At 37.0% G+C, this 1,136,907-nt stretch overlaps 29 protein-coding genes, 8 long non-coding RNA genes and 2 other non-coding genes across 49 annotated transcripts; 17 read left to right on the top strand and 22 right to left on the bottom strand.

The window, feature by feature from the left end:
• Positions 1-8,641: 8,641 nt before the first annotated feature.
• On the bottom strand, positions 8,642-9,493 carry LOC133525865 (uncharacterized). Its single transcript, XM_061862270.1, has one exon. It carries the CDS (start codon positions 9,491-9,493, stop codon positions 8,642-8,644), a length of 852 nt encoding a protein of 283 aa, XP_061718254.1.
• Positions 9,494-77,158: 67,665 nt separating this feature from the next.
• Positions 77,159-78,178, bottom strand: LOC133525972 (uncharacterized). The gene is made up of 2 exons (XR_009800653.1): positions 77,902-78,178; positions 77,159-77,352 (listed from the first exon to the last, which is right to left on the bottom strand). It is a non-coding gene; the product is annotated as an uncharacterized LOC133525972 (long non-coding RNA).
• Positions 78,179-171,903: 93,725 nt separating this feature from the next.
• LOC133525731 (uncharacterized) lies at positions 171,904-174,817 on the bottom strand. The gene is made up of 2 exons (XM_061862093.1): positions 172,856-174,817; positions 171,904-172,226 (listed from the first exon to the last, which is right to left on the bottom strand). Exons 1-2 carry the CDS (start codon positions 173,829-173,831, stop codon positions 172,207-172,209), a joined length of 996 nt encoding a protein of 331 aa, XP_061718077.1. The 5' UTR covers positions 173,832-174,817; the 3' UTR covers positions 171,904-172,206.
• A 26,831-nt stretch (positions 174,818-201,648) lies between these two features.
• Positions 201,649-205,530, top strand: LOC133525733 (uncharacterized). Its single transcript, XM_061862095.1, has 3 exons — positions 201,649-202,479; positions 204,057-204,249; positions 204,892-205,530. Exons 1-3 carry the CDS (start codon positions 202,222-202,224, stop codon positions 205,203-205,205), a joined length of 765 nt encoding a protein of 254 aa, XP_061718079.1. The 5' UTR covers positions 201,649-202,221; the 3' UTR covers positions 205,206-205,530.
• A 1,497-nt stretch (positions 205,531-207,027) lies between these two features.
• LOC133525732 (uncharacterized) lies at positions 207,028-208,725 on the top strand. The gene is made up of 3 exons (XM_061862094.1): positions 207,028-207,451; positions 207,776-207,968; positions 208,237-208,725. Exons 1-3 carry the CDS (start codon positions 207,194-207,196, stop codon positions 208,548-208,550), a joined length of 765 nt encoding a protein of 254 aa, XP_061718078.1. The 5' UTR covers positions 207,028-207,193; the 3' UTR covers positions 208,551-208,725.
• A 3,083-nt stretch (positions 208,726-211,808) lies between these two features.
• LOC133525864 (uncharacterized) lies at positions 211,809-214,617 on the top strand. The gene is made up of 3 exons (XM_061862268.1): positions 211,809-212,869; positions 213,394-213,598; positions 214,301-214,617. The coding sequence occupies exons 1-3, from the start codon at positions 212,621-212,623 to the stop codon at positions 214,615-214,617; spliced, it is 771 nt and encodes a 256-aa protein (XP_061718252.1). The 5' UTR covers positions 211,809-212,620.
• Positions 214,618-222,998: 8,381 nt separating this feature from the next.
• LOC133525862 (uncharacterized) lies at positions 222,999-230,236 on the bottom strand. Its single transcript, XM_061862267.1, has 4 exons — positions 228,923-230,236; positions 227,758-227,947; positions 223,889-224,034; positions 222,999-223,004 (listed from the first exon to the last, which is right to left on the bottom strand). Exons 1-4 carry the CDS (start codon positions 229,226-229,228, stop codon positions 222,999-223,001), a joined length of 648 nt encoding a protein of 215 aa, XP_061718251.1. The 5' UTR covers positions 229,229-230,236.
• A 54,085-nt stretch (positions 230,237-284,321) lies between these two features.
• LOC133525729 (uncharacterized) lies at positions 284,322-290,767 on the top strand. The gene is made up of 2 exons (XR_009800618.1): positions 284,322-285,323; positions 288,372-290,767. It is a non-coding gene; the product is annotated as an uncharacterized LOC133525729 (long non-coding RNA).
• Positions 290,768-306,619: 15,852 nt separating this feature from the next.
• On the top strand, positions 306,620-315,504 carry LOC133525727 (uncharacterized). Its single transcript, XR_009800617.1, has 2 exons — positions 306,620-309,359; positions 315,356-315,504. It is a non-coding gene; the product is annotated as an uncharacterized LOC133525727 (long non-coding RNA).
• Positions 315,452-318,278, bottom strand: LOC133525725 (nucleic acid dioxygenase ALKBH1). Its single transcript, XM_061862091.1, has 4 exons — positions 318,067-318,278; positions 317,656-317,985; positions 316,603-316,796; positions 315,452-315,852 (listed from the first exon to the last, which is right to left on the bottom strand). The coding sequence occupies exons 1-4, from the start codon at positions 318,169-318,171 to the stop codon at positions 315,471-315,473; spliced, it is 1,011 nt and encodes a 336-aa protein (XP_061718075.1). The 5' UTR covers positions 318,172-318,278; the 3' UTR covers positions 315,452-315,470.
• A 369-nt stretch (positions 318,279-318,647) lies between these two features.
• On the top strand, positions 318,648-320,308 carry LOC133525726 (N-alpha-acetyltransferase 38, NatC auxiliary subunit). Its single transcript, XM_061862092.1, has 3 exons — positions 318,648-318,836; positions 319,209-319,338; positions 320,082-320,308. Exons 1-3 carry the CDS (start codon positions 318,792-318,794, stop codon positions 320,243-320,245), a joined length of 339 nt encoding a protein of 112 aa, XP_061718076.1. The 5' UTR covers positions 318,648-318,791; the 3' UTR covers positions 320,246-320,308.
• Positions 320,290-328,081, bottom strand: LOC133525724 (cytochrome c oxidase assembly factor 6 homolog). 3 transcript variants are annotated; one of them, XM_061862088.1, is made up of 7 exons: positions 327,658-328,081; positions 326,962-327,047; positions 323,683-325,868; positions 323,340-323,478; positions 322,439-322,629; positions 322,102-322,343; positions 320,290-321,839 (listed from the first exon to the last, which is right to left on the bottom strand). In XM_061862088.1, the coding sequence occupies exons 2-7, from the start codon at positions 327,023-327,025 to the stop codon at positions 320,333-320,335; spliced, it is 4,329 nt and encodes a 1,442-aa protein (XP_061718072.1). In that variant the 5' UTR covers positions 327,026-327,047; positions 327,658-328,081; the 3' UTR covers positions 320,290-320,332. The 3 variants fall into 3 exon arrangements, with proteins under 3 accessions (XP_061718072.1, XP_061718073.1, XP_061718074.1); XM_061862089.1 differs by lacking the exons at positions 326,962-327,047; positions 327,658-328,081 and having other exon boundaries at positions 323,683-325,308; positions 325,398-325,486; XM_061862090.1 differs by lacking the exons at positions 320,290-321,839; positions 322,102-322,343; positions 322,439-322,629; ... (1 more) ...; positions 323,683-325,868; positions 326,962-327,047 and adding an exon at positions 327,203-327,539 and having other exon boundaries at positions 327,658-327,817.
• A 12,513-nt stretch (positions 328,082-340,594) lies between these two features.
• On the bottom strand, positions 340,595-342,463 carry LOC133525723 (methylenetetrahydrofolate reductase (NADPH)). Its single transcript, XM_061862087.1, has 2 exons — positions 341,534-342,463; positions 340,595-341,247 (listed from the first exon to the last, which is right to left on the bottom strand). The coding sequence occupies exons 1-2, from the start codon at positions 341,853-341,855 to the stop codon at positions 340,751-340,753; spliced, it is 819 nt and encodes a 272-aa protein (XP_061718071.1). The 5' UTR covers positions 341,856-342,463; the 3' UTR covers positions 340,595-340,750.
• Positions 342,464-348,825: 6,362 nt separating this feature from the next.
• On the bottom strand, positions 348,826-415,914 carry LOC133525710 (serine/threonine-protein kinase SIK2). 2 transcript variants are annotated; one of them, XM_061862071.1, is made up of 10 exons: positions 415,280-415,914; positions 392,725-392,841; positions 378,960-379,023; positions 374,743-374,858; positions 373,603-373,773; positions 372,290-372,413; positions 361,440-361,660; positions 359,789-359,973; positions 352,004-354,458; positions 348,826-349,065 (listed from the first exon to the last, which is right to left on the bottom strand). In XM_061862071.1, the coding sequence occupies exons 1-10, from the start codon at positions 415,403-415,405 to the stop codon at positions 348,967-348,969; spliced, it is 3,678 nt and encodes a 1,225-aa protein (XP_061718055.1). In that variant the 5' UTR covers positions 415,406-415,914; the 3' UTR covers positions 348,826-348,966. The 2 variants fall into 2 exon arrangements, with proteins under 2 accessions (XP_061718055.1, XP_061718056.1); XM_061862072.1 differs by lacking the exon at positions 348,826-349,065 and having other exon boundaries at positions 351,200-354,458.
• On the top strand, positions 403,885-726,663 carry LOC133525722 (uncharacterized). Its single transcript, XR_009800616.1, has 2 exons — positions 403,885-406,316; positions 725,578-726,663. It is a non-coding gene; the product is annotated as an uncharacterized LOC133525722 (long non-coding RNA).
• Positions 419,415-421,568, top strand: LOC133525718 (N-alpha-acetyltransferase 30). The gene is made up of 2 exons (XM_061862083.1): positions 419,415-420,481; positions 421,084-421,568. The coding sequence occupies exons 1-2, from the start codon at positions 419,774-419,776 to the stop codon at positions 421,246-421,248; spliced, it is 873 nt and encodes a 290-aa protein (XP_061718067.1). The 5' UTR covers positions 419,415-419,773; the 3' UTR covers positions 421,249-421,568.
• LOC133525712 (NEDD8-activating enzyme E1 regulatory subunit) lies at positions 421,686-423,444 on the bottom strand. The gene has a single exon (XM_061862075.1). The coding sequence runs from the start codon at positions 423,324-423,326 to the stop codon at positions 421,716-421,718; it is 1,611 nt and encodes a 536-aa protein (XP_061718059.1). The 5' UTR covers positions 423,327-423,444; the 3' UTR covers positions 421,686-421,715.
• LOC133525715 (transmembrane protein 185B) lies at positions 425,150-431,049 on the top strand. 2 transcript variants are annotated; one of them, XM_061862080.1, is made up of 7 exons: positions 425,150-425,391; positions 425,463-425,639; positions 425,806-426,013; positions 426,638-426,773; positions 427,625-427,755; positions 427,936-428,059; positions 428,454-431,049. In XM_061862080.1, the coding sequence occupies exons 1-7, from the start codon at positions 425,342-425,344 to the stop codon at positions 428,711-428,713; spliced, it is 1,086 nt and encodes a 361-aa protein (XP_061718064.1). In that variant the 5' UTR covers positions 425,150-425,341; the 3' UTR covers positions 428,714-431,049. The 2 variants fall into 2 exon arrangements, with proteins under 2 accessions (XP_061718064.1, XP_061718065.1); XM_061862081.1 differs by having other exon boundaries at positions 425,151-425,391; positions 426,638-426,767.
• LOC133525721 (uncharacterized) lies at positions 434,477-435,389 on the bottom strand. The gene is made up of 2 exons (XR_009800615.1): positions 434,944-435,389; positions 434,477-434,655 (listed from the first exon to the last, which is right to left on the bottom strand). It is a non-coding gene; the product is annotated as an uncharacterized LOC133525721 (long non-coding RNA).
• Positions 436,519-448,132, top strand: LOC133525711 (uncharacterized). The gene is made up of 17 exons (XM_061862073.1): positions 436,519-437,861; positions 438,397-438,529; positions 438,844-438,974; positions 439,883-440,130; positions 440,642-440,758; positions 441,589-441,718; positions 442,639-442,697; positions 443,136-443,226; positions 443,300-443,372; positions 443,631-443,778; positions 444,374-444,541; positions 445,180-445,265; positions 445,435-445,588; positions 446,065-446,182; positions 446,373-446,489; positions 447,762-447,859; positions 447,988-448,132. Exons 1-17 carry the CDS (start codon positions 437,695-437,697, stop codon positions 448,107-448,109), a joined length of 2,160 nt encoding a protein of 719 aa, XP_061718057.1. The 5' UTR covers positions 436,519-437,694; the 3' UTR covers positions 448,110-448,132.
• LOC133525709 (ribonuclease 3) lies at positions 450,605-470,405 on the bottom strand. Its single transcript, XM_061862070.1, has 19 exons — positions 468,975-470,405; positions 468,536-468,614; positions 467,666-467,867; positions 466,614-466,755; positions 465,722-465,877; positions 465,088-465,308; positions 464,249-464,376; positions 463,238-463,367; positions 462,162-462,327; positions 460,472-460,679; positions 459,127-459,367; positions 457,769-457,989; positions 457,187-457,318; positions 456,580-456,751; positions 455,378-455,559; positions 454,987-455,151; positions 453,992-454,152; positions 452,652-452,797; positions 450,605-451,495 (listed from the first exon to the last, which is right to left on the bottom strand). The coding sequence occupies exons 1-19, from the start codon at positions 470,207-470,209 to the stop codon at positions 451,095-451,097; spliced, it is 4,488 nt and encodes a 1,495-aa protein (XP_061718054.1). The 5' UTR covers positions 470,210-470,405; the 3' UTR covers positions 450,605-451,094.
• Positions 471,168-473,462, bottom strand: LOC133525705 (mitochondrial tRNA-specific 2-thiouridylase 1). Its single transcript, XM_061862062.1, has 5 exons — positions 473,146-473,462; positions 472,698-473,048; positions 472,352-472,578; positions 471,627-471,794; positions 471,168-471,503 (listed from the first exon to the last, which is right to left on the bottom strand). Exons 1-5 carry the CDS (start codon positions 473,219-473,221, stop codon positions 471,204-471,206), a joined length of 1,122 nt encoding a protein of 373 aa, XP_061718046.1. The 5' UTR covers positions 473,222-473,462; the 3' UTR covers positions 471,168-471,203.
• Positions 473,547-474,943, top strand: LOC133525706 (proteasome subunit beta type-2). Its single transcript, XM_061862063.1, has 4 exons — positions 473,547-473,741; positions 473,825-474,018; positions 474,274-474,436; positions 474,754-474,943. The coding sequence occupies exons 1-4, from the start codon at positions 473,636-473,638 to the stop codon at positions 474,906-474,908; spliced, it is 618 nt and encodes a 205-aa protein (XP_061718047.1). The 5' UTR covers positions 473,547-473,635; the 3' UTR covers positions 474,909-474,943.
• Positions 476,213-480,026, bottom strand: LOC133525719 (transcription initiation factor TFIID subunit 8). The gene is made up of 6 exons (XM_061862084.1): positions 479,710-480,026; positions 479,514-479,612; positions 479,208-479,395; positions 478,408-478,558; positions 476,670-476,804; positions 476,213-476,387 (listed from the first exon to the last, which is right to left on the bottom strand). Exons 1-6 carry the CDS (start codon positions 479,855-479,857, stop codon positions 476,281-476,283), a joined length of 828 nt encoding a protein of 275 aa, XP_061718068.1. The 5' UTR covers positions 479,858-480,026; the 3' UTR covers positions 476,213-476,280.
• On the top strand, positions 480,201-483,054 carry LOC133525720 (synaptobrevin homolog YKT6). Its single transcript, XM_061862085.1, has 2 exons — positions 480,201-480,343; positions 480,461-483,054. The coding sequence occupies exon 2, from the start codon at positions 480,518-480,520 to the stop codon at positions 481,112-481,114; it is 597 nt and encodes a 198-aa protein (XP_061718069.1). The 5' UTR covers positions 480,201-480,343; positions 480,461-480,517; the 3' UTR covers positions 481,115-483,054.
• Positions 488,548-840,549, bottom strand: LOC133525708 (uncharacterized). Of its 3 annotated transcripts, none has more exons than XM_061862067.1 (14): positions 840,232-840,549; positions 747,590-750,334; positions 745,892-745,991; positions 733,668-733,751; positions 555,374-555,427; positions 503,184-503,290; positions 498,186-498,290; positions 497,199-497,292; positions 496,062-496,255; positions 494,453-495,967; positions 493,682-493,963; positions 492,988-493,150; positions 492,532-492,700; positions 488,548-491,801 (listed from the first exon to the last, which is right to left on the bottom strand). In XM_061862067.1, the coding sequence occupies exons 2-14, from the start codon at positions 750,272-750,274 to the stop codon at positions 491,603-491,605; spliced, it is 5,751 nt and encodes a 1,916-aa protein (XP_061718051.1). In that variant the 5' UTR covers positions 750,275-750,334; positions 840,232-840,549; the 3' UTR covers positions 488,548-491,602. The 3 variants fall into 3 exon arrangements, with proteins under 3 accessions (XP_061718051.1, XP_061718052.1, XP_061718053.1); XM_061862068.1 differs by lacking the exon at positions 840,232-840,549 and adding an exon at positions 839,068-839,883; XM_061862069.1 differs by lacking the exon at positions 555,374-555,427 and having other exon boundaries at positions 840,232-840,548.
• Positions 509,495-511,852, top strand: LOC133525704 (uncharacterized). The gene has a single exon (XM_061862061.1). The coding sequence runs from the start codon at positions 509,773-509,775 to the stop codon at positions 510,916-510,918; it is 1,146 nt and encodes a 381-aa protein (XP_061718045.1). The 5' UTR covers positions 509,495-509,772; the 3' UTR covers positions 510,919-511,852.
• Positions 674,263-677,834, bottom strand: LOC133525703 (uncharacterized). The gene has a single exon (XM_061862060.1). The coding sequence runs from the start codon at positions 675,413-675,415 to the stop codon at positions 674,435-674,437; it is 981 nt and encodes a 326-aa protein (XP_061718044.1). The 5' UTR covers positions 675,416-677,834; the 3' UTR covers positions 674,263-674,434.
• LOC133525702 (uncharacterized) lies at positions 797,742-800,493 on the bottom strand. The gene is made up of 2 exons (XR_009800614.1): positions 798,645-800,493; positions 797,742-798,015 (listed from the first exon to the last, which is right to left on the bottom strand). It is a non-coding gene; the product is annotated as an uncharacterized LOC133525702 (long non-coding RNA).
• Positions 840,550-876,978: 36,429 nt separating the features above from the next.
• Positions 876,979-950,373, top strand: LOC133525716 (uncharacterized). Its single transcript, XM_061862082.1, has 6 exons — positions 876,979-877,219; positions 941,221-941,418; positions 944,983-945,208; positions 947,395-947,568; positions 948,284-948,503; positions 948,892-950,373. Exons 2-6 carry the CDS (start codon positions 941,248-941,250, stop codon positions 949,112-949,114), a joined length of 1,014 nt encoding a protein of 337 aa, XP_061718066.1. The 5' UTR covers positions 876,979-877,219; positions 941,221-941,247; the 3' UTR covers positions 949,115-950,373.
• Trnag-ccc (transfer RNA glycine (anticodon CCC)) lies at positions 946,659-946,729 on the bottom strand. The gene has a single exon. It is a non-coding gene; the product is annotated as a tRNA-Gly (tRNA).
• On the bottom strand, positions 950,360-956,498 carry LOC133525714 (deoxyribonuclease-2-alpha-like). 2 transcript variants are annotated; one of them, XM_061862077.1, is made up of 5 exons: positions 956,085-956,498; positions 955,519-955,672; positions 952,146-952,299; positions 951,196-951,649; positions 950,360-950,900 (listed from the first exon to the last, which is right to left on the bottom strand). In XM_061862077.1, exons 1-5 carry the CDS (start codon positions 956,198-956,200, stop codon positions 950,615-950,617), a joined length of 1,164 nt encoding a protein of 387 aa, XP_061718061.1. In that variant the 5' UTR covers positions 956,201-956,498; the 3' UTR covers positions 950,360-950,614. The 2 variants fall into 2 exon arrangements, with proteins under 2 accessions (XP_061718061.1, XP_061718063.1); XM_061862079.1 differs by having other exon boundaries at positions 952,146-952,296.
• Positions 956,499-957,841: 1,343 nt separating this feature from the next.
• Positions 957,842-966,278, bottom strand: LOC133525713 (deoxyribonuclease-2-alpha). The gene is made up of 8 exons (XM_061862076.1): positions 965,938-966,278; positions 965,044-965,218; positions 964,436-964,538; positions 964,082-964,303; positions 963,119-963,344; positions 961,140-961,322; positions 960,436-960,598; positions 957,842-959,070 (listed from the first exon to the last, which is right to left on the bottom strand). Exons 1-8 carry the CDS (start codon positions 966,033-966,035, stop codon positions 958,972-958,974), a joined length of 1,269 nt encoding a protein of 422 aa, XP_061718060.1. The 5' UTR covers positions 966,036-966,278; the 3' UTR covers positions 957,842-958,971.
• Positions 966,279-980,810: 14,532 nt separating this feature from the next.
• LOC133525707 (probable methylmalonate-semialdehyde/malonate-semialdehyde dehydrogenase [acylating], mitochondrial) lies at positions 980,811-994,435 on the bottom strand. Of its 2 annotated transcripts, none has more exons than XM_061862066.1 (10): positions 994,373-994,435; positions 990,693-990,829; positions 989,588-989,698; positions 987,857-987,963; positions 987,126-987,239; positions 985,711-985,877; positions 984,724-984,844; positions 984,183-984,332; positions 982,132-982,272; positions 980,811-981,681 (listed from the first exon to the last, which is right to left on the bottom strand). In XM_061862066.1, the coding sequence occupies exons 3-10, from the start codon at positions 989,611-989,613 to the stop codon at positions 981,197-981,199; spliced, it is 1,311 nt and encodes a 436-aa protein (XP_061718050.1). In that variant the 5' UTR covers positions 989,614-989,698; positions 990,693-990,829; positions 994,373-994,435; the 3' UTR covers positions 980,811-981,196. The 2 variants fall into 2 exon arrangements, with proteins under 2 accessions (XP_061718050.1, XP_061718048.1); XM_061862064.1 differs by lacking the exon at positions 994,373-994,435 and adding an exon at positions 994,231-994,372.
• Positions 994,436-998,183: 3,748 nt separating this feature from the next.
• Positions 998,184-999,200, top strand: LOC133525859 (uncharacterized). Its single transcript, XM_061862265.1, has one exon. It carries the CDS (start codon positions 998,184-998,186, stop codon positions 999,198-999,200), a length of 1,017 nt encoding a protein of 338 aa, XP_061718249.1.
• A 282-nt stretch (positions 999,201-999,482) lies between these two features.
• Positions 999,483-1,002,915, bottom strand: LOC133525701 (uncharacterized). Its single transcript, XR_009800613.1, has 2 exons — positions 1,002,352-1,002,915; positions 999,483-1,002,227 (listed from the first exon to the last, which is right to left on the bottom strand). It is a non-coding gene; the product is annotated as an uncharacterized LOC133525701 (long non-coding RNA).
• A 48,871-nt stretch (positions 1,002,916-1,051,786) lies between these two features.
• Positions 1,051,787-1,100,240, bottom strand: LOC133525698 (protein TIS11). Of its 3 annotated transcripts, XM_061862055.1 has the most exons (4): positions 1,099,623-1,100,240; positions 1,079,564-1,079,599; positions 1,065,747-1,065,791; positions 1,051,787-1,054,022 (listed from the first exon to the last, which is right to left on the bottom strand). In XM_061862055.1, exons 1-4 carry the CDS (start codon positions 1,099,680-1,099,682, stop codon positions 1,053,327-1,053,329), a joined length of 837 nt encoding a protein of 278 aa, XP_061718039.1. In that variant the 5' UTR covers positions 1,099,683-1,100,240; the 3' UTR covers positions 1,051,787-1,053,326. The 3 variants fall into 3 exon arrangements, with proteins under 3 accessions (XP_061718039.1, XP_061718040.1, XP_061718041.1); XM_061862056.1 differs by lacking the exon at positions 1,079,564-1,079,599; XM_061862057.1 differs by lacking the exons at positions 1,065,747-1,065,791; positions 1,079,564-1,079,599 and having other exon boundaries at positions 1,099,623-1,100,237.
• Positions 1,100,241-1,128,934: 28,694 nt separating this feature from the next.
• On the top strand, positions 1,128,935-1,130,183 carry LOC133525921 (uncharacterized). Its single transcript, XR_009800650.1, has 2 exons — positions 1,128,935-1,129,538; positions 1,129,616-1,130,183. It is a non-coding gene; the product is annotated as an uncharacterized LOC133525921 (long non-coding RNA).
• Positions 1,130,184-1,134,077: 3,894 nt separating this feature from the next.
• Positions 1,134,078-1,134,196, top strand: LOC133526036 (5S ribosomal RNA). The gene has a single exon (XR_009800669.1). It is a non-coding gene; the product is annotated as a 5S ribosomal RNA (ribosomal RNA).
• Positions 1,134,197-1,136,907: the final 2,711 nt, after the last annotated feature.

The following is a 1,136,907-nucleotide window of genomic DNA, read 5'->3' as shown; positions in this document are numbered from 1 at the left end:
GAACGATATCATGAATCAACGGATAAAGATTAAGTCTGTGTCTAGAAGTCTTGTGCGGTCTAACTGGCAAGTAAAAGTAATAAAAGTTTTCTCACGAAGTACGTGACGACGATGCTGAGACGATACGTGTGACGAATGGACAACAACGTAATAGCGTATACGGCGAACGTAAGTGGGCTTTAGGAAATTATAATATCACTCAGGAAATTATAATAAATATCATTCAGGAAATACTGAGTAGGTATTCAGATGTAAAGTTTTATGACTACAAAATCAAGCAATTATAAAATAATGTCAAATTCATATCCGCAACGCAGGCTTCGTCAGGAGGTTACAGTACAACCATAAATCAGCAACAGGCTTCGTCATTGCACACAAACAATAAAGCTATCCGCTACAGGCTTCGTCGTTTACATAGTCATTTTATTTAAAAAGGACCACCCCGAATCGCATCCGATCCAAAAGTTGCTAGCAGCGTTTCGACGTTGTATAGCCAATGAAATCCCCTGCACCAGATACGACCCGGAGCGTAGATCACAGCCAGTGGCGGGGCAAGACCAAAATTTTATGTGGGCAAGGTACTTTTAGCGAGGCCCTCTGGTGCCGCAAGAAATAACGAACATTTTTACGGTGTATTCGAGATGTAGGTACTCATTTGAGGCGCGAGGCCCCTGGCCGCGAGGCCGTAGGCGGTGGCCCACGCCGCCCACGCCTAACGCCGCCTGTGATCACAGCCCCTATCCTTAAGTCGGTGACCAAGTTCTTTTACAAAAGTCTTAGCCTCTGTTCCCCAGGCTCCCGCAGTCTCTACTGCAATTTAATAACTAAGTAATAATTTGACTTGTAATTTTAAAGGACTTATCATATTAAATATACTCTGTTTCAATTAAATTAAAGTCAATTTTCAGATGTAAAAAAGATTATAGTAAAATAAGCATAGGCTAATATTTTTATGGATAATTGATGACCAGGCTTCGGAGCATTTTTAGCATAGTAAGACTAAAGTGAGCTATGGAGTCGTTGTTAACTTTAAAATTAAAGTCATACTCATACTCCTTCTCATTAATTTAATTCATAAAATAAATAATGACTATAAAAAATACACCACCATCTTCATTGACGAATAACAAAGAGAATATGCAGGTACTACAATAAATCCATAGAACAAACAATATCCATAAAACACGTAGCTATAGGAATGATTTTGAGTGACTATGCATAGTTCTCTATCGCAACAATATAGTATGTGCTCTAGGTACTCAAGTAAAATATTGGAGCGATGAGACTGCAATATTGGTAATATTGATTATATTTTTATAATGTAAAATTTAATTACATATGTATATGTAAACAGTATTATATATAAGTAGTCACAATATTTTAAATCGATCCGGACGAAATTAATCAATGAGGATGAGTATGAGTGTGACTTTCATTTTAATGTTAACAACGACTCCAGTTCACTTTAGTCTTACCATGCTAAAAGTACTCCGAGGCCTGTTGATGACCCTTTAATGAAAGTATTGCATTCCGCAAAACCATTACTAATCGCATGAAATACCTGACAGAAATATTTTCACGCACAGAAACATTTTTAGGTTCGTGTGTAAGTAAATTATACTCATGTCAACCTTGTCATGTTAAGATATCACCGGTTTCGCTATACGGACCGCCATCATTAATCATAAGCGGTAATATATTTCGACCTTGTATGACATGTCGGCCTAATTGTTAATGATGCTAGTTCAAGTTAATAGTGGTAGAAATAATTTCGCAATTCCATTTTAGCTAATTAATTAATTGAGTTGCTATTTTATGATGTGATAGATTATCGTTATGGATTTTTGTTGAATGCGATTGCGTTTTGTCAAATGATAACATTTACGATATTATTTGTATGGAACACTTTTGTTTGATATACCATTTTGTTGGTTATTATACTTTTTGTTTGTATTTTAAAGCTTAATTGTTGATATTATCTGTATGGAACACTTTTATCTGATATACCATTTTGTTGGTTATTATACTTTTTGTTTGTATTTTAAAGCTTAATTGTTGATATTATCTGTATGGAACACTTTTGTTTGATATACCATTTTGTTGGTTATTATACTTTTTGTTTGTATTTTAAAGCTTAATTGTTGATATTATCTGTATGGAACACTTTTGTCTGATATACCATTTTGTTGGTTATTATACTTTTTGTTTGTATTTTAAAGCTTAATTGTTGAAATTACTTTTTTTATAATTTTCTAGTGTCAAGCCTACAAACGGCTAAAGTCATAAGAGATGATAAAATGTTTAAATAAAGCTGTTAAAAAAAAGAAATATATTTTTACTGTAGTTATAGTAATATGCTTTAGTGAAAATTAAAGATTTGTATCTTATCCGATTGTAATATATATTTACTATATCATACGTATCCAAATACGTAAGTAAGTAGATATCCTACACTGCATAATTAATTATGCAAAAATCCTAGTTTCAACGAGATTGTTCAGTGTCAAACGAAAAAGATTTTGATATTAATTAATGTGTTCTCTCCAAGAGTCCCAGGACAGTAAAAGGTTAATCAGTTCTTAGGGTTCCGTAGCCAAATGGCAAAAAACGGAACCCTTATAGATTCGTCATGTCCGTCTGTCTGTCCGATTATTTAATCTCTAGGTTCGTATATCATATACCATACATAATAAATATTTAGATTTGCTTGTTTCGCAATGCCTAATAAAACCGGCCATCACCATTGGAGCTCACATCTATTTCAGTTCCTGATAAATAAATTATAATAATAATGCTATGTTAATCTACGTATATAGGCTAGGATATAGGATAGGCCCTAAAACTCAACTCATCTTTATTACAATCGTCAATATTTGGTTATTCATTAAATATTTTAACAAAGATGCAAATATCAATACTAAACGTTATAAATACCCAAAAAAATCATTTAATAAGTTTTTCATTCAGCATTTCATAGCTACAAAGATTTTCTCAGATTACAAACTGGAAAACACCCGCTACGCGCTACGGCGTAGCGATAGAAAAGAGTAGCGCGATGAAACAGCTGTTGGGTAGTGATATTGAATACAGCGAGTTTTGTGTCCACGCATTTACGTCAGCCACCGCTGAGTAACGCCGTTGTTACTAGAATTGTTAATTAAACCACAGCAAAACGCCAAACACAATATATGGCGGTATAATTACAGACCCAATTTCCGATAGAAAATAGATGGTTTCCATTTTCACTAGTGGCGTTAGGTAGACGGGTTTAGCAATAATTCAATTAGGCTTTGAACAGGTTTGTCTGGCAGCTGCATTTTCGCACTGTTCCAAATTTTGGTCAACAGCACAAGAAAAGTAAATTGCGAAAAACAGTAAATGAAGTTAATTCGTACCAACCAGTAAATACTAAAGATCGGTAAAGAGTACCATTTCGTACCCTTTGGCGTTGGAACTCTAGATCCCTGGGGTCCCAGCGCGCAAAAGTACATATTTTGCAGAAATCGCGTAGCGTCTGGTTGGCGTAACTGCCGACATCTCCTATCGCTAAGACAATGAAGTCTCTCTGTTACTCTTCCATATTAGTGCGACAGTGACAGTTGCGTTTGGATCGCTACGGAACGTACACGATTTGCATGTTGGCTACGCGGCTTGGTGACCGAAGAGCTGGCGGCTTCCTCGCACAACGTATCTGTATTGCGATACAACGAAGAAATGCCGCCAGCATCCTTTGTACAATGCCTCGAGGGCCTATTTTAGATTTAAGCTAGTTATAGTTATCCTCTGTATATATCCAATATCCATTATGTGTATTGTTATTGTAAATACAATGTTTAATTCCTAATATGAGTTGGGATGAAATGATTTTACGCTACTGTGAGATATAATTCAGATTTATATACCCTGAAGTTCTGATACAGAACTTCAAACTTGGTTTACTTTATTACTACAACTTCATAATATGCGTAACGTGCTGTAATGTGCCACATATCACTTGAATCCTATCCAAATAGCCCGAGGCCTATTAAAACCAATTCGAAACAGTAACTGACATTTCTCACAGCTTTATCTTATCGTAGGCACGTTATAGACCGTAATATTTTGAGATCCCATGAATGAGTTTAGTTTGAAAGCGAGCCGATGGCTGGCTATTAGGAGTGCCGATAACCCTTATGGCCCAAGTTTGCTCTAGTTTAAAATGTATGCATGCTCGTGGATATTGGCGTGATTATTGGAAAATACTGCGCTTTTAGGTCCGTTGACGCAAGATTTACAAAATGATAAAACAGATTAGAGACAAGTGCAGTGCTGTACTTGTGGACGGTTTTACCTGTGGACACTGCCGGTATTAAAAGAACTAAAGATAAACTACCATCGCGAACTTAATAAAATGCATATTACTAACAATAGTTATTCACAATATTTATAAATGTACGAATATATTTTTGTCTGCTCTAAAAACAAACTATGCCAAACCACCAGTAACCAAGAAGTACATTTGTATCCTCATAATATATTTTTTTGTAAATTCGGTAAATAATGAGGGCATAAAAATTGTGACATTGTCAGTAGTTTATGATTTATAAACAAGATAAGGCCAAAATCTGAAAAATATCCACAGGTAGAGCACTAACCTCATTTAGGAATCGATTGCATGTGATTTTAGTTACATTGAGGACTCAATAGGCGGAGTTCGTGCGCCGTCAAAATGAGCCCTTAGGCTAGATTCGTGTGACTTAACGTTTTTTGTCAGCATAATGATAGTGGTAAATGGCTTTCCCTGGTGCGCAGAGTACGGGCCAGCTCCAACAGCATCCTGACCATGCTTGCGGACAGGGTTGATGGCCTATATTTAAATAACTGCTGCATGTCTCATGTGCGCAGGAATAAGTGAGTATCTAGGCGGATTTTCTTGAATCCGCTTATTTATTTATTTATAAGAAACTCAAATATAGTATATAGTTTGCTATAATTAAATACATATTTATATATTTGTGGTGAACTAGCCTAATGAGAGAAGTAAAACCAGCTAGTTTCCACACTAATTATATATATTGTCAATAACGGCACACAAGAGTCACAAGCACAAAGAAAAGAAATAAGAGTACAAAGCACAGCACAGTATAGTTGAAGAGAAACTTAAAGTAAGCACAGGAGATAGAAAAAGCACATAAGGATAGCGTACATAAAAAGAACTAAATTTATAAGCGCTATTCGGCGCGCAGCGCAAACCGAATATAATCCAAATGTAAGCGAGTCGGTGCGTAAGCATTAACCGTTACTCGGGCGGCGCGAGCGCATGCGTCCAGCCTCGAGAGTGGATATCTGCCGACTAACTAGTATTTCCGAGCGCGCACGAATGCACGCTCGGGTCACCGATCTACGGCGAAGCGAACCGAGCGATAAGGCAAGTTCTTGTTCACCGCGCTCGCGTCGCGCGGAACCGTAATGGCGTTTGAATATAATAACATTAATATTATTTATTAATATATTAACAATTAAAAATATCTGTCGCCACATCAGCCCCCCCGAGACCTTTACGGTCGATAATAATCGGGGAAACGTATATGGCGACCAGAACGAGACACTTTAGGTTCAGAAGGAACGGCAACTGAGCTAGGCAAGACGGTCGATGACGTTTTGGTAGGGCCAGACGTTTCGGTCAAAATGTAGGCAGGTTTTAACCTATCAATAGAAATAGAAACCTCATTACCGGCGATGTCAACCCTATAATACTTATCCGACCTATCGATTACTCTGTAGGGGCCAGCATACGGTGGCTGTAGCGACCTACGAACAAAATCTTGTCTCACAAAAACGTGAGTTGCAGTTGCCAAGTCCTTATAAATAAAAATTTTGGCAGAGCCATGACGTGTAACCGTTGTCGGTTGCAACTTTTTCATATGCTGACGCAAACGTGACAAGAAATCGGTATAGTCCGTCAGTTGGTCAGGTGTCGGTTGCAATAAGTCGCTGGGAAGTCTTAACGGCTCGCCGTAAACTAACTCGGCGGTCGAAGCAGACAGATCTTCCTTCCATGCACTACGTATACCTAAAAGTACTAGTGGAAGGGTTTCAGTCCAACATTCATCTGCGTGGCACATAATGGCAGCCTTGAGCTGGCGATGGAACCTCTCCACGATTCCATTCGCGGCCGGATGATACGCAGTAGTTTGCAAGTGACGAGACCCAGTCATTGTTGCTATCTGCCGGAATAAATTGGAGTCGAATTGCCTGCCTCGGTCAGTAGTAACATTCTGAGGACAGCCAAAACGTGCCACCCACGTCGAAATGAAAGCTTTGGCAACACTTTCCGCCGTGATATCGTACAACGGTACTGCCTCAGGCCAACGCGTAAACCTATCTACAGCCGTGAGACAGTATTTAAAACCGTTCGACACAGGCATAGGGCCAATTAGATCAACGTGAACGTGTGAGAACCTACCAGTAGGTGGCTTGAAATCATGAACCGGGGCATGCACGTGGCGTGAAACTTTAGAGCGCTGGCACGGAATACACGCTCGCGCCCATATCCTACAATCCTTCTTAATCCCTGGCCACACGTAACGCTCAGTCACCAACCTGATAGTGTTTCTAGCGCTAGGGTGACTGAGTCCATGGAGGGAATCAAAAACTTGCTTCCGGAACTCTGATGTAATGAAGGGACGCGGGGCTGGCCGGGATACATCACAAAATAACTTGACTGATCCAAATGATTTTTTTTCTAAATTCAGAGATGAACCGCCATTGATTAAGTCCCGAAGCTCTGTATCCGTAGCCTGTGACAAAGCTAAAATCTGTAAGTCAAGTCCGTCCGTGATGGCCTCAATCCTCGATAGCGAGTCCGCGACGACATTCTCTTCACCTGATATATACCGGATATCCGACGTAAACTGAGAAATAAAATCTAAATATCGGAATTGCCGCGGAGAACACGAATCGAGGGATTTTTTAAGAGCGGAGACTATAGGTTTATGGTCAGTGAGTATAAAAAACGGTTTCAACTCGATCATGTATCTAAAGTACTTCACTGACTCATAAATGGCTAAAAGTTCGCGATCGTAGGTGCTATACCTCGTCTGAGCGGGTGTCAACTTGCGAGAGAAAAATCCCAATGGTTGCCAATGTCCCTCGACCTGTTGTTGGATGACAGAACCAATGGCGAAATCTGAAGCATCTGTAACCACCGCTAGGGGAGCGGAAGGGTCTGGATGCGCCAAAAGAGCGGCATTTGCAATACTTGACTTGCAAGCATTAAAAGCCTCCTCTGACTCTGGAGTCCAGACAACCGGGCTGTTGCTCTTCACCCCTGGACCACTTAGTAGTGCATGGAGAGGAGCTTGTAATTTAGCAGCACCGGTAATAAACCGCCTGTAAAAATTTAGTGCCCCTAGGAAACGCCTCAGGTCCTTAATCATCTTAGGCTTAGGAAAATCTTGAATAGCCTTCACCCTAGCTCCTATAGGCTTAGTACCCTCCGACGAGACCAGGTAACCTAAAAACTCTACTTCCGGTACCGCAAATACACATTTATTAGCATTAAGCAATATACCATGGTCATTGAAACGCTCGAAAACCGCTCGTAAATGGGCTTCATGTTCTGAGTCATTGGCAGAGGCTACTAAAACGTCATCGATAAACGGAAAACAGAAATCAAGACCCCTAAGGACTTCGTCCATAAACCGTTGGAATGTTTGCGCCGCATTGCGCAAACCAAAACTCATAAATGGGAATTCGAAAAGTCCAAAAGGTGTCGTGATTGCCGTTTTCGGAACATCCTCGGGCGCGACGGGAATTTGATTATATGCGCGCACTAAATCCAACTTGCTAAATACCTTGCATTTAAAAAGGTTATGCGAGAAATCAGCGATGTGCCGCACTGGGTACCTATCAGGGACAGTCCGTGCGTTAAGAGCGCGATAATCGCCACAAGGACGCCAGCCATTGTCCTTTTTAGGTACTAAGTGCAGCGGAGACGACCAAGGACTCTCCGATCGTCGCGCAATCCCCGAGTGCACCATATCCTCAAATTCCCGCTTCGCAATTTTGAGGCGATCCGGTGCTAAACGCCGTGGCCTTGAAAATACAGGCGCACCTGGCGTAGTCTTAATAAAGTGCTGCGTCTGGTGTTTACACTTACGCTGCTGAGGATTACCGGCAGGCTTAATAATGTCCGGGTATTCCTCAAGTAAGGTGTGAAACGGCATATTACCAGAAATTACTTTAATTTTGGGGTAAGGACAAGCTGAAGCATCTACAGCGGCTGATGAGAGCAAAGTTATTCCATCGACTAAACGAGCATAACGAACATCGACAAGTAAATGATAAAATGAGAGAAAATCCACTCCGATAATAGGTTTGTTCACATCAGCGATTACAAAGCGCCAACAAAACATACGGCGTAAATTAAAATCAAGCGACAAGGTAAGCCAGCCATAAGTACTAATGGTAGTATTATTTGCGGCGTAAAGTTCATAATCAGTCTTAATATGACGTCGTTGCGCACGCAAAAAGCTAACCGGATAAACACATAGATCGGACCCGGTGTCCACCAAAAACTGAACTTTTGTTTTAGCGTCAGTAACAAATAAACGCTTTGACACTGGAACACTTTCACTGGCCGCTACGAGCGACCGATCTACTAGTTTTTTGAATACGCACAAGGGGGAATGCACTTATCTGCCTTTTCCGCATACTTGTAGTGGTACCAGCACAGGCGCTGGCCGTCGCCGCTGGGCTTGCCAGCTCGCGGCCGGTTCCTGGAACGATTACGTGGCTTGCCGCGGGACCTCGACCGGAGCTGACCCTGACGGCCCCGGGAGGTGGACATCGCGTCAAGCCTTGACGCTAATGCGTCAATTTTCTGGTGCAACTGGTCTATCATGGAACCAGGAACGCTTGATGACGACGCCGCAGCCACCTGATAACCAGGTCCGGGCGGGGTAACTTCATGCACCTTGTCCGCCATCTGCGCCACGGTGTCCAAGGGCAAATTATCCTGGTAAGCGACTATGCTTTGCAACACTGTAGGTAATCGACTCATCCACAAATGGCGAATAAAATCATCCGGATAATCTGCACCCGCTAAACTCCGAATATGCCGCAAAAACTGGCTCGGCTTCCTGTCACCGAGCTCCTCTTTCGACATCAACTGCTTTAAACGCTCCTGCTTAGAACTTGACAAACGAGCTATGAGTTCCCTCTTGAGGGTGCCATATTTATCACTCGCCGGCGGGTTGGTTATAATATCCTCAACTTCAACCGCGTATTTATACTCCAAAACGGATATGGCATGATAAAACTTGGTAGTGTCACTCGTAATCTTTGTCAACGTAAACTGGCCATCTAGCTGAGCGAACCACATAGTCGGCTTATCCGGATAAAAGGGCGGTGGCTTAACACTTATGTGGCTAACGGATGACTCACTCGAACTGGCCCCCGGTCCAGGGACCTGCACAGTCACCTCAGGTGCGCCCTGATTACCATTAGGCATTTTGAACTTAAAATTCAAAAGGTCTATTTTAAACTTGAAACTGTACTCAAAATCTTGAAAGTGTAATGCTTGTTTAAATATAAAACTCAATAAAGTATGTAAAAGTTTTAAATACAAACGTTTGTTATAAATTAAAATTCAAAAATGGCCGTCACACCGGTTACACGGTAATATCTAAAAATGTCCGTTACACAACTGTCCGTATCACGTCGGGGTCACCAATTTATGTGGTGAACTAGCCTAATGAGAGAAGTAAAACCAGCTAGTTTCCACACTAATTATATATATTGTCAATAACGGCACACAAGAGTCACAAGCACAAAGAAAAGAAATAAGAGTACAAAGCACAGCACAGTATAGTTGAAGAGAAACTTAAAGTAAGCACAGGAGATAGAAAAAGCACATAAGGATAGCGTACATAAAAAGAACTAAATTTATAAGCGCTATTCGGCGCGCAGCGCAAACCGAATATAATCCAAATGTAAGCGAGTCGGTGCGTAAGCATTAACCGTTACTCGGGCGGCGCGAGCGCATGCGTCCAGCCTCGAGAGTGGATATCTGCCGACTAACTAGTATTTCCGAGCGCGCACGAATGCACGCTCGGGTCACCGATCTACGGCGAAGCGAACCGAGCGATAAGGCAAGTTCTTGTTCACCGCGCTCGCGTCGCGCGGAACCGTAATGGCGTTTGAATATAATAACATTAATATTATTTATTAATATATTAACAATTAAAAATATCTGTCGCCACATATTAACATTAGCATTAAGATAAAAATTGTCACTAACACATAATGATCCAAGTTGGTCGTGAATAAATAATTTATTATTATTTATTATTATTTATTTATACAATATAGGTAATGACAGGTTACAGGGTTACAGCCACAGGCCATAATTAAAACTAGACCGCTAGGACTCAAACCGAACATGACATCAAATTACGTCATCAGGTATCGTATAGATATCGTATTTTAATGTCAGAATAATTTACAGTTCAATTCATTAAAGTATTAAAATTAAGATGAACACCGCTTAACCGTAACTCTTCAAAAGTGTCACCTACATTAAATGGACACAAAGCTTTTTATTATTTATGAAAACACAGTTACATCGGATCGTGAACCAGCGAGGCTGCATTACGTAGTTACTCCCCTGCGTTCTAATCCGGAGATCTTATTTAAAATTTATTGAAGGTAGGTTTGATACAGAAAAAGGCGAAAAGAAAAGTGGAATTTCAGATTCAGAAATGAAATGAATACGAGGCTTGAGGCGTTTCGTCGCCAATGAATAATTTATATTAGAACCGGGTTTCACAAAATTACTTGCCATCTCATTTTGAAAGAGTCTTTCGCCTGCTGAATCGACTGCTAATGCGATGTGATTATATAAATACTGATAATATATTTTAATCTACTTGCAGACAGGAGTTTAAATCGGTTTCGTTTTCATATTTTCGACGACCAAATAAGTCAACCACTTCAGATATAAATTGTAATCACAAATAATGATACAAGAATGTATGTTTTAATGTCATATAATCTTAGCGATAAGACCGCCTGTTGCTACCTTTCTTTACATTGTAAATCTGTTTTTTTTTTTAATTTGTCTTCTTTGTGGTGCAATAAAGAATATTTACTTACTTACTTACTTATAATCTGTAGTGGTAACGGTGTAACCTTATATTAAGTATTCATTGGGTTAACGAAACTACATCAGTCAAAATATTTTTAAGCCCCTACTAGATTTGTGAAGTTATCTATAGGTACCTCACCACTTGGGGCGATTTTTAAGGTATTTGATCGCCATTATATTGATAGCTGAATATTTAACCCTCAAATATAGGAAACATGAAAATGAACTTTAATATACCAATTTTATTACGTATTTTTTTTTGTTCTATTTTTTACTTTATTTTATTATGTATGGTGAGTAAAGTTTATCAAGAAATAAATATGATAGGTTAATATTGAATAGGTAAATACTTGGAATTAAGTGTTTGCAACTAAAATAATGGGCTGTTGAAAGTTGTCTTGATTCATACAATATTTTTAAACAGAAAACGAAAAAAAAAAACACCTCGTATGTTTATTAGGAAACTTACCGAAGAAACTTTATTTAGGAAATTTTCAAGACGCACGCTCACGTTTTTCATATCTAAAAGAACAGCGGTTACAGCGTCATCACAGACGGAACAACGAACGTGATTGCCACCCCTGCGTTAACTTCGTTAACACGAAATGAGCCTTCAATAGCCAAAGTTAAATTAGGTTAAAGCCAAAGAGGGGGTAACAAAATAGCTGTTTATATTCTTCTCCACTTCGCTCTTTTACAAACCCAGTTAACATAATAGGTTGTTCGCAAATATAAGAAAATACCTTTACCGAAAATGAAAATTGAATGTTAATATTACCGTATCGAAATAGAGAGTTAACTTGGATATTGAGTCATAGCTCTTTGATTAGCTAAAGATGATCCTATATTTAGAGGAATTGTTTAGTTGAGTTCTTAGGCATCATACTGATACATAGAAGAAGAAGAAAATACATTTATATATGAGAAAACAGACACGGATGACAAAAACATGTCGACAATACAATGAATTAACATTTAGCGCTAAATGCCATAAAAGGGTCACAACTCAGCATGTAGCTGGCAAAGCCAGCGCTGTTCTTCCGTTGTGACCCAGGAGTACGCCGTTCTACGACGACGAGGCGGTTATGCTTTAATTAACTAAACTATTTATACACTGCAACATTGCGGCAATTGCCGTATCTAAAACAGCCCTAACATCATAATAAACGGATAAACTAGTAGGTCTCCAATTTCAAGTATACCTAGGCACTGCAGCCACCAACTCACCAGTACGCCTGGACTAGAATGGCAGCATACAATGTCCATTTGGACATAGGTACCTCAACTTTGGCTGTTATAGGTATGTACATCTACATGTAGGTACGAGTATAATACGATTAATATGATGAATGGTACAGTGACACGAATAACACGAATAGTGACCACTACGCATACAGACAAGATCGATGAGAGCTCAGCGACAGCTTTTTACCACTTGTTTACTTACTGTTTTATCTCCCCATTTTGTGTTCGTTGATCGTCACAATTCACTTTTTAATACCGTGTGTGCTAAGTGCTAACAACGATCAATCATAGTATTACGAGCACGCGTCTTGCTGACATGGATGAAGTCTCAATCTATTTTGATCTGTATTTCAATAGCAATAGAGTTTCCTTGGGTATAGACCTCGTCGCGTGTAGTCCATGCGTGACCCGCTCTTGAATAGCGACATCCTTTTGCGATTGTTAAACCAATATGTGCCCGTACAGTTGGCAAGATAAATACCTTAGAGTAACTTAATGTCAATAATGTCGGTGTTAACTTAACGTATTGGTTATTGGATCGTGGAAACCAGAATAGAGAATTTGTAGTGGTAGGGCAGTAAAGTTCATAAAGAAAAAAACCAGGACAGAAATTGACTGACTGTTAACAGACTTCAATTATTAGTTTTATTCCCGTGATTTAAAAAGGGTCTCATATATTATCTGACTTTCTTCTTCTTCCGCGCGATGTCCCGGCTTTTTGCCACGACTCCTGGGAGCCTGGGGTCCGCTTGGCAAGTCATCCCGAGACTTGGCGATGGCAATAGTTTTTACGAAAGCGACTGCCATCTGACCTTTCAACCCAGAGCGTAAACTAGGCCTTATTTGGATTAGTCATACATATATTTTATTTTATTTATTTATTTAAACTTTCTTGCACAATACATGAACAGTACAAATGGCGGACTTAATGCCAGAAGGCATTCTCTGCCAGTCAACCATGAGCCAAACCGAAATATCAAAGTATATTATCAGACTTTAATAGATATGTATTATAATTATAATAAATATTTCCGGAAATTCATTTCGTGGTTTATTCTGAAGTCGCGCTAGTAGAAATTGTTTCCGCAACGCAATAAAAAACCACGTTGTGAGGTATTTAATTGTTACCAACCTTAGAAAACATAAGGAACGTGCAATGGCTTCATTATGGTACCACTACAAAGTAAACTCATTATGAAGTCAGTCAAAGTTGCTGACTGTACTGTATGAACTTAATACCTGGTGTCAATCATTGTAGCATGCCGCGCTCGTGTTCACGCAACTAGATTACGAATTTCAAAATGTTTCCGTTTTTACTATTTTCAGGGGAATGACGTAACACTCCTATTACTGCTCTAAACCAACAATATTTCATTAAATCGTGTTACAAATTAGTTGCAAATTAATTCCATTTACTTTGATTTACCTTGACATAACAAACAACTTTGCAAACTAGCTAGTTGCAAGCACTAAAGTAGTCACCATTGACAACTAAATATGTGCCTGTATAAAAATAAATCTAATATTATGACTGTTCAAATTACAATTTTTATATTAAATTACACTTTAATATAACATTTAACGTTTGCGATTTTTTCCGTCTCAAGCAATTTTGCGTAGCGGTAAACGCAATTAATTCGTTACATCGGAAATAATAAGCTAATATTTATATCTAGAGAAGCTTAATACGATATTAAGCTTTCGAGATGTATAATTATTAACGGCACCAGGCTGGGACACCAGACATGCCAGGCCCGCCGCAAAACTGATGGTGCGATGATTACGATCCAATTGCGTTGTGGGCAACCCATTGCGGGAGACACAATCTACGAACTGTATACACTCTCCAGAGTTTGACATAATTAGGGCATCAGTATAAATTCACATAGATAGAAACTAAGAGTAGGCCAGGGACAATACGGATCGCAAGCCAAAAACATTTTCACCTCAGCAGATCGAACAACGGTGCTTTGATGCTTAAAAACAGTGAGCAGAATTAGTTTTTACTTAAAATTTGCAATAGGGGAAAAAACAGATTTTGCTGTTTCTTGTATAAATTACTATAAAACAAACATACTCGTGTGGCTTCACGTAATTATATTTACCTAGTTGACTGCAATATTACAAGAAACATGATTGTGTTGAAAATACTTGTTTCTAATAGGTAGGTATTTATACCTTGCCAGCTTGAAGGGTTTAGCCGTAACAATTTGCATTTGCACAGCATTATATCTCTTGATTTTTAAGATACGTCAAACATTTGCTTAAGATACGATATGTATTAGACATGCCAGAGTCAAAAGTGACGTTTCTTCAAACAAAAACGTCACTTTCGACACTGACATACTCAATCCATATCGTATCTTTAGGAAATTTTGACGTACCTATCTTAAAGTTCGGATCGGGCCGTTAGTCTTATAAATTGAAGGAGTGAAATAGGGACTTTATTTCTAATAATTCTACCTAGGTCACGCGGTAAAACACGCCAAAACAACCTGATCCTGGGTGGGTAGACAAGTTGCCAATCGTTTTCGATCCGTAGCGTAGCGTAGTTATTACTCTTTTATATCAGCGCGAGAGACAGACAGTTGCATTTCGTTCGCTACGGAGCGTTAACGATTAGTATCTTCTACGATACCGATTAGTTTCTACGCACTCTGTTGCTTTTACTATAACCTTTCAAATTTAACTTCTACAATAGGAGGTATGCAGAATTTGGTGGTTTTCCAGGGCCCTTTCAATGAAGACGTTTATTGAAAATTGTAGAAAATTCGTTTAACACGAAAATTGGCTTTATATAAGCTTAAAATTAAATGCAACGAGTAAGGTGTTTACCGTGTTGTATATAGAGTTGAATGAGACGGAATAAGATGAATGCGGAGAGGGGCGGTATAGGAGTTGTCGCCGCGGTGCCGCTGATGTCGCTAGTAGATGCGCGAACAGTAGAAATCCATTTTTATACTAGTAATAAATCTAAATTTTACTGTTAGACAATTACACTGTAGGTACTGCATAATTACAATCAGCGTAATAGGGAAATAGCTTAAATGGAGAATGTTAAAGTTTGTAGCCAAATACATGTTCAGAAACTAAGATTACACTTGGACTTGGCAATTATGAGCAGTAAAAATTTTTAAGGGAAGTCTGCGGCTGGCTTTACAATTATTGAGGCACTGTAGTCATTGAATTTACAACATAACGAGGTCATTGCAGAATTTCATATTAGATGGGCATAAGATTAAGAGAATTTGAAACCAATGACTAACTACAGTTACGTGCAAAAAAACTTAAAAACAAAGTAGTCTTTCGACTGCGGAAAATTACAGTAACATGCAATTGGTTCAATCACAAACGCCAGCCAATTAGGTATTATTTATTATACCCAATGAAGGTGAATTTCATGGTATTCAATTAATCTAGCAGCTTAACAGGCACACATCCCGAACAGCATCATTAATAATCTTTTGACTTACCAAAAACATATATGTATAGAAATATAGACTGGTCATCAATGCGTCTCTGTAACGGAGAGTATAAATCATATTATTAAAAAAACAATACGCAATCGATTTTACTTATAAACTAGTTTCAAATGGTCCCCGAACGAAGGTAGCTTAAAATGTACGTTCATTTGTCTTCACACTTACAGATTAATTAATGGCAACACTTCAACATCAATCGATAAGGCTTAACCGCACTATCCCCACATAAAGAAGTCGAGTCACGAGTCTCGAGTGTGTACGATTTGGGTTCCCACTTGTTTGAGAAAACCGGAAATAAATATTCTCCAGGACGACTAATTGGTTCCCGTTGGATTCGACAGGCGTCCTCTCGCCCGGCGCTGCGGTCCGCCGCATAATTTATTAAGTCGACTGTTACGACTGCTAGCTTTATATTTACGTGCCGACGTTGCAAATCGGTTCTTAGATTGCAATAGTTGAATTATACCTCTGATGGTTCAAGATAAACAGTTTTTCTGTACCTACAAGTCAGATTATTAATAATATTGTCCAGAAAAAATGAATAAATAAATAAAATAATATAAAATATAAAAAATAGTTATAAAATATAGTTGTTTCTGTGTCACGCTACTGATATAATGAACTAAGTAAATCTCTCTTCAGAACTGTACAGACTTTATTTGCTGCTCGGCTACATTTACATGAATGTTCGAGGCAAACACAATTTCCACGGCGCGCCGACTCTCAATTCTTAAATAAGCCCGCAACAAGAAGCTCACTCGTAAAACATTAAATTGATCTTGAATAATTCCGGCCGCGGAAAATTGTGGATCCGTTTTTCACATCTTTAGCTCAACGTTTTTGCCCATTTGGATTCCGGACCGTACCCAACTGAGCCTGTTATCCTCTAACTTTGCCTTCTCGTGGAAAAACTCGTGCTATTACCGTAAATATCAATTTGTATGAAACTAGAGGGAGGAGTCGAGCCGGGAACTTTCTGCTACAGTCAGTTACAAATTGAAGCTCCTTGGTAGGATTTGAAATTTTGTAATTCTGTCTCTGATAAATTATGGAAAGATGACCTCTAACGCTGACGAACTTTTCACTTTAATCTCCTTTCCGCTTCGTTACTGGGCCTTGACGCAATATATCTCGGCATGATGTATCCTTTCTCGTAAAAGAGATACATTTTAACGACAGCTGACTCAGAACTTCGACTGTAATAATGTTATACTTTAGGCTTACAGTTAATTTTCCAACATATTTTAGAGACTTCTAAGATAAAAGATAAATAATAATTCAGTATTACATCTAAAATTTAGATGTAATACTGAATTATTATTTATCTTTCATAATCTATTAAGCGAGTAAACACGTAAGATTCATTATAAGTAGTAATATACAGAATAAACTGGAAGTACTATTCCATCAACAAAAAGTCTAATTCAGTTCTAAATTAAAGTTAATGTGACCAGGGGGTTGCTGCCAAGCATTGTCCTGCAAAGGTGGACGTAGACACTCCCTCAGGGCAGGGGAGTGTCGTTGTCGCAATAAATTGTTTACCGAAGTCGATCCCTGCAAGAACAACGCAAGAGTAGTATTATAGACGACACGAATTTGACCATTTATGAACCGTGTTGCCACGGAATAAAGCTTACTATTGGTTAATGAAGTGTGTTGAAGTTTATAAAAGAACAAAAGGTATAAACATGTGCGTTTAAGTGCAAATATCAAGTTTTCATATGAATATACATCCGTGCCAATTTTGACACATCTCTGTGTTTACCTACTTTGTATTATATTACAATGGCATTGCAAAAATTGTGGTCTTGATTTGAGTTAAACGTGTGAGTGGAATATCTGTATATTGAGCAATAGCGATTGGTTTAAATAAACAGATGGAATTTGTCACTAGGTACTTAATACAAAAAACTGGCTGGTTAACCTTAAGATGGAACATTTTATGAAGTTTTGTTTTGTTTTCAAAGTTGATTGTCAATTCCGTTTTGAAATACGTTAATAAAGTTCACATGAATGTCACCCCAGAGTGTAGGTATATCTGTAGATTATAAAACACTCCGTTTCAATGCATCTAACTAGAGATTTCAGTAATGGCTGTACTAGATGCTAAAAGATGAAGTTTGCCAGTCGACACGTCCCGGGGGACACGTTTCAACAAAGCGCAGTTAAACTCCCGATTCTAGGGCTAATGCATATTTAATACCTAGCTGACTAAAGTTTCCAGTTAAGGTGCTCATAAAGCGCTTGGCGTGACCTCTGCAACCCTTGTCAGCATAGTTTGACATATTAAGCAACTATCACAGTGCACACTCCTAATATGACCTACTTCCTAGCACCAATTAGTGAACGGGTTAAATCGCCTGTGGCAGATACGTGCATGTGTTATAATATAACGGAAAATTATAATGATGGAAATTATTTATTAAACTTAATTTACAGCAGTCACTGACAGTTTTTGATATTTTTATAATAAGTATAGGTAATTAAAAACTGTAGGCCGTGTGTATTTACGCTATTTCAATCACATGTTAGGTAAACGATAAAAAGGGCGTTCAATACTTATTATCAGATTACTCAGATTAGGTAGGTATTTTTATCTCGTCTTAATCTCGAAGTAAAAAGTATATTTAGTTAGACGACATTTTTATCAACTGCAGACTATGTGGATATCTTGTTATATAAACGATATAAAGTATCAATTTAGCAACTCTCGTGTAAGCCTGATAACTGTTGTTTTTACAAAGCTTTCATAGCTTATCAGCTAAAAATCAATGTACGAGTATCTGCCTGTTTTACTTATGCTGAATAAGCTATATTTTACTCCTACAAACGCTGGCCAAGAGGTGGGACTCCAAGATACCGCGGCGATGGATTCAGCTATACCACAGCGGTGAAATAAATTTTAAATTTTGAATGAATTTAATTTATCAAGTTGTTTCCTGTGTGCTAACATAGTTTCTTAACATAATTGTTACTAACATACATTTTATTTTTATTGGAGTGTTATTTCGTCACACGTTTTGTTCTTATACCAACCCAAAATAAAAGTTACTCTTATCCAGGCTCGCAACGTTAAAATCTGCCTACTATTTCTGTCGCATTCAATGAAAAAGGGCCACCGAAATTATATTTTAAGTGCTCCCTTAGGCCGATGAGGTGATCTTGGTCGGTCAACTTTTCCACTTCATTTAACTTCCTTACTTATATTGTACATAATGGCAGAAAGTCGGGACTTCAAAAAGATTTAACAATGCCTATTTTGAGGGGTCTTTTCCTGCCTATTCCTGCATTTATCTCTAACAAGGCTTTGTGATATCGCGGCGGCACTAAGTAACTAGAACAGATTGTTACAAAATGTTAAATTACAGAAATCTGTACCCCTAGTGTAAATAAATTCCATTTTGAAACGTGACGTACGCGTTTGCGTTTAGTCTCATTTTGTATTGGATTTAGAAAGAGCGCGCCAAGCGGGACGTTTTGGAAACTCAAAATCCTATACAAAAAGAGACTTAACGCAAACGCGTTCGTCACGTTATGATGTCGATAAAATTTACACTAGGGGTACCGATTTATTTTATTTCACGCTGTGGAGTTTGAATTTAAAACTGGAAAAATATATACGTAGGCCTTGTCTTGATCTTTGCTTAATCCAGTACGATGCATTCAGCTTCTTATTTTACATTTTAGGAAGACAACAACTATATATGTGGCTACGGTGTCAACTGGGGACCAAGAATTTGTTATTCTTGGACGGGAAAGTGGCCATGGTTTAAAGGATATGGCAATATCAGCACACTTTATGTTTAATTTTATCACAAAATAACTAAATAGCTACATTATTTAGATATAGTTTTTAATTACTCTTATAGTAGTAGTAGTAGTAGGTATAGGTTAACTGGAAGAGATCCCTCTTAGGGATAAGTTCGCCTTTGTACTTTGTACTACCAAATTATTTGCCATCTGATGTAATCAATAGTTATTTTCCTCGTACAATAAAGTGTTTACTTACTTACTTATTTTACATGGCCAGTTTTTTTCGGCAAATACGCAGAATGTTTCACGCATCTACGCTATTTTATACAAAAAAATAATGGCTTTCGAACCAGTTTTAGAATCAAAATTTCACACTTAAATACAATAACAAGCAAAATCCTGAACTAATTTTAACACTTCAAAGCGATTTCAAACTCAAAAGCGCCGTAACGAAATCAAATTAAAGATATTCCTTAAAAGTAACTATACAGATATACACGAATGAACGTATTCTCTATAGAGGAATAAAGCTCGAGAAGATTCCCAAGTTTAATTATGAAGTTAATTAGATCGGTTTGATGAAAAATTCAAATCCTTACTCAAGTTAATTTCCTCAGAATCTGTGGGGGCGTTTTCTTATTCACATTCTAACAGATGAATTTAATCCAGATGAAGGGAGGTTCTTATAAATCATTATTAACTGACTAATAATTGCTCTACATTATGTTTGTCGTTTATTAGAATCTACCTACCAAATGTTCTTTAGTAATAATAAATACTACTGGAGTATAATTAAAACCATATTTCTGCTTGTACCTAAATAAAATATTACGTATTATTAAATAACAAAAATTTGCTCATCTCCGTTATATTTAAATTTATTTTTTATGTCATTAAAAACGTTAGAATCTTTCCATAATGCGATTTCTAAGTCATAAATACATACATTACGCGCCTGCATATTTTTTATGGGTTTTCGTTTCGGGATGAAACTACCTACCTCGACAAATTAGGTACAGAAGATAATAATATCATATGCAAACTGACACTATTTAATGTTTTTAATAATCATGAGTATCAAAGATACAATCATTACTTAGAAATTAATTCAAAGCATAACATTAACTCAATCTAATGACATATTTATGAGCTGTGACATAAAGTAGGACGTGTATGCGAATAATAAATCTGTCGTGAAAGTTAACGCCCGGTCACAAATTGTAATTTACCGTCATGTGTGCCGAATGAATAGTTAAACTTCGCCATTGATACACACCGTCATATCGTGTTAATATTAGAATTATTATAAACAACTTTTAGTTCTTGTACTAAACTAGGCTTTTACAGCGAGGTGCAAAAGTGCATACCAACTTAATGAATGAATTCCAGTCATAAAGTGGGTATTCACTTTTGCAACTAGACAGTAGTAACTAGACTGGACAGTAAACTGCAAAATTGCATGGACATATTATGATGTAAATACATTCATTAAGATGCAGTAGGTTCAGCCAACAGAGTTTTTGAAAAATTGTAGTTTTAAGACCACAATAAGGTTGCCAAAATTTTAATTAGCAATGAGGTCTTTCTCTACTTTCAATAATAACTTCGTTGATTCGAAACCCGACTTGTTAACTTCCCCCATAAACAAAAATCATAAACATAGGGTCTAAAACGGATCTTTAATTTTTTTAAATAATTTTGCGCAAAAGTTAAAAGTGCTTCTAAAAATGTGCAATTTTATTTTTGATCAAACTCATCGACTACTTTTTTTGTTAAAATTTACAAGAAATTATAATTCAAAAACATTATAATTGCTATCGCGGCCATGCACAGCCTTCTTGTTGACGCTTACGCCCAGTAAGAGTGAGAGAAAAACCTGAACCATTAAGGGAGAAACAAATGGCTTCACTTTGAAAATAATAAATATACAAGAATGTAGATATATGGCTGTGCGTTTGCAGCCAGCAACCAAGTAACAAGACTGTTTTAGCATATGCCTATAAAACAAACATTAAGTTTTAGTAGTACATTAAATTTAATAACATCAAACAATCGAATGTACAATTGTCTTTAAATTAGTGCAAAATAGTAAATATTAGTGCAAATAAATATTAATAATTTCAGTTTCTGTATTACAGTTTAAAGCATTTATGCACAAATTGTGTAGTCACAAAATGGAACGTATTTATTTTCTAGTTATCTGCGTTGAAAACAGAGATTTCATTCATTAATTTGTAATATCAATCCAATACAGTTCGAAATAGACAATAGGTTAACGTTAAATGTAATTAGTGAAATTTCAACAATTTCAAATCTACTTTGAAGTACCGGAAGTGAATGAGTCGGGGAACTATAAAGTCAATTGGCCTTACGGGGATTCGAACACAGGACCATCGGCTGCATAGGCAGAGTCACTACCCACTAGGCCAGACCTGTCGTCAAATATACATAAAACAAGTTTCTAGGGAAACGATCGTAAAGCTTAGGAAACTTTGTTTACTTGGTGTATGATATATTTGAATTAAAACTAACTAAAAAAGCTTCTGAAGTATTTAATAGTAAAAGTAAACTGATGAATTTTAAATATTTGGGCACACCAAATCAGGACTACCGATTTCACATTAATTTAATTATGGCTATAAATCGAAGAATTGCAGCGTGCATGTGCTCGTTAGCAAATAAATTTAAATACACTGTCTTTTACGCAAGTTGTATATTGCTCTTTATAGTTCGTGTCATCCACGATGACGCACAGATTCGTCGAATCTGACCTTTAATGCCTTGAAAATACGAGTCAAGGTATGCGTTTTCGTGAATGACACGATCTATTCTTAGCTTCAGCATAAATCTTGAAACTAAACAAGAACAATGCCAATTACTTGCTTCATTTATGTGACTTATTAAAACTTTTAACTTTTGAGGCAAACCAGTCAAATTAGATCCAACGCCCAACAGACTGGCTTTGCTTGTTGTTTGTCAACTCCAATATTTAACTTGTTCCCTGCAGTTTCGAAGTTTCTTCTATCAAGAGCACAATGGCTTAGAAAATAGACGACATTCCCGTGTTTAGTTTGAAGTTGCTATATGGTTCGTGTTCGGGCGGAGTAGTGATAAATTACACTGAAGCGCTCGGTGCGTGCAAAATTGAATTTGTGGAGAAAAATTTTCAATCGAAAACTTTAGAGGTGGAATTCGTAACGATAGGTTTTACATTTTCATGCAATTCACAGGAACCAGAATTATAACAAAAATACTCTTTATTTACCTAAAACATTGGAAATATTAGTTAAAAGTAAAAAATAGTTAGAAATTAAAATTAGGTAGAATTTGATAATCAGTGCCGCTCGAACATATTTATAAAGAAAAGGTTCAATTTTAATAAAACCACAGTACCTATTCCTCTCGCGTCGAAAGGTGGTCCTTATGACAGTTCCTTCAAGTCTCTTTTGGTTGGGCTAATTTAAAAAATAATAGAAGAAATATGTTTCTACCGTATGTTTATTATTTTAATGTGCTAAAAATGTCCACGATCGTTTTACGTGAAAGCTGCTTCATAAACAAAATAACTGTGACAGGGACCATAATTTAATCTTTTTTATCATACTTTCTCGAAAAAGATCTTATTTCATGCAGGTATACTGAAGGACAAAGGCTTGTATAGTTCCCTCGGGTGTTATAGCTTAACAAAAAAATCGTGTCACTAATTGATACGAACCAAGTAGGTATGAATGAGTTTTATTTTTGAAATACTTACGTATATAATTTATTTTTACTCTTTATGTTAAAAAATATTTTATTTGATTAATTTAAGATATTTAGCCGTTTAAAATATTTTAACAGAAATATCAATCGTGGCTGAATGCCTAATAGGTCTGTGCCTTCGATGCCTGCCTGTCAAAGAATGAAAATATGGCAGACGAATGTTTTTAATAGAAGAATCATTTAGCTTAAAATTTATTATTTTCTTCGCAAATGTGACGTAAAACATTATGTGTAACTCCGGGGGTAAGAATATTGCAAACTTGAGTCTTTAATGCACTCCAGCCTGCAGCGGTCATACATCTAAGGACCTCGTTTGCAAACTTTCACTTACCCCCCTCGTTGCACAATGTACTTATATCCTTATCTTTTTATATAAATATAAAGTAATTAAACCACAAAATAGTTTTTCTCCAAAGATATCCAACACCTAAAATAAGGATCATTTATATTCAACTCGTTAGATTAACAGGCTGTGACGTGGCAACAATTATATCAGGTGTATAGGTAAAATGGGGATTTAATTTACACCAATGTGATCGTTTCATTCACGACGACGCATGCCTTGACTCCTATTGTCATGTTATTTAAGGTTAAATTTGACAAATCTGCGCGTCATCGTGAATGACACGAACTACACCGGATTTATGTCCTCATTTAATAAGAAAGGGATGTTTTACAACAAACATGTGTGCTAGGAAGAAGAGAAGATGTGTAGCTAAAATACTTGCAGAACTTCCACAAATCTTAATATCAGAAATATAATATTAGTTTAAAATTTAATTTTGTCCTACTGTTAATAAAATTAGTACGTGAGACGTGCTGTGGTGATCATAAAAAAATACAGTTGAAAATAGATCGGTTATAAACCCCTGTATTAAGTCCTTACACAAAATATTCTGATGTTTAGCCGAACCGCCCACAATCTACCTACCAAGATCGGTAATATTCTTCATACATGCGTAAATCTAACTTTAATATTACCGAAGCAACTCGTTCGTCGGTGAAGGTAGCGAGTAGCTCGAAGCCCACTAAAATGCGGAACTAAGCCCTAACTGAGACTAGTTAGGCGAACTTTTCCCGCAGCTTTCATTAAGTCCCGATGAGTTTGTGCGTTTCCGCGGGAGATGAGTGGGAAATCATTTTATAGATTGTTCGAGGTAGTGGCTATGAAAATGGGATACATTTTCCTACTAACCAAGGGCCAACAATTTTATGTGAAACACTAGACCCCTTAGTTGATTTTTTGACAAATAAACGGACTTAAATATTCACGTTTACCTACCTAAATGTCTATTTATTTAGGTTTATCTAAATATTAATAATAAAACGTAATATAACAATATTAAAAGTCAGGGTCATTGCCTTCGTGAGATGAAGTAGGTACAAATACTAGCTGTACAGTACCTAAAAACTAATCTTATTAAACTATAGGTACTTGCAAACAAGTTTAGATTAAACTAAATATATATTTTTACAAGTAGGTATAACACAACACACAACGCTTCATAAGTATCTACCATTCTGTAACAGCTTAACAAAGAGTGGTGATTCTATATGTAGAACAATTTAGACTATAAAAGATACTTTAGGACGTGGATTTTAGGGATTTTCCTACATTTAGAAAATTTATGCGGAATTCCTGCTGACTGTACATATAATAATTTGAGAGAGCACTATTCGCTAATGAAGTAAGTACACTGCGGCGGTACGGGGTCAATTCTATCAAGGTGTCGCAAAAAGAGGAATATCTTACTTTCTTGGCAAAAGTCATTGTCGATTTAACAAATTTTCAAAAAACCAAACACACGTGTTTGTAATTTCTTATGTTTGTAGAATCTCGAATAAACAAAACACTACCAGAAGCGGCCCATCTTCCCGGTCTATCCATTCTTTATCTTTAACTACCCAATTCCGTCAGCATAAAAAGCGCTTTCTTGCCATTTAGCGCTGTTTTCGTCCTTTTTACCTCAAAACCGAGGCCATAACACCTCTCCGGGGTGCGGTAATATTTGCATTTAGAGCGAACGACTGATATTCTGACCTTATCGGGGGAAGATTGTGTTTGGGCTCGAATTCTGATGACACGGCGGGATGATACAAAAGTATGACTGTAAAGGAGGCTCAAATATCTAAATACTTACGACTTATTTCACTAAAGTAGAAACCAAACTTTTCAAGCGAGTCAATTTTCCAAACAAACTATATGAAATGAAATGAATGAAATGAAAATATTTAATTCAGACACCAAGTATCCATATTTTTGTCTACAAGACTGTGTTAGTAAAATAACAAGAAAAGTAAATAAACAAAAGACTATTTTATTTTTTATTAGACCTGCAACTGTAATCATTCCTATTATACAATTTTTCTAATAATCTTTTGTTTTCGATAATCAATATCGTGAATTAACAATAGAAATAAAATGAGATTTAAAATTGTGTATATATCCGATTTTATTTTGGGAAGTTGGTTAAATTTAATATTATTCCTCCTACAAATCCTGCTTATTCTCACCTGATTTACTGAAAAATCTACCCTCCATAATAAGGTTACAAACGAGGTGAAATTAAAATCATGATTAACCCAAAATGATATGAAAGCGGCAGTCAGGTCAAATTGCACAGGGTTGGCAACAAGTACGAAGAACCCTCTGAAATATGATTATAATATCCAGCCCCGTGTTTCCCTCACCTGTCCGTGATGCTTTTGTTTTTGTTTCCTTACCTAACGAGCATCCGTTTTGCGGTTAATTTGAATGCGTGTTTTTGTTACCTACTAGAATTTGTGATTCTTATTTCCTCCTTTTGGTGAGGGTTTTTTATCTTTTTATATGTTTGTGAAATTTATGGGTTGTGCGCCAATAATATTTTGTTTGGTATTACAGTATATAGTATATATGCGTGAACTAACTTTTTCCTGTCACTAGTTGCCATGGCTACGGTCGCCTGGGTCACTTTTAAAACATTGTTTTATGGTATTTAAAATAACCGAGTTCTTTCCATATAAATCGTGTTATTCACAAAGACGCGTGCCTTGAGTTGTATTATCATGACATTAAAGGTTAGATTTAACAAATCTGCGCGTCATCATGCATGACACGAATTGTAATGCTATTATTGTCATGCACTTAGCTGATGGGATAGAATAACAAAAAAAAAACTAGAAGTTCCAATGTTTGACTAAAGGTCACAAATTGTATGATAATAAAGCTGTACTCGTAAGTCGTTACTTTAAGACGGCAACCTTACTGACACTTTGCGTTTTATATTAATGAGTAAGCTTCCAAGACTGGCTAATCTCATCATACCTTTAATATCGCTTGCATAACTTACCCAACTCACCACCTCAGCATATTCTGACCTAAATCCAGTTTTTTATATTAATTGTTTCGTTCTCTTTCTCGCAAGGCCGCGCGGAGATTAATAGCGACATTTATCAGACTTTCGTTTGTTTTGAGTGTCGCTGTACCCGGTATTAGGTTGTTCACGAAATGTGCTGCTAAGTCTCATAATCCAATTTAAAATATTACTTCCTTTACTTAAATTGGGCATGTAAATAAAGTCAGCTCGTCGCCGTTGCTATCCTCTTAAACTGATTAAGTTGTCTGTAATTCTAATTGTTCTCAGTTTTATGTTCTTCTTTATAAGTATTCTGCGTCGTTTCCTTAAGAGAAGTTTTTACCTGTGGTTCTATTCGTATAGAATTTGTATACTTTAGCGCTTCACTGTAACGGAATGCACTTTCTGAATAATATGTACGTAGGTAGCTTAATTATTTCTAAATAATGTAGGTACTATGTTCCTACTATAATAGGTAATTGTCACTTAATAGGTACTCGTTAATATAAAATGTTATATAAATATGGAAACTTGACATAGAATCTGAAGAAAAACTGTTTTTTTTAACCATAATTAATTTATGAGAAAAGCAACTTACGTCGTTTAAATTGTAAGTATTTTAACATATCCAATTTCTTTTTTTTAATCATTAGTTACATACCATCAGGTTCAATGTAGCATGGACAATTTATTTCATTCATAACTTGTCCATGCACTTTTGAACACTACTGTACATTTATACAGTTAGCAACAAATATAATAAATTAAAAAACTGTAAACGCATGAATGTTGCCGTCTGTACAAGAAACTCATGGATTCAAATAAAATATCAATATTCCATAAAAAAGCCAGTAATATATATTATTAAATGCTACATTTAACATTATACATGGATGTAAACATCAGAACCTTACATGGCATAGTTACTTACAGAAAAATAAATTCAGGGACCGTAATTTCATATCCGCAACGCAGCCTTCGTTAGATAAAAAAAATTGTATGTATAAACCACTCAATAATACATATCACGCTAAAGTATAATAACAACAGATAAAGCCCCTATTAATAAAATAGAAACGTTTTTAACACGCTATTGGTCTTTTTGCTGACGCTTAATTTGATTGCTGTCGGGCGGCCCACGCAAATAATCTGCATACATTTGCAATCGGGATCCCGTCTAAATTAAAATAAAATTGACATCGGCACGATAGCAACTGGTACAGGGCGTAATGCGCTTTAAGCAGAAAATATACTAGCACAGAAGTTTGCATTCTAAAACAATACGTAAAAACTTAACCTATGTCATTTGTTTCGTAGTAGGTACCAATTTTTTTTCCAAGTCTGTTAAATATTGTAGTCTATGTTATATATTGTAAACCTGAACTAAGAATGTTAAGAAAGATACACCAGCGACAAAAAGTTGATGACGCATTTTTATTTAACGCCTTGGTTTTAGCATAGGATATCGTCAAACTAAAAGCTCTCTTATATTAAATGTTAAAAGGCATCGTTTCCCTTAAAACTGAGAATATAAGCATGCCTATTTTAATCTTAGGCATAATTCAGCGAAACTTTACGAGGGACGATCATAAAAAAATATTACCATAGAAAGGGGAAGTCGTAACATTATAAGACTAAAACATTACCTTAGCCTCCGTATTGTATTTACATTTTTAATGTCAATTTTCTGTGCGGAGCATGCTGAGTACTCTACGCACGAATGCGTGGGTTTTAGCCCTTGTAAAATTACGCAGTTAACCTGCAGTAAATATTACTGCGGTCTAAGCGAGAGCTAAATGTATGTAGCCTCGTGGTAACATCGGCCGTACCCACATGAAACATAATTTTAATGAAAGACGTATTTTGCATATATTGTAGGCTAAATACCAGAAAATTGGCAAAAATTTGCTATTGAGTCGATGCTGTTTCATAACCGTTCAATCATAATCTTATTTACCCACTACAATTTTTTTTTTTCAAGGGAAAACTTAAGTGGTAGGGGTATACATATTTTATCGCCAAACTGAGGACAGTTTGTTGGCGAATAGTGCGCTCCAAAATAAAGCTAACAATGTTGTGTCATACCTACTCATGCATTATACAAACTTATCTCAATCCTGTTCCCTCTCGGGGTTGGAAGGTCAGATGGCAGTCGCGTAGTACTGATGCCAATTTTGGAATTAGGGTTCCGAAAACCGCATCCTAGGTTGAATATGATTAGCTTTCCGAATATAATCGTCACCTCTGTTCATGTCAGAAGCCCCGTCTCGGAGTACGCTAAAGTCATTATGCAATGAATATGCAGCTGGAATTGATAGGAATGGATGGATTCGCACCTACATAATTATAGCGTAGTAGGTACTGTAGAAATCGCTATTTAGCGATAAGACCGCCTGTTGTTTAGCTGTACTTCTGTTGCTGTTTTCTTTCTATATTGTTTCTTATTGAGGTGTGCAATAAAAAGTATTTGTATAGTATTGTAGTGTATTGTATTATAATGCATACAAAAGAAGACTACCTCAAACATTTCCACAAGCATTTGTGTTGTGCTGTCCACATCCAACATTTCTTGCGACCTTCTCTTAATCTTGTTAAGGGATTTTCCATGCTATGTATACATTGCCTATTGTTACCAGAAATGAGACAGCCTGCTGAGAAATGAAGTTCATAAATCTCATAAAAGGTACCCAAATCAGAACCAACGAAAAGCGCCTCGAAACTATGTCGGTCTAACTAAATGCCTGGAGACATGCCAAAGTAAACTCGGCCCAACTCTAATATAATTTTGTTCCAGTTTGGAAACAAATCTCATATTCCGCTGCAAGATTGCGTCCATATGAAGTCTGTTATCTATTCAATATTGTCAAAGAATCTATGCTGAAAGTTTAACAAGGTTTGCAATTTTTCAAACCTTATGACAAGTAGCTAAAATTAACATCTAAAAGTTATTAGTTAATGATTTCTATTTTAATTTAATTGTTACTAGTTTTTGTATTTGACCCTGTAACGTAATATGTTTATGTATCAAGGAAGTCAACATAGCTTCCACTGAGCTATTTACTGAGAATAATACAGCGGATATTCAACTAAAATATTAGTATTTTATCTATTTGTTTGAATAACTATATGACAATAAAAATAAAAAAAATAGAAGGTACATATTATTTCTAAGTATATAAACGATTTTTGTTAAACAAACTTAAGTTCTTAATTGTAACCTAAAATAACAGAAGTAATTCACTTACAGTGATGATTTTTTGAAATAATTCTGAGTTGTGTAATATAAATAGAAATAAAATGAGAAATAGTCTGGAGTTTGTGAATAAAAATATCAAAAATCAACTCTACTTCATATTTAGAGTTCTGTGTCAACGGGGAAACTTTTGTTTCCCCATGTTAGTTCATCCGTCCATCTGTCCATGGCTTTACTCATAGATAGTTACCTAGTACTTAAAGTTGGAATGTGGTCAAATAAAATATACACGTATATTTATTCGGGGCGACATTCGTCAGTGAATTCATAAAAAAAACTTTATCACCTTAAAAAATCAAAAATGTTATCTTTAGCTTCCAACTATAGTTAGGTAATATATTTTTTTTTATATATTTTTGAAGTTCCATTTATAGCAGATGCGCAACACTAAAATAACCAAAAAAGGTACATGGTCCTGACGAGATTTTTTATTTTCAAACTTAAGTTCCATAATTTACGTTCGCTAAGATCTCATAACATCCAACATTGATAAATTGATATGTCTATCTAATATGTAAAATCATACAAAAATATTCTGAAGTAAACAATCCTACAATCCTTTGAATCGCATTAACAATATGTAGGTATAAACAATTCATTTTATTTGGAGAACTGCTTAATGTGCTCGGCAAAAGCGCTCGCTATGGACAAATACATTTTCGTCAAAAAAGGCTCCTGAAAACCTTACAAAAATACGTCGTATTGTGTGATAAAAAATCTCATATGTTCCTTTATGACAGGTGGAATGAAGAGAGGGCTAGAAAATACAACACATTGTACATAACGAAAGCACCTCCAGGAAACATATTATTATGACAAAAATATTTTATAAGGAGAGATACGAACGAGTGAGCTCATACAATTTACATTTTGATCACAACTGCCAGACTCGCTTCTACTTTCGCAAATAAAATGGAATGCTGTTATTACCGAGACCACTCGGGAGTATCATTAAATAAGTGAGGATCTATCTAGTTAAATAGTGAGTGAGTAGCTTAAAAACTCATCTAAAATTTCGTTATAAAATAAATCATTAATGTCATTATAAGTTTGCTCTATTTCTAACATGCCTACATTTTCGTATCTTTCGTAGTCTGGTAGTGGTTCAAAGACTGAGCTCACTACTTAATATATATATGTAGCCACTACGTGTTATATTTCCGACAACCTAGATATACCTACCTAATGAGTATTTCTTATGCTGCAACAACAACCACTAATAATGATAAAATTCAGGGATCAGATGCAGAAGACGGTAATTTTGGACATGGCGCGTAGTACGTCAGTAGTTCCTCACTCTGAGGCCCTGCCCCGCTGCTGGCGGCTTTATGTAATGAGCTTATATGTATTTTCTATTGTTTTGTATGTTTTTTTTTTATATTTTAATTGTATATCCATATTGTAAAAAAATCTTACCTGAGACGAATGATAAAAAAAGGAATAAAATTGATGATCCCCAATGTCTCCAGACAAAAAGGTATTTACGTTTTATTTACATTTCTTATGTCGGAATTAAGGAAGACATTAAAGTATATTTTTTAAATTGGGTGGACCATTCGAATTCAATCAATTATTACATTTTAACCAAGATGCAAATACATTATTTATTATAGCTTATAGTTTCATATCACATTTTACATAAATCATCTTATTCGTTGTTCCACCTAAGTTGTTTTATACATAGTTAGTTCACTTGCTTGTAGTAACTTTTGTAACTACAAACAATTAATTTTTACAAGACTGGAATTTCTGAAATAAAGTAAATGCCTTTTCAAGTATTTTAATTTCGACGAACGATGTTTTCAACGATAAAACAGAAAAGAACTATAAGGTCTTGCTGTCAAACTCTGATATGAAACTTTAGTGCCCATTCCTCTCGAGTGCTATAAATGCTACTGCTTTTATTTTCTAGTAGTAAAATTTATTGTGATGCCTATTTGTACCTCGCTACTTTAAGATTTGATTTGTAATTTTAATAACGTTATAAAAGGCATTTAACGATATTTAATCAACGACATACATAATTTTACTGTAATTCTTGGTATAAGGGGGATAGGATGTATTAATACTTCATCCAATATAATAAATAAATAAATAAATATTATAAAGACATTACACAAATTAACTAAGTCCCATTTTAAGCTCAATCAAGGCTTGTGTTGTAGGTATTTATACTATGACATATATAATATATAAATATTTCAATACATAGGAAACATCCATTACTCAAATACAAATATCCGTGCTAATACGCACACAAATAAATACCCTTACCAGGATTTGAACCCGGGACCATCGGCTTCATAGGCAGGGTCACTACCCACTAGGCCAGACAGATTGGCAAAATAATATAACACAAAGCCATTTTGCAATGTCTTTATACTAGTTTAAAATGTTTACAAAATAGGCATTATATCAATTACGGTTTAGAAAAAATCATAATATAACAAAATCAACGTACAGTAATAATTACATTGTAACAAGTAATAAAATATGAAATGGCGTTATGGCAAGTGTCTGATAGTTTTTTTTATAATTATATTAAACATCACACACCCCCACTTAAGCTATTACTGAGTTGTTAACTCTGCAGCTTATAAACCGGAGCCTGAATAGTATTTTTCCTATTATTATAAATATTTAAGTTTTATCATAAATCAGATATTACAGTGTAAGAACAAACTTTTTAAATAATAAGCCTTCACGCAGGAATAAATTAAAAATTCAAATTTTTCCATTGCTGTTACCTCTATCCATCTCTATTGATTTGTTTTCATACAAGTATTGTAAACTATGTGAGGTGTGCAATAAAGCTGGTTCTTTGATAATTAGATTATCCAGAAAATTAGGCATAAAGGTGAAATAATTAATGGCCCACGATTTATTGGTAAAGAGTACATTACTGCAGCCATATTTAAATCACATTAATTCATACCACATAATTAAGTGCTTTAAATTCAAATAGCGAGTGTCCTATTTTAAACCTCTCTCTATTTCTCTTTTTCGTTAAATTACTGAATTGCTAATTGGGATCTTAAGATTTAAAGCTACTAGCTGTGTCAGGGTACAGGGAATATATTGTGTAACGTACGAGGTGCGAGGAACAACTAACTCAGTAAGTTTTCGTGAAGTCTAATAGTCTAAACTATAATGGAGGTCCTATTATAGTTTAAACTAATAGACTTCAGGATTTATACAAATATCCGATCCAATTTTAGTCAGCATCGAATAGCTTAATGGCCAAAATGCACATGTGAAGGGGCCAAATACTTCAGATGTCATTATCTGTATGATACTGACTGGATTAAAAATAAGAAGAATTAAAGAAGTTTTCCTCTGTAACTCTTACGTCAGTATTGTCAACGACAAAGTACTCAAAATAAATTAAGTAATTGAATTTGTCGTAGTACTACAATAAGGGTTTCAAAAGGTTAATTAAGTGATTGTGGATATAATATTAAATTATAAATGCTGTAAGCTACCACGCGTAAGTAAAGTAAAACAGGCGAACGTATTATTATAATCATGCCTATCAGTATGAGCATAACATAGTATAGGTAACTAAGTACAAGTTTCGACAATTGCTATATTAAATAGATCAAAGAGTAAACATGTCTATAAAGGTGTTATAAGTCAGAGCGTTTCTTTTTTTCAAACAAATATGTTTTCGGCTCTATAGGGCAGGGCTGAGGTTTGAACCAAGATTATTGACCACCAAACACGTATGAAACACAAACACATATGAAAGGTTGATCGAAGATTAATAAAAACGAGAGCCTCTTCCAGCACATTTCCTAATCCTGGCACCCCATCACGATCGCTCGTGACGGTCGCTTGTCTCAATTCAATAAGGCTCGCATGCAAATTTGTGTTGATTGTCCCCTGTATCGGCAAATAATCGATCCCACTGTCTGACCAGCCCTGTGTCGGTGCGAATACTTGGTTTGCAAATACGCTTTCAGCGGGCCTTTGTTGAAGGTTTCGTATGTAAAGTGGGATCTCGGTTTTGATATGATGGAACTGGTACTTTATGTCTTAAAACTCTCGTAATCGTTCTTTTGATCGCATTTATAGGCCCTAAATATAATATAAATATGCCGCTCATTTGAGTAAAAGCGACAGTGGAAACCCATATGAAATACGTAGACAGAAATTACTTTATATTAGAGAATTACAAATAATTTTCTAAATGACTGTTCACGCTAAAGCCTTTTAACCGTACCTAAAGGAAAAAAACCGGCCAAGAGCATGTCGGGCCACGCTCAGTGTAGGGTTCCGTAGTTACTCTTCCGTCACAATAAGCTAACCTGGAGCTTAAAGTATAGTAAATTGTTAACCAAGGGATGAAACGGTACCTTTCACGCGAGTTAAACAAATAGGCAAATTTGCATAATCAGTACCTAATTAAAGTAAGTCTTTTTACTATGAAGGGGAAACTTTTTGCAATAACTCAAAAACAGCTAAACTGATCATGTCCGCTATAGTTTTCATTTAATGTCTTTCTTAAGCTCTACTTCCACGATTTTTTTCATATTTTTTGGACCTATGGTTCGATTATCTCCGAATATATTCACTTTATCAAAAAATGTTCGTTGAAGACCCCTATTAGTTTTGAAAGACTTTTCCAACGATACCCCACACTGTAGGGTTGAAGCAAAAAAAAAATCTCCCCCACTTTACGTGTAGGGGAGGTACCCTCAAAAATTAAATATTTAGATTTTATTGTACGACTTTGTCGGCTTTATTGATTTATATATCCATGCCGAATTTCAGCTTTCTAGCACTAACGACCACGGAGCAAAGCCTCGGACAGACAGACAGACAGACAGACAGATGGACGTGGCGAAACTATAAGGGTTCCTAGTTGACTACGGAACCCTAAAAAGGAACCCTAATAGGATTACTTTGTTGTCCGTCCGTCCATCCGTCTGTCTGTCTGTCAAGACTCTTTATCTTGGGAACTCGTGGAGGCGTCGAGATTAAATTTTAACCATACACTCAGGTCTACAGTCACTTTAAGCTTTGAAAAAATCAAACTTCTAAGTTAACTTAAAATAAAACCGGCCAAGAGCATGTCGGACCACGCTCAGTGTAGGGTTCCGTAGTTACTCTTCCGTCACAATAAGCTAAACTGGAGCTTAAAGTATAGTAATTTTTTAACCAAGGGATGAAACGGTACCTTTCACCCGAGTTAAACAAATAGGCAAATTTGCATAACCAGTACCTAATTAAAGTAAATCTTTTTACTATGAAGGGAAAACTTTTTTGCGATAACTCAAAAACAGCTAAACTGATCATGTCCGCTATAGTTTTCATTTAATGTCTTTCTTAAGCTCTACTTCCACGATTTTTTTCATATTTTTTGGACCTATGGTTCAAAAGTTAGAGGGGGGGGAGGACACATTTTTTTCTTTCGGAGCGATTATCTCCGAATATATTCACTTTATCAAAAAATGTTTCTTGAAAACCCCTATTAGTTTTGAAAGACCTTTCCAACGATACCCCACACTCTAGGGTTGAAGCGAAAAAAAAATTTCACCCCCACTTTACGTGTAGGAGAGATACCCTAAAAAAATTAAATTTTCAGATTTTATTGTACGACTTTGTCGGCTTTATTTATTTATACATCTATGCCAAATTTCAGCTTTCTAGCACTAACGACCACGGAGCAAAGCCTCGGACACACAGACAGACAGACAGACAGACAGACAGACAGACAGACAGACAGACAGACAGACAGACAGACAGACAGACAGACAGACAGACAGACAGACAGACAGACAGACAGACAGACAGACAGACAGACAGACAGACAGACAGACGGACATGGTGAAACTATAAGGGTTCCTAGTTGACTACGGAATCCTAAAAAGATACGGCCGTTTATATCGCAAAAAACGCATATTTCAACACTCAAGGGAACTTCCTAAAGGATACTTCCCGTTGACTTAAAACTATGAAATTTGGCAAGTAATATCGTCTTACACTACAAGTACAGGGAAAAATCTTATACTATAAATTTGTTAAAAAAATTAAATAAAAATAATTTAAATTTGTACGGAAACCTCGATGAGCGAGTCAGACTCACACTTCTCCGATGTTTTTAATATTACGTTCACTCAAAATGTGTGTTAAATCTCAGTATATCATTAGCATTAGTAGTTTAATACTCGTATCTTCTAATAATAACAACCGCATGTTATCCAAAAGGAACTTGTCAACGCGAGCATAACAAGCGCTTAGAAATGTCTAAATAATACAGCATTGTTATAGTCTCATACTAATAACCCTTCTAATCAAAACCGAGTACATCAGCCATGTACTCGGTTCTAACTAAGCCTCAACACGTGCGGAAGACGTATATGCACGCGTGTAATATACAAAACATACGAAACATATTTGCGGCGCGGCGCTTGATGGTACTTCGAATGTTAACTAGAAAGCTAGTTAAATTCACTTTAAATTCAGTAGCATTTTTAATTAAATACCTATACTACAGCTATTACGGTTATGTTACCTACATGTAAAGACCTAAATAACCCTAGCGTTCCCGGAGAGGAGAGTGGCTGTCCCGCTTACATGGTCTACAGCTGCCGGATTTACTTTAAAGGACTCAAGCTGCACGCTATGGTACAACTGGTTCAAGTAGCCTTAGCAAACCTTAAACTGTTGTAAACATCCCTATGATGGACGTGGCACCAGTAATGAGATGTACTCGTAGTTATACCACAAATCTTGTAAATCTTGTGTTAATCATCGTTTTTAAACACTGGCAACATTTTATTATAAACAAGAGTCAACAGAGCTGTTTCAAGTTTGACGTTTAATTTTTTTTTTATAAATGGAGACATACTATTATAACTAATTATTGTATGAAGAAATTAATGTTACACAAATTATTACCTGGGATTTTTTAAAGATGTCAATTATGTTTTCGTCAAACGTATTGATTGGCATACCTTGACTTAGCAACATATTGAATGGCATTATGAAATCTAAGCTAGTTTGTTAGAATGCAAGGTTCAAATTGCAGTATGATTTTATTGCATTAAGCGGGTAGGGTGATGCACCATTCAACTAAATTAAGAGGGTACTTTTGTTTACATACTTTGTGGCTCAAAATAGCATTTCATTCTTGAGTTATCTACAGGTAAGAATCTCCTTTTAATTTTTATTAATGTATCCAATAAAACGTGCCAAAATAAGCATGCTCCGTCCGTTTTTAGGGTCATAAAAAATAACCCTAACCTACCTATATCTGGGAGCAGTTTCGTTTTTAGGGTCATAAAAAAAACCCTAATCTACCTATAATAATGTTATTTGCCTTAGCAAATCATTTGCTACACAATTATTGACCACATAAAATTTGACGTAATAAAATTTTGCAATATAAAAATGTAGCGAAATAAAAAAACTACGAAGTAAAATTATGCCAAGGATTGGTTTGCGAAATTAAACTTCGGCGAAAAGTTGGTTGCTAAATGAAATTCGACGAAACATAATTCGGCAAAAAGGCAGTACACCGATCTAGGGCCTTAGACAGTGAGGTATCAGAATGTATTTTATATTTTTTTTATTAGAATTATACTTAGTAATATATTTACATTGTGCAATGAAAGAAAAGAAAAGTGCGTTTATACACATAATTTCTGAATCAAACACGCTTGTCTGAGGTCTGTGCTGGGTTATAGTAGATTATTAACCAAGGGATAAAAGACAACCGTTTCTGTCGAGGTAGTGAAATAAAACTGAAATAGTGCCTTTCAACCGAGTTAAACATTCTTTCATTTCAAATATGAGGAAAGTAAAATACATGGGCATTTAAAAAAATACGGCTAATTAACTGGAGATGGAGAGTTCATTATCAGAATGGAAATTGTACAAAAAATCCATTTAATACCAAAATTTTAATTGCTTATCGTAAAAAAACGTAGTTTGAAACTACTGTGCTCTAGAGCAGAAACGTATTATTTTCTGTACACATTTTAGGACAACAACGACCCGCTTTCGGAGCCTGCGAAATGAAAAATCGTATACCCTCAGGCGACATGTTCAATGAATGGTCGTTTAGGACACTCAAGGCATGATCGTGATTTTAATTTTTAGTTAGCTCATGCAATTGTCAGATAGCAGCGCCACAACACCCCGTGTGTTCTGTCTTTAAGCGCAACTTTATAATGTGACGGATAAAGCACTGATAATGTTAGATACACGGTAAACATGTGCTATTTATTCTCTTAGATACGTTGTCAAGCGCAAAGTTTGTGATGTCATAACAATTTTCCAAACTTTGCAGGAGATATTGCACTTCTATGAACTAGCGCTTTAGTTTGCAGGGTATATTAACGTTCTTCTTAAAGATAGATACTTCAATGACATGTTATACCTAATTAAAATGTACCTCTTTTTAATTATCCTCTATTTTCAAGTTCATTCCTCATGTTTTTTACAAGGCAAACTGTTCTAAACTCGCCAACTATAAAAAAATTTAGAGATGTAAACGTCTTAGATAAATGATGGTTCCACAGAAATTTGAAAATGTTACGTCGGACATTGGAAGTTTTTTTAAATCCCTCTAAATTTGCAATGTCTGACGTATCCCGAAAACTAATCACCACTTCTGGAAATCTACGAGCAGAATCATTTCGTCACGAATTTCTCCAGCATCGAATTTAATTGATGGTTTTTAGTGCATGCAGAGTAGTTCATAATTGGACCTCTGTAAGTACGCTAACGAGAGCCGCGCACATGCCAAAACACGCGTTGGATTTCCAGGAGGCTTGGCAGAGATTTTACAGACTGCCAAATTCAGGTTACTCGCTTTGTCCTTTTCACTACCTAGTTACCAAATATTTGAAAGACTGCGACGGCATGATTCGGGTTTTCTAACTCTAGTTATTACATGCTTTTATAGTTCGTGTTTGTATTGTCTGTTGTTATTAGCTAGTTGATTTGGAGAATTTGCGTCAAATGTTTTGAATGCAATGACATAGTTTCGGACTGAAATTGGATGGATTTACCAACACAACGTACCTTCGCAATTATAAGTTACACGACTGCATATGATTAATAAAATAAACATTTTTATAGCAATAAAATACGAGTAGGCCAAACTGTAGTAAGTTAAATTAAATTAAATGTGTAGTTGCCAAACATTCAAATTAGAATTTTATTTAATTTTACCTACGGTTGCAAAGTTTACAACTTTTTTTAAGTATTTCTAGAACATTAAAAACGTTATTTAACTATCTGATTATTTATCTTTCAGTTTATTAAGTCTTATTTGTATTTAATTTCTGAGTATAAAGAATAAGCTGGATAAAAAAGAAAGAAAACGGCAACGGCGATGTTAAAAAATTTCCTTTCACGGCTGAGTCTGACTAACAGCCAGGTTTAAGTATTCCAGGGCACGTTGAGATCAACCGGGATCAACTTTTACTATTTATTTCTATCCTCTTCACTTAGTTTTTTAAAGCCTGAGCTAAGACTTTTAACACCTTTGTAGACGAGATATACTGACTATAAGAAAAATACAAATTAAAAATATTGAATTCGCTATTATGACACTATATAAAGCATAGTTCATATAGAATCGGCACATAATTAGCAATGTATAAAAAAATAATAATTCCATGGCGGGAAAAAATTTATAATTACAGTTCAATCACCAACCATCAAAGTATTAATGGTGAAAATATTATTTTCCTAGCTTTATGCATTTTAAAGTTTTCGACCATGAAAATTGAGAACAGGAGATTGATCGTGCATAAATACTTCGAAAATTCTTATCGATCCCGAAAAAAGGCAGCTAAGTCGCTTAAGATGTTAAAAGCTAGTATTTGTAGGGCCATAAAACGTTACAAGGAGACTCTATCAGCCGACAGGAAAACACAAACTAATCGGAGGTCTGGGACAAATAACAAGATTTTGGGAAAAGTTCACTCAAACAAAATTCAGGAAGGTCCAAATACGATTTATCCCAAAAATTCAAAGAAACTTCTAGAAAGATAAAGATGATTCACCTCAGAGGTGGCTATAAGAGCTATCGAGCAATAAAACAGCCAAATCGGAATGTTAACAGATCCGCCAAGCTAAAACACTAGCTCGACTATTGTACGACCCAGTATTGACAAAATTCGAAGGTTGCTTGTTGTTGGACGACAAGACGTAACTACTCGGTTCGAAGTTTTATATGGCCAATAATAGAGGTAATTTACCCGAAAAATATAAGTTCGTGAAACTTGACAAGTTCGCAAAAAAACATATGATATGGCAAGGAATTTACAATTGCAGCTGTAAGACGAAAAGTTTTATGACATAGTCAACAATGAAGTCGGACCTTTATATTAAAGAGTGCTTAGAGAAATGAGTATTGGCATTTATTAGAACCCATAACGGTCCTGTGAAATGTTGGCCAGATTTAGCCAGCTGCCACTACTCAAAAAAAGTTTTGGCATGGTATGCTAATAATCAGACCAATTACATACCCCGCGAGATGAATCCTTCGAATTGTCCCCAATTTCAATCTATCAAAAACTACTGGGCAATCATGAAAAAAAATTAAATAAGAATAGTCAAATTGTCTAGGATATCAATTCATTGCGATCTACAAGAAATCAACATGCCAAAAATGTCGACAAAAGTGTTGTGCAGAAAATGACGGGGGTCCATTATGACAACAATCCGTAATTATTTACATAACAGAGATTTTTTTTTAATTTATACATATTTGAAAGCTAAATACATTACTATTAAAAATTCATCATTCATAACTTTTTTATTTTATTACTTTTATATTATTTAATTTGATAATTATGACATGTCAGAATACTATAATAATAATTTAATTAAATTTATTGGATATTTGAATTGTTTTGATTATTTTTATACTGTTTTATTTTACTGTAATTGAATTTGATTATTATTATTTATTATCTTAATTGTACTTAAATTGACATTGACATAATTATATATTGTATTACCTTTTGACATGTAAAATTTGTAATTTTATCAATAAAGGAATATGAATATGAATATAAATATTACCTTAAAAAAATAACAATCTTCCAGTGCGTACTATTTCTATATGAACTATGCTTTATAAATAAGAGTATAGTAGTATTAGTAGTCGTAAAACACTTTATTGTACAAAAATGAAAACAAATCAGGAAAAAATACTCGTCATTAGTACAAAGGCTTTAAGGGATCTCTTCCAGTTAACCTTGGAGCAATTGAGGGAGGATTGGAGACGGTAGACCGTACTGTACAAAGGGTGCGCAAAATAAATAAATAGAAAAGGTATTTAGTTTATAGTCATGATGATTGTAATGTTACGAAGAATATTAGTTGTGATTAAAATTATGAAATGTCTCAATATAGTTTGCAGACGTTGGAGATAATAGTAAGTGAAGGACAAATGAAAAAGAGCAATACAAAAAATATGTGGAAAAAAGAGATGATACAAATTGCAATAATAAAAGGTATGTCATTTTATGTACCTAGGTACTCCTAGCTATTCCTATTTCACTAATTAAGTAATATAAAGTATTATGACTACATTTATTTTTATTACTGAATGTTTTTTACTACAATTATTCGACTGTGGGCTTCTCTTTGTCATGAAACAGTTAAGTGTTCCATAAGGCAGAGACAATTTGTGATCCAATAATTATTTTATTTGAAGTGAAAAGGTGAAGTTTTGATAAGTTAGTTTTCATTAAGACCTTAAGCGAAGTTGAAACTTAGGACAGGAAATTGAGCAATTTTGGCATTACGTCGCGTGCAATACGAGTTTAACTTAGAGATTAAATAAAGGTATAAATTTGCAACTTGTATTTGAATAAGATAATTGCTTAAATTCGAAATGAATTTGACACAATTATGGAACTTGTATTTTGTAATTTTAATATTTAACTTAAACGCCATTGAAATCAAAAATATGGAAGGTAATAATGAATTTGTAATAAGTTGATAAAGTATGTATTTAACATATGTATATACGAGCTACACCACATTATACAGAGTGAGTTTGTTATTTTTGACCGCACTTTGAGAGGTGAATATGTAGGTTTTACTGAAGATGTTTTACTATGGGGCCAACCCCGAAAACGTAAAAAAAAAATCTGCTATGTCATACATTTCGGCGGCGAATCAAATGTCAGTGTTTTCTATGGAACAGCAGTTTTTTACGCGATTTTGGGGTTGGCTCCATAGCAAAACTTGCTTAGTAAAACATATTCACCCCTCAAAGTATGGTCACACACAACAAAATCATCCTGTTTACTTTAAAAGCCTACCTATACCAGAAGATTCCAAATCAACAGGCAAATGAATTGGAAACATATTTATTCGAAGCAATTATTAACTTGGGTCTTGAAATTAGTAAACAAATTTTCTGTAACAATAATTGCTTTCCATTAGATACCAAGCCTGCTTAATGTATTTTAACTACCCAATTATTCCTGTGTAATGATTATTTTAGCAACATTAATTAACAATCAAGTAGCACTGTCTACAATGCCTAATAAATTCTCTTTGTGGACAAGCAAATAGGTCGGAATGAATTATTTACACAATGAAACAATGAATAAGGTTCGTCAGAAATTAAAAGCACTTGAGATCATTGGAACCGACCCTTGTCAGTGGAACTTTCAGCAATGCGGCTACCCGGCTCACAACGTTTTTGTTGAGCCCCTAAAACGATACGCCAAGTGTAAATTAACATAGTCAACAGCATTGTCCAATATTGAAGTTCTCTTCGGTTTGATTAAATTTGATAAGAGATACCGTAGTGAACCGAAGTTCTATGAACGAGACCTAATAATTTGTGAACATCTGCGTTAAAGATGGAACCGATCTGTTGCCAAAGTAAAGTTTTCAGATCAATGATTTTGTAGACAACGAGGAAAACTACTGAAGTATGTATGAGGCGAGGTATGTATATAAAACCGGCCAAGTGCGAGTCGGACTCGCACAGGAAGGGTTCCGTAGCATTATCTATAAAAACGGTCACCCATCCAAGTACTGACCCCGCCCGACGTTGCTTAACTTCGGTGATTGGATGAGAACCTCGAGATTGGAAAGAAATATTTATTTTATTCTGTTTTTAGTATTTGTTGTTATAGCGGCAACAGAAATACATAATCTGTAGAAGTTTCAACTGGCTAACTATCACGGTTCATGAGATACAGCCTGGTGACAGACGGACTGACGGACGGACGGACGGACAGACAGCTGAGTCTCAGTAATAGGGTCCCGTTTGACCTATTGGGTACGAAACCCTAAAAACAATAAAATAGATAAGGTCACTGAGAGTTTATTGTCAATTTGACTCAAATAACTAATAGATATTTTTATTAAGGGCTTCATTCAGGTTATGACTGAGTCGTATCAAGTTTGGTTCATGAAATACTAGGGTGTTTGAAACATGGAACACTATTTTAACACTTGTATATGTGTATGTATTTACCACTGTTGTGAGTAAAATATTGTCATTAATCATTATACATTAATATAAAGGTTTAATATCGGAGGAAAATTGGTACTCTTCCGCAGACACATTATGAGACCAACATTATTATGTTCCATAAAAGAAGAGCACCTAGGTTTATGACGAGTTTTCTGATATAAGAGAACGTAGAATTTATACGATTATACTTTAATATTAAATCTATAAAATAATCTTATCGTCCTCAGCTCCCGAAGATACATTGTGTTGACGGCGAAGGATCTTCATGAGGTAAGTACTAAGTTATCAATGCAACATGATCTTCGTTAGTCGTTCGTTTTAAAGAACAAATACGTATTTTATCTACTGAGAGTGATATTATTTGGCACAACCTTCACCTTAGCTTAGCATTAAACTTGCCAATGGTGCCGCTGCAGACATGCCACAAATTAAGCCGAAGGAAATTGCTACCATCCCCAAATGGCTTAAGTGTTGCTTCCGCGCATTACGAAATAAAGGATAAAAGGCACAAAAACATCTAATTAGAGAATCTTCATTGTAAGATAAATAATGGGACAGATAGCAGAGCAGTGGCGTTGAACAAAATTTCAATTATATCAGTGGAGGAATACAAACGGGCCGCGTTTCCTCCGTTCTCGCCTTTGGCCTAGAGTTTCTGTTTACATTTTGTTAACGGAATGAGAATTTAAAGCGAAATATCTTACGTACAAATGTGCGTTAAAAGCCAGTGTGCGAGAGAAATTAGTTGTAGCGTGAAATCGTCGACTCCATTTTGGACGTTTTCTTAGAACTTGAGAGCGACTTGTGTCAGGCTTACAGACGTGTACCTATTATGAAAGGAACCAGCTTCGTGAAACTTATGTACCTACGTATAAAGTACGTAGAACTTGACGCATACAAAGTGGATCGGATTATGTTTGTTAGCGAGGATATCTACGTTAATATGTGCACACATGCATATAAAATGACGAACAAATGTGACCCACGGCGAGTTCATTTTAATTAAGTTTACTTTTTCTTCTATCTCACTAGTAAAACAGCTCTAAATCGGTTTTAAAGATAACCTTTTTTCTTTTTTTGTGAGTGAATTTATTAATTTAATAAATACGTGTTTGAGGTCAATCTTAGACATACCAACCTACTCGTATTCCCGAACTAAGCTAAGCTTGTATTCTATATTCATACTTATGTAGATATTTAATTATTTACTTAGATACATTGAAGACGTTCATAACTCAGAATAAACACACAAACAAATACCCTTACTGAAATTCGAATCTGGAACCTCCGTGTTCGCAGGCAGGGTATCCACAGGCCGTTGGATTTAAAACGTAAAACGGTGTATCTCATGCGCAAAATACCGTCTTGGCGCACTGGTGATAAGGTTACGTAATAAATCAGGTGAATAAATAGATCATCGTCTCCTAGCCGTTTTCGGCCACAGCAACTGCTTTCTACCGCTAAGAGTGTCGCTGGTGCGCTCTCAGGTGACTGACGTAGCCAATCTAAGCAGCGAAATATAACTGTTAATCCAGAAAGAGTAATGTAGTTAGGAAATAAACCTTGAATCTATATACCTACTGGTATTTGTAGAACACAAAAAATCAAATTCAGCTCTAACTCTAGGAGCATTGCACTGAAAAGGGATTTACGGCAATAATTATACAGGGTGATTTCGGGGTCGTGGAGCAAGAGAACTATACATCGTACAGAATTCAAAGATGAGCCTAATGATGTTGCTAATTATTTATTATCATCAATAATGATGATTATTCTTCAGATGACCAGTAGAAAAAAAACATTTTTGCAGACAATTTGGTCACCCTACTCAATGTGACGTCTGGTCGCTTTCCATACAGCGTATGTCAAAAGTCATAGGGTGACCATGATTACTTAGTATAAGATTAATTTTACTTAAAAATAAGAAAAAAATCACTCATTATATTTTAATCAAATACTACCATATGATAATGTGGATCATTTACAGAGTCAGAAAAAATGGTTCTGGGTCACGACCCAGAAATCACCCTGTATAATAGCGACCTAGATATTGGATATTCCAGAAGGCAACATGATTTCGGAGCGTCCGATATCGATAGTCGCTGTAGATATAAAATATTAATCTGTTCAGCGTTAGTATATTTGCTTGTTGCTTCACTAAGCTTGATATATAACATCAACAACAATAAAAATGGACAGTATTGTATACTCGTTGGTATACTAGTGGTTCTGTAAGCTGTAGATCTCGCGTTAAGCATAGAAAAATTAAAAGTGAAAAATACTTAGTTCGTTGAGTCGTTATCACATTGAAGTCACAATGGTCTTAAGCGCCATAGACAATGTTGGCGCTTAAGTACTTTATGTCAAATTTCACTTTATTAAAAATTTCCAAAAACTGGTTCGACAAAAAAAAATTACAAATTTTCCCAATAATTGGTTAAGAAGCGACCTATAGAGGAGAACATCCGGACATACGAAAAAGGCCCGAGTTAAAACGGAGACCAACACTAACAATTTCGAATAATGAACCCTACCTAGGTTTCATCTAACCAACAACCAAATGAGACCAAATCCAAATCTTCATATTCATGAGTCGTAGTGCAGTATTGTAGGCACTTATGAAACCCTCAAATCTCCTCAAACAGCGTCAAAACTGAATCTGCCGCTTCGTGTTTCGGGCTGGTAGAACCGTCGTTAAAAGTTTTCGGACAGATAACACGATTACACTTTTTCGTTTCAGAACTTTGTAGAAGTCACGTCTGCTGTGCGGTCGTTACGTAGACGGTTCTCCTTAGCCGCGTTCTAATGCAGTTTTTTGTTAGTTGTCTATTTAATTTATTTAAATAAATTGCATCAAATACATAATACTCGTAAATTTGTAAAAAGACAAGTTCCAAACTGTAAGGTCGTGTACAATCAGCAATAAAAATAGCGGATCAAACTACGCGTCAAATGTATCTACCATTCTCTAATAGCTTAAGAGGCAACAGGAGTGGTCATTTCTCCATACAAACGTACTCGACTGTTTCCTCCGTTGTTTATGAAACTAGAGCAATGATTTCCTCAACACAGATTACTATTATTAATATTTGTGTCGGGCTGTTTTACTTTTTTTTTGTTTCTTTAGGAACTAGAGCACTTGAAATATTCGCAATAACAGCCTAAATTACTAGGCCCCAAAGAGAAGCTTGGTATTCAAAACTCACGGGTTATTCGCGGATGGTCTAAAACGCAAAATGACTAGTGTAATATTTTGCCTATATCACTTTTAATCTACATCGTGAACGGTCTAGAACGCAAAATGCCTACATCATTTTCGACGTTTTATCTTTACGTTAGCGATGTCGATGGAGCCCCGCTACCGCGGGGCTCCTATTCTGGGCGGTTTGGCCTTCGGCCATTTGAAGATAATTAACAAACCTAACCTATCTAATGAAATAAAAAAGTGGTTATTTTGCGTTCTAGACCGTTCGCGATACATCGCGAACAAACTAAAACACAGACTAAAAGCGATACAGGCAAAATATTACACTAGTCATTTTGCGCTTTAGACCATCCGCGAATAACCGCGCTGTCCTTATCGCACTAGTTTTAGGATCCGCTTCCGTTGGCGAGACGGATAAATTCACCTAAAATATTTAAATCTCAGCTCCCGTATCTCTTAACAAAAAGATACAGGACAGACAAGCAACAGACAATTTTGAAGGCGAGTGTAGAGATATACCTTTATTTGGAAAAGTATTCCAGGGTGGCAGATTATTTTGGGGCGTTATTTCATCGGCTAATAACGATGTTGACCTTACATTTTTAAAAAAATCCACATTAAAACCTAAATTTTTCATTAATATTTCGTCTAATTACGAGTAGGATAAAGTTATGAAATTCGTCATTTATCATGAATACTCCCAATCCAAAACGATTTATTTATAAAATATAGACATGCAACACTTCTATAATATAGGCAATTATTGCCAAAATAAAAGACAATAATTGAGTCAAATATAAAAAGTCACCGAAAAGTGTATTAACGAGCCTAAAGTAAAGGCACGTTAATACACTTTTTTCTTTATATCAAAATTTACCAACAACTTGATGCAAAAGCTCCATAATATTTTAGAGTACCTTCACTGAAAACATTACATTTCATAATTCATTCTGTGCACTAACTAAAAGGATTTATTTACCGGAGGAAAAATAACGGCGGGCAATACTTACAATTACTTAAACTAATTAATCGGTTGTTTTCCTGAATCGTAACATCAGCATACTTTTTGCTTAATGAAGCGAGTAATAAAGTACGATCTCTGATTTGCCAGGGTTGGCCCTGTTATTTAATTAACCAGTAAGGAAACTGGAGGCGAATTGGGATTTGACCCGCGATATGGCTCTCATAATGTTTGCCACTTTTATGTTGATCGTGGAGTGGGAAAACAACGAGGAATCATTTTATTTTGTAAACCTCAATGCTACAGATTATACTAGTAGTATCCAATGCTAAACAAGAGAATGTTCCTTTCGTCAGTGGTGATACCTAAATGATGATTAAATGCCCTGTCATTCAAGGTCAATATTTAAATAGCAAATTTTTTACAAGCCACAGAGAATAGGACGCTTAATGTCAGCAAGCGCTGTATAGCCGCATCGCGTTCGTTTGAGATAATAAGCAATTAATTTCTAAGTTTTGGTTTGAGTCAACAATTGGTGAGAAGTCGCACAGTGACGGGCCGCGTAGCCAACGTGCAAATCGCTTACGCTCCGAAGCGATCGAAACGCAACTGTCACTCTCGCACTAACATGGAAGCGTGATAGAGAGACACAAAGCGTTTCGTTGTCGAAGCGATAGCGATTGTCACCTTGGCTAGGCCGGCAGGACCGAGAAAAATGGCGCTGTCTTGTGTCGGAGGCCAAGTCTCATTTTGGGTCGGTAGTAAGTGAATGGTTGCTTATCCATTAAAAACGTGTATTGAATATAAGAACTTGCTGATTTTTCTGTTCCTTCTTACAGTGAGGTACCAGTCAATATCTGAATGAGAGAGTCACAATAATTTTGAAAATCCATAAACACTAATTTTAAAACACATTGCTTGGTAAGTTTCTTGTATGTATGTATACAAAAATTTACTTATAAAATGTACGCGTGTTCCCTTTAACCATATGGATATCGCCAACCCTAGCTTAAAGGGAGAATTGCAATCTTCTAATGGGTCGGTCTCAAGTGTACGCCTAAATTATTGTTAGTCTCCGCACTGTTTTCCGCCACTTGAACGGAAAAATCCACACAATTTGCCCAATTTGCCAATAGCTGTGCTCGTACAAAATTAGCTTCCGACGCTTGCCAATTTGCTTTGAATTTTTAAATGCTGAGGGATGCTTCACTTTATCTTTTTTGTTGTTGACTTGTTTCAGATTTTTTTCTGTAAAGGAGTATTTTTCCATGAGCCGAAAAGGATAGGTATTTTTTTTTGGATAGACTATACTTATATGCACACGTGTGCTTCGTTGCCTATTCTAGGGTTTTGATTATATTTATACATGTGCTCAGGAAAAATCATATATTACTTACTATAAAGATGTTAGATATCATAATCTGATACGAGTATATAGAACCTCTTAAAATAATAAAATAATAATTAAATAGGGTGGTTCCTTTATAAAAATGTTACTGATGAACCGAATTATTGCTAAATATTCGGCTCGGTAAGATTTGAACTGTACATTCGGCTAAATATTCGTATTTGGCAAAGCTCATATTCGGCCATTAATATAATTATCAGTAAGTAAACATAGTTTTAAATGTTTAGTTGCAAACTGAGCAAAGATTTAATAGAAAACCGTTAATTAATGCCCGTTTAATTTTCACTGAAGCACTAAATTGGTTTGCAAATGACTCGTTGAATTTCAACTAACTATAATTTCAAAGACAAGAAACATTAAATATACCAAACCTATGCAAATATTTAGTAAGTATCTATCAACGTAATTAATTCATTTCATTAAGAGCTGTCCTTTTACCACCTGCTCTAACCGTTAAAGCAATTATGTACTTTAAACTAACACGTAACTGGCCAGAGACATATTCAGTTCTAAATATCCAGCCACCTTTTGCGCTACGAAGCGGTAAATATATTTGTAACAGGGTCTCGCCCAAGGACAAATGCAAACCGCCATGAAATTAACAAAGCTACGGGCTCGTTTTTCGTCGTCGGGCAGCGTTTAACGGTTGATGACAGCCCGCGGGCGATGCTTCCAAACAAAGGACTACTGTAAACTGGACCGCAAGGGCGAGGACGTGTGGTGCAATTTACAAGTTTAAGCTTTATGTATTAGTCACCTCCCTCCCTTACGAGAATAGTTCGGATTCTGATACTAAAGCAGTAAATTTTAACGTAACGTTTAATAACGTAAATTGTAACGTCTTTCGAGTACTAAAACATGAAGAGCTGGCTTTAAGAAGACAATTGGGACGTTAACAGTTTTGAATGATTCACGGTTAGTTTAACTAGACTTAAATACTGTGAAAAACGTCGAAATATCGGGAGCTCGAACACAATACAAAAGGTAATCACGGTCTGTATGCCGTCCGTTTTAAGTCTAATTGGAACATTTCCAAAGAACCAGCACTAATAACCAAGAAGCCCTATTTAAAACAACCAAAAGTCCGCCTCTAACTTATGTTATTAAAGCGGTTACAGTGACGCGCATACATGTTCACTTTGACACTCATACATATATAATATGAGAGAGACACTCACATATATGTAGCTATATAATTTACCAAAACTCAAACGTGATAACGAAACGTCCAATATGTGATCACTTGATTTATGCTACACATGCTCATCGAACGTACATATCTCTACTTATACATTATGAGGACAATAGCATTATCTAGATTCGTATTCAGAAACATGATATACAATTACCTATTTTATCGAAGGCCCGATACAGATAAACTGCAACCCATCTGAAATGTCGGCGTGCAGTTCCTATACAAGTTGCAGTCGGGTTGCAGTCCGGCTGTACCGGTTATAAATATGTATGTGCGTTGCGCTTGAAATGTAACGTGGTGTATATGTGATTTAAGATAGGTAGTTATTTACTTATGTTCAAAATAATGAGTAAATGATTCACTCTTAACCCTGACCATAAAACTACAGTAGTTTCCTTTGACTCGGGCCCATGTCTGAGACCGCAACAGCGACGTGGCCGCTACACCTGGTTGAATTTTGCAGCGGTCATGCCGAACTTTTAAGGGTAAACGGTATACTTGTTAAGGGAATTATTGCTTTACACCGAATGTCGGCTGAAACGTGTGAACAAATTTACTCATGTTTTATTTGAATATTAGTTTTCATACATGTTTATTGTAAAATTTTATTATACCTCTAAGTTAAATTAGTCATCAGTACCCCTAGTGTAAATAAATTCGATTTTGAAACGTGACGTACGTGTTTGCGTTTAGTCTCATTTTATATTGGATTTAGAAAGAGCGCGCCAAGCGGGACGTTTTGGAAACTCAAAATCCTATACAAAATGAGACTTAACGCAAACGCGTTCGTCACGTTATGATGTCGATAAAATTTACACTAGGGATACAGGTCTGTTTATATCATTCAGATAGCCTTTTTAGGTTTCCGTAGCCAAAATCGCAAAAACGGAACCCTTATAATTTCGTCATGTCCGTCTGTCCGTATATCTCATCCATTTTTCTCGGAAAATATAAAACATATTTTAATATAATTTAGAACGTAGGTGCTACTTCAATGTCTGAAATCTACCTACATATAAAAAAAAACTCGGTATGACTTATTTTCTTGTCTCTGAAGCTATCTTCTTGAAGAAATAAATTTCCAGATATTTAGTAGGTAAAGTTGGAGAAGTATCAAAACAACACTGTGAAGGTAACATTTTAATTTAGACTATAGCTGCATTACTGCGGCAGTATCTCGCTATAGCGGCGCTATGACCTCGAATTCGCAAAATGCGGGATCTTTTTCTTTTACTCTTACTAAGATTGATCTGATTTCATATATATATGTATGTATATGTAAGTAAATGTATTTGTAACAATATTATTTATATACATGTATGTTTATGTTTGTGTATTATGAATTATGATTGTATTGTGTTCGTACATGTACCATAGTTTAACCATAGAGACTATACATCTCTATTGTATTGTAGTAATTATTTATTTTAAGATTATTATAATGTAATGTTTACCCAGGTATTGGCTGTTGTATTTATAAATGTTGTTATGTAGTTTTTCATGTCACTATATGATGTTACTATAAATGTTGTATTGACTTGTAAAAGAGCCCTTGAGGCCTACTTGCAGAATATTTTTTTTTTTAATTTTGAATTACCTAATTGTATCATCTATACCTACCTCATATTTTTGCACCACCTACAACTTATCTGCTTTGCCTAAAGGTTGACTGGTAGAGAATGCCTTACGGTAAGTTCGCCTATTGTACAGTGTGTTTTCTTATGTGCAAGAATATAGGCATACCACAGGTAATGCTGAATGCCAGTAATGCTGCGCTCGATTAAAAAAAGAATGAATAGGTAATTAAAACCGCGGATATTTAAAACACGGCTTTTATTGCTATTAAAAAGTCAAAGACTAACGCAATTATAATTTAATTTAATAAAATAAGATGCAGACTGTAAAATGCTTCATAAAATGTAAATTACAGAACAATAAAAGTATATAAATTGCGATTGTAATTTTCTGAATAGTAGGTAATATAACTTTTTATTTGATTATATAAAGACTACAAAAGTTATATAGTTTCACTTTTACAACAGAGCAAAAAACGATAAAGGCTAAAAAGTGTGGTTACAAAAAAAAATTGGTTTCTGACGGGGTACTTTTGTTACACTTATTATGCTGATAAAATACACCAAGTTTTCTAACTTTATCTCAACAACAAAGGGGTGCTCATGTGCTCAATTACTTTATTTTTTAGGTAGTTAATATAACAGTGTAGAGACAGTCAAATTGATGCATACATTTTATTTATACAGCTCATTCAGTAGTTGTTAATTTTTGCGGGTGTTATTTTGATTGCGTTTTTGATCATTTAAGTTTTGTGGTTAAGACAAACGTCACGTTATGACAATCAGTAGCCTTATCACAAGCTTGTCACTGACATGAGACTGACATATTCGCTAGCGTGTGCGTAACTTACTTTCTATTCCTGTGTATGTCGCTCGTACTTGGATATTAGACTGAATTGAATTACATAGAATGTACGATACGCAGACGTTAGCGAATATGTCAGTGTGAGGTCAGTGACAAGCTCGTGGTAGCCGTACAATGTCTAATGACCTAAAACAACATTAAAAAGATAAAAGTTCTAATAAGAATATTTGAGATTTGAGAAGAATGTTCTATAAATGACTAGACTGTATTATGTATATAAACTTATGCCATAAGATGGATAATATTCGTACCTACATATATTTGTTCAATTCTTCGTACATGTGAGTATATTAATTATATTTCTTACGTGTATTAATGAGACTACTTAATATACTTACTTACTTATTCACTAACCCCCTTATTCATAAAACTTTACGAACCTAATTTAGTTAAATTATGTTTATCCCTTTCTTACAAATCAGTAAGTCAAAATGACAGATAAAGACAAACGATTCATAGCTAATTCAGGCCAGTAACGCGTTTATGAATAACGCCATAAATATATAAATATTATCTGTATTTCAGCATCTATGATTCTTAGCCAAACGTTTGACGAGTAGAGAATGCCTTAAATTTGTACATTCTTGCATTCTGCGGCAACATAAACAAGGATATAAATATTGATACTATGTATACCCAAATGAGCAACAATGTCTGAAATACCCACGAAATATAAAAGCTAACGGTTTAACATCATGATTCGCTTATCTAAAATCGGGTATCATAAAATATTTACGGTAAATCGATGACGAATTTCCTTTGAAGTGAACTTCTCTCTTAAGGGGCTTAACGCCAATGGTTTATAAGTGGTACTTCAAGAAATTATAGGCCCGTCGTTGTTTTTTTTTTATGAATAAAAAACCATAAATCACATTTCTTAAAAATATTTTTAATTAGAGAGGAAAAAATATGAACATAAACAAATTCTGCAAAACGTAATTCCAATTACTTTAGAATGTGGGATAATTCTGAAAAAGACCCATAATTCGACCAACATAATTTGAATCCTCTTTCGGAATTACCCGACTTCACCTTACTTAAACATATTATTTATCTTTAAATGTATGCACAACATACCTATTACACATAATTGTATTTTTTTCATCATGCCACGGTTAATAAAAAAATATCATGGCCAACTATGGTTGAAGGGTACCAGATATAAAACCAGTGTACTAATGGGGTATCGTAGAAAATTAATATTTTTTGTAGGTACACATATACCTATAGGTAGGTACGTTGCAATAAAAATCTACAGACGTGTATAGGGTCCCTACATCCTTGCGTAAAGTTTGAAAGTCTAAAATTTCCATTATTAAAATTTGATTATTTCATAAGTTTTTTATTAAAGACGATTTCTCGACGAGGCGCTGGGAAATCTATTTCAAAAAGTTATTTACCTCAGGTGACCAGAGGGCTGGCAGCTACTTCAGCCAGAAAATAAGCCTGGCCGTCCAAAGAGGTAACGCTGCCAGTCTTCTGGTGCCCATTACGCATGCGGCTTTGGGAGCATTTTTTATTTATAAGTGTATTTATGTATACAATGTTAAAGTTTACTTTAACTTTTATAATAGATTTGTTTTTATTAACAGGTAGTTTATTGTAGACATACTCAATATTTATTGCATATTTATTGTTATTTTATGTACCATTAAAATATTGAATAACAAAATATTTAATAAACAAACTAAACAAAAAAATGTACAAAGAAATTTGCAGTTTTTGTGTATTTTTTTAATTAGCAACAGAATACTATTAGGACCTAACAGAGTACCTGCCTAAGCAAAGAAAGCTATTTCCAAAATAGTTTATCTTGCAACAAAGTAAGAAGCAACAAGGAGAACTCGCACCACTACGATTTCCAGATATTCACACTACATTCGGACCAGTCGGCAGCCAAAGCTACATTATTAGGTTAAGATAAGCAGCGGCAATAAATTCGACACTTCGCGCCGTCACCTCGTATAAAACGCACTGCGATTACCTGTAATGGCACAATGGGGTTATTGAATATCCCACCTGCCATTGACAATACTCTCTTAAATATAAAGCGTCGCACGCGCACTAAGTGCGTGTGCGCTTTATGCGAATAGCTTGGAAAATATATGTTTCAGTGGTTTTGACGTTTTATGTGTAATAGAATTGAGGTTTTCGGATGTTATGAGATTTAAATAGGTAGCCGAAGAACGAAAAAAAGATTTTTTTTTATACAAAGTGACCCTTTTAGCTATTCGGTGTACTTTTTTGCTCCAACGCTGAGCGTTAAAAAAAAAATAGTAGAACTTGAAACTAAAAATACTGTTGCATAAACATTGTACAAATCCAACAGTTTACTACTAGCAAATAAAAATTCGAAGGCTTGTATGACAGATTTTATACCACTTTCTTCGCAAGGGCCCCGTAGCCAAATAACAGCTTCGATAGCCTAAAATAATGTGTCTGCCCCATCTTTTGAACAGGGCGAAAAAAAAAATGAATACATATATATTTATATATTTAAATAGTGACCTTGAAAAATGTAAGCTTACAATTGCGCAATGCCAGATGCCCGATTTGGGTCTCGCCACAGACGAAAGGTTAATAAATAAGTAGTTTTTCATGAAATATATGATCAGTTGAGCCATGAAGAGATTTTTCTCAAAAAACTTCAACTCTTATTAAAGAGATGTAAGTGCTGCGAAGAGACGCCCTTTTGCTTGTACCTACCTAGTGAGAAGGTACGGAACCCTCCATTATGCGTGGTCAAGGGAAAGATTACAAATTTCAGATCTCCATTTGCTTAAAGATAGGAATCAATTAATTGTTAGTGAAAATTGTATTGAGCTAATTCACAAAAATAATAAAACAACAGCAATAATCCAACTCGACCATAACCGCAATTTACTGCTGGATCGAATTTAGAGTGCATCCAAATTTACCTCTTTTATTTTACACGGCCATTGCTCCTAATAATAACGTTGTATATTCTTATGCAGAAGAAGTAATACGTTAGTATGCGAGTGCAGAAAACGTATTTACTTTCTAGAATTCTCATTTTCTTGCGTCGATTTGAATTTGAATTTAGCTGAGCAGACTTTAAGGTTCATTTCGCATAGTCACAATTTCGTCAGATACGTTTTTGAGAATTGTAGTAGTGGAATGTTTTCTTTGCAGCCACTAAGTTTCGCTTGGAGTCAGTACTTGTATTTTAGCGGCGACTTTAATCTTCGGAATTTAAAGTTGGTGGTTTGAAAGTTTGTTCATTAAATTACTGCTTAAAGTCAACGGGATAGAAGAGAAATATTATAAGTACTGTTCGCAAAAGCTTATTTTATTTTAATTGAAAATTTCAAAGCAGCACTGTGGGTACAGGTGATATTCGAATGATGACAGCAACAGCATTACTGCTGTGGGATGCCACTTGTGTATGTACTTTTGCTCCCACTTATGTCAGCCACACAAGTAAGAAGGCAGGTGCAGCGGCTGAGGCTACTGCTAAGTTTAAACACGGCAAATACGCCAACCTTGGACCAGTGTATGATTTTATTCCAGTCACTGTCAAAACAGCTGGGCCATGGTGCGCCCAGACCAACAAGCTGGTTAAGGAGATTGGACCTCTGGGCTGATTCTTATCTGGTCCAACAAATACCCTTAGCCATTCAGCGTGGTAACGCAGCCGGCATATTTGGAACGTTTCGGCCAGGTAGGGAACATTTCGGGGCTTAAAAATTATTTTTTGACGGGGCTAATAGTTTGGGGGTATTTTTATTTTATTTCTCTATTCATATATAATAATCTACAATTATAATTGTAGTATTACCATTTTTGTTTTTAGGCAGCTTTATTTTAATCTCCTGTTTCTGTACAATATTATATTTTTTTAAATATTTTTTTGTCCATTCATTGTTACATATATGTTACATAGTTACTGTTGCGGTATCTTGACGCGTAAGATGCCACTGTCTTTTGAGTGGCGGATTAAACGTTCTAATCCCAACAATAATGCGACAGCGATATCAAGGCAATAGGGTTGTTTCCATCTACAAATCTTAGGGCAGAATTGTATCCCAATAAATTCTTTTGGATTATAGGAACATGTTAAACTACTTTTAGGGGACCTGTAATGACCATATGTTTGTAAATATTGAATTTAAAATATCTTTTGGCACACGTACCGTGATTAAACTCGAAACATCATTGAAGATTCTGATGACGTCACAACTCTCGGATTGAAACAGTTAGGCGATAAACAACAAATGACAAATGTCAGATGACAGTTCGTATCTTCTACGTATGTATGTAGTTATGTGTCAAACCGTAAACTGTGACGTCACACAATTTTCAAAGAGCGTTTTGGGCGCGAAAGCATCTGTCAAAATATATTTTGTTAATTTAACATATTTAAAGCCGTTTTTAGTATAATAGTTGAATTTTAGGGCAACTTTTAGTTAATGTAGAACGTAATACAAGCGTTTCAAAAAATTGGAAACAACCCTATTACAAATGCAATTGGTCCTGATATCTCTCACGTCAATGCCGCGTGAGTAACGTTTTAATGGTAATACTACTGCATCATCGTCATCCGAATGTCACCTTAAAAGCAAATAATACCTTTATAATTTATATAAGAAAGATGTTTATCTACACACATATCATAAACTCTCTATGATGCCTTCAAAATCCGTAAATAAGGGCCCACATTACGATAAATTGTTTTGTTTCAACAAATTTCTTATCTGTGATGATGTTGTAATTGCTTCATAACTACATCAAAATCGATTTGGAACAAAATCATTCAAATTTGGAACATTTCTGAATAAAATAACAATTCGATTTGCCCTCTATTCTAATATCAATAGAGATGCCTTTTTGTTCGAAATGAAATGTCAATTGCATACAATTTTGACATATCTCGCACGTTAGTTTGTATCGAATGATATGAAAATAGGCCCCCGATTCTAGTTTGTCTCCGAATTAAAAAAACTTCGAATGCGTGACATGCGTGAAAAAAGTTTTAATTTACCGCCATTTGACGTACAGTTTATCTTTTAATTAGCAAAGAGCATATAATCACTACGTTTTAAGAGACGGGACTTCCATACTAGCGAGTGGAATGCCTTTGTTTCGCAAATCATTACCAAAATGTACGACAAAGAACTGTCAAAGAACCATAGTACCAACATAAGCAATTTAAATAGTGTAGTACGCTACACGCTTGCGTTTCTTATCGATATCGATAAAATGGGGAGGGTTGAAATATAGACTCTTGTCTACAAATTTTGTACTCGAAATCAAGTTGGGATCGAGTCCACATTTAAGTTGTATTTTATATAGTGGATAGTTCTATGAGTGGACTAATACGTGGTCGAGCTGAATGTTGACTCGATTTTTTTTTAGAACACCTTGTTTTTCTTCACCACTAGGAAGGATCAAAGTAGCACTTTTTTTCCCTACTAGGAGGATCACTTTTTTTCCTCTTTTTGCATAGGGTAAAGGCGGCAACAGTGGCTCAGCTCGAACAGTGGCTCAGTCGCCCAAAGATCGCCTCTCTCGTGTTGAAATTAGGTTGAGTGAGCCACTGTATCCAGCTTTTTTCTACCGAGCCACTGTTCCCTCCTTGACTCTACTTCTTAGGTTAAATTATTTAATTTAATTTCCATTAATTAAATTATTTTTTTATTTGTACCAAAAATATTTCCACCTTAGGGTGGTATTCCACCTATCCAATTTCTTGGTCCAATGTTATTGCGTCTCACTCTGTCATTAATCAAAATGTGAGACGCAATACACATTGGACAAAGAAATTGCATAGGTGGAATACCACCCATAGGCGTTAACACTTGAATCCCTCACTACGCTAGGATTCTACTTAAGAATACCTTGTTACACTCAGAATGTAATTATAAAATCCTTCACTATTTTTTTTCTTTATTTTTTTTATTAAAAGCACTATTTTCAAAATGATCTGCAGATACATGTTTCAATAAATGTGATTTTTCTATGGGAAGATGTATCAGGTCTTCATTCCCAACAAATTTAACCCACTGCCTGCATCTGAAAACATATTGGTTATGTACAGTTTATATTCCAAGTGTTTGCTAATGAGATGATCAACTGATTATTTAGCGCTAATATGCATCTATAAATCATGTTTTTTTGGCATCCAATTATCAACAACCCTTTATCAATGCTCTAACTTTTTATGTATTTATATGTCTGTTAATCATGAGAACCGGTCTGGCCTACTGGGCAGTAACCCTGCCTATGAAGCCGATGGTCCCAGGTTCAAATCCTGGCTCGGCCTTTAAGTCATTTGGGCCCGCAGAAAACTGTAATCATATTCGTAGCCTGCATCCTCGCTTAGACATGATTAGTGCTTTATGTTCTGCCCTTCTGCAATTCGGCCTTCAGCCTCACAGGGCATCACATCGCAGTCGGACGGTCCGGGCCTCCGACCTTATGCAGAGCTCGCCCGTCGACCTCGGTCACAAAATCGGCTACAAGTTCGATTCCAAGCTCTGCAGAATGGCACTGAGAAAAAATTATGCATTTGTGTTTAATGGGGCGGCAGAGACCCACTGGCCCGGGGCGCCAAATATTGAAATACGCCTCTGTTTTTAGGTACTTACTTTGAGCCCACCTACGAGCTCGTACCTTAGTCAAGTCTCTTGTGTCGCTCTTTACCATTGTTTAACGTGTTATCAGCATTTTTCCGGTTTTGCCGGTTTCGGTCACATACTTATACAGTAGAATATGTTATCAGCCTATTAGTAGAATGTGTTATAATTACAACAGTTTTTATACGGGCATTTATTTATTTATGTGTGTTTTCTATGTATTTATATGTATATATCGTTGTCTAAGTACCCACAACACATGTATTATTGAGCTTCCTATGGGATTAAGTCAATTTGTGTAATAATGTCGTATAATATTTTTTATTGATCACAAAAAGAGAGATTAATTTACTTACATTTCAGATTAATATATTAAATAATTACTAGATTAAAAAAAATATGTTAAATAATGACTATTAATGCATAGATGATAGATAATTTTCCACTGAAAATCTTCGACGAATTAATTTTGTGTCATATTGCATGCAAGTTCTCAGGAAATTTCACATATTTTATTTAATTACTTACACTGATATACAAATAAACATACAATTATCGATAGTTTTAGTACATCCCTAGTTCACAACTAAAAATAATATAAAATATCAAATATTCGATGTGATTAAAGCCTGCTGCACCAAAATAAGGACAAAAGTATCTAAAGCAATACGTACCGGTCTTTATCCAAGGGAAATTTCGCCATAAAATCCCTTTTTTCATGATTTTCTCGAGTGGCTCGCTTGCCACATATTTCACACTTAGTAAACCGTTTTCTCGGTGGCATTGTAACAAACTCGTTCTTTACTCTGATCACGGTTCACTATTTTCGATATTTTTACTAAATAATAAAGAAATTGCACGTAATACCCGAACAAAACATTGAAGCCTTCATAACAAACAAAACAATTAGGCTGACAGTTGACTTGATGTTAACTTGACAGAATAAATAGCACTGTTTTATTTTTCTTCGTTGGCAAAGATTTGCGAAACAAGTTCCATACAAAACTTATTTTGTTCCTAGTTGCGTCAGCCTGTTAATTAGTTTTAAGCATAAAATGAATGTGTTTCGTGGTTTTTAAAGTAACTATTAAAGTAAAAAGTTAGTAAAGTAAAATTAGCGATAAAAATATTTCGGTGACGCCACCACATATCCGCGAGGTCCGCCAAGAAAGCAACGGTGCTCCGACGTTGATTGTAATTTGGGTTAGTGAATATATCTTTTAAAGTTTATAATATGTGTGTAGATAAAATAGTGTATGTAACTGTACATAATTAGGCATTAAAACACTCGTGTGATCCTATTAAAAACTCACTTCGTTCGTTTCTTAAACCCACGCTCGTGTATTTTAATGCCTTTTATTATGTAGCGGTCACATAAACTACTATTACTTGTATTTCGCTCTAAAAATCTAAATAATTGCAGCCATTTCAAGCCGAAAGTATACTAATGCTTATTTAACTTATTAAGCGGTGTATGTATCTGTGACTTACCACAGGAACATCCTGATGTAAATTTGTTTAGCTTCAAAACGAGTTTCGTTGAAAATAATATTGATACCGCCTTTGTACGTTTTTTATTGTATGTGTTGTCCGCTATGTTTGTAGTACTTATATATTCCTTTTTTATTTTTTATTTACCACATGTTGGCACTCACATGATTATGTTTTAATTTGCTCCACCGATAAATATAGTTTAATCAAGATCAATTATCAACCCCCCACCACCAGAGTGTTTACAGCTGCAACATCAGATAGCCTTATTAAAACCGATTGATACCCTATCATCGTTCATACCTAGAATAAACCAATCGTTATTCGTAGCATAATCTTTAAATTAATAAAGTAAATCGATCCGACTCCCGTTCGACTGGTTTCTGTTTGTTAAGGCATGTCAAAACGTAATCTAGCCGTGGACACTTGCAAATGAACGTGCATCACTCCTTTACAATACAAATTTTAAATATACACTTAAAAGAACGCTGCTCAAAGGAAATTGAAGCTTTATTTCCCAGAATAAGTTCCAATTCCCCTGACATTTGTGTTTAACAACTGCAAATAAAGCGATGTAGTGTTTATTATAAAGCTGAGTGCATACGTGCGTTTCAAGCATGCATGCTACGAATGAAGTATAGCTTCGTACGAGGGCAAGTGTTATGTCAAGGCGAATGCAGGTAATTAATGCAAAGTGTAGCTAAGGACTAATTATGTAGACAGGTTAGGGGAGCCTAGCGCATGTATATGAGACCTGTTAGGCATATCGCACGAATGCTGGCATGTTAATTGCTTTGTGTGATTTAAATTAATGGATAACGGTAGTTTTACCAGGGCTTTAACCGGCTTCAGCAAAATTAATATAACCTTAAGGTGCTAAAATTCATACGAGTATAACCTACTTTAGCAATCCCACAATTATTGATAGTGTTTCAATGTGTTTTTTTCGTGGTAGAATATATATTTTTATAATTTTATGTTCCGCGTGACTCGGGTTTCGGCTGTAGGTATATATAAATAAAAATGACGACTTCGCTCATCAATATATTTAGCTGGTGCCAAAAGCGCTCCCATATAGGAGCAACAAATCATGATTTTTTGTATTAAAATATTTTGGTTTTAGTCTATTTTGATTCCATTTCAATCATTAGCCACTAGAAGCAACTCATGAATATAGACGTTTTACCAACGCCAACGCCCGTGTGACCCGACGCAACTCCATCTGATATTTATAACATTAATCTAGAGTCAGACCAGGACAAGTCTGCAACGGTTTTGATAGCACAAGCAGTACAATACACGCAGTAGAAGTGTTATTTAAAACGCTAAACTTCTATGAAATTATGACGTATAAATAACACTTGCACTGCGTGTGCTATCAAAATAGTTGCAGTCTTGTCTTGGTCTGACTCTAATAAACAATCCGTGTGCGCCCAGCTTAACAAAACTCGTTTTGCAGCTAAGAGAAGTAGAGACAGTATAAAAGGATGTTAATTGGTGTTCCTTACTTTCTGAAGATAATTGAGTCGTAACTAGGATGCTAGACAATGCGAATACCTGGCAACACTGTCGCACGTCGCGCACCTTGTATTTGCATACAGAGGCCTTTAACTTGCGTACGGAGGGATTCCTCGGTAATTACTTGTACGATACGTTAACAGAGCCTTAACATGTGTTTTGGTGCTCAATTATTGCTGGACAAGTTCGTATCTTGATATTTAAATTATAACTAAGTACAATTATTACAGCTAAATGCGTGTTCTAAAGGGCAGACCGATATCGTATCTCCCTTGCATGTCTCTTATCACTTGAGTATTGCAATGTTAAAATGTTTATTTTTGTTGATGTTTTATTTTTAAAGTAGTATTTATCTTTACCTAGTAATAATACGGTTAAAAGGTAAATTCAGCTTTGTAAATGATCGTTTCAAAAGTAGGTAGGTTTGTATAAAAATGTTGAGTTAATTAAGATATGCTTAAATGTCGCCGATTTAACACACGATATTCAATTCTGAAAATACGATAAAACTATATACTTGACTTTAAATAGTTATAAAATACAACTAACAAAAGAAAAAATGTCATGAAAAAACAGTACACAAATAAACTACAATACACAGAATACGTACATAATATTAGTACTTAACGAAGAATTATATACCTATTTCACTCGGTTGAGAGCTCTATGTATAAAATAACTTAGATTAAGATTTATCACTTGATTCCACTATTAAAATAAAACTAATCATGATAATATGATCATTTTCGGTAGCTCTATAATAAAAGAACACATTTCGAAGAAACCGGACTAAAGCCAACAAAGCCTGATATCTCTAGAAGAATCGAAGATAGGAAGGTAAGGTTAATGTGCCAGATACGAGTATTGTGCTTGCCGAGTGGACCTTGGACTCCTTTAGAATGTAATTCATATAGCAAATTACTTAAGCAAGTATATTATTATTTATTCGCCATATCGGACTTAAGATAGTGGTGAACCAGACACCCTTGTTGTAAGAATGAAATTAAATATGTACATTTTTATGAGATGATTTTGAAGTAAGTGAGTAAGATTTTAATGTTACTTATTGTGATTTTAATGAAAATAATTGATATGAAAATTGGAATGGAATTATTTATTTTTATAAAATTATTGTAACCTGAAATTTTTTCGTAAAATGAATATTGAATACTTTGCCATTACTTTCATTTTCTGGTTTGTGATGGAGAAAGAGGCTTAATTAGGCTAGCTTTATTCACTAAATAACTACTGTCATTTTCCTAATCACAGTAACTCAGTTGTCCTTGATTGTCTCCCGGTTATGAAGGTATAAAAACAGTCATTTACCACTGCGTTACCATCTTTTTACATTAATCAATATTAATATTTTGGTCAACAAATTCCTACGATTTGGTTAAAGTACAATTTGTGATTAATTTTTTTCTATATTAATCTCATATCGATTTTACATTTTCTCGCAATAAATGGTCATGAAAAAAGTTGAATGATCACCTAAGAGTTAAACAAAAAAGAATGATAATGTCATTATTCCGGAGAAAATCTTGTCTGCATCAAAATTGAAACTAAATACACTTAGCTGTCTGATTTTTTACAATTTATGAAATAAAAATGACTTCTCATGTTCTGAAAATGGGTCTTTGTTCTAAAGTGTGCAGAAAATGATACGTTGCTGCTCTAGGGTACGATACTTCTAAGTGCGTTTTTTTTTTCTTTTTTTACGATAATCAATTAAAATTTTGATTTAAAAAATAGTTTTGTTGTAGGTACTATTTCCATTTTGATAATTAACTCCCCATTCCATTAATAACGATATTTTTATCTAAATTGTTAATTGAAAGTACCCTCAAGAAATACTACTGCAATTTATATTTAGCCGTGTTTTTTTTCATGCACGTGTATTTTACTTTCCTCGTAGTCGAAATAAAAAGTAGTGTTGAACTCGGGTGAAAGGCACCATTTCATCCCTTGGTTAACAATCTACTATTTATTATCATACTAGCATGTTATTTTAAAATATATTTATATTCTTGTTGTCCGCTTAACTGGAAACAACAAAGTTTTCGGAGTTCACCATGCAAAAGGACGAAAGTAAAAATATGAACCACAAAGCGTTCTTGTGGTGGCTTTGTATCGTTTTCAATCTACGTTATGAAAGGATGCTGTAAGCCACACAAAGCAATATGGCTGAAAGCTTAATAAGTATTAACTGCCCACTCGGGTAAGTTTGACCGAATAACTCTAGTGTTACATTTGCTTAAAATTATTTGTATACCGATATAAACTTCGATATCGTCTACTTAACGTTAGTTATGAACATCGTTTCACTGCAAATCGGCTTAGCTTCTATTATAAAAAAAAAACTTGATCATTTATTGACCGAGAAATAGTAATAGCCGTTTACTAATTTAATAAAACTGTAATATTTAATTAACTTAAACTTGAATGTAAGCAGATTTTATATTAGTATTAAGTTATTTTTATAACAATTGCTGTGCCAAACAGGTTTCCTTATGTATTCATAATTTGTATTTTATATTTAATAAATACATCATGGAAGAAAGCAATATACAATAAATATTTATTTGACGTTTTAGATACAATCTTATACAAATCGGTCTAAATAGTCCCACAATATGCTCAATAAAGCTTTTGTGTTATTATATCTTGGAAAATATTTAAAAACAGTATCTTCCTATTCATACTTGCAAACAGAAGATTTCCATAAGTTCCATTATTCAGATATGTTCATATTCCCGCTTAATTCGAAACCAAAACTGCCAAATTCGTTGGTAAGGTCACTATAGAACTGATAGTGCATGTGGGGTAGATCCACAGTAAGTAGCCCTAGGGCCGATTTTTCAATCCCCAGTTAAACAGTCAGATAGGTTTTATTCTATAGATAGCGGCAACTTCAGTTTTTCAACAGTCAGATAGCAGCTAACTGAGGAATAAATCCGTTAACGGAGGAATAAAGTTATCTGTCCGTTCAAGAGCCAGTTAGTACCTATCGCTCTGTTAAGTTGGACGTTTTTAGGTTATGTTACAACTTTGAACTGGCTACTAGAATAAAAATTAGAATGTTAATAGAAAAATATTAACAACAATAATAGTACTAATGTGTTAAAAAGTAAATATCTAAAGAAAACTATATTCTTGGTCTGCTTTTATTAATATATGTAGCATAAAAATATATAAAAAATTATTTAATATATATATCTATAAATAATAAATAAATAAATAAATATTATAGGACATTATTACACAAATTGACTAAGTCCCACAGTAAGCTCAATAAGGCTTGTGTTGAGGGTACTTAGACAACGATATATATAATATATAAATATTTATAAATACTTAAATACATAGAAAACACCCATGACTCAGGAACAAATATCCATGCTCATCACACGAATAAATGCCCTTACCAGGATTTGAACCCGGGACCATCAGCTTCGTAGGCAGGGTCACTAGTAGTGGGTAGTGACTCACTACCCACTAGGCCAACCGGTCGTCAAAATATCTATTTATTTATTATTAAAAATTCGGTAAGTAAATGCACTTCCGATTTCTCAAAGTTCACGTTTTTTCATATCTCTCATTTTTCAATGAAATGATCACAAAACAACTCGGATTTAAATAATAAGTACCTGGGCGACCGAGCTTTGCTCGGTTATAACTATTTATTGTAATATGGTGGTGTATAGGTGATAATCTTAACTACATTTTTTTACTAAATTAAACTTGTCTAAAACAATAAAAATTAAAAAATTATATATAAACTTGAACATATAAAAAAAAACAAAAGTGAACCAGACGGACAGTGGCTGGCATCTCGAAATTAGCGACCATATTCTGCGTCGAAAGAAAAACGCATGAAAACTCGAAACCAGCGTTTTCCCAAACATAAGACTAATCTAGATCGATTGTATACCCCCTAAAACCCCCATATACCAAATTTCAGCGAAATCGTTAGAGCCGTTTCCGAGATCACGGAAATATATATATATACAAGAATTGCTCGTTAAGGTATAAGATTAAATAACACGATACTGTTGTACGTATATTACGCGGGTAATAATAGTAATGTAATGTAATAGGTTGTTTTGTTTGGCAACAAACATCACATGTCAACTAAGCGTTGTGTTTCTGTTTCACTCTAACATGTTGAATTCTGTATCTTTGCATCCTGCTCACACTTGTTTACAACGAAGTTAGCTGGTTAAAACCACAGATAACTATTCTCTGGATAAAAAAGGAATGAAAAATTGAAAATCTTTAACCAACAAATAAACAGTCAGTTATTTTTATCGGTGGGATAACTATTCGGCGATTTATCTGGGAATTGAAAAATCGGCCCCTAAAGTAGTAGTAGTAGTAGTGTGTGGTCCATGTTACCCCGCATGCATACACTAAAATGGTAGTGAAGGCGGTTGAACAATTTGACCCTGCGTTAAATATTAGTATTGCAAATTCTGAGGCGAAAAGCAATTAAGAGGAAAAGAATAAGGTTACATTTTAGTCTTCGGCAAGTAACATGTCAGTTATCAAAGGGATACCATCAAACGTTCGCTTCGCGAGCATCGTTAAAAAACTTTCTTGCTTTAAATTCCTTTTCAACAGTTTACAACAGACAAAAAACTCAGGGTGTTCTATTTAAACCGTCAAGAAAGTTACGTTCGAGAAAACACCGAAAACAATTTCTAACGAAAGCAAAATGAATTATAGAAAATTGTTTGAAACGTTTAATAATATTTTACCTCGCATTGGGTTTAAACTTTTAAGACGTGTTTTCTCGTTACGAGTTAGCGAGGGGAGGGGCAAGGGGGGCGACATCAAAGTGAATTAGCGAATGTTATCTAGGGGCGTCCGCTTGTAAGCCGCTTTGAAGTTAGACTACCTGCAGAGAACTCCACTGAAATGTGCTAAAGCGTAAGGCGTTTTATTTTGATACCACTCTGGGTGAGGGCTTGAAAACGCGATACTTTCATTAGAAAAAATGTACACCACATTTTGCTTCAAAGATTTTCCGTTTCAAGTTGTAATATTCACGTAGAAAAAATGCTCCTATTTCCTAGCTAACGTCGTCATTTTAACAAAGGAGGGTGAATAGATCTCTCTTATAATAGAGCTTCTGAAGGGGTTGGTGCCGAAAATGTTCATGGATTTTTGCGGACCTTTTTGTGGCGCAGCGAGCTCGAGATAACGTCGCACTCGGTCTAAATGCAAAACTACCCGCAACTAATTTCACATTACAACGGGCGACATGAGCTCCGAAGCGATGGATAGACGTAATATAGCTGTCCTTAAGTTTACTATGCGGCGAAACAAGGAACTTACATAAACTAGATATATGTAGGTAGGTACTTACTTTTTACGTTGTTATACTTTTGCCTCAGGCTGATAACATCATGAGTGAATTTGAAGAAGGATTCATACCATCGTATTTCCACTATGTGTGACTCTCGTTATAGAATAATGTCACTTTTCATTTCATTATTTTTAAACGTAGACAATATTGTTCCAAATTGTATCGTTGCATTACAATAAAGCTACTCAGACCAGATCAAAGGTAGTTAAGTGGGTACGGTGCCAAATGGTGTTGGGAGAAGCTTTGCTTTGAAGCTTTGTTGGCGCTTGGCTCATATTCGGTAAACAGATTTTAAGTTTACAGTGAAACTGGAACGCTGGAACCACAATGCTGCAAAAGAGAAACGCTATTCTGTTTTTACGTCTCGTGGGTTCGTGCGAATATTTAACGAACAAATGTGAACTGCGGCGTTTCATATTTAAATCCGAAAAAGGAATGTAGGTGAGTTGAGTACTTTATGTATGTGCTTTTCTACCGACATACATTACTCTACTCTATTGTATAAAACCGGCCAATGTGGCCTTCATGTTATATTTAAACCATTTAAGAATACTTTTTTTTTTAATATACTTACTAATATAGTCAGTAATCAGTGTGTTTATTGTTTTCATAAGTTATACAAGATGATATATAACCTATGAAAGGGAGGCTGGAGACCGCGACCCTGAGAGACCCTGGGAGATGGAGTAGTTGCACAGGATGATAGGCGAGTACTGACGAGACACCGCACGCTGATTTCCCACCTTCGTCACCGGGCATGACATTCACCTGCCCGCTATGCGGTCGCGGCTGCCGCTTTCGAATTGGACTTACTAGTCATTTATGTAACTGCCGCAATGTTATGGACGCTGGTTGGTCTTGTCTAACTCTATCGGCCCGATTCGAAGAATGAGATACGATAACGATAAGTTTAAATGTCGTATAATTGACAGAAGCAGCTCGATTCGGGTAACCAATGTCACTTAGACGTTAGAAATATCGTAGATAGATCTTAATGGGATCACAGCGGAATTGAAATAAACGTCAATTTTTGACATGTCGTTTAGTTATCGATCTTTTAAAGATATTTCCAAGATCTTAAACGTATCTTAATCATTCTTCGAATCGCGCCGTATAAATCTTTTAAATGGTAACAAATATTTTTTAACTTGCAATATCACAACTACTGTATTAAATACTACCCATACATCAACTATTTAGAACTCTTGCAGTGAGTAAAAACAGTTCTCTAATAAATGTCCTAGTAAGTAATTTTTCTATTAAGTAGAGTATTTGTTTCTTCATGTTTTATATTCTTGGGGATTTTATTATAGACTTTTATACACATTACGTGTGGACTAGAGGCATGCGTAAATTAATGTTTGTAGAGTTTTTTACTGCTGGGAAAAACTGGTTATACTTTCTTAAAAAAAACATAGAATATGTACAAAGATGTCAGGATTATAATGTTGAACTTAGGAAAATGTGGTCTGCAACTATATGTTCTCTGATGAACAATGTCAAACTTCTTTAAGCTAGTATTTTGTATGTATGTAGGTATTATGTGCATTGATAACTGTATAACTTTTCACTTAAAATAATATTAGTTAAATCTATCATGATTTTCATTCGATACTGAAGGTGCTGTTAAAAATAACGGCCGATTTAGTAGAAAAAAACGTTATCGCTTTGCTATAGAACCGTGAAATTGAACAGATTTTAAACAAAATACAGATTTATTTTTTCCCTTTATATTTTTTTAGCTTGATACGTGAAACAACCATAGTCCATATTCAGATAGTGTCCGCAGGGAAAACTTCCCCAGGACAGCGCTCCGCGGCTCGTTCGGAATGCAAATTTGAAAATAAAGATGGAAGGGAAAAGCGGCAGACTTATCTTGAAGGTTCCGGAAAAATATGAGAAAATAGTTAAAGAAGGAAAACATTGTTTTATACGATATTGTAAATCGATGGAGTATAAAGTAGACAATACTGATTCCTAAAACGAAAAAAAATATATTTGTAATTCTTTATTTTGCATGTTCGCCGAGGCCCATAAAGATGATTTTCACGCGGTTATGCGAAAAAGAATCGTCTCGATGATGGTCAGGCTTAGGGGCAATACCAACAGCATTCTGGAGGTAATTGCAAAGAGGCTTGAGAATCCTATACTGGCACATTGGATTCGCCAAGTTATAGGATTTCTGAAATTTAGAAAATAGGTTAGGTATATAGTTATAATATTATAATAAGTACAGGATTGACATTGGTTCCTAAGTTATATTAACAAATATGGATGATTGTAAATCTGAAATAAATAGTTTCAATTTCAATATGTCCATGGCAAACATGCGTACAGAACGCCTAATGAATAGTAGTTGTTGTTTATTTTTTTCATATTAAATACGAAGATTTACCACAAAAAATTAACAAGTGCGAGCAACCTTGTTAAAAAATCCGATTAAAAGATTTTCTATTAAGCATATCATCAAAAATTTAGAGAGACTAAGTTTAGTGTACTAAAAAAAAAAATGTGAATGAAAAAATACAGTAGAATGAGAAAAAGTTGCAAATAAAAACTATTTATTTAAAGAAAGTAATATTGTACTACTTTTCTCAACTAAATAGGAGGTTATGTTCTGCTTACGGCACCGTGAGTTCAGGTTGCAGCTCGTTAAGCACTGAGCAGACAGCCGTGCGTGCCCAGCGGATATCATTGTTATTCAATTGTTATTGTTTAGTAATTTTTAACAAATAAAGTAATCGATGAGTACGATCAAAAATAAAATTGCGCATTTTAGTAGCACTTTCCTAATTTTTAAGCTTCTGTGCAAAAATTGTTACAAATGTAAATGGTGCGTTTTAGACATACTAGGTTCGTGAGTTTTTTCTATCGAGCTAACGTTTATAATCAGGTTACTGTTATGAACTGCTGGTTAAACCCACGCCCACGGCACCTTAGCTGTCTAACTTGAAAGACTAAGTTAGTAATCGCTTGTCGTTTAAACCAAATCATTTTTCTACCCGGCATCATAGCCTTGAGCCGCAGCCTCAATTTTTTGTTCTTTACAATAACATCGTCTGCGGTATAAACTCGTATTACAATAAAACCTCCCAACATATATAGTAGGTACAACAAAGCAGAAAATACCGCAACATTTATTCCAAGCTAAGGACAAAAGATGGACCACAATGTATGTTTTCGGAGACCTTTTCTTTCGTTTTATTCCAGTTGTATCTTACTTACTTACTTACTTACTCCGTTGGCTCAGCGACCCAAAATGAGACTTGGCCTCCGACACAAGACAGCGCCACTTTTCTCGGTCCTGTGCGACCTCTCGCCAATTGTCGACTCGAAGCTCGCGCAGATCCGCCTCCACCATGTCGCTCCAGCGATACCTAGGGCGTCCGATAGGACGTCTTCCTGCTAGGCGACCCAGGTACGCTCTTTTCACGTTCCGATCTTCGTCCATTCTCTCAAGGTGGCCTAACCAACGGAGTCTGTGGGCCAGTTGTATCTTACTATTCTTAAATATGTTCCGATTTTACAACACAATTTCCTAATATATATTTTAGAATAGAAATAATCATAAAACAAATTAAACAAGGACAAAGATTTTGTTTATAAATAACTCCGAGAGAATACATTGTAAAATATTTGCGTTTGTCGCAGAAATCAACTTTCTTTAAATTGTTGAAACAACAAGTTATTTCTTTGTCATTTTTACAATGAAAACCTGGAAAAAATACGAAAACAGTTCAGTTTCAAGTTATTTTTCTCGTTTAGAATTATTATTTGGCAAAGAAGTGCTTTATCCCTCTTTATGCTTAATCTCTATTAATGAAACAAATAGGCATTCAAAATTTCAGTGTCCAGTAAAGATATCGACTAAGTACCATAACAATTCAGTTCAGTAATACGATCTAAATAACTATTAACTACCGTTATCGAAACTATTATTTCATGCAATTACTAAACAATTTATGACCTAATAATTACAGCTAAACAAGCAATCTACGTCACCGCTGTCTATTATAAAGTCTACAGCTACCTCTGGCTATTAAGGGTTGTAAATATAAATTGATGGAGTACTAAAACTTAATTTTAATCAATTCTAGATATGTAGGATAAATGTTTCCGTGTAATTACATGAAAGTAGTAACTTACAGTTAGACTACCTCTAATTTACTCTCTTCATGTATTTGTTTCGCTTGAATTCCAATACATCGATAAAAATATCCAGAAATATGTCTCTATCAATATTTACCTCCTCAATTAACTGAAGCAACTCACTTGCATCATTGTAATTGAAGATCACTTTAGGTAATAAGTAATAGTAAATTCTGCTTTGAACCTATTTATTCGTAAATATTTTCAAATTTTGACGTATACTTTAAGTGATTGTTGGTTTAGCTAATATATTCGTCAACTGTAGCTTACACTTGTATATCAGAAACTGTCATTAATTTTATAAAAAAACAGAACTATATAAGGTGCTATCAAATTACCTACCGATGTTTTAAGACTTATTATTGTACTTTACATTAAAACAATTAACTAAATACTTAAAAATGAAAATTAGAATAAACTTTTCATTCATATCAGTTTATTGTTTTCGTTTATCGAACACAAAAATAAACTATAATTCTATCTAAAAATAATCATCATGTTTCTGTCATATCAATGTTAGCAGTTTGTCTTAAATGTCATTATCATTCATCATCAAATCATTATCAGTGTCATTGGATTTATCAACGTGAAGTGGCCAGCTAAGTGTTAAGTAAAAGAGGTTCTAGAATTTATCTTATTATTATTTGTATCTCCTTGGATTTCACGGGCCTATAAATGCCGGTCTTTTGATAGGCGTGCGTGGGGATATAGATCCAACACGTAGAGGCCCCTTGGAGAGATTTAATGTCATGTAGAACGCCTGCTGGAACCCGTACACAGGTGCAACAATAGATACCCATGAACCGGTCGCAGCAGGCATTGGGACTATTGTAGAAAAAGTGAACAGTAAAACGGTCTATGGATTGAAATTTGGGTGGACAATGAGTCTGGGTTATTGTAAAGACGTCCGGACACCTGCCATAACAATGTTTTCACTAGTTATCGAGGCAGGCGGTGACTTGCCGCCCACTAGATGGGCCCCTGAAACTGCCGTCGTGAAGACGACCAGGAGCAACACCGGTGTGAGCGGCTCAGGGGTGTCGAGAGGTGTACGCCGCTTTCTGCCCAGTGGCTGATAACAGCCACTGTGCCAACTCGCGTCTTATACAAATTTTCACTTCCACCCCTGGAGCATTTAGCTCTAACGACTCCTCTCTGGACGGCCAATGAAGGCAAGCCAGAGCTGAGAGTCCTGCGGGTCCCTTTGGGGTCCACTCTGACCGACGAAGACACGCCGTAGGCGGAGACCCTGACCGACTCTCGGGAGTACTCGGGTCCATGGGGTCGTTACTCCTGAGCAGCTCGCCTCAAGCTGCCCTGCGGACTTATTATTATTATCTTATTTAATTATCTCATTAACATGGTGTTTTTACGTAGCAAATATTTTTTCATTATTTTTTCAAAAAACATCTTAATACCTATAATGTTTCACTATAGGTCTACTTTAATATACTCCAGGAACCGAATACTATCAGCTGTAAAAATATTGGAAGCTAGAACTTACATGAGGAAATAAGAATGTTACGTGCCGCCGCCGCTCCCCCGTAATATCTGGATTTTTCACTTGTCTCTGTGTACTTAAGAGGTATCGATATAATTTATAATCATTTGTTAACAACTAAATCCGTCTTAGTTTGATGAAATTGAAAAAAAAGACTACATATAATAAAAAAATAAACAATTCTAAAATTAATATCTATGCGTAGCGCTTGCAAAACACACATTGAAGATTTGAAGACTCCCTGCCTCGCACAGCTAAACTGTGGAATAAACTGTCGCCCGCGATCATTCCAGACCGATACGACATAAATAGTTAAGATGAACGTTAAAGAAGCCAACTCACACTGCCAATTTGTATTTGATGTAGTTTTGAAATATGAAGTTCACATTTGAGAATAAAGCTTCAGTTTAATGGTGAAATTTTGATTAGTATCAGTATTGATGTTATGGGACATTATTGCAGTAGAGTCGTGCATTGCGCATCTATGTAGATATCACGAGCCGATATCACAAGTTATTGTGTAGGAAAGTTTGTTCGATAACGAGCTTTCTACGGGAGACGAAGTGGCCGCTTGTTACACTGTTACAGCTCTTTTTGACTCCATTAGTCAAGCTCTTTTCAGTAAAGTTTAACGACAATATTATTAGCTTATCTCTAATTCACGATCTTAGGTGGAGACGGTGGGATGACCTGGATGTACGTCTCAAGAACTGATAGCGAGAGATTGTCCAAAACTAACGTGGATGGAGATCGTGGGGGAAGGCCTTTGCCCAGCAGTAAGACACTACATATAATACGTAGGTAAGCTTTTAATGAATTATTTAGTTATATCGCAAGTGCAGTATTTTAGCAACTCTACCTACTGATTTAAAAAGAATGCAGTTATACTGGACTATAATAAAGCATAATTAAAACAATCCATATTCTGCTGTGAATAATGATATTAATGATTATAAATAAGTCTATATTATGACCTAGCATTCGATATGTTACTCAGAAGCAGACTATTTGATCCAGTTCCATTGTCATTTCAAGCTATTACAATAAGATATAGGTACATGTCATGTAATTCACGAAAGAAATATTATTGAGCATCTTCCCATACAATTTATACAGCAGACGGCGTAGTATAGAATAGAATAGAATAGTTTATTGCATATCACATTACAAGCATAGATGGAATGGAACATATAGGTATACATGTGCATCCTGTAAGGGCACAGCAATATAAGAGGGCTACAAGTAGGTGATTAAATTACAATTATTTCGCACATTTCATTAAATTAATATTACACATACATTCACGCATGATCACTGATTGTACTTAACAAAGCACGGTAATATTTTCATTTACTGACTGTATCAAAATGTTCGTTAAGTTTATAAAAACATCCATTAATTAAAAACAACTTCAGGTGTTTTTTAAATTGACCTACATTGTCTAGATCTTTGATAGAGTTTGGGAGGTGGTTATAGATTTTCATAGTCATATAATGTGGGCTACTTGTGACAAGTTTTAATTTCGAGAAAGGCACTTTTTATTTGATTTAGGTTACGATTATTTCTTTTGATTTGAGTTGTATCTTTGAATGAATATAAGTTCAGATGTTTCCTAACGAATTTACATGATTCGAATATGTACATAGACGCAACGGTCAGTATTTCATGTTTAATAAAATAAGGTTTACACGACTTTTGATCAATGTTTCGACGACAACAACGTATAGGATTCTAATTGAGAAATGACAACTTTACAGGAGAGCAAAACAGAAGTAGAATCCTTATACTTTTTTTCGTTTTATAGATAATAACCTGAAATTTGGCACACTTGATTATTATTTAATTTTATTGCTTATTTTATTTTCATATAACTCAATTTAATTGTAGTTTTTGAGAAAATGCAGATAGTCCACTGGATTAAGTTATAACTATTTGCTCACCGTTGTGTATACTGTTCTATTTACCACTTAGAATATTATACTTGGTTACAATTTTCTTAAAAAACTACGTAAGCAGGTCTATCTGGTACTTAGAACATTATACTTGGTTACAATTTTCTATAAAATCTACGTATGTAGGTCTATCTGGGACTTAGAATATTATACTTCGTAAAGAAAGTGTCCGACTCACTATAAAAGGTTCTATGTGTGAATTAGGTTATCAAATTTAAGTCATTTATTCTGATTATTTTTCTAAATTATATAACATAGTTTTGACGCGCCGTTTTTTATTTAATTTTTGGTTACATAATTATTGTTTATAAATCTGCATAATTATAATTTTGACACATTTTGCAGATAGAATCATATTCGACATTAGTTTTATAGCTTAATAATTATGAAGAAAGTACTAAATGAAAGTAAAAGTATATTGGATGTGTTATTTATTCAATAAAATGTAATAAAAAAGTAAACTTGTTACTAAGATCTTTCATATCAGTCTTAATCACGGAATTAGTCAGGAAAAAAGGAGCACCTTTTAACATTGTTCATACTTATTTACCTTAATTTTTACTATCACATTGATCAATCTTCTTTTACATCACATAAGTTATCAGTCTTTCTGACAAAATTACGTATTCAAACAAGTCTTTTCGCATGCATAACATAAAAATAAACAATGTCTCACAATATAAAAAAAAAAAACAAAGATAATATTCTTCACCTTGGAAAATAAGTGAAATAATAAGAGACATGTTCTCAGCATAAATATAATTATTTTATTTTTTATAAAAACACAAATAATAGAAATAACAATCTAATAGTCAAAAGTTAACCAAAGCTCTGACTTAGGAACTTCAATAATTAATATTTGTACTATCACATCCTAAAGGATAAATACTAGAATTGAATTGTAAGTCTTTCTGAAAATATTATAATATATGTACTCATACAAATCTTTTTCAAAACATAAAAAATGCCTCACAGCTGAAAAAAAACAAAAATATGAATTTGCTAATCCGCAGAAAGATAACGTGTGCTATTCAATCAGTGCTAACCCGTTATACTTACTTGCGTATTATCCCCGACAACTGAATAGGGGTTCAGTTGTCGGGCGTCAGCATCTCTCATCTCCAGCATCTCCTGAGGAAGCCTCGTAGAGAGGCGAAACACTTTTAGTGGTGCGTTGTTATATTTATTTGCGTATTTATTTTTGCAGTGGGAGGGTGTAAACATTAATTGCATCTAAAAATACGCAAGTTATACTAACGAGTTAGAACTGACACTAGCACGTTATCTTTTTGCGGATTAACAAAGTAATATTTTTTATTTTAATTAGTATGGATTTCCGCAAAGTAACACCTGATTCTATTAATTATTTAAAAACCTAAAAAACAAAATGTGTATAATTTTACAAAACAAAAAAACATAATATTCTTCTTAGAAAAAAATGTTAACATCTTATATTTCGAACGTTGTCTATCCAACTATTTCCATTTTTGCTTCTTTTTTCCAGGGTTAGGATTACTTTAACACCCTTGTGTGACCTTTTTTTGTGCACTTGGGTTGATTCATCACTCGACTCAATCTCATTTAAAGAATCCATAGATGATGAATCCAAACGGAGTCGCTTGGGTTTGCGATGGCCTAACGTTTTTGTCTTTTCTTTTAATTATTTTTTTTTGTTTAATATTTGCTTTCTAATATAATAATTTTCAGTGTCACTTGAGTCGGAAATTATTGGCGTCTTATTAAAATTAACACAACTTTCGGGCATGCTCATAGGTTTTATAATTATAGAATTCATAAGACTGTTAAGATCAGAAAAATTATGGGGCAACGGACTGTTACTATATGTTAGTGCATTCGTTGACTGGGGCGAGTATGTGATTTCACCGAATAAAACGGATGATGATGGTGCTAATACAGCATTCGATATGTTCTCTGCTCTCCAACTCGTTAATACTTTTAAACATACTTTCACCTGCACTATAATCAGAGTCATTAACAAAACATGGTATGGAGATTTGATTCTCAAATTGACTTGATATGCTTGTATTAGTGGAATGCGTATCTTTTGGCTCCTCAAACGCAGTTGGCAGTGCTCTTTATAATTCCTCGCATGATGCTTCGTCCATCCTTAGTGGTGACACTGAAAGTCAAATACCATGCATATTAAAAGCAACATAAGCTTTAACATTATGTGCATATATTTATACGTAAAGCTCTATTCGTGGTGCAAAGTAAATAGTGATCAAAATAAGGATTAGCTATACAACAAAACTGCCCGTATAAAACCTTAATCTGCGATAGTTATTATATTACACATAGCATAGCATTATAACATAATATTACGCTTACGCTTTTTTATGTTTCAATTAGAACTTGCAATGACAGATATAAATAGCAATAGTCATACTATTATGAGTGTGTACAAAAATGAATTCTAAAAGGTAAATAGTTCTAAGTGACTGATTAAATGGCGTAAACAATTCTAAGTCGCACATAGATTTACGTGCTTTGTTAACTACAGCTATTATAGTAACGTATATAGTTCTCAGTGGCAGATATTCCTGTGTACGTAGTCCTCTTAAATAATACTTTACACGTATGTAGGTATATGTGTCACATAGAACACTTTATACATTTTTAGGCATATAAACGCAAAAATATAAAAAAAACCTAAATAAATATTACATACCTCCATTTATTGTGGTCGATTTATTTAGTTCTGTTTTGATGCAATCCGTACCCGATCTTTTTGCTGCTGATTTTAATGATTCCAACCGTCTCGCATGTTTCTCCTTCATGATTAACAAACTTATATTTGTAGTTAATTGATCGATCGAATGAATTCATCAAAATTCTTAACAGAAACTCAAAATTAAGAAAAAAGTAACGTAATAACATGTTAATATTCTCTAAAAAACGATCAAATCTTTCACAACCCATGACTAGCCGGTCGGCCGCGAACTGAGTGCGATGTGGTAAATAGCGCTCCGTGCGCGCGAGTGACTAAGATGGCATTCATCGTGTACGATTCGATGTGGCACTTGGAATGGTGTTCGTGTTAGTATACAAATTTTTGACTCAGATGGCACTGTATGCGTCATTTAAAAATCTATACTAAGTGACATTTTAAGAATTTTTTTATACCAGGCGATAGGTTTCGGCTTCTAGATTATTATGCTGCAGCTTACGTAGTTCGAACCTTTTAGCACTTTGCACCTTGTACGTTGTTGTCGTCGGTTTACTAGAATACTGATGCACTTTTTTGCAGAATAAATATTTTTTCAATATCGCAGCTATTTCCCCAAAGGACCAGGCCATATGATATTCGCGAATACCCATATGTGTAATATGCCGCAAGGGATATCTGTAGGTCTGTAACTCGCTTTAGATGCAATAGGCCTGTTACCCACTTTGTTAGAATAGCAATTGTTAAACACGTTTAATATCGGTACGAATCGTTCTAAACGTCGGATCTCCGGCAACAGATTGACGTCAAGTCAGATCTATTAAAAGTTTCCGAGTCGATGACGCGATCGATTTCGAATCGCCCCTTGGCGCAAATAAAATACATTTTCAAATAAAACTTGTATTATTAGAAAAGGTTTCAGTTTTGATTTGGTATATTTACATAAATATATTTTCAGCGCCTAAATTGCAATCTCCTCGTATAGTTATCTTAGTATTTAAGAGTTTCTCTAGAAATGTTGCTTTCTAGGTTAATTTTGTGTACCTAATTACATTTATTTAGGCACGAAAAAAACTCACATTTTCTAGTTTTTCTTAAGATATATTTTTTAAAGATATAATATTTTTACTTTTACACCTTTTTTGTAGCTGTACGTCGAGGTATCTCCGTTCGGGACGAATTTCTAGTAACAAAACAACATTTTGAAATTTATATTATTTTATGTGAAATTCCCACTTTTACAAATACTCGAAATACTTATTTTGTTCTTTATAACAAACATTAATTACCTTTGAATTGTTACACTCATAATTTTCCAATTTCTGCAACCTATAAATCATACTTGAAACTTTATTGCAATTCAGGTATTTAGTGCCAACGTTTTCCGCTCCACGTAAAAAGTAGGCCACAGCAGTTTAAACCAGATTCTAACCGAATAAAACCAAAAACTTTAGCGGCTGTGAGTTGCTTAATTTTGTTAGCAGTGTTTGATTGCTTTAAAATCGACGTAAGTAATCGTCCCGTTGGACGTAATTAGTTCAATTAATTACTGCCATTACACCGGGTGGACCGTCAGTAAACATAGATTTCGCGGCCGGAAACCGATATTTGCTTAACTTAAGGGCCAATCGACATTTGTACAATTGAAAGCGTTTAATGAACCATCCATCCACACTGAATATACGGGAGTGTCTCATGCGTTGCCTTTTTTCACCGAGTATTTGTTAGATGAAGGCTGTGTAAACGTCTTATAAACGCCGATGAGTAGTCCAAAAAAAATCGATGCATATTTACCATAGCCCCTGAAGCACATGTCTACATAAGGACTTCATGGACCAACATTCTAACAATGCTTTTTTGTTTCCAAAAGACCTAACACAACAGTTGCCGTAACCAGTCACTACCAATCAAAGCGAAATGTATCCCATCTTTTTAATACAATTAATAAAGTGTACAAAGTGTAAAATAGTAATACAATTATTTAAAAAGTGTGTATAAAGTGTAAAATAGTAATACATTTAATAAAGTAATGAAATTATATGTAGCTACCTACTAAAATGAAAAACCTTTATCTGATTACGTATTCGCTATAAAATCCTCTATAGCATAGAGAATAGTTATTTGTACAACAAGAGAGCAAAGTTTGATATTTCTTCGAGTGCTTGTTTTGAGTCCCGTGCAAGCGAAAGATTCTATAATTTAGAATCTTGAGCGTAGTAAGGGACTCAAAAGCGCACGAGATGTAAATAACTTTGATCTCGTGTAGTACACAACATTTTTCACGTCAGTCAGCCATCAAAAAATACAACCTTGAAAAATGTAATCCAGACGGACGGATCACTAGGTATTTCACTCATGTTTTCTGAAGGTATTCTAACAATTATCTTTAATTACCGCAATAAAACAAAACGAAAGAAATTTCAATAAAATAATATGAAAATAATGAATTAACGAACATCAATTGATAGTTCAATCGACAACTTTTTTTTTGTAAAAAAAAAAACTTAGTAAGATCCGGTCTGAATTGCGGATACTACTATGTATTTGTCAACTATATTAGAGATCGTTAAAAGTACCTAGTTAAGTAGAATTATTTACTGCGTAATAATTGCGTAAATATGTATAAGTTCATTGTTTTGATTGTATAATAAAATATGTAAAATATGGTGTTTTTATTCAATTTTAAACTTTTATTTCATTAATTAATTAATACGAATGAAGACTCGTAGGGTGTTTTGGAACGATGCGGTTTGACTTATTTCGGGGGTCTATTATAAACCGTCAATATACCGTTGAATTACGTATGCACTTTTTTTGTCTCTTTCTTTTTGCTAATGACGTGAAAGGGATAAAGACAATAGAATCCAAATATTTCGAACTTGTATTAGGCCCCGCACGTTGAAATGACATTCGAATCTAAAGGTCACTTGAATGTTATTTTGTCTCACTCGGTGAGCAAAATGCGATTATGCTCACTGTTTTTAAGCAGCAAATTACCCTTGTTCGAGCTGCTGACGTGAAAAAACATAATCATGTTAATCTGAAAACTTTTACATATAGGCTTTAAAGTCACGTGGAGCCTTAACGAGCGTTGCAGCGAACATAAATAAAGCAACAAATTGAAAGAGAGTTTTATTGAAGAGTCCGATAATTGCGCATGAATGTTTAAATTAATGAATTTTGCGGATTCGACAAGACTCCTATTCAGAAATAAAAGTTATAATCTTGATACAAATATGCGTATGGCACTATCAATAAAGGGGTCTACAAACCAATTTCGCATGCGATTTTTAATACAATTGTGATCAATTGCTTGAATTCGTACATCAGTATTCGGTGATGTACCCAAAATCGCATGCAATTATCGGTGACCTTTGTAGAGCTTATTAGAGTTTTTTTTTTTAAACTGATCGGCGATTGGCTCAAGTCACACCTGATGGGAAGTGAAGACAGGGCCTAAGATGGAACTCACCGGTTCAGTAGTAGCCTATTCACTACATTATTGTGTAATAATGTCCTATAATATTTATTTATTTAAAGATACCGAGGTCATATTTATCAGGGAATACAGATGGCGGGAGCGCATTCCATGCTTTAGCCGTCCGTACCAAAAAAGAGGAGGCTAACCGTTTCGTGCGCACAAATGGAATGTTTACTACGAACGGGTGCATCGGACTTTAAAAAAGCATTGCTTAAGATATTGTGCAATCACCCTGGAGCGTTCCAAGCATGCAAACAAAGTATGTCTTTTAAATAATAATAAATAAATAAATATTATAGGACATTATTACACAAATTGACTAAGTCCCGCAGTAAGCTCAATAAGGCTTATGTTGAGGGTACTTAAACAACGATATATATAATATATAAATATTTATAAATACTTAAATACATAGAAAACACCCATGACTCAGGAACAAATATCCATGCTCATCACACAAATAAATGCCCTTACTAGGATTTGAGCCCGGGACCATCAGCTTCGTAGGCAGGGTCACTACCCACTAGGCCAAACCGGTCGTCAAATGTGTTACACTCACTACACCTTGCTCTTCCCATCATTTTATTAAGAAACTATAAACCGGTTTGTGAAACTGTTTTGAGAATGAAATGTTTTACACTTTGGCTCGCCCTAGAAAGCATGCGATCAATAAATTTTCAATGTAATTTCGGCAGTTCAAATACAAACCAGAATTACGTCCACGCGATCGACAGAATCACCCAACGTTCTTAATTAATGTGAACAAGAACAAACGTTTTGCTACCCATTCCCTATAGGGAATATACGACTTAGCCGTTTTTACTGCTTCAATTTACTTTAATTGCTATTTTAAGTGATTAAGTACTTCATTAAGCGAGAACGTTTGATTTAAATTAAAAGTTGTAAATTGTTTGATGTGGTAATAAAACAGTAGACGGGTTGGTTTAATGTTATGATATTAATAATTTATGGTTAACAAAAAATAATTATTACCACAGATTTTTTTTAGAAAATTCTAAACAGATTCATTATTCGATACTTTCATTTTATAATTTTTAAACTACGTTATTTTACCTACATATTATGCGGAAAATAAAATATATAATTGTATATATACAATATTTCTTCCAAAACATTACGATAAAAATGTTCGGCACCAAAGCTTATGATGTAAATAGCTCTAGGGGCTTCAAATAGCCCCACGAAGGTATATAAATTGCGAAAAATGAATGGAAAACAATTTCCAAAATAAACAGCGCTCACAATCTCGCACTAACAAAACTTTAGCCAGAGCGCAGCATGTGCCAACCAAAATATCCCTAAAAATTAAAAATGATAGCGTTAAAAATATTTAGTAAAGCGTATGAAAATCAGGTTGGGTGTGGTAAAAGAAAAACCAATCAACAAAGTCGTCGTACCTAGCAATATTTTTATTAACAAAGTTTCAATAATAAGGAAAAATTAGCATATAGTTACAGTAATTAGTATTTCACTCCGTTGTTTGGCATGTCTAATCATAAAAATAAGGAAGACCATTGAAGGACTTTTTAAATAATTGAGTACATGTATCTATTACCATGTCTCCAACTTCCAATCAGTAATGCAACTCCAAAAGCTACATATTGACTGCGTTCCAGTTGCAACTCATATGATGGCAACTCTACAGTTAGCGTACATTTTTCACGTAAGTTGCAGCTGGGATACCGGCAGTCCATCTTAGCCCTTAAGTACGCTTACCATAAATGTTTTGTGATCAATAATACCTATAGCTATCCATGTTTCATGTCAGTACATGAAAAAGTCCTCACTGACTTGAGTATAGTCTGTCGGACTTGGATCGCGTCAGCTGGACGACATTAGTCAGACGATGCGAGCGAATTTAATAAAAGCCTTATCGCCCGCCCGTCGGACCATTGCTATCTCGTTTTTGTAACGCTCTAGATAACATTTCAAATGTGAATTTGGCGCCTTTTATTATATTCGTAAGAGCATTTATTTTGTAAGAGACCATGAAGAAGGATTTATTTTATGTCAGGCCAGACTATAATATTAAACTCGCACAATACGGATACCATATTTTTATAGTACATAAACGAGGAGATCTAAATGCTGTAAAAACCTACATACAGGCCTGCAACTATATATTCTGATTAGTACTTAGTTACATGACGGTAATCAATCAAAGTGGTCTTTCAGGAGAAAGAAGAGATAAGTAAGGTAATTCATTGACATTTTGAAACTATATCTGAAAAAGTCCAAATAACTTGAATGCAGTCTCCGAAATCAACCTCAAGTTTTCTAAGATTTCTTATAACAAGATGTCTTATAGTTTCTGATATATTTACTGCACCAGAATTTGATTTAGGCCTGTGTAGTCTTCACAATCATTAGCACCAATTAGATCGTTTGTAAAATATTTATGCCATCGGTCTAGTTTTCTACAATGTATTTGTACACGCAGAATTAATAAGCACCAAAAAGCTCCCCGATAGGCTCCTGGCTTATTTATTTAAAGGACCTTAAGACCATAATTGGCAGTAATTACTGTATATTCTATAATATTATTCTATAGTACCCGCGTTGTCGCGTTGGCGTCATTAGTATTCAAAATGTAAATTGCTGGCTCTTAGGGCAATGCACCCGTCTCAGATCTTGCTTTCCCAGAAATAATTTCATTAACATCTGCATACCCGCGTGTACCAAGTTAAATTCCTTCCGAGGTGCCAAGAAACTTGAAAAATATGTACATTGCGTACAAAGGAAACCATCTTAGTGTCACATGCAGTTTTTTTTTAGCATAACGTATGTACTTCTTTTTTTTAGTATTAGAAAGAACTTCGCAGAAGTAAGCTTGCGTTTCGAAATCGGGCACTTTTTGCGGTAATTTTTTAAAGTAAATTATATGTATTGACCATGCTACATTAGATAATTCCATAATTATTAATAATTAAAGAGTCTAATAAAAACTGCACGTTTACTTCTGTGGAGTGTCTTCTCTTATAACACAAAACTAAACAACCATCAGTATTGTTCAGTATAGGTACTAATATAAGCTTTTTGATTAAAATATATCTAGAAATAAGCTAAGTTATATCTTCTGTCCAAGAATTATCGCTAGGATTTATCATATTGTCGTAACAGTGGTCACTGCTAACAGATAAAGCCATATATCAAATGACAAATAAAAATCCTTTTATATTCGGCCCCTTCAATATTTTGAGTATGTAAATATTTTAACTCATAACCGATCTCAGACCTGTAGTGATGAGTTTGATTAACACTACTTAAATTGCCCTTTAATGTACAAGTTAAAAAAAACCCTTCTGATCAGGCGATTTGTTTGCTCGTTTGCCTCCTATATCATAAAAAAAATATCCGTTTTAATAAAATCTATTAGTTTTGAATAAATGGGACCTTAATTTAGCGGTTTTTTAACATAATGTTACTTGCAATTCCTCTTAATTGCGCTAATTTAAGAAAGAAATTCGTTGCCCTCAAACAACGGTTTCCCGCGTCTGGGGCCTTCCCACGCTGCGTCTTCCGGTACAGGACAGCGAATAACCGTTCGTTGTGGAGACCCTTTGTCCAACAGTGGACGTCTTTCGGCTGAGATGAGGATGTAGTAGATGAAAAAAATTATAAACCATCCAATGTACACTGGGCCGTGAGCCATTAGGGGTAGGTATTTTCACATTTTGCTCTTGTACACTCTTTACCACTAATTTACTTGAATATGTCGTCTACCAAACAAATACAACAATGCAGCACCATTTTCATACAGAAACGTTTGCTTGTCTGTCACCATCTACATTAAAAATATACTAAGGTCGGTAGGTCGGACGCTAATTATATTTTTGCCCAAACAGCAATAAACTAAAGTGTCCATTAATCTGAATTTCGCTATAATTATATTTATTCAGTAACACATGTTTTAAAAGTAATAATTATATGAGCCATGTATTTATTAGGATTTTGAGCATATCCAATAGCTTATTTGATATTTTATTTCGTCAAAAATCGAAATAAGGAGCCCAGGCTCCATATTTAGACGTAAGACTGAATCGGGCTCTTTAATCTGGAACGCCCATTAAAAATCCTACACCTTGCTTTTAGAAAGAGGAGAGTCTGACTATCCTTTTTGTTCCCGACAGCTACTTACGTGGTCGTAGCCATCGACTCCTGGCGAATGGAACCTTTCCCACGTTAGCACACAGTACCCTCTAATCGTCCGCTCCCGGACACTCCTCAACATTTTATTTAATTTTTTACACCTGACTGCGACTTGTTTGCTGACAAATATCATAAACTCTTTAAAGATTATTTGTGAATCAAAATATGTAGCTTATTAATTATTCACATATTTATCGTATAACTTTATTACAGCGCCCCTTTTAATACTTATAATAATGTATCATTTCTTTCAGGCAAAGCCCATAAAAGTGTTAGTAGGAAAAAGCATAACTTACAAGACTATTGTATAAAAAGCTCACCTTACCTTAGCTGTAATGCTGTAAAATTGTATCTCAGTTAATATTAATATCAGTATCTATCAATATTTCAAATTCATTAAAAATCTCATTAGGTATCTATTTCATAGTAGATAACTCAAAACATAACAGTTCTCGACGGGCGGTGGCAAACGTACTCGTCAAAAAGGATGAAAATACTCTGGACACCATTTTGTGCTAAGTATCCCAAGCATAGCAATTTAGCCGTCATAAATTCAGAGCACCCCGTATCTTTTAGTTTAGCAGTTAAACAATTCAAGTACATAAATATCGGTTAAAATTCTCTTGCAAGTAATTTCATATTAAAATTATTATAACCAAAAGAGATGTTTCCCGTATAGTGAAAAACGGTTATTTTATAATGAATTACTGAGGCCTTTGGTTGATTGCAATTAACTTGCTGCCTGTGATGTTTTATTAATATCAATCTTCGTACACAAAGAGCTTACATGCGACACGCGACCTAATTACGAATCACGGGAGGAATTTATTGATATTGCAAATGTATGTTATACAATACACTGTGTGGATATACAGTTAATGTTTAAATGTGCCGTTTTAAGGAAATGGTACGGTCAATAAAATTATCAATAAAGATGATTGTATGTATGCATATACTTTATTGTACATAGAAATAAAAACACGAAAAACAAAGGCGAACTTATCCCTGTATGGGATCTCTTCCAGTTAACCTAATTCAATTATCAATAGTCCTTATCAACGACTGTCAATTTCCTACTTGTTACCAATAGCAGTTTTTTTTTCCAGCCATTTAATTTCACCACCCATCAGTATTGTATGTTAGCAGACCAGAAGGTACCTAGGTGTTGACATATTGCCCTCTTTCATGAAAATTTTTACATTTTCCAAAAAAATATAGGTACGATGTACGATAAACTAGTTGGCATTGATAATTATTTGTGCTTACGACAACTATATAAATAAATAAATATTATGGTGTCCCATAATCTTAACCTAGCCACAGTAAGCTCATACTACTCACTTACTTACTTACTCCGTTGGCTCAGCGACCCAAAATGAGACTTAGCCTCCGACACAAGACAGCGCCACTTTTCTCGGTCCTGTGCGACCTCTCGCCAATTGTCGACTCGAAGCTCGCGCAGATCCGCCTCCACCATGTCGCTCCAGCGATACCTAGGGCGTCCGATAGGATTATTGTGGGTACGAGTATTAGACAACGATTTATATAATAATACTTAAATACATAGAAAACATCCATAACTCAGGCACACACACACAAATAAATGCCCTTACCAGGATTTGAACTCGTAACTTCAGCTTCGTAGGATGGATCTCTCACTACCGACTACCCTAGGAGGCCATTATAACAGTTAAAATATATGTAACTATTATAAATATAAATAAATATTATAGGGACATTCTTACACAAATTAACTAAGTCCCACGGTAAGCTAAAACGGCTTGTGTTGTGGGTACTCAGACAACGATATATATAATATACAAATACATAAATATATAACATATACTTAAATATGGATATAGAAAACATCCATGGCTCAGGGACAATCTGTGCTCATCACACAAAGAAATGCCCTTACCGGGATTCGAACCCAGGACCATCGGCTTCATAGGCAGGGTCACTACCCACTAGGCCAGACCGGTCGTCAAGCTGACAAGATTAATAAATGCTCTAAATAATGAATATGCAAACTATACGCATTACTAAATACGAATTTGAAACAGGGCATATTTTATCCTAACATTTCACTACTACATATAAGTGAAGCTTTACTTAAGAGGGAAGCTTTACTTAAGGGAATATACGTAAATTTTTGAGAGAGAGAGAGATTCCATTTCGGGAGAAAGCGGTTTCCACTAACTAAATCACTTTGATTTTGATATCGATCGCTTCAGCATAATATATTCTAGTTGCTATTGCTAGGTTTCGCCTTAAAATATACATAGTTTTTATAAGATAAACGGCTTAATTCAACCAAGTTTTAATCACATTTTATACGTTTGTTGTACAAAAAAACTATGTTATTTTTTAAAGCAAAACCTATACATCTATAATATATTATGCTGAAACGATCGACATCAAAATCAAAGTGTCAATCAAAAAAATGTACGTACCTTCGGTTAAAATCGCAAAGCTATTATGCCCTCTTAAGTATTTTATACACAGTTCAATGTGGGAAAAAATCAACTTATCAGAGTAAGCGCTTGGATATATGGCATTTTCGGTCAAAAGCTCTTCAGGGGAACCTCTTAATGCGAAACTTTGAACAATCTGAAACCCACTCCTTTCACGACCTTGAACTTGAACCAATCTCGATGCTATACGATAAACAGTGTTTTCTACTATAGAATTTGTTTAGCTTGCTATACATATGTAACAAAATTAAAAGAAGTAAATAAATAATAATAAATAAATATTATAGGACATTATTACACAAATTGACTAAGTCCCACAGTAAGCTCAATAAGGCTTGTGTTGAGGGTACGTAGACAACGATATATATAATATTTAAATATTTATAAATACTTAAATACATAGAAAACACCCATGACTGAGGAACAAATATCCATGCTCATCACATGAATAAATGCCCTTACCAGGGTTGAATCCGGGACCATCAGCTTCGTAGGCAGGGTCACTGCCCACTAGGCCAAACCGGTCGTCCAGTAAACAATTTGGTCAACGGCAAACTATTTGACCGTCCATCTGACTAAACGGTTGCTATTACCATATGACTCCTCCAAGGAAGGGTGCCACATACATATAAGTAATATATCTGTCGTTTCATATTACATAATGTTGTCATTGTTACTTTCTCATCACTTTAGATTATCGGTGTAGTTTTTTTTTACCTTTTGAGAGAGGAACATAATTAAGTACCTATATGTTGGTTACCGCTAGATTTAGTTCCCTCATTCACCAAGATTAAGAGTGAAGTATACGAGTACGTACTTGTCCATACAAAAGATAAACTGTTTTTTCACTTCTAAATAGTGTCCATTCTCCTTATAGGAACTCCTTTTTTTAACTGGAAAAACAAAAAAAAAAAACAAACCTATAAATCTAGAATGTATAATACATGCTGAAGCGATCGACATCAAAATCAAAGTGATTTGTTAAGATTTAGTTAGTAGAAACCTTTTTCTCTCGAAATGGAATTTCATAGAAAAAGTTTCGTTATTTCGTTAGGTTAGGATCGCAAAGCTTTTCTTCCCTCTTAAGATAAGGAAACCTTTTTACAATGTAGGAGCAGCCAGGTAACTATGTCCACACTAGACACTGCAAGTGCCTCACCTACCCTGATTGAATTAACCTAAGTGCATTAGCACTCTATTTTAACGATATCGAGCGTTACTCGTAGACTCTCGCTTAGAAATTACATTAAATACAAATATGATACCTACACACGTACACGCGAGATTGTTCAAGTACATTAAGAACAACCTCGTACGCTTGACTTTTGGGATGCTCAAGGTAACCCAGCGGTTGCCATCAGCGAATGGCTTTTCTCATTTTTGCCTGCGGCGGTGGAGTACAATACAATACAATAGGTACTTTTTATTGCACACCTCACACAGTTTAGTTAATGTACAGAAAGAAAAACAACGAAAATCTATGTGCTCGAGCTATGCGTAGGTATGACTTGAAAATTTAAAACATATTTAGGTATATAAGTAAATTCATTAACAAGTGAATTACTCGGTAAAACTGCAAAATTAAAAAAAAAAACATTTACCAAACCTTAAATCAGAGTTACATGTGTTAATAATGAGTATACATGTATTTATAAATAAGTTCAATAACTATACTAAGTAAAGGTACTGCACAAAGTTAAACGCAATAACACTATTTTTCGACCGACAATATATTGCGAAATTTATCATCACTTACGACAGTTGTAACGCCTCGTGAGTAAGTGTAACGTTTTGAGTAATAAGTTATTATTAATAACTATTAAATTAATATTTAAAAATCCAACCTACGCTACATATATGCTAAAAAATCCATTTTATGCCAAAAATGCCTTACATCATTTTGGAAAAGAGCTGATCCTGCTGGATCGATTTCTATCAAACATAGCTAAGAACCACTGCAAGGAAAAGTCACCCCGACGTAAAAAAAACTGCATCGAAATCGATCCATCCGTTGGAGATAAATAGACAGACCTACATTGGCGTCAAACACAAAACACCCCTCTTTTTGCGTCGGGTAAAAACAAAGTTGTGATACCCGTACATTACGTGCTGAATTATTATATAAGTAAGAGAAAATAAAGGCCAAAGGGCAAAAAAAATAAAACATAACTCATTAAGACCTATATATTTAGCCTACCCGTTGAATATGTGATCGTATCTCAACGCTGTATAAGAACGCCGTCACCTATTTGATCATTCACTGAGAAAATAATCAACAAAAAAATATAGTGGCAGTCGCCTCCAATAAATTATTGTCACCATTTTCATACCTACATATATTCTTGTAATTTCCTAATTACATTTTCTGGGCTGGTATTGTAACCGAGTCGAACGAACCACAAAAGAAAACACAGTTAATCATAGCTCCTCGTGTCACAATAATGTTGTTACAGGAAATTAGTACGCCGACCTATTCTGTACCCGAACGATATCAAGAATTGTGGAGATAAGCTGAAAAACTTCAAAAGGGCTCCGGGTATATGTGGGTTTATAATAATAATAAAATCATTTATTGCAGACAACATTGATCCATTATATACATATAACATTTATAATGATTAAGAGCAATTCCTAGCTGAGCAACTTTTCAAATCTCGAATTTTTGAAGCTATGTTTCTGTCGCGCTGCGGTGGGCGGGAGCCGGAGCTATCTAAGTGTGAGTGCGCGCACACAGACGCGAGACTCGTGCGCTCGCTCATTGCGCGCCGTTCCGTCGACATCGCCCGCGAGCCAGACGGAATTTATTCTGCGCTGCCCGACGCAAGTTGTTTTTGTTGTTACCACGTAATATTGTTTTTCATTTTTATATTATACTGTATCTATTACACCCTAATACCAAACACCTGTACTAAATGTATTTTACACCTATGATGACGAAATAATAAATGATTGATTAATTGATTGATATTAATTACCATATAGGTAAAAACTGCAAAAAAGAATGATGTCTCAGCTTCGGTTGTCGTCGTACAGTCAAGTGCAAAAATATGTATCAAAAGAATCGTCTCATAAATATGGTACTACGCTCTTATTACACTGGAATAAGATGCTATGGGACATATTTTTGAGTAAGATGTGTACACCCATATTTTTACACTTGACTGTACCTATCCTATTGTAGTACGATGGGGCTAAACTTGGGCCGCCTTATTGAAGAACGTATCGCAATGACAATCTGGGTAAAGTATGTTGGGGTAATGCCGGACAATTTTGGGACCAATTGAGAGAACTCGTGAAAAAATGTTTTTTCGAGATCTCAACACGTGACAGATTCTTGAAGTACGTAGCGAATCGTTAAATAATAACCGTAGATTCGGCCTGAATTTTGGTAATCTTCAATATAGAACGGTTTTAGTTTTGTACCTGTGTAAAGATGAGACATACTTTTTTTAGCGTAACGAGTGTTTTGCCATCAAGGGAGAACATTGGATGGTGAAAAAAAGTTGCTTCTAATGGAAAGAGAATAAGGTATCACAAAGAAATAGGTCCGGTGTCTACCCTTTTGTATCCGATCTTAACCCTGATACAAAAATTGGTAAAATTGTGGCTCTCAAACTTTGATACCTATGTCATAAGGCAATTTGATAAGTAAACAATGTGCTAAGAAACCTCTTATTGTAAGGTTTACCCGACGTAATAAAAAAAACCACTAAAATAATAGATACGTTGCGAAGTTTTGACAGTTTAAGATTTCGTGAACTGTACAGGTTTAGGGAAAGTGTAAATGTATTGTTTATTGAATGGAATGTACTGGAAGATATTAAGTACATAAGTAGGAGGGACAAAAATCAAAATAAAAAATAATCGTGCCCAGTCATTTTTAATGAAGGTCGCCAAAAAAATAAGAATCAAACTACTAATCTAACTACTTAGTCTTTTTGATTTCTATCAAAAAGACTAAGTAGTTCTTTAAAAAAGTCAAGGTCACTGAGAGCCCATCTTGAAGTATGGAAAATAATTAAAATTGCGATTTTGTTGGTTTAATGTTGTAATTATGTATATATATCTGTGGCCCTAGTGAAAAAGGGTACAAGTCTCTGGCAGTTTAGGTGTATAAGGGCATAAGTGTTACGTGGAACTTACACCCCTTTACACCTGCGCTGCCAGAGACTTGTACCCTTTTTCACTAGGGCCACAGATATATATATATATATATTTGATATACAATTTTTTTTTATAAAATGTAAGGATCATATGTAAAGAGTAAAGTAAATATATAAGAACAGAGAGCCCTCTTGAAGCATTTTAAGGAAACTAATTTCGAAGCCCTATCTCTATTTTGTATCCGAAACTAGCAATGTATGTATGCGTGCACATCTACATATGCATCCGTATGTGTAGGTGCTTTATTGCGAAAAATTGCTCATTTGCTATCTATCAGGGATCGGAAACCGGTATTTTTTGTATGGGAACGAAAACGGTATTTTTTCGTTCTTTGTTAATTACTTCATTTCTAATTAGGCAATCTAATAATACGAACTCGTTATCTGAAAACACAACTGAGTCCTACATTTAGAGTATAAAATAAACCGAAATATATGGTTATTTCGATGTTTTTGCAAAAAACCGGTTCCGATCCCTGCTATCTATTTTACTCGATTTTGTTATAAATTTCAACATCCCTATACAATATAAATACTCTTTATTGCACACCTCAATAAAAGAAAACAATACAAAAGAAAACATACACATAAGCACAGGTAAACCACATGCGGTCTTATCGCTAAAAGGCAACCTTTGGGTTGCGGAAATTAAAAAAATTACATTGTCAGTAACCGTCGCGCTGGTAGTGGTACTGGATAAAAATAATGGTACGAAAGTGTGATCAAGAAAACAATAAATGTGATAATTAAGGTCAGTAGGTAAATTGAAGAAAATTTAAAGTGTGATAATCACTGCTGTTTTTTAAATAGGTAAAGATCGGATTGTTTCTGGTCTCTCGGTCTACAGCAGTGCTAGGTCTGTTAACACAATTACAAAAACAAACACAGTTTCATCACAATAAGCAAAATAAATTACAGAGCGAAGATCGGATAGAAGGAAGAATTCGCGAAATTTACCTTGCTCTCTGTGATTGCACATAGCACAAGCCCGACTCCCTGAGCGACGCGGGGACACTAACAGTCGAGACGCAATGAAATGGCGTCTTACACAATGTTGGCAACATTAAAAAATAAAGCCAAATTAGGGGGAAATGAAGGTGCTACGTTCTTCACCCGCATCCGGTATTTACCCAACATACCTTAATCGTTGAACCGCCGCATTTCAAAATGGCCCTTATTTTGATATCGGCTAGCCGTAATGTAATACGGCGGATTATACAATACGACTGCGATACTTATATATAAATCCCCTCGTCAATGTAATTTCATTAAATTTGCTATCTAGTAGCAAACATCAAAGTAGTTATCTTTTACTTGTGACGCACAAGTGTGAGCAATGTAAAATACTATATTTCTAAAAAAAATTGCCTACTACGTAATAAAAGAAAATGTGTTTATTAAATTATAATACGAAAGGTGGTCAAATCGCAAAATGCTGTCGTTTTATTTAAAATAATGAAATAATTAGACCAGTTCCGAAAGTACCGGGAAATCCCGGTTCTTTAAAACAGTACCGGTTCTGCAATCCCTAATAAGGATGTAATGCCCATCACTATTCCTTCTGTGTACGTATATTTAGAAACTGTCTCCGCCTCCAATTCGTGCGATAAGGACAACTGCAGCTCGGACCGAAATTCACTCGCAAAAAACTCAAAAATCGAGGTTTCGCTCTCGACTGTTTCCTCCTCCAAAACGCAACTAATCATTATGAAATTTTGGAAATTGCAAGAGGAAGAAATAATCTATGCCGCTATGTTTTGATTTTTTGGATATTTTTTGTCATATTTGTATACTGTGCCTTTTTTTACAGCCAATTCCATTTAGCCGTTTTTGCGATTTTCGAGGCGCTGTATCTTTCTTCAAAAGAAAATAATCCAAAAAAGCAAAACATAGCGGCACAGATATTGATGATATTGATCTTATTTGAAAAAATCACTGCTCTAGGTTGAAAATCCAGGGAGGAATCAGTCGAGAGCGTTTGTATGGAAAAATCGCAACTAGGAATTCCTCTTAAGCATTTCATTGATTAAATTAAAATTATAAACTCTAAAATTAAAATTAAAAATTGATAGAAAAACAAAATATATATAAGGTTTAAAAAGGTAAATATATGTAAGGTTCAAGGTTTAAGTTTAGAAAAAACACATTTTAGAAAAAGGTCTCTCGTGTAGACAATACAGTGAATGACTCTGGTACATATATTATCCAGTTTTTCTTATTCGAGCCTCAAGTACTTACTAAAAAAGTGTTCTGCCTGTCCTTACAGGTGCACTGTAAAAATTTGCTTTAGATTCCCTTAACTTTGCGATGCCTACAGGAAAGACGCGAATGAGTTAAAAATATTATAAAATGTGTATAACCCAGGTAGCATAATAATAATAAAATTCTTTATTGCATACTACATTAAAAAAATACTGAAATTGAGAAAATATATAAATTGGTAGGTAACAACAGGCGGACTTATCCCTAAACAGCGATCTCTTCCAGACAACCTTCAGATAGTGAGATGGCGAACAAAGCGAAGTAAACGTGTGGTGCAAAACAAAGAAAAAAAGTAGATAATACAATATATCTAATACATATACTACACATATATAGTTAAGATAGGCTACATTTATTTAGCATATATTTTATTATTATATCTACCTATATATATATATATTTTTTTTTTTTTATGATATGACCAGAGGCGTTGTAATTGCGTTGCCGGCCTTTAAGATGGGAGTACGCTCTTTTCTTGAATGTTTGAAGGTCATATCGGTCCGGAAATACCGCAGGCGACAGTTCATTCCACAGTTTAGCTGTGTGAAACATATTTTAAATGTTAACTTAAACGTCATATTAGTTTTGCCTGTAACACAATACTGATATACAGGTGGTAACAAACGGTGAGGATCCGTTTAAGGGCATATTTGGTCCGGATCTGATTACGAAAAAATTGAAGAAAAAAAAATGTACGCGAAAAAAATATATTTTCAGTGGACTTGGTCGTCCAAGTCAGCCAACCCTCCATAAAAAGCCAAATATATTTCGAGTCAATAAAATTCTTCTTTTAGTTTTTCCTACTTTTAACACGCTAGAAACTCCTTTAAAACAATAGCTTCTCTATCAATAAAGATTTTTTTTTGCGTAATAAACACAATACTTATCAAAAAACGTTAGATAAAAACGAAAAATCACCATAGATTATTTCCTTAACATATTGAGTACCGGGAACCCGCTCTGCGGGTTCTCTGTTCGTGGTTGCTTTCCTCTACAAAGCGGGAAAACGCTGGGTTCGGCTACGAGCGTAGCGCTACGAAAACGTTGGTAGCGAATGTGTTAAAAGTTTTCATAAATTAATTTTTTTTTTGTCTCGCATGGCACCTGTTCTCTAGTATTGCCTTTTCTCTTTCTACACAACATGATACATTGCAGCATTTTTAGAGACAGGCAACCCTTAAGGTGCCGTAGGTACAACGAGCGGAGTTTTTGAAAAATCGTACTTGTTTATTAGATTACAATACGGTTGCCAAAATTTTAATTAGACGGTTTACCCTAGCAATCTTGAGGATTTTTTCTAGTGACTTCATCGATTCAAACAATCCAGATTTTTTGACTTTCACTCGATAGAAAACAATCACGAACTTAGGTCTAAAACGCACTTTAAATACGTGTAACAGTTTATGCAAAAAGACTCATCACTTCTAAATTAATTTTCGAGGGTACTCATCGATTACTTTTTATTTTGTTACAGCTTACAACAAAGTAAAATTCAAAAACATGATATCCCCGGTCTCGAGCACGCACGTCCATCTCACTCACGATTACGCTCCGTGAGAGTGAGAGAAGAACATATCCTACCGCGAAAACCGAAATTCGCAAATTGCTGGGATCTTTCTCTTTTACTCTCACTAAGACGTAATTAGAGTTACACACACACACATTGACACATTGACTGGTTATGTGACCGCCTGGCATCTGCCTGCTTCGCGCTAAGTAGACTGCGACCTAGTTTGGACCCGGCCAATGTCAGGAAAGCCTACTTTGGCTACGTTCATTCTCTACTTTCATATGGTGTTGACCTGTGGGGGGATGCCGCTGACCGAATGAGACCATTCCTTATGCAAAAACGTGCGATCCGTTGCATATCAGGGGTCCCATGGGACCATCCAGCTCAAGAGCTATTTAAAACCGCTAAAATACTCACCTTACCGTGTGTATACATTCTCGAAGTAGCAAAGTACGTGCGACGTAATCTATTGCACTTTCCTACCAGGGGTGACGCACGAGGGGCGAATAGCAGGAGGTGCGACGAGCTGCGACCTCCTCGAACACGGCTTGCCAAATCGAAAAAGTGTCTACACACGATGGGACCCAAGATATACAACGCATTGCCACACGAAATAAGATATGCCACTAGCTACTGCTCGTTTAAAAATAAACTTAAAAATAAACTAGTAGCTGAGGCCTACTACTCGTTGGATGCCTATTTTCGAGTGCCAAACTAAGCAGCTTAGAATAAATAGTAACTGGTTAGTTAAGCCACATAACGAATGATGTAATAATAGATTAAGTACCTAGTATTAAGACATGACATGTAAAATATATTTTATCAATAAATTATCGTATCGTATCGTATCGTAGAGTGACAGAGAAAAATGTCCGCAATTGACGAACTTCGATTTTCGCGGTTATAGCCCAGGAACCTACGGAGCCTTAAGCTCCAGTTATTTTTCCAACACGGTGCTATACCCCAGTATCTAGACCACGTCCTTGGCAGACATGCGAACCTCTAATCGGTGATCTTCGGAGATCTAACGATATCGGAGTTCTCTTATTACATGTCGTGCACAAACGCGTTTTAAAATCGACGGTTCATTCCAGTTGGTTTTATTTGACCTACTTACAAGAATGCATCCATGTATACGAATATCAACATCAGTTTGTTCTATAGAACCAGAGACAGGTAAAAATAGACTGTTAATTATCTTAGAAATTTGCATCTCTCGTTTCAGAACGTAGGTACTACTTATAGTGCCACTTATAGAGGTGTCAAAGATAAAAATAAATAATGAGGTACCTATTTGAATTATTTGGTTATTTTTCATTTGTCATGCTCTGAAAGTAGGTTGTTATTGTTCTAAAAAGTGTGCAGAAATTATGTTTTTAAGTAAGTTTTTTTTTTCATTTTGGGTACGATAAACAACTAAAATATTGATTTGCAATGGATTTGTTGTACAGTTCCGATTCCGATAATTAACTCCCCATTCCATAAATAACGATATTTTTACCTAAATTGTTAATTGAAAGTGCCCTCAAGAGATGCTACTGAAGTTTGTACTTAGCCGTTTTTTTAAAATGCATATGTATGTTAGTAATCCTTTAATATAATAACCTAAATATAATAGCAGGACACATTGCTAGAGCAAACACATTGCTAGAACGTTGGAGCGAACGCATCATACAATGGTATCCAAGAGACGCCAGAAAGAAAAGCACAAGAAGCAGTGGCCAGCAGAAGACGCGCTGGAAAGACGACATAATAAAACTGGCAGGCAAAACATGGCAAAGAACAGCTAGAAACCGACACAAATGGCGTGATATGGAGGAGGCCTTTGCCCAAAACTGGGCGTCCAAACGAACATAGCATGGATTAACGAAACAAATACCTATTAAAAATGTCTATAGATAGTATAAATTAATGAAGGTAGAAACTGTAAAACGTTTGGAATAAAGAGCTTAATAATAATAATAATAAAAAAAATGACGCAGTCAACGTCAGACGTGTTTTTACACATTTTTCCTGTTATTTTTGATAAAATATGTAATTTATTGGCTTTTTACACCTACTTTGTACAAATTTTGTGGGAAAACTTACCCTCACTTTAATGCGCCACCGTGCAAAGGGATAGTGACCGCAATACGCATTAATGCAAAGAATTTGCCAACATACACGACAATGACAGGGAAGATGAAAAGATGCTAACAAGAAGTAAAGCGCGTCAAAAAGCGTCTACAAGTACACTCAACGCACGCCCACCACCTTCGCCCGCCTCGTCCGTCTCCTCGCAATCGTCGTCGGGCGATGAATTTGCCACCGCGCCTGACACCAGCGAGTCGAGCGACGAGTGCGGGCCGCCGCCGCCGCCGCCACGACCACCTGCGCGACGAGGGCGGCCACCGCTGCCGGCACGCTTGGGGCCTGCGGGACATCCTGCCCCGCCCACGGCTCCCGCTGCCGGTGGTGTAGTGCGTCGCATGCGATGGTCTCAATCCATGAATGAGAACGTCATGCGCGCCTACTATGGGGCTACAGAGGGGGGAACACAGCTATCCGCGTATCGCTCAAGAATACTTCCTCTGTTTCAGGCTCTTGAACCTACCATCATCGTATCGGAACAACGATTATCGGATCAGGTGCGCGTCATTCAGCGGCTAAAGCGGTTGGATGACGCGACACTTGATCGGCTTCACCAGGAGGCTCTCTCTGCTCGCGCGGACTCCTCCTCGGTGCGAGATCTGCCCGCCACGTCGCCGGATCCGATGCCCGCACCCGACCTGGCATCGGGGGCGCCGCGGGTTGATTTCAGTACCGATGAGGGGGACTTTGCGAGTCAGAGCGTGAGTACATCTGCCAATGAGCAACTGAGGAGGACTCTGGAAGAGGTGATTACGCAGTATCGGTCCACACCCAACACTAGGCCACGATTACCACGTTTGCCTATGAATAAACGCAATCTAGCGCTAATGGGAGCCCTAAACGCTTTACTAGAGCCATATCTGCGGACTAGTAAAGATTTAGATGATACGCACGCGATCATGTATTGCGGAGCCATCGCGGCGTGCCGTGTTGCACGAGTCAAGTTTCCGGACGCTGAACGTGCACCTAGGACCGCCGGAGGTGCCCCCGCATGGCAAATACGGATCGAGCGACGTATCAACTCGTTTAGGACTCTCATTGCAAAGCTGATTTGCTTCAGGGGGGGCAACCACCGCCCCCGAGTAATGCGCTTTGTGAATCAGGCGTTCGCGGGGACGGGTATTGAGCCCCGCGACTATATTGCCAATCTCACGGAGCGCATCGACTTTCTTAAGCAGAAAGTGTATGCATGGGCAAACCGTATTCGCCGCTACAGAAAGCGTGTGGATCGATTCCAGCAGAATCGTCTTTTTCAGAGTGATCAAAGGAAGGTATACCGAAAGTGGGAGGAAACCAACCTTCGTGCGTCCGACACGCGGTTGCCGGATGCTACTGCCATGACTGATTTCTGGCGTAGCATCTGGTCAGTGCCTGTCGAACACACCGAGGGGGATTGGATGAGTGTTGTCGAGCGTGAGTGCGAGTTTATTGAACCAATGGGGGCAATTACCATCAGCCCCGATGACGTAAGTTGTGCCATCCGCACGGCCCAGAACTGGAAAAGCCCTGGGCCGGATGGATTGCACAACTTCTGGCTAAAATGGTTCCGATGCTCGCACTCACGCTTGGCAGCACAATTTCAACAAGCCCTCGAGCTTGGTTCTCTCCCACCTTCCTTAACAACTGGTGTCACCTTCCTGCTCTATAAGTCCGGTAGTACCACGGAAGCAAAGAACTACAGACCCATCACGTGCTTGCCTACACTCTACAAGCTCCTTACATCCATTTTGAGATCAAAAATAAACGCGCACATTGTCGCAAACAACATTTTGGCCTCCGCTCAAAATGGATGTAGGGTTGGGTCCCGTGGTACTAAAGAGCTCCTCCTCATAGACATGACCATTTGCCAACAAATCCGGCGGAATAAGGGGGCCCTCTCTGCCGCTTGGATTGACTACAAGAAGGCCTATGATTCGGTGCCTCACTCATGGCTGGGGAGGGTCTTAGAGCTGTATAAAGTTGATACAGCTTTAAGAGCCTTCCTAAGCGCGTGTATGAGGCAGTGGACCACAGTCCTTCGTCAACCAGGAGGTGGGGATGACCACCCTGGCCCGCAGGATTTTATAAGGATTGAGCGAGGAATATTCCAGGGTGATAGTCTGAGTCCCCTGTGGTTCTGCCTAGCTCTGAATCCCCTCAGCACCCTGCTGAAGGATTCGGGACTAGGTTGCCGGCTTCGGAGAGAGGGTGAAGTCATTTCTCACCTTCTGTACATGGATGACCTCAAATTATTTGCACCAAATAGCCAAGACTTGTTGGAGCTACTGAAAACCACCGAAGTTTTCAGTAGTGCCATCAACATGGAGTTTGGTGTCGATAAATGTGCGGTTATGCATGTACAGCGGGGGAAGGTTGTAAATTCAACAAATTTACAACTATCTGAGGCAATGTCTTTCAGATCTATCTCTGAATCAGAAACCTACAAATACCTTGGTATGTCACAGTCGTTGGGTATTGAGGACGAGGGTATTAGACAGTCGGTGAAGGAGCGCTTTTTTAGTCGGCTCACAAAAGTCCTTAACAGTCTTTTGTCAGGAGGCAACAAAGTGCGCTCCTTCAACGCCTGGGTAATGCCCTTACTCACATACTCCTTTGGCATACTAAGGTGGACTCAGACCGAACTGGACGCCCTGGACCGGAGGGTCCGACTACTGCTCACCACACACCGTATGCTGCACCCACGCTCGTCAATTATGAGATTGTACATCCCACGGAAGTGTGGAGGTCGAGGCTTCCTAAAAGCCAAAGATCTCCACAACCGCGAGGTGTGCAATCTCAGGAATTATTTCCTTAACAACGAGTGTGGGATGCATCGTGATGTGGTGGCAGTAGACAGGAACCTCACGCCGCTCTCCTTGGCAAACGAGAACTGGCGCAAACCTGTGGTACTAAGTACTGCGGATCGCAGGGCGGCATGGGAGAGTAAGGTGCTACACGGGCGGTTCTACAAGGCCCTAACGGGATCCGACGTAGACCTGCTCGCGTCGGTAAACTGGTTACGATTCGGGGACCTCTTCGGAGAAACCGAGGGTTTTGCCTGTGCAATTGCGGACGAAGTTATGATGACGAACAACTATCGGAAATATATCCTGAAGGACGGTACGGTCGACATTTGTCGGGCATGCCGCCGTCCCGGTGAGTCACTCAGGCATATCATTTCCGGTTGTTCTCATCTTGCTAACGGCGAGTACTTGCACAGACATAATCTCGTAGCCAGGATTATTCACCAGCAACTTGCTCTTCTATACGGCCTTGTGGACCGCGAAGTACCGTACTACAAGTACTCACCTGCGCCAGTTCTCGAAAATGGTCGTGCCACGCTCTATTGGGATCGATCTATTATCACTGACAGGACTATTGTAGCCAATAAGCCTGACATCGTGATAATAGATCGATCGCAACGCCGGGCCGTGCTCGTCGACATCACCATCCCCCATGACGAGAATCTCGTGAAAGCCGAGAAGGACAAATCCAGTAAGTACCTAGACTTGGCTCACGAGATAACCGCCATGTGGGATGTTGATTCGACGATCATTGTCCCGATAGTCGTTTCAGCGAACGGTCTCATAGCGAAGAGTCTCGAACAACACCTTGAGAGACTCTCGCTAGGTGGTTGGATCAAGGGTCAGATGCAGAAGGCGGTGATCTTGAGCACGGCGCGGATAGTGCGGCGGTTCCTCTCTCTGCGGCCCTGACCACCGGCAGCTTGGGCCTTGCCCCGCTGCTGGCGGCACCCTAGGTTAGGTTTTTTTATAATGTGTTTATATTTTTTGTATTGTTTTGTAAGTGTTTTTATATTTTACTTTTATATCCATATTATAAAAAATCCTAATCTAAGACATTAAATGAATAAAGAGAATAATAATAATGTTAGTAATCCTCGTATTCGAAATGAAAAGTAAACTGTTTAACTCGGGTAAAAGGCACCATTTTAGTCTCGGTCTACCTTCACAGGAATGGGTACCTTTCATCCCTTGGTTAACAATCGAATATAGCATGACTAAATTCGTTAGGTAATACATACAACTTAGGACGAAATAAATATATTTTATTATTACTGCGACTACAGAAGACTCTGATTCGTTACATATATGGACACTGAAGGCCTAGTTCACTCTTCTTTCGTATGTGACTTCTACTTTATTTTATAGGGACGGTCACGTTTGTAAATATTTATACGGACGAAGTGGCAATAAATATGTATACGCTACCCTAATATGTGGGCCATAAAGTCGTGTATACATATATTTGGCACTTTGATCGTGTCGATGTTTTCAGACGTGACTGTACAATACGCTTAACTTGTATAGATCGTGTCATTCACGAGGACGCATGCCTTGGTGCGTATTGTTATACTATTAAAGATTAGATTTGTCAAATTCGCGCGTCATCGTGAATGACACGATCTTTATGTATACCTAAGTGAAACTTGAGCATATTCCACATTATACAGTTAAACTCAATGACTTACATTACAAGATAATAATATTCCCAACGTTGCCGTAAACGTAACGTTTAGCAAGGAATATTTATTATTCTCATGAGCTCCTCATAATTTTAAACTTATGAAGGGTTTGTTCCTAACTACCTACCTAAATGTTAATAGCCAATTTCGCTCTGAGTTCTACCTCCAAATTAAGAAGTTATTTAGAGCGAATTTTTTTAACAAGTTAATTATGTTTTTACGTAACAGATTTGTAGAAAAGGAGTAAAAACTTATGGGGATCCGTTTAAGTATAAATGGAAGAGATTTTTTATCGCGAAAACAAATCAGACAACCCATACAAAGGCCAAAAATTTTTCGCGGAAAAAATGGTTCTTCTAAGGCACCAAGGTACTTTTTCCTAATCAGAACTCGATACCGAAGGATCCCCACAATTTTTGTTACATATGTTTTCTGTACTGAGACTGTACGATTGGCTCGTATTCCTATGCATGACACCGCTGTAATGGCCCCATTCTTATTGCCCGTAAGGCCCGTCAATGAGTGACAGTTATCCATTGAATTGCATTATGTAACAATTAAAAATAACCAAAAATTTAAAAACAACGAGAATAAGCAATACTACACACAAATGCTCGAAACCTTAAAAGTACATACCGGTCGTAAAATATGTACTTAATTAATCTCGTTTAATGTACTTTTGGTACAAGACCATAAGATGTAAAAAATCTAAGATAGATTAAACACGAAGAGCGCGTATCGAAGGTAATCGGTCCCATACATACGAAGATTAGTAATAAAATCATTCCATTAAATGGGACGATTGGAGGGATTTGTAGGTACCCGTTATCCTACGGGACTCAAAAGGAAAAAAGGTCGAGTAATTTGTCTTTACTTGGAGGATTTATGTCGGGATCTCTAGCACCGAGTAGGCAGAGACACTGCTGGCATTGTCGATTACGTGGCATGTGAGACTAAATACATTATGTGACTAGCCGATTTGTAACATTAAGTGTGACCGTCTCAAGGGATTAAGTGTGAGAGAATTGCGAAAATATTACTGATGTGCAACTCAATAGTACCGATAATAGACTACGACGGAGATATGTGAATATAGGTGTGTCTGATCTGATACCTATATAATAAAACCACAGAAGGTAAGAGTAAGATAATACGGCTTGTTGTACAGTCATTTAAGTAGCTTAAGTTAAATATCATGAGAGATACATTTTGATTACTACTACTACATTACTCAAAATTATTTCATTGCTATAACGCGTATGTCCTCTATAAATATCCCCATGCTTACTTCTGTGGGGTTTCAATGTTTAATACATATTAATAGCCATCATAACCACCTTGGCAAACAAAAAAAGTCGCGTCGGCGTTTAATTTTGTTGTAACACTTACTATTCGTATTTTTCATCTTAGTTTGCCTCACGTAACACGTGAAACACCAGTTATTAACCGTATAAACAAAAGAAACCCAATAATCTAATCCCAACTGCGATTCAAGTGTATCACGCAGCGATGTTCGCGCCTTGAAAATAAAACTGTGAAGCTTATATTGTGTCGTCTTTATCAAACTATCCTACTCGATCTGAAGAGTAATAAGAACAGAACACATGCGATTATAAAGTGTGTGGATCAGTGTGTATCTCAGTGCGGCAATGGCGCGTCATTACGTCGCGCAGCAGATTAACGTGGCCGCGGCACGCGAGCGTCTCGAATTAGATCCCTATATCGCATTATAGTAACGGTTATTACCGTTGAGTAATGTGGATGGAATAAAGAAAGGTTTAGGATCCCTGAACCTTTCGTAAGTCAAAGTAATATCTCGATATTTTTTGGGAAACGGTTATTTTGTACCCCACTGATGAAGGGAGAAAAAGTTTCATGTAGATATACAAACACGAAGACAGGTACAATTTTAAAGTCGAAGCCCGATCAACTTTTTTTTCACTTTAATTTTCGTATATTGTTTTAACGCACTGCTCCGATGAGACAACGAGGTTTCGGAGTAAACGAAAATATCATCGATGAATAGAATTTTTAGATTATTGTTGATTTTTCATAAAACGCTCTACCGATTCTAGTTCAACGAGGGTGCGGCGTGTTAGGGTCGACAACGCGCATGTAACACCTCTGGAGTTGCAGGCGTCCATAGGCTACGAAGACTGCTTACCATCAGGCGGGCCGTATGCATGTTGTAGTATAAAAAATAGATTCCGACGAATTGAGAACCTCCTCCTTTTTTAAAGTCGGTTAAAAATAAAATTACAATTACCTAAACATGTGCCGGTAAGTCCTTACTTTTAGGTTATATTTGGAGGGTCTTTAATCAAAGAGGGTTTTTATGACGTATTTCAATACTTACTTATCTCATAAGAAATTAACTCCAAAAAATCCTTTATAGGTTACATGTATAGGTATAATTAATTTTACATGAAACTTAGGCTTCATGTTTTGATTAAATTTGGGATGAACGGTAAATTTACTATCAGCTTTGGAAGCATATTAAATTTATTATTCCTGAGGGAGACGCCAGCCGTGTTTTATGGGTAGGTACTAGTTCACATCAGAATAATATTACCAGAACCAGAATTAAAAAGATAAGAATAATGGTATTATAATAGGTAGGTATACAATTACGTCATTAACATTGTAGAGTGTTGGTATTTACGTAGGTAAAAATATGGGTTCACGCAATTTACTCAAAAATATGTCCCATAGCTCTTAATTCGCCGACATAAGAGTTATGGGACATATTTTTGAACTACTTGTGTGCACCCATATTTTTACACTTGTACATACTTACCAATGCATACCAACAGCATATTGTAAAACTTAGCTTAGTTTGCTTGACTATAGTCACTAGTGCCATCTAGTCCGAAATTAATAGAGCATCACTATTCGGAATGTTTCGTTCTTAAAAACACCCCAATTTCTAGTGCCATATGGCGTAACGACATTTGTAATGGGGTGCTAACACTATCTCATATATTGCTGTGACCAACCCAATAACATTTACACTGACCAAAGTGACCAAACAAAACACAAAACATCGATCGGAGCGTGATCATGCTGTCGCTTCATTACAGCCTGGCCTCTTTTAAAAAGTCGTATATGCGTAAGTGCTCCCAGAAACTTTTGTCGTTTCGATATTTGATGGTAGTATAACGCGATGCAAATTTACTACAACGCCGCACGCGCACATTTAGTCGGTGGACGATTTGTTGCTGATGATATACTAGCCCTAGGAGTTCAGTGCGATAAGGCGGCGGCAGTTATTAGTTACTCGTACTACACTACCTTAAATACATAGCACACAAGCTGCGTCTGCGTGGATGCGCTCGTGCGCGTGCCCGTGCGCTGAAAGGTTGGAGCCAAGCAAGCACACGTCACCCAAGCGGTGTACCGTCTATCGGCCCAATACGAAGAATGATAAGACACGTTTAAGATCTTGGAAAGATCTTTAAAAGATCGATAGCTAAACGACATGTCAAAATTGACGTTTATTTCGATTCCGCTGTGATTCCAATAAGATCTATCTACGATATTTCTAACGTCAAAGTGACATTGATTGCCCGAATCGTGCTGCTTCTGTCAATTATATGACGTACAAACGATATCTAAATGAGAACTTATCTAAACTGGAACTTATCGTTATCGTATCTCATTCTTCGTATCGGGCCGTATCATAAGGAACTGCACATTACAACGCGCATATGCACGTCTACGCACACGCATCCGGCGTGCACAGGCCGTGCCGTATGAGCGTACGACGCGTAAGCGTAACAAACTGAAATTATTGATTCGTAGCCAGAGTTCAGTTTATTGGAATTAAAGGTCAACATTAAGAAGGAATATATATTACGATATTATTTGAAATTGAATATTAATATGAATCCAAAAAAATGTTTACATCCATTATCAGATAGAATTTCGATTTGATTCTCGTAGGAGTAAGAGATAAGCGGTAGCACATTAGGCACAATCACTTAAAGCGAAACGCTTACATTTGTTTACGCGGCTCCGAGGGAGGGCTCGCTCAATCTCGTTCTTAGGACTAATGAAAATAAACAGTATTCAACACGATAGACAACGTGTTGTACAAAATACAACTCTATACCACCAATTTGTAAATGAATAGTGTTAATCGATTAATTTTTTAGTAATCAGAAAACGTTATTTACGTTACGTAGATACAGTATGGTTTAGAACACCACCAGAAACGTCAGAAGGGTCATTCTACTTTTTAATGCAGGTTTTTATTGTCCTCAGATGAAAGTATTTTATTTTTTTATTTTTGTAAATGGTTTATTTTTATTGCATATAAATATAAAGCACATTTTAAAGCCGCACTAACGATACCTTGTAATCAAAGTAAAAAATATGTTACCCATTTTGTTTTTTTTATCAGCAACAAAGTTGTCATTATGAGTAAAGGAACGTTAACATAGTCGCATATTTGCATAATCCTATAAATTTAAAAATAAAAAAGCCAAGTGTAAAATATTCTGTGCTTATCATTTTTAAGTACCTAGTTAGTGTAAGTTAAAACGTATTACGAATATTAAAAAAAATCAAGTTTTTTGAAATCGTAAAAACCTGCAGTAAAAAGTAGAATGACCCAGAAATGGAAGTCCAAATCAAACTAAGCGCTCCGATTTACTTACCTATGCAAATGTTGAACTGTGAAGCTGATGACTAATGAGATGACCAGTAATGTCATAAAATCCAAAAGAACTTTGAACTTTTATGACATAAAATTTAAGAATCAGCTACCGAAATGACATAAATAAATATTGTTTTTGTACCTTACCTACTCGTAGAAACCTTTTCAGAAGGGTTTCAAGAGCGCACGACAAAATATGTTGATTCCACTCAAGTGAATCTCATAACAAATAATAATTATGAATGGAATGGAACATGCGCGACTACTTACTCAAAATAAATAAAAGGAAACTTGTCTCTCAGATACTGTTTATTTGAGCAACACTTATTTTCAATCCCTTACGTGAGTAAGAAATTATAAATATGTAAATTACAATGTATATTCCCAAATGGTATTATACTACAAATAACCAAATATATGTTTCTCCGCCGCAAAGCAATTTTGGCTTTATATCTATGTTTATTTGCCAATAAATCGATATAATTTTATTGAATTTGCTTTTGCCATATATTTGAATGGATCTGGAACCTTTTAATTGAGACTTATTGATATTAGAACTTTGCTAATTGACTTCTAATTACCAAATTGGCACCCATGTAAATGTTTACACCAACACCGTCACTGCTGTAGATTTTGAATAACCCGTTTTTTTGTAAAAAAAAGTTTTTATTTTCATTTCGCGACACACGGAGTGTGTACGGCGGGCGGTGTTATGGTTAGTGTGACTATGCATGTCGTACATAATTTAAAACTATTGTATTTGACACTAAAAAAAACACATGAACATTAAGATCATTAACACTGGTAGAATAGAGAATAGAATAGAGAATAGAGAGCATTTATTCGTGGCAAAATAAAAAAGAAAACAACAAGTAACATAACATAACATATAAGCCACGAAATGGTCCTGACTCTACATGGTGCTAGCCTGGCTGGGCTAGCGCTGGTCTTCCGTCGGGGCCATGACCGTGTACAGCACGAAGCGCAACACAATATTTAAAAAAAAATACACATCATAGACACATCACATACAAATAGAAAAGTAAATAAGTAACTAGGTAGGGAACAGTAGCTGGTCATTAACTATATGCGTATGGGTTAATCCTATCGTGAACGGCATTAAAGTGATACACTTCATTTGGTTCTTGCCTGTTTGTCTGATTTAATTTCTTGTCTTTTAATTAGAAGCATTCAAGCATTGGAGACCCTCTTACATCTCTAAAGAATTTGAATACTGGTTGTTTGTATTTTTATATTTTTTTTTTTTGTATAATTCGACATGTAGAGACTCTATACATCTCTAATAAAGTATCTAATATTTCATTGATTCAAATATGTTGTAATTGTATTTTGTAATCTTTGGTTATTTTTATTGCTTGTATAAATTTGACTTATAAAAGTGCCCCTGTGGCCTATTTGCTTAATAAATGTTTGATATGTGATCACCATGTATAATTACAATTTCAATAGACGTTACTATTTTGTGATAAATCATACCCAAATACGCAGAAAACTCTTAGTCTCTGTAAAATATGATCATTAATTTAGTATAGTAGTAGCAGTTAGTAGTATTCCTTGCAGCTTACGAGCATTAACGATTAGCTAAACGCAAGTAAACCGTTAATGTCCCTTGCTTTACAAGCACACATCGCAAAAGCAACAAAATTGCTCAGCGAACCATGAACGCGCACGCAGCCAATAAGATCCGAAGTTAAACTATCCCATTTTGGTAGTGCAGTAAGCGCATAAATTACAATGGGAATAAATACACATATAAATGTCGTCGCCGGTACTATTTTAGCAGTTTTGCAGGGCGATACGATCATGCGATTTATGAATCCATTGTCTGGGCGCGGAGCAACTATTCTCATTAGTGTCCGGCAGCCGCGCGTTATGGTGGTGCTTCGTATGAACGATTTTTAAGGTTCCGCTTTTGTACGGTGTGTTGACCAACAAGGGTCTACTCTTCACGGAGTAAACCCTGTGGTAATAATGCAGATTCGTAGGTACAGAGCACATGATATAGTTACCAGTGTTGCCCGAACGTTAGTTAGAATTGACCATTAACCATTACAACATTTACAACCTAACCTAATTCAACGAAGTTCCCTTTATTATCATGCCACGTTTTCTGGTTCTGCACATTTCCCAGCTGTTTGCGAAATATTAACTTCATACTTCAACTTGTTTAGGAAATATTAACATTAGTCACTCGCGCGACATGTTAAAACATGTCAGTTAAACTGTAAAATTAGTAGGTATGTCTCACGACAGTTTCAGTTTGATTGTTTGCGAACTGTTATTTGACAATGACAAGCGAATCGGTTTTTTTAAAGATTTTTCCTGGCAAATAAAAATAAGTAAATATAATATGTCACTCAGTGAAACATGTAGGCAAGTAAGTAAACTGTTTATAATTGTATATCTGCAGCTACGGAATCTTTCTCCAAATATGGCTATCACACTTTATGAGTTGAACACAAATTGCAATAAGCGCATACTTTTTATGCTTCGGCAACTATATCCTTCACTTCAGTTTGTTGTTTTTTACTGCTTAACTTAATTACTTATTGTCTCGGCGATACATTTTTCTTGACGCCTCATTTATAGTTAAACAAATATAGTGACTCGACCCTAATTATGCCTTCTAGGGATCCTGGAACTCGCTAATTACGTATTGAAATTGTATGGGAAACGTATCCATCCGAACGCAATGATAAGTTTATTAAAATATAATTGGAATTCAATTCAACCCGCATTTTTTGTCACTGAATGCTTCTGCATTGCCCACTTATAGGCATATTGTGTTTAAGAGTCCGCAGCAAGCTCAGCGATATTTCACCTTCCTATACAAACGGAGTTTCGTTCTTATTTTAAAACAACGTGTTGAATTGTACGAGTAATGAAACTTTGCACATACTATGAGTGTAATTAGTTTATATACCTCCAGCTGTGTTGCAAACAAGTGTTGTATGAAAAACTTACATTCGCTGTTTTTTAACTATGGTATCTGAAGCTAGGTAGTTACATAAACTAATTACAGGCATAGATATACCTTATCCTATTGTAAGTACAAAGTATCAGAGCAATCTAGCTAGTCGTTTTAAAATGAGAGCGTAACGACATTTGTATGGAGAATCGAGCTTGCTGCGGACTCTTAAGAGGAAAGTGGATGGCCGTTTCTCCATACAAACGTACTCCCCTTTTTCCTCTCTGGTTATTGACATTATTGAAAATATTTCTACATAATCTGATATATACCAACCATAGCTTAGATTTCATACAAATTTTTAAATGCTCCTTAGTCTTATAATAATTAAAAATTCGAAAAAAATCAAACGTACGGGCATATGTATGGTTAATATACAGCAAATTGTGTCAAAACAATTTCAATAATGTTAATATCCAAAGAGGAAAATGAGGACTACGTTTGTATGAAAATGTGATTTCGCGCGGGTCCTCCTCTTTCGTCTTAAATAAATACTTAAAATGCATGTCTGTTTGTCATTCTAAATGACGTATCACACGATGCCTCGACAACGTGACGAAACAACTCACGAGCATACATTTTAAATAATTTGCATGAACTTAATCCTACAAGTCCTGCAGCAGAAATTCTACACATTACGCTTCGGTAAACAGAAACTTGCATAATTAACACTCGCGTAAACTGCATTAGCAAAAATGCACCAGACTCCCAAATCCCAATCCGCACATTTGGGCCACGTGAACCATTCATCGCCTTAATAGCGACAGGCGGAAGGTAGCGGAGAATTATGACGTCACATAACGTGCTAATGACGTCATAACTGCATTGCCCCGAGCGCCGTTGACTTGCCTGCAATGGATGCGATGCAATTTGCTAAGCAGATCCCGTTCGCGACTCATTTTAACTGGTTTTACACTCTACGTGAGGGGACTATTAACTTCTAGTTGTGTTTACAAGATTGCTTTGCATCCTGGCGTGGGTTTGCAATGGTCTAGCTTTGAAGTTCCTGATGGGTGTGTATAGGTAACTCAACTCAAAATATGTTTTATCTCTCTTTATCATAACTGATAATTAGGTGTGATATTGACAGCAGTTAAAACATTAGCATAGCGCCCTAGTAAGTATATATGTACAAAAGACAAAACAATGGCACCGGTACCTATACATTTGTTTACGAAAAAGTAAAGAAAAGGAACTTTAGAATTGATTTTAATCAACTTTCCCTGTTTAATATCTTTCTAAATATTGATTCTTTCAAAAAGTGCACTGCATAGTTTTTATATAACATTTTATGTAGATTATTTACGTTTAATAACGTTGTCGCGAATAGGTATAAGGAATGTAAAAACTAAACGTGTAAATAGATAGCTGTAATTTCTGTAAATATTTTGCTGTGTGATTTTGTAGGTATATATCGTGTTCTATTTTTTATCTCATTTGTCTTTACGTGTAATTTACCTAGGTACTGTGTTAGATATATAAGCTTTACAAATACCTAAATATGTAATAACGTAAACTGATTGGCTAATAAATGAATAGTACACTCTGCATCTAACACCCACGTGACAAATGGGCGTGGCCCGCCTATAAATAAACGCCAGGTCGGGCCAAATTCATTCATTCCGCCCGTGACCACCGCGTCGAGCGCACGCGCTGTGCGCTCCGCGAAATATGTTCGCTAACCCATAGTGACCGGCCTTGTTTCGGATAGTGTTATTGCCGCGTTGTAGCCCCGCTCCGCGTGCTTATCGCAGGATTGCAGTGATTCACCTTAAATTGAGACAGTGACTCTAAACCTGTGCCGTCTTACCGTGTACTAGTGTGTATACCAGAGATAGTGACTCTTTAACACCATTGATACTTTAGTGTGTACCCCATCCCCCCCCCCCCCCCCCAATCCCCCCGGTACGGCGTACTGGGGGAGAGCGACCCACTACAATGGCAAACCGTACGGAAGTCATGGACGGATTCGTGGACTCGTATTGTCCCCACCTTCACAAGCAATGGCTTGAATACAAAGCTAAAATCGCGGTAGCGACCCCTGTCACTGAAGTAGATGGCGCCTCCACCTCAGCACCATCTCGGCCCCCAGCGGCACCGCAGGAGCGGCATCCTCAGCAGCCATTCGGTAAAAACTTCAACTCGGACACGTCATCAAATAAAGGTAGGGTTACACCCACTCTAAGCACCAATTCCCTAAAAATCACCGACACTTTCACTGACCCAAAAAACAGTTCCTCCACCAATTCAGAAAACAGACGCCGTGACATAGAGGCGCGCTCCCGCGGCGACCAGCGCGCTCGTTCGCATTCTCTCACACCACGCCGCGGAAGCGAGGCCTCCCGCCCCCACCCCTATAGTAGAGTGACCTCCCCCCACAATGAAGGACAGACCCCCAGGTCCAGATCGCGTTCCCCTAGAACGGAAGAAATATATAATATTATAACCGGCGTTGCGTATTCCTCAAATTCATCTTACGACAAAAATGCCAAAGACCAGCTATCAAATACAGACAGCTGTACTGACATAGAATACACTTCCCTCAAATCAGACGACGACTTCGAGCAGGTCAAGCCAAAGAAAAATAGGAGAAAAAAGAGGACATCAGGTTCATCAGGATCCCCCCCTCCATCCCAACATCAACCCACTACCATACCTCTGTCACAAAATAGATATAGTCATCTCCCGCAGGATAAACTGCCTCTCTCACAACCAACCCGCTCCCTTGATGCGACCCAAATACATCACCAACCACTAGCCCGAAATTCACCCCAACCCCCAAATACCCAGGAAATGGAGCTAGTATATGATGATGAGGACTGTGACTCACTTGACGAAGTCAATGATGACTTCGATGATTATTCAGACGAAGACGCCGAAGAAGACAATGAAGGCCAACCCAAACGCAAGCCCAGACTCCCCCCCTCATTAGTAGTATATGACCCCAACAGGTGGGCCACCCTATCAAAAAAGGCCAATAACAAAAAACTCGGCTTTCTGCGCTCACACGTAGGAATAAACAAATATACCAAGGAAGCCATCCTTTTCATAGACACACAGACCCCCGACCAGTACAGAGGCTGGCGCAAACTCTTAAAGGGAGGCTTTCACTCCCGCCCCACTGGTAGGCAGAGGAAACTGAGGGTGGTAATCCTCGGACTCCCTGTAAGCATTGACCTCGCCGACATCAAACATGACCTAATTAGCCAAGACCTACCCGTCATAGAAGTTACAAGGATGCTAAAAGGTCCAAAGGACAAGCGCGAACCTTTTAATGCAGTAAAGGTAGTCCTAGAGCTCACTAACAAAGGGAAAAAAATCTTCGACATTCAGCACGTATGTGGCCTGAGCGGCCTCAAGATAGAACCCCCACATAAAAGCAGAAGAGTGGCCCAATGCCAGAGATGCCAGAGGTACGGCCACACGGCCAATTATTGTCAAATGCCACCCAGATGTGTAAAATGCCCTGGGGGTCACCTCACATCCAACTGTGACAGGAAACCTGACCCTGCCACCGGTAAATTTATAACCACATGCGTTCTGTGTGGTGGTACCCATTCGGCGAACGCTTCAATCTGCCCGGCAGCCCCACCCCTTAAAAATATTAACCCTCGCCGCAGAAGGAGCAATACTCGTAATAATAACCCCAAAAAACCCCGACCAAACCAAATCTCACCTGCGAATCAGCCTTCCTTCGATCTCTCGCAGCCTGAGGTAGAGGGAACCAAGGTGAATTTTCCGGTTCTACCAAAACACCGTCAGCCAACCCCCATCCAATCACAGCCTAAGCCCCTATCACAGCGCCAAAACTCCACAGCAGGGCACATTCCAAACAATATCCCCTGGGGAAAAACCCGGCCCACCTACCAACACCAAAACCAACACATACAAAACAATCTGTCCTCACCCAATCACCAGACCAGCAACCCATCCCCACAGCATCAAACTCCTCCCCAGCATAAAACCTCTTCATTACCACTCTCATCATCACACCACAATGTGTCTCACCTGCATCACAGCAATCCACGGAATCGACCAGCCTATCCACCCCCATTACCGCCACATTTCTCCCACATCCCTGTCCCAAGTGGTGACCCCGAGGCGGACCTTCAGCTAGTGATGGACATCGCCAATGCCCTGGACATTGGCGAGGTCTGTCTGCTGGCGTCGAAGATCCGCAACGCGAGCTCCACAGCTCAACAGTTATTAGCTATGGCTCAACATGCCAATCTTCTTTCAAACATAAAAAACTTGTGCCAAAACCAAAATGGATTGTACGCCCACTAGCAGACGTAAACCCAAATCACTTAACATAGGTTTTTATAACATAAATGGTATACGTGGGAAAAAAGAGGAGCTCTCCGGGGCCATGAAAGCACTTCAATTAGATGTTCTCCTGGTGCAGGAGACCTTCCTCAAACCATCCCACAGAAACCCCAGCATAGCCAACTACAAAATTGTCAGAAATGATAGAATAGGTAACCTGAAGGGGGGTACTCTAATCTATTACAAAAAAGAACTACACTGCTCCTCTATTCCTTCTCCAAACCTAACTAACCTAGAAGTCTCCGCGTGCAAAATAGCATTTACAGGACATGTTCCAATTACTATCGTTTTGGCCTATCAGCCTGCCACCAAAAATCTCATCCTGCAGGACCTGGAGGCCGTGTTTGGTATGGGCGAGTCGGTCATAGTGGCCGGCGATCTCAATGCCAAGCACGTCCAATGGAATTGCAGGCTGAATAATGGTAATGGCAGGCAGTTATACCAATTCCTACAGAACTCTGACCCACCAATCGACATAATATCACCCCTAGAACCCACCCACTATCCCGTACAAGACGATTTCCTCCCCGACATCCTGGATGTGGCACTCCTAAGGGGCGTTTCCCTCAGGATGCGCTCTGTGGAAGTGGCACATATTCTAGATTCCGATCACAGGCCAGTGATCCTCAGGCTGGGCCCTCCCCCGACGGATCCAGAAGCCACCATAAAGGTGGTGAACTGGGCAAACGTGGGGGTGGAACTGGCTAGGGATGACTGTCCTCTCCTTAACATAATCAACTCTCCCCTATCCACTAAAAACGAGATAGAGGAAACAATTTCCAATATAACACAGGGTTTTCAAACCGTCATAAAAAACTGCTCTAGGGAAGTTCCAGCGAATGACGACAGACGCTGGCAACTCCCCCTGGAGATAACTAACCTAATAAAAGACAAAAATATTGCCCTAAAGGAATACGATCGCTTTCCCTCTCGAGAGAACAAGAATATAGTAAACAGATTGCAAAGACACATTAAGGAACAACTAAAGGTGTTCAGGGAGGACAGGTGGAATAACTTGCTTGGGGAGATCAGGCCAGGACACCAAGCTTATTGGCAACTGGCCAGATCTCTCAAAGCAGACACTATAGCGTCAATGCCTCCACTTGTCAACCCTGACTCCCATCTACCAGCTTTTACGGACACCGAGAAAGCGGAGTGCCTGGCTGTAAGTTTAGAAGAACAGTGTTCTCCCGGGAGGGAACCAAATGACCCAGACCACATCCCCCTCGTTGAAGAAGAAGTGGAGGAGATTTTAACCGAGGCATCCCCCTCTCAGGCCGATATCTTTCATGGAACTAAAAACATTAATCAAAAAGTTAAAACCCAAGAATGCTCCAGGTCTTGACGGCATACCTAACAGACTTTATAAACTTCTTCCGGACCCTCTAATACACATGTTACTAAAAATATATAATGCGGCTCTTGGCGGCTGCCACTTTCCGGCTGCGTGGAAAGTGGCAGCCGTTATTGGCATCCCCAAGCCAGGGAAACCCAGCAACATTCCCTCCAGCTATAGGCCAATCAGCCTACTTAACATCATGGGCAAATTATACGAGCGCTGTGTCCTCAGCAGAATGTTAGAGTACTTAAATACACACGACATCCTGCAGCGTGAGCAGTTTGGGTTCAGGGCCGGCCACTCCTGCATTCATCAAGTCCATAGAATAACAGAACACATTCTTCGCGGGTTGACGGAGCGGAAGAGACCCACCCCCACAGGAGCAGTCTTCCTGGACGTGGCCAAGGCTTTCGATAAAGTCTGGCACACCGGCTTGCTATGCAAGTTAAACAGACTTGGTGTGCCAAATCGTCTCTTGCACATCATCAGAGACTTTTTGACTGGTCGAAGCTTTGGCTATAGAGTGGAGGGGTCTCTCTCGCCCTTTCATCCCGTGAAGGCGGGCGTGCCACAGGGGTCGGTACTTTCCCCCACGCTGTTCTCCCTGTATGTGAACGACATGCCAAAAGTCCAAGGTGTCCATTATGCATTGTTTGCGGACGACACGGTGTTCTACACATCAACTAGATCCCCAACCATGCTCACCTCACTCCTCCAGCGAGCGGCGGACTCCCTTGGGGACTGGTTTGACCGATGGAGGATTGAGGTGAATCCAGGGACCGGAAAACCCGTTCATTTGCCTTACCCGTTCGGAATGGGTAACCCCTTCATACGATAAGCTAATCGTTTGGGTAACCCGTTCAACCGGTTACCCAAAAATAATGATAACCCGTATTATTCAGATTAACCTAATCGTAACAAGTGGTTACCGCTTACAGGAGCTGATTCGGTTTGTGTTTTGCGTGTACTAACCGGTAACCTTTCGGTTTAGGGTAAGCCTTACCCCTCTCCCGCGCCTTTCCCCCGCCGCTGCGGCACCGCGGGAGAGATGGGCATTACGTAATTGATTCGATAGGTATATTGTAACTACCGACGTAAAAGTACTTTTCGTTAATGTTGACTTACTATATAGATGCTTATTTGTATCCGGTTTATAACAGGTTTTAGTAAGATGGCGGCCACACACTTTGTCATAAAAATCATCATTTTTAGGTTTTAGGGAGTTCCGATTTCGAAAATGATGACGATTTTGGAATTCAAGATGGCGGCCATGCAGTAAGTCATAAAAGTCGCCATGTAAATCGGTTTTTAGGTTTATGGGAGTGCAGATTTAGAAAAAGATGACCATGTTGGAGTCCAAGATGGTGACCATGTACTATGTCATAAAAATCGTCATGGATGTCGTTATATAGGTTTTAGGGAGTGCAGATTTCGAAAATCATGACTATTCATGACTATTTTGGAATCCAAGATGGCGGCCATGCAATTTTGCAATTTGTCATAAAAGTCGTAATGGATGGAGTCCAAGATGGTGACCATGCCATAAAAATCGTCATGGATGTCGTTTTATAGGTTTTAAGGAGTGCGAATTTCTAAAATCATGACTATTTTGGAATCCAAGATGGCGGCCATGCAATTTTTCATAAAAGTCGTCATGGATGTCGTTTTATACGTTTTAGGGAGTGCGGATTTCGAAAATGATGATCATTTTGGAGTCCAAGATGGCGGCCATGCAATTTGTCATAAAAGTCTTCATGGATGTCGTTTTATAGGTTTTAGGGAGTGCGGATTTCGAAAATGATGACCATTTTGGAGTCCAAGATGGCGGCCATGCAATTTGTCATAAAAGTCTTCATGGATGTCGTTTTATAGGTTTTAGGGAGTGCGGATTTCGAAAATCATGACTATTTTGGAATCCAAGATGGCGCCCATGCAATTTGTCATAAAAGTCGTCATGGATGTCGTTTTATACGTTTTAGGGAGTGCAGATTTCGAAAATGATGACTATTTTGGAATCCAAGATGGCGGCCATGCAATTTGTCATAGAAGTCTTCATGGATGTCGTTTTATGGGTTTTAGGGAGTGCGGATTTCGAAAGTCATGACTATTTTGGAATCCAAGATGGCGGCCATGCGATTTGTCATAAAAGTCGTCATGGATGTCGTTTTATTCGTTTTAGGGAGTGCAGATTTCGAAAAAGATGACCATTTTGGAGTCCAAGATGGTGACCATGTACAATGTCATAAAAATCGTCATGGATGTCGTTATATAGGTTTTAGGGAGTGCAGATTTCGAAAAAGATGACCATTTTGGAGTCCAAGATGGTGACCATGTACAATGTCATAAAAATCGTCATGGATGTCGTTATATAGGTTTTAGGGAGTGCAGATTTCGAAAATCATGACTATTTTGGAATCCAAGATGGCGGCCATGCTTTTTGTCATAAAAGTCGTCATGGATGGAGTCCAAGATGGTGACCATGTACTATGTCATAAAAATCGTCATGGATGTCGTTTTATAGGTTTTAGGGAGTGCGGATTTCGAAAATGATGACCATTTTGAAATCAAAGATGGCGGCCACACATATTGTCATAAAAGTCATCTTGGTAGTCGTTTTTTAGGTTTTAGGGAGTGCGGATTTCGAAAATCATGACTATTTTGGAATCCAAGATGGCGGCCATGCTTTTTGTCATAAAAGTCGTCATGGATATCGTTTTATAGGTTTTAGGGAGTGCGGATTTGGAAAATGATGACTATTTTGGAATCCAAGATGACGGCCACGTACTATTTAATAAAAGTCATCATGGATGTCGTTTTATAGGTTTTAGGGAGTGCGGATTTCGAAAAAGATGATCATTTTGGATTTCATGATGCCGACCATGAAATATGTCAGAAAATTAGTCATGGATGTCGTTGTATAGGTTTTACGGAGTGCGGATTTCGAAAATCATGACTATTTTGGAATCCAAGATGGCGACCATGCAATTTGTCATAAAAGTCGTCATGGATGTCGTTTTGTAGGTTTTAGGGAGTGCGGATTTCGAAAGTCATGACTATTTTGGAATCCAAGATGGCGGCCATGCAACTTGTCATAAAAGTTGTCATGGATGTCGTTTTAAAGGTTTTAGGAAATGTGGTTTTCAAAAATGATGAACCTCAACCATGTGTATCGTAAAGAACTCGTCAAGACATTTAAAATGAGCCTAAACTCGATAGCATTATGGGAAGTCATCGATGAGTTCCGCTGACACCTTCCGATTCCACCATCAGACCTTCGTCACCATGTGTATCGTAAAGAACTCTTCAAGACATTTAAAATGAGCCCTAACTCGATAACATTACTAGTAGTTATCGATGAGTTCCATCAACACCTTCGGATTCCACCATCAGACCCTCGCCAACATGTGTATCGTAAAAAACTCGTGAAGACCTTTAAAATGACCCCAAACTTGATAGCATTACTAGTAGTTATCGATGAGTTCCATCAACACCTTCTGATTCCACCATCAGACCCTCGCCACCATGTCTATCGTAAAGAACTCGTCAAGACATTTAAAATGAGCCCAAATTCGATAGCATTACTAGTAGGTATCGATGATTTCCATCGATACCTTCCCATACCACCATCAGACCCTCGCCACCATGTGTATCGTAAAGAACTCGTCAAGACCTTTAAAATGAGCCCAAACTCGATAGCATTACTAGTAGTTATCGATGAGTTGCACTGACACCTTCCGATTCCACCATCAGACCCTTGCCACCATGTGTATCGTAAAGAACTCGTCAAGACCTTTAAAATGAGCCCAAACTCGATAGCATTACTAGTAGTTATCGATGAGTTCCACTGACACCTTCCGATTCCACCATCAGACCCTCGCCACCATGTGTATCGTAAAGAACTCGTCAACATATTTAAAATGAGCCCAAACTCGATAGCATTACTAGTAGTTATCGATGAGTTCCATCGATACCTTCCCATTCCACCATCAGACCCTCTCCCCCATGTGTATCGTAAAGAACTCGTCAAGACCTTTAAAATGAGCCCTAACTCGATAGCATTACTAGTAGTTATCGATGAGTTCCATCGACACCTTCCGATTCCACCATCAGACACTCTCCACCATGTGTATCGTAAAGAACTCGTCAAGACCTTTAAAATGAGCCCTAACTCGATAAAATTATTAGAAGCCATTGATGAGTTCCACTGACACAGGAGATGTGCACAGACAGCTAACGATAAAGAAAGTGACAATAATAGGAGTAATAGGTACTAAACAAAAATATACCAAAATCAATGCAACGCCTTACCATATTAGGTAATTTGCCTTAAACCTTAGCATGTGTTTTGAAATCTACGTTGTGCGCTACTTGACTTAACGTACACTTTTGTTTGAATTAGCAATATTAGGTCGGCAAATTACAAAGCCTTTGACAAATACCGACTGCCGCCGCGCCGCGCCGCGCACTCGCACGTGCACGTAGGGAATGGAACCGCCGTGTTTCGCGTCGGGCGCTACGTTAATAGACCATATGCAGTTTACGTAAAAGCTAAAACAGCTTGTTCGTATTTAATCAGCGCTTGAAGCGATAACCCTTTCCCGGGTTTTTAATATCGGTAAGCGCTAACCTGAATTAATTCAAATAAAAGGATTAGCTTCTTAACCGGTAAGCCAATCAAAAGCTTACCGAAATGAAGCGGTTTTTGGAACACAGCTTTACAATAACCCGGGTTTTTGAACGGGTTAGGGTAAGCGGGTCCGGTCCCTGGGTGAATCCAGAAAAAAGTGTCGCGGTCCTCTTTTCTAGAAAGGGGGGCCGCGGCCTTCAGAACACCCAAAACACTTATAAAAACATAAAATTGTTCAACAAACCAATCCAGTGGAACGAGAGTGCGAAGTATCTGGGGGTCACCCTGGATGCTCGCCTCAACTTCCACAAGCACATTAAAACAGTAAGAGACAGAGCAGCATTCATAATGGGTCGCCTACACCCGCTCTTAAACCATAAGAGTAACATGAGTATTAGAGGGAAAATAACATTATATAAAACTTGCGTACGCCCGGTTTTCTCGTACGCCTGTGTAGTATTTGCCCACGCATCTAAGCCAAAGCTCAAAACACTCCAGACATTACAAAATCGTTTCCTGAGAAGGGCGGTTGACGCACAATGGTTCATGAGGAATGACGATCTGCACCACGATTTAAACCTACAATCTGTTCAAAGTTTCTTTCAACTAGCCTCAAGGAGATATTTTGACCGAGCTCCCCACCACTCCAACCCCCTAATCACAGAAACAGTTGACTACATACCCAGACAAGACCCCAAAAGAGGCAGACGCAGACCAAAACACGTACTGACGGACCCAGACGACGACATTACGACAAGACTAAAGGACGACCCACCCCGCAAAGAAACTTTCCCACCCGACTGCCTCATAAAAATAGACCTGACTAACATGACGGACGTAGACGCAATGGCAGCCATACTACACATCAAAAATATAGAAAAATCATTTAAAAATAATTCCAGAGTGGGTGCACCCCTAATATTTGATTTGCAGGCCAACACATCGCAAGGAATGGCTGCAGGGGCGGTCGCTCTAGCTAATACTTAGCACCGTCCATGCTTCAGGTTCTAACGTGCCCTACTCTCGCTCTCCCTCCACAACAGACAGACAAACAGACAACTAACATAGTTTAATCACCATGACTTACAGACTACAAACTAACACCCTCTACAGAGGCTAAAGACCTGTGTCCCTTCAGGATACAGGCAACCCTTTCTTTCCCCCGGGATGTCCCTCCGGGACATCCCGGCGTCATCCTTAGGATATGGTAGAGGAAAACCTCTAAATTCCTATAATAATCCCCAAAAAAAAAAAAAAAAAAACCAAATTCATTCCATCACATTCCATCACTAGACATCACATTAAGAGGTGCTACCTCAACACTACCCAGTGTTCTTTTTACAATCAAAGTATGTGTTTTTAATCTCCCAAAACACTACCCGGTAATGGTACTTGGCGGTATGCGGTAAAGGTTTCCAGTCTTCAGCCAGCGCGTTCCAGCTTCGAGTCTTCGAGCGTCCCGTGTGCTATCGGCGGGCTTCTTTCTTCAGTAACCCTACTAGTCTACGCTCCACAAACGTTTTTTTGCTATTGGCCACCGTTTACGAGTTATTTACGAAAATATAGAAAAATGTACCATAAAATTTATTTTAATTAACTTTCTCGCTTTAATATCTTTTTGGATGTCGATCCTAGCGCAAAAGTGTACGTAGTCTTTCTTATAGGCAAATTTATATAGATTATTTGCGTCGCAGAACATTTCTTGCTATGGGCCACCGTGTAGATGACAGAATCTGAAAAAGAAACTTAAAACTAATACTTACCTATACTTATATCTATATATACCTTTTTTACTTACCTATTTTGTATGATGATGTACTTCTTATATAAATAAATCTATACTTACGCATTGAATAGTGAGCACGAGCGACATGCAACGTTATATATACATACATAGATGCATACGTACCTGTATCGAAACCAAATCAGTTGCTAACTGACCACTGTCACACACAGACGCTGTCCCTCGCGGCCGCTATAGCTATTTCATTTTCGTATACCTACTTGTTTTTCTCCTGCTACTCTTCTTCCCTGCACCCTTTTCACCATCTATAGTCAACAAAGTGGTCTTCGAACCGGATCTGGAAATTTTATGACCGCCGCGCAAGATGGTGAACACCCGCAGAAACGTTAAAAAAGAACGTGAAAAGCAGGAACGCGATATGAAACAGGCGGACAAGGAGGAAAGTGATGTGAAGCAACTCACTAAGGAGTCTACCGATGAAAACTCGAAGAAAAACGTTAAGGAATTCGACAAGACTTACGTAGCACCCGAGCCAGGAGAGGGTACTTCAACAATGTTTTTGAGCCCGGCTGATAAAGAGCCCCAACACCCATCCGGTTCACGCTGTAGCAATCGCTCGAAGTCGAAGAAATCTCCGTCGTTTAAGAGTTTATTATTAGATGAACGCAAAAATTTAAAAATAAAAGCTTTTGAACAGTTAGCTCGCATACAGTCGGAATTAGTTCAAAAGAAATTAGCGGCAGATCTAGCAGCCTTGGAAGAAAAATACAGTCACATGTCGTCGAAGTCAAGTGAAAAGAAGGATAATGGAAGTGGAATTGAGAAGTGGATCGACCAAGGTCAACAAGTGCTTCAACAGGCTCGCGAGGAGGGTGACGTCACTGGCCGCCCGCCGGCGCTTGCCGCCAACGATTCAGAAGCCACCGTGTCTATGCTGGCGCAGGCCCTCAAGGATCTCACAGCTTCCACCTGCAAACAAAATAATAATTTAATTAGTCGTTTGAGTACACCGCGAGAACTACCTACCTTCTCTGGTGATGCTATGGAGTGGCTAAACTTCAAACAATCCTTTGATGAATCTACAGAACTCTGTAATTACAGTGCTAAAGAAAATATGTGGCGTTTGAGGAAGTGCCTCGTCGGCGCGGCACGAGAAGCAGTAGCGGCATTACTTACCAGCGGTTCGTCGCCCGACACCATCATGGCAACCCTCCAACTGCAATTTGGAAACCCAGAATTAATCATAAATAAAATCATGAATGATATCAAGAAGTTACCTGCTTTGCCTCAAGATTATATTGGAGACATTGTGAAATTTTCAATAAAAATTAAAAACTTCATGGCAGCAGTAAAAACGCTCAACCGAGATGAGTACTTAAAAGGCGTCAGTATTTGTACAATCGTCTTATCAAAGTTACCGACGGCCTTACTCACTAAGTGGTCGGATTATTATTATAAACAAAAAGAAATAAAAATCGACATCAAGCTAACCAAGTTGGAATTATTATCACAGTTCCTCTCAGAAGAAGCTACAAAAATTACTGAATCTGGTATCTGTTTACTAAACATGAAGCAAATAAATTACAGTATTGATAAAAGTGGATTTAAACAACATGCAGTTTGTACGACAAGTCAACAAACAGAAAAATGCAAGTTTTGCAAGTTATCCTTTCACAGCCTAATTAATTGCAGGCTATTTAAAAAATCATTACGCAAAGAGCGATGGAACTTTGTGAGAAATAATGGGATTTGTTTTAAATGCTTATCAGCTGATCATGATAAGGAAACCTGCCGAGCGCCGATGTGCGACAAGGACGGTTGCGCACAGCCACACCATGCACTACTTCATTACCCTATCAACAAACAAACCCCGAAGCAAGTTCATGCCGTTGATGTTATCGCTGAAGACAAGGATTTGGACCAGGTGGAGCCTGAAGACGATTCCCAATCCTCACAGCCCGAAAGTGAGCCCGCGTCTGAGAATAGTATTGTGGCGAACGTTAGTGATAATAACAACAAAGTACTTTTAAAAGTTGTTCGTGTCAATGTTCACGGTCCTAAGGGTGTGATCACAACGCACGCCTTTTTAGACGACGGTGCGGCAATTTCATTGATTTCGGAAAACGTGGTAAATCGAGTGGGGTTGACTGGAAAAACTCAAAATTTGCGGTTACGTGGTGCTTGGAACTCTGGAGAAATCTTGTGCAAATCGGAACTAGTGGACTTAAAAATATCAAACGTGGACAATGAATGTTTTAAATTACGTGCTCGAAAAATGTCGGAGCTGAATATACCAGTGCAAAAATTATCTAAAATAAACATTAAAAACTACGAACACTTAAGTGAATTAAATAACTACTATTATCAAAATACGGATGTGAAACCGGAACTATTGATTGGACAAGATTATTATCACCTAATTATGCCTCTAAAAATAATTTCGCGTAAATGGAACGAACCTTGTGCTACGTTAACTGTCTTAGGATGGTGTGTGCACGGCCCTATAAATCAAGACTCGTCAAAGAAGCGCACTGCAAGCGACATCCTATTCGTGTCTCACTCTCCCTCGCGTGCGCATCATTATCGCTCGCTCCCTCTTGGCAAGTCAGGCGCATCACCTATTGTTGATGAAGCTGGCCGCCTTACCTACGATAACCGCGGCCTGCCCGGCGCGCGCGCCGCCCCTGCAAGTACATGTGCGTCAGCCGTGTTGTCGCCGGCCGAGCAAACCTGTTGTGATGAATCGTCAGTTTTATTTATTGATGCGAGCGAGCCCGCTGATAATTACAACGCAGATGTGTTATTGCACGAAACAGTGAGAAATTATTTTAACTTAGAAAGTGTCGGCGTAACTTCAAAAAAGAGGGAAAATAAAGAAGAACAACAGGCAATTTCTGTTTTAAATGACACGGCAAAGTTAAAAAATGGCAGATGGGAAGTGGAATCTTACTCAACTGCGGAAAGAAGGTTAAAATCCGTGGAGAAGCGATTACGAAGCAACGCAGAATACGCTTCGAGATATCGCGAGCGAATAAGACACTTATTTGAAAATGATTACGCAAGAGAATTAAAACCGGAAGAAAGTGGGAATAGAATTTGGGTAATTCCCCACTTCGGAGTGGATAATCCCAGGAAGAAGAAATTGAGACTAGTCTTTGACTGTGCTAGTATTTCTCATGGAAAATGCCTAAATGATTATTTGCTTCAAGGCCCTGATTTATTGAACTCACTTTATGGGATTATGTTACGATTCAGAGAAAACCCCATTGGAGTAACGGGTGACATTCGCGACATGTTTCTGAGAATCAAAATAAGAGAAGAAGATCAACACGCCTTAAGATTTTTATGGCGCGACAGTCAAGATCAACCAATAAAACAATATATTATGACGTCACTTTTATTTGGAGGAAATTGCAGCCCATTTATTGCACAATTTATAAGAGATAAGAATGCTCAACAATTCTCCGAAACAAAGCCTAATGCCGTCCGAGCTATTATGCATAGTCATTACGTAGACGATTTCATAGACTCGCTGCCCACAGAAAGCGAAGCGATAAATATTATTGACGATGTTTCTACGGTGCATAAATTCGAAGGATTTGAGATACGTGGCTGGACAAGTAACGACAAAAATGTTTTGTCACACTTACCTAAAGATCAATTAAGTACTAACGGAGAAAGTTTGTTGGTGGATGGCGAAAATAAAACTCAGCGAACCTTGGGATTATTATGGGATCCAGCGCATGATACTTTGGCAGTCGATGTGTCTTTTAAAAATATACCCGAAGACATCCTGAAATTCAAGAAAACGTCGACTAAGCGAGAAATTTTACGCAACGCCATGTCAATTAATAATATATTTCGTATATTGGCACCTGTAACAATAAAAGGAAAAATATTACTAAAGTCTATCTGGAAGACCGCCCTATCGTGGGACGATAAAATATCTGAGGAACTATTTATTGAATGTAAACACTGGCTCACCGACCTAAAGGGTGTTGTGCACTTCAACATACCAAGATGGTATTTTACTACGTTTGCAAATTTTATAACGGGTGCGAAAGAGACAACTAGCCTTCTAGTCTTTCATTTGTTTCGTGATGCAGCGCCGACCGCCTTCGTAGCTATTGCATACTGGAGGCTTGTACATGCTAACGGTGATGTGTGCGTGTCCCTTATCGCATGCAGAAATAAAATTTCATTGATAGCGGCGCGCTTAGCTACAACTAATATAAAGGACGGACGACTGGCAAGTGAAGACAGTCCATGTAAAAACAAAATCCCGAGTGTTAGTGAGACCAGCAGCTCGCATTGTACTCCTACCAGTGTGAGTACTGCCGAAGCAGTACTGGGCGGGAGATTGTAGATGACAGAATCTGAAAAAGAAACTTAAAACTAATACTTACCTATACTTATATCTATATATACCTTTTTTACTTACCTATTTTGTATGATGATGTACTTCTTATATAAATAAATCTATACTTACGCATTGAATAGTGAGCACGAGCGACATGCAACGTTATATATACATACATAGATGCATACGTACCTGTATCGAAACCAAATCAGTTGCTAACTGACCACTGTCACACACAGACGCTGTCCCTCGCGGCCGCTATAGCTATTTCATTTTCGTATACCTACTTGTTTTTCTCCTGCTACTCTTCTTCCCTGCACCCTTTTCACCATCTATAGTCAACACACCGTTTACGAGTTATTTAAGAAAAACTAAAAAAGGGAACTTTAAACCCCCCCTACCCGTTAGCGCCACCCCTATCCATCAGTACTTTCAGTATGCTGTGTAAGGCGCCTTCACCTACAACTATACCAAAATTCGCTTATACACGAATTATTTCCGCCAACGGGCTGTTTTTGGTCCACGTTTGGTGAGCTATACAGCTCGCCCCAAGCTGCCCTGCGGGCTTATTTGTTTGGTATTATTAGTCTGTAGTTATGTTATGTCCGTCCGTCCGTCTGTCCATATGTCACAGTCATTTCTATTGGAGCATTTTACATCCATAAAGAAATTCAAAAGTATATGTGAAGTTCCCAACCCACTTTGGGCCAACGACGTGGGGACTATAGCATAATCCCTCTAGTGCATGACAGGAGGTATGTTCCCAGCAGTTAGGCTAAATTATTATATTACTAGCTTCTGCCCGCGATTTCGTCTGCGTGAGATGATGGTGATGGATAAAAACTATCCTATGTCCTTCCTCGGACCTCAAACTATCTATATACACAAATTTTATCTGAATCGATACAGTGGTTTAGGTTTAGGTAACAGACAGACACGCTTTCACATTTATAATATTAGTATGTATTACGAGTATTTCCTTTTTACGAATGGCTCTGTTTACTACAATCGTATCTTAATCAAACGCAAGCGCTAGATATAAACTAATAGGCATAATTCGATCTGTATAAAGTATTGTTATGGCTAATGTCCAACGATACTAACTAACAAGATTACTTTACTGTAGGCTAAGCATAATCATTGTGTTGGCAGCAATATCATTGTTTCGAAAACTAAGAGTTAGAATAGTGATAAAAACACTTGCTTTTGTAAAATAAGTTTGTACTTAGTTTTCCAGCTGCTAGTCATTTATTCGTACATATAAATAGGTATATTCAATACCCTAAAATTTTACCCAAAGCCATGGACGGACAGACAGACGGACATGGCGAAACTTTAAGGGTTCCTAGTTAACTACGGAAACCCAAAAAAAGCACTTCGTCAAAAGTACTATCAGCCAACCTTTTCATTCACCCACTACTCCAAAGCAAAATATGGCACAACAAATCCTACATTTTGTCATCAGCATTAAACATGTAGATATTGCAAATGAGCTACAATTACCTGCACGTAATGCAGGACAATGGTCGCAAACATGTGTTTACTGCGGTTGTAAAACTACGGGTTACAAGAACTTACGATGGTTGAGGGAATAAATATTGAATAAAAAATTTCCAGCTATCGAGTTCTTATAAAATCAGAGAAACCCAATAATAGTAGATAAAACATGTTTTTGAATTATTTGTATTTGTATTTGTATTTATTTATTGTATACATGTACAGTAATGCATCAGGATACGTGGTGTTAAATATAATTTCTTAGGAATAGTACATGCCACCCTGTGAGGGCATTACAATGTCTTACTTCTATACTTATACCTATGTTATGTTCTGTCCATCTTATGTTAATAATACTAATATTTAATGATATAACTTATACAATTTAATTACATACATTTAAATTTATTCTCATTTAGCACATCTAAAAGTATTTATCACATTTAATTGAATATATCTAGTTACTTTAAATCTTTATCATTAAGAAATTCGTCTATACTATAGTAACATTTTTTAATTAGTAGGTTTACAAGTTTTGCCTGGAATATGCCGTCTTTAATCTCATTTGATATACTGTGGGGTAATTTGTTATATAATTGTATAGATCTTACGTGGGGGCTGTTTTTATACATTACCAATTTGCACGTTGGGATGGCTAATACATTTTTACATCTCGTATTGCCAGCTACTAGATCTTTGCGCATTTCATATAGGTGTAAGTGTTTTCTTACAAACATGGTTGTTTCCAGGATGTATATAGATGGTAAGGTAAGTAATTTGAATTTCAAAAAGAATGGACGGCAGCTTTCTGGTACGCGTATGTTGGCAAGGATGCGAATACACTTTTTTTGCATTTTGAAGAGGTCGTCGACATCTACACTGGCTCCCCATAGTGGGACACCGTATCTTAGCCACGAGTAAGCGTATGCATAGTAAACAGAAAGGGCGCAGTTAAAGTCCGTAGTTCGTTTTATTTCACACAATGCATAAGTAAATTTTGAAAGTTTGGTTTTAACGTTGCTGATGTGGTCTTTCCAGTTGATATGCGTATCTATTGTTAAACCGAGAAGGGTAAAATCGTTGACTATATCAATAGGGCTTTTTAACTTGTGGATAAAAGATGTAAGTACGTAAATAATGGTTAGTTATTCCGTCTCATAAAAATACCAAATCTTCTAGCTAAAAACGTTATGTCATTTTCCTGTGACATGAGAAACTATCGCAAATTTATTTTTGCGAGCGATCAAAGTACTATGTAAAAGTAAGATCATATAACAATAAGCTATTTCAGTCCTAGTAGCACCTGTTTAGGCGAATTTGTAAGTTTGTTTACGTTTATCGGGACTTGCCGCAATAAACGTCGCACGTGAAAGGTGTGCAATAAATCAGCTTCAGGCGTGTCATTACAATCGCTTACCGAATACTAGTGCAACCACTGAGGTGTCTACTTGTCCAGTAGATTAAAAACCCGCTCCCTTCACTAACTCAGTTGTTACGGACCTTGAGATCGAGTAGCACTGGATAAATGGAGAAAATGGCTGCGGTCGCACAACGTATGAAATTCAAGACTTGGAGTATTTCGTGAATTACTCGTGGGACCCTGAATGCAACGAAACTCGCATCTAGAGACGTTTGACGTGAAAGCTTGGTAAAATGAATCGGGTATTATGGTTACACTGGTTACACACGATACGTATAGTGGCACAGAGTTAGTGTTTTGATAGGTTTATAACGATGTAATATAAATATATGTAAAAAAAATGAAAGTGCGTAGTGGAGTGAGCTACGAAATTGCATGGAGAAATTATGAAAAAAGTCATAGATAAAGTCGCTATGCACTTGTAAGGATGGTACACTAATATCACGGTTATGTCGAGTAGTTCAGTAGATATTACTATACCGTAAAATATTATTTTAAGCACTAAGTACAGTCAGCTGCAATAGACGTTTAATTTTATTAAATAATTGTTTTATGTGGCAAGTAATTTGGCAAGTTGTTTTTCTGTTGTAGCTGACTAATAGCTAACCTGTTTTTGTCAAGTAGCAAGTAAAATTGAACCCATATGTTTACAGGTAAGAAACTAATAATATTAGTCCTCAAATTGTCAAATGATTTTGTTTTTATGAAAATATATATAATCGTGAATAAATAATGTCTGCCTAAATTTAAAAGAATATTGCCCTTGTAAAGAATATTGAAGACCCACAGTCTTCACAGAATATATAAGAAGTATTCCCGACACGCCAACACAATTTCAGTCATAGAGAAATCTGCGTAATGACATTAATTTTCAATTTCTAAACCTACTTAGGGAAACAGGAAAAAAACGACATTATTTGGAAGAGGATTTTATTAAGTGTTTGATTTAAATCTTAGCAGCTTAATTACGCCCCTTGTACCACTCAAGTAAGTAGGATACCAAAGGGAATTATGGAATTATTTTTTGTTTATAATTATTAATCAGCGAGGATAAGTAAATTAGATTCAATATTAAGTTTGTATTTAAGTATACTTCGTTTATTACTAGATTATCCCGAATACGAAACATGTACTCGAGGATGATTGATTTTTATCATCATGATGTGTTCTTTTTATTTTCTATGTAACGCTCATGTGCGTTATATATAAAGTGACACCGCGATCGGGAGAAAAAAACTTGCGCAGACAAAATTTTCATTTTATTTCATATTCGCAAAATTATCTAATAACTGAAATAGCTCATTGCCGGCGAACAGCGTCACTGTCATTCACAAAGTATACAAACAAAATATAAAATAATACAAACTGAGTAAATTATTTTATTTAAGTAGGTGCGTCGAATAATTTCCATTCCAAATAGAGGATTAGCAAAGGACACTTTTCGGACGAACTTTAATGCGCAGAATTCCTGATATTTTGATAATAGTGTAACAAATACGCGCTGCACCTCGAAATCCGAGTGCATAATGACTCGGTGTTTGCCATGTTTTATGCTAAATGCGAGGATGAAAAGAGCCTGCAAATGTATGCAGATCGCGGCGTGGGAAGGCAACAAGTGGCCGAGGAGTTTCCGAAAGACAAACAAAATCCTGGAGATCTTTTCGGACAGTTAAATTAACCACGGCTTAATTAAAATGTTAAACGGAGCTGGAATTTACGAATGTATGCACGTAATTGCGGGTGTGATTTCGTTGCGTTCACGCATGGGATACGCGGCCAGTTTAGGCAAATATCGGAGGTATTTCAATTTGGCGTGGCAGCTAGCAGTTTCGCGAAATACACATCACAAACAAAAGCTTTCAAACATGACCTTGACCAACATGATGTAAACGTCCAAAACTTATCGCATGACAACTGTTGAATTTTGTCACATAATTGAGCAATATACGCAGCAGCACGCATAGTTGACTACCCTTCAAAACATAGTAAGGCACCCATAATACATAGTAAGGCGGTGCGTTTCCCGTGGCGTCACGTTTATAGGATCTTTGTATTTTGTGGTGTGTATTAAAGAGTTATTGTATGTAGGTAGGTACCTCTGCTTGTATTGTGTTGTAACCTAAGGCTCTAAGCTAAATACTACTCTTGGTGGATGTAAGACCACGCTATCTATTTGTAGGTATGAAAATGTTGTTGATTAAATGTTACTGAACAGATAATTGTAGGTATACTATGAGGTATAAAGATAGGTAATATATTTTATGAAAATAATTATAAACTGTTTAGTTATTCTTCTGACGGTAAACACACACAAGTAAATAAGTTTAGAAAAAAAATCGTCAGATGAAAATGAAGCAAACGAAACATCAGTGAAACTAAATTTCAAAACATTGACAGAATGCGGTTAACACAATCCAACATTTTTTACTTAGAAAAGGATTAGGGCACAAAATCCTTGGATTTCGAGGGTACATCCAAGGAAGATATCATCAAAGAGAACGAGAGTTGCTGACGGTCATCGCCCTTTGATCTCGCAATTAACGTGCCAAATATTTAATACCCTTTGTTCATAATCCGTCCTAAGGGATGGACAGGGATTACCGGAATGCTTCTCCCTAACTCAGATTATTATCTAACACTAAGTAATATATTAATAATGTATATTATATTACTAATTGATAATTATGTAGTCTGTGTGTTAGTAATCAGATTGCAATTACGAGTAACGGTTGATTACCTGTGGTATTACCTATATCTACACGAAAACAAATAACATATTTGCTTGTTTCTTGACAAGTACAAATATTGAAGCGGCTAAACAGAAAAGTCATTAATTGGGTGAATCAACTTTTTCTTGTCTTTTGCAAGAATTTCCCCTAATCATAATAGTTCAACTTTTGTAAGTTTTAACATGGTCAAAATGAAACAAGACCCTTAATATATATATGCCAGTTACGGCAGAAATAAAAATACGTCAAAGTTTTATTTGAAAAATTGGGTAACCCAGTGGACGAACCCTTATTTTCATACAAATGTGTCAGGACAGCTTTGTCCCCTGGGTCACTGGTCACTACTGCTCTTAAACAAGTCATAAAATATCAAATCATGATACAAAATATTTCATTACGTAGCTTGTTTATCTGTTTTTTTTATATAATAAGAAAAAAATAATTACATAAAATCCGAATATTTTTTATCACTTTTAGCCAAATTTTGCTGACAAATAAAATTGATTCAACCATTTGATTCATGACCAGGGAGCTTAGACAATATACCATAGCTTACGCTCCATAGCGAGCGAAATTCAATTGTCAATGTCGCACCAATATGGAAGAGTGATAGAGAGATATAAAGCGTTTCGTTGTCGTAGACCCAAAGCGATGGTCACCTTGGCTAGGCACCGTAATACGGTACGGGATCGTCCTAATACAACGCGACTACGCGATTATAGCAAGTTCACGCGAATTTTATCCGTGCAAACGCGCCATCAAACATAGGTATTGAACTCGTTCGAACCAACGTGCGAACTTCGTGAGAACTTGCGATAATCCCAACATCATTCTGAAGATGATAGCCGAGAGGGTGGATTGTGTATATTTATCACACTGTGGAAGATTACACTCTCCCACTAGTACTGTCGAATGGTGAAGCCCGTTTAATAAATTAAGATTTTTAGTTAGTTTTAGTTAGTTGTAAGAAGATATGTGTCTCTTGTTACACGAAATAAAAGATTTTTATTTTTTTATTTTTTATAATCGCATAGTCGTATTTTATTTACGAGTAGAACCCATAAAAAAAGTTTTCTATTTTGACAGCAATATTCAGATCTAAATAATTGTTTATATGCCAATATTTCCCTAATACCCGAGGGCCGTGGTTCAATTTAGGGATCCCTCGCTTACTCAGTTCTCAATATAAGCACAAAAAGTTTGCTCTCTTGCATATGAAATAAGTACAATGTTCACCTTGGCACAGCATCGAATGCCAACGCCATAGTGATAAACACAGGCTAAAAGCAAAGCAATCCATCGAACGCAATTAAAAGCGTTCATATATAGGCTGTAGAAATTTGCGCTGGAAAAAAGATTACGAGCTGCCGGCATTCGGGATACGTGCTATTAACATACACCCGGCGACGATCTGATAACGCGCGTTTGTGAAAATTTAGTGGATGGGGTGTAATTACAGAGCCCGATAACATCGCGACGACACGCCTCCCGCCGCGCTAATGTATCGGTTTCCAATGCCGATAGTTTTTAAAGTCACCGATCAAAAGTGCGTTTTATTTAGGTATCCATTGGTTTAACTATTTTGTTTCCTAACGTAAAAAAGTAGACGTCAATGCTCGTCACTGCTCCAGCACCAACATGTCATTTTTAATTAAAGAAACTGCCATTGTCAATCGAGTTGGCAGCAGGGTATTGGGCACTCGCATGTCGAACATTAGACTAGTCTAATTTGGTAAAATCTTTAGTAGATGTTTCCATCTATTTTTTGAAAGTTTTCGTGTTTAATTAAATGACATAACATATTTTGAAAGTTCGGTTCTGTCGATTTGAATTTATTTTCCCACTTAACCCACCTATCTACATATATACCTACAAAGTACAAATATTTGACACGATCTTAATTTGTCTATTGGTAGCTCAATAAGAGCGTACTTTTACGGCCTTCGAGAGGCCCCACTCTAGCGTCTCCCAAGCGTCGGCGTCTTGTCAACCCTTGGCTGCTGCTCGACGCAACGTTGACGCAACTGCGCAGCGACGCCACTTTCCATAGCGTTGACGCTAATGCACAGCGACGTCATTTTCCATAGCGCTGACTAGTCGCCGGCGCTCAAAAGACGCTAGTGTGGGTGGCCCTACGTTGTAGGTGACATTACTCAGCACAAATACACTTTATTATTTTTTAAGTACACCAAAAGAGAAAAATGAATGTAAAAATGTGTGTAAATGTTGATTAACCTTGATATCGCTGGCGCTGCCAGAGTAGGTAAATAACTTAATAAAATGTCGTTTGAGTTTCAGTCACTTTACGAGTTGGAGCGCAGATATAAGATACGAAAATTACAGCTTGTGTGATATTTGTATTTGCTGGGAGTATACATCGAGTAAATGATTTTCGCTTTTCTGGGAATGAAATGAATCACAACACAAATACGTTAATCTGTTTTTAATTTACCTTCATATTCAGTAAAAAGTGAAATAACTTATTTGTGTGCAATTTTTAATGATTGTACAGTATTTTTTTACAGTTGACTATAGCGTATCGATATGAATCTTATACTTGAGTGGGAGCCCATACATGGCCCATACAAAAGTACGCAATTATAGTTTGGTATACAAATTCTTGATTCAACCATTACATTCGACGATTAGAAAAACACTATTATTTGAATTTGTAGTATGCCGTCATAATATATCTCGTGATTAGGTACTAATGATTCCATTAATGCTTTTAGGACTAAGTAAGTAAGGTTGCTTAAAACGTAGCTTTTACCCAATCTAATTTAACATTCATAAGTAGCTTTATTTGCCATTCATAAACGCATTGTAATAATAAACTATCTTTATCTGTAATTTTAAATTATATTCCACATACTTCATAACTATTATTGTTTTTGTCGATTCAATTTATCACACTCTTGTGGGACCAAGTGTATGTATACCTATACATAATCTAATACTAAGTCAGGTAACCAACTTAAAAATCGAAGGTGACTCATCAATTTAACACTTAATGATTTGGATGTTTTTTTTTAAATTAGGATTGATAGTTAGGTACGTGCGCGCGAAGACTGCTAGATTAAGTTCTAGTAAACATTTGTTTTTGCCACTGTATATGTACTTGATCACATATGTATATTTTATTTCAACTTCTAGCCGCCCACAAATAGACGTGCGCGCCGCGCCGGCGCCGCCGCGCCGCGCCGACTTCGGAACGCGCCGCCGCCGCCGAGACATTCTCTCGGCGCGCCGAAGATGGCCGAAGCGCGATAAATTAATCGAATTCAGCCGAGCTGGACCGAGCGTTCACGAACGTGTGGCTGGCGGGGAAGAGCGGGGCGCGGGGAGGGTAAAGACGCGAGCTTTTTTCTCACCGTGTTGTCATCAGCGTTGCCAGATCGTCCTAAAAGGGACGGTTTTCCGTCCTTTTTAATGCCACACCGTCCCTTTCCCGCCCCTTCCAAGCTACCGTCCCTTTTGGGAATCAAGTGCCTAAAATAATTAATTTCAAAGTGACGAACGACAATTTACTTTGCTACATGGTCAATAAATATCTTCCATCCACGGCGAATATCGAATGTGTAGCATTGGCTTATATATAGTTTTATAAAGCTTCATTTCTCACTTTGTAGTAGCCTATAGTGTTTGACAGGTGTACCAACATCAGAAATTATTTTTATTCATAATAATTACGAGTCATGTAAAGAACACACACAGTAGTTAGTAAGTGCCTAATAAAAGTTTTCATTCGGTCATACGCAATTATTTTTCTTTAATTTAGTACCTACTGCTGGATAGCTGCTAGATTTTTTTTATTAAAAAAAAATACCCACGCCGGCGCGGCGCCACCACGCCGACCCCGACAGGTCGGCGCGCCGCCGCTGGGTAACAGTAGCGCGGCGCGCACGTCTACCCACAAATCAAAACTTAGTTAAACAAATTCAATGGAACAAAGTATTTTTATAGGCTTCTGGGTTTAATTAAATCTTAAGAATCCTTTTAAACCAGGCTAGCATCGTAATTACATTAATCAAATCAGTTCAATATCCTCCAGGTAATGCGCAATACGATGTGTTAATAGTTCCATTAGACAGCCTAGGCATCAAGGTGTTATGGCCACCATTTAAGCCTCAAATTACCTGAAAGGACAACAACTATCCTTATCTTACATACTGTAGCTGCAAGATGAGTAAGTAAGACAAACCAAGTCGAAATTAGTTTAAAGTAATCGAAACATCAGAAGCAAATGCAGTATCCCTTTCCAGCCTGCCTTAAATTCAGACTGTGGGAGTAGGAGGAAAGATACTTTAACCCCTATTAACTCACATTGCAATCTGAAAGCCATCTGGGAAATTATCTTAAAGCTATTTCAATGGATTAAGCATTAATAGCCGTGCATAAACCGATGAGTAAATAGTTCCTGGCCGACGATAATCGATTAAACGCAAATAATTATCGAGATAATTGTCCGGGCAAATTAATGGAAACTGCAAATATTGCATTACGTTCTCGGTAAAATGCAAGTAGTTATCGTTGACTTTATCACTTTCGCGAGCCAAACAAATGTAACTTTTATTTAGTTGGTATAAGGTTGCTGCTTTCAATGATTTTGTATTGTATGTAAGGCAACTTCGCTAATTAACAGTTAAGGGACCATTTGCATATATATTTAAGTTGATCTGAATAAACTTGCTGTACATACGCCATTCAAAATTGTATATTGTTACTAATATTACAAAATTGCGAAAGTATATCCACCTCAATGTATATCCACCTCAATTGTTGTTTACTCTGAGAGTACGTCTGAATGTCTGTCAAGATAGAAGTGTATCTGTCTGTCTATCTTTTACCTCTTCACGCTTAAACGGCTGAACCGATTTAGATAAAATTTGTAATGGAGATAGTTTAAACCTCGAGGAAGGACATAGTCAGGCCAAGCTAATTTGGCAGCGATTTTGATAGCCCAGCCGGTGCAATGGTAAGTAAACGTCATAATTTCATATATAGAAGAATAACGTTTAAAATAACGCTTGCACAGACTGTGATATCAAAACCACTGCCAACTTAGCTTGGTCTGACTATAGGATTGTTTTCTTCATCATCATCATCATTCCACGTTGGCGAAGTCGCGGGTAGAAGTTAGTTTGTACATAAAACAAAGATTAACTTCCACTTGAGACAATTTTGGTCGGCATTGTTGCGATCGTTGTTCATGTATCGCCATTGCCAGGTGGCGACATTTCGAAACTTTTAAATGGAAGCCTCCGTAATTAATTCTTGTTTTTAATTTGAGTACTTGATTTATATTCACTACAAAAATCACCCGTATTCGTATTGTTATAAAATGTATATTGCTATCAAACGAAGCCGTCCCGTCCTAGTCCCGTGGTAACTCATTAAAAATGTATACCAAAGAACCCTAGTATTTGGTGAATGTAATTATAAATTCTGCTGAAATGTTGGAGCCGTGATTTCACTTCCGCGGTACTGTTTAACGTAACTCGTGAAATATGAAAAAGGTTATGATATAAATAGCTGCATAAACATTGTACCAGGAGTTTGTTCGAAATTTAATACAAAGTAAAATCAAGGGTCATACATAGGTCAGAGCAGAGTAAATATATATATTTTTATTCGACTAACAAGTAAAATAAATGTTTTCGGAGGATAACCTTTTGATCGACGACAACTGATTGATGTACTCTCAGGTCTATCCGTTCCTTCTGTTGTCCAACGTACAGCTGTAAAAAAGGGTATACTAATGTATTGCAGAAAGTTTTTTAACATATCTTTTATAGGCGGCAAAAGTAATATTCTGCTGAATAATATGCTGCAAAATGTATTTTAAGCGTAGTAATGCCAAGTCATAGTTATACAAAATTATAATTCTACTAAAAGTGTTTCTGCGATACATGTTATGCGAAGCGTATTTCTGACAAACAAAATTAAGTAGGTATGCCAGATGAGGGTAACCAAAACTTCAGTAAAAGGACGTGTATTACTTATAACAGAGAGAATCATTTGTTGTGGGAACAAAGAAAATCGACTAAAAATAAAGTTGGAGGAGGCTAGCCCAGCGATGAGTTAGATATATTAATGTCGATAATTTAAAAAATATGGGGTCATACGCACACAAAATAAAAAATCTGTAGGTATAATTTGTTCCCAAAAGTTAGAAAGACATAGAGGAGACCTCTGTAAAGTAACCTTTTGTCCTTGAGAAAATATAAGACAAATTAAAACGCAATGGAAAATGTTGCCACGCAAACATACTCACTGCAGTATTGTAAATATAAGACTAGATAAAGAAATCAACCCTTTTCAAGCAGACCTTATCGAGGTCCACGCTCGCATCCACTCGCAAACAAATTGCATTGAGATTGGCTTCCAGAGTGCGCTTCCACTGAGAACCTAGCGAATGTGCTGAGTAGGTACAGTCGACTTGAATAATACTTTTTTATTTGCCTAATTTAGTGCCCACTACTCCCACTGTTCGGCAAAGGCCTCCTCTCGTTTCCTACACTTGACATTGAATAAAACTAAAAAGGTAAAGCATAATATTACACAAAGAAAATCTAAAACGTGAAAAGTAGTTCAATACACTTTTGTAGCAGCTAATTTGACAGCTAAAGTAGATAATTTTTCATCACTTACTACATAACATAATACGCGCAAATAGCATATTTCAGCTGTTGGGGCGGCAATATTTTGCTCAACTTTACGCTCTCTTAGTATTCCATTGTCAAATGTCTATGATATAATTTAAATAAAAGAAAATGTAAAAGCTGTTCCCATTCAGAAATACATATAGGTATAATGTATATTAGGTACTTAGTATTAATCCTAAACACTGGTTTAGCAGAAATAGTTAGGTGTGGAATAGAAACGTAACACACATTTCGACAATAAAACATTGTTACAAATTTTGCCTATTATTATATATTTTCAAAACACGATCCCCCTTCTTCAGCACTTGAAAAGAAAAAGCTCCAAATAACTTTTGTGTGATCTTAAACTCAAGCGCGAAATGAAGTAGGTTTTTAATTTCATAATCTTGAAAGTTTTTAGGATTATTGTTTTAAGAATCTCTTTGGGGCTAATTTGTCTTTATACATTTAAAACCTAAAAAAATACTTTTAACATTAAGTACAAACATTTTTTCAATTCTAATGCTCTGAAAAAGGGTCGTTGTTGTTCTAAAAAGTGTGCAGAAAATGATACGTTTCTGCTCTAGAGCACTGTACTTTCTAAGTACGTTTTTTTCTCTTTTTTACGATAAGCAATTAATATTTTGGTATTTATTAAATGGATTTGTTGTACAATTTATATTGTGATAATCAACTCCCCGTTACATAAATAACGATATTTTTTTACCTTAATTGTTAATTGTAAGTACCCTCTAGTAATACTACAAAAGTTTATACTTATCCGTGTTTTTTGATCTTTCCTCGTATTCGGAAAGAGAAATAGAGCGTTTAACTCGGGTGAAAGGCACCATTTCAGTCTCGGACTATTGGCGCTCTCACTGCGATCAAGCACCAAGCTACCACGACAGAAATAGATGTCTTTCATACCTTGGTTAACAATCTACTGTTTATTGATAACATTGTCGTCTGTATCCGTACTCAACTGTACTTGCCCTACATCCAAGCCCAAGTAATAAGTATGTTGCCATTGACATCAAGAAGTACCCTGCCATTCGAAAATCATTACGGTTCTTATCCTGAGGGATCCTCGGGGAGCTTGGAACAAGTCACGGCAACTGACATTACCAGTATGTGGAATTGCGTAGTTGTAACAATGTAAAGAGTGTACCAATTGATATTTTGCATTTTAAGCTTAAAATTAAAAGTGCCACGAGTTCTGGAGGCTGTGTAACGATGAAGATAGTTTATTTTTCAAGTAGGCATATTACAATGCGCTTATGAACGTCAAATAAAGCTACGCCGCCTCTAACCCTACACCTCTGACCCGAGAAGATAAATCCGTCCTAAATAAAATTGTAAGAGGGTATCCTAATATGGGAACGACAAGAAACTCGGCGGGACACATCTTTTCAAAGCATTGCAATTACATCTCATAACTAACATGCGTTAAATATAAAAATATAATTTAAATTTACATGGTATTAAAAAAATACATAAAATAACATACAGCAAGTGCTTTCTTACAGAAATTGCAAATTCAAAATACAAATACGTTTATTATATCACTTTTTACAGCAGTTCATATGTACAAATATGAATTAGGTAGGTAAGCAGTCCATCTTCGGTGCAAGATGTAGATAATTTGATGCACTAGATCGCTAATGCAGGGCATTATCATTGCCAAACATCCCATCCCAGTAGAAAAAACAAACATGTTCTTAATGTTCCAATGTGGATATAAAACACAAGTCATTAATTATTACTACCATACCATAAGTATCTACCAATTTTTTAACAGCTTAACAAAAAGTGATGTCTTTAATATAGAACAACAAAGACTGTAAAATATATACTTTTGAGCGCGAATTTTAGAAATTTATATATATTTGGAAAAGTTATCCGGAATATCAGATACTTCTGGCGCGTTGTTTCATCCGCTACTTTTGATGCTGACTGTACCTCCATACTTTATAATTTTAAAGTCTATGCAGAGTCTAAGACGTATTTTAATTTACTTAAATGTTTCGAGGACGGTCTCGAAGAAAGACTATCGACTTGACCCTTTTTGGTTCTAGATGTTTCGTTTTTCAAATGGCGATATTCTGACTAATGACTGGATAAAATCCTTAAACCAACGACCACAATAAACGAAATGAAACGTCGCATGTAATTTAAAAACTTGCGCGACTCCTATTTAATAGGTAATGTACAAAATTTGTTAAGCTTCAAATCGGTATTTGAGACATACTTTATAGAATTATTAGGACTTAAAGCCTGTGATTCCTGCAGTAGGTCCATTCTAAGTAGGTCCAGCTTTCCGAATAACCCCTCGTTTTTTGTTTGCGAATTAGTAGTGCATAATTTGCATACGCAGACATAGTTTATTGGAATAAGTAAAACAACAATTGGTCCCGCGGGTCGACAATCATACAAGTGGTACTGACACGCGCGCCCGCAGGTCACACAGAACTTTTACGTGCAGAAAGAGAACTGTGGGCACAGACTATACAGACACCGCATTATGTGATGTGTGCTTTCCATCAAGTGAGATTGTGGTCAAATGCTTACCTTTTCGTAATAAAAAAAAAAAGTAATGTTTACAAAGAGGCCACATAGGTGCATTTTTACTTATGTTGATGGATTCGAGCAGCACAACTGGCTTGTATTCTACAGAATTTTAAAACGGTCTAGGTACAGCCTTAGTATAAACTTTTATATGTTAATATTATTAATTTAGGTACATTTGAGTATTGGTCGTAATTGTGGGCATAACTGAAATAAGCGATGCGACCAAAAACCACCAGAGTTGAGAATAAGGTCATTAGATAGGTATCTCTATGTACTTCATTTCGTTCTATGGTGCCCAAGCGGAATTCCATTACAGAACTGAGATATTTGTATTTAAGTCAAAATATCATCACCCTTATTACCTCGGAAATAGAGTGCACCGCTGGGTAAGCGCAGCAAATGGTTTAGTAATGGTTCGCAGCAGTTCGCGAACATCTACCCTGCAGAAATAAATTTACTTACTTGGACTCTATTGCCTAGGTAATAAGGGTAATTTGACTAAAATCTCAGTACGGCAATTGAACTCCGCTAGGGACTTAGAAATACCTATTAAATGACCTAACTCTCATTTCTGTTAGTTTTTGGACCAGGCTCCATACAAAGATGCCCATGGTCTTTTGTACGGGACTGCTTAAAATCGGTGGTAATCTCGATTTTTTATGTGCTCCGTCTAGTACTTGAGGTAGTCTGTGACTGTGGATCACAATGTGGATGTGGATAATTGCGTGCGATTTACATAGCCGGAAATTATCTAAAATCCTAAAAGATTTAGATAATTTAGAGGCTTTAATAACATCGTATGAATCACGATGCTACTATTGCACCGTTACTGCTACAGCGTTGACGCTACACTAAATTTTCTTGATGAAATTAGTGACGAATTAGATTATATTATAGCAGTGTTTCTACTTGAAATAAAAGGCAAATTAAAATATTTTTATAAAAATATATCTACTTTGTTTCCTAATAGAATTGTTGGAACTGTCGAAAAACAGAAATACCTACTAGTAATAGTTCCAGGTTCCATTATGCACACTTTGTATTGTAAGATATTACTTACTACACGTGATTACCTATAACTAATACCAGGTATGTTAACAATTACTCAAAGCTATTATCTAACAATTTAAACGTAAACCGTAGCGCAATTCTCCACAGACTCACAATCGACAATTGCCACACTCCAGCGTCTTTGTGTCGTTTTAAACAGCTTCGTAAGAACTCGAGCATCCAAAACGAACTCGCTGGAGAACTATTCTATGGCAGGGTGCGGTAATAACAGCGATTACCGAGGCCACCCACTGTTGAGACCGACTGCTCTGTTAGTACGTCTGTGGTCAAAAGGACGGAGCTTAGTACAAAAGCACCCGACGTAGGCCCTTCTATACGATGATGGCTAAGTAAAGGACTCTTATAACTCGCCAAATTACTCCATTTTCAATTTATGGAGATTGAGTACTTAGTATTTTACCTGTAGGTATTTATTCGATTTCTACTTTACATATTACTATCGGACTTTTTTGTGAATACCGGTTATGAAATATCAAAATTATTAATTTAATATATTTATTTTTTGTTACAAAAAAAGTTACCTATGTAGAATTTAGATTTTTTAGTTTGTATATTAATCAAGATGTGACAATTGTTTGTAGAGAACGAAACGAAACGCTGAGATAAACGTAAATAATGTATGGAAATGATAGTGTTTGATTTCGTTTTCTGCAAACGATTGTCATCTTGGCTAGGCCCCCAGTATTCAACATTTCTATCTACCTGGTAATAACAAAATCAATCAAGCCAGCCAAATTGATATGATCCTCAGGGCCTATCAAGGACTAAATAAACACACTAACATTTATCTCTAAAAACATTACCATCAATTTTTTGGTCGGGTAAAAATCGCAAACCACGTAAGAATCCGCGGGGCCATGCGGGCGGCGGTTAGACCACCCGACCGTGGGAGCGAAAAACCGTAATTTTCAATCTATATGACCTCCTCAGTCTGCTTTGCAATATTTGTACATTTATATTTCTCGATTTTTTTCCAAGTTGCTATTTTCCACAACTTTGCGGGAATATAATTTTAACATTTTCTTTGCTGTTCCACTCGTTGAATAAACTGAACGAAAAAGTTACTTGTATTGTAGCAATTTCAAACTGGAAACAGAAGTTATTATTTTCATTTCTTATTAGGTTAATTTATAGATATATTTATTTTAGTGCGATTGAGACATTTCACAATGTATTGAATGCCTGACTTAAATACATTCTTAACTGTGAGTTTACTTACTGACTGAGGGCATTGTATGTGATTGATTTCGGTCAAAAACCGTAATGCAAATAATCCGACGGCGCATTGCAATTTGGCTGTTAATACTATAATTAAAATACCGAATACATAATATTTTTTTCCGACCTGTAAACTTGTAAATACAAGATGTCGTCAGTTAAGAGTGTAAACCTGCCACATCCATTTTTGATAACAGAGAAATTGGTACCTATTGTTATAGACATTAAAGTTAAAAATTAATACATTTCAAAAATGGATTTAGCAGGTTTACACTCTTAACCGACGAGTGTATTTTGCACAGCCCCTAAAATATGTTAAAAACCTGTTAAAGAAAGATCAAACAAAATTAATGTCACACATATAAAATTGCGTATATTTTTAAAACATTTCTGTTATATACGTGCGGTTGTAAAGTTGGCATGTCCCGGAGGATCTTGTTATGATATGTACAGTGTTTGCTCGGGACCAATTTAAATGTTTGCTAATCCCTTTACAACGCCCTGCAGGGTACTTGTTTGTGTCTTTAGGTTTGAATGTGACGCGCAGGACAATGCTCAAAACGTTCAAAATATTTACAGAGCACTCGAATATGTGCAAATGAGATATTTCTACAGGTTAACAATTTTATGCTAAGGACATCTTTTGCTGTTTCGCAATGTAAAGTCAGGCCAGCGATTAATGAGTTTTTTTTTTGTTATAGGTGTTTAATAATGTTCTAAACTAAGAGTAGGCTAACCTTCCGGTTCTTCCCACTTGGGAATGTGGCGTATTCTGCTCCGCATTACAAAAAGGTTTTATTTATGATTTAGTTGTCTAACATTATTTTGTATTTAGTTTTAGCACCATGTCAAATTAAATAGAATAATTTGAAATGTATGAGGTTACCATAGCAGTCTGATAAACATCTTCGTAACACCATCATGACCTGCAAATTGTGATTCTTTTAAATATATTTTATGTGCTTCGTTTACCAACTGTTTCAATAAATATCGCGAGTTCAAGCACCGACATTATGAGGGACCATTTTTTTCTAATTCTTAATTATTTGCACATTGTAGGTAATTTTGACAGAAGTAAATATATTTTTCCTCAGTCACCGATTGATCACAAACGCTGTAAAGATTTCGAAACGTTGGGATGTATTATAAATTTACTAGCGTCAGACCACGATAAGTTGGCAGCGATTTTGATAGCCTAGGCCCTAGGGAGTGCAAGTGTTATTTTAAAGGTCCAACTTCTATGAAATTATGACGTTTACTTAACATTTGCACAGGCTGGGCTATCAAAATCGCTGCTAACTTAGCTTGGTCTGACTTTATAAGCGATATAGTCCGTCTGAATAGTTTTATTACATCTATTATTATCGCAGTAATCGTAGACTTCCAAAGAAACCTGTTGCAACCAAACCGATTTTTTTGAAAGCAACCGATTGAGAACTTACAAATAGGTATCGTTAAGAATCGAGAGCAGGAGGCGAATTCGAACTTACACTTGATAATAAAACAATATCTAAATATGATGTCAGTTACGCCATTTTTTGTTTGAAGAAACGTCACTTTTGACACTGACATATCTAATCCATATCATATCTTTAGCAAATGTTTGATATATCTTAAAGTTCGAATAGGGCCGTTAGTTATAGTTCGCTCGTACTTGTCCGTACATGTATTAGCGCGAGCGAGACGCATAGGCGAATGATAACTAACTGACATCATTCCGATCTCGTTTTGAGGCGTCTATGTAGCTACAGCCGACATGGTTTGATATTTTAAAAGGATATCTTAAATCGAATTTCATGTTTATATGTAATACTCGTAGATTATTAGATGTTCTCAGATTACAATCTTACTAAGTTTTTAGCTTAAAATGTTTGGACCGTAGGCCTGTATAACTCTCAGAAACCCTTCTTAACATCCTTGAATATTTTACGACGGCCGTCTTTATTACGCTCTACTCGGGTTTTGAACAGTGAGATTTTTACAAACAACTTGTCTTCCAACATAGAAGGCCTATGTCCAGTGTCGTCCAGTAGTGAAAGTCTTTCGGCTAATATGATGTCTTCCAACCAGAGTCAAAATCTTTGTGATTTAGTCATCCGTGATTAAATTGAAATTAAATTCAAGCAACTAATTTCTTAAAGAATAAATCTTTATCGACTTGTACTGAATGAAACTAAAAAATCGCCAATCGACTAAATCCAATCATAATTATTTGATTTGATTGAAAAATCTCTATCAAATAAGTGTTATTACAAGGTGTATATTATTAATTATTGAAAATGCTTAGAAACTACATCAATTTGTCAAAATTGTATGCAACCCGACAACTATAAATGCACAAATAAAGGTATTGATTAATTTATTTATTGACATAGTATGTAAACAAATGTCACTCTAAAATAAGTAGCTACGGAAAAACAAATGCTATTCTAAATAGGTATGTAATCAATTAATATTTTAATCACTTTTCAAGATCATGTCTGAGAATAAAAATCATTTTAAGATTTTTTCATATCAAAATTAATTTGATTGATAAGTTCATGGTTGGATTCGTTACCCATTATCAATCTTAGTTTCAATCAAAAATCAATAGAATATTTGGGTCGATGTTAGATGCTCTATAGAGCACACTTTAAGAAGAAAAAATAGGAAAGAAACTACATTTATATGTAGTCCAAAATGAAGACAAAAATACATACATAACCATTTAGCATTAGACATATTTTGCCTTGAAATAAATTCTTACGAAGATTTATGGCAAGTTAACATATAACATCAGACTTGAAACAAGTTAAAAGAAATTCGGCTCTTTGAAAATTTTGCGCGGAACCGCACACTACAATTATTTCTTTGTCGCGTTTGCCCTCCACTCATTCGATAATAATAGTCACCTATAAGTAAGTCCCATGAATAACACTATGAGATGTGTGAATAACCTATGCCTATGCCTCTTCAATCACACGCACCCACAACATATTTCACAGCATTTACTACTCTTAACAACTAGACACTCATTAAGGTGCCGGCGTCTTTATCATGCGACAATTAGTCTATCATCAATCTTTGGCATACAATGATCCCCTAACTAAGCGTTGACGACACAGAGTGAGTCCGTGGATGGTCTATCTCCGGTCAGGGGTCGACGACATTCTCTCTAGGTGACTCGTGTCCTTTACTACCAAAAAATATTAAACTCGTGTAGAATAAACTGGAAGAAGTGCTCTCGTTCATGGTTTGCCAGCTTGTGTGCCTACAGATATAACCGACGGAGGGCATTTGCGCTACATATCTATTCTCTCACCGAGAATATTTCAAATCAAAATCGAAAGAACATGCATTTTTTACCTAAGTCCAAAACTAATGATTATTTATCATTAGTATCACCCTTTTTTAGTTCAAATAATTTTGAATTGATAGATGACAGCAAATATCACAAGTATAATATAGGTAAAACGCCTTTTAAATTTAATATGTTGTACTAAAGAACTGAACAATTTAAGACTTATTTCAACACTACAGCTTTTAATCTTTTAACGGTCAATGTTAAAGGTTTCTGTTTAAAAAAAACGGGATTCCGGTAACATATTTAAGCTATATTTTGCGTAGAAAATTGTAAATGCCACACAGAAAACAGAATGATCACAAATACGACAAACACTTGATTTATAACATTCGAATGTTAACTGAACAAACTAACAAACAACATCACTCGTTATGGCTGCCGTATTCCCAAGTGGTATTTTATCTCCTCTAGAAAGATCAATCTGGCCAATCTAGGCTAGGGCACTGCGTCTAGATTTAGCGGATAGTTGCCTGACTGATGTGCCCTTTTACGAACTGCCAACCTTTATCCGGCAAAATTAATTTACTTCGTTCGAACATTCTGTCTATAGGTACAATAATGTACTTGTGCGCCATTTGTGATTTATTACTTTAACGTGCTTTAACGTTCCGCCTTTTTCCAAGAGTCGGAGTTAATATCACTTGTTTATTTTATCGGAATAATTCTTTCATTTTGCGTTACCTCGGAAACCTAGCATAATTTAATAATGTATTCAAATTAGTATTGAACAAAGGCTAAAAATACTGAAAATAACTTTTAAATGTTACCTTTGTGGCCATTAAAGATTCATGTTATACTGTAGTACTATTAAAAATTATTATTTCTAGTAAAGTTCTTTCTCAGAAAGTTCACGATAATATCAGTCTTACGTACGTGTCAATCAAAATAATCAAATCAAACATCGTATGTCGGTCACATTAGTTAGAGACATCGGGAACAAAATTCTAACCTTAATTTCATCAACAACTATAACTTGTTGATGTAGATATAAACCGTGTTCCGTGGATCGAGTGACGGTTATTCAAGATAAAAATTGTAACACACTTGTATACTTATTATTGGCGACAAATAACCATAATCCATAAAATTGGTAGATAATATCGTGCTACAAATTGCTTACGATAAACCATTGTACTGAACACAAAAAAAGAACAGATTAATTACAAGCAAGATGCGCAAAAATCCCGATCGCGCCATAGACGGTGGCATCGATAAAATATCGATTGAGTGCGTAATCGCCGCATGAATATTTATTGTTAATTTGTAAGCTCGCCCGATAGTCCCAAGGCGTACAGAAAGCGATATTTTATAATTTCGACGGTATTGTATCAATGTAAATGGTCCCCCTGTTAGCCATTCGACTTGTACGAGTCTCGATTATGGCATTAATGGTCACGATTCGTGAACTTTATCGATGTGATAATGTATTGAGTTGTGCTCGAAGGATGCGAAATAAAAATTACTGAGTTTATTTTGGTCATGAATTTTTTTATATGTCAACAACATTTCATATTTAAACATTCTGTAGGCTTTAAACAAATTTGTTACCAGTTACCAATCACTTTTCCGAAACCGACCGAAACTGAAGTAATCCGCCTAGTTACCCTATAGCTTAGTCAATCAGTAATGGCTTGCGACAGATGGAAGTCCTTTTCGTAAAAATAATAAGACGTTTGCCATAGTACAGTCAGCATCAAAAGTAGCGGATCAAATAACGCTTCATAAGTATCTTTAACAAAAAGTGATGTCTTTAATATATGTAGAACAACAAAGACTGTAAAGGATATAATTTGGAACGCGAATTCGTAATGGCCTCCTGAAGCACTGGTCCGCCATAAACGTTAGCCTCAATAATTAATTTAATTTAATATATTGAATTAAACATGATCTATTTATTAATTTCAAAATCGATTGAAATTTTATTTATTTATTTTAAATATTGTAATTTTAATTAAAAGTTTTTATAATTTACTGTTGATATGGTTCACATGATTGAATTTTAATGTTGATGTAATTTAGTTACAAGTCGTATACATTATATGGATTCCGTATTAACCGCGATATATGAATTTTATTTCATTTTTAGGGTTCCGTAGCCAAATGGCATAAAACGGAACCCTTATAGATTCGTCATGTCCGTCTGTCTGTCCGTTTATGTCACAGCCACTTTTTTCCGAAACTGTAAGAACTATACTGTTCAAACTTGGTAAGTAGATATGTATTCTATGAACCGCATTAAGATTGTCACACAAAAATAGAAAAAAAAAACAATAAATTTTGGGGGTTCCCCATTCTTAGAACTAAAACTTAAAAAATTTTTTTTCATCAAACCCATACATACATACATGTGAGGTATACGTCTTCGAAAATTATATTGAGGTTTCTAATATCATTTTTTTCTAAACTGAATAGTTTGCGCGAGAGACACTTCCAAAGTGGTAAAATGTGCCTGAAGTAAACACAAAGACAGCTGGATATAGACTGATTTATTATTTTTAAAAACCTACCCACACCAATACATATTTATGAATATACTACATCTCCCTCTTAATGAATTGTTGAAGTAATCCAATTATTACAAGTTTTAACCGATTTGGATTACAGTAATTATGCTAAGTCCTTACAGTATATAATTATAGCTAGTACATTTCATGAAGAGCCTTGATTTTCACTTTTATTATTATGTTATCAAAGTCTAATTTCGCTAGACAGCTTACCTTCGTGAGATGCAGTATCTATAATCTTAATCTTACATATTGGCCGTACAGTTATGAACATAACATACTAATTTATAATGTTTATCCTTCCTATCCTTATGAATTATTGTTTTGATCATACGTATGCCTAAACTTAATTGCAAACTTGTGTTAAAATAACAAAGCACGGAATAAATGAAATGAAATTAAACAGATATTTTTAAATTTGCTTGTATCAGGTCCAACTTAACATTAAGATTATTTGTTTAGGTACATAGTTTAACTATTACATGCAATAATCGTTCATATATAAAAGTTCTCATATACATAAGGTTTATTTTTGCTAACACGAGGAACTGCAATTACGATATACATGATTGACATAGGTAAATATGTAATATACCTATTTTATATATATTTACAATGGGTTATTATTGCTTTAACTTTTTTCTGGCCTCTATAGCAGCAGCCCTCGGCAAGCGTTGATAGCTATTTTCATTACGCCCTGAGACAACAGGCTGACCGGTCTGAGAACGCGTATCCTGAACCGCGGTGTCGGGGGCCGTATCGAGTGACTCTCCTACGTCATCGTAAACCCTGTCATCGCTTGAACACCCTGCATCTTCACCGTCCAATATCTCGTGATGAGATGATGCGTGAGATGCAATCTCGGGTTCCAGCTTAATCAGATGCCGCCTATTTCTTCGGTAACGCTTGCCTGAGGCATCCGTTACGAAGTACGATCGCGGCTGTGACGCCCGGCCCGTGACCCGCGCCGCGCGCCTCCGGCCGCCACTGCCGTCTAGTGCGATGACGTCATCACCCGGCTGTAGCTCCGGCAGCGCTCGCGCCCGCTCGTCGTGCCATTGTTTACTCCGCGCCTGATTACGCACTATGTTATCATAATCGACCGTGTTGTCCCTATCCGGTACTAATTTATCCTCATGAATTGGTAATCGCGTATTTAATCTCCTGCCCATTAGCAGTTGTGCAGGACTAGCGATTCCATCCCGCGGCGTGGCTCTAAAATTCAATAAACCTAAATAAAAGTCTGAACCCGTGTCCAATGATTTTTTTAAGATCATTTTCATTGTCCTTACCGCTCGTTCGCTGCGACCGTTTGATTGAGCGTAGTTGGGAGATGACGTGGAGTGCCTAAAGTCCCAGACTTCTGCAAATTTCTTGAATTCCCTCGACGCATAGGCTGGGCCGTTATCTGAAATGAGCTCCACTGGAATTCCGTGTCGGGCAAATTGATCCTTTAGTGCTAGCACTACAGCGGCTGAATTTATAGATCTTAAGGGACATACCTCGACAAAGTTTGAAAAGTAGTCGACTAAGAGCAAGTAGTTTTTACTCTTGTACTCAAAAATATCCGAACCAACTTTGGCCCATGGTATGCCCGGTATGAGGTGCGGCACCATCGGCTCCCGCTGTGGCGCGGGCGCGTGCTGCGCGCAGGTGCGGCAGCGGCGCACGGCGCGCTCGACGTCACGCGACATGCCCGGCCACCACATTACCTCCCTGGCGCGCCGCTTGCACCGGTCTATGCCGAGGTGGCCTTCGTGCACCCGCGATACCATCTCTGTTCGGAGTCCGGTCGGAATATACACCAGATTATTCTTGAATAAGACGCCGTCTGTGTATTCAAAGCATTCCCTGCCGTCCCATAGTGCTCGCACACATTCATCAGACTCGTGTTTTGAGGTTGGCCACCCGTTTTTGATGTAATTTATTAAAACTTGACATACCTTGTCCTTGCAAGTGACTTGTCTTATTGTATCCATCTTGTTATCACTTATGCGCACCGACCGCAACAGGAAACAGGTTTGATCGTCAACTTCCTGTGAGATCTTATCGGTCATTAAGTCTGGAAGGGCCGCACGTGACAAAGTATCCGCGATGAACATGTACTTTCCGGGTTTGTATACAACAGAAAAATCATACCTCTGAACACGCAACATCATACGCTGCAACCGAGCCGGTACAGCGTCCAGGGATTTCTTAAACAGCGCTTCCAAGGGTTTGTGGTCCGTTTCAACTACCACGTCTGATTTCCCGTATACATACTGATGGAACCTCTCGAGAGCAAAAACAATCGCCAACATCTCCTTCTCGATCTGCGCGTAGCGTTGCTGCGTGTCGGTGAGCGTGGCAGAAGCAAACTCTACCGGACGCTCCTGTTGCAGGACAACAGCTCCTAGGGCCTGGCTACTCGCATCTACGGAAAGCACGCAGGGACGATCCGGCGCGAACAGCGCCAGCACCGGCGCTTCACACAGCGCCTGCTTCAACGCGCGCACCACGTGCTCCTCGCACTCGCCCCAGCACCACTCACTGTCTTTTTTAAGGAGGTTTCTAAGTGGAGCTACTTGTTCCGAATAACATGGAATGAACTTGGCAACATAATTGATCATACCTAGAAACCTTTCTAGAGAGTGCCTGTCACTAGGGCTCGGCATTTCTTTAATAGCCTTTAATTTTTTGTCATCGATTTTAACCCCTTCCGAATTAAAAGTATGACCTAAATATGTTACCTCACTCACACAAAATTCACACTTTTCCTTATTAAATTTTATACCTACTTGTCTCGCTCTTTCAAGCAAACTTCGTAACCGACTGTCATGCTCTTCCTCCGTGGCTCCCCAGACGATAACGTCATCGACGAACGAATCGACACCTTCGAGGTCTTCCAGCAGCTGTCTTATTTTACTATGAAACACCTCAGAAGCCGAATTAATTCCATATGGTAAACGTAAAAATTGATACCTACCATATGGCGTGCCAAATGTGCACAGATCGGCACTGTCATCGTCTAACTGGATCATCCAGAACCCGGACCTGGCATCTAACTTACTGAAGTAACGCGCTCCCTTTAACTTTGTCGCTATCTCTGTTACGGTAGGCAACGGGTAGTGCTGACGACGTATAACGCGGTTCAATGGTCGTGGATCGAGGCACACTTGAAAACTCCCATCTTTTTTAGCAACCATAACTATAGCATTTACCCACGAGGTGGGGTGCGTAACCTTACGTATGACACCTAAACTCTCCATGCGAGTCAACTCGGTCAACAGCTGATCCCTGACACCTAACGGTATTTTGCGTACAGGACAAATGCATGGACACGCGTCGCTTTCAATAGGTATCTTATACTGACCTGGAAGTTTACCTAGGCCACTGAACAAATCAGTAAAGTCGTCAACGTTTAGCGAATAGACACGTTTTACTAGGCCTAATTCTCTCAGAGCGTATTTTCCAAGAATACTTTGATATTCCCCCTCCGCTATAATAAATTTCAACATAAATTCCTGTTGTTTGTATATGCATTTAATAATACACGAGCCTATAAAGGGAATATAATTGCGACAATATGATTGTGCTTTTATATTGTCGGCGCTTATATCCGAGAGACTAAAGCCTAATTTCACAAAATTAGATTTAGATATTACATTGAGATCTGCACCAGTGTCCAGTTTAAATTTATGTCTTAGTAATCTATCTGAACAAAGTAACGGTAATGATTCATACCACTCAGAGTCCTCAATGTGATCGACGTTTTTGATAGTGTCCAAATAATACAGGTCGTCGCTATCCTCCTGTAGTTGATACACTTTGTTCGATTTACGCGCTGGACACACTTTTTTAAAATGACCTCTGTTTCCGCACAAAAAACACTTAACACTTTTAGCCGCGCAACGAGCCCCGCCGTCACAATAGCTTTCAGCACACGATGCACATAATCGCTCCCGAGCGCTCCCGGCCGCTCCCGCGCCGCCGGCTGCCGCGCCAGCGCCGCCGACGCCGCCGCCGGACGCGCGCGCGCCGCCCCCGCGGACTCCGCGCCAGCCACGACGCACCGACCCACGCCCACAGCCCGAGCGATTCCTCAACGCATCTACCGACATACTCACTGACTTCTTCTTCACGCCTTCGATCTCCCGGTTCTCTTTACTCGTTATTTCACCAGACTGACATATTCGTATAGCTTTTTCTAATGTCAACCCGTCTGTGCGCAAGAGTCTATCCCGTACTACGCTATCCTTAATCCCGCACACGATGCGATCGCGTAGCAAGCCATCTTCGAGTTTATCAAACTCGCACTGTTGACTAATGATTCTCAAAGCGGTTACATATTCATCGATGCCTTCACCCGGCTCTTGACTGCGTGTGAAAAACTTAAATCGCAGCATAATAACATTTGTTTTTGTGCCAAAATGCTGATCAAACTTTTCAATCAACTTATCAATGTCGTCGCGATCCTCCTCTTTATCAAACTTGAACGTTGTGTACACGTCGTATCCCTCGGACCCGATAAGATTTATTAATAAACTCGCTTGTACATCCGAAGTTTCCTTGTATACACCAGATGCCTTTAAAAACACTTTAAACTGCTTTAACCATTTGCGCCATGAATCAGCACGATTCGCCGGGCCGCCTTCTAAAGCTAATTCCGTAGGAGGACGCGCGTGCTCCATTGTTAAAAACACGTATTTACTAACAGTGCACTTGTATTAATGTTAAAAGTTCACCGCACGACACTTAATAATGTAATTTATTCGATATTTCCGAGCACCGCTGCCACCATGAAGTAAACACAAAGACAGCTGGATATAGACTGATTTATTATTTTTAAAAACCTACCCACACCAATACATATTTATGAATATACTACAGTGCCCTCCCCCTGTCACTTCTAAAATAACAGAATAATAAAACTAAAAAAAAATTATGATATACATTACCATGCAAACTTCCACCGAAAATTGGTTTGAACGAGATCTAGTGAGTAACTTTTTTTAATACGTCATAAATGGTACGGAACCCTTCATGGGCGAGTCCGACTTGCACTTGGCCGCTTTTTTATTATTTTATTCAGCGGTGCGAGCTTGAACAGATCTTCGATAATCCTTGTTAAACCACATCAGTTTCCGAAGTAAGCTCCTTCATTGGTTTATAATTAAATCCTCAAAATAAACTTCAAAACAAACCACTTCCATTTAATTACAGCGTTTGACATAGATACCCCATAAACGAAGAACAATTAGTATTAACAAGAATACAATTTATTATCTTAGGTACGTGGGAGCTTCAAAGCAGCTAAATAACAACCCTTCATTAATGGACCAAGACAAGCGGTGTAGGTGGGTCTCACAGACCACTTATCTACTAGACGCGCCGGGCTTGCAAGTTAGGCACTGTAAACTGTAAAGATGACATTCGGGTGGCAGACACTAAAGCCGCAACAGTGAATCAGGTTCATCTGCCACTGAATCCTTAAGAGGATATACCGCGGCCGCGCGAAATCGCCTTTTCATACAAACGTAATCCTCATTTTCCTCTCTGGATAAGTATTAACATTATTGAAAATATTTTGACGCAGTTTGTTGTATATCAACCACAGCGGTGCTCCTATGTTTTTTTTTCGAATCTTTAATTATTATAAGAGATAGGATTTAAAAAAATGTATGTAATCTGTTTTTTGCTCCTAATTTTTACACAAATAAAAAAAATCTAAAAAAGACAAACATAGGCATCAAGGGCATATCTGGAACATGTTAACTTTATGAAGACAAGATTTATATACGATTTTTTTGTATTTAAAGATGCATTAGATTTTTGATATGTAAAATAAGGAAACTATAAGTCTATTTACTGCTGTTTAATTTACTGATTAGTGTTAATGAATGACTTTTAATATTTAAAAATTTCCTTAATGTCAATATCCAAAGAGAAAAATGGGGACTACGTTTGTACGAAGCGGGCGTACTGTATCCTCTGAAGCCTAATAAAGTATCAGCCATAATAATATCAAGAATATTACCCACACAAAACCCCACAACGATACAAAATTCCACAATTCTGCGGAGCGTATTCGGGGAGACTGACTGATCGCCGCCGTTCGATAAGTTGGCCAAGGCAATGCTAGAGAGTGTGGAAAAGGATCTGTCAGCTCCAAGCCAATAACTGGCAGGAACTTGTGCCATGTGCAGTACTTGTACATCAAGCAGAGGCGGACTCTTGTTTCGGGGACTAAAACCCCTTTTGAATTATTACTGTGAGCCATACCGTTATGATAAAACAGAATAGAGTGCGCAGTCTATAGGAGGTAATCTGTGTTCGGTCGACTCAGCTCGATTGTCGGGAACAAGTTATCGATGCCGATTGATTAGAGAGCGAGATCAAAGATGTTCTTCCGCGTGGTTGAGTTCGTCTGGATATGTGGACTCTTTATATTTGGCGTATTTCTTTGTAATAAACGCACTACTATCTCCTGGTCTATCGTTTAACGGTGGGGGTTGATAAGAAGATCGTTGTGGTTAAAAATAAAGCCTCCTAAGAGCTCAGGCAACTTTAGTTCATTCAAATTAAATTAAAAATATATATATTTCAAGAAATCGGCATTAAAAGAGAAGCAGTAATGATCCACACACACACAGCCTGTAATGTGGGAATCTCAGGGAAATATTGAAATGTTGCGGCTCTTATTTTAACAATATATATTATTGTTAAAACTACTATATTATTAGTTTTTATTATATAACTAACTATCTAATTACCTAAGTACAAAGACAAAAATCAGTCAGTCAGTTAAAAAGGTCTCAGTATAAGTTGTATGTAAGTGAACGTGTTTTGTGAAGTTATGTGTGTATGTATGTGAGTATGTATGTAATTTAGAACTGTCTTTTATTTATATAAGAGTTTAAAACTCGAATTGACGTTACGTGTTAAGTATCCGAGGATCAAACAATTATCAGTCCATTCTGCTGCCAGAACTATTATTTATTCCGTGCTTCTACTAGAAAATCACAGCGAAAATTCTTTACGGACCAGGCCGCGTAGCCAACGTACAAATCGCTTACGTTCCGTAGCGATCGAAACGCAACTGTCACTGTCGCACTAATATGGAAGACGGATAGAGAGACACAAAGCGATTCGTTGTCGAAGCGATAGCGATTGTCACCTTGGCTAGGCCGGCTGAGATAAGTAGTAGATATTAGGGCCAAAATACTTTTTGATGCCTAAAAACTGGTCCCTCCGAAAGAATAATTAATTTTATGGGATATCAATACAAAATTGCGCAAAAAGTATACTTATATCGAAATATAACATTATTTTCTAACGCAGAAAACAAGATTTGATCGGGAAAATATGTTATTTTTCCTAAAATTGCGGTAACAACGTTGTAATTTTTGGTAACGCAGTCGTTCTTAGTACAAAATATTGCTGTCCTTGAGCACTGTGTCAAGATGTACTTAGCTATTTCTCCCAATATTTCCTAGGTGGCGTTGAATCTTAAATGTCCCTATGAAAATGTAACCTTTGAACCTTATTACAACGCCAATAGATATTTTTTACATTAAATATTTCATGGAATAAAAAATTATTTAGTCTGTGTCCCCAACAAAGAACAAAATCGTAACTACCTTGCATTGCTATATGAAAATAAACCTTAAAGTGAGTGTGTTACATTTTATATGACTTCATTTCGTTCGACTTATTGTAACTATTAGAACGAATGATAGCAACTGCGCGGGGGGGAGACCGCTAGCCGGATCAGTCGCGTCACAGTCGTTGAGAGAGGTTCGTGTATTTATTGCGTGGCCGCTGAGTTACCGCTGTCGAAAGGTACGTACTGACGATATTTTACATTATTGTTATTTTAATACGCAGTTAGTCATGCTTTGTTTCTGTCAGTGTTAGAATATTTGCATTTTGTTATTCTTTTCAGTGAATATTTACAACGCAGTCAAATATTTACAACTGCGTAACTGCTACACTGCGTTACTAGAAAAAAGTAACGCAGTTGTTGTAAAGGTAGCGCAGTTGCGTTTTTTATTATTTTTAATGTTAGAAATATGTTATTAAGACCGAAATGCAAAAATACTCTTTCTTTCTTCACAGAAAGAAGCTTCTGCACTAAATGGCGTCAACGAACGCAGAAAAGCAACGTCGTTATAGGCTTAAATTAAAGTTGGACCCTATAAAAAATGCTGAAGCCAAAAAAAACATCTTGAAAGGTACCACGCAAATAAAAAACTTGTAAAAGATATGACAGAGCGTGAACACAGAAATATCAAGCGTAAATGGAAGACTGCGAACAAGAAACGACGAGAACGTCAAAGTGTGCTCAACAAATTATGAACATTACACCGGCGTCCAGCCCACGGTCAGGAACTCCAGTTTCACCGAGATCTAGAGGCCGAAGACAAATACGAAGAGATCGCTCTGCAGTTTACAGAAAAAATCTGAAAATTCAGGAAGAACTCGAAAAGATGAAACGGCTGTGCGATAAATACAAAAAGAGATACCAACGAGCTAAAACCACAATCAAAGACACGAAAAAAAAAAATAAGCTTAACCAAAACAAGTATTCAACGATATCTAATGCAATCAAAGACCATTGCAAAAGTTTGAAGTCAGTGAGAGAGAAGAAAGCCTTAAAACGAATTTTCCAAGGAGAAGGCATAGCCAAGTCTAAAATGAAGATTAGTATTATACGCGAGACTTTGGGCATTGATCAGATGAAAGTGATGAAACGACATGAATAACCCTTTAGGGAAAAAGCTTCTGGTTGATAATATTAAAAGCTTTTTTGACCGTGATGATGTTTCTAGAGCTACGGCGGGTAAACGGGAAACTGTCACCTTTAAAAAAATAAAAATGCAGAAGCGCCATTTACTGGACACGATGAAAGGCCTATTTCGTTCATTCAAAAAAGAAAACCCAAAACTGAGATGTTCTTATTCATATTTCATTAAAAATAGGCCTTTTTACGTAAAACCGCCTTCAGTTGTTGGGAGAGAGACTTCCCTATGCAAGACACATACAAATGCGCAGTATATTATAGATGCTCTTCACAAAACAAGAGTCCTTGCCACCTCAGACATGAACGAACTTATCGCTAGCACAGTATGCTCGACGTATAACAAAGCTTGTATGACTGGCAATTGTAAAGATTGTAAGACAAAAGAAATACTTTTTAGGGAAACAACAGGTAATCTCGGATTAGTGAAATGGGCTCATTGGATAAGGAAATCGGAAATGATTGAAAAAAAAAAGTAAAAGTTACTAAAAACGTAAAGGAAATAGCTGAAGGAACAGTTGAAGAATTGATAGGAAACTTAAAACAGACTTTGATACAATTAAAGAAACATGTTTACAACATTAAAATACAGTACAAGAGTTATCGAAATGCTATAGATAATTTGAATAATAACGAAGTCGTTCTGCATGTCGACTTTAGCGAAAACTATAACTGTAAGCATTTTGAAGAGGTGCAGTCCCACCATTTTGGCGGATCAAGAAAGCAAGTAACTTTACATACGGGAGTTATGTACACAAAACCTGAAGGACATGACAAGCCAACTGTATCATTTATCATCAGGGGTCGGACAAAAAGTGCGAATGACGTCAAACCACTTATAGGATGATTTCAAATAGTATTTTTGATTTTCATAAACAATTATCACGTATCATTCCGCTACCTAAAGGTTGTCTGGATGAGATCGCTTTTTAGCGATAAGACCGCCTGTTGTTTACCTCTTCTTTATGTGTTGTATTATTTGTACTGTTTCTGTATTGAGGTGTGCAATAAAGTATATTTGTATTGTATTGTATTGTATCATTTATCAATCTCTTTATTGACCTCTTTATTAAACGATATCGCCACTTGAAATGAGTAAGTACGTTTTTGACTGACACATTGTCAATCAGATGAACAGTCAGCGTCAAATACTTCGTAGCAGTCAAAGTGGCCAAATAGTTTGGTACACCATACTAAATATATGGTGTACCGAACTATTTGGCTACTTTGACTGCTACGAAGTATTTGACGCTGACTGAACAATAAATTGACTTCGTTATTGTTTAGCTATTGTATCCTCACGATTATATTTAGCTAAAATTTATATTTACTAATATATAAGAAAACGCTCTAAAATGTCATCTTTACTCGAATATTGTGGCAATTTTCCGTTTTTGGAGGTACGTGACAAACACGTATACTGCTAATCTTACCTACTGTTCCCACTTTTGACTATTAAACCTATTTATCTGAGGATCCCACAGACTTGTTCTAACTAATTTCAAATAATTATACCTTATGGTAACAAGTTTCGTGAAATTTATTTTATTCACTACATCACCCTACCACCTGTATTATTAATTCCATGGATTTATTTACGATTATTTTGTTACTTCATTAATACTACTTTGTTACTACATGTCACATGGAAGTTTAAATACAAACTCAAACATCATCCTGTGTGCAAGATTAAGTACGTCATTTTTACGTCATCCGCACTTTTTGTCCGACCCCTGTTTATCATTATAACAGATCTCTATAGAAAGTACTAAGTATAGTATGTAAGAAAATACTACTGTGTTACTAAGCTTACTACTGCGTTACTTTTGTGTCCCTTTGATTATTGTAGTAATTTCAGTAATACATGGGCTTCTAGTGATCTTAAATGCCTGAACCTCTTACGTACGTATTATTGATCAAAAGTAGAAGGTTATGCCATTAGGTGGTATTCAATATAAGTTGTTTTTTGTTATTAATAGGAAAGTTTAAGTTTTAAAATGACACTTTGGTAACACAGTAATCTTAATTATTAAGAATACTCCATGAAACTGATTATTTTTGTGATTTAACTTACTAAGAGCTAAATGTAAGCGTTACAGTTTAAAACTGACATATTGAAAAGTCTGATTGTGCAATATTAATAAAAAAAGTTAATTTTGTAAAAAAGTAACGCTGTTGTTTAATTTCTTGACACCTTGATATATTAGTTGCCAGAAATATAATAAACTCATTAAAACTATCGCTGCAGAGGTATGTATATTATAAATCGAACTATAACTATCTATATTTGCCTAAAAAAACAAAGAAATTTAATATTTTATTTTTATTTTGTATCGAAATTTGTATGCTCGGATTAGGCATTAAAAAGTATTTTGGCCCATTAGTCTTATAACTTCACTCGTAACTAACAAACTATATATTAACTTACAATTTTTCAAATACCTATGACAATATAATTAAGTTTCTGGTACATGAATTTAAAAAAAATAGGTAGGTAGATTTTTTAACAAGGCCTTTTATTTTGCAAGCGAATTGTTTTGTATAAACGAAGAAATAAGCGGTTTTAACTTATTTACAGTGAGCGGTGGTAAATTCCTACAGCTGTTTCAAATTTAAGGAATCTACATCAAACGGTCTCTGAGAAAAACGCATTTAACCGATTTTCAAGACCAAAGTGATCCGTGAAAAAGATTTATACAAGGAACTAAAATAATCTTAACTTTATAATTGGTGTTAACTAAACAATATTTATATTTCCATATAGTACAGAAGTTTTAATTGGGTCGTATGTACAGCCGACAAAAAATTAACATTCTATTTAACTAATTTAACATGCGTTTATGCAAGTTTATATTTTACCTACACATTTTACTGACTCTGCATACCGGGTGTAGACTGTAACTGGAGCAAAAAATTAAATTGTAGGCTGTAACTCCTCAAAGTGATCAACATTTGTTCAGCAACTTTTAAAAATAACTTTTATTTTGATTTTTAGGACACTGAAGTTTATTCTAACGTCAATTACACTGATGATTGATGAAATGTACGCTACATTGAAGGTAATATTTAATTTGTATGAAAATAGGAAGTCTAAAGAATTCATTATTTTGAAAAATCGCTGAACAAATGTTGGTATGTGTGAGGAGTACAGCCTACAGTTAAATTTATTGCTCGTGTTACAGGCCACACCCGGTATAATTTTGTTCACAAACTTGTTAACAAAGGTTTCAAATCAGTGCATTTAATTTATTTCCTTGTTTATTGTTGTAATAAACAAATTATCTATATGTCCTTTTTAATAAACTATAGGTCTGTTTTTATGTTTATAAGTTACGCTTAATATCCTATATGTATGAGAGTTTTTGTTTCTAACGTAAATTAGTGTACCTTCAAAAGTATTTTTTTGGATATTGTAAATTTGCAAACATTATAGTTTAATTAGGTAAGTGTCATCAATATTGAATAGGTGTCCATTTCTCATTATAACTGTTTTTCACAGGATCATTATTTAGCTTCCTATCCGCTATCTTTTGATCTTAAATATTCGCTTTAAGTATAAAACGTCATCGAATATAAAAGTCAAACAATAGCCACTCCACTCTGACTCATGTCATTGATGGACGGCGTAGATTTTATAGATGATTTTTCTTGCATTTCAAACAATGACGCCGGTATCATTAATCTCGACTACCGGTAACGGGATCCGATATCAACACAGATCATACGCCCACTAGATGAAGCATTGAAGATGTCTCGCGGTAAATATGCACTGGGGCTCCATGAATACGCAACTGTTTATTTTAACTGCATCCATATTAACGCAAAATGTGACGTTCAAATGTCAACTGCAGCTGCATTACTGTTGCGACGTCGTTGATGCTGCCGCTGTTTTTGTTGATTTTCTTGGTAAAATAAGTAGCGTTTTCTGACGTACATTCCGTCACACATTTTATGAAGGAAATTGACAGATACAGCTGCGGCAACAACGACGCCGCAACGGTAATTCAGCTGCAGTTGACGTCCGAATTCCGAACGTCACCAGGTTACGTATTAGTGGCGACGTGTCAAATATATTCATGCCGGATTCTATGGACGATCCGCCCAGTAGTATGCGTGTAATACTTTATTATCTGTAATTTTCATATGTCTACACGTTTGTTATTAGCAAAAATGTATAATTTAACATGTTAGTGTGGAACGAAATTATGGTGTGGCGTAGCTTGTAGTTCAATATGAGAGCGCCAATGATGACTGATGACCGTGAGTCTTCGTAAATAAACCATAATGGCTATCTATCGGAGGTAGTCTCTAGATATCAACAATCATAGCTAACTAGGTACATAACATACTGATCCTATCGAGTAGATCGAACTAATCGATTTGCCGGTCCCGAGTTGACTTTCATTAAAACTATTGGGTCACGTTGATGTGGAGATATGCCGGGCCTACAGGTTATGCTAACTCCTTTATTTGTTACGGCCAGCTTGTTGTTGCTAATATCCATTCTCGATAATATTCCTGAAAAATTATTATAGCCGTCAAAAAATTATATAAGTGGCTTCGCATTTCATTTGAGGACTAGGTAAGCTAAGTAGTTAGGTGTATTCGGCTAATTCAGAAAGGAAAAGAACACTAAACAAGTGGCGGATAATTCCGAAACTGGACTTTTATTACTACAGAATACGAATGACTTTTAAATGATTTTCGGGATTACCCAATTTTCGAAATTATCCGAATATACCTTACTTGTAAATAATAAGTTGAACAAGCAAAACATTTAAAACTGTTTTCTGGTTAGAAGAACTTTCTCTTGTTCCTCGAATATTTAACCGAGCGTTAGCGATGGTCTCCGTTTCTACTTCTGCCAGCAAAAATGCTATCGTTTGTGCGCTTGTTCTCCTCTGCCTCTTAACTGATTCTGGTGAGCAGGCTTGGTAGTTAGACATAATTTTTCTGTCATTTAGTTTTTCGGAAAATGTTCAAAATGGCGGTTTTTTTTTTGCTTATAGAGGACTTTATTAGAATTAGAATTAGAAATGTTTATTTGCCAGAATACGTTACAATAAGGTCTTAAAACAGTTTTAGTATCAGTATTCAGTCGACATAAAGCCAACATGCAAAATGTTTGTAATTTACATTTACTAGTAGAGTACATGAGGTACATGCATAAAATTTTAATAATCCTAATAAAAACAATGACATAATGTAAATAAAAACAAATGAGATTAAAATAGAAATACTAAGCTAAACTAAAATAGATTGGTAGGTATGTCAAAATTATGTCATAATATGATAATGAAAAATTAAAAATTACAATTTGAAATTTAAATAGTCCTTAACAGTATAAAAGCAATTGTCTTGTAGCCATTTAGTCAGTTTTATCCTAAATTCATTTCCACGCAACATTCTCAATTCATGAGGGAGCTTAATATACAAAACAATACACATGTTATACGCATTTTTCCTATAGATATCGCTCTTACATGCTGGCTGGTATATTATCATATTTTTATACTGGGCTCGTAGCTCTCTTGCAAACATGTCTTCTCGCTTTTTAAAATATCCTGGGTGGCTTTTAGTAGCGCCAGGGTCTATGACACTAAAGACTATTGCGTACTAATATTGACACCCGATCAAGCGGAAGATTCCAAAATTGTAGGTATCCAATTTTATCATTGAAAATCAGCACTTAAAATTCCACCACAATCTAATTAGGTATTTTGCCACTCTTGTGGATAAAATTCAACTTTTCTATCAGTTTTTGAAGAATAAACAGAGCCTTTGCGAGCTAACCGGCTAGCACGGGTAGCGTTCTTGCGCGCGACTCCATTCATCTAGCGTGACTTCAAGTCTGGAGTCGCTCGTGAGAACGTCTCATGCAAGCCGGTCTGATGCGAAGAAAATCGTTTTATCACACACATCATAACACTGAATCTGTTTATACCTTATTCGCCAAAATCGGCTGAATAATACACTACGAAACGTTGACACAAATGTACTCACATACTAACATAAACTGCTTAAACAGACTCTTCTCTGCTCTACTAAGTTACTCTATTCATATAATAAATAATCATTTTTTCCTCAACTAGAAAAACTCCCAATGTTCATTATCAGTAATCAACACTCAAACAGTTAACTTATCAGAATTACATGCAGAACTCCTAAGTGTTATGGCAGAAAGCCAATGCCTATCTCTTAGAATTTTCTGCATCGTCGATAATACAAAACCGAACCGCTGTACGTGCTTAATAGACCAGAGATAAGACGAGACAGTATTTATAAAAGTTACTTAACACAGACCAATAAAGCGATATTTAATTGGTGCTACATCGGTGCTCGGGGTTGAATGTATATCGTTGCATGCAATTAGTGATTTAAGACAATTCTCAAAAATTCCATGCGATTGTTTCGCACTACTGAAGAAAACAGAAAAAGGATTAAGAAGGAATTATTTCATAATAAGTCATAGACTTTAAAGTAATTGTTAAAAAGACTCCATGACAAAATGTGTTGTTTACATATTTGTTTATTTGTGAAAAACAGAATTAAAATAGAAAAGAAGATACAATTATTCAAATATCCAAAATAACTTACTATATTAAACACAACCATATAACATAATATAACTCCTGACTGATGGTGATAAAGCAAAATAACTACAAATTGTTGATGAGTACGCAACTACGAGAATAGGTCTTATTTATCTAAGTAATTCGGTTAGTACGAGTAGGTAATAAGTGATTATGGTAATTGACACAGATTGTAAAAAAAATACACTGGATTTAGTGCCAAAACAAAGCCACCCTATAAGTACAAAAAAAATGTTTTTGGCCAAAATTTAATTTGGTACAAGATTTTATTGCTGACTGTACTGTTCTTCCCACGGGCTTATAGATACATAACCAGAAGAGTGGAACTTCTAAACGTTGTACTTGCCTTTCGGACTGGCTTTTGTAGAAATCTACCTCCTTCAGAACTAGACGTAAACAATGGTCACAAATGAAATGTGACGCGCCTGCTTGCATTAGAAACGTTTATAAAGCTGATGGCTGTGTAGCATGGAAATGCATCGAATGCATGTTCGCAGTTCAACTCGAAATTCGGCGAGTGCACTCGTTAGTGAAACACACTAGTGCTAAATGGACGAATTGTGAAGGAATTTTCGATCGTTTATTTAGTGACAGTTTCGAACTGGCGCCGAAATAGAAGGCAAAGAGGTTAATTGTGTTTCCACCGAATGATAATTGCGAGATTGATTTTGTTCTGAGCTAAAAAAACTGTTCCCTCAGGAGTTGTTCCCTCAATTCCTCATGTAACTCTTTCAATTGAAAACTAACTCCTTTTTGAAGTCGATTAAGTGATGAAAGAAGTAGTCAGGTTTATAGCTGAACCTTCGTCTTTATGTTTATTATACTCCTCTTCTTGTCCGAGACGTTTTTACATAGGTAGTCCGCTGTCGCTACAGCGCCGGATCACTATTCCAAAGCTAAAAGAAAAAACACCTCTGGTTTGACAGGTGTTTTGACAATCATTAGTTGTCTGTGATGGCGCCGATCATGTTGTTAATTCTCGATAATATTTGGTTTTATGCTTATCTTTGCATAAAGGAGTGGAGATTTGATGTGTACAGTGTTTTTTAAAGTGAATTAATAAGTGACATATGGTTTTTTGTGATATTCGTCAGTATGTATGAAAAATACGCGCAGAGGATTGGATGCCGGTTGGTAAGCTATTAATCAACATTGAAAGGTACGTGATAAAAACACAACACTTTTGTTGTTCATTTCAACATTGTATCTAGCTGCTAATGCTGCTTTTCAACTTGTAACTGTTGTGAATACATAAAAAACAACCAAAATTAGGTTACCAGGAGCTTCTATTTGGTCATAGACAAATACAAACTATGAACCATTTACTTCCGTAGTGTCACTAGTGACGTACGACCGTGCGTATGACATTGTTTTGGCGCGATACCGGTTAATTAAGTATGACTTTTTCATCTGTTAAGTTGGCCCTACTCAACTTTTATTTATTCCTTGATCCTTCATTGACAATCTATTGAATCTATAGGAGAAGAAAAACCGTTTATTCTTTCATTTAAATCGCTTACTATTAAGGACGCGCATTGTGAATTGGTGACTAATTCAGTGCAAAAAATCACAAAAATGTCAAAAAGGAAAGCAGGTGAAACGGAGACTGATTATCTCAAAAGAAAATTACGTCGACTACAGAAGAAAATAAAGAAGTTACCATCAGAGTCAACATTGCCGATGCCGATCCAAGCTGATTCGCAACCTTCGTCGCGGGAACCATCGCCACAGCGAGAATCGACACCGAAGAAACAGGAGGAACCCAATAACGAAGCAACTAATCCTGAGGACCTTATAGGTTTGTTATTGAAAGATTAAATATAACTATCTTACTTCAAACAACTGGGTAGTAATACCTAGTGGTACTATGTTGTGTCCCATATGGTGGAGAAAATTCTGGTCTATTTTTTTTTTCTTTGGTTCTCCTTTTTTGTCAGTTTAACCACCCTGGGCAAGCTAGCGCTACCACACAGCGGGTAGACCTTGACCAACCATATCTGAGACTATACTTTATTGAATTGAAAGATAACATTGTATGACATAATATTCATACTTTACATACATGGTATGTAGTGCTATCACCTGCGGATAGACAAACATTGCATCTTGAGCAAAGCGCTATCATATAACGGATAGACATGCTACCTCATATTAAGCGCTATCACTTAGTGGATAGACTACTTGAGACATATGAAGTCTTCAATGTCTTAACATTATGTTATAAATTTCAGAGGATGAGGATGTGTTGCCGGAAGAATTCCTACTTGCCCTTGGTACAGAAGGAGAAGAAACTGTAGAGCGAGGTCAAGAGATTCGGCCCGAGCTTGCTGCTCGATGGACAAAATTGATGTGTGTAGGACTGGACAAAGAAGCACAAGAACAACTTGTCAAGAAATATCCAGCCCCTACAAACTTTTATAAGGAAGCTCCCAAAATAAATCCGGAGATCACAGCTTCTCTTTCTGAGATTTCCCAAAAACGGGATAAACGCATAATCCATCGACAGAATTTAACACTCAAAGTTATGTATGCTCTGGGAAAAACCCTAACGAGTGTTTTAAAAGGAAATATTAATTCAAAAGCGGTAATTGAAGAGGTGAATGATGCGGCAAAATTATGCTGTCAAATTTTTCATGAAGACTCTTCCTCCAGAAAGTTCTTTGCCTTATCAGGGGCTAACCAGACAATTAAAGAAGCAGTTAGAGGAGAGAAACCAGATGAATATTTATTTGGGAAAGATTGTGGAGAAAAAATAAAAGCGGCTCAAGTCATTAAAAAGACCGGAGCACAAATAAAAGCCCCTGAAACAAATACCAACAAAAATCCTGCTATAAAACAGCAACAACCAAGAAGGCAGGGAAACTGGAAGGGCCCGCCACCGCAGTACCAACAGCAACGCTCACGTGGCGGGCATCGACAGGCACCAGCGACGAGGAAGTACCAGGCTCCTCACAGAGACCTGAAACGGAACCATCAACGGAGCCGTCACACGCACCGCCGCTAACACAGGTACATGCAGGAAGAATAAAACAATATTTCAACAAATGGTTAGAAATAACAGACGACCCAGTAGTATTGGACTGGGTGCAAGGGTATAAAATCCCCTTTAATCACACACCGCCACCATATGAAGCTGCTAAACAGAATTGGTCTAGAAAAGAAACTGTTTTAATTAGCCAAGAAATAGAAAAACTTCAAGTGTTAGGAGCAGTTTCAAAGTGCTCCTATACAAAAGACCAATTTACTTCACCAATATTCCTGGTTCCCAAACCAAACGGTTCATATAGATTTATCTTAAACTTAAAAAAGCTAAATCAATATATTAAAACTGAACATTTTAAATTAGAAGACATTAGGACTGCATGCAAGCTAATGACAAAAGACTGTTTTTTAGGATCTGTTGATCTTCGAGAAGCTTACTTCTCTGTTCCTATATCAGATGACTTCAAAAAATATTTAAGATTCAGTTTTAATGGACAGTTGTACCAGTTTAATGCTCTTCCATATGGTTTATGTACGGCTCCTTTTGTATTTACAAAAATAATCAGACCAATAAGTACCTACCTCAGAAGTAATAATGTAATACTGACATGCTTGTTGCAGAATGGAGTTTGTATAGCAACATTAAAAACTTTACTGGTTTCCATGGTAACATGAAACAATGTCAACATTTTTCTTCTTAGACAATATAATATTCGTAATGAACGTACTTTTGCATTTTTTATTCATAAATTTACTTATTTGGACCCTACGGCCATAGTTCAGCCTTTAACATGGTCCTTCGAGCCGGATATGAACCAGCGACCTTTGAAAAGAATGTTGGGCTCACATGTTTTAACATATGAACTTCTGTACACTGCGCTAGTTCAAATTGAGAGCATTTTGAACTCAAGGCCGATCACACCAATGTCATCAGACATCGAGGATCTCTCTTATTTAACGCCAGGACATTTCTTAACCGGTGCGCCCTTAACTTGCTATCCTGAACAGGATATCACAAACTTACCTGATAATAGATTAAAGTTTTGGCCAAAAGTGCTGCTGCAGAGCAGTACATTTCCGCCAAAACTTTAATCTATTATCAGGTAAGTTTGTGATATCCTGTTCAGGATAGCAAGTTAAGGGCGCACCGGTTAAGAAATGTCCTGGCGTTAAATAAGAGAGATCCTCGATGTCTGATGACATTGGTGTGATCGGCCTTGAGTTCAAAATGCTCTCAATTTGAACTAGCGCAGTGTACAGAAGTTCATATGTTAAAACATGTGAGCCCAACATTCTTTTCAAATGATATTTAACACTTTTCACTGCGGCCTCCCATAGACCACCAAACACTGGAGAGTAACTCGGTATGAAATGGAATGTTGTTCCCATTTTTGCAGTTACATTTTGAACTTGAATTTGATGACATTTATTGTTATTTAATTTATATAGCTCAGACAACTGAGTACTAGCCGACTTAAAAGTAGCGGCATTATCACAATACACCTCTGTTGGAACATTACGTCTCGCAATAAATCGTTTAAAGCTAGCCAAGAATGTATCAGTGGTCAGATCAGACACTAACTCTAAATGTATGGCTTTGGTAACAAAACACACATATACAGCAATATAACCTTTAGTAGTGACAACACTTCTCACTCTTGACTGCTTTATTAGGATTGGGCCCGCAAAGTCTATTCCAACCTTAGCAAAAACACGATCTATGCTGACTCTACCAGCGGGCAATGAACCCATCAGCTGTTTTGCTGTTAGACCTTTTAATCTAAAACATGTGAGACATTTATTCACAAACTTTTTTACCAATCTCAAACCATTAACTATATAATAACGTTGACTTAAATTACAAAGTACCTCTTTCTGACTGGCATGTAAAAGTTTTAAATGTTCATTTTCAATAATAAGGTAAGTTACCTTAGATTCTTTTGGTAAGATTATCTGATGCTTATGGCTATAAGGTAAGGAGGAGTGTTGCAAACGTCCACCTATTCTGAGAATACCGTTAGCATCAATGAAGGGGTTGACAGATTGCAAATATGACGAAACCTGCCTACCTGCCCGCAAAGAGGCCATCTCGTTGTCAAAGAACTTACTTTGTTCATTTTTTATAAAGAAATGCAATGCCTGAGTTGCCTCGCTAAATGTAATGAAATTAAGCTTTATCTTTTGAGAACCCGGCCTTACATTTTTATAGAATCTTTGTATGTACGCAAGCACGTTAACTGCCTTATTTATGTTAGAGAACTTATCTAACAAATAATTTGCAGCCGATCGATATGATGCCATACACACCGGCTTGGAACCATCAGCATGCTTGATCTCTGGTAAGTTGTCAGGTAAGTTATCACTATCACCGGTGAATTTATACTCTGGATCAGACATGCTATCTGGACCACTCCACCACAGCTGGTTACTTTGTAGTTCACTAGGTTTTACACCTCGACTCAAACAATCAGAAGGATTGAGGTCTGTGTTTATATACAACCATAGGAAACCCTTTGTATATTCGTTAATTAATTTGACTCTATTAGCAACATAAGCATTTAGTTTTGTTGGATCCGTTTTTTTTGCCATGCCAAAACAACCTGAGAATCACTGAAAAGATGCACACTTTTAATAGATATTTTTTTACTTAATGTATTGTATGCTCTCAAGCATAATTTTGCCATCAAAAGGGATGCATTTAATTCTAATCGTGGCACAGTCAATTTCTTGTCTTTACACGCAATGCGATTTTTAGAACAAAGAAGCGACATAGTTACTTTGCCATGCTTGTCAGTGACTCTTAAATAAATCGCTGCCCCATAAGCAGTAATAGAGGCATCACCAAATGCTACTAGCTGAGCAGACTGAATGTTATCAACAGTAACATTTCGTTTTATTTTAATTTCTTTCATTGCCTGCAAATCATTATAAAATTCAAGCCATTCTTTTAGTAAAATAGGCGAGGGCACAGAGTCCCAGTCGGAACAAGCCTGAGCTATTTTTTGCATAATTATTTTGGCTTGGACGAAAACGGGTCCAGCCAGACCTAACGGGTCATAGAACTGGCTTATGTAGCTTAAAATTTGTCTTTTTGTGTTAGGGAAATTTTTAGACACTGGACATGAAAGTTTAAAAGAATCTGAGTTGATATCTAACTTTAAACCTAAAGTTTTGATGTCCTTATTCAGTTCCAGCTCCCCAACAACCTGCTGCTCTGCTGGAATATTTGTCAAAATTGTAGGGTCATTAGCCGCCCATTTATGTAATGTAAAATTACCTTTAGTAAGTAATTCTATCAACTGGATTTGAGTGTCAACAATCTTTGTCAAACTATCCTCTGTATGAATGATATCATCTACATATGTAGAGTTAAGTATTGCCGAACTGGCTAGAGGATATTGCCTCTCAAATTTCGTAGCCAGCTCGTTCAAGCATCTTGTTGAAAGATAACTTGATGACTTCATTCCATAGCAAACTGTATTTAGCTGAATACATTTTATTGACTCATTAGGAGTGTCTCGCCAGAGAATGTTTTGCAAAGATCGCTGATCTTTTTGTACTAAAATATTTCGGAACATACGCCTGATATCACAAACAATAAAATATTTGTGCACTCTAAATGACAACAGTATATCAAACAGCTCCTGTTGAACAATTGGCCCATTCATTAAAATATTATTCAATGATATCTTATTACTCGTTAACATAGATCCATCTAAGACTACCCGTAGCTTGGTACTTACTGCATCCGGCCTTAAAACAGCTGAATGTCCCATAAAGTACACAGGATCTTTAGTAAGATCATATGAAGAAATGTCAACATATGACCCATGACCTAAGTCGAGATATTCATGTATGAAATCCTTATAACCTTCATACAACTTTTGATCTTTTTGAAATCTCTTTTCAAGATTATAAAATCTCTTTAGAGCTAGCCCGAATGAATTCCCCAATGTATTATTCACATCATAGATAGGTATCTTTAATGGCAATGAAACTGTAAATTGATTGTCTTCAAGTATGACAGTTTCAGTAAACAATTTTTCGCACTGTTGTTGCTCAGATGTATGTTCCGCATATATTTCGGGTACCTTTTCTGTTTGCCAAAAATTGGACATAGTATCGCGTATATCGGTTTGACATTCTTGACAGAAAAGCGTAACAGCAGGTCGTTTAAGAATAGAAGATGGGACATCACCTCCTACTACGTAACCAAACTGTGTGTGAACCAAGCTGGGTGCGGCATCAGGATCGCGCAGCTCCTCAGGCTGCGACAACAGGCACTGAAAAAAGATATTTGCAGCTAATAAAATATCTATCTCACTTGGAACATGGAAGGAGTCATCGGCTAATGTTATATTTTCAGGGATCACAATCTTTAAAATATCAATTTCAGTTTGTGGCAACATTTCGTTAGTAAATTTTTCTACCACTAACAGATTTGTTTGTGTTTTATATGGATAAACACATGAGAAAATATCCAGTTGCAAACTATGTCTGATAGATTTTTCTTTTAGGGTTACACCAGTTATTGTAGAACCTGGCAAGAGTGGATAACCTAGTTCCCTTGCAAGCTTTGCTGTAATAAAAGAATTCTGAGATGCACAGTCAAGCATCGCTTTAACAATGATCTCCTTGCCACTTTTCGAAACTACTTTGACTTTTGCCGTTGGCAACAACACCAGTGTCTTTTTATTAATGTTAGTTAGTGACACCGATGGTTTCTCTTCATTCACATGAAGTAGAGAGTTGTGGGGTTCCTTGCACTCCTTACATTTAAAATGAAATTTGCACTTTCCTAGGTGAATGTTAAGACATATCTTGCAAAGCTTTGTTTCCTTTACAAAACCTAGTCGTTCCGATATGGAAGCTAGAGCAAATTTAGGGCATGCATATAATTTGTGTTCCTTACCGCAGTACAGACAGCCTTGGGATGCTTTGGTAGTGACAAACGATGATGATGTCACCTTCACTGGAGCTACTTTGCTAGCAGCACAGCTTGCTGTGTCACCCCGTCCCTCACTGTTCTCTAGGGCAAGGGCCCGACCTTCTACAAATTTCAAAAAATCGTTAAAGGTTGGCTGTTTTGTGGAATCCCTATGCAAAAAATACTCTCGGTTAGTCAACGGGTCAAGTTTTTTATTTAATAGGCAAATGAGAATGCTGTCCCATTTTTCAATGGCCTCGTCAAGGTTTTTTAATGCAGCTAAATGCTGTTTTGTAATTGAAATCAATGAGCGTAAAGCACTAGGACTTGACTTAGTTAGCACTGGCAACTCAAACAAAGCATTAATGTGCTCATTGATGATTTTGTATTTATTATCGTACCTGTCAGCTAAAATTTTTAGAGCTTCCGAATAACTTTGACCGATGACAGGTAAGTTTTTGACTAAATCAAATGCTTCAGATTTTAAGAAGCTTCTCAGGTAGAAAAACTTTTGTATACAATCAAACCCTTCATTATTGTGCACAAGTGCAGTAAACATTTCAATAAAAGGTCTATAATCTGTATATTTACCAGCAAATGTAGGTATTTGTATATTGGGTAACTTAACTTTTGACGCAACTTGAGGCGACGCTGCCGGCAAAGCGCCAGCGCCAGAGGCGGGTCCAGGTCCAGACAAATCTGAAATACGTTGGCGCATCGCGGCGACGCATTCATAGTATGTAGTTTCTATCGGTACGGGATCTTCCTCATCCCCTATCTGCAGGCTGAGATCTTCGTATTCATTAAATGCCACCTGGGCCCTCTCGACCATCAATTGTAACATTTGCTTATCATTAATATAGGAGGCATCCATTTTATTTCTGATACGAGTTAACGTCGCTTTTCTTGAGCCTCGACGTGCTATAAGCTCACGCTTTATTTGTTCTTCGGTTTTTTCCATATTGTTATAAAGACCACACTATGCATATATAACAACTTTTCGTGCACAATCACAAATTGACGTGACGGCAATGGCAAAAACCAGATTTTTAAGATATTTGTCACCAAAATCACTCAATAATATCGGGAAAGGAACAATTCACAAACAAATTTAAAAACCAAAAACGTTACTTGTTATTCCATTTTCCACGCGCGGGCTCGCTGCGCAGTGAGTGGTGATGCGTTTATGGAACGCGTTGCTCCCGGCTCGTCGAATGCTGCAATGGTACAGCACAATGGCGGCACCTACAAAATCGGCTACGCCAGACGAGACGAAAGAAAAATTTTTCGTGCTTCTTAGAATCCGCTTCGACGCACTTGATTTTATTTACTTACGGTTCGCGACTCAAAAGGACCATGTTAAAGGCTGAACTATGGCCGTAGGGTCCAAATAAGTAAATTTATGAATAAAAAATGCAAAAGTACGTTCATTACGAATATTATATTGTCTAAGAAGAAAAATGTTGACATTGTTTCATGTTACCATGGAAACCAGTAAAGTTTTTAATGTTGCTATACAAACTCCATTCTGCAACATATTCCGCCAACAGAAAATAACATAACTAGGCACAAAATCAATACCTTATTAAAATTTAATATATACTACATTTTACATTAGCACCTTGTATACTTGTATTACACAGATTAATATTTAGAGTGGACTGTAATCTTTTAAGGTTTGTGTAATTGAAATTAATATAACTCTTACTAAAAACTTAATAAGTTGCTATGTAAGCAAGTTCACAAGATTGCTATGAATGTAGTTATGGATCAGTACGTAAAAACATAAGACACATTTCATAGAGCTAAATAAACATTTTAAACATTAGATGCGACCAGCATCCACATATTAAACATATAGTATATGACTACCTACTTTCAGTTATAAATTAAGTATAAGTACAATTCAGTAGGATAATTAGCCATAAAACTTAACTAAAATATCAAAATAGCAATATATAACATTTTTTTAAACAATGCTATCTGGACGATGTTCTGTTTTATGGGAATTCTGAAAAAAATTGCAAAGATAATATAACTCTAGCTTGCAGTATTTTAGAAGATCTAGGTTTTGTTATCAATTTTGATAAAAGTGTCCTAACACCAAACAAAAAATGTAAATTTTTGGGCCTTATTTTAAATTCTCAAAATATGTCTTTAGGAGTACCTGAATCGAAGCAATTGGCGTTATTACAAAAAATTGAGTTGTTTCAGCATAAATCCTCTTGTAGCATAAGAGATTTTTCACAATTGTTGGGATCACTCAATTCTATAGCTCCTGCTATCCCATATGGTTGGGTATATACAAAGTTACTTGAAAGAGAAAAATATTTAGAGTTATTAAAAAACCAGGATAATTATGATGCAACAATGACTCTCTCACAGACTATAATTTCTGAATTAGATTGGTGGTGTAGAAATATGGATAAACCCAACTTACTGAAACAACATAAATTCATCTGTGAAATTCACACAGACTCCTCACTCACAGGGTGGGGAGCCTTCTGTGAGGGTAGAAAAACATCAGGGTCTTGGTCGCACTCAGAGAAACAAAATCATATTAACTACTTAGAATTAAAAGCAGCGCTATTAAGCCTTAAATGCTACACAAAAGAATTAAGAAATTGCGAGGTACTTTTAAGAATAGATAATACTACAGCAGTAGCATATATCAATAAATATGGAGGAATTCAATTTCCACATCTTAACAGTATTACCAGAGAAATTTGGCAATACTGTGAAGAGAGAAACATATGGATCTTCGCATCATACATTAACACTAAAGATAATTTTGAAGCTGATACAGAATCTAGAAAAATTAACATAGAATGGGAACTTTGTAAGAGTGCCTATGGAGAAATACTAAACAGGTTTGGAAAACCAGAAGTTGACTTGTTTGCCTCAAGAATCAACACTAAATGTGATAAATTTGTTTCTTGGAAATGTGACCCTGATGCTTTTGCTATAGATGCCTTTACCTTGAGCTGGAAAAATATGTACTTTTACGCCTTTCCACCTTTCTCCTTGATTCTAAAATGTGTTCAAAAGATTATGATAGATAAAGCCACTGGTATCTTAGTCTTTCCGTTATGGCCATCTCAACCATGGTTCCCTCTTGTAAAAAGCTTAGCAATTGGTGATCTTTTAATATTTAATCCTAACAAGAATCTATTATCATCAAATTTCAGAGAGACTCACCCACTCCACCAACAGCTTACCCTGGCTGCAGCGAGGCTGTCAGCGAAGCATATGTAAGGCGCGGCACCCCCGCCTCAGCCCTACAAATAATGCTCAAGTCCCTGTCTAAAAACACCATGCGACAGTATAACTCGCCATTAAAGCTGTGGTGGAAATACTGCAACGATCATAGTCTAGATCCATATCAGGTTTCAGTTCCACATATTCTTAGATATTTAAGTGAATCTTTTAAATCTGGGGCTTCGTATGGAACCTTAAATTCTACTAGGTCTGCATTATCCTTAATTTTGGGTCCTAAAATAGGAACGGACGACCGAATAAAAAGGTTGATGAGAGGCATATACCGATCAAGGCCTCCAAAACCAAAATACAATGCTACTTGGGACCCAGGAATAGTTTTAAACTATTTGAGCACCATACCTATGATAAATAGTTCTCTAGAAATTTTAACAAGAAAACTGATAACACTTTTGGCTTTGGCTACTGGACATAGAGTCCAAACATTATCGTTGATTGATATTAAAAATATAGTTTTTTCTAGTGACAAGGTCAACATTTTTATATCTGACATTATAAAAACGTCCAAATATGGGACACCACAACCATTGTTACAACTTCCAATCTATGACAGAACAGAAATCTGTCCAGTAAAGACTCTAAAGACATATATTGAAGCTACAAAAAGTATAAGAAATCAACATGGCAGGTTAATTCTTACTTTTAAAAAACCACACATTCCTGCGTCCACGCAAAGTATAAGTCGGTGGATCAAGAAAACCTTGAACGAGGCAGGAGTTGATGTGAATATTTTCACTGCACATTCGACTAGACACTCCTCTACATCTGCTGCACTGAGAGCAGGTCTGAATATTGATCAAATTCAAAAAACAGCGGGTTGGTCTGGAACTTCAACCACATTTGCCAGACATTACAATAGACCGGTCACAGAGACCTTACACTTTAGTAACGCAGTTCTGAACTCTACCCGAGTGTAATCATAGAGGCTCAGAACAAGGATGATTAATATAATATATGCTAATAAATAATTAACAGCAGTATAACTGTCTGTAACGTTAATGATTACTTAGAAGTATTGTTATGTTGCTTTGTTTTTAAATTTTACTCGTTAATAAAACGATTACCTTTTCCTTACTTTTGCTTATTATTCACAACCCTAGCTTCAAACAGCTACCTATGTAAAAACGTCTCGGACAAGAAGAGGAGTATAATTATATGATTAAACGAACTTACCTTAAGTGAAGTTCTATCATAATTATACGATGCTTCTTGTCCGAGACGTCGGTCCCGTACCCTCCCATAAATCCTGATGTATTTATTCCCAAATATATAGGGTTGTTCATAGTATAATATCTTTAAACTAATGATTGTCAAAACACCTGTCAAACCAGAGGTGTTTTTTCTTTTAGCTTTGGAATAGTGATCCGGCGCTGTAGCGACAGCGGACTACCTATGTAAAAACGTCTCGGACAAGAAGCATCGTATAATTATGATAGAACTTCACTTAAGGTAAGTTCGTTTAATCATATAATAATATATTTTTGCTTGGAAATTTTGTATAGGCGGTCGTATCACAAAAAAATTACAAATTGCTTAGTCAATAAATTGGTGTACCTTATATTGGAATTTGCTAAAATTCCAATTCGTACGACGGCAGCGACAAATCGATACGGGTTTACAACCGGTTCGCTATACGGCTAGATGGCGCGATATCACTCGAGTGGGAATGCTTGCTTGAATTCTTTCCGATACAAGCTTTACCTTCCCAACCTCATATTTCCCTTTACTTTACTCTTCCAAAAGCAACCTTCGACGTCAACAATAGAGTCTAAATTTTAAAATGCAAGGAGTAAAGATACGGCATATGGGAGACTTTCTGTTGATATTTAGAAGTGCAGCGATAGCGAATGACACGCGAGCCAAGTAAACACTAGATAATACACGTGTATTTCTGTTAAGTTCTTCTGTTTCTCTTGTTTTGATGCTATTGGTTGGTATTTGTATGCAAATGTTTTACTTATAGGTTTAGCTTTTATCAGGCAAAGTACTTACATACCTATATGTCTTCGATCTTCTTTGATACTTAATAATGAATTCATCTACTATTACAGGTACCAGCTTATAGTTGATTCACATACGTTTGTGTCATTTGTGGCGTTCACTCTAATCTCATCTGTATCACAGTAGTTACCTTATTATGAGTTTCATATTAAACCTAAACAAAATGTGACAACGGGACCAAGACATTGTGTTAATGATTATCTACTTAATAATCACAATACCCATCATATTTATGTGGTCCACCATTGTATTTTTCAAACAGCTTAGTACGGTGTCATTTCAATACAAATTTGCGAGATTTTGCGTTTTAAAGTTATGCATTGCATGGAGATGACCGTACCTAAGCTGTTTAAGAAATACCATCGAATGCCAGAAAGCTGTCTTTCAAGACTAACTGCAATGTGAATTGTTGATAGCAAGTTTGTAATTTGAAATTAAAAAGATACTACTTTTATACCTTAATGAATCTTAAAAACAGAAAAAAGAAAAGAAAACCGAACCACAATTATGACGGCACTCCACTACAATATATAGGTACAGGATATGTACCTATATGTATAGGTAGATACACTGAGAACTAAAACGGAACTCGCAATAGGTACACTTAGTATTCTAGGTACTGTATGCAGTGAAACCCAACGAGTATTTATCTAAAGTATTAGAGCTGCTGGAATTGTTTCGCCAAGCCAAATTCTACACAGTCAAGACGTCGAAACTCGATACTACGAAAAGATAAGTACGTTTTATCATAATTTCTGGACGGATAGAAGACTTAATATATTTTATCCGTAATATGACGTAAATAATAATTACTGAGATTATCATAGCCATTTGAACGTAAATTCCATTTTTGTACCACGATAGTAGACGTCACGCCGGTGTCACGTCTAAGCCTCGTGAACCATAGGAACGCAATCCTACATCATTTTTTAATAGATAATGTCATCGGCATGATATGACATATCCAAATTACATACATATCTAGAGTTAGATCAAGCTAAGTTTGCAGCAATTTTGATATTCTATGAGATTATGACGTTTAATTATAACACTTGCACCGCCTGGGATATCAAAATCGCTGCCAAGTTAGCTTGGTGTAACTCTATATTAAATACCTATATTGTTGGTCACGACCTCTACAGCAGATGAATGTTGCAGCGTCAGGTAAAATCAGGTGTTGTGGGGAGTTTGATTGCAACGTCTGCGATGACTGAAGAGTCCAATACCAGAGCAGCCATGACGAGAGTCCAAGGGGGGAAGGTCTAGGAGCACCGAGTCTTTTCTGCCTAAGGTTCTCTAACCAGTCCTTGTCATGTTTATCTACACCCGCTTTGAGATCTCAACGCCACTCTGGTCTCATTTCAGCCTGAAATTCCCAATTGTGGGGTTGAAAATCGAAACAGATTAAGTCCCTCTTACAGCAGTCCTTGAATCTAAGCTTAGGGCGTCCAACCGGCCTCCTGATGGCATTTGTGATTTGGCCCAGCATGACTTGACGTGGGAGTCTGGTAGGGTCCAGCCTATGTACATCAAATACCTACCTACGATCATACTATGTACCTATGATAAAAGTCAAACCGTCGCAAAGGGCTGAACTTATAAGGAATACCCTAGTCAGACTGAACGGTCAGTCATTTTGTTTATGACTTTTGTATATTATTTGTATCAATTAAAAACTTCACTACTTACGTCATGCGCTGCGCTATACCGTGTAGAGGACAACGCAATGTAACACAATATATTTTGGAGTACTTACCTACATTTTTACATACGCAATTAATGCACCGTGATCTGAGAGTTCGGACAATGTTCTGGTGTGGATAGTAGTGGCGCGTAAAAAAGATTCTTAAATATAAACTTAGCTTACCTGTTCTTTACTATACAATTCTTACCCGTCTCAAAATGCAAGCTCATGGGAATCAAGTTCTCGCCTCTGTTAGAACATCAGAGTAGTTCGCCTCCGCCTCCGCCATCTAATCGGCGCTTCGTCCCCGGCGAGTTACACGCTTCTACTTCCGTGATTCACTTCTAAAAAGCAGCATAAACCTATACGGCCTGTATTCCGAAAATGTAATACGAACACGACACCAATTTAGCATGAACGTTCCGTCCCGCTCATACACACTTGTCTTTGCTAAAGGGCAAGCGAACGCACAATACCAATACGTATCCGATATAATTTTGAAATGTTAAGTTCAAGAAGCGATCTTTAGGTCAGCACCGCGTTTTATGAACGGCAGACCCGAGCGACATGGGAAAAGCATTTTTCGATATAAGTTAGAAATTAATTTTGAAGTTTACGTCTGACCAGCTCAGCTGCTGGAGTCTGTAGCGCAATTTTATCGTTGCCTGGCTTTGAGACAAATGTAGGAACAAAATCGTCGGTTGAAAAATTGTTTGTGGCCAATTCAGAATAATCAATTCGTTTTGATTACAATTAATGTTTTTTATTATAAATTTAATTTAAACTATATGTACAATGTATAAACTTTTTGTTGCCCAATAAATTGAAATTAACAAAAACATACATAATCTTAACGATCCGCCACGCTGGTTTGTGTGCACGAAATCGTATCATTAGGCATCCCGCTCGCACTTATTGGTACATATATAACATAATTGGCCTTTGTTTTATCTAAATGTCAGAGAACAAAACCTATAAATACTAATATGGACTTAATTATGATTAACCAAACATGTAACTCATTTTAATTATCATCGTTATCGAAATCATACACAATTAGCAATTAGTGTGCGTACATTAACTGGCCAATTCTAGTTTTAGTTATTAGATCTATTTCCAATATGATACTGATCTGTCAGTATCAAAAGTGATAATTCTTTGACCAAAAAAGTCACTGATATATCATATTGGAAACAGATCCAATAACTAAAACTAGAATTGGCCTCAAATATTGATTTGTAAGGTCGTCTGTTCGGTTATCATCATGGACATGATATGAGCTAAGCTCATAATCCTTTGCCTAATACGTCATGAAGTCATGATCTACAGTTGCATCAAGGACAATAAACGCGTTTAAATATACGTTCCTTTTTATTCTGTTGTATCTCTAAATTATACAAAATACTAGAATTTTTTTTTCAACTAAATTATACCTATTTTTATAATAATATTACAATACAATACTATACAAATCATCTTCATTGCACAACTTCAAAATAACATTTAAAGAAAGACATACATAATACAAGGTGACAACAGGCGGTCTTATCGCTAAAGAGCGATCTCTACCAGACAGCCTTTACTTTATTAGTATCTATTAATTAATTTTTCATAACACTTTTATTATTATGGTGTTAAAGTTCCTGATAAGTTACATTAGTCTAATGAAATTAAATATAGGTACATATTTTTCACAACAAATCCTCCTGTTACGTAATACTACACGCCTACCAGACAATAATCACTGAAAAGGTCTAGTGTGATAAGAATTTTACTTATCACGGACATTGGGTAATTCCGGACACTAGAGTTATAACGTCGTACCGTACATCCCTTCGCGCCCCGCTAATCGACTGGTTTGAACGCGACGGTAATCTTTAATAATAATAATAATAATAATAATATTCTTTATTGCGCACAACGAAAACATGATTAAATACAGTAATTAACATAAAAAACTAAGCAACAACAGGCTCTTTAGTGAGTGTACAGTTGTTATGTAGGCCCGCCGCGCTCTTGTACGTGGTTAAGATTTTTTAAAGATTCAATTACTATTTCTGCATCTGATTTTATGTATAATAGGATGTCTACGTCTTTATATATACAAAAATGGTAATGTTGTTATTGCTAAGGATTGTTAAAATGTTAGTTAATACAATAGTGAATCTTTTACGAGTATCTTTGCTTAATAACAAAACACAATGCAAATACTCTTTATTGCACACCTCAATAAAAGAAAAGAAATCAGAAAGAAAACAGCAACACAAGTAGAATAATATTTTTATTTTATTTACAATTTTGTTGAAAATAGACTGTAGGGTGATTTGCGGACAGTTGCTGTGGGATAATTTCGGACGGCCGCAATCACCCACCTACTTTGGTTAAATGCCGACATCGAAGTGTTGGAATGTATTGTCCTCGGTGCATCGTGTGCAGAGGCCCTAAGTTGAATATAGCAACACTATGATATACTTAGTATAGTTTCGTTCTCTTCCTTTCTATCAGACATATGTGTAGTATGTAACCTCGTCGTATAAATTAATTTAAATTTTGACAAATATAAGTAAACGTTTATTTTGAGCAATAAAAATAATAAATAGGCTACTTGCATTTATCCCAAAGTGTCTTTAATTATTCCATTTGATGTCCTTATTTTCTCCTATATGATTGGGTAATTATGGACACACATTCACATATTGAATACTTAGTCTTGTTGTAAGGAACAATTTATTATTAAAATTTATTTTTTAGAGAAATGTCCATTTGAAGTTTAATTATAAATAAAAGGAGACTGATTACTACTTACGATTTGGCTTTTGTTTGAGTTTTCCCTTAGGTGTCCGTAATAACCCCAACCTCCCCTGACTATTCTAGTTCTTAGTTTAAAGTACTTTTTATTATAAAAGCTTTTCAAATAGACGGATGGCACGTTTGCGCTGTAAAAATAATGAAACAGAAATATATCATAAATAGACATACTCGAATGTACTTATCTTACTTTATTTCAAACCATAGCAACAACATATCAAAATATGAAAGGGTACCTCAAAACGCTATCACAAATTCAATGTTTCAAGGGTTCCATTTGCAATTTTAATCTACCGCTTCGGAAACGGGGCGCCGATATTGACTCTGTATATGGATGCCTAGGAACCTCAGAAAGCTATGAAATGTACGCTACAGCTTATATTTACAACTTCTCGCTTGCTATGAATTCGGTTATATTAAATCACAGAGCAGCAACGTTGAGCATCACTGTGCACACGGTAACATTACCTGGCTATAGTTCGTGTCATCCACGATGACGCGCAGATTTGTCAAATCTAACCTTTAATACCATGACATGACAATAGAGTCAAGGCACGTGTCGTCGTGAATGACACGATGTATACGTACTGTTACACAATGTAGCTCAACGTTGCACCACAAAAGTTATCTGGCGGTGTTAATGCACGTTATGATGTACGAATTCGCAAAATCATGATTGATAATCGAATAGTATAAAATTGTTTTACCATTAATGTTCACATTTTTTCATGCGACGCATTGTTTTTGGCGCATTTCTTCCAACGCACATTCCGCACTTAAACAAAAACATCGAATACCAACTGTCAACCAACGCATCGTTTGATTTCCCGCCACTAAGTTAGTCTGAAATCTGTATACAAGTACTTATATTAAATGTAATGCCTTGTCTACAGAAGGCTAGAGAGGTCAAATCAATTGGTCGTTCCCATCACCGGGTCGAGATATCTCAGAGGTCATCGGGAGGGCAACGGAGCTTCGGTTATTTATACATTGCATTCGTCATACTCGATTAGTACCTAAACAGTAGGCCACGTAAAGTTTAAAATATTCGTAATATTACTCCCACATTGTCTATAAAGTTTGTTCATCGGTGTTTGTTTAAATATCAATTAGGTATTAAAATACCTCTATCACATTTCAACGTAAAATACCGTACCGTTTATTTCTGAGATAACAAAATTCATGTTGAAAGCTTCGTTACAAATCACTTAATATTTATAAACCGCCAGTCAAGACCTATTTCTTACTAACCAATATGTTACCATCACATTTATTTACCATAATATTTCTAGCGAACGTTTCATTTCGTTTCAAAATGTCACAGAATAGTAGAAAAGGTTTCCTAGCTTAACGGTGGCCTGCAGCAGACAGCCGGAAATACTTTTCGGATGTCCGCCGGCAATGTGCAGCTCCCTTTGGTCGGTTCAATGTATGCGCGGCTTAATGAAATGCAGCCTATAAGTTTATTCAGATTTTAATTCTCAAACTTAAATATAGTCTTATTTAGAGTTCATAGTAATTAGGTAGGTAAACTTTACTTATAGGTAGTAAATGAAAACCTTTGGTTTATTTTTTGTCAATAGAAAAATGAGAACATAAAAACATCTTCCGAAACCTTATAAATACACCGTGTTTTTATTGAATTGCGTTAACTCCGGGGTTTCGGTAAGTACGTTTAAGGAAACTAAATGGCATAGTTAATTTTAAAAAAAAAATATTTTTTTTTGTTTTTTTTTACTATTTTTATTTTTATAAAAAGTAACTAAATGTTGCATATAGCGTTGTTGTAACACGGGCATTACATTTAACTCAACCAAACGATTGAAAACTGTGACATATCAATGTCATTTCTAACATCGATCGTCCGAGATAGTACGTACGTTTAGTAGCAAATGTATGAACTCGCACTAAACACTAACTAATAAGTAAACAGGTCCTAAAGCAAGTGTACACGCTCGTAAGGGCCTTATAATATAAAAATTTATGATTGATTATCTCCGAAATGGAGTTAGTTAGAATATCGGTATCTTTGAGAAAGTTACTTAATTTAAGCTCAGGAATGCACCCTCGAAATTAACGCAAATCAAAAAAAACACGGTGTATAAGTTTAATCAGATTTTTATCCTCAAACTCGGTCAAATTTAAGTCTTATTTAAGAGTTCACGATAAGTAGGTAGGCAAGCTAGAAAGTATAGACTTACAGGTACTTAATGAAAACCTTTGGCTTATTATTTGGTCAGTAAAAAAATTAGAACAAACAAATATCTTTTGAAACCAAGATATGATTAAGAGAAGGTTATGAAGACAAAAATGGACCTATTTTCATGAAGATATATTAATTTGTGTTATTTCAAGTAGAAACACAACTATATATATTATAAACTGAATTAAATATCATATACGATATTAACTATTCAGGGATAACCATGGGATAACGCTAGGTTGAAGAAGATACGAAATAAAAAGTGACCAAGACCTCCAGTGCCCAAGGTTGGAAATGGAATCGAACCAGCGTCGTCCTGGGTCACAGCGGCATGGGTTGAATTCTTCCTGAATGTATACAATTCCTTAAGGCCTTAAAATAAGGAGAAGGTTGTTTCAACTCGTAAATTATTCTTTTACTACTTAGAAAAACACTTAATGTTTGACATAGCATCCGTCAAATTGTTTATATTAATTTATCAGTGACCTAACAGCGCACCAGCAATTCTTTCAGCGGTAAAACGCAGTCGATGGCCGAAAAGGTTAAGAAGAGATGATATCAAAAAATAAATAAAGACCTTATTCGAATCCAGCAAGTGTTACTCTTATAAACGATGCAAGCGCAATTCGTAACAACGAGTACAACAAAAGGACGTGAAAATAATTAACAAACCCCTGCAATTAAGTCGATGGCGTGTGTAATTGTATTTATTAAACGTTTATTCTGTTTATTCTCCACCAAATGACGTAATGACGTAAGTGACAAGTATTTCCTACTCAAAAACTACCATTTGAGAAAGACTGACTGTATTTTTGTCTGCCCGGCAGCCATCCGCATTTTCAGCTACACTGCACTTTTGTACTTAGCACAAAAGCGTCATTTATTTGCGTAGCTAAGCTTGAATAAAATAGTTTTCTCTTTCTGGAAGTGATTTTTATACAAGCAAAAATAAGTAGCTTTAGTCAAAACTTCATATTTTACCACTGCGTGTCACAGGAGCAGTCATATCAACGCATTAATAAGAATACTAATAATCGCTTTTTGTGGGGGCCCATCTTGTGGGGGCGAGTCACCGTCTGCCGGAAATAAAATTGAATACCGTTTTATTAGGCAAGCGTCCGGTTTTTTATCCCATAGCCCAGTATTTAGTCCATCGCTTTCACCCAATAGCCCAGTTCATTTTAGATTCCATCAACTCTCAAATAGTCCTTACACCCTGGCGGGTGCTGCCTCTGCGTGCGTCCCATGACACGGGCAAGGGCAACATCCGCTAGGTGTACCCCTTACATTTCATTAAAGTGTCAAAAGGGCCTCTACGTGTTGGCTTCGGCTCCGCGCACGCCTCCCAAAGGTCCGGAACACCATTTTTCCGTGATGGGAAAGACATACTAATAATAAATATTTTGATCCACTCAGGGAGCGCCTCCTCGTTAGTTCGTTTTCTATTGGGCTGAGACTTAAAAAAAGTTTTAAGTTTAAAAAATGCTCCTGAAATAAAATCAGATAAAAAAGAGTAGTATCTTTTTAGGGTTCCGTAGTCAACTAGGAACCCTTATAGTTTCGCCATGTCCGTCTGTCTGTCTGTCTGTCTGTCTGTCTGTCCGAGGCTTTGCTCCGTGGTCGTTAGTGCTAGAAAGCTGAAATTTGGCATGGATATATAAATCAATAAAACCAACAAAGTCGTACAATAAAATCTAAAAAAATATTTTTTAGAAATAAAAAGTAAAGTGGGGGTGTATTTTTTTTTTCGCTTCAACCCTAGAGTGTGGGGTATCGTTGGAAAGGTCTTTCAAAATTAATAGGGGTTTTCAAGAAACATTTTTTGATAAAGTGAATATATTCGGAGATAATCGCTCCGAAAGAAAAAAAAATTGTGTCCCCCCCCTCTAACTTTTGAAGCATAGGTCCAAAAAATATGAAAAAAATCGTGGAAGTAGAGCTTAAGAAACACATTAAATGAAAACTATAGCGGGCATGATCAGTTTAGCTGTTTTTGAGTTATCGCAAAAAGTTTTCCCTTCATAGTAAAAAGACTTCTTTAATTAGGTACTGATTATGCAAATTTGCCTATTTGTTTAACTCGGGTGAAAGGTACCGTTTCATCCCTTGGTTAACAATTTACTATACTTTAAGCTCCAGTTTAGTTTATTGTGACGGAAGAGTAACTACGGAACCCTACACTGAGCGTGGCCCGACATGCTCTTGGCCGGTTTTTAACGTTTGTCTCATTTTATCATTTACTTGGAAATCCTTGATATGTACACAAAAATGTGTAAAATCGGATTAATATACTCATATTAATACACCTACGAGTAGGTATGTTACAAGGTTCAATCAATAATCCAATTACTCTGCACGTCTTATCGAATATTGTGTTACCTTTGCTCGCAACATGAGCCAGTAACATGTACCTGATGTACTTAATATTATTATTATAATACGTACATCAAAATTTTAATATACAGATCTAGAACTCGCTTACAGATGTAATAAGCGTCATCGTCATAATATATGCCTTTGAATATATCCCCTTATTTATGGAAAACATAAGGTTGGTACAGTCTAATACATTATTCTTAAAAGGGGAGAAAAAGGGGCAGATTTTAAACCCGGTTAGAACGGTTGATGGCCACAAGATATCTCATTAAATCTCAATAGTTAAAACTTCATTCAATTTGCATAAGTATTATATTTGAAGTATTAGAACAAATTAAATTATTCCTTGAGGCCTTGATCACTTTAGTATATAATTAGGATATTCTAAGCCATTCGTATAAAAAGATCAATCACACTTTAAAATGTGGTACAATCCAACACATTTAATTGTATTATAGTGATCGGCGTTTTGGTTGCCACACCGCAGGATATTAATACAAGTAGAAATGGTAACAACGATACATCTCTAAGACCCCTTTACCGATTGAGCTATTCGAAAAAAAAATGCAATTTAAATATAGATAATATATATACATATATATATATTTATAAGGTGTAAGATATTGAATCAGGCGATCTTATATGTATATAGTAATCGTCTTATATGTAAAGAGGCCCAATGCGTCAGCCATCACATGCATGCATCATCCGTATGCCACACTTACCCATAATGACCTTAATAAAATTTTTCACTACTATAACACTCATGATTTTTTTAAATTATTTATGAATGCCAATTAAGCCCTCCAGTGATTGAGGCCGGATTCGATTACAGTTCATAGTTTATAATATATTATATGTATAGAAGTGTGACTACTTTAAAGACATAAATCAAAGTATTGGATAAAATAAAATGAATTGTTCCCAAAGTTAAAAGTTTAATAGGTAAAGTTTTTTTTAGTAAACATTCTGTTTTTTTATTTTTATTTTTAGAAATTTACGAAATGGATAATGAATGCCGTATACATTTTATTCCTGTCTCGTTTCCAAGTAGTTTTTTTTTATATACAAGTTTTAGAATTGGGACTTTTGACAGATAACAATAAACAGTCAGTTGTAGTGGACTGTACTCGTACGTGGGTTTTCTGATGCCTCCGCTCAGAACCCATAGCAGGGATGAAATTGTATTTTATTTTAACGCCACCTATAAATCTTTCCACGCGAACCGTAAAATGGAGGAGCCTTCGTTCAAGACACTGTTGAGGGTGCACATAAATTTTACATTTTCAGCAATATTCAGCGAATGTTGAAATCTAATATTATTTCATTAGACAGATAAAATTTACAACTATGTGGAATCGAAAAGCAATATGACAGGGTTAGTGTATTACCGAATAATTGAAGAAGTTCTAAAACTCAGGTTAACAAACGTGACAATATACAAATAAAGTTTGATGTCCTGTCTTGCCTAGTCGGTAGTGAGTTGTGAGGTTGTGACCCTGCCCATGAAGCGTATGATCCCGGGTTCAATTCCGGGTAAGGGCATTTATTTGTTCGTTGAGCACGGGTATTTGTTCCTATTCCTAAGTATTTATATATTTTATATACCCTTGTCTAAGTACCCACAACTCTTATAATAATATTTATTTATTTGCTAATTATGACTCTGATATCCTAATCTGTAATGCATTATTATTGTTGTGATTGTTTTATTATATTTTTTGTTGATTTTATCACATTATAATTGTATTTGCATGCATTTAAGTACCTATATTTTATTGCAAATAAAGCGATTGATTGATTGATAACAAGCCTTATTGAACTTATTTGGGGCGTAGTCAATTTGTGTAAAAATAATCTGTAATAGGTACTACATATTTATTTTATTTTTATTTTATAGTTAATAACAGGTTCTATTTTAAAGTGAAAAAATACAGCCTTGGGTGAGACTTGAACCCACGGCCTCTTTTCCACTTTTTTCTTATTCTTTTTTTTCTCTTTTTCTGGTTTCAAATTTATTTATTCCTGTGTTTGACGAATAAACTTTTTTTGATGTTTTTTGTTAAACCTCGCTACTACGCTATCTATCGTGCTAACATTTATCATTATTTATATTTTTAAAACAATAAAAATAAATAAAAAGCCAAGCATAGTGTGTGTAATATTCATCACATAATGTAAAAATATTTTCTATAATGTTATTAGTAATAGTGGACGATCGACCCCTTCTCCATACAAATATAATCAACAAACCAACAAACTGTCTTCAGTTTGGCGGAATATAATTATGTAAAAACCATTTAAGTATTTTTGTGATAAATAAATTAAAAAAAAAAACCTCATTTTCCTCCCTGGATACTGACATCATGGAAAATGTTTTTACGTGATTTATTGTAGTGTATATTAACCATAGCAATGGACCTTCTTTTGACTTTTTTGATTATTATGAAAGTTAGGAGCGAAAAACAAATTCCATGCACATTTTAGAAGCTCCTAACTTTTATAATATGTAATCGAAAAAATTAAGCAAACGTTAGCTGAGCTGAGATACATCAAATTGCGTAAAAAATCACAGCGTCATCAGCGTAATCAGCGTTTTTTAAATAACACAGGAGTTCTATTTATTCAGGCTGCTTGCATAATATATACTAAATATTCACTTAATATATATGTAATAATTATTTAAAACACAATAAGGTACCAATTTTTAATAAACTAGACTTTATCGTCTATACCTTAATATACCTTATGTACACTTTTTAGAGGCAGAAATGTCGGAAACATATTTGAAACGCCTCTAGAATACAAATTTCGATCTTGCCTGCTTATCTACCTACTCCCTCCATAGAAAAGCACACGCTCATTAATAGAATACTCGTACGTGCCTGTAACACCTCACCGCCTTCAATTGTGAAGTACGGGATCCCTTTAAATTGAAGATACATCTAAAGCTCACACACGGCGGTGGATTGAAAATAATCCAAGTAGAAAATTAATCCTTGATTACGTTCCCCTACTACTCAAGATTGGAGGGGAAGTAACGCGGATACATTACGTACAGATACGGTTTTACTTGCTTGTTAAGTTTTCAGCGATTTTCATAGCCCAGACTGTACAAGTGTTATTTTATACTTCAAATTTTTATGAAATAATGATGTAAAAATAACACTTGCACAGACTTTCCTAACAAAATCTTTGCAGCGTTATCTTGGTCTAACTTTATTAAACATGTGTATTAAAAAAAAATGTTTATTTCGGACCAACATAATCCATATGTGTTAGTAGAATGTATCTTAATAGCCTGAGGGTAAGTGTACACAAAGAAAAACAATGCAGGAAATTAAGGACACAATAAACAAAAGAAAAATTAAACCACTTACAAAATACCCCGACTTTTAGGGCTACTTGTTCCTCGCTATCGTGACATCAATGAGGCAATGACATCAATCCAATATTTAATTAGCGGGCTGTCAAGACGCTCGGCCATACACCTCAGCATGCTGTTGCCACTGTTATTATATTCCTACTTTTATTAGCTGTAGAATTAGACTTTTGGTGTCAATTTCATGTTATTAAAGGTTAGATTTGACAAATCTGCGCGTCATCGTGGATTTCACGAACTATAATGATAATGACTTTTGTATCGCATAATGCAGTAGTAGCTTAGCTGGTAATTTGAATTTTGTTGTCCTGATTACTTTATTTTCATTACAAAAATAATACTAAAGAAAAACATATTTTTACAATTAATCCTGGGAGCGATCATTAGATAACCACTCACTTGCTTTTGGTAACTGTAGTTACCAGCTGTCACCCTTATTTCATTATAATAATAGAAGTCACTCAAAAATATGAAGCATTTGAGTGGTTAGGGAGAAAATGATTTATAAGGGAGTTTATATGTAAAGGAACTTCATACGTACGTATTTTAATTTTACGCTTAATTTTGATTTATATAAAAATGTGACTTGAAGATAACTTTATTATTCCGCACATAAAATAAACCTACTTAGTGCTTTTCTGAAAAAGTGTACGGATATATTCAACCAAAAAAACTGGCGCGTATTAGCGCGTACGCAACACGATGTTTTGCAACCTTTATATTACACGACTTTATTTAAGTACACGAATGTTTGAGAAGAATAACATACGGCCCGATTCGAAGAATGATTAAGACACGTTTAAGATCTTTAAAAGATCGATAACTAAACGACATGTCAAAATTGACGTTTATTTCGATTCCGCTGTGGTCACAATAAGATCTATCTACGATATTTCTAACGTCAAAGTGACATTGATTGTCACTTTGACGCCCTAACAATTATGTCACTACTAACAATTATGGATCTATTATGGATTCGAATTAAATAAATAATTGAAATTGAAATTGATTGCCCGAATCTAGTTGCTTCTGTCAATTATACGACATATACAAACGATATCTAAATGAAAACTTATCTATACCAGAACTTATCGTTATCGTATCTCATTCTTCGGATCACGCCGATATTTTTCTCCCATATGCTCGGAAATATTCACCTGATTGCAGCACAAATAGTACGAAAGGTTTTCATTTTTGTCAAACTCAAAATCTGCTTTAGCGGACGGGAAATTGTACGAAAATCTATTACCGTATTGTTTTCTACCTTATAAAAACTTGTTATTACTAAGAAAACAAAGCAAATATCCAATTACTAAAGCCGCGTCCACACATTCCGGTACAGCTATTATTTCAAGCTATAGGATAGAAAAGTCGAATCACATGCACGAATTGCTGTTTCCCGGCCTCTTCAATAATGTATATTATTTAAAGATTTGAATATTTTTTTCACTTCCATATTTTTAAATCCGTGCCAACGAGCCATGCCCTTCACCTACCTGTTATCCCCTTTTGGGATTTTCAAGTTTGAAACCTTAAGATAACTACGTACTTACCTGAAATGTCAAGCTCAGCTTCAATTGTAAATGTTTAGCTTTGAAATGATTATACTTTGTTATTATTTTATGTTATAGAGACGAATGGAACAAATTGGAGGAGGCCATTACCCAATAAAATGGGGTTCCTATCAACTATTAGTTTAAAATAAATAAACATAAAATTATGTTTAAATATACTAACCAATTAAAATAATTTTAAAAAGGAAACGTATATTAGTTAAAATAAACTAACAATATTAATTAAATAATAGTATGTACCTAAATGATACCAAGTAGTTGATAAGAAAATAAAGAGGCTTTTTAATTATTTCAAGGGTTGATTCAGTGTAATAATAGCTATTTTATACGGTACATTTAATTGCATAGATGGCATTACAATAGCCTAGTCTAAAAGATGTTGATGGTGGCTGTGCGTAGAATTTTAGGTTTTTTTTATATACATAGATACTAATAAAAAATATAAAATTATATGGTCACCTGCATAATAATGGACTTGACAACTTTCAAGCAACTAAAATATTTTATTAATTTCTTATCATTCCTGAATCATCCTTACTCCTCCATTACCATAAAACATACGCTTAGATAATCACAATGTTAACTATAATATGACTCGATCATTTGCTTAATATTTTTCTCAAGTCTTACTGCTAACAAAATACCTACTGGCAGAATGTACAAATACAAAATAGTTTTAAAATTGACTTAGCCACGTCAATAGTGATGCAAAGCAATTTAGATTTTAGCTAAAGGCGCCCCTCACTAAAAGATCAATTTCGCGCTTGGACAAATTTAATGTAAACTTAACTGCCTAGGGGAGCTGGCAAATGAAAACCATCCCCGTTGCGTTAACAACTGTCTAACTTATTGAATTTTTCGGCACCTCTGGAATTCCAAATACCTATATTGCCAGATAGCGAACTAATATCTTTAAAAATAAGACCTAAAAGTAATGAAAACGGGTCATTGTTACCATACAAAGCTTAGTTTGAAAACTGTTCTCAGCTATCTCTGGAGTGTCAAATGTTAGGGAAGCTCTCTTCCTTTCTGACTGTGTCTGAGCGACGCACTTAAAATACGAGTACGAAAGTTATTGCCCTACGAAGGTGATCCCAACAAAAATAGTTATTTGTACAACAAGAGAGCAAAGTTTGATATTTCTTCGAGTGCTTGTTTCGAGTCCCGTGCAAGCGAAAGATTCTATAATAGATTCACGAGCGTAGCGAGTGAATCTAATTTAGAATCTTGAGCGTAGTAAGGGACTCAAAAGCGCACGAGATGTAAATAACTTTGATCTCGTGTAGTACCTACACAAAAATTTTCACGTCAGTCAGCCATAAAAAAATACAACCTGAAAAAATGTAATCCGTCTTCATCACTATTTCACTCATGTTTTCTGAAGGTATTCCAACAACTAACTTTAATTACCGCAATAAAACAAAACGAAAGATATTTCAATAAAATAATACGAAAATAATGAATTAAAGAACATCAATTGACAGTTCAATCGACAACTTTTTTTTTGTAAAAAAAAACTTTGTAAGAGCCGGTCCGAATTGCGGATACTACTATTTGTCAACTATAGTAGAGATCGTTAAAAATAGTTAAGTAGAATTATTTACTGCGTAACAATTGCGTAAATTTGTATAAGTTCATTGTTTTGATTGTATAATAAAATACGTAAAATATGGTGTTTTTATTAAATTTTAAACTTTTATTTCATTAATTAATTATTACGAATGAAGACTCGTAGGGTGTTTTGGAACGATGCGGTCTGACTTATTTCGGGGGTCTATTATAAACCGTCAATATACCGTTGAATTACGTATGCACTTTTTTGTCTCTTTCTTTTTGCTAATGACGTGAAAGGGATAAAGACAATATAATCCAAATATTTCGAGCTTGTATTAAGCCCCGCACGTTGAAATGACATTCGAATCTAAAGGTCACTTGAATGTTATTTTGTCTCACTCGGTGAGCAAAATACGATTTTGCTCACTGTTTTTAAGCAGCAAATTACCCTTGTTCGAGCTGCTGACGTGAAAAATATATACATCTCTTTATGCAGACCTTAACTCAAAAACTCGGTGCGGTTAGTATATGCAGCCTAAATGAACCATTCGGATGCAGAGTACACCAGCATAATTGACAAAAATCCATGGATGTTAACATTTGAAACAGCAATGCAGGCAGTAACGTTGCGTCGTAATACTCTAGAAGCAATTCTGGTCTAGTCTGAATCCGAAAAGTATCTCAAAACAATGGTGCGGTCGATCCCATACTTGTAGACAGAAGAACTGACTAAAATAACTGAACTTCGAACAAAAATACTCAGACTAAAACTTTAACCAAATCATCGCTTCATTTGGATAACACTGAAGTAAACGAGCTCAGCGTAGGAATGGAAAACTTTGATCGAAAACCACACGTACCGAGAAACATGGAAACTTGAGAAAATGCTCGCGAGAACTTTCATGAATTTTATCGAATACCTCGCAAGTAGAAATCCGAAACGGTGCTTGTCAAACTTCCATCTTTATAGTCCTTTCTGCACCGATTGATAGCATCACAGGACACTATTGAAATATTTGCAGGGTACCGGCCGACTTTTACGAACGCGTTTCGTTTAGAATTTGTTGGAAATGTTTGAGAGTCAGAAAAATACGCAAATTCCCTTTGATAGCGGCAGCAGTTTGAGAAGCGTAGCAGTAAATCAAACATGCTGGAACACTGTTTGAACTGAAATGCTCGTGAGATGGATTTTGATTGATTTTATTCGGTTTGTACCTAGTAAGTTAATGTTTATCTATCCCGAGACATGGGTGGCTTGAAGTTTTCACAGAGCATACGGATTGTAATAAAAATCCTGATCCCATTAAAAGTTTAACAATTTTAGTTTGAGTTTTATTCGGATCGTTCATAAAATAATTGTTGAATTGGTTAGTATTCCAGATATAGACAAACCTCAAATTAAATAATGTACTTATAAGGCCAATTCAAACGTACACTGATGTCATTTGAATGATATGTCATCGCACATTTCGCTCGTACTTGTATCGGCGCGGGTGAGACGCACGATAACTTAATAACATGGTTCAAATATCATATTGATGTCAGTGTACGCTCGAATTGATCTATAATATATTAGTCAGTCACTCGAGTTATCTTCTTCAAAGTTAAACAACAAAAGTAACAATTATTAGGTACCTAGTAATTATTCTCGTGACTTGCGCCACCAAAGTTTCAGTTTCTAATTTTGTGTATACCAAAATTAATCTAATTCTCTAAAGCACAACTTGCTAACTTACCTCAACGAAAATACTTTCCATTGAAGCAGACAGCAATTAATTTCTGAACAAACAGTCCAAACAGCAGGTGTGAGCCGTAACGAAGAGCCATTTGTTTACCGTCAGCAAACTTCACCTCGTAACCCTAAAATCTAATTGGATTTAATTCCATTAGCGAAGGTCCAAATGGGACCCCTAAATTGTGCTGACCGGCACCGGGTTATTACTGGACCTTGGTTTGGACACGTAGCACGTATGGCAATAGAAAATGTTTGCTTTGTCCGCGTTTTATACGCGCAGGTGGACTAGACAGTTGCGTTATTGCAGATTTCGGTGAGGATGCTGAAATGCTCTGGGCTTACCAAAGTTAGTATTACAGGTTGAAATTTTTCAATTAAGACTTAGTCCAACTCTTAAAAATGATCAAAAATAGTATAGAGATTGATTCCCTATTTTTTATTGTGTTTTTGATGATGTTACGTAACAACACTGGTGTCGATCAAATCCAAGTCTTAGATATATAAATTAATAACAGAATAGGAAGATAATATTTATTGTTAAATGAAAGTTTAATTTTTTACTTGTCTACGGCAACGCAAAGGGTGGGTTATGATTTTGACCAGTTTGAACGTAGATATAATAAATCAATATTATACGACATTACTACACAAATTGACTAAGTCCCACAGTAAGCTCAATAACGCTTGTATTGTGGGTACATAGACAACGATACATATAATACCTCTATATAAATACTTAAATACATACATAACACCCAATGACACAGGAACAAATATCACAAGAATACCCTTACCAGGATTTGAACCCGGAATCATCGGCTTGATAGGCAGGGTTAATACCCAAGTACTTACTAAGCCAGACAGGTCGTCGACAAGTATGTATGTTATCTGTTCGCTCATAATTTCTAAAGTACTCATTATAATTTCCAATCTTAAGGCAAGGTATATAATGTCACATCAAACTGAACACGGCGCCCTCTAGAGATGATAAAGTCACGAACCACAAAAAAATTAATTAATGACGATGACGACGGCTTAATTAGACTTAATTAGACATACAATATACAAACTGATAGCGTTTACTCCCGGCTTTTCTTGCATGTACCCAATGAATTTTTTTTTTGTCGGTAAATCGAATTTCGAATCTGCAAGCGCTCTGAATTCTATCCGCACATTACCCAACTACGGCAAAACTATAATGGTTTTTAAAAGAAATTAGTTTGACGGCTATATAGGGATATTAATATAAGTTATAGTAATTGCCTAATGGTAGCTAAAATAAAATAGTGAAGCGATGGTCGTGGCGCGCTGCACGCGGTTCAAAGCCGGGCGCCGAAGGGCACTTTGTTGTCCGTCCGTCCGTCTGTCTGTCAAGACCCTTTATCTTGAGAACGCGTAGAGGTATCGAGTTTAAAACCATATACACAGGTCTACAGTACTATGAAAAAACCAAATTCCTAAGTTGACGTAAAAAAGATACAACCGTTTATGCCAAAAAAAAACGTATATTTTGACACTCTCAAGGGAATCAAAATGTGTAGGGTACTTTCGCTGGGAAAAATCAGGCACACCCACTTTGTTAGTAGAAAAGGGCGCGAAGTGTTGACTTCCCATAGAAAATTTTAATTTCGCGCCTTTTTATACTGACAAAGTGGGTGTGTTTGAGTATATAAATTTATAAAAAATAAAATTAAAAAAGTTAAATTTGTACGGACCCCTCGTTGAGCAATTTCGACTCCCACTTGTCCGGTTTTTTAATTGTTTTAGTAATGCATTGATTGAATTAATTGTTCAAGTAATAAACTGTAACTCAATAAGATAGTTCTAGAGTCGCTAGATTTTGAATGAGGAATGATGTTTATTACTCTATATACCCTTGTGGATCCTTACCCACAACCCTTATTCTAAGAGGCTTAACTTCATTAGTACAACTAAAATGGTACTAGTTAAACATGCAAAGCACGCTTAGCCTACATTTCAATTAGGCCCACTGCTTCAGATTTGTTCAATGATGAAGATAGTATTTCTGTACAAAAATGTTAACCTAAGAAATTAAAAAAAAAACATTATTGCGAGTCGGACTCGCGCACAAATGCTCCTGTACCATTATATCCATGTACCATCTATAAAAACGGGGAAGCCCCCTAAAATATTTATTCTACTCTATTTTTTAGTATGTGTTGTTATAGTGGCATTAGTGGCAACAGAAATACATCATGTGTGAAAATTTCAGCTGTCTATTACGGTTCATGAAATACAGCCCAGGTGACAGACAGACAGACAGACGGACGGACAGCGGAATCTTAGCAATAGGGTCCCGTTTTACCCTTTGGGTACGGAACCCTAAGAACTAGCTTCTACCCGCTTTTTTCACCTAATTACTTATCTAAGTATCTATATATAACATCAAATATTTTTGATCCTGCCGGTACGTAGTCACCTTGAAGTTTAGTGAATATTTTTTTTGATAATTTTTTTTTTTTAAACCTGTTGTTAATATTCAGTATGGGTTGGAAAATATAACATCCTCCTTAAATACAAGTATTTCAGTAGATAGATTAAACTATAGGATTTCCATAAATTTATTATTGTCTTAATCTAAAGAAAATTATTATTAGATATGTCTAATTAATTGCAAATAGATGGAGGTTCCATTTAGGTCATAAAAGTACAAAAAATCGTATTATCTAATATTAAATCAGATTTTTGCAACATGATTCCAATATTAATAGGGACTGGTACCAGGTCTAAATTCTAAATCAATACACACCAAGCTCAACTCACCTCACACAGGGAGTTACAAGTGTGGCCCTAGATCAATAAGTGTGGGTTATAGTAATGCGTGGATCACGATGCGACACGTTAATTGATATTCGTGTGCAGCGCGCGAGTGCAACGCGAATTTGGTTTGATTCATTTTGAGCCTCTTTAACAACTACTATCGGAAGTTCTATTCATAGTATAAAATACCGCGAACTATAATGAATATGGATAGTTCTTTCCGTCTACTGAGTTTTACATAGAACGTGTACATTTATTACAAAAGAGTTTGAATAATTGAAAACAGGTAAATATTACATTTGAGTGCCCAAGAAAAGTCGGTAAAATAAATCCCAGGAAAGAGTCCTAGCAACACAGTTTCATTTTAATAATCGGTATGCCTACAATAAGGGATATTGTCATAGATTTAAAAAGCATAGATGACTAGTCCGCACATCCTTAGTGAAGCCACTTCCGCTGCGACATTATGTCATAATATTTCAGTTCCATTTTTATTTTATGTAATTATCGTTTTAGAAATCCGACACGATAGCGTCAATACTGAACAGAGTCGGCTTGTGAGGTAACTCATTGTTTGTAAATAAGTCTAAAAATGTATTCAAATATAGTATTTTTTGCATATTTGTAAAATAAAATAAAAACAGGCGTGGTTCTCTCTGCGATTTCGTCGCGTTGCTATTTTTATTGAATTTGTATGCCAATAGGCACGACATAGTGATACCAAAATATTTATGTAACATCTTATAATCTACCTATGTTGTACAAATAAAATCTTTGAATCTTACAAGTACATGCGGTCCGCGTCCGGACCAATTTTAGTGTCTAGCAGTGCCAGCAGTGGTTGCCGCGCACCGCTACGGAACGGATAATTATTGATACATTTTTATATAGACAAATTTGATAAATTTTGTTTTAGGTAAATTACCTATGTATTTGACCCGCAGTAATGCAATTGACCGCAGCAGTATTGCAATCACACTCAAATTTTGAGGGTTCAATGTAATAATGGAACCCTCAAATGCTTTTTGTTACTAAATTAAAAATCTACACACTTCTAAATTATTGATAACCAAGTATACGAATGTTGTTAAAATACCTCTACTCTGACGGGAAAAAATAAATACTGGCAACACGTTTTCGTATACTTGTGTGCGTTCCTGAGCGTAAGACACAAGCGTCGCACACGTCGATCGTGTTTCGGCTTCACTTTTGGCTGATTAGTCGCATGGCGACTATCGATCTTTGTGTATGTCTGTAGATATTGTATGGTTTAATGGAAGACTAAGGCCCTCAGCACACGGAACGTAAGCGTAAAAGACGCGTAAGCCACGCCATGATTTCAACGAATTAGATTTCACATAAATCGATTACGCTTACGCGACGCTTGGTGCCCAGAACTCTACGCGTCTCGTACTCGTAACTTTTTTAAGATACGCTTACGCTTACACTTCGTGCTTCGTGATTTGAGGGCCTTACATAGTTGAGAACGGTTTGCATTCAATTACAACTAAATAGGTAACACGAGAAATTTACTATAAAAGAACCGTTGGGTAGTACATTTAATCACTACGCCTTATAAAAAAAGTACCCCGCCGCGTTTGTCTGTTTGTATGTTTGCGATAAACTCAAATACGACTGAACGGATTTTCATGACACTTACAACTATCAATAGAGTTATTCTTGGAAGGTTTAAGTGTATAATTGTATCAAGGTTTTGTGTAACCCGTGGGAAGCCGGGGCGGTCCGCTAGTATATTTATGTTTTACTAATGCGTATTATTTAGATAATTGCAACTTTAGAAGTTAAGGTCCTTAACCATGTTTCATTTCGAGCCCCCAGTGGAATAGTCCGCAATTTGTCGAAACGTCCGCTTTGGCGCATCGAATTATTTATAGATCCACGCAGACCTTTAATAAGTGTTTATTCTCATTTGGACTCCAGTATAGATAGCTCCGATGCAAGTTATTGATTTCATAGTCGTTTGTTTCTAAGATTGCGTCGAACCAACGTTCATTTTAAGTACTATAACAAATGTGGAACCATTTAAAACTGTTTATGAAAGGCATTAAATTAAATCATATTCAATTAACTTTAATATTCTAGTCCCTTTTTAGTCATTATTATTTGACAAATACAAATAACCTTCAAAGCTGGATATAAAATAAGTACCTTAAGTTCTCTACAATATTATTTTCTACATGATGTATTATAATTACTTTGCAGTATTAATTGTAACATATTTTTATATGTAACAAGACATAAGTAAATTTGAAATAAAGTTTTCTATGATATTAGCAACAGTATCCTACAAAACACTGATTTAAACTTTCGCGATTTTTACACATTATTAACTAACACAAACGGGACTTAATCGCGTATTAAGTTTTAAATTTACTTCCGACGTTTCGACGACGGCGTTGTCCCCGTGGTCGAGACGTGGTCTTCTCCGAGACAACGCCGGGGACCACGCCGTTGGCGGAGGTAAATTTAAAACTTAATACGCGATGAAGTCCCATTGGTGTTAGTTAATAGTATCCTACAAATAAAAAAAACTTACCACATTGTATTTCAAAACATTACGTTAACGTTAAGTATTTTATGGATTTGTGTAGTAACAACATAACAACACGAACAATTTAAATACAAGTATGCAGGTAATTTTTTTACAAAAACAATAATTTTAAGACATGCGTACGCGCACACGTTTCGCCAACATGCACATCTGTTGTAATAATCTATAATGCGTCTCAAAATCATTAGATAAGACCAATTATCCGATTAAGTATGTCTAGCGGACTAGACCGCTACAAAGTACCTATTGAAGACAAAGGAGGGTTCCATGTTACCTACAAAGTGAATACTATGTTAGGATGATTGTAAACTACAAAATCGAATAGAAACCATTTTTACTTAACGAACGATCGATGTCTGAGTCTATATATATGATAATGGTTTCGAATTCGCATTACGGCACGTAGACTAACGACGGCCGATAAACTATCACAGTCGCCATGTACGGAAGGAAGGACAAACAAACAAATATTAGGCTCGAGCTGAACTGTATTGAGTACTAAGCACGATTATATAGTGTACATAAAGTTGAATTTACATAGCGTTGATGACTTACCACTACAACACTATCGCCTCGCTTAGTTACAGTTACAGTTAGATATAAAATGAACCTATTGTTGATATTTTTAAACAATCAAGTTACCTAACTCAAATTCCAGTCCCAACCCAAAAAACAGTCAACTATTGTAACATGCCATTCAGCAAAACACAAACTTCCATCTCATTTTACCGCATAAGCGCCTTTTAATTTCCTGGACCTCGGCATCCTTGGAAATATCATAACGACACTGGTGTCGAGAAACAGTTTGTTCGACAAGTGAAGCTGACAATGCTAATCACGTTTTCTTCTGACGACAGTACGTCTGTGCGATAGAGTAAATAGAAAACGAAGAGAAGGAAGACGTTTGCATAGTATTTCGTGGGGCTGGGACAGATTAACTTTATAATAAAATATACCTATGTATCCGACCAATACTTAGTAAGTAATCTTTTACTTACCCTTTCAAATCAGTTTTACCCGCTGGAAGGTAAGCACGTCGCATACTATAATTATTATTACCTAACCATGTTTTAGGTACCTACCTAGTATATTGGTGATATTGGTCCTGTATACAGACAAAAATTCACCTATAAGCAGCATTTATTTTTAGTGTTTGGTGTACCCTAAATGATTCAATTATAGTTCTAGTGGAGATATTTATCGGAATCGATATTCGCTTATCTACTCATTTAATTATCTTAATTAAGCAAATTTTACAAAAACGAAATGTAAGCACTGCAATCTTTTCCCATCGACCATATCGATATGATAGTAAACAATTTCGTTATATAAACTCCTCATTCTTTCTCTGGTTGCAGTTCTTGGTATTAGATCACGTAGGACGGTTTAAAATTTTAAGCTCGAAATGCCTCCGAACGTAATTGATGTACCTTTTCAACAAGATCCTGAGAAAGTTTATAATCAAGCCGAGCTTGACAAACCATCTGCTTCTCAGTCCGCAGTATCTCAGGATAATTATTATTTAAACATTATACAATCCACTTTGAATCTGCTGGCACACATCTCTGTTGGAGTCACCGTAGGAGTTAGCTTACTGTTCGCGCTTCGTAATGGTCTTCCGATTGGTGCAACGCCGCAACATGTTATTTTGTGTGTTCTGGGGGTAAGTTTTATAAAACAAAAAATAATAATTTAATAATTTACAGAAAAAGATATTGTATGAATCGGAAGTGATTTTTTTACATCGTCTAAATATAAGTAAGCCATGTACCATCAGACGTAAAAGTGCATGGCGACTTTATCGATGAATTCATTCATAATTTCTCCATACAATTTCGCAGCTCACTGTACCATCCAATTGTTGAGGTAATATCAGGAATTTTGCAACCAGTTTTTCTGTAAAATTTCCAGTACACACATCACATTAGTATCAATAGAATACAATGCAAAAAGCAAATGAAATATATATATTTCATCTCAGAACACAAATAGGTTTTAAATCAAACTTCTTCTTTTTTTAAATTATGGCTTCAGTCCAGTGGGACTATTTCGCCAGTATCAAGCTTTTTTTTTATACTACGTCGGTGGCAAACAAGCATACGGCCCGCCTGATGGTAAGCAGTATCCGTAGCCTATGTACGCGCGTTGCGACCCTAACCCCCTCCCATCCCTCGTTGAGCTCTGGCAACCTTCCTCACCGGCAGGAACACAACACTGAGTAGGGTCTAGTGTTATTTGGCTGCGATTTTCTGTAAGGTGGAGTTACTTCCCCAGTTGAGCTCTGCTCTAGATCTGGAATGACATCCGCTGTGCTGTGCCCTACCACACAGAGCGAGATGACATTCACAATGCCCATACCTCTCTTGTGGACGTAGTTTAAGGACGTACCCGGGTCCAGCTTTAAATACGGCTAAAATTGTGCGGTTAGTACAAGACAGTGTACGGTGATTTCATCCGCTCTTGTAGTGATAGCTGGACTTTACAAGTAGCACGTGGACTACCGACCGTTGACTCAAAAATGGTGGTTAAACGCGTTTCAAGATTCATTCTCCATTCACTGCACACTACCATATTAGTTTACTGTATAATATAATAAGCTATCGATATTATGATATTACACTTTAAACAATATTAATGAGCAAAAAAACAAAGGAATCAATTACGAGGCGTGACTATCAACATGGCGCTCGAACCGGAGGACTCAAACTAAAATGTTTATGATATATAATATACCAGACGTCAGGTGACAACCAAAACACACTTATTGCTAAATGCCACAAGTTCTGATCAGAGCCGTAGTGCCCGTAGTGCCCGTAGTGAACCGTACTTGTAACGAAACAAGGCTGTTTTTGTTTAATTTTTTTAATGCAGTTAGTGAGTTTTGGTTGTCCCTTAATGATGAAATATTAACGTAAGCTAATATCGTCAGGTGACAAGCAAAACTCACTGATTACCACCACAAGTTCATAGCCATAATTAACCATATTACTACTAAAATAAGGTTGATTTTGTTTAATATTTTTTTAGTAATTAGTGAGTTTTGCTTGTCACCTGACGATATGGTCGGCTTTTTATCATTTATCACTATACCTGTCACGTTCTAACAAGTATGTGAGCGCGAAAGTGACGGGCATAGTGAGAGGTGATAAAAATGGAACCATGCTGCCACTGCTGAACTATGTAGAATATCGTATTATAATTATCAAATCACGAAACTAAGCTTCACCGTTTTGCTTGCAGTATCAACTATTGATGGCCGAAGCGATTCTCAGTCTGAGCCCCCATAATGGCTGGTCGTCAAGGCTCAAATTTGTAGACAAGAGACGTGCCCACTGGATCCTGCAGCTCCTCGGGTCTGGACTGGCTTTGGCCGGTTGCTTCATTAAGATCCTCGACAAGAGTGTCCATTGGAATACTTTACATGGACAGTTTGGTATGTTTTCTATCACAATAAACAAGTTTTGCAGTTTCTATACACAGTAAACGGCAGAAAATTATCTTTACACATATAAACTCGAAAAACCGTTATTTTTAAACCGATTTTTATGAGAACAGTTCTTGTCAAATTAATCGGCTTAGAACAATAAAATCCGGTTTATTTAACCGGTGTCTATGTTTACGTAGCACACCACCAGGCCGGCCGGCCATTTCATCGCTCGTGGAATAAACCGGTTTTTTTAGGTTACAATAAAGTTCTTATTACGTTTGCGTTCTTATATTAGTTCGGAGGAAAACCGAAATAAACCGGTATTAACCGGTATTTTATATACCGGTTCCGAGCCTTGATTATATAGAACAAGCTTATTTCAGACGTAGGTATGCATATGCATTTTTTATATATAGTATATTTTATATTTCCATAGTTGCCAAAAAATTGTACCTAGCTCATATTTTTCCTATTCATATCATCTTTCCCTTACTTTGCCTCTTCTCTTACAGCCCCCCACATCCATACCTTATGAGTTACTTATTACTTTGCCCTTATTTTATTAATGGAAGAGTGATTTTTAATAATTTACAAAATACCCAGAGTATGCGGAATTTACACGTGACCTAACACTTGTTATTTTCGCAGCACTGGTGTCCATGGTGTTTACAACAGTGTCACTGGTAAACGGTCTGACGTCGCTCTACGCTTATGAGCTCAGCAAGTTCCGCTTGTCACCCAGCCTCTCGAAGCTCACCCACATCTGCTTCGGCACCGTGGGTTTCGTCGCTGCTTCCATCTCCCTCTGTTACGGATTCGACAAGAACCAGTTCAGGAACTGGGCATCTGGCAACTTTACCACGGCAATGATCAGTTTTGTTTCTGCCTTAACCATTATTATCATCATCAACCCGTTCATTACCTTCTTTAATAGAAGTCGAGGATTATTTAAAAATAATTAATCCGAAAAGATCTGAATCTCAACCATATTTGTCGCTTAGATGATTATTTATTTATTAATTAATATTAGTGTAATCAAATTATCTCTGTGTGTTAGGTTAAGGTGGTGTACACTCAAAATCATATTGGTAAACTAAATAAATTATCAATAACTAATATGCAGTATTTTTCATTATAATACATATTAGTTTGTTTTTCATTAATTCCCTAAAAAGTTTTCTTTGCTATGGATTAGATAGGTAAATTTACATTTTGACAATAGATAAAAATTCAAGTATGTTTTCAGCCAAAATTACTGCAGTGTAATTACCTTTATAAAATCGTACATTACTATCTATAGTAATGTACGATTTCCTCTAGGACGGGACACGAAGAGTTGCAGGCCAAGTAGATATAGACGGTCGAGCGTAGCGAGGTCGGATAGGCCGGCAACCCCGTTTCTCGCCGAGATTTGTATAGTGCTTTTCTCAAACTAGTAATGAAATAATAATAATAAAAAAATAGGATGATGATGATGATGACGATTGTTTCATGTCTTAAAGTGATAGGTTATTCAGTTCGTCGGGTATTGAAAGAGAACATAAATGTGATTATTTTGACGCTACGGCGCACGCCATTACGCTCTGATTTTTTTCTTTTTATTTCTTTTTGTTTTTTTATCATTACTTTGGGGATATTAAAAGGGTAACGAAAATTTGATTATTTTTGCGCTACGACAAACGGTTCAGGAGATATAGCCCTATAAAGATTTCTGCATGACTGAAAAAAAAGTTTTTTAGGGCTGTATCTCCTAAACCGTGCGTCGTAGCGCAAAAATAATCAAAGAGCGTAGCCGTGTTTTCATGGAAAAACAGCCCTTCCACGAAATCCTTACAGTTTTTTTTATTAACAGCCCTCAAGACAAGTATTATTTCCTGAAGTTTCAGCTTCTTATCTCTGTTATTTTCTGAGATATGTTTTTTTTTACTTTTTGTTAATAATAAAAAAAACCCACACTGGCTAATGCGAGTTACGTAAAATGTTACAATCTCTTTTGCGACAAAATTATCTGGTATGGATATAGGATACCTTATTTTATTACCTTATTTTCCTTTATTTTTCTATGTTCTAGTAAGAAGTACCAACTGTACTATTTTGAAAAAAATATTTATTGTAGACCTTTATATAAGCAATAATGTAAAGAACTGTCGGTGTCGCTCTTCTAGAAAGCAAGACAAAAAATACTGAAGTTTTAATTCCTACATTTATCCAAGATTTAAAGATTTAAATAAAAATAAATATTATTTAAAGAATATATGAGTATCTATATAGAGATTATCGTACCAAAAGTTTAAGTAAATTGCATTAGTCAGTGTGGGATTTTTTTTTTTATTATTTATAAAAAGTTTTAATAAATCATATCTCAGAAAATAACAGAGATAGGAAGCTGAATAATACTAGTCATGAGGGCTCTTAATAAAAAAATACTGTAAGCATATCGTGGAAAGGCTGCATTTCTATAAAAAACACGGCTACGATCTTTTCGTTCCCCTTTAAGAAACTTTGAAATAATATTAAAAAAAGACAAAAAAAGAAGGAGAAACAAAAAAGACAAAAAAAGCTTAATGGCAGAATTTTGCTTATAGGTTTTTATGGTTGAATGCCAAGACGTGCCATAATGTGACGTTAAAAAATAAAAGAATGTTTCCTTGCAGGCCTAGGTGTGTAAGGCTGTATGAAATTCCTTTACATATCATCTTCACTCGTCGCACCTAATATGTAGTATTTCCTGACGTAATTTGAAGTAAGTTATGTCAACATTCCATTACAAGTTTGAGAAAAAAGGTTTTTTTTTATCTAGAATGATTAAATGAAATGCCAAATAAATTTTAGGTCTTGTCAGATTAATCCCTCAACAAATCTTATCGTTGTCGATACGATGATAAGGTAATTTTATATAAAGGCACTATGTTTCATAGTAGTTCTACAAGTTCAATCACCTTTTACCAAAATGCCGCCGAACGTAACCGATCCGCCTATTTACCATGACCCTCAGATTGTATTTAATGAGACAGAGAAAAACCATCAACCTCCGACACCTTCATCGGCAGCTAAAGATGTCTACAATCTGAATATTTTTCAATCCTCATTGAATCAGCTTGCTCATATCCTAATAGGGATGACAGTAGGAGTAATATTGCTCTTCGCGCTTCGTAACGGTCTTCCAGTTGGTGCTACGCCGCAACACATCATTTTGTGCGTCCTTGGGGTAAGTTGAATGTTCAGTATCTTTTAACACAAAAATAGTATTCTATCGTTATATAATAAGTATCAGTATCATTCATATTTTCTTTTTTTGTAATATCTAACTCTTAGGAGCATATTCAGAGGCACTATCATAATTTTTTGGCTTGGCTAGCGGTTTTGCAGTTCGTAGCAGACCGCACGACCTTATTAAAGGACGCTCAACTTAACCGACGGTGGTTTTAGGCTAGTTATGGCCAGTCTATTAAAATTATATTTTGTATCATGAAATTATTCTTTCTTGTTCTATGGTGTCATTTAAAATAACTTGATAATCATTTTTTTCCAGTACCATCTACTAATGGCCCAAGCTATCCTCAGCCTGAGCCCCCACAACGGATGGTCGTCGCGACTGAAGCTGGTACACAAGCGCCGTGCCCACTGGATCCTGCAGGTGCTCGGCTCTGGCCTGGCCCTGGCTGGCTGTTTCATCAAGATCCTTGACAAGAGTGTTCATTGGGAAACTTTACATGGACGGTTTGGTATGTTTTCTATCAAATAAACAAGTTTTTCAGTTTCTATACACAGTAAAAGGCAGAAAATTTTCTTTATACAAATATTTGTTTATATTATCAGAAAATATCTTATTTTCTATCGTTCTCCATTTAAATGGGAATCTAGGAACAAATTTTAAATTTACCAGAGTATAATATGAAATCTACAAGTTACCTCAAAAAATAAATGCAAAACTATAATCATAATTTTACTCCTAATCATTGTTATTATTACTAAAATTTGTATTTCTTGCAGCACTGGTTTCCATGGTATTCACATCAGTGTCAATGGTTAACGGGCTCGTGTCTCTCTATGCCAACGAGCTCAGAGGGCTCCGTCTGCTGCCCAGCCTCTCCAAGCTTACCCACATCTGTTTCGGCATCGTGGGCTTCTCCGCCGCTTCCATCACCCTCTGCTACGGCTTGGACAAGGCCTTTTTTAGAAGCTGGGCCTCTGACAACTTTACCACGGCAATAATCGTCTTTGTTGCTACCTTCACCACTATTATCATTATCAACCCATTCATCACCTTCTTTAACAAAAGTCGTATATTATTTAGAAATAACTAATAAGTAAGAATTTGAGTCTCAACTATGTTCGTCCCTTTATTTATACAATTATTTATTTAATCATTTAAAAAATACAATCAGTATATCACTAGAGAGTAACCAGGTATGTAAGTTGGTGGTCTACGAGTACCTACTCAAATGTATAATTAGCAAACCAAATAAAATATCGAAATATAATTATTGTTATTTTTATTACACACAGAAACCTCAAATAATCTTGTGGGCTGTATGTTAATAGATACAATTGATAATGTATCTATTATTAATTAATTATTTAATTAATTATTATTTTTATTTTTAGGGTTCCGTACCTCGAAAGAAAAAACCGGAACCCTTATAGGATCATTTTGTTGTCCGTCTGTCTGTCTGTCAAGACCCTTTTTCTCAGGAATGCGTGGAGGTATCAAGCTGGAATTTATATCAAATACTCAGATCTACTGTCCCTTGGAGCTGTGAAAAAATCAAACTTCTAAGCCAACGCAATCAAAAGATACAGCCGTTTATGCCGCAAATTACCGCAAATTTTCGACACTCGCAAGGGAATCAAAACTTTCCCGTCTTCCCGTGAACTCAGAATCTTGAAATTTGGTACGAAGCAACGTCTTATAGCACAGATAAAGAAAAATTTGAAACACGTAAATTTTTATTTACATCATATAATAAAAATTGATTGGTAAACACAGGGTAGTTTTTGGTGAGCTGATGCGAAGCAGCTAGTCCACGTAGGTATGTATTAGCCAGCTTTGATGTCGCTTTTTATGGGGTCCCATATTACGGAAGGCGAGTCATCTACCGGAGATGAAATTGGATACCGCTTGAATAGGCAAACATCCGGTTTTTCATTTAATAGCCCAGTAGTTAGTTGTTTTTACCCAATAGTCTACTTATAGTATCTACTTTTTAGATTCTATTAACTCTTGTAATCTTTGGCAGCGTCTACTTCTTGTAGCTACCCCTTGTATTTCAATAAATTCTCAAAAGGGCCACTTTGTCTGCGTGGTGGCTTTACAACACGGACAAACGAAAAAATATGAAATAAGTCGTTTTTAAAATAATAAATCATATTTTGCATAAAGAATGATGATTATTTTGACACTGCAAAGTGTGTATAGAGTTAGCTTGGTCCGACTCAATTGGAACGACAAACAATAGGTAACAAAATGATAACAACCAAACCAATTACCCGTATTTAATGTATATACATACGAACATGTTCAAACGAGTATAATCCTACAATAAACAAAATGTACTTGAACGATAAAGAGTTTTACCGCAAGATAATAGTTTTATAATCTAATTTAACGACTTATTTCATAAATTCGAAGTACAGTCTGCTAATTTAAAATAAGGGATTAATCATAGATGGATGGTTGAGAAAGGACAACTTACAACTGTAAAGGCTCGTGCTACATTCAAGTTCTTCGGAGTTTTCATAGCATGGTAAGACTAAAGTAAACTATGGACTATGGATTCGATATTAACATTAAAACTTAACTCATACTCATTCTCTTTCACATTTAATTTTAAAATGTTTTCGCAATTTCATCTATTATTTGAAAGACTTGTCGTATAGATATTATAGTAAATTGTAATTTTAATGAGTTCATAATTATCTCTTAGGTATTAAACTCTTCTTGATACCTTCAGACCTTGACCTAGACGACCGGTCTGGCCTAGTCGATAGTGAGCGTATGACGCCGATAGTCCCGGGTTCAAATCTCGGTAAGGCATTTATTTGTGTGATGAGCATAAATATTTATTTTTATTTATTTTTATATTTATATATATATATATATATATATATATATATATATATATATATTTTTATTTATTTTTATATTTATATATATATATATATATATATATATATTTTGTTCCTGAGTTATGGGTGTTTTCTATCGATCAATGCTTAGGATGTTTAAAAAAGCATTTCAGAGCGAAATTACTGAATGAGAATGATGCTAAATATTGTCTTCAGATCTAGCTCACTTTAGTTTTGTGCTATGAAAACTCCGAAGCCTGATATGATACTTATAAAAGTTTTTGGGAAAATTTTCATTTAATTACAATTTATTTTATCGCTGACTGTACTTTTCATTTCACAGGCAACTAATACTCATACAGACAATTCTAAAAACTCCAAACAAAATTAGGTTGCGTTGTTTTATCACAGAGTTCCTATAGCCACCTCATCTCTCCATCATCAGAACAGCTCGATGGTACCATAATATATTGTATGACTTACAACATATGTACATATGTATGTATGTATGTACATATGTACGTATGCAAATTTTCAGCTTCATCGGAAACCGGGAAGTAGGTCAAATTTAACTTGCTAGATTTGACCCGTACTAACTTTATTTATATATTTAATTACATTTACATTAGTTTAGTGTTCAATAACAAAACATGGCCTTAAGTGCTTTCGCCGTGAGTTTTTACCACGTTTTTACTATTTTCTCAATACGCTTGCAATGTCTGTTCATGACTTCATTCATAATATATTCTTTCAAACTCTGACAAAAAGCTATGTGATAGACAGGCCAATTCGAACCTCAAAATGACATCTATATAATGTCATTCAGCTATCGTGAAAGTCAGACAAAGATTGTACTTACTGATATTAAATGCACTTAACTATGAATGTCAAATACGGTAACAAAGCGTTCTTAGTTGTTGTACAAGTAGGTAGATAAGATACTCGTATGTACATGCGTTCTTAGGCGTATCAGAAATTTTAGGTTATTCCTACTCGGAATCAAGAGCACTACCTACGTACTTATTTTACTAGAAGAATCCACTAACGCTACCTTTCTACGGGCACTTGTATGGAAGTAATGTACAGACCGACAAGAAATTGTAGGTATTTATTGCGGGCGCCACTGAGCTTCAACAAGCGTCACAAGTAAGCAAACGTCATTTACTACTACTACCGTGAATAACATCACTTTCCCAATTTGTAGTGCTCGAGATTCTGAATAGGAATAGGGCAGGGAGGAGCATGTTCCGCCATTATCAGTTGCCACGCGGCGCAGGAGTTAGTAGCATGTAGCATGCTTCGTTTGTTTTTTTTACTCAAAGTAAAAAAAAACAAACGAACGTATTTTTATTCTTAAATAGCAAGAATAGGCATCAGGTGAGCATTTTAATTCTTAATAAATTTACTTGTGGTTGGGTTTTAATACAACCTATGTTAACGTAAATATTAACTTTTTTTTTTAACTCACCATATTAAAAAAAACGTTGTACAATTTGTCATGGGGCTCGTTGATCAATAGAATTTAGTAATGAACATTATGTAGCTGGTGTTTATTATTATTTATGGAACAGAGGACCCCAACAACAACGTGTTTTGTAGTAAGTAGTAATCAATACCGCTTATTAACTATGGTGCATACGTTACTCAAACATGTTTCCAAATTATGTTTTATATGTTTTCCTTGTTCAACTTAACCCATGGGTATGGGTATGTCTCACTATCATGGCAAGTTGAGCACAACTAATACGCTTTTATTTGCTTTTTATACGTAAAACTAGATTTTTTTTATGACGTTTTGTCCCAAATAAATGTTCTATATTTGATTTGATAACTGTACGAGTATAGGCATTTCAAAGCAATGAATTCAAATGTGTGTTACCATGACCAGCTACAGTGTTAGCCGAACGGTAATTGCAATTGACCATTAACCATTACAAATTGAGCCGTAAATCTTAACGGACGGTTACAGTTTACAGTTCAATTTATAATGGTTAATGGGCAACGTTTGGGCCAACACTGACCAGCTACCCTAACCTAACATTTCTGCGAATCCGAAGTACATACAAACTTACAACAATAAACAAAAATGCCCACTTATTTAATAGCGTATTTGACGTTCATAAATGCATTAAATTGATTATCAGATTATCTTTGTCTTGTGTTTTTTACTATCGACGTAATAAAACATTAAATCCTATCCTATTGTTTTCGATAAGACAATAAGTTTATATATAACAAAGAAAGATACAGGTTTCTTCGACTGTTGTTCAGTAATCTTTTGATAAATAACAACAACTATAAAACGAAAATGCTGCCGAACGAGACCGATTCGCCTATTGACCGTGACCCCGAGATTGTACATTATGCGACAAATAACGACAAGCACACTACACCGGCATCTAAGGATGACTACAGTCTGAACATCTTTCAGTCGTCGTTGAATCAGCTTGTTCATATTCTTATAGGGATTATTGTGGGAGTGTCTTTGTTGTTCGCGCTGCGTGACGGCTTTCCGACCGATGCTACGTCACAACACGTCATTTTATGCGTTCTCGGGGTGAGTTGAAAGTTCAGTTTCTTCTATTACATTGCTCCCGAGTGAATAATTACTGTACTCCAACATTTATGTATGAGAACTATACATGCCTCATTTAAGTATTAGAACATGATAGTAAGTATTGATAGTCTACTTTAAATCGACATATATTATACCTACCTACCACAATCAATATAATTTTTAAATTTAAATCTAATTTCGAATTTTGCAGCAAAGTAAAATAAGGATTGACGGATACATATATGATTGAAAAATGTAACTAAAGGAATGTCGGAAAATACATGGTTGATATAAATTTGATGTGTTGTTTTTATCCTGACCAAGCGACCTCAATATATTGTATCGTACAATTTTTCGCTGTAATACTATTTGCGAGACACTAAATCTAAAACTTTTGACAATTGTGGACAAGTTTTACAACAAACTCGAGGTTCCTCCTCATTCCTGTAGCTAATGTGAAAAAATATTTCTCATGCCAATTTAAGAAATACGAAAAATCCACGTCAAAATCGTTATATTTCCAGTACCAACTACTGATGGGCCAAGCTATCCTCAGCCTGAGCCCCCACAACGGCTGGTCGTCGCGACTGAAGCTAGTGCACAAGCGCCGTGCTCACTGGATCCTGCAGGTGCTCGGCTCCAGCCTGACCCTAGCCGGTTGCCATATTCAGGTCGTCGACAAGGGCGTTTATTGGAACACAATGTCTCATACTTTGCATGGAATGTTCGGTATGTTCTCTATTATTTCTTATAATATTATTATTATTAAAGTTCCATACAATATGGTAGTCTTGTCTTCTTCTTCTTCCTCGCGTTGTCCCGGCATTTTGCCACGGCTCATGGGAGCCTGGGGTCCGCTTGACAACTAATCCCAAGATTTGGCGTAGGCACTAGTTTAGCGACTGCCATCTGACCTTCCAACCCAGAGGGTAAACTAGGCCTTGTTGGGATTAGTCTGGTTTCCTCACGATGTTTTCCTTCACCGAAAAGCGACTGGTAAATATCGAATGATATTTCGTACATAAGTTCCGAAAAACTCATTGGTACGAGCCGGGGTTTGAACCCGCGACTTCCGGATTGCAAGTCGCACGCTCTTACCGCTAGGCCACCAGCGCTTCCGAATATGGTAGTCTTGTAAATCGGGTAAATAAGGTATATACAGGATTTTTTCTTTGATACTGTTTAACATAGAAAGAAACAATTAAAGCAACTATTAGCTCTGCGATAAACTCAACATGGCTTTTATTAATGTCTTATCAATGTAGATATTCAGCTAGACTTTACTTCTACATAGCACTCTAATAATGATTTTACCTTCCACCTCAAGTAACTAATGGCAATCTGGGAAAACTTTACCAGAGCACCCTTAACCTTTAACATAAATTGTCTGTAACTCCTCATTATTAATAGATTTTGTTGTTAAATTTGCAGCGCAGCTCTCCATGGTATTTTCAGTAGTGTCTCTGGCAAACGGTCTCACGTCACTCTACGCCAACGAGCTCAGCAAGTTCCGCGTTCCACCGAGCCTCTCCAAGCTCACCCACATCTGCTTCGGCATCGTCGGCTTCACCACCGCCTCCATCGCCCTCTGCTTCGGTTTTGACAGAATTGAGTTCAGAAATTGGGCATCTGATAGCTTTACTACATCAATGATCATATTTGTTGCCACTTTTACTACTATTATTATTATCAACCCATTCATCACTTTTTATAATAAAAGTCGTGTATTATTTAAAAATAATTTATAAGGAAGCTTTTGAATATCGATTATGTTCATCGCTTATATATGTATTTATTATGTGTATACTTATTGATTGAGAAACAAATTACACTGTTAGACTGTTATTATAAATATTATACTAGCACTAATTTTGTGCACATATACAGGGTGATTCAGGAGACGTGAGCAGGATCAAGCTTGAGCATTCAGTAAGTTATAAGCAACTGTTTCGTACCAGTATTTGTGAGATTAACGTTCTTTTATTTTTTACTGTTCAAAAAAAAAATGTTATAATTTATTTACGCCATGTATGGTCACCCTATTTGTTTTATCCATAACAAGTGACAAATTGAATGTCATCGGAGTCTGGTTACTTTTGAAAAATCGGATCTCACTCAGTGTTTCATTTTGTTTTCTTCATAATCAAACTGCTGTCATAACGGTTAAAGAGGTTTTATCTTTCTTAATTAAGTGTTGTAGGGTGTCCATGATTGTAGATTATCAAATTTGTCCTTCCCAAAAAGTTAAATAACAGAAATAAAGCGAGATTGTTTTACTTAAATATGATGATGGACGGTTCATTAACATTTACTGATTTTGTAGGCTTAGTCCTGCTCACGTCTCATGAATCATCCTGTATAGTAATAGAGGTATAACAAAATGACACTACTACTTCATGTACAGTGTGTCACAAAGCTGGTATTTTGGGGGTAGGTAGTTGTATATTCTGGTTAACGAGTCTGAAATGTACAACGCACTGCAAAATTTTATGGACACATTATAAATGGAAACCATTCATTAAGTGGCCATACACTTACAGCTCGCTGTGCAGTGAGCTGCGAAATTGCATGGAGAAATTATGAATCAATTCATTGATAAAATCACCATGCACTTTTACGGCTATGGTACAACGGATTTCAAAGCGTTTTTAATCAGCCAGTTGACTACTTAACGGTTTGATGCTACGATATTGAGAGTAAAAATGAAAATTATTGTAAAAAATTTGGCCAAGCCCGAGTCATGTAATGCTCGGCATTCAGAGCTCCGTCCGTATGCATCGATATGGTGAGTTAAGTGTTATGGTGGTTGTTTGCTTGTTTTTTAGCTTCTATATTTAAGAGCAATTCTTAGCTGAGCAACTTTTCAAATCTCGAATTTTGGAAGCTATGTTTATGTCGCACTGCGGCGGGCGGGAGTGCGTGCGTGCGGTAAGGACAACTGCAGCTCGCTAAAATTCCCACGCAAAAAAACTCAAAATCGCGTTTTCGCTCTCTACTGTTTCCTCCTCCAAAACGCAACCAATCATTATGAAATTTTGGAAACTATAAGAAGAAGAAATAATCTATGCCGATGTTTTGATTTTTTTGGATGTTTGTTGTCATATTTGTATACTGCGCCTTTTTTTGCAGCCAATTTAATTGAGCCGTTTTCGGCGATTTGCGAAGCGCTGTAAATTTCTTCAAAATCAAATAAACCAAAAAAGCAAAACTTACCGGAATAGATATTGATGATATTGAACTTATTTGAAAAAATCTTTGCTCTAGCTTAAAAATCCAGGGAGGTAACAGTCGATAGCGTTTGTATGGAAAAATCGCAACTAGGAATTCCTCTTACTTAAAATAATCACAAACAGATTATAACAAAAATTTTGGGATTTATGTAAGAAAAATAAGCCAACTGTATGAAATAATGTAAATAACTGCCTATATTTATGGGCTAGGTACTGTTGTAAGAAGAAAAAAGCGACCAAGTGCGAGTCGGACTCGCCCATGAAGGGTTCCGTTCCATTTATTACGTATTAAAAAAAACTACTTACTAGATCTCGTTCAAACCAATTTTCGGTGGAAGTTTGCATGGTAATGTATATCATATATTTTTTTTATATTTTTCATTCTGTAATTTTAGAAGTTACAGGGGAGGGGACACATTTTTTCACTTTGGAAGTGTCTCTCGCGCAAACTATTCAGTTTAGAAAAAAATGATATTAGGAACCTAAATATACGAGGCGATAAGTCCGCCTGTTGTTACCTACTAATTTAAGTCCTGTCTTTGTTTGTAATATGAGCTTTTCTTTAGTAGTGCACAATAAAGAATTTTATTATTATTATTATTATTTGTATGTCTTTCCATATCTCGGGACCACGGGGTCCCGGACCTTTGGGAGGCATGCGTGGGGCCGAAGCCAACAGCGCACAGGCCCTTTTAGACAAATTTGATGTTATGTAATAAACCAGCTAGAACCCATTCACGGGCACAAATAGATACCCGTAAATCGGTCCCAGCTGGTGTAGGGGCTATTGTAAATAAAGTGAAGAAGAGGGCCGGTTACGGTGTTGAACTTTGGCTGGTCAAAAGATTGGGCTATTGTAAAGAGATCCGGACACCTGCCATAACAATGCTTAAACACGTTATCGAGGCAGGCGGTGACTTGCCGCTGACTAGATGGGCCCCTGAAACTGCCGTCGTAAAGACGACCAGGAGCAACACCGGTGTGAGCGGCTCAGGGGTGTCGAGAGGTGTGCGCCGCTTTCTACCCAGTGGCTGATACCAGCCACTGTGCCAACTCGCGTCTTATGCATCTTTCACTTCCACCCCCGGAGCATATAGCTCGAACGATTCCTCTCTGGACGGCCAATGAAGGCAAGCCAGAGCTGAGAGTCCTGCGGGTCCCCTTGGGGTCCACTCCGACCGACGAAGACACGCCGGAGACGGAGACCCTGACCGACTCTCGGGAACACTCGGGTCCGTGGGGTCGTTACTCCCCAACAGCTCGCCACAAGCTGCCCTGCATTATTATTATTATTATCATTTTTGCAGACCTATCCATAGATACCCCACACGTATGGGTTTGATGAATTTTTTTTTTTTTTTTTAATTTTATGACGTATTAAAAAAACTACTTACTAGATCTCGTTCAAACCAATTTTCGGTGGAAGTTTGCATGGCAATGTATATCATACATTTTTTTAGATTTTTCATTCTGTTATTTTATAAGTTACGGGACACACATTTTACCACTTTGGAAGTGTCTCTCGCGCAAACTATTCAGTTTAGAAAAAAATGATATCATAAACCTCAATATCATTTTTAAAGACCTATCCATAGATACCCCACACGTATGGGTTTGATGAAAAAAGATTTTTTGAGTTTCAGTTCTAAGTATGGGGAACCCCCAAAATTTATTGTTTTTTTTTTCTATTTTTGTGTAAAAATCTTAATGCGGCTCATAGAATACATCTACTTACCAACTTTGAACAGTATAGCTCTTATAGTTTCGGAAAAAAGTGGCTGTGACATAATCGGACAGACAGACGGACATGACGAATCTATAAGGGTTCCGTTTTTTTTCCATTTGGCTACGGAACCCTAAAAACGGGTTGGTAAGAATACTGTACAATATTCTGGCACAATCACTTTGTCAAAAAACCGGTCAAGTGCGAGTTCGTATTACTCGCGCACCGAGAGTTCCGTTGAAAGACTTTTGATCAGAAGTAGGTACCTGTACTAAGTATAATTGTTACAGCGCAAATTGTCTAACTAATTTGCGAGATGTAATGCACGTAAGTTGGTTTTTCGAGGATAATTCTCTGTCATGTGAACCGATTTCAAAAATTGTTCTTATATTTGAAAAAAGGTGTCTTTAATGTAATCTCATAGAAATTTTAAGTGTAATAAACACTCGTAAAGTTGGTTAAATTGCAAACTGAATTCGGAAATGTTTTTTAATTAAAAAAAATTATCAAGATAGAGATATGATTATATTTTTACAGTAAATTTTATAGTAAAGTTAATATTATGTCAAATTTCCATAATTTATCTCCGGTAAATGTCGGAGATAAGGGGGGGGGTTATTTTTTCACATTTTCCTTTATAAATCATTTTTTTTCCACTACGAAAAAATAATAAAATGTTGTTTTAGAATGTTCAATTTAAGCTCTTTCAAACAATACCCCACTTGACCTAGTCACTAGACTTTGAAATTTTGCCCCCTCTTCATATTGGGCATTTTCCATAGTTATTAAAAATAATACTTTCAATGTGTCTGGGTTAGCGTTATTCATAACTATTCCAAATTTAAAATCTCAAGCTTAAGTGGTTCTCGAGATATTTAGCGATGTGACAAACGGACGGACGGACGGACAGAGTCGCACCATAAGGGTTCCTTTTGTACCTTTGTGGTACGGAACTCTAAAAAGGCGACAAATTAAAAATATGTAGGCGTGAAGGGTTGTTTTTCCGTAGAATATTTCTATTTCGCGCTTCTTTCTACTGACAAAGTGGGCGAGCATCTATGTTTATACTCGTAAAATGTCAAATTGGCAAATTCATTGCCCTTCTATTTATTTATATTTATTTATTCCTTAAATTAACACTTACAGTCAAGCTACACATGTTAAAAGGAGTGACATTATATATATACGTATTGATACTAACAATTTACTTACTGCTAACTATACATTGATTGAGCTTGTCGTCGTTATTGACTCTAGGTATCGGCTACTAACTGCCAAAAAACTAGCTTCAGTGCATTGGAATATATCTAGTTTGCTGTCGCTGTCCAATATATCATTCAAGAGAGACAATGCGCGGTGCAGCGGTGAGTGAGATAATGCCCGAGTCCGCGCCGCCGGGACTGCCAACAGTGCGCGGCAACGAGGGCGCAGTTGAATACTGCTGTGGACAGGTACTCGAAGCGGAACCAATGCTAGCAACTGAGGGTTATGTATTTGGCCACGAATCAGGAGATAAAAATATTTTACTAGTGCCACATTTCTTCTGGTCTCAAGAGTGGTGTAGTTAACAGTGATCGGAACTATGGGAGTAAAACTTTAACAAAACTTATCAAGCGGATGTAAAAAGAGTGCTTATAGCCTTAAATATATTCGAATATCTATGAATGTAAAAAAATTTATGGCTGTAAGTACTATACTATTCCTATCCCTATGGACATGAATATTTTTAGGGCTGTATGCACTATTTTATGTCCGCTTAACAAGTTTTGTTAAAGTTTTACTCCCATAGTTCCGATCACTGGTAGTTAACCATTCCGAGAATATACCTACAGACTAGGGTACATGTGAGGATAGTAACCATAAAGTTTATTGTATAGATGACGGATGAATGATTTTTGGACCCTCTCCAACATAAGTGTGTACTGTTGTTCATGGGGACTCCAAATTATCGCATTCGTCTCCATTCGGCTTCGTACATACGCGTTGTACAGCATTCTGAGTGCACTCTGACTGAGCATTCAAAGATTTTGACTGGCGGATTACGAAACCTAAGCGTTTTCTTGCAGCCTTACATGCGCTGACAATGTCGTCATTGAATGTGAGCTGTTGATCGAATATTGTGCCAAGATCACGAATAGATGTAACTTGCTGCAGATTATTATTTTCAATTACGTAATTAAATTGATGAGGATGGCGAGCACGGGTGTATGACATAACCGATAATTTTTTTACGTTTAGAGACAATTTGTTTTCGACACTCCAAGCACAGACGCTGTCAATGTCTTCTTGCAACTTTACACAATTCCCCTGGTCACCAACCTGTTTGACTAATTTTAGGTCGTCAGCAAACATTAAGCAAGTGGAGCTCCTTATATTTGCTGGCAGATTATTAACTAAGACCAGAAAAAGGAGAGGACCCAAGTTACTACCTTGACCTATTCCTGATAGTACTGGGTACAGATTAGACCTACATTGGCCATATTGGACGTACTGCTGCCTCTTTGATAAGTAAGAGGCTAAGAATGATAAGAGTTGATAGGAAAATCCAGCTAAAGCCATTTTTCCAAGTAGTATGTCGATATTAACTGTGTCAAAGGCTTTTCGATAATCTAAATAGACAACATCGACCTGTTTTCCATCATCTAGGCTATTGGCAATTATGGTTGTTGAGTTTATAAGATTTGATGAGGTCGAGCGCTTTGATGCGCTTTGACCCATGCTGCTCATCATAAAACCAGCCTTTGAGCTGCTGATTTATGTGTGAGTAGAGGATACATTCGAAAATTTTCCCAAATATAGATAACACCGCAATAGGCCTGTAGTTTTGAATGTCTGTTTTTGAACCTGTCTTGTGTATCGGCAGCACTTTTTTTATTTTCCAGGCTGAGGGAAATGTCTTTGAGTCTAGAGCGAGGTTAAGTATTACATGTAAAAGCCGAACAAATACTTCTCGACAGTCCTTTACTATAAACTGAGGTATCCCATCAGGACCTTGAGTTTACTTAGAGAGCAATGTACCTTTTTTGACATTATATCGTTATATAGCTCGGTAATATACAATTTTAATAGGGGATATTACACAAAACTCTGCATAGGGGCGCCTTTAGCACATACTGAGGGCCTGCCGCGAAACACGAAAATCGAAATTTCGTTATCTGCCTCTCTATCACTTTTGCATATGCGAGCGATAAAGAAGCAGATAACGAAATATTGATTTTCGCGTTTCGCGGTAGGCCTCTTTTAACAAACCGCCTTGCCTTGATGCATCAATGTCATAGTGAAAACTATGACATTGATGCATCAAGGCACTAGTTAAGGCAAAGTACCGTGGTCAAAGGGTGACTGAGGAAAACGTATATATTTACCTCTATCAAAATTACTATGTGCAAAACTACCCACATATTATGATTATACGCAGATAATCTATTTCCATAGTTTTATTTCTTAACTTACTCATAACTTCGCTTTGTGTGGTAGGGCACAGCCAGCGGATGTCATTCCAGATCTAGAGCAGAGCCCAACTGGGGAAATACCTCCACCTTACTCTCAGTTGTAACGGAATAGTAGTGGTAATTTCTATAACTGTTCCAAATTTTAAGTATCTACGTCATACGGTCTCTGAGAAAAACGCATTTAACCGATTTGCAAGACCGAAGTGATTCCATAAGGGCTCCATCAACAAAGTTTTGTACGGAGCTCTAAAAAAGTACCTAGTTTGTCGATTGTACTTGGGGATGTTTTTTTTGCTATTGGATACCTTAATGTATTTTTAGGGTTCCGTACCTCAAAGGAAAAAAACGGAACTCTTATAGGATCCCTTTTCGTCCGTCCGTCCGTCAGTCTGTCTGTCCTTGACCCTTTATCTCCGGAACGCGTGGAGGTATCCAGTTAAAATTAAAACCATATACTCAGATCTACTGTTTCTTGAAACTGTGAAAAAGTCAAACTTCTAAGTTAACACAAAATATATATACGGCCGCTTATGCCACAAAAAGCGTATATTTTGACACTCTCAAAGGAATCACAATTCAGCGGGTACTTCCCGTTGACCTATAACTATGAAATTTGGCAAATAATATCTTCTTACACTACAAACTTTGTATTGCAACGGGCGCAGTGCGAGAGTGCTATTTTGCGACGGTGCACTCGCTCTTGTCACACGGCGTTGAGCCATGGGGACGTGCTTCCGACTGGAGACGCGTTCTCTATGTAAAAGCGCGCCGCCCGCGCGATGGCCGGCAAGGCTACTGATGCACCGGCACGAGACATCTTCCGCGATGTCAAGATTCTGCCCCTACCGTGCCAAGTACCAAATTCATGCGGGAAAACTTAGATATGTTTAAGTGCATAGGCATTAACATCAATAACAACCTCCACAGTAACCATAATAGGCTGGTCGCCGAAACACACAGGCTTGCAAACATACCGTAAGAATATGTATGTTCTCGGGTTTGTATTTTTGCCATTTAGGATTTATGAAATAAATGTAATTAATTTATTTAATATTGTACAAATATTATTAATATTGTGATATTTCAAATGTATTGTTCTGTTATTAATAATACTTACATAAATTTCTTTTCATTTTATTTCAAGTACAAGGAAAAATCTCAAATCTAAAATTTGTAAAAATTATTTAAAAAAAAGTTAAATTTGTACGGAACTCTCAGTTGACCAATCCGACTCGCACTTGTAAGGTCTTTTTTTATAAGAGAGTGTTTTCGTAAATATATATTTCCAGTGTTAAAAATCGCTAATCGGTAACGGAAATGCAAAAGCCAGCAAGAAATTGTACTCCAAAGGAAATATACATATAGGAACGTCAACTGTTGTCTATTTATTTTACGGAAACATTTCAACAATTTCAAATATTATGTCTAATCGACATTAGAACTGGATACATATTTTCTTACATTTTAGTCTGGACCAGACTGTGTCTAAGCTTTGTAAAACCAGACTGTCTGGTTTTACGAAGTTTAGACGCAGAATAAATCTAAATAATAACCGACATATGTTTAAATTGTTTAATCATATCTTTAAGCTATCTCTAGACGATGATTAATTACTTGTTTTATTAGTACCTGTACGTAACATTTAATGTAAACGTATTTTTTTGTAACGCGCGTTTTGTTTACGACCCAAAACGCAAACAAACAAATTATCGAATAAAACTAAGTTACATCTGGATAAAATACAGAGACACATCGTTTACAAACTCGATTGGGGCACAGGTAACCGATCTCGGATAACGACCGTAGATGCTTCCACCTATCTTTATGGCATCTGTACGTATAAAGGAAACTCTTGGGAAGAGTAATGGGCCTCGATATACACATTCTGGAATAGAGTATTGTTGCCAATGCTAAATGTTAGAGATATACGGCCATATCTATTCATAAATGCGACAATGTTTGCAGTCAGTAGTGTGTAGACCTTTGACCGAGACTCCTGGACTTGATTTTGTGTAGGTACTATTGCGAGCCTGCCATATAAAATTAATATGACAAATTAAATATATTGCGAGGAAATATTTTACACTTTTGAATAGGACACAATTTAAAAGCATCGGTGACTGAGGCCATTATTTATTTATTTTCTCATTCACTGTATAACCACTGCAAAAACAAACTAGCATAAATTTTAAATTAATATATTTTATCTTTAAATCTTAACTTAATATTTATTAATTTCGTGCTACTTTCTTATCATAGTTTTTAAAAATGACAACTTATTATTATCGTGTATTTTTGAGATCAATAATCTGCCTTTTCTCTATTACCTATTATCGTAATTTAATGATGTCAAAATATCTATTTTAGATATAAAAAAAAGCTTAAAAGATCTGCGGTCACATCCGCGATGTTTGACAATAATAATTTATAGACCAATGACTAACTAAAATATGTTGTTCTTAATCGCTTCAAAACAATTTCTAGAAACCTTACATATCGGTGAAAAACATATCAAAAAAGTATAGCTACAAGTTATAGTAATAAGAACGTAAGCAAATTCCCGCGATGCCCAATCCGTGAAGGAGTGTTTCAGATATCCGTAAATAAGACAAACCGAGGATAGTAAGAAAGCTAAAGTGCCAATTAGTGTGTGCGAGAACATGGAAACTCTTGGAGGGATGTAGCGGCGTAGTTGCCTCGCAAAAAGTGAGGAGACTCCATTGGCGAGGCTCGCGATGGTGAAGAGAAGAGCTGCCAAAGCTAGAAAAATACAATTTAACTAGGTATTAATATTGGGTGACGATGAAATACAAAGCAATATGATAAAATACTTTCTTATACTTTCTTTTTTTTTATATACTTTCTTTGTCTTTGTTATATTATATAATATAATGTGTCTTGTTTGTCTTTACGAATAAAAAATATTCTATTCTATTCTAAAATATGGTCAGTCTTTTATTGGTGTGTTTCTCTTAAATAAATATTCAGTAGACATCTATTGTTTGTTATTCTAATAATCACCTAATAACACTTGTGGCGCCAACGCCAAAACTAAGTTTATATTTGAGCAAACGTCCACCGTTAAGTAGATTACGAAATTAATAATATTGATGAGTACAACACATATTCATATAAAAGATCCTACTACGTAACGGTAAAATTCTGATTTTTCTATTTGTATATAATTGCATATAATTTAATTGTGATCTGTTATTTATTTAATTCCAATTTGTTTGTTTTATTGCTATGTTTTTTTATTATTCCTTTGAAATGTTGTGTACTTTCCGTGCTTCACTCGTTTATGGCCCCGACGGAAGACCAGCGTTAGCCCATCCAGATTAATATCATGTTAAGTCGGTCGGGAACATTTCATGGCGAATTTGTGTCATATAACGTAAACTTATGCTTAGTAATGTTATGTGTAAGTTTGTTTCTTGATCCTCTTTTTATATGTATAATTTGATTTGCCTGCATTTAATTTTTTCCATGAATAAACTATTTCTAGTGTTCTGTGAAATCTTTATTTACATAATAGATATATACAGAGGCATTACTATAACTAGCTTAAATCTGCATTGTACCCAGGATGCTGGCTGCATTTCCTCGTTGTATCGCAATACTGATACGTTGTGCGAGGAAGCCGCCAGTTCTCCAGTCACCAGTTACGTCAACCAGACGCTTCGAAATTCTGCAATAGTTATTTGTGCAACAAGAGAGGAAAGTTGGTTTTTCTTGCGAGTGCTGATTTTGAGTCCCAAGTAAGCGAAAGATCCTAAGTTAGAATCTTGAGCGTAGCGAGGGACTCAAAAACACGAGATGTAAATAAATTTGCTCTCGTGTGACACATACAACTTTTCACCTCAGTAATGAGAAAATATTAAAGGTTAATTTTTTTACATTAAGTAAAGTTGACCACATTCATTTACATTCACGACTGAAAGGCATCATCACTATGACGAAAGCTTCTAGAAATATTCCTGTATTCATGGCCTTCACTCAATTAAAAAGCTACTTTGTCTCTCCCTGGAGTGACGAAAGTCACACTTTTCTCACTCCCTGGAGTGGCGAAAGTCGCACTTTCCTCACTCCCCGGAGTGACAAAAGTAGGCTTGTTTGAGCTGCTGAGGTGAAAAAATACTTGTGCGCGCTGGGACTAGAGTTTCAACTCCAAATGGTACAAAATCATACGTACCAAGGCTCTTATATCTATTACGTTTCAAAATTTCAGCGTTTCCGCCGCTTTGCCCGCTTTTACATTTCTATTTCTATTAAACACGGCCTACGTGAGAACATCTAAATTGGAAGTGTGATACATATTTATCAGTGGCGGATCGTTCAAAGAACTCGATTCCCAACGGCTTGTCTAATTTCAGACCGTTGAGGACTTTCACGATCGGATCATGAAGAAAAGGAAAGTAAAATTAGCTCTGGGTTCCCTACGAATATTTGTGACGCGCCGCCACTGATATTTATTATGATTTTATTGACTGATACATTCATATCAGTCTATTAATATCACGTAATCTTTAATGATTCAAAACCGCTATGATAAAACTAGACATAAAATCGATTGGAATGTTTAATTGGAAAAGAAAGCCGATAAAATGTGAAGTAGAGAAATTAAACCATAAAAAAATAACATACTATCACACAGATCAAAAAAGACAACGTTAACACAGATAAGATGATTAAATATGGTATCATCATTAGTACACGTGTACCTATGCGATTGATTGTTGCTACAAAAAGATGGCAATCAGGGCTCGGAACCGGTTTATTTTTAAATCCCGAAATAGCCCAATATTTTTAATTATTTTACACTCTTTACGTAGGACTGGATCATGTAATTAGGTAACAACTTCGCATTATTAGATAGTCCCATTAAAAATTTAATAATAAACCAAAGAACGAAAAAGAACGTAATAAAACCGGTATTTTTTGTATGAAGAAAAAACCGGTTCCGAGCCTTGATGGCAATCTTGCATTTGCAGATAAAGAAAGATAAAAAAGTAAAATGTATTTTCACCACACCTACAGGTAAAGGCCCTCTTGATTGTTCGATAACTAATGAGAAAGTTACATTTTATTCACATGTGGGGCAAATTTTGAGTTGTTTCCTTATGTTAACTGGTAGAATTGACTTTTAAATGATGATTTTGAATGATGGATTTTTATTACATTCATTTGTATATTTTCGTCGGGTTGGTGTGATGAAAAATTGTGTGTTTCACTCGGAAGCAAAGTTTATTTAACCCTCGTGCCTTGAAACCCTCGCAACGCTCAAGATTTCACTTCTCGATTCAATTCAATTTTGGAATCTTTCGCTTGCTCGGGTATAAATATTAGCACGAACGGTTGAACAACAACTTTGCCTCCTTGTAAAACAAATAACTATTAAGCAGGTGTCTTACAAATCCCTTTCGTTACAATAAATAAAATCCTGCTTCTGATTCTTTACCATTTTCCATGCATTTATCCCTCTATAACGTTCGAACCAAAGTTCAACAAAATATGAAAAAATATCAGGAGATTAGCACAATACATGTCTTCTTGAGCTTACCGTGGGACAGTATCCTACAATATTTATAAATTTATTAGTCGTAAAATAGAGTACTAAAATATATAGTTTAGACATGATCGGTTGAGCCAATTATGAGTTTTCTTAAAAAAAAATCTTAATCAAAGCACTGAAGACTAAGTGCAGCGTAAACACGCACTTTTGCGCGACATGCAGTTAGTTATCTAGAACATCGATAGAACTTTAAGTCCCATATTTTTACAGTAAATAACTTCTTATTTAAAACAATATTGTTAACTGCCCTTATTACAAATTACCTCTCACTAATGATTACCTCTTGTATCAAAAATTAAGCGTCCTATAAGCTTTTTATTATGTAAATATTGTTAATACACTTTAACACAAGAGTACAATAAAAAACAATTTAGTTCTTAAATCTCACATTTTTAAATATTTTATTAGCTATCGTTTTAACCACCTAAATGAGTAAATACGTGTATTTATCGGGTGCTTTGAGTAAATACTCAGTATTTACTCATTGCTACCCATCTTTAGCACACAACATCAAAATGAAGTGTTGGACGCTTCGGCCTGGACCTGGACCGTTCTAGTTTAAGCCAACTTTATTCTTCAAAATTTATTCTATGCTTGAGGAATTGTTTAGGTCTTCTTTAATAATGGAAAAAGCAATTGAACTGAGAATATTCAATTGATTCGCATAACGCATTAATTTTGGTATCAAACCTTTTAAGAGTCGAATAAAGTAAAGAAAGTGCCTGTGTTTGATCGAAATTACTAGGACATGGACTTTAAGAACGAAGCCATTTCGGGTTCAACCTAATTTAGGTGATGAATTTTATCGCTAAACATTGTACAGTTATAAGCCTTAACCGTACATGTATGTAGCGTTAAGGTGATAAATACGTAATTAATTGTAGGTAGCGCTCAAGACTACCGAACCTTACCGAACTTTCCATGTAGCGAGTTGAAGTTAACAGTCTTGAGAGACATCATGATGACTGAGCCGATGAAGGCCAATATTGACCCCAGCAGTTGCATTATCCAATGGGCGCGGCGACGGTGTGTGTACAACAGCGCTGATATCCAGCTGTCACTTTGGAGACAGATCATCGCGTACGGCATAAACAGTTGGTACTGAAATCAGGCACAATTGTGATGCGTAAACAGAAGAATGTTTGGGAACTCCTAATTTTAATAGATTCGTGTAAGCATTAGCGTCAGAGCAAAGGCATTAGTTTTACTATAGATTCGTGAAAAGTTTTTGGTGTGAGTTAATTTCTTCGGAGGTTACATAAGACTCCAAAAAGTGGCAGAAAACCAAAGTTATTTTGAAAGCTTAATCCATCTAGACAGAAACTAGTCTACTGTACGTGTCTCCGTTATGTTCAGTTATGTGGTTGCGGGTAGAAACTAATCAAAGCATAGTCAAACACATTCCGCGAACTCGGTGTGGTGGCGAGCATGACAATGACTATGCGACGGAGGTTTGGGTCAAACAAGCTCATTAGATCAATGACCTCGGCATTGTAAAAGTATGATTTAGTAATTTTGATATATAAAAATGCAAGCCATTTCAACTTACACGTACGCCATTTGAATCATTTTTATTTAAAAATAACCGGCTATGTGCGAGTTGGATTCGCGCACGAAGGGTTCCGTACCATTTATTAAAACGGCAAGAAAATCATGTCTGTTGTATGGGAGCCCCCTTAAATATTAATTTTATTCTATTTTTTGTTATAGCGGCAACAAAAATACATCATCTGTGAAAATTTCAACCGTCTAACTGTCCCGGTTCATGAGATGCAGCCTCGTGACAGACAGATAGACAGCTGAGTCTTATTAATAGGGTCATGTTTTACTCTTTGGGTGCGGAATCCTAAAAACCCATCCATCTTCGTGGATTAAAACTATAACTATCGTGGCTGATATCGATCATATCATATCCCTAATTGGTATATTACTGCTGCTATGGGATTGCTATCTGAAATTAAAATTATCTGTTTGGCGCTAAGTGACTTAAGTGAGTAGTACTGCGTGGTTAGCTCTTCGATAAGCGACACCACCGTATAAAAGGGAACGTTAAAACAGTACTAGTAAGAAACTTACCCCAATCACGCAAAGCACAATATGCCACTGAAAAATTGTCATTCCGCTCGGAGATTTCATTCCAAACCACAAAGTCACAAACGAACTAGCACCAATCAGAGTATACACCATTGTATTAGCGCACGATTGCAAAAAATTCCATGGTATGTGAAAAGATGCGGAGATCGATGAAGTTCTTAATACTTCGGGATTGCTCGAAACTGGAACTGGAGTTACTTGGACTGTTGTGCTGTCCGTGTCGCCATGTTCGGTTTCCATTTCCTCCACTATAGGCGTTCTATCACTTTTGGTCCCCATTTGAAACATTAGTTACTCGTGTATTATTTATTCAATAAAATCTACGTTACAAATTATACCAAAATTCAACCTGTTTTGACAATTACTAAGTAAATATTGCTACAAAACTGTAAAATCATGCACGCATCTTTTATCACTCGATATATTTCTCACGTCTCTTCGATAAAAGATAAAACCATGAATAATATGATAAAGTTAACAGTAGGCATGTTAGCGAAAATAACATAAACCTTTTTTAAAAGAATGTGAGTCTAGTTTTGCTCGACGTATTTTTTTCTTGTTTATCGGATTAATAAACCGATCATGATAATTGGGATTTCCTTTAATTCCATGTTAGCAAATTGTCTAATGCAATTCACGGCTTGACTTTTCCTGTAATCCTCAACCCTGAGTTGAACGACTACAAACCAGTTGACGATGGGGTCGTCACATTGCGAATTACGCAAAACGTAAATAACCAAACCTAAAAAACTTAATATTTCCCTATCTTTAAATTCCACTTACGTTTTTTTGTATCGGTTCAAAATACCCATAACCATTACTCCCCCACTAAATACATGTAGGTAGTATTACGAGACTGCTAATTAAGATAGCAGCAAGCATTTAATTGCCCTGCCAAATATCAAAGTCCGAGCAAAACGACCGCTGAAACCTTATTTTTAATGGTTCATTTCGGGATAAAGTCATAATCCGGGATAGAATTACTTTTCCTCTGGGTTTAGTATCCTCTGTCAAAGTAACCTTTCCTCACCTACCATCATTACATTTTATTACAATGGAACATGGCTTTGCTTTTTTGGCGCGACTAGAAGTGGCGTTGCGTGAGTGTTAACTCTGGGGGCCGATTTTTGAATTTCGATTGCTCGATTTCGTGTTTTCCCTATAATATTATCTCCACTACGAGGTATTTTAATTCTGCTAATAGAATTGAAAACAAGTGGTTAATACCACTAAATTCCTAATTTTTGTCGCTTATTTCAAAAATAGCATTTCGCCGTTTCCACAGATTTTCGACTGACGAAATCAAACGCTCAAAATTCGGCCCCCTGTTCCTAGAACATTTTCAGGATCTAATTAGAATAACTTTTTCTACAGATGTCGAAGTCTGCGCGACTATAAAAGAAAAGTTTTTATAGTACATCCACTAGTATACCTACTTTATTGGTCACATAATTGCTTTAGGCGAGACAAGTAAGCATTAAAGTTTTACAACTCTAAGGCCACGGTACTTACTATATCTAGTGGCTTTGTGTGTAGGTAGACCTCGCGATAAGCTTAAAAAATGTAAAAGTGAAAAATACTTGAAATGATCTTAAGCGCAATATACGCTATTGGCGCCTAAGTCCTTTATGCCAATATCCATAGAATCTGTTCACAAATTATCACGAGAATCGGTTGAGATCTGTAGAGGAGAATATCTGAACAATGAAAGCAGATTTCCCGAGTCAAAACAAAACGGAGACCTTCGCTGACACTTCGGTCAATTAAGTGATAAATTTGACATCTTTAACAAGTGGTTTGTGAATTAAAAATTAGTTAATGCTAACACAAAATGTATTTATGAATCATTTATAAAAAATGAAATATAGGATAAAATAAGTGTCAAAAATTCAATACAGCAAATAAATGGCACCCGTAAAAGTGCTCAAACTTATTGATATCGCCACGGAATCAATTACAAAAACGTATCATAAAATACTAACTGAAGAAATTAATTCGACCGGCAATGCAATTACGTGCAGTCACGATATCTAGTGATTCATGTTGTTCGTTACAGTATAAATCATGAGGGCAGACGTGTGAATTTACATAGCGCCTACAAGAATGTCCATAAACATGCAAATTATCAATAAGAAAATTGAGAAGTCCCCTTGATTGCGAAGTAATCAATGTTCGACGAGATACTGCTTACCTACGCTGGACAGTACAATGCACCTTATTCTTTGATAATCTAGTTTTGTGTTCGATCGCGAATCTATAACCTAGCGATTTAAATAGTTTAAATTTAATCTCTTTTATTTAAAAGTCATATCGTTAAGAATTAAAAAAATCGCATTACTATTTAGAAAAAATAAAGTTCCGCTCCCATACAAAAGTGGGAAAGTATTGTTAGGCTCCAAACATGAAATGAAAGTCCCGATAGTTAATTAGAAATTCACGGGCACTTCACAGAACATTATAAAAAAACGGAATTTCTTTACGATTTTGAGGTTAGGAATGGTTGTGATTGATCGTATTCGACACTGACTATTAATTAAATAGCCTTCCCATTTATCACAGGTGATGGGGACAAACAGGATATAATTTATTGGAATGGCAATGTTTAATAGGGAAGTTTAATTATAATCATACAATAAACACGAAACAGAAGCAATTTGGCAACGCTTACCTCATCCTATTTATTCAATGCTATATTGTATTTGAAAAACTGTACAAATCAATTCAGAAGGTGTAAATAGCTATTGTATCAATAAAAATTACATTCACAAAAACTAGATTTTTAAATCACACTACGTTCAATAAAAACTTGTACAATGCTTCTAATTCATTGAAGCATAATTGCGCATTAAAAAGTTTTAAAGGAAACTTAATCTCTAAAATAAAGTATTTCTTATTTCAAAAATTCAATTACTTTAACTTTAACATCGCGTGGGTTCATGTTTATGAAAATTCTCTAAAAGTTTGGTGAGGAAAACGTCTTTTAGTATACGAAATGTTAATATACGCGGGCGGTGGACCCTCTAGCATTAGGCGAATCGCTTAAAAGCATTGTCTTGTTTTTCTCGGGAAATGAGATGGTGCGAGTGCCTCGTCTCGAGCATTTCTTGTTTTGGACGTAGATAACTCTTCTTCATGTGGTATTTTGCTTAGCAACTTGACAAGTATTAGTAAGTAGTACCTATATAATTTTACGCTGGTGTTTATAGCTTTTGGTATTATGTAAGTTAATATTTCTGTAAAAAATAAATGGGTCAAACACCTTTTAGAAAAAGGTTACTTCTGTGGATAATACAATAAAAGTTAACGACTCTGGTACAAACAGCAACATTCTTAACTATCCAACGGTGGACCTTATGCCTTTTATAATAAGGTCCACCTATGGATAGTTAACAGTGTTTCTTATTTGAGTCTCAAGTACTGGAAAAATGTATCCCGCTTGTAAAGGTGCCGCGTAAAATTTAGCTTTAGATTCCCTTAAATTTGCGATGTCTACAGGAAAGACGCGAACGAGTTTGCTATAAAATCTATAGGACACTAATGTATATTTTTGTCGTTTCTGGCCCTGTTCACGATTTAACTACAGGAAAGCTCATTGGTTGGTAATTTAAATACAGTGTATTTTCTTAAAATAAACACTTAAAGACATGACATGACCAAATAGCACGCCGACAACAGCACACCCCACATAACATTATTTGATATCGGTCGCCAGTAGATAAGGGTAGGTTGGCACCTTGTACGAATACGTACGTACTTTAAAATGGCACAAAAAATATGCCAAGATATTTTACAAGTCTAAGTGGCGAGTAACAACAAACAATCTTTATAATATTATGGAAAAATAAAAACAATCAAAAACTGAGATGTTCGAACTCCAACTCACATATATGGTATCAATAAAGTTCCCTCAAACTACTTGAAAGTTACTTCAATGTGAACTCATATCCCTTGCATACGCACAATACGCACGATATACATCGACCTACCTAACATATTTTACTAGGTAAAATATGGATTTAAAACATAGCTTCGAGTTGATGGTGTTTGTAAATATACGGCCCATTTATCCAGCTTCACCAATGGACCGCGGCCGTGTAACACTACCCCACAAACGCCATCGAGGTGATCGCATAAATCGCCGCTGCACCAACAATAATTGCGACCATAAAGTTCACGGTTGACATGCACAATGTAATAAAAATTCGTCGCAGCCCAGTTTTAGTGCGGCGGCATCGAGCTGCATACTCGTATAAACTACGTGACTGTGCACTTCTATCTTTACTTTGTCGACCACTGATGTACGGCTCTTGTTGATTTTTACTGGCTAAGTGTATGAAAAAGACTTGTAGTGCCTATAGTTAAGACACGTGTAACATAAATCTTTTAGATACTTAGTATCGGAGTACCAGGTTTCTTATTAATACCTGCATACTCATTTGGAATGTACATATATATATTGTAGGTATAAAATGTCCTTTTTTTTCAAAGCATGTTTTCCTGAATCACTGGAATGGACTGGCAATTAACATAGGTCCCTACATTATACCTATAGTTCACCGAGTATGTCTAATAATAATAATAATAATTCAGCCTATATACGTCCCACTGCTGGGCACAGGCCTCCTCTCATGTGCAAGAGGGCTCGGGCTATAGTCCCCACGCCAGCCCAATGCGGATTGGGGACTTCACATACACCTTTGAATTTCTTCGCAGATGTGTGCAGGTTTTCGAGTAGGTATGTCTAATATACAATTTTTGTATTTGTAAATTAGGTAGGTATTGTATAAGTGTGTATAATATCTGTGCCAAACATCAGACTACCAAAAACTTTCCTGATATCCGCAATCCCCAACTTTGTAGCGTGTAGCGGCGGTTATGACGAGAAGCGCATCAATCTCTCGCCTTTTTTTAAAACTCCCATTCACAATTTTCGTTTCATTTTCTAAAGGTGTTTTGTTTTGTTTCATTTATCCAGTAGTCTAGGCCGAATGTAGGTCCTAGGCCATTGTTGTCTGTCGCATTGTCATTCAGGCTGTGGCAGTCAACGAGCTATTTTCTCATTCGCTATTATGCGCTCTGTTATTATACCCATTGTTTGCGACACATACATATTGTCTTATTAACGCTCTAATGCGTCTGAATAGTTGCTGAATAGAACTTGAAAGTGTCGCTATTACGTTTCGGCGCAACCGCTGCATTTTCGGATAATGAAATGTGAATTTTCAATTTAATTTTGCAACAACCTCCTATTAACTGCAGGGGCACAACAGGATATAACAGGGGATAAAGTGTGTGCAGGGCGTATGCCGGCAAATTTAAGAGCCATTCTCAATAAGTGAATTCTATGATAAAGTAACATTCAGCCTGGCTCGGTTACATAAGTATCCTCATCAAATAGGTCGAGCGGTATAGTTATTATTATATCGGGAGAATTTTTCCAGTTATTATTTTTAACAGTTATTTCCCCTCTGACCCGGCGCTATCGTTAGCGACGACCCTCAGGTGCCATCCTTCATTAATCTTATTCCCCCGCGCGGAACTCCAAGAATCTTAATTTGAAGTTTCGAAGCTCCTCTTTATCAGAACTATGCGAAAAGAATTCGTCGAAGAGGTATTCATTAAAGGGAGATAACGGAAACGAGCTCTTTTGTTTGTCTAAAAATTCTTTAATGCCTTTATTCAGAAATGTTTCATAAGTTACTCGGTAAACCCTGATCGCATTTTTGATGTGATATTTAAGTATAAAAGTTAATAACATTTAGCACCTAAGCCGGAAAAATAATCAATAGAATACAACAATAATTAATTTTATACTGACAAACTTATTAATGGTAAATACGAGCTGTGCTCCTTCTCAGATTTGAAAATTTTAGGTAAATAGGTATCTCCGTCGCGCTGACGCGGGCGGCTCCTAAACTTAGTGCGATAAGGACACCTGCAGCTTAGGCAAAAAATCCTACGTATAAATCTCAGAAATCGAGGTTTCGTTCTCGACATTTTCCTCCTCCAACCAACCAAACTTAACCAATCGTAGCGAAATTTTGGGAACGGAATGAGAAAAAAATATTTGTGTCTGACCGTTTTGATTTTTGCGTTACTTGTTGCCGATTTTGTGTGCAAGGCGTCTATTTACGGCGCATTTATTTGGCCGTTTTCAGCACTTTTTTAAGTAATTTAGTTCTTTTAAAAACAAAAATATCAAATAAATCAAAATATACGGATACAGGTACTAATAACATTGAACTCATATAAACAAAATATTCATCTAGAGCCAAATTCCAGAGAGAAAAATGTCGAGAACGTTTGTATGGAAAAATTTCCAATATTATTTCCTCTTAAAAGATAAACTGAACGTCAAATGGCAGTACATAATTAAATAAAACACTTTTCACGCATGTCATGCATTCGTAATTTATTTTTAATTTACATCACATATAGATAAAAACGTCGCGATCGACATTATTTAATAATAAAAATAATGTACGGTAATCACGGTAAGTCCAAAGACTTAAGAACTAATATTGAAGTTGGATTAGCACGGAATCAAACTCGATAAGCTAGGGCTAGGGCGATATAGAATAGCCAGGCGAAGCGGTTGAGGCTAATCCTGAGTGAACTGACAAGACGAACATCGGGTGGTGATCGAACTTGTCTGAGAACTTTCAATGCTACAACACCATCAGGCTATCGAAAGCTGCAGTTTCCAACAGTGACATCCTTTTCGTCGCCATTCAACCGAACGAAACGGAGATGTTTGATGTTGAATGTTTCAGAATTCCAACTCTGGAAACGCTAGTGTAGTGTCTTAATGAAGTTGTGAAGTTAGATCGTCCGCAGCTGCACTATACTTTGGTGCATACCGCTTTGATAATATGTTTATAGTTCCTGTATCAAGTGCAAGTCACATAAATGATAAGTTTGTGGTAAGTTGGTAACTAGTCATGGTCAGTAGTAATGTAGGTACAACGCCTAGCATCATACGATATTGTCGAAGTAATTTTTCGAAACTTGATGCTAAGAAAAAACATAAGAAGTCTACCAATGATAGTAAGTAATAAACATGTTTATATTCTGCTTAAAGGAAGGTGTGGACACGACATATTGTTATTTTAAAATAAACAATAAATATTAATATATATAGATATTATATAATTTAAATATTTGGATTACCCATATACAACAAACACAACAACATAATACATATAAAACTTAAAATCTAAATCTAAAAATAAATAAAACTAATCTTAAAATAAATAATTAAATAATTTTTTTTTGAAATAAACAAATTGTTAACAATACCTACTTATAATCTATAGCCCTCATACCCGCCTATCATGCTTATGTCACATCTAATTTAAGATATGGTATCCTTTTTTGAGGAAACTCCAGCAATAAATAATCGCAAATAACAGCAAATAATAATAAAGAAATGCATACGAACAATTTGTGGTATCCAAGAAGATAAATCATGTAAACATTTTTTTATAAGTCTAAAAATACTTACATTGCCATCTTTGTACATATATACAAAATGTACAATTTTGTTAATAAGAACCACAGCCTATTTAGTAAGTTTAGCCTTCAAAATAAAGTGAAGTCTTTGCAAAAAATACCAAGTAAAAAGCATTTTTACAAAAAAGCATACTCGAAATGGCTCACAAGATATATAACAAGTTACCGGCGAATATAATAGCATGTAAGGATAATATTTTTAAAAGAAACATAAAAGCTTTCCTTACCAAAAAAGTATATTACTCTATAACAGAACTTTTGACTGATTTGTAAATTAAAATGTATTGACAATGGATCCTGTCCTCTACTATATCATATTATATTAAGATTATTTATTTCTAATTACCTAATTAAGATTTACCTCATGAATTCATGATATGACCCGGTTCTGACTATTGTTGTTTGCCTGTGGTACTATGATTAAAGTGTGTATTCTTATTGAATTTGTATGCCAATAGACACGACATAGTGATACCAAAATATTTATGTAACATCTTGTAATACCTATGTTGTACAAATAAAATATTTGAATCCCTCCCACAAGTGCCTCGTCCTAATCTGAGGAATTTTACTGTCTATGTAATATGCCATTAGCTACAATAGTGTTTACTTAAAGCCTCTTAAAGAGCAATTCCTAGCTAAGCAACTTTTCAAATCTCGAATTTTGAACCTATATTTCTGTCGCACTGAGGTGGGCTAGTGGGTGCGTGCGATAAGGACAACTGCAACTCGGACTAAAATTCCCAGGCAAAAAACTCAAAAATCTAGGTTTCACCCTCGACTGTTTCCTCCTCCAAAACGCAACCAATCATTATGAAATTTTGGAAACTACAAGAAGAAGAAATAATCTATGCCGCCATGTTTTGATTTTTTGGATATTTGTTGTCATATGTGTATACTGCGCCTTTTTTTGCAGCCAACTCAATTGAGCCGTTTTTGCGATTTTCGAGGTGCTGTAAATTTCTTCAAAATAAAATAATCCAGAAAAGCAAAATATAGTGGCACAGATATTGATGATATTGATCTTATTTGAAAAAATCATTGCTCTAGGTTAAAAATCCAGGGAGGAAACAGTCGAGAGCGTTTGTATGGAAAAATCGCAACGAGGAATTCCTCTGTGAAAAAGGTACATTGTACACACGTCAAACTCGCGTCGACCGCAGTGCGTTCAAGTTAGTTTATGGCCCGAATAAATTGGCCAGTTTATTCATGGTTTCAACCATGAAACAATAAACTTGGGGGCTTTTTCTTTTACGTCATAAATATCGCATTACTATAAGTGGCACTAATAAAACTTTAACGACATTAGCCCTTACTGAATAATTTCGGATTAGAAAGCATTGGAGTTATTACTCAAGTGGGCTAAAGGTGAAGGTAGCAATTATGTTTTATAGTTAGGAAAAATAGTTGAAATGAGATAAGTGAGGGCAAAACATTTTTATTTGTGTTTCAATATCTCAGTTTTTTGTATTCAATGATAGGTATCCAAAATACCTATATATATAATTTTACTGTTATGATTTTCCGTACTGATTAATATGTCTTAATTATTGACGAGGCCCTAACCAACCTTCATTAAATTAGTCGGCTATACGCTCTAACTACTCCAGTAGGTACCTACTAGTAGAATGAGTACCAAATTAAGGCGACCCGGCAAAAAAAGGCCGTTAATTTTCCATCTGACTTGCGGGAAAAAGGTTGGAATCTTTCACAAAGTAGGCGTTAGCGATCGATTCAGGTCAATGTCAGTGTCATCCATCACCGCTGGTGTAAAAACCGGGCGTATGGCCGACACGGACGTATACTCAAAACGGACAGTGCACTGTGACCAAAAAGTTAACCCGAGAGAGAAGTCGAACTAACGAATTGCATCTCGTTTTAATTACGAGATTAACGATGTCATTTGACGACGCATCCTTGTCAATCAGCCAGTCAATATGGAAAATTGTTTAAGATTCTTGGACACAGTTTTTGAGTATGATGCTCTATTTTGGACTGCTTTTGCTAGTCTTCTATGATCACATATCCTGCTCGTGATATAGTTTAATTTTGATTAGCGAAAATGTACTTAACTGTACTGTCCGTTTTAGGTGTAGGTCCGTAATGGCTGAGCCTCATATATCACGGCGTCGGCCAGAGGCAGATGTAAATTAAACCGAACCTATCGCCTATAACCTACTGCTATTTTAAATATATCAGTTAATGGGGTTAACTTGAAACTCGCCTACAGATTTATTTGAAAAACTTAGCGCAAAGAACTGTCTCACAGTTCACAGTTCAATTTCCTCCTAAACTTAGCGCTTTTTCGATGGCATCCGAAAGAACTCCGGGTCCGCTTAAGCAAATTAACCCCAAGAATTGGCGCAGGCAACAATTTTTTGAAAAGCAATTCTTAAACCAATGGGAAACTATGGCCTTATTTTATTGAAATAAAACGCAGTTCAATTTACTACGTACTCTAAAGTAGCACCGGTGTAATCGAGCGGTGATGCTTCCAAACCGGAGGTTGTACCTAATAGGCTTTAACCATGGCTCGTGTTTTGATTTATTCTTCTTGTCTGTAACAATTTATGAGGTCAAGTTAAAAGTTGGCTGTATCAATTTTACTGAGTAATTCCCTAAATATACTATATTTACATTTAATTATTTTACTGATTTCAAAACTTTACAAACACGAATGAGTGTGACCACAGACAACATTGGCCAAAATGAAAGCTGCGTTTAAAACCACATACTTCAAACTGGCGTATTAAATGTGGTTAGAGCGCAAGGCTTGTATTACCGACAATTCTAGAGTTTAACAATTTGTGGTAACATTGATACTGAAGAAAACTTGCAATTTAGTTTACCAGTGGTTAAAGGGACCTATCTCCAAACATTTCATAAAACCGTATTGCCGTATCATATATAATTTCATTTGAGGATGGACCTCGTAGTCATTGACATTGTCATTATAAATAAATATTGTAGGATCATTCTTTCACAAATGTAGTGGGTACTCAGACAGATATATGTATAATATACAAATACTTAAATACATAGAAACATCCATTACCCCGGAACCAATATCTGAGCTCATCACACAAATAAATGCCCTTGCCGGAATTCAATCCCAGGAATATCGGCTTCATAGGCAGAGTCACTACCCACTAATTCTCTCTTTTTGACTTTCTCGTTGCGTCTACATCAGACTATAATATAAAAAACACTTGTCTGGTAGATGTTTGAAAATTTAAATTTCAATCTTACATTGCTTGTGTACCTACTATGCCCGACCGAAATTGGTTCCTTGGATCGTGCTCGTAGACGAATTATTTTCTTTTTCACAGAACTCGTTACAGTTTGCATTTAATATTATTTATCCAAGCTATAAAAATGTATATATCTAAGAGTAAGTCAATACATGTATGTGGATATTATTTGTATTATGTGCAATGTAGTTGCATTAATTAAGGTAAAGAGATACTTCAAGTAATTCGTTTTTATGAGGTAGATGTTGGGAAACCTTATTCTCTTTTTATTCGTATATACATCCATTTCGGTAAAATATATACCTGCAGTTTTTTTTATACTTTAGGGCTACTAGTAAAACGTAAAAGTAACACTCAGAAATAAAATTTTCAGTGAATAATTCAGTCGATCAATTCGCCAGCTAGCTTACTGACTAGGCACGGTCCATTTACTTTACTGAATGAGCTCGTATTTTCAACATACATTGTTACGTATTTCGTCCATGTATCGTGCTACAATAGGGGGGTTTTGGACAATAATGTAGCCTTAGCATAGCGGACAAATGAGATTAGCCTAATGCCTTGATTGATGTTAAACCGCCCGCGTCACGGCCTGTTTGCATAGCAAGTCATAATTTGAGATTACATAGCGTCTGCTATGTCTAGAAATGACAAAGGCCCGAAACACAAGTAGATGACACAATATCCTGGATACGACATGACAGCGTATGGTGAAAAGAGGAGACATCGTGTCGGGGATATTTTCGACACGCATCTTAATCATTTTTTAATCACGACACGGCAATTATATTGCATTGTATATATTAGGAGGTGATTCGGATCCTTACTTAGTTATATATTTTATTAGTTATTTATTGAGTTACCAATTTTCATCACGATCAGACAATAAATAAAGAAATTATAGATGGCGGCCGTTTTTTACAATTTTGACTAAGGATTCATATATTATTAAGATGCCTTTTGGACTCTCAGTTATATCTTTTGTCAGGGTCAGACCCTGCCTATGAAGCCGATGGTCCTGGTTTCTAATCCCGGTAAGTCCTAAGTCATGGGTGATTTCTATGTATTTAAGTATTTGTATATTATATAATAATAATAAAATAATAAATATTATAGGACATTATTACACAAATTCACTAAGTCCCACAGTAAGCTTAATAAGGCTTGTGTTGAGGGTACTTAGACAACGACATATATAATATATAAATACGTAAATACATAGAAAACACCCATGACTCAGGAACAAATATCCATGCTCATCACACGAATTAATGCCCTTACCAGGATTTGAACCCGGGACCATCGGCTTCGTAGGCAGGGTCACTACCCACTAGGCCAGACCGGTATATATATATATATATATATATATATATATATATATATATATATATATATATATATATATATATGTATATATCGTTATCTGAGTACCCACAACACAAGCCTTCTTGAGTTTACTGTGGGGCTTAATCAATTATTTTTGCAAGTGTCCCATAATTAATATTATTATTTATTATTAAAAGATCTTCCGCTCCTCACAGTTTGATTACCAACTTACTCGGACCAGTGATAAGGTACCTATACCTAAAATACCCATTTTCCCGCGTACCCATCACCATCGATCAGGCAACGGTTCACTGTAATAGAGCTCTACTTACCTACGCTATGGCCATGCATACTTCCTTGCAAACCAGTTGACCAGTATAACAAGACCTCTAAGCATATCGCTATTGGGCCTCCTAGCTCCATAAGCCCTTGAATGATCTTGCTCACGTTAGCACAACTTAAAAAATATGTACCTATGTATTTCTCAACTACGCCTTTACCTAATTTCATTTAAATTAACTGGAACAAATTCACTAACGTTATCGTGGAAAAAAGTTTGATATACCGGGATTTGCCCCTAGCCAGCTGCCCTCCAAGTTGAATCTGAAAACTTCGCTCGCTTCTATAATAATAGTTAACAAGCTAGGAAACTTTTCCTAATACTATTTTCTCAAATAGCTATGCACCTGTCTTATTAAAACATGTACCCCTACATAAAGTGGGTAGTGTAGTGAGACGACTGGTCTGACCTAGTGAGTAATAGTGATCCTGCCCATGAAGCCCATGGTCCCGGGTTCGAATCCCGGTAAGGGTATTTATTAGTGTGATGAACACAGATATTTGTTCCTGAGTCATGGGTGTTTCCTATGTGTATAAGTGTATAAGTACTCCTGTTATGCCATACTTGTTTGAGTATTATTATGTTAGTATTCGTCTTCCTCTGATGCTGTTTTCATAATATAAAAATCTTGTAAACTGATAAAATGGACGCTCGATATTGGTCTGGTCTGTCATTGCCTTTGAGTTCGTGTAGCTACCGTTGGCGCTTGTTGCGTATTCAGCTGTAATGTTCAGCCAAGGTATGGTTGGACCGGACCGATACAGTGTTATGTTTACGATGCTTGATATAAAAATAATCTTTACTTAATTTAGTCTCTTCTTCTCTTATCTTAATCTTTACTTACTTTACTTTTATCTATTTTTCAATTTGTTCACTCTATATTATTTTATGTCTTTTTCCTTCTTGTCTGTTACCTTTCGTGATTTTTCTCACTTGATGGTCTCATCGGAAGATCAGCGCTGGAAGCCACCAGCAACATGCTGAGATGAGGCCATATTGTGGCACTTTATACTTCCTTTGTTTTTGTTATATCATGTATTTTAATGTGTATTGTTTGTGTCTACGAATAAAAAATATTCTATTCTATTCTATATACGTATGTATATCGACGCCTAGTACCCATAGTACAAGCTTTGCTTAGTATGAGGCTAGGTTGGTCTGTGTAAGATAGTCCCCAAAATATTAAAAGAAAAAAATAAAAGAAAGCTTTCTGCTTTTAGAATTAATTCATTCAGTACATTGGTCTTATTAATACCAAAACTCGGAGATAAGATTCAAACTAAATGTATTTTGGAAACAATGACACCAAAATATAGGGGCATAAATTTCGTCGTAACTCTTAAGTGAAACGTAAGAGTGCTTCTAGTAAGGTTTTATTATTTATCTAGTGTCGACTGCAGCGTCAAAACCCGCGCGCGGTTAATATTTCACGGCCGACGCTAGGCGACTGAGATTTATAGCCTGTGTTCTACAATTAACTGGGCTGGACACGGGTGCTTTTGGGAACTGGTCCCGATTTAATGTCGGCTGGAAGATCCACGGGCGTCTGATTGGCTACTTTTTACGTCACAATTAGATATATTGTAGCGCTGGTGCACTACGACTAGTGTGCCTGTCTCAAAATGATCAAAGAGATATTTTTTACTTTTTCGCTTCCAAGGAAAATGAATTTGATTTATTTTTAGTAACTTGGTATTTTTAATATGAAAAAAGGAAAATGTTTACTTAAATCAAAATCGTTACATATAATATACATGATCCTCAGTAGTATTGAAACATTTCAGAAGTGACTTCACGGGTATCTGGTACCAGTAGTACCTGCTTCTTCTTCTTTTAAAATATGGCCTCCATCAAATCAAATGTAAAAGAAACTTTAAGCACTAGACAATAACTACGTCTCACTTTAGTGAAAAATAAATAATTAATTATGTATCAAGCAGAAACGTCTGTGAATAAATTATTAGCTAATAATTTATATCTAAGCTTAACAAAGTAATAATGTTGTAAATATATGAGAGGTTTGAAAGTAACCAGTGAATATTAACTGGAATGTAGGCAAGCGTGGTCCGTATGTAGTTTGCAGCTCAAATGACAATGCGTTTATGCCGTCAATGTGCGAGCAGTATGGGTGCGGTGTACATTTTGAGGAAATTAGAATAGACGAATTTACATACATTAAGGTTGGTGGTGGTTCGTTAGTGCAACCATAATAATGAGGGAAAATGTGGCAACTAGATAGTATAACTAATTGTCGCTTAAAGATTACATGCCTTTACTTTTACCTTTATTTAGTTTATTTATTTGAACATACTTTTACTTACCTGTTGTTCAACTTTATTTGAGTTGCTTTATTAATTGTATTGTCTTTTTGTATTGAGGTGTGCATAAAGTGTATTCGAACGAGCGAGCGAAGCGAATTTCTTACATTCGACTTGAAATACCCGGCTGGCTACGGGCACGTCCCGGCATTTAATTTTTTTTAAGCTGAGCTATCAGATGATTGTTTATTACGCAATAACTTAAGTAAATGTGTTATATTTTAAATGATATATAAAACCTATTTATTGACAATAACAATATACATAATGGATATATACAGATGATTACTATAACTAGCTTATATCTAAAATAGGCCCTTGAGGCATTGTACCAAGGATGCTGGCGGCATTTCCTCGTTGTATCGCAATACTGATACGTTGTGCGAGGAAGCCGCCAGCTCTTCGGTCACCAGTTACGTCAACCAGGTGATATTAGGTAAACGTATAGTTGAGGACATTATATTTTAGTAATTAAATTATGAGCAGGCTCGATCAATCACCAGTTAAATTACCAGAGGCCAGCATTTTATGTCAATTTTTTACTGTCATAGTTACTTCTCGTTGATCGACTTCCGATATACATATATCGATACAATAAAACTTATTAAAGAAGATTTAATTTCAGCCTTATACCGCAAAGTCATAAAGTCTTACCATTTATGATTATGACCTGTGGGGCTATAAAGAGTAAGATTTTGGGAATACAAATTCGAATTTTGTGATGACTGCTGAAAAAAAAAAACAGACGTACACATTTTTTAGACTATAATCCTATTTTTATTACGTAATAGTATAATGCACATAATGTAGCGGTCTAAAGTAGTTCACCACACGAAGCCAGTTCATCACTCGCCCCATTTCATGCTCGGCTATAACTCAGGTTGACGGCTAAATTTGATGCACATTCATTGCAGTCTACCTACATATGTGAGACATACATACTAAACTTTATAGTTCATGTGAACTAGAAACATTCAAGCAAGGACCGTAAACCAGTGACTGACAGAGGTAACATTCAAAACATTTAGAAATAAGCAATTTAAATTACGTAGTACCCTTTCCTCACGTTTGGTGCTTCTTTTTTATCTTGATTTGTGTTTCAAATCATTATGAAATGTAGATTCGATTTTTATACTTCAAATAGCGGTCCGTTATTCTTATAACGTTAACGTACTAGGTACTTACTTGTCGTAGTAGTAACAAGTGGATAGGTTATCAATTAGTTTTATATTCAAAATTCAAAAAATTCAAAACTCAACACAAATATCATGCGCCCGCCCCCCATTTGCCATTACTAACTGTCAAACTATTTCATTCGATTGTAAATGAATAGTAAAGAACGCAGTTTATTACTTTTCCTATCGAAAGAGGCAATCACCTCTTAACCCCGTGTAGGGGTTGACAACCATGAGGGGTCCAACTTGCTCCCCTATCCCCGCTTATAGCGCTTATTGACCTCTTACGATTTACGCGAGAAAATGCATTCGCCAACTCTAACTGTGCCACGAAGTTTTAAAGCCGGTTTTATGAAACATTCCAGTTTAGCTGGCTTTTTCTAGATAGCTGCGCGGCCTGTATAATAATGTTTTTCTACTCGTGGACTGTAATGGTTGAATTCAGATTTCGTATACCAAACTATAATTGCGTACTTTTCATGTATGGGCTCCCAACTCAACTTTAATAGTATTTTATACAATCGTGATACATTAGAGAGCTTTTCAGTCGAAAATTTAAAGGACCATATGTACTGTAAAACGTTGTACGATACATGTGCGAATAAGTAATTCGCATCTCGTGTCGATTTGAAACACTCCCTTCGGTCTTGTTTTAATTAATCGCCACTCGTTGCGAATTTCCTTATTTTCGCACTTGTATCGTAATGTAACTAATATGATTCGATTTACCGCACTAGTGGAATATAATCGTGTTTTTTTTTTACTTTAAGCTGAAGGACCCTCGGATTACGACAGTTGTCGTTGTCGCATTGCTGTTGATTAAAACGTAATTAATAGAAGGTATTACTGCAATGTTCTGTTCTGCCGTTAGACTGCGGCACCGGCTCATATTGTAAACCATAGATTAACTTATACATACTTACTATGCCTTAAACAGTTTTTTGACATGTTTTCACTATGGATTAGATGCATTAAGGAGGTTTGTTTACAGAGAGTCTATCGCGAATCGCGAAAATTGAAGTTTCGTTATCTGCTCGAATATGCAAGAGTAATAGAAAGGTAGGTAAAGAAATTTCGTTTTTAGGGTTCCGTACCAAAAGGGTCAAACGGGACCCTATTACTGAGACTCCGCTGTCCGTCCGTCCGTCCGTCGGTCACCAGGCTGTATCTCATGAATTGTGATAGTTAGCCAGTTGAAATTTCTACAGATTATGTATTTCTGTTGCCGCTATAACAACAAATACTAAAAACAGAATAATATAAATATTTCTTTCCAATCTCGAGTTTCTCGTCCAATCACCGAAGTTAAGCAACGTCGGGCGGGGTCAGTACTTGGATGGGTGACCGTTTCTATAGATAACGGTACGGAACCCTTCCTGTGCGATACCGACTCGCACTTTGCAGATTTTATTCGTGTTTCGCGTTAGGCCCTATGTTTGTGCTAGTAGCGCCCTCTACGTGAGTTTTGCGTAGTATTCCGTATTGATATCACCCGTTTCCGTTTGCTCTAACTCTGTAGAAGTAACTCTGCTGCAGTCGTACCTTTAATAATGTTTTTACGGGTTCCGTTCCAAAGGGTAAAATTTTATTAAGACTCCGCTGTCACCAGGCTATATCTCATGAACCGTGATTGTTAAACAGTTGAAATTTTCACAGATGATGTATTTTTGTTGCCGCTATAAAACAGAATAAAATAAATATTTAAAGGTTTTTTTTTTTCGTAAAGTTGGCACTTTACATGCATACTTCATTTCAAGCCCCAGTTCCTACATCAGCTAACTCCATCAAGCGATAGCATTGATTTTCGCTTTGCAAGATAATGAATATCAAATATCATTTTCTACTTCGTACGTCCATGCTCGAGTAGTTTCTTCCGGTTACTAGTTCGAAACAGTCGCTCATACCATCACTGTCACACATGTAATATACCTACCTTAGATAACCTTTATTAATTTATTTAATCGTTATTGCACAAAATAAAATACAATCTTATACACAAAAGGCGAAAATGCTCTAAGGGAACCAGTCAACCTTGGGGCAAAGCAAAGACTTTGTAGGCGGTGCAACATTATGTTATATTAACCAAACAAAGCATTAAACGACTTTAATTACACAATGTATACATACAAACATATATTATAAAAGTAATATAAATAATATATAGGCATAAACACACATAGCAGATATGAGTGTAAACGGGCTTACACGAGAGGACACCCGGGATCGCACAAAGTGGAGGAAAGCAAGTAGGAAAGCGGACTATGGTAAAGGCCGTGATAACGCTAGGTAGAAGAAGAAAAAACACGTACATATATTAATATATAACATTCATATCAATACATAAAAATGCATAAGATGTCAAATGAAACATAGAAAATAGAAACACTAAAAATTTAGATTAACAGAGAGTCTAACCTAATCTTTATAGTAAATTCAAAATGACGTTACTCCTGCGATTAAGAGGAGAGGCCACCGCCGCCCCGAAACCGCCTTTTCATACAAACGTATTAGTCCTCATTTTCCCCTCTGGATATTAACATTATCAAAAATATTTTGGCACAGTTTGTTGTATATCAACCACAACACAACCCTTATGTTTGTTTGTTTTTTTCATTCTTAAATTATTAATTATAAAAGTTAGGAGCATTTAAAATATTGTATGAAATCTGTTTTTCGCTCCTAATTTTAACACAAATAAAAAAATGTAAAAAAGTCAAACATAGGGGCATAGCTATGGTTAATATACATCAAAATCTGCTAATATCGAACAATTTACGGCTAAACGAAATATCATTAGATTGTAGTTGATTTGAATAAAACCATAAGGGGTTTGCAACGCCTACGTCACATGAAGATATAATATAGAAATTGAGAAAATAACATTGACGAAATAATGTCCCGTATAGGAGGGGAGGTTACGTGAATAAGAGGGAACATAAATCTTCATACATTTACCACACTTGCACACAGTATGGCAGGGAGTAGTATGCATTAGTCTTATTTCGTATGCGTACTTTATTGTATTTTTGTACGTTAGACAAACTGAAGTGCGTCATAAATATGCATGATGTATACATTTTATCACATTTTACACGAAAAAAGATGAAAACCTTAACATGTTTACGCCACTGTACGTATGACAAACAAATACTGGTTATCTAATTTATTTATTTATTTAAACTTTATTGCATAAAAGAAAACTTATCGTACAAAAGGCGGACATAATGCCAAAGGGCATTCTCTACCAGTCAGCCTTTGCAAAGCATTGTGGCCAGTGCTACTAGCTACTAACAAAAAACTAAAAAGCTAATCTGAGATTTAACAAACATAAGCAACAGCATAGAATATAACATTTTATATATATAATTGTATATATTTATAATTATTTATTTAAAGGGGACATAAAATGACAATATACACAGTAAAATTTAAAAAATAAAATAATATATAAATTATTTTAAAATTTATAGTTGTATAGTATATAATATATTGTTGTAATGCCTGGTAATGACAATAATATACAGTAAAATCGAGGTGTATTTAACCTCTTGCCTATCATATGTTCCTAGTTTTGAACATAGGGTAGGATAACGAATAGGGATGAATTTCGTTTAATTAAGAAAGCAATGGAACAAAAGAAATGGAGTGAACATTGTAATCCGGCTCCGCTATGGTGTGGTTTTGTGGTGCTCTAGTACTGACGCCAATGAGTTGTTTATAATGCAAAAGAAATGCGTCCGTATCCTGACAAACACACGAATACCAAACAGCTGTCGTCCGCATTTCGTAAAACATAGATTACTTACGTTACCATGTATATATATATACTGGAATCTGCACTTTTGTTAAGAAACTGCCAAGTTGGCTATGTGCAGAAAGGGGCCCTGTTACCAATGTATTCAAATTACAAATAAACTCCCCGACAGTATAAAACGAGAACCGAATGACAAAAAAATTAAAAATACTCTTAAAAACCTCCTTTTAGAGAAAGCATACTATACAATAGACGAATTTCTAAATGACCAAACTATGTACTTGCCAGTAATTAAATTTTATTATAATATTATCGTTTTGTAAGTATTCATCGACATTCATGCAATATCTAAAATCACGCTATAGTTAATTAATATTAACCATGTTGCTTATTAATTTAAAATATTAATAAAATAACCATTACATTTAGTATTTACCATCATTATTTTATTAATTTCATAAACGAACTTGACATTTTATATCTTATATTGCATAAACGTCGATAAAATATAACGTTATAAATATAGATCTCGTTGCCATAAGTATTAAATACCTAGACTTAAGAAATATTGAGTGCCCTTACAGGGTGTCATGTACCTACCATCTTCAAATTGTAACACCTAATGTATAATGAGCATGACTGCAATACAATAAAGAATATACATTGAGCCTAACGAGGTATTGTAGTAGTATCTATAGTTAATATCAAACGTCCCCACAGCCAGATCTCATCTCGGGACGGCTTGAAATGGTTTTGATAATAGCGGCGAATATTCCCGGCAGTCGGCAAGTGTCGCGCGGTAACGAATTACTGCGCTGCAACTGAATGCGACCTCTTGACCCGTTTCGGATGTCGCTCCGTCCGACATGCTGGGAAGAGGACCTGGCGAATCATACACTGCGGCCGAAAAATTATTAATATTTAAAAAATATTCATATGTTGTATTATGTGACTTTGATAACAAGTGAAAGACCCTTTCTTGAGTCAATGGTGGACATTAGGAACAATCAAGAATATAACAACTTAAATAGTAGTATTATTTTTCTTATTAGCTTTTCAGTTACTTTTATAAGCAATCCAGGCTACTTCACGTATCTGTGACGAGTCAAATAAAGTCAGTAACATTGCGAGTAAATTTTCACGGCATGTGCCTTTATAATGAAATAGGTCAAATAGTACACTTGCTACGCTGCTGCGTTTGTTACTGCCAATTATAACATTATAATAAAAATATAAATTTAAATTCAACGAATCCATTACTAATGACTCCTTACACCCTATGTAATTCCGCCTGCAGCCTTTCTGTTCTTCAGAAATTATATCGTGGCGTTCTAAATGAGTGGTAATTTTTCGGGTTATTGCAGATGTAAAGATTTTGTAAATAGTAGGTAAACATGTTATCGGTCGGTACTGCGATGGCTGTGATGTATACTTACCTTTTGGCAGCAAGGTGGCAGCAAGTAAGTGATGCCTTTGCAATAAAATCGGGAGTATTTTGTTGACCTTGAATACTTTCTGTGATACTTTTATATAGTGCTTTATGGAGAACATGGAATTATTTATACCAGAAATTGTGAAGTCTGTCCATTCCTGGGGATTTCCAGTTGTGCAATCTACTTGTGATACTTATTATATCTTATTCAGTTATTGCATCGAATTTAATTTCCTCCATCTCTTGCCACCGTAAACCGATGAAATCTTTAATCCAGCTCGCTTCATCATTGTGGTGTAGTTCCGTCTTCCAGATACCTGCCCAAAATAGTTCTAGCTCACTTACCTCCGGTGTTTCATGTTCTTTGATTGTATTTGGGTCTCCTTCAGAGTTACGTAGCTTACTGTAGAATTTTTTTTCGTTCGTTTTAAATAACTTGTTGCCGTTTTTCCGTTTAAGGGCTTTCTTATACCGCTTCAGTCGATGGGCTTTCAGTGCTAATTTTTGTCCTTTGTCGTAAAATGTTTCAAGCATCAATTGGAGTGTTAATATTAGTATCTATTTTATTATCACTATCATACACAGAGATTCGTATTTGTGATGGTTTAGTTGGATGACATCCAAGCACTGTGCGCTCACCGTTAGACTCCACTCAGAACGAATGTTGTACTTGTATAGAAATTTCACTGACAACGATACAAGTATTTTTCAATAACACAACCATGTGTTGGAAAACTTTATAATAAAATTGAAAACATAAATATTACTTTGCTAATCCGCGAAAAGATAATGCCTAATCAATCAGTGCTAAATCATTATAATTATACCTATTTAGGTACTTGCGTATTTTTACACGCAATGAAAAAAATTTTTTGAAACTTTATAACAGCTATGGAACACTGTATATGTGGAACACTGTATATATTTGTGAACATCTAATCAATAAATATTTCGTAAGTGCGCATGCTAATAGTCGTGAGGGAATCATAGAATTTGATTATCAGTTTTTAGGGTTCCGTAGCCAAATGGCAAAAAACGGAACCCTTATAGATTCGTCATGTCTGTCTGTCTGTCCGATTATGTCACCGCCACTTTTTTCCGAAACTATAAGAGCTATACTGTTCAAACTTGGTAAGTAGATGTATTCTATGAACCGCATTAGGATGTTTACACAAAAATAGAAAAAAAACAATAAATTTTAGGGGTTCCCCATACTTAGAACTTAGAACTGAAACTCAAAAAATCTTTTTTCATCAAACCCATACGTGTGGGGTATCTATGGATAGGTCTTTAAAAATGATATTGAGATTTCTAATATCATTTTTTTCTAAGCTGAATAGTTTGCGCGAGAGATACTTCCAAAGTGGTAAAATGTGTCCCCCCCCCCCCCCCCGTAACTTCTAAAATAACAGAATGAAAAATCTAAAAAATATATATGATATACATTGCCATGCAAACTTCCACCGAAAATTGGTTTGAACGAGATCTAGTAAGTAGTTTTTTTTTAATACGTCATAAAATTTAAAAAAAAAATTTTTTTACATAAATCCATACGTGTGGGGTATCTATGGATAGGTCTTCAAAAATGATATTTAGGTTTCTAATATCAATTTTTTCTAAACTGAATAGTTTGCGCGAGAGACACTTCCAAAGTGGTAAAATGTGTGTGTCCCCCCCCCCCCCCCCGTAACTTCTAAAATAACAGAATGAAAAATCTAAAAAAATGTATGATATACATTGCCATGCAAACTTCCACCGAAAATTGGTTTGAACGAGATCTAGTAAGTAGTTTTTTTTTAATACGTCATAAAATTTTTAAAAAAAATTTTTTTTTCATCAAACCCATACGTGTGGGGTATCTATGGATAGGTCTTCAAAAATGATATTTAGGTTTCTAATATCATTTTTTTCTAAACTGAATAGTTTGAGCGAGACACTTCCAAAGTAAAAAATGTGTGTCCCCCCCTCCTGTAACTTCCAAAATAACAGAATGAAAAATCTGAAAAAAATATATGTTATACATTACCATGCAAACTTCCACCGAAAATTGGTTTGAACGAGATCTAGTATGTAGTATTTTTTTTAATACGACATAAAATTTAAAAATATTTTTTTTTCATCAAACCCATACGTGTGGGGTATCTATGGATAGGTCTTCAAAAATGATAATAATAATAATAATAATGCAGGGCAGCTTGTGGCGAGCTGTTGGGGAGTAACGACCCCACGGACCCGAGTGTTCCCGAGAGTCGGTCAGGGTCTCCGTCTCCGGCGTGTCTTCGTCGGTCGGAGTGGACCCCAAGGGCACCCGCAGGACTCTCAGCTCTGGCTTGCCTTCATTGGCCGTCCAGAGAGGAATCGTTCGAGTTAAAAAAAATATATGATATACATTGTCATGCAAACTTCCACCGAAAATTGGTTTGAACGAGATCTAGTAAGTAGTTTTTTTAATACGTCATAAAATAAAATAAAAGTAGTGCGATAAGGACAACGCCACATTAGGCGAAAAATCCTACGTAAAAGTTCCAAAACAACGATGTTTTGTACTCGACTGTTTCCTCCTGCGAAACTTAACCAAACATGACGAAATTTTGATATCTAAATGGTAATGAAATTATCTGTGTCGGACTGTTTTGCTTTTTAGGCTAATTAATTTCAGTTTTGAATTCAAGTAAATTAGGCCGTTTTTGCGAATATTTGGCGTCCGATACAGATATAAATAATAAAAAATTGTGTTGAAAAAATCAGTGCTCTGGCTTCAAAAACCACGGAGGAAACAGTCGAGTACGTTTGTATGGAGAAATGACCGGTTGCATATCATGGGCATATTACATTGTGTCAAGATTTTCTATGAATGTTTACCCTATCCACTGCATGCTACCAACGGATTTCAAATATAATCATATATTTTCAATATTCATATGTTGTGGTCATAACAATCGAGTAAAAGTATTACCTCTAGATGAATACAAAATTCATAGTCGTAGCAAATGTTTTACGGCAGTTTATGGCCCGTGTGGACGATGCGCTGCACTATGTTTACTTTCGTTTAAATTACGGTCCAGTCTAGTTACAGAGTGGGCCGCAAAATGGAACGTTATCGTTACTTTAAAATAATAATTAATTTCTGAGGCTTGCCGCGAAATTATTTTGACATATCTCCTACATGTCTCTTCACTTTGGTTTATTTGGAATGGAAATTAAAATTCTTATTTATCCGTTTGTTAGTATTAACTGAATTTTATGGAGTGTATATTAAGGAGTGAAGTCTCAGAAAAAGGACAAAGGACCACCCCCATACTAGCGTCTTTTGAGCGTCGGCGTCTAGTGAGCGCTATAGAAAATGGCGTCGCTGCGCAGTTGCACCAATGTTGCATCGAGTAGCGGCCATAGAGTTGATTAAACGCCGACGCTCGGGAGACGCTAGTGTGGCGTGGCTCTAATTAAAAAGAAAAAACTAATCTGTGGCCCTGGCAGGGAATTGTTGTCGATCCCGCTGGCAATGCTTGTATTACCTATCCATGGCAAATAGGTAAATATGGGAACTATTTAGTACATTATTGCATTGTTATGCTCACATGTTATTCCTTCTACCTGTAACAATGTACCTATTGGCCATAGCTGAAAGTTCTGTAGTTGATTATTTAGTCCCCTAAATACGATTTTTACTTCCACGCTGGGTTTCAGCTACTACAAATTTTAAAAATAGTTTGTTATTTTGACCATAATATATTGTAAACAAAACAGCATCAGTTGCAAGTGATTACTCGAGAGTGTCCCGACGGTAGCGAACTGAGATACGTATTATAAAGCGGTCCGAACTTGCGGCGAGCTTGCATTCCTCGTGCTGCAAGGTTGCACCCCCTTGACAAGCACACAGTATAGATAATAGCGCTAACGAACAGATAATTCACTCCACCGACAAATTCATCCACTGTGAAAATGTTACGAATCATTCCGTTACGCCCTAACGCAGTAGAATCAGACCAAGATAAGTTGGCAGCGATTTTGATAGCCCAGACAGCGAGTGTTATTTTAAACGTCAAACTTCTATAAAATTATGACGTTTATTTAACATTTGCAAATGCTGGGCTATCAAAATCGCTGCCAACTTATGGCGAATAACAATATACGAGCGCACTTCTCCATCAATTACGTTCTCTTAGCTCACTTAAGTCACTTAGCTTAGGTGGATTTTCTTCTGCGACACTTAAACGTTCTAGCGTACTCAAAGAAACAAGATAAGTAATTATTTATTTACATTACGATGATTTAAGTATATTGAAGAAAATATAACATTTGGGATAAACTGTCTGTAATATTTCCCTTCTGTGGGCCGAGCGGGCCAACAGTCAGTTTACGTGACAGAGCACTAACGTGCAGTTCAGTTAATGTCCCAACTATCGGTAACTATGTGCAGGACACTGTCTCATTGCATGTCCAACTTATTGCTTGCGATGTTTGCGCAGTCGCTGTGTGGACATTTAATGGATTCGTCGAAACTGTTGAGAACGAAATGGACAAATTCTTAAGTTAACGAGCTACAAACAAGCAAAGTTTTAATTGAATATCGAATAAGCTAATTGGCTGGGAGCCAGAAATCTCGTACCCATGACATTACCATAAAATATTTGTTTGCCACAAAAAACCTTCGTACAATCACAAGGATTACTATAGCAAGGGTAGATCTACAATTACCAATCCTACCAAAGTTCATATGCTTTCCATCATTCATTTATATCAACTTTCGCTCTCCTAGGCCATCGGCTGACGACACCCGGGGATACAACAGCATACGAGAGCATTTTAACTGTACCGATCAATATTTAGTGCACACACAGATTTATTTTGTTGATCGAATATAACCCTTCCTAATGCGATATCCTAAATACGTGTAATTTTCGTATTTTTCTAGTGTTATTTATTTTTCAGGGTTGATCGAGGTGAGAAAGGCGTATCGTGTAAATAGCACTTATTAAGCTCGAGCAAACAGTTACAGAAGCTGTGCGCCGCCCAATTTAAATAAACAATTATCTATAATGATCAATTAACCACACCAGTTTGCCATAATCACTTTAGCACAACTATCAGAGACACTAAACGTGTCAACAAACATTGTGTAAGGATGACTTCGTTAATCATGCAACATTCACTAGGCAAACTACTTGTCCGATTGATTGGGATTGTCAGCTGTTATTAATCATGACGCTACGGAAGCACATACTCGTAGGTATATATCATTATTTTGACCAGTATAGGCTTATCATTTTAGTAATAATATGCCGTATTAAAATCTACTTTAATCATGGTAAAATTACTTTATTATCTATAAAAGAGTTCGATTTATTATAAGGCTTTAACGTAAATATCCCAGTGCTAGACATAGTCCCTATAGTTGACACCTTCAATCTAACCATGCAAGAGAGTAGATAAGCAAGCTGCCAAACTAACATGATTAGTTCCCAGTTATTTGACGGCCGAATCCCATGGGAAAATATTAGAACGTTTACCATACTTACGATGTTAATCTTTTGAACGCCAAGAAAACCTAAAGGCGTCGATACTAGTCGTGCCCAAAGCGCCAAGGATACCTATAGGTGTTATGGCGGACACTGTCAAAGTAACCTTCACACTTTCGAGTAAGGTTTATATTAGCTCCCCTGCACCCGGGAGCTTAGCATTAAAATGAAGTTTGTGTTTAAAGGGTTTATCATTGTATGTTCGCAATCGGTTGATCTTTGTCAGTCTCGTTGTCAAAACTGTAAGCTATTAAAGAGTGCTCTATCCTGTTCTACGCGGGCGATACACACGTCTACGCGAAGCATTTGGAATGAGACCAATGTGTGTCTCGTCTGTTGACAGCGGACACAGGGACTCGTGTCCACGGCCGCCGGGAACACTCGATGGGTGACAATTTGACAAACTGTATTAGGGGATAATGAGCACTTGTAGCGATTGTCAATTTTGGTGCAATTTTGATAATAACTCCGGTAACATAAGGGGCTCTAATCGAATCGAGGAAGTGACAAAGTTGTAGACAACATTTTGGAGTTCGATATTAGAGCATCATGTCATGTCACCCATTACCATAACCACGGTAAAACATGGTAGCCACGTCATCTTGTATCTTTATGTTGCGGTAAATTAACTCGCCTCTTTAACCAATGTGTCCTGCCCACCATGACCTACGGTGCCGAGACATGGACGCTCACTAAGGAGACTGTGCATAAAATTCGAGTGGCACAGAGAGCCATGGAGCGGGCCATGCTCGGCATCAAACTTCAAGACCGAGTGAGGAATGTCGAGATCCGACGTCGCACCAAGGTGCAAGACGTCGGACACGTCATTACCAAATTAAAATGGAGCTGGGCGGGACATGTTGCCAGGCAAAGTGATGGCAGGTGGGCCAAAATGCTAACGGAATGGTGGCCGCTTACAGACGAAAGGAGTGCCTGGCGTCCGTTGGCTCGTTGGGTGGACGACATTCGGAAGACTGCGGGTCACTTCTGGATGAGATTGGCTCGAGACCGGGATAAGTGGCGTACTAGAAGTGAGGCCTATGCTCAGCAGTGGGCGATAAAAGGCTGATGATGATGATGATGATGATGAAATTAAAGAATAAGTTAGTTTAGATTGAAGTGCAGAGAATCGACAAACGCCAAAGAAATAAAATAAATGTACCAGAATGTCAGATTCTACGAAAAGTCGCATGGCTATTTTTATACATCATTTAAGTTTTGTTTGGTGTTTTCTATCAACGATTATCATCTTGGCTAGGCTTCCAGGTGTTTTGAAATCCTTGACAATAAGTACTCAGTAAGGAGATAATCGGTATCGTAGTTATAATAAATAGGAAAAAGTGGGTAGAATAAAAAGGTCATGACAGCAGTAAGGCCAGTAGAAGTTTAGATCGCTTTCTATTTGAAATACAGGGTTTATTTCAAGCACTGCAAACAGATACAATATCGAATTATATAGAAACATAGCACGCAGAACGCTCGCACTGAAATTCTTTTATGTGACAGAAGCTTGATACGATTGATTTTATTTTTCCTTTGAATCGGTTAATCTTGTTGTATACCGAGGTCCAATAGAAGAAACAGTTCAGTTCAGTTTTTAGTTCTTATAGCATCGGTCCATTGGGACAATTTTGCCAACGTCATGGTTGTGGGATGCAGAAATTACAAAAAACACTAAATCCTACAGAATTTTGAAGCTAACCTTCAAAGTCTTGCTGATAAAGATAAATTTTGAAATGTTACAAATTCTTGTTGAATTTGAATTGTTTTTTTTATGTCAAATCCGCTTTCTGTATAGCAGGTTAGGTTAGTTACTTAAGTAATAAGACAAAAATATCTAATACAGTAAAAAAAATATGTTACACCAATAGTTTATTCCATAAAAAGATTCAATATTTCCATGACCGATTTATTCAATACATCAGATTGGCCGCGACGTCCATAATATGTCTATAGGTACTTGTCGTGTAAACACACAAACATAGATAATGCACCGTACCCTCAGGTACAAAATGCATAGATATTAAATTTTATGAATGAATTTCATTCATAAAGTGCGCTTTTCAGCTCGCTTTACGTCCACATCACGGCTTCTCTTTCTGACGAGTCGAATATGCCTCTGAAAACTCTCAGAAGTGCAACTTTCAGTACCTATCAACTACTAGAAAACTACATGCCTTTTAACCAATGTTTGCATAGGTAGTTGTTACAAAGAACCCTCGAAAACAGCAGATTTTTCTTCGCTATCTAGGGCAGGCTGGCTTCAACTTTTGGTTGCATCGACAGAACTTTGTTATTTTCCAACGTTAGCACTTAGTTCGAAACTTTCTGCGAAGAACTTATTAGAAAGGTGCTGAATGATACGTAGTTGAGGAAAACGCAATATTTGATATATTTTCGTCGTGACGAAATTGTCAGTCGCTAAATAAATAAGTACGCATATTTATTTTGTAGATAGTACCTATCAAACGTAAAGAATTGCTAGTTATAAAAATATATTCTTGATAGGTACTAATTTTGAGTGGAACAGATATAGTTCAAAACAACTTCAGCACAAAATCCACAAATATTTGCACCAAAATGCTACAGCGAGCGTTACGTAGAAGGATAAAAGCGGTAAAACTTAGTTAGTTCGGTTTGCACCCCAATACCGGTTTGTACCGCTTCGCACCGCTTCGGTGCAGCGTAGCTAGGTATCATTACAATAGCTTACCGAACACGGATGGGTCGAAAGCTCGAGCTGCCAGGTTAAGCGCGATTTCTGTTTACAAATAGGTGTTACGGATTGAGCTCACGTTATATTGGCTCGCCCTAGTTATCGACCGCGATCGTACAAGCATTGGGAATACGTACACGGATAGCAAACCAGCCGAGCTAACGTGTTGTAACTGCTAAACTATATAGGAGTATAATAATATCTCGTTGTATTGTATTGTAATATTTTTTAATGCTATACGAGTCGAAAGTTATTAATACATGAGTATAGTAAGTAAAACAATGTAAAATCTATCACAAGATAATTGTATATAAAAGGACTTGTAAATGTAAATATTTACCAATAAATATCATATCATATCATATCATATCTGCGTAGTTTGTAACGTAGTTTTCCACGTTTGAATCTTTTTGGAAAACTATTCGTTTCACACATTTTTTGGGACCAAACATAGAGAAAAAGTGGCGCTTTATTCATTTATTTTAAGCGGGGCATGTTTGTAGTATAGTTTTAATGTAGTTCCAGTTACTATCAACAATACCAATAGTGTATTTGGAATCTACGCAAATAATCAATTAATTAAATTCGTAGGTAAGTAAAGACAATTAATTAATGTGTATGCTTACCATAAGATTTGTTGCCATTACCTAAGTTCGGAAATAATGCAATTAAGTATTAGAACGAAGACTGTATTGCTATAGAAATTACCCTAACAATATCCTTCTTTGTCCGTTATTATGAACTGTATTAACTCTGGCCCACTATTATTAGCTGATTATTTGTACAAACTGCAAACCCAGCAAATGGGAAAATGCTTACAAACTCAATTTTCTAACAACATGATGTTTCCACGAGTACTCCCTGTAAGTACAGATCTACTAGTACAAACTACGTGAAAAATATGTATACATGAATGGTCTTATTACAATGGAATAAAGTACAAATGTGGATACATACTTTTGAAGCTGACACAGTTGTACGGGGTATCCGCAAACGGTACACTTTTAATTCTAAAAAGCTCTTCGCCTGATTGACCCCGCGCCCGGGTGATATTCCCATGGCTTATTTACTGAGCGTATATCTATATCCTTCGACGAACCAGTCTTTTAGTCTAAAATTAAAGTTGTAGTTTATCTTTATCCTAAGGAATGAAGAATAATAATCATCATCACCTTAATAAATATACAATCCTTCTCGTTGCGATTGCATTTTGCTAGTGTATTTATTTCAAGTAATTATTACGCCGCCTGAATTACCCATAGAATTTGAAAAACAGATTAAGAGGAAAGGGGACGGGACAAACGTAGTCTACATTTTCCTCTCTGGATATTTATTGTCATTATGGAAAATATTTTTGATAATTTTATGTATAGGTAAATATTATATTTAACCCTTTGGCTTTTTTTAGATTTTTATCCAATTTTTTATTTGCTCGTAACTTATAATAATTAAAAAATCTATAAAGTTTAACGAGTCCTTCGTTTGTTTTTATAGCTGGGGTTTGATATACATCAAACTGTGTGAAAATATTTTCAATAAATGTTCATTATCCTGAGATGAAAATGAGGACTAGGTACGTTTGCACGCGACTATGATACCTAAATAACTTTATTTTAATGATATCATTTCCATGTCGTTGGCATATGGTATGTTTCCTTGGTTAGATAGCGAACCGGAGAACTCAGAAAGAGAAAGTCCCCATCAACATGACCGACGAACGATGATCTTCTATCATTTGGGTAGGGCAGCACATGGATGGTCATTGTATAAAGTTGGAGGTCTTTCGCCTGATATGATGATGATTTAATACATTGTGCATTTTCAGATGGGCAGGTAAGGTAAGGTTAAATGGTGAGTTAAATTGCATTTCGACTTACACCAGTTTTCGTGAGCTACAGACTCGTCTGTAATAGGAATACATAGCCTGCAGCGGAGTGAAGTAACATTTTAAGACTAGATAAATCTAGGGAGTCGCCCAGCGTAATGGGGTAATGGCTAGTGTAAAATTCTAAACACCCTCGCTAAAGTGCTACATTAGTTAGGGCAATCCCGAGATGGGGCGGTACAACAATGTGTTGCACTTTGTTTCGTAGCAGCTCTTTAAGTTATGCGCGGAGCAATGTTCTTATAAGAAAAAATATGTTGATAATGTGATCTGTAACTGAAACCTCTGGTCTTAGGCATCAATAGGTATTTATTTTAATTCAACGGTAGTAACCTAGGAACCCTAGGGATCGACAAATGCCAAAAAGTTAAAATGTATTGGGTTGATAGATGCATGAGAACGAAAAGTCACGTGTTTCTATTAAGACGAAAGTGGACAACCCGTGCGAAATCGCCTTTTCATACAAAGGTGGTCCTCATTTTCCTCTCTGGATATTAATATTATCGAAAATATTTTGACACAGTTTGTTGTATGTCAACCACAGCTATTTCCCTCTTTTGATTTTTTTCGATATTGTAAGTATTATAAGAGTTAGGAGCATTTAAATATTTGTATGAAATCTTTTTTTTCTCCTAATTTTCACAATAATCATAAAAATAAAAAAAAGTCAAACGTAGGGGCATAGCTACGGTTAATATACATCAAATTATGTAAAAATATTTTCTATTTTCCAGAGAGGAAAATGGAGACTACGTTTGTATAGAAAACGGCCGTCCCTTTTCCTCTTAAGTAACTTTTTCGACTGACCTAATGATTATCGACCTAATTAATGTCATTTTTGTATTTTTTTTATTAACACTATTGTTATTGATTGTGTTTCACCACAAGCAATTAGTGATTTTCTAATTTTATTTCGTGTGCGTTAATCCAGAAACAATAATCCATTGTTACTCATTGTTATTCTTGTAAGTACGTGATTCATATTTGAATCCAAAGGTCCTTTAAATTTACCAATAATCTAACCCCTGTTATTTCAGAGCACAAAAAGGTTGAGTAATATTAATCAGGAGCGAAGTATCTTCATGGTCAATTCTCATCCCCGCCGCGCTGCCCCCAGGTTCCAGTAGACATCGGTGTTGCTATATAAACAGATTTATCTGTACTTGTAATTATTTTCGGCGATCGGTCCCCATTTCTCTATGTAATTGACATGTATACTTTTGAAATTGTCCCTAAGCTGAAAATCGAAGGATCATAGGACATATGTCATCATCACGACAACTGATTTATTGAGCTTCGAAATTTGGGCATCGCTCGGTTCAAGGGATAATTAATCGCACGAATCAGAAACTTTTTTACAGATAGCGCCATCCACAAATGTCTCATGCCTTTTGGTTTCCTACAAATTTGGAAAATAAAATACGTGTGGCTTAGTTATTTATTCATTTTAGTGTAGATTCTACTCGTAGTTCATAGTTTATTTGATTGAGCGTCTGGCAACATTGCTACCCATCTACTTGCAAATGCCGCTCGTTTCGCCGACGAGACTGAAAGCCCGTATCCGTAAACATTATATTTCGGTCATAAAACATAACAAGCTTATAAAACCGCAACATAATCGCGAAGGGTCCCCGACTGAGGGTCCCCTAGGAACCATTCAACGTAGCTCGCCCCGAAAATTACTCGGCCTACGTAATTTGAGCTTTTTTTCTTTTGTTATTCTTTAAGGCCTCCCGAGATTCGCGACGTTATGATCTCATTTTGAGTTATGAGAAAAAACTCTTAGGAGGTCCCGGCCCGAGAATCATTGTCCATAGGATTAGGTGCTTACTGGGAATTCTCGCTATTTTTAAAGGGAAAATTGCCCGGACCCGTAATTATTGTTTGTTTCGCTGCCCGCCATGCTTTTGATAATTGCCTGTCATGAAGTAATGCTGGTTAATGCTTAAGTGGACTCCTTTGGCGTCTTTAGCAAAATAGAACAAACAATTTGTGTTATATCAAACGAGAAACGTTATATTGAAAGACGTGGAACGTAGTGTGAAGGATAGGTACGTCTATATGGGCAGACAGAAAATCTCAGACCCTCCTTAATAATTGATAAAATATTATTTCTTTCGTAGATTCTTCTTTTATTTATTGGTATTTATTATACATATACACATATAACGTACCTATATATTATTGTTGTACATATTTATTTTATATTCATAATTTTTTTAGTTATAGTATTTTTTGTATTTTATGCGTTTTAATAAGTTAGTTTATATATATTATATTAAAAATGTTACATAATTATGATATTAAATAAAGTTTTTTTTATCTTTATATGATATTTATATATTTGCCTATTTACATTAATACCTATTACCGTAGAACGTAATCTGGCTATTAGTGTCTCTTTACCCCGCACCAATTCTACTTCTCTGTTTCTCCTAAAGGTTGACTGGTAGAGAAAGCGAGGCCCAGTGGTATTAACTCCGCATTTTCTAACTATATTTTTACCGTGCAATAAAGTTTATATAAATAAATTCTTAGAGAAAAACATCAAAGTACATCTGGGAATCGACATTTCTCTTTCTGGAAAAAATAAGGTGAAGTCCAACTACAAAAGTTTCGCTAAAGTCGTTCTTGCACCGCATCTGAACGACACCGCGGGGCGACATTTTGACCAGTTTTTATGTCTCTTATATTTACTTTTGTTCCGACTGTGCTACCTTGTGTTGCTTTCTTTTGTAGGTGTTCATTACGATGGTATAGATTACTCCCAATAGAGTCCGCGACGATGCTTTGCGTTCATCACAAATATCACATCGTATCTCATGAGCGTAAATACTAGCGAGCATATTAACTTTCCGCTAGTCGAATAAAAAAGTAAGTGCTACATCGCGAGGCTACGTATTTGTTACATCTACCTTTACGACGTATCCACCCGTAATAAAATTTCAAAATTAATTTATTTATATATTTAAAAACAAATTTGTCATAAAAATGTGCTTAACATTGCACACTACTGGAGGTGCCTCCTCAGAGAATCTCAATATTTTGTTCATATGGATTACTGTTTTCATCTCTGGTCTGGCGCTCCACAAAACCAGCTCCTTCCTCTTGACTCCATCCACCGGTGAGCAGTTCGTATTGTCGGCGATCCCGAACTTACTGACGGCTTAGAACCTCTTAGCCTTCGGAGACACGTTGGCTCTCTTTGCATGTTTTACTGTCTGTACAATGGGGAATGCTCCGAAGTACTTTTTGAATTGTTGCCATCGTCACCTTTTTATCACCGCACCTCCCGCCAAAGGAGCAAAGCTTATCCTCACTTCTTAAATACATGGCACGCCAAGAATAAGCGAGCATCTCGCTTGTTTATTCCTAGACCGTGCAGAATGTGTTGTCTCCTGAGGTATTTCCTTTGCGCTACGACATGGGATTCTTCAAGCAGCGGGTATTTAGGGTTCTCAAGGGTCGGCAACACTTAAGTGGCACCTATGATGTTGCTTATGTCCATGGGCGACGATAACTGCTTCCCATCAGGAGGCTCGTCTGCTCGTTTGCTAACTATATCATAACATAAAAAAACGACCCTACGCCTTTGATGCACGTAACCCTTGTTAAAGAGCGTGAGATGAACGTGCATCGTGCATCGTCTAATATGCTCCAACTAGTGATATCTTGTGATCGGTGTGATGTTCGTTTCGGTCGCAATTAAGGATCTTGCTGTGCATTACCCGCAGATGTCGGACAGTGGGGGCGCTTCACAGAACAATTGTTCTCGTACAGTTTAAATAAGTTAATCAACGGTTTGTTTACTTTCATTATCTGTTGTATTGTGTCGGGATTTTTTCTACTCATCGACTGTAATGGTTGAATTAAGATTTCATATACCAAACTATAATTGCGTACTTTTCATGTATGGGCTCCCACTAAACTACTTATAAGATTCATTTCGATACGCTGTAGTCAACTATAAAAAAAAAACTATTAATATAGAAAAGACTGAACGGGCGCGGGGCGCAGGGCGCGGGGCGCAGGGCGTGGGGCGAGAGTCGCGCGTTTATGTCTATATTTTTGTCTATTGAGATACTTACCAATTTTCATTAATTACATATTTAGGTTTCATAGTAAAAAAAGTATAATTTTGGATAACTAGAAAAAGTATTGTATACAATAGTGATATAACCAAGCTTTTCCATCTCATACCTTACTTAAGCAACTCAGCATATATCTCGATTGTATAAAATTGAAATTAATAAAAGACCATTCAATTTTTTTTTAGCTTCATTCCGTATATTTGTTGTTTCCCAGTGTCTAGTGTATATTCCATTCAAATAGTTTACTACTTATTTTTACACTAGAAGCTTAATATAATTGATATACAATTAATATAATATAATACCCATTAATGAATAGGTATTAACAGGAATTTCCCTGTAGTTGACTCTGTTCACCCAGCTCAGATCACCCGGGTCAATTAAGTAAACTAAAAATACACTTAGTTCACCTATGATTTTCTTGGGGGTATTAAGTAAACTTTAAGTATATTTGATTCCCCTTTGTTCACCTGAGGTGCACAAAGCTAACAGACAGTAAATTTAATGCACCTGTGACCAATTATGGGTGTATTAAGTTTACTTTAATTTACTTTTTGTTTACTATACAATACGTAATTTATAATACATTTTAAATGAAAATCCTCTTATTTTGGTGGCCTTATTAATTTACCATCATAAATTTAAATTGTATTTTAAAATATTACAGTCTAAATAGTTTTTCCTAGGACAGAGCAGTGAACTTAAGCGTAAATACAATTACACATTTGATTACATTATATAAATGACACATATAAACATATGTCTTTTTTTTTTTCAAAGCATATAAATTTTATTTTATCTTTAGTCTCATTTTGTATTTATATTTAAATAATAACAAACTTAGTATAAAATGTAACCTAAAATTAAAACTACCTACAAAACTAAAATTAAAACCTAAAAAAAAAGGGTAACATGAGTGACCTGACCCAATATAAGTCTTATATATATAAACGTAAAAGTCCTGACTGACTGAGCCCAGACCGTTGGACCTAGAGAGCTGAATTTTTCACAATAGGTAGTTTTTATAACGTTAGTATTCACTGAGAAGGGGTTTTTCAAAATTCATCCTCTAACGGGGTTAAAAAGGGGATGAAAGCTTGTATGGGGTTCAATTTTTATTTTAAGCTAGGAATTCGAAACTTCGTAAAAAATTAAATTATTAAAATACAAGGTTTTCAGCGTTTTTGCAAATTCATACCCTAAGGTGGTGAAGAAGGGGTTGAAAATTTGTAAGGGGATCAAAATGTTTTTCGAGTACGGAACTTGAAACTCTATATATGGGCATATTATTAAAACATAAGAAAATAAATTCATCCTTTTTAAAAATTCATCCCCTAACAGGCTTAAAAAAGGGTTGAAAGTTGGAATACATTACAAAGTCTTTGAAACTTCTTATCAAGGCACAATATAAGATAACAAAATAACATTAACTGAACGTTATTAAAAATATAACCCCTAAGGGGATTACAAGGGGATGAAAGTTTGTATTGGGGTTCAAATGTTATAGTAATTAAGGAACTTGAAACTTCGTAAAAAGATAATATAATAAAAGGGAGAAAAACTTACTTCAGCGTTTTTAAAAATCATCTCTCGAGGCGATGAAAAAGGGGTTGAAAATTTGTATGAGGCTCAAAATATTTTTCGAGTACGGAACATGAAACTTTGTACATTTACATGTTATTAAAATACAAGAAAATTAATTTCAGCGTTTTTAAAAATTCATCCCCTAACTGGGTTAAAAAGGGGTTGAAAGTTTGAATCCGTTACAAATACTTTGAAACTTCTTAGAAAGGCAGGCTAGCCGATTACAAAAAAGTAATTTCGACGTTTTTGGAAATTAAACCCCTAAGGGGGGTTAAAAAGGGGATGAATTTATGTATGGGTTTCAAGTTTAATTTTGAGCTGGGAACTTGAAACTATGTAAAAAGGACCTTTTTACATAATTTCAAGTATAAAAGGTAAGGTATTATATTAAAATAGAAGAAAATTGATTCCAGCATTATTGAAAATTCATACCCTAAGTTTGTGAAAAGGGGTTGAAAGTTTTCATCGGAAACGATTTTTTTTGTAAATAGTGAACTTAAAAGGTATTGAAAAGACACAATAAGAAAAAAAACAATTAAAGTGATTTCAGCATGTTTAGAAATGTATTCCCCAAGGGAGTTAAAATAGGTTGAACGTTTGTATTAATCCCCTAAATCTATAAAAATGAAAATTTGCATCGGGAAGGAACAGTTTTTTTAATAGTGGACTTCAAAATCTTCTTAGGGATTGACAGTGATTACATCGAGAGCATTTTTTTTAGTTACCTAGGATCTAGAAACTTCGTTGGTTGGGATGCGACACACAAATCTCATGCGTTGTATTATTAATAACAAATGATTTATCGCCCTTACTGCAATCTTTTTCTGCATAATCTTCTAAACTCATGAAGAATATATAACCACCACTCGTACGAAGTCGCGGGCAACAGCTAGTAACACATACACATGAAAAGTAACTGAGTAAGTTAAATCTACCATAAGTATCCATATCATGAATATTTTAGTCAGACAAAGATAACTCTGCAGCGATTTTGATAGCACAGACGTACAAGTATTATTTAAACGTCAATCTTCTATCGTGGTTAAATAACACTTTAAAAATCGCTGCAGATTTATCTTGGTCTTACTCTATATCGTCCCATAACTCTACCTTCTTCTCATCAAAAAGAAAAGGGCCACTAGTCGGCGCTAGGCTAGCATGGGGACAATACCCCATTCCCTTTCTTCCGCGAGAGTATCTCTATCTCTTATAAACTATAATATCTCCACAACTACTTAGCTTTTGTTCGGACATAGGCCGAGTATTCAGGTCAACTGGTTCGCAAATATTTATTCCCATTGTTGGGCGCTCGCTGTCGCCGCCGCGCGGCTGAAAGCTGCAAATCTGTTGTAACAGCGACTTAACGGCCTGCACTCTCGGGCACTGGCGTGGCGCAAGGCACAAGATGTAGCGGGCTAACGATCTGATGCAGGGGCATGTACCCTCCCGCTTCTCCTACGTGAAGATCATGACGAAGACCGTACGTCGTCTTGCCCCAGATATGTCGCGCCATATTGCTTTCTAACTTCGAACGCACTAATATTGGTACCAGTTAACTGTGAGTTTATGTTAGTACTACTTTATTACACGAATAATTTAAATGTGTACAAATCGCGGACTTAATACCTTAAGTATATACCAGGCAAATATTGGCTCAAACAGAAACTAGGAGGATTGTAGATGAAGTACAAAACACGAATCAATATACAAAAATATATATAAACCTCTTGGAATGCCTTTTTAGTTATACTAATTACGTACGTATTTTAACTGATAAGTTTTAAATTGACAGATCGGAAGGAAAATCGTCAATAAAAATGTTTTTGTGAATGTAAATGCTTGAGTAGGTAGAAATGGCGACTAATCGCTGGATTATTTAAGCTAAGAACAAGTTGTTCATGCGCTCCCGCCAGTAATTCACGCCAGCCACCAGCCCTCTCTCGGTAAAAGCACCTCCACGCGTCCAACTGGCCGTCCACTAAAATTACAGCCCACTTAAACAACAAAACTTCTGCCGTCTACAACAACTGTAAACCACTCCTTGAACTGGACTTGGCTGTTAAACAAAAAGCTCGTAGGAATTTATGAAAACAGCCAAAAGTCAATTCGGTAAAAGGTGCAACGTAGAAAAGTGTCCGTTATATTTGTTTTAATTCAATTTGGAAACAAGTTTAGGTAATTGAATTGGCCTGTTCTTGGTATTCTAATATACTCTGGCAAACCCACTTTGTCAGTAGAAAATTTAAATTTTCTATGGAGGACAATCTTCGCAACGTAAATCTTTCATTCTACATTAATGCTTTAGATACTGCTTCATAAAGACTTAAAGCTGCAAAGGGTACGTCATAGATTTTTAATGTAATATTCCTAATGCTTTTATATCAAATATTATTTAATCATGATTAATCTCAATAAAATAAAATAAAATAAAACACTTAAATAAAATAAAAATACAATGTTTCATGAAATACGCTTGAAAATAAATCCATACATTTTAGAAGTAAATTAAATGGTGCAATATTTTAAATATATGGAAAAAGGCTCCATTAAATATCGTAAGGGACTGAAACCTTTTAAAAAGCAATTTTATTGGCCACTTATATTCGAAAGCAGTCGAAGCACTTACCCTAAATAAATGCATACGAAATCAGTGGCAGCAACTCTCCCCATCCACACATAAACTACTGAGGCAAATGGCTCGTCAATTCTGTAAAGAATTTCCCGTAAACCTTTACTCGGTCCAGACTTTTATGGCCGTCTAGCGCCTTGAGAGCGCGACACCGGCCTGTTATCTAAGGATTTGTAAAGAAACGAGACGCAAAGCCCAGTTGAACGGAACGTACAATCCTGAAATAAGGAATTTGGTGACAGATTCCTCGCACAGATTGTGAGCTAAAGCAGGAAATGTGGTTAAAATATTTTGCTGAAGACGTTGCCATCTATTTGATAGTTCTCTGAATGTGCTCGGCGTCGTTACCGTGATGAGATGGGGCGGACTAAAGATCTCATCGGCCTGCTTGAGAGGGTAAAATGTCGAAAAGAAACGCCCCTAAGTATAAACTGCGCCGCATGTTGATGTGGAAAAATATGCATGAACATCGAAACTATTCGTTTCGTAATACTTAACAAGCTTAACGCGTCTTTAGCTAAATGATACTACTGGGTAGGTACTTATCAAAGTTTTACCATAAAACTACAACTGATACTATAACGATTTAAGTTTGGCCATATTATTCAAGCTAACATGCGCTCCCTCATTTTACGATTTCGAAGACACCCGTCACGAATTGATATATATTTAAAGCTGTAGATATATCGTGGTAATATTGATGAAATAGAATATTCTCATGCTCTTAACTCGAGCATGAAATGCTCTATGAAAGTTTGTATTGTCCAAAACTTTAGTAATAACATAAATTCTCAGGCAAGTATTTCTCGAGTTCCTAAAACTTTAACAAAACAGTCTACCTATATAACAAGTTATGGGATAGTTCGAGTTTTTACATGAAAATATTCGATATGAATTTCAAATGAAGGCACACACCGTTGTCGAACAAAGGAATTAAATATTAATAAAGTCGACCGTGCTCTTACGATCGGACCTGATAAAAACTGAATCAAGGTGTCAGAAGATTTCACTTAACATCGCCTATCATTGTTGGAGAACATGATTTGGGAATTATTTGTGATGCGTGTCACATAAAGGTGAGTAAAAGTTTCATAAAACCATTCGCGTATAATATTTAACGTGTCTGTGAGAGTGGAATTCGGAAGCGCTTCCTTGCACATGAATATGGAGTAACAGCGGCTGCGAGTTAATATGTATGAATGTAACTTGTTAACTCGAACGTACCCGCCAGATGGCTTCGAGTCCGCCCAAATGTCTCGCTTTCGCTTCACTTTATAATTCAAAGATTTGCTCACGTCGAATAAAGCGACGTCTTCACTAAATTATTCGGGAAAACATATGCCATTTGTATTCCTTTTGAAGAATTTAGACGCTTTTCGCTCGCAATGTTTTCGCTTTGAGTTCAAGTGTTTGTTACGCTTGTCCGACGATGAAAATGTAAATCAGTAAGGCGATTGCGACTGTGTACTAATAAGTACATATTTGTTATTAACGCAATGCATTGAAGACTTAAATTGTAAGGAACGCGTAAATACGCATCATAAATCTGAGAATTCCTATAATTCCCGTATAAAGACCGTGCCAGTCTATAGTAGTGTTGCCACAATAAGTGACACCGCGCATTACGCTCCCGTTCGCGGAAACCAACCTATCGCCACAGTACACATTACAGGATTAGTATTAAAAAAAATCACAAATGCAACCAGAATAAAACATTCTGACTTGTGATGAGACAGCATACAAGGCCTGGATTTGAAAATACGAGTCATTGCGTTCGAGATTACAACGTCGCACGAGAATCCCTAAATATCCGGAGATAAGTTACTGACATTCGCCCTATACTGCGACAACAACCTTTCGCTGTAGGCGTCGCATTTGGTGAAAAAGGAACGATGTAAACATCGACGGACGATAAATCAGAGTCCATTGTAGGGAAAAGTCGCAAATCGTAAGCAAAGCCGTGCCTGAATGCTGTGAGACCGCTCTCTTGAATTTGTCCCTCAATAAAGTCTCGCAAATAAAACCGTACTTAGGGATAAGGCTGGAATACGAAAGGATACATTCTTTTAAAATATTATAAAACTAGTTTTTTGGGGATAATAATGACTTTTCCCAAAATGTATTCTAAGTTATATCATAAATCTTAGTTCATTTTAACATAGTTATAATATAGTTTTGCCTTTATACTTACATCTGAATTAGTATTATTGGATTAGATTATTCTCTTAGCCTCGAACCGTTAATTGATTAGCTGAGGAGTATCTCCGTGGATTTTTTTCCTTCACCGGCCTTATTAACCAAAAAGTCTCAAAAATTGCGATTTTTAAGCACAAAAATGTACGTTCAAAAAAACACAAGTGATAAGTAGGTAATCCCTAAGCGCAGAAACTTCTATTCTACCTACGAATATGTACATGTGTGCATGCATATTTCTAGTCCTTGTTAAATTTTTGCTGTATGCACCTGAACTTATTATCTTATCGTATATCGTCTACTGTAAACATTATTTTGAAGTAATACGATGATTACGAAGTGTTAGATTATAGGTATTAGATATTGGACTTGTTGATGGGGACGTCCGATTAGATCTCAGACGCAATGGCGCGCGCGAACGCGACGTAATGCGACCTGAATATCCAACTACTTAGAGACTAGCCACAATCCTGACTACATTTACATAATGTACCTACAAATAGATAGTTACCTAACTAAAGACTTAGTTAAGTCTGGTATTTAGTCAGGTAACTATTTGTAGGTAATTTTATAACGAAAAAATTTACTATTCATATTTTACCAATGATATTATAACTCCAGATAGGTTTTAGGCGTTCCAAAATTAAAGCGCTTATATGTGCTGTGCTAACGACCTCCCACACACGGAAAGATAAAGAAACAAGCATTACCTACCTATGTTTAACGAGTCTGAGGGCTCCTCTACACGATGGCCCATCGTACGCCAGTCTAAGGGACGTAGCTATGCAGTGGAATGAGATAGCAATATAACTTGCTCCCTCTAACGCATAAATGCGTCCCTTGGACTGGCCTACGCTGGGCCATCGTGTAGAGGAGCCATGACAAAGATTAATGGTATGCGAAAATTTATCAATAACTACAGATTCATTCGTAGGTAATTAAATAAATATGGAAGTATTTTTTGTGCTCATTAATCATTATGTATATGTGGTTGATATTTTACACTAACAGTGACCGTGACTCACCGTCAGACTTTAATCTGGTGACGGTCAACAAAAAACACGATTCAGATTATTAATCCTAACACCTGACCGATCAAATCCATAACACAGCGAAAACCGAATTTCGCAAATTGCGAGCATTTTTCTCTTTTACACCGATTAAGGCGTCATTAGAGTGACCGAGAAAGATGCCCGCAATTTGCGAACTTCGGTATTCGCGGTTATAGCCCTGTTTCGGAACAAGAAATAAGCAAGCGTTTTCTATGCGGAGGAGTGTTATGTTATCAGAAATAGTTCTCCTAGTTCATTTCCTTTTTCGCACGAGATCTAAAATAGACGATCACTAAAGTCGTTATTGTATCAGTTGTTGTAACTTCCCTCTTTTTTGTAACCTGACATTCCCAAAAGGAAAGAAAGAAATCGAGAAATTTGAAAAGCATTGAAACGGCATTAGATCGAATCGTCATTCTTTTTCATTCGCTAGGCCTCACAGGTCAGCCAGGGCCAGGCCGGGCACAGACCACTACGTTCGTGAATAAATTCGAGCAATTCCGCCGCTTTTACGATCTGAATGAAGTATGAACTCGGAACGTGCACGAGGGTTTACTACGCGAAAAATAAAAAATCTAATGAATCCCACTTAATGGCGTTAATAAAAACGTTATGGTTCTTAGACGCACTAGCACACCTCGTTGGAGCTTCGTTTGTAACGACCTCGTAAGGATATTTTTCTGGGGTTCCAGATGTTTGGATGTTCTATGCATCTATGTCGGTAGCTATTTGTGAAGTAAGGTTCTGGTTCCGCTTATCTATATATACCTATAAAGGAAGAAACTGACTGACTGACTGACTGACTGACATATCAACGCACAAAACCGCTGGTTCTAGAGATTCCAAATTTGGCACGTAGGTTACAAGGTCTAGGCGTGCAGTAAGAAAGAATTTTTCAATATTCTTATAGTAACCTAACCTAACAATAAATGAGTAAACACGTGTTTCAGGTTTTTTGAGAATTCAACCCCTAAAAGGGGGAAATATGGTGACCAAGTCTAAAAATCAATATGGGTAATATTTCTATGGTTTACCGAGTCGCTGATTACGAAAATAACAACGATTTTAAAATCTAACGAGGTGGACGTGAAATACAAATCCCCTGTTGGGATGCGATGGGGTTGAAATTACTAAATATCAATATGGGTGTCGTTTTTAGGGTTCCGTAGTCAACTAGGAACCCTTATAGTTTCGCCATGTCCGTCTGTCTGTCTGTCTGTCTATCTGTCTGTCTGTCTGTCCGAGGCTTTACTCCGTGGTCGTTAGTGCTAGAAAGCTGAAATTTGGCATGGATATATAAATCAATAAAGCCGACAAAGTCGTACAATAAAATCTAAAAATTTAATTTTTTTGAGGGTACCTCCCTACACGTAAATTGGGGGTGAATTTTTTTTTTTTTTGCTTGAACCCTACAGTGTGGGGTATCGTTGGAAAGGTCTTTCAAAACTAATAGGGGTCTTCAACAAACATTTTTGAATATATTCGGAGATAATCGCTCCGAAAGAAAAAAAAAATGTGTCCCCCCCCCCCTCTAACTTTTGAACCATAGGTCCAAAAAAATATGAAAAAATCGTGGAAGTAGAGCTTAAGAAAGACATTAAATGAAAACTATAGCGGACATGATCAGTTTAGCTGTTTTTGAGTTATCGCAAAAAGTTTCCCCTTCATAGTAAAAAGACTTACTTTAATTAGGTAGGTACTGATTATGCAAATTTGCCTATTTGTTTAACTCGCGTGAAAGGTACCGTTTCATCCCTTGGTTAACAATTTACTATACTTTAAGCTACAGTTTAGCTTATTGTGACGGAAGAGTAACTACGGAACCCTACATTGAGCGTGGCCCGACATGCTCTTGGCCGGTTTTTATGTTTTTTTGGGACTTTATTAACGACAATGGTATTTAATGATTTAAAAATTTAATATTGTGGACATGAAAAATGTTGAAAGTATTTTTGCCATAAAAGAAAAAACTGACTGACTGAATGATTGACTGACATATCAACGCACAGCCTAAACCGCTGGTTTTAGAGATTCCAAATTTGGCACGTAGGTTCTTCACAAGGTCTAGGGGTGCACTAAGAAAGGATTTTTCAAAATTCACCCCCTAAGGGGGTGAAATGGAGATCCACAGTTTGTATCGGGAAACAAGATTAGTTAGACTATTTTATTCGAAACGTTATTTTCGAAAATGTCATTGAATGATTTTAAAATGTAATATTGTGGACATGAAAAATGTTGAAAATATTTTTGCCAAATTGCAATTCAATCAGTTGTAACATAATATAGCAAATCGGTTGTAACATATGTATTGACAGACCACCACACGTGATCCTATAAGGGTTCTTTTTTAGCTTTTGAGGTATGGAACGAGACCCGCGTTATCCTAATAGATACTACGACAGGACTGTTTCTCCCACGGTCAGTTCTATGTGGCGTGCTCCCGTGTCAGTTCACCTCAAAGTTTGGTTCTATTGCTACCACTTTCAAACATGGCTAAAATGTTCTTCGTAAGGAAGTACTTTAACAAGTTTAAAGTTGTGAAATACTTCATGCATTTTTCAGAATGTGATTCTAAGTCTATTAATCGCGGACAAACATACATACCTACATGCGTTCATACAAATATACGGGTCAAACTGAGAACCTTTTTTTTTGCTTTACGCGGGCGAAGTCTCCGGCAAAAGCTAGTATCGATATATGCTTAGATTGAGGAAAGTAAATATTTTTACTTTTCGACACTCTTAATACATGTAAACACACATATTAAATAAATAAATTAAAAAGTTTTTAAAAATTTCCCTTTCCCGAGGACAAAATTATTCGTAAATCAAATAATTGGAATTTAATGTGCTGATATTTAAGAACATTAAATTCCATAAAACGTTGTTAGTAAACGAGATACAGTTCATTGTTGCTACATGTTAGTATATTCAAATATTTTCAAAACATAGTTATAAACAATAATCATATTCTTAATTCTTTTAAATGCACTAAATAATAAAAATCTAATACATCCTACATACAAATCTTAACCTTTTTAATTACACATAATTAAAAATGTGAGCAAAATTTTTAGTACTTATATATTTTTGGTTAATTAGTAAATACATCATGGCCGATTTTTAGGGTTCCGTAGCCAAATGGCAAAAAACGGAACCCTTGTGGATTTGTCATGTCTGTCTGTCTGTCCGTTCGTATGTCACAGCCACTTTTTTCCGAAACTATAAGAACTATACTGTTCAAACTTGGTAGATGTATTCTGTGAACCGCATTAAGTTTTTCACACAAAAATAGAAAAAAAAACAATAAATTTTGGGGGTTCCCCATACTTAGAACTGTAACTCAAATTTTTTTATTCATCAAACCCATACATGTAGGGTATCTATAGATAGGTCTTCAAAAATTATATTGAGGTTTCGAATATATTTTTTTTCTAAACTGAATAGTTTGCGCGAGACACTTCCAAAGTGGTAATGTGTCCCCCCCTGTAACTCCTAAAATAAGAGAATGATAAAACTAAAAAAAATATAATATGCACAGTCAAGGTATTAAATATCGATACGAACAAAGTGACAAAAATATGTACACACTACTAATATATAGGCAATATGCTCGTGTATACATATTTTTGGCACTTTGTCCGTATCGAAGTTTAATACCTTGACTGTACATTACCATGCAAACTTCCACCGAAAATTGGTATGAACGAGATCTAGTAAGTAGTTTTTTTTAATACGTCATAAATGGTACGGAACCCTTCATGGGCGAGTCCGACTCGCACTTGGCCGCTTTTTTATTTTGGGTAATGCTGGTGTAATAAAATCATCTCGCTAATTCCTCATATTGTTTTCTTACTATATAAGTAGTTACTTCTAATGAATGATTGAGATTCACTAGATCACTGCTTTTTTTCTTCAATGCCACCTTATTTTCTAGCAGCGTAAACGAAATTTAAATTGGGCAACGGGTTCAAGTTACGGTATCCATCGAGATTGCCTTTAAAAAAGCTAGATTTGACTTAGTTTAAAATTCAAATAGCTATTGCGCATCTCAATGATTGCTCGCCTCTAGATCGTTTCTTTTCATTTGTTATTCAATCGTCTCCAAAGTAAACACAGATGTTAACTTATTCATTCGCGACACGTAGCTACAAAACTTCTCCATTAACTAAATCTCTTTTGTAATGTGCGCCTAAATTGTTTTAATTTGTCATTACATTCAATTCGTCTACGTTATGTGAGCTTATTATGGAGATTTTAGTACGTTTTGCACGCACGGGGTCATAATGACGCATAGTTACGAATTATAGCAGCGAACAATAATTAATATGCGGCTTTCTAGCTGGCTTTGACGCCATTAACAGAGCGAATAAAATAATGCTTTAATTTCAATAACTTTTTTTATTTAGGTAAAGAAAGGTACGTTTGATGGTTAATAAGGGGTAGGTACTCATACTCATAGTTATTAAATAGGCTATTGTTTCCTGTGAAGTTAAAATCATCCTTATCGGTATCGCCTGAAACTATAACCAAAATATTGGCAAGTATTTTTTTATTATACTACAGCATGGTATAGCATTGCAGCTGGCAACATCAACATCAAGCTTTTTGCCATTTTACGGTTCTAAACAAAACTAGACCGAGCAAGAAAGCGATCGCTTGAGAAACAATTTCCGCCGGCGCTGTAGTGTAGCAAGATAGATCGGCGTATAAATCTCCTATGTGTCTAATTGACGGGTGGGAAACCCCTGCACCCGTCCGGCAGACTTACTGATTTACTAACTTCATTCGGAAAGTCTTTACTTCACTTACGAACTTTTCGAGGGTGGGAACTTACACGCTTCACTGTCCCAGGTCATATATGGATGGATGGTAAAACTGCCTTTATATTTGCTAAAAGATTTCACTTCGCAATAATGTCTTGTCTAGTTTTATTTTTCACATAGTAAAAACACTTCAGAAGCTCTAGATTTGCTGGTATAAAAGCAATCTGAAGATTTTTACAAGAATAATAAAGATGAATTCGTTTTAAAATGGTCTGATCAACTTTACTAAAGGCTGGGCCAACACAGCTACAACTTAGTAACTATTTGAAAGGGATGGAACACGTATGGAAACATACGCCAAATGCGCTGTCATCTATAGTGTGTTAGGTATATCCTGTTTGAAGTCAATCGACAATCCGACAATACACCGAAAGCCAAAATCACTATAGGTATGTCTGTAAAAAAATCAGCGCGTAGGGGTCACGTTCGGGGTAACGCCTCGCGAAGAGATCACTTCTTTTAGATGGAGCTTATAAAACAATTCGCGGCCACTGCACAACTTGTAGAGCTCCTAAAAGATGGGTTCCTTTTTATCAACTCTTGTAATTTGTTATGTAAGCGAATGGGAATGGGACTTCCACTTATTTTATCTACAAGACGAAAGCTTTCATACGAGTAGAATGGACTCACTTGCAGAAATTGCTGAAGATTTAACTTTGTGGCACGGCTCGCGGCAAGATAGTTAACAACTAAAGAATGTCGATATGTGATAAAGTCAGAGCTGGTTACCTTTAATCCGTAAACGCGTAACTAAAATTGCATAGGTGTATTGTTACGATACTGGCGATAGTGATCTACTTATATGAATTGTTAGTTTGAGTTCAGGAAGTTATCAAGTTTATCACTATCGCAAGTATCGCAACAATATTAAAAAATGCAATTTTAGTTACGCGTAACGCGTGTATGTTTAGTTAACGGTGCCCAGCTGTGGATAAAATCTTCGTAATAGCTTCATATCGATGAATCCATATGAGGAAGTCTACGGCCTCACGTCACCGCGCGACTAACGAAGAGCGGGACGTGCCGATAATGCTGTCCCGCGGGAGGCCTTTGTGCAATCAGTGCGGTTTCTTCGGACCAAGCTTTTTTCGATACGTGCGTTTTGCTGATATTTTCCGTAGAATTGGGTGTTTTGTCATATACGGTTTGTCTAAGATGTTTGATATTAAAATCTGTCCATAGTGTTTTCGTTGGATGAAAATAATTCCGGGAGTCAAATAAATGATTTTATTTCAACCCTTACTCCGACAAATTAATACACTAAATTTTATTATACGTGTAACTAAACCATACAAACTAAATAGCTCACCTGTAGTGAGAAGACTTAACTGATAGTTAATTTAACCACTTATTAGACTTCTGTTATGATATTTAATAGCTTATTGTTATCCTAAAAGGTGGTGGGTTAGAATAAAACAGTCGGAACAATCGTGCTGCCCCAGGCGACAGAGGAGTTGCGAACCAATATTTTACTAGAACCGTATTGTCCTGCCGGCGCTCGCGTCACATCTTGAGGCCGTCTCGAAATAATAAGCCGTGTAATTAGGATTTATGTGCCTTTTACGATGATTAAATAGCAGACCCGCTCATTAAAGAGCAAGAGTAATGGATAGCTCCGGGAACACACGAATTACAGATGAGATTTGTAATCGGTAAGCGCGTGAGTGATGCCGATGCGACTGACAATGTGAAATGGTAATTTGGTATGGAGAAAGGGAATTCGAATTAGTATCGTGATCGAAAAAGGAAAACCTTTGTAATGATATGTATGACTTTTCAACTAAACCAAACAGCACACAGACAGTAAGAATACTTACCTGGTAGGTAGTTAATTTAACCGCTTATTGGAATTCTGTTTACTTAACAGCTTATTGGTACTAAAAGGTACCGGGTTAGAATACATCATGTACCTACAGGTTGCAGCCGAAATACTATTCGTCTGTGCTGCAAATTCTTGTTCTTAAAAATATATTCGTATCCTTAAAAAATACTTCTATTCTAACCAATTATTGTAAATGAAAATGATACGCGTTCATATTTTTGTTAATACAGTGTGTAAATTCAATATAAATAATATACGTAATACATTACAAATAATTTACGAACGTCATTTATTTGTACAATTATTTTGTCCACAGGATTATTACGGATTATGAATTGAATTGTAGTAAAACTTCGTCAAGAAATTGTTCGTCTTGTGTAATTACAAGACTAGCTACACATATCCGTTTCCCGAAACGCCAACATCACTCAATTACCGAGAGCAAGGAACAGGCGACAACCCAACTCTCCCACGATATCTTAACACGAACTTAATGATCCCTTCCATAGATCGTACCAAACTCCTCAATTTTATACAGAACCATGGCTCCTTACGGAGCCTCCGGGCTACAACGAAATTCGACGATAAATGTGCCGCCGCAATAAGGAGTTCATGTTCGTATGCTCAACTTACGCAAAATGTGTAGTTCATTCATAATTAATTCGATCCTGCGATGTTGGGTGTTTTCCGACTACTGAAAGTTAAACATTTATTATAATAACCAGTATAAAAATTGAATATGTAACTTCTTACAATATTTTTTCATATCGGAGATTATTTTATTATTATTGTACGATACCGAAAAAATGGAAAGCAGAATCGGTGGTTCTTGGAAATAGTGAAAAATCATAATTTAATATGGACGTGTAAAATACAAACCTACCCATCTACTTCAAGTGCAAACAAAATATTCGAGGGTTATGAACAAATCTCGAACACGTAAACATTCGATCATTTTCTGCAAAAACACATTACCGTACGTGTTTCCTTTCTACACCAAAGTACACGAAAAATTATAAAATAAATCACGAGAAGCGCTCCGGATATGAACAGGAAATGAAGCTCATCGCAACATTCGTTTATATTTACAACATCGGACGTATACATGTACCTGATATACCTACTGCACTTGAAGAAATCGATATACTTATAGGAAAACAATTACTATTATAAGAATTGATACAACTTAGAAACATTATGCTCAATGATACCATTTATACCTTAACGAACTACCATAAAACGTACCATGAAGCAGAGATAATAGATGAAATACCTATTTTACAACAAAATCAATCATATTATTTTAAATAGGTTTTTGGCAAACATTTCATTTTTGCTACCAGTTTTTATTGCCGACTGTACTTTTCTTTCAGAGCTCGCACAGGCAAATAATACTCATTGTGACAATTCTAACAACCCCAAACACGTTGCGTTGTTTTGTCACAGAGTTCCCATGGCCACCTCCTGTCTCCATCATCAGATCAGCTTCCAAATTTCAGCTCAATCAGAAATCGAAAAGTGGGTTTAGCTTCCAAGATTTGACCCACACTAACTAACTTACATACCTAATACTTACATACTAACAGGGTAAGTTAAATAAAAGCTTGTAAAAATAAGATTGTTTGTAAATAGGTTATCCCTAAATGCCTACTCTACGTGAAGTAAACATTTCTAATACGATTTCCTTCGTACATATTTAGGAAAGGTATGTTGGGACAAGTCATTGTACATTTTCTTTCCCTATTAGGTACGTTTTCCACTATCGTCCCGGCTGCTATATTAAGTATATTTTTTAAATTATTATTGTGGTAGATACTTTAATTTACCTCTTTGTCCTACCCAATTCTATTGCGGCTGATTGTAACGACATTTTTGTCGCCATTGTAGAAAGTACTACGAGAACTGCTACGCCCGACCAACTCCGATCAATGCTTAATTACCAGATAATTACATTTCTCTGGTACAGTCAGCATCAAAAGTAGCGGATGAAACAACGCGCCAAAAGTATCTGATATTCCGGATAACTTTTCAAAATATAGATAAATTTCGAAAATTCGCGCTCAAAAGTATATCTTTTACAGTCTTAGTTGTTCTATATTAAAGACATCACTTTTTGTTAAGCCGTTACAGAATGGTAGATACTTATGAAACGTTATTTGATCCGCTACTTTTGATGCTGACTGTACGTATATTGAAGAGCTTACGTATATAAAACAATTACGTTATATAAATGACATAAACCACGTTTCACCGCGGTTGAGCATACGCGAAAGAAAACAAAATGTTAATTATCGTTTAATTACCAACACAAAATGTTATTCAGATACATCAAACAACCAGTGCTAATTAAATTCAGAAAATTAATTACCAACCCTTTAAGAAGTAAATTGTCTAACTGCAAAACCGTGGGTACTTAGGTAGTAAGTAAACTTCTAAAGAATTTCCTCCACGCGCTTCAAGTGGTACTCACGTGTAAGCAACTCTAGTAAATATTGTAAGTATCCCTAATTAAAAGAGATTTAAAAATTATGTGCGGCAAAGCTCTCGCCCGCGGCAGCTCTGCAAAAAATTAGTGCGCTGTGCTGTAATCCGTTTGCACATTCGCTTTATGATAATGAGAACAGAAATATGAACAACGTATGCGTGCCAAGTAGGTATTAAACAAGTTAAACAACAACAAAATATTTGCTTATATACGAAATACATTGCTGCTAAATATTTGCTTTTATACGAAATACATTGCTGCTCAATTTTTTTTTTTCAAAATTAATTGCTTAAGCTGTTGTGGTAAATTAAATTAAATAAAAACATAAATTAAAACTAAAACCTACGTCTTGTTTAAATGGGTCTCTATTGTTTCCCATAAAGTTTTAAGTCATAATGTATTGTTTTTCCACATTTTCGTTAGCCATAATTTGGTTTTCAGGATCCTTCAGGAACTTTTCAGGATTGTCATAAAACAAACCTAACCTAACCTATCTATAGGGTAACCCAACACTATGAGTAGGGTCTAGTGTTATTTGGCTGCGGTTTTCTGTAAGGTAAGGTGGAGGTACTTCCCCAGTTGGGCTCTGCTCTAGATCTGGAATGACATCCGCTGTGCTGTGCCCTACCACACAAAGCGAGATGGCATTCACAATGCCCATACCTCTCTTGTGGACGTAGTTTAAGGACGTACCCGGGTCGTACATAGGATGTGCCTATGTATGTATTTATGTAGATACGGATGTCTATTGTCGCCTAGTATACCTATTATAGTACAAGGTTTTCTTAGCTTGGGTCTAGAACGATCTGTAAAATAATCGGACAGACAGACGGACATGACGAATCTATAAGGGTTCCGTTTTTTGCCATTTGGCTACGGAACCCTAAAAATGTCTCCAATTATTTATTAGATTTTTTATTCATTCATTGTCATACTCACTGATAGAGTAAATACACTCTAAATTAACTTCATAAAGCCGACTGGAATGATTACTTAGCACGGAATCGTACAGTCAGCATCAAAAGTAGCGGATCAAATAACGTTTCATAAGTAACTACCATTCTGTAACAGCTTAACAAAAAAGTGATGTATTTAATATAGAACAACTAAGACTGTAAAACATATACTTTTGAACGCGAATTTTAGAAATTTATCTATATTTGGAAAAGTTACCCGGAATGTCAGATACTTTTGACGCGTTGTTTCATCCGCTACTTTTGATGCTGACTGTACAACACAATGTCCCCAATCCTTTTAATCCGTGCCAAAAACCAAAAATCTAAGTTACATACCGTCGCTTCCCAGATCGAAACTATTATTACACCGGCAGTAAGCGCCGTCGCAAATTGCATTCCATCATTTGTCTGTTATTAAGAACGTTATACAAAGGAACGGACAATGCAGCGATAACGAAATGAGAGGGGCTCCCGTAGCTTTGTGCAATCATCGCGATTCATTCGAAGGCGCCACCCTGCACCCTTGCCATAATTGTAACGAAAGCACGAGACTGCTGCGCGATTCTTGAAAACGTGATCGCAATCGTGAAGTGGCGACTGTGGCGGAAATTGTAGATATTTTAATATTGATCATTTCTTAGTAGTCACTTTGTTACCGCAGAGTTGTTTACTTAAATTGGAAGAACGTATTTTTTTCTTTGTAGTAGAAATTGTAGATAATTATTTTAATAGTGATAATTTCTTGGTTGGCACCTTGTTACTGCAGAGTTGTGTAAACTTGTGTAGGTACTTACTTTACATTATAGAATCGATGTCGATGTCGGTTGTGTAGCTATATTTTGGCTCTCTCCAGTCCAGACACATGTCTACCTACTGTACTGTATCTACTAAATAGAAAATCGTCCAAGAGCATGTCGGGCCATGCTCAGTGTAGGGTTTCGTAGTCACCAATCTGTCAAAATAGGCCAAACGGGGGCTATTAGTAAGTAGTAGTAGTAGTAAGCCGCGCGTTTTACGTCTTTTTAGTTAAAAGGAAAGATTTTTTGCAATAACTCAGTTTTTTACGCTATACTTAAATTTTCATTGAAAGTGTTTACTAAGCTTTTGTTTCACGATTTTTTTTATATTTTTTGTACTCATGGTTCAAAAGTAAGGAGCTATTATTTCCGAAAATATTAACTTTATTAAAAATGGATTTGACGAGCTATCCAACGATACCCCAGACTATTGGGTCAAAGCAAAAAAAAACAAAAAAATATATTTTGTATGGGAGGTACCCTAAAAAAATTTTTTTATAGTTTTTATTTTACCGTTTTGTCGAAATACATGATTTATGTATCCATGCCGAATTGCAGCTTTCTAGCACTAATGATCACGGAGCAAAGTTTCGGAAACACGGACATGGCTAGGTATAAGGGTTTCTAGGTGACTACAAAACCCTAAAAAGAGAAGTGTTACGTGACAATGAAAGTCTTACTTTTCATATTGTAAAAGTAAGGTAAGGTATTGTATTGTAAAACCACATAATTATTTTCAATAAGTTTACATAATTTTAACACGATAAGATAAAATAATGCATAGGACACTAATATATAATGCTAAAAAAAATATATTTATGAAGTTAATACTGTTTTCGAATTTAAGTATACATTTTGACGCGCCACAAGATATCAAGAAAAGAACGCTATTTTTTACTATCACAAAAAAATATCTCAAACCTGAAGTGTTTGTATGATGTTAATTTCCGCTACACTTCCGTTAATGTAGCTCTTTCGCGGGGAAAGAAGACTACAATTTTACCCCAGTAGGTACGCGTAAAACAGACTACTTAACTTAGAACAACGACCGGCCACTAATGCACCTAACGTCCTTTAGCCACTGCTACGCCGATAAACACTGCTACCATCCAATGACCTAAGTAACTATTCTGTTTAAGTATCCACAGAGTCCGCTTAAAGTGCACCCACAGAGTGACAGCTGAATAATTAATTTAACCTGCAATAGTGAAGGAATGAAGTGAAGTAGTTAAAAACATCATTAAGCACATTGTCGGAGGCGTTTAAGTCAGCTGAAGCGAAAGTTTTCACGTTAGGAATACTTGAAAAGTCCATTACACGCTCGGCGGCGCTGACGGCGACCTTACGACGTTGTTTGTAATTACGCAGACATGGGCCCCAGATTTCATTTAAACTTTGTTACAGGACTCAGATCTGACAGATCTTTTTGAAATTGTCGGCCAAATAAATGGAAGAAACTCAAATATTCAGAACACTGCGACGCAAGACGAATCTTGTAATTTTATAAAAGCTTTCATAGTGAAGTAATATTCTAGGCTTCTAAGTATTTTAAATGTCATTTAAGTGCCCTCGCTCATATATCTCATTTTAACACAATAAAATGTCACTGTCAGCCCCACTACATAAATAACTATCTATAATATTATGTTCTTATTTCAGCTCTTCAGAAGCAGAACAAAGAAAAATATGTTAGGTAGTTATCTATGTAGTGGAGATGATTTTTTAAACGATAGCACGCGCAGCACATTCTTACGTAGCGTTGTGTTACGCGCTGTTTATTCAAGCACATCCATTTTGTACGCCATTTTTCAGTCGCCATAATGTTGCCACAAAGAATCAGCAGAAAATAAATCGAACAAAGTAGGTTTTATTTTATTCAAATGACAAATGCTAGTAAGTAATGTAAGCATCACAATAGTTAATATCCTGTATGTGGCCTTATACTGATAATAACGTGTAGTATGCACCGGGCTTTATACTTTTTGGTTGTTGTGTTTATGGTCATTTTAGTTTTATATAGAGAACTGTCAGATTTTGGCGGAATGCCGTCGACCGATATTATGTACGATTTGATCTTAGTTAATACGGTGTATCGATGTAATAAAAGAAATATTAACTGGATGCAGTGGTTTGTATGATAAACCCCATTTACTGAGCTTTAAATCAATGGACTTCTACATCTCAGAAAGCGGGATTATGAATTCAAATGCCCACATAGATATTGGATGCACTTAATTTATTTTCACTTGTATAGAGGTGCATAAAAATGTAAGTTGCTTGGTCTTTTAAATGTTTGTTTCATAGTCGAAACAGTTGAGTTGATAGTATATAAATGATACAAGATTTCATTAGCTTGTTTGTTTTGCTCGCTAAAGAGAACGATTGACAGTTCGTTTCGTTTGCATAAATCAAAAGTTTTGTTTTAAATTTTCAATGTGCTGTACATAGTTACATACATTTGCTATGGTATTGACCTATTTATTAACCCGTGTTCTTGTCATTGTTTGTTTTCGGTTTTGTGAGATGAGACGGAATACAATGAGAGTAGATCTCGAAAATGCAAGCGCAAGCAATCAACCATCAACTTTCTGGTGAGACAAGAGCCATACTTAAGAGCCTGTGACATGGTTATGAAGGAAGGCAACGCGGTAAGGATGGCATTGTGCAGTGCAAGTGCTCAGTGAATCTAGTTATTAACACTGAGTTGTATAATGACATTCTGTAAGTTGAATGTTGACTATTACTATTTTTGGATGGACTAATGGCAATGAAAGGTTTTTTTAATTATGCATGAGTATATAATACTTATATATGTTAAGAGATAACAAAAAAAAGGTATTGGATTGGTATCCTAGAGGTTTTTGCTATGATGGAATGATGGTATAACTAAGATGAGAGGAAGAACTTAATCTGTCAGCGGGCTAGAATTGTAGGACAGTGGCCCATGATAGTTTTAAAGAAAAAGAGCTAAAGGAGGCCTTTAGCAAGCAGCACACTCATTAAAATATACTTCTATCTACTTTGGTCTCAATAGAATCTTAATAAAAATCATTTAAATCATTTTGGATAAAATACACAAATGAATTCGTTTATGATTTGATAACAAACAAATTATTTATTTATAAAAGTTATTTAGGTTTTAGGTACTCATATGGGAAAATTCAAAAGAAAAAAGTTAATTGAAGATATTGAATGATATAGGTATAAGCATTGACTTGCCTAGTATTGCTAAGTATATTGAAAATTATTTATCTGGAAATTTAAAGAGAGGCAAATAGAAACAAAACTGAATGAATGGAATCACACACACTATATGATTTTTAAATATGAAATGATACTGATAGTTTCATGTCTTTTTCATAATATTGTTTTAAATGTAGCATTACAATAATCTAATTTTGTATATGAGAAATATTTACATAGGTACTTATACAATTTAAAGATGAAAATAAATGTGCTGAATTTTTGGAAATTTTAGATATCATTTGATGTATGGAAATTTTGCATATTGGACTATAGGGATATTATTCCAGACTTGACATCTTCACTGCGGTAGGTGGTTGAAAGACCTCATACAAAGTATGGTTAATTACGAGTTACACTTAATGCTGCAGCGAAGGTATTAACCCTCACACCTCACATACAAACCAAGGAAGTTAAATTAATATCATTAATGATATTAAGTACCATTTTATATTGTAAAACAGACTTGCACCAATTTACTGCTGTCATGTTCCTCTACGGTGCCAAAATATAAATTACAATTTCAAAGCATCATTATTATCATTCAGGGAATTCATATGATGTTGATGTCTCGGGCCCGTTTTGGTTTTTGACATTTCACATCATGCAAGTCTTTTTATTTAGAATTCTTGTAGCTCTATTAATACTATATATAATACTTAATACCTTTACATAGTTGAGAAGCAGTATTTATCTATGTTTGTGTGTTTTTTATGCATTTTAGTAAGTGCAAATAGCATAGTGCAAATTCTGCCTATAAAAGCATTAGTTAAACAGGATTGAGTGAACAGATTACTTTTCTGTGCTGTCAACACACATGGTCATATTGTTGAAAATATTAGTGTTGTCAAAGATTTCAAAAGTAAAGATATGCCCATTCATATAACCGAACATTCTCATTTGGTGTGCCTAGTTCGATTGCTACAATGCACATTGATGGTTGATGAGTTTGCATCAGTCGCATAGTTACTTTGGAGTGCACGCTTGGCTCGCATTCACTGACACCGCTGTGCTGGCACCATACTGGGTGCCCGTAAGTCCCATCTTTATGAAGAAATTTATAAGTCAATGAATGTTGTATTATTTTTCTTAAATTTACTAGGTATGAAAATTTAAATAATGCAGCTGTACAATCCAATAACAAATCACGAATGAAATCATGAATTGTTGCTATGAAATACAATTTATTAGTGACTTATAGTTTCATTTGCTTTAAGGGTGAATCTGAAATAATTATTGTATGACAGGTTCAGGTTAATAAACTTAACAGTTAGTGGTATTCAATCATTAAATTTCAGGTTACTAAAAAGTAGGTAAAGGTGTAAGTAATGGACACGACCAGAAAGTGTCTTACAAAGGTAAAAGCAGTTTACTTAGTTATATAAAAACATTGTAAAGTTTAAGAAAATCAATTTATATAAAATTAATATGCTAACAAAATCAGTGTTCCTTTGAAAAGACAAGACTTACAGGATTGTCATTGAAAATTGACTTAAAATGTAAAATTGATGAATATAACAGGTAACACCAATTATTTACTAAGACATTTTAGTATGGTTTTGTGAAGAACTGTGTGATTGACCTAAACAAAGGATATACACACCAGAGTGAGTTATATGAATGAAGTTAAAAGTAGATAACATTTTAATTTAATGAAGCCTTATAAAGTAATTCATAAATTTTTGTATCATAAAAATTTAGCTTGATAAAGACACACATGATTTTGTGACAGAAGGTACAGTGATGACAAGAAATAAGTGGGTGATATTAAAAATATTTAGGCAAAACAACCGTGTTTAATAAACACAAAATTAGTGATTGCATTTTCGCCATGAAGTGTGTTGTCATCACTAGTATAGGCAATAACCGGATGTAACAACGAACAAAAAAAAAACACGTTTTTAATGTAATTATTTTCGGTGTTGATGAATTGATTGAATATTTATGTCATTTTATTTAATTAATGTTGTGACATCTGATTACGATTTCAGCACCTATGAGTAAATCAGGTACCTAAGGAAAATCTTAGGCAACAGAGTTCCGATAACGATGATGATGTATATGACTGAACATGTCGTCTACAGTGACGGTGTCAGCGACGGTCTTTGCCTCGATGTCTATAACGGTCAATAACTGACCAAATCAATGATGATAACGGAGCTGGGTGATTTCGATGACAATGTCGGCGATAATGCTTGACTGAACGATGATGATCGATTTTGATGACGATATAGAATATAGATGATGATTAGGTATATTATAGTAACGATTGATGATGTTGAAGATGATAATGACTGAATTATGATGATCGACTTTGATGACGATATAGAATATAGATGATGATTAGGTATATTATAGTAACGACTGATGATGTTGATAATGATCGACTGTGTCGATAATTATGGCTTATAAAATGTTCATTGTTAATGATGACTGTGACTAAAACGATCTTTGCTACTGCCAATAATTATAACATTTTTATTTGTTTTATGTTTCAACGCTGGTAACCTGGCTGGACGAATGAAGTTGATGATAAGCGAGGGTCTCGCAGCAAGAGCTGACTAAAGCAAAGAAGGTTAAGCTATTACATGGTGCTGTCAGCAGTGGGGCAGGGTCCAAGCTGCCGATGGCCAGGGCCGCTGAGTGAGAAACCGGCGTACTATACACGCCGTGTCCAGGATATAGCAATCTGCATCTGACCAGCGAGAGTCTCTGAGTGTTGGGTTGGTCAGTTTGGCAGACTGTCTAGTACAGGCCGTAATGGCAGACTGTCTAGAGCAGGCCATGACTGTTTATTATGTTAGTTTATACTTTGGCTGACTATCTAGAGCAGGCCCTGATGGCAGACTGTCTAGAGGCCATAAGTAGGTATATATGCTGTTAAGGTACTTGTAATATGAGATACTTGTAATTTGTTTGAATTGATATTTGCGGTTAGTTGTATTTTATAATTGTTGATGTGTTTTTTTTAAATTGTATGCAAATTCCATGTTGACGTGTAAAAGTGCCCTTGTGGCCTATTTGCTGAATAAATGTTGAAATTGAAGAAGTTGGCCTTGTTGCCTGATTCATTATATTCGTTTATACTTTGACAAACTGCCCAGAGTAGGCCTTGAAGGCAGACTGTCTAGAACAGGCTATGATAGCAGCCTGTCTTCTAGAGCAGGCCGTGATGGCAGACTGTCTAGACTAATCTAGTCTGAAGCAGGCCATAACAAATTAAATCAGTACAATGATTAGGTGTGAGGTTTGGCAGACTGTCTAGAACAGGCTATGATAGCAGCCTGTCTTCTAGAGCAGGCCGTGATGGCAGACTGTCTAGACGAATCTAGTCTAGAGCAGGCCATAACAAATTAAATCATTACAATGATTAGGTGTGAGGTTTGGCAGACTGTCTAGAACAGGCTATGATAGCAGCCTGTCTTCTAGAGCAGGCCGTTGTGGCAGACTGTCTAGACTAATCTAGTCTAGAGCAGGCCCTAACAAATTAAATCATTAAAATGATTAGGTGTGAGTTTTGGCAGACTGTCTAGAACAGGCTTTGATAGCAGCTTGTCTTTTAGAGCAGGCCGTGATGGCAGACTGTCTAGACCAGTCAAGTCTAGAGCAGGCTATAACAGTTTATACTTTGGAATGATGTCTAGAACAGGCCTTGAAGGCAGACTGTGATTGTTTATGATGTGTTATATTTTGTTAAAATTCCTAGAGCAGGCCTTGAGGGCAGACTGTGATTTTTGATGTTGATTTATACTTTGCCAAACTGTTTAGAGCAGGCCTTGAGGGCAGACTGTGATTGTTTGTGGTTATGTATTATATTTTGCCAAACTGTTTAGAGCAGGCCTTAAGGGCAGACTGTGATTGCTTCTGATCATGTTATATACTTTTTCAAACTGTTTAGAGCAGGCCTTGAGGCAGACTGTGATTGTTTATGATCATGTATTATACTTTGCCCAACTGTTTAGAGCAGGCCTTGAGTGCAGACTGTGATTGTTTACGATCATGTATTATACTTTGCTAAATTGTTTAGATCAGGCCTTGAGTGCAGACTGTGATTGTTTATGATCATGTATTATACTTTGCCAAATTGTTTAGATCAGGCCTTGAGTGCAGACTGTGATTGTTTATGATCATGTATTATACTTTGCCAAATTGTTTAGATCAGGCCTTGAGTGCAGACTGTGATTGTTTATGATCATGTATTATACTTTGCCAAATTGTTTAGATCAGGCCTTGAGTGCAGACTGTGATTGTTTATGATCATGTATTATACTTTGCCAAATTGTTTAGATCAGGCCTTGAGGGCAGACTGTGATCGTTGAGGTTGGTTTATACTTTGGCAGACTGCCTAGAGCAGACCATGATTGTAAGTTAGTTCATATATTGAAAGACTATCTAAAGAAGGCTGTTAATGCTACCAGGTGTTGGTTGTATTCAATGACTGTTTACATGATCTCAGATTCAAGCATGTTAAGCGTTAAGATTTATTTCTCAATAAGGCTAAAGGTTATTATTGGCTATGATTGATTCATGTGAGCCCATACTGTGCATAAGAAGTGTACTGTGTAGAACTTTACAAATACTGTTGTTGTGAATGTTTATCTTTGATATCGATAAAAGTGTTACGATATATTGCTGTTGTTATTAATGTTTATAATTACTTTTAGTGAGGGGGCTCACTTTAAAAAAAAAGGATGGCCGAAGCTGTAAGCATCACAATAGTTAATATCCTGTATGTGGCCTTATACTGATAATAACGTGTAGTATGCACCGGGCTTTATACTTTTTGGTTGTTGTGTTTATGGTCATTTTAGTTTTATATAGAGAACTGTCAGATTTTGGCGGAATGCCGTCGACCGATATTATGTACGATTTGATCTTAGTTAATACGGTGTATCGATGTAATAAAAGAAATATTAACTGGATGCAGTGGTTTGTATGATAAACCCCATTTACTGAGCTTTAAATCAATGGACTTCTACAGTAAAGACTGCAATACAAAACATCGACACAGTCGCCCGCAATGCAGATGTGTTCACATAAAGCACGGAATAAAAGTGCATTTGCCTGTTACACCACAAAATGTTACTATTACTTACTATAAAGTGGCGGCGGCATAAGCGAATTCCCATGCCTACACCATAGTTGTGTAGAGAATTAATAAGTTAGCAGTTCATGCATATTAAGGCCGGAGCGACAACCGCGGCTTTCCATATTCATATGCACATAGACAGTTCCAGAGGTTCGTGTAGCTAACCGACTTACGTATCCCGAGCTAAGAATTAGCCAACATGTAGTTATTCATGTACTGCGAGTAGGTATATAGTTACGAGACAACGTCTCTATCCTTTCGGCACTGAAGAAGTGCCGAAACGATGTAGAATTTTAGTAATTTTGGATTATGAAGTCAGAGATGTTGAACGAAAACTCCGGAACACATTAGCAGCCGGAATCACAATCCCGCAGGGAAACCCTCCTAATCACATACGCACGGGCGTCAAGCGCCATTACGTGGATTCTATACATATTTAATCATAATGCGTTCATGCTAAATAATTCCATTAATTTCATTTCGGTAAGTTCATTACGTGGGAATAACTTGAGTGTCGCTCGTAAGTTTCTTGGCAGTTAGCTAGTTGCCTCGCTAAATATCTCGTAACGCAACGTGACCTGACTTCGTGGAACTTCTCGAAACTGTCATAACTGCGAGTAAATTCTTTTGTAATGGTTTTGCAGTGGTTGCACGCGACACCTTATGCCTTGGAAACTTTTATATGATATTTTGTCTCAATATGTAGATGGAATTTTAACGATTTACTACTTATTGATAAATACATATAACAAGGATTTCATTAGGTATATTAATTATAAATGTGGTTAGTCGAAAGCTATATAATATTAAAAATACAATTTAACTATATACTTAGGTATTGTCAGGTACCTAAATAGTCAAAGAGAATGAATAATTTCAAAGACAAAATTAAATAAGAGGCCTTTATATTCGTGTCCGTGAAAGACGATTTGTCTACTTTGATTAAAAGTCACACTTTAGTAATAAGCTCTAACACTTTCGTAGAGACAAAATACCTGAAGAAAATTAGTTACCTATTTTCAAAGATACCTGACGAAATCGAATTCGCTTAAATAACTCCTGTCAACTCAGAGCTTCGGAATCTAGACTAATAATTCTCTCATGGCGGACTAAGAAATTCTTCTTGTACAAATAAGTTGGATAGGTATTTGGTGTAATAAATCACATTTTCGCTGATATATTCCAACGGTACTGGTAATAAATTTCGGAGTACTAGGTTCGTGAATAGGTTTTATTTTAAGGTAAAGGTACAGCCAAACGACTAAAAAAATTGGTTCCAATTAAAATTTATACGGAATAAGTGGCGCTGTAGCGGCAACCGATAAAAATCTAGCCATAATTGCTAAGCCTAGAATTGCCTGAGCGCTTCCACATTGAGAATTCTATGCGCCCGCGTGTTTTACAGCGAATTTCACATGGCACGCCAAAAAAGAAGCAACGAACAACTGTCGGAGTGGTTGACACACGTGCCTACATAAATATAAATACTAGAATATAGGCGCGTGAAACCGATAACGATGAATCCGTACTAGTGTGGACTGTGAACCTCTCGTTCTCAAGTATTAATTTATTTTCAAGACGTAAGTATGGGTATTGTTTGATGAAGCACATTTTAGCAGCCGATTTGGGGTTGATAGGGTGATGCACGCCGTTTTTTTTTTAATTCCGTTAATTTTATTACCTCATTCTTGAGCGTAATTTAAGTAAAGTTCTTAAAGATACCGGTATCCTAATTAACTCAGTTTAGAAGAAAAAAATTGGTTATTTTACTTTTTTAGAAATGTAAATTGCATATAAGTACGGCTACCTCAGTCTGACACAAATATATTCGCTGGCGTGTGCGTTACTTACATTCTATGCATTTCGCTCGTACTTGCATATTAGAGCGAGCGAGGTGCATAGAAAGTAAGTTAAGCAGACGTTAGCGTATATGTCACCTTTGACACTGCAAAGGCAGTCGTGTTATCCTAGATTTTTTTAACTTTTTCATAAATTATGCCCTATAATGTTTGCCTACATACAATATAAAATTAGTGTCTTGGGTTCTGTAGATTTCTAAATTACTCAACCGATAATAGCTGATATGCACTTGATATTTATGTTTCGTCATATTACCCTAGCATAATAAATTAAACTGTGTTCATACATAGAAGTCTGACATTATTGATTACTTTGCCACACTTTCTCATTGCAAATCCCATGCAGTATTTTAGCTTGGTCCGACTCTAATTTAATCATTACTGATATTATTGAAATCTCGCATGGCCTTATTTACAGCACAACGTCGCACTTTTTTTTCGTGCACATTGTATTTGGAACTGCCTGCCGACATTTACTTACGATTTCAATCTATAAATACATTTTACAATTCCAGTGCCTTGCGTCATTAGAATGATGGATGGATTCCGTCCTAATTACGACAGATGACGTCACTCAACGAAATTTGAACGGGAAATTGAAACGGCACTGTCGTTCTACAATTGAGTGATCAATCTACCGACTGTTCGTAATCCTGAATCGACGGATACATTCAAGTTTGCTTTAGAATACTCGCTGGATATATCGGTGCAGGCGAGTTTGCTTAGCGGCACGGTAGTGGAAGCAAAATTGTGCAGTAAAGAGGGTTAGGTGTAAAGTGAATTAGTGCCCCAGTTGGCGAGGTCCAGCGGCTCGGCCAAGTAATCGTTTTTCCTCTGAACTGGGTTTAAATTGTGGACGTTGATTTAAAACCGTTCGCGATCTGTAATGGAAATTATGGTGTAAGTACTTTTGAATTATACGTAAAAAGGAATTCAACACAAAATAAATCAACTAGGGAACAAAACAAATTATTTAATTAAATATTTTCTTTATTTGTGTGCCTCGGCCAGCGGTGAACTTAGTCACTTTTTCTTTCTAAATAAATCAATAAAAAGTGCTAGGCATTCTCACACAGATAGCAACAAAAATCAAGACGATAAATTGGCACAGTCCTCATTTCAGAATATAAAATAGTTTGTAATACGTGACGGTCCTACTTAGGTATTTCTTTTAAGTGATAATAAAGCAAACCCCTTCCGGCTGTGCAATGATCCCTTCCGAAGTTTTCCCAAATATGGGGTTCTTCAAAAAAGGTGTGTACAGGTTTTTAAAGGGTCGGCAATACCTCTGGAGTTGCAGGCGTCCATAGACTGCGGTAACTGGTTACCATCAGGCGGGCCGTATTCTTGTTTGTTTGTTTGGTATAAAAACGCAAGCCAATGTTTGACTTGACGCCTACTTAAAAAAAACATATCAGTTTCGAGCCCACCTACGTAACATTACACATATAGACTAATCCTCGAGATCTCCTTCGCTCAACCAATATCTGCAGTACGTAGTGTTCCAATGCCGAATTCTGAGATGTACAGCCTCTACTTATACGTACCTATATGTGATGCTGATTCAATTAAGGCTGTCTAGGCGATTGATCCCGGCCGCAGTCAGCCTTGCCTGCATTAATTTTGCTTTGAGACCAATAAGGGTGTTTGTAAACAAACATGCTTTGTACATTGTGGTCGATGCTCAAACAACCGCGTCGTGTTATTGCTCTGGTCGAGTCTGAAATTGTTGGGAATGTCGGGATGTTTTCGGGAGAAATCTACGAAATATCTGTTCAATAGCTCTCAAGTTATTATCAAAGATTGGCCGGTTGCTCCAACCACTATTAGCGTCCGCTAATCAGTCCTGATCAACGTCACTCAGCATTGAACTATGAAACTTTCCATATAATACTAGGTACTAACTTTTTAACGGTGACAGACGGTTTGGTGCAACCGATCCTAAGTAGGCAAAGGAGCATTCCATGAAATTGTCTACCATTGTCCCGTCCAAACGCGAATTTTCTGAAGATTTGCAGGTACAAGAGTTTCCTCTTCTGTAATAATAATCGCCTGCTTTAAAAGCTGAAAAAAAGTCTCAACGCAGGAAATAAAACTGGACAGCCCGTGGAATGCTTCATAGTTCATGTAATCGACGATGACGCACAGATTTGTCAAATCTAACCTTTAATAACATGACATTACGAGTCAAGGCACGCATCTTCGTAAATGACACGATCTATAGGTTAGTAGGTACATACTCGTAATATATCTTCTCTAACTCTTGATCTTTTTAGTGCCTACGATAAAATCCAACCAGAAGGGTGCCGAACTTAATAATCTTGTTATTCATGAAACGGTATGAATATCATAATCTGTGCGCTGTCAACAGTGGTATTTCTAGTTGAAGAATCAAAGAATGTAATTTCGTCATGTCCGTCTGTCCGTCGCGTCGGTGGCGTAGTGGCATTTTAAGTTCCATAACGCTGTCATTTGGTATACTTACATCGTACTCAAACCGACATCGTCAAAGTGGTACATTTTTAAGGGTAGGCAGGCAGGTTCCTTAAATTATAATATAAAAATAATAATAAAATATATGTAACATAATAATGAATATTTTATATAAGTATCTTCAATGTCCTATCATGTTGGGCGTTGTTGATTCGTGTTCGGGTTGATGTATCGGAAGAACAGTTGGAAATGTATTCCTGCATTAACCATATAAACTAAAACATCTGCGACGTTACGTCTAGGTAGTGTCTTTGATTATCTACCAGTTTGCTATACCTATTACACATCAGCGTAATATACCTAGATTTCGATACGGTCTAGGACGAATAATAGATTTTAGTGGAATTCCTGTCTTTGTGTATAACACTATAGGCAAGAGACCGAGTTTGTGAGCTATGTGTATTGTACTATGCGCTAACTACTCCGTAACTTGTAGGTATGCCTAACGTAACTACATAACATGTCCCAGCCAATACGCCTCATAGGTGGATTCTGCCACATATAAATGGAATCATAATCATTAATCATATACTAAGAAAAAGTGACCAAGGTTACTGCCCCATTCCTGGGCCCATTTCTCGAACCATATTAGTCTAGTATTATTATTGTGTTGTCACGGAAACCCATACGATTTGACAGTCTGTGGACTAATAATATTAGTCTAATACATAGTCCGACACCGACCGCGTCAGCCACCTGACGCGAGTCAAGGCACGCATCTTCGTAAATGACACGATCTATAGGTTAGTAGGTACATACTCGTAATATATCTTCTCTAACTCTTGATCTTTTTAGTGCCTACGATAAAATCCAACCAGAAGGGTGCCGAACTTAATAATCTTGTTATTCATGAAACGGTATGAATATCATAATCTGTGCGCTGTCAACAGTGGTATTTCTAGTTGAAGAATCAAAGAATGTAATTTCGTCATGTCCGTCTGTCCGTCGCGTCGGTGGCGTAGTGGCATTTTAAGTTCCATAACGCTGTCATTTGGTATACTTACATCGTACTCAAACCGACATCGTCAAAGTGGTACATTTTTAAGGGTAGGCAGGCAGGTTCCTTAAATTATAATATAAAAATAATAATAAAATATATGTAACATAATAATGAATATTTTATATAAGTATCTTCAATGTCCTATCATGTTGGGCGTTGTTGATTCGTGTTCGGGTTGATGTATCGGAAGAACAGTTGGAAATGTATTCCTGCATTAACCATATAAACTAAAACATCTGCGACGTTACGTCTAGGTAGTGTCTTTGATTATCTACCAGTTTGCTATACCTATTACACATCAGCGTAATATACCTAGATTTCGATACGGTCTAGGACGAATAATAGATTTTAGTGGAATTCCTGTCTTTGTGTATAACACTATAGGCAAGAGACCGAGTTTGTGAGCTATGTGTATTGTACTATGCGCTAACTACTCCGTAACTTGTAGGTATGCCTAACGTAACTACATAACATGTCCCAGCCAATACGCCTCATAGGTGGATTCTGCCACATATAAATGGAATCATAATCATTAATCATATACTAAGAAAAAGTGACCAAGGTTACTGCCCCATTCCTGGGCCCATTTCTCGAACCATATTAGTCTAGTATTATTATTGTGTTGTCACGGAAACCCATACGATTTGACAGTCTGTGGACTAATAATATTAGTCTAATACATAGTCCGACACCGACCGCGTCAGCCACCTGACGCGATAGCAGAGAACAGAGAAGAAAGGCAGTGGAGGTCTTGGTCACTTTTTCTTAGTATATCATATTTATTTCAGTTTATTATTATTTATTTATTATTAACATAAAATCATACATCTCAAACAGGTACGGAGTCCCACAAAACAGTTTACACGGTTTGACTGTGGGATCGTGCAGTCTCTACTCTCTTATATTTATATTACAATGAGATTCGTTTCTATATGCTTAATAATTAATATGTAATTTATATACTAGTGTTTTTACTTAAAATAATAACAAATTAAAATATTTTCCGAAATAATTTAATTTGTTAGAAGTATTTCTAATAGTATGAAGAATAATATTTGTACAACTTCAGTCTACCCGAACTTACAGGACCCGACCAACGGTGGAAAATTTTACAAAGTTCTGATCGTAATCAACCCCAGCTCTGTCGACATTTATGTTTTGTTTCTCAGCGTTAAAACAATAGATATTATACTTGTCAACATAAAAACTTAGTTGTGTTGTAAAGGAAACTAGGTACTATATAATTATAGATACCAACAACAATACAGTCACGCGTCTCACGAAAAAAAATATTACAAAAAAATTGTGTCCAAAAGCGTAGGACTTTAGAACTCTTGGTCAATTTTGAACATAAGTAGTATCATGATCAGTGATCACAATCAGAAATAACCGGCCAAGAGCATGTCGGGCCACGCTCAGTGTAGGGTTCCGTAGTTACTCTTCCGTCACAATAAGCTAAACTGGAGCTTAAAGTCTCGGAAGATAAATTGTTAACCAAGGGATGAAACGGTACCTTTCACCCGAGTTAAACAAATAGGCAAATTTGCATAATTAGTACCTAATTAAAGTAAGTCTTTTTACTATGAAGGGAAAACTTTTTGCGATAACTCAAAAACAGCTAAACTGATCATGTCCGCTATAGTTTTCATTTAACCTCCTAAGTCCTGTGTTTTTTCTACAGCTGTAGCCATATCTGCCGGTTGTACTACACCAAGTACAAACCAAGAATAGTGCTTCAGACCGAGACAAAAATATGTAGTTTTTAGAGATATTTTGAAGTGAAGTCTTGTTGCCTTTATTTTTTATGGTATGTTTGTTGTAGTTAGCACCTCCTTAAGAAGGAAATTATTGAAAATATTTTGTACTTGTGTGAGTACATTCGGTTTTTACACGGTACATTAAAAATCAATTACAAAAAAATAATGATTTTATTTAGTATCAAAAACAAATCACATTTTTCCTCTTATCATCACTTAAGTATTTTTTTTACTTTAACACAACATAAGCAATTTTCTTCTTATAAAAACAATTAATAGACACAGTCTTAAAGACAATTTAAGCATAATAAACATTTATAAATCAGAGAATAATGGTATACACTGTACCTATAAAAATGGAAAATACAAAAAAAATACAACAATCTGCCTTACTAACTACTCTAACTAGTTAATTGACATTTAAGGGCAATATCACAGCCGAGTTTAAGAGATCACATGGTAATTAGCTTAATAATTAAACATTTTTATCAAATGAACTTGACAAGAAAAGTTTAATATTTGATATTATTAATTCGCTTGGAGATGAAAGGTCCTGAAACAATTCCTTGTCGGATTCAGGCAAAGAGCTACATTACAATCAGAGCATTTAAATAAACTTCTTTTATCACATCCAGAGAGACGGCACCTTTGTTGTTTGTCCTTTGGTGTTTGTAATTCCACAAAATACCTTGGTTTCTTTCAACATCAGATTTAAGCTCTTGCCAGTCTTTTTCACATGTGTTTGGTTGCTGTTATCTGTCAGCAATATTAATACTTCATCGGAGATGTAGTTATCGATAAAGTTGAATTTATTATAATAACTACTCTCGTCTATAGACATCGGTAAGTAATTAGGTTGCACCAGAGGTGGATTAATAAACTTCATGTCATTATTTTCATTCCATTCTACATCTCTGGAGGTTGGGTTTTGGTGTTCAAAACCTGGACTAGATCGCCCTCTAGCACTTTCACCGCGTCGCGCCCTCGTACTTGTGCTTCTACCACGGCCACGCCCACCTCGTTGGCCACGAGCACTTTGAGATCGACGATTAGATACACGTCCACGTACTGCAACTTCTATTTCTCCATCTTCAGATTCCGAAGACGAAGAAGAGTCGCTATCTGATTGTTGGGAAGGTTCAGGTATAAACACATCTTCATCATCCGGGTCCTCGAATTCGGAATTATTGAGAAGTTGTGCTATTTGCTCTTCGTCAAACGCTAGAATAAGAAAAAATAATACACTTGTAATATAGACCGAACGTACAACCATAAGTACAAATTATAAACAGTTACTTATGTAACAAACGCCTAACGTACCACGTCAAGTACAAATTGTTTTGACCGGTCATAAACCTCCTTAAATATACAGTTTTCTTAAAAAAATTATTTATTCTATAATATTCATCATTTAAATACACAAATTCATATATAAGATCAAAGAAAAAACAAATGATTACTTGGATATAAACAGATTATCTTACCTCGTGTTAGCCGACGACCCGACCGAGTAGCCATCTTGCGAAAAAGTGACACTGACACTGACAGTTGACTTCAGCTGTCTAACATGGCGGAATTGACCATAGATTATGGAATAAGAATAACCGTGTTAGTATTGCCATTGTACAAAAACTACCCGGTAAATAGGGAGTGAAAAATTTGTACTTGTGTAAGTCCATTAGGCAGTTACGCGATCTATGTAGTTAAAATGTCAGGTCTGAACTGCTATCCTTAATTTGTACTTGTATAAGTACGCGGGGACTTAGGAGGTTAATGTCTTTCTTAAGCTCTACTTCCACGATTTTTTTCATATTTTTTGGACCTATGGTTCAAAAGTTAGAGGGGGGGGGGACACATTTTTTTTTCTTTCGGAGTGATTATCTCCGAATATATTCACTTTATCTAAAAATGTTTCTGGAAAACTCCTATTAGTTTTGAAAGACCTTTCCAACGATACCCCACACTCTAGGGTTGAAGCGAAAAAAAAATTTCATCCCCACTTTACCTGTAGGGGAGGTACCCTAAAAAAAATTAAATTTTTAGATTTTATTGTACGACTTTGTCGGCTTTATTGATTTATATATCCATGCCAAATTTCAGCTTTATAGCACTAACGACCACGGAGCAAAGCCTCGGACAGACAGACGGACATGGCGAAACTATAAGGGTTCCTAGTTGACTACGGAACCCTAAAAAGTTGATAGCGGTGTGGGGAGCATGCGTCAAAAACGGTACGCATACGACGCGTCACTGCGATTCCGTATCGTGACCGTTTTTTAAGCTGCGGTCTGGTCGCACCTTTAAATCGTATAGAAGTTACAGAACCATAAATAGTAAGTAAAAGTAAGTGTCGTGGAACACTCGATTGGAACGAAATTAAGAATGGAAGTTGAGACATACTCCTTTTATATCACATTAGGAAATCATTTTCGTGTTCATGTTCATTTTATTCATGTTCATCAAAATAAGAAATAAACTACTTACCTTGCTACCAAAGAGAATTTGAAATAGAGGTGTATTGTCAAAGAAAACTTTATAGCCACGTAAATTTACTGCCATCTTTAGACACATGATTAAAACTTTTAGAACGCTTTGTTAGCTATCCCTGAGACCCCGTACCGTGCAAGCTGCTAACTAGGTACCACTCAAGCCTGCGTTCCTAATAAATAACTAATAATAAATGACTTGCTGACTCAGGTCCCGGATGCCGATTGCCGACAGCTTAGGCAAGTTCATTAGGTCCACTATGTTGCCCTTGAACTTTGCTCAAGTACTTTAAGAAAGTATTAATTGTTGTATTTGTTTGTTTATTATTTTATATTTTTACATTAATGTGTAGTTTAAGTTCTGAATTTGTTAAATTCGATAATGTCTATTTCCTAACTGTTTATAATTTGTGTTTACCGTATAAGCTCTTTGGTTGAATATACATTTAACTCATACTAGGTATGTCACAGTCACCTGCGTGATATGCTTTAGATATAATGGGGTCATCACCACTCGTAAGCTAAAATATTTCCTACCTATTAAAGGCAATAGTGGATGGATCAATCGCCTGGAGCCTCAAAACCGCGGCGCCCAACTTTCTTAATTAACCCGTTATTGTAGCAACACTTTCCTGGCAACACTCGGCCCGACAAGAATGCTAATAAACTACACTTACTAGAGCTTCATAAACATAAGGGAGTTTCTAACATAAACTTACTTACATGTAATTTTATCTAACAGAAAATTGCATTAACAGTTTCTGACAGGACTCTATTAGTAGAGGTTTTAAGACCTCTTTTATTGACAGGATGTGCAATGCAGTAGCATGAAAACGCACACAAACGCTCATTAATATCCTTATCTCTAGGATTTTTTATTGTGACGCAGTCACTTGTTGTACTGTTACCTGTAGGGCTAAGAAATGAAATGAAATAAATGTTTATTCAAAAAACAAACCTTAAAACTAAATTACAACTTCCGCCAAACCAGAGTATGGTTTGTTGGCAGACGGTTGGCGGATGGTCGGCTCTTTATCATTCATGGCTGTCACGTTCTAACAAGTATGCAAGCGCGAAAGTGATGGTAAAGAGCCGACCATCTTAGCCCTACTGGATCAGACTGTTCCATTTTTTATTATTATGCAGTATCAACTTATAAAGTAAGCAGCATTATTTACCACACTTGTAAGTTTCAGTTACAAATCTGAAACACCGGTGATCGATCTTGATTTTTCTAAGGATTAAAGGTCTTATAGCATTTAAACAACACAAACGTCAGAAATGAGAGTTAAAGTCTGACGCTCGCACTCGACGATTGAAACGCCTCTATCAAAATGATATTGTAATGTGACGTCACATTACATTAGTCTGTCCTAAATGTATGGACGATCAGGGTGGGCTAATGAACCGGGAGGCAAATTCGAACGTACATTATGACATCAAAATTTTATAAATGATGTCATTTAGTTAAATGTATTCGCACTTCGTATTGACGCGAAAGAGACCCACGGGCGAATGATAACCATATGACATCAGTTTAATGACAAAATGCAAGTTTGAATCGGCCTCCAGGTACGATTTAGGATGGGCTATAGATTTTAATAATAATAATGTGTTTTAATACGAAAATGTTTTGAACTCAATTCTAGGTATCACTGTTTGGCCCTATGGTTGACTGGTAGAGAATGCCATTTGGCATTAAGTCCGCCATTTACACATTGTTGTATATATTTTGTGCCATAAAGTTTAAATAAATAAAATAAATAAATAATTACCCTTTAAATGTTTGTTTTTTTTTTTCAAATATCTAGTCGTTCACGTAAACACACAAAAACGTACTTTTTACCTCGAAGTTTCTTATTCTTCAGGTGTTGACGAAAAATAGTCAAATTTTCCTAGAAGACATACTTATTTACCTCTCCGCCGTTGCTAGTTTACAATGCTTACGTATTGCCAAGGGCCTCTCAATGGAGAGACCATTACGATGAGTCGTGTGCCATAGTCATCGAATAGTTTTCTGCAATATCTGCCATCTTGGCCAAATTTTCAGGTCGCCCTGTTTTGTTTTCTGGGGCCTCTCAATCCCTTCTGGGCCCATCAGCCTAGTTCTATATGTACAAGTTGTTTCGCCCAGTCACTTAAGTCATAGTTTATTAGTTTAAAATCTGTATGTATGCAATAATGCAATCAGACGAGTTCATAGAATATGTTTTACCTTTTCTTGTTAAGATTATATATCAGTTGCGTTTATACTCACAATTCCAGCGTCTAAAAAGAATGTTAGTAAAATATACACTCATGTCGTCGACTTTCTAGAGAAACAGAGGTCAGGCGTCTGTAGAATGTACGTAATCAGATAAGATATAGACAGAATACATTTATTTGAGGATTTAGCGAAAAACACTTAAGTCGTGTCAACAGGCCTAGGGCACTTGTAAAAAAAAGAGATGAAAAGTTTAATCTCATACATAAGATAAGCATGATTTTTCATTTGATTTGCTCCAATTTTGTATTTATTTGTCTAAGCTTCGTATTTTGCTTTAAGCCTTATTAAGCTTACTGTGTGACTTAGTCAATTTGTGTCAATTTGTGTTGTGTCCTCATGAGCATGAGCTGACTCCCCCTAGAGAATAACATTTGTAACTAAATATATGCGCATCCGCCTTCCCTTGGCCATCGGCCATATCAACCGCATATCATCTGCCCCGCTAGCCCATCACCTGGCGACGCCCATGAGGGTCCTATAATAGTTATTTATTTAAGCCTTTACCACCTGACGCCGTAAATGTATTATTGTGACAAAGACCATCCTACCATCGCCGTGATAGCGGCGCACCTCTTCTTAGAGGCTGCAGTATCTGTTCAGAAGCATCTTGTATTTCATGTGCACCATTGAACCTATCGATTGCCTCCGTTCCACGGGACTTCCATCAGAAATTCCTCGTGATTTCTTTAGAGAAACGGCCGTTTTTTGCCCCCCGTTGACAATGCTTTTAATCTCGCCATTAATGATAAGTGTCTGCACCCCACTCCTTATTAAGAGGCCATCAGTGAGTAGCTTTATTTGAAAAGTGGACAAAAACACACGACGCTCATGCAAGTCAATCGACGTATTACTTATACCTTATCAGGAGACAGGGAAATAAATAGATAATTTGTATTCTTTTGCCGTCGGAATAAGGTTCAAAGTTAGTTTATTGGTTGTTTTTCCGCGGAAAATGTATCTTGGCATTGTAAGCTTCCCCAGCGAAGTGACAACCTTGTCCGTTCACTTATCTCAGATTTATCTTCATTTTTAAATGCTAAGCCAGCCGCTGATTCCACAATGTTGCTGCCCAGTGGTGGACGTATCGACAAATATTTCAGTGATCTCGATTGTGTAATGATACCAAAAATTATGATGACTTCAATAGGGCTACGATGGTCGGCTCTTTATCATTTGTCACCATGCCTGTCACGTTCTAACAAGTATGTAAGTGCGAACGTGACGGGTATAATGACAAGCGATAAAAATGGAACCATGCTGCCACTGCAGTTCAGTTAGCTTCACTCGCTGAATCCGGAAGTCGTATTGAAATTTTAAAACATGATACCAACGTAATTCAATCTCATGTATCAGGACCATAGGTATTATTGCTAAAGAAACGTTCTATTGATATCATATGTTTGAAATTTGATTAGGCTTACAACCAAAATTAGGCCGACACACTCAGTATCATCAAAAGACTATTTATCCTATCCTGACTGCCAGGTAATAAATACAAAATAAAAATAAAAAAGCCTTTATTTCCAAATTCCCATTACATTTGAAGTTTTACTACTATTTATTTATTTAATTTGGACCCCTCTTCGAGTGTAGGCCTCCTCCAACTCTTTCCTTTTTTATTCGCTTTAGTATGAGCCGCGATGGCAAAAAAGCTGAATAATACGATATTTTTTTGGTGTGAAGTTATAATTTACGATATAGCTGGGGCTTACGGAATCATATGGAAACAGCAGGATATTTTTCTTCATCCGCCGGCCCCTCTATATCGTGTGTACACGGTGCTATCAAGGGCTAGGGCACACGCACTAGCCGGCAAAAACACTTCATTAAAACGATAAGTTTTTCAATGAGGGATTTAGTGAAGGGTTTTTTCAACCGACCTCTCCGTTCACCCATAAACGAAGGCTGTCAGCCGTCAGCATTGAAATCGGTCTCCTTTAATTTTGAAGCCAATAAATTTCGTAATCCGCCAACGGAATTTATATCGGCCATTTAATGTCAATAAAGAGCGGAGACGCCAGCGCGAGCTTTTTGCCGTCCCGCCAAATGTCACTGCGCTCATTTTACATACAAAGGTGACGTGTCAATGATCATACTTAAAGTCTTTTGATACCCGCGCGGTATGTATGGCCGTTGCGGGTCGCTAAGGTATGCATTCGCTTCGCTTTGACATTTGTTTAAGCTTAATTTAAATATCTAATCATTAGTGAGAAGGATTCTCATTGAAAAATACCTGAGACATACATTACCGAAGGTAGACAGCCTAGACTCTATTCGAAAGGTTTTATTTCAACGTCGTTGCGTAATTACATTGCCGTTTTCATAATTACAATTCACTGCTAGGTAGACTTATTTAAGTACTATTTGGTAGGTAATAGTTTCACACCTTGCCTATCCACGGTCTGGTACAACGGATTATTTTGTATGAATTTGAAAGCTGTAATTTAAAGTGCTGAGTATGGCACCGTGCAATATGACCAATCGCCAAACTTAAAGTTTGAATTGCAAACTTGTGTAACCATTGTAGTTACAGCTGCCATACGAGATTTATTTAATAGCCTGCTGGTTACTACCCTTATTTTCACCATATCTCAACTTACCAGGCATACCAGAAGTACCTGTGCCTTAAATTAAAAGGGACTGTAAACACTTACCCCCTTATTCATAAACGTGTACTAAAGTTACGATGCCGCTAATAATCTTTTGTCCCTTTCCGACGTATTGGTATGATGGGAAGGGACAAACGATTTATTAGCGGCATCGTAACTTTAGTACACGTTTATAAATAAGGGGTTTCGGTTTGGCCTAGACTTAGGGTTTGCACGACGGATCTGAAATGTATGGGAAGATCCGGATAATTTCATACATTTCAAATCCGAATTGCAAAACCTGCCTATCTACAAACTACGACTACGACCACACTCAGTAGGTAGGTACTTGACTACGTTGCGGGAATAAAAGTAAATTAATAGGTAATAAGTTCATTCTTTAAATTAAAGCGCCCAGTCATAATAGTTTTGATTTAGTGTTAAGTCAAATATCAGGCACATTATCAAAAAATAAGCTAAAATCATATGGAGAGAAATTAGTTCGATTGTCACGGAACACGGCACGACTTAACCTAGTTCCATCGCTATAAGTAAGGAAATGGCTTAGATTGTCGCATAACCCAACCCAACACGCAAATTGGTCGCGTTCGACGCCGAGGCGGACAGTACGAAACACTCAATTTGTGTAATCCGTAAACATCGAAAATCAAGATTTTTGTTATGTCCTTCTCTATCGCACTTGATAAATTTGATTGAAAGAGACGCACGTTTCGAAATTTGGATTTCTATGTTCGCGGTAGGCCCCTGGCCTGGTTACCACTGTCGGTTTGGGTTTTAAAATTCTGTTTGTTTCTGTACCGGCTCTACACCGTGGGCTGGTAAAGCCCAACAGACTTTAAAGGAGTATTCTTGACCGCATTTAGAGACTAAAATCACCTTATAAAGTTTTCTGAAATCGGTCTTGTTTTAGAGATTATGACAATTCTTGTGAAAAACGCCTTTTTTAGCTGCGACGCTGCAACTATGTGCCTTGGTTTAAAAGACATAACAGGCATTGAATTATTAAAGGAAACTTGCAATTCTTATCTGTAAATAATAAAAACTTCACTTAATTAAATTAAATTAAATATAATGGGAATATTCTTACGCAAATTGAATAAATCCCACGGTAAGCTCAAGAAGACTTGTGTTATGGATACTCAGACAACGATATATATAAAATACAAATACATACATATTACATATTATACATACTAAAAACATCCATGGCTCAGGAACAAAAATATCTGTGCTCATCACTCAAATAAGTAAATGCCCTTACCGGGATTCGAACCCAGGTCCATCGGCTTCATAGGCAGGGTCACTAGCCACTAGGCCGGGCCGGTCGTCAAATACTACTAATACTTATTCATTGTAATGTTCTTTTTTCGCCAAGATGTAAAAATAAATAGGTAACGTGTCGTGTGCAGAAAACGCAAGAAACAACTTTTTTCCTTATAATTTGACTGAGGAAGTTCCCATCCCAATTCATTCTTTCTTAATTTCGAATGTATTACCGCCGAAAAAGTGTTAATAATTAAATATGTTTTTACACAAATATGACCCAGTGAAGGTTCAATTGCCGTAATTGTGTGCCATAGATACGACACTATAGACTCGTCTGGTGACGAAGCACTTACTTTTTAACGTACAGCAAGCTAGGTTAGAGTCTGTGCGGAAAGAGAAGAGTCGTGGAATGTATGGGGCCCAATACATTCCACGACTCTTCTCTTTCCGAACAGACTCTAACAGCGGTTTTTGTTTACGGCAAGGGTTCTACCGCTCACCTAGTATTTTAATTACAAGTTAGTTCTGAGGAAAGGTTGTTCCTAGTACTCTAACTAACCTCAGTAATACCTCAGAATAACGAATATTAAGACGGGTACGTTGTCATAGATCTGATTACTCATTAAAGTTACATTTATGTTCGTAATGCTAAGGACGGGGGAGCTCAGTACTCTCACTAAATTAGTGTACCATTATGAAACCCATGACGGCGGCACGCCGGCTCTCTTTACCACATACAAGTCATATAACTCTTTAGGGAATAATCAGGGACGATACAAAAGTTACGCGGGATATGATTGTAATGACAATCGAAACAAATAATTGATGTATAGTCTCTTGGGACCAACAGGAATCACGAAGCGTTGTGGTAGATACGAATATATGAATTATCTATCAGCACTGGGTAGGAATTTCTTATTTATAAGTACTTACATAAAGTTATCACCGCTATGCGAAATAACTTTAGCCAGAAATTATTTATAAATAAAAATAAAAGTCATTTATTTCAGACCTTGGTCCATACAGTGTTAGTTATAATAAGTAGTAATATACTTTGCCAGTATTAGACTAGGTATCTAAATATACCTATCATGTATGTACCTGCATACTTAGATATGTTTGTATTAGTTAGGTATAGGTGCTTACTTTGTAATTATGGGCAATTCGCATCCATACTGCTAGCTTACAAGCTTTTCATTCGCATTACTAACTGATAAATTTCCCTACGTACCTATCTGCACTCTTCATTCATCAATAGCTGGCGCGGACTCGTGCCAACACAGATATGGCAGTGCCAATATCGCAGTTCTTTGTATCGCGCAGGTATTCTATTCACGGCGACTGCTCCGTACGATATCGAATCCAGCCCTTTCAATCCGGAGGTAATGCCTGCCAACAAAGAGCCACGACTACCATTTGCTCAATGGAAATACCATTTGGCTCTGAAATACACTGTAGGTGATTATTCACATTCTCGATTTAAGCTTTTTAGCTTGTTTTCTATGAGTTCTAGAATGACAGTACATTTATAACAGCTAATGGTGGAATCGTTATATTAGGTAAGTACTTACAAAAATATTATTTATTTCTCACCTAAGAAATGCATTTCTAGATGAAAAATCATAGCACCTGCAAAAGTGTAATAGCAAAGAAATATGTAAAATTAGTAAAACTTGGTAACCAGAAATAAAATGGCACATATTATAATTAAATATGAAGGTACAAAACAGGTACAAAAATTTGGTTTTTATGGAATTTATCAATAATCGTCGGGATCGCCGCGTAATAAAGTACATCCGCCATTTCTGACTGTCAGAATGGCGGGTGTACTGTTTTTTGGCGATACATTTAAGTACCGTAAGGTACAATTTTTTTTAAAGGAGGTACTAAATAATTCAAATCAGGTACAAAAATATGGTATGCTTTTTCTCATTTAGGAACATCCGCCGAGTCAGGATCTCCAAAGGGGTGATCTCCCATAGTAAAATTGGAATTTAGCGCCTTTTTCTTCTGACAAGTTGGGTGTGTTTGAGTATAATGTATCTAAAGTTACAGTACATATGGTGCTACTTTTCCGCACTAGTGCGTATATTAGCAAATTATGTAACTATGTCGAGAATTTAAAGGGTCATATGTACTGTAAAACGTTGTACGATACATGTGCGAATATGTAATTCGCAACTCGTGTAGATTTAAAACACTCCCTTCGGTCATGTTTTAATTTATCGCCACTCGTTACGAATTTCCTATTTTTCGCACTTGTATCGTAAATAACTATTCTATACCAATTTATTACAACCAAGGAGATTCAATTTACATATAATTACAATCCTTTTCGATACGATACAAACCTCAACAAGTCGGTACGTCATGTTGAAAATGACGGAAGTGTCACATTGTTTTATTTAACGGAAATGTGACAATGTAATTCAAAATTCCGTGTAACAAAGTCACTTACCAGTGACTTTATTTGGCATCAAAATTCTTGTATTAAATAACATCATGTATCTGAGTAGCCGGATATTCAAATGCAGTAATTGCTACAAGCCGATAGAGCGACGGTTGGGCTTGTTCCAAGCTCAGGACGACTATGAATGCTATTGCGACAGCTACGTCAAGTGTTTCTGGGGGTTGTGTGATGTGCGGCATGACAGCAAGGAGTGTCTCCGACCAAAGCCTGATGGCCAAGGTTCGTTTAATTAGGAACATACTGTCGTGATCGTAACCACGCCAAGCGCGTATTTTTATAACGTGCGAGCAACTGCATGCGTGACATGCTTTACACACTTTTCACGTAATGTAATTACTACCTGGTAACTAGGGCTACGGTCTGAGGTCAAAGGTGTTAAAACAAGCCAATTACCGAGACAAACCACTAAAGCCAATCCAATTGACATCGTCTACATAAATTACAATTATAAAAATAACTAAGTCAATTTTAATAGCTAGTTTTCGCTCGTATAAAAGAGCCATTAACAGTGTATACAACTGGTGGTAAAAAATATTATTCTTCATACATTATTGTTATTTATTGGTGTTTGTTCATCGGTATATTAGAACATTTTTACATTGTTGATCGGATATCGGGTTTTCGATGACCTTTGAAAAAATACAGCTACTAGACAGTGTCCTACGGCGAAGGTCGGCAAACGTTTTATAAGAGCCAGACGCAGCAAAAAATCATCAATAATAGATCTAAGTGTTATTTTTTTGTGTCGCTTAAAGAGCCGCATGCGGCTCGCGGGACGCGGTTTGCCGAGTAGATAGTTTTTGAACTTTAAACATAAATGTGTGTTCTTTTATTAAAATAAAAGAATTAATAAATATAGAAAAGCACTTTCTAAATTTTTACTCTGTGGTCGTGGACAATGTGAAAACGCTCTTAGTCTAACAAGCACGTGCGTCCTTCTTGTGTAGTCACTGTACTGTGTTGTATAATATTCGGGCCTGCAGGCTGTAGCCGAGTTTATAGTCGGCCGAACGCACCGTGCGGTCAAGCGAACATGAAACACTCGAATAGTTAAATGATAACTCCCGACCGAACCTGCCAAGGTCGATTCTAATTTAACAATTTATTATTGATTGGCGCGCATCTCACGCACTTTCACTTCATTTCGCATGCACCAACGAGCGTGAGCTATCTTTAAGGTGGTTCGACTAGGTTACCCAAAGCTTAAACCTCACTAGATGGCGCCACAATTGCAAATTTCGAGTTTTAATTTTTTTGTGGAGTAGTCTTGGTATTTCTATTCTGTAAATTATGTTTAGCGCACTCTTTAAATAAATATTGAACTATTACAACAAACATTGAACACTTCATTGTACAAAAACTACCCCTTAATGTCGACAGAATGTTTCTTGACTCTATTTCTAAGTATCACTCACACATTCAAACAGTCTTACTGGGATCCTTGTAGTAGACAATTTGGCACAGCGGGAGTAGGCTTCAATAGCGTTGCGGTATGTACGTGGAAATACATGGAAGAGGATGTGGGTTCGAGACTCATTAAATTTATTTTGTTATCAGTATTATCAAGTACCTATTATTAATAAATTATTTTATGAGAAATATGAGCGTTTTCCATAAAAATATTAAAAATCTGATTCTCACACATCATGATATTTTTGGGTTCTTCCAACTCAGAATCACTAGCATAATCAATCCTCGTGCTAAAAAAACCCGAAAATTTGTATTGAAATTTTAGTTTTACATTGAAATTTCTTTCACACTAAAATGTGACGTAATGGTATGGATATTTTAGGATATCTTTTTTTAATGCTAGGGTGGAGAAGATTCTAAGTAGAATGAACCTAAGAAAGTCCAAATTTGTAAGTCAGATTTTCCGGTATTTAAAAAAAAAAAAAAAACGCTGTTTTGTTCTAAAATTAAAGCAATCCCTTACTGCCCAGCCTTTAAAAAAGTAGGTAATATTTTACAGTAGAATTAAAACATTTTTTTTACGATACATTTAATTAAATTACAGTGAGTTACAAAATTGGATGGCCTTCTATTTATAACCATTATAAAAAGAAATGAGATATTTACCATGTTTGTTTATATTATTGATTTCCCGATATTTTGACACAACTAGAAGTTTCACACAATGCCTAGAGATAGAAAATTATTTATTTATTTTATTTATTGTCAATTTCATTCAACGGATCACATCATATCCAATTTATGTGTTTATGTATTTCATTGTTTTCTACCTAGTTGGTTATTAAATTCTGTTACTGCAATAATCTTTATCTACATAAAATATACCAACGAAAGTTTAATAAAGTATATATTAAAATGAAGTACACAAAATCAGGAATTACATATGACAATATCATTCAAAATCGCCTTCTCTGGCTTTGACACAGGCCCTCAAACGACGAGGCCAGTCATCAATAGCGGCACGCACGATTGTCATGTCTAATTCCGTCACTGTCTTAACTATGGCCCGCTTGAGGGAGTTAAGATTTGTGTGGGGTTTAGCACAGGCTTTCTCCTCAATAACCTACTATATGGCATAATCCAGGGGGTTAAGGTCCGGGCTGGAGGACGGCCAGTCTTCGTGGGCAATAAAGTCAATTTTGTTCCTTCGAAACCAGGCTTGAGTTGTTTTTGCCTTATGTGCAGGAGCTGAGTCCTGTTCAAAGATCCATGGCTGGTTTTGAAATAGGGTGTGACTTAAGGGCTTCACTATTGGTTCGAGAACGGTTTTCAGTTTCCGGTTTTCACACCTTTTTCATAGAAATGAATCTGTGTTAGCCCTGAGTATGACACACCCAAAATCATGTTTGGCGGGTGCCCACATTTGTGCAATGCAATAGGGTTGTTTCCATCTACAAATCTTAGAGCATAATTGTATCCCAAAAAATTCTTTTGGATTATAAGAACATGTTAAACTACTTTTAGGGGACCTGTAATGACCATATTTTTGTAAATATTGAATTTAAAATATCTTTTGGCACACGTCACGTGACCAAACCCGAAACGTCATTGAAGATTCTGATGACGTCACAACTCTCGGATCGACACTGTTGACAGTTAGGCGATTAACAACAAATGACAAATATCAGTTGACAGTTCGTATCTTCTACGTGTGTATGTAGTTATGTGTCAAACCATAAACTGTGACGTCACACAATTTTCAAAGAGCGTTTTGAGCGCGAAAGCATCTGTCAAAATATATTTTGTTAATTTAACATATTTAAAGCCGTTTTTAGTATAAAAGCTGAATTTTAAGGCAACTTTTAGTTAATATAAAAAGTAATACAAGCGTTTCAAAAATTTGGAATACGATTCTCTTTTAGGCCCCAATTCATTATAGATACGACGAGATAAGCGTTATTTGTGGTATATAATTATAGCTCACAAATCCACCACATTATGTCATTTTTTATTTTTTCGGTAGCATTTGTTTTAACGGAAATAAAGAGGTTGCAAATCGAGTAACAGAACTTCAGAACAGATATCATTTGATATTTACCAGTCGCTTTTCGGTGAAGGAAAACATCGTGAGGAAACTGGACTAATCCCAACAAGGCTTAGTTTTACCCTCTGGGTTGGAAGGTCAGATGGCAGTGGCTTTCGTAAAAACTAGTGCCTACGCCAAATCTTGGGATTAGTTGTCAAAGCGGACCCCAAGCTCCATTGAGCCGTGGCAATATGCTGGGACAACGCTAGGAAGAAAGAAAGAAATCGAGTAACAGAACTTAGTAACCAACTAGGTATAATAGTTATGATGTAAATGTCCATATCATGTTGGAGTCATATATGTATTAGCCAACTAATTATTCAAGATCAATACACTTAGCTCCCTTAGGTATTCGCCTAAGTACAATCTCGGGCAAAATTGAATTTTATAAAAGTGAACTAGTTTCTAGGTCATATTTTCTATGAATTGGTCATTTTTGTAGACTCCAATTACAGTTACACTTTTCCTGGTTTTTCGCGGACCAGAATATCGATGATTTTTGTAACTTGATTTAGACGTTGCTATCATTTTCAATCCAAAAACACATAAAATCACAATTCAGAACATGCGGCAGCGTTGCTTTCTATCAAGTACCTCAAGCACCAGGGCGGCTACCGGGAAAATCGAAATTCGTCAATTTCGGGCATTTTTCTCTGTCACTCTAATTACGTCTTAGTGAGAGTAAAAGAGAAAGATCCCCGCAATTTGCGAATTTAGGTTTTCGCGGTAGGCCCCCAGGTCCTGTCAAGTTTCAGCAGTGTTGCCAGGTGAGCGGAAGAGAATTATCGTACTTGAGTGTCAATATTATTGTACCGTAAAAAAAAATATCGTACGCCAATCAAAAAGGCAGCCCCTAAAAATGTCTTGCAAAATAAGCTTAAACTTCCAATTAATAATAAAAAAAAGACAATTTTCGTCTAAATTGCGCAAAAAATCTGTTTATGTTTGTGTATTTTTGGGATAGACTCAAACGGTATACAGGAAATTGTGACATTTTAAACTTTAAACTTACACCAAGGAGCCGAACACCCAAAAGATACTAATTTTAGCCTATATCTGAGAGAAAGTGTCATATTTTGCTTCAAATTACTTGACTTTTAAGGTGGCATCATCCAAGGGCTGAAATTATAGTACTTTAGTGTACGATAATGCTCTTTGGAACATTACGTCATACCGGGGCCCAAATTATCGTACATGTACGACAATTATCGTACGCCTGGTCACACTGAGTGTCAGTGTCGACAGAGTCAGCTAAAAACGCGTCAAACATCGCAACGTCGCGCCGATGCATGGAGTGGCAACGCCGCAATGTATTTGTACACGACATTTGTCACACACACATGAGTAAAATTTATAAAAATATAACGTTGATTATTGCATGATTTCTGTATGAAACAAAGTTTTTCTATTAATTTAGCGCAAATGAATATTCGAAAGTAGATAGATGCGCAACTATTTATGTAATAATATTGTGTAATTAATTAATAAATAGCGATTGTTTTTTGTATGAAAATCGAACCACCAACATTACGTCATACCGGGGCCCAAATTATCGTACATGTACGACAATTATCGTACGCCTGGTCACACTGAGTGTCAGTGTCGACAGAGTCAGCTAAAAACGCGTCAAACATCGCAACGTCGCGCCGATGCATGGAGTGGCAACGCCGCAATGTATTTGTACACGACATTTGTCACACACACATGAGTAAAATTTATAAAAATATAACGTTGATTATTGCATGATTTCTGTATGAAACAAAGTTTTTCTATTAATTTAGCGCAAATGAATATTCGAAAGTAGATAGATGCGCAACTATTTATGTAATAATATTGTGTAATTAATTAATAAATAGCGATTGTTTTTTGTATGAAAATCGAACCACCTTAAGGGCGTATCAAAACAACATCAAAACCGTAACAAGTTGTTAAATCAGAATCGGCCCCTATGGCGTCATCTGGCGCTCAGTCACATAATCTTCATGTACTTGTCTATACACGTCAGAACAATCTAAGAATTAAGGCATTCGGGTTATTCCCACTAGTTACCACCAAGTTGTTACCAGTGGTAACGACTGGATTTTTTTTCCCACCTTTTACCAGTGGCAACTACTGGGAAAACAAATTCCACCGAACCTAACCAATCTGAGTTGGTTGTAAGTAACGTTTGCATGTATTGTATTTTAATCTACTATGTAGTTTTGTAGCCAGCCACATTACGAAAAAAATATTTTTACAGCATTCCAAACATGTAACTAAATAGTTATTTGTTTTACCTACAAGGGGGCAAAGTTGTTTAACCGCTCGTGCAAATATTGATATTGATACCCGAGCAAGCAAAAGATTCCAAAATTGGTTCAAGGCACGAGGATTAAACAAGCTTTGCCTCCGAGTGAAACAAAATTTAGTCACCATACCAACGTAAGGAAAATCTACAACTATGAAATACCAAAATAATCAAACCAAATCAAATCCAAATGAACGTAATAAAAAAATTATTATTCAAAATCATAATTTAAAAGTCAATTACACCAGCTAACATAAGGAAACAACTCAAAATTTGCATCTGATTACTTTGTCCCACGTGGATAAAATGCAACTTTCTCATTCGTTTTTGAACAATCAAGAGGGCCTTTACCAGTTGGTGTGGTGAAATTTCTTTTTATTCTAAGTACATAAAATATCTTATTTAGTAATCTAACTTTTCTTCTAATTTCAGTAATAACCGTTCAACCGAAATGCAAGGTAATACCGTGTCAAGCCTAGTCTCAGGTCATAGTTTGTTTTTCAAATTCTTCTAAATGAAGATCATAAATATAATTCAAGACTTTATTTCATGTGTCATTAAAAGTATAATCCGATAAACTACTTTGTCTTTCATTTAGCACTTGCCGTACATTCATATTAATTCGTGATTCTTGTATGTAATCTTGGAAGGGGCCCCATACTGCTTCATCAACATTTTTATTCGTCTCCGATAGCAATTGCTTTTTATCGGATATGTACTTGAAGGTGGCCTCACTATAGCTGATCATGTTTAGATCTTCCTGGTCGGCCCAGGGTGATGTTTGTGCTGGTAGGATCTTTGGAACTGCATGATAGCAGAGCCTTGTCTCCTTAGACATTATCATGACATCTCCACTGTTAAGTAGTATTGCTGATGGCTCTACAGATTTGTCTTTACCTCCAATAAGGAAAATTGCTGATTGACCAAAACTGAAAAATAGAATATTAAACAAATTTGAGTCTACAATAAAAATATGGGACGAACATTGGATAATAGTTGCAGTTTAGGCTTTTCTTTGGGCTAACTTGTTTATAATCAGAGATTGAAATAAGTTTACCAGCCATAATAAATGTAAATAGGCAGACTGGTTTCTTTGATATGCATTTGAACCCTGTCACATATAACTATGCAGAATATTTTTCTTGTGCCTTAGATAGAAGTAAAGTTTACGCACGAATTTTGAAGAAGTTTGAAGAACTGGTGTCCCACCATACACCAGTTATGGAGGCGCAGGGTGCAAGCGGAACTCAAATCCACATCCTCAATTTTTCTGGCAACTTTCTGTATTTGTAACAAACAAGTGTATACACCGTGTTTTTTTAGATTTCCGTTAATTTCAAGGGTGCATTCCTGAGCTTAAATTAAGTAACTTTCTCAAAGACACTGGTATTCTAACTAACTCTATTTCGGAGATAATCAATCATTTGTTTTTATGTTATAAGGTTCTTACGAGCGTATACACTTGTCTTAGGGCCTGTTTACATATTAACTAGTGTTTGGTACCTACAAGTGTATATATTTGAAAAAATATGCAAAAAAAAAATTTTTTTTATAATTAAGTTACTACATTGCTACCTTCAACCATATTTTAAGTACTCAGATGTGGCTTTTCTACAAAAATTGTTGTGAATGACAGCCCTACTTTAGTTTCTCACTATTCAAGGCATTGGCATACAAACCTGAAAGAAAACAGAGGAGCTTCTAGATTAACTTCCGAGTGATCTGTGTGAGCAGACAGTGTAGAGTCCATATGGTAATAGTTGACAATGGCCGCCTCAGCCTTGAAGCCGGTGTAGCCAACAAACTGTGCCACTACATCCGACAACTCTGCCAACTCCTCAGGAAATGGGGATTTGTTTTCATCTGTGTATACCTGGAATTGATTTAACAAATAATTAACTATGTTAAACTATTTATTTAAAATTTAACTGATTTAGAAAATGTAAAGATGCAAATAAATAATTTTATACTAAAACATTTCATCAAGTTCTTGATTGCTACATGATAACGCCAATTTTTCCATAATATAAAATGAAGCACATGACACAGGGGAGCCGGATTAGTTGAAAATTTGGATTATTGGAAGTTAGAGCAAATTTGCATATTTTGATATGTTTTTAATTATAGTGTAGAAATACTAAAACATGTACAGTCAGCATCAAATACTTTGTAGCAACCAAAGTAGCCAAATAGTTCGGTACACCATATATTTAGTATGGTGTACCGAACTATTTGGCCACTTTGACTGCTACAAAGTATTTGACGCTGACTGTACTTATACACTAAAATAGAAACTTCATAGAAAAATCAACCCTTAACTGGTGTATATCCATTTACGAAGGGAAGGCTGTCTGATGATGTAAATTCAGGATATAAATGATCACATGCATCCCTATTTAAGTACCGGATTTTAGATGTACAGTCAAGGTATTAAATATCGACACGGACAAAGTGCCAAAAATATGTATACACGACCTTATTGCCTATACAATAAAGAAGTGTGTACATATTTTTGGCACTTTGTTCGTGTCGATATTTAATACCTTGACTGTACCAGACTGTTGATGTGCCAAATTTTCGAGATTCCACTGTACTTAATTTTATAATTTTAGTTAACAATCCAAATTCTTCATTAAGGTAATATGAAGTCATATGGAAGTGTTGCAGTTATACAAATAAAAATAATATAAAGGACAGACAAAAAGCACTCGGAAAAAATATTAACATTTTACTTTTGTGTCCCAGTTGTGGTGATATCCCAATGTAGTCCATCTTAACTTCTTCTGAAGCTGTCTATTGCATGCTCCATTATCAAAACACTCCACCCACCAATCTGGCAACAACACTTCAATATCAATATTCAATTTATTTGGCTTTCTAGGGTATTTTTCCAAACACTTCCTAATCCAATACCTTTGCCCAAGGGCTGTGAACGGATTTTTTAATAGAAATAACCCAGGATGATTATGAAATGTGTATAGTTCCCATTCTTTAGTATTCCTTAAACCTAGCAAGTCTGTTCGGCTGTCTTCACCGACATTGTCGGGATTAACTTTAGTGACCTGAAACAAGTAAAATACTAAAGCTTCTTTCACGAAAAGAACGAATGTATTGTAGTTTTGAACAAAAAATATAGAATTTACCTTATCGGTCATATTGACTAGTGATATTACTTCACTCAACGACGGCTTTGGTTTATTTGATTTGTAATATTTAAATTTTGACTTAAAATTATCAACTGTTTCCATTGTTAATACGTATACGTATTATATTTGACTGCAAAAACTTAAAATAGTCAAGCTTCACTATGCACAAAGTTTTGGTTCAGGTTCAATTATTTCCGGTTGCCATTATCAATATTTTTAAAACCAATAATCTTTCGACAGTTGCATAAAGTGATTGTAAATCACTGCCTTGGCTTATATTATATTTAATTATATGTAGGTAAATTCAATGTGTAAATTCAGTGTATATCTACAAAGAATATCTTAATACATTATGTTCAAAAATATTAGGAAAACACCAAACCAAGGCAATTATTATATCTATGGCAACATTGTAGTTAGCTGTCACTTGTATCGTTTGAGCAATATTTCAAAACGCTAATCGAGTCGCTAGTGTGAACTGCGCACTTGAAATTAAAACGACCGATTTTCCTTTCCTACGCCTAGTATAAGTCATAATACTATTAACTGAAACAACATAACCAAAATGTAATGTCAATGTCATGTCATGCCATTCCCGTCGTCAGTGATATAATAAATATTATTTACTTCAGAAATATAATTTAATACTAATTTACTGTCACAACTTTTGTGCTGATAAAGTAACTTTCATAAAGATTATTTGTTTATTCACTAGTAATAATATGAGCCAATCAAATACGGCCGCTCAAATACCAGAATGTTTGAGGGTAAATTTATTAATAATAATTTTCTTAAAAAAAAAACGATTTTCTTTTAAAAACAAGTACTATAACAAAAATATATCTAATAAAACTTAAACTCACCTATCTTGTAAAATAGAATTTCAATAGGCGGGTCCACACAGAGCGATCGAGCGAGCACGTACGCGTGAGGCAATTTCTTCACGCACAAACCGGCCAGTGTAGACGTGCCTCGGCCGAGGAGGCGCGCTCGGGCGAGGATAACGCACGCGCCGCCTCGGCCGAGGCACGTCTACACTGGCGGCAGGAAATTGCCTCGCGCGTATGCTCGCTCTGTGTGTACCTGGCTAATGTGTAGTTTAGAAAAATATTTTAATGATCTAAACTTTGATTTTTCAGGACGACTCTGAAGATGGCAAATCCAAACTTAGAAAATGGTTAAACATGAACTTCCGAATTGAAATGACTGATGGAAGAGTCCTTATTGGCGTGTTTCTCTGTACAGATCGGGATGCCAATGTAATTTTAGGTAAACATTTATGACCTCAATTCTAAGTAGTACCTCCCTCGCTCTGGGTCATTCCTTATGCAAAGGTTGTCTATTGCTGTTCAGCATGGCAACGTGCCGAGCGTGATGAGCTCCTTTGTTGTATTTTGTGAATGGATCTTGTGCTTGTTACTTAGTTTGGGATTTAGTTTAATTTAGGTTAAGATTTTTGTAATAGTTAAGTAGATATTAGATTGTTTATTTTATAAGCTAGTCATATAAAAGTAAGAATTTAGTACCTGTGGCTTGTGGAAGTTTTGGTATATTATTTGGAATACACATTTTAATTCTAAGAAAAGTGTCAATATGCTTTATAAAAATTTTAGTTGTGTTCTTTTCATACTATGTGTTAAACAAACTCCCTTGTACACATAATAAAAATAATTATTCGAAAAATGATGATAGAGTTAGACCAAGCAAAGTTGGGAGCAATGCAAGTGTTGTTTTAAATGTCAAACTTCGATGAAATTATATGTTTAAATAACACCTCGAAGGAAGTGGCGCCGCTCTTGATGTCTTTCGGAAAGATTAGCCTAATATTGCCATAGACCGAGACTCGTGGAAGAAAGAGAGGGAGGCCTTTGCCCAGCAGTGAGACACAACAGGCTAACAAATAATAAATAGTAATAACACTTGCACAGTCCGACTATCCAAAATCACTGCCAACTTAGCTTGGTCTCACATCAAATTATGTTTATGATTATAATCATTTAATATAATTCCAGGAGCTTGTTCAGAGTACCTAAAAAGCAATGATGGTGAAACTGAAGAGCCCAGAGTTCTGGGTCTAGTCATGGTGCCAGGACGGCACATTGTCTCCATACAGATTGACGACATGGCCGCACAGCGTAGAACTGCTCCCATAATGAATGATTCTATGTGGTTATAATTGTGAGTGTATTATATTTATTTATTTCAATAAGAGAATAAAAATTCAAACCCATCAAAATAATTTATTTTGGACCAAAATATTAAGTTATTGCGATACATTCAAATTGTTTACTAGTTGTTGCAAGATCTCTACTTCTAAATAGATGTTCTTAGAATCATTAGCAAAAGGATTGTAGCTGTCACTTGCATTTACATTATTAGTTTTAGTTAGAAGTGCTGTTAAATCTTGAACAATTGTGTTTATTCCTCTTTGAGGATTTGATAAAACTCTATTCAGAAGTTTAGGCTCCATTAATTTTTGCAAACATAGGTATGGATGAGGTAGTATTTTTGATTGGCTAATATTTTTATAGAAAGTGGTGCTCAGTATCCTTACATCCTCATCTTCATCTTGTAAAAGTATAATAGCGGACTCGATCATGGTAACTTTTACAGCATCTGATAAACTATGGAATGAACTTGATAATTCGTTATTTGCTAATGCTGCAATGTATCTCATTTCTACATCAACAGACTCAGGGTCGCATAATTTTAAAACTTCTTTTGACAAATATACAACACTTTTTGCATCATTTTTACCTAACAAAATCCGTACAGTAAATGGCAGTAAGTAGCGCAATTTATATATATGACCATTTGTTTGTATTGCGTGCAGTAAAGGTCCAGTAAAACAATTTATATCTACTAATTGAGATATCTTGTAGAGAATTTTCCATATTTCGCTGCTGCTAAATTTATTGTTACATGCCAATAGCAATTCTGCAATATTTGTTAACACATCGTTAGGAATTTCTACAAACTCACATTTTATTTTGTCTAGCAGATCTTTACAACAGTTCTCAAATCCAGTTCTGTTTGTAAATATTTCTATCACATGTGATATTTCATACCAAGAAATATTTTTAACACATTTTCTTGCTCGCGCATTTGCCCAAGAGTGAATTCCGGGTGCAAAACCATATGTATCTAATTCTGTCATAGTGTCCAGTAATGTGTCAACACTCACATCAAATTCAAAAATATCTTCATACAGTTCCTTACACACATAGGAATGTCTGCCTTTGTAAAGTTGACTCTGAATAACTTGCTTTATCAGTTGGAACTGAGCTTTTGTCTCTTTATTATGTTTATAGCAATGTGCCAACAATATGAGCACTCCATGCAAAAAGTTTTCTGATACCAGTCCATGTTTCATCAATGACTTATAAATTACATCAAATGAGAAAATGTTAAATATGGATTTGGCAGTAAGACGTCTTACAGTGTAGATGGGGCTATCCAGAAGACAAATTAAACTTTGTAACAAATTTAAATGAGATGACGTTTCCTCCGTTGTGTCAGAGGAAAAATTGTACCTTATAGCACTATTCGCCAACATATTCAGTATGGGCACTAAATTGGAATGTGCCAGTACTTTATCAGATGTACTGATGTTTCTTAGTTGATGATTAATGTACAGCCATAATTTCGGGGAATGCGTGCGTATTTCATCACAAGCTACTGTAGCTATGTTCTCATCTCCTGTCCCAGATGCTTTTTTCTGGCCTATTAGTTTTGGAACTAAAGCACCATAGAGTTGGAGAGCAGCATTTCTGAAATAAAATATAAATAAATACTTGGGGATAATCTTACACAGATCGACCTAACCCTACACTAAGTAAAGTTTCTACTTGTATGGATAAATACATAGATCACATCCAAAACCCAGAAACACACAAATATGAGATTCCAACCCCGGACCAGTTAAAAAAACTAAATAAAATAGTAGTAGGTATGATAACCATTATAATATATATATAAAGAGTATTATAGTTTAGACACACAGCAGTGTTCGTATAAAAATGAAGTATGTACCTTATTTGCCAATGGGGACTCGTCAAATTATCAAATGCAAGTTTGGCCAATTGTGGAGAGTAGTACATAACATCGGAAGCTATACTGCTATCTACAACTATTCTTGTCAGAAAGTGAATGTAGATGGCTTTTGGTAGATCCTTTTCGTTTTCAATATCTGTATTCCCGTGTAATTTCTCAGGTAGGTCTTCGGAGTGACTGCAGGTTTCCAATATCATGTTCATAAAGTAATGAAATAAAGGCTGTAATAGGCAACAAAATAATGTGTTAATGTACTAATTAGACAAGACTAACCAAGAATACAATTAACAAAAGTTGAATATTTTTATGATCTAACCTTTCCCTTTTTCATGTCACTAGATACTATTCTGTGGACCATAATAGATAATCCAGCACCTCGTCTGGTTATAGATGCCATTTTACTGGCTTCGGTTATTAACTCCTTAAGCTTGTTTTTGAGCAACACATGCGGTATGCTAGAAATGTCCACTTCATCAGGGAGGGATGTCAAATATTGAATAGCTTGACCTGCAAATTTTATACAAAAGTAATTTTAAATTACTTGATCAGTTTGAAAAATTTGTAACCAAGTCTACCCCACCACACGCAACAGCCCTATCTTAGTGACCAAGTCTACCCCACCACAAGCAACAGCCCTATGTTAGTGACCAAGTCTACCCCACCACAAGCAACAGCCCTATGCTATGTTACCTATATTGAAAAAATATTTTAATTTCATGTTACGTTATATTACAAATCTATTTAAAATCATGTTATGTTTTGGCGCAAAAATATATAATATGTTCGACCTATTTTGATAATGATACGGTTTTATGCGGTGTAGGGCATATACCATAATTCGAGACACTGCATTGCAATAGAGTTTACTAATGCTGCTGAATATTGAAAATGCATTAAAATTCTGATAGGTATCACGAACAATTTTATTAATTTACTCGGGAGTCGGGTGGAATCATCTGAGGGACGGCGATAGTCCCTCAGATGACTCCACCCGACTCCCGAGTAAATCGCCGATAAACAACGATAAATCGCCTCCTTAATGCTCTTGCGTATTAATTAATGGAGAGGCAGATAATGGTTTTCGATATTTTTGTTGTTAGCGGTAGGTCTTCTGATGAAGCTGTTTCTTACGAAACCATTATTATTTTATCATAAACTATTATTATTTTCTTTGCATCAGTGTTACCTGTTATAGATAATAATAGTTAATAACTTACCAAGAGCGGCGCCCGCAGCTTCAATAGCTCCTTTATGTCGTGAACTTTCCAAAACGCGTGTTATTATGAGCAGGAATTTTTCTATATACTGTACTTGATCACAGTGCCGAATCATAAGCGATGCCAAATCACAGCATGCCTGTATGGACAAAATGTATATGTATTTGGGCATTTTCACTTAAAAATGTATCATTTACTTTTCATAAAAGCCATCCAAAAGTTGATGGTTTGTGATTCTAAGTCGAAATAACCCAAAAGTAGTTCGTTTTTCCAAAAAAAGCAAATGGTAGCGTTTTTTTTTTCTGAAAACCCCCATTTAATAATTACGTTTTAATTTACCTACCTTTACATTTAGCCAAATAGAATTGAGGACCATTTGATGAATACCAGATATCTTCGTGTTATCTTTGTCGGCTTTAGACGAGAACCCCGATTTATTAATGATCTGCTCCACCATATCATTCATTTTAGAAAAATCTGAACTTGACGAATTTTCCTCCCAGGCAAAATGATTAGATATGTTGTCCAATGTTTTAAGAAGCCTTATTATTTCTTCATCGGATATTTGAATATTATAAGACTTCTGGTCACAGACATCTAACACAACTAGCATTATATCCATGAAGGAATGCAACTGTTTTCCGTTTTCAATCGACTCTAAAATATCCCTGTTTAATTCGTTTTCATTTGTCAGCTCATTAAATGCAAAAGTAAAAACATCTTCAACAGTTTGAAATCTGGCTAGATCAAGTTTTTCCTTTAACAGAATACTAATAATCAATTTAAACATACTTTGACCACAACTGATTTCATAGAAAAATTTACCTCCAATACTTTTCAATGCTTCATCTATTACATGATTTATCATTAAGTTCGTTTTCTTAAAGGCAGACGAGTAATAATTTAAAAGTAGATTAACTACATTTTCTCTTATATCGTCTGATGGATCCTGTAGCAAGCTTATTAACTTTTTAACAAATGCTTCTTCTGATAGCAACCATTTCCTGTCATCAAGTAACATTTTATACAAAGTTGTGTCACTGTGTCTAGTTTGATTCTTTTTGTTTTTTGGTATGTCGATCAAGCACTCCCACACAATACTGCATACCTTTACAGATGTAATATTTCTTTGATAATTGCCCTTTACATTTAAATTAGAAACAACAAGTTCCTGCAAGGCTATCAAGAATTTTTTAAGATATTGATAGTCCACATGCTCATTATTTTTACAGTGTGTGGTGAAAGCAGCATGAGTTTGCATCAAGAAGTTTTTAAGGCACTTCAACATTCCAAGTCTCAGCACAGTACAGTCAGAATTTATATTATTTTTTACATAATTTAATACAAGCTCGAATTCTAATTGAATAGGTATAGTTTTACCTTGAAATTCACAAAGGATATCAAATGCAGCCATCCTTATATCCACATTGGTGTGTTCTATTCCTTGCACCACCATTAATTCTAAACTGTAATCTTTTGTTGAGTTCCAATTCTTCTGAACAAGCCCAAGCTTATTTGCCTGTTTAAAAATAGACAAGCTGTTATACAGTTTTCTTTCCAGCTCTTCAGTATTTTCAAATATAACTTCAAACTGCTTTACTAAAGACGGAAACTTCTTGAAGGTTTGTAAACACCAGTAGTTGTTAAAATGTTCAATTGCCTTTGTACTTTCCCCATTTAAAATACTATCAACTGTTGGCAGGAACATTTGGACCCAGTCATCTTCAGTGGCCAAGTTCTTCAAAAGTGCAAAATACATATCAGTTCCTGCTGAAACTAAACCTGGTTTTTCTAAGCTGCTTGATAAGCCAGTTAGCCAATCACTTTCTTTAAAAAAAATTGAGATATTCCCTTTACATTGTCCTATCATTTCTGCGAGCATTAAATACTTGGCTTTATTCCAATAAAACCTATTAATTTCTTTAACAATATTTTGGTATGTTGTACCATCCATTAGAGATATCAGTGCCTGAAATATGGTTTTATTTAGATCTCTTACCCCTGTGATAGGATTTTCCCAATTATGATTTACTAAATTTAACAATCTTACTTGATTACCTTGTGTAAATATGCATTCTTGAAGTTGTGTCCCACATACTTTCTTGAAAGAGCTTATTGTTTTGAAAACAATATAAGTGTTCCTTGAGTAATCATATGCCATCTGAATGAGCAAATCAATAATAGAATTCAGAAGAACCTCTAAAGTCGTATTTGCCTTACTGGATCTAGTCAGAAAGTTAGATTGAAACATTCCATACATCAAGGACACTGTCCATGTTGTCTTGGGATTTATCATCACATCATTTTTCCTCTGGTTAATTTCATGATCAATGCCTTGTAATACTTGTTTTAAATAGAACTCCTCTTTTCCAGTTAAAGGAATGATAGTGTATAAACATGTTGAACAAAGTAACTGGTCATCTAACTTGAGAAGCCCTGATTGTAGTTGAAGCCAAAGAACTTGTGTTATTTTATCCCATGTTTCACTGTTCTGTTCTACTGACTGAAGTTTCTTTGCAGATATAAACACTTCCTGAAATCCATGAATAATACATTTTTATAAACTTCTAATATTACATAGTTACACAAGTAATTAATGGGTTTCTGAAAGTTCCTAAATGCCCCTTCTTTTTAAAATATAAAATATCTATAGTTTTGTCAAGCCATTTTCGTCAGTAGATAAAAACGGCAAATTTAAAAAAAAATTGTCGTGGAGAGTTATCGTCCCATTTTTTTTTTAATTCGCGCCTTTTCCTACTGACAAACTTGTTTGACTGACTATAGTATAGTACCCTACTTATAAAATTGCTTAAAGTAGCCAATTTTCATCTGATGAAAATTGGCTACTTTTGGCCAATTTTCATCAGATGAAATATTTTGAACTGGTCAAAAGGATAAGCTAAAACTTTAAAACCAAGTAAGGTCAATGTGGGGTACACCGTCTATCAGGTAAGACCGTCACTTCTAACTCTTGCGTTTGTACACATTCTCCACTTAAGGAAGGTTGGTACAGCAGTAAGAGTGAAACTTCCATTCTGACTTTGTCTGAGAAGTATCCAAGAGCATTTTGCCCTATGATAGTCTTACCTACCAAACAAAAATTTTGTATACCAGTCTTCGACACATTAACCTTGTTTTGGTTTTAGGGTTCATCGGTGATATGGAATCACTGCATACGAAATTGGCATGAAATAAATTTTGTAGCAAATAGTCAAAATACCACTGGCAATACTGACAAAGACCAGCCAATTAAAATAAATAAATATTATAGGACAATTTTACACAGTTTTACCTAGTCCCACAGTAAGCTCAATAAGGTTTATGTTGTGGGTATTATACAATGGTATTATGTAATATATCCCTTGGAGTGGTAGGCAGTCGCCTCTGGACCGATTGTGTCATTTAGATTTCATATTTGATTAAATTAAATAAAATCAAAATTCCAATGACTCAAAAATGAAATATGCCACTTGAAGAGATATATTTATATATAAATACTTATATACATAGAAAACATCCACAACTTAGGAACAAAATATTTGTGATAATAACAAAAATAAATGCCCTTACTAGGATTTTGAATAATAATAATATTCAAGGCAACATAAACAAATTAAAATACTTGCCTGTATCAATGCATTAGTAAGTGTTTTTGCCTGAAGTAATTTCTGTGTTAAATCCTCCATTACTCATTTAATTTTTCATTGCCTGAAATTAAAGTTTGAAATGATCTATAATAACAGGTAACATTCACTACCACTATTTCGTGTTCATTTATTAGGCAAATATGGTATAACTTCCCTGTATATTATTGTAAATCCCGAATAAGGTATGTGACCAGGAAAATAAATTAAAAGCCAATCGCAACTAAAAATAATTTACTATTCAAAATCTAATATTTACAATAAAATCTCAACAATTAAACATTAATCTTTATTGTTCTTTTATAGGTTCATATCCTTCCTTTTGCATTTTCTCTTTAAACACATTAAAGTCCCGTTTCCTATCAAAGTGTGAGACCCACTGTGTGGGACACGACTTTTCGAATAGCTTTCTTAACTCCAAACACTCTTTAGGTTTATAAGAGCTGTCTTTTATATTCTGCTTATCTAAACACTCCCAGTAACGGTCCCTGGAGTCCCAACAAGTCTTTCTTTGTTCTTTATCGGGAAAAGACATCGCTCACGATTGAATATAAACCTAAAATAGAAAGTAAAAATGATTTTTATAAAGGTCTGTTACTGCTAAGCGCTTCGAGTACCACTTAAAAGGCCCCTTAGATATCTACAATCAAGCAATGGAAATATTCAAAACTTACGTATTTTCTTAAGAAGTTGTAGTAATATCGCCCGAATCAGCAAGTCTATCAATTTATTTTAGTTTTCGCAACAATATTCTTAGCCTGTTTAGCAATATCGCATAACCTCAAAACATGAAATTATGACAGATGGACATTGACAGCCTTGTCGCCCTTGTCAGTTGAATCGTATATTGACTGCTATTACGTTCGAGACACCGTTTAAAACGTAGATTCAGCTCCAGAAAAATATTATTTTGTTATCAATAAAATTTAAATTTAGCATTATATTTGGCGTTTCTACGAAGAAATGGAAGTTCGCTCTTTCGTTTTCTCATTCAGCAAGAATTCGTACTAAAATCCAGCTTAGAAGACGGCCCTCGGGGCCTGGCCTACATTCTAACTACATTCATACAAGCTAAGGGACGCAGCTATGCGGTAGAAACTGAGAGCAATATCGCTTGCTCCCTACTTATTGAATAAATTCGTATAGTTGACGAAATATAATTTGCACCGATTAGTCATAAAACATTATATTAGTATTTAGATAGTGATTTTTATCTCTCTGTACTGATTTTCACCACCAATAGGGTTGTTTCCAATTTTTTTAAATGCTTGTAATACGTTCTATATTAATCAAACGTTGCCCTAAAATTCATTTATTACCCTAAAAACGGCTTTAAATATGATAAATTAACAAAATAAATTTTGACACATGCTTTCGCGCCCAAAACGCTCTTTGAAAATTGTGTGACGCTGACGTCACAGTTTAAGGTTTGACTCAACTATGTACATACACACGTAACACCAAGGGGCCGTTGCCTGTTCTCAGTATAAAATTTGATACTCGAGCCGTAGCCATTTAGATGGTAGACAAGCTGTGATGTATGCGTGCGAGTGGATTTTTAACCAACTAATAAAATATGTTTTCTGCAATAATTGAGTTATTTTATTAGTCATAAGTATTCATTATCCATAAGCATTTCTATGATATTTTTATGGAAGATATCGATGCTTCATTTAATTGGCCACCACCAAAATGGCTACGGCTTGAGTATTACATTTTGTACTGAGAACAGACAGCCTACCGCGAAAACCGAAAATCACATATTGCGGTGATCTTTTTCTTTTACTCAGACTAAGACGTAATTAGAGTGGCGGAGAAACCGAGAGTTGTGACGTCATCAAAATCTTCAATATCGTTTCGACTTGGGTCACGTGACGTGTGTTAAAAGATATTTTAAATTCAATATTTACAAAAATATGCTCATTAGAGATCCACTAAAGGTACATACATACATACATACATATAATCACGCCTATTTCCCGAAGGGGTAGGCAGAGACCACGGATTTCCACTTGCTACGATCCTGACATACCTCTTTCGCTTCCTTCACTTTCATGACATTCCTCATACACGCTCGTCGGTTTAGGGTGCTCTTGACCTGGCCTTTCTTCAGGATTTCCCCGATTTGATCAGAGAAAGTCCGCCGAGGTCTACCCCTTCCAACTCCCTCTTCTACTTCTCCCTCATACACTCTCTTTGTTAACCTTCTTTCACTCATTCTTTCCACGTGTCCAAACCATCTCAACATACCTTTCTCAATTTTTGTCACTACATCTTCGTTCAGTCCACACTTTTCCCTTATCACACTGTTCCTAATTCTATCTTGTAATTTTACACCACACACACTTCTCAACGCTCTCATTTCCACTGCATTCACTTGACTCTGATGTTTCTTCTGCCATACCCAACTTTCGCTACCATACATAAGTGTAGGCACCAACACCCCTCTATGCACAGCCAACCGTGCTTTTTGCGACACCTTCTGGCTGCTCATAAAAGCGTTGAGTGCCCCATTCACACGATTTCCAGCATTCACTCTCCTTTCAATGTCTTCATCATGTTTACCGTCCCTAGTGAACAAGGTTCCCAGATACACAAACTCTTTCACTTGTTCAACTCTTTCTTGACCAATCAAAACTTCACAGTTTGTCATACTTTCTCCCTTTTCAAATACCATTACTTTCGTCTTGCTCACATTTATTTTCATTCCTTTCCTTTCAAAAGATCTATGCATTCTAGTTACCATCTCCTGCAATTCTTCACCCGATGACGCCAGCAATACCAGGTCATCAGCGTAAAGAAGACATTTGACGAGTAAACCTTTCATTCTCAGCCCACATTCATCATTTCTCAAATCATGCATACTACTGTCCATGAATAGATTAAACAGCCACGGTGACGCTACACATCCTTGCCTAACACCCTTTTCGATGCTAAACCACTCAGTGTACGATCCGTTTACTCTCACACAAGCACTGGAATCCTCATAGAGCGATTTCAGTGCCTGAATGAGACGACCTCTCAATCCATACACCGACAGTACCGACCAAAGTTCATTTCTCACCACTCTGTCATAAGCCTTTTCCAAATCCACGAAAGCGCAATAGACCTTTTGACCTCTGGCCAAATACTTTTCGGCTATGCATCGCAGGGAAAAGACTTGATCCGTACATCCCATACCCTTTCGGAATCCCGCTTGTGCATCCCATACTTTCTCATCGGTTTCTTTCACTACTCTTTCAATCAATATCTTTGCATACAATTTGCCGACGACGCTGAGTAAGCTAATGCCTCTGTAGTTTTTGCAATCCAGTTGTGATCCCTTTCCTTTGTAAAGAGGTACAATGACAGCCTTGCACCAGTCCCTGGGCACTTGGCCGGTTCTAAAGCACATATTGAAAAGTCGATACATCTGAGTTGCTACAATGCCCTGTCCAGCTTTCAGCATCTCGACAGAAACTTTATCATATCCTGCAGCCTTTCCTGATTTCATTCCTTTCAGCGCTTTCACAATTTCATCCATGCTAATACTATCTTCATTCTCCGACACATATTCAATGCTTTCATTCAAATCCGAAATTGGCGTGTTTGTCTCTTCTCTATCAAACAAACTTTCAAAATACTCCTTCCATCTTTTTAAGATACATTCTTCCTCATTCACTAATCTTCCATTCTTGTCTTTAATTGAGTTTAGCTCAGAATTCTGAGTGTTACCCCTGGCCAAACGAATGGACTTCCAGAAAAACTTTATATTTGCCTGGAAATCTTGAGACAGCCTTTCCTCCATTTTATCTTTCTGTTCGCCTTTCTTTCTGTCGACTAATTCTTTCACTAACACTTTCATTCTTCTATATTCCTTTTTCGCTTCACTGACTTCGTCAAATGAAGCTGTGTGATTTCTTTGGTTAGCTCTTGTGGCTAACCAATCCAACCACAACTTTTTCTTCTCACACACTGCTTCTTGCACTTCTTGATCCCACCAAACATTCTTCTCCTTTTTTCCTTTGTGCCTCTTACTTACTCCACATACTTCACTTGCCACACTTACTACTTTATTTTTAAAACTATTCCACAATTGTTCAGTCTCACTAATCTCATCCATACCTTCAAATTCGGTTTTTAATCTACTCTTATACTCATCATTGACTCCTTCATCTTGCAAATTCTCCACTTTTATTCTTTTTAAATCTGCAGTAACTGCACGGGGCCGTTGTCGCCATCCTTTAAACAAGCCTCTTAATCGGCACATCACCAGGAAGTGGTCAGTATGGATACCCGACCCTCGATACACCCTGGAGTCGATAACATTCTTCCTAATTCTTTCATCCACTATCACAAAGTCAATCACACTTTTCCTTACATTCTCCGCCTCACGAGTGTATAAATGTATCCTTTTGTGGTCAAACATCGTGTTTGTTACACAAAGGTTCCACTCTTGGCAAATCTCTAATAAGCTTCTCCCATTCTCATTTACTCTTTTGTCACCGTGCATTCCAAGAACCTTTTCAAATCCGTCCCGTTTTATTCCTACCCAGCCATTGAAATCACCTAACAAAATCATTCTTTCATTCCCCTTACATACTTTCAAAACCTCTCTTAGTTCATCCCAAAATATCTGCCTGTCATTCTGAACGCACTGTGAGATCCTCGCAGCCTCGCACCCTGGTCTACTGGAGCGTAAACGCCTACCACAAATATGCGCATCAGTCCCACTTTCAGTCTAATCCACATCAGTCTAGAATTCACACATTCAAATTCTCTCACACACTCAGCCATTCTTGCGGAAAGTACAATACCGACTCCCTGACAGGCGCGATCCGAACTAGGCACCCCAGACCAATACGCCTTGTAGGTTCCATGCAGGGTAGTATCGCATCCTTTCCGTTTCGTCTCATTTACACACAAAATATCAATTTTTCTCTCATCCATCATCTGCAAAACCTCATTTAATTTCTCTTCCATTCCTCCTCCAACATTCAGCGTAGCAAAGCGGCTCTCCGTGAGCCGCTTGTCGCCCCCGCGAGAAACGAGACGTGACGGGTGGCGTACCACGTCGCCGCCATTCGGATGATTATTATTTTGAATCTCCATTGCGTTCCCACGAGTAATAGGGATTTAAATGTCAACAACAGCAGAGCCCTGTACTGAAGCAAGGCGGTTTATCACTGTGTCCTGTGACCGCCAACACAGACACCCTCCGTTCAACGCCAGAACTACCCTCTGGCTATGCATCCCTCGGCACGGGTCGGCTAACACCTTGGATTTGGGGGTTTTATATTGGAGTTTTCCTTCTCCTAGATGGGTTGCAGCACAAAGCTAACGAGGCCCATCTCCCCGGGTTATATTTTGGAGTTTTCCTTCTCCTAGACGGGTTGCAGCACAATGCTAACGAGGCCCATCTCCCCGAATCTCCCCCACTAAAGGTACTTTTTTGTATTGTGCAATAAAGGTTAAATAAATAATAAATTATCTTTACTAATACACAAAAGAGTGGCTAAGTATATATTCAGATAGCTAGTTGTGTCTGGATTAATATAAATAGAGTCAGACCAAGCTAAGTTGGCAGCGATTTCGTTAGCCCAGACGGGGCACGTGTTATTTTAAACGTTAAACTTCTATGAAATTATGACGTTTACTTTACACTTGCACCATCTGGGCTATCAAAATCGCTGCCAAATTATTATGGTCTGACTGCGTTATTTTATTATTTTTTCAACTATTTATTCAGTATCATTCTGACGCATGGTTCTTTGGGTTAAATATTTAATTTAACTGAATATGAATTTAAAAATTGGTACACCAGGAAAACTTAAAAATTCAAACGTAGAAAAAGTAAATGGGATTAAGTTTGTTAAGCTCAAATATACTTTAGGCAAAGTCGGGTGTTAATAATTTTATTACCCTTTTGTGAAAGAGCCATTAGCGATAACAGTCATCGGTGTGAATAATATTTCTACGACTATACCTAGGGTTTGAGAACCGGATATCCGGATATTTCGGATCCGTTAAATATGGTATGGATAGCAAAAACAATGTTTCAATCAAATTTATGAATGATTTCATACCATTTTGTCATTTAAAATTAGTATTTACAATTATTTAATCAATTCAAATACTACAGCACATCACGTCGCGCAATAACTTCAAAAAATAAATGCGAATGTTGCTTAATCTAAACAGTAGTAATAGTAACAGTTTTTAAAACTAGCTATCTAGATACCTCCTGACTAAAATAACCTGAAATAACGGTAATTCTCAACACAAATTCCATAACGTCGGATATGAACATCCAACAAAAATGATATTTTAACACAGCTGTAATTAATAGTGAATTATCTTTCTTACGTATTTCTTTTTCTATCATTTTTAGTTTCCGAGATACAGAAAGTGCATAAGGTAGGATTTCATGATTTTCCTTATTTACGTGAAGCGTAAAACATTGTTTTCACATCCATCTTTTTCCATACTTTTGCCTCTCAATTGTTTCAATTTTGTGGTTGGCGTTAAGTGACTTGAGACCATATGCATTTAAAATGTTGACACACTATTAGATATTCAAAATTCAAAAATTCAAGAAAATGGCGCGTTGTTCAATATCTCTGTAGGTGTTTTTTTTTAAATGACCGAGTGGTTGACTGATGATTAGATTCAGTGGGATCAGGGGTTTTAGAAGTAGAGTAATAGATATGTCATGGACCAAGTGATTAATGTGGGCATTATATATAATGCCCGGGCATTATGAATAATGGCAAGCTATATCGGGCCAAGTGATAAATAATTACCTGAACTTCATTATTTATCACATTGTCTGGTCATTATGTATATTGCTACGTGGTCGTTGGGCAATTTGATAATAAAGATACATTGGATGAGGTGTGAGGAGGAAAACAAACGCGTGACACGCCAACCACACCAACCACAACCACACCCGATGACCAACCACAGCCGATGATAGCAACGTGCGGACGCGGACGGATCTTATTTTTGTAATTCAGTTTCGAATTATAGTAAAAACTTACTTAATTTTTTTTACTTCCCTTTCTGGGGTGTTTGAGGTGGCCATTTCTGGCCCTTGTTGGCGGCGCTCTAACAATCGCTTGGAGACTCAGCGTCTCCTAGCAGGAGAGTCCTGGCAAGTAAGTCTTATAGATCCCCAGCTTTGTGCGTATGGGGGATGGCTGCTGTGGAGCAGTAGACGAAGCAGGGTACGCGCAGTTATAGCCCGTCTCGCTAACTCCTCCGTGTGTTGCTCCGTTGTGATGCCCCTGTGTGACCTCTAGGAATTGTGCCATGTGCTTCCAATATATCTCCTCGCCTAGTAATTGCTCGCATGGGCTGCTCTCATGAGGAGCGGCTGCGTCTTGGTGACGTTCAACTAGAACCTCCGTTTGGTCAGCCACTCAGGTAGGACATCGAGCTAGCGATTTATCTTCAGTGAGGCGTGAGTTGGTGTGATGGACGACGCGTAGTACGCTGCGTCGTCTGCGAACATACCCAGCTTGACGCGGCCAACCACCGAAATATCATCGGTGTACCAAGCATAACAAGATGGCAATAGATAGCTTTCTTGTGGGACTCCCGCGAGGTCAACTGCCACTTGAAAGCGTCGGTTGGTGAGGAAGGAGTTGACAACGTGTATGACTCGACGTGGGACCGATGAAGTTGCCAGCTTTGGCTTGCAGGCCCTCATGCCAGACCTTGTCGGACGCCTACTCTGTGTCGAGGAATACTGCGACGACATGTTTCTTCAGGTTCATCCTCTCAACCATGTAGAAGGAGAGGACCCTGGTTAGCTACATAAATAAAACAGAAAAAACACTAGGGGTAGCTTCCCTAACGCACGGCTCAAATCTCGTAGACCTATCTGGTCAGACTCCCAAATCCAGGGCCCAGTATGCTTCGACGTTAACCTGGAATGGAAGGAAACTGGAACTCGTACTGCACACAAACTCAGTTTTCCAACAGTATTTTTTTATACCATATATATATAAACACATTATGGACGTTGTCTAGCGTGAGCCCTAATGTGGCTGGCCAGGCCGAACTTGGTCTTAAATACTCTATTGCACGCGTGACAATAAAGTTGGCCAGCTGCGTTGAACGTGTACACGTAGGAGGGCTTAGGTCTCTCTTTCCGTAACTGGCGTTTTATTTCTAGGCTAGTGAGGCGGTTATCTTCGAATGTTTTGACACCGTTATGGATGGTAGAACGCCAAGAAGACCTCCTTCCAGCAAGCTCCTCCCAACGCTCAGGGTCGATGGCGCAAGCGCTCAGATGCCGTTTGAGCACGTCCTTGTAGCGCAGGTGCTGACCACCGTGCTTCCGCTTACCCACCGCCAACTCAGAGTAGAGCACAGCTTTAGGCAAGCGGTGGTCATCCATTCGAAGGACGTGCCCGCACCATCTGAGCTGCCGCTGCATTAGTAAGGCCTCCATGCCATACATTCCGGAACGACGCAGGACCTCAGAGTTGGGAACATGGTCCTGCCACTTGATCCTGAGTATAGACCGCAGACACCTCAGGTGGTAAGTGTCCAGTTTATTTATGTCTGTTTTGTAGAGGCACCATGTCTCTGCTCCATATAAAAGGACGGGGATGATTAGCGCCCTGTAGACGCTAATTTTTGTCTCGAGCTTGAGATCATGGGACCTCCAGACGCGATCTGTGAGTCGTCCGAAATTAGCAGCGGCGTTGGCGATACGTGAAGGTATCTCCGAGGCCAGGGTGTTATCACGCCGGATAGTGCTCCCAAGATATTTAAAGTGTGAGACCTCATCCAGAGGTCTCCCATCTAGATTCAGCGCCGCTGGGTCAGCCTCTCCTCCTCTTGGCGGTTGCTTGAGAATTTGAGTCTTGGAAGCACTAATAACGAGACCAAATTGTTGACATGAGTTATGTAGTGCGTCAACGTAGCCTTGGAGATGCGCCATGCTGTCGGACATGAGGCATATGTCATCAGCGTAAAGAATCTCCAAAATGGAGATCCTTTGAACTTTGGACTTCGCTCTAAACCTCGAAATGTCAAACACACCCTTCTCAGTTCTGACATATAGCTGAATACGGTTTCCACAATACTGCAGTGCATCTCTCATGACCACTGAAAAATATATTGCGAAGAGTGTGGGTGCTAGAACACATCCCTGCTTTACACCACTTGTAATTTGGATCTCCTCGGAGAGTTCGTTTTCGTGCCGAACCTGGGCTTTCATACCAATGTGAAATTGGCGAATCAGGTTGACGAACTTCTTCGGGTAGCCAAATTTACAGAGAACAATCCAGAGAGCCTCGCGTGGAACTCTATCAAAAGCCTTTTCCAAATCCACAAAGCACATGTAGAGAGGCCGTTGGTGCTCAAGGCTTTTTTCTTGGATTTGCCTCACGACAGCGATTGCGTCAATGGTTCCTCTACTAGGACGGAATCCACACTGACTCTCCGGGAGATGTTTTTCGGCTAAGTCACTTAAGCGGGTGTTAATGATGTGTGCAAGAATTTTACCGGCACTGGAGAGAAGCGATATGCCTCTATATGAGCTACAGTCGGAGACATCTCCTTTGCCTTTGTACAGCTTGCAGATAACTGCATCTCTCCAGGCCTGCGGCACTTGTTCCGTGTTCCACACTCTTAAGACCAGACGATATAGTCTGTTGGCAATGTGTTTCCCACTGTATTTGTAAATTTCAGCAGGGAGATCATCCATGCCGGGGGCCTTAGAATTTTTGAGACGCTTAACTGCTGCCGCAAATTCTTCGTAAGTTGGTGGGTCGTCTAGATCTTGTCTTATAGGGAGTTCTTCCAGCGAGTTTATATAAGACAAGTTCGCACTGAGCGCATCAGGGTTCAGAACATCATTAAAATGTTCTGCCCACCGCTTCAATACGGCATTTTTATCCGTAAGTCGAGTTAACTTGTCTTTTGAATAAAGTGGGGCCGTTTTTCTGACACGAGGGCCGAAAATGGCTTGTATTCCTTCAAAGAACTTCCCGCTTTGATGTGTGTCGGCGTAATGCTGTAATTCAGTAGCCTTTTTTTTCCACCACTTATCTTTTAGTTCGCGTACTTTGGATCTCAGTTTGTATTGTGTTTCCTTTTTGTTGCAAGCAACCGCTGACTTTGAGTTCAATTCATGCCTGTACTTTTCAACGAGGATTCTTACGTCACTATCTGATGCATCAAACCAGTCCTGATCTTTCTTATATGGCTTACCAATGGTCTCCAACGCACAGGCATGAAGGTTTTGTGAAAAGCACTGCCACTCATCATTTGTATTAGGAAACTCAGTCTGCGGAGCGAGTTCAGCAAATTTTGAGTCAATGTTACTACCCATCTCTGGTAAATTGATGAGTTGAGAAAAGGCCACTTTTGGAAGGATTTTGTGTGGTGTTCGCCGTGGAGCTTTAAGCGTTAATTGCATCTTCGATCTAATGAGACGGTGGTCAGTCCAGCCCAGTGCTCCACGCATCGCTCTCGTTATGAGAACGTCGCGTAAATCTGTACGGCGAACAATGACGTAGTCAAGGAGATGCCAATGCTTAGACCTAGGGTGCATCCACGAAGTCTTATATTTATCGGCAAGGCGAAAGAACGTGTTGGTGATGCTAAGGTCGAATTCAGCACACAACGACAGAAGACGAGATCCGTTGTCGTTACACTTTCCAACGCCGTGTTTGCCAAGAGCACCGTTCCAGAGATCATAATCAGTGCCGACACGAGCGTTCAAATCCCCCAACAAGATGACCTTATCGTGTTTCGGTACAATTTCAATAGTTTTGCGAAGTTGTTGGTAAAATGCCTCTTTATCCTCGTCGGGTGACGGTAGAGTAGGAGCGTAGGCACTTATCAGGTGGACATACTTATTATATGTGATTGGTATGCGCAGTGTCATAAGACGGTCATTGACACTCTTGGGTAGGTCACTCAGGTTTCTTGCCAAGTCGTTGCGTATTGCAAAGCCTACGCCGTTACCCGCTCTCTCGCCAGCAGGACGTCCGCTCCAGTAGTAAGTGTAGCCTCCAAGTAGTTCGCATAGCTCTCCACAACCGCTCAGGTGGGTTTCACTTATTGCAGCTATATCGACTTTGTATCTAGCCAACTCCCTCGCAATCAGAGCTGTTTTTCTTTCCGGACACAGGTTGCGATCATTGTCCAGTAAAGTTCGCACATTCCAGGTTGCTATACAAAGTTGTCTCTTAATTCCTACTTTTCCCTTAATTTTCTGTACATTTCGACCGCATTTAATCGATGCCCAAACGCCCGCGGTTAAGCGCCTAGGTGGATGGAGAAGCGGACTATTTTTGGGCCACCTTTTCTAGGCCCCTCGTGCCCCTCCGTGCAGAGGAAAGCAGAGCGATCCTAAAAAGGGCTGCTTTGTCGCCAGTTGTGCTGCCGAACTCAGAGTCCCGCTTCAGTCGACTCTGTGAGCGACCACTCTCTCCTGGCCGCCTACGTGTAGGGTGTCAACTAAGGCCTCGGTACATCGATACCTCAGCCCCACCGCCAACACCCCATCGCCGCAGGGCTTTTGTAAGCTCCAGTCCAGAAAATAGCTAGGGTCATCTGCGCGTGAACTTGTTTATAGTGGACGAGCAGTTGCGCGGGTGCAAGTCCACTTCTCTCGTCCCCTCCTCTGGGGTCCAATGGACCGGTGAACCGGTACGATCGGCAGAGGTCGGGATGCAGCGGAAAGGCCGCGGGTCACTAAGTGGATTCTGACGAGCGCCCTATAAGGTTTTCCGCATTACCTCGCTACATCAATATCTAAAGGTTAGTTATATATAGATGTAGACTTTATTATACGGGAATCATCCGTTAACTACCCTGCAGATGTTCGCAGATGTAGTCCCCTTCCATAGGTTTAGCCCACTGACGTGGTTGTCCGGGGTGTGGCCGCTGTGACTACAGCTACTTGGAGCCACTAAGGAAGAGATTGCGGAGGTTAATATACATTCGGAACACTCCACTACACCCCAAAACCACGACAGTGGCAAACAAGCATACGGCCCGCCTGATGGTAAGCAGTCACCGTAGCCTATGGACGCCTGAAACACCAGAGGTATTATATGCTCGTATCAGTATCGAGATCAACAAAATAACCACCCAGTCTAGACGAGCCACGAAAGATCTGAGTTACAGTGACCAGAATAAGGTCCGACGTCAGCTGCCGTAAACACAACCTCTACAAATGGGGTTACAAACCCTCACCAAACTGTAATGTGGCGCGCCAGACCAAACAACTACGCACATTGTGGAAGAATGCCCCAAGAGACGTTTTTCGGGAGGCATGAAAATCTGCACGCAATAACTACGGATGCCAGGGATTGGCTGTCAAACTTATATAGAACTATAGATGTACATATAAGATTAAACGCTGAAAAATTGATTTCAATAAAGCCTTACGATAATAATATTATAGCCAGATCCTTGTCACTTGCTGCTGGCTTGGAGCTGCGGCTTCAGGAGCTGTGGGCTTCGTCTTCTTTATGTTTTTCTTTGTAGCCTTTTTGGTGGTGTTGATGGCCGCTGGTTGGTCTCTTTCGCCGCCTTGAGTAGGGGCATTCGCCAGCGCCATCAGGGACGCGGGCGCCGACTATTCCACCGTGGGTTTTGCAACGCCTTAGCCTTCATCACTGGGCCTGCCTTCTTACGGACCGTGTGTGCGTTTATGCCCGCCTTCCAATTATGGGCCTCTCTCAGATACACGGGGCATCTCCTGTAACTGGCAGGATGAGAGCCCGTGTAGTTGGCGCATGTACAGGGCTCTTCTTTTGGCCTGCGGCATTTTGTTGCTGGATGAGGTCTGCACAATGGACGCACTTTTGCGGACTATGACCGACCTTCGAATGGTGTCTGAAGCCCTGGCAGCTGTGACACTGCGGTGGTCCAGATTTCCCCCTCCATGCTTCTATTATAAAGGAGTTCAGGAAGAGAAACTCGTTCACCCTGTAGATCGCGGTATATGCTCGCGAGGGTAGGGGGAGGGAGGGCGGCGAGCTGCAAGAAGTAAACGCAGCCCGGCTTGCCCTCTCTGGCGTTTATCTGCTTGATGTGCTCTACAGTGAATCCGAGGTCCACGCAAGCGTTCTTGATTTCGTCTAGTGGCGTTTCTGCTGGTAAAGCTTGGAGCGCCACCTTCATCTTCTTCTCCGAGTATACGGAGTAGAGAGTATTCCACTCTACGGCATTGTCCAATTTTTCGAGATACTTGAACACCGTACGGTACTCCTCTTCTGATTTGGGCTAGAACCGAAAGCCTGTCCTCACCGGATTGGCGTCGACGGTTCGGCCCAACTCCGCGGTGATTCCCTTGACCACCGCTATCCAGTTAAGCAGCACCGGCGCCACGATGCTGGAGTATCGGATCTTCTAGGGTTGTTGTTTTGTAGCAGTATCTTTATTGCAAAATGTTTTTTTATTACTTTGCCCAATAGGTGAGCGGCGGTATGTATAATGCCCGGGCAATTTAATTATTTCTATATTTATTATCACATGGCCATCTCAAATTGGGCATTTTTCATAATGCCCGGGCATTATGAAAAATGCCCAATTTATCACTTGGTCCATAACAGATATAGTAAAAGTGGAGCAGATCGTAAAAATAATAAAACTAGGATGTTCTTTGAGACTACAAGATTTTATTTACGAAAATAGGAAAATAAAAATCGCCATTGTACAAAATTTGTTCCTAATGAAATATTGAGCAACCATCAGTGCCAGTTACTCATTGAATATCAATAGGACTAATGCAATGCAAGTAACTGTTTGATATTATTATGAAAGTTCTTTAACGAAATCTGACACAACATCCAACTTGTTCAAAGTAAAAAAATGAAAATGTTTTAATTCATTATCGGCAATCAAGTCTTGTAGTAACTTATGTACAATTTCTAGTCCCTTTATGCTCGATTCTTCTTTGATTTTCACTTGATCCAGTAAGTCTTGGGAAACTTTAACCTTGCAAAGATTAATGAAGCCATTTAGCTGTTTAAAATTTTCGAACAGGAACACACCTGGTATTATGGGTACCCCGATCCCGATCTCTTTGCAAGTTTTTGCAAAGTTATTAAATACTTCTTTTTCGAAAAATGCCTGTGTGAGTATGAAATCTGCTCCACTGTCAGTTTTTTCTTTGAGATTTAAAAGTTTCTCTCCGGTATGGTCGGGAGATCCAGCGACTCCAATGCAAAAATAATTTCCAGTACTCGCCCTTATGTAGGCTACTAATTCTCGGGCGCTTTGAAAATCCGAAGTGGCGGCGTCATATTTTTCTGAAATAAGTAAATTATTATACATGATCAAACGAACTTCAAAGTGAAGGTCGATCAGTATTATATGAGTAAGCTTCATTCGAAGATATAAAAACCTAGGGCTATTGCTTGTCTGCTACATACAACTTAAGTGGGGATCGTTCATATTCAGATAACATAATGTAAAATGACGCAGAGAAAAAGTTGTCTTGCGACAGTAAACTACTGCAAATACACGTCATGAGATTTAAATCCATCCAACTATAAAGCCAAGTTTTAAGATAAAACACAACAATAAGCTACTTACCTCCTAACATAACAAGCAGGTTGCAAATATTTTGCTTCTGTAGTAGTGCCAGTACTTGGTCCAAGTAATCCTTTTTCAACATATCACAAGTCAAGTGCAATAACACATTATGTTGTTTGCTTCTTAAAAATTTAGCCATCCTTATAGGTGCTATATCTAAGTCTTCGCACTTGTGATTTGTGGCGTGCCATGTCACGGAGAAAAATACTGGCTCCACCTTCAGTTTGTTTATTTCTTCAACTGCCACATCGGGAGTTACTTCGAAAGAATAGGAAAACTTTTTTGACTGTTTTATCAAGTCAGTTATTTTACCTAGAGTCATGTCTCCTCTTAAAGTTTATAATTATAACCTAACAAATTCTTTAAGCTTTACGTTACTGTGTTGTTTTGCAACTGGCTTATCAATACGCAATCCGCCTATATAAGTGATAACGCTCGATTTGAAATGCAAACGTTTAAAGAGCAGTCAAGTGACGCGAAGAATTCGTTATCGTACTTGTAAGTTAATGTTTCAAGTCGAACTGACTTGTTATCTGCCATTACAGTGAAGTCAGATCACTTCTTATTGTTATACACATATTACTATGCGTGCCACAGAGCTAAGTGAATAAATAGAGTGCTAACCTCACAAATATCGTGACAATAGTAGCACTAGATGCCTAGGTGGCGTTTTTATATTAGCTACTTGATTTGTATAACAACTATTTTGATTTATTATTCACTTGTCATGCTCTGAAAGAGGGTCATTGTTGTTCTAAGGAGTGCGCAGAAAATAATACGTTTCTGCACAAGAGCATTTTACGTTCCCGCAGTACGTTTTTTTTTTTATATTACGATAAGCAATTAAAATCTGATATGGATTTATTGTACAATTTCCATGCTGATATTTATCTCTCCATTCAATAAATCACGATACTTTCACCTATATAGTTAATAAAATTGAAAGTACCCTCAAGAAATACTATAAAAGTCTATCAATAAGTCTATACTCATATTTATTTTATTACACAAATGTATTTTATTTTCCTCGTATTGAAAATGAAAAGTAGAGTGTTTAAAGGGTGAAAGCACTTTCATCCCTTGGTTAACAATCTACTTTAGAAATATATTGTACGACAGAACTAATAACTAAGTATGAAGAGTACGAAGACACTTTACCCATTTACGGTACTGTACTATTACTATCGTAGTTCATATTTTAGGAAAGGGATATGGAGACATTGTTCAAGAATAACAAATAAAACAAAACACATCCAAATTATGTAGTGTAATGACTGTTCTATACATTGATTACCAATCAGCCATAAAGGTATCACAACCAAAATCAATTACTACGAATAACTTAAAAAAAAAATCTAGTGTCGTTAATCGTAAAGCTGCTCGAAGCTGCATGTCGAATACATTTTATTGCCGTCTCTACAGTCTACGTTTTCTTTTACACGTATAAAATCAACTACTTATCTATTAGGTACACTTTTAATTGCGATTATCATGAAGTTCTTTCGATAATGACGGAATAAGTATAACACAATGACGTTTTATCTCTATTCGTGTAAAAAGCCTCCAAACACCTATTTCTACAAATTGTCTAAATTAACTTATTGAAGCCTACTATATTATAAATGCAATATCCCTTACGTATGTTAGTTATTGTTACGGTTTAATAAAGCTTCGGATTAATTAACTTATATAAATTTGGTACTAGAAATGTTTATATTTGATATTTTAATTGTTTTTAGAAACAATTTGACGAGATCTATAATAACGCAGATTAATGTTAACTTAGATATTAATTCAATAGGTACCTACTTAACATTATGGTTAAACGTGCCAACATTATCTGCAAAAGTGATGTAACTATATATAATTATCTAAAAGTCCTAATAATAGATCTCTAACGTAAGATTTAACCCCGGATAAAATGATCGACGGTACCTGAAGGTACTCTATCCTACTTAAAGCAGCATTGACGTGTTTTATGAAACATTCGTGGAATATCTTCGTATAAAACTGGCAACATTGTTCCAATCTGCAAAAGTAGAGGTAATATTGTTCATCAGAGACTTTCCTGCAGTCATAATAATTACTTACGTGTATATATCTAATACGGTATGTGCAGTAAAATTACATTGCCACTACAACATGGCGCTGTGATATGTCTACTTCACTTTAAGCTTATAATTATTTGGATAGGTGATATAAAAAACGCTATTAGTTACTCAATTTGTTCCTGACAATTTTATAGCATTAATGCTCAACACAAATCTTTAGTCATTTCTCTAAAACAAACTATTATTTTGTGATTGCACCATTAACCTATGTTCATTCTAATGGACTGGATGGGTGGCACGGTTCATATTTTGCCAGGAACAAAATTATGTATCGAGACACATCCACACTGAACAAACTATCGCCAAAAGATAGAGGAGCAGCTATGCGGTGACTATCGGTTAAGAGTAAGAGAGTCAATGTACATAATTATGTTTCTTCAGTATGGAGCATCAATAATACTAGATATACAAACACAGCAAGATTCCTGTTTATTGTTAATTATAATTAACTACGCTATATATTTGCAGCAACTACTTAACTTTCCCCACGAATCCTGGCCCTGATCTTGTGGTTTGATTTGACGGTTGTTCTGAATTGACACTGAATTCAGTCTTTTTTTTTTCAAAAGATGTAACAGAGGTAGTTTATATACAAGGGAACTCCTTATTTACGAATGATTTTCACTTGGAATCTTGGCTCTTGGTATTTTCTGACCGGGTTTTTTTGCACTGAATGTAGTGCTGAAACGTATAATGTCTAGTAATACCACAACATCAAGCTCGAATATCAGAGTTCTCAACTCCACCTAGAGAGCAAAATAACTCTATCCTAGTCTCTTACCCTTGCTTGGCCGACAGAGAAGGAGCAACTGGCAGCACTGAGCAACCTGGTTTAAACAGCTCGAGGTCATAAATTCCAAAAAAAAAATGGCTGGAAAATTGCCTGTTTTTTTGAAAATGCTCTATTATTGTAGTGACATGTCGCTTCCAAGTGAACATCATTGTATCAATTATTGTGGTTTGGGATTATTCCAAACGGGTAATTCCGCAAATCTACTTTAAAATTAGTGAAAATTACACTTCTCTATTAGTGACATTTTCTTCTGAAAACATGGATACAGATCGAGATCATACACTAGTACTTAAAGTGTCATTAAATAAGTCGTTTTCAGAATTTGTTACGTGCGGAGCAGATTTCCCCGGAATCGTCCTATTTGCAGAATTATCCCAACACACTAAACTTATAGTTTACATATAGCAGCAAGTGGGTAGTTCATAAAAGTCATGTAACAATTTAACCTATTTTGATATTGTCGCATTGTTTATCACTATTACACAATATTTAACAATTCGTCAGTATCCGGTAACACCAAATTATCGCCGATTACTAGGACGATAATTCCGATTTATTTGACAGCACAAAACAACTGTCTGTCTGATAAAGACAATCAAAAAGCTTTTGAAAGGATTAGGTACTCAAATGGATTTGGAAATTGTTTTTTATTGCGATGGCGTTAGCGTACTTCCAATCTTTCAAATCAATCAATTTCAGAAATTTATTGAAGCAAGAACGTATCTGAGTGCAGCTTCCAAACAACATCGTCTGTTAGCTCGTAACAATGAGTTAAGAGCCACAGAACATACATGGAGCAGCAGATATTTAGGTAGGAACTCGTATGAAACATAGTTTGATTAATGAAAAATAGAGTACCAAGTTTGCAAGTGCAAGATAACTAGCTTTATATCGGACTAAACGTGATCATTAGCAAGAGACGTCAAACGTGCTCTCATTTTAGCCATTTTTGCCCTTATTCATTCAGTTTATATATATATATATATATATATCAAGTACCTTAAAAAGAAAATTTATGCAATAGTACAACATTGAAACTAGATTCAGTGTGGTTCAACAATGGGAAGATGTGAAAAAATAATGTTCAACTCTTATTTTGTTTCAATGTGACGGCGGTGCATCTCAATTCGGTTTTTACTTATAAGTATTACTTATTAGTAATTTATACAAGTTTCGGAATGATAATAATTTGTGTAAACTTATCATAATTATTAAAAACTATGCCTAGGCTTTTTCCTAAGACATGACTAGGTATTACTATTCAGACTCTAAGTATAAAAAGCATAGTTATTCACAAACTAATACTTTCTGGCTACGATTGAGCTCCAATATTGCAGATTTTCATAATACGGACGGTCGGCAAACTATTGCAAAAAGTGCGTGCTATCATTCAAGTGCTTACCAGAGATAAGTAATAAAGACTACCAAACGGGTCATTGTTGTAGGTGGCGCCACCTCTATGCTTTCATATCTACTTAACACCGCAACGCCATCTAGTGTCCATTAACAGTTAAAATAGATCCATTACGATGTTACGCAAATGCAAACAAGAAAGAAAGATAATAGTGAGAATTAGTGTTTATTATTCAGTTCTCTCTGGCTCTAACGAAAGAGCGAAAGTGTGGATTATTATTATAATGTCAGTCACCAATACTTAAATACGATGTTTAATAGCTAAAAGTATTATAAGCATAAAACTAATTCGGTTACAATACAAAAGTCTTAAAGCTATTTAAAATAATGATACTTTTAAGTACAAGTACGTATTAAGTCCTTGCATTTATTTTATAAGATTGTGTAGTTTCAGAATTATTTTCAGTCGTACGGAGAATTGTTGCAACTAATATATAAGTATCGCACGAAAGGCTAGAACACAAAATGTTTATTCATACTTAATTATATTGACTCTGATAGGTGACATAGCCTCGTAATACCCGATAAAAAAAAATGGGCTATACTAGTCCTGTATGCTACCAAATTTACATTTAAGCACGTTACCTTCACTAACATAAAAAAATCCTCATTAATTTTTACTTAACTTTTTCGTCGCAATAGTTGTTAGGTTTTTTTTCGCTTTAAAAATGCATTCTAATGAACTACCCAAGTAGCACAGACCTGCTGTATAGTAGCTGAATTATTGTCCAGAACGGAACCCTTAGCTGTATAAACCAGCTGAATAAGAGTGTTATAGGCGCTGTAAGTGCTGATATAACTCTATTTTGGGCACAAATTAATCAGCTGTCAGCTGAATAATTGGAAATATTGCACTATATCAGCATTATATCAGCATTACTAAAGGTAACAGTCACCCTAAGAGCTGAACATTGACTGATTAGTGGATCACGTGTTACCTATTTACAGCTTAATGCCTGATTAATAGAGTCCCTGTGGCCTCTTTTTTTCAGCACAAAGTACTTAAAAGGATTGATTTAACGCTTCTAAGGAGTTGAGAATGCATAATTGGGAAGATTGTGAATATTTATTGCTCCACTCCTTTATTATTTTCTTATATTGTTAGCATGAACTATTTCTTGACGTGATGTTTATAAAGAAGGTGCAATGATGGTGTAAACGTTAGTTTTGGTACCTAAGTACAACATTGATTTTATTCCCATGTGTGTGAATTTCAAATGGGAAAGAAATTTTATTGTCAAATAGTATATGATTGTAGATAAATTTTACACGCGCCCCCAAAATATCACTGTTTACTTGAAAATTTTAGTATTAAATAAGTCGATGTTATGAACAAAGAATACTTTTTTATTCATAATACTCGTATAAATTGACGATAAGCTGTTACTCATAAAATCATCCAGTTTCCTACACAAATCCGGTGTCGTTTTCGTTGGCTTCATTAGGATAAATGAATAATATATAACATTGAAATCTAAAAAAAATGGCAGATCACTAATGTGTACCGTATTAACCACGATAAAATGGTAGAAGCTATTTCAGTGTTCACTCGAGGTACATTGACTAGTACTGAACTGTCTAAGTGTCCACCCGTAGTACATAAGTCAGCAAAGAGCTGACACGGCGAGATCTTGTGTCATACAAATCAGTTATTGATTTGTGTATAGCATAATTGTGGGCCGCATTGTACGCAAATAGTGGCACAGTTAGCAATGAACTACTAAACTCTCCGTACGAGTTTTAGGGATTTCAAAAATTCTCTATTAATTTTTCGGCGTATTCCGCCAGTTTTCCTTTTCTGTTTCCAGATCACAATATCGCCACGCTGGTGACGAGTAACTAATAAATAACTATGAGGCGATAAAAATGTAGTCTATAAGATCTTATAACTACATTAGCAGATTAATAGCCCACGCTGGTACAAGTATTCAGCTCCAATTGGGTTCACAAGCCACATGTGATCTAATAACCAGCAGGTTGCTGTAATTCAGAAGTATATGAATTCATCCAAAGCGATCATGGGGGCTTTATAACTGTTATTATTATTGCATGGAATAAGCTGATTAACACTACTAAAGTTCCACTATATGCACCCAGGCGCATTATATCATTGTTAATTGATATCACTGAATAACTGATTGCAATATAGTAGTTCACATGTTCTTTCTTAAAATGCAAGCGTCTAAGGGTACACTTGTGGCGTCTTATTCAGAATATAGCTTAGTTAAAGCCCACAAAAATGCGCCAATACAGCTTACAGTTCCACATTTCAGCTCTCAGTTCCATTAATTGCTAAAAGCTGTATAATATAGAACTGTTTTCCCATATTAACGCTTGCAGCAATACAGTTGTGCAGTGGTGATGCGTAATAACGTTATTATACAGACGATAGCTTAATTTTCAGCTATTGCAGTTGGGATGTCATATTATAACTCTATATAAATGCTAAAGTTACCGACGTGAACAGTTTGTGATACCTTATAATGCAGTTTTGTGCTACTTGGGTAACGAACGTAACGAACTGAGCCTTAGGCCTTACGATACGAGGCTAAATAAAACTACTATAGTAAACACCCCTATAATGGAACAGGGCTATAACCGCGAAGATCGAAGTTCGTCAATTGCGGGCAATTTTCTCTGTCACTCTAATTGCGTTTTAAAGTTAGAGTAAAAGAGAAAGATCCCCGCAATTTGCGAATTTCGATTTTCGCGGTAGGCCACCAGGCACCAGTAATGTGATGGTATGGACAAATCCTGTAAAACATGTTTTTACCATGAGTTTTTAATCGCTGGCAACATTTTAGCATAAACAAGAGCCAAAGAGCTGCTTAAGTTTAATTTTTCATTGATATTTGTTAGTTTGAAAATTAATGGCGCCATACATCCCATGACAGGAGCAAAAAACAATAGTTTTAATTGGTTAATAATATTGAAACCAATTGCCGTAGCTTTCATTAAATACATAGAAAACATAGAGGACGAATAGTACATTCAATTTTTAAAGCATAAAGTGGTAGAAATTATACAGATGTCGGTGAAATATCAAAAATACTCCAAATTTTCTCTTAAATGTCCCATGATTGGTGCCGTTAACATATTATACTTAAACAAAACTTTTAAATTGACTCCATCTGCTCCGTTAGCTCGAGTATGGGGCTCTCGCTGAGCGGCAGCATTCCCGCAGTGGGTGGCAGGCTATGGCCCTGCCAGTTTGACTGCAATTAGACACGATCGTGTGACTACATCTCTTGAGGTGTTTTAAGAGTCCCCAGCAAGCTCGGCCGAATTTCACCTTCCCATACAAATGGAGTTTAGTTCTCATTTTAAAACTACGTGTTGGATTGTAATGAAACTTTGCATATAAAATGAGGGCTGAAATTAGTTTATATAGCTGAATTTTATAAAACAAATGAAATAGAGCAAAAACAAGTTTTGTATGAAAAATTTAAATTCGCTGTATTATTATTTTAACTATGGAATCTGAAGCTACATAAACTAATTAGAAGACTAATACAAATACAAACTAGCAGAAAACCGTCCTAGTGTAATGTAGAGCGAGGGTGAACATCTAGCTTTTGCGTAGTTTTTTCATCATGAACATTAATATTTAGTATCATACATAGAATTAAAGTGTTATTGTGGCCGTGGTAAAAATAATGACGATAAAACGGCTAAATATTCACCGCAAATAGCACATACAACCAATAGGACTTCGACAAAAATCGCATTTGGACTTGAAAACTAGTACATATTATGCAATTACTTACCATATCTAGGACTTTTATGCGGTGAATAGCTACCAATATCCTGACATAATACCTACGTCTATATGCCAGGGGTCACATTATATATATAATTAGAAAGCTATTTCTAGGCTATTTATTTACTGACAGTCAAACAAGGAGTTGAGTAGGTGAAATTCGGCTCCAAATAGGCACGGCATTTGACGGATGAACATGATAAAGACGTGAGACGAGCATATATGCTGCTTGAAATTCACTTCTCTTGGCCCTAATTGCCCAATAAAAGTGCTGCATTTCTTTCTAGAACGATCGGAATAGGACCAACCTCGAAATCTCTGGAACAGTCCTGAAATTTGGTATGTATATAAATTAAAGGCCCCTTTTTCATGCCCACACCATTTGATATTTAGGGTAGATCATAATATACAAATGTATGGTTAAAAGTAGAATTCATATTCCTACAAGTTTCCTTTTGAGAGAATATCCCCTGAAAGGGTATAAGCGCTAAATCTGGGTTCAGCAAGTATTTTCTATAACAAGATGTATTTTTTCCGCAAAGATATCTAGACTATTTTGTGTAGAATTTAATAAGCTTTAATGTTGTCTTACACCATATTTTCCCAGATAACGTAGATTTTGAGTAAAACGCGAATTTCTCCAGGATGGTACACATTTTAAAAGATGGCTGCGATTCCTCGAGGCCCGAAACGTCAAATGGTATGGACATGAATAAGGGGCCTTTAATTTATATACATATAAAATTTCAGGACTGTTTTCGAGATTTCGAGGTTGGTCCTGTTTCGATTGTGCTATTCCTCATTAGCCAAGCCGTACTTGCACAATTAAGGCGAAGTAAATTATTATATTATACAGGATGACTAATGAGACGTGAGCAGGACCAACCCTATATACTCAGTAAATGTTAATGAATCGTTCACTACGTATGTAAGAGAAATAATCACACTTTTTCCCTGTTTTTAACTTTTTTGGTAAGCACCCTGCAACATCTTATTAATAAAAATAGAACCTCTTTAACTGTTATGACAGCAAATGAAGAAAAATCCATTGTCATACTTGAGTGAGATACAATTTTTCAAAAGTAACTAAACGGTAATGACGCTTAAAAATTGTCCATGCATGTCGTTAACAAATAAACACTTTTTGTTCACTAGAAGAAAAAAGCTTAAATCTTACTAATACTGGTACGAAACAATTTCTTTTATTCTACTTAATGCGCAGCGTTGATCCTGCTTATAGGTATGTATGTATGGTTATGTCTCCTGAATATAGGTAGTTTGTCAATAAGTGACCAGTATTCTAACGTTCATCACCTTCTAAGATTACATAATGAATTATGATTATAATTATGTAATGAATCTCGTATGCGACTTCTCTCATAGTCTAAATTAGCCCTAATATATTGAATTGAATAAATACATCTTCATAACTTCTTGTTAAATTCTAGTGGGTGTCAACGGTGCACCACAAACAAATGACAGATGATAACCATTGACTGATAACCAACTATGTTTGCTACTGATGCTTATTTTCATGCAATGTATTCAAAAAGCTAACTAATAACGGTGACAAAATAAAACAATGAATCTGAAAATCATTACATTTATTTAAATAAAACTTTCTCTAAGTAAAGCTGTCACATCTTACATACGTAACTATGATAGTTATCTGCAAATAATCACAAAATGTATATACAACTTTCACAAAGGAAACAAAGTTAAACTTAAAATTTCCATAAATATTATAAATAAATACATACTTATTCTAAATAATAATCATGGAAGAACATTAAATAATAAATAGTATAAACATAGGATTCTCTTAATGCAATGTGATGTTCATATAAAATATACACGTGAAATGCAACTTTTTTTACATTAAATACTTGGCAAGTAAATGGAATAATAGTTAATGTGATGAAATATCTTCTTCGTCTCAATAAGGAATGAAAATTTCAGTTATTTTTAATGCATTTGAGTACAAAATTTACAGCTTCATTAAAACTATAATTTTCAAATCGAGTGCATAAATTCACTTTCTTAATATTGATACTTTTAACTACACTATTAATGTTTTCAGTTGTCGATTGATCCTCGACAACGGGTGACCGTCACGACGGTCACACGTCAACGAAATCGTCTACGCACTAATTATTGTCATGCACTCGTCAGTAATATCATAAGTACTGCGCGATTACGTCAAGTCATGCACCCACATACGAAAATTTCATACCGGCAACAATTACACTAGATTTCATCACTATAATTATTATGCTACAAAACGTGTTCAGCGCTACCGTGCAGTCGGTGACGATGACGCGACGAAACGCCACGGCTCGACAGTCGTGCAATACTAATCTACGGAGATCTAGCTAGTTGATCTGTTGGAATACCTGGAAGCAGGGCTGCGGCTGGAACAGGCCGGCGCCGCCGCTCCACTGCGCCGGCCACAGCGCGGCGTCCCCGCCCGCCAGCCCCGGCGCGGCGTCCCCGCCCGCCTCGCGCCGCTCCGAGATCTGGCACGCGCTCTGCAAGCTCGACGGCAGGTTCGACCACGTCTCGTTCCCTAGTCTATCTTTATTCATTATGCTTATTTCCATCGAGCCCTGGTACGCGAACTTCGCCAGATCCTCGTCCTCCTTGTGCTTCGGCGACCGGTTGGGCCCCTCGACTATCGCCTGGAACGCGAGGAGGTCGCGGTTCTCGGTCTCCGTCAGAGGAAGGGGCGGGAGGATCTGCTGCTGCTGGGCGATCTTGTAGCTCTGCTGTCTGAGCATCTGGCGCCGGCTGAGGCCGACCTGCAGCGAGTGCAGGGCGCCGATGTCGTGCGCGGACACGTTGGGCGGCGTCATCTGCTTCTGAAGAAGCTGTCGTTTTTGCTGGAAGAGCCGGTGCTGCATTAGCTGTTGCTGCAGCGGCGGTTTGGCTTGCGTCGCGGCGCCGTGCAGTTCGGGAGGCTCCTGCAGTTGGGCGACCATCTTGGGGCTGGCCGGCATCGGCGGCGAGGTACTAGAGTAGTTGAACGTTTCGGGGAGACTGATCCGTTTGGGCGTCGGATTCTTCGTGTCTAAGTAATGAGGGCTGAAGGATGCCGCGAATTGATTATGCTGTATTTGCCTTTGTGTCATTTCCTCCGCCGGAATAGAAGATTGATACTGTGTTTTTAACTTCTGGGCTTCTTTTTGGACTAGATGGAGCTCTAAGACGCCTTTAGCTTTACAATTCTCATTTAACCGTTGGCTATTAAAAGCTAGGGTGGTAACTTGCTGCTCGTTGGCCTGCGCCACCTGTTGTGCGACCAGTCCGTCGCTGGCTCGTCGTCCTTCTCTGAAGTCGACAGGGCTACGAGTCATCGCCCGTGTGTTATTTTTATTAGCAGATTGATAGTTCAACGGATTATGCCTTGCAATGGAACCTATTCCCGGAGTTTTACTATTATACGAAGAGATATACACGCAGGGGTGCATCGGACTAGTGTTAACAAGGGAGCTGTTCTCGTACGCCAGCTTATCCTCGTTCGACGTACAACTGGGAAGACTACTTGCTAGTTCACTTGAACAGTCCGAAAGCTGATAGTCGAGGCTTTCGAACGTGGAGAAATTGCTTTGGGACGAATCACAGCTGAGGTTTTGGCTGAGGCTTTTATTATTGAAGAAAGTTACGACGCCGCTGCTTGAGCTGGAACTAGCGTAGGAGCTAAGACGATTCTGGACTCCACTCGGAACGCTCGCGACGTCTTCCATATCCGTCTCGCAACCCTCATCCGTCGACGATGAATACTGCTGTTGAAATTTTGTCGCATCTGTCGCGTTACTTTGAAGATTCGGACCGGAGTACGTTTGCGTTGTAGTGTACCTATTCAATGAAAACTTGCTATCCGGCCTGTACAGAGTATTTGGAATCAGCTCACTAGTTGCTGTGGACGTCGTGGCGTTTCCATCGGAGCTAGATATAGGAGGCAATACTGTGCTTTGTAAATACGAATAGGCTGGGAGATGATGATTAATGTAGTCTTTGAATGGCGGTGTGCTAGATTGCAAGCGACTGAGATCTTGTTGCTGCGCTTGTGAAACGAGCCTACTCGATTCAAGAGGCTTAGGTTGCTCTAAAACGCCTAGTTTAGCTTCCGCTAGCTGCGTTGGTATTGGACTAGTACTTAAGTTCACAGTCCCTTTGAGAGGTAAAGGAGACTGTTGCAAGGTATTCATAAGTTTGGCTGCTTCAGAACACATAGTAAACGTCGTCGAACTTGGCAATTTCATAGTTTCTACACTAAAATTAGTTGCCGACGCAGAATTTTGAAGGAAGTTGGCTATTAGATTGTGATCTGTCGCTGACGAACTTCTTCCGCCGTCTATCGCACATTTGGAATCAAAACTCGATGACGTTAAGAGCCTAGTGCCGTCGGCAGTGTTCTTGCCGGTGTCAGGTCCGACCGTGGTCGATTGTTGGAGAAGTCTCCGGCAGTCCTCACTGGATTGTTTCAGGATATTCTGCTGCTGTTCGTAAGTAGAAGCTAGCAGCCTGTGTGTCGGGACGCCGTCGTTTAACTTGGCACCTAGCCTCTGCGTGGACTGAGTGACGTCATTGTTTCTCATGGAGAGAAGCCTCGTGGATTCTGTTTCATGATTTCGACTTGAGCCTACGTCGAGGTTGCCGACTAGAAAGCTCCTGTGCGTATCCGAGGGGTCGGAGTTTCGTTGGAGCAGTCTTTGTTCAGTCATGTTGACGCCCGCTAGAGACAGTAGGCGTTGGGTTTCGGAGGAGGACGAGTCGGCTGAGGTGGCGGATATCATAGGGGGCACTCTGCTAAACTCTCGCGACTGAGGATCACCGGTGTGTAATATTCTGTAAGCAAGCAAAAGGCCGACTTAAAAACATATTCATCAATAACTAGAGTTTTAAATAAGGGTTTATTTATTAATTATGTTAGTTGATCCTAACCTCAAGTCGTTCAAAACGCGAGCTTATAATGGGGAAATCCGAAATTCCCAACCAAAAAATGCTGCTTCTCATAGCTCAGTACGAAGGTTGCGGGAGGTCGACGCCAGCAAGACAGGAGTGAGGCGTGGAAAGTATGGGGGTCCAGGCAGGAGGAGTCAAGTATAAACAGCGGTATAGTCAGTTAAATAATGAACATTTATTAAAACGTATCGTCGTCTTATATACTATTCCTAAACCTACGAAAAAATAGAAAGGTAGGTATCTTAGAACTACAGAATCCAATCTACCCTTTGACGTAAATCGCACCTCTCTAGAGTGCGATGGCATATCTTCTATCCCGCTCACAATCGCCGGTTGCATGAAGTGGGTAGTAGAAAATACAGCAATTCAGGACTACCGCAGAGAATGTCGCTTGCGAGAGTAGCACGCCCTGTCTTCCATCTCGCTCCAACCGCTGCATAAATACGTGCGCGCCGCCTGCGCGCGCCTCAGTTGCGTCCGGCCGTCGATGCGAGCGCATGTCCCATAGCACTCCCTCTCAAGCGAAGCGAATACGTTTCGTGACTCTGCCCGATCTCGTCACATACGTCTGAGTGTCTGGGCTAGATGCAGGAGTCTGGCTGTCGCTTGTGACGTCTTCATTGTAGATGTAGGCTGGCTTCAGACGCTCTATAGTGACGACAGTAGTTCGTTGTGGCATTTGTATCTTGAAATACTTGTCGTAGCGTTTGAGGACTTCGAACGGGCCATCATATGGTGGTGTGAGCGGGGGTCGCACGGTGTCATTACGCACGAATACGTGAGTGCACGACGCAAGGTCCTTATGCACGAAAGGTCTCCATTGCGTGGCGTGCGTCCGGGTTACAGGAACAAGTGATGACATTATCTCTGACAAACGTCGTACAAACTCTGCATCTTCAATCGTCGACTTTGTAGGTACGAAGAAATCAGCTGGCATGCGTAGTGGGGATCCATACGTCATCAATGCAGGACTTAGGTTGTTATCGCTGCGTAATGCGGCTCGTAATCCAAATAAAACTGTAGGCAGCTCTTCGGACCATCTTGAACTTTCGCCCCTTGCCATAAGAGCGGCTTTCAAAGTGCGGTGTAGCCTCTCCACTTGAGAATTCGCCTGAGGGTGGTAGGCAGTAGTACGTATTCTTGTGGTCCCAAGCTTCTTCAGGAGAGCGTTGAAAAGGTTCGACTCGAAGGTACGACCTTGATCTGACGTGATGCGTAGCGGGCATCCAAATCTCGTAATCCAGTGCTCGTACAGGACTTTAGCGACAACTTCAGCTGTTATGTCGCGTACTGGTATTGCCTCGGGCCACTTCGTGCAGCGGTCGATCATTGTGACGCAATATCGATAATCATTTGATATTCTTAGGGGTCCCACGATATCGATATGCAGATGCTCGAAACGCTGAGATGGCGGGAACTCTCCGATAGGTGGGATCACGTGACGATGTATTTTAGCTCGTTGACATCCAATGCATGCTCGAGTCCAAAGTGCGACGTCTCTGTTCATTGCTGGCCAAAAGAACTTAGATGCCATAAGTCTCCTCGTTGCGCGTACACCTGAGTGGCTTATATCGTGTTGCGCTTTGTAGGCCGCATAACGATAAGCGATAGGTAGGTACGGTCGCGGTGTGCCAGTTGAGAGCTCACACGTGATTGGTCGATTGATGGCTGGTAGTGTGACTTCAGTGAACTTCAGATTTTCTTGAGTTTTCAATTTTGTTAGTTCTTCATCGGTGCGCTGGTCGGTGGCTAATTTGTCGAAATCTATTGCGGACGGACATTGTATTTCTTCGATTCTTGATAAGGCGTCAGCGATGTTGTTTTTGTCGCCTGGGATATACTGGATGCTCGAACAAAATTGACTAATGAAGTGCAGTTGGCGCTCGCGTCTCGGAGTGTCGCTGCTGCTCGGTGCTCGCGTAAGTGCGTGCGTAAGTGGTCTGTGGTCCGTGTAGACGATGGCGTCATTGCCTTCTATAAGTCGTCTGAAGTGCTTTACAGCCATGTAAATCGCTAGGAGTTCGCGATCATACACACTGTAGCGGCGTTGCGTCGGACTCAGTGCCTTCGAGAAAAATGCCAGCGGTTTCCAAACATTATCAACTTTCTGTTGGACCAATCCTCCTACGCTGTGGTCTGATGCATCACTCATGATACATAGAGGAGCGCCGTGAACTGGATACGATAGCGTAGTTGCTTCCAATATGCTTTGGCGGCATTTCTTGAAAGCTTCATCTGACTCGGTGTTCCATTCGATAGGAGTCTTGTCATTTTTCTTGGAGTTGTGCAGATACTTGTTGAGTTGAGACTGAAGTTCCGCTTGATGTGGTAGGCAGTCACGGTAAAAATTTAACATGCCTAGAAATCTTCTCAGCTCACAGACTGTCTTCGGCTTTGGGTAATTCGATATTGCTTCGATCCGCTCTTGAGTGGGACTGATGCCGTCGGGTGATACTTCATAGCCAAGGAAGTTGATTTTTCTTCGTCCGAACTCGCATTTATCGACATTGAGAGTTACGCCGTATTTATCTAGGCGTTCCAGGACTTGTCGAAGCAGTGTTTTGTGTTCTTCTTCATTTTCAGAGGACAGGAGAAGATCATCGACGTAACAGAAACAGCCATCTATGCCTCGTAGAACGTCGTGCATGAATCGTTGGAATGTTTGGCTTGAGTTGCGGAGCCCGAACGTCATTGAGTTAAACTGGAACAACCCGAACGGTGTGATTATTGAAGTTTTCTGCGCGTCTTCTTTGTTCATGGGGATCCAAAAATACGCCATCTTCAGGTCTAATTTTGAAAAAATCTTCTTGTTGTGCAACTGGTACGTAAAATCTTGAATTCGAGGTAAAGGATAGCGATCGGGTTGTGTTACGGCGTTCAAACGTCTATAATCGCCGCAGACACGTAGAGAACCATCTTTTTTCTTGACAACGTGCAGCGGACTTGCCCAGGGGCTGTTTGAGGGTTGACAGATGCCCATTTCCATCAAGCGTTCGAATTCGGCCTTCGCCGCTGCATACTTGTCGGGCGGCAGTGGGCGTGGCCTGGCGAAGAGTGGGGGGCCCGTAGTCTCGATGAAATGCTGCACGTTATGCTTGGCCGGCGTTTTCAAAGACATTGGTCGTAGTACATTAGGATACTGTTTGAGAATCTCGTAGTAGGCTTGATTGCTGCTGATCAAATAGACGGTTTCTTGAGTACTTCGAACTGTTAATGCGTTGACTTGGAGTTTAGTGGTTTTGTCGATGAGCTTCTTTTGATCTAGGTCAGGTAGCAGCTTGTAGTGCCGAAGGAAATCAGCTCCGAGGATTGAGGTCTTGATGGCAGCCACGATAAACGTCCAACGGTAGTCGCGCCGTAGCCCCAAGTTAAGAGTGATTGTTTTCTCTCCATAGGTCTTAATCGGCGTGTCGTTTGCGGCGTAAAGCTTGTAGGTGCTTGATAACTGGTTCTTCTTGTGATGCGACGATAGTACTGATATTTCGGCGCCAGTGTCGACGAGGTAACGTTCTCGAGAGTTGCGATCGATGACACAAAGGCGGTTGCTGACTGGAGGTACACCGAGGCCCGCCAGAGTCGGTGTAGGCATTAGTTTTCCGATGAGCTAGTCTTCTTGCTACACGGCGATTCACATCTTCGTGCTTTGTCTCCGAATCTGAAGTGATATCTGCACAGCCATCCAGGATCACCGGGCTTGCGTGAAGTTCCATGCGCCGACATAGATCTCGAACGGGAACGGCTGCGAGAGCGAAAGGGACGGCGATAGCGTTGCCGGCCGCCGGACCGAAGGGCTGCAATTTCGAGTGTTAAATTGTCGAGCTTCTGGGATAACTTCTCAAAAAAACTAACTTCTCTCTCTGTGTTTTCGCTGCTTTGCGGGGCTTGAAAATCTGTGGCTCGTGTGACTGCAGCAACGGTGACTGGCTCGGCGTGCTCTAACATCTTGTCGGCCATGGCGGCGAGAATATCTAGCGATGACTCGTTGTTGACAGAAAGAACTGTGCGTACTTGTACATCACGTCGGGGTCACCAATTATGGGGGTCCAGGCAGGAGGAGTCAAGTATAAACAGCGGTATAGTCAGTTAAATAATGAACATTTATTAAAACGTATCGTCGTCTTATAAACTATTCCTAAACCTACGAAAAAATAGAAAGGTAGGTATCTTAGAACTACAGAATCCAATCTACCCTTTGACGTAAATCGCACCTCTCTAGAGTGCGATGGCATATCTTCTATCCCGCTCACAATCGCCGGTTGCATGAAGTGGGTAGTAGAAAATACAGCAATTCAGGACTACCGCAGAGAATGTCGCTTGCGAGAGTAGCACGCCCTGTCTTCCATCTCGCTCCAACCGCTGCATAAATACGTGCGCGCCGCCTGCGCGCGCCTCAGTTGCGTCCGGCCGTCGATGCGAGCGCATGTCCCATAAAAGGAAGAGGAGGACCTTTACACAGCGGGGACAGTTCAGGCACTTTGAACAAAAAAAAAAACAAAACAAATTACATGACTACCATATACAAGTCTTTCCGGAGTATTCATCGAAGATTGCTTAGTATTAAAATAAATATGACCTTTATAAGTACTCGTTTAGTGCTCGTGTAGTTTAGTTAATCTACGCAGAATCACATTCATACTCAAACAATCTGATTACCTTAGTGATGACCGCTAGGTAATTTTGGTTAATTGGTTAGTTAGGGCACTTTGCCATTATTTATAAATTATAGGCCTGTGTTGTGGTATGTGGTGTTGCCCCAAAATGTAAAGTTTTAATAATTTAATAAAAATCCTTCGCGCCTACATTTTTCAAATTTACCGCCTTTTTCTATTGACAAAGCTGGCTTGCCAGAATATAAGGAGCGTGCATGAACTGTAGGAGACAGCACAGGAGCCGTCAGATTTTTGGCGCGAGGCGTAAATGTAATGTTTATTGTTCCGATGTAGCCCACAAGATGGCAGAACCTATTGTGTACAAGTAAACAAGTGACGTGTAAATACGAGTATACATGTTTATGGTACCGATTCAGGCCACAAGATGGCAGACCCTCCAACGCGCACGGTCCCTAATCGACTCAAACTTTTTTGTGCCTTGAACCAACTTATTTTTAACAACAGATGGCACTCAATCTAGTAGATCAAAATTATAGAACTATTTAAAACTCCTTGGCAAGCGCTTGGATGAATACGGAGAAGATATGTAAGGTTTTTAATTACCTATTCTGCTGTTCTCTCCTAGCGTCATGCAGTTCCCTGACGAGCGCTTGGTCGGCTACGGAAGACGGCCGCCGCGAGGGTCTCCTATCTTGGCTTACTGAACCACTTGCAGCCCTGGCTCGCAGCCGTTCTAGCAGGAGAAGGTAGATCGCTGCGTGGTGGTCGTAGCTATTTGAGCGGAGGCTCTGGAAAATAATTGATAACAATTTAGAATTGATAGGAAATTAGAATTATTTGTGTGGAAAAACTTACGTCACTCCCATGGATCTGACAGAGCAGATTAAGCTCTACGATATAATAGAGAGAGCAGAGTAGAGTACAGGATTGCATCTAGTTTTGATTGCAGTACGTAATTCCAACGTTACGAAAAGCTATTTGTCATTAGGTGAGGCAATTTCCTCGCGCACAAAACGGCCAGTGCAGACGTGCCTCGGCCAAGGCGGTGCGCTTGGGCGAGGAAAACGCGCACGCTGCTTCGGCTGAGGCACATCTACACTGGCCGTTTTGTGCGCGAGGAAATTGCCTCGCACGTATGCTCGCTCTGTGTGGACCCGCCTGTTATGGTAACTTGTGTGAGACACCGCCCTTTTTCGGACCTTTTTCTCTACTGCCGTGATAAGGGTCAATTATGATTAGCAAATAAATAACAGTAAGTACTATGCGGGTTATATGTATACTATACAGATCCGTAGAAACTCCTTCCAGAGCTCATACCATTTGGTACTAAACAGTTCCGAGAAAGTTCTACAATTTTTAAGCAATAACATACAAACAATCTATGCAAGAGTGATTTCTTTAAGAGCCGTCTCTTTGTTAGCAAGAAACAAGAGGTTAAGTTGAACTCCGAACGTCATCCATCTGCAGTTGGCACTAAGCCGTCGCTCCGTAAACGTCACTGACCTTGCTAGGGTTCAACTCGCGCTAGCAAATACCGACGTGTCACCTAGAAATCATTAGTAGAAAGCAACAATCGTAACATACAGAGAGCCTGACATTGTTCTGTTACGCGCGTGTCTTTAAAAACTTTAGACTGGGTCAACATGGAGTACGTATTAAATACATATAGTTACACCTGTATACGCAAAGACAATATATTATATTATAGTCTCAGACACAGTCTAGAGACAATTTAACACGTTATCCCACACGAATACTTGAATAAAGTTTACCTTTATTCAATCGTGCGAGAGCGTGCTATATTCTGATGTTTTTTTTATGTCATTAGGTGTTTTATGTGGGCTGTGGCCTTTGCATTTGCTTGAACGCCTGGCACTACTGTCCCTAATGACAATTAAATAAAAATGTGCTTCTCTGTTCCAACTTTTTTACAAACTTTTGTTTTAGTTGTTCACTGTTGAGTTACTTAAGCCCTGGTCAATCGACAGGTAATCACCTATGGTCCTAAATCTGTTGTGGTCTGTATGAATTCGAAGCCACCGTCTTTGATCTTCCTTGGGCCAATCTCTGAGCTGTCATAAGCCTGAGAATATCTCTTAAGGGTATGAAGAATAGTCACTGGGGCTCTTCCCCGGATTCCGAAACGACAGATTTTCAGTGTCCCACTAGATCCTATCTATATTGAGAGATTTGAGAGTAGCTCTCAAGCTAGGTACTGTCAGTTTAATAGGTCGGGCATAATATTTGAGCCTACCTCTTTGGTCTTAACAGGGTCGATGCCCAAGCTCTGCATGAGCCTGAGCACCTGCTCGTTAGGGTCCGAGGGCACGTGCGCGGGACTCCGCGCCGGGTCCTGCGCCGCCGCGGGCGCCGTGTAAGGCTCCGCTGCCATCCACCGGTGCTTCTTGATCTGCTCAATCGTGTACCGCTTCATCGGCTCCAGGACTAGCATCTTGCGGATTAACGATTCGCAATCTGTAAACAGAAAAAAAACTGTGAATATTCATACCTGGTGCGGGTTGATAAAAGGAAAGGAAGCTGTCCATTAATTGTTTGTCGGTATTATTGAGTAGTATACTTATATATTTTGCTTGACACCGGCTTCAAATATATCAGTTGCTAGCACATATAAAACGGAACATATTTTATTTTATCAACCAAAGTTGGTGTTGATGAAAAAACGAATATCATTATTTGTATGCCAATAAGATTTGAGGAATTCCTCGTGAATTTCATTCCATCATCAGAACTGGGTTTTGAACAAAAACAGGACCATTTTTAATCGGTTTATAAAGGACAGAGTTCTGAAATAACATACATACAAAAACGGTCGAATTGATAATTTTCTCCTTTTTGAAGTTGGTTTAAATGAACGTTCGTCTTAACTAGTGGCCCAAAAGTACGATTTCACACAATAACTAGGTAGTAGGCAGGTAGTAGGTAATTTTCTTTATTTTTAAATTATTGACTCTTATGGTATTCGCTCAGGTATTGTCTTGACATCAACCAATATTCTCTAAAATTAAAAATGGTTTTTGATTACCTACGCTCGAGTAATCCGTAAAAGGGATCTAGTCTAGTAGCCTCATCCCTAGGCTCGAAACCGTGTCACTAATCACTAATACGACAGCCCAAAGTTAAAAGGACAAAGGTCGCCGCCGTGCGCTACCCACTTAGGACGCAAGAACCTGCTGGTAACTTTTTAATTCCATTGAGTATTCTTAAAAAAATATTATTAGGAGCTCTACCTACGTTGCTTAAATAAGTCTTTTAAAACACCCTTCAGCTGTTCGGACGTCCTAAAGTTCATTCACATTTAATTAGATAAAAATAATATTTATGGAGGCATATTGAAATACCTAAATTATACATTTACGACATTATCCACCTCCACATAAAGTAGGTCACCTCGGAAACTTAATCGCAGGGAATACTGAGCTAACATCTACTTTTAATCTAAGTTACGTAACTACTCAGTGCAACCCCTACACCCAATCAACAAGTCATCCGTGATATTGGCAGCGTTACATTAGTTATCCCGCATCGCTACCCGCCATGATATAGCTCGGTAGAAATATCACTATTAAACTACACAAATTAAAAATCCCCTACGTTATAGGTATGCCAAGAAAATCCATTTCATGCCAAAATTTCCTTATATCATTTGGAAAGGAGCTGACACTCTTCAAACTGCTGGATATATATCTGTCAAACGTCGAACCACCGCAAGGAAACATGCTTTCACGTAAAAAAAAACGCAATAAAATCGGTCCATCCGTTAGAGAGCTACGATGCCACAGGCAGACCGACATTAGCGACAAACATATAACACCCCTTTTTTTGCGTCGGGGGTTAAAAGGGTCCCAAAATAATAATGAGAAACTATGCTGTGAATATGATTTGGAGGTTCTAAAAGTAGTATTAGTTGTACGTCATGGTGGTGGCGTTGTGACACGACAAGGTTTGCAATTCCCATTGCTCACCAAAAGTCAAGTAAGTTCAGGAAAGCCAGTATAAAGCTGATCTCCAATTATACATTGTTTTGTTATTAACAATGTGAACATGTTTTATATTTGTTCGATTCAAGCAAACGCTCGGTAAGCTAAGGGTGTATCAGTCAAGGTGATAGAAAGCATGGAAAGGTCAGGGGCCGCGATACATTGACGTCATGCGATATTCATGACACTGGAAGAGACGGTCCTAATTCAGTGGGAAGCGTGAGGGTTTTCAACGCATAAATAGTAAGTGTAGACTCTACAAAGCTATTCAAATTAAGATAAGTTGTTGAACAATCTAGGCTTATCTTAATTGTTAGCGTAGTTCTTATAATTAATTCGTTCTGAAAGCCGAATTAGAAACAGTTTTTTTTTGTACTAAAGTGGTGCAGATCGTCTAAGATACGCGAAGACCTCCTACAAGCTCTTTCGTGGTTTCTATCTCTTACGTTTATACACATTCTCGAGCAAAAGAAGTGAAGCTCTTCCTTTCTGAGTCTGTCTGAGCGACGTGCGTATACGAGAGATCTTGATCAACATTGCCCTAATTATTCATAAATAAATATTATTAAATATTTGGGGACAGTAGAAATCCGTATTTCCCCAATTATGAACGCACGACGTTAACTTTCAATGATATCCTTTCAATCATTGATTTAAACGTGACATAAAATGTGTAAATTTTAACTGTTCTACATTAGTGTCTTCAACTAATAGCTTTTTAAATATTTAGGTGGACGTTAAACATACCTTAAGAGGAAAGGGGACGACCGCTTCTCCATAAAAACGTAGTCCCCATTTTCCTCTCTGGATGTTAACATTATAGAAAATACTTTCTCGATTTAATGATTATTATAAGAATTAGAAGCAAACCCACACAATTTAGCAAATGCTCATAACTCTTACAATAATTAAAAATTCGAACAAAATCAAACAAAAACTAGGCATAGCTGTGATTGATATACATCAACTTGTGTCAGAATATTTTCAATCATGTTTATATCCAGAGAGGAAAATGAGGACCACGTTTGTATGGAAAGGCGATTTTGCGCGGTCCTCCACTTTTGTTTTACTCGTAAGTACGTATAGCTATTCTAGTAGGTGGTTTCGAGTATTCTTAAGCGGAAAACTACAGGGATAAGGGTAGCAAAAGATGTTTACACGCGCTCGAACTATATTTAGTTCCTAATGCTAACTGAATGAACTTGATAATGGAATTATTACCGCGCAAGGTGAGGTTTGACGGCAGCACAAAAAGTACGCATTCGATCTGCGAGTGACGCACGAAGCTGCCTGCAAGAACACCTAGGCGTGACACACCACGTAGGTTTTACTTATTAGCACATTGAATTAACTTAAACGCTTATTCCTTTTAAACTAAATACCCCATTCGTTTTGTACAAATTATTTTAAGTATTCTTTAATAATACGACGTTCCTAAAGCTATTATCGTAATCTAAATTGACTAAGTACTTAGTTTAAAGTGTGTCAGGCGATTTGAAGACGCATTCTGTTTTAATTATAAAATGTCTACTTTTAATACGTTAGTGTTATGTCCATTCATTCCGATCATGCGTCATCCAATCGGAAATTAATTGCTTTCATCTGCTGCAAGTGAATGACGCTCGCTGAGAAATAAATAAACCGCCCCAAAAATAATCTTATGTAAATATTTTAATCGCAGAACTCGCTCTTTACTTAGCTTTAACAAAACATAGTTTCGATCGGCAGTGACGAATTCGATTATAAATATTCGCCAAACAGTTTTCGCACTCTGGATTTAGATCGCACACGTCCAAATCCTGCATTTAACGAAAACAAAACAAACCGGGAATCAACCGGGAGTAATTTCGTACTATTTTATTTACCTTCCTTTACTTCTAAAATAAAGTCGATGAGTAGTGGAATTCGCCAGTCGATGCTATTAATAATCGTTTGGACGCAAATATCGCGTGCTGTGCTTGACCATTGACGCAATAGCGGGAAAAATGTGCGGGTGTTATTTAATAGTAAGTATGGAAAGCCGACCGGGCAAGGCGCCTGGGCGGCGGTATTGGCTGATCCCTGGTAGATTAATTGCTAAGGAATGGAATCCGCTTCAATCGTCTGTGGGTATTCCGCGCAATTACTGAACAGGGGGCCTACCGCAAAAATCGAAATTCGCAAATTGCGGGGATCTTTCTCTCTTACTCTCACTAAGACGTAATTAGAGTGAGAGAAAAATGCCCGCAATTGAGGAACTTCGATTTTCGCGGTTATAGCCCAGGCTCTACATCTTTGCCTTCATCGTCACTTATTGCCATTAGGCGAGACAATATGGACAATCGCTGGACATGCAGTTGGTAATAAAAAAAGATTCCACGGCATCGTTAACTGACTAGTAACTAGTACATACATGTAAACATGCCATACACGAGAGCTGACGCATTTCAGACATGCTAATGATGGTTTCTTCAGTTTCTGCCAATACCCAAACTCGGTACCTATAGCCACGTTAGAGTCACGTGCCCGTTGACGCTAAACTCTGTATCTAACGTCATGTCAGACTTGTTAATTATGGTTTCTTGACTTTAGAAAGTCAAAGTCACCTACTTATTAGAAATCAGATAAACAACGTAGAGAACATTAGCAAAAAACGCTAATTTAGAAAACAATGAACCTTGTCAATTATGCATTGCTAAGCTATTGAAACCCTCTAGAAGTTTAAAGACGTTATTGTACTTATGTTTATTGTTATAGGTATACCTGTAATTACCTCCGTATTTATGGTAATAGTAACAAGCTTACCAAGATTAACTTCTACTTTCTTGATTGACGTAATGCACTTATTGTTCGAAACATTGTTGTATGCTGTACCTACTTATAATGCCATTACTGGCGTAACTAGTCGTAGGGTTCTAGGGTGCCTACCGATACGTATCGGTTACGCTATTTACAAAAGACCTTTGCATGTTTTAACACACTAATGAAAGGCTCATATAAATGTGCAAGCCATGCAGGCTAGGCTACTACTTAAATCGCCTTAGACTCCTTAGAGGGAATAAACTTATTTAACATATGTTGATTTTAGGCAATAAAAGAAATTACGACAAAGAGCACCTAATAGGTATCGCCTGCCGTCGCATTACTCGCGTAGCGTCCGGTACACTGTCTGCGAAACCACGAAACAGTGTCTACACTGTTTAAATTTGAATTTAAACTGTCTTATATGAGCGCCATAGTAAAACTGTTGGAGTGCAATAGGACTGAAATTTGAATTCGCCTCATGACTTTGAGCATCTGGTCGATTTAATATGAACAAAAATTTAAATTAGCGTCCACGTTCCACAATTATTCCTCTCGTACAGTTTGGTGGTTCACCTTTGTTCCTAAATAAATACATTCGTAATGTGCTGTGGAGCCGCGAATTTCAAACAAAGATTGATGACTCATTGCAAATAATGGGCCTTAGGTACATCGTTGCCATTAAGTACGCCTCCTAAATATGTGTTATGATGACTTCCTCTTCGAATAAGAAAATGTACCGCGAACATTACCTAATAACAGCCTTCTGATACAATCCTTTATAACGACCCCCGGAGAACCTTTTCACTCATCTAATAGGGAAAAGGTAACAAAGCATCGGTGTGTCTGAATAGAAAAAAACGGGAATGACATTTAGAATGGTTTTTACTACGACAGGTTTTAATAGGATTTAATGTAAACAGAGAAAGATTTAAATTGAATATATAACACATTTTCATCGCATTGTACATCAGTCGTCGCGAGGCGTGCCCTCGTTAACGACATTCGCAAACATTTGAAATACTCGTCGGTTTGAAAATTCACGAGGCGAGAATGCGTGACGTCAACGCCTCCCGAGCGATCAACTCTGAAAGAAAATACATTTTTCATGATGTCCTCCGGTATGACGACATTCCGCGCACAATACGCCCGTGCCTGTTTAGATAACTTGGCTCGTTTTAGGTATCTGCTTTTAGGTTTTATATTAGGTCTGCGTGCTCTCTAAGACTTTCGCAACGTGACTCTCTTTATGGATTTTACGGTACTAACACTAATGGAAGTACGTGCAAAGAAACAATGAACCAAGTTATTGTAAAACCAAAGACGGAAACTTGATACGTATTGGTTACGTATGTATGCTTACCTACAGGCATACAAATTAAACCTACTAATATTTTACGTAATGGACGTTGTAAGCCTGTTTCGCACAACGAAAGGAAATTGTTAACATAGATGAGCATGTACAGAAACAGTTAATTATACGCACATGAGAATGTACTTTCAGGCGTTAACCAGGCGGCACGCAAGGATTTCTATATTAACGTATAAGAGAGACATTTTGTCTACAGTACAGGTCGCGTGCGTGCTGAGCGCCACGCCAAAACACTAAAACACATATATATATATGAAATGTATTTTTAAACATAGAATTTACGACTTGTCAAAACTATACCATTTAGGTTTTAGTTCAAATTGTTGATTTCATTTAGAATTTCACTTGGGCTGTCACGTTTTAACATTCCTTAGATGAACATTATTTATTTAAAACATTGTGACGCACGTGATAAACGTGCTGATCCCCAAGTACTAATTATTTTAAAAATAGACACAATTAGTACAATTACTTCTCTTTTTCCGAAGAACCTCAGACCTTCACTATTAGGTATATTAATTAGCGAAGAGTGGAGCTAAATCCGTAAAAATAATATAAGAGCAAACTAAGAGTTGCTGTCTAGTTAGTCGGCTATAAATAAGATTTCTTTTATTATCCAATTTATTCAATAATATACCGAGACTACCTACCTAAATACAATTTATAAGTTTGTATGTTTTACGCCAGTTGCAAATAGTTAATGCGATAGAGCACTCTCCACAGACCAACGATTTGCGAGTAGCGAGTTAAACTAAAACCACTCAGAACATAACCACACAGGTTTTATAGCCCAGTTTAGAACTCCCAACAAAGTTTCAGGGCATCTGGGCTGGCAAGCATTACCCACTTTGGAGAATAAATCCGGTTCGCCCTTAGGGCGCGAAAATTATCGGAACTTCTAAAGACTAAATTTTCCAAGCACGAACTCAACATTAGACGTCTTGAATTATTCATAAATAGGGGTGCTCGGTAGTAGCAACGTTATTTTGTCCTTGGCGGTCAATACATTATATATAAGTAACATTAAAGAGTTCAGGGGCAAGCGACTCTATGCGCGCCTTTGGGAGCGAGCTTCTCCTTCAAGCGACCTCAATCCGTCTGTAGCGTCCTATAAACGTAAGCGGTGATAATCCTTCGTTAGCAACGTTTCGTGCTTGTAAAAGGCATTCCAGATTAAACCCTTTGGTGAACATGGGAACGTCGGACGTGTGCTAAGTACATAATTGAAGCAGTATCTACTACTTGTATAGCTACACATGCATTGCGAGTAATACTTAAGCACGAGTGAGCGGCACGGCTGTTTGCCCAAGCACCTATCCCCCTCGCACTCCTCGCTGAAAACTCTCGGAAAGAACTATGCGTTCTCGTATTTAAATACTCGTATATACTAGCTGCGCAACGCAAAGTTTAAATTACTTGCTTTAACTTCACGATGACGTACTCATATCTTATTATGCACTTAGTCACTTTACTCACTTTGAGGTTATATTGTATCTAAGTATTTTAATCCATCTAAATATAAATAACTGAAGTTTGTAGGTACTTGTATCAATTAACGTTACATGTGTAAGTGTGCCGAGGTACATGATACCTATTAGAGTAGTTATTCGACAGATCTCACCAGCAATTTAGATTCCTCGCACGTTCCTTCACCTGTCTTACAAGAATGAAGTACACGCGGCCTATAACAACCTCTGAATAAAATACTCTATGTATCCAGGCAACTTCTGCGAACACGCTAAAAGTAATACAACAAATTGTGTCTAGGGATTAAAAGATTTCATTCTAAAATACAGGCAAAAAAGTTGCCAGTATTTTCAATGGGATACCGCTACTAGATATTAATTTTAGAAACATTCTTAGTAAATGAAGATAAATGCCGCAATGAAGTTTGAATTTATTTTTCTGTTGATACCTAGCTTTTATTTTAAGATAAGACATGTTTATATAAAGTCATTAACGTTTCGCGCGTCAAAGCGGGAGTATCGACACTCGGGACTTCTCGCCCGGACTATTTCTGGCACCCCCGTCATCGATAAGGTACGTAGGTAGGTACTTACGATAATTTGAAAGAAGTTACTTATCATCGTTTCTTTATGTTACGTCAAAAGAACCTATTACGAGTTTGCCTCGCGTGAAAGAGCCATTGCATTAAATAGAACAAGATAAACTTTTTTTGCGTCACGATTTACGGGAAATTTGTACTCATCACGGGTGCTAATAAAGAAAACCTATTACGATTACTTAAGTACTCGTATAATAATAAGTAAACCTAGCCTTCAACTAGAACAATATATTTATTTTACTACTAAAAAAGTGCATTGTTATTGGTTGGTGATTTTATAGGTACTTTTATCTGATTAACGCACCTAATCTTAATTTGCGTCAATGCTACGACTGCTCGTGGCGCGTATCCGATAGCCGATTACCGTGTTTTTTCTTTCTTCCTACGATAATATGTGACCTATATGAATAAGATAACCCTTGAAAGAAAATATAGACAATGATGAAGGTTTTTTTTTTCAAGCGCAGTTTTTGTGTTCCGTAGATATTTTGTGCCCGAGAACAGCAGAGGCCGGAGGCACAGGCCTAAAGTAGTATTGCTACAGCATGATGGAGCATTCGCCTCAGAGGAAACATTGTGTGTGTAACTATTAGGTACCTATGCTTAGTTATTAAGGGTTGTGACCAGATATTACAAATGGCTATTAGAGTCGAACACTCGATAGCACTGTAGTAGAGGAAACTTAGGAGTGTCGTAATTACAATCACTTACTCACAGACCAGCGGAAGGATCAGAGGAACCAGTATAAGTGCCTTCTCCGATTCCAAACAGTTGTTACTGTCTCCTAGTCACGATACACTGGTTCGCCTAAGAATTCGATTCGCCAGCGCTTGGTAATGGCAACACGTCCAGGGACGGGCCGGCCACGGGATGCATGATTGAACACGGCTCTGACGCAAACACCTCTCTATGCTTATCGATTTCATTATTTTTTTATCATCTAAGTGCTTGAATGAACACTAGCCACATTGCTGGTGCGAACGATTCATTAAGAACAACTAATTACGGTTAATCCTTTCGCATTAACACTCAGACACCATTACTCTAATTTAAATATACCTACGTCATACGGTCTTTGTCGTCTCTAAAAATGTCTATCTTTAAAATTCGAAATTTACCTATATCCTCTTCTCTGGTAAGTATCCAGAAAATTCCGTACGCATGAAATATATTTTGGGTTTGTTACTTTTTTTACCAAGATGTTGAAGTTATTAACATAATTCACTCAAAGTTAGAGCTTCAAAGTATCCTTTGACCAACCAGAGTAGCATGAAACCGAGTAGTCCATATTTGAAACATACGCGGTCACACACTGCATGGATACATACTGCATGGACACAGCTGCATTAACTTGTATTGGTAGAGACGAGCAGTTGTTGTGTCAGACTTGAACGTCGATCGTGACTTAACAGGAATTCCTAAACTTCCGGAAACTGTCAACGTCCCTATACTGCGGCTGCGGCCCCCGATGTTTATATACAGGGGAAAAGTGTTTTTAGAACTCCCAAGCTTGTTGACAATTCCATCGGATATAACTGAAAAACTAAGACTCAAGTTTTTAAATAGGATTTTTGTTCAAATATAAGGACATTTATTTAGTTTTTCACGATATTGTAAAATTCTGTAATCTCGTTGCGTCATATATAATTGCATGTAAGTACCTAATACTTACACAGTCATTGTAGTTAATGTAAGTTTAGAGAACAAATATATATTTAATTAGTTTCACATACGCAATATGATTTTGCTCATACAGAAGTACAGTAACTATGTTTATAATTTTTACTCATACAAAACTTCGGATCGCTCCTGCACTTGACAGGAGGAATCAAGATACGTATTCAACGTCATATTTTTATAAAGTTAAATATTCAATGTTTAAATAAAAATTCTTTACGCAAAACAAAATTGCAAAAGGAACATTACAGATTTTTGTTTCGCAACAAGTAATGAAGCCCATATCTTCGTTAAGTGGCATTATTCGGAAAAGTCATTAACCGAGAGAACCATCTAAACTTTACCGCCGAAATCTTCTTAATTAGGAAGAAAATGGGCGAACTTGATGAAGACGTGACCATCAAGATTGACCTTAAAGAAATCTCTTACTAGCGCATTAGGCAGGTTTCTAAATAGGTCGAAATCAAAGAAATAAATAGGTAATTATATGACAGGAGCTCAAAACCTTAAGAAAATTCCCCTTTTAATCAGGTAAATATTTAAATTTAAATGACCGAGATCTTATCTCGATTATGGGTAGGTAGGTAAATTAAATACTATATTTTTATAAACATCTATTTTTTCTTTGTGTGTCACATAGCAATAAACAACATTGGAAGTTTGGACTAAACACAAGGGAACGTTAATACTTCGATTTAAATTAAGTATAGTTCGTGTCATCCACGATAATGGCCAGATTTGTCAAATCTAACCTTTAATACCATGACATTACAAGTCAAGGCACGCGTCTTCGTCAATGAGACGATCTATAATGAATCTATCTAAGTTTAGCTTATTTTAGGAGTAACGACTACTCTCGTTTACTTTGATGATGTATAACCTTTTATTTTCGTTGAAAGATAACATTTGATGAGGGTTTATTTGCCGTAAAGCATTAATTTATTTATTTAGGTGTCTATCCTATTAAAATATTTTTAATTTAAACCAACTCGATTGGTTACATACATAAAATACAAAATTACTTATTTTCTTTCCTTTATATCGACAGGTGTCAACCAAAACTCACTAAATACAAAAATCAACCTTGTTTTGGTACTATTACGGTTCACTCACCTCACTCTAAACTCACTCAGAATTCTAAGCCTTTGTTTCGTTTGAACTAAGCCCTAAAAATCCTAAATAATAAAAATAAGGCTATAATACGCACATACCTTGGCTCATAAAGTAAGGTATCCTAAACCGTCCGGACAGCACCCGATCCCGCAGCGACTGCAGCGTGGACCCGTCGAACGGCAACGCGCCGCATACCAGCACATACAGCACCACTCCGAGGCTCTGTAATACAAAACACACATTATTACACATCACTATTCAACATTATAAGAGCCGGAAGCCTACTGATGGACAGATGCCAGGAATCTTAACAACTACGTTTCTACTAATCATTAGCTGTCCTCGACCAACTGTTTCCTGATATTTTGGCCAAGTAGCGGTCTACTTTGTATTCCAATAATATACTTGTACATACGTGCTCGCTTATCTGCCTTAGCAAAACAAAAGTTTTTGCAAAAGGTAATTCATAAATGTATGCCAGCCTAATCTTCGAATATTGTATAATATTTATTTAAAATAATGTAAAAATAAAATGAGAATGTAAAATACTACAGATTAAAAGCCGATCAAGATTGCTATATTCCAAATACCTACATATTACAATCAACTTCAAGATTGCGAGTTCGACTCATTTTGTAACATATTCTGCACGGTTTTATGATCATAAGTGTAACGTGTAAAATAATATTTATTTTGCAACGGTACAAACATGGCAATGCAAATCGAAAGTTAATTACAATTTTCGCACAGCCATTGTTTTTCTGGAATAAGGCTAACCACGAAATCATGCTAACTTTCCATAAATATTCGTAGGCCGTCAATCAATGTCACACGCAATTATCTCTTATAAAAGTGACGCATTAATTATCAACTATAGTTATCATTCAAATAAGTATCTTTAGAAACAAAACAAAGTCAAAGGAAACTAAGGCCTTTCTCGTTTAGAGGGCATTGAAAAAATCTGCCAAGTGACGTTAACGCTCGTCGCTACTAATTACGTCAGTCTGAAGGCTGATGTAAAGATGTTACAGCAAGCCAATATTGTTTCAAGCAGGAAACAACGTCTGCGAGGCCGATCCTGTTTTAACAATTTGGTAAGGGTTTCGTCTTGTTTTGATACGACCTTAAGGTGCTTAAGTCGTTTAAGGTCAGCGTTCAAAAATTCAATCGGGAGGTGTATTCTAATTATAACAGGTTATGAATTAGTTCCGAATTTGTTATGTTCTGTCAGTGAAAAATCATATGCATAACAAATCCAGATCAAAATCATAATCTTTTATTACAATTATAATACACCTCCAGGTGTAGTGTGATGCCTAATGAAATAACACGACTCAAGGTCTTTTCGACACAAGATGACAGCCTCCATGTCAATAAAGGAATAGTGGAGATATAAATTTTAATATCGTACCCATATGTCGATCTCCGGGCCGGTGTATCGTTTGCCTTCAAAGACCTCCGGCGCCGCGTAGGGCGGGGACCCACACCACGTCGCTAGGAGCTCGCCTGTCGCATAGTAGTTACTGAAGCCGAAGTCTGCGATCTTGATGTTCATATTCGCATCCAATAACAGGTTCTCCGCCTAAATAGAAAAAGTTTTCTCATTCAACAAACTTGGTGTATCGAGTTTTTACGGACGTGCAGAAATTGATTGAATACGAAAGTAATATGTGCTGTTTTGTGGCCTCAATGATGAAAGTGATTTTTGAGATAAATCCTTAGACTCATGTAATGTACATACGTATAAAAACAGGCACAATCAACGTATCGTTTATATAGTTCAGTTTATTACTGAATAAGAAGCAGGGTAATAAGTTAATCGTCAATGTTTATCTGTATACAAAGCGCAGATTATTCTGCTCTAAAATGGAGAATAATAAAATGCAGCCTCAAACAATACCATCAAAATAACAGCTTATTAAATACTGTGGAGCATTTGGAGTGGGTAATTAAATTAATCCGGTCTGCTGCTTGTTGAAGCTGTTGGTCGGCTTAAATCCGTTTTGATAGCTCATTTCCATCAAGTTGTGTATTAGCTGGTTGAATTTTATACATGACTTCAGCCATATTCAAATTAATTAGAATAAAAAACTAACCTGTGATTTACTAAATTTCGCTGACTTGATTGATAAGAGAGCACGAAATGGAGTAGCTCCAAGAAGGTACAGGAATCTAGACAGCTATTAACAGTGTATACCTATGCCTAACATTTTTTACGGTTAAAATATCTCGTAAAATACTTAGATAAGACAGGGTTCGGATTTTTGTGTCCTGTATGGGCATAAAATTTTACGACCACAAGATTAAACTAAACCAGCGGTCCCCAACATTTTTGATGTGGTGGGGTTTCGTGACTTTAGCGTCCCCCTACAATGTTATTCTACTGATTTCCTTCTTGTCGTGCAGGGTAAACAGTGGGATTCTATAAACTTATGGCCTATGCATGTAGTTAACTGATGCAGTCTGAAGTCCTTGTATATGCTTCACTAGTTTACTACTCCACAAAGGAATAATATATTCCTGAACTTTGCACCGTAATGTAGATACGAACCTTGAGATCTCGATGCACTATTCGTCGCTCGTGGCAGTACTCGACCGCGGATAGGATCTGCCAGAATTTTCGCCGCGCCGCCTGCTCCGCCATCCGCCCGTACCGAGCGATGTAGTCTACAAGGAAGTTTACTTGATTAAACTTGGTCTTCAACGCGCTTCAGGTTTCATTCTTATTTTGTGATGTAGAAAGAAATTTCATTTGATATGTCGAAACACTGTTATTGTTATGGAAATCTAACGGATTCTTGATCATTGTTTAAATTCATACATAGGTAATTGTTTTGTGTTTAGCTGATGACGACAATAGAATTATACATAGATTACGACCGAACCTATTTATTTCGACCCAAAGCTTGCCACGAGGCTCCCTGGTAAAAACATTTACGCTATATTTTATTTTTGTTTTCTTAACTTTGGTATTTTATTTTAAGATAATAATATCTTCGGGTCCGACCGACCCAACATTATGAAACAAATAGTTTTTTTTTTTTTTTTATATTTGCTTAAATAATTCTGTCACTTTTAACAGTAGTTTAGCACTCCGGAAATCAATGGTTTTGTTGTAAGACCATATGGTAAATATTGTATGTTATTGGTTGTAACGAGAGTGCCCGGAAACCTACGCTTATTTGCTAATTTCGAGACCGAATGACATCAGCCGTGCAGGTGCGATTATAGTCTGGTCCATTATTCATGGGCTTGTAAACATAATGCAGGACCACCGGCGTTAGTATTGGGTTGATGTTTAATTGATATTACTTCGGTAAACAACTGTACCACTCGCTTAATAGTATATAGATATAGGGGGTTCGTTCTCTCCACTAGAAGTCAATTTTGGGAAATTCTCATTTCTATACATTTTATGTGATATCATAAACTACGCTGTCTGACACAGTATATATTGAACTGATGTCGTAACTAGATATACAATAGACATCAGCCACTGCAAGATCTTGGAGCCTAGTGCTAAATTTATTTCGGGAAAATCTCAGCGTAGAGCTGATTCCATTGCCAAAGCCACATTAATTATATATTATTGGCCTAATTAGTGATATCTGACGGAAATTGTTTTAAAATTGATAGTTCGTTGCATAATAACAACGGTATCGATTCAATTATCAAATCAAATAGACTAATTTTGAAGCGTTTAAACTATGTATTAGTAACTATGAATTACTAAATATATTAGCTACCAATATTGGCAGTGTAAACGTAAACGGTTATGGGTATACTAGTATCATATAATAATAATTCAGCCTATACACGTTCCACTGCCGATGCCGAGCACAGGCAGCGCGAGAGGGCTTGGGCTATAGTCCCCACGCTGGCCCAATGCGGGTTGGAGACTTCACATACACCTTTGAATTTCTTCGAGTATCATATTAATGTTTACTAAATTATTAGCAGCGTCAATTCAATTATCTCATATTCTTTCGTTATTTTAATAAATACAATATACATTAAGTCAATTTATACCATAGGGAACTACATATATCATTTACAAATACGTGTTACCAATTTAACCGCCACATATACAAATAATTCGGGAAACAAAAATTAGCACGCAATGTATTACTGGTTGATTAAAACCAAACAATAAACAGATTTACTCAAAGGGGAGGCTAATTTGACAATTCTATCCAGAGCCTGATTAAAACATGATTCACGATTGTAATTGCTAATTAAAAACAGGGATTTATCATTTCGGAGTGCTCTTTGATGAATTACGTTTTTCATTCGAGCCGACGTTGGAAATTGAATGTACCTCACAGAGCCTGTATTTGCTAGTCTCAATCTAGTCCAAATCTGTTTCTGACCAACGTTGCACGTATAAAGGTTGCACGTTAACAGCAGAGGAGGCGCGCGGACCAATACGATTCCAATCTAATACCAATACGTCAACATTTTGTTCCAGAGTTGGCGTTTGGTTATTCGGGAGAATGTAGTCAGCTGTGCGCGAAATTACTTCCCCCTCCCCTAACCCTTGTGCGCCCCACGGTAGTGACGTCACGCCCAGGCGTCTGACGTCATGGACGAAGCCACGATCGCGGGGTGCCCTTAATCGATTTCGAGGTTACGCTTTTGGGCGTCCGGATTTATGAAGGCAATGGTTTAATTTAGTTCGGAGCACGCAAATTCGAAAACGATTAAGTAAGTGCTTACTAGAAAACAATGAAATAAATGGATCGAAAATTTTTTTTGCTCTAAAATTAAATATTCTCAATTTTTATCCAATAATGTCACTAAAACAAAAATCCAGTACTGTACAGAATACCTTTATCCCTTTATTTTTTCCGAGAAAACCTTTGCAAGCCCCAATCATTGAGGTGATCCGCACCTCAATGAAGTGCCGGCACTTCACTGCGTTTAGTACCTACGTCTCCGACCACTGTCGAGATGCCACGCATGTGACAAAAATTAAAAAAAAATAAAATTTAAATGCCATTGTGCGTTATGAAAATGTATTCTAATAATATCAAGAAACATAATAAAAGCAATGTATCAACAACCCACTGCGAAAAAAACTCTTGTTTTAAGCTTATTTTGAAACGTCACTTTAAACACTCGCGGTGGTACGCCATTTTATTTGGCGCATAGATTACAGTTATCAGATGCAACACGTAGGTACTAATGATTACCTTCCTTTCTTGTTTGCAGAATCTATACACAATAATGATATATTACTTTTTATCTCGTTTTTTTTTTTGTAATGTTTTTTTCATAATATGCTATAAGTGATATTGAAGTATTTATGACTATTTTTATAAATTTTAATGTCGTTCGTGTCATATATGTAAAACAATTTCAATACACTTGTAAGGAAATAAATACATTTTATCTAGATTCTTTACAGTGCGTACGTAGGCAGAAAATGAACAGTTGTCATAACAGTTTCGCCTCTGGCTAGCTACACAGTACATAGCTATGCTTATTCTTTAGCTTAGTGACAGACGTCAAACGCCATTTTCGCGGAAACAATTTGTTCTCGATAGTTTGTCTAGTACATTTATGTCAGTGACCCCAATCAATGATTTTATATAACTATAACAGGTTGTATGGAGTATAATATCACTGCCCCCAATATTGTACATTTTACCGGCTTAGTATTCAAAGTATCCAAAGAAGTACTTATTGCGAGTTGTGAGTTTAAAAGGATTCTGTTTGACAAATCCCTTAAGCACTTTATGTGTTCGAACCTACTGAACACAATCGGGAGCGAGGTAACTTTACAACTTATTTGATGGAAAGGAAATTGGGTATCGAGACTGGGAATTTTCAATATTATTTAGATGCGTGCGTAGGTTTCTCAAATAGGCAATCAGCGTTTCGCGAATTCAAAGGAAAAAAAGAATAATTTGTTAAACAATGAACATTATTGGCGTTATTGCTGAGAATACAATAGCTACGGTTCTTTGTGGTACAATAAAATAAGCGTTAAGTGAAGTTCTGTCGTAACCATTTACGTTTGCGGTCGTCGGTAGCTTTTCCAAATGACGTTAAAGTCGAGCAATTCGAGTGAAGGTAACGTCAGTCGCAGACGTCGCAGTCCACCTGTTCCTTGTCTAATTTAAGTTTCTTCCTACACTGTGACGCAGTTCAGGGGAAATAATGTAGATATGTTTAATAACTGCCCTTATGCCGTGGCGTACCTTTATTCGTGTATGGTAAGTATTTTTACTTTTCCTTTTCATGCAGGACAAGAACGTCCTTAAGTATGTTAGCGATGAAGTTCGGAATATCGCATTTTGGCTAGACCTAAGATGGATTAAATTAATAGATACACAATTTTGCCAGCAGTGTTCCTTGCGTGCCGCATGTTGTGATGCTCCGCGCGTGCTCCGCGATAGGAATAAGAATTGCATGCTTCGTATTTTTAATACCTAATATTAAACGTCCATGCCTCACTTAAAAGGGGTTTCCCTTATTTCCCGGCCAGTGCAGTAGTATAAACTACTTATATGTTTATTTTGTACAAATGTGTACTATATAGCTATCGGACGAAGGTTCCGTTGCCAGCGACAGGTAATTAATGAATTCTGTTCAGTTTTTCCAAACACGTGATAAATCGGCTATCAAACAACACAAAGCCATTGTATGCTCAATATCGCTGCTAATATACGTCATCAATCAAAAGTCGGGTAGGTTTGAACCCAACGAAAAATGCGAATAAAGAACGATATATTGAAACCTTTTGTTCTTGGGGTACCTACTTACCAAAAATCTCTCCTTTGCTGGCGTATTCTGATACTATGTAGATCATGTTTTTCGTCTCCATGACCTGTTGGCAACAAAAAAACATTTAAGGTAATGGAAAACCGTTATTAATCACAGGCAGAAAATACGTAACTAATAACTACCGAAATAAATAAATATAGAGGGCGTAATTTTGAACGTACTGTAAATTCGTATAAATATGTTTGTATAACTATCTTTTTTTTTGCCCTGGAAAGTAAATTATTAACCCACAGGAAAATCTTGGACAAATACATAAAACATAACGCATACCTAAATATAAAAGAAATTATATCATATTAATGAATACCGTATGGTTATACAATACCGGTCCTTAGCTTTAATAAAGCTTAGGTTTCAAATTAACTAGGTACACTACATAAAAACCCTTCGTTTGGTTTAAATATTTTTCGACTATGCATAGTTCGTGTCACCCACGCCACGATGACGCGCAGATTTGTCAAATGTAACCTTTATAACATGACAATACGAGTCAACGCACGCGTCTTCGTGAATGACGTTAGGTTTTCGTTATGTACTTAAATACCAACACGATTCCAATCACATTCTAATAACTAGATACAAAAATCCGAGCAATATTCGTAGGATCCTGCGAAGACTACACATTGCGAATCCATTCAAGGGCATCTGCGTTTTAGATTCGCCTCGGGAATCTTTAGCTATAAAATAAACTTCAATTTTGCAGATATCGCAGCAATAGGAATTGCTAGTGTACCTAAATCTCGAATGCTGCAGAGCAGATACAAATTTAAAGGCAGATCTTATTTTTGCAGAATATTGTGTATGGAAAATGAAAATTTTTATAGTTAAGTACATCTCGAGATTTTGACACTAATATATAATTAGTTAAATATTTATGTAACATGTACATGTATGATAAACCGGAGCGGAAGTCCAAAATCAAATAAAAATGGGTTTATTATATAAAATAAATAAATAATATAAAATAATTTTTTATTGGCATTAAGGTAAGTACATTTTAGTGTTGAAGTCCCTGACTTCTGAGCTAGGTAAAAACCTTTATTATCTATCGGATAAAGAAAAAAAGTAAGTATCCCAAATTTTTTTATTATTTTTTGTATAAGTTATAATTATAAGGTTCAATGAAAACATTAGAACGAACGAAGTTTACATATACTTAAACCAGCAAAAAGGCATTATTCATAAAGGTCGTGTTACCGTTCGCGTTTGTTTTGAAAGGTGTTATCGTAGACAGCACCATCAGTGAGTCACGCGGAGGTATTTTTAGTCGGTTTACATTTTTACGGCGTCCGTGCCGCGGCCAGTTCACGGGCGTGACCCTCCCAAACTTGCCTCACCTTACATCATTAGCAATTTCACTATTTTCACTAGAATACCGTTTGACATAATTCCAGTAATATATTAACATAACCAACCAATTATTATTTGATTTATAAATCTGGGTTTGAACTAATTGAATAGTTCTACTCAGATTTCAAAGAATCATGAAATATGTCTACAGAGCTCTACATACAGAATTGCGATTTGGATACTGCACTTTTTCGTACCTAACATATACCTATATTACTGGAGAATTTAATAACAACTGTCTGTAAGCGAGATGCAAAGCATCATTCCCGACTGTCATAGATAATTTTAAAAATTGTCTCACGTATGAAAATACATGACCAGAAGCGTCCGGCATCACTCTGTAGCTGGGCCGGTTTTTATTTTGATTGCGATTTTTTTTAAGTTTTAGGAGCTCCTCATTCCGGACGGAACAAATACGAAACCCTAATTTGGTATTTAGACAGGATTAAGACAGAATAGGACATTATTTCTAAGACAGAATACAATAAATACAAATATACATCCACCAAATTTTATCAAAATCTGACGAAGAAAAACGACATCAAAAAAAAAATACACCGTGATTTTTTTTCTTTCCGTTAATTTCAAGGGTGCATCCCTGAGCTTAAATTAAGTAACTATCTTAAAGACATCGGTATTCTAATTAACTCCATTTCGGAAATAATCAATATTTAATTTTTATCTTATAAGGCCCGTATGAGCGTGTATACTTGGCTTAGGGCCTGTTTACATATTGATTAATGTTAAATATGAGTTAATACATTTGCTACTAAACATAAATACTATCTCGGAAGATTGATGTTCAAAATGACGTTGATATGTCACAGTTTTCAATTGTTTCGTTGAGTTAAATGTAATGCCCGTGTTACAACAACGCTATATGCAACATTTAATTACTTTTTATAAAAATAAAACTGATTAATTTATTTATTTTTAATTTACTATGCCATATAGTTTCCTTAAACTTACTTACAGATACCCCGAAGTTAACGGAATTCAATAAAAACACGGTGTATACAAATGTATATAAATCGGCCCAGCTAGATAGATAGATTAGGTAAATATATAATAAAACCTGCCTTTCCGTTTATCATACGTTCAAATTCACATGGAGGAAAATACGTGGGATTTACTGATTTATAAATTTGACGCTATCGCCTTAAAATAAAACCTTGTATAGTTTTAGAAAGTACCTGTCAGAAAAAGTTAGGGAAATACATATTGAGTTTTTAGTATTGTCGCCATTTAATTATACAGATATAGTTTAGGATCCAAGGTTGCTGGCGAGAACAAAAAAGGCGATACAACGAGTACAAAATGCTTGTACACGTTTCTGTTATGATATACCGAAACGAGCGCACATCACACCTCATCTTAATAACAGAAAAATTCTCAACATGAACAGTAGAAGAAACCTACATCTCGCTTATACACTACGTAAAATAATTGAATTTGAAAAACCTCCATATCTTTACGAAAAATTAAAATGGGTACAGAATGCACATAGACTCGTGAGAAGACATCGACAAAACGTCTTACTTATCCCAAAACATAAGACCAAGTTTTTCAGGGGTGGTTTCAAATATGCAGCAACGAAAATTTGGAATGACTTACCGTCACCGTTAAGGAATCCGATGCCATTACCTAAGTTCAAGAAACTGGCTAAAGTGCACTTTTTCGAGTTGCAAAAGGGAAACCACACCCACAATTTAACACTTAATAAATAGACATATGAGAATAAGAAATAACAATAATAATTAATATTATTATATCCATCAATTACAAGATATCCAACTACAAGAAAAAAAAAGATATATATATATATATATATATATATATATATATATATATATATATATATATATATATATATATATATATATATATATATATATATATATATATATATATATATATAGCACATGTAACACTCGTATGAATATATACTTAGAAATCATATACACCCACACTCAAACACTACAGTCGCACACACAATATCTTCGATATTGACAACCCTTGGTAATATTGCTAGACCTTTGAAACAGGGCCGACCGGGGGAAAAAAATAGGGACCAGGCTGAAAATCAGCGCTGGATATCACATATCTAGCACAGGCTGAGACTGGTACCCATTGCCTTAACGATATGAATTATGTTATTATGTAGGTACCTATTATGTTATGCTTAATGTCTTGTTTTTCCCTTTTTTTTATAATTTGTAATGTTTAAGGAAAGATGTTTTCTAGTTTTGGCAATAAACTTTTTTTACTTTTACTTCAAGGTGCTTCTCAAAATTTCATGCATAATGCAATAAAACGCGTACATCACGTTTGGAAATCGAATTTATTTACACTAGGGGTACAGTTAGTAGTAGTACACTATAGTTTCTTACTTTACTTTCTTGTCGGTTTAGCATTTTCCATTTATTATATTTTTAGTTAGTTTTAGTTTTAGTAGTTTTGTTTTATATGAGTTGTATTTCTGTTTTTAGTTAAGTTTTTATTCTTACTTTAAATCATAATGTTACTTATATTATTTGCTTAAATTCAATTCAATTCAAACTAACTATCAATATGTATTTTCGATCGCATACATGATATAAATTTTCTATGTAAATATGCCTATTATCGTCAACCTAATCAACCTTCTCTTTGTCTGTTTCTTTTGCTTTCTTTATTTTTATATATTTTGTGTAATTTGTAAATATTCCCAGTGAATATCCGGCCTTAATCTGAAACCCAGTGCGCGTTCCCGACTCGAACTATTCCGCTTTTCTTGAAATAACTACGCACATATGGACCAACTGACTGCGAACTTGAATCAAACATGAGTACATGAATAATAGATTTCTCCTTCGAAATAATGAATATATGTCGGATATTTATTACACTTGCGCATAAAAAATATTTTAATAATCTCAGTATAAGCTGCTAAAACCGCAAATATTTATACTTTATATAGCTATAAAATCCGGCTACAAAACAAACAAGCCAATCAAATTATATTCATAAAAAGTGTTTTAAGGAATGAATTCCCAGTAAGCTGGAAATAGTTTTCATACCTTCATTTGGTCCTGGTACATACTTCAAATGCGTGTAATCCGAGTTTGCTCAATCACAAGTTTACCCTGCCTTAGGAGATAAATTTTCCTTAGATTGCCAACAAGGAACCCATCATCAATTACAATGGCACTACCAACAAGGATTGGTGGATCAGACACTGGTGACAAGGCGTGTTCGAATAACACGATCATACCAAAAATAAAGAAATAAAAAAGATTGCTATTTTTTATAACTTTGACTATGAATTCATATATTTTTAAATTACGTTTCAGATCCACACGTATCAATTTACATAACGATTAAAAGAAATTTTCCGTCGGACGTACCGTTTTCGATTTACATGCTAAAAACTGAAATACCTCCTGAGATTGCGCAAACTCTGATTGCACACGCATTTGAGTTGGGAACAAATGAGGGTAACGAACGATTTCCAGCTTGCTGGGAATTAATTCTTCGAAAAAAATCGAATTTGATTGGCCACAATGATGTCATCTGAATTTTTTCTCGTAAAATATGATATAACAGTTATTACCAAGTACTAATAATAAAACTGGGACATTTGAGACACATTACATTGTTACATTTAAGAGAGTGAGGAGAGGAATAAATTATTTTCGAAGGAAATAATAGAAACTGAACGATATAATACACAAGTTAAACAAAATAAACGGAAAATTTCACAAAAGAAAAACTTTTTCCTCGACGTTCGCAATGGACTTCCTTCGTAACATCTTTCTTAACATTAAAAAACACACGTAAACAATAAAACGTAAGCTAAAATTATTGTAATGCTGGCATCAGTGCCGGATTAAGACATTTTGGTGCCCTAAGCATTTCTAGACCATGGTGCCCCCTCATCAAGATTACATTGAATTTTAGTGGTAAATTGAGTGACGTTTATTGCCGCATTACTGCTGAGAATAGAATATTCAATCCGTCACATAATTTTATCACCGAAATTGACAGTACTGCAGCAGTAATGTTCCAAGAGCAGGTAAGGTCAAGTGTAAGCAAATTCGAAGACCGTGCTTCGCATAAGTCCGGAGGCCAAGCCAACCATTGTCCAAGTGTAAGCGAAGACGTAAGACATAGGCCGTTCTCCGCACAGGGTTTTGCAACTTCTAGAGCTTTCCTGCGAAGCTCATTCATGTGAGGGCAAACGCCGAGCTTCAGTAAGGGCTTAGCCATTGGCTATTAGTTCTTGTCAGAACCAGTACCAATGGCAAAAAATGTCTTAAATAAAAAAATATTGTTTACGAAAACGGGACTTAATAGGGTAAGTTTTAAAATTACCTCTGACCAAAAATTTCAAGGACGGCGTTGTCCCCATGGTCTCGGAGAAGACTGTGTAAAGTCGACATCATTATTTTGATGTTGGAGGTAATTTTAGAACTTAATCAAATGCGATTGTCACAATTAGGCCAATACAATTCGATTTTTTCGACCTAAAAATACGTGTAATCCGAGTTTGCTCCATTCCAGGAGGTGTGCATAAATGTTTCCTCATTTTCAGATTTTTTTGCTTGTAAATCGAAAACGCTACGGCCGACGGAAAATCTCTTCTAATTATGAGTATTATTAAAATTGATATCTGAGGATCCGAATGTAATTTAACTATGTTCTTGCAATAAAATATATTGATTGATTGATTGATTTAAGGTACCTTAATATGTATTCGTAGTAAACTGTAAAAAAAGGTCGACTATTTTTATTTTTGGTAAAATCATGTTAATAATCCGAAAACGCTTTCTTACCAGTGTCTGATCCACCAAGTGCTATTGTAATTGATAGTGGGTTCCTTCTCGGTGAAGGAAAACATCGTGAGGAAACCGGACTAATCCCAACAAGGCCTAGTTTACCCTCTGGGTTGGAAGGGCAGATGGCAGTCGCTTTCGTAAAAATTAGTGCCTACGCCAAATCTTGGGATTAGTTCTCAAGCGGACCCCAGGCTCCCATGAGCCGTGGCAAAATGCCGGGATAACGCGAGGAAGAAGGGGAGTGGGTTCCTTCTCCTTCTACATCGAGTGGTTTGGCAATCCAAAGGAAAAAAATATCTCCTAAGGATCCCAAAATGTATGCACACCTCCTGAGATAGAGCAAACTCGGATTCCCAGCAAGCTGGAAAACAATTTCCAGCTTGCTGGGAATTAATTCCTCAAACCGCTATTTTTGGATCTAATTTGATTGGCCTAAATCGTGAAGGTTTAAATCAGTGTTTTTAAAGGCAAAGTCTAAGGCTGAATGCAAAGAGCGTTCGATCGGCGCTTACGGATGAGGCCAAAGGTCGAGCTGGAAGAAAACAAGGCTTGAATTTGACCAATGCGAGGTATGAATAGCTGGACGTCCGGAGCGTTCGATCGCGGCGCGGTATCATATAATAGAACCAATGGCGAGGTGTGAGCAAGGCAGCCCAGCTGCGAAAGAGGACAGCATGGATTTGGATCCATGGCCAAGCGAAAGTTGGCTGAAAGGCAGTTTGCATAAAGTAGAAGGCCTGGCGTCGCATAAGACCTAACGCCGAACTGCAAAAGAGTGGCTTGAAATCGAACCTATGTAATCACGGTCCTCCTACTGCTCGGCCTTTGGCTTAACTCGAAAGCGCAACTTGATAAGATGCTTTTGTTTTTCGGCCTTCGCAGGGCCCTTTATTACACTTTGACAATTAGGTCGCAGGAACGCGGCTCTGCAGCAACTCGGCCTGGCCGATACATCTGGTGTGCAAGAGAGCAAAATACGCTACAAAATCGGTAATCTACGTCGAGAAAATCGGTTGGCCACAAGCCCGACGGTAAGATATTTTGGGCATGAGCTTTGATGGCCTCCGCGTAAGGTTGGAGATGTGCTTACGTGTCCTCACTCTCTTACGACCCTTCGTTATTAGATGGGTACTTGCACACGTATCAAAAAGTTTCGTGTACATAAGTACTACACTACGACTGCGATGCTGATGCAGCCTGCGCGTTTTTTTTTCCTACGATTTTGGTGCCCCCCTGCACGTGGTGCCCTAAGCAAGTGCTTATTTTGCTTAATGGTTAATCCGGCACTGGCTGGCATTTTTCTTTAGCAATGTTTTAACTAATGTTTTGCGTCATTCTGTATTACAGAAGCTTCATGTGATTATATCTTCATCAAGAACAAACGAATGCTATTGCATCATCCTGTGTAATTGGAGATAAAACTAATTCTTGGAAATGTTAGAATCCGTCGCGCCTGGTTCTGTGAACATTGGATCGGAACGGAAGGGATTAATCTTATTTAGCTGGATATTGTTCTTGGATAAGCGAAAGCGACGCGGTCTATTTCTGGTATCTATGTCAAACGAATTAGTCAAATTAAGTAAGACAAGTAGTGTTTGTTTTTATGTAGCCTCAGTAAATTAACGTTATTTGGATTTTCATTGGATGGTTCACATCAGAATAGAAAATACACAAAACACAATAATTCAAAATAAAAGTACGTGGCGGAGTTGTCGCTAAAACTAAAAGGAACTCTTACAGACAACTTTAGGTTGCAAAGAACACAGATATATATATAATATAAATTATCTAAAGACTTTTAATAATTAAAGGAAATTTTTTGGGAGACAAATTTGCGCGTTTCTTGCAAGCGGCCAAGATTGTTATCTTCCTTCATTTTGTAGGAATTAACTTGTTAAACTAACAAAACAAAGATACACAGCAATTAATCCTTTCAAGGATATTTTGATTGTTCACGAGTAGCTAACAGCGGACGGAAAGGCTTCCTTTCCCGGCGAGGAAGGACGTTCCAATTGTTTGTCGATTACTATTCAAGGTGTCAGAAATGTTTGTACACGAGGAGCCTCCGCGGACCCATTCAAACGCCCAACATGCCACCATTCATGCAGGTTACGAAATCACATTATGCAACGTTCATTGTTTCAATTACTGGGAGGGACGAATGTCGAGCGTCTTGTCACAGCACAAATCGAAGATCAATCTTCATTACTTGTATTGTATTATACTGGTAAACAATTTTTTAAGCTACCACTTGGGATGATTTATTATTGTAAGTTTTATAATTAACGTCTTTTTGGTTGTTTTAAGTTTTTTGCAATGCCCAATCGAACGAACAAAATATTATAATATTTATTCTGTTTACTCTCAACATTTAAGTATTTATTCCTCATCCTCACCCAACTTTGAATACATTTCAAATTGTATTGTGGTCAAAACTAAATGCGTTTTATCTATTTCTAATCAGCTGAATCGGACTAAATTGTTGATTGCTAACACTGTATAAAATCGCGGTATTCTCTAAAATTAAATTGTTTGTCTTTGAAACGAAACTGAGGGTTCGAATATGCAAGAGCGATGGAGAAGCAGAAGATAATGAAATATCGATATTCACGATAGGCCTTCTAGTATTATAATACCTTACTTTAGAAATATTTTAATGTAAGTGTTATTTTGATATTTAGAAACTATTTCTGAGATTTTTTACAGACAACATTCATCACACTGCATTTAATAAATTGAAAAACCTAACCCGAGAAGGGTCTTTGTCAGTCGGGTAACTGCCTTATCATTTTATTATATTATTTCCACGCGGCAATCGCGTGGCCGAGCCCCAGAGTTAATTAACCCACCGAGTGTGCCGAACGACAATCGCAGATCCCTAATCGGTTCGATAAATCATCTCGACTTGATTCCTATTATTCAATAATTAGGAAAGTTACATTTATCCGTGCTGGTGATATTACAAAGAAATCTTGCGCAGTGTGCCGGAATACAGTTTCTATAAAGCAAAATGGAGCTGTTTTAAGGCTAAGTTTTCGTGAAGTGCTACGTGAAGTATGGAGATTATAGGAATACTAGACGAAAAACCGGCTTTGCTCGGGTAAAATAATAACTCTGGCACACTCAGTTAGTCAGTAGAAAAATGCGGCTATATAATTTTTAAGAAAAAAAAATCGACTTCAATGAGGGAGACCGGTGAAAGAACGATTATTGTTGATTTTAGATTTCATACAATGAAATTAAAAAGACAGCGTCCTACGCCTAATTATGTAGAAAAGGTGGTAAGTAACATGTTTTTTTTGCCACTGCACCCACCTTGACACATTTCAGAGTTGCCCTATGATTGACTGGTAAGATACTTGACTAAGATAACTATATATATGCCTTTAACATGTGAGGAGTTCCCTTGAGTCCTCATGGACCCTATCGTCAGAACTCGAACCTGACAAAAAATTGTCTTGAAAATCTAATTTACTTAACAAACACAGCGAAGAGGAGAAATCGCCAAACGTGTACTATGCGTCGTTGAAGAGTTCCATTCTGATCATCATCAGCAGTTCCCACTTCATCAAATGTCACTTATTTAAATGTAAATGCTTGATTTGTTACAGAAAATACAAAAATTACTATATGTATGCCTTTCACATTTGAAGAGTGCCCTTGATTCCTCATGGATCCCATCATCAAAACTGAGTTTTGACAAAAACGGGACCAATCTGTATATATATAAATTCAAACAAAAAAAAAATTTCAAAATCGGTTCAGAAAGCCGCCGGAGTTATAGAGTAACAAACATAAAAAAAAAAAAACATACAACCGAATTGATAACCCCCTCTTTTGAAATCTTGAAGTCGGTTAAAAATGTAGGCGTGAAGGATTGTCCTCCCATAGAAAATTTTATTTACCGCGCCTTACTTTATACATCATTTACAAACAGGGACATACATCATTCTTTAAAAAAAGTTTTTGCATCTTACACACTGGGTGCCAACCAACATGCCGTCGCAAACGTGTTCACAATTTCCGAACGCACCCGTCGCTGTCATTTTCCAAATTAAATATGGCCTACCTTTTGTCATGTGTTTGTCATTAAATTAACACTTTAAAATGCAAAATACGCGATAATCCGAATTTTGCCAATATATGTAATCGATTCAAAACTCTTATTTTTTAACGCTCTTTCATTTGAGTATAATTTCATTCGGGTCTACCGTTAACCTCGACGGAATTATTAATATAGATTAGCGACATTTTGTGCATTCTTACTGTCACGTTTGTGCAAAGTTAGCGTAGTCAGAGCCTGGTTGTACGTGACATCAGCGACATAATGGTATATGACGCGATATCGTCAGCAAACTGTTGATGTTACTTACTAGAATTGCATTAGGTGGAAGCATAGGAGGTGGAAAACATCAATTTTGTAATAAGTCGGCTATAAAATTCATTAGATTCGCAAGTCTACCGTGGAGGAATCATCGACAATTTTTTAGAACATAGTAAATGAAAATGTGCAGAACATATACCTATATGTAGGTACTATTTGCTCATCGTTTATGAACTAACAAAATTTGAAAGAAGATAATGAAAAAAGTTTAATTATATGGCGCTATTGGTGCATAATTTTGGATGTCACCGGCAATAAGAAAATAATGCGGAATCGCGAGTCAGAAGCGCATTGTACGTGACGTTTAATACTTTAACAGCTGGATCTACTCGATAACTGCATAATGTAAACGTAATTAACATAAAAGCGAAAACGGTATAATACTGACAAACGACTGATAACTAGAAACGTAACCAATTTTGTAGGAATTGTATCAATACTATGCGTTCGAAACTTTAATGAGTTATTGATTGATTGCGTGTTTCGAATTTAATTGGATGCACTCCAATAAAACTGTTTAAATTGATCCACACCTGTTGCGTGAACGATATGCGACTATCTGCATAGGTACCTACTCTTTTAAAAAAGATGATATGACATCACCGTGATGTTAGGTAAAGTATCGCTATGGCAAAACCATGTTTTGTTTAATTGCGAGCGTAATTGCGTAAATTATATAAAGATATAAATTTATTTGCTGGTGGTGAAAAAATAAACTTACAATGTCACCTCTAAAGTATCCAGTTACGAATACAGTTAAGAAAAAATGAAAAATATTTTCGTGTTGTTAAGCCGGCGCATGTTAACTAAGGAAACTAGACAGTTTAGTTAATATAGACATATTTATCAGTTGTGACGACTGTGATAGACTAAATCTTAGAGGAATCTCTCTTCTTGGTTTGTCTAATTACCACGTAGGCAATGTAAGATCACATTCGCTACTAATACCGCCACTTTTCGCTGAAGTGGACATGTCCATTACAACTCAATTAGTCGAATTAAAAAAAAATCTAACAATTTCTAATTAATAATTTAAGTATTCAAAATAAATAAATCATGCTCGTCTAAAGTGCACTGTATTTCATTGTAATTAAGAAATTCATTACATAATGAAAAGCTTAAAGAGACAAGGCACGAGATTTATTAAGCCACGGCCGAGTGATGGAAAGCTGCAGCGGAACAACGAGCGGTTGGCACTTGGCACTACACCAAGTGCCAAATGACAGTGCGTAAAACACTAGACTTTCCCACTCGTTGTTTATGAAAAGCCCCGTACGGCAAATTAGTTGACGTCGTCAGGAAACCATGAATATGCATTGTTTATACAGGGCCGCAGGATGGAATTTCTGTGCAGTGGACAACGTATCACACATTAAAATGTGCGTTAGTGTTGTTCACAAGACATTTTTCACTAAGAAAGATACCTGTCACAGTTGGTCCCGTTGTCATTAAGTCAGAATCTGATGTTGGGAGCCTGGTGAAATCCAGCGAAGTCCTCAAATATTATAACATATTAAGCCTCTAGTTCATAGGAAGCCATATATGGCAGTTATAAAATGCAGCTCTATTGACAACCATTAAAGTTGAAATTGAACAAATAATTTTATATGACAAATATGCACTAGGGGGTTTGGGTTTCCAGTACCAGTAACTTGTTCATTTACTCCACTATGTGTGGCAAGGGTACTGATTAAGACCATACAATGAATGGTAGATAATTGTTGTTTTGTAATAGATTTTTGTAAACATTTTTAGGCTGACAGTTAAATCTCTTATCATACATATATGTCACAAGCGGCTAAAAAAGGAAAATACAGTGTTGTTAAAATGTTGTGGCCCATCAAAATTTTTACCCTGCATAATACAATGTGTTTGTCCACGTATAGTGTGGAGCCGTTAACCACGTATAGTACGATGAGTTTTATCGACAAATCACCCCCCATACCTATGTTTTTTCTCAACCATTTTAAAACTGTACCCTTTTAAAGTTTTATGGTACACTTCTGCACTTGGTCAATGTACCATTTGCATCCCATTTACCTATCGCTATTAATCATCGAGTCATTGTGGAAAATTCTTCTTCAAAAACATAGGTATGGGGGGTGATTTGTCGATAAAATTAATTGTACTATACGTGGTTAACGACTCCACTATACGTGGACAAACAAATTGTATATTAACACACTGCTCTTTCAATTTGCATATGTGAATACTTAAAATATGAGGTGTCGTTATCCGAGATATCTCCAATGTCACTGGATTACTGAATGGGCAAGTGGTCCGTCAGGCATGGATGCATACGTAACAAGAAGCTACTGGTCACGCGTCGGTAATGGTAACTGTACTGGCGTGCATGTCGCTTCAATCACTAGCACGGGCTTAGGCAAACCAGCTAAGGACCGGAGGTCATGTTACACTGTTTGTGAAAGGACCCAACCAATGGGAATATAATATATATGTATACGGCTGATTAAATCACATACCGCTTTACCTTCACTGTGAGCTTGACCACTATCACTTAACCTCTAGATCCATAATAACTTTGAGCACGTTATCAACATAATGTATTTAACTGGTTGACTTAAGGTGCTCAGACTATCAAGTAAACAATACATAGCATTATCAGGAACGTCAACTGCAGTAACGAGCGGTGAACGGCCCATCAAGCAGCTAAGTCGCCTAATTCATACGCATTTGTTCCGCCGTCTAACGGGATTCCGTTTTTGCAAACGGATGACCTCCCTGTGAACCTGCGATGACCTGAATAATGTCCCGTTATACTATAACGATTCAGAAGTACTTGCACTATTTACAGTACGGTGACATGTCATTGCTACTTAATGTTTAAATAAACCTGCCTGTTGGGACACCTACTGTCAAAATTTCGTTCAAAACCCAACCTGAAGGAAGTAGTCATCAATTGCAAAGGAAATTTTCTGACTAGGTATCTACTTAAGCAGTTTTGGTACGAGTGGATGCTTATTAGTACTAAGATGCATAGTATTACGTTGCCTCGTAAAAGCTGCTTAAATAAGGTGTTCACAGACAAGAGAAACCACTGGCGCTGGTTGCAAAATAGATGATTTCTTACTGCATTTTTATGTCTACAGTGCTTTATTGATATTTGATAAAGTGGTATGTTTTATCTAAGAATATTACAAATATAGTACATGTGTATATGATAGTTGTTTACCTGATAAAGCTTAATAATATGAGGATGGTCGAGCCTCTTCATGATGTCCACTTCTCGGTAGACCTTCTGGAGATTGCTGGCATCTAACTGCGATTTATCTATTATCTTAATTGCTACCTGTAACAAAAAGACGCTTACGTCAATGAGAGATAACACAAATAGGTACATAATTGAACTTGATAATGCATGTTAAGTAATTTATACGTCTTTTACTATCATTAACATTATCACGTGCATTGTCAATTATTGACGACTTTAAAGTTAAATTTAAACTACAGTGAGTCAGTATTTGTAAACAAGTATTCAATTACTACGTTTGTAGACCAGTTATTTACGTCAATACATTAGCAATATATTTTGGCTTTTCCAGAAGTCCTTCCTCAAGCAGAGTTCAATGCCGCGACGCGTGTAGTGTAGATAATCGAAGCGAAGGACTGGAAAGCGGAAGAAAGGATTCACAGGAAATCACTGTACATATGTGCAACAGTTTCATAAATAAAACAAATGAGCTACTAATTTATATAGTAAACTATTTAAGTATTCATTAATCGATTATTGATTAGTTGGTTACACTAATTAACAGGGTAATTTATTCTGTATCGCTTTGTTTTTGACTGCATTCACACGACCAATCCAATTAATTTCTGTCTAATCGAGTTCGAGAACTTTTTAATGGACTTTAATAAATAGGAATGAAATGAAGAGCTTCGCAAACACAGAAAAGACAGTTGAAACTTTTAGAAATCGGAGGGGACTAAAAACCAGTCTACGATTTCTAATAAAATTGTGGTAATTTTATATTATAACTACCTATTCTACTAGTTGACAAATGAATGAGTAAAATTTTGAAAATCACACTAACCGCCATTATTCTAAATAACTAACAGTAGGTATACATAACTATTAGGCTAATTATGGTGCAATGTTTAATTTCTGCTCTCTAACCGGATAACGTTTAGTCAAAAAAAGTCAAGATTGATCTTTGCTCGCTTCATGTTATCTGGTTTTATTCCTACACTTTTTACGTTCACAACGGAACATTAGTTGATTCGCTACTCCTGACGGGCAGACAAAGAGGCGATGACGTCAAGCTCGCGTCACTCGGCGTACAGACGATTGGGGCAATTGACGTGATTGCTCGGCGACCGATTCAACGATCCCGACTCCCCTAATGGAAAGGTCTGGGAAAAGGATGAAAATAAGTAAACTATCCGATTTAAGGTGGCTAGTGACGTGGAGCAATTGTCTTATCCCTTGGCCTTGTTTGTCCCTCAAAGGGCCTTGTTTGACATAAATTGATGAGTGTTTAGTGCGAGTTCTTACATTTTCTACTAAATTCAAGTAACAAATGTATAAACTCGGACTAAACAGTCGAAACACTAATCAGTGTGTACCGTGAGTCGGTTGCACGAAAATAAAACCGACTTCAAATATTACCAAAAGCGCCATACATGCATGTACCTATAACATTTGAAGAGTTCCCCCGATTTCTCCAAGATTCCATCATCAGACCCCGACTTGGTGCCAACGGGATCATCTCGGGGTTATATCCGTTCGATTAAAAAAAATAATAATATCGGTTCACGATTCTCGGAGATATCGAGTAACATACATACTCCTTCCTACTTTTTTGAAGTCGGTTAAAAACCTCTGTCATTCTGTTAATGTCATTATACTTGTATGAAAAGTTAGACCGTTCTATATTGGATGATAGCTGCTGCTGTCATAATTAACGTTGATCAATTCCTTAATTAATATATTCCTTAATTAGAAAACCGCAGCCAAATAACACTTGACCCTACTCAAAGTGTTGTGTTCCTGCCGGTGAGTAAGGTTGCCAGAGCTCAACGAGGGGGGTGGGGTTGGGGTCGGCAACGCGCATGTAACTCCTCTGGAGTTGCAGGTGTACATAGGCTACGGAGACTGCTTACCATCAGGCAAGCCGTATGCTTGTTTGCCACCGACGTAGTATAAAAAAAAAAATATATATATATTTTGTGCAACTCGCCCAGAAACTCTTAAACGAACAGTCCAAATATTGTAAAAACTTTTTAGAATGACTATCATTGTGAAAAAAAAAATCCCTGTCTGATTAGGCTGCTGTTTTTAACTTAACTAGTAATCTATGTAAGTATAAATTAGATTTTCACGTCTCCTTCAAGAAAAAAAAACGCAACGTGTTCATTTTACCTATAGTCTACGTCGTCGAAAACACTAGTCGCTTTAAGTAGAGCTTTTAGAAGCGTGGAGATTTAATAATAAGTCGGAAGGCGCGAGTGCTCCTTTGATAAGATTTCAGCCTTATACGGCTTGTCGGGATTCGGGAAGCATTGTGCTGTACGGACAGCACTGAAGATAGATTAAACAATAATAGCATTAGCAACGCTAAACCCAATTAGATAAATCCCCAGATTTAGACATCAGACAAATGATAAATACGGAATGGATAAGATTACAGAAGATTAGGTTAATATAGACTGTCAGTTCTTAACCAACCAAAATGTACCGTGGGCTAAGATAAGATTTTATATCTCCTTAAGTTACATTTTCTCATTGATGTATCTGCATACAGTTTAAATCAAAAAATATGTTTTACGAATGGAATCCCCCAAAATCACCGCTCATCTCTTGTTGAAATTCCCAATGTATTATCATATCCGCAAACTCCATCAGTTGCGGTTTCTCAAGATTAGAACGGACACGGTATCACGAGGGCCAAACCGAGAATACACGTCACTTCATCTACTCCGACATTGACCTTGATTAAGGCTACTCTCCACGCATCTATGCATAGAAAACTAGGCTATAACCGCGAACACCGAAGTTCGCAAATTGCGGACATCTTTCTCTATCACTCACATCACTCTAAGTACGCCCTAATTGGAGTAAAAGAAAAAGATGCCCGCAATTTCCGAACTTCGGTGTTTGCGGTAGGCCCTCTGTTATTCTCCTGACCGCTAGTTCATTTTCATGGCCACATTTATTTCTAAACTTTTAGAAACACTATTATGATAGGAATGTGGACATTTTACAAAATGCCTTAAATACCAATTGTGTAATTCTCACTTTCATTCGTCTCTACAGTACTTAGGAGTCAATTTAATTCGTTCATGAGCAAGGTTGCTACTGCAGGACACATGCAGTAGAACGTACCTACATAATACGAGATAACGCTGTAGATTAATTATTCTATGGTTTATGGCATAGATGAGTTATTTTGTACTCCTACTCACACTGTTACCTATGCGTTAAAGTATGTTGATAACTTATTTACTGCTACTGCTGCTAACGGTCAAAGTATGACGCATGATGAAGTGTAAAAGGTACCATGGACCTACCTTATTATGTAGTATGCTGTTAATCTTCAAACGACGAATGTGGGTACGATTACGATATTCAATGGGCGCTCGTTAAAGCGCGGATAAGTGACCACGTAGCCCTTTTTAGAGTTTTATTTCAAAGGACGACTAACTGAAATAATGTGGACCCAAGTGTAGACCTAATATCATTTGTTTATGTCAAAATTATAACAATGAAGGGTTATTATGTATTTGATACGACATATTCTACTGTAAAAATTTTAACCATACTACTCATAGGCCCTAATGAATCAGTTGATTCATTATTGTGATTTACTAAAAATAAAAGAGTTTTATTTTTTGCTTTTAAATGAATACAGCACGCAATACGGGTATATATAACACTGCTTTGTTTTTATTCAACGTCACAACTGTCACAAATGATGACTATGGACATAATTTTTTTTATTATTATTTCGCGATTATTTAATTATTATTATGATTATTTCGCACTCGATGGTCTCATCGGAAGATCAGCGCTGGAAGTCGCCAGCAACATGCTGAGATGAGGCCATTTCGTGACAAAACTCACTATGTTCTCTTTTATGTATGTCTATTACTGTTTGTGTGTTTATTTATTTAAACTTGATTACACAAACAAAGAAAAATGTACAAATGGCGACCTTAATGCCAAAAGGCATTCTCTACCAGTCAACCATTGGGTCAAACAGAGACATATATGTTGGTGCAGAAGATATTCATAAATTATTTAACAAAATATTATACATACATTTAAACAAATTTAGAATTTAATTTTTTATGAATAAAACAAATTTTATTATATTCTATTCTAAATGACATAATACATTGATACTCGAAAAACATACAAAGTAACCCGCAGCAAACACAGTGGTTTCAGTCATATCTCACGAAATTTTAGTGATGAAGCAGATTATTCCTGAAAGAGTACTTCTGAGAGAGAGGTGCCTTTATAAAAAATAATCAGAAGAGTAATCTGCATCATACTAAAAGTTCTTGAGATTTTACTGAAAAAGGGGTACTTAATTTCACTTTGTTACTTAAAGCTTAGCTCAAAATTTCTTTTCGTTTCGTAAAATCGTTTCATAGCACTAAAACGCCTCGTTTTAATTTGCGGTTGTATTGAATACACGCTGTATGTCGTCTTATTTTCATACATAGACTACAAATTGTTTGACATGAATTGTGGTTGACTAAACGTTTTATGACGTACGAATCAGTAGGGCTAAATTAATCGATGGTAATTCTCTTGATAACGTAAATTTTCCTCGTTCGCTATTATCCTGTTTACGCACATTGAATCCTTTTGACAAACATTTAACACTGTTTCGGCAGTTATTATACCTATATTAAATACTTGTATAGGTACTTATTCTTCTCTATTTTATACTTTGTTGGAATTGTATTTTAAGTTTTCCTGCAACTGTTCTTAAAATCGGTTTCAAGTGCATCTGTAAATTATTTAATATACTTACAGTGGAAAACTTCGATAACTCGAACCTCGATAAAGGCAAAAGCCTCGTTAACACGAAATAAAATGCCATTGCCTTCCCTTCAAATCAAAGCCCAAAACCTCCATAACTCGAAATATTTAACCTCATTGAGACGAAGTAACCTACCATTCCCTTCACGACTATACAGTACAATTTATACGTCTTTAACTTGAAGAAACAGACGTATTATATTATCACCTCTATATCTAGAACTTATTCACTAACAAATCTCTGTAACCCGAAAAAGACAATAACACTGTACTTTACGCGTTTGTAATATAATTATCTCTCAAACACGATATTTTCAAGCAATTTATCTCTAAAACTCGAAACCTCCTTATTAGGCGAACAAAAAGCTATAAAAACCTCCCTAAGTCGATGCTCTCTCTAAGACGAAACCTCGTTAATACGAACTTTTTGGCGTTTTCCCTAGAGATTCGTACTATCGAGGTTCCACTGTAGCTATTTCAATCTAAAACTCAAACTTCATTGCTACACTGGCTAAGTGACTCTTTTAAGTCAAGCTCCATCTTTAAATCATCTCATTGTCAAACCTTCAGCAAGTGACAAGACATTGGTTGTAGGTATACGAGTACAAACATGTCTCGAAAATAATTTTTAAATAGGTACTTTGGGTATTCAATAATCGATGATTTCGGTGGCTCATCCTAAACCGGTGCCTGACGAGCAGTCTCAAAAAAGGTCTTGCACGAGGGCACTTGATGTCTTCACGTGATTGTATGTATGTTTTTCCTTGTAGGTATTTTACCCAGGCTGTATATTACAGAACTTATAGCCTAATATTTAAATCTATTTATAAGATACATCATTAATTTCTTATTAATTATTAGCAGGCTTTGAATGGCGCGGCGTCAGACATAAACTTGGGTAATTCGGAATGTAATTGATTTTTTTTTCTTTAAGAGGGAAGAATAGCTTTGCGATCCTAGCGAAATAACGGTACTTTTTCTATGAAAATCCATTTCGGGAGAAAACGTTTTCCACTAACTAAATCTTAACAAATCGATCGCTCCAGCATAATATATTCTAGGTTTACAGATTCCCTTTTTTTTTAAATAATAAAAAAAATTGAGTTGCAAATTAAAAAAAAAGGAAAACCTATAAACCTAGTTTTTCATTGTGTCAATAACATACTAAAAATCATGGATAATGGAAAATGTTTAGAAGTGTAAAAACGTTTTCTCTTTTTGATGGACGATCACGTGGTATGCATCCCTCTTAAGAACTGGATCAATCCAGAGCCCCTTGTGTACATTTATTCTATTTCGAAACGTGACGTGCGCGTTTGCGTTAAGTTTCATTTAGTATGGGATTTAGAAACAGCGCGCCAAGCGGAACGTTTTGGAAACTCAAAATCCCATACAAAATGAGACAACGCAAACGCGTACGTCACGTTACGCCATCGAATAAATTTACACTAGGGGTACAGATAGGGGTACGTATTCAGGTACGTAAAAATAATTACGCGTTTTTTTTTTGTGTAGATTAAAGTTTGAGTATTCACTCTGTTCCATTTAGTTTGTACAGGTGCCATTATTCACATAAGCGGAAACATAGCTTTACATCGGCTTGATATGCGAGTAATAGTTTGATTACAAAATGATTGTGCATAAAAGTACATCGGCGGTAAAATAAAATTAATACTTTGGGCCCGTCAATAACCGCTCGTGCCGATGACCCCTCGCGACCCGCCACGCCTCAAAATGTCTACGTAATTACTTATTTAATGTAATTCTGGATATCACGCGGGGTCAACCTAAAAAGAGCGTCCGTTGTGTTCCTAAAAATTAAATATCTGATAAATAAGGAGACTGTTGGTTTATGCTCATTTTAATTTCCTTAATTGATACCTACCTAGGGACATAAATACTTACATGTTTTGGGCTAATTCCGTGTATGTCCCACATTACCTACACATAACTTTAAATAACATTTTGATTTTTCCTGTATAAACACGTGAATAAATATATACCTACAGCATATCAAAAGAATGGTTGTGACTTGTGACGGATAGAGGTACTACAAAGTTAATGTAGATAATAAATCTACAGTTGAAAATTTCATATGGGTGCCTCTAACCTAATACGGCATGGGAACGAAGTAACACCCACAAGCAAAGGCCATAAATAAAACTAGTAGGAAATATCTCAAAGCTACCTCGGCGATCACAGAATACCGACACGAAGGTCGTAAGAATAAACAACCTTACCTAGGTTACTTTTAAAAAATGTTCGTTTTCGCTGGCCTCGTCTATATCCTACAAGTAATTTATTTGCTAAAATTTTGTACTGCGTTGAGTTGTGAAACTAATTGCATTGCGTGTAGCCTTCACTCAATTTACTGACAGGTAAAATACTAATGATTTAAGTATTGTTTTGATAATCGATATCTATTACAGCCTTTATTGCCGTTTGTTAATTACGTAGTACGTAAATTGTTTTTAGGGTTCGTAGCCAAATGGCAAAAAACGGAACCCTTATAGATTCGTCATGTCCGTCTGTCTGTCCGATTATGTCACAGCCACTTTTTTCCGAAACTATAAGAGCTACACTGTTCAAACTTGGTAAGTAGATGTATTCTATAAACCGCATTAAGATTTTTACACAAAAATAGAAAAAAAAACAATAAATTTTGGGGGTTCCCCATACTTAGAACTGAAACTCAAAAAATCTTTTTTCATCAAACCCATACATGTGGGGTATCTATCTATGGATAGGTCTTCAAAAATGATATTGACGTTTCTGATATCATTTTTTTCTAAACTGAATAGTTTGCGCGAGAGACATTTCCAAAGTGGTAAAATGTGTCGTCCCCCCCCCCCCCGTAACTTCTAAAATAACAGAATGAAAAATCTAAAAAAAATATATGATATACATTGCCATGCAAAACTTCCACCGAAAATTGGTTTGAACGAGATCTAGTAAGTAGTTTTTTTAATACGTCATAAATGGTACGGAACCCTTCATGCGCGAGTCCGACTCGCACTTGTTTTATTTAATTAATTGGTTAAAATTTACATTATGATGAGCTACGGTCGTATATGCAGCCATACATGAATGCGACTGCCTATGAATTAAGTTTGTGTAATCTCTCTCAAATATTAATCCTTTGACAGTTACAATGTGAATTAATAATTGGTATTAAGGTTTAGTTAGGCTGACTCAGCATTGCATTCGTAGCTATGCTACGACATATCTGCGACGTAGCATGCTACAAACAATTAACAACGAAGCAACCGGTGACGGCAGTGACTTACTATTTTAGTAAATAATCAATTCAAATTCCTGATTTAACTTTTCAATATTGCCAAGTTTTAGTAGTGAAGTGAAATATGTTTATCTGCAGTATTTAGTCTTAGAAAATCATCACTATTCATCACTATCATTGTGTCATTAGGTACCATTAGTAATAACGGTACTCGTATACATACTATACCTATAATAACAATTTTAAATAATAAATAACTAAACTAACTATTTGAAAACGCTAACAACATGTATGTATAAACTCTTTATTGTACAAAACACAAAACATAAATATGACACAGGATAAGCAGTACAAAGGCGAACTTATACCTTTAAACATAATATAAATAGATATCAATCATTACATCACATAACAACAAAACATTTGCAGCACGTCGCCGTTGGCTCATAGTCATGCTCACTCATACCATAAGAATGTATATATGTATAATAGCACTGTATTAATACTATAACCCTAACAAGAAGTAATAACACGGTACGGTAACAGCGTGTCTAGAAATGTGTTCGCACTAAAGTGATAATTTATATGGACATATGAATCCAACGCGAAGTTGTCACCCACGCCATATTTACACATCATTAGACATAAACCTCTTCGCAATACATACTTAGTAGACAACATCAAAATAAATCATCTCTCTACGCAGCTACTCGTCATAAAATTGGCAGTTTTTAAAGTATTTTGTAAGGGATATCGTTTTATTTTATTAATAACTCAATTTACTTAGGAGGCTTAATATCAAAAGCGACAAAACAGAGGAAAATTCTAGTTTCGTTTCGATCAGGATTTGCGAAAATATCACATTGGGATTGGGACACACGAACATGCCTGTATTGCTATCAGCAACAAGTCCTTACACAGTATCTCTGCAACTAAAACTTCTTTGTTAATCGTACGAGTGACATAGTCAAGCCACCCAAGCCACCGTTTTCCTCTCCCAATCCGCATACATCATGAATATAATCTTTCATTATATGAGATGTCTCGGCTTCCTTGAAGCATATTCAGATATGTAAAATACGATAACCATGTAATTTCAATGTCAATGTGATCAGTTCGCCAAGCTCACGCAAATCCATAAGTGTGAGCATGATGTACCACCTACTGCCGACATCGTAAATTGGTTTCATGTTCTGTAAATCGGAATATCTCCTGGTAAGGGAAAATCCAGTTTATGCGTGTGAATTTATTCCCAAATGAGAAATGAGTTCTGTAATACGTTTAAACTAAGTGAAACGCTCGAGGCGTCCGTCGTAATATTGAGGGTAGGTTATTGGATAGTTTTGATGCTTAAAGTTGGAGCAACGTTCGTTTCGTTTAACCCATTCATGAATGAGTTTGTATATACATATAATATAAAGTGAGACAGTTATAAGGAAGTATATAACAAGAACAGAAGTTAACGCCATTACGAAAATTGTATCTTATCGTAAATAAAGTATATATATCAGAAATTAATATATCAAAAACACAAGAGAATGTATCTAAATTTTAAAAGCAAAACAATAATAATGGTAACTACATGTTGATAGATAATGTTAATAAAGCAAAGATTGTATTATTAATTATTTAATTGCATGCGTCAATTGTAATCAAATGATAAATCTACAACAGGCAAAATACACGGTAATTACCACAAATACGAGATAAGTTAAAACCCAGATTATGGAGTCCGCCGACGTAGGTAAGTGACGGTGACGCCATAATCTAAATCCTATTGTGGAAAGTTATTTTATCGCTATCAAGATTATCTACAGTTGTGTTTCGAACACAGATCTAGAATGTACAAGATAGTATGTTAAATATCAAAACTGCGACTAACAGGGCTTGGAAACCGTTTTATCTTTCAAACCGGTATCGTTCATACACCCGGAAACGAAACAGATTTCGTTTCCGTTGGCGGTTACCTGTTAAAGAACTGTTTTATTTAGATATCAACTTATACCAATTTGTTCGCCTTTCGTTTTTGTAGAACGAAATTAACCGGTTAAATTAAAAATATCGAGGTAAGATATGGAACGAGTAAGTTATAAGTAGCTTTATTTGACATTCATAAGCGCATTGTAATATGCCTACTTGAATAATAAACTATCACGTATGACAACGAGTTTAACCGATAGTCCCCGAAAGCCGAGAGTAAACGGTATTCGTATATCGGTACCGTATATCCCCGTGAACCATAAAATTCCGTTCTCTCTTCTTACCGGTTAGATGAGAGAACGTAATTTTTTACTTCGCGTTCCATAAATAGCCGGTTTTTCATGAACGAAATAATATGATGGTTTTGGAACGATATTAAAGGTTACAGGATACACCTTTTCGTATTTTCCAGTCCGCAAACCTTACGTTTCGGTACATTCAAGTGGCAGTTAGCGGCCGCTATGAAGCCCACTAAGAAAGCATTTTTTTCATTCTCACCGTATGAAAAGAAAATGCGGTTGACATTTTTTTAATACATAAGCGGACAAAATCGCTGACGGAGAGTAAAACATATATTCCGTCAACTACTACCAACAATATTTACATGCTTATATTATATTTAGTACCTGGGCGACCGAGCTTTGCTCGGTTATAACTATTTATTGTAATATGGTGGTGTATAAGGTGATAATATTAACTACATTTTTTTACTAAATTAAACTTGTCTAAAACAATAAAAATTAAAAAATTACTTATATATAAACATGAACATATAAAAAAAAAAGTTAACCACCGGGCGAGATTCGAACCCGTAACACTCGTATAGCAGTCCGCGTCTTAACCCGCTGGACCAGACGGACAGTGGCCGATAACACGAAATTAGCGACCATATTCTGCGTCGAAAGAAAAACGCATGAAAACTCGGAAACACGCGTTTTCCCAAACATAAGACTAATCTAGATCGATTATTTACCCCCAAAAACCCCCATATACCAAATTTCAGCAAAATCGTTAGAGCCGTTTCCGAGATCCCGGAAATATATATACATATATATATATATATATATATATATATATATATACAAGAATTGCTCGTTTAAAGGTATAAGATATTTACGACTCCTATAAAATAGCCCCAGGGGTCATAAATAGCTCGAGGCGACGGTAACTTAATATTTGTCGTATATCCTAGTGCTGAATCAGGTCCAGTGATTGTACGCTTACAGAGACACGAACATTTTAATGAATCGTCGTCCGACACGCTGTTACATTGTGTTGCCATTCTGGAAAAAATACTGGAGCGTTAAATATAAATTTAAACGAGGGTTCGGACTGGTAGGGTCAGCAAGGCGCATGTAACACCAGTTGCAGGCGTCCATAGGCTACGGAGACTGCTTGCCATCAGACAGCATGTTTGTTTGCCACTGACGTAGTATTAAAAAAAAACTAGTCAAAACCGGTTACAGACTTATGATTTCAAAATGTACATTTTATATTTGTTTAAAAGCAGTTTAAAACGGTTAGTTTAATCTTTCAGCTGTAAGGCTGTAATGTAAATAATGCACTGACTTAGGTCCCGGATGCTGACATATTTGCTGACAAGTTTAGCAAGTTTATCAAAGCCTGTCTGCTTTGAACTTTATCCAAAGTAGTATTTTGTTTTAGTTGTCAGTTTTTTTATTGTGTTATTTTTATTTTAAATTTGTTGAAAGGTACTTATTTTATATTTCCCGTGTAAGTTACTTAGTTTTGTACTGTATACTTATACGTGAGGAATAAAGTACATTGAAATTTGAATTGAATGTAAGTAGAAAAAAAACCTTAATATCATTTATTAAATGTCTTCTATTATAATAGTATTAAATATTTCTAAATACGTATAATGTAAATATGGCAACACTGCTTGTCAACCGAGGGACCGTGCGAGGAGAGATCAACAAGTCCAGACTACGATCAATATGCCCAAGCACTCCGCTCGAGGGCGAGCAAGACGACTATACGTCTCCCTTGCTCTACAAAATTACGGATCCTTACAATTCCGACCCTTATTTTCAGTTTCACGCCACAGATTTCATGTTTCAATCCTGTTGACCGTTAAACTACCGCTTGCGTAAAACCATTTGTTTATAAAATGGCGTTTTTCTGTCATCAAACTTAAACTCCGTTGATTAGGTACTGTTTAATTATAATACTTCTATTTCTACAGGGCGTAGCATAATGACTTACTGTGAATTTTAATTCATACGTGTCTTAATGGAAAAACTCATTATTGTTTACATGGAATAATTGCATCTTTAACTTAATTCGGGTACGTCGATCAATACATGACTGGCCTGACAAATGTTTATTGCTCTTGAAGATAGCCTTGTTAAATGATTCATTGTCCAACCAAACTACGTTCTTGTCACGTGTTACCAAGTCCTTTATGTGAGGACTGATCTTGTCACTGTCACAAGTTCACAACACATTCCATCATGATTTTGAAAGATAGAATGTCGTAAACGTAGTTTGTCGGTTATCAGTAAGGACGACTCCTTAATGTCAGAAGCGCCTATTATGCCAGAAGCGCCTTAAAGTCAATGTACAAAGGGATAAGTTTGGTACAAATACATACATTACTCTACACTACGCTCTCCCCATGCGCCTCGGCAAAGACTTGCTGAAAGAGTATCTATCTACTCCGTATACGCATAGCACAAATGTGTTACGTGAGTGAGAGCCGTTGTTTCCCGTCTGCGCCCCTCGCTCAATCCACTTTTATAGGGGACATTTTTCAATATGTAAAACTTTCCTAAGCAGGACTGGACTGATAATACCTAACTGTGTTTATAGTTAAGACACGATAGACTCATTTATTATGAACAGCATTTTTTTATACCAGTAGAGTTACTTTGTGGGCGATTTTTTTTATTTTGTTGTCGTTTTTCGTTTCTCTCAGATTTTCATAAAATTTTGTTGGATAGACAGAGTTCTTTATTATGTACGAGTACAACATAAGCCTAATTTCACCGTATGTCATACAAAATCTCCCACTGAGTTACGGAAAACGTATGGAATTTTCCGTAACTCAATGGGAATTTTCATAATTTTTTTTTGTCCAATTTGGATTTTGTGTTAATAGAGAAGAATAGCTTTGCGATCTTAGCGACATAACGGTATTTTTTCTATGAAATTCCATATCGGGAGAAAATGTTTTCCACTAAATAAATCTTAACAAATCCCTTTAATTTGGATGTCGATCGCTTCAGCATATTTTTTTTTTTGCAAATTAAAAAAAGGAAATCCTATAAACTTAGTTTTTCATTGTGTTAATAACATAGGTACAGTCAGCATCAAAAGTGGCGGATCAAATAACGTTTCATAAGTAACTACCATTCTGTAACAGCGTATCAAAAAGTGATGTCTTTAATATAGAACAACTAAGACTGTAAAACTATTGAGCGCGATATACTTTTGAGCGCGAATTTTAGAAATTTATATATATTTGGAAAAGTTATCTGGAATATCAGATACTTTTGGCGCGTTGTTTCATCCGCTACTTTTGATGCTGACTGTACTTACTAAAAAATCATAAAGAATGGAAAATATTTAGAAGTGGAAAAACGTTTTCTCTTTTTGTATGGACGATCATGTGGTATACTTCCCTCTTAATTCCAAACAGAATAAGGAGCTTTTCTAAGCTACCAATTTTTATGAACATCCGTAAAAACAAATTGAAAATGGCCCTTGTATCAGCGAAGTTAATTAGCTATTTATTTGATTCAATTATTTATCCGGAACCAATTTACATGGATCATATTGGTGTCATCTCCTACCAACAGAATGTCGTTTGGTAAACATAATATAAAATGGACACAATCCACTAAGATTAAGTAAGATAAAATGAGGCATTACTGGAACTTTCTTCGTTTAATTTCAAACAGAATGACAATGTTAACACAGACATAATTACAACATACAATGATAACATTAAATATAAAACGACCCCAATCCATCTTTATTGTGCAATATGTGTATAGAGATAAATTTGCTAGTTTGTCTTCATAATGTAAAGAAGTAAAGCTTACGAAGGAAATACGTAGTTGTTACAACATGTTGCATAATTGCTAATGTCTAAATATAGAGACAGGGATAGAATAAACATGAACTAATTAAGAATAAATAGATAAGTGTAATGACCCCGTTAGTTGAGTGTGGTTCAGTTAACCTTTAAATCTAGTGACGCACGAGCCACGGGCTGAATAACTTTTAACAACCTGCATACCTAACCGATACAAAAAATATCGTTAAACTATGATGGTAAATGACCTCCAACCCGTCAAATTTCGGCCTCGTGGGTTAAATGTCTTCATCTTCAAGTATTTAGACGTTTGTTCAATTTTACTTCAGTACGTGCAGTAAGTACAAGTACCTCACATTACCTATAGTAATCTACTACACATCGTCAAGTTGAAGTTTCAGACCTTTATTTAACATTATTTCATTGTATTATCACTATGAAATAAAACTCGTTTGATCGAAAATCAAAGTACTTTTATAGTAATCGGCCTTGACATATGACAATCAAAACCCACCGGGCACAAAATGGCAGGATTTACACTAGCAACTTTAAAAATACCATTTCTCAACTAAATTTTATTAATGTACCAAATGTTAGTAAATCAAAAGCTCTTCCGCTTTTTGAATAATAACATAACCTTCAACAATTCAAAACTGTTAACCAGAAGTACTAAAAAGAACGTCCTCGCTTCATGTATCTCGCAGCAAGATCCATTTTAGTTATAAAGCAAACGTCAGGTCAATATGAGGAATTGACGTCACAGTTGCTGATAAGGTTGAAAGCAAACAGGCACGCGTGTCTCCACGCTATCACGAATTATCTCTTGATAAACGAGGTATCCTAGTTATTGACGCCTTGTACTCTCTTTATTAAAGTTAGGGAAATTAGAAGACATTACATCGCAGATGCGTTGGGACTGAACCTACAATCTGTCTAACAATAAGCCGCCTTATTTTTCCAATTCCACTACTTTAGCAGATACCATGCATTGATTGAAAAACAGTGCCCATGGAGCCAGCGAAGCAAAACACCTGCATGTTTACATTGACATTCACAAAAAACATGGATAAGTTCCAGCAGCTCACGTCATATAGCGTCTTAGCCAATTTTTTCTACGTCACAATGGTCTATTCTTACGATAATTCTGGCTAGATAATCAGAAAATTCCCGGTTCGTGAATCATTTTGCGAAATAAAGATAGCGGTAACGGTGAAAGAATTCACAACAATGTCTTTTCTAAATAACATTGGAGCCTTAATAGATCAACAAACAAATAGTAACATGTCAATCCGATCACCAAGAATACAAATAATTCCCAGATGCCCACAAGCCCGTATAATTTTACATTTAATTTTAGTCAATTTAGCCTACTTAACCCCTTATCTACCTATCTTGCCTACTTTTTTTTTTGGCCTACCTTGCTTTACGATTAGATATTTACTGAATTGCAAAATTTGCAAGTATGGAAAGTAATGTTGATGTTGATACTGCCGCGCATAGCAACAGCGTTCATCTTGTGGCTATATTCGGTGTGATTCCGGACCAGGATGAGAAGACGCCTACGAGGGTGACCGCCAGACTGCAGAGCAGATAACACCAGGCCACTGACGCAGAACTCTAAAATAGATAACGCATTTGCGTCAAGCGCACATTTTTCAAGCGCCTCAATGTAAACGAAGCGCGTGCCATACTAAAAGATTTCCTGGCCAAACACTCGCCATCACGCACCCCCAGCATGCAGCACACAAATCACATCGCACATTCCTTGATCATTGAAAATAATATATGGTCTGGCTCGGATACCTGTCCGGCAGAAGATACTTTCTCGTGAATATTGACGCAATTTGCTGACGAGTTTTTTAACGCACCGTTTGCTACCGTTTTATATAATAACAGACAAGTACTCAATACTCATCCACATAGTTCCAGCGATGAAAAAGTTGCCGCTCAATGAACCACACGTTGTTATTAATTATTGTTGAGATAAGTGATCATTTCGAAATCGGTTAATTTATCGACAACAGCTTTGCTCATTATCATGTGGTTTGATACAGGTTTCGTCACGAAACATTTTTTCTCAATACGATCAGGCGTAAGGCAAAACATTTTCTTTTTTCATTTTGATTATACGTGAAGGTTTTTTTCATTTTTATCACATGTACGTAGTGTCTGCGTGTGATTACATCAAACATTAGACAGATAATCAGTGTCGTCTGCGTGTGGAACTGAATTTATTGGAGCAAATGGGAAATCTCACAATCGAAATCTTCGGCGAGAGTTTGCTACTATACGTGAATGCTAGAGAAAGCAAAATCATTAGTTTCTTACTGAAACGAAGAATTCTAGCGTATCAAAACCTAAATTCTTTGTGGTTAGCTCATTAGTTAGACAGCAAAAAGTTACACTAATTAAGGCAAAGTTCTAAAGAATCGTTCATCAACGCAAAATCTTATAGCATGTGAAATTCTCATAGTTAGGAATTCTCATAGTATACGTAAGGAACGACTTAATAATAAAAACTTGAAACAGTATCACCTTAGCACTACAATAGCTTTATAGAACCATAGAACCATTGTCAAGTTTAGTCGTTAGGTGATTATTTCACTTGTGGGATAGGAAGGTGGATAGTAAATCATACGAAACACAAAGCGCTGGAAACCAACAAAAACTGATGACAGATTACAAGATTTATGAGATCCCTACAACAGGAAACCGGTGTAGCTTAGTTTAACACCAATAACACCATTTCATTGTTGTAGTGTTGTCCAGTAAAACAAAAATATCGCAGGTTCATATGAAAAACAAAGAGCTTTATTCCAAACTAAATTTATTTGGCGTCTACATCTCATTCGGATGCCTGGCCATCACCTTGATGGCGATTGCTTTTCGTTGAGAAAAACGTAAAATAATAAAAACAACATTGTTTTTAGCGTGCATCCCGCACCACGCAAGGTCGGTGTCGAGTATTTGTGGACGCGGCAGCGATCCCGCCGGCATGCCGAATGATTGGTTATATTCTGCAGAACATTTGGCAAACACTCATCGACCATCCGTGATAGTTACTTACGATGTTTAGTTTTACGTAGCCGAAAGGTGAGATCTTTTTCTGTACCTACGTTCTGCTCAGCCGTTACAGTGATCATCCATACAAGAAGGGAAAACGTTTTATTGACACAATGAAAAACTAGCTTTATAGGTTTTCCTTTTTTTCAAAATTTGCAAAACCAAAAAAAAAAACTATTTTTTTCCAAAAAAGCGAAACCTATAAACCTAGAATATATTATGCTGAAGCGATCGACATCAAAATCAAGTGATTTGTTAAGATTTAGTTAGTGGAAACCGTTTTTTCCCGAAATGGAATTTCATAAAAAATTATAGTTACCTATTTCGTTAGATTCAAAAAGCTATTCTTCCCTCTTAACACAATTTATATTTTATTGGTAGAGCCAGATCAAGCAAAGTTGGCAAACATTTTGATAGCCCAGCCTGTGTAAGTGTTAAGTAACTGTCTGGGCTGTCAAAATCGCTGCCAACTTATCTTGGTCTGACTCTACAGCTCAATTTATTCTCTGCGTGCACGTTTATGGACAGGTATTAAAAACAACTTTACAAGTATGGAGCTAAACAATTTACTTTTTATACCAAAAGCGCGTAAAGAAAGTCTTGTTCATATCGGCCTCACGGTCATTGCTATTAAGTACCTAAAGCATTCCTAAATAACGAGTTGAAGATACCAAACATTTTAAGCCGTAGACTTGAACCGGATTTTTGTGTTTACTCATAGCTCGTTCCATCGTCGGCGCGCACACGGGCGCCGAAGGCCGAGGGCGTCCGTTCTGTTATTTCGGTGCATTCATTCAACACGGTGGCTCCGTAACCTAACGATGCGTCACCCTCGCACCTTATCCATCAAACACTGCCGTTACGCATGATACGTGTTCGGTGCATCTCGAATTAAGAACAAAAACTGAGTCGGTGTACAATATCTACACTAAAACGCATCAAATGACTCATTCACGAGGACGGCGCCGTGCGGCCAACGACCCACTTTAAGCTTCGGCGCGGTACACGCGCATTACGCCCAAACTCTTAAACAGGTACTCCGATGCTATTAAAACATTAACTACACAATTATTACACTGCCTGCTTCTATTTACTTCCCGGATGATCAAAACAGAAGCAACCAAGGATAAGTAGCTGCGTCATCTAATTAGAAAGTGTCATCTTAAGATTCTTAAGTGCCGTTAAATTTAACAACTACGTAGTTAACGCTCTACGGCGACATAATAAGGTCAATTTATACAAGTGATAGCTCTTTCTCATGTTTCAAAATGTACCGCTAATGACAGAATCTCACGGTTTACATTTGAAGATAGATATCTGTCATGCAACATCGCTTAACTGCATTGCCAGTAAGTAAGTAACTATTGTAACTAATAAGGATTGTTCACACGTATAGGCAAAAGTGCAATCTAACATTTTATTTGAAAAATTTGGGTAAGTAGACGTTACTTACTAAGAAGGCCTTTAAGTTCAATAATCTCAATCAATCGATGAATCGAGTTGGGATCGATACATAGGGAATGATTTATTTTTTTCCTTTCTTTATTCTTTCATTTCAATAGATAATTAGGGGTCAATGTACGCAACATACTTCCAGCTTCTTTTGTATTTAAAGCATTGAAGCTCGGCCTCGGCCTCCTTTCCAAACAACAAACACATGATGATTTAAAACTAGTTTCAAGATTCCACATATTCTCTGTGCATATAGGTAAATCTCGAAGATGTGTCTTCATAGGTACCTAATCAAGAATATGCACATTGATTTGAACTAAAATATGTGTTAACTAAAATATGTGTTGTCTAAATAGACAATCTCCAAGGACCAAACATCGAATCGTGTTGTCGTGGGCAACTATACGTGACTTCACCGTTCACTCCGGGATTTTGGAATTAATCTTACACGATAAAACTAACGACGCTCCTCTCGATCCCCAGCAAAAGCGGATCTTAAGGTCAACAATATTGTCAATATTGTTTTATCAGAAGTTGTTTGGCAACTGTTTTTATTTTTCGTATCGACCGATTTGTTTTTAATCGAGAAGGTAGGTACGTACGACGGCAATGCTTACGGTTACACGGTGTTTTTTTTAAGTCCGTTAATTTCTATTCATTAATTTTAATCTAATTCAATTAATTTCAATTTTAATGGTCAGATAATGGCAAGAGGCTTAGGTTGAAGAAGAAGAATGAGTTTATATATTTGCTACTAAACGTATACTTCTTATCTCGGACGATCGATATTCGAAATGTTATTGTTGTGCCATACTTTTCAATTGTTTGGTGGATTTTAATACAGTCAGTGTTACAATATTTATATTAATTACTTTTATGAAAAGTAATTATATATATGACTATGCCAATGCCATTCAGTTTCCTTAAATGCACTTAGCCATACCCCGAAGATAACGGAGTTTTAAAAAATACTACCTCATCATGAGATTTGTATCTTTCTCTCAGGAAGTATTCAACAGATGTAATCTCTGAATAAAAATACCATTTGAATAAGGAAGAAGTCAAAACGGTCGGAAGTCAGCTAAATCTGTTTATTTACATACGTTGATTAATAAAGTTCTTACAATGTATTTACTTAGCAGCTCAAACTGCGTATAAGTTATTTATAAGTCCGCATTACTGAGGTCTCATGTAATATTAGATGAGGAAATGCCAGCAAGGTGACCATTATAGCCGATGAATAATAATGATTTTGTCCGTTTGGTAACGTCTCCGTATTTCTTATACCCACTGATTACCTATTGATTACCTATTGAGGAATTATTATATTATTACAAACAAAAACCAATAAAAGCTTGTACACACCTACAATACGAAAGGTCAGGTCATTTATTTTTAAACTAAAGCATGACTGCTTTCTTATTCCTACGTTTCGTTTAATTTATTTAATCTATCTCCAGAGAGACATGCTAGCTCTTCATCTAGCACAGTGGTGGGCAAACTTTCTTCATGGGAGCCAGAAAGTTTAATACATTTCAGAGGAGCACCAGAATTGCAGCAAAAATGCATTTTTATGATTTTGCGGGCTATATAAGTAGTCTTTTCTTTTCTTTCGAAGGACCGGCGGGCCAAATAAAATACTTTCGTGGGCCGGAGATGACCCGCGGGCCGTACTTTGCCCATCACTGATCTAGCATGACATTCAGACACAATTTTTTTATTTTTCGATTGGCGTTTGTCGATAAACTTTTGTCATCTTGGCTACGGTCCCTGGTTTGATAATAGGATAGAATATTTTTATTCGTAATCACAAACGAGTCAATTTACGTAGAAAGAAGAAAGTGTCACGAAATGGCCTCATCTCAGCTCTCAGAATACACACGCAAAAGAACATACACTCATAAGCTGTATTAAGACACACAACTAAGAGCAGAGCTAAGGCTCAGCTTGTGAGTCTTGTGTTTCGGCAGGTACGGATAAAAGAAATTGAATTTATTTCTATTTTCTGCTTGCAATCACAACGTAGTTTTGGTCTGTATCAAATGTGGGGTCATCTGTTTTACAAGTAGGTATCACAACGAATTTTGGTCATTAGCCGATCTACCAATTAAATCGCCCGCCGGCAAGTCGGGGAATTAGAAAGAAACAACAGATTCCTTTCGGCTTTGGCTATATCATTAGCTATTTCATACTAAAATTATACTGCTATGGTATGTAGGGCAACGATATATGATTGAAAATAAATGAAAATTAGAGATGGTTTCGTGCTTTTTTTCTATCAAGGCAATTTTAATCTTTTACGATTTTGCTTAGAGTCTGTCGCAAACAGCCTAGTTTCCGAGTGAATTTTGTCATGGCATTTGCCTTTGATTAAAACGTGTTAAAATTCAATATAAAAACTACGATTTTGCATTAACCGCCTCTTAATCCTCGGTCCTTATTCAACCGAGAGACACTTTTATATAAAGGGGACATCGGAAAGGAAATAGCTAATAAGCCAATAAGCAGTTTGGCGAAAAGGTGCAACATAACACAACGCCAGTCCAATTGCCTCTTCAATTAAGTTGCATAAAGCCCGGTTAGTGTAGGAAGTGGGAAATTGCGTATTGCTTAGATTCGCGTGTTTTGAAAGTGGAAACAGATTGTGTCATTCGCTTGTCAATTGTTGGCTTGTTGCTAACAATGACAAGATTTTGATAAGTTCCAAGATATAAATCAGATGATGAAAGAAAGTATGTAATTACCCGTAAGCAAGTAGCCTGGATCACAAACTAGGATGGATTTGAGTAATTTAATTGATTAATGTTTACCCACAGGAATGTTTAAAAAAATCATTTTTCTCTTTTACGGCGTAGCCAAGGAAAGTTACATTAAGCATCTGGATTAAGCAATAGTAACTTTCCATACGCATATGAAATAGGAGTAGGTTGATTGACTTGAGTGTTATAATGACCCACATTGATGTCTTCATTGCGTAGACTAGACAGTTCACTCAAGTATTGATAAAAACAAAAGTGCCCTTAGTGTATGTACTTAGTTAGGTAAATAACGATATAAATTTGTATGTCTTGTGGTTTGTTTGTCTAAAATAATTTTTAACGTCAACTATGTTACGCTGTTTAGAGTACAGGTGCTCTGAATTATGCAATCATTATTATATTATTAATTTGTTTTTACATCATCGCGTATTTAGCGGATGTTTTGCTTTGAGGACACACAACACAGAGTAAGTAAATATCATAACTAGACTGAAACCTCTGAAACTAAAAGCACTTTTTCAAGCTAGGTGCAATTGTTTATTTTTTCGACTAAAGCCTTCATCATTTCTGGAGGTGGCTGGGACGACACAGATTTAGGTTTTCTTTTGTCTTTTGCATTCTCGAAAGTTAAGAATGTTCCTGAAACAATACCCATAATTTTGGTGCTTAAACAACGTTGGGGCGACTTTGATAAACAAAAATTTTTCTGATGTAGTTAGTTAATGATACATACTGGAGCCTAATTTAAGAGAAAACTTTTGTTATTGTACGTATTATACATCCAGGCTAGTTAATAAACAATTAATTTCACTTCTGAATCATACCTTATATACTTATTGATACTCTTTTAAGTCATTATTAATTTATGATTCCGTAAACTACCTGCAGATGCGTCACAGTCAAATATTGAATCAATGAAATTTGCAAACGGAATGTGTAAATAATCAAAACTGTATTAACTGAACCTATGTATTAAAAAAATTGTAATGTGTATTAACGGTATGTTAACATATTACTAATTTGTAACACACTGTCGATTTATTGATGTTTACATGGATATACATGATGCAAACTAGATACTTGACGGTGAAATTAATGGTTGCATCCAATAATAAAGAGTGATAGGTGAAGTGCGATAGTAGATTGGAGATAAAATCTAGATCAGTTGTGATGTTTACTCACCTCAGTCTTCGTTATTCGATGTCGTGCTAATTTAACCACGGCAAAATTACCCTTGCCAATAGTCCTTTCTATGTCATAAAATCCCACCCTGATAGGGGTTTTAGCAGGACGTTCACGGTCCGCCATTGTTGATTTTTTAAAACACTACAGTCTCAACACCTCACTATTAATCCAAAAAATGTGTCATAATACTATTAGTAGTTCAGTTCATTGAATACTATAAAACACTTTTGTTATTTAGCGAGCTCCAAGCCTCGCTGCCGCTCATAGCAGAAGTAAAGCTCTCACTAGCGGATCGTATTTACTTAACGTCATTCAGTAAATTGCATTACACGTAGGTATTTGATCATTGTTGTAACGTGATTACGCACGGTATTGTTGTTATTCATTGGTAAAGTAAATCGTATAAAAGATATTGCAATGGTTCGATGTTCCATGGAAATTGTTTCGGGACCGTACGCGTCCTCTCTCACATTCAGTAGATTTTAAATACAGTAGAATTTTGTGTAAAATTGATATAGATAGATTATAAATCGCGCAAGAGGCGGCGCGCGTTTTGAACAGTTTGAGTAACGCGTGACGCCGCCGCCTCGCCGGCTGTCAACCGGGTACTGAACTCGGCCGCTGCCGCTGAACGCTGAACACACGGCGAGCGACCGCCGAGCAACCTGCGGCACGCGCGCGCTTTCAGCCGCCCGCCATATTACTTTGCGTGACGTCAGCACGACAGCGCGTGTCCTACCTACCTTTTCGGGTAGGTAGGCATCCACGTAAATGTACTACGTAGTTTGTAGAGCATTAATAATCTTATTCTGCTTCTTGAGTCGGTTTTTCGTTTTTGAGGATCGTACGTAATCACTTGATTTCTAAGCTCGGATACTTTGTCTACAACGGTCTCGTTTAATTTTTACGTACCGCTTGATGAAATTTCTTAACGAGTTGAATACTTCGAGTTAATTAGAATGTTCGCTGCTTCCTCGTGCTGGACTGTTTTGCTCCCACTTCCAATGCAACCGAGTTGTACTTGTAAGGTGTAAGTAGTAGGTACACCTACTGGCTAACGCATAATTTCAGTTTTTACACTTAATTTTAATCAAAGGCAAATTCCATAAAAAAAGCGCCTGAAGGTTTTTCTCTTAATGCAATAACGAGGGATACAATTAAGTGGTCCTACAAATACTTCAGGCATACCGTAAGTATTGGATGTATGTAGCTAAATCAATATTATAGGAAAATCGACTAAGCTCCGCAGTAAGCTCGGGAAGGCTTGTGTTGTAGTTACTCAGACAACGTGAAGCAACGTTCGGTAGCCATGTTGCCGACTGTAAAGTAGAGCCTTTATGTTTTGTTATCAAGTTATGCGGCTCCAGTTTCTTGATTCCTCAACGCAGCAACGCAATGCAAATACAAATCACGAAATAAGCATTTCTACAAGCATTTATTTTACTTGCAATGTTCCTATGCATGTAACTAGAGTCGGACCAAGATAAGTTCGCAGTGATTTTGATAGCCCAGCTCGTACAAGTATTAAGTAAACGTCATAATTTGTAAAGGACGGATGTTGCGTATCTTCCATCTATCCAACGAGATCGGGCGTTAATCAAGGCTCTATTGTTTGCCCGCTTTTATTTGAAATCATTATTAATGATCTTGAACTTGTGCTGAAACACGCAAGATGTCTTCTTTATGCCGATGATTTAAAGCTTATTTGCGGTATAGAAGGAGTGGCAGATTGCGAGGCAATGCCGGCGGACATAGAGGCTGTAGTCAATTGGAGCACAGGAAACAAATTGTTTTTTAATGCTTCCAAATGCTGTTTTGTCCTATACTCGCTCATTGAAACCACTTCACGCCACGCCCAATACTTGCTTGGATCCGAAATAATAACTCGCGTAACTGCGATAAAACACCTCGGTGTTATCTTTGATACTCGTACCAGACTTACTTTTCGTGATCATACTGAGACTCTGGCTGCCGACTGTTTTAAAAGACTGGGATTCATCATTAGGAATGCTCGCGACTTTAACAACCCAAAGGCAATTAAATTACTTTATACAGCCCTTGTTCGGAGTAAGCTTGAAGCCGCTAGCATAGTGTGGAGTCCCGCTGAGAGTAAGTATGAGTTGCTTCTAGAAAAGGTACAGAAGGCATTCCTAAGATTCCGGTACAAAAATGTTTACAAGTACTATCCATTTTTGTACCCTACAAAATTTCTGTTAGGATCCCTGGGATTCAACTCTCTGCAAGTGAGGCGTAACTATCATCTTCTAGAAGTGGCTTGTGCAACTTTGCGCGGAGATTCCGACTGCCCTGACCTAGTAGCACAGATAGTGAGGCTCTCTGTGCCTTTCCTATCCAAGCAGGAACTTAGGCCTAGACAACATAACCTTCTTGCAGTTCCAGCAACGCGTACTTTAGGACACCTGAAATCACCACTCATTCGCGCTGTAAAATTTCTGAACGCGCTTCTGTCATGGGCCCCTGAAAGTGATTTGTTTGCAAGTCGATGGGCAAGTGTATGTAGTATCTGTCTGAAGTACTGTGAGGTGATGGATGGTAGTGGTATTTTATAAAACTGTAAAGTTTTGTAAAGTGTTGTGTACCGTAGCGTATAAGTTGACTCTAAATTGTACAGTGATATGGTTTAAACTGTCAGACTGTATAAATTTTGTTTGAATAAATATAAATATAATTCCATAGAAGTTTGACGTTTAAAATAACACTTGCACTGTTGGGGCTGTCAAAATTGTTGCCAACTTATCTTGGTCTGACTCTACGTTTGTAAGGGTCAAATGGTGCAAGTTAAATTTGACCTACTTCCCGATTTCCGATGAACCTGAAAAGTTGCATGCATATCTAAGTCGGGTGACAATGCAATATTATGATACCATCAAGCTGATCTGATGATGAAGACAAGAAGTAGCCATAAGAACTCTGTGATAAAACAATGCAACCTAATTGAGTTTGGGGTTGTTAGAATTGTCTCGATGAGTATTACTTGCCTGTGGATGCAAAAGTACAGTCAGCGATAAAACCTTGTATCAAGAATGTAATTTTGTCAAAAACGTATTATGTATTGAGATTAGATATCTATTGAGATTAGTTTGGCCCACGACAGTCCCATTTCAAACACAGACATAGTGAATCATACTGTCTTTGTCTTACGCTAATAATAGCACTTGAAAGAAAGGGATGAGTATAGTTTTTCCGGTTCTTACTGACTGACAAGTTGTGTTTGCCAGACTATATAAACTAGATTTTTATCAATGTATATAAGATTTTTTCCCTTTCACAGTTTTATACGTCAAACTTCTATGAAATTTTGACGTATCAATAACACGTGTACAGTCTGTCAAATAGCTTCGTCAGTAGAAAAAGATGCGAAATTAAAATGTTCTATGGGACGTTCCCTTCTCGCTATGGAAAGTAGAGGCAAGGAACAAAATCTCCATTTACCAAAAAGTGTCCGACAAAAACCATAATAGGTGGCGCTACAATAGGGACCGTGCGCGTTGGAGGGTCTGCCATCTTGTGGCCTGAATCGGAACCATAAACATGCACATTTATACGTCACGTGTTTTCTTTTGCATAGTAGGTTCTGCCATCTTGTGGGCTACATCGGAACAAAAAACATCACATTTACGCCTCGCGCCAAAAATCTGACGGCTCCTGTGCTGCCTCCTACAGTTCATGCACGCTCCCTATATCTAGAATACTTGAGAAAAATTCTAATCATAGACAGCGCACTTCACTCCGTCAATAACGCCTAGGTTCTTAGCTACTCTAGCGCTACTCTGGAGAGATTTGGAACTATTATTTATAGCTGACAGCTGGACACTTTTGCAACAATTCTGCCTAAGAAGTTTCTGTTCCTTGCTTCTACCTTCCATACTTCTCGCCTACATTTTTTAAATTTGCCAATTATTTCTACTGACGGAAATGGTTTGACTGCTGCCTGCCGGTGCTGCCAAATTAGCTTGGTCTGACCTTACTTTACTCTTTGGGTCTGACCTCCTAGTGAGTATTATATTCTTTGGGTCTGACTAAGCATTTCAAGAGAACAAATGCAAAGGACAAAAACACACTTGTGACATTTATTTCGTAATAGCGGCAGTTTTACCTGTAGTTCGAATAGTTTCGGTACAAAAAATAAATATAAAAAAGCATACAATTTTTGAGGGTGACCACACTGTCTTTTGCAATGTGTGAAGGGCTCAACAGGATTTGTTATAAATTTCAGATATTTTCAATAAATATTTTCGTATTTTTTATTTAAATTTGAATACTTTTCTTGATAAAATTGTATTCAAATATATTAAACAGTTTTGGTACTGTCAGTTCGTGTATATTATTGGAGTGATAGATACCAAGATGTCGGTGATACTCTTCTGTAATTTTGGCAAGAAAAATATATTTGTATAATCACTTCAACCTTTGGGAACTTCTTGAAGCTATAAATCGTGTGAATGTGTAAATATCGTAGAATACGTCAATATGAATCAACTCGCTGACGATAACGTGCAAAACGTCAAGAGTAGTCTAAAAGCGACGAGCACGAAAAACAAAAATAAAACCGCCAAAGATAACTCACCTTCTAAAACGACTGACGAGGTAAGAATAGTGAACGAAGAAAATTTAAGTGCGGCGTTAGCTAGTACTTTACATGTTAACAACATAAATAGCAACCTAACAAATGGTACAAGTGACCACTCTAAAGAGGACAACTCGGTCGACAAGGCCAGTGCGGTCGAAGACGTGAGGGATGTAAATAGTATACAATCAAACGACGCTAGTAATGGGGACAGCAGGGAGTCGTGTGGCTCTCAATCGGACGCGGCCAGAAACGCCTTAGGAGCGACCATGGGGAACCTTGAAAACACGTTTCATCAGCAAGGTCAGTCGGCGCAAGGAGAGATCGACATCATATCATACGAGTCCGAACTACAAATGCCTGAAATCATGAGAGTCATACAGAAGGATTTATCTGAACCCTACTCAATCTACACTTATAGATATTTTATACATAACTGGCCTAAGCTGTGTTTCTTAGCCACACATGATGGAAAATGCATTGGTGCCATTGTCTGTAAGCTAGACATGCATCGGAATGTGGTGAAAAGAGGATACATTGCTATGTTAGCTGTGGATGAAAAATACAGGAATAAGAAAATTGGTTCGAGACTGGTACGAAAAGCAATACAGGTATGATAATAATTCTGATTGGATTCCCATTGTAATTATGCATGACTTATGTTCAATTTGTTTTGCATGGCTGGCTAGTCTGGTTACGTAAATCATTTGGATCAATGCCATTACTTGTAAATTTGACCTTTATTTACAAATATTTACTGAACGTATTATATTCTTTACAATAATAAACCAATTCTTGTATGAGAATTGTCCTATCATTCTGAGGTTAAATGAGATGAACCTGATATTTTAATTGTGCTAATATTACACATTGATTTTTTTATTATTAATACAATATTAAAAAAATACAATTGATACAATTAAATCCTCACTTATAATTGATAGTTAACCACCAATGTTTATAATCAAGACAGACAGACAGTAGAAAACTTAATAAAACTTTACAAATTTAAATTAGGTAGTTAATTTATGTTCTATCCCATTCTTATGAATATAAAGCCACAATTACATTAAAGTCAACCGATTAATAGCTATTAGAGTCTTGTAGCGTGTTTATGAATTGTTCTGTTCTATAGGTGTATAACTTTTTTATAAGATTATAAATCCCTTTGTATTATGATATTAACTAACATTATTATTATTATTTTTTTCAGGCAATGATTAACGATAATGCAGATGAAGTAGTATTAGAAACTGAAATTACCAACAAACCTGCTCTCATGCTATATGAGAATTTGGGGTTTGTGCGTGACAAGCGTTTATTTAGATATTACCTCAATGGTGTGGACGCATTGCGGTTGAAGCTATGGTTAAGGTGAAAATTGTAGGTAACCAATGGGATGTTCTCAATGTTGTGTTTATATTTCTGGAGGCTGCACCTCGGGCATAGCTATGATAAAGTGAAACCCTGCTGCTATAAATGATAATCTGATTATATGTAATCTGCTATTGAGTCTGCCTGTGGATTTAGCCAAATGTATAGTTTGTTTCAATAATTTTATCGTCATGTGATAAGTTTATAATTTATGAGTAAAAAATTGTTAATAAAATGTTTTATCTGTCTTCTTTTATATCTTGCATATAAAGGTTTAAAATGGTTAAATGTCCAAGCTAAAATACACAACTTTGAAGAATTATAGTTTATTGGTATTTATTCAAGTTCCCTCTTACTAATCCTATAATTTTTTTTTCTGTACTAGATATCTCTAAAAAAAACTGGTTTTGGGGTTATAACAAACAGATAAATAAATCCACATTTAATTACTTAATCTCTTTATTTTCCACTTCAGAAAGTAAATGTAGCAGTGCTTGTAGAAGCTCCATCATAAATGAAAGTGTTACTAACTGGTTTGTATTGTTTCGTAATAATCTTGATAGCTTCCTGAGCTACACAACCTCCTATAAAAGCGGACACACTGTGTATTTCTGCTCCACCATAGCGACACATTTCATGGACATGATCATCTTTGGGAAATGGAGAACATGATATATCTGTAAGCAGTTTTGATACACATGTTTTTAAACTTGTAATATCACCTTCTGGCTCCCACTCTCCTGGAGCTCTACAGTGCTCCGAGCGAAACATCTCGGCAGCCCTCAGTAGAATGTAGTGCACCATCATTACATCAGGCTCTTCCAAATGCCTGGCTATGTATGAAGATACAGAGGCAGTCATCTGATATTCATTGGCAATGTTAGAGCCTGCAATTAGATGCAAGTTACGTGAATGCCTGCAGAATAGTTTTACATCAGCTTCACTGATGCATTCACAATGTAATTGATTGACAATTTGTTGTACCTTTCTGTACACAGCCTCTGCTTCAAAAGCAGCTTGTGTTCTATATATATTTTGCAGTTTGACATAATGTTCAGTAGAAGCTGTCATATCAGGTAGGACACCTTTCAGGGGAAGCTTGCCTTTTCCTTCAGCCTCAATAAAAGCTCTGAGGGCAGAGCACATTATCCAAAAAGGTGGACTCTCTTTTGTCAAGTTAGTAGCATTACTGCAGTACAACAGCTCTTGAATATTGACTGGTAAAAATGTAGGATGTAAAGCAGTGTTGATAGCTCTAAGAGCCTCTTCAAAGTTCTCTTCCCTAATTGGAATTCCGTTTTCATCCTTTCTAATAAACCCCATAACTAGTTCCTTAACTTCATTCTTTTCTTTGCGACTCATAGGCCATCTAGTGTCATTCTGTGCTTTTTGCCATTTCATCACAGCTTCATGGAGAATGACAATCCATGGAATGTGACCATGGTCTTTTAAGTCCACGGCTTCAATATCTATGCAGTCCAAGTACTCGGAGAGAGCAGGGAAAGGAATGTCCAAGCGAAGGTCAGGTTGCTCATTGTCTGGGTGAGTCTCAATGATAGCATGTTCTTTTGTTTGAATCCTAAATGAGCCTAGGAAGCCTACTGACCGTGCCAAAATAAAAGGAACATTAATATCCCATAAATGCTGTGATAATTCTTTAATAGTTTTCTCTTCCAGAGCAGTAGCAACCACTACAGTAAAAGTCTTGAAGAAGTCAGGGTTTGCTTGCAATAATTGATGAGTTGATTCCTGGACTGCATGGCCTTGAACAGCAGGATTCAATTCTAAGATAAGACGTAATGTTTCAGATCCTCTATTCAAGCCTTTGCTTGAGGTTTCTAAAAAAAAGTTACTTCCAATGTCCTCTTCACTCACAGTAAAATCGTCGACTATAGTAACGGCGCCCACACCAGGAAGGACTATGGACTTCAAGACTTCGGTACCTAAGGCAGTAGCATTGATCAGGCAAATATGTCCTTTTTCCAGAGCCGCTTGTCCGTGGTCTCCCCACAAACGAAGTTGCCGGTCATATTGTTTGTTCTTCTCGCTTTGTTCAGGAGATTTAGGTGATGGAGATGCCATTGTTTCTACAGAGACAATACAGAATATATACTGTAAATAAAAAATGCACTACTAAAAACCACTTTGTAGGTATTTAGCGCTATGCAAGTAATTTTCCCTCACAAGTCACAATTTCGCTCGCTTCAAAGTCAAAAGACAATGGAAGAAAGGTGGCTGTTCACTATCAAGCATGGGATATTTAGTTTCTAAAGTTATTCTTACAGCGCTTAAAACTGTGACTTAAATAGATTGAAGTTCTGAGGGCCTATCGATAACATTGCAAGATGAAATTACTGTATCTCTATTCTTGTCACTTTAAAGTGCTACTACGTTTGAGCAACAGAGATGGAAAATGTCGATCTTAAACTTAAACAGCAATGTTTGCGGTAGATTCCTGTACAGTGCTGCCAACTTGGCATATAATATGCCAGATCTGGCATATTTTCAGTCGCTTTGGCATGAAAATTTTCCATTTAGCATCTGGCATATTTTTTAGCATATTTTGTCTAAGCCAAGTTTGCACCCACTTTGTACCAACAATATGCGCCATCGCTTTATGTGGTTCATATTTTCATGTGAATTTTGACTTGTGGTGGTGGATGGGCGGATGGACGTCGATGGACTATAATCATTTGAAAATGGCAACGAAATACAGTTTATAAAGTTTAAATGAATGATTTTTTCGTGGATTGACATATTTGATTTCCGTTTTGCATTTTTCATGCTTAGTCAACCTGCTGTGTAGTTTGTGCTGGATTATCTACCATTTTTATTCTGCCACTCTAGCAGTTCACATCGTCCTTTAACCCTTTACCAGGCTGACAGTTCAAAAATGACAATCGAATGTCAGTCTTACTCATCGAAAATAGAACACATGTTTGAAGAGCCGCATGTGGGAAATATATATCCCTTAGCCTGGTAAAGGGTTAAGTATGCGTAGCGTATGTGTGCAATATTTTTACTACATGTACCTATATAAACTTAGGGCCCGTCCGGACGGGATGATCAAAGCGAGGTCGATCAAGAAAAAAATTGGTGTCAATCCTATTTAGCGTCCACGGTTCACCTTGTACACAATTAAAACACCAATTTTAGATTTATGGTGACATTCGAGCGCTAGAAATCAAAAATAATTGCCCCCAAAGGCACATACTACACAGCGTCGAAAATTGGGATTCTTGCATCCGCATCTCCATTTGATTGATCAAAATCTTGAAATCGAATCAAGTGTTATCGGCGAGCCGATTTTATTTTTGTGTCCACGCCACCTGATTGGATCAAACAAATTGATCGGATATTGTCCCATCTGGACTGGCCTTCAATGATCTTTACCCCAATACAGAAATTTACCCAAATCTCTGTTTTGCTATTTTGCTAGGATGGGATAGCAGTCGGCATTTTAGTCTTAGCAGAGGGCCTATCATGAACATCAATAATGGAAAATTTCGAGCAGCTACCTCTTTTACTCCACTTAAGGTGGAATTAGAGTTACAGAATTAGTTGCTGGAATTTTTTAATTTTCGATGTCCGCGGTTATACGCATGAAACGGGATGCTTTGCTCGCGTTTTACGCGCACTTGGTCAATAATAAAACCATTAAATAAAATTCTATCTAATATTTTTCCAAACAACAGCAGATTCGTAACAGTCGTAACTAAATAACAAACAACGGCGGTGCATTTTACTGCGTATTTTTAGACACCATATTATTTTAAAGTGCCTTTTTTCAAATGACATTTTAGCATTTTTTTATAGCACATTTCAAAATACTTTAGCATATTTTTGGCATATTTTAGAGATGATAGACTCATCATATTTTCAAAATCCGAGTTGGCAACACTGTTCCTGTATTTGCATTAGCGATTTGCGTGAGGTGATCCCGAGAGAGAGAGTGAGAGGAAAAGACAAAAAAGTGGAATGGATTGAATTGAATGGAAGTGGATCAGTGGAGCAAACCAAGCAGCTAGTGTCATATTTTTCATGAAAACATAGAATTCCTGCAGTGAAAGACATGGTAAAGAATTCAAGCTGGACGAATGTGTACAGAAATGAATTTACAAACACTATTTCAGGATTTTAATCCTAGGTAAATAATATTTTGGTCTTTTTAGATAATCCAATGTGACTTAATTGTTTAATTTAATGTTTTCATTTCAGCAAATTCGTTGTGCACAGTTGCTTACTAGTTTTTACGGCCTTGTTAGCCTTAAAACTTGACGGCGCTATAACATGGTCGTATTGGGCCGTATTTACCCCGATATGGGTTTGGAAATTCCTCGTAGTGCTTGGTGCAACAGTTGGCACTTACGTTTGGTGGCAGTACCCTCACTTCAGGTATATAATTTAATCAGATTAAGAATTGTTTTTTAACCTAAACTAAGCTTAAGGCCTCAGTGCCCCTTATTATGTATAAAAATAGTATAGCAATAACAAACTTACTAAAAAAAAAATTGTGACTTACCATACAGTCATTGCTTTAATATTTCAACAAAAATTCTAGGTTAGAAGGAGAGGCATACATTCACTACAAAGCCATGCTGATCAGTCTTGCCATCCACCTGATCCTGCTCATGTTTGAACTGCTTGTCTGCGATCAGCTCTCGGTGAAACGTCATGTGTGGATACTAGTCTTCATACCTTTAATTTTTATAAGCATAGTATCCATCGCCATTTGTATATGGTCTGTACGGCATGATCGGAGTTACGAGGTTTGTATATTTTAAATATTCAAATTATTATTTTTTTTGCTTTAGATTTTCATGATTACACACTTTACTCAGTGATATTCAGTGATCCGAATAGGCAAAGTATAAATACCTAAACTTGGTAGAACAAAGTCATAAAGTGGACACTGATTGATTTTACACCTATTTATTGTATTGGACAAGAACAGGGAATGCATTGCTTTTTACTGTATCTATAACAATGTTATATACTTAGTATGTTATGTACTAAAGTCCCAGAAATCAGAAGGCAGTCTCCACTTTATGACTTTGTTCTACCTAGTTTAGGTATTTATACTTGACTATTCCGATTACTGATGATATTAATAAAAAAATATTCACACTGACACATTAAAAATAATTTTGGGTACTTTTGCTAGTGGAGATGACATTTTATGTTGCTTTAAAAGAAAATATTTCAAAACTAGTAGTACTTCAGCCAACCATTTTGTTCATTTCATAGCTAAAGGTTTCACAAAATATTAAAGTTTAGCTTGACAATGCTATTTTTTTTACAGTCCCTAATTTATATCCTCTTTTCCTCACCATTTATCAGTTACTTTCATAAAATATTTAACATAAATTATGGTTCAATCTTTAACATTTCAGTTGGAGTTGTTTTGCGCCGTGAATATCCTGCAGTTTATCTTCTTGGCACTAAAATTGGACGAGTTCATCAACTGGTCCTGGGAAGTCGTGTTTGTGCCACTTTGGATTCTGATGTGTCTGAGCCTTGTTGGTGAGTGTATGTTTATTTTTACTTTATTGTATAGAAATAATAGATAGTTAGAGATAGATATTGTTGTAGATAGAGAATGTTGTTGTTTTTTTTAATTGTATAGAAAAAACAGCAATGTAATGCTATTTACGAAATTAAACTAAAAAACGTATGGCTAACCATACTTTTAGGCATCATATTATATTAAAATCATTTTAATTGATTAGATTGCCTTGCTACCCCAAGAGGCCTTACATCCAAAATAGGCCTCTACTACAACTACTACCAGTGGGGTGACACTCCTCCTTTCGGTAATTCCCGGCTGGCTCCGTTCGGCTCAGCATTGCTCGAGCAATTATTAGGGTTGGCACAACTTGACCTCCCTATGCATGCACAACCACAGATAAAATAATGACTTGAATTTTGACAATGCTAAATAGCCGAAAGGGAAAATACCATACATTAGAAAGGGAGAGCATGATTCGTCCCTGAATCGCAGTCAAACTTTGGTTCTGTAGGAAGTGTCATTTCTGTTCGGTAGTACCAATATTTATTCTGTGCTACTAGTATGAAAAGCCAAAACTTCTAATATGTACTAGATGATGTATATGTATGTATGATAGTATTGGCATAAATATTACACTGTAAAGCATAGTGCTAGAAAAGAAGACGTAAGTATACTCCATGGTTTGTTTTACATTTGTCATAATGATGTTGGACTTAATCTGTCTTAGCATAAAACGGCAGATACAATACAAGTGCAGTAGAAGCAGGGTCGCCATGCGATGATGATGATCGCTATTTTGATCGCCTGTTGTAGACAACACGCAAATAGCCTTTGTAGGCTTAATTTGTGTATACTGTTTCTTCTGTTGCAGGGGTGCTGTACAGCATCATCTTCGCGGGCATGCTGCTGCGCACGGCGGAGGCCAACGTGCAGCAACGCCGCAGCAGCTTCCACGCCGCGCTCGCGTACACCTTCACTGTTATACCGATTTTGGTGTTTCTGGTACGTCATAACATCTGTATTTTTAAGGCACTTGCGTGCCTTGCTGATTCAGTCTACCGAGTTAAATGTAGGAACAAAATTAGAGGGCTGTTTCAGCAGAAGTGGGTCAAAACTTAAGAACTGATTACAGATCCAAATATGCCCTATATAGACTGGTTTTATAAAAGTTTTGTTTTATAGGTTTTGCTGACCAATAAGTTAGATGACGGTATGCAGTTGTCTTACACGGTAGTCGCTAGCCCGCTCTTCGTGGGATTTGCAACGCTGATCGTCATGTCATTCAGCTCGAAAGGTGGTAACAAATGTAAGTCTCTATTATGTGTACCTTAATCCATTGTAAGACTCAATACCTAAGTGGTAAGGCATGCAACTTCAAAACTGGGGGCCAATTGGTCAAACCCAGGCTTATAGCAATGTATCTGAGTAATCCCAACTACAACTAGGCCTGGTTTTAGTCCATGGATTAGAAGATCAGAAGGCAATGGCCGTCGTAAACACTAATACTGCCTGCACCATATTTTCGCTCTGGATTCCTTATACCACCGTGAGACCAGTAATGAGGAGAAGGAACAAACATTTTATTGTCCCACAAAAGTTCATATATTTACCACGTCGTACATTAACGTGCCTTGAATTTATAATAAGAATAGTTTCAATCCTTCTTGGCATTCATCTTCTACATGTATACTTTTTTCCAGGGTGGTTCGGCATCAGGAAAGACTTCTGCCAGTTCCTCCTATCAGTGTTCCCGCTCCTCCAAGAATACGCTAACATCGCCTACAACAACAACGTAAATCGAGGCTCCAATGTAGTCCCTACTGAGCCCCCGGTCACACAAGAACCTTACCGGGATGAAGACACAAAGAAAGTCAAAGAGAATAAAAATCATAAGAATCAAAAGAAAAATGAAGTGATGAAACCTGTAGTGCCTGTGACTAGTATAGATATGCCTGATTGACGCTTTAAATTAGTAAGTGAAGTGGTCATATGTTGTGTCCCGTTTGGGCTACAGTGTTGCTGTTCAGTTTTCATGTTGCAGAGAAATAATGTGAGTCTCCTTTTTAAATATATTTTTCGTTTATAGAAATAGCACAAAGAAAAATCAATTGCGAATTCTTTTGGCATAATCTTTTTAAGAATTGACTGAAAATGTATGTTTAGGAAACTTAAATTTGAACTAGTCAAGGCATTCAAAAACTACATATTTAAATAGAATCTATGTATTCTTGTGTGTAAGGGTCTAAAAAAATTAAAAAATAAACTTTAGAAGAAAACTGAATAAAGACACTTCATCTTAAGTGTTATACTATAAGCAATTTTTAACGTATTGTTAAGTTTGATGTTAATTTAACTTTAAACTTTGTTGTAGGGAACAATTTAACAAAATGTTTCTATGAAACCTTTCATCTCAAAATGTCAAAGTATGACTGGTTTTTTGCTGCTTAGTCTACAAATGTGACGGTTTCAACTAAAAGGTACAACATTATTGGTTGTCGATAAGGTCGATTCCAAATTAAGACAAACAACGATAAGTACCCTTTTGGTTGAACTATTTTCAAACATGAATGTTAAGTGATACAGTTTGTGGTTTTTATGCGTGTCTCTTTTTTCCTGCACATTATTTTCGAAAAACGAACTATCTGTATTGACAGACACTGTATTAAAATATTTCAGTGTGTGAGTGCACCAATCAGAGATCTTAAGAGCAGAGAAGTAGTCTATATAATATTGTGTGTAATGTGCATTATGTAGTCGACAGGTCGTCACGCACACATACCTAAAATAAACGATAATAACACTCTGAACACCATTATGCGTTCTATTATTAAAAAGAAGCACGCGTGATTGTACAATATAACTTGGTTAAAACATTGTTGTAGAAATAGTTATAGATGGGACTAGGAATGTGACTAATTCAATGTTAACAGAAATGTTTAGTTGAAATGTTGTTGTAGTTTAATGGGGCTATGGACAATGTACACTTCGTTTCGTCATGACAGTATCTCAGATTAAACACTAATATAAGTTTAAGAACATATTTTCTAAATGATGTGATTATGGGATATTGAAACACAAAAACGAATACTGGTAGTAGTAGTTATAACTGCTGTTTACCATTAGGCTGGGGGTACATACACATACATCTTATATTACAGGTACATTTAGTAATACTCACTCAAACACACTCATCACTTATTACTCATTTCAAACAGAAAATTTAATTTGTAACGAAAATTCGCGCTTAAAACAATATCTAGCAATAAAGTTCATAAAGTATTGGTGCATATAAGTATTGTGTATGATCCAAACCTTAGTTTGGTATAGTCGTTCTTTTTTAGCTGGCCCCGAACGGCTAATTCTTTGTCTATTATAGATTGTAAGTAAAACCGCACGTGCAAGTACTACAAGCAAAAAAATATTCTAATTCGCACCTGAGCGCGGGTTAGTCCAACGCTCAAAAAAGCAGTGTAAGTGTGCTCTCCCATAACGCGCCTTTGTTACGCATGTCGATGACACATTTTAGACTGATTCTGTAGCGTTCGACTCACCGGCACTCAATAACCGTAGAGGGACCACACACAACATCGCAACATATTTTTGCATTAGTCCATTTTGAATCTTATTGCAATTCCCATAAAGTCGTAATTCAATAACCGGATAAAGCGAACAAAACTTACTTACGCACGTACGGTTTTACTTACAGTAGAAAAAGGATTTGCCGTTCGGGGCCAGCTAAAAACAATCGACCATAAACATATAACTTTCTATCACTTTTTAATTTGTGCCTCAATATTGTTGTGACTATGTACTTTTACCTCTGTTATCGAATGACTAGTTCTTATTTTGAATAACTAAAGCTAGCTGCTTAATGTGAAGCCTGCTAATTTGTATTTTTTATTTATTTCTTATGTGAAACTATGTCGTGCAGCTTATGACTTTATGTTGGTACTGGTAATAATTTGGTATAAAATAATATTCACTTCTTAATGTTATTTTACAATGTTATCTATTTCTTTGTCACCTAAAAGTTCTAAAATTCAATATTTTTTATATAAATGGTACTTCTATTTAAAGTCTTCAATTTACAGTTCAAGTACATAAATTTAGAAACATGCGACACCTACAAAGGTCAACCTATCCATTATTTTTTTATGTAGTCCTTTTAATCCTTTAACGAGCATAAGGGTGTCAGAAATTATGCAAAATAGAACCCTATCACTTCGCAATAAAGTTCTAAATCATAGTGGGGAATATGTTCCCGTTGCCTCATAAAAACTTAAAAGTTCTACAAAAGTAATATTCTAACATGGCTTTCTAACGCCTTGAGGCTAATTCAACTTGTTATAATGACAACTCGTGACATGGCGTCACTAAACGCTTATGAAACGTAACATATTCCTGAACTGTCTAATGTTAAATATGAATTTTCATAATAAAAATGCAGTCAAAGGACAGGTGACTTAAGTTATGGATGTCAGTGACATGTCACAAATTTGCGATGTCACTAGGTAATTATGAAAAATACTTGCTTGAACCTTACCTCCGGCCCCTATGTCGTGACAAGAGGCTATTCGTGACACCAACGCGCCCTAAATGACGCTATAAAAACGTCTCGCCCGATTTATGTTTTACTTGCACGACCCCTTTCTCTCGGATCTTTATTAATTACACAACGCCCCATTTTTTTCCCCTAAAGAGGGAAACTTGTGGTATGTCTTTAATTTACACGTATTGTAATTCGTACCCAATGTCGGCTAATGTTATATTCTACAGTTCGTTTTTTTAGCATTAGAAAAAAGGTAAACAATATTGACGTGTCTTTTTATTGAAAAAAAGCTTTTTAAAATCCGTAACTATTACTATTAATTGAAGCAAAATAATGTAAATGATTGTATTTGATTTATAATTGTTACAGATTTATATAATATATTTATTTACAATAACATTATACAGTCAAAGAATTTAATTTCCGTACCATTTAGTACCTTATCACAGTGACAATTAATATGAAAGTCGCTAGAAACCCTATACTATTGTCACTTTGACAAGGTACGAAATGGTACTGAAATTAAATTCCTTGACCGTACATAATGATCTGGATATATACAGAGGATTACTATAACTAGCTTAAGTCTAAAATAGGCCCTTAGGCCTTGTGCGAAGGATGCTGGTGGCATTTCCTCATTGTATCGCAATACTGATACGTTGTGCGAGGAAGCCGCCAGCTCTTCGGTCACCAGTTACGTCAGCCAGACGTTTCGCGATTTCTGCAAAAAACTTGTGTGCGCTGGGACCCCATGGATCTAGAGTTTCAACGCCAAAGGGTAAAAAATGGTACTCCTTACCGAGGCTCTTATATTTATGACATTTCAAAATTTCGACGATTTCCGTCGCTGCGCCCGCTTTTACATTAGTCTGTTGGAGGTGGGACGGTGCCATTGTTTTTACGCAGGTAGCATCCCACACTAACATCCGCCCCAAGCTCCAAGGAACTAAGGACACCCTATCAGGCCTCTTGCCATCACCCTGATAATGCCAGTCGGCTCAAGAAGAGCAGGCACATTGATGGTGGCAAGAGACCGACATTAAGGGCCAGTTGCACCATGCCCATTTGATGTACTGATCATGTGTAAATATGGCGCTAGCGAATGCTAACTGCATATTTGGGTTGCACCACGCTATGTGTCCGTTAAAAAGTTACGCTGCCCTTAACCGGTGGCAGAGCACTGGTTAACAGCAAAGTCGTTCGATAAATATGGCGGCGCTTTTTGGAAATCGTCCGTATTTCACGAATTTATGTTTGATTATTAAATAATTTGAGTAAAAAGTAATGTAAATTATTAAAAATATATTTATAACAATAAAAAGGTGGAAATATCTAAACGCAAAAATGTGTGATAGTTGACATAATGGTTTTAAATGTCATTTTAGTTGCGAGACTACTTGTGTTTCATAAAATACATTAATTTGTTCCGGATATTCAAAGAAAAGGTGTGTTTTAAATTGAAATCGAGTGCAGAATGAGTTTAAGTTGAGGATAAGACCAGATTGATGCTATCACAGGTTAACAAATACGTCCCATAAAGTGAAACTCGACGGCATGTAATGAAAACTATTTATCGACAGACTGGTCATTAAAATCAATTTAAAACGCTCTCTGTTTATTGGAATCAAGATAAGAATGTTATATCCCTTGGAAATATTAGTGGACTAACTATGATATTCGAAAACAGCGAGATGACAACTATAAACATATACAAAGTCGGCCTCTGAAAATCGTAACCCAGAAGAGAAGTGAACTATATTTATAACTATAAAATCACATAAAACAAGATGCTACATATGAAATCAAGTATTTTAGTGCGAAGAAAATGTATTGGACAATTCCAGACCAGTCGGCATAATAGGTTATATATAAGTGGGCAAAATGTGTACCTAATGTAAAACTGATTATAATACTTCAATTCATACATACTTGCTTGTGTTTTATTTGCTTTTACAACATATCTTATTCATTAACCCTAGAAACAACAACTTTGCAAGTAATTAACTAAAACAGTTTTATTTATGGTGATATTTATATTTAAATTAATATTTATTAGAATACAAAGTTACAATTAGATTTAACAATTAACAGCTCCAAAAATCTATATTTATTTTGAGTGTGGGCTACCTGGGTTTCTCTTATCTTCAATTATTACATTATACCTATTATAGGGTCCCGCACCCGTTAGCGACATGGCATGGCAGGGCGTCCTTCAGCATATTGCCGAGGCATCCCTACACATTGAGCTCTGCTTGTGAATGTCAAGGTATCCCTCTGGAATTTTCAGGTTTACCACAGTGTCTTAGAAATGCCAGATATTCTTAGCATTTGTTTGTGTGAGGGATGCCTCGGCATGCCCTGACATACTTACCTTGATACTACGCCAAAGGATCTCTTACTGTGTCTAGACAATAGTGGCCTCCGAGCCTAATAAAGTAATTCTTCTGGAAATATCGAATATACATGAGAACAACTGAGTAGTTTAATAGGTATAACCTGCAGTGGCAGCATGGTTCCATTTTTATCCACTTGTCACTATGCCTGTCACTTTTGCACATACATAATTGTTAGAATTAGAACATGACAGGCATGGTGACAAATGATAAAGAGCTGACCATCTTAACTGCTTCCTTTCATACTGGATAACATTTATAAATATAACAGCCAATACCTGGGTTAGATAAAATATAATATGGCCTCCCTTCTGTCACCTGAATTTTACTTGTATTCAATGTAAACCCATTATTTTTAAACCTGACTACACATTTATTATACACATGACTGACTACTGACAATACCCTACCTACATATTAACCCACCAATCCCTATTCATCATCATTTAAAACCTAATATACCTAAATAGCTCTAAAATCAGTCATAATAAAAGGCCCTCAGATTGATTTTATTTGTTTTCCCCATACCAGTTTTTCAACAGCCCATGCATGTTTCATAAATGATTTATATCATGATCACCCCAATAAAGAAAAAAATAAATAATAGTTGGAATAAACAAGTGAAGTCACCAGTATGACAGAAAATATAATAAGTAGGCACTTAAATATAATTGTGAAATAATATATGTCAATGAGTTGTTGATTTCTCTCCGGATAACCTTTTACCTCCATTAGTCACTACCTAAAAAGGATTTAGTGTAAGATAGAAAATAAAGTAAGATAAGGTAACTAAAAATGTATTTTATTATCAAAAATTAAATTCAGATATCATTTATAATACTTTATTTTTCGCAACAAGTTTTTCCAGTTAATCTAGTGTATGATTCTTTGATTTCTTGAATCGATTCACTTGTGTGTAACTTTCATCTTGTATTCCATATCAAATGGTGTATATCAAACCTGAAAAGAAAGTAACATGAAATTATTGTGCATAAAAATATATTGTGATCCGTTTCAACCATTGGCAAAAAGAAAATGCTTAGATCAAGCAGGTTTAAATTAAAGTACAAAAGTAACTTGAATATCTGCTACTAACAGAACTAACAGTTATGTATTATTGTGTCAACAATATATGTAATTGGAAATGTTGCCCCAACTGCCGGTATTTGTAGGTAGCGTAGGTAATTCCTTGTGCTTAGGGCTCTGAAAGTAGTTAGGGATACGTATTAAACGAATAAGATAACTTACCGGGCAATGCAGCTCCTTGTTTAATTCGGTATTGCAGCTTGGAAAGCACTTGGACACTGCACAATCGTAGTCAGCAGTTTCACTTTAATTTAATGTGCCATTAATATAATCATAAATATATTCAAGATTGGCATGGCATAAATTGTGTAATATTTAGATTTAAAACCTGAAAAAAAACTAGTTCGCGTCTACAAGTTTTCTCGTTGTTGAAAAATTTGACAACTTTGACATTTATGACTGGGTTGCTATATGAAAAAATAATTCTACCATAAATTTTTTGGTAGGAACGCGTTCATAGTATGGCCACACGATTAGCGCCGACATTCTGTTATTTTATAGTTGGTGCAACGCATTTTATTTAGCAATCGTTAAGACCCCCACGTAAGCGTTAAAATTTAGCGAACTGTGCTTACGTTAGCAGGTGGTTTGGTGCAACTGGCCCTAAGCGACGCATGTCTTGAAAAATGACCTGCATTTTTTTGAAAAGACAATCCGTGGTGTCCCAGTCGGTCCACGTCCGTGCCACAAGAGTATAATTTATGTGGCGTACATATCGAAACCCCGAGTCTCAAACCAATCGCCAGTCTTAAGGAGGTTGGATCCAAGAAAATACCAGTATTAGGTGAAGGATGGGCATGTAGCCAGTAGCTGGCTTCCCGGGCTCCGACCGCCAAAAGTTTCGCGTGATCTGGACCTGTACAGTTCTTGTGAAAAGTATTTTACGTATTTGCCCTGAATTATTTTTCAAAAGTGTTCATCAATAAAAAGGCACGTCACAATCGCTTACCTTCTTTCTAATGCTAAAAAAAACGAACTATAGTAAGGAAACATTTGACAGTTTTGAATTAGGAAACTTTGCTTTGGGTTGGGTTGCGATAAATCAGGTACTTAGTAGTTTTAGGAACAGCCTTCTAAAAAAAAATTAAGCATATATGTAATTCCTATATTTTTATTGGGTTCTATTGCACTGGTCGTTGACAGTTACTTTTTGTAGAATTTCTTTATTATTTGAAATAATCTCGAATGACAATTGGTAGGTATTAAAATTGACAATTTTAGCTTTTGAAAGGGCACATACAAATCTTTATAGCTCGTTTTAGTGATAATATCGCGCAGGTAGAAGATCTCTTCTTTAAAAAGTAAGGTGCTAAGTATCCAGCTACTTCTGAGCCCAACCGTATCTAAGCACTGTATGGCATTAAATTTAAATATCGATGTTCAAATGACAATATTAGTTATTATATTATTTTTACTTATAAAATAATGTACGTTTAATTACATATTGTTTTTCTGTGATATACTTCTTCCTTCAAAACTAGATTCGTAAAAGATTTTAAGATTATTTTGTTACTGTCATACAATCAACTTATATTTTATGTTCATGAGGGTTATAAATAAAAATGTACATGAAATTTTAGTATTTTATTGCGATTGGTTGTCGTAAATCAAATTGATGGATGTTTGAAGCAAAGGAGTTTACGTAAAACTCCATTTGTAAGCTATTACCTTGTGTGGTAAACCTTGACTTCGCTTATCTCGCTAGAGAGATATAGTGGAGCGAGTACATGGGTTAAAAATATGAGCAGATTGCACATTACCTACATAAATTCGAAGGTTGTTTTATATCTTACAAGAGTTACAAGACATTTAAGAATTGCAACAAAAAGCAACCGGCTCGAAAACAAAAAATAACGTGAAAAGGCTTCTGTTCACATTATCACAGACATCAGCAAATGTTTATCTGCAAACATTCACCGAAAGCCTTCAAATTACAATTATATTTATATAATTTTCAAATATAAACGCACCTTTTCAAACTTAATTGCAATTCACGAAGTATAACCCAAGGTCGGTGTAACAACGTCGAACAATAATTTGAAAGTTGTCGTACAAGGGCTTAGGCGCTATGTCCACGGAGGTTGGCACCGACGTCCCCGAGCAATCGATTAACTTACGATATGATACGACCCCTGCAGTAAACAGTTCCCGAAATGTTTTTCAAGAGGCAACATGCTACGGAAGAAATATCTTTTGTTTACTAAATTTAAAACCGCTGTTAAAATGATATTACACAAAAAAAATACATAAAAGTAGTTGTTTCTATTTCGAAATGGCAAAAACGCCAGCAAATGTTAGTAAGAAATGGATAAGCGAAGAAACAAGTGAAGAAGAAGAACTGTTTCACCATTGTAGGGAAATGGAGACGGCGTGTTACGCGATGACAAAGGTGGTTATAGATGCGGATAACAAATGGAAGGGTCCTAAAGGCAGCAGCACTCCGCACTCGCTGTCAAATAGAAGTTATATTACTGGGCTGGTTAATATACAGGCAAGTACTAATATAGTTATTGCTTTGTAATGTTGAATAACCTATTGTAAGTTTGATGAAGCCCAGTAAGTTTATAATGGCTTCTTTTATACACCTTGGTCACCTCTAGTTTGTGAATAACAATTGGTGTAATACATTCGAATTTCTAACTTATCCTAATAATCCTTGGGTCTAGAAGGCGCGTTTCAAATAACGACTTTATTCTGTTTGTGTTAAGGTCGAAAATGTAAACCATCATGAAATTTGTCTGTTAATCACAAACTGAAAGTAATTTACTAGTACTTGTTTGCGGTTTTGACCATTTTCCTATTCCCTAATCATATATGTAAAGTAATTATTTATTCCAGGTACTAGACCAAATCATAGAATACCTCTCAAAAATAGTAAAATCTTTTTACAAGCTGAATCCCAAACTTGCTCGTATGAAGAAAGAGAATCCCCTTCTACTGAGCAAGCACGATCACGTGTTCGACAAATTGTGCAGTGTGAGGTTCATAATGATGCAGGCGATGCATGGACTTATCGTCACTATACTGAGTACTTGCTTGCATCGAGATGACTCGAGGAAGATGATCGAGTCTAGTTTATGGTAAGTGTCTTTGTTAGGTTGAAGTATCATACCTACATATTTGTGTCCCGAGTACAGTAAAGCCAAAAATAGTAGTGACTTATCTATGTATGTTTCACCGTAGCCTCAAAACTACATAGTTTCTGTAGACTCAGTAGTCGATTTTTTGGATAAGATGTATATGGTTTCTTTGTGGCCTGGGTGACTTAAGCTACAATTTTAATCGACTTCCAAAAGTAGGAATCAGGAGTTCTTCCAAAAAGTACCTAAGTAGTATCAAAGAGATCTTTTTGATATTTAACAAATTAAAAACATATCACTCAAAGGATAAGGTTCAAAGTCAAATGGCGTTTTAAAAGTTTTAATCATGTGTCGAAAAATGTACAAAGTTTTCTTTGACAATCCACCAATATTTCAAATTCTCTTTGGTTGTATTGGACAACATTTTTTTTAGCCATTACAACACGAGTAATTCTTGACGCGATGGGCACAACGACGACTTTCGTAGATTTTAAAAATTTAAATCTAACTACACTACTCATTATTTATGTTGCAGCTTAGTTTCTATATACAATCAGATGATAGGTCTGAGCTACAAAAAGTTCAAATCCAGATTCAGCATCTGCAGCAACACGTATCCCAACACAATAAGTGAAACCAAGGCCATTACGCTGACAAAAATTGTTCAAGTAAGTTCTACAAAGAAATGGTGTTCCCAATTCCCATATGGCATATTAGCCGCCATATGATTTCTAAAAACGAAACATTTGAAGTCGTTTTTGCCGTAGAAATCAGCATTGATGATTTCTACTAAGGTCGGTTCTTCTTAAAATTTGCTGACCCCTGCTTTACTCTCAGTGAACGGAATTTACACTGTTACTACACGGCAATCAAAGTATACGTAAATTGGTGGTAACATTGCCCATGGAACACTTCCCCTTTCGGATTATTTTGGGCCTTTATCTAACATTTTCTGGAAACTATTATGATATTTATTTTGTAGGTACTAGCAAAAAGCCGTGTAGAGATCGATTGCCACCGCTTGATCAACTGTCTGGTCAAGATGTACAAACCTGAAGATGACTCCGACAACGACTCCGGCACCAGCACCGCGGAGAGCTTGGAGATATATCAGTAAGAATTGTACCAAAATGTGCTTTATACCTTACACATAAGACCTAAGCCATCATTTCCCAAATTACGGCTCGCGACCCATCGGTGGCCCTGAAACATAAGATGACATTCCGATCGATCGGGTTATCTGAGCGTTATCAATAAAAAAGACGATTTTTTAGACGATTAGATGGCCAAAAGGTGGGTCCCGAATTTCGCAGTTTTTGTTACGATGGGTCAGAGCACAGTCAACTTCGGGAATTGGGAATCACTAGATCAGTGATTCCCAATCAGTAATCAGTGATCCAGTATTTTCTCGTTGCATAACTGCGATTTTCTCCTTTCGCTTTCGCTCTCTAAAGTTGGTTTAGTCACAAGCGTGAGAAAAGCTCTTAAGCAAGGATAGATGAAAGAAGCAGAAAAAGAAATTATCATCCTATTTTAATCCGAATTTAGTCGAGTCATATATAATCTCTCAAAATGCAATAGTAAGCAGAAAAGTATACGAGTGGTGACTGGTGAGCAAGGACCCGTCCACCCGTTCCCAGAAAAAACCCTTAAATGTCAGTCATTATCGAATAGCTCCTCATTTTGTTTCGCTCTAGGAAGAGGTTTCCCTTTTAGATTTACCGCTACAATGAAAGGGTATCCAAGTGGATACCCTAGATATTAGGAAGTCCTAATCCAAAAATGTATGACACCTGTGCTGCCAACGCGCTAGATATCCAGTTCTTCACTTTAAACATAAATTTGCAATATCGATCCTATTCGTATGAAAAGAAAGTTGAAAATGGCATATGCGTTATAATTGATACCCCTTCAAGGGAACTTTGAGGGAACCCCATGTCAAGCATTAGGCGTCTTTCAACTTATATGATAGTGATATATTCCGAAGCACCTTTTTATGACAGTTTCTTTGTCACTTTCAGTACCCTAACCAAACACATCACCCCACCAACATCGTCCATGTCTCGAGAACTGACCGTGGACAAACGCCGTGAGGCCTTCATAGAGAACAAGAAGTCCAAAATGAAGCAGGCCCAGAGCCTCATAGAACTTAAGAACGAACAAAACAAGATAATCTCTGAAGTGCTCTCTCAGAACTCAGACTGTGAGATAGCGTACACGTCGTTACTGACGAACCAGTGTGTTTTGGAGAATATTTTTAATTCTAATGGTGAGAAACTTTTTTTACTAGTGTCGGGTAGTATAAAGATACCTATAAATTCCTTTTTTTTTATGATATAGGAGGCAAAAAAGCAGACGGATTGCCTGATGGTAAGCGATTACCGCCGCCCATGGACACCCGCAACACCAGAGGGGTTGTAAGGGGTTTTCGTGAAGGTTTGAAGATCGTATCGGTCCGGGAACACCGCAGGCAACAGTTCATTGCACAGTTTAGCTCTGCGAGGCATGAAGTTTCTGAAAAAACGCGCAGTTGATGACTGCCAACCATCTAAAGTGGTGAAGGTGGAAATGTTTCTCCGCATCAGTTAGAGCCAAATGATACCTATAATGAAAAGAACTCATGATTCTAAGGAGAGATCATAAAATCGGTAGAGGCTGATGAGATAAAATGTATAGGAATATGTTATTCATGAGAATTGCTCCAACTATACACTTTTAGATTTAGCTATGAAGTTATGTAAAGGTGGGCAACTATACTAACGATTTTTTATTATTTCCAGAAAATGTAAATAGTATTCTACAGAGCGAAGAAATTTACATAGAGATTCTTTTAGATACGGTTGCAAATATGGCCCCCACATTACTAGGAAATAATGGAGTTAAGAAATTCAAGTCAGGTATAGTACTAACGCACTCTCTGTACAATATTTTAAACCCGCAGCATGAAGTTTGTCAGATTTCATACTTTTAGTCTAGAGTGTTGGTACAGTCGCCATCACACAAGCTACTCAAAAATAGCTGAACATGCAATTTAACGTCGTGATAATAGAGCCTTTGTTTAGATAATAGTTAACACCTTGGCCGCTCCGCTATTTGCGACTACACACTCTAGACACCATGAGTGAGTGTTACCATGAGTGTTGCTGTTAATAACTTACTTTCTGCCTTGTAACTAATTTTAATTATGTTTAGAACCGTATCGTGCTATGTAAAAAAATCTGATTTAATAGTTGTTTTCCAGCAGTTTCGTGTTAATCACATTACATGCCTATTGACGCTTTGTCACATTAAAATTGTAATTGTATTATATCACGCTATAACTTAGACCTATAAATAATATCACAACATATTTTACAGTACATATGTGGCTTTCCATCACAGAAGGGTCCTTTTGCTTCAATTGCAATAAGGATGTTTTCATTTGAAATTCCAACAGAAAATTCCTTATTGCAGATAAGGCATAAGGACCACCGCAAGGGTCACAAGTGGTGCTAGTTTACTATACTATTGCGATAATTAGCACATTACGTAATCGAAAATTTGAAGCGCCATATGTACTGTAAAACGATGTTTAATAGTATTACATGTTTTGACTATTTGTTAATATTGTCCAGAGCACAACTTAAGTTCGCAAGATTTGCTACCCATTCCAGTCACTCGGTCAATGAATAGTGTACATATGGTTGATTTCTGATACTTTTAGAATAATGTTTGTCCTTCATTTCAGGTCGCGTGCAAGCAAGTAAAAAGGCAGCAAAGAAGGTGACTGAGTACTATCAAAATATTTTATGGGGCGACGTCGGTAGCTGTCTAGAACACATTGTATTGTGGTGGTCTTCATTCCCCTTAGCTACAAGGTAACACATACAGAACTGGATCTTTGTATTTTGATATCGTGATACCGTGTAGCCGCCGCGCAGGTCAGGATCACGACGACTCAGATAAAACTTCGATTTGTCGTGAAGTGTTATAATCTTCCAAAAGGTTTACAAGGGTTCTTGCCAAAAAAGTTAAATGTAGAAAGTGGTTCTTGATAGTATGGATGATGCTAAAAGATTGCAATATTTGATCAGCACAAAAGCAGCATAAATTTTGATGCCTCTAATTGGCCGCGATACAAAATACGTGGAGCGCTCCTATTGGTGCTTTGAAAAAGCCTCCGAATACTAGCCGAGCCCGACGGCTGCGTTCAGCTACTGCATTGGGAATATTTTTATACATTAATAAGTTGCATTCGCAACACTCGGTAATCTCGGTATGTAATACATTGCAATGTACAGTCAATCAATTTGATATCTAGGCCACTGTAGAACCTTGTCGCCTTAGCCTTTCGACCGCACAGTCGCCTGTGGCCGTCATCGGAAAGTCTTGCCGAGGACATCAACGACGGCTACAGCCGACAGGTTCGCCAATGGAATAGGGACTTAAGCGTGACTCCGTAAAGTTCAATTTCGCTTAAATAATTGCGATCGCCTAGGGTCTGGGGCACGGCATATTACTTCACCGTCTGGCGTTCAAAAAGTTAACTACTATAGATCATGTCATTCACGACGTCGCGTGCCTCGACTCGTACTGGCATCTAATTAAAGGTTAGATTTGACAAATTTGCGCGTCATCGTGGATGACACGAACTATAACATACTACTATAACTACTGTATACATACATCGCTCAATACGCACTGTCGTAGAGGATAAACAAATTGATTAATTATAACATGATTCTATAGTGGGCTTAAAATCAAATTGGTTGACTGTACATACCTATATTTTTTACAGATCCCCAAATACAAGTCAAAATCTACGCGAATGGCTTTTCGCTACTTTTAAATCTAGCAGTAAGTATGCCGCAAGGCCGCAAGTCCAATTCACTTTATCACTTACTACTCCAAATAAGCATATCAGCAACGCCATCCGCTATCATCAGATTTGTAGGATAATTAATTAGTCTAAGAAAAAACGTTTTCCTTAGTTTGACATCCGAAACAGATGGCGCTGTACTGCGCCATATGTTTTGCGGTCAGTGAATTGTCAAACATCAACGTTTTACAATCAGAGTTACCTCAAAATGTATGCAGCTGTACAGCACCATCTCGTTTACCTGTCAAACTCGAAGCCCGAAATTATCTTAGATTTTTCGTATCACTTTATCTTTGGTTAGGGGGCATGCAGTGACATGCAGAATTTTTTTAAGGAGTATCCCGTAATCTGAGGGGTGAATATTTATTTAGGTCAGATATTTAAGAAAGAATCCCGACTATTGCAATATATTTCAGATACTCCCGAATTAGTACTGGCTGCGTTAAGGATTCTTGCTGACGCATTAGGCTGCCATGTAACCTCTACTTCCTGGGACAAACATTTTAGGTACATGATGTTTTACTCAGATTAAATGTTCTTGAAAGATTTTATTACCTAAACACGTATCTTTATATTTCAGCGCCACCTTAACTACAGATTTGACTGTAACATCTCTAAAACAATACCCAGATCTCTCCATCAATGTAACAGAAGTAAGTAGGAACTTATTGGAAACAAATGTATTATTTTATTGCCTGCCTCCTAATAGTATTACTACAACGGATTCGCTCACCCTCGTCTATAATATTTTCGTCTCCGTCAACAGATTCCAGTTCTCTGTAACTTACAATATTTTCGTTGTCTCACTGGCAAGGTCACGTTATCTCTCACTGGGAACAACCGTAAAATATTTACATTCGTACAGATAACTGTTGAGTGATATAACGAAGGTAATATAATATAAATATCAGGTTACAGCATCAGGAGCCAAGTTCGCTCTTATGCTGCAAGATCTAGTCACATTGAATAACCAGTGCGAAGTGACGTGGGATTACATACTGGGCGCGCCGTTGGAGGACCTGCCGCTTGTGGAGCAAATACCCATTTTACATAGACTCGGTGAGTGATAATGTGTTCTAAAATATGTTTAGCCCTTAATTCAACACGAAACACGGAAAGTCGTGAGTTGAAGCTTCCACGACGGCACTCAACTATATAGGTTCGTCCGATAAGCAAACCACATGTTTACGAAGAATTTATTTTCGTGATACATTTTTAGGTTTCCGTACCAAAAAGATACAAAAGGAACCCTTATGGTGCGACTCTGCCCGTCCGTCTGTCTGTCACACTGCTAAATAGCTCGAGAAGTACTTAAGCTATCGATTTGAAATTTGGAATAGTAATGATAATGAATAACGCTAACCTTGGCACATTAAAAGTTTTTTTCTTTTTTTAATAACTGGAAAATTTCCAATATGAAGAGGGGGCAAAATTTCAAAGTCTAGTGACTAGGTCAAGTAGGGTATCATTTGAAAGAGCTTAAATTGTACATTCCACAACATTTTTTATTTATTTTTTCGTAGTGAAAAAAAAAATTATGAAGGAAAATATGAAGAAAAAAAAATACCATTCCGTAAAACGAACTCGCACTTGACCGGTTTTTTCTTTAGACTATTTCTGACTCATTTAAGTATAAGTTATCTGTTGTGTTTAGATCACTCTATCCACACTTACCGACTATGGTGCCTCGCGGAAACCCGGCGCCTCGCCAACCAGTGGCAGATGGACGACTTCTTCAGAATAACCCAGAAGGACATGCAGGTGTGCATGGAGCAGCTGGTTAACTTGCGGTTTGCGGACCACACCGCCGCTATTGAGTCAGGTGAGTTGCTTTAGGTGCGTCGTATACCGCAGTTAACTTGTGGAGTAACACGGTAATAGTAGGTCATTTATAGCCTGTCAAACAACTTTTTTAGTGGAAAAAGGCACGAAATTTAAATTTTCTATGGGACGATAACCCTTAGCGACAAAATTTTTTATTTTGCCGTTTTTTTTCTACTGACGGAAATGGCTTGACAGGCTATACGTGGGATATTCCCACTAGTTACCATACCACCAATTTGTTACCAGTGGTAACTACAGTAACTAACCCACTTTTGTGGGTACAGATAGTTATACCTAACCTAATGTAACAGTAACACTTGGGAAACGTTTTTAGCAGTAAAAGGTGGGGATTGACCTTTATCGTATGTAAGTGTTTAGTGTTTCACTGACACCTGTGTTGGTTTGGTGGTTGTCGTCTTCTGGATAGCACAGGACAGCTAGTCAATCTCCTTCGCGAACCATACCGCCATTGTCGCGTCAGGTAAGTCACCTGTATTGTGAGTCTTCCACTCGGTTGAAACCAGTACGTTGCCAACCCTTCATTGTCATCAAGCTTAACGAGTTGTATTCGTAATATGTAAATATGTAGCTAAACAGGTTCAGAAATAATTTCTAAAGTACAATGTTTTATTGCAGGTAAAATTGGCGTGCATGAAAACGTGTGTGCAAAAATGAGAGAAAAACTGGTTTCTGAAGTAAAAGTCAATACACAAAAATTAAAGGTAAGGAAGGTGACATTTTCAGATACTTGATCGTATGATCAACTTTTCTGTTGCTCCACATACATACATTACTGTTTCTTGGTATCTTTTAGAGCGCTTAAAACGGCTTCCGAGCAATCAAGTGCTATAGCAGTTATCTATGTTTAGATAAATTTTACTCTTATACCAGGAAGCAACGGAGGAAATCACTTCAGTACTAGCATCAGTCTGTGCGACTACAAGCTTGGCGCACCTCACGATGATCTTCCCGAGCAACGCGGAGTGGCGCCGCGTCTCGCACCCGCCCACGGCCGAGCGCTCCGTCTATGTTCACGAATTATTCGGTAGGTATCTCTTGGAAGGCTGAATCTAGCACTCAAAATGATCAACTGGCTTTTATTCCATAAATTGTCCGCCCGAGGAGCTCTTCTATGGCCTTTCTCTTCCTTTTTAGGGTTCCGTAGACTACTACGAACCCTTATAGTTTTGCTAGAAATCTCAAATTTAGCATGGACGTATAAATCAGTTATGCCAACAAAGTCGTACAAAAAAAAAAACTAGAAAACATTTTTTTAGGGTAGCTCCCCTACACGAAAAGTGGGTCTCTTTGCTTCAACCCTATAGTGTGGGGTGTCGTTGGATGGGTTTTTCAAAATGAATAGGTTTTCAACAACCATTTTTTGATAATCATAATAGTTTCGGTAACAAAAATTACCGTGAAAGTAAAGCTTAGTAAATACTTTCAAAGAAAACTATAGCGAACATGATCGGTTAGGTCGTTTTTACTCGGACCTGATTTTACAATTTTTATTCGTTTCAGATAAAATGATGTTACCGGTGGTTAAAGCGACGGAAGACATTACGACATTGAACATGATTCTGCGAATCATGGGAGAGTCGTGGCTGCATCACATTTACATGGCCAAAGTCAAGTTTAGGTAATATATTTTTAAAGGAACACGGACTAATCGAGACACTGACAAATTTTCTACACAACAAAGTGTTCAAAAATATCTGACACGACCTTAGTTAGGTACAAGCTACTGTTTCATATATTTTTGCGCGCTTCGTCGTGTAAGATGTTATTGCAGACTGTACCTACCTAACCATTATATCGGATATTTTCAGTAAAGACGCAGCATCGCAGCTTCTAGCGGATTTTAACGAAGTCCGCAACTGGTTGACGGAGTGTAAACACCTTACTGCCGCGGCCAGGAAACAGATGCTACAGAATGAAGTGTTAAGGTATAATAATAATCAGGCGCAAAACTTAAATTATTTCTTTTACTAGGGGGAAAAGTTGTTGTTTAACCCCTCGTGCTAATATTGATATCCGAACAAGCCAAAGATTCCAAATTCCAAATTGAACCACGAGCATAGCGAATCGGGGTAAAAATTGAAGAGTGTACAGGTTTTTAAAGGGTCTGTAACGCGCATGTAATACATCTGGAATTGCAGGCGTCCATAGGCTACGGTGACTGCTTACCATCAAGCGGGCCGTATGGTTGTTTGCCATCGTCGTGGTATAAAAAAAATGAACGCTATTAAATATTTATCATCTAAAAGCCAATTCCATCAGTCAAAATGAGGAAACAAGTCAAAAATTGCAACTTATTACTTTGTCAGTCTTGTGGATAAAATGCAAGTTTTTGAAGTATCAAGAGAGCCTTTACCAGCTGGTGTGGTGAAAAACATTACTGGGTCCCGTCACGCAGGGGGCACAGGTAAAGATAAACTAGAACCGCGGCAGAATACTACCTTATTTGGTATCGTTTATTGTGTGAAACAGAACAAGGTGTAGAATTGAATAAGCTTTATGTAACATATTCTTCCTTGCGTTGTCCCGGCATATTGCCACGGCTCATGGGAGCCTGGGGGGTCCGCTTGACACCTAATCCCAAGATTTGGCGTAGGCACTAGAGTTTACGAAAGCGACTGCCATCTGATCCTCACAACCCAGAGGGTAAAACTAGGCCTTGTTGGGATTAGTCCGGCTTCCTCGCGATGTTTTCCTTCACCGAAAAGCGACTGGTATCAATTGATACCACTCGCTATTCGATCATGATATACATAAGTTCCGAAAAACTCATTGGTACGAGCCGGGGCTTGAACCCGCGACCTCCGGATTGAAAGTCGCACGCTCTTACCGCTAAGTCCACCAGCGCTTCGAAGTCTTATGTAACATACGGTTATTATGTATATACGTGGTGGAGGAGAATGCAGGATATGTAGTGTCAGAACACACCGGTCTTCGTCGATCCTTTAGAGTTTTTGATAGAAATTTAAAAGCCAACGCCTGTTTTAGAATACATTTAAACAATTATAACCGACTGTGCTTGATATCAGATTATTTAATTGTGACCACAACATGCATATTGCAAAGTTTCTAAACGATACCGCTAATTAGGAATAGGTTAAAATCGAGATTTTATCACATTGTATGTTATTGTTTAAAGAGAAGTTAATATAGACCTTATTTTCTTGTCAATAAAGTCTCTTATAATTGTAATCGTTCAGGAGGTGCGAAGGCGTGGGGCGCCTGCTGCTGCACGCGCCCGGCGACCTCATCTCCATGCAGGACTCCACCATGCAGTCCGCGAGGCGACGGAAAGACGGTTAGCATATTTTTCCATCACATCTTTAGGTATTTAAAAAGAAGTTAACAATTTTTTTTTCCAAAAATACTTTAATTCGTTCTAATAATTTGCATTGAGTTTTTTAGTAAAACGGGTTTTTTTTTCAGATAACGAAGCCCCAGAGCAACTAATGCCAGCGGAGATGTATGTGCCGAATCAAAAGCAGTGGCTCACGTTGCGCGCCAACAGGCTCAATGGCTTCACTTTGTGCTGTGTTGTTTTATCATAAACTAAATAAAAGCAAAACTACAATCATTGCGTTTCATTTTTATTATCAGTCAAGAATAGGACTCTAATTCCTTCCACTTACGCGATATTGGTTGGCAATGATAACAATATACATGTGACCGCAGCTGACAAAACGTCCCACTTTGTCGCTTGCCATAAGGACGAGATTTGCTTGTATTTTTATACGAATAATCTGACAAGGCGTGTGTTTATCGCAAGCGACACAGTGGGACGTTTTGCTGACCGCAGTCACATATGTAAAAATCGAATGTAACCTTAACACATCAAGGTAGTTCTTTCTTCTAATAATTTAACAATAGATGTGCAGAAAATATGTTGTTGGCAAATAGTCAATGCCTAGTTATTCCCATATATCTGATGGATATTATAAGATTTATAAGTATAATCTTATGTAGTATTCACATCCCTGCCGTTTGACATGCGTTCATACTACATAAGCCTACCTTCTTTCCCTTCATTGTACGAGGGCTGCTATTTATATATCCGGAAACCGTGATTACAATCATCTTAAATAGTATATTTGACCTCCATGGTAAAATTTGAACTTTTTTAAGTACTTGCCGGTATATTTTTTCTTTCTTATTAACGGTAGTGTTTTGTTTTTGACGGGTTTTAAATGTCATCTCGCTGCAAGAATGGAACTCGCTCGTGAAAATATTCGTGCTATGATTTATTATGATTTTCGGCGTGGTTTAACGCACAGTGCATAGATCAACTAACTTCAAAATGAGCCGAACCCTACGAAAGTTACTCGTGAAAAAAGTACATTGAAACAAATGGTGGCCTGCTTCTTCGGTATTAATGGCCATGTAGCTACAGTGCCACTAGAAAACCGTAAAACGGTTAATTCAGATTGGTACACGACCATTTGCTTACCGGAAGTATTTGAACAAATTCGTAAAACTAACCAACGACGAAGAATCATTCTTCATCATGACAATGCCAGCTGTCATACGTCACGCGACACAACTCTATTTTTGGAAGGTTAAAATGTGGAATTAACGGGTCATCCGCCGTACAGCCCTGACTTGGCACCCAACGATTTTTATTTATTTCCCAATATAAAAAATAAATTACGCTGTCAACGATTTTCGACCGCTGAAGATGCTGTCGACGCATTCAAACAACACGTTATGGAGGTACCTCAGGCGGAGTGGCAGAAGTGCTTCAAAAATTGGTTCACACGAATGCAAAAGTGCATAGATCAAGGGGAATACTTTGAAAAACAATAAAACCATTTTCAGCCGTGTACGTTTGTTTGTTTTTTTTGTTTCCGGATATATAAGGAGCAACCCTCGTATCGCGGACTGCACGGTAAGATCCATAATCCTTACCTCCCAGAAACAATAAAGATCATAAATACGGCTATGGACTTTAGGTTTATTTATCAAATTCGAGTCTTAGGTAATCTAAAGTTACCCACAAAAAAAATAGTTTTGTTTATATTAGTAAATTTAATTTCAATTTACATCGAAATTAAATATATATTTAATTTTAATTTTAATTTCAACGTGTTGTGGATATATATTTTGTAGGATAGGTGCATATTACGATGACGAAGCGTGTTGTGGATGTTTTTTTTTGCTTGTATATATTGACGAAGCCTGCGTCGTGGATCTGACATCTGTCTTGATATGATTTTAATTGTGTTATTAATAAAGAATATACTTAATAGTATTTACATATTAGCTTTCACTAGGTGTCACTTAAGTAAATAGTTATTTTATGATTTTACACAATTTAAGTCAATAATGAAAATGATGATTCAATATTCTATTATACATTCTATGATCGTTGTTGGTAGTCAATTTATTGCATCTAGTAATGACGTCAAACTTAAAAGCTTTCCTTATTAAATAACATAATACCTTATACTATATATAATTAGCCTGAAAAAATGTGACCGAAATCGGGAAAACGTCGCACTTTGTCGCTTGCAATAAGGACGATATTTGCTCGTATCATTATCCGAATTACATGTCAAGGCGTCCTTATGACAAGCAACAAAGTGGGATGTTTTGCCGTTTCCGGTCACATATAAGCGGACAATTAGCTTCCTTTCTCAGTCTTTACCATTTACATTAAAAAAAAAAGATTCTCCAATAAAATAGCGATTCAAAACAAAGGGCCAATTACATAATACTCGCCGGGCGATTGTAATTCAAAACTGTTCACGCAAGTACTACATACACGCCTATGATTATATTATACTCGATAAGACTTGACTTTCGCGCGTTATATTTTAAGGCGAGAACTCTCATGCGAGTTTCATTACATTGGGGTATTTGATCGGTCGACTGAATTAAAAAATTGTAAAAACAACTGTGCAGTGTCTGGACTAGTTTTACGCAATAGACCGTCAGTTCCCTGCGCGTCCAATATAATAATAATTTCATGATGTTGTTGAGGCTGCCTCGTTTCTGCAGCACATCAGGCATGTTTGCACAAGCTCGCATGGATGACTAATATGCCATAATACGAAAGAGAATTGCCTCGTTGCTCTGCACAGTGCGGGCCAGCTCCAACCTCATCCCGTCTACTGTAGCGGGCCGATACAACACACCTATTGTGCGACATTTTGAGTGTCACGACCGTTATTGTCACCATATTATTGTGTATTGTTGTTGTATTGTATTGTGTATTGTTGTTGTTGTATTGTATTTTGTTGTTGCTGTAATATTCGCTTTTTGTTGATTTGGATGTAACCTCTAGTTCGCAGTGTAACTAAATTCGCATTCGAGTTCGCGTGCATCTAAGTGAGCTTACTCGGAGTCGTTCATTCATCGAAAGCGAGGTGATAATAGACCTTCGAGACTCAATATCGTACGTGTAAATCACAATTTTAGTATATTTTTGCTTTTGTTATAATAATCGTACCACGTAAATCGCCTTTTATCTACTAGGTTATCAGCCGCCCTTTAGGGCAAATTACATTGTTCCTACTTAACATAAAACTACAAAAGATTCACTCTTCATCCGAGTCCGATTGCCGACACTTCTCTTTGAGCTTGTCATACTCATTCCTCCTTATCAGATCCTCTTTAATTTTCTCCATATCACTAACTAAGCTACTAACTTGCACGTTCTCCAACTTGTCCTGGCTGATCGATTCAGCGTCGCTATCGAGTCCAGAGTCATCATCTGACTTAGGCTCGCTCTTTTCCTCGTCTTCTGAAAGAGAGAGACCGCTGCTATCTTCAGATTCGGAATCGGATGGTTTGTCGAGCCTATAGGCCTTAGGTACGCGGTCCTCGAGTCGTTTACGCTTGTGGGACGCGGCACTCTCTTGGGGGCTGTCCGATCTCTTCTTTCGTTTCATGCTCTTCGCTATCACTCGCTTCTGATGATCCAATTGAGGAAAGAGCTCTGAAAATAACGATTATTATGTAATACAATTTATATTTGTTCATTTTTAGATGTGGTATACAGTGTGTAAATTCAATTCTGGCGAATATTTGAACGGTGGTTAGCATAGGACCTAAGAAGTATATTGAGATAAATTTTGCTTAGAAATACAATGAAAATATTTAACCATACAAAATAATTTTGCCCGCAAGTTAAAGCACTACACAAGTTACGAGCTTTTTAAAGTAACTGTCTACAATTCTTGGCATTTCCTATTTAAAAAAACACGTATCTCGCAATGTTATGTCATGTCATTTTTCGTAATGTTTGCAGTACATTGCTGATCAATAAAAAAGCACAGTCACCGTAGTCTATGAACGCCTGCAACTCCAGAGGTGTTATATGCGCGTTGCCGACCCTTTAAAAACCTGTACATTTCCTTAAAACTGTATTTATAAAAACTAAAATATCAGTTCGGTTGCCCAATCTAATTGCCCAATTTGACAAAGGCGGAGCGTTAACCGAAGACGATTCCCACCGGCTTTCCTAATTTGAAACAGTAAGCATTAGCAGCTACGTATGACGCGGCGCACCTGATATGTGGGATGTAATAAATTAATAGTTTAAAAAACACTAGAAAAATACGCTTTCGTGTTCAAAGTCCATTACGTGACCTTTCTCACAAGTGCAAACACGACTATGATACGATGTTCCATCATGAAGTTCCAGTTTATATCTTCCGGCTCCATCATCAGATCAGTTCGACAGTACCATATTATTGTATTGTCATCAGAACTACACACAGCTGCTAATTTTCATGACGTTACGATCCTTGGAAAATGGGTTAAATTAGTTACCTTAGATTCCATTACATAGTCACATACAGGAACGGCAGAGGAAAGCCTAGGAAACGGTGGATGGATTGTGTGAGAGATGACATGAAACGAACGCGAGTGAACGATGAGATGACGGGTGACAGAAAGATATGGAAGGAAAAGACATGCTGCGCCGACTCCAACTGAATGGGATAAGGGCAAGCGAATGATGATGATGATACAGGTCGACCTAATAAAAGCGTGTTAAAAATACAAAATAAACACAGGCGAATAGTATGAGAATGAAACGTTTGAAAGCTCGAAATGAACCAAGAACAAAAAAACGTAAAGCTAAAAGTTACCGTGGGCGCAGGCCAGCGCCTGCTCGGCCGCGTTCATCTCGGCCTCCTGGATGGAGTGTCCGCGCGCCGCCGCCAACCGGGCGCCGCGGAAGTACACGCCCACCGTGTACACGCGCGTGTTGGTCGGGCCCAGGCACTCGATCACCCTGACACCGAACCAATTATTGTCAGACACTGCCTTATACTTAATTAGAGCGCCTATGACGCCTACGACTGTGAATTGTGAATCTTGTAGTGGAGGTCTGTGCATAAAACACATTAGAAATTGGGTACTTGACACATGTTGAATATTATAACAAAATTTAGTTAAATGGATAAATAATGAGCCATCCGTTATAAGAAAGTGGTATTTAAAAAAATATGTTGAGATTATAAAAAAAATACAAGGCTCCAAAGTTCCTAAAAAAAATTTTTTTTGTCTTATAAAATAGAAATGAAAATGGTACCATTCGATTCCTTACATTTTATTAAAAAAATTGTATGACAACTATACACATAAACGCAATATTTCAGGGTCAAAATGGCAATTTCCTTGATCTTCCATACATTTAGGACAGACTTATGTAATGTGACGTCACATTACTTTATCATTTTGTTAGAGGCGTCTCAATCGTCGAGTGCGAGCATCAGACTTTAACTCTCATTTCTGACCTTTGTGGTGCTCCAATGCCATGAGTCCTATATAGACATTTGATCCTCAGGAAAATCAAGATCGTTTGGACATTATTTACAAAAAACTGTCAAGTAGCCAATTGAGTGATCTGTTTTTCGTTTGCTATTGCAAGACATAAATAGGTATGTTGACAAAAAAAAAACATGTTTTTGTTAGATCATCGAATACGTGCATCTGTCGAACAAACTTTTCCTTTAATTTTTCTCTGTGTCTCTGTCGCAGCCATCTGGTTAAGTTAGCCAGATTGAAAATCACTTAAAGTTTAACAACCTGGTGTATTGAAAATCAGCCTTTGAAAACGACTGATTGACTCAGCCAAGTGATTTAAATGTAACCTAAAAAAACTTAAAGAAATAAAATAATAAGATAAAATAAATAATAAATATATTTACAATAAAACATCAAATTCCTCAATTTCCAAATTAACTAAATGACTACACTACGTTCGGCCATCTGGTTAAGCGTTGCGCTAAATGACTTGGCTGGCTGTTATTCAACCAACAAATTAGCTGGCAAATTTAACCAGGTGGGTGCGACATCTCCTTCAGCTAGCTAATCAACTTCAAAATTGGTCCCTTTGTGAAAGTTGTACAGTTTAAACTACACATTCAGTTCGCAGAATATGGCTAAGCGTTAAACTTAACGTAAAATTACAAAAAGTCATTACTTGTATAGCGGTATATCTGGCTCGCCGCCCTCCATGGACCGCAGCGTGAGGCAGCACTGCTGCAGTTTGCTCTTGGGGTCGTTCCAGTCCTGATTAAGGATGAACTCCTGCAGGCGAGGGAACAGGCAAGCGTTGCAGAACGCCTGGCAGTAGTCGAGGTTCTGGGAAATATAGACTGTGTGTTTATATGTGCAAGGTTTGTTATCAAGTCTGACCGCTCAACTCTTACTCTGACATTGGGGACCTTTTACATCTCCAGATTTAATGTGTTTTTAACCATAGAGACTATACATCTCTATTGTATTGTATTAATTATTTATTTTAAGATTATTATAATGTAATGTTTACCCAGGTATTGGCTGTTGTATTTATAAATGTTGTTATGTATTTTTCATGTCACTATATGATGTTACTATAAATGTTGTATTGACTTGTAAAAGAGCCCTTGAGGCCTACTTGCAGAATAATTTTTTGAATTTTGAATTTCAACATGACTTTCGCTGTCGCGTGTGACTCCAAACTTGAGTTGCACTTGATATATGGACTAATATGGAGTCGTGCGCGAGAATGGAAGTAATGCTAGGCAGTCTGGTAAGGCCAACATTGATTTTTATAAACTTACGAGAAATTCAAGGTTAGATAGATTAGATTTGGGACCCTACTCAAAATTTTACGGTATTTGAAAATAAAACGCTTTTGACTCATAGATATAGAAAAAAGATCCTTTTATTATCCGCCTGTGTTTCGGCCAAGAGAACATTTGGCAAAAAGGACATCGCAGAAAGTTACTGTAAATTAAGATTGTTACTCAAGCTTGAGCTTAATTGCTAAAGCGTTCGTAGCACAGCAAACCGTTCCGATATCGATTCAAGTGCGATCAAAACGATTGCTTTTCCTATAACTTCGACGATAGTGTCATTCCTAAAAGATTGTGATAGTAAAAGATGAAAATTTTCAATAAATATATTTTTTTCTTCCTTAGGTTAAGTACTTACTTTATCGATATACAGCGCCCCGAGGAAAGCCTCAAGAAGGTCAGCCTTGTGCTTCTTAGTTGTGGGTTTGGCTTTCGGGTTGTTATAGATGGCGTATTCTGACATGTTCAGGTCGTCGCATACCATGGCTTGTGTGCGGTTGTTTACTAGCGACGAACGCAGCAACTGAAACGAAAAAAATTGTATTCACTTTTTACAAAATGAATTTACGCCTGGGTGTGTAGCCAAAGTGCCAATCGTTAATGTTCCGTAGCGAAAAAAACGCAACTGTCATTGTTGCACTAATACGGAAGAGTGATAGAGAGAGATGATTTCGATTCGCTATGGAGCATTGACATGGAATAACAAAGCTAAGACAAGTAACTTTAACGTAATATAGTGAATGACGGACCGACAAGTGGCCCTCGTGGTGGTCGGGGAAGTGCCGGTAGAGGCGGTCGGAGACGACCAGCTGCAGCACGGTGTCGCCCAGGAACTCCAGGCGCTGGTTGGAGCCGAGCGTGAGGTGCGTGAAGCCCACGGAGCGGTCCGTGAACGCGCGCGCCAGCAGCCGGATGTGCTTGAACTGGACCCCTGGGTCACACAAACGTTCATCATAATAAGATATAATAAGGACTTCAATATGTGCCATGTTAACTGCTAACTCTATACATTAGTTTTGTTACCAATAAGCGGGTTATTTTCGTTGTAGTGTCAAATAGCGAATTTATCGGTACTGCTACTCGACAATAGATGTCGCGACGAACGAAAAGTGTAATGCTCAAACAATTTTCAGTTAATATTATAACCGACTTGACCGGAACGGACCTCTTTTTTCAACTCATTCCGCTTACAATTGTAAATTGTTTTTTGTCAGTCGCGACACTCGTGACATCTGGTGTCAAGTAGCGGTACTGATAATCCCCTACTTGACGCTAGATGTCGACTATTAAATATCCCGCCACAAGTTCTCGGGCCAAACTAGGGCGGCCAACACTGCAAATCCACCACTGGTGTGGCATTAATTGGTTTGCGGATCTGTAAGTGGAGACTGTAGCTCGTAGTTGGAGGGCGTCATGGTAAAATGTTCGCGGACCCATGACGCGAGTTTAATGGGTAGGACTTCTCCCCTGTTTCTCGCTAAAAGAAAGGGATAGGAGATGGAGGTCCCACATAAACATAACCCCCGACGCCTCCCTAGGCACAGGGGTATGCGTAACAGCATTACCACACCGATAAAAACCGTAGCTACCCTATCTCCGTACTTTTAGGTATTTAAATAGAAGTAAACAAACAATTTGTAAATTTTCGGGTAGTAGTAACATTTATTGGTTAACCAACCAAATACAAAACCGCATGGATCTGTGACTGAACGACCTGACTTTAACCTACATTATTTGATCATGTAATGTTTCATCTACCCTCAAGGCTTAGGGAGCCATTTGAGGGTAGATTTTGTTTACTATTATTTAAATACCTAAAGATACAGAGTGGAACAAGCTTGCCCTTGTTTTGTCTTTTAAATATATGACTCTCCTTTGATATGAACATAGTGAACCCAAAGAACCTAAATGATTCGCTCTCAGCATACTTTGAAAAACCTTGAAATCTGACCTATAGAGTCCTCGAACTCTGTAAGCTTCTGCAGGAATTTGAAGTCCCTGATGTACTTGCGGTCGCCGAGCGGCTCTTGCTCTTGCAGCGGGTGCGCGCGTTCCTTATTCCAAACTTCTAATAAATCTGACTCGTTGTACCACAGCGCTAGAGAAAACACGCGGTCTGCGACCTGATATGGAGAAATTAAACCTTATTCAAAATTATTTCAAATAATATTTGGATCGGGTGAACGTCAACTAATTTAATTAAATTCCAAAAAAAAAGTACGTCATACTTTACGCCAGTGTTTACTTGACTTACTTTATTCACAGTATTTACTTGATTTACTTACCGACCGGTCTGGCCTATGGGTACTTGGGTAGTTCCCTGCCTATGAAGCTGAGGGTCCCGGGTTCGAATCCCGGTAAGGGCATTTATTTGTGTGATGAACACAGATATTTGTTCCTGAGTCATGGGTGTTTTCTATGTATATAGGTATGTATTTATCTATACAAGTATGTATATCTTCACCTAGTAACCACAGTTAAAGCTTTGCTTAGTTTGGTTTACTAAAATTATACCTTATGCGAGTAGGAATAAAGCCCAAATAGTAATTTATTCTAACCTGAAGCGCTCCGTCTAAGAAGAGCGCGCCCATGAGCGCCTCAAAGCAGTTGGCCATCGCGTGCCGCATCACCACGTCGCGGCACAGGTCCGAGCCGTGCGCGTACAGCATGAACTGCTCCAGCTCGATGTTCTAAACAAAAACTAATTATTAACTAGAATATATGATTTTTTTTAATGATTATTTTGACGACCCTGCCTATGAAGCTGATGGTCCCGGGTTCAAATCCTGGTAAGAGCATATATTTGTGTGATGAACACGGATATTTGTTTCTGAGTCATGGGTGTTTTCAATGTATTTAAGTATTTATAATTATATATTATATATATCGTTGTCAGGGTACCTACAACACAAGCCTTATTGAGCTTACTGTGGGACTTAGTCAATATGTGTAATAATGTCCTATATTTATTTATAATATGATATGCGGAACAAAGAGAAGCTAGTAAAAAATATGAATCAAAAAATCTTACGCGATTCATGTGGGTATGCCGTCAAAAGTTCGAAGAAGTTAGGCGTCGCTTAATAACTTCACTCGTTCGTCCTCATTATTTTATTACCTATGGTAAGCACAAAAGTTACCTTAGCCAACTTAGCCAAGTGCTGATTCTGCACTATAGAAGCGCGGTACGTTGCCAGACCGCCTTCTGCCAAGCCAGGGAACATCCTGAACAGATGTATCGACGACAGGAACTCCACGACGGCATCGCCTAAGAACTCGAGTCGTTCGTTGTGTTTTATCTCAGACTCTGTTTCGCTGTGCTTGCCAAAACGGGACATTATATTGATTAGGGTTACGATACCTGGAAAAGATAACAAAATGTTATCAATTGAATTTATAATAAAGTTGCTATTCGCAAATCATAGGCAAAGGTTAGATCAAGTGCACATTTTTAAATAAATTAAATATATATTTATTTTAAGAAATGTGCATTACAAGAGACGCAGTACAACGATTCCCCCATTTAGTAGATTCGAACACCAGAAAACGCTCAAGTCAATGTCAAGGATTACAAAGCTTGACGGTTCACGTAAATAACTTCACTATTGCTTTCTGTGAATTCAAGTTAGAATGACGCATGGAACATGCACGGTCGTGATCCTAGGGCATGAGAGAACTTTTAATAACGAATGACTTATCCTGAAAATAAACAGCTATGCGATCTTTAACTTCATGATTGATCATGAGGTCACAGATAAGATAATATTATAATAATAATAATTAGATTCCGTGAAAGCCGAGAAGGACAGGTCCAGTAAGTACCTAGACTTGGCTCACGAGATAACCGCCATATGGGATGTTGATTCGACGATCATTGTCCCGATAGTCGTTTCAGAGAACGGTCTCATAGCGAAGAGTCTCGACCAACACCTTGAGAGACTCGCTAGGTGGTTGGATCAAGGGTCAGATGCAGACGGCGGTGATCGGACACGGCGCGGATAGTACGTCGGTTCCTCTCTCTGCGGCCCTGACCACCGGCAGCTTGGGCCGTGCCCCGCTGCTGGCGGCACCCTAGGTTAGGTTTTTAGGGTTCCGTAGCCAAATGGCAAAAAACGGAACCCTTATAGATTCGTCATGTCCGTCTGTCTGTCCAATTATGTCACAGCCACTTTTTTATAATGTGTTTATATCTTTTATATTGTTTTGTAAGTGTTTTTATATTTTACTTTTATATGCATATTGCAAAAAAGCCTAACGTAAGAAAATAAATTAAATAAAGGGAATATAAATAATTATATTCTTTTAATTAGATAATTAGAGAGATTCTAATAATTTGAGACTAGTATAATGTATTCTCCTATCTCCATACATTATTTCGTAATTAGACTAATTAGTATAACTATTTCTCGCATGATCAAGTTTGGTCCCGAAGTTTTCTCTATACAATGGATAGGTGTATTCCTATTGCCTATGTCATAAGGGTCATTATTCAACTCACCCTTCTTCCTGGTATAATGTATCCTCCGATCCCCATACTCTGGCTGCCTTATACCGCAGTTAGTAAGACTATTCCTCGCATGGTCAGGATTGGTCCCGAAGTTTTCCCTATACGATGGATGGGTTAACGCCGTTTGGAGCAATGCTCGTTGTTTGAACACATAACCCATTTTTTCTTCGAGACTGTCCAGGGATTTGTGGAAGCGGAGATGGCGAACTAATACTGGGATCAGCATGGCGTGCTGAAAATAAAAGAATAATTTAAAAGAGTTACTTTATTGAACCTATATAGTTTGTGTCATCCACGATGACGCGCAGATTTGTCAAATTTAACCTTTAATAACATGATAATACAAGTCAAGGCGCGCGTCGTCGTGACACGTGACACGAATGACACGATCTATAGGGAGCGTGCATGAACTGCACATGAGCCGTCAGATTTTTGGCGCGAGGCGTAAATATGATGTTTTTTGTTCCGATGTAGCCCACAAGATGGCAGAACCTACTATGCACAAGAAAACATGTGACGTGTACATGTGCATGTGTATGGTTCCGATTCAGGCCACAAGATGGCAGACCCTCCAACGCGCACGGTCCCTATATCACTGATTAACTGGTAGCATTCATAGACAACAAGTAACTTGTACCGAAAACACGCCCGTGTATTTTTTAGTACTTATTTAAAGTCTAGTGGCGTTATTCATAAACGCGTTACTGGCCTGAATTACCTATGAATCGTTTGTCTTTATCTGTCATTTTGACTTCTGTATTTGTCAGAAAGGGATAAAACATAATTTAACTAAATCAGCCCCGTAAAGTTTTATGAATAAAGGGGTAAAACATTAGTTTCCTAGTCAGAATGTTCTAGGGTTCCGTAGTGAAGAAGGAAATGTGGTAGTTACGACCAGTTGGTATTTCTGTCCTACCGCGGTTTCATTTCAGTGTCCATTAACACTTTCGAACAAAATGAACACTATAACAACTAGTATATACCCGTTAATTGTAGTGTCTAGACACTAAAATTTGGTCAATTTTTGTCAAAGTACAATTTGCGTAATTTATTATTTCTCTGTGTAGTGATGATACATAAGACCGGCAGTGTGAAAGCCTTCTGAAGATATGGCGACTGAGTACTCATCTCCTGGAGCTTGACTTCTTTAGTTGCTAGCTTATAAATCTAGTAACAGTTTTACCTGAACTATTTCACAACATGAGGCCGATGCTGTGGAACCCCACAAAATATGGCCACAATAACGTCTCTCCTCATTTTACTCGGTGTACTCATTTCTTGGAGCTTCGGCTTTTTAACGACAAACTTTTAAATGAAGTAGTTGATATATTTTTACCTGAACTATATCACACATGAGGCCGGTGGTGTGGAAGCCCTCCGAAGATATAGCCACAGTGACATCTCTCTTCATTTTACTCTGCGTCCTCATTTCCTGGAGCTTAGCCTCTTTGGCGGCGAGTTTCTGGCGCTCCTTGAACGAAGGCTTGGCCATGTTGGCGATCAGGTGCCGGTACTTGACGTAGTAACGCCAAGCTTTTTGATATCTGAAACAAAGCATGTGGTTGAAAAATGAATGTAAATTTGAAAACATTCGGCAAAATTATAACACCTCCAATCAGTGGGTTGAAATATTTGACATCTATCTAAGAACTTCTAAATGTTTCACTGAAATTGAAATCCGTTTTGAAATCGGTCCACCCATCTAGGATGAAAGAAGCCAAATAATCTTGACATAAGTCTAAATTACACCGGCGGCCGTATTGGCCGATAGATCCTCACAACTACAAAGTAGACAACATCTTTAATCTCCGAGTATGGAAATGACATCTTAGAGCTAATGTTAACTGTACGTACCACGACTCTAAGGTCTGTTTTTTTATTCCGTAGACTAAAATGACGTTTTATATGTAAGACATGACATTTCTTAGTACCACATGAAATGTCATTTTAGTCTACAGAATAAAAAAACAATATAGTTCGCCCAGGGACGGTATATTATCATTATAGTTCGTGTCATCCACGATGACGCGCAGATTTGTCAAATCTAACCTTTAATGACGTGACAATACGAGTTAAGGCACGCGTCTTCATGAATGACATGATCTATAGTATCATTACTACAGTATAAAGCCTGATTCATATGCGTGCCGAGACTTTACAAGCGCCAGGGATGCAGCTTACTGCCTCTAACGCATAATTCCGTCCCTGACGCTTGCCAAGTCTCGGCACGATGTAAATCAAACTTAACATACTACCTATAGCAGCATTTCCCTAACTATTGGTCGCGACCCATAGCGAGCGAATATTGAGTGGGCCCTGAAACTACTAGGAAATCTGAGCGTTACCAACAATATTTTAATGCCTTCTTTTTAAGGCCAAGAGTTGGGCCCCAAAAATGGCAGTTTCTGAGGTGGTCAGGACCCAGTCAACATTGGGAACCACTGACCTATAGGTATTCCTTATCTGGGTAAGTCACTAATGTCACTATCAGTTATGATGAGTCAGTGGATATTTTGAAATGACTGTAGAAAATGTCAATATTCTATTGCGTCTGATCCCAAAAGATGAATAACTTGAACGGCTACTTTTCTTTTCTACTGTTTTCTCTCACACGCACATATTCATACATACATATTCACATAGAAACACACATACCTTCACATAAACACTTCCACTTACATACAACTTACTGAGACCTTTCTAACTGACTTGTAGCAACTATGACGAAGCCTGCATTGTGGATTGATTTAGTTAGACTATTTTGAAATAAATTGTGCCGACTAAAGTCTTTGTACTCAGATAGTTAGTCATATAATAAAAAAAATCTTATATATAATATAGTAGCTTGAACAATGTATTCTAGTTAAAATAAGAACCGCACCATTTCGATACTTCTCTGAGATTCCCATGTTACAGGCCGACCCTAGTGTGGGGTTCATTGTACTGCTTCTCTAGTAATGCCAAATTCTTGAAATAAATATATTTTTTTATTCTTATTTCAGTACGTCTGTATAGTCTGTACTCACTCCGGGTTGCCAGCGTAGCTTAGCTGTGGGGGTCGTATGCCGAAGTGCACGATCTCGGGGTAGAAGGTCTTGGACTTGGTGTCCTTGGCTCCGACCGGCGGACTGCGGTCTAGTTGGTCCACGCGCACCGAGCATGGCTTTTTGCCCGGATACGTCACTATCATCCCTGTGTACCAAAACACAAAATAATAATTTAATCAAACTTAGGAGATTTAATGCATTGTTTGTTAGGCTAGACTAATCCGCTCGTCGTTAATGGTGGCAATGGCATGGGAAATCTCATTTACATAACAGAACCGAGTCAAACCACACCTGAAATGTGGCTTTTTAACTAGGGATGTACCGACTAGTCGAGAAAGTCGACTATTCGGCCACATTTGTAGTCGGCGATTACTTGGCGACTAGTCGGCAAAAAAGGCCGATTAGTCGGTATATTATTTGTTGCAGAAAAATAGGATATAAACGTTCATATTTTGGAGGCCGAGTTTTGCTCGGAAAACATTTAAAAACTCAAAAATGCGCGTTATGCCAGAGATAAGAACTACCTAGATAGATTTTTCGCTCCTGAAAACACTCATATAGCAAATTCATCGAAATCGTTAGAGCCGTTTCCAAGATATATACAAGAATTGCTCGTTCAAAGGTATAAGAAAGACAAGACAAGATAATCAGCCAATATTTAGTAATCTATCTGAAAGTTGTCTGGAAGAGATTGCTTTATAGCGATTAGTCCGCCTGTTGTTACCTACTCATTTAAGTCCTGTCTCTGTTTGTAATATGAAGTTTTCTTTAGTAGTGCACTATAAAGAATTTAATTATTATTATTATTTGTACGTCACTTACAAATTCTCGGAACCATAGGGTTTTAACCCAATTTAAATTTTAATTCGGTCGAATTAAAAATTGGGATTGTTGAGGACATACTTTTCACATATAAATTAAGACGGATTTTTATGGCGGAATCAATAAAATATCTATATATAATTTTAGTGCAATCGAATTCGTAAATATGTATACATTTTCACTTTAATCCATTGCAATAAGGAACTTCAGTGTAGATTGTTATATTCACTGACCTTTAATTCTATCCACAAACTTTTGCCACGTGTAATGGTCCATGCTGTGGAAATTCTCCAACTCCTCGGGGGGAATCAGTAGCCCGCTTTGGTCTAGAAGATACTTCAGCACCTCGCACATTGACAACACCTAAAATTATTTAAAGTGTTAAACGTAAGTGTCATATTGCTTCATGCAGTTATACCCATATAGACATTTTTTTTAATGCACAAAACTTCACAAAACCGCTCCGGTTATTCGCGGATGGTCTAAAACGCAAAATGACTAGTGTAATATTTTACCTACATCGCTTTTAGTCTACATCGCGAACGGTCTATAACGCAAAATGACCACTTTTTTATTTCATTAGGTAGGTTAGGTTTGTTAGTTATCTTTAAATGGCTGAAGGCCAAACCGCCCAGAATAGGAGCCCCGCGGCAGCGGGCTCCGTCGACATCGCTAATGTAAAGATAAAACGACGAAAATGATGTAGGCATTTTGCGTTCTAGACCGTTCGCGATGTAGACTAAAAGTGATATACGCAAAATATTACACTAGTCATTTTGCGTTTTAGACCATCCGCGAATAACCCGACATTCTCTTACATAAATTGACTAAGTCCCACGGTAAGCCAAGAAGGCTTGTGTTGTGGGTACTCAGACAACGATATATATAATATACAAATACTTAAATACATAGAAAACATCCATGACTCAAGAACAAATATCTGTGCTCATCACACAAACAAATGCGAATTACGTCTTTTTGATTGGTAACGCAGCAGACCACGTTATCCCCAGGTTTTTATGTAAAAAATGTGCTTTTTCTCCTGCATTACCTTTTTTTTGTGAATTTAAGAATATATGTGTTCAATAGGTGAGATCGGTTTATCTGAAAATCTAATTTTAATATTTCGTAATTCGTATGAAACAAAAATTGTCTGATCAGTTTTGATATCTTAATGAAAATAAATGTCCTTAAAATGTATTATCCCTTGTGCCATTGTAATTTGTTTAAAAAATATAATATACCTCGCAACCACCCTCAGGCAGGAACCGCACGAAACGTGGCAAGAAATGGAATTGCGAGCACGAGTTCTCTGTTGCTTTGCCCAAGTCCAGGTCCACCAGCTCCAGCAGTTCCATGAACAGGAAGTCCTCTGAAAACCATATATTCATTACACCGCTATAGTTAACATATAAATTGGATATTGTGGCAAAACAATATGTGGGCCGTATAAAAAAGACGCGAAATTAAATACATTTTCCCTATTTTTTACAAATTTGACGATTTATTTTTAAACAGCCGCCTTTTTTAGTGATAAAATAATCATATATTTAAAAAAAAAAAACACCAACAGCAGTTAGTGTTTTTTTACACGACTGCCCAAAATAATGAGAAGTTATGTCGTATAGATTAAAGACCTAAATTCCTTAATGTGTATTATTGCATAAGCCCACCAAACAAATCCCTCACAGTAAAGTTCTGCGGCGCGGGTTCCTTCACGTACAAATACAAATACTTTATTAATAACGCCAAGTTACATGTCAGGTACATTCTTTATCAAATTTAAAATTAATTGAAATATTATTTGATTTTAATATACACATTGAAATATTACAGTAAAACATTCAAATAGTGACTAGAGAAATTATATCATAGGGAGTTCGTAGAACTCGTTTACGGAATAAAATACATGATTAAGAAGCCACTTGCGTAATCTAGCTTTGAAGACCACCGCAGAAGTTGCATCTTTTTTTATTGAGTACAATATCGTGTAAGCAATATTGAACCATACTACCTCGCACGTCGATAACTATACCTCGTACTATATAGCAAATTCCTTAAGGTTTATTATTCCATAACTCACCAAACAAATCCAGCTCCCTCACAGTAAAATTCTGCGGCGCGGGTTCCTCGACGTACAATATCGTGTACTCGATATTGAACCTTATAACCTTGCAGGTGGGTAGCTTCGCCAGCCTGTAGTGGGAGAACATGGAGAAGCCGGAGAAGAGGAACTCGTGCTCGTCGTGGCCGATGATGGTGGGGGCTTTGATCAGGAAGTTGGTTGGCGGGGACACGGTTATCCTGTGGTCAGATAGACGGTTATATTACACACAGTTTCTCAAAAAAGTACAGGTATTTTAAACATCCTAAAAACCGTTCACCATCACAATCGTACGATTTAAATTTTTTGATTAGTTTTAATTTGACACAAACATTAACAACTAAATGGTCACGGACGATGGTACATTTCTGTTTAAGTGCCGCTTTGTATGGCATTCTACTGGAGAGTTTTAAAGGGTCGATGTGATACCTCTAAGAGTTCATAGGCACGATAATGACTTACCACCAGATGGACCATTGACACCAACCAACAGGACTAAAAATTGCAGCAATGGTTTTAATTTACTTGAATCACATTTTTTTCCCGTTACTTTGGTTTCCCTGTTTGCAGCTCTTGTGCACTTTAATACACCAGCAATAGAGTTGAGACTCGCCTGTAATGGTACAGCTTGTCGAGGTTGCTGTGGTCGGGCCTGCACTTCGGGAAGCGCCGCTCGCCCGCGTACACGCCGTGCCGCATGCCGTGGCGACGCGCGCGGGCGCTGCAGCGGCAGAGTGGGCCGCCGTTCATCTCGCCAGTGTTGTTGAACCTGAAATGTGCTTTATTGTGAGATATCGTAGAGTTCAAAGTGCTTTGTTTAATTCAGTTGTTTAAAATCGACGACCGGTTTGGCCTCGTGGGTAGTGACCCTGCCTATGAAGCCGATGGTCCCGGGTTCAAATCCTGGTAAGGGCATTTATTCGTGTGATGAGCATGGATATTTGTTCCTGAGTCATGGGTGTTTTCTATGTATTTAAGTATTTATAAATAATTATATATTATATATATCGTCGTCTAAGTACCCTCAACACAAGCCTTATTGAGCTTACTGTGGGACTTAGTCAATTTGTGTAATAATGTCCTATAATATTTATTTATTTATTTAAAATCACTTCGCCCGTTCTTCAAATTAACCGGCGGCGCTCATTAATGTTGTACAGTAATATAATAATAAAGGTTGTCTAGAGGCTTTGATTTTTCGGTCTTTCGTGAATGTTCGTGAACTACCTACTTTTAGGCCGCGGACGGCTCGACAGAATGTATGTACGGCCTTGATTTGCCGCTTGCCGCCCCGCCGGGCGCGTGCGTCCAGTCCGCAGCCTTAAAGTTTTTAATTTCGATTGAGGTTTCAGCTGAACATAGCAGAGACAGTTTTTTGACAGTTTTCATGGTATTACCGTTCTGTTCATGTATCATTTAATGTGTGTCCTATTTTTTGCTAGCAGGCTATAATAGACGAAATAATAACAACAGTCAACAACAAATATTAAATAATGTCAACCTACCACATTTCTGGATGCAGCCTCCTAGGATGGCTCTGTTTCCTCTGTAGTTCCACCATGATCCGGTCCGTGTAGCCCTGCAGCCCATCTTCGTCTAAACTCTCTTCACTCTCTGATGATGACGACGATGAACTCTTTTCATCCACTATATGGATAACAAAAAATATACAGTGGGTTACATTACTTCAGGGTGATGATAAACAAGCGTAAGCATAGAATTACGAGCTAATAGCTTCACGTGTAAATTTAATAATGGGTAGGTAATGTTTAAAAAATTTCGGACACTTCTCATATATTTGGTATGGGAATCGAAATTTTCCATTTCCATATTGATAGTTTCTGTGAAATTTCCGAGAATATTTCTAACTTTTTGGAAACATTTCGCTTCTCACACACAGATGTGTAAGTACAGATACTTCCGCCCCACCTTATTCTTAGTCTTTGCATCCTTGCCTTCGGCTCCTCTCTGCTCTAATTTAGCTCGACATTTGAACTCGCTCGAAAGTTATCCTTTATTTGTGTCTGTCTTTTGAGTGACTAGGATCTTTGTTTGAAAGCGGCACAAATAATATAGTGGACTATAGGGAGCGTGCATGAACTGTAGGAGGCAGCACAGGAGCCGTCAGATTTTTGGCGCGAGGCGTAAATGTGATGTTTATTGTTCCGATGTAGCCCACAAGATGGCAGAACCTACTATGCACAAGAAAACACGTGACGTGTTTATGGTTCCGATTCAGGCCACAAGATGGCAGACCCTCCAACGCGCACGGTCCCTATACGAATTCTTTAGCATCTACATAATCTATTTTACTTAAATTGAAAGAAAGGTAACTGACAATAACAGGAATAGAAAGAAACCTGTTCTTATTAAGTAATATAATTATGTAATGTCAGTTTTTTATTATTTAGACAAAAATGAATCCAGTAGTCCAAGATTTCAATCTGGAGCTTAGGACTTGAACTCTCATGGTAAAAGGTAAAAAATTTCAAACGTAATTGTGTCTGTAGGTATAATATAAAATACAAAATATATTATATTTTTGTTTTGTACTTACATCTATGCTTGCACATTTTTGCCTTTGGCGCTTTCAGGGGGGGCAGTTCATCCACTTCAGGTCTAGCTTTCCTTCCTCTTTCAATCACTTTAGTGAAGAATGCATCACATATCTTCTCTAGTTTCGGTGTTTGCTTCACACCCCCTTCAATTGGTATATAGTACAATTCTGCTGGAGAGCTCCTGTACCACATTTTTGGGGTCTGAAATATCAATGAATATAAAATGTATGATGTAACGGGTAATCAAAACAACTGATTATGATAATTTACACTTCTTTTTTGGGCATTCAACTATTTATAGTTGTCACTAAAAATATATGTAGTTAGCTATGTGGATACCTAATATACCTATGATATCATATAGTGGCTATTCATACAAACTTTATAATGTAGGTAGGTGTAGGATACAGAGAGGGGGCCGAACCATTGGGGAGATGTCTACGTGCGTATGGGGCCTTAGGCTACGTACGCACTAAGCGGCTAGCCGCGTGCGGACAGCCGCATGACGGTTAAGAATGTATGAAACCGCAACCATAAATACTGAACGCACTAAGCGGTCCGCCGCAACCGCACGCGGCTGGCCGCATAGTGCGTATGGGGCCTTAGTTATAAGAAATGTATTGTCGTAGGCTAACCTGTGTTGTTACATTTTGTGTTATTTTTAATAAGTTGAAATTGAATTGAATTGAACTGCCTCAAGTCATTATCCGTCAAACGCGCACAAACACGTGAAATACCACTGCTACAAAACCAAAAAAATTAGTTATTCTCACTAGTTACCACCAAGTTGTTGCTAGTGGCGACTCCGGGGATTTTTTTTCATACTTTTTACCCAAAAAAAATATATAAGAAACGCATTTAAGGTATACCTCTTCCTCTTCCTGTTTTTCTTTGGACCATTTCTCAATTTTCTCAATTAGGTCTTCTGAAGTTTGACAGTAATTTTTCCTGAAAAAGAATCAAATACATATACTACCAATATTGATTAAACTTAATTAAGTAATTAATCGGAGAGAGTGGAGAAGGTTGGAGGAGGCCTTTGCCGAAGGGCAAGCAGACAAAGAATACAAAAGATGGGAGATAATAGAGAGATAATGTGCTACTGTTCTTTGTTCTGTAAATAAAGGCTATTTTATTTTTTTATTTTATGTAGTTAAGAGTACTTCTGTGAAAAAGGCAATAAAGATTTGCAAATGTTTAAGCAGCTGAGAAAGTATGTAGAAACTTTATTCAAAGGGATAGCAATTGATGATTCTAGACTGCTCAGTTTTTAAGGGGACAGTATCACCATACAAGTTCATAGCTTACCTGTATTCTTCTAGAATCTTCTCTCTGTCAGTAAGTGGTTTCTTTGGCAAAGCCTCATGCCGGGACCTTGGGGATACATCCCTAGCATGGCTCCGGTAACGTGAATCTCTACTGGGTGACCTGAGACTATGTCTATTGGGTGACCGATGACTGTATCTACTAGGTGACCTATGGCTGTGTCTGCTGGGTGATCTATGACTGTATCTGCTAGGCGACCTATGGCTGTGTCTACTGGGTGACCTGTGGCTCTGCCTACTGGGTGAACGGCCACCATGTCTACTAGGTGACCGGTGACTGTGCCTAGAAGGTGATCTCCTACTGTGACTGCTATCCCGGTAATGGGATGGACTGTGCCGCCTTTCATGCTCATGCCTCATCCTTTCCCTTTCATATTTTTCTCTATAATATCTTTCTTTTTCCAATTCTTTATCTCTGTGACTACTTTCTCTACATCTATCTCTGCTGCTCTCTCTACGTCTGTCTCTTTCCCTGTAGTCATCTCTGTCTCTGTGACTATGTCTTGAAGGACTCCGGCTGTGCCTGCTTCGACTGTAGCTTGAGGTACTATGAGTAGGACTTGATTTGCGATGGCTTCCTTCTCTATCATGACTTTTACCTCTATACCTTGGAGGTGAATCATATCTTGATCTTGATGATGAAGAATGGTTTTTGGAGTCATAATAAACCCTATCACTAACTTTAGATGTTGTTGGAGTGTCTTGTACTGACTTAGATTCATTTGGGTTGACCAATTTATCTTTTAGTGTTGGAGGTGGATTGGAAAAGTCTGGAGAGTGGAATGCAGCCCCTGTAGGCGGTGGAAACGGTGGTGGCACTGCAGGAGGAGGAAACGCCGTCACTGACGGCGGTGGTATATTTAGTGGAGGCAAGTTAGTGATTGGTAATGGTGGAGGCTTGTCCAATGGGGGTAAAGGAGGTCTAGAATACGGTGGTGGGTGTTGGAAGAGCTGTGGCGGGGGCATCGACATCTGCACCAGAGGCGGCACTGACGGTGGAGGCACAGAAAGCGGAGGCGCCGTCGGTGGAGGCACGGAAAGCGGGGGGCCCGTCGGTGGTGGCACAGACAGCGGGGGCGCCGCTGGGAGAGGTGCCGATGGTGGACGCACAGACAGTAATGGCGCCGACGGAGGTGGCACGGACAGCGAAGGCACCGCCGGCGGGGGCATGTTCAGCCGCGGCGGCGGCACACTATAATTCACGGGAGGTATAGGCATTTTTATAACTTAATACGCATTTTTAATTTTAACATATGCTAGACCCTCTATATTTACACCTATAAAAAACAATTCCTTCACTAATTCAAAAATTTTTTATATTTCTTGCATTTATTTTGATTTTGACACTTTTGCTGCCGAACCGAAGTGTGACAGTGACACTGACATTCAGTTCAAAATGTTGCCATGGTTATAAAATTCTCGAACACATTCGCATTAGGACGACCAGCCGCGCGGTTTACTTGATCTTGAACATGATGTCTAACAGAAGCACTTACGCAAAGCAGGTTATAAACGATGTGCTGATATTTGGTGAAACGGAAAAATACTCTTTCTCGGACCCGAAATCGGGTCTGATATCAGACCTGATAAGGTGTGGATGTAATTGGCATAAAGGTACTAAATCCTGGCGTAATTAAAATAATTGTACCTTTGCGTTTTTTCTTCAAAATGAGTTCGATAACTTGAAAAATTATAACGCCTGCAAAATTGTAATAGCAAGAAAAATATAAAATGAGTAAAACTTGGAAACCACAAATAAAATGGCTCATATTATAATTGAACGTGAAGGTACAAAAGTTTGGCTTTTATAGCATTTATCAATAACCACGGGATCATAGCGTAATAAAGTACACCCGCCATTCTGACTGTCAGGATGGTGGGTGAGGGTGACCTGTTTTTTGATGATAACTTTAAGTACCGTGAGGTACAATTTTTTTTAAACGAGGTACTAAATAGTACAAATTAGGTACAAAAATATGGTATGCTTGTCATTTGATTTTATTTAGGTACACCCGCCATTCTGACTCTCACCTTTAGTCATCTTCCACATGAGAAGATGATAAATTAAATCCTTATCCATTGCTACTTGCTCTTGCTCGGCTAACCTAGGACGCAAATATGCAGGAAAATGAGATGATATGATGATATACATAATAAAAATGAAAGAATAAACACGTCATATTAACAAATTACTTATAATTAAACTTTGGTATCAATAAATTAAATTGTGGCAAATATCTTTAATTTTTGCACTTCCAAGACATTCACCATCTTGGTAGAGAACACCAAATTGACCCTCTGTAAGCGCACGTAACTTGTTATCGAGTAAAATCGTCAAACCATCCGAGTTCTTTACAACTCTACAGTTAACTAACGGCTTAGTGTGCTGAAACCTAAAGTAACATTTCAGAACATTGTTATTTGATAATTCTGTAGGCTCTTTATGTATCCAATGTGGTAATCCAGTTATGCATAAATGATTCCAAAGTGCTGGATGCTTAGTTCCTGGGACCTAAAAATAAAGTAGAAGATCACCATTATTACTACTGACTTAAAGAATTATAAAAAGTTATTTTAAGTGCAGAATAAATTATACAGCATACAGCCTTAATTGTATAGATAGTAAAACTCTTACGACATATATATTGTTTGTTTTTAAATCCTTTTTAAATATGAAGTAGGCATCTTTCCAATTGGCAAGGCAGCATCTCTGTCCAACAGTCCATTTATGAAGTCCCCCATGTTCACCCACAGTTTGTCCTGTATCTATGTCAATGAACAGGCCTTCCCTTTTCTGAATATACTGAAAATATATATTTTGTATTAAAATAAAACCATAAATAAAACGAAAATCTGTTACTGACTTTGTGTAAAAATATCCAATCATATTTATTTATCTTAAGGAAATAAAATGATAGATATTTTATCCTAACTTCTTTCAGATCCAATTAAATAACAGAAGCTTTATTTTATACACAAAATTACATATGCGTTAAATATTAATCAAAAATAACATTAACTCATTATCTCTGTGGATGATGTGAAAAGTATTAGTCCCAGTGTCATATAATACACGGCAAACTTGACAACTTTTTCTAGCAGAGTGCAAGCATTTTTTAAATTGATAAACTTGAGCAAGATAGATTCTTGCATAAAAGTTACAAGTCTTGGATTTTAATGACAAAACATAATGTATTTATGTAGTATACATACTTCTGCACCAATAGTATAGTAGGTAAGTATCTCTGTTTGGCTCTATGGTTGACTCATAGAGAATACCATTTGGCATTAAGTCTGCTATCTGTACATATTTTGTGCAATAAAATTTAAATAAATAAATAAAACAATATGTAAGCTCACTTCTTCAATAAAATCCTGGAATCTTCTTTTCCCAATGAAACAAATTCCTGTACTATCCTTCTTATTGGCCACATTCAGCAGTCGCTCTGCTTTGGCTATTTTTCTTACTTCGGTCTTTAGAAAAGGGGCCAATGGAAACATGCATTTCCGTAAAGAAAACTGCTTTACTTGTGACAAAAAAAAAGTTTGGTCTTTAAACTTGTCTACTGGTTGTAATAATCTGACACCTAGAAATAATAGGAATAAAATAAAAATTATATTTGTTTGTGAAATTGTATGAAATATAGCCCCAATTATAGGTGTCCAAAATTATATCATAATTAAGTGTTGACTAAAATATATTTACCTTCATTTTCATTATATTTTTCCAAGAAAGGTCCGAAAGAAGTATTCGCATAATGACCAGTGGCAATAGCATCAACTCCTAAATTTTTCCTGCAATGTTCAAAAAAGCTGTCAAATTTAATGTATCTGTTGCATAGAATATCAGGATTAGGGGTCAGTCCCGTCTCATACTCCTTTAGCAATATAGTGAACACTTCGTTCCAATACTCCTTAATGAAATACACTCTATGCAACGGAATTTCTAGCTTACGGCATACAAAGGTCGCATCTTCAAAGTCTCTTTCATCTGAGCAAAACCCAGCTTCGTAATTGTTGTCCCAGTTACGCATAAACACTCCTTCGATTTGGAAACCTAAACAATGATAAACATTTGTGTTTTATTTGAAAATTATTGAAACGGGGTAAATCAGATCTAACTCAAAACTTTGTATTTATTTGCAAAGCCTTACCTGCCCGTTTAAGGAGTAATGCAGCCACTGCGCTGTCTACGCCACCAGACATTCCTATTGCTACTTTTCGGAACATATTTGTAGTCTTAGACAAGTAAATAAAGTTTTTTATTTCGTGATTACATTTTTATAACCTCTAACTTACAATAAAATTGTATTTTTCAAATACATATGATTATGACATTTCTCAATTCGGTATAAAACATGGTGCATTTCGAAAGCACCAACATTACAGCAATTATATTTTCTGCTTGTTTCTCCGTAAGGAACGCATACCCACCATTTGCTGTACCATCTATGGTAAATAATAAATGTTAGTTTGAGTACCTGTGAAAACCGCTTCGAAATATTTTATTTTATAAATACTGGCAGCACTTCCGATGAACAAGCTAAAATGATTTGACACTTTCAACTACTTCAAATAGGTTATTGTCAAGCGGATTGAGAATTTTTAGAATTCGATACATTTTCTTATAATTTACTTATTAAAATGTCGAACATTAATTTACAATGTTTAATGGGCATACAATGCAATGATTTCGTTATGATAGCCGCTGATCAGTCGAATAGTCACAGTATTATGGTCATGAAAGATGGTGAGTTTGCGGTTTTTGTTGTCTTGTTTTTATCATAAAACCTTATACATAATATGAATATAAACGTGTATTGTTTCTTTTAGATGAAGACAAGATTCACAGAATATCCGATAAGTTAGTTATGGGCGTAATCGGTGATTCTGGAGACACCACCCAGTTCGCCGAATACATCGCGAAGAACATCCAACTATATAAGATGCGCAATGGCTACGAGCTTGGCCCAACCGCTGCCGCAAACTTCACTCGTCGGAACTTGGCTGAATACCTCAGGAGCAGGGTAAATTATAGTTCATTTCATGTATTAAATTTTTGGTAGTAATAAAGTCAGACTGTTTTCATGCCAAGACCTACGTCAAGTAAGGCGCTTGTAAAGATATGTATGCATTCTTAATGCGAAGTTAGCGTTGTCAGAGTCTATCATCTTGCCCTTACTTGAGCCACCGTGATTACGGACAGTTATTTAAATGTGCATTCTTTTTTTATTAAAAAATGTTACGTTTTCCTGTAATACTAATAATCATCACTATTTCAGACCCCATACTTTGTGAATCTGTTGATGGGAGGTTATGACAAGGAGAATGGTCCAGAGCTCTACTTCATGGATTACCTGGCATCCAGTGTGAAGGTGCCTTTTGCTGCTCACGGTTATGGTGGCTTCCTCAGTGTAAGCATTATGGACCGATACCACAAACCAGGTAAACTAATGTTAAAAATATTAGGTTTATTTTAAAACACTGCATTGAATTCACTGTAAATTAATATAACTAGAAGAGATTAAATAAATAGATAGGGCTTAAATGTCATCCTAAATAAAATATAACTTAAATTGATGAGTATCCTCTTTGAAGTAGTATTGTATGTCTTGAAGAAAAATGTAATATAGACTTTACTTCCCTACTTTTTTGTGTGTGTATTTTAATTCATTTTATGGGCATTATAGTGACTACTAGTGGCATTATATTAAATATGTGGCATTATGAATCCATTATAATTTCAAAATTCCATGATTCAGATGCAACTGAAGAAGAAGCTTATGAAATCCTGAAGAAGTGTGTTGCTGAGGTCCACAAGAGGTTGTTTGTGAGCCTGCCCAACTTCCAGGTGACAGTGGTCAATAGAGATGGCATCAAGACCCTACCTACTATCAATGCAGCCTCAATGAAGTAATTTTATGTAATGTAAGAATAAAGGCTTTTTCTCAATTGTTTGTTTCACTTATTCTTCTTTGATTAACCCTTTTCCAGGCATAGTACGAGTTATCTACCACATACGTGCCATTAGAATTTCAACTTTAGCATTCCGATTTAAGGTTCAAATTAGATTACACTTTCTGGAAATGTCACTTGTCTTCAAATGAATCATCAAAGCTGGATTAATTGGAATATATTTGGATTTTATGGAAAAACCTTGTAGATTGGTGTGGCCTGGAAAAGGGTTAAGTGAGAGAATCTGATTTTTAACTCTTATTGTATACTACATAGTGTACTGCTATTATGTCAAGTTTGTAACACTCTAGACACACATACACAGCAATATTATAAAGGTAATCATAGTTTAGTTTTTTTATAATGTTTAATAAAGCTTAGTGAACATACATGGGCCATTAGTATGATTTTAGAAGTTGATTCATTTTATTAAATATGCCACTGAAAGCTTTGGCGTTGTTTATACCATGGGAGCATCGTTGATGATGGCGTAAGCGCCACCGACAATAAGAGGTCTCTTTTCATAGATAATGTCACATTTTATGTGCTCAATAGCAGAAATCGAGTACCAAAAAAACGTGCGAAATAACATCATGCTTTAAATAACAAGTAAAAAAATTACATTTATTTAGCAGAGGTCACAAGGGCACTAGTATAGGTAAGTAATTATTAGCCGGGTCCACACTGAGCGAGCATACGCGCGAGGCAATTTCCTCACGCACAATACGACCAGTGTAGACACTGGCCGGTTTGTGCGTGAGGAAATTGCCTGGCGCTTATGTTCGCTCTGTGTGGACCCGCCTAATGACTAAAATTAATTATTAATTGATGTAATTATGAATCATGCGTTTTCCTCGACCAAGCGCGCCGCCTGGCTTCTACCATACCATGAAGAGGGTCCACAAAACGGCCATTGTAGACGTGCCTCGGCAGAGGCGGAACGCGCGTTTTACACGCCTGGCGCGTATGCTCGCTCTGTGTGGATCCGCCTTTGACATGTGGTTGTAGTGTCAGAGAAGTATGAATTGAACCGAGGGTGAAGGGTCGGTTTTCTTTGGATCAGGCGAGGAAACTTAGGCTATTGGAATTAATCTAGTTTGGTGCAATAATGCATTCTTCTCTTCTTTATTGCTTGCTGAGAAGATTATTGCATTGAAATTATAACATTGTGTTTTTCATTAGCTCCTCCCTTCTACATGTCTTTCATATGGGCCTAAATAATGGGATGGCAATGACAAAATTTATGATATATATAAAATTTAACCATTCAGGCTTCTTAGAAATTTATTGCTAATATTATAATTACATATACATATAAGATTTATAATCTGTCCTCATGTTTTACTCCTTTCTGGGCTAGAGGGTGGCGGGTTGTCCTGATTCTCTGACTGTGAGTTGTTGGGGTCATCACCTCCATTGTCACCTTCATTGTCTGATTGGTCTGAAAACAAGTGCCATTTTAATGCATAGGTGGCATGGCATAGGTATATACATTTTAATGACAACTAACTAAAGGCAATCCAAAGAGGCATTGTATGGTTTTATAAAGCTCTTGGCCTTAAGTGAATCTTTGGATTTGAGGTAATATTCGAGGCACCGCAACCGCCTTGCGCACGATTGTGGTAACCATCTTAAGTCATCTTTGACGACCGGTCAGGCCTAGTGGGTAGTGACCCTGCCTATGAAGCCAATGGCCATTAAAAATAAAGAGCAGTTATAGTACCTTTCTTTTCAGCAGGCATATCTTCAGTCCTGTTAGCCACTTGGAAATGGTATTCCAGTTCATCAAAGTCGAAGACCTGGTCTGTCGGCAGCAGACATGCCAGATATGATGGGAATGTTGGCTTGCATGCTATTACTGAAAACAGACAAATACCATAAAATAACAAATCTACTGTATTCACCTTTCTTCTTTTTCAGTTGGTCCCTCAATGCTGAGGATCGTGACTAGGGATCGGAAACCGGTATTTTTTGTATGGGAACGAAAACGGTATTTTTTCGTTCTTTGTTAATTATTTCCTTTCTAATTGGGCAATAATACGAAGTCGTTATCTAAAAACAAAACAGAGTCCTATATTTAGAGTATAAAATAAACCGAAATATATGTTTATTTCAAAGTTTTTCCAAAAAACCGGTTCCGAACTTCCGATCCCTGATCGTGACATCATGTCCTTCTGTTGAAGACCAGATTCCTTCATAGGCTTCTATACATTATTTTTTTATATTCATTTATTATACAGGTTTATCTTTTTCCTCGCGTTGTCCCAGCATTTTTGCCATGGCTCATGGGAGCCGGGGGTCCACTTGACAACTTTCCCAGAATTGGCGTAGGCACTAGTTTTTACGAAAGCGACTGCCATCTGACCTTCCAACCCAGAGGGTAAACTAGGCCTTATTGGGATTAGTAATAAGCCAAAAACAGTGGCTCCATAAGTCCCTATAGTTTCATAATTTCATAACCAGATAGCCCAGGAACCGTTTTTTTTTAATGATATATAGGAGGAGCTACTGAAGGGAGACCTACCATTAGCTCTCTTAAGTGGAGACTCATCAACATGTGCATATTGGCAATCCTCACTAATGGTGTTTAAAAGTTACCGAGTTACAAAAGATCAAACTGAAGGTTTGCCAAAGAGCTAAGGAGTGCAACAGGCTTGGGGTGAAAACGATTGACCATCCGAAACACTATGTTGCGTACCAAAACAAGCATTGTTGACGTTGGGGTCAAAAACGGCAGGCTAAATTAGGACTGGGCAGGCCATGTATGTACGACGTATGCACCCACAGAGGTGGGCTAAACTAACCACAGAGTGGGTGCCACAACGTAAATGCCGGCATGGTCGGTCTAAGAGATGGCGGGACGACCTGAACGCATTTCTCAGCAACAGGGCGGATGCTACAGTTAATTAGGGAGATTGGAAGTCTAGGGGGAAGCCTTTGCCCAGCAGTGGGACACTACATAGGCTCGTTAAAAAATAAAAAAAGGAGGCAAACGAACAGACGATTCGCCTGATGGTAAGCGATTACCTTGTCCATGGACACCCGCAACACCAGAGAGGTAAAATATGCCCTTTGAGGGTGAAGGATTATATTTCTCTTTTCTTGAAGGTTGGAGGTCGTATTGGTCCCGAAATACCGCAGGTGACAGATCATTCCATAGTTTAGCTGTGCAAGGCGTATTATTGAATACATGTATGGGTGTACATGGAAGTACTTTGCACCTCTGGGGTGCTTCAGGACAACAAAAACATGTACATGGAAGAAAGTTACATATGTTTATCCTCTTTTTTTACATCAATCTACAATACCCCATTGCTGCAAGTTGTATTCATTCAGTAAGTCATTTTCTTCCACTGTAGGTGGCAGAAGTGGACAATATGCAAAGTTATATAAGTAAACTTTGAGAGTGACATAAACTACCCTTCTCTTTCAAAAAATGTTATATTGAATGTGTCACTTACATGGAAACACTGTATTGTCTTCAGTGTTGAAGAGATTGTGTGTTTCACTAGTTTTTGCCAGGAACTTGGTGAGCGCCTTCTCAATGTCCCTCTTCTGACTCGCTGCTTTTTCTCTGATAGCTTCATATTCGGTCACTGGTTGTTTGTGTGTCTGAAATTACAAACTCTGTTAATAACAAATCAGAACAGATTTTTTTATGACTGATAGTATTAATTATGGTAACAATAACCAATTATTGCTATTTTTATGTAGATATAAATCAAATTGAGCCTTGGACTCTCACACTATGCTTCCATGTGTCTTGAGAGCCAATAATGTTACATATTCGCTATCTGAAGGTTGTCTAGAAGAGATCGCTGTTTAGCGATAAGTTCGCCTGTTGTTACCTACACTGTTAGACTCTCTGTAACTTTTATTTTGTAGTCTGCAGTAAAGTATTTCACTATTATTATTATATTTTCATAAGTATCATACTTGCAAATAGTTAAGTTCCAATAGCCGGGTCCACACAGAGCGAGCATATGTGCAAGGCAATTTCCTTGTGCGTTGTCCTCGCTCAGGCGCGCCGCCCCGGCCGAGGCATGTCTACACTGGCCGGTTTGTGCGTGAGGAAATTGCCTCGCGCGTACGTGCTCACTCTGTGTGGACATGCCTATTGCCATTTTTTGTATATAGAGGCTAGGTTTTTTAAGGTGCAGTGCTATTTTGTGCAAATTGTCTCATATGTATATTATAATGCAATATTAGTATCATTTTTTACTTTTACAACAATAACATTTTTATGAGCTTTAAACCTTACAGGTGTCCTGATATAAGCATGGGGATCTGGCAGCGGTGGCAGATGAAATGGTATGTGTGGGGCAGGCTTGGCCTTGGACCCAGCAGACAGCATTGCTGGTGTCCGTGGTGCTGGCGCCTGTTGAGGGGGCTGGATCACATGCCGGTTAGGTCTGGCTGCGTATTGCTCCAAGCCTTGTAGGCTAATGCCTGAAATGTAACAGGTTAATAAGTACGATGAAAACCATTGTCACTTTTAGCAGTAATTTATACGATAAATCTTACAGATTTTGACTACACATTGGTAATATATGATGACATTATTTACCCATATTGATGAGAGCCATGAAAACATCTCCAAGAACTGGTTCAACTCGTCCTGACAGCTCACAATATCCTTTGGCCGAGTTTCCCACCTCAGTAAAAACTGAAACATTAGACAGAGATTAGACATTAGGGTGGGATGTTAATTTTTCTTCGTAGATAATCCCTGTTGAATTCTTTATAAATGACATTTCACTTACAACATTGTAACATCTCCGTAAGAGTCTCTAGAGACATTTTATCAGCTGCATCGAAGCCTGATTCTAGAAGTACTGTGGATACTGCTATGTTAAGTATTCTCCTCCGTGCATCGGAATTGCTTTCCACTTTTTCAGTGGGTTCCGCCATCGTGGCAATGCGTGAATTGAAAGACTAGGTCAGGGTACTCAGGGTCTTATTAATGTGCAAAAATAAGGCAAACAGCTAAACAATAGTTAAATTAATCAAGTTTAAATAGAAACAAGTGAACGTAAACACTCCAATAAAATGTAATTCCCGAAGTTGACGTTTCAATCTGGTTTGCCAGTTTAGATTTTGTCCATGCATTGTCCATCACTAAGGTGCATCTTACATGTTGGTCGCGTCGATGTTTAAGACATTGTTAAATACGTTGAAACATTCAAAACAAAAATGAAGAATCGGTCTTATTGACATTTGACATTAGTTTGGTCTGACGTACGTATACGTAAATCAAGTGACGTAAGCGATCTCGATCTCACTTGTTCTGTGATTTTGTGTGAATTAAGTGGAATTAATTACTTAATATCTTAAATTCAAGAATGCTTACGTAGAGAAAGTGTTTTGATAACAGCAACTAAATATATATTTTTTGATGTAAGGAGCTAGTTATCTATTTGTTATTAGGTTTTCATCATTTGGATTGTCGATTAATTAAGATTATTATTAAGTCTATTTGCCTTTCTATATTATTGTCTTCATTGTTCCTTGCAGCGCGCCATTTGACTCGTCAAGTAATTCCAGTGGTCAAGGTTTGCAGCTTCCGTCAAAATGGTGAAAGTGTACGGGCTTCTAGTTCTTTACAAAGGAGTAAACAGTGCGACAATTTTAAAAGATGCGTACGACTTATCAAGTTTTAGCTACTTCCAGAAAGGTTCAGTCCAAGAGTTCATGTCATTTGTTAGTAAAACTATGGTGGAGAGGACACAGCCAGCTGCCAGACAGTCAGTAAAGGAAGGAGAGTATATGCTGCAAGTGTATGTGAGAGCGGACAACCTTGCAGGCATACTCATTTCGGACCATGAATACCCCAGCAGAGTTGCACACACATTGATAACCAAAATATTGGATGAGTTCACAGCAAGAGTGCCTGCTAACACTTGGCCAACAGCCAACAACACTACTGTAGACTTCCCCGTGTTGCCCCAATATTTAGTCAAGTACCAGAATCCCAGGGAAGCAGATGCTCTTACAAAAATCCAGGAGGACTTAGACGAGACAAAGATCATTTTACATGACACAATAAAGGCAGTGCTAGAGAGAGGTGAGAAACTAGATGACCTTGTTGCCAAGTCAGACAGCTTGTCTTACCACAGTAAAGCATTCTACAAGACTGCCCGAAAGACCAATAGTTGCTGTAACTTCTGAAGAACTTTGTGTCAATTGAACGGCCATAGTTGTTTTAGAGCAAATTATTAAAATGTTATACCATACATAAACATTAATAAATGTAATAAATGTGTATTGTGTGTGATGTTATAAGCTTTTGCTTAAAACTGGGAAACTGATGAATATTCTGCTATTGTTTTATTTGATTATGATTAGTTTGGGGTATTTAGATGCATTTTGTGTAATCAGATGTATAATGTTTACTTTTATGGTGTTATTTGACCTGCTAATGCCATAAGTAACCAATGTTAGTAGAATGATTATTCCAATGTATTTAAGTTAGTAAGGTCAGATAGCTTTGTTAAAATCATATTGCTAGGTTTGCTGCAGCGCTGAGCAGAATAGATAATGTCAAAGTAATTTAGTATATGATGTGAATAGCACAAGTTTTTTTAGAACTTGATTATTTTTTTTGAACATCACAGACATTTACTGTATACAATATTATAGTATTTACAGTTGTCTCATCTACAATTTTAACAAGGCTTATAGTTCATTTTTTTAGCATTAGAAAAAAGGTAAACAATCTTGACATGGCTTCTTTTTTTAACGCTTTTTAAAAATCAGTCACTATTATTTATGAAAGCAAAATAATGTGAATGATCGTATGTGGTTTATAAGTGTTACATATTTGCCATGATTTATTTTTCTAAGGTGTTATTCAATAAAAAGACACATCAACACTGTTTACCTTCTTTCTAATGAAAAAAATGGACTATAGTGGTTAAAACTTGTGTGGATGACAATATATCTTTCTTAATGTGTGTGTAGGATATAAACCCAATTGATATGAATATTATTGTATTAAACCATATTGTATGAATACAATAAAAATGGGCAAAAGACAGTTCAACACTGGGTTTTTACAGTTTGTGACTTATCACCTTATTTATATGATGTGTGACTCATGTGTTTGTTATTACAAGTAGCTTAAACAGATATTCATGTTGGGAAGCTTCAGAATTATAACACAAATATGTTGTATTCTTGAATATATTGTTTTTGAAATTAACGAATATCTAAATACTTATCTCACTTATTTTTAATTCAGTAATGTATGTTTTATTTACATTCCTTTTTATACATTACACTACACTACTTAATAGACTGTTGGTTAATATAGTTCCAACCTATTGTGTTCATAGCCCACCAAAATGTTTACAAGTCCAGAGGTTAGCTGGAACCCTCATACTTATCTAAAATTATTGCAATGATAGTTGACTAAAAATAGTTTAATTAATTTGTTGGAAACATGGTATCTTTGAAATTATTAATTCAAACTGTCATTAGAATGTCGACTTAATGTCTGAACAGTAAGATCTATATTTGAATGAACTATACAGTACCTATGTAAACCAATGAAAAAAATAACGAAATAGTGGTTTAATGAAGTGTAACATAATGATAATAGATTTCTTTGTAATAAGGTGAAAACTACAACTTCAACATGAAATTCCGTACCCGGCAGAAAGAACTTTATAACTCGAGATATAGAACTGAAGAAATCTCAACCTTATGTTATTCCATTTTAACTTCAAATTTCTTCAATTTTATATCTCGGGGTATCAACTTCTTCCCGTCGTGTACCGAATTATTCATAAAATTGTAATTTAACACATTCACTGCCAAGGTTTTCGTAGCGCTACGCTCGTAGCCGATCCTAGAGTTCTCCCGCTTTCTTTGTAGAGAATAACGACTGCGAACTGAGAACCCACCGAGCGAGATCCCGGCACTCAATGTGTTAAAAAAAGCAAATTGTTTTTTGACTAGGTATGACTTACAAAAACCCAATGAACACTGACGAGACTGCTTTTCATTAGTTTACATACAGTATTACTTAAAAAAATCATCTCGGAGGTTATGGTTGATTTTTTTATTACTGACAATAAAGCTGCAATCTAGATTGTGGAAGTTTTAAAGATTGATATTTTTTTATGGTTATATTTCCTACCCTCATTGCCAATAATCGGGAAGTTACCTTCCTCCCGTATATTTAAATCATAAAATACAAATAATACCTAGAGGAATCAACCACATTGGCCGAAAGTCCTAGCGAGACTCCAGAATGTATGTATATAGGAAAGCTTGACACCATTTTTGTATTACATATATGAAATTGTCTAAGTTCTAAAGATCTTGAACAAATACGTGGAGGAACAGTATTTAAATATTTGTAAGTTGTATATTTATAATCGTAACAGTGGTAACAGATGAGAAAAGTCCCTTGTTACCACTGGTTACACGTTAGTGATGGTTATTCCCACTAGTTAGATGACAACCTGGTATACCTAACCCCTGTTTATCGCACCTACTTTTTAGTAAGTTAATATATTTAATTGTTTTCTTGGAATTTTTCGTAACTTCGGTGATATTTCTCTGTGGTAGGTACCTAGCTGCCTAGTAGGATAAGCGTTCCTACGTACGAGGCACACTTAATAATTGATAGTATTGACACACCTAATCATTTATCAATAAAAAAACTGCTAATGATCATTTGTACATCCCGTTGTAAGGATAAGGTACCTGTACGGATGGTCATTTAATTCAATGTTCAAACTACCTATATACTTGCTTTACTCTTTGGTTCAAACACCCCTATGATGGGGCTGGCACCAGTAATAGGATGGTATAGACAAATCCTGTAAAGGGGCTAATCATTGGGACCAGTTCGCCGGACGATATCGGCCTGTCATCTATTCGCGATTGTCAGCTTTTGCTTATAACTGACAAGCCGATATCGGCCGTCGAACTGGCAATCAGTGAGCCCCTTTAAATAAGTATTCACCATCAGTTTATAACTCTGGCATTATTTTACCATAAACAAGGGAGGCAGCTACTTAAGTTAAAATTTTCACTGATATAAATGAATGGCGCCATACATCCCATGACTGGAGCAAAAACCGTAAATAGTTTTAATTTGTTAATAATGTTGAAACCAATTGCAGCAACTTTGATTAAATACATAGAAAACATAAAGGATGAATAGGACATTCAACTTTTAACGCATAAAACGGTAAGTAGTAATTTTACAGCTGTCGATGAAATATGAAAATACTAAAAAAAAATCTCTTAAATGTCCCATGATTGGTGCCGTTAACATATATCGCCGTTGTACATGAAATTTAAGGTGGTGTTCAAACAGTGAGGCAAAGCGATAGGTACGTATTTTTATTGCAATCCGCATGAAATTTCCGGCTCCGCCTAACAACATTCCAGTTGAAAAAAAGAAAACGGTTCTCTACGTTAACATAATTTAACTTTAAATAATATAACGTTAAGAATAAGAGCCTGGAGTAGGGATTGCAATCCGGTCCGGCGGATCCGGTAATCCGGCCGGATCCGGCACTTTTCAGGAGCTACCGCATCCGATAAAAATCACCGGATCCGGTAAAATAAAAAACGCCTAAATACAGCACGCGCTGTGCGTTTCAAATGAGGAAAAGGCAACGGATACGAGGTATGAAGTTGAACAGAACAAAAAACGAATCAAAAAGTTTAAATTTAGTAAGATAAAAATATATTTATTATGACGATGACTGGGAACAGAAGAGGATTTCTTCTTCTTTCATGTTGGTGGCACGATATGACGATTACATAAATACTGTAATAGAAGGAAAAATTAAAGGATGGAGATGCCATGGAAGGCATTTGTAATTTATGCTAAAGAGAAGGATAATGTCGTGTCATAATGATGTGATAGGAGATTAAAAGTAAACAAATGAGCAGGATTAAGTCGGCGGTACTCAACCGACTACAGTTGGGCTCATCAATATGCGTGAATGAAAAATATATGATAATATTGATAATCTTTAGTTTTCTCCGATATACGAGTATGTATATATATGATAAAATATAGATTTATTTCTATTCAAATTTAAGAGAGAATACAATTGAATTGAATTGTAAGTAAGTAAGTAAGTAAATATTCTTTATTGCACCAACAATCATACATTTTACATACATGTAAAACTACAAATGAATTTTAAAGGAAAATAGAACCAGGTAACAACAATTGTCTTTACAATTTCATCCAATCTTATGCAATTTCCTTCATCTCCTGGTACATGCTTCCTGGTACATACGTCTAGCCAATTCTTTATTTGATCTATGTAACTTTTCTTAGGGAGTCCCTTTCCGCAATGGTTTTCAATCCTACATTCTATTATTTTTCGCATGAGATCGTCGTGTCGTGTGTTGTTCCCTATAATTTGACCACTATACTTTTCCATAAATTAAAAAAGTACAATTTTTTTTAAGACATACAGTCTACTACTTTTTCGGACAAAAAAATTAGAGCAAGACTAGAGCGCATTTAATATCAAAATTGGTTAAAAGTAAAATATCTTCATTAAAAGTAATAAATAATACTAAGCGTAGGAGTTGAAAATAGAGTTCCAGTTACTCTTGTTTGCCGCGATATCTATTGTCGAGTAGCAGTACTGAGAGTTCCGCTACTCGATGCTAGATGTCGACTACGAAAATAATAAGCGTTTTGGTACCAAAACTGATGTATGGAGTGAGCACTCTATGTACTTCTTATTTCTCTATGCTAGAATGGATGTCATCGTTAGAGTTTGTGAGGAAAGAGAAGAGTCGTGGAATGTATGGGGCCCAATACATTCCACGACTCTTCTCTTTCCGAACAGACTACAAGAATTCAATCAAAGAACAGTTACGAAAACTTGTCCTTTCTAGGAGCTCCAACCCACCCCACATCCCATCATCCGGCTTTGAAAACTAATCAAATTTATAATTGTAAACGAAAATTTGAGCACTTTTGAATGGTTAAATATAATAAATTGTAGTATATATAGATTTAGGAATACGTATTACGCAAAAAAGTACAAAAATATGTCATTTAATTAACTTTTATATCCCTATACCAAACCGGATCCGGTCCGGCCGGATCCGGCCGGACTATGGCCAAAATCCGGCCGGATCCGGCCGGATTGAAAACCAATCCGGTTTGCAATCCCTAGCCTGGAGACTACCTCGAAAATCTCTATGGCATTTGCTATATGTGAGCAGGTACCTACCTTAACTTTGATGTTTGTTAGACGTTCGCGGTAACCCCCAGATCCTGAGTAAAGCAATAATTAAGTAGGTATTTACCGAATGATAACGAATAAGGTGTACCACAATAATGAAATTTAAAAACGTGTATTTTTCTTAGACATAGCCCAGTTGTTGGAAAAGCGTCCTTTTTCGGAGTATACCTACTTTTATAACTCGAATAGCAAATAAACCGCTATTCGAATGTATTAGACTAGACGTTGTTCAATAAATAATCGATATTTACTGTTATGATTGTCTTAATTCATTCATCGATCCCTACTGCTTTGTTAATATTTGGTAGAGCTATAACTTATATACCTAATGGCTCAGTTTCAGTGGTCGATATAAACCGTGCGGGGAGTCCCCGCAGGCGGTATAACGACTAGTGAAACTCATAACATATAAGTCGATAGTTCGATCGATATACAGCATGCGGGTGACTCCCCGCAGGCGGTAAGGTGGTATAACGACTAGTAAAACTCATAATGGCATGCGTTTTAGAAATCTTCCACACCCCGCATACTAGACCGCGGGCCAGGAGCATATTTCTTTTCGATGATAGTTTTGATGCTGTTTTAAGTTAAAAAAACCGGCCAAGTGCGAGTCGGACTCGCACAGGAAGGGTTCCGTACAAATCTATAAAAACGGTCACCCATCCAAGTACTGACCCCGCCCGACGTTGCTTAACTTCGGTGATTGGATAAGAACCTCAAGAGTGGAAATAAATATTTATTTTATTCTGTTTTTAGTATTTGTTGTTATAGCGGCAACAGAAATACATAATCTGTAGAAATTTCAACTGGCTGACTATCACGGTTCATGAGATACAGCCTGGTGACAGACGGACGGACGGACAGCGGAGTCTCAGTAATAGGGTCCCGTTTGACCCTTTGGGTACGGAACCCTAAAAACCGTCAGCCGGTTGTATCTCGGTGTAAAGACCGTCAGCTGTAAAATGAACATGTAAAAAATATGCGTTATGTATAAATTGCGTAATCCGTTGATGGCGTTTCAGGAGTTTACGCCTGATGAAATGCTACATGTAAACTTTCATGATTTGTTATTGCTATCATAAAAAGGTATAGCACTTATTTTTTACATGTTCATGCGACCAGCTGAGATTCTTAGCACCGCGATATAACCGGCTGACGATTTTTTTTAACTAACAATAGCATCTGAACTATCAACTGACAAAGTATCAATCGGGAGGCGACGGCCATTTCTTTTTTTGTTTGACGTGTTTCGGTGGCTGCCATTCCTCAACCCACCAACGGAGCGGCAGCTGACGTCCACGAAGGTTCATCATACGTAGCCGTTAACCACTATAGGTACGAGTTTTCGGCCGGGAGGCGATTGGTCATGGAAATCTGTTCCTGGCTCGCGGTCTATACGGGCCACATCGACTAATGAAAACAGTTCCCCGAATGCGAGCCCAATGACATCCTTTATGGAAATCTACCGCACCCCGTATACGGGCCCTATCGACCAATGAAACTGAGCCATAAGTGGGACGTAGTTCTTGGATTTGATCTCTTTCGAACAGATTTATTTAGTCACCTATATTTATATACCTATCTAGCTTGGTAACATGGTCCAATTTTGATTGTCATAAAAGTAATAATACAATCCTGCTTAGTTTTACCTCCGTGTGAAGACCTAGTTACGAGCCATCATCATTAATTCATAACCCTTATTTTCCCCAGAGAATAAGGGTTATGAATTATGAAGTAGGGCTCAATAAAGAAAAGCAAGTTCCATTACAGAAGGTCTTGTTTGGACTCGTGTAACTTGTGAACTGTTTTAACTAGGGCTATTATTTTGATGTCAACTTTTAGCTGATATCCTGTTCTATCATTTACCATTAAATAAAGTACAAGTCAACGGCATCGTTTTTGAAAAAAAAATTTTTTTGATGACGATTTTTTTTATCTTTGTTAGTAATTATAGAGTAATAGTGGAATATTCTTTGTCACATTTATGCTTCAAATTTATGCCCTAAGTCATAAGCTATCGAATGATTATTATTTTTTAGATCTGCGATAGGCAAATGGGCAAATGGAACATTAACCAAGTTCAGTAGTGTATGGCACCATAAAACAATGAAAGGGTGCAGTTTTAATATGGTTGAGAAAAAACATAGGTATGGGGGGTGATTTGACGACGAAATTCATCGTACTATACGTGGTTAACGGCTCCACTATACGTGGACAAACACATTGTATTTCACTGTTGGAGCGCCCATTTTCGCCTTTGAGCTAACAAATTCTCGACCACTGTCAGGACTTGTTCATTTGCTTGATATTGCAAGAATTGATGCTCAGTATATGGCCAACCCCGAGATAAGAATAAAACACAGGTTGAAATAAAAATACATATATTAATTACATCAATATTAAATTACAGCCAACATAACTATGTAGATTACAATAATAAAAATATACCTATATAATTTTCATTGAAACAAATAAATTAGATAATAAAAACAAGGTATTTTTTTCTTATTAGTAAAACTAATTCTAAAAAAAATCATTGACTATGCAACTCTGAGAACGGGTAACAAATTGTCTACAAGCAAGGGAGAGTTCTCACTTATAGTAGTTAATTATTATTGGAATTTACTTATTAAGTCTAATTAATTAATAATGAGAAGACAATAACGTTATCAGAGTCTGCATACGAAAACTGGGGACAATTTTGTTTGATTTCAAGATTCCTAAGGTACTTTCCCATTAGTTCTGTGAAACTACGTTCTATAGAAAAAATGGGGAAGTCCGTTTCTGTTCTCAGTTGGCACCTTACGTGCTATAATCTAGCTACGTGATTCAGTAAAACTACATCACTTAGGCTCAATCATTACGTATAGGATAGAAGAATCGCATACTTTCTTATAGTCGTTATGGTAACAGTGACATGGCGGTTGAATGATTTTGACGTACGTGCGTACATAATAGTACATTACGATACAAGTGCGAAAAATAGGAAATTCGAAACGAGTGGTGATAAATTAAAACAGGACCGAAGGGAGTGTTTTAAATCGACACGAGTTGCGAATTACCTATTTGCACATGTATCGTACAGTCAGCGTCAAATACTTTGTAGCAACCAAAGTAGCCAAATAGTTCGGTACACCATATATTTAGTATGGTGTACCGAACTATTTGGCCACTTTGACTGCTACAAAGTATTTGACGCTGACTGTACAACGTTTTACAGTACATATGGCCCTTTAAATGTTCGACATATAGTAACGTAATATGCTAATTTTCGAACTAGTGCGGTAAAGTAGCACCATATGTACTGTAAAGGAGTATTTTAACACCTTCAGTGCCAGCACGGGCTACGCACTACGAGCGTAGCCGATAACACAGGAAAAACCATATGTAGCGAAAAGCGCGTACAAACAGAGAACCTGCCTTGCGGGTTGCTGGCAGTGAATATGTTAAAAAGTGTCTTTTTTCCTAGTTCTAACAAAGCACTGCATTGCGTATTTTCGTTTCGCTATTTTTAAACAGTGCTGATTAGACACAAGTGTTTTCTCGTAGTTACCGCCATGCCAAAGACATAGGTAAAATGTCACGACAAAAGAAATGTTCAGTGGGGAAGTCGCAGCCTCTGTTAACATTCTTGTAACCTAAGTAGAAGAGATTGGTATTATATTACTGAACAATTATGTTTGCAGCTAATTTTTTGGCATGAAGCAATGAAAAAAAGAAAATAGACATAGAACTAACGCTTTGGAATAGACCGGCGGTGATGATGTTATGTAACAATTATCATCTTACTTCGAATTATATTCTTCTCCGCCGGTGGAATAATAAATTTTGCGAGGAATAACAAAGGCGTATTTACAAAAACAACATCAACTTAAACGTCAAGGATAGTAGTGTGGTCCACAAAAGTTGTACCATAAAAATACGTCTTACCTTTATGCATGCTATTTTATGGTGTAACTTATGGTGGCCAGACCCATAGCGAAGGAAGTAAGTACCTACAGAAGTTGCAAACGTATAAATGCCCTTTGACCAACTTCCACGCGGGAGTTATAACGTTAAATATACTTTTTTTTACTTTATGTACTGCGCTACTTAAAATTTATGTCTCTAATGATAAAGAGATTTCACTATTACAGTCGCACATATATCTCTTTTCCACTCTGCGACCGATACACTAACGCTCTAACATTACATTTAAAATATGTTACAATGTTCCCATTTGTTATTTTCATTTTTATGTTTATTACTGGATAAAAATTGCGCGAAACGAAATTGTAACATTTTCGAATTTCGATTCAATTGACGGCGTGAGACACTCGCCTCGCTCAGTCTTCGTAAAGAAATGGGAAAACCGAAGGTAATCGTACAGAGAGCCGAAATGCAGTATATAAATCAATTCCTTCCAAGGCAGAGTACTCCACATATATATTTAATAGAAATATCTACCCAATACATGTATATGTTCAAAACTACGACTGATATATTGTATATATAGGTGAAGATACATTCACGCAGTCGCTATACTTCGCACACTGAGGGAACAATCGTTTCAATTCTTTAGGACCTTGTAAATTGTAAGTCTAAAACAGACCTTACGACATGGCGTTAAGATTCATAATAATGTTACCCAACGCTGTGTCAGCCGAAAAAAATCAGCAGTGTGCGATGTATCAGAGTGATCACTACAAGCTTCATTTGTCTGTCATTGTATTAACAAACATACATTAAAAAATCGATCATGATTTTATTTCATATAATAATAGATACAATGATTCAAACTCTATCACACAATTTCTTTTTTCATTTGATAGCGTCGTCAAAAAGTGTAAATATGGTAATGATTTGACCGTGAAGGAACGTAAACAGAAAACTGGGAGATCCTCGGCCGATGGCGGACCAGGCCTTGCACTGATTTAAAATAATATGCTTAACTAAAAATAATAATTTAATATAGACTCTACATTGACAACAATGTAACAATAAGGTAATTAAAATTAATTATAAATGCCTTTTACATCCAGCCTAATCGAAACTTATCGTTAGCCGTAATCCAATCATCTACGAGAAAATAGATTAAATTTTACACTCAGTTCCTACAGAAATTATACATAAATAGGACGCAGCGCACTCTAAGCAAATTAAAGAAAATACGTCGCTATCACTACACAATAAAACCGCCCATGATCACTTACAACCTACTTACACATTATAAAAGGCATCATTTGATACTTCTTCAACGAAACGAAATCAACATAAGTAGCGATACGCCAAATCACGTCACATAGCAACACAGGGGAACGGCGTATATCGAATCATACAAAAATGGCGATACTACTATTTGCACCGGGAACGTTTTGTACTAGTATTAGGGTCTACTCGGGAGTCCTAAATTAACTTTGGTGTTTGCACTGTGGGGTCGTCACTTGTTGGGCACCTGGATCTTCTTGGAGCGGAAGTCGTAGATCTTGCGGCAGAACAGCACGAGCTCGGGCGACACGCCGGGCGGCAGCTTGGCGTCGTTGGTGGCGGCGGCCGGCGCGTCCGCCGCCGGCGCGGGCGGCACGATCGACGGCGCCGCGCGCACGCCCTCCTCCGCCGCTTTTAGCCGCTTGCGGTATCTGCAATCGGTCCATGGGGGCAATGCTTAACCAGCTCAACTTCAAATATAGTATTACTTTATTCATGTAGGGCTAGCAACAAGCACTTATGAATAGTAACACAGTATTACATATTTTTATCTTAAGCTAATTATCAGAGCAATTTATTGATGTAAATATTATTCCATATATAATACTAATGAATATAATTCATAGATCAAATTTAATACTAAGAATTTCACAAAATATCGTCAAACAAAAAAAAACATTGTATATAAAATACTAGTCTAGAATGTTTCTAGAATAAATTCTAAATGTCAATCATCATTATTCAAATATTATTTATTATAATAAATAATTAATCATTTCGAATCACAATTAATCCCACGTTGTTTTATCATTCATGTAGTCTTGTGTGGTATAATAAGCTTTAGAAATAAGTTTACGCTTTACATGATTCTTAAATTTATTAATTGATAATTCACTAATATGGTTTGGAAAATTATTATTAAATCTTACACAATTACCCATGAATGATTTTTTAATTTTATGGATCGAAGAGGAAGGACCGTATCGATACTAAAGACGGTTGATTTAAAATAGCGCAATGTAAAGTGAACTTTGCACTTTAACATGTACCTAAGGAAACCGTTTAGACTTTGCCCAAAAAATACTTTTGACGGCGACTTTGGGCAACGGTAGGAGCATGTCTGGGAACGCGTTTTCACCGTTTAGTATAAACCTCACTCACCGACAGTACTCGTTGAAGGTGAGCACGTAGCACTTGTCCTCGATGCAGGCGACGGAATTGGCGTCGCGGTGGCGCGACGCGAACACCTCGTCCGGCGCGTCTTCCGGCTGCCGGCCGCCGTGCGTGTGCTCCGGCCGGTAGTACCATACGAGGGACACCATCATTTCACCTGAGATCAATATACTAAATTTATTATAAGTAAAAGAAAACATTAAAAAAATTATTTTGTAGGAAGCGAAGCGAAGACTAACTATTTACTTTGTACTGTTCACCTCGAAGAAAGGAAACGGGGCAACACACAAGGGGTACTACTAATAGACCGCGAGCCAGGTACAGATTCCCATGACCAATTGCGTCCCGGCCGAAAACTGAGAAAAGGGTGATCCATTTAATGAGAGTCTTTTCGTGCCATCGCGGTCGCCACCGCGGCGGTGTAGCCGGCTGTGCTGTACTCACCGTCGTCGGGGTTCTCCCACAGGCGAGCGACGCGCGCCACGAAGGGTTGCGCGCGCGCGGAGGAGGCGCGCAGCAGCACGCAGTCGCCGCGCGCCACGCGGTCGCCGCTCGCGTGCGTCATGCGCGACCAGCAGCGCGCCGTGCGGTCTAGCCGGCTGTCGTTCTGTAAAATACAATGGCGGTGAACATCCAACTAGCGGTATGTTTAAAGCGTAAGGGTCAGTTGAACGTTCTAACGGTGCGTGACAGACGGTTTGGTGTAACCGACCCTAAGTCTTCATCGGGCATTGAACTGTACCTTAACTCAAGCTTAGAATTTTTAAAAGGACTTAAGTAAATTTTAAATTAAAATAAAGCTTATTTGCTCACAAAAAGAACAAATTTCTAAATAGAATTTTCACAAAAAAAGAGCTCCGACCTGTGTTAAAGCTTGCGAAAAAAAATTGTTACAGACGAGGAGACGACAGAAGTGTTCCAGAAGTGTTTTGCGAGCCGAGATTGGTACAGAACACAAAAAATGTATTAATTGGTACAGAACACAAAAAATGTATTTATTCTATACCTAAACACATCTAAATATTAATAGAAAACTACGTGACTTCAGTCATCCAGTGATTTTTGTTTACGTTTTTTACAAATCCAAATGCGAAATATACTAAAGATACAAATAAAGATATAATGCGCAGTAACTCACATTGAGGTAGACTTTGGAGATGTGGTCCTCGCCGTCCCAAGTCCAGCCGTTGCTCCAGCGCGGCGGCGCGCGCGGCTCGGGCGCCAGCGCGGGCGGCGGCGCGGCGGCGCGGCGGCGGCGCGCGCCGGCCAGCGAGCGGCGCCGCCTCACGCGCCGCGCGCGCCCCGCCCGCGCCGCCCGCCCCGCCCGCCCCGCCTGGGGCGTCGGCGACGCGCACGCGTCCTCCACCAGGAGGGCCGCCTCGTCGGTCTTGATCACGCCCTTCTTTGCGAACAGTTTCACCTGAACATACTCAAAATATGATCACACTGCAGTGTAACGACGAGGCTATCTGAGTCTGTATAAGCCATATCTATGGATGGAAGCGGTATGCCGCTTGTTAATTTTTACATCCATCTTATAACATATATATTTATATATATTCATCCCGACAACGTTCATCTTTCACGCGATATATCCACTTCTTACTAAGTTTACCTATAGGAAGCGTGCATGAAGCATGGGTAGCACAGCACCCCCCCCTTTTATTGGCGCGAAGCATAATGTCATGTTTTTATTTTATTTAAACCACTAGAGGGCAGACCCCACAACGCGCAATAGAGCGTGCGTGAACTGTAGGGAGTAGAACCTGCTTATAAGCGTTAGTTGTTAAAGTTTTCGATTGGCACGAGGTGGCAAAACCTCCAACACGCACGGTCCTGAACTATCTTATAGATAGGATTAATTAAGTTTTATCATGAGACGAGAAAAAAAAGTTATAAAAAGGCTCACCTTTTCTCCCACAACCTTGTCGACGAGCTTGCACCGCTTCACCGGCTTCAGAACCTCCTTGGCTTCTTCTTTGTCGGCTTCCTTCTCGGTCTCTTTCGGGACATCCTCTTTATCGGCCTCAGGCTTCTTTGCCCCTTTCTTCACTTCGGGAACTTTATTACTAACACTATCATTCTTGGCGGACTCACTTTTGTCCTTAACGGCCTCACTTTTGTCCTTCACGGCCTCTGTTAGAATTGCTTCGCCAGAAACTACGGTACTATTCTTTTCGGTTTCACACTTTGTTGGCACTTTAGCGTCCTCCTCGTAATCCTGTTTCTCGGTGGGTTTTAATACTGATTTTAAATTGTGCGTTATTTTAGAATCGATTTTCTCTATTTTACACGATTTCTTGGTTACTTTTTTCTCTATCACGGGCGATCCCGTGGACCTAACGCCATTGACGATACCATTGGTATCGACGATATTATTATTGATGTTTAATGTCTTTTTAGTTTGCGCGATATTTTCACTGGGCGAAAAGAATAGTTCAGCTGGATTAATCTCCTTATCGGAGCCGTATCCTTTCGCGTCCAACCTATCAATACTATTTTTCCTTAACAAATTATCAAGCAGCACGGCACTTTTAGTTTTGGGTTTCATGGCGACGGTATCTTCTGGAAGCGCAGCCACGTTCTTAAGTCGCGGGTCGTCGCTGACAGCAGAGTGCTCCACGACGGCTTTCTTTGCTTCCGGTTCCTCCGCGGACTTATCCGACTTTCTTTTCAGAGATTTCCTCTCCGCCGCGGGCGTTTTAGGCGTCCGCCTCGGCTTCTGAGTCTTCCTCTTGGGCTCTCTCGTGACCGTCTCAATGCGCGTCTCGGTCTGTTCACTCGAGACCTTCCTGCGCTTCTGAAGTTTCACATGTTCGCCGATGCCGTTTGTCCGGCAAGGATCTTCCAGTTCCGCGTCTTTCATTTCAATCTCCAGCTTCGGTCTTGAGTATCTCCGCTTGACCGCCTCGGGCGTATCGGGCGCCGCAGCTGCCTCTATCAAGGCTATATTGTGCTCTCGTAGGGCGAGCGTATCTGCCTTTCGCGGCGGAGAATAAGTCGGGCCCTCGTTTTCCTTCTTAACATCGACTAGAGGCGTCGTTCGTTCATCAGAAGAGGACAGATCGATGGGAACGCAAAGAGGAGGGGAGATAGCGAGCACGTCATCGTCGGCGTCGCTGTGTGAGGCGGGCGGTGGTTGGAGGAGTAAGCCGGTGTCGTCGCCGGCGAGGGAGCGGCGAGCCATGGCTTTGCCGAGGCGCGCGCGTCGCGGCGCCGATGGCGGCGGCTGCGGTGCGCACGCGCCGGCCGAGCCTCGCGCGGGCGACGGCGGCCCGGGCTCGGGGCCGGGCAGCTCCCGCGGCAGACGGAGCGCGTCGCGCACGTCAAACTCCCGCTTGGGCGAAGCGCCGCCTATGGCTGGCACGGGACACGGGTGCGGAGCGTCGGCTGCTGCTGGCGGCTCTGGTTCTAGAGGCGGATCCTGCAACGGGTAAAGTATATAATACAATTCTTGATCACAAAGAAGGGATGTGAAGCCCAATTCGATCTATAAACCCAATTAGCGGTAGGCTTACCTTTCCGCTGCCGTGGGTGTCGGACACGGCGTCCAGCGCGCACGCCCGCACCTTCGCTCGGAAGGCGCCCCCGGGCGGCGCGAGGGCAGGTGGGACGTCTGCCGGGCCGCCACCGGTTGGGGCTTTACCAGTAGCGGGCCCAATAAGGACGTTTTTTGGACACGCGTTAATTGGGCACGGGCATCCGCGGTATTCTGGAAAACAATGTTACAATGAGTATTTGTAAGTACATCTTCCAAGCCTTTACATATAATAGGAGCTTAGTTCTGGAAGATGTGTCCATAAAACCTACGCTCCCCTCGCAATCGAATAATAAATTTAATTCCCCATCCATAGATAAAATTGTTAAAATGTTACGAGACTAAAGGAAGATCACCGTCAGTGTATAGGAACGAAAGATCGATGTTCATATAGGTAATATAGGTATTAGTTTTAGTTAAGTATTTAAGTACGCGTCCGTTTACGTCTGGTCCGTCTGATAAGATCGAGTGAATATAAAAAATGTTGATACAAATGAGCTACAATATAGTATACATGTCACTTAGTGAGTTCAGACATGTCCGGACTTTGATAAGGATGGCTCATCTGGTCATCAAGTGCTAGGTGAGTCATCCACTGAATTGCAATCTGATAGTGCAACAATTTATCATATTTGATCAGCGATAATAGCAAGTAGCCATTTCTAGCGATCTTAATATTTAGGATTTAGTTTCCCAGAGTACAAATACGAGTATGCATCTTCCTACAGTTAGTACTTAATTATAATGTAAGCCATCAATATCAGCGCGATTTTTATTTAGCTCTTAACTACTATCTGTAGAAAAACGTTTCATTTAGTCTTAGGACATCATATTTACCAATCAAGAGTTCAAGAGTGTTCACGAAAGAACACGTATAACTCAACGGGTAGGTAAATATAGCTATCCAGACTGCAGTTAATATGTCCAGCAGGCCTATTGCTATAATTTCGGCCTATTTTGATGATGATCGCAGGAAACCGTCCAACGTTATTCGAAGAGATCGTTTTTCTAGAAGTGGACGTCATTGAGCTGACGTGAATGATATAATATCTATAGACGTACGGATCCCGGATCGCCACACTATTGGTTGGCGTAATGCTAAATGTTTAGTACTGACCGACATATGGTATCCTCTGCGGCGAGTGTTGGTAACATGGCGGCTGGCCGTAGTATTGTGGCGGAGGATACGAATCGCTGCCGACTCCCACCATCTGAAACACAAGAAACATGTTATTTACAGTAAGATGTTTGAACTGTTAATGATTAGTAAAGATTACTATTAGAAGATAACTACTAAAAATGTACCCTATAGGTAAGAGTCCATGGAATCGAACAAATCACAGTTCACACAGGACAGGATGTTTACAAAAGACGACTTCGGCGATGACGATACCGATTGCTCGTTTCACTTTGCTCTACATATTTTGATTAGTTTTTGTCTTCCGTCGATTTAACAGGCTTGAATAACCCAGATATAAACGCATCGATAGAAATTGATTCAATCACGCTTCAACAGTTTTGTACTGTACTAGACAACAATGTAAGCTTGAATAGCAGCAAGACGCTTGATCGTCTTGGATCCCAAATTTACGCGGAATGTGCTGCGTGCTGCATGTCCTTGTCCATTAGGGTAGGGCATCTTATGAGTCCGCAGCAAGCTCTATTCGCCATACAAACGTAGTTACGCTCCTATTTTAAAACGACTAGCTTGATTGCTCCGAAACATACAATAAGATAAGGTATATTTATGCCTATTGTTAATTTATGTATTATTAAAATAGTTTTCGGTCTATTTAGTTTGTTTTATCAGCTGGAGCAATATATAATTACAGGCATAAATTTACCTGTTGTCATTGTATCTGGAAAGTTTCATTATAATATTTATATCTTCAAATGAAACTCATATAATATCGATCGAACTTCACTTCAAGAAGTTCGTTTGATCATCAAATATAAGGCATAGATATCGGATTGTTTCGTTTCACAGATAGATTGATTTCTATCACTCCTATTGAAACCTGAATTACCAATCCTCTTAAAAATACTGATGAGACTGCATTTTGAAGGATTGCCTAGTACGAGTAGGTACGTTAAAGGTACTTACTGGTGCGTCGGGCTGCGCCGGTGGCAGGTGGTAGCGCCCCGGCGGTCGGTAGTACTGATAGCAGAGATCAGCGGACGGGTAGTATGGCCCATACTGCTGAAGTACCTGTAAAGAAAACTTAAGTTAACCTCACATTTCAACACGCTAATCAGACGACCCCTTATTTACTGTACCTATTTACACTTATTAGTGCATTTAGTGCTCGAATGGGTGAAGTATTTTTATTAAACGTTTAATTTTAATAGGCAAATCGATGAGAATGACGTTGACTAGATTATCGGTATCTTTAACCTAGAGATACTGGTAATCAAGCTTCATTCATTTTACATAACAAAATATCTACTAAAAAACGACGTCAGATTGCATACCAATATACACACAAAATTATTTTATGAATACACCAAAGTAGATATTAGTAACAGCATAACACCCTATTCTCCATGCAGCTATTCAAACGAACAATTAACAGTGGTTAATTTAATTACATATCGACCATTAATTGTAAATGATAACATAAGTATTATTACGTCGAAGCTGTTGAAAGCAATCACAGTACCTACATACAGTATCTTGACTTACACAAACTTGAAAACCATGAACAGCCGCAAGATCTCTATCTCTCTATGCGAATCTCTACTCGCCGGCCAATTCGGCGATGTTATTAAGTTCACGTGCGTCTCGCGTCATTACATGTACGGACAACTACGAGCGAAATGCAAGATAACTGAATGACATTCTGATGTCATTTTACGTTTAATTAGCCGGTCGGTAAAATTTCACGCAATGGAATCTTTGGTTTCGGTTAGAATTTTTTTACACTGTGTCAAGTACGTCAAGCTACTTTTGTATCAGTAAATATTGTTTACAATAGTAAATAAGTGCATGAAGTCATGATACTGGTGATGTTTGTTCTGTTGCGTGCGTATTACAGTTGCGTACGCAGTCACGAGTCGGCGTCGACAATTTAATCCGTACATTTTAATTCCCCACGTGCCCCTGGGTCCCATTTGTACAGGTCGCGGCTCCGTCGGGAGCTCTGGGCGTTTGTCCCGCTAATTAGCTTTGTGTGTAATGTTCATTCTCGTAATTAATAGCACGTTTTGTTAACAGGTGCTTGGGTTTGCTTGATTTTGTGAGATTATGCTAAATCAACAAGGAAAGACTCACATTACAAATTTACAAAACAATGACAGCGAATTACTGCGTGTTATTTTAGTTAACGACTGAATCTTTATTTATTGAAATAAATACGTGTCAAAATATTCGTAGAAATCAAAAATAATTTATTTGCATCGATACAGTATGGAAATGTTACAAATTACAATACATTGTGTTACAGTTAAAGTTCAATTATCTAAGCTTGCATGCAGAAAAGGTTTTATCTGTTATAAGTGAAATAAGACCGTTGTTTTTCCTCAGATGTGTCATTTACCTAATTAATTTTACAAATAATCGTGAATTTTAGGTGAGTTTATCCGTCGCGCTAACGGGGGCGGCACCTAAAATTAGTGCGATAAGGACAACTGCAGCTTAGGCGAAAAATCTGGTAAAATCATAAAAATCGAGGTATCATACACGATTGTTTCCTCTCTCAAAACTTAACCAATCGTAACGATATTTTGAAATCAAAATGGTAATTAAATTATATCTGTGTCAGTTTTGAATACCTACTATGCATTTCTTTGCTGCCTAATCAATTAGGCCGTTTTTGCGATGTTTGAAGTGCTCAAGCGCTTTTAAAAAATAAAATCGACTCCGAAACAGATATTGATAATATTAATTTGTCTGTAATGAAAAAACTTTGCTCTACGGTCAAAAACCACAAGCAGGAAAGAATCTAGTACATTTGTATCGAAGAAAAATCTTCTCGACAAATCAAACGAGGACATGATCCATTTAAATAAGTAATAAAATAATAACGTTGGCATAATTTTACGAGTATTATATAAAGCGAGACGAGACTGCGATTACGAAACTGTTTGTTTCTAATAAATAAATTAAGGTCTTTATTTTACTATCTTCTTATTGAATGCCTGAAAATAATCGTAAGCGTTTTAAAATACTGGTTTCAAGTAATCTCAATAACAATAATCATAAACAGCTAGTATAGGTACTTATAAAGTTGTTTATGTGTTATAGCTTTATCAGTAATGGTTTTAACGATTTCGATAAATGTTTATGGTGTTTTGAGGCCAGAATACCATTTGACCCGTTATTGAGCATACCATATCGCTCACATTTGTACAAAGTATTTCAATAAATTAAAATAAACTTAGTTTTTATATGAACATAGAACATTAGTAATAGAATGGCGCAGTGAAAATGTGTCACATTATATGGAAATGACCATATACAGTGATATGAGTTCAATTCACCTTTTTTTATTAGAATAACCTCAAATACACTTTGAAAGCACTTGTTTATGTGTTTTGTGTTTGTGTGTTCGCTAAAATTGTATTTTCATGTAGTCGTGTTTTCCTCAAATGCTGGCTCGTACAAATGACCTATTCGGAACTTACGTCTGAAATATATTTACTACTAGCTTTTCGGTGAAGGAAAACATCGTGAGGAAACCTGCACACATCTGCGAAGAAATTCAAAGATCAAATCAAATCAAAATGTTTATTTTGTAAATAGGCCTATGCTAGCTCTTTTACATGTAAACTTACAGCCAGGTATATATTCTATTTTAACATAAATAAACAATTATAGTTAATTTAATTCATTTTTATTCTCTATGAATTCACTAACAGTATAATAAGCTTTTTGTAAAAGCTGTCGTTTCACAATAGTCTTGAATTTATTAATTGACAATTTCGAAATATTTAGTTGGTATGGTAACTTATTATAAAACCCCAGTTCCCCATAAATGACATGTTTACTTTTTGTAAGCGGAAACCTGGAATCGCTAAATTATTTTTATTTTTGGTACCTATTAAAATTGTGTACGTCACGATGTATGTGAAGTCCCCAATCCGCATTGGGCTAGCGTGGGGACTATAGCCCAAGCCCTTTCGCGCATGGGAGGAGGCCTATGCCCAATAGTGGGACGTATATTTTTTTTTTATACTACGTCGGTGGCAAACAAGCATACGGCCTGTCTGATGGTAAGCAGTATCCGTAGCCTATGTACGCCTGCAACTCCAAAGGAGTTACATGCGCGTTGCCGACCCTAACCCCTTCCCACCCTCGTTGAGCTCTGGCAACCTTACTCACCGGCAGGAACACAACACTATGAGTAGGGTCTAGTGTTATTTGGCTGCGATTTTCTGTAAGGTGGAGGTACTTCCCCAGTTGGGCTCTGCTCTAGATCTGGAATGACATCCGCTGTGCTGTGCCCTACCGCACAGAGCGAGATGACATTCACAATGCCCATACCTCTCTTGTGGACGTAGTTTAAGGACATACCCGGGTCCGAAAATATATCCGTCCGGGTATATAGGCCGTTTTTTGTGTTTTCTTATATTTTAGATATTTAAGTATGTTATATTGGATTTATTAGAAGATTTGATCGATTTATTAGAAGCTTACTTATTTTTATATGTATTTTGATAATAATTCTACTTGGTAAGATCTTGCGTTGAAGATGTTTTGCCCGATACTGGAATGGAGTGAATTCAACTCGGTCAATTGAAATTAATGATCACTGCAAAGTTCATCAATGCACAATATTATATTTCACAACACCCGAATAATTTTTTGTCCACATTAAACCGACATGCATTTATACGTCACATTATGACGTCAGTGAAAAGCTTGCCTGAATAAGCACTGTATTACGGTATTAGGATCACACGTCACAGTGAAGCTCATATTGTGTAGGCGGTGCCCACACTACACGACGTGTATGACGTCACACAGTAATGGCGTATGCTATGAACTTACGACCGCTAATAAATTACAAGGTCTCAGCTGCATTCTGGAACATTTCAGTGACCTTTTCAATGTCGCTTTATTAATGCCTTTTTGCCAATGTTATAGTACTTATAGTTAAGTTTTCGTAAGGGATTTTTAATAACTCCCCGCCGAGGTTTTCTAAAGGGACTACAGTATGAGAATCTTTAGAAAGAAGTGTAAGTACAGGTTTTTAGGCTCGATTGGTCGTATGTGACAGTCATGTAGTTGCATGGGTTAATTAAATATAACGTAGTTGGATTTGGTTTTTATTGAGGTGGCGGCGCACACAGGTCTTGTGAGCAAGGATCTCGCATAGGATACGGGCGAGCCTTGCTCATTTGCATATCTGCCGCCAGTTTTCCTTTAGTCTCCTTATACGACACCCACGGGACGAGATGGGGTGGTGTTATTCTTTTCTGATGCCGGCACGATGGATTTGGTTGCACTCATGTTTTATGTTATGTACCTATCTTAAAGTTCTTACTAATAAAACCACTGGGCACAGCACAAGCACGACAAACTGACAATTTGACGGCGTTTTACTTATTAGGAATTAGTGGATAACCCTCAGAGCGTGTCTACACTGAAGAGATAACGATGCCGCTTTGATCGGTGCGGCTTGTATGTTATAAAACGTACGACGCGTGTTAAGCTTGAATGTGAAGTTTTTAAATAAAGGGGACTTAAAACTGCTAAAAATGTCCACCAGTTTCTGTCAGAAAGAAGCCCCATGCATGCAATTAAATGATTGAGGTTTTGATAAAAAATCATAATAACTACAATTTGCCATGCTGTTTACATTTGCTAGCTCATACCGTCCAGTTTTTCAGTTTGTTAAGTGTAGAAACGTGTCTTTATTTCAGTAAATTAATTAAATCGAAACTTATTCGTAGCAGTTTCGAGATGTCCTTTTGACCCCTCCATATCGGCTATGTGTGCGCAGGGCTCTCATCAAGTGAAAATGAAGATTAAAAGTCGTCAACGAAGGCTGTTGACGACTTTTAATCTTGTAACTTCAAAGTAGCCAATCGCTAGGCTATTTAATGATTGAAAAGTCCCAAGACTGCAGTACAAATTGTTTTAATATCTCTTTTAACTTACCGGTGGGTGCGGGGCGTGGTAATGCGGCGGGGGGTGGTACCGCGCGAGCGCGCGCTCTGTGTCGCCGCCAGCTTCCTTGATGAGCGGTCCGGCCGGCTGGTAGTATCCTGAGGACAAACAGATATACTCATTAATTGCATGAACAACGTAAGAAGGAAATCTACATATCAAAGGCATTTATTCATAAAACTTAGAAAACCCCTGTAAATGTATCTTTCTAAAAAACACGACGAGTAAGGACAAACCATTTTCAACGGCTTGTGACATTTGACAGATGTTAATGAGTAGGTAACACCGTATGATTATTGTATTGAGATATTTAAAAGAGCGTTTCGCCTGACTCTCCCTTTCTCCGGGGTTTCGGCACCGTGCCAATAGCGATAAAATAAAATAAATGCAAATATATATTTGTAAGTACAGGTGCGAACTGATAGTATTACTATTTCTTACTATGTACAGTCAGCATCAAAAGTAGCGGATCAAATAACGCTTCGTAAGTATCTACAATTCTGTAACAGCCTAACAAAAGTGATGTCTTTAATATAGAACAACTAAGACTGTATAAGATATCGTTTTAAAAGCGAATTATAGAAATTTATCTATTTTTGGAAGAGTTATCCAGAATATCAGATACTTTTGGCTCGTTGTTTCATCGGCTACTTTTGATGCTGACTGTACATACGAGTATGTGTATTCATGGCGCATTCGCCAGATCTGGATACACCATAATAAATAAAAAGATATGACTTATATGAGAGATAATGTAATTTATCATATACGTATGTATGTATTGTATATATGTAGTTTAAACACTTTAAAACAGCCCGCCAACACTTTATAATGACTTTGGCACCGATAAACTGCTCCCGTCGTAGTTATTGGGTAATCGTACGATAAAGGTCAAGTACAAAGGCAGCGTCAGTCGACCGGATACGATTAAATCACCATACATCCGTATCAGAAAATCATTTCAAAATGTCCAAGGAATATTTGACATTAATCTAAAATTGTTCTACTAAAAACATTTTGTACAATGATATTGTACATTTCGTCATAGGTTTTGCTGCCATGTGCCTTTAACAGCTGTCTTTTTTTCCACTGATATCTACTTATATTTAAGGCTACATTTAATAAAATATATCTGAAGACTGAAGACGACTTAGACAAAATCAGAAATATCAGAAAACTATTTAAAAGATATTCTGGAATGTATGCAAACCTTAGTTCTAACTTTGGTACAACGACGCAAGTAAAGCATTTAAACTTAAACTTTGCTATTTTCGTTTTGACTGTATATTTTAAAAACTTCGAGCATCTTTGCGATTTCTAACAAAGAACGTTCTCCTGTTTCAAACTATCCTTCCGTTGGATGCGGTTAGTGATACGGTTTCTTGTGTTTTTATAAAACCTAGTTTTATGTCGCTTGTTATGCAAAATTGAAGACAACGGCATTCGAACTTAATAATTTAATTTTAAATTTTTCTCATTTAGCTTGTTATCGGTGCGAGTAAAATGCGCGGCAGCGATGTCAAGATGAGATTAAATTAAGCATTCTTTTGTATTGAATTCGCGTGTATCGTATATTATTTTACTTTGGCACCCTTTGAGCTTCATTTTATTTTTATTTAATGACAATGTGCATTACCGATTACGTGAGATCTACTTATGTAAAATCCCGAAATGTACTTTCTTTGACTCAAAGAAGACATCAGCAAAAGCAATTTGAAACTGATATTACGAGTATGAAATTAGTCGGATCAGTGGGATGGTTTCTATATTATATAAAGCTGCAGCCCGAACATGAATTGACACGAATTGTTCTCCCGGAAGGAGGCGCGGGGGGGATTCGAGTTTGGTACGGTCGTACAGGGGGCGGTCCGGTGACCTCCGGAAAAATCCGACATTCGGTCTACCGGATCGGGACAGAAAAATGTTTGACGGCCCGGCTAAACGGTGGGAGATAGTGGGGGGGTGCTCGACCAAATGTCACAGAGGACCCTGGGCAGTTTCGGAGGCCGCCATTTTTTTTTCAAAATGGCGGATTCAAAATGGCGGCCGATTTTCATGTCGGTCCCGGCGCGCTCAAATTTCGGTCACGGAATCTCGGGGCCCTCTAGATCGGTATGGAAAAAAAAACTTTGGAAAAAATCCAAGATGGCGGACACCATGGCCACTTTTATTTTGTATGGCAACTTTTAAACGGTGACAGATAGGTGGGGGGTGCTCGACCAAATGTCATAGAGGGCCCCGAGACAAATGGAATGGCATTTAAAAAAATTCAAAATGGCCGACTCAAAATGGCGCCGAAATTTCAAAACGGTCCGAGAGCGCCGAGGACCGGTACGTGGGTACATATGGGCCCCCGCATTCGAAAAAAAATTTTTTTTTTTTTTTAGCTCGAAAAAAAATTTGTATGGGATTTTTTTTCGAATCCCCCACATGCCAAACGGTGAGAGATAGGTCGGGGGAGCTCGACCAAATGTCATAGAGGGCTCCGAGTGGAATCTGAATAAGAAAAAAAAAATTCAAAATGGCCGACTTTTTTTTTTTCTAAAACTTCAAAAAGGTCCGAGCGCTCTGAAATTTCGGTCGCGGTATCTCGGAGCCCCAATGACTCCTACGGAAAAAAAAATTTTTGGAAAAAATCCAAGATGGCGGAGAAATGGTCAATTTCATTTTGTATGGCAACTCTCAAACGGTGCGTGATAGGTGGGGGGTGCTCGACCAAATGTCATAGAGGGCCTCGAGACAAATAAAACTGGATCAAAAAAAATTTCAAAATGGCCGACTTTTTTTTTTTTTTTTTAATGTTGGTCCGAGCGCGCTGAGATTTTGCATGCGGCGAGCCTGGGGGCCAAGATTACCATATGAAAAAAAGTTTTTTGGAAAAATCCAAAATGGCGGCGGACAGGGGCAAAGTCAAATTTCCAAGTAGGTTAAGCGAGCCCGAAGGGCGAGCTTCAGGCTGGGAGGCCGAAGGCCGACCCCGCGGAGGGCCGCCAGGCCCGGAGCTTCACCCCGAGTGGCCAAGCGTGTCCTACTCCCAGTAATTTTGGGCGAGGCCGAAGGCCGAGCTGCGGGCGTGAGGAACAAAGCGAAATCCTATATAAAAACTGTGTTAAGCGAGCCCGAAGGGCGAGCTTCAGGCTGGGAGGCCGAAGGCCGACCCCGGCGGAGGGCCGAAGGCCCGGAGCCTTCTCCCCGACCCCCAAGCGTGCAACCCCCAGTAATTTAAAGCGAGGCCGAAGGCCGAGCTGCGTGCACAAGGTGCTCCCAAGCGTTCTACCAAGTCAACTGTCTTGATAAGCGGAGCCGGCGGGCCGAAGGCCCGACGGCGATGCGTCGAGGCTAGCGAAGGCCGAAGGCCGAGCTCCGCGTAGGGCCGAAGGCCCGAAGCGTCACCTGAGAAGGGGAAGTTGGGGCTTAAACACGACCCAATAGGAAAAGTGTCTTAGACAAGCGAAACGGCGGGCCGAAGGCCCGACGTGAGCTTGTCAAGACACTTTTACTATTGGGTCGTGTTTAAGATCCAACTTCCCGCACTACTCCCGAAGCGAAACCAACCCTCCTCGAGTGTCTTAATAAGCGAAGCGGCGGGCCGAAGGCCCGACGCTGAGCTTCGAAACCCAGCGAAGGCCGATGGCCGAGCTCCGCGTAGGGCCGAAGGCCCGGAGCGTCCCATTGGATCGCCCAAGCACGCGAGGCCGAAGGCCGAGCTGCGAGAGTGCGGCCCAAAGCGGAAGTACAACCGCAGTACCCTTCTCCTTTGGAAAACAAATATTCTTTATGCTAATAATAAGAAAAATAACGGGAAAAGTGATAAAGCGATCCGGTAACAAGTCAACTGTCTTAATAAGCGGAGAGGCTAGCGAAGGCCGAAGGCCGAGCTCCGCGTAGGGCCGAAGGCCCGAAGCGTCCCACTGGATCGCCCAAGCACGCAAGGCCGAAGGCCGAGCTGCGAGAGTCCGGCCCAAAGCGGAAATACAACCGCATTAACTTTCCCCTTTGGAAAACAAATATTCATTATACTAAAAATAACGGGAAAAGTGCATTTATAGAGCGAACCGGTTACAAGTTAACTGTCTTAATAAGCGAAGCGGCGGGCCGAAGGCCCGACGCTGAGCTTCGAAACCCAGCGAAGGCCGAAGGCCGAGCTCCGCGTAGGGCCGAAGGCCCGGAGCGTCCCATTAGATCGCCCAAGCACGCGAGGCCGAAGGCCGAGCTGCGGGAGTGCGTGCTCGCACGCGGACCATTCCTTGTAAGCAAAAGTACAACTGCTTTACCTTTTCCCTTTGGAAAACAAACTTTTACACCTAAACAACAGCAACAACAACAAACACTACAACAACAACAAACACTACAACAACAACATATACAACAACATTAATAACAACATACGCGAGGCCGAGTGCATGCTCGCACGCGCAGCAAAAGTACAACTGCACCACTTCTTCCCTTTGGAAAACAAACTTTTTCACTCAAACAACGACACCTACAACAACAACTCATCAACAACAACATTAACAACAACACTAACAACAACACAAACAACAAACTACACGACTACCGCGGGGCCCACGGGCCCCGCGCACCAAGCAAAATCTAGTTATCAGTTATATGACTTCAGTATAGGATATAACCCCTACCTAATACCTACCCATAAGAAGTTTTGTTGTGCTAAAGCAGTGTTTGAGTCAAAACCTCAGTTCCTTTGTAAGTTGTATCTAGTGATGGGTAGGACATCAATTTAAAATGAGTTTGTATGAGTACCTCATTCTCTAAAATGAGGTGTTACAATGTCTTACTTCAAATGAGGAGAGGTACTAGCACTTTTGCAGCATCGACTATTCCATCAACTCCAACGGCAGCAAACCATATTTAATGTAAATACATATTTAGGCATTGCTAAACTTCCTTTTAAATATTTACTTGGAGTGCAATTCTGGAGGTTTAAAACAGAACTTTAACAACAGAAGACATACATTTAAGAATCAAACTAAGGAGTTAAAGTACATACATCCTATTGCAACTTAATTTGATGCTTTTATGAAACTTGTTCGAATTTAGCAGTTTATTATTTTTATTGTTAGATTGTTCAGTATCAATCCTTGCTACTTGATATAATTTTAAGTTTAACATTCATATATTGAAATAAATACTAACCATAAACTACCAAACAAACAATTAACAAACTAAGGAGAACAAATCCAATATTTTTTGTACCATTATTATATAGAAATTACTAACTTACCACCTCATAATTTATCAGTAATAATAGCATTGTAATATGATAACAAACGAAAGCCTCAATAACGTTCGCGCGGTAATGCCACCGGCGTGTAATATACACTTGATTTTTGTATGCAAAAGACACAAAGAAAGACCCACAGGTATATTTTATCGCGAAAACAATGTTAATATATTGTTATTTTGGTATAATTATAAGAATGGTCACTGATCACTATTTATAAAACACAACTAAAGATTACGAACAACTTTTTCGAGTTTCTCGTACTATAAATATGTCAAAATCATAAATGATAGAAATACTATACGAAGCACGTTAACAAAAAGTATTACAAATTCAAATCGTTAAAATGTACATGTTTATTTCACCTATACAAATTATATTTACTTTTTTATTAATTAACTAATGTAAAATATCATATTTTGTGTACGCCACTATATTATATTTCAATAATTTAAATAATCTTTTGGTCTCTTAAACGATAACTGTTTCTAAGCTAGCTTCGTAAATGCCCAGTGAGACTTGGTTGGCATTTCAATCGCTTATCAAGTAACCATTTCACTGTCCAGTCTAATTGATTCAGATTATACATGACACCAGCAATATGAGTCTTGAGGTCAGGTTATACTGGTATGCGCGTTAGTACAATAATAGCTAACAAATATGGAGGCCTACCGCGAACCACGAAGTTTTGCTTTGCTGTCGCACTTACGTATGAAATTACAAGTGCGACAGAGAGAAAAAACTTTCTTCGGTAGGTTCTTTGATGACTTAGATTTTTCGCTTTTGACAAGTAACTTAGCAATGCTAGGATCAAAATGGCGTAATATGTATGTAAGCTTGCGGACGCTTACGCTTGTTTTCTTTCGTGTTTCATTTTTAACGTATTTTCGATGAGGTGTTATTGAAGCACGGCGCGTGTCTGTCTCACTCCCTCTTTCGGTAAATCTAATTCATTGTCAGAGTCACGTGACGTGCGTCACAGTCACGTGACGTGCGTCAGAGCTGTCAAACGTACTTTTGCTCGCTCCGTGTTTTTTACCCAAAAACATAGTCATTAGTCGTTTTTGAATTCCAATTGGTAGTAAACACTAATCCTAGCATCAGTGGCTACTAGAAAAATAACAATTGTGCGGTGTACGAATGTTAATTCAGCTAGAAATCACAGTTTAAACATCAGTGTAAAGTGAATTAACAGTAACTTTAAACATCGATCGGTGCGGGTCAGCTGACCGGTGACATCCAATCAGCTGTTAGTATCTGCGCGGGTGCATTGTCGGTGCGTCGTTGATATTTAGTGCAATTTGAAACTTATTCCGTTGGCGTACAGTACAATTTACAATGGCAAGCTGTGGAGGATGCTTTAGAAAGATTACCGACGGGAGATTTTTGAAATGCTTCAACTGCCTAAAACTGTACGACCTCCCTTGTGCGAATTTTTCAGATGACTCTTATAACGGTTTGGAACCTGACCAGAAACTTTTGTGGAGGTGTGTCGAGTGCAAAAGTATCGAGCCTAGGACGGACAATACAAACACTCCAGTACGTTGTGCAAATATAAACATGTGCCGGGGTGGACGGACGCAGAACGCCTTGAGCCCCGCGGAGCCTGAGGGTGACAGCTCCATCATGGAGGTGTCCTACACGGACGGCCACCCACATAACACTACTCCGCACAACAATGGACTGGACTCGACCCGTGTCAACGACACGCAGCTGCTGATCACCGAGCTCCGGCTCTTCCGCGAAGAGATACGCGCGATGAGCCAGGAAATTCACGGTCTTCGCACATCCCTGGAGAGACTGACAGTCAGGATCGACGGCTGCGATGGGCGGATCAACGGCTGCGAGGGGCGCATCAACATGCTCTCTGCCCGTGTTGATTCGTTAGAGAGCAGGCCTCAGTCGAACGACACTGCCTCCGACAACTCTCTCGTCGAAACCGTATCGCAGCTTAGGATGGAGCTCAGTGACCGCGACCAAGAGTTGTTACTAAATGATATAGAAATATCTAGTGTGCCGGAAAGTAGGGGCGAAAACGCTATGCATTTGGTGACAGCCTTGGGCAAGAAGTTGGGGGTTGAACTCACCGAGAGCGACATCGTTGACGTCACGCGTGTGGGGCGCGCGCCTCAGCTGGAGGATGGTCTCCACGGGCCGGCAGCGCGGCCGCGGCCGCTTGTGGTGCGCCTTGTGCGTCGTGCCGTCAGGGATCGCCTGCTCCAGGCTGCGCGGGTGCGCCGCGATGCCACCACGGAAGGAACTGGTATCCCTGGACGAACCTGCACCTTCTACGTCAACGAGCGGCTGACTCCCCACAACCGACGTCTCCTATACAAGGCTCGGGAGTTGAAGCAGCAGCACTCCTGGAGGTACGTCTGGACCCGGGACGGAAAAATATTCGCACGGCGGCAGGCGGACTCAGGTTCGCCCCGACACCGCATTCGCACTGAACTAGACTTAGATCGTGTTTTTGGCTCAAGATAGGTTTGTCCACCATATTAGCTTGTTACTGCTTTTGTCAACTACTAACGTATGTCTGTCACGACTACTGTTGCCGCTAAACACTTATTACACCACTGAAAAACGTATACTACACGAAAACAATTCATACACACATTACTCTAGTTATTTTAATCTGAACACACAATTTTCACTTTGTATATTAAATATTTTTGGACTTTTTACTATATTTACAAGATATTTTACTTATTATATACTAACACACGCCGAAAAACTTTGCACAATTAACCTCAAACTCAATTCGCTCACGATCACCGCGCCTGCGTTTGGTTGCAATGCAAAACCGGTTCTGTTTAGCTGCCCGCTTATTCTTATCTTTAAATGTTATGTAAAATGACTCGAAATCAGCTACGAATCGGTTTGTACAACGCGGGCTCGTTGAGTACAAATCACGATAACTTCATAGCAACCTGCACTCGATTGGATATGGATGTGTTAGCAATCAATGAAACTTGGCTGAGAGGGGGGGATGAGGGTCGGGCCCCTGTGCTCCCAGGGTGTAGGCTGCGCCACACTCCGCGACCACGGGGCCTACGCTCACGAGGTGGGGGGGTCGGGTTCTACTTAAAACGTAATGTCACAGCTCATAGCCTACCACACCCCGTAGACCCCAAACACAAAACGATAGAACAAATATGGATACATATGACAGTACAAGGGAGAAAACTTGTAATTGGCACGGCGTATCGCCCACCTTGGCAGGACGTTGACCTTTTTTTGGACGCCATATCTGACACCATTAGCTCATTAACTAGATATGATCACTTAATTCTGTTGGGTGACTTTAATATTAATTTAATTACTGCAAATGACATTAAAACCACAAAGTTTAACCATTTCTTATCTAGTTTTAATTTAGCACAAATTGTAACAGGGCCAACACACTTTACAAACACAAGCCAGACACTTATTGACGTAATTTGCACCGATTTATTTGCCAAAAAAATTAGTATCGAGCATGTAGGTTCTCTCTTTGGGCACTGTATTGTTACTTGCGAGTTCGCGATTAAGCGGAACAAACCTAAGCCCTACACTATATTGCACAGGCCTATTAATAATATTAATCCCATACATTTTGACAATGATTTGCGTAGTGTGTGGTGGGATCTGATGTCTGCGTTGCCGAACATTAATGATAAGGTAGAAGCATTGAGCAGGCACATAGTTAATATATTTGACTTGCATGCACCCATAAAAACATCTATAATAAAGGGTCCCTCATATCCTTGGATCACAGACACAGTGAAACTGATGATGCGTATGCGTGATCAGGCTGCCGCAGATTATCATAAGACAGGGTCTGAGAGTAAAAAACTTTATTATAAGGACCTTAAGTCAACAGTAAATAAGGCCATATACAATGAAAAATTGGCTTTCTTTAACCATAATATAAATAATAAAATTAAGGAGCCGAAATCACTTTGGAAAAGTCTAAAATCTAACATTCTGCCTAAAAACAATATAGAATTGCCATCTACTTTCAGCGACCCCGATATAATTAATAAACATTTTTTGAATTTACCAATTGCATCACAAGTCACAATCTCACAGTTAACTTACTTTGAGTTCAACAGTTATAATGAGTCTAGATTTCATATTGAACCAGTTAGCTCCGACAAGTTGCTAAAAATTATATCTAAGCTCAAATCGAATGCAGAAGGGCATGACCTAATTAATTTAAAAATGCTACTTATGACATTTCCTTATACTATAGACATACTGACTGATGTGATAAACACCTCAATTATAACATCCACTTTTCCTGACTCCTGGAAGGTAGCCATCGTGCGCCCACTGCCAAAAATCACTAATCCCTCTGAATTAAAGGACCTGAGGCCCATCAGCATTTTACCATGTATGTCTAAGATACTAGAAAAGATTGTTTGCGCACAATTAAATGACTACATTGAGAGTAACGATATCTTACCAGACGTACAATCTGGTTTTAGGAAGGGGCGCAGTACTGTGACGGCCTTGCTGGATGTCACAGACAACATACTTTGCTCACAGGATAGGGGAATGTGCACACTACTTGTACTGCTTGATTTTTCTAGGGCATTTGACTGCATTAATATAGACCTGCTACTGTCTAAGCTAAGTTACTATGGCTTTGATAACAGCGCACTGCGTTGGTTTCATAGTTATCTCAGTGACAGACAACAGTATGTTAAACTAAGCTCAAGTGATGGATCAGCTAAAGTCTCAGGAAAAATGGCGCTTTCCAGAGGTGTACCACAGGGATCGATACTTGGCCCAATCCTGTTTATTTTATATACAGCGGACATCAGTACTTGCATCGCACACTGCAAGTATCATATTTATGCCGATGATATACAGATATACATTTCCTGTAAGCCTTCTGAAATTGACAGTGCTACAGAAAAACTTAATATGGACCTTGCAAACATAGCTTCTTGGGCTCTAGACAATAGTCTAATGCTCAACCCATCTAAGACTAAATATATGATCTTCGGCACTAAAAATCAGTTGAGCAAAATTGGACCTGCCAGAGATGTGATGTTATCGGGTGAACCCATTGAAAAAGTGTATAAGGCTAGAAATTTAGGTTTAATTATGGATAGTGAACTTAGATTTGACAATCATGTTGCTGAAACTGTGAGAAACTGTTTCTACAGGCTCAAGCTACTGTACAACATTCGACCGTTCATTAATGAAACCTTGCGCACTCAGTTGATCGAAACACTTGTTCTGTCTAAATTGAACTATATGGATTTAGTCTATGGTCCACGTCTTCTGGCAAAAACAAGGCGACTTATTCAGCGGGTACAAAATGCTTGTGCTCGTTATTGCTTTAACATTTCTCCAAGAGCCCATGTGACTCCATTTCTAAATAAGCACAGTATTCTCAAAATGCTACACCGTCGCAAGCTTCATCTGGCATTTCTCTTATTTGGCATAGTAAAACACAAATCCCCATCATATCTCTTCGAGAAGTTATCATGGATGTCCACCCGTAGGTCACTTGGGGCGCGTAATTGCAGTGTGCAGTTGGTGACACCTCAACATGTTTCAGCAGCATTTCGTGGGAGCTTTAGGTACATGGCAACCAAATGCTGGAACAACATTCCTCCACCGCTCAGAAACCTACAAAGTATAGTGACTTTTAAAACTAAGCTTAAGCTATCTACTTTACAACACCAGCGGCAACAGGAGACTTTAAGACAGGACACTAGTTTTTTTTTAATATTGTTTTTATTCCAATAATTGTATGTCTTCTGTACTTGTGAGCAACTCCAATCGATAATATTATAATATATTTACCTGTTTTTCTGTCCTATCCTCACGTTCAGTCAATGTGTCTGTATAATGTTATAATGTATAATGTTATAATGTTGTTAGTTGTCATTTGTTTTTATCGCTGCTTTGCAACTCTTGCGTCACCGTTGTGCGTGATATTTATGTTATTTATGTTATTTTATCTTCTTAATGTACACAACTTTTAACCGAAGAGCCAAGCTTTACTTTACTTTATTTTGATTATTTTTTATTATCATTCATGGGTAAACACTCTCACTTTGGCGAAGTTAACACATTGTTATGGTAGTTATAAAACCTTAATCACCTAGGTGGTATCCTTAGTTTTAATATTGTAAGATTTAATTGAATTTCTGTTTAATTTCTTGCCATGTAAACACGTTTATTTTCGTTCATGTTTTGCACTGATGCTAGTAAGTAATAGACTAAAAAAGTAAGTAATAAATGGTCTTGTTATCGTTGTTATCTGTATCTATCAGCACGCGTACGACATGGCCTCTTTTCTCATCATGACGTCTCGCCGTCAGACTAGATGGCGTTGATCGCCGCCCTTTCGCCGCCGCAAAGCCGCGTTCAGTTTTATGTTTTATGTTTATGCCGTGTCGTACAGCTGCGTTCGTGACCCACAAATGGTCTCGCCGGAAGATCAGCGCTGACTTTTGGGTTAGCATTAATGCTGAGGCGGGACCATTTCGTGGTAAACTATTTATTTATTCTATGTTTCTTCCTTTTGTCATGTTGTTATACTTTTGTATGTCATAGTTTATCACGAATAAATGCTATGATTTATGATTTATGATTTATGATTGTTTCATTTTGAAAGGATTTTTGAGGGGATGTCACAGTGAGGCGAGTGAATGGTACAAACACAACGCATTTCTCGGTGGACCTTTTGTCCTTGCAATAAGGTTTGTAGTTGGGCAGTTGATAGTGTGAGCGATGAATGCGATGACGTCAATGACTCATTTCTTCATTTGAATGTCGGCGAGCACCGAGCGCCTCGCGACTCTCTTGCGAGTTGTGAGGAACGCGAGTGAGTTTGAAAGGCTGAGAGTTTTTTTTTTCAAATTTGAAGTGTTTGAATGGTTTGAGTGGTAAGAGCTGTGTGTGATGCGCGCGAGTAAATGAGTAAAATTAATTGAGGAGTGATGTATGACATTTATGCGGTGTGAAGTTCTGCGACAATTTAACTAAATGAGTGGTACAAATGAGGTGCCTCACGAGTGAGCAACTCAACACTAGTTGTATCTTCACGCCGACCCAACTGTTGCGCGGATGCGGTGGCGATACGGTGCCGTGTTCAGTAACAGTCCGCACCGCACTAGATAAAAGTTTGCGGTCAGAACCACTTCCGGTCGAAACGAGCTGTTTTCGGTTGTTTGACCCGGTTTTTATAAGTGTGTATTGTTATTGTTACCTACCTAACCATTCTAACTATAACACTGGATAATGGCAAAGTGTTATTGACTGTAAACAAGAGAGGTTAGTTTAAGCGTCGGTTGCACCAAACCGTTATGTTACAGTTAAAAAGTTCGCTAAATTTTATTGTATGGGTAGTTTCATGCGGTGATCAGTCCCATAACGGATTACGGTGATTAGTGCAACCGGCAAGAATAAAATGTGCCCTTGGTTAATCGCGCCCGTGCAGCCAAACCTGACGGCGCTGTGTAGCACCATAATGTTTTGTGGTCAGTGAATTGTTAAACGTCAACTTCTGACAAACAGAGTTACTCCATAATGTGCGGAGCCCTTTAACGTCTTCTACATCACCTTACATGTCATATTCGAGGCCGTTTTATCTTTTAAAAATTACACAATAAAAGGATCTTTGGTAATAGTATTACTGACACAATATTTATGCCGGACTTGTTATACACAAATTCTTACATTGCATCATTAGTTTAGAATATTAGCAATATTATGTTCTTTGTTTATTATGCATCTGATAGTACGAAGGCAATCAGTAACCACTCATACATAATGTTAGTAATTATTATTCAAATGCAACTAATGTAACAATATAATAAAGGTTATAGTATTGTCATATACGCTAAATTAAAATACGTAATTGATACTAAGTTAAAACGAGTATGTATATGTACAGGTGTATGTCATGTCATGTCTTACACTTAATTGTCAATAACAAACATTAATTTCATTAACTGATAATACGAGCATTCGATACACAATATGGGTAATTTTTAATACGAGTAGGTACTGTGAAGGTTTCAGATCTATCGCCCTGCTGAAAGAATAAAGATCTGCAGGCGATTTGATTCGGCAAATGGCAAGCATTTGAGTTAGTCGATATTGCTGTAATTCGTTGTTGAGAAAAAAATTAATATATATAAAATAAGAAATCTACTTCGAGCGTTTACATTCCTCACCTCAGATAGACCGTATCTCTTTTACATGGTGGAGGTGCGGGGTATCTGAGGTGGGGAATGTACAGTACACATTACTTCAGCGCTAACTATTCAAAACGTCTTAGTGCTCTTTCAATTAGTTTTTCGAAATTTATGCACGATATTTTATTAGTCGCTATTCGGTAAGAAAAATATCGTGAGGAAACCGGGCTAATCCCAATAAGGTCTAATTTCCCCTCTGGAATTGGAACACTTAGATAGCAGTCGCTTTCGTAAAAACTAGTGCCGACGATAATTCTTGGGATTAGGCTCCCATAAACCGTGGATACAAGCCGGGATAACGCTAGGAAAATTAACTTCAGCGCAGTGAACAAGTGTAAAATATTTTGAACAAAGAAGACAATTCCAAGTAATTGATATCTATATTAATATTAATAAACGTCAAAAATATTTTTACGACTAAATATATTCTGAGCGTACAAAATAATTACATATTACAACACATTTGTGTGAAATATCTAATTATTTTGTACGTGATATTACAGATATTACTGTAACTCGTAGGTAGTACTGAGAAAGCGGAGGCGGCACTGTTGGACTCCCACTGGTCCTGTTTGTTATCTAACTTGTTAGGATTTTTCCTCAGGCTCTGTATTTTTCGCTATTAACCGTAATTGTTTGTTAAAATGTTTTATTTGTTTTTAAAGTTCAGCTTCTGTAAATTAAATGTATTTAGGCGTAGAAACTAAGAGAAAAAATATCCAAGCTTCATTTCGTCGCTTAAGTAGGAGTTATTTCATGTAAGACTTGTAAAAGGTCACATTTCTTTTAATAATTTTATCTAAGTCAAGATTATTAAAAGCATTAAGGTTGCATTGGTTAGAAAAATGCAGCATTAAAAAGTGTAAGTAATTTATATATTTTATCACGCGATAAATGAGATGATCGTAGAGTTCAAGTGCATCAAACCCTAAGGGGATATAAGGAAAGCAGGATACAGTTAAGACAACACGACGTAGGACTTCTTATACATAGAGATCATGACAATTGGGACATAAGGTGACAATGACAAAAAAAAAATCTTAATATGGTTACAGGAACGGTGACTAAAACGCGTTTAAGGTTACTAGAATGTAAACTAGAACAAGCACAAGATTTATAATAATATCAACGACAATTTACATTCCAATCACACATCCGTGCGCCATAAATAACAAATTCGCAATCACTTATTCGTTATTTATCATTTGCATATTAATAAGCGATATCGATTGCGAACAATATACGGTCGTATATCGTGAAATACCATCTTAATCTCGGGTTTAAATTGTTTAAAGGGCATCGGTAATTGGTTGCTGGTCCCACGTTTTAACTGACAATTATTTTATCCGTTTTCCTTCCTTGAATTTAACTTGATATATAATAAATCTAGCTGCTTGCTTCATAACTCTTGAGCTTCTGTACAGATTTTGTGAGATGTTTAACGATAAAAAGTGATATATTATGGCTACAATAGAGGCGATATATTATCATTGGTTGTGAAAGCTCGAGTGAGTCGAATTCTCAGGCAAACCAGAGTAACGTGACTTTGAGATTCCATAATAACTTAGTGTAATTAAAGACCACATGAGTTTTACTAGTTCTTGTTCGCCCGATAAGTGATGTGATGGAATAAATATTCAGTAGCTAAAATAATAAATATTCAATATGTTATGGACCTTATCTCTTACATGCCGTATTACTTCTGTGTTTATCTTTTACATCATTTAAATCAGTCACGATAACATACACTTATTTAATAATTCGCTAAGTATTAAAATGATTGTCGCGTCTGGATGCGATAATAATCCACAAGGTAAGCTATAAAATACGCGATATGTAAGAAGAGAGATAGCTTATGTCGAGATGAACATGATAGACAGTGATAGCTTATAATCGCAGGTGCATTTACAACACAATGATACAAATCGACTCTCAAGCTGTTTCTTTAATCCTCATCTTGAACTTTACTGTAATTTGATTTCATTAAGGTTGCTTTTACAAGAATCTTAATATCGAGATACGAGTTTGGTAAAAAAAACAGGTGAAATAAGAGCCGTTAAAAGCGTTCGTTGTTTGAATTTTAAGGGCACTTCATTAATTAAACACTCACGAAATTATCGTGAATGTTGCCCCAATAATTTATGAAGTTACGCTTCGGCCACTTGTTCACACGAATGTCGCATAACTTTGGTCAATTTACTGTCGGGTCGCGGTCGGATTCCTTGGTTTTTCGTGACAGCATATTGTCCTCATAAATATTTGTTTGCTTTTGAATCATTCTAAATTGTGTCAAAAATTGTAGAATAAAAATGTATAATGACAAATTCTAAGGGTCTATTTATTAGTTATTTCGCAAATTAAAAATCTCTGCTTGCATTAATGTAGTATCTGATGTCGGGGAAATTAAAATTCAGAATATTAAAACAATGTGTAAAATTTGAATTTCGCAAAGACAAGTGAAGACTTCGAAACAGCTGAAACTTTAGACAGTCCGATGCCGAGCTTTTTTAACAAAGAGAGGTAACAAGACTACTTATCACCATAAAAAAACACATTTTTCTCATGATTATTGTAGACACCTCTTCGAGCCATTTAGGCCAAATTATGTTTTGCATAAGATTAAAGATTAATACATGGATTGACATGGATTGGATGGATTAATACATAAAGTTATTAATCATTATGGCATTAATTAGACGTTAAGATGTAGAGTAGAGTAGAGAGAATTTATTCAACAGGTAACCAAACATAACATGTAAGCCACGGAATTACCAAATTGTGAACTAGTCTTATAATTAATGTAACTCTAGCTATCTATAGGTTCTAGGTAAAACAATGATGAGAAATGTGACTTTGCCCGGAAACTTCTTAATCGTTCTCTCATTCGATCTTGTTGGCCAGCTGTCTCTGGTTATACAAATACTATAAGTCTATCATTCAGTTCTCTCTGGTCTTGGTACCAAAATAATAAAAAAATCTCAATTTGCGTTGCAAACCGTGGCCTAAAGAAGCGGGCGGTTCGCCTTGAGTTGCAGCTGCCTACTGAGGGGCCCATTTATGAAACCGCTTTTTGCACTTATTTATTTATTTACCGGTTCCATTGTAACCGTGGACAGTACAAGTGGGTGATTCTGAACTGAATGACTGCTGTAAAAACTTTCAAACTCCGTTACGAGTAAGTAGCTAATAACACTTTTAATTTAAATGAAGGTCAGTAAAATCATGTAATGACGTGATTCTCGAATGGATTCTAGTTTTAGAGCCAATCAATGAGTGGACAATTAGCGATTAAAATGCTGAAATCCAAGTCGTGATCATCTTCCCAGCGTTGTCTCGTCTTTTTGCCACAGCTAGAGGAAAACAGGGTTCCGCTCGGTCTATTGTAGAAATGACGGTAGTAAGAATTGGCAAAAACATTAATTTTCACAAAGCGACTGCTAAAATCAATTGATATTTTGTAGGTACACATGTTGCAAGAAACTATTTGATACCAGCCGGGGTTTGAACTCGACATCTCCATTTTGAAAGCCACATCCTGTAAGCTGCTCGCGTTTTAACCAAGTAAACATTAAAAAGACTCAGAATCAACCAAGTACCTATTAAAAGTTTTATTCGTGCAAGTGACGAACTGCCCGTACTGGTGTTCGTTGTTTTCTGTCTGCGATCTTTTAATCTCGCAGTGCTAGCGCGATGACCTCGCCATATTAAATTTTCGGCAACAATCTGCTTTATTATTGAATGAGAGTGCAAAATTGTTTGTGTATCGTTAAACAATTTTATTTCAGTCTGTTTCATTAGGAGCCTATTTGCCTCTGGTTGGTAATATGATTTAAATTATGTGAAAATTACGGGGTTGCGGTGATCTGTCAAATATACCTATTAAATGAAATCAGAAAATGAATTGGACTAGTGACAAAAAGTTATTGGCATAGGAACCTACATGTCATCCTTCACAAAGTCCAGCCAGCACTAATTGGGTTTAGTGGCTAGTGTGGATCTTTAGGTAAATAAAACCGGTCAAGTGCGAGTTCATTTTACTCGCGCACCGAGGGTTCCGAACAATCTTTGAATTATCTCGTATAACTACAAAGGCGGAAGACTTTTGTACCTATATTAAGTATATTTGTGTACAACGCCATCATCGGCCAATTATTGCGCGAATGTAATACACGTATCTTGTTTTTCGAGGATAATTCTCTATCATGTGATCCGATTTCAAAAATTGATCTTTTATTTGAAAAAAGGTGTATTTAATGGAATCTCAGTAATTTTACGTGTAATAAACACACGTAAAGTTGGTTAAATTGCAAACTGAATTCGGTAAGGTTTTTGTTAATTAAAAAAAAGCTAACTTCTGAGGTCTGATTATATTTTTCCTGTAAGATTTATAGTAATGTTAATATTATGTAAAATTTTCATTATTTTTCATCGATAAACTTCGGAGATAAGGGGGGGGAAGGTATTTTTTTCACATAAATATTTTTTTTTGTCTATGAAAAAAGAGCGTTGTTCATAACTATTCCAAACTTCAAATCGATAGCTTAGTGCTTCTCGAAGTATTTAACGATTTGACAGACAGACAGACGGAAGGACAGAGTCGCACCATAAGGCTTCCTTTTGTATTTTTTTTGATACGGAACCATAAAAACGTTCCTAGGAATAACTCCCTGGCCAACACATTATAGACAATATAGTACATTACGATACAAGTGCGAAAAATAGGAAATTCGAAACGAGTGGCGATAAATTAAAACACGACCGAAGGGAGTGTTTTAAATCGACACGAGTTGCGAATTACCTATTCGCACATGTATCGTACAACGTTTTACAGTACATATGGCCCTTTAAATGTTCGACACAGTAACATAATATGCTACTTCTCGCACTAGTGCTATAAAGTAGCCCCATATGTACTGTAAATGGTGTTTTTACTGCGATTCAGTCATAAACCTGTAAATATGCAGTACTAGTATGTTTGCGTTTTGGCGGGCGCGATTTAAACAGCGGGAGCCGAGGGCCATGTTATTGTGTCGTTCTCTAGAAAAAGAGCCTTAGTGCGCCTTGCATAAGACCCTTTTTCCCAGCTTATATGGTGCACTCGGGTCCGTTTCAGGAGAAACACGTTGTTGATTTATTTTAATTAAAAATGCAAAGTAATCATATGAAAAAGGAGTGTATACCTTAATTATGTCTTTATCAACTTCCGTTTACTTATTAATGTTATTATAACTTACGCTGTATTGTTATTAATAACGCGTTAACAGCCGTCGTTTAGCAGTTCTAAAAACGTATTTACAAAAATACCAGACCTAATATTATACATTTTAACTCCGTGGTATGTTGATTATGACTTTGGCATTAATATTTTTTCGAGTAATAAAGTAAGACGGTTGAAAAAGCTGCCTTATACTTACACCCTCGTTGTAGTTGGCCGTATTTGGATACGTCCAGTCTAGTTATGCTCAATAAGGATACTGGACGACAGTAAACACAGAAAACATTTAATGATATTAACCGTAGGTATGCGAAATCGTACACAATTTTTAATAGAATTTGCTTTAGTAGGAATATAAACATTTCCTCTTTGGGTTTGATTAACTAAGATTAATTACATCTTTACTTTAAAAGAAGTGACGACGGGGCCGAAAACACAGTTCATTGAGATATTAAACTCGTGTTTCAAATTTGCCAACCGCGTTTTTACCTTTTTATCTTCATTACAATTTACCAAAAGTCCATAAGATAGAAAAAACACGCACACACGCACATAAAAACACTCACTCACATAATACTTATAAAGTACACGGCACACACAAATTGCACAGTAGTTTTTCTTTATTTCTTGTACCAACTTAGGTGTTTAAAAAGCGTTGCACATTTTTGTGTAAGGTACTGGCAGAATACCAGCGATGTGGCTTGCTGCATCATCATGCTGAGTCAGCGCCTTTTCTGTTGCCACGACACATGGCGTATTAATTAACTATTAAATTAAGTTTGCATGTTTTTATTTTACACTTTTCTTTTCTTTTCGGACTTTCATTCCGATTGTCATCTTTTGCGAATATCTGACAGGACGATATTGTCCGGCGAACTGGTAATCAGTGGCCCCCTTTAGAGCTTCGATTTTTCCTAGCTATAAGTTGAAGTAATGCCTGTTATATGTTTCAGTCCTAGAAATCCCCACTATCCCAGTCTAACCATAGGAAATCACTAGTCCAAGGCCACATTAATATTCTGCATGCGTTAGAAAAAGCAAACAAACGCAATAAACCGCATAATTGTTCAGCAAACATGCTGACCTACCATCGATCTAAAATGTGAATACCACCACAACATTAGCACTAACATACTCTCTTCCGGAACTAGCTAGGATATCGGTATATTATTATGGTCGGCTACAGAGCGTTTGTCTTTAGTAGTCCAATATAGCGTGACCTAGAGACTATAACAACTACGCTTAATAAAAAAGTGCACTTGATAATGGTTTTTCGCAGCGATTAGCTCGACAAGAAAACCATGTTGGCCAGTTGATACAAAGCAAAAAGACGCATTACTGTATAATTGGTAGTGAACATAAGTCGTTTACTCGATAAGTAGAGCTAACCGTTCAATTAGCGACACCGAGATCGCAATTAGGCCCGCCGCAAAAAGCGCTCCATCTAGCGGGGGTAATTTGACCGATCCGTTTTAAGAATATTAATAAAACAGTAATGAAAGTCCGATGTCGCCGTCGTTTTTTAAATTAACAGGGCGCAGGCAAAAACAGGATCGCCTCGGCCATCGGAATCGAGCCGTAACCCGATGTCTAAGCTATTTAAGTGATCCGTGGCGGGAATATTGATTTATGGTATTTCAATAAGTTCCTAATGTGGCTCTGTGAAAACTGATCTGTATTTTTATTAGCTCTGAGGCTTAGAGGCTGGAGCTTAGCATTATTGTGATATGATCTGATCGGTAATGTCGTAAAATTTTCGTAGCAGTTGAGTTAAAGGAAAATATAAGATGCCATTTTTTTAATAATGTTATGGAAACAGAATGTTTTCCACATTTTCTTTATTAACAGGATTTTCGACCGTGTAGTCGTGCCAATATAGTATTTAATAGACGTGGAATGTAAGGGAACCCATACATTCTGCGACCCTTGTCTTTCCGCACAGACTCTATTGGATGCAAAATTGTAAAAATACCTCAACAGGTTTTTAGGCTACGGCTGGTTGTTTGTCACAAATGACTTGGTATTTAAAAGATACGTTTAACTATGCATGCATGTACGTAATTCTTCCGAATCTCGATTCAAGGTTACATTATACTAATGAGTCGTATATTATATTATTCTACATGTGTAACTACTAACAAAAATATGGATTTGAAAAAGACTGAAATAAAATAAATTCATTCATTCATTCATTCATTCATTATACTTAATCTATAATGATATCAAGGATGAGTTACTAATTATTTTATACTAACGTTCTTTAAATTAAATATCTTGCTACAAAACAATCGTTAATTAATTAAAATGTCGTTTTATTTGGAAGGAAAATGCAATGTTTATTCATGCCTGTCCGCGATCTTCAATCGAAATGCCTATCAGTTTTGACAGTTGAATATCTGACTGTTTCGAAACTAAATAATGCGTAATTATCCCATAAAAAGGTCTCAATTATAAACTCTAGGTCAATATAATTTAAGCTTTAAGTAAGTTCTTATAAAGTTGGTTTTACCTTAAAATCATTTCCGCAGTTAAGGACATATTTTTTCGGTAGCTGTCCGACCACCGCGGTTCGCCTGCCTTAGGCGCACTTTTTATTGCAGAACTTATGGGCATGGTAGATCAGACCATTGATATAACATGAATTATTATCATTCTTACTAAATCTAATAAAATAAATGAATTGATCGATTGCGAATGTTATTGAATATGCGATGAGAGGAATTAATTATATCAATATTAAGTTTAATTTGATTATATCAATAGGTTACTGTGACATTTACATCTAATAAAAGTTTGATTTTACTAAATGGTAACATCTTGTATTTGTAATTAACGATAAATATATTTGCAAAATGGCACTCGAAATCGATCTCTCTCGAATCTGAATCTGACCTACATAATACAGCCCCCCAGATATTTTGTGTGTAGTGGGGAGTTTTGTTGTGTGTGGGCAATATTTTATACAAAACCAAGAGATGTCGTGCGTGGAGTTAATTGACTTGAAGCGCAAAACATCCACCATTAACGGTGTACGGAGCACGGAGCGCAAGTGTTGAAAGTAGGCAAATAAGATGATTTTGATAAACCACTTATTCACTGTACTGTATTGTATAGGTTCTAGAGAGGCACATGACGAAGATTGGCTTGTATTTAAAATTGTAGAAAATTAAAACGTTACGAAGAAATGTGATAGTTCTAATATCAGTATCGTTACGCATACGTATCTTATTCAAATATTCACGTCAATTAGATATGCTAACCGAGATCTTTGTAGTACAGTCACGTCTGAAAATATCGATACGAATAATGTGCCAAAAATATGTATACACTACCTTAATATATGGGCAATAAAGTCGTGTATACATATTTTTGGCACTTTTTACGTATCGATATTTTCAGATCTGACCGTACATGGATCCTCAATTTCGACAATCTTCCTAGTTCACTATTTAATCTGTCACGTTTTTTCAAATATCAGATTAAACTAAACGGAGTAAGTTTAGATTAAGATAACATTATTCTACTGAAACGGAGAATGTGTAAATTACTCTCCGAGCCACATTGTAGTAGGCGGCTTTTGTTAGTAGTAATTGTTTTTTTTGTAACGGTGTCCGAGTGTTCCCACGGGCTTTCGAGCGAGACCGTAAACCTTTCTGTCTAATAACTATAACATTGCATGTTAAATTTGTAAAGTTGGTAGAATTGCTCTGTTCCCTCGTATGCACAAGGTTTATTTTTATTCTTTTCGTAGTATTTTATGATTTTTATGCGAAAATTTGAAAGGGACACTTGTTATTTCGCTAAGTAAATTCATTAGTCATAAAAAAGATTATATAACATGGAATATCTATTTAATGGAATGAGCATATTTCTTTAAATACAACCTCAATATAAACAGTAAGTAAGTAAACACTTTATTGTACGAGGAATACAGAAATATTGATTAATGATTACATCGATAGAACATAATTGTGTAGTACAAAGGCGAACTTCTCACTAAGAGGGATAAAGTGTCAAGCTAAATGTCGTAAAACCAAATTCCAAATGAATGGTGGTTTTAGCCGTCTACTATACATATAGCTTAATTTAAAAAGCTATATAGGCTAGTTCTAGATATCTACATACACTGAAAGATGCTATAAAAATTAATAAATCTAAAAGTTTTTATATACGAGTATTTACTATGAGTCATTTGAAACTGAAACATTATTACCCTTTCTTTTTCCTGTTTGTGTCTCTTAGTGTATGTGCCTGTTTATGTAGTTAGTAATTAATCTAATTGTAGATAATCACTGAAAATCACGGAAGTTTAATGACCAACCACTACGGAAGTTTAAACCGCAGCCAAATAACACTAGACCCTACTCAGTGTTGTGTTCCTTCCGGTGAGTAGGTTGCCAGATCTCAAAGAGGGTGCCGAGTGTTAGGGTCGGCAACGCGCATGAAACTCCTCTGAGGTTGCAGGCGTACATAGGCTACGGAGACTGCTTACCATCAGGCGGGCCGTATGCTTGTTTGCCACCGACGTAGTATTACAAAAAAAAACAAAGTTTCAGTCCAAACAAACATGAGATTGAGTAACCTGCTCGGTATATGAAGTCGCGTACTAAATAACGAAACTAATCTAATAGAAACGAAAGGCTATAAAATAATTTTCACGAGTAAACATCATTGAATAATGACGCAAAGTATAGATTCGGTATTTCTCATTCGGGGCAAGCGGCGGTCGATGACCCGCGGGGCAACGGCCACGGCATAATGATTCTAGTGCGAATATTTTACTAACAAAACAGGATATCTCAGAGAAAAAAATACTTCAGAGCAATATCAGAGTTTTATGAGATCTTTAGGCGATTTGTGGGTGACGAAATTGCGAAAAATGTCAATGGCGAAAAAACACGTATTGTTTGTTTTGTTTTGCCTTAAATTGAGTCGTTAGCTGTTGTTGATAAATAAAACTAAATATATTATACTGACGATATAGGTGGGTAGGTCACGGAACTTTTTTGGGTGACAGATACTGATGGTGTGTTGTTTATCTGCTACTGTTGTCTGAACATCATGCAACTCTAATTTGTATATGATAATTCATTAGATAAATTGGTGCCTAGCAGGAAAAAAAAACATGATGATAACAAATCAAACATGTTTCACAGAACCAATTTCAGCTCGTTTCGCGGGTACGAGTAGATCTACAATATTGACAAAGCTCTTTCTTAGAAGAACAATATTGTTGTGGATAGGGAATGCAATCCCGATCCCGCGGGATCCCGATCTCGCGAGATCCCGTGTAATTTTTCGGGATCAATCCCGACGCATAATATGACGGGATCCCGTTTGGGATTGACGGGATTGGGCGGCAGTCGTCAGCGATGATACACACGTATTATATCGTAAAGAACCGAACTAAGCAGAGATTAATACGGCAGTATTAAACAAAGATGACTTGCCTCTTTCAATGATTGCAGAAGATTTGAATTTACGTGCTACTGCTGTACAAACTAATATGTCACTTAAAGAGAACAAACTCTGCGAGCATCTAAAAGTCCCTTTACACGTGTATCCACGAGCTTAGACAGATTCGAGTCTGTCATAAAAAAGGAAATGGATTTATTTGAGTGTGGAGGAACAAGGGGGAGATTTTTGCAGTTTGCATATAATTGCTTCGACACGCTGTTGCCAACCAGTGTTGAGTCGGAGAGGGCATTCTCAGCAGCTGGCTTTTTAAGAAGTCACTTTCAAAATCACTTGTAATACTCTCTAATTCCTTGTTGTTTTGATTCTTATTACAGTTATACTTATTGTTTTGATTACCTTTGTTAATTTCCAAGGAAAACTGATGATGATTTGGTTAATAATATTAAAGAATAAAGTTTTTTGTTTTCTGTCTATTAATACGTTATTTTAATTAACGTCACCATCACAAACATACCGTTATTATCGTTTTAATTCATTCAAATTTTACTTTTTTTTTAATCTACTCGGGATCCCGAAAATTCCGGGATCCCGCGGGATTGATATTACTAATCCCGCGGGATCTCGAATTTGCAATCCCGAGTCGGGATTGCATTCACTAGTTGTGGAGGTTGTCAGGCGTTTGTTACGTTTAATTTATTTATGTGATAAGTAAATAGACGCGGTATTGCTCTGATTGTTGTAACATTTTATGTTTATTTTGCTGATATGTAGGTCGATATATAACATATAAATATGTTATTAAATTATATACTTGGGTACAGTGGACTTGATAAATATTCGCTCGGTAGAAAATCGAATCAAAAGTTTGACAATTCGAATTGATACGATAATTGGCGATGTAAGCAATCTAAAAAAAAGATCCAAAGGTAACTGAAATAAATGTCATATACTAAGAAAAAAAGCCACCCTGCCAGCCAGCCTGTGGCACTGGAGGCCTTGGTCACTTTTTCTTAATATATAACATTTATTTCAGTTTATAATTTATATAGTATTGAGGTATCTTCTCTGGAATTGCAGGCGTACATAGGCTACGGAGACTGCTTACCATCAGGCGGGCCGTATGCTTGTTTGCCACCGACGTAGTATATAAAAAATAGTAGTGTTTCGACTTGAAATAAAAACAAATTAAATTATTTTCAGAAAATAATTACATTACTTTCCGCCCCACGACACCAACGCCATACTTGAGGCGGGAATAAATGGGAATTATTTATATGCAGCGGGGACAGATGAGGATACACCGATCCAAAATATAACATTAATAACCTATTATTTATTATTCATAGATCGGACTCTACCAATTACCTTCCTACATTCAGCTTCGATAACTTTTTACCTTAAAAAAATCCACTACCAAGGATAAAAAGCCACAGCAGATTGAGAAAAGCCGTGCAGGTTAAGAAAACAAAGTCCTAAGACAATTAGGTCACAGCCTGTTTCTCGGGAACAACGCAAAACGTTCTCTATTTCTCCTTCATAAGGTCTTTTGAATTCACACGGCAGTGGTAAATAATCAAAGCAAAGGGCGGTTGGCTGTTATTCCAGTTATTGTTATAGCTTTTGCCTCCGAACCAATATAAATTTGACATCAAATTACTTATTATTATTATGTTTGTCCTTAAGGGGCCCACTGATTACCAGTTCACCGGACGATATCAGCCTGCCAGTTATTCGCAAAAGCTGACAATCGCGAATAACTGACAGGCCGATATCGTCCGGCGAACTGGTAATCAGTGGGCAGTGGGCCCCTTCAGTGAGCATTGAAAGAGACGCGACACGAACAGACATAAGGTACCCACATTTTGCAAACAGTTTTATACGATAGGGTGACAGTGACAAAAGACTTTTCATTTCTCATGCTCTGAAAGTGGGTCATTGTTTATCTATTAAGTGTGCTAAGAAAGTTATACGGTTCTGCTCTAGGGAGTTTTGCTTTCCAAGTAGGTTCCTTTTCACTTTTTGTACGATAAGCTATTAAGATTTAGTTTTAAATGGATTTGTTGTACAATATCCATTCTGATATTTAACACCCCATTCCATAAATAACGATACTTTTAACTGAAAGTACCTTCAAAAATACTTTAAAAGATTATACTTAGTTATGTTTTTGAAATAAACATGTATTTTACTTTCCTTGTATTCAAAACGAAACGTAGAGTGTTTACCTCGGGTGAAAGGATGACACCTAGACAGAAATGAGTGCCTTTCATCCCTTGGTTAATGTACAATGATGATGATGTGGTTGATGATTGGTTATGTTAGATACTGCTGTCGGTGTCGTTGTACAACGCATTTGTACAGTACTACACTAACATTACTGCAGCCGAATTGCGACGGGACATTACTGCCGACTGTATTGCTGTTACAAACGTTAAAAATCCGGGTAGCAACAGCGTTCTCGACAGCTATGTCGCACTGCAATACTGCTGCAGTAATGCTGCCGACTGCATTACTGCACTACTGGTTTAGTCAAAATCTGAACGGTACCTTTAGGGCCACCCCATACTAGCGTCTCCCGAGCGGCGGCGTCTAGTTAACTCTATGGCTGCTGCTCGACGCAATGTTGGCGCATCTGCGTAACGACATGGTAACGACGCACATTTCCATGGCGCTGACTAGACGCCGACGTCAAAAGATACTACTGGTGGAGGGCTACGCAAAAATGTCTGTAATTGTTGTTTTGTGTTTTGCATCAGGCCACAATACACTCGTTAATTACCACTAGGGTAAACAGATCAGCAGATTACACTAACACTGGTTCCCAAGGCTACGTAAGCTCCGATCGCTCCTGAAAGGGCAAAGTTCAACGGAAGCCTATTCTCAAGCCCCTGACTCGGGTCACTGCCCCGAGATTAGTTAGACACGGCGATTCGCGTTCGTGTCGTTTTTATCTCGGCTTTTTGTCATGAGCGCGTGCGTTACCCCCTACATTCAGGTGTACTTGTATAGTCGACGTGGAACTGTTTACAACTTTACACCTTTGCATGCAAAAAATATAATAATTATTAAATCATTTTCTCTTTAGTTCCTTGTCGCTTGGGTTATAGTCCCCTTCTCAGATTTGAGAATTTTAGGTACATATCTCCGTCGCGCTGACGGAGGCGGCTCCAGAAATTAGTGCGATAAGAATAACTGCAGTTTAGGCGAAAAATCCTGCGTAAAAACCTCAGAAATCGTGGTATCGTTCTTGACATTTTCCTCCTCCAAAAGTTAACCAATCGTAACGAAATTTTGGGAATAGGATGAGAGAGAAAGTATCTATGTCTGACAGTTTTGATTTTTGCGTTTACTGTTGCCGATTTTGTGTGCTAGGCGTCTTTTTATAGGACATTTATTCGGCCGTTTTTAGCGCTTTTAAAAGTAACCTCGTTCTTATAAAAACATGAATATCAAAAAAAAATTAACGTTTATTTAAAAAAAAAACATCTAGGGCCAAAATCCAGAGAGGAAATTGTCGAAAACGTTTGAATGGAAAAATGTAACGCTCACGTGTGCGGTTGGCTACACTTTTCATGGTTACCTAGTACTTAATCCTCATTCCTCAGTTCTTTGACTTCCTTGTCGCTAAGAATTTGAGTTGTTTTAAGGCGATTGTTGATTTGACAATATTACCTAAAGTAGTATTTAGTTGGCATAGATACTAGATATGTATATACGTTTCGATCTGTGATTAAAAGTATTAAACACATAACTTGACAGCGATCAGATAAGTTTCATGCAAAATTACAATGCTTCAAGTAGTTCAACCCATTATGTACTTACAAGGAAAATATTAATAAAAATCGTTATGAAACAGGACGTTTTATACCTATGTAATGCATTATTCCGTTTTCCTTGTGCGATTAGATCATTCATACCTAACATCGCATAAATATCGACACTCTTTGGCTACAGATATAACTAAACGAGACGACATAAATTATCGAAAGCCACTAAATCTGAGATTTGGGAATCGCCACCTCCGGGGTTATCGTAATTTTACTTCCGGTGGTTTGAAATTGAGTTTTACGCCTATGAATTAACGCTAAATTTGCAAGTGCACATCTGTGTGAGATACGCCTGTGACAGTGTTGAATCGTTAACCACGTCGAATTCGAAAACATCGTAAGCGCAATGGACCGGTAGCTGATATGTGTCTTTATTGCATTGGAACACTGTTGGCTATAACACCTCACGAATGCGAGAATCCTAACACATATCACTATGCCTATAAAGTCTAATTTCGTTGAATCCAACTGCAATAAGTATAACATGGTTACACGTGCAACGCTAGCCACTCACGCGTTGGCGCGCTCCAGAGGCGGCATTAGTTTGGACTGAAGCGTTGAAATTATGACAAGGTGATTAAGAGGGTTTATATTATTTCTGGTTCCAAACTGAATGTGTCTAGGATTGTGAGTTTGCTCATTAAAGTGTTGTCTCTATTTGAGTTTGCTGTTTGAAATTTTGTGGTTTTAGAGTTTCGAACTAAGTAGGAATTTGCCTCTGGTTTGTCTCATTTGTTAATGGTAAATATATAAAAATATTATGTTATAAACTATGGAATAATATACAATTTTTCCGATTGTTAAGGTAATTGTGAATAAGTGAATTAGAAATGAGTAAGAATTGTCATTAACGCTGAACCTAACGGTGGGACTAGATAACTCTAGTCTCAACCGATGAGTTACAGTTTTTTTTATTGCCTTAATTACAATATTAATTTAACAAATAAATAATAACGAGTCTCCATAATAAAACTCACGTAAAATTATTTTAAAAGCAAGAAAACAAAAGCTGGAAACCGTTAAATGTCCCAAATCCCTAATCTAGCGTTCCTAAATAGGAAACACTAAAAGCGAACATGGAAAGAGTAAAACTAAACATAAAAGCTCACTGAAATACGAGTCGAATATAAACACGCCGCACAAATTCATTGTTTCGGCACAAGAGCTTCCGCGAAAAACGTAAAAAAAGGGGGAAAAAAGTAGAAAAACAAGGTGGCGCAGAGCGACGGCGAAGCACAAGCAATTCAAGCAAAACCTTGCTTTTAGCAAAGTTTGTTTAGTGCCCGTGGTCGCTAAGCTAGGTTTCACAAACCACAAAGCAGGTAAACTATGAAATTGGTTTATGTTGCTAACGATGCATAGGGAAACAAAATGAACAATCGAGATAATACCGATGACGTTTATTAGACAGTGTTATTGCATTAAAGAAGATAGATTTCTCAGCTGTGGAAATCACTTCATAAGAGCTAATTAGCAACTGTAAAAAAATAATAAATTAATGCTTTTTTAAATTGCTTTAGAAATTAAATAAAAAAATGTTATGTCTCAATTGGCTAACAATAATTGAGTGTAGTTATAGACTAATCCATTACTCCTTTGTTCAAGTAAATACTCCAAGTAGGAAGAATTTTATCATTATACGAGGAAAAGGGACGATCACTTCTCCATACTAACGTAGTCCTCAATTTTCGTCAATATTTTTACACAAGTTGATGTATTGTAATCACAGCTATGCCCGCTCGTCAGATTTTTTCTGATTGTTAATTATTATAAGAGCTAGGAACAAAAACTGAATTAAAAAAAAAGCTTCTAACAGTCCTAAACTAAATGGGTATGGAAAGGCGGTTACGCAAACCAATTACCACCAAGTAGATGATCACATGTTAAATAGCTAGGCAGGTATAGATAGACTACACAAGACATTTCGCGCTCACATTAACACAATTAGAATAGACAAATCACCGTCCTATTTATACCCGTAGTATTCGTAGTTCAGCCATAGGTGCGGGTTAAAATAGACGATGCATAAATAAAACACGAATCCGATCTCACCCTCCGACCTTGAGCGTTCGCCCCTCGATGGGGCATTCGGATTTTACAGATTGGTAAAGTTTTGATATTATATGAATAAGTGCAAGCGAGATGCCTAATAGCACGGCGCGTAGTGCATTATGCGCACACTATTTTATTATTTATTATATGACAAAGTTAAATTACAACTCCACAAAACTACATATAGTTCGACTGTGCAGTCAGGGGTTATCAGTCTCACTTTCTATTTAAGTAATAGGATGTTGTAGTAAAATTACCGTAAAATGTGCCTATTTTGCTCCCTGGGTAATTGTGCTCTAACAGTTAATTTCAGTTATATTATAGAACGGGAATTAATCGAATATCGTTAGTGTTGTGTATCGACGACAGAGTAATATCCTTAGTGCGCAAAACGTTTATAAATAAGACCAAGTGCGGGTCGTTCGAAAAACTCGCGCCGCTAGAAGATGTTGATGTCAACTTTAGCCAGTCGTCTCCGAGACCACGGGGACAACGCCGTCCTTGAAACATCGGAGGTAAAATTATACGCGATTACTTCCCGTTCTATGATTTAATAATGTGTAAAAATCGTGAAAGTTTAAATCAGTGTTGAGAATTATTAATACGTAGGTATGTCCTGGGTACTTCATAGATAGAGGAACATCAGTTCCTTATATAGAACACCCAGAGAAACCTTTTTAAATGATTTAATAAAGTTTTTTTTTTTGGTTCCAGTACTATTGTAAATTTGTCAATATCAAAACCTAATACTACAACAACATATTCTAAAATCAGAATACCGCCCTTGGTATAGCTGCATACTCGTAGGGGTATGGAGTAGTAATTGAAGGATATTGCAGTCGCGTCAGCGGATAGGTGTTTTATTATGTTTGATTAAAACGCTCGTTTCGCTTTGAGCGGAATCTCATTTATTAGCTGAAAAAATATTGGTTTTTATTAGAACCTGTAATTGGCATGAGTTTTTTACTATATCAATATAAAAATTGCAGATCCGTGGTGTTATTCCTGGCGCGTGGCAAGGTTTAAACGGGAGCTGAAACCATCTTCTTCTGAGAGATTTGTCATTAAATCCTAAAAAAGAAGTCTTAGGGACGTGTAGGTTCATCATTGAAAACAGGACGCACATTAATATAAATAGGTGCGTCAGTGAGGGCGTTCGCAAAAAAGGCCTTTGTACTATTGTGGAAAACACCGCAGATTTATTTAAAAGCGATAAAATAATTTCTCTCATGCTTCGTCATGAAGAAGAGACAGCGGAACCTAAACTAAAAAGATTAGACAGATTAATGGCACCAATTCGTAACGGCATGTCGAAAACATAAAAATAATCCAAATCACATCACAAAGTCGTTTTTAACCGCATTAGATACGACGAGATAAGGCTATTTAAATCAGAACGCTTGTTGTTTAGTGAGTCACCGTATATCGAAGTAGGTAGAGATACATGAGATAAACAATATGCGGATTGGGCACATAAAACGGGCGAGAAATGGTTACAGCGAATGAGATGAATAGGCGACGTGAAAAGGCGAATTAGGCCAACGTTCTGTGATCAGAAATGTAAAGGTTTGCGCACCGTAAGCCCGGACATACCTAGACTTTTCCAGCGCGAGTGTGTTGGGAATTTTTTTGTTATATAAATTATATATTCATGGTCTTTATATTTAATAAGGTACGTTTTTGCTCATATGATTTTGCATGTTTATCTATTTCATTATTTTCCACTCAATTAATTAAAAGATTAGCTAGGAGACATTCTTCATAGGTTTACGTATATTTTTTGTACATGTAACGATTGTAATGTTTCTTGTACAATAGTGTTTGAAACTTCTACTACTAATACTTTTTCGGGCCTCCGAGTGTTGGATGTTGTAGCCCGATTGTATTGTTGTTGAATCGCTATTGTATCGCTGTAAAAATGTATGTAACCGATCGTATAATCTTGTTCCAAGTAAGTAATCTGTTGGTCATGTTCCTACCTAAACCGGCCTCAAATGCCATGATAAATATTTCAGAGCTGCGACTAGAATACAGGTTAGCGGTTTAAGCGACGCAGATACTTGAATACCTTTATTCGCGGGTGGCTTGGAAGCTTTGAGATAGAATGTATCCGAAGCCCTTTTCCGGAGCTCAAAACAAACCAAAATACACCAAATTTCATCCTAAACATTTGGTCTGAAGTGTGTGAATATCTATTGTATATTTGGTATATATCAGTTAAAATATTGGTATTGACATTGATTAAGTTAATAAATTAGTGTGACAATTCCCTATAACTGTTCCTAAGAAAATATCAATAACCTAGCTGTAGGTACCTACGCGTGCTAGAAACTAATATGTAAAGTAGTTTCCGATCCGCAAGCGGAAAATCCATTTAACAAAGCATCGATCAACACAACAAACTCATCACACTTCAACGTGATAATAGCTTGCTAGTAGGTACCTAACTAATTATTAACAGAAATTACCATACTTCGCAACAAGTAAAATGATTAGACGTTCGCTGTCGGGATTGTTCTACAGAACATGAAAATACTCTGCCTATACTCGCTAATATAATATATCAGAATAATTGTTTAAATCTTTGTATTAACCATAATGATTTTTTGCACAAACGAGTAATCTAGTCTCAACTTGACGTTATAAGACTTGATATTGCCCCGCCACGAAATTGATATACATCATTTGCAGTAGGTACAGTAAGTTGCACAACTGCAGAAACGTGCATTTATTTCGGAGCGAATGTGAGATTTTCGAGATATTTCGTTAGAAACATGCCCGGAGATCGAGTTATTTTGAGCTATGATAACGTATCTTAATTCTAGGAATGGCTTAGGACGCTGAACGCAGAGCCGTTATATTAGGAAATATCGTATATATTACAATAGATCAGCTATCGAGATCGCATGTATTATGTAGCGCATAATTCGGTTATCACAAAGCGCGTATCTCCGTAGCCTGGAAAAGACTTACGACTTCGATTTGTATTCCACTGACGATGCGTATGTTACGATGTACTTACTTCTGGGTAACATATGTCGGTGTGGTTTAGAAGGAATCCTGGGCTGTCATTTACAAAGCATTTATTTAGAGAAAAAATATTACACCAACTTTTATCCTTACTAAATTCATTATGCCACGAGGTAGTTCTATGGCTCCTCTACACGATGGCCCAGCGTAGGCCAGTCCAAGGGACGCATTTATGCGTTAAAGGGAGTAAGTGATATTGCTATCTCATTCCACCGCATAGCTGCGTCTCTTAGACTCACCTACGCTGGGCCATCGTGTAGAGGAGCTCTTAAACTTTAAACCGATCGTCGTTCAAGCACATATCTCCAGATTGGTCCAAAAATACGTTGACAAAACTGAAGGACACGGCCCTAAAAAACATAGAAATCCATCCAAACCAACACGCCTACAGTCAAGGGAAATCAACTGACTCAGCTCTCCATGCTGTAGTAAGCAACATAGAGAATGCGCTAGCAAGGAAGAATTCATGCCTAGGCACCTTCATCGACATAGAAGGGGCCTTTGACAAGACAAACTTTAGCAGCATTCAGCAAGCATTACAAAGACATAGAACCAATCCACTCGTAACCGAATGGATAATGAATATGTTAAGACAGAGAATAATAAAACTATCCGAAAACCAAACTCATCAAGCACTAGTCATGAGAGGATGCCCCCAGGGAGGAGTACTCTCACCACTGCTATGGAACCTGGTGGTGAACGAATTGATAACAAAATTAAACAACAAACATTTTATGACTATAGGGTACGCAGATGACTTAGTAATACTAATCAGCGGCCTAGTAATAAACACACTGTGTGATCTCACACAGACAGCACTGAAAATAGTAGAGAAATGGTGCAAGGAGAATGACCTATCGGTAAACCCAAAAAAGACCGACACAATTCTCTTCACACACAAACGAAAACTGGGTACATACGAACTGCCAACCCTTTTTGGCACAAGATTGACACTTTCAAAGGATGTAAAATACCTAGGCATAATCCTGGATGATAGACTGAACTGGAATAAACACCTGGACAATAAACTAAACAAAGCAACAGTAGCCTTTTGGCAATGCCGGAGGATGGTGGGCAAGAGATGGGGACTTGCTCCTCACATCATACTGTGGCTATACAAAATGGTAATAATGCCAATGATCAGCTATGGCTCGGTCGTATGGTGGCCCCGCACCCAGCTAACCACAGTAATAGACAAACTAAACAAAACACAAAGACTAGCATGTGTGGCTGCGACGGGCTGTATGAGAACTACTCCGACTGCGGCGCTAGAAATAATGCTAGGACTCCTACCATTACACATATATATACAAAAAGAAGCGGCTGCCACGGCTCTTCGGTTGAAAAAGCTAAACCTATGGACATCCCTCAGCTTATCGCACAAGAAGATCTATGAAAATATGATCTCAAAACTACCCATGCTGGAGGCGCCCATCGACAAAACACCAAAAACTATGATCTTCTGGAAAGAATACGCCATATCATTAACAGAAGATCCTAAAGAAGGACTAGACCAAACAAACCTAAGAATATTCACAGACGGCTCAAAAACATTTAAAGGGACAGGATGTGGTGTCTTCTCGGAGGACCTGAACATACACATCTCAAAACCCCTGGGAGAACATAACACGGTATTCCAAGCTGAATGTGTGGGAATAATAGAAGCTTGCAATGCTATAACAAGACGACAGACGAAACACGAAAATATACTAATACTGTCAGACAGTAAATCAGTACTACAAGCGCTATGCAGCGACAAACTTAATTCAGAACTCATACTCGAATGTCATCGAAGCCTCACGGAAGTGAGCAAAGAAGGCAACAAAGTGACAATTCAATGGATAAAGGGGCATAGTGGATCAAGAGGAAACGATGCAGCGGACGAACTGGCCAGGAAAGGCTCAGAAACGCCGGCATATGGACCCGAGCCCATCATACCCCTACCAATATCCTATATACACAACCAGCTAGACCTACATCACAGACAACTGCACAATAAATACTGGAAGGAAATGGACACATGCAGGCAGACCAAGGATTTTCTACCGGAACTGAACCACAAACTCACCAAAATACTACTGAAAACACCTAGACATCAACTACGTAAAATAGTAGGATTAATTACAGGACATAACACACTTAACAAACACCTACACAATATGGGTAAAACAGACAGCCCCATGTGCAGAGCGTGCATGGAAGAAGAAGAAACAACAAAACATATTCTCCTAGACTGCAAACAGGTAGAAGTATACAGGAACAAATACCTAGGGAATCCGTGCACACTAGGAGAGGCAATTAGCAACCTGAAAACTTTGCTAGGCTTCGTGGAGGAGCTGGGGTGGTTAGAGTAGCGCTACCTCGTTTCACGCAAAATAGGCACAATGGTTGTCGATTTGCGGAAAATGCCCAGAAGCACGAACTAACTAACTAACGTTGACAAAAAAATGTTTATGACTTAAACGTCTTTTACGAAATAACATTACAAATTAAAACTACGATCATTAAAAAAAAGAGAAAACAATATGCAGCAGTAAAAAAATTGTCAACGTAATTTTGAGCCATCTTGTAAATCGCAGAGATCAGTCAGTCTGAAGTGTTAAGCAATTAACAGCATAATCAATCGCGTGAGAACGATTGCCTGCGTGTTCAGTTAATCTCCTTACTATACAATAAAAAACGGTAGTATTTATTGCTATTAGCGCGTGTAATTATATATAAAAAAAACTCTAATGAAATGGCGTCGTAAATGTTTAGAGAGTAATCGTTTTCTATATTTCCAAAACTATTTATGCCGTGCCGTGGCGCTTAAATAGCATGTCAGTTAAGTTAAAACCTACTAATCGCGAGTACTAGGAACGAGCGCACATTCGATATAAAATGTTTTATAAATAAATAGAGACTAAAGAGCCGACGCTAAGTCGCGACTTGCCGCGGCGGCCCGCCCATCGCCCTACTAACCAGACGCGACTGGCCACTCGTCTGGCTCTGGACTGGATACGCACTAATAAATTGCTATGTCGCTCCACAAAAAAACTATGCCAATATAACGACAACAACCGACTACATAAAAAATATTGAAAATGATCTGATATTCTTTCACTCGATTAAAAAAATGGCTAACTACAAATGCCTTTTATGACATGTCAGAATATTAAACAATGATTATAATTTTAATTTAATTTAATTTATTGGATATCTGAATTGTGTTGATTATTTTTATATTGTTATATTTTATATTACTTGAATTTGATAATTATGACTTTTATGACATGTCAGAATATTATAATAATGATTTAATTTAATTTATTGGATATTTGAATTGTTTTGATTATTTTTATATTGTTTTATTTTATTGTACTTGAATATGATTATTATTATCTTAATTGTACTTCAATTGACATCGATCTAATTATATGTATTACCCTTTTGACACGTAAAATTTGTAATTTTATCAATAAAGGAATATGAATACGATGTAGTGTAGGTAACGTCACTGTTATTTGTGTCGAGATTTCTGATATTGTGCGCTACGGTGAAGGTATCGTAGAATTTAAACTAATTTTCCGTATTACTAAAAGCAATTAATCTTGTATTATATGAGTAGGTATTCCTTAATTAGTTATTTCAAAGTGCAAATTTAACACTATTTCGCATTTACTGCCTTTGTTATCATACAAATGTATTAATGGAATTTAAATTTAACAATTTAACGATCACTCGGGCAATGCGTGTTCGTATTCGTAACAATACCCGCCATGAATAAATTTGGAAATAATTAATTAAACTATCCGACATTCTGGCTGACTGACCCAACACGACATTTCTGAGTACATTACAAATACTTATTAAAATTTCAATACAAAAATATTTATTGTAGATTGGGGGCGTCCATTAATTACGTGACGTGTTTTTGAGGATTTCTTGAGTAGAGATGTCGTAGGATTTGTCTCAACCATCTCCCCCTTCCCCCCTAAATTTCGCGAGAGGTCTTACAAATTTTGTATCTTGAGTATTTTTATTATTTTTATTAAGAGTACCTAGTAAAGACTAGTAGATCTCACCTACTAGTCTTTACTTTTGTTTACATATTTTAAGAAACAAACAAACCTAGAAACATGTTTTACTTTATGTTAATGATTCTCTTATTTAGTTTTTACACTATTCTTGGCCCGAAAAAAGAACTACGTGCGATTTGCCAAAACTCCTCTCCCCCACGTGAGATTTAGTGAGATTCGGCTTAACTCCCTCCCCGCTGAAGCCCTCACGTAATTATTAGACGCCCCCGTGCTTACACAAAATGTAGGTACCTTAAAAAAATAACAGACAAAAAAAAGGGGCAACCAATAGGAGACCTTTCCAGATAACCTTTGAGATCTGGAAAATCAAATACAACCGAGAATATAGAAGCCAATAAACCGTTTAAGATACCTTCTATGTAATCGAAACTAAACACAAACATAACATTACCAAAGTAATTCGTTATTTTATGCAGTAATTTCGTCTCGTCATTGTTTGACAATCAAAATGTTAAAATCGTTGGTTCCAATTCCAAGGCCACCGCGGCTTTAACATACACCTGTACAAAACAAACATAGCGAATGTGAATGCCAAATTATTTCACCAAGCGGCCTTGAGAGGAAAATTAAAGATTATTTATTCCTTATTGCGCGTAAGTGAAATTTATTATCTTATCATTATCAACAATGATATAACCTTATATTTAATCTACCTACTGATTTGCAACACTGCAGACGTTTCTATTTTGCGTAATGTTTTAAATTAACATCGATATTATGTACCCGTAATTTAAAAAAAAAATGCTTTCCGATGAGTTGTGTCCTAAGCGAACCCTAATAATGCTGGTATCATCCCTAAAGAAAGCTACAGTATGTCTATTTATTTATAAGAGTAGAACCTTGCTAGAGTTGACTTAATATAGTTTACTTTTTATAATAACTAAATCAACTTCATGTCTCAAAAACCACACATGCCGGGTGAGTGTTTTCCATTTAATTTATTTCATCAGCTATTAACACAACAATATCTGTTTCGGTTAAACAAACATTCGGAGCCATTAGCGTGTGTAGCACGTTATGTTAAAGGAACGTTAACGAATGTTACACCTACTGTTACAGATAAAATCAAATCTGTTTACATAAGGGGTTACAGTAAAAATACTTGGAACAGTACTGTGCTTCCACTGGGAAAAGGTGGCTGTTCCAGATGAGAGGAGTCCTTGTGCACGGTGACAGGAAAAGCGAAGAAGATCGGGGCGTTTTTGAGTGAAGATAAGCAAATGGGCTCATGTTTCCTGACTGAGCAGGAATGGACGCCTTTTGATCCTTGTGAAGTTGACTAAAATAATGTCGCAGATAGGTACGAAGTGTGACGATAACGCTAATTTTGCAATAGATATGACACCATCAAGAAATATGAGAATCGAACAGCCCACATAGCCCTTCCGCCGACTGCTTTATGTAGAAAAAGTAAGAATACTTTGAGAGAAAGGGGAGCCCACAGTGCCCTTGACCGAGTCAAGTCATATTGAATGAATGAATGAATTTTAATATTGGAGAACTTTAGGATTAGTCACACAGAAGACTAGACCTATACATAGAAATACTGGGTCCTGAGATTACTGATTAAATTAATTCACTGTGTCTAGAAGGCGTAATAGCGGTAGCATTAATAATAACCCAGCATGGGAAGTGTTAGTACCTAATTAGAGTTCCGCAATCTGTATACATTTAATGGTACGCCTTTCACCGTCGATCCCTGATGTTAATATTTAAATGTCAATCTTGGGTACAAAGTGATTGGAAACCTGTGTTATGGCCTATGTTTATACATTGCGTAGGCAGGACGAGGTATCCTACTGTAGTAGAGCTAAATTGTCAGATCAGAGGGTTTTGAAGGCATTGTATATGTTGGCTTTTCATTTTCTACAAAGAATAATGATTCCAGTGAACGAAAGCCACTTTCTTTTCACACGGTCTGGCTTCAATATTTTTATACCCATTGGAAGCTTTTGTAAATTAATCCGTATTTGGGCGGACAAGCTGTATTCAAAGGGAAATCATTTTTCCTAAAAGAGCAAGCTAATTGATATCCTTCCCTTAAAACCGCAATATGGTCAATTACATATAAATCAAGCCGAGTTCCGAGTTCCGTTCGATGTAGAAGTATTAATTTATTCAATGCCTACCGTGTCCAAGCAGCAACATACCCGTGTTCCCATTGTGTACAAATATGGCAGTGAAAGTAAATGTATATTTCAGACGATTATTGCTATAATGATAGTGAAAGATCCTTGGACATTCGATGGCGGTTGACGCGGGGGCGTCGTTCCACTTGTAGATTGGTGTTAGCGGGACGGCGGGGAGGCGAGCTGTCAAAATGGAACCCACCCGAGCCGAGCCTCATTTCACTTATGTTATTTACCCCTGTTTAATGTGTAGTTTAGTTCAGAAAATTTCTAATTTTTTGCACATTTTTAATTTTATGAATTAGAGAGGAAATACGCTGCATATTTTCTTTTATAAAAAATTCGATATAATGCGTGATATTTGTGTCGGTATATTTAACTTCTTTGCAATCTATTGCGAAATGAACATAATAATATTTTAATTACGTAAAAGATTATCACAAGGGGCTTTTTCTAATTAAAAAAACTGAAATTTGGTGAAAAAGTTACAAGCGATGTTGACTTTCTTGTACAAACATTTTCCTTCCACGCGTTTAAGTTAAAAATAACGTTATTTCGCATTTGCGATAAAGAAAATGTGCAAGATAAAATACCCACATTCAGCCATTGAATATTTATAGAAACTTACAGCAAGTTTCACAGAATTCCGTTTTCCTTCTCAACAGATTATGCTATAAACATGTTATTTTCATGTACCGCATACGATTTGGAGTCTTTCATTTGTGTTGGCACGCTACATCCACAAAATCTAGTCACGCACGAGAAAAATAAGTCTGCTCTAGAAAATGTACTTGCCTAAGGCGATTATCTACGAGATACGTACTAAGATGCGTAAACTAAAGGCCAAGGGTATAAATACATTATGCTGATTAAACAAATAGTTTCGTTTATTTCATTGCTTCTGCTCAACAGTTCTCGATATGCAATACAATGCAACCGCAAAACCGACAAGAACCACATACATCTAGGTCTCTTTGTAAAGCGTTAAATGAGGAAATATGTTTGTAGTAATTTTTTCTCACTGACCGTTTAATCTCGAATATCTTTAACGGAACAGCAACCTAAAATTCGCGTCGGCCGGGATATTAAGGGTAGTGCAATAACATGATGTTCTTACGCCTACGCTCTCCAGGGCTCGTATGACCTTTACGCGGCACGTTCCATCCCCAATCGGGCGGTGGCAGCCAAAGTTATTAGATAAAGTAGGAGGTTAGTTGTTTTGTATTGTATGGTCCAGGAAATGCAAAATAGTTATCCAGCGCTTAACACATAATCTGCTGAGAACAAAAGATGTGTGAAATCTTTCCTTAATGCCAATTGCAGTAATCTTCGTAATTTAACATTTCTTATGCGTTTACAAATGAATTACATTTTCCAAGTACACATTTATTAAATGTTGTAGGTAATACGTAAATCAACTTTTGTGCGCTGTCAGACGTTTCAAAGATTTGTTTTTCGTTAATGTACCTCGTCTCTAGATTATCTATCAGATACCTAATTTTGCCCAGTCTAGCATTTGTTATTCAATTCTGAAATAATTTTACCACATTAAAATAACATTTTCTCATATCATCTCAATGAATTAAATTTAGAGATTCTCTTTTCACAATCAATAGCGATACATCAAAAACAAAACGGATACTATAAAACCATAATAAATTCCGCGCTCGCGCCGAAGTGCCAAAACCCTGACGACGCGCGCATTTTAAACAACGCCCGGTTATTGATAGTTCGCTACGTGTCGTGTTTTATTCGACATTTGGTTAAACGCGCGACGGTCTGTAGTGCGCGTAAAAACAGATCATTGAAATGATGGCAAAGTTCAAGAAATTGAAATAGAAACCACGAATTTCAATCCAAACTGGTATGTACTTGTATGTATGTATGTATGTGTATAACTATATATTTCTATGTACAATAAAGTTATTGTACATAGAAATAAAAACACGAGAAACACAGTTACAGAGTAAATTAAATACAACAAAGGCGAACTTATCGCTGTATGGGATCTCTTCCAGTTAACCTTTGAGGAAATGAGTAAAACAGAAGTAACGGTGAATGAATGACAAACACAAACAAAAGTGTACAATCACTGAAATTAATGAAATGCACGTTTTGAATACACATTGATACAAATATACATAGATAGAAAAATAACCATAAAATAATGCATACATATATATATATATATATATAAATAAAAATAAATAAATATTCAATATATAATATAAATAAACTGGTATGTACTTGTGTACATACCAGTTTGGATTTGGATTGGTTTGGATGTAAAAATAATATTCAGTTAGTTATACATATTTCTCAGGTAAGTGAAATGTAATTTAAACCGAATTAAAAAAAACATCGTAATTGAAAAGTCGTAGAACCAAAGGGTTTTCACAGGGACTGATGTCGGTTACGGTATAACGGTATGGTAGCGGTATTAAATTACGATACCGATACATTATACCGGTTAGGCCGCGCGGCTCCGATATAAAGGTATCGCTACCGTTTTAAAATAATGGTACCGGTATTTTTTCCGGTATATACTTTAACCCAGGGGTTCCCAATCTTTTTCAACATGCGGCGCAGTTACGAGTTTAGTATTTTGCAACGGCGCCCTTGTAAAATTAAAATCACGGTCGAAAAAGAGTGACACGACGCTATATTATTTACCGATGCGAGCGCTCAAATAGGTACCCGCGAATATTTGTGGTTTCGGATAATGATAGAACTCACGGCGCCCCTCTTTACTTTCTACGGCGCACCAGGGCGCCGCGGCGCACAGTTTGGGAACCCCTGCTTTAACCGTTATTATAGCCAAACTGATAGTATTAAATAAAATCAAAAGGGCTTACGGGCTTCCAGTTACATAGACAGCTTCATCCAATAGGAACCAAGTTGGCGCAAGGCGCGGGCGGCTTGATAACGACGCCTAAGCTGATAGGGTACCTTTATGAAAGCGGTTAAGGTACCCGAAAAAATAACGGTAGCGAAATAAATTTATTCTGGTACCTAAATGGTTCGGACTAAGCCGGTATGACGTCATACCGTTATATAAAGGTATCGTTATTTTTCGGTTATGAAGTCCCTGTTTTCAAGACAAGGCTCCATCGTCAAGGTTAACGAAACTATGGTTTTTAGTTAAAACGCTACGAAAAATAGGTCACATCTCATTTTTTTGTTAAGCATTATGAATATTCTCCTTTTCTATTTTATTTTAAATACCTAACAGTCTTTTAATTACAATAAAGTTATGTGTAACGTAGGCTAATATATGTCTACAGAAATCATGAATTCGAGTTTGACGTCGAATCGAGTCGAGCGCAGCTAGCAGCTGTGTAAGCGAGTGACGTCCCACGTCACAGATTGAGGCGTTTTTCGAGTCAACTTGGAAATGGAATGTCAGCACCGAATGTAAGAACGAACAACAAACCCATTGGTGGGCCTTATTGCTTTGCAATAAGGTTTATGAAGTGTCATTTAACAGACGACCACCGAATGTAGGAGGCATTTCTGAAGCGGGCGAACATGAACAATAAAACATGGCGTTTGTGAAGTTTACTACCCACCGCGGCGGTTAACACGATGTAAACGCGGCGCCCCTTTCCTTTATAAATTAATAATATTTATTGGTCTAATATTTAGTTAGGGTGCTTGAGCTTTGTTTACACACAAAGTCATACATAATTATCTAAAAACTCCTAAAACTTGCACAATATTTTTAATTAGCTTGAATAAACGTTTAATTTGGTTCTACTGATATATGTCGGCGGCCAATCGTCATATCCGCCAGATCACGAAATTCCTAGGCATATCGTGAAAAGTGATAATCATTGTCTCATTCCCCGAGTTGACGGAGCCCCGCTACGCGGGACTCCTATTTCCGGACAGTTGACCCTTCGGGCAACTGAACGGCTTTAACGAACCTAATCCTTACTTGTCTATTTATTTAATGTGACTACCATTAAAACATTACACAGGAACTTTACGATCGGGCGGATTATCCGATCTGCCGCCAAGATATACTTTTACGACGTTTGAATAACATTAAAATGTTTGCCACCTATACTGTAGGCAATTTACTCCCAGTAATTAAAAATCCTAGTACACAAACTGCAGAATATGGATTTAGTGCAGCGGACACATTCATAAGGTTTTCATCGCGTTTTAATGGGTTTCCGTGGGAAAGGGCATGCACTAATTTCATCGCGGTTGATCGATGGAACGCTTGGAGGTTACCATCAAGTAGGGCTAATAAACGAAGTGGATGGTATTGAATATCGATTACCTTTGCACTCACGTTGATTATTTGCTTTACTGTTCTTACCTAGGCAATTTAGGCTCGGAGCTCATGTTTGCAATCAATTTACCTACTTACTATTTTAAGTGATCTTTGATCACGCATTGGCATTTTATGTTGGTTGGACAGTTTTAAATCAAGCCACAAAGGGCCCCTTTTTTAGGGGGGTTCCTGAGGTCCCATGTTTACTCATTCGCATGGGTGCCGATGTGCAGTGCATGGTGGAGAAACAAAAAGTAGCAATTGCGCTCGACGTGGCAAAAACCTAACCTAACGTGTCAGCTGTCAAATACTATTAACTATTACGACCGCCATAAGGCATGTGTATGTACGTACATGTACAAATGGTACCAGAGCTATGCACCATTGGGGAAGTCGTTCACAGAAATCTCATTAAAGTTCCATTTCAGACTATTTTGGGCCAAGCTACTCGTCGAATAAAAGGTCAATGAAGCGCAATATTGGACATGGGTAGTGTTAATTATGTAGGTATCGGTACATTTAATAAGTACTATTACTTTGACCTAAAAACAGACTTCCGATTAACATAAAGATAAGCAGTAAATGGATATTGGGTTATTCCGTTTTTAAATTAATGTATTGTTTAGGTGCTTTGTTTTTTATTTGTTGTTGCATATAAAGGTTTTTGGTAAAGAAAATTATATAGACCTGTAGGGCTAATATGGTCGGCTCTTTATCATTTTTCACCATGCCAGTCACGTTCTAACAAGTATATAAGCGCGAAAGTGACATGCATAGTGACAAGTGATAAAAATGGAACCATGATGCCACCGCAGGTCATGGATTTGAATTGATAAAGTAATTGATTAAAAAATTTTAAGTAGTACGGTAAAGTCGTAATGAAACAAGCTTTATAAAATTATGCATAAAATCGTATGATTTTATGCATAATTTTATGAAGATAATTTTATTTATGAAGGTTACTCATGTGTGTGTGTATACACACACATGAGTAACCTTAGAGTGCTCACTCCATAAATGTGCCGTTTTCAACCAAAAGGGTACTTATTGTCGGTTGTCAATAAGGCGCTATGTCCATAAAGCTTCAATTTGAACTCAACCTTTTAGGTGAAAACGTCACAAATAGATGTCCTTACTTATTATTATTACCAATAAGTTGTATGGGAGCTAGGTACGGTTAAACTTATTAATAATAAATTTTAAGCTTGAATCTTATCATACATATGTTTTCGCAAAGCTCGCTTAAAGCTAATTATAAACTTGGTTTTATCTGTGTGTGGAGTGATCACTGATCACTCTTATAGTTCGGTCAAACACTCGACTCGCTGCGCGCGAATACGTAGTGTGCTCTCTGTCGCACCTACTTGCGGCGAGCGGCATCCTGTCTCTTTTTTAATTGCTTCGCGTGCAGCGATAGCTTTAATCTTTATTGCACATAAGAAAACACACTGTACCATAGGCGAACTTAATGCCGTAAGGCATTCTCTACCAGTCAACCTTTAGGCAAAGAAGACAAGTTTGATTTTGATATAGCTTATTCAACTTTAAATTTCTCTATGCTAAAATACATAGATACAGCGACCAGTAAGTGTGCATAGACACATTATGCATGAATTCATTCATGTCGTGGCCATGCAATTTTGCGGATGGATGTACATAGGATAGGATGACAATGTTTATCTTATCCGGATGTCTATTTACATAAATTATGGTAATATGACCTCGAGTATACTACCTTATGTAATTCGTCCTAAATGAAGCAAAAAGGCCTTCAAGTTTTCTAAAAGCTACATTTAAATTCTTAATTATACCTCAATCCAGGGCCAAAAAGTAAGAGAATTATGAAAGAAGCCTATTTGAAGGTTAACGAAGAAAAACGTCTGAGATCTTAAAATACGACAAATACAGAATGTTGTGAAACCGGTTCTTTTAATAAATCTAAGAATAGGTCTTTAAACTCTTGATTTAATGTTCATTTAAAACTTATTAGGTAAGTACCCACTTAGTACTAAATAAACATTAGGTAGGTTTTTTTTGCCAAAAATTAAAAATGTTTAGTAGGTATAATTAAGTAAATTTGTTAAGAACTTAAAAAGTGCTGTAAAATACTGATTTTCACGCAAAATATGTATTTGCATCCACATTGAAGATAGGAGAGTGCTGAAACTGCTCAAGATCGAAGTACTTGAACAAAATGCCTCTGCCTTTGTCTAGTAGAAGAAATGGAAGTCTAACTATTAAATTTTAAATTAAAAAAATCCCCTACATTATCTACATAATCCATTTTAAACCAATCATTTAGGGGGCTCCCTGGCGCCAATGAACTTCAATCTGAATCCCTTAGTTTTCTAATGTCTTTTGTAGCTTATCATATTAACAGCAACTGTTTTAAGCAATATACTATCCCATATTTACTTCAAAGTTCATTGTGATATATGGCAACAAAGTTGAACAATATTAGGCCAAAAACCTGGTTTTCTAGGCATAATTTTTGTGTTAATTAGCTTAAAATTAAAATCTCTGACCAGTTTTTAGAGATGTCAAAGACGAACATAAATATGTAGATTTCGTGTATGTAAGATCCTTCACAGCAATCGAGTAACGAAAAGTGTTTTTTAGACAATGTTTGAAAAAAAAAAATCTTTCAAAATCCGGCAGACCAGAAAGGAGATAAAAAATTGAAGAACCGATAGCTGTTTGTTTTATAATTCTATCTGTAAAAATGTGCAAATGTCTCCTACAACTCGAAACTTGCCAAAAATTTATGAAAACCACGGGGAACCCCTTAAAAAAGAGCTTATACTTACTCTTTAAATTAAACTGCTGGATTGACTTCTATGAAACATAAAAACCGCTGCAAGAAAACTCGCTATCACGTAAAAACCGCATCGAAATCGGCCCATCCGTTGGATTGGAGAGCTACGATGCTACAGACAGACAGACAGAGAGAGATTGGCGTCAAACATATAACACCCCTCTTTACGTCGGGGATTAATAAAATAAAGTAACAAAAACTACTCACTTGCCAACTGCTTTTTCCACATGTTTGTTTGTATACACTGAACAATACTATCACGTAGTATCGGACCCTGCCAGGACAGAAGACAGAATAGCAATAAAAATTATGAAGTTAGTAACTGCGCATATCATCATATCACAATGATAAACGCGAGGTCAGCTTGGTTTTCGCGAGGTCTGCGCGCGACCTTCGCAAAAATTAGCACAATTTACATATTGTTAACTTTATTTACATTATCTTGTGCGCGGATATTGATAAGATGGTTGGAGATAACGCCGTTGAGATCACTGCTGGGTGCTGGCGTAGACATAACTGAATTTGTATATGTAGCATGTTAGGTACTAAATGTAACGTTTTTTATAGATTTTTTTCGCATGTGAACGGTCGCAAAGCTGGTGCATGCTATTGTAAACATTTGGAATGATTGTGGCCCTTCACCCGCACGTGTTACTTAAATTCTGAGACAAAGTTGCAACTTTAGAAAAATAATTCGTCCAAGTGTGTGGAATGTGTTTGTTAGAACTAGATCGCAGGCGCGCAGATGCATATGAGTTGTTTACTTAGATAAATGTTTGTAGAAACACGCAATCAGGAAGCGAATAAGTTTAAAAGCCACATAAAATTTGACCTTGCCACATCGAATGTTTAAGTTTCATCAGTAGTGTTTTCAGATTTGGTGATAAGTTCGCTGTGACGCAGCTTCGTTTTATTATCGATATAGCCCAGGGGTTCCCAATCTTTTTCAACATGCGGCGCAGTTACAAGTTTAGTATTTTGCAACGGCGCCCTTGTAAATTTAAAATCACGGTCGAAAAAGAGTGACACGACGCTATATTATTTACCGATGCGAGCGCTCAAATAGGTACCCGCGAATATTTGTGGTTTCGGATAATGATAGAACTCACGGCGCCCCTCTTTACTTTCTACGGCGCACCAGGGCGCCGCGGCGCACACTTTGGGAACCCCTGATATAGCCAATGTAATAAAAACTGTAATAGACGTTTTATACTGGCAGTCGAGTAATAAAATCGAACGATTACTCTTACTCTCAGCTCCCAGATTCTTACCTAGACAGAGGTGTTGTTCAGTCAATTCAAAACTAAACACAAGGATTCATGGGTGGTGATGGCGCGCATACTGTTCATACTCGTATACATATTTTCACCGTAAAATAGTGAAAATTGTATACATTTTCGCGACCGAGACTGTACCTCTCGCTTTAAAACTCCTACGTCTAACATATAGACCATCAATCGAGAAAGTGTCGCGACACAAATAGAACCGCGTTGAGGCGAGTGGTTAAGGCGCCTAGTATTCCTCTATCTACGAGCTTGGCCGTTTATTATGCTCGTCAATATATCAATACTAACAAAAAACAAATCGATCCTAACAAAAGACTAGTTATTTTATTAGTAATCTAAAAAGCCAATAATTTTAATTTTTGCTCGGTTCGTTAATGAGTCTATTATAGGCCCTCACATTTCACGGCTACATGTATATGTGTGAAACTTGCCGACGCGGCGCGGCCCAGACGCCTGTTAATGTTATTAATGCACATGCGGGCGAGAGGGGCCGACATTCGCATTATAGCTTATTAATTATTTGATGAAACCAAATGACAAACAGCCCGCTTTAGGGCACTTTTAGGGAGGTAAGCGGCGCGTGATTCCTGGGGTGCCTTTTCATTCCACACGCAAGCAAAAGTTTTCATTGGGCTACCGTCTAAGCTTGATCTCCAACTAAGCATTCTTGTTACTGATTCACGGGTTTACCCAAGTCGAGGAGTCGCCTTTGATTGATAAGAGATGGGAATAAGAACGTTGTATAAACGAGTTGAAAAGCCCGGTCTTAAGTGATGAAATTTAATTGACGACCTATTAAGCAGCGGGGATTATTGGGATAGACTGGCTGAAAATTTATATCGAGCCAGACGGATTGAGATGTGGGGAAACATGGCACGTTGAGTGGTAGTTGAGTTGTTTAGGCGTGTGACGCGAGGTCGACGGTACCGAGTTCGGAGCATAACGGAACATTTACTTAAATGTAAATTACAAAAGCTTCTTGGTCAAGGAAACACTACTTTCTCGCTAAAGAAAAACATAGTGTGGAATCCGGACTAATTTAAACAAGGTCTAGCTTTCAGTCTGGGTTGTAGGTTTAAGGTTCTAGTTACTGTCTTAAAAGGTGGCTACGATGATTTTTGGACTCCTGAAGACTTTTCTTTAAAAAGAAACCGGAAAGTGGTTATATAAAAAGCCGCAAAGTAAATCCTATTCTTGTCAGGGAAAAAATGTTAATTTGTACCATAGATAGGAAGGAGGGGAACGGTTGGTAAATTAATACCTCGCCAGACGGATTGAGATGTGTGGAAACATGACACTCATTGCCTTTGAAGGTCGCGTGTCCACTGCGCTTGCAACGTAAAAGGATATCATTGATTGTTTAATCACAAAGTAGACTACGATTACATTACAAAATTACAAATTAAATGCGATTACGATAAGATATATGTAGCCCTCAATGACCTTGGAAATTAAGCCCAACGCCCCTAAATCTAATTTACATGTTGTAATACTTTTAGCCGAAAGCGCTTTATCATTTCTAAATAATTAATGACGAGATTTGGGAAAAAATATTCGCCGACATTATCGACGGTACGGTCGTCTACCCTACGAGCCTAAGTCAACAAAACGAATAAATAAAATGTTTTGTCACAATATGCGCCTTAATACCACGAGTTAATACAGGTAAATATTCTGTGAGCCTACATCTAGTTTATCCGCTAGAAAAAACTCTACTGGATTTTGTAATTTACGATCCGGTTTTAAAAATAAACAGTCGTCTAGACGTACCTATTTGTTTGGCGATACGACCACATGATTCGCTAAAATGAATTTCAAATATAGAGGCCTTTTTAAATGTATACATTTTACTAAGTCAAGAGGACCAATGTTAGTGGTTAGATTAAATTAAATAAAGGTTAAAATTTTACGTTGTTAATACTAATAACTATTATTATTATAGTGCGGGATTGGGAGCGCGGAGTCGCGGAGCGAGCGATGAAAGTAGGGTAACCAGGTAGAAATTATATTTTATTTTAGCAACTATTGAAAATGTATTAACAAAAATAAAAGTCCTGGCAAGATTTTTTATATAATAAATTTAAACAATCACACATGAAATCTAGACACAAAGACCAATAATATTGTATACTTTTTAGGGTTCCGTAGCCAAATGGCAAAAAACGGAACCCTTATAGATTCGTCATGTCCGTCTGTCTGTCCGATTCTGTCACAGCCACTTTTTTCCGAAACTATAAAAGCTATACTGTTCAAACTTGGTAAGTAGATGTATTCTATGAACCGCATTATGATGTTTACACAAAAATAGAAAAAAAAAACAATAAATTTTGGGGGTTCCCCATACTTAGAACTGAAACTCAAAAAATCTTTTTTCATCAAACCCATACGTGTGGGGTATCTATGGATAGGTCTTTAAAAATGATATTGAGGTTTCTAATATCATTTTTTTCTAAACTGAATAGTTTGCGCGAGAGACATTTCCAAAGTGGTAAAAAGTGTGTCCCCCCCCCCCCGGAACTTATAAAATAACAGAATGAAAAATCTAAAAAAAAATATATGATATACATTGCCATGCAAACTTCCACCGAAAATTGGTTTGAACGAGATCTAGTAAGTAGTTTTTTTTTAATACGTCATAAAAATTTAAAAAAAATTTTTTTTCATCAAACCCATACGTGTGGGGTATCTAAGGATAGGTCTTCAAAAATCATATTTAGGTTTCTAATATCATTTTTTTCTAAACTGAATAGTTTGCGCGAGAGACACTTCCAAAGTGAAAAAAAGTGTGTCCCCCCCCCCTGTAACTTCTAAAATAACGGAATGAAAAATCTAAAAAAAATATATGATATACATTACCATGCAAACTTCCAACGAAAATTGGTTTGAACCAGATCTAGTTTTTATAAACATTCGTCAATGACTACATCCTATAATTATAAAACAAAATCCCCCGTCGCGTCTGTATGTATGGTCGCGCGCGATAAACTCAAAAACGACTGAACGGACTTTCATCCGGTTTTAACCTATCAATAGTGATTCTTGAGGAAGGTTTATGTGTATAATTTGCTAATCCGTGCGAAGTCGGGGCGGGTCGCTAGTCCAGCATATAATCATGTAACTTTGAAGCCAACGTACGTTCTCTTCAAATTAATGTCCATTTTATTCAAACAATGGCTGCTGTAGCCTAGTTTATTCCACAGTCAATAGAAGTTACGATCGTATCTTGTAAAATAAAGGTTAAAATGTTATGTTATCAATAATATACCATGAGAAAATGTCGCGGCGGTAGGCAGTTTCTAGGGTTGTCTGTATAAATTTTAAAATATCAATATATCAGCAAAAAAATGGCTGCTGGATTTCTGCAGGGATAAATAAACGAATATAGTAAATGTTCCGGAACCGTATAGTTGTTTCTTGACTATTATACCCTTTACCCCAGCAAGTTCCTTATACAGGCATGTTTTTAGAACCATTTCATCAGTAGATTTTGCTATAGTATATCGAGTATATTGCTGAGAGTTTGGACATACTTCAATGGAAGTATCCCGCTGATTCCTGACAATTTGGTAACCCTAGCGGGAGTATGCGGGCTCCGAGCCGGGACGACCCGCTGACCCACTCTCCCACCAGAGTTGTCATTGTATTCACATGCCGAGGACGGGCGACACTATATCACAAATGAACCAGTATAAGATCGTTCTTCTTTATCGTATTACTTGTTATAGATCTCATGATTACAATATACTGGTTTTGTGGACTCTGGATAAGTCCCCACTCGCGCTAGCAATTCAAATGCACGGTCCTTGATTACCGCAGCGAGGATTCAATTGGACAAATACTGAAAACACGGTTAATACGATTATATTCGTATTCATGCCGAGAAATGAATGTGAAATGTGCTTCGCTTGCACTCAATTTACAATTCTATCCGCTGTGTAATATAAAGCTCGAAATGAAGGGTCTCGCTCTTATGGTAAGAACTTAGTTGCCACACTTGCCATAAACAGATCAGATTAAATTATTAACATCCATAATCGGAAATAAAAATAATAGTTACCTATCGAAAATCTGAATCATGCTTTATATTGATTAAGTTTGATTAACTATGTTTGCAACTGCGGCCTGGCGCCTGTAGGCTAAGTACATACATATTATCACGCCTATTTCCCGAAGGCGTAGGCAGAGATCACGGATATTCACTTGCCACGATTCTGACATACGCCTTTCGCTTCCTTCACTCATAACATTCCTCATACACGCTCGCCGGTTCAGAGAGCTCTTGACCTGGCCTTTCTTAAGGATTTCCTCAATTTTATCCGCCGAGGTCTACCCCTTCCAGCTCACTCTTCTACTTCTCCCTTCTTTCACTCGTTCTTTCCACGTGTCCAACTATTTCAACATACCTTTTTTAATGTTAACAGTAATTATTTGACAGTAAACATTTAACAAAAAGTGCGTCCACTTGGGTTGTCATCGCTTTTGGATCCCCCCTCCTCCTCTTTAAACCTTATCTCAATTCACGGCCATTTTGTGCATACAAAATAGGTACATATATAAGATAAAGAAGTACTTACTACTAAGTACTATTAGTATGAAGCTTACCGTAAGATGAATAAGGCATGGCGTCGCATAGATTGCACGGGCAGAGCGGCTTACCTGAAAAAGACAAACATTCGTTAACAATCGTTTATTTATTTAAATTTTATTGCACGATGCGACATATCAAAAATTACATATCATGATATATTTAGACGAAAACTATTAAACGAACTTGATGCTTCCGTATGACGCTGTCAAATAATGCTACGAAAACCTATGTAATACACCTTGTATTCCGGTAATTACAAATTTCGAAAACTGTCGGATATTTCCGAAAAGGGACACTTATTATGATGGAATATTGGATGATTATCATCAGATTTTCTGGAATATCCGACATACGAAATTACCTGAATACACCTTTTTTATTTTATAGTATAGTCAGCAAACGAGCAGACGAGCCGCCTGATGGGAAGCGGTCATCGTCGCCATGGACATAAGCAACATCATAGGAGCCACTTAAGCGTTGCCGACCCTTGAGAACCCTAAATACCCGCTTCTTGCTTTACACCTCACTGTTTTTATATCACAGACACTAAGTGAGAAAATTATAGTTCGATTGCCTCCATTGGTCGTACAAAACCAGGATTCTTGGTCAGTAAATTGGACAAACTGTTATTTCAGTGTCTAAGATTCTAGGATATAAAACAGAAAATTACCTTAAACTTGAAATTTGAAACAAACGACTTGTGACGAATTCTGGGTTAAGTAATAAATACGAAAGGATAGCCGTGGAAATTAGTAGATAAACCGTGATAAGCAATGGATTAAGCATGGCAATAGCCGTAACAATACAGTCGTAAAAATAAAATCGCAGTCGGTTAACGCAAAACGAAGTATAGCCGTATGCTGGGCGCTGTTATCTACGTGACAAAGCTACTGTCGCCTTTTAACACTGCTTTGTAGAAAGTGACAGACGCTGTGATTATCACGCTTTAACGTGGATAACTGCGACCATCATACCCATTGCAAGAGTTACGATATCAGTATTACAGTTGCGGCCGCGCCCGATAACAATACAATCAATAATTCAACACTATCAAAGGAAAAGGTGTTTTCGGCAAATAAAAAGTATCACAACATTCACAAAGTTACGCTATTGTACAGTCAAGTGTAAAAATATGGATAAACACAAGTTGCTCAAAAATATGTCCCATATAGCTCTTATGTCGGCGAATTAAGAGGTATGGGATATGGGACTTATAAGTAAGTAGGGGTAAGGTGCGTGGGCACATATTTTTTAACTTGACTGTACCAGTTCGAGAGCTTCGAATATAATAATAAAACTATGATACAAATTAGGCTACTTAATTGTTACGTGCTTTTTAATTTTATGGGTTTTCATGATCGCGAGGCGCGTTGTAAAAATAATGTTGTTGGCAATTAGGTTTTTGGCAAATAGTTTTATTTACTGATGCATATAATTTAAGTTCACGATAGTATCTTTATTAGGAACCGTAGGTGGCGTATAATTTTATTTCTCTCTAGAAGGTCGTCGTCGTTAAAAATGTACATCGTTTTTCCTTGTAAAAATGTGATCGGTACCTATTATGGAATACGATTGACGTCATCGTTTCATATTATAATATAACATAACACACAACGGTTTGTGAACGGTTTTTTACATAACGGTACGTCGTTATGTAAAAAACCGTTCTTAAACTCTAACTTAATATGGCAAATTATACCGGATGGAGCCTGTAACACGAGAAAGTAATTAAAACATCAATTGTTGTAATTGACATTGCTTGTCATGACTTTAACATAACAAAAATTCGCAATACATTGCGTCTTAGAATAAACTTTAAAGTGTTAAATGTTAAATCACAACACAAGTTATTTTTAAAAGTCGCTGAACAAATATTGGTCAATTTGAGGAGTTGTTTAAGAGGCCGTTATCGATTTTAGTCGCAAAAATGACAAATTTATAGATTTACTCGATGAAATTGTATACCTTTTATTAACTATTAGAAATAACAAGTACTGGTTTCTATTCTTCTTCTTCGTCGTTCCCTCATGCCTGAGGATCGTGACCAACAACTATGTCCCTCCATTTAACGCGATCAAGAGCTGCCCTCTGCATGGAACCACATGCTTGTCTTATGGAATCCAACCATCTTGCAGGTTTCTATTAGCACGTCTTATAATCTTTCATTTTAATAAATCATTTTTTTGAATACCTTAATTAGTAATGATTTTATTCTGATGGACGTTTAATAAGGTAAACGCGCGTAAAGCACTGATTTTCTCGATCTTATTTGTAAATTTCGTAAAGTATGGACTGTTAAAAATGTAAATTTTGTATTACACATATCCTGTACTTCAACTTTAATAAACTACATTTTTGTTATTATAAATTTAAAGTAGTGTAGATGATAGTTAGACGAAATCAATTTACTCCAGAAATTACTTCAAAACAAGTGACAATTTCTCACAAAATCGACTTAATTTTAACGTAATTTTGATACTTACACAACATTTGCTGAAACTGTTCTTATACATCATTTTGTATAATTTACCACCATAATTTTTTGATCAATTTTTAAAAACTGTCCCTTCTCGTCACATATTACCCGGGACGGACGCTTGCGACCTCATTATTAAAAGACAAGATGAGAAGACGTGCTACTCGTAATTGAAACCAATACTTGTTATTTAGATATTTCGGAACAAAAGGTGTAACATTTCAACGACTAAATCTATCAATTTTACATTTTTGGTCTAAAATCGTTACCGGGCTCTTAATTTTTTGCTCCTGTTACAGCCCCCACCCGGTATACACCATTTTTATGCCGACTGCACATAAATTACGTCTTCTACCACAATTATATACAACTTAACACATAGAGTGCTGGGAACCCGCTCGACGGGTTATCTGTTCGTAGTCGCTTTCCTCTACAAAGCGAGAAAACTCTCGGATCGGCTACGAGCGTAGCGGTAACGTTGGCAGTGAATGTGTTAATAAATCATGCTCCAGGTTCTTAGTGTTGTAGTTCCTTTCCTGTAGAAATAGATTTCCCAGTTAAACAAGGATTTAAAGTGGGTACTTAACATTTAGTATACAAATTATAATGAAACCTAAGCTGGCAATGCGCTGATGTTTATTATAATTACGGCAAGCATAATAAACAAGTGTTAAAAGCTCACATTTATAAAACGGTATAGAATGTAGGAAATAAAGCAGCGGCCTCAGTGCTAGCGGGAAGAATGTTGTTTCTTGCGCGTTTTGTTAAACGGAACGCGAAGTAATAGTTAATACCTACCCTTTATTTATTTATCGTTCTATTTTGTTCGGTCTACTCGGTATGTTTTTGGCAAGGCCTTACATAGACGATTAATAAGCGCCGATATATATGCAAGCACTGTTAAATCACAGTCTAAGCCTTAGACTGTGATTTGGCACTTCGTTGGCAGTTTTTGTTAGGTGGGTCGGAGCTAAGCAACTTTCACACTGGTCTAAGGCCCTTCCTTGTCGGTACCGTATCAATACAAACGGCTTCTTCCTGATTGGGGCCGAGGCGCACCAATGCAGATGAGATTAAGTAGCTATAATTTCGCACCGATTCCTCGCTCCCAAGTTAGGAAAAGCCTAAATCCATATAATAAAAATCCTTGCCAACACCCCACTCGCTACGCCTATGGCCAGGCCTAACGTAGCCGGCGAAGCAGAATGAAGTCATCCACGTAGACGAGGCAGAGACAAACAAAGAAGCGCAGCGACCTTAACGGTTACGCTTCATACCCATGGAGAGCGAGTGTTCACAAATTGTCAAAATGAGGGGAAAACGGGGATTAGGCCGACTATGCAATGCTTGTATGACAAATGGCAATGGATAGGATGCTCTCGCTTTTATCGACACTATCGTATTTACGTACTTGTTAGAACGTGACATCTTAGCCCATCTATGATAAGTCTTAGCTCTGCTATGGTAAGTAGGTATAAGTAGTTCCTGTCATGCACGATGATGCGTAGATTTGTCAAATTTATTAATAGCATGACGATACGAGTCAAGGCATGCGTCTTCGTGAATGACACGATCTATATAGACTCTGGCAAACCAGCTTTGTCAGCAGGAAAAGGCGGAACTAGAAAAATCTGGGCGCGAAGGATCGATCCCCGAATCCATCGATATTTTGAATTTTTCTATTGGCTTGCCAAACTAATTATTGTGATTCTTATTTTTATCGCTTAGTAGATATGCATAAAATAAAAAGCATTCCGTGGAGCAAGAGTTGGGTGTATTCGGGATGGGGTGGGAGGAGGTTACCCAAGCTGACCAGGACCGGAGTCAGTGGAAGAAAATGGTTCGAGGAAAAGAAGAAGAAGATTTGTCAAACCTAAAGAAAAGTTATAAAGAAAGGCATAAAGTTATAAAAAAAAGAAACAAATCTAAACTCTGGTGAAAAGTTTAGTAAAACAGTGAATACCTACTAAAATCTATTTAGACACCCAAAAGTTGAATTAAGTAACATAATCGATAGTTATCTAACACCGCTTGTTGTTTATTTTTAAGCTTTGCTTTAAGTATATTAGGTTAGTCTCGAAAAACTTACGAACTCCTGCCTGAAGAAGGTAGCATGTACTTACTAAACAACCGAGTTTGTTTTGAAGTTTTCAAATAAATTCCTTGTCAGGTCTTACGTAATCTTATATGAATGTATATGACACACATAAGAGGAACTTCTTAACCTTAATATTATCTATAAAGTAGTTCTGAAAGACCTAAAATGGGTTTGCACGAACAAATCAACAAAATCACTTGACCTTTAGGGCACAATTTAGTGCTTTCCTAGTGTTTTTCCAGCTACCTCCGAAAGTCCGCTTTGTTAAAGCCCATTCGTGACTTTTAGCTTTTGTCAGAGGCAAGTAAACGATAGACTGGAATTCTCTATCTCCATACATGTTACATTTTTCGCCATATTGCGGCATTTCATTGGAATAAATAAATACATGAGTATTCCATACTAAACTGAACTGTTCCCTGAACTATACATGAGAATAAAAGCCTTTGGTCAATATAATAAATAGTTAACGATTTCGGGTAAATTTAAAAGGCACGTTACAGCTTTTAAGAAGTAAAAGATTTGAATTGAAACGGCATGTAAAGGCTTAACAAGAATGTACACTTATTTTATGGTTTCCAACTAAAACATCGTTGTTGTTGTCGTCATAATCAAAAGGAACGTTTGTCGCTTATACTTATAAGGCAAACTTAAAATATAAGTCGCATTTCTGAGCTAAATAATAAGTAACCCTTTACTCATTAAGATGAGAGTTAAAAAAACGATATCCTGTAAATAAAATTAACTTTAATTTATATTAAAAACTAAACCACCAAGCGTTACCTCATAAGAAGTCCCAGTTCCATAAATATATTTTTACAATCATACGTACGGGAGCGGCCGGTGCATTTATTTACGTTTCAAATGAGGGGAGGAAAACCGCCGGGTGAAAAACGTCTTATAGTAGTATGAAATTTAATGGCGCTTACGGCATTTAGTTAGTCGGGATGGGAGAAAAGCCGACAATTGAAGAACGTCATATGTAGTATGAAATGTAATGGTGCTTAAGACCTTTGGTTTTAAGTAGTACGATGGAACTAAAGGGCCGCGCTCCACTGATTATTGTTTTACTTAACTTTTTATAGCTATCAACCGACGCCCTTGGAGGGCCTGTATTACGACACAACGTTCCTGTGTTTACGTAGTGCGTACTTTATGTTTAACACTCTGGTGCTTCAAGAATTATGTTACTAATTTGATCAGGTTTCTAGGAATGTTTTTGTACCTACAGCAAGCTGCAAAATTGCATGGGCACTTATAAGATTTATAAAAGTGGGTGTACATACACCTAAACTTTATAACTTCAATCTCCTATCTGAGTTGAGTGTTGATAATTATAAAAGAGAAGTCAGTTATTGGTAGGCAATCTCACACGTCCTTTAACCCTAGCTAAATGTTATGAATACCACTAAACCTTGGTATTTCACGTATTTCACATGTAGTATAATTACCAGTACCAATGTCAGTAAAACGACAATTTTCTAAAGTCAATTTATAAAAGAACTCACGTCAACAAACTTAGGTTACCAATTTGACACGTCACAATACACTTAAATTTGAATAGTCAGTTAAAAAGCGTATAATATAAAAAAAAACATTAAAACCAAATCTCAACAACATTACGGTTTACTATGGATTCCATCAACGAAAGAATCGGACAAAGCTCATTGATGTTTAGATAACAATACGGAACATTCTCGTTCGGTAGTTCCCAGCTATAGAACCATTTTTCCATACAATTTTGAGCCCTATTTCCTGAATAGTTTTAAAGGACATAATGGAATGTACCCGCGCGTTCCATTCTTGGTTAGGATCCCGTTTAGAAAGAACCAGACGGCGGTAGTAAGTTCGAGAAGTGCGTACGTGCTAGCGCGCCCGACCGCAGCGGCGGCATTAAGTTGGACTCACTGCGACGCAGTAGATTCGCTTTGCAACTTCATGGTGCTGTATCTGTACGCTTGCTACTTGACAGTTTGATATAAGTGCTTGTTATTTACCTGACTGCAAGACGCAAAAGAAATGTTTATTTATTGATTTTACTTGGGCAGTTTATTAGGTACTACCTATCTACTTCACCCGTAAGTCGTTGAAGTGGCAAATTCACGACCCCTAGCTTAATACTCCTTACAGGTGTGCTTTCTTTCAATCCTCATTTTATACCCTGTAATTTTCGTGACAAAAGTATCCTATGTAGTTTCCAGGTTATAGGTAGGCAATCTGTGTGTGCTGTGTTTCATCCAAGTCCGTTCAGCCGTTTTTGGGTGACTGAGGATCAAACACCCAAAAATATTACGATTTTATATTAGTGGGTAAGTATCTAAGTTATTCATGCATTAGTAATATCCTTCAATTCAAAAGTTGAGCCATTTCACACCCCCTAAACTGATTCACCGCTCCCCCTCGCCGACGCGAGATTTCATGACTCATCAGGAGAACCCGTGACGTCACTCACTCACTAGTGGACAAAGAGATGTCTGTACCCTGTTATTGTTATAATCAGCCATTGAGGTCGTGTAACGCTGACACTTTACTTTGTATACAGGCTATAATCACTTCCTAGAAACTATTAGGAACGTTTACATTGTGTTTTGTTAGAGCAAAACTTTTTAATAATTACAATGTATTTAGAATATATTATGCAATAATATGATAATATAGCATAGCGCACATATAAATATCTGACCCAACACGCACCAATGTCTCAACTTTATTAGAGTTGCATCCAATATTTTTTGCCGAATATCATGTTTGAAACTGAATCTTCGGCCGAAACTAGAGCAAAAAATACCGAACCGAAAACTTTATTACATTGTATGTGACTGTACCTATAAGCAGGTAAGTATATCTATAATAGGTACTATACCTTGCTGTGAGTAAGTTAAGTACTCAAGGTAATTATATTTTCTGCTAAATGGGGTTTCGAGGTGAAACAGGTTGGGCTCCTGTGGTTGAAGAATTCAAGTTGTAAAACGCAAAATATGAAGTGAAAAATAATGGATAAAAAGTAAAAAAAATTATAGGCCTGGAAATCCTATGCAAACAATAAAGAATGAATGTACCTATATACAATTAAGCTTTAAGCTATATTATAGGCATTTTAAGTAAATTATTTACAACACCAGTCAAACCGAATACTTACCCATATCTGAATGTAATATTGTTAGGCACAAAGAAGCCCAGTTCAGGGCTGAATAAATCTAGACTCAGACAATAAGGATCCGGATCCAATAACGGATCTGCGCGAGGCCGACTCTCATGCGCTGCATAAAAGTGGTATAAAACCATGTAAACCTAATTTATAACCGTTGTTACATAATATATTTTATTAAAGGATAAAATGCATTTATTCGTGACCATCATAAAACATGTAGGAACATGTACAGCCAATAAAGAGAAAAGAAATACAATATTAGGTGCGAATCACGAAATTAACTCAACTCAGAATAATTATAATCTAGCGCTGGTCTTCCGTAGGCCCCATTCGGTGCCCTAACTAATACGGTTCTGTAACTTCAGTACTTACTGTTCTTAGCCAATGTCTTAAATTTGACCATGTAAAATTTAATTGAAGATAAATATTGTTTCTTATTTCGTAAGCACTGGTCTTTTTTTCAACAACTGTTTTCAGCCATTGCAAATTTCAAGTAAATATTTAGTATTGCTAAATACCTACTTCAATGCAATTCAGTGGTAAGTAATTTAGTAAAGTTGTTTGCGGCCCGTACTCAGTTTTTTTTTATTTTTTTTTGTGACCTTGTTTTGTCCTGTTAAGTAACATAGAAAGAAACATATAAACCGAAAACTGGACAAAGGCAATCGTCTCAGCGTTTGTCTCCCTGTCTGTCAAAACTTTTGACTCAAATAATTTCAACTCCGAATTTCGAAATGTTTTGTTGCGCTGCGGTGGCATCATGGTTCCATTTTTATCACTTGTCACTATGCCCGTCACTTTCGCACTTACATACTTGTTAGAACGTGACAGGCATGGCGACAAATGATAAAGAGCCGACCATCTTAGCCCTACTGTTGTAGGCTATTGAAAGAACAAATATTTAAGGTAATAAGGAAAATACACATTTAGCACGAAAGTAAAAATAAAAATTAAACTATGACTTTCGAAAATGAAAACAAACCCAAGTTATAACGTACCCTACGTAACATCGTAGAGTCGAGATCGAAAACTTACCTTAATTACCGTAGTGGGATAAAAATGTTTTTAAACACGTGTCTTGAACATCTACGATTTTCTCGATGATAAATGTACACTTTTATGTCACTCGAACAAGAATGTAACACCTATAATTGTACCCAAGTGTATTGTTACTGGACATGTAGGTTTATTTAGTACCTACTACCTAGCGAGACTATGACGCAAATTGCACGATTTGTCACCACTTCATTGGTGCGTGTTTTTTGTGGTTTGCACAGTTTCATTCAACATAAATGTATTATTTATTTAATCAGCATGATATAATTCTAAGATTGCTTAGTTAAATTTTTTACTGGAAATACAAACAGAAAGTAAATCAAACAGACATTATCTAAATGACAAGCTTAACCTGTTTGAGCAAACATGAGAGTATCATGCAATAATATAAAAATTATTATGCAATGAATCGTACGTTTATTTTACTTTAGGCGCTACTAGTTTTCCGTGCAATGCGGTCGAGTATCTACCATTAGTTCATTGCTAATTACAACGCTGTATTTATGTGCGCCTACCTCACTACTAGTTCGTAGTGAGGTAGGCGCACATAAATATATCGCGTAGCACGAACATTTCTAGTTAACGCAGAGACGCGTGTGTGTCAAGCAACCAAACACCGATGTTAGAATCTCTCTAGCTAGTGTTTAGTAAGAAGAGTTAGGCTTAAAACAGTTTAGCTAGCTTAGGTTAGGCTGTAAACAGGCAGTTTGTGCACGATACTCACCGACCGCGCGTTCGTGAAGCGTATTCAAGGGATAGTCACCTAGTTTGAGCAGGTAGGCTGACAGCAACACAGCATCATGTCTCGGCTCCGGGCGGTCCCTGTGAGCCTGCGGTGGCCGCATCAAACTCGAAATAGAAAAATCCGTCGGCCGTGCGGGCGCTACCCAACCACTCACACTGCACAATTTACACTCTTCCTTCATTTTAACACTAATAAATATCCGTATATACTATCCGTTTTTTTTGTACTCGGTTTGTACTGGGCACTAGTAAATCACATATAAAAATATCCACTCACATCACAAGTTATCACAGCGGTATTCGGCGTCAGCCTGAAAAGTAAGTTGGGTGTCATAACAATCGAAAGTTTAACGACTTTCGACTTCAGAAGCATGTTCAGAAACGTAAAATATTACATCAATTTAACTTCAGGTTCAACATACTTATCATCGCAGAGCGCAGGAGCGTAAAATCATAAAACGGTTCACGATTGCTTGTGATAGGTATGTTTTGTTTCGAAAATGTATAATTAAGTATAACAATATTAGCATAGCTCTCCTAGCTGTATCTGTCATTCATCAGTGACTGCTTTTCACCATTTAAAACTTGCAGAAATAGCCAATTTCTGCAGCAAATGTGCGACCACATCCGTTGCAAGTCAGCACCCCTCCATCATAGTTAATTATATTGCATGGTCGCTTCTGGCCTTTGTGTCCAGATAATTAATTGCTTAATTAGATGTAAGATTTACAACATAATGCGGTTATAGCATTAAATGCCTCAAACGTCAGTTAACTTCATGTACGGCTAATTTTAGACATAGCTTTTACGGTTAATGGCTATTTGCACTTTATTAGGTATACACATCTACGGCTACCACCATCAGTTTGACACTGACATATTCGCTAGCGTGTGCGCAACAAGCTTTCTATGCATCTTGCTCGTACTCACAATTAGTGTGAGTGAGATTTGGAGAAAGTAAGTTACGCAGACGTTAGCGAATATGTTAGTTTGACACTCCTAAGGCAGGCGTAGTAAGGCTAAGTAGATATAAAGATTCTTCTTTATTCATGTAGGCTTAGCAACACTGGCGAAAAGTCTTAAACAAATATATTTAAACCTAATTATCAGATAATATATACAATAACGACGCAATTGTTTTTCAAGTTTCTGAATACGCCTCTTTATCTCTCACATGTAATGGCCGGTATCTTAACAAAACACTCACGTGCGAATATATTATCTCGTTATCTTTCCGCGAATTTCTAGGACGGCTATGGATCAATTTGGTACTTAACACGTTTCGGCCTATTGCGCTAAAAGGTCAGCAAAATCATAAATTAATATTGCGATAGCTTTCACAATACTTTGTAAGCCATGTAGAATCCCTTTGGAGTTTTGCATTTTGTGAAGTTCTTGTGCAAAATGTGCCACTTTGTCGGTTAATACGTACTGTTTATGTATTTCTATTTTAAACAGCAATGGAAACGGGTCTCTTTGTGTTGAATTTTCACACAGTACCACGTTTTATTAACATTAAGTGCAGTAACTGCATCAGTAGCATTTTATGTCAATATCTTTAGACTTGATGACAACCCATAAAGTAGTAGGTAAGTTCATTAAGTTCAGAATCGGAAGCTTTGAGTTTTAATATTATGTTACTATCGGAATAATAATGATAAGCATTGATACCTTAAGATTAGGTATGTTTATCATTGCAATAGTTCGATTCGGAATAGTCTATAAATTTACACCATTATTAAGTTTCAAACATTGCGATAGTAAAAACATAACTTGAAACCATCCCATATTTCCAATGAGCCAAAGGAGTTCCAAACAGCCCACAGTATATACTACCTAAGAACGCCATATATTAATCTGCGAGTTCAGTTTAAACGAATGTTAAAGTCATACAGCGCGTGTTGAGATAGCCGGCAATTATGCATGTGGCCGCACGGTGCGGTGTCAGCGCATTGCGGGTACGGGTCAGGGGGCATTGCTGTGCGATTCGGGTTCTTAGCGATGCGCTATTGTGTGGTGCTTGTCCTTTTCACTAGCGCGAACTTACGGGACTACGTAAGTGTGTGCCTACAATGTGTTCTGCTGTATTGCGACTCTTTTATATGGATCTTTATCCTTGTAGGTGTTGTTGGGTTGTCGTAGGTTCCCACCATCGCGGTACCAATTTTTCATATATTTGTCTGTACGCATAAAAAGTGTCTATGGAGAAAAACATTCATCGAGAAGCGATGACTTTTGTCAAAATTGCGTTGAAGATCCACTGTCCAAGATAAATTTGCAAAATAAACGACTTGCTAACAATTAACTAATATTTGGAGACAATTTTACACAGATCAACCTAACCCTAAACTAAGAAAACTTGTATACTAGACGACGATATACATACTTAGATAATCATAAGCCATAACTCAGTAACAAATAAGGGACCTCCTGCTTCGTAGCCAGGGTCACTACCGTCTAGGCTAGAAGGCCATTTTGGTTTTATTTATATTAGATTATAGTTTTTACTATTGGCTCAGGCATAGTTTAGGAGACGTCCTATATACTTCTAACATGTATCTTAAAACAATATGAAGTTATAGTTTGTAAATACGCTATTGTTTAAAATTATTTACAAGAACTACGGCTTCTCGGCTATAAATATAGCAGTAAAGACGGCCTTATAAGTTTAACATAAATCTTGACTATCGTACAAAACAAGTACCTAACAATATATCGATGTGAATGACGTCAAACACAAACAACTACATCGGCGTACCTACCTACCAACAGCGGCTTTGTTTCAAATTGACCATCCAACATTGTGTACATGGTTCCGTATAATTTCTTGGCAAAGTTTTGTCAAAAATTGCAGTGGGTTTAAAAAGTTATTTTGACTTAACAATCTTCAAGAATTCATCCTTGAAATTGATATGTATTTATTTAACCAAAATAGGTACTGTTGTACTCGTAGATAATAATCTTTTGGCATTAAATGGGCCAATTGTGCATTTTTTGTGCAATAAAGTTTAAGTAATAAACTACTGCATTGCATAAATAAATGCTTACATAAGCTTAATGCCTAAAGGTTCTTTCCATCATACATCTAATCAGATTCTCGCCAGTCAATAAAGTACCATTTAAAACTTAGAAAGTTACATCATTTATCATAATAAATTCTTTACATATTTACATAGAGTTTATATTGGCACAGTGAGCTATATTCTTAATTTCCAAGATAAACTATGATTCATGGGACTGGTTTGTTTACATCAAAACTTCGGTAAGACTATTTCTATAACCAAACCATTTCGGTCTCCTATATCATACCAAACATGTATGTACTACATATTAGGATTCAGCTAAACTAGGTAAAGTATGAAAATACTTGTTATAAGGCAGTGTGCAGCAGTGCATATGTACACAGAATAAGCTGCAGAACAGGCATTCTTCCAATGTAATAAATACTAAGAATATTAAGATGATGGTTAGACTGATTAAATAAGATAAGATCAATTCATGTACCTAATGGTGATGGATGTGTAAAAACAAAATGAATTAAAATATTGTTTGATGACCTAGGAATGATAAATATTTACTTCATATAAAAATTATAAAACATCAGCATTATTCCATTCCATTCCAAAAGTTACATCTAACCACAAGCCTAATAAATAAATAAATACATACACATAGGTATAACCTACTTCTTTTTTTAAAGTTCCCTGCAGCAAGTTCAATTTTCAAAAAACACGTTATCTGCATTTGTGTCAAGGAAAAATGAGCTTCGTTTGATCCCGGCTGAGCCGCATGCACGTGACATTGTTTACCCGCGTTCAAGGCCGCCATATTGCGCCGTTGTTACTGAACAATCATTAGGTAAATAAATATTGAAAAAATTTTGATAGTGTCCAGAAAATAATTCAAGATAAGCCACAAAGCCGTCACTACAGTTGGAGACGGAGCGCGTTCGTAACATTGATGTAGCTTTTAAATGTAAATAGACAATCGTGAGGTTTTTCGCCGCGGAACGCGATGTGCGTTTGAACAGGCACGGGATTTTCATACGCTAAATCCTAGGAAACCAGAGCTTTACTCAAGGCCGCGCAACAGTAACAATAGGAAGCATTAAACTATTGATAGTTTCCAGAAAACGCTCATGATAGTAATCGGTAGGTATCATATATGGTATCACCGTTTGATCCCAGCTGCGACTGCATACACGTGACTTGTTTACCCGCGCTCAAGGTCGCCATACTGCGACGTACGTTACCGAACAATGCCAGGAGCGCACCATAAAACAGTAAAAAAAAACTGTTGATCGCTCCCAGAAAACGATTAAGCGCGAATCGTGTGTGTAAAGACTTCTTGATTAGTTTTAGAGATCAATATTTATTGATTCCAAAAAATACTTGCGCAATAATGAAATAAGAACCAATCATCAATAATCTGTCTTCTTATTCTTACTCTGAGAACAAATATAGTCGCGTTTAAAGACGAAGTGCGAATCTTAAGTGATAAGGCTTTATGATTATTTACTGATTAGTTAAGGTATTACTGAGAATTTCAACCTAGTTTGTTTGAAACGAATGTCCATTTGTAATGGAAATTGCATAACATTAACAATGATTTTACTTCAATGCTAAAGATATTTTTTCTCTTTAAGGTTTACTATAAGATTGCTCCTGATTACTAAACGTATCGAATATTTAAATAGCTTTATTTCCCTTAATCCAAAAATACCTATAAAGTGTCTTAAAAACTTAATAAAAGGTTATGTAAAAGGACCCGATGACGCAATGAATCCTTTTCGACTTGAAATACGTTACGTCTTCGATGATAAAAAAAATGGTTGTAATAGGCGGGCAGCACGTGCGCCCGCGACGGCAGCTGTCGTGACAGCTGGTGAGGACGGAAGACCCTCCCCCCGCGTCCTGATTAACCCCTCTTACCTGCGCTACCTGAACCGAACTGGGCATTGCTTCAAGATACAGACCGACAACACAGAAATATGCTATGCCATGAGCCATGCTGAATGCGACTTGTTTACTAATTGTGTATATCTTATCTCATAAAGTTGGGGGACTTCGACGATTTGGGATGTTTTGTGTAAATTCCCCCAGATTGGCCAGATTGCTACTCAAGACCTTGTTCCATATCTTCATGTATCGTATAATGGAGCTTTCTGGGGAGGTAGACGTAGCCAGTCCTTTATCCGCTATTTATAATGCCTCATTATTTGCTCCTCTAGCCCTGCTAACACGCTGTTGTAACGCTGCTGGGATGCAATCGGAGAAATTCCCGCAGCAGAATCGGGCATGGTCAGTGTGAGTTTTATAAGCCTATATTTTCTACTTTAGCAATGGCAGTAGTGGCAAGAGAAGCACCCCTTTATATTCATATTTCCCTATGTTAACTTTGGCTAATTGTAACGAGGCATAAGATAAGCTACTACGCCTCCCCTTCCCAATTTGCCTTCAAGTGGCCCCGCTCAAGAATCAAATCCGATTTGTGAACATGATCCCTTAAGCATGCTTGATACCAGAACTTATATGCACAGTATGCCATTTCGCACAATTATCTGAGCTTAAACTTCTCACATCCGAACCATTCGAATAAACATCACCTCTTTAATTACTCAAACCGTTAATTGCTGCAATTACAGGTCATGATAGTAAATTAAGACGTAATATAATGTAACACGTTTAAACAATAAATTGTAAGGATACTTATTAAGCGCTTTAAAGTTCATTTGAATGTTATCACTTAGTAGCGTTAAATTATTGGCTGGACTGTCAGCAGTGAAAACTTATCACCATTCGGAAGTTCGGCTCGTAACGGGCGGGTATGGCGAAAACGCGGCAAATATTTTGGCAATGTTTTCTGGCGTATACCCAGTTGCAGCGAGTGCATAATGCTGTTGAAATAAATATCAAGTACAGTTTGAATACAGTAAGTTAAGAACGTAGTCGGGTTTGCTCTTATACAATATTTAATTTGGGTAGACTCAAATGCTCAATGACTTTTCAGTGCTCTTGGCAAGAGCATGCGGTAAACTACTTCAATGGTCATGAATTTAAAATGAATTCAGTTTAATAACTCGCCTTTAGAATGTTCGAATGAGCATTAGATAGAGTTTTGAAATCGTAAACGGTTAAACTGATAATATGAATCGTTTGTAAGGGCTGGTCCCTCCGATGCACTTGGCAAGCGGAGCTGGCGGCGGCCCAATTTGTGCCAGCTCCGTCCCGACTAGACTAACATCGACCTAATAGATAATATTATGATGGATTGTTGGTACAGTATGAGCAGTTCTAATAGAAATTTAATATGTTCGTGCTCACGCGAGATGTTAAAGTCGTTGGTTTAGCATATCCGATCTTCTTATCAGTGAATTGTATAGCTAAAATTTACTTATTGAGAACAAGACTAGTCGGGTGAAAATAGTCTTATCGCGGATCAGTTATCAATATCGATTACTATATCGTGACAGAGCTGTATCAATAGATAGGTTTATTTAATCACGTTCCATTTCTCGTTCAGCTTAGATTCCAATTTGAGACTTATTCGGGCGCCAAAAGCAAATTTGCAGCCGAAAATGCTTGGAGACTAGTGGGAATCTCGTGTAGGTGTGTGTGAAACCACGCCCCTGCACAATGATAGTGGCTATTTAGAATTCACGACGTTAAAACGTTGTTTGCGGCGACGCTGCACAACGTCTGATAAACATTGGTCGAGCGAGGCACTATTGAAATTTCATTTTCAGACCGAACAGTGCTCTTAGATAGTATGAGAGCTTTTGTAGCCACCTATAAAGCACTTCATAACTTAGTCCTTTATTATGTATTTGCGGAATATACAATTTTGCTTCTATAAAATGTCGAAGTTTCAGCGCAGACGTTGACATTTATGTGAGAGCTTTATTTCAAATCTATTAACTTTTAACAGCAATTATGTCGAAACATCACGCACTTATTACATATTACAAATTTGTCGATGCCGCCTATGTAATCCGAGCAACGAAAGCACACAGAGGTTTCGCAAGAACTAACAGCTTACATAACTACTGCTTGCGCAAACCACTTAGGTGAGCTCGCTTGTAAGTTAGCTTTAAGTTCGAGCGAAATAACAAATCAATTGTTTATATACGTTTACTCACTAATCTTATTTAAAGTGGATCCTTTTGAGTTGATTCCCGTATAGATGTTTTCCCAACTTTTTTATTAACTACTTATTGGCATAATTTATAATGTTAAAAACAAAAAAAAATGAAAATTGTTATTGTTGCATTATTTTAGTGATAAAATACAAAAATAAGTACTACACATTGTCATATTATCATTTTATCAATTTCGCGATAACAAGGCGATGAAATGGACAAATATGATAAAGAGACGCGAAGACTTATATAAAAATTTATCTAACAGCATCCCCTTTAACTTTAACGTATTAGAAAGCCAAGATTATGGTAGTAAATCACTAGGCAATGGAATAAATTGTGGACGAACAAAGCGATCGTGCCGACCTACATGTGTCGCTATGAAAAAAGCTCGGATGTTGGGCGAGTAACGGGCCCGGCTAATTCGTGCTGATGATGAGCGCGCCATATTTACAACGAACGGAACTGTTCTGTTCTGTGTCGCGCTATTTGATTGGATGTTCTTTATGTGATGTATGATGTCTGTTATTCGCGAGCGCGAATGATCAAATATATGCCGTTATGGCAATTGATATTATACATACTGGTATGAAATTAGTAATTCAAAACGTACGATATACATACGTACATAGAAATTAATGATTTTTTCAGTATTATATGACTGTTGCCAGAAAAAACATTTCACTTAGGTACATTTGGTTAAGGCTATTTTGTAAGGATTGACTGATTGAGTTTCTATTTATAATAGGAAACTTACCCGGTTCATCTATATGTATATTGCACTACTACTACTTATGTACCTAAATAGCAAACTTTCCATTCTCATGTATTACAACATAAGACAACTACGAGGTCAAAGAGAAACATATTCGTTGAAAAAGTTGACACAAAGTTCTAAGAACATCTGAGGTTGAATTTATTAGTTCAATAAAAGGGCGAAAGCCCAAAATTTTATAAAATAATACATATAAATAGAGAAATTTAGCATTAAAGCAACCGATATTGCCTATAGAGGGCCGCAGGGCGGAGAAAGTATGCCTTTCACTCGCACAAGGCTCTGCGTCTAATTTCAACAATCATACGTAAGCCATGCTCCATTGTTGCTCTATTAGTCGGCACAACAGCTTCAAATGAAACAATGTTGCTTTCAGGGCAATCAGCAGAGCATAAAGTGCAAAAGCAAATAGGTTACGTAAAATTTTCCTGGTTGTGTCCAAGATGAGCTCTGGACTGGGAGTGGAATGTATGGGGCCCAATACATTCCACGACTCTTCTTTTTCCGAACAGACTCTACCAGCGAATCTGTTTTATATCCCAGATATAAATCTCTGCTGCTCTTGTTCCAATTTTGTACAAAATGACAGATCGGTCGGACAAATTGAGGAAATTGAACTGTCAGTTTTGTATTTAGAATATAAAAACAATGATTAGAAAGCAACTGATATTGATCATGATTATCGTGATATTCCCACCCAGCTGTTAAACTTGGGCCTTGTTGGAAGTTGGAATCATATCATTTTCATCTCTAAATTAATTATGTTGTCATTTGCCGAAAAGCTAATGATAAACGTCAAAAGTTATTCCGTAAATAAGTTCCGATAAAATCATCGGTACGAACTGAAAATCGAACAACTTCGGATTCGATTTGAAAGTAGCATGACTCTACCATAAATAGCGAATCTGATAAAAAGGAACTACCTATGCTAGTTGGGTGCCATATTCAAGTACAGGATGGCCAAATAAGAAGTATACATTTTGTTTTTAAATTTTAACTGTATTAAGTTCAAAAATTATTAGGTATTGTTTTAAAAATATATTCTTCAGGGTTGGCAAATTCATGCGAAACATAATGTCTGACATATGTCCACCTCTAACAGCAGGCAAATGTAAGCCCTTATCATCCCAATGTTCAGCATCTATTCGCACATTTTTGGCATTATCTTAGTACATTTGTGTCGAATAGTCGGTTTTAACTGTTTAAATTTCATCAGCTCGTTAGCATAGACACGTAATTTTAGATAGCCCCACAGAAATAAGTCAAGAGCTACAAAATTTGGAGAATTTGGGTGCCAATCACTGTCACTTTTTTTCAAAATTAATCGAGCAAACAACGTGTTTTAAACAACAGAAACATTTGAGATAAAATTGCTTGGTGCTAGTGGTAGACATTTGGCAGAAATTATCTTCCGTATACAATTGCCAACCCTGAATAATATATTTATGAAATAATATTTAATAAAATTTCCACTTAATGTAATTAAAATTTAAAAACAAAGTGTATCATTCTTATTTGTCCACCCTGTATAAAGTAGGCGTGCTGCGTAGACTTTTATGTATAAAGTAATCGCCTAGTAGATCTAATCAGACATCAGACAAGGCTGACGTATAGCTAATATCATCAATATAAGCACTTAATGGCTTAAACCAAAGCAAGCTAATTAATGCAACATTTTGTTTTTTTAATATTTGCATTATATTATGGTACGATTATGCAAATTAAAATGGTGAAGTGATAACCTAAGAATGAACGTATAGAAAATTGAGCTTTCTAAATTTGTTTTACTAAATTTGTGCCCTCGCCTGGTACCTACATCGTTTAGGTTATTTATTACTTGAATTCCCACGCATTTTTTGAAAAGAGTTCTGTATAGCGGTCGAAGTCGGTTTGTCTGTCTCGTAAACTGTTCCGGCCTCGCTTACGGTCGCCTGTTATCATTTTTTGCTGCAATTCCTTATTTCCCAGGCCTTATTATAATGTTCTATAAGACTTGTTGCTTTAGTTAAAGCGAGCTACGTAGAAGATTAAGTAGCGAGTTTGAATTGGGCTTGTGGCAAAGTTAAGACTACAAAGGTGAAGTTAGACTGCAAGCTGCAAGAGACCGCACACAGGGTTAATGAATAACAATATGTACCGTATGCGCCTTGAGAGAACAAAAGGCGACCTCGCTGAGTAAAGTTTGCGATAGAATAATAAGAGAATATCAACTAGTTATACAAATATCATATCCTCTAGCTGCCCAGACACCAACGCTTGCCAAGACAAATTCAATGTTGTCTTTTTTAATGGATTAAGGAAAGCATTTGACCGCAGTCCGCATCCTCACCTGATGGTTAAGAGATGTCTATTCACTCTCAATTTAAAAAGATCCAAGTTATAGTGGACTGGGAATTGATAAGCAGGAAGTGAGTTCCACACTTTAGCATTGCACATAATAAAACTGGAACCAAAGCGTTTAGTGCGAATCAGTGGCAGAGTAACATAAGAGTAATCAGATTTGTCAAGCTTTCTTCAAGGCACAAGCTTTCTTTACCGTAGTGTTTTTATTAACTTTATTCTTTCGTGTTTTAACAGGAATCCGAATTATACGAGCTGTAGTGAAATAAGTTTTTCAGTGCACATAAAAAAAGGCAATTCATTCGTGATTTGAATTAAGTAATAATTCAAACTTCGTGTTTTGGAATTTTCAACTAGCGTAAGAGCCTCCACTTTAAATATGTATTTTATTTATCTTTATTAAGTATTAACTTATACAGTTGCTACGTAAAATGTAGGTATAATATCGATATAGATGTTTATACTCAGTATTGCTGTCAGCTGTTTACGAACATTTTTTCTTCGCGCCTTTTCTTGTCTCTATTTAATCCTAAGTAATTTGGCTGGTAGAAAACACCTTCAGGCGTTTTGTACCCGTCATTTGAACATATATGTTTTGCAAAATTTAGGCAAATATTAGCTTTCCTGCAATACCAGCTGGTCGGGAGAAATAGTGGGCCATGGCTTTTGTCCGCAACTGGGGCGCCTCGATGGCATTAATTGATAGCATTGACGGCGCGGATTCGGAGAGGATTTGCCTAGGAGCTTCCTCTCGAATGTGTATTAGACGATTTGAACATTTTGAACACACGTACACATACAGTACCGGCCAAAAATATATCACCTTCATGTTTTTTTGTGTAAACATATTTATAGTAATCAATATAGTTAATATTCTAGAATACATCTATTATTTATAGCTTTACAAAATAATATAATGAATATTTCTTTGAAATAATGTAAAAGTAACAGTATACTCATCGTATTACTTAAAATAATCACATCACAACAAAGTGAAGGGCTCGGCTTTAAGTATCAATAAAAAAATTAAAGAAGTAATAGTTGAACATAATACTAATTTAATATAGTTTAACAACATTAATACTTTGTAGCAAAGCATTTAGCTTTGATCACTGCTTCACAACGTCTAGGCATAGACTCCACAAGAGCCTCAATAGTAGATTGAGGGATTCTATGCCTGTCTTCCTGGATTTGAGAGATCTTTTGATTGGCATTAGCCCTAATGCTTTTTTTTTACCGTAAATTTTAGCTTTTTACCGTCTTTCTAGTTCTTCCCATAGCCGTTCTATTATATTTAAGCCGGGCGATTGACTTGGCCAGTCCATTAGAGTCACACGTCGCTGCTCGAACCATTCTGTGACATGTTTAGCATGATGCTTTCGATCGTGATCTTGCTGGAACACGAATCCAGAGCCCAGAAACCGTCGTGCATAAGGTAGCATTACGTTGTCCACAATGTCTAAGTATTTATTCTGGTCCATTATGCCCTCAATTATGTAAAGTGGACCCATGCCTTTTGCGTAAAATGCACCCCACGCCATGACGATACCTCCTCCGTGTTTTACCGTAGGAAGTTGATACTCGGGATTGTATCTGGTACCAGTAGGACGACGAACCCACCTTATGCCAGCACTACCAAACAACATAAATTGGCTTTCATCGCTCCAGAGTACATCGGCCCACTGTTGCGGTGTCCAGTGTTCGCGTGCTTTACACCAAGCTACTCTCATCTTTCGGTTCTTCACCGATATTAGCGGTTTCTTTACAGGACGTCGTCCGTGTAATCCGGCGTCCTGCAAACGACGTCGGACAGTCCTTATAGATGGAGTAGGCTGCCCTGGGGTCGATATTTCTTTGATAATATCCGGCGCTGTTAACCGAGGATTCGCATGAGAGACACGCAAAATATTACGGTCGACTAGTTACAGATGTAGTGCAACGTGGGCTGCCGCGTGGTTTGTAGCCAATTCAACATCTAGGAGACTTTAAACGCTTAAGTAGCTTTGTAACCACCGATTTTGGAACACCAAACTGCTGTGAAAGCTCTTTATGGGTACGCCACGGATTGTAGCCAGTAAAGATAGCTTTCTGTTGACAGGTGTCCAAACTCTTCGACCCACGAGTCTTCGGAATCTTCGATTCGTTACACACCTTAAGTTTTTTTATGTTATTTCAGTGACAATTTCACGGTTATATGCGATTATAAGAATTCTGTCATACAAGTATTCTTTAAGTAAAAACAACAAAAACCTAAATAACGACCCTTATATGTGGCCAGGTTTTCTCATCGCTCGCCCAAGGAATCTACATACAAGCTACTTCATGATATAGTAAGGTAAAAAAGTTTTTCCTTAAAAACACTAAGTCGATATATTTTTGGGCGGTACTGTACATGGCAAGCCAATTTATTCAGTAGACAAAGGACAAATAAAAAAAAAGTAGGCGCGAAGAGTAGAACTACAAATATTGAATTATGCACATTTTTATACTGACAAATTGGTTTTCCAGACCATAATTATATATAGTAGCTTTCCTGAAATCCTAGTTGGCGAGCAGAAGTAGAGGGCCATGCCTTTTGTCTGCAACTGGGGCGCCTCGATGGGATTAATTGATAGGTAGCATTGGCAGCGCGGATTCCGAGCCGAGAGGATTCGCCAAGGAGCTTGCTTCTCGAATGTGTATTGGACAATTAGAACAAACCTCTGTAGCCTCCAATTTAGGACCCTGCGTACGATTTTTTTGTACATAGGTACAAAAAAATAAACTGTGTAAATAATTTGTGAATAGTCGCAGTCTATTTAGATTTTTTATTGCGTAACTAAGGGCTCCAAATTTAAAAACAATGCGCGTGATTCTTCCCGCGTGGGTCTCAGGATCATAGTACGGCTAGTTAATTCAGCCAGTAGAAAAACGTGGCATACACATTTTGAATTACGCGTCTTTATCGAACGAATGACAGTGCTTTGATGTCATTAGTTAAAATCGAATTTACGTAGAAAATCCCAAATTTTCTTATGTCAGCTTTTACAGACGTTGCTGAACAAAGAATAAATATATATATATATACATAAGTGTTTACCTATATTTAAAAAATCCATTATACCGGTATCGGTATCGCGTGAAATATAGGCATTCACAGTATCCATGAAGCATGACTAGCAGCTGCGCACTGTAGCTCGATCGCAAACTACGAGCCTCCCTGTTTATCGCAGCGAATCTACTACAGTTATCTCATAATTAAGGCTACTACTGACCAAATGAATATTTAAACGTTTGACGTTACGCGAAAACGGTAAAACGACACCCGTAGGTCTCGATTTACGTCATCTGACAATCCCAGTTCACGATCGCATAGAAAGCCGGCCGGCAGTAGCTGGGTATGTAGATTCGGTAGCTCCAGCTCGGTCATCGCACGGAACCCGTTTCGCACAATACCACAATTTCTTTGCGCTGATCAGCGCGGACACCACACCGGTATAATATAAGTGACACTATGACATTTATTTACATGTATAGAGAGTTCTGTACACAATCCACACGTGTTACAGATGGCACAACACGACACTGAGCGCGGCTGAATTCAGGTTATGTTGCGAACGGAAGCGCTATATGGTTAGTGCGTCGTGTTTACAGTTGGCGCGACGCTTTGAGCGATCGTATAAAGCGTCCGTCCGCTACGCGGTTGACAGTCGACTGGCGAAGCGGCACGGACGGAACGAAAGCTGCGTCGTAGCCGGCGGGGGTCGGGCGCGGGGGAGGGGTGCACCTGCGGGACGCTGTAGGGATGCCATTTGTTTGTCTCAAAATACCACGTATTGACAATCGAAGTGGTTTAATTTGTAGAGGGTGACTACTAAAACTGGCTTTTGTGATCATTTATAACCTATAAAGCTTGTTCAATACGGTTCTTTTAATCTTTTTGGCAAACGATCGCCTGAAAGTCAAACATTGGAAATTAAGTTCGCAAAATTCTCACTTTATTAAGTATTTTTATGTTTTATATTGTGTAATCATAATCGATTGGATAACAATGCCCATGGCAAATTGGAGGGACTCCCTCTGGTCGCATAACATCTTTTATCATATTTTTAATAGTCACAACACTTTATGCATAAAAATGTTCTTGTCGTAAATGAGTTGTCATAATGTTTCTAGTCATTAATTTAATTCGCATAAAATTTTAGGTTAGGTTGGTTAGGTATGTACTTACAAAAAATATATGACAACTGCTATGTATGTCATCAAATATTATGGCAAAAAATTTATAACACAATATAATATGACTTTTCATTTGTATGCGCAATGATAATTATGATTGTTTTGTCATGATAATCAAAGATATGACTTAAACTTGTATGCAACCCAATATGGACCAAAACTCTACTTATCATGTTATTATTACAATAATAAGACAATAAGTATCTGCGATTTAAACACATGCTATACAAGCTATTTATTATTATGAACTTTATATTTTGCATAACGGTCTTTATTTTTCACCTTGCCACTGTAATTATTAAAAATAAATAAACCTGTTAAATATCACGCATGGCAACCCTCGCAACTTCTGCTTCGGCCTCTTCGGCTACGCAATAAACGCTCAATAAACTTTCTCATTAGGTGCGCCTAACCGTGCGACCGTACAACACTTATTGAGACCCTATAGGGATGTACAGTCACGCCTGAAAATATCGATACGGACAAAGTGCCAAAAATATATATACACTACCCTAATTTATGGGCCATAAAGTCGTGTATACATATTTTTTGCACTTCGATCGTGTCGTTTTCAGACATGCAAAGCGAGAAATTACTTTTTTTGAATAGCAATTTAAAACACTGAAAACAGGACAGCGAAAACGCATGGCAACACTAAAATAGCTTCAGTGACACAAGCTCGTTCTCGTATCGTGTCTGTTTAAACTAAAACATTGTATGCATTGTTTGTTTTGTGATGATGCATACGATACAAGATGAGGACTATCGATCGCTAATTGATTTATTTAACTTTTATTGCACAATACAAAAAAGTACAAATGGCGGACTTAATGCCTTAAGGCATTCTCTACCAATGCCAAACAGAAACTTACAACTGGTGCGGAAAAGAAAATCAATACAGAGAAATTTATTTATGTATCGTATGGCTTCGTTACATGTCGCTGGATATAAAGTTGTAGAGAATATAAATTATAGTAAGTAACAACTTAAAATTTCGCCCTACTCAGGTAAGCCACCGCTTCTTTAGTTCTTTATATTGAAGTCGTTCAAATGGCCCATGTATTTTGTGAGGGGACATTCCATTACTATGCGTTCGATGGTCTGGCCTGGATGCCCACACTCGGAGAGGCGCTCCAGCCCCATTTGTGCCAGTGGTGTGCGCAGTTACCAATTCCAGTTCTAAAGCGGTTAAGGGCTGACCATACACGACACGACGGGGTTCTTTGAAGCCGGTAGGAGGTGTTTGAGGTATGAGAGGGATAAGAGGGTTTGTTTGGTCCTTGTGGTGCTCCCATTCCGCTTGCCACACCTCCATCAAACTCCAAGTGGTTTGTTGATTGGGCATCTGTAGAGCAGGAGGGTTTCTGGACTTTACCCTTTTGTTAGTCATCTCATTGAGGTCTCGGTGGGTAGGAAGGTTAGAGCACCTGAGCGTTTTGATGGCTTCTCTGTGAAGGCTATTGTTCCTACGGAGGTGTGCAGGAGGTATTTTGCTCAGAATGGGGAGCCAGTGGGATGGCGTAGGCTTTAAGCATCCGGAAATAAGTCTGAGTGTCTGGTTTAGTTGCGTGTCGACGGCTGAGGTATGTGCACTGTTCATCCAAACTGGGGCGCAGTACTCAGTACAGAGAGATAAAAGTCAGTATCTAAACACTACTATTATAATTATAAATAACAATAATATAATTTGCCATAATCTAATTCGAATAGTATTCCGTAAAAAATATCGATCACTCAAATCTACTCGTTGCACAGATTAATAAATATGTGGTCATGTAATAATTGATTATCCTTATGTTTTTTAGATACCACCAGTTGTGATATAGTACATTACTACAGAGGCCGGGACGAAAGGGGTTGCCGGTCGAAGATAGTGGATAGGTCTGAGGAGGGCAATCCCATATTTCCCGCCGAGGTATGTATAGTGCTTTTCTCAAACATGCAATGAAATAATAATAAAAATAGGATGATGATGATGATGATTGTTTCATGCCCTAATGTGATAGATTATTCAGTGCCTGGGGTATTTAAGGGGAACAGAAATTTGTTATTTTGGCGCTACGACGCACGCCATTACGCTTTTTTTCTTTTTTTTCTTATTTTGTGTTTTTCATTATTACTTTGAGGTTTCCGAAAGGGGAAAAAATGATTATTTTTGCGCTAAGACGCACGGTTTAGGAGATACAGCTCTGTAAAGATTTCTACATGACTGAAAAAAAATCTTTATAGCGCTTTATCTCCTAAACCGTGCGTCGTAGCGCAAAAATAATCAAATTTTCGTTCCCCTTTAGGATACCTTGAAATAATAAAACACAAAAAAAAACTTAAAAAAAACACGAAAAGAAAAAAAATACACAAAGGAAAAAAATGCCTGTGCCACAAATTTATGTGGAATGGAAATTAAAAAAGAGGTTTTTGCCGGCCTAGGCCTGCGAGATTTGTATGAAATTCCATTAACGACCTCTTGTCCTAGCCGCACCTGAAACGTAATACTTAGGAACATAACATCAATATTTCATTGCATGTTTGAGAAAAAAATATTATTACCTAGTAGGTATGCTCGAGAACCACATAAAAGTCCTAAATCAGATCAAGCTGTAAAATCAATAAGATAAAAGCCGGAAAAAGGAGATCCATCAGTAGCGAATCAAATAATCAGAAGTTTGCACTGACTTGCATAGAACAAAGTAAGTCAATGTCAATAAAAATCATATTTTCATAGAAATTTTACATAAATGATGACATTCCAAATTTGTCATTGTAAATGCCACGAAGAGGACGAAAAGTTAGCTTAATCTGACTCTAGAATGTTAGAACAAACTGTCAATAAACATTATATTGTCAAAGAAATTTGACATAAAATATAACATTTCCAAACTTTACTGAGTTAGCTTTGTCTGACTAGAATGTTCATAGTTCATCCCTAGTTGAACCGCGACGCACTTGACATATAGCGCGAGCTTTAAGCTGCTTGTGTGCGTACGCGCTTGTCGCTTTGTTTTTAATTGCGCGTGTTGAATCCCACGCTAGTCGGAAACCGTGTCAAGCCTTATGTTGTAAAATAAGGGTAGTAAATCGTAGTATAAAACACGGTCTTGTTTGGGTTGTAACTTGTAGCTTTAAAACGTAACACATAGAGTAAGTATGAGAGCTGAGATATAAAATACATTTCATAATAAATTCTTTCTTTTGAAACATACGAGTATGTATATGTAAAATATGAAGTTCAATTGTTTACCAAGCTTTCGCAATCTACAATAAATGAGAACTATCTGAAAACGCTAGTGCTCCTTTGGATACAACGCAAATGTTCCAAAATGTGTATCTTAAGCACCGTCAACCGGGGTGAATAGGTACGGCTGGGGTGAATAGGGACATAACTTAAAATGTGATTTATCTGATATTTTCTTAATAACTACCCACACCAATTATATTATTCGATTGAAAGTAATAGTCGATATTAATTGAGACAATTTGTGTAGGTATTAAGAAATTGTCAGGTAAAATACATTTAAAGTTTTGTCCCTCTTCACTCCAGCCGTCCCGGCACATATACACCCCGGTTGACGGTATCCTATTTTAATGACGTCAAACAATTGTACCTACGCAATACATTATTCAAAGAAGGTACATACACAATCATTTCAGCAGCGTTACGCAATCTAAATAAAAATTAGCTGAAATCATATCATAGCACAATAAACCACAATACTTACACCCCTCGAGGGCCGTTCTAAAAAAAACTTTCCAACATCTACCTAAGTATTATGGTAAAATATTTTACCAATTACTTTTTTATAAGCAATGTCATCCTCTGATATCATCCAGACTTTAAACAAACTAGTCACTTTTAGGTATTTTTCGAAAGGATCTATTATGTCTCGTGACTAAGCAGTGATGTTTCTAGGGCTCTTAGTCATAACGCAACGCTTTTAGGTATTTATTGTCAATTGCGCATGGATATCGAAGTCACGTAATGCTAGGTAGGTGTAATATTCGTAAATGTTTTGTGAATTAGATAATAGTATGTTGTTTTAGGTATACTCTTGTAGATTTCATTAAACACCGAGATCGACCAGTGGGATTTGATAGTTATTTATTTTATTCATTAAATATATAGAGTCCGGCCTCGTTTAAGTTTTCATGTCAAGTGCTACGTCAGGTATGGAGCTTATAGGTATATGTATGCATTCTTACTGCCAAGTTTGAGCAAAGATAGCGAGGCCAGAGTCTACAATAATTATACCTTAAGAAATAAACATCAATAGTGAGAGATAGCCAACTCAACAATGAGTTTGTTTGTGGGATTAAGAGTCCCCGGCAAGCTCTGTCAAAAAACAAGTTTTGTATGAAACACTTAAATTCGCTGTATTTTTTTAACTATGGTATCTGAAGCGACAAAAACTTATTACAGGACTTATCCTATTGTAAGTACGAAGTTTTAGAGCAATCTAGCTAGTCGTTTTAAAATTAGAGCGTAACTACGTTTGTATGGAGAACCAAGCTTGCTGGGGACTCTGTCGCGAGATTCGTGAGTGGGTGGGAGTGGAGGATATGTTGTGATTGTGATAATAACCTCTATTATTACAGGCATGCATAACAAAATACATTATGTAAAGTAGGTTGGTAAACCTATACATATATGTTATTATATATGGAGATAACTTCGGAAACGGGGTAATTTCTTAAAGCTTGACTTGAGTAGGTACTTTGGTGACATTGTAACGTAACTTATAATAACCTCTAGCCGTCATCAGAGGCCTATAATAAGGCGGTCCATTGAATTTTACTTTGACAAATCAATATTGCATTTGTCTTGGGCCGCTGAAGGATAAAAAAAAAACGTATAAAACCAATCCTTTGGAATCAGTGATAGACAAATATAGAGACCTAAACAAATTGGTGACAGAAAAACATCTATTCTTATCTAATATGCAACTATTTTCCCTAGGCATGAACTTGTGACCTCTAGGAGAGCGATTGCGAGTCGATTTCTAGTCGAAGTATTCTGATCGAGGGTCTTTACGATCACTAGGCGAGTTGATTACTCGATTTAACCAGTACAAGTGCTTTCTAAGACTAAACATACATGTTACAGCTCATGTTTGTCTGGTTCGCTTGAGAACTTAATACCCCTAGCCAATGAGAAGCCAGTGCTCGTTACATTACACGAGAGGCTTGATAAATTGGCTAAAGGAGAAACGAGAGTAGTTACAGTTTTACTTGATCTAGCTTCTAAGATATCTAGTCTGGAACTAAAACTAACTAGAAACGAAAACGTTCATAATACGCCTCGCGTTTGAGAGGTAAATGGAACGAGGACTGGATGGAAATACACACACAAGTAAAAAATGTGTGGCGATAAGAATTGTTAAAAATGCCGTTGACAGTTTAATGTGTGCTGCCTTACCACGCATAAGAGCCGTAATATAATAACCATTGAAAAACCAGTCTAAATTTGGAACTTGCTGCGCGAGAATACCTACGGTAAACAATTGAATTAGTTTTCCAATAATACCTGTAGGTATTCGTACATTACGTTATATATAAAGTTCAGGTGTTAACTGCAGCAAGTATAAGGCCTGAGTGGACGCTCGAATCGGGCGTTCGGAGGGGCGGGGCGAGCGGCGTGCATGTAAAACAAATGCAAGCGTATAGGAGCGGCCTTAGTGCACGCTGCTCAAATCACTTGTGAGCCCGACGCCACGCTGCACGCCTCGCCGAACGCTCCGCTTCCAGCGTCCACGCAGGCCTTGCACTTACTGTTGCGGCGTCGTTTTTACGATAAAATGACAGACGCTTGCCGCTGCATTACTGCCGCGATTATGACGACCATTCCGTCACAAATTTTATCAAGAAAATTGACAGATACCGGGCGGCAAATAATAGGGTTGCCAACCGTCCCGCTATACGCGGTACCGTTTTTGGAGTCCTAAAGTATGCATTCCGTTTTCAGGCTTGTCTAGATTATAAGTACTAAACTGAACGTTCAGTTGTAAATAAGAGTAAAGTGAGAGCGCGTGATTTTAAATTGAATATACCGCGACAATATATTTTTAATGTTTGTTATAGAAGTTATATGCTATTGTGCAATAAGAAAGTTAAACTGGTGGTTTAATTTTGCATGCCTTTCAACAAGTCGACGGTCAATATACCTTACCCAGTTAGGCCGGGTGAAGGAGTCCCACATTTTATACCCAAGTCTCGCAATTTGATCGCAAGTGTACCGCAATTTTGTGCAGTAAGGTTGGCAACCCTAGCGGCAACAAAGACGCCGCAACAGTAATGCTGCAGTTGACATCCGAACGTCACCTATATGCTTGGTGGGGCGATGCGTGTGTGGCTTCTCTTTCCGTGCGATTGCGATACCTATACATAACTAACAGATCACATATATGGGTCCAAATTGATCTTTGAATGGTTTATTATTGGAACTCTACCCTTCTACGACTCAATCAGCTTGTAACTATTAAAAAACGATACCTATTCCAATAGATACAAGAGCTATATATTTTTATTTACTATCAGTCCAATTCAGATGTGATAAAATTCATTTGCACCCCTAAAGAAATTATGTACTGTCCGTTTTCATAGACTTACTACTTTTCACGAGTTATGCAAAACTTGTCACAAAGGTGAAAACAAAACAACAATGTTTCTACGTATTTGCTGTATTATTTAGTCTAAAACATTTAAGATTTGACTTGTAAAAGTAGAAATGGCACTTCGTTAGATTGTAAAAACAAAGAACTGTAATTATTAATTTCATTAAAAGCTCATTTTGAGCGCATTTTTCATTAGAGTTTTCGTAAGTTTCATGCGATTCGCTATTCACGCATCTGTGGTCGGTTAGGGTAATGTCGAATACAAATTAATAAGACTTTGTAACTACGAACAGAAACTAAGTTTAATGATATTTTTGCATTGCATGAATTTACGAATTGACTACGTACTGAAAAAAATCATACTTGCCCTTGTGGTACTAGTGGACGACCGCTTCTACATACAAACATAGTCCTCATTTTCTCCACTAGATATTGACAATATGGAAAATGCTTTTACACACTCTTTCCCCTTAAGTTTTTAAGATCGTAGCCGCGGACATAGAGTTAGACCAAGATAAGTCTACAACAATTTTGATAGCACACGCAGTGCAAGTGTTATATACGTCATAATTATAATTTCATAGAAGTTTGAATGTAAAATATCGGCGCTTGAAACTAATTTGTCCTTGAGTGTTCACTTTCGTCTCTCTATCAATCTACCTAGTGTCAATACCGCAAGCAACCGGTGGATGAGGGCAGCACCGCCTATTGTTGGGGAGGTCCATGACGGGCAAAGGGAGGCTCTTATTTAGCAATGAACGTTTTTGAGATGGCGTGATGAAGTAGATGCTTACCGATCGAAACACAGTGTCTACGATAGTGTCTCCGAGTTATTTTTTGTCGGTCACGCAAAGATTACATGCCATAATTACGTGGGTAAATTTCGATAACTCTTTAATTCTGAAGCGTTACTAAGAGATGGGCTGAAGTAACACCGCGCCCAAAACTTCGCATGCGTGTCGAAAAAGGTCACAACCTTGGTAACCTTGGAGTTGTCTCGTAGAAGCAATGTCATGCGAAATAGCCGAGGTTATGCACAAAGGCCTGTGTTACGTAATTCTAAAATTTTGCATTTGCAAGGTTTTTACGTTTTTACATTTACTAAAACTAGCAAAAAAATCTGTCAGCGTTATAGGCTATTATTGCCTAGGAGGTATAATGAATTTTCTAAAAGAAGACTCACATTAGGATGGAACAATTATCTGGTCAAGACTGCAGGAAACCGCTGAGGACCTACCGCGAAAAATGAAGAGCGATTGAGAGGCAGCTAACGAAATTATGTTTTTCGATTATCGCGCCAGACCCTCTGAACAAGAGCAGAGCAGAGGACCGGTACGATAGGGGTGAGCAATTGCAATTCGATTAATTCGAAATAAAATATTGACAGATAATTGATTTTATTTGTACACATATCATACATAAACCTTCTATGATGCCTTCATAATCCTTCAAAGTTTAATTTAATTTCATCTCGTTAAGGCAATGGGTAACAGTCTCAGTCATATATATATATGTCATATATATCCAGCGCTGATTTTTAGCCTGGTCCCTATTTTTTTTTTCTCTCGGTCGGCCCTGTTTCAAAGGGCTAGCAATATTACCAAGGGTTAGCAATAGCCAAGATTGGATGTGTGTGCGACTGTAAGTGTTTGAGTGTATGTGTATATGATTTCCAAGTATATATTCATATGAGTGTTACATGTGCCGTTAAGTATAAATGATTATTATAGGTATATATTTTTAATTCTTGTAGTTGGATATAAATGATGGATATGATAAAAATAATAATGATTATGTTATTTTTTATTCTCATAAGTCTATTTATTAAGTGTTTAATTGGTGGTTTAAGTGGGGAGGAATTGGGGGAATGTTTAAATGAAATCATTCGTCTCCAGATCCAGACAATTATAGCGTCCGCCATTTTAGTTACTATTAGCCAGTATTGGGAAACGGTGGCATTGATGGAAACGGCCGTAAAACATCACGCTGTGCCGCACGTGGGCCATCACGTCACGTGGCGGTGCGGTGCATGCGTAACAGATCTCACTCTTTAGGCGGAGCATTTAACGCAGCTCGTGATCTACTCGTGGCTGCAAGTGAAACTCACGTTTTCATTTGTTCAAGCGTGTAATGTTGTATTATTTATTTTAAGTTTCATACACAACAATGAAATGGCGGACTTAATGACTAAATTAAACATAATTATCAACAAAAATCTAATTCGAGGGACGGCTGCTTCTCTCTCCATACAAAAGTAAGATAATCCCCATTTTCCTCTCTGAATATTGAAAATTTGGAAAATATTTTTACATAATTTGAAGTATGTTAACCATAGCAATGCCGCTAAGTTTGACTTTTTTTCGATTTATTGATTATTGTAAAAATTACAATTATAGCTGTGGTTGATATTACAACAAATTTTCTCAAAAATTTTTCAACAACGTTAATATCTAATAACTAGAGATGAAAATGAGGACTGCCTTTGTATGAAAAGGCGATTTCAAGCGGGTTCTTCCCTTTCGTCTTACCGGACAATGCTACTTAATGAGTGGGGAAGTGCAGAGCGCCGCGGGTAGTGGGTAGGCAACTTTACTCCATGAGTTCAAAACATGTTGCTAGGTATTAAATATGTGATGATCAGTCTTTTCATAAGCTTAGCCGATTTTTTAGGTATAATGAAAAGTCTTTGGGAGGTTATCCGTGACGCGTCAAGATCACAACTTAGCATACAACAGGTTAGATCCTTACAGTTCTATTATCGGTTATATTTATAGCTGTTATTAATTACCTGTAATAATATAATATCAATAAATATATATAAATATTATAGGGACATTCTTACACAAATTGACAAAGTCCCACGATATGCTCAAGAAGGCTTGTGTTGTGGGGACTCAGACAACGATATATACAATGTACAAATACTTCAATACATAGAAAACCCATGACTCAGGAACAAATATCTGTGCTCATCACATAAATAAATGCCCTTAAATACAGGGATTCGATACCCAGGACCATCGGCTTACTAGATACTTACTAGATCTCGTTCAAACCAATTTTCGGTGGAAGTTTGCATGGTAATGTGTATCATATATTTTTTTAGATTTTTCATTGTTATTTTAGAAGTTACAGGGGGGGGGGGGAGGAGACACACATTTTATCACTTTGGAAGTGTCTCTCGCGCAAACTATTCAGTTTAGAAAAAAAATGATATTAGAAACCTAAATATCATTTTTGAAGACCTATACCTAAAAAAATATTTTGAGTTTCAGTTCTAAGTATGGGGAACCCCCAAAATGTATTGTTTTTTTTTTCTATTTTTGTGTAAAAATCTTAATGCGGTTCATAGAATACATCTTCTTACCAAGTTTGAACAGAGCTCTTATAATTTCGGAAAAAAGTGGCTGACAAACGGACAGACAGACGGACATGACGAATCTATAAGGGTTCCGTTTTTTGCCATTTGGCTACGGAACCCTAAATAGGAAATCCTGAACTTAAATAAAGTGAATTCACTGTCGTATTATTTATATGAAACAATAAACAAGTAGGTACTGAAAATTATCTACTTGAAAAGCGTATATCCTATATGAACATCCACTAGCCTTAACTGCTAACTGGAAGCACTTTGTTAACTTTAACGCGCCGTTAATTTTTTATAGTGCCAGGTCAGGGAGCGACCTCGACTCATTACCATGTGACCCGGTAAACCCCGTCTTTTGTCCTACTTCCACAAACCAAGTTAGCCAATGGAGCAACGAGGATAGAGTACACGTATCATGTATGGTTTAACAAGGTTTTTCTAGTTCGAGGAAGCAAAATGTAAAGCTAATTACATTTGTATTTTTATCGTTTTGAGGGTAGTTTTCTGGGAATTCTTATCTGTTTCTTTATTATGGCGGTAGGGTCAAGGCGGGAACAGTGGCTCAACGCAAACAGTGGCTCAGTCGCCCAAATATCGCTACCACACTGTAGCACCTTTACGTGTTAGAATAACCATTGCTCATCCATTTGAATTTCGATTACTGAATGTTTCTGCTGTATTAGCCGGAAAGCAAATAATCTCTCTCATATTCGAATAATATTGAGTGAGCTACTGCACTCGGCTATTTTTTCCGAGACACTGTTCCCTCCTTGACCCTAAGCATACTAAGCATATTTAGGAATATCCGCTCAATCTTAAAGGTGTTATTCGGATGATTGCAGCATCAGCAGCGTTTCATCAGCGTAAAATAAAATATTTTACTACTACTATTTGTGTGATGAACATAGATATTTGTTCCTGAGTTATGGGTGTTCTCGTATATAAGTATGTATTTAGCTATATACGTATGTATATCGTCGCCTAGTACCTAAAGTACAAGCATTTCTCAGTTTGGGACTAGGTCGATTTGTGTAAGATTGTCCCAAATGGCCCAAATATATATATATATATATATATATATAATTGACGCTACAGCAGTACCGTTGCAACAGTAATGCTGCTGCAATCGTGGTCCGAATGTCACCTCAAAAGTGTTGCCAGTTTCTTTGGAATATACATTTCTGTTGTATTCCAAAATATATTAAACGACAAACTCGAGTTGTACTGTATTTTTATAAAAATAAAATCTACACAAGTTGAAATAATAACTCTTCATTGAAGATCCACGTATCCCTGCACTATCTAGAAAGGAGCCTAGGCTCAACATTTGGTCCTGGTGGTTGGCCTCATTATTTATAACATATAAATATGAATTATGAACGTATGTAGCACGTAGCCTTCTATAAATAGCCTCACGGACACTGTAACCAGTCTTCGCTTGAAAGTCCTTCAACTATGTTCCAGATCTGTTGCGGTCGAATTTAATGATGTAGATACGATACACGTACGGAAAACTGGGGGTGAGGTGCTGTAATGTTGTAAAATAAGGTTTAATATTATATTTTTGACGACCGGTCTGACCTTGTGGGTAGTGACCCTGCCTATGAAGCCGATGGTTCCGCGTTCAAATCCTGGTAAGGGCATTTATTCGTGTGATGGACATGGATATTTGTTCCTGAGTCATGGGTGTTTTCTATGTATTTAAGTATTTTTAAATATTTATATATTATATATATCGTTGTCTAAGTATATACCCTCAACACAAGCCTTATTGAGCTTACTGTGGGACTTAGTCAATTTGTGTAATAATGTCCCATAATATTTATTTATTATTTATTTATATTTGACATACATTTATACCAACTTTAACATTTAGAAAAAAATGCGTTATGTGTATCGTTTAGTCATAACTAGTTTTCACTAAGGCGTTTACGAGAACTAGTTTTGCCTGAAAAATCCCAGTTAAAACTAGTTTTCACCTAGAATCTTGGCAAAAACTAGTTTTAACTAGTGAAAACGCGTTTTCACTGAGGCGATACGGAAAGTTAGTTATAACAAGGGGAAACGCGTTTTGAATGTAAACGGGTTTTTACGGTAACACATAGAAACAACCATATTACAAATCTTCATACATCCAACCACGTGCCTACAAACACATGCATACATACTCTGCTAAAATCACAAACCTTCCCGTAGTCAGGTAAGAAAAGGGTCAACTTATGTAGTACGCTCACTGTACGAGAACTGTTATGCCATTTAGGTTTCTAGTTAAGTTGGATATTCCATAGCGTGAGTATTGTACAAACAATTTAGCTAGGACCCTAAATGGCTGAACAATCGCGGACGCGGTGGTAAATACCTACTTACTTATACCTTTCTTGTTCACAGAAGTCAAGGATGTGTAAACGAAACCTTACCAACAAAAATGTATTGTAAGTCGACGCTTCCTCAAAATAACCACGGACTCAAAGCGTTTGAAAGTCCTTCAACTTTGTTCCACATTCGCGGTCAGATTTAACAATGTGGGGAATGTAGAATGGTCTTATACACGATACATATATTTTTATTTAAAATTATTAGAAATCACATAGATTCTAACCTTTTATTAGATAGTGTATGGCACACAGTATGCTAAAAACTCTTTCTTTAGGCGCACTTGTTATTTGTATAATGAATCTCTTAACGATAGGTATAGATATTTTTGTTCATACTTTGTCCATGTTCAAGAACAAATTTCGGCAAATTTTGTTTTCTAGAAATTGATTAATTTAGTTCCAGTCATATTTTTCATAGTTTTGTATGTTTTGTTACTTTATTTACGTGTAGTACACAACTAAACCGGTAATCTATAATTGCGTCATTTACATTTCTATATAATAGTTTTCTAGGAAACTTTAGGCCTATTTTTAGTTCATTTATTTTACATATATTTGTAAAAGGCTGTTTGTTTTCTAAATATATTATATATATATATATATATATATAGGAATAATATGTGCTCCAATAGCCAAAACACTATTGCAAATTAACTGAAAAACTGTTATTTAACACAATAAGTGGAATTTATTCTTCGGGATTGTATGTTCCCGGCTTCGACTGATAAATTGGGTCTGAATTGGAAAAATTGTTTTATGGTGTATAGAATTATAGATACTTCATACTAGGGCCCATTATCATAACGTCAGAGTCTGACGAGATCCTGGATAATTTTAAGGAACTCTCTCAATCTACGCTCACTTGTATAATCTAAATCTATGTCCAACTGAAGAACACTTTAATAACCACCATAATAATATAAGTAAATAAGCAAAGAATCATGTTACATATTAAATTTCAAATCCGACGGCTGATATCGTGATGGCAAACGTATTGAACTGTTGACCCAGTTTGGCCATCCTCCAGCAAGCAGATCACTGACTATTAGATGTAGCGAGTAGGGTCACTGCGTATTAATGAACCCGTCCTAATAGAGTGCACCACAAATGTCAGTTACATGTCAGTACACATTTTCAAGTTTTGAGTTTCAGGGTGAGCGTTATATGGAGTAAAGGTTACATTCCAGTTCAAACAACATTGCCGTGTCGTGTTGTGGCTGGTTGTATTTTGTAGGGTAGGTCTTTGTCAAAGTCCTAGATAAATTGAGTGACAGTTGAGTTTCTAAGCGAGTGCCAATGCGATAGAGATTGTCACTCTACTACTACCAAAATGTAAGCAATAGATGTTGAAATTAAACTTGGACTCCGCTCGACTAGCAACACTGATTTCCATCGCGAGCGAGTCAGGTGAGCGGACTGAGCGAGCAAAACGAGTCCGCTGGGTTTTGGTGTCGTACGCTAGTTTTGAGCGGACTCCTCTCTCATTTCCGACTTCGCTCGCTCCGCAAAGTCCGCTGGCAGTGGAAGACAAAAGTTGAAACTCTTTCTTCGTGGAAGTGCACCACCATTTTACTCCGGCCCGCTCAGTCCGTTGCCTCCGTTTCCGTTCATTACCCTTTTTTAGTGGACAGGCGGCATTATGTAAAGACTAGTGAATCAATAAGACTACTAAATAAAAAGGCGTTTATGACGTCAATCCCAATGTAGTGCTTTTACATTCGCTGAGATATTGTTTTTGTCACTTATTGGTTTTAACACAATGTTTACACTTGAACACGATATCGTTTTACATTTACATTCATACTAAAATCACTAGCCGCACAGAATTCAAAAAAGAAAATGGAAGACATTTTGGTTTATAGGCGGCAAGAGTAAGAGTAAGTAGACTAAGTAGTTGAGTGTCTATTATTAAGTTAGCCAATGGTTAGAGACAAAGAGTCTTCATTTATGCTTTATAATGCGAAATCCGTCGGAGGTAATCTACATTGATTCTCCAGCATTACCGCTGACTAATGCAACTTCTCAAGATATTTGCTCCGATATTCCCAGTTCTCACGTCTGGCAATCGGGTTGAATAAGTTACAGTCTTTATTGCACTTCTACGAGTCACACCTACGAGTAACTCAATATTACGTTTAGGCACAGACTAGTCAATGATTAAAACTGCTAATCTAAGTAAAATGACGTGTCTAGTTATTGTGTGAGATGTCACCAGCCGTTTACCCAGATCTCAGATTGCATATGCTGTGATATGTCCTAGTAGTGCGCTATTCAAGACGGCAAAGTAGAGAAACGGAGGCAGACAAAGGCTCAGGTTTCAAGAGCTTTTTTGTACTTCAGTGATCACAACGTGTCTTTTACATTTACACTTCTCGAAAGCCAAAGCAAATAATGAAACAGGAATACTTTAAATAGATATGCTATTGTGACGGCGCAAGGCACAACAAAGTTGCGAAATAAATTTGTTATAAGAATACTAATCTTTATTATTTAAATGTCTCTGGTTGAACTGACACACGTGTCAGCTTATGGCTTCATACGAATAGGAATCATCGTCTAGTTCTTAAATTAGAAGCTTTGAAATTGAAGATAATTATATTCCTATAAATTCCGCGAACCTATTTCGAATTAAGAGATATTGAATTATATTCTTAACAATTATACGAACTTATTTTGAAAACCGAACAACCATGATGACGACTGAGAGAATCAGGAGGCGGCTTCTATTTCAGGAAAAGCCGGGTAAAATCTTCAATTATTGGAAATGCTACTAGAGCTACGGTTTAACATTACTTTTTTTAGCTACTAAATTTTTTTATATTAAAGGAAAAATTGAAAAACAACCGCTTCAGGCAAGACTAGAACTTGCCGCCAATAGGAACAACGCTCCGATCGCTCTGAAACAAATGAGCTACGAATGCTTGCCAAAAGCGTGCGAACATTGAGATATATCTAAGGACGGGCCTTACGGGCACTAAGAATGGTGCTAGTTTAGTGGTGTCACTCACGAATTCGAGCCAATCGTGTCGTGCAGTCTAACGCAGCTAGTTGTGGCCAATCATGCGCGTGACGTGAACTCATCAACCAATCGCGTTGTGGCGTTAGACTGTACGATTGGCTCGAATTCGTGTGCGTGACACCGCTGTACTGGCCGCCATACTTATTGCCCGTAAGGGCCGTACTTAGATATATGTAAATGCGTCCGAATATTTCCATTCCTCTTTTTTAGGGTTCCGTATCCAAAGGGTCGAACGGGACCCTATTACTGAGACTCCGCTGTCCGTCCGTCTGTAACCAGGCTGTATCTCATGAACCGTGATAGTTAGCGAGTTGAAATGTCTACAGATTATGTATTTCTGTTACCGCTATAACAACAAATACTAAAACAGAATAAAATAAATATTTCTTTCCAATCTCGAGGTTCTCATCCAATCACCGAAGTTAAGGAACGTCGGGCGGGGTCAGTACTTGGATGGATGATCGTTTTTATAGATAATGGTACGAAACCCTTCCTGTGCCTGTCCGACTCGCACTTGGTCGGTTTTTTTATTTTACACGCCTAGACATTTACGCGGCGGCGGTTTTTTTGCTAAAGCCGGTTGTACCAACCATCAGTAACTGCAATTATGTTTTCTAATTAAAATGTTACTAAAGAGGTGTATTGTATTTCCGGAAATGCCGAGTAATATATTCGATATTTATTCTAAATAGTATTGAACATGCCGTGACGTTTCAAACATACACAGGTGGAAACAATTTTTTGTGGATATCAATTTCAAAGCAATCGCTTAATATTGGAGTGGTATACAGACCGGGAAGAACAAACTACAACAATTTCATAACAACTCTGGAGGAACAACTTGAAAACAATAAGAGATCTATAGTTTTCGGCGATTTCAACATCGACCTCTTGTCCAACGATCAAACCACATCCCAATACATTTCTACAATAGAAGAATCCGGATATGCTATTTTAAATAAAATTGAAGCGTGCTACTGCACCCGAGAGACTGCATCATGTAAAACTATCCTTGATCACGTTTACACGGATCTAATCGAGGACAGCTTCAATTTTCACATTATAGACTCTGCCATGTCTGACCATAAGCAGATATACGTAGAGTTATTAAAAAGAAGCCCAAAACACAAACAAAAAATAAAATACGATTCTGTGGACTATACCAAGCTCATAAAATTAATGGAAATGGAACAAACGACTTTTGGTCAAGACCACGACTATTCGAAGTTTGAAAACAGTATACAAACTATAATCACACAAGCAAAAGTTACGAAGACTAAAATATTGAACCTACCAAAAGAAGACTGGATCAACAGTAATATCATTACACAAATAGCATTACGAAACACGCTATGGAGACAAATGAAGAAAGAACCAGACAACGAAGAGATACGCAAGCGTTTTACCCAACAAAGAAATAAGCTAACTCTTAACATTGCTAGAACTAAAAAACAATATTACCATGACGCTTTTGAAAAATGTAAAAAAAATCCTAAAAAAACGTGGACCCTTATAAATTCATTATGTAAAAACAGAATAAAATCAAATTACATTCCCCCTAAACTTCAATATCAAGACAAACTAATAACAGATACTAAACAAATTTGCCAGTGCTTTAACAAATATTTTACTACCATAGGCTCAAAATTGTGTGATGACATTCGTGTCCAATCTACAAAATCAAACGAAAAATGTCCAAATAAAAATTACTGCATACATAGACTAGACTCACTAGCGCTAACATCAATAGATGAAGTATCTAAAATAATCTCTAATTTGGATCCGAATGTCAGCGCTGGGGTGGATACTATCAATGCAAAAACCCTGAAATGCATAGGAAAATACATTGTTAAGGAATTGACTGACTGTATCAATGTGTGTTTTGGTAAAGGCGAGTTTCCCGATTCTTTAAAAATTGCTAAAGTGTCACCGATATACAAATCTGGGTCAAAAACAGAACCGGGAAACTACCGTCCGATATCAGTACTGCCTATCATGTCAAAAGTGTTTGAAAAAATTATCCATAACCGACTATTTTCATACTTAACTTCCATAAAATTTCTGTTTGATAGACAGTATGGATTCCGACCTAAAAGTAACACCTTATCGGCCACAGTTGACCTTGTCACTAAAATAAAGAATAACATAGACTAGAAACATCGGGCTTGGAGTGTTCGTCGACTTAAAAAAAGCATTTGATACAGTCAGTCATCCCATGCTCCTAGATAAACTACGGCATATTGGAATAACTGGCAAGGCTTATGGCATTTTTGAATCATATCTGAAAAATAGATATCAAATAGTCAAGTTAGGTGAATATCAAAGCGATCCGTTACCTATAAATTGTGGCGTTCCGCAGGGCTCAATTTTGGGCCCTTTGCTCTTTTTAATTTATATAAATAACCTCCATGAAGCTGGATTACAAGGACATCTTACCTTATATGCGGACGACACGTGTTTATTTTATTTCGGCGATTCTGTACACAATATCTTACAACAAGCACAAAACGACTTAGACTTACTATCTAATTGGTTCCAACAAAATTTACTTACCATAAATACCTCTAAAACGTGTTATGTAGTATTTGCAGCCAAAAACAAAAATATCGAACAAATTCAAGATTTATATATAAACGGAGATAAAATATTAAGAAAAGACTATGAAAAGTACCTAGGTTTGACTTTAGACAGTAAACTTACATGGAAGCCACATATAGCTAATATAAAACCTAAAATTACATCGTTAACAGCAGCAATGCGCCACATAAGTAGTTATCTTCCAAAACAAACTCGTGTCAACATTTATAATTCTTTGATTAAGCCTCACTTAGAATATTTAACCGAATTATGGGGTAATGCAGCAGCGTCCAACATAAAAGATCTTCAAATTGCACAGAACAAAATTATTAAGGTCCTTTTTCATTATGACTATCGAACGCCAACTAAAACATTATACGAAAAAACAAAAATAATGAACCTCAAACAAATATACTCGTATAAAACCTGTATCCTAATACGTAAAATATTAAACAACGAAATACAATCAGAAATTAAATTTAGCAAAAAGAGTAAATTCCAAAGGATGAAACTCAGAAATGCTGAAAGCCTAGCCTTACGTTTTCCCAGAACCCGATATGGGACTTGTAACTTAATGTACGATGGTGCCAAATTGTATAATAGTCTACCGACAACCATAACAGATATAAAAAGTTTCAGCAAATTCAAATCGAAATTAAAAACATACATAAAAGACAATATTCAATAATAACACTTTAGTTATCTGAACCTTATTTAAAATCACCTCGCATACTCTATAGTACTTCCTTTAACTTAATTATTCTTGTGCAAACTAAATATATAAACAACTAAACATAAACATATGTACTTACTAATTATTAAAGATTTAACTAATCTATCAAATAAGTCTGCATGCTTGCTTACTGCTAATATATTATATGTATAGTTAATTGTTGTCTTATAAGTGAAATTTTGTAATTTCTTCAGACAATAAATACTCTTTAAACCGAATATCTTCAACTCAACGGTCAGAAACAACGGTTGAATCTTGATATGGCCAGTTGTAACAATCACTTATAATAATAATTAAGTTAGCTAGCTAAAAACAAATGACAATAGATGTTCTCAAACCCCCTTATTCATAAACGTCTACTAAAGTTGACAAGCCGCTAATAATCGTTTGTCCCTTTCCGACGTATTGGTATGATGGAAAGGGACAAACGATTATTAGCGGCTTGTCAACTTTAGTAGACGTTTATGAATAAGGGGGTTAGTACTTACCTCTAAGCTTTTTAGCTGAAAAAGCTCCCATACATATACGGCATCATCAGTCACGCTTATTTATTTACTATTCTTACCTGAAACAAAGGCAAAATATTTATTAGGACATTGAATAACAAATACTTTTGTTTTAATACATAGTAAATTGAATAGTTACTTCCTGTTGCTCCAACACTGTGAAACAGTGAGTAACTAGCAGCCCGATTCGAACTTTAAGATACGTCAGATATTATATAAGTATTTAAGTTTAGATACGATATGGATCGGATATGGGGTGACCAGATATGATTTGCTGTTTTACAGGGAAACTGCATTGAAAATACGTGATTTGAGGTTAAAATACGGGTTAGGCCGCTTTCTATATTAAAAATTCAAATTGCTAAATTTGTAATGTAAGTCTTCAAAAAACAATGTTAATTCATATCGCGTTGTGTGCGAGAAAATAAATATTGTTAAAATAGGTATTTTATCATTAAATGCCATTGAATCAATTGGAACAATGTACTTTCCCGTATCGATTTCGCCAAATTACGGGACAATTAAAAATATCGTGTCTGAAATACGGGACATACAGTAAAATACGGGAAATCTGGTCAATCTAATCGGAATTCTCAATGCCAAAAGTGACGTTTTCGTTTGAAAAAAGAGATACTGTTAGGTATTTGAAATCGTCATCATTGACTTATATATTACTTCGTAAAGACGGGCGCTACGGGCACTATGAAGTGGGCCAGTTCGTTGGTGCGCATGTTCACTCGGCATTATGAACGTAAATCTTTAAAGAAAAGCTGATTCAACGGAGCCACGCCGTTTTGTCGCTTAAATACAAATACTCTGTAAGGTATTTGTAATATGGGCCATGTTGCCTGTCTCAAATAAATCAAAAAAATAAATAAAAATAAATATGCATTTTGTAGGTGGGTCATAATTAACTGGCTCGATTTTTACCTTTGCTGTTTCATAAATGGCGAAATTGTACAAAACAATAAATTTCCCACATCTCAGGGTTGCTACTTGCTCCCCTAGGAAATAATAACGTGAAAAACTGACAATCACTGCATCACTATGTAATGGTGTTATATCCAGTCTTGTTATTAAGGAGCACGCCCGGGTTTTACCCCTTACACAAATTACATAAACAACTATTTCTATTGGGCATTTCCGCAAAAGATTCCAAGAAATCTTCATTCAATTGTATTAATTTAACGTTCACACTCCTATTGTGACCATTTAGTTCAGTAGCTTGGAATTTCGATATAAATAATGTACGAGCATCAACGGGCGTCTATTAATTGCGCGAGGTGTTTTTGTAGATTTATTAGTGATTAATGTGATTATGTATATATTATACCTATGGACTTGTAAGAACGAGACATGTAATAATTGATCTCCCTATCTCGCTCTATTCTATAGCTCGAAATGATTGCTGTACCCATATCGGGTTGTGTAACAGACGCGGCTTTAATAATTGGCTATAGGGATCGTGCACGAACTGTAGGAGGCAGCACAGGAGTCGTCAGATTTTTGGCGTAAATGTGATGTTTTTTGTTCCGATGTAGCCCGCAAGATGGCAGAACCTACTATGCACAAGAAAACACGTGACGTGTACATGTGTATGTTTATAGTTCCGATTCAGGCCACAAGATAGCAGACCCTCCAACGCGCACGGTCCCTATATATACTGATTTTTCTTAGTTGATACATATTTTTTAAATGTCAAAAAATGGATTTTCGTGAATTTCCCCGTCCGCTGAAATAATACAGGTTTTTTTTTTTTAATTTGAGTTTCTCCATAATAAAGAAGGTGAACAATTCCCAGCATATTGGAGAAGACTCAGTTAAATACTATATATTGATCATAGTAGCCACTACGAATTTACAGGTTTATTTAACGCAGGTGTACTAATAAAAGTGGAATTATCTTAAAGTGCCGTGGAAAACCATAACAGCTTTTTGCCGGCGACGCTTCGCGCGTGGAATGTCTCGCCCTAGGCCATAAGAGATGCCACTTAATGTGTTCATTATCTACGATCTAGGAGGGGCGGGGCCGTCACACCAGACGAGATAATTTGAGGGATGATTACGTTAATACGTTTTATTGATTTTAATTGGCTGTAAGTGTTATAACGAGGGATGTAAAATTAAAGGTCGGTTTTTACATCAAAATGACTTTCGGTAGAGTTCCTAGACCGCTTAGTGTTAACTGGTCGTTATTAGAAAAACTGTTTTTCTGCATTGTTTTATATTCAGAAATTAAAGTAGTTGGAGTAGACACTCGTAGTTGGATTTTTATAGCGCAGCGTTAGAATTTTAAGAAGGGCCTAAGTAAAACAATATTAGGTTAGGTTAAGTTAGTGGCCCTAGATAACATAATATTAAACTATCTGCAATATAAACATACTTGGAAAAACCCCATAACACATTGGAACTATCAAATGACAATGATCAAAAACACCCACTTTGTGAGTAGAAAAAGGCGCAAAATCAAATTTTCTATGGGTAGTCAACCTTTCGCGGATATAATTTTTTTTTTAAATTTGCTGCCTTTTTCTACTGAGAAAGTGTGTGCATGCGAATGATTTAATTGATAAAGTCACTTTGACACAGTTCATACCAGATTACTTTGCTAACTGTTCGTAAAGACAATGCTAATTAGGATTAATCGTTATTTCCAATCGTTATTACCACAAATAACAGGGCGCACGGCGGCAGTGGCAGACGCATATAATTTAACGGCATTATAAATTGACGCGTTTGCTTCATTAACATTTTGCGTTCCCTTTACGGGCTGATCCGAGTGAAACCGCGCGAAACGAACTCCTTTTTGTCTGAGAAAAAGAACAAAAACACAAAAGTTCCAGCCAGCTGCGCGCGAGCATCCTGTCAACGTCACTACACCTTTTTGCATTCATTGATCACGGCGACATACTTCCATCCTTTACGCTCGGCCTTTAATTTCCCGAGGGTGAAAGAGATGACAGTAACAAGTAGCTGGTTCTTTAATATCCATAATAGTGGTTAAGTGCAGCAGTCTTCCGCAAAGCGCCGTGTTCTTTGATAATGTGTTTTGTAGTAAGGACGCGCTTGTTTATTTTTAGTTGTATGAGCGTGCTCGGAGGGCGCCCGGTTGTCGATAAATTGTCATTGTTGTGACACAATAACTTAACGCTTGGGTTTCCCAAACGGTTATCTTACGACTTAATACGGAGAAATACCCTCAATACACTGGTATATTCTACTCGTGAGTATGCAATTAGCTTCCCATCATTTTTTGCTAAAGAATAAACAATCACAACAGATTTTTTAGGTAATAAAGTTGCGAGCTTTTACCATGACAACATTTTTCATAAAGCTTTCAGAATCATGTCAAATTATGAACAGTTTTCAGTGCAATTATGTTTCATATATAAATTTGAAATTTAGTAAGGATCAATTTGTATTATTCCGCCCAAAATGTACCTACTTGGAAACGATTCCTTACGCAGATAAGTTTGCGTCAATATCTGAATTTTGTAAATTAAGATAATGATTATACAGTTAAAAACCGACCACAGCGGAACTTAGCGTGAAAGCAATGTCGTATCGTATGCGTTGCGTTTTTTATCATACATTTTGATCCGTAAACGGCGTGTCAGATCCTTTAGACTGAGTATTATAAAAAAACACTAAACTTATCCGATTTTATTTAATTTTATCTCAAAGCCGGGCAAAGTGGGTCTTCACTCAACTATCAACAGTTGTCGGCTAGTCTGATATTATTATACCGATAGGTAGTGTGAAGCGGTTAAGGTCAGTCGTTATCAGTTGTCGTTCCAATCGCCTGTCACGAGTTGATCGTGTAGGCGAGCCAGTATAAGAAGAATCTCTATATTTTTATAGTTATAACTGGATGTCAAGATCTCGATTAGTTACGAGCGGAGTACCTGGGAAAAATAAGAGAGACCCCACACTAGTGTATTTAGAGCCTCGGCGTCTAGAAAACGATATGGAAAATGGAGTCGCTGATGTGCGTGTGGAGTCTCTCTAAGAGCTATGATTGTGCTTGACGGCGAAAAACAGAACTTTCGTGGTATTTGACATTTGTTAATTGTGTAGGTAACAACTATTACAACTAATGTGTCCCAAGGCTTCAAGCGGTTGCCACAGTTGCGCCAATCTTCCACCCCACATTACATCACATGTATAAAGAAAGATTTCAGGATTTTGCGAAAATGCGACAGCGATAATTAGGCTCCTCGCAGCGTAAAGCGTGTTGCTCTTTATGCATATAAAAAGAGTTACTTACATAATAAAATCTATTTTCCATTCTCCATGATTTTTGTATGTTATTAACACAATGAAAAACTAGGTTTATGGGTTTTCTTCTTTCAAAATTTGCAAAACAAATAAAAAAAAATTCAAAAAAAGCTAAGCCTATACCTAGAATATATGATGCTGAAGCGATCGACATCAAAATCAAAGTGATTTGTTAAGAATTAGTGGAAACAGTTGTCTCCCAAAATGGAATTTCATAAAAAAATACCGTTATTTCGTTAGATTCAAAAAGCTATTCTTTCCTTTTAAGTCTTAGTCAATGAAATGTACAATACCTACACATCAAAACTTCTCAAACACATCTTATGACTTAATATAAAGAGATATATCTCTAATGTCAATTAAATAGACTGACAGATACTTTTGAAAGCAAATTGTATAGATATATTTCTATTTGGAAAAATATTCCAAGGTGGTAACTTTTGGGCGTGTTGTTTCATCCGTTACTATTCATGCCGACTGCTGTATGTATGTAACTACATTATGCCGACTGCCGACGTATGTACATATGTACTAACATTAGTTTTATTGTCTTCTTATTGTTACACCGTTCCTAAACAATGACATGGTTATGCGTCTAAAATAAGTTTTTCAATTTTCTATGGGTAACTGGACTTGTAATCGCGTAGCCAAGCAGAATACAAGTACAACGTATGGCCGGAGGAATCCGATGGACCGATTCCGGAACGGAGATATTTCCGGAAACATCGCAGCCTTGTTTCGAGATCAAGTGGGTAGAACGTACAACGATTAGGTTTCCGGTTGTATTATAATAAATGATTAAACATAGGTAATAAAGATTTATGTTACTGCTTTACCTTATACTATATCTACCTAATTACATATATTTGCTTTGGTCCAGAGGCCGCCAAGTTTTTACAAATTACTACGAATTTCAATTTAAATATGTAAATGTATAGCATAAAAGTTAAATTTAATAGTGAACTAAAAAAAACACAAAAGTTCTTCAAAAGAAAGTCGAGAACCAGCGTTTGGTGCTGACTCCAGTCAATTGAACAGTATGATATAATTTGTGCAATGATGTCCTTTAGTTCTCGTACTTATCCGTAGACGTATTGGCGTGAGCGAGACGCACGATAACTAACTGATATCATTTAGATATCATTCTGCTGTCAGTGGACATTTGACTTGGCCTGTAATTATTAGACAAAGAGTTAATATCAATATAAAGAAGAAAATATTCATATGTATATATTTATTATTAATATCTTAAGCAACTTTAATTCAATATAGTTTAAATAAATAAATACAAGTTTACCTAATCTACTTAATCCAGTTTTAGCTAAATGCACTACTACTACCATTATTACTTACTATCATACTAATGCTATGCTCTAAGTTGTAATGAGTAGGTACCTCGGTCTATCCCAGTATCATTATTGAAGACGTTAAAGTCTTCCCGACAACATCTTTGGGATCTACAACAAGGTCAACAAGGACATCATTTTTAAAGTGACGTTTGTAATGTCATGACATTGACTGACTAGAGATGCCTAGTATAGTGGTTTTGGTCGAATACCGAATACTCGGCCACTCTCCCGGCCGAAGCGCCGAATATTCGGCATAACTTGCTAACATTTCGATTCACATTAATTATGAAAACTGTTCGCCAATAAAGCATAACGTTTACTATGATTTCAGTTTTGTTGCTCAGAATCAGTGAATGTGGCAGTCAATCAAATCAGACCCATGATGAAAATTAAATTATTTGTAATCAACTAATGCTTTCGTATTTAACGACTTTCCAAGAATGCGAATTAAATATGAAATATAGTGCTTTTCTGATATTTTTATTGGGTACCTATTTTTTCACTTTAAAGCGCAACAGATATTCGATATTCGGTCAAATAGTAGCAGACATTTGGCCAAATACCGAATACTAGGCAAAGCGGCCGAATAGGCCGAATACCGAATACTTAGTTACCGAATATTCGTGGCATCCCTAATATCAACTGCAGCTAGCATTACTCCCACGATTATGAAGTTCGACAAGGAAATTGACAGATAGAGCGGCGGCAACAACGACGCCGCAACAGTAATGCAGCTGCAGTCGATATCGGAAAGTCACCTTAGTGGGACCCAATTAATATCATTGTCTCTGGTCGTTAAATACAATACTAATAATTTATAATTTTCGAAATAGTCCCAACTCACTCACCAATTAATCCAGCTCTGTAATTGCCGAGATTTGTCGGTGGATCCAACGTTAAGCGATGCCACTGGCATCCTACAACTAATTAAGATTGAATACTCTCGCCGATCAAGTTATGATTACATTGATTATTGCTCTGTTTGTTAAAGAAGCAATTAAGTAATATTAATAGTATCTAATCTAGTAATCGTTTGTTATTTATAATTTTTAACATTTTACACCTCATCCCGTCTCGTTGTCTTTTATATATGTACTAAACATGCTTAACTATTAACGCAACAAGCAACTTTTTTTAAACTGATATAAAAACGCATTTAACCGATTTGCAAAATCGAAGTGATCTGAGCACTAAAAACAGAAATCATTTTTTTTATATAGATAATTTGATTTGTTGTCACATTCGCAAGACATCTTTTTTTCTGAAATAGTTTATTGCGTCAAACAATATACAAATTTATTATAATTTATAATTTGTAGATCCGCCCTGCACGTAACCCGCTATCTCGTGGATAGGGTAGGCTAGGTAGCGCTAGGTACAGTCAGCGTCAAATACTTCGTAGCAGTCAAAGTAGCCAAATAGTTCGGTACACCATATATTTAGTATGTACCGAACTATTTGGCCACTTTGACTGCTACGAAGTATTTGACGCTGACTGTACAGTCAAAAATACATAATTATGCACATAAGTAGTCTCTTACCATTCCTGGTAGAGAAGCTTTTTTTTGATTATTAAGTATTCTTACCTGAAACAGACAGAAAATATAAATTAAAATATTATTCTGGTAAAGAACTGAGACCGTTGATTCTTCATTTTATTGATACACTAAAAATATAAATAGGGTTTTATTTATTTATAGATTTACTTTTTAAGTTTGTAAGTTCATTATTTTAAATGGATACTTTTGTTAATAAAATATAATACATTATATCGTGTAACACTGTGTCAGAATTTTTAGGGGCTGGTCGCGATTAAGACTGAATCGAGTGGCGCCCTCCAGGGATCGGAAACCGGTATTTTTTGTATGGGAACGAAAACGGTATTTTTTCGTTCTTTGTTAATTACTTCATTTCTAATTAGGCAATCTAATAATACGAAGTCGTTATCTGAAAACACAACTGAGTCCTACATTTAGAGTATAAAATAAACCGAAATATATGGTTATTTCGATGTTTTTGCAAAAAGCCGGTTCCGATCCCTGGCGCCCTCATTAGGGAATTCTTCTTCTTCCTCGCGTTGTCCCGGCATTTTGCCACGGCTCATGGGAGCCTGGGGTCCGCTTGACAACTAATTGACTAACTGGAATTGTGTTTTCTAATAAACCAATTAATTTCTGTATAAATCAGAATATTAACCAATTTTTGATCTATTTATATTTATTACTTATATTTGACTTTGTCACCTAAACTTTATGATAGCATTCTATTAAAATTATAGTATCAATATTCCGATTATATGTATAATAAATATATTCCTGTGTTTTCCTTAATACACTATCTATATTTAGGGTTGCCATACGTCCCGTATATACGGAACTGTCACCGTATTGAAGGATCGCGTCCCGCGTCGCGTATTTGTATCGGTCCCGTTTTTGTCCCATGTATCGATACCGTTGTAGAATACTGTAGCTAATTATGTATGTGCACCCCCCTCCCCCGTAACGCCATACTATCATTGTCCCCATGGGCGTATTTAAAAATTTGGCGCCAGGGCCAGTAAGTTTCGCCGGCCCAGAAGTCAAGGAAAAAAAACGATTTAAATAAAAAAATACAATGTTTTTCATTATTACGCCGCCCCTGGCGGATTGACGCCCTGGGCCATGGCCCGGTTGGCCCCATAGTAAATACGCCCCTGATTGTCCCGTATCAGTTCTAAATATTATGGCAACCCTATCTATATTACAACAATGTACACAATGTACACGTACACTGTAGTCACTAAGCACTAAGTAAAAAGTACATATTTACGTGCCGACGTTTCATATGCCGACTAATTTACTGATTTTAAAACTTCAAACTTACGAGTATTAACAGGAACCGTAATTCCGAAAAAAATCGTGTTTTTTCTCTTCAACTTCATAATTAGCTGGTTAGGCTGTATTAGTACTTGAGTACTTGACAGGGGTGCACATACAAAATAGTTTTACGAAAACTCTTTGGGCACAGAGGCCGTGACTTTTATAGAAGCAAATTGCAATTTTTAATGCATGATGTTGATTTGACATTATCAGTGCATTTCACCCGCATTCATACTCTTTGGTCTATGGATAAGCGCTGGTGGCCTAGCGGTAAGAGCGTGCGACTTGGTAATTAATCCACACTCCACGACTACGCCAAATCTTGGGATTAGTTCTCAAGCGGACCCCAAGCTCCCATGAGCCGAGACAACACGAGGAAGAGACTCTTTGGTCTATTGATGTGCCGTCGGACAGTTTTCGAAATTCCGGAATTCCACATTAAACTATTTCTTAAACTACTCCTATTGTATAGTTATCGAAATTCTAGGTTTCCAAATGTAAAATTTTCCGCAATTACCGAGAACTTTTCCAACATTTTAAATTTCTGCAACTTGCACATCTGTAATATTGGCCAATCAAGACTCTTTATTTAAACTTTATTGCACAAAATACAAAAAAAATCGTATAAGTGGCGGACTGAATGCCTATTGGCTAAAAAGAGATGTAAAAATGGTGAAAAGTAGTAGTCTTTTATTATGTTTAAGCTCACAATACATATCTTTCACACATTTAAAATATGCTTAGGCAAAAACAAATGAGTCATGTAAATGTTTGTCAGATTGCAAATTCGTTTCGCTGCGTTGTTTAGTGGCTGAAACTTTTCTAGGAATATCGTGTTTATAAGTAGGTACCTACATTGCTCACTTATTTTCAACCATTTGTATTCGGGATTTGTTTGGGCTTTTAAATGAAATACGAATTTAGCTTTGCCAGGACAAATAATTATGAAAATTCAAATTCTCTTCCTTTCTCAATTCGAATTATAAAAATCCTCTTAAGTGTATAGTGTTATTTATAATACCTTTTACTTCTTATACCTTTTTATCTTCAACCGCCGGAATACATGAGGACCTGTCTCGTCATGATAAACGTTAACATTTACAATTCATTAATTTACAAGTAAGGAAATCTCAAGGTATGTTATATTGTGCCTAACTTGTGTGCAAATTGTTGCGATTCAGTTGCATATCGTTAAAAGTTGTACCTTATTTTTATTTGCTGTTAAAGTTTTGTTTATGTAACAGGCATGCTTCCAAACGTTATCAACTCATCAACATCATACCTACTGCAGTTATAATTAAAACGGGGAAACATATAATACGACGTTTTTCCTGTTTTTTATTATTACTAAATACGAGCAATCAAATTTATAAATTACTTTATACGTTCTACCATTTCTTTTCGGTAGGTACCTAATCCCACAGTACCTACACCTATTTAATTACCCTATTAGGTAAGTTCGTAAAAACTCAACGTTTATTTTGGTTGATTATTGATTAACCTACTTATCTGATAAACTAAACAACGGACTAATGTAAAAGCGGGCGCAGCGGCGGAAAGCGCCGAAATTTTGAAACGTAATAAATATAAGAGCCTCGGTAGAGAGTACCATTTTGTACCTTTTGGCGTTGAAACTCTAGGTCCATGGGGTCCCAGCGCGCACAAGTTTTTTGGAGAAATCGCGAAACGTGTGTTTGACGTAACTGGTGACCGAAGAGCTGGCGGCTTCCTCGCACAACGTATCAGTATTGCGATACAACGAGGAAATGCCGCCAGCATCCTTGGTACAATGCCTCAAGGGCCTATTTTAGATATAAGCTAGTTATAGTAATCATCTGTATATATCCATTATGTATATTGTTATTGTCAATAAATAGTTGATTTAACCTGTTAAACCGTGTAAATTCATATTAAAAAATACGCTGAAGTTTACCTGAATTAAGTACAATTTTTATTCATTTGTATTACTCGTCATTTATGGCTGAGTATTGATTTATATAAAAATACCCATTCATTAAAAAGGGTTATTCTTGATTACTATTTATTTACTCGCTTTACACCTTTCTTTTTTGTTCATGATAGATATAAGGTGACTGGCTTTAACCTCTCGGTAAATTTGGACGGCTTCACGCTAATCTAACCATTCCTGCAAATATCCTTCGGACTTCCCGACTAAGTATGAGTCACGCTTTGTCCCCAAAAATAGCTAAGTAGCCATAAACAAAATTACTGTTCCAGTGGACGGGAAACCCGACCGACTGGGGGTAGGTCATGCCGTTGATAAATTGATAAGGCGTTCTGATTACTTGTTGATAACCATTTTATACGTAATTAGAATCTCTAAATGAAAAGACTAATTAGAGAAATACTTATTTTCAATAAAATCTTTTCAGACTCAATATGGACCAGAATTATATTGAATCGCTGGGAAAAACAAGTCCAATCAGTAAGGTGCTTTTCGCAGAAGACGAATTTCGATCTTTATAAATCCAAAATAAGAGAGTGTTTATCTTTTGTTTGTAAAAAAATAATTTAAATTCACAGTATAAGGGCCGCAGTCTACAATTCACCAGTTCGCTGTTTGCCTCTCTTTTCAACATATACAGTATAATATTTGCAACTTTTTAGCTTTATAAAACGCGACGCAAGTCCCTTAATTATTTTTTTATCTTTTCTCTTAAGTACATTGGATGAAAACTCAACCAAGTCATAGTTGGCTACTGTAAGGGCTTCAAGGGATTTTTTTATACCACGTATGTGGCAAACAAGCATACGGCCCGTCTGATGGTAATCAGTCACCGTAGCCTATGGACGTCTGCAACACCAGAGATATTTCATGCATAAAAGATAGTTACATCACTCAAAGTACACGGAAACGGAGTAAAGTATTCAATCATTTTATATGCCTTCGAATGAATCACGTACCTACAGTAATGATGATGATACATTTGCCTACATTCTACGGCTGTTCGTAGTGCTGTAGCCTTCACGCTAGTTAGACTACCATTTGACACCTCACCTCACTCGTACATCTAGGATTACATTCATATGAGGTAATAAATAGTTCCAAGAAGTACATATATGGTAATATAATATGTTTATCCAATTATTCCAGGTCTCCAGTTCCAGGTAGTAGGGATTTTCGATATGTATATAGTCGTCATTAAATTACATATTTAAGAACTTTGACAATCAAGAGCCGTTTAGTTATTTTAAGGTTTAACTTATGCAAATATCATAAATATGGCGCTGATCAGGCCTTGTCAAATAGATTTTCATGAATAGTATTAAATATTACTGCATTACGATAGTGCAAATGTGTAGTATAATCCTCTAAATAAAGTTAAACTATTAATGATCGGAATCAACGACACTAAATCTCAAGGAGCGTTTGAACTATCTAAATTCTGTGAGGCTGTCGCGCAGCCTGCTTCTCTCCGTCCCATCTTCTTCTACAAAATTTTACAACACTTCATTTACTTTTCAAGCTGTCCGACTCTGGAACTCCTTCCTTACCCGTTGGCATTACGAATAGATGCGCCCAATCTCTTGCTGTGTTTAAAAAATCACTCAAAGAACATTATTTATCTCTCTCTTAATGTTTATTTAGTACATAGTTATTTTTAGTCTGTGGCTGACATGCTGTTGTCATATTTAGCAATGTTTCGGTTAATTTTATATATATTTATATGTATGTTTATGTATGTCTATTTGTATTCCTTATATGTGTATGTTTATTTACTGTAATTGTGTGTGAATGTAGGCTTCATAACGGTTTAGCAACACCTACTTTTTCGATTAACTTCTCTATTTCCGCTACCCAAAGGGTGTCTGAAAGAGATCGCTTTTTAGCGATAAGACCGCCTGTTGTCTGCCTCTAAATTTAATCAATTGTTTATTTTTACTGAGGTGTGCCAATAAAGAGTATTCTATCTATCTATCTATCTATCTATCTAAATATTGAAACAAGTAGGTAACACAACAATTGTAGTTACCAGTAATCTTGAGAAGGTACCTAAGTACAACTGAGCAACTATACATAACAACAGTATAAAGTTGGTAGAATACTCGCCCAGAAATAAGGACCGAACGGCGCTAAACAGTCCCCTGTATAAAAATATTTATTGTGATTTTTTGAAGCGCCTTAGATGCCGGAGCACCGGAATACTTGTTACGGCAAACCGACCAAATGCGATCGGACCGAGATTCCCAGATAACACGCCTTGCAAATGTACTCCTTATTCAAGCCGTGTAATAACGAACGACGCGGTACCAGCGTTGCTGGGAAATTCCTTTATTTGACGGCTGTATACTCGGGGAGCTTCGGGAAAAGAATTTTGTTTAGATGTGGGTTAACAGATTTATTAGGTTTCATTTTCAGTGCTTGGAAATACGAGACTAATTTTGGGAGGCTGGAGCTTATTTGGTAACAAAATAACAACGTGAAATAGAGCTATAAAAGAAACACTAGGCAAACATTTTACTGTGAAAATGAATATGGCTAAATGGGTACTCATTTGTTGCCTCTAGTAACTAATGACCTAATATTTACGTAACTAATAACCTAATAGACCTAGTAACAGGATGTTTGTTTCTTTGTATTTCACTTTCCTTTAGTTACATATTAATAATGAACATCTCCATCTCCCCTGTATGAAATCATAATTTCACTCTCATATTTTGTATATAAGATAAATTGTACAAGTTTTTTTAAACACATATTGCCTGAAGCTTTTAATTTTTATAGAATACATATTATTTTTATAATAATACATATATTGGTTGCACAAAAAATATATTCACACTGTAGGCAGGTTCAGAAGAAAAATGTATCAAAAACAATTCTTTAGTTCTGGTCTATTTACTTGTCTTGATAAAGGCGGGATTCCACCAGTGTGCAGTACAAGCATTCTTGTACTGAATAAGTTTTTGTAACTTTTACCGAATTATACATTTTAAATTTTTTTTTGCCTCATTCAGGTAAAACTCATAACAAAAAGTGTAATAGGTTAGTTACGAAAGGGAGCAGATAGCCTTTCAAAAATTTCTCGAACGGTATTAGTCTAATATTATTAGTGTGTACCACTTGACTTTTTATTACCCGACTGCCAAAGGAAGAAGGGTAATGTTTTTCGAGTGTATGTATGTCTGTTTCTTTGTGGCCTCCTGCAGCCTAAACGGCTTGATGGATTTTGATGTATGAGGTTTCGTTAGATTCGTCTTGATCACGGGAGTGTCATAGGATTTTTTGGGGGTAACTAAAAAGTTAGTAATAAAATAAATAAAAAATATAAAAAAACAAAAAACCCGACTGCACACTAAAAAAGAGGAAAACAAGCCCCACAAGAATATTGGTGTTGATGGTAAGTATCGCAGGCGGGGACCAACAACCAAAATGATTATAAGTAACCCTCTGTTGGTCCCCGCCTGCGATACTTACCATCAACACCAATATTCTTGTGGGGCTTGTTTTCCTCTTTTTTAGTGTGCAGTCTGGTTTTTGTTTTTTTATAATAATTAATTTTTGTATTCTAAATATAAACCAAAAATTTATTTACATAATATGCAAGTTTCTTCTGTTTAGCAAAGGTGAAACACTGTGAAATACATTCAAATGTACCTTTATTGTTGTTGTGTTTGACCATTTCTCCTCAGGAGCACACACACTGAACCACCACTTTACTCACAATCTTCTAAAATCGAAATGGTTGAGTATTAGAACCATCACTTGTTTTCCACTAAGTGCTAATTTAATTTTTTTTTAAATAATTTAGTGAAGCACGAATGTATTGTTGTCGCGAATACAACTATACTCCAGTCGCCAGTGGCGCAATCCTAACTGACAAAATGATTCACGCATAATGAAATAAAATTAACCATTTTTGTACCAAGTCGTCTCTTTCTGGCTTGACGTAGATATTGATACGTATTCGTAAACACCTACTGGCGAGATAAAGTCCCCATTATTTCCGAGAATTTTACTGGTTTAGTAGGCATTCATTATTAATTCAGTCAGTACTTATACTTGCAATTCTTGCGAAAAACCTAATTGGCAAACAACTAAAGCGCGCGGGTGTTTTATGCGACAAACGCATGCATCAACGGAATGTAGGAAAAAATTAAAAGGCCTTGTGCACAAATCACGCGAGGGTTTTTTGGCTATTTTTTGACCCCCTCCTACTCCTTGGTGATATTTGGTGAGGTTCTTGGCTCACACCGCCGTCACCGACATAATCTCAAGTGTATTTTTTAAAATTTTATTCGTCCTAATTTGAAGATAAACATTAATGTATATAGTAAATCTTGTTTGTTTTTCTATTTTCGTTATGAGTGTGATGTATATTTACTATACTCTAAAATTTCGTAAGATAGACTGGCTTCTTTGAAGTGCGAAGTGACGATTTATATTTAACGAAACCGAGAAAAAGTATCTAGTCATGAGGTAGATATCTTTTCTTAGTTTCGTTCACTGTATAAAAATACACGTGTGGTCTCCTTATAGCCTCCCCCCCCCCCCCCCCCTATCGAACCTTGCGTAATTTGTGCACAAGCCCTTACCGCTGCGTTTACCGCGTAAAACAATGTAGTGTCATTAGATTATAATTATGCCGGCGTAGCCAACAAACCAATCGTTAACGCTCCTCTAGCGAACGAAACGCAACTGCCACTTCGCACTAATATGGAAGAGTGATAGAAAGAGATATGTTGGCTACGCTGATGTAAAATGGGTGTGCGGCAAAAAACGGATCACGTTAAACGCTGAGTTTATCGCATAAAACAACCGCGCGCTTAGATATTTAGGAAATTATTTTTGTTTTACTTTAACTCAATTTAGTACCTTAACAAATGTATTTCTGCTCTCTTTTCATGTAGTTATTAAACTTAACTATGTCTTAAGACTAAAAGTCGCTTCACGTACTCGCTTAGTTTTTAGTTTCTTTATTCCCAAAATCTGCAAATCGTACCTAAGAATATTAGTTTTACGTATGTATGTGTTAGGGTTCATAAATATGTATTAGGTAGGTAAGTATCCATCTTAGGTACAAAGTGTATAGGTAAGTATTTATCTCAACAATGTGCAACAATTTGATTGTGTAAGTAATGAAAAAGGTACGGGTACAGCTTGCTGGATTAAAACCCGCCCTTCGGTCAGCTAATTGAAGAGGTATCGGTCGGCGACGAATGGCGCGGTGGCTCAATCAGTGGACCTTCTGTTATTTGATATTAAGTGTCTGTGTTCAAAAAAAAAACATATTCAACATTTAGTTTTTAACTTTTATTTTATAATATTCCAATTTTTAAAAAACGTCGGGAACAGGATGCTATAATAATATTCTGTGTGTTTAGTGGGAATGAGCAAAGCAAGCCTCGCTTACATTACTTACAGTTAGGCTTACACGCATTATCTTGTTAGCGGCAACAATGGGCAATTTACCGCAGCGTGGCGCATCTCGTGATTCATGCGCTCTATGGATCGCGTTTACTGTGGACTGTACAGCGCCCTATAATATTTTTCACATAGCTTGGGTTTTGTGACAGCTGTCATCTCAATACAATTTGGCATTTTAAGGTTAGAAATTATAGAGCCTAATTATACCTATATTGGAAGCTTCAAATCTTAACTTGATTTGCTAGTGATATTAAAATGATAAGAACAACATGTGCCGTGTCCAATTATTATATGCAGAAATTGCGAAGCGTCTGGTTGACGTAACTGGCACAACGTGGTCTCAGTATTGCGATACAATGCCTTATTCTTGATTTAAGCTAGTTATAGTAATCATCTAGTTCTAGTATATTGTTATTGTAAATAAAATGTCATTCCTTATTTGTCCCAATTTTTATTTAGTAGTCGTTTTTTTCGATACTTTTCGTAAAAATTTGGTAACTAAAGTTCCCTTTTCTGTAACTTACAATACAACTTCGTAACGCAAAGTAAGTACAATAAAACTTAAACATTTATTAAGCAAATAGGCCACAAGGGCACTTTTACACGTCAACATGGAATTTACTTACAAGCAAAAAAAAGCAAATCAACAATTATAAAATACATGTAACTGAAAAGCGTAACTAACCACACGTCTTAAAGAATCTTCGTCGTAGTTACGAAAACGTATGAAATTTTCCTACCTCAAAGGAAAATTCACTTTTTGGTTCCAAAATGAGATTTCGTCTTTGTTCCGTCCAGAATGAGGATCCAATCGTATCAAAATCTGACGAAAAAAAAAACAAAATTAAATTTACCAAACAACAGAATTTATCCATAATTTAGCCGTAATTGACTATGCGTCATCGAAGCTTAAGTTATTCTGGTATACTTAGCGAGAGAGAGGTTTGTAAATTGCAATCCTCAATAAATACTTTACATTTAAAGGAATAGGAACAAAGATAAACAATACTTACATTTATTGCTTATGTTATATCATTTCATTTCATTTCATATTGCAGGGTTACACCAAAATAAAGTACTACCCGAATTTTGCTAACATAAGCGATGTGCCAAGTCTGGAAACTCCAAAAGGGTACTTTTATTAATTCTGCATCTACCTGCACCTATAAGTAGAGCTTCTTTACATTTTTGAAATAGGAAGGTAAAATAATCCGAGGTATTAACGTATAAAATAATTGAGACTACCTACTGATCTGCTGTCGGAAAGTTTCCGAAATTGCGAAATTTCTACATTGAAATATATTGAAACTTTCTTATTTTATATCGAAATTTTTAGTATCAAAATAATATTTGATTCAAAACAAGTCTGAAAAAGGAACTTTTCCTGAAATTTCCTAAAACTTTTCTAACTTTATCGAAAATTTCACAACTTGCATTCAGATACACTAGCGGTGAGTCAAGATGTTAATGCAAGACAAGTTTTGACCTAAATATTTCCTGTTATGCGTCATTTTAGTTCTTATTCTTACTGATACCTATGTACCACTTAAACACTTTTTGTGGATGTATGTAAGAACTTAAATCGAATTAGAGTTGTGTAGTTAAATCATGTAACTAGAAGGTAAGAAATAGTAAATTAGTCAGAGAAGCCATAATCATCACAAGCATTGATCATCTCATATACGTCGCGGAGTTCTTCTTCTTCCTCGCGTTGTCCCGGCATTTTGCCACGGCTCAAGGGCAAATACGTCGCGGAGTTATTTGGGCAAATATATCTTACAATTTTATGAGTCAGCTGACATAAATATTAAAGTAAGTACTAGTAGATAAGTAGTTTTTATAACATTTTTTTTAAATACTGTTTTTACTAATAGTTTTATAAAAATAATCTATCAAATCACAAATCCCTTAAGAACATGTTTAGTACAAACAGCATACATGAATTGAAAACTAAACATTCCACACGGCGGCCGTAACCCAGCATCCCATCAAATGTGTCAGCCGTGAGCCATCGGTCATAAAAGTCCTCTTGCGTCATACGACGAGACTACCTCAAGGACTACTACTATTTTAGAGCTGCCTGTCGCATCACATCATACAATGTTCTTTCTATAAAAAGAATAAAGTAAGACATGACATTTACTTCTATCTGTACGGCTATCTGTCAGTAGGGTGGATTTCCTGAAATGTTGTGAGTTGTGACAGGTAGGCATTTGTAATTTTCAGTGCATTTCTTATTTCTATTCTAATGCAGCTGCAACAGAAAACAGTAGGTACAAACAAATGACTTAAGTAGAACCCTCTTACAATAAAATATTTTTTTGCGTTTTTGGTGTTATGAATACCTATCTGTTCGATACGCACATGGCAGGGTTTTTGTCCATGTTGTTATAAGTACATAGTACCTGGGCGACCGAGCTTTGCTCGGTTATAACTATTTATTGTAATATGGTGGTCTATAGGTGATGATCTTAACTACATTTTTTACTAAATTAAACTTGTCTAAAACAATAAAAATTAAAAAATGATATATAAACTTGAACATATATAAAAAAACAAAAGTTAGTTTCACCGGGCGAGATTCGAACCCGTAACACTCGTTTAGCAGTCCGCGTTTTAACCCGCTGGACCAGACGGACAATGGCCGGTAACACGAAATTAGCGACCATATTTTGCGTCGAAAGAAAAACGCATGAAAACTCGATAACACGCGTTTTCCCAAACATAAGACTAATGTAGATAGATTGTATACCCCCAAAAACCTCCATATACCAAATTTCAGCGAAATCGTTAGAGCCGTTTCCGAGATCAAAGAAATATATATACATATATATATATACAAGAATTGCTCGTTTAAAGGTATAAGATTTATATTATTATTTATTATTCCTCTCTCAGAATTATCTTTTAATATTTAGAGCGTCCATAATTTAAATATTATAGTACTATGTAATAATAACAAGCTGCTACTGCTTACATATTTTTTTGAAATGGTCTTTTCCCTAGCTTTCATTTCATACCCATATTGTTATGGTAAGAAAAAAACAAACAACCCTCCCCCCTTCTCTTTCATTTGCGGTCGCCCGTTTTCAAAATTTATATCACTACCACAATTTTGATGAATTCAAGGACACCTCACGTTCCAAAAACCGTCCAGCCGTTTGAGTTGTAGGGCGTACTAAGGAAATGGACATACATACAATACGCTCGAAAAACAGAACCCTCCTTCTGAAGCAGTCGGGTAAAAACATAAAGCACCGACATAAAAAGTTTTCGTTATTTTACAGATTAAAAATGATTTACATACTCGTACGAGTACTTACCTACATGTTTAATTTTCAGAAGAAGAATCAGCCAAATATGGAACCTTGATGTTGAAGTCAGAACTCTTTCTGTTTTAAGAGTTGCATGTTACATCGTAATATTATTTTATTTTATTAAATTACATGTAAAAAGAGGTCTAAACGATGAAACGTTAGTACATTGGTTTACTGGTTTAGTTTGTAAAGGATTCCTTGAGACGCTTATCAAGTAGATTTCTACTCCAGCGAAATTAAAAACAAACTTTGTTGAACGTAGCACGCTACTGCATATTTATAGTATTCATACCGCTTAGGAACTTAGTATTGAAAGCGGGAAGACTGTCGACTGGGGCGGATCAAAATCTTTGAAATAATCGCTTGTAAAAAATCGCGTGTTAAAATCGTAAAGTTATTGTATGCATGATATACAGGTTGTTTATTTAGTCACCTGCAATAATTTACGGGCTGAATATATAGGTCATACTGAGCAACTTTTACTATGGGACCAACCCCGAATTCGCGAAAAAAAATTGGCTGTTTCATTACATTTTGGCTGTCTGTCATTTTCGATGAAGTAAATTTTCTTCAAGAGAAAAGCCATAAAGGTAAGTCAGTAGGTAACTTTGTCTCAATCCGTCCCAACCATTGAGGTATAGTACTAGAATTGGTATCTACAACAAATTGATTCCACACCTCATTGAAGTGCCGGCACTTCATTGCGTTTAGTACGTCTCTGACTACTGGCAAGATGCCACACATGTAACGAAATATAAAAATTTAAAATACCTTATGCGTTATGAAATATGAAAATGTATTCTAATAATATCTAGAAACATAATGAAAGCAATATAATAACAATCCACTGCGAAAAATGTTTTGTTTTACGATTATTTTGAAACGTTGACACTTTAAACACTCGCGGTGGTAGACCATTTTCTTTGGCGCATAGATTACATTTCCCAGATATAACATGGGGTACTAATGATATTCTACCTTATTGTTTGTAGAATATATACACAAAAATGATATATTAATTGTTATCTCGTAGTTTTTTGAAGTGTTTTTTATTATATTTAAATAATATATTATGTTATAAGCGCGTTTTGATCAAAATTGCTACAAGTACGAGTGTCAAACACAAAAGGTTTTAAGACTATTTCTATAAATTATAATATCGGCAGTCACAAAAGAAACAAAAATTATTACACTTTAATGGAAATAAATAAATTTTATCTAGATTCTTTACAGTACGTATTTAGGCAGAAAATTAACAGTTGTCATAACAGTTTCGCCTCTGACTAGCTATTATTCTTAAGCTTAGTGACAAACGTCAAACGCCGAAAATGGCGGACACAATTTGTTCCCGATAGCGTGTCTAGTACGTAGTACATTTATGTCAGTGGTCCCAACGTCGCCTAATCTAATTAGTCAATTCAAACCACCATGACACTCGTAACTCATTTAAAATATAATCGTGGTCAAATAAAAATGTAGAACCCTTTGTCTACTGTTTACATTCAAATGAAACTTGACAAAGAAATAGTACGAGTAATAAAAAGCCTCTGTGTATCCGACGTGGGGTCCCACTGGAGCACAAAGGTATTTTAATTGGAACGCAGAGTGGCCTCTGTTGAAGCAAATAAGGTCTGTTTTTCAAACCACCCGGTAGGCAGGAAGCGAACTGCGCAGACAAATGGACGGATAAATAACCAATTTATAAGGATTTTGTAACGAGTGGACTGGAAAAAGTGACAGTTCTTGACTGGAATTGGAAGCAGCCTTTTGAAGCTAGTTACTCGTCACGTTTGTGAGAAATCTTAATCGATTATTACGAATTGGCTTGACATTCTGTTTATACCACACCAGCTCCTAAAACTTCTCTATATCCTTCAAATACGAGTGAGAAAAGTTGCATTTCATCCATAACAGTGGCAAAGTAATCGGATGCTTTTACATTGTTTCCTCGTGTTAGCTTGTAGATTAAAAAGGGATAATTTTGGATGTATTCGAATTGTACTATTTTACAGTTAATACTTTTCTCGCATTAGTGTGGTGAAGTTGTTTGAAGTAGGTATGAGCTGACACCACTATCTTAGCACGGTGTTCTCTTCCAGAGAGGACGTATTAAAGCCATGATACATAATACTTACAGTAAAAGTCATTTTTCCACTTACACCCACAGTACATGATTTTCACATTTCCTTAACTTTCCGATTAAAAATAATTTTGTGTTAGTTTATTATAATAGTATATGTATTTATAATAAATTACAAATAAAAAAAATCCTTTCTATATTATCCCAAGTTTTTATACTCTAAAAATATTCGGGCTCCGAAAAGGTGTTAAGCGAGGAAAACCCTTGTCTTAATTAAGTGTCCAATTTATAATCTAAGTTCAGTTAACTTGGTAAATATTATCATGATTTATTGCAAACTTCATCGCCTAAACAAATGTACCTTATTAGACAGAGTAGCTGTGTTGTTACATAAGTTATGTAACTTTGCTATATTATAAATACTGTACTAATATATAACTATTAAAATATGAACGTGTGTGCATGTGTGCGTGTGTGTGCATACGACGGTGCTGATTCACGTTGAAACTGTAAAACATCATAAACGTAAAAGCAATAAACAGAACCCAGTCCGCTGCGTCAAGTTCTAGAGCGGTCTATATTTGAAATAATACAATCGCGAGCTTTTCTACAAGCAATTCGCCAAAACAAACATGAAGTACGATGATAACGTCTGTACAGCATGTTCGTGGTGTAAAACGAGTAGTAAATTTCAGCAAGGTGTTTTGAAGGAGAGAAAGAAAGCTGGTGCGAGCGTGCCTTATCGTCAAGTCGTTTGCCTTTTCCCTTGTGGCTGTGTACGACATTCAGTTGTGTAGGCAAAGGTAAAGAATAAATATGACTAATTAATTTTTAATATATGCCGTAATTTAAAGTGTCGCGATCGCATCGTTTATGGGGCTGTTAGAACAATGGCTTATCTCTTGAAGAAAATTTACTTCATCGATACCTCTAGCATAAAATTAGCAAACATTTGAAATTTCACTTCATTGTTTTACAACAAAGTTGTTAAAACAAATGAGAAACCACCGTCCTTAAAAGCGTAAAACGAAAGTCGCGCCCCAGTTGTGGACATGATTGATTCCGATGGGTTTCTAAACACACACGTGGGAACCTTACGCAAGTGCCAGGTGACCCCGGGTCGCGAGTGACGTGACAAACAACCATCCGTCGCCTTCGAGTGAATGGCGATGCGTTCCGTGTGCATTGACGTTGACTACTATTGTTCCATTTATATCGTGTTTTAACAGGATACTATAGGTATTTATGACTATTACTAATAAAAGTAAAGTTTCTCTATAGATAAAGTAAGTATTAATTCAGTATTAACCTACGTTACATCCGATTGTTACTAATTCACAAGTTACCTCTAATTAAGTAAAATAAACTTGAAACTGTAGTTCTCATTCGAGGCGAGGACTAAATGTATATTTCCCCACGCTTCGCGCTACACCCTATTATCCTTTTAGCGCATTAACCTATTCCCGAGTTAAAAGAACCAACATTTTGCTGGAAAACTGGCTGTTGATGTTTCAGTCGTGTTTTTATACTTATTGTATACGAGGAAACGGTCAACGCGAGCGAGTTTTGCATTTGCTGTTTGTGTTCCGCAAACTATTTTTTCGAGTATCGCTCTATATGTAGGTATATATAGGTAATGGTCCATTTCAATCTATATTATTAAATTTTCCGCGGTTAATATTGCGGTTGGAACCCATGAAGGATATTTTGAAGCCGATGGTAACCTGGTTCAATTCCTGGTAAAGGCATGTACTTGTGTGATGAGCATAGATATTTGTTCCTGAGTCATGGGTGTTTTCTATGTATTTAAGTAATTATATATTATATACTTTTATATCGTTGTCTAAATACCCACAACAAAAGTCTTATTGAGCTTACTGTGGGACTTAGTCAATTTATGTATGAATGTCCCATAATATTTATTTATTTATAAAAAGTGAGACGATAGATTGCGGTCGTGGGTTCAAATACTGGGTTACATCCACGAGATTTGGCAAATTATGTGACTTTAGCTTAGCTTTGCAAGAGAAGATATTTTTAATTTAGTCAAATGGTCTTTTCGTTAAAGTAGACCAGCACAACAGCGGAACATATTCAGCGTATATAGAGGAGGAGCTGGTATTTACTTCCACGAAATATACCTCTACCACTCAGGTATTTGATTTAGAGTTCCATAAATTCAAATTGTTTCATTTGTTATTTTGAATTAATTATGCGTTTGTAAACATCAGAGTAACGAAGTTTTCCACAAAAACAGATAAAAGAACTCCTGCAGTGTCCTTGTAAAACATCCGGAAGCGGAATACGGACCCCGAGAGAAGTGCTGGAATGCATTAGGGAGAGTTGGAAAAATTGGATTGAGCTTGCTCGCTCCATTCCGAGCGTGACTTTGGTTAATCTTAGTTTATCTGAAACTAATTCAGGTAAGACTAACTTTCATAAAGTTTGTCTGTGACTTACTTTGGTCCAAAATAATTAGGGTTGCCAACTTTTTTATACCGAAAAATAGTATTTTTGTCAAAATATTTAAAAAAATATAGTATTTACTAGGAGAATGGAATAAATGCGGCGTTTTAAAATCCAAGTCGCATACGTTGCGATATCGGTGACATATTTGTATATCCCTTTCTTTAATGATGAAAATATAGTATTTTTGTACTTTTATATTGTTTTTGTATAATATACAGTACAATTGACTAAAATACAGTACAGCGAGGAATTGCTACCAGCATCTACGGCACCATGCCGCAGGGTGGGGGGGGGGTAGTTTTTAGTTTTTTATTAGTTATATTTATTTTTAGATTAAGGTTTCAAGATAGATATATAGAATATTAAGTTTTATGTTAGTTATTTATTTAATTCTGTTACTTTGTTATTTCCGTTTCGTTAACAAATTCAATTTCAAATACTGATATAATTTAAATTTCATCACTACTTGTATACACAGCTAATACCTTTATAGAAGTAGGGCACGACCAACCAAAGCGAACCCCGAGCTCATTTAGGATGCAACTGGAAAAACGCACAAATGAAGAGGAGGAATATTTATATTAGGATAGTGTTAGTGGCACTACTATAAATCCAATGTAAGGGCCAGCTTTTTTGTTGTAGACTTTTTTTCTTCATATTTCGATAACATTTGTTGGATATATAGAGTTCCCTATACTGTACAATATAAGCGCAATTTCACCGTATGTCCTAAAAAACAACAGACAATTACGTAAACACATTTTTTCCTATATAAATATTTAGGTAGGTGTAACGAAAAAAAGGAAGATTTGACAACAATTTCAAAATCAGCCAGAATGCGGTTTGAAACTGAATTGTGATTGGATGCTTTTTTGCAACATAGCTGAGCTTGTAGTTGACTGGTAAACTGCTAAGCAGAGGCTTTAGTGAAATGAAAAGCCAGTGGTCGCGGGCGTCGGGCTCGGCCGCTGCATTTCGTTCCAATTCGAGTGTAGCTTCGTTTCAAAATAAACTATTCGTGTTTACGTTTCGGAGAAGGACATTTTTTAAGCAGGAGGGCGACAATTCTAAACGCTTCAGTTAGCTGAAATAAATGTCATATACCAAGAAATCTTTGCTTCTGTTAGCATTTGCATCTTGAGGATAGCTCGAAACGTGTAAAGTGTATCTATTAGTTTAACTAACTAATCTATCACTTGATTATTCCGTTATATGCAAGTAGCTTGCCCGCGACTTTATATACGAGTAGATTTTTATGTTGGTTGTTGTATATTCTACATGTAAGTTGAATACCAAGCACCAAGTATAGGGAGCGTGCATAAACTGTGCTGCGCTAGGTGTAAATGTGAAGTTTATGCTTCCAATGTAGCCCACAAGATGGCATAACTATGCACAAGAAAACGTACGAGAACGGTAGATGGCAGCTCTTGCTTTGGCGTGAAGTGTCATTCAGGACACAAGATGGCAGACCCTTCTACGCGCACGGTCCCTATTATATAAGTAGGGTTAATAATTTGACAACATGTTACATTTATCTGTCATGATGTCTATGTAGATTGTTTATATGTAGAACATGAAATGATTGAGAACCGTTAAAAATGTAAATGCGGCTTAATGGAGAATTAATATTTTTCGTAGTTCGCTAAACGCGCAATTCTATAGAAAAATCTGATCGAGATGTTATTTAACATTGGTACGAGCGACTAAAATTAAATCAAGATCACATATAAAAAGTTAGAATACGCCTGCTGGAACTACTAAGCAAAGGCTTTTGTTAAATGAAAGCCAGTGGTCGCCGGCATCGGAGCTCAGTCGCTACATTTCGAATCCTACATTGTTTTTTGAAAGCAAACTATTGCTGTTTACGTTTGAATGCGACATTTTTTAGATGTGTGACGCCATGAGGTAGGATAGCTGACTCCAAATACCTTAATTGTCAGGAATTCTTCACATTGAAACGTTCTTGATGAATGATGATATTACCTGAAAAAGGAAAAAATACACCGTGAGTAAATAGTTTAACAGTAGAATAGTTCCTAGTTGGGCTTTTATATAATTCACTTGCATCCATGTCCAGATTAATCGGAGGCGTCTCCTGATCCTAATTTTTGTTTCAAATAAGTTATTCTACCAAGAACCAAGAATTCCCAGTGTGCTTAAGGCGAAGGGTAGGGCAAGCTGTTTCCTTACAAACTTTGTGCGCGTTTTTCTTCGTTTGTGTTTACGCTGCAGTTTTATTTTTGGTAAATATGCTTATTTTTCTGTTAGCTAGGGCTTGATGTATTATTATTTTTTTATTTTTTTATTTGTATTTTTGTATTTATTTTTTTACACAAAAATTTCTACATCAAGTTCTGCGTATATCCAATATATACAAGCAAAAAATTAAATTAAATGCTATAGTGGCAAAACTAACCCTGCGCCTTTGTAGTTGAGAGTGCCAGCTCAGTAGGCTACGATTGCTATGAAATTACGACCGGTTAATCTTTTGTTAGTTTTCTTTTAACCTAGGTATGTCAATTTATTCCGGGTAGTTTCTCCTCCTTTTACTACATTAATTTACCAGACGTCGCGAGTTAATCGTTTTAAAACAAAGTAAGTGGTGCACTTTTTTTCTGTAAATGCTCTGTTACCCTTTTTTTACCAATGAATGCTTGAGTTATCTTGTAAATATTTGTATTCCAGTTCAAGTAAAGCCGAGCACTCTTACTTGTTTTTGCTAGTTTAAAAAAGCTAGCGATTCCAACAATTAATCGCTGCGGACATATTTATCTAGTTAACTAGATACGACTTTTTATGAAAATAACCTTTAATTAATAGATAAAAAACTATTAGTCGTATATGCACTTGATCACGTACCTTAAGGTCGTGAGTTACTAATAGATGCGTATCTGTTTTGTATTCAAGTCGAGCAACAAATTATACTTGTTTTTTTAGTATTAGAAAGAAGGCAAGCGATATTATAAAAAAATATATATATATATATTATAGGACATTATTACACAAATTGACTAAGTCCCACAGTAAGCTCAATAAGGCTTGTGTTGAGGGTACTTAGACAACGATATATATAATTTATAAATATTTATAAATACTTAAATACATAACACCCATGACTCAGGAACAAATATCCATGCTCATCACACAAATACATGCCCTTACCAGGATTTGAACCAAGGACCATCAGCTTCGTAGGCAGGGTCACTACCCACTAGGCCAAACTGGTGGTGGTGGTGATATTGACATGCCTTTTTATAAAAAACAAACTCTTTTTAAAAATAAGTCACAGCAAATATGTAACAATTATAAATCATATCAGCACATTCTTTTGCTTTTATAAATAATATAAACTGATTTTGAAAAAAGCGTTCTTGAATAATTATATCGTATTTCAATAAAAAGACACGTCGAGATTGTTTACCTTTTTTCTGATGCAAAATATCTAATGATATGGAATTCCAAATATGCAATTATCTGGAAATAACTAACTATACCGCGTATCAACATCAACTTGCTGTAGTGCTTTTGCTTCGTTTCTTTTATTTGGTAGTCATCGTTCCACCCGTATAAATTGATTCACGATAAATGTCGCGGATTTCAATGCAAATCTCACGCTAATTCTTAGAAATCAATGTATGTATGTACGTACATTAATTTTTGTAGACTATACTTGAATTGATAACTTATATACTTAGGTATATATTTACCTACATATCTCCAACTCAAAGCTTTCTAGTAGCTCCTTTGGTGGAAAAAAAAAATTATATTATTATATGAAAAACAAAATCCGTGTTAATTCAGAAAATACTTAAAAGCTCCAACATTATTTAATTTCATGTACGCATAATTTTTTAAAAGCTACGCTGAAAATGAGACGAGACATTTATTTCCAACAGATTACGAACGCTTCGGTAAATCTCATTTAAGTACTGCCTTTTCGTTTATGTTTTTCTTTGAATAATACGTTTAATCAAATCTCCACCAATCCGGAGAAAAGGCGGATTGATGAGGTCGAATTTAATTTATTAACTTCGCTTGAAATAAAGACAATGTTTGTGTTAATTAGAAAGTTTTGTGAATCGTTTGAAAGTTCGCTACTTTGTGGTCACGAAGCCGGGATTCAAAGAGTTTTCTAAACAACATAGTGTCGGACCATTAACTTTCGTTGTCGTAGCTATAGGAAACTGGGAGGTATTAGGGTTAACCTAAATTTGTATATACATTAGAACCCGGTTCCCCTCCGTTTTCCTTGTAACTCGTTATTTTACACTAGTAGTCCTTTCAGAATCTTCTCAACAGTATCTACATTAGTTAGTAGAATTTAGGTTTAAGATCGATTAGTTTTAGAAACCGATATTTTGGGTTTTTCGCGTGAATCTAAAAGTAGTTGACCTTTTTGTCCTATAAGTCTCTAAGTAATAAAATATCAGACCGAATTTTAGTACAATGCATCGCTTAAGGAAGTACAGGAAAAAAATATCGCCGTAAATACTCAAGTATTATATTGTCAGTTTGTAGTTACAGTAACTTTATTTCAATCTCACGTCGTTTCACCCTCCGTTTCGTCGCTTTAACATTCCCGTGAGTCTATCCATGTCCATAGTTGTTTATAGTCGTAGCCACGTAGGCATAAGTGTTCAATTGCTGGCAGGCTCGACCGGTTGAAAATAAAAGAGCCGCGAACAAACATACAGACATCAGGTGAAATGAGCGCGTTCCTTTGCCGGCGCAATCGCAACGCGCGGGTGCTTTTTAATTTAGCCTTCTCTTTATTATTAAAAGCTACAACTTTTACTGCTTGCTTTTGAACAACAATAGATATTTTCTTACGTAAAGCCAAGGAATTAAACTGAGTAGTATGGTCGTGAATATTGTAAATGAGCCGTACATTTTTGAAACAGTCGGATGAAATTTCGTTAGTGCTGCTATGTTTGTAACTGAAAATGAATATACAAACTATATTATGCTTTGTTGCTTAGTTTTCGCGATGAATAGTGTAAGTAGTAGTGCTTTTTCCAATCCACGAGTATTATCATGATTAATTAAAACAATAAAAATAAAGTAATTTAGAGTGTTAAAGTAATTAAGGTGAGGGGGCAAAGTGCGCCATGCCGTCTAAGTGCGCCTACCTTTAATGTATCGAAAACTGCTTATAGAATACTAGTAATATTACTAGTAACACTACTACTACCTATTCATAAAACTAGAAGCTACTAGTAATATTAGTAGTATTCTATAGGTAAGCAGTTTTTGATATAATAAAGGCACACTTCGCCCCCTTACCTTAAGTGTAGGTATAAATAATTGAATTACTTGGTTTATTTCTTCTGTAGAACTTTAGCAGAGAATTATTTATGTATCTACATATTTCTTTGTTTGTTTTGATGTACATTAAGCTGCGGAGTTAACTGACCCACCCTGCACACAAGTTTCTATGCAGTTTCAGTTATCTCTGCAGCTTACTGTACTTACCTATTTTATGGTCGTTTGAGAGGTGCCTTACCTTTAGAAACCTCTGACTGTATAAAAGTGCCATGAAAACTATATTTTATCTGTGGCTCTACTGTTGGTTTACAAAGTCAGCACATGCCATGTTTAGAGTTTGGTTACCGCATCAAACCGGATGCACCAGAACATACCTATTACTGCGTTGGCGGAAGCCGATTAGTCCTGTTATCAAAACTATTTGTCACAATTACTCAAACCCGTGTTTTGTCGTCACTGACACCGTTACCATACGATTTATAAATTGTGTAGGGTACTTTGTTACTGTACCTGTGTCATGTACCTTATTTCTAATATTTCCATTGACAGGGATACGAGAATAAAGATAAAGAAGCATTTTTTCAGCAGATTGACCTTAATAATAAAATGCTTATATTTATTTTGTATTAGTTTTATATGCATATATAAAAATCCTAACCTAAGAAGGAAAATGTGTAAAACGAAAGGTACTATAAAATGGTGCGACGTTAGAAATAAAAACTATATTTAGGCTTAAAATTGCTCCCGACGTTGCATTTTTAATAGCTTGAATAATGCATCACCGAAGCTGAATTTGCTATTAGAAGTAGGTACCTACTATAAAAAATAATCACCATCACAGATACTAAAAAAATAAACAGATTGCTACCAAGTCTCATTAATAACGGCTTGTAAAAATAACGCTTGTAAGCCATCTTAATAAACCTTTCTTTTATGCAGAACATGAACCGACTCTGAAAATAAATATAACTTTCAACGCAGCTTCAACGGCACTTTCTTAAGATACCAGTCATGGAGATGTAGTTGATTAGAGTAGACAGATAAATTGTGTTACCTACGTAACATTCGCTTCAGGCAACATCTTAATATTCAACCTCTTAACTCACTAAAGCGCGCAATGTAAAAGACAGCTTGGGTCATAAGTAACAGAGTTCACTTTCTAAAACAACAAATTACAAGAGATACGTGGTAATGAGGTATATGAGATGATCTGCACACTTTCTCTGTGAGGGCGTGTATATTGTTGCGAGGCGGAGTGACAGGCGGTGCTATTGTTCTTGACAGAGGGATACGGTTCAGTGTACACAGTATAATCAAAAGGAATACAAATACCTATTTTGCTATTTGGCTTATTAATCTTTTAAACACTTACACGCTTACAATGGCAAACAAACAAGTAGGGCAACGGCAAACAGATACGTACCTACCTATTCAAAGCATAGATTGTTTTAAACTAGTAGCTCTGTGAGCTGTAGATGTCGCAATAAGCTTCATAAACTTATAAATTGCAAAAATGAAAAATACTTATTTCGTTGAGTCATTAATTGTGCTTAAACACAAAAATCAAATAACTAGCAGTCTAGAATCAATACTATAGTGCCTAGATAAAAATAACTGGAAAATACATTTACAAAAAACTACAATAATGAGTTTTAACGAAAGAAAAACTGAGAATAGCACTGCTGTAGCATCTAATGATACTAACATTGCTAGCACACATGTTACGAAATTCTTAAGACTACATAGACGACAAAATGAATTGGACGACTCACACTGACAATCTCTGTAAAAAACTTATGAAATATTCGTATACCTTATGCACTGCTGTTATGTCTGCTTATCACGGCTACGTATCTTCTGCTTTAAGATACGGAATTATTTTCTGGGGGAACTCTAGCCAAATCAACGATGTTTCCAAAGCACAAAAACGGTGCGTAAGATCGATCTGTGAGTTGAGGTACAGTCACGTCTGAAAATATCGGCACGAAAAATGTGCCAAAAATATGTATACACTACCTTAATATATGGGCAATTAGTCGTGTATACATATTTTTGGCACTTTTTTCGTATCGATATATATTTGCAATGGCGCCGAAAATCTATAACGGGTTGCCAAAATCACTGAGGTTGGTAGATGACGTGGTAGTTTTTAAGTATCTGTTGGTGAAGTTTTTGAATGAGCACTGTTTTTACTGAATGATTGAATTCTATAGTATTAAGCATTGACTTGTATAAAAATTATTATTTGACATATTTAAGTTTTTTTTTTGTCATTAAATGTATCCCAATAACGTTGTTCTTGCTAGCTTTTTAAACTTACCAGAGATATTTCAACAAGATACATATTTGTTTTTAAATATAATTAATACTTATTACATTTGCTTATACTTATTTATACGCTATACACTTAATTACACTTACTCTTTTTTAACTTTTTATACATTAACATTTCCAAAGCTCAGTGCATGTGCTTTTCAGTGTCATCAGCAATTTTATTTAACGGAATTTTAATCGGTTTTGACATAAACCTCAAAACCGTACTACAGTACGGATAAACAAGAATCTTGATCGCAATCTAGCTAACATTATTCTTGGACAAACACTCAAGGAAGATGAAAAAGCGGCCAAGTGCGAGTCGGACTCGCCCATGAAGGGTTCCGTACCATTTATGATGTATTAAAAAAAACTACTTACTAGATCTCATTCAAACCAATTTTCGGTAGAAGTTTGCATGGTAATGTATGTCATATATATTTTTTTTACACACATTTTACCACTTTGGAAGTGTCTCTCGCGCAAACTATTTAGTTTAGAAAAAAATGATATCAATATCATTTTTGAAGACTTATCCATAGATACCCCACACGTATGGGTTTGATGAAAAAAGATTTTTAGAGTTTCAGTTCTAATTATGAGGGAACGCCCAAAATTTATAGTTTTTTTTTTCTATTTTTGTGTGAAAATCTTAATGCAGTTCATAGAATAATAAATAAATAAATAAATATTATAGGACATTATTACACAAATTGACTAAGTCCCACAGTAAGCTCAATAAGGCTTGTGTTGAGGGTACTTAGACAACGATATATATAATATATAAATATTTATAAATACTTAAATACATAGAAAACACCCATGACTCAGGAACAAATATCCATGCTCATCACACGAATAAATGCCCTTACCAGGATTTGAACCCGGGACCATCAGCTTCGTAGGCAGGGTCACTACCCACTAGACCAAACTGGTCGTCATTGAGTCACAGAATACATCTACTAGCCAAGTTTGACCAGTATAGCTCTTTTAGTTTCGGAAAAAAGTGTCTGTGACATAAACGGACAGACAAACGGACATGACGAATCTATAAGGGTTCCGTTTTTTGCCATTTGGCTACGGAACCCTAAAAACTAATAAACTCTTGCGACTCTGCACTTTTAATTTTGAAAAATAAAAACAAAATGCCTTGTCAAATGCTTTGGCGAACTGAAACCACTGCAGAGCGAGAATAAGTAACCAACACAGAAATCGGGATGTAGAAGGAATTAGGGAATAATTTATCGTACAATTAGCAAAGCTCAAGGGAAAAGGAATAGAGCCTTTACAGGACCGATAATTGCTTATTTAGGGCCCCGCGGTGGGACGTGACGCACTTAAAGGCTGTACTGTACTTATTCCGAAATCATACTAGCAATCTTAGTTCAGAAAAAGTAGGTATTAAACTTAACTTAGCTAGTTGCTAGGTTAAGGGATTAGTTCAATCGACATAGAAATTTCGAACATTCGTAAAGCCCGGCCGGAATGGAATGTTATTATTACAAGCTTTTATTTTAATTTCACATGTCCCGTTGTCTGTAATCAAATCTTGCAAGTTAAATTCGATCCACTTCCCGGTTTCCGATTGAGCTGAAATTTTGCATACATTTGTAAGTCGGGTGACAATGCAATATTATAGTACCATCGAGCTGATCTGATGATGGGGACAGGAGGTGGCCATAGGAACTCTGTGATAAAACAACGCAACTTAATTGTGTTTTGGGTTTTTAGAATTAGCTCGATGAGTATTAGTCGCCTGTCTAAAAAAGGGCAGTCAGCGATAAAAGCTTGTAACAAAAATGAAATTTTTGCCTAAAACTTATTTTATAAGATTTAAACATTTGCGTTTTAAACACATATTATAACATATTTATATCGGGTCTATCAGGAATTTATTAATTCATATGTTATTATTTCACTATAAAAAATAAAACAGGAAAACTGTACAATAAATAATCCTATATCTTTGATGTTGTACATATCTCATAATCGATAGCGGAGAGCAAACAAATCTCGCAGCTATCGACAGCATAATAGCCACAATACTGGACAGCTGTGGGCAGATAACTTATCTTATCATGAGCTTAACACAAAGGCTCGGCAGACCTTGCATGCTATACATAGATTACCCCACACAGACTTCCCATATTGGTCACCCCGTCTAAGGACTATGCTCATATAGTATATAAGTTCCAATCTACATTATTACACCTTAGTCAGGTGATCAATTCTAGCTTAAAAATGAAGTAGGTGTGACTACTATTACATAACTTAATGAATATTGTGTTCAATTAATCCACGCGTGTTAAAATCTGCTAAAAATGGTAGTCAAGGCCTATTGGTAAACGGGTAATAATGCAATCAGTCTAATAAAAGTAATTAAAACGTTAGGTTAGGTAGTTTTTCATTTATATCTTTATATTTACTTGTGCCTGTATTTATTTATTTTTATTTATAGCACTGTACTCCATTAACGAGTACATATTATGTATTATTCAATTGCTTTTTTATTATTTATTTATTTAACCTTTATTGCACAATACAAAAAAGTACAAATGGCGGACTTAATGCCTTAAGGCATTCTCTACCAGTCAACCATTGGGCCAAACAGAAACTTACAATTGGTGCGGAAAAGAAAATCAGTACAGAGAGATAAAAGTCACTATCTACTTTTGTCTACTTTTTTTATTTACACATTCACTGCCAACTTTTTCGTAGCGCTACGCTCGTAGCCGATTCCAGCATTTTCCCGCTTTGTAGAGGAAAGCGACTACGAACAGAGAACCCACCGAGCGGTTTCCCGAAAATTAATGTGTTAAAAATAATATGCTCTTAATTTCTATTGTGATATATTTATTTGACATTGTAATGACGATTCCTAATGAGAGATTTCTGAAACGTTTTGTATTCTTATTTTAATTCTTTACGTTGATATTAGTTTTAATTTAACTTATTGAATTTTATTTTACGCAAACCTTCAATTCTAGGGGGCCTAATTTATTGACAAAAGAAGAAGCCGAGGGCAGGGATCGGAACCGGTTTTTTGGAAAAACTTTGAAATAAACATATATTTCGGTTTATTTTATACTCCAAATATAGGACTCGGTTGTGTTTTTAGATAACGACTTCGTATTATTAGATTGCCCAATTAGAAATGAAATAATTAACAAAGAACGAAAAAATACCGTTTTCGTTTCCATAGAAAAAATACCGGTTTCCGATCCCTGGCCGAGGGAGACTAGTATTAGGGAAATATATCGATAGATCCTTATTCAGAGAAACAAATTCATTGATTTTATTACATATACGTAATTATAAATAATAATAAATAAAAATAAAATAAAAATAAAAATTATTTATTTTCAGATTCCTCCGATCCATAGATTGTTAGTTACAAGACACTTATAAAACTACATTAGTAAACTATCTTATATTACAGGTTTCATACAAATATCTATTTCTTAGGTCGTATGATATGGAGTTCGGTATAACGGCGGAGAATATCCGAATCCCACCTCTCTGCTATCATTCTCAGGATGCTGTTTGCGAATTATGTATTATGTAATGTTTGGATGATCATGATGATGAAAAGTGAAGCATTTCTTTTATTCGACGAGGCGAGGCACTCTAAAAATTAATTTCGAGTGCTCTATGCGAGTTGTTGTCTACAGAGTTGCCATTGCCACCCGTACTATAATATATCATACTATTTTAGTCACATGTCACAATATGATACAAAAATAATCTAGTACGAAAAATACTATATTTTCATCACTAAAGAAAGGGGTAAGTATACAAATGTCACCGATATCGCATCGGATCGTATGTGACTTAAGTAGATTTTTAAACGCCGCAATGCGCCTCAAATCGGTGTCCTATTTTTTTTCTATTTTCCGGTGCATACTTTTTTTTTCAATATTTTGACAAAAGTACTATTTTATTTCTGTAGGGAAAAGGTGGCAACCCTAACTGTCTACTATGCTTCATCTAGGTGTAGGTAATCTATGGTGCAACATAATGACCATTATATTTATGTTGATAGTGGTCTGTGCATTTTTAACATACCCGTCAATAATATTGAGTTAAAGAGATAAGATAACAAGGATTCTAAATCAAGGAAGGGATCTTTTTTACCCTCGATGCAAGGGATTAAGTAATTTGTGTTGCGTATCTGTGAGTGTGCCATATCGCAGCTCCCTTTTTTTAGCTCAGTTTTTTTGGGAGTTTTGAAAGTGACTTGAAAGGAAATTCATTTCAAGTGTTTAGAGAATATCGGAGGTATTTATTTAATTATAATCAATTCATTTATAGGTCAGCTGACTTATTGTCATAATGATAACGATCGATGGCGGTTTATATCACATGTGACAGGCGCACTGATGTCCATCAGAATCATTGGCAGGACATGCTCGAGGTAATTTTTCACAATACTTTTTTTTTGCAATTATTACCTGAATGCGAGTCCTTTAAGTCTAACAATACTCATTTAATAGTCTTTGCCTTGCGACTCCGTCCGCGTAGAACTCGTTACAAAACTTTCAACCTTATTTTCATCCAGCAACCATGAACCAAACAACTTTTAATCCTTGGGGTTTAAATCCTTGAAAGATTTAGGCAAGGCCTCAGTATATATAAATATATATAACGTGACGGTGTTATATAACAAATTAATAAGATTAATTACATTTTATTATAAAAAAATAGTGTTATAGCTGGAAATAATTGAGATAAAATAACTTATTACTTTTAGATCTGGGTTTAGTTCGATTCGTGAGTTGATCAAACTAACTTAGGTCAAGTATCTAACTTCACACTCAGAGCTTCGCGAAGTTTCAGCCAAAAACATACTTAGTGATTCAGAATAATAAAGCAGAGTTGCAAACACAGAGACATAAAATCGGTATGTGGAATTCATAATTGATCCACGGGGAAGTTTGATGAAGTTGTTCATAACACTTAGCAAACCTTTGTTAAATTTTGTCCCTTTCTAACAAACACAAATGTCAAAATGACAGATAAGGATATATAAGCGTTTAAGAATAACGTCATTAAATGCATACGGTTATACACCGTGTTTTTATTGAATTGCGTTAACTTTGGGGTATCGGTGAGTATGTTTAAGGAAACTAAATGGCATAGTTAATTTTCTAAAAGAAATACTTTTTTGTTGTTTTTTAATTATTTAATTTTTTATAAAAAGTAATTAAATGTTGCATAATTATAGCGCTGTTGTTACATAGGCATTACATTTAACTCAACCAAACAATGGAAATCTGTGACATATCAATGTCATTTCGAAAATCGATCGTCCGAGATAGTACTTACGTTTAGTAGCAAATGCATTAACTCGTACTAAACACTAATCAATCTGTAAACAGGCCGTAAGGCAAGTGTACACACTCTTAAGGGCTTTATAAGATAAAACCTAATTATTGATTATCTCCGAAGTCTTTGAGAAAGTTACTTAAATTAAGCTCAGGGATGCAACCTCGAAAATAACGAAAAAAAAACACGACTTAAATGGAAAGAGTTAACTGATAGTTGGTGCAAATTATATAATTTGCACCATAACGTGGTAGTTCGATAAAATATTAGCGTTTTTATTGTATAAAATAGTACATTACGATACAAGTGCGAAAAATAGGAAATTCGAAACGAGTGGCGATAAATTAAAACACGACCGAAGGGAGTGTTTTAAATCGACACGAGTTGCGAATTACCTATTCGCACATGTATCGTACAACGTTTTACAGTACATATGGCCCTTTAAATGTTCGACACAGTAACGTAATATGCTACTTCTCGCACTAGTGCTATAAAGTAGCCCCATATGTACTGTAATAGCTTATTTTCAGGTTTCTAGAACTTTCGTATAATATATCTTTTTAGAAAATAATGCCGGAATATAAATATTTTTTCCAAACTTGTAGAAGTATTTTGATAAATCTTTTTGGTTTAAAGGGGCCCACTGATTACCAGTTCGCCGGACGACATCGGCCTGTCAGTTATTCGCAAAAGCTGACAATCGCGAGCAACTGATAGGCCGATATCGTCCGGCGAACTGGTAATCAGTGGCCCCTTAAAATGCCGTAAGAAGCTGCGTTTCACCTATTTCAGATAAATATAAATAAATGAATAATAAATTTCACAATATCCGTAGACAAATCAATTGGACCTAAATAATGTTTAGGAGCTGTTGTGATTACGATGATAATGTGATGTTTAATAGGTTACAAAAAAACATCCATGCATTGGGGTGTGACCTTTCTTGTTTACAATTAGGTTATTACTTCTACTCCTACAAATATTTTCCTATGACAAGTATGCGACAACCTTAAACTTGTCCAATGTAAGGGACTGCGTAAAAAAAAAAATCATTTTTATTTATTTATGTTATTTGTAAAACTAAGTCCCGCAAATGTGTCGCCACTGGGGCTGCATTTCATTTCTCACATCAATTCCGCCGTCTGACGGGTTATTAGCTGTTTACACAGACTAACTCATACAGACTCTGCATTCTGGTGTTTACGAAGACTCGCGGTCGCTAAACTATGTACAGTGAGCTGCAAAATTGCATGGAGAAATTATGAATGAATTCATTCATAAAGTCGCCATGCACTGTTGCGGCTGATGGTACGTTGATAGGCGCGTATTTTACCTGTGAACTACGTGCCGCGAATCGAACTGCACCGCTCAATAAGGTACCTGCGCCAAAGACGGCCCATCGTTATTTTTATTTTTTAATTTTCTTATGTTTAATACAAACTTGCAGTTTTGTCTATGGTACAGTCACCTGCAATAATATGTTAAACAATGAAGGCCACAAAAATATCTGACACGATCTTAATTGTATGTTGTTTCATCAGATCGTGTCACATATTTATGCGGCCTTCGAAGAGTAACACATAATTGCAGGTGACTGTAGTAACGAACATGAACGCAAAATTTAAACCCATTCACACTTATAATAAAAGAATGAAATTTTGAAAGTTCGCAAATTTGGTCTTCTCTGGCGTAGGTACGTTAGTATCATATCCTATTTACAAAAGCCCATGTAGACTGACTCATGGACTCAATTTTTTATCATGAGTACTGCGGGAGGATAGCTGTGCTTTTATCGTCAGATATCGTGGCTGGCACTCTGTAACGTAACGTATGTAGGTATATAACACGATATTGTAAACGATAAAAACACAACCATTATATCCCTACAGGTGGGAAACTGGATCATTTTGAAGTGACTGATCACGTTCTCATACTAAGTTATTATGGGAACGCGTGGTGAGACCTGCCCGCGTAGCCAACGTGCATATAGTTCACGCTCCGTGGCGAACGAAACGCAATTGTCACAGTCGTACTAATATGGAAGAGTGATAGAGTGAGATGACTACGCTACGCTACGTTAACGATTGTAACGTTGGCTACGCGGCCCGAGTAGTCGCTTTATAGAAATAAATATTATACGACAATTTTACACAGATCGACCTAGTCCCACGGTAAGTTCAAGAAGGCTGCTCAACAAGGAAACATCCATAACTCAGGAATAAAAAAATTAAACACACAAATAAATGCGCATACTAGGATTCGAACCCTATAAATTTTATATGCTCTGTCCAGTCAACAAGTGATCTGTAACTGTTTATGAATCAGTCTTTTTGCTCGCTTTGTCCTGGCAACCATTTGTCATTGACTCGTTATCGTCAATAGTGTACTGAGTAAAAGGACCGATACCCGTTACCATAAATATTAATATGCATTTTGTACTTTATTCCTTGGTTATAAAATTCTTAAGAGTATATAGTTATTTGGGCCGCTGACTGCACATCGCTTTGTTAAAAATTGAAGCTGTTACCTAATTAGCGTCACTTTTTTTGCAAAATTCATTCATGTTGAAGTGAAAGTTTTACCATTTTAGATTCTTGATTGGTTTTTATATTTTATTATCATTGTTTAGACTTTTATGTCTTGCAGTATTTTTATATTTCCTTACTTTTACTGATTGATTACAGATGCTATAAATATCCTGCGATATATTGGGCTAGGATAAGAATCTATTCTATGAATAATGGGGCTAGTTTTGATATTAGTCAAATCAGCTATTCTTTGTGACAAGCCAAAACGATTTGGTGCCAACTATTAATACGAGTAGTATGAGAAATGTATTCTGAGACGTCACAATTAATGCATTCTTTAGATGAGCTTCGTTAATTTTAAAATCCTTGAAAGCTTAAATATATTTGACCGAGGATTTTTAGTTTATTTCCTTAATTTTGATTTCATGATGACTAGGAAACCTATTTGTTTTTCATATTAACGATACAGCTCGTGTATTGGGCGTAAGCGGAGAGTTTGATGGGGCGGGCAGCGGCAATAGTTATCTTTTGCCGCTCGCACGAGTTCGCATTTTTACGCCGCACGCTCCGCCCCGCTGCACGCCCATTATTAGCGTTCGCTGATATCTGTACTAAACACTGCAGCAACTTTAATAAATGACAATTTGTGGACCTTACGTCGAAGGTTTTCACACATTGACTGCCAGCGACCCGCTAGGCGGATTCTCTGTTTTAGTTTAAAGTGGAAACCCGACGTTATCGACTTCGAACGTAGCGCATAGCTCGCGCTGTCAGTGAATCCGTTGATATGGACGATCATTAATTTAAGAAGAACGATGGTACACTTAGACATCACACCTGTCATGATGTCGATGCGAAGTCGTCTGTAATGAGTAATCATCATCATCGCAATTGATCGTTTAAACTAAACAATAGCCACTTTGTTAAATCAATTATCATTAACCACTACTACCTGTGATACTAGTAATTACGAGCTAGTTTAATTAACAAAACAAAAACTTGTAGAAACACAACAACATCACTTTCAAAAGTAGATATAAAGTAAATATAAAATTAAAAACGAAAACATTCCTGTTTGTTTCACTGAACAATTTTTGTTACTGGATGCTAGCAGGATAATACCTATAAGTTTTGAATACAAAAGATAATTACGGTCCATGTCCCGATCGATTTAGGACTAGGAAAATATCTAGTCTTGTTTGAAATGCAGCAGTAAAAATAAACTTTGCATTATATCTGTTTTCAAGTTAGCAAAGTAAGTAGCAAAATAAAATAAACAATTGATACTTAATTAAATGTGGGCCCACACATATAGGCCTTATCTTAATCTAATCTACTTAGACAATGCAGTGCAATGACAACTCCACACCGGAAACAAGTATACAATAGACTGTCAATTGTCAATACCAAATGGCCGTCTTCAATCTTCATCTTTGTTATACATGGCATCACTTTGCGAAGTCTCATTTCTAATGAGTTAAGTATATGACACTTTGACTTCTGCTTCATTCATAACATAACATATTAACTAACGCTTTGTAGTAGGTAAGAACGAGAACTGAATAAAAATTATGAATTACAGTTTTCACCTGGTTTTACATAAACATGTTTATGTTTTTAAGAGAAGGTACAGCGAGTTTAGCGAGCAGCTGGGTGTTCAAGCTCATCAAATTTGTGACGGCGGTAGACGAGATTTGCTTGTCTTTATACGAATGACCTGTCAAGGCGTCCTTATGGCAAGTGACAAAGTTGGACGTTTTGCCAGCCGCGCAAAGAGCGCGCTATGGAGACTGCCAGTCTTAATTATTTACTCATCTCTATTTATACTTATAAATTCTTAATATTATTACGCCTACTAAACTTTCTCTGTCTATATGATCGGGCAAAACGATTATGTGCCTAGATTTCGCTATGATCATTACCATACAATGATAGTCGACACCAGTAGGATTTGCAAATATATAATTCATATTAACATTGAGGTCAATGCTCGTCTACAGAAGTTCAACGGAGAGTCATTATGTGGTTTTCTAATAGACATAGGTATTTTTAAGGCCTTAAATCCTACCACTCTATTATGATACCACTCTATACTTACCTGAGTTGGCGGTGAGGAATTGTGCGAAGCGGGTGGTCCTGGGTATGCATTCCGGCAATGCCATGTAATTGCGTGGATATTTTTGGGTTTTTCTGGGGTATGGATGATTTTCTACGAGTATGTGTGTTTTTTATCAGTCAGGTCAGTCAGGAAGTTGCGTAGAGCACTCAGCGGTGCGGATAAAAAAAACGATAGTAATAATTTGTAACACCAATTAGGTAAGTATAATATTATTTATAGACACTAAATCGTCACAACCGGATGTCCATACAAATCATTACGGTAGGCCAATGACTTTACATTACGTCAACTTAAGGTATCTAAATGTTACGTCAACATCACTCGATAAGTACACAACGATTACTTTTAGTTTGGTTATAAACTGTTTTGATTTACTACTAGCTTTTTATCCGCGAATTCGACCGCGTAAAAATAGTTAAGGTCACCCTCCCCTTTTAGTACCCCCATACTAACTTTCCACCCCTATCTCAGCCCAATTGGGATTAAATTATACTGAAATTCATGTAAATCTGTTTGGCAGTTTTTGCATGACTAGCAACAACTATCCTAAACAATATTTTTAATATTTATTAATTCAATAATAACGATATATAATCATTTAAAAAGTGAATTAGTAGGTGCAAGCGTGCTTGGATGGAGAATGTGCGATTTTAACGCGAACGATGTTGCAGGAAAAAGTTAAAGTTCTTCATCACTGCTAGAAAGAAAACAAAAATATGAGGCAAGATATAAACTATGCACATAAATATAGGTACTTGCAATATATTATTTATCCAAGTTAGCTGAGTAAGTTAAATTTGATCACACGTTATAATCAGTTGTAGAGGCAATGAGTACCAAAGTTATGTTAGCCAAGCTCAGGCTGGCGGCCAAGTAACTTCGACGACAAGTTTAGCTTAAACTTATCCAAGTGATTTGGCAGACTCTAACGGAACTCTTTTGGGCGAAAATACTTACATATTATGCAGTAAGTGCTCATGATTATGATTTGTTTGAAATTGGGGAAAATTCTTACTTTTTTCAGTGTGCAAATGAAATTTTAATTTTAACATAATATTTATGATACTTGATATTGATTTTCGGCCCGATGCGAAGAATGAGATACGATAACAATAAGTTCTGGCTTACAGCGTGGCTTACGTGGGCGATGACTCGCGAATGCGACGCGGCGCGGCGCGGCGGCCCAACGGCATTCGGAGATCGCCCACGTAGGACACTTCCATAGGTATCAAAGGATTGAATTCACCCGCGCCGCGCCGCGCCGCTTCGCGTTCGCGAGTTATTCGCTCAGGTAAGCACCACTGCCTTATATAAATCCTCATTTAGATATCGTTTGTATGTCGTATGATTGACAGATACAGCCCGATCTTATTGAGATCATAACGAAATAAACGTCAATTTTGACATGTCGTTTAGTTATCGATCTTTTAAAGATCTTTCCAAGATCTTAAACGTGTCTTAACCATTCTTCGAATTGGGCCGTGTGTTTTACCTAATAGGTAGTTAAGTATAACAGGTATTGTTAAATATGACTAAAATTAGAACTTTTGGTTGAAATTAGATGCACCTACTTTCTACCAAAGTGTGTAGGTGTGTACCCAAACAACAATAATGTCTCTCGTTTGCTACTTAGTGATTTGATCAGTATCTAAAATAATTGTGTTATGTTTAACCAAAGCCCGTAAAAATCTATTTTAGAGACTTAATTAGAGGCTGTGAAACTCCAAAAACCTTAAAAAAAAAGGAATCTAAGGAGGGTATTTATACGTTTAATAGTTCCAAATATAAGCCCTGATTAAAGTGGGCTTTATTAATTTTCTTTATGAATATTTTGTGACGCATGTGGCGTCAATGTTTGATGGAGTCATGAAATATAGACACTTAATGTTACAACCTGAAGCTAAAGTCAAGCTTTACTAAGTGCCTACAATAGGGGAAAAGCGAAGTAGGTATCCAATAAACTGCTATTAGGTAAACATATTCAGAAAGCACTACAATAAGGCTAACTGCAAAGTTTCACCGGTGCAGTTGGAAAGTTATTCTCAGTACGAAAAAGCGAAGCAGTACTATTGATGTTTGAATATTATTAATGTATTTAGTACCTATGTAACACATCATGGATTGTATATATTTTTTCGCAATATTAATGAACCTACTTACAATTAGTATAATAATTAGCATCCTTTTAATGATTTACACTAATAAGTATATAAAAATATGTATATGTGCCTATGTCTATTTGTATTAAGTGTATATCAAGTTTATCAATATATACTCATCTTACGTCTCAGTTACAAATTGGTTTAAAAGACCCTGCACCTACTTAATCTCTGGTTTAGCCCATTGGTTGGCTAGTACAGAATGCCTTACTGCATTAAGTCCGCCATTTGTACTATCATGTATTGTGCAATTAAGATTAAATAAATAAATAATAAACAGACTAATGTGTAAAACGTAGACCGTGTTAATTTTCTCTGTTCGTGTTGATTATCGGATAACACACACTTAGGGCGTTATTAATAAACGCCTGTTAAGTCTAACAAGCCTTTGATAATCGTTTGTCCTTATCTGTTATTTTAACATTTGTGTTTGTTAAAAAAAGGGCAAAATTTTACAAAGATTTGTCAGATATTATGAATATGGGTGTTAAATCGTATAATTCGTCTCGATATAGGCATCTTAACAAAGACTGGCTTAATTTTATGTATTTGTCAGTGTTTAATTGTTGCTTAAAGGTTGAAACAACCTATCCTCATAATCTAGCAATTTTACTAAACATGCATCTAGGTTCCTAAATTACCTACACTTACGTTTCTCAAAATGTAACTTCCTGTGGTTTTATATATTATTTTCTCCTAACTTTTCAGTGAAGAATCAGCAATATCAGCATGATACTTATACGTCACCAAACAGTATCAAACTCTAAGTAACCTGTCTCCATACATTCTGGTAACACACTAGCATGCAAGTGTAATTAATTTACAAGCAGCTTGTTTTAATTACACCAGCAGCACGTTCGATGTCGACGCATCAAAATGCATGCAGCCTCAAAATTTCATGCCCTAATTACGTTAAATCGTTTGCCGATACTGAAAACGCGCAAGTCTCGAAAACCAATTCATACGTTAAGATATTGCCGTCCTTTGCTAACGTTAGTAGAGCAACGGCGACAAAACGTGTCGACGGTTAAAATTGTGATAGGACGCGATGTGTTGACGTGTTCAGTTGAGATTAACTCTGAAATAGCGTCGGATTTCCGAAATTCTAAAACAGATTACCTACATATCAGGCAAGCAAATAAATTATGGCCATAGCAAACATAGGAAGCGCTCGACGATTATTCCCGTGTCAGAACACCTGTGACATTGGTTATCCCAGGAACTTTTACAAAATCCATGACGCGTGATCGCCATTTGGTCACCCGATTTATTTCAGCGAGCCGTAACAATGTGAACGGTTTTTGAACGCGCTCGTTTTCATTTGCGGTTTTTCCGTTATTTCATTCAATTCGCGGTATTTTGTTTTGATATTGCATCCGTTGAATTAGATTGATACTGCAAAATCGTTGACATTAATATGGATAATGGATCTGTAAATGGATAAAAGTATAATCAAAGCTTTCCACTACGTCACGTATTTGTAGAAAAGTACATTTATAATTACACGTAAGTATAGCTTTCATATTAGCTTCTTTGTCTATTAAAATTTCAAGCTCTAATGATAAAGAACATCAATAAGGCGTATAATTGGTTACCGTAAAACAACCAAACATCACAGAAAGCTTCGCGATAGCGTAACCATTTACATTTGCTATTAATTGAGACGTGACGGCTCATTACATCTATAGCAAATATGCTCATAATGTTATAACATTAGAGTCTACATTCGTTTATCTATGCAAGGCGGGGGCATGCTGTATGAGATGCTATCGGTCAATAGAACAAGATCGGTTGTTCTCACGCTCTATTTGTAGATTACAAAGCTCGGTTGTGGTCAAATAAGGCTCCAGTGAGCATTAAACGTTTTGACATAGCTACTCCCATGCTTGGTCGCTAAAGAAGAAAAGTATTAAGCCAATAGTTCATTTTGCGTCTTAAAGCCTTGATTCTATGGACGGTAGCCGAGTCCGAAGCGATAGGACGTTGGCTATGCCCGTTTACGTAAACTTGTCAGAATTTATGCCGGCCACTCTGGTTAGTAAAGTTTCCATAGTTTCTTTTATAGTATAGGTTTTAAACTTTTAAGGCAATTTGCCCCTATTCTATCCTCCCTCTTTAATCTAGATTTGGCAGATAATATAATATATCCATGTGTCTGTGCTGCGCGATGCTTTTAAAAAATTAAATATAAAACCAGTTTTAAAGGTATAATAAGTTCTGGTTGGCCGGTGTAGAGACACTGCTAACATAAAATTGGTGTACCTATAATACGAGTAATACACTCACGCGAAGTAAAAACGCGTCGGGATGAATAAATATTACACTACAAAGTACAAAGATATACAAATTAACCAATTTTATTGCTCCTAAGTGTAGTAGTAAAACCTTTATAACAGAAAACTCATCCATCCATATCCTTTTAGTATCTGAACCTTTTAATTACTGAAAATAGAAGTAAAAACTAAATAAATGTAGTTAAAAACAGGAAATACTTAGTATTTAATAATACTTCCTATTATTGCAGTCAAAACACCTTATTACCTAACATCAATGCATTACAAGTGTAACTTGCACAAATGTCGTGCTAAAGCCAAAGTAAATACCCGCCGTACACGGTGTTGCAGCCGCTACAGCTACAATACCTACTCCATGTTGCCGTTTAATCGCCTCTGATTATACGGCCGTATTACGCTGTATGCATACCTAATTGAGATTATTATAAAGATATTAACTGCCGGCGAACACTGAAGTTGCCCTTTGCCAAACATATTGAACAAGGAGAATACCGGGTAGGAATATCTAAAGCCTCAGATCGAAGTTTAATTATAAAAAAAATGTTCTCTATTCAGCTGGTATCGCCCTACTCATCAGAGTATGAGTTTAGGCATATTTTTTAATACTTTTTTTATATAGGAGGCAAATGAGCAGACAAATCGCCTGATCGTAAGCGATTACCAGCGCCCATGGACACCCACAACACCAGAGGGGTTGTAAGTACGTTGCCGGCATTTAAAATGGGAGTACGCTCTTCCTTTTTTTTTACCTGCGGAAATACCAGGCGACAGTTCATCCAACAGTTTAGCTGTGCGAGGCAGGAAGTTTCTGGAGAAACGTACAGTTGAGGTCTGTCATCCATCGAAGTGGTGAAGATAGAAACGTTGTCGCGTAAGGCGACGGTGGAAAGAAGCGGCAGGGATTCATCCAAACAATTTCTCGTAGCACTCCCCGTTATACATACGATAGAAAATGCAGAGCGAGGCCACATCTCTACGCAGCGCCAAGGAGTCAATCCGATCCGAAATACGATAGTTTCCTCGGTATAATGTACTATTAACTTCATACTACTAACTTCATCAGTTATGCGTACTTGCGTGCCGTTAGGTAGATATCAACTGGTTGACAATCGAGCTGGTGTTCTGTTACAGCCCTATTCATAAAAGTTAGTCTCGATCAAGGCTTGTTGAAGACTGGATGTCAAAAACACGATTCATAAAGCATAGTCAATTAGCGCTAGTAAATCAATGCTTCAGCAAAATCTGGTAAAGCTAGAGCCTTCTTTATCTGGTCGCTAAGTCGCTTTTGAATAGCTGATTTTGGCAGCACCAAAACGATATAAAAGTTCTAGTTATTATTTAAGCCATTGAATGCGTTTTGCTTTATAGGTTTCTCTTAGCTAGCAGAACTTTAATACATTTAAATAATAATAAATCGATTATTTTGTAAAATAATACTTAGTGAGTATACAGTCAAACAGGAAAAACACAAGTTGATATTAAAGTATGTATGTATTAAAAAAATGCCATTTTTTAGCGTAGATAAATATGAACTTGGAGATAACGATGGGTACAAAACAAATAAAGATAATAATTACATAAATTATAGATAAAATCGGCTGTGTATTAAAAAAGGGTATAATGCTAGAAAACAAGATATAGTTAAGATAAATTTAGGTTTGGAACTACGAGCTATTTATTTAAGGTGACATTACTACAACTACAGAAAACGATACCCATGTAGATGTAAAATATTGCTAATTCTTTAAAAAAAAAAGGATTTTTCAATGTTATCGAGGTTTTAATTTGTATAATTGTGGCCAGCAAGAAATTTATTTTGCCGGTCCGTTGGTTCGTACCGCCATGTTTAAGTTATAAGTGTTATAACACTCGCATGTCGACTTAAAGTTTTTATAGCTTATTTACACGGTTTATATCAGCACTTTAATAGCAAGGAATAAATTATGCTTACACGTACTCGTATTTGGTTTTAATTTTTACAGCAATGAATACAAAATGAAGAGATTATGTTTCCAGGCGAATTTTATGGTCCATAGAATGGAAGGTACTTTAAAGGATATTATTAGCTAGGTCGATTATAGCGTAGGCCAGGAAATGCTATTAAGATAATATTATACTTTAGTGTTAAAATTAAATTAAAATTATAGTTTGTATATAAGCAAAGACATAAGTGCATCTAAGACTTACACGTAGTTTTGTGTAAGTACTTACAAATCCGCAACAAATATGCTCAAATGCTTGCCTTACGTTATTTGTATCCATATTTTCATATTCCCAGATTTCCCAGTCTCCCTTTGTTCCGCTGCATGCGAAGGGAGAAAACAAATGAATAAGCTTTCGCATCCGTAAATATTGCTCTGGATTTAGGAAGTGCAGTTAGATTGTTGGACCACCGAAAGGAATGCCATTTGCATTTTGGCTTGATATACATTCGTATGTATTTGCTTAAGTTTGAAACAAAATGAAGTTGTGCAATGAATATATTCCTATTTGTTATTTTCATCAAAAAAACCATTTACATGTCCAATTGTCCATACTTAATCGTAAAATAACTATGTTATGTAAAATTTAAGTCTAAAATTCTGTAGGGAAATTTATGGTGGCGATAACAACTACAAAATTTATACTACTAACTACTCTATATAGTTATTATTTGTAATTTGTTTAAGCATTGCATTTGTCTATAGGTTTTATATAATTTTAACATAAATTGTTCGTCAGGTTGGTGAAACAGTATTTTGAGAAGTGGCTTAGAGGTTGTTCATTTATATTAATTCTGTATTAAACAAGTAACATACTCGTAAAATCAAACATTTACCAAGCCACTTCGCGGTAACAAAATAAAGGGAGCATAATCACGCAACCGGGCATAAGATGAAAAGCATATCATTACCCTGACCGGATGTCGTCCATTCCGGCCGCGGCCGACGTCTGCCAACCCTAGAGTGTAGTGATGTGCCGAGCCATTGTGGGACGTTTTGCCGGCCGCGGGCACAATTGTGGATTTGTATAGCATTTGCAAGGATAAAGTGTGGCAATGTCATAATTATGTCAAATTTCTATGAAAATATGATGTTTGTAATGACAATTCCTTACTTTGTTCTATTCGAATTGGAGCAAAGTTAGTTTAGGGTTGACCTTCATTAAGTATTATCGTTTTCAGTAAGGAGAGATTTTGCGCTTGTAATGGATGGGTACCTTTAATACGTGTACGTGCGTGATACATTGAAGTAAGTAAAACCAAAATAGAGCCTAAACTTTAGGCTCTATTCCATAACAGGTGCAAAATCTCTCTTTACTGAAAACGATAATATTTAATGAAGGTCACCCTTTACTGGAAATGTTCATGGTGACACTGTTTTTTTTAAACAAGTGTGCCGCCCGCCTGATTATAAGCGGCACTGCGGTAGCTTCCAACTCTAGTGCAGTAACACCAGCATAGCCTTTTAAGTTACAAGTAATCCAAGCATTCATTTTGTTGACAGGTAAGGGACAAAAAAGGTCCTACGTAACTAACGCAGTTACTATTTAGCTATATTACAAAATTCAGAGTTAGTTTTCAGCGTACAGCACGTTTTGCACGGTGCTTATGAAGTTTCTTTCAAAGACTTGTCACTAAGTCAGTAACGGATTAATTTCGAGTTAAATTCAATATTTCCTTGATTAAGGATCATTCCGATAAAGAGGGATATATATTCCTGAGTACAGAAGAACATTATCAGCAATATGTCCATTGGGGAACCGACCGTACCACCTCACTAAAGTAGCTTAGCTCGTTCAGGAACAGAGTTACGTGAAAAGTGATTTCCTTCATAGTCGGGTTGGCGTCTAATGGCGCGGCTAAAGAATTGTCGTCCGTATTTCCACTACTTCCTTTTGCAACCTCATATCTTAACATAACATTACTGAAATCAGAACTTTATTTTCTGAACGGAAAGCTCCATTTTGCAGTCGCATAATTGTGTAATACGCGCTTGAGGAAATGAACAGTCGATTTCGTACTGCTTGTATCGAGTTCACGTTCGCTCTCTCCAAATAAATTACCGTTCAGATTGACCTAGAAAGCTACGTTGATGTTTGTCGAGAATCATAGACCAGTTATATTTGTTTTTTATTGTTCCGCCTCGGATCCGGTAGAAATGGAAAATTAAAAGGCTCATAGGGCGACTTGTAGCTTTATGTAATAGCGACAGTGCAGTTTGCAGCAAACTAGGATAGTCTTATAATTAGATCTATCTATCTATCTAATCATTATTTACATACACCCATTGAATAAGTAGAATTTTTCACACGTCCGTCGCGACTACCGACACATAAATACTGACACAGACACAGATTGCCGCGAAAGTTGCACTTTTGTGGACATCTGTTATTGGCTATGTTTTCTGTTCACTGTGCTACGTATTACTTTTTGTATTGCTATATAAATAATATTGTATTAAAAAAAAATAGGAATTAAAACGTCAACGCAAATGGTGCTCTATGCCAGATCAGACCTTCCATACGTCAGGTGTGTCCATTTGTATGTTTCCTGTTTACATAATGGCGGAAAGCGGTAACGATAAACCCTACAAACAGACACCGTTTTAGCCATTATCGCCATCTGTAATAAACAATTGGCAATTTTTAACCCCATTGCACTTTAGCAGAACCTCTTTCAGATAAAGTACCTAGTTGAAAAATATTTTACGCGCGCTCTAAACATTTTTCCACCGAGGGCGGATTTGACCCTCTTTTTCGGCACTTCATAAGCCCACGCAGGAATGAAGGTTGGTAATTGAGGGTAACAAATTGCCTGGGACGAGAATTACCAGAAAACCTTGCATTATGCCTCAATCTCTGTTAAGTAAGATATAAAAACACGGAGTTGATGAGGTTCTTTAAAAAAATGTAAGAGTAAGTTTAAATCAGAATAATTTTGGCCTTCATCATTGATGGCCATTCATAGGAAATAATTTACTTTGAATTTGAATATTTAATTCCAACACCAATAATTAGAATTAGAACCTGGGGTTCCATTTATTTATTTAAGATGAAAAAACCCGATTATTATAAGAACAAAATAGGAGTTATTTAAAATGTCTATGGAATTTGTTTTACGCTCCTAACTCTTATAAGATAAAAAAAAATTAAAAAAGTCCAACGAAGGGGGAATAGCTATGCTGAATATACAATACATTGCGTAAAAATGTTTTCCTTGAAACTAAATGGGCAAATTATTTTAAGCTTATATTTTATTATACTACATCCTAAAGATGAAAGTTTACCATTTTGTGTTGTTTTCAACAGATTTAACCACTATATTATTATTGAGTTATGTTATTTTTAGGTGTCCGAAAATAAACTGCAGTGTTTACTCTCACAAGCGCTTTGATATTTTGATTCAAGGAAAATATTTTCTTGTTACTATTATTAGGTTTATGAATAACGTCGTTGATGTTAGGGCGAAAGATAAAAAAATGATTTTTGTAAATCTAAATGTAGGTCAACATAATATAACAGCCGATAGGTATACAAAAATGACATTTTTGTACTCCCCGACTGGTTGCATTAACATTTCGAATACCAAACTATAATTACGTACTTTTCATGTATGGGCTCCTACTCAACTATAATAGTACATTACGATACAAGTGCGAAAAATAGGAAATTCGAAACGAGTGGCGATAAATTAAAACACGACCGAAGGGAGTGTTTTAAATCGACACGAGTTGCGAATTACCTATTCGCACATGTATCGTACAACGTTTTACAGTACATATGGCCCTTTAAATGTTCGACACAGTAACATAATATGCTACTTCTCGCACTAGTGCTATAAAGTAGCCCCATATGTACTGTAAAATTCATTTCGATACGCTGTAGTCAACTTTAAAAAAGAAATTGACCAATCACGTGCCGCTCCCATAGAAAAGAATAAACGGCCGCGGGGCGGGAGTCGCGCGTGTCTGTCTTTTGTACTACATTTTTGTCTTCTGAGATACTTACCAATTGTTATTAATAATTTAGGTTTATAGCAAAAACAGTATTATTTTAGATGACTTGTAGAAAAAGTATTATATACAATAGTGATATAATCAAGCTTTTCAGTCTCGTACCTTACTTAGGCAATTCAGCAAGCTTCGTTTCCTATCCACGGTACTCGAATGAACTTATTATTATATTAAATGTTTTACAAACAAAGTGATTAAAATAATAAGGGCAAGACAATTATAAACATAAATAGATCTAGTAAAAAGTAAATTAATTAAAATTGTAATCACCTACTTACTTATTTTCCTGTACTAATTTACTCTTTACCTATTCTTAAAAGTATATTATTTACTGATAATGTACGTATTTTTGTAAACTTTAGTAAATTATTGGAAAGGATGTCGAAAAAGAAACTATTAATTTTAACGAAGCGGTGCGTGAAGGAAACATTTATCACTTTAACGATTAATAAATTGTCTTTAATAAACAATTATTTAAGTTGATCGGTTAATAAGCACGCCATGAATAATGTATAGAATACGTGTATAAGTCGCGCGCCGTATTAAGTTAATATTTAAGGCCCTGCATCGAAAAATAACGGGATCTTTGAAGCGTGGCAGGGGCTAGCCCCGGAAACAAACTGGCGTGATTTTCGGATATATGTATCTTGACTATATGATAAGAGGTATGATACTAGTCGAAACAAAAAGGCTTAAAATTTTCTCGATAGAATATAAATCCAAAGTTACATCTACATGTTTAGTGTTTACCTCAGTGCAACTAGAAAACACATCTTCATCCAGCATAATCCACTTTAAAGTAAAGGTTTTCATCTCGTCTTAAACATCATTCAACTAAATATTAACTGATTATCTTATACAAACGGATTTATTCTCGTTTTTGATTTTATGAATTCAACAGAAAACGCCCATTTTACGCAGTTCGGTTTCTCTTTCTGTCATGCGTCAAAGTCATAAATGCGTCCTTTATGCCAGTAATGTTAGATGGCCGTGGTGCCTCAAAGAGGTAAGACCTATGTCAAATCGCGCAGCGCTCCAAATAACGTAAAATCGACATATCCAATAAACGTTGAGTCGTAGCTCTATTAACTAGTAACGGAATCGGAGGTCTACTACGAATGGAGCTATCTTTACAGGCCTATACGTTACGCATGTGTGCGTGTTTGCTTAGCTACGTCAAAGTCTAATACTCTTTGAACAATTACAACGGGTAAGGAAATTTCGACAGCTTCTGTAATGTATCGGTAGCTGTGTGGTCGTGTAGACACCAAAGAAAAAATGCGAGACATCTATAGACCAATTTAATCGCAACTTTTTGTTTTCTTTTTTTGTTCCTATATAATATCTTTATTCCTTATTTTCTATTTTATTGTAAAAGTAAATCTTGTCTGTCTTATACAGAAATAAAGTTATTCTTTTAAATATGTGTATAAAAAACATATTTTAATGACACGAATAATTTTATTTTATTCATACCAATTTTTGTGTAGCCTAGGTAATCTTTATGTAAAACAAATATACCTACTTATTATATAAAAAAAACGAAAAAATCATCACATTTATTAGAAAAAAAAAACTCGTTTGCACGGGCCGGGGTTTGAACCAGCGACCTCTGATTTGTAATCCGCATGCCTTAAGAACATAATTCACATAATTTATTTAACAGGATACTGTCAAAACGTCAATGACTAATATGACTTTTCAGCAAAGAGTAAAGTAAGTATGCTTTTCAGTTTGATTTTACTTGACAAGGAGCAATAAGAAAAACGTACCGAATCGTCCTTTTCTTAAAATTGCCATTCAAAGAAAATTCAGCTCGTGTGTGGTGCTATCTATAGTTTTTTTTTTATATGGGTATGCTGACAGCTGTTGTTTCAATACGATTTTGCGAGATTTGGCGTTTTTAGGTTAAAATTATATAGAGATAACACCTGTCACCCTACCCATCGAGTTTGAAAAATACTATAAATGTTAACATATACAGGATGGTTTTTGATAATGTACATCTTAGAACTTAAACTGTTTTTAATTTCTTTTTTTTTCAGATTTTAAAATTATACCGCTCTACTTTTATACCTTATTCATATATCTTAGTCTTGACAAAGACGATTAAAGTTTTATACTTAGCAAAATCGCTTACTAACAATGTCTTTACAAAATCGCTCTCCTGTAAGTTTAGGCAACTGCTATAGTAGATACCACCATTTAACAGTTGCTTCAACCTCTTGTCTAACTGTCTGATAATTAAAGTAGTTCCTAATAGACGGCTTTGTGCAATTATGGATATCCCGATCAAACTTTTCATTTCAGAGGAACGCGATTCTGTGTTGATAATGATAGTCTATACTTTATTAGTCCATGCTCTTGAAACCATTAGCCAACCAATTAGCTTATGGCGGGCATTGAAGGGTCGTTCTTTGAAATCAGATTATTAAATATAATTTCAATATAAGCCCATCAATCTAAAAGCGACGAGGGAATGAAAAAAACCGATAAGGGAATGACAAGGAATGACATAATGACAATGAATTTCGGAACAATTAGTTCCAAAATAATACACTGAATCATAAAACGCTCTTAGCAACTTAATTTTATTTTTAAGATCTATAGAACGAAGTGCCAAGCGTTGATTTTAGTTGAAACCCCAGTCCAAAGGGATGGAATGAGCTGAAATCAACTGTTATGATTACGATAATTTTACTTAATCCATGAAAGTAAATAATCATTTACTTGACATATGATTTAACATTGTACATGCCCATGAAGAATACATTTTATATCAAAACACACGGGAATGAAAATCACAGTGAACCAAAGCCAGGGGAACGATAATATGAAATCGTTTATTTCAGATGAAAGACCCATAATTACATCGCAAACAAACGAAAATACAATACAAATTAACTTAAATTAAAAACAGTCAAAATAACAAACAAAATAAATAAAAAAACAGTAAGAATAGCATATATTTTTAAGAAAATAAGTTAACTGAATATCAATATACTTAGTAATTTACCTCTAGTTTTATGTCAACCTAATATCCTAAGAGCATTTATTAGAAACATATTAAGAAGTTCGAAATGTCACGAAACGTGTAGTGTGACTTCCTTGGATTTTATGATATCTTATTTTTCTTTGAAAGTGATTTTGGAAGAATTTTATATCAAATGTTAACACTTACACCTATTCCACAATACGGTTTAAAAATTGTATGGATATATAACGACTTTATAAAAATTTTAATAACATACGAGATCAGTTTTCGTGTCACCGCCGCGCGTGGTAACATAAACATGCAGTACTCGGTAGAAAGTTACCTTTACGTCTGGCAGCCTTTTTAACGCTATTTTTTTAGAACAGCAATACTGTGTTGGTGTCATATTTGCAAATGGCTGAAGGGAGAAGTGTTGTCGAAAATTATTTATTTGTGTTAATTAAAGAAAAAACAAAGGTCAACCTTAACGCGTCACCGCCGTGTTTGAGTTTTAAAAGTCAGTACTCATTTCACGTTATTGTTTGTAACATAAGATATACCTACTACATTCGAGATTGAGCTAATTATTTAATATTTGCAAAGTCAAAGGTAATTTTTAGGTAATACCGAACATGTTTCAAATTGTCACGACAGTGGCCTCAAAATTCTGTCCCCACCACGGACTTTTGAATTCATGTTCGTGACATATAGACACGTGGTCGTGACATTCTCAATTCGTTTGATTAATTTAGAGGCATAGTCACTCTTTAGAAATGGATTTTATTATTATTGCCCAACTGCCAAAGCAGAAAAATGGTTTCCGCGTGTATGTGGATGTATGATGTGTATCCGGTTCTTTGTCACGCTCTACAGCGCTAGTTTGACGAATTTCAACGTATGAGCTGTCATTCGATGTGTCGTAGTTATACTTAGGCTATATTAAAAATATTGTATAATTCAAAATAGTGGAGTTGGCCGCCAAAATGCTGAAACGTCACGACTGAGGGACACTTTGTGACAACCGTGATTATGTACTCATTTTATTTACCTTCCCTGAGGGTATTAAGCTTGACCATATGCATCAAAAAATGCTTTTTATACGTAACAATATGTGAAAAATAAAAAGCTTTTATGAAAAAATATTTTTCTGGACACAATTTAAGAATCACTCTGATTGTTTGAGTAATTGTTTAAAAGTTATTAGTTGAATATTACATATTTCAGCGTAATAAAAATACTTACTTTAAGTAATATGGTAACAACGAAAACTACCAAAAAAAAGTGCTTTTTTCTTTTTTTTCTTTTTTTATATGTAGGTAGTTCCCACTGACAACTGTGATTCACTATCATCCGAAAAATTGGTCGTCGGAAAACGGCACCCTGTATTTCCTGCCTCAACAATATATTACTAAATAAAATATGATAACTAACAATGTAAGATACCGAATTTAAAAAGATAGGTAGTGTTATACTTACAATTAACTATACTATTAACATCTTCCAAAAATCAACAATAAAAATTGGCTATATTGTAGTCTCAGATTTATTACAATTTACAACAATATATTTTTTTATTTTCTAGTAGCAAGTAATAACGCCATCTTTTTTATTTTCTAAGAATTAAGTTTCTGGCCGACCACGTATAATCGTAGTTAACTTTTGTAACGCTAGATGGAGCTTTCACCTACACGTGCGCCGCGGACTCCGCGGAGCGCTTCCATGTGTGCGTGCTAGCGGGGAGTGAGGAAGCTAGCGGGCGTGGCTTACGAACCGGTATTCGCGGCTTTAGTAGGCCCTTAATATACAAACATTACACAACACGTGTCGTATCGCTTTCATGAGGTAAATAATGCCGATGCATCTACGTATCACACCAGTGTCAGCGGTGACACACACAATAAACTTATATTGATTTATTGCTCATATTTAAATAAGTAATATTATAATGTGTTCGGTCAGGTATTACGAGTTAGTATTTCATAAGATATATCTATTTAAAACGATTATATCGCGTCTAATGAATTCAAAATCTTTACGGCGTTTCAAATCCTTTACGGCGCTTGTCGTCAACGGAAGACACCGTGGTCAATGGGAAGGTAATAGTTTTGTCATCACATAAGCTGGTAAAGACCCTCTGGAATGTTCAAAAACTAATGAGAAAGTTGCGTTTTATCCACAAGAGTGGCAAAGTAAATTAATGCAAAGAGCGTAGCCGAGTTTTCACGGCCTTTCCACGAAATCCTTACAGTATTCTATTTATTAAGAGCCCTCATGCCAAGTATTATTTGCTGTAAGTTTCAGCTTCCTATCTCTGTTATTTTGAGATTTTTTAAAACTTTTATAAATAATAAAAATATCCCACACTGGCTAATGCGATTTACTTAACTTTTGGCACGGTAATCTCTACATAGATACTCATAATTATATTCTTTAAATAATATTTTATTTTTATTTAAAAAATCTTGGATAAAAACTTCAGAATTTTTTTTTGCTTTTAACTTCGTTACGTTATTGCTTATATAAAGGTCTATAATATATATATTTTTTTAAATAAGAAACTTGGTACTTCATACTAGAAAATAGAAAAATAAAGGATAAGGTACCTATACCATACCCATACCAGATAATTTACGGCTACGCTCTTTTGAGTTGTTTCCTTACGCTAGCTGGTAGAATTGACTTTTAATGATGATCTTGAATGATAAATATTTAACAAAATTAATTTGTATTTGATTAGGTTCGATTTAGTTTGATATTATATATTTACTATTTTCCTCGGATTGCTGTGGTGAAAAACTTCGTGTTTCACTCGGTGGCAAAATTTGTTTAACTCGCTACGCTCGTTCAAATTTGGAATCTTTCGCTTGCTCGGGTATCAATATTATCACGAGTGGGCGGACATCTTTGCCCCCTTGTAAAACAATAATTATTGTGTAGTTTATTTTATAGTGTAGTGTAATCCGTTTTACCTGTATGCTGAAATTGCAGGGATCGCTTGCCAAATGGTTTTGAACCTACCTGTAACAAGAAAATATACATTTAAAACACTGGTTTACAATTTCATTTGTTTCCAACATACAAGCCAAGTATCATTGCATTTTACCTATTTTTTTAGAGCAAAGTAGTATCTACTTCGCCCCTAGCCAGGTATTCGCATCTTTAAATTTTTTAGTTTTCTTAACAATTTTGAACATAGCTTAGTAAGTTGATATAAATGAGGTGAAAATGCCTAAAATAAATTTATGAGTTTGCCTTTAGCCCCGCCTCTCTCTTCTTGGCAACACCCTATTCATCCAATGTACCACAGAAATACAAAAACAAATAAAATTGAGTAACACAAATTAGAAAAATCTGGCAGGTATAATATAATTTTCTAATATAATTATGAATTCTCTATTGTTCTTGCGTTGCATCGCAATAAACTTTAATACCGCACTAATAGGAATATGAATTGTTTTCAAAACAAAGTTTCTCTTAACCTGAATATGAATTTAATATACTTACTCCAGTATTTTCGTTGTGCTCCAAATATACTCGGAATACAATCATAAAAAAATAAAACTTGTTTTTTTTTTTCATGTCTAATTATCAATTATTTTAAATTATTTTAATAAATTTAACGCGCTAGCCTGCATTGAGACCAGCTTCTGTTTCTCTAATATATCATCTTTTTAGTAGCCGAAAATGACGAAACTATTTATATAATTTCAGTATTTTTTGCATACCAAATCAGGTTAACCATGGAAACCTACAATACTTATTTTTGATTGTATACGATATTTCCACGCAAATATCGTATACAATCAAAAAAGGCTCCAGGCTTTCATCCCCAACATAACATAACATATGAACATAACGGTGGACAACAAACAAAGGGATGACGTCATCATTACGTCATCGTTTCGAGAGAAGCAGGCCGTGTACATATTGCCATTGGTCGAAGATACCAGGCCTCGCGCTGACCAGTGTTATGAGATCTCACGCTACGTAATAGAGGAGCGCATTCATACTAACTGAACCTTCAATTCTTCCATATTCTGTTATCTATTGAAATCGTACCCAAATTCGAAGGCAACGAAAAATCTACGGAATATTTTTTCGTGGTTCACGGGTAAGATTATTATTTCCAATGCTTAACTAACAAAAGACATAAGCCAACCAACTTAAGAATTACCTCTGCTTTTGCACAGAAATTAAGTTATAATCGTTATAATGTTTTAATAATACTATGGACCGATTGCATACAAAACCTAAAAAATCATTCTATGACTATGAATTTATGTTAAATATATTGCGATGTTTCTGATGTTACATAAAAAAATCTTATGTCTTTATTGAGTTTTATAACTTGCATGAGAACTTTTATATTTTTCTGCAGGGCCAGGGTGAGCTAAATTAAATCATCGCGTCCAGCGGTTCTTACTCATATCGAGTGAGGTATTTTGATTACCTAAGCGATGAGAATGGGAGGGCCGTGGCCGCGCGACTCCTCAATACATTATGGTATATTAGTAGGTATTTTGTAATTATGATCGTGTATTGACGTAACATGTTGCGTAGTCTTCGTTTGGCAGCTTAATTTTTTTAGCAGATTATGATGCTTGAGATAAATAGAGTAAATAAACGAAAGTTTAAATAAAAGAAATTTTTAAATATTTTTTATTTAATATTTATAATAATAAAAAATACAAAATCTCTTTACAATGGACTTGAACTTCTACTACCACTACTCCGTATTCAATTTGGACGCTTAAACTACTCGACTATTGCAGCTTGCATAAACCAAAGTAAAGTCGCATAAACTACTTGTATACACTGGAGCCCGGTGGGCGGGCGGGTATGACGTCCGCCCGCCCACCGCTGCATCGGAATCGAATTGAGTTTTAATATGTATCTTCATTTATATACGGTTTATGTAAGTGTTCTTAGTAATTTCATTTCCTTATACAATTTAATGTTACTATTGCGGAAATTGATTTGGGTTTGCGAACGAGTTTCATGAAAAGTTATTGTCTGTTTTGTATGTATTATACTGCGTGTATTTTTGATATAACCACAAACTTAAACGAGATGTAGGTTATAGTAGTATGAAATAATTCTGAAGGATATTTTTAATTTAGTCTTAACTACAACCGCATTTTTTTTTTTCATGCAGCAATGTATTTCGTACATCGTGATCACTTGTGACAGTTGTGACGTGGCGTCATTAATGAGACGTTTTGAGTTAGCAAAAATTAGTGATACATTACTGGCTGTATTATTTAGACCAAGATAGTGGCAAACATCAAACAAAAAAGTGGATCGTTCTACCAGCGAGGTTGCAACCTCAAAAATGTCACAATCGCATTGATAAGCTTTATTTAGGTAATTTAGGTAGGTATATATCATGTCATGTCTGTAGCAAAAACCGTAACCGCGCGTGGTCGTAATCGATTAGTAATTTTTGATAAACCATCTTGGATAATTGTGGATATCCAATGAATGTAAAAACATGTGGCGGTAAATAAATGTCTCGAGATTGTGATGTCTACCTCCAACTTTTATACAGACCTTCGTCGGAAATATAATGGCTGGTTCTCGACTTTAAAATATGTAAATTTCCTTTTTACACTTTGCTGGGATTTAAGTTATCTGTTGCTACTACAACTGGTAAATTCCTCACCGAAACGTCGTAACTAGCGCTAATAATGTATATTAATTCGCAATAAAATATAGTATTTATTTAATACTTACCCATAGTTTTAACTTATTAAACCAACTAAAACTATCCCTGTAATTCTCGTAGCAATCCAAATGAGCAGTTAAAGCGTAAAACCCTTAAAGTGTTAAAGCCGTGTGGGCTGTGAAAACTTTCAAATTGTCACGTCAGCACGGTATTACGCCCGCGTATGAAATGAGATAAAATTTCACGGCAACGTCGATTAAGTTTCCGTTTTATAACATTTAAAAAAAGGGTTTTTTTAAGGGTTGTTAATTTTTTCACTTCTAAGGGAAAAGTCACAATTGGTTGACTGGTAGAGAGTGCCGTTAGGCAAGAAGTCCGTCATCTGTACATTTTTTGTATAATGTGCAATAAAGTATAAATTAATAAACTAGTGGCTCTATGTGCTGTAGACGTCGCGGTAAGCTTAGAAAATACTTACTTCGTTGAGTTATTATCACAGAGAACTCAAAATGGGCTTAAGCGCCATATAGACCTTACTTACTTACAGTCGCTTAAGTCTTTTATGCCGATTTCCGCCATTTTGAACATTTTCCAAAGAACGAAACGACAGAAAAAATCTATCTAACTATCGGATTGCCTCACAAAATTTCACGAGAATCTGTTGAGAAATGCGGGCTGCAGAGAAGAATATCCGGATATACGAAAACATTTTTGCCCTGAAAGGGACACCGATAGGTCCATAATTAGACAAATTATCGCATTTTTATCCGCACCGTTCGTTTATTTCATTCGAACAAAGAATGGAGCATTTCGTACATTTCCCCTGTGCCCTCGTAGCGCGTTTACTTTTACTTAACATCCTAGTTGAACGTTCGACAATCGACAATTAATCATGATAACCGCTTCCTTTCACTACGCTATTGTTTTCATAACTTGATGCGAAGCGAAGTAGTTTATCGCCTCGTTGACATTTCACGACGATGGGCGTTTGTTACATTAGTTATATAATGAATGGAATGTAATGTAATGGAACCAATGAATAGTAAAGACTGTCAGTTGATATGGATTATGCGCGAGTGGTGTGTTCTATCGACATAGAACCTATTAGGCTGGTGGATTACCTTGTTTTGTCACTCGTTGCTAGTCGCCTGGGTCACTACATATACAGTTACCCTAGTTTTGTAGAATTTGAGTTAACTAAAATAGATACGCATTTTTTGGTAGGTTAACTGAAGGGGCAGAATACAAAAATATATAAAGAACCGAATTCGTATTCGCGCACCGAGGGTTCCGTACAAGTTTAATCCATTTTTTTACAAATTTATAGTTTTCTGATTTTTCACTGTACTAGTAGTGTCTGTAGGTACTTGTAGTGTGAGTGTACTTGCCAAATTTCAAAGCTCTTGGTAAACGGGAAGTACCCTATAAATTTTGATTCCCTTGAGAGTATCGAAATATACGTTTTTGCGGCATAAACGTACGTATCTTTCTTTTACGTTAACTTTTAAGTTTTATTTATTTCACAGTTTCAAAAGACAAGACCTGTGCGTATACGGTTTTAATTTCAACTCGATACCTCCACGTGTTCCCAAGATAAAGGGTCCTGACAGACAGACAAACGGTTGGGCAACAAAGTGATCCTTTAAGGATTTCGTTTTTTCCTTTGAGGTACGGAACCCATTGAATGACTGATTAATCAACAATGGATAATAGCACAGATAATCAACATAAACAAACTGAAACGATTAGAAATGCGACATTATGTTGTGTTTGGTAGTCTTTATTATTTATTGGTGTCTGGATATATATAATACGTATTCGCAGTAGGTATTTATCATAAATTATTTGGCGGCTTATTATTAAGGTAAAGGCATATTTTGGTCACGTAATTCCTTTTATGCGAGTAATTTGGCGTGTATGTTGAAATTTTTGTCGTCTATGCCTTATTGCCACGGAAACTGACGTTGATTTATTAGGTATTAGATTTGGATGAATCGGATAAGATAACCAATTAATAATTATAAAGCTTCTAGATTAACAAACTATCATTGACGTTATTGTTTAGAAATTTTTCATTCGTCTTCACGTGTGTCAGGCTTGGCAAAAAATAGATATAAATTGACGTATGTATTCTAAAACATTGAAATATACCTTCTAAGACGCACTTCCTAAAACTAATAACTGATTACGTGAAGCCATTCTTGAAACCAGACGAAACAGTAAAAGATTATCTAATGACCAATACGTTTGCTCGAGCTAAGGAGCTTTTACTTGGCGCGTGTTAAGTGCCTTCCTCTGTTGATGTATTCGATTCGATTACGTCAATACAGGCGATTTATCTACCGTCTATCGATACTTAATGTTAATTAGCACTTAAACGATACTGTTTTATAGTAATCAGTAGTCTACTCATGTCTCCTAGACGATAGATGCATAGGTTAGGGGCATCCATTGATATCGTAATATACCTTTTTACTTGATATCTCCAGGTATATTTAAGTAATAAGTATGTACAAATTCATATTCATATATCTACAATAATGAAAATAAAACGTTTATTGGTAGTTTGAACGTAAATTTATTCTGTGTGAGTTAAAACTACGGTAGGCGTATGATGAGCGCGATATGCTTCAATTACATGAAACTTAGCATGAACCTTTATGTAACATACGAGTATATAGAAGCGTTTAAAAAAAAATGGCAACTTCATTAATTTTGTATTTTTTCATAAAAGTTATTTCAACTCAGAATCACGAGCTCTTTCGATCCCAATGGGATAAAAAAACGTCCCAGAGTTTTTCCTATTGTGTTACCCTATATACCTTGTATGGCGGTAAGGAAAAGAAAAATTAATGGACATTTGTGGGACACTTTTTCTCCTCTAATGAAGAAAAGGGCTCGCGATCCAGGCCGCGTAGCTAGCATGCAAATCGCTTACGGTCCGTAGCGATCGAAACGCAACTGTCAATGTTGCACTAATATGGAAGAGTAGGTAATAGAGACACGAAGCGTTTTGTTTTCGATGCGATAGCGATTGTCACCTTGGCTAGGCCGGCTCACTTTGATAGGTAACACAAAAGTGGCAAAAAAGGTCACTTAAAAAACAGGCCAAGTGCGAGTCGGACTCGCACAGGAAGGGTTCCGTACCATTATCTATAAAAACGGTCACCCATCCAAGTACCGACCGCGCCCGACGTTGCTTAACTTCGGTGATTGGATGAGAACCTCGAGATTGGAAAGAAATATTTATTTTATTCTGTTTTTAGTATTTGTTGTTATAGTGGCAACAGAAATACATAATCTGTAGATATTTCAACTGGCTAACTATCACGGTTCATGAGATACAGCCTGGTGACAGACGGACGGACGGACGGACAGCGGAGTCTCAGTAATAGGGTCCCGTTTGACCCTTTGGGTACGGAACCCTAAAAATGGCAAAACAACGCTCATCTGGATGTCTGATACTAGTTTTCGTTGTTAAAACTTGGTATACAGAGAAAATAGTGTGAGTAGAAGTGCATATTCATATCAAATATCATGTTATTTCAGAATTTCGTTTTAAAACTAGAGCGAAACTTTTATTATATTATATATTAACTTTTACTCAACAGCCTCAACTGAACATCGGAGGACCATGTGTCTTGGAATTATATTTACTGTCGGTTAACAGTAACCATTCTCTATAGATCCAAATTGGATCATATGAGGCATGTTTTTCTTTTGAAATCTATTTTTTTATGTTGATAGGGAAAATACTTAATATCATACGCAATCAGTATCAACGATGGTCCAGTGGCTTGTACTTCGGTATAAGCCTTAGACCGGGCAGGGAGCTTTCACTGCCCGACAAAACACATCGATCATAGCTGATGCGAATGCAAACAGGAGACAATAATCTCGTGTCAAATGTTTCTTTGCTTATATAATACCCATTGTTATTCGTGATATATTGGACTTGATGATTTAAGGTTTTTTTATACTGGTGACTGCTGGCAATGAGAAGACAAAGTCTGAACTGACTTAAGTTTTAAGTAGCTATAGAAGTGGAAAAGTTACTTTCTCAGTCAATTGCTTGCGAAACTCTGCAAATTAGAATTATTTATTTAGCTAACTAGTTTTTGGTTTACAATTTAACCTAAAGATTTAATTTGAAGTTCTGCCTGTAAAGTGACTCCACGGTGCTTTTTTAGTCGTGAGAGACAGTCACGAAATTAATAGTTATTTGTGATACATAGACAGAGAGAATACTACTATTGATTTTGTGTTACGCAAGTAGTAGCACACAAAAGATAGGGTTGAGTATAGTTTTCCTGGTGCTTACCGACTGACAACTTGTGTTTGACAGACTATACAGAGTGATCAATCCAAAACGGTCAGTATGGAGAAGTCAGAAACTATTAGAGGAAGCCACATCTGTTCTTAGGAAACATGGCTTCGATTTTATATTTAATAATAATGACATTCAATCTTTTTTTTTATCTCTCATACATTATCGGGAATCGTGACCAGGTTCGATCTTTATATAATCGCGTGTAAATAGTATTTGTTTGCATAATTGATCCTGAAAGTATAAGTAAATATAAAAAAAGATTGAATGTCATTATTATTAAATATAAAATCGAAGCCATGTTTCCTAAGAACAGGTGTGGCTATCTCTCATAGTTTTTTGACTTCTCCATACTAACCGTTTAGGATTGATCACCTGTATATCACAACCTCATTTAAGTGTTACAACTTGACAATAGTGATGGTTTACTTTAAGTTTAAATCAGCATATGTAATGTTATATGAACATTTCAAAACTAAATAGTAATTAAAGAAACTAATATTGAAAATTCCAAATTCTGGAGCAAAGTACATTTTACGGTATTGTAAAACAACGCGACGCAAAATGCGGCTTCTCATAGTGGGTGTTTCCTGTAACACGAGCAAATAATTAAACCACATATTGTACTCCTCAAACGATATCATTTTTGATTACCAAAAATTAAAAATAATAAAATCTTTACATTTTCTCCTTTTCATACAAATTAAATATTATTAGTACGCTAACATCAGCATGTTTGACGTTACTTGTCACGCTTTAAACATAACAAAATGTACAATACATTGCGCCTTAGAAGAATCTTTAAATTGTAATCAAAATCATAAGTACATATTTTTCAAAGTAGATGAACTAATGTTGGTCAGTTTGTAGAGTACAGCCTACAGTTTAATTTATTGCTCCTGTTACAGGAAACACCCGTGACATTTCTCCGTCTTTACATTTGACAAACCTAAATTATCCATCAATAGGTAGTTAGTTATTTTTCCTCATGATTGAATCTTATGTAACCATCATTATTTATTCTACACTTTAAAATAAAAAAGCCTATTAGCGGCTGTGACTTCATTATCGGTTTACAAATGCTCGCTGGTATTTCCCACCAGTGGACAGTGGATGTGCAAAACAACAGCTGGGGTTTCAATCGCGGTTTGACCTTTGCTTTTGTGCGGTTTTCCTATCGACAATGGCCTTTAGATATTGAAAGTACTTTAATACAATAACTTAAGCTAAGAAGAGTACTTATCTTTAAAAAATCAGTTGGTAATTAAGAAGGAAGAATGGCTTTGCGATCTTAGCCGAACGTATTTACGTATATTTTCGATGAAATTTCCATTTCGGGAGAAAACGGTTTCCACTAACTAAATCTTAACAAATCACTTTGATTTTGAAGTCGATCTTCCGCGTAATATATTCTAGGTTTATAGATTTCGTTTTGAAAAAAAATTATATACATATTTTTTATAACATTTTATACGTTTCTTTTATAAAAACTATTAAACAACCAAAACTGACATTTAACGACATGGGAATTTTATAAATAAGTGGTTTCATCGAAATGAAATTTAGATAAAAGTCGAATTGTTTCACAATCAAATTGAAAAATTTAAAATTACGCGACAACAAAGCGAAATCTCATAACACTAAGCAAGGAACCCCTCACAAAACTCAATTTCTTCCGAACACGAGCATAAAGAATGGAACTATTCAAGCCAATACGATCGCCTGGAAACTAAATACCATTCGAAATAGCATGTATCTGCAACGAAACATTTCAATTTCCTGAGAAGTTATCGACTCGCGTAGCTTTTATTTGGTTTGCGTTTCAACTTTAAGTACTTACTGTATTATTGAGGTGCAATTTATACATGCTTTGCTACTTCATTTGACCAGTAGGTACGAATATTGTAGCTTAGAGCGAAATACAGATATACTAATTTTTATGTGACGATGTTACAGCCGAACTTTCAAATTTTGGAACAGGACAGAGCAGACCAATTTGCAAGACGATTATCGGCCTGATTTGAAGAATGAGATACGATAACGATAAATTCTGGTTTAGATAAGTTCTCATTTAGATATCGTTTGTATGTCGTATAATTGACAGAAGCAGCTCGATTCAGGCAACTAATGTCACTTTGACGTTACAAATATCGTATTGGGATCACAGCGGAATGGAAATAAATGTCAATTTTGACATTTCGTTTGGTTATCGATCTTTTAAAGATCTTAAACGTGTGTTAATCGAATCTGCAGCTGGGTTCTGAGATGGTTTGTGACCAGATTAGCCATATGGCCTCTGCATCTGATAATTTCACAATGTATTCTAAAAAAATAGTTAAATTCTCTTGTAAATAGTTTTGTTCATGTATAAATTCTAAGTAAATTCTAATCTTGCCTAATGAATCCTTACTAATGAAGACGTTTAGCAATGTTTACTTTATCTTTGAATAATTGGCAATGAACATTAAGAGCCAGATCTTGACTAACTCTAATAAATATGAATATAGCAAGGTATAAAAAAAACAAACAAAAGCCCTGAATCTAATTTTCTTCAATAGTAGTACCTACTTCAGCAATGAGTTATATTCATTGACGTGTAACCTAATCGGCAAGAGTGTAGAATTGGCAGCGTTTTTTATCCACTCGAATAGGTATATAAGAGAACAAAACGAAATAGATTTAGCTTAATTGGAAAACTGACGATGAAGGTTACGCAAATGTGTAAATTTCCTTTCAAATTGCGCTTTGTACTACGCAGCAGTCTGGTGCGTCGAAATGTTTGCACTCGGGCGACTAGAGGTCACTTTAACCTGTCTGACCTTTCGCTATCTTTTTCTCGCATTAAAGAGGACCTAGCAATCATTGACAATACCAAAGTAGGCTAGCCTGTATTAGATCAGCAGTGGAGTAAGCGGGAAAGCAACTAAAGTTGCGAAGATTGAACGGGTAAAGTTAAAACTTATAGATTTTTTCACGTGTTCTTATGATTCATAAGAGATCATTCAGAGTTAATTTCTTCTGAGTCGTGATTCCAGCAGTTAATTATTTTGATGGCCGTACCAATATCTTTCTGTCCGTCGGCGTAGAGTGTTTCTTCAAGTCTATTAATATTTTGATCTGATATTTGGTCGGAGCATCGCGCTAAAGTACCCCATCAAGGTCATAGATATATAGGTAGGTACATTGCCAAAGATGAAAAACGATCTTAAATACTTTACGACCTTTTTAAAAATTGAAATTGAAAAAGGGTTTATTCTTAAGACAATAAGTATTTATTATTATTGACTTTGGTAACATAAACAAAGTTTTCATTTCGATTTCGGTTACATGTTTTTATTTAACCTTGAGTGTATCCATGTTCTAAATCTGTATTAATCTCATATCTTAAAACAATTGAAAGAAATTTGCGTTGTACGTATATTGAGAAAAATATTGTACGCGTTTATTTAAGTTATCAATTATTACAATGCAGTAAACATGACACGAAAGATAATTCCGAAGCTAACCTCAACAATCCGTAATAATTCGTGTTTAGTCATTAAACTAATTTATGAGTGGGCGTCTAAGACGCTCGGTATAAATAGTCGGTGAATCAACAAGCTCCGATAAACGCGCATCAGACACAAAGGCGGCTTTGGCATTATCTTACAAACTTTCGACGTTTTGACAGAGAATTATAAACTTTTTCTATGTGACTTGTTGCCAGATATGACAACGCATTAAGGCTAGTCATATAGGGTACATTAGTATGGCAAGTCCAACATCACTACTTAAATATTATAATAGGACATTATTGTGTATATATTCTATGTGCCTATGTATGTGTATGTGTTGTAATTTTAACTTTTTGACAAAAAATAACAACCTCTTCTTTGAACAGATTTTTTGTCAAATGAAAGGCTCTTTTCGGGTTAAGGGACAAAACAAACGCAATACGACTAATTGTAAACAAGTGGAAACTAATTCAAAATTCATTATTGCGTTGTGCGTTAGTGAAAGCGGGCGCGGGCGTTCGGTCAAAATTCTAGTATAACTCAGCTTTTGACACATTCTTAACATTAATTAGAATAACTAAAAATCGAAACCTATGAAGGAAATACATACAGCCCCAAATACATAATAAAAAACTGCATTACTAATAATAAGAATAAGTTTTTTTTTGTCCACACCACCTACACAGTGATAGTTGATAGATGATCTGTACAAAAAATGGTATGAACATCTGCCCATTGTGAATATACACTATAGTTATTAATCATTACATTAACGAAGATAACATTTTAAGTAGAGTTGGAAAAAAATAAAGGTTCTCTAAGTGTGAGCTGCTTGTAAAACACAATCTGTTAGTCGGTTGTCAATAAAGAAAAATCTTAATTTTTATCTGTCTATTTTATCTTCGCGCTTTATTTTTCAACCGACCAAAGGGATCCATTTTGTCACAAAATATCACAAAAGTGTCATTCGTTTATCGACAAAAAATGAGAAGACGACAATGTAAACAATAAGCAAAGGGTAACGCAACAAGTCGCGAGCGCGATCGCTACCTCTTCCGCTCTTTATGAGCTTGCGGCCCCATAAACCCTCCCCTCTTACAAGATTCCATAGCCCTGATCTATAAGTACATTGTTCCTTGTTTATTCTACGCTTGCAACCAACATTGCAACATGACCTGTGAAGGTCAAAACCTGCCAAAAACATTGCACAGCCATGTTTACTAAACCCACGTCATCACTTACTACGTCATAAGGCATACAAACAAATACAATAAGTATTGTACCATGAGCGTAGGCGAGCGCGTCCGCTGCGCTCTGCTGCGGGTAGAGCTGGTCGGTCAGCGGTGGCAGATCGGCGATCATGTTGTATTGGTTGTACTTGTACTGCACCCTGCGACTCGACGCGGCGCCGAGCGGTGCGCAGTTGCGACTGGCGCGCAAATCGCAGCGGAGGGATGGGGCGGCCGGACGCATGCGCCCAGAAAAAGCGGGAAGGAGTTTCTAGAAGCGACTTCCGCAAACATATTACGCGAGCTCTTTAGGCGTTAGGCGTATCCCTGCCGTTCTAGACTTGGTGCATCCTAAGTCTGTGGGACTTGGGTGCAATATTGAGAAAGTTGATGCGCAATAATATTACTGCGTAGTTAAGATTTATGTTATTACGTTGTAGAATGTAGGTGGCTGGTTTTATACAATAATTTGTCCAAATTATGTAATCTTGGGGTGCAATTCCATATTGGATGTTAGAGCTTGTGACCGCTTCTCCATACAAACGTAATCTCAATTTTTCTCCCTGGATATTGACATTATAGCCAATATTTTTACAAAATGTATTGTATATTGTATATTAACCATAGTATTGGTGTGTTTGGCTTTTTTTTAAGAAATAAAAAAATAATAATTAAAAGCTCCTAACTCTTATACTAATAATTTCATAATCGAAATAAAAAAATCAAACGAAGGGGCATAGGTGTGGTTATATTATAATAGACATACAATTGCGTGTAAATATTGTTATAATTAATTTATTTATTTAATCTTTATTGCACAAAAGAAAAAAAATCTTCCAGTACAAAAGGCGGACTTAATGCAATGAGGCATTCTCTACCAGTCAACCTTAATGTGTTATTAAAATTTCCATTTAATTCCAGTCAGTCCCTTTTCTAGAGGAAAATGGGGGCTATATTTGTATGGAAGAGGGGTTATGTGACTTCGTTCCCTTCATTCTTAAGTCATATCAAATAGCAATATTTGACAGAGTTATCGCCTTTATAGGTAAGTGACAACATTACGGCCAAATCACGAAGTCATTTAAATAAACTTTATTTAGTTATTTTGATTTGTATGGTATGAAAATATAATTACCTATACATAACTGTACCCATATAACATAAAATTGTAATAGGAACAGCAATACTATTCGCTTAGCACCATTGCATACAAACTTCTATGCAGGGGGGGCTCACTATTCTCTGCAGCTGACTGTACTATAATAGCATTTCAAAAAATATATATATATTCATAAAAAGCCTTAGATAGAGCCTGTTTCACAATGTCCAAGTAAAGGCCTAAATAAGCTACTTGCCAATTATCTGACGAATAAAGTCATCGTTGGTGTTTCACAACCTTCAAATAAGCTTAACTGGTAACCTATACAATTTCAAGTAGTTTTATCTGGCAATTATTTTTTTTGTTAATTAGCTAACAAATACTTTACTTGGACATTCTAAAACAAGCCTGAGGGCACTAATTTTGATTACAACACTGATTTAAACTTTCACGATTCTTACACATCATTAACTTATAGAAACGGTTTCTATGAGTTAATACTAATTTTTATTATTAAAAAAATCCTTAAAACCCTGGTAGCACAAAAAGTATCTAAAAAAGAGAATGTTTTAATTGTGTACATATTAAGACGATTAACTATTTTAGAAACCCTGATACACGATATTGTGTTAATAGCTCAATTATAATTTATAAACGCTAAACATCAATTCAGAATGTTTATTAGCTGTGGCCAATATGCGGGGCGATCGCGACCACAATTAACTGTTGATTGTAATGTCAATTATTCTCATTTTCACATTGAATAAACATTTCAATTAACAGATTTAATTCGATTCTAATTATAGGCACATTTCTGTATTAAATTTTGTTCCCGAGAACTCTATTTATCACTGAAATTCCAATAATAAGCCAAAAAGCGTATACGTCATTGTGAAGCTGGCAACTGAATGGATATATGAATTTCCTTGATATATTGCGTTGCTCTTATTGCAGCAAAACTGACATATACAATTCTAAGATATATTGGTCGCGTCAATGCGGCAACACTATCATAACATCGAAACAGAAACGCTGGTGCAGTCGTCATCTGTATGTCACTTTTAGAATACCAGCAATAATTGCGAAGTAGTATACTTACTACCCGTCTTACTTAGGCCCGTCACGAGTTGCCATTTTCAAGATAAAGAATCGGACTTGTCCCGGTCGCAAAGTCGCCTTAATTCCTTCATATGGAACTAAATGTCATGAAGTGATGAACGTCAAGACAATGTCGCCCGACCCTTGCCTGCTTCCATCCCCGCCCCGGACTGTAAAAATTATGTAGTAAAAGGTCACCCATATCTTCTCACATTCTATAAACAACGACATACTGTCAGCCAATCTCAGCCTTACGATCTTAAGGAATTACTGATAAAAGCTGAATTAAGAGTCAACTCGACCCGAGTAGTGATGGGCAGCTTGTAAGTTTCCAAAGTGAAACTACTGAAACGTACACTAAAATTACATGTGAGTTTCTGTAAGTTGCAAATGGATAATTTCGCTTATCTTTTTTGTAATTTTTCTTGGTTTTCGAGTTTTTAGCGAACAGACAGATAAACGCGGCGGGGCGACTTTGTTTATAATATGTTTAGATATAGAATTCGTTAAAGCTCTGCCTGCATTCTTGACCCAAAACTATTCCCAATTTTTTTTATCGGAATTAACAGCATGCTAAATAGAATGAAATATCAAGCGGAGTCTATAATGCTCAATAAAACATTACTAATATTATGGTTTAATAGAAATTTCATGTATGAGAGATTAAAATGAATTCATGTAGGTGTATATGTTTAATATGCAAAGCAAAACAAATAGCCGATCTGCTTAAAAAAATGAAATAAAGGAAAAACCCGCGTAACGTGGTCTTGAACTTGCGTCCATTGTACAGTCAGCATTAAGTGTAGCGGATCAAATAACGTTTCATAAGTATGAAACGCAAAATGCATATTACAGAATGGTAGCATTCTGTAATAGCTTAACAAAAAGTGTCGTCTTTAATATAGAACAACTAAGACTGTAAAAGATATAGGTACTTTTGAGCGCGAATTTTAACAATTTATCTATATTTGGAAAAGTTATCCGGAATATCAGATACTTTTGGCGCACTGTTTCATCCGCTACTTTTGATGCTGACTGTATAACAACCGGCTACGATGACCCCTTTTGCCACTGATTTTTTTTTTTTTTTTTTATTTATTAAAGTTCCAATTAGTTTTAAAAAAGATTCGCAGAGTTTCATGTTTACTTACTGCTAAAGTCATGAATGGCTTAATTACAGCAAGGGTTCGGACTTATTAAACTAATTTATATAACAAAGCAAATATATGTTTACAAAATATAGTCGTAATTATTTGATATGAAATAATGTTTAACTTTTTTAATTGATTTAGAGTTAGATAGGTATAAATCTTGTATGTGTTTCGGAAGGCTATTTATTATTTTCGTAAGTATGAAATTATTAGTTCTCGTTCCGTATACATTATTATATGATGGTAGTATGAATCTAGGTGCATTAGGGATACTTCTTAATCTATTGTTTCTGTGATATTCATTTAATTTATCTATGTGTAGGTGTTCTTCTTTAAGAATGGACAATTTAACTATATTTTGTACGGGAAGCAACTTACAGTGTTCAAAGAGGTTTGAGTAGTTATTGTTACATGCTACATTTATATTTTTCGGAACTATTGTTTTTAGAATAGTTCTCTGTAGGTTGTAGATATTAGAAAGATTAGTTTTATACGATCGTCCGTAGCTGCTGATACCGTACCGTATTACCGATTCAGCCAGAGCTAGGTATAACATTCTCAATGTGTTGTACGGTAATTTATGTTTCAGAATAGTTAGACGTCCCAATACTGATCTAAGTTTATTACTTACGTGTTCAATATGCGGTTGCCAATTAAATCTACAGTCAATTAAAAGACCAATGTACATATGTTCCTCTACAAAATCGATAGAAGGGCAGTCACAATTATCGCATTGCAAGTGGAGACAGCTATGTACGTGTGCTTTTATAGCGGGGTTGTGTATTGATTTATTTTGAGAAGAACATATGTGCATAGCCTTCGTTTTATTTGCATTTAGGACTAGCCCTACGTCATGCGACCATTTACACAAGGTGTCGAATATATCCTGTATTTTACGTTCGGCAGTCTTTAAGTCCCTATCCGAGACTACTATGCAAGTGTCGTCTGCAAATTGATAAACATAGTCCTCTCCAACTGTATTGCACATGTCATTGACATACAAAAGGTATTCGGTCGGGCCAATTATTGACCCCTGTGCCGTTCCCTTCGATGTTTTTAACATGTCACTATATGAATTTCCTAGTCTTACTGCGGTATACCGGTTGCTGTGGTAGCTTTTAAACCATTCTAGTAGGGGGCCCTGTATGCCATTCTGTTCGAGTTTCATATATAGCGTATTATGCATTAATAAATCGAAAGCTTTACTGAAGTCGATGAAAATAACTATTACATGCCGTTTCATATTTAAATGTCCGTTTATCTCATTACTGAATTGGCTTAGTAACTGAGTGGTACTTTTGTTTCTTTGAAAACCGTATTGTTTTTTATTTATTATGTTATTATCTTGTAAAAACGAATTAACTTTGTCTCCTATATAGCGCTCTATTATTTTGTCAATACTTGAAAGAATTGTAATGGGTCTGTAGTTGTTATAATCATTTTTTGATCCTTTTTTATATACCGGCCGAATCGTACCTATTTTTAATGGATTGGGGTAAATACAAGTAGCTATGGATGTATTAATTAAATGCGTAATCAAGGGGGCAATTTCATTAGTAATATATTTTAAGTCTACGGCGCGAACTCTGTCATATCCCGGGCTTTTGTTTTTATTAAGTTTATTTATGATTTTTTTTGTAGTTTCGTTTGATATTTTTTCTAGTCGCATGGCTATATTTGGTTTATTGCAGTAAGTTGACTCATTTAATAGCGGCTTATTGCACGTTTGTGTAATGGATTCTACGTTTCGCTGAAATTCTTTGGCAAAATTACTTGACAATTCTTTTTCATGGCACTTAAATGCACGTAAGACCGTTTCCTCAATTGATTGGCTCATATTGCCACACAATGTATTAACTATCTCCCATACCGCTCTAGTGTTTTTAAAATTGTCGCTTATTTTGTTATAATAAAATCGGTTTTTAATTTTATTTATGTATTTGTTAGTGTTATTTCGATATTTATTATATATAAGTCTATTTTTTAAGTTTTTGGGATCGAGTTTCCAAATATCAAAGAGTTCGTTCCGTCTTTTACACATGAATTTAATTTTGCTGTTCGCCCATTCGCATGATTTTCTTATATAGCCACGGTTTGATTTAATTACTATTTCGCATTCGTTATATATACGCTTAAACTGATTAACAATAAAATCTACCACCTGTTCCGGGCATTCATAAACGAGTCCGGCATTCCAATTAACCGATTTTATCAATGATAACACACGTCGATTGTCTATGGCTGTGTGCGTGCGCCGCTCCTGCAGCGGTAAGACTCGGGGCGGCGCGCGCACACACGCGCATCCTATTATATAATGATCAGCTGGAGCAGTATGTACTACACCGGTCTGCGCCTGAGTTCCGCACACACTACGTATAAATACGTGGTCAATGCAAGAACTACTTATGTTATTACCTTTTTTTTCTACCCGTGTATATTGGGTTATACCGCAAACCATACCCAATTCACTCATTTTATTTAAATAGTTGGTACAAATATTATTTTGTAATTTTATGTTGATATTAATATCACCTGTATAAAGCAAGTCGGTATTTTTATCAAAGCTATCCAACACAGCATGTACTTCCCGCACAAAACAGGTTTTGTCGGTGTCCGGTGGCCTATATACGGCACATATGTTTATTTTATAATCACGATTTATATGAAGGCAACCAACTAATGACTCGAAGTATTGGGTGTGTATTTGTTTTTGTTCAAAAAAATATTTGTTATGTACATACAAGATTATACCCCCACCCCTTCTTTTACATCTTAACTTTGAATATATAGTGTAGTTAGGAATGGTATATAAGGAAATACAATCATTATGAATATTTACTTCAGTTAATGCTATTACGTCTACATTACGATTGCTGTTATTTAATAAGTATTCTAGGTATGCAAAGTTTAGTATTAAGGACCGTATATTAACGTGAAGGAAAACTATAAGGTTACGTGCTGGTGTAAGTGAGTCAATGTACTCATTCCAGGTTTTGAAGCTACTTTCGAGGATACTATTTTCATCTGACATCAAATAAGAGTGTTGATATTTATTTATGCCGATATTTATGTGTATCTACTAATGAAAGAAAAAATAAAAATAAATAAAAACATACCAGCGTTTCAGCCATTCACCTTAAGTAATTTCTCCACGTCATGTTCGGATCTTATTGTTTGGATCCGGGCCTGATCGTGCTTTCTTACAAGTACATTGCCTCCTTTACACCACACATATTTGTATTTATCGTCTTTTTTGAGCTCGCTTTTAGCTTTCCACAAAAGAAATGCCGTTGCCGGTGTGAGTGCCTCGCGTAGGAAGATCCTGGATTCCTCTGGATGGCCAAGGTCGTGCCCCGTGATGGTTCTGGTCCTCGCCGTTGTAAGCCAGCAGTCGCGCTGGCCGGCCTTCAAGGTCACGATGATGGATGCGGGGCCTCGTTGTAGCGCCGCCGGTGCTCGGCGTTCCTTTCTGTAAGCGCCCGTGACGTCATCACAATTTACTTGGAGTACTTGTGCGATTTTTTTTGCGATCTCTGTAGTGTTTTCGTTTTCCTTCTTCTCCACTCCGCATATTTCTATTTTACTTTCTAACTGTGTTTGTTCAATTTGGTTTAATTTTTGTTCCATAGAATTGCATTTTAGTTGTATATTGGTGTATTTATTTTGCAGGTCTTTATTTTGGTTTTCCATAGATTTCACTTTCACTTCGTAGTCATCGAGTTTTTTTTGGTAATCGTCTATTTTATCCGAGTAGTATTTGAGGGTACGCTGAATTTCGTCTTTTATGGCGTCACGAATGTCGCTACGCAGCTGTCTCAAAAAGTCCTCACTACAACTGTCTTTCATAAGGATGACTTGCTCAGTGTCCGTGTTGTCGTCGTCCTCTGGATCGGGAAGAATTGCAGATATGCGCTTGTTTTTGTACTGCGGATTGCATGTTTTGCATTTCCATTCTACCGCCTCCGTGCCGCAAAGTGCATTTAGTTGTTCGGTCGTTATAGGGATACATGAAGCATGCATCCACTTTCCACACTTTCCACACTGCAATCCTGGACATTTCTTTGTGACGTTTTTGCCACATTTGGTACTGCAACACTTCACCATTTTAACTCAAAAAAAAAGACTAAATATTTTGCTCTGATCGTAATTAGCACGCGCGCAGTGAGTGATCGATGCGTACACCGCGGATGCGTTGACCGAACTGTCACATAATATCGAATTTTCCGATCACATCCGTTCTACTGACGTCAGGAATAGCGGAAAGGTTACATGAAATTTAAGTAAAATTTATTCGATAACTTTCTATCAGAAACATTTTCTGTCAATTATGTAATTTACAACAGTTGAAATATGTCACCGTTAAGGAAATATGGAAAATGTTTCAGAAATTGCCCATCGCTAGACCCGAGGGCTCTCTTTACGCATCCGTAGTCGATAAGGATTTCGGCATGTCCATCCATCTGCAGTTTAGCTCCGAGAATCTTTTTAGTATGTACCAGAATATTTTAAAATTTTATATGTAGGAGGATATGTCGCAAATTTATGAAAGCTCGTAACTTTTAGTAGGTACATGAAGTCTTTCTCTAAAGGAGTTATTGTAAAAGAAGCTTCCTTGTACAATCGCAGGCTTTCATAAAACTCGCCTTAGGTCATAAAACGGCCGTTCCTAACTACGCAAGCACAAATTGGTTTCTCTGGCCAGGTGCACAAAATTTTGGTTGAAAATAATATACCTACTGAGAGCAAATAAGGATATTCCCATGAGGGTCATAAAGTAGGGCAGATTGTTTCAACTATCCGATGGTACGGTCACGTCTGAAAATATCGATACGAAAAAAGTGCCAAAAATATGTATACACGACTTTATTGCACATATATTAATGTATTGTATACGTATAACGGTACGGGTTTCATTGGATACCAAACAGTTCAATACACCTACAACGTCAGCACATTCGACCTACGCTCTACACGAATTACATCCAGATAACATCTGAATTAAGCTTCAAGTCGAGGGTTTTTATCCCTATGATGTCTTGGCTCTTGAAGGTCGTTTTGCATGACCGAGATCACTGATATGGCCCTAATATAAATGTAGTGGCTCTTTTACGAGCACTCAACGGCCCGGCTTCGGAGATAATTTGCCTTGACGTGTGATAAAATCGCTAGGTCCTTGTTTTGTGCGCAATGTGTTTATTTCTAACAGTGGTTTTAACCGTTGATGTAAAATTATGAAAAAGGTAAATGAGGAAAAATTCGTCAATTTTCTAACTATACCTACGAAAGGTTCTCTAGTAGAGATCGTTAATTAATCGATATTTAGAGATGTTTGGGCTGTACCCGTATGCCGTCTCGCCTTTCTGTATCTGATGTTGTTATATTTTGAGGTGTGTAATATTAAGAATTATTACGTAATAGGCATGGTGACTTAATAGCTATGGTAATTTTTGTAACTAACCTTTATTTTCGTTCGCGTCAAAGAAATGATAAAAAATAAAATCTGTTCTAACAAATTACTAGCATTCGATGATCAAAGGAAATAATCCGTCAAAAGTGGCAGCAACTGGAAACAAAAAATACTTAGTCATTAGAAACATATTTATACACTTTTAAAATTTTAATTTATTCTCAAATATGATCCTTTTAACATTTATTTTATGAAATGGATGCTAAGATGACTACCTTTAAGATGAGTTCAAGTATAAGTAACTACACTTTTGTGAGAGCTTTTGGTAAAATCACATTCCAATCTTAATAAAATTCTTTGTTTTTGCATAAATAGTAATGGGTAACTACAAGATAGATCTGACCAAGATAAGTTGGCAGCGATTTTGACAGGCCAGGCAGTATAAACGTTATTTTAAAGGTCAAACTTCTAATTATGACGTTTACTTAACACTTGCACAGGGCGGGCTATTAAAATGACTGCCAAGTTATCTTGGTATGACTCTATGCAATAATTTAAATAAGCGTAACATTCAATTTTAGATTACATGCTAATATTCTTCATCGTCCTCGCGTTGTTCCGCATCTCATGGAAGCCTGGGGTCCGCTTGACAACTAATCCCCAGAATTGGCATAGGCACTAGTTTTTACGAAAGCGACTGCCACCTGACCTTTCAACCCAGAGGGTAAACAAGGCCTTATTGGGATTAATCCGGTTTCCTCACGATGTTTTCCTTCACCGAAAAGCGACTGGTAAATATCAAATGATATTTCGTACATAAATTTCGAAAAACTCATTGGCACGACCCGGGGTTTGAACCTGCCACCACCGGATTGAAAGTTCGTACGCTCTTACCGCTAGGCCACCAGCGCTTCGGATTAGGAGCTTATCTATAATGCCATAATAAACCTCTGATTGTGCAATTTCCTGCCTATTATCGCTGCAATACCTCTAGAACTAGAAGCCTCAATTCAGGTTAACATCATCGACCCAATTCAAGCAAATTTGGCCAATCGGGCCTAATCAGAGCTGCCCTGACATTTACGCGACAGACTACCATGATTTAATTGGCACTCAATAGGCTGTTGCACTACATAGTCCTAATCAATATAGATACCCATTTTACTTGTGCTCCGTAAATGAACCATTCGGAGCTAAGTATAAGGAGCTCAGTAAGCTTAGCCATAGAACTTATAATTATTAAGTAAGGAAACTCATCTACGGAGTGAACGCTCTAAGCTTACTAGTACTTATTTTTCTTATGCTTGGAGGTAAAATCCATTTCTGTTCAATGGAATAAAGACTAGCTTTTAGTTGCTTTCGAACAAGCATTTAAGAACATCCCATAACTATGAGCAGTTCAACTCTATAAATATTTAATCAATGAATGCATTACAACTTTTTAAAGGTTTAATTTCAATTGCGACAACATTGAGGTGCCGCATTGCTATAGGCTGCCTTAACGCGGTTCAACTTATCTAGGAAATCGACATTGACATTTCCTGCGGCAATACGGCCAGAAAATGTCATTTTATCAATAAGTTTTTGGCAAAAAATTCATATTTGGTACAAGCTTTTATCGTTGACTGTACTTTTTTCACAGGCAACTAATACTCATCGAGACAATTCTAAAACACCCCAAACACAATTACGTTGCGTTGTTTTATCACAGAGTATGGCTACCTCTTGTCTCCATCATCAGATCAGCTATATGGTACCATAATATTGCATTGTCATCCGACTTACATAATTATGTATGCAAATTTTCAGCTTCATCGGAAACCGGGAAGTGGGTCAACTTGCAAGATTTGTCCAATAAGTATGTATTGGCAAGTAACAGGGCAAGTTAAATAAAAGCTTGTAATAACATTGATATTTAGGCGATATAATGATGATAATTACTAGATCCACCAAGCAATCACTAACCTACCTCATAACAAACTTCCATGCTTAATTTCAAAACGGCATTCCGTTGAAACAATTTTCACCACAAATTATTTATTATGAACCACTGTCAATGAAATACTCTGCAACAGAAGCCTTTATAAACCATTGTGGAGTTTAAGCGATATTTTAAGTAGTGACCCAACCCAACGAAGTGGGACGAGCTGATGGCTTTATCGCCTATGCAGCAATATAATATTAAGGGACGGACCGGAACTTGGCTTTTTGTCAATTTCCTGTATGTCCTCGTAACGCCGAAAGGCATATCAAGGCCTTCTATATTTCATCAGTAACTAACCTTTTTGATATTGTAACTGAACTCATATAATACACAAGAACAATGTTAATAATGTGCTATCCATATTTAATATTAATTTAAACGTAAGATTTAAACGTATTTATTAGTATATTAGAACGTAGAGAAATGGCTGTTGTCTGGTCCAGCAAATCTCGCTTGCGATAGAACGTGGAAATGCCGCTAGTATTTTTGCTACCTTTGGAGTTGAACCAGCTTAGGTGATAGCCGGAATGGGGTATACGTCTATACGATAAGTAGTTTAATTTTATTGTGTTTTATTTCTATTTTAGTTTTTATATCTGGTTATACATTTCTAATTGTTTGTTTGTCTCACTTACGGTGCTCAGACTTGGTCTTTGACAGAAGCTCAGAAGTCCAAACTCGGGGTTTGCCAGAGAGCTATGGAGCGCAGCATATTAGGTGTTAAACTAAGGGATCGCATCCGGAACACCACGCTGCGCTCTAAAACTCAGATTACAGATGTAGCTCGAAAATCGGCCAAGTTAAAGTGGGACTGGGCTGGGCATGTCTGCCGCATGCCGAATGACTTATGGGCCAAGATAACCACGGATTGGGTGCCCCACGAGTCAAACCGGGGATCTGGCAGGCCTCGTCGGTGATGGCGGGATAGCTTAGACTCCTTTTTGAGGGACTGGCCGGTCGTAGCTCAAAACAGGGATGAGTGCAAGAAGAGGGGGGAGGCCTTTGCCCAGCAGTGGGACACAATGGGCTCGTTATAATAATAATATTGTTTAAATGTCTGTAAAAAAATAATGATTGAGAATGATGAGTTTCATTATTAATGAGCATAAAAACTTATAATATATGCTTGCCCTTAATTTATTTAAAGGTCCACTTAAATACCGACAGGATTATGTTGAGAAATCATGAACGCAATAAACAGGATAGGGATATTAATTTCCCAGAGGCTAAAGTTAGTGGGTCTGTTTGTTTGTTGTCACGGAGACTGTAATCCCTACTTGAGAAACTCTGTTATTTCAAGTACTGAAATCTGGAGACTGCAACAATTTGTAGAAGCGGGGCTTTGATATTCTTGTTAATTATTTTGAGCATCTGTCATCTTGACCAGTCCTAGGTTATTATTATGAGCATTTGATTACTTAATGGTAACTTTTGTATTTGGTCGGTTAGACCCATCAAGCTTTTTTGTTGTGCATTTATTTTTATTCTACGTTGTCTTTTAATGACAAGCATGACAAGGACTGGTTAGAGAACCTTAGGCAGAAAAGACTCCGCGCTGCTAGACCTCCTCCCTTGGACTCTCGTCATGTTTGTGATTGCTGTGGCAGAAGATGCCGCTCTGGTATTGGACTCTTCAGTCATCGCAGACGTTGCAATCAACCTCCCCGCAACACCTGATTTTACCCGACGCTGCAACAATCATCTGCTATAGATGTGGTGGCCAATTCTTATTCTTCCGTCTTTTAATGGATCTTTTTTCAATGTTTCCTAATTTTTATTTTCCCTATTTCTTCGTTTCTCCTTCACTGATTTGTCGTTATAACTAATCGTTTACAATAATTGTATAATAAAAGTAATAATTTTGAGCTCCATAATTCGCTTTAAACGCTCACATGATAAATGTAGGCAATGAAAAACAGCCAGAGTTCTAACAAATTACTTACTAAATGCAAACGGGTGCGGCCGACGATAAGATCTGCCTTACCTGTAAAGAACAAACATATGTAAACATTTAACAAAATCTTAACGGAGGTAACGAACTATGGCGGAGAATTTACATAAAAGTAAATGTTTGTACAAAACAACGGGCTCTATATTCTCTATGGTTGCGCGAGTGCGCGTGAGTGTTGATACTCATCAGTCGTTAGTAGGCAGTGCCAGGAGTCAGGTTATAACTCATGTCATGTGTTATATGATTTCTAAATCCGTCAAACGAATTGATACCGATTGCGTTACTGCAAGGAAATGTCAATTATCCAGGAACACATTTCCTGCAGTAACGCTACAGCAGTAATACAAACAGCAATCCGGCAGAAACATCAAAAATGCCTGCATAAATTAGCTGCACAGCTACGCTGTAGTAACATTGGTTTGTCTAAATCCGAATGTAATCTTAATATTTGGTTTCCTCATAAACAGTAAGTAAATCTGTGCAATTGTGAAAGCGCTGATGACCTACCGGTGAAGCGGGCTTGCAATCCGGAAGTCGCAGGATCAAACCCCGGCTCGTACCAATGAGTTTTTTGGAACTCATGTACAGTCGCTTTTCAGTGAGACAAATCCCAATACTTTCTAGTCTTACAGGGTTGGAAGGTCAGATGGCAGTCGCTTTTGTAAAAACTAGTGCCTATACTATACGCCAATTCCTGGGATTCATTGCCAAGCGGACACCAGGCTCCCATGAGCCATGGCAAGAAGAAGAAATATGTGCATTTGTGCAATGATTTAAAAAAAGGTCTGAGTAAACCAAAAGCGCATTTATACTGGTCTACTAGAGCCACCGCCATGCTTTTGCTCGATGAGCGTTTGGAATGCACTTCTGATAGCTATCATGAAATGGAACCGAGTTTCGAAATAAAGGATACAGCAGTTCACTAATTGCGTTATGAGGCTGATAGTAGTCGCCGTCAGAAATTGGTTTGGTATTCGAGGAGTATATTAAAAAACTGTCATTTCATGTAAAAAATTAAACAGAATTTACAAAAAGTATAAGCATCTACAAATCATAATAAGGGTGTCAAATTGTCAACACACTAGGTCGTTACTTACCTTTTCTTTTCTTTAGATGCTAAATGCAATATCTCGATATTTAATGTAACTTCTACTCGAACTACGTCAAATTTCATATTATTTCGGAATGTCTTTTTAAAATGAGAGCATAATTTCGATTGTATGGCGGCGTCTTGATGCGTGTGACTCATAAGTGAAGCTGCAAATTCATATGTCACTCACTATCAAAGTTGCTCTAGTTAGCAAGATATTTGTGACATGATAATGTGCCACGCGGCTCATAATCATGTTAATTAGATAAGGGCCAAAACTGTTGTTAAGTGACACATGTTTGTCCATTCAATACACTTATATTTGTCCGTAAAATACTGGTACAGTCAGCATCAATAGTAGCGGATGAAATAACGCTCCAAAAGAATTCGGGATAACTTTTCCAAATATAGATAAATCTCTAAAATTCACGTCCAAAAGTATATTCTTTTACAGTCTACATTTTTATACATTTAGAATCACAACTTTTGATGCTAACTGTACTACCTTTATGCGGTAAAATTGATCGCAAACACATGGCACGTAGATACAATAACACAGACAGTTAATGACCAAAAGAATCTGAAACGAATTTGTTAACAGTAAAATTGTCGGGTCTTGTACCTTTTAGCATAGCACATCTACACGTATTATGTGTTGACATTTAATACCAATAAAATGGTATTTTACGCTTCTGCTAAATTATAATATTTTTAAGCTAACCAATACAATTAAAAAAAACAAGAACTAAGTCAATCTAGATATAGTTATATTTTTTTATTCCAAAAATCATTTGACCACCTTCCAGAACTTTATTTTCGCATGATTGCATAAATATTATTTATTTATTAATAATATTTACCTATTTTTTGCATAAATATATTTGCAGAGAGAGTTGTAATCTGGCAGTGGGTATATTCGAAACTTCAAAAAATGCTTGAAACTTTAGCTTGCTACATTTGAAACAATAGTACATTGTGTAAACAAGAATTTACGAACGAGTGTGAATTGAAGTCCGAAGCTGAAGGCGATGGCTTTTCCTGTACCGCCTGTGGCACACACAAAGTTTTTTGTTACACTTGTGAGGATTTTTTTATGTTAAAAATTAGTTAGAAGTTTTGTTCTGCCTAGTTTCGGACGTGCGTTACAGCCCTAGGCCGACATATATACGAACCGCAACGCATAAGCAAGTGTGATGAAAACATACATTACAGCCCTTGTTCGCAAATTAGGATTTATGAACCGCATCGCCTACGATAACACCTTTTACTAGCAAGTGTGATGAAAGTAATCACAATACATAATAGTAGTAAAGTATAAACTTGTATAAAAGTATTTTCTTTAAAAAAACATACGTTTTATTTATAAAGCTTTCGCGCTTTCGGAAACCGTTAATAAATGAAAAATTCCGTATTTTTCGACTCGCCGTCGCCGTGTTGTTCAAACTTCGTAGTCGGGCTTGTTCCAAAATAATTAAATTTAGGTACTTGAAGCCTTTTTGACTTGATTAAATTAGAATTAATGATGACGACGAAAGAGTTGCGAATGTTCTTCATTTTGCGAACATTTTTTTTTTCATTGCATTTGGTTGGTTGGTTGGTTATGCGTTAGATAACTCCTTTTCACCATATTCAGAGTTTACAGAAGCTGACTAATCTATTCAATTTTGGGGTTTAAGTTATATAAGTTTACCATTAGCCTTTTCCCCTTAACTAATAAAATGTGGTAAAACACTCAACTAAGTACTACAGATGACACATCCTACATAGGTATGTAGGTAACTGAAAAATCATAATGAAGAACTAAGTACCTACTTAGTAGTAACATACCTAAGAAATAATTCATCATATAGTTATGTTACATGTATAGAAACATCCGTCTTACTCATTCATTACATTAGTATGCAGCATCTGTCTTCATTTCACGGCTACATCCTTAAGAGTGCTACATTTTTATCCTTATGTTACGTAAATAAGAGAAGATAGCGACTAAAAATTTCCGTAGCTTTTTCTTAACATTGTGAATGCAATGTTTTCAGAATAACATCGTCTACATTGCGGTGATACTGCAAAGTAAATAGCCCTGTTTTAAATAGCTAATTGGGCCTTCCTTACTCGGGAGCGAGTAAAACATCTATTATGTCCCAGACGAAAGTAATTAGGCAGCCCGTTCCGTAAATGACTGTTGTCGCAAAAAGACAACTAAGTATTTTTCCGGCTCTCAACAATATGAAACAGATTAGAAATATAGAGGTCAATTCAAACGTACAATTTGACATAAAATTATATCTAAATGTTAGATTAGATTAGATGATTTATTCCATGAAAGACAATTACATAATAAGTTTGCATTGGTGTCAAAAATATAAGAATTATTATAATCGTCAAAATAATATAAAAATGAAAATAATAATACTAATGTAATAAAATTAAAGCTTCAATAAGGAGCAGGTAAATGTTTACAGATCCAAAATATAAATTTATAATGTCAAAACTTACAAAAATACAAGAACAATAAAAATGAAAACTATAAGTAGAAAGTCAATTAATCTACAATGGCAACAGTCGTATAAATAATATCTCGCAATAAGAATCGTCAACACTTATGTAAAAACAATGAATAAGAATGTCCCAATAAGGGTCGTCTTTATGATAAAGAATGTCAAAAATAAAAATAAAACACATATGTATTGGCGCGAGCGAGACGCACGGACGAATGATAACAAAATTACATCATCTAGATGACCAAATGTAAGTTTTAATTGGCCTCCTAGCCATCCTCCTCTTTGCACTAACCCAGTATCCAGCTGTGGTCCGTTATTGGTGTGGTTAAGCGATGTTGACGTGTCTTTTTATAAAAAAATCTGCATTGATCTGAATGATTGAAAAAAATCTGCAAAGGTAATATTGGCCAATACGAGTATCTTTTATTTAATGACCGGAGTCTTGCGCTCAGCAATATAGAAGAATATGATTTAAGATTCGATTAGGCATGTACCGAAATATCTAATAAATTGATTTTATTTTGACCCATTCAAATCAAAAAACCAAGTTTTAGGTACTTTGAACAGATTAGAAATCTAGCGATCCACATTAAATTTGTAGAGGCGCCATAAACCTGGGTTTCCAATTCCTCTCGCGTCAAACTTCGTAACAGTGCACATAACTTCTTAACGGACTTCCAATTCGGTAAAAAGCTTCTTAACTATGTGTCCCAATTACCTTTCATTTTAATTCAGGTTTTCATCCCCATAAAATCTCCAGTTGATATTCTATTGTTATACTTCCTTTAAAGTAAAATAAGCGTTACTCGTTTATGTCGTTTTGGCGTCATAAAAGAGTTCAGCGGCTGGATTTAACTTATCACGTATTTTTTCTCATGAAAAGCCGTTATTGTTTTCCAATAAATGGATGTTTCGTTGGAATTCGTTGAGCCATATCGAATTGTTTATGCTTAACAGATTTATATTCTTACGTGTGAATATAATATGGGGATATAACGTTCATAATTTTGGAACTGGTTCACTTAGCCAAAAGTTCTTCAACGTGAAATTATTTTTTTACTATTTTTTCGAAACTTAGCATCACTTTCATGGACGTGTGCCATGGGGTTTATCAGGGTAGCAGATAAAACGCCCCCCGCCCGTACTACAAAGATTCCTGCGTTTGAGCAGAGGGGCGGTTTTTGAATTTCGAGCGCTCGATTTCGGGTGGCTCACTTCAATAATATCTTCAATACCATGCATTTAATTTCTAATAATATAATGAAAACGAGTGGTGAATACCACTAGATTCCCAATGTCTATCGCTTGTATTTTAAAATTAGCATTTCGCTGTTTACAACAGATTTTCGAGTGACGAAATCGAGCGCTCGAAATTAAAAAATCGGCTCCCAGATCATCCGTCCACCGAGATAGTCCGTCTAGATAGATCTCTTATTATTTATGAATTTTAAACTATCTTGCACACAATAATTATTGTTTAATGACGGGTGTTAATCATGTGACGTTGTCTCTACGAAGCATTTCCGCTACATACCGGGAAACCCACGTTATCGCCTACGATGTAGCACTACAACCGTTGCTCAGGGCTGAATGTGTTAATCTAAACACTAAAACCTCTTCTCTAAAAGTTCATTTTTACTTCTGAAAGCCATCGTTTAGCTACCACTGTCCCGCAATCAATACAAATTTACCCAAACGGCTCCGCGGCTTAGCCATTGTTCTTGGCAAGTTATAAGTCGGGATCAGAGGGCAGGAAGCGTCCCATATCGATTATGTTTGCTTAGGGAGCACCCAACTTAAACCATATTTCAAACGAGATATCGATACTGTTTGCGCGTGTTCGACGCTCGGCAGTATTTTATGGGCTTTCTAATAACGGTGGTGAGATGTTGATTGTCATGCGGGCGTGAGTAGGGAAATTAGTTCATGTCAGGCCTTATATATTGTACTGGATAAATGATTCCTATATCGTCAATCGAAATATGCTTTCCTCATTTTTAAGCAGTATCACACCTTTAGTATAAAATTTTAACAAGAACTTCGTCATATTACTATTAATTTTTTTGCTAAACATACAATACATCTCGTATTACATTTGAAAATAATCAAGAAGATTTAGTTACGTATTGTTTATACCCAAACGATTCTATGAATTCGACCAAAAGAAAAAAAAACTAAGAAACGGTGCTTTTATATGTACCTACATATTGTCAAAGTCAAGATTTATTTAACTATAGGTAAGAGAGTTTATTCGTCAGACTGACCGGCACGTAAGGAACCGTGACTCTCAGACCAATTCCAATTGCCAACGTGAACCTGACGGTGAAGTGACGGGCGTCTCGCTCGCACTAATACTTGTAAGGACAAGTACGAGCGAAATGAACGCGGGAATCAGCTAACTGATATGATTCCAATATAATTTACGTATCTGTTTCATGTCAGTTGCACGTACGAATTAGCCCGTCTGATTCGACGCCACATGAACAGACCTTGCGGTAGTAATCAAAAATCCATTGACAAGTTTTTCTACAGATACCTTACGTATTGTGGCCTAAAATAAATTAATTTAATAAATTATAGTATATTCTTACACAAATTGACTGTCAAAGTACTAGTCCCATAGTGAGCTCAAGAAGGCTTGTGTTGTGGCCATTGTGGGTACTCAGACAAAGATATAATTATATAATAAAGGAATATATAAGTACATTAGAAAACATCCAAGACTCAGAAACAAATATCTGTACTCATCAAACAAATAAATGTGAGTGTGTGTGTGTGTTTGTATTTGTGTTCTTTATGTGTTCTCCTTTTCAATATGTGGTGTAAAATACCTAAAGAATATTTATTTATTTATTTATAAATGCCCTTACCGGGATTCAAATCCAAGACCATCGGCTTCATAGGCAGGGTTACTGTCCACTAGGCCGGTCGTTAATAATATTGGAAATGAGCTGTAAACCCCCAACTGAGCCCAACTGGAGAAGTACCTCCACCTTACAGAAAACAGCAGCCAAATAACACTAGACCCTACTCATAGTGTTGTGTTCCTGCCGGTGAGTAAGGTTGCCAGAGCTCAATGAGGGGGGCGGGTTTAGGGTCGGCAACGCGCATGTAACTCCTCTGGAGTTGCAGGCGTACATAGGCTACGGAGGCTGCTTACCATCAGGCGGGCCGTATGCTTGTTTGCCACCGACGTAGTATTTAAAAAAAAAAAATATTTTAAATAAATAGAATTTTGATTTCCTGGAATCCCTTTGCGATATTTATTGACATGAAATGCCAAACAATTCAGTTAATGGAGCACGTAAATACGAATGCGAGCGACAGACGGCCAATTACAAAATCATTAATAAACACCCAAAAATATGAGGTGGCGAAATAATGAAGCTGGCGTGGCCACGCAAATTGTTGGCCAGATTCCACCGCACGAAGAGCAGTGGTGACTGGAACACTTAGGAGAACCAGTATATAGTGGACCCGATGAAGGCAATTGATTGCGTTTGTCAATGTAACGAGTTTAAAGTTTAAAGGCCCCAGCAAGCTCAGTTCTCCATACAAACGTAGTTACGCTTTCATTTTAAAACGTCTAGCTAGACTGCTCTGAAACTTTGTACTTACAATAGGATAAGGTACTTATATCTAGTGCTGTAATTAGTTTATGTAGCTTCAGATTCCATAGTTACAAAAATACAGCATATTTAAGTTCTTCATACAAAACTTGTTTTGTACTCTATTTCGTTTGTTTTATATTAAATTCGGCCGCGCTTGCTGGAGACTTTTAAGTTAGTCATATGGTTAGATGATTATGCCCAGTTTTATACTCATGGGCTAAATGGTTAATCGTAAATGTCAATCATGAAAAATTGTCAGTTGAAATTGATCCTGGCGCTTAACCATGACAATACGTTCATTGATAGTTTAGTTTGCTGACGATATGACTAACACAGTATTTTATAACATTATCAAAGCCAGTTTAAGTTAAAGCATAGTGGTTGACAAGCATGAGCTCTGTGAGCGTATAGAGCAACACAACTGACCATCTGGGACGATTTATTCATACTTTTGTAGCAGTTTTTGACGCGTGCCCGATGTCGATTCCCAAAAACTTTCGGGTATTTGTGACTTATTTCGTATCACAACAAAATGTACACTACAGATGGCGCGCGAGTGACGTGGTTAAATGAGTGGGATGTGGTAATAAACCAAAAACTTTCAATACGTCTGCCGAATTCCTCGCTGCGACTAACTGTGACGTCATAAGAACATGTTGAAAATGGTTTTTCGTTTTTCAGTTACAATTCGACCGTCATCTCGGCTTGTGTAAAAAGTACACACTATTATTTATTTAATCGGTGTACATTTATTTCCATTCCAAAGTTATTGATTATAACAAAGGGTTTCAAATTTGCAACATAATGCGATAACACCTGAGTAAATATTCAGCCATCGAAATAAAATAGTCATGTTTACAGTCTGCCTCAAACATTAGGCAGAAAATAAAAAGCAATGGCCTAATATCTTATTTAAATACTAGCATTATCATATTTTAAAAACAGAAATAAGTGTCAGTTTGTCTCGACAAAATACCTCCCGACATCATTTTCTTTTATCTTTTCAGCAGTGACTTATTGAATTATTTTCAGGCCTCCGGGGGCTCTCTTATTAATTTTCTCTCCTGTCCGTCTATCTATCCGCCGTTCTCGGTGCCAGCGATTACAATTTATCACCTATCGAAGAAAATTTATTGGTTTGTTTCTTATAAGACTGCCGTGTCGACCGAATATAGGATAATAAAATATTGTTCATAAAATATACATTGACTTACAACTTAGTGTTGATATTTGCAAATGCTGTTAAAAGAGGAATCTTATAATAATAAAGGTTTGTAACTAAGTAAATAATATCTTACAGTGGGGGCTCATACTAAAGGTATTTTTTAATATTTTTTTTTATACCACAACGGTGGCAAGCAAGCATACGGCCCGCCTGATGGTAAGCAGTCACCGTAGCCTATGGACGCCTGCAACTCCAGAGGTGTTACATGCGCGTTGCCGACCCTTTAAAAATCTGTACACTCCTTTTTTGAAGAACCTCATACTGTAGACCCTCGGGAAAACCTCGGCAGGTAGCTCATTCCACAACCGGAGCGTGCGCGGGAGGAAGTTATAGCAAGTTATTTGACCAAATGTTATAGCAGTCAGCAAACTAGCAGACGAGCCGTCTGATGGGAAGCGGTCATCGTCACCCATGGACATAAGCAACATTAAGCGTTGCTAACACTTAAGAACTCTAAATACCCGCTTCTTGAAGAATCCTATGTCGTAGCGCAAAGGAAATGCCTCAGAAGGCAACTCATTCCACATTCTGCACTGCTGCCGCCGTTGGATGCTGTTATAGGATGAATAATATATCCCTAATACAACATTTGGATTGTGTACAAATAATATAATAGAAGTAGAAATCATAACTATAATACATTGAATGTAAGAGGCGCTAAGTACCTACTACGCGGAAGTCTAATACAACAATAATACCATGCCAAATATTTACAGAGCAAAACACCAGTATTCCAGCATTTTGAAATAAAAACGTAAAAATAAACCATACTTAAGACTATTCCAGATATTTTCACTCATATAAGTGGCTTTAAAAATATCGTGTACCACTAAATGTCGTCGTAAATGATAGAGGGTCTCTCCGTCACCGACATGTCATAAAAACGTATTTCACGTCTGTCGCGACTCTGAGACGTAAAGGTTGTATTGCGGAGTATTGGGGTTCTAAGAAATGTGGATAAAGGATATTTCTTCAAAAATAGTCATTATAGTACGAGGGGGGTAAGTGAAATCGTGCAAACGAGTTCTTTAGATGCACGACAGCCGTAGGCTGCAGTGCATTAAGACTCGAGTTTTCAATATTCTTACGCCCGGAGTTACACACAATGTTTTTTATCACACTTGCGAAGAAAAACTAAATTTAATGCGAAATAATTCTTAAATACGGTAACATTTCAAACATTCGTCCGCCATATTGTCATTCTTTGGTTAGGTATCAAAGACACAGACAGAAAATTCTGTAAAAATATTTTCAATTAACACACATTATCATTATTATTACATCATCATTATTTTTGACAGAATTTTAACAATAAACTATAAATAAATTTAATAATAATAATAATAAAGACTACAAATAAATTTAAAGTAAATAGAAAGCGTCTCCCAAGTCGCTGCCGATGGGTAGTGTGCCCCGAAGGCTGGCCGCATTGCCACGTTGGATGGCAATGCTTATCCTCTGAGCAAAATACTGGCCAGCCCTCTGGTCACCTGTGGCATTAATTAAATTAAATACTTTTTTATATAAAGATAAAAAAATAATTATAAACGCCAATATTAAAAGCAAAACGCAAACGCATATTTTAATAGAAAAACTCATTTATTATTTATATACAGTTAAAATTTCAACAGCTATCACGGTTCATGAGTTACAGCCTGGTGACAAACAGACAGACGGAACGTAGAGTCTTAGTAATAGGGTCCCGTTTTACCCTTTGGATACGGAACCCTAATTAACGCGTGTTAGCAAAAAGCACGTATTGGTTTAGCGTGAACCTGGGGGTTTGTCCTGGATGGACTAATATCGGTACAAAATTGCATCAGACAAATGGATTGTTTTATGCTCTTGATGTTACAAATATGTGGCATTATCTAGGAAAAGGGACCTTATTGTCGATGGCGCTTACGCCGCACTACGTCGCGCAGCGTTGTATTTGTATCGGAGCATCGTTTATGACGGCGGAAGCGTCATCGACAATAAGGTCCCTTTTCATAGATAACGTCACATATTACTATTAATTTCATAGAGTATACAGTGAGGCCACACAGCGTTGCGTTGCATCGCGTTGTTTCGTCGCAAGCGTCGTCGTAGCGTCAACGCTGCGTCGTTTCACATATATATTTGAAATGATATGCCACATTGATACGTTGCACACTCATAAGTTTGCAGTAATATAGCTCTCAGTTGCCTTATGAATTATTCAAGTCATGTTGAGTTTTGCTTTTCGTGACAAAAGCTCCTTTTGGTACTTATCTTAAAGTTCATTAATTAATTAATTCTTCAACATTTTTTCTTCAACTCGACTAAAATTTTACTAACATTATCTTTGTACTGAACCTTTAGACAAAACATAGGATTAGACAAAACTATAAACTAAACAAAAAAACTGTTTAGTTTAAGATTCGGTCGGCATCGAGGAAACTAATCAATCCCCAACGAGCTGTACTATTAATCGGGTCAAGATCACTGATTTGAGCCCAATAATAGTTGAGAGAACGGCACTCCAGGACGTTTGTTGATGTTGCTCTGCTCTTAGATAATTACCAAATGCGAGTTTTGTACGAAGGAAATTGTATGATTTTCGACTTGGCCTAGAATTAAATAACGCAAATTTTCGGTCACTTTAGCTATCCTAACCTTCATCAGTGGCGGATTAACCGAACAGCAGAAAAAGCATATGCTAAGGGCCCCGCGCCCAGGGGGGCCCCGCACTCCGACTCTGACCATGCGATTTCGGCACGCGGAACCGGCCAAGTTCAAGTAGAACTCGCACTCCGCGGATCCTGTACTATAACATTTTATTTACAATGTATTTTTTTCGTAAGTCAGTAACAATATTGAGAGAGACAGGAGAGCTCGGAAACGAACAAAAGATACTGTGTTAAAAAACATATTAGTGAAAAGTAAGGAAGGATGATTTATTAATTTATTATTTCAAATAACAAATTGCATCTTACAGCTAATGCTTAATGATGATCAGCTTTGAGCCCGTAGTAGGCCAAAGGACGCGCTCCTCTACGGCTGGCGGAGCGCCCAAAATATGCCGAGTTGTTGCAAAGCCGTTATAAAAACAGCGGGGCCCCTATGCAGGGCTTTGCATTCGCGTAGGCCGGGTGTAAAGCCCTACATAGGGCCCGATACCCAAAGCATCCCAGCAAGTCGCACTTTCGAGCAAGAACTAAGGCAGCAGGCGAGCCGAGGTCACATTGGTTCAATTCCAAACTCTGTTCTCCTGCAATTCAAACTTTGCATGGTGGCGCGCCGCGATAGAACGCTCCGAGCCTCCGCCCTTATGCGGAGCTCGACCTACGGCCTCGTTCGCACTCTGGCATTGGTTTCATTCTAGGCTCTGCTTTCCTGCAGCTTGGCCTTCAGCTTCGCACAGGAACGCTACGAAATCGTTTGGTCCGGATATTAAGCTCGTGGGGCTCAGCCTTCGGCCTTGTTTTTTGGCTCATTTAGCCATTAGTTCCCACTTCTTAGATCCGACTCACTTTTCACCTATTTTTACAAGCTTTTATTAAACTTAATACCTAATATTGATGTTGTTAAACAGTATCCCTACATGCTTTTATTTTACTTGCAAATACTCGTAAGTTGTTCAAATTCTGCAAACTATTTTTTTGACCATTTGTCAAAATTTGTTGTTAAAAATTCACTTACTAGGGAAAAATCGGTGACAATACAATGTTATCGACCTGACCTGGTGATGAAAACCGAAGGTAAGGAGGAAACCTATATAGAAGAAAGGAACTGTGATAAAATAACAACAACTAACAACTTCATTAAGATTAGGCACTTTTATAATGGCTAAAAATTTTTTTTTCTTTCGGAGCGATTATTTCCGAAAGTAATAACTTTATAAGATAAGGTTTTTGTAGACCGTTATTCGTTTTGAAAGACCTTATCCAACCATATGCCACACTATAGGGTGAAAGCAAAGAAAAAATATTTTGTATGGGAGGTACCCTAATTTTTGTATAGTTTTTATTTTACCGTTCTGTCGCAATGCATGATTTATGTATCCATGCCAAATTATGGCTATCTAGCACTAACGATCGCGGGGCAAAGCCTCGGACAGACGGACATGGCGAAACTAAAAGAGCTTCCAGGTGACTACGAAACCCTAAAAAATACACTGCATAACATTTTAAAAACTAATCGAGAACGAGTCGAAAAATATTAAGACATCGTAAAAATGTTGTGATGGTACTGAGTCCTCGGGGTGCGAGTCCGACTCGCACTTAATCATATATTTTTTCGAACCAGGGGGCCCCGCAAGCTATTGTGCTAAGGGCCCCGGGCCTTCTTAATCCGCCCCTGCCTTCATACAAAGAATTGAACTGACTTTCGTCGTAGTTCGTTACACATTAGCCGCATATGTACCCCAGTTTTTACGATAAATATGACAGGCATGCTTCGTTTTCGCGGATTCTATTAGTAATCTTTTTCACGGGCCTGTGGTCACTTGTTCCTAGAGGTCTGCCACTTCAAGACCTCTGTTCAAGCGACAACATACTAAATTAGTTGTTTATTATGAAATGCAAGGTAATTTTAAGTGTTTCGATATCAAGTATAAATAAATAAATAAATAAATATTATAGGACATTAGTACACAAATTGACTAAGTCCCACAGTAAGCTCAATAAGTCTTGTGTTGAGGGTACTTAGACAACGATATATATAATGTGTATATATTTATAAATACTTAAATACATAGAAAACACCCATGACTCAGGAACAAATATTCATGCTCATCACATGAATAAATGCCCTTACCAGGATTTGAACCTGGGACCATCGGCTTCGTAGGCAGGGTCACTACCCACTAGGCCAAACTGGTCGTATATAGTGGTGGTAGTATATAGGATGTTAAAAAATTTCTTGCTATTTGGAAAATACCAATGTTTAGTAATCTCTGATATTTACCGGTATAGCCTTGCTTAGCGTAAAACCAGAATTATTTATATTGGAATATATATTATAAACTAATAATAAAACTTATTGTTGCGGTAAGAAAGTCGTAGTCATCTTGGTAAGAAACAAAATTACAGCCGTTTAAATTTACAGTTTTTATCGGTACAGGCCTTATTAACAGCAACGACTTTAAGCAATATAGTATCCCCGCCTGTTGTTACCTCTATCAAATGGTCTTTGTTTGTTTCTGTACATTTATTGTCAACTATGTGAGGTGTTCAATAAAGACTATTGTATTGTATCCCATATTTACTACAAAGTTCATCTTGGAGATATTTGGCATCGAAGTTGAACAATTTTAGGCAAAAAAACTGGTTTTCTGACATAACTTTTGTGTTAATTAGTTTAAAATTAAAATTTCTGATCAGTTTTTAGAGACGTCAAAGACGAACCCAAATGTGTCAGTAAAGAAAAAAGTGTTTTATAGGAAAATTAAAGAAATCATAAATAAATATTGAAGAAACGATAGCCGTTTGTCTCATAATTCTATTTATAGTGCAATTTATATTAAAACTTGTCAAAAATCGATGAAAACCGCGAGGAGCCCCTTAAAGCGTTAAAACGGCAAAACTCATTACAACTTATATTAAATTACTACAATGTTGTTTTAGTACCTACAATATTTTCAAAAACAACATAAAATACACATAAAACGTAAGAAAACTCTGTTTTAACTTGCAAAATGGCTGCAGGTGTGTACTCATTGAGTCTCAAATCAATTTCCATTACAGACAACGTTGCCGATTTATGGTAATAAGTTTCCGTTTTACGACCTTTCTTAAGATTCTCATGGCTTTGCGAGTATTTTCTTCCAACCAGTTTAAGAATAAAATGGGCGACCACTTTTCAATACAAAAGTCCCCATTTTCCTCTCTGGATACTAACGTTAAGGAAAATATTACAACACAATATAATCTATGGCAACTACAGCTATGCCCCTTTACTTGATTATTTCCGATCTTTTTGATTATTATAGGAGCTTTTGATTATTAAAGTTAGGAGTTACAAATTAAAAAAAAAACTCATTATAATAAAAACCGGAAAAGTGGGAGTCGGACTCGCCCACTGAGAGTTCCGCACTTTTTAGTATTTGTAGTTACAGCAGCAACAGAAATACATCATCTGTGAAAATTCCAACTGTCTAACTATCACGGTTCACGAGATACAGCCTGGTGACGGACGGACAGCGGAGTCTTAATAATAAGGTCACGTTTTACCCTTTGGGTACGGAACGCTAAAAACAGTAAAAATGGGACAGGTAGGTTTGTATAGAGAAGCAGTCGTCCAAAGTCGCTATTTGTCCTTCTTATATTAAATTTTTACATGTTTTAATCAAGGCTAAATGCCATGAAGAAAATCACTCGTAAACTGTATATTTGCGATGGCAGATTAAAATCACAACCTTAAAAGATTAAAGCTGGTTCATATTAAAAAAAAAACGAAAATATGTCTGTGTATTTTTTTAAATTGTATAATATATCGTGACCCTGCATACCATAGCAGTATAATTTTAGTACAAATAGTTAGTGATATAGCCGAGGGATTTGACTAGCCTTTAAATCAGAAGTATACTTTCAGAGTAAAGAACCCAAACCAGAAGAGGCCAAATGCGCAAATGGCATTGAATTGGGCAGATCCTCAGGAAGCCTGACACCCACCTATCCAAAGGTGGCCCTGACCTGGAAGATGCCCGGAAAACGGAAACATGGTCGCCCTAAGTTTACTTGGCACCGTTCCGTGGAGCAAGAGTTGGGTGTATTGGGGATGGGGTGGGAGGAGGTTACCCAAGCTGCCTAGGACCAGAGTCAGTGGAAGAAAATGGTTCGAGCCCTACACCCCAGCAGGTGGTAACAGGATGTAAAGAAGAAGATACTTTCAGAGTTATTGAGGTAAAACATTCAATCCCCCGAGTTGTCAAATCTTCCGTCGCAACTTTCGCGCGGCGCGCCGTATTTTTTATTCCTTTCTAATTACTTACCTGGCTTTACGCGAGATCTTAAATGGGACCTTTAGATCCGAAAATAGTGGGGATTATCAGAGAATACTGGGTATAACTATTTCAAGTGTAATGGGAATGGGATGGGAATAACTAATGAGATTAAAGGTATCTCCTATCCCCAGTATGCACCCTGTAATTATTTTACCGCCTGTAGGTAGTAAAAATAAATAATTAAATATGGAACTTCATTTTATACATGTATATTATTTAAAAGAGTATGCGAGCAACTCTAATAACTTAGATTTTAAAGGCGCTTTGGAGGAAAGCGGTATGGAATTTTGTAACATCAGAATTATAAAATATTATCAAGAATAAAAAATTGTATTGCTTGTTATTAACTAAAATGTTTGCAAAATTATATTCATATCTCCCAAAACAAAACGCGTAGTTCTTTCAAAGCATCTTTGACAACAATTATCCTTTACACACAGAAAATGTAATAAATCGATTATTGTAACGCTAATGCTTAATATCTTGAAGGAGCTAATCGACGTAAATTGGATAGCGTACATTCGTTTAAGTGGCAATTATGAGACATGATTGGATTTCACATAATGTTTCTCGTTTTGGGTTTAATTCTTTGAAACTTTCAAGATTTCGGTTCAGTTAATAACTTTTACCAGACCAAAATTCAGCCATGAGTATAATATTCGAATTATTTTTTTAATGAATAACATTTAAAACTAAACCAGAGACGCTTTCCATTTAGATTTTCGTACCTTGATCTGCCTGTTGCTATCTCTATTGCACGAAACCTGTCTAGCTTGTACAGTGACGTTGACAACCGGCATCATGGGCGGGACAGCAATATAATTGTGCGCGTGCAATAGAGGTAGCAACAGACAGGTCGATGTACGAAAATGTAAATGGAAAGTGCATAATTACAACTTCCTTTCCGAAATATGCGTTCGACATAGAATTTTGCTTGCTCGCGCGCGCAACGCAACACAGGTCTGTCTAGCAACACGGCTTGCCCCGCACTGACTATTCGGACGAGAGCGGGGTAACGGTAGGAACACAAGGAATCTAGGCGGGATTTTGTTTTTTTTTTAAGAATTGAGGTACCGTTTTATGAATTTACAAAAAACAAGAAAACCAAATCATTTTATAGTGTTTTGTGAGAAAGATTGTAAAGTTTTATATATTTTCGATAACAGTTGCAGTAGTAATACGGATACAACTGATCATATATTGTAGATTGTTACATAGTTTTTTCTGCTCAGAAAGTGTCATATTTAGTATAAAAAATGGTTCAGAGTAACTCAATTTTACGGTATTTTGCGGGAGGAGGAACCTTAACAAAAATAAATGTTATAAACTGTTTTATTTTTCATGGAATAGTATGAAGCCTTACATAAGTATGAGGCTTACATATTTATTAGTAAAGTAATTCGACCATTAACTACTTAAACAAGTAAAGCAATTTATGTTTTAAGTATCCTTTACTTAAAACATAAATTGCCGAAAGGAAAATTACGAGTCAAGAAAAACCTCAAATTAAATTCCAAATTACTAAACGAATAACATCAACAAGCTCATTTCACAGAAAAGGGCGGAAAGTTCCAGATAATGCTCACTAACTATGTAAGAAGAGACCGAAAAAAGCATTTCATTTTCTCATTCAAAGTGACGAGACGAAAACAAGGAAGGAAAAATAAATAATGGAGTCCAATTAAGTAAGAAAAGAGGGAGCCGATGGCATACAGACACTGAAAGAGACAATTGCAGACAATAGTGGTTTAATAATGTGAGGGATGAGGCCGTGTCGTGAGTGATGTGTCGGTCGGCATATTGCCTATCTGGGAATGTTTATTGCGTATGATAATTATACTCGTATCTAGTTTGGAAAAAATATCATACTTGGAAAAAAATTATTACTGTAGTTATTAAAGTTCCCATCATACGATATGACCCAACTACGAGTACCAACCAATCCCCGCTGATCATACGTCGTACAAGGAAAAGGCAGAAGACTTAGAACGAGATTAATACTTAAGTACCTAAAGAAGGACGTACGTAGAAAGGAAGTATAAGTAATAGCTAATAGTCATTTAAAAATTTGGAACGAAAATGTTCCATAGCTTCTACTACAAGGAACACCAAACGCTTTTTAACAGCAGGACCTCCCGGTTCCTTGTTGAGTGGCTACTGGCTAACTACGGAATCCTAAAAGCATACCTAATAATCCCGGAAATGCGCCGCATCACTAGTTATGGGAATCGCGGTCGGGGGCCTGTGGGATGCTAAATGCGTTTGTACTGAGTTATGGTGGTCACGTTTTATTTATCATGTAATTATCGTTGTTTATTGATAGTTTTACATGAAAAAAGGGATGTATTCTTAACTCCATTGACGAACCAAGATTATTAGAAATCCTTAACTAACTTAACTATCTTTATCTTTATCTCAATAGTTCTAAAAATTCTGCTTAAGCAAAAAAAAAAATAATAATAATGACGTTGTATTCGTAGGGATGTAATTTTCCCCTTATAATATCTTATAATGCCCTATAAAGGATTAATGTATGTATGTATGTATGTATGTATATACTTTATTGTACATAGAAATAAAAACACGAAAAACACAGTTACAGAGTAAATTAAATACAACAAAGGCGAACTTATCCCTGTATGGGATCTCTTCCAGTTAACCTTTGAGGAAATGAGTAAAACAGAAGTAACGGTGAATGAATGACAAACACAAACAAAAGTGTACAATGACTATAATATAGTTTATTAACGCAATTTTCAATATAATTTTGAAAGATAATTATGGGTCAACTATCCCCCTTAGGCAATTCTCCCGGTAGACAGTTGTTTGTCAACTGTAAGTAAAAGGACGAAGTACTAAAAGTAATTCAATTAATTAACACTAGGAATATTTAACAAGCATGACTGAATTCCATATTCCTGTTCTCCAGCTCAGTAATGTTATTGTAGTTTTTCTGTAGTATCATTAACATTGGTATGGCAAAGCTTTTAAGTTTAAAGTATATTGTCTATAAAAACACCTTGTTAATAAACATGTTTATGGAATCTATTTTTAAACCATTGAATAATCATTTCAATTGAAACCGGTTAAACTTTCCCGCTAAATGAGCAAGTCTTTCGGACTTCCCCTATTCTCTCAATAAAACTTTCTTTATACCAGTATAGAATATTTGTAGATTGTTGTATTTTGTGCAATAATGATAAAACAAACAAATTATGTATTTTTTTATTAGGTCAAATAAAATTTTTAATCAACAAAAGATCAAAATATATAAATAAAAATCTATACCCAAAGTTTTTCGCAAATCTATTTTGAATATTTCTCCATGAATATTAATAACTCTATCCATAGCGGTTGTTTGCGCGTGTATTTTATTGGTGTTTGTTCCAAATGTGTGGGTTTGTGTTTGTAGCGGTTCGTGTTTCTGCACGAGCTAAACTGTACGTTTAATAATTCAAATGTAAATTGGAGAGATCTGTTGCGATTATTTTAACTTCGCCACGTTTTTATTGCAATAAAAGTTACATTTTGAATAATTGTGGTAATTACTGGTGAGTTTTCAATTTATTGTTTCGCCTTAAAGGAGCCAAGTTAAATTGTGCTGATCTTAGAGCAAACAGTAACTGGAGTAGCCTTATAAATGTGTCGTATTTGCGTACAAAAATAACTGCTGAATTTTGCGGGAAGGTGAGGAAATAACACATGCAAAAGACTACTCACACATGCAAAAAAGATCTATGTGGAAACATACATAACAATCACACAAACACAACACACATGGAGATGTCTTTATATTGTTTAATTACTATCATTTAATTGAAAAAATTAGATTTTTGCACTTATTATGTATTAAAAGAGATGTAATACCTATTGTATTACATTTATTTTACAAATTTATTATTTAGAGACCTCCAATAGGGTAGTATATACCATACGCAGATGAACCACAAAGTAAAACCAAAAGCCGAGCAAGCGGAACCAGACACTAAAGTTTTGAGCTCTTCTGGCATAAAGACGTCCGTGGAGTATCCATTTCGAGCCAACAAATTTTGTTTACGCTGTCCGGGACGGCCGCTCTAATTTGTAGTGCGGATTATATCGAGTTGCAAACACTTCATCAATTCATTCCAAACGCAACACCATTTCCACACCAGGGTGCCTATTTTACTATCTATGCCTTATAGCTAGTTAAAGGATAAGCTTTTGTACTGTTTTGTATTTCTGTTTACTAAATATGTACTTGTTATTGCATTCAAGTATTTTACGGCGTATATGTCTAACGGTTAGACATATAGGTGGCCGTAAAATAATTGTTAGACTCTAATCTAACGTTACAAGAGGACTGACCTGACCTTTAATGGAACAATAGCGTCACGTCAGGCAGGTGCACTAAATGGTGCTAGTAAAGGATTAGTTAAATATTAAAAATATAGATAAGTTACTTACGGCCGATTTTTCAACCATCAGATAAAATTGTATGTCAGATAAAGATAACACGCTCTCTTTCTTTCACAAGCAAGAAGAAAAAGAGAGTTAGTTTGAAAAGTCGACGCTTAGAGAAACGGTATTTGCTGATTTTAATAACAAAATTTCAGTGAGACAGATACATAATTAAAATGGATCACTCCGTATTTTTAAAACCGCTCGACATGTTTCACTCCGCACCGAGTAGTCAGTCTCGTCAGGAGCTGGCGTTGCGTTGGTATTTATTACATTGAACTTAATAATGGTCTAACAGTATATGCAGTAAAATTACAAACCGTTCCACATTTCCTTGACCAATGAAATGACCAACTAAATGCTTCGATACCGCCCTTAAGCGAAAAGCGTAATTTATTCCGGTCGATCCCTGACTATTGATTCTTTAAAGGGTACGTTTCATTTTATTACCTTGTAGTTCCGGTCAGATCGTCAATGTATAATATAAGGGGTCTAACCATAATATTAAAAGAACGGTAGGTGTGATCAAAATACATTTATTTGGCACAATGAATATAACCTCTTCCAATCTAACTAACCACACGACAGTAGTACGCTTGTCGCTCAGACAAGCAATTATATTGTATCGAGTTCTAACAAAACAAAACGTACTGACCTGCTAATAATACAATCAACGTAACCACTTGTAATTTGCATCGACTGTCATCGTTCGACTGTCATCGTTCGAATGTCACCTCCCGAATGCTCGTTCAATATTTAAGATGGAGGGATCGATCACGTGACTCTTCACGTGATCGATCGTTACAAATACTTTTAATACTATAGTTAGCTTATTTAATCTAGAAAAATGTATTATAATGACAAAATATCTATATAAACTAAACAGTATCCTTACAGCTCGGCCATCCTGCTAGAGCAAGTCCCTTTGCTCACCTACATTTACCATTAGGTTACATTTTAGATTTACTCGTTTCATATCAGTATATTACAAAATAAAGTATTTTAACTAAGCAATACGAATTTCAAAATTCTAAAAGTAAATCTGCAAGTAGACCTCAAGGACTCTTTTACAAGTCAATACAACATTTATAGTAACATCATGTAGTGACATGAAAAAATATAACAACATTTACAAATACAACGGCCAATACCTAGGTAAACATTACATTATAATTATCTTAAAATAAATAATGACTACAGTAAAACAGAGACATATTGTCTCTATGGTAAATAATACATTAAATCTGGAGATGTAAAAGGTCCCCAATGTCAGAGTACTAATACTAATAAGATTTGGAGGTGTACTGTCTCTCCAAGTGTCAACATGAAATCTATACTAAATAAATGAATCACGCCTAGACTGTTAAGCTAGCAGTTTCATAAAGTATACAGCTCACATAACTTAATTTGAATTATAATTTAATTTATTAACGTCTACAAAGCCTAATCGAAAGCATTTATTTTATAACAATAGTGCAATATTCACAAAAAATATCAATTAATCTAAATTACCTATATCCTAGACTATTAGCCATGATGATTACTCAGACCCATTCCATTTGGACTTTCAGTGTCATCGTCCCAATATCATCGTATGTTTTTATTTTTTTACTTTTACTAACTTAACACCCAAGACAAATAAAGATAATAATAAAATAATAATTAATTACGTTTATCATAGTAATATTGCTCAAGTGAATCTCCATATCGAGCTTTCTTGGACAGCATAGTTATTAAAACTTCCGTGTAATCATCACGACTTGGAAATAATTCTACAAGCTTCCTTTTCCACTCTGACCACGTGTATAGGTTAGTGCTGAGACCCTGGTACCAACATTTAGCAAGACCTGTAAGTTTCAGAAGCGTGAAATGTATAATCTCTTTCTCTGCCCACCCGTAAGTCTCAGCACACGCCTCTACTTTTGTAAGCCATGTAGGAATGGTTTGATCTTTCGATATTGGATCGAACTCGAGAATCTTCATCTCTTCAACATCTTTACGATGATTAGAAATTTACTTATAGTATTTTCACCAGATTCATTCAGGTAGTCTACTTACTATCTACGACACGATTGACGCATGGAGAGTGAGAGTACAACCTTTTTATGTTTAGAGGTTACACGATAGTCGTCATCAGAACTACTACTATAAACATAGTGCCTCTTTCTCTCCATGCGTCCATACCGTATTGGACTTACATGATGTCGCGGATGCTTATAATTATGCTAGTTGTCTTCATAAGAGGAACTCCACTACCATCCGCAATTTCTTGCGCGCCCGTGCGTCTATGGCGACATGCTTCAACTGCACGGAACATGTCTGGACCCAAATTTGGTGTTCGTGAACGTGGCGCTCTCTCACACCGTCGCAATCATACTCTTCATCATGCAGCAAGTGTTTGCGGCTTTGCCTACCTTTCAGGCTCCCTTCCGCTCCCTCACTTGGCATGGCAGATGATTTAGGCGTTGGACGTTCCCGAATCTCACATTCGTTAACGTCCACTTCCGCGACATTATGATCGGGGCTGCGCTTCTCTCTGCGCCCATTATTGCTGACCTTATCGTCATTTGCGTCCATCACTGAAACTTAGATTTGTTCGGATAATATCATTGTTCATTCAAATTTTTAATCGTCCTTACAAAAACATTACGATGCGGCATTTTGCAACATATGCTTAAAATATGATTAGGTAGAAAACACGTTGTTCTTTTAAAAGAGCTCTATCAGCCGACAGGATACCTTGATTTCAGTTAAGTTTTATTATTAATTTCTAATACCATTAAAACTATAATATTAGCATTTCCAACAAGCTGTAACAGCCCGAAATATCACCCCTGCCAATTTATTAAATTTCATCAAGTCCTGAGAGTTTTCAGGAAGCGACATGTCAGGTCCTTTCTGATAAAACTCTACACTATATAAAATATATTAATTTTAAATCAAGTTTTAGTCGTTTTCAGTAGCCTGAAATATCCTTTGTTGTTTTTATTATATTTGTTTGACATTTAGAATTTATTCTAGAAACAATCTAGACTAGTATTTTTTATACATTTTTTTTTGTATGACTATATTTTGTGAAAGTTTTAGTATTAAATTTGATCTATGAATTATATTCATTAGTATTATATATGGAATAATATTTACAACATCAATAAATTGCTCTGATAATTAGATTAAGATAATTATATGTAATACTGTCTTACTATTCATAAGTGCTTGTTGCTAGGCCTACATGAATAAAGTATATTTGAATTGATTGAATTGAATTATCGTTTCAAGCCATTTCTAATGATACCTTACGCAATGTCAAAACATTGGAATTTATCACGAGTTTCAGTCGCCATCAGCAGCCTTAAATATCGTTTCAGGCCGTTATGAATGAATCTCTACACAATATATGAGATTTGAAATTTTAACAAGTTTCAGTTATTTTCAGCAGCATGAAATATCTACACTATATCAAAACTCTAAATTTGCATCAATTATTAGTGTTTTTCGCAGCCTGAAATAACGTCTCAGGCCGCGTCAAAACGGTTTCATTATTTTTCTTATAAAAATCATCTTAATTCCCCTCGTCATGTTACATTAAAATTATCCTAACATCACAAGGTATTTATGTATATAAATCTATTATATAGATTTATTATTGATTTATTTATCATATCGTTTATTTTCTTTATACCAATAATTTGATCACTATTTGAATAAACAACTATTCAATTTGTTCATATAAATGTAAGACGAGCAAACTCAAGGTCACCTAGGGAATTCGAACAATAAAAAAAACTAATAAAAAGAATAGGCAAGTTTGCATCATTGCCACACCATCACGCATCTAGCTTTAAGCATAACGTAAAAATATATATTTTCAATAAAAGTACAATAAAAAAACCATTTTATTGCGAACATCGAACTAGAATAACTATAAAAGACTGACTTGGGCTCAAAAATGACCCCTCGGCTACTGTGCCGAAAACGAATCGACTGTGCGAGTAGTTCGAAAAACTCGCGCGATTTCCTAATGTAAATGTTGATGTCAACTTTAGCCAGTCTAATCCGACAACACCGTCCTTGAAACGTCAGAGGTAAATTTAAAACTTAAGCGATTAAGTCCCATTTGTATAAGTTAAAGATGTGTAAAAATCGTGAAGGTTTAAATCAGTGAATTGACTGTACTAGGCGGAATTAGACAGCTTTAGTACGACAGCAGCCTTCTGTGGCATAACATGTCAGCCCATACAAAATTATTAATTCAGAAACCTATATCAAATGCCTTATTGTGCGTTTATTGGTACCAAAAATTCAATACAACACAAGAAGAAGAATGGGATTAATTGGTTTGTGTAAGTTTAATTCCTAAACATGATAAATAATTATTTAACTTAACAGACTGTTGTAGACTAATACGCTAAACCAAATGTCGTAACTATATGTATTAGTTTCATAATAACTCATGCCCTTTTGGGCATACTTTGATACGGGGTGACAGAATGAGATGGCGTTATGCAACATTTTACTTTAAAGGAACTCCAATTACTTGTTCTTATGTAAAATATCAAGTACGGTGCAAATTTCTTGCCGATAAACTTCCTGTTTTATTTATTCAAGTTTCACAAAGGATCGTTACCGGTATTCTGACTACCGGTTTAAAATTAGGTATAACCGGTTATAGTTGTATTTCGCAATCTTTATCACTAAAGCTTTGATTACAGGTATAATCAATAACGGTACTCATGTCTATTAGTGATTTTGCCATTAGGCAACAATATCTGTATTTGACATTTTACCCTTAAAAACCATTACCGGTTATACATGTCAATGTCAATACACTCCTTTATTTGTGACTTCGAAGATGTTGCGCTTTGCGTATTGCTAAATTGTCAGAATATTTCAGACTTAGTACTTTGGCAAGGCTTTTCCTTTGCGAATAAAAATGAAGGACATCGTTACTTAAATAATTTACTTTCAGAAGCAAATAATATTAATCTAGGTACTACTACTACACTTCAGCCAGCTATGCAAAATATTATCACGTGACGTTACAGTATTAAACCTATTTGTTGTGATTTAGTAGTAGTGTCTGATTGACTTCTTACCTTTCAAGTACAATGAATGGCGGTATTGAATAAAGGTATTTAATATTGTAAATAGTCTATATATAACGGTAAAAACAAAAGCAAAATCAAAACAATACCTCTAATAGGAATATAGCTATTATTTTTATAGCGGTATTAGTTTGAGAATTTATTTACAGGTATTAAATAAAACCGATTGCACAATCCCTGACCGGAACAGAAAATTCTTTGGACAAAAATGCTGTTACTTTAAACAGGCAGGCACCAGGTTGATTCACTTGGTTCCCTAGCCAAACACGCGAATTTGTAGCGTACATTTCAAAGAAATTTATTACTATCAGACAGAAAATGGATAAGTGGGACTTGAAGATAAGGTTGTTCTTACGCTTACTTATATTTTTTGTTATTTCATATGTATTATATTTAAAACAAAACAATATATTCAGTTAAGAATAATATTTCAGATGGCACGTACTGAAAATATCTCGGAGAGTTCAATTGAATCTAGTAACATCCCAACAAAAGGTCGTATGATAAATAGTTAAATAATTTATTAAATTTTAAAATAAAACGTCGTCTCACTTATAATATTTTAACTTCAGGTTTCTTTCCATATTGCGTTGTTGTTTTGTATTATTTACATTTTATTGATACATAACTAAAAACGTATATTAAACTTGGGAAACATTCAACACTGGCATTTTATAAAATTTTGTATGTACTTTCATTGTTCCAAAATACATAATACATATTAACATTACGTTTCAAATTTTGTATGTACCGACATACACTTATAAAGTATAAACATGCCTAATCTTGACAATAAATACGCGTCAAACAATAATTTATATGAATTGGTTCCATCTTAGTAAAATTATTGTAAGATTTGACAACGCCAAAATATTGTAACACAACAACGGTTTGACGCATAGAATTTTATTATAGGCAATCAAAACTTTTATTGATCAATCACAACTTTTTGTTTAATAGCAGGAATTAGTTTATTGAATATAATTCGAAGCTGCAAGGATATATTCACGGTGAAGGGGTAGCTGTCAGTGTCAGTATGGCTGGTATTTTCTATGGAGAGCGTTGTCTATATATATATTCCGTCGCTGATTGCGAACCAATCAAAACATTATTAAATCAGACCGTTGTAATTGAAATTAATTGTATAATGAAGTAAAAATGAAAATATTCTAATTAAAATGCAACAATCCACCTTAGGTTTTATATTTTACTTATTGGATTTATTGGAAATTAATCCACGCTCCACGCCACCAATCCGGGCTCCACGGTGCCCTACATTTGGCGACAGATGGAGGTGGCGGTAAATTGTCAAAGAGAAACTGTTCCCTCGAAGTGGCAACTACCTTCAGTGATGAGGAAACCGATGCAAGTAGGAGGAGGAAATTATAATTATCTAGTGTAAAATATGTAACTGTTATTTTTGTCCTAACAACTCAGGATCTGTCCTGACAAGCATACGTTTTAATTTTAACGTATGCACTCGTTTAATATTTCTCACGTAAGCTAATTCAGTTTTATGATGTTATTACATTACAATATTTTATTTTTTCGTTTACTATTTTTATTTATTTAGTTGTCTTATAAGCTAACATTATTTAAGTGTGAGCACTAACCTCACATAAAAAAATTATTAGTCAAAATAAGTGGTCAAACATAGACAAACAATATCATCAGTCGTTATGCGTCAGTAATTGTATTCATTGTGCCAGGGCCGATTAATTAACTTTTGCAGGCGGGATAAACGAGTGATTTGTTAAAATACTCGCCTATCCTCACTTCTGAGATATAAGGGGTCTAACCATAATATTAAAAGAACGGTAGGTGTGATCAAAATACATTTATTTGGCACAATGAATATAACCTCTTCCAATCTAACTAACCACACGACAGTAGTACGCTTGTCGCTCAGACAAGCAATTATATTGTATCGAGTTCTAACAAAACAAAACGTACTGACCTGCTAATAATACAATCAACGTAACCACTTGTAATTTGCATCGACTGTCATCGTTCGACTGTCATCGTTCGAATGTCACCTCCCGAATGCTCGTTCAATATTTAAGATGGAGGGATCGATCACGTGACTCTTCACGTGATCGATCGTTACAAATACTTTTAATACTATAGTTAGCTTATTTAATCTAGAAAAATGTATTATAATGACAAAATATCTATATAAACTAAACAGTATCCTTACAATAAGTACATAATTTAATTCCCTTCCGATACCTAATATTACTACAAAGTGAATACTACTGTAATAATAACTTAAAAGCGCTCCTTCCGCAGCCGTCTCGGTTAGGGGTCTCCATTACTGGCCGACAAATTTTGTTTACGCTGTCGGAATGGCCGGTCTAATTTGTCGCGAGTGGGATTATATCGTGCAGCAAACGGATACTTTATCATTTGTTGCAGCATGCAGCTTTATAGGTGGGCTTATGCAGAAAAGCAGCCTTTTTTAATACAATTTAAACAGCTCTTGGATATCTATCCCATGAATTATTCTACTTGGAAGGAAGAAAAGATTTAGTTGATCGCTGTAATCGGATTACTTATTTCAGATTTGATCTAATATTTTTTCTTCAATCTCAACCCAGATGGTTCAGTTGGAAGTTATTTCAACTGAACCATCTGGGCTGAGATTGAAGAACTACGCGAATTTCTCAACGTTGATATTAATCAACGTTGAAAAATTCGCGTAGTTCTATTTTGTAAAAATGACATGTAAATGTGTTCAACTAAAAAAAGTATCCTTTTCTTGTACAACCACGTCTCCTAGTATTAAAAAAGTTCTATGACGATCTTTTCTAAAAGAGTTCACCATGTTATATTGCATATCATATATATATACATATTTTTGAAATTGTAACCATCTCCATCTTATGATTTTTCCGTAACGATTCTATTCATCAAGTTAATTAACAATTCTATTGTCTTTGCGTACTTAATGAACTTGGAGTTTCTTCAGTTACGTTGTCTTGTGTAAGTATAATATAAGTTATATTACAGATATAAGTTATATTACGAGTAAATGTATGAACATTTTCTTTGAGTAATTACGGCATAAATTATCCGTTTAGCTAAACAAAACAACTCATTCACAAAGTTGAATACTCTCAATAAACCTCTACATCTAAATGACCTAATACAGCAAAAATGGAGACGCCACACAATCATTTACCACGTTGGCAATAAAGCGAAAACAAAGCTTTTCTATTAGGGTCTAATCTGGAGAACGGGCCGAATGGGGCCCCAGCCATAATTCCGTCCAATAATCCTTTACGATGAAGAGTTGAATAAGCGTCTGGCGCGTTATGGCATATTCTGAACGTCGTTTCCTTAATAATTTGTCTCCGACGAAAGCCTACGGCCCTACCACGATTTCTCGTCCAGAAATAAGCACTAGCTGGCTCATAATCAGTAAGTAATAGCAATATACATGAGTTTATATATTTTAAGAAAGATAAAAGATCTAGCTTATGTTTTGTATAAGATTTAATAATGTTCTAATAATAATAATTCTGCCTATATACGTCCCACTGCTGGGCACAGGCCTCCTCTTATGCGCGAGAGGGCTTGGGCTATAGTCTCCACGGCTAGCCCAATGCGGATTGGGGACTTCACATACACCTTTGAATTTCTTCGCAGATGTATGCAGGTTTCCTCACGATGTTTTTCCTTAATCGAAAAACTAGTGGTAAATATCAAATGATATTTCGTACATAAGTTCCGAAAACCTCCGGATTGAAAGTCGGATGTCATATCTACTCGGCCACCACCGCTTCAATAATAATAACAGCCGCTTTAATAATGTTAAACAGAAAAATAAATAAATAGGGATCAAAGTCACCTTGAACAGGTCGCGTATTTTTTGCATGTTTATTATTTATGTTAACACTTTTCCGAATATTACATAGAATTATGCAAAACTGAGATAGCAAATTACGTTAAATATATTGTAAGTAATTTAGCATTAAATAAGCTTTCAACCCATATATCTGATTATTACGGGTTTTGTGCCATAGCTTTTTTGAGTCAAAACCTTTTTGACAGAATTTATGACCTGACTAAGTATATACGAGTATGTACTCAAAAATATATGTATACGTACTTTTTTTTTGCAAATATGAATGTTAAACTCTCCGTGGTAATGAGAAGAGTTATATATAGGTCTTCTAGGCACTTCTATAGTGTGTATGTAGATATAGATACAGTAAATTGCAGAGATAACTGACCCCCTGCATAGAAAATTTTACAAGAGGTCAGTTATCTCTGCAGCTTATTGTACTTGCTTTTTAACTGTGAAGATTTTCGTCTATCGTATTCTCAACGTTTTGAAATAGGCTGCCATTCTGTCAATCATTCCTTGACGGAGGAAGCCTGTGTAAACAAACTAAAAGATTTCTGTTTCCGAGACAAGGTCCCGCTACCCGAACCGGGTCAATGCCGTAACATTGTCAACCACAATGCTTACATCAATATTCTATTATTCTACGTAAATGTATGTTAATGCTTATCCATTTAATATTAAGATGTAATCAATTTCCATAATGTTGACCGATTCAGCAATAACCATTTTAAATAATTTCAAAAGCGCTTCATTCCACAATTGGTCTGTTTACAAAATTGTCGGATTCAATTATTATGACTAAGGTGGAGTCCAATAAAAGTATCTTCAATACTTCGTAATCACGCACTGTTCGGCGACAATCATGATCTTATCTACAATTTATATAAATCAATATTTTATTCGTATACTTTTTTTGTTATAATATACTTAATAATTGTTTAGATTAGATGTCAAATGCCAACAAAAGCTGTCACATATGTCACATTAACTATTTACTGTTTCCATTGGACTTCGGTATAAATACAGAGTATAATTAAAACACTGAAATATAAGACAAAATTTATTAATGACGTGCACAAATATAGAATCAATTATTTTTCTTAAAATCGTTTAATTTGTGTTATAATTTATATGCTTCGTTACTTATACTATATAAGTGAGCAAAAATATTTTTTTATCCAATCCAATCATATTAAATCGCGGCATTCCGACATTTAAAAGTAAAACAAAGAACAAGCAAAAAAAAAAACATTACGCCCCGTAAAATAATTCATAAGGGCTTTGTTTACACCGCTTTGTGTAAATCGAGATACACTGTTAGGAGAACAGGGAGAGAAAAGGGCTGAGCCCCTCCAGGGGCGTTCGTTACCGGGTCAAGGGTCACTGGATCCACGGCACCTAAATATACACATATATAACGATAATGGCCCATTTCAGCCTTATTATTACCTTTCAATATTAGATCAATTATTGCGGCGACATATATTGTTTGCGGATACAATTATTCAATTTCATTTGAAGGCGGTGTAGTTATTCCGTCGTAATTATTAGCGATGAAGGACGTTAATTGGTAAGAAATGAAGTCCTTAGTTTAATATTGTGATCGGAATAATCAGTCTATGTTATGTACATTCAAGTGTAAAAATATGGGTGCACACAAGTTGCTGAAAAATGTCACATACTCGTAGCTCTTATGTCGGCGAATTAAGAGCTATGGGACATATTTTTGAGTAAGTTGCGTCGCCCATATTTTTACACTTGACTATACCTACCTTTATAAATTTCTTAAGTAATATACAGTGTGTAAATTCAATACGGGCAAACCTTTAAATGGTGGTTAGCGTAAGACCTAAGAAGTATATTGAGATAACTTTTGCTTAGTACTAACCATACAAAATAATCCGGCCCGCAATATAAAGCAACACACAAGTTATGAGCCTTTTATAGGTATAGGAAATATCAAGAAAAGTTGTACTGTCGTGTAATGTTTCATAATGTTTGCAGTACCTACACTGCTGCTCGGTAAATTTTCAAAAAAAGAATTAAGGGGTCATAATTAAGTGTAACTTAAATACTCTTTAATTCATGATGACATGGGTAAATTCTATGTCTAGTTTGATTTATTGCCTGTATTGGATTTACACACTGTATAACTCTTAATAAATATATGAGCATTCAAATGAATATTGAGCGTCTTAATTTGATAAAATAAAATTTCGAGTTTTTTGATTCCCGTTTTGATCAACATTACATCTAAATTGCGGAATAGAATTTAAAGAAAAAAGCGCACAATAATCTTAAAAGCCGGCAGCCCCTCTGGTGTTGCGGGTGTCTATGGGCGACGGTAATAGCTTACCATCAGGAGATTCGTCTCCTCGTTTGCCTCCCATATTATAAATAAACGTATTTGTCTTTATCTAATAAAATACACTACCTACCTATGCAGATTTAGACAGGTATATTTATGTATTTCAATCGTTTCATCACCAAAAGTAGGTTACGACCGAGGACCTCTTTATTTGATTAATATCACATTTAGAAATAACAGTAATGCCGTTTGAAACAAATATCACTGAACATAATATTTGTACATTATGCGTCAATCATTTTATAAAGGCGTGAATAACTCAAAGTTTAAACGGTCATGGATATAAAGCAACCGACATACGTGATAAAGTAAAATTGTGGTTGCCGTGCACGGTGCTTGATATCAAATATTTATGGGAGTGCGCGGAAAGCCGCGCTGGCTCGAAGCTTAATAAAACGCTACTCTGCAACAAAATAACACGTTTAGTGGGAAACAAACCGATAATAATTTACGTTTAGTATCCAATTCACAAAGTGATTTTGGGATTAAATATCGACTTAGGTAAACGTCTCAATCTTTGACGCTCTAATTCCAATAATTTTTCACCTGTATTGCTATGAATTAAGATTATCTTAATGTAACAATTAAGGCAGAAGTGTTTGTAAACGTGACATTTTTATTTTTAAAGCTAATCTGCACGTAATTTGCACAAATGTAGAAACATTTACTATGTCAAAAGAAACAGCTTAGTCAAATAATAGCTGTAATAAAAAGAAAGAAGACACTGCTATTCCTCGGGCGTTAAACACGAAATTATCTGCCATTCGGAATCTAGGTCACTCCCGAGCAAGATTCAAGGCCCAGGAACAACTCAATAGCGATGAATACTCGACTCGGCAAATAAAATAACCTTTCTAGTTTGTTTACTTAAATAACTGTGGATACAATCAATAAGGTAAAGAAATCCTTTGAGGTATTCGATACCCTGTCTTAACAATGCTCTCGATAACAATCCATAACTTACGTCAGCGTATAGAGAGTTTAAATATATGTCGGCAAAATAAAATAAGTTGATCTGTTGACTAGATTGAGGCCAAGGTGCGCTTCAGACCAGATGGCGCCACCTAACGGAACTTCGGAGCGGTGCGGCGACAAGCAGTGGGAAGGCATAAAAACCGGCCCACTGCGCCCGCGCCGGCATTCTGTTGCGAACCTCCGATGGATCGTTGTGCCTCTAGTGATTTACTTTGAATATTTGTAGTTAATTATTGTCATTGTTAATTATTTAAAGTGATTAAGGTTGTTACGAATCGTTCAAAAATGGACTCATTTTTGATCCTTCATTCGTTAGGTTAAGTCATTAATGTTTGCAATTAAAAATCAATATTTTTTTATATAATTTAATTTAATGTATCCAAATATTCTTATAATTAATTTCATTCAGATTGCATATTTTTTAATTAAAATATTCAATGAAATGTATAAATTCAATCGTTATTCAATATCTCTATGTTCTAATTTCACTATGGCAATTTTATATTCAAAACTTTGACAGTTTACAAAGCTTTTAAAAACTTACCGTTGTTGTGCAATCCCCCAACGACTATTCACTTTGCCACTTTTTGTATTTTTTTGATTTTTTGCAATTTTGAATCCATACACGTAATTTGGATTTTACATGGTCCTTACGAAGCCTCTGAATTACGAGAAGGCAAGATTGTGGCATCGAGTCGTGCTCCACATATTCAACGGTTCCAGTGAAGCCGTGGGTCATCCAGGTTGGCGTAGGGCACATCCAGCTACGTGCAAGTTCCAGAGCTGACACTCATCGCGTCCCAGCAGTCAGGATCAACGACGAGTGAATACAGCATCGACGAACACACGAAGCATCCCATTGCAGTGGGAATCCAGCCGTAACCGGAGTCAGTTACGGAATCCAGCCCATCCAGCACCAACCAGACCAGTCCAGGAGCATCCAGTGGGGATCAACATCAACCAACATTGCAGTTGAATGAGACAGCAGTGCTCTTCAGATCCAGAGGCAGTCAGCACAGAAGGAACAAGCACGAAATTGTGAGATCGTTCCATTTCCTTTCAATTCACATTTCCTTTGTTTGTTGTAGCTGCACTATCCATACATTTCAAACATATCCATATCCATATTCAGTTGAACCATATTCATTATTCATTACCTTTCCATCTAGTGCAGAAAGTAAATTCATTGCCTTCATTGTCATCATTTGGTCAGTAGAAAGTAGATATTCACTAGTATTCATTAGCGGTATTCAGAATTGTAGGCAGATATATATAGACCTCTTAGCACATTTCACAGTAATATTAAGATTTCATTTCACAATTTCACTTCCAACTTGATATCTAACAGTTCATTAATCACAATATTCATTAATTTATCAATTCAATAGTCTAATTCCAAATTAAAACCATTATAACTTCACGAGAACACGTTAATCGATCAATTTTTATAATAAACTGCAGTGTGCCGGGAAGGCGTAAACAAAGTAATTAAGTGATTACATAACTTCATTGCATGTCGGATCTGCATTGCATATAAGTTAAGCGCCTTGAAATTTCGCATAGCAAATTCTATTAAAAGACATTTCATCTTGTTCCAAATTTATTTTGAGTAGGCTCATTGATTAATTTACATTATTTAACAATGTCTTCTGAACAAGAATTGAAAAAACTTAACTACAAGCGTGGGGCTATTAAAGGCAAACTTACGGCTTTTCAGAAGTTTGTTTCGAATGTAGCAGCCGAACCACAATTAACTGAATTGCAGCTTGCCGAATTACAGTTAAGATTTGACAATATAGTGCCTTTATACGATGAATTTGATGCATTACAGACAGACATCGAGATTTTGTCTGCGTCTGCAAGCGGAGGGGATATCGGAGAGGAGTGGACTCTCTTCGAAGATACCTACTTCGCGAGCATGTCGTCTGCGCAAGTGCTGATTGAAAAGCATTCGAGGCGTAATTTTCCCGTCAATGAGTCGGAGGTAAGCTCTGCTAATACCGTTGTCAAGGCACACAATTCAGACTTAATCAATTTACCAAAAATCAATTCAAATGAAATACCTTCACATTCAAATATTCACATCCCGATATTTCGGGAGCTACATTCAATTGTTCCTAGCTTGACGCTAGAACAAAACGCTTGTGAGGAGCAGTTTCCAAAAACTGATCCTGACGGGCGATTCAAAGTATTCATGCAGTTGGAGGAGTCGCCTGCGGTCCTGGGGCACTCATGTCAGCGTACTTCAGCTGCGTCTCTTTCAGTGGTGCGCCGCTCAGAAGCCGCACAAACAGGCTATATTATACACAAAGATCTCGAGCGTTCTAATAATTTATTGCTGCGTAGGGCTCGCGGAGACTCTTTTCCTACACGGTCTCCTCCGTTTCACGGTGATGGCAAACTCATTTGTGTGGGGGGAAGACTGAGCAACTCCAGCTACAATTATGATCCCAGTCATCCAGTGTTGCTCAGTTCAATATTCCGATTTTATAACAGCACATTCTTGCATGCTGAACCTGTCAAGATATCCAGCCAAAACGGTACTATTTCAGCGTTTGTGTGTCTTACAACGAAAGCAGTGCACCTCGAATCTTATTCACGTTGTAATACACATGTTTGCAATGCAGCCTTGCGCCGATTAATTGCAGATTCATTCATTCAGACATTGTTTGATAATGCATCAACGTCATCGCAGGTAACCGAAAGCATCCAGTTTTCTTTCACACCGGTTTCACAACACATGATATATGAAGGGATGTCTACTCTTCTGATTCAAATTCAGGCAATTTCAATCTCAAGGCCGCTGACTTCATTGTCAAACGTCTCAAATAGCTTCAGTCCCTTACTTCCTTCCCACTTCCTTATAGGGCGATCCACAATTTTCATGTCTCACGCACACATTGCTGACTCCAGGACTTCATCAATTCCATATTCGTGGCAGTCATCAACAGGAGAGATCATGGACGGCGTTCTGGTTGTCGTGACGGACAAAACTGCCTTCTCTCGGTCGAGTCATCCGAGGCATCCACGTCAGCGACGGGTTCACACGCGGAGCACATCATATACAGACGAAGATAGGAGGCCACCCGACGGGGTAGTCAACAACATCTCCCCTCTCGCCGTAGATACACAATTGAAGTTCTCAGACTTCAAGGCCGGGAGCATGTTACGAATCGTTCAAAAATGGACTCATTTTTGATCCTTCATTCGTTAGGTTAAGTCATTAATGTTTGCAATTAAAAATCAATATTTTTTTATATAATTTAATTTAATGTATCCAAATATTCTTATAATTAATTTCATTCAGATTGCATATTTTTTAATTAAAATATTCAATGAAATGTATAAATTCAATCGTTATTCAATATCTCTATGTTCTAATTTCACTATGGCAATTTTATATTCAAAACTTTGACAGTTTACAAAGCTTTTAAAAACTTACCGTTGTTGTCCGATTCCCCAACGACTATTCACTTTGCCACTTTTTGTATTCTTGTATTTTTTGAAGTAAACCAGCGTCTATACTATACAGTCCACTCTTATTTATCACCTCGACAACACCTGAGACCAGCGAAGATTTTACAAAGGTGTTATTTGTTTTGATCAATATACCGCATATTAAAAGTGTTCCATTGTTTACTTAATACTGCTGAAGTCGTCTTACACGCCCACGTGTCAGATCTTGAGCAACTAAGGACCCTCGCTATGGCTCTAAGCCGTCATCAGAAGTGACAAACGGACCCAATGACGACAAAGGCAAATGTGGTAGTATTGAAGACAAACCATCCGCAAATGCAATACCTTCAAAACATATTTAGACCAAATAAAACAACTCCAAATTAGGTTAATTAAATATTTAGTTGGGCGAAACACAAGGAATAGGTATAAACATCAGTATGACTCACTGTTCTCATATTGTAGAATTCTCCCAGTGCATTGCAAAGTCACATACTTAAATGTTATCAATACGTATTATACAGATGATTTTAAAGTACAGAAAAAGAATAAACGTGTGACTCGCTCATCTAAAAAAGTAAAATTGTATCAACCTGCAGCCAAAAACTATTATGGTCGGAGAACCCAAGAATACTTAATCCCAAAAATTTACAATGAATACCCAATATTGCTAGATATCCCTAAATTAAAAATAGGTAGACTGAAAGAAAAATTTAAAGAAATATTAATAGACAGATTCGATAACTCCATAAAGCATGAATAGTAAATTAAATACCTAACATTAATATTAGTATCATAAAATAACTTCATATAAATCAACTATTGTAGTGCCTCTTGCCACTTGTGTTGTAAAAATATAACTAGTTGTTAGTTTATAAACAAACGTAGTAATTAGCGTTAAGGTAGTTTTTACGCACCGCTGTGCTCCTGTCACGCGCCCGCGCCACCAGTGTTGAGTCACCAATCCTACGTTATACCTACTTCATAATTGTAATACCTACATAAAAATTGGCCATGCCGGGACGGTAGGACAGTGCAAAATTATGTACCTTTTTATAAGTATAACGAGCGAGCTCATCGCCAACAAACTGTCTCGCAGTTTGGCGAATATTTTGTTTTGTGGTACACATATTTTATATTTTAATGTTATAATAAATAAAAAAAAAAAAAAAAAAAAAAAAATAACGATGCTGATATTTTTATGCGAGTATTGCGTAATATGGCGAGTGGTTTTACAATCTCAAGTGACACCTATTTTGGCGCCTGGGCCTTTTGACCCGGAGGATGCTGACGCTGACACGGAAGTATGGTATAAATTAGGTTATAGTAAAACAAAGGAAGCTTGAAGGTACCGATTTATTATTAGCTTTAAAACATGCATCGCGTGGTCGTGCAGCTTCTTGCTTAACAAAAATTTGACTGCATCACGTGGGACAGTATAAAGGAATTGCTATTATCCAGATTTTCTAAGCCAATTCTTAAATGCAGGACTACTTTGATAGTATCATTTTATAGTTATAGTATTTTACAGTTATAGTATCATAAAATTGCAAATAAATAACAAAAAAACTGCAGCTGTTGCTGCTGTATTACTATGGCAATTAATTGAAAAGATACCTAATCTTGGTTTACCTGCGAATGTATTACTGGCTTTGCCATTTCTGTTCTATCAAATACTGGCCCGTATATACGACGCGAACTAAATTCTCACGTTATAACTGTAAAATCTCTTTACTGTCGAGTTTTGATTGGTGTATCCCTTCTAAAAAGGGAATCATGATGGTTTTGAACAACACGCCGATAATAAACGTCTACGGTATTTTGATTCCCGCACTTTTAGCGGCACATGTCATTCTGTCACCTGTATCAAACTACTAGTTTACAGATTCCAAAGCAGCCCTCTTCTCGCCTGAAAAAAAAAAAAACCGCCCTGTTACCTGTTTTACCAGCGGCAAACCCGGACACCTGTCATCAACCTGCCAAGTCGCAAAGGGAAAATATTTGGCGATTACGGAAGTTTATCTGCGTTTCAAGCAAGCGGTAACTGGTGAGATAAATATAGCAGGTAAAAGTTGTCATTTTATTTTTGAGTATAGGTAGTTCTGAATGTTCAATGGTTAAATTAAGCGTTGCGCAGCAAATCAATGGAGCAACATTTCACTATACAGTTCTTTTAAAGGGCGTTGGTGAGGGTGTAATATGTAACGAGCAACTGCGTTGTGTTGTTAACGTGCAATGGTTGACATTATTTCTAATTATTGTTGTTTGTCGTTAGTTAGAGCGAAACTTCTAACATAATTTAGAAATGGAATAACGGTGATATTCCTCAAACCATAAGTCTTGTCATGTTAGGTATCTGAAAATCCACTACATTAAACGCAGAGCGTAGTTTCCTGTGTGGCCCCGCTTCTTGGTTTGGTCACTCATTAGTCATATTCACGTAAAACTCAAACATTTTGGTTACAGTAAGATATTGGATAAGCTTTATGATTGCTACTGTAAAAATGTACTCTTGTCTAATATGTAAAGCTTGTGAAGGAACTTCTGGCGCACAAAAGTGTATATTCCCTGGCACACCGTGCATATCGATATTAGTGGTTGGTTGGAACTTAGCGGTAAAAATCAAGGAAAAGTTCGTTTTCATAATAATTCCACATGTATTTACCAAATACGTTTTGTTACATTACACATTACATTTAGACTCTGTCAATACCGTTCACACTGGAATACGATGTAATTTTGTTTGGGCCCCCAAAATCTTTACCTCGAGAATAACATAAATTTGCACAGAAGCTAACCGAGAAAATGGACACGTAAAAAGAAAATTGTAAACTCTTAAATCTTTTAACAATAATAGTGAAAAATAATACTGATGATGTCTGGAGGGACGAACTTGATAAAATTCAGTGTTAAAAATGATGATGATGATGATCATGATGCTGAATAATATGCTGGTTTTACACCAATCGAACTCGTGTTTGGTATTATGAGCTAACCTGTTTTTTTTTAGTGGTAGACGAACCTACATTTATTTTTATTTGTTACGTTTTATTCCTAAAAATATACATGATCTAGATGGTAACGATAATAATAGGAATAATTTGGAGGAAGACAGGCACATTGCGGCTAATAATATTCTTTCGTCAACTGATTCTGATAAAAAAAAAAAAGTTTGGTACAGGGGCAGATTTTTTTGTTTGTTATTGAACTGTTGCTGAAATGGTACCTAAAACACCCCATGAAAACTTGCGAGAGGTACGTAAAGGGCGAGCAGAGCTGACTGAAGTGGCAGAGCCTATGTGTGATGAGATCTATTATGCGGAGGATGAGACCGTGTCGGCAAGTGAAAGCGACACTAATGAGAATAGAGAGATGGTAGTAGTTGCTGAAGAGCATAATGAGATTTATGAGATGAAAGACATTCCGGTAGTCCCTGGGACTAGCCGAATGTGAGGCTAAAGAGTTTTGTGTGAAGGTGAGCTGCATATTTGTTGACTGGCTGCAATCTTCTGGCTTGCCTCACTCTATATGAGTGTCGGCCCCCAGATAGAGGCGCAGAGCTGTAACAAGTGCAGGACAAATGGACAAACATTGAAGTGTGATGAGATGACTTGTAGTCGAAGTCATGTTACGAACGATGTTAAATTTAATTATGATTAAGATTAAAGTGTATTTTATGGTAAATGTTCACAGGTTAAGCGCCCGAGGACGTGCGAAAGTCAGGAAGGCCGTGTCGGCAAAATAAAATAAGTTGATCTGTTGACTAGATTGAGGCCAAGGTGCGCTTCAGACCAGATGGCGCCACCTAACGGAACTTCGGAGCGGTGCGGCGACAAGCAGTGGGAAGGCATAAAAACCGGCCCACTGCGCCCGCGCCGGCATTCTGTTGCGAACCTCCGATGGATCGTTGTGCCTCTAGTGATTTACTTTGAATATTTGTAGTTAATTATTGTCATTGTTAATTATTTAAAGTGATTAAGGTGTTATTTGTTTTGATCAATATACCGCATATTAAAAGTGTTCCATTGTTTACTTAATACTGCTGAAGTCGTCTTACACGCCCACGTGTCAGATCTTGAGCAACTAAGGACCCTCGCTATGGCTCTAAGCCGTCATATATATTTATTTTAACCTCGCAAAGGATACATTTAACAATTACTATTAAGTTTAGATGGCATGCGAGGCACTATTTAAACGATTAGTACAGTATAAATAAAAAATACGTTTTGATAACTCTTATTGTTACGGTAATTAATAAACGAAAACGATATAAAACTTACGACTTATACTCAATAAATTAACCTGTAATTTTTTAACATAACATAGTACATAAAAATATAATATATATAAAACATACATTAACTTAACCGAAATATCAGTTACTCTTTTAAATATCAGGTACCAAGAATCGGATTGGAATAACTTTCATGATCCGCTCAGATCAGTTCAGCCCGAATACATTATGGAAGAAAACATTTTACACATAATATCGAAAAATGTTGCAAGCTTTTCAGTCTACCTGTTGTGAGTTGTTTTAAGGATAATACATGTCAGTGTCTGATTCAAAACGGTATTATCATTTCAATACGATTCCAGTGCAAACTTTATTTTTCGTGGAATTTGCTAAGCTTCATTTAGGGCCATTTCGTTTTGCCAAGAATTTTAGCGGGAGAATTTGCAAAAGGCGCTTAGAGTTACAAAAACAAAGGCTGTTCCCATTCTGAATAACATTTTCATTATTCTTGTACAATTTAGTAGTTTGCATTTTAATAAGTTATACAAAGTACAGTTATTTAATTTTAAAACCCCTTGAAAAATAGAGTATATAAAAAAGTGTTAATAAGCCTTGTACGTAGTACGTACCTAATTACGGCAGAGCGCGCTAATGTGATTCCGGTCACGCGGCACAACACAGCCTCCACAATAAGCCTCTCCTGGATGGTCTCGCCATTCCCCCCACGTCCGCGGTTCCTCTTATTTTCACACAAATTGCTAATAGCATATCGGTTTTTCTAACTTAAAGATTGATTGTAGTCTTGTTTTTGTAAATATTCTATTTCAATTTTGCTCGAATATATGTTAGAAATCGAGAATATTGCGAGCCGAAAGGTAAACGGATGCCGTAGCTATTAAGACCTGTACCAAAAAAAAACTGTAAATTTCAAGCCACTGTAACTTTGTTTCTAAGCAAGACGAGTACGGCTTTCTTACCGCAATAAAAAGTATTATTATTATATTATATATTCCAATAGAAATAATTCTGGTTCTACGCTGTTCTACTTTACACCGGCAAATAGAAGAGATCGCTGGAAATTGGTATTTTCCAAATAGCAAGAAAATTTGCAACATCCTACATGCCTGATGAACACATAAAATTACCTCGAGGTTTCATGCATTTCATAATAAATAACTTATTTAGTATGTTGTCTCTTGAACACAGGCTTCGAAGCGGTAGATCTCTAGGAACAAGTGACCCTGGGCCCATCACAAACATTGCTAATAGAATTTGCGAAAACGAAGCATACCTGGCACCTGGCATAATGATCGTAAAAACTGGGAAAAATATGCGGCTAAAGTGCAACAAACTACGATGAAAGTCAATTCAGTTCTTCGTACGAAGGTTAGGATAGCTAAAGTTACAGAAAATGTGTGTTTCTTAATTCTAGGCCAAGTCAAAAGTCATACATTTCCTTCGTACAAAAATCGCGTTTGGCAGTCGACATAGAATAGAGTAAGAGCTCCAAACGTTCTGCAGTGCCGTTTTCTTAACTAATATTGGGCTCAAATCAAAAGTGTATTAAAATAGAAGAATGAAACAGCCAAAAAACATTAACAATTCCAGCAGCTGATGGGCTGATGCTGTCAAATATGAAAAACGGGTCCGTTTAACGCTGCCACTGAATGCGTTTGGAATTTTGGAAGAAGGTCCTTATCACTCCTACAAAACAAATAAAAAAAACTGACAATTATTCGAATTAAAGTCGCTTTTTATTGTAGTTATTTTAAAAACCTTAGTTTGTTCTCAATGGCATCAGTTTTTTTCATTTGAAATTTACAATTTTTTTTTCGGTAAACCCCTTAGTTCACGTAACGAAGTATGACCCTAACTAATACTCACTAATCTTGATATCAGGGAGATAACACTTCGTAACAGAGTAAGTATAGTAGCATTATTGTGGCGTCTTCTTTGGTAGATAGATGGGCTTCAGATTTCAGTCAAAATGGTGTTATTATTTTTATTGTTTCCTCCTTAGCAAAAAGGTCTGAAAGAGACTGTGTTGTCGAGCAAATAAAGATTTGTAATATAGCTAGCTATATGTAGTTACTCTTTTAGCTGACTGAAAGTACCCTTAAAATACTCTGCGTTTTTTTATGTCATGTACCGACCATTACAGCCCATTGATACACATAACTACTACGTCTAGTATATTAAATACAAAACAAAAGACATATAAATACATTATAAAAAAAACCTATCCTAGGGTGCCGCTGCCGCTGATCAGGGCCGCAGAAAGAGCGGAACTGGCGTACTATATGCGCCGTGTTTAAGATTACCGCCATCTGCATCTGACCCTTGATCCAGCCACCTAGCGAGGATCTCTAGATGTTGGTCAAGGTCCCTGACACGACATGATCGTCGTTCATCATCGGAATAATGATCGTCGAATCAACATCCCACATGGCGGTTATCTCGTAAGCTAAAGCCAAGTCTAGGTAATGCCGGATTTAGAGGTCTGGAGGCCTCGGGCAATAAAGGAGTGGAGGCTCCCTGGCCCCAAATTATTTTACAAAAAAAGGGCAAGTTTTCCGAAGTTAGAATTGTGGGGGTCTCTCTTTTGTGGAGGCCCCGGGGCTGGAGCCCCGGTTGCCCTGCCCTAGATCCGGCCCTGAGTCTAGGTACTTGCTGAATTTGTCCTCGGCTTTCACGAGATTCACATCATGGGGGATGGTAACGTCGAGGAGCACGGCGAGGTGCTGCGATCGGTCTGTCAGCATGATGTCATGCTTATTGGCTACAATAGACTAGTCAATCATGAAAGATCGAATTATTATCATTATCGAGAGCCCATAGTGTCCCACTTTCTCCAATCTTCCCGATACATTGCAGTCTTTGCCCATTTCTTTTAAAAAGAAGTCTAATTCGTCTCGCCATCTCCAACATAATCTGCCTGATCCTCGTATTGAGCTGGGCTGGGCATGAGTGCAGTTAATATCGAATCTACTTCCTTTTTCGAAGCGCCTCGTTTTACTCTCTTGAGAAAACAGCACACTCTTTTACAAACTTTGCAAAAACTAGATAGCGCAACGCTCAACTATTCTAAAGTAACTTTAAAAATTTAACTAACTCTCCACTGTCTCTTAGTCTAAAGTTCCACTTATTTCAAGATCTTATGTTACAAGCAGCTAATTCAGCGTTCGCCCGGGAACAAGAATTGCAGTAAAGTCTCAGTTTTAGCGTTACCGAGTGAAAACAGGTCTGAACTTGTTCAGGACCTCACGGGGCGGTTTTATTGCCTGAGAGAGCTCTGCAAGGGGGTGTGTTTTAGGAGATAATGTTTCAAGTATTGTCATCTGGGATTATATGAAAGCTCTGGGGCTATGTGCAACTATGGAGACAATAAGCTTTAAGTCCAAAGATTACATTATTATCATAGTTTAACATCCATCATAGCAATAGTTTCGTCTATTTTATTATAACAAATTACAGCACACATTATTCTACGTTAATCTATGCAATATAAATTTCTATTATTATGGTCGTCGTCGTATGAATACTATAATTATAAAAATATATATTCAAAATAAAATATTTGTCTTGAAGCTTAAGATTATCATTAGATGGTAGAGCATGAGTGTTTAGAGATATATCGATGGAATACTCTTTATTGCAGAACTGAATAAAATAAATCAAAACAAAGAAATTGATTGAAGCTAGAATGACATCGCTAAAACTTCATAGTCAATTCTTGTGTCATTTAATTTGGATTTGCTAATAGATACAAAATACGTTCATGGTAACATGCAATAGCTACCAATGTTTTAATGTTAAATAAATGTTTAACGGCAATGAGAATAGTGTAAAAAAACTAAAAAAAAAAAGAAATAAAACAGAGAGTAAAAAGCAGCTTTAATTGCAAAGTCTGTTAGTCTGACTACCCATTTCACACTGCTGTGCAAAGGATTAAAGTAAATTAAAAGTTTATTGCGGAGTTATCTCGGTCTTCATAGCATTCAAAAGGACACGCTTGCGTCTTGTATTAAACCACAGAATAAGTTATAGTAGGTGTTATATTCATATTTTCATTCATGAATGTAATAACTAAAACATTTGAATTATCTCGTGTAGCTATAACTGCGAAAGACTTTTGACCAGAAGTACCTATAGGTACTAAGTATAATTGTGTACGGCGCCATCTATCGGCAAATTATCTAATTTGGGATGGTATTTTTTTCATATTTTCCTTCATAAATATTTTTTTTTCCAGAATGAAAAAAGAATTGGAATGTTTAACTTGAGCTCTTCCAAATGATACCCCATTTGACCTATTCACTAGGCTTTGAAATTATGCCCCCTCTCCATATTGGGAATTTTCCATAGTTATTAAAAATAAAATGAAATTAATGTATTTTCAATGTGTCTGGGTCAGCGTTGTTCATAACTATTCCAAATTTCAAATCGATAGCTTAGGTGGTTCTTGAGATATTTTGCGATGTGACAGACAGACAGACAGACGGATAGAGTCGCACCATAAGGGTTCCTTTTGTACATATTTGGTTCGGAACCCTAAAAATGGACATGCTACACCTCGTCCGGAGTTGAATTACCTCACTCCGTGGCAATAGTCTGTCAGTCTATTGACAGTATATCAGTTCGGTTAGACGTGATGCCGGAAAGTTCAAAATGCCGGTGTATTTTGCCAAGTATGCGTACTTGTCAAATGCAAGTAAATAAGAATTTTTCTTGTACCACTTCGCCATGGGTACGCCAAAATATTTTCGAGTGACTGCCCTAAGGAACTTACATACACTTTGTTGCGAATACAGACGTCACGTGCGCGCATAGATACTCAAACGATTTCCGCGGCGTATGGCGTATACGCCCAGTGACTAAACCGTGGGAAAAAACCAAAAACATTGCCCAAGTAATGGCAACACCTGGCCGTTTTTTTGTCTACATGTACTTACATTCTGAGGCTCTTCAAAGTAATGCACCTTGAGCTCACTCAGTTAAGCAACATGTAATGTTCTTATGTTTCATATTGTTGTGAGTGCCGTATTTAGATTTGAAATAAATGAAGAAAATTTATCACAATAACTAACGTACGCGGTAAATAGGTACATCAAGCTTGTTATAGATTATATTGCTTCATAAAGCATTGTTTTGCTTAGTGATTCATTACTAGATACAATGTAAAAACCGCATAACGCTCACGCTATTTGCAATCACAGCATTAATAAGCTGATGGCGATTTCATAGATTCAGATTCAGATTTTTTACTGGTAAAAAAAAATACAGATATTACACGTCAAATAAAAATACCATATTCATAATTTAAGATAACTTAAATGTGCGGTATAGCTATAATTAAATTACAGTTTCAAAATATCAGTTATTTACATGTCAAGTTAATAATCGTAGAATGATGTTATAAATTGATTTAGAATTAATAACACATACTACTTACTATAGGGACTCGTGGTCCATAACTTTTACTACACGTCTTTAGCCAAAAGCTTTTTCGTGTGGCCATTGACAAAAGACCCAAAGCTTTAAGCTACACGCATTTAAAACTAGTTAGCCGATTAATCTTTTATGAAACAGTCACAAGTTGAGTTAAAGTTTAGTTTTATACTACCAAAATACGATCTGACTCGCTGTGAAGTTCTTTAGTTTTTGAGTCCTAAACCAGCGTGGCCAAAGTCCACGAATAATTTACGTTATTCTACGCTATAAGCTTCAAGAAATTAGTACCGTAAAACCACCCAACTATAGTCCAAAGCTCCCAACTATGGTCCACAAATAAACTCAATTTTTCTCGTTCAGGTATGTATTTTACTATATTTTTGTAGTTCTAAGGCAAAGTATGTTTAGAAATGAAAGGTAAAACTAGGAGTAATAGTTAGGGAGGCGAGGTAGCTAAATGGCGTAATTCAACGGCGCCGTCGAGACCTATCAAAATCGAAAGATCAAATAATTTCGAAAAGAAAAGCTCGTATGATAAAAACCATTTTAGCGGTGGGTTTGGCGTGTACGGTTTTTCAAAAATGTTAAAAAAAACAGTTACTTGGGCATTCTCGAGCGCGTCAGATATTCATACTACGTATGCCCCAAGTGCCTCTGATAACAACGGTATACTAATCTGCCGGTTTGCGTGGTGGGGGTAGGAATATAAAGTAGTCAAAAATTAAAAAAAAAAATAATTACTCGAGCGCGTCAGATTTTCGGAAGGGGTGTTAAGTAGGCCCCAAGGAAGCTCCCTTTAAAAAAACTGACGATTTCGGCGTGACGATAAGTTACGATGAATTTTTGAAAATGCAAAAAAAAAAAGTTTTCTTGAAATACTCGAGCGCGTCAGATTTTCATAGGGGAGGTTTATCTCGGCATCCTGAAAGCATATTTTCTTAATCTGACAAAAATGTTGGTGGGTTCTCTTAATCTGACCGAAAAAGGTTTTTTGGTTTCTTTTTTTTCCTTTCTTTCTCCTTGATAAAACGGGGATTTTAAGAATGACAATAAAGCGATAGATGCAACCAACGTAAATGTAGAAGAAATGTAGTACGAATTGTATTATTTATTGTATAAAAAAATGAAATGATATAAAAATTGTCTTATAATTGTATTGTTATATTGTACTGTTCAATGAATTTTCATAAACACATTTGTTACGTAAAATATAATTCAAATTGTGCCTTCTTTAATTTAAACAAATATGCCTTAATTAATCTGCATTTATTGTCACTAGTATTAGAAACGTTAATTTCCACCTGTGAAAACTACACCTTTGATTTTAACTCCGTTAATGATTGTTGCATAACAACTCATTGTGTATCCTTATCTCAACATCTGCCTATATATTTAACATCGTATATGATTCCAATTAATTTGCACAATAACAACCATAATACATACACATTAAAGATTATTCTCCATTACTATGTGGAAAGACTGGTAAGTTCATACGACAATAATAGTTTTAAAATATCTCGTAATTTAAATTCATATCGTAATGTAACTTTGCCACATATTATCACGAAAATGTATCTGACTAGCGTCTATGTAATTTCTTTTAGTGTATTACATTTTGAAACAAAGTATAACCTTATAAATTGCTTGGGGCTGCTTATATTACATTTAATACGTATAATCGGTGTAACTATCATTGACATTTATAAAAAGCATTTAAATGGGTAGTACAAAATTAAGTATTTTCTATCAAAACGTCCGGGGACTTAGAACTAAATGTCACGAATTGTTTAATAACTTACTACTATATGACTATGATTTAATATTTATAACGGAAACTTGGTTACAAAATGACGTTTTGGACTCAGAATTGTGCGACTCCAGATATGACGTTTTTAGATACGACCGTAACCTCCTGCTTACAAATAAAAAGACGGGTGGCGGCGTAATGATATGTGCTCGTCGTGGCCTTGGTGCTACCGTGCTTTCTGCATGGTCATGTTCGGGCATAGAATCGCTGTGTATCAGTGTTCCTGCCCGCACGCTGGGCGCCTCGGATGACTTGATTGCGGCGGTGGCATACCTAGCGCCCGACGAAGACAATCTGCCAAGTTATTTGAACGACGTTGAAACGAATGTATCGCGTATACTCTCGATGTATCCAACTTGTAATTTTTTATTGTTGGGTGACTTTAATCTCCCTTGTATCTCTTGGAGTAGTAATTATGGTTTCACATTAAAAAATCAGGGTAAAACTGATTACCAAATCGCTGCTATATCCTTCGCGGAGGACTTACAATACCTGGGCCTAACTCAATATAACTTCATAAAAAACTCATGTAATAATACACTAGACCTGTGCTTTAGTAATCTCCCGTTATTGGTGGAACAATGCCAACCGATTACAAAATTAGATATATATCACCCCGCCATTTCCGTCGACATTTTAGACTTATATGTAGTACCATTTAAAACGAAAAATACCCCCCGTTTCAACTTTTATAAAGCTGATTATGAAAAAATTAACTCTCACTTACATAGTATAGACTGGGCAAATCTTTTATGTACCAATGATGTTAATAAAGCCGTTGACATTCTCTATAGTAAACTTGACGAATGTTTTTTATTATTTGTTCCCGTATCTTACCCAAATAAACAATCATATCCCATATGGTATAATACTGCACTTATAAAAATACTACGCGAAAAATCAAAACTACATAAAAAATGGAAACGTTTTTCAAATCCGCGTGACTACGATGAATTCTCACTTCTTAGAGCTAGACAGAAACGCGTGCAGGAACAGTGTTTTCAACGTTTCACTCAAAATACGGAATTATACATAAAGCGTTCCCCTAAATTTTTCTGGAAGTATGTTAAATCCAAGAGAGGAGGATCTAACTACCCTAGCAGTTTTAATCTGAACGATCGTACCTATAATGACGGCAAGACCATTTGTGATGCTTTTAACAAATTTTTTTGAAAGTGTTTTTGCTCCAGCAAGTCCTGCGAACCTCACTAACAAATCCAAGAGTTATATTCAAAGTGACGTCTTTTGCGGAATCCACATATCTTCTGACATAGTGTTGAAGTTTTTAAAAGCCCTAGATAAATCTAAAGGACCAGGCTGTGACGGCGTCCCGCCTATTTTTCTTTCTTCCTGCGCCGAAAGCCTCGCAGTTCCCCTGACTATTATTTTCCGCCTATCACTAAAGTACTGCATTTATCCTTCTTTATGGAAAAAAACCCATATTATCCCTGTTCACAAAAAAGGATCAAAAACTAGTATCGTTAATTATAGACCAATATCTATACTCAATACAATGGGTAAACTCTTCGAGTCAATTGTAGTAGATAGCATATATCCTCTTGTAAGTAGTGGCATATCAAATACTCAGCATGGTTTCTTGAAAGGACGCTCGACAGTTTCAAATCTGGCATGTTTTACAAATTTTGTCTTATCGGAGATGGAGGGTGGTGGACAGGTTGACGTGATATACACTGATTTCGAAAAAGCGTTTGATCGTGTAGATCACGCTATTCTTATCAGAAAGCTCGAGGCTTTGGGAATTCATGGAGATCTGCTACGTTGGATTGAATCCTACCTTACCAACCGTTCCCAAGCCGTGGTTCTTGGAGGTTTTAGATCAAATTACATTACAATCCCATCTGGCGTTCCCCAGGGCTCTCATCTTGGACCTCTTCTATACATTGCTTACATACATGATATAAATAGATCTATAAATAATGCCCATCACCTGTTATATGCAGACGACAAAAAAATATTCATCCGTGTCAGAACTCTTGAAGATTGTCATCGTCTGCAAAGCGATCTCAATAATCTTGACTATTATTACTCCCTGAACAAGATCTCTCTTAGTACTAATAAATGTCAGTGCATAACCTTCACTCGCCGAATCACACCAATAAAATTTTCATATAATCTTAGAGGTACCGTGGTGGAAAGAGTCGAAGTAGTTCGTGATCTGGGAATAATACTCGACACCAAGATGACAATGAGGGAACATGTCGACCATATAGTCAACAAAGCGTATCGTAATCTCGGCTTTATGATGAGAACGTGTAAACCATTCTCAGATGTTCTAAGTTTGAAGATAGTATACTATGCATACGTTAGAAGTATTTTAGAATATGCCTCTCCCATATGGTCAGTCAATTACGCCATTCATAAAGATCGTATTGAAAAAATTCAGAAGAAATTTGCGTCACATTTAAATCACAAATTCAAAAAAATTATAGCATCTACCTCCTACACTGATAAATGTCGACAATATAATCTCTTAACACTAGAAGACAGACGTAAACTTTCAGACATGAGGTTTCTCTTTGATATAATTAATGGTCGCATCGATTGCCCACAACTGTTGTCTGGTCTATCATTTCGAGCCCCAAAGCGTCGCACTAGACATACCGCCCTATTTCATGTTCCTTTTCACGTGACTAAGTATGGTGACAATGCAGTGTTATCTCGAATCCCTCGTTTATATAACATGGAATTCTATTCTGCAGACCCCTTTCTCGGATCTAGGAATAAATATATGGACAATATCTACAAGACACTTTCAGAAAAGTACAAATAAATTAAAATTAAGATTAAATTATTCACCAGTCTATTTAGCCTGTCCATCGGACACACACAATTATGGATATATAAATATATCATTAAATTTACTTCTATGAGTATTACCATGCAACTCTTCTTTTTTTTATTTGTGTTTAATATTTCTAATCTACTGATGTAAAGTCATACAATTGTGTAGTATTGACATACCAAAATAAACGATGAACTGCGGATTTATTGAGGCATATGCACTTAAATAAAATGAACAATATTTGTACATACATATAATAACGTCACATCAGATCTTTACGTCTACGAACTTATTGACGTATCCGTCTTGGCTAAAATTTATGTATTTGTATAGAATCATAAACTCATAATTAATGATGAGCATGTTGTGATGAGCACACTGTCTTATTGAAACTGTTTATTATGATAATACCTAGATACGAATTACGTTATTCTAAGTAAAATGTAATTAGTGGATAACTGTCATTGGCCATCTGTTATGTAATCACTCATATGTAAAACTTTTATTTACGGCTGTTGTTGTCCTAAATATCAATAAATAAAATAAAATAAAATATATGGCCTTCTCCTCGACACCGGGGGCGGCCCTAGACGCACTGCTGGATATTATACCACTCCACTTGCAGGTGCAAAAGGAGGCTAAGCAGTGCGTCTACAGAATATGCACGCTAAACAGGCCAAAATGGCGCTCTCAAGCTTTAACCAAACTAAAGGCCTGGGTTTTTGCAAATAGAACCCTTAGCATGCCCACCGATGACACGCACACTGAATGTCATTTCACTAAACTGTACACAGTAGAAATACCTCCTAGAGACAAATGGACCAACGACCAAATGTACGTCTAAGAGGGAAGCCATATTTGGTACCCGGATGGTTCCAAGGAAGGCATTGATGTAGGATGTGGGATCTATGGTGAGAGACCTAAGCTCAGAGCCAGCGTCAGCATGGGCACACAGGCCTCAATCTTCCAGGCTGAAGTCTACGCCATCAACAAATGTGCGGAGATTAACCTGGATAAAAACCTACGACACCAACATATCTACATCAACTCAGACAGCCAGGCTGCTCTGCTGGCACTAGAATCCCTTGAGTCAAACTCAAAACTAGTCCAGAACTGTAAAACAAACCTCAATGCACTGACAAACTCCAACAAAGTCACACTTAGATACGTACCAGGGCACTCCGACTCTCCGACATTAACGGAAACGAAGAAGCGGACGAACTTGCTAGAAAGGGCGCAGATACACCCCTGGTCGGCCCAAAACCGATCTGTGGAATCACAAAACGGGATGCATATTCACTGCTCAGCAATTTAGAAAAAATAAGGGCAAACGATTGGTGGAAGTTCGTAAAAGGACAAGAACACTCGAAAGCTCTAATCAAAGGGTTCAACAGCAAAACTGCTAGGGAGCTTCTAGGGCTCAAAAGACACAAAGCCTGCGCGGTGACCAGAATTTTGACTGGACACTGTAAATTGAACAAACACATGTTTCAAATTGGAAAGAAACAAGACGCGACATGCAGGTTCTGCCATGAGTCAGAGGAGACTGCAATGCACATTCTCTGCTCCTGTGGACCACTAATGTCAAAAAGAAGTACCCACTTAGGGCGGTACGTATTGCAACCCTATGAGGTACACAACATTACGGCCCAAAGAATCTGGAATTTCCTGGATTCAACGGGCATCAGTAATGAACTTTAAAGGGCTGTCACAATAGACCAATGCCTGGTCGACGTGGCAGTCAAAGGCCCACAAACTACAATAATAATAATAATTAATATATATGACCTTTACATTTTTGCTCAATACAATTCATCTTCTTCTTCTTTCACATAATTTAATCATCGTTATTTCATATCAATTATTTTTAACACCCTCAGTTTTGGAGATATACTAAAAAAAACCGGGAGTTTGAGTTTTTATGATGCTTCAAGTCAAAAAGTTTAAACTTTGGACAAAAATGTAAAGAGACCTTTTTTGTGTATAATAAAATTACCTTTTTTTTTTATTTGCAACGCGTTTTTCGGAAGACGAAATGGCTCCTCCACACTTCCGGTCATGCGGAAACCGGCAGATTTTGTATTTTTAGTAAGGTTTACATTATATTCTTCAAAATAAAATTAAAAGAAATCGCGCTCGAGAATGCCGGATTAACGTTTTTTTTTTACAAGTTCGCGACCCTATAACTCGGCGGCGTCAAGGACTTATCGTCAGATTAGTTAAATTTAGTCTTAAAACACTAAAATCAACCCCCAATATCTTAATCTGACGCGCTCGAGTATTTCAGACTATCGATTTTTTTTTACTAATCTGATCGTCTATCCTAGGCGCGCGTCTCTACATATAGAGCTAAATACTTTACTAGGTTGTTCTATTAGGTCTAAGGTATCTCTCATATCTTAAACTGCCACGCTCGAGTATTACCGAAAATTCCCCTATTCGCCTCCCTAACTATAAACCAAAAGGAACATTGGTATAGATACTTAATTTCCTTTTGAACTTGTGGACCATAGTTGCAGTATTGGACTATAGTTGGGTAGTTTTACGGTAGTATAATTGCGAATAAAACTGGATGGACTTATGTCTATATGCTTCTCAAGCACAATGGTCAGCAGCACGTAAGCTAAAGGGCGTATATTTGTCTAACATTCTAGGCGCTTAGGCTTTTCTTACGCTGAGATCAAACATTGCCGTCAACTCTGTAAGTAATTAATTCTTTTGCCAGCCCGTTTGAATAAATCACTCCGCATAATAATGTGCCAGTTACTTGTTCAGTTTTAATTCACTTACATAATTTAATAAAATGGGATTGTAGGATAGTGGGGATGTTGAGTGAAGATGTTTTACAGCTTTTAACTTCCCACTGACTAACGAGTTTTGAAAATTAATTTTACTCCAAGCCTTCGCTTTATTAAATTCACAAGTCGCTTTTCACCCTTTTCCCGTTAATAACATAATTAATTAATTATAATAATGAAAATAATAATTCAGCCTATTTACGTTCCACTGCTGGGCACGGGCCTCCTCTTATGCGCGAGAGAATTTGGGCTATAGTCCTCACTACACATACACCTTTGAGTTTCCTCGCAGATGTGTCTACCTATTACCAGTTATGTATGGAAACTGACCTGGTTCATGGTGAGCCGCTGGCGAGGGCGCGGAGAAGGCACTGCAACCCGCAGCTCGGCGCGCCAGTCCTCCAAGCTCGGTCACTGAGGATAAATAAACTGTTTAATTCTTTTCAGATAAAATGATGAATTTAAAAATTAGATTAAAAACTAAAACATAATAAACCAAAACTATTTATTGTTATGAAAAAAAAAAGATTAATGAAGATTTCAAAATCGCATTTTAAAATCACATTTGCTGTGTACGCACTCCTCCAACCTTTATGGCATATTCCGGAATGAATGCAAAACTTACACCTTGTGATACTAAGTGAAAAGGCTTTGGGTACGATACTCCTCAATGGCATATGCACAATCCGCAACACTCACAAAACCAAACAAACCCACACTTTGCGTTCGAAAATGATCTGAATTTGAAATCGGAGATCTGCTACGGACACACCGTAATTATGGCTCTACCAATGTACCAATATACAGGTAAGTATCTAACCGCTTAGCCGTGTATCAGACATAAGAACCACGGTAACCACACTAACATCCTCAAAACAGTAACGGCCTTGCGTTAGATTGTGAGGAAGGGAGTTACTCGTTTAATACTACGAAAAACAAAATATTTGGACAATTACTAAGCCAAACACAAATAATGGGACAATTATTACAGCTCGTGATTTAATTAGAATAAGATTATAGAATGGCGGAATTGGGGACTAAAGGCAGGCTTTACCAGAAAAACAGCCATATTCAAAAGCTTACTTCCTTCTGAACATAATCACAGAAAAATTCTCGTTCTTTAAAAATTCTGAACTCTGTCGCAGTCAGAAGCAGTTAGCGCTAGTACAATTCTAATCAGAATGGACAAGTGGTTAAGCATGTGTGAGAGTTGCATATGATATGACAGGCGATAGAAGCCCGTCCATCATATCCTTGCTGCCGGCCTAGCCAAGGTGACAATCGCTATCGCTACGACAACGAAACGCTTTGTGTCTCTCTATCACTCTTCCGTATTAGTGCGACAGTGATAGTTGCGATTCGATCGCTGCGGAGCGTAAGCGACTTACTTGCATGTTGGCTATGCGGCCTGGACAGGCGGCGTTTGCCTTTCATGATTAACTCGCAGCGGAGAGGCTGTTTCTATTTTCCTGGTACCTATTTTACCGAAGCAACGGGTGTTATTGTTAGCGATTGTTAGCGGGCAAAGGCGAATCGAAGGCTCAACTAATTGAGCTCGCTGATTTTTTATGATAAGTTAAGCATCTATAAGTCACACTTGAAATTATTTATTGTATGACAATTACTATGGGGGCCGATTCTTTTTTAACAATCTGATATGGTTTTTATCTTAATTTGATGTCAATGCGACCTTGAGCACGAGTAACCCACCAATCAGCGTTAGCGGTTTACGCTGATTGAAGGTCACGGAATGCAACCAGGAATCTTCTGATTAGGCATTTCACTCGCACTAATTGGTGTATGTGAGATGCCCGATGACACGACTTAAGGTTGTATAAAAAGGGGATGATTTTAATATAAATGAATATTTTCCAAGTATTGGCCCAATAAACCTTGACCAAGAATTTTTAGAAATATGTATCTTACATACTTACAAGTCTTTTACGAAATGTCATAAAAATAAAAACTATCACTTAACTAATTCAAAACGTATTATCCTCCAAATTTTCTCATTTAGCTTTGATAGACAAATGCAAACGTTTGTTATAATTATCAACGTGCAGTTGTAAAAGAAAATATGTAATACGTTTTTAAAATCTTCCACTAGGTTATCGTAATTATTGGGCTCTCCAAGACAATATAGTGAACAGTTTGTTATGGTCATCATTCGTAGTATTTCAAAATGGTTTTCCTGAACGCTGGACTCGGGAAGGAAAGAAGGAATACACTGCAAGCTGAGAAACGTTGAACGAGTTTTCTCAGCAAGATAACAAATAGGCCACGGCCGCTTAGTCACTAATAAACGGGTATTACTGAAATGGGATTCTGCTAAGCTATGAAAATTAAATGCTCTGCTCTCAAATTCAAATTATCCTGAGATGAAAATTAAATAAAAGCGGAGCGGCCTGTAAATTTAAACCTCGATCCCAGCGAAGTTTTCTGTACATATATTTGGCCAAATTTCCCCGGTGGCCAGGCCGATTGTACACAAATCTATTTTATAGGTAGCATTTTGCCATTTGAACACACGTTAACGCCGCCAAAATGTACGCCGAAATAATTATATTGGACATTAAAATGTTGTTCATGATTAAACCCAAAATCGAGCAAAAGAATCTACTTTCCTTTAATATTAGTTTAAGGCATGAATGTGTTTATCTTTATTGTGCTTCAGATATACTCACTGGTTCGTTTAACAACGGGATGACTTTTATTTTATAATAGAAAATGTTTTTCTTTAAGCGCTCAGACGAATAAGTGTACGAGCGTAACTATCATTTTTTTTTCTTTAACTTTCTTATAAATATAGTGGGCCCCAAATATACGACGTAATATCACATAATCCTGTCAGTATTATAAATATGTAATGTCAAAACAACCAAGTTTAATGTTTAGGTACCGTTTTATGATTATTCAGTTTTTTGGTGTTTGTTTTAACCAAAAATGGCAGCTTTAAGTTTTAATAAGTCCCTCTTCAAGGATACTGACAGTACCAATGCCATTCAAATAATTAGGATTTGAATTTATCTGTCGATTATTATTTTTATAAGTAAATATTTAATTTCAAAAAATAGTCTGTTGTAATCATTGCATTTTGACCTACTTATATGTTACAGGAACACATTTTTGCAGGCACACATCCCTATGGTCAAAGCTCAAAGTTGTTAGTTTACTGGGCACACGGCGTATAAACCTAAAGTCAACCCCGGATACGTTGGCGCTGGGCCAGCGTGTCGATGCAGGATCTTGTCCCAAAGTGGCACTTCCACGTGGAAATTATAACCGCCATTTACATAATCTCATCTTACGCGCATCGGATAATGTATGCATTTAGCGTGCGTGTGATAAACAATGTAATACTTACAATTGTAGCGTCAAGCAAGCATGAGCGTGTACTGATATTCTATTTTGAGCCAGTTATAAAAATAAATTATTATTATAAATGCAAGACACTATATTTAACCAGGGACAGTCAGCATCAAAAATAGCGGATCAAACAACGCTTCAAAATACTTCAAACGTAAATTTTAGAGATTTGTCTATATTTGGAAAAGTTATACGGAATATCAGATACATTTGGCGCGTTGTTTCATCCGCTACTATTTAAACAATGAAGTTAAAGTCAAGGGTGAAAGGTGTAGAAATTTTTTTTTCGCTTATAGTATATGAATTTTATCAAAACTACACTGAATTCAGAGTGCAATAACCAAAAAAGATATGTACAGGGAAGTTTTAAAAGATAAGATATTTCATATATAGCTTGGTGCTGGGGCTGACATGGCGGGGACTTGTGTTACCAGATTCTCTGCTACAAAGGTGGCTCGGGTAGTTAAGGATATGAAGAGAGGAAAGTCTCCGGGCCATGACGGCTTGAGCATTGAGCATCTCCAGCATGCAGGGCCTCATTTTCCAAGGTTACTTGCAATGCTTTTTTCATTTTGTTTAACTCACTCTTTTGTCCCTAGTGAAATGATAAGAACGGTTGTTGTACCTATTATTAAGAATAAAACTGGAGATGTGTCATCTTTGAATAATTATAGGCCAATTTCACTAGCTACTGTTCTGTCCAAAGTGTTTGACAGTTTGCTTAATGCTGAGCTGGATAACTATCTGCAATTGCACAGTGCTCAGTTTGGGTTTAGGCCTGGCCTGTCCACAGAGAGTGCAATAATTTGCATGAAGGAAACTGTTAGATACTATACTAGTAGAAAAACCCCTGTATTTGCTTGCTATCTTGACTTATCCAAAGCCTTTGATTTAGTAAATTATGAGATTCTATGGAAGAAGCTTTATGATGCAAATGTACCTAAAGATATAATACATGTTTTTAGATATTGGTACTCTAGTCAAATTAATGTTGTTAGGTGGGGTGATACAATGTCTGATGAATACAGCCTTGACTGTGGGGTAAGACAGGGTGGGTTAAGTTCCCCTAAATTGTTTAACATATATATAAATGCACTTATCGAGAGGCTCAGCAGCATGCATGTTGGCTGTCGCATACAAGACACTAGTTTCAATAACATTAGTTATGCAGACGATATGGTGCTGTTGAGCCCCTCGGTAGGAGGGCTTAGGAAATTGCTAAATGTATGTGAGCAATATGCTATTAGTCATGGCCTTAAATATAACTGTACTAAAAGTGAATATATGATTTTTAAGCATAGTAATAAATGTAAGGATGATTTTCCCCCAGTATTGCTCAATGGCGTCCCTTTAAAACAGGTATCTGTATTTAAGTACCTAGGACATGTAGTGTGTGATAATATGAAGGATGACGAGGATATAAAAAGGGAGCGTAGGGCGCTGGCGACTAGAGCAAATATGCTGGCACATAGATTTAGGCGTTGCACCGCGCCAGTAAAAATAACATTGTTTCGAGCTTTTTGCACTACCTTCTATACATGTGCACTATGGACCAGCTATACGTAAAGGTCGCTAAGCGACCTACGTATCCAATACAACAATGCCTTCAGGGCACTGTTGCGGTTGCCTCGCTGGTGCAGCGCGTCCGGGATGTTCGCGGATGCGCGCGTGGACGGGTTCCAGGCCATCATGCGCGCGCGCTGCGCGGCCGCGCTGCGGCGCCTGCGGGGCAGCCGCAACAGTCTCCTGGCAATTATAGCTGACAGGCTTGACAGTCAGCTTCTTGTGCACTGGACCAGGGTACACTCAGTGGTAGCTACATACACACAATTCGCATGAGTGTATGTAGTTATTACTGGTGTATGTGCCTGGCTCCAGTTTTAAACCCTTAAATATCGTAAGTTTAATTTATTTCAATAATAATTTAATATAATTTTTTAGAGTAAGTCGTACTAACACTGTATGGACCAAGGTCTGAAATAAATGATTTTTATTTTATTTTATTTATTTTTTTATTTTTATATAATATATTAAGATTCCCGAAATGAAATGTTTGAAAAATATGGAGGTAATAATAATAAGCCTTTTATTTTTAATATCGAGATCTACTCCTGTTGTTGGGTAAGCAAAAGCTTGGATGTAAATTTAATTACGTCGCTAACCTAAATTAGTATAAAAGTCTTTGAAGAAAGTTTGCTTTTATTATATTTTCCTTTTGCAAATACGAGCACTGTTATTTACACCAAATACTTTATTGCTAGTAATATTGAATACCATTACGTTTGTTACAGCCTCCATAAAAACCATAATATTGCTGTACCTAGTAGATTAGTATTTCCAGTTCTTCTCCGCAGCAAGACCGGCAATGCAGTAAGATGTATTTTTATAGCCGCAAGTCATGAGCGAAGGTGACGTCTGGCCAGCGTATGTATTCCTTTGTCTCTCGGTTATAATTATACACTGTTTGTCAGGTACACGATGTATGTATTATATTAATGGCGTTCAAAGCAATACGTCCACTGCAATGGATTTAGTTCCGACTTGACGTAAACCACGTATATAGTAAAACCAGTAATGTGTTTGAGTAAGTAAATACGTAGTTTTTATGTCTTATAATAATATTATCAGGTTGTTATTAGGTTGTCTGGAAGAGATCGCTTTTTAGCGATAAGACCGCCTGTTGTCTGCCTCTAAATTTAATCAATTGTTTATTTTTCTTGTATATTTTTACTGAGGTGTGCCAATAAAGAGTATTCTATCTATCTATCTATCATTGTTGTGTATTTTTCAACATAGAAGGGTACGCTGGTAGGTGTGATCTCCATATAATTTATAACCTACAACTGCCAAATGTCGCAAATTTGTATTGAATTGATAACTATCAGCGCACCCTTCCAATTTGAAAATGCTATATCGACAATATCAATAACAACTGCCATTGTATTTTAAGGTGACTATGGAAGGTGGAGGTAAGGAATACAATCTCTATAGGCAGAACTGTTGCAAAAGTGTCCAGTTGTCAGCTATAAATAATAGTTAGGTACAAATCTCTCCAGAGTAGCGCTAGAGTGGCTTAGAACCTCGGTGTTATTGATGGAGTGAAGTGCGCTTTCTAAGATTTAAGGTTTTTTGAAGGACACTTTTTGGTACTTACATGGAGATTGTATTCCTGACCTCAACCTTCCATAAAGGTGACGTTCGGATCTCAAATGCATCTGCATTAAGTACTGCTGTGGCGTCAATAGTTGCCGCCGCTGTATCTGTCAATTTACTTGATAAAACGAGTAACATTCGTCGCCGCCTTGCTGACGCTATTATGACTATCTTTCCATCTCTCATTTTACAGGGAAATTGGCAAAAATGACGCCGCAACAGCTACAGTTACAGTACTTCACATAAAATTACAAATTTTAAAGCCAGCGCTTTGCTTTCAGTCGTCAGCTAATTTAACACTAAAATATAAGTTCGTTCCTCATACATGGCAAGATCGTCCGGTATTAGAATACCGGACCCATTCCGTTTGCAGAGATGATATAATGTCGTTAAGACGCCCGCCCCTGTAAGTTGCACCCCTAGACGGAATGGCACGGTTCCAACTGCTGCCCGACGTTATTAAATAGCAGCCCCTTATCTAAGCAACCGTCCAACCAGATTCCAAATCAGCATTATCGGCCCTGTTTGATATTCCATTCTGTTTGCCATTACACGATTTTATCCAATTAATACTCGTACCAATTCCTACTATTCCTATTTAATATTACAAATACGAAAGTAACTCTTTCTGTCTATCTCTCTGTTACCTCTTCACGCTTAAACCGGTGAACCAAAATAGATAAAATTCGATAGGTATGGAGATAGTTTGAGCCTCGGAGAAGGTCGTAGAGTATTTTTTATCAATCATCATTATCATTCCACGCAGACGAAGTCGCAGGCAGCAATCTGGTTCTATATATTTTGAACACATAGCTGCGTGGCCACACACTCGACGAGTGGTATGGGAAGTATGCAGGGCAGTATGGCGGCCGGTGACGAGTAATATGGCCACACTACGTCTCTGCCTTAACCTTGCTACTTCCCATACCACTCGTCGAGTGTGTGACCGGGCAGTTAAGTCATAATTTTAGCGGATCTAGCGCGAATTCGTTTTGTTTATCCTTATTGCCGACGTTTCAACGCCGGTTACACTGGTCTCGTTTGTAGATAACTGATGTTCCAGCAAGAAGAGATTCGTGCAACTACCTGATGAAGAGACTATTGATGTATTTGTTTTTGAATTCGCAATGTCTAGTCCTGATTTTTGATTTTTCTTCATAGATTTTTCGACCAGTGTAGCCTGCGTCGAAACGTCGTCAATACAGGAAAAACCGGCCAAGTGCAAGTCGGACTCGCGCACGAAGGGTTCCGTACCATTATCTAATAATCATTTTTTTGTATGAGAGCCCCCTTAAATATTTATTTAATTCTGTTTTTAGTATTTGTTGTTATAGCGGCAACAGAAATACATAATCTGTAGAAATTTCAACTGGCTAACTATCACGTGACAGACGGACGGACGGACAGCGGAGTCTCAGCAATGGGGTCCCATTTGACCCTTTGGGTACAGAACCCTAATAAAGAAATAAAAAAGGTTTAATAATATCAAATCTTACTAAATTTTTATTGTAAGATTGTACAAGGAAGATTTCCGGTGATTCCCAAAGTTGTGAACTGAAAACGGTGAGGTAAATTGGATAACTTTGTTAAAATGAAACTCCCGCGAAAGAGCATTGTGTTGTAAATTTGAACCTTTCTAAGTTTGGTTGGGATCTAATCTACGGTTTATTGAAAATTCACAGTCATTCCCAACTAATTATCCAAGCTTAATTCAGTTGATTAATAGTCTTCATTGTACTTTATCGCAAGTTAATTTATGTAATTACAATTGCCTTCTGTAAACAATATCTGAGTTTAGCTACTGCATAAATGAATACAAAATTTGGTTTTAAATTACGGAATTATCTTCGAATGCACTTTACAACAACTAAATAATTTAGAAACAAATCGTCTAATACGCCTGGTCTAGGAAACAGTGTCGTTGGATTTGTAGATGATAATTGATATATTAGGAAGCAATAAGATGAGGAAGAGCTGAATAAGATATGAATAAATATTACGGAGTAGTCTTATACGAATCTAGCTGTAAACCGCGAGGTATATCTGAGGGCCTACCGCGAACCATGTTCGACATGTTGACTCCCTGTCACACTTATGTACGAATTTACAAGTGCAACACGTCGAACGTGGTTCGCGGTAGGCCGCCTGTAACGATCAGAATGAAATAGAGTTGTCCGGTAGCTTGGACAAATAGCTGGAGCGATCCATCATCGCGCCGCCGCCGTTGCATCATTCCGTTTATAGGTCAATGTTTCGACAGAGCGGCCTCGACTTTATGCTGCGTTCACACATCTGCGCCCGTCTTCGTGTCACTCGATCAAGCATTAATGTGCTCTGTAGTCCACAGGTCCCGCTCTTTAAACTTTGCGAGGTCCCGTTGATTGCGGATTACGATTTATATTTATTGTAGATTTTTTTTCTAAGTGTTTTTAAGACCAGGAGGCCAATTCAAAATTACGTTGTGACATGAAAATGATTTCAGTCGCGTGTGCATTCGCTCGTACTTGTCCGTACACGTTACACATATTGGCGCGAGCGAGACGCACGGTTGACTGACATCATTTAGATACATAGATGGTATCAAATAGATGTGCTATACGCGTGCGCCCGTCAGGGGCAGAACATACGCAATGCGCCAAATTAAAAACACGTTTTAACATTCCTGACAACACACTAAAAACAACCTACGTAATTTGGTCGGGTTATTTGTTGCCCACCATAAACCATACTAAAATTTACGGTAGGGAATTTAAAAAATGAGACTGCGACAAGGACAAACAATCATAGCGCTTTTTCTGCTACTCCTACTGAAAGTTCGCGAAGAGCATCTCGTTCAGTTATCTCCCGGCGGCTCTACCATTTCATCTCTATACTTATTGAAAGTTCCTGAATTGTTTAGATATCATTGGCATAATGTTTTTTTTATGATATAGGAGGCTAACGAGCAGATGGATCGCCTGATGGTAAACGATTACCGCCGCTCATGGACACAACTACAACACCAGATTGGATTCTTTTCTTGAAGGTTTGAAGGTCTGTTAATACCGCAGGTTCATTCCACAGTTTAGCTAATTAATTAATTGTAATTTAGAATTGGCCTACATGGCAAATTACCTGTTTATCCTATAAGTCCTCAATAAAACCGCATGTTACACGACGTACCTAGGTGAATGGCAAGCCAAATGAATGATAAACACTCATAATTATGTAAACCGTCCGCGCGCGGCTCGCGCGGATGTGTAAACGCGATACCATTTTTCCAGTCATTTATTTACAAAACAATCTGTCTGTATCAACTATTAGCGTTATTCATAAACGTCTGTCAACTCTAACAAGCCCTTGATAATCGTTTGTCCTTATCTGTCACTTTGACACTTGTGTATGTTAGAAAGAGACAAGATAATAAAGGCTTGCTAAGTTTTATGAATAAAGAGGGTAAGAGTGCATCCTTGAAGTCGATTCTGTCTTAGCAATTTTACTTGGTTTCTAATTTTGGTATACCATCTTGAGTTGTGATTCGACGAGCGTTAGCAGCTCAAAATGGTACTAACGAAACGCAATCAGGAGCCGTCTCTTCAGGCACCTCGTTTGTACGAGTACTTATTGGTGCACGTTATATGATTCAGAGTCGTATCGAAATAAGATGAAAACCTTATCCAATTGTGAAAATAGAATCGGCACAACTTGACTGAGAGTTTCGTAATTATACTTTATCGGTGGTCAGGATCTCAGGCTTAAACCAGTTTGTATATGGTGATGCGCTCGCTTCAAAATGGTAAAATCAAAATAACTTTGCTATTTATTACTTCGCTCAGGCGACTGATATAAAGTTCTGCGATAGTGTTCTAGTAGAAGCTTAGTTTTGGAATTGAATCTAATTTAAGAATCGCCTGATGAGAACCAAAATTCACTGATTGCAAAAAAATCAAACAAAAATCAACCTTGTTTTGTTAGTAGTACGATTTGCTATGGCTATGAACTGAATGTTATATGCAATACTTTACAAAGCCGTAGACAAGGTTACAATGATTAGAGCCGTGCGAATTGAACAGCGGCCGTAGGCGGCAGTTCAACAGCCAACAGTTTTTTTATTTTATTTTAACACGCATTGTGTTTAGAGCTTATAGGAAATTCAATCACACACAGACGTTGAAAAGACACGAAAAATACACTTTCTTTTGAGTTTGGTTTAAATAAAACTTTATCGGTTTCAACGATGGCGCAGAAATAGAACACTATAGTAACTCTGAAACAGCTATAATCACAAATGTACAATCTAAAATAACACCTATCACCTCCTTAATTCCACAGGGCAGTGTGATTGGATGCCTATTATTCTTATTCTATATAAACGACCTCCCAAACGCCTTGCAAGAACAATCTATATTATTCGCAGATGATATTTTAATACTTACGAAAAAATAAATACTATTTTTAACAATATCTCAGACTGGATGAACGACCACCACCTAGATGTAAACTATCAAAAAACCAAATTAATGACGTTCTACCCTTACCAGAAAATCCCATTAGCCTTTAACTACACTTACAACTCTTTAAAATGAGAAGTAGTTGATACTTTTACTTTGCTCGGAATAGTTATAGATATACACATAACTTGGAAATTACACATTAAACACATAAGATCAAAACTCTCAAAATTCTCTTACTCGCTTACCGAAATAAAGAAAACCACCGACTTTCAAACCGCACTTGCAATGTATTATCCTTATGGCTATTCCTGGCTCTGCTATGGGATAATCCTATGGAGCAACAGTACAGATGCCTCCACCCTCTTCACATTGCAAAAAAAAAACTTATACGTATACTCGTTAACATAAAACAAACCAACAGTTGTAAACCCCACTTTATAGAACACAAAATACTTACGGTACCTTCCCTATACATTTTAGAAATATGTAAATTTGACCACAAATACCCAGAGTTTTATACCAAACGTGAAGAAGTAGTTGATCTATGAGCTTCGAAACAAATTAAAGTTAATGCTACCACCCTCCAGTTTAAAACTACACTCATCCGGCCCGTTATCAATGCCAGTTAAAATATATAACAAACTACACGAACCAATAAAAAAACAAGTTAAAGAAAGCCAGTTTATAACAAAACTAAAAGAAATGCTTCTGAATAAAAGTTATTATTCTCTTGATGAATTTTTCGGAGATAAGTTTTAAGATATATATGTACTTTAATTGCATTAGGTATAAGTTAAGATTAAGTTACATATATTGGTTGCTATGTCCTTGCAGGGCGCATGTTTGATTCATATACCTGTTATTTAATACCTGTGTTGTACAACATGTATGCGAATAAAGAACTTTGAACGATAATTCAGCTGACCTAACATTTTCGACATAATGTTACGTTGACTCTTCATTGAGCTTTCAATCAAAAATTGATGAACTAAAGTCTCAGTAATGTAGCGAAATAAAGGGCTATTGGTATGTAATAATAATAAAATAAGTTGTATAAATTTTATAAACAACCGCTTTTATTACTTTTTTATATTTTACACAATTGGGCGTGCCCGCGGCATGTCATGTGCCATCTTCATCTAGCTATCTTATCTATGGGCATTTTCGTCCAGCTTTTCCTTACGACGATCGTCATTTCATCAAGTAGGTGAAATGACGATCTCCTTGAGAACGTTTGTTCATATTTCGTTCGTTTCGTAATATTATTAAAATTCGTAAAAAAAAAATGAATGTTTATATATGGTGTATAGGTGTTTCGAAATTTTGATGATATTTTCGGTTTTAACAATATGATAATACTACGAGTATTACTTATTCTGTGCTATTACTAAGCCACCGGAAATATCATTGAAATGTACACACACTTCGTCAATAATATTAATAGAATTAGGCAATTAAAACATGATATTGAACCAAATACGACTCGCCTATTGCCACTTCGGATTCTGAATCCGATGGATTCCATCTAACCATGAATGAGAATACCTACGAGTTGAATGAATTTAAAAGAAAGGTAAGTAAATATAACGTTTAAAATGTTACCTGGATGCGGATGAGTGTGGACGTGCTCGGCCGGAGGCTGCATGGACGACAGGGCTGAGAGGGGCGTGTATCGGGCCCCGTCCTCGCGGGTACAGCCCTCCTGGAATATCATACAGCTTCAGAAGGGAACGTTTAAAAATGTCTTACGTCACGTACCGGACAATTTTTTTTAATAATGTGAGCAAAAAATGTGACTCTTTCATTCAACCGATGATATAATACCACAGAAACTAAATATGCACCATAAATTCAACTATACATGGAAACCTTTTATATCTTTAGTTCTAAGAGAGACATGCCACGAGCCACGTGGTATATATGTAAACATATACCTTTGTTTATGCGCTTATAACGCGTAAGATCGATGTAAATACCTACGTTTAAATAGCGTTCTTTAAGAAGGCACATATAATGTACAGAAGCTTTACACAAAATGCAAAAAACTGCTGTCGATTTAATTGTTATACTGAGTTTTTCCTTCCCAGGCATGATGATGTGCCTCAAGAATTTTCTCATCGTCCCGCCGCAAACGGAAGTACGAGTAAAACGTAAATCGTTGTGTAATGTGGCAGTTAAGACGGAACGCCGTATTTTGCCCCGAGCTGCTAAAAGCGTCAATGTTAAGATTGTTAAGCAGCTATTTTCCACAACTTCATCCGCTCAACAATTGTTCGGTGGTCCCGTCGAGCACTTTTCGTTTATCCAATAGATATTACAATAAGTACACGATGCTTCACGAGGAACCCGAATAGTGTATTCCTGATCATATTTAAAGACTAAAATGTCCTATAATTTTTTCTAGGTTTTGCGAAATACGAGTATGTTTAAAAGTATATATTTAAAAGAAAGTACGAAAAAATGTGACAAATAATGTTTGTATTTGGTGAAATTGACCTCAACTCTTATATTTTTTTTCCTTCTTTTGTTCTCAGAAATGTGTGGTTAAAATCAGTGATACCTACACAGTGTATAATAATTTTGGCCGAAGTTTGCTTTAATTTCTGTAACTTTTAGTCTTCATTCACGGTGACTTTTTTATTTGATATAAAGATTCAACCTCGATTGTATTTTCGTTCGAAAGCAAAAGTAAAAAAAAGGGTAAGGTGGGCCTTGGCCTTGGCTCGACATGGCTTTTATTTTATTTGCACGCGTTAGGTCGTACTACTAATGAGGATTAATTAAATCTCTTGGATTGAAAATTAATTGCAGAGCAGCAGTTAACTAAGCAGGTAAATTGATATTTATCTGTGAGGATCCCTGACGCTCTTGAGTGTTTAACATTATGTTAATATGGTTTAACGCGTCGAGCGATATAATCTGCGTCAAGGGTAGATAGACGGTTACTCCTTTCACGCGTAAATTTCACTTCAATTGATTACTTCTTTCCACTCGAATTTCATCGTTTACAGTATACAGAAAAGGTTTATTTTCCTGAAAATCTACACGTAGGCAAGCGATGACGGATAGGTAATGTGTATAGGGATGAGGTCCCGAGGCGTGTTTACATAGAACTTACTTCATTACCGGGTATTAATGAGAGTCGAAGCGCCTGCGGGCGAGCTATCCTTATTTACATGCTCCGATTTGCTGACTTTTAGCCGATAGTTGATCTTTATTTACATTTTGTTGCCAAGCCAAGACCAACTATCCCTGCGGGATGGCAGTTCGGTGAAAGTTTTAACTACATATTTCGCTTACCTTGTCGCAATTTGCAGTTGCCGTTGTCTGGGTGTGACTTGTTGAGGATATACGATATTGCATCCCAGAAACGGTACAGAAGCCTTCGTGATGGTGTGTTGAATAAACTCCGGTAATTGTGACGTCAGTATCTTGGTTCACAATCACTTCGACCTTTTGCTTCCTATCCTTTGTTGTTATATCGTCTTTTTCCTTTTTAGTTTCTTCGTTTTTTGATTCCGACTTAACGCCGGAACTTACCCCGTTTTTTGGCTTCTGAGAAAAAGACTCATCGCTACAAGAATCCGACGTCGTGTCGTCCTTGCTAGATTTAGGTGATCGTTTTTCGTAACTGGCTGCCAGTATAGCGGTTGCATTTAGACTCGCCATTCTTTTTTGTACAACCATATCTTTTAGGTCCATCACGACTTCGTTTCGATTTCGTTTCTTTTTTACAGGCACTCCGGCAGTTTTCTTCATTTTGGCCGGAGGTTTTTCTGTATCAGATTTGCTTGATGACGCTTTAGGAGTGGATTTTTTCTTGTCGATATTGACAGTTTTCTTTTTAGATTCTAATTCACTGTCTTCGCTTGATGAGGTTGACGATTTTGGATCCCAATATTTCCCAGCGCTTCTTATTCCAGGTACGCCTCGCAAAGATCGTTGGACCGGTGGATTGTCATCTGAGCTCTCTGAACTATCTTCTTTTTTATTGCTTTTCCTATTGTCGTAATCAGATTCAGATGTGGTATCTGCCTGATTCATCTCTTTTGGTTTCGATTCTTTCTTTTTGACTGTTGTGGCTTTAGATGTACCAGGTAACACAGGCCTGTCAATTGTTTTCATAAGACCTAACTCCATATGTGTTCGGCTTTCATTTTCGTAGAGGCAGTGTACTTTAGCAATGGCGTTAAGAGAAGCCATTCTGTGCTTTTTAGGCCCCGTCCACATAGATAACAGTTTTAGTCTCCTTTTACTTGGTTTTTCACCTCCAAGTAAAATAGAATCATCTTTTAGATCAATGAGAGAATCTTTCGAAAGTTCTTTTAATTCCTTCGAAGTATTTTTCTTAGCCCCATCAGTAATGCGTTTATATTTCTTAGCTTTAGTTTTTTTGCCTTTAGGTGACTCCGAACCAGAAGAGTCTTTTGAGTCTTGATCATCATTTGATTCACTTTCATCTGATGAAGTATAATGGAATGATTTAGTGTTAAAAGCAAATTTAGATGTATCTATATCTTCATCTGAAAGGTTACTTTTCTTATTTGACTTTTTCACTTTAGAAGTGGTTTTCTTAGTTTGTGGGGATGTTTTAAGAACTTTTTCCTTCTCACTTTTATTTATTACAGGCTCTTGATCAAGAAATTTGATTGGACTGAATGGTTTTCCTGTAATACTGGATTTACGTGCTACCATTTTATAAGACTTACTGACTATTGGTTTTTCCTCAAATTCTTTGTATGTATTATCAACTGCAGACACATCTAAGCTTGAGGTTGCATCATTTTGAACGGAATTAAATTCTTCACTGCCTTTCTTGGCCTTTAATTGTTTGACAACTTCTTCGATAGGGCGATGGGGCGAGTACTTCTTTTTCTCTACTTCTTTTTTATCAATAATAGTGCCTTTCACTCTGGCAATTGGACGCACCCGACCTACGTTCTTATTTACAGGACTTCGGAAGCCTGACAATATACTTTTCGGGGAATCTACTTTTTCCGTAAATGTATAGACATCAATTTCGGGGCCAGGCGTCACCAAAGTATTCAAAACGCTCTTTTCCTTAGTGTTTTCGTCTGCCTTTGTTTCGCACTTCATTGACAAAAATCGTTCAGAGACGCTAAGGTTGCCTTTAGAATTTTTGAAACATTTGACATCAATATCGACCGTTCGTGGCGGTCGACAGGAAGTAAAAAATTTAGGGGGCCTTTCGACTTCAATTTTAGGTGATGTTTCAGTCGAACTTAACACAGAAGGGTTTGTAATGGTACTCGCTAAACCACTATTATTGGGACTTTCTTTATTATCGGATTTTACATAGGATTTTTCAGCCTCAATTTTAGAATCGGAAATTGTTTCGTCACATTCCTTATTTTTACATTCTTGAGTCATCATTTCGACCTTTTTATCATCTTTATCTGAACCCTCGAGTTTAGCTGCCGGTGCAGTTTTCTTTTTTTGTATTGTATTAGATTTCTTTAAAAGCACTTTAGCTTTAGAAACTGTCGATGTTAGCTTTTTGGGTACACCAGAATTAATTTTGTATTTGATATTATCATTGTCATCCCCTTGTGTTGCTTTTGACAATTTAGATTTAGGCGGGGGTTTGGATTTTTTGGGACATTTTTTCGCCAAAACTTTCTTTATACTTGCTGTCTCTTTTGGCGACTCCTTTTTCTCCTTGGAATCCTTTTTTGTCTTTTTAGTAGGCGAGTGACTACGCGATGAACTAGCTTTTGATGTTCCCGCTTTTGCTGAATCGGAGCTATCGCTTTTATCTGAATTAGAAGATTCATCCTCATTTTTTTGGTGGATAGCATCTTCTAATGTCTTTTTAGCGTTTCTTGATATAGTTTTATTCGCCAAATTCTTTCCTTTTTTGGGTACCACAAGTTTTTTCTTAACTTGTTTAGTATTGGAGCGCGCCTTGAAAGCAGTTTTGCTTACAACCCCCTTCTTCAAAGTTTTTGATGTCTGTGACCGCATTGTCCGATGGGGTCAGATAATTGTTGTCGTCATTGACGGCCCGACGATGAAGCTCACATCCTAAAACAAAAGAAAACCCAGATAAGTAAGATAGAAATATTTTACACTTAGAAATTACATATGAAGTTTCAATTTGATGGTATTATTCCACACCCGCTGAGCTTGAGAAATATATTCTATTAACCGAGCATCTATCAAAGGCTGCAATCGTCATTAGGGTAAAAACCTTGCCCCACGACAGATGTTTGAAGGTATCAAAGGTGTTCTTAAACCCATGGTTACGCAAGCGTGAATAGCAATTCTGTTAGCAAGCCGCCGTATCCGCAAAAAAAAATAAGCATAATTTATATATTAATATAAAGAAAAAAGCAGGTACTTAGAATTAGAACGTAATGAGAATTTTGTTAAATAAACACAAATGTTAACTTTAATGTCAATTTTATTTCAATAATAACGAATGCAACGGCTTTTAACTTCAAAATGTAAGACTTAACTAAAAACTTCCTAGTATTTTTGTATACAACTAAAGTGAAAGTTAAAGACGCATGACTATATTGACTAATCATAACATACGCAATAAATAACGCTAACAAGCGCAAGCCACAAAAAAAGATAAATGGGCTACGAGCGAAATAATTCTTCTAAAAACAAACATCTGCCGATAAACATGTGCGCACGATCATATCAAAATGTTCACCACACACGAACAACCGTTTTTGTGTGTCCGACAGACGGATTACGCGCTGAAATACGACAAGGGTGTATCTGCCAATGAAATCTGAACATCCTTACACCCTTGTATTCGGCACAGCAAAATAATACCTGCCACGCGCTCCAGTCATTAACTACAAAAAAAAACTGTATCTTATCATCTACCATGTGCTTACAAATTTAGGAACATTAGACGTACCTAAGTTACTTTAGTCACGCCTCAGTATGCATTTCTGCATTTTCTGTTTATAAACCAAACCGATATATATATTTGTTGAAACCATTATCTAGACTGTGTGTACATATTTTAAGTTAAGTCATAGAGTGAATTTCGTGGCCTTAAGAACTGGAATCTTTGCTGCTTATACTGTTTAATAATAACCATCACACGCCATGGTTTCCAAGAGCGACGAGCGCGGACTTCTGTTCGAAGGCTGAGGAATTTGGCTGTTCCGCGAGAATCTGCCTAATCCCATACCGGAACAGGTGACGGCAGCAGAAAACTGTGGCACCAAAATGATGTAAAGCTGTTACGATTATTATTATTCTTATATGTATGTTAGTCTGTAAGGTATGTATGGATCTTAGTTGCCAGAAAATAAATGATATTGAATTTTTAGTTAATCGTTTAATGTCAATAATACTAACTTGCTTTTACTTACGCTTTTGAACCAAGCTAGCGCTGCATGGCATTTGGAATGACGACATGAGGCAATGTCATCATTAATGTCAAGTTTCTATGAAAATATGACTTTTAAAATGATACTCCCTCACTTTGTTCTGGTTCAAAGCGGTGCAAAGTTAGCTTAGGCCGACTCTAACATTAAATAAAACGGATTTTTTAGTCATTAATAAAATAAAATTCAGAATGGAACAATGTATTTTACAGTACATATAGTACTTTACCGCACTAGTGCGATATAATTAGCACATCATGTAACTATGTCGGAAAGTTAAATGGCCATATGTACTGTAAAACATTGTACGATACACGTGCGAATTTCCTGTTCGCACTTGTATCGTAACTACAGTAGGTACATTAATGGTGCTACTTTACCGAACTAGTGCGATTTAAAGGACCACTACCTTCAGTCGCCATTCGTTTCGAATTTCCTATTTTTCGCACCTGTATCGTAATGTACTAAATTTCCATATACACGCTGTTCTTGTTCATTATAATAGGCCTTATGCACAATGTTTGCTGACTAGTTACATGGAACAAGCAATAAAACGTCAAAACCTCATTGTTTACGCAACAGTATTTTGTAAGATGAAGATGTCCAGAAGGAAACAAAACAGAAGGCCATAAAAAAGCAATATCCAGTTTGGTTACCGACGCAGGTCCGAAAGCAATGCCCGAACTATTCCAATAAAAGTTTAAAACGCTTCCCCGGCCTTTTCACGGATGTTTAATATTTGTTCATGTACCACAGTGGTTCTTAACCTTTTCAATAGGTAGTGTTAGCCTTGTGAACTACTAGTTGTAAATAATTTCAAGCTATCAATACAAAAAAATACAAATATGCGAATTATGTGTCTGTAGCTGTATTACCTACTCCCACGAGTAAAATTAGATATTCACCCCGCGGTTCGGAACATATGGTCTGTTATACTTTTAATATTGACACTTAATAGTTGATTCATAACATAAGTTGGACCATAGAAATTGCTTGTTAAATATATTGAAATGTACTTACAGCGAGCCCCAAAAGCATATGGACATATTATGAATGAACTTCATTCTTTAAGTGGGCATGTAATCCGGCCACTCCGCTTATTATTTTTGTTTAAAAATACATCCATGGAATCGCGGTAGTCGCTTTCGATTACAAAAATTCAATAAACACAAAAAACAAACCCAACGCAGCGGCTGTACCACGATCATTTTAATCACTTGTCACTATGCCTGTCACGTTCTAACAAGCATGTAAGTGCGAAAGTGATAGGCCTAGTGACAAGTGATAAAAGTGCGATCGTGGTACAGCCGTAGTAAATGATAAATAAGTTATTGGCAAAAATTTCATTTTTGGTACATGCTTTTATCGCTGACTGGACTTTTTTTCCACAGGCAACTAATACTCATCGAGCAAATTCTAAAAACCCCAAAACGCAATTAGGTTGCAATGTTTTATCACAGAGTTCCTATGTCCACCTCTTGTCTCCATCATCAGATCAGCTCAATGGTACCATAATATTGCATTGTCACCTGACTTACATATGTATGCAAATTTTCAGCTCAATCGGAAACCGGGAAGTGGATCAAATTTAACTTGCAAGATTTGATTACAAACAGATAACGGTCAGGTGAAAGTAAATAAAAGCTTGTAATAAAACCATTTACTAACCGACTTCAATTTCATAGAAGGAGGAGGTTCTGTATTCGATTGTGTTTTTTTTTATCTGTTTGTATATGAATTTGATTTGTCGTTAATAGTGAAATAGAGTCAAGATGCGTACGTTAGTTACGTTACAAAATAGGTATGATGAATTCACACCCTTCACTGAAAGCCCAATAAGATGTTTGTCCTCGTTCTTCCGTATATTTTTGTACATGTTATTTCAGTGCTATTGTAAACCACTTTTATTTATATATAATAAACTAGTCTTTTGAGTAAAAAGTTAAACATTTATTTACTATAAAGATTTACTATACTATCGGGCAGCTTTATTTCACGTTCCATTCAACTTAGCAATTCCTTAACTAACCACTAGTAGTAGTACATAACCATGGCAATCCTTTTGAATATCAAAGTCCGTTTCAATTATTAGATTCATTAGGCATGTAGCAAGTTCATACCAGTAGTTGTTTGCTCAAAATATGAACATTGCATCGGACTGCGTTGGCTTGAATTCGGCCGCTCTTTAATTAAATGCAACTGATTTAATTTTGCTCAAGCGAAAATGAATTCAAAGTTATACGTCGAAAATAACAGTTGACGACGATAATTGTCCCCGTCGCTGTATCGTAAATAAAAGAGGAAACACTATAAATTATTTAAAGAAAAGTTAAATGAAATAGGAAAGCGAGCGCTTTATTGCAAAAAACTAACACTTTCAGTTTCGAGATTAAAATTTAGCGGGGCGACAATTTCACGATTAAAAATAGTTGCCTCGGAAAGTTGGAGAGTAATGTAGAATAATGATTTCTGTGCAATTCTAAATAATGAAACGATGAGACCGGCTTTTGCCGAGTTAATCTAATAAAGGAGTAGGTAAGCAAGCGCTGTTATTGTTTGTGGATCTTTATTGCGGGCTGAATTGAACTGCCGCCTTGCCGCCGAGCTTCTGTTGATTGTTTAGTTTTTTGCTACAATGTTAGATAGTTTTAGATACTTGAAAATAATGACAATAACTGGCTAGATACTGAGGAAGTCTAAAAAATCATTCTTATACATATTGTGGGAGATTCTTATAAGAATGATATTAAATAAATCTAATAGGTTTATTTGCATAATTATGTCCATACATGACATTAACAATTACGTAATTTTGCAGATATATAAATGGATCATTAAGAAAAACGAATGTAGTAAGACATAGTCAAATGTAATTTAATTTTAATTTATTTAGGTAAACAAACAGTTACTACAAGAAATGCTTAATATAAAGTAGTTAAAACACTGTTTACAGTATGTGTGACCAACACCGTTAAGTTAAGTTTGTTGTTAAAACTTAAGACGACGATTTAAGAGAGAAAATATAAGATTGTTATAAAACGCAGCGGTAAAACTTTAATGTTTTGCTATTTTTAATATTTAGGCTTAGAGTTACTTGAAAATTGTAATATCGTACAAATTCGCCTTATATTTAGTACTAAACCTTGAAGAAATTTTCATAATACATGTCGTCCAAAGCATATTTCGAGTTCAAAAACGGAGCATCAAATCCGCCCCGATAGCCCTTTAATAGTGTGTGAGATGATTTACAATGTCATCAGCATACTGAAGCGCTCAGAATACATTTTCGCGCCTTCGCGGAGATTGCGGCGGAGCGCGGCGCCGGGGGCGGGGAGCTATCGATCCGCCGTGCCGGAGCCTCAGACCTCAGATTCACTTTTACGCCACTTGCACGTCAATTACGGTAATTCTGATAAGAACTGCCAAGTGCCGGTGCACTAATGTAGCTTAAATACATTTTATGGCGTTTTATCTATCTAAGGCGTGTTTGTTAAAAGTATTTTAGCGATTATGTTAAATGATGTTTTATTGGCGTCTCCGCGCTGTCTCTCTTTGTCATTATTATGTTTGTTATTTCTTGTTTCGCTTTTATGTTCTGTTCTGTTCTGTTTAGTTTCATCTCGTAAAATGATCTACCCAAAAAACTACTTGTAACCCTATAGTTTGCTATTTCTTACTACAAAACTACAAATGATTGCAGATACTAATGCTTTATTTAATACCACTACTATGTAAATATAAAAAAAAAAATGTCTAATCGGTTGACCCTTCCTCTGAAGCCGATGGTCCCGGGTTCAAATCCCGGTAAGGGCATTTATTTGTGTGATGAACACAGATATTGGTTCCTGAGTCATGGGTGTTTTCTATGTAAATAAGTATGTATCTGTCTATGTATATACGTATGGATATCGTCGCCTATATGTCTACCGTCGTCGTTTGGTGCTAGGTCGATATGTCTAAGATTTACCCCAAATATTTATTTATTTACAACTCCAATATTTTAAAGAACACCTTTAATATAATTGATAACTATAATATTAATATTACAGCACTAAGCACGGTATCTACTGGGATTTTAGAAGTAAAATTTTCCCCATTTAGTCTGTAGGTATGCATGTCTCCTAAACCATAAGTACTTTTTTTTTATAAATTGTTTTTTTTGAAGAAGGTAAGGAAATTTAGTTATTTACCTAAGCCAGATAACTACCAGTAAAAAAAAACCAGGATTGCACGCTTTACAAAAACGTTCAAACATCTCTATTGAAAATTCCTGAAAATGTTACCTGTAACAAGGGTGAGCGCCCCGGAGGCGTATTCTGATGGTAATAACAGTAGTTTTGACATTGACAATATTGACATATTCGCTCACGGTTACGTAACTTGCTTTCTATACATCTCGCTCGTGCTCGCATGTTATTGCAAGCGAGAATATAGAAGTAATTTACGTAGGCGTGAGCGAATATACAAGTATCAATGTCAAAACTGGTGATAACCGTATAAGTTAAGAATCGTATATGTTCTGTCAATATCAAAACTGACTTTTCTGGTTGAAGAGTGGCTATGAATGTAAATCATATCATAGCGCTACGTCGTAGCCGATAACATGGGTTTCCCGATATGCAGCGAAGATGTGTCGTAAAGGCAAAACGAAAACGGGTCGTGATTAGCGCTGAATGGTTTAAATTAATGGGAAACGTTTCTCGGGGCTAGTTTATCTTGGTGTGAGTACCATTTTAAGCTTTCAACAGACCAAATGTTTATCAGTTGCATTTAATTATTTGACTGTCAATAAAGTACCATGTTAAAACCGTAAATCAGGCAAAATAATATCTCGGTAATTTTCAATTTAAAAAAAAAACTAGCAATTCTTCTTGTTTAAATGTTACCTAATAAAGAAAGTGTTTAATTCCATATCGAGTTCAGATTTGTGTTTGCTTTTAAAAAGGATTCATATCATCACTCGTTACTTCACTTTTGCAAAAACAAAAAGGAAATCCTGTCTCCATTGTTGTCCACCTGACAACGAGAAAAGCTTTCACGTGCAAAGTCATTAAGCTATGGAGATAAGGTTCAATTTCGCCTGTATAGTGACTAGGTACCTGTTACTACATATAGTGCTAATTGGATGAGAATTAGCGCGCTCCCGCTGGTATAGTTTCTATTTTCCTCCGTGAGCTTCTACGGGTTATCGTCTTATCTATTGTTTAAAAACCGTAGGTACATATTTCTGAGTGTAGTGCAAACTGAATCAAATATTAGCGACCACTTGTTTAACAGATTTGTTCTCAATTACATCTCGATCAGCTTGTAAATTCCACTAACGCAGAAGTTACTCACATGTAGCTTTTTCGTTGATATTTATTTAGATATATTTACATTAAATATCCGTCAGATCTGACTGACAGACCGGCAGATGTAGATGGGATGTGATCTGTAATGTCAAAGGTTATTTGCACTTATAAAAATGTCACAACTTTAAGAGGCCGATAAATCTTTTTGGCCAGAGTCGTTTATGTTTTATTAATTCAAAGCAACGGCGTCGGTAATGCTACCGTTTATATTTTCCGCCGATAATTTACCGAAGTGTCTGTCTGTTTACCCGTTATTACCGATTGACGTGTATTAATGAATCCGTACCGGCTATTAATAATATCGATGGCATTATTATTGTAGTTGTTTGTAATACAAGGTTGCCTTATTGTTTTTATTTAAGTACTTATTTTGGCGCCAAAAGGTGAGCCTTTCTACTTATTATGTACATTCTTTTCACGGGGCGGATTGTATGAAATTTTACTATTTTCACAGGCCATACTAGCAGGATTCCCTGTTCCAAATTACGTACGCTACTAAACTACATATTTCACATCACCTCCATAAGATAAAAAAACAACATCTGGCATTATGTCTAAATTTACTCTTTTAATAATGTATAGTGATTATTTTAAATCTGCACGCGGAAGCCCACTTATGAAAGCAGTTTAAATTTTCCAACTAGCGGCCTAAAACATTTGCATCTAAAATTAAGTAAGAGAGTGCAAAATGATAACTAGCCGTAGTATTGTTTATAAAGGCCAATATAATGCTTAAGTGTCCGACTGCTGATTCGGTAGGTTTCACGGACTGACGTGTATTAATGAATCCGTGCCGCCGATTATAAATATCGGTAGAACGGCGATAAAATATATCGGAGATTTGACGCCGATAGCGATGACTGGCGAGAATTGTTTCAACGCCGTTTTTGTAAATGACGCCGGATGGTTGAGCTAGTAACTTTATTTCATGTAAAAGTGTTATGTAAATTAAAAAATAATATCAATGTATTAATATTTTGTTGTAAGACCGCTTTTTTTTGTTTCTACACACCGTGTTTTTTTAAAGTTCGTAAATTTCAAGGGTGAATTTTCAAATTTCTTGAGCTTAAATTATGTAACTTTCTTAAAGTAAGTAAGTATTTTAATTAACTCCATTCTAGAGATAATCAATGATTTATTTTTATCTTAAAAGGCCCCTACGAGCATATACACTTGTGTTTGGGAATGTTTACATATTGATTAGTGTTTAATATGTGTATTTGCTACTAAACGCTAGATCTCGAACGATCGATATTCGAAATGTCATAGTTTTTAATTGTTTGTTGGATTTGAATAATAATGTCCGTGTTACAACAACGCTCTTAATTACTTTGTAAGAAAAAAAAAACTATGACATTCAGTTTCCTTAAATGTGCTTAGCCATACCCCGAAGTATGTAAGTATAAACACTTTATTGTACATTTTAAGACAGGTCAAGATACAAAAAAAACAGAATATCAAAACGAAGTAAAAGGAGTTTAAAAAAACATTGTGTATAAACAATTTGTGAATGATTTCCCGGTACTACTTATTATTATCGAAGGTTCTGAAGCAAAATACAGACTACTTATAAGTTTGTATCTTGCTTTCATAATTTTATTAGGTTGTACCTAATTATACCCCCGTAAATTTAACCGTCACAAATTAGTAGTTGATTATATTGAATTTTGTTTTAATCAAGAACAAATGCTATGAAAAAAATCTCACGCAAACCAGACTATATTTGCAAGGCCAAAACCTTATAAGGTTAAAGTTGGCGCATTAGAAAAAATAAACACGAAAACGTGTCTTTTTTTACCATTTTTGTATCGTTACCCTGCATGCCATAGCAGTATAATTTTAGAAAAAGATAGCTGATATGTAATATAGCCGACGGATTTTACGAGCAAAATTTTAAGCAGAAGTATATTTTCGAGTACCTATTTCACATATCGTGTGACATATGAAACGTCTAATAACTGTGTTAAATTTATAAACCATCAAAATACGAGCCAACTTGCTTTCAAATTTGCCGTAAATTTGTTATTTGCAATCAAGAACTCAGCGGGCAGCGTAAGCAAGCATCAATCAGAGTTCTGAGGGCTTTATTCTTAAATAAGCATTTGACATATCAACATTGCACTGTGTATTGCTCTGAAATTATTGAAATAATTTGAAAAAAAAAAGCTCATCGTTACATGTAATTTCTGTACAAATCAATCATTTCAAACGCGTTTTTTTTTTGTTTCCGAGTCGTCAAAAATATTTAAGAGGATACTTTAGAGCATCATATTGTGTCAAAATATTTTCAATAATGTATTTTCAAAAATATTCAGAGAGGAAAATGGGGGCTACGTTTGTATGGAAAGGCGGTTTTTGGTTAAAACAAAACGTCACAAAATTGCCTCGATAATCCGTACACAGCCTAATCCGTACGTCACTGATGTTATCCAAACTGCTGAGGACCTCTTTCTCTGAAAAAAAGGCTTTGCTTGGTCAATAAATAGAATCGGGCACACTAAATTAAATGAGTTCTTAAAATGCTCTCGCATTTCACATCACAACACAATTATGTAGTTAAGTTGTACTTTATTAACAAGGTTCTTTGTTTTTGTAATCTTGGAGTCTCATTGAATATATTTTTCAGAATATGCATGTTTTATATTTAACCTACTATATTATTTGAAGTACGATTATCGAGGCCCTATTGTATTAGTAACGAGACGTTTCAGTAAGTAGGTTTTTTTAAAAAATAATACAGACAAAGAAATTCTAAGTCAAAATGGATACAGGTATTTCTTGCCACTTTACGCGTCTTAGGTTAAATTAAATTTACTATACTGGAAATGTTACTCCATATTGAATTGATGTCTACTTATTTATTTTCTGAATACGGTCTCTGTATTGAATAAAGAAATCAAGTGTCAAAATTACAAGACGCAGGCGCACCTCAGGCATTTCATGACGGTTTGTTATACGCCCCCTCATTTTCACTTTGATCGCGGGACTCGTCTCTTGGCAATCTTTCCCCTTTGTTGGCAGGAGGCGCTAAGAACCCACTAGATATGAATAAAATTTCTCAAAGGACCATCTCAATAGAAGTAAACCTTTGAAGAAAACGATACCTAGTTATACTTAGGTATTGGTTTATAAGTTGATGTCATTCATATTGTCACGTGTATTGACAAGGTCAACGTGGTTTAGAATTTATAGTTATTTTTTCTTTAATATGTATTTTAAATGTGTGTGTGTGTGTGCTTTTTTTAAGAAAACGGTTAAATGATTATACACTCATGTTAAGTGCCAGATAGGACTTGATAATGCCCTAAATTTACACTCAGTTTGTCATTTACACGAGTAACGGCAAAAGTGTTAATTATTGGGTGCGAAATATAAAAATATACTGTAGATTGCCAGGAATACACGGAACAACACTCTCAATATGAAATTTAATCGACACCGGAATTTTACGGTTAAAAATATCCCAGTTGATTGAATTAACCCAATATACGGTCGAAATACCCTCAAAAATAAAAACCAGTAGATGGAGTGTTCTGTAATTTTAACCTTAATAAAACCTTATATTTACTTGTCGAAGTTGTTGTACTAAATGAGCTTTATTCTTTATAAAACAAAGTCGATTTTACAAAATGGCAGGATGATACGAATTTTATACCGCCCGTGGGCAGAGGACGCGCCGTGAATGTCAAGCAGGCGCACATAAGCCGCTATTATTGTGTGTGACACAAATTTGGAAGACGACAATTGGCTTATTTATTATTGGAAACCATATTTACTGAATCCTGGTCTACCCTCCGTGAATAATTCCACAATTCCGTCTGTTTATTGGTTATATTTGTCATTTTGGGAAATACGTAATTTGTTATGTGTACTTTAACTTGCTATCTGAACGTTTTTGCATTACTAAGGTTGCGGTTTTTACTGAGTTATGTTAGGTACTAAATTTATTTCGATCTTGATATTGATATTATGGTAAGTACCTCTTTCATTGCACGCTTTATTCTTGATAAAACTAATGTTAAACAAGGAATTAAAGTATAACCAACAATAACTATTTACGTGTACTAATAATTTAGACCTATCAGACCCAACATGGTAATTGTGGCAACATTACAACAAATAAATAAAATACAGCAAATTTCTCTTCGGGCGGTATTTGCTTTGTTTTGGTTTGATAAGCGGAACAGTTGGACGACAGTCGAGACTCTCAAGTAATTGTACTTTACGAATTCACGAGACTTCTGGATGCTTTCAGCGGTTATGTGGGGCGGAAGCAAAATAACAGAAGTTAAGAAAGTGTTTTTTATTATTATTAAAATATTCTATCGTCGTGCTGTGCATGCATTTATATGTAGGTATATATTCTATCCGGACGTAATCATAATTTAAGTTATTTTTGAAAAAAAATGTGAATCATGTATGTACGTTCTACTCGTGTTAGCAATATTTTCAAATGTGATGTTCTTAAGTTTTAGTTAGTTAGTTTAATAGCATAGAAAAATAAGTAAGCATACAGTGCTCACTCCATACAAAGATAAAAACCTATTTATAATAAGTTGTAACCAGGCTTTGCGAAAGCTTGTTTATAATAAGCCTATTATATTTATCATTTCCACATATTATTTTAATATCCGCATTATTGTGATAAATTGCTCATTAGCTATTTTACTAGATTTTGTTATAAAATTCAACATGTGTCATTAATGTCACCATAGTAAATAAACGCAGAAAAACACCGATAATAGATTCCAACCACCGCATGATATAAACCCAACAAATGCCTACATCAAGATTACTCGTACTTTCACAGTCCTTGATATCACATTCCATTTTCGCGAAATATGACCGTTATTAAACACAAAATAGGGTCGTTTCTCCAATAATATTATAGAACAAGATACGAGGTTGAAAGCTGCTCTCGGTATTCCCCTTACCGCAGAAAGGGTCGTCAGTTTTCCATTCCCAGTGTCCCGGCTCAAATGCTAGCCAAATACTCAGGGGGTTAAATCAAATTGAGATTTACATATCGATATATTGAGATTTATTATCATGAGTTGTTAACTGTAGATAGCTGTGAACATAAGATAAAAGGAATAACGAAAAGTAAGACTTTGTGAAACTGTTGTTTATATTTTTCTACTTGCTTCTGGATTTTTTCAGTTGTAGGCCTCCATAATTTACAATGTGATAATAAAAAAAAAACGGGTTGCACTTCGGGAGTGCCGGCAGAAGTGAAAACTTGAATATTAACGTTGTGCATATTTGATATTTTGGAATGGTTAGGGAATTATTTTGCACGAATTGCTTTAAGTATCAGTATAAAAGTACTATCATTTATGTGGTAAAATACAATATTCATTTATTGCGCTATCGTACACAAACATGTCAATTTTTAACACTTCAGAACTATTACAATTATTTAACATTGAAAAGTTTATCTCTCAGAAAAATCAACTTGCATCCATAATTTCAACGACTCTTACACCATCATCATTACTAGAACCATCATCGCCAATCTCTACAACTCATACGATAGGTTTATGGTAGCTGAAATAAAAAACGAACAAATTTAATTCCAACCTATTTAAATGTCTAATAAAGACCGCATCAATAGAAGTTTTGTATTTCGTAGTGCTCAGATTGCGATCATTTGACATCGTTAAACCAAATTCATTATTTAAAAATTCAATGAATAATTGATTTTTATCCCGCCGCGCTGGCTTCAATGACATTGTAACAGTTTTTCGATCAGGTCAGTACGTGTCCGTCTTACGAATTTTCAATCTGACAAATCTGTCGGTCACGTGACCTGTCGCGAGTTTAACATTTTTTCCCCATCACAAAAAGTGCACAGCGCCGCTAAAGAAGTTTTCACTTCAAAAAATGCATTTATTTCGGACAATGGGAATCCATATAACGTGTAGGTAAAAAGTTAAAAACTCGTAACCTAAATCACATTAAAACTTTAATGATTAAATAAATTAAATTAATCATTAAGGCTAACGTGCATGGAGGGCCAGTGCTTCAGAAGGCCACTGTCCCACCTGTTAGCCACGGCGGACAGAGGGCTGTGGCGGCTGTCACGCACCCTGCTAAGCATCGCGGCGCAACGCTTGCGGAGCGTGCCGTGGAAACCGTCCACGCTCGCATCCGCAAACATCCCAACAATAAAAACCCATTGTTACTACATTGGGTATGTACCATCAGCCGTAAAAGTGCATGGCGACTTTATCAATGAATTCATTCATAATTTAACCATGCAATTTCGCAGCTCACTGTACCTATATTCTTGGGAACGTTTGGATAAAATAGATTAGATTTATGTTTTTATGCACAAAAATCCTTTATAAAACATAAGTATGTAAAACAAACTTTTTTAAATTTATAACAAAACAAATATATTAAACTGTACCCCTAGTGTAAATAAATTCGATTTCGAAACGTGACATACGCGTTTGCGTTTAGTCTCATTTTGTATTGGATTTAGAAAGAGCGCGCCAAGCGGGACGTTTTGGAAACTCAAAATCCTATACAAAATGAGACTTAACGCAAACGCGTTCGTCACGTTATGATGTCGATCAAATTTACACTAGGGGTACTGATTATGAATAAAGAAAACGCATACGCGTTAAAAACGTCGATATATTTGTAAGGATCATTTAATTGACATGAGCAACACGTTCTGTACATATTATTATTATATTATCCTATCAACAGATAATTAACGGCTTGGCGATATCAATTATGAGTTTATATGCTAATACAGGGATATTTATTTAACCGCACATGTTCCGCAATACCTACAGGTGCGTTTAGATTAGCTTCCGCTCAGGAAAAACACTCTTTTTATTGGCTTTTAAATGAACCTTTTATGGTGTAGAGCATATGTATATGTATAGGTAATAGGTAGACATGCAAACCAGGCAGAACGTCAAAAAAGTAAGGTAAATTTACCTTACATTTGTTATTTCCAGCGGCGCCTGGCTTCGATTAAATAAAAAAAGTTTTTTTGTTTTAAATAGTAAACCGTCTATTACTGACCACGTTATACTAAAAAGGATTATTCACATATATTATTTGGTTTACTTGAATACTGTGAAAAATAAATAGAATTCTTATTTTAGCAATTTTAGTATAAGGTGGACAGTTATTGTAAGGTGGCCAGTAATAGACGGTTTACCTTAAATTGTTGATTTCATCATTGATTTTATTTGAAACCAACCCAATATAAAAGTCCTTACTGTACCTCAAAATTTGTCCGGAAACGGCACCGATGGACATCTAACTCCGTACCGTACTAAGTGACTCGCATCCATAGGGGTGCGATAGGCTATACGACAGTAATGACGTCATATCCGCCCTATGTCCCCTAAACGTCATGTCAACCGGCCGTTTGCGGCGACAATACGATGCGATATTGTTTTTGTTGTGGGCTTAATCAATCGACGGTCGGCAATAGACATGTGATAGGGCATTTATGGCGGTTACGAGTGGTGAAATATACTTGTGGCAAAAAATAAATGCCATGTTAGCCAGGAACGAGTTGGGTATTCGTTTTTACTCTTTTTATGACATGCTACACGCCTGTAAGTTACTAGAATGTAACTACACAATTGATTTCAACTATCCATTGATACATTAAACGATATAATTATGTTTTGTGTAATAATTTACACAACACAAAGAGACTTCAGTGGGCAATTACCACTAGGTACAGTCAACGTCAAATACTTTGTCGCAGCCAAAGTAGCCAAATAGTTCGGTACACCATATATTTAGTATGGTGTATCGAACTATTTGGCCGACTGTACAACAGTTTGATGCATATGAAACTATTAGGTGGCTGTGGCATTCAGTAGCATGGATATTATGACTTACTTTAATCTCTTTGAGAGCAAGTTAAGTTACTTACTACAAAACTTTCTTTAAAGCAACAAATTACTTTCACAATAATTAAACAATTCTTTAATGGCCAACGAAAGTGCTTAGCTCTATCCGGTGTTCGCTTTCTACCGCTTCCCGCCATTGATCGCGTCTCACATTTGTCAGTGTAAGTGGCCCTTTGGAGTGTGGTCACATTCACATAGTACAGGTAGGGACATTAGTTTGGGGAGCTAAGTGAGCAGGAGAAGCACAATGGTTTTCGTGTTATTTGCAGAGACGGATATGGGCTTGTTAGATGACTATATGAGGGAGGCTTATGTTATTTGAGTGTTTGTATTTTTTACTTAGAAAGTTATTTTCTATGATACATATACGACGGTACGATCACCAGATGGTAAGTGATTACCGCCACCAGAGGGGACGTTATTGCGTTGCCGGCCTTTAAGATGGGGGCACCTTTAAATAAAGCTAAAAAATATATTTTACAGTACATATGGAGCTACTTTATCGCACTAGTGCGAAAATTAGCATATTACGTTAATATGTCAAACATTTAAAGGGCCATATGTACTGTAAAACGTTGTACGATACATGTGCGAATAGGTAATTCGCAACTCGTGTCGATTTAAAACACTCCCTTCGGTCGTGTTTTAATTTATCGCCACTCGTTTCGAATTTCCTATTTTTCGCACTTGTATCGTAATGTACTATTATAAGTACTTGCAATGAGAAATGTTAAGGATGAATTATTTTTATTCTGAGTCTAAATATGATACACTTAAGGTAAGTTGAATTTCAATACAAAACAAGTATAAGGAAAAGGCGAAAAGTTGAAGTTCCCAAATATTCCTGCCTAAGAACTCACGAACGTATAATTCGAAATGTAACCGGAATGATATAAAAAGAATAAAACGTAAATGAAAGATCACACACGATTATAAATAATGCATTCGATTTAGCGGCTCAGCGTCCGAGCGCATAATCTTATCAAGTTACTCGCGCCGACTTAGTGCGGCGAATAATGTAACGTTTGATACAAAAGCAAATTTCCTCTCCAAATCGCAATTCGCAGGCCCGTTTGATTCGTCGCAACGGTTAAAGATTAGGGGACAAAGCCAGTGTAGGAGGAAATTCCGATTTCCGCCAATTGTTAAGGTCCCTTCGAAAATGAAATCACTTGTAAGGTTCGCCGAAACAGAATCACTTTTGCGGCGCTCAAGACCCGATATCCCTTGATGTTACTACAGTCAGCGATTTCGTGCCGATTCTACCGCGTTTTAGTTACAATATGAGACAATCTGTAGGCGGAGAAGTTGCTCTATATTCATAGGTAACACGATGTCTTTGTCTGTAGTCAAATTCAGAGGGTACGGGAGTTTTGTTATTACAGTTATATTGCTTTGAATCTGACCCGTTAACCTAGTTGACCTATTATTCTGACAGTCGAAAAGGCGGCGCGTCACGCTGACCCGTACCATATAGTTTTTGTAAATAGATCTACGCAGCGATGATAAGAAGTAATCGTTTTATATATATGTATAATCGCTGCTGATGTCAAGTCATCATGACGATCTTCTTCCTCGCGTTATCCCGGCATTTTTGCCACGACTCATGGGAGCCTGGGGTCTGCTTGACAAATAATACCAAGAATTGGCGTAGGCACTTTTACAAAAGCGACTTCCATCTGATCTTCCAACCCAACCCAGAGGGTAAACCAGGTCTTATCAAGATTAGTCCGGTATCCTCACCATGTTTTCCTTCACCGAAAAGTGAATGGTAAATATCAAATGATATTTCGTACATAGGTTCCGAAAAACTCCTTGGTACAAACCGGGGTTGAACCTTCGGATTGAAAGTCGCACGCTCTTATCGCTAGGCCAATCCTCTCAAGTCATCATGACGATGATTTTTGCAAATAGATCTACGCGTCTACAAAAGACAAATATTGTTATTTTCGGTATGTTTGATATTGACGCTGTCGTCGTGTCGCTTAAGTTCGACGACGGCCTCAAAGCTTATGTTAGTTTACAAGCTATATTAATATATCGAATAATTGATCCAATATGACCCGGATACAAAGGCGTTGCTATATAACTTTTCCCTTTCCGTGCCGTAATAGTTTCCAAAGCGAAACTTTGTGTTGTTCGTTATTGGATAAATATTAGTACAGAAATAATAATTAACCTTCGATATCAAAGCCTAACAAAGTTTCATAAATATAACTTGATGTAATTATACAACAATAGTCAATTATTTGAGTTTGTTTTTTTGTGAGTATATTGGGTCTTTAAATATTGTTTATAATAATCAGGCAACTGGTGACAAATGGATGGTGCTAACAAGTTAGGACTTACTTCGACTTTAGTGCATGAACAAATAAGATCACCTCTAACACTTGTGTAGTATCTAAGTAGGATATGATATCCAAGTGGGTAGGTAGCTACATATAATTTCACTCAGCACTTTATAAAAAAATGTAAGTACAGTGCAATTATTACACAATAGGTATTATTATTATTACTACCTACCTATGTAGATAGGTAGGTACGAATTTGAAACTTCAACCTTCCTTAAATAACCCTACGTATTGGAGCGACAACTCTCACAAAGTCTGAAACGCTTTTTAAGTAAAACGACAAGCACTTACAACTGACGAATTCGCGGAAGATTCCGCATTATAAATTGCACGTTCAGTTGGCAGAATGTCAAAATGGCGGAACAATTACGTTGAGTCCATAAGGCTTTAGTACACGTCGGCACGACACATTTCATGTCGGTTCTACGTCGAGCTGACAAGATGGTTCGTCATTTTGTAAGGCTGTCTCATCAGGAGTTATTCCGCTGCCGCGCTTCAAGTGTCAAAAGTTTGAAACAATAGGTTTGTTTCGCGGGTTTTTATCTAAAGGAAATGATCAGGGCGCTTTGGGACTGTGTCAGGACAAAAAGGCTGAATAAAAGAAACCAGGGTGTCAAATAAACAGTCTGCTATCATATATGTACGTAGGTGTTTTACATTTAGTTTTGTTTTAGCATAAGTTTAGATTTACTTAGAAAAATGTAATGGTGTGTGTTTATTACATGTTTTAATTAGTATTATTACCAGAGAGTCGAACCTGAATATGCAAGAGCTCAAGGGGCCAGAATATTTTTGTCGCTCATAGATGTTTCTCTCTAATCCGCGTTTCTCACTCGTAGAGGTAAGGGGTCGGTGATTTCTCGCTTACGCAGTTTTAAAAATAAATTGCGGTGATAATAATAAGTAGCAAATATTTATGGAAAGCAAATTTACTGTCAATTTTGTTTTCGTGATTTCCCGCACTCGATTGCATTTCGAAAATTTCGAAAGAGTTTGAGATTTTTAACGTTGACACTTACTTTTTGTTTAGACATTCCTAACTAGAGTGTGTTCAACCATTCTTCTCAATCAATACGTAGGAACTGAGCAAGTTTGCTCGGAAATTTCGATTCACGACGCACATTGGGTTTTCTCATAAGGATCAAATACAATGACCTAAGAGACAATCCCTTTTTTATCAACAATACAAAAAGCTTGATGCATCACGTGCGCGTTAGTTCCACAAAATTTAGAAAGTATGGACTCTCGCTTATAGAGGCCAAGGAAGAGACACTGATACAGAGGCTCGAACGGGAGAAACGACCCTCTGTTAAAGAGGTTTGTGTCTTTCGCTAATAGAGGTAATCTAGGTCAAAAATTACGGGACCATGTAATTATTCTCGCTAAAAGAGGTTTCTCGTTTATCCAGTTCTACCTTATCTAGGTTTATTGGGCGGTAAAAGAGAGTTACACACGTGCACAGCCGGATTGAAGCGAAGTGGGCAGTTTGCACACGGATTCGTAGCTCTGCATTCCGTGACAGATTGCATCAAAAGCATATTTCTTTTCCAATTTTAGACGGAATTTTTGCAATTCCGGCAAAAGGTGGACAACTGGCAGGTGCCACACTGAATGGACAGCGAAAAGTATAAAGCGATTTAAAAGCAGTAATAAACAATTCTATCCCACTGTCAGTTAGTATTTTGAGCATTATTATTTTTAGGATTGAAATAGTACATTATTGCAGAGGCTGGGAAAGGGCAATTCGTGGATGAGTTTCGATTTCTTCGCTCGCGTCTCTCCGCTCCACTTCACTCACACTTCACTCCACTCCGCTTCGCGTCGTCCGACAAAGAAGCCGAATCCACGAATTGCTGTTCCTGTCGAGGCATATATAGTGCTTTTCTCCAAACATACGAGGAAATCAGGTAAAATAATCATAATTTAAACATGAACCAGCACTTAAATCGAACCTTCACATCAAAAACGTCAAAATCAATTTCCCTCTTTAATTATTTTTTTAAAAGTTAAAGGCACAACTATTCTGCCATTCAGTACCATTCAATATTCGCTCATTCAATATAATTATGCAATATAAGCTTTATTTGCTTTGCACGCATGAGATCCTTAAAAAAGTATAAAAGTTATATAGTCTTTGATTTTATTAAGCAGTATTCGCGCGATCATACACGTCTGTCTTACACGACTCTATCCTATAGCTTGAAATGATGCTGACCTGGTCGTGTAGACGTAGGCCCGCTGCTATATTAATTGGCTTTATGCTTTTTTCTTAGTAGATACATGTTTTAAAAAGTAAAAAACACTACAGTAATAACTTCCCGTCCGCTTAAACACGACAATAATGGTTTAAATTTTTTTAATATGATTTTGACCACAACGAAGAGCTTCCCGTACTATTTTTGCTACAATAAGGTGAACATTTCCGAGCATATTGGAGAAAAATAATATTCTTTGATGCTTTTAATATCTTTATTTATACACATATCATAAACCCTCTATGTTTAACATATTTCTTTTATCTCTTCTCTGAGGCTTTTAATAGTAGTTTATGTTACAGTTACGCAATGAAAGGCGTTACGTACTGTTTTAACTACACACATATTATATGTGATGATGATGTGTTCAGGAACCGCATATTACCATGGCATTACGGCATTTTTGCTCTGTCGCGGCTATCAAAGTGGTTCATACATTATCATTTTCGCATCTCAAGATATCATTCCTGAAAAGAGTTCTAGTAAATAAGACTGTAAGTAATTTTTATTAACATTATCATGTTTAATTCTCAAAAGATTCTCATTAGTTTATCTATTTTTGATCGTTCATCCTATATACATTTCCTCCCGCGTTCTCCTCCCATTTCCTTCTGGTCATATTCCTCTTTCGTAATTATGTTATATGTTTTATTCACTTGTCGTATCGTTGCATACTCTTCGCTGTTTAAGCGATAAGTTCGAATCATTCTTAAGATTAATTTACACATTTATTCATTCATTCATGCGGTTGCAACATCACAAAACGTAACGCATGGCCTTCGGTCACCGCATTTCGAATCACACCGCGACCGCGACTATTCGACCTGGCGCAAATTATTCCACCCATTCAATCAATACTCACCGGCCATCTAGCCAATTATTCGAAATGCCAGCTCATATAGTCGGTACTTCGGTAGTCACATGCAATTTAGTTAGCATTTGTAGAAAACAAAAAAATGATTTTGCTTCCTTAATGGGTACGTTGACAATTTTTCTTACTTAAATACACATATTTTGCAAAATGTCATGATGAATTAAACCATTGTAAGTTTAACTTAAACATAACACATTAAACCGATAACTAGGATAGATTTATGTTGCTTCAGATGCCCGAATGGCGAACTGTCCAGAAAGGGAACGAGACTATGATTTTCATGATTCCCGATAGGCATAGGAATTTCATAATCTGCCTGATTTTACTATCGGCCGCTGACAGACACACAAGCGCAAACATCTTTTAAGATTATCAACAATATGCCGCAGTAAAAAAATACCAACGTATTTTTGGGCCAACCTGTGAAGTGCGGTTTTTAGGTCCGTCCGTCCATCTGTCACATTGCCAATTTTGTAATTAGAAATTTGGAATAGTTATGAACAACGCTAACCCAGATACATTGAAAGAGTTATTTTTTATTATTTCTTAGTATAGAAAATGCCCAATATAAAGAGGGAGCAAAATTTCAAAGTCTAGTTACTAGATCAAGTGGGGTATCATTTGCAAGAGCTCAAATAAACATTGCAAAAACTTTATTTGTTTCATAGTGGAAAAAAAAAATTTTTGAAGGAAAATATGAACCCCCCCTCCACCTTTTTGTAATAAACACCTGCAAAGAAGGTTAAATTTATTTGCAATTTTATCTCCTTTGTTTATTATACATGAAATTTCTGAGATAACATTTAAAACACGATAAAACGCGTTCTTTCAAATAAAACGAAAATCGTTGAAATTGGTCCACATAATAATTTTTTTTTTATAATCCATAGCAAATCATAGCATAACTGTGTAAATGGGTTTCACATTTTACTTAGCCAGTTTAAATAAATAAAATAAATAAATAATAAAAGCCTTTCGTGTTTATTGGCTAACAATGAGTATAATTATAATAAACATCACGTAAGTAAATTATAGTATACATTTCGTTTACCGGATATCGAAACATTTTGTCCCCAATCCACAATTCACTCACACTAAGAGCAATTTAATAAAGGACACATTAATTAAATGTCAGGGCGGCGAAAAATAAACAACAAAACAGATTTTGGGTACGCTGTTAAGCACTGAATAAACTTCACAGCTTCGCAAATTATCCAAAGCCTTTAAAAATAAAATTCTAATTAACCACAAGGCTAGTTCCTGTTTAACTGGCAACCGCGATACAATTTGCATAAAGATGTTCCGCCGGTGCCTAGCAATAAAAAACAAAAAGGGGCGCCATCCCAGTCGCCTGCCGAGATAAGGCAAGGCAGGCAAACCAAACCAAATAATGCGTTCCACAAGTACACACATGAAGTTGCAACAAATCTGATTTATTTTTTGATCAAAAGTTTCGCCGCTGATAAAGATGAGGATAGTTAATTTTTAAAGTAGGCATGTTACAATGTGCTTATGAACGTCAAAAAAGTTACGCCGGCTCTAACCCTACACCTGTGATCCGAGAAGATTTCCCTCCCAAATTGTAGGATATCGTAATATAGGACCGGCAAGAATTTCGGCTCGGCTCGGCTCGGCTCTGTTATATTGGCCTGGCACCTGAGGTACCTTTTGTCTGGGTCTGCCTAAAACGTAGTCTGACTAATTCGCGTTATGCCTAGACCAACCGAGAAATAGTCGCACTGAGACTTAGGCCTGATGAGGTTTTGTCCAAATGCGAATATGGCACAAGAAGACTTAGGCCTCTTGCATTATTGTCCAAAAGCGAATCTGGTACAGAGAGACTTACACTTATGTATTAAGTTTGTATCCAAAAGCGAATCTAGTGTTACTTCTCCTATAATAGATTTTTTTCTAATATTTTTTTTTCCAAGAACATTTCCTCTTAAACGTAACTAGACGGAGCCCCGCATGCGGGGCTCCTATTTCATTTCTGGGTAGTTTGCCCTCCGGGCATCTGAAGCTACCTAACGAACCTAACCTACCTAACTATTAACCTGACTAATTGTGACTTCCCTGAAAACATTACACTTTGGGGGGCGACTAGGAATTTCGCTACGCGGAACAAACGCGTTTAGGGCGTAGATCGAGCTACTCACTGGTAATTAGGCGTATCGCGAAATGGACAAACAGCTACTTAGGCTTACTGCGTTTGGGACATATTGCGAAATAGGTAATATAAGTAATAGGTCAATAGCGATTTAGACGAATAGCGAATTTCAAATGATGTTTTGTCATAACGCGAATTAGTCAGACTACGTTTAAGGCAGACCCGGACAAAAGGCCGAGGTATACCAGATTGTATCCTAACTAGAGCGGTGAGCCTCGAGTCGCAAACAGAAACACAGAAACCGTCAGTCAAGAAGCCTTTTGGAATATTTTTTTCCTCAACGGAATATTTTTTTAACAGTACCCGTACAATGAGTCACTGCCAGTGTCAAAACAGTCATATTTGCCATCGAGAACGTAATTAATTTCTATACATCTTGCTCGCACTTATATGCGAGTATGAGCGAGATGCATAGAAAGTAAATTACGTTCTCGATAGCGTTTATGTCAGTGCCGAACTGGTGGTAGCCACAAAGTGGTTACTGTTAAAAACATATTCGGTTGAGGAAAAAATATTGCGTTTACGCATGCCATCTGGTCCGGGGGAACTAGGTGGTAGAACTACCGTCTAAAACCACCAACGAATGCCGACTCAACCTTGTAGTGGAGCGCCACTGGGCCGCTATCAGTATACGACGTGCACAACGGGATTATACCCTGTTCAATATCAACTCCTGAAAAACTTTTTTATCTAAGCGTAGCTTGCAACCACTGGTATGGCAACAGTGTCTGAATTCCGGAAAAATCATCATCAATCAAAAGCCGTGAGTGAAATTTGGTATCGCAGAATGCTTGGCTGCGTCCATTTTTCTGTGCTATTAATTGTTTCAACCCACACTTCTAGTTATTTAGTCTAAATGGTAAATAATTTATCTGTTTTTTACTAAACAGGGGACAAAATTTGGACTGAAAACGGAACCGGCCGTACTAGTGTTGGTTAAGACTCGAGTCCTTTGAGTCCTCTGTTTTAAGGCTCGACTCAGTTTTTCAGACTCTTATAATTAAGACGAAACTCGAGTCCTTTTCGACGTATTAGAGTCCCGAGTCATTTGTAGAGACTTGAGTCCTTTTCAGAGAATTTGTAATTTTTTTACAAATAACTTCGAAATGCGTTGTCTTTATGTAAATTTCATGGATATGCATAACATAAATCATACAATAACGCCTATTTATTTTACTGTAGGTTAGGTAAAACCTATAAAATTGTTGTCTGAGTCTTTATTCGGAGACTCGAGCCCTTTTGATTTGCCCTTAAAAAGGACTCGATAAAGGACTCGATTTGGGACTTAAAAGACCCGGAAGTTTTTTAAGCTCTGAGTCTCGTAAAAACGAGTCGAGTTCATTAATTTAGACTCAAAAGACTTGAGTTCCTACCATAACTAGGCCGTACTCGCGTATGCTATGAGAATATGACAAGCTGTGGGATAAATTCGGCGGGTTCCTTTTCAGATAATTCTTCTTTTCGTAGTCGTATTGTGATTGTGAAATAGTGGTGCGAAGTGCAACTAAATATTCTTGACAATGTCATTTAGATATAAGGTAGTTGTGAGGTGATAATTAAGTTATAAATATCGTTTAATAAAGAACAAAACAAAGGGAAGTATAGGGACCGGTACTTGAGTTCAAGCCACGCACACAACCACAAAATCATGTAGTCATTAGTATAATTTTTTCGCGCCGATAGCAATTTAACCGCCAATTGCAAGATGGACCAAAAAGTTTTTTCAAGGTTTTTTTATTTATTTAATATCGTACGGTTAAGTCACATTAGTACTCTGTGTAGCTGTGTGTGTAATCAATAATCATTCAACTCAACTCTCCTGCCGATACATATTGTTAAAATTTATCGTCGATAAGATATAGCGGGAAAACATTCACAAAATTGGGTATGAAAAATGTTTTTCATTCATAACAATAAAAACGTAATACATATCTATTAAGCAAAAAGAATTGATTGTAACAGAGAGGTTAAGTCTCAGAAAAACAGTTTTGACATCCAAACCAGATGGCACTGTACTGCGCCATATGTTATGCGGTCACTGAATTGTAAAACGCCAACTTTTCAATTTTTGAGAATCAGAGTTACCGCAAAATGTATGGAGCTCTACAGCGCCATCTCATGTGAGATTAGATTTCATAATTACATAATAAAATAGATTTATGAAGCAATTTTTATAAATACATGTATACATTTTATACTCTATAGTTATACTCGTAATGATTGCAATTAAATCATTGTACCTTTAAGCCTGAAATAAGCTAAGCAGGTAAGCAGATGCCACATAACATATCTGATTAAATGAACGCGCAAAAAATGTTACCTCCTTGAACAAACCGGTTATTGTACTGATCTTCATCTATCTACAGATACCGTTCACATGCACATACCTTAATTTACCTAATTCATGCCTAATACATACTCGTATACTAGTAATCCTGACTGTATTTTAATAAACAAAAATGCGCAAAAGTTCTATTCTTTCATCGTTTATAACTAGTTAATAGGTACTTACTTTTTAATGAATAGGAAATTATATATTGTCTTCTATAGATGCATTATATAACAATATTCGAAAGTAGATACGATAACAGCTTCATAGAGCAACACAAATACTTAGTTTATTTATAGATTTCAATATTTGTTTAGGTTCCACCCAAAGGGCACTGCAGGAAATAATGAAATCCCTGTTCCAATATCCTAAAGCGGAAATCTACCACAAATGTATTCTACGATATTGTTATGGCATCAGCGGCAGGCAGAAAATAAGACAAGAATTTTGTTGTGCTTTTTATGCTAAAGGTAGGTAAAACTATATTATAGGATAGGTGTCATCCACGGTGACGCGTAGATTTGTCAAACCTAAACTAATAACATGACATTACGAGTCAAGTCTCGCGTCTTCTTGAATGACACAATCTATAGTCATAAAATCAGCACTTTTTAACGCTAGGTCGAGGGAACTGTTACAATTTCACACAACTGTGACAAAATCTGTGTGTGCTATCGGTGTTTATTTAAGGATTTTTACATAGCGTACCTAACTCCGTAAACATACATTGTATTAATGGCGTTTACTAAAATGAATTCAAATCTTGTAAATCAAATTGTTATCCAATTCCTAGTGTGTAATTGAGCTGAAAACATCAGCTTCCATAATTTCGATGACAATGTGATATGTTATCATGGAGCCGATCTGATGATCGGAAAGGTCGCGGAAGGAACTCGTTGACCAAAACCGGCTATCACAATAAGTTCAGATCTCGAGGAGGAATATTTATAGATGTTTTACACGTAGGAGAACAGGAGGTCAATGCAGAATAAAAGTGTATATAGAAAAATAATATTGGCAATTGGTAATTTCTTTCACTTTGTTTTTCTTTCCATGTCCTTGAGAACAAATTCTAAAAATATTTCCTATTGAGTCCCTTTTGCTTTTAATGCTGAGATGTTTACTTCTTCGGCTTACTTAGATCTTTGGAGCAAGTTGCTAATCTGATGTGGCCGCGTGAGTTTGTGATCTGAAGAGTAATAATGTATCAGGCGTAACTTAATTAATAACTTTATAGCGCCGATGTGAATCTTGGGTAAAGTTTTTTTAGCTTTGGTGACTTTGCAAAAAAAGATTATTAAATTATGAGACTTTACGATATACGCGTAGTCTGAGCATGAGCTCTGTGTTTTTTTAAATCGAGGAAGCGGGAAAATGTTCGCCGCGCCTATTTAAAAATTCGAGTTCTGTCTCGAAATATGTACCTACTACTTATCTCATAGTTACCTAATTAATGTAATATATAAAAATACATCATAATCAACCGATATCATTGGTTTGTGCACATTGCAAATATCGTACTACAACCTTGCCATAAGATATAATGCTTACGGAACATGCTATGAATGTCAGCGTAAATCTACAGCGTGCAGCGACAAGGTTCCAAAGCGGTCTACAAATCAAATTGGTTCCTCGCATCAACACGTCTAAAAACCATTCGATACCTGTTAAACAAGTGTAATTAATTCCAGATTAATTTGTCAACGCATCGACGTAGTGACATTGATGACGGTGAAGCCAAACTGGTATCATTTTACGTGATGTGTAATTAAGTTCATATTCACTGCACTTGTTGTGTTGGTAGTATTTTATTATATTAGCTTAATTTAGTGTCCCACTGCTGGACATAATAACAATTCCTTTATTGTTTACCCTGTCATATAGATTTAAGTGTCAAGACCGCTAAACTAAAGTGGGACTGGGCTGGAAATGTCGGCCGCATGCACCCAGAAAGGTGGGCCAATATGATAGCCCACGTGCCCACGGAACACCACAGATGGTGCAGGTCGGGGTGCAGACAGACAAAGGAGATGGTGGAACAATTTGGACGCATTCTCCCGAATTGATGGGAACATATACTCGTAAACAACAGCAGGGTCGAGTGGAGTTGGTATTTAGTATAAGGATATGTTTTTAATAATTGCCATAACCGCAGTTTTGTTAATCATAACGGGAAAGAACGGCAGAAAATTAACGTCTTTATCTTCCTAGTAACAGAATTGCGATGCTTGTTTCGGGCGGTTTCAAAAAACCTGGCGATTTACGTGATAAGATACGCTTGGTACATGGCCCACGCAGTGTGGGTATCATTTTTTCTGAAATCGATTGTTTATACGTTTGTCATCACTATTTTATTATGTAAATACTAGCTGTTGCCCGCGACTTCGTACGCGTGAATTTGTATGTTGGTGATTATATATTCTTCATGAGCACATAACATTATGCGGTAAGAACGGTTAATCATTTGTTACTAATTATACAATGCATGAGATTTGTCTGTCCCATCCCAACCAGTGAAGTTTCTAGATCCAGAGATGTGAAAAATAGTTTATAAAAAGTATTTAAATACAAAATACAAATACTTCCTTGATATACTATTTCAAATGCAAAATACAAAATAGTTTTCAAATTTGTATTTAAAATACTAAATACGAAATAGGTATTTTCAAAATGCTTTTTTAAAATACAAATACTTTGCGATAAAAGGCTCTTAAATAGTGAATACCTAGTCTGAATTAAAAAGTTAGTATTGCTCTGAATTTACAAGTTGGAAAGGCTTTCTTTATTCTTTAACACATTCACTGCCGGGAACCCACCTGGTGGGCGCTCGTGAACTTTGTTCAGATGCCGGAGAACCCGCTGGGCGGGTTGTTTTGTACGCAGCTATAGACCACCGGTTTCTGGGGTAGTGCGCCGTTTTTTGTCTGGCAGTGAATGTTACTAAACAGATTCACCAGTTCCATGTTAAAATAATAAATAAATAAATTGACTAAGTCCCACAGTAATAAGCTCATTAAGGCTTGTGTTGTGGGTACTAGACAATGATATATAATATAAATATTTATAAATACTTAAATACATATACATAAGGTCGATATTTAAACGATAGATACAAAAACACCTTCGACAGGAAAACATAACTAAGTAGGTATGTAATAATAGTATTAAGCAAACGCGGATCAGTCCGCGCGATCTCGCCAACTATTACATAAACCCTAGAGGTTTTCAATAGTGGCTTATTGAGTTAAACCCTGTTTTAAAAAATTCATAGTGAATAAATAAACAAAAAAAAAAAAACGGAAAACACCCATGACTCAGGAACAAATATCTGTGTTCATCGAACAATTAAATGCCCTTACCAGGATTTGAACCCGGGACCATCGGCTTCATAGGCAGGGTCACTACCCACTAGGCCAGACCGGTCGCCATAAAAGAATGAGAGAGTTGCAAGGATTGTAACGTCAGAAGAGATTGTAACTCCTACTTACTTTAACTAATAAAAAGTATTTTGTATTTTGAAAATAGAAAATAGGTCCCAAAAACTATTTGAAATAAAATACAAAATAGTTTTCTTTAAAAGGTATTTAAATACAAAATACAAAATAGGTATTTTGCATTTTGTATTTGCATTTTAAATACAAGTATTTCAAATAAGTCACATCTCTGTCTAGATCCTAACTAAAAAAAATGCTCTCTATGTAATTTTATTCCCCTTAGGGGTTATATTTTTAATACCGTTCAGTTAATGTTATTTTGTTATTTTATATTATGCCTTTATAACAAGTGTCAAAGAATTTGTAATGTATTCCATCTTGTAACCCCTTTTTAAGCCTGTTAGGGGATGAATTTTAAAAAACGCTGAAATTACTTTTCTTGTGTTTTAATAATTTGCCCATATACAGTTTCAAGTCCCGCCTTCTATCGCCGACTTCTTTAATTCATATTTTTAAATTAGGGTTGTTGACATTTGTAATATCGTTATACAAGGTGTTTATTTAGTCACCTGCAATAATTTACGGGGTTAATATATAGGTCATACTGAGCAACTTTTACTATCAGACAAACCCCGAATCGCGAAAACATGTTTTACTCATCCATAGAAAATGTCAAGGTCAGACAGCCGAAATGTATGAAACGGCCGTAAATTATTGCAGGTGACTAAATAAACATCCTGTATATTACAAGCTTTTATTTAGTTTCATTTGTCCCGTTGTCTGTCTGTAATAAAATCTTGCAAGGCAGATTTGACCCAGTTTCCGATAAAGCTGAAAATTTGCATTCATATATAAATTGGATGACAATTATTATGGTACTATCGAGCTGATCTGATGATGGAGACAGGAGGTGGCCTTAGGAACTCTGTGATAAAATAACGCAACTTAATTGTGTATGGGTTTGTGAGAACTGATGATGATGAGTATTATAATAAATTCGGCGTGAAGAATAAAAAAAATTGGTCCTTGTTACCAGATAATATAAAGCGTAAAAATATAATTAAATGGCCCCAGCATTTCACATTTACGCTATCACTGAAAATTGAGCGAAGCTCTTATCAGATGAAACAGCTTGAAAGAAATTAAATGCTGCAGGTTTTTTGTTTAAAAATGATTAAATAAATACGAATATGAATATTTTATGCGACCGCAGCAATCAATGCTGGAGCTCACTTGTGGAAAAATATGCGAATGTAAATGTTGTTGGTAATAAACAAAAAAAATATATGTCCAATTTGGAAACGAACAAATTTCACAACGAGGTAATTTCGTGACGGTATATAATTTAGAATATATAATAGACGTCTCTACTGACTTAGATTTGATTTATGTATTTATTTTTGTACAGTAAAACATGTAAATAATAATAATAATATAATAGGTTTAGTAGCAAAAAGCTGTGTCTACAACAGCCATACCACGACTGCCTTAGCACTCTTAGAAGTGTCAAACTGACATATTCGCTAACATCGGCGTAACTTACTTTCTATATATCTCACTCGCACTAATCTGCGAGTACGAGCGAGATGCATAGAAAGTATTAGGTAATAATAGCCGTACTGATTACAACTTGCTACTGTAGGTATCACTACAAACCACGTTATCGGAATGTGTTAAAATATGTGCACATCTTTATGAAAACGCGCAAACACGTGGCCTATATCTGTCGCATTCTAACGGGAGTGAGTCAAGAATGCGTTTGCGTCGTTTCATTCACTTGCAAGTAGCTAATACGCCTAGGTCTAGGTCATAGAGGTGCGTAGTACTACATAGTATATTGCTATTGCGATATTATATCAGTAATAAATATCAACGAGTAGTTTTAAGGTCGTGGCAGCCCAGTTTGAATCAACATTTTTATTATCAATATATTATTATGAAGTTACGTTGGTTAAGAATATGCAATTATTATTGAAATATACGTTAGCAATTCAAGCATTATAGCTTGGGCATACTATATCTCGACTTTTAATAAAATCATATTTCAGCTCTTTCATTTTGAAAACCAGGCCTCTCATTTTTTAAATCTGATTAGAGTTTTCCTTGCTACAACATTTGTTTAAACGGCACTTAACTCATTTACTTTTCAATTGAGCAGGTAGCTCGTAAAACCCACGCCAAAAGATGGCCCAAACCAATCTCGACTACAAATTGTTCCGCATTAAAATATCCGAACATAACAAGTTAACATAAGCCGATTCCGTAAGCCCTGACAAGGACACTCGCCTACTGACCCATTTCCTTGTACATCGGCCGCAAATTGCCCTTCCGTGCACCGTCGCTGTCCCGCAACGGATTTACGAAATAAATTGTAGTCTGGTGCTTTTCAAATGCACATTTGTCGAAAAAATAATCTAATTCGGAAATGCATTGGTTCTCTAGAGTGCATCCATGTGTGTATTTAACGGAAATAACAAAAAGTAAAACAAGCCTATATTACATCTGTTTTTATACAGTGGTGATTAGGAAGTGGTATATGGAAAATGCGGCTAATCATATTTTGTCTACAGCTGAAAAAAGTATAATCTGTCGAGCAAACATTAAAGTGATTTTAATTTAGATTAGCTTGTTTATACAATATCAACAAATGTTTGAAAAACAGTAAAATACAAAACAATAACGTTAACTGTTTGAACATTTCTAAGTTTCGAAAAAAAACGATAAAGATAAACGAACAGTCACGACATTTTAGCTACTCAAAACAGTAAAATTTACTGTTTTGTTCGATAGGCTCATGTGAAACTACATATTTAAAGCAGTAAACGTTTATGCAATTTCAATTGTTTCAAATGGTTTTTTTTCTCACTGAAAACCAAAACGATAATGTTTATTTACATTTACGCTTCATGACGAGGGCTCAACCACGCGAGATATTCTGCGTCAAAGCTATGCGTAAATGCTGTTATTTATAACAGTTATAAATATAACTGATTCCATAGACAATTCATACCGGCAACAATCAAGTTGTAGCCAGTTACAGAATGGGCTCACTCATCGTGTCAAACTCGTTGCCAGTAGGAGTTAATTAGTGTCATGCGAGCGCCTTCCAATAACATTATCTCGTTATCAAACCATTAATTTAACTAGACTAACCAAATAACTAAACGACGGCCGTGATTACGCAAAACTTGACCATGCAGGCAATTGTTTTGACTGATAATGACAATAATCTTATCTTTATCGATAAAATACGGTTTGTATTGAGGGCCGAAGTAATATTTCCCTTGTTCCATTTGTAAGTAATAAATTTTGTATAACATAAATCATCAGGAATTGACGATACTACAAAACACAATGTATATGTGTCATTCTCGAAATTGTTCTCAACTAACATCAATTAATAAGACACCCTTAACTGAAAATTTCTAAACAACAGCCAGCTTCCAGCAACCGCAAATGCCACTTCTGTTAAAAATCCAGTTTGTAAAACCATTTCCCAAACAGAGTGCCCTTCGCAGCCGTTATGTGGGACTGTCGAGTATTTAAGTATTTATTTAACAACTACATCGCAAAGCCTCGTTGTCAATCCTAACGTTCCTCGAGTCAAGTACAAGTATAAGAGTGCTCTGTGATTACTAACAGTTACTATTTACTTGGAGACCACGTTAGGCTGGTTTTTTCAAGAATTTCATCGGGCCTCGCTTATCCAACCAATGGGAATATACGGTTTTGCGCCGTCCGACAGCTATCGCAGTGAGCTTTCAATACCACTGTTGCAATCGGGAAATCGGAAAATATTTTTAAACCAGGAATTGGCTTTTGAGTTTCCGAGTGTGATTTTGTTATTGTTGTTTATGTTTTGTTTGACCACTGGAGTTGGTGGTATTACTATTAGGGTGATCCAACTTTTTTTATGTTGCCTCTCCTATTTTTTTGTCCAGAACGTACTATTATTTAGAGGTCGCTCAAAATCTCATATGAAATGAATTTGAACAAAAAAGGAGGCGTTTTAATGGTTATATAACATTTTTTCCTATTTAGTTATTTATAACTAAATAAATCATAAACCGGACATTTTATTATTTTTGGATTAATATGTCATTCTAGAGCATTGTTGAGTGACCAGCAAATTATGAGCAAATGAGTCATTTGGAGATAAAATTAAAAATATTATTTTTATTCCGTACAAACGTGGACCACCCTAATAATTATATACGTATGTTTTGTAAAAAAAATGTCAACCGCGTGGTCACATCCTTACCTTAAGTATATCGGTAAATGAAATCAAAACCATTTCAACAATTTTCAGAATAAGATTCCAATTAGAAATTCATATAAAATTAAATTTAACTTTTCTTAACATTTAAATTTCCAAGAAATTTCAAACTGCGTTAAGAGATCTACTTAAACATCTTCTAGTCAGGTACAATAAATCCAATAAAAGTTTATTACACGACTCCCGTGATCGTCACCGGGGAAATTTATGTCAATTACCTCAGGTCATTAAATGTGAATAAAAAACATACAATTAGCCTAGCTTGTCACCTTACCGGATGCATTAATCATTGAGTCACATAACTCACGTCCGAGGACCTCCGACTGTGCACCCTTCTTATACCGATTATGATGTCAAAACTCGGCAAAGTATCGGTTTCCTCGCCGTGGGGAAATTAATGTTTTCCCTAGTAAACTTAATTTAGCCGGCGGCGGTAAATGGCTCATAATTTTTAAATTACTCTTATTAATTATGCGAGCAGACTTTCTGTAGGAACGTTAAAATTATAGGCTAACATTTGTGTCGCGTTTTTCACTTTATTTTCCTGGTCGTGTGTTTAAAACGCTTGTTTGGTTTAAATAAAAGTTGTTTGATTTGTTTATGAATTACAAATACGTTGGAAATATTGTGGTGGAAATCCAATACATATATCTTTTTCGCCGTTTTAGACAAATGTTTTTAATAGGTACGGAATCAGATTCCAATTGGAAGTTTAAAACCATAGTTCGTTTTTTAACCTAGAACCTAAATACGTTCATTTTTTTCACCACACTAACTGGTAGAGGCCCTATTGATTGTTCAAAAACTAATGAGATAGTTTAATTTTATCCACATGTGGGGCAAAGTAATCAGACGAAAATTTTGAGTTGTTTCCTTATGTTAGCTGGTGGGATTGACTTTGATGATTTTGAATGAAACATTCTTTATTACGTTCATTTGGATTTGATTTTTTTGGTATTTCATAGTAAGTACTTTCCTCGCGTTGATGTTGTGAAAAATGTTGTGTTTCACTCGGAAGCAAAGTTTGTTTAACCCTCGTGCCTTTAAACCCTCGCAACGCTCAATATTCCACTTCATCGCTTGCTCTTTCGCTTGCTCAGATATCAATATATTAGCACGAGCGGTTAAACAACAACTTTGCCCCCTTGTAAAACAAATAACTATTTTACATTTGTTGTTTGTAGAAATAGTATTTGCTTGAGTTTGGAAGCAGGTACAGGTACAAATTCAAGCAACCAACATGTAACGAACAAACTTCAACGCAAGTCTTCAAGACAAAACAAAGTTGGGCTCGGTAACAGATAAAATTGTAAACCTCTAGATTTAATTAAGCGTTCACAAGCAACATAAGCGGAGTAACACGAGCAACAGGTGGCAGAGTACGGACAAACTCCTCTATCTTGAGTTACATCAACTCAGAGTTGCGAGAGATACGCGGTAACTGCCTCGGAGTAGTTTACAACTACGCTTTATACGAGTAGACTAGACTCTAGATAATTCTTGGGTAAGGTGCATTGGGTAAGCTTCTAATTAGTTGATATTAGCGATTTTTAAAACTACCCCGTTTTCGAAGTTACTCTAAAGCACTTTACATTTTATTTTACTCACAAATACATACATCATTTAGAGAAAAGAGGTAAATAAAAGAAAAAAGGTGTCAAAGATTCAAAGATTCAAAATGTTTATTGCATATCACATTACACATTATTAGGTGGAGCTTATAAGTAGGTGGGTTCATATGTGACACCCTGCAAGGGCACAGCAATATACTTAAAACTAACATGCATATATTAACATTATTAATCAAATTTATCATTCAAAAATTCATGTACACTATAATAACATTTGCTGACTAAAAAGGTTTTTAAATTTTTATTAAACATCGGTAATTTTTCAATATTTTTTAGGGAGTTCGGTAAGTGGTTGTATATTTTAATTAACATATAGTGAGGGCTGGATGTAACTAGTTTTAGCTTTGAGAGGGGTAATTGAAGTTTATTTAAGTTTCGATTGTTCCTTTTGATTTTCGCTGCTGTCGGAGTAAACAACTCTGCATGTTTTTTAACAAATTTGCATGATTCAAGGATATACATTGACGGTAGACTGTAGTGTCGGGACTCATTTAACGAAATGGCGACTTCAAAAAGGTTATTATGGGTAGAAAATTATAAGCAAGTAGGAAGAGGGGGAAACCAAGAAATACGTTAACTTGACCGAACTTTTATAGAGATACATGAAAATTGATGCCCCGAGACCAAATTTTAAATAAACAGAAAATTATGAATTTCTAAGAGAGGGGGAAAAGTTATTGTACGTTTGTAAAAAACTTGCAATATATATTTACATAGAAGCTTGCACTGATAACAAAAACATTTAAAATAATTGAAATTGTATTCACGTTTAATGCTTTAAAGAGTTCCATAAGAGCCTATCGAACAAAACAGTAAATTTTACTGTTCCGAAAATACAGTAACTTTTACTGTATACTTTTGGTTTATTTTTATTGTTTTTTTTTTTATACTACGTCGGTGGCAAACAAGCATACGGCCCGCCTGATGGTAAGCAGTCTCCGTAGGCTATGTACGCCTGCAACTCCAGAGGAGTTACATGCGCGTTGCCTACCCTAAACCCGCCCCCCCTCGTTGAGCTCTGGCAACATTACTTACCGGCAGGAACACAACACTATGAGTAGGGTATGGGTAGGGTATAGGTAGGGTTTTTTCAATACTTATAAATGATCAAACAGTTGACGTTACTTTGTATTTTACTGTTATTCAAACATTTGTTGATGTTATATAAAGCAGTTAATCTTAATGAAAATCACTTTAATGTGTGCTAGATTAGACAGATCATATATTTTTCAGTGTCCGGAAGTCATATACTTGGATCTAACAAAATAATATTGTACACTAGAAGTTGAGAATTTTGCCATTGGTTACCCTTAAACATAAAAAATAAGCTTAGTGCTCAGAATAGGAATGAGGGCTACCGCGTATGAATTCGTCGCTAGAGGCGCTAGTGTAGCGTAAGGTCTTCGAAATGTCTATTGTCACTGTTTCTGGATGGGTTTGTTACAATTGTGGCTTTCCATCAGAGAAAGGTCCTCAAGCTTCCAGTGCCATAATGTCCTTTCTATCAAAATTTCTGTTAGAATTTCAGATAAAAAGGACCTCATTGCACTTAAGCATAACCCTTATGTAATGGAAAGCCACAATTATATATTTTTTATGTATAATATCTCAATCAGCGTCAGTACTTTAAAAGCGAGATAGATAACTGGCAACGATTATTTGAATTCAGAACTATCGTCCTGCTGAAGGAATAAAGATCTGCATTCGGAAAATGGCAAGCATCTGAGTTACTCGATAGTTGTATTGTGTTGTTTGAAGAAAAAATATACCTATAATATTATCAGAATCTACCTGGAGCGTTTACATTCCCCACCTCAGTTAGACCGTAACCCTTTTACAGTACGATGCTTGATATATAATTAATCTTGATATATAAATAATCTTTACTTAATTTAGTCGTTATCTTTTATCTATTTTTCAATTTGTTCACTCTATATTATTTTGTCTTTCTTCTTCTTGTCTATTACCTTTCGTGATTTTTCTTCCTTGATGGTCTCATCGGAAGATCAGCTCATTTCGTGGCACTTTATACTTTCTTTGTTTTTGTTATATTATGTAATGTAATGTGTTTTGTTTTTGTTTACGAATAAAAATTATTCTATTCTATTCTATATATGATTTAAAATTAAAAACTTTATTCGCGCCCATAATAACAATGACTTCGAAAGCTGTACTTCGGACCTTACTCAACACTGGCGCCAACAGGTCAGCAAAAAAACGGTAGCCTCATTGCTTTCTATGGTGTCGGAGGTCAAGCTCCTCTAAGATCTCTAAGGATCACTCTGCTAGCATAGTTAGATGATTAATAGTAGTTAAGCATGATTGCACTTAAGTCAAGAGCAATAAATATATATAATAGTTTATACTTTCTACAGAACTGCCATAAATATGCCAGTTAAATAACCAATTGACGCGGCCTGTAGCCGTCAGGTAGGCGCCACTATCTAGCAACCAATACTTAACATTCGCCGCCTCGGCATGTCACAAAACCGTCTCCACGACATTAAAGTTCCGCTAATATATGCAAATGGTTTTATTGGAATTCATCCTTGATGCCGTGGTCGGCAAGGGCGGGGTATTTATAGACGTGCGCCACGTGGTTGAAGCTAATTAGATACTTCGCGTTACTTACAGTTTCTCAATCGAAAAAAGTAGGTGTCAATTTGAACATGTAGAAAAACTTTAACCACCCTCGGAAAAAAATCGTTTCTGTATTTTTATTACGCTGGAGACCTAAATACCAGTGTATAGTTAAAAACTGATACATACAAATTATATGTCACATGCAAGTGTTGGTTAAACCGCAAGTAGCAAGTAATTTACAATATAAATAAATGGTTACAATACATTTATTTACAAGTAAACACGAAACAAAACTTAGATAGTTAGTTTTTACAGTTAATTACTGTTATTAAATACAATATGTATCGTAATTACAAAATGAATTAAAAAAAAATTATTATTAAAAAAACAAAAAACCCGACTGCACACTAAAAAGAGAAAAACAAGCCCCACAAGAATATTGTTGTTGATGGTAAGTATCGGGGACCAACTTGACCGCCACCAACGAAAATACCTACCTAAGTAAGATTCTGCTAAAAGGTGAACTTAACAACCAGCAACCAAAATGACTATAAGTAAACCTCAATTGGTCCCCGCCTGCGATACTTACCATCAACAACAATATTCTTGTGGGGCTTGTTTTTCTCTTTTTAGGGTGTGTGTGTCGGGTTTTTTGTTTTTTTATAATATTTTTTTTATTATTTATAACTTTTTAGCTACCCCCAAAAAATCCTATGACACTCCTGTGATCAAGACGAATCTAACGATACCTCATACATCAAGATCCATCAAGCCGTTTAAGCTACAGGAGGCCACAAAGAAACATACATACATACATACACTCGAAAAACATTACCCTCGTCCCTTTGGCAGTCGGGTAATTAGATACGAACAAAACAAAGAACGAGCAATACAATGTTGAATAGGAAACAAATAGAAAACGATTTTATCGTGTCGTTTTAATTATAGATTACGTTTGTACTAACAGTAATACAATTGATACAGATCAATAAGTTGATAATCATAACAACTATAGAGGTATGTCCACCCTAGAGCATACCATTTTAGCTAGCGTCTTCAACGTTAAATTCGCTCTGCATCAAGATCATTCCATAGCGAGTATTATACGAGTATACCAAGATGCAAATTACAAATTTTAAAAAATCAGTAGTGCTTTTAATCCGACAAATATAGAGCTGTTGCGCGTCTAATGAAGAAGATACCTAAACATTGTACGTAAATATATATAGTAGGCTACGCTATGAAATCGGCTTGTAAATATAAGACATTTCTGTAAACATTTTAACGAGCGGGAAGCCACAGACACTCAAGCACGCGCCTCAAACTTGTGAACTCAGCTTTCATATTTTTTATGACTAAAAATAAGTAAGTTATTCATGTAAAATGAACCAAAAATTGTACAAAAAAGCTTATTTTCTTCGTCAAAACGATCTCTCAAGAATTCAAGCTCTCAGTTTCAGAGGAAAAATGTTATCCAGTAATTTACGCCTAATCGCTCGTCGTCGCAAAAACAGGGCTCTCGTCATCTGCCGATGTTCCCGCGTTTCGGCAGCGACACTTAATTAATAACAAGTCGAGATCTTCAGTCGCGGCTGTTAGCGCAGTGTATATATGTATGTATAAACGACGGCAATAATCTTCAAATATTTAGGAATTCACGTTCAAATCTCGGATGTAACAACTGCACGTACGGGTACGTCCTTAAACTACCTACGTCCACAAGAGAGGTATGGGCATCGTGAAAGTCATCTCGCTTTGTGTGGTAGTGGTAGAGCACAGCACAGCGGATGTCATTCCAGATCTAGAGCAGAGCCCAATTGGGAAGTACAGAAAACCGCAGCCAAATAACACTAGACCGTACTCATAGTGTTGTGTTCATGCCGGTGAGTAAGGTTGCCAGAGCTCAACGAGGGGAGGGAAGGGTGTTAGGGTCGGCAACGTGCATGTAACTCCTCTAGAGTTGCAGGTGTGCATAGGCTACAGAGACTACTTACCAACGGGCGGGCCGTATGCTTGTTTGCCACCGACGTAGTATATTAAAAAAGCGGCCAAGTGCGAGTCGGACTCGCGCATGAAGGGTTCCGTACAATTTAAGACGTATTAAAAAAAATCTTCTTATTAGATCTTGTTCAACATTTTCCCACTTTGGACACACATTTTACCACTTTGGAAGTGTCTCTCGCACAAACTATTCAGTTTAGAAAAAAATGATATTAGGAACCTAAATATCATTTTTGAAGACCTATTCATAGATACCCCACACGTATATGTTTAATGAAAAAAAATTTTTTTTAATTTTATGACGTATTAAAAAAAAACTACTTACTAGATCTCGTTCAAACCAATTTTCGGTGGAAGTTTGCATGGTAATGTATATTATATATTTTTTTTAGATTTTTCATTCTGTTATTTTAGAAGTTACAGGGGGGGGGACACACTTTTTTTCACTTTGGAAGGTTCTCTCGCGCAAACTATTCAGTTTAGAAAAAAATGATATTAGAAACCTTAATATCATTTTTGAAGACCTATCCATAGATACCCCACACGTATGGGTATGATGAAAATAAAATTATTTTTTTAATTTCATGACGTATTAAAAAAAAAACTACTTACTAGATCTCGTTCAAACCAATTTTCGGTGGAAGTTTACATGGCAATGTATATCATATATTTTTTTTAGATTTTTCATTCTGTTATTTTAGAAGTTACGGGGGGGGGGGACACACATTTTACCACTTTGGAAGTGTCTCTCGCGCAAACTATTCATTTTAGAAAAAAATGATATTAGAAACCTCAATATCATTTTTGAAGACCTATCCATAGATACCCCACACGTATGGGTTTGATGAAAAAAGATTTTTTGAGTTTCAGTTCTAAGTATGGGGAACCCCCAAAATTTATTGTTTTTTTTTCTATTTTTGTGTGAAAATCTTAATGCGGTTCGTAGAATACATCCACTTACTAAGTTTGAACAGTACAGCTCTTATAGTTTCGGAAAAAAGTGGCTGTGACAGAATCGGACAGACAGACGGACATGACGAATCTATAAGGGTTCCGTTTTTTGCCATTTGGCTACGGAACCCTAAAAAAATGCTGAACCCTACAAATTCAGGATATTTATGTTCTTGGGGCGTGTATCGTCACTTTTTGGTTTTTGCGCGCGGTGGTGCGTTTAGGTATTCTTGATTGAAGATGGACTAGTATATAATCAATAAAACTTTTAATAGGTAATAAAAACACCGTAGAACAAGCTTTTACGAATAGTAATTGTTGTATAGTCAGCAACAAAAGTAGCGGATAAACAAGGTCTCAAAGTATCTACCATTCTGTAACAACTTAACAAATAGTGATGGTTTTATATCTAGCTCAATTAAGACTGTAAAAGATATACTTTTGAATCTAAATTTTAGAGATTTATTGATATTTGGAAAAGTTATCTGGGATGCCAGATACTTTTGGCGCGTTGTTTCATCCGCAACTATTGATGCTGACTGTACGCAAGGCAACCTAAACTGCTATAAGTCAGGTCACACCGTGCCTTGGGAAGGCACTATGATATGTCTGGGAAACCCCTTGGTAATGGAAATGTAGGTCAAGTCTCTAAGAAATATCACAACAGAAGGTCCAGATAAATAGCACACTGACGGGAAATAATTAGATAAACTATAGCATTTTCATTACAAACCTAAACTTGACTCTCATTAAATTACTAGATATTTGTTTGTCAGTGTATTTAACGTCTAGTGGCACTGTAATTAGCTCCCTTTTGCAACTTTTCCGGTATTTCTGTCTCATTCAAACAGGAAAGTTACTAAGTACAGTTTTCGCGACTTTTGATTGGTAGCCCGGGGACAGATGTCGGAGTTTTACAATGAAATTAAGGAAATCCGTTACTATTTAAACGATATTCAAATACAAAACGACTTTATTATTGCTAATGGACTGAACTGCGGTAAACGTGAGGTTTCGGAATGTTAATGGATTTATTTTAAACAAAACATGTGCGGAATATCATTAATAGGTGTGGTGAGTGATGAATAATCGAACTGCCAGGAAACTTCTGAACTAAGTGACGCGTTTTCAATGTTTTTTTAATGTTACAACACTAATCAACGATCATGTAATTTAGTGAACCAGTCGGAAACTAACATACAACATCGTTACGTATCTTAGTGTGTACCACACACTATATCATAGTACAAAGAGTGGGGAAGTAGGTTATCTTCATACAAACGCACCGCGCGCTGCTTGTATTGTATGTGTGCGCCATAGTATCTTTACGTCGCCGCACGCAAACAAAAGCCCCGACTGGCGCACTGAGAAACGACGCATAAATACTATGGCGCACACATACAAGCCGCGCGCGGTGCGTTTGTATGAAGATAACCTACTTCCCCACTCTTTGTGACTTACTTGACTTATTGTCCTATGTCCCCTAGATGGGGCAGAGGGCGTCCACAGTGCGCCGCCATCTGGATCGGTCTTGAGCTTCGTGCTTGAGTTCGCTCCAAGTCTTCGCAATAGCCTTCGCCTCTGCAATTATAGTCCGGCGCCAGGTCTGCTTTGGACGGCAACGTTTCCTTTTTCCTTAGGGATTCCAGTCTAGGGCTTGCCTCGGTATGTGTTTAGGATCCCTTCGGAGTGTATGCCCAATCCAACTCCATTTCCGGCGCTAGATCTGCTGGTCGATCGGGGTTTCATTGCAGCATCTCCAGAGGCTGGCATTAGAGATTTTCTCGGGCCAGTATACACCGAGAATGCGGCGGAGGCAGTGGTTAACACAGACTTGTAGCTGGCGCGAGATGTCTTTTGTAACCTTCCACGTCTCGCATCCATATAGCAATACGGTTTTTACGTTTGATCGGAATATTCTGAGCTTGACTCTCCGAGTCAGTTTACTTGATTGCCATACGGGTCGGAGCCGTGCGAAGGTTGCTCTTGCTTTGGCTATTCTCGAAGCGATGTCTTCTTCGGGCCCTCCAGTTTCTGACACAACGCTCCCGAGGTAAGTAAAGGAGAATGGGCAATTTGTCCCATGGATGTATACTATTGAGACATATCTCGTTTGAAAGGGTTTACTCTTAGCATTATTTTATTGTATGACACCAACTTTGGATAACGTGCAGGGACTGAGCAATTTAAAAAAAAGAGTGGCGAATATAAACTGTTGTTTTACAAAGTACTTGTTACGTAGCCGGTTGTTAGGTGTTTTGTATGAAAGAATATGAGAAATTCTAGATTTCTGTTTACCACTACTTACGTTTAAGTACGTACAGGGCTGGAATTAGTTGATATAACATATGCTTGAATTAAAAATACTGCTATTAAACACTGAAACTTGCTTGTATACTCAAGCCATATATATCATTTAAAAGACATTTTTATAAGGTATTTTAATATATATATACTTGCACTCAAATGCTTGCAGGGGCGGTAATAAAACGAGTTTTTTCGTTAATTAATTGTGGTAAATGCCGCTTTGTTTGTTCTACCTGGCACTAGATGGAGCCTTGGTAGCAGTTTGGGTAATTTTTACTATTGGTATATACAATTGAGTCATATCCTATTTGGAAGGTCTTCAATTAAGCATTAATTACTTATATGACACCAAAGACCGAAAGTGTCCAGGGAAGATGATATTAATAATTTTGATCATGCGCTGCGGCGTAAACTGGAACTAAAAAATGTCATTCATATAGAGTTACTTTTGTAACCATTTACATCACTTTGCATGCCTGAAATATAATGAAAAAGTAATTTATATATTTTTTTAAATTATTACTGCTCAATAAATGGCACTAAACTACTTAATTATGATTTTTCAAATCCTCTCTAGTACTGACATCTTGCGTGCAATAGGAGAACCGAATGAGCGGCAAATGCTGGATCCGTATAGTCGCTTATAAACGCTAAAAATGTCACCGAAGAATAAGTTTGTTTAATTCGGAACTTTGACAATAAAACGAGTGGTTACCTTGAACTAGTAAGTTTCGTCTATTTATCTCTCTTGCTCTTACATATTCGAGTGATAAAGGTAGAAAAAGCATTACATTTTTTAAAGTTCGCGTTATGTCCCGCTAGAAACGTTATATAAACTTATTATTAAACATGAAATAAGATTCCTAAGCAATAAGTAGGTAAGTAAATGTATTTATGGAGTAGTTGGAGTACCATAATTAGCAGCAAGAAAATAAATCTAAGTTTATATGTTACGATAAAATAAATCGTAAAAAGGTACTATGTACATACTTGTTTTGTCTCTCTGCAGGAAAATTGTGTAAAAGTGAAACATTTGAGATTGCGTCGCGGTTCAAAGCAACGTTTCCTTCGTTTGCCATATGAAGCAGGATTAAATTGTGTAGTTTTAAGTTCTCATGTAAGTGAATTGTCAAATTCTTAGTGAGAATAAAGAATCTTAAACCTAAAATTAACGCAGTGAATACAATAAAAGCATCAGCGACTCTTAACTGCTTGCCAAGCTAAGATGGTAGCTGTATTTCGTTCCATTATATATATGGTTTAAGATATAAAAACTTTTGAATACATTTAACACCTTTATTTCATATAAATTGAAAAATAACTGACGGCATACATTTTCTTCACGGTCGCACAAATATTAGCAGGATGAATCGACAAGTTAATTTAAAGCAAGCATTGGTGAATAGGTGCATCCAGATCCAGATAAGAGAATGCATGGTTATTGCGCCAATCTCGGACCATTTGCGATTGGTTTGCTAAGGGCACCGCTAGCTGGTGCGGATGCACAGAGCACTTATACATACCTTATTAAATAAAAACTTTTGAATACATTTAACATCTTTATTTCATATAAATTGAAAAATAAGTGACAGCATAGATTTTCTTCACGGTCGCACAAATATTATCAGGACGAGTCGACAAGTTACTTTAAAGCAAGCATTGGTGAATAGGTGCATCCAGATCCAGATAAGGGAATGCATGGTTATTGCGCCAATCTCGGACCATTTGCGATTAGTTTGCTAGCTGAAGCGGGTTAACGAAAAACAGTAACTGGCGACGCTAGCTGGCGCGGACGCGTGCGACGAATTTTACCTACAAAGGCGGGTGCCGCGCCAGCTAGCGGGCGACGCTAGCTGGCGCGAGTGCACGTGCACCCGCTCCGTGCACTCGCGCCAGCTAGCAAACGCCCTTAACCTTTTGAACGCCAAGAATACCTTAAGGCGTCGTAACTAGCTATGCTCAAAGCGTCATAAATACATTATAGCTGATATAGCCGCTGTCAGAGTAACCTTCACACTTTCAAGTAAGGTTTAGGGCATAGGGCGTCCGTAACGTCGCGCGTGTGCATGGAGCGGGCGTGCGGCTTAGAGCTCGTTCCCACTATGTCGGATGTCGTGGCGATTTTTAATCGTGTGTCGTTGCCGCTGTTCTCACTATGTCGGATGTCGGATCCGGATTTCAATCGGGTGTCGGCGGTACTGTTCCCACTAGTCGTCTGTCGTGCACGATCGCAGCTGGCGTGTATTTTTCGAGTGGGTAGCGAGGCTTAGTACAAGATGAACGTCGACGAAATGTTTGTGGTTTTGTATTATTTGCGAAAGAAACGATTAGAGGCAGTTAAAAAAAGGAGATATTGGGTACACCCAATTCTCAGGGAAAGATTTACCTTATGAATATTTCAGAATTTGATAGCTGAATTAAGAAGCGATCGCAACGACGCGGCAGCGACGCGCGGGTGTGTGAGGGGGTGCCGCGCGGGCGGCGCGGGCGAAATCGTTCCGACATCCGACAAAATGTGAACAGCGCTATATTCACTCGTACGCGAGCGAGACACGACACGATTTTTTTCCGGGCTGGGAGGGCTGGCAAAACGCACGACATTTTATGTCGTATCCGACACAAAATCGCTGTCAGACGAGTGTGAACAGCTTCATATAAAATGTTCTGCCAGTGGAACGTACGATTAAAAATCGCCACGACATCCGACATAGTGGGAACGAGCTCTTACAGTATGAGCAACGCTAACTGGCGCGGACGCGTGCGACTGATTTTACTTACAAAGGCACCTGCGCGTGTTTGCCCGCTTCGTGCACTAGCGCCAGCTAGCAAACGCCCTTAACCTTTTGAACGTCAAGAACACCTAAAGGCGCCGTCACTAGACATGATTTTATGATTATAGCTGTTATAATCGCTGTCAAAGTCCCTAATGTAATACTCATGCACTTTCAAGCTCACTTGCGCCCGTGACCTTGGCATGTGAGTAACGTTTTTGTTATGGCGTTCAAAGGGTAAAATATCAATGTCATAATGCGTCGCTAGCGCGTTATTTTCGAATCGCACCCGTGCTCCCGTGTTGGACTGCACACGCGGTGTACACTTCTTGTTATTGTAACCGTTTGTGCGCCTAGATAACACAAGTACACATACACAACTCGCAAAATGCTCGCGTGCTCTTGTTTATATGTAAAGTACGTCTTCTAGGGCCGTGGATTGGACCCACGCGACCGGCGGTGCGGTGAGCGGCATACATTGGTCGCAATGCAAGCTGTAAAGCTAGTGCAGTGCATGAGGGACGCGCGGCTTTCTCTCACCACATCTTTAGGTGTTCCTGCCGTTCAAAAGGCTAAAAGCACCTAATGAGGTGGCTTTACATTAGCTAGATGCCGGCCCACTCGCCGATCCGGTGTGCAGGCTAAGGAAATCGCTATGTAGGCCAATTCGAAAGTGCAACTGACATTAAACCAATTTTAGAATAATATTGGAATGATACCAGTTAGCTGTCATTCATGTGTTCATTTCGCACTTATACGCATGTATTTGTGCGAGCGAGACGCCCGCAACTAACTGATATGATTCCAATATTACTCTAATATCGGTGTGCACGCCCCTTATTATTCATAAGCAAGGTAAGATTGAACCACTATAGAAGGCAGCGAAGAGGCCGGCAATGGAACTGGTAGCGTTTGATGGAGTCAGTTTTCTGTCAAATGCAAGTTCTAATTGGCCTGACTGTCTCACTCGCACACCGGAGTAGCGTTTCATATAAGCGTACTTTGTTATATCCAATCGACCCGCTCTATTCAGTAGGTTTCATTATCTCGATCCATCAGTTAAGTAACAATCTCTTCAATCTGGTGGATCGAGATGGTGGATCCTACTGGACAGATGGAACCTATGGATAGGAAAACGTTATGCTCAACAATTTGGTAGCAGAAGCGATGTGATTTTTTAAAATCGCGACTGTCGTTGACATAATATATCTGAGGACGGGCCTTACGGGCAATAAGAATGGGGCCAGTACAGCGGTGTTACGCACACGAGTTTGAGCCAATCGTGCAGTCTAACGCCACAAGTACCACAACGTGATTGGTTGATGAGTTCGCATTATGCACGCGATTGATCGCATCTAGTTGTGTTAGACAGCACGATTGGCTCGAATTTGTGAATGACACAACTGAACTAGCACTATCGTTATTGCCCCTAAGGTCTTAGATATATGGTAAGCGTCAGGATGGCGGTGGACCTCAGCGAATTTCAAAGAAATATTTATAAACATATTGTACCTTCTGTGTACCTTTAATATAAACCAGTGTACCTTTCCCCAAAACGAGATATTTTACAAAACGGTCCACCCGCCAACCTGACGTCAGGATGGCGGGTGGACCTATGAAATCTTGCATTTATGGAGTGTGGAATTAATTATTATAATTAATTAATTATCTCCACCTTCCGTACTTGCATTATACCGCACTAAAAGTATGCAGTTATATTGTGCATGAGCTTAGCCTAGCTTGTTTTGGGGAGAGGTACACCGGTTTCTATTTCTATTTACAGAGGTACACTAAAGGTACAGTCACCATCATATATATCGGAGCGGCCAAGGTACCCACGAGTATCTGAACATGCCTCTACTGTCAAGAGGTTAGAGTGCGTGTTTAGAGATCTTTGAGCACCTCGGCCACTCCGATATATCTGATGGCGACTGTACCATATAACTGCATACTTTTAGTGCGGTATAATGCAAGATTTCATAGGTCCAACCGCAATCCTGACGTCAGAATGGCGGGTGGACTTTTTCTTAAATATCTCGTTTTGGGTTAGGTACACAGAAGGTACAGTATGTTTATAAATACTTACTTACTGCTATGGCGCAGCGACCCGAAGTGGATCTTGGCCTCCGACACCAAAGACCGCCATGCTTCTCTGTCCAAAACCGTTTCCATCTAGTCGACGGCGCCGAGTTCGCTAAGGTCTTTTTGCATTTCATCTCTCCAGCGGGACCTACCTAGGACGTCTAGACGGTCTTCGGCCATTTGGAACTTCAGAGTACGCCCTCCAGGCTGCACGATCCTCACCCATCTGGACTACGTGCCTGAGTCATCGGAGTCTGGCAGCGCGAAAAATCCTAGGACTCACACGTGGAGAGGATGGAACCTGGAGACTCCACAGGAATCAGGAGATTGAAGATCTGGTGTCCGAGCCGGACGTCATTGGATGTTTATAAATATTTCTTTGAAATTCGCTGAGGTCCACCCGCCATCTAGACGCCAGATGTCAATGCCGAGTGCGACCGCCCTTAAAGCGGTGTATTATCTCTAGTCTCTCCAATATGTTCTCCTGGTGGGTCCACGGGGTTTATTTAGCGGGTCTACGTGTACCTAATTATTTTTACCATGGGCCGACCATGAACACGATTCTATTTTGAAAACGTTGCCCGCGTAGCTACTTCAGTCTTAGGCGGTATATACTCTACACCACGTTCACAAAAGATTGATATTTTAGGTAAAAACTCACATTTCGCTATATTTGTCCATAGTAAATACTAATTCAAAAACTACTGTAGGGCCTAAAATCTTCTGTGATAGTAATGTAGAAATAAATACTGTTGACAGGCGGTCAACGGTATTTAGTACAATAATTACACTGAAACAATTCGTATAGAATACAGAACCGATGAATAATATATATCTAGAGAATCTAACTTTAATGCAATAATATAATTGAACAAAAGAAATACATTAGTACGAGTAGTACGATCAACCTATATGTCTATTTTTAATAGTCTTAATGTTCGTGTATCGGTTCTGTATTCTATGGCCATTAATTATGCTTTATTTTTCAACTTTCTTTGACTACACACAAGTACACATTATATTTGCTTTTTTCTTGAACTTTATCTTGCCCATGTTCGATTCTTCTTATGTCGATGCATCCTCATTATTTCCGTATGGTTTCTGAAAATACAATAACAGTTTTTGTATTGTTTTCTAATACCTATGTTTGAAGTCGGTTTCCTATTTTTAAGAGAAGTTTTTTTTTCATGTAAGTACCGTCAAGTGGGGTAAATTAGAGCAGATGGGATACCTATCGACAATTATGTCAATAAACAGTTTTACGTTCCATCAAGAATTGAGAGGTTGCCTCAATTCCTCATGGTACCCATGATGTAAGCTAGACCTTTACACAAATATTCCTTAAACCTCGTTAAGCAAGTAGCTTCTTTACAAACATAACAAAGAAGACAAATCGTCTAGCGTGAAATACGCATCGTTAAAGAGTTATTTTCTGGTCCTGATCAGAAGTTCCACTTCTTCAAATAGCACTTTTTTGAATGGCAATGCCTGGTCTGTTGATGAAACTAAAAAACGCCTATTAGATTTGGGGAGTTCCCTTAATTCCTCGTGGTTTTGTCAAAAATAGGACCATCTTGGAACTATATACCCACTTTCAAACGATAACTAATTTTCAACATTGGTTCAGAAAGTTTTTGAAGTCGGTTAAAAAGTAGTATCTTTACAATACTTTCCTTTTACTAAGAAGGGATGACTACTACAATTTGCTTACTAAGTAAGTACTTACTTACTATTAGTATCAGATTGGAGTCGACTCGAGAGTCGATAAAATGGGCGTCGCTACCCTTTCCGGGTGGGGGGATTTCACCGCATGAAAAAGAGACACATATAGTGAGTTCTTACTGTTCTACCAAACTACATATATAAAGTAGTCGTACTTTTTGAGTCAAATTAGTTTAATTCTAAAGGTGCGACGTAATGGCCTGAAGCCCGCTCTTAGCATACCTAGTTATACTATTTGATGGATATTGGTGTCAATTTATAATACGTTTAATTATTCATTGTCTTTACTTAATTATCTTTACCTTTTGCCGACCGGTTTGGCCTAGTGGGTAGTGACCCTGCCTATGAAGTATGAAGCCGATGGTCCCGAGTTTGAATCGCGTAAGGGCATTTCTTTGTGTGATGAATACAGATATTTGTTCCTAAGGCATGCGTGTTTTCTATGTATATACGTAAATATATATTTATCGAAATAAGTATGTTTAACGTCGCCTAGTACCCATAGTACAAGCTTTGATTAGTTTGGGGCCAATCTGTGTAAGATTGTCCCTACCTATTTATTTATTTATTACCTAACGTAACCTACATTAGGTAATGAAAGCATTTTATTTTTGTAAGGGTAACAGTTTTGCTGGGATATAAAATGGTTAATGATAAAAACTAATACTTTTACCAGCATTTTAACTTTATATTCATGCATTCGAAACCTATACATTTATGACAATAACTTTTGCAAGACGATAAGATTTTTTATTCACAATAACTTGTCCGTATTCGAACTGTCTGGCTACCCGACTGGCCGTGGCTGTGTACCCGGATTTTATACTCTGAAACTGGAACTAGTGACAGATAAGAGTCGATTGATGTTTTTTTTAAAGACACTTATACTTAAATAGAATTACTTACCTATGTTTAATTAAAAGAAAGACTACTTATACATAATAATCCTTACAGTTTTAACCTATTTAACCTACCTACCTACCTACTTTTAATAGTAGCAGTTCGGTTCACTTAGTAGAAATACCTGTTCTAAGAATAATGAAAAAGAAAGAAGAGTAATAAAAATAAAGAATCTGGAAGTCGTTGAGGTGTTCCGTTCTTCATCAGCAATTCTACTTCAACAAATGTCACTTTATTGAGTAAAAATGCTTGTAATATTGATGAAAATCCTAAAATGACTATATGTATGCCTATCCTATACAATATGAGAAGCTCCTTCGGTTTCTCATAGAACCTATCATCAGAACTGGACCTTGACACAAATGTTCCTTAAAAGCCTTACATGCTATAAACGAAATAAAATAAAAAACACGCCTAAGGTAAAATACTTGTCGTTGAAGAGTTCCATTTTGCTCAATATCAGCAGTTTCACTTCATCAAATGTCACTTGTTCAAATAAAAAAAACTTGATATGTTGACGAAAATCCTCAATTCCTCCCAATTGTGAATTCAAATCGATTTAAAATCCTCAATTCCTCATTGAATCCATCATCATAACTGGACCTTGACACAAATGTTTCCTAAGAACCTAGCTTGCTACAAACTTAACAAAGAATAAGAATCGCGCGCGTTGAAGAGTTCCGTTCTGGTCAATATCACTAACTTGTTTAAATCAAAATGCTTGATATGTTGACGAGAATCCAAACATTACTGTATGTATTGTATGCCTATAAGATTTGAGGAATTTCTTCGATTTCTCATGGAACCCATCCTCAGAACTAGACCTTATGACACAAATGTCTTCAAGAACTTTACTTGCTACAAAATAAACAAATAAAACATATCGCGCGCGAATTGGCGAGTTCCATTTTGGCCAGCATCAGCTGTTGCATTTCGTCAAATGTCACTTTTTAATAAAAATGCTTGATATGTAAATAAAAATCCAGAAATTATAAGATGTCAGGAATTCCCTAGATTATTTATGAAACCCATCATCAGAACTGAACATTGATATAAATACACCTTAAGAACGTTACTCGCTACAAGCTTAATAAAGAATACAAAACACGTGCGTTAAAAAGTTCCGTTCTGGACAACATCAGCAGTTCCACTTGATCAAATATAACTTTTTTTAAATAAAACACCTAGAGATATTGATGAAAAAAAACTATATGTATTTCTATAAGGTTTGAGGTGTCCATCATCAGACCTAGACACTAGACACTGGTGTCTAGCACAGATATTTCTTAAGAACCTTACTTTCTACAAACTTAAAAGTTCCGAGGAATTGTTCGGATTAATCTCTGCCGCCTCTTTCCGTCACCGCTTTACGCTACATCATTTATATCTTCACCACTTAGATGGTTGGCAATCCTCAACTGTGCATTTCTCTAGAAACTTCCTGCCTCATACAGCTAAACTATGAAATGATCTGTCGCATGCGGTATTTCCGGCCCAATACGATCTTTCAAACTTTAAGGAAAGAGCGTGTTCCTATCTTAAATGCCGGCACCGCACTTACAATCCCTATGGTGTAACAGATGTCCATGGCCAGCGGTAATTGCTTACCATCAGTTGATTCGTCTGCTAGTTTGCCTCTTATATCACAACAAACAAAAAAAGAAAAAATCTCACGCGTTGAAGAGTTCCGTTTTAGTCAACATCACTAGTTCCACTTCATCAAATGCCACTAATGTGAATAAAAAAAGGTAAAGATATTGATGAAAATCCAAAATGACTATATGCCTATAAGAATTGAGGAGAATGAGGAGTTCCCTCGCTTTCTCATGAGACAGATCATCAGAACTGTACTTCGACAAAAATGTTTCTTGAGAACCTTACTCGCTACAAACTTAACAACGAAGAAAAATTGCGCGCGTTGGAGTTCCGTTTTGGTCAACATCAGTAGTTCCACATCATCAAATGTCACTTTTGTGAATAAGACTTGATAATATGTTGATGAAAATCCAATAAGTACTATATATATACCTATAACATTTAAGAAATGCCCTCGATTCTTCATGGGACCCATCATCAGACCTTTACCTTGACACGAATGTTCCTAAAAACCTTAGTACTTAAAACTTACTTGCTACAAATTTAACTAATAAAACAAATCGCGCGCGAGTTGGCGAGTTCCATTCTGGTCAACATCAGCTGTTACACTTAGTCAAATGATAATTTTTTAATAAAAATGCTTGATATGTAAATAAAATCCCAGAAATTATTACATGTATGCCTATAAGATTTTAGGAATTCCCTCGATTCTTCATGAAACCCATCATCAGAACTGTACTTTGACAAAAATGTTTCTTAAGAACCTTACTTGCTACAAACTTAACGAAGAAAAATTGCACGCGTTGGAGTTCCGTTCTGGTCAACATCAGTAGTTCCACATCATCATATGTCACTTTTGTGAATAAAAGTTGATAATATGTTGATGAAAATCCAATAAGTACTACATATATGCCTATAGCATTTAAGAAATTCCCTCGATTCTTCATGGGACCCATCATCAGACCTTTACCTTGACACAAATGTTCCTAGAAACCTTAATACTTAAAACTTACTTGCTACAAACTTAACTAATAAAACAAATCGCGCGCGAGTTGGTGAGTTCCATTCTGGTCAACATCAGCTGTTACTTTTAGTCAAATGACACTTTTTTAATAATAATGCTTGATATGTAAATAAAATCCCAGAAATTATTACATGTATGTCTAAAAGATTTTAGGAATTCCCTCGATTCTTCATGAAACCCATCATCAGAACTGGACATTGATGTATTAAGTACACCTTAAGAACCTTACTCACTACAAGCTTAATAAAGAATACAAAACGTGTGCGTTGAAAAGTTCCGTTCTGGAACATATCAGCAGTTCCACTTGAATAAATGTAGCTTTTTTTTTAATAAAACGCCCAAAGATATTGATGTAAATCCAAAAAAAACTATATGTATTTCTATAAGGTTTGAGGTATCTATCAGACCTGGATCTAGACACAGATGTTTTTTAACAACCTTACTTTCTACAAACTTATCAGGACAAATTTATTACGGCGAGTGTTCCATCGAATTGCTCGGATTAATCCTTGCCGCCTCTTTTCGTCATCGCTCTACGCTACAACATTTTTATTTTCACCACTTAGATGGTTGGCAGTCCTCAACTGTGCATTTCTCTAGAAACTTCCTGCCTCATACAGCTAAACTATGAAATGATCTGTTGCCTGCGGTATTTCCGGACCAATACGACATTTAAAACTTTAAGAAAACAGCGTATTCCAATCTTAAAGGCCAGCACCGAACTTACAACCCCTATGGTTTAGCAGGTGTCCATGGGCGGCGGTAATCGCTTACCATCAGGTGTGACGTCTGCTCGTTTGCCTCTTATATCATAAAAAAAAACAAAGAAGAAAAATCTCGCGCGTTCAAGAGTTCCGTTTTGGTCAACATCAGTAGTTCCACTTCATTAAATGCCACTAGTGGGAATGAAAAAGCTTAAGGTATTGATGAAAATCCAAAATGACTATATGCCTATAAGATTTGAGGTGTTCCCTCGCTTCCTCATGGAACCCATCGTCAGACCTTTACCTTGACACAAAGGTTCCTAAAAACCTTGGTACTTGAAACTTACTCACTACAAACTTAACAAAGAAGACAAATCACGCGCGTGGAAGAGTTCCGTTTCTGATCAACATCAGCAGTTCCACTTCACCAAATGTACTTACTTACCACCCATTTATTTGAAACAGTACCTAGGTACTCCATTTTGATGCCGCCAGCTTGAAACTTCAATGGCCTCAGTGTCCGATGAACAACTTAAAAATGCTGAAAGTAATAACAATTATAATAAGTTGGGGAGTAGCGACCTTACACACCCGAGTGCTCCTGGGGAGTTCTGTTACCGGACATACAATAATAATAACAATAAATAAATATTATAGGGACATTCTTACACAAATTAACTGAGTCCCACGGCAAGCCGAGAAGGCTTGTTTTGTGAGTACTCATACAACGACATAATAATATATAATATACAAATACTTAAATACATAGAAAACATCCATGACTCAGGAACAAATATCTGTGCTCATCACACAAATAAATGCCCTTACCGGGATTCAAACCCAGGATCATCGACTTACTAGGCCAAACCGGTCGTGAAAAAAAGAGCAAAAAAAAAGAAAAATATGTCAAAAGAAAATGCGATTTGGAAACGTTATTCGCCACTTAATATATATCTGGTTCACAGCATTTATTTGGTGCTGATATAATGCCTGCAATATTACCCGAGTACATTAAAATATGAATAAATTATCATAAATTCAAAATAGTACGGTCGCCAAATCTCAAAAGCCCTCTAGAAACACGATTTAATTGACTCGGCTCGGCCTTACCCACAACCGGTATCAATGTGTTCGGACAGTTCTCCTGATTACCGTACATGCGGTAGTAAAGCGGAAAAATGGTGGAGGGGATAGTAATGACGTCACAAAGATGGCGGCCGGACCTATTCTTTTTGGCGGTGTATCTCGAAAACCACTTAACCGATTTTAATCATCGAGGTGTCAAATAATAGCTTATATTATGGAGATTATTTCCTTTTCTACAAACATTTACGTGAAACCTATAGGAAAAAAAATAATCACAAAAAACAGTTTTTTTATAAAATTATTATTTTTTATTTTGTAAAAATCTCCGTAAATATTAGCATTTCGCAAATTTTGTTTAATATAAAACATATTGCTTCATTATCAAGGAATATAATGAGCCTTAAAACATACAGATCGAGTAATAAACAATGAAGCTACACTCATTTATTTGCGCATGGGTAACCATAACTGGCTTTTACCGGTCGAAACTGTGGTGACTGTTACGATACGTATTGAATGGAATTTATAGAGTATCGGTTTTAATTCCTGAAATTATAATGACAATTATAAAAACCAGACACAATAATGTTACCTTACTTCGACGTTTAGTCTCTTTTTTCGTCTTAATCATAGGTAGGTACATATTTCTTTTTACTTAAAAAATTTATACAGGGTGAACTTTTAACCACCAGTCATACTCTGCGCAGCGACTTTATAGGTCATACTGAACAACTTTTACTATTAGTAGTCCCCAAGCCGCTCCGAGGCCAGATTTAATTGACTCAGCTCGGCCTTACCCACAACCGGTATCAATGTGTTCGGGCGTTTCTCCTGATCACCGTACATGCGGTAGTAAAGCGGAAAAATGGTGGGAGGGGATAGTAATGACGTCACAAAGATGGCGTCCGGACCTATTCTTTTTGGCGGTGTATCTCGAAAACCACTTAACCGATTGTATTCATCGAGGTGTCAACTAATAGCTTATATTATGGAGATTATTTCCTTTTTACAAACATTTACGTGAAACCTATAGGAAAATAATAATCACAAAAAACATTTTTTTTATACATTTGGTTGGTAGGTTTGTCTTATGTTTTAAAGCAGTAAAATCTTTCAAGTCGAAACACAGTATAAATATACATTTTGTTGTCTAATCTAAAAGTATGATGTTCATTGTTTAAGACTGATTAGTGATTACTGAATTAAATAACATGCTATTTGTTATTTTTGTTTTATTTTTTAAATCAGGTATTAATTTATTCACTATGTATCACTATACAGGCAAAATGTGTATCATAGTTGGTCTGTAAGTACTTACTACTTGTGTCGAATATAGGTATAAGATGAAATTTTAACCACCAGCCATACTCTGCGCAGTGACTTTACAGGTCATACTGAACAACTTTTATTATGGGACCAATGCCGAATCACGCAAGAAAATTTGGATCTGGAATGACACCCACTGGCTGTGCCCTACCACACAAAGCGAGATGACATTCACAATGCTCATACCTCTCTTTTGGACGTAGTTTAAGGACGTACCCGGGTCCATGACGCATGCTCGCCACACCGCTGCTTAAAATAAGCTGACGCACCGTAAATTGAACTGCGTAAAAATCGCAAAAAATATTACACGGAGATCTTATGGCAGACACCGTACCGGTGACGTAAAAGACGCAACTGTTTTGCGAACAAAAAAGATTCGCGTGAAGCACGTCACTGCGATTCCGTACCGTCACCGTTTTTTAAACAGCGGTGTGGGGAGCATGCGTCAAAAACGGTACGCATACGACGCGTCACTGCGATTCCGTATCGTGACCGTTTTTTAAGCTGCGGTCTGGTCGCACCTTGTATTGTATTGTATTGTATTCGGGCGATTTTTCCGCAACTCGACGACTTGCGCCTATTTTGCGTGATATGTTGGGGGTGGGCTAGTCCTGCCAGCCCAGCTCCTCGAGGAATCCTATCAAACCTTTGATGTTGAGTAGGACCTCGGGGAGGTCTCTCGGAGATCCGAGATGTTTAGCCCTGTATGGAGTCACTCCGCTGCATTCCAGCACCACGTGAGAGGCTGTTTCTTCTGTCTCCATGCAACCTCGGTACAGGGGACTGTCTGTGACACCTGTTGTGAAAAGATGTTTGTTAAATAGTCCATGACCTGTTATGACACTGGTTACCATACTCAGTCGGACCTTCCCTAGTTGCAGGAGCGCCCTTGTGAGTTTTCCGTTGATGCCAGGCATGGCTTCTTTTGCCTGTCTGCATCCAGTCTGGTTCAGCCAGTGTTCTGTGTGTAGTTTCCCTGTACGTGCCAGCAGCATTGAGCGTACCTTGCTAAATGGTATCGGAAGAATCGGTTCCGGACCAATCGCCCCCGCATTCGATCCTTGCTTGGCAAGCTCGTCCGCAGCATCGTTACCTCGGGATCCACTGTGTCCCTTGATCCATTGTAGGGTGATCTTGTTATTATGACATACCTCCATTAGTCGTTCGTGGCATTCGTGTATAAGTTTGGATGTAACTATATGGCTATTTAGAGCCATTAAGACTGCTCTACTGTCGGAGAGTATGCGGATGGAGGATCCTACTACCTTCCTTGCAGTGATGGCAGCCGCCGCGTTTATGATGCCCATGCACTCAGCTTGGAATACCGAGTTATGGGCTCCTAGCGGAGTGGTGATCGACATGTTCAGGTCTTCTGAGAAGGTTCCAGAGCCCGATCCGCTTCTGTTTTGGACCCATCAGTGAAGATTCTCAGCTCCCGGGGATTGAATCCTTCATGATTGTCGTCCTCATATAACTTTATTTTGTACCTTTTATCGAAGATAGCTTGTTTGTGAATCCGGTCCGTGCCTGACCTAAGCACTGGAAATTCGTCATACACCTTTTCCAGGCATTTTGTGTGAAGAGCTCCTGTGATGTTAGACCATATCTTGAGGGTTCGCAACCTTACCGCTGAGAGACTGGCCTCTTGCTGTATGTGTAGGTGCAGCGGTGGAAGGTTTAGCATGACCTCCATGGCTGCAGTCGGGGTAGACCTCGTGCAGCCAGTGGTGGCCGCGCATACGAGCCTTTGAAGTCTTTGTAGTTTGTCTCGTACGTTGCCTAGGTTTGTTCTTGGCCACCAAACCAGAGCACCGTAACAGAGTAAGGGGCGGATTATCGTCTTATAGAGCCAGAGGGTAATTTTCGGGTTGAGTCCCCACCTCTTACCAATCATCCTTCTGCACTGCCAGAAGACAACTCCCGCCTTGTCTATCCGTTTGTTGATGTGGTTGTTCCAATTGTGTTTATTGTCGAGAGTTAGTCCTAAGTACTTAACTTCATCGGACAGCTGTAGCTCAGTTTGGAAAAGTGTTGGTCTGGTAAAGTTGGTCGCACCTTTATATGGGACAGTCAAAATTTTTTTCGCGATTTCGGAATTGGTCCCATAGTAAAAGTTGTTAAGTATGACCTATAAAGTCGCTGCGCAGAGTATGACTGGTGGTTAAAAGTTCACCCTGTATAAAATTTTTAAGTAAAAAGAAATATGTACCTACCTATGATTAAGACGAAAAAAGAGACTAAACGTCGAAGTAAGGTAACATTATTGGGACTGGTTTTTATAATTTTAATTATAATTTCAGTAATTAAAACCGATACTCTATAAATTCCATTCAATACGTATCGTAACAGTCACCACAGTTTCGACCGGTAAAAGCCAGTTATCGTTACCCATGCGCAAATAAATGAGTGTAGCTTCATTGTTTATTACTCGATCTGTATGTTTTAAGGCTCATTATATTCCTTGATAATGAAGCAATATGTTTTATATTAAACAAAATTTGCGAAATGCTAATATTTACGGAGATTTTTACAAAATAAAAAATAATAATTTTATAAAAAAACTGTTTTTTGTGATTATTTTTTTTCCTATAGGTTTCACGTAAATGTTTGTAGAAAAGGAAATAATCTCCATAATATAAGCTATTATTTGACATCTCGATGATTAAAATCGGTTAAGTGGTTTTCGAGATACACCGCCAAAAAGAATAGGTCCGGCCGCCATCTTTGTGACGTCATTACTATCCCCTCCACCATTTTTCCGCTTTACTACTGCATGTACGGTGATCAGGAGAACTGTCCGAACACATTGATACCGGTTGTGGGTAAGGCCGAGCTGAGTCAATTAAATCTGGCCTCGGAGCGGCTTGGCGACCGTACTAAAAGATGGTCCCTATAACAGTTCATTTTTACATGGAAAATGGCTTTCATATAAAATGTTTGTCAGACATATTTTTGGAAGTATAGTACAATCATTAACTTAGAAATATACGTAACATTTCACGAATAAAAATACGGTAACACATATTTTTAATTATTTTTTTAACTTATCCTACGCAAAATAGAATTGGAGAAACTGACATAGGGACTATCATTCGACACGACACGTATAGTAAAGTATGAATCCGCTCTAAGTCCCCTTACATAGACAGTGGGAAGTAAAATAATTCTTGTTCTGAAAACAATAAAATGTAAAATGATTAGGTAGGACAATCCAAACTTCTAAGGTCGCGTAGATCAGAAGTAGATATGAATTTGTTCGACAATACGATAGGAAACTTTTCAGCATTTACATAGGCGCATTTTTTTCTGGAATACTATCTAAATTGCACTTTGTATATATGCTACATTTTTTATATAATTTGGAGCCTTTATTTTCCATGGAGTCGAACGCTATATAGCAGCTATACGAGAAAAAATAATACTTTGATCTTACCTACCCCATGAATAGTGAAGATCATCAAGGAGCATACTCTCTGAGATCAATGGAATGGAGTGCCTTTCGATTGGAGAAAATTATAGCGTATTAGAAATATACTATTTTGTAATTACAATGTTGAATATTTTAAATTGCGTGTTTTGACAATTATTGTTGACAATATTACATTCAGAGTCATCTTGACATAACTTTAGAAATCCATAAACTAGTCTATACTTTTTAAAATGATGGAGTAAGACTGACGAGATTACCGCGATGTATAAATGTTTTACGTCAAGTAGAATTTTGCTTTAGAGCGACATCTGGCGTTGAGTAGAAAAGTTAAGGCGTAATTAACTACAATTAATTAACTCATTAAATGGTTTTATTTTGGTCCCTGCAACGATTTGACCCCAGTTATATTATACGAAAAATAGCTTATAAAAATACTTTTCACATGATATACATGGCATTTGTATACACTCTTATTTCGCTGTGTATCAAGTAATTTTTAGAATGACGATTTTTTAAAACTGTTCATTGTGTCCCTTTAAATACTTTATCATTGGTGTTGATACAAAAAACATAAAGCATTTTTTATATTCTTTCGAATAAAATACGCTAAAACTTTTTATATCCCGCGTATAAGGAAATATAACTGCTTATATGCGCAACTTCTTTTTTTATATAGCTCGGTCCCTGCAAGTTGTCCAAGGTTGGTGCCATACAATAAAATAATACTACGATTAAGAGCTTTAAAACGACATATGTCTCAACAGTATACATCCATGGGACACTCCCCATACAAAAGTGCCCATTGTCCTTTGTGGACTTGCTCCACAGCCTCTGTGCCAATAAGGAGCGGCACGGTACTTGTCGCCCTGCACCTCATCTCCTGGGTCTTCCGGATGTTAACTTTGAGTCCCGTCTTCATTGCCTCACTTCGAAGGTCGTCCAGCTTGGCTTGCATATCAGCGCGTGTGTGGTTCTCTCACTCTTTGTACTATGACTATATTCCACACCGTATATACCTATATTAAGGTTTTTTTGGGGATGAGATACCTGCCTCATATTTACTAAACGGCCTTGCTCACTCTCAATGACGCAGGGCCACCAAATGCTTATTTCTTAGCTTTTGTAATAATAAACGATTTAAGATAAGTAATGCTAATGTACCTACTTAAGTAATGGGCTAGAAAAAAAAAACAAATAAGGGCCGGCACAAATTACTTTAACCAAGTAAACTAAGACATATAAAAAGTGTAAAAGTACTAAAACCCTTTTTACCTACTCATTTTACAACACCTTTTGCGTAGAAACATATTATACGTAAGCCTTATTTTACAACTTACAAGCCAATAAAATGTGACAAAGAGGAACTAAGGAATATATTACATCAGGAAGTGGCAGTAAAAACTGTTATGAATTCATGTTTCTATGGAAGCAATTTATATTCTAGTAGGAGTCGGTCAATCGATCTCGCCACGTGTTAGGGTAAGTGGCAATAAATTTGCCCAGTTAATGTTAGACAAGAGTAACGATTCTGGCCAGCCAGGGTGACAAACTAGCGCTTGAGAGATTTACTCTCACGCTCGGAAATGGTAGTATGCTTTATCAAAAGATTTGCTGCTGGAAAATAATAGTCGTTTAGCCGGCTATTCGCACTTTATAACATACAAACTTATGTGTTGATGTGTGTTTTGGAACTTTTCAAGATAGAGGAGAATGGAAGAGAAGAACATGTTGTGCCGACCCCACATAACGTGGGATAAGGGCAGGAGGAAGAGAAGTGTGTTTTGGAACTTTGATTTTAGTTAATTTTTCATGAAATGTTCCGTTCCGGTGTGGCACAACGCTTGAGAGACCTATACTACTACTTAAGTAGTGGGGTTTGGTATATGTACGAAGGTATTGAGTTTGCTCAAATAAATAAAAAATTACGCGGTAGAAATAATTAGTATACATTAACATTTAAAAAACGAAACTAACACAAAAAACTCATAACTGATTCCTGACTCCCGCGATTTTGGTGCCCGTCACTTTTGCAGGTAATGCATTATCGGGCTTAGCAAATAACGGTACAGGACCAATAACGGTTTTGCCATATGGCAATAACTAAGCATGTTTCCACGCTTGCTATAAATTAGTTTATTACCTGTTAATAATATTCTTACACCGGTGTAAACAAATAAAACAAAGAAAGATTAAAAGACAAAGGGCCAGTGCCGACAAAAGAAAGGATTAGACATTATACAATACTTTTACAGGTTAATCCCTAACGGTCACTATGAACAATGTTACCTAATATGTATGCTATTACCTAAAAATGCACATTGCGTATAACGGTAAAAGCTAACATTTTTATACATTTAATCATATATTTAATACCAACTAAGCTTGGGTCGCACACTAACCTACTATTTACACTGAACGAAAAAAGTAATTGGCAATATAAAGAGGTTTCAGGCATTGTGAATGCTACTGGAACATACAACAACCCGCATTCCATTTAAGTCCATAATGTCTTAAAAACATCCTATCCGCTCTATTCTCGCTTTTAATTTGATATCACTTGTCACTTATTTGTTAACTAAATTCAGTTCAGACATACGTAGAAATAGATCCAAGGTTACACTTTCAGGTCAAGAAAGTTTATCTTGACCTCACCAGTTCGTATATATTCATATCGTCCTTAATTCGACCGTAACTTACAACACAATGTAGCAGACAAATAAATTACCTCTCTTAAGATAGGTCTAACTCTGAAGGACGGAATGCTTTGTTGAATATCTAGGTGTATATCTAGATAGATCTTCTGCCTGAAATTGGTTCTATCTATGAGATAACCTCTGCAGAGACTAGAGTAATAGAGTAATATTTCCACAATAATACATCGGCGTATATTAATGTCATGGGTGGATAAAAGGTTCGGTCATGTGTAAAGTGGTATTCGCACTAATACCCTTCGGATTGATTGCCTTAATAATAGTGCCCTGTTGTGTATGTATATTACTGAGGTAATAGGGAATAAAATGAAATATTCAATGCGGTTCAAATTTGTAAATCTTGTTTGGAAATTTTTGATCCTATCTTCAAAATCGGCCTCATTGTTTGTAAGAACTTGATTGGGATACCGCGACTGATCCTTTTATAATTTAAAATTACCGCGCAGATTTACCGAATTTGTAAAAAAAATATTTAGAAAGAAAGAAAAGCCATTGTTACAGTTACACCACCTATGTTAGAATCGCTGTAACCATTCTCCTCCAATTATAAACTTATATAGTACAATCTAAGAATCCGAAAAACTTATTAGTCTTAACTTAAACTCATAATTATGTATTATCTAAACTTTGCGTTTAACAATGGCATAATAGCAGCTCAACTAAAATTAATAATGCCAAAAGCCGTATAAATAAAGCCGAAAGACACGACACGAATGCTACGTTAATAATGTTCTTTCTGTATTAAATCGCAATGAAGCGAACAACGGGAAACGTGGGCACATATAAAATTCCAGCCCCACTTAATGAGAAGTTAACTCGAAAACTTACTAGAATACCCTCGACACGTTTTATTCATGGCCGTAAAGCCTTTTAACTTAAATTTGCAAGGTTCTTGAAAATTTATGAGGTGTCATTGAGCAAGTTTAGTCGTTGATCAAACTTTTGCCGTTTAGTGTCTCTATTTGGATGTAATTAGTAAATTTTATTACAAAATATATATGATAATTTTGTGTATCCTACGGGTATGTACTTATGTTACGCATATTTATTTAAATATTTGATGTTATATTTTGATGACCGGTCTGGCTTAGTGGGTGACCTATGAAGCCGATGGTCCCGGGTTCGAATCCCGGTAAGGGAATTTATTTGCCTGATGAACACAGATATTTGTTCCTGAGTTATGGAAGTTTTCTATGTATATATTTATTTATATACGTATGTATATCGTCGCCTAGTACCCATAGTACAAGCTTTGCTTAGTTTGGGGCTAGGACGGTTTGTGCAAGATTGTCCCCAGATATTTATTTATTTAGATATCTTTTATGTCGCAAAAACTTTTTTTCGTTTAGTAAGAGTTACTAATAGGTGTTTATGCCAACATTAAGGTAATTCAATTGTTTACAATTGGATTATATACCTCATAATATATTAATTTTAAACACAAATTATTTTCGGCACTCTTCACTAAAATAATTAAACCAAGACGTAGAAAACTCCCGCAGGCAGTTAAGGCAGTCTTATCGCTAAAAGCAATCTCTTACAGACAACCCCCATATCCGCTGTGTAAAGTTGTAAACCGATTAGCGCCTACGGTAAATCATGCGAATCGCCAAGCCGCGAATCCACACGTGATCATTTGCTGTTAAACACAATCATACCGGCACCGGCGTGGTTAAGTGCATAAAACTGATCAACTGTGCCTAACTAGCCCATTGTTCTAACTGATATGGTTACGCGAGATGCGATGATTTTATTTTATAATATTATGTCGCGGTTACACACTCAACTTGGTCGTATAACATATTACTCGTATTGGCCATGTGCGATATGCGTGGGGGAATACCAGCGATGAAAACGCATGGCGAGGAACATGGAATTTTAGTGACATCGTCCACACCAACGCTGCTGCAGCAACGTCGCTATCCAAATGCCGTAATATTTTTGGCGCTCGCTTTTAATTTTAACTACACTGAAGACCACATGGTATTTTCAGAATTATATTTCCCATTACGGTCTTAATTTTCACTAATTTACCAAAATTCCTTACGTTCCAGAAGAATTTATTAGGGGCCTAGCCAAGATGACAATCGTACTTGACTAAACCCCAGATATCTTGTAACTTGGACAACTTGGACAAGTCACGCATGCAGCTAGCGTAAACTATCAAGTTCCCGTTAACTGCCTGACTATAACTCTCGGAGGTGACTTAAACCGAGCATCGGCATTTACCTGCGTCTGCATTCATCTACCAACTCCAAGCACCAATTCAATGCTAATGCAATCTTTGGTATAAATACCTTAAATCAAGTGAGAGTAAGCTAAACTTTCCAATCTACACTGAAATAAATGATTGCATGACAGTGATAACAGTAACAAAATATTTAGGACTTGCTAAAGAACTAAATATGTTACACGTTTTGTAAAAATAAAATCGGTTTTAGGATATTGATTAACATTTATTTCTTGATTACTTAAGTTTAGTTTATTTTAATTACTCAATGAGTTCAGCCATTTAGTTACACTAAACGGCAAATATTTGCATAGAATTTCCATACTAAGTTTTTGATAAAGTACGTTACAGCTTATGATACAATTACTACCGTTATCTTTATCGGTACTTATTTACTTACTTACTTACTTACTCCGTTGGCTCAGCGACCCAAAATGAGACTTGGCCTCCGACACAAGACAGCGCCACTTTTCTCGGTCCTGTGCGACCTCTCGCCAACTTATTTACACATTCAGAAAAAATGAGAGCTCTCGCTAACTACATTTAAAAAAAATATCCCTCATTGTCTGTGACTTAATTTAATTACGGCCTTACGAATCTTGTTTTTACGAAATAACATTATTTAAAACAGATGCCATCTTAAGGATGGTAAAGAACAAATTTGCCAAGTTAAGCCCTTGAATGGAACTCAGTAAGGAATTAGCGGAAAGATGGAAACTCCGTCAGTGGAAATGAATGCAAATGTTATGAAGCGACGTGTGAGCAAGGGCTCATTGCAACCGCTTGCCAAGAGCGGGCGAGTCGTAGGCTGAGACGAAACTGTATTCTTACCAAGATTACAACTGTCCAATTGTCCATCGACAAACGCTAAACGAAAGATACAATGTATCGAGATGACACAGATGCTACGAAAAATTACGAGACTATTTCCAAACATTAGGTATTTAAGTTTCAATTGTCATTTTCTATCAACGATAGTCGTCTTGGCTAGGGCCCCAGTAAGCAGTGGCAAGGCGTTTAACCGTCCATAGAACTCGATTTTGGATTGTTATCAATTTGGTTCAAATAACACACCTTCGAAGATAATTTTGTGCAAATCATAGCCAAGTATCGTCTATAATTAATTCATGTAATAAAAATGATGTGTTTATTCTACAAAAGAAATGTGTTCGATCTATTGCAAGAGCAAGACATACTGATAGTTGCAAGCCTTTATTCAATAAACTTGGCATCTTAACATTCCCCTCTATATTTATATTGGAAGCGTGCATATTTGTAAAAGAAAATTTAAATCTCTTTAGAAAAATAGAAAAAAACTTGCCCCGAAATAATCAAAATAAGTATGAGATACTCCCAAAAATTCCCGTAAAAACCGCCTATTATAATAAAAGCTTGATGCTTTAGCTGTGATGACTCAATTAAAGATCAGGATATAAAGGCGTTTAAAAAATCTTTAATACAAGTACTGAAAAAGAGAATGCCTCACAATGTAAATGACTTTTTCAATATAGATTTCTCTACAGCTTAGTAATATGATAAGCACTTGCCTTGTTTCCTTTTTATGTAAAACATAGCTGAAAGAAAAAATATGACAAATACAAACATTGTAAATAGTTCATCTAGATTTAAGTAAAATTATATTGTACGCCTGGCAGGCAAATTATAGCGATACTACCAAAATATCTATTATAACCTGTACACCTATAATTATGCAATAAATGATATCTTATCTTAAAAAGTGACGCAAATTATCTACAGCTCGCCAAACGGCTGCCTGTTATGATTGTGGCGGGAAAATCTTTTAATTAATTTTCTTTAGTTTAATTTCTCACTTACCCCAAGTTACTATTTATTTACTTTTCGCGAGATGCACGGCAGAAGTCGGTATCAAAACTACCTCAAAATTGAACTTTAACCTCTTCAGATCCGTAACAAAAGGGGACGAAGTGACGTGACCACTCCTCCAATCATACCTAGTCGCTGTTTTCCCCTGTGGATATGAATACTATAAATTGTGTATTTTTTTTAATTTTTGTGTATTTTTTTCATAAATTCAATATCCAGAGATTCCTCTCTTTTTTGGAGACGTTTTTATGGAAAACCCTATAACCCTATTTTTATGGACGACCCACAATCGTCTTAAGGTCATATTACATTGGTTCACACAAGACCGTCTAGCGTGCGTTTGCGCAGCCAATCAGAATGCTCGGCCATTCCCCGCCGGTTATTACGCACTTCCCTTGCGTTATAGGCTGATTATGCAAGTGCATTTATTTACAAGCCACGCATACCTAACATGCACATTTATTATTGATTTCAATATTAAACTTCACCATTGTCACACGTTACTTAACCAGACAGGCTTGCACACTGACTAGTTGTTTGAGATCGCTTTCGTGAATTTACATAAGTATGTACAAGCAACTAAATTATAGGTTCAAAATATGAAACAAAATGATCCATACGTGCAATTCCCATGAGACTGTTTAGAATAATATACCTATTTTGTCAAAATTACAACAGCGCCAGCTAGTGAGTTAAAAGTATCTCAAAATTATCAGAGGTTATTATGGCTTCTGCAAAAAAAATCGCAACGAACCTGGTCTATTTGAAGATAACCATTCTTTATTAGGAACATTCATGCAATAAATAATAAATAAAAAAAGGAGGGAATTCTTTTCCACTTGCAGGAGAGGGGTCTCGACCCCCGCTCCGGGTCGTTCCTGGCGCAAAGGTTGTCCATCGCGGTTCAACGCGGAAACGCAGCAAGCGTGATGGGCACCTTTGCGTTGGGAGCGATGCGGATGGGTTGTTTGACTAGTTTTTAGAGGTTAGTTTAGGTTTAGTTTTATTTATAGTTAACTTTATTGATAGTTTCTTTGTTTCTTCTTTAAATCAATTTATGTTGTTTTAAAATTAATTGAAAGCAATAAAGAAATATTATAGGACACTATTATACAAATTGACTGAGCCCACAGTAAGCTCAAGAAGGCTTGTGTTGTGGGTACTCAAAAAACATAGATATACCTATAGAAATTACCCTAGACTCAGGAACAAATATTCGTGCTCATTACATAAATAAATAGCCTTACCGGGATTTGAACCCAGAACCAGAACAGTACACTACCCACTCGGCCAGAATGGTCGTCATGCAAAAACATACAAACTCATTATAAACGCATCTCCGCCATTCAGTGCCAAATGTATGATATTCCCGTCTGTTTTATCTCATAATAGCCATAATTCATTGGAATAATTTCATAATTGATCTAAAGAAGTGTACTTAGGCTTTTGGCGCCCAGTGAACAGGAAAATAAGCAGAGACAAGCGAAAAAATTGCTCATCCTCGCCTTTTCCTATCTTTATATTCAAGCATCTTAGTCGAGAATTTTCTCTTTCAGAGACTTAAATAATAATAAGATCAAGGTTTTAGAGGTTAGCCGGTAGTTCGGTTTTGGATGAAAAGATAATAAATTATCTTGTTTTTATACCGTAATGTCATCCATCTTTTCCTGGAGATACATCAATACATCATAATATTTAAGCACAAATATTAAGCATAACTTATGACAGTTTTTAGTGCCCAGTATAGGGAATATAAAATATAGGAATAATGAGATTATAAATATATATATATATATTTCCGATCTAAAGCGGTAAAAGAGTTGACAAAACAAATTGGCTTCGTTTTCGAATGGGCTGTGTTGGCTGTGTTTCTGTAATTTTAACCTCTATGAGCGTTAAATATACGATTTCTTGGTAAATGAAATAGGATTTCGGTAGTTTTTTGCGACAGTTTGCGGCAGTAAATCTTATGTTCGTGTGTTACAAATCGGCGTAAGAGATCAGGCTATTCTAACTTTACACGTTTTATCACGTTTTTACACTACTCGCAGCGCATCTCGCTCGCACCAATACACAAGTAAGACCGAGATGAGATACGAATGATGTCAAAATGAGATAAATTTGTGAAGCTTGGATAGAACTGAGTTCAAATTACTTTCGAACGTGTTATGACAACCGCGTATTGTGCGGCATACTAAGTGAACAGCAGACCACCTACGTAGCGAACTTAATGAAAGTGTCTACTGGTGCGCCATATTGGATAGGATAACCCAAAAAAATATGGAGCAATTTGAGGTAATATAAGTATTCTTGATTAGTGAACAGGGTATTATTTTAAACTTCATTGCTCTAGTTTACAAATTACAAAAAGCTTACAAATACAAACGTAATTAAATAACTATTTTTACAAATGTACTCAATACGAGTAATTATTGATTAATCTGTGCATTGTGCACACAGTAATATTATATTATATCAATAATAGGTTGTATTAAAAAAAAATATAGGTATCTACTTTAATAGAGTTTAGTATATTTATGTCACTTTTACTATCGGGACAAATACTGCTGTAGGGCTTGGCGTGCCAAACGAATGCACATATAGCCTTGATTGCTATATTATTTAGACCAATTTTTTAAGTGGGTAACTCCAGACAATGCTACAAACGCAGCTCTAAACATGCAGTAGATACTTACTTCACATTTCAAAGCAAATAATACTGATCCCAACCTTGGAGACGCCTTCATAGATGATGATACTCGGTTTATGTTCAAACGATAAACAATGTAACTGGGTGGGATGTTCATATGAAAGATTTATTCCTACAGCTACATTTCTTTCGCAGTTTCCAAACAAATAGTGTAACTGAATTGGTTCTTTATTTGTGGGATCACGTTATATTTGCACTGGTACCGTCAAGGATTAAATATCGACACGGACAAAGTGCCAAAATATGTATAAGGTCGTGTATAGGTACATATTTTTGGCAGTTTGTCCTTGTAGATATTTAATACCTTCATAGTACTTGATATTTACTAAGTTAAGTAATTCATTGCAAATCGCACAATAAATATTAAGAATGGGCACTTAGGTAATGTGCTCATCCACCTTGGCCTTTTCATGGAGATTGATTCGTTCGCCGACTTTCGGTTCATCTAAAACTATTATCTCTGAAACCGTAATCTTGTACGTCAATCGCGAACGTTCATTTGAATTTTAAATTATTTTATTGCCTTAGGATGCGCCCCGACGGTTAACTTAAACTTTATTTATGTTTCTTAGATACTATAATGCTGTAATTTGAATGTAATCACTTAAACAATTAATCCGTAATATATGTGTAACCACTTTTAAACCTTTGCGTGACTAATTATTTAAATTAGGGTCGCGGTCGTCTAGTGTTGTGAAGTTCGGTTAGAAAATTGTTGATTTACTATTTTTTCCTGATATTTCTAAGGTGTCTTTTTATACACTCACTGAGCGTTTGTGTGGCGTCTAGCGACACGTTAGGTTAATTTATAAGCGATAGATATTTAATAACACATAATAATATAATCACCTGCATGTGCATGAAAGTGATTAGGCGGCATTGCAACTCAGCTGATAAATTATGGATCAAATCACGTGACTAAATTTAAATAAGTATAATATAACAATATTGATATTTTCGTAATACCTATCTAAAATAACCTAATAAATTTATTTGGGTGATTTATGTAACTTAGAGAACACACAACGATGTGTATTGTATGATAAAGGAACATGATTACTTAATTAATTATTTGTTTAAGTTAAGTGAAATTAAAGCTGTGTCTTTGCGTATGAGTTTGGAGATGGCGGGACTCACGCGCTAAGAAGTCCGCTAGATGCTGGCGCTCAGAAGCTCAGAAGTCCGGAGAAAACTAAGATACCTGCTCTAGGTATTACTTGGTCTAATGTTTCCATAGCAGTTCAGTAGAAAAATGCTGCAAGCGTGTTCGTGGCAGTACCAATAGCACCGTGTCCGAAGTGAGGGTACTAGCAGTAGGCCCTTTTCAGAAGCACTGGATGCAGCTACAGCTCCTATTCAGTATGACATGTGGTATTTTGATTATATGTTGTATTATATCATATTATTTACTGTCATTTTAGTATTAACTTTACCGTAACATATTATAAACGAAAACTTACAAAATATAGATCACGGTTTGTAATAAAATATTTCAATTATGGTAACTTCTGAGCCGTGGGTACCATACACGGTGATTTATGTTACTTTAGGTTACGGTTACGTAATTAATATTAAAAAAAAAATTGTACTCTTTACCTTGGTTGTAATCAGTCACTAACTACTTCTTTCTTAATTATTATGCGTTAGGTATACCAACGTCGAACATTGACTAATACCTATTGATTTGTCAATGAGATTGTGGGAGTGTGGCCCAAGTAGGTATAACGAAATACTTCTCTATCGAATTTTAGTAGCTATGGTTTTTTATGTTACATAGATATGAGAACGTGGGTAGTGTATGTCCATAAAACAAAGAGATTGTCTAACTATGTGGGCATATGTTATAGTAGACGTATGAGTTAGTTTAGCATGACGCTGTTGCCATTTAATACAATATTAGCGTCATATTACACTGTCAGCAAACTTCAAAAGCCTTTGCGATGCTGCGTCTACGGGCTTACACGAACAAAGGTACAAATAGTAGATAATGCTCGCACAATCGTGTACCACATGTTATCTAATTTAAGCCTCGTCTTTAATAAGCTAAACGCGTGACATCTTATATTTATAGATTTGAACCTTTAAGAGTTCCACAATTAACGGGGTAAAATATGCTGATATCTATTTTATGCTGATATATATTATATTTATATTACTTGTCTTGTCTCAAAACTCACAGTAGAAAAAAGTAACAATTCTACATTTATGTATTTCAGACTTTTGGTTTTTTAAGCTTGTCTAGTGCAAATTGCAATGCGTGATGTGACGAAAGCTTAGCACATAGACATCTGTTATAACCTGTATCAATTATTCGGATTGTTTCGCTCATTTAGGACATAACACGACGTGCGAGATCGCGTAACATATCAATCACATCGATCGTTCTGTCGTTCAGTTATAGTATTTTTCACATAGCTTGGGTGAGATGACGGGTCATCTCCATACAATTTATAACCTTAAGTCTTAAAACGCAAAATATATATATACCTAAGTATTGAGGCGACAGCTTTCACCGTACTCAAGCTATGTGAATAAGACTATAGGACAAAGCGTTATGAAACTTATGAAACATTTTCAATTACCCATTTAAATATGTCCGAACTGACTTCTTCGGTGCATACACGTGCATGGTATAAAGACTTAGTAGGCTATTTTTAACCGATTATGAGATGGCCTCGAAGTGAGTTAGATATTCTCGTATAGTTTTTACATGTATGAAGCTCACCGCGCAGCGTCACTATTTCTTGGAGCATACTGAAAAAAACGGGCGTTAGGATTTTTATTACATTTTGTACCAAAATGTAATAAAAACCTGGATAACTTAAAGTCCAACGGAAACGTTATAATTATAAACTTTCAGTTATCCAATTTTTTACTTATTGAGAAGGTAAGTTAGCGAGTTCCGATTTGCTTGTATTTTTGTTAATGGAGGTCGACAGCTTAAACCATGTAAACAAACACTAAGCTGTTCTATGCTAACATTAGAATTCGAAAATATTTCGTGTTTTACATAAAAGACTTTCACCAGATTGCTGTTTCTTCAACAGTTTAGTTTCATTCTTCAATATGATTGAAAGTGTACTTTCATGTAGGTACTCCAAACTGGGATGCGACGTCTCTCCCTTTCGAGGCACTTTTCACTGCTTCGATTGCTTCGCAGAGAACGACAAGAAACTAACTAATGATCCAAACAAGTTACGATACTTAGACCTCAGGTAGTAGGTAGTTCAATGATTTTAAACATAGATAATAAGAGTACAGTTAAAACTTCTAGCCATCCGGTCAACGCTTGAACACAATAATAACAAATTTCTCATCAGGACCTTTCATTTGATTTATGAATGTTAAATACCTACTTACAATGAATTTATGATAGCGTTTACTTTGTTATAGAGGTTGTCAAAACAAAACTTTAAGTTACTGAGGTCTGAAGTTTATGTTGTAAAGATTTTGTACTTGAAGTAAACGAAGTTTTCGTCTCCGAGGGGAAGGGAACACAACATTCTATTAACTTATAGAGGTTTTTAAGTTATTGAGGTTTCACTGTAATAGATTGCATTAGATAGGTATAGTTCATGTCATCCATACTGACACGCAGATTCGTCAAATCTAAGCTTTGATAACTCGACAATACAAGTCAAGGCACGCGTCTTCGTGAATGACACGATCTATTAAGCCTTATATTTACAGAGTCGGACTTTCGACGACGAAGCTTAAGTCTTCATGACATTTTCAATGACAAAGTGTAACCTTAAATTTCTATCAAAATATGACGTTTGTAATGTCACATTTTTAAATTTTGATCGCTCGATTTCGTGTTCTCCCGTTAATACTATCTTCACTACTAGGCATTTAAATTCTACTAATAGAATTGAAAACGAGGGTTCAATAACATAAACCAATGTCTATCGCTCGTATTTCAAAAGAAGCATTTCGCCGTTTTCCACAGATTTTCGAGTGACGAAATCGAGCGTTCGGAATTCAAAAATCTGCTCATGGACTGCATACTAACTGATGAAAATATTGCAATAGGCCTAATAACAGTTTCCACATACATGGAAAGGCAATGTTGAGTCATATAGGCGTCTTAAATGAACGTATATATTTCACTTAAAGTTCTTTATGTAACAATTTACTCAATACATAGTAGTTATTTATTTTAAAGTCCATAAGATGATTTCTGGTGGAAAACTATGTCTGTCGTGTCAACAGACCTTTCAACACAATGAGTAACCCACAGCATTGTCCATTGAACCTACGTATAAAATGGAAGATAGATAGCTTTCAGCTTGACAAGGGTTTGTGATCTTTGGTTGTGTGTGTTTGTGACTCGTCACGTAAACACTTGTAATTTAAATTTCAATTATGTAAGGGCAAAAGTCAATATTTAGATTGAACATAATATACTCATACGATTCATAACACCACTAGCATAGACATAGGTAATAGTACATTACTATATAGGCCGGGAAACGAAGAGTTGCAGGCCAATTAGATATAGACGGATATATAACTATTCACTGTAATTCTTTTTTCATCACACTTGCTCGAAAAGTTCTTATCTCCTGCAGGTGTACTGAAGGACAAAGGCCTATTTTGTTCCCACGGGAGTTAAGTATTGTGAAAAAAAGCTATAACTCCCCCTAGGGAGTACTGGCTAGCTAGGGATAACTCCCTAGAGTTATATCTTTTTTCTTTTAATTACGTCACTTATTCATACACACCAAGTAGCACAAATGAGTTTTAGTTTGAAAATGCTGACGTTTATAATTTAATATTTTTGTTTATGTTTAAAATGAAATAATTTGATTGATTTAACAGCCGTTTAAAATATTTTTACATAATTTTCAATCGTGGCTGAATGCGGAATAGGTCTGTGACCTCGATGCTAACCTGTCAAGAAATTACAAAATGGCGGAGGAATGTTTGATATGTCACCGTATTTAAGAATTATTTCGTTTAAAATTTAGTTTTTTCTTCGCAAGTGTGATGAAAAACATTGTGTGTAATTTCGAGGGTAAGAATATTGCAAACTCGGGTCTTTAATAATCACCCTCGTATCCAAAATTTCACTTACTCCCCTCGTTGCACAATGTACTACGAGGGCTGCTATTTATATATCCGGAAACCGGGATTACAATCTTCTTAAATAGTATATTTGACCTCCATGGTAAAATTTGAACTTTTTTAAGAACTGGCATTTTTTCTTTCTTATTAACGCTAGTGTTTTGTTTTTGACGGGTTTTGAAATGTCATCTCGCTGCAAGATTGGAACTCACTCGTGAAAATATTCGTGCTATGATTTATTATGATTTTCGGCGTGGTTTAACGCAACAACAGTGCATAGATCAACTAACTTCAACTTTTGGTGATGAAGCTCCATCTAAAACTACTGTGCATCACTGGTTTAGTGAGTTCAATCGTGGACGTAGTATGCTTACGGACGAAGTTAAGGCAGGTCGCCCGAAATCGGTCGTTGTACCACAAAATATTGAGGCTGTGCGAAAACTTATAATGGACGACCGACATGTTACGTACCGCGAGATAGAGGCGACTCTGGGTATTTATAAGACTAGCATTAATAGCATATTACATGATCATTTAGCTGTAAAAAAAAATTGTTCGCGTTGGATACCGCACAACTTAACTAAGGAGCAAAAAGATGCTCGCGTCGAATGGTGCAATAAAATGTTTAAAAAATGTAACCGTGGTGACTCAAAGGCCGTTTATAACATCTGTACAGGTGACGAATCCTGGATCTATGCATACGATCCCGAAACGAAGCAACAATCAACGGTATGGGTGTTTCAAAATGAGCCGAACACTACGAAAGTTACTCGTGCAAAAAGTACATTGAAACAAATGGTGGCCTGCTTCTTCGGTATTAATGGCCATGTAGCTACAGTGCCACTAGAAAACCATAAAACGGTTAATTCAGATTGGTACACGACCATTTGCTTACCGGAAGTATTTGAACAAATTCGTAAAACTAACCAGCGACGAAGAATCATTCTTCATCATGACAATGCCAGCTGTCATACGTCACGCGAAACAACTCTATTTTTGGAAGGTCAAAATGTGGAATTAACGGGTCATCCGCCGTACAGCCCTAACTTGGCACCCAATGATTTTTATTTATTTCCCAATATAAAAAATAAATTACGCGGTCAACGATTTTCGACCGCTGAAGATGCTGTCGACGCATTCAAACAACACGTTATGGAGGTACCTCAGGCGGAGTGGCAGAAGTGCGTCAAAAATTGGTTCACACGAATGCAAAAGTGCATAGATCATCAAGGGGAATACTTTGAAAAACAATAAAACCATTTTCAGCCGTGTACGTTTGTTTGTTTTTATGTTTCCGGATATATAAGTACGAATAAATGTAAAGTGATCACTTTTTCTAGGGCAAAACACCCTATCACCTGAACAGTGCTGAGCTGGAAAGGGTTTCTAACATACGGGATTTTGGGCTCATTATGGATACCCAACTTGACTTTCGTGAGCATATGACTGTGACTTGTAAAACTGCGTGTATAACGTTAGGATTTGTTATTAAAACAGCTGCCCAATTTGCAAGTCTCAGGCCAGCGTTGACGCTCTATTTTGCCTATGTTCGGAGTCGGTTGGACTATGGTGCTATCGTGTGTGATCCGCATGAGGCCAAGTATACGCTCATGCTTTAAAAAGTGCAGCGCAAATTTGCCAGATTTCTTTAAAGCTGTCATGCCTATTCTTGATTCTGTGTAAATGTACTGTTGTTATTTACTTTTTTTTATTGACTTATTTTTTTAATAATTTTTCAGACTTATTAATAAATACTCGTAATTTGTATATGTGATTTATTTACTTAACAATATTAATCATTTTGTTGACATTTTTGTAATTGCCTTTTAATAATCTTCAATTCTATATTAAATTTGTCTGTGTTATGCATGTTATGTACATAACATGCATCACACACACAACATTACAACTGTTTAGTTTCAAGTTTTTTTATTGTATACCATGTAAACGTGTTGGTGAAATACTGTAAGCTTATATGTGGGAAATAAATGAAATGAGATAGGAATAGATATGGCTAAGTGCTTTTCTCAAAATCGTAATAAAAAAAAATGTAGTCAACATGTTTTATTCGTAGGTTTATACAACTAAAAACAAAAGAAGGTTGGAGTGAATCTTGTCTCGAGTCAAGAATAATCGAAAGGCTGATAAAATATGACATGAGTGGTTTTTTATAACGGCTAGGCATTATTCGTGACATAAAAGAGAAGAAAGAATTATGAGCAGATGTAACACAAAGAGCGCTATACAGAAATATAATGAGTAATGTTGGTTGTGAGGTATCAGCCTGTTTATCTCCTCTTACACAAGAAGATGTACATCATAAATCGTTAGTTATTTCTTTTCCTTTGTCATTAATGAAGTCTTTAAATTCCATAGCGCATTATAAATATCTTTATCATTTAGCCAACTATGATAGTATACGGCAAGGTATCTCCGATGTGGACTGGTCTGTGATCGACGATATGGACACGGAAAGTGCCACAAGTTACTTTTACTCTATTCTTAACACTTTGGTTAATGATTTCGTTCCAAAGCGTAAGGTTTGCTCAACTTCTAGATATCCTCCCTGGTATAACAGACCTTTAATTAAAATTATTAAAAACAAATTGAATGCTCATGCTAGGTGGAAAAAATATAATAACGTTATTGATTATGCTGAGTTTAAATTACTAAGAAAAAGGGAAAAGAAACTTAGTAAAGATTGCTATACTAAATACATTGCCCTCAGTGAAAAGAAAATTACTTCTTCACCTAAATATTTTTGGAGTTTTATTAAGTCAAAATTTTCTGCAAATGAAATACCTTCTAACATGTATTTTAATGATAAATCCTCCTCCGAAGGCAATGTTATTTGTGATCTCTTTAACAATTATTTCAGTTCTGTTTTTGTCTCTGGTTGTAATCAATCACGACTTCCTTCTCCTCAGCCTTCGTCCCCTTCTGTAGATATTTCTAGTATTAATATTACTGATGATTTAGTATACAAGCATTTAAAAAACTTATGTGTTAATAAGGGTGCAGGTTTTGATAACATTCATCCATTATTAGTTTCTAAACTTTACGTTGAGCTGGCGGCTCCCTTGGCTAAACTTTTCAGAAAGTCTCTCAGTGAAGGTATTGTCCCTAGCATCTGGAAGCAGGCTATCATTACACCGGTGCACAAAGGCGGTGATAAACATAATATTAAGCTTTATCGACCAATTTCGAAACTTTGCGTATTCGCTAAGGTTTTCGAAAAAATTGTAACGAATGAAATGACTGCTGTGGTCTCTCGACACATTTCTGTGCATCAACATGGTTTTTTCAAAGGTAGAAGCGTCGACACTAACCTAGTCACCTATACCGACCATATTATTAATGCTTTGGATGCCGGTTATCAAGTGGACGCCGTGTATACCGATATCTCTAAATGCTTCGATAAAATAGATCATTCAATTTTACTTCAGAAGCTTTTCAGGATCGGCATACACGGTGACCTCTTTAGGTGGTTAAAGTCTTACATTAGTAATAGAAGTCAGGCGGTTGCACTCAAGGGTCATAGGTCGAAGTTTCTACCCGTTCCCTCAGGGGTTCCCCAGGGCTCTCACCTGGGGCCTTTTCTATTTGTCCTATATGTAAATGATATTGATACTATCTTTCAGTCTTCATCCCACATACTTTATGCAGACGACACAAAAATATATAAGACTATTAGGAATTATGATGATTGTGTTGCGTTACAATCCGATTTGTCACAATTTGAGGACTATTGTCAGCGAAATCACTTAATTCTAAACGCTGAGAAATGCTACACTATCACATTTTCCCGTAAACATAATCCTATAACTTTCGATTATAAGTTAGCTGGTGGCAGTGTCTCACGGGTGTCGTCGATCCGAGATTTAGGGATTACTCTGGATGCTAAACTCTCCTTTGTTGAACACATAGATAATATTGTGGCGAGAGCATATAAAAAATTAGGAATGATTTTGCGTTTAAGTAAACCATTCAAAAGTACATTCACGTTAAAAGTTTTGTATTACTCTTTCGTCCGTAGTATTTTGGAGTTTGGCAGTGTTGTTTGGAGCCCACATTTTGGCATTCATAAGTCACGACTTGAAAGGATTCAGAAAATTTTTTGTAAGTCCCTTGATTACAGAACCGGCCAAATAAAACATCTAGATATGCTCTTCTTTTCTCCAATGGAGGGAGACTATGTTTAGCTGCTGACGAAAAATAATCACAGTTATAGGTGATTATTTTTCGTCAGCAGCTAAACATAGTCTCCCTCCATTGGAGAAAAGAAGAGCATATCTAGATGTTTTATTTTTATTTAAAATTATTAGAAATCACATAGATTCTAACCTTTTATTAGATAGCGTTTCCTTCAAAATCTCTCGTTTCCACTCACGTTCTAAACCCACATTTTCTATTTCCTCCTGTGGCACACAGTATGCTAAAAACTCTTTCTTTAGGCGCACTTGTTATTTGTATAATGAATCTCTTAACGATATAGATATTTTTGTTCATAGTTTGTCCGTGTTCAAGAACAAAGTTCGGCAAATTTTGTTTTCTAGAAATTGATCAATTTGGTTCCAGTCATATTTTTCATACTTTTGTATGTTTTCTTAACTTACTTGCATGTAGCACACAACTAAACCGGTAATTTATAATTGCGTAATTTACATTTCCATGTAATAGTTTTCTTAGTAATGTAGGAAACTTTAGGCCTATTTTTAGTTCATTTACTTTAGACATATTTGTAAAAGGCTGTTTGTTTTCTAAATAAATTAAAAAAAAAAAAAAAAAAAAAAAAAAAAAAAAAAAAAAAAAAAAAAAAAAATGAGAAAAATAAAAGAATTAAATAATCAAGTACAAGAAGTATAATTAATACAAGTAGAACTAAAGCCAATTTTGTTTTGATGGGACCTTAAAGAACGCTCACGCTGATTGGTACATATGAGATGTGCTCCAATTACCAAGACAATCATCAGGGTCGTATCGAAACAAAATCAAAATCCTAACAAATGGCTAAATCAGAAGCGGCCACAGTATCCCGTATGCCTTATTTATTTGTTTTGTTTAAGGAAGTTAAACTCTTATTGTTTTCTCAATACTTACTGCACGCGATGTGGTTCAAAAACGCGATCTACACATGGCCAATATGCCAACCCAATATCGCGAGCACTATAAAGCCAATCAATCAAAATGCCAAGCACTTAAGATCACTGCAATGCGGCAGGTGACCGGTAACTCGTAGCAAACTTCGGCCCGCATTTCTTCTTGCAATGCAAACGGGACGCTTCTGTTTAGTGCCGACGACAAACAGCCACTCAGAATTTCCGCTTTCAAGCTTATTTAACTTTTCTTTACTGCGTTGTTGTTAGTCTATTGTTTGTATGACGCCTTATTCACCTTACTCAGACGTACTCAGAATCAGACTCAGACGGCACAATCAGAGTCATAGACTCAGTTACTTAGACGTACCTACTCTTTGAGTAACCCAGTTGAAACAATACACAAATGTCAGATTATAGAAAAATGGGTCATCCACCATCTTGACATTTTTTCAAGGCATTCCCTTACCAGGATATTCACTTGCCAATATTTGTATTGTATGTATAGGATACCCCATTTAACTAATGTAGCAAATACTAAATATACACATGATATATATAAGCATAAATATTTACAAATAATCTGGGAAATGTCAGGCGCATTACTGACAAATTTTATCTACTTACATAAATAGGTATGTAGAAGGGTTTTCACTACGTATTTCCATCCCTTGATTCCAATTGCTATTATAAGTTAGGTAAATCTAGCTCCAGAAACTCGTCGGTTTCATGGAAGTCATAGCTTTAAGTAACACTAATTGGCTCCTCATTGCTAAGTAGGTATGTTAAAAGACATTTATATTTCAAACTTCTCAAGTTGTATTAAATCAATTTTCGCATAGCCTTCATGTGAACACGGAGTTTTATACACGCTCTTAAGATTTAAAAAGCTACTTATTCCAAAGTCTGAAATATGTATGCATTACGTGCATAATTCTTAATATTTTAACATTAAGATCGTGAAGTCGTTTTATATGAAGGCAAAGTATATAGACTAATTTCCGTCTAAGTATTTAAACTGAAACACTTCAGCTTTTTCAAGTCATATTTAATAATACATTATGAATATTATCTACAACATTAATTTACCGATATTAGGTATTTTATCCCCCAGATTTCATTTACGAATATTATTAACGCCCTCATAGCCCAACTGTTTCCGAAGCCAATTTTGTGCAAACAATTTACGAGGCTGATTCACGCATATTGAGCTCTGTGACGAATTAATGAAACAGGCATGTAATTGTTATGATCTCGCACAGCGAACGTAAACAATAGCGTGTGACGTCATGTGTCGGTTTACTTTTGTCATTAGACTTTCATTCGCGAAATCTGCTACAGCGTTCTGCGGAGCGAAACGTGCTGTCAACTTGGTGAACAAGTTTATACGTTAAGCTCGGGTTTTTCATACGTTTGCAATATGGGTACTGCATTAAAACGTTAGGAGAACAAATTGCAACAGCGTAGCGTAGTGAGGTGTTTAAATTTTTGACTATTTTAGACGTTCTTGAAAATTTAATTTTTTAAAGGTTATATATTATATAATTTGTAGGATAAAATGATATCGATAAAATCATGATTAACAAGGATGAAGTGGTGTAGGTATACTTATAAATATATCGTTGTCTAAGTACCCACACCCACAACACAAGCCTTCTTGAGCATACTGGGGGGCTTAGTCAATTTATGTAAGAAAGTACAATATTCTCTAAAGACGGAAAAGGTCAGTCAGTTAAAGTCAGTTAATTCTGAAATTACAGTTCGTTTTTTTTTGCATCAGAAAAAGGCAAACAATCTTGAAATGTCTTTTTAATGAAAAATTCTTTCAAAAAGTCAATAACTATTACTCAAAGCAAAATAATGTAAAAGGTCATATATTATTTAAAATTGTACATATTTGCCGTCACTTATTTTTCAAGTGTTTTCAATAAAAAGACACGTCAAAATCGCTTACATTCTTTCTAATGCTAAAAACGGACTATAAGGCATAAAACCTCTTTAAAACGCCTAAGAACGTATCTGTATAATTGAAAAAATATATATCTGAAGAGATAAAATCACTATTCATTTTCGAAATGACTGCGGAAGTTAATATGATAAGGAAACATAATCAATAATTATTATGTTCCGCTACTCAATCTCTAAATAGTTTTAAAGAGCGTGGCAAAGCTCCAGTCATCCCTTTCACCGATAAGCATAGCATAATCTGTTAATAGCATCGAGTTCTAAATCGATTATTATGAGGCAGGTTATGAAGCACGCAACGCAAACGATCAACACGGGTGTCGGGTGGCCGGCGCTGTCGAGTGCTAGCCGATACCTATGAGAGATAATATTTCTGAGGCTGCGTTTGTTTATTAAGTACTTACGGCCCGATTCGAGGAATGATTAAGACACGTTTAAGATCTTTAAAGGATCGATAACTAAACGACATGTCAAAAATGACGTTTATTTCGATTCCGCTGTGATCCCAATAAGATCTATCTACGATATTTCTAACGTCAAAGTGACCTTCGTTGCCCGAATCGAGCTGCTTCTGTCAATTATAAGACATACAAACATATCTAAATGAGAATTTATCTAAACCAGAACTCATCGTTATCGTATCTCATTCTTCGAATAGGGCCGTTATACTGTACCGGTCAGTTATTGATATATTATTGACCGAACGTTAGCGAAGATCTCCGTTTCAGATTAGGCAAAAATGCTTTCTTAGGGTATGCCAGGATGTTCTCCTCTACAGGTCGCAATTCTCAACCGATTCTCGTGAAATCTTGTGAGCAGGTTTGATGAAAATTGGCGGAGCCATACATTTATATAGTTATGCTCGCGAGGTCTACAGCTCGCAGAGCTACTCTAGTTTTATGGGACTGTTAATCATTACTAAAATATTTTTATAAATTTGACATACTGGCGAGTAACATTTTTTACACTCATACTAACGAGTAACATTTTTTACACTTATACTGACGAGTAACACCAAATGTCGAATGTGTGGCGAAGAGGAAGAGACAGTAACATACCTAATGTGTGAATGTCACGCTCTCGCCAGACAAACAATGAAGGACTTTGGAGCAGGCTATCTGGAACCTAAGGAATTCAAAAGGCTACCCATAAGCTCCATCATCCGGCACATGGAGATGGTCAAAAAAGCGCTTGAGTAGCTGACGGATCTTTCTCATGGGGGCAACAACACAAAAGATCCCTACGGGTCGAAGTGTATCCCGCACGGGCATCCGAAAATAAGAAGATAACATTTTTTACGACTGCAATTTCCTTTTTTTGACCACGAGATGATTTTAGAGTCCGTCTAACCAAATTTTGCATCTACTTGAATAGAAGAAAGTGAAGAGTGTCAATATAAACGTCGCAGTTTCATAGACATTTGACATTAATGATGACGTTGCCACACTTTTTCATTGCAAATGACAAGCAGAGTTAGTTTTGCCTGACTCTACATACTACTTGATTAAGTATTTCAGAGATTTTCCATTACCTTCGGTACATACATACAATTTATTTTAGTGATGTACATACATATTTGTATACAGAGGTGCTAAGCTAATAACTTTGCTGACTGTACATACATGCCCAATTGCCGATACTCTAGTTAAATCAAATACTGTGCTCTTCTAGGTGGTGGAAGACAATACTTACCAGTCCAGCTTGTGTGAAAATACCTACCTTTTTCACTACAGCGGGTAAATCAATAGTCCTACTTTGAAGTAAACAGAACTGTTTTTCGTGTGTAAAATTAAATTAATATCGGAAGCGATAAGGGGTGGGTTGTTTGAGTAGTTAAGTAGAAAGAAAATCGTGTTGTTTTAATTTAATCAATATATAGTTAAGTAGATTTAATAGTTTAGGTAGTTGAGGTTTATTTAGACTTATTCAAAGTAAAGTTTAGCTGTAGTCGGATTTAGTTGTTAGATACCTACTGTTTTTTTTTTAGTTTGTATTGTGTTTTTAAATGAAAATGGCTTAAGTATACTGTTGCTTTTGTAGTTTAAATTCTACCGTCTATTATGATTTACTTAATGACGATTTCACACCACCTGCCAATTTTAGTTTATAAAAGAATGAATAAAGTGGGGTTTATATTAAATGATCATATTACTGAACTGAATATTACTGAACAAATTTTATTGACATGCCATTTGCGGGCAAAACAAATTATGTGAGGCGGTTAACTCGTCGAGTGTGTAATTTATCGTGTGGAGGAATATAATTCGTTTATAAAGTCATAATTCACCCTTGTGAATTCAGAAAAACGTTCATATGTGGAAAATTCTTGTTAAATAATTGTTCGTGACAATGATTCATTCATACGCATTGAACAGTTATTCTATTCTTTACTTCTATGACTTAATCTAATAAAAATTATGTTTATACATATTTGGATATTTTGTAAATATATCGTGGGGTCAAATTAGTTTAAGCGTAATTTAGAACATAAATAATTTAAAACCCATGATACTTTTAGTTTTTATCGTAAAAATCAATCAATCATCTAAGAGATTAAAAGGCGGAAGTACAAACAAAAATATTTAAATAATAGTCCGAGATCGAGTTCTACGTGGAAGTTAGGAAAATTACTGTAAATATATCATAAATTACCTATATAAAAATATATATAATTATTTTCCTTACTTTTTTATCTTTATAGCTGCTTTCTTCAGCAGCTGCAATAATGAAACCCAATGCGCCGTGTTTAACTGAAGTTGAAACTAAGTAGGTTAGTTCGTTAGTTAGTTTTGCTGGGCATATTCCGCAAATCGACAACCATTGTGCCTATTTTGCGTGAAAACGAGGTAGCACTACTTTAGCCACCCCAGCGCTTCCACGAAACCTAGTAGTATCTTCAGGTTGCTAACTGCCTCCTTTAGTGTGTACGGAGTCCCGAGGTATTTGTTCCTGTATACTTCTACCTGTCTACACTCTACTCTACTCTACAGTCTAGGAGAATATGTTTCGCTGTTTCCTCTGCTTCCATGCATGCTCTGCACGTGCACATGGGGCTGTTCGTTTTACCCATATTGTGTAGGTGTTTGTTTAATGTGTTGTTGTCCTGTAATTAATCCTACTAATTTCCGTAGTTTGTGTCTGGGTGTTTTCAGTAGTGTTTTGGTGAGCATCTGGTTTTATTCTGGTAGAATTTCTTTGGTCTGCTTACATGTGTTCATTCCAGCCCAGTACTTATTGTGCAGTTGTTTGTGATGTTGGTCTAGCTGGTTTTGTATGAAGGATACCGGTAGGGGTATGATGGGTTCGGGTCCATATAACGGTGTTTCTGAACCTTTTCTCGCCAGTTCATCCGCTGCATCATTTCCTCTTGATCCGCTATGCCCCTTTATCCATTGTATTGTTACTTTGTTGCCATCTTTGCTCACTTCAGTGATGTTTCGAAGACATTCGAGTATGAGTTCTGATGTAAGCTTGTCGCTATCTCGTGCTTGTAGTACCGGTTAACTGTCTGACAGTATTAGTATATTTTCATGTTTTACTTGTCGTCTTTTTATTGCATTAGATACAAGCTTCTACTATTATTCCTACACATTCAGCAACTAAGTAGGAAAGGAAAGTGAAGTGGAGCATATCACCGACCGGTGGCAATTTCGTCGATGCCGTGTAGGGGTTCATTTAATCAAACTAAACTGAGACTCGCGAAACCTTTGCTTTTGATCTGCAGACACAAAGTACGCGGAGTAAATGCTTTGATACGGCAATCCTTGCCCGAGACGCTTTGCCGGTAACTTGTTCAATAAGGTAGGTACTTACTATGGAATATCAGTTTTTGATACAATTTTTAAGATGTACAGTGTTTTCTTGAGCTGTGTACAAAGCTCAAGACACCACTGTAACATTTTGTAAAGTCGTCATATCAATATCCTATTTTTAGGGTTCCGTACCAAAAAGGTACAAAAGGAACCCTTATGGTGCGACTCTGCCCGTCCGTCCGTCCGTCCGTCTGTCACATTGCTAAATATCTCGAGAAGTACTTAAGCTATCGATTTGAAATTTGGAATAGTAATAAATAACGCTAACCCGAACATATTGGCAGTGTAATTTTTTTATTTTATTTGTATTAATTATGGAAAATTCTCAATATAAAGAGAGGGCAACATTTCAAAGTCTATTTACTAGGTCAAGTGGGGTATCATTTGAAAGAGCTCAAATTGAACATTACAAAACTATTTTTTTTCATAGTGAATAAAATTGACTTATGAAGGAAAATGTGAAAAAAAATACCACCCCCCTCCCCTTATCTCCAAAGTTTACATAATAATAACATTATCATAAAGATTACAGGAAAAATTAAATCAGACCTCTATCTTGATAACTTTTTTTTAATTAACAAAAAACATTTTGTAATTTAATTTGCAATTTAATCCCGCGCGTTTACGAGTGTTTATTATAGTTGAAATTCCTGTGAGATTACACTAAAGGCACGATCTTTCAAATAAAATAATTATATATAAATAAATTATTGAAAACGGTTCACATGATGAAGAATTATCCCTGAAAAACCAACATACATACAGATCGCACAAATTAGTTAGCAGATTTGCCCATAGATGAGACAATTATACTAATTGTATACTTCTGTTCAAAAGTCTTTCATGAGAAAATTGAAAGTTTGCACGGAACCCTCGGTGCGCGAGGTAAACGAACTCGCACTTGACCGGTTTTTTAAATAATCATGACAAAAATTAAATAAGTAGGTACAGTCAAGTGCAAAAATATGGGTGCACACATGTTGCTCAAAGTATATCCCACAGCCCACAGCTCTTATGTCAGCGAATTCAGAGCTATGGGACATATTTTTGAGTAAGTTGCGTGGACCCATATTTAAAAAAAATTACCTTTGACTGTACAGCAGCGGAATTAATGCCTCTATGAATGTATAAAATGTCATCAATCTCTATGTTGCTTAAATGTGACAAATTTATGCTTTGTACAAAGTTAAATCAATTCTATACCAGTGGCTTTGTGAGCTGTATACCTTGCGAGATCAATTCAAAACTCGAAAAATGTACGACTCCGCCATTTAGAAAAAAAAACCAATATCTACAACAAATATATTGAGTCGATTGACGTAGACGGTTGTAGAAGAGAAAATCCGGACATACAAAAGCATTTTTGCCCAAGCTGAAACGGAGACCTTTGTTAATGTTTGGTCAATTAAGAGTCATACGAACCCGCCGACAAAACGGCGCTTCCATACAATCGAAGTTACGCTCTTATTTTTAAATGATATGTTTAAATTACTTACAACAAACTTGGCATTAACATTTAAGTAACATATATTATATCTATGTGTATTGATATTCACGATATAGTTTCTGTTGGTGATCCTAAATAAATAATGATAAAATAGTGTTATGGTACGTTTTCGTTGCTTAAAATTGTTATAATAAAGAAAGTATAGCGATACAGAGAGGTAACGCCGCCAGTGTCATGGGGTCCATGCCGCAGGCCGACTTATTGGACGGGGTGTTCTCTATGTAATTGGGTTTATTATTATTTTGTAGGTAAGTATATTTTTATTTTTCCTTTGTTATTTTCTACACTTAATTTTATTTTTAGGTTTAACTAGTTTTCATTTCATAATAGTATTATTTAATTTAGTTAGTTTTATTTAATTTTATTGTAATGAATGTATTAGTAATCCCTTTATATTATGTATGTTCTCATAAATATACTGAAAGCTTTGTAATTTCTTTGTATTAGGTACAATCTTTAGCAACAAAAACTGGTATCGGGCAGATAAAGGTTATGTTACCTACTTAAATTTTATGTTACTTATATGTCATGTTAGGTATTTGAATGTCATTTTAAATGAGAGCATGACTTCGATTATAAAACGGCGGCTAGCAACTTACTTTGCAATAGTAAAATATTTAGCGAACTTTCAAAAGCAGTACGAGGTATATTCGGATTCCGGAGTATCGGATAACATACACGAGCCACTTTGTCTCAAAGCTAGTCACACCCGCAAACAATTCTCTTTGTAAATGCACCGACTATTTTCATGGGAAATTCATTTCACTGCAGGACTTTTCAAATAAACATAGATACACATCGCGGGGACGATGATTCGTTGTAAGCTTAAATAAAAGCTTAAGAGGGAGTACCACGTGGTCTACCATACCAAAAGATAAAACCTTTTTCCACTTGTAAATATTTTCCATTCTCGGTGATTTTTAGTTGGTTATTGACACAATGAAAAACTACGTTTATAGGTCTTAATTTTTTTTTTTCAAAATTAACAAAACAATTTTTTTTTTTCAAAAAAAGCTTAACCTAGAATATATTATAATACTGAAGCGATCGACATCAAAATCAGTGATTTGTTAAGATTTAGTTAATGAAAAACGTTTTCTCCCAAAATGGAATTTCATAGAGAAAGTAATTTCGCCAGGATCGCAAAGCTATTCTGCTACTCGTATTTTTCCCTCTTACAAGGAAGGGTACCCAACTGTCCGACTCCGATTTGATTCATTTTGATATATGTTATAGAGTAGTCTAAAATAAAGGACACGTATTTTTTTAAGCTGCCCAAACTCAACCTATTGGGAGAAATTGTCCTCCAAAGTACTAAAAAGTTACTAAATCTTCTAACTCCCATAGGAAGTGATGCTCAAGCAACTTGCTAGTTAATGGCTGGTTTGAGTATATGTTTGAAAGCAGCAAAAAATAATGAGCACGTGTTTTGTTATATCGGCTAAAACTCATTTTTTCCTAATAAAATCGACATTCGAAGTTTTATAATATCTTATCACTATCTTCTTCTTCTTTCTTTTCATCCTGTTACCCCCTGCTGGGGTGTAGGGCTCGAACCATTTTCTTCCACTGACTCCGGTCCTGGGCAGCTTGGGTAACCTCCTCCCACCCCATCCCCAATACACCCAACTCTTGCTCCACGGAACGGCGCCAAGTAAATTTAGGGCGACCATGTTTCCGTTTTCCGGGCATCTTCCAGGTCAGGGCCACCTTGGACTTCTTCTCACTATAGTTACACATAAAGACGGGTTTTTTTTTTTTTTTTTTAGGAAAACTTGAGTTTAAGCAGATATAACAAAACACGTGTACATTATTTTTTCCTGCTCTCAAACATATACTCAAACAAGCCATTAACTAGCAAGTTGCTTGAGCATCACTTTCTATAGGAGTTAGAAGATTTAGTAACTTTTTAGTACTTTGTAGGACAATTTCTCCCAATAGGTTGAGTTTGGGCAGCTAAAAAAAATACGTGTGCGTTATTTTAGACTACTCTATAACATATATCAAAATGAATCAAATCGGAGTCGGACAGTTGGGTACCCTTCCTTGTTAGAAGGATTTGTGACGTCACGGATATGCAGGAGCCCTAATGCATTTGTTCTCGTCTAGTCACAGCATTTTCAGATTTTCATCCATGTGTACGGTCACGTCTGAAAATATCGATACGAAAAAAGTGCCAAACATATGTGTACACGACTTTATTGCCCATATATTAAGGTAGTGTACACATATTTTTAGCACTTTTTTCGTATCGATATTTTCAGACGTGACTGTACATAAATACTTAATGTTAGAAGAGTAGGTAATATTAATGTAGTTCAGTTTTATATGGAAATATTCTACAATTATGATGCGATACGAGGTAACTAAAATTTAGCATTATATATTTTCAAATTATTTCCAGTAGGAATTTAACAGATGTAGAAAGATCGTGTTTTAAACTTATGACCAACCATAGTCGTACCAATAACTTGGAATAAGTAAACGTTTGCCCGAAAACTAACAAAGGAAGGAAACTACACCGAATCCAGGTGAGCGTGTCATAAGCTGTGCTCGGAGTCGGAATAATATAATAATACGGTAGTGGATGAAACCGATTAACAAGACTTCTTTTATATTCTGTGAGCTCTGATATTTTTAATTACATCCAAACATTACCCGCTCTACGACCCTTTGCGTTCTATTCTACATAGGTTCGGAATGTCCCTACAGAAATCTAAAAATAACATAATAACAAATTTTATCCTAATTTTTATTTAAGGCAATTCCAATTTTATAGAACGAGTTCATGAATGTAAATCCGTCGGAATATGTATTAGAACGTGGATTTGACCCAATTCCGCCGCTCGTAAAACCCCCGCTCTTACAAAAGTTTAATCGCTCGTCTTTGCCTATCAACGAATACTGTGTCCTGAAATATAATCGGGTAAAATTATTCATGTACCTCGTTATAGTCGGCATTTGCATAATTAAGTTTGGAAGCTACAATAACATTGTACGGGGGGCATTCGCAGTTTTGCACAGGGGTTTCAGTAAGTACCTATGCGGACAAAAATATTTTGTTAAGATTTTTCTTATTACTTAATAAAAAAGATTACTTAAATGTGAAACAATCGTATGCACAGGTAAATCGATAAATGAATATGATATTTAATGGTTTGCAGTATAAAACCCTCCGGAAGATCAACGCTGACTTTTGGGTTGTGGGCATTATGCTGAGGCTTCGAATTTCTTTGTTGTCTTTAGACTTGTATATAAATGTGATGATTTTGGATTTCTGATTTCTGAAATAAATGGGTTAGGTACTTTTTAAGTTTACCTGATATTTATTTCTGGAATGAAATGATCTTAGTTAAAAAATAACTACTACTACAATTAAGCAGCATAGATAGTAGATAAGAAAACTTTACAGAAGCATTTACCTTAATTGTAGCCGACACGACAGTTTACTCTATCCTAATTATCTGCGGGTTACTCAATTAACCCGAACACAATGCCGTGATACAGTGAACACTGAACACGATCGCTAAGCACAACTTACTGTAATTATTAAATTTCCAGGGTATCCATTAATCAAGTCACATTCAATCAAAGTTATACACAGGGTTCGCGGGAAATTGGTAAGAGTAAAGAAGATAGGTCGCCACGTGCGTCGCGGGCGGGCCCGCCGACTGACTGCGCCGAAAGATGCGCAGTTACCCCAATATACCCTCTTATTACCATGTATCCCACCTCTTAGACAAAGGACCTTCGATCAATTAGGGCTAAAGCGGCAGAACCTGAACGCGCGGCAATTTAAACAACAAGCAACCTCGACTGAACGTTGCGATCTATGCTTATGCCTCAACACCAAGCATATGACGCGGTAAAAGAAGAAAAACGCGCAATACAAGGCAGAAAGGGACGCAGATATACAGATTAGTGGGCCGTTCGAATGGGACGGCTTCAAACATTTTGTAAGCTGATAACCAGCAAACTGGGAGCGAGGGGAACCATATTCTCGCGCCGCTCCGCATGAATGTAATGAATTAAGTTTCAATGGTACAAGAAAGACTTTGAGCGTGCGTGTGAATGACTTTAATCATTAAAGCTCAGCATGGCGGTGTTAATGTAGAAATTAATTTATTAAATAATGCCATGTGAAAATATAAGTAGGTAAGCAAAGCAAACCATTACTTAGTTTACATTCTTATTAGATTAATTGATGTTAACTAAGAACATGCTGATTTTGTGGCAATAATCTTTGAAATAAAATAAAACAACGTGGTCTCACACAAAGGTTAATAAAAACTCAACGAGTGATAAAATAATTCCAAGGTCTAATAATCAGCATCGATCACTACGTTTAATAAGGAAACACAACTAAAACGCACACGTTATCCGTATACGTGAAAGAATAACATTAACCATATTGATTTAAGGATATATCCTTGCACTAAAATACCTACATGCGCTGCGATATACAAAGAGGCCAGTTTAACACAAAGCGTCTCATATCATGGCCTAAAACGAGTAGTCGAATGCTCGTAACCAACTGTAGGCCGTGACATATACAAACACAGACATAATTAATGTGCAATTTTTACCTATACATCCATGAAAATGAAATCCATCATTGGATCCTTGCAACTCCACTGCCGCTGCACACACACACCTAAATCACGCACACTACCGCGAAGTCCCTCCTCACGCGAAGGGAAAATCTTCACACACGGACGGCACAGATAAACATGTCAACTGCTAGACATTGTTACCCTAAAGTCCTTTCGCGTTTTTCACCACAAATACACCATTATGCACAAATAATAACACAAACCGCATAAATGAACACAGAAACACTAGATTATTTCGCAATATCACCCGCGTCGAGTCAAGAAGACGTCGCTTTCATCGAAAATACGCGTAAGTATTGTAGTGTCGATTCGGCGACTGTTCTCCCCGCCCTGTGCCAGACTCGAATGGCGCCGCCATATTGAATCTCACTTCACGAACGCACAGTGGAGCATCTAGCGGCACCACTCTAAACAAAATTGTCAATCACCTTACAATCCGTAGAGTTCAATTTACAAAATATCTTCAAATACTTATCTAACTTTAATTAAGTACTTATTAACCGAATTATGTAACAAATTAAATAGAAGTTTTCAGTTATTGTTTTGTAAAATGCTTGTAATTTAAGAAGTTACTGGGAGCGAATTATAACTGCGCTGTTGAACTCGCGTCGTAATACTACCCCACGCCGTTAGATAGCGCTGAATTCAATCTTTAGAAGCTTGAGTAGATGTATGCTTAACTTTAACTACGTACATTACGAACTTTGTGTTTATATACAGCGCTTACGTCCTAATAACACGTTCAATGCCACGAAGCTTTACGCTACCTACTTTATCTAATTACCAAGGGTAATTTACGGCTTTCATGAATATAGTTATGTATGTATCCGGTAAGTAATAAATTAATAGAGGCAATAACTAAACATGGCACTTAAATACTTACATAATTTTGTAAATCATTTTATCTACTCTGGATTAAAAGAATTTATTTAACCGAAGTTCATTAGTTAACCGGCGCTTATCTTTTCTGCTTATTCCATTACTATTATTATTATTATTATTTGGAGCCTGTCGTGTCCCACTGCTGGGCAAAGGCCTCCCCCCAATCTCTCCACTGGTCTCTGTCGAGTGCTATGTCTGGCCACTCCTTCAAGAAGGAGTCCAGTTCATCCCGCCATCGCCGGTGAGGTCTGCCAGATCCCCGATTCGAGTTTTCGGGCTCCCACTCTGTAGTGACTTTGCCCCACAACTCATTCGGCATTCGGCAGACGTGACCAGCCCAATCCCATTTTAGCTTTTTCATTTTCCATTACTAACAGCAGGAAAATATTTTTACAGTAATTTTAAATGTATGTCTCAAACCCACGATTAAAAATGTAAAATTACATATTTGGAGTCTAAATATCAATTTTTTGACGATCCTTTTTTACAGTTATAATGGTTTTAGGTAAAATTCTATTATTTAAGTCTAAGTCAAAATTAAGAAAATTATTAAAAAAAACTGCGATATTGGTTTAATTTCTGTTCCATACTACAAAATCTATCTAGAAAGATAGGCATTTTAAGACGTTTTAAAATATTATAAACACTTGTACTTAGTAAAAATCGAACAACTTAAAAAATCTAACTATATCACCTTGTGGACATACAATTTTTCCATCTTTACGCAACGCCGTTTTTATAAAACTAAATAGAAACATTAGATTAGATGTGGGTAATGACAATTACCTGTCTAATGTTACTTTAATAGGCATCCCATATTGTTTTCTACACTATGAGTATATTTTATTTGATCCATTCTTGCAGCGACGTCACGGAAGTTATAACTAGCCAGTTATCAAAATTACCACTCATCAGTACCCCTAGTGTAAATATTTTCGACAGCGAAACTTTACGTACGCGTTTGCGTTAAGTGTCATTTTGTATGGGTTTTTGAACAGCGCGCCAAGCGGGACGTTTTGGAAAGTCACGTAACGTTTCGCTGTCGAAAATATTTACACTAGGGGTACAGTTCAAGAGGATACTATTCAAACATAACATACATTTTACTGTAATTGTGTAACTGTATGAAAATTAGCTTTATAATGTTTTTGCAACATCTACTTTTTTGATTAACTCTCTGTTACCTTTCCGTTACCCAAAGGTTGTTCCATTCATCATCATCATCATAATTTATTCACAAGAACATATGGTAGATAGATAGATAGATAGATAGATAGAATACTCTTTATTGGCACACCTCAGTAAAAATATACAAGAAAAATAAACCATTGATTAAATTTAGAGGCAGACAACAGGCGGTCTTATCGCTAAAAAGCGATCTCTTCCAGACAACCTTTGGGTAGCGGAAATAGAGAAGTTAATCGAAAAAGTAGGTGTTGCTAAACCGTTATGAAGCCTAGACTCACACACACCTAGACTCACACACATGGTACTTGGGATGTGTTTAATTAAGTTGTATATTTTACTTAGTTTGCGAATGAAGTATTCAATCCATATGTCTAAACAGGAACATTCCAACAAACAGATAGCAGTTAATTAAAATTAATATATTAATATATTTTTTAATGTATAAGTTTAACAATAACAGATCGACCTATTGCTAAAGGCAATAAATTAATTAATTTCTTTATTTACTCAAACTTTATTACACAGTAAGAAATATACAGTTACAAAAGGCGGACTTAATACCACTAGGCATTCTCTAGTAAACTTTAGGCCAATGTGTTAATAAATGTATTTTCTTTCTTTCTAACTAGATTTAACTAAGTAAATACTTAATTGTAACAGAAAAATAAATAATGATTATCAGATAGAAAATAATTGGGCAGTACAAAGGCAAACTTATCCCTAAGAGGGATCTCTCCCAGATTTACAGTCCTATGTTAATATAAATTAAATAGGCAGATGTATAAACTTATTATGAAGATAAAACAAATATGTATAACAATCAAGTTTATCAGATTAAACCTAACGCAATTTATCTAAAAGTTAATATCCCTTACTGTGTGTTGTTTTATTTCTTAAAACTTTGTATTCCGAGTCGATGTTGGAGCCATTTGGGCCGATGCAGGCGACGCTGCGGGAATCATAAGTGGGTGGCCATAAATTGCTTCTGCTTTGCCAACGTATGAGGTGGCTGATTCAGTGGTGTGCATCTGCTGCTACGCCAGTAGATTAAGTTTAGGAGAAAAAAGATAGAAAAATATAAGAAAAAAAAATATTTAAATTACGCATCATGTTATAAGACTTATAAGATATAATAAGACCGGTATGGGCACTGTGAATAGCAATCTCGCTTTATGTGGTAGAGTAGATCTCAGCACAGCGGATGTCTTTCGAGATCTAGAACAGAGCCCAACTGGGGAAGTACCTCCACTTTACAGAAAACCGCAGCCAAATAACAATAGACCCTACTGGTAGTATTGTGTTCCTGCCGGTGAATTAGGTTGCCAGAGCCCAACGAAGGTTCGGCAACGCGCATGTAACACCTCTGGAGTTACAGTCGTCCATAGGCTACGGAGAATGCTTATCATCAGGCGGGCTTCGCTCATTCTTCTCTACCGACTTTCTGTGAATGGAACTATTTGTACAAGCTTATATGTATATAACCAGTCAGACCGTAGTCTCACCTGACAGACGGTCTTCTCCACACTGACTTTAAGTAGCTATTTGCTCCATACTTACATTAGATTTAGATTTATTTATTACACAGCCTACGATTGCATTACAAATTACATTCATGTCAATTTATATGAATTTATATTGTGATCGTCAAGCCAGAATGTATAGAAAAACAAGAATAAAATAAAAATTAAATAAAATCAATAAGAAACAAAAACAATGTCAAATATGCAAAAAATAATTATACAGTTATGTCAAAAAATTCACTAATTAAATATATTGGGTTCTCCAGCAAAAAGTTTCTCAATCGACGCTTGAAATCGTATCGGATGTTTCCGTCCTTATTTCTAAAGGTAATCGCTCATAATAGGTCGGACCAATGACACGCGGGTTCTTTACTGCAAGTGCCATGCGACGTGGAACTGTTCGTAATCGACCAGTAGATCTAATGTTTATGCCAGATACCTCAATGCGTTTAAACAACGATAAGTTATTTCTGACATACATAATAATTTCGAATAAATACAATGAGTAGTGCGTCATTATTTTGTGCATCACGAAAAGGTCCCTGCATGAACGCCTTGGCTTCACACCCGCTAGCGTTCATATTGCCTGTTTTTGCATAATGAGCACTCGATTGGCTTCCGTAGAGTTTCCCCAAATGAGAACACCATACGTCATTAGCGAGTGGAAGTGAGCATAGTAAACCGATTTTAATGAAATGTACGAAATAAGCGGTTTCAACTTCCGAAATGAAATCATTTATAGCAACAAGGAAAAGACACTGTTGTCTGCCAATCAAAGTTTATGAAATAAAGCCCGTTGACGAACAGACGGATAGCCAGCGAAGCGGCGGCGAGTTTCTGACCCCTACATATAAAGTAAATATTACAAAAATCTTACAATTAATTCGCCTAAAAGCTTTTACTAATAAAATAAAACTTATCTTTTCTACACGAAGCTACATAATAGCTATGAGTGGAAAACTGCCAACAACAACATGATACTTCAAGACAATCCTGTTTCCTTTTGAGAACTTATCAACGCTAAACTACCGTGTCAATTTTACGAGCGATCTTAAACCCAGTGATTTCGGGAAGTCCGTCTTTTATCACTGAGGTGTAATTCCAAGCACAAGAGGGAAAATTCTAACGAGCCAGTATAAAAGCGATCTCCGAATATGTGTAGTTGTTACTATAATCTAAATGATTATATCGCATTTTGAACCCTTTACAGCATTCGTGGTGAACGGGAGACTTCATTACACACGATATAATCCGTTTACATAGTTTTAAGTAACTATTGCGGTAACCGAATACAGTAGATATTTGGTCACTACCTGTGACCAATCTCGAAGTCACGTTAAGAGATCCAGTCACCTTACAAAAATTGCATGCAATTTCCGATACATTACGGCGTTTGATCGATTGTATCTAAATCGGATGCGATTTATTGCAAGGTTGTGGACCTTTTAACTCTGGTTAAAACCCTGTATCGACTCCCTCGTAGTGTCGATTGAGAATAACTTGCGCATAAACCGTGTTACGATGCACATGTGCGGACCAATCGATGTGATTCGATAAATTACTTCCTTAGCTTGTATGCAGCAGATATTTTTATTCTTAGGGTGATGTTTTTATAATATTTTGGTACCTTCGCCATATAAGCCTTCAAGGTTATGTTGCTGTTAAATTATTTTATTACATATTTTAAACAATAGTGAAACTCGATATAAGCATTATCCTATTTCAAATTTAAAAAAACTAAGCACGTTCTAATTTACTGATATTAAAAAGAAAAAAGGCTGGGTCAATGCCACTCTTAACTAGGAGGTTTAAAAGGTATTCAAATGATTTGAACATTACCTTCTTAAACAGTCTTAAACCTCCCCGAATATAAGACATTACTTACAAACAGAATATTCAAAGTAGGTACCTGTCACTTCCGTCAACACTTCATTTTCACACTGTTTTGCAATTTTCTTGTATCCCCGTATCTACAACCGATTAATCAGGCTTTATAGATTTCAGGAACACTCAGTAATTAAAGCAAAAAAGCTACTAATAAAGTGCATGATGCACCTATCCTATTCAGAGACAGAGAACTCCGTAAGGATACCATATTGATACACACTTGCATACTCATATGAACACAAACATATGCACTCCTATACATCCCATGCAACACACACATCCACAGCCCCACACACACACACTCACACACAAACACACACACACACACACACACACATATATACCAACTCAAGCACAACTGTTATTCTATTCTAATATTTTACTTTATCAAGTTAATAAGAGACAACAACTTTATTTTACTTTATCTTTATTTCTCTATCTTCTTCCACTATATTAAATATATATCGTCTAGTTTTATAATTTGACCACCGGTTTGGCCTAGTGGGTAATAGTGACCCTGCCTACGAAGCTGATGGTCCCGGGTTCAAATCCTAGTAAGGACATTTATTCGTGAGATGAGCATGAAAATTTGTTCCTGAGTCATGGGTGTTTTCTATGTATTTAAGTATTTATAAATATTTATATATCATATATATCGTTGTCTAAGTACCCTCAACACAAGCCTTATTGAGCTTACTGTGGGATTTAATCAATTTGTGTAATAATGTCCTATAATATTTATTTATTTATAATTAAGACTTCCCTATAATAACGAATGTACCTACCCATTGTTCAGTTCTCTAATAATACTTTGTCTAATAATTTAATTTAAACTTGTTATTCGTTATTAGCATTATTGTATTACTAGATATTAAGGATTATCAATCTCTCCTTTACGGGACAGGCAAAGCCTAGTGTGGAGGTCAGTTAAAACCGTATCCAAGTGAATATTTTTTGGAAATAAACGATTTTATATATATATATTTTTTTAATTTCCAAAACTATAACAAAATCTCGCTTTCTCATTTGTTCCGGGCTATTCTGCAAAGTATTGCTGGCAAGAACCCTGCCCTAGCCGAGTATTCTCGCAAGCGAGTGGCAGATGATACGTAGTCAAAGTGCATTTACACTTTACTGTTCGCATGCACTCTGCCAACGTTTAGAATGAGAACCCAGAGGCACAGTGGGCTAACGACATCATAATCCCAACAAGGCCCGACAGTTAGCCGACATCGTTTCTGAGCTAATAGCGTCATGCCACCTCATTACCTCAACACCGATAAGGACGAGACCTAAATAAACTTGATCGCCAAAACTAAAGCTCGTTTTAGTTTATTAAGACAAATCTTCCTTTGTGCTTTTAATCTCCATAAATATATTTTTTTAAGCAGCAACTATTTCTGGACTTTATCTTTTCGTCTGTAGTTGTTGTCTTCAATGGGGATCATCAAGAAGACGTTTTTAAAAGGATCAGTTTTACTTCCTAAAAGTTCATTATTCTATAAAACATTGCTATTACAATATCTTGGTATTTTTTGGCTTCGTTCTTTTTTTATACTAAGATAGCTTAGATTTTAAGCTGCAATTTATTGCAGCTTAGAAAAACTTATTATTACAGCAACAAACACGCACAAGTTAAAATTAATCGTGGCCATTGTGATTCTTTTGTCCATTACTTGAACAAAATGGACCACAGTGTCACTAACATATTTTGTATGTATTTTTAAAAAGCCCTAAAATATATATAAAAAAAACCAAATACTTACGTAATTGTATCAAATGTATGTGCAAGCCACGTCACAGCTGACTACACATAGTCTTACGTCATAAAAAGCTCTCTTAGCCCAGCCCTAATTGCCTCAATCCGAAGGCCGAGCCCTTGATCGGTTTAGCGCCGGGCTTCCGCACAACCACAATGTTCGCCTTGTTTGTTGGCTTATCTATTATAATTATAGGGTAATAGGGATGATGATACATGTTGAATTTTATAACAAAACTTAGTAAAATATATAGCAAATGAGCAATTAATTTCCATACGCTGTATAATATTCGATGAATAAAATCTGTGCATTACCAAACCAAACTATTTACTCAGTTTACCTAAAAACTTAAAATGCCTTTGTAGCGGGAATGGAAATAGGATCGCAAATTGTGGGTAAAGTAATTTGAAACCCTTTAAAACCAATTTCTTAATATGACCACATGGCAATCACCTACCTACCTATTACACATGGAAATTAAAACCTCAACAAAAAGTAAGAAACCCGTTGTTCCTTTCAATCAAAATTGATTTATAGCCAGTATAATCGCTTTTCGCAACAATGTTGAGCGCACTATCCAGAAACGTCCTATAAATATTCCTGTGCCTATGTGACATGCGTCCTTTTAGAACTGTGCGGTGTGCGTGCACAAGAATCTTACTCCAGATTATACTATATTAGAAGGTCTTATAAAAGATCCTGTGTCACTGGGACGTACGACGTTTTAGAACTGTGCGGTGTGCGTGTACGCATCGCGACACGTCACACTCCAGTACGAAAGAAAATTGACGGACACCGACACCGGGGATCTGTGGAGCGCGATTTTCATCGATATTGGCATGTGCGAAGTGCGTGGAAAGGAAAACCAAAGCGACAAATGTTCACGGCGTGACAAATGATATCAGTATTTAGTGGGCTAAATTCTCATATTATAGGATAGTTTTGTTTCCTTTCCTTATTGAAAATTTGCTAGGGACGGCACAGACGCGTACTTACATGGGCAATACTGGGATATTGTCAATTTGTCATCAAATATATACTTGTTGCACTACTTGTACTTATTCTACACGTGCGCGCGCGCAATATTCTATAATATGTATCAATTACCGTTTCTAGAAATATAGGCCAGCCCCACGGTCTACGATTGCAGTAATTTTTCGTCAAAACAAAAACAATATTAAATTTTAATTTAATCTAACACCTTGAGAATTGAAGAGAAGTAGTTAGCAACCTGAAAACTTTGCTAGGATTCGTGGAGGAGCTGGGGTGGTTAGAGTAGCGCTACCTCGTTTCACGCAAAATAGGCACAATGGTTGTCGATTTGCGGAAAATGCCCAGAAGCACTAACTACACCTTGAAAATAAATTTGCGTTCTCTTATTTTGCGAGTACCTCATTCACTCATATAAATCTGTTGCCTTGACGTAAGAATGTTAGTTTAACCAAGTATATTATTTCATCATATTGAAATGAGAACTTAGTACCTAGATTGATTTTCAGCAGAAAGTCAATGCCGAAACATCGATCTCGGGAACAAAAATAAGTTCCAAAAATGCGAGCTCTTTAAAATCGCCCAAAAACGAGGTCGAGCTGTTTTCCGTACCTTTTGTTTTCATGCACAGTTAATAAAAGATGCATTTTGATGCCTCTATTGAAACCGCCTGAAATACGCTTACGGCTTCTATTATATGCCGACCACCAGCTAAAGCAATTAGTACTGTATATATAATAGATAAGGCTTATTTTCGCTTGGGAGTTGCGAGTGTATGTCCCTTTATTTAAGTTGCACTGATATAACGTGATAAATCCCGTGACAATAGATTACTGAACGTGGGCGAGTTCCTTGTGATATCGTGTGGGGAGCTCGTGAGGTATGTCAGTTAGTAACTGGGTCGTATGAAGACTGAAAAGTAAATTGCCTTTTCGTTGTAGAATGTTGTGGTTTTGATCACTACGAGTACCTAAAGCCCGTTGATAGACAAAATTATCAATCGGAAAATATCGTCGTGATCCATGGTGCATGACGTGTGCACGTGTAATATGACGCTTATTAGATAATTTTCAATTCTTTGTTCTGTCATTACAATGTATATATATGTTCTATCTGATGTATTAAATATTAGTTTTTCTCGTACTATAAAGTGTGTACTTACTTAAGAGGGAATAATAGCTTTGCGATCCTAGCGAAAAAACGGTATTTCTTCTATGAAATTCCATTTCGGGAGAAAACGTTTTCCAGTAACTAAATCTTAACAAATCACATAGATTTTGATGTCGATCGCTTCAGCATTGTATATTCTAGGTTTATAGGTTTCACTAAAAAAAACAAAAGGAAAACCTATAAACCGAGTTTTTCATCGTGTCAATAACATACTAAGTAAGTGTTTGGCAAAAATTTCATTTTTGGTACAAGTTTTTATCGCTGACTGTACTTTTCTTTCCACAGGCAACTAATCGAGCCAGTTCTAAAAACCCCAAACACAATTAGGTTGCGTTGTTTTATCACAAAGTTCCTATGTCGACCTATTGTCTCCACTATCAGATCAGCTCGATGGTACCATAATATTGCATTGTCACCCGACTTACATATGTGACCGGGAAGTGGATCAAATTTAACTTGCAAGATTGATTACAGACAACGGAACAGGTGAAACTATGTAAATAAAAGCTTGTAAAAATGATGGAGAATGGAAAATATTTAGAAGTGGAAAAACGTTTACTTCTTGTTTATGGACAATCACGTGGTATACTTCCCTCTTAAGTACTTCCGTAAAGTAACTTAGATAATATAGTCGTTCGATTTGAAGCTGGCCCGAAGCGGCTTATCTTTTGTCTATTGTTAACTAAAACGGCGCGTGCCACTACCTGCAAAAAAAGGGTCGTATAATTCTAATTGGCACCTGAGCGCGGGCTAGTCCAACGCTCAAAGAACCAGTGTAGGTGCGCTCTCCGATAACGCGCCTTTGTTTTGCATATCGAGGACACATTTTAGACTGGTTCCGTATCGTTCGACTCGCCGGCACTCATTAACCGTAGAGGGACCACACAAGAAATCACAAATTATTTTTCCATTTGTCCATTTTGAATCTTATTTCAATTACTATAGGAGTTGTACTTAAATAACCGGTTAATGTTACCCGGCCCTTTTTTTCAGGTAGTGGCACGCTCGGTTTTAGCTAACCCTTTTCCAGGCATAGTACGATTTATCGACCACATACGCGCCATTAGAATTTCAACATTAGCATTCCGATTTAAGGTTCAAATTAGATTACACTTTCAGGAAATGTTACTTGTCTTCAAATGAATCATCAAAGCTGGATTACTTGGAATATATTTGGATTTTTGGGTAAACCTTGTAGATTGGTGCGGCCTGGAAAAGGGTTAACAATAGACAAAGGATAAGCCGTTGGGGGCCAGCTACAAAGCTAACAACTATACCTCAAGTAGTCGTAGGATTGTCAACTAGTACTTAACTACTTACTCGTATTTCCTGTAATTATTTCGTACGTAAACATTTGCTAGAGATTTCCAATGGGGTTGGCCGATCGAAGTATATTACAGATGGCGTCAGCATAGGTTTTACCAGTTAATCCTACGAATAGTGCCAACTTTTTGTGTTTTTTTTTTAATTTTATGGTCCGGCTCCGGATAGAGACAGGTACTTAATATAACCTATGCTGGCACCATTTATAAAAACCATTGCTAATCCCATTATGCATAACGTCTTTAAGCTAGAATTACTACACAAGGATGAACATAGTAAAGTATGTCGTTCTAGAGCAAATATTTAAAGATGACTTGGGCACAGACTGCAATCTTAGAGAAATTTCCTTCCGCGACCGCTACGGCTGTGTAATGAAACTCCTGCTAAGGTTTTTTTCTAGTCACTGAGGTGTGAGGTAGTTTAGTGTATCCACCGGTTTTCAAAGGGTTGGTCGTATCTGCGTACCATTAAAAGAAACTATTATGATATAAAATTATATTCTTTCGACGACACAAGTCTCCCTGACACTTCACTTGGCACTATTACCTACTATCATCTTGTCGGCACATATCGCCACCAACAATTAGAAAGTTTACAAACTATACGTTAAGTGACTCGGACACCAGAATTATACAAACGCTTGATTGACATTGACATTAGCATGAATATCGCCTTTCCCGGCGGTGGACGGTAAAAACTACCAGGAACACAGTTTGGAAAGCCGAGCATTGTCATTGCGTGTGAGCCAATGAAAAAGAAACAGCGTTATTGTATAGAGATTGCATCTATCATATGTTAGTACTTCCGAATTATTGTTTTACTGGATGTAAATATTTTATATTGATTTTAATATTTATTCGCACATTATTTTTATGTAATGGAACTTAACCACGATAACTTTTTTTAAATAATCGTTACGTCTGTGGAAAGAATTTATGTAAAATAGGCTTAACCGAAATGTGTGGTTGCCTGGAACAGAAAAGTGTCGTTCGTCGTTGTCTAAATAACTCGATATCGACGAGGAAAATAAATCAAAAGCAAACATTCTAGTATTTTTGGATTTTTGTTCAAATAAAACCGTCAGGAACATGAAACAAAAAAGTAAATATTTCGTAGTTTTTGTTCGATGACGATATCTAATGGCGAGATTACCTGGATGCATTCAAGAATAATTGGTACCGTTACTCGTAACAGGTGATTCAAAGGGAAATATATTTTTTTTATTTATTTTTTTATACTACGTCGGTGGCAAACAAGCATACGGCCCGCCTGATGGTAAGCAGTATCCGTAGCCTATGTACGCCTGCAACTCCAGAGGAGTTACATGCGCGTTGCCGACCCTAACCCCCTCCCCCCCCTCGTTGAACTCTAATAGTAATAGTTAATAGTAGTAGTAGTTAGTAGTAATTCAAGAGGAAATTTTGTAGACATTTGCAAAGTAGTGCAATTACGCGAACAGGCTAAACAAAATATAAAACAGCGGGAAAAAACGCTGTGTCTCGTGCAATGGGGCGGCACCGGGGGTCATGGTTCATTTGTCAAATTATGGGCGAGCGAATTGCATGCAACTCATGTCCTTTTATATGGAGCAGAGACATGGTGCCTCTACAAAACAGACATAAATAAACTGGACACTTACCACCTGAGGTGTCTGCGGTCTATACTCAGGATCAAGTGGCAGGACCATGTTCCCAACTCTGAGGTCCTGCGTCGTTCCGGAATGTATGGCATGGAGGCCTTACTAATGCAGCGGCAGCTCAGATGGTGCGGGCACGTCCTTCGAATGGATGACCACCGCTTGCCTAAAGCTGTGCTCTACTCTGAGTTGGCGGTGGGTAAGCGGAAGCACGGTGGTCAGCACCTGCGCTACAAGGACGTGCTCAAACGGCATCTGAGCGCTTGCGCCATCGACCCTGAGCGTTGGGAGGAGCTTGCTGGAAGGAGGTCTTCTTGGCGTTCTACCATCCATAACGGTGTCAAAACATTCGAAGATAACCGCCTCACTAGCCTAGAAATAAAACGCCAGTTACGGAAAGAGAGACCTAAGCCCTCCTACGTGTACACGTTCAACGCAGCTGGCCAACTTTATTGTCACGCGTGCAATAGAGTATTTAAGACCAAGTTCGGCCTGGCCAGCCACATTAGGGCTCACGCTAGACAACGTCCATAATGTGTTTATTTGGGGTCGCCGTCATCGAAAACGATGAGGAGGACTATATAATGTAACGGGGGCATTACAATTACAGAAGTAACCAAATTGGTAACAATAATAAATATTTGTAAAATGATATATAAATCTAAATTCCAAGCGGACGTGGCAGGACGATTAGAACGTATTTGAAAATGATTAGCACCATTTTCAGGTGATTGCTAGGAAAATAGACGAATTGACATCCAAGGAGACTTTCACCCAACACAGAAATAAACTCAAACGGGCTAAACATAATATAAAATAAAATTGTTAAAACAGCTAGAAAAGTCGCCACGTCTGGTACCTTGGGGCGGCGCCGGGGGTTATGCTTCATTTGTCAAATTATGGGCAAGCGAATCGCATGCAGCTCGGTGCTCGCTAACGACATCGATGTAACGGGGGCATTACAGTTACAGAGTGAGCCAAATCGGTAACAACAAACACATAATTAACAGTCAATCCAAGTTTTCAATCTCTATTGGGTACTCGTTAGAGATAAGTTAGTCTTCGTACATATATACGAGTAGTATTTATCAAACACGGAGTACGGTGATCGTTTCATCTCCATACAATTTATAACCTTAAATCGCCAAATCTCCCAAAATTGTATTGAGATGACACCTGTCACCGTACCCATCGTGTTTGAAAAATGTTTTTGCCCTTTTTAGGGTTCCGTAGCCAAATGGCAAAAAACGGAACCCTTATAGATTCGTCATGTCCGTCTGTCTGTCCGATTCTGTCACAGCCACTTTTTTCCGAAACTATAAGAGCTGTACTGTTCAAACTTAGTAAGTGGATGTATTCTATGAACCGCATTTAGATTTTCACACAAAAATAGAAAAAAAACAATAAATTTTGGGGGTTCCCCATACTTAGAACTGAAACTCAAAAAATCTTTTTTCATCAAACCCATACGTGTGGCGGGGTATCTATGGATAGGTCTTCAAAAATGATATTTAGGTTCCTAATATAATTTTTTTCTAAAGTGAATAGTTTGCGCGAGAGACACTTCCAAAGTGAAAAAATGTGTGTCCCCCCCCCCCCCCTGTAACTTCTAAAATAACAGAATGAAAAATCTAAAAAAAAAATATGATTTACATTACGATGCAAACTTCCACCGAAAATTGGTTTGAACGAGGTCTAGTAAGTAGTTTTTTTAATAAGTCATAAAATATTTTTTTTTTTTCATCAAACATATACGTGTGGGGTATCTATGGATAGGTCTTCAAAAATGATATTTAGGTTTCTAATATCATTTTTTTCTAAACTGAATAGTTTGCGCGAGAGACACTACCAAAGTGGTAAAATGTGTGTCCAAAGTGGTAAAATGTTGAACGAGATCTAGTAAGTAATACTTTTTTTAATACGTCATAAATGGTACGGAACCCTTCATGGGCGAGTCCGACTCACACTTGGCCGCTTTTTTTGCAGATAGTGGCACGCGTTGTTTTAGTAAACAATAGACAATGGATAAGCCGTTGAGGGCCAGCTACAAAGCTAACGACTATAACATAAAAAACGACTAATAAATCAACACCTAGTTTGCTGACTTGTCAACTTAAACTTGATCACACCTTATTTGATTAATCCTGTGCGAAAATAAAAACTACATACATGATAATAAGACAACACAAAAGGTAAATGGGTCACACAAATTTCAAAAGTAGCTTAAAATCGCCACTTTTTGTTTCATCAATGTTCATAAGTTAGGATTATAATAATATAATCCCGTTAAAATATGAAAATAAATTTCACATTACACTCAAAATGGCAAAAATATTAGAATGAGTCAGAAAGGGGTAAAATGTAGAATGAATAATATTGTATGCGCTCTCCGGTTTCTAATGCACGTAACTTTTCCGCCCAGACGCTTTTAAGCTTTTAATAAATAAGTCTGATGTCCTCGTGTGAGAGAAGGATTTTATACGAAGTGAAATCTGTAACGTGAAAAACACACCCATACACACAACACGTTATTCATTGAAGTAGTAAGAATAATTATTTATTCTTTACAACTTCACTTAAGAGTCTCACGAACAGTTTTATGTCATTTCAGCATGTCGTTTTCGTCCATGCCAAGTGTCATGTCATTTAAGACGAAAGGGGACGACCGCCCCGAAACCGCTTTTCCATACAAACGTAGTCCCTATTTTCCTCTCTGGATTTTAACATTATTGAAAATATTTTTACACAATTTGATGTTTTTTAATCATGGGTGTGCCCGACGGTTTGATTTTTTTTTAGATTTTTTTTAATATTACAAGAGGTAAAATTTGTATGCAACCTGTTTTTCGCTCCTAAATATCATAATAATTTAAAAAAGAATAAAATCAAACGGTTGGGCATAGCTATGACTAAAATACATAAAATTCTGTAAAAATATTTTGCATAATGCCAATATCCAGGGAGGAAAATGAGGACTACGTTTGTTTGGTTAATCGATTGTTCTCTTTCCTCTTAAGCATGTCATTGTTGTTCATGCCAAGTTTCAAGTCATTTCAGCATGTCGTTTTAAAAAGAGAGCGATACTTCGATTGTATGGCGGAGGCTAGGTTCGTGTGATTCTTAAGGCAACGCTTCGATTAAAGTCGAAATGTCCATTATGAGAAAATATGTCTGCGGTTTCGACTAATTACTTTCCTCCATTGTATAATGGAGTCGCAGTGATTAGACCACAGATATATTGTCTGAGTGAGACTGACCGCGATACATATTTAAAGTTCTATATATAACTTTTTGGCGTAGTTTAAACTGCACCAAAAGGCAGCTCTTGGAAACAAAACTACATTCAAAGATTTTTTAAACTTCGCTTGTCTAAAAATATTCTTGTGTACAATTTTTTCGATTTTATGGATATTTTGTATAACAGACGAGTGTAAGAAACATTAGTTCTTGGGTAACATTAACATTCAATACATAAAATAGAGATTTTTTTTATTAATTTTTGGTCGGTTTGATTCTCGGGCGAGACAAGCAAATTAAATATATTGAATGCAGTTTTGTTTCTTTAAAAAAATGAATGAATGTTTCCTTTAAGTAAAATGAGCTAACTAAAGGTTTTAAGGCACTTTCCTTCGAGGGGCCCATTCATTTTTTCCACACTGTATAGAGTAGAGATTTTGATACTGAACTCCATATATGAACCTGTAGTAGGTACCTACTATACTTATTATTACATACGTTGATTTTACCTCGTTATATTTATAAAATGATGATTGTTATTGGAACCCCGACAGTGTATTGCCGTAAGCTTGACGCTACAACAAGCTGTGGAAACAATCCGTATGTTGGAACAAAACTCCAGACTACCATCCACAGGCTTCACTTTGAAGAAGCGAGTTCGCCACAAATTGGTGATCTTTTAGTCGCGGAATACTACGCTAGAACTCAGTCATTCAGTTGCTTCGTACGCCATTATGCTCATTATAGAAAAATAGTGTACTACTACTATAATAACCTCTAGAACTCCATTTTTGACGATACATTTAACTGACCAATGATCCGGGGTTCGATGAAACCTTGTAATTTGGATTATCAGCGGAATAGGCTGCTACTAATACTGAACCGGTACCCGAGAGCTCCATCTTTGGTCCTGTCTTCACTTTCCATCAGGTGTGACTAGGGCCAATCGCCGATCAGTTTATAATAAAAATTCTAAACGCCGTTACATCGTCGGGCCTGATAGATCGAAAGGTAGTGCTCTCTAAATTGACATGGGAGTGCGAATGTATGAGTGAGCACTAGTAGTAACATATTTCCCATCTAGTAAGCAAATGATCTGTGCACGACACACTATATCAGGTTATTTATGGGCTCCTCCGGGCTACAGTTAGTTTACTACTTGTTTATATTTCACAACTTCCCCAACTTGTATGAAAACTAAACACTTATGAAATTGAAGATTCTCGACTGGACTTCCCGAAAACCACTTCAAAATGCAATACAGACGTAATTACGTTTGCAGTCTCCTGGTCTTAAACATAGATAATAAATAAAAAAAGGAAATTATTAAGGTTTTGACGTGATCATAGCTTCAATACAAACCGGCGAAGGAAACTTAAATAGTTTTTATTTACCCTTTTAAGTGAAAACCCGTTTTCCTTAGTAAAAACTAGTTATAACTAGGAGTTTTTCAAAACTACTTTCCACAAAGTGCCTTTGTAATAGTTGCAACGACGAGCGAAGTGGAGAGGAGCATGTTACGTAAACCGTAACCAAATAGCGCGGCCCGAATTTATATATTTTATACTTTATATAATCTTAGCTTAGAAAAAAAAGCTTTTTTGTGTAGTTACTTATCACTAAGACACTTTGCGAGCACTAAAACTGTTAAAACAAATTTTCACCGAGGCCGAGGCCTTACAGAAACGCGTTTTCACTGAGGCGATACGGAAAACTAGTTTTAAATAGGGAAACGCGTTTTAATTATAAACGCGTTTTAAATATTAGTTTTTTTTACATTATATTTGAAGTTTATATATCACTATCATAACAATTCGATGCTATTTCAACTGTTGCTGCTTGCATGCGACAATAGAAGTTCCGGCGGACGTCCGCTGATGACGGCCGGAACTTATGAATTAGACCCACCAGAGAGCATGCTAGGCAAGTCAGAATGTCTACTAAATACTTGCAGAATCTGTAAGGAAAATTTTTGGAACTTCAATTCAAATAAGAAAAGGATTAAAAGATTGTAAGTTTAAAATTACCTAAGTATATATTGAAGAACATAATTGGTACGGAAAACATAAACAGAAGGATCTGAGATCCGGCGAACGTCCGCAGCTGATGGCCGGAACTTATAAATTAGATTCACCGGAGAGCGTGCTAGGCTCCCAATACTTACCGCCCACCAGCAACAATTATTATAGTGGTGCTATATAATCGTACGGGCGTTAGGGATCTGTAGCAAAATATAGAACCTAACCTAGTCCCCTTACTTTGATTAACCTGTCAAGGCGTCCTTATGGCAAGCGATGAAGCGGGACGTTTTGCCGGCCGCGGTCACATATAGGTATGTTGTTTAAGGTTTTATAGATGATTTCTCCTCAGAATATCGAGCACTTTTGATTCTACTAGGAGAAAAACTCGATTTTTGATTATTTTTCTTCCTCGCGTCGTCCCGACATTTTGCCACGGCTCATGGGAGCCTGGGGTCCGCTTGACAACTAATCCCTAATATCTCATTGTGTAACTTTGATCCAACTTAAGTAATCAGTTTTAGTGGGTATTTAATGCATAACGTTTTTTACATATAATTTGCATGTGACCATGTAGAATAGTGCGTGTTATTTAACTTAACTTTAAATATTAACATGTTGCTGAATGTGAGATCATATAATTGTCTTTATATCACTATTTATGTCGTTTTTAGCATAGCTGTTGGTTCTGCTTGTAAAATGAATAAATTAATTAAATAAATATCAAACACATCAACAATAAAGGAATATCAATCGCCCCGCCCCGCCTTACTTTGAAGGCTCGACGTACACCTTGACCCCGGCTGAGGGCAGTTACTTTCATTCATGTTTCGATGTTGTCAGATCGACAATTTTACGGTGCAATTAAATTTAACAAGTGCAAGTATAGAGGCCGAAGTGATGTAAAAGTATGACATGTGGATTGGATTGCGCTTATTAAACGTTTATTAAGGCACTTGGTCGCCGGCTTAGGGCTATCCGTATAGCCTCGTATCCCTATGGGCTGCGATCCACGCTCCGGGTCGTATATATCTGGTGCAGGGGATTTCGTTGGTTATACAGCGTGGAAACGCTGCTAGTGTCATGGGAACCTTTGGGTCGGATGCGATTCGGGGCGGTCCTTTAAAATGACTTTATTATAATAATAAATATAAGGGAAAATGACGAAGCTTGTTGCGGATAGCTTTATTGTTTGTGTGTAACGACGACGCCTGTTGCTGATTTATGGTTGTACCCTCCTGACAAAACCTACGTTGCGAATTTTATTTGTCAATTAGTTTGTAAGCATTATTATGTTAGGTAAATGTGCAAATTTAGAAATAAAATTTATATTATTGGATTGCTATTTTATGCAGAAGTACCTATATGTATGCAGTGATTTAAACTTTCACGATTTTTACTCATTATTATTTATTACAACGGGACTTAATCGCGTAAAATTAAGAGTTAAATTTACCTCCGATGTTTTAAAGACGGCATAGTCTCGGAGATGACCACGGGGACAACGCCGTCCTCGAAACGTCGGAGGTAAACTTAAACCTTAATATGTATTCCGTAGCTCAATTGGTTAAGAGCAACGTACAGATTGCGGAGGTTGCGGATTCAAGTCCTAACGGAAGCGCAACTTTTTCAATTTTTTCCTTTAATATAAAATTCGGAGTATCGCTCGCAGACGTATCTACTTGTTAAAAAACTGGTTTAATTTTCCGCGAATAAGCGATATACTTAAAGTATTACCCGCTTATTCATAAAACTTTACAAGTATATTCAATTAGTTATGAATTATCCCTTTCTTACAAATACTTAAGTCAAAATCATAGATTGAGACAAACGATTATTATAATTAATTCTCCATTTAACCGATAAATAACGCCATTAGAGTAAGCAGTTATAAAATTCATGCACTATAAATATACTAAAATATTTATTGAATACAATTTACATACTTACTGCCGCGTTTAATAATTTCTACTCAAGCGTAATTATGTACGTCGTTCACCAAGCGATTATACAAAAACAAAAAAAATAATGACCATCATTATTGCTGACGTAGAAAAGTAAAACAGGCTTATTAAGCGTTTACGTCATGTCATATTAAAATTAAAGTCAGTAGTACTACCTGGTTCTAATAACCAATTAGTACCCTTTAGTAAAACCCGTTTGTGTCTACTTTACCCGGATTTAGAGACCTAGGGCCCCTCTAGGCACTTGAATTTAGAGCCCCCTTCTCCATCTCAAAAGTACTCAACCCAATTGCTAGGTTGCCTGGGAACCTACGCCAGGGCCTTGTGCGCCTAGGCGGATATCCGGCCCTGCATCTTTTTCTTTTCTTTGTTTATTAATCAAAGAAATTGTGTAAATTAATCTGTATAAAAGTTGATTGATTGTTAATCTTGGATTTGTCCCCGATTCCGATTTAACAACTGGTTCTGGTTATGAACTGGTGGCCTACCGCGAAAACCGAAATTCGCAAATTGCGGGGATCTTTCTCTTTTACCCTCACTAAGACGTAATTGACGAACTTCGATTTTCGCGGTTATAGCCTTGGTTTTGACACGACCTTGAAGATCGTCTTGGTGATTGGCATGAGAACGCACGAATTTCACTTCATTTCGCGCACATGCATAATAATCTGTATCGGGCTGCTTATCTCTATTGAGGTATCTAAGTCGCAGCGTATGCTAAGATTTTCGCGTTATTTGTTTTCCTTTATCCGTCTTACGGCCCGATTCGAACTTCACGATATGTCAAAAGATTCTTAAAGACAAGATATGGATTGGATATATCAGTATCAAAAGTGACGTTACTATATGTTACTATATGTACTAATTAAAGATTTTCTGCATCAGAGATACGATTAATTCTGTTCATTAATACTTACATGCGTAGAAGTGCAAAATTTTATCAAGTCGACATCTGAATGTCTGTATATTTTGTTAGTCAATGGCGCCTCCAAATTACAGTGATTGGGTGTGGGCGCGCGGTTTCGGCAAATTGGAGCACAGTGTGGTCTCACCTTAGTTTTTGTGACACATATATATTCATATTATGTAACTATGTGCACTTTTACCAAATTCGTACTTGAAAAATATGGACAGACGCCTATACGCTAGTCTTGTAATTTTTGTTTTTGCCCAGCCATAGAGAAATAAGTTAGCATAAAGTGCTCTATCCATAAGTACCTACATTAGTTTTCTTACCAAAACGCTTATTATTTTCGTAGTCGAGATCTAGCGTCAAGATTCGGATTGATCAGCATTGCTACTTGACAAAAGATGTCGCGACGAACGTAAAGTCTAATGCTGAAAAATTTTCTGTTAATATTATAACCGGATTAACCGGAAATCTATTGTCAACGCGACACTCGTGACATCTAGTGACAAGTAGCGGCACTGATAAATCCGCTACTTGACGCTAGATGCCAACTACGAAAATAATAAGCGTTTTGGTAAGAAAACTGATGTATGGAGTGAGCACTCTATGCTTATAGGTACTTATTTCTCTATGGCCCAGCTAAAGAAGAAGGTCGTCAGACGTCAAATTTTTGTCGAGTGTATGAATGAATAGATTCCATTCATCTAGTGAGTATGCACTTTTCAGCTCGCTGTAACTGCATTTGCAACTTTTGTAAGTATGTGTGTATTTCCTTAGCCCACCCTTTAATTTGTGTTTCCGATGTGTAGGCTTGACCTAACTATCTTTCCATTCCAAGCTTGGCAACCATTGGCAACCATCATTTGGTCATTGGCAGAATGAGACAACGTGTGAAATAAGTAGTAAATTGGGGGCTGATTTTTGAATTTTGAGCGCACAAATTCGTCACTCGAAAATCTGTGGAAAACGGCGAATTGATTCCTATTTTAGAAATACGAGCAATAGAAATTGGGAATCTAGTGGTATTGACCACTCCCAATTTCTATCGCTCGCATTTAAAAAAATAGCATTTCGTTGTTTTCCACAGATTTTCAAGTCACGAAATCGAGCGCTCGAAATTCAAAAATCGGTCCCCTGGATGAAATTTGAAGATACATGAAAATGCGGCCTTAGCCCTTAATGTTAATTTATTTATTTTGTATCAGAGTATGCAATAAAATTCGAATTTGTGGTTAACTTTTGTGAATATTTTTTCTTTTTGATTTATAGGTTTTGTATCTTTGTAATTGAAATAAATCTGGAATTGTAAAAAAAATATTATTATATTGCTCTTTAGCGATAAGACCGCCCGTTGTCTACCATAGTCTAAGTTGTGTGCTTAATTTGTATGTCATTATGTTCTTTTCACATTGCTAAAGCTAAAGAATATTTGTAATGTATTGTATATATATATATATATATATATATATATATATATATATATATATTAAACATGTAGTGCGTCGATATTATTGGTACTAATATTGTCGCGCTGTCCCTGTCACACGATGTTTTTATAATAGACAATGTGGGAGCACCATGTATACAGAGAAATCAACCGCAAAATACTAAACATTACGTTTCGAGTATAACCATCTTCTTTTTAGTGTTGTAGAGTTATATTCTATCCGGCTTTACGGTAATAAATGTTCGTTGTAAAATAACTTTTGTTTCCTATTATGAAGTTGATAGGTGTGAGACGAACGGAAAATTTCTAAATACGATGTGCTAATGGACTTGGTCACAATATAAAAAATAATATGCCTTCATTTCTTGACACCTAAAAAAGGCAAAAATAGATTAAGCCAAGAATTTACGTGACCAGTACGAATGTTCCTTTGTGAAACATTTCCAAGTATTTGCTAATAGTTTTATGCAATTTACGGTATTGTTGCATAGAATTGATTTCGCATTGGGATTACGTTGGCGGAAATTATTTCATCGTTACGTTTTTAGACAACGAATACATTTGCATACCTATTGGCTACTTGTGTTTAGCTAAGGATGGGTTTTGTAAGCCACAACGGTAACTAAACAAGCGTAGATTTACCTGATTGTAAGCGTATCGTTCCCTATATTGTTACGATATAACATTTAATTGACCATGTCCCTTATTTGTGCAGTCAGCAACAGAAATAGCAGAAGTTGAGCGGGTAAGGTGTTCAAGAGTCTCGAAGTAAGACATATGCAGGAATATGATAGTTATGTTACGCTAACGAAACCGCGAGCAGAAGCTAGTCTTAAACTAAAAAAAATCAACATAGTAATACAAATGACAGTAATGCCAAACATTATTGTGGGGCCCCTAAGTCCTATATACTTACTTTATTCTTTGCCCCTTATATCATATCATGTTCATTTACAATGGGACAATAAAACGAAAGAAGCATGTCGTAGTACGGTCGCCAAGCCGCTCAGAGGCCAGATTTAATTGACTCAGCTCGGCCTTACCCACAACCGGTATCAATGTGTTCGGACAGTTCTCCTGATCACCGTACATGCGGTAGTAAAGCGGAAAAATGGTGGAGGGGATAGTAATGACGTCACAAAGATGGCGGCCGGACCTATTCTTTTTGGCGGTGTATCTCGAAAACCACTTAACCGATTTTAATCATCGAGGTGTCAAATAATAGCTTATATTATGGAGATTATTTCCTTTTCTACAAACATTTACGTGAAACCTATAGGAAAAAAAATAATCACAAAAAACAGTTTTTTTATAAAATGATTATTTTTTATTTTGTAAAAATCTCCGTAAATATTAGCATTTCGCAAATTTTGTTTAATATAAAACATATTGCTTCATTATCAAGGAATATAATGAGCCTTAAAACATACAGATCGAGTAATAAACAATGAAGCTACACTCATTTATTTGCGCATGGGTAACGATAACTGGCTTTTACCGGTCGAAACTGTGGTGACTGTTACGATACGTATTGAATGGAATTTATAGAGTATCGGTTTTAATTACTGAAATTATAATTAAAATTATAAAAACCAATCACAATAATGTTACCTTACTTCGACGTTTAGTCTCTTTTTTCGTCTTAATCATAGGTAGGTACATATTTCTTTTTACTTAAAAATTTTATACAGGGTGAACTTTTAACCACCAGTCATACTCTGCGCAGCGACTTTATAGGTCATACTTAACAACTTTTACTATGGGACCAATTCCGAAATCGCGAAAAAATTTTTGACGGTCCCATATAAAGGTGCGACCAACTTTACCAGACCAACACTTTTCCAAACTGAGCTACAGCTGTCCGATGAAGTTAAGTACTTAGGACTAACTCTCGACAATAAACTCAATTGGAACAACCACATCAACAAACGGATAGACAAGGCGGGAGTTGTCTTCTGGCAGTGCAGAAGGATGATTGGTAAGAGGTGGGGACTCATCCCGAAAATTACCCTCTGGCTCTATAAGACGATAATCCGCCCCTTACTGTGTTACGGTGCTCTGGTTTGGTGGCCAAGAACAAACCTAGGCAACGTACGAGACAAACTACAAAGACTTCAAAGGCTCGCATGCGCGGCCACCACTGGCTGCACGAGGTCTACCCCGACTGCAGCCATGGAGGTCATGCTAAACCTTCCACCGCTGCACCTACACATACAGCAAGAGGCCAGTCTCTCAGCGGTAAGGTTGCGAACCCTCAAGATATGGTCTAACATCACAGGAGCTCTTCACACAATATGGCTGGAAAAGGTGTATGACGAATTTCCAGTGCTTAGGTCAGGCACGGACCGGATTCACAAACAAGCTATCTTCGATAAAAGGTACAAAATACAGTTATATGAGGACGACAATCATGAAGGACTCAATCCCCGGGAGCTGAGAATCTTCACTGATGGGTCCAAAACAGACAGCGGATCGGGCTCTGGAACCTTCTCAGAACACCTGAACATGTCGATCACCACTCCGCTAGGAGCCCATAGCTCGGTATTCCAAGCTGAGTGCATGGGCATCATAAACGCGGCGGCTGCCATCACTGCAAGGAAGGTAGTAGGATCCTCCATCCGCATACTCTCCGACAGTAGAGCAGTCTTAATGGCTCTAAATAGCCATATAGTTACATCCAAACTTATACACGAATGCCACGAACGACTAATGGAGGTATGTCATAATAACAAGATCACCCTACAATGGATCAAGGGACACAGTGGATCCCGAGGTAACGATGCTGCGGACGAGCTTGCCAGGCAAGGATCGAATGCGGGGGCGATTGGTCCGGAACCGATTCTTCCGATACCATTTAGCAAGGTACGCTCAATGCTGCTGGCACGTACAGGGAAACTACACACAGAACACTGGCTGAACCAGACTGGATGCAGACAGGCAAAAGAAGCCATGCCTGGCATCAACGGAAAACTCACAAGGGCGCTCCTGCAACTAGGGAAGGTCCGACTGAGTATGGTAACCAGTGTCATAACAGGGCATGGACTATTTAACAAACATCTTTTCACAACAGGTGTCACAGACAGTCCCCTGTGCCGAGGTTGCATGGAGACAGAAGAAACAGCCTCTCACGTGGTGCTGGAATGCAGCGGAGTGACTCCATACAGGGCTAAACATCTCGGATCTCCGAGAGACCTCCCCGAGGTCCTACTCAACATCAAAGGTTTGATAGGATTCCTCGAGGAGCTGGGCTGGCAGGACTAGCCCACCCCCAACATATCACGCAAAATAGGCGCAAGTCGTCGAGACGCGGAAAAATCGCCCGAATACAATACAATACAATACAAGGTGCGACCAGACCGCAGCTTAAAAAACGGTCACGATACGGAATCGCAGTGACGCGTCGTATGCGTACCGTTTTTGACGCATGCTCCCCACACCGCTGTTTAAAAAACGGTGACGGTACGGAATCGCAGTGACGTGCTTCACGCGAATCTTTTTTGTTCGCAAAACAGTTGCGTCTTTTACGTCACCGGTACGGTGTCTGCCATAAGATCTCCGTGTAATATTTTTTGCGATTTTTACGCAGTTCAATTTACGGTGCGTCAGCTTATTTTAAGCAGCGGTGTGGCGAGCATGCGTCATGGACCCGGGTACGTCCTTAAACTACGTCCAAAAGAGAGGTATGGGCATTGTGAATGTCATCTCGCTTTGTGTGGTAGGGCACAGCCAGTGGGTGTCATTCCAGATCCAAATTTTCTTGCGTGATTCGGCATTGGTCCCATAATAAAAGTTGTTCAGTATGACCTGTAAAGTCACTGCGCAGAGTATGGCTGGTGGTTAAAATTTCATCTTATACCTATATTCGACACAAGTAGTAAGTACTTACAGACCAACTATGATACACATTTTTGCTTGCCATTTAAAAAATAAAACAAAAATAACAAATAGCATGTTATTTAATTCAGTACTCACTAATCAGTCTTAAACAATGAACATCATACTTTTAGATTAGACAGCAAAATGTATATTTATACTGTGTTTCGACTTGAAAGATTTTACTGCTTTAAAACATAAGACAAACCTACCAACCAAATGTATAAAAAAAAATGTTTTTTGTGATTATTATTTTCCTATAGGTTTCACGTAAATGTTTGTAAAAAGGAAATAATCTCCATAATATAAGCTATTAGTTGACACCTCGATGAATACAATCGGTTAAGTGGTTTTCGAGATACACCGCCAAAAAGAATAGGTCCGGACGCCATCTTTGTGACGTCATTACTATCCCCTCCCACCATTTTTCCGCTTTACTACCGCATGTACGGTGATCAGGAGAAACGCCCGAACACATTGATACCGGTTGTGGGTAAGGCCGAGCTGAGTCAATTAAATCTGGCCTCGGAGCGGCTTGGGGACTACTAATAGTAAAAGTTGTTCAGTATGACCTATAAAGTCGCTGCGCAGAGTATGACTGGTGGTTAAAAGTTCACCCTGTATAAAAATTTTAAGTAAAAAGAAATATGTACCTACCTATGATTAAGACGAAAAAAGAGACTAAACGTCGAAGTAAGGTAACATTATTGTGTCTGGTTTTTATAATTGTCATTATAATTTCAGTAATTAAAACCGATACTCTATAAATTCCATTCAATACGTATCGTAACAGTCACCACAGTTTCGACCGGTAAAAGCCAGTTATCGTTACCCATGCGCAAATAAATGAGTGTAGCTTCATTGTTTATTACTCGATCTGTATGTTTTAAGGCTCATTATATTCCTTGATAATGAAGCAATATGTTTTATATTAAACAAAATTTGCGAAATGCTAATATTTACGGAGATTTTTACAAAATAAAAAATAATAATTTTATAAAAAACTGTTTTTTGTGATATTTTTTTTTTCCTATAGGTTTCACGTAAATGTTTGTAGAAAAGGAAATAATCTCCATAATATAAGCTATTATTTGACACCTCGATGATTAAAATCGGTTAAGTGGTTTTCGAGATACACCGCCAAAAAGAATAGGTCCGGCCGCCATCTTTGTGACGTCATTACTATCCCCTCCACCATTTTTCCGCTTTACTACCGCATGTACGGTGATCAGGAGAACTGTCCGAACACATTGATACCGGTTGTGGGTAAGGCCGAGCCGAGTCAATTAAATCGTGTTTCTAGAGGGCTTTTGAGATTTGGCGACCGTACTATCGGGGCTGAACGAGTGCTTGCGAGAGTTTAAAATACTAACGCAGCGGCTTACGAGAGCGAATAACTCGCGAACGCGAAGCGGCGCGGCGCGGGTGAATCAATCCTTTGATACCTATGGAAGTGTCCTAAGTGGGCGATATCGTTACGAACGCGAATGCCGTGGGCCGCTGCGCCGCTTCGCATGCGCTAGTTATTCGCTAGATAGATGATTTTATTACTAGGAAACAAATCAAATTATTTTTATGAATTTATTTTGATTTAGTACGAGCAATATATAAATCTCTCTCGCTATCCCGGAATCACTTAGGTGAGTTAATTTGGAAAGGAGTTACGAACCATACTGCTAGTTAGAGTTGCCCAAAGGGCACCCGTAGCCTTTAAGAGATTGCATATATATGCTCGAGAAAACTTGACCCGTACCAAGGCGCCGTGACTTGGGTGGCCGAGTGGTTGTGACATTTGCCGCGAATGCAGAGGACGCTGGCTCGTTCCCAGTGCAATAGAGACCTTCGTCACTTTTTCTTTCGCATGCGGCATCTATTTCAATTAACAAATGATTTTGTCGTAGGTAATTGGTAGACGGCCCGATTCGAAGAATGAGATACGATAAGTCCTAGTTTAGATAAGTTCTCATTTAGATATCGTTTGTATGTCGTATAATTGACAGAAGCAGCTCGATTAGGACAACCAATGCCACTTTGACGTTAGAATTATCGTAGATAAGATCTTATCTGGATCACAGCGGAATCGAAATAAACGTCAATTTTGACATGTATTGTCGTTTAGTTATCGATATTTTATAGATCTTATACATGTCTTTATCATTCTTCGAATTGGGCCGAGAGTGAGGTGACTGGCCTGGGAAATGAAAGTTACAGTATGAGTAAATATATTGCCTTAAAATGGAAAAGTCGTATGTGGCCTAAAATACGCTGCGCTGATTATGATGATGAAGTAAAGTTTAATTATACATAGAACCATTATCTAGAAACTGACACGCAAATTGCCTGCTATGGCTGCTATCATCATATATCAGAAGTAATACGCGCGCAATCACTGAGGCGCATCCACTATGATCGATTGTAAACTCTCACGCATCTCTGGATAAATGTGGGTCTTTTACACATTCGAGTAGGTTTTAGGTACTTAGTAGGTTTTTCGCACATATTTGAGAACTACTTATAACAATTTATTTATGTTTCATTTAGTCTTGCCACCGCGCTAATGGTAAGAGTGATAGATGATGGCAACGCATATATACCTCACATACTTCACATACCTATATGTAAATAATTATCTTTCGTTGTATTTCTTTCATTAATTTTTTTTAAATGTTTACTATATATATTTTGGATTTAATCAAGGTGTTGATATTATAAATAGGGCATGTATATTAATACTATGCTTTTTTTGTGTGCGTGCATGCGTTTTTGTTTTAGAATTTAAGTTTTGACATAGTATAATGATTTTTGTGCTTAATTGTTAAGTTGTAATCTCAATTTTATGGAATAAATATTAAACTGAATCATCACTAATCAGTTTCTGAACTTTTTATATGATATACCGACTTTACTTTCTTTCCGTTTTCCTTCTTTACTTTCGTTGCTATTATTTTTTATTCTCAGTTATGTTGCTACATCTTTAGAAAATACTTAATAATATTATCTATTTTAAGGTTTGGTAGGTTAATGCCAGTTAGCTTTTTATCAGAATGGTTCCATTTCTCGAGGATGTAAATAAGTAAGTATATATTCTTTATTGCTCCAATAATACATAATATATTTCACATGTAAAATTACAAAGAAATTAAGATGGTTATTATAACTTGGTAAATGTCATATTTCTATGAAATAATCATAGTGCCCTTTTATTGTACTGGCTAATTTACCTTGTCTCTGTTTGAAGTAAAGAAATTCAATATTAATAGATCGAATTTCAGTAAAGAAGTTTTTTTTAACAGCCTATTTTGTGTCCCACTGCTGGGCAAAGGCCTCCCCTTTTTTCCGCCACTCATCACGGTTTGGAGCATGTTCCCGCCAGTCGCTGCAAAATGCTTCGAGGTCATCTCGCCATCTCTGTTTTGGTCTGCCTCTGCCCCGGCTAATCTGCGGTGTCCATTCGGTAGCCAATTTAGCCCACCGATCCGGGTGCATACGGCAGACGTTTCCCGCCCAACCCCACTTAAGCTTAACACCCATATCTATGATACCAGTTCTGGAGCGCAGTTCGGTGTTCCTAACCCGATCGGTTCTCCGAACTCCTAGTATGCTGCGCTCCATTGCTCGCTGGCAAATCTTGAGTCGGGAGATCTGGGCTTCCGTTAATGACCAAGATTGGGCGCCGTAGAATATGATACATGTCGACGAGTTTGCGCTTTAGTGTCAGTGGAAGGTTCCCCTTCATTAGTGCCTTCATGGACCAGAAGCTCTTCCAGGCATAAGTAACCAAATGGTAGTTTTCAGAAAACAGTGTACCCAATTATCAAATAGTTAATAGTTAATCGCTGACAGTTTTTTAGGATAAGTAAGCATAAAATATTTATAGGAATCAATTTTCTGCCATATTTTACATTGTATTATCGCTTATAGTTTATGAAATGAACACTAAACCCGAGTTTTTAATGAAATTTAATGCCTAATTATCGTGATTAATTTTAATAACTGATTATTTTATCTTAACAACTCTCGCTAATTAAGGTACAAGGTACACTATTTTCTGATAACTCCCAAATAAGACATTTTAAGACAATCTGTTGATTTTAATGAATAAAACATTTTAAAAGTAGCGTACAATTTAGACATTACACTGTTTGAGCCATAATGCTTATTAACCAAATTTCTATTTGAGTTCTGAGATGCAAAGTTACACAACGCGCAGTAAGTAAAGTCTAATTTGAGCTAATCGTCTGCTATAATTTTAATGACTTCCTCTTGTGCACTCGGCGTGGAAATGTATCGGTTTCCTCATACGCATTTCCTTTAAAAACTGCTAATTATTTATGCTAAAATTAATTTACATTAAGCACATAATTAGCAGCCATGTATATTCGGTTCGTCTTTAACAAATCAAATTTAGACAAGTATAACTACGTATTTACACTATTCTTAAACTTTCTAAAACTTCATAAAGTCAAATTGGTAAACAACTGTACGCGAAACGTGTAAATCTAGCCGTTATACGAGTATTGGAAGAGCTACGTATATGTATCACGCCATCATTACATAATATTTGTATTTATTGTAACTGTGTGCTGTATTAACTAATTTCTGCTTTAAACTGTAAATTGAGCAATAGATTGAAACAGTCGCTGCGGGAATAGTTATTTACGATACAAGTTCAGAAAATTCGCAACGAGTGGTGATAAATTAAAACACGACCGACGGGAGGGAGTCTATCGTACAACGTTTTACAGTACATATGGCTCTTCAAAGTTTCGACATATGCACGGAACGTGCCCATTCCCGCACGTGTGCGGGAAAGCAGCACCATATGTAATGTAAAGACTTATTTATGTCGTCAAATTTTCTCTTACCAGTATAATCAAAAGGATGGTTATGAATTTAGCAGTCTATATACATGTATTTATAATATATGTTCTATCGTATTGTTGAAGTTCCTAACGGCAATAGATTCAGACAGTAATATGGATACTCAGAAAATAAACTTAAACACCAAAAAATAAATATGTTCGTCTCTAAAGTACGGTCAGTTCCTAGATATAAATATCCACTTTTATATACAGCCAATATGGGTACTGAATTTGGGGCACTTACTGTACCTACGCTAAATAATTAATTGCTGTGAGTTATTTATAAATACATACACTTTTTAACTATAGTAATAGTTACGCTTCGTTAACTGCCTTTCGTGTTTAAAAAATATGGGCAGTTACGTTAATGCCAGTTTCAGCAAATATTACCTCATATGCATCGATATTTGCTTATTAAGTGGCTTAATATTTTAATTTGCTTTGAGTGTTCAAGGTAATCTGAATTATCCGAACATCATTATTAAGTAAATAAGCATTTGTCGATTTATTAAGAGCCTGGCGCGAAATTTTTACTAATCTGTACTTACCTATTCTGCTTTTATAATTAAACTAAATTTAGATTTACTGTATATTATTTATTCTAAGTACTGCTTTTATTTGTTTCTAGCCTATCACGTTTGGATGCAAAAATAAAAAAATAGTTAACCCCGAAATAGTTTACCATTATGCACTTTTTGTGAAATAAAATGGTATCAGTGTACAGATCACTGTAAAATTATTAATTAATTACGCCAATTCAATTTCATGAGCTCATTCAGCCAACTAAATCCTAGAGGTCGGTTTAGTGGGTTATAGGTTTCAATAGAGACGTAATTAATTCGGGAGTACTTTCCCCCTAAAACCCATTTAAGACAAATGCTTCATCTCCAAAATAGATTCCGCCTGTTCAATTAAGGACATTCTACTCGTAAACTCAACAACATATGTATAAACTGAATAATCTTGTTGTCGTCTCCAAATTAATCACGTTCACGTAAGCAAAGCATTATGCGAGGAGAATCCACAGTTAGGACTTAGGCTAATAGCTCAGAGCTTAAACATATGTCGGGTGTAAGCTGTAATACTTAGTCAAAATCAACATCAAGTATGACATTAGGCTTATTATATATAACGTTAGGTTAGGTTGAATACAGCTTATAGTAGTTAGGTAGCATATAGAATAGTAGCTCCGAGAATAAGTACATTTTTAAACAATAATATTAACCGAAACGGAACTCAATCAGGTGTAGGTAAATACAAAGCATGTAACGTTCAAGTTGATAAAGAGATAAAGATAGTTTATTATTCAACTAGGCATATTACAATGCGCTAATGAACGTCAAATAAAGCTACACCGGCTCTAATCCTAAACCTCTGAATCGAGAAGATTTAAATCTCCCCTCAATTTGAGGAGAGTATCCATATAGGGGACCGGCAAGAAACTCGGCGGGACACATCTTTTCAAAACATTACATCTTATAATTAACATGCATTAAATAAGAAAAAATACAATTTAAATTACCATGGAATTCATGCAATAAAGATAAACAAGATCAAGTGCGGGTACTTCGAAAAACAGCTAGAAGGTGTTGATGTATTGTCAACTTTACCCAGTCTTTCTTCGGAACCACGAATTTTTTGTAATTTACAAAATAAATGTGAGCAACTTCTAAACGTCAGAAATCTTCTCAATATCAACAATTTACTGCTGGTAACTTCAGGAATAAACGAAGTGAAAATTCTGACAAAACAGAACCGTAAGCCAGATCTCGTGTGTGCGTGTGTCTCTACTCTCTGGACATAAATGAATAGGACGTGTCGATTAGGGTATTTCTAACCTAGTTTTTCGGAACTTATGTACGAAATATCATTTGATATTTACCAGTCGCTTTTCGGTGAAGGAAAACATCGCGAGGAAACCGGACTAATCCCCACAAGGCCTAGTTTACCCTCTGGGTTGGAAGGTCAGATGGCAGTCGCTTTCGTAGAAACTAGTGCCTACGCCAAATCTTGGGATTAGTTGTCAAGCGGACCCCAGGCTCCCATGAGCCGTGGCAATATGCCGGGACAACACGAGGACCTTACTTAAAAAATATTTTTTTTTATGTTTATCTAATTAAATAATTTACCATATTAGAACATTCATGATAAGGAACTCTACTCGGGATCTCGGTCAATGTCCAAAGAGTAGAGACACGTTGTATATATATATACATGTCGTAGCCAGATCATAGAAATTGATCATTAATGAAATGCCATTTTAGAATTGATCACTTCATGATATGCTTTAACTTTTTTATGGTTTTAACTAACTAACGAACTAACTATTGTGGCGCAGTGATCCAAAGAGGGTCTTGGCCTCCAAAACGAGAGAACGCTACGTGTCCCGATCCTGTGCCACTTCCTGCCGGTTATCGGCTATACACATCATAAAAAACTAAGCATAAAGCAAATACGCGTGTTTAGGTGACAGCAACGTATTTGCGGCGTTTGCCGTAGAAACCTTAGGTTCTTGGGGGCCGGAGGCCTTAAAACTTTTTCAAAAATTAAAATATCTTCTGATCCGCTTCACTGGTGACCACAGGGCTGGCTCGTTCCTCGCTCAGCGCATTAGAATTGCAATCCAGTGAGGAAACGCGGCCAGTCTTATGGGCACACTACCAAATGGCAGCGGCAAAGGAGACATCTGTACATATAATTTAGATCCCATAGGTTAAGATAGGTTTAGTTTAGTTTTAGTTTCAAAGTGAATATTTAATAAAAAAGTTAAACCTGAAAAAAAAGGATTCATCGAATGATTGCCACAAAATGATCAATTCTATGATCTGGCCACAACATGTACAAATAGATAAGTAAATTGTTTAACTTCAGTATAAGTACGTATGTAATTTTGCTGTTTTTTTTGGTGTAGCAAGAATTTTGCATGACCAAACGGATGAAAAAACATATTTAAATTTCGCACCTGTACGAAATAAATCATCGCCCGCGCAGAAGTTCGTCCTGCTCCTGCACACCTGTCCGAAGTGCAAGTAGAGAACAGTATAATTTAATTACAGGCTAATTTTGTTCCATATTTTCGATAATACCTATACAAGGTGCCCGCGAGGAAACGGAAAAAATTTAACCACGTACTCCTGAGGTCATAAGAAGGAAAAAAATCGTGTACAAATTTAAGTAAATTCTGCCAAAAAAAAATAGTTTTTTGTTTTTATCATTTACTTTTTGTATTTTTTTAAATAATAAGTAGGTACATGTTCTTGGAAAATTTATGGATTAATATGAATTGGTAATATTTTTTTTGTAAAAACTAGTCTATTCAAAGGGTTCCTTGTCACTTTGATATATGTCAATAAGGCAGTCTAGTCTAGACTAGGTCCCATAGTGGCGACATCGCCATCAAAAAGGCGTTATCCACTGAAACAAAAAAAAAGCGTTTTTTTTTTAATTGGTATTTACTCTGAAACTAGGCGAATGAAAAAAAAGTTTATATGACATTTTTGTGTCTAAATACCATTGGAATATACTGTTAAAACCTTTCCGTTTCCTCGCGGGTACCTTGTATAAAATACCAATTAGTTCCCTCATAATATTATTAATTTAGTAATTAGTCCTCCCATAAGGATCGCTTGGAGCAATAGCTATCTAGATAGTTACTTACAAATACGCCATACAAGTATGTATGGTAAGTGTCAAACGCTGGACTCGTTATTTTTTTGTCGTAGTTATAACCGATTCTGATAATGGTTTAATAGCTCTTTTAGAATGAGGAACCATAAATTAGCAGGTACTCGTATCTAGGAAAATCGAATACTGCGAAGGTATATCCTTCATATTGTATCAGAGCCGATTGTTGAAATGACAATGGTAAGAAAATAATGGCAGCTTCTTTCAACGTGCAGGGTTTCATTAAATTCCAATAAGCTTTTCATTGACTTAACAAAATACTAATATAGATTTATTTTCCAGTACATAAATATTGTAGAAATTTAGAGAATAGTCCTGGAACGCTGCCTGAGTGATGGGCACCATAATGGATACGAAGGGCAGTATATTTAGAAAGGTATTTTTACTTCATTTTTAGCTTTAGTTCATTATAGTTTTTTTTGCAATAAATATATACAATGATTAATGAATATATACAGAGGATTACTATACCTAACTACCTTAAATCTAAAATAGACCCTAGAGGTATTGTACCAAGGATGCTGGCGGCATACTTAGTTTTAGTTTCAAGGTGCATGTTAAGAATGCTTATGAGTTTTGATTGGGATTTTCTTGCCTTACTGCAATCGGTAATAAAGAAATTTATTGTTATAATACCTTCATTTGTCGCCGCAAAGGTACGTGTAAGCGAACGTGGGATAAACATACTGGTGTGCAGTCGGAAAATGTTAATGTTTCTAAATTTCAACGTGGACACTTCTGAAATTTTTGTATGGGAATGGATATTTTCCATTTCCATATTACAAAAGAAAGTAAGAAAGAAGAACCATAGCTGGTATATCACGCAACCTTAACAGAAGACCGCAACTTAATCGCTTCATTTTAGATATAACCTAACACAAACAAATAACTTCTCATCTCACCCTAAATGCATACAGATATATGAGAGATAATGAGAATCTGTCTATAAGTAAGTATATGTTCCGTCAGAGGCACGAAAGGGCACAATATGCTATGGATGTATAAGTATATATGTTCGGTTATTCTTTTGGTAGCTGACTAGCTGTACGAAATTAAATACTTCATCCGTTTCTTTATAGTTTTATTGCTCAATTATTTGTAACTCAGTAACTTCGGCTTTAGAGAATGAGAATAGGAATGTTAATTGTAAAATCTATTAACCAACTCAACAGCCTCGTGCCGTATATTAAAGTGATTAAAAATAATTAATTGTAAACCAGTTTTACTTTATTTGCGTCCTGATACTAGTAATTGGAGAAGATAAAGGAATTTCACTCCAATTAAGTATTTAATTTTTATATTATTTATTTGGATTTTTTTATACCGACATCAGTAGATTTTTATAGTTACCCACTTTAATTAAATAATTGATTTAATGACTTGTCTCATTTAAATTGAGCTAGGCTTGCTTTCAGTGGTTAGACTCAAAGCATTTGAAGAAAATAATTGACATTGTGATAATTATGTCTTCAACCTCATATTCAATGCCTACACTGGACTCTAGCCAGATTCAGGAAGGAGTTAAATACCTAAATACCTGGATAAACAATGCAGATATTCGGTATTTTCTTCACATATCTAAGTGCAATGTAGTTAGCAGCAGACGTATCTAGGACGACAAACCGCTAAAAAGTTATCTGCCTACTTATCCACTGCAAAAATCATTAGTAAAGGTGGGTTGGATGCCTGGTGGATACCAGAGATTAGATGAGCGATGTAACAGGGGTGAGAAGATGCCTTTTCATTTGTTTTATTTGCTCTCTTGATGATGGACTTTTCGTCGAACATAATTCAGCTACCGCGCTCAGTGTTGGTGAATTTGGCTTGGACATTAGGCTTGTTGTAGTTTAATTTTGAGCATTGTTTTACTTTAGCCAATTCTGAGCTCATAAGTTGATAACTGACTAAAATATTAGGTAGCACAGGAAAGTGTATTGCAAAAACAATGTACCCATTTTGAATTGAACTTATTGAATGTAAAGCGGCAGATGTTGAGCCTTCCGCTGTCTTGGTCTGTAATTTGCAACTCGCATCCTAAAATCCCTGTCCATCTGTTGCCGTCTTTTGTTCGACTCGTCCTTGAATGTTGTATCATAAATTAACTCACTATGGTTGATCTCTTCATCGCTGCAAGCTGGTCCGATTTCATAGTAATCAAAATGGAAACAGCTTCTGCAAAGCTAAGCAAAATTTTAGAGACACGACCTTCAATAATGAAGAATACCACTGAGAAGCATTGTATCTATAGACAATATAAACTATGTAGAAGGTAGATTTCAAGACAAGCATTCCTGATATAAAGAGGACAAGCGGTTCCAGGTTGCACTGCAGCATTCCTTGCAAGGCAGCGGCCGTCCGTTGCTTCGGCAAATCTCGACGCAGTTCGAAAGTAGACTCGCGCTTGCTCGGACGCGCGCGCGCACTCGGTGCTTCTATATTCAAATTTGAAATTCGTCCGTTACCGAAATATTGTTTTATTGCATAGAATTTTGAATAGTGGCCAGTGCTGTGATTTTATAAGCTGAACTGATTAGATCTTGAAGGATTGTGCTTACTATTCTTAAATTGGATACCTATACCGCTTAGGTGCGGCTGGATTGTTATTTTTGTGTAAGTATATGTGTGATTTACTAATTAAGTATTTGATCAGCTGTTTTCACTACGGTTTACCGAGTGTTGGCCTAAAAAGTTTTTGTCTACATAGCCAAGCTTAAGGTATTTTGAAGTTGGTTTAATTAAGTATTTGATTTCCATTAAATATAAAAGGTTGATAATTCGACATACCTACTTACTGAAAATTCTAAATCAAATTTTAAGTTGAATAATAGTGGAAGTAATTTTTATTTTATTCGTCTGTAATTATAAATTACTTGTAACATTTTCTCTCATACTTACCCAACTAATTAACTACCTAAAATAATTTTATACATGTAGAGAAATATACATATGTTTATGCAACTAATATAGATACATTAGGTGTTGGTTTCCGGCTCGTTATACCTCGTTAAATGGCCTGTGAGGCTATAGGTATACTAATTAGACTTACAAACACGCTACCTGTAGTTAAATAAATATAAAATTAGGTATACAGTTCCTAGAAAGCTAAAATTCGACGCTATATCGATAAAGTCGCACGCGCAAACTTTAGAACATTGAGAAGACTTTTATAAAACCTATCTCGATAATAAACCCCACATCTCAAGCAATTAAAGGGTATTTTCCAATGCAAGCAAACCTATGAAACATTTTCTACTTTAAAGCTTTTAAGTTATTACGTTACAGAGCATAACGCAATAATAAACAATAACAAAAAAGGAGATAAGTAGATACGTAAACCTAAACAAACATGTGTAAAGGTCAAAAAAATTAGGAATATATATTCTTAGGACTTATCTCATAGCACATAAAATAACAAGTAAAATCCATTTGGGCGGTAGGGCGGGCGGCTCAAGGAAACATCTAACCATGCCCAGGCATAGGCGGACCGTACAAACGCAAAACAATAACACCCCGCGGTTGCCTCCCCAATCCAGTTGAATTCTTTGGTTGAATAGGTTTGTTTAAATTTAAATAAAATTGTCCAGCCTACATACAAACTTGCAAACCAACCTACATAATAATGTCCTAAATAAGTAGGGACATTAAATTCTTGTCACGTCTCGCACACATGTCAATGATAGGCATATTTTCTCTCGCAAATTTGCATTGGCATCACATCTGTTTGAGATTTCTCGGCAGCCATCTGCGCAAATGTAGCGATATTTTATTTCATTGATAGAGTCAAAATTACATTGAAGTAAACTATATTGAATTTTCAAACATGTAGGTGTGTCGTTATTGCACATAAGCGTTTTTGAAAGAGAAAATAACAAAATATATAGTTTTGTATGATTTTGTTTTATTACCAAACTTGTCACCGTTGGGTTTTTTTTACAGCGTTTTCTATGAGAAAAATGAAAAGTAAACGTTAACAATGCACACACAAGAAGAATAGCTCGTTTTAAAGTCAAATCAACATGCACAATAAGCCAGGCTCAAATTTGAAAGAGAAGCCAAAATGCACAAGTAACCAAACCTTAGTTTTACAGCGTACTATGCTATAGTTTCTCGGTCCTAATTCTATCATTGAAATAATATTAAATCCCAACAATTTGCATTTAGCATCAAATCTTGAGATTTCTCATCCGCGGCGCCTACGCAAGTGTGTATAATTACTGCAAGAACAGTAATGATGGTTACAAATATCGCTTTCTGACCCATTTGGAATGTGGTAGTTATGTTGTCAACATTAGCACACTGTTTTGTTTAAGTTTCGAGGTCAGCCGTTGCATCAAATGTTGCATGTTAGTATCAGGTACCGTCCAAATTTCTTGAGCATTTACAAATTATAAGCAATTTTATAGAACCCTATATTAGGAATTTAGTTTCAAAAATAGGTACTTAACAATTTATTTTAGTATAATAACTTTGTTTCTACCTACTTTTGTCTTAAATTGCTTATAAATGTATAATTTATAAGTGTTTTAACAGTTGTTTCAACAACCTCGTGGCAAATTCAGCTTGTGTTAATCGTAATGTACTCCTCATACTGTACTCACAATAAGATTTTTTAAACAATGTAAAAGATGCAAAAAATGCAGGTGCAATCCAAAAAGTATGTACTTAATAAAGTTGGCGGCCATGTCATGTAATTTTGCGGTGTCGCGAGCTGTCAAATAACATTGCGGAATCACGCACCTGTTTAGGTCCAATTAAACTGACCAATTCAAGCGATAAATTGAACATGCACCTAATTTCGGCGCATTATAACAAGCCTAAACACTATATTAGATGACGTAACAAAATAAAAATCACTTGATCATTCATTACAGTTATTTCAGTTACATCATGTACCGCTGACGGCTCTTCAAGCGCCATTTGTTGATTTCGCGCTTCATTGCTTGTAGCACGATCTATTAGACAGTCTTTTGTTTTTACATATTTCATCGACCCTTCTAACAGTATATATTTGCGCTCCCACTAAAATTTTGCGATGGAGATACAATAAATACATAATAGGTACAAGTAGGTACCAATAACTGAACATTTGGATAGTTATTTACGCTACGAAAGCCGAATCCACGAACTTCACAGCACAGTTATCTGTAAGAAAAATTAACAGATGCCTATTTCTATAGCTTGAATGGGCAAGAGCGACAGAGAGACAGGTAATAAAATTTCGATTTTCGGTTTTCGCGTTAGTCCCTCAGATATCAATCACAACGCAGCACACAGTATTATCTTCGTTAGGTTAAAACACTTACAACTCGCGATATCGCCAAAATTACAGTATCTTATGATTCAGAAATAGTTTGAACTGTCAAATAATCTGGAAATGTTTTGATTTGTATCACCTGCTGTTAAGGTACCACTATTATTTATATCCCTGGTAGAATGTATGTATTAGATTTTGCTATTTGGCTATCTATTCATAACCAGAAACGAAAACACGAACTTTTTCTTAACACATCACATATTGTTTACGTTGCAGCTAATGCAAGTTCCTACAAAAATATATCTTTACCATTGAAAAGGAAAGAAAATCCAACTGGTAGAAAACCGGCTAAATGCATAAGCAAATAGCTTCTAAGTTTCTGACCTAAGGCATTCGGGAAATAATCAAGACTACAGTTAATGTTTGCGGTGACAGCAATTTACACCCAGACCCTAAGTAATTCTGCAGCACCGTTAGTGCTCGGGTTATTTGGTTAGATTACTTACAGTATTCTTATTTGATTATTTTATATCGCCTATTCAAAATATTTATGTTACACACAGGCAAATAACATCAAACCTGTACCTAATCTGAAATATTAAAAAAACAATTGTGATTATTTGATAAGGTCAGGAAAATTTATGAATTATTTGTTAAGTTCAATAGTATAATAGAATAAGTTAAAAAACTATAGATACCTATACAAAATTGTAAGTATAAATTTTTTATAAAAAAATGCGAATAAAATACACCAAATAATAAAAATATATCACACATTGATTTAACATTTAGCCGTATTATGGTCTCGCTTATCGCATGACATGTCAAAAGCGGTCGTCTCCTTCACGGTGCCAGAGAGTAACATATCTCTGCTAAATCCTATTACAAACTGGTAGCCGCAACATACTTAATAAATGCTTTACGTAAAAGTTCTAAGTGACCGCTCTGAGACAGGAAACGATCAAAACATCATATTCCTCAGTGACAGTATTAAGTTGCCTCCGTGGAAGCGTAGCGTCAGCACCGTTAGACATACATGATTGCACGGAACTGTGAGTTCACATTACTGCGCGAGCGCATAGGGATCGAATTTTTGGAGGAACCAGTGACGTGACCATAAGTTTTATAAGAAATTAGTTATTTCCACCTTTGGCCACTTTTTTTACTAGATACACTAATGGAACAAATATCAGTAATTCCTGCGGAGGTTGCCGAGCAGAACTAGTCGTGGCATTAAGCCGGGACGGGGGATTAGGTACATGAGTTAAACTACTGGGATGTTTAAACTGTAATCAAATGTTGGATCACTGTAATCAAATGGATAAAATGCCTGCTGGAACCATTGACAACAGTCGGGAAAATCGCTATCAACCCAAAAGCACTTATACTGGTTCCCCTGGGTCCTCGGCTCGGCCCTGCACTGTGAGCTATAATAATAACGCAGAACACGGCGGTCTAATCGGACTGCCCCACATTTTAATACTCGCGGTACCGTTGCGGTTTAAGGCTGACACAGAATCATCTTAATTCTTCATACACACGTAATTGTAGTTAGACCTGTTATAATGTTTTTAGTTATTTTACTTGTAAATTAACTAACAAACTTACTTCTTAATAGCCGTACCGATATGAAACTTTGCAAGTATACATATTTTAATTGTATTATCATTCGAATGTCACAATTATTTTATAGAGAAGTTAGTCAACAAGTCGTCATCAAATTAAAATAATTAGAATGTATACAGGCTTTTTTTTCTAATAATCTTCAATCCTAATACGGCAGTATTCCGCATAAAATTGTGAAAGGCAACTTCCGTATACTTAGAAATCTATCGCGTAAGCTGGCTATGGATGTCCTTTTAAACGTATACGTAAATACACTTCCCGTACAAGCGAGTTTAAATGCATGGCACGACTCCAAGATCGTAGCTCAAGCCACATTTCCTTCCAACAGTTTCAACCAACTTTATTAAGTGATTTATTAAGGACTTTTTGTCGACGATTAAAACACAGGGCGTATTTGAAGGTTTAAGTAATAAAAATCAAAAAACGCCTTATTTACAGTCCAGATAATTTTACTTACTGTACGGCCGTTTGAGATATTCAACTAAAATTACGCGAGTGACCCGTTTTCAAAATAATGTTGATTTCCTTCATATTGTCCCCTTCCAAAATTGTAGAAAGATTAAATAACGTGACATTGTCTCTTTGCATAATTCTACATATTTCCACAGAATTAATGTAACAAAATACTTGAGACACAATTACATTAGGTGAGGTGAGCTTAGACCGATATTTGTAATATTTGCTTTGATTTACTATCAAGTGTAGCTTCATAACATCACTAGTTGAAAGAGGAACCAAAATTTTCACATGTCGATATCAGCCCTCCCCACTTTTAAAGAAATGCTTGTAAAAAGTAGGTATTATTAATATTTCTATAAAATGCCAAAATACCGATTGCCATATCGACATAGTTTTGTTCTACGCATTGCAACACGCGCAAGATTGCATGTTATAAGCGAGGAATCCCAAAGTTATACTAGCAATCAGATGTTAGCTCACAGTTATCATAATTTGGTAATTATAGTATTATGTTCAACGTGTTGCACATGTTTGACTTGTTATACACAGTAGAATGCACGCTGAATTGGAATTTCAGTATTACTCAGTAAAATAACACTTAGCAGGAAGACATTGTTGTGAAAATACCATTCACTTTAACGTTTTTTTTTTTCTACCGATTTGTGGCTCCGGTCTTTACAGCAACTACAAAGTAACAGCAATTGCTAAACAATCCCAGCACAAAAGATTTGTTTTTATACTTATATCTGAAGAAATTTAATTTTTACATTTTCTTCTCAATTATTAGTCTACTTCACTTGCTCAACCACATTCCTGACAGATATAATTTAGTAAGGTAACAATTGGTATTTCGTCGGTTGATGTTCGTAAAAATGCATTAAATATAAAGTTAGTTATACTTTGTATCAAGCACTTAAAGTTAATCATTCCAAGCGATTATCTGCTAATTTTTTGCTTTTTATGCAATATTTATGGCGCTTGACAACGCAAAATTACTTTCACGAAAATATGACTCGATCAGCTTTAAATTATAGCACGATTATCTTTTCTTTCCGTGTCATAATAATTTGCGGTTAATTAGCCTAAACACGCTGTAAATATTTGTTGGCGGGCGCGCGGGTTGTGCGCAGATTTCTAGAAATTTTCTAATGAAGTTATGCGGAACGTGAAGAAGATGGGCGTCTTCGCGAATGTGATCATATCGCTGTAGTGTATAGTATAAAATATCATTCGAATTGTGCTGTGATAGCAGAGTTGACTAACCGCGATAGTAAAAACAGAAGTAGTTGGTTTGAACCACGTTTGAACCCTGTTTGTACCACTGATTTTTCAGAATTTACCTATGTTGAAAGAAAACTTTGTAAGAAAGTTAAATAAATTTTAAAGTAATCCCTGTCATAAACTAAAGTTGCAATTATAATTAGGTAGCAAATGAAGCAAGGCTTCTAGCGATTGTGGGAGGAAAAATACCTGTTAACATCAGTATGTCTTTAATAAAATAATATCCAATTACTTATTTAAACTGATACACAATGCACCTAAATAGTGACATGTTGATACAAATGGCGTATTCAATGCCAAAATTTAATGTAAGTAAATTACCTATGAATCAAACATTGGGTTAAATTTATCTAGATGAAGGTAAAAATTAACCAAACAAAGGCGTAACGCCCAAACCAAACAGTCATAAGTAAAATATAACTAATTTCAGAAGTGACTCGAACAGGAATACTCAGTCCAAGACATAATGAGAAGTTATTTTATTGTCCGCCATAGCCAAACTGCGACAAAAAGAGTCATTAGGACTTTAATTGCTATATGCGGAATGTTAACACAAGCTCTCGTGTGTTCAACCATTCGCTTACCAAGCGTTCGACTTAAATAAATAATAAATATTCGGGGATATTACACAAATCGACCAAGCCCCAAACTAAGCAAAGCTTTTACTATATGTGTACTGGACAACGATATACATAAATACATATGTACTTTTATACATAGAAAACACATATGACTCAGGAAAAATTATCTGTGATCATAACACAAATAAATGCCCTTACCGGGAAACGAACCCGGGACCATCGGCTTCATAGGAAGGGTCACTACCCACTAGGCCAGACCGGTCGTCGACCATCATTCGCATGCCCTTCACCTTGATTTCTCTATCGCCCTTCATCTCATAATTATTATCCTTTTTTTCTAGTTCGCACGCAACCCAACCGATGTTGTTATATATAATCGAGATAACGCATATACTGGTTCATGTGAAGCTGAAGTGAATCGAAAACTTGGTACCCGGTGGGAAGAACAGCTCAGAGCTTTGTAATCTTTTTTATCTCCTCGCCATACGGATTAATTGCAATTTATAAGATGGCCCACAGATATTTTGTTAAAATTACGTTTGTGTATTCAGCAGGTTTTCCAACTTTCAGTACAGCTTCAAGTTTTTGTATGTAAATGTTTGAGTAAGAAACGTGCAATATTACCTAATATTACCACTTGTTATGTCTTTAAGACGTAATACGTAAATGTGACGACCGGTCTGGCCTAGTGGGTAGTCACGGTCAGGCCCGGAGTCAAATCCCGGTAAGAGCATTTATTTGTGTAATGAACACAGATATGTGTTCCTGAGTTATGGGTATTTATCTATATACGCATTAGAGCAAGATCCCCGAGCCGCCAGACCTTACTTATTTTCTCATGACTAAATTGTATGGGATAATATAGTATTAATATACTTTTAATGTCCGCATACTTGCCATATTGGCCCGATGGCCATTCGTCCGGTACAAAGTGCTAAAGGTAGGTAAAAAATATTATTAACTTTTCTTAAATTCTCAAAGCTGATATTTGTATGTTTTAGAAAATATTCTTAAAAATTGATAATCAACATTGCCAGACCATTTCCGCCGGCGCTAATTATTACCAGACGCTTTAAAGCTGTCAAAAAAATATTGTAACTTTACTTATATTCTTACTCGATCACTCACAAGGAACTATTACTATTACATTTTGTAACTAGACACCATTTGGAGGTCCCCAACCATCCCCCAGACCCACAGCAGCATAAAGTTTATATGTGTGTCGGTGTGAAACTTTATGTGAGTCTGGGGGATGGGCCCCTCGAATTGGTTTGGCTACATACAAAATGGTTTTCAATAGTTCCCTAAGCATCATATATAAAAATCAAGAGTAAGAATATATGAAAGTTACAATATCTCTTTGACAGTTTTAATGCGTCTGGTCAAAGTTACCGCCGGCAAAATGGTCTGGCAACTTGATTGAGAGAAAGAATAGACCTTCAGTTGGCTAATAGACGAACGGTCATTTTGTGACTGGGACTGAAGGTATTCACCCGTCATCGTGAAACTACATAAAACTAAATTAATTTTGTAATAGAAATTATATTATTATGGACATCGTTTGAATTTGTCTTAATGCGCTCATTACCCACTTTCCAGCACATTTGGGCATTTCCTATAAAATTTGGGCATTTTCCGAAAGGCCTCACCCGCCTTTGCCCAGCAGTGGGATACAGTGGGATCTGAATAATAATAAAAATTACTGGTGTAAAATCCATTTTGTCATACTTAAATTATATTTCATAACGTGGCTTACTGGCACACAATACAATTCAATACATATTTAAATCTTTTCGACGACTTGCTGTTATTTTCGCGATAATCCATGGTATATCGGTAATCGGTACGCGTTTAAGTTCATCTTATTCGCGTGAATTGCGACTTGCATGTTAGCATAAGTTATATGTTACGAAAGTGGGCACTGGTTGTTTTTAAATGGCGAATTATGAGCCCGACCTCGGGCGTGCCAGCAACCGCCGCGAGCGAAAATCTGCGTGTAAATAACGATTTGCTCCAACCTGGCAATCATAGGATAAGGCTATACTTAATATTTTTAGTTTCGTTTATTAGTATAACTAAATAAAAATCCTTGGAATTGTTTATTCATGTAAAATAAAAACGTGAAATATTTGTTATTCATTGAAATGTGTCTTTTACGGATGATGCTCTATGCATTGGAAGATGATCCATTATGTTGATGATTTTTTAAATGTTCCTTTTCAAAATTGATTATGTAATAACCGGGCAGGAATAACAATAACGAGTTTGTTTTTGAAAAATCATAAATAGACAATAGCAGTCTACTAGGTACGCGGGCTCGCTAGTTTATAAATATTTTATGGAATGTGCCTTGTGTTGTGCACGAATGACATCACTGTTCTAGTTTACCCACCTCTGTTAATGACCGTGCTAAAACCAACCATTACCATTGAGATAATTATTAGGTTCGTTCAGAGTTTTTCATTCAACCATAAATTAGACTTTTTTTTTCATTCTTAAAATTGATTTTTCGCCGATAGAGTAGAGATTTTTACAAAAACGGTCAGTGTCAGATAAGTAATATTCTTGATTGTTTCTAAAATAAAAATACAACTTTTAATCTTGCTTATGTGGTATATAGTCGTATATTTTTATGAAAATATTACCAACAAAAGTCATACCCATCACTATAGCAGGATGAACAAAAACCCGAGTGACGCAAATTTATGACACATATTGTTACTTTTGCAGGCAGCTTGCATCCCGTCTTGTCATTGTAACAACTATGTCAGACCTAATATTGCACCTTTGCCGACAAAGGGACCTTTGTACACGTCTGGTGGTATAATATAATTTAATACTAGCTATTCATTTTTAGGGTTCCGTAGCCAAATGGCAAAAAACGGAACCCTTATAGATTCGTCATGTCCGTCTGTCTGTCCGTTTATGTCACAGCCACTTTTTTCCGAAACTATTAGAGCTATACTGTTCAAACTTGAGAAGTAGATGTATTCTATGAACTGCATTAAGATTTTCACACAAAAATAGAAAAAAAAAACAATAAATTTTGGGGGTTCCCCATACTTAGAACTGAAACTCAAAAAATCTTTTTCATCAAACCCATACGTGTGGGGATGGATAGGTCTTCAAAAATGATATTGAGGTTTCTAATATCATTTTTTTCTACACTAAATAGTTTGCACGAGAGACACTTCCAAAGTGGTAAAATGTGTCCCCCCCCCCCCTGTAACTTCTAAAATAACAAAATGATAAAACAAAAAAAAATATATGATATACATTACCATGCAAACTTCCACCGAAAATTGGTTTGAACGAGATCTAGTAAGTAGTTTTTTTTTTAATACGTCATACATGGTACGGAACCCTTCATGGGCGAGTCCGACTCGCACTTGGCCGCATTTTAACCGACCTTTAGTAAAAGTATACATTACATAAGCTAAAATGATGTGAACGTTGTGATTATGTTGGTAGGAATGGTTGAATATGTTTTGGTGTGACTACGAGTATTATTATTTTTCGTTCTTAGGCATTTTTTTTTTCAATATGAGAAAAAAAACATCATCTAGCCTTGGACATCTTTAGAGATGATTTAAGCAGCATCTATGAACGGCATGATCGCCCACTTATGACAAGTAAAATGAGGGTCCGCACTGAGGCGACCCTCTTCACGCATGTGTTTTATTGCCCGTTTTCAGTCCAAGTCTCAAAACCAGGACCTATCATGGGTTTCACTACCTCTTAAAAGGCTGTTCCTCCACTCAATGCGGTTTGTTGTGAGATCTTCCTATGATGTCAGTTGATATTAAACGCAACTATGTCGCGCTTTACGCAGTCCTTAAACCAATATGAGAGATAAACTCTAACAAACATTGATTTTGATTCTTAATTAGTAATTATTGAACTTGTGGATCATAGTACTATTGCACTATAGTTGGGTCATTTTACAGTACATTATAATTCTAGTGTCGAGTGCATGTGAGATATCCATCTAATAGTAACGCATCCCTGCCTGCTGAGCCAAGTACGCTGCCGTCGCTTACGTAACTACTGCAACTCTTTCTGCCACTATTTACGCGTCTTTATATAACGCACGCAATTTCTACGTGTTAGATTAGACGTACCAACTAGTTTATAACCATTTATGAGTATATTTAAAATAAAAGTTAGTAGAAATTGTAGTAGTAGATATCTCGTACACATTCTCCTCATAGTTACCTAGATTTCATTTCAACAGAATGACATAGCTGGTCATTCTATAAAAATCTCATTCCCCTGGCCATACCTATTCGGAAATTCCCAGTAAATTCCGCTTTATTCGTATTCCATTTTTGGTGGCTATGTAACTCGTGCCAAGTTCCATCTACAACCAAAACATCTAAGCGGGTTATCCTAGGAATTTGCGAATAGGTATAGCCAGGGAAATGAGACTTTTATAGAATGACCAGCTATGTCATTCGGTTGAAATGAAATCTAGGTAGGTAACTATGAGGAGAATGTGTACGAGATATCTACTATTACAATTTGATATTTTTGAATTACACGCTAGTCGTTATTGTAAGCGCAACTGAAATAGTTATACCCTTCTTTTCTTCAGATCCCACCAAATCAGTAAAACGTTAATGACAAGGGAGAATCAACACAAAACATCTGCTTCTTGCCAGATTGTTCTCTAAAGAACAGCAGCAACTTTTAGCATACTGGTGGAATATATAAGATTGCGAAACGAGTTCTATGTAGGTAGGTAGGTATCTGCCTTCTATAACCTCACGTTCCTTGTCCGTATAAAAACCTTTGGCGAACACGTGTACATTCTATTTCGGCTACGTCACCACTATTCCGGTTTCTGGGCCCTTAGTTTCAACTTTATCAAGTTTGCCGCTGAGTATCCATTCAAATCCAACCTCTGAGAGAGCACAATCCCCTAATCTTGCATCACTTTAAACTCTTCGCGCTTTGTACATATAAGTTCTTATTTATTGTTTCTAACGTCATCCGTGACCACTGCAGGTGCAAGCCTGCTAAAACGTCGGATGAGGAAAAATAATAAAATCATATCGCGTTAGAACAGTTAGGTACAAGCACTAAATGTATAAAATCCTGCACATGACTTTCGATCCCAATTTTTTCCTACCCAGATTCATTAGGTCTATTGATTTTCAGGTCGACTTGAATTACTACATTTCCCCTTTTTCTTCTCTTCTTCCTCGCGTTGTCCCGACATTTTACCACGGCTCATGGAAGCCTGGGGTCCGCTTGATAACTAATCCCCAGAACTGGCGTACCCGCGACCTCCGGATTGAAAGTCGCACGCTCTTACCGCTAGGCCACTAGCACTTTTCCCTTTTTCGTCTGAATCAAGAAATACAATATCCCAAGGTTAGGTTATACTAAAAATGAGTAAAACATTTGTCAATGGAAAAGCTGTTATCTGTATTCTATTCATTATCGTCTACCTAATCGGTGTTACAATACGGCCACACCGAAACAAAACACTTGGCCTCAATGAGTTGTTGAACTTCGGGCCTCTTAGTCAGTGAAACGAAAAAACTACGAGTATTAAGTGCTTACAGCAACACACTTTACTGATCATTTTTAGCCCTTATATCTTTGTAATACGGTTTACGTATAGTCTGTAACTCTGTCGACTATGGTGCATTATATGTACTGTTAGGTGTTGAAAATTAGACAAAAAAGGCCTACCGCGAAAATCTCAATTTTGTTATCGATCTCCCTCTTTATCGCTCGAATAAGCAAGAGCGCAACTTCGATTTTTGGTCTTCGTGGTAGACTGACAGGTTATCTGTTACCTATTTTAAAAATTAGGTTTTGGAAAGGAACTTTTACAAGATTTACTTAGTCAAAGAAGATTTTTTATTAACAATATTAGTTTGTAACCCGTGTCTCTTTTTCTAAGTACATAAATACTAGTGCTAGCTGGTTAAGCAAGTTTAAATAACTTTCACATTGAAGCTAGTATAAGGCTTATGATACAACTTGCAAGTATTCTAATAGATACTATATTTATTTTGAATGTTTGCCAGCTTTTAAAAAGCAGGCCCCCGCCAAGACAAGCCAGCATACCCGTTATTACAGTTTAACTCCAACTTGAATAAAAAAAAGCTGCTGAGATTTTGCAGAATGAGAATACACTATGCAAAGTACAGAGTATACTCGTACAGCAATAAATTAGCTAAGAAAATAAATAAATGACAAGTCAATATTATGGTATAATCTTAAAAATACCTTACAGTAAACCCCACGGTAAACTCAATAGGCAATAAATGCAGGAAATGTGAGAGCGTTCTAAGCACTTTAGTCTTCACCGATTCCGACGTCCCCTTAACTTAAGTATATCGTTCATGTTCTTGCGATTCAAAGATGTGTTGAAGCGACTTATCAAGAGAGCTCATATAGAGCCAACGAAATTAGAGTCTAGCCAGTGACCATCCACGTTAGAGGCAGACGGCCCGATTCGAGGAATGAGATACGATAACGATAAGTTCTGGTTTAGATAAGTTCTCATTTAGATATCGTTTGTATGTCGTATAATTGACAAAAGCAGTTCGATTCGGGCAACCAATGTCACTTTGACGTTAGAAATATCGTAGATAGATCTTAATGGGGATCACAGCGGAATCGAAATAAACGTCAATTTTGACATGTCGTTTAGTTATCTATCTTTTAAAGATCTTTTAAACGTGTTCTTATATAATCATTCTTCGAATCTGGCCGATATTGTGCACATGCAGGTACATTCGACACTCTGCGATTGTCGCCAACGTATTGCGAACCCGCTAATATTTGCCAACGTCATGGAGTAGATGGCGCTAGTAGTCACGTTTAACTTAAGTAACCGCTTCGAGGTTATTGGGATTTTTTGAGGGAAGGTGAGAGGGTAGATGAGAACGACAGTAGGAAAAAGGAGGTTGTGTGCGAACAGATCGACGCGGCAGTGATATTTGCTTTTAGATCAAGTCAAGAACGTTCTTATGGTGTTATTAGAATAATGATGTGTCTCTAGTATATTGTGACCAACGTTATCAGTACTCAGAGTGAACAGTGATCCAGTGAGGCTAATATGAACTTAAGGTAAACTTTGTGTGAGGAAAGGGGTCGCTATAAGGGGAGGTTTGGAGGCGACTATTAAGCTCAAGAAACCAGGTGGATAATCATGTGATACTCATGTTATATGTAGGTAATAAAGTCGGACACCAGCACAACTCATATCGTCATCTCACTAACATCCAGGCCTCGTATAGGTATGTAGTACATTTACATATCGCTTTCCAGTATCCGTAAAACCATTAGCTCATTCGATAGGTTAATAAGTATGGTGAGCTTGACGACATGGTGGAGCATGCTGGGAATTTTTATTCACATGCACTGTTATCATCATCAAAAGTAACATATATTTATCTCTAACATATGAAAAGTCAATTTATTTACGCGCGTACAACTAAAGAGCTACAATATTTGGTTTATTTAATTCAATTTAATGTTTTATTTCAACCATGAAGCCCATATTTATATTATTTCTACCAAAAAGGTATTCAGCAGGCGAATGTTAGTGGTTCACCTGAGCACATAGGCAATTGAGTGAGTACCTACATACATTTTAACTGAACATTCTTGCTCTTTGATATACAAGAGATTGCAAGTGTCAGTAGGTATCATAATATAGTTTATAAAAAGCAGATATATAAATACATACTTTCACGATTATTAATATTTTGCGACAAAGGGTAGTCTGAATTAAAAAGCTCTCTTTAATCTTTGAAAACAGTGTGTTTATTAGCCCTATAGCAGCTATAAGCAGTGGAATGGAATGGAATTTCATGTTATGGTTTTGAATGATATAAATATTTAAATTTTTATGTTTTAGAACCAGTATTTGACAATAATTGATGTGATAAAAATGTTTATGTTTTACCAGAGCAGCAAAGTTTGTTTTCAACTCACGTGCCTTGAAACACTCGCAACGCTCAAGATTTTACTTTTACGCTCATGATTATATGTGACGTTACTAAACAGATTCAACATTTCTATGTTAAAAGAATGAGAGAGTGGCAAAGATTGTCACATCAGAAAATATAGTTATCTCTACAGAATAATAAAAGGTAATCAGTAATCATTTATGAATCAGGTAAGTCTCAGTAAACATTCGTAATTCGTGTTTACTATAAATCCTATAAAACAAGTATTTATCATCAGTTTTTAAACACTGACTTAGTAACATTTTACCTTCAACAAGAGCCTTAGAACTCTTAAGTCTCACATTTCATTATATTGAAACCAAGTACCTAACTACATATTTCATTAAACATGTCGAAAATAATAAAAGGTGAAAGGACATTCAACTCAAATTTTAACGCCCAAAGCGGTAGAAATTTTTCAATTATCGGTGAAGTGTCAGCAATTATCCAATTGTTCTCTTAAATGTCTAATGAATGGTGCCATTACCATACCTGCTCATACCTAACAGGTCAAACTGCTCAAACCTAAGTTTAAGTTAAACAAGAGGTTTAACTATAATCTATATTTAGGTACCTATACGTTATGTTAATTTTGATATTTATATTTGATTATGTAGGGGACAAGGTACTTTACCTACGTGTTTAGATTTAGTTGCCTGACCAATCTTTGATATAAATTAAATAAAATCATGCACTAATAAACATTTACGACATTTTGAATTAAAATTTGCTGGTCAATTTGTGTTGTGACCCAGGATACATCCTTTCAAACAGCGACTTTATCACAGATTCAAATCATGCTGTTGATCAACAATTCATTAACAAAATAATTAACATTTTAATATTAAAATAATAAGAATCAAAATCTCTCATTCATTGTTCTGTTTGGCGGAATAGTTGTTATAGTTAATAGTATCAAATTTAAAGTTTATTTATCATGCGGATAGTGATATAATGCCTTGCCGACTGTTGTTGCTTACAAACCAGTTTAGGTCTGACCCCCGATTTGGTATATTTTCTGTAACTTCGGGATCTAGTTATATTGGTGTTTATAACATTTTGTGAAAAGGACCATAATCTCTTATGAATGATGCTTTTGTATAACACGCATTGCTTGCAGAATATCCGCTTTATCACAAATTATCAGCTCAGCCCTGATTTGACTCGTCGTGTGCGCAAGTGTGCGTGGTGGATGGAAACAATTTATACTGCGTGTCTTTTTAGAAAACGAATGTATCATGTTTAACGTATTAGGTAGGAACCAGATTTAACATTCGTTCGATATACTTATATGATCCATAAATATTGTCTTAGAATGAAACAAAATTTATTTTATCAAGATTAATAAAATAATACAGTACAAATATTCTTTGTTGCTCACCAATATAAAAACGAAAATAACATACAGATTAAGCACATAACTCAAACTATGGTGCACAACAAGCGGTCTTATCGCTGAAGAGCGACATCTTCCAAACAACCAAACTAGGCTATTATAATCGTATGTTTTGCGCATCCATATCTTCACTAAGCTAAAATCAGAAGCATTCGCATTGCGTGTAATTCAAAATTCGAAATCAACCCTTTCACTTCGTTTGAAGGACTAGAACCACTCATAACATAAGAGATGTTAAGGAATGTCTTGCCTCATTGTTGTTTGTTGTTACAGTTGTAAGGTATTGGTACGGGTTGGTTTCTTAGAAGTTATAGGTATCATTTAGATGTAGTAACCTGTAACGTGCCTTAATGAAAATGCAGGAGGCACTTGAAATATATGTACATGGCTACCCAAACTCAAAGGACCAGGACCATCATTGAGACCCAATCAGAATCGCGCAGCCACTCCAATGGCACCAGCAAACTGCCAATATGGGGCTCTCGCTAGATTTAACAGTTGGCATGCATGATATTGCTGTCCTAAAAAATAAACGGTTAAAAGGATTGTAAACGAATAAAGAACTGCCGAATATAAATATTATGTTTAAATAATATTCACTTACTTTTTCTGTTCATGTAACTCAGCACAGTATCTTGATTCAATCCCAATTAACATTCCAATCTAGAGATTGTCATCAGAGAATCAATAAATATCAACTTGTATAACAGTAAATTGCAAACGCAAAACTGTTTACTATAAGCCACCAGGCTATTATAATATATATGTTTGCACCTAAGCCATACCCTATAGGTATAAGGACTTCCTATTATTATTCAACCATTGATTCATAGTGTGGACAGTCACAGATTAGCGATTTGATATAAACTAATTAGATAAATATTAACTTAACTTCTGAATTGTGTATGTATCTATGTCATGTACATGCGATGACCCAAACCTAGGGTTAAAAATATTAAAATATATTATTATTGAGAAGACTTCAAATGAATTGCATACTAATTGAATGGGCTAGTGGTTTCTTTATTATGTATTTTATTCCAACAAAAACAGGTAAGGGAGTGGTAGATAATTTAAAGAATAGTCACTAGCCATGCAAAACTATTTTAATTTTGTTAAATGAAAGTGGAATCGAGCAGTAGATGTTAATTGATGTCGCCAACTCAATCGAGTCTACTCGTCGTAGATGTACATATTAAGTACCTTCAACCTTCATACTCATAGTAATAATTACAAAGGCGGTAGAAGACCATGGTGGATACATTTCTGAATAAGATCAGAATTTCTCAAGTATTGTGTTATTTTAATAAATGTAATGATAGAAGTAATTCAGATATAATATCATCTATTTTGTATAATATCATCTTTAGAAACAATAAAAAGGACTTTATTATTAATTATTTTAGTATGCAAAAGCTCAGACCATTAATCCTTTAAAAGGAAGAGATAAATCATAAGCCAAATAATTATTGATAATAATTGATCGGGACACCTCAGCTTGTTAGCTTGTTTATCAGATTTAATCGGATTGAAATGCAGACTGGAGCTACACTATGATCCCAAGAATCATAATCACAATTAGAATCAGATGTCATATAAGGAAGTTCGATATCTTTCTTGATTCATTTTAATATTGCCGTGAAATATCGTAGTGTTAAGGCTGCACTCGACGCCAATGACCTCGCGCGTGTGGGCGGAGCTTTATACCCCTCACCGCACCACCCACTGCAAAAGATCGAGCGCGCAGAGCTATGCGTTCGAAATAGAATATCGCTTGCTCGCGCGTGCAATGCAGCACAGGTCCGACTAGCAATACGACTTGCCTCGCACTGCCTCCGCAGAGGGGGGTAATGGTAGGAATCTAGGCGGAATTTAGGCTTATTGTTTTTAGAAATTGAGGCATAGTTTTATGAAATTGCAAAAAGCAAGAAAACCAAATCATTTTATAGTGTCTTGTGAGAATGATTGTAAAGTTCCATATTTTTGCAGAAGTAATACCGATCTAACTGAAAGAAATATAGTTGTGTAAATTAAAATAGATTTCCAGAAAAATATATCGTTGGTCATATCTTGTAGATTGTTATATGTTTTTTGCTGCTCAGAAAGTATCAATGTTTAATATAAAATATGGTTCTGAATAACTTAGTTTTACGGTATTTTGCGGGAAGAGGAGCCTTAATTGTTTTATGTACGACTCCTACAGTAGCAATAGTCACAAGACAGATTTATCAAAGTCTTATTCGTTGCCGTATCGTCATAAGTCACTGTGGACACCTGTCCTGTGTGGTTCTTCACCAGTGCACTCGAAGCCGCTCTTTCTTGGGCGGTGTATGCTAGCCTGTAATGTGGATTTATCTTTAATGTTATTCTGTTCGCCCAACGACGTGTGACCATACGTCCATCCCTACGCTTCCTTGGCTCTTCCTTTCTTGGTTCGGCCTCGATAGCCGAAGAAACTAAGAACGCTATGGGTACTAACAGTGGATAACCTCGGTGATGTCGAGTTTGTCAAGAGTTGAAGCAGTTGCACCGTAGTAACGTTCAAGCTTTCTTCGCCAGCATCATATCTCAAATGCATCTGTCCTATGATGGGTTTCAGTTTCAATGGTCTAGGTTTCGGACATGTAAAGAATATGATCGAGAAACCAAGGCGCCCGCATTAGTCTGATCCTTGTTTTATGTTATTCCATATGCATATCCTGGCGAGTCGTTTCACCGCAGCTTTGGCCACATGAGCTCTTCTGATCACCTTTTAGTCGCAGATGCCATCATCACTTATTTAAAATACCAAGTAAACCAACAACTTGCCTCAAGATCGTGCAATTCATTGATTCTCTTAATTTTACAAGGAAGATCGACATGCATCATCTTCGTCTCATTTCTATTGATCATAAGGTATGGATCTGCATCCTGAAAATGGACTCATTACTGGCATACCCAATCTTTTGTAGCAGAACCGAAATTCATTTTCCACGGACACTTAACCTAATATAGTCATGTCATCTGCAAAACTGAGTTTATTGATTAGTTGGCCACCAACTTGGACATCACCCTCACAACCTTCCTATACTCATTGTCTATTCACAGATCTCAGTGAACAGTTGCACTCCTCGTTCAACTATAAAAGGATTACGTGTTACGGTATCCCCATTTCTCATAACTCTGAACATTTAACTCCAGTTAAAGAAATCAAAAGCCTTTGCGAATGCGAAGTCAATAAAGCGCAAAGCCTTAAAGAGTATACGCCGCACCCACTGTATTCTTTATTAATTGGCACACGTTGAGAATTTGCTACTGAGTACCCATCTATATGTCTCGCATGGTTGTTAAAGTTGTGAAGTGATTATTCGTGAATAAAAGAAACAGATTGGGTCAATTTGATGGACACAGCAGTTAAAACACTGTGGTGCGGAAGGCTGGCGATATTTTGCTTAATTTAAGATCTGATCGGAATGAGGAAGATGGATCGGTACCTCGGATGTACAGTATATGTATTGCTGTTTCTACCATCCTTAGCAGGACTGATGCATGTGCACGGGGATGTAATCAAAGAGTAAACATATCGAAAGCTGCCACGAAAAGCGGACTTACTGTGTTGCGTGCCGTTAAGCCTGAGGACACCACGTATATGACCCTTCGAAATCTTAAGTTTTTCAAATAGATAAGACGGCTGTTAATCGCGAATGACTCCAAAAAGCAATGATGCAAAGTGTAAGGTAGGTCTGGCAGACATATTTAATAGGTTATAACGGTTTAAAAATGGTGTGATGTGAGAACGGCAAGAAACAGAAAAGAAAAGCATTTTGAATGCGTTGAATTAATACCGAGGTACTCGCCAGCATCCACCCCCCAAAGGCGGTATCAGTGTAGCTCAATTTAGACAGAATAAAGTGTGGCAAAAATGTTTATGCGTAAATCGACGTGAATAAAATCACGGACGCGATATAATACTTTTAAAACTGTTGCTGACAACTTGACTGTCCCAACATATTGAAACTAGATTATTTCACACCAGGCGCGATATAAACGCACCAGAGAATGATAAGAAGAATAAAAACCACTTTGCAAACAAAAAAAACAGAGTTCATTTTGACTCAATATCTGCTTGATAAATCGAAATGAACGGTAAGAAAAGGTGCCTTGAATATCACATCACTTGTTTTGGATTTGACGGTTCGAAGTGGGAGCCTGATTTGACAAGTCTGTTGAATGTCCAATTAGCATAAAAAAAGGAGTGTGGTCGAGTTGTAAATAGATTCTATTTTACATTCTGATTTGTGATTATATAAAAAAAAAGTGATTCTCCCTTGGCTGGGGAGGGCTGCCGGACATGAAGTGGGTGCACCCAGAGATGGACATGTCAACAGTGGCCTTAATGGATAAGCGAATAGATTTAAAGCGAATACTTAACATAGTAGATTACTGCGAGTAATATTCAGTAAAGAGAAGTAGTGGGAATTTAGGTTACATACACCCGTTCGGATAAGATGGCCGCATTTGTCTGTGTGTGGTAACTATCATTGCATATAAAAAACGTATGTTCTTTTCGTTCTCGCGGTCGTCGCAGTGTTCAAAACAGTTACAGTTGTTTACGTCTGCTGTAGTAATAGTTGTGACACTTGAAGTGGTGAAATAGGTTATTATGTTAATAACGATGTCAAAAGAGCAAAGTGACAAAGTGACAGAGCGAATCACAGATGGTAGTTACAGATGGGATAAACCTATCGCGAACGGAGCTCTCACTGTTTAATAATACCGATATTTGATATCAGATCGCATTGCCACTCTCTGACACATGGGCCGCATGACGCGGTCTCTTCTCGTGACCTAAATTGCAACTAGAGACTGCTCGGAGCAATCGAGAACCGTACGCGCTGGAGTGTAAGAAATAACATTGGTCATGGGTTGACGGAGAGACCAGTAATGGACCAAATATGACAGGTCGCAGCCGTGATCCCACTCAGCTTAGCTCAGACATCGATGGACGCTCACACCAGTTTCAGAATCCTGCTTTCAATCAGTTTAGCACGGAAATTGATCAGTATTCAGATCAGTCTTAGGATCCTGTTATTATTTGGCTCAGCACAAACATTGATGAATGCTCAGACCAGACTCAGAATCCTGTTCTTTATCAGCTCAAGACAGATCACTCACAATCACAACTCAACTCAGACCAGATGCACGATTGGATCGATCTCAGAAACGCAGTGTCTCAGCACATTTCTGTAACGTCATCAGAAATTGCACAAAGTCTCAGGCCGTGCCGATTCACGACGCAAAGGGTGAACCATGCGGTTCGAGAAAACACATTGTTATTCACAAGTGTTCTTATTATCTAGTTGTTGATTTATTTATATGTTTGCCTATAGACATCTAATTTCAATTAAGAGTAGCATTTTCTTTCTGGGCGGGAGTGTCGCCAACGTATTGCGAACCCGCTAATATTTGCCAACGTCATGGAGTAGATGGCGCTAGTAGTCACGTTTAACTTAAGTAACCGCTTCGAGGTTATTGGGATTTTTTGAGGGAAGGTGAGAGGGTAGATGAGAACGACAGTAGGAAAAAGGAGGTTGTGTGCGAACAGATCGACGCGGCAGTGATATTTGCTTTTAGATCAAGTCAAGAACGTTCTTATGGTGTTATTAGAATAATGATGTGTCTCTAGTATATTGTGACCAACGTTATCAGTACTCAGAGTGAACAGTGATCCAGTGAGGCTAATATGAACTTAAGGTAAACTTTGTGTGAGGAAAGGGGTCGCTATAAGGGGAGGTTTGGAGGCGACTATTAAGCTCAAGAAACCAGGTGGATAATCATGTGATACTCATGTTATATGTAGGTAATAAAGTCGGACACCAGCACAACTCATATCGTCATCTCACTAACATCCAGGCCTCGTATAGGTATGTAGTACATTTACATATCGCTTTCCAGTATCCGTAAAACCATTAGCTCATTCGATAGGTTAATAAGTATGGTGAGCTTGACGACAGCGATAGAATGCAGTCGCTGTGGTCGAAAACGGCTAGAAGATGGTGATGACTCTGCATATTTCAAACGGTCAGGTTATCATTACCGTAACTATTACTCTCTCTTTTGCCCCCAGCATTTAGGCACTCTACAAACCTGATATAAAAGAAAATGGCCAAGACACTAATTGTTTATTAAGTACCTCTGTTTACACCTGCCATTTGTCCTCTTTACCTCGATTCAAGCCTCCGGAGAGCCTCAGTGTCACGATGCCTGCTTTGATACTACAGATCACTTGCTCAATAGACGGAGCAATTAACGCAATTCGTTTGACAACGCATCGGTCGCGTACTAATGTAATATGAGAGAGCGAGCGCTCATGCCATGCCATGAAATGATGATAATGAATGAAGAGTATATAAGGTCCTGGCGTAGTAACTACTTTGAAAGGTTTCTAGAGCACTTTTGAGTTTGACTTACCTAGTCTTACTTATAAGCTTCATGGTCAGGTCCACTGCGCCTCTTGTTATCGCTTATTTCGCAAAGCCGAACGTTCCATAATCCGGAGTAGGTTTTTTAATGGGGTTGGCCGGTTAAAATATTTTACAAATGATGCCAGCACAAGTTTTACCCGTCAATCCTATAAATAGTGTCATAATTTTTTTTTATCTCATGGCCTGGGTCACTGTCTTTACGTCAGATCTCATATAACAAAACTAGAGACAGGTAAAACCTATACTGGTGCCATCTATAACAGCATTGATAGGCGACAACTCCATTGACGGAGTCGGTGTCATAATGCGGTCCATGGGAGGCAGTCTACTCGATGCCTATCGCACGCGTTGTCACGTACTGATCGTAATTGCATCACGTTCGCAAACCACGCCAAATGCTTCCGATAACTCGCAGAAAATGCCGACTTTTCCGCTTTCTTGCACGGCACTCGTTTGTTTTTAAAAACAACGAAAAAAAGAGTGTTGCGCGCGTTCCAAGAACCAATCTAACTGGTCAGCGTATCGTGTATACAACTGCATTTTACTGACAGTTAACATACATTTTTCTGCCGTTTTTATTCCGCTACAGTGGCAATCAAGCGTACAGTCCATATGGTGGTAAGCAGCTACCGCTGCCTATGGACGCTTGCAACTCGAGTGGTCTCATGCTTGCCAACTTGTTATTTTCCAAAGATTTACTGTGTTGACTGTAGGGTATATCGAGTAACGGAAAAATAAGTGGCGAAAACTAGGAACAGGCGGAGTTATTTTCATCGGCGGCCAAAAACCTTTTTGCCTCATTGAGCAAGTTTAGTACTTAGTTCGGTGACACTTGTTTCCGCTATGACCACAGCTTATTGTTCTTACCTAATATTCAATTTCGTCGTCACCGGCGGTCAAAACAGCAGTAAAATTCATAAAATTGCCCGACAATATGGCGACTTTGTTTCATGTTCGGTATCGTGTAAAACATCTTAATGGCTGTTTCGCGGCTTGATGAGCCCGCGGCTTCTTTGTAGTTCGTTCACATTACGTTTGGACGTGTGTGATCTTAGATCATGACCTGGAGTGACCCTGACGTCTTTGGCTACTGCTCTGGGAAGTCGTTTTGATAATGAGACAGTGTGGGTTTCGAAAGTACTCTATTAACTATGGTTTTCTCTACAGTTACCGAAGTATATATATATATATTCACAGTTATGTCCAAGTAAATAGCAGTGTATTTATATTTAGAGTACTATAAAAAGTGACTTGTTTTTAAAAATAGGATAGTATATACATAACCTACGATATAACTAGAAATAATCAGAAAAGTAACAACGTGCCTTTTTATATACAATTGTTTACCTAAAAGAAAGCGTTGCTGCAAAAATAAAAGGACTTGAAACCATAGGGCATTTTCTAGCAGCTGTTTTTCTTCTAAGGTCATCCTCTAAGGACCTCCGATATAAGATCGGACAATGTGAAAACGGAGCTTCAGGCGGTTCGTTTTCTATTCGTGATCACCGAACAGCAGACATAGAATATTACGTTTCAGACGCCTCATCGTGAGTGATCCTTATTTGCTACAACATGCTCCTTCTCTTCTGACTGTGTCTGAGCGACATACGTATAAAATACAAATACGAGGAGAGTTCTTGACATATGACAGTCTTACCTGCAATATGATTTATATGCCAGTTTTCCCCACATTGACCTTAATTTAAAAGAATAGAAAAATGTTGGTTCCGAAACTAGCTCAGTATACCTACGTGACTATCGCGCTATGACAATCATGTTACCAATACAAACAACGTTAGACGGTCAAGGCAACACGATGCATTTCCTGATAATAAAAAGCCTAGTTGAGTAATGGGTCGAACTACTGATACAGCAGAATTTCAAGGACCGGTGTTCGAATGTATTGAATGCTGGTATTTGTCTATAATGTGCACCTATTATTTATTTGGAAATTAAATCATATTCAAATAATTAAGTAAGGTCAGGTGGGGTAAGAGAAACACCGGGACAAGAGAAACTCTTGCAGGGAAACCTCATACTGTTTCTCTTGCCCCGAGCCAAATAAAGTATGTTTCTCTTACTCCACCTGACCATACTAACATTACTAAGTACAAAGTGTAACAAAAATTATGTAATCAGAATCGTGTTCTGATTAGGAAAATATAGAAAAAAAATGTGTTTGACGTGAAAGAAATTTTTTTTCAGGCAGGTCGCCCAAATCGGCCAACTCTCCATACAAAACCAAACCCTTTTCGCGTCAAAAATTTTTTCGTCTAGTTTTTCCTAACCCTTGCCGGATATGCCCTTAAATGGATTCCCACTATTTTTGTTACATTCTGTAAATTATAAATTTTAATACTTAACTCACTTTTTGTTTCGTATGGAACATCTATTTCAGCATTCCAGCTAATAATAAAAAGGATGGCGTATTCTGAAATCTAATAGATAATAAAATATCCATACTTAATTACACAATTTACGATTATACTTATTTTCTATATCGAGTTATCGACCATTCGAAAACCCTACAATAAAAGGTTCACAAATCTAACGACACGGTGTAATTTTTACAACCACGCAAAAAATAATAACTAACCGGTGTTGCATTCAATATTGCGAGGCAGTTTATAAGCAATTTTCCCAAATTTAAATTTACCGTGACTGTGTCTGTAAACTTAAGCTGCTTGCTTTTTATTACGCAAAAAGCATGGCAGATATACTTCATCATTAATGGTCCATGGTCGTAGCTAAGAATTCGTTGAGTCACTTGTGATAAATAACAGGTCATTGACATATCGTGAGGCATCTGTATTGGTATGGTTAGTTGCGAATAATGCAATTATATTTATTGCGGCCATAGTCATTAATCAACTAGTCAAAAATGGCCCTCAGGACAATAGCTGAACATTTCTTCTCTCTGCGGCTACAATATGAGTGAGAAGAGCGTAGCGTTAGTCATCTCTCTCTCTATCACTTCCATATTAGTGCGACAGTGACAATTGCGTTACGGAGCGTTAACGATTAGCATATTGGCTACGCGGGCTGTAAGGGTAATTTCAGAATGAGATACATACATATTTATACATATCAGGTATCCCAAACAGCATCTGATTATAGCGCATATGTTTTCTGTCTCTAGATATAAATTGTCAAAAAATTTACCTTGGTTCGTGGCAAAAAGTTATACGTGATACTGGCTGTATAATTTGAAGTTATCGGTGTTCACAACAATAACATTGGTATTTTATACCTACAACGAAAACAACCGATTTTTTCCTAAGACAATGGGATAATTTGGATTTTGGACTACAGTTAGAAGGTTTTACGGTGTCTATTACTAAGTACTTACGAAGTAGAATAACGGCCCGATTCAAACTCTAATATACGTCAAATATTAGGTCTAGATACGATATGGATCGGATATGTCATGTTTTTGAAGAAATGTTGGGTTAGGTGGGAGGGAAATTTTCTTTGTAGACTTATCTTAGTACTTTCAGTCCAATAGGCCGTTGCACGTCTATGTGATCTCGATCTCCATCTAGTAAAAGCCTAGTTAACTCTATCGCAAACAATTCGGCCAACTATTGGCCGTTGCAAACTGCAGACGTATTTGGAAACTTGCGGAGATAGTGCACCGATAATACTTGGCCGAGTTATATACCGCTTAATACCGACTTGCGAGCATAGTTTTGTTAGATATTTTGGAGTTGGGGATTTCACCGCTACCGTTCTATAATCCTTTCATTGATTAACTTTATATAAATTGATTGAATTTAATATGTATATACTTACTGTTTCAATTGTTCTTGGTGTGGTGAGCAATAAAGAATATTTGTATTGTATTGTATTGTATCTAGCCTAGTAAATTTATGACCTCTTCTAAAAACTTAGAGGGAGCATGCCTTTTCATTATTAAGTTCCTTGATTGAACTATGAGAACCATTTACCGCAAATCTTATAATCTGAAACATCAGCTACTGTTTCGGAGGCCGGGCCCTCCTATTTTGCGACACCCAAGATTAACACTAAGTAGAGATAGTGATATTAAATAGTATATGGCCAAAGATTCAGGTATTCAAACAAACTACCGCAATGATATTTAGACAAGTGAGTAAGCTGCGCGTTATCTATTAATATGACCAGCTACTTGACCTTGACGTCCATGTTATTATATTAAAATACAGTGTTAAAGGAGCCAATACCTATACTTCTGGCCTTCGGAGCGTAACGGGCGCGTCAAGGTGAAGTCGCAAAGGCACCAAATCCCATTGATTTAATATTCGGCACCATTGTACAGTGACCTCATGATACGTAATAACTATGCGAAGACAGAGCTCACAAGAATACTGGTTAGGCTGAGTATCTACAGACGCCTGTTGAATGGTATCCAGGATGACGGCATGGTAGCGTGTCATCGGCTCCGGTCGTTATCTGATCTGAGACGGTAATTAGGATTAGGTGAGAATGTTGTTGTAGCTTTAATATTTTGTATGCTTCTGTAGTGTTGTCTGTTCACAACATGAACTAACGACCCGATTCGAACTTTATGATATGTCAAAATACGATATGGGTTGTCAGTGTCAAAAGTGACGTTTTTGTTTGAAGATACCTCACTTTTGACACTGACGTATCTAATCCATATCGCATCGTTAGTAAATGACTGACGTATCTTCAAGTTCGAATCGGGCCGTTAATGTATATGCTTAAGTTTAATGCATTGATCACCAATACAATTAACTTTGGGTAATAAAGCATACCCAAAGTTAATTTTACAGAACAGTAGCCACAATACCTAACGAAGTAGATAAATATTCATCACGACACATTTTAAAATATTCATCATGTGTATTTTACAGTTTCAAATGTTTATATTTTGATATAGTAATTAATTATCCATAGGGACAAAAAGTTTAAAGATAATGATTAATGAACCTGTAACTTTATCCTAGCCTCCAATTAATTATGTAATCGATTTATCAGTTTTACGTCAACTTAAAGTGTTTAATACCTTAGCAAAATATCTGACAACGTCATCTATCTTTGTTATATTAATTAGTAAACTAATTATACAAAAAATTATACTAGAAACAATAATGTGGGAGAAACTAAGTGTGGCTAAAGTAAATTTCGTTAAAAAAGTTTATAACAACATGTCAAATGTGCAGATTTTAGACCATTAGTACAGTTCTACAGTACTTATTATAATTAAACTTTATCTTTATCTCTTTAATGTAATTATATATGATGCTCTCTGCAATAACCACATCTTTGCGGCGTCTGCGGTAGAGACCTTAGGGCAGAGCAACGACGCCCAAATACTCTTCCAGAATATTTAAAAAAAAACTGTTTGAGACTACGGGTGACCCTACGGCCTAAAGAATAGGCATCGCCATTCAGCGAGGGAAGCCAGCCTTATGGGCACCCTTCTGCAAGGGACATACCTTCATAGGTTCCTTAATTTTATTACATTTAATTTAGTTAGTTTATACTTAGTCATTTTGTAATTTAGTATGACATAATTTTATTTATTATTAATTTCATTTTTAAGTAAGTAGTTGTATTTAAACCTAACATAATAATGTCTCTTAAATACATAATTACAAAGTTATACATTTATTTATTTACGGTTTATATTAAAGTATCTTACTGAGATTATATCCCCTTATCATAAGTAGGTGAACGTACATATTAATTAAAGGCCTAATTACGCAGGTACCTATGCTACTGAGCTAATAATTACACTACGCCTAATTGTCCGACGGATGCAATACGAGCATGAATCTAATTGCCAGCATAATCTAAGGCCTCCGATTTACGAAATCCCGCGAAACAACGCGCGGCTTTTAGAAACCTCATGTGATGTTATGATTTTTTTTGGAATGGATACCTTTCCTAAGACTTTTTAAAATGAAATAAATTAAATAAACAAGGAGCATGATTATTATAGATACTTATGTGATTTTTTTCTTTGACCCAATGAACAAAAACTAGGTACCTATGATCTCTATAGTATGAACTCTTAATCTAAACATAAAAGTGTACAAGCATTAATCACACATACTTAATTTTGTAACTACCTACATGCCTAATACTTACTTCATTAATCGTATGGGCTGATTTAGACTGCACGCGAATTCGCATGCGATTTTAGTTACATTGCGGACTATTGAGGTTACAACCAATTCGGCGACCGATCAAATACCGCAATGTAATGAAACTCGCATGCGAGTTCTCGCACCGTCTAAATCAGCCCTAAACCAAACAGTTAATTGCTAGATTATGAAATTGATATCACTAGTTATATTTCTAAAATTACACTAAAGTTAAGCAAGTAAATCAGAATTAAAATAATTAACCGACACAATAAAACATAAATAATAGAAAGTGGAAATCATAAATACAGTTATCCGATCAATGACTGACTCGTAACATTAAAAGAGTTATTTAGTGTAAAACTGCAGCACTTTATATGCATAGTATCGTATCATACATATATTTCCTATTGCAGTATCTCGTCCGGTGTATCGCAGTCACTCACTCGTGAATAGGTTCCTTGGCAGTAATTACATCGAAATCTATCTTTACATGATCTTGAATGCAGACCAGATCGAAACTTTCTTAAGGACTACATACAATACCTATCTATGCTGTTCTTAAAAAAATAATTATCTGTTCGGTACGCGCGACGGTTGCCCCGTAAGTTGCAAGCATCTTAGAGAGATAGGTAGCTTACTCGTACCATCAGCATCTGCAATCGACGTACTTAGTATAAAAAAAGAGCTGGATAAATAAGTAGCCGAGGACTTTGCACCATTGCGTAAAATGGTAATAGTCTAAATTTTAAACGACCCAAAAATAGGAAAACTACCCTGTAGACTTGTACAGGCCCAACAATACCATAGTTAGTACTTAGAGGCATTGTCTCTTTGTTCTGTGTAGCTTGAAAATACGCAGTATTAAAACCTACCTACTCGTATTTTTCATCCCGCCATGTAGCACCTCAGATGGTTGTTACAGAAGTTTAAAAACCTATGTCTGTTTATGTATTTGTATCCTAAACCACTTCTTCCGCTAGATAAAATCGTGAATATTATTTTAGTAAAGTATCACATACAATGACTGAACCCACTTGTTTAGTTTGTAAACACCACACGTCCGTCAATAGAATCTGACCCACTTATGAGCAACTTCCACTGTGTCTTACGACCACAAACAATGAATGCAAACAGTGGTAGCCCTTATGGCTTAAGAAATATAGAAGCGTTTGCAGTAGACTACGATCTTGCCAACCGCAGACGGAAGGTGTGATAGTTGAAGTTATTATCATGCAGTTTGTGTAAATTAATAGTTTCTGAACTCAAGTCGTGAGTCGTGAGGCTAAATTAGCGTCGTCCTGTCTTAGCTTGGTGTCACATGTGTGCACAGTCAGCATCAATAATAGCGGATGAAACAAAGTTGTTGTTTAACCTCTTGTGCTATCGATGCCTTAAAATTTTTGCCACACAAACGCGAGTAAAATACTAATTATAAAACATGACAAATCAAATTCAAATTAATGCTATTAAATATTTATAATTCAAAATCAATATTTAAAAGACATATACTTATTATTACTTGCTTTGCCACTCTTGTGAATAAAATGCAACTTTCTCATCCGTTTTTAAAGAATAAAGAGAGCCTTTACGAGCTGGTGTAGTGATAAAGTATTTTCCACCTTGGATTTTCCAAATAGAGTTCGCGTCCAAAAGTATCAGTACCTACAATCTAATTATTTTATATATATCTTTTTATTTAGCTGTTACAGAAAGGCAAATTATTTTTGACGCGTAGTTTAATCCGATACGTTTTATGCTGACATTACAGCCCCCGGATGCATTTAATTATCTATTTTGTTCTTTTGTCCTAACAACCCAAGTGATCATACCGTAGATAATGTCGGCCCGATTCGAAGAATGATTAAGAGACGTTTAAAATCTTGAAAAGATCTTTAAAAGATGGATAATTAAATGACATGTCAAAATTGACGTTTATTTCGTTTCCGCTGTGATCCCAATAAGATCTATCTACGATATTTCTAACGTCAAAGTGACATTGGTTGCCCCAATCGAGCTGCTTCTGTCAATTATACGACAACTAGAGAGAACTTATCTAAACCAGAACGTATCGTTAGCGTATCTCATTCTTCGAATCGGGCCGTATGAATGTCTCAATCATGTTTTCAAACTCATATCGCGCATTACAAGACTGTGCTTTTGTAGCATTATTTGCATAACAAATACACGTTTGCCGTCAATTTTAAAGGAATGCGAATACGCGTCAAATGCCAAACAAATTGCGGCCATTGTGCCAGTGGCCTATTCTAAAGCCGTAGACAGCGATGTCGAGCGATAAGATGGTTCACACGGACCGGAGATAGTTTACAAGACCGGTGACATTTAGTTTAGAATAATGAATGGAGTCGGTAGTAAATCGTTTTGCTGAATCAGGTGGAACTATCGAACTAGTTATCTACTATTGTTAAATGCCTGCTGTGCTGGCAATTCACTCTAATAAGCATTTTATTTATAAGTGTTCATTTGAAGTATTTGTAACATAGACAAATATAATATAGCCTGTACGTAAAACATCCCAGGGGAACTAAAACTGCACCCATATAGATCTCAATTCTTGTGCCGACGAAGTCAACAACGACGCATATTCTTAATATTGAACTTGGCTCTCATTTCACATTTATCTTTTCGATGGGATATGGTTTTAGAGTTTGACTCAGGTTTTTAGACTTCAAGTAGTGGGTAATTACTCTGTTGGTACTTTTATTCTATTTTATTGTTTATTAATTATTCTAAAAAGTTCTTGGAATATTTAACAGAAAAATGGGAAGTTTCCATCCCAAAACATAACATATAAACGCGAAAAATTTATCTAATTTTTTCACGTGGATGAAGTCTTTATTGCCAATTTTGTAGCCAATAATTAAGACTGACTCGTATTCTAGCCAACATATAATCAGGTATATCTACGGACCTAGAATCGCCCCACAGCTATATGGGGCAATTAACCGCGACGTGACTAGACTTGCGTCTGTCGTAATACTCGTACTTAATGTTGTGGAATGCAATGCATTGATAAATTTGAGCGATGAATTATTCATTCATTATATCCTTGTGTGTTTTATATATTACCGTGTTTTGATACCAGTTTCATCGCCGTACTGTTTTAACGCGGGAAAAGGGTTAACTGGTTAGCCTTTTACACGATAGGTTGAAATATCACTAACACCTTATAAAATAAAGTCCCCCGCCGCGTCTGTCTATGTATGTTCGCGATGAACTCAAAAACTGCTAAACGGATTTTCATTCGGTTTTGAGGTATCAATAGAGTGATTTAGGTGTATAATTTATTAAGGTTTTGTATAATCCGTGCGAAGCCGGGACGGGTACGCTAGTATATACTAAAAGAAACTGAAGTAAAATTGGTACATACATGACATTTAATTGAGATGCATCGTGTGCTCCAAAATGTAATGATGCTTTTGAATGTGTTAACTTACTGTATTTTACGAAACTGCTAGGCTTAACCTGTTGTTAAAATAAGATGATTCGGCTCTTTATCATTTGTCACCATGCCTGTCGCGTTCCAACAAGTATATAAGCGCGAAAAAGACGCGCATAGTGACAGGCGATAAATATGGAACCTTGCTTAACCCTTTTCTTGGCAAAAAATAAAAATTGTATTTTTATGAATTTGTGCACATATATTGATAAATATGGAATACCAGGGCTAGAAAAAAATACAAAAAAAAATCATGTATGGTTATTTTTCAAAATATGATATGTATCTCTGATGATACATTGCCAAGAACATGACAATCTGGGTCATTTGGACAATGTATCTTAGAAGATCCATTGCCAAGAACATGGTAATTTATGTCACGTGGACAATGTATCCCTGAGTAGGCATTGCCAAGAACATGTAAATAAAACAATGATACAAAATAAAACGTATTTAATGAAGTAAACAGGAAGTGTTTAAAGAAAAATCATCAAAATTAGAAAAGTTATAATAAAATTAAAAATTACAAATGTCTGCCATTATTTACGTCGTATGGAACGTCACAAAACAATTGCGATTTGGTGTTAAACACAGGTTTAACAAACATTTTGTGCATCGGACTGTTGTTTGTCCTTTTTTGCATAATTTGCATCTCATTTTAGGCCCGAAATTGGGGAAATGATCATATTTATCAAGCCGTACATCTGTAGTGGGCCGGGGAATTACGGGAGCCTTTATAATTCTTGAAGGAGTGGGACCCGCGATGCCATTGGTAGTTGATGAAAATGGTCGACCACACTTTACCATGCCTTGTACAATATTGTAACGGAATTTTTTCAGGTCCAATAGCCGTGCCGTGTTATCCTTACTGTCCCTGCGATATAAAAGCCAACTGTTGACTAGGCACATGTCGAGTATTTGCGATACTATAGGCAAGTACCAGCGATGGCCTTTCAGTTCCGCCTAATCCCATATTTGTCTCCACAGGTGTAAAGTCATTGAATCTAAACGTATCATCGCCGCCATACATGATAAAATCATAAATAAAACCGGATACCCCAGCACGAACAAATATTTTAAAACCCCACTTTTTCGGCTTATTTTTCACGTATTGCTTACGGTTGCCTGCTTTTTTCCCTTTATACGGGACCATCATTTCATCTACACTGAATCTAGTTTCGTGATCAACCTTGATGAAATTTTCTCGTACCATCTGAACCAAAGGTCGAATCTTATAGTATCGGTCGCCGTCATCAAGGAGGTTGTTGTTGAAATGAATATAGCGACGAATCGATTGAAACTTTTTCAACGACATGGTGTCAGCAATAGGTGGGTATCTATATTCTTTTGACCAATAGTCTGTATATGCTGGTACCTTTACTATGCCCATAAGTAGGTTCATAGCTATGAAATCCTTAATGTCATTTGTAGTGACATTTATAGATTTTCCAGTCACCTGAGTGGAATAAAAATTTGTTTGCTCCACTATCATATCCACTATATTCTCTGACAAAAACATCTCAAAATATTGTAGTGGAGTTTTGACAAATTCAGCGGCAGGTAATTCTTTTTCAGTTATTTTAGCGCGGTGCAAAAACTTTTTGTTAGCCCATTTAAATTCTAACTGCTTCCTTTCTACCCGGCGACTAATTCGTGATAAAGATCCTCTTTGTAAACGTTTAGTAATAACCCGTCCAGCAGCACGTCTTTTAGACCGCGTAGGCAGTGGGTTTGAAGATGGCACCCCTGTCGAAGACGATACTGAAAGCGGAGGCAGTTCAAAATTTGTCCTGATATTAGAAGGTATTTGACGTGACGTATTACGCGTTAGAGGTGAAGCTGTAGGTGCAATCGGTGTTAGGGGCGACGACGTTAAATATACAATTGGAGTAAGCGGGGATGGTATTGGTGCAGCTGGACTAAGCGGAGATGGTATTGGTGCAGTTGGACTAAGCGGAGATGGCATTGGTAAAGTTTGCATATCAGTTTCTTGCAACTCAGTCTCGTCGTCTGATAAAATGTGCAAATTTTCGAATGAAGATGGCAATGAAGGGGCAGGAGAGCTATCCTCGCTATTACTATTGTTAGTATCAAGCCGCGACACCATAGATGGAATTTCTGGTTCAGAATCAGACGATTCATCTATATCCGAGCTGATGCCTGGTTTTGGTACCAAAGCCAGAATTTTTTTAGCTCTGTAAAAAGTCGGTCGTGTGCCTCCCTAAAAAGAAACAAACCCACACGTAACATGCGAAGCAGAAAATAATTACAGGCTTGAAGACCTATATTAGTCAACATTTACATGTATAAATAACCACTTAAAATTAACCAAAAAAGTAGTACGTGAGATGTTCGAATGTTATTACTTTAGAGTATCAGAAATCGTTCAACTCTGCCAATAACAATTTCTATATCAAAAACCAGAACTCAAATAGTTTAATCTTCACGTACTACTTTGGGATTGAGACATTATTGCAAGCATATAAGGCTGAAAATTTTAAAAATAAAGAAACCCATGAACCAGGCAATGTGCACCACAGGATACGTAATTTCGTTGACAAAAAACACCATGAACTTGGCAACGTGCATCACAGGATACGCGCAGAAAAACCCAAGAATCACCATGAACTTAGCAATGCATCTTGAAGGATACATAAAGTTTGTAGGTTAATTTGACTGACGTGATGCAAGTTATACTATAAAAAAATCACTTTTTCATAACCAATGTAATCTTAAATTTACAAATAAAACACATTTTCTGAAGTTTTGCAGATATACAAGACCATAATTCAATTTTTCTTACCTTCTTGCGCGGGATCATGTTGCAGCCGGTGAATATACCCGTTTTGACATTTAAACAGTGTTGCCAACTTATGATTTATAGCAATTTATACGTTCAGAAATAAATACACAACATAAAAATACGGGTGCGTTCAGAATTACTTTAGTAGGCGCGCGTAAAAAAAAATTAAAAGTTGAATGTATCTTGTAGGATGCCATGCCAAGAAAAGGGTTAAAAAGAAGAACCTTGGAAAAAGGTTATTTTCGGTGTAAATAAAACACCCTTAGGAAACTTGTATTATTGTATATCTGTGAGAAGAAATTTAAAGGCGTGTTGAAATCCTCAATCAACAAGGAAGTGTATTTGTGTTTACAAACTGAGTAACATAGATAAATAATTTGTTTATTTGATTGCCATAAAATACAAAATCAATAAAACGCAAAATGCTGTGTAACAAAAGGTTCTGGCTCAGTACCTATTACGCTTCACTCTTCGGGAGAAGCACTGATATTCTGCCAGTAAGCGTTGCCCACTACATGGGACGTTGTCGTTGCAGGACATGGGTATCTTCCGTAAACTATGTTAAACTAAATGTAAATTTTAGAAATAACTGTCAAACGTCCATCACACATTCAGAAATGCGGCTGAAAGCAGTAATTTTGTTAATGGCGACTACATCACGCGAACTTCATGTCTCTATTCAATTCAATGAGGTTTTTGTTCGCGTGCAGAATTGCTTGTACTTCCTCGATTGTTGTTTAGCGACGCTTTTATACACAAAATGTTCACCATTAAAGTGGTAAAGTGTAACTGACAAAAGACATTAAATCTAATGGCCGTGTATCAAATCTTAATATTTGTGTTGCTTTAACCTGAGGCAGACAGCAGCAGATATTGCCTGTCTCGTGTTGCTAATATGTTAGATCTCATTTACATTTCAAAATTTCACAGTTGCCCAATTTCTAAAGACTCTTCATGGACTTGAGTAATGTCCATTTAGGTTAGGACCCAAAATCATCGCGACAATTTAATAAACGCGTAGTTATCACATACATTGCAGAGACAATCATTATCATTGAAAGAGTTAAGTCCAGAGAGAGACGTATTAAAAAAACTAACGATTTTAAAGCGCAGTATTAAAATTGAGTCGAGATCTCTCTTAAAATATAAATGTGAAGAATACAGTTGTAACGAACAGTGTTAGGTCCTGGTTAGTGTATGATGAAGACAACGACCTTGCTGTGCTGTGTTTATGATTGCACGTAATACGTTCAGGGTATTACGGCATCATCGGCCGAGAATGTTGATGCACGTAAGTTATTCTAATCGTAAACATTATGTGGAACTATGACAGGTATTGTTATGAAGGCATATTTTTGCTCATAACTCTTTTATTTACAAAAAGCAAGGTAAAGTGAATTCGGGTAACTTTAGTAACACTAACGCTGCTGCAATGCTTACCAAGACAACTTAATGTTTACTGTTGCTACATTAGAAAGTGCTTCTAGTGTAGGAAATATTTGGACTTTAAATTTTTTTTTTAATAAGTATAATAAAATGTTAAGGGAATTGTTGTATTCATTCCAATTTGTACATGACTAGAACCGGGAAGACTGAATTTTCATTTAGATTTATTTATTTAAAAGAAATATATTTTCTCAAAAGAGATCGCAGGTAAGTGGGTACCTATGCGTATTTCATAAACGGCATATTCCGGCACCCCTAATAGAATCATCGCTGCGCCATCAACAAAAGCCAAAGCAAAGAGAATTCAATTGACATCTCTGGAATGTTCCCTCACAAAGGCTGAGGCTTTTGGTTACCTCTACCAAAAAACTCAGCATAGGGACAAAGACAGTAAACTATCTCCGACCATTTAGTTCTCGTGACGATATCACGTGACGACAACACGTGTTACGTGCTGCTCTGCTGCGGGATAGCTTAATGAAGTGTAAGTACTTTTGGCAAAATGAATGTGTGTAAAATTATTAAAGTGAACAAAAGCAACGACAAAGACCTACGTGCGATAAATGTTTGAATAGCAGATACCACCAGTACAGTCCGTAGCCGCGTCACCAATGGTCACTTGTGTTCTGCATCATATTTATTGAAGATGAGAGAGTAGATAGACTACTACTTGTACTGTGTACTGTACGGCAACCTCAGCCAAGCCTTGTGGATCGAAAACATCGCATGTAAATGAAGCGGTGATGGGACTGGCTTGTCAAGTGGCATTTGATATCATAGGCAAGTTGGTATGCAGCATTGACAGCCTATATTCGATGAGGTAAACGTGTCGTGCTGGTTTAATTTGTGTACATTTACATAATAAGTTTATCACTAACTGATTTACATCAATGTGATTTATTTATGAGTAAAAAACTTGTTCAACATTACATTTCAAGAGTACACGTAGTCACTACTCACTTTATGAGCAAAAAATTTTGTCAAGCTGTTATATACATTAAATAGGTACGTTGCAAAAGTACGTGTCATATTATCAGTTCAGTACTAATTTTAGTTTACATTATCATAATTAGGGTACATTAGTATTCTAACGCGTATGAACTTTACCTTATTTGTGTCTCTATGGCCAAACATCACATTTCATACCAATTAAATATTTCGAAATCACACGTGTGAATTAGTTTTTCGTCCGTCACATGATTGAATATAGTGTGATCTTAATACTAATAGTAGGGAATATCATTATTATTATATATTCCTATACAAAAAACGTAGCATGGATATCCCATCAATGCTTTCAATCAAGCTTCTTCCAATAGGCACTTTTTCTGCAAAGATTCCAGCTCAAGATTCTCAACGACGTGTGAGACATTCACTCAAACACAACACATGATTAATAGGTAGCAGGGATGAAAAAACAATTAATCTTCATTACAAATGCAATCTGTTAAGACAAAAACCTGCCCTTTCAACACCGATAAATTCAAACATGAGAATACATTTTTTCCCGCAAATATTATCATTAGTACGAAACTATCTCTTTGTGAACCATATTGCATCGTAATACGTGCTTCTTTGGCATGTCTTTATTTGTACATCGTTTACTGTAAAATAGGTTCCTCGTTTCTTTCTCTAAATGATGATTAAGATAGATTGATTGGTGTAAACTGGCCATTCTCACGCGGAATAACAAGTACTTAATTACTTGCCAGTCGTGTGTGTTAGCAAGTGAGTGGGCGAGTGGCAAGGGACTCGTTATGAAGTAAAGGCGTGATTACACGCTTTCCGGGACTCAGAAGGCATGTAATCGGTGGTGATAGCCTGATTGGTATGGTGAATAGTACGATTGACCGCGCATCAGTACGTGTATTAAGTAGAGTTGTTTGAGGTCATATGGGAAACCGGTTGTGTAAGTGGAATTTAGACATATTCTAAGGTGACACCCAACTTATGGAAAGAAACTAACTTAAGAAACCATCATAAACTAACCCTTTTCATTACTGTATGACAAACCTGCTTACAGGATATTTTAACTCGATGTACTTACATAATTAATAAACTATAGATTTCCACGTAAAAAAGATGTAACTAAGCGTGCGTGAATAAATGAATTAGTGGACTATTTTTATATCCCATGTCAGAAAACAATGAACAGTATGAATTATATCTGTTAAAGGTCCGATCTCGACTTGATCAAGTATATAAAATAAACCCAGGGCACGCTCTATACCTACGTTATTTTACAACACGCGTAAATTGAATACGTTAATAGGTGACCTATTATAGTCTCATTTATCCTGTGGATCTATCACTCGCGAACTACTAAAACTATTATAGTGGGTTTGTGAGCTGTAGACCTCACGAACCCCCATGGCTCCGCCATTTTGAAAATATTCCAAAAAAACTGCATTGGCAAAAAATAAATATACATTTTGAACCTGCTCACACAATTTCACGAGAATCGGTTGAGAAATTAGACCTGTAGACGAGAGCATCCGGACATACGAAAGCATTTTTGTCCAAGCTGAAAGCCCTCTTTCACATGAGAGGAGGCCTGTGCCCAGCAGTGGGACGTATATAGGCTGAATTATTATTGTATGTATTATAATACTATGTATGCATGTTTATTGATAATAGTAGTGTTTAGATAGTGACTTTTATATCTCTGTAATGATTTTCTTTTCTGCACCAATTGTAAGTTTCTGTTTGGCCCAATGGTTGACTGGTAAAGACTGCCTTAAGGCATTAAGTCCGCCATCAGTACGTTTTGTATTGTGCAATAAAGGTTAAGTAAAAAAATAAATACCTAAGTGACATGAAGGATAATTATTTATCCGCGGTTATATATTTAAGCAGTATTCCAATCATTTGTGATGAGCTTAGTAGCGCTACCAATACCATAGCTATTAACAGTGACTAATTACCTATTTTAAACACCGTTCGGCTGACCGCCTGGATGCCGATACGTTTACGGTTGTTACCATCTCATTATTTCCAGCAAATTCAACTATCGCACATCATTGCTTCTAAAAATACACCGCTTCGCATCTAAAAATATTTCCCATGCTGATTTGAACCTTAATTACACGCAATTGTGACTAAATTCGTGCTCTTAATTACTGACGTATGCTGTTTTGTTTTTGAATAGGTATTTATGGTTAATTGCTATCGCTTATTTAGCTCCGTTCGTCTCTATCGAGGTGTAAACAATTACTGTATCATAGTAATTAGCTTACTTAGACAATTAGTGCTTATTATTTAGATTAGTTTTGCTGGTGTCGGGTTACAATTGCTAAATGGTGAAATTTAATTTTCGTCCAGTTAGTGCATTATAAGTACAGTGAATCTCCCCATTCATTACCACTACGTAGCTGGTGTCCTCACGTGCCCTCAATGTGCACGGGGGTTCACCTCAAAAATCGCCTACGTCAGCCATCTTCGGGCGCATGAGCGCCGAGCTAACTAGGAGTCTGAGTGGTCGCCATGGTCGAAATCGGCCGGAAGGATCATCATAATTTAGATTAGTTTTTTTTTGGTGTCGGTTTACAATTTGCTGAATGGTGAAATTTAATTTTCGTGAAGTACAATGGATCTCAATATTTTTTGTACTACTTTATCCATAACTGTAGAATTAATTACAAAAAAATATTGCTTCATACAACATGTAGGTCGTCTCCGTTTATTATATCCGTTTAAACAAGCCTGCTTTACGCAATATTCGTCAGTTTTAAGGCATTGCTGTTGTTTCACGATGTTTAAATAAAAGAGTAGCCTAATGGCCGACACTAAAATAAAAACAACGGTTAGTCTTACATTTATTACGAAGCTGCATGCATTTCGTGAGCGGACACTTACACAAATCGACACTTTACTATTTTAACTATCGTATTTTGCTTCTTCTTTACTTGAAAATCGACCTTAGACCATTTTGATTAAGGTGCATATTTTAGGATAACGTCTATTAGAGATATGTCGTCGGGGACGCTAAGTTTAGTTGTTAGCAGTTGCTTGTTCGCCACTCCCATACATTCCGAGGCTTGACACACATATTCAGATCGTTGGTACTTATATGGCTTCTAATTTATATCACTATTTGCTACATTTACAAATACGGCTATATTCAGTTACATTTTTAACGCTATATGCTTAGCTATTAAAATCGATAATCGCGCACATTTAAAGCTCTGTATGACTGTTAAATAAATAAATAAATAAATAAATAAATATTATAGGACATTATTACACAAATTGACTAAGTCCCACAGTAAGCTCAATAAGGCTTGTGTTGAGGGTACTTAGACAACGATATATATAATATATAAATATTTATAAATACTTAAATACATAGAAAACACCCATGACTCAGGAACAAATATCCATGCTCATCACACGAATACATGCCCTTACCAGGATTTGAACCCGGGACCATCAGCTTCGTAGGCAGGGTCACTACCCACTAGGCCAGACCGGTCGTCAAACTGACAGACTGTTTGTGAATGGGAGCCTAAAGCTATTGGTTAAAGGCCTTTTGCTAGAGTTAATCTAGTTCATTGGGCCATATATGTATGGTATAAGTAAGTACTGTTATTGCAATTATATATAATAAGAAAATAAGAATTAAGGAAAAAGTTAAATCTCTTAATAAAAAGCTGTTGCATTATTATGAAATTCAATTCACCAATACGAGTAGGTACTTTAAGGATGCTTTCCGATATTTTTTTTTGGAAAATGTTTTAAGCATTAGACCACAAACTCACCTGGTAATAAGTAAGTACTGATGCAGTTTATGATGGAATGATGGAACATACAAGTAGACATCTTCGCTGATCATTGGCCAGGTGCCGTGCCTACTGTAAGAGTGAAGTAAATGACCCTACGACAGTGTAAACGGCTAGGTAACCGAAAAATGTAATTAAGTATGTCCAGCATTAGCATAGTAGCAAGTGTAATTGGTGTAAACTAATCTTGTGAATAAATAAATAATAATAAATACTAGCCTAAAAGATGTCTGTTAACTCTCGATTACTTTAACTGTCACAATATTTTTACTCACTATATAAAGCAACCGACTGTGGGGTTCAATCTTTATTTGAAGGTGGTGACTTCCTTAAAAATAGGTGCCTATAACTGGTACTTCATTGCCAATCATTGGGAAGTTTACCCTAGTAAGTCGAGAATTCTACTCGCATGTATCGAACCAATACTATATACTCGTATTGTATATGATCTGACCTCAATCTATTTGAAATACGTGCCTAGGTAAACCTTTGATTCTGTAGACTCAATTGAATATATTTCAGAGTTAAGTAGTAATCCGTATCCGTATGGGATGTAGGGGTCTAAAATGCTACTTAATCAAGCCGACAAGTTAAACGTTGACTTTATCTATACAAATCAAACCGATACTTAAACGAAAATATTTTCGCCCCTGGCAGCACTTGAGCCCGCACTTTTTATTTTGAAACACCATACCTCACCCTACAATGGAGCATCTGGGATCGGGTCATCCAAATTGAAATAGGAATATGTTTAACCAGATTTCTCCTAGACTGCAAACAGGTAGAAGTATACAGGAACATACCTAGGGACTCCGTGCACACTAAAAGAGGCAGTTAGCAACCTGAAAACATTGCTATGGCTTCGTGGAGGAACTGGAGTGGTTAGAGTAGCGCTACCTCGTTTAACGCAAAATAGACACAATGGTTGTCGACTTGCGGAAAAATGCATTAACTAAATAACCAAAAGCATTAATTAATTCTCCATTCATTTTCTTAGAATATTTTTATACGCTAATAATAAACTAACTTCTCAACTCATAAACAATGCGTAACCTGTTTGAAGCTTAACTTTGACCTCCATTAAACACCCAGTACAGTACATCGTCCTACATTCTTCTCATTATTATATTATTATATCTCTGTTCTCGCATACATCATCTCACACTCTGTGTAATTCTTTACAATATGTGTAGCCATAGACAAACGAAACAGATAGACAAGTTATTTGAAATACAAACATAAATCACATTCATACTTAGCTTGAGGAGTGCTCAATTTTATTATTAGTTTCGAAAAGTCCGCAAGTCGTAGTTAGGAATACAGAGAGATACACGGTGTAATTTATGCAGCGATGTTCAATTTTCATGTTTTATAAAAAGGTCAACCTTTGCCTATGAACAAAGTTATTTACATATGTCTGTAAATATAGGTTTTTTTTGCTTATAAATCTCAGCCCTAATGTAAGTACCAGCGACAATCAGCACTAATGTCTAAGACAACTCAATAAAAAAGCTTTTTGAATCGTAGATAAATAAAAACAGTAATAACTCTTACCTCAGATATGAGCATCTTACCTTATCGTTTATCCCAGCTTTACTTTAAGGAAAGCCAGCGTCTTCTATGGACATTAAAAAGTTACCTATTTTGTTACATTTTTCTAAGACTTCCATCATACAAATTTTAAAGAATTAGGAGATGTTGGTAAAGTACGAAAATTAAGCTTTAAAGTCCGTTAATTTTAGGTATAATGTCCACAGGAGTATCGCGTAATCAATCATACAGAAAAATGTTTTCGACCCAGATGTATCCTTAGCTTTGGAGTCCAGGGTTCGCAATAGGTTTGAACACCTTGTCCATAACAAAAGATATCATTGGTAACATCCGGCCAAACAATGCACGCGCCTACTGCATCTCAAAGAACAGCCTCCTACAGGCCTCAATAGCTTCGGTATTTATTACAGAGACGCTTGCTTGAATAATTCTGGCTGATTGATATTCTAATGAGACTTGAAAAAGTTTTGATTAAGTGTTGTCATTGATATAAGTGAAATGAGTCATCACAAATCATGGAGTCATCACGTAGGTATCTTTTTTTTTGTTTATTATCGACTTGATTTGACTTGTTTTGTAATATTGTCGATTGTATCATATAATATACATATAAGACCGTAGTGATAAGATCGTAAAAATGCAATTATGTATTAAACGTAAAGATTTTGTGTGGATATATAAATTGACGAAATAAATATATTTCACTCGGGAATTACTCATATAATATGGGTAAAAATTGGCGAACAGATCGTTTATAGGTAGGTAGCCTAGATTAACTTTTATAAAGGGCTTTTTTGGATTCGAATCCCGGTAAAGCGATTCATTTGTGTGATGAGCACAGATGTTTGTTTCTCAGTCATGGTTGTTTGCTATGTATCTAAGTATTTGTATATTATAATATCGTTGTCTGAGTACCCACACCACAAGCCATTTATCAGCTTACCGTGGGACTTAGTCAATTTGTGTAAGAATGTCCCTATAATATTTATTTATTTATAAAGACGGATTTTCATTCTAATATTGGGCGTAGAACTTGTAGTTCTATTCGAACCATGTCGCGGGCAAAAATGTGTAGTAGTAAAACTACTAGTAGTAAACTCAAACATGATATTTTCGGCAAACTAGATGACCTAACTATGCACACAATCACGTAAAACAAATTTGGACTTTCATTAAAAATTCAAAGCACAAAGTGCCTTGAAAAGATTTAGAAGTTTTCAAAAGCCTTTTCATACCGGTTGCTTACACACTAGAAGCACTCACCGGAGCTCTCATTTCCTTTCATTCTTCGCTACGCCCACTTCGGCGGACGATCACCTTTGTCGCCAAGGTCATTGTCCCCTGCCTACATACATGCTATGTAAATAATATGTGGAGATAGGATATGTACTATACTCGTATGTAGGTCAATCAAGATTTCATTGTTAAGATCGGTCTACCACGTATTTCAGGCTGCTGTAAAGAAGTGTCGCGGTAATTTTCTTATATTAAGGTAAGCGCTTCAATTTTCTAAAGACTATAACCTATCTTTAGTTATAATATCATCGTGGACCTACGAGTATCCTCTCTGTATCAGAGCATCGTATCTGAACGATATGAAGCATACAATATTATATGACTTGGTTGTCCGTGTTTGTCCGGTAATAATATCACTTTAGACTTCGCTTTCTTTGAAGTCAATAATATCGTGTCATTTAAATTCCAATTAAATAGCTATTTCATTTAATCGTTACTCCTTAAGTGTAGATACATTTAAACATTTTCCCTTTTATTTCACTTTCGGTGCTTAACACAAATACACAAACTTGTCACTAACATTATGTTTATGATGCATAAATATCTTTTAACTTTCTCGAATTCTCTTAGATTGTCTTTAATGTCATGGATTCCATTCGAAATATAGTGAAAGTCATTACATAAATGGAAGATAATATTATTCTGAATTAAAATGTTATAAAATCACATTAGGAAGCCGACTATTTGCGGATCCACCTACGCTCTGCCTCTTTTGGCCTCCATCCCTAAAATAGTCCATCGAGTTTCTAAAAAGTATCATATATTTTCGTACTTTCTATCTACATTTACCTACTTATTAACCAATAAACCGTTGTTGTACCTACGAAGAACTTATAGTATATGTAGTAAATAAATTATATTTAATCTTAAATTTTGGAACTAGCAAGCAGAATTTTAAAATGAATAGGGCACAGTGACTACTAATTTTGACTAGGCGGTCCGAATGAGTTGTGAGTTTTGAAATTGACTTATTGAGGAGAGGTGGGATGGCGTCGTCAAAGATAGGCGATCCCAATAGGTGCAGGCTGTCTTTAAAAGTGATTTTGATGTTCAATAAAATGTTGTTGAAGTTTTGATTTGAATGGTTTGTGACACGGCGAGCGGGTCCATCTTCTCTGAAAAGTTTAACTCGGATTTATTAAAATTTAGTTCTAGACCAATATCTTTAAACTGATTTTTAGGGTTCCGTAGTCAACTAGGAACCCTTATAGTTTCGCCATGTCCGTCTGTCTGTCTGTCTGTCTGTCTGTCCGAGGCTTTGCTCCGTGGTCGTTAGTGCTAGAAAGCTGAAATTTAGCATGGATATATAAATCAATAAAGCCGACAAAAACGTACAATAAAATCTAAAAATTTAATTTTTTTATGGTACCTCCCCTACACGTAAATGGGGATGAAATTTTTTTTTCGCTTCAACCCTAGAGTGTGGGGTATCATTGGAAAGGTCTTTCAAAACTAATAGGTGTTTTTAAGAAACATTTTTTGATAAAGTGAATATATTCTGAGATAATCGCTCCGAAAGAAAAAAAAATGTGTCCCCCCCCCCCTCTAACTTTTGAACCATAGGTCCAAAAAATATGAAAAAAATCGTGGAAGTAGAGCTTAAGAAAGACATTAAATGAAAACTATAGCGGACATGATCAGTTTAGCTGTTTTTGAGTTCTCGCAAAAAGTTTTCCCTTCATAGTAAAAAGACTTACTTTAATTAGGTACTGATTATGCAAATTTGCCTATTTGTTTAACTCGGGTGAAAGGTACCGTTTCATCCCTTGGTTAACAATTTACTCTACTTTAAGCTCCAGTTTAGCTTATTGTGACGGAAGAGTAACTACGGAACCCTACACTGAGCGTGGCCCGACATGCTCTTGTTTTCTTTGTTAATTAATGTTTATAACCTACCATCGAAAAGTTTATCTCCTATAAATATCAAAAAGTGGCTCCATCTTACCGGGCATCGGCTAAAGGTTGTGGCGCCATCGCTCGAAACGATGCCGCCACGCCATACCTACAGCCTATGATCTATAAGATGTCGCCACTTTTTGATATTTAACAAATTTAACACATATCAGTGAAAAAATAAAGATCAAAGTCAAATGGCGTTCTAAAAGTTTTGTGTTGAAAGATGGCAGTAAATTTACTGTGACTACAAAGTTTTCTTAGACAATCCACCTCTATTTCAAATTCTCTTTGGTAATACTCCATTTCTATACAATATAACTTACCATCAAACTATTATTGGTTATATTTATTTGAAACAAAACAAACAAAAACATAAAAGAGCTCTTTGTGAAGCTGCAAACTACAGAAATATAACAGGTAGTTTGGAATTAGTTATTGACGGCCTCAGGCGGCAAACGGCATTTTTATACTTATTCGAGATATCATACCATCGTCCACACTGCTAATTGGCTAATTATAAACCTTATTGCAAGAACATAAAGACCAAATGTGTCCATTTAAGAATGTTGCTGTTTGTAGTACAGTACAATTCACCATAATCGCTTTGATACGTGGATGTTTCGTAAATTTGCTTGTGAAGGTTTTTGATTGAATTGCTGCTTTCGAGAATAACTGCAGTTATTTACAAACGATGGCGTATAATTATGTACACTGAATTGTATTTCTTTTCTTGTTATTTTTTCAACCATAAGAATATTTTTGGTTTTCATGAATCAACAACGGTTGTATATAATTATAACTATAATATAAATGTTGAGGAGAGAAATGAGAGTAAAATGACAGTACTGTAAAAAAAAATTAGCCTATGCAGGTGGTGTAATAATACATTGTGTATTTAGGGCGGTAAACAAGATTTTACGAACAAGTGTGAATTGAATTGAAATTGCGTGGCACACAGTATTTTTTAACACACTTGTGAGGGGGAAAAAAAGGGAAATAAATATAACTACTGCCTAATTTCGGACGTACATTGCAGCCGTAGGTCGAAATTTAGGATTTACGGAACGCATCGCTTACGTGTAATAACACGTTTTACTACTATGATGAAAAATTAAATATTATTGAGAAGGCATGTCACCGCGTTGTAAATAACTGTGTACCGTAATTTAATGTAATACTTACTCACAAATGTCTGTTTACCTTTCAGTTTTTATTAGTTCAGAACTGAAATAAGCTGTCAGACGAGTACATCGCATTTTACGATACGATTGGCACAAACTACGTATATTCAGAAGAAATGTTAAGTACTCACGTATGAGAAGCCGTGTGAAACATCGAACCCATACCTATTAATAGTGGGTGCCATCAATAGTCCGGCAGTCGCGGGTCCTTCACTTTCGCGACTTTCACCGTGAGTTGCGCACCTTGCCTCCTCTTACAAAACGACGTATACGCCATCAAAGGTTTCTACAAATATGCCGTTTAGCCGCTAGGCTGGGTATCGACAACCAACATAATAGAAAATCTGTTACGACACAAACACTTAGGTACTGTTATGTTTGTGTTTGGGTTGCAATGATGCGCTATGTAATGGCATAATCTGTTGTGCGTATCTATGGACGTAGATTAATGAAATTATATTTTAACTGCTTTATTAATAAAATAATTTGTCATATCTCATCGTTTTTACTAACACATGCGCTGTAGTGGCACCGCCAAGACAATCCGAAGGGCGCTTTCTCCAATATATTTCGTTTGGCATTAGTATTTAAAAAAAGTTGTTAGCTTTGTAGCTGGCCCGCAACGGCTTATCCTTTGTCTATTGTTAACTAAAATCGTGCGTGCCACTACCTGCAAAAAAAAGGGTCGTATAATTCTAACTGGCACCTGAGCGCGGGCTAGTCCAAGGCTCAAAAAACCAGTGTAGGTGCGCTCTCCGACAACGCGCCTTTGTTCCGCATATCGAGGACACATTTTAGACTGGTTCGGTAGCGTTCGACTCGTCGGCACTCAGTAACCGTATAGGGACCACACAAGAAATCACAAATTATTTTTCCATTTGTTCATTTTGGATCTTATTTCAGTTACCATAGGAGTTCTAATTAAATAACCGCCTAAAGTTACCCGGCCCTTTTTTGCAGGTAAGTGGCACGCGCGGTTTTAGTTAACAATAGACAAAGGATAAGCCGTTAGGGGCCAACTACAAAGCTAACAACAATACCTTTAACGTTTAAATTTATAGACATGGCCCAGAATTTCTAGCCCGTGTCATAGTAGCGTAGTTACACAAGTTAGTAAATTAAATTACAACCCGAACATTAATGCAAGCATTCGATTTATGTTGCTACTGCTAACGTTTGACAGCAAAATGCATGTTTTCGACACATTTGTGTTGTTAAACACAGTCATTGCTCGTAAACGATCATTTACTTTTGGTGTAATTAATTCCGTGCCTCACGGCTACTGTTGCCGCTCGCACATATTGTGCAATTGGATAATTAAACGCCGTTCTCTCAAATAGAATAAAGTTTGTTATTTATTGTTTCTAACTCTCAAATAGCTATCCGTTTTTCAACTTTATTTCAATGGAATAAGGAGAAAAACGTTTACATGTTTATGAAACTGGGAATGGAAGTGCACTTCACACCTGTTGTGGCCAGTTGTGAGAAGGTATTTAAGGTTGTGCGTGATATGAAATTATTATGCAAATAAATGAGGCACTCCAATGTCGCACCTATTGCAATAATAATTGTTATAGTATGATATTAGCGAACCGCAAGTGAACTGTTTTTAGGAGATTATGATATAAATTGTAATAAAGAATTAAAAATAACTTTAGAAGCGATAATCTTTTATTTATATCCCATCAGGTAAAATATGAAATTCAGTAAAATTTCATACATTTTAGGTATTTAAAACTATTACATAAATATAAATACATGTTATATATTAAAACGTATTTAAAACCAAACATTCTTGTTCGTTGTTTTATCCTCCATTAGGATTAATCTACGGATTATCCCATAAATAAATAATAAAAATAAACGTAAATGGTATATTGCACATATGGAATTTTAACGCAACGTCAGGCAACACAAATATTTAACCGGTTTATTTTTCGTTTTCATCCTCGTTAAGTACATGACTGATGCTTTAATACCGCATTTTGATATAAGTGTACATACTTTTATCGGCCCAACAACCATACAATCAAGGAAGCTCTAATTGCTGCAACGTTTGCATTCACAAGCGAAAAGGAACTGTTAGCGAGAGTTACGCACTTCAAAATGCAACTCATTTTACGTAACGTAACTTAGAATGGTATCGTCCGCTTTATTATGAGCATCATTATAAATGAGTTATGTAAAGTGTGTAGAGATGATAAGTGTAATTGCTAGATTAAATCTCTCGGACTTGGCGGTGTCGGACAGCGCTTCCGTCTTTCATTGAGTTCCTGAATATGCATTCTGCCTATTATAAATATAAACTACTAATGATGTGAGATCGGTATGTTTGACAAAAATGTTTTGTAAATTGGGTACTTGGTTGTCTACGTATAAAAAAAAACACGCCTTTAAAATTAAAGCTTTAGTGTTCTTAAAAAAGACAATAATTAGAAGCAACGTCTTAAATATTTTTTATACTTTTCGACTGCCTCTTAATCTAGGATCCTTTTTTTATCCGTTCATTTTTGAATTCTAGTTTGTAAAAATAAATATTCTACAAAAGGAAAACTTTATGTGACCTGTGCGTAGGTCAATTAAAACTAGTTTTAGTTTCAACAATTTGCAAGGTGACTGGAGTCTGACCCATGCACTGCCAGAAAAAGTTCACGAGTTGGGTAACATCACATTCGTTTTGTAAGATTTGTCATCTAAAGTTACGCAACAATAGGAAATGTTGATTGTAAACTCGACCCCCTAGGCCATCTTAGTATTGAGATGATAATCAGAACGATTGATTCAATATTGTGGACAAAAATGTTATTTCAGATTCTGTAAATTAGATACGAGTAGGTGCGGAGAGTGTGGTATAAAAGGTAAGTATAACACGTATTTATCACGAAACTGAAGCACTACACTTTTCCCTCATTTTCCAAATTCCACATTGTTAAAGTTCCTTCCATCCTAAAATTTATGCGACATGGCATGGACAACTGCAGCAGCGGCGAAAAATCCTGCGTAAAAAATTCAGAAATCAAGGTTTCACTCTTAACATTTTCCTCCTCCAAAACTCAACCCATCGTAACGAAATTCTGAAAACAGAATGAGAAAAAAAATTAATCTGTGTTTGACAGTTTTGATTTTTGCGTTTATTGTTGCCGATTTTGTATGCTAGTTAGGCGTCTGTTTACGGCGCATTTATTTGGCCGTTTTTAACGCTTTTTAAAGCAACTTAATTCTCACAAAAACAAGAATATCAAAAAAAGCCAAAGTAATAGACACAGACACTGTTAATATTGACGTCATATAAAAAATATCTATGATCAAAATCCAGAGAGGAAAATATCGAGAACGTTTGTATAAAAAAATTACCAGTAATGTTTCCAGTCAGTACGCGGTCGATCTAGTACGCCTATTCAACTCATACTCGTATAGTCCGCTGCCTCCAGGCATCACACGCATGGCCGATGCGCAAATTGAATCCATGACTTGCGTTACACATTCAATTACAGAACCTTTCCCGGACGCGTAGGGCATACGACTTTAAAGGTGCGTCCACATTCGGATAACACGTCCAAGCAGTAACATAGGTTATGAGCAGGACAGTTAGTACCAAAATAGACTCAATAAAAGAAGATAAAACAACGCACCAAAAGTATCTCCGCAGTTCGCGTTTAAAAGTATCAGTAAGTCCGTAAACGTAAACGCTAGATTACTCTGAACTCTGAACCTTTGTACTTACAATAGGATAAGGTATATCTGGCTGTAATTAGTTTATGTTAGTTACAAGTTACAAACCCCTTAGTTAAAAAAATACAGCGAATATAAGCATTTTTAAAGTTTTAGGAGCAAACATAAAGTAATTTTTACCCCATTTCATTGTACGTGCAAAGTTTCATTATAATCCAACACGTAGTTTTAAAACGAAACTCCGTTTATATGAGAAGGTGAAATTTGGCCGAGCTTGCGAGAATAGTAGATACTTTTGACGCGTAATCTGATTCGCTTCTTTTGATGCTGACTGTTCGTTGTGCTATGTGTAGTGGCGCATTTGCCTGATGATCGCACCTTAATGCATAATATCAGTATCGATTACGAATTGACGTCATTGAAAATATCATTTATTATTTACTATTAGGTTATTGTTTACGTACTTAGAAATTTAACTGATAGTAAAAACCTTTTTCACGTCGCTGTAATGTTAGGTACAATAAATTAGAAGAACTAATTTAATCCGATTCATAAAATCAAACCAATTTTTTTTTCTGTAACTACAACTGAAATATTGGCTACCTACAATAATCACTTAGTCTAGAGCACACCGCAAACTTTTAAGTTCTGTCAAAGAAACCGCCAAAGGTACATTTCACTAGCAACACTAAGTAGTTTCAATCGACAATCAATGTATACTTCATTGTATCATTACGTTCTACTATTACTCAACCATTACATCAATAATTTATATTCCACAGGCATATCTCAATTAATAATTACAAGTCATTACTTAACTTCTCGCCTTGCGATGCTAGCTAAATATCTGACAGGAACTGTAAGAATGATATATGGGATGTTGTTGTTATGACATATTGTTAGTGTTGCCAATTAGGAATTCATAGGTGCGTCACGAACGTAGAAAAATTTGTTAAGTGCTGAAATGTATAGAAAGCGCAAGAGGAAATTTTTGAAGTTACGTTAGTTTCTAAGTTGTTAAACTTAGCAGTTGAATTGAGAACATTAATAACTACTATCACTATCAATTAAATTTGACATTGAACAGTGTAATGTGCTTTTATAAAATCAGTAAATTTATTATGATATTATAGATCTTATAGGTACGTGCCAATATGTACGTTTTATTAATAAATTATAAATAAATATTGGACACACACACACAAACAACCACACAAATTGACTACGCCCCACAGTAAGCTCAAGAAAGCTTGTATTGTGGGTACTCAGACAACGATAAATATAATACATATAAATACATAGATAACCCCATGACTCAGGAACAAATATCCGTACTCATCCATCACACAAATAAATGCCCTTAACGGGATTTGAACCCAGGTCTTTAAATGTTGCTAAAAATAGTTGCAGTTTAGTATCCAAATCGGTAAACCTGCAGGCCATTGTTAGCAAGGGCTGTAAAGCCTTAATGAAATGCGATCGGGTGTCGGTGTCATGCACGTACTCGTAGGTGAGTGGTTGCGAAACACATTTTGATACATGGTCGCCGTGCGTTTAGTCGTGTGGGTGCACAATGCATGGAATATCAATAACTGACATGTTGATTGTGGCTTGGTGGAAGTTACTAGCGGTCGATCAATTTACAAACAGATATATATGTATATATATAATTGAGTCGACCCATGTTAAGAAACTTTTTAGGGGTGCAAAATAGCGCTAACGGGATCCTATCACAGTTTGCCTTTTATCAATTTTCATAATGTAAAAAGTCTAAAAACCGTGTCTAATTAAACGTATTGTAGTTGCTGATACAAGCATATATATATATATATATATATATATATATATATATATATATATATATATATAATACATAGAACCATATTATATATATATACATAATGGTCATTCTTCTGCAAATATTTACAAGATTTAAAAAAGTACCCATTTTCGGAATGTTGTAAACCTTTCCATGATTTACTACATGGTTACTCAGTTTTGGAAATTTTCAACACGCTTTTCACTCTTTCCCTGTCCTCATATCAGACGACCAATTGGAACGCAGCCGTATTGAGCAATGATAAAGTGGCTAACATCGCGCGCTACGCTTGACTGCCCGCCGCTAATAATGCTTGCACGACTCGCGTAGTTTCTCTACGCACTGCATTCGTGACGAATAACTGTGTTTGTGGCTTTAAGTATTGAGGGTCCCGGAACCAAAATAGCAAGAACGCTAAAAACGGAGAACTTAAACATCATGTCTGTACGCCTCATGTCGTCATGTCTGTCTCTATTCACAACCATTTTTCTCGGGAAACATATTAATGCAATTTGGAAATTACTGTGTTCACTTCTGCTTGATTCATTCGAAAAAATCTATTTATAATCAGACTAATTCAATAATTCTAATCTCTACTAACGTCTACAATGTTATATGTTCACTCTGCCGCAAAGGTGCCTGGATTTCATTCATAATGCTCGCTATAAGGTATATTCGGCTATTTGCGAAAGGTAAGGAAAAGTGACTCTAATGACAACGGAATGATTTTTTAATGATTTTCTGGATTACCCATAAGCGATTTTCCCGCAAGTAACTGGCAGAAGTTCTCTAACGGCTAACAAATCAGCAAGCCCAATCGATTCCAAGCTCACTCTCAGCACCCGCGACACTTTCTACCAGTAATAGATCATGCTGCCAACAGCGGTTATGTCATGAGCATCGTCATCGCGGACAATACGGTCTATTGTTTATTTATTATCGCTCTGAATGAGCCATTCAGAGAAGCGCAGTTTTCAAAATGTGGCTGCTTATATAAGATATTGTTTGCGCTGTCTACGAATGTCGAACGGAATCTTTCGAGCCGAACCATGGACAATTAGACATGCATTGTTTGTATATATGATACAGCTCCGCTTGCGCAGTAGACATAATGCATCCGTCATATCTTAGATGAAGCCATCAGAATGTAACTTCAGCTACAGCTACACATTATAGAGTCCTACTTCGATGGTTGTTATCTAGTAGAAAATATCTTACGGCCCAATTCGAACGTCACTTTTGACACTGACATACCCAATCCATATACGATATATATCTATATTTTGTAAAACTTCTGCTTCTGTATAATATATTCTGGGTTTATAGGTTTTTCTTAAAATTATGTTTTTGTAAATTAAAAAAAAGGAAAACCTATAAATCTAGTTTTTCATTGTGTCAATAACATACTAGAAAAATATGGAGAATGGAAAATATTTAGAAGTGGAAAAACGTTTTCTCTTTTTGCATGTACAATCACGTGGTATACCCCTCCCTCTTGAAGTTCGATTCGGGCCTATTGTTATTTTTACTTACCGAATTTTATATATGTGTCGTTACAGCTAAATCTTAAACTTATATATACAAAACACAATTCTGATAAACAGTTTCAGTTTAGTATCTAGAATTGAATAATTATAAATAAAATTACAGCTGAAAATGCAAGGGCAGCTATATTAACCCAACTCTACTGACGTTCATTGTACAAGTATTAACTCTTGGCTTATTTCCTTACTATCTTTACCGAGCGGACGATGAACTTCTTACTTTATTGCTCTCTTAAATAGCTATGCAGATGCACAGATTATGTACCCACTAGCAAAAGCATTAGAAACAGCATACCAGTGGGTATATCATCACCGTATATCCTTACGCTTACAATTCTGAGCTTTATTTCACACCGAACACGGTAGCCTATGCCTTGGCAGTGTTGAGATACGAGTTTGATATAAGTTAGGGACATGTGGGATGTATCGTGCACATGCTAATTTTATTGTCATACCACTGTTGGCCATACCACACCGCAGTCCATTTTATTGGTCGCCATTTCCTTTTTGCACTATTAGCTATATTCCTGGAGTATCTTCTTGGTCATAAATTTAATAATTACCCCTGTAGACGTATAATGTGAGATGTTATGCATAATTAGCACATTACCATACTTAATACCGAAATAAGGATATGCATTCATTATTTATAAGATACTTATAGCAATTTTCTTTTCTTTTATAAAATATTTGCAGTAAAATATTTATACACATACGAGTACGAGCATATGATGTGACATTTAGAAATTCATTACGACAATTCTCAAACAAAGGGCCGATCTACACTATATGGGTGGGATTATAGGAACACAGACGTTGTTACGTAAAATATTGAAAAAAAGAAATCGAAAACGTGTGTTATGGCAACAGCAAATAATCATTGATTTGCTTATTAATGTAATCTAATAATGTTTGCTCATTTTATAAAAGCCCTGCATACTAATTTGAATTGAATATTACGAAACTCGAGTAAAAACTAAATCCTTATCAAATCAATGAGAACCAAACTGATAAGACTCACTTATCTTAACTACATTATCGACTGTTACACATCTGTAATCAGTGTCATCACGTTCCTTTAACCCTGATCTTGATATCTCAACAACAATACGGTATTCTCCCACGTTTTTGCGGACGTGCCTCGGCGTCATGTAACGTAATGATAATAGTCCACGTAAGTGATAATTATCTTGTGATGGTTATGGTTACGGACCCGTTAAAGAACTGTGGCAAAATTAACTTTGTCTCTTTTACAACACTGTTTTATGCTACTAAATTTTGAGGTCGAAATTTAAGTTTCAATGTATGCGAAATCGCGTGCTAGATTAAGTTGAGTAATACAAGTCGAAAATGTTAGAAGCCGCAAAAGTAGTAAAACAATTTTATTACTTACAGCAATTTACATAGTTCAAGGGGCTATTTAGAAACAATATAGAAGCTTATTCAGACTTCAAACTGCTACTCATTTGATTTTTAGATCCATCATCGTGCCTAGTGCGTCACGAATAGTCACGATCGCACAAAGTTTGACACACCATTTTGTATGATATGAAAAATTGACATTTTCGACTCGCGGCTGGCAGGAGGTAGGTTGTTAGGGTTCTCGACCATCATACTTCACGAAAATATTAAGCAATTTGATTTGTTATAACTTTTTACGAATTTTTGTAACTTGTAATTTAGTGTAGTATTAGGATATTTTAATTTTAGGATAATTTTTGCTCTTTTTAAATTTTTCTCGCTGTGCATGCTTATTTTGGATGACATTCTTATATAATACTTACCACTTATATATTGTAATAATGCTTTGAATGATATCTCTTTAGTGTGCCTTTTCAATAAAATAAAAAAAAATCTGAATGAGCATATAAATAAATAAATATTATAGGACATTATTACACAAATTGACTAAGTCCCACAGTAAGCTCAATAAGGATTGTGTTGTAGGTACCTAGACAACGATATATTATATATATTTGAAGCTTGCAATTCCTTGGGCGTCGCATGCAAGTTTAATACCCTTAATAACTCATTTATTGAAGAGAATACATAACAGAGATATACGTATAACCCATTATGGGATTTATTAGATTAGTATCATAGTTATCGTTTCTAAATAAGACTCCAAGTTTGAACATGCAATGTAACTCGCATGGAACGTTAGGCGTTATTTACGAGTTGGTATGTCTCCGACCAGATATGAGCAAATAAACAGCTGTTGTTCCATCCTCGACACATTTTAATGCCCATTCGTAAACCTTAATGCAACGAGATAAGGTGTATAAATAGTCGATTAATCGTGTATCTGTTTAATGTGTGCTAAGTTTGGCTCGAGTCGCAGCAACAAAACGAATGGCGCGATTTACTCACACTTCGCGTGTTAAAGCACTTACTAGAGTTTACGAGGCGTATTTCACGGTAGATAAGTTGGCCTTTAAAATAGTTTTTAGCTTTGAAATTAAAATTCGCTAGATACAAAGGAAAACGGATTCATTTCATAAATTTAATAAACCAATGTAAAAACGAGATGTCAGTTGTCAGAATAGTACTCCTTTTTTGGTTACGTAGCCAAAATAGCCTTTATAGTTTCGTCATGTCCGTATGTCTGTTCGTCTGTCCATATGTCACAGCCATTTTACTCGGAAACTATAGGATATATTGTAATGAAATGTAGAGTGTAGGTATTTAAATAGGAACCTAAATTCCAATAAAAATTATTATAATCCAGAAAGAAATTATAATAATCGGATAATAGTTGCCCAAAATCATCAAGCTATGACCATAGGTAATCATAGGTATGAGCTACAGGAAGTGACAAATGAAAAAAATATATCTGGACGACCGAAAAAACTTGTGAAATGTTTTTTTCGGCCTTATATTATGAAAGTTTTTAAATTTAAAATAATGATATTAGTTAAAAAAAATAGGAAAGACAGCCAACAAAACCAACCATCTGTTTAGTCAACCGTACCGTGTCCAATGCCTTCATTGCATGCTACATGCATGTACAAAATTGTTTATATATCAGCTATCGCGGGAAATGCATTATACGGTATAATGTTATTCGATTTATCTCAACTTACGATCACGTCGGTCCATTAAAAAGACAATCAAGTAGAGAAGGACTTTCATCGTGTAATGACTTCCACATTGGTATAGAGAAATCGCCGCGCACTACTTCAGTGGTAAATTAGGTAGAACATTGAAATTATTGCTCTGCCAATGTGTTTTTACACAACATGAAAAGTCAGGCATCGTTACACTGATTTCTATCCAATCATCAAAATGACTAGCCGCGGGCGCTCCCAATTTCTCGTAGATTTATTGCTAATATCGCCGGTCTTCATACTGGATACGGATCCGCAAGCCGCTCCGGTGTGCGAAGTTGCGAACGCGACATAGCTATATGAATAGTGCAGCGGCTGTGGCACGGTCGCATTTTTATCACTTGAGACAAAGTGACAGGTATAGTGACAAGTGATAAAAATTAGACAATGCAACAGCCGCTATCTAATTCACATACTGTAGCGGCGTGCGGTCCGCATCATTAGATATGAAAATGAAAATGAAAATTTATTAATAACAATCGTTACAGGTCGTCTCGTTGTTAAGTATATTCAACCTATTTACACAAGGTAAGTTTATTGTTTTTGATTATACGTATTTACAATCGAAAATTCGTTATATTATTTTATACATTTAAAAATTCGTTATAAAAAATTAAAATGTTAACCCTGTAAAATGATGATTATTAAACATAATGATTATAATTGGTAATCGTCTTCATATGCTGTCAAACGGGGTTTATTTATGTTTAGTATCGCGTTCAAGAATGCTCTAATTCTGATTAAATTTAAAAGATGCTTACGGTGACAATAAATTGTGGTTAGTAAATTAGTAAACTACGGGTTATTAATTAATTATTTTCTGCTACTAGGGATAACGACGATATGCTTAGTGCTCGATATACATGCCTACCTACATATATATTTAACTACATTTGAATATACACTGAAAAACATTTTAGCGATTTAATTTTTGATACAACCTTATCAGTCAAGACCAAAAAGTGTAAATTTAATTACGAACACATAAATACAATGTTATTGTAACACAGCTACAGTGTCATGTGCTACTCACAAATAAATATCTTAGGTACAACACGTATAATTTGTATTCATAGGTTATTTCTTTACCACGCTCCGCAGATAAAAGTGGATTTTGATTTTGACATGAGTGTCGTTATATTTGTCTCCAAGCTCCGTTGTGTAAGTGCGACATAAAATGTTCGTAAGTCGGTTTTGTTTGTTTCATACTTATGTTAGGTATTAGGACTTGGATTGCGGTGAGATTACACATATGAAGTTTATTACAAGGAACACATACCTAACACCTATCTTGCGTGGAATCAAAGCCATATTCAAATGCAAATGCAGTGAACGTAGCCACGGGAATTGTTAGCCTTAATCGTGTCATTAGGAGTTGAATAAACAATGACAACGTAGACATTACCTATGAGCGATGGACGCAAAAACCGTGTAAACGGCCTTTAATGATACTCGTAAAATAGTTGGTTAATACGCAATGCTATAGATAATAAGTAATACATTAATATTATAGGACATACGTTGTCTAAGTACCCACAACACCAGCCTTACTGTGGGACTTCAGTCAGTTTGTAATAATGTCCTATAATATTTATTTATTTATTTTTATAGCACCAAAGCCTACGTCTAGTTTAAGTTTGCGGTTATATCAAAAATGCACACTGTATATTATACAAATACTTAAAAATATGAAGTAAACACCCATAGCTCAGGAACAAATATCTGTTCTTCACAAAAACAAATGCTCTTACCGGGATTCGAACCCACGATCATCGGCTTCATAAGCAGGGTTATTAGAGTGTTTATTTGTTCTGAATTTTCGTCGATAAAAGAAATATTATATGCCAAAAAGAAAACCGCTCTATTTTTCGAGGTTGCACAACATCAACAAAGATTTTCTCAAATAACCAACGACTCTACATCGGAGGGTAAAAAATGGTTTAAGTGGCTACCATCAAAGCGGAGAAAAGTGTAATATTCAACCTATAATTACATCAGGCGCGGATACAAGGGGGGGGCCATAGGGGCAATGGCCCCCCCCTAAAACCCTGGCTCTCACATTACTAAATTGAGTAACATTTTTTTTTACCTTATTTTCTGTGCAAAAATATATGATTTTCTCAAAATGGCCCCCCCCCCCCCCCTAAGCCAAATCTTGTATCCGCGCCTGAATTACATACATATTTTTTTAATTAGTAGTAAACTTGGATTTTAGTTACTTGAAAAAAAATGGAAAAATTACGCTTCCGGCAGGACCTGAACCCGCAAGCCCTCAGCAATCCGTGCGTTTGCTCTTAACCAATTGAGTTACTGAAGCCTCGGCGTGTATACATAAGGGAAGGAATGGAAAGATTTGCGAGGCTCTGGCTTCCGTAGCTCGATTGGTTAAGAGCAAACGCATGGATTGCGGAGGTTGAGGGTTTTCAAATCCTAACAGAAGCGTAACTTTTTAAATTTTTTCCTTTAATATTAAAATTTGAAATATAGAAGCGCTGGTGGCCTAGCGGTAAGAGCGTGCGACTTGCAATCCGGAGGTCGCGGGTTCAAACCCCGGCTCGTACCAATGAGTTTTTCGGAATTTATGTACGAAATATCATTTGATATTTACCAGTCGCTTTTCGGTGAAGGAAAACATCGTGAGGAAACCGGACTAATCCCAACAAGGCCTAGTTTATCCTCTGGGTTGGAAGGTCAGATGGCAGTCGCTTTCGTAAAAACTAGTGCCTACGCCACATCTTGGGATTAGTTGTCAAGCGGACCCCAGGCTCCCTTGAGCCGTGGCAAAATGCCGGGACAACGCGAGGAAGAAGAGAGAGAATATTAAAATTTGAAATATCGCTCGCAGTTGTATCTGCTTGTTAAAAAAATAAATCTGTAGATATTTAATATTTATCATGCCAATATCGGCTTCTTAGCTTTATTAGAAGTTTAAAAAAAAGAGCGTCGCATACACGAAACTTTTCTGGAATGCCCCCTTAGTAGTTTTCGAACTATTCGCATAGTAGACCATAACATGAGACAAGACACCGCCAGGTTTTGAGAACGCCGTCCGAGACAATACAACAACAACGGATTTCAGTTCCATTGTAATTATTGTTTACTAAACTGCATCCGTGCCATTTCTTATGCAAACAGACCGTTCGATCGTTTAGAATTAATAGATCGCAGGTTTACAAACTGTACGCATCGACACTAAGGGAGGCGCCAAAAGACAATCCACGAATGATAAGGTGTAGATACAGCGTAAAAAAGATTGAGAATTGTCTGAATATTGGTCGTAGTGATGAATAATGACAAGCGTCTGACATCTAGCGGTGTAAAAAGTTTAGTGACAGTCATTTGCTAATAACGTCCATCATATGCCTAATGGTTTTGATATTAATACAAAACTATAGAATTTGGCTGAATGACCTTGCTTGGAGAACACTTATACATTGCCTATTGTATTTAAAGAAGGACATAAGCCTGAAGGAATTTTGCTAGCAGGTATACAGAAGGTACCCGTATCGTTAGAATATACAGGGTATTTATTGCAATTTTTACTATGGGACCAACCCCGAAACCGGGAAATAAATTGTCTGTTTCATAGATTTTGGCTATCTGACCTTGATATTTTGTATGGGAGAGTAAATTGAATTTTGCGATTTCGGGGTTGGTCCCATAGTAAAAGTTGCTCAGTATGACCTATATATTCACCCCGTAAATTATTGCAGGTGACTAAATAAACACCACAGGGTGTTATATAGCCATAATAACACCATCACTTTCTTTGAATCTCGATCTGTAACAATGTTAGCATTGGTGTTCTTAAGTTGTCTATTAGACACGCGCTACACCACGCATATAAAGGATTAGATACACATCTGATACCCCAAGAATTTCCTGGAGTTGTTGATGGCGTCCCCGTTCAACATCAGGCAGCTCATAATCTTATAATAATAACTAGTTAGTAAAAATCATTAACATGTTAGACGTTGTGCAGGAGGTTCCCACACACGTACAATTAAACGAATAAATGTGATAATTATACCCTCGTAAAAACTGGAGGTTCGTCTGTTTTGTTTGTTTTCCAACAGAAAATGAAATTCTCGTAATATTTTTGCGCGGAGGAACTGGCTTATGAAATGTATATTTTGTACAGGATGAAATTGTTGTTTGACCATACGCTGAGAGTGAATATGTGGGTGGATAAATAAACATCCTGTATATCACAACATAACAATTAACATAACAATTTCCCCCTGTAGATGCAAAAATAATCCGATATTGTCCATGACTTCCTTCAACAAGTGTTAAATATATATATATAATCACTTTGCGCTCAAAATAAAGTACAGTTCAATAGTACTGTTCGGCTGTCCCATATCAAAACCCAGTAAGTGCTTCAGACAGACCAAATACAGGAGAGAGTAAAAACATAAAATGTCTCAAAAAATTATTAAATTTTTAATACAAAAAATTGCATGTATCAACGACAATATTATATAATTTATACACGTTTTATGCCCCTTACTAACTTCGAAAATGTAAGCACCAATGTTAGGGTCTTACATATTCCCACTCCAATACCTAGTAGGGTAAAGGCACCTATTACCGTGGTAGTTAAGGAACTTTTCAAAAGAGATCCAAAAATTAAGGGTATCAATGCTGTCTAACAGCCAGGAATATTTTTTTTTCATCAGAGCATTTAATGAACTTTCCGTTCCACACGTTTTTGGATTCATTTTGGGTTATTATATGTATTAAAATATTTTTTGAAGCCAAAATGACCAAATCTTCTATTACCGTGGCAAGGGACAGGCTGTGATTCTATTATCGCGAATTGAGCTTTCATTACCGAGGGTGCAATTGACATGATTTTTCTGCACTCGTTAACAGAAACCAAACTCAAAATTCGAAACCTAATACCGAGGGTTAAAACAATAATAACGACGTGGGTTCTGTATATTATTTTTGTGTCATTAAGTTTAATAATGACACAAAAATAAAAAAATAAAACTATAGGAGTATGTTTAAAAATAAGAGATATATTCGAAGAGATTATAATTACACTTTGGCACAATCAAATAAGTACTATTAAATAGTTAACTTACCAAGTACCCACGAGTACCTGTATAACAAGTTATAAGTTGAATCTTTTACATGTAAAACAACAAAAATTATTGTTAGTAAAGTTTTACTAAGGACGTATATGACAAATAGGCCTGCCTGTTATTAAATAAAGTAATTTTTAAATGCTATAAAGATTGATAAGAGTTTGTCTTACTGACATAATTAGCTGCACAAAAAAAACAAGTAAGTAACATTTTCTCATAAGGCACAGCGTAAATTATAGTCGAAATTTTATAAGCTGGACGTTTACCACCTGAGTGAAAGTTTACCACAGTGAAATGGTAAACGTCCACCTAATAAAATTTCGACTATATATAAAAACATGAAATTTTTTAATTCTAATATTTTTGATAAGGTAATTAAGTTAAATAAAGTCTCTCACATATTATGTGTTATAATTTACCCGTTTATAACTAACAAATCACAGTACTTTTCTTATTGCTGATTCTTATAGCTAAAAAAAATCATGTCTGTGATTTTGGACTACTGTATTAAATAAAATTATATTAAAAAAAAAATCTAATCGGAATTGTCCGGCAGTTGGGTACCATTCCTTGTCTGTCAGAGTAATAACTGAATCAGAAAACAGAAGAATTTAAATCTGATAATGATAACTGAAGTCTAAATTTTATCAACGAAATCTGTACTTGCGGTACCCTAAATGCGATATTTCAATACAATACCAAATAGTCACTCGGTAATAGATAACTCTTTAAGAGCCTATTACCGACCCATTCGATATTTCTCTGGGTCGGTAATAGATTTCTATATATTCTATTACCGAGGGTAATATGATCATACCATCGGTAATAGGCTTAATTTGGAGTTTAATTAAACCTAATTCCGACCCATAAAAAGAATAAAACACAGATGTTTTTTTCAAATCAAATCAAACACGTATATTACAAGCTTCTTGTAAAGACAAAATCACATAACTGGCAAGTAAATTTTAGGTTTTAACTCAAAATAAAAAAAAGTTGACAGATTAAGGGTTCCTATAGAAACAAGGAAATCGGTGCTGAAGTTTTTGTTAAAAATTAAGGGTTAGTTGAATACTTTCCATACCACGGAAATAGCTCTTTAATAGCGTGAATAGATCAAGATTGGAATAAATAAAAGAAATTATAAAATTGATAATTTGTACCAAAACTAAAGAGTAAATAACAAAACTACCACATTTTCTATTACCGTGGCATACCACGGAATTACTTACCACAGAAGTAATTGGCGCCTATTACCGCTGTATTTTATTTTCAATTTTAAACGTATTTTCCGGTCAAAAACTAAGTTAAAAGTAATTCAAAATCGTGTAGAAACCAATACACAACCTCTTAAAATGCATTGCACTAGTTTATTTGCCATAACGATTACGTAAAACACTAAGTAAGATTGGAGTGCACGTACCTGTGGTGTCACGCGTCTGTATGGAACAACCGGTTCTTGCGCCGCCGTCGCACAAACTGACGAATTGCGAGTTTTTTGTTACACTCACACAAATGCACACTAATGGGCACGATAGACCAATGAATGAGCTTGTTTTGTGTATGCTTTATTTCTTAGAGAATAGATCTGTTTGCTTGCAAAATGCGTATTTGTAAACACCGCGGTGTTAGACGTCGATTTTGATACCCGCGTTAATAGCCGCCGTTACCCTAAATGCTCTTTTTAGGTGTGAACTTAGCAACATTCAAGACATTTCGGGGTTTTTCCCACTAGTAACCACCCGGTTATTACCAGTGGTAACAACTGAGATTTTTTATTTTTAATATCGTCTTTCATCTTTAGGGGATTAACTCTTAATTTCATTTAGTTTGTTACAGGTAACACGAATAATGTCCCTGTGAGCGATGGACACGCTGACATGGTTATCGTTGGGGCTGCAGTTGGCGGCGCTGTGCTCGATCGTGGGCGCCCTGCTTTTGTACCTGCTGCGGAAGGTCCGCGTGGGCGAGGTCCTGCCCGCGGACAGCGCCAAGACTGTGCTAGTCACGAGTGTCGACACCGCACTGGGCTTGCAGGTGAGTCGCTTGACGCTAACTTGTCTGTGCGGCTGCAGCAGGCTGGCCAGCTGCTTTACCTGAAGAAGGACCGTGTGGACAAAATGCTGCCCGCGGACAGCGCCAATGCTTGTCGATACCGCGCTGGGCTTGCAAGTAGTCATTGTCGCTCACATGGTACTGTGATCATCTTTGGCTGGCTTTAATATGACCTTACGCGACTAGAAGATTGCTAAGACCAATAAGCAAGCTAAACGGAGGCAGTAACCATGGAGTTGCTTGAAAACTTGCAAATTCAAGATTACTTGTTACCATATTGCCCTTGGAGAATACAGGTAGATCGTTTTTCCCCTGCCAGAGAGTAGGTAAACGGATCTTCATACGTTTCAAAAAAAGTTGTCTAATCTAGGTACCTTCGCACCTAGTTGTGGTAGCTATGCAGTCTAACTAACGCTCGATGTCAGAAAGTGGCATAATATGCTGTATCATGTCATATCACGATCGATAAATTCAACTACTACGGATGAGGTTGGACCGAGTAGTTGTTGTAAAGAAGAGGCCTACACTCAGCTGAGCAGGGTTACAGACTGAATATACATATAAAGAAATAATGGACCTACTAACTCGATGCCACCTTATAGTACCTATTCCCTCGCAAGGTTAATCTCCAAGTTTTGCCGACACACTGTTTGCGAACTGAGATCGTTATTAACCGCTAGTTTGTTCAGTTTAATGACAAATGCTTTGTTGCTAGTAATGCTCGTTGCATGAAAAGTTGAGTGTCATAGACATAATATAACTAACTTAGTAAGTTGTAAATTAAGTATGAGTACATCAGGGGCGTAAAGCACAAGCTTGAAGAACGAAAACATGATTTCTATATTATATAGGTATCCTTTGTCCGTTCCTTCAAGATGACTCTCTTGAAAGTTGCTTTATACTTAGCTATTTTCAATGTACTTTATAGACTTTATAGTATATATACATAACCAATTTAAATAGAATTGCCTTGCAGAGACATAAAAACATGGTATGAATATAATAACCCCAACATTACATACCTACAATCTCCAGTCTTTTTATAAGCTCCTTGATTATTAGGTTTAAATAAATGTTTGAAAAGCTGGCCAAACATTTTAGAATAGAATAGAAATCTTTATTGCGAAACCATGGTACATAATAGTTGTTACATTAAAGAGTGTGAAAACACATGGCACCCTGTTAGGGCATTGCAAATAATTTTACATCTAGGTAGTTTCTGAACAGTAGGACTAGTATATATATATATAACATGTAATGTTCTTAATTAAATATAAACAACATTGTCTAAATTTATTTCTAAATACTAAGAATTAAATAGTCGTACCTAACTTAATATTTAAGTACACAAGGCGTTAATTAAGGATATATAATATATGCAATATATATAATATACAATTATTTATTTATCGTATGGCATATGTATGTCACTGGATTAAGTACATAGATAAACTTATAATTAGAATTTCGCCCTTCCTAGGTACGCGACCGCTTCTTCTGATAGGATCTTAAAATCATCTACATGGCCTGTGTATCTAGTAAGGGGGCACTCCAGAGTGATGTGGTTGATGGTCTGGTCTGGGTGCCCGCAGTTACAGGCAGGAGAGGAGCTCCAGCCCCATTTGAACCAGTGGTGGCCGCAGTTGCCAACTCCTGTTCTTAAGCGGTTAAGAGCAGACCACACCCGGCGCGGTTCCTTGAATCCCACTGGGGATACTCGCAGGGGTAGAGCAGAGAAGGGGTTTGCTAAGGGAATATCATTAGTAGTTACAAAAAAAGTTATCTTCCATGAACTCTTGGACGGAAAAGTATGCCTTCTCCATTAAAAATATTTTTAAATTTGATACGAATGACTTAAATTTTTCTATGTTTCTAATTTTGTTGGGCAGTTTATTGTAAATCTGGATGGCCCTGAAATAAGGGCCTACTTCTGAAAATTGGTTCTGGGGGTGAGAGCTTATTATTTCGACGTGCACTTTTATATTCAAATAATTTTATGTTGTAGGTTAGTGAAATGTTTCTTGCAACTGTCGGTTTGTTGTATATTAGTTAGTATGCGGACTCATTTTTTTGGGCTATAAGGAGATCATGAGCGTCACTGCTATGACCCCATAACATTATACCGTAACGTAACCAAGCTTGAGCGTAAGAGTGATATGCGGACAAGGCGGACTCAGTATGAGTGTTTGACTTTATAATGCTCAGGGCAAAAAGGAAAGTAGATAGTTTTGGTTTTACTCTTGATATGTGTTTTGTCCAGTTGATAGATACATTCATAGTAAGCTTCGTAATTTGTCCACTAGTTGCTGACAGAAATAGAAATTTAATTACCTTTTACTTTACTAAATGAGTATTCAACTAGGCGGCGTTAATTATGCTACTTAGCCTAGGTAAGTGGCCGCTGAAACCTTACGTGTAGCTATGCAAGGATTTCAATTAAGGAAATGAGCAGGAAATTGTAAGGCGACCGTTGTTACGGGATTATCAGAGACCAGTAAATAGCAAAGACCTCCGTAAATTTGGTTCATCAAATTGATAAAAAGAGCGTCTCCAACTATGCTGCCAACGTAAGCTAAACAGCCGTACTAGCCGTGCCCCGCGGCTTTACCCACGTGGGATTAGATCTGTCTACATTTTGGAGTTGATTTCCAAAACTAAGACTCTGTCAATCTTCAGGGCTCAGGCTTTCTACAACTTCCTCATAATATTTTGTTTACCATATAATAAAATTATTACTATGTACCCTAAGCGACTTGCGCTACGATGCAATGCAAATGGTGCTAAACTATATCCCTATTGTGTTAGGGTGGCCCGGGATTCAAATCAAAATACAAAATATGTAGAAATTAACAGTTTTTAAATTTTATTTTTCTTAGTGCATCATAACGATGTCGAGGTGCTACAAAGGTGCTAAAATTAGGCTCGTAACATTTACAAGGCTGCAGTAACGCCCGTTCAAGTGCTGTAGTACCTAGTATAAAGTGTTTTAGTAAAATATTGTCGTAGAAGGTATTGTTAACCTCTGTGTAGCGACTAAGTCGCCTGTATTAGGTTTACAAAGTCTCCTACTTTGTGTTTGTTTTATGCATGCTTAGCCATTTGGGAGAACACTCCATGGCAATGGGTGCAACATGCTAACTAAAGTTACTTTTTAGCTAGGTGTACGATATCGTGCAGTACTAACATAGTTTTCGTTAAGATAAAAGTCATACTGTGTAGGTAACATTTTATCATTAAAGTGATTTTTTTTATTATAATATAATATATACTTACCTATGAATATAATTTACCATTAAACTCATACATTTAACTATATGTTACTTACCTACGTTCCGCAGTTATCTAATTTTATTAATTTTCCATGTTATAGGTATCTAAAAACCCTTTAGTTTTGTCGAATCAGTGCGTTTTAAAACTTTAATGTTTGCATAATCATGTTGGTGTTTCGTGATTCATATTTGAATCGGACTAATAATATCAAGATCATTCAGTGTATCCCGCTATTGACTCTATTCAATAAGGAACTCATTGTCAATATTATTCCAGATCGCAACTTACCTCAGCGGCCGCGGCTGGCGCGTGATCGCAGGCTGCCGGCAAGGAGGCCTTGGAGCCAGGCTAGCAGAATCCTGGTTGCAAGCTCATGCGGCCTCAACTCCTGAGGACCAACCGCCACCGCGCTTAGCGACTGTAGAGTTGGATGTCGCCAGGGAAGATTTGTTAGAGGAAGCGGCGAGAGCTACAGCGCAGCATTTACCGGCCGGTGAACATGGTAAGAACTGATCATAGTATTCAGGAGAATGAATCGGAGCCAGGCAGGTTAGCGGGGTCCTGGCTACAAACTCACGCAGCCTCAACCACTGAGGATCAGCCTCCAACGCGCCTAACGACTGGCGAGTTGAATGATAGCGATTGAAAAATGTTAAAGCACTTACCAGCCTCTTGACATGGCAAAAATTAACCTGCGGAAAAACGTAGTGAGTTATTTAATTATCTATAGATCAACGAAGCGCAAAGCGTGAGCGAATTGTATCATCGTCATCATCATCATCATCTCAGCCATAAGTCATAGGCCTCCCCCTTGGAGCTCCACATGTACCAGTTGGAAGCGACCCACATCCAGCGTCTTCCGGCGACCTTAATAAGGTCGTCTGTCCATTTTGTGGGAATTGTATCATCTTTTGAAAAAGCTTTCGTATGTCCCATTGACATGTCCGGCAGTTTTCATAGTAGCCAAAGTGAGGATCAAGCTGTTAAACATCCAAAAAACACCGGCACTCTGGAAGTGCTGACAAATGGGAAAACTTGAACAATTACGTGTGTATTTGTATAAGTTCATACGTATATACAAAGTTATCGGTTACAGTAACGCTGTCGCGAATTCAATGTTTTTTTTTCATCTTAAAAAATGCCCAACGCGCCTAAAGAAGTGTACACTTAAAAAAAACTGTAATAGATTCAAAAGCAGACAAAGGCCTAATGTTTAAAAATACTTACTAACTTAGTGGTGTACCTAATTAGGTGCACCTGCACCGCAACCACCGCAGGGGCCCTAAATTTAACATTACAGCCCAACACTCAACTATGCACACTCACGAGGAACTGTTCGTTTATCTGGATCCCAAAACACTGTTTTAATCAGCATCACGATCACTGGAAAATTATACATGCTCTTATTTTCGCTACGTTTTTGACACTGACATTATAACATGCTTGTAACGTCGTATCTATCATAGAGTAAGCGAATACCAAAAAGGTCCCTCACACTGTTGATGTTATATAGTCTTACTCCGCCTAGAATTTAAAATAACTTTATGACTAAGAGTACCTATCAAGATTCGTATTTAACAAATGTTTTGCCATATCTGAACAAAAGCTAGTTAAAATATCTAGTTAGACTCCGAAATAAGACGCAATTAGGTAGGTAAGGTAGGTAGTTTAATACATAACACATAACGTAAATGGCGCAACACCGCGTTAAGTTACGAAAAACTAACGCACGGTTACCTGCGGTTTAAGTTACTGAATTATCCAGTTCGATGCTCTGGTAATTTACTCGTATCTACAATTTCTAAGGAAACTTCCAAAATCCATGCAGTCACTACGCCATATTACATATTTATGAGAAATTTGTAATTATTACAAGTTTATATTACATAACAGGTAATGTATCACCATATACTATATTTTAATAAAACACAAAAAAATACAATCAAAAGAAGTGCACTGCCCGGGAATCGAACCCGGGTCGCAAGAATGGGAATCTTGCATGATACCACTACACCAGCAGTGCTCATTTGTCAAAGACGAAAATTAGGTTCAGTTTAAAATCAGGTACAAAACCATAAATAAATTTTTGTAAAATAAAATAATTGGAACATTTAAATACTGTTTTAGATATAATTTTATAAATAAATAGATCAAAATATTGAAAAAAGTACATTACTTACTAAGTTACATTCATATGGACACGAACATGTGACGCCATCTGTTGACATAGTACTGCGATAAATGATTGACAGCATGAACCGGTATGGAAGTTGCGCGGCAACCTACCGCTACATAGCGAGCGTTCCAGTCGGCTAACAAGATAATTAGCTTACGTATAGATGGCGCGCAAGCTAAAACTAAAAGTATAATTGAGTTATTTAATATTAATTCTTTACTTTTATTTAGTTTAGTGTCAGTTAAACATTATCAGTTAAATAATAAATACCTTTCCCAGACCTGGCCAATTTATTAGGACAGAGGGCCGACGATAGGATAATTTACCCTATGATTAATTTTGTAACAATAGACTAGAGATAGATACTGCAGATGTGATGTGTGATGTATGGATGTGTGTGTGTTATTCTTATTTCTTATTGATGTCTGCAAAACTATTTCATACAGAATAAATGCAAATACATGCTTTATTTTTTAAACATAAAATATTTTATTATGTGATGTTTATTTCAGGAATATGGGCAGTGATCAACACCGCGGGCAGCAGCGGGCGCGGAGGGGCCTCGTGCTGGGAGAGCGCGCTGCGAACGAACGTGCTCGGGGCGCTGCGCGTTGCACGAACATTCGCGCCGCTGCTCGCTGCTGCGGCGGTCGACCACCCGCACGCTGGCCGCTTATTCTACATTGGTAAGTGGAGTGGAGGGCTGCTATGAGCGAATGTGCTCGGTGACTGCGCGAGTTGCGCGCGCGCGCGCACGAACATTCGCGCTACTACTCGCTGATGCGGCGATCAACCACCCGCATACGGGGCTTATGCATGTTCTACATCTTCAGTTGGTCATAGTCCAATACTCTGTAGAATGGACATTGTGGCTTCTATTTAATATTATTTTCTTCTTTATTGTTACCGGACTGTCATTAAGTAGTATTACTTTTATCTCATTTCCACTCTGATATCATAGAATTCCTAGATCAAACAAATTTTAAGACCACTGTGACTTACCTACGTTTATAAAACGCATTGAAAGTTTGAAATGGATTGTGTTATTTGAAGAAATTCATTTACCTAAAATGTGGATGAAAACGAAATGTTTTTAATTTTCACAATATAATATGTTGAGTCTAATATAATATGCTCAAATAAACCAAAACCCAAAACATCTTAATTCTTAGCGCTCAAAAATTCTAATTAATCACTGATCGGAAAAAAAATACGTCCTTTAACTTTCCAAGCACTTTGGAAGGACTTGATTGACTGATTAGCGTTAGATAATTGGCTTTTTATGAATTATGTTTTTCGTATCAAACCTATAAAGAGCCTTGATGGAGATTTTTTTTTATAAATAAGGCTGTGTATTAATCCATTTAACTTTTTTTTAACTGTTCACTTGTCTCCTTCCAGGCCTAACATCAGACACGGATTGCGAGAGCCTGTCGCGCGGCGACGAATGCGGCGCGGCCGCGGCCGCGGCGCGCTGGGGCGTGTGGGGCGCCGCGCGCGCCCTCAGGCCTGCGCTGAAGGCCCAGGCGCTCCATGTGGTGCTCTTGCACGCGCCGGACTTGTCTGCTGCCGAGATATACTCGCCGCCGACGCAGCTGACTGTTCCGAGCCAGCCGGCCAGGTATCCATAACATCCATAAAATATTCCTTACTTTCATGCCTGCTTGCTAATAAAAAGCAATAGCAGGGTCGCTACGTGTGAGAATGTACGTGTCACTTGTACAGTACTCGGACACAGACAAGTGGTATGTGCGCTCGGCACAGTTGGTAGGTACCTAAAATCAAGACTGTGGTACTCGCTAGGTAAGTGATGTGAGTTGACAGTTCGGAGTCAGCCGGTCAGGTATATGGATAAAATATTCCTTACCTAACTGAGACGTGTTGGGCTGTCTCTATTATTTTAGTACATATGTATATAATAGGTACCTACTTTGTTTTAGTAACTGTCTTCAAAGAGCTATAACATACAAAGACTAGGTATATATAATTAGGTAATACATTTTTTCCAGCCGGCCAGATACACCGAGCTCGGACGTGAGCTCGTCCAGCACCACCTGCGCGGTCACCATGCCGGGCGAGGCCACCGAGTACAGCGCCAAGGTGCTCCCCACCAGCGCCCTCAAACTGCTCGAGGAGGCCCTCACCACCCCCGCGCCCAGAGACACCTACTACCTGAAGATGAAGCATGACTCGTGGTTCACTAGGATGCCGTCTTTGAGAGTCACGCATTAGTTCCCTTTCTGTTAGTCTTGGTCTATCAATACCAATGGGGTTTTAAGTCATGCATGTCATAGACAGATAAATAAATTCATTGCGTTTGGGATAGAGGACATATGCCATGCAGAAAATATAAGTACCAAAAGCGGTGTGCAAAAATGTGGTTTTAGTGTCTATTTCCAGAAAGACGATCTTTAATTTATTGATCTGTCTGACCATGACCAAATTATGAAGGAATGTCAGAATATGATGAGGATTCGTTTTAATCTCACCGTAATGGGCATTACTTAATTTTCAGTTGTAAAGTTAGGTTTTACACAAGGGATACTAACATTAAAGTTATTTATGATAAGCATTAATCTCATGTAACAATTATATTTACATTTGTTATAATCTTAAATTGTAATGGTATGTTCCATAATGAATAACGAAGAAAATGACGCGTAAAAATACCTAACAACCGTTTGGTATTGATAAACTTAAAGACAAAAATTAACTTAAAAAACTGTTTTCCCTTGATTAAATTGAGGTGAAGGTGCCAAATCAAACGTTCTCCAAGTATCTGTTTTCAGTTTTATATACTCACTTAACTATAGCGTCATGTTACGTTCATTTATTCGTCTTTCGTTAGTTTTTAATTTTATTTATCGACCTCCTTATCCCACATCGAAGGCACGGGATAGAGATGTAAAGTGCCAAATTTTCGTCTGGAAGGACTGACTTTTCGACTAGAAATCAGATTACATGTAGACTGTACGGAGAAGTGGTCAGTCCCTTCAAATTATTACGATGCTGACGGAACAAAGTCTGTCATACACGAACACTTGCTGAACGGTGTAAATAACACTTAGACCGCTTTTATATTAGGCAAGTAACATTTTTATAAATCAACAATAGGTACTTATCTACTCCATCACGAACATTTTGCTATGTGCGCTATGGTAAAAGAAAAAGCACCTTTTTAAAAGAAACAAGAATATGGAAACTCATTAGTGTATAATATAAAAGCCGTCTTTAAATTGTGAATTGTAAATAGCTCGAGCTCACTGTGCTATGCTTGAATACTTCGGGTTTTGAATGAGTGCAGTACTATTTTATGTTATCCAGTGAAATGAATGTGTTGAATATATGAGAATTTATGGAATCATTAGTCTCGTAAATTATAAAGTTTTTGTCCTGAATTGTACTCAATCATGCCGTCTAATCGTTAGTGCTGCTACTGATGGTTAATGTAAATAATGTTTGTATATTAAAAAAATCTTCTATTAAAAGAACTTTTATTTTATAACGTAAACATAGGGATAACCTACATCTCACAGTAACATTATAGACAATATATCGCCCAGACCAACTTTTAAACTCTAAAAAATCTATCATTACTAGACCTACTGCGTTCTGATAACAGAAAAATGCCACGGCGAACTAAATAGGTAGGTATACAATTATACCTACGAGTACGTACTCGTAGGTACCTTTCTACAGATGATGATAAGGCCTGATAGTAAAGTTTTATCGCTAATCGCATGATGGCTCAGTAACCTTCAAATTATCAAATGCTAACCACAGATTGTAATTCTGCAAACACAACAACAAGCCCCCTTCTCCCGTAACATCCTCCTTGTCAACTAGGGTAGTGCACACCCAGAACTGCACCAGGCCCTTGCCTCTTTGCTGCCAATGTGCCGCCGTGCTGACGGCGAACCAGGTGGAGTCGCTACTGTTGGTCGGCACGTAGTATATAGGGCCTGAGGGCCCATCGACACCTTCGTATTTAAAGCAGATTGAGTCAATGTTGCGAACGCTGAAAGAGGTGCATTGAAGATTAAAGCTGTAAGTTTAAAAGTATATCGAAAACGAAACGTAACCTTAACGTTTCAGGTCTTTAGATAATTTTCACGATTTTATCTTAAGGCGCAGAACCCACGGCGACGGTGCGGTGGAAATCTTGTATGACGATGTTGGTTAACCGCCTACTCTGCGCCCACGACGCCGCGCCACCGCGCGATGTTGTGGCGCCACGCCCCTATTCAATTAGGTCGAAAACGATTGCTCTCCGCACATAGTAGGTAATATTCGCTTAAATAGCAAAGCCTTACCCAAAGCTTCGACTGCACGTCGTAGTCAGAAATGTGCTACGCGATTGTCCATACACATTCAGCATGACTAGTTGCCGCGCTGCAAACGAAGAATAGATACAACTCTTCACTCCCGGTGGCCTAGCCACCAATACCATTTCTACAGGACCACTGTTGCTATCGTAGTACGGGGGCTTTAAAGGCAGAGGGATTTCCCCTGTACTAGTTCTATTCACTCGTATAAGAGAATATATTGATGGCCGTAGCCTGAAGGGAGAAAGAGTCGGGGAAGGTCTGTCGAAGTCCCATTCTGGTAGTAGATGAGCCAGCGATTTGGGCATATATGAGTATGTGATGTTGGGTGTGACCTCTTTTATGGCTCGAGCAACCTTGTTCAGAGCGCCAAAATCCAGAGAGACGCAAACTAGTAAGTGCCCGTTTTCCAGCTCCTCGATTGGGAACAACGGTAGTGAACCTGCAACGAAAAGAAGATTTTCAAACATGAAAGGCATTGTGCGTAATCATTATCTTTTACTATGTAGTGAATTGAAGGGGATTAAGTAAACCGATACCATAATATGAAAGTTATATCATTTTTAACAATAGAAGTGAAATAAGAAGGCATCTGTGTGCCTAGGTGTAGGTACGTCCAGATTTGATGAATGAGAAGCTGGAACACGTTTTTGGTCCACCATTTTCCGGCAGAACTGAGTACCGAAGTATACTTATATAGGTATACTTCGGTACGTTAGCTCCGTCTATTTCGTAGTAGACACTTTTATTACCTGAACACAACTAAAGAGAGCGAACATATTGGATTTCTGAGGAAACTTGAATAGCTATATGGTCATCACATTTGCCGGCTGAAGGAACGAGGTGGAGAATTCCGTTGGATGAGGGCAAGATGACTACGAACGACTGTTTGTTGTGGTCTTACGGCTATGTTTTTTTTTATGTTTGTATAAACTTACTGAATTTCTGCGGAAACCCGGGTACGGTATGCGTCAGCAGCAACCCGCCATCAGAATCTGCCATCACTACCCCACGCGCCGAAGACCCGGGCGCGCCGTGACGAGATTCGAATATGGTCAGGGCTCTGCCGCCGTGGTCCATGTACGAACGCTGCTATACGTACACAACATTAATAATAATTATACTTCTCTAAACTCACTATTATCATAGACCCTAGAACACTAGTAATTATGTTAAGTTACATAAATTGTGATAAGTTAATAACTAAAATATTTTTTAAGAAAAAAGAACCGACTTCAATGAGGGAGACCGGTGAAAGAAAGATTATTGTTGATTTTGGATTTCATACAATGAAATTAAAAAGACAGCGTCCTACGACTGATTATGTAGAAAAGGAGGTAACATGTTTTTTTTTGTCACTGCACCTTGACACATTTCAGATTTGCCCTATGGTTGACTGGTAGATACCACCCGCAATGACTGTATTTAATAGTTATTTGTTTTACAAGGGGGCAAAGATGTTGTTTAACCGCTCGTGCTAATATTGATACGAGGCACGAGGTTTCAAGGCACGAGGGTTAAACAAACTTTGCCTCCGAGTGAAACACAACATTTTTCACCAAACCAACACGAGGAAAATACTAACTATGACATACCAAAAAAAAAGAAATCAAATCCAAATGAACTTAATTAAAAAATTTCATCCAAAGCCATCATTTAAAAGTCAATTCTATCAGCTAACATAAGGAAACGACTCAAAATTTGCATCTGATTACTTTGCCCCACATGTGGCTAAAATGAAACTTTCTCATTAGTTTTTGAACAATCAAGAGGGCCTTTACCAGATGGTGCGGTGAAAAATAAATTATTTCACACCATGCATGAAATAAAGCACCAGATAATTATGTAAAAAACCGGCCAAGTGCGAGTCGGACTCGCACAGAAAGGGTTCCGTACCATTATCTATAGAAATAAAATATCCAAGTACTGACCCCGCCCGACGTTGCTTAACTTCTGTGATTGGATGAGAACCTCGAGATTGGAAAGAAATATTTATTTTATTCTGTTTTTAGTATTTGTTGTTATTGCGGCAACAGAAATACATAATCTGTAGAAATTTCAACTGGCTAACTATCACGGTTCATGAGATACAGCCTGGTGACAGACGGACGGACGGACTGACAGCGGAGTCTCAGTAATAGGGTCCTAAGCTGTTTGACCCTTTGGGTACGGAACCCTAAAAAAACTAAATAGGTTAGAAATATAAAAATGTGCCCTGAAAACCTAACTGCTTGACAAGCATGCAAAGAGAACAAATTGCCAAACAACACAAATTTGTCTTAAAAATCTAATTTGCTTAACAAACACAGCGAAGAGGACAAATCACCAAACGTGTACTATGCGTCGTTGAAGTTCTCACTCAAGTCAGCAGTTCCACTTCATCCAATGTCACTTTTTTAAATGTAAATGCTTGATTTATTAAAGAAAATACAAAAATCACTTTATGTATGCTTTTCACATTTGAAGACTTCCCTCGATTTCTCATGGATCCCATCATCAGAACTGAGTTTTGACAAAAACGGGACCAATCTGTATATATATAAATTAAAACAAAAAAAATTCAAAATCGGTTCAGAATTGACGGAGTTATGGAGTAACAAATATTAAAAAAAAAACATGCAACCGACTTGATCACCTCCTTTTGAAATCTTGAAGTCGTGTAAAAGCAACGTTGTATTTATGGAGTATAATATTGTAGAAATCGTTTGCTGCTAATGCCTTTCTAGAAATAAAACGAGTTGATATAAGATTCATATACTTAATAATCTATGACTTGACGAACTCTTCTGCATTGGGGCTCGTACGTCACTTTTGCGTCATCCGCATGATTTGTCCGAGCCCTGGTCGTGTGTCTAGGTTGCTACCTACACTAACATCCGTCCCAGGCTCCAAGGAACCAAGGACAGCCCATCAGGCCTCTTGCCAAGTAAGTATATTTTTTTCCACCACCTCAACTGGTAAAGGCCCTCTTGATAGTTCAAAAACGAATGAGAAAGTTGCATTTTATCCACATATGGGGCAAAGTAATCAAATGTAAATTTAGAGTTATTTCCTTATGTTGGCAGGTAGAAGTGACTTTTAAATGATGATTTTGAATGGTAGGTACATTTATTATTACATTTATTTGGATTTGATTTGGTATGTTTTTTTCGGTATTTCATAGTTAGTATTTCCTCGCGTTTTTGTGTTTTCGGCGGCAAAGTTTCTTTAACCCTCGTGCCTTGAAACCCTCGCAACGCTCAAGATTCCACTTCATAGAGTATATTGAATAGTAGTGTTGAGCGGTTAAACAACAACTTGTGCCATAGCTTTGGTGGAGAATTTAACAATTTGACAATGACAACTTGACAGCTTAATAATCACGTGTTTTTTCCAGCAAGATCCATCCACTTGTATGTAACTAAATTACCCAAACGGTTTGAATTCAAGACAAAAGGCAAATCAGAATGCTTATCACAACTTCACCTGGCTATGCGGACGCTGAACAAGTAAGTAAAGTGATGGACTGATATTGCGCATAAGTCTTTAGTTTTTTATGGTTGTTAGTGACTTGTTACTTTGGAATGAGGTTTAAGAGGTGTGGCTGTTACTTTGGAGGTTCTTTAAATTAAAAAAAAAAGAACATATTATTAATTTATTACACTTACTCTTTGGACTAAACCATTGGTAGGGCGACAATATATTTTAAAATTAATTACCTATGATAAAAAAGAAATCAGTTGTTTTAGCATACGAGTTTCTATTTGTCTCCGTGAGCTTCTACGGATTATCGTCTTATCTATTGTTTAAAAACCGCAAAGGCGCGTGCCACTATGAAAAAATGGGCAGGCCGCATAGGTAGCGTTTATTGAATTACTACTCTATTGAGCACGGAATAAGATTCATTATGAACTAATACAGAATTCTATCAGAATAGCTGTCTGATCTCTATTGGTGCGTCTAAGGTAGGCGACTAAACGCTCTCAAACCAGCTTAACTTGTGACACTGCGATCCGAAACAAAGATACGTATTCGAAGACCTCGCTTGCACTGGTAATGCGAACGCACGGCTAGCTAGCGCCAAGGAAGCAATATTATGTTTCTCGAAGAGCAGGTAAAAAACAGGGCCGGATTTTCACACAAATATATTTGGGTGGTTTTACGTTCTTTAATTTAAAGAGATAAAACATAACACTATTTAAATAGTAGGTACACATCTAACAGAATGGGTTTGTGTAATTACAATAATAACGAGATATACTCATTTAGTTACTACTGGTAACAACTTGATGGCTAGTAGTGGGAATAAGCTATAATTTCCAGCTATTTTACCTTGTAGTCGGGCATCAAAGTTTTACTCAGCATATCGGCTTCAGTGATGCCGTGAAGCGCCTGTATCCAACGGCCCTCGGTGTCAGGCGTTAAGAAGCTGAAGTTCTGTCCGCTTGGATGGACCACGCCGGCTGGAGGCTTGTATATGTACCACCTAGTAAATACACGAAAGCTATTGTCTCGATAACACATTCAATCTTACTTGAATGTCAAACACTTGGACGATCTTAAATAAAAGATCGGAAAGGGTCATTATTACGCAATGATCACTTGCCTAGACTAATGCAACTAAGCATCAAATTTCAGTGAACTAGCCATTAAAGATTGCTCTTGTAATCCACTGCGTTTTCAATTTCTATACGATGGTTTGATTGACACTATAGGATGAATAAGTGAAAATTCCGAAAAATAAAAGGAGTATTTTTTTGTATAAAACCTAAGTATGAATGTGTTTTCATTATTGCAGTCGCAACAAAAATAATCGACACTGCTTTTATGGAATTTGTACAAAATGGGTTGTCTGCTTTCGTTGTAATTAAGTATTTATCACTTAATTTATTTCTTACCATGCTACGGGCTTGTCTCCATCGCGACAATGTTGACCCATGTAACCGTTCATAATCGTATATCCTTCGTAGCACTCCAATAAACTTCCGAAGAAACAAATAAATATAAAATTCATCGTGCAAAATGCAATTTTACGTATAGTCCAGAAACATGAGCATATTTAAATTTCTGCTTTATGGAGGAATAAAACAATAACCTGAATCACAAGCAATAAAAACTTATCGGAAAGCATTTGAATGATCGCGCTATACTTGGTTTTGTCGTTGCAACGGCTGGCAGTGATCCAGTTGTGGATCCAGTACCAAGTTCGGATTTTAGGTATTTCGATAACGTAAATTAGGTATTTGACTCTATGTTACACGGTGTAACACGAAAAACCCGAAAGATTTTAACCACGCACTTCTATTTTGTTTCTTTTTCAAATTTTTGAATGTATTTGTACTTACATTAAAAGTCATTGCTATGGTACCTAAAACTGGCACTGAAAATGAATTTTTACAATTTTTTTTGTAAAACCTATTTTTTTAGATGTCGAAAACTGGCAAAGGTTACTTGTTACTTTTTGACATCTTTCAAGAAGGATATTTAGATAACGCCCCATAATGGCATCATCGCCATCAAAAAGGCATTTTTTTATTTATTTTTTTAATGGGTATTAACTCTGGAACTAGGCGAAATCCAGAAATAGTTATTTGTACAACAAGAGAGCAAAGTTTGATATTTCTTCGAGTGCTTGTTTTGAGTCCCGTGCAAGCGAAAGATTCTATAGAAAGATCTAATTTAGAATCTTGAGCGTGGTAAGGGACTCAAAAGCGCACGAGATGTAAATAACTTTGATCTCGTGTAGTACACAAAATTTTTCACGTCAGTCAGCCATCAAAAATACAACCTGAAAAAATCTAATCCGTCTCCATCACTATTTCACTCATGTTTTCTGAAGGTATTCTAACAATTAACTTTAATTACCGCAATAAAACAAAACGAAAGAAATTTCAATAAAATGATACGAAAATAATGAATTAACGAACATCAATTGACAGTTTAATCGAGAACTTTTTTTGTTAAAAAAAACTTTGTAAGTTACGGTCCGAATTGCGGATACTACTATATTTGTCAACTATAGTAGAGATCGTTAAAAGCCGTTAAGTAGAATTATTTACTGCGTAACAATTGCGTAAATTTGTATAAGTATATTGTTTTGATTGTATAATAAAATACGTAAAATATGGTATTTTTATTAAATTTTAAATTTTAGTTCATTAATTAATTATTACGAATAAAGACTCGTAGGGTGTTTTGGAACGATGCGGTCTGACTTATTTTGGGGGTCTATTGTAAACAGTCAATATATCGTTGAATTACGTATGCACTTTTTTGTCTCTTTCTTTTTGCTAATGACGTGAAAGGGACAAAGACAATAGAATCCAAATACTTCGAACTTGTATTAGGCCCCGCACGTTGAAATGACATTCGAATATGAAGGTCACTTGAATGTTATTTTGTCTCACTCAGTGAGCAAAATGCGATTTTGCTCACTGTTTTTAAGCAGCAAATTACCCTTGTTCCAGCTGCTGACGTGAAAAAAATATTTGTCATTTTAGTCTCTAAATGTGATCAGGAATATTCTTTTAAAATCTTTCGGTTTCCTCATGTTACACCGTGTAAATGTCGCAAGATGAATAAAAAGGTAAAAAGACAAAGACACACAGTAAAAAAAAAATATTTTTTTTGTACAAAATTTTATTATCTAAGTGACATTTTTAGACTTCATACTTATTTACTAATACATAAATACATACAGTGTAAACGTTTCGTCAATAGACTTTTTAGGTACTGTATAACTTATAAAAGGTTACTTAACAATTTACATTAAGTACTTCGTTGAAGTATTCACAAGAGTAGGTACATATAAAGTGTTTTCCGGGTGTTTCCGTATTAAGCGTTAATTATAAAGAAATTAAACAAAATGGTCCTTAAAATAAAATCAAATAGGTATGTTTGCATTCTTAACTTTGGTTTTAATAATACCTATTGTCATAACGGTGATCACAGATGCTCTATATGGCGACTTGGCGAGAAATAAATTAATACTATTTGTTATTATTTGAGTACATATTCTAACATAATAAAATTAATAAAGATTGAACTAGTAAATGGAGTAATTAAAGTACAACCGGCTGCAAAACTGCATACCCACTGCACAAAGTGCACTTTTGCAGCTCGTTATGCATAATTTAACAATAAGAACTATAATAGACGTACATAGTTAATGTAGGGTTACTTTGACTAACTGGCGAAACAAGGCTATCTGACTCTCGCGGTAACTCGGCTGTCATCATTCCAATCAATGTCAAATTGGCAAGTCAAAAGAACAAAATATATAGCACAATCTAGCTGTACTGAATCCCTAGTGTAAATTTATGCGATAGCATGACGTGACTTACGCGTTTTCGTTAAGTCTCATTTTGTCTGGGATTTAGAAACAGCGCGCCAAGCGGGACGTTTTTGAAACTCAAAATCCCATACAAAATGAGACTTAACGCAAACGCGTACGTCACGTTTCGCTATCGAATAAATGTACACTAGAGGTACAGTACACCGCTACATGCATTCACAATACACATCTGTACTGTAATGGAACTGACTTTTAAAATAGAATCACATATTTTTTTAACGCACAGTAATATCACAATTCACAACCTTAAGTTACACTGACAGCATGTTTCGAATAATTTTGCTCAAACTGTTAATTGTAATTGACTTTATTCCGTTTGTGTAGGTCATGTCAATATGGTCATCTTAAGTTTTTATTGTACTTTAAAAGCACACATTCGCCTGATTTATAGTTAAGAAAAGAATTCAATTAATTACCTAATGAGATTAGATTTAACATGATTGAACTGACTCAATTAAATGAGCGAAGTTTCCCCATAAAATGGGTCCCGATGTACACACAGTCCCGCCTCCTCGGGATTCTTGTGGTAACTGAAAAAAGTAGAGACCAAGTAAGGTTTTCCGTTAAGGCAATACTCGTGTTTGTTTACGTAGGTACACCCAGCTGCAAAAGTGCATCCCCACCAATCATAACGTGGGTATGCACTTTTGCAGCTTATAGCACATTGCTTAAATATTTTATTTTTGGTAGCCGGTAATTATAAAGACAAGGCGTGCTGCTTTCAAACTGGAGTTCGAACCCCAGCGTTTTCTCTGGAAATTAATATAGCATTTGATATTTACTAGCACCTTTACGTTGAAGACAAAACATCGTGCGGATTACGGACTAATCCACATAGCCTAATAAAACGTGTCACTGAAACACAGCAAAATACAACACATAGGCAGGTACAAATCCAGATAAGATATATATCTTAAGTATATACTTATACACGGTGTAACATGAGGAACGCGAAAGATTTTAACCACGCACTTCTGAGGCCAAAAGAAGGAAACATGTTATATAACTTTAAGTAAATTTCGCAAAAAAAAAATTTTTTTTTGTTCAAATATTTGAATGTATTTGTACATCTAAGTATATAAAAAGTTAATGGTAAAACTGGCACTGAAGATGAATTTTTACAAAAAAAAATTCTAAAACCTAGTTTTTGCAAAGGTTACTTGTCACTTTTTGATATATTAAGGATATTTAGACTATGCCCAATAATGCCATCATCGCCATCAAAAAGGCGTTTTGCACTAAGTTACAATAAGATGTTTTTTTTTAAATTGGTATCAACTCTGAATCTAGGCGAAATCCAGAAAAGTTTATATGACATTTTACACTGCTAAAATCTTTCGGTTTCCTCATGTTACACCGTGTATACATCATCCCTTAGTGTGGTAGTGGTCAGCTAAAAGGCCACGATTTACAAGACTTTTTCTAGAAAGGTACAGATAAACTTAGCAGTTTTCTTCTTAAGTATCAACTTACTGCTCCGTTGATGTCTCCAACCCAGTAGTCACCCACCTTGGTGTCGTGCATGTTTTGTGCGACGGGAAACGTCCACTTTGAGTGGTCGTGGTAAGGTGTAAACGACGGTCTTACCCACATTGACCAATGGTAGGGTTGCCATCTCTAAAATTTGGAAACCAGGACAAGACGCGTGAAAACCCCGGATTTTAGAGTCCAGAATCCGGACATGTGAACAGATTTTTTTAAACAGGTTGTGCGTGTGTCGCGGGCGGCCTAAGGCTTTAAATTTTTAAGCCCGGACTACGAATGAAGTCCTGCCCGGACGCTCCCCGGACACCCTCTAAACTAGGACAAATCCGGGGAAACCCAGACGGATGGCAACCCTAACCAATGGACACAGATAGACTATACATTTTATTCTTAGTGTCAAGTCAACTTACCGCTCTATTGATGTCTCCCACGCAGACCCAATAGTCAGCCACTTTGGTGTCCTGGCTGTTGTGCATTTTGTGCGCGACGGCGACCGTCCATTTCGAGTGGTCGTGGTGAGATGTGAAGGACATACGAGCTAGTGGAAACTTTAGGCGCTCTATGTTACGCACTCTGAAATTGAATACATGCAATGTTTTTTTAAATATTTAAATGTTAATATCATTGTATAAATGCGTTATATTTAAAAAATACTGTACCACCACAGAGTACCGAAATGTTTTGGATGCTGTTTGTGTCATTCACGATGACGTGCAGATTTGTCAAATCTAACCTTTGAAAACATGACATTACGACTCAAGGCGCGCGTCGTCCTGAACGACACGATCTTTGCTGCTTACGTTGCTACGCTACGAATAGTGATTTTGCCGAAAACCTAACACCCGGTCATGGTGTGACAAAGTGAATTAAAATATGTACATGGAGCCCCAATATTGCTTAGCTATATTTTTCGATGAAGTTTACTGAGTTACGGAGCTTATAAATAACACGGTTACACTCACTTGACTTTTTTCGTCGTTATTGATATTTAAATATTTTGTAATATGTCTCACGAAAGTTTAATTTCGAAATACGGAGCACTTAGCCACTATTTTTATTTCTTTATCTCTAAGTAACTCGTTCTAAAAACTCTCAATATGATCTATTTACTTACTGAAAGTTTCTATTGCACTCCGAGTCCAAGGTCCCAGGGCCGTTAGTCCAGGACTCCACCAGCAGGTCTGACTGCAGCACCTCGGCCACCAAGCCGCTGTAAAGGTCGTCGTTGAACATGGCACTCTTCGCGAACGAAAGGAACTTGCGTCCGGCCAGAGTTTCGAAGCTCTCTATGTGGTACCTGTCAATAGTCAACGTCTTTATTTATAAAACATCGGTAAAACTGTTACAATGGTGTATAAAATTATGACTTACGCATATATTTTACACAAACATGGTGTGGAAGAGAATTTGGGCTTTAAATAAGGGATGCGTGCAGGCGACCATTCGTGAGAGTCAGAATAGCGGGTGTAATTTGTACTATTGATAAATTCTATAAAAACCAAATTTTTGTACCAATTATGTACCTCCATATTTAATTATAAATTTAACCATCTTATTTGTAGTTTCCAAGTTACTCATTTTACTTTTTACATTGCTATTTCACTTTTGCAGGCGCAAGCAATTTTTTTTTTTGTACATATGTTACCCGATATCTCCGAGAATCATGAACCGATTTTCAAAATTTTTTTTTTAATCGAACAGGTATAACCCCGAGATAGTCCCGTTGGCACCAAGTCGGGGTCTGATGATGGGATCTTGGAGAAATCGAGGGAACTCTTCAAATGTTATAGGTACATGTATGGCGCTTTTGGTAATATTTATTCACCTTACCGATTAAATTTTTAAGATAAAACGCTACGGTACAATTATTTTTATTAGGCCAGTACCTTTCACGTTTATTCTGATTAATTTAATTAACTTAGAAAATTATGTCTTAAATAAGGCCAGGCGCCATATCAAAGGATTCTTCCTAAGAAAAAACATAGCGTAGGTTTACTTTAGGGGACAGAGGGCGCGAACACCAAAGGCCTACCTTTTGTGATTAATGAAAATAATGTTACTTAGTACATTTTAACGTTTTTAAAATACAAAAATAGCTACTCGTTTGAGTATTTTGAGCATTAGTACTCAGACGACTAAGTGATTATCATATTTTGTTTGATATTTATATTTGTTGCAATTACAATACTAGGTACAATAAAATATGTCAACGGTTAAGAATGTTGTTATTAAATACACGTGTGTATTTTATGTTATTTACAAACATTAATCAGTAAAACAATACGAGGATATAAAACAAACGTAATAACAAATACCAAACATGAGTAGTAATTATAGTTTATACTATGATTTATGAATCAACGTAAAGATTTAAAAGGAAACCAGGTTATTAGTAATATGATCTGGAAGCGGCAGCATACAGTAATTACTTGGATCGTATTTAAGTAGCACAAACAAAAACAGACCTACTTAATGTATATGGTCGTAAAATCATATTACCAATATTAAATATCGCACAGCAAGGTGAGCAAGGCAGCGTATGGTGACTAGCATTTGTTCCTTGCGGCGTCAAAACCGAGAATTCCCATTATTCTTATAGGGTCCAGGCCACTATTTCTAGTTTTATCTAACAAGAGAATATTTCTAAAGATGAAATCTAACGATGTAACAACCTGTTATTTAGATATCAAAATAAATCATTTTCTTTGTAGACTTCATACGAAAGGCATTTATTTTAGAACTAATATCAGATAACTTTCAGCTCGGGCTGGACGACAGAAACATATTCCCCAGATTAACTCGACTCCACTTTTATGCATTTAACAGCTGTAGTTCCACCAGTCGTTTACCTACGCAATAGAGTTAAATGAAAAGTATCAAACAAGTATATGGAGTTGCGAGCATCAATAACCTACGACTGCCTACCATCTTGTAAGCTATAGGTACGCGTGGGTCACGTTTTATAAAAGACTTGTAATTGTAATGTGTTATCGCTGTTTGCGTATTTTTCAAACAAATATGGTTGTATGGGTATACGTATTACGCAATCCTGTTTGCCATAATAAAGGTGGTAAGAACAACTAAACAACTTACCAAGGAGAAGCATCAACAGTCTTATTGTTCACCACCTCAACCAACGCTGGCAGCTCATTCTCGTATTCCGTAGGTATTTGGCTGTAAACCACGAGTGGCTCGTTGTATTTCAGCTGGGTGGCTATCTGGTTTACCGTGGCTGTCTGTACCGACATGCAGAGCATGGACTGTCCGTACTTCATACCGGTTTGTGGGTAGCTGTAGCTGGTTAGGTTCATGCCGCGACCTGAATTGAAAACATAGAAACGGACATCAGTTACAATATGGATACAAGGGCCTCAAGGGCCTATTTTAGATATAAGCTAGTTATAGTAATTAAATGTATATATCCATTATATATATTGTTATATGGATACAATAAAACACTAGGAGAGTTCATAATTTAAGTTCCATTATTTTTAGGGTTCCGTACCCAAAGGGTAAAACGGGACCCTATTACTAAGACTCCGCGTTCCGTCTGTCTGTCTGTCACCCGGGTGTATCTCATGAACCGTGATATTGAAATTGTCAAAGATGATGTATTTCTCTTTCCGCTATAAGAACACATACTAAAAAGTACGGAACACTCGGTGGGCGAGACCGTCTCGCACTTGTTCAATTTTTTAAATAATGAAAAGGAATTTCATGGGACGGTGCTCAATACTATTACATCCGTCTAGGGTAGTCTTCATTTTGGATGCGAATTCGTATTTCGCTCCGGTCCGTCAAGTGGGACATTGCTATATACGAACATAAGCGTTATAAGGCTCATACACTGGACCGACGTGGAATTCGCATTAGTGTGATAGCCGCGTATGGCCTGCTGGCCTGCTACTAAACTCAAGTAGCAAGTGTATGAACTCGCAACAAACACTAACCAGTGTGTAACAGGCGATAAAAGCTACTTATGCGATATTCGCACAGAAGGATACCTAACCTACAAGATAAATTTGTCCATGTTGTTGTAGAAAAAATGTAACTCACCATCAGGTACTGGTGGGAACCTTGGCACAGAATGCACAAGCCACAGCGACGTAAACTTGTCTCCCATAATCACGCCCTTTGTGTGGCCTTTCTCAACCCTATTCTTCAAGAATTTGGTGTGCATTTTGCACATCTCGGCTAGGTCGTAGTCGTCGTAATACTTGTCGCCTAGCTTGAACTTTTTGTACTTCTTTACTGATGGTTCCGTGAACTTCATTTGACCTGTGGTTAAAATTATGATAAAGTTAAAACTCCTGCCAAGCAGATCTTATTGCATGAGAAAGGATATTTTGTTAAAATACTGTTTTAAATAAAATACTTATCCTGCTTCTTAAATATTTTTAAGATAGTTACCTTTTTTACGTTTTGAATACATTTCAGCTACATTTTGCAGAATATCTGGGGCATTCTCATTAGCTGGGGGCTGGTCATTGTATAAAACGGTCATGGTCTTTGACTGGAATAAAAATCACAATATATATGTTTTTTTATCTGCTCATATGAATGGGCTAACTTATGTTACAAATAGGTATTGCTCGTAAGAAGTGAATGGCTGATAATGACAATGTTATTGATAAAATATTCTATATTATTAATTACAAATTTTATATTTTATTAATTCTATTTTTATATTGTTACCTTCTTGTTTGTTTGTATATTTTAACCTGTGTATTTCAAGACAACATTTTTTACTTTATTTTATTTAGGTACACTGAAGGAATTATGTTAAATTCATATAATGTGCAATCAAGGTCTAATGAAATGAGTAATAACTTTAATTATTGAATTAATTATGACTGTACAATGTTTTGTTGACAGGATTTAATAGCAATAGGTATGGATGACTATTCGATGAAGTAGGTAGGTACCACAATCAGGCCATATAAACTTAATGATGAATGGACATAAATCTAATTTTAATATAGATACTGGTCAAACATATTCATAAAAAGAACTCTTACCTGGTACATGGGTTGCAGTGTCCTGCCCAACATGGAGTTGGGATTGGCAATGGACATGTCGGACATGATCCAACCTTGCCGCAGTTTTGAGGGAGTCAGGTACATGTAGGCTACCCCTTTTCGGACCAAGGGATTTAAATGATTCTTTTCCTTAGGTAGCTTGTAGATGTAAAACCTAAACAAAAATTGAGTCATTAAGCACTTATTTAGGTAGGTTATTTAGGAGGTTAGTTAAGTATACAATTTTATATTGGAACTGAGTCAACATCTATTGTGACAAGCGTACCCTTGGCTGAGCGAATTTTACCTTCCAATACAAAAGGAGTTTCATTCTCATTTTAAAACTATGTGTTTGATTTTAATGAAACTTTGCACATATAATGACATGACATGAGGCATGTGCTGTAAGTAATTAGTAATATAGGTCCAATTTACAAAACAAACAAAATAGAACAGAAACAAGTTTTGTATAAAAGACATGATTAATTGTATTTTTTTAATTATGGTATCTGAAGCTACATGAACTAATTACAGGACTAGATATACCTTATTCTTTTTGTAAGTACAAAATTTCAAACCAGTCTAGGTAGTCATTTTAAAATGAAAGCATAAATATGTTTGTATGGAGAACCGAAGCTCGGGAGCCGAAGCTGGGGAGCCTTAAATGGAAGTCGTTAGACATAAGAATATTAGCAGCTCCGTTTATTGACTAAGAAAAATATGCAAATCTTAATTATTCTTACATTTATATGTAGGCCGAAAAAGTTTCAAGTGCCAATGGAGTCATCAATGGTTAATTAATAAATGAAAATTAAATCATTGTTCCATCTAAGTTAAGAATGCAATGGGGTCTGCCTATGGTTGGAATGGATATCGTTTAATAAATATACTTACCAATCAACTGGTTCACCTCTATCATTCCTACATTGTTGAGCTGAACTATCACACTCGGACACAAATAAAATAACTACGATAAAACACAAGCGGTACATCGTGATGCGTGTTTGTTTCGCAAAATCCTAGCTCAAAGTAACAGAAGGATGTTTTTACAATCGGTGTGTCATCATGATTTACAGTTCAAGCGACGTGTTGCAAATAAAACTATTAAACAATGCATGTATTTACACAACAATCCATAAACATGGCATGGATTTCCTTTCCGATTGAGGGTTCAACAATTTGAATTCAAAATATAACTTTCGGTTGTTGTTGTTTTCTTTGTGTCGCGAAGTGACGCATACGCACGGCGATACGGTGTGACCAGTTAAAAAACAAATAACTAAATTAGTTATTAAGTTGACTGTACCTTGTTCCAAGCCTTCAAATTGAGATGGCGACATTCGTTTCATACTGGCAACACCACAGTTCCAACGACGTCAGGCGCAATACCGGCTTTTATAACGGGTTTTTACGAATCCAGCTGGCAGGCTGCGCGCCACTGCTCAGACCATTGGCGATTTGTTTCTGGCAGAGGAAACACCTATAATTAAGTTTAGAAAAATTTCGTAGTAATTTTCTAAATTATTTCAGTTCCATTATGGATAATTCAAATCCTAATAATGTTCAACATGTTCCGGATGTATCGGCTTTAACTGAGCACGAGCGCATGACCAGGTTAGAGGATGTAGTGTCCAAATTAGCCCACGAGGTAAGGTCTTTACGTGACAATTTTTCTAGTCGCCCGCGGGAATACTCCAGTGATTCGGACGTGTTATCAATTGTCTCGCCTGAAGATATGGAGACTCCAGAGGCTCCTCCGGTGCCTGTCCCGGGGCCTGCAAGGGATATTAGTTTCAAGCTTGAGACTACCCTCAAGTCGTCGGGCGCGATAACCTCAAAGGAGCATGCTGAGATTTTGGACAAGTTGCAGCATTTCAATTCAAACAACTGGTCGCAGGTAAGATACATAGATGCTCAGAATACGTATGTGTCATCTCCTGGCTTTACTGATTTGGAGAGTAATGACATGATAAAGTCTTTTGATCGTAACCGTGCCCTCGCCGTTACAGAAAAGACTCTAGCAGCTGTGTCTCACGCTCTCATCATACAAAATGAGAAATTGAAAGCTGGATTCGAAACCTTCGTGTCTTGGATAGGTTCGCAAGGTGATTGCACGGTTGAGGCGGTAGCAGACAAAATCAACGAGGTATTCTCGGAGGGTGACTATTCTCGTATTCACTTGGACCTCTTGCAGATGGTCTGTGGCCGTCGGGCAGACATTATCCAACAACGGAGAGATGGAGTTTTGCACTTCGTCAAGGATCGCTACATGAAGGAATCTCTTCGAAAGATCCCTCCAACACAGGAACACCTCTTCGATGACAAGCGGTTTTCTGACTGCATAACGAAGAATGGCGGAATTGACAAGGTATTTTTCTGTCCACGCACTCCTGCGCAAGGAGTTGCTAGCAAACGAACTCCTGCGCAAGGAGTCTCACAGCCGGAACAAAGCAAGAAGGCTGCGGACTATCCTAGTTTCCGCGTGTATCCTGGGTCCTCTGCTGCTCCCGCCCAGGCTTCGCAGGACAGAAAGCGAAAAGCCGGGCCATTTCGATCCAATCAGCGAAGCGACAAATATTACAGGAACAAGCAAGGTAAGCGATCTCGCAGGCGCTACGACTGACTATCTCAGCTTCCGGGCGGGTCAACTGGAGCTTTTTATAAACCAATGGAAAGCCATGGGGGCTCCAGGCTACATAATCAAAATTCTGTCTGGGTACCGGATACCCTTTGTCAAAAAACCGCCTCTAGTTCACCCCTCCAGACTTTCGTCAAAGTTATCCACGAAGGAAAGTCCGGAAATGATCGTTCAAATAAAAGGCTTGATAGAACAGGGTGTGCTAGAGCCGGCTCCGTTGACCCCAAGTTTTGTATCAAACATGTTTCTGGTTCCGAAAAAAGGTGGAAGCGTACGCCCAGTCTTCAATCTAAGGCAACTAAACAAGTACGTATATGTGACCAAATTTCACCTAATCAATATGTACAAGGTCCCAGACTTTCTCCAACCACGAGATTGGTTAGTAAAGCTCGATCTCCACAACGCATACTTTCATATTCCGGTCAAGGCCTCACAACGAAGATTCCTAAGGGTAATGTTTCAGCACCAGCTTTGGCAGGTGACCTCCTTACCGTTTGGCCTCGCATCATCTCCGAGGACATTTGCTCTAGTCACCAATTGGATTGCGGAAGTGCTGAGATCTCGCGGTATCAGGGTCATCGTATATTTGGACGACTTTCTTCTTGCAAGCCAGAGCCGATCATTGCTTCAGAATCAAGTAAGACTCGCCCTACAGATCTTCGAGGGTCTAGGCTGGACTGTAAATTACGGAAAGTCCGTGTTGTTTCCCCAGAGATCCATGGAGTTCCTGGGTATTCGTTGGGATCCTTGGATCAACCTGAAGTGCCTCCCAGAAGCAAAGATTCAAAATGTTGTGCAAAAATGCCGAACGATGGTAAATCGCAGGTGCGCTTCATTAAAGCAGATCCAATCTTTACTGGGTCTACTGAACTTCGCCAGCTTCGTTGTTCCGAGGGGTCGTCTCAACAGCAGGCTCTTGATGACGTTTTGCAACCAGCTGCTACACATGTCCCCAAGAACGAAGGTAAAGCTCCCAGTAACCCTATACACCGAGCTCGATTGGTGGATCAACCACGTAGCTGCCACATCTCCTCTTCACCCTCCAGCGACCCAATACTTTTTGACTACGGATGCGTCAGGCCAGGGCTGGGGCGCTCAACTCAACAACAAGCAGTTAGCTGGCCAATGGTCGCAGTGGGAGGCTCGTCAACATTCAAATCTCCTAGAAATGATGGCAGTACAGAAGGTAATAACATCGCAAAGTCGCTTACTGACGCAATCGTCTCTTATGATTATGTCGGACAATCGAACGGTGGTGTCATATTTGCGCAACGAAGGCGGTACGAGGTCACAGCAGATGATGGAGATGACTTATCGGCTACTGGAAGCGTTGGACCGCTATCACATTCATATGACAATCCAGTTCATTCCCGGCAGATACAACACGGAAGCAGACAGACTCTCAAGGTTTCGCGGTCAGTCGGAGTGGCACCTGCTGTCACCAGCGACGCACCAGATATTCCAGGTTTGGGGTACTCCGCAAATAGACCTCTTCGCATCGAGGAGAGCTCATGTAGTACCGACATATGCGACTCTAGACCAGACGGATCCAGATGCGTCCTTCGTCGATGCGTTCAGTCGCAGATGGGAATATCAACTGGCGTGGATATTTCCTCCCCCGTGTCTAATCCCAAGAGTTCTCGGTCACCTGAACGACGCAGAGGGTATGTACCTATTGATCGTACCGAATTGGGAGAAGGTGTTTTGGCGGAGCGACCTGAAGAGGCGATCCCTGGCCCCTCCAATGGAAATTCGGGACCTGAAGAACCGGTTAGTAGACACACAGACTCTGAGACCTCCAATCGATGTCAAGCAGATAGCTTTAGAAGTCTGGCTGATACAGGGTGGGCCGCATTGCTAGGTACGTGGAATGATAAGCAAAAGGATTTACTTGCAAGCGGTTGGCGAAAATCCTCATTAGCTTCTTACAAACCAGCGTGGTTAAGGTGGTGCAGATGGTGTACTGCCAATAATGTTGCCAGAGACAATCCAGAACCGCAAGATTTGGCAAGATTTCTTACAGATTTGCACCTAGTAGAAAAGCTATCGCATAGTACAATTTGCTTACACAAATCGGTTGTTTCAACTTTTTGCCCAGTACGTTCAGGCCCACCGCTAAGCTCGCATATAGTTGTCCGCCAGGCTTTGAAAGCTATAGCTTTGAGTAGACCAATGCCTCGTAAGAAAAGTATATGGGATGTTAGAGATTTATGTACTTATTTGGAGAATAACGAACCTTTACAAACCAGTTTATTTGAGGTGTCTAAAAGATGTGCGATTTTGTTATTGCTTTGTTCAGGGCGACGCGTACATGACCTGACGTTATTGAACATAAATGATTCCAGTTGTAAGATTGATTCTGACTGTATTATATTTTGGCCCGAGTTCGGTTCTAAGACAGACAGTGCATCGCGCAGGCAATCTGGTTGGAAATTGTTACCATGTGATTACAATAAAAATATAGATCCTGTTTATTGGATAAAATTATTAATTTCCTTGTCTCAGAACCGAAGAGAGAATATAAATAATCTATTTATTTCTATATGTGGCCCTGTGAAGCCAGCTTCACGAACCATCATTGGTGGATGGATAAAGGCAGTCCTTAAAGACGCTAATATAAACAGTAGTGCTGGCAGTGTCCGTTCCGCAGTTGCTTCGTCAGGCTGGCTTGATAATCATAATATTGATGATATCTTGGAAAGAGGTAATTGGCAAAGTGCTAATACTTTTCATAAGTTTTATAGAAAAGCAATTAGTACTCGTAATTCACATTCTAATCCTTTAGATATATGTTTTCATACGATATAATTCACATATTCTGATCGATATTAATATAAGGTCATATATGTTTACCAATCAGGTGTAAGAGTTAATTTTTATGTTAATACATTAGATTTTCTTATAATTCTATCTAGTATTTTATTCACATTGGCGATCTATTTCATTTTGAAAATCCTCACTCATCCAGCAGTCGATAACAAACACTTCTCAATTTGAAGGCTTGGAACAAGGTACAGTCAACTTAATAGACAAATTTTACCTGAAAATAAAATTTATATTAAGTTACTTACCTTTGTGGGGACATATATACATACATAGACATATACATCGACCGACGTCGTGTCCGTTATAGAAACAGTGAAATTGTTCTGATAAGAACAGTTTATAGATCGATCGATTGACACTCTGCGGTTAAGCAGAGAAACGGTGACGTTTGCTCTAACAAGAGCAGTTTTGAGTTTGCCCTGAGAAGGGCAGTTTTATGTTGCCCTGACAAGGGCAGTTTATGCATATGCGGAGCCTGCAGCATCCTCTTCGTGTCTTCTACCAGCAAGTATCAAGCAGCGGAGCGGGACACGGCGCACCGACGACACGATGTGCACCCTACGGAGGCCGGCCGAGAAAAGGACGGGAACGTTGGCTCGCTTTATTTTATAGGCGCGCGCGAATGCCGCGGCCACGCGCCGCAACCTCGCGCCCGCGCACCTCACCCCGCGCGTCTCGCGCGGCTACTATAATGTATCACGCTCTTTCCTGTATATAGATCTCTTTCTTACATTTCTCTAATTTTGTATAAATTACGCGCATTTTTGTAAATAAATTCATTCAATCTTGTACATAGCTAAAAACGTCTTTCACTCCAAGAACCTTCTGATACCTGCCTACATGGTACCTACATCACCATAGTGGTGACCACCGACTGAGCAGAAGAAATCAAGCAAGAAGCGTTCCAGATCAAAACTACGCTCGAGGACCTCGCGCTGCTCGCCGACAAAATGATGGAGCACACGCCATCATCATCGAACCAAATCGCCGCAGTCGCTCCTCCCGCCGTCATACCACTTTCGTTACCACCGCCACTACCTCAACCAACTGCGTCAGCTCGCGACACGCAATACCTCATCGGCGAAATAAGAAGACTCTCACTCGAAGTCGCCGAGCTTCGCTCGAGACCGCGTGAAAACTACAATCAACGCTACAGCCGCTCAAGCAGACGATTTCCATCACGTACCCGTAACAACTCTCAATCGCAAGATCGAAGACCGCGTAGCCCAAGAAACTCACCACTGCCGTACTGCCATTACCATCGACGTTTCGGCATGGACGCACAGAAATGCGCACAACCGCAGCTGCAGCTTCAAGCCGATCCCGCCATCATCACCAGCGTCGGAAAACTAAATGTAACGCTGGCTGCGGCGGAAACCGGCGTTACCACCAAATCCCACCGCCTCTTCGTACGAGACCGAACCAGCAAACTCGTCTTCTTGGTAGACACCGGCGCGAACATCTCCGTTCTACCAAAGACACCCGGCACGAAGGCGCAACCACTTCCATTTCAACTCTACGCCGCTAACAACACCGTCATCCCTACCTATGGCGAGAAGACGCTAGAACTCGATCTCAACCTACGCCGACCATTCCGGTGGAAATTCATCATCGCTGCAGTTTCGAAACCCATCATCGGCGCAGATCTCCTGGACTACCACCACATCGTCGTGGACATCACCAAGAGAAGATTGATCGACGGCAAGACCCTACTGTACACTTAACGCACAGCTCTGTACTGACGCTAACATACCTACCGTGCGCAGTATAGACGTGCAACAGTCGTACCACAACATTCTTGCCGACTACCCTGGTACCACTCGCCTAACATCCATGAAACTCAGCCCGAAACACAACGTCGAACACTTCATTGAAACAACTGGACCACCACTTCACTGCAGACCACGTCCAATCGCACCGCACCGCTACGAACTCGTGAAGAAGGAATTTGCCAACATGATGGAGCAGGGCCTATGCAGACCAAGCAAAAGCCCTTGGGCATCACCTCTTCACGTGGTACCTAAGAAGAACGGCGAATTACGTGTGTGTGGCGATTACCGACGGCTTAACGCAATCACTAAGCCCGACCGCTACCCAATCCCACGCATACGTGATTTTACCTACCAACTCGCCGGCAAACAAATATTCTCAACATTGGACCTCAACCGCGCATACCAGCAACTACCAATAGCAGAGCAAGATGTCGAGAAGAGCGCCATCATAACACCATTCGGCCTATTCGAATTTCCGAGAATGTGCCCCGGACTCAAAAACTGCGGACAGACGTTTCAACGCTTTATTCACGAAGTACTACGCGACCTTGACTTCGTGTTCCCATTCGTCGACGACCTACTTGTTGCATCGGCCGACGAAAAAACACACGAGCAACACCTACGCGCCGTACTACGCCGACTCGAAGACTACGGCATAACAATCAACCCGTCGAAATGCGTATTCGGTCAGCCATCGGTCAAATTCTTGGGCTACGAAGTCAGCAAAGATGGCATACGACCGCCTACCGAAAAAGTGCAAGCAATCATCGACTACCCTAAGCCGAAAAACATCGACGAACTTCGAAGATTTCTCGGCATGTTGAATTTTTACCGCGAAAATATCAAAAACGCCGCACAGATTCAAGGACCGCTCTGCAAATACCTACACAATGCGAAGAAGCGCGACAAGACAGAAATCAGCTGGGACAACGAAGCCGACGAAGCATTCAACGCGTGCAAAGTGAGCATACAAAACGCCGCCTTGCTCGCGCACCCCTCCCACCACGCACCGCTAGCAATCTTCTGTGACGCAAGCGACAAAGCCGCGGGAGCTTCGTTAAACCAATTCGTCAACGACGCTTGGCAACCACTTGGCTATTTTTCCAAGAAATTCTCCGACGCCCAGACTAGATACAGCACTTTCGACCGTGAGCTACTCGCTATCTACCTAAGTACGAAGCACTTCAGAAAAATGTTCGAAGGAAGAGAATTGATCATATTCACCGACCACAAACCGCTTACATACGCATTTACAAAAACAAGTACAAACAACGAGTCACCGCGCCGCACTCGTCAGCTGTTGTATATTAGTGAATTTACAACCGATATACGACACATTCCTGGAACCCAAAATGCCGCTGCCGACGCCCTATCTCGCATCGAAGCCATCTCCTGTCCATCTCCGATCGACTACAAACTACTGGCAGAAGCGCAAGAGCGAGATAGCAACACAATCAAAACACTCGCACAGCAAGATAACTTAATAATAAAACAAGTTGAAATTCCCGGAACTACCTACAAACTATTCTGCGAAACATCAACGCCGCACTTACGACCTTACGTACCAGAAGAGTATCGCCGTGCCGCTTTCAACGCAGTACATAACATCAGTCATCCCGGAATCAAAACGTCACGAAAACTCGTCGCACAACGCTACTTTTGGCCCGGCCTAAATGCCGATGTAGGCAAATGGGCAAAAGTATGCGTACACTGCCAACGCGCCAAGATTCAACGACACACTTCAAGCCCTCTTTCAAGTTTCCCGCCAACTACAAGGTTCGAACATATACACATCGACCTTGTAGGACCTCTACCTACGGCCGCCAGTGGACATCGCTACTTACTCACAATGATCGATCGCACAACTAGATGGCCCGAAGCGATACCTTTATGCGAGATCACCGCCGAAGACGTCGCCAAAGCACTATACGAAGGCTGGATTTCCCGCTTCGGCTGCCCCGCTACGATCACGACCGATCAAGGACGGCAATTCGAAAGTCGAGTATTTGCGTCACTCACACGCCTACTCGGCATCGAAAGAACCCGTTCAACGCCGTACCACCCTGAATCGAACGCTATGATAGAACGTTTCCACAGAAGTCTCAAGGCCGCACTCAAAGCTAGACTACAAAGCGAGAAGTCATGGATCGACACAATACCTAGTGTTCTACTTGGACTACGAGCCGCACTACGAACAGACACCGGTGTAAGCCCAGCCCTACTCACTTACGGCTGCAGTGTACGATTACCCGGCGAACTATTATTACCTACGCGCGATGACGTCACCATGGACTCCGATTTCGTCGAGAAACTTCGAGCGACACTACAAAGCCTAACGCCGATATCAACGATCCCACATAGCACCAAGAGGCCTATATTCGTCCACCGTGACCTTCAAACCTGCGAACAAGTATTCGTACGAGTCGACGCTGTAAAGAAGCCGTTACAAGCACCTTACGACGGACCCTACCGAGTACTAAAACGCAACGATAAAGTATTCACCCTGCAGCTACCTAACCGCCAGATGAACATTTCGATCGACCGCCTAAAACCCGCATTTATCATCGCCGACACCGAGCAAGATATACCTACATCTACGAGCGCAACAGATATACCTACAACTACAAGTTCAACGACCGCAACGAACATACCTACGACAGCATCGAATACTACGCAACCTACGCTATCACCGAGTTTACCGACATCACAAGACACCAAAAACGACAACAACAACAACCAACAACAGAAAAAAGGCATCCTGAAAAGAAGAAACGGACCCGACACAACCACGACCACTCAAGTAAGCACAAGCACAACACGCCGAGGCCGCACTATTCGCCTGCCGGTACGCTTCGCTTGAGAGGGAGCCTGTGGGGACATATATACATACATAGACATATACATCGACCGACGTCGTGTCCGTTATAGAAACAGTGAAATTGTTCTGATAAGAACAGTTTATAGATCGATCGATTGACACTCTGCGGTTAAGCAGAGAAACGGTGACGTTTGCTCTAACAATAGCAGTTTTGAGTTTGCCCTGAGAAGGGCAGTTTTATGTTGCCCTGACAAGGGCAGTTTATGCATATGCGGAGCCTGCAGCATCCTCTTCGTGTCTTCTACCAGCAAGTATCAAGCAGCGGAGCGGGACACGGCGCACCGACGACACGATGTGCACCCTACGGAGGCCGGCCGAGAAAAGGACGGTCGAGTATTTCTTTCACACCCCATTTGTTGTGAGGGTGAGTGGCCTTTCCATCCCTGTGGGGGATTTTTGGCGGTTGGTTTTCGCCTCCCGTTACAACGGGAGGGTCCTTCTGCGCTCATCTAGAGCTGTGGTTTCAATTGGCCGTGATTGGCCATGATTGGCCGTGATGGCCACTCATGAGTGCCGATCATGGCTTTGCTTTGAGGTGGCCTGTCAGCGGCTTTCCGGGTATGCGGGCTCCGTCTGGCTGCTGCTGCGGTCTTCCTCGTCTCCTGCGGCTACTGGCACCAGTGCCCTGGGGAGCTGGCGCTGTCGGCGGTTGTCCGGGGGGCGTGCGTGGAGTGGCGCGATGCCCTGCAGATGGAGGTGTCTGGAGTGGTCGGCGCGCTCGAACATTTTGCTCGATAATTGGCTGATGAAGGTGTCCAGGCTCTGCCATTTCAGCCCGCGCTGGATGTCAATGTTGCGCACGAAGCGGGGGGCGTTGACTATGGTGCGAAGGGCCGCATTCTCCTGCGCACGCAGTCTCTTTTTATGTGTCTCAGCCGTCATGGCGTACCAGGCGGGAGCTGCGTACGTCAGGCGGGACCGGATGTAGGTCTTGTATATCCCCAGCTTCGTGCGGCGGGGGAGGTTGCTGCAGAGCACTGGACGGAGCAGGGTGCGTGCTGTTTTCACGCGCCGGACCACTTCGTCGACGTGCGGCTTCATTGTTAGCCGCCGGTCAAGTGTCACTCCAAGGTACTTGACCTGCGGCATCCATGGCACGGCTTCTCCGAGTAGGCGAAGAGGCGGGGGGGGCTTATTGGTAAAGCCGGTTAGCAGGGCCTGCGTCTTGCCGACGTTCACCGACATCCTCCACCTGGAGAGCCAGTCGGGGAGGGCGTCAAGGGACCTCTGGAGTTTCTTCGCGGCGTGCGTAGGGTTCATGGACGCGGCGAAGAGGGCCGCGTCGTCCGCGTAGAGGCCCAGCTTGACGTCTCCCACGACCGGGAAGTCGTCGGTGTACAGCGCGTAGCAGGCAGGAGATAGGACGCTGCCCTGAGGTACGCCCGCGTGGATCGGGCGCTCCCTGGAGACTGCGTCCTCGACTGCGACTGCAAAGCGGCGCTCGGTCAGGAATGAAGCCACGACCTGAACGATGCGTCGGGGTGCTTGGGTCTTCGACAGTTTGTACACAAGCCCCTCGTGCCACACCCTGTCAAAGGCCTTTTCCATGTCTAAACAGACGGCTGCGGTGTGCTCCTTCTTGTTTAGTGCCGCCGCCATAAAGTGGAGCACTCTGGTGAGCTGCAGAGACGTGGAGTGCCCGTCGCGGAAACCGAACTGTTCCGGCCTAGGCTCGATGTAGGGCTGGAGCCGTCCCAACAGAAGCCGCTCGAACACCTTGGAGAGGGTGCTGAGCAAGGTGATCGGCCTGTAGCTCTCCGGTCTTCCTCTGTCCTTGCCTGGTTTGGGCAGCATGATCACCCGACCAAGTTTCCAGGCTGTCGGGTAGTGTCCCGAGCGCATGACCCCGTTGAACAGGCGAGTCACCGCCACTATGGAGCGTAGTGGCAGGTGACTTAGCGCCGCGTTCGGGATCGAGTCAGGGCCCGGGGCTTTCCTTGGTTTGCAGCGCCTGAGGACTCGCTGCACTTGGCCGGGTGAGAAGAAGACCGGATCTTCATCTGACTCCAGCGGTTGCTCTAGGTACCTCTCCAGGTGTTGTTCGACTTCTTGTTGATGTTCATGGTCTTGAATGGGGTTGGGCCGGAACTGGGTGCCCAAGCATTCGGCAAAGATCTCCGCCCTGTCCTCTGCCTTGTACTTGGGTTGTCCGGTCGCGTCTTTGAGCGGGCGAGTCGACTCTCGCGTCGTGCCGAGTTGTCGGCATAGACGGTGGATGGAGGGGACATCACCGCCTATGGACGCGATGTGACTCTCCCAGCTCTCCGCTGCATGGTCTCGAAGCTCCTTCTGCACTTTCCTGACGAGCGTGTTGAGTTCTGCTCGCAGTGTGGGGCATCTAGTGGTCTGCCATCTTCTCCTCAGGACGCGCTTCCGCTTTATCATGTCCAAGATCCTTTGTGGCAAGAGGGGGCGCCTCCCGTCACTCTGGATGGTGTGCGTGGCTGTGTTGAGCGCGTCCTGGATGTTGGAGGAGATGGTGTTGGCTGCTATCTCCACTTCTTCTGCTGTGGAGACCGCCATGGTCTGGGGTTTCCCCTCCATGGCTTCGGCGTATGTCTCCCAGCAGACTCGGCGTCTTGTTCTGGCGGTGAAAGCCCGGATTGGCATGTCTTCCAGGACCAGCAGTACCGGGCGGTGGTCCGACGGGAGGTCTGGGAGGACCTCCTGGTGCATGGTGGCGGCAATGTTCTTGTGGACCACAAAGTCAATAATGTCGGCGGTGCCGTGCGCGACGTCGTGACGTGTCGGCTCTTCGGGACCGGACACATCGAAGTTGTGGTCCACGGCGGCTTGGTAGATGGTGCGGCCAGCTGTGTCCTGCCTTGCAGCGTGCCACGCCGGGTGCTTGGCATTCCAGTCCCCAGCCATGATGGTCGGCATGTTGGGACTGAGAAGCTTTCGCAGGTCTGCTGTGAGGGTGCCGATGGCACTCGCTGGTCTATATATGGCGTATAGTCGGAGATCGTGGCCCGAGACTCGGATGTCGACTCCTAAGGCGTAAAAGGAGTCGAGGGGCTGGTATTCCACCGGCTGGTGGACGATGGACCTCCGGACTATGACTGCGAGTCCCCGGTATGGCGTGCCGTTCTGCTGTACCTCGTCTTTGCGGTAGACCAGGTACCCGGGGATCTTCAGGGCAGCGTCTTCTCGCAGATGTGTTTCGGACACCAGCATCACGTCCACATCTTGCGATTTCAGGAACTCGCGGAGCAGCCCGATCTTGTAGCGCAGGCTCTGCGCGTTCCAGTATACTACACGCAGCTTAGCTAGCTCTTTGCTGCGTGGAGTGTAGGGCGGCAGTGAGCGCCTGGGCTACCGCGGCGAGCTGCGCCACTAGAGCGGCGAGGTCTGGCGTAGCGGTTGGCGCGATGCTGGTGGCTGGTGTTGGTGCTGGTGCTGGGTGTAGGGCCGCTGGTTGATGGGCTGGCGCTGGTTGAGTGTTGGTGGCGGCTTTCTTCTTCTTATTCTTCTTTTTGGCTTTCTTTGTGGAAAGGCTCGTTCCGGTATCCCCCCTTTGTGTGGGGGGGTTGGCCGGCGCCATCAGAGACGCTGGCGCCGACTCCTCCACTGTGGGCTTGGGGACTGATGCCTTGGTGATGGGGCCTGGGCGGCTCGGGACTGGGGCCGAGAGGGCAGATCTCCCAGCTTTCCAGTTTCGGGCCTCCCTCTTGTAGACCGGGCAATTTCGGCTGTTTGCCGGGTGCTCTCCTCTGCAGTTTTTGCATGTGGCCTTCTGGTCTCTAGGCCTGGTGCACTGGTAGGATTGGTGTGGCTCGGCGCATTTGACGCAGGCAGTTTGGCGGTGACATCCGTGCGAGGAGTGGCGGAACCCCTGGCAGTTGTGGCATTGTGCGGGCCCCTTCTTCCCGCGCCATGCCTCCACCTTGATTCCCCGCATGTGTAGAAGCTCTTTCACCTCGTAGAAAGACCTTCGAGAAAAGGACGGGAACGTTGGCTCGCTTTATTTTATAGGCGCGCGCGAATGCCGCGGCCACGCGCCGCAACCTCGCGCCCGCGCACCTCACCCCGCGCGTCTCGCGCGGCTACTATAATGTATCACGCTCTTTCCTGTATATAGATCTCTTTCTTACATTTCTCTAATTTTGTATAAATTACGCGCATTTTTGTAAATAAATTCATTCAATCTTGTACATAGCTAAAAACGTCTTTCACTCCAAGAACCTTCTGATACCTGCCTACATGGTACCTACATCCCCATACCTTGTTCCAAGCCTGATTTTATTGCTGCCTGCTGGCAATTTGTAAGTTTTTATTTTATTTTATACTTACACGATTAATTTCATTCACATACACATTTTATCATAATCATAATACTTATTTTTCAGCAAAAGTAAGTATTATTCAAGCTTTTATTTCAGCAGTAGGGTTTAGTTTTAAGCTTGTCTTTTCAGCTATGTCAATGAAATACCATGCTACCTCTGTAAACAAAACAAGTACCTACAGCTGCGCTGAATACTGTGTTTGTTTACATAATAAAACGTCGCCACCTGTCTACCTACAGTGGCTATTTTGCCACCTGTCTATCTACAGTGGCCCTACCGTCCATCGTCATATTAGACGGTAGGTCAAGATAATCAAATTGAGAGTCCAATGGTCTGAGCAGTGGCGCGCAGCCTGCCAGCTGGATTCGTAAAAACCCGTTATAAAAGCCGGTATTGCGCCTGACGTCGTTGGAACTGTGGTGTTGCCAGTATGAAACGAATGTCGCCATCTCAATTTGAAGGCTTGGAACAAGGTAAGTAACTTAATATAAATTTTATTTTCAGGTAAAATTTGTCTATTTTTGATGGGATAGTAAATATAGTTTGTCAAAGAGCTATCTCATTTCAAACATAGACAGAGGGAGTCATACTATCTTTGTCTTACACTAGTACTAGCATCTAAAAGAAAAGGATGAGTATAGTTTTTTTTGTTCTTATTTACTGACAAATTGGTTTGACCAACTATATCTCTTTTTTTTCACTGATATCGCTGCTTTTTTTAAATATATCATTGCGTATGAGGTGAAAATGCAATTGAATAAACGTATGTATATATATATATATTATCTTTTTTTTTACAATTATGGCCTGGATGCGAGTCCTGTAAAAATATATATTTAGAGGGCTTTTTATAGCCGAATCAGTATTTTGTCTATCACAATTGGAGTAAAAGAGAAAGATGTCCTGCCCGCACTTTGTGAACTTCGGTGTTCGCAGCAGACCCTCAGCGACAACCTTAGTTTCAACAATTGAGAGTGAGATGAATGCATGACTGGCAAGTACAAGTTCTGCATTTAATTTATGAACTTGATTGTTTATTGTAAGGTATGCTGGGTTGCGACTGGCATGCCATTGTCACTTAACCGCCACAAAAGCAGCCGATACCTGTGTTTACCTATCTACAAGGCACAGCTACCTAGATAGGTATATATAATACAAAAACACTTAAATACATACATAGAAAACACCCATGACTCATGAACAAATATCTGTGCTCATCACACAAATAAATGCCCTTTCCGGGATTCGAACCCAGGACCACCGGCTTCATAGGCAGGGTCACTACCCAATAGGCCATACCAGTAGTCATAGTTTCATATGCTTTCTCTTTTCATTACAAGTATACAGGTGTAGAAAAAGAAACGAGATAGTAATAAAAATATATATTTATAAATGAGAAAAAAATAGGTGCCAATATAACAAGTGAAAAAAACTCTAGCTAAGAGTTCGGCAAATGGCGGAGTTCGGTCCAAAGATGACTGGTATAAAAGGCATATTTTATAACTTATTCACACTTTACATATTTTTGTACTCTTATAAGACACATTTCAAAACCACGTTAATCCATTTGCTTACTGAACCGTTGCTTATAAAATATAATTACACATTCTAACATGGAAGACAATGAATAACAGCAGTAAATGCATGACGATTTTTCCTTACATCTAAAATTACATACAAAAATAAATAGACAATTTCCCGAAACAAAATACTTCCAAAACATATTTACTATAGAGTAGTAATTCATTTAACTTTACTGTTGAGTAGGCATGGATACTGCAGCCTTCGTGTGTGACACATCGCTTTGTCTCCAGTAAGAAACAACCGTTTTGAGTTCAGTGTAGAAGTCAAGTCCTTGTTTGCCGCAGAAGTGGTTAGTTCCCAGGAAGCTGCCGCGAGTGCCGGAGAATGAGAACATAGACAGTGGGACAGGGATGGGGACATTGACGCCGACTTGTCCAACGTCGATTTCCGAGGAGAACTTGCGGGCGGTCGCTCCGTTGGTGGTGAACACTGCTGTGCCGTTGCCGTAGGGGTTCTTGTTAATCATCTGGATGGCTTCATCAAGGGTATCGACGAATAGGCAAATGAGGACGGGGCCGAAGATCTCTTCCTTGTAGCATTCCATGCTCGGGGTGACGTCGGTGAGGATGGTGGGGCCGACGAAGTTGCCCTTTTCGAAACCGGGGACCTTGACGTTGCGTCCGTCGAGCACCAGCTTGGCGCCTTCCTTCACTCCTGTTATCAAAATAGTTAACATTATTATGATTGGTATGTATTCGTTTGAACAAAAGCAACATTTAGAGGGACAGAAAATACTTCATCAATAAAAAACGGACAGACAGACGGATATGACGAATCTATAAGGTTCCGTTTTTGTCATTTTGGCTACGGAATCCTAAAAATGGGGATCTTGGTAAAATTAAAAAGCAAAAAAAAATTAAAAGTACAGCACTAATAATTTGGCAAAAGTCGTGTCAGTGAAGCATAAGCAGAGATAATCATACTGTCTTTTTCCAATGCTACTGGTATAACCCCATGTGAGTAAGCAACAATTCGGTTAATTTGGATCACAGTTAGAAAATTTGAACTACAATTAGAAGATTTTACGGTACCCAGAGAAACGTTTTGAATTAATTGAGATTCACTTAATACAGCCTACAATAGTGTTCCAGTTCTACAACTTACCAGAGTCGACCAGCCGGACGATCCTGTCCTTAGCGCGCGGGGAGATGACGGGCCCCACGTCGGTGCCGGGAACATGACCAGCGTTCACTTTCAGAGCCTGAGCGCGGGCTACTAGGTCTGGGATCCATTCCTTCGCCTCACCTGAAACAATATAGTACATTACGATACAAGTGCGAAAAATTGGAAATTCGAAACGAGTGGCGATAAATTAAAACACGACCGAAGGGAGTGTTTTAAATCGACACGAGTTGCGAATTACCTATTCGCACATGTATCGTACAACGTTTTACAGTACATATGGCCCTTTAAATGTTCGACACAGTAACATAATATGCTACTTCTCGCACTAGTGCTATAAAGTAGCCCCATATGTACTGTAAAAACAGTTTTAGATGAATATGCAAACGTGTTCGACTCTATTTAACTTGCTACATAGTTGCGGCATTCAATTCAAGCTTAAAGTATTGCGATTATGAATTTCGAAGAAACTATTACCGGTTCATAGAGATAAAACCCTGACTCGAGGATATCCGGCGTAAGAGACTCCATGGGACGCATTTCATTTAAGTCAAAGTCACAAATCATATTTTGCACTACTGGCAATGCAATCACAGTCTAAGGAAGGTGTCTTTTTAGACCCAGTAGTCCAACTTCTAACATTTTATAATTCTCGTTCGAAATTCAAAATTTCAGACGTAGGGCTGTGCCAAGGCATTTATTTTATTTTAAATTCCTTGATTATTTTAATTCCAGTACAAACATAAAATGGTAAGTACATAAATTATGTAGACGTATGTACACTGGGCACCATGGTCACTACACAAGGGGTTACAAAAATACTGACGATATATTTAAGAGACTAATTGGTATTATATTTCAGAAAAAAGTAAAAATAAATATTTTAACATAATTTTTTGTATAGTAAAGGTCGTCTCTAAAACGTACTCTCCATACAGTTTTATGTGCCAAAAACATAACTAAATAATATTTTTTGCTCGCCGGCGACGCTCCGCCCGGGCGCAACCCTTAGCAAACATGCTTAAATCTGTCGCATCGTCACTTGTTTTTACCCGAGATCTGAACATTTTTCTTGTTCAAAGTTGGATTACATGTTATAAATCGGTGTACACTGGTGCAATGCTTATTCAGGATAGTAGAATTAGTATGTCAAAATCGCAGTAAGGCTTTATTTAGCATTCCTAACAGTAGAACTTAACACGCACAGCATTCGTATATTTGGCGCGCATGTAAGAAGTACAACGAAAAATGTATGGGCGCAGATATGTTTAGCAGTTCATTAGGCCTCTCCCAAAGAATCTATGCATTTCCGGCAAAATATTTGAAAAAATTGTGTCCTCTGAACTGACCAATAGTATCATTCGCATAATTTCCCCTGACCAACATGGTTTTTTTCATGGCCGCAGTGTCGACACCAATCTCATTACCTTCACAGATTTTATTTTGAATGATATTGACCACGGTCATCAGATTGACGCCGTACATACCGATTTCTGAGAATCTTTTAATAAAATTAACCACACTATGTTATTACATAAATCAATCACATGGTGATCTCTACAGGTGGATTGAATCCTATATCCAAACACATACAGACGACCGGTCTGGCCTAGTGGGTAGTGACTAGTGACTAGTGACCCTGGCGATGAAGCCGATGGTTCCGGGTTCAAATCCTGGTAAGGGCATTTATTCGTGTGATGAACATGGATATTTGTTCCTGAGTCATGGGTGTTTTCTATGTATTCAAGTATTTATAAATATTTATATATTATATATATCGTTGTCTAAGTACCCTCAATACAAGCCTTATTGAGCTTACTGTGGAACATAGTCAATTTGTGTAATAATGTCCTATAATATTGATTTATTATTTATTTAAAATCGATGCAAGGTAGTGCCACTGAGAGGCTATACTTCCTGATACTTAACCCTCCCTTTATTTAAGACCGCTTTTATTTATCCTTATCACATATGTCAACGATATCGTTGATGTTTTGAACTTGAGAATGAGTATACGTGCAGTATGTACTCACCGACGAAGACGGCGGTGCTGAGCGCCATGCAGCGCTGCCCGGCGGCGCCGAAGGCCGCGCCGGCGAGCTGGTTGAGCGTGTGCTCCTTGTTGGCGTCCGGCATGATCACGCCGTGGTTCTTAGCTCCCATGTTGCTCTGGACTCGCTTGCCTGTAGATAAATTATTATTATTATTTTTGGAAAAAAGGCAGGCAGTTAAAAAAAACTGATAATGCATGTATCCAGAGTCATCAATAAAATTTTCAGTTTTGAGTAATATTATACCATGATTTAAACAAAAACTAGCACGATGATATTTTATTGTGACTCCTCCTTCGAAATGTTGACGCGCAGCAAAATATTTTTAAGTATTTATTTAAAGATTATTTTCATTTGTTACATAGCCAAAGTCCCTGTTACATTAAAAAAACTACCAGGACGAAAAAATCCCACTTGTTAATTTTCGGAATTGAAAAGTGATTCAGTTAACTTTTAAAATTTGTTTTTCGCCTGATAATGAGACAAGTTATAAAAATTAGTTAATAATAGGCAGGTAGCACACCAGCAGCAGAAGCCCTCGAGTAGATGTGTTTGCCCGCGGCATCCCCACCGACGAACGACACAGCCTTGATGTCGGGGTGGTCGCAGAAGAAGTTCACGGTGTCGTGCGTGCCGTGGACAACCTGGAGACAGCAAAATTTAAGGATTTTAAAGAGTCATCAATACATATCACGCTCTCCTAGAGTTGCAAGTGTCCAAAGGCTACAGTATCTGGGATTCTGCAAATTATTAGGCTTAGAACGCACTGCGATTAATTTCTTGCGGTTTCAAAACCGCAAAACGTATAACGTACAACTTGCAAGACTGAAACCTTGTGAATTAAAAATCCTGTGAGAATTAGGTATGAATTATTCAAATTTCCCGTCTTCATTATTGTATTGGGTAGGGTGAAAAACATTTACGAATTCTAAGTAGCCTTCTAAAAAGTGAGTAAAAGTGTGATGCTATACAGCATGACTACGGAAGATTTATATATATGATATAAGTGTTTTATTTAATAGTCCAAAATAAATTTACTCAAATTGTACAGTCTACGGCACATAAAATGTGAAAAGTACATTTATCTTGTAGTATTTGGACCAATCATAAAATTAACTCGTAGAGCGTCGTGCCAAATAGCATCTACCCGGCGTCGTGGTCGTGTAAACGTTTTTCACCCTACCCAATACAATAATGAAGATGGGAAATTTGAAAAATTCATACCTAATTCTCACAGGATATTTTTTTTCGTGTCGCAGTGCCTAAACCGTATGAGTACATTTTTTAAATAAAAGTACAAAAAAGTACTTTTTTTTGTGAATTTGTACCGCAAAAGATATTACAAAGTCTTCCGTATTCGTGCTGTATAGCATGATACGAGTAAAACGCCATTTATAAAAATCATTACAACAGGCACAAGCTAGTATAACTTAGGCACATTCTATCTGAGATTTTCTACATAAATTGAGGAATATTCTATTCTTCCTTCTGTTTGTAGTTTTCAACATACATTGACTACGCCAGGCGGCGCTCCAGCCTCGGTGAGCAGGTCCATCATGGCGAGCGTGGCGCCGGGGTCCTGCTCCGAGGGCTTCACGAGGCACGTGTTGCCCGTCACCAGCGCGGCCGGGAACATCCATAGCGGGATCATCACGGGGAAGTTGAAGGCGGCCACTCCTGTCAGTAAACGTTTCGGATATATAAATAACCGGCCAAGAGCATGTCGGGCCACGGTCAGTGTAGGGTTCCGTAGTTACTCTTCCGTCACAATAAGCTAAACTGGAGCTTAAAGTGTAGTAAATTGTTAACCAAGGGATGAAACGGTACCTTTCACCCGAGTTAAACAAATAGGCAAATTTGCATAATCAGTACCTAATTAAAATAAGTCTTTTTACTATGAAGGGAAAACTTTTTGCGATAACTCAAAAACAGCTAAACTGATCATGTCCGCTATAGTTTTCATTTAATGTCTTTCTTAAGCTCTATTTCCACGATTTTTTCATATTTTTTGGACCTATGGTTCAAAAGTTAGAGGGGGGGGGGGACACATTTTTTTTCTTTCGGAGCGATTATCTCCGAATATATTCACTTTATCAAAAAATGTTTCTTGAAAACCCCTATTAGTTTTGAAAGACCTTTGTAACGATACCCCACACTCTAGGGTTGAAGCGAAAAAAAAAATTCACCCACATTTTACGTGTAGGGGAGGTACCAAAAAAAAAAATTTTTAGATTTTATTGTACGACTTTGTCGGCTTTATTGATTTATATATCCATGCCAAATTTCAGCTTTCTAGCACTAACGACCACGGAGCAAAGCCTCGGACAGACAGACAGACACAAACAGACAGACAGACGGACATGGCGAAACTATAAGGGTTCCTAGTTGACTGCGGAACCCTAAAAAAGGTAAAACGATAAAATAGTCAATTGTTAGGAATCATACCTTAGTTATCTGCGTACCAAAATTCATGTTCTGTAGATTTTAAGTATAACTCTATTTTTAGAAAAACGCGTCTTTGATTAATAACATCATGTCTCATTCAGTTCATGGGTTTCTAGATAAACCCAATCTTTAGACACATTGCATTGTGTTGTACTGCTGAAAAAAGACAAGACTCTAAAGGGGCCCACTGATAAACAGTCCGCCTCACTCACTGATTAACAATCGGCCTATCAGTTAGAACAAAAAGTTGAAAGTTCCAAACAACTGACAGGCCGATACCGTCAGGCGGACTGTTAGTGGGCTCTTTACGCGAAGAATACATTCAATCTTCCCGCCATTGCCTTTTCTTTATGCCTGAGACCAACCAACAAATAGACTGCAAAGGGGTCACTTTGTAAAGAATGTATGTTTACCTACAATAAATAACCCGTTTGCATGCCTCTAGAGTGTATTACAAGTATGTATTAACAAAAACCTTACCAGCGACAACACCGAGCGGCACCTTGTAGCTGTGCGTGTCCATGTCCTTGGCGATGTTCTGGATGCAGTCGCCCAGCTGCAGGCTCGTGATGCTGCAGCAGTGCTCGACCAGCTCTGAAAATAAACATTACGGGGGGAGATTATTGAAAGACCTAACGCCATGGGGTTCACATGATAGGGTGTTGTACACTGAACGTACACGCTCTCACGCTCTTGACCGGGTTTGTGTTCCTAACCTGTTAACTTCCAGAACCAAAACTAACAATTCATATAAGCAGATCACTATCGCAAGTATCATAACAAAAGAAATAAGTTTTTGGCAAAAATTTCATTTTTGGAACGAGCCTTTATCGAGACAATTCTAAAAACCCCAAACATAATTAGGTTGCGTTGTTTTGTCACAGAGCTCCTATGGCTACCTCCTGTCTCCATCATCAGATCAGCTAGATGGTACCATAATATTGCATTATCACCAGACTTACATATATATGCAAATTTTCAGCTTCATCGGAAACCGAGAAGTGGGTCCAATTTAACTTGCAAGATTTGTCCCATACATACTAACAGGGCAAGTTAAATAAAAGCTTGTAAAAATGCAATTTTAGTTACGCGTTAACGGACTAACGGTGCCCAGCTTTGCTCCATGAGTATTAATAGTTACCTGTTGAAAGAAAAGAATAACCAGTGATACAAGCTTGTTTAAAAACAAATTGTCAAAAACTTATACTTACGAATGCCGCGAAGCACATCTCCCTCAGCGTCAGCCGTGGTCTTGCCTTGTTCCTCTGTGATTTTCGCGGCCAACTTGCTCTGGTTCTCACGGAGGAGGCGAGCGAATCTGTTCACACATTCAATTACGCATGAATCAAATCAAATGGATAGAGTTGGCTCGGGATTCAGAATCAGAATCAGTCAAAGAAATTTGCCCTTCGGCCGCGTACGCAACCAGAGCTTCGTAACCAGATGCGATCGAAAACTATTTCTGCCTTGTACGAAACCGGTTGCGATCAAAAACTAATTTCGTCTTACCCGTAACCAGTTACGATCGAACACTTCTCGTTCTTATACGAAACCAATGTCTGGGCCATCTAGCTATAGGTTTTTTTTTCAAATATTTTGTCATGATACTCATGATAATTTCTTATCCTGAATGTCAGTGCTCCATGTCTCTTAAGCCAGTGTCTTTTAAGGAACAAGGTTACATTGTATTTGCCAACAAAGTATTTGAATATTATCAACTGGTACAATTTTTGTGTTCTGATTTTTGACTAGATATATAACGTGTACAGTACTTATACTGTATAACAAGGTGTATAAATATAATCTTAGCTGACTTTATCAACGGTCGAAAGGTTTCGTACAACAAAGAAAAGTGTTCGATCGTAACTGATAACTAGTAAGACGGAATTAGTTTTTGATCGCAACCAGTTTCGTACAAGGCAGAAATAGTTTTCGATCGCATCTGGTTACGAAGCTCTGGTTGCGTACGCGGCCGAAGGGGAAATTTGAACCTTATTTACAGTATTATTTTTTTATTATAAGCAGAAACGTCTAATTTGTTTGTCGACGATGCTTAAAAATAAAGGCACTTTTCCTTCTATCTAGGGCGAGACTCGAACTCGCGACTCCGGGAAACTAGCCCGCCGCTCTACCTGAGCTACCGGGACTTACCCGTCGACGGCGAATATTTCCATCACATCCTTCATATGCGCCTTAGGGGCACCTAGTGACATCTACATGTATAGACTCAAAAATGCGCATTTTCCTAGACCGATTTTTCGCCCCCGAATATAGCAAATTTCATCGAAATCGTTGAAGCCGTTTCCGAGATCTCCGAAATATATAAATATATATACATATACAAGAATTGAAGAATTGCTCAAAGGTATAAGATTAATTAAGCAGAAAAATTACAGTAGTTACATTCCATATTTAACTGACAGCAACGAATCGAGACTTTTCGAAGGAATCTAACAATATAATGTTCAAATGATTACTGCATTGTGTTTGCTTTTTATATTTAAGACAATGCATCAGTTTCGAGAAGTTCCTCCAGTAGTAGGTACTTAATCATTTTTTTACTAATGCGATGAATAAAAATTAGATAAGCTGAAATCACAATTTAAATCTTGTTACTTAGACACAGGGTTGATTTTTAAGCCATTATATGATGAAACTCAAACATCACATATAATTCCAAGCATTTTGTAACTTTTTTATATTCACTATCTTAACGAAGCAAACTTGCAAAAATATGCCTAACTCCATGATAAATTCATTCGAAATAGCATTCGATAAGATCGGCCTGATTTAAGAATGCCGTAAGCTATTCAGACGTCCTAGTTTGTCCGAAATTCCCAGAAATACATTGCAGAACTTGGCCTGGTAAATAATAGGGTACTGTTGCATTTTGCACCTAATAGTCTTAAGATATAAGACTAATTTTGAAAAATAAGACATACTTGAACATAAGTTGCTGCCGAGTCATAATAGTGCTTTGGCTCCATGATTCGTAGGCGTTCTTCGCTGCTTCCAAGGCAGAGTTTAATTCCTCCTTTGTTGTCTCTGGAACTCTGAAATTAAATTATAAAGTTATAGACTATGGGGATCTTCATAAAAGGAATGTTAATGTCGCAATTGACATCTCTGGAGTTGTATGCATCTTAAAGCTACGGTAACTGCTTGCCAATAGGCTAGCTATACGCTTGTTTTCCATCTTGGTATAAACCGTAGTCAAGATAGTTCTAGAAGCAAATCAACAAGTTTTAAACCATGGAACTATCATTTCACATTTAAACAACTCAAGTCTTAAATAAACACGTTGTTAAAGTTTCCTAGTAGATGATAAAAGCGTTATGCAAATTGAAGATAACAATCCACATAGTTATAAGATAGACTCATTAAATGACAGAGATTCATCGTATCAGCCCAACCCTTTGAAAACCTGTAATTATATTATATCTCATGTTAACTTTATGATAATGATAACCTAGATACATAGTATGTAACAACAGTATGTAACAATCATCTAATTAAGTACATATGTAGAGGTAGGTACTATGTATTCTTTTTATTTGTACAGAATTCTAATAAGTTTAGGTTTTAGATAAAAATATATTAGTGTATTAAGAAAAAAAATGTACATATGTATTTAAATAAGTTCACTGAACAAAGTAAGGGTTTTCGACTCTCTTGTGGCCTTACCTGCAGGTCAGGTGACAAGGATAGGCCATAAGACCAATAAGCCACATTGAGCATTGGTGCGTTTTCAAGTTCAAACCAACTAAGAAAAACCATAACTTTTCATAAATAGTCACACCCAGATGGCCAGAGTATTTAGAAATAATATGTGTGTTTGTTCTTACACATAGTAAGATAGAATAATTATATAATCGGAAAGCTCAAAAGGACGGAAAAGTATTTCAAAAGCAGAAAGACAATTTTTATTATGTTGTTATTTCGATTTCTCATTTTCTTTTAGTTTCTGCCACAAACTCCACCAAATATGCCTTTTTACATTGTGAATTTCCCTCATAAATTTAGGAAGCCATATAAAATTAATGTTACCTTCCAATGACTTCATTTGTGGCCGGGTTTGTAAGTTCAATCCAGTTGGTTGTCTTGGAGTCCACATACTGGCCATCAATGAACAGCTTAGTTGTGGGAGCGGAGCTGCTATAGTTTCTTCGCAGCAGGACTTGAGACTGAAAAATGTAGGAAAAGTTTTATTAATTTTTTTAAGTCCATAGTAATTTTCTACATTCCAATTGTGTTATTATTTCTGTTTAATTTGTGACTACACTGATTCTACATTAATAAATAATATAAATATAAATGTGTTTGTTTACCATGTGACCACGGCCGGAAAAATGACCCACTTTGTTGCTTACCATAAGGATGCCTTAACAGGTATCTGTATAAAGATACAAGCAAATCTCGTCCTTATGGCTACCAACAAAGTGGGACGTTTTGCCGGCCCCGGCCACATATGGTAAACAAAAGTACTTATACATAAAAATGTTTCAATAACAACTTTTGCTAACAGAAATGAACCTTTTCAATGCAAATGAAAATTATATGCAAAGATTTAGTTTAAATTAACATAGTAAATAGGTAATTACAAATAATACAGTGACTTTTACTGGTGCAATGAATTTAACTCTTTAAATAGATGCTATACGACATACAGAATATGAAGATATGCTACACTTTTTATTCTTACTTATGATTATGACATATCCTGTATCTTCGATTTGTATTGAAAACTTGACAGGTTTTTCAACATAATTTATCATGTTTGATTTACCTTCATAGATAAGTACTGTAAAAATAATGTTTCTTAAGATAAAATATTCTTAGCCATACATGATTATGCTTTGAGTCCTAAAATAGAATCTTAACTTGTGTCGCTTAACTTCAAACTCGGATAAATCCATTTGACCTTTTATGAATATCTACCCTATTATCTTTTCTTCATACCAAAATCTGACGGTTGGATTTATACAAATTGTATATTCAAATTCTAATAATACCCTGTAATTTAAAGTATTTACCATTAAAAAAAGCCTTTATTTGCAACCCCTTCTTTCTCTGTTGCATGCTAAACACTTACAAGGTATAACATATAAACTGTATTCAATTATAAAAACATAGTAAGATTAGAAACAAAGACATTCGGGAAGCAACCAAATTTATTGATGCATTACAATATGTCAAGAAAATGAAGTGGAGATGGGCAGGACACATGGCACGATACGATAGCTCTAGATGGGCGAACAGAGTGACGGAATGGAGAGGACCAGGGAGTGGTGACAGACACTAAGGACGCCCACTCAAGCGTTGGGCTGATGACATAAAGAAAACTGCCGGCATGGGGTGGCATTATCTAGCCCAAGATCAAGATGCATGGCAAAAACTGGAGGAGGCCTATACCCATAAGGGGATCCCAAGTGTTTACCAACTGAATATTAACTAAAACATGTATACCATTTTAGGACACATTCATCAAAACACAAATATTTTGAGAAGAGTCAATTTCACACTAACAGAAGTAAACATTGAACAATTCAAAATGGAATTTATGCTGTTTTTTAAAGTGTAGATAAATTATTTATATCACAACACCAAGTCACCTCTGTATAATACTGAATATAAAATCAGACTGTGATGAAACTCGGAGACAAATACTGATATGAGCAACAAACAACATCGGGGCCCACTATGAATTATGCAGCAAGTTTAAATACCAAATTGTGTGAATGATGTATTAAGAACTCCTTTGTTTGTCCACAACCATGCTACACTCGAGTATTGGAAGACAAAAGAAAACATGAATATATATCTATCAGTAAGTAGCAAAAAAAATTTTTACCTTAATTTAACTATTAGTTTTACAAAGTAATAGTTTTGTAATGTTGAGAGAGAGTACTCAATTTTGTTATTTATAGGCATGGGAATTTTCATCCCACGGTAAAATTATAGGATCATTGGAGTCAATATTAATATTAAAATTAAAGTCATACTCATTCTTAATAGAATTACAATTTACCACAATTTCTATATGACAAGCTTTTCAAATACTAGATGACATTACACAAAATCATTACAGGGCAAATTTGTTAAAATTACTGAATTGATTAATGAATTAATCATTTTTATTCTCATAAGACACGGTACATAGGTGTTACATCAGAATAGTACTGCCAAACTGTGAAGCGGTTTGATGGCAGTTAGTTTCGCTCTTGATATCCATTTGTGTCAGTTGAATATAACCATGCTGTATTATATTAACTTAATAACTAAGCATGCAAAGTTAATTATAATTATTCTAATCAGCCTTCAGGGTCTGCAAAGACAGGCCAACTTTTTATAGGTTTCCATAATGAGTTGACCCCCCTCTACTGCTCCTGTGGGCAATTATCTATTAAATATTTTTTAACACTCATTTTAAAATTACGTGGGCTTATCTCTTTAGCAAACAATTTTTCTGGAAGTGCATTAAATATTTTCGGTACCAAGTATTGAAATGTCCGCTCTCCATAGTAATTAATGGGAGTAAAATTATCTAAGAATAGTTTAGGTTTTCTTCTTGTCACTTTATCTTTATTCTGCGTTTTACATGGAAATGATTTTGATGTATAATTATGAGACGCCATAAATAATTTAAATTTATCATTCACCGGTAGAATATTACATAATCTGAATAGCTGGTCGTAGTCTTTGTTACAAGCTCATTTCTGCTTAGGATAAACTAATAATTTTAAATAGCGAATCTGTAGCTTTCAAATCATATCTAGTTGTGATTTGAATGTGCGACCATATGCTATTAATCCATAATCCACTAGGGCACAGTAAAGTGTTTGCATGGTTGTTACATATTTTCTAAGTTGTAGGAAAGTAACATAAATATATCTCAATTTGTTACATAATGCCTGTACTTGTTTTTCCAGTTAAATGTCCTATCTATATTAACTCTAAATATTTGTAGGATTCAACAAACTCAATTATGTCGCAATTACAGTTTTCTTTTAGTTTATGTAGACAGTTGTATGTGTGTCCTATTATATTATATTGTTTACATTGTTTTTGATAGTATGGAATGAGATGAGGATGAGTTCAACTTTCATTTTTATCTTAATATCGACTCCATAGCTCACTATAATCTTACCATGCAATGAAAACTCTGATGCCAAGTCATTTATCAAGCACAACAAAGTTTTTGAAGCACCATTCATTTGATGAAAAACCATTCCAATACAATTATTAGCTTAATTAATTAAGAAGAGAAAAAACAAAAGTAGTATTGCAAGGAAGCACCAACCACATGGTTTTATTTAAGTTATATCCATCTATGAAAATAATAAGAGAATAAAGATATGGACGAAGGTGTAACAATATACCATGCTTTCTAGTTAATTAAATATAAAGGAAGGCGTTGGTGTTATTTTTACAGCGTCTGCTTTCAAGGTTAAATAGTTTCAAAGTCAAGGCTCACATAAATTGAATTCGGTGATGAGTACTTTTTAAACAAATATGCAGTAGATTCACACTCCAGAGAAACGCTTTCAGTAAACTATGAAGAAAATATTTCATAAACAAAACTCACTTCTGATTTTAACAGCTTCAACATAGCAGAGGCCATGATTATGTGAATATATTTTTAAGATTATGACGACCACACTATCTATAATCAGAGCGGCTGTTGGGGGCCTACTGAACAGACTGATTAAAATACAAAATGTTCTGACCTTGAATTGATAAAGTTATTTATTCCAATTGTTGGCTTTTGTAGTCAAGCGAGGATACATTATCAAAGAGCATATAATCACTACGTTTTAAGAGACGGGACTTCCATACTAGCGAGTGGAATCCCTTTGTTTCGCAAATCATTACCAAAATGTACGACAAAGAACTGTCAAAGAACCTTAGTACCAACATAAGCAATTTAAATAGTGTAGTACGCTACACGCTTGCGTTTCTTATCGATATCGATAAAATGGGGAGGGTTGAAATATAGACTCTTGTCTACAAATTTTGTACTCGAAATCAAGTTAGGATCGAGTCAACATTTAAGTTGTATGTTATATAGTGGATGGTTCTATGAGTGGACTAATACGTGGTCGAGCTTAATGTGGACTCGATTTTTTTTAGAACACCTTGTTGTTCTTCACCGCTAGGAAGGATCAAAGTAGCACTTTTTTTCCCTACTAGGAGGGATCACTTTTTTCCTCTTTTTGCATACTTCTTAGGTTAAATTATTTAATTTAATTACCATTAATTAAATTTATTTATTTATTTGTACCATAATAATTTCCTCATAGGTGATGTGAAAAGCAGTATGTAAATTTATCACGTGGTAGCAAAAATATTTCCACCTTAGGGTGGTATTCCACCTATCCAATTTCTTGGTCCAATGTCATTGCGTCTCACTCTGTCATTAATCAAAATGTGAGACGCAATACACATTGGACAAAGAAATTGCATAGGTGGAATACCACCCATAGGCGTTAACACTTGAATCCCTCACTACGCTAGGATTCTATTTTAGAATACCTCGTTACACTCAGATTGTAATTATAAAATCCTTCACTATTTTTTTTCTTAATTTTTTTTTATTAAAAGCACTATTTTCAAAATGATCTGCAGATACATGTTTCAATAAATGTAACTTTTCTATGGGAAGATGTATCAGGTCTTCGTTCCCAACAAATTTAACCCACTGCCTGCATCTGAAAACATACAGCCTTGGTTATGTACAGTTTATATTCCAAGTGTTTGCTAATGAGATGATCAACTGATTATTTAGCGCTAATATGCATCTATAAATCAAATCAAATATGTTAAATAATGACCATTAATGCATAGATGATAGATAATTTTCCACTGAAAATCTTCGACGAATTAATTGTGTGTCATATTGAATGCAAGTTCTCAGGAAATTTCACATATTTTATTTAATTACTTACACTGATATACAAATAAACATACAATTATCGATAGTTTTAGTACATCCCTAGTTCACAACTAAAAATAATATAAAATATCAAATTTTCGATGTGTTTAAAGCCTGCTGCACCAAAATAAGGTCAAAAGTATCTAAAGCAATACGTACCGGTCTTTATCCAAGGGAAATTTCGCCATAAAATCCCTTTTTTCGTGATTTTCTCGAGTGGCTCGCTTGCCACATATTTCACACTTAGTAAACCGTTCTCTCGGTGGCATTTTAACAAACTCGTTCTTTACTCTGATCACGGTTCACTATTTTCGATATTTTAACTAAATAATAAAGAAATTGCACGAAATACCCGAACAAAACATTGAAGCCTTCATAACAAACAAAACAATTAGGCTGACAGTTGACTTGATGTAAACTTGACAGAATAAATAGCACTGACGTTTTATTTTTCTTCGTTGGCAAAGATTTGCGAAACAAGTTCCATACAAAACTTATTTTGTTCCTAGTTGCGTCAGCCTGACATTATTTTGAATTTGATTAAGAAAACGTTTCGTTAGCAAAACTGAAAATGTCAAAAACAATTATTGTATTATTTCAAAATTATTTTTATTAAAATTATATTTTTTCTGTCAGATAAAATCTAGATAAAATTTTTAATTTTTAATACACCTATATAACACAGTTTTAATTTAATACAAGTAAGCGTGCTACCTTGAAATGAAATTGATAACAAAAGAAAACGGAACGTTATAAACTGAAGTATGGCTCATGACGTCAAAGTCGAATAGATACGTTTAGTGTAATATTTATTATAAAAGCAATTTAGGTTTATAAATAGGTAACAATAAAGCTAAAATATAATATAACACAATTTTATAATGTTTGTGATATAGTTTTTTTATAAAAGAAGGTGTAAACGTTTATAATATAGATTGAATGGAACTACTATGGAAGGTAGAGGCAAGGAACAGAAACTCCTTAGGCAGAATTGTTGCAAGTGTCCAGCTGTCAGCTATAAATAATAGTTCCAAATCTCTCCAGAGTAGCGCTAGAGTAGCTAAGAACCTAGGCGTTATTGACGGAGTGAAGTGCGCTGTCTATGATTAGATTTTTTTCTCAAGTATTCTAGTTATTGTACCGCCACCTATTTATGTTTTTTTTTTTGTCAGACACTTTTTGGTATATGGAGATTTTGTTCCTTGCCTCTACCTTCCATAGAAACTACATTGTAAAGTGAACTGACACTTGTGACAAGGTGTTACCAGGGTATGTTGCAGAATCCCCATATTATGTGCCCACCCACCAACCCCACTACCCAGCAACCGGATAGATCTAATAACCCCCTAGGGTTATTAGATCTATCCGGTTGCTGGGTAGTTTATTCTATTTACTCCTCAGAGCGACAGGGATATAACATGAAATACCTTTCTAACCTCTCAGTAGAAAGTGTAATAACCTCTTTCATCTTTTTTATTATTTTTTAGTTGTGGAAAAAATTTGATTAAAATTGTGAAATTTTTACTGTAAATTGTACAGGAAAAATATAATCGGACCTCTATCTTGGTAACTTTTTTTTTAACTAACAAAAAACATTTCCGAATTCAGTTTGCAATTTAACCAACTATAAGTATGTTTATTACACTGGAAATTGCTATGAGATTACATAAAAGACACCTTTTTTCAAATAACAGAACAATTTTTGAAATCGGTTCACGTGATACATGACCAACATACGTGCATATGTTACATCACGCAAATTAGTTAAGACAATTTGCCGATAGATGGCGCTGTAGGGGAGATAGGGGAGCATTGGGCAGTCGGGAGGTTCGGGCACCACCTTGTAAGTCGGGTCGTATGGAAGCTACTTAATTTTGTGTACTGAGGTAGTGTAGCTTACTAACTGGCAACACCGCTCAGGCTAATGTCATCTGCCATTTTGATTAGTTGTCAGTGTCACATGCCATCGACCGTTTCGTGCGTGCAAAAGAATATATTTTGATGTGATTTCGAAAAAAATAACAACATGATCTACGAAACGCCGTAAGATTGTGTATTTTCTTCTAGTAATGTGTTTACGAAAGCTAATATTAACGTATAAATTAAGGTAAAACATTAGACTAAAAAAAACATATTTGAATTTATTTGCGAAATGGAGTTACGTCACGGACGGTAACACACACTGTCACGCTCGCGGTCCTTCCTTTGATTAAAATAGTAATAGTGAGATTTGCCTGCATCCGCAGTAGTCTGAGTGTGTATCTGTGTTCATCTAAGCTGTGTAAGTGTGCGCAACTAGCGCGCGCTTGTGATAGTGCAATAAAATTGATAGCGACTATTTACTGTGTATCACTATGTGACTTTTTGCGTGTGGTGGGTAGGTGCTAATTGACAAATACAGACAGTTTATTCACTTAACTTTTATTTTCATTCGTAAATAAATACAATCTGTAATACGGCATACACTTACAAACTTTTTAATAACACTACCTCTGTCCGAATCCGAACTTTATAATTTTATATAAATTATATTGACAGTTTTAATATTTGCGCCATCTAGTGGCACCCGTAGGAACTTCTTGCGAGTATAATCCATAGTGATCAAAATGGTTGTCTGCGCCGCTGCTTGTGGTAAACCTCTAGGGGCGACAGGTGTCGCTAAGTGCGGCTGCGGCTTATCTTACCATAAAGCTTGTGTGGGCATGGGTCAAAATGCGCGCGTCGCGAGTACTTGGGCATGCCCGGCGTGCAAAGCGACGACCCCCCGGCGTGACAACTCCGACAATACGCCGGTGAAGCCGGGTGGGGCCGTCGAGGACGATGCGCCGTTGGATCAACAGCTTGACATCGCCGAACAGCTGCGCTTGCTTCGCGCGGACTTCGGCTCTGTGCACGACGAAGTTGTGGGCCTGCGCCAGGAGGTGCAGCGCTTCCACGATCTACTCAGTGGTCTCACTGGCCGTCTGGTTGTCCTGGAGGAGAAGGTCAGGCGCTTGGAGGAGCGGCCCGTGGTACCCATCGACGGCGGGCCAGAAGACAGTTCGCCGTCGGGAGCAACGGTGGAGCTGCAGCAGACGGTGGCACGCCTTCAGCTGGAGCTGAACGACCGCGACCAAGACGCGTTGCTCTCCGACCTCGACATTGGCCACGTTCCAGAGACGAAGGGTGAGAACGTGGTCCACACCATCACCGTTCTCGCGGCCAAGTTAGGTGTCACCTTGGAGCAGCGTGACGTCGTGTTCGCCGAGCGAGTCGGTGCGGTGGATCGGGGCGAGGAAGGGGCCAATACTGAGGCCGGAGGTCGGCCGCGTCGCGTCGTCGTTAGGCTGGCGCGGCGACAGCTGCGGGACGAACTGCTGCAGGCCGCCCGGGTGCGGCGAAATTTCACCTTCTCCGATGAGAACCAGCCGGGCCCCCCGCGTCGCGTCTTTGTCAATGAGCGCCTGACACGCACGAACCGCCAGTTGTTCCACAAAGTTCGTGAGCTGTGTAGGCAGCAGCAGTGGAGGTTCTCGTGGACAAGGCGAGGCAGAATTTATGCCCGACAAGGTGAAGGAAAATCGGCTTTCCCCATTCGCTCTGAAGCTGACTTGGTGCGTGTTTTTGGAGCAAGCTCCGTCTGAGGTCTGGGTGGCCGTGTGTAGTTTAACTTTTACTAGTTTATTTTTTTCTTGTTTCGTATCTCCACTATGGCACTCCAATGTATGTTTATTCTTTTTAGATAATTCTTGTTGGTATATGATATATAAGTCGTTTATAATCTGCAGACTATGCTACTTATTAATATGTCAATCTGGTTCTCTTAATAATGTTATTATTATACTTAGTTCTGTCAGTGTAGTATCAACTGTCGGGTGGTCTGGTATATATAGCTATTATAGTACTCGTAAATAAAACACTAAGAATTGGTTTGTACAATGCAGGTTCTCTTGGAACAAATCATGACAATTTTATAGCGGCTACTGCTCGGCAAGATGTTGATGTGCTGGCGATCAACGAATCATGGTTAAGGGCGGGTGAAGAAGGTCGGGCACCAACACTTCCTGGATACAATTTCCGGCATATTCCTAGACCGCAGGGCGACCGGTCGCGAGGTGGAGGCGTAGGATTTTATATCAAGCGACACCTCAACGCTCGGACCTGGCCTCATCCCGTTGACCCGTTGCATAAGCTAGTGGAGCAGATGTGGATCACTTTTGTTCTCAACGGAAGGAAGCTGGCAATTGGTACGGCATACCGTCCACCCTGGATGGATGTTCAACTGTTTTTAGATGCTGTAAGTGACTCAATTAGTTCAATGCGCAGCTACGATAACTTAGTTTTACTAGGTGATTTTAATATAAATTTACTGAATAGCGGCGACACAAAAACTACACAATTTAATAATTTTATAACTTGTTTTGGTTTAACACAATTAGTGTCTCAGCCTACGCATTTCACTGATACCAGCCAGACACTCATCGATGTTGTCTGTACGGACATGCAGGCTAACAGTACAGCAATTGATCACGTGGGTTCCCTGTATGGTCATTGCCTTGTTGTCTGCAATTTCAATGTTAAGCGCGAGAAAGTAAAGCCTTACCACGTTACGTACAGGCCTTTTAAAAATATCTGCGACAAAGTTCTAGATGTGGACTTGCGGAGCGTGAGGTGGAACTTGATAACAAACCTTGGAAATGTCAATGACATGGTAACAGCCTTTAATCAACAAGTTATTAATCTATTTAATGTACATGCCCCTCTCAAGACAACCGTGATTAAAGCTCAATCATACCCCTGGATTACTGACACCGTCAAATTCATGATGAGGTTGCGTGACAGTGCTGCGGCAGATTTTCACAAAAACCAGAGTGATGTCAAAAAACAATACTACAAAGACCTTAAGTCTATAGTAAATAAAGCTCTGTATTTTGAAAAGGTAGCATATTTCAAACATAATATAAATAATAAAATTAATGAACCCAAAACTTTATGGGAAAACTTAAAAAATACAGTGTTGCCTAGAAAGAATAATGAATTACCTATTATATTTAATAATCCTGATACCTTGAACAAACACTTCCTAGATCTACCAGGAACTTCAGGTGTCACTATATCACAGTTGACCTATTTTGAGTTTCACAAGTTCAATGACTCTGTTTTCCACCTAGATACTATTAGTTCTAATCAAATAATTAAAGTAGGTAATTAAATGCATAAAATCTAATGCTGAGGGTATTGATGGAATAAATCTAAACATGCTTATTTTAACCTTTCCATACACAATTGATTTTATTACAAGCGTAATAAATACCTCCATTCTTACATCCACCTTTCCGGATATCTGGAAATTAGCAGTAGTCAATCCTCTGCCTAAGGTATCGAACCCGTCCATGCTCACAGACCTTAGGCCTATAAGTATACTACCTTGTCTATCCAAAATAATGGAAAAAGTTGTATGCACACAGCTAACTGCCTACTTAGAAAACAACAATATTCTACCGGATGTCCAATCAGGTTTTCGGAAAGGACGTAGCACTATGACTGCTTTACTCGATGTCTCTGATAACATCTTGGATGCTCAAGACAAAGGTATGTGCACTCTTTTAGTCCTCCTTGACTTCTCTAGGGCTTTCGATTGTTTGAATATAAACCTGCTCCTATCCAAATTGAGCTATTATGGTTTTGATTATAAAACTGTAAAGTGGTTTGAAAGCTATTTACATAATCGATCACAAATTGTTAAAGTGTGTTGTAGTGACGGTTCTTCACATTATTCTGAAAAGGTTCAACTGACAAGAGGAGTTCCTCAGGGATCGGTAATCGGTCCGCTCCTGTTCATATTATACTCTGCAGATATAAGGTCTCACATCACGCATTGCAAATACCACATATATGCAGACGACATACAAGTATATATATCATGTAAGCCAGCCGATATTGACAGTGCAATAGATAAATTAAATCAAGATCTCACCACAATAGCATCATGGGCCACAGAAAACTGCCTGCTGCTTAATCCAAACAAAACTAAATACCTTGTGTTTGGCAGCAGGCAACAACTGTCTGGTGTCAGTATTACAGCGGATGTTGAGTTGATGAACACACCGGTCGAGAGGGTGTATGAAGCGCGTAATTTGGGTCTCATAATGGATTGCGGACTACGTTATGAGAAGCATATTGCTGCGGCTATTAGAAGTTGTTTTTATAAGCTTAAGGTTTTATATACAATTCGGCCATATTTAAGCGAAAACCTGCGATGTCAACTAGTTGAGTCACTTGTCCTATCAAAGCTGAATTATGTGGATGTAGTGTTTGGGCCTCGGCTTCTTGCTAAAACAAAAAGGCTCATTCAACGTGTTCAAAATGCCTGTGCTCGTTTTTGTTTTAATATTCCGTTGAGAGCTCATGTGACTCCATTTCTGAATAGCCATAATATCCTTAAAATGCAACACCGTCGTAAACTTCACTTGGCTTGTCTGCTCTTTGGTGTAATGAAGTATAAAACCCCCCCATATCTCTTCAATAAGCTATGTTGTATTAAGCTTCGCGAACGCCGTAACTGTGGGATTCAACTGTTAACGCCGCGCCATGCCTCAGCTGCTTTTCGGGGAAGTTTTCGCTACGCCGCGTCGAAGGTCTGGAATAACATCCCTCCCCCCTTGAGAAACCTGCAAAGTATTCATAGTTTTAAGTCAAAGTTGAAACAATATTTACTTAATCACCAACTTAACCAGGAAGCCTACAGACTTGATACTAGCTGCCTGTAGTTTGTACGCTTTTACTTACGCTTACCACAAGTTTTTTGTTCCTTCTGCAGAGCAATAGTTCACCACTCCTGTTATGCCATACATGTTTGAGTATTATTATGTTAGTATTCGTCTTCCTCTGATGCTGTTTTCATAATATAAAAATCTTGTAAATTGATAAAATGGACGCTCGATGTTGGTCTGGTCTGTCATTGCCTTTTAGTTCGTGTAGCTACCGTTGGCGCTTGTTGCGTATGCAGCTGTAATGTTCAGCCAAGGTATGGTTGGACCGGACCGATACAGTGTTATGTTTACGATGCTTGATATAAAAATAATCTTTACTTAATTTAGTCGTTATCTTTTATCTTTTATCTATTTTTCAATTTGTTCACTCTATATTATTTTGTCTTTTTCCTTCTTGTCTGTTACCTTTCGTGATTTTTCTCACTTGATGGTCTCATCGGAAGATCAGCGCTGGAAGCCACCAGCAACATGCTGAGATGAGGCCATTTCGTGGCACTTTATACTTCCTTTGTTTTTGTTATATCATGTAATTTAATGTGTCTTGTTTGTGTCTACGAATAAAAAAAATATTCTATTCTATTCTATTCTAAATGAGGGGGTATGCTCCCCATTGAGCACAAATTTTAAAGGGAGGTTTGGGCATGCCCAATGCTCCCGTCACTATTGTTTGTTTCGGCAATCGCTGTAAAAAGAAAATTATTTCAACGGATTTAAATTGCGTGTAAATATTGAATTTGAATACTTTTGATGTTTTATTATTATTTATGTTACTAATTATTATTTTTTCTAGAAAAATAACCTTTGAATTTTAAAAAATAAGCGACGCGAAATCCCTAAAGATATAATATTACGTGCCATAGAAGAAATTACAAAGGGAACAAAGATTAAAGTGACTGCAAATAAATACGACATACCTCGATCAAATCTCCAAAGATATTTAAAACAAGGCACTGTAAAAGATGTTTCTTCTAAATTCATATCTTGCCAAATATTCGCTGAAGATGAAGAAGCCAAACTGTCAGAGTATCTCATAACATCATCTGAATTGAATTATCGACCGTCAAAAGTGCAAACGCGTCAGTTGACTTATGACTATGCATGTGCAATACATAAAAAATACCAGAAAATTGGACTAAAAATAAAATAGAGTCAAAAGATTGGATAAGAGGGTTTTGAGTATTTACAGTTTAAAACAGTTGATCGTTTGTTGATTTTGTTGCAAGTTTTTATGATTATATGATTTAATATTCAAGTAATTTACCATTAAGTGGCATATTTAATACAGTGCCCAAGCCTCCCATTGAGGTGTCCAAACCACCCGACCATTGGGAGGTTTGGGCACTTTTGACAGTGTTCAGAAAATCTCTTGCAATTTTGAGACTGGTTATAATTGTATAAGTGTTCTTCGTTATAATTGAAGCCAAATATACGTGCTACTAAAATAAGGAGTAAAAAGTAGATTTTGTTAAAAAATTGGATTTTTATTGAGACTTAAGTAAAAAAGTGCCCAATGCTCCCCTATCTCCCCTACTCAAATATACTTAGTATAGGTACTAGGTAGTATAGGTAGATCACAGGTCTTTCGCCTTTATAGTTACTTTATAGCAACGGAGTGGCAGCTAACCTCTACGAAGGTTCATCATACATAGCGAGTTTTCGTCCGGGAGGCGTCATGGAAATTTGTGTAGGAAAAATCATGTAGGAGCCCTGCTAAAGAACGGATAAACAATAACTGAAATTTTTGACCGTTATTACCAATATTACGATTAACTGTGCGATTAAATAACAATACCAGGCTGCGTAGCCAACGTCCAATGTTTAACGCTTCGTAGCATATCGTAATCATCTCTCTCTATCATTCTTCCATATTAATGCGACAGTGAAAATTGCGTTTCGTTCGCTACGAAGCGTGTACCGATTGGCACGTTGGCTACGCGGGCAGGGCTATAACCGCGAAAATCGACGTACGTCAATTGAGGGCATTTTTCTCTGTCTCCCTAATTACGTCTTTGTGAGAGTAAAAGAGAAAGATGTTGAAATGTGAGAAATCGAACGAAACTAACTTCAATACTTCGAAACTCTAAGGCATCCGCATCCGGTAGGGTTGGAAATGTTGCCAGTGATACCAACAAAGACCCTTTCAGCGGACAGATAAGCAACACTTGATCAAACAACGCACATACCTTAATCACACTTCAACATTGCTAGTTTGTGATAGCTACGCTGGTATAAGCTTGCGTTTCATGCAAAACTTAGATAACTGCCAGCATTGAGAAATCAAGGCCTATTTGTATGTACGGTAACTACGTCTACGTGTGATAGTACAATCAAGTTATTTTCCAAACTACGTACGCACATAGTAAATTTTACGAGTAGGTATACCGTGTACCTTTGATACGATCGCATAAGGGGTAGGGTAGGGGGTAGTTCAAAATGTACTTACTTCTTTTTTACAAGCTTTTATTTACTTTCACCTGACCGTTGTCTGTTTGTAATCAAATCTTGCACGTTAAATTTGACCCACTTCCCGGTTTCCGATGAAGCTGAAAATTTTGCCGAAAACTTATTTATTATTCAGTACCCCTAACGTAAATTTAGTCAATAGCGAAACGTGACGTACGCGTTTGCGTTAAGTCTCATTTTGTATGGGATTTTGAGTTTCCAAAACGTCCCGCTTGGCGCGCTGTTTCTAAATCCCATACAAGATGAGACTTAACGCAAACGCGTACTTACGTCAAGTCACGCTATCGAATAAATTTACACTAGGGGCTCAGATCAGCCATGTATCACTACTTTGTTTTAACTCAAAACGCCGCATTTAGTGATGCGACGACGTCACATCTGTCATAACATAAGTGATCACGATAAACGAAATACAATGCCCCTCGAAATAAATAGATAAATTATTACACTGAGACTAAATTAAAAAATCAGAATCTTCGAACATGCACTTTAAGTTTGTGATTAAATCAAAAATACACAATAACACACGACTGTATAAATAAATACATACTTCTTACTAAGAGATTTTTAATTAGTCAGTTGAAAACACGTGTAACCTCGACTTGCAACATAAGAGCAAAGTTTATTTATTTTTTGAGTGAGATTTTGTGTCTCGTGCTGCTCGTGCAAGTATTCTTTCATTTTGGAACCTTGAGCTTAACAAGGCGTTAAAACGACACGACCGAGCTACAAATAACTTTGGTCTCGTATGCCATATACGGTCAAGGAATTTAATTTCCTACCCATTTCGTACCTTGTCACAGTGACAAACAACATGAAACTCGCTAGAGACCTCATACTATTGTCACTGTGACAAGGTACGAAATGGGTAGGAAATTAAATTCTTTGACTGTACAATTTAACCTAAAAAGGGACAATATATAAGTAAAAACCAAGGGACAATATAAAGGTAGGTGGTAGTTCTTTATAGACCAGCTAAATAAAAATATGCTATTCGTTTCTATCCAAAATAGCATTTAAATGATAGTCCTTACTAAACTTATATTTAGACCTAAGTGTAATTATTGCACAAAAATACTTTGTAGGAAGGCGGAAATATAGAATTATCCATCCATTAACCTGCAGACAAAACAGAAAATTTACCCTATCAAGTTACTAAGGGTGTATACTTATTTGCCTTCATCACTATATACCTACGTAAAAACAACCCAGGTTCTAATGACAAAGTTATAAGTAGCAAATTCTGAAAACATAAGCTGCCTTGTGCAACGCACGTACCTGATAAAGGGTTCAATGGCCCCACTATCGGTCATACAGTATACGATTACACACTATTGTGTTGAACAAAATTAACCCATAAACTTTAAAAGATTTTCTATTTAACTCGGTTGTACAGTCAGCATCAAAAGTAGCGGATGAAACAACGTGCCAAAAGTATCTGATATTCCGGATAACTTCACCAAATATAGATTAATTTCTAAAATTCGCGTTCAAAAGTACATCTTTTACAGTCTTAGTTGTACTATGTATATTAAAGACATCACTTTTTGTTAAGCTGTTACAGAATGGTAGTTACTTATGAAACGTTATTTGATCCGCTACTTTTGATGCTGACTGTACGAAACAGAACATGAACATAATTGCCTCTGCAAAATGGCGGAAGTTTGCGACGTGGAATAAAAATTCAGTTGTAAATTTTCATTGTGTGTCAGTCATACGTTCAAAAGAATATACATATACACTTAGGAGCAAAACTGTCCCAATAGTAGCATATTAGTAGAATGTGGAGAAGTTGATGTCGATCAAGGAGAGGGGCACATGGTTAATACCTAACAGTACTCCTTGAAATTTTCTAAAAATCGGCCTAGCATATTATGTACTTGCTTGGCATTTACGGTTATTTTGTAATTTCGAATCGAAAAGTAGAAAAAATTTTTATTTTATTTTTTACAATATTTATAGTTCCTCCTATGAAAACTTCAAATAATTAAGACATTTTGCCTCTCTAAAATTAGGTATTAACTGTTTAAATCGTGAACATAGTTTTCTAGTTATCTAGACATAAGGCAGAATAACAGTCGTCTTTAACATTGAACTAACAGACACTTTCCATGGCTGTTTAATGGTACACTTTTGCACCGAACTATAAGTCACCTAAAAGTAACTTCAAAAATATGCCCCATTAAAACAATTTCATGATGATTTTATTAGTGGCAGAATCTCTTAATTATATACTGGTCCCTATTTTGAGTTTCCATAGGAGGAAATAAATATATTAGAAAAAATAAAAATGTGTTTTTTTCTACTTTTCGATTGAAATTACAAAATAACCGTAAATGCCAAGTACATCATAATTATGTTAGGCGGATTTGTAGAAAATTTCAAGGAGTACCTAATGTTATGCATTAATCATGTGCCCCTCCTCTTGATCGTCATCAACTTCTGAAACTTCTCCACATTCTACTAATGTAGTAGTGGGACAGTTTTGCTCCTAAGTGTACTAACGCAGCGGCTTACGTGAGTGAATAACTCGCGAATATGACGCGGCGCGGCGCGGCGGCCCAACGGCATTCGCGTTCACAACGAGATCGCCCACGTGGGACACTTCCATAGGTATCAAAGGATTGAATTCACCCGCGCCGCGTTTCGAGTTCGCGAGTTATTCGCTCAAGTAAGCCGCTGCGTTAGGCACAAGGAAGGTAATATTGATCATAATGTTTTAAGCAAACGGGACTCAGGTATTTGCGAATTTATTACCTATTCAAAATTATTACATGAAGTAGTTAAATTGAAGTTTGTGGACGTATTTCCACTTTGATTTCCAATGACAAAAATTGACAGTTAATTGGTGACATCGCTATGTTTCTCTTGACCTAAGTGGTAAAATTATTGCCGTGCCACAATCTGTCAGTGCACTTCAATTGGAAGGGAGGTGGAATTGACAAATCAAAGCCACATCTGAAATTTACAAAGGTTGTGGTTTTATGGGATAGACGCTGGTGGCGAAAGTTCAGAGATCATCATTACTTGCATGTAGGTTAGGTAAGTAGGTGATGTCGGGAATCGTGGGCGTATCATACTAGAGACATTACATTATCAGAACCTTCAATAGTGGATGACGAGAGCTTTCAATGAAATACGATGTTCAACTTACAGTCTTTACTGGACAAGACTGATTTACATGTTACATTTCTTATCTTAAGCAAGCCAGTGGGTTTGAGCCAAAGAGCTGAACGTATCTACTCGTACTTACCTAAAATTACAAATGAATGTGGTGAAATTACAACAGTTGAAAGTGCTCAGAAATATCTAGGTATATATTAAGTAAGTACCTATAATTTTTTATTTATTAACTAGGAATATATTTTATCACACACAATCAACAATGCAATTTACACAATGTTATCAACCATTTCTATCGGATGTGTTGCAAGCCTAATGATTGCAATAATGGCCACATGACATGACTGTCAGTTGCATGATCGTCATTATTACATCTGCAAAGACAAGTTAGTAATAATTATTGCTAATATAGGAAAGTGGCGTATATTTGTTTTATGCACTCCTCGCTTAGGGATTTATATTAGTCAAAGTTTGTGCAGCAACGTGCATTACACATTAAAGGATCGGCCACACCGCTGCTCAAAATACGGTGACGATACTGAATCTCAGTGACGTGCTATAAGCGTCACGATTTTATTGCATACCCTCCACACCGCTGATAATAATACGCTGACGATGCGGAATCGCAGTGAAAACGTCACGACTTAACCGCATGCTCGCCACTGCTCAAAATTCGCTAATGCATCGTATAGGTCGTGACGTGCCGTATGCGAAACTACGTTGCGTCACAGCTTATGCGAAACTAAGATCGTGAGTACAAAATACTTAGTACAAAGTAAATTATCTTAATAATTTACTCGTCTCTGATCTATAGGTACCTACCTAATTGTTACGTTACGTACTGTACACCTAATGGAATCACGTCACATCTTATGATGGGCCAGGTCGTTTAGATAACGGCCTCGTCTGTTAGTTGTCTAATTATAGATGTCTGTTACCTACAACCGTTTTCACAAAGGGTCCTAAATCTTTTAGGTATATCTTCTAGGAAATATTGACTACCTACGAATTTAAGTCAACCACATTGAAACCACAGAATTCGGCTAGGTGTTTGCTAATTTAAGAATCAACATTTTAAATATGTTGTTTACAGACATTTTTATTCCTGACTGTATAGTCGTTAGATTTGTAGCTGGCCCCCAACGGCTTATTCTTTGTCTATTGTTAACTAAAATGGCCTGCAACCAACCTGTAAAAAAGGGCCCGGTCACTTTAACCGGTTATTTAATTACAACTCCTATGGTAATTGAAATAAGATTCAAAATGAACAAATGGAAAAATAATTTGCGATTTCTTGTGTGGTCCCTATACGGTTACTGAGTGCCCGCGAGTCGAACGCTACCGAACCAGTCTAAAATGTGTCCTCGATATGCGTAACAAAGGCGCGTTATCGGAGAGCACACCTACACTGGTTTCTTGAGCGTTGGACTATCCCGCGCTCAGGTGCCAATTAGAATTATACGACCCTTTTTTTGCAGGTAGTGGCACGCGCGGTTTTAGTTAACAATAGACAAAAGATTAGCCGCTTCGGGCCAGCTTCAAATCGAACGACTATACTTCTCATATGCACGTGATGCACGTCTATCAAGAACTTATTCACAAGACCTAACGTGCTCTCGACGTGTTTGTGTTCTCATCGAGGAGTTCTTTGGCTATACCTTCCGACTGCATCATTAGGTCAGCTACATGTTAGCATAATATGTAATTTAAATCCCTCCTAAATTGTAGGAGGGAATCCTAATACGGGATTTGCAAGAAACTCGGCGGGACACATCTTTACAACATATTATTTACTTACATCTAATAATTAACATAATTTAAATTAAAAAATACGTTTGTTTTAAGTCCAAATCTAGACACGCGGCAGCGTGTCAAGCCAAGTTCAAAAGAAGAGAACTGGTGACGCAGCGGCCGTGTGTTTACATTACACGAACCATTAGGAGCCACATTTGACCCTTACAAGTAACACGAAATCTATCATTAAACATAAACATGTTTTTTTTACGATTTGTAATATTTCCTAAAAAACAGTTTTCTTTACACATAAAGCGCCTCGAGTCATACCAAGCTAAGTTGGCAGCTATTTTGATAGCCCAGCCTGTGCAAGTGTTAAGTAAACGTCATAATTTCATAGAAGTTTGACGTTTAAAATAACACTTGCATTGTCTGGGCTGTCAAAATCACTACCAACTTATCTTGGTCTGACTTTATCAAAATCGTAATAGTATAAATAAATTTTAGTTTCGAAATAAATAAATACTAATTATTATACAAAAAGTAATGATATCCCGTCAAAAACATAAATGTGAAATGAGAGCCAAGTTCAATATTAAGAATATGCGTAGTTGTTGACTTCGCCAGCAAAATAATTGAGGTCTATTCACTATTATAATAATACCCATATATTATATGGGTGGCAAGTTCTAGTTCACTTGGGATGTACCTAATTGTCCCTAAATATTTATATTTATTTATTTATTTATAGACAATGTAAGTACGTAAAACTAGCCAGTTCGAATCCTGAACTAATTACATCCCAAGTGAACTTAGAACTTGGCACCCAATAAAGATCTCAATTCTTTTGCCAGCGAAGTCAACGACGACGCATATTCTGTGCGTGACACCGCTGTACTGGCCCCATTCTTATTGCCCGTAAGGCCCGCCCTTAGATATACGGAAGGTGGAGATACTCTACCTTCCATACTTAGATATATGTTAATGGTCGGCGTCTAGTCAGCGCTATGGAAAATGACGTCGCTGCGCAGTTGCACCAATGTTTCGTCGGACACTGATGACTTGACGCCGACGCTATGAAGAAGCTAGTGTGGGTTTTCTCAAAAAATGATTGTTGTGATAAGTCAACTAGTGTTGCCACTGTGTTTCGCCTTTAGATCGATTTAGTTGCATTTTTATGTACTACTATATGTTACCTATAATAGTTGCTACTCAGTTGGTTATGTTACCTCGTTATTCATTTTACTTTTGCTAATATGTACTGGACAAGGAAACAAGGAAAATTCATTCATAACTAACATTATTACTGGACTGTACTGTATTGTACTGTCTGAAGTGTTACTTATTGTCAGAATCTTCTGTACCTATTTCGCAACTTACTTATTCGGCCCGATTCGAACTTTCAAACATTTTCTAAATATACGATATGGATTAGATATGTGAGTATCAAAAGTGACGTTTCTGTAACAAAAACGTTACTTTTGACACTCTCATATCTAATGCATATGGTATCTTTAGGAAATTTCGAATCGGGCCGATAGACAAAATCAGCTGTGTGTTTTACAAGATAGCGAAGAGTCCAACGACTTCTGAAATGCGACTCTATTTTTGTTTATTAGTCTTTCTTATCATAATTAGGTTCGCGAATCATAAAGAAGTGACTTACGATACGATGGGAGATAAGGTGGTTGACTGATTATAAGGAGGTGGCCGGGCCGATATATCATTTTGTATACCATTTTAATGATATCCTAATAGACTGCGGGCCAGGAGCATATTTCGTCAGTCATCGCTACCATTTAACTGTTTTGGCAATTAAACTCTTGTACCCAGTACATTGGAAAATTATAACACTTCACTAAGAATCGAAGTTTTATTTGAGTCGTCGAGATCCTGACCTACACTGCAGCTACATGAACTATCATTTGACGAAGTATCAAACGGGAGGCGATGACATTTCTTTTTGTTTTACGTGTTTCGGTGGCTGCCATTCCTCAACCCACCAACGGAGCGGTAGCTGACGTCCACGAGGATTCATCATATCTAGCCGTTAACCACTACACGAGTTTTCAGCCGGGAGGCGATTGGTCCTGGAAATTGTTCCTGGCTCGCGGTCTATAATCCTCGAGTTATTTTTTTTTATACATTTATGCTTAGTCACTAGGTCACCACTCCCTTTCTGTTATGTTTCACAAATGAATTTACAACTTTTTTTAAACACAAATGAATCTTATGGCTCCTCTACACGATGGCCCAGCGCTGGACCAGCGAGATAGCCATGCGATGGTTGAGAGCACGCACTATGGAATGGGCCACGTGTAGATGCGTACGCACCATCGCTGGCCCACTACATTTGATGTGCGGACGAAAAATCGACACGGTGGCCATCCTATCGCCATCGCCAACCCACCGTGCCATAAGCAATTCGACACCACAACCTCTCTACACGCTGGCCCATGTTAGTAAGCCATTATGATGGCCCATCGTGTAGAGGAGCTATTAACTAGACAGCAATAAGATTTACGAATTGTTAGTTAACAGTGTGAATAATGGTAGGTACTTTCTGTCCCTTGCATGCCTAGAGTCAGACCAAGATAACTGTGCAGCGATTATGATAGCACAGAAGACGTGCAATTGTTATTTTAAACGTCAAAATTCTATGAAATTATGACGTTTAAGGCAGTTTTTAGAAAAAAGAGTTCCCAATTAGCGGGATTTGTTAAAAAAAGTTAGTCACTGTCAGTTTTGTGACGATAATTAAGCATTGCATTTCATTAAAAACTTGGTTTTAGTGTTAATTTCATGAACTATAAGCGATATTACAATGTTAAAAAAGGCAAAAAGTGGATTCGCATAAAGATTTCATGCTTAATTGTCGTCGGAAAACTGACAGCGGTTAACTTTTATAACTACTTACACTAATTGGGTCTACACTAGTTTATGAAAACTCCCTTAAATAACAGCTGCACGTCTGTGCTATAAAATTGCTGCAGAGTTCTTGAGATCTTTGTCTTACTTTATCAATTATTCCTCGAGACTTGTAAAAAATTCACAGATTTCGTGCCTCACTCGAATATCGAGCACATTGGAAATGAATGTACGGAATTCGACAAAATCAAATTATTGATATCATTCTTCGTTTTCAAAATATCGAGCGCTAAAATCAAAAATTCGGAAGAAATTTAATGTTTCTTTCACTATTTCGGCCATAACTTTTATCGTTTTTGACTTTCTCAAATAATTATTTTTGCACCTTACAGCTCTTGTAAATATGCGTATTTTGAACCTTTTTTGAATATCATATCTTTGGAACTCTCCGGGATGGCACTTTTTCATGAAATTGGAGCCTACACTGGAGCGAACGAAAAGACATTTCCAATGTCAAAAAACGATAGTTGTATATTTGCTACTTATTATTTCTGATTCTGAATATGTCTCTCGAAATTTATTGTTTCCTTAAATCGCACTAAGTATCTTTCTTTTCCTGAATTGTAGGCGCCTATCAGAAAGCAGTGCCTAAAGTTTTTTGTATGAACTTGTATGACATAATTCTTCGTCGTTAGTCAAGGAATTTGATTTCGGTGCCACTTATTCCTGTACCTATAGAAATCAAATTTCCTTGACCGACACTGTTGACGACCTGACTGTGGCTGTCAAGTCATATCTAAGTAGCATTTTCCCCTAATATTCAGCTAATTGTCTGATTTTATGACATAGAATTGAGCCAGTAAACTTTATATATAAATATAAGATTTCAAAGCAAACGCTAGCCGTTTCCTAATTAGTAATTATTAGCGCTAATATCTTCCATTTATCCCGCGGCAATCTACTAATTGCTGGCAGGTCATATCTACGCACAATCTCGCAGCTATACCAGGCCGGTCAACGGCCCGCGTATCGCGCATACCTATAAACAACGTTTATCGAACAATACTACAAAAGACAATAAAACCAACTAAGCACCATGTTTTGCTATGCAAAGAAGCCGAAAGGTAGCGTAGGCGAAGTTGATGGCGTTAAACAAGACGAGTTCAACGAGTCAATTTCGTAATAAGACTAATAAGATTCGAACTTGGAATAAAAAAATAAATAAAAGCAAAACTAAAATAACTATAATTTCATATCTATTTTTAAAAAAGGTAACCGCCTTCAAAAAACTAACTCACTGAAAAGCACAAAATCCTATGGTAATTGAAATAAGATTCAAAATGAACAAATGGAAAAATAATTTGCGATTTCTTGTGTGGTCCCTATACGGTTACTGAGTGCCCGCGAGTCGAACGCTACCGAACCAGTCTAAAATGTGTCCTCGATATGCGTAACAAAGGCGCGTTATCGGAGAGCACACCTACACTGGTTTCTTGAGCGTTGGACTATCCCGCGCTCAGGTGCCAATTAGAATTATACGACCCTTTTTTTGCAGGTAGTGGCACGCGCGGTTTTAGTTAACAATAGACAAAAGATTAGCCGCTTCGGGCCAGCTTCAAATCGAACGACTATACTTCTCATATGCACGTGATGCACGTCTATCAAGAACTTATTCACAAGACCTAACGTGCTCTCGACGTGTTTGTGTTCTCATCGAGGAGTTCTTTGGCTATACCTTCCGACTGCATCATTAGGTCAGCTACATGTTAGCATAATATGTAATTTAAATCCCTCCTAAATTGTAGGAGGGAATCCTAATACGGGATTTGCAAGAAACTCGGCGGGACACATCTTTACAACATATTATTTACTTACATCTAATAATTAACATAATTTAAATTAAAAAATACGTTTGTTTTAAGTCCAAATCTAGACACGCGGCAGCGTGTCAAGCCAAGTTCAAAAGAAGAGAACTGGTGACGCAGCGGCCGTGTGTTTACATTACACGAACCATTAGGAGCCACATTTGACCCTTACAAGTAACACGAAATCTATCATTAAACATAAACATGTTTTATTTACGATTTGTAATATTTCCTAAAAAACAGTTTTCTTTACACATAAAGCGCCTCGAGTCATACCAAGCTAAGTTGGCAGCTATTTTGATAGCCCAGCCTGTGCAAGTGTTAAGTAAACGTCATAATTTCATAGAAGTTTGACGTTTAAAATAACACTTGCATTGTCTGGGCTGTCAAAATCACTACCAACTTATCTTGGTCTGACTTTATCAAAATCGTAATAGTATAAATTTTTTGACGACCAGTTTGGCCTAGTGGGTAGTGACCCTGCCTACGAAGCCGATGGTCCCGGGTTCAAATCCTGGTAAGGGCATTTATTCGTGTGATGAGCATGGATATTTGTTCCTGAGTCTTGGGTGTTTTCTATGTATTTAAGTATTTATAAATATTTATATATTATATATATCGTTGTCTAAGTACCCTCAACACAAGCCTTATTGAGCTTACTGTGGGACTTAGTCAATTTGTGTAATAATGTCCTATAATATTTATTATTTATTATTATTTATTATAAATAAATTTTAGTTTCGAAATAAATAAATACTAATTATTATACAAAAAGTAATGATATCCCGTCAAAAACATAAATGTGAAATGAGAGCCAAGTTCAATATTAAGAATATGCGTAGTTGTTGACTTCGCCAGCAAAATAATTGAGGTCTATTCACTATTATAATAATACCCATATATTATATGGGTGGCAAGTTCTAGTTCACTTGGGATGTACCTAATTGTCCCTAAATATTTATATTTATTTATTTATTTATAGACAATGTAAGTACGTAAAACTAGCCAGTTCGAATCCTGAACTAATTACATCCCAAGTGAACTTAGAACTTGGCACCCAATAAAGATCTCAATTCTTTTGCCAGCGAAGTCAACGACGACGCATATTCTGTGCGTGACACCGCTGTACTGGCCCCATTCTTATTGCCCGTAAGGCCCGCCCTTAGATATACGGAAGGTGGAGATACTCTACCTTCCATACTTAGATATATGTTAATGGTCGGCGTCTAGTCAGCGCTATGGAAAATGACGTCGCTGCGCAGTTGCACCAATGTTTCGTCGGACACTGATGACTTGACGCCGACGCTATGAAGAAGCTAGTGTGGGTTTTCTCAAAAAATGATTGTTGTGACAAGTCAACTAGTGTTGCCACTGTGTTTCGCCTTTAGATCGATTTAGTTGCATTTTTATGTACTACTATATGTTACCTATAATAGTTGCTACTCAGTTGGTTATGTTACCTCGTTATTCATTTTACTTTTGCTAATATGTACTGGACAAGGAAACAAGGAAAATTCATTCATAACTAACATTATTACTGGACTGTACTGTATTGTACTGTCTGAAGTGTTACTTATTGTCAGAATCTTCTGTACCTATTTCGCAACTTACTTATTCGGCCCGATTCGAACTTTCAAACATTTTCTAAATATACGATATGGATTAGATATGTGAGTATCAAAAGTGACGTTTCTGTAACAAAAACGTTACTTTTGACACTCTCATATCTAATGCATATGGTATCTTTAGGAAATTTCGAATCGGGCCGATAGACAAAATCAGCTGTGTGTTTTACAAGATAGCGAAGAGTCCAACGACTTCTGAAATGCGACTCTATTTTTGTTTATTAGTCTTTCTTATCATAATTAGGTTCGCGAATCATAAAGAAGTGACTTACGATACGATGGGAGATAAGGTGGTTGACTGATTATAAGGAGGTGGCCGGGCCGATATATCATTTTGTATACCATTTTAATGATATCCTAATAGACTGCGGGCCAGGAGCATATTTCGTCAGTCATCGCTACCATTTAACTGTTTTGGCAATTAAACTCTTGTACCCAGTACATTGGAAAATTATAACACTTCACTAAGAATCGAAGTTTTATTTGAGTCGTCGAGATCCTGACCTACACTGCAGCTACATGAACTATCATTTGACGAAGTATCAAACGGGAGGCGATGACATTTCTTTTTGTTTTACGTGTTTCGGTGGCTGCCATTCCTCAACCCACCAACGGAGCGGTAGCTGACGTCCACGAGGATTCATCATATCTAGCCGTTAACCACTACACGAGTTTTCAGCCGGGAGGCGATTGGTCCTGGAAATTGTTCCTGGCTCGCGGTCTATAATCCTCGAGTTATTTTTTTTTTATACATTTATGCTTAGTCACTAGGTCACCACTCCCTTTCTGTTATGTTTCACAAATGAATTTACAACTTTTTTTAAACACAAATGAATCTTATGGCTCCTCTACACGATGGCCCAGCGCTGGACCAGCGAGATAGCCATGCGATGGTTGAGAGCACGCACTATGGAATGGGCCACGTGTAGATGCGTACGCACCATCGCTGGCCCACTACATTTGATGTGCGGACGAAAAATCGACACGGTGGCCATCCTATCGCCATCGCCAACCCACCGTGCCTTAAGCAATTCGACACCACAACCTCTCTACACGCTGGCCCATGTTAGTAAGCCATTATGATGGCCCATCGTGTAGAGGAGCTATTAACTAGACAGCAATAAGATTTACGAATTGTTAGTTAACAGTGTGAATAATGGTAGGTACTTTCTGTCCCTTGCATGCCTAGAGTCAGACCAAGATAACTGTGCAGCGATTATGATAGCACAGAAGACGTGCAATTGTTATTTTAAACGTCAAAATTCTATGAAATTATGACGTTTAAGGCAGTTTTTAGAAAAAAGAGTTCCCAATTAGCGGGATTTGTTAAAAAAAGTTAGTCACTGTCAGTTTTGTGACGATAATTAAGCATTGCATTTCATTAAAAACTTGGTTTTAGTGTTAATTTCATGAACTATAAGCGATATTACAATGTTAAAAAAGGCAAAAAGTGGATTCGCATAAAGATTTCATGCTTAATTGTCGTCGGAAAACTGACAGCGGTTAACTTTTATAACTACTTACACTAATTGGGTCTACACTAGTTTATGAAAACTCCCTTAAATAACAGCTGCACGTCTGTGCTATAAAATTGCTGCAGAGTTCTTGAGATCTTTGTCTTACTTTATCAATTATTCCTCGAGACTTGTAAAAAATTCACAGATTTCGTGCCTCACTCGAATATCGAGCACATTGGAAATGAATGTACGGAATTCGACAAAATCAAATTATTGATATCATTCTTCGTTTTCAAAATATCGAGCGCTAAAATCAAAAATTCGGAAGAAATTTAATGTTTTTTTCACTATTTCGGCCATAACTTTTATCGTTTTTGACTTTCTCAAATAATTATTTTTGCACCTTACAGCTCTTGTAAATATGCGTATTTTGAACCTTTTTTGAATATCATATCTTTGGAACTCTCCGGGATGGCACTTTTTCATGAAATTGGAGCCTACACTGGAGCGAACGAAAAGACATTTCCAATGTCAAAAAACGATAGTTGTATATTTGCTACTTATTATTTCTGATTCTGAATATGTCTCTCGAAATTTATTGTTTCCTTAAATCGCACTAAGTATCTTTCTTTTCCTGAATTGTAGGCGCCTATCAGAAAGCAGTGCCTAAAGTTTTTTGTATGAACTTGTATGACATAATTCTTCGTCGTTAGTCAAGGAATTTGATTTCGGTGCCACTTATTCCTGTACCTATAGAAATCAAATTTCCTTGACCGACACTGTTGACGACCTGACTGTGGCTGTCAAGTCATATTTAAGTAGCATTTTCCCCTAATATTCAGCTAATTGTCTGATTTTATGACATAGAATTGAGCCAGTAAACTTTATATATAAATATAAGATTTCAAAGCAAACGCTAGCCGTTTCCTAATTAGTAATTATTAGCGCTAATATCTTCCATTTATCCCGCGGCAATCTACTAATTGCTGGCAGGTCATATCTACGCACAATCTCGCAGCTATACCAGGCCGGTCAACGGCCCGCGTATCGCGCATACCTATAAACAACGTTTATCGAACAATACTACAAAAGACAATAAAACCAACTAAGCACCATGTTTTGCTATGCAAAGAAGCCGAAAGGTAGCGTAGGCGAAGTTGATGGCGTTAAACAAGACGAGTTCAACGAGTCAATTTCGTAATAAGACTAATAAGATTCGAACTTGGAATAAAAAAATAAATAAAAGCAAAACTAAAATAACTATAATTTCATATCTATTTTTAAAAAAGGTAACCGCCTTCAAAAAACTAACTCACTGAAAAGCACAAAATCCTATGGTAATTGAAATAAGATTCAAAATGAACAAATGGAAAAATAATTTGCGATTTCTTGTGTGGTCCCTATACGGTTACTGAGTGCCCGCGAGTCGAACGCTACTGAACCAGTCTAAAATGTGTCCTCGATATGCGTAACAAAGGCGCGTTATCGGAGAGCACACCTACACTGGTTTCTTGAGCGTTGGACTATCCCGCGCTCAGGTGCCAATTAGAATTATACGACCCTTTTTTTGCAGGTAGTGGCACGCGCGGTTTTAGTTAACAATAGACAAAAGATTAGCCGCTTCGGGCCAGCTTCAAATCGAACGACTATACTTCTCATATGCACGTGATGCACGTCTATCAAGAACTTATTCACAAGACCTAACGTGCTCTCGACGTGTTTGTGTTCTCATCGAGGAGTTCTTTGGCTATACCTTCCGACTGCATCATTAGGTCAGCTACATGTTAGCATAATATGTAATTTAAATCCCTCCTAAATTGTAGGAGGGAATCCTAATACGGGATTTGCAAGAAACTCGGCGGGACACATCTTTACAACATATTATTTACTTACATCTAATAATTAACACAATTTAAATTAAAAAATACGTTTGTTTTAAGTCCAAATCTAGACACGCGGCAGCGTGTCAAGCCAAGTTCAAAAGAAGAGAACTGGTGACGCAGCGGCCGTGTGTTTACATTACACGAACCATTAGGAGCCACATTTGACCCTTACAAGTAACACGAAATCTATCATTAAACATAAACATGTTTTTTTTACGATTTGTAATATTTCCTAAAAAACAGTTTTCTTTACACATAAAGCGCCTCGAGTCATACCAAGCTAAGTTGGCAGCTATTTTGATAGCCCAGCCTGTGCAAGTGTTAAGTAAACGTCATAATTTCATAGAAGTTTGACGTTTAAAATAACACTTGCATTGTCTGGGCTGTCAAAATCACTACCAACTTATCTTGGTCTGACTTTATCAAAATCGTAATAGTATAAATTTTTTGACGACCAGTTTGGCCTAGTGGGTAGTGACCCTGCCTACGAAGCCGATGGTCCCGGGTTCAAATCCTGGTAAGGGCATTTATTCGTGTGATGAGCATGGATATTTGTTCCTGAGTCATGGGTGTTTTCTATGTATTTAAGTATTTATAAATATTTATATATTATATATATCGTTGTCTAAGTACCCTCAACACAAGCCTTATTGAGCTTACTGTGGGACTTAGTCAATTTGTGTAATAATGTCCTATAATATTTATTATTTATTATTATTTATTATAAATAAATTTTAGTTTCGAAATAAATAAATACTAATTATTATACAAAAAGTAATGATATCCCGTCAAAAACATAAATGTGAAATGAGAGCCAAGTTCAATATTAAGAATATGCGTAGTTGTTGACTTCGCCAGCAAAATAATTGAGGTCTATTCACTATTATAATAATACCCATATATTATATGGGTGGCAAGTTCTAGTTCACTTGGGATGTACCTAATTGTCCCTAAATATTTATAGGTATTTATTTATTTATTTATAGACAATGTAAGTACGTAAAACTAGCCAGTTCGAATCCTGAACTAATTACATCCCAAGTGAACTTAGAACTTGGCACCCAATAAAGATCTCAATTCTTTTGCCAGCGAAGTCAACGACGACGCATATTCTGTGCGTGACACCGCTGTACTGGCCCCATTCTTATTGCCCGTAAGGCCCGCCCTTAGATATACGGAAGGTGGAGATACTCTACCTTCCATACTTAGATATATGTTAATGGTCGGCGTCTAGTCAGCGCTATGGAAAATGACGTCGCTGCGCAGTTGCACCAATGTTTCGTCGGACACTGATGACTTGACGCCGACGCTATGAAGAAGCTAGTGTGGGTTTTCTCAAAAAATGATTGTTGTGACAAGTCAACTAGTGTTGCCACTGTGTTTCGCCTTTAGATCGATTTAGTTGCATTTTTATGTACTACTATATGTTACCTATAATAGTTGCTACTCAGTTGGTTATGTTACCTCGTTATTCATTTTACTTTTGCTAATATGTACTGGACAAGGAAACAAGGAAAATTCATTCATAACTAACATTATTACTGGACTGTACTGTATTGTACTGTCTGAAGTGTTACTTATTGTCAGAATCTTCTGTACCTATTTCGCAACTTACTTATTCGGCCCGATTCGAACTTTCAAACATTTTCTAAATATACGATATGGATTAGATATGTGAGTATCAAAAGTGACGTTTCTGTAACAAAAACGTTACTTTTGACACTCTCATATCTAATGCATATGGTATCTTTAGGAAATTTCGAATCGGGCCGATAGACAAAATCAGCTGTGTGTTTTACAAGATAGCGAAGAGTCCAACGACTTCTGAAATGCGACTCTATTTTTGTTTATTAGTCTTTCTTATCATAATTAGGTTCGCGAATCATAAAGAAGTGACTTACGATACGATGGGAGATAAGGTGGTTGACTGATTATAAGGAGGTGGCCGGGCCGATATATCATTTTGTATACCATTTTAATGATATCCTAATAGACTGCGGGCCAGGAGCATATTTCGTCAGTCATCGCTACCATTTAACTGTTTTGGCAATTAAACTCTTGTACCCAGTACATTGGAAAATTATAACACTTCACTAAGAATCGAAGTTTTATTTGAGTCGTCGAGATCCTGACCTACACTGCAGCTACATGAACTATCATTTGACGAAGTATCAAACGGGAGGCGATGACATTTCTTTTTGTTTTACGTGTTTCGGTGGCTGCCATTCCTCAACCCACCAACGGAGCGGTAGCTGACGTCCACGAGGATTCATCATATCTAGCCGTTAACCACTACACGAGTTTTCAGCCGGGAGGCGATTGGTCCTGGAAATTGTTCCTGGCTCGCGGTCTATAATCCTCGAGTTATTTTTTTTTTATACATTTATGCTTAGTCACTAGGTCACCACTCCCTTTCTGTTATGTTTCACAAATGAATTTACAACTTTTTTTAAACACAAATGAATCTTATGGCTCCTCTACACGATGGCCCAGCGCTGGACCAGCGAGATAGCCATGCGATGGTTGAGAGCACGCACTATGGAATGGGCCACGTGTAGATGCGTACGCACCATCGCTGGCCCACTACATTTGATGTGCGGACGAAAAATCGACACGGTGGCCATCCTATCGCCATCGCCAACCCACCGTGCCATAAGCAATTCGACACCACAACCTCTCTACACGCTGGCCCATGTTAGTAAGCCATTATGATGGCCCATCGTGTAGAGGAGCTATTAACTAGACAGCAATAAGATTTACGAATTGTTAGTTAACAGTGTGAATAATGGTAGGTACTTTCTGTCCCTTGCATGCCTAGAGTCAGACCAAGATAACTGTGCAGCGATTATGATAGCACAGAAGACGTGCAATTGTTATTTTAAACGTCAAAATTCTATGAAATTATGACGTTTAAGGCAGTTTTTAGAAAAAAGAGTTCCCAATTAGCGGGATTTGTTAAAAAAAGTTAGTCACTGTCAGTTTTGTGACGATAATTAAGCATTGCATTTCATTAAAAACTTGGTTTTAGTGTTAATTTCATGAACTATAAGCGATATTACAATGTTAAAAAAGGCAAAAAGTGGATTCGCATAAAGATTTCATGCTTAATTGTCGTCGGAAAACTGACAGCGGTTAACTTTTATAACTACTTACACTAATTGGGTCTACACTAGTTTATGAAAACTCCCTTAAATAACAGCTGCACGTCTGTGCTATAAAATTGCTGCAGAGTTCTTGAGATCTTTGTCTTACTTTATCAATTATTCCTCGAGACTTGTAAAAAATTCACAGATTTCGTGCCTCACTCGAATATCGAGCACATTGGAAATGAATGTACGGAATTCGACAAAATCAAATTATTGATATCATTCTTCGTTTTCAAAATATCGAGCGCTAAAATCAAAAACTCGGAAGAAATTTAATGTTTCTTTCACTATTTCGGCCATAACTTTTATCGTTTTTGACTTTCTCAAATAATTATTTTTGCACCTTACAGCTCTTGTAAATATGCGTATTTTGAACCTTTTTTGAATATCATATCTTTGGAACTCTCCGGGATGGCACTTTTTCATGAAATTGGAGCCTACACTGGAGCGAACGAAAAGACATTTCCAATGTCAAAAAACGATAGTTGTATATTTGCTACTTATTATTTCTGATTCTGAATATGTCTCTCGAAATTTATTGTTTCCTTAAATCGCACTAAGTATCTTTCTTTTCCTGAATTGTAGGCGCCTATCAGAAAGCAGTGCCTAAAGTTTTTTGTATGAACTTGTATGACATAATTCTTCGTCGTTAGTCAAGGAATTTGATTTCGGTGCCACTTATTCCTGTACCTATAGAAATCAAATTTCCTTGACCGACACTGTTGACGACCTGACTGTGGCTGTCAAGTCATATCTAAGTAGCATTTTCCCCTAATATTCAGCTAATTGTCTGATTTTATGACATAGAATTGAGCCAGTAAACTTTATATATAAATATAAGATTTCAAAGCAAACGCTAGCCGTTTCCTAATTAGTAATTATTAGCGCTAATATCTTCCATTTATCCCGCGGCAATCTACTAATTGCTGGCAGGTCATATCTACGCACAATCTCGCAGCTATACCAGGCCGGTCAACGGCCCGCGTATCGCGCATACCTATAAACAACGTTTATCGAACAATACTACAAAAGACAATAAAACCAACTAAGCACCATGTTTTGCTATGCAAAGAAGCCGAAAGGTAGCGTAGGCGAAGTTGATGGCGTTAAACAAGACGAATTCAACGAGTCAATTTCGTAATAAGACTAATAAGATTCGAACTTGGAATAAAAAAATAAATAAAAGCAAAACTAAAATAACTTAATTTCATATCTATTTTTAAATAAGGTAACCGGCTTCAAAAAACTAACCCACTGAAAAGCACAAAATTATTTGTAGGTATATACCCAACCCCTATCCTTGTCCACGTGTCCATTCCCTATCCCGTCGTAAAGCAATTTTCTGCCAAAAAGTAATTAAGCAAACAATAAAAAAATTAATAACCATCCTGGTAATTACTTAGTTTTTGAAGTCGGTGCCAAACCAAAATTTTAGACAATGAAGAACTCTGCACTTACTTGCATAAAAAGACAGTTTACTCATTAATTTCGTTTTATATATTTATAAATACCTCGTATATTTTTTTCTGTTAGGCAGCAAAGAATATTTTAATGGTTTGGCACCGCCTTCAAAAACTAAGTAATTACCCAATGTCTAGTCTATTAAATTAGGTTCAAGATGTTTCCAGAAAGAAGAATATACCGACAGCAGCGTCATCTACCGGGTCCAATGGTGTTTCCAAACCATCTAGGAACCCGTTGCACTTATACAAATATACACACAAAATTTCATCTAAATCGGTTTCAGCAAATCAAATTTGACGATATACCGATAGCAGCGCCTATCGGGTCCAATTGTTTTTTCAAACCATCCATATATACTAAAACCTTCTCTAGAATATATCAAACACTTTTCTGAAAACCGCATCAAAATTGGTTCAGCCAATCGCGAGATAATCGCGGACAAACATACATACATACATACATACAAACACACAGGTCAAACTGAGAACCTTCTTTTTTTTGGAGCCGGTTTAAAACGTCAAGAAGTATGTCTGTTTACTTAATTCAGTAGGTATGAGTTTTGCACGTAGTTATTTATATTATAAGGCCCCATACGCACTATGCGGCCAGCCGCGTGCGGTTGCGGCGGACCGCTTAGTGCGTTCAGTATTTATGGTTGCGGTTTCATACATTCTTAACCGTCATGCGGCTGTCCGCACGCGGCTAGCCGCTTAGTGCGTACGTAGCCTAAGTGATTAATACCTACAAAGAACCTACGAAGCTAGGTGAGACTAAATGTACCATCGGCACATGCCACATCGGTAAATACCTGCCTCAAATACCTACTGCATTAATTTTACCGTCGCATTTTCCACAATATGAGTAAATGACTTATTAAAGTTATTAAATTGCCGTACATGAGTAAATTCAAAGTTCGAGAAGGTGAGTACGATTGTGCCCATTGTTTTATGAGACATGTATTGCATAGGTACTGTCTGAAGTAAAATAATTAAATTGTTATTGTTTTGTTATAACTAAGTTACTAATTTTTTATGATTTTCCTAATAAAATGCTGAATGTTAGTAAACAGTGCGGTTTAACATTGTTATTTCTATTTCCTTCCAATAAGTGGGTAGGTGGAGTTGATGGGCGGGTATTTGTGTATGTCAGTATATATATGTATGGTTGCTCATATTAGTTACATGCGTATTGTATGGGAGGGAGCTAAAATAACGAAAAGGCGAACTTTCGTCGGATCAATTTTTTACCTATTTGTCATGTCACTTTCCAAATATCTAAATGTGTCATATTAGCATAAAGCAAGAGTTACAATTGCCCACACGAAATGTAGGCCTCTAAAATAAGAAAAAAACAAAAAAAACCCGACTGCACACTAAAATGAGGAAAACAAGCCCAAGCCAAGAATTTGTTGTTGATGGTAAGTATTGCAGGCGGGGACCAACTTGACCGCCACCAACGAAAATACCTACCTAAGTAAGATTCTGCTAAAAGGTGAACATAACAACCAACAACAAAAATGACTATAAGTAACCCTCTGTTGGTCCCTAGCGTAGTGTAAGATAATAATAGCTATGGAGTTTCTGGCAACATCTTTCTCCCGCCAGGCAGGGCAGCAACGCCGAGTCAATATGCATGTGGCCAAATAAATAATAAGCCACTTGAGTAAATATCCGTGCAGACAAAGTGTGTAATACCTATTTGGTGTGTGGATTAGTTATACCTACGTGAACCACATGTGTTTAATACTTCAATGACGGCAAATACCTACGCGCAATATCACGGTATGAAGTATTGGCAGGCGCGGAACCAGAATTTCGTTGAGGGGTGGAGGGAGGGAGAGGGGGTCAATCCATTCCAAGATTTCCAAAACACTGGTCCTGCTATTTGCTTTATGACACAGCTACGTAGAGAGAACAACCGGAAATACGAAAGCATGTTTTCAAAAACTGAAATGGATATCTTCGCTTCCATCGATCATGATCAAAAAATCTAAAACTTCTATTGTAACGTTAGGACACCTCTGTAAATTATGTAACATCTTTTGTCACCAAGTCTACTCGGCTCACGAAAGTAAACAATGCACCGGAACGTATTCTTTCTGGAAATGCGTATAGATAGACCGTATAGTAGTGTAGTAGTGGCTTCCATGATAAAGTTACACAGATGTTGCAGTGCAATGTTTAATCTGTGCATTCCTCGCGCCGACACTTGTTTGCTCATTAGAAAACATTCATGATCCCCGTGAATTGTCATATCTTGAGCTGCGTCCAGATTGCCCTAAAGGTTACATTCGGATGGCTATTGCTGTAGCATTTAAATATACTCAGACTGTTTGTTACAAAGTAAATCGGATACTGTATTACCTACCTACGTGTAAAATAGTAATGAGTATGTTTCTCAATGAACAACCAGGTAGACTAAAAAAACAAAGATTAAAAAACGTTTATATATTGATTGCATAGTTAATTTAATTTCATAACGTTAGTTGGCGTAATGGCATTTCGCAATAACAATTAAAACGGCTAGTTATCATTATGCGAAAGTAATGCTGATAGTAATACGTAATTTATTACTTTATTGTTGACATCGTTGGACATGTTTGTTGGTACGTTGGAATGGCAGGGTATCTTTATACATACCTACTTAGGTTATTCCGTAAGTTTGGCTTAGAGTGGCTTACCGCTTAGGCGACGTTTGAATCCTTATTGCCTTCTTATATAAGATTTAAGTAAAGAAAAGTACCAGTTTATTAAAAGAGCTTTATCGTGGCTGTCAGTTAAGTCAATATTCATAGTTATAAGAATACCTTCGTCAAAATTAAGTTTTTTTTATTAGATCTCAGAACTCATCATATCACTCATCAGCACTCAGATATCCTCACGCTTACGTCTGCAGAGTTCTTCAGCTTACTCGTAATTTTGACAAAATTGTATAGTAGTCGTTAGTCAACAACATCTCACCCATTGCGTCCTTTGAATACGCGTGGAAACCGCACTGACCGCTAATGGGCGTATGAATAAAAATCTAATTATGCTTCTATGAGTTCCTTTAGAACAGTGGCGTCTTTTAGGCTGTTTTTGCACTGAGGCGTCTGAGAGGAGTGTGGATGCAATGATATTGGTTGATTCTCCCCCCTCCTCTCATCTCTGCCTCAGTGGAAAGACAGTCTTAAGCTATGGCGTCTCGTTTTATGAAGTTTTGCCCCATAGCCACCTGAAACTGACCTACAGGCGTATTCTGATTTTAATAACATGACATGAATTAGATCCATAACAGATCTAATTCATATCCTGTTGTTAAAATAAGAATACGCCTTCTAGAGAGGTTCGGTTAGCGCACCTTCACAGTCCCTGGCAACTCGCCACCCCATAATATGGCCTTTTTGGCCCTAGGTCCAACACGCCCCTGCAAGATTAAATAATACATGTCATGGTGTAATTCGTGAATAAGGACAATTTATTCAAGTAAAATAATATATTATCTTATTTACGAAAATATACTTACTGTTCGTATGCGTTTTTACCACATTGCGGTTTAACAGATAAATATTAGGTATTATTAGTTATTATACCTACTTAGTACGCTCGAGTTAAAAGGTTTTAAATGAAGTAAACTGAGCTAATTAGATTTCACTAATGACTCTTTTGCAATTAGGTACATTGATATGATCTGTTTTTTTTTAAATTCCTACTCTTACTATTTTTTTTTCAGTATGTTTAAAATTATTCACTACTACTCCACCTAGGCTATACGCTTGCTTACTGCTTGATCCCAAAAATCTGCAATTATTCCGAATTTTTTTACCTATAGTTTGTCCAGGCACTGTGTCATTCCAACATAGGCAGAGAGAATCATACTGCCTTTGTTTAGTATCGTTTTTTTTTTGTTCTTATTTACTGACATATTGAGTTTGCCAGACTATAGTTATTCACGATATAGTGCCTATAATTAGATAATTAAGAGCAATTCTTATAATAACAGTTTATCAGTTTACCCATGTAAATAATAATAAGAATAACGACTCTCGCTAGATGGTTGGATCAAGGGTCAGATACAGAAGGCGGTGATCTTGGACACGCCGCGGATTGTCCGACGGTTTCTTTCTCTGCAGCCCTGACCACCGGCAGCTTGGGCCTTGCCCCGCTGCTGACGGCACCTTAGGTTAGGTTTTTTATAATGTGTTTATATATTTTTGTATTGTTTTGTAAGTGTTTTTATATTTTACTTATATAATCATATTGTAAAAAACCTAAACTAAGATCCAAGATATATAAAGAAATAAATATAATACTTAATAATTCAGCCTATATATATATATATATATATATTATATATGTCTCACTGCTGGGCACAGGCCTCCTCTCATGCGCGAGAGGCCTTGGGCCATAGTCCCCACGCTAGCCCAATAGCGGTGAAGGAAAACATCGTGAGGAAACCTGCATACATCTGCGAAGAAATTCAAAGGTGTATATGAAGTCCCCAATCTGCATTTACCCAAGTATTAAATAAAATTATCCATAAATAAATGTTTTAATAAATATCTGTATCAAATCTCTAGAAAATCGAGCATTTATCGTAAAAGCAGTGCCTACGTGAGGGAGTGTAAGTACCTATAGTTTTAATATTTAAATATAATTACGAGTAGATGAATGATAGAATGCCACAAATAGAAGCTATTAGTCATATTGATAGGAGTTGTAATCGGTCAAAGTGGCATGAGCGAGTCAACAAATAGTTAAAGGGAAGTATACCAGTGAATTTCCATACAAAAAGAGAAAACGTTTGTCCACTTCTAAATATTTTCCATTCTCCATATTTTTTAGTATGTTATTTAGGTTAGATTTTCCTTTTTTCAAAATTTGCAGCACAAATAAAATTGCTTTAAAGCGAAACCTATAAACCTAGAATAAGTATATTATGCTAAAGCGAACGACAAAATCAAAGTGATTTGTTAAGATGTAGTTAGTGGAAAACGTTTTCTCCCGAAATTGAATTTCATAGAAAAAGTACCGTTATTTCGCTAGGATCGCAAAGCTATTCTTAGAGGAAACAATAAGATAAAGTCGGACCAACCTAACTCGGCATGCTTCGCACTTATATCGTAAATAACTATTACGTCTTAAGGCCTCATAAGTATATCGTAATAATAATGTTAAGAAAGGAAAGGGTAAGATTGTATACTTGTATACGTATGTTTTAAGTTATACTTTTTATTAAGTTTAAATGCGTTTTCTCTGATTAATCTTTTTTTCCAAAATATTTTTTTGCTAATTTATTTTTTGCTTTCCTACACATTTTATATGTCAGCGTATTAATTACAAATTTGACTAACTACTCCATTTTTTTTCTACCTATATACAATGAAATAACTCTTCAATAGAGTCCCAATATTGTCGCACTTAAGAAAAAACAAGTATAAACAGAATACTTTCAGTTAATAAGTAGCGTTTTTTCGGGTTCTTTATTAAAAGGCACTCCTGTCATCTGTAAAGTCTGGCAACGCACTAACAACCCCTTTGGTGTTGTCGTTATTGCCTCCTATATCTTAAAGAAATCTAAATGATTATTTAAATACTTTTTTCCTTAATTTTAATAATATTAAGAGCCAACGCTGTGTTAAGATTATATCTGTGTTAAGAGGAAATCCTTTACCCAGAGGAAGTCATTTACCCCTAGCCCTGCGGTAAACAGGGCTATACATGTATCTATATTTGATTTAAATAAATTTTTAACGCAAAACATCGCGTGTACAGCGCCAGACTGGCTGAACCCCTGCGGTCTGCGGCAGAGAACTGGTCTGAACACCCATTACATTGCCCCAAACCGATACGCCATATGAGCCGTGGATTTACGCTCGTCCATAATTCGTTGTGGAATTGGATATAGGGTTCCTTTATTTTTACACTTACAACGGATTTACGCGGACGATAGCTGTAAAAGAGCGTTTTTAATTATTTAAAGTTTTGAGTAGAAGGTTTGTAATTTGAGTTCTTCGACCTGTTTATCTCGACTAACGAGTACTTTATCTTACTTTATTTACAATAGCAATATAAATAATGGATATATACAGATGATTACTACAACTAGCTTATATCTAAAATAGGCCCTTGAGGCATTGTACCAAGGATGCTCGCGGCATTTCCTCGTTGTATCGCAATACTGATACGTTGTGCGAGGAAGCCGCCAGCTCTTCGGTCACCAGTTACGTCAACCAGACGTTTCGCGATTTCTCCAAAAAACTTGTGCGCGCTGGGACCCCATGGACCTAGAGTTTCAAGTAACGAGTAGGTACTTATTTATTTCGAATAACCAAATAAGATATTTGCGGACGACATCGTCATTTGTCATAACTCGTATCTAAATCATAATAATAGTAACGTTGGTGACTGAGTCACGAGCTATTTTTTTAAACAAGTCCAAAATAGCCCCTAGACCTAGACCCTCATTTAATACCTAGTACGATTTTACGATTACTTCGAAACCTACTATGTAGATTTCAAAGTAATCGTAAAATCGTAGATATACGTATGTACAGTCAGCATCAATAGTAGCGGATGAAACAATGCCCCGAAAGTATCTGATACTTCGGATAACATTTCCAAATATAGATAAATCTCTAAAATTCATGTTCAAAAGTATATCTTTTACAGTCTTAATTGTTCTACGCATAGAACCATCACTTTTTGTTGTGCTGTTATAGAATGGTAGATACTTTTGACACCTTGTTTGATCGGCTACTTTAGATGCTGACTGTACCTTCTTTAAATTATTGGGTATGGGATATTTAACCTAGTACATTCGGCTTATCAATATTTTATAGGCATACTGATACCTATACGCTTCTTGTCGAGAAATTTGCAACAACAATGCCAAGTTATGATGCCAAATAGCAAACACATAAATTAATATTAATTTCTAAATATTTTCGCTCCACATTGCTTACATATTTACCCCTATGCGGGTAGTACGAAAGTGTTTTAGTTTTAACATCATCACTGATATACCGTCAAACGTGGCAACATTACCTTCTGTAAGCAACTTTGCCATAGTCTACCTACCTTTAGTGACAAAACATGGTAAGTACTTATAGCTAAATATAAATAGCTGATAGAAGCCTCGTGATAAAGAAGTAAGCTTTTAAAAACTATGGCAGGCAACATACTTATTATTATTTGACACGGGAAACTAAATAATGGGCAATGAAAATATAGCCGCTTAAATCTGGCAAGGAGTTACACGTGTTTTCGGTGTAATTGTAAAATTTTCTTCATAGTCCTTAAACAATTAATTGCAGGTGAGTAAAATTTTGCTATACCCATTTATAAAATATATTTATGGGTAAATGTTACTTGAAGTTAGGTAAAATCGCCACTGTGAACAATTTGGCATCTTTAGCTGTAGTCAGGCTTATCACAATTACAAATTCGAGCATTAAATGTAGCGTTTATTGTGTATAAGTTTGTGAAGTTAGGGCTTGTAGAGTTAAAAGCGTGGCTCTACAAGAGATCTGATAATTTTTTGACAGTGCGAGCCTTATGGTCTCGTCTTGGGAACATATTACATGAAAATTAGAGATGTGCCGACTACGGTTTTGGCCGACTAGCCGACTAGCCGACTAGTCGGCAGTCAGGTGGCCGACTAGTCGGCCGACTAGTCGGCGTAGCCGACTATGGTCTTCGCCTAAGTTCGGGCGTAATCGGGAACGTTCGGGTCGCCTGATTCGCTGCCGCACGTGGTTGCGTTTTCATGTTTTGACTAGTTTTGTTTACCTTTCCGATTCACTTGTTGCTCCGGTGTGTTATTATTAGAAAAACATACAAAACGAATCGTAATTGTTGTTTAAAAGTTTAAATAAACAAGTAGTGATCTTTATAAACATTATGACTAAAAGAAAATCACGCGTGTGGACATTTTTTGACGATGTTGAAGATGATTCAAGTAAAGTGAAGTGTAATCAATGCCAAGTACTTATTTCGCGAGGTGGACTGGGTAAATCGGCAAACACTTCGAGTATGGTGGTTTTTTTTATTTTATTTCCTTATTTTTTTGGAAGATCTAGGCAGCCGACTATTCGGCTCATTTTGCCGACTAGTCGCCGACTAGTCGCCGACTATAAATGTGGCCGGATAGTCGGCTTTCCCGACTAGTCGGCGACTAGTCGGCACATCTCTAATGAAAATGTTTTTGATGGGATTTCACTTCGTTTTGTAAGTTGCTTATGACAATCTTTCATTTCCTATTAAAGGGTTGGGGTTAATGGGATTGAAACATTCTGAAATACGTATCTGGGGGCATCTTTTATACAATCTCCTTTTTTACTGATTCCCCATACACATTTCAACCCCTTTTCCCCCCTAACGCATTTTTCCTCCCCTTTTTCACCCTTACGGGGTGATTTTGGGGTTAAAGACTACGCTATATCCTTTCCCATAGCAAAAACTATCTACATACCAAATTTTAACTAAATCGGTTCAGCGGTTATTAATTCCCCATACAAAATTCCACCCCCTTTTCATCTCCTTAGGGGCGGAAAATTTCATGTTTTTGAATTTTTATGTTGTTATTGTAATAATACCATCCTAAATACCAAATTTCAGCTTCCTAGGACTTCAGAAAGTACCCTAAGGGTTTTGATGATCATCAGTGAGTGGGCGAGTGAGTCAGTGACGAAATCGGAGTTTTTTAGATATGAATAAAATCTAAAGTATGAGAGCTATGCAATTGAAATTTTTTATGCTTAATAAGTCCACTGTCGATATTATATCCACATAATTTTGTTTATCTGGTATAATCCAAACACAAGATATGAGCGTTCGAAATTGTGCTTCGCTTTGCTCGCCTTGGTGGGGGCACGGTAGTTTTAGATAAACACGTTTTCTTTATAATAACTAATGACGAGTTTTTGTGACAGCCCTATTTTAAACAAATTAGTTGTATGGAAATAAGTTACATTACCTACTAGGCAGTGTTGCCAGATTTTGTTAATACGTACGTTGTTGCACACAAATACATTTTCTATATTCGAATAGCAACCTTACCTTGCTTCCAAGTAACATGAATAATTCTGAAACATGTGTCAATTTTACCTGTGTTCGTTTTCCCGCCATAAAATATTATTTTGTGAGTATTTTTAACAAGTTGACAGAAATAATAAGTCCTCGGTATATGCTCATCGTATACAATACAATTTACTACATTATAGATAGACGTCTAAATCATATTTCAGTTTATTAGTAAATATGTGGTAAAGTTGCCACGTTTGACCCCTACTCCTCTCCTCTGCTAGGACTTTCGGTGATATAACTTGTCCCCTAGTTCATCGGCTGGGCGACGCCCTTGGTAGGTACCGTACCTATACCCACTTATTTACTTTATATCAGAAGGCCTGGCCTGTCTGTAGTATTTTTCCCTTATTTTATAAGGTGACCTTTTGTATGCAAAATATCTCTGAGTAAACAGACTATATTACGATATAGGTATTTACCTTCCACGACAGAACGTATAAAAAATAAGATGGAGCAGAAACTGATAACGGCTTTCAAATAGTGAGTCAGTTTTCGTGGTATTGACATTTCGTCAAATGCATGGAGTTTAATGTCAACGACTGACGCGTTTTTTAGCGTTAACTAATTCCGAGACCAAGGACGTTACACAAAGCAGTTTTCTTATCGCAGTTTTAAATCGGCATTCAGACTTATACTTATCACGCCAAACTGGGGGTCTATTGCGTAGACGTGCAATGAACAAACAAACATTTATTCAGAAAATAGGCCACAGGGGCACTTTTACATGTCAAATTTGTACAATCATAAAAATGAAGAGCAACACTGAGGCCTAAGAGCATTTTCACATATTCCGATCTGATATTGGATGTCGGATGACCTTTGGAGAAAAACTGCTACTTAAAATGTCCAAAGAAAATTATTTTTGCTTTTACGCTTTCTTTTGTACTGTACAACAAACAAAAATGTACCTAGAATTCCTAGAAATCTTTATAGTTTCGCCATGTCCGTCTGTCCGTCCGTCCGAGGCTTTGCTCCGTGATCGTTAGTACTAGAGAGCTGCAATTTGGCATGAATACATAAATAATGCATTGTGACGGAAAGGTAAAATAAAAACAACAAAAAAATGTTTTTAGGGTACCTCCCGTACAAAATGTTTTTTTCATATGAATAAGGGTCTTCAATAACAATTTTTTGATAAAGTTAATATTATTTGAAATATTAAACAAAATTCTTCAAAGTAGGTACATAAAGACACCCTGCCTCATAATAATATTTAGGTATACACAATATATTGTTTCATATAATTGCGTGTCCATGTGTGGTTCCAGTTCCACTAGCACTGGTTCCAGTATGTCTACGCAGCGGAAACTCGAGTGGGTGTACATATATATATGTATATATATACACCCACACGACCATGTACTAAAGAGTAATTAACTACGTCACTTATCGACTTAATTCGTAAACGTGGCGTGAATGCGAAAGTAAATATTATTCGATCTGTGCGATAATAAATAAATTTATCTTTAGTACAGCTGCGAGTCGAGTCACTTTTGCGAGTCACAACTAGGTACTAGGTGGTAATAGCAAATATGAGTTCACGAGACTTATGAGTTTGGCTTCACAGTTGGGCTAATTTTTCGCCGAAACCCTTGAAATAGCCTGGAAAGTCCCTATGTCCATTAAAAAGGACAAAATCAATTCGTTTCGTTCGTCTTTTGAAGTATAATGGAATAAAAGAAGGTTCCAAATTCAAAATTGCAAAAACGACTCTGGGAATTAGAAGGATAGGCACGGATCCGAGGAGACACTTAGGGAACAGTGGTTGTGCCTGTAAACTATCAGTCTAGTTACTTTCAGTAAATTAGACAAACAGCAATTTTTGCATTGTTACTTTACACGTGTTTTAGAAAATTTTGCAAAACATGTGCTAAATTGCGTCGCAAAAGGTACCCAACGAATGCAGATGAAGACCAGTAATTATAGACATTTGTGGCCCAAACCATCTGTTGTTCGCAATGTGGTTTCGTAAAAAACGAAAGTCTTAATTCGCCGAAAGACTGCTGTAACCCTTGCTGTGACTTGAAGGGTAATTTGGTCCTTTTGTTAATATCGGCTAAATATTTTGCCGTCATGACAGTTGTTGGTCGACCCACGAATTGTTAATTGCTTCTTTATACTGCTATACCTATAGTACCTACTGTCACCCCAATTTGACATTGGGACTCTTGGAACCCTTTAAAACATAGGTCAGAGTTAAAATTGATTGAGTACCTAAGTGAAATCTAAATAAAATCCCAAGGATAGCTACCTCGTATTTGTCTGTACCTGTGGTTTTGACAAACCCACCTATCAACTAAATGAACTGGACTTACTAGAAAGTTCTCACAGAGTTTATATGACTTGGTTGGCTGTTATAATTTAATTAATAAATACGACTCTTTCCCCAGTAAAAGTGGATAACGCTTTTACCTCAATTATGTTATGAAGTATCAATCATACGATATTATCTCCACCAATCGAATCAATGACTCTTGTGATAACCGACAGACGTACCTATTTACATACTTTGTTGTTGTCCGATAGTCAATGCCCTTTGTGCCCTCGGTTCTACGCGCATGATAAATAAAGACCTAGGTACCTTACATATAAAAGCGTACTTATTTTGGCTATAGTTTGACAAGAGTCACTTGTCAGTGGAGCGTACTGTGCATAGGCAGAGATAATCATGTCTTTTCTTATGCTAATATTACCTACTTACACGTATTACAACCCTAAAAATTTTTTACTCACAAAATTGGCTTGCAAAACTATTGGTCTTTTTTTAGCTTTAGAAAGAAGGTAAGCGATTTTGACGTGTCTTGTTACTAAAAACACAGATGAAAAGCAAGTACAGCAAATATGTAACAATTATAAATCATATACGATTACGAGTATTTACATTACATATTTTGCTCGTTTCTAAAAGCGTTTTTTAACATTTTTCAATAAATAGACAAGTCGAGATTGTTCCTTTTTCTAATGCTAAAAAAACGAACTATAGTGTGCCAAGCCAATTTTGTCAGTAAAAAAACCTATACCTACCTATCCTTACGAGGGTCCAATCTAAATGAGATTGAACCGATTCGAAAACGTTCTCAACTTCTCACTAATAGGGTTGCCTGGGGCTCTAGCCAAGATGGCAATCGTTCATTGAAATGAAATCGCCAAACGAAACTTAAATAAAGAAAATAATAAAAGTCACGCGACTGTTTGTAACAGCTGTCATCCCGATTCATTTTTGGGTTTCGTAGTCACCCAGAAACCCTTATAGTTTTGCCATGTCCGCCTGTCCGTCCGTCCGCGGCTTAGCTCCGTGATCGTTAGTTATAGAAAGCTGCAATACATGGCAATACTTGGCAGGGATACATGAATCATGCATGGTGATAGAACGGTAAAATAAAAAGATTTTTAATTTCACTTTTACCCAATAAGTGGTGTTGAATAGATCTTTCAAAACGAATAAGGGTCTCCAAAACATTTTTTGATAAAGTTAATACATATATCGGAAATAATCGCTCCGAAAGAAAAAAATGTGTCCCTTCTCTCTTTAACTTTTGAACCATGGATCCAAAATGTGAAAAAAATCGTAAAACAAAAGCTTAGATGATAACTATAGCGAACATGATCGGTCCAGCCGTTTTTGAGTTATTGCAAAAAAAATTCTCTTCTTAGTAAAAGGAAGTACAAAGCGCCACGATGCTACTCCCTTACGCAGTGGCTTACGTGAGCGAATAACTCGCGATGCGACGCGGCGCGGCGCGAAGGCGGCCCAGCGGCATTCGCGTTTTCAACGAGATCGCCCACGTAGGACACTTCCATAGGTATCAAAAGATTGAATTCACTCGCGCCGCTTCGCGTTCGCGAGTTATTCGCTCACGTAAGCCGACACCTTAGTTCCTGATGCTTGTAATGTACATGATACTTAATAATAGCCCCCGTTTGGCCTGTTCTGACAGAATGGTAACTACTCGCATAGCCCGACATGCTCTTGATTTGACCGATTTTTTATATTCGTTTGTAGATGTACGATTGCTATCTTGGCTAGGCCCGTTGGGCAAGTTCTATTAACAGCAGTATGCCTGCCATTCTAGAGGTATTTTGGGATTTCAATATTAGTCCACATAATGTACGAAAGATATGGTAAATAAGACACCAGCGGCGGAGCGTCAAATATACATAGATGGTAGGATCAACTAGATGTGGTATATGCGTGCGCCAAATTAAAAACACGTTTTAACATTCCTGACAACATACCAAAAACAACCTACGTAATTTGGTCGGGTTATTTGTTGCCTACCATAAGCCATACTAAAATGTAAGGTGGGGAATAAAAAAAAATGATACTGTGACAAGGACAAACAATCATAGCGCTTTCTCTGCTCTGCTGAAATTTCTATAAGAGCAACTCGTTCGGTCATCTGCCGGCTCTACCATTTCTTCTATATACTATTGTACCTCTATGCGACAGCCCTATAGTCAGTGGAAATCGACTTTAATGACGCTTTGCCACTGATAAGCATTTTGCACAGATAGCATAGATATCTAGGCAGCTGAAAAAACTGTTTTGCATTCCTTATCATGTTCGGCCAAAAAGGTTTTGCTTATTGCGGTTATCACAGATGAAAGATAAGTACAATTTCTATACTATTACTCATAAGCCATATCAGATAAGAACATGAAAACAAAGGTTTTACCAACTTAGTCTTAGTACTCATTAACATTTCCTTAAAAATATGTTTATTTGGCTTATTAGGGCTTTATCTCCTTACTTAATGCCTGAAAATTGTAAACAATGTCTGGAATAACAATGACCTGCGACTAAATTGAAATCCACATGATTCACCTTCATCTATTAGTTAGCTGAGGTAGTCGATCCATAAGTTCTGTCACAAAGGTTTTTTACTGATAAAATGTAATACAAAGCTTTTAGTTTAAAAATGTAGCCATGATTCGATAGCTTGTTTTATACTAACTAAAAACGTATTATAATTAATTTAAAAATTAAATCATGATTTTATTTACTACTTGTTTACTTTAAGATTGTCGTTAAACGCGAGCACGCGGCTGGATTGTGAAAAATTATACTTAACAAAGAGAGTTAAAATCAGTGTCACATAAATAAAATAGTTACAATTCTATTTTTTTTATAAATCTACTTTATTAGAGCATGTTTTGTCACCAGCATTTAGTTCTCCAACAAGTCTATACTTCAGCTTATACCCTTCAAAAGTAACACGCTTAGATTTAACAACTATACAAGAAGTAGATTTGGTACAACATGTACAGTACGAGTAGCAATCTTGTCAGTCCAGTTCACATTAACTATATATTAAAATAAAAATATGAGACCCACCTTTTGCGCTTTGCAAGTTTCAAGCATGTTAACCCTTTGACCACCACAGACGGCTGTGGAGTGTGGTCGTCATCGAAAGGTCTTGCCAAGGATGCCAGCGATGGGCACAGCCGTCAGTTTCGTCAATAAAATGGGGATTTATTATTCGGTACTCCGTAAAGTTAAATTTCGTATGAAATTAGTGTTAGTAAGACTCGCGACATTTTAAATTCGATTATTATTATTATTTGTTTATTGACATCCCTGCATTTTTTTAATATAATATTTTAATCCGTATTATTATTATTAGTATAGTTATTTACATTGAATAACTACTATTAAAACGAATGATTGTAATGAATTTTAAATTATTTTCGGAAGTATACGTAGACTACTAAATTTAGATATTAGGCAATTGGTAATAATATGTTTTGTAAGGTAATTTTAAGTATTTAGTTAATAAGGTTAACTTGCTATACCCTACTCAGGGTCCATGTTGTGAAAATTTAATTTAAGATAACATCTGTATGTACCATGGAATGCAATTAATAAATGAAATGAAATGAAATAATAGGCACGGCATATTATTACATATTAAAGAAAAATAAATGAATAGGGATCAAAATCACCTTTATCAAGGAGCGTGTTTTTTGTTTATGACATTTTTCCGAATATTACTCGTACAACGAATTTTTCAAAACTGCGAAAGCAAATTACGTTAAATTATATTTTAAGTAATTCAAGTATTGTGTTAAGCTTTTCAATCATATTATGTTCAGATAATAAGGAATCAGTACCTATAACTTTTTTTATCAGTATAAGGTTGAAAACCTTTGGGACAAAACTTATGTACTAAGTATTTTTAAATTACTCATGCCTCCACTGTTAGTTAGTTCGTTATTCAGCTCTACCTCTTTTATGAACTTACTTTATACAGTGTATTTTATTGTCCCTATAACAAAATAATGCTAAAAATATGATGCAATAAATAATTAAAGATGGCTGACGAGACGAGATTTTTTCGGACTCTCTTCGTATTGTATGAATACCGGGGAGAACCCTTCAATTTGCTTGGTTGGACCTGCTCGCGTAGCCAACGTGCCAAAGGTTAACGCTCCGTAGCGAATGAAACGCAACTGTCACTGTCGCACTAATACGGAAGAGTGATAAAGAGATATGACTACGATACGTTACGGAGCGTTAACGATTGGCATTGGCATGTTGGCTACGCGGCCTGATCTTGGCCGGGTTAACTTTACACAACTTCAGGCAGACTGCAGGTCTATGGTATAACAATTTACATATCAGCTATAGTGCAAGGATCTGGCGGCAGCACCGCAGGAGTTGCGTAAAACGTTGCCGTCTTTACGAGCCTTTGTGTCGGTTGCCGCGATCCGGGGTACTGTGGTCGACACAATACTTACTAAAAATAATAGTAGGGGAAGTATGTGTAGTTATGTATGCACCTCTGTCTATGGCGACGCCGCCTGGTTTTTGTTTCATACTAAGTTGAACCAATGCCCTAGTCACGACATTAACTTTTGGCTACCCCCCCAAAAAGGGAGGCGGGAAAGGCGACTTCGTCGGTCCATTTCGCGCTGTTTCTACCTAGGTACGTGCAGTTTAAGTTTGATTTCATTTTCGTGTGAGTTAGGGAAGAGGAATTTATTTATGAAATACCCATTTTCATACAACATAAATTGGATTTATGCACAATCAATGAAAATGATGTACTTATATGAACAATTGTGCCAAGCGGCATCAAAAGTACATACTCACTGCATTACCGTCTTCACCGCCGATGGTAAAGTTGATGTTAAAGTTTGGTTTGCCCGTACGTCTGATGGAATATGGAGGTAAAAGTTGTTGGAGTGCGGACCACGAACGGAACGGGGCGCAGAAACGTATTAGGGTGACCGCCTGCAAGATAGACAGAGGAATTGTTGAGAGTGGCTGCAAAGAGCATATAATCACTACGTGAGTGGCTGGCAAGGATTGGACGCGGTAAACCAAAGATCGCATAAACTGAAAAAAAAATGGAAAAGACTTTACACTTAGACGAAGCCGAGGTACACTTATACCCTTGAGATCTAAGGAAAGACAAGCACAAAACCTAGAAAATTAGTAAATATCTCTAATTACCTATGTCAATAATTTAGCTCAATTATATTAATGATTTTCCTTAATTATTTTGCTGCTAATGTTAGGCTACTTATGGTACCTACTTATACTAAATGCATGCAGCGATCATACGGATATACACTTTGATTCGCTAAGCAAATTCAAAAACCTAGTACATAATTGTCTGTCCACAACTAGTACATTGAAACATGTGAAGTAAAAAACATTGCGTGTTAAGTTTTGTCTGATCTTTTTTTGTTTTTTCTTTGTATGAAATGCATGCTGTGTTTACCTTTAAGTGATTGTTGCACTTAGAATATCACTAAAAGTGCTTGTATGTATTATTTTTTTCTGTGCTGGTGTAAACAGTTGTTGGTAAAACAAATAAATAAAATAAAAAAATAAAAAAAATCAATACTACTTTTATAAATTATATCTGTCAGTGCGAAAAGTAGAAAATTCGCAGAGTGGTGATAAATTACCTTTACGAGTTGCAAATTACCTTTTCGCACGGGTATTGTACAACGTTTTACAGTACATATGACCCATTAAATTTTCGACATACGCACGTATATAGTGCTAGTTACCGCACTGGGGCGGTAAAGTAGCACCATCTGTACTGTAAGAAATCATTTGCTTCTATCCGTTCGTGTGTGAATGTACCAGCGCCAACGCAATAGTAAATAGGTAATAGGTAGGCAGGTATACAACGTATCGTTTACCCGGTAGCGGCGCGAATTGACTGCATACACAGACTTTATGGCGGCTTACACTATTCTAAGTGATTTCAATTTCCTTTTGGATATATTGTATACGGCCCCACATTTAATTTACTTAGGTTGATTTGATTACGTTGATTTTGAGTTCTCTGCATGTGATCATTACATTGAAAAAATATAAATATGATCTATCGAGAACACGTTAAAGTAATTTTCATTAAGATTAAATACTTTATATTACATCAATAAACGTTCGAAAAACAGAAACGTTAACTGTTTGATCATTTCTAAATATTGAAAAAACGATAAAAATAAACGAACAGTCACTACATTTTAGCTACTCAAAACAGTAAACTTTACTGTCTTTTCGGAACAGTCAAATTGATTGTTTTGTTCGATAGGCTCATATGAACTGTTTAAAGCATTAAACGTTAATGCAATTTCAATTGTTTTAAATGTTTTTTTTTTCAGTGAGTCCGGGTCGGTAAAATCACGTTAGGCGTAAAGCGACGAGTCTTTGGTCTCTAAAAACGCCTAGTAAGCGGCACGAATCATTACAAAAGATTTGTGTCCGCGGCCGGCAAAATGTCCCACTTTGTCGCTTGCCATAAGGTTATTCGATACAAGCAAATCTTGTCCTTATGGTAAGCGACAAAGTGGGACCTTTGACTAGACTTCGACACATTTTGTGTTACACACTGACTAGATTCTATTGCATCCCTGAAAGTAATAAAAGTAAGTAAAGTAATGTTATAATAAAATTGTCCTTTTGTTCGTGAAACATGAGACATGACACATAGGCATCATGCCTATAGTCCGCGCATCAATTCTGTGCATTAGGGGGGTCGAGGAAGTGGGCGAGGGCGTGCGCCGTGCCCGTACGTCGCATCGCTCCCCCCACATTCGCTTATATTACCTACTGATTCTCAATGTCAGCCCCACAACTCACAAGAGTAAGTTAAGTACTACTTAATATCGTTGGTATCGTTACACAGTAATAGTGACATGCGGCGTGCCCATCGTTTCAATGATAAGAAATCTAGAGCAAACACGGAAAGAGCATTTTAAGTTAAAAGCAAATACTTTTTAGTACATACATCCCTGAGTTTAACCTTGAGCTCGCGAATTTCGCTGGTTTAATATTGACATATTGTGACAACATATGTTAACGGCATGCACCAATCATGGGACATTTAAGAGAAAATTTGGAGTAAGTTTGATATTTCACCGACATCTGTAAAATTTGTACCACTTTATACTTTAAAAGTTTAATGTCCAATTCGTCCTTTATGTTTTCTATGTATTTAATGAAAGCTACTGCTATTGGTTTCGATATTATTAACGAATTAAAACTATGGTTTTTTGCTCCAGTCATGGGATGTATGGGACCATTAATTTCCAAACTAACAAATATCAATGAAAAATGAAACTTAAGCAGCTCTATGGCTCTTGTTTATGGTATAATGTTGCCAGCGATTAAAAATTGATGGTAATTATTTGTTTCACAGGATTTGTCTCTACCATCCCATTACTGGTGCCTGTTCCATTATAGGGGTGTTTACTATGAATCACTTTTCTTGTGTCTTTTTACGACATTCAAGTTCACTGTTTACAAAAATTTTCGTTCCTGATGCAAACTTTCAACACTTTTTTGACCAACTCAGGGAATGAATTTTCAAAAACGGTAAAATTCGTTTTCGTCTATTTTAATATAATGCCCTGTTACCTTGTTTCAAGTTCCTAGCTTACTTTAAAAGGAAAATTCCTAGCTTATTTTAGTAATGTTACATTAAGTATGCCTTTCTAAGAAGGTTTAAAGCATTATTTGTACTGGATACAAACTTTCGACCCCTTTTTAACCCTTTTAGAGGATACATTTGCTGAAATTCCTTTTCTTATATTCTAATAATATGCACCGCACTCACAAAAATGTTTGATCTTCATACAAATATTCAACCCCCTTTTCACCACCTTGGCGGATGAATTTTCAAAAACGCTGAAATTATTTTTCTTCTTAAAAAAACCTTTTAACGAAGTTTCAAGTTCCTAGCTTAAAATTACATTTGAACCCCATACAAAATTCAACCCCTCTTAACCCTATTAGGGGTTGAATTTTCAATAACGTTCAATTAACTATTTTTTTAATCTTATATATTATAAGAAGACTTAAAGCATTTGTAATGGATTCAAACTGTCAACCCCTGTAAACGCAGAAATTACTTTTCTTGTATTCTAATAATATGCCCACATACAAAGTTTCAAGTCTCTTACTCAAAAAAATATTTGATCTCCATATAAACTTTCAACCCCTTTTTCACCACTTTTTAAGGGATGATTTTTTAAAAACACAAAAATATGTTTGATCTCCGTACAATATTTCAACCCCTTTTTCAAGGTTTTTACAAAGTTTCAAGTTCCTACCTCAAAATAAAACTTGAACCCCATACAAACTTTCGTCCCCTTTACCCCTTTTAGGGGTTGAATTTCCAAAAACGTTGAAATAACTTTTATTTGAAGCGCTGGTGGCCTACCGGTAAGAGCGTGCGACTTGCAATCCGGAGGTCACGGGTTCAAACCCCGGCTCGTACCAATGAGTTTTTCGGAACTTATGTACGAAATATCATTTGATATTTATCAATCGCTTTTCGGTGAAGGAAAACATCGTGAGGAAACCGGACTAATCCCAACAAGGCCTAGTTTACCCTCTGGGTTGGAAGGTCAGATGGCAGTCGCTTTCGTAAAAACTAGTGCCTACGCCAAAGCTTGGGATTAGTTGTCAAGCGGACCCCAGGCTCCCATGAGCCGTGGCAAAATGCCGGGACAACGCGAGGAAGAAGAAGTTGAAATAACTTTTATTTGTAATCGGCTATTATGCCTTTATACCTCAACCTCTTTTTAAGCCTGTTAGGGGATGAATTTTTAAAAACGCTGAAATTACTTTTCTTGTGTTATAATAATATGCCCAGGTACAGAGTTTCGAGTCCCGCACTAAAAAAAAAATTGATCTCCATACAAACTTTCAACCTCTTTTTCACCACCTTAGGGGATGAATTAGCAGAAACGGTGAAATCCGGTTTCTTTATTTTAATAATATATATTTTTACGTATTATTATTCCTAGCTTAAAATAAAACTTGAATCCCATACAAACTTTCATCCCCTTAGGAGTTGAATTTCTCAAAATCGCTTCTTAGCTCTTGTATGGTTTATGAATGTAACCTAGTGGGTAAATTTCAACTTTCTAGCATTTGAAGTTTCGGCTCTGCGTTAATGAGTCAGTCAATCAGTCAGGACACATAAAGCTTAGAATGCAGTTTCAGTCTTGCAAGTGCGTGCGGCTATCAACCATACGTTACACTTTTTGTGGTTCTGAACCCGCAAGAAATTAATCACAGTGCGTTCTAAGCCTAAATTATAACTCCGTAAGAGCATGTTTAGTTTACCACGCTGTCAATTTTGCGTCTGCCATCGACCGAAGTAACTTTTTCGTAACTTTATAGATATTTATAGTATATTTCGTTATCTAATCACTGTTAGCTGTACAAATATTAGATAATGGCCGCCCTTATCACTACATCCAGCAGCAATTATTATTATCGCTGAGCCAACAGTCTCGTATTTACTCTAGCTTGATATGTGCCGTCAGATATCCCAAACTGTGATTATTGTTGTTATGTTACATAACTTTTAAGGGTTGGGTTGGGCGGTCGAAATAGCCCTTATGGGTGTCAAGCAAGCTCGGCTCTCCATACAAAGTAGGTACGCTCTTTAATTTTAAAACGACTAGCTAGATTACTCTTAAACTTTGTACTTACAATAGGATAAGTAGGGTACGTAGTCTAGTCCTGTTACAGGACTATGTATACCTCATGTCATTACATATGCAAAGTTTCATTACAATCCATCATCCAACACGTAGTTTTAAAATGAGAAGTGAAATTTCGAAGGTGAAATTCGGCCGAGCTTGCGGAGGACTCTATGTAAGGTAGAAGTACTAGTGCTCGACGCTGCACTAATCACCGACATGGGCACTTTATTTCATGGAAATATAGGTTAAATTTGAACAACGAAGATTTTTCTGTATTCGAACTTAATCCTTGTCACTTTGACATAAAGTGCCCATGTCGAGTACTAGTGCAGCGTCGAGCACTAGTACTTCTACCTTATATAACGTTTTTAGACAAACAGGATACCACTTCGTCAGTCGTCAATCATTATGTCAGTAACACATTTATTATAATATTTTTCACTTAGCTTGGGTACGGTGACAGCTGTATCTTCATACAAATTATTACCTTAAAACGCAAAATTGTATTGAGATGACAGCTATCACCGTACGCAATACTATGCGACAAACTTTGTTAGGGCATATGGGACACAAGGAATAATGCTGATGGTTGTGTAACGTCATCAGATACGAGCTACGAGTATTGAAGCGACCAGGATGCTTAAATATACTAAACATGATTTAATACATCAATAATAGAGGCTTTGTTCAGACATTTGTGAACTTTTGGCCGCTCCGATATATATGATGGCGATTGTATTTACAAAATGAGATACTTTTCAGGAACTTACCGTTGCATTAAGATGTAGTTAGCTATAGTGGGTTGACATCAGCATGTTACTCGTATTGTTGTTAAAATTGGTAATGCGCAATTGGTGCTTGATGATTTTAATTTTCATATACCTAATATTCAGATTACTTTGCTATCTTTGTACCTAATTTGAGAAAAAACACACAGACCTACGCTATATGTAGTCGTTCGTCCTGTCAATAAAGTTCCCATGCTAAGTAATATTGGTTTCCGCCTGTCACGATAATAATCTTGATTAAGATTCTAAGCACGCCGCTGGACACGTTTTGCAAACAGAACTGACGCGAAATCAAACAAGGCTCTCACGTGGAAACCGCGATGCATTCGACTTCCACACGTTTCTTAGCTAGGTACTTACTTGGTTGGATTTTAATCCCAAAATTAGTGAGGCCTTTTAACAATTTAACTATAGACGTATTAGTTACATCTAGAAATATACAATTGCTGTGCGCTTTTACCTCCTGTACATATTTGGTAATAGTTATCTGTTTTACAAGGAGGCAAAGTTGTGTTAATATTGATACCCGAGCAAGCGAAAGATTTCACAATTGAACCACGAGCGAGTGTTTCGAAAAGGGGCATCTTGAGCGTTGCAAGTGTTTCAAGGCGCGAGGGTTAAACAAACTTAGCTACCGAGTGAAACAAAATTCACCATTCAATGTCAGGAAAATACTAACTGTATAACACTATAGCCAAATCAAATCTAAATGATAGCGTTCATTTATCATTCAAAATCATCACTTAAAAGTCAAGTCTACCAGCCAACATGAGGAAATTTGCATGAAATTACTTTGCCATTATTGAATAAAATGCAACTTTCTCATCAGATGTTGATAAACAAAGAGAGCATTTACGAGCTGGTGTGATAAAAAAAATATTTGTAGGTACAAACTTGTACCTATTGCCGACACAACCGTGAGATTACTACATCGATCATCATCATCACAAGGCCAGTTCGATGGTATGTATTTGTATAGCAACGGATCCAACGGAACAATTAGATGGTTTGCAAATTTTGAACCTGACACCTCTTACATTCATAACACGTGTCCCAATTCTTGGGATCAGACGCTAATTCTTGAGATTAGGTATTGGGTAGTCAAAACAACACCCTGGCCTCCTTTAGGATACAACCGTGCAGCGCTAAGCTAATAACAATACGATGTTATAATGAACTTGTTGTTATAGGTTTCATAGTAGTACTACTATTTCTTGCCAAAACTAACGAACTAACGACAGTCCAATTAAATTCTTAAAACAATAAATCAAATAATCTTACATGTCATTCGTTATAGACAATAATAATATTTTTAACATCCGTTTCACTCTACCATACCATGCCATAATTCCGACCACTTTATTTTTGCGGCCCTTAAAAAGCTGGCCATGCGATTTGGAACTCGATGACTTTGTGTTAGAGATGTAGGTACTACGATGTGTCGTTTTTCGATGTGCCATAGTCGGTTGTGGAAATGAGATGTTTTGTCAAGGCCAGGCCAGGCGTTATCTGGGTATTGGTTTACCAAAGTGCCCGACTGGGCTAGGAAAGGAACGTGATGGCTGATCAAATTATAGCCAAAGACAAACATGTAAGTGTGAATTGTGCAAATTTATTTTAACCTGGACGCAACGCATGCACACGTACTAGAGTCCGATCAAGTTCATTTTTCTTCGACAAAAACTTGACTAAAATTCAGCAATACCGTAATCATTAAATAAATAAATAAATAAATATTATAGGACACTATTACACAAATTGACTGAGTCCCACAGTAAGCTCAATAAGGCTTGTGTTGTAGGTACCTAGACAACGATATATATAATATATAATTGTAATACTTAAATACATAGAAAACACCCATGACTCAGAAACAAATATCCGTGTTCATCACACAAATATATGCTCTTACCAGGATTTGAACCCGGGACCATCAGCTTCATTGGCAGGGTCACTACCCACTAGGCCAGACCGGTCGTCGAAAAAAATACATAAAATACATTAATAAAAATAAAAATTACATACTTACATTAATTAAATAAAATACATTTCGTCGTGATAAACGTTAGGTAGGTACTTACTCTAATCGAAAAGCGATGGTCGTTGGAAGGTAACATTTTTGAAAATTTTGCTACAAAACATAATCCTGGATATATGATAGGAATATATCGCGTTCTAATCATTAGGGTCTCGGTGTCACTTTATAGAATACCTATTATATTTTTCAGCACACTTACTCCGATTCCGCGTACCTAAAGGAAGTGTTTAGCTGACATTACTCCCATGGGACGGAGAGGTACCTGATGGATTGTTTTATCGCTAAGTCATGCGAATTAAGGAGGTACCTAAGTACTTAATGATAAGACGACGAGTCGAAGACTTTAATGTCTTACGTTAAAAATAAGAAAACGGCTTTTGGCTCACAAGTGAAATGAAAAACATTTTGTATAAGTAGATAACACATGCTTGTAGAGAGTTTTAAAAACCCTCCTTCCCGTTCGTTATATATTTTGACCCCAGATGACGATTTTAGCTATATACGTTGATTTTTTTTTGGTGCGTATGCGTACTCAATACTAACTCATTTATTGCACATAATGGTTACACAGGTGGAATATAAATATAATTATTGATCACATTATATACTTTGTTGGGCGCAGCAAATAAGGAGGAAGGTACTTAAACTTAATAAAATAATCTAGGTTTTACTTAATTCTAGGCATTAGTTACTAATTACAATTTCTTCTAAGTATTCATCTAGGCGTAAAAACGAATTTACGTATAATCTAGATTACATTGGTTTATTGACGGTCTACATAGAAATTGACGTTTAAAATAACACTTGCATTGTCTGTGTTATCAAAATCGCTGCAAAATAGGCTTGGTCTAACTCTATCTATTATTTAAACCACCTGTCTGGTTTCAAATCATGGTAAAGCCATTTATTTGTGTGATGAGCACGACTATTTGTTCCTGAGGCATGGGCTTTTTCTGTGTATTTGTATATTATATTTATCGCTGTCTAAGTATCTACAACACAAGCCTTATTGTGCTTACTGTGGAACTTAGTTAATTAGCGTAATAATGACCTATATATAATATTTATATAGGTACTACCACACTACACAAGTCTGGGCTTACTGTGGGACTTAGGCAATTTGTGTAAGAATGTCCCTATGATATTTTATTTATTTATTTTAATATATTTGTCTGATACCAACCTAATGGCTTTACCATCCCGAGTAACTGGGCACGGCTCTGGCACTTTGCGTTGAAAGTATCTTATGCCGCGTGCTGTTGGTGTCTTGGCTCTTATTCCCCCCGGACGGTCCCGGTTCGGGACCCCGTCGGTCTGTTAGAATGACCTTAACGAACTGGTAAAGACAAAATTAACTGTTGTTTTTGTATGGTCTTGTCGTTGTTGTTTATATGGGTTCTGGCAAGCTTTGTCTTTAATCATATTATATATTTATTTATATACTTACTTATGACATACTTACTCATCTGCCTCGCTTTTCTCAATTTTTTCTTCTAATCCGTGTTGTCTGCTACCTCTGGTACTCTTCCTAGCCACAAGCTTACCCCAGTTTCACCACGGCGACAATTGTCACCTGTCAGTGAACATTCGCCGTACATTGCTGGTCCAAAGAGTACCTAAGTAAATATTGACGTTACTAATGAATCCAAAAATGGATAGATTTTTTTCAATGGCAGATGTCACTTGGTAGCGTGGTAAAATAAACCCGTCTAAATTAGTAAAATAAAAGTCGTTTTAATGACACCTCCCGATCTTCACCATTTTCTAATATTTCATGTCACTTCTTGTAGGTAGTAAAGTCAAATAATTTTGAGACACATGAACATATAAGAAAATGGAGAATATTACAAGAATGTCATTAAAACACTCTGTAAGTCACGGTTGCACCAACCACAATCGTAGCTGGGCACGTTATTGATGAACGCGCTACAAGCCTCAATCAGCTATTAATCGTCTTATTTAATCTGTTATTTTGACTTGTGTTAGTAAGAAAGCGATAATACATTGTGACCGCGGCCGGCAAAACGTCCCACTTTGTCGCCTGCCATAAGGACGAGATTTGCTTTTATCTTTATACGAATAACCTGTCAAGCGTATTTATGGCAAGCAACAAAGTGGGGCGCTTTGCCGGCCGCGGTCACAATTATCTAATTGAGGCTTGTAAAGTTTTATGAATAAGGGGGATAATTTCAGCGAACGTGAAAAAATACGATTTTAAGGTTTGGTTTGGTGCAACTCTATGATCTGAGGTGCAACTGGCCCATATTATTAATTGAACAAGCACGTATTAAAATCGCTTGTGTAATAAATAAGAAGAAAGTTATTCACTATTTGTGCAAGTTTTCGGAAAAGTTTTTTATTTTCGCGGTCCTAAGTCCTAACCGTGATTGACCGTGATCGTGAGGACCGTGATTTAGTTATGAGATATTATAAAACAATTTAATTTATTATATTATTTATTTTGTAGATAACGTGTAATTGGGTACTTGACACATGTTGAATATTATAACAAAATTTAGTTAAATGGATAAAAAATGAGCCATCCATTATAAAAAAGTGGAATTTAAAAAATATATTGACATTATACAAAACTACAAGGCTCCGAAGTATCAAAAAAATTTTTTTTTTGTCTTTCAAAAATAGAAAAGAAAATGGTACCATTCGATTCCTTACATTTTATTGAAAAATAAATTGTATGACAACTATACACAAACGCAATATTTCAGGGTCAAAATGGCAATTTCCTTGATCTTCCATACATTTAGCTAGATTTTAGACCTTATCATTTTGTTAGAGGCGTTTCAATCGTCGACTGCGAGCGTCAGACTTTAACTCTCATTTCTGACCTTTGTGTTGCTTAATGCCATGAGTCCTATACAGACATTTGATACTCAGGAAAATCAAGATCGTTTGACATTATTTACAAAAAAGTCAAGTAGCCAATTCACGCATTATGACGTCAATCGTTCTTTGCACTACTTAATGTAGGGTTTTATCAGTTTAAATTGTTTTATTTATCAATATTTCTTTAATACATGCATGTGTTAAAGATTTGTCTTGCAGCCTTTATTTGATTTTTTGGGACCATCATCGGGAATGGTATGCAATACACTACAAAAGGGATTTTTTTAAAGTATACAAACTCTTAATTATCTTACCCCCTTATTCATAAACGTCTACTAAAGTTGACAAGCCGCTAATAATAGTTTGTCCCTTTCCGACGTATTGGTATGATGGAAAGGGACAAACGATTATTAGTGGCTTGTTAACTTTAGTAGACGTTTATGAAAAAGGGGGTAAGAGTTTATATGTATACAAAAAGCATGTGTGACACCTATAAACCTATTATGCAATAAAAATAAAACGCATAGGTATACCACCCATTAACCAAAGGAAAACAACAGGAAGAAAGCAAAATAAAATACAGATTTGAACATATTTTTACTATAATTCAATAAAAATGCAGATGGAAATAAGGAAAACTTACAAGAAAAAAATGTCATAAACAAGCTTTAGCCTTAAGTTTTTTGTCTAAAAGAGTAGTCAATTTTTTGGATGGTTAAGATTAAACTTACAATGGAATTAAATAAAAAAATTAAATACTTAATTACAACTGACATAGGTAGGTACTAGAGTTTAAACCTAATGCCTGTTTATATTAAATGACTCATGATATATTACTAACATTAAGTTATGTAAACTTAGTACATAAATGTCTGTTTAAATACAAAAGAAATTAAATAAATCAGCTTTAATGGTTTATAATTCGTAATGAACTGATAATAAATAATATTCGCGAACTTTATGAAAAACGCTTACAGCTAACTTAAGATTAGGTACAAAATTATTATCTTTACGTGGTCACCATGCAACGAATCGCTAAATACGGAGAAAAACTGAAACTAATAAACTATAGGAAAACAAAAATACCACCATCTCGGTCTATCATGATCACGATAATTAAACACAAAACCAAGAACGGTCAACATGTTCGTTTATTGATCATACAAAATCGTAGATCTGACAAGTATAACAAAATATGTAGTATTCATAAGTGGCGAGAGTACAGTCTCTTGGTAAGATTCGAAAGCGTATCTGGCTGCTTCTATCAGAATTTCTCCTAATCACTTACTTGGTCCCTTAATTAAAACATTAAACTTTGTTATATAAATATTATAAAATATCACACTTTAAATTCAAAGAAAAAAACTATACTATGTCGAAACTAATCACCTTAGTTCTGTCAAAAATACAAAAGTAATAACTGTGTCAATTTGAATATTTTATTCAAAAGGATACAATAAATAAACAATCAATCTATCTCGATCAACTAAAAATTAAATATTATAATCGATTTAATTTGTTATTAAAGTAAAAGGCACTCTGTGGGTGCGCCGCCGCCGGAGCAGCGGCGCCGGCCCGCGTACTGTCGCTTGAACTGAGTTATCGATTGTAGTCACTTTACGCAGCTTATTGGTACGCGAGTCCTCGGGAGTTCGGCGCGTCCTCTTTTACTTTTTGCAGCGCGCCCGGACGCGATCAGTTCGATGTCGAGGCGAGAGGGACCGGAGAGTGAGGCATGAGGTCGAAAAAAAAACAATCACGAAAATCCCAAACAGGTTTCCGCTCGTAGCCGGTCCTCCTCGCACGACGCGAAATAAAAAACCCCGCGGCGACGCGCCGCGGGATTCACCGAAGGCTCTCAAACGGGCCACGGACGATTGGGATCGCTAGCGGTGGCGGTTAGCGACTACTGCTACTAGACCCTGTGGCCCGTATTAGAGCTTTCGATATGCAGATGGTAATTACGGAACAAAGGTGTTGGGGACGTGAAGCGCCGAGCTCCCGACGAGGTGGCGACTGATTCCGGGTCTGCCGGAGATTGACTATATTCACGATGCTATTTGAGGTTGAGAGGAAAGCAGTGCCGGGATCAGTCAACTAAGATTGATATAGCGAGACGCCTGGTGCGTCCGCGTGCGGTGTGGCATCGCAACTGCTAGTTACACAATAATTATTACAGTTAAAGAGACTCGAAATAAATAATAAATTATTATCTTAAATCCTTAAAAATAGATCACGAGCGCCTCCCCGCGGTACAGAACCGAGCGCGGTTAGGCAGTACGAAATAAATAAAATGTTCTATATCTAACTTTACAAAGAGACCACCGCTCGGCGGAGGATCGCTAAGGGAAGACTTCCGCGAGCTACGCAATAAATATCTAATAATATAAGGTGCCATTTACAAGTGCGTGCCGATAATAATAAAGATGTACTGTACGTAAATCACTTAATTCACACCGCAAACTTTCGAGACGCCAGTGAAAACTTCGTTAACGTTATATATTACAGGTCGAAGTACTTAAGAGCATCGGCAAACTGGAGATCATTCGTTGAGCGGGTGTGCGGGACGGCGCGGCGCTCGGGCGCGGCCTGGAAGACGTCGAGTTTAGGCACTACGGTGACGGACGATCCTTATTACGCTCGGTATAAGTTAACTTAGGACTAGGCGGGCGTCTAGGCGATGACGAGGTCGCCGAACGCGTTGGAAAGGCGGTTGAACACGGGCAGCCTGTCGTCCTCGGGGTCGGGCGACTGCGAGCCGCGGAAGGAGAACGCGGGCGGAGACATAGCCGGCGGCGAGTGCGGCGACTGAGGAGCCATCGGAGAGTGCGGCGAGTGAGGCGAGCGCGGCGAGCGGGAGCCGTCGCTCATGTAAGAAGCCATCGAGCCACCAGAGGACAGCGATGCCAGGGAGCCACCGGGAGAAGTGGACTCGCGACGTCTTGCTTCCTCGGCATTGTGAACGAAGTGGCATCTAGGTCCGTACGGACAGAACCCTACTGAATGGAAGGTGCGGCAGAGTTCCGTCTTGTACTTGGGGTGGCGCTGGAGGTTGCGGAGTTCGCGCATGCCATGAGCGAATTGGCACTTGTCGCCGTATTTGCAGACGCCCGCTTCTTCGAAGGGGCGGCAGAGTTCCGTCTTGTAGCGGCTGGTGGCTGGCGGCGGGGGCGCCGGCTCGCTGGTGGTGCGTTCGAGGCGGCGATGGCCGAGTCTGTCGAGGAGCCCCACGATGGCGGCGCGGTGCGCCGGAACGGAGGCGGCGCGGGTCAGGACTGGGTGCTGCTCCCAGCCGACGCCTGCGGTGGCACCGACGGGACCCGTGGCGGCAACTGTTGTGTTCATCGACTGCACTGGCCGAGATTGGTTCTGAAAAAGATAAGACAAGACAATATAGCCGAGCGTCATTACACACAAATCACACAATAATGAATAGTCCCAACTTAGAATGAGATCCGTTATCAAGTGCAAAAGAGGGTTTAGGGCCTTACAGGCAGAGAAAAATAAACACAAAGATAGTGAACCTTTTTTTTTTATAATTTACTACCTACGTTCAAGTAATAAGTCGAGATTTGGTAGATTTGGCCCTTATGGTGTAAGATTTACAAATCACGTCTGCTGTGTTTTACAATATTCGTTGTACTTTTTTTGGCTGAAGAAAAAACGTACACAATCAGGCCAGAGGGTCGGGTACCTGCCAAGGTTAACAAAAAAGACACCCCAAAGTCGGTTTCGTCGTTTACCTGCTCGAGTTCACCTCGTTTTCACTAATGGTCTCCACATCGAAATGGTTTAATAATTCCAATTAACTGAGCCTTAAGTGGTGGAATACTTTTAGAGCCCCAGGGTGAGACGAATTTTAATAGTAAACGACTGTGGAGACGGGGTGTCCGGGCCAGTTTCCTATCATGAATTATTTATTTCTGTAAAAATCCTTTTTATAAATTGGACCTCAGACAGTTCAGTAGTTTGTGAGTTTAGAAATGTAAATGGTGAATGGTTCATTTGTTTTCACGGAGCGTCGAACCTCGGTCGACGGTCGAAGCATCACCATAACAATGCTAGAGCTCATGCGAGAGGCAGTTGACACGCGGGCACAATCGCGATGATTGTGCACTATTGTTCAGTAAGCGCGGCCCGTCGCCGTTGTGAGGAATAATTGTCGCCGGGCCGGTGCCAGGCGCCGACGCCTCTCGCGAGTCGAGGGGCAACGGTCGCCGCTTGCTGCACCGTCCGTAACCATCCTATTACCTAACAGTAGTCGTGCTACTATTATTGTAATCTTCGCCCTAGCCAAGCCCTATGAAGTTTCAATAAAACGAATTACCATAGCAGCGCGATGAAACCGCAAGAATACGTTAGCGAATGGATTTTGTAAGACATTAAAGGTTTGGCGTGTACTGAGACGCGGAGACAATAAAGCGACCCACGCAAGGTTTCAAGGTTTCGCAAGAGCACTTAAATACGAAGGCTTTACCAGATTTGTGAGCCTCGAGCTTGGCGAGGAGAGCGGCATGAAGGTCGGGCCGATTTGAGCGACGCGGAACATGAGCTCTATACATAATTTATGATACGACGGCGCATCTTGTATGCGGCCTCAATCGATGTGAATGACATGTCATTGTATATTCTATTCGCCTCCGCCTCGTCCGGGGATCGTAAACACGCAAACACTTGTGTTTAGGAATACGGCGGACAAATTATACCGCGCTATTTTGTTAGGTGATTTACACAGCTGGTTTACTAGCATAGGCTGTGAGACCATATTTAAATCTTTATTTAGTATTTATGATTACTTTTGATGTTTGAAACAATCTGCGGAAGGATATGAAATTCGAGCAGCATAATAGTGAACTCAGTTTCGTAGTTATTAGCAAACTGTAGGCAAGCAATTACACGCGTAGCTTTTATTGGTGTACATATGAGCAATTGAACACCTATTGTTCTCTGTGGGCAATAACCGCTAGTAGTAAAGGTTCCACAATTAAGTGATTGTCCTTCTTTTCTTAATTCAATTGCGCTTGCTCCATCCGTACTAGTCTATAGTAGCTAAGCATATGAGTGTAAGAGCACCTACAAATTTACGTTCTGCATATATATTTATATATGTAGGTCGTTGCTAATGCAATGAATCTACAAAAGCTGGTTGAAATAAAGTAGTCTAATACACGACTAGTTTTTAAAACGCAGAAGCGTGATACATTCGAGCAAGACAGAGGAAAATCTTTCAACATATACGACAAAGAAACGTTACTGTTGCACTACTCCCAAAACGTCGAGTGAACGACCGGCGACGAATAGAATTGATAGTTTGGAATATATTTCTGTCTATTGAAACAATATAGCTTAGGCCCGTCAAAGGCGAAAGTGTAGCAAACAAATGAGCGTGCCAGAGCCGTGGCGGTGCAATCGCGGGTGAAATGTTGCAGTGAAAAGCACAGGGGTTAAGTTGGTGCCCGCCAAGTGTCGAAGGAAAACGACGGCCAAGGCGTAATTAGAGAGTTATTAGAGCAGAACATTGGTTAAATGTTGCTTGCTTTCCATCGGACGTTGCGCCCGCGCAACCGAGCTCCAGGGAAAATTGTAATCACTGTCGATTTCAAATGGCCGCGGTCGTTGCGTTTCAAACTGAGGGCATTCAGCCGCGGCCGCTCGGCCCACGGCTCAGGTGTTTATTGTAATCACACTAATGCTAGACATTAGCCTCATCGCCATACAATTTTCAGTGAATTACTTATTTAAACAACAATACGCCTGTGTGCGGAGGATAAATAATATTTGGCTGCAAAGCGGTTGGTGTTTGAAGTTTTGTAACCAAACTCGGATAAACGTTCGAGTAACGCTGCGTGTCACGAGTTCGTGTGAGCAGTTTTGGTTAGCGAGGAGTGTTGTCAACGAGATAAACACGCGGCGCGAGCTAAAGTATTGTTTGTACAGTTCGTTAGAAGTTAGCTAGCAACGGAGTGCATACGGCTAGAGCTGTTGTTTAGGTTGAAACGTAAGCGCACCTCGGGGTTATATTTGTCAAACTGCAAAACGTTTACAGTACTTACCGGTATCGGTTTTTAAGTGGACGCTTTTGCGGATGACATAAGCGTTCAGAATTACAGTGACATTAAATTAAACGAGTAAACATTATTTAGTGCTCTATTCACATGGATGAACTGAACAGAGGCCAACGACTTCAGCAAACGAAAACAAATGTGCCACGAGCCGAGCGCTGTGTATCTACAGAGGAGGTGCAAATACACATGCAAAATACTTTTATCTGTCTCTTGTCTGGCCGTCCGTCCATCTGTCACATTGCTAAATATCTCGAGAACTATTTAAGCTGTCGATTTGAAATTTGGAATGGTTATGAACAACGCTAACCCACATACATTTTAAGTGTTATTTTTTAATTTATTTTTATTTACTATGAAGAGGGGCAAAATTTCGGAGTCTAGTTTATGATTTGAAAGAGCTTTCAATTGAGCATTTTCCCCCCTTTATCACCGAAGTTTACCTACGAAAAATTATTAAACTTTTGCATAACATTAACTTTGTCATAAATATTACAGGAAAAATATAATCACGCCTCTATCTAGATAATTTTTTTTAAATTCTCAAAAAACATTTTCTAATTTTATTTGCAAATTCTAATAGCGAATAATGTAGATGCAGTGACAACACAAAATAGATTGTTGTGCCGAAAACGTAGAAGGAGGGCTGACCCCAAGTGATATGGGAACATAGCCAGGAGAAATAAGAAGAAGAAGATTTGCAAATTCTATGAGATTACATTAAAAGCCTTCTTTCAAATAAAATAAAAATTGTTGAAATCGGTCCACATAATAAAGAATTATCCCAAAAAACCAATTATGCTTAGTATACTTCTGGCCAAAAGCCTTTCGTGTTTATTGTTATATGAGATAATTGAAAGTTTGTATTGAATCCTCAGTGCGCGGGTTAGGCGGACTCGAACTTGACCGGTTTTTCTATTCTAATTTATAGTTGGTGATTTTATCGGACTGCAATTAGGTTTCATATGTGTAACATTATCCATAATAACCTGTCGGTTTTAATAAACACATGTGCTGGGTCAACGATCTTTCAAACGCCTCTAAGTAGGGAGGTTGTAGGTATGGTAGCTTGCATATTTACGTACGCAATGAATGACAATTTACACCTTTGGTAAGGTTATGTGAACTCGAGATCCTGCTAAAAATCGTTTTTTGGCCGATCTCTTGAGATCATCGGCTTATTTATGACAAAGAAAACGAAACTGGCTTGCATTTGTCAGTAGTTATGTATTAGAAATTTAGATAAGTAGATCAAAAATCTTTAGTTCCTCTTACAGATAAGATTTGACGATATTGCTATAAGTAAGCATATTGTTGCAATACGAATGTTGGTTTGGTAGTTAGCCAAAGATTGTTTATTTGCAGAAGAAAAGCATTCTCACATCGCGTAGATTTCTAAAATGATGATACGAGTTGTACATAATAGAAATGACCAGTAAGTCAAGTAACGTAAGAGCAGAAGTTATAAAGGCCCTAAACGATTGAAACAAGCATGAAATCGAGCCGGCCGAGTTGCCTGCCGCCTCGCCTCGCGACAATTGGACGAGCTGTATAACTCTCGAGAGAACAGCTTAATTGACCGTTAATTGCTTTTAATCAAATGCGTTCTATATTTAAATGAACTTTTAACGATTTTTAACGCTTGACCAGCGACACGCACTGTCATGTCTATACATCCACTTAAGTGATACAATAAAGTTAACTAAGTTGTTTAAGTCTTTTTTTAGTAACAAGATTAGGTACTTGTATCATGAGAACAATATTTTAGTTGCAGAAGTGCTAAACTGGTAACCGTTAAAATAATCGTCGGTAGAAATTGGTCCATTTCTTTGAGGAGCCCGAGGGTCTTGTCGATTGGCCCCATCAAGTTTATTGAATGATTGCGCGAAAATAACCAGTGTCGAGATGCTCGGCCCCTCTCAGAGTCTTACCAATAACCTCCCAATAATGGCTGCGTAGTCATTAACCTTTCAGTGTTTCGCCTCGCCCCTGCATCTCGAACACTTGTTTATTTCGATTAGCATTGAGGAAATCTCTTGGCTTGTTGCTATGAATATATAAAACTTGCATTTTGCCTAACAAATAGGCGATATTTGACATAGGTATTAGTTTTCCAGAATGTCTTCGTACCTACTGCATATGCTAGCGTACAGTCTTTGGCTCTCAGCACACGGTGCGTAAGCTTAAGTCGCATAAGCGTATCGTAAAAAAGTTACGAATACGAGACGCGTGGAGTTCTGTACCCCTAGTGTAAATTTATTCGATAGCGAAACGTGACGTACGCGTTTGCGTTAAGTCTCATTCTGTTTGGGATTTTGAGTTTCCAAAACGTTCCCGCTTGGCGCGCTGTTTCTAAATCCCATACAAAATGAGACTTAACGCAAACGCGTACGTCACGTCACGCTATCGAATAAATTTACACTAGGAGTTCTGGGGACCAAGCGGCGTAAAAGTAATCGTTTTATAAGTGAAATAGTAAAATCTAATTAGTTGAAATGATGGCGTCACTGGTTTCAGATGTCTTCGGCGGATGTATCGACGGTACTTTCTCGTCAGATGAAGAAGATTTTAATTGTTTGATTATGTCAGAAGTTTTGTTTTTTACGCCTGGCGTAATGACGACAGAAATGTCATACGCTACGCTACAGCCTACAGCGACGCTTCATGTGCAGAGTTGTTTGAACTTGTTTTTGCTCGTAGCGCTCTCGTTCTATGCGCGTATTACGATACGCTTACGCGTCTCTTACGCTTACGCTCCGTGTGCTGAGAGCGCTACTACGTGTTGTCTGCGTGTTAAATAGCCTTTTTTAGCCGTTTTTATAAGTGACCGCTGCAGTAGATTGGTTCTTAAGTCCGTATACAAATTAAGCAATATAATTTTATTTCATTTTACAAAGGACAAGTAGCATGAGCTTAAGACCCTCAAAACACGGAGCGTTAGCGTATCGTAAAAACGTTACGAGTATAAGACGCGTAGAGTTCTGGGCACCAAGCGTGGCGTAAGCGTAATCATGTTATACTCGTAAGTGAAATTCGATTAGTTGAAATCATGGCGTCAGATGTCTTCGGTGGATGTATCGACGATCTTACTTTCTCGTCAGATGAAGATTTTTTATTGTTTGATTATGTTAGAAGTTTTGTTTTTTTACGCCTGTCCTAATGACGAGAGAAATCCCATACGCTACGCTACGATAACGCTTCGAATGCGGAATAGCGGACTCACGAGTATTTGAACTTATACGTGCTCATAGGGCTCTCGTTCTACGCGCGTATTTTACGACACACTTACGTGTCTCTTACGCTTACGGTCCGTGTGTTTTTCTAAGTCATATTTATATTTCGTGCGGTACCAATAAGACTTTAAAAATATGCAAATAAATACATCAGTGTTTCCCTGTGGATAAATAGTAATTATACTGTCTCCCTCAAATTAACGTAAACACGCCTGGCTTTGTACAAACACGGAATCACAACAATGGCCATTATTGTGATTCACTCGGTGACAGTGCGCAGTTTGGCCTGCACTACCTACAGCTATGATTAATTATGTGACGCATTTCACAACTCGGCCAGATTCGTTACAATTGCAATAAATTTATACCTACCGATCATAATAAAACTAATATGTTGAGCTTGATCCACTTTGGTAGCACACCTGGGGGCCTAGGTAAAAATAACAATCGACAAACGCTAAACGAAAAGAAAATATGTACCGGATTACCACGAAAAGTCACGTCAGTATTTCCATACATAAATAATTACGATTCGATTGGCGTTTTGTACTAACGAGACTGTCAGCTTGGGTAGGCCTCCTGGTCACTTTTTAACCTTTTTGACGCCAATGACGGATATATCCGCACCGTAGGTCCAACGCCGAAGACGGCTTAATCTGTCACAGGCCACAGTAACATAGACCTACGTGCATAGATATATAAAGTTCAGAAGGAAGAGTAGCTTTTTGAATCTAACGAAGTAACGGTCAATTTCTATGAAATTCCATTTCGGGAGAAAACGTTCTCCACTAACTAAATCTTAACAAATCACTTTGATTTTGATGTCGATCGCTTCAGCATAATACGTAGGCCGCTAGAAAAGTTTTGAGACTTGTTCATGCACGTTAGCCGAACTGCGCCATACTCTGTCATTTTATACGGCATGTCTTAACATGTTTCTTGGCAACAAGAAATTTCTCGTGCGCTTGCTATATTTGTTTTAAATAATTTTAGTTTACTCCAAGATGTCGAAGTTGACGCGTCGCGACTTACGTGTGATAATCATGTATAATTTCAAGCGCGGTTTAACTGTTGATGATTGTATCAGTGAAATGCAGTCTGTATTCCACAAGACAGCACCAAGCCGTAGTAGTATATATAGGTGGTACAAACAATTCGAACGTAAGGACTTTAACCTGTATGATGATCCACGTTCAGGGCGGCCGCGCGATGTGGTTACTCCAGAAAACATAGCCGCTGTAAAAAAACTAATTATAGAAGACAGACATATAACCTACAGGCATATAGAGGAAAATTTGCACCTTAATGCACCAGCCATTCGAAGTATTCTTCATGACCATATTAAAGTAAGGAAGCTATGTATGCTTTGGGTACCTCACAATTTGACTGACGCCCAAAGAGAGTGTCGCATCAAATGGTGCAAAAAAATGATAAAAATGTTTGACCACGGAAAGTCACAGTATGTAAATAGTATAGTAACAGGTGACGAGTCTTGGCTATACTACTACGATATAAAAAGTAAATCTAAAAACAAAGTATGGGTGTTTGAAAATGAAGAAATGCCAACTATGGTAAAACAGTCACGATCGGTGAAGAAGAAAATGGTGGTGGTATTTTTTAGTAAAAGAGGTGTTATTAAAAAGTATTACTCTAGATGAGCAGAAGACAGTCACTGCTCAATGGTACACAGAAGTTTGTCTGCCTCAACTAATTGTAGAGCTTAGAAAACTACGTCCGAATTCGCGGTTGGACACATGGCGCCTGCACCATGACAACGCACCGGCACATCGGGCTGAGAGAACACAAACATTTATAAAGAATTCAGGGCTAACGCTGCTAGAACATCCTCCTTACAGCCCTGATCTTGCGCCCTGTGACTTTGGTTTGCTGCCTATTGCGAAAGAGGCTATCAAAGGACGACATTTTTCCAGCGACGTGGACTTAATTGCGGCTTGGAACAAGACTTGTGCAGAAATCCCAAACGAAACATGGGAGCATATATTTAATGACTGGTTTCGGCGTATGGAGAATTGTATTGCCAATGCTGGAAATTATTTTGAAAAAACGTCATGTTAAGGTCCTTAATCTCAAAACTTTCATAGCGACCTACGTATATTCTACGTTTATAAGTTTCACTTTAAAAACAATATAAAAAAAAGTTTTTATTGTTTTGCAAATTTTGAAAAAAAAAAGGAAAACCTATAAACCTAGTTTTTCATTGTGTCAATAACATACTCAAAAAATACGGAGAAAGGAAAATATTTAGACGCGGACAAAAACGTTCTCTTTTTGTATGAACGGTCACGTGCTATACTTCCCTCTTAATATTTCTTAAGTAAACCCTTGGGTCCATGGTTCCATTTTTATCACCTGTCACTATACCTGTCATTTTCGCACTTACATCTGTGTTAGAAAGTGACAGGCATGGTGACAAGTGATATAGAGCTGACCATCTTCGGCCTACTGAAGGTAAATATAATTACAAACCTTTTTTCCTGTCGGTGTATGAACTAAGGGTTGAATTTCATTTCGATTCGCGTGAACAGTATAAAACGTAGCCTGTAATAGACAGTTTAGTGTTGTGTAATTATTTCCAGTAGATTGAACTATAGCGCTCCTAGTTTTAATGCAAGCCCTCCCGACGTAGTCATTAATAACGTTATGCTCGGCCTACAGCCTATTAAAATAGACGCATTGACAATTATAGCCGTATGCTCTCCCGCGGAGCTAAACTCGCCATGTGACTGTAATGAAGTGCAACGTATTTTATTATGATACGAAATTAAATGTGGTAAATGCGCAGAATAACCTATTTCGCTACTTGATTAATAATGTTCTATATACTATAGGGCTTTTGGTGCAGTTTCTTAGGCTGAATATATTTTAGGTCGGTAGCTAGCGTATTTACTTAGTTATCAACTGTTAGATGAGTAAGACCGGACGCGGCCACCGCTCCGCGCGCCTCCGCGCATGCAGATAGGCAGGCATCGTGATTGTCATGCCAGATCGATCCACCTATGGTATATAAATGCCATCACATGTTACCCGTTCGTATTTATTTGAATACCGCGATTGTCTTTATACATTAGACGAAACAATGGAAATGTATTGTAGATATTGAAGAGCAAGGAAATCACGTACGTCGTCAGCAAGGACGAGGTTTCAAGAATTGAAGGTGTAAACGTTATGGCTATTGTTTTGAGAATTCACAGCATAAGTATGTAAGAAGCAGTAGCTTTTGTTTGGATCTAGCCAAGAGATACGGTATGCGAAAAACGTCTAAAACAATAGATACAACGGGATTATATTAAATATATTCTTTGACAATTTGACTTTCTTCGAACTTACTTGGCGACAAACGTGCTCAATGTTTTGGAAACGTAGACCTAACTACCCTACTAAAAAAAATAGTACGGGTTTTAAATTAATTAATATTAATACATATGTACAAATTAAATAGGTAGAGATCTCAAACGTCATGAGACCATATTTGTCTGTTATAAAACTTTGTCTTTGTAAGTATTTCATGTAGACAACTTAGAGAGCTTGATTCACTGCTCAAAAGGGTGACCCTGGGAAATAACATGATCCGTGACCATCAGCTGTAAATTGGTTTGTTAGACGATCTACTTTCCGTGGTTTATAAGAGATAGAGTAGCGTAGACGTAGGTCGCCAGCGCAGCTTGGCACGGTGTTTACTGCGCGCGCGCGCAATAAACCGGCGCGCCGAGGTGGTGCAGTCGGCGGCCGTAAAGCGAGTGTCAACAAAGGGCTCCGTTCTCGCTTGTTTACCCCTCGGCTCAAAGCGGAGGAAGCACGTCCCTGCCCAGGCCGCTTTTAGCACCTCCTTATTTATAGATGCAACGCTGCCCCGAGGTCGATTTGCAGAACCGAACGAGTAAACAACGTTGGACTATGGTGGTAACCCGCTCGCCGCTTTAAATATTACTTATGGGACGATCTTACATATCGATCAAGACTTAATAGGCCTATGGAAGTAGTACTAGACTAGAAACGATGGCGGTGTAGAATTAAAGGAAAAAACACAAATACTATGTAGTTCCCATCACAGAAAATTGAATCCACCATCAATTTCGTACAAGTTATCCATATAACTTATTTCTCCTAGTCAGCTTTGATACAGAAATTTAGTCCGTGTTAAGTTTCACCACAGTATAGTCATATTACGATATTTCCTAGTCTGACGAGCTAACGTAAAGGAAATACGAGAGTAATTATTCCCGCTAAGGTAGTTGGAATGTGACTGTACACTTAGAGCCATACGGGTCGAATGGTTAAAGTTACTACATAATAACTAATAACCATGCGTGTACTAGAGTAACTATACTATCTATGCAGGTCAATTATAGTGTGCACGGGGTGACGCTGGAGGTGTTATGGCAGGCAAAGCAACGTATTACACAGACTGAATCGTGCAAAATCTACTAGGTATTTTCAATTTATTATTTTCAATCGCATGATACAATTTGTGTGGATAGTTTTTAAGAAATTATCAGGTAAATATCATTCCCGGTTTTTAGGTACCCCTATTCACCCCGGTTCACGGTACGATCCACAGTAGGTAGTGCCTACACACCCTAGTTGACCTGTGTACAAGTAGACTTCTCCGGTAAACCGTAACGTGTATGACCAGCTTAAATCAGTTTGCGAAGCCATGTTCCGAGCGTCTTTGTGTGGCGGCCATTAGTGGTGACTTAGACCCTTACGTCAGTAGTATCTGGTTGCAGTAATTCCTTTGTCCGTGCGATTTTTATTGTTGCGTCAGCATCAGCTCCACTTTCCCCGCAAATTGTGTGATGTGTGTTTGTAAAAACGGATAAACTGTTTTCCATGAAGAATGAATAAGTCTTGGCACGAGGAATGCTAGATTTGGTTTTTGCGCTGAATTTCCCGATTATAGTTATTCAGAGACCAAACATGTTATACGAGTTAATTCTATGTTAGCTGTAGTAGTATTGCTTCAAAAGACGATAAAAACAAAGTACGGTCGTGTCCAAAAATTTTTTTTCATTTTGTATCCTAAACAACACGGCAGGGAGCAGGGACCTCAGTTTCCAGATACTATTTTATTCAAATCCCGCCACTTTATAATCACGTCGGTTGATATGTTTTGTAACCAGATATTAAAGATATTATTTTTGATAACTTGTTCACGATACTAATTATTTATTGGCAGTGTCAAGGAAGATTAAGATTGCATAGTTCGTGTCAGCCACGATGACGCGCAGGTTTGTCAAATATAACCTTCAATAACATGACAATACGAGTCAAGGCGCGCGTCTTCATGAATGATACGATCTATATGGACATACATATTGACAAAATTCGCTGATTATTTGGTATGTGTGAATTAAGTGATGTTTCTGCATGACAAAAAAATCGACATTCGAAGTTTTATAATATCTTATCGCTAAAGTTACACATAAAGACAGGTATTTTTTTAGGAAAACTTGAGTTTAAGCAGATATAACAAAACACGTGCTAATTATTTTTTGCTGCTTTCAAACATATACTCAAACCAGCCATTAACTAGCAAGTTGCTTGAGCATCACTTTCTATAGGAGTTAGAAGATTTAGTAACTTTTTAGTACTTTGAAGGCCATTTTCTCCTAACAGGTTGAATTTGGGCAGCTAAAAAAAAATACGTGTCCGTTATTTTAGACTACTCTATAACCACATATCAAAATGAATCAAATCGGAGTCGGACAGTTGGGTACCCTTCCTTGTAAGCCTTTTAAATAAGTATGTATATGCAAAGCGTTGGTGAGTCAACTTACGAATTTCGTTATCATTAATCCATTGTCCGAATAATCGGGGCTCACCTGCGAACAAAAGAAAAGGGATGGTTAAAATGGTGTTTGAAAGTTGTACGTAACTAGAAGATTAACTAAATTTCCGCGCGGTCGGCAAAACGTCCCACTTTGTCGCTTTCCATAAGGACGCCTTGTCAGGTTATTCGTACAAAAATATAAGCAATCTCATCTTTATGGCAAGCGACAAAGTGGGACGTTTTGCCAACCTCGGTCACACATTAACCGTAAAATCGCCCTCAGATTTAGATATAACCCAACCACGAAGCTCAGGTCTGTCTCTAAACAAGGCGATAGAGTTAATATGTTCAGATATTATTGAGCACTGCCGCCATAATGCAGCAAGCTCGAATGTTTAAGATGGATACAATGGTCTTTAAAAACTAAAGTACAAAATAATTACATATAAAAATGTCCCAGACAAATAAGCCATACCTGATTATGAATAAAATAAAACGATGTTCTCATATGTTAAAGGACTACCGACAGATTACCCAGAATAGTATGACGATTTGAAATAGATTCGAGGTCATCCACGTCCTTGTATTGTATATTAGCGATTACGTTAAAAGTTGCGTGTATTACAAGTAGATGTAGCAATCGGTGCAAGTATAACGCTTGCTCCGTGGCCCGAATAGCTCGCGTACGCTCAACCGGTCTCCATCGAAAGTGACAGCACTTCCTACAAGAAAGTAAAACCGAGCGGAGCCGTTGGGAAAACTCGTAGTTACAGATAGATTTGTTACGAGACCCGTGATGCAAGGCTTCCGTAGTACCTAGGTAAGTTGCCATGCCACAAGTTTCAGGAATTGCATGTCCAAAAAAGTAAGGACCTTAAAAGTTTAAAGATAACGAGTTCTGGTCTGGAGACAAAGTAGATTCCTCCAAGTAAAATTCTGAACAGGGTTAGTAACAAGTGACAATAATTTCTTGACGCAAAGCGAAGAGGCAGAAATGAAAGACAGTACAGTCTGGTTTGTCATTACGACAACATTTTGTGATGTACCGCAAAACCTAATCTGTTTTGGGTCAATTCGGAGCAATAACGTTGCGTCACTTGTTTAGTTCGGCCACCATAGACATTTTCCGCAGTAAGGCGGACTCGCGACCCGCACAATTAACTGCGTTAGTTGCACGTGGAAATTACTGAGTACAATAAGTATTACACCACCGCGGTTAGACGTGCCGTGTCACGACCTGGTCGTATGTTTCAACTGCTTAACGAGTTGACAGTAAAGGCATGCTGGTATAAATGTGACCTAAGACTTGTAGAACAGTCGCGTAATCGGAGAACGCGCTTATACGGGTTGGCGTTATCTGAGCGTTGGACTCGTCTGCTCTAGCAATACGAATAAAGACAATACACGACTCTTATAATAGCAGTGGTCGTTTCAAACGCAACCGGGTGATGGTTAATTGAACCCGGCAGTTCACGGAGCCGAATATTAATTCAACAGTCTCTTTATTGAAGGCCTGAGTTTTTGCATACTATAGAAGGGTATTTTGAAACTAGATTAGCCACTAAATATCAAAAGTCACCCCAAAGGATATGGATATGGCAAACAATTTCTTGGTGTCCTTGTGTCAGTTTGTTTCGTTTGGATTTTGCTTCATTACACATTTTGAGCTTGCATATGTATAACAGTGTGAGTCTTTGGGTTGGACTTAAGGCTCTGTCACACCACATCCACCCGGATTGGGCGCGGTGCCGCGCTACTCGGAATGTACAGAACGTTATGAGCTTATGCCACACTGCCGAAGCGCGGCGCTGCGTTCAATCCGCCCTCGCCTCGATCCGCCGACCGAATGCGGATCCACGCCGGGTGGTCGCAGCGCGGGCGCGGCCACTCGCCCGTCACATTGAGCGCGGATCGAAGGCGGAGCGGTTGTGCGGAACGAAGTAAATAACAATATTGTTTGCAATGGCGGATGTTACGGAGAAACTGATTCAGTGTGAGACAATATTCATGTCTATAAGTATAAGTATCATTTAAGACACAAATATTACAGAAATACGGTTTACAAATTGAGGTATAGGTAACTTACAACGCGGGTACGCGATCAAAACTCTTTCAATCCATCGACCGCGCTCAATGTGACATCACCGCCTTGCTACCGCCCTGCTCCGCGACCGCGCCGGAATGATGTGAACGGTGTGGGTGTGAAGGAGACTTTACTTGAGATAGTTGCGTTTCTTAAAAAACCTACCTAGTCTATTTAAAAAGCCCAGAAGCGTGTGTTTACGGGATCTCTACTAGGCGGTCTGACTCCATCAAGATTAAAAATAAAACTTGTGTTTCCATTTAGAGGGCAGCCCCCGTGACCTTTGACTACGTCTCATAGACGAGCATTATGATCGATCACGATCCTCAGTTATGAGGCAACTTCGATAAAGTTTTTCTATCAAAACACCTAAGCAATGTGCTTTGCGAACGTTCACGCACATCACAAATTGCTCGACAGATCGGATCGAGTAGCATGTTGAGGAAAAAATATTGTTTACAATTATGTAGACACCAGAAGATTAATTCAAACTAATCACGACAAAGGGGAAGGAAGGCAAACTAACGATCATAATAATTTACTAGAAGCGTGAATGGAAAACACGAGTTGTTTTATGTTAGTTTCACAGATCACTTTTCAAGTAAAGCGGAGACTATTTAGAACTTAATTATGTTCGAAAACTTCTATCTCTCCATGTACATAGTCACACATTAGGGCTTCCATATAAATAACAAATACCTATCTACAAAGATGAGTTTTAGGGGCAAGATTTGTGTTTGATGACCCGATGACCACGAATCTTCTAAAAAGACGAAAAATACGGAATCTATGAGAGTTAGAAATATTGTGAAATTTGTGAATGAAAAACACGAGCTTCGTTAAGTCGGTTCGAGCATCGTAACAATCGGGGCCACTTGTGCTAATTAAACACTTCAATTGAATTGGGGACATTAATTCAGCGGGCGTATCGCGCGGCTGTTTCGTATTGATACTTAGTACATATAAAGTCCATGCAACATAGAAAATTTCTGGAAAATTTAGACCTAATAACTAATATTTATATTTAACGGTTCAATATGCATTATGACCATGGACAAAAATTCTATGTCGGCGGCCGATCGTAATATCAGCCAGATCATGAAATTCCTAGGCGTATCGTGAACGGTGAATATCATTGTCTCGTTCCCTGAGTCGACGAAGCTATGCGGGGCTCCTATTTCTGAACAGTTTACTCTTCGGGCATCTGAAGCAACCTAACGAACCTATCCTACCTATCTTTTGGTTTAATGTGACTACCGTCAAAACATTACACAGGAACTACGATCGGCCGCCGACTACAATCTGTAATGTCGCTAGTAGCGTCATGCTCTTCCTCGGTAAGTACTTAGGTAATGGATTAGTAACAGACTTACGAGAAAGGTAGGGATAAGTTAACAGAGTGTCGATGTTAATTTTGTCAGCGACGGCTACTAACACAGTTTCTTGGCAATTTTCAGTAGTTAACGTATTAAAATCTAATAAAGTACCGTAAAACCGGGTTTCTTTAGCCCTAAGGGTAAAGATTGTCCCAAAAAATTAAAAAGATTTAACATCCTGCCACAAAGCCAATAGACGTCCGATCGTAGCAGCTACGCTCTAAAATCATAAATGGCACTACCTACCCGCGACGTGTTACCGTTTCCAAGTTGCTTGCGCAGGTTTCAACTTGTCAGTATCGATCAAGCGTGAGGTGAGACATACGTACATAAATGGTGTCTGCAAACTTTTGGTTAAAACAGCGAAATAAGGTAAGTTAGCTTACTAATACCTATATCTTGATACAAAGCATGTCTTTGAGAATACTGCAATTACAATAAAAACTTATTTAGTCTTTTCTTAGAAACATAAAGTTCGTTAGTATAATCATAGTAAACATTGTCCCCCATTTCGGGGAACTTTAGCCCGCGGGTAGATAGCCTACAAGTAATACCCATTGATTGTACCTTTCGTATTAAAATGACATAATCATACGATTATGTCATTTTAGACGAAGATCAGTTGATAGTTTTCGTTAATCCAATGATAGTTTTCGTTGAAAGACTGAATTAATTAAGTGCTGGTATCTAAATTTTAAGTTTTTCATGATTGTTGTGAGTTTTTGTTCTCCATAGGTTTAAAATAAGTGTAAGTGAGTCTTAAGTTACAAAAACGAATTGTTAGCCTACTATTTCCAACGATTATTCTCGTTAAAATGCTGTGATTTAAGAATTTGTTACGTTTTCAGTATTAAGTTTTACTTGACTGACATTTTGTATTTTTATTTTACTTAGAGGTAAAATATTACCATATTCTTGTTACTAATAAAGGTGATTATTATCGTATATGTTGACTAATTCTAATGATGATTCTCATTAACAGGCTGTTAATTAAGGTTTTGTTAAAATTTGAACAACTTTTATTCTATCTCAGAACTGAAAGTTATTTTTGTTTGATTTTTGCTCAAATAAATGTCAAATATTGTATCAAAAATTGATTCGTTTCATTTACTAGCCTACCTTAAAGAGGTTTCTTGGGTTTCTTTGTTGTTTAGATTAATAGTGGGACTTTCTGTATGAAAATAAGTATAAAATTCAAACTTACCCGCATCTAAGATCAACTTTGGCCCAAAAATGAAAAAATAAAAAAAAATACACAGAAGGTTTTTGTTACTTTTTTTTTACGTTTACTTATCCGACGTATCCTTAAGATGCACCTAACCGTAACTAAAAATTCGGATCAAGGATAGAAACGTAATGATCTAGAAGTATATAAAAAATACAAGAAAAAAGGGTCATGTAACCCGACTTTACGGTACTTAAATCGATTTCCAGAATTTTCGATATTCAGTGATCTTACTTCCGGAATTGTAATATCGGAAAATATGTCCGAGTTTCCGGAATTTCGAAATTCCGGAATGTAAGCCCTATAGGCTGGGATTACACTAGTGTAATCTACGCATATAGCACGAAATGTATGAGTGCATCTGAACCAATACTAACAAGGAAAAAACTCTTACCTATTTATATAAGCGAACATTGTCCCCGTTTACGAGTATGTCGAACGATTACGGTGATACATATAATATACGTACACTCAAACATGCCATTCGACTAGGAAAGAAGAACAATGAAGTTAACGAAGGAGGTCATTAGTTAATAATTGTACTTCCATCTTAAGAAAACTTTCGTGACTCGAACTACATGTAAATTAAGGTTTTGTTTCGCAATTTGTGCTGAATTTTTTCAATGTTTAGTCTATACGAAATAAAGCTCTTTGTATAAGTATGTGGTGTGCCTCATTACTAAGTATTTGTCATTTAGCATGAAAATAGACCGTATGATTTGTGCTTATTAAAATTCGTAAGCTCCAACCAGCCTTGAGCCTGAGGTTCCTTTTTATTAGGGTTCCGTACCCAAATGGTAAAACGGGACCCTATTACTGAGACTCCGCTGTCCGTCTGTCTGTCACCAGGCTGTATCTGTTGAACCGTGATAGTTAGACAGTTGAAATTTTCACAGATGTATTACCGTTGCCTCTATAACAAGTAAGGAACCCTCGTTGAGCGAGTGCGACTCGCACTTGTCCGGTTTTTTTATAGAGAAGGGCACATTTGGTCTTGTTACACGGTGCTTTATGCTATTTTAATCAATGACTCGGTATTTTGTAATGGATATGACATTGTAAATGAAAATGCAATTCTCCATCCGATGAACCGACTGTCGGTGGCACCGTTTGGTTCGCCTATCAATTACGTTTCTTACAATTGGAGACCAATTTGATTTGCTTCAAATGGCTTCCATGGAGCCCCTTCTGTATAAAAGCGACCATATAAGCAGCGTACTGCCAAGTTTTACTATTCGAAGACATATATTTAATTCACAGAAGTTCACGTGGACGTATTTACATTAAGTTTCGTGCTATGCCGGTCATGTCACAAAATTTAAAATATTGTGAGATATCAATAAACAATGTGGAATCACGCCCCAGTATTGCAACCTTGCTGTCAATTTACGACGTCAACAATATGTCGAAAGGTTCTGCAGATCTAGATTTATAGCTAATTTATCTGAATTGAATACTAATAAAAGTCAATTTCATAATTATTCTAGTTTATAGCGCCCTAAACAGGTTTTGCGGGATTGCGTTAGATTTATAGTTATAGGGCAGCGGGTTTGCCTTGTAATGACCGAATGGAAATTGCGTTACTTTACATTATAATTACTAACGAGTATTGTTACATAGCTGGCTATCGATAAGATCTTTGTACAAGCGAGTAATCCCTACCGATACTGTGCAGATAGAAAACTTAATATTAACAACAATGTTATCTTTCGTTTCTTGACGGGCGTCAAGAAAGTCTTTTTGTCCAAAACTACAGTTCACTACAGGTAAATTAGATGTTACTGATTAATTAAGAATAAACGAATGACTTTTATTTTGCAAGAGCGTTATGAGCGATCTAGCCCTACAAACATCACAATTTCCCAACGAGTGTTGATAAGCCAAAGGCTACGAGAAATACAGGAATGGTTAAAGTCAAATTTTATAACAAGCCACTATTTTTTTTATCGAGCTTGCATAATCTAAATTCAAAACTGTTGTTAAGCAAAAACTTATTTTGCGAGCATTCTACATATTAAGTGATTATATCGCGGATAAGGAAGTTTGGCAATGATAAACGTCCTGTATAAGCAATCTAGTGCATCAAATTTCTATAAAGGAAAATACCTACCACTGTTTCATGAATTCTATAGTCATTTAAATTGTATTTTTTAATTTAATGCAAGTTAATTATAAGATGTAATGTTATGAAAAGATGTGTCTCGCTGAGTTTCTTGCAGGTCCCATATTGGGATACCCTCCTCCAATTTAGGAGGGATTTAAATCTTCTAGGGCAGGGGTATTTAGGGTTAGTTGACGTTCATAAGCTGATTGTAACATGCCTACTTGAAAAATAAACTATAAGTATCTTATCTATCTTATCTCACTTTCGTCGTCAGCGGTCACTTAGTGCAGTGCGTGTGGTAGCTAGCTAGTCGTTTAAAAAAAGGTAAACAAAATCTACCCTCAAATGGCTCCTTAAGGCAGCTGAGGGTAGATGAAAAAATTACATGATCAAATAATGTAGGTTTAAAGTCAGGTCGTTCAGTGACAGATCCAGGCGGTTTTGTATTTGGTTGGTTAACCAATAAATATTAAAACTACCCGAAAATGTACAAATTGTTTGTTTACCTTTTTTTTAATACCTAAAGATACAGACTATAGGCTAGCCATTAAAGTATATAATACGAGTATGTATTTTGAGCACTGCCTCATGTTTACCTATATACTTTCAACTTATAAATTCACATCGCTTGTACCTAATAAAGGGCGCTATAAAAGAGATCATCGTCTGACTTCACGCCTATTTCCAAGGTCGAAACCATTAATTTGAAACAAAAAAGAAGTCAAGATCGCCATTGGGCAACATGCAGCAGGTACAATTCTTAATGAGCAGAATTGATGAATAATGGGCATATTAATGATGAGCCTTCACCTCATGTCCGATTGAGCGGCTTGTTACTAAATGTGACAAACAAAGTTAGCTAGTCACTGCCAAATTTAACTTTGAATACCTATATATATATGACAAGTAGGTAAATGAGTTTAGTTTTTATTTAGGTACTAGTTATGCAGTGAAAAACGTAGAGCATCTAGGCATAGACGGCTACTCCCCACAAGAATGAAGAACATTGGTGAAGGTTGGAGGAATACGCTGGACGAGCGGAGTACGGTCTACGGTCGTCATCAGAAAAATATTAAGGTGGTAATATATTGTAGGGCATACGCATCCATATATTGTAGGCTTCTCCAAACTACGAACACACGTTACGGGTCTTTTGGCGATAAGATGATGACTATTAGCTTGAGTAATTATATCGTGTCCATGTTCGTTTAAAACTAAATAATTGATAAGCTACCTTTGTTCTAACTTGAGTTCCATTGTCAATAACGATAAGTTGTAAGAAGCTTCTGTTTCTAGAATCGGTCCTGATAAAGGACCCACCCAAATAAATGAACCTATCTAATTACGTTTACTTCTAATCTTAATTCATTGAACTGAAGATAAAGTTAGACTAATGACTGTTGCTGGGCGCGCCTAAAAAAATGGTTTTATACAATTCATTACAATTTAGTTGAAATTGGCAAAAAAGCTTATTCATATGTATGAAGTAGCGTGACCTTGAAGCGGAGTTCGCCAGTCAAATATTAATTAAATATTTATAACTCGTTTGGTGAGTCCGGCGGCGTCGGCGGTGTGTTGTTGGCGCTGCGAGTCCGCGTCGAGACTCGCTAAAACGAACTGACCGAGAAAACGAGTAATCTTGTTTGAGTTTAATGCGTTGTGTAGCCGGTGAGAAAAAAAATATGAAGTGCTCTTTGTATATGTAGTTGTTTATTGACCAAGCGTTAGCGTATGTCCCGATGTTGTCCTCTACAGGTCGCAATTCTCAACCGATTCTCATGAAATTTTGTGAGCAGGTTCGATGATAAACTAGATTTTTTTTTTCGATTTAGTTGTTGGAGTGTTTACAAATGGTTGCAAGGTCTACAGCTCACAGAGCAAAGCCACTAGTATCGTACATGGAATTTAACTTTGATGACAAAATTCTAGAAGCCGCAGCCCGCAAACAAATTTCAGACTTAGCTTAGCTCATAGAAACAGTCTCTTTTCACCACTACAGAATGGTTTCCCACCCGAACACAGTACCACATAAAGTTTATATGTGTGTATGTGTGAAACTTTATTTGGGTCTGGGGGATGTTTGGGCCCCTCCAATTGGTCTGGCTACTTACAAAATGGTTTTGTAATAGTTCCCTATATATGATATAATAATCAAAAGTGAGTATATATGTAAAATTTCAATATTTTTTACAGCTTTAAAGCGTTTGGTAATGGCAGGCGGAAATGGTCTAGCAATGTTGATTATCAATTTTTAACAATATTTCCTAAAACATTCATAAAAATCAGATAATTGTAATTTTCTCATTATTGAAATTAGACTACGTACATATGTTGACTTCGCCACATGAAATAACCTGATAGATATTTTCGTTTTAAAATGATGTCAGACAGGTTTTCAAATTGAAAGTTTAACTTGAGTCATTCTGTAAAAACCGCACTGACTGGAACGCAGCCACGATAAGCGAGTTCTAATTACTAGCAAAAAATATTGCGTCCTTAGACATTATCCTTAAAAAGCGCCACATTGTTTGCCACTACGGAATTAAGTAGGACGCGTGCTAATGCTAACTAAGTAGCTTGGTATCTACGTCAAAGACCTATTTTTACTAACAGTGCGTGAAACTAACAAAATAATAATAAGTCATTAGCGAACTAATAATGCGAATAATGTGACCGTAACCTTGATTACACTTTTTTCAGCTCATTAGCAGAAAATGTTACTGTCGTTGCAAAAATAAAACAAGCAATTCTTCATTTTGTGTCAACAGAATCAATCAATGAACGTATGTTACATTGCATGCGTAGTAAACAAGGTTGCATGCGTGATATTGTGCATCCGTGCATTTTGCGACTAATAAAAACGTATACGTTATAGAAACATTATGACCGACGATACTGAGAAAATAATGGCTTTAAGCAACATAATAGTAAAATAACTATTAATTGAATAGGGTATGGAAAAACGAGATGAGGAACACCAAATGAAAAGTCTACCTGCCATTAATAATAATAATAATAACGAGCTGAATGGGAAGTGACGTCCCTTGGGTCCCATACCCCCGAGAGTTGGTCAGGCCCCTCTCTCCGGCTTGCCTTCATTAGCCGGCTGGAGTAAACACTGAGCAGGGGCCGCAGGACTCTCACCTCTGGCTTGCCTTTGCCGGCCGTCCAGAGTGGGGTGTCAGAGCTATATGCTCGCAGGGTGGAAGTGAAATATGCATAAGACGCGAGTTGGCACAGTGGCTGCTTACAGCCACTGGGTAGAAAGCGGCGCACACCTCTCCACACCCTGAGCCGCTCACGCAATGTTGTCCCCTTGTCGCTCTGTGCGAGCGGCCGTTTTCGGGGACCCATATTGTGAGTTGGCAAGTCACCACCTGTCCATTTTTCGTGTTTTTTAACATATGATCAGGGCAGGTGCCATAGTCACCTCCATAGTCTCGGTTACCAGTCCACTAGCAACTCGACCCAATAGCCCGGTTTCTTTTTGTACCTTTTTCTTACAATAGTCCTACACTAACCGGGGCTTGTCCGTGGGTGCACTGCTATAGTGTGAACAGGGATAATCGTCGGTTGGTGTCACATTACTTTTAGAGTAAATTGTCTTATTACAAGGGGCCTCTACGTGTTGGCTTCGGCCCCACGCACGCCTTCCAAATGCCCGGGACCCCATGGTCCCGAGAATTTGTAAGAGACATACATATAATAATAATAATAAAATTCTTTATTGTGCACTACTAAAGAAAAACTCATATTACAAACAAAGACAGGACTACCCAAGGCCATTACTCTTGGAGCAAGATTAATAGTTTTTAGAAGATTTTATTTAACCTTGATGTTATTGATGTAGTTTGATGGTGAGCATGCGAATGCGAGAGACTGTAATACAAACTTGCTTGAAAATCAAATTTTTTTGACAGATTTTGCAGGCTGGTTGCCGTGATAACTTTTCACACTGGAAGCAGATTGCTGGTCAAGTCAGGACACAAGAGGCGCGCGATGAAAAAATGAGCCCCTAGTCTGATCAAATATCAAAAACGGTCGTGTATAACATTTTTATAATTTGAGTATAGAAGCGGATCTACGGAGTGTGGAACGGTGGCCGCGTGACACACGCGACGGACTCAGATGGTGCAATCACACGTTCCAATTGTCACGAGGGACGCTGCCATTAATGACTCAAGTATTTATGCACATTTCGAAATTATGGCAGAATCTACTTTTATTGACCTTGATTACGTAAGAGTAGACGCTAGACAGCAATTGGGGCAAAACAATTTGTATGAGACTTAGAAACAAGTGTTAAATTGAAATAAAACAATTACAACGGATGTGAATGTATTCGATTAGTATATTTAATCAGTTTTATTTTAATTTAAATTAGTTATAATTGCGGAAAGCGAATAGAATGTTAAATATACAATGTGACGCAGTGCATGTAACCATTTAAATTGGTTAAAGAAAATTTTGTATGGCGATGGCTTTTGGGGCAACGCGTAATATTAAGTAATGCTGGAAAGGAATTGGCAGTGTCTCCGGTTTCGAATGCCAGATATGACGAAATTGATATTGGTGTACTTCCTGGTCTGACGAAATAAATATTCAGAACTACCTACATATTCATATGCCACAGATTTCAGATTGAGATCCAAATTATTTTTGACCCAGCTTTTAGGATTAAAATTGGTAATTAACGTAACCAGAGCCGGCCAGAAGCTTCCTACGTAAGGGTGTGAAACTAACGTTACATAAAGTAAAATTACTGCAAGTTTTCATTCCAATTACATTTTGACAGCAGTTAAGTTATTTAATCGTGTAACAAATTATTATTATAATTTTAAGCTGGCGCCATTTACGCAACACGATTAGGCAGTAAGGGCTTGCCTGTAGACAGGGGTGTCATTCCATTTGCATTCGAAATTGTCGAAAGCTCGAGGAACCAGTATAAAAGCGGCTTTCGATTACGCCTAGTTGTTACGATTCTCGACGTTACATTACACTGGTACCTCGAGAAGTAAACTTGCTCGCGCTAGTGCAAAGAAAATATCTACCAGGCTCCGAATTTCCTTTACTTTCCAATCATACATCAAGTTGGTATGCCGTCGGGCATAGCAATTGGAATAATCCGAAGGTGTTGTTATTATTGGTGAGATTTATTAGTATTTGGATGCCGGAAGTGTGGCGCTGAAGGTCGAAGAGCGCCGAGACGGCCTTGCCGCCGGCTGTGCTACTTTCTCCTCGGTGCAAACGACGGGGCCCACGCGTACGTTACGTTACACTTACGCACGAAACAATGCGTTCCATAAGCTCCATTACCGCAATGGAACAGCTGACATAAGCCCCCAAATTACACTTTTCCATATTCTAGTTATTAGTAAACAATTCCAATTACATTAGCCTGCCTTCTGGCTTTGTGAATAACAAACAAAGCCTTGGTTTCGCAGTGTGCTGACGGCACATTCTCTTTCCATAGTTAAGTATTACTTGTTCGGTTTTGTAACAACTGTTACGAGGAGACAGTAAACAACATCATTAAATTCTGTTGTTAAGGAACCTACTAAATACTATTAACCCGGTTAAATTTCTTAAGGACCCGGATTAAGTAGTTACGTAAACAGGGATAAATAATATCGTGAATAAGTTCAAATAAAGCTGAAATTACTCTACAGGCGCACACTCTCTCAGTTACTAAAAGGTGAGTTGGAAAACTTGGAAATGATCCTTCATAGGTTACGCTTCACGTTAGCCTATGAGTTCACCTTTGAACCAAGTATTTGGGTCTAAACACATTTCAGAAAATGGTCTGTGTCTCTCTCCTATGAACAAAACATGAAAAATTAATGACCCGGGTACATATATATTATCACGCTTTTCTAATTCAAGTCTCAAATATTTTTTTTATTATCCCGCAGTGCATTTCAAAAAACTTTGCGATGTCTACAGGAAAGAGCTAAGCATACAATAAACTGTCTATGACCCATTTTTGTTTTGTTAACGATGTGGGTAACATTTTTCGTGACAAGTAAAATACTACTCGTGCTAAAATTACAAATAAAATCTGTGTACGAGAAAAGTTTAACAAGTTATAAATCCCGCGATACGTTGCAAGAAGAAGACTTTATTATACAATTTATACATGACCCAATGAGAACATTTAAAGGCTAAATACCCACGTACCTATTATTTGTTACTAGCGTGCATTTAATCCGTGCTTAATCGTAGAACCATCGTAGAGACGTCATCTTACGAGTACCAGTCGCCTAATGTGGCTAGCTCGATTGGAGATGAATAATAAACTGCTGATTTAAATGCGCTCCATACTAACCGTTCAACTTGGAATACTAACACTTTAAAATACAGGCCTTATTGCATAACTCCTCATAGCTGTCCGATCATTGGCTTTAATACCTACATCTAAGTAGGTCACACTGAATAGCCATGTAGCAACACTGTCAAATGAGTCCAGTAAATATTTGGCGAAGACGTAACTGATTTTAACAAACAAACCTAACGCCATAATGTGAATGCTAAAGGTTAATAGGGCACTACAATCGAAGATGGCAGATTGCGACAAACTGTAAAGCTCTTACAATATACGAACAAATCGTGTGTCTGTAAGAAACGCTACCGTTCATTTTATAAACACAGTGTATTTATTTTCTTAAACAATTCTTGATGAACAATTTATTTCTTATAATGCTTTATAAATTCCTAAATTACGCTTTGTTAATATTAATCTTCTTTTCTATAACAAGGTTGGATAATTCTTGATAAACGATGCAATCAATAAAATAACTGCTGCAAAGGCGATCATGCGATTGAATGTTTCTTCTACCAATTATGTATACAGCAGTTATCCAATAACTTCTGCATAGTATCACACTATGGAACCGCAATTATAATTCGTGTTCATCACACAATAAAGTTCACAGTCATTCAATACTGTTACCTTTATTGAATCAAATCGATCGTGAATTAAATTTTACTTTCAGCTACCGTGCGACATCTGACCCCTTATAAAAGTAAAAGTACGTACCGTCGTTGAGGAGTAAGAGAGTGGCCCAAGTCTTACCTGGAATAAAGAAGAAGATTCATAAATATGTAAAACAATCATAAAATAAGCAGTAAGACATGTGGTCTGTTCATGTAATATTCAAGTAACAATGAGGAAGCATATTATAAAGTCTGTTGGCAAGCGACTAAATAGGTGTAATGCTATTTAGTTGTGATTAAAAGTTAAGAGTAATGGTAACCATACATACATACAATTCGGTGTTCGATAATGCTATTAGAAATTTTCTTCCATTAATAACGTCACAATGTGCATGTGCAATGTCACGTCCTTGGAGACTATTGCAAGTTAGCGTTTTGTTGTTAGTAATTATTATGATAATTTTATGATAACGTAAAAAGCTCGGAAAACTTTATTCTCGAAACTCGTTATAAACACCATTAATTTTATATGTGCGCGAGGTATGCGATGGGCGAATGGTAACCTTCGTAGATGCAATGGAGTGGATTAACTACACCTACAAGCCGAAGACGTAACTCAGTTCATATCGTAATAAAGCGCAACTCTATGATATTATACTCTGATAATTTATCTAACGTGTAGTTTAAAAACGAGTGCCAATTCTTATATTTAATTGCAAGGTCTGCCTATACTGGCTTTTAGAATATAACACTCGCTTCGAAATGTAGTGGGGTTGGCACTTAAAATGGTGACGATTGTCAGGGCAGAGGGCGGGGGAAGTGGTCCAATGTGTGGGACACATTGTGCGAATATGGCCGTCGCCTCGTCTTTACTAATTGCCTGTTATTCTAACTTAACGCAACAAATGTGCAACATCCGTTCTTCATTTATGTTTTTTTCGGCTAATTACTTTAAATTGAAATGTCGCTTAAAAGTTTTGTATCATTACTTATTGCTATTTGGTACGTATTTAAACAAATACGTACCAAATATCAATAAGTAACGATACAATACGACCGATATAAATATATACGACCGCGATGTAATAACAACACTCACTATGAGGAAAATAATTAATCGTAGGATTACGTCGAAGGTTGTGGGTGTTGTTAAATCATGAGGTTCTTGATATGCGGCGAATTGAACTGTACCGGGGGTTTAAATCATGTTATTTATGGCAGCGACGTCGAGATCAATTTAAAATCTGTTGTAGTTTCAACACTGACTGAGGATTTGTACAGACACGAAACTGTTAATTTTTATACAAATATGTAAAAGAAAATATTTGCATTGAAAACAAGTTATTTGCTACTAATATTACTTGTTCAAAAGGTTGAATTTAATGCTTCTTCGTATTAAACCGAGAAAGGTAAGAAGCAAATGCAATTCTCGTGTATTCCTTTTATTTTACAGGCTATAAAAAGCCAACAAAGGACATCGCCGGCAATGGTTCCAAGTCGATTATCAGATACGGTGGGCACAGTGGCTAGTTCTATTACAAGAGTAGAGAACAGCCCGGCGATTACGAGTAGTTTCACTTTCGTTGGCGCGATGCGGGTCAGTGCAGTGCACCGATACGGCCTCGGTGCAAGCGTAGGCGAATACATGCAATACTTCCACTATGGAATTTAAATTATGTAGTTCTTGCTGTTTAAATATTCGCTAAGATAATAGGGAAACTTGTTCAAACTGTGTCTTCTTTGAATTGCAAAATAGATCATAAATAAAACGCAATTAAAGCAATGCGTTGAAATTGTCGTGTGAACGTTTAGCGTATACCCAAGACACACGACTCGTTATAGCACTTCACAGAAAACGCCTCCGGATGCGGCAGTTAACGATTATTTTTAGCCATTTCTGGTTAAGATATTGTAAATAAGCCGGCGACAAAATACAAGTTGAACAAACTGCCACAAAACAAGAACTCGGGTCGTTATTATCTCCAAGCCTTGGCGATAACATTTGAACCAATTGAACTAGTTTTGGATGCCTATGTTATCAAATTGCGTCAAATGAATGTTTTTCTTTTACATCCAATAGTCATTTGAGGTCATTTCATTTATTGCCCCCATATCGCTGAGCAACTACTTGGAACTAAGTTTTAAGTTTAAAGTTATTATTTGTAAGTAACTAACTGAACTCGTTTAGGATGGCTAGCTTATCAAATTACGTCAAATGGATGTTTTTCTTTAAGTAACAATGGTTACTTTAGCACGTAGGTCTAAATAATGACTTTAAAATAATTTTATGTTGTATGCCGCTAGGTAGAACTATGTATCTGCATGTGGGTGCTTGTATGTGCGGTTCGTTATCGCTTTCCACGGGGCCCGGCTCTAATGCATCGAAGCATGGCTTTCCGCATTATGCCATAGACCACCCCGCTTGTCACGGTGGTGACTCCTCACCCAGCTCGAGGGTCTCATGTTGTAATGCATTACGAAACATGTCAAGCGTATTACGAGGCATATTACACCGGCATCGAAGAAGTAAGTTAAGGACGTTATAAAAATAATGACTTATTTTAGTGCATCCTAAATTATTTTAAAGCAATCGTAATCAAACTCTAACTTTATTTATATCGCTTTCCGTAATGAAAAGTTCCCTTTCGCATCATTACAAAAACAAACGCAAAGATCAAGATGGCTAAATTACAGTCCGCCAAGTTGGCAGATAGTAACAGAGACGGTATATTTCATGGACCCTTGAGCACGTAGGTAGAGGTGTGCGTTACGCCGGTGAGCACCGATTTGATGCAGCGAGGGCGAACTCTACCTGCTACCTGTTATGGAATTCACCTGTATCAAATTAACTGAATAAATAAATGTATTTACGTTAGTTATATTACTGGCGTCTGGCGTACTGTTATGGTGGTATCACGCTTGGATAAGTACGCAGTTCGTTTATTGTTTTTCTAGTACGTTCAATAATGGAAAAACAACACTAAAATTTTGCATACTCATAGTTTGCTACGCGATTACGTTTGTGGAATTAAAAATATGGCATTCGTCGAGTCACGTTTTCCTCGGTTGTACTTGATTTTCTTTCAATCTCAATCTTTAAACGAGTCGGTTCTGGTTCAGTGGGCAAGTTACCCAAGATGATGTTTCGAAAACATGAGAACAGAAAGAAGTTGACGTTTAATGGAACCAACGCTATGAAATGGAGTTTTATTTTTACTGTGGCGTTTTTGCCTGTTCGCTTAATAACTGGCTCTGAAATATTGCCTACGATAGAATATTCCATATATACCCACAAGATTACGACTCTTAGAAATTACTCGACTCGAAAATAAAACTCGTATTCGACTAAAGGTGGCGACTGACTTGTAACATTTCGGTGTAATGTAACGTGATACAACCCGAGCATTACAACAGTCAGTGCAGCGAGCCGAGCCGCTCGACGCGAGCACCGCGTGCTCCACTCGGCTGTCGGTTTTTACGCGAATCCCTTTGAGTGTTACAAAGGTGGCGACTGACTTGTAACGATCGCCGTGAACGATACATTACAAGCAAATGTTACAAGTCAGTCGCCACCTTTAAATTAGGGTGTTTAAAAGTATTAGGTAGGAAACACATTTCGACTTAAACTTGCGTTAAATACGTAGTTATCTATAAACGAGGTATATTTGAAAAAGATACCGGGTCCCTAGATACCGCGTCCGATACAACGACCCGCCTAACACCCACTTAAGTATACCTAACTTCGGAGGCTTAAGAGGATACACACCAAGCAGGAAGCTGCGCAAGACCTTGCGCAGTTCAACGGCATTGATGACGTCGCCGTACCCACGCCTTCCTGCTCGCCATGTGCTTCCGCACTCGGAGAAAACTGACCTCTAATCTATGCCCCGTGCTCCTCACCTTTAGTACTTATAGGTTAGCTTTGACTAGTGTGCCAGTTTGTGCATTATGCAATTATGTAGTAAAATGCATGATTGAACATAGTCGGGAAGTGTTAGAATGTCTGCAGGTAAAAAAATATGTTTATGTATAAGCGCGGTGCATTATGTAAACTACTTGTTCATCCAATGGACAGATCTGGTCTAACGAAGCGGCTTACGTGAGCAAATAACTCGCGAACGCGAATGCGACGCGGCGCGGCGCGGCGGCCCAACGGCATTCGCGTTCATAACGAGATCGCCCACGTAGGACACTTCCATAGGTATAAAAGGATTGATTCACCCGCGCCGCGCCGCTTCGCCGTTCGCGACTTATTCGCTCACGAAAGCCGCTGCGTAAGAGGAATATAGTTTCATTATATTCATCATCATATCAGCCTTAAGGCATGCACTGTTGGAAAAAGTATCTCCCAGGCACCTCCTTGGCTTTCCTGCGATTAATATCAGGTTGTCAATTAATTTATCTTTAAGCCATAACATATGGCCCATAAGGTACTGGCCGAAGCGGTACATACACTATAAAGAAGCTCGCCAAGAACTTCTGCGCGAAGGCAGAAGTTACTCGGACTGAACGTGCTTTTGAGATTGAGTAAGGAGGACAATGTTCTCAAAAGGAGTCATGTCCGAAATCACGATGGATTGTATGACACTTGTTATGTAAGTGAGCGACACTGACCTACCGGCGCGGCCGGTCGTGCCACTTTCCTTTCATTATTGACACACATCTTGAAACGGACAACAACCTATCACCGAGATCGCTACGCAAACAGCAGATGATGGTTGCATTTTATGAGCGATGCATGTTTTATCCACGGCAACAAACGATCAAATTAAGGAATCGAGGCATAGCTGGAACGTTGGGAGGCACCGGATGATGCATCAAGTATATAGTACAATAAATACTTTGTTACATTATAATCTGACCTGACCACTCGCAATACCTATTTTCATGACTGTAAACAAAGTTTCCTATATTGTCTTTGGTTATATCGTACATATTTTGCATTATATACCGACGTTTGAAGTCGACCTTTTTTCGTGTCGTCAATGGGAAAACATGTTTCCTTCAAATGCAAACGTTGAATGCATATTCAACTTTGATGTCGGTGCGTCAAAAATATGCGACTTTTTAATTTCTTTGACAAGTGACATAGACAATTTGATTTACATTCTTCGTCTATTCTGTGATTATATAATAGTTTTATTGTCTACCACGCAATAAGAAAGTCCTTCAGTTATCATCACGACACGATCCTTGTGGGTGGTTTAGTTAACGACTGTTGCAAAATAACATACAGCAATTATATATACGTGACGCAAAACGCAATAAGAACCGCAGCCGCTTTGATAAGCATCTTACTAAGTATCTATTCATAATTCAAGTACCTACCCTTTGTAAGACTGAGTAGAATGATAATTGTTGGTTTGATAAACAACTTGATATACTGTGGCCACGAGCAATTAATTGACATTTATCTACATGACAACGTCAGCATCACATACTACTTATATGTACATAGTTAGAAATAGCGGGCTAGTGTGGGTTGCGTTACTTGCATTTATGTATATCGCGCGATAGTGACAAGATACATCATTATGATTATGACTCACTACAACTTTAGATACTTAGTAAGAAACTGATGCTTAATTATTTCATTATCACGTATCTACAATATGCCTTCAGAAGACAAGATACCAGAAACTGTCACAAAACATTCTACTCTACTTTCATGTCTGCGCGCGCACTGCTAGGTCCCGGCAGGATACCAGCGCTGCGGCAGAAATGCTGCAGCACATGCTGAGTCGGCGCCTTTTCTCGACTACACAGTCGTGACAAAAAAATCCTAGTACCTAGTTAGTAATTAGTTTGTTTAGTATAGTAGACCTAAGTTTTAGTTTCATTTTTATTATAAGTTTTTTTTTTGTCACAAGAATGTTTTTGAAATAAAGTTTTTATCTATATATCTATCTTGTTATAGTCGTAAACTGTATATATACTGTTTTGTAGAATTATGTATTACTGTTAGATTACTCTATACAGAAACAAGCATGTCACAATGGCGATGGCGTCTTAATTAATTTAAATATTGCCTTCCGAGGTCCAAGGCGTCGCATAAATTAATTAAAATCGTGTATGGCTATGATATGACTAAACATGCTGTGTAAACCCGGATGCATGCATAAGTAAATGCTACAAATTCTACACAATGGACGGCTTGGAGACGCCGCGCTTCCTACGTTCGCGAGGTCAACAGATAGGCGTTAGCCTGGGCTTATGCCACAACGCTACAGTCTTGGTCGTATGTGTGCCCAAATGGCCGAGCATATCTTTACTTGATATGGAAATAATAATTTGCCGTTCGTTGCAAATTCACATCTATGCAGAAACACAGCACAGAAATGCAAAATTTAGAGATAAATACAACTCAATTTGATAAAACCTGCGTTTCTAAGTCTCATAAGTCTAAAGCCGGTCTTAGGCGAAAATGCGCACTTTAGAAAAGTGAATTTGCAATTATTACACGTGCATTATTATTGCTAGAGACGTTAATGATAAAATTGATCAATAATTGATGTTACATCATTAAAATATCGTAAGACAATAAAGTAATTAAACCTCATTTGTGATTGTGGCACAAAACCGTTATAATATGGTTATTTCTTGTTTTGTATGCTTCTTTCCAGTTTTTTGTAATATCAGTTAATGTAAAAAAAAACTTGTGTCAAAGTTAATTCAGTTTCTAGCACGAATGACTCGAGTTGCCCCAATTAACCACTTACATAATTCCAATTGTTTCTAAGTGGAAATACTAAATACACACAATGGGTGTGCGCAATGCTGTTACATGGTGCGCCAGTTTACAAACAAAACCATTTTAATTAACCACTCCAGGGCGAGCTTAAAACGAGATTAATTCTTCGGGTGCGATGAAACGTGAAATGGGATGGTACTAAAAGGGGCAATAAAACGTGAAAAAGTTCGAAAGTTCGCTTCCTGTAGAGTGCATAAGATATCGCGACACGCGCGGATTACAATCGCAATCGCGTCACGTTTGTGCAACGGCTTACACAGTGAGCGCATACGCAAGATGACCTTATTATGACGCTCTTTTCGTAGTCAGTGTCGAGAGGATTGACAGCTACGAGGTTTCCGTGCTTGTGAGCTGCGTCCCGAATAGCCCAGACCGCTTAGCATGACTTGTGTTGTCGTGTGCAGTTCCATATGTCAAGCGTGACATCAAGTATGGAGTGGCGCGCGGTCTGTTAGCAACAACTACCGAGCGCGGGGTGTCGTAGGCGAATCTGCGGGCCTACCGCGAACCACGTTCGACGGGTTGCCTCCCTTTCACACTTACGTACGAATTTACAAGTGCGACAGAGAGGCAACACGTCGAACGTAAGTGTTACAACGACTTTTAAGAGGCTGTCAACACCCAATGTCCTTTGAAATTGATGTTACTTAAACAGTTTTTTAAGAAAGACTATTTGTTTTAGTCAAGTAAGAAAAATATATGTTCATATTAATTATATTTCAAAGACCGTGGTTGTACTCGATACACGATTGAACGAAATCGGCTCGATAGAAAATAATAGCAAAGATTGGTCTTAAAATCACAATTAAACGGTTTTATGTCTTTATTGTTTTGACTTATGGGTCTGCAATTAAAATCACAATTTCAAAACATTTATATCTAAACCGTGGTCGAGTTAAATATTACACTAATAATCCACTTTTTTTTATTAAAAAATTTTCTTATTATTCCCTTGCCCAGGCCCAGTAACATGCGACAGTGCTATCTCATTTACTCCGATACAAATAGACAGTGTGCGCGCTTTAGGTATTGACAGCCTCTTAAGATCGTCGTCGTTGTACGACCTTCTTTACTTTTTGCATCCTGATTTTGGTTCTTTGAGATAGTCTTAAGTGTTGTCGAAATTGTGTGGTAGGCTGATTCGGTGCATGCATAACGTAAATCGGTTATTGAAGCCTCGATCGGGTTGTGAAACTCGGCGTCGCCGGCGCCGAAGGTGCAAGCGCAGCGACAGATCCTCTCCGCTGGGCCGTATCATTACGAAACGAGAAAAGAAAGTTAAAACCGATAGAATGTCGCTCTGATCGCTTGTCAATGCTGTAATACATCCGCGGCTCCGCAACTCCGTGACGTAATTGCGGCTTAGCTTCTGTTTGTTTACATAGTATTGGGCACAGCCTCGTTTTGAATCAAGAACGGCATCTCATTAATGTTAATTGACAATATTAGATGTTACGATGACATTCAATGCACGTGTCCTTGAAAATAAGCATCTATGATGTCATGATCGTGTCACGCGATTGACCCTATTTTGAAAATAACTTGTTTAGTTTGTGGTGACTTCCTTGGCTCACTTAGCTTGGTAGCAATTAATATGATTGGCCAATAGGGCAATACATCTCAAACCTTAACTTCTGACATTTAAACAGAGTCATCATGTCGATATGAAACTATAGTTACACTTCCAGTATCAACATCATGTAAATTCGCGTGTAAATCTAGCGTTACCATGTTTTTTTATTGTTTATAGGAATTACAACAGGCGTAGGTCAAATACGATAAGGTAGACATAATGAGGTAAATAATATATGCATATCGGTTAGTGATTAGTTCTCTGCATTTTACAAGTCACGTTCATAAGCACACTTATTTTTATATTTAATAATTTACATGTAACTGCATTAAGTAATGTATTTAGAGATATTTATCTAGAATTGTAGACTAGACCGGTCAGCCGGTGACCCTCTTTCGGTGAACTCAACCAGAATCTCGAGTTGTTTTGCTATTGCGTAAGTTGATGTGTTTTACGAGTAATTATGTAAAGTGGTGGATCGCGAGGCGAAGCGAGCGAAACGTGCGCAAGTAGGTGGGCAGGCGGTGCCGCGGCAACGTATAAATGTTACACGATGTGCCCGATTCCGAGCGTGTTGCTCTGTGACGCAACGCTGTAGCGAATGTGTGCCAAAACTGCATCGAGTCTACAGCCTTAAGAGGCTTATGGTATCGATCTACGATCGTAGTTTGAAAGGTGTGATTATGTACTTGATTTTTTTGCTTTAAATCTAAAGCAGATTCAATTGATTAGACGCTATGAAGCATAATGGTTGCGTGTAAGTTTAGCACCAGATTTGATACTACATCTTTCAATGGCTTTTCTGAGAACTCTGAGAGTGAGAGAAGCTTAGCCTGGCACCGCAGTCGCACTTTAGGCGACGGGGCATTATCATCACAACATGTACAGTTTTAATAAGAATTTTTAAAAATATATCGATTTTCATATACGATTACAATAAATACGGCCCGATTCGAACTTTAAGATACGTCAAGTATTCGGTCTAGATACGGTGTCAGTGTCAAAAGTGACATAACCGATCCATATCGTATCTAGACCTAATATCTAATACTTGACGCATCTTTAAAGTTCGAATCGGGCCGTATGGGGTATGGGTGTTATTTTAGTCACCATGCAATATCATACTGAGCAACTTTTACTATGGGACGAACCCCGAAAACGGAGAAAAAATGAGACTGTTTCATACATTTTAGCTGGTCTGAAGTTGATATTTTGTATGGGAGAGTCCATTTTTTATCGCTATTTCTTATTGTAGATGGCTACAAAACAGCCTGTATATTCCTATATCATACTAATTTATGTTTTATGAAATTATTCAAAATATTATGATATGCTTGCTTTTAATTCAATGCAGTACATAACTAGTTCCGAATAATGCAATAACACAGGAAATTATTTAAATTATGAGTGTACTGCACTGCACACTATTTAGCAGTAGAAACATCTTACACGTTTACGTTCAATCATAATAATCGTAACGATCCACCGATGCATGAACGAGATTTATGCATCTTACTCATAACATTAACAATGCAAAACCTACGAAGCGTTAATTTGAAAATAATTGTTGTTTTTTAAGAACACTGAAGTTACGAGACAACACTAATAATGTTCGTAGTCGTTATCAGACGAGAGATAAGATAGAGAGTACAGTACCCTGTGTTTATGCTGTGCACTCTAAGACCCCCGATAAAGCATTATCGTTGTGTACGGGAACTATTTGCTTACTCACTCGTTAAATGGTAACCAACGATAAACCGTCTATTCTTTGTCTACGTCAACGACGTCATTGGAATAAACCTTTCCTTTGTTACTTTTATATAATGTAAACCGGAATTATATTACGGCATTTCCAAGTATAGTAACTAAGGTCTTCGTTCCTTTGGTTCGTTATATCACATACCTACCACTACAATGAATGAAGGGTTTCGTGTATATAACGCTGGTAACGCTTCTTGACGCCTTCAAATTCGTTATCGTCAGTTAATTTTTAGTTGCAAAATTATAAATCTCGGATCTCTCGAATGAATTAATTATAGTTTAGAATTTTAGTCACTTCCACATTAAAATTCATTTTAGATTTCTTTACCAATGAACATTTTTTTTATTATATGCCACTAGACAATTTACACAAGAACTTAAAGCAAAGCTAGTCGGACAAGTATAAGCCAACAAAGCACGTGTATACGTATTTACTTCTGTTGGCCGTGGACTGGCAACCAAGTGATTACGCGTGGAGTCTGTTCCGCTTGGCGCTCAATTAAGATGAAATAACGTCAATTTCCGTTGGCTATAGTACCGAATGACGAAGCGAAGTTTGACCAAGAATGAGGGATCCTGCAAGGGATTTGTATTAAAACCAAAGGCGCGCGTTCAATTTTATAAGGTAAGTTGATACTCGTACCTAATAAATTCTATCATCATGATTAGGATGTGTCTATATAAAGTTTGTAAGTACTAAACTTACACTACTTGCACTACGCTGAAACTTATGCGTAGTCCATGATGATGAAAGTGAAAAAGTCACCATATTCGTGAAAAAGAACATGTAACATAACAGTCATTGTAATACTTTGTGTACGTTGCATGAAGTAAGATAATGTAGAATAATATAAAGCAACCAAGATATACAAATAAATTAACGCACACAAGCGACTGCGACATTTACTCGCGATCATTCCATATGTAGTGAAGTATGATACACAAGAGGAAAAAACTCGTTGGACAATGTCGCTTGTCCGGCAATGAACCCTCGCATTTGCTCTGCCGAAACAATTAGCGGACCGGCGCGAATGCTGAGACCATGTCTATTTATTTTAATAAGTCCTATAACGGTCTGTATTGGTCTTTTAATGGCTTGACAACTAGAACGAACTTATTGTGGCTTCAGCTACAAATTGCTCCAAACGCGAGCCGCAGAACAGTGTTCCGTCCATTTCTGTTTTTCGCGCTGCGCACGGCTATCTGAGAATTCATATACACAATTCGATTCACGCTATTATAAAACCGGTATATTTTGCAGTAGACAACAAGTTTCTTTGGTTTGAAGGAGTCATAAGACAATTTGTTTTGTAAAACTAACAGAAATACGAGTCAACAGAGATAAGCACTACGCCGATTCGTCAGAGTCATCTTATGCACAAGTTGGTCATACACAGGATCACATTGTACACATAACGTCAACGTAATATAATTTTAATACCGAGTATAATTTGCTTTGAAGTATCTGTATAAGGTAATTAAATGTTCGCCAACCGGCACAGTAACCCAACATAATTCTAGGGTCAAAACTTAATGCTATAAATTAACATAATAACATCACCTGTTCACCTGGCGTAAACTTCCAAAATTCTAATTAAACATCATTAGCATGCACATAATTAAAACATTAAATGGAGCTCTTTTTAACATTAAACATGAATATTCTTTATGGAATTCTACAATGTTTTTACTTTAAATTGATGTGTATGTTCTATTTAGGTTAGGTATAATCAGCTGCTTTAACTTTTCCGTATTCAAACAATTAGTCATGACTTCATAGGTAGTTCCATCACCTATACAAATAGCGTACTATACAGTGGTTTTTGTAATGTTGTGCTGTTAATAATTAACGAAAAGTTTTCATTAGTGGCAAAAACGTTTAGGTAGAAATGCAAAATAGCAAGTTTGTATAAGTAAGCTCAACCAGATTGCTTTTATAAGTAATCGTTTGAACGTGGGTAGTAAGCCATTGTCGCAATCTCCGAACAGGGCCACGCTGACTGTGAAACCTCCAACTTGCCTCAAATTAGCGTCTAGAGTATATTTATGCCTCGACGCATAATGCCATCTTCACATTGAGCAACCGAAGAGCTCAAGGTAGGCCACATATTAAAAAACTAAACAATATTAACGCATGTTTGGAAAGCGCACCTTGGTGGCCGCTTGACCGTATTGGACATGCGTAGGTTCTTCTATGTGAGATATTTTTATCTATCGGCAAGTGTTACACGATTACACTGACTGCTTACAATATTGAGCAACATGACTAAAAGGCTGTATAGTGCATTGAAATGAAGGGAACAAAGAATTGACTCATGTCCGGAGCGCTGTCGCAGAGAAAGGAGCTAAAAATAGTACAGTGACGAGCCCGGGGCCGTTGGACCTGGCCTACGCAACTTGACTTATTGGCCTTTTGGCCCTGACGTGAGGCTTACCCAACGCAGGAATCGTTGCGCCGCTTCCCTTTGCAAACTGTGACCTCAGAATCCGCAGATTATGCCATATTCTCTTTATTAATTGTAACGAAATCTCGCATAAAAACGTTAGGGCTTTCCGTCGCGACAAACATCTGACAAAGCTAATAAATACGTAAACAACTAGACACTTTAGCAACTGGATTATGTGAGTTTTAGGTCGTAAATAACAAGTTCTTATTATTATTGGATTCTTAGTATTACTATTCAGTGCTATCTACGTCAAGTCAAACTATGAGTGTTAATTTTTAAGTCAATGACAAACGTGAGTGTTGAATGAATTATATTTTAATACTGTATGTACTTGATGCAAAGATAGATATTTTAAGTCTTTGCCTGTTTGTTACATCGCAACTTTATGATATTTGGCCAGTTATTTTTAATTATATGTTAACCGTTCGGATATTGGTTCAATAGCTATGTTTGGGTAAGAAAACTGAAGAATTAAAGCTAAAAATTGTCAAAAATAGCATGTTTCTTAACCCTTCTGATTTTAAATATAATATAATTTTCAGTTGTAAAATTTGAATAATTGGACGTTGAATATAAAAATAAAAAAGTAGGCAAACTAATATGTGTTAATAAGTACAGTATAGCACAACACTGGTACAAAACGTCAAACGAAAGCTTGCAACATTTGATGCCGGACGATTCATCAGAAACATGCTTCTCGAATTGCAGTGCAACGCGACGCGATAACAAAATGGCGCCTCGAATCCCACGCAGCATCGCATTTCGCCAATGGGGCATGAGAGGAAATACTCTAAAATGACTTATTGTACTAACGAATGCTGCGCTGGCACCAGCCGACTCCCACGACCGGCAATTGTTTACGTTGCACTCGAGGGTTTCTGCAACGTCTCGAGTGTTGGGAAACAACGACTCCGGAGCTAGGAACCGGCCGTTTGAGAAACCTTTCCAACTTTGATTGCGAAAAGTATGGAAAGCTTGTATTTACATATGCAGAATATGACAAACCAACAGCGTCATTGACACGAGTGTAAAGTAAACGAGAATTAATCAATTAGGAATCTTGCTTCTGTATTTCAGCTAGATTGCAGAAAAAAATATGGTTACGTACGTTAAAACATGGTTCGCGTTATCAACTCACGTGGAGAGCTAATCGAGTCACGTATGAATGATGATAACCTTCAAAAAGGCTAAGTTCTTCTGTGTACGAAAACCACACAAAAATTTAGGGACAAGAGGCCTCCTCTTAATTTTAAAACAAAAATGTCTATTATCGTTCCTAATGGGAATCTAAGCCCCTCTTCTGTGGCTCTTGACATAGCTATAAAAATATTAAATAGCGTTTTAACACGTAGACCGTTAATTTGTTAAGGCGATGTTAATGGCACTGAAAATAGACGGTTGCACGGTCAAGTCTAACCGCATCAAAACTACCCAGCCTCTTAACAAGTTCATAAAAAATTACTTAAGCATGACTTGAATAATTAACATTAAACACAAAGTTCTGTTTATCAAGTTCTAGGCCGGTCAAATAATCTACTTAAACCAATAAGAGTACATTAAATATTTAATATAAATTCTGGATACTCCTAATCACGTCACGGACGTTACAGAATCCATATTTTGTCCGAGTTTATCGTCTTGGGCGAACTGACGAACTTTCAATTATATTATATTACACCTATAGGTTTATCCAATATTCGGAAGATTATAACGAAATGTCTCGTGATCCTATCAGAGACAAAATAAAACCTACTACTACGTTTCTACTTTTTGTCGGTACAGCAGAAAGAGAATTAGTAGAACGTTTATACCTATTTCAATGTGTTCAGACTGTCAGTAGAATCGAAGGCACCAAATGTCAAACGCACCCACCCAGCAGGGTGCCTAGCGAAGAGAGGTGTCGCATTGTAAAACAGGGCACTATAATTCCGATGTGACGACCAAGACTACTACAGGAAGGTACCAAAAAGAGAGTATACAAGCTAACCTTACTGTTTCATCAGTTTCTGTGAAACAATGGCACTTCAAACGCCCGCATCTTCTCTATTTTAGGAGGAATGTATCGGTTTGGTGTAATGTATGGTAATGCGGGTATTGCGAGCGTGGCGCGATCGCACGCTCCGCCGCGCCACGTGATTACACGCCTTACTGACCAACTAACAACCATCAAATGCACTAGGCCGAAAATATACTGATTGCAATTGTAGCCAATACAATTCATACGTTACATGCTATTGGTATTAACATTCTAAGTCCCCAAGTTACTTAGTCTGTATGTCTGTTTTTACCGATCTAGATGGTAAGTACTTTGAATCCTAAAGATCACCCTGATGAAATAGAAAAAAGCGGCCAAGTGCGAGTCGGACTCGCCCATGAAGGGTTCCGTACCATTTATGACGTATTAAAAAAAACTACTTACTAGATCTCGTTCAAACCAATTTTAGATTTTTCATTCTGTTATTTTAGAAGTTACAGGGGGGGGGACACATTTTTTCACTTTGGAAGTGTCTCTCGCGCAAACTATTCAGTTTAGAAAAAAATGATATTAAGAACTTAAATATCATTTTTGAAGACCTATCCATAGATACCCCACACGTATGGGTTTGATGAAAAATTTTTTTTTTTTAATTTTATGACGTATTAAAAAAAACTACTTACTAGATCTCGTTCAAACCAATTTTCGGTGGAAGTTTGCATGGTAATGTATATCATATATTTTTTTTAGATTTTTCATTCTGTTATTTTAGAAGTTACAGGGGGGGGGGGGACACAAATTTTTTCACTTTGGAAGTGTCTCTCGCGCAAACTATTCAGCTTAGAAAAAATGATATTAGAAACCTCAATATCATTTTTAAAGACCTTTGATGAAAAAAGATTTTTTGCGTTTCAGTTCTAAGTATGGACAACCCCCAAAATTTATTGTTTTTGTTTTCTATTTTTGTGTAAACATCCTAATGCGGTTCATAGAATACATCTACTTACCAAGTTTGAACAGTATAACTCTTATAGTTTCGGAAAAAAATGGCGGTGACATAATCGGACAGACAGACGGACATGACGAATCTATAAGGGTTCCGTTTTTTGCCATTTGGCTACGGAACCCTAAAAATAGTATTCAGCGTCTACTTATACTTAAAGTAACTTGTCAATGTGTGGGATTTCTTGTTTCGATATATTCTATTATCCTCAACATACATGATGCCCAAATAACTTAGGTCAGAAGTTAAATAACACGTAAAATGCTGAAGCCGATCGAGATTGGATTTTCTAAACTAATCATTGAAGACTAGTTCTTTACATTTATATACCTACTTCAAGCAAATTAACTCTAAAATGAACAGACAGCTAAGAGAAGAAAATATCTCTCAATATTTTCAGTCAATTTTGCAGTCGTTAACATCAGTGTTCAGGGTAGAAGATCCCTAGCATTTTATCTGAGACACCTACCATCAATAGTAAAAGGACAAAAGAGACTTTCACAAAGGGCTCTTTGTGGTGCCCTACGAGGAGTGGTGCAAAAAATATACCCAACATAATGGAGAGCGGTGGTGTGTGTAAATAAATATAAGACAGGTAGACGGTTGTAGGTGTATATTTATAGAACTGAACGGTCCTGAGCAATTTTTTTTGGAGTTCGAATCTATGGGCTTTGATGAAAAAAGATGCACCTTTCAAATTTCCCACTGGCAGTAAAGTTTGTAATCAATAGACGTTTGGAAGAAAATACCATGCTTTTATTAAGAGTACACCTTATTTATGAACAATTTGTACAATGCCTTAAATTTAAAGGGAAGTTTAGAGGAAAAATGCTTTACTGGCGTAGTTTTAGCGACAATAAGTAATTATGATGTAAGAGGGTCACAAAATGAAGTGTACCTACCAAGTCTTGATAAAGTTGTAAAATTATAAAGAAAAATCATTTCACCAAAACAGCATAACCCTAACAGTAACAAATTAACGTCCAAAACCTAGCACTAAACCTCAGCAGTATTTTATTTATGATATAATTATGCACAAAGGTTTCACTATAATTCTTGTTTTGCTATTAAACTACCCAGACACGTAGTACATTACTGGTATTCTGTGCTTGCTTCGTTAGGTACAGAAACCCGATTCTATTAAAACCATTCAGGTGCATAACATCGTTATAAATATGTATACTGCGTAAGCATGTGTGCGTGTCCAAATGTAAGCCAGCAACCCCAGCAACAAGTGTCTTCCATATGTAAAAAACCACAAAAACCCTGAGCAGGTAACATATGATAGGAGGATAGGAGCAAACGATTTATATCTATGTGAATTGGCTAATAGAACCGGTTTTCCCTCGTCACTGCAAACGGGTTTCAAAAGTTTGTCAGAGACAAGCGATAATAAACTTTATTGGTACGACGCAGGCTTCATTTGAGACTCGAATGATGACTTGTTTGTGACCCCTTAACATCGTCTGTTATATACCCTGTCGGGCGGAGATTACTCAACTCAAGGGTTCAAGCAGATACAAGATACGAGAGAGGTAAGGTAGGTACCTAACTCTACTAACTTAACCCACGAGATATTAAAACAAAATCGTACGTGCGTGTCTCGTATTTATGAGTGAATTTTGTAAAGGAAATTAAATTAGTATTTTAATATAGGTATAGCAATAATAACGCGTCTAATTCAGCCAAAAATGTCAAACTCGTGAAAAGGTCACGATAATAAAAATGGTTTTATTAGGCCATTTGCTTGCAAGGCTTTACATTTAACTTAGAAATAGGTCGCTATTTCAAATTTTTCATGAAATACACAGTCGATTCGATACATATTGGCCGTGTCAGGTAGGTGGATACCGATTTAGGTACATGTGGTACGGTCAGCATCAAAAGTAGCGTAGCGTATCAGACTGCGTCAAAGGCATAGATACTTTTGACACATTCTGATAGCTTTAACAAAAGGAGATACTTTTACAGGTATATAACACAAACTATTGAAGATACTTTTGAAAACGAACTGTCGAGATAGAACGGTTCTATAGGTAGGCATCTCTATTTGGAAAAGTATTCGAGGGTACTTTTGGCGCGTTGTTTCATATGTTACCATTGATGCTGACGTGTCTTTTTATTTAAAATTATTGAAAAACGCTTTTAAAAACAGTTTATATTACTTTATGAAAGCAAAATAATGTAAATAATCGTAGGTAGGTAATATGATTTATATTTTATTACAATATTTGCCGTGACTTATTTTTCAAAAGTGTTTGGTTCAATAAAAATACACGTCAAGATCGCTTACCTTCTTTCTAATGGTAAAAAAACGAAGTAAGTATAGGTAATCGTACTTACGTTTATTCCTACCTCCGTATTTAAATTATTGATATAAACTGTCATACTTATTTATGTATTCATCTATAGATCTACTACATACTGAGTCTGTAATTTTTTAATGATCGTGAATTAAAAAGTTGGGTAGAAAGGTGATTTTTACTATTACTACTATCACTTCTAACTTCTAGATAGGAAGATCTACTTAGTCAGATCATAAGTTCTGTCACAAAGGTTTTGACTGATAAAATGTGATACTAAGCTTTTATTAAAAAATGTTAGCCATGATTTGAATGCTTGTTTTATACTGATCAAGGCGTAACATACCTAATTAGTTTAAAATTTAGATCGCGACTTTATTTACTACTTGTTTACTTTGGAATTGTCGTTAGAAGCGAATACTCGGCTGGATTGTGAAAAAAAATATACTTCACAAAAGAAAGTAAAAATCAGTGTAACATTAATAAAATAGGTACAATTGTTTATTTGTATGAATTTACTTTGTTAGAGCATAATTTCTGCACCTGCATTTGTCCTCTAACAAGTCTGTACTTCAACAACTAATAACCCTTCAACTTAGGGTACTTTTCAGTAACACGCTTAGATTTTTTGCCATACAAAAAGTACATTTGGTAAAATAGCAGTATTTTCAGTCCAATATAGGTACACTAACTATATATTAAAATAAATATAAAATACCCAGCTTTTGCGTTATGCAAGATTCAAGAATGTGATAAAAGAAAAATAAATAAATAGGGATCAATATCACCTTGAACAGGGAGCGTATTATTTGCATGTTTATTTATAATATTCAGAATATTACATACAATTACGTCAAAATATATTGTAAGTAATTCGGCATTAAACAGCTTTCACACCATATACCTACATACATTATAAGGGACCTATAAGTTTTTTATAAGTAAAAATCTTTGTGACAGAACTTATAACTTGACTAAGTGGTATAATGGAGCATACCTATCAAAAACCGTTCGCGTCCTCCGACTATATTAATAGGTACCTAAATAATTTTTGATTTTGATATAATATCAAGTACTATTGTTTCATACTTACAGTTTAAGCACTTATTCTAATATCAACCAAATTACAAAAATAATATAATAAAGGCAGGTAGGTTTATATACAATAGATAATTAAAATAAAATTAATCGGGCATAACACGAGCTTTAGTAGACTTTTAGGTAAGTACCTAGTTAAAAACATCCATTGCTTGAAGTTCTACTGAAACATTCCAGTAAAAGAATAGCTTTGACTATGTTTTATACGAATGTGTTTTATTTATCTAAGTATGTCTCTCGTGTTATTTTTTTGTACAACCGAACAATAAACAATAATGCGTAAAGCGCCTTACGGTACCTAAGGTAGGATAGTACCTATAAATGTTCGCGTGATAAGCAGGAATGGGAAATATAAATTTATTCATGTTTATAGGTACCTACGAAGCTTACCAAATATAGTAGCCCTACTCGGTTTAGGTAGTAGGTATAGGTGGTAAATAACGGTTCACACGGTCACTTGCATCGTTGCGCTTTCCAAAACTGATATGTCCACAATTTTTGACAAGTGATTACCTAGCAACAAGACACATGAGGTTATGATTAATTTGATTACAATCAGCACATATCCGATCTGGTAAGTAAGAGCAGCGACGCAGTGTCTGTTACCTGTAACTTATTTAATTGTGAAGAGGGTAACTATCAAACTCCATCATATTTGAAAGGTTGATGCTAGCGAAATCTTGGCAGTAACAGACCTCATGGAGAGAGGCATGCACGTACCTAGGAGTTTATGTGCATCATCTTGTTCCATTCGACTAAAACCTAACCGTCGAACACGTGTTGGATATAGAGGTTTCAAATTCAATACTAAGTTGATGCCTTCTTTTCTTTTTAATTATATTATATTAGAAGCAGGTAGAAACGTGTTTATTTTTTATTGTAATCGAACTTTAAATAATACCATGCATAGCACGTAGCAAGTCACTGTATTCAAATAAAACACACTGTTTACGAATTACATGTAGGTAATTTTGACAACTGATAACGTACCATTGTTATGAAAGTAAATTAAATTATATTTTATAAAACTTCATGACTGATATTTGACTAAGCGTGGATATCCTTGTAAACGTATTAGTAATATTGGCATTAGAAAGGTCGTTTTTTGGATACAAATGCACGTAAAGGGTTTTTAAGTTTTTTTTTATGTCTTGGTTATTGAGGGTTGTTGAGGGCAGTAAAATGTAAATGACGATAAAAGTAATATCACAAATTATCATGCAAAGATTGAAAAAAAATATTTCAACATACCTTCAAGAACATATCACCAAAGTCGTACAGCGCAGACTGATGCATTATGGCAGTAGACATTATTATAAACCAACTCGTCACTTATTCCAGATAATCTTGGTTTATAAAACTGTTTCACTGTAGATTTATTAGGTCGACGAACTCACTGTAATTTTAGGTTAGTTTTCTGAAAGTTCACGATATGTTTAACGAGAAATTTAAGGGAACTAGTAATGCAGTAAATTCGTTGCTTTTTTGTTTGATTGTTCGATGACCACAGATCAACTAGTTGGCCGCGGTTTTACTTTTTTCTTTCCACGATTGAGCCAGATAATTTTTTTGAACACAATTTCGCAAACGTAGCGAAAATGTACAAAACTGTCCTTTGTTTTCGAAGTCTTTCTTCACTTTTTTTCGCGTCTATACGGATATTCACAAATTTGGTCGAAAAACTGCGCGAACTGCATCGAAGTTAACTTAGTGTTATAAACTTTTTTCTGTTTCCGACTTAATACTCCAAAAACTTAGTTCTGGCTGGTATAATTCGTAAAATAAAAAAAAATATTCGCAGAGTCAACGCTCGCGCAAAACGCACCACACGTTCATTCCGTATCACGCTCGCTCGCGTACTGAGCCAGCTTCGAGCAGGTAAATTTTGTTTTCAAATCAAACAGCGCGATCACAGCGTTTCGGTTTCTGAGCGAGATTCGTTTTCCATTCGGGTGCGTTCGGGTGCTATTCGGCAGTATTCGGCTCTCTGTTTTGTTTTTGCTTCTCCCGCCACAACAAAACTCCCTCATCATGCTTGCCGAGTTATCATAATAATATACTTGTTAGTTACCTAAATGCTTTATTTTAACACTAGGGCAAAGTAAGAAAAACCATACGACATACGTTGAATATGAAATTGTTACACTAAGTACAATTTTGACATATTGACATTATCAACAGGTCCTTCAATATTGTAATTTATATGTTGCCTGTGTTTTCATTTCGTAAACTAGTGATGTGCTATTATCGTTCCGTCCAAATTAAAGGCTGTTATTGCTATTATCAGATTTGCGGAGAGGTGGTTTTGTGGGGATGTAGTAAATATGTATAAATAAAATACTGTAAACAACTATCTACGCTACTTAGGTACCTAGTACATTACATTGGTTTACACTGTTTACAGCAGAGCGAGGAGAAACAAAAAAAAATTTTTTTTCGTAGTTTTATATTATTTAGGAAATATTCACCTTCTTATCATTTAGCCATATGAGTTTATTATTTATTGTACCATACACATGTTTTGAATATAGTGGTAATCATGAAATAAAAACATTTTTATTATTGTATTATCCGTTTTTGATGAGTAAATGATAATTGTACTACTTATGTGATGACACAAAGTTTTGGATAAGTACGTCACAATTCTTGTCATAATTTTCTGTTAACCGAATGTAAACTGTAAACTATCACATTTTTGAAAAATAAAGTTTTTAAAAAGTCGATTAGTGTCAATTATATCATATTTTTTGTCATTTTAGGAATCATTAAAAACGATTTTGTTCAAAAATGGATATGGCACGAACGTATTCTCAGCCAACGACTTCAGAAACTTGAACAATTGCTTTATTTTTCCAAATCCGGTTTAATTTATAGTATTAATTAGCACTTATTCATGGAAGCTATATTATGGGTATGAACTATAAAATATAGATATGATTCAAGGAAATAGGTAAATAGGTAGGTATACGACTCCTTATCATACGAGAGTTTCAAACTTAAATTATAACACTTGACTTAAGTACGTATAATATACTATCCTGGTGCTTTCTTTAAGAGGCTGTCAATACCTAAAGCGCGCACAATGTCTATTTGTATCGGAGTAAATGAGATAGCACTGTCGCATGTTACTGGGCCTGGGCAAGGGAATAATAAGAAAAATATTTAAATAAAAAAAGTGGATTATTAGTGTAATATTTTACTCAACCACGGTTTGGATATAAGTGTTTTGAAATTGTGATTTTAATTGCAGACCCATAAGTCAAAACAATAAGGACATAAAACCGTTTAATTTTGATTTTAAGACCAATCTTTGCAATTATTTTCTATCGAGCCGATTTCGTTCAATCGTGTATCGAGTACAACCACGGTCTTTGAAATATAATTAATATGAACATATATTTTTCTTACTTGACTAAAACAAATAGTCTTTCTTAAAAATCTGTTTAAGTAACATCAATTTCAAGGACATTGGGTGTTGACAGCCTCTTAACTTCCTGGGGCCCCTAGTACAAATTTACGTACATATTCCACAATTTATTTTCAACTTTTAACTAAAGGTTCTAACTAACTTCTGGGTCTGAAGAGGTTAACCGTTAGCGGCATTTCAGTTTTTTCTAAAGATTTTGTACAAAAAAGCTAACGGCCTGCTTTAAGTATATTGAAAGTAACTTCTGAGATGTCAAATGCGCTTTTCTGGGCTATCACCGCGAAAATCGAAGTTCGTCAATTGCGGGCATTTTTCTCTATCACTCTAATTACGTCACAGTAAGAGGAAAAGAGAAAGATCCACGCAATTTGTGAATTTCGGTTTTCGCGGTAGGCCCCCAGATCCTTTTGAAACGTTATTTTGTTTCTTACTATAAAAATCCTACACCGTAGGTGTGTACTGTGTACCTGATTAAACAGGTATTTTCTAACTATCAAATTGTGTGGTGTAGGGAGGTAATTAAAGTTACAAATTAAACGCGCAGAACTGTTTTTTTTATCTCTGAGGAATGTCCTAGCCTTGTCCTAGCCTCTCTGAGGAATGTCACTGTCCTAGCCTTAGTTGTAAACAAAAACTTATGCCACTTGTACCCCTGCAAAAAATATATACAAGCGAGCTTAACAAATATCTACCTACTTATAAGTATTAAATTTCGCCATCTGAATACAGAATACGAAAACTTGCTATTGAAGAAATAACTCGAACCGCCGGTTAAGGTTACGGTTAAAGCTCCACAACTATCAATTTTGGAGTAAAACAAAAAGGCGGTTGTTTAAAAAAGTTCGCAATTTTAGAGCTGGTTCAACCAGCTCCAGCGTAAACAAGTTTAAAATTTGAAACTTTAGTGCCATCGCATTCAGTCGCTTGTTGCTTGTAGTTAGTGCGAATAGGACAAGAAGAATGAGCTGGTTTTTGAACGACGCCCCAGCGCCCAGCATCGGCCATTGGAGTTGAGACGCACGACCAAGCGGACCAAGTCCCCTGGGCAACTTTTTATATAGCATTCGTTCGTTGCAAACCCGTTTGACGGTTTAGTGTTATGTTATGCACAATATCATATATGCTACGTATATTGTGGTATGATCTAAGTAGGTAGGCAGTTGCTCAAAAAGTGCAACTTTACGTTAGCTGTTTAGCGTGCAGAAAGTTGGTTTTCGCAAACTAGTGCTATTTACTTTTCCATTTTTTTAAATTTATACTTATTCTAATTCATGACTACTTATTGACGAGTGTTAATGTTAGTTTCCTTTGAAAGTCGTTATGAACATAAAATAAAAACCTACTGCTAATGTAAGAATAATAAACATATGCATATTTCATTGCTTACCTGTTTATCATTATAACAGGTTTATTTTTTTAATATTGAATATTTCGTTATATTGTTCTTAATAAGTTGTCTGAATGGAACGGAATAGTTGCCGAAAAGCCTGTCAAAGCAGAGGCGTTTTTTCTTACTGCAAGCATGTTTTAAGTTTCCAAAGGCAAGATTCGATATTGTTTTTATACAACTTAAATATACAATTGTTTCTATCTTATAGAACATGTATAAAAAAAACTTGTTGTTGTTCTTATTTTTTCGCAACTGTATTAAAACACGTCGTTTGATACACGTGCGGAAATGTCATACTTCATACTAATGACATACTTTCCGCACAGCATCGAAATGTACTATTATATTTTAGTGAATGTTTTCTCGCTATAATTTGACGTTGCAAAAGTTGGGAACTTGTACCGAGGAAGGGAATAAGAAGATTAAAAAGTCACGAGTAGTTTTGTATTAGGTAGGTATGCAATATGTTTATTTTATCTTTCGCAAACTTTATCTTTTAAAAATTACGAACGATATTTAAACATTATTTTGGTAAGTTTGGACATTTTCTAGTTTCAAAAAAATGAAGGCGCAATTTTGAAATTGACGCCTTCTTCTACTGACAATATTGGCTTGTCGGAGTTTAATATATCTATTCGTGGTATCAAGGTAAAGTTTATGGCTATATGTACGGTAGCTATAAAAAAATCAACAAGACTGCATGGAACCGCCGCCGCCGCATCTAAAACGACAAGGAAATCAATGGAAAAGGACTAAGTATATCATCCCATCAAAAATATTTTTATGTAAAATATTGCTAAGACAAAGCCTTAAGGCTCGCACTGTCAAAAAGACTACCTCTAACTCTACACGTTAACTCTAACTCTACACGCTCTAACTTCACAAACTCTACACTCTACACCTTAGTCAAAATATATGGCGTGGCCGTGTTGCTGTTGCTGCCTGGAAACACGCGCTGGGCGTAACGTAAGGTGAAAAATTTATTCACTATTCATTATTTTTATTATATAAGTAATAATAATACTTTTTGTAGAAACGAATAGGCCACAGCCACATATTTTGACCAGGTTTGTATTATATAGTTAGATGGAGGATATAGTTGTGAAGGTTCAAAAAAACGACGAAGCGCTTCGAGAAAAGGTAGGTTTTGTAAGCCCTTGCGCTTCGCTTTGCTCGTCTTGGCGGGGGCACTACTGTGCTCCCGGATACAGTTATTATTGATACGGCACAATTTCATAAAAGTTTCAAGTTTAAAATAATACTTGCACAGTCTGGGTATTTTAAATCTAGCTACCGTACATTAAACCACAAACTTAGCTTGGTCTAACTCTACATAATTCTGTTGAAAATAAAACATGGGCGTTGTAGTGTCCCTTTTCATTAAAAAATTGTATTGCTGCCTAAATGTTTTCGTTTAAGTAGGTATGTATTGTATAGGTTAAGTACATCCCTATTAAGAAAAAAACATTGAAACAGGCAACACATAAAAAAATATTTTTAGTTTTTCGGTGAATATTTTGAAAAATTCTACCATTAATATTATAAAATTTTAACAAGCCTTATTGGACTTACCTACTGTGTGGCTTATTAAATTTGTGTATGAATGTCCTATAGAATAATACTAATGTATGAAACTGCCTATTTGCTTATTTTAAGAGATCGATATTTCGCCATGTTTCTGATGTCGCAGGGTGAAATAGCTAAGCGTACTGTGACTTTGACGGTCTGCATAATAAATTAATGAGTCATGTTTAAAATTGTAAATTGCACAACAGTTTGTTAACTGGTGGCTGGACAACATTGGGGACTTTCAATGTCAAGTTGAGTATAAAACTCATCTAACTTTGACTAAGTTTGAGGGCTACTGTTACTCTTAGTGGAACTAGTCTCTTTTAAAAGGTTTTATTGCACCTATTTGGAATATCCTCTTATCTAATTTTTAGCAAAATTTCAGCGTCGTTCCCCCTAATAGGAGAGAAAGTGTACTAGACGCTTTAATACTATGCCGCTCAATGTATGGTATTTAAGCTAAAATGCTGCCAATTTATAAAAACAACTAAATATAAGTAAATGGTCCCATGCCTAATACCACATGTACCTTATATAGGTACTATTTCAGTATATAATCTTCGCGACCTACCTAGAAGTGTAGACTTTAAAACACTGAATGCGTGTTAAATTCAGCAAGTTTGAGATAGCCTTACTGAAGAAATTGCTTTATAAGAAATTAGACCTACAATACCGTAACCTGCTTGTTTACTACTCTGCGTGTCTTACCTGTAGTGTCACAACAGCAAGGCTCAGGTTCTCAAAGCCGGGATATACTATTTCTCACTTAAGCATTAATGTATTCTCATGGGAAACAAGTCGTAACGTGAGTGGCATTAGGACTGAAACGTAAGCGTTTGGCGGGCCAGCGTCGAATGGCGTGCTTAGGTGTGCAGTTGAAATTGCTTGCCGAGCGTGAGCCGAACACTTAGGCAGATCAATATGCCTAGTACCGATCCATTGTGCATAGTTGCTGCTAGTCGTCTGAGTTCGAAAAGTAGTCAGAAAATTACATTATACCGAAAGCCTCGACTTGCTTATCTTCAACTTGGCATCGATATCCGAAAGGCAATGCGTAATCATAGATCAAGCTGAGGTATACTGGTTCGCTTTAGGCTGTAGTCGATATGCGAAGGCAATAACATCTTGAGCTTGATTCTCGAAATACAACACCCTAACGCGATAGCTACCCGAGTTGATACCTCAACAGTTTTGTGTGCGTATACCGTTGAACAACTTGCTGCAGTTGCTAATAAAAGTCGGTAGTATGTATAAGCAAACCACGCGCATGGTGCCAGTGACTACATACGTATAGCATGGCATTGATATTGCTAATAACCTGCGACAGTATTTTTTAGAAAAAAATACTTATAGGATCTGTATAAGTTTATTATATGTAGGTACTTACCTAAACAATATTTAAACATTTTTTTTACACCTATTTCATATCCGATACCTACAAAAATAAGTAGGCACCTAAGTACTAGGCCCATAGATATTTGATACATAGAAAAATCTGACCATCAGTATATCATCTATTTATCTTAATAAAATATGTATAAATAAATACAGAGAATTTTGGGAATCTAACACAGATCGACCTAGCTCCAAGCTAAACCAATACAAGCTTGTAATATCAGACTAGGCGACGAAATATATGTACCAACATAAGTTGTATATAAATAGATAAATACATACTTAGATAAGATACATGGATAAAATCCATATTAACAGACAAATAAATGCCCTTATCGGCATTTGAACTCGGGACCTTCTGCTTTATTACTACCGAGGATGTCATACATTTCAGATTACCGAAGGAGATTAAGAGGATGTCAGAGATTTCAGAAATACGAAAATGTAATAATACCTACGCGATATCCAGAAACTGCCTTCGTTTTGAGGAGGAATCATATGTTTTTGTGCCAATAACTACAATTAACTCGTAAAAACTGCAATAAAGATCGTAAATAAGTCGTACGACTGGTTACACTGACAATTTGGACAATTTTTCGGTTTATATCGATTGTGGCACAGCACTATTTAACATTAGAAGGGAAAAAACCAGGCAACACGCGAAATGTCATTTTAGATTTTTAATGTAATTTCGTAGCGGAGCGGATTTCTGATTGAATTTCAAAATGGCGAATTCGTCTCGAGAATTTTTTTTTGTTTTTGCGCATAACTGGATATGCATGCTTGATAACTTGATATGCATGCAGTGAACTAAGGTGGAAGTGTGCAGCTAGACGAAATTATCATAAATTTGATGGAAGCCATTTTTTAAAGAAGTAACCAATGGTAACCAGGCAATAAATAAAAGTGTAAGTAGTGTGCGTACAGTTAAGATACAATTTATGGAATTTAAAATCACAGTTTTGTAACTCCTATTTATCGTCATCATCGTAATTACTAGACTGCCCACTGCTGGGCATAGACATCTCATCTGTGTCTTCCCCTTGTACAAGAGGGGATATGAAATTCGGTGAAAACGAAAGTCTCCAACAAAGTAGAGTGATAGGTACCTACCATGCCTATATGCTTTGGATAAGGGCATCACTCGACGTATCGTTGTGGATAATGGATATAATAAAATAAGGGATGGCCTAGGCTGGGAAGGACTGATCATATAAAATATGGCATCATACTTAGGTGAATAAATAATCCTAACGTATAATCTCATACAGTTTTATATAAAGTCTGTTCGGAAAGAGAAGACCCGTGGAATGTATAGCCCATACATTCCACGAGTCTTCTCTTTCCGCACAGACTCTAACACCGCTTAAATATGAACATGTCTTCCATTGATTAGTGCCGAAATATGGCAAAATGGTTCAATTGAGAGGTCATATGTAATGCCGAGAATAACTCTTGATAATTTCGAAGCTAGTGAACGTTCCGATGGCCTGATTCCGATTCAAGACAATTTCATGAGGTTGATTGGCTGTGTAATTTCATTGAGTCAACGAGTTGAGTTTCGAGCGATCCATTGTAATATGACCTCAATGTAAGAAAGGTGGTCATCCGCACTCCGCTCCGGTGAGCAAGCGGGACGTCCCTACGTGCGTCTCGCTCATACACCGAAGCGGTGTCGGTATCCCCAATCATAGCCGCGTAACTCATCTGCAATATTTACAAACATCCAGCGTAGCGGAGAAGAGATGTGGATTAGGTACAAGCTAGTGACCAGATATGATTTTTGATTTTACGGGACAACTGCATTGAAAATACGGGATTCGAGGTTAGAATACGGGACAGGCGGTTTTTTTATTAATAATATATAATCAATATTAAACACGACAATTTTTATAAGTATTTATCAGTAAAGGAAAATGTGAAATAATCAAAATAGGTATTTTTAACATTAAATGCCATTGAATTCATAAAATTACGGGACAATGTACTGTCCCGTATTGGTTTCGCCAAATTACAGGACGATGAAAAATTCGTGCCTGAAATAAGGACAACCTCAGATCATAGAAAGTACTAGATGGCTGACGGAGGCGTGGCGCGTGTCGCCGCGACATGGCCACATCGTGGCCATACTGGCCCGCCATAAGACAGTAGCAAATTAGCTGTCATTGAACAATGTGCGCGTCTATTTTATTGAAATGCTGAATTATACCCTTATTTTGTGTCGAAATAGGAGTGCATCCAAAAACTATACATTACATACCACATGTGAGTACATTTTTTTTCACGTATTAGTCAATAAAACCACATATTTTAACAAATAAATCCAGTGACATATGATTTTTCTGAGTCAGACCATGTTGTCATACAAACGCGTGGCAATTTGTCTATGCATCCTACATTGACGCTTTGGCATGGAAAACTATTTGTAGTGTCCTTAGCAACGGCGCAATGCATTAAACCGCTAACGATATTCACAGGGGCATTATTGTTTCTTGGTACGACCGCCAACCGCTCCCTTCATTGACGCCGCGAAGTAGAGTGGTGCACGTGCATATAATTGATCTTTGAGCGTTATCGATAAAAATGTTTGTATATAGTGTGTATGAAAGTAATTATTTTTCAAGTAAAATTTTACAATTATTTTATATGCACCTAATGTTTAATTTAATACTTATTAATTTGGATTAAAAATCGAATAGGTAAGCCAAAAAATAAACTGATTTAATTAAGTACAATTTATTTATAACATTATAGTTTATACTTATAAGTATATTTTATTCAGGTTCTAGCAACGATTCGAATAACTGCACTAGGTATAATCAAATATATGTTCATGATTGCAATTTTTTTCAGTTTCCCGAAAAATCCCAGTATTAAAGAAAAATGGATAGATGCTACAGGTAGAGGGCCCTAACTGGTTTACAAGCGAGAAAAGTGTTATTTGTTCGGATCATTTTCAAGAAAAATGTTTCCAGTTACACTTCGCCCCATTTATATAACGATAGAATATAAATATGTTTAAAATAATAGTATATTGTATACTTAGTCGATCCAAAAGTTCTATCAGAAAGATTTTTACTGATAATTATGATTATTATTATTATTATTAAAGCTCTTTATTCCAAACGTTTTACAGTATGATTACTCTTTCCTTATTGTTCGTACATATGATTTAAAAGCTTATTGAATGGTGCATTATACTTACAATATAACTTGCTTTCGCAGTTCTTCATAACTCTATGTAACATGCTGCAAAGTAAACAATTTAAACAAACATTACATCAAATAATGACTAAAATTTAAACCAATTTGATTAGTTAAGCATAAACAAGCTTTCGCATCATGGTACATGTTTTTTTTTTAAATTAAAAGCTTTGTATTACATTTTATCAGTAAAAACCTTTGTGAGAGAACTTATGGATTAACTAATATACCTTACACGTACCTTAAAATTCTTAGCTCGTAAATAAGGTCAAAAATTTAAAGGAATATAAATTAAATCTATGGCAATTATTACTTAAAACAAAAATGACAAAACTCTAAGGTCATGTTCAGAACATGTAAAATATCGATAGCTCTATCGAATTGTCCTCACTCTAGTGCCGCCGCTCTAGGCTCCTACACCGCGCGGTTTGGCCAATCACAGCGCGTGAGTTGGTTGTCTGGCCACGCCTTTAATGATGTGGTGGGGGACAGTTGGAGACAGCGAGACTCGTTGAAATTATGCTTCGTTATAAATCTCCTTACTTCTTATATCTATGAGGACAACTCATAAAATATGGGAAATCTTGGTTACCCTAAATTTACAACCAATGGTATTGGTTGATTCCCGCATGTCTTCTATCGTCTCTGCTTCAGTGGAAAGGCACTAGGCAGTCTAAGCCTCGCTAAGCGCCTCGAATGACGACACTCTTGCGCGGGTCAATTATTGTTTTGTCTCAACAATCTAGTCATATACGTTCTGAACACAATGATTCAGGGGCACAATTCCATTCCATATCGTTTTTAGACAGTGACATTTAAATTCTTGTCAAATCCAAGGAAATGGCTGCTATGTTACATCACGAAAGTTGCTATAAGTAAGATGGCCTACCGATGTTCTCTCTAGATTTTACTTACACATTTAAATAACACGATGTGATAAGATAATAGAAAGAGATGAAATATTGACATGTAATATATACGTAGAAATGGTGTTAATACATAGTACATTGTGTACATGTGTTAATTTTGAGCCCGAAGCCGAAGGCGAGGGGTAATTAACACGAGTTCATAATTCTTGTGAAAGTTGTTGATGAAAAACATTGTGTGTGCCACGGGCGGTACACACAATGTTTTTCATCACACTAGTGAGGAAAAAAACTAAATTTTAAGCGCAATAATTCCTTAATATGGTGACATTTCAAACATTCGTTTGCCATATTGTAATTTTTGACAGGTTAGGCATCAAAGGCACAGACATATCTGGCATTGAGCCACGATTGAAAATGTAAAAATATTTTATACGTCTATTATATTAATCAAATTAAATATTTATACACATATACAGAAAATAATTTGTAAACGTCAGCATTTTAAAAATATAACTCATTTATACCTACTTGAAAAAAATATTATGCTTAATATGCCCCTGTAATGGGCGTAATGATTTTTTTTAAATCTATATAAATATAGCTCATGCCATCTCAGTATACAATAACTACAATAACCCCATTTACGAGCAAGTCTCATGGAAATGTATTTTTGAAGATAATCTAAGAGTAAATACCCAAAATATGATTATGTTATATTATGTTGGCACGGTATTTTTGAACTGTCTTAATAATATCTAGATACCAACATAAAGACAATGCAATGCAACAGATGTAAGTAGCAAATATGTAGATAATACTTTAGTAAAAATATGTCTAACAATGTATAAAATAACACGAGTTTTTTTTGTTTATATTTAAAGACAATAGCTACAGTAAAATAATCTGTTCTCTTAATTACCTACGAAGGGCTACCCAGGCGAGGTAGGTAGAAAACAAACAAAGAGTTTTTTTTTCTTAAATGAAACAAAGGGATGCAAAACACTACGGGGTTATATTGTCTTAAACGGAAATCTAAACATGTTTTATACAATGTACAATAAAGTGTGCTCTCTAGTTTTATAGGTTTGTAGAGAAAGTCCAACCCTTTACTAAATATAGGTTAGATAAATATTTTGTACCTATTGTAGGTAACTTCGAAGTCTATCAGAAAATAGTAAACTTAAAAATAATTAAAAATGTCAAAATGTAATTGATACCTAAGTACAGTGACCTACGAAATTGCATGTAAAAATTATGAATGAATTCATTGATAAAGTCGCCATGCACTTTTGCGGCTGATGGTGGATGTACATCCGTTGCTACATCTGCGATTAGTTAGTGAGCATGGTATTTAGTACAGAGAAACCTTAAACGCAATTCCTGGAACATCTTTTTTTGTATTTTTTCTTGTACTTGCAGAATTTTTAGGATTATACATAGATTGACGATGAGGCTTGTATTGAGGATTTCTTAACTATTGTTATACGTATAGAACGGTACAGAAAGCCAGTATTTTGCGCCATGAATTGTTGTTGTTTTGCCAACAACCCAAAACGGAACATGAATCTCGTGGTCTAAACGTAAGCGACATGAATTTGTCGGCGCTTACGACGTATTGGTTGCGTGGTACGGGTTGCGATTGCGACCATTTCATGGTATACTAAATTTTTATACATTCCTAGATCTTTATTCTGCACGTATTTCCTGTCATGTTGTGAAGCAACAAAATTCTTACGTTTTAATCCTTTATCCGACACACATTAATGAAAGACATGTTAGTTTATTCGCAAAATACATACAAACAGAACTAACAGAAGCCATTAATAGTATATTACGATCTAATCAAAAACATTTTCATGAAATCATAAAGCTCGCACTGTCAAAAAGTTATCAGATCTCTTGTAGAGCCAAGCTTCTAACTCTACAAGCCCTAACTTCACAAACTCTACAGCACCTTAGTCAAAATATTGCTTGTGACAATATTCCATCCCTTAATTTAAAGGATGATTTACTATTAAAATCCTGAACTACTTGTCTGGGGGCATCTTTTATACAATGTGCTTTTTTACTGATTCCCCTTACACACTTCAACCCCTACTTCCCCCTAACGCCCTTTTCCTCCCCCTTTTCACCCTTACTGGTTGATTTTAGGATTGAAAACGTCCTTCCCCATAACAAAAACTATCTACATACCAAATTCCAACTAGATTCCCCATACAAAGCTCCACCCCCTTTCAAATAGTAAATTCAAGTTTTTGATTTTGTTTGTTGTTTATGAACTAATACTATCCTACATACCAAATTTCAGCTTCCTAGGACTTCAGGAAGTAAGTACCCTAAAGGTTTTGATGATCATCAGTGAGTGAGTGAGTCAGTGACGAAATGGGGGGGGGGGGGGGGTTTAGGTATGAATAAAATCTAAAGTATGAGAGCTATGCAATTGAAAATTTGATGCTTAATAAGTCCACTATTGATACCACCAGAAAACAGAATATATCCAAATGAAAAGGTACAAGAACACCAGAGCTGATAGAGAAGACCTAGTAGTGGGAGCAACCACCTACAAAGGTGCGGATCATTTTAGGTATCTTGGTTGCACAGTAACTGATACCAACCGAAGGGAGGAAGAGATAGATCTACGAATCCAAAACGCTTTAAGATGCTCGGCAGCGCTCCATCGAGTTTTAGTGTCAAAGCTGATCAGTAGACCAACCAAGATTCGTGTCTACAAGACTGTAATTAGGCCAATTTTGATGTATGGGTGTGAAGCTTGGACTCTGACTCAGAAAGAAGAGAGCAAGTTCTTAGTGGCGGAGAGGAAAATCTGGCGGAAGATTCTGGGACCTATCAGAGATGAAGATGGAACTTGGAGGCGTAGAAAGAATAGGGAGCTAGAGGAGCTGGTTGTGATGCCCAATATAATTGGCGAAATCAAAGCCACACGACTCCGCCGGCTCGGTCACCTAGAGAGGATGGGAGAGGATCGTGCCGTGAGAAGAGCGTATGTGGGGCACCCGGGTGGAAAACGTCCGTCTGGGCGTCCCAGATATCGCTGGAGCGACGAAGTCCTAAAAGACCTGTTCGCCCTCGGAATACCCAACTGGCGTGAAGTGGCGCAGGATAGGGCAGAGTGTGTGTCAGAGGCCAAGATCCTGTTTGGGTCACTGAGCCAGTGAAGAGGGGGGGGGGGGGGTATAAACCAAACCCAAGTTATGAGGGTTCAAAAAAAACGACGAAGCGCTTCGAGAAAAGGTAGGTAGCTAGGTAGTACCCTTGCTCATCGCTTTGCTCGGCTTGGCGGGGGCACTACCGTATCAGATACAAATACGAAAAATAGGAAATTCGCTACGAGTGGGTGTAAATTAAAACACGACTATTCGCACATGTATTGTACAACATTTTACAATACATATAGCCATTTAAATTTTAGACTCAGTTACGCAAGTTATTTACGATACAAGTGCAGAAAACAGGAATTCGCAACGTTGCCGACCCTAAACCCGCCCCCCCCCCCCCCTCGTTGAGCTCTGGCAACCTTACTCACCGGCAGGAACACAACACTATGAGTAGGGTCTAGTGTTATTTGGCTGCGGTTTTCTGTAAGGTGGAGGTACTTCCCCAGTTGGGCTCTGCTCTAGATCTGGAATGACATCCACTGGCTGTGCCCTACCACACAAAGCGAGATGACATTCACAATGCCCATACCTCTTTCTTTTCGACATATACACGGAAAGTGCTCATTCCCGCACACGTGCGGGAAAGTAGCACCATATGTTCCGTAAACCATATTAAATGATAATAAATCAACACGTTAACTGTAACAATTCCTTTAACATAATTTCTATTACGCCACCGTACATTAAAGTCGTGATACAATGTACAATCAAGTGCCTTTTATGTGCATGCGATAACAAAGGTGACATTGCCATTACCTGCTCAATCAACACGCCTTGTCTATTGACGGACTGGGTAATGTCCACTCAATTAAACTGTGTGTTTGTTGTTTGGCTGTTTACAATTAATGTTAATATTATTCTGGCAAACACTTAGGACGCGTGAAGCACCTACTGTTTTGAGTTTGGCTACACTCCGTGCTGTGGTTAGATTTGCGGGATAATGCATTTTTATTTTTGTATAGGGACAATATATATTATTGACGTAGAATGTAAATCTGAGTGAACGTGCGTATACAGTTATATACTTAGATGTTTAAAAAATCGAGATTTAGGTTGCACGTCAGTGTCAGACCAAGTCAGACTAACATTAGTTGGCAACGATTTTGACAGCCCAGACAGTGCAAGTGTTATTTTAAACGTTAACCGTCTATGAAATTATGACGTTTACTTAACACTTGCACAGGCTGGCCTATCAAAATCGTAGCCAACTTAGCTTGGTCTGACTCTAGTTGTTAATAGCGCTATATATTTTGCGGAATCTGACGAATCTATTAAAAAAAAAATATTGTGTCTTTAATACGGTTAGCATAGTTTTTTTCTAATAAAATAATTGCTAGGTAACCATTTCTGTTTTTAAACATCTTCAACAAATTCATCATTTTCTTTCCCAGTATGCCCAAGTGTCTATTTATATACCTACGCCTTTGTAATTATAAGGACCACTAAATATTCTCATAATACATTCTCAATGTATTGCACTTCAATTCTTCCATTAATTTTCATCATTCCAATACTCCCAATGCACTAGTCCCCATACTAAGTATCGTTGAATAAGGCATGGGCATGGGGCTAAGATCGTGCGCGCTGGCATCAATAATGTGTATGAGATCATTCAACCACTCAATCACACATACAGTCATACCAGTGTTGCCAGGCCTAAGTTGGAAAAATCTTTAGGCTGATAATAATAAAAATATATTCTATAAGTGTCCTTTCAAAAAACTAAAGTTTTAGTTTTGGTGTATTTTGATCGTCTTTAAACTCGTTTATCTTTAAATTCAATGTTGAGTTCCTTACTTTACTAAAAGTTATTTTTTGCATTGTACGCCTATTTTAAAACTAAAGAATTAACTACTTTTTGCATTAATAATATATTCCATGTGTATGTTTATTTAATTTTGGGAAAGTAGAAGATTCCGAGCACACGAACACTTTTGAGCCTTCTTATTTAAGATCTCATTTCAACGCCCAACCTAAAACCTCTAGATCTCCAGCATTTCACTAGACCTGGCAGCTCTAAGCCATACACAACAAGATCAAGTTGCCACGCCAGGCACCACCTTCCCTTTATGGCGGTGTTCGTTTAAAAGGGCACTTCGCAGATCACCTCGGCGCTGCCGGGTTCCAGCCAACATTCATAAGTGATTGCCTTAATATTAACTCACAAAAGATGAAAGGCCATTGTATTGCTATGCTGACATGCTTAATCAGGAAACGAATCTTGTAGTATAAATATTTTTTTGAAAAGGTCGAATATTTCTTTCGATTTAAAAGTCGCCAGCTTCCGCGGATGACGCCATAAGCGACGTTTAATGAACGACCACGAACTGAAGACGCTAGTGAAATGTTTTATTTGTCAACTAATTTGAATTCTGGGTCACTACCATGTAACACTAGTCAAAATATTTATGCATATTTGTATATCTTGTTTATTTTGTCTTGTTTTATCTTGTTGTGTCATTTGATATTTACCAGTCGCTTTTCGGTGAAGGAAAACATCGTGAGGAAACCGGACTAATCCCAACAAGGCCTAGTTTATCCTCTGGGTTGGAAGGTCAGATGGCAGTCGCTTTCGTAAAAACTAGTGCCTACGCCACATCTTGGGATTAGTTGTCAAGCGGACCCCAGGCTCCCATGAGCCGTGGCAAAATGCCGGGACAACGCGAGGAAGAAGAGGAGTATATCTTGTACGTTGCGAACGGCTGCAAACTTTACCTGTTTAGTTAAAATTTAAATGCAAGTTAATGTTTTGATAAGAATCAGTTATAATAGGTACTTAAATAATTTTATTAATTTATGTTTTCACAATGTATGCATCTGCAATAAGGCGGCGATGACACCACGGTTTTTTACCAAAGGATAGGAAGTGGCAATGTCCATATTAAAGTTGCATCCTTATCATATCATATTCTAATCAACCTGTAACACCTGCTCGTGTCATTACGTTGGTTTTGTAATGGTTTAACTTAGAATTACAACACACTTGTAACACGATGATCGGATATAAAATCGTGCAACGAGTACGCACGAATCGTTGCAAAAAATGCAAGTTTACGTGTTCTGTTACAATTAAGTTTAAATATGCGAACATAATCGTTTCGTCATACATTAACTTAGATCAACATAGACTATTTGCATTTGAACAGCGACGTAAATAAGAGATATACAAAATCAATAATATCCGTAACTAACACGCTGATATGGCTATCCTTCGTAACCTTGAAATCCAGTTTTGAAATGCCATGGCGTATTTCTTATCTCCCAAATCCTGTTTTGGGATCGACCCGGTGTGGTGGTCTTGAGAGTATAATGGACTGTTATTTCTCCATGGATTCGAACATAGTCTCCCTAGTAGTAGTAGTGTAGTTGTCGTAGTCGGTCTAGTCTAGTGGGTGGGTAGATGGGTAGCGGGTAGTCTATATCCTTCCTGGATTTAGATGGCAAATACCTATGTGTTAGAGGTTATATTCCTCATCTAAAAATTGTCAAATTAAATCGTCAAGTTCAAACTTTCAGCAAAGGTAAAGGTAAAAATGTATGCATATCGAAGAATTAAATTGTAAATTTCTTCTGTTATGTACTTATCACTTATGTAAGGCGAATAGGTAGGTACGCAACTGCTCATTGCCTAAGTAAATTCCATGTCAAGTTATGGTCTGATCAATCCTTTACTTTGCTTTATAACATATCGAACCATGATACAAGGCAGATAACAAGAACAATCAACCAGCCTACCCCTTTTGTTACAGCAGACATTTCACAACACTTCACGCGTCATCAGTTGCACTGGATTAAAAGCCGGAACGGGTTTAACGGCTAAATACATATTGTACCACACTTACCTACTTCCGATTAATATTCCGATTCCTGCTAATCTTAGAATGAGAATGAATGACTGCCATAAAAGCCGTTCGTTTCCAATGTCGACGCAAAATTGTAGGTATAAACATCGCTTTATCCGCGTGATTTCCGGTCGGGCGCCATTAGCTTGATAGAAAATATAACTTTGCTACAATTAACTTTGTCCTGACGCAGGTCGCAGATCAATAATTAGACCGACCATATATAATGAGTTGTGGTAAGTGGTAACTACGTATACACACTCGCTTCCGTCCTATGCATTTTTCTTTCCACAGCTCACATGTGGTACTCGGGATTTTTTTTATTTTTAATTATAAACTAACTTAAGAAGTATAATTGCCACAGCATCGCGACTAAAGGACTTGGTCAGTATAGTGTTCTAGATATTGACCCTAGGGTCTTTAATTTCCTGGAGAGCTCAAGTACGGCACCGGGGATTATAGTATCGTGGTGTTTACAAATACACAAAACATAGATTAGAAAAAGCTTTCGGTGTTGTAGGATTTAATGCGAGGAAAAAAAAATCTTCCCCCGCCTTTACTCGTAACTTATCTCTTTAGCCTACCATGCCATACATCGTTATTTTTTAGCATTAGTAAGAAATAAGCAGAAGTACCTTAGCGTGCGGATTTTTAAAGATAATACTTACTTATAAATATCGTGTGATGAGCATGGATATTTGTTCCTAAGTCATGGGTGTTTTCTATGTATTTAAGTATTTATAAATATTTATATATTATATATATCGTTGTCTAAGTACCCTCAACACAAGCCTTATTGAGCTTACTGTGGGACTTAGTCAATTTGTGTAATAATGTCCTATAAATATTTATTATATTTATTTATAAAGCGCCTGATTACTCATAAATAACCTGATGCTTGAAGGTCTTTCTAATCCTAAAAAAAGCGAACTAAGTGGTAGGTACTCGTATGTATGAGACTAGAGCGGAACCGCTAATTTCTGCTGCTCAGTAATCATGTTTCAAAATTAATTTTAAAAGTAAATATGGGCTGTATTCGTAAAAAAATGTTAAGAGTAGATAAGGCAGTTGAGATGCATGCAGATGCATTTTATATTATTAAAAAATAAAAGAAAGCCTAGAGTAGGACCATGCTATGTTTTCATACCAAGTTCGACGTCAAGTATGGAGCTTATATGTACTTATATGTCGTGGCCAGATCATAGAATTTGATAATTACATGAAATGCTATTTTGGAATAGAAAACTTCTTGATGTGTTAGGTTAGAGTAGATTTTTTGTAATGTGGCCAACCGATCATTTCATGTAGTGATTGCCACATCCTGAAATGATAAATTCTAAGAGCAGGCCACGACATATGCGTTCTGACTGCCAAGTTTATGCAAAGTTAGCGTGGTCAGTCTATGTAGGTATAATTATACGCGTCGTAAGAAACTCTTCATCTATAAGCGGACCATGCCTGTAGTAAACCGTATAAAATCGTCACAAAGAACCGGACTGGTCGGGGCGGTTCGAGATGACACACCTGGCAAATTATTATAAGGCCCAATAAAACAATACTGTAACGTCTGTAACTGTTCGCATTTACCAGTTCCTTCGGTGAGCGCGACCAAACTGTTTACGGCGGTATAGTACCTACTCTAATAAACGAAGAGTATCGTATTCATTAATTCGTCGGTGCGCTTACCAAATCTGATATGTGCGCGATTGTAATTAAATTAATTGTGTGTTTTGTTGCTATTTGTCAATCAAAAATTACTAGGTACTTTTACAAAATTGATTGAGTTTTAATTATGCTCTTTTTAAGATATGTATTACTGAATTTAACTACCTACTAGAGGCAAGACAATAAGTCTATCAAATCATCATCAATAGTAGACTGCCAATTCGTATTATTAAGCTAAGCATATTTTTACGTTTTAACCGATTTTAAGATTTATTTGAAAGCTTGAACGTCGAAATGCTCCCATGAAGTAGCTAACCTTTTTACCTTCGAGCAACACAGGGAAGGGAGACGGCATTCATACTATTTCCCTTCTGCCAAAGCATTGGCACATCTGTGCCTATGGCGGTGCATGTTGTGAGTCGAAGCTTTTTACATTTCTAATTTAGCAGTTATCTTAAACTGAAGTTTTGCTGGAAGATTATAAAACGAGTAGCTGAAGTATTGTACTCGTTACTCCTTTGACTAGTATACAAGAACACAAATAAGTTCGAGTTTTTATACCAAGGTGGGAAACTGCGTAGAATAGCAAAATATCCTTCGTAAAGTAGAAAGGCTTTAAACTTCTAGTAGATTGTTACGGCCGTCTTCCATGGGTGCCTTATTTAGCCTTGTATCAATGTGCATATATTTACTATTTGTTTTACTTACATCCGCCTACACAGAATAAATTAAACATGCTGGCATAATCATTATAATGCAAATTGTGGATTTCAAGTTAAATGGTAATAATATGTTTGTGTGTTTATCGACTATTTAGAATATTCAGAAATTAAAATTTTGCATTAACAGTTATACATGTAGATACATATATTAAGAATCTTGTTATTTGTACTTCCTACATATTTAAATGCTGCACTTTACCAATGTGACCAGTATCATTGTGAGGCGTTTTTTAAAATTCTTGAAATATTTTTTTATTATTTTTCCCTAGACTAGTGCTTTCTGTTTCTCATAAAGTACCTTTTGTGTAAATATTTTATAATTAATGTTTTGTGTAAGTAGGTATATCGATTGAGTAATTGATATCGAATAAGTTTCCTTATAATAGCAGTCGGCGATAGCATGATTTTTATGAATAAACAGGAATATATTTGTATTATGTGAGTAGAAATTAATTCAACTCAGAAGCATAATAATTTTGCGGATATCCGGCATTGATTATGATTATTTATTGGGGCAGAACACGAGGAAAATAATATAATTAGTAGTTGTTACACATATCAACGCAACTGGTTGTTAGTAAACCTTTTGCGCGTAGATATATGTACATAAGATCTACACTTAGGTAGTTATGTGTTACTACCGGTAGGTACTTCTTTTTATAATTATGTATGTTACTCTAACACAGCATAGTATCGGATTTTTTCTTGTAATCTGATTAAATGGAGCCACAATTAAATATGTAACTTATAATAAACTATCGACATTACTGGAACTCATATTTCTTTGTATTGTGGTTTTGTTAAAGATTTGGTTGCAGTGCAGAAAAGGTATTGTAATTTGTCAAGCCAAACCCTGTACGTATTTGTATAGTACAGACATTAGTTGGATAAAAAATCTATTAGAAAGGGACAGGTAACTCAAGGTCGGGACAAAGAACAGATGATTTAATCACTTCCGAATAAGATCTCTACTTACTAGCTAAGCTAAGAACAGCAAAAAGGGGTCCAATATGAACATGAAGACGAACTAAATTCTTGGGTTCTTGAGTTGAGCCGAGAACAGCAGTGGATATTTTTAATTAGATACTTCATAGGTTTGGATGTTTGTTTCAAACACGGTAGCGAGGAAAATCTTGTGAGGAAATCATTCAGTGACAGAAATACTTGTAGGCATGTAGTTTTATTAGTATCAGTAATCAACCTCGTGGTTCTTTAGAACAAGTTTATAAATCTGTTATAGTTTCTGGTCTTTCCCCGCTGCTTTATTTGGATTATACACCCGGTATAAACACCTTAGAACCATGCATACGAAGTAGCGTGTAAAAAATTACAGTAATCTATAAATTACATTACTAAAAGCAACACTTAATAAAATTGACCTGCAGTGGCCCTTATGTATCTGGAATAAGGTTTATGAATTATCAGTTAAAATCAATGTGGACGATGGTAAAATACATTGTAAGTAAGGTATCTCGTTCCACAAGATCATTAGCCATGACGAAGAAAATCTCCGCTAATTTTGAATGGCGTCACAGCTTCCCAGCTTACGTCCAAAACGCACTCCCCTTTTAAGAACCCCTTGTATCTTACTGCATTTTGGTTTTAGGGTACGGTTTGTTCCGTATCAATAAGTGGAAAATATGTACAAAACTCGTACAAACTTATTGTCTTTTGGTTTTAGGGTAGTCGTATTGCACAGATCACATATCTTTAGATGAAGCTTATTTTAAGATGACTCGAGCACATGAATCAATCATGTGAACAAATTTTTTGTACATATTTTAGGCTACTCAGTGTGCAGCATGAGCCACACAGTTCAGTTGCTTTACATAAGTATATAACTAATACCGCCCAACTTTAACCCTGTGCCTAACTAAAGTTTATTTTTTACACTCCTACTGATTGATCATGGACGCAATTAACGCGTGGTTTTGAAAAGTGGCATTGCTATTGCAACGTTACTGCAGCATTGACGCGTCCCTCAGTTTAAACTTAAGTGAATTGATAGTGACATGACATCGCACGCATTAATGTTGTTGCAGTCGTCATCCGAATGTCACCTTTAGTGTGATCAACTAATCACATGTCACTGAATAATGTTGTATATTTTTCATCTACTAGTGGTAAATTACGTATATAGTAGGTATTTATTACCCACAATTAATTTATTATACAGTCAACATCAAAAGTAACGGATTAGACTTACGTGTCAAAAGTATCTACTATTCTCCAATAGTTATGCAAAAATATATAAGTCCCTGTATCTAGAAAAGTAGACTGATAATAAATACATATGATAGCCCAGCCTGTGCACGTGTTAAGTAAACGTCATAATTTTATAGAAGTTTGACGTTTAAGATAACACTTGCACTGTCTGGGCTGCCAAAATCGCTGCCAACTTATCTTGGTTTGACTTTATATACTTTAATTAGAATGATGATGATGATGACTGAATAAATAAATATGAAAATGTGTGTGATCTGATGGGAGGTAATCTACTCGTACCAATAACGCTGATCACGAGGAAGTCAGGAACCGGTTCTTCTGTCCGCCGCGGTGTCGCCAACGTTCACATGCCATTTATTATAATCCCTTCTACTTTAACACTAGGAAGTACCTGTACCAGTGATGGATAAAAATAAAGACTATAGTAGAATCAAACCAAACTGACGACAGGGGTCGTTAGACTTCGCATTCAAGATCGCGTTGTCGAAGGTAGGGCGAGAGAGATAGAGATATGACCCCGGTAGTCAGTTTAATTTGCGCCTACATAGTTGTGGATAACGTGACAAAACGTCTACTATAATCGTTGTGAATGGCGTGACAAAAGCGCAGTCTTAGCTTCATACAGAATCATGTAAAGCGTAAACTTATTTCTAAAGCTTATTATACCACACAAGACTACATGAATGATAAAACAACGTGGGATTAATTGTGATTCGAAATGATTAATTATTTATTATATTTGAATAATGATGATGAAATGGATATTCCAATGCATGTATTTCCTTTGTTGTTTTTATTATATTTGTTTGACATTTAGAATTTATTCTAGAAACAATCTAGACTAGTATTTTTTATACATTTTTTTTTTGCATGACTATATTTTGTGAAAGTTTTAGTATTAAATTTGATCTATGAATTATATTCATTAGTATTATATATGGAATAATATTTACAACATCAATAAATTGCTCTGATAATTAGATTAAGATAATTATATGTAATACTGTCTTACTATTCATAAGTGCTTGTTGCTAGGCCTACATGAATAAAGTATATTTGAATTGAATTGAATTGAACAGTAAAACCTCGCAACCATTTGGCTCGTCTTGGCTACCATGCCCTCAGATCTGTATGAAACTAGCTTGATGAAATACGGAACTTTTTAAGCGCAATGAGTCGCAGACTCATCTATCTAAGTTGAGTGCTCGGGGTGGGGCACGTATCAGATGGTGGAACGATATGAAGAGGTCAGCTGGCGGCAGTCTGCACCGTGCAGTCCGCATAGCTCATGATGACCGCACAAAACGGAGACAAATTAGATGTGGTCACAATCCTCAGCAATGAGGGAACGAGAAAGAAGTTGAGTTATCACGTTCTCATTCTCATCAACAGTGGTCTAAGATAAAGAAGTTTATTATTCAAGTAGGCATATTACAATGCGCTTATGGACGTCAAATAAAGCTACACCGGCTCTAACCCTACACCCCTGACCCGAGAAGATTTAAATCCCCCCTCAATTGGAGGAGGGTATCCCAATATGGACCGACAAGAAACTCGGCGGGACACATCTTTTCAAAACATTACATCTTATAATTAACATGCATTAAATAGGAAAAAAAATACAATTTAGATTACTATAGAAATCATGCAATTACATACAGTAGCTACTTTTCTTTATAGAATTTACATAGCTCTTTCAGAAAACATATCGAATTCTTACAATCTTCTCTCTCTACATATTGTACCTGTTTATGACACGAGGAAGTACCTATAACTTAAGGTACTCATATGACGTGGTTGTTGTAGGTATTCATAACGGACGATAATCGCTGATTGCTAGTGGAAAATTTTATAGTTAAGATGCAGCTTTGGCGAAAGAGTTGTGACATTGTTATTTAAGAGGCAACAGGAGTGGTCATTTCTCTATACACGTACTCGACTGTTTCCTCCGTGGTTTTTGAAGCTAGAGCAATGACTTTTTCAACACAGATTATTATTATTAATATCAGATTGGGACTGTTTTGCTTTTTTTGATATTTTTGTTTCTTAAGGCGCTAGTGCACTTCAAAAAACGGCCTAACTTGCTAGGCCGCAAAGAGAAGCATGACATTCAAAACTGACATGAATTAGCCTTAAAAGCAAAACAGTCCGACATAGATAATTTCATTATCATTTAGATCTCAAAATTTCGTTACATTTGGTTAAATTTTGAAGGAGGAAACAGTCGAGTACGAAATATCGTTTTTTGAGATTTTTCTTCCTCCATATCGCACTAGTTTTAGGAGGCACTTCCGTTAGTGAGACGGATATATTCACCTAAAATATTTAAATCTTAGCTCCCGTATCCTCTTAATTAGTAGATTTGTTGTCTTTGTGTTAAAACTATAGGTTATCCTTATCCCAAGGATCGTGCAAACCTCAATTATGATATCAAATAAAAAGTATTATGGGTCGAGATTGTATTACTTATATTCGACTCAATTTGAGTGATACATTTATTGATTGATACCATGGGAATGCCATTAAAAAGAAAATCAGGCACTACAAAGTCTACAACAATGAATTCATTGGATACAAAGTTTGCAGCAACTTCTGCAAGTTTGAGACAAGTTACGAACTTCTCGAACTAATCTAACATCAAATAAGTAACTATAAAAGTGTTTTATTCTGACGGAATTAAAATGTATTAAAAATCAAAAGCCTACGTACGAAGATATTGATTAATGGTTGCAAAAATTAAATTCTTTCAGAAAAATACACCAATATAAAACTTTCGGGTAAGCGGCTACCACGAACATCAATATTCATGAATCTAATTTCGTAATATGTATATGCATCTCTATCGCTACTAAAATGCAAGAGCGATAGAGATGTCTCCGAATTTCGATGTTCCTTCCCAAGACTAAAAACGAATCGCTTTCGCGTTGAATTGAACTTCGGTTATTTGAGTGAGCCACGAATTAGGTAGGTACTCCTCACGGTAAACTTACTGGATACTCTGTTCAAAAGTATAGGGCATAGGACCAATTGCTTCTGGTAAAGAATCATATCAGCACGCACTAATTTAAATAATGAACAATGTTGCCTGACGACCGGTTTGATCGAGGATCACACGAACAAGCCTGAGTAGGCATTCACAAAACATCTTGCCTCGAACGTGAGTGTTACTAGCGTAGCTTGACCCTATAATTTGGAACAACTGTACGGTATTGGAGATCAGTTTTACTGGTTAGATTTTAATGAACTAATCAGCAAGTATAGTGTTGTGAATCAGTCCTGCGTGGAAGTGGACTGCTCGTAGTCCGTCGAATATTTAAAGCAAACATTTCGCAACTTTGCACGTCAGAATAATGAATTGCTGTAACTAGGTTATAAACCTAGTTAAAACTTCTTTAAAGCTCTATTTCAAAATTGATAATATACCGTCAACGCCATACGTTGGCAGTGTAAGTATAAGATTTTTCCAAATTCGTACGATTGTGGTTTGATTAATGAGAAAACTAAAGGGTTAGTTGTATTGTAGCGGGAAAGCGCAAGTCTAAACGCCTTAGTAAACTTTATAATATTTCTGTAAGTTTACTATGTTATTAATTATGGTTCTAAACGTTTTGAACTGAAAAGCTTAAAGAGGGGTTTTAGTTTAGTGTCTAGGACCTTCGGTGTTATGAGTCACATGAACCTATACAATCAAAGATTTTTCTTTAATACTACGTCGGTGGGTCTTGTGTTATTTTCTGTAAGATAGAGGTACTTCCCCAGTTGGGCTCTGCTCTAGATCTGGAATGACATCCGCTGAGCTGTGCCCTACCACACTAAGCGAGATGGATTTCACAGTGCCCATACCTCTCTTGTGAACGTAGTTAAAGAGGACATAACCGGGTCCAATGTCATGCCAAATAACGCTCTTATCTTAAAACGACATTCTAAAATAACATGATTTCAGGTTATCCAAGTTTCATGTAATTTAAGTACACGTCGTTTTAAAACGAGAGCGTAAGCTTTTTGGTGTAGGGTCCGTGTGTGACAAATTAGAAAGAAAAGAAATAGAGTTATGTTCCATCAACCAATGGGCACCAATACAATACATTACCTACCTATGTGTAGGTATATGTCTGCGAAACACGTGCCATTTTGATACTTTATTGTTCGGCGTACAACATAACAATTGCTGTGAAAGGTTCTTTTAAAGATCTTGAAACTTTATGTCTTCTATTAATGGCCGAACACAAATTGAAACGCGCCTTTTATACGACAATGGCCTTTAACTCTTTATACTCGGAACTACGAGTATATGTGTTGTCTTGCTCTCAGAAAGAGAGAAAACAGAGGATAGGGCATTGTGTCTTGTGAACAGTTAATTTGAAGGTCAGTGAAACCACATGACAGCGTCCAGAGCTGCGCTGTTATATATAATTAAGTATTACTCGTCTCAAGTTTCAAAGTAACTTGTTTAATTATTGTGAGCTCCGATTAGACATTGAATCTCATAGAAGCAACATCCTCTTTTTACCTGTGCATGTTCGTGCTGCTGACTCTTGATGCTGACTTTTCTATATTATACATATTTGCAACGGTTTTGAAATCACATTTTGATGGTAATGATTTTGCTGCTAACACTGTCGCTTTGCTGGCGGCGGGAAAATCGCCTGTCACGGCAACCTCAGGCAGTGTTGGTCCCTCACGCCCTGCCCTTAGCGTCAAAATGTAATCAGGACAACATTTCCATAGTAAACGCGAGCTATATCAAACTTTGTCATCATATATAGTTCGTGTCATCCACGATGACGTGCAGATTTGTTAAATCTGACCTTTAATAATATAGCAATACGAGTCAACGCAAGCGTCTTCGTGAATGACTCGATTTATAGGAATTTTTCCAACGAATTTTGGAGCGTGTGTCATTTGTTTTTGAAATATAGTTTTTTTATACTAGGTTAGATTCTAAATCGGTTTAGCGGGTTAAGCGTGAAGAGGTAACAGGCAGACAGATAGACAGACAGAGTTACTCTCGCATTTATAATATTAAGTAGGGGTAACATCCAGAGCCATTACACAACGGCGATGTCTATAAATAGTTAGGTATTTACAAACTTTGACAAGAAACGACAAACAAGCAAGAGTTTCTGTATTATTTCCATTTTAAGGTACATTTCTGTGGCCCTAGTGAAAAAGGGTACAAGTCTCTGGCAGTTTAGGTGTATAAGGGCATAAGTGTTACGTGGAACTTACACCCCTTTACACCTGCGCTGCCAGAGACTTGTACCCTTTTTCACTAGGGCCACAGATTTTAACCCTTACTTAACCGGTTTTATTGAACAACTTAGGTATCTACCTACATTTATTTCAGTGTTAATGCGAATGTGAAGTCGATCTACCTACATTTATTTCGGTGTTAATGCGAATGTGAAGTCGAAAAGTTATAAGTTATATCATATAACACTTGCGCAGTACGAACGTTGTGAAAACTTTCAAACCAAAGCCATAAGGTATCAAACTGAATTTTAATTTGTACTTTTACAAGGACGCGGGGACTCTATAAAAGAAAAAGGAGAAATATAATACCTAGAGCAGATATATCAATACATCAATTTTGGTAAGTATTTATATTTATAAATATAGGCCCAAATTCGTTATCAGAATCGGAATTTACTTTTTATGCGCACTCTAAAAATTCGAAGTTACATAATTTAAGAACAAAGGCCTTAAAACCTCGCCCGCAGAGCCAAACAAAGCTCGCCAAGTTATGTTTTTATAAGTTCCTCAGAAGTAGGCTTGGCTATTTAAAACGTCACATAAATCGCGCCCGCGAAACGAAACAATAAGGGCAGCGATCTTTGTTTTTGTTTTTTCTCCGGGGCAATCAGTGGCTGAATAGCGGTATGTTATATAATGGCCGGTCAGATGTATGTTGGTCACCATATTGCTTTTTGTTGGACGGCTTCGTGTTCATTTGAGACGAATGCAGCTTAGTTAAAGGAATCAACAAACGAACCGTCTTAATTAAGTACCTAATGGAAGTTTAACGTTAACCGTTATTTTTATACCTACCTACATTAGATATATTTTATGACGTATCGGTTGGGGTTACGGAGTACAGAGTGTGAGTCATCTGAAGCCGTTTTCCATGGGATATATACGTATAACCTACCTAATAAAATAGTAGTCGGTATCTACCTCTCGGATACATGTCGATTTCTGCAATGTTGATTGCTTTGACAATAAATTGCTTTGTGATTAAACGTACTCTAACAGATCATTTGAGTAGGCGGGCTGTAAAAGCATTGTATAAGCCATCATTGATCATCATTATATCAGCTTAAAAACTTCCACTGTAGGACAAACGCCTACCCAAGGTTCCACAACGAACCATATGCTAACCTAAATGTTAGCAGACTTCGCTGTTTTCGGTACATCACCACCATTAGAGAGAACTTATAAGACCCAGTGGCTCTCGGTTCCACGAACAAATGGGTGGAATGGGCCCATAAACATTTGTACAGTCAGCATTCAAAATAAGGTATATTACGCGTCTAAAATATCTATTCTCTAAAATCACAACGAAAAGATACAACTCTAAACTCTAAAATCACAACGATAAGTGTGTAAAAAATATACAGACACAAAAAAATTGCCATATCACATTTTTTGCCACTTTGATCTCAGGAATGCGTGGTTAAAATTTGTCGGGTTATATGTGCCCACGGTGTATATATTATGTAGAATAATGAGTCTGTGACAGATACCTTAGAATGTGAACTTTTGGAGCGTTGCTTCATCCGCTACTATTGATGCTGACTGTTCTGCCGCTTAATTCTGGCAACCCTCCGACCCAGTTCTTTTACAAGTAATTACAAGTTACAAGATTTACAGTGACATGAAAAATACATAGCAACAGAGATGTAGGTATAGTCTGCACGGTTACAACGTCTTAATATCCCAAAATAACCTAGATATACGAGGCTAGACAAAGTCACTCCCGGTTTGCACTCAATCATCTATTAAATATTTAATTTGATAAGATGTTTCAAACAAGATTTGTAACGTCGCCTGCTGGGTCTGCTGCGTCGAGCTATTAACCCAGTTGTTACTACCGACCTTTATAACGCCACCAACTAAGCGTTAGATCTACCCGCAATATTTATGGCTTTGACGTAGCATAAACAAATATCAAGTTTAATTGTAGTACTTACAAAGGGTACTTCAACAAATCGCATTGTTATTTGACACAGTGTTGATTGTGGTTTTAAGTCCAGACGTGTTTTAAAATAACCTAAGTAATTTCTTTGAAACATGCCCTCGAAAAGGTAAGTTTTTTTTATTGAATTTGTTGATAGTGTAGCCTTATCATGATGTTTTACAGAGGACTGATACGATTGTATAATTTTAATAAAAAATAGTTTATATTATCGCTTTCTTTGCGGTTTTTTTTTTCAATTAAAAAATTGTGGCGTTATAACGCCCGGTAGTAAAATACACGTCTATTTATTATGACTACTATGTTTATAGGCCACTGAAGAAAAAGGCTTTAAGCCTTAACGAAATAATTGACAACCTACACCATTTAGATTCTGATGATGATTTGCCAAATGAAATCACTATTTTTCCACCGGAAAATCCGAATACTGAAGTAACTGATGAAGATTCGGGTGATGAAGAATTTCTGTCATTACATAATCTTCCAGGTTTGTTTTTACTTCAACTTTGTACGTTATTTTTCACTATGGAGAATATATATTTGACATCATTTGAATCGTTTTAGGATCTCAGCTAAGGGCTCCCGCGGAGGCTATATATAGCTCATATTCGGAAAATGAGGATTCGGAAGACGATTTATCTTTGTCGACTTTAGCCAAAAAAATGCGTACTACTACCGAAAATTCACATGAAAATGAGAACGAACCTTCAGTTTCCAATCCTAGAATTAGTTCTACGCGTTTACCTAGTGTACTAAAATCTCAACAGTACAAGTGGGTCAACCAGGATAACCCGAGGGAACGTAGACAGTGGCAAGACCGGGAAGAGCCGAAAAATCGTCAATCTCCTATGTATTACTATGAGTGTATGATGAATGATGAGATAATTGAGCTGTTGGTATATTATACAAATTTGTACGTGAGCCAGAAAAATGCCGTCGGTAATGTAACTATTTCAGAAATGAAGTGTTTTTTGGGAATACTTTTATACAGTGGTTACGTTTCGGTACCACGTCGATATATGTTTTGTTCTGATACTCACTTTGACATTGTGTATAATGACCCGAAGACGTGTTTTGTGGCCTATCATACTAGTGTTTAATTTATAGGCAATTATACAAATGTTTAACAATGTTAGTGTGTTTTTATTTGAATCCAGAATATATTTATGTTACTACTGGCTGGTTGCCACCGATTTTACTACCGGGCGTTATAACGCCACTCGTTTTCCAGCTTTTCCAGGCGATCAATATTTTTTATTTTATTTTTCCTATAACATTACTTCATTATAGAACATCATATTTAAAAATCAAAGCAATCCGACTCTTTAAAAAGTTTCAGTAATAACTGGGTTAATGTAACTTGATAACAACGTAGCGTCAGCAGATTATGGAAATTGAGTAGACAATTAATAATGAATAAATGATGTAAGAGTGCTATGTATTTTTATGTATTAATGTAATAGGTACACATATGTATATTACAATTTATGAAGTTTTCAAATGCACCGCCTACAATCTTTTCTGCTTTGCCCTAAGGCTGACTGCCTGGTTGTTTGCCTTTTGTACATTAAGTTTTTCTTTTATGTAATAAATAAATTACTTTACTGCAAGTAATTTTATTCGTTCAAAAAAATAATACGCATCTTTGGTAACACGGAACGAATTAGGTAGGTACTAATGTAGGTGTACTTTTATTTATTATTGTGTACAAAATAAATACGCGTCAGTTATTTTTATAATATATTTCTAGGTATTATAGTGCCTACACTCACCTATGATTTCATTAAAAATACTATCAAATGTTCTATAGATAGATAAATAAATTTGTATAAGATATAAGATTTGATAATACAATTTACGGGATCGTAGGTTTAGTAGGTACCAGAACGTTGGCCGTCCTTTATGTTTACCATCACCACGGCTGTATGCATGACAGTAGTGTCTTCCTGGGGGCATGGGACATTGGCCAGTTGACAAGTATTATGAAAATGTAGTCCCTCGAAAGCTAATATTCTTATCACGGTGCCAAAGCTTCTAGGTGCGGTTGCACTCGACTTAAAAACACTATCAAATGTTCTATACATAGATTTATAAATAACATTGTACATACTTCATATATATTAATGATTAAGATTTAATAATATAATTTACGTGATAGGTCCAGACCTATCACGTAAATGGTATATTTAAATTGAATAAAAACAATATCGAATGTTGCCTTTGGAAACTTAAAACATGCTTGCAGTAAAAAAAAACGCCTGTGCTTTGACAGGCGTTTCGGCAACTATTCCGTTCCATTCAGACAACATATTAAGAACGGTTCTTCAATATTCAATATTAAAAAATAAGCGTGTTATAATGATGAAGAGGTAAGTAATAAAATATGAAATATGCATATATTTATTATTCTTACATGAACAGTAGGTTTTTATATTCATTATGACTTTTAAAGGAAACTGAACATTAACACTCATTAATAAGTAGTCATGAATTGGAATAAGTATAAATTTAAAAAAAACTTTTCGCACGCTAAACTTCTACGTAAAGTAGCACTTTTTGAGCAACTGTATTAAAAAAATGTATCTAGAACAATATTGACATGTTGACTGTACTGAACGCCTGCCATATACTGGTATCGATCGTCATCACTAGAATGTTCACTACGCCGGGTGTATTAAATACACAATAATATTACGGATATCGATATTACATACTATTTATTTGTTATTGACACTTCATTTAACTGGTTTCGGTATTCATTGCGTAGTTTATGAACTTATCTTTTCTACTTACTAATTTTACTCGAATGTGGAAATTAATGTATACATAAATAGTGTGATTGTCAAGACTAGTTGTTGTGTTTCTCTTATAATATTAGCAGGTCATTATTCATACTAACTGTATAGATCGTTTCATTCACGAAGACGCCTGCCTTGACTCGTAATGTCATGTTATTAAAGGTTAGATTTCACAAATCTGCGCGTCATCCATCGTGGTTGACATGAACTTATACAGTATTAAATCTTGATGACCTATTTATGTTTTCATGTTAAGAAATTTAGATTACACTTAACTTAATTATATATACAGTTTGTTCTGTATGCTGTAGGTACAACGCATAAAGTACTTATGGATAATAATAATTTATAGCGCACTATTGGCCAAAAAACTGCCTCTAGTTTGGCGAAACTTTTTTACTGGTAGGTAGACATGAGTTTTTTATAGGTTTATTAATTGTATAGGTAACTACCTATCTCAGAACCCGGATATAACTTAGATATATTTTTCAGAGGATTGCTTATCCAATAAAATAAAAGGTTTACCTGACCTAACTACCATAAGTTCATTAAATATCCCGGCATTGTCTAGTTCCAGTTTTATTTATACATCTATTTATAATATGCAAACAGGTATTATGCTACGGTAAAATTTAATAACGAAGATGCACGTTACAATGAAAGAGATAAAAAAAAAATCTAAAAATAATTTTATTTATTCTAATACTTCTAATAGTAAAAAAAATAGTTTTACAAAAGTTAACTCTTATCCTAAATTTATTAATACTATGATTGTTTCTCATTTATTGTGGTGTAATTTATATCGTTCGTATTGTAGGTACTTAATTACGTCATGTCCTGTTGTGCCGACCACATTACTACTTAATCGTTAATTGGATTGTATTGTTTTTGTTTTATCATTCCTTTATTTTAATTATTGTTCAGTATTAAATGAACAATAACTTAAAATTATGAGCTTAGTGGCTATTTGTTCATTATTCATTGAATGTTACATCGATCGACCTATAAAAATATACAGCACGGAACCACAAAATATTAAAGCATCCAAGCAATGTGATACTTAAGTATCAGATGAGCATGATTGACCAAAGCGTTAGCGAAGGTGTACGTTTTTCGCTTTCGTTTTTTTTTTTTTTGTTTAATCTTCAAATGGTGTAAATTGGCATAAAGGACTTAAGTGCTATTACAGTCTATGGCACTTTAGACCATTGTGAGTACGCTGTGAAAATGACTCAACGAAGTACCTAAATATTGTTATTGTTTTTACATGTTTTAAGCTTATCGATCTTATCGCGAGGTCTATATACAGCTCACAGAGCCACTAGACTAGTTTGTCTACCTACCTGCCTACCTAGAGTCAGACCAAGATAAGTTGGCAGCGACTTAGACAGCCTAGAAAGTGCAGGTGTTATTTTAAACGTCAAACTTCTATGAAATTATGACGTTTACTTAACACTTGCACAGGCTGGGCTATCAAAATCGCTGCCAACTTACCTTGGTCTGACTTTACTACATACTAAACCACTTTTGTATTTAATTTATTATGTGCGCGACCGTCACGCCTTCTTGGTGGCTGACTACTGTGAGACATATTAGTTAATTGACTGTTGACAGTTTCAAATCAATCTGATAGATGATTACGTTAAAAGTGAATAGACATCTTTTAGGTAAGCATGTTCCATCCTAGACTACATCGGCACTTTCCATCAGGTGAGATTGTGGTCAAATGCTTACCTTTTCGGAATAAAAAAAAAAAAAGTTTCAAATTGTATATTTGATTTGAGTCCACGACATTTCACATTTTGGCCACGTCCAATGTGATTATAGGTGTAAGTACTTAACTTATACCGCACACTTTTCGCACGTTTTGCTTCTAATATTATAAATGCGAAGGGTCGTTCTCTGAAAATATGTCTGCGATTGCGTCTAATTGCCACGACTCAATTCATACATTTTGTATGGGGCGCGGCAACCATATTTTTTACACCGCAAGCATATTTTTTAAGACAGACCGCGTAAATAACTTTCACGCGTAAACGGCTAAATACAATACAATTTGGCATGGATATACTTTGAGACCCATAGGATAGTTTTTATTAATTATCATCATCATTCCACGTAGACGAAGTCGCAGGCATAAGCTGTGGCTTAGCTAATAAATGGACAGGCGTAGTAATAACATTTCATAACCACCAAACGATGTATTAGTTTATTTTACAATAACATTCGCCAACGTCCATACCACGTTGAATACACCGGTTCTCGTCCGATCACCGAAGTTAAGCAACGTCGGGCGCGGTCAGTACTTGGATGGGTGACCGCCTGGGAACACCGCGTGTCGTTGGCTTTTTTTGCTTATTTTTTCATTACTAATCCCTTCATTGGTGATTGTAAAAAGAGTCTGTAAAATCGTTTTTTGATCTGCCTAATATAGCTTTGCTATACATATCTTCGCCTGCCCCTGTTTTTTTTTAAATTATGAAATGTTTACGCTAAAACAAGCCCCGCAGCTTATTAATTGGCTGTAGGTATGCGTTTTTCTTAGTGGATCAGTACCCCTAGTGTAAATTTTATCGACATCATAACGTGGCGAACGCGTTTGCGTTAAGTCTCATTTTGTATAGGATTTTGAGTTTCCAAAACGTCCCGCTTGGCGCGCTCTTTCTAAATCCAATACAAAATGAGACTAAACGCAAACGCGTACGTCACGTTTCAAAATACAATTTATTTACACTAGGGGTACTGTACATGATTTTCAAAAGTAAAAAACAATACAGTAATAAAACACGACAATAATGGTTTGAATTTTTTAATTTGAGTTTGACCATAATGAAGAACTTCCCGTATTATTTTTGCCACAATAAGGTGAACATTTCCGAGCATATTGGAGAAAAGCACTATATATGTCTTGGCAGGAACAGCAATTCGTGGATTCGTCTTCTTTGTTGGACTCCGCTTCGCGTCGTCTGACAATATCGACACTCATGCACGAATTGCCCTTTCCCGGCCTCTGCAATAATACATTACAATATGTATTTTATTATCAGATGACCACTATTGACGCAAACGACCATGTAAATCAATTTAATCGTTGATAACCAGGTTTCTTCCCGGAAACCAGTATCTTACTATAACTATAAACAAACACAATCTCATGCCAAAAAGAATCGTAATGTTTTCGCTTTCATTCAGATAAGTGATCCATTAACATTTATCGTTGTTAATACACATTGTTATTCCCAATTTAACCAGCATAAAATGATCTCTAATTATAGTAATTATCTTCTTCTTCTTCCTCGCGTTGTCCCGGCATTTTGCCACGGCTCATGGGAGCCTGGGGTCCGCTTGACAACTAATCCCAAGATTTGGCGTAGGCACTAATTTTTACGAAAGCGACTGCCATCTGCCCTTCCAACCCAGAGGGTAAACTAGGCCTTGTTGGGATTAGTCCGGTTTCCTCACGATGTTTCCTTCACCGAAAAGCGGCTGGTAAATATCAAATGATATTTCGTACATAACTTCCGAAAAACTCATTGGTACGAGCCGGGGTTTGAACCCGCGACCTCCGGATTGCAAGTCGCACGCTCTTACCGCTAGGCCACCAGCGCTCCTGATCTCCTGAAAATGATCTCTAATTATGTGTTATTTAATTCGTGTAGTGATCACATTGTATACTGATTTGTGGCAGTAGTTTGGCAAGATGTAGGAATGTCAGTAGATCTTTATCGTAGTAAAACTGGGTCGAGCGCCGATAGCAAATCTACCTATTTCCGCGATTGTGCTAATGCTAACCTCACCACGGATAATAATCGTAAGTGACATTGTAAAATCAGTTTGATTTTGGAATTTATGGCGCGAGCATAAAATATACAATGCAATGACTTCATACTCGTAGAAACATATAAAATACTCACTGCAAAAAGCGAATATTAATTTACACTCTGAACATGAATGCATCAAATGCATGAATGGTAGACTGAGAGAACTTCTTTCATACACTTCCTGTCTTACTGCGTAGTGAAATTCTGGAACAGTTTGCACGAAACATGGTTGGGCAACCCAAGAGGGGATTTTTGTAGTTACTTGAGCGCGTCATTATTAAGATATGACTGATATCTTGCTACCTCTGCTACCTCGTGGAGTCTACCTTAACCACTTTTAGCTGTCTATGTTGATCTGTTGGTTGGTGGGCGGTTGTTGGGGGTTTTCATTGTGAATTTCGTCATTTTAGTCCAAATTAATGCTACAATTGTGCTATTACTAAATCTATCAATCATTTGTACGCATTTTCTTAATCTGAAGGTGTGACACAAGTTCGATGCCCGATGTGAAAATCGAGCGTCGAACTTGTGATCGTCAGATTAAGGAAATGCGTACAAATAATTGTCAGATAAAGTTATAGAAAAATTCTAGCATTAACTTACACCAAAATGACTAATGCCTCCCTGCCAATACTTATCTATGCGTAAAATTAAAGTTAAATACATGTTTGATTGTGTCACAAGAGAACAAAAAAATATTTTAAATACAGGCAATGGGCAACATCCCTCTTTTGTATACGGAACTCGTCTGGCAAGCCATATTTTGCCAAAAGTCACAAGTTGAACCACCTACGATTATTACTTAGCTTCGCTCAAAGGTCAACGGATGCCTCGAGGCATTTCGTCGACTTTTTATATTTCAAAGTAGTAGCAATAAATAAAGTTGAAGTGGTTTATAATTAGTATAACTTGGATCTTTTCAAATCGAAACTAAATAGACATCTTTAGGTAAGCATGCTCCACGCTCCATCCTAGATTTAGTCGACACACACACACATCTTACACATCTTAGACGGTACTTACCATTAGGTCACCTGATTCCGTCACTTACCCTTTTCCAATAAAAAAATATAGAGACTATTTATTGGCTCCTCTTCTATCCAAAAGAAATTATAAAAACCTAGATGGTGACTAAAATTTCGCCATTGCAAATTGTAAAGTTTTGCTTGTGTATCCATGGGAGGTTATGTCTCCTTACCTTAGTTAGCGTCACAATTGTCACTTACAATGAGTCTCA

The sequence above is a fragment of the Cydia pomonella genome, chromosome 15, assembly GCF_033807575.1.
Source record: "Cydia pomonella isolate Wapato2018A chromosome 15, ilCydPomo1, whole genome shotgun sequence".
Classification (NCBI taxonomy): Eukaryota; Metazoa; Arthropoda; class Insecta; order Lepidoptera; family Tortricidae; genus Cydia; species Cydia pomonella.
This window is presented reverse-complemented; position numbering and strand designations above follow the sequence as displayed.

Excerpts from the sequence above, each read along its gene's own strand:
- LOC133525712 (XM_061862075.1), bottom strand. The coding sequence starts at position 423,326 with ATGGCATCTCCATCACCTAAATCTCCTGAACAAAGCGAGAAGAACAAA.
- LOC133525713 (XM_061862076.1), bottom strand. The coding sequence starts at position 966,035 with ATGTACCGCTTGTGTTTTATCGTAGTTATTTTATTTGTGTCCGAGTGT. Across the intron at positions 961,323-963,118 it reads ACTGTTGATGCTTCTCCTTG|GTACCACATAGAGAGCTTCG; the intron begins GTAAGTTGTTTA and ends GACTATTGACAG. Across the intron at positions 959,071-960,435 it reads TGGGAGACATCAATAGAGCG|TTACCACAAGAATCCCGAGG; the intron begins GTAAGTTGACTT and ends TACTTTTTTCAG.
- LOC133525706 (XM_061862063.1), top strand. The coding sequence starts at position 473,636 with ATGTCGAACATTAATTTACAATGTTTAATGGGCATACAATGCAATGAT. Across the intron at positions 473,742-473,824 it reads TATTATGGTCATGAAAGATG|ATGAAGACAAGATTCACAGA; the intron begins GTGAGTTTGCGG and ends TGTTTCTTTTAG. Across the intron at positions 474,019-474,273 it reads CTGAATACCTCAGGAGCAGG|ACCCCATACTTTGTGAATCT; the intron begins GTAAATTATAGT and ends TCACTATTTCAG.
- LOC133525708 (XM_061862067.1), bottom strand. The coding sequence starts at position 750,274 with ATGCGGTCACAGACATCAAAAACTTTGAAGAAGGGGGTTGTAAGCAAA. Across the intron at positions 555,428-733,667 it reads AGCGGCTCACCATGAACCAG|GTAAGCCGCTCTGCCCGTGC; the intron begins GTCAGTTTCCAT and ends TGTCTTTTTCAG. Across the intron at positions 493,151-493,681 it reads TCTCCAAAGTCTACCTCAAT|AACGACAGCCGGCTAGACCG; the intron begins GTGAGTTACTGC and ends TGTATTTTACAG.
- LOC133525704 (XM_061862061.1), top strand. The coding sequence starts at position 509,773 with ATGGCAAGCTGTGGAGGATGCTTTAGAAAGATTACCGACGGGAGATTT.
- LOC133525723 (XM_061862087.1), bottom strand. The coding sequence starts at position 341,855 with ATGACTCTAGGTAAAATAACTGACTTGATAAAACAGTCAAAAAAGTTT. Across the intron at positions 341,248-341,533 it reads CCTGCTTGTTATGTTAGGAG|AAAAATATGACGCCGCCACT; the intron begins GTAAGTAGCTTA and ends TACTTATTTCAG.
- LOC133525725 (XM_061862091.1), bottom strand. The coding sequence starts at position 318,171 with ATGGAAACAGTTGATAATTTTAAGTCAAAATTTAAATATTACAAATCA. Across the intron at positions 316,797-317,655 it reads ACCACAACTGGGACACAAAA|GTATACACAGATGAAAACAA; the intron begins GTAAAATGTTAA and ends AATCAATTCCAG. Across the intron at positions 315,853-316,602 it reads GCTCCTCTGTTTTCTTTCAG|TTTTGGTCAATCAGCAATTT; the intron begins GTTTGTATGCCA and ends TCTATTTTTCAG.
- LOC133525715 (XM_061862080.1), top strand. The coding sequence starts at position 425,342 with ATGTGTACAGAAATGAATTTACAAACACTATTTCAGGATTTTAATCCT. Across the intron at positions 427,756-427,935 it reads TACCGATTTTGGTGTTTCTG|GTTTTGCTGACCAATAAGTT; the intron begins GTACGTCATAAC and ends TTTGTTTTATAG. Across the intron at positions 428,060-428,453 it reads CTCGAAAGGTGGTAACAAAT|GGTGGTTCGGCATCAGGAAA; the intron begins GTAAGTCTCTAT and ends ACTTTTTTCCAG.
- LOC133525709 (XM_061862070.1), bottom strand. The coding sequence starts at position 470,209 with ATGCCTATACCTCCCGTGAATTATAGTGTGCCGCCGCCGCGGCTGAAC. Across the intron at positions 465,309-465,721 it reads GACAAGCTGTACCATTACAG|GATAACCGTGTCCCCGCCAA; the intron begins GCGAGTCTCAAC and ends ATCTGACCACAG. Across the intron at positions 451,496-452,651 it reads GGCGCTGGCCTGCGCCCACG|AGCTCTTTCCTCAATTGGAT; the intron begins GTAACTTTTAGC and ends CGTTATTTTCAG.
- LOC133525865 (XM_061862270.1), bottom strand. The coding sequence starts at position 9,493 with ATGCCTAATGGTAATCAGGGCGCACCTGAGGTGACTGTGCAGGTCCCT.
- LOC133525718 (XM_061862083.1), top strand. The coding sequence starts at position 419,774 with ATGAATCAACTCGCTGACGATAACGTGCAAAACGTCAAGAGTAGTCTA. Across the intron at positions 420,482-421,083 it reads TGGTACGAAAAGCAATACAG|GCAATGATTAACGATAATGC; the intron begins GTATGATAATAA and ends TATTTTTTTCAG.
- LOC133525707 (XM_061862064.1), bottom strand. The coding sequence starts at position 994,266 with ATGGCCTCTGCTATGTTGAAGCTGTTAAAATCAGAA. Across the intron at positions 990,830-994,230 it reads TGAAGCTGTTAAAATCAGAA|TCTCAAGTCCTGCTGCGAAG; the intron begins GTGAGTTTTGTT and ends TACATTTTTCAG. Across the intron at positions 981,682-982,131 it reads CGTCCGGCTGGTCGACTCTG|GAGTGAAGGAAGGCGCCAAG; the intron begins GTAAGTTGTAGA and ends TTTTGATAACAG.
- LOC133525720 (XM_061862085.1), top strand. The coding sequence starts at position 480,518 with ATGGTGAAAGTGTACGGGCTTCTAGTTCTTTACAAAGGAGTAAACAGT.
- LOC133525705 (XM_061862062.1), bottom strand. The coding sequence starts at position 473,221 with ATGTTCCGAAAAGTAGCAATAGGAATGTCTGGTGGCGTAGACAGCGCA. Across the intron at positions 473,049-473,145 it reads ATTACTCCTTAAACGGGCAG|GTTTCCAAATCGAAGGAGTG; the intron begins GTAAGGCTTTGC and ends ATCATTGTTTAG. Across the intron at positions 471,795-472,351 it reads TCCAGGATTTTATTGAAGAA|TATATTCAGAAAAGGGAAGG; the intron begins GTGAGCTTACAT and ends ATATATTTTCAG.
- LOC133525724 (XM_061862088.1), bottom strand. The coding sequence starts at position 327,025 with ATGGAGGATTTAACACAGAAATTACTTCAGGCAAAAACACTTACTAAT. Across the intron at positions 323,479-323,682 it reads CTATTTGGCTAAATGTAAAG|GCATGCTGTGATTTGGCATC; the intron begins GTAGGTAAATTA and ends TTGTCCATACAG. Across the intron at positions 322,344-322,438 it reads GTGACATGAAAAAGGGAAAG|CCTTTATTTCATTACTTTAT; the intron begins GTTAGATCATAA and ends TGCCTATTACAG.
- LOC133525864 (XM_061862268.1), top strand. The coding sequence starts at position 212,621 with ATGCTGCCGAACGAGACCGATTCGCCTATTGACCGTGACCCCGAGATT. Across the intron at positions 212,870-213,393 it reads TCATTTTATGCGTTCTCGGG|TACCAACTACTGATGGGCCA; the intron begins GTGAGTTGAAAG and ends TTATATTTCCAG. Across the intron at positions 213,599-214,300 it reads TACTTTGCATGGAATGTTCG|CGCAGCTCTCCATGGTATTT; the intron begins GTATGTTCTCTA and ends TTAAATTTGCAG.
- LOC133525862 (XM_061862267.1), bottom strand. The coding sequence starts at position 229,228 with ATGTTTCAAATGGGGACCAAAAGTGATAGAACGCCTATAGTGGAGGAA. Across the intron at positions 227,948-228,922 it reads TTGTGCTTTGCGTGATTGGG|TACCAACTGTTTATGCCGTA; the intron begins GTAAGTTTCTTA and ends GCCTGATTTCAG. Across the intron at positions 224,035-227,757 it reads CTCGCTACATGGAAAGTTCG|CTTTGGCAGCTCTTCTCTTC; the intron begins GTAAGGTTCGGT and ends GTATTTTTCTAG.
- LOC133525731 (XM_061862093.1), bottom strand. The coding sequence starts at position 173,831 with ATGGAAAAAACCGAAGAACAAATAAAGCGTGAGCTTATAGCACGTCGA. Across the intron at positions 172,227-172,855 it reads CCAAGGCTGTCTGTACTGCG|TGCCTGTTGTCGCAGCCTGA; the intron begins GTAAGGAACACA and ends ATCTTTTTTCAG.
- LOC133525733 (XM_061862095.1), top strand. The coding sequence starts at position 202,222 with ATGCCTCCGAACGTAATTGATGTACCTTTTCAACAAGATCCTGAGAAA. Across the intron at positions 202,480-204,056 it reads TTATTTTGTGTGTTCTGGGG|TATCAACTATTGATGGCCGA; the intron begins GTAAGTTTTATA and ends TTTTGCTTGCAG. Across the intron at positions 204,250-204,891 it reads TACTTTACATGGACAGTTTG|CACTGGTGTCCATGGTGTTT; the intron begins GTATGTTTTCTA and ends TTATTTTCGCAG.
- LOC133525698 (XM_061862055.1), bottom strand. The coding sequence starts at position 1,099,682 with ATGTCTACTGCCATAATGCATCAGTCTGCGCTGTACGACTTTGGTGAT. Across the intron at positions 1,079,600-1,099,622 it reads TTGGTGATATGTTCTTGAAG|GTAAGACTTGGGCCACTCTC; the intron begins GTATGTTGAAAT and ends TCTTTATTCCAG. Across the intron at positions 1,054,023-1,065,746 it reads GATTAATGATAACGAAATTC|AACCAATCTCGGCCAGTGCA; the intron begins GTAAGTTGACTC and ends TATCTTTTTCAG.
- LOC133525716 (XM_061862082.1), top strand. The coding sequence starts at position 941,248 with ATGGACACGCTGACATGGTTATCGTTGGGGCTGCAGTTGGCGGCGCTG. Across the intron at positions 941,419-944,982 it reads ACACCGCACTGGGCTTGCAG|ATCGCAACTTACCTCAGCGG; the intron begins GTGAGTCGCTTG and ends ATATTATTCCAG. Across the intron at positions 945,209-947,394 it reads TTTACCGGCCGGTGAACATG|GAATATGGGCAGTGATCAAC; the intron begins GTAAGAACTGAT and ends TGTTTATTTCAG.
- LOC133525710 (XM_061862071.1), bottom strand. The coding sequence starts at position 415,405 with ATGGCGGACCGTGAACGTCCTGCTAAAACCCCTATCAGGGTGGGATTT. Across the intron at positions 374,859-378,959 it reads CAGCAAAGGAGAGATTTTTG|ACTACATCGCTCGGTACGGG; the intron begins GTAAGTAGGTAC and ends ACTTCCTTGTAG. Across the intron at positions 372,414-373,602 it reads GCCCGGAGATCGACATATGG|AGCCTCGGAGTGGTGCTGTA; the intron begins GTACGATATTAA and ends TTTGTATTACAG.
- LOC133525714 (XM_061862077.1), bottom strand. The coding sequence starts at position 956,200 with ATGAATTTTATATTTATTTGTTTCTTCGGAAGTTTATTGGAGTGCTAC. Across the intron at positions 955,673-956,084 it reads GGAGACAAGCCCGTAGCATG|GTGGTACATATACAAGCCTC; the intron begins GTAAGAAATAAA and ends TGTATTTACTAG. Across the intron at positions 951,650-952,145 it reads CGGGTTTCCGCAGAAATTCA|GTTCACTACCGTTGTTCCCA; the intron begins GTAAGTTTATAC and ends TTTTCGTTGCAG.
- LOC133525703 (XM_061862060.1), bottom strand. The coding sequence starts at position 675,415 with ATGGTGAAGTGTTGCAGTACCAAATGTGGCAAAAACGTCACAAAGAAA.
- LOC133525711 (XM_061862073.1), top strand. The coding sequence starts at position 437,695 with ATGAAGAAAGAGAATCCCCTTCTACTGAGCAAGCACGATCACGTGTTC. Across the intron at positions 438,530-438,843 it reads CGCTGACAAAAATTGTTCAA|GTACTAGCAAAAAGCCGTGT; the intron begins GTAAGTTCTACA and ends TTTATTTTGTAG. Across the intron at positions 446,183-446,372 it reads ATGGCCAAAGTCAAGTTTAG|TAAAGACGCAGCATCGCAGC; the intron begins GTAATATATTTT and ends GGATATTTTCAG.
- LOC133525719 (XM_061862084.1), bottom strand. The coding sequence starts at position 479,857 with ATGGCGGAACCCACTGAAAAAGTGGAAAGCAATTCCGATGCACGGAGG. Across the intron at positions 479,613-479,709 it reads TACGGAGATGTTACAATGTT|TTTTTACTGAGGTGGGAAAC; the intron begins GTAAGTGAAATG and ends CTAATGTTTCAG. Across the intron at positions 476,805-478,407 it reads AGACAATACAGTGTTTCCAT|TAATAGCATGCAAGCCAACA; the intron begins GTAAGTGACACA and ends GTCTGTTTTCAG.
- LOC133525726 (XM_061862092.1), top strand. The coding sequence starts at position 318,792 with ATGAGCCAATCAAATACGGCCGCTCAAATACCAGAATGTTTGAGG. Across the intron at positions 318,837-319,208 it reads AAATACCAGAATGTTTGAGG|GACGACTCTGAAGATGGCAA; the intron begins GTAAATTTATTA and ends TTGATTTTTCAG. Across the intron at positions 319,339-320,081 it reads GGATGCCAATGTAATTTTAG|GAGCTTGTTCAGAGTACCTA; the intron begins GTAAACATTTAT and ends ATATAATTCCAG.
- LOC133525732 (XM_061862094.1), top strand. The coding sequence starts at position 207,194 with ATGCCGCCGAACGTAACCGATCCGCCTATTTACCATGACCCTCAGATT. Across the intron at positions 207,452-207,775 it reads TCATTTTGTGCGTCCTTGGG|TACCATCTACTAATGGCCCA; the intron begins GTAAGTTGAATG and ends ATTTTTTTCCAG. Across the intron at positions 207,969-208,236 it reads AACTTTACATGGACGGTTTG|CACTGGTTTCCATGGTATTC; the intron begins GTATGTTTTCTA and ends TATTTCTTGCAG.
- LOC133525859 (XM_061862265.1), top strand. The coding sequence starts at position 998,184 with ATGGTTGTCTGCGCCGCTGCTTGTGGTAAACCTCTAGGGGCGACAGGT.